This window comes from Spermophilus citellus (assembly GCF_964194105.1).
Source record: "Spermophilus citellus genome assembly, chromosome: 1".
Lineage (NCBI taxonomy): Eukaryota > Metazoa > Chordata > Mammalia > Rodentia > Sciuridae > Spermophilus > Spermophilus citellus.
In genome coordinates this window covers 212,534,555-213,687,987 of record NC_138182.1, presented here as the reverse complement: position 1 = coordinate 213,687,987, position 1,153,433 = coordinate 212,534,555, and the positions used below count along the sequence as shown (strand labels likewise).

Here is a 1,153,433-nt window from a genome sequence, read left to right as displayed (position 1 = left end):
GCTCTATATAATAAAATCAGATGATTTTCTTTTCCTCCTGATTGTAACATTTTTACTTTGGGGAAAGGAAAAATAGACAAAGCAGAGCAGCATTCTGACATGGCTAAAGAACTCCAGGCCAGAAACCATAACGAGTAATCTCATCTTAAATTGCTTATGCTGTTGTGGTGTCAAATAACTCCATCTTCTCAACCTTTCAAAACTATCTGTTCTACACTTAAAGCGTGCAAGGTGGGGGTGGGTGGGTAGAGACAGGGACCGATACAGATAGACAGAGAAAATTGAGAACTAGGGAATGGCTAAGGAAAGCTGAGTGCTGTAATCTTGAGTTGGAGCTAGGGCAGAGATGAAGAAATAGCTAGAAGACACACACACACACACACACACACAAAAAGAGGAAAAATCAAAATCAAGAAAGCCAAAGCCATAAAAATGTAAACCTATCATTACTTCTCAGAAATCTGGGAGGTGATGTGCTTGCCACAGGCCAAACGACAAGTTCAATATCTTTTTTTTTTAACTTTTTTTACTGGTTCATTTTAGTTATACATAACATTAGGATTCATTTTCACATAATTATAAAAGCATGAAATATAATTAGCTCTAATTTAGTCCTCAGTACCACCCCTTTTCCTCCCTTCTCTTCCTCCACATTCCTCTCCTGTTCCCTTCCCTCTACTCTACTGATCTGCTATTTGCTTATGGTGTGTTTTTTTTTTAATTAGTATTTCTGGATGTGCATGATGGTGAGATTCACTGTGATATATTCATATCCATGTACATGTAAATAAGAAAGTTAGGTCAGATTCATTCCACTGCCTTCCCTTATCCCATCCCTCCTACCTTCCCTTTATTCCCTTTCATTCAATATCTTTTTAGATCATAAAGAGAAGAGATTCCCAGTTGACTTGCAGTTTGCATATTTATAAATATAATAACATAATGTTTATGGCATTTGTTATGAAAAATTGAGAAAGGAACTCATGCTAGTGTTAAAAAGTTCATAGACTACAAAGAGAGAGAAAAATCTCTTTTCATGGGTCTGTGCTAGTTAGTACCACTCATGAACTCAGCACAATGCAGAGTTCTAGAGACCGTATGGTCACTGATATATAGAAAGACTAAACTAAAGTGTTATTAGAACTGTGGATGCTTTGTGGCTCTCCAGAAACAGGCCACTCTGCCTGGATGGCATGACTTCTTATAGAGATATTAGCTATCTCTATTCACATAGGTTAAATTTGCATAATTGTGCATATTAGTTGACCTCATTTAAGAATTTAAAATTATAATTAGACTTATGAGAGTGAGTGAGGGGAGAGTGAGGGGAACTGCATCAATGTGGAAGTTGAGCTCAATGAGTAAAATATTGTTTTGTAGAAATTGAAAGAAATCTAAATGTCCCAAAGCATATGAAGTATTAAATTCCAAAACTACATGGAGAAACTGTTTTGTGTTTCTTATGAAAACTTAGGACAAGCTCAAATTTTGTCAAAGATAGAATATGATAAAAACCCAAGAGACCATAGACATTATGGATGATGAAAAGACATTTTCCAAAGGCAGGAATAAAGACCATATAAATTCAAGGATAAAATGAAGAGGCACTTTGTTGACACTACCCATTGCCTCACCACATCAGACATTAATAATTGATCCCAGTTGTATTTTGCTCAGCTGAGTCAGAGATATATATATATATTCACCATCCTTCTTAAGACAATAGTCCAGGCAGTCACTACAAATGGATCAGAGTTAACACAGAAGTTGAAATCTTCTTACCATTCAAGTGATTGAAGAAAAATGCAGAAAGAAGCTCTGCCTAAGTTTTCTCCTCACCAAATCTAAATTCATTTTCTATACTCTGGCCAAGGTATGAGTTACATGTGCAAAGACTGTACCTTAATATAAAATAAATTCCTGTCAGTCACTTTCTACCATCAAGTGTTACAGAACAAAGGTGAAAAATCTATGTCCTCAAAGCTTTATCTGGGAAAGAATCCACCTAGGTCTTCAAATTTTAGCACAAAAGAAACCTCATAATAATGTGGAAACATACAATACTGGCAGGAATACAGAAAACCTTATTCCACTTCTTTATTCTTCCTCTTTATTGCTTCTTCCAGAAAAACTCAAAGCAGGGATTACCAGCTCCCCTGACAAACCCATCAACCCACTCCACTCCTAATCTTGCAGGGAACAGAAATCACGTGCCACACAGTATTCTGAGGAGAGGGCAAGATTTCTGCTCAAGAGATCAGGAGAGCAAAGAATTGCATTCTTCCTAGAGGAGACTCTTTAAAAGTTTCTGCTGAATTGAGCTTTACATGCGGGTAGAAAACCTAATGTAAGGGATGTGGTTGCATTAATTATAAGATTTCAATTTGACAGTTTAATTAGGAAAAGGAGAGTTAGTGTAGGGCTTGCAGAATTCATGATGAATCACATACTCCAACAGACTTCATTTTCATATTTCAATTACACACATTTCTAACTGATGAACAGCAACATAGCATTTTCTGTTTAATAAATGTGATATCTGTTGGAATTGATAACATTAGTTCAGTAATTACTGAGCCATTATTGTCAGGCTTTTTAAAAACATGGAAAGAAGACTTAGTTATTAAAGTTTAGCATCAGCACAAAACTACATTTCAAAATGTTCCTTCCTACTAAAGAGGTTTTTAACAGTGCATTAGCTATCCCTTACAGATTGAAAGGTAAAATTCAATAGCAGGTATTTGCATGAGATTAATTTTTACATGATCACACCTTATTCAATTCCCAAACACACTACTGTAGTTATTATGTTCTTTCTATGTCTTTATTTCAGAGTGTAGTTCAAAAACAGGGGAGCAGGACATTATGTTTGAATGACATAATTTAATGCAAGATCATGCTAAGACTCTGAATTTTGCTTAAAATAATTATAATAAAATATAACAAAGAATTTATTTTCATCAATCTAAAGATAAGTGTGGATTCAAAGATGAACAAGATTTAAGTGACTGTGTCTGTCAAAACATGTGCAACTTATGAGTCCTTTCCCAGAGTGCTTGCTCTGAGTTCTGGGAACCAAAGATGAAATCTGAATATGCTCACAGATTCATTAGGGTCTTTTCTTTTCATGGGTTATGAACAAACAGAAGTTCATTAAATCAAATGCAGATGTCAGTTTCCTCAGGGACCAAGAAAAGGATCATGCCCTACAGTAAACATGACTGCATACATTGGAGTGAAGCACGATTCTCTTGTTTAAATTACTTCCAAATTTGTTCATAATGATTTTTTTAACCATATTTTGAGTTCTATCTACCTTAACTACATGCGTGCTCATACATGGAAACAATCTTGATGATACTTTGCTTAGATGAAGCACATTCATGTGTTTATGTGTGATGTATGTAATATGTATATATATATATATATATATATATATATATATATATATATATATACACACACACACACATACATACATATATCACAAATATTTCTAAACATTCAAGTCATAGAAGATAGATAAGACAAATAGTTTTACAACATAATGTCATTTAATGTATGTTAGTATTATACTTGACAGTTGCAAAGTTTTTTTTTTCCCTGCCCATTCTTAATAATTCACTTCCAGTAGCTTCAGGGAGACCTTTGTAGAATTGAGTATATTTGATTGCTTCAAAAAGATAAATAAGATGATGGCCATAAAACAATTTGCACAGTGCCTAGAACCTTGCTCAGAAAATGTTAGTTATGAATATTTTAGCAGACCCCACATTCTTGTACAAAAGATAAAATGATACAGAAGTATATAAGTATAAAAATAACACTACAAACAAAAGATTCTGAGATTTATCTCAAACTTTAAATATATAGTAAAGAAATAGCATCACTGTCTCAAAACAGTACACCAGTAAGAATGTATGTAGCTTTACCAATCTTAGATCCATATTTGACACAAATTATGACTTTATTAGTGGATAAATGACAATTTTCAGAATTTAGAATTGGTCTTCCCAGCCATATACTGACAACATATAGACACAAAAGAGAATCAGAAAAGAATATAATCTGAGAGCCTGCGATTTCCAATCCCTGTAATTTTATAAATAAGTGAGGTCCAGAAAAGCAATCTCTTTTTTGCATAACTATAACAGCTAATAAGTATGAGACTAAATTTGTTCTATATCTGTGAGCTATCTATCCACTTTAGCAACACCAACAGCTATCAAAGTATTCCATACAACCCCAGGAATGCCTAAGACCATTTCAGGATTTGCAAAGCCAAAACCAGGTTTCTAATCATCTTAAGAAATTTTTACCAACATTATCAACATTTGCACAATGATTCAAAAAGCATGGTGAACAATAATTTTGTCAGAGAGAAAGCAGTGGTACTAAACTATAGAAGTAGTCATTAAATTCATCACTGCTGTACAGTCAGGATAAGAGATCAATAAATTAAAAAGTCAGTTTCATTAAATTTCAACCCTTGAATATACATCTTTTTAATATCCTGTGTGATCAAATTGGAAATACACATAAAGCTCTTCTGTAAACTGAGAGCAGTGGTTTCTTGAGGGAAAGCCTGATATAATTGTTCAATGGTCCATTGAACTGGCCACTTTCTTTCAAGGAATGTAATTTTTACTTGAAAGAACAGATTGGTAATTCAGATTTGCTTATTTGGCGGATTTTTTTTTTTTTAATGAACCATATGACACTGTCACTTTAAGGAAAAATATCTGGAAAGCTTTTTCTTTTCAGGGTTAAATTTAATGTTTTAAACAGAAATTAGAATTTTGGCCAGTGTTTCAAAAACTTTGTTAAATAGAAGTGGTGAAAGAGGGCATCCCTGTCTTGTTCCAGTCTTTAGAGGGAATGCTTTCAATTTTTCTCCATTTAGAATGATGCTGGCCTGGGGCTTTAGCATAGATAGCCTTTATGATATTGAAATATGTTCCTGTTATCCCTAGTTTTTCTAGTGTTTTGAACATGAATGGGTGCTGTATTTTGTTGAATGCTTTTTCTGCATCTATTGAGATGATCATAAGTCTATTGATGAGATTAATTACATTTATTGATTCCCATATGTTGAACCAACCTTGCATCCCTAGAATAAACCCCACTTGATCGAGGTGCACAATCTTTTTGATATGTTTTTGTATTCAATTTGTCAGAATTTTATTGAGAATTTTTGCACCTATGTTCATTACAGATATTGGTCTGGAGTTTTCTTTGTTTTGATGTGTACTTGCCTGGGTGATATTGGCCTCATAGAATGAGTTTGGAAGTACTCCCTCTTTTTCTATTTCCTGAAATAAATTGAAGAGTATTCACATTAGTTCTTCTTTAAAGGTCTTGTAGAACTCAGCTGTGTATCCATTCAGTCCTGGGCTTTTCTTGGTTGGTAGGCTTCTGATGGCATCTTCTATTTCATCGCTTGAAATTGATTTGTTTAAATTGTGTATATCACCCTAATTCAATTTGGGCAAATCATATGACTCTAGAAATTTGTCAATGCCTTTGATATTTTTTATTCTATTGGAATACAAGTTTTCAAAATAATTCCTAATTATCCTTTGTATTTCTGTACTGTCTGTTGTGATATTTTGATATTTCCTTTTCATCATGTATGTTAATAATTTGAGTTTTCTATCTCCTTCTCTTCATTAGCATGGCTAAGGGTCTGTCAATTTTATTTATTTTTTCAAAGAACCAACTTTTTCTTCTGTCAATTTTTAAATGTTTCTTTTGTTTCAATTTCATTCATATAAGCTCTCATTTTAATTATTTCCTGACTTCTACTTTTTTGGTGTTGATTTGTTCTTCTTTTTCTAGGTCTTTGAGATATAATGTTAAGTCATTTATTTGTTGACTTTTTCTTCTTTAAAGGAATGAACTCCATGCATTTATCTTTCCTCTTACAACTGCCTTTATAGTGTCCCAGAGATTTTGATATTTTGTATATGTGTTCTTATTCACTTCTAAAATTTTTTAAATCTCCTCCTTGATGTCTTCTGCAAACCATTGTTCATTCAGTAGCATATTAGTTAGTTTCCAGGTGTTGAAGTAGCTTTTATTTCTTTTTTATCATTGATTTCTTATTTCATTCCACTATGATCTGATAGCATTCAGGGTAGTATCTCTACTTTTTTATATTTGCTAAGAGTTGCTTTGTGGCATAATATATGGTCTATTTTAGAGACAGATCCATATGCTGCTGAGAAGAAAGTGTGTTCGCTCATTGAAGGATGAAATATTCTATATATGTCAGTTAAGTATAAGTTATTGAGTTCTACAGTTTCATTGTTCAGCTTTTATTGGGAAGATCTCTCCAGCGGTGAAAGAGGTGTGTTTAAGTTACCCAAAATTATTGTGTTGTGGTCTATTTGACTCTTGAACTTGAGAAGAGTTTGTTTGATGAATGTAGATGTGACAGATGAAAGAAATTAAAGGGATATGGATATATAAAGAAGAACTCAAATTAGCACTGTTTCCCAACAATATGATACTATACCTAGAAGACCCAAAAAAATTCTACCAGAAAACTTCTAGAACTAGTAGATGTATTCAGCAAAGTACAGGATACAAAATCAACGCCCATAAATCAAAGGCATTTCTAAGTATCACTGACAAATCCTCTGAAAGGGAAACAAGGAAAACTACCCCATTTACAAGAGCCTCAAAAAAATAAAATACTTGGGATTCAACTTAATGAAAGAGGTGAAAGACCTCTACAAAGAAAACTACAGAATGCTACAGAAAGAAAATAAAGAAGACCTGAGAAGATGGAAAGATCTACTTTGTTCTTGGATAGGCAGAAATAATATTGTCAAAATTACCATACTACGTTATACAGATTTAATGCAATTCCAATCAAAATCCCAATGACATTCCTCATAGAAATAGAAAAAACAGTCATGAAATTCATCTGGAAAAATAAGAAACCCAGAACAGCTAAAGCAATCCTTAGCAAGAAGGGTGAAGCAGGTGGCATCTCTATACCAGACCTGAAACTATACTACAAAACAATAATAACAAAAACATCATGATATTGGCACCAGAATAGACTTGTAGACTGATGGTACAGAATAGAGGACACAGAGACTAAACCACATAATTACAATTCTCTCTCTCTCTCTCTCTCTCTCTCTCTCTCTCTCTCTCTCTCTCTCTCTCTTTCTCTCAAAAAAAAATGAAATTAAGCTCCTATCTCTCATCATGCACAAAACTCAAGGACTTGAGAATTAAACCATAGACACAGCGTCTATTAGAAGAAAGAGTAGACCCAATTCTCCATCATGTCAGATTAGGCCCCAACTTCCTTAATAATACTCCTATAGCACAAGAATTAATATCAATAATCAATAAATGGGATGGATTCAAACTAAAAAGCTTCTTCTCAGCAAAAGAAACAATCAGTGAGGTGAATAGAAAGCCTACTAATTGGGAACAAATTATTACCACATGCAGGTCAGATAGAACACTAATCTCTAGAATATATAAAGAACTAAAAAATCTTAACATCAAACAAACAAATAATCCAATCAATAAATGGGCCAAGGAACTGAACAGACACTTCTCAGAAAAGGATATACAATCAATCAATACACATATGAAAAAATGTTCAACATCTTTAGCAATTAGAAAAATGGCAGCTATTAAGAATACAAACAATGATTGTTGGCAAGGATGTGGGGGAAAAGGCACACTCACATATTGCTAGGGGGACTGCAAATCGGTGCAGACAATATAAAAAGCAGTATGAGAACCCTTGAAAAACTGGGAATGGAACCACCTTTTGACCCAGCTATTCCACTCCTTGGTCTATACCCAAAGGACTTAAAAACAGCATATTACAAGGACACAGCTACATCAATGTTTATAGCAGCACAATTCACAATAGCCAAACTGTGGACCAACCTAAATGTCCTTCAGTAGATGAATGAATAAAGAAACTGTGGTATATATACACGATGGAATATTATTCAACATTAAAAGAGAATAAAATCATGGCATTTGTAGGTAAATGAATGGAGCTAGATAATACAATGCTAAATGAAATTAGCCAATACCAAAAAACCAAATGCCAAATGATTTCTCTGATTTAAGAATGCTGATTCATATTATGCTCTGGGGTAAGGGAATTAAATGAACTCTAGATAGGGCAAAGGGGAAAAGGGGAGGGAAGAAAAGGGGGAGAGAATAGGGTTAGGAAAAATGGTGGAATGCAATGGTCATCATTACCCTAAGTACATGTATGAAGACATAAAGGATGTGACTCTATTTGTGTACAACCAGAGAGATGAAAAATTGTGCTCTATAGGTGTAAAATAAATTGTAATGCATTCTGTTGTCATATATAACAAATTAAAAAATTTTTAAAAAGAAATTAGAATTTTGGGAAATTCATATCTGTAATCATGACAGCTTTGCAGACTTCTTAAAAATTGATGATATTAATAAAATGTGATATATGGTTTTGTACAATAAAATGTGTCAACTTTTGGTAGATATGAAAAACTTATCCAGTATTTTCTAATCATTAATGCATGGGTTTCAAAATCATGCATAAATTTAAAATGTATGATAGACCAATGGATGTTAATGTAGCAAAGTATAAACAATTCTTGGCAGGTTTCAAACCGTAAATTGCAAATAACCTTTAAAAACCATTACCACTTGTTGAGTTTGGGTATCAAAGAACACCTATAATGATCTGAAAATTCTTTTAAATATTCCCCATATTTCTAATTATGTATGTGTACGAGAGTAGATTATTCTCACACTTTTTAACCAAAATAACATATAACAACAGATTGAATGCAGAACCAGGTATGAGGATCCATCCATCTATATTAAATCAGATATTAAAGTTCTTCACAAATATGTTAAACATGGCCATATTTTCATTAAATGTGTGTGTATTGGAAAATATTTCATAAAATATGCTACTCAATATAAAAAATTACTTCAATGTCATTTTAATTAACAATCTAAACCTTTCTTAGTTATAATTTCTAATATAGTATGTACCAATACATATTATTCACAAAAACAAAAGGTCTTTTTTGTCCTAAATAACTTTAAGTTTGAGAATCACTGTATTATATACTCAAAGATGACAAATGTATTTCAAAGAGAATATAATCTTAAATCTATTGGTAGTGACTGCCTGGAATTGGTAGAGAAGAACCCAAAAGTCTTCTTTTGAGCTACAAAATTAGAAATTAAGAAAATTAAGTAAGCAATCCATATTTTACCCAAGAATATAACTATAGAACATCACAGCTCTTTCAGGGTAGTTTGATATCTTACTCATCTTTCTTTTCTTCATAGTGTCAAACATAGCACCTCTGTAGTAAATTAAGAAATGTCCATGAATTTAACTGACTCTAATTATTATATCATGTGAATACTCTTTTCACAAATTCTGACACAAGGCAGAGGGCTAGTGTTATTATTGTTGGAATCAAATGCCAAACAAGCAATCTTAAGGTAAGGAGAAAATAGAATAGACAATTACATAGTTTGTATGATTTTGAGGGAACAGAATAAATTCCTTCCCATAAATGAAACTTTTGTGAGCTTCCTTGTTATTATCTAAACTCATTTTTATAATTGGATATATGGCCTTTTATTCTACTATGAAAATGTCAAAATACAAATATTCAAAAAGAAGTAGCATATTCATCCAAATTCACAATAAATTATAAATGATTAATATTATCTAGGTTTTGAAGTGACATAATCAAATGGAAATAATAGGGTAGTAGATCTCAGATGAAAGACACTTAGTAGATGGTGAGAGGAAAGACACCAAGTGGAAAAATTGGACGATTGAAAGACAATTTTACTTCGTAATTTAATTTAGAAAAAAAAAAAGCCAGTCATGTTTTGAAGTTCCTCTAGAACAAACACAAAAATAATCTAATCATGTATTTTCTAGACCACACACAAAATTGTATATACACAGAATGAAAATGTACTGAATAAAAATCAAAATCGATTCACAAAGTAAATAGACTTTGGCCCTCTATAACCCTACATGGCAACTAACATTCCATGAAGCTACAGCTTTTCATGTATGGATCTTCAATGTGACATCCCTCCTGCAATGGAAATAAGGAAGGCAGGTTTTCAAATAAGTGGTGATGGATTAGTACAGTGGAGAGAAAATTAGAATAGAGGTAAGTTAACAGGGGTTCAACCCAAACTGCATAATCATCATCTTTGTTACTTTGGACAAGTGTTTTATACTCTCTGGGTCTCAGTTTTCCCTTAAGGGAAAAGATCTAATGATCTTTTTTTGAAATATAAAATGCAATAGTTTTAAATTTAATTATTTAGATAGGAAATTAACATTTCTGTCACAGACATTATTTTTAGCATGTCTCATTGGAATTTTTGTAGAACAATATTTCCTTCAAGGAAAATCAGAATACAGAATATTAAAAGCATTTTAATGAGACAAATTATGTGAGGGGGAATAAATCTATATTTAAGCAACTCTTTTGTTTATCTCAATTTTTCATTAACTAGTTAAGAACATATACTCTTTCACTAAGCTTTCTCCAGGAATGCCCAAAGGGCCACTATCTAAATAATAAGACAAATCCATATAAAGAGTTTTAAAAGGAAATTTGTTTCTATCAAATCCATCTCTGTCCATTTCCTGGGGGTATTTTAAGAGTGCAAGATGTCAGAATTGTATATTTTCCAGACCTTATAAACAACGTTCTACTGTACAGAATGAAAATCTGTTCTTTTCTTTTTTATTACCTGAACAAATACTGAAAATAATTTTATCGTTGGTCCAGTGTTTGTCATTTTAAATTTATGGTGTTTGGCCACATTTTTCCCTCTTTGTTTATTGAATTGATTCTAATCCTAAAGCCATTTTTGAATGGAAAGAACAGCCTTTTTTGACATAAAGATTAGTGTCACATTTTTAATTCTCAGTGATTTTAAAATTCTTATTTCCTTTTTAGAAATGTGCTGGATGAATGCATTTTGATAATATATTCTGCCAATAATAAAAAAATATGCACAAGAATTCATTAGACCACCCAAACAGACAGTCACCCAAATTCTCTACCTGGGCTAGGTGTGTCAGCAGCTGTCCTTAATCTTCCCTTTTGCTTTAAGCCTACCCTTTTCGTTTAGAACACTCTGACATCTGTTGATATTTATATGAAATTCTCTTCAGCCCTTAGAGAAACCTAAGGAAATGTAATTAAACACCAGAAAACAAGGGAATGGCTGTCAAATTATTCCATGATTACAATAGATTTATTGGGAAAAACTTTCCCCTCTACTTGCCAAAGGCTGCATGACTGATAGAATTATTGGCTTGGAGTATGAAATGAAGAACTGTTGTCAATACAAAGCATTTTTTTTTAACCCAGATAATCAAGAAAGATTTATATGTTGGTGTTCAAACAGAGTAGCTCACAGTTGTACTTCAGAGTGTAAAATTTGTTATTTGCATTATTATACAGATGGGTCATTGCTTCTGTGCCCAGGACTTCATCACTCCCCTTGAGTTGGGGGAGGGGATGACCTTGAGAAGTTGAAGTCTAGAGCTAGGCTAGTCACTGCGTGTTCTGATAATATCTAGCTCTGACCAGTCTATGTATTAATTTGTGTACATAATAATTAAAACAATACTTTCCAATTTAATTCATTCCTTGATATACTTTTTCTTCTCAACTCTACTGAGGTATCAGTGCCAAACAATTGTGTTATATATTTGAGTTGTACAATATAGTATTTTATACATTATAAAGTGAGTCCTACAAATAAGTCCAAATTAACATATCCATCACCTCACATAGTTACCATTTGTGTGTGTAAATGGTAAGAATACTTAAGATCTACCCTCTTAGCAAATTTCAGGTTTCAATAAATTGTCATTATCTATAATCACCATGCTATATTTTAGATGTCCAGAACTCATTTGTCTTATAATTGAAATTTTATATCATTTGATGTTATTTTTAATGGAGTTCCTAAGTTATTTTTTAAATTCCAGGAAAAACAAGTGTAACAAATATAGAAGCCTTTAAAGTTTTGCTGCCCTTTAAAACAACAAGTCAAGGATCAATTATCAAAATAAACTTATTCCATTAATCAGTTTACTAAGGTGCAAATTGTTTGTCAGAATACAATGCAAGGGAGGCTGCTTTGTTTAATGACAATCCTAACAGCAAGAATCCCTCAGGCAGGAAGCAAGTAATCAAGAATCCATCTCTGAAACTTTAAGAATGCTGGCAACAGTCTATTATAATGCATGGTTACAGGGAGACCTTGTACAGAGAACAATATACTGAAATAGACCAGACTTGTTATGAAACAATAAACTTAAATATAGCTCTGGACCTGACACAGCTAAGTAATTTTTACCTTCTAGGATTAAATTTAACACTCTAGGCTAAATATTTCAAACAGAATTTTGCCATCCACTTAGTACACCTGAATGCACATACTATAATCCCATTTTAGTATATAACCTCAACAATATATGTGTGTCCATGAAGGGTCATGATGTCACTAAAACTCAGCTTGAGGTTTACATCAATTTAAGCTAGGTAGATGATGTAAAGATTCTTAGGTCGAACACATATTCTAACGCTTCCATGTACTCTCTGGTGCTAGAAGAGAAAGGATTTTTAAAAAACAGTTATAATACAGTCTATAAACCATAGCAAGAAGTTCATTCAAGTGAGATATCAAATGAAGAGCCACTGAGGAGGAAAAGTGAGGCTGAACTGAATTGGGTCTACACTGAGCTTCATAAGCAGAGAAGCAGCACAGATACCAAGGAAGGATGTAGAGGTAGAGAATTCATGCCATGTTGAAGAGACCATGTGTTCACACCTGGACTGAAAGTAGGGGTTCCTGGGAACAAGCAGAGCTGAACAAATCCAGAAAGTCAGCTTTAGAAAATGTTGTGGAGAGACAGCCAGACACAATTACCATTTTTTTTTTTTCTAGCATAGAGTCTCATGACTTTGGGAGAATTCTGTCAGGGTTACATGAGGAGCATCATTTCCCCCAACTTAGAGGTGGGGTCAGGAATGCTGGGAAGAGGTCAGGGTCACTCAGAGAATGACACAGGGAATGACAGAGAGGCCTGTTTCCCAGTCCAGCCATCTCTTAGCCAAGATACACTATAGTCTCCCTCCTCTTTCCCAGGTTCCAAGTCCTGCAATGGAATGACCGGGCTCAAAGCTGGAACTGCCCCTTATTTTTTCCTTTCCCTGTGACAAGAAAGGAAAGAGAGGAGGACTATTGAACTTTAAACTTCCTGATAAACTATAATGTGGGAAAGTGCCATTTTTAGGTTTACATGAAGGAGCTACCTCTGAGAACAGCCTCTTGGCCTGTGAAAAACTAGAAACATCCCAGGAAGTCACTAAAATGTTGTAGTACTGTGAGAATTTGTATAAAAATAAACACTGGATTATTTCAGGCCTCGTCCCTTGAGAAAATGAGCCAGAATTACTCAGAACTACTAGCCTAATCTTGACAGAACAGAGGAAATTAACAACTGAAGCCAGGTTTTTTTTTTCCCCCTTCTAAAAAGATGAAAAAAAAATCCCACCCTTGTTTATGATATTTTGGAAAACCAGGGAAGAATCAGGTTAACCATGTGATTCAAATGACCCTGAAACCAAGATGGCAGTTTTTCCTACTGAAAAAAGATGCACCACAGATCCATGATGCTTGGAAGGTGTCAACTGGAAGCCACAAAGTCAGGGCAGCTTGAACCCAGCATTCAAGAGGCACATAATTCAGCTGTCTATAAACTGGATACTCTGAAGCGTGGTGGATTTTTTTTTTTTTTAAGTTGCTCAAACATTGTTTTTTTCCTCAGGAGAAACAAGTATTTAAAAGTCAAAGGGAACACACACCATCACATGTCTTTGTGGGAACTGCCCCCAAACACGACCAAGAAAGTGCCTCCTTTCCACTGAAAAATAATTTCCCACTGACTGTCTGGTTTGAAAGAAATTTACTCACTGAGAATGCCAAGTCACTCCATAACTTAATTCACATCTGTAACAAGAACGACTAAACAGCTCAGAGTCATTTACCAAAAATGTTAAAGGCAATTTCCTCTTTTATGTGACACCATTGTTCATAGTTTAGTTCAATAAGTGCAGCATGTTTACATTTAGTACTTTCTCTGTGGCCAGCGCTCTTCTTTCAATTGTTAAAGTCACAAACTTCTGCTCAAGGACTTCCATATACAAGCAGAGATGTTAGATGCTTGGGGTCCTGATTGTCACCTTTTGGGATTAGAGAGATAATCCAGGGACATGAAAGAGAGAAAGAATATGGAATTAGGATCGTGTCTCTATTCCTTACAGCTAACTTGGTCCTCACAATCCCTAATGCAGAAAATTAATTAACAGAAGAGATTTTGGGGGTGTTCAAAGAAAAGTCATGGCTGCTGCTATAACCTTGTAGTCTACAATATTTAGAAGGGAACCAAATGACTGACCAAGCAAATGGGAATCTGAGTGTCTTTCCTCTTTCCATGCTTATGAAAGCATGCTCATTTTTTCCATGCTCATTACCTCCTTCTTTTAATAGTTAACCTCCAGGAAAGGGATGCCAACATAGAATTTGACGTGAAAGAGACTCTTTGGGAGGAAGGTCTGTGAAAGATTGAGAAAGGAAAGAGCAAAAGGAGTCAAAGGAAGGCTTCAAGCTCTCATACTGTATTGCAGCTCTAATGGTCCTAAGAGGGGACTGAGAGGAAGGTAGATTATCCACAAAGAGTTTCAAATGCCACATAGTCCTGTGTAAGTGTTGGCCACCATGTTTATCTGTAGAAAATGTCTGATTGGGGCAGAAGGGTTCAGGCCTTCCAGCCATGTTTGTGCCTGGAAATTGGCTGGAGGTTGCCTAACTAAGATAACAGGTGCCCAAATGCTTAGGATCACAAAGGAGCTACACCTGTGCTGTGTGCTCTTGATTGGCCATTCTCTTTTGAAGGGAAATCTCAATAACATGCATCAGTTGCTGCAACTGTCCACCTCAGTGGCACATAGATATAATTTCTCATTTATCTCAATTCACTTATTCCAGGATCTCAGTGGGCTTCCCTTCCTTAGGAGAAACTCAGACAGGGGTTTGTGGGAAGAACTGTATTCACCATCACTGAAGTTGTTTTGGAACTACAAGTGGTACTCATTGTTTCCCTCCTTTATTATCCATTCTAAATTTCCTTTCCCCCCATCTATATACTTTCTTCAGGCCCTAGTAACTTAACTGGTGTTATGACCTAAATTCTCATTTCTAATGACCATGGCCCTTCTCAGGCTGAGGTCACTAAACTTGGGGATTCACAAACAATTAGGAGAAGTGTGCCAGGAGTTACCCACATTAATGGAATGTGTATATTTATGCCTGTCCCCATTGAATGACAGCAGTCCTGCCTGCACTTGCTTCGAGGGTCAATCACTCCTGAAAGGGAGTAATTCCTCTTCTCACTTTCTGATTCCTGGGCACAGGATATCCAAAGTGCTAAGGCAGCAGTCAAATATTGGATCTCAATTACAGACTATGTGGCTCGGAAGTGTTCTCCATTTAAGCAATGGAAATTATGGTAAGTGAAATTACTCCTGTTCCCAAACTTTGGTTCTCAGACCCCTAAATTTCCTTACTAGATGCAATGCCGTACAGAGGTATCTGGTCCACAGAGTCTACAATATCTTGGAGCACAACACCACATAATTCCAGAGCATTGCCTCTGAGAAGGAGATTCAGCTATGCATTTGTCATTCTATATCAATCTGGTAGCTTCTGGATATTGTGGTATTTGAGGCAATTCAGGGATCCCGTGGTCATGGCTCTGCTCCTGCACTTCCTTAATGGCAAAGTGGATTTACTAGTGAGATTCTACATATTACAGGATTCTATTCATGTGGATAAGGCACACTGAAAATCTTTAGATGGTGATCCCTTGCAGAGAAAAATTTTTTTAAAAAAAATCTTATGTAAAACAGGCAATTGATTCTGTGAAAACAAACCACTGTGTCTTCCAGAACAGTAGAAGCCCAATGTAGCCAGTTTTTTTTTTTTTTTTTTTTTTTTTTTTTTTTTTTTTTTTTTTTTTTTTTTTTATCAGTGGCTGGTTGATCTCCTTAAGGAATGGTGACATATCAGAAATTCAGCTTTAGTGGTAGCTAGATTATCCTTGGTAAGTGGGAGTCATGGTACTGGCTCATGTGAAGGCATCATCTCTGCAGCTGAGTCCTTTCTACTAGTGTGTCCATGATACCAGACCCACAGTGGCTGATGACAAAGGCAGACTAACATCTAGCAACCAAGTCATTCTCATCTACTTTGTACTTCCATGATTTTCCACAGTAATGCTTCCTGGTGGGTATTCACAAGTCATACAAAGATCTTCACACTTTGTGCCCACTCCCATGTGTTCATCCACATGCTTCTACCTCAAGCATTACTATTTCAAATCTTCCAGACCCATGAGAAGCCAGCCAGGCCATTTTAATTGCTCATAACTCTGCATATATTCTCACTTCAAACTACTTCTTCCACACAAAGTAGATGACCAGGTGTACACTTGAAACTGTAATATTGGAAAGGTTTTCTCTCACTGCAGTGCATAACTTACAACACAATCACATCCACTTTTGGTTTGACCCATATACTGAACCAACCTATCTATGAACCAAGTTTTAGATTTTTCCTCTTCTGTTAGTGGTCACAAAGGACACCCCATCTTCTCTCTGACCATGGAAATGAGCTAAGGAAGAGTGCTAGTGCAAATGGCGTTGACGGGGAAGCAGGGAAGGTCTAAGCCACCTGCTCATGCAGCTTCCTCATGCTTTCTTGTTTTCCCAAGCAGATTGAAAATTTATCATTTCTTGTGATGAACTGCTGCTGATTCAAGTCAACTTAATGTCTTCAAGGATTCAACAGATCCTGGCTCATATGCATCCCTACTACAGTTTAGTAACATGTCAGGAGATGTTTCTCAACAGGCTTGATTCCCCACTGAAGATGGCAAAGTCTTATTCTAGATTTTGTGACCAGAGTTGTGAATTCCAATTTAGAAACCACTTGTCCTGCAGCTTCAAGGTTCTTTAGGTTGATTTAATCAAGGCCATCATTCTCAGAGACAGTAGAATTTTAATTCCCTATCTTGATTGGGGGAGGGCTAATCCTCAAAGCTCCTGCATCACATTCGTCTCTCTAAAAGCTCTTATTCCCTAGTGGGAGAATTCGATCTGAGTTATTCTTACTACTCAGTATTTAATTCTAAATTTTACATTTGAGGGTCATGTAAATGAAAATGATAACCATGTAGGTTCAAAACCTAGTGGACCTACTCTAAACTGAACTTTGACCAGAACACTACTGAATATTTGGCTTGTGAATTCCCCCAACTCTAACAGGGACATTATAACGCTTCAGATTTCCAGGTATTAATGCCATTTCAGACCCTGTGTTCAATAGTCTTGGAAATTTCTGGTATTCTATTTTACTCAGCACATGAGCACCCAAGTAAATATACATAATCCTTTTGGGGAAACACTAGGGGAATCATTACAGTATATACCAGGAATTGAAATGTTGAGAGTTATCTGGGATATCAAACCACCTTATCAGTAATTCATTTCTATAACTGAAAATTGACTCAAGTATTGAGAATGGGTAAAATAAAGGCACTTCTTTCAGGGACATCTACTCATAGGTACCTGCTCATCTGTCCTTGTCTTCCTTTTATTGTACATATTAAGTAATAATGCATGGTATCTGTCTATTTTGACCTGGGAATGCCATGTTGTATTAACCACCATACTACAGTCTTCTTGAACGTCCCTCTGACCATGCTAATTTTTAACATAATTATAACCATTTGTATTTTAGTGGTTAAGCATTGTCGCATCAGCTCCATTATTTCAGCACTCCATCATTCCCATAAGTTCCTAAAGATCTCAGCTCTGTGCCTGCCACTCCCAGCATCAGCCCTCCTGTGACCTGCAAAAAGAGCCACCACTCAACTTCTCAGTGGTTCTGATTCCTATCACCAGTGAATTCCTGATTCACTTGGGGCATGGTGTATCCCCTGGGTCCTTGCTGCAACATAATCCTCTGGTGCCTTTCAACCTCATATAATATATGCATTCCAGAATGTCTTCTTTTCTGAGTCTTTTAATCCCTTCCTCTACCATCTGCCACTGCAATTCAAGCATTTTATTTCACTCATTATGGGCCTTCATCATCCACAGGCTTCAAAGAGCTATTCTGCTAATGGGTTTTCCTCTTCCACTGGGGCATAATGTTCAATCTCATGTGCAGATACAATGCCTATAAGTTAATGAACTCTTTGCTTATCCAGTTTTATGTGTAGCCCTCTTGGTCAAGGCCTTAAAGTCCAATCCCGTGGCTCCTGTCTGACGTGCTAACTAATTCTTGCAGTTTTCTCAATGACTGCTGTAAATATGCCCTTTACTCTGATTCTTGTATTCCCCAAGCTTCTTTTATTTGCACTCCGTTTGATTCAGATCATGCCACCACTCATATGGTAACAAAAAGAGTATCAACATTCATTTATACTACACAAGTTAATTTTATTAAAACAACTTATGTATATTGAAATAGTTTACGGCAGACAGTAGATACTCCCATATTTTGTCTTTGGGATATGATTCACCCTAAATCTAGCTTCCCTCAGAGTTACAAAATGGCTGCCAGTGGCAATTGGCCTGTCTACTGCTACATTCATGTCTATTAGGGGAGAGAGGGAAAACTTCTTCCTTCTGACTGATTGAGGCAATATGATCCACAAGCCACCAATGGCACTGGACTATAAGAGTCACTGGGGAATGCTGCAGCCTGATTAGTTCTGCCTTGATTCATTTATTATATTCACACATATTACGTAGGAATTTTTGTCTTTTTGAATAATTTTTAAAATTTGTGGTGTTTTTGTTGTTTTCATTCTATTTTCATAGTTCTAGCCTCAGTATATAGAACAGTGCCTGGCCATAATTAATATTCAATCAATATTTGAACTAATTGATTAATTAAACGATTTTAGAGTTGGGGATAGAATGGAGTTCTGAACAGAACTGAGGAAACTGTTGAAGGGGGAAATGAACTTAAGCCTTTCAATTTTGAAGCAGACATTGAGTAAGTAATTCTCTCAGGCCATGGACTGCTTTGCTGTGATAGTTGGTTTTATTTTATTTTTTATTTTATTTATTTATTTTTAATACAATGCCTTTTTTTTTAATGTGGTGCTGAGGATCAAACCCGGGTCCCGCCCATGCTAGGCGAGCTCTCTACCACTGAGCCACAATCCCAGCCCCTGATAGTTGGTTTTATGTGTCAACTTGACTGGGCTAAGGGATGCTGTTTTAGTCAGTTTTTTCACTACTGTGACTAAAAGCCCTGACCAGCACAATTATAGAGGAGAAAAAGTTTATTTGGCAGCTCACAGTTTCAAAGGTCTTGGTCCATAGACAGCTGGCTCCATTTTTCAGGACTGAAGGCAAGGCAGAACATCATGGCAGTAGAGTGAGGCAGAGGGAAGCAGCTCACATGAAGATCAGAAAGCAGAGAGAGAACACCACTTGCCACCTACGAATATATACCCCAAAGCCATGTCCTTGATGCCACGCTCCACCTGCCTTCAATTACCACTCAGTTAATCCCATCAGGTGATGCATATAGATTGGGTTAAGGCTCTCTCATAACCCAGTAATTTCTTCTCTAAACCTTTTTCATTGTCTCACATGTGTGCGTTTTGGGGGACACCTCATATCCAAACCATAACACATGCCCATTATGATGTGACATTTTACAGTTGGTAAAGCATATTTTCTAGATATATCTATGAAGGTAATCACAAAAGAAATGTCCACTTGGATTATCAGACATAAAGAACAACACTCCCACCCAAGAAAATGGTAACATTCAATCTGGTGAGGGCCATAGGGAATGAAAAGGCAGATAAAGGTTCAATCTGCAGTCTCTTCCTGAGCTGGGACATACATCTTCTCCTGCCATCAGACAATGGACCTCCTGGATCACAGACCAGGATTTACACCAGCAACTTTCCTATTCTCAGGCCTCAAACTCAGGCTGAACTACACCAAAGACTTTCCTGGTTCTACAGCATGCAGACAGGCTTATGTAGGACTTTTCAGCCTTATCATCATAGATGATAATTTCCATAATAAATTTACTTTTACTTATTGACATTATCCTATTGGTTCTTTTTCTTTAGAGAACCCTAAGACACACATAGCACATATCTATCTCAGTAGAACAAACACCATTTCAATTCATCATAGAATCAATCAAACAAATATCCTTTGTCCATGACACTTATTTCTGCCTCAGTTTGGAAAAAAAATAGCTTTGTTGGCATTAATAAAAAGTTAAGACATTTTTCTGTATTTTAAATAACTAATTCTTTACAATGCTCTTAAGGAGATATTGTACTCTTAAAACCATCATACATTCATATGTCTGATATTTGAAATAATCACTCTCAAGCAATATAATATCTAAAGTGAGAATTCAATATCGTCTGCCATTAACAACATCATTAATAACAAATGTCTGTTTAATTACTCTTGCTAAGATTAAAAAGGCCATTATTCTTGTAACTTGAGAAATTCATTAGCTGGAAAAGGCTGTTTAATGCCAAATGCACTCCTTAAAGATGCAGTCCCCGATATTTGAAGGTATTTCTGACATTCATGCATTTGCATTACTTTAAAAAAGCACTACCCAACTGTGCTGAAGATCATGCTGTGACAATAAGCAAGCACTGTAACATTTCAAAATCAGAAATGAAGCTACAAGACATTTTACAATACCATACAGAGTCTGTTCTTTGGAATATTTAAACTCCACACACTGAGCCCATTATTCATCATTCACCTCTCACTAATTCTTTGCTCAAATGAGTCTTGTACCAACACGGTGCATCCTAAGGTACAGTTAATATTCATAAGCACCTCCTCCAAAGGGATTCGTAGCCATAACTTAAGATCTCTGTACGTCAATTTTAAAGCCTGAGACTTCAAGGAATTTAGGCCCATTAAATGAAAATTACAAGATGGGATTTAGATCAACATCTTTCTTAATCCACAGTTTCAGCTCAATATATTTTTAGCACAGAAACTTGCTTAACATTTAGTAAGAATTAGATCAGTGACAGTGTACTCACAGAAAGCAATTCAAATTGCTTCAGTGGCAATGGTTATATACAGTGTTTTGTATCATGCAATAAAGCAGGGTCATAAAGTAGGCTATAATGAAGAATTTTTCAGTTCTAGGATACATCTACTTACTGAGTCTGATTCACGTTTTAGATTCTCATGGGTTAGGCTTTGAGTCAATACTTCAACAACAGAGGGGCAGAAAGAACTGCAAAGCTCACAACAACCAAGGTGAAGTACTCTCTGGGCGAAAGTTGCTGTTGATAAAGAAGAATTAACTGTTCTGCAATGAGATAATGGTCTTTCTCCTTTCCTTCCTTCCTTCAATAAATGTAAATTGATTATCTTCTCAGTGTCAGGAACTAAACTATGGCCTATCCAGAGTTGAAGAAGACACAGTGCCTACCATGGAGGAGTTATTTCAACCCAACTGAGGCTACTAAACCTCCCGAAAAGGAGACCCAATCCTGTTGTAGGTGCAGTACTCATCATTTGTGCAGAATATAGCAGGACACCCAAAAGGTGTGGGAAGTTCTGCAGAGCCAGTAAAGGCATATGAAAAACCATAGAAGAGTCAGGTATAATGGGACTTAAAGGATAAGTAGGGTTCAGGCCATTTGTCTTCCTTATATTTCATGAGGTGGGGTAGGACGGGAAGGGAGAGTCTGTCTCAGCCTGGAGTTTTGTCCAATGAAATTGACTCCTGCTCCTTCCTCTATTGCACAGCAGTGATTTTCTTGTTGGTTTTGATCCCTCTGGAGAGGCAGTGGAACCCATGGGATCATGGTTTCAGCATCATTTCCCACATTGTTTCTTGAGGCGTTTACCTTTGGGAAAAGCAATGTCTTTGAAATCCTGTCTAATCAATTTTTGTCTATCATTGCTCTCTGTTGGAGGGTAGTGCTTTTCAAAGCAGAAATTTACAAGGATATTAACATAAAGCAACTGGATTTTCTTCACTTCTCAGCATGAAAAGAGAGTACCTGATTTTGAACACTGGGACAATTAAGTTCATTGATGGCGTTGCAATAATTTGTGATAATAGTCAATTGAAAATAATACATACCTGATTATGCAGAAAATAAAGATAACTTGCTCAGGCAAATTCTTTGTTAAAGTTAGTCATCCATGGAATGGACTGCTTTTCAACTTGCTGAATTCCCTGATAACTGGAGGTAGTTAAGTCACAGCTCACTAACATTAATTAGGAGAGTAGAAAGCATTTTACCAATTTAATGATTCAAAATTTTAATAAATGCACATACTGCAGGACTAAAAACAAGATAGTAGGTGGCATCCTAGTCTGCATCAATCACATTCTTGCCAATATGTGCAGAGTGTTTTACTTGATGACATGAATTGCTCTTTGACCCTGACTGAATCTCAATGTCTGGATTTAACTATATGCTACCCACCTCTGAAAGAAGACAAAGAAATGGCAGAGAGAGCTGGCAGACAGCTCTTTATCTGGGTAGACTTAAGTAAAACTCTTAAGCTCTGGTCAGGAACCAAGCCAGGAATGCTTGTAGGGGATCTTTTGGCTTTTCAAAGGATCAGTCAATAAGTCCCCTAGGGCTGGGACATGATCCTTAAACCAGAAGTTTGGTATCAAATCTGGGTATCAGATCAGGGTCCATGGTTTAGTTTAAGAATATTTGTATGCTGAAGACGCCATCAGGTTGTTTCTGCCTTTGTTCTAGCTTATGGTTTTGTTATTAATATTTCCAGTGATAGAATTATAATTTTCCATAAAAATTTCAGAAAATGCATTCAAATAATTCAAACACAACACATCTTCTAGAGTGCCTTTCCTTAACCACTTTAATACCACTATACCTGGCCTTTTGAGCTTGATCCATGGTGCACCAAAGGATCTTCTTGCCAAACTCATTTGATCTAATCACCAGAAGCAGAAAATCAGCCTGAGCCACTGAGTTTTATTATGCTGTGCCTTTCTCACTCACACAAGTATACAAACACATACACACAGATATTCAAAACTTGAGTTTGCATTTCCATGGGAACTAAATAGACATTTATAGTACAGTACAGATAAAAATGAAAGGGAGAGACTGTTTTTCTTCTATAAAAGAATCATTTTAATTCTGTGAAATTCTATTGGGAAATTTTAAAAGGTAAGAATGTAACTCCTTAAGTGGAAAAAAGCCTCAGTTTTCGCTATGAACATTAAAATTCACACAAAATTGGTTAAAAGTCTATCCTACGGGTAGAAAATGTGTGAGAGAAAGAAAGAAAGAGAGAGAGAGAGAGAGAGATGCAAGTAATATAACAAAGGTCTTGTTTTTACTTTAAAAAATTCACAAGTATAAAACACAAGCATTTTGCATGGAGATTAATTTTCAGTGAAGGTCACTGCACTTTACTTTGATAAAATATACTATATACAGAATGCGCTTTGATAAATGGCACCAGGAATTTCACATGTGATAAACCATCTTGAATTTGACTCATTGATAACATGGGTTGGAAGAACTTTGAGGAACATTTTGAATCAGGGTCACAGCTTTGCATTCAAGACCAAATAATAGAAAGAGAATAGAAAGAAACAGCTGATTCTTGGTCTAGTTCTGTTAGAAAACGTTTGAGCTAGCTTAGTAAAAAAAGTGAAATTTAATATAAAACTAAAGGAATTCAAGAACAAGGGATTAAGCTGAGCTTCAGGGGAAAAAATTATGCTGAAACCAAGGACCAGGGTCATGTATAACTTGGGAAGTCTTCTTTCCTAATCTCTCATTACCTTCATGTGTATTTCTGGTGATATCTCAGTCTATTCCTAATCTGCTTTTCAGTCACTTGAAATAAAACCTCGTTCAGGTTCATGATTTTATAAAAGAATAATCATGAAGCAGCTCAAATGTATTACTTTTAAACCCACATTCTCAGGTAAACAATCCAGTTTCCTAGCTTAGGTAACATACCTATATCTAACTTTGCACCAGTCAACAAGAGCAAGGTGAATAGAATCATATTATATAAAAATGATGCCTTATTGCTTGGTAGATAAAAGGGGAACAGCAGTACCCAAAAAGGAGGCAGGCAGTAAGTTCACCCATAGTTCTTGTGTACCAGTCCAATTAGAAGTATCACTAAGGAGAAATCACAATTGGTTGCAAGGGAGTTTTGTGACCAATTCATCAGCTCCAAATTAAGCAGAGTCAGGAAACTGTACTGAAGTCAGGATATCAAGAACAAAATTATGGTGAGGGAAATTTGGCAGTTTTATGAATTTCTCTGTTAGGGATAAAGTAAATGATGGAAGTAATAGTATACATTTGAAAGCATATAGTAATGTCTAAACCTGGGAAAGTTCTCAGAGGAAGCCTGAGATTCTGATACATTTTCTTTGAGGACTGTCCTTAATCAAGGCTTTGCTCCTTAGACTTACTTGCAAGCTCAAATGTTTGATCTTTTTCAAGACCTGAAAGTAAATCCTCCTCTCCAAGGCAGACTCATGTTAATTACTCCACTCCTCAACTGAATCAATCATCAGGTTGTTATGTAGACTACAAAGCAATAAAACATCACACACACACACACACACACACACACACACACACACACACACACATATAAATGCCAATGCAATACAACTTCTCATGTGACAGAAAACTCATGTGAGCAAAATAGGTGGCTCCTTCCCTAAAACTAAGCAAAATGGTAAATAATTTCTTCTAATTTATCTTATATTACTGCAAGTATTTAAAAGAGATGCTGGTTGGTATAGAAAAACAGCAAAAAAAAAAAAAAAAAACCCAAAAACCCAAGATCAATGACTTGCTCATTAAACTACAGTAAAATGGAAAACTATACTACTATTCAAGAAATGACTTATGTTCCAAATAAAAAGCCTCTTCATTTTTTAATTATCTGAAGTATTGTTTTAAAAAATGGGCTCATGGGAAGAAAAATCATCACCAGAATATCAAGTTATATTTGCAGTGAGGTTAATTATTAATTTCAAGTTATTAATTTATAGTTATTTAATTTAAATTTTCAATCCGAATCCTCATGTCCAAATGACCAGCCACTTTTCTCCCTAAAGAAAGGAATATATAGGAAACCAAATCATAAGCAAAAGCATGCTCAGAGAGCATGGAATGAAAATAAGAGAACTTAGTTAAACCAATGCTTAACTGCATGAGGATCATTTTGAATCAGGGTCATAGCTTTGCATTTAAGACCAAGTAATAGAAAGAGAATAGAAAGAAACAGTTGAATTTTGTTATAGTTCTGTTAGAAAACCTTTTGAGCTAGCTTACTAAAAAAGTGAAATTTAATATAAAACTAAAGGAATTCAAGAACAAGGGATTAAGCTGAGCTTCAGGGGAAAAAAAATGTGCTGAAACCAAGGACCAGGGTCATGTATAACTTGGGAAGTTATATCCATTTGTAGGAAATAATGAGGGTCTCTCTCTAAAAACTGGAATAGTTGAGGGGTTTTGGCTAACGTCCTCTGTAGCCTTTTCCTCAGAAAACATGGTTTAGCAAACAAACCACACAGCTCAATAACCCTTTTACCTAAACAAGATTCCTTTCCTTGGGCAAGTTAAATAGTTGGGCCCATCCAAATTCTATCTCTATGATTTTCCTTTCTTTATACTTCATAGCTGATCACTCTCCTTATTTGAAAAATACTTTCTTTAATATCTTTACTAAAGATAGAAACTTAATATTTCCAGTTTTGTTACAGGTATATAAAAATCTTAGATTTTCTATGAACAATCTTATATTTCTAATTTCCAAAATCATCAGGGAAACTTCACTCTAAACTCCACACAATCAGTTGACAATTCTTTTATACGTTGTTCTACAATGTGGCAACAGGGGGTTGTTTTGGTCAGCTTTTTTGCGCTGTGACTAAAAGATTTGACCAGAACAACTTTAGGGAAGAAAAGTTTATTTGAGGGCTCATGGTTTCAGAGGTCTTCATCCATAGAAAACAAGATCTATTCTGCAAGACTCAAGATGAGGCAGAACATCATGGCAGAAGAGTACGGAAAAGGGAAGCAGCTCACATGATGATCAGACAGCAGAGAGACAGACTCCACTCACCAGATACAAATATACACCCATAGTCACACCACCAATGAACCACTTCCTCCAGCCATACCCCACCTGCCTCCAGTTACCAGTTAATCCCATCAAGGATCAATTCACTGAATTAGGTTAAGTGTTACCCAATCATTTCCCCTCCAAACCTTCTTGCATTATGTCACACAAGAGCTTTTGATGGACACCACATCTAAACCATAAAAGGGAATCTTTTCCAAGGGAGAGAAATTAGGCATCTGGTGCAGGGTGTTTAACTATTTTGTGTCAACCTCAGCTGATTCAACTACAGGCCACCCAACAACCTCTACAGTGAGAACAAGAGGAATCACGGCCAATCTAGGAACAAATTTAACACAGAAGGTGACTCTAAATGAGATAATCCACAGATCACATCCTGAGTTGAGGTCATGATATCAGGAGGAGGTGTTATGGATCATGCAGTTGGCAATGAAGTGATACTGAGTGGTACTCTTGGTTGCATTAGAACCCTAACTAGTAGCTCTGTTAACGTGAAAGTGTACCGTTTTCTCAGAGAGTAAGTATATGGTTAACCAATTCATAGTAGAGAGCAAACAAAAAAAGCTGGTGTAGCAAATCAACACCAAACAAATTAAAATTAAGAACAAATAGAATGAAGAGATAAAAAGAGAGAATCTATATAATATTAAAACAGTATATCAACAGGATATTTTAATTGAACTTATGCATACCTAAAAAAGACAACTTTAAATTGATTTAAAAAAACTTATAGAATTACAATTAAAAAAACTGACAAAAACCTCAATTGAAATGGGATATTTTAACATTTCTTTTAGAAACTGACATGCAGAAAAGTAAAATGGATATATAAAACTTGAACAAAACATTTAAATGACTATTTACTAAATATATGAGAATAATATAGCCCACAAGATATAAAACATCCATCATGTTTAAGTACAGATAGAAATTTCAGCATACATTGTGTTAGTTTTAGGAACAAAGAAATCTTAACAAACATTTAAAAAGTCAGCAGCACACAGACCATGTTCTCTTACCACTGCTAAATAAGATATGAATAATGAAAATACAGTAACATGTATGTTTGGAAACTGAAAATGCATTTCTAAATAGTTCATAAAGCAAAGAATAAATCTCTATTCCTAAGATAAAGAATAAATAATTAAATAACATTGGATAAAGACTAAAGAGAAAATTATAAAACATTTATAATTGATCAGCAATGAAAGAATTGCATTTAAAAACTTGTGGAATGAATCTAATGCAAAATTAACAGTTAAGCTTATAATGTGAAATAGATTTGTTTAAAAATAAGAAAGATTCAAAGCAATTAAGCACAGAACTCAGAAAGCCAGCAAACGTACAGAGTAAAATCAGAGAAAGAAGCAAGCAAGAAGTAATTAAGATAATAAAAGTAAATGAAAGAGAAAATAATTATAGAAATTATCAACAAAAGTTGGTACATTAGAAAACTGTTAAAAAATCTTAGAAGACTGAACATGAGAGAGAATAAAGCAAAAACATTAGAAATGTAAAAAGAGAAGCATTGAAATAGTATAAATTTTTAAGCTCAAAATACTATAAACAAATATATGATGATATTTTCACATTTCAAAAAAATTAGCTTTCTAGGAGTATATATATATATATTATCGAAATTTACTATGGTTGGGTAGAAAATTAAAGGATTATGAATATTTTTAAAATAATTAATACAAAATCAGTTCCCACACAAAAAGAGATATAAACTGAGACAATTTTAGAAACTATTTTACAAAGCCTTAAATAAACAGATAATTCCTATCTTATAAAATCTGTTCAAAAGGCTTGAAAAGAGGAAACACAACCTAAAGCATCTCACGAGGCTAGCATGATTCCAAAACCAGACAGGACTATTCATGAAACTCGAGAAAACAGATTCTAAAATGTATATATAAGAGTAAAGCGCCAAGAATATCAATGACAATTTTGAAGAAAAAAGAAAGTAAGGAAGAGTCAGAAAAGGCATACACTGGACAACGGTATGTAACTAAGAGCACAGAAATGGCCCTGCACCTTAAATGGCAACTTTATATGCAGATAAACATTTTTACATTTTTAAGAAAGAACAGATTATTTAACAAAAGTGCTGGACCCCTTTGCTCTCTATATGAAAAAAAAAATTCTTATTTCTCTAATGATAGAAAAATCAAGTAGAATCATAAAACTGGCTGACTTCACAGCCCATAATATCAATTCCAAATAGAATATATTCTATAAAAGATAAAACTAAAACTTTTAGGAGAAAAGTTTGGAGGCCATTGCATGGCCTTAATAAATACTGTATCTTAACAAACACAAAGGAGGCATATGAAATTGATTGTATTAAAATTTAAAGCTATGCTATTCCAACACATTCCATAAATATAGTTGAAAAACATATTTACTTCATTTTACCCTTGGAAAGAAACTATTCGAAGGTGAAAGTATCCAGAATAAATATAGTGCAATACATATGATAGTAGCAATTACCCAACAGAAAAATAGACAAAAATTGTGAATATTCACAGATGAGGAAAGCCCAATGGAAAATGAATATGTGAACATAATACCTCCTCACTTGAATTAAGATAAACACACATTAAAAATAGCATAGCACTCAAACCCAAAGTATTATTAACCAAAAATTTTGTCATATTAATGTTGGTGAGAGTTTGGTAAAGAGGGTTTGGCAAACAATGTAAATATATAGAGAGAGATATGAAAAACAATTTGGCAGTATCTAATTAAGTTAAATAAACAGATAAACATACACATACATTAATTTCAATAATATTACTGCTAGGCATGTATACTAGAAATAAATCTAAATTTTTTAAAAAGTGTGTGTATGTAGACTTAATGTTCATTTCATAAAAGAGAAAATCAAAGCTAATAACCATTAATATAATAATGATATAGATAAAGGTGGCATATTTCTAAGTGGAACACCATAAAGTTTTTAAATTAACAAAACAAAAATCTAAAGTTTTAAGTGGATTGATTTTCGAAAACACGATGTTGAATATATGGAAAGGAATATATGGAATGATTCATGTTGCATGACTCCATCTATAATATATATTTAAATACACAAATAACACTTTGTATTTTTCACAGTCACATACAAAAGTAGTGAAAGGAAAAAAAGGAGGAAACAGTTTTAGTATGGAATCAAACCACATTCAGGAGATGTAAAAGCAGGTTGGGAATAACCCATCTGCAAGTAAGGTAAAAGGGCCTTCAGTTTATCTGCAATTTTATTAAAGGGTAGAACCCCAAACAGCAAAATAGTAACACGCTTAAAATTTGGTCAGTAATTACATGAATGTTCATGGCATTAACATTTATTGTTTTCCTTATACTTCTTTATATTTTGTAATTTTAAAAACTTTCAAAAATTAAAAAAGAGACCAAGGTAATAAATCATGTCTGTCTTACTGCAGTCTCTTAGACATACACTTATCAAACTAAGGTATTCAGAATCCTGGGCATACACAGCTATATTCTGGGGACTAATCACTCACATCCTACATAAGCCACATTCCCCAGGAGCATCAGTTCTGTCAAGGGATCAGAGAAGTGCATGTAATTATGACAATATAACAAATACAAATTTTTATGAGCAAGAGTTTGAGTTGCTTTCTATTGTCTTTATACCTCTCCTCCCTCATACCTTTACAACAGAAACTCCTTCACTATCAACAATAGCTACTTGCAGCTATATTATAGTAGAAATATTTGAAAATTAGTGTCCTAGAAGAAACCATACATCCCCATCAAATTTCCTTAAAAACACAAATCTATACCAGAATGAAGAGTCCAACAGGAAGGAAGAGGCTCCTACGGATTTTTTCAATATTTAAACTCTTCTGATGTCAAAGCCTTTTTTCTTCAGCTTGATGATATTTATGTTTGTTGCAGACATAAAATCCTGATAAAACCAATGAATTTCTTTTAAGAGATTGTTCTGCAGAGTGATGTGTTCATCCTTATTGGATATGAGGTTCAATGTTAGGTGTCCCCCAAAAGCTCTCATGTTAATGCAGGAATGTTCGGAGGTAAAATGATTAAATTATGAGAGCTGTACCCTAATCATCCCATCCTAGTTTAAATGGACTAAGTGGACGGTAACTGTAGGCATGTGGGGAGTAGATGGAGAAGAGGAGACACTGAGAGCTGTCCTGAAAGTATTCAACTCCCTGAGGCCCTCTCCCTACCTTTATTCTCTGCTTTCTGGCCACCATAAATGAAGCAGTTCTTCTACTCTGCACCATTCTGCCCTGATATTCTGCCTCACCTTGGGCTCAGAGCAATAGAGTCAGCCCACTGTGGACCAAACCTCTGAAATCCTGAGCCTAAATAAACTTTTCCTCCTCTAAGTTGTTCTTGTCAGGTATTTGGTCACAGCAACATAAAGACGACTAATAAAATCTTCTATTGCTAACACTAAAAAAACCTCACAAAATTATAAGAATGCTGCTAAAAACTTCCAGACATACAATGCCTTTCTAGGAAGACCCTCAGAAGAAATTTCTTCTTAAGTGTGTGTGCGCGTGCGCATGCACGTGAGTAATTAAACTTAGGGAGTCTTTACTCCTGAACTATATTGCCAGCCCTTTTTATTTAAGTATAGGGATGGGCTTGAACTTGCTATCCTCTTGTCTCAGCCTCACCTGCCACTGGGTTTATAGGGAACACTGCTACACCTGGCAACACTTTAAATTTAGAATGTAATGTGGCTCACTTGGTGCAGGCAGCACCACCTGTTGGCCTTTTCCATTTTTTAGATAATGTGTAGTTTAGCTTTATGTCCCCACTTTTATTTACTTTTCTTCTTTAATGCCCACTGTTAAATTTTTCAGTGTTGTTTAATTGTGTGTAACTTTATTAACTGCCTTAGATCTTAAGTAAATAATTGTGAATAGATAAATGATAGCCTAAAGAGTATAAAAGTACACATTAAGATTTGCTGACTGTAGGTATATTTCTGCTCTTTAACTATTTCTCAATTTTTATTCTAAAATTAAATATTTCATCCTCTAATTGAATCTTGTGTTCAATCTGGTGGTAACATATCTCTTTGGTAAATGGGCAATGATTTTTGAGCACCAAATCATGAATCTAGGAACTGAATCCACCACAAATGAGTTAATTTCATAACTTTGACTAACTCAGTGTGAATTTTTTTTATATAAAGCTTACTTTCTTTGTCTGCAAAATGTGCCCAGGAGGATGTTTTTAGTGTTGTGTTAGGTAATGTGTATAAAATCATATTTTAAGCAACAGAGTTACCTAAAAATACAAGTCAAAAGAAGAAAAAAATGTATCCTACTTTTGACATAAAAAGCTAAATTTATATTCTGCTTTCATTATTTACTAGCTGCAAGTCTTGGGACAAGTCTCTTAATCTCTACAATATCTGGAAAAAATGGGGTAATATAAAATAGCTATAAGAATCAGGGAGAAATATATACAAAAGGATCTTGTAAAATATAAGACAATAAACACAAAACATTATTTTTATAAATTATGCTTCATAGTATATATGACAATTATATTGCAAACTAAGACACTGCCTAAATTACAACTGATATTTACTAATTAGGATAAATTGACTTGAACTATTACTTAAAATATAAAGCATTTGGATATGGGCCTAATATTTTAATCTACATTTTATTATAGAACTTATTTTCTCAGATAACTGATTGAAAAGAAAAAAAAAGAATAAACTAGGAGTTATATTTATGCACACAAAATAGACTTCTCTAGTATTAGGACATCAATTAAATTTTCAAATAATTTTAAGATAAATTTTTTGAAAAAAATCTAGAAATTTAACATAGAAAGTGGAAATGGTATTAGCATAGGAAGTATGAAAAATTCCAATGCTATTTTTGGAAATTGTTTCCTTTCCTATGCATGTTTCCTTTTAGCATGCCATTTTATCTTCCTGAATATCATACAGCATTATCAGTCCATCCATCTGTCAAGTATACATATGCTTACATGTCAAATTTTTGTGTGTTCCTTAGTATGTGCTGCATAATATTCTAGTACTATAGATATAGTATTTTAAAAAACCAAAATTCTACTCTTATAGAGGTTGCACTATACATGTATTCTTATATACATATTTTAAAAATACATGAATATATGATATTCAGATGAGTAATACTATACAAAAAAAAATGAGGGATGAAGGAACAGAGATGGCCAATTTTATTAAGGCAGACAGAAAAGTGGCCCACAAGAAGATAATACTTGAGCAGAGACCTAAATAAAAATGGGAGAGCAAGCAATATTGACTCCTAGTATGAATTCCAGACAGAGAAAAATAAATGAAAACTCCTAAGGTTGGATTTCCTTGACCTTTTCAAGGAACAACAAGGAAAAGCAAAAGGCAAAGAGGAAAAATAGGAAAAGATAAGTCAGAGAGGTAGTAACGGAGAAGTTCACAATGGATCTCATGGATATGTAAGGATTTGGAGATTAAATTTGGGTTAGATGAAATGGGAATTAATCAAAATATGTTATGTGCATGTACAAATAGTTCTCAATTAATCCCACTAGTATGTATAATTATCATGCACCAAGAAAAACAATTAATTAAAAAGTAGAATGTGTTGACACTGAAAGGGAGTATGGACCTTAGGGTAAGTTCCTTCCACACAGGAAGTTAAAATGCCTTCTCTTGTGGCCCTACTGGGAAAAGGAGCAAGATGAGAGTCAGCAGTGGAGCATACAGGGGCCAAACTTGGGGCCCCAAAACACACTCTAAATATATCTGAGGAAATTTGGGAGCATAATAGTGAGGGCTGTTGTTCTCCAAAATCTGAGCAACCCATCTAGGAATTGCCCCACAAGCAGGGAAGCAAGAGATGGAAGAAAAGGAGAAGGCATTGTGCAGCAGTGTTACAGGGAGGTGTCCAGCAACAGGGGCCTAAATCAATGCTCGTGGATACTTGTGGCTGCTGAGTGAGGGCTGAGAAGTTTCTGGGTGTCTCAGCAAGGGCTTCTGGTGGTAGCAATGGCATCAGTAAAACAGCAGAAGCCTGGGGTCTAGATAGAGAAATTTTAGTGAGTTTTACTGTATTTGCAAGCAATGGCCAAGACCATGGGCTTCAATGGGGATCTCTTTCATAAGGACCACAGAGGCCAAATGGGACAGATCACACTGTTCTCATTGCTACCCATCCAACTGCACTCTCTGGGGTAGAAGAGGAAATCAAATACTAACCTTTTTTTTCAAAAGAGATTGTCTTAAATATAAAGAGGATAGGAGCCACTAACTTTCAGGGTATCATTCTACTGCCCATCCTTCCACACTGCTCAGTGATGTGAGAGGTCAGGAGAAAGACCTCTGGGTGTAGTTAATAACTGTGAGTCTCCTACACACTCCTGATTTGGAAATCCAATCTCATTTATCATTTATTTAAGAACTGCTATCCTTTAAAATGTGTTTTTCCACGTTGATATATAACCAACAAGGTCTCGTTTAAGAATTGAAAGTGTTTACTATCAGCTTGACTTTATAATGAAAAACAAATGTATTGTTCAAAAATCCGATAGGGCATCTACCACATGCAAACTACTTACTGGGAAAGATCTGTTGATGTTGTAATTCAGTCAATTGCTGTGTGTTATCTTTTCACATCAACTTCCTAAATGGGTTCCCTAAGAGTATACCCTGTATTAGCCCTATAGATAATTTTCAAGTGTCATACTAACTGATTGAACCATTCTTTAAGTTTCACCATCTATACACAGCTGACAACAAAACCCTAGGTCTCATATTCAATGAGGAATCTTTTAATTTCCTCTGTCTCCATTGAATATTAAAGCAGATATAACTATTTTGAATCTAATATTTATTTGGATAAAATCAGAAAACCAGATGAACAAGGTGCCTCTAGTGCTATCATTTTGAAACCTCCATTGCTATTTTTGTATGCACTTTTCTTTGCCTCTTCCTTACAATCTTTATAACTATATCCTCACTGGGGTTCTTCAGTGTTAAAGCAGATAAGCAAAAGTAAATTCTTATATTAGCCGGAAGGCAGCAGGCATGAGAAGAAAAAAAGAAGAGGTGGTCACAATCGCAGGACATGCTTTTCAATAGCATTCAGACATTTCAGAAAAGCTTGCTCATCTTCCCTTATATCTGCTGGTATGACCACCTTATTCTGCTTTCCCAGATTGCCTTCAGGGTTATCTGTTGTTTGAGTGTCATTACAAAAGTCAGGTCTGTTCAGGATCCTGTCAAATAATTTATCGCGTGTCCTCATTTTAACTCCCACTGCTTCTTCTCAGCCTGCACTCTGGGTCCTCAGCATACAGAATGTGGCAGGAGCAGGTACCTCCTGCATCACTTTCATTCTTATTATAAGTACTTATGTTATGCAAACCCCACAGGAGTGTCTCAGGTTATGTGGATTTCCTGTGGCATCTAAACAAACACTGATCCTCCTGTGGGGAGTAAAATAAAGTGTTCTTAGAGAGTGTTCTCTCTAGTTTATTACATTGGGATTACTAGAAACTTAAAAAAATATATGATTTTTAGAAAATGAACTGTATTTTATAAAGAAAACCATACATATTTTATAATACTCTGTTTAACTTCAGAATATAACCTCCCGCCCCCAAATTTAGCAGCTTAGCTTGCAGTGCTTAAGTATTTGCCTTACATTTGAATAATACAGTTTAATCAGATTTTCTAAAGCTTTTATTACATTATTTTAAAGTGGCATAAATAATGTAAAGCAAGCCTAATTTCATATTAGGTACCTTCTGTGGTGGCTCATGAAACCCAAACTTTTTTTTTTTTTTAATTAAGGCGATTCCAGCAGTCATTTCTGACTTCTGTGGCATCTTTCTGCAAATCCTATCCACTTTACTGCTACACCGAGGTTCATTTGTGTCATTCAAATCTTTGCTCTTTAAATATCCACTTATAAATTTATTATGGCAATACATTCATATCTTTACATTTAATCTGAAACTTCGATAACAAGCAGGAGATGGAATAAATGAGTAGCAGACACACTTGACAAAATTAAAATGCTCTCCTGTCAGTGCCCATATGAACTATTACAATGACAGAAGAGCATTTTAATTTTGTCCAGTTCTTCCTTCCCCTTTTCACTCTTCATTTCTCCTTTTCCAGCTTGCTGTGGAATCTTTGATAAAAGATCCAAACTTTAAGTGCCCGACATCCTCACAAAATGTTGGGGAATGTTTTAAGATCATGGATTTTGAATGACACAGATGAACTTCGCTCCTGCACTGCTGCAGTGGGGAATTTATCATTTTGTTAATTAAGAAGCGTTTTCCAATAGTCACTCCAGAAATTGCCTCTGGAATATCATTAATTAACAATCCCGCCTCCATCACGGAGAGAGGGGGAAGGCTGAGCAAAACTGACAAAAGAATAACTATTAAAACACACACACATATGCATTTGAAAAACACCAGACAAATTCGGAAAGGGGAAGGAGAATTATTTAAAGCTGTTATTACAGGATCAACATAGTTAACAAAAAAATCCAATCTGTAGCATTAAAGCTATCTTAGTTCCCAGGCCTTGTGCTAGTCTCTAAATAAAGTCAGCAGTTGAGAAACTCCTTATCTAAACTCAGTAATTTAGAATGTTGTTTGGAATTTGAGAGGTGTTTTTTTGTTTTGTTTCTTTTCCACAATGACTATTTCCTTTCTAGGGAAGAAGAAAACAAGTCTTTCCCCCCAGTTTTCTTATTTGTTGAGTATCCAGGTAACAAACTACTTAAAATCAACCAAACAAAACTTGATAATTGGCCCCTATCCCCATCTGAGCCACAGAAGAATGTAGCCATGGCAACCTGTCGTTCAAATCAGGCCATCTCATGTACCTTTCAGAATTTAAGTATGTGAGAATCTAACCATTCCTAAGTAGGATTATCGTGCCAGGAACATTTTGTTCTTTACTATAGTGGAAGTATGAAGCCAGGTTATTAAATAGTCCTCAACAAGGTGGCTAGGAGAGAAATAGTCGTAAGCAACATGAAAGATGCAGATACATACACTGATTCAGAGTTCTTTCTCCTAAGAAATAGACAAGAATGGACTAGAAAGGGTGATCATTAAAGCCACAGTAACAGTAGCAGAGTACTTTGCTAAAATCTGTTTCCAAAGTGTAAATCTTTTACAGTGAAAAATCAGTAGCTACCTGAACTAGATCTGCCTCAATTTTAAAGTGTTTAATTTTCCCAGTCATTTTGACATGTACCAGAAAGGACTATGCATCTCAAATACTTGATATTGTTCTTTGGAAATCAAAACCTACAATGATACCGTACCTCTCCAGATTTTATAATACACAGCAACAATTTTGCATGTGTGACTGGACTTCAACTGACAAGGAATGATCTCACAGATTCTTAATCTTTAGTTTTTTCAAACTGGTGAAAGTGTTTGGAAAGTAGTCCCTTATCAAAGAGAACAAGTCTCTTTTCTTTAACCATTAACATACCGGTAGTTATAATTAAATATTTGATTAGTTTTAATTCTAGCAACAAAAGTCTTGGCAGTCAACTTCTCCATTTCCACTAGAATAATTTAGAGAATAAGAACATAAAAAGAGATCCTAGTAAGTGAATATCTCAAGTCGTGAGGCTGACAGGAATGAAGTAAGTTTTGTTAGAGCCAGGCATGTTCTCTTTGTAGTCTCTACATCAAGGGTTATAAAGGGTGTCTGAAGAAAAATCAAGGGTGAATTTTGTCCTTGATATTTAACATGCCCTCAGATTTATATTTCTATACCACTACTATGAACTGTGCCTAATACTTTTATCTATGTATAATACAGAAATCTCTATGATAATTCTGTAACTCCTATTCGAGCTTCTCAATGTGTATGGAGCACTACTGTGTGAAAGGTGCTCTGCAAAGGGTGGTGGGGCATGCCAAAGTCTGTGGTTGATTTACCATGAAGGATCCTCTTGCAAGAATCTGCCAAGGAAGCCAGGTACTGTTAACTGATAGTTTTTATTATTTTCCCTTCGAAGTTATTGTAAAATTTCATGAACCTTAGGCTCCTTTAGATAGATTTCTCTATCATCTCTCAATATAGCTTAGAGGAAGCTTCTTATGACTTGGTGCATTTTTCCACATGGAACTCTTTCAAGAAGAGCAGTGAAGAACTGACTGGCAGTAGTTTGAAGACTTAAAAGAAAAAAAATGCAAGAATAGTCAGTGCTGCAGACATAACTGTGAAACCTGTCTTGATTTAATGAGGTCTGTTTTATTGAACTGGCATTTATAATTAAAATTGCTTTAATATTTCTTTAATGTGAATGTTTTTAGCATTAATTTAAAGAAACTGGAAAATTCTCTTTTGCTAACAGATATATAAAGCCTAAACTAAAATAATAAAATTTTGTATAACATTTAGGTAATTATAATCCCAATGACTACTAATTGTTGACTGATATATTTTGTGTTGGAAAGTATGCTCACATTTATGGACATTAAATCATTATAACAAACCTTTCAGGTAGATACCATGATTATCTCATTGTACAGAGGAATCTGAGGACTAGAGAGATTAAAAAACTTTTCAAAAGTTTTATCACTTTTAACCATCTAAAAATATCATGAGAACTAAAAAAGACTGTTTAGTTATAATAAGTACAAGAACTTTAACAGGATCTTGATTTGAGATTATAAATTCATAAGACCTCCCATGAAAGAAACTTGGCAATATTAATTTTTCAATGAAAATTTTCACACTTAACCTAATAATTGATTTGTAGGAGATTAACAACAACAACAACAAAAAACGGAAATTAGACAGGTCAAAAATTGCTCTCTTCAATATCATGTGTGGTAAGAAATAACAAATATTAAAAATTAAATATCTATATTTAATTACATTGACTGGTAAGGAAAAATTATGTTAGAAAATATACAACTAATAAAAGTTTTGCTTCAATTTTAATTTATAATTTAAAGACATTTAACACATAAAAATGTATTTTTAAAAATCTCTGGAAGAAAATATGCCAAAATGAGTTATTTGATATGGCCATCAAGGTGGGAAGTTTCTGTCTGCAGTTGAAGGTATGAAAATAAAACTGGGTGATAAGACATATCTGAAACTCAAGATAAAGATGAAATCATTAAAATAAGGATGAAAAGTCAAGCAAACCAGATAGCATTATATAACTTTCTGGCATGCTTTTTTTTTTCTTCCAATATTTTGAAACTTCTCTGAACTCTCAATATTTTAAAGTTTATGTTACATTTATACTGAAAAGATTTTAAAATGAGGATCTATTAAAAGGTGAAAATGTTGAGGAGGAATTCCAAGAGGCCAGGGACTTTACTTGGATCTTGTAATATTGATGAGAATTTTATGAGAAAATAGGAGGGACAATTCAAAGTTAGGAGGAGAATGAGTAGAAGCTTGGAGTAGGGAATGTATGTGTATCACATGAAGCCATTGTCCTAATTGTATGGAATTCAGGGTTTGCTTTGGAAATTTAGAAACCAAATATTAGTTGCTTATATAAAACCACGTAACTGTAGCAATCAGATGCCATTGCAGAATGCAGAAGTTTTTTTCCTGTAATAATTTCAGGTTAATAATAATAATATAAGTTTTTGAGACAAGGCCTAACATGTTGAACTTTGAACCACAGGAAAACTAATAGAGAGGCAGAATGTGGTTGAGACAGCAGCCAAAGAAGGCTGAAAGAAAGAATCACTCTGTTACAGTGCTCAAAGCAGGCAAGGATTCGTTTTGAAACTATTATAGTGATAATGGCAAGGAATATACAGACCCCAGAGAAAGTTTAGAGGAAAGATCAGAAGGATTTGATTAAAATGAGTGTATGATATGAAAATTATGGAAAAAGTGTAGACATTTTGGAGACTCTGAGTTCAACTGACTTCCATGGTTTCACTTTTAAAAAACAGGAGAAAGCCACAGCTTATTTAGAAAGAAAATGATCTCATATTTTAGTATGTTTAGTTTGAGGAGATAGTCCATCAAGAGAGTTAAGTCCCAGACGAAGTTGAGATATAGAACTGTAAAGCTTGGGTAAATGAAACAAAAGATTCCCTTATGATTCAAACAGAGTTCTGAGCCAAAGGAAGAGGAAGAAAGCAACCAAGTTTGACTGGTACCATCAGAGGTCCTTAGTAGTTACTCATTTTAAGTGTCACTTTGCAAACAGACTTAAACCAACCCTTTGGAACCTAACCAAAGTATAAATAGAAGTTTCACAAAGAGGAGGTCCATCAACATGGAAGCGAAAGTCAAAACCATGAGTCATAGTTGATCCAGGGAAAGCGTACAGAAAGGAAAGAAATGGCCAAGAATTAAACTCTGTGAATGTTCACAGACAAGAAAGAAGAGAAGGAAAAATTTAATTTCACAATTCCATGGTTTATTTAAAATTCTGATACATGAAGCCAAATCCATTCTTCAGGTCAGATGTGTACATCCCGTGCTGAAACCCTAGAAATGAAGAGTCAGAGAAAAACAAAATCTTTCAAGTCAGAAATCAGAGGATGTGTAGTATTTGCTAAAAAAAATAAAATAACTATTAAAATCAACTAGCCTGTCTTGTCACAGAAAAAAAAATTGTTAGTAAAACAAAAATTTTCTGGGGAAAATAAGAAGCAGATACATTTCAGTTTTCAGCTCAATTACAAAGACATTAAGACTAACGAATACATTTACCTGGGAAGTAGCCCATTTAGCTAAATTAATCTGTAATTGAAATTGAAATGGTTACATTTTCCTTCTAAAAACACACATGTAAATCAAAAGAACATTAAAAAATAAGAAACTTCCCAAATTTTAAGTCCTCTCAATACTTTTCAGATAGTAAGTACAGTGACCTGCTTCCCCTATAAATGTTCCTTCTCTATCTGTGATTCCAGAAAGATCCACTAAACTCTTTTTTTCATAGAATCTTCATTTATGGCCTCTCCAGTACAATTTTGCTTTCTCTCAAATCAAAGCAAGTATGTTCTTTCTCCTAATGTCCAGATCTCAAGAGATTGATTAAACTGAAGCTGGAAGAGGTACTAAATCTCAAGAGCTCTTATAGGGGACCTGGGGGTGTGCCACATCACCAGGGTGATGGTAAAACTCAGCACCATTCATAGAGAGGTAAGAAACAATGAGTCTAAAATCAATTTAAAATTTAAACTTGTTTCAACATAAAGAATGAAAAATGGCTACTTTTTCTTGACTATAACAGTTGCCCACATATTTCTGTGAGTTTTCAAATCAGATTTTAAGAAATAAAGTAATATAAATAAATTTCTTATATCCACCTCCACTTCCATTTCACTTCTTCCTTCCCTGAAGACAAACCCAGTAGATGGATTTTCTACTTCAGAAACCTGAAGTAAATACTCAACCCTACCAGTAATCAAGGAAATGAGAATTAAAATCTTAAGATACCATCTTGCATATACCAGGTTGTACGTAAAGAGTCTGGCATTGGTAAGCTCTGGTGAGTTTGTAACAGCTTTCTCTTATCCATATAATGGCAATATAAACTTGAAACTATCACTCCAGGAAGGATTTGCCAATAACTTGTAAATGTAGAATGTGTTTACCCCATGGTAGGGAAACTCTACAGCTGGACTGAGAAAATAAACTACTCTTTCCTATCAAGGATTATACTCCCCAAATACTAGCTAGCTCCACCCAAGGATTCTACATCCCCACATGTCCTTGGGTGGAGCTAGCTAGTTCTGGAAAATAGTTTAGAGTCATATGGAAGATGTCACATGTCTCTGGATATTTAATTGCCTATATAAACCCTCAAGCTCCTTCTTGCCTTGCCGAGATCATTCTGGAAGCATATACTAAAGTGAAGGGACCATAATACTGAAGCAGCCTGGGGATGCTGAACCATCATACAGAGAAGAGGGTCCCTGGCGAGTCATATGAGTCTGCTAACAGATTAAAGTGAGCAAAAGACAGGCTTATTTTGTGTTAACCATTGAAATTTGGATGTTGTTTTATATGCCAGCAAAACTAGCTTGTCCTGACTAATACATAAGTATGTATACCAGACAGATATTCTCACACATGCATGTACAAGGATATGTGCACAGACACATCCCTTGTGGTAGAAAATTGAAAAATAACTCAGTATTTATGAATAGTGAGATCAATTGTGATATAATTTTATGTTTTCAACACTAAAACATAAAATAATTTTTAGTTTATATCTATGAATTAATCCTAAAAACATTTTTAAGAAAAACAAGTTGCCATATTATATATATAATATGGTAATACTAGAATATATACTCAATTATAACAGAAAGTTATTGTATTATCTAACATATTTTCAGTGCTTAGAACAGTTGCTGACAGATAATGGTAGTGACTCAATAAATATTTATGAAATAAATGATTATTATTTTGTAAAGTTAAAAATTATAATACACATTACACTATATCTATAAATTCATATATGTAGTAAGTGTACTAGATCATCATTTTGTTAACTCACTCTCACCTCAATAAATAATCATAAAATTAATTCTATTGCCTTGTCAATCCCAAATCCCCTGTATTAGGTTATTCCAATTGGACATTTACTGTTGACATGTGGCATGTCACTTCACTCTTCAGTACCACTGTGTCTTCAGCTGGTAAAATGAGAATAAAATAGTACCTACTTTGTACTACTCTTGTAAAGATAAAATTAAATAATATATATGCAGTGCTCAGAACAGAGTATAGCATAAACAGGAACTATTAGCTGCTGTTATATTAACTACCACTAGCATTTTTCTTTACCTGAACTTTAAAAATAGATCAGTGGATTTTCTAATTTTTCAGTGCGTGAATCATCACATATATACCTTTTATATTTGCCAGCTTCTTGTCAATATGCAGTTTTTAAGTAAATTATTTCAGTATCTAAACACTTATTATTACACTGTCATTCCTAAATTTATGTAACTGGAATAGGAGAGGGAAAAGTGAGAGGTTGAGAAGAGTTTTGAGACATTGTCTTCTTTTTATTCTTTCAGTCTTTCCATTATGTTTCATACTATAGAGCTAGATTTTAAAAATGATTTTGTGTGTGTGTGTGTGTGTGTATACATGTGCATCTTATACTAAATAGATATTGTCACTAGATGTCTTAAACTTGGAGGTTAAATTGAATCAACTATGTAGAAGTTCAAAATTCAAAACTATTTTCTCCACTGGTGAAAATGAATTTAATTTAAAATTGCACTGTTAGACACCTTAAAAAATCAATAACTCTCTTCCAGCAACTTGGGAGGGTGAGACAAGAGGATCACAAGTTTGAGTATAGCTTCAGCAAGTCAGTGAGGCTTCCAGCAACTTTATGAGAACAAGTCACAATAAAAAATAAAAAGGCCTGGAATATGACTTAGCAGTAAAGCACACCTGGGTTAAATTCCCAGTACCAGAAAAAAAAAAAAAGAAAGAAAAGAAAAGAAACAGTTATAGGGGCACATGCCTATAATGCCAGTGACTCCATTTGCTGAGGCAGAAGGATCTCAAGTTCAAAGCCAGCCTCAACAATTTAGCCAGGCCCTAAGCAACTTATCCAGAACCTTTCATTTCAAAATGAAAAATGGAAAGGGCTGTGGATGTGACTCACTGGTTAAGCCACTAGTTCAACAACTGGTACCAAAAAAAAAAAAAAAAAAAAAAAAAAAAAAAAAAAAATCAATAGCCCTTAGTGGCAGTCCTTAAAAAACTTCCCAGAGAGCACCTAAATAGAATTCCTCCAATTAACTCTTTTCAATTTTATCTTTCTTTTCTGTTTCTCTTTGACAATTACTTAGAATTATAATATGCAGATAAATTAAATTGGCTAGATTTAATCTTTTGTAATTTATAAAATTGAATGTGAATTCCTACCCTGATTTGCTTAAAAGCCAAGGCAATCAATGATAGATATAAACCTACCACATAAGTTTCCTTTCCTTTAGACAGAGTATTTATTTTGGAAACAAGCATTCGTAAGAAAATGATAGTTGATATCCAAAACAAGTATCAGTTCACAGTGTCCTATTTAAAAGCATATGTGGTTTTACCATTTCATATGAAACAACTTTTTTGACTACTCTGTTAGTGCCTGTTAGTTAAGAAGGGGTATAAATTATAAAAATGTCTAAGAACTTCCAAAAAAGTCAGGCGAAGAAGTTTACTTTGCAGCCAAAATTCAATATGAAACCAATAACATAACATATTCTGTCTGTTGTATAGTTTTGTTTTTCTTTTATCGCATCTTTTTTCACTGGAAAAAACAATGATTAATAAGTATGTTTGTTGAAAATAAAGCAGATAAATATTAGGGATTTTAATTTTCAGAAGGTAAACACTGCTTTGCCACTAAACTTTATCCTTGGAGAATTTTATATCTTCTAGGTTTTGATAGAAATAAAAGCTCATTAACAGAATATTTTTTTACCCAAACTATTACAACTTCATTTTGAATCACAGCTCATTATAACAATTATAATCAAATGTTTCGTTTCTTTTTCCCTTGTGAGAAACAGCTGAAAAGGTTATGTTTGTTTTTCTTTATCTAAATCTCTGGGGTGATATAAACAGGCTACGCAGATTCATGTGCTGTTTTTCATTTAAGTTTCAATGTGTCTCTGATGCTAGTTTATTTCGTATTTATTTAAATATATTATGTTGATGGAATTTCAAAACTTGGCATTCTAAGCATAGTTAAATTAACAAGACATTTAATATCATCCTCTCAAAATTCAAATATTGGCAGGTGACTGCTTAATAGAATTCAGTTACATTCCCCTGCAGGTGTATTCTATTTTGGATCTCTCCAAAGTTGAAAGAAGATACATTCTTAATGGTTAGTTTGTCTTATTTTATACTTGAAATACAATATAAAGCACCATGTTACATGAACAACCTCCAACAACAAGAAAAGAGATCACTATGGCTACAGATAATCTAGCTAATCCATAACTGAATATAGCCACACACGCGTGCGCACACACGCACACACACACACACACACACACACACACACACACATTCTGTGGTAGAGAACCCAAAGAATTAAATGGAATGTCCTACTCCTCCATGTGTTTTCCTTATGTTTATATTTTTTATTTTAAATAAGTATAAGTCAAGTATGAGTCTATATTTAATATTTCATTCTGATTAACCTCCTCAGACCTCTGAATACCTAACAAGATATCTGGTCACTAGAAAGACATTTTGGAAAGAAATTTAGTATCTGAGTACAACTTGCCATATCAATGCTATCCCTCTGTAACATACCATCTTTACAGAATCATCTCACTTTTGTTAAGCATTTCAACAATATGTGCAACTGATAACTTTAGTCAACGATAACTAATAGCAAGTGCATGATTACCAATTTAAGTTGACAAATCTCTGGATATACAACTAACTATTTTGTATCCCAACCTAGGCAGTATAGGCAAATATTTTGTATATTTAGATGAGCATACTTATTATTTAACAAACTGTTAAAATTATTCTTAGTACTGTTCAAAGTGCTACTAAAAAGTAGATAGAATGAAGTAATCATCCTGAAACTCACATGAGAACTCTTTACTTTTCCTAGTGAAATACTCTATAGATAACATATACATTTTATGCACTAAAAAATAGGAAAATTAAAATTTTTATACAACATAAGCCAAAAGATACTGTTATCTGACATTTTTTAAGTGTATTTAGTCCATATAAGGGATTGTTAATGAAAATCAAAGAGTTTAGGGCTTATTTTTTTTTTAATTTTTAATTTGTATTTATTTTCTTAGTTGTTGATAGTCCTTTATTTATTTTACCTGCTGCTGAGAATCAAACCCAGTGCCTCACACATGCCAGGAAAGTGCACTACCGTTGAGCCACAGCCACAGCCGGAGTCTAGGGCTTATTGAGTGAATAGATTAAATTCTAAAGTAGTGTTATCACTTGGATCTACCTTCCTTTTTAAGTTTCAGACTATGGGGAAAAAATAAAAGAAGATTGTACTCTACCATGATGTTTAAGGAGTTGACTTGAATGAAATGAATTTCTTTCTAATTTACTTACATTTTATATAGTGAATAAAGACACCAAATGGCTTCTGTGATGTAACTTAAAATTATTGACATCATTTAAAAGTTACAAAGGACACCTACTTTTGCCATTTCAGTCTTATGTGTATTTTCCATGGAGCACAGAACGGTTCCATAAATTTCTTTCTGAGGGTTACAGTATGAAAATTGACAGTGTAAACTAGTGGAGTTTATTTTTTCTAAAATCAATTTATCTTTTGTATGTTTTATTAGTGTATACTGCTTAAGTACTTCAAATAACCAATAAGTTCAAACACCCCACACAAAGACTGTCACTCATCTTGGTTTAATATGGAAGATTATCATGACCCTAGGTTTTTTTCTACGATCAAGGCTATATGCTGTTTGTCATTGATTAAATGACTAATATCTGTTCAACTCTTAAAAAATAAAATTAACCTGTGTTAATCTTAATGATATAGATAAACATTCATAGCAAAGTTTATCTATATCTTGATTTGATCTAGTTTTTATTTTCACACCAAATCAAATATTCCCATTAGTATGGTCACATAAGAAATGTCCCTCAACTGTAGTGACTTCACATCCTGTGATATCTTTTATCAAAAATAGACAGGATATAAAATATATTCAATAACAAGCATTGATTAAGATGGGGAGAAACAAATCCTCAAACATTGCTGGTGGTAATGTGAAACGCTGCATTTGCTTTGGAGAAAAGCTTGGCAATTCCCCCAACAATTCTACTTCTAGGTATATATCCAAAGGAATTGAAAACATATGTTCATATAAAAACTTGGACATGGATGTTCCATGGCAGCATTATCCATAATAGCTAGAAAGTGAAAACAACCCAAATGTCCATCAACCAATAATTGTATAAAGAGAATGTAGTGTATTCATAGATTGGAATGTTACTCAGTCCCATACAGACTAGTGAAATATGGATACCTGCTACAACATGAATTTTGAAAACATCCTGAGTGAAATTAGTCAAACACAAAAGATCACATATTATAGCACCCCATTTATATAAAATGTCTAGAATAGGAAAATCCACAGAAAGATGGAGTAGATCAGTGATTGCTAGGAAATGAGGCCGGGGGAGTTTACAGTGAGTGACTACAAATGAATATGTTGTTTTTGTTTCTGTTTTTCAAATGATGACTATGTTCTGGAATTAGATGGTAGTGATAGTTGCACAACCTTGCAAATACACTACAAGCCACTGATTTGTACACTTTAAAATGGTGAAATCATATGGCACATAAATTAAATCTTAATATAATCATTATGATCAAATAAAAACATGATAGAATCATTTTTTAAAAAATTGACTTCAAATAGTAACATTCCTATTCCTTATGAAACTGCAGTCTTGTCAGGACTTTCTGTGAACTCGAGACTGGCTAGTGGAATATAGTGGCTCACTAACTTGCATGTCTGCTGCCTGGGCTGAACAGGTTGCTGGGGCTGGAACAACCAGTGTTCCTCTGTCTCTGTAGTGCCTTTAAGAAAGCTATACTTCTTCTTGGCAACTCTGGTTTGCATTTACACGTACCTCAAGAGAGACAGATAGGGGACACATGCCCTCCCATGACTTATCCTACAAAACCACACTGCATGACTTTTTTCATATTCTTTTAGTAGAAGCAATTACTATACAGATTGGCCCAGGTTCAATGGGTCAGAACAAGAACCTACCTTTCAACAGAAGAGCATCACTGTCAAATTGTAAGAAAATAATGTTCAATGTCACAACCATCTTTGGAAAATGAGACCTGCTGCATCATACTTACTGGTTATTTTAAGAAATCTGAATCAGCAGTATTAAGATTTGCTCATCTTCTGGAGAGACCGTATTATAACATAAAAGTAACAAAGGCATCAATTAGGCAGAAAAGAGCAAATGCATATTGGCTACTTTGAAATGACTTTGGACAATGTCAACAAATACTTTCTTCTTCCCTCTGAACATTCCACTCTAAGTTTATACCCATACCATTCACTTTGCACTACTTTCTGAAGTTCTTTGATGAGAGAACAAGTATTTAGTTATTCCTGGCTTCAGTTTCATGTTTCCTCTTTAATTTAATTTAGGTCACTGTGTTTCAGCATGTTAGGTTTTGGAACAGAATATTTTTATGAAAACTATGGAAACACAAAGTATTCTTTGGCAAAGTGGAAAGGATAACTGAGATATGGATTATAAAGGACATATTAGCACTGCCCCCACCCAAAAGCATAAAAGAATCAATAAAGGAAAACTCACCTTCCTTTACCAGCCTGAATTATGCTTCCCTGAAAATGTGCTTCACTAATAATATAGGATAATAACTTGAAATCAATGGGAGAATGAATATGATGGATAGATATAGACAAATGTATGCATACATCATTCTATGCTATGATTCTATATTTTTACTTTATTTCTCTGAATTCAAATCTTGCAAAAACTGAAAACATATTTAAACAGAAGACATTTGTTACATATATAAGTACAATTTAGCCCCCCTGCATTCACTAGGAGATCAAAAACTATGCTAACAAACTTACCTCAAAATCTCAGTAACTTAACACAACCAAAACTTTATTTTTCTGCTATACTAAGCCAGCTGCAGACCCAAACAATTTTTGCTACAGCTGTCCTCAAACTGGATCCAGGCTGCCTTGATCATGTAGCTTACCATCAGAGCACAAGACCTCCACAATCTCCCAGGCAAAAGAAAGCCTCTGGAGAATGCAGTTGGGCCTTTCATTGACTCAGACCAGGAGTAACACACATGACTTTTATGCATTATTTCATTGATTACATTTATAAACTAGCCCTTCCTCCCTGCAAGTTGACTGAGAAGTATACACCCTTCCTCTTGAGGAAAAGAAGAACCAGACACCAGTGGGTTGTAGCAAACTCAACCACAACTTACTTCAGTTCCTAGTTCAACTGGAAGAGGAAACACTTAGGTGAATTCATGGATATCTTTTTCAGACATATTTGGAAAACTTAATGGTCTGAACTTTCCTTGAATCTACCTTCCAACACTTAGTGCTCTAAATGTCTCCTTTAAATAGACCAAAAAAAGCAAAGGGTGAATATAGGCAATTAGAATTTTTTTTAACCACACAAAACATGGTGTTTATCATTTGTGATCTCTAGAATTTCTGGATAACAATACTTTAACAACAGCAATGTTATTAGAACAGGGGGCTACATAATATATTTTAAAGCTTAATTTTCATAGCAAGTACACTCTCTTTATCTTCCAATTGTATATGATATGGATGACTATTGGTGGAATCCTAAACTGCAGCCATAGATTGCAATATGGATCAAGTTCTGCCATCTTTTATCTTACCTTTCAGTTTAATTCATATTAACATATGACTTTTTTAAACTTATCTTTTCATACTAAATATATTTATATCATTTATTAAGCTTAGATATCATATTTCAGTGACCTATGCAGAAAACAATTGCAACTTGCTTTTTATAGTCCTGTCTTCTGTAAAAATCTGTTAAAATACACCTTAATGTTCCATGACAATTGCTATACTGTGTTGTGAACTTAAAATTATTTAGGTAGGTAAGCATAGTTCAGATACTGCCAATGTGGTACTTTGCCAAGTATCAATAGAGGTAATGACTCCAATTCTGAATATATTTTATAAGTATAAAGTTCATCAAGCTACATTATAAATCACTTATCTCCATTCAGCAATAATTCCTTTAATTTATCAAGCACACACTAAAATACAGACACTGTTTTAAATACTTACCAATACCTAGTAGTAGTGTCTACCTCAGAGTTGTTAATCTTCCTAACTCTGAGGAAATTACTAGTACGATCCCAATTCTACAAACAAAGAGGTTATTTAACTTAAAGATACCATTAGGTAATGGTCAACTCAGATCTAAGCAGTTTATTCCAGAGAACCTTTTACTATCAACATTTTGCATAGTTAAAGAGGAAGTTTTCCATCCATGGAAAGGACTTGGGAGTACTATCTGTGGTTTGATGTGCCTCCGGTTCTTCTCTTATATCCCATCCACCCTGGCTTAGTGAATTCATGAACAGTATGCTTTTCCACTCCATCTATCACATCTTGCAGGGGCTATCAGGCCTTTGAAGTTGAAGAAACATCAAAAGAATCAAGTCATTTACCTAAAGCACTTTTCCCAAGCCTGCAATGTGCTTCCAGATCCCGATCTCAAATCCCAGTTAATACCACTCAAGAAACTACATACCAGCAGAGACAGAATCATATTATTTATGAACATTTGGGAATTAATCAATACCTTATGGTTCTCAATCATAAATGTCACATGGACATAAATATAGATCAATGCAGAGATAATGGAAACAGCTGTGTTGGGCATTGGGAAGGAAAGCTTGAATCAGCTGACAGCCTTCAGATAAGTACTGAAAAAGGGATCAAAAAACACTGTTGTCACATATCACTCAATATTCCTCAGGTTTGTAATATTCCTAAAGAATTTAGGATATTGACATCATAAATAGATATTTGAAACTTCCTCAAATATCCTTCCACATTTGGCTCCCATACAATCTTTCTGATAAGAAAAGACAATAAGAGAAAGAATGATGGTTAGAAATCCAAATATTTAGGGCAAAAATAAAATATTGAAAAGGTGAAACAAGAGAGTGTGCTTTTGAAGAAACATTCCTACATTACTAGGATTTTCTTTAGAAATCAAAAGTATGAAGCCACTGTGCCTGAGCAAGCACATTACTAATACAAGTCCATGCCAGCAAAGTTTCGAAGCTGCTGCAGACATCCTGATAGTCCTCATTTGCTTATCCCAATGTTTTTGTTTTGCTTGTAGTTTTCCCCAAAGCCTTTCCATTTCCTGCTTCCCATATGTCCAAGCTGTAACCACATTCAGCATTTCCACCTCCTTTAGTGCAGTTGTCTCCAGATTTTTGTGCTTGTGCTAATTTCTTCATAAGAAATCCTTGAACATTTTGTTCCTTCTACTTATAATCATTGCTGTTATGTTTACTATGATAAAATCAATAACTCTTCAGTACTGGGACACCAACTTTAGCTTTTCTGATATTCAGCAAAGGATATGTACTGTGTTTTCTGCTAAGTAAGACCTCGATAACCGTATCTTGAATTTAATTTATTTTTTTCTCTTGCTAATCTTTCATATTTAGGAATATTAGAAGGTAGCTATTCTGGGGCTGGGGATATAGCTCAGCCTGCTATATCCTGCTACAGATTTCCTGCAGAGCCTACATGAAGTCCTGGGTTTCATCTTCAGTATTGCCAAAAAAGAAGAAAAAAGGAAAAAAAGGTAGCTATTTCAATTTTTATAATCATGTTTTTTTAGCAAAATCTTTTCTCTTGTACTTGAGTCATACTTTACTTTGAAGAATGCTAATAAATTTGTAATAATTTTTTTTATCAATCTGCTTTTTCCAATGGGGAAGGCACATCTTCATTGGTATGTAAGTAACTTAGATATTACATTCATATTTTTTAAATAATCCATTTATATTTTTGAAAGTCTGAATTCCTTAAAAAGCAAAGCAGAGTATCTTCTCTTCGGAAGACATGACTTCAGAAAAATTGGTTTCCTCTGATCCTTGACTAGAAACACTCAAATTTAAGAAACAGTCCCAAACAAGTACTTACTGTAAAACTTCTCACCAATTCTAGCTTTCTATATTATTGTAACTGGAAAAAAATTGAAGCATTTATTGGAACTAAGAACACATTTCTGACATAGTCAATTTGTAATCCTCTGAGCCACTGGACATTGAATTCATTCCAAAGATGAAGTAGTTTATCTAGCAATGTCAAACTGCCAATCAAGTTGTCATTCATCTATCTAGAACTTTCAAGTCTGATAAGAAAAACAACTTCTAAAAGAGGGAGAAGAAATAAGAACCATGGAGGCAACTACTAGATTGGCCTTTTGAAAATGGAATCCTTAAAAAATGCTCCATCTGGCACTTTGAATGCCCATCTTAATTTCCTTACCTGAAACTAAGACTCAACAATCTTTCTTTCCAATCTTAAATTCTGAGTGCAGGAGTTTCAGGGCTCAAGTCTTGGTCTTTATTTGAAGAAATGGGGCAGTTGTGGCAATCCAATACTAAACCATTCTAGCCTACGATGAAGTAGAATGTAGCACTATTCTTTTGTGCACCCAGTCTGATCTCTCAGAAATACATATCACGTTTCCTCTTCCAGCATTGATTTAATTAAAACCAGTCATATTCCTTAGTATCTGCTCAAGATCAACTATTTTTGAAATAGTTTTTGTAATTTTGCAATTTAGAAAAATATGTACATATTTCTGTCTCTGAATTCACACTGAAGGACATTAGGTGTGCTGTCATTGAGATTTAACTCATCTTCAGGGGAGAATAGAACCTAAAAAGTGTGCATAAAATTAAGAGGTAATGCACAGCTTCTATTATTTTTATGTTAGAGCTAATTAGTGGCTAATTATTACACTAACTGTAATATTATGCTGAATATAATATATATTTTTATGATAAACTGATGGCAATATTACCCTCATCCTATGTTATCTCCAGATATGTGTTTATTCCAAAAATGAAGGGAATATTAGCATCTTAAAAACCAAGGAAGCAAAACACAAATAAAAATAGCCAGATGTATCTCTACCTTTATTTGATAAGACTAGGTAGCATTTTTGCCTTCTATCTGAAAGCTTTAATAATGCATTGTATGACCAACCTTTAAAAAACAAGTTGAACTTTTTTTCACTGGCTTCAGCTGAGTTTCTCAATGAGTAATGCATCATCTAAACACATTTTAGAAATTAGACCTTGCATTCCATTATGCATTTAGACATTTATAGCTGGATGATAAACCTGTCTGTACCTCTGGAGACTGAACTTATAAATCAGTTCTTCCTGCAAAAAATAACTACACTCCTATTTGAAATTATTGGGGTTTTATATCTTATTTTTCCAGTTTTTCCAAAGAAATATGAATTCTCAGAAAGGGAAAAGATAGAAATATTTGATTTAGGGCAAAATATACTCTTTCTTTTATTAAATGATATTGAATGTTATATAGGGTTCCTTCTAGAACTCTGTGTTGTTTATTAGATTCTCCACTAATAAATGGACCAGAACAATTATTTGTCCCACGGGTAGAACTCATTGACATTAGTCCTAAAACTTCTTCATTCACTTCAAGAATGTAATTTGAATAACATTGTAGTGAAATACCCCTATGCATTTCCCTTTATGTAGCTAAAAACCTATGCAGAGCGGGTTAACAAACCAGGCTGCATGCTTTAGAGAAAGGGCTCCCTACAGGACTGGCATTTGGCCTGGCTCCATGGTGAAGCAAGCACTCTGATTCTTCAGTATCCTTGGCCTGGTTAAGAGTGTTTCTGTGGGCTGAAGACTTTGGGCCCACTATATCAGCATAGGGGCTAAGTAACTGGGCTACACAGGCACTACATGACTATGTTACTGGCCCCCAGTAAACATCCTAGACAGCAAGACTGGCAAGAACTTCCCTGGTTGGTCACACTTGGCACATTTTATCACACATTATTGCAAGAGAATATGTCCCCCATGTCCCCATGCAGCTCCACTGAAAGCAGAAACTTAGAAACCAGCAACTGGTTTCCCCTGGACTTGGCCCCATAGGCATTTTACTTAACTTATTTTAATCACTACCCTTTTGCTATAATAACCAAGACTCTATAAACATCACAGCTCTTTTGAGTCCTATGAATGTTTCATTCCTAAAAGCTGAAGGTGGTCTTAGGGACTCTGAACACAAAACTTGATGCCGGTTTTCAAAGGAAATAAAATGTGTCATTTCAGTCAGTTTTGCATTATTCTAAAGTGGATTCTTAGGATTGAAAAACCCGGCAGCCACTTTGTAGGCATCTCTGATTGCTCACCAAGCCTACTCATATGGTCCCATTCCCCTGTTTGTCATATTCTACACTTTGTGGTATAGTTGTATTCTTAAATTTGCAGATCTAAGAATTGGTGTCTGATCAAAAATAATGAGAATAAGGCTGTGTCTTTAGAAGCAATTCAAGAGTAATTATAAATAAAGTAGTATACTTTTACAGAGAATGAGATTTGGAATTTCAAGAGGTATAAATCCTACCCAAAACTTCACTAAGGCTATAATTAAAGAATTTCTCCCTAATCATTAACTTTACTTAAAAAAAAAAAGTTCTATTAAGTCTGAGAGTATGCCATCATTTGACTATGCTTTTTTGGCAAGTTGGGGTTTTTCTGAATTACCTTTTTTCAACTGCACACATGCTTCTTTGAACTTGCATAGCCTATATTTGCTCGTATATTACTTATAAATGTTAGGCATTCATTACCTATTTAGACTTGGTTATGTGAATTTCACAATTTGTTGCATCTTATTGAAAATAAAATTTAATAGAATTTTAAAATCTGTTGCAATTTATTGAAAATAAATCAATATTAATCATTTATTCTTATTAAATGACAATTTAAAAATCAAAGGTATATACCCTTCAGTGATTCTAACTGGTACCAGTTATTATTTCTATCGAATAGCTAATGTTGGATTTGTTGATTTTTCTAAATTGACTGAGAAAGATCCTTAAAGGATCTTTCAGGCCAAACTGAGATTATGAATCAGTAAAATCAGGTTGGAAATGTAGTTCAGTGGTAGATTGCTTGCTTAGCATGTGCAAGGCCATGAGTTCAAGTCCTAGAACTGAAAAAAAGGAACCAGTAAAATGCATTTGAAATTAGACATCATACATCATAAGTTTGCAAAAGCCTATATGCAAGTTTCCAAAAATATAAGCATAACAACATTAAAGAAAAATCTTCCTCCTTCAGTCAAAAATAAGCAACCTAGGTGTTGATATTGGAGTATCTGTGTTAATGAATGGGTATGGATTCATGTGACCAATTTCTCTTCTTCCATTTGTCTTTCCTACACTTGTATGAAGTCAACCCTGCGACCTTAAAGGAATAAAGTGATGGTTATATCTGCAAAATTAGGAAATGGTGAGGGTGTTTCCATTTGTACAGAGAAAGGAAAGTCTTTCAATTCAGGGACAGGAAGCTATGATTTACATAATGAACATGGCAAAGAGACCTATAAAGAAACAAGACTTAGAGGGCAGAAAAATCACATTGGCTTTATTCCAAAATACCAAGCACATCCCTGGAAAATCTGATGTGCTGGAATATAACAGTATGTACTTTTCCCAGAGCCAGAATCAGTGCAATATTTGGCTTTCCTACTTGTGCTTGGAACATGGGATTCTTTTTCTCAGATCCTATCAGGGTTCCATTTATGTTTAGCACCTGCATGCAGCCCAGGGGCTTTAGAAAGACATTTTTTTATATAGATGTGAATTGCTTAACAATATAGCTATTTTGCAACTTAAGTGTATTCATTTTGATAATCTTCATACTTTTTAGTGTCTAGCAATCATGAGGATCAAAGTGTTACACTTACACAACTGTAATAACTCCCTTTTAAAATGAGTTTCGACAAATTTTACCAATCTAAATAGGGAGAAATTGCTCAGCAATGTGATACACAAGAAGAGAATTTTATGAAACAGTCAAAACCAGGCCACTATATATAACTAGGATTAAGAACCCTAGCTCTGAAATGTGAATTTCAGCTACACCATTTACTAATTCTGTGACACTTAGTAAATAATGTAATTTTTTTAAACACCAGTTTCCTAATCTCTAAATAGTATTAAAAACTTGAGCTAACTTATAGAACTAAGGTGAAAATGAAAAGAGCATGATGGATATAAAATATTTTCCCATAGTGTTTGGTTCATCCTAAGTGTTCAATGAAAATTAATAAGGTGGGATAGAGGCTATAAATCCAGAAGGCCCACACCCCTCCTTCTCCCTCTTTGCCATGTTGGGAACTATGTGTGGAAATAGGACTAAATTAGTGTATAAGAATTCTCAAAAAGAAAATGACAAAATTTAAGAACTTATCTCTGCTCTTTGAGAGAAGAAGGAGGAATGGAGGGAGACAAATAGCAAGGAGAGGTTACTACAATAGTGTAAGAGAATGAGAAATTCCCAAGAGCTTGAAAAGTCAAGAAAACAGGAAGGGAGAGGAGATTTAATGTGTTAGTATTGACACAAGTCACTGGATGTTCATTAACTGAGAGAAATTTGAATGAGGATTGAAATGTTTGCCTTGAAGCATTTCTTTGATTTTTTTTAATGCTATTACATTACTGGAATGAGACTCTAAAAGCCACAGAATACAAAGGAATTATAGGCTAAAATGTGTCCCTAAAAATTCATATGTTACAGTCCTAACTCCCACTTCCTTAGAATAAGACTGTATTTGGATTTAAGGTCTCTAAAGAGGTGATTAAAATGAAATGAGAACATTAGGGCAGGCCCTAATCCAACCTGACTCACCTCCTCATCAAAAGAGGATATTTAGACAGAGAGACACTAGGGATGAGCCTGAATGGAAGTAAGACAATCTGAGGACTGACAGATAGGGCCACCATCTGCAAGTCAAGGAGAGAAAACCTGTCTGTGGCCCTTCAGTCTTGGACTTAAACCCTCCAGAACTGTGGGAAAATAAATTTCTGTTGTTTAAGCCGCCCAGCCTGTGGAATTTTATGTTAGCCCTAACAAATCAAGATAAGAGGTAAGTTACTTCTATTAGCTGTAAAAGACAACGTGGTTCCTGGTTACAGTAGTGGGACAGGGATTGCTTTGAATTAGACTGATTTGTATTTGAATTCTGGTTCTACTGCTTTCTGGTTGTATAACTTTAACCATATTTCCAATTCTCTTTGTTTCTCAATTTTCTGTTCTAAAAAATGGATATTATAATGGTGCCAACTTCATTAGGTTGCTGTAAGGCTTAGTTAAAATATTTACTACTATAGCAAATGGCCTATAGTATTGATCAGTGATCTTTATATTAACAGTCTATTATAATGATTTTAAAGGAGTCTCCGCATTTTAGAACTAAGGCTCCCCGAGTCTGAGTTCCTTATCTCATTCAAATCTACTGAGAGAAAGGCAAAGACCTTAGTTAAAAAAAAAAAAATGTTTACTGCAGTGGTTCAGACTACTAATCCCAAAGTACTAAAGCCAAAGCAGAAAGTTCAAGGCCAACCTCAGCAAGTTAATGGTTCCGTGCCTCAACATAAAAATAGAAAGGGCCCAACCCCACAATCTGTAGATCGGAGCCAACTTTTTCTTCTATCAGACGCAGAGACTCTGGTTTGATATCAAGCTCCTTGATCCATTTTGAGTTAACTTTTGTGCATGGCGAGAGGAAGGGATTCAGTTTCATTTTGTTGCATATGGATTTCCAGTTTTCCCAACACCATTTGTTGAAGATGCTATCCTTCCTCCATTGCATGCTTTTAGCCCCTTTATCAAATATAAGATAGTTGTAACTTTGTGGATTAGTATCTGTGTCCTCTATTCTAAACCATTGGTCCACCCGCCTGTTTTGGTACCAGTACCATGCTGTTTTTGTCACTATTGCTCTGTAATATAGTTTGAAATCTGGTATCGCTATACCGCCTGATTCACACTTCCTGTTTAGAATTGCTTTTGCTATTCTGGGTCTTTTATTTTTCCATATGAATTTCATGATTGCTTTATCAATTTCTACAAGAAATGCCGTTGGGATTTTGATTGGCATTGCATTAAACCTATAGAGAACTTTTGGTAATATCGCCATTTTGATGATGTTAGTTCTGCCTATCCATGAACAGGGTATATTTTTCCATCTTCTAAGATCTTCATCTACTTCATAGCACAAGAGTTAACAACAAGAATCAACAAATGGGACTTAATTAAACTTAAAAGTTTTTTCTCAGCAAGAGAAACAATAAGAGAGATAAATAGGGAGCCTACATCCTGGGAACAAATTTTTACTCCTCACACTTCAGATAGAGCCCTAATATCCAGAGTATACAAAGAACTCAAAAAATTAGACAATAAGATAACAAATAACCCAATCAACAAATGGGCCAAGGACCTGAACAGACACTTCTCAGAGGAGGACATACAATCAATCAACAAGTACATGAAAAAATGCTCACCATCTCTAGCAGTCAGAGAAATGCAAATCAAAACCACCCTAAGACACCATTTCACTCCAGTAAGATTGGCAGCCACTATGAAGTCAAACAACAACAAGTGCTGGCGAGGATGTGGAGAAAAGGATACACTTGTACATTGCTGGTGGGACTGCAAATTGGTGCGGCCAATTTGGAAAGCAGTTTGGAGATTCCTGGGAATGCTGGGAATGGAACCACCATTTGACCCTGCTATTGCCCTTCTCGGACTATTCCCTGAAGACCTTAAAAGAGCATGCTACAGAGATACTGCCACATCGATGTTCATAGCAGCACAATTCACAATTGCTAGACTGTGGAACCAACCCAGATGCCCCTCAATAGATGAATGGATAAAAAAAAATGTGGCATCTATACACAATGGAGTACTATGCAGCAATAAAAAATGACAAAATCATAGAATTTGCAGGGAAATGGACTGCACTAGAGCAGATTATGCTTAGTGAAGCTAGCCAACCCCTAAAAAACAAATACCAAATGTCTTCTTTGATATAATGAGAGCAACTATGAACAGAGCAGGGAGGAAGAGTAGGAAGAAAAGAGTAACATTAATCAGTGACATGAGATGGGAGGGAAAGGGAGAGAAGAGGAAAATTGCATGGAAATGAAGGGAGACCCTCATTGCTATACAAAATTACATATAAGAGGTTGTGAGGGGAATGGGAAAATAAACAAGGAGAGAAATGAATTACAGTAGATGGGGTAGGGAGAGAAGAAGGGAGGGGAGGGGAGGGAGGATAGTAGGGGATAGGAAAGGTAGCAGAATACAACAATTACTAATAGGGCATTATGTAAAATTGTGGATGTGTAAACGACGTGATTCTGCAATCTGCATTTGGGGTAAAATTGGGAGTTCATAACCCACTTCAATCTATTGTATGAAGTATGATATGTCAAGAGCTTTGTAATGTTGTGAACAACCAATAAAAAAAAAAAAGAAAAAAAAATAGAAAGGGCTGTGGATACAGACAGCCCAGTGGTAGAGTGCTTGCCTAACATCTAACATGTATGAGGCTCTAGTTCAATCGATAACAACAACAAATTTGAGGGTTATGAAATATTTGTTTTCCATCCATATAAACACATTTCAGCTATTTCCACCTTAGAAAAACAATCCACATACAATCCTAATGATTTAAAATAATAGAGACCAAGAAGAAGCACCTTCAAATTAAAGATATGTAAATTCAACATCATTGGATTTTAAGTGAGCCAAGTAAGCACATAATGAGATTGTCCCTCCAGGCAAACCACTTGCCATTGACACAAATTACTATTTGACAGGGGATTAAAAGAAAGGAAGCAGCAGAAGGAAAAAGTAAAATGTAAACAGTGCTTCAATCCCTTTCCCTTGGTGCTTTTTTTTTTTTTTTTTTGGTTGTTGTTAGATTTTACAAATTATGAATTAATGCTGGCCATTTTTCAGTTTTTAAAACAGTTGCTTGATATTAACTGTTTCTAGAGGCATATTGCTCTGAGGCCAAATTACCAAATTGTGCATTTGCACAGTTAATGTAATTTAACTGACTTGGAATTACTCTTCAAATTAGAAATGGAGTTATTTTTTCTGTATGTTTGTTTATTTTTGGTGTAAGGATTAAACCCTAGGGTCCTCTACCACTGAACTACATTCCCAATCCTTTTTACTCTTTCTTTTGAGATAGGGTCTCACTAAATTGCCCAAATTGGCCATCTTCCTGCCTTGGCCTCCAGGTTTGCTGGGATTATAAACATGCATCATCACACCTGACTTAGAACTAGTTGTAAAATACCAACATCAAGTTAGTGAGATTTTGCTGAATTTTTAAGAATTTTAGAAACATGAGATCTGTACACATGCACTGAAGACTATTTTCATAATCTCTAGCAGAATCTCCAAAGATGTTCTGTCTTTTTTTGTTTGTTTGTTTGGGGGAGGGGTTCTTTTGTTTGCTGGCTTTTATTTTAATATGTCATTGTGCCTATACAGAAGGTAGCATATTCTCTGGATGTATATTCTCCAGGTTGTACAGCAAACCAATGAGTTATCAGCAGAGCTCTAACTGGGAGCTTGAAAAATTTACTCCTCCCCAAATGCCTAATTTTTACAAAGTGGCTATTTAAAATGCTAGATGTCAGCCCGCACACTATATTCTTTGGATTTTTAATAATATATATTATTTAAAAATATATATAATAATATAAATGAAGAAAAACAAATGCACTTTGAAAAAATGTTTTGATTTTCTGACTTCTCATGATCAAAAATAATTAAAAATACAGAGGAGTGGTAATAATTTCTGCATTTTGGTATTTGAGTTTAGCTAAGTGCATAAGTACAACAGAGCCAAAACCAACTTGTTTTTAACTGCTTTAATAATTCGAGCAAATTGATGCATTTACATGTATATATAAAATTATAAGATGCTTCTAAATATGTCATGTTGTGTTTCCAGGTAAAAGCAGTCTGTATACGAGAGTATGAGGTTGAAAGGTACAGATCTAGGAGTTTTCCACTTTGATGACTTTGACTGTTATTCAGTTTCACCAAGCCTCACATTTCTCATCTGAAAAATAAAGATAATAATCACAATTATGAATGCTAAATGATTACACTGTAAAATCACTTCTCATTTTCCTTGCCTTATGGTATGTCCTCAATAAATGCTGGCTTTGATAATAGTAATTATATAATTTATTTTAATCATTAAATTGTAAATATCTTTAAGGCAATGATTATACCATACTACATTTTTGTAATTTTATATATTATTTAATATAGCACATATCATTCCAGGCTTGAGTAGCTGCTTTTCAAAGATTCCTTGACTTATACAATTAGTTACCAACATAGCCTATCATGACCTACATTTAAGTATCTATGAAATTTATGAAGAAATTCAGCCCAAAGTAGAAATATCACCAAAGTTTACTTATGAAATTAGAAAACAGAAGCAGAATCAGAAGCAAAACAAATATTCATCCAGATAATAATAAAATTTTCCCAAGTTAGTGTCCACATTCTTCCAAAGAACTTACATACCAAAATCATAATACTAGAAACATGATTGATGAAGTTTAATGTGTTTATTCATCTTATGAAAAGGTACTGTATTTCCACTTTCTTAGACAGGTTGTTGTCTATCCACCTGTGTTAATCTTCTTTCCACTGATAACAGAAAGAATTTTAAAGAATTTGCCCTTCTGAGTTGAGAAGTTAGGATATGAACATTAAAAAAAATGTTTTACTAGTTCCCTTGTAAATGAAGTAAATATTCTTGATCTAACTTTAATCCATTTAGAGTCTAACCACTTTGGAAAGCAATTGTACTGTGAAAGCAGAAGTTCTAGATTTAAACCTTAGTGACAAGGGCTCTGATTCTCAGCCTGGTTTATAGCCTTCTCCTCACTTTTCTCTCTACACTCATCAATTCTAACCCATTCTTAATTTAGTCAACAGAGTGATCTTTAAAAATTTTTTATTGTCATTTGCCTGTTTAAGAGTTTTCATGGATATCCCATTAGAAAATAAAATCTAAACCTTTAGACAAACACGCAGGTCATTATGGGTCACCCTGTCCCATGTAGTTCAGCCTCAAGACACTGCCCCTCCACACCTAAGTCATGGGCAATATGGTATCTGGTGCAGGCCCCTCCAGGTTGCACCAGGTTGTATTTTCTCACCTTCACACTGTTTTCCCTCTGTTTGTTATCCTTTCCTCTTCCTTCAGAGTCACTCTACATCACCTTTCAAAACCAATCCCAAATATATCCACTACAGGACAATCTTTTTGACATTCCAAGTGTAAAGCATATTCTCTTAATTCAGTCATTAACTCAGAAAATATTTCAGCAGCTACTATGTGCCAAACTTGCTGTACACTGTGAGAATTCAGCCGTGATTACATCAACGAAAATCCCTCCTGAAGCTTAGCTCCTATTGGGAAGTGAGGAAGAATAAACACATAAATAAAACACATGAGTCAAAGAAAAAGGCAGAGTAAGGCAGAAAAATAAAGCAGGTGGTGTATCCAGGAGGCCCTGACAGGTGAGCCGTTTCCAGGGAAAGCCTTGATGACACAATGACATTAAAGCAGCACTCTCAAGGAAACGAGGGGACAAACCAGGTGACTGTCCAGAGAAAGAGGGCTCCATACTGAGGGAACAACTATACAAAAAGCCTTTGGTGGGAACATGCTGAGTGTTTCAGAAAGTACAAAGGATGCCCAATGTCCCCAGAGCAGTGTACTCAGGGGACAGAGAGGTGAGGGGAGGTGGGGCATGTGTGCTAGGCCTTTCACCTTGTGGGCCTGGTTGAATATGTCATTCACTGGACATGGTGAGGAGAGGTGCCATCATCTGACTTTCATTTAAATTAATTATTGTTGTTTCTGTCCAAAAAATGGACTATATTAAGACCCAAAAGAAGGCTGACAGATCAGTTAGGAAAATTACAACAATACAGAGAAAAGATACTGGGAGCTTGCTATATGTTCCTTTTGCAAGGTGATCTAGCCTGTCATGATGGTACTCCTGGACATTTATCTTAAGAAAATTATGACTTCCTGCTGAGGATGTGGCTCAGTGGTAGAGTGCTTGCCTAGCATGCAAGAAGGATTAGATCCCTAGTACCACCGAAAGAAAGAAAGAGAGAGAGAGAGAGAGAGAGAGAGAGAGAGAGAGAGAGAGAGAGAGAGAGAGAAAGGGAGGGAGGGAGATGTGACTTCCTTTAGAGGAGATTGCTCTTGTATCATTCTTATCATCCACAGCTCACAAAAATCATGCCTTACTATGGTACTCAATAAATATTTACTGAATGAATAAATCTACTAACAGACTTTTAAAGAAGTTCAGACCCTAAAGAGTTCCAAACATCATGAGAATTTTGACAAAAATGTTAATGTAAAAAATAATTTAGGTTTATTTACTGGGGGAGAAAAGAATGAGTATCATCCTATATTTTTTGAGATATTGGTCCCCATTTTTATCTAGTAAAAATGTAAAGGAATAAAACTGGGACTGTGAGCCAATACCACAATGGCAATTAAAGTAGTAAAGATAATAGATTTTGATTAGTGCAAAAAAAGGGAAATCATAAATAATGTGCATGAATAATGTAATGTGGCATTATGGGCAAACATCTGCTTTATATTATTATGGTCAGTTGAGGAAAAAAATCTAATTGTAATAAATACACTGATTAGTGTTTGGGTAAAAAGCATTTAAAAGTTGGATAATAATGAAATTAGGAAAATTTAATGATTTAGGGAAGGTTTTAATATTCTAAACCCTTACTGAATCAAAAAACAGTATTTATGTGTGTATTAGTTAACTATTGCTGCTATAATGAATTACTACAAACTTAAGGATCAAAACAAAGCAAATTTATTATCATATCTCTGCAGGTCAGAAATCTGATATAGGTCTCAATGTGCTGAACCAAGGAGTCAGCAGGGCTGCATTTTTCGCTGGAGGCATCAAAAAAAAAAAAAAAAAAAAACGTTTTCTGTCCAGTTTCTAGAGGCAGATGTATTATTTCTGGGCTCAGGGTCTCCAACTTCCACCTTCAAAGATAGAAAAAAAACAGGTTGAGTTGTTCTAACACTGACTTGCTCTGACTTTCTCTACTTTTAAGGACCTTGTGCTTATATTAGGCCCACCCCAAAAATCCAGGATAATTTTCCTAATATAAGGTCAGTTCATTAGCAGCCTTAATCCAAAAGCAATGGGATTTCTTTTTGCCAAATAAAGTAGCATATTTACATATTGCAGAAATTGGGCACGGATGTATTTGAGGTGCATTATTCTGCCTTCACAGTGTAATATAAGCATATCATTGCAAAGAGAAACTTTTGTCATTCACTGAAGACAAGTTACAAATTTAAAAAAAAAAGGAATTATGATGAAATTTCAACATCAAACTCCATTGAAATTACTACTTCAAAAGTGAATTGCATTCAGTCTACATTATATCTGTACAAAAAAAACCTGGGTGTTTTAAAATTATGTATGCTTTCTATTTATTCAGTCTTCACATCCTTGTAGATAATATCCATTGACATTTATGAAACCTAACCAAATTTTCAATAATGCTATTTGCGAATGATTTTTACTCTAGAAAACATTCTAAACACACACACACACACACACACACACACACACACACACAGGCAGAAACAGACAAATTAGTGAATAAGTTAGGAATAATATACATTTAAATATGAAATGCTTCATTTACCTACCCAGGTGTAAAAAGTTTTTAAAGCTAATTCTCTTTGCTTGAGAGGATACCAATGATTGTTGTCTCACACTGGTGGTGGAACTACAGACTTAAGGATCCTTTTTATAAAACAATTCAGCAATGTAAACTTTTAAAATCTTCACAATTTTTTGCTCTAAAAATTCCATTTCTGAAAATTTATCCAAAGTAAAAAACAGAAGTGTAGGAAACTATATTTATCACAGGAGAAGCATAAGGACAAAAGTTGGAAATTACTTAGAGTAGGATACATCCATATAATGGAATACTATATAATCATTAAAATTAGGTTTCAAAACTTAGTTATATGATTAAATAGTATGATAAGTGAAAGATTAATTATATGTGTTCTGTGATTTAAACTACATGAAAATGTGTATACATCAAAAAAGGACTACCAAAAAAAAGATGGTTTCTTCTAAGTGTTGTAATTATAAGTGATATCTACTTCTTCTTTATCCTCATTTCCTGGTTTTTAAGTAAACTTGAATAGCTTTCACTTCCAGAAATGTTTATTTTTAGAAATAATACCATGCATTTAAATTAAAACATCGTGTTTTTATACAAATATTATTTCCTTTTTGTATTTTCTTCTCCCTGTCCCTCCCTCCCATTAAACATTGTGTAACTCATTGTAGTAAGACTTTGTTTTTAATTCTTAAAAAATATATTTTAAAAGGCAAAATTTATATCTATGCTCTTTTCTCTTTTAATTCATAACAGAAATTTTTCAAAATATTATGTAATCCAATGCCATTTTGAGTTCCTTTTATAAGTTTTAAGCATTCTATTTTCCATAAATTCCCTCTAACCTATTCTCTTACTAGACAATAGATAACCTTTTCAGGAAAGACAGGATTGTTCATTTTAATTCTGTAAATCATCCTCTTAACTTTCAGATCTGTTGAAATATTATACTATCCTGTGATTTCCTGGTGTATATGAAATTAAAAGAATAGGTAAAAGAAAATTAGGAAATGTGGATAAATTTGTACCTGTTATAAAAAAATCATAAAATAATAAAGTTTTGTCTTTCCTCTGCCAAGTTTAAATACTAAAAAGAAAAATGTGAACATTTAAAATCATTTTAGTTAATTTGTTTTTCACCCAGATTATACTTAGGTATATCTGTGATTCCCCAAAAGAATATAAACTTTGTCTATCATCAGAGAACCAGCCCAGGAGTCAAATATTTTCTCCATTCCCACATGCCTTTTGATAATCATTTGTTTCCCACTTTATAAAGAAAAGACATACTTGTCTTTATTCTTCCAAAACTTCATCATGGTGCACTGTCCTGAAGTTTAAATTTCCATGATTTTTATCAAAGAGACAGTCTGAAATACTATTATCTAGGAACACTTCTTAAATCAAAGTACCATAATGCATGATATGACATGGGGTCTATCTATAATTTTATTATGACTATTTCCATCAAGGGCTGAGAGTAGAATTAAACACAGGATAATTTGGCCTACTTTGAATGTTTAGACTTACTGTGGAGGAGAGTCAGAGGGATGAAGACAATCTCTGTTCATCCCTCTACCCTGTCCCTCCCCTGGAAATTGACAATGCTCCTAAGCAGAGTCCTGGGAGAGCTCAGGATGCTGAAACTGCAGCTGCCTTAATTCGAAGAACAAGTGCACATGAAGATCCAAGCCCTGATGCATTCATCAGAAACAATCCTGGAAATCAGAAATGATGTGGTTTTCCTGGGAAAATATCAGTGTGTCCCCCAATGTTTTTTTAATTTAAATTGAAAAATCCGACATCTTGTGACCAAATAAATAGGCTTTGCCTGATTTGCTTGGCAAAGAAAACATGAATTTTCCTATTAGGTTATGAATCAGATATTTTCCATGAATTGAAAGAGTTAAGTTCACAGTTCAAAGTTTTGATGGCATGACATATAAAACACTGACCCAGCTATCACACTCTATATTTATTTATTCCAAAGAACTAGTCAGCATACTCCAGTGATTCAGCCACATCCATGTTTGTAGAAGCTCTATTCACAATAGCCAAATTATAGAATCACCCCAGGTGTCTGTCATATAAATGGATAAAGAAAATGTGGTATGTATACATAATAGAGTGTCACTCAGTCATAAAGAAATATGAAATTATGGCATTTGCTAGAGCAAAATAAGGGGGTTAAGGACATCTCTTGAAAATAGAAGGGCGATCAGTGAAATAGAGAAAGGAGATAAAGGAGTAGGGAAGAGAAACAGGAATGGGAAGGAACTGCAAGAAATGTACCAAATTATGTACACATATGAACATATTATAGTGAATTTCACCTTTATGTATATGTATAAAGCATCAAAAAAAGAAAAGCTAAGTAACTAGAGGAAAGATCAACTGAGTAGAGGGAGGGAAACAGAGAGGGGGAAGAGGGGAGGGAAAGAGAAAATACTGGGATTAAAATTGGGAAAATTATATTCTATGCATTTACGTTTATGTTGAAATGAACCCCAATATTATGTATAACTATAATGCACTAAAGAAAGTATTTTTAAACAGATAAAAATGCTTTATCAAAAGTATATAATAGCATAAACTTATTAAAATAAATTATATATTTTGACAATTATTTCAGTTCTTTTGGTGACTTTACATGAAGAAGCAACAGGAATGCCTATTACCTGGACAGCATTCACAGTGCTAGAAAAGTTAATCACTAATGACTTGCTGAAGTCTGTTGCAAGTTAGATGACATCTAATTTTTTGCTTTCAATGATATTGAAAGAGGCCATAACCAAGGTGGCAGTTTAAATACATTTTTAATACTATATCAGTGTATGTTTTCTACTTATGACTGAGAAATAAATAAAATGACATTCCTAAAAAAAAAATAAACTTCTATTTCTATCTACTCACTTATGTGAAGAATATTTATCAATGATTTTAGCTATAAAAACAAAAAGTAGGAATAAAGCTAATGTAAAATTTGTCTTATTCTAGTAATAAATAATATAAATATAACCAAGAATATATATCTTCCCAAATAAAAAAAACACCTTTAAATATTTAATAGTTTTTCAAAACTTTTATTTGCATATTGATTTGATCAATTAGAAACTATTAATAATTGCCATGGTAATTCAATTCTGTCAAAATGTTAGCACTATAGTTTGTGGCCACAGGCAACAGACATTTTGATTTAGGATATTTTTAATGAAAAAAATTAAAGTAAGGTGTACAATAAGAGATTTTTAAGTATTAAAATGTATCATTTTAAGCTAAATCCTAAAGGGAAAATGGGATGGTAATATGAGTCCAAAGAGAAAAATTATCAACTGTTTAGATAATTTGACTACTTTTTAAAAATGAGTAATGATGGATTTTATATCATTGTAGTATTGAGATTCCATTGAATGTTTGTAGAAGTGAATGCTGTACTTTTAGTTTACAGTGGTAATATTTATAATAGACTGGAAATTATATCCTGTACAACTAGAAAGAAAATTTTTAGATAGCTGCATAATATTGTAGAAGGCTATATACAGCCCACACAAGAAAAAAAATGATTATCATTTTAAAACTTTCTTCATCTCCCCCTTTTGAATAAACAGAAGGACAGTCACCTAGAGAAGAAATCTAACCAGATTCTCCATTTAGGCCAAGATTTCTTCACATTGCTGCAGCAAATGCTTAGTAACATTTCCACTTGCAACCACAAGTTGAATGTAACAAAGATCAAAGCACTTTCAGCCCAATTTTAAATGAAAGAGAAAAACTAAATAGATTTCCCTGCAAAGTGCTAACTGGAAGTAGCTTAATGACTGAAAGTCGGCTTATACCACATGCTTTGTGAAATGCCTAGATGGACCAAATCAACCAGATCCAATAGGCACAATCCCTTTCACTGATGCTGTGCCAAAATGTTAAATCTGAATGGCTGAGAGATATCTATATTCACAAAATTAAATTATCCAAAACGATTGATTAACCTGTGGTTACAATTATGCCACGTGCCTGGAGTCCCTGTGAAATACCCAAGTGTGCCTGGGTTGGTCCCATCACCTTGACAAAGATAGTCTTATTTGTTTCCTCACTAAAATGACATGAGCACACCTCCTTTACAGAAGCAAATGTTATTTCAAATGTGTCTTTTACGTATTTAAATTTTTTTGCCCTTTATTGAGATATATATATATATTATTTTTGTGCAATTTATATATATACATTTATATATATACAAATTGCACAAAACTTAAGTGTATACTTTGAAGAAATTTGGAAATACACATGCCTTGAATCTCCCTCCAAATAAAGCTTTACAGTGTTACTGACAGCACAGATACCTCTGCTTGCACTCTCTCAGCCACTGTCAACACCCACTTGCTTCACTACAGTCAGCACCATTGTGACTTCTAGGTGAGTTTTGCTGACTTTTTGAACTTCATGAAATAGAATCATACAAACTACTACTTTTGAAGAAGGAAAAAAAAATGCCACAGGGTGTGAGGTTATATCATCAATACATATGTATGACTTATACCCAGAGTAAATAAATAAAAATCCATAAAGACATAGATAATTCACTTTAAAGATAGAAAAGAAAAGACAGGTGCACTGCTAAAGAGAATAGTCAAATGGCATTCCATGCTCTTTAAATATCTTTCTTTTAAGTCCTGATTTAAAAAAAAATACTGCTGAGTTATTCAAGATGTGCAAAACAATCTGCTATAGAGACATTAGTTTTAGAGCAATTGTAGCCTTTATGTGAGGAAAAAGGAGCTTGGCTATTGTAAGCATACATGTACCAAAAGTTGTGAAGGTCAGGGTTTGGCCTGAAATTTTTAAAAATTCTTTGAAACCAGAAGTTATATTAACCTTAAAAATTCTTTTACTATCCAAATATTTTGAAATTTAACTTCTTTTTAACTGACTAAAATCAAATCTTAGGAAAGTTAGTGATGGATAAAGAAATTATTGCACATTTCCTCAAAGAGAACTGAAAATCATACATATAAAGTTGCAAGAAGACACTGTCAAACTGAAAGTATCAGGAAAATACATATTTGACAAAGTAGGAAGAAGTTGAAGGATGTAGTTAATTAACAAAAAGATGAAAACTTTTAAAGGATAAGAAATAATTTTATCTTCCTGGCCTGTCTTCCTCCCTCCTTCCTACTTTCTTTTTTTTAAAATTGATTATTCAAAACATTACAGAGCTCATGATATATCATTTTTCATACATTAGACTCAATTGGGTTTTGAACTCCCATTTTTACCCCAAATACAGATTGGAGAATCACAACTGTTACATACTCACATTATTACATAATGGCATATTAGTGACTGTTGTATTCTGCTACCTTTCCTATCCCCTACTATCCCCCCTCCCCTCCCCTCCCCTCCCCTCCCATCTTCCCTCTCTACCTCCTCTGCTGTTGTTCAATTCTCTCCCCTTTCCCCCCCTCCCCCTTGCCCCTCATAACCTCTTATAATTTTGTGTATCATTGAAGGTCTCCTACCATTTCCATATGCTTTCCCTTCTCTCTCCCTTTCTCTCCCCCCATTCGTCTTTGTTTACTGTTAGTCTTTTCCTCATGCTCTTCCTTCCTGTTCTGTTCTTATTTGCTCTCTTTATATCAAAGAAGACATTTGGCATTTGTTTTTTAGGGCTTGGCTAGCTTCACTTAGCATAATCTGCTCTAATGCCATCCATTTCCCTGCAAATTCTATGATTTTGTCATTTCTTAGTGCTGCATAATACTCCATTGGGTATAGATGCCACATTTTTTTTTATCCATTTATCTATTGAAGGGCATCTAGGTTGGTTCCACAGTCTAGCTATTGTGAATTGTGCTGCTATAATCATTGATGCAGCGGTATCCCTATAGTGCGCTCTTTTAAGGTCCTCAGGGAATAGTCCGAGAAGGGCGATAGCTGGGTCAAATGGTGGATCCATTCCCAGCTTTCCCAGGAATCTCCATACTGCTTTCCAAATTGGCCTCACCATTTTGCAGTCCCACCAGCAGTGTACAAGTGTACCCTTTTCCCCACATCCCCGCCAACACTTATTGTTGTTTGACTTCATAATGGCTGCCAATCTTACTGGAGTGAGATGGTATCTTAGGGTGGTTTTGATTTGCATTTCTCTGACTGCTAGAGATGGTGAGCATTTTTTCATGTACTTGTTGATTGATTGTATGTCCTCCTCTGAGAAGTGTCTGTTCAGGTCCTTGGCCCATTTGTTGATTGGGTTATTTGCTATCTTATTGTTTAATTTTTTTGAGTTCTTTGTACATTCTGGATATTAGGGCTCTATCTGAGGTGTGAGGGGTAAAAATTTGTTCCCAGGATGTAGGCTCTCTATTTACCCCACTTGCTTACTTACTTTGTTTTTCCTTCCTTCATTTCTATATTTCATGCCTACAGTTTCTGTTATCTGAGCTTGAGTTTTCTTACACTTCATTTATAACAAACCCATCTTGATAGTGATAAGAATGTAGGTCTTAGTCTCAAATGCTTAAGACTCACTCATTCAAATGAACAGATCTTTCAAATATTCACAAAACATTTGCTGAACATCTCTTATGTTCAAGTCACATGCAGATGCAACAAGGAAGCGCAATGAATAAAACACCTGTCCTCAAGGAAAGAAGAAACACTAGTTGAAATAAGTCATATGGGAAAATGGCCATAATGCAGTGCAAATAGCAATACGGGCCACAATAGGATAAAATGGTTAATTGTTCCTGCTTGATATGGGGGAAAGGGTGGGCAAAAGTAAACATTAAAATAGAAAAGGCAATAACTTGACTAATTTAATATTTTTGTTTAATTAGCGTTATACAACTAAGACAAATATCCCAGAGGAATATCCATTCTGGTGATTTTCTTTCCTATATCTTTCCAATTATGTCAGTCAGACTTGGTCCAAAGAGAGAAGGGTATAAAAATCCCTATGGAAGAATTTGCTGCATCAGAACTGAGAACTATTTTCATCTGCCAATTCTACTGTGACCTTGGTATTCCAGAACTGGGTAATTCTTTCCAACCTTGTACCACATTCCACAAATCACTGGATTTTCTGACCCCAAATCCAATTAGATCACCGTGTTCCTGATGCCTACCATGTAAGCATTCTTAATCTAACAGCTTTAATGCTCAGATCACCATCCATCATCAGTTTCTCACTCTTGTTTCTGTAAGCCACATCTTGAGCTCTACTAGTTGTTGGTGAATAGCACACTCATTCATTTGTTTATTCTTGGCATTCATATGTATTTTGATTTTGCAATGATATATCAGCTAATCTTCCTGGTTTTATGGCCCACATTCCCTTTTCCAAAATAAGCAGATCTCTGGCCTTGCTCCTGGTTTTCACTCAACTCTGAACCACTCACACTGTCTTGATCCTGGGCTTTCCCAGTCTGGCCTGTCTTACAGTTATAGAAGTCCCAGCAACAAGAGGAGCGAAAGAAAAGGATTAAAAAAAAAAAAAAAAAAAAAAACTAAAAGCATACAATGAACCCAAATCAGAATAACCATTTTTAAACCTTTGCTTCTATGATTCATACGTATTTTATTGATTTCCCTTTTGTTTTGGCAATACACTAGGTTACAACATGGAACACTGTTCTGGTCATGCATCAGAATATCCTGACGGTACTTATTTAAAAATCAGGTTCCTAGATTCCACTATAACCCACTGAGTCAGAACCTCTGAGCCAGTAATGCACATATCAGAATTTCTCTTAACAAGCTCCAAAAGTAAAATTATGTACTCCAGAATCTGAAAACAATTGAAATGGAACAGTTTCATGAATAGACTGACCACTAAACAATTTAAGTATCATAAATTTAAGTATTTACTTTTGCCTTCTCTTTGATAGTCATCATGGGAGAAATTCAAAGTCATTATCAGAAACTGAACTGCTTGATTGGAGAGCCCAAAAGGTTGAAATGAGAAGATGATGGGTACAGCTTGGGAAGGAAGAAATTCACATCAGCTATCTGGACATGACACTCTGAATGAAGAGATGTGTAAATTATTAAAGGCTCTGTGAAACTGAACAAAACAACTTTCAGTATATCTACCATTTGTTTTCCTGTTCTCAATTCTTTAAAATGCCCAGATTTTAAAATTGTTGATGGCCATCTCATAGCTAGCTCCAGCAAATTCTAGTAAGTTAATAAGAAAAAATGCTAACCAGTATTTTCCATGGTAGGTATGACTGTTTGCTGACTAAATGCTCAAAAATTCACAGAAGTCTGAAAATTTTGGCAAATGAAGAGATTGGCCACAACTATCAACAGATAATTCTTCATTCTTGTTTCTCCAAGTCTGACTCAAAGGATCCTACTAGACCCTACTGTGAACTTGGATGGTTTGTTAGTGACAATTTATTATCAAAACATTTTTGCAACCTTTATCTCCTTGTGTATCTGCCTCCATATGCATTAGCTTTCTAATGTTGTTATAACAAATTACCATACACTAAACACAACTTTATTATTCTTACCACATCTGATCTGGGACTTACAGGGCTAAAATCAAGCTGTTGGCAGGACTGAATTCTTTCTCAGAGGCTCTAGGAGAGAATCAATTTTGGTTCCTTTTCCAGTGTTCAGAGGCTGCCTGTTTTCCTTAGCTCATGGTTCTCCCTCTGATTTCTAAGCCAGGAATGTTGCTTCATTTTCTGAACTCAGCTGGGAAAAGTTCTCTGCTTTTAATGAACCATATCTTAAGCTCACCTAGATAATCCAGAATAGCCTTCTAATTTCAAACTCCTTAACCTTAACCACACTTGTGCTGTCATTTTTGCCATGTAAAGAAAGAAACATATTCACAAATTCCAAGGATTATTTCAGCAGTCAGTATTTGGTTTAGCACACCATATATAAAACAATGAGCTCCTTGAGAACAAGAAGCATACCATTTTATCTTCATTTTTTACAGCAGGAACAGAAGCTCCATTGTGTTTATTGAATGTTATTGAGTCAAAATGAGTTTGAGGTGGGTGATGACTTACACTGCTACGTACCAAGAAACATTAGCCATGAATTAAATAAAAGGGCTCAGAGAAAGTATAGAATAGAAATAGCATACTGGTCGAAGGGAAGGATCTAACTAACAGTAATCACTGACTCCCCAAACTAGTATTACTACTGGTGAAAGGAAATGAAAGAAGTATAAAATGAAAGAAGCTTTCTGAAAAGTTTTTGATGAACTCTTGAAAGTTATCTTTATATTTTCTGAAATTTCCTGTGCTCCCCTAGACTCCATTGTTTCCTCATAAAATTTATATCTTTTATTTTGCCTCTGTAGCTCACTAAGTATAACAGATTATCTAGAAAGAAAGCAGCAATAATTCTGTGCTGGTATGCATGTTCCTTTGCAGTGAGACTCCTCTACTGCTCTCATTAGCAAATCAAGTGGAGTCTATTTCTGTCCCCCTCAGCTATGGCATAGACATGTGATTTGCTTTGGCCAGGGGGACATCAGCAAATATAATTAAAGGAGAGGTTTGGAAAGTTTGTGTTCTTTTGGGTTTGTCTGCTCTTGCTTTAGGGAACTTTCTGATACCATGTAAATAAGCCCAAGATAGCCCCAGTGAGGGATGAAAGACCACATGCGGAGAGACACCAACCATTCCAGCAAAAGCTTGGAACCTGTGACTGAGGCCATCCTGGACCATCCAAGCTGAGCTGAATCTGGCAAAGTGAGAACTGCCCTTCTAAAACATAAAAATGTGAAAGGAAATTTGTTTAAGGATAATGTTTTAAACCACTAAATTTGGGGTTGGTTTGTTACATAGTAAAAATTAACTGATAAACCCAGGAAGATTCCTTTTGCAGAAACTTTAAAGGTCAACATGTTCTACCGCCCATCTGCTCACTGCAAAACAACATTACCTTATATCCTTGGCATCTGGTGCAAATTTATCCTATTCATTTTCCTCATTTTACTTCTATTCATTCTCAAAAATCTCATCAGTTGTTTCCTTCTAAAGAGGACCAAACCATCTTTTTATTTTAGTATACTACATTTTAGTTGCATATAACTGAGTTTACTGTAAACTACATATAAAGTTTTATAACCAGATCAAGACATTCAGGGAAGTCCTTTATATGAGAGCCCAGAAATTGGAAATTTTCTAAATTACCACTAAGAGAACAGCTAGATAAATTATGGAATTGGATAAAATAATATTCTTGTCTTTCGAAGAATATTTAGTGATAAGGGAAATGCTTATAATGTTTATAATTTATAATGCTTATAATTAAATATAAGCATTTAAATATAAAGTCATTATAGTTTGAATCTGGAATGAAGTGCAGGACATCCAGGGAGATTTTAACTGGTTATATCTAGATAATGACGTATTTATTAAGTGATTTCTATAATGTTGTTTATAAACAGCCATTATTTTCATAATCGGGAAAAAAGAATGTTAAAAATGAATACACAAATTTCAGTCTTGGTTTCTCCCATGATTCTACAAATTGATCTTTAAAACCTCTTGTAAATTTCATGAATTATTATTTTTAAATAGTAATAAAATATTAGAGCCTAAATTAAATATACATTAGGGAACTTTTGTCAAAAAGGTATCTAATATGGATATTATAGTAGGTGAAACATTAAAAACCAAACTAAAAGCAATGTATTGATGACTGCTACAGCCCCACAAATTCAGATGTATTCACTTTGTTTTTAAATGTAAATAATCATCAGTCACACTGTTTTTTTCCCCCAAGATTTTTCTTTTTATTATGAAATTATGTTTTAAATTTATTGTAATCAAAATAAATAACCTAAGAACTTATGAAATATGTTATATTTAGTATGTTATTCCACTGTTGTCATGTATTTAAAAAAATAATAAAATTAATTTAAAAAGCAAAGGTATAAATATTGAACTCAAAAATAAATTTGTTTTTTTTTCCAAAGGGAAAACCTATTTTCACAGGGAATAGATTAACAATTGTGAGACTATTTTATGTATGTATATTCTATATTTTAGCAAATGAAAAGTAAAATGTGAGTCATGAGAAATAGGTCTGTTGTAACCAGTAAAAACTTACAAATAAGGTAATGAAGCAGTCAGAAAGGACCTAGTGATTTCACACTAGAATTGCATTCATCACTATAAATTCGTGTTTCTATTTAATACAGACATATATAAAATAGATGCAATTATGTATGTATGTATGTATGTATGTATGCAAACATATATGTATTTCTTCATTCTGTGCACTGAGAGTGCCTAGAAACAAGACTGCCAGATATTCATGAATACACACAGCACCTAGATTTTGTTTTCTAAATGCCATCTCCAAGAAAAGTAACCAAGTCTGGAATAGAAAGACATTATATAAGCCTGGAACATTTTGGAAGTCAGAAGATAAATAGTGCCTTCAGAGGACTGGGATTGTGGCTCAGTGGTAGAAAACTTGGTTAGCACATGTGAGCCACTGGGTTTGATCCCCAGCATCACATAAAAATAAACAAATAAAATAAAATAAAGGTATTGTGTCCATCTACAACTAAAAAATATTTTTAAAACAAATGCCTTCAGATAAGATAAACACATACAAAATCACTTCTCTATTATTCTTACTTAAAATGAAAAATATGAATCTGAACATCAGACAAACTCAAGTTGAGATTTATTTATTAACATACTGACCAGTATATTTCAATGGTGTGAAGTTCAAGAATGAAAAATTAAGAATGAGGGACTACCACAATTAATAGTAACTACACATTTTAAAAAATGCAATTTTGGGATACTGAATAGGACTTGGACCAGATAAAAAATACCAGTAGGAAAATTTGTAAATTTTTAATAAGACCTGTAGATTGTTTGACAGTAAAATATCAATGTTAATTTCCTAGTTTTGATAATTGTGTTATGGTTATATGAATTGTTAAACATTTAGAAGATAAGCTAAGGAACTTTTTTTCATTTTTGCAAGAGTTTTGTGAAGTCTGAAAACATTTCAAAATTTTAAAGTAGATTTAATGTATTAGAGGAAAAATTTTTATTTTGATGTGATCCAAACTGTCTTCCAAAAATTGTTTCTAAATTGTTTCTATTTAATTTTCATTTTACTATGTTTAAAGACTTTCCTTGCTATAATATTAGTGCCCCTATTTATAAGCAAGATGAAACAAGAATTAATGTTTTATAACAAAAATCTCATCATTTTTTCCTTCCAATAACTTTCTCCTCTTTTTTAAAATCTGAATTATATTAGTCTTCTATCAAACTTGTAGGGGAAAGTTCTCATTTATTTTCTGAAATTTTATGTATAGTACATAATCTTATAGACTTCCAACATCACTAAAACATGATAATAATATGATTCTGGACACTGTGGTTAAATAATTGCTACTGTCTTGATAGCTATTCAGAATAGTGTAGTTAAATCATTATTCTAAATTCTATAATTAAATAATGAGAGTTGACATGCTTGCTTGCTATTTTTATTATTAGTTGTTTTTCCTTATTTTTTTTTTCTTCCTAAGGCAATGCTGACATATCTCTGGAATGTGCTGAGGTTTTGTTGTTGTTCTTATGTTTGGAGGATATTGTTTTGTATTTTTACCATTTCCTAGAGTAAGATCTTTTCAATTTTCAAGTGATTTTCTCTTCTTCCTTTCCTTTTGTCTTTTTCTTTTTGTTTTCTTTTTCTTTTCTTTCTCTTTTTTTTTTGCATTTTTAATGCTGGTAAAACATATGACAAAATTTATTATCTTTTATTTCTTATTATATGGTTCAGTACAATGAAGTATCATCACATTTTTGTTGAAAAAGCTCTTGAGATTGGTTCCTTTTTCTGTTCTACTTTTCTTCATACACTTAAAAATAGGAAAAAAAAAAAAAGCAAAGATAATCTGTTTGGTTCTACAGTACCATTACAGTTTACTTTCTTATTTCATGAATCATTTTTTAGACATTATTTGGAGTAACTTACGTGGGATATAAATAAAAGTAATAAAAGTATTAGAATTTATTTTAAGCTAAAATTATTAGGAACAAAAATCAAACAAAGATGTATTGTAGAGAACTTGTCTATCTAATGAACTTAACTATCCAGAAAGCAGTTTTACCAGAAAATTTTTTAAATAACAAGTCTCTGATGGAACAAAATTAGTGTTAAAAAAATATATCCAGGTCTTGAAGTTCATATGCTTCAAGTCCAAAGAATCTCATGACTTTTATTCTGGAGTTGACTTTTGCTAGGTGTGAAGACACATGCTTATAATCCCAGCTACTAGGGGTGTGGTAAGAAGATCACAAAGTTCAAGGCCAGCCTGGGAAACTTAGCAAAACCCTGTCTCAAAATTTTTAAAATAAATAAAATGGAAAAAAAAAAAGTGTGGAGATGCAGCTCAGTGGTATAGTGCCCCTGGGTTCAACCCTAGTAGAGAGTGAGAGAGAGAATTCAAAATGAACAAGTATGAAGTAAAACAAGTGACTCTTATAGGCAATATTGCACATATTGAAATAGGGAGGCACATGCAGAAACAAACAGAAAAGCCATAAAAAGCGGATATAATAAATATTGTAAATAAATAGAAAAACATGTTATTAAGGAATAAAAATACTCTCTGTATTTCAAAATTCCTAGAGGCTATTAGGAATTTAAAATATTATAATTGGTGCTTTTAATAATATGTTCACTGTATTTAGTGTTTAAAATATCAGAAATGGAAAGAATTCATAGCAAGTTATTTCTATGTTTGGTATTGATAGATTTAATTTATAAACTCTGTGCTGCATTTTAGAAGGCTTTTCACTATATATATATATATATATATATATATATATATATAGTCTTACTTTTGCTCTTGCTGTTTGAAATCTGGGTTTTTACATCAATATTTAAGGACAGACTTATGTAAGGAGATTTACACCAGAATCATTTTTTCTCAGAGTGTAATCACACAACCTAGTCATTCTTGTTCTCCAATGTAAAAACTTTTAAAAATGCCAATTATGAAAATTCTATTATTTCAAAATCTGCTTTCCCCCAAATACTGACTTTCAATTAACATTTTATCAGCCCTGTAGCACTAGAATAAGATTGAAATAGAAAGGCACATGCATTGAAATAGGAAGGTAAATATTTAAGAAAAATTTGAAGAGATAACAGTCAGAATGCTTATAGACAAACCCTAGGAAATGACCACTGGCACCACAGAGAATGTCACATTTCAGGTAGATGCCTTGGTACAAATAACAAAGGTTTCAAAGGAAAATATCCATGAAAGTGAGACATAAACTGCATGAGGTAAGACTCCTCGCTTGGTCACTGTGCCCCTGTCATATGGAGCAAAGTGTGCATGAGGTAAAATTAGGACCTGGACCACATGATTTCACTAACTTGTCTCACTTGCTCAGTGTTCCAGTCAACTAAGGAGATATGACACAAGAAGCCAACACCTTCCCTTTCTGGAATTTTAGTATATTATTGTAACATAACTGTTGACCCAAAGCAGCATTATTGTTTTAAAATCAGTTCAAAAGACATACCCAGAGTAGTTTTTTTAGACATTTCAACGTGTATGTCTGCATCATAGTAATTGTTGAGCACACAGAGCATTATTTTTGACCTAGCCTGTTTTCTCAAAACTTACATCTGTTTTGAACATATCCAATGAAAGAAATTTCAGAACCTAGGTCCTTCATAGTCTTACAATGTTGCAAGTTGAAATATGAATAACTGGCATGCTTCATTCTTTATCAGAATGTATTATCAATTTTCAAGTCACCCTACTCCAGAGTGGAAATACATTGGTGAGGAAAGCAAACAGAATTTTCCTTCTTGGATCTTATACCCTGGTATAGAAAGCAGGCAAACAAATAAAATTAGGAAAATAATAAAAAGAACTAGAAGAAAAACTTGAGTCTGGAATAAGATTAACAGATGAGGCAGAAAAATAAAGCAGACTCAGACTTAAGTCTACAAAAATTCCCTGAAGAGGTAACATTTAAGCTAGAATTTGAGGAACAATGCAAAGCATAGATTTGAAAAGAGATTGGGGAGGGCATTCATTGGGGAAGAAGAAATTTGCCATGTTAAGGAGTTTTAAAAAGATGAGGAAAGTGGAACCTGTAGAAAAGGCCAAAGCAAAGAGTGGGCTTTCTTCTTTAAAGCACTGAGAAGCCACTGATTGTCATTAAAGAAGAGATTTACATTCCATATCTACATGGCCTACTTATGTACAATTCATCTTTTGTTAGTTCCTAAATTAAATAAACATTGCTAATTTAAATTTGACTTGCTCTGAAATTTTCCATAATGCATTTGAAATAAAGGTTTCAGCAACCTTTATTGTTTAAATCTGTTTATGCTAAAATGGAACTGAATTTTAATGGCTGCCTTCCAAAGATCACTCTTTACTGAACTCTCACAAAACTCACAAGCCCTTGCATCCTGGACAACCTAGCATGGAGCCCTGTTTTCCTTCTATCCTGTTCATGACCTTGGAGATATATGGTTCCTGCCGTAATATGACAAAGTGCATCAACCATCAGCACCCAGGGGCTCCATTTGTTGTGTTGGCAGTTTTTGTTCTTCCTGTCACCTTTGTAATGAGACCCAGTCCCACTCACTGATGTCCTGTAGTATTCAGACAAGCTCTGCCAGGAATCAAAAATAACATTAATTGCATTCTGTATTATGTATCTATATTTAATGATAATGGATAATATCTCTGATGACTGTTTTTCAAAATTTGTTTCACCATTTCCCCTTCATTTGGAAAAATGCCTTCCTGAGTGTCTGCCTATATAGCTGTTTTAAGAATGTAAACGCTGGTCACCCATAACTCCCATATTATAATTCTTCCACAGAAATGATTTGAAAGATGCTGACTTTACCACCTGGAAATAGAGCAGACCTCACACAATTATTCAGAAAGTTTTCTGCAGAACCCCCAAGTGGGGACACATGCAAACAGTGTGATTCTGCTTGTGGGCTCACAAATATCCTGGCCCTTCCTCAAAGAGGAGGATTCTTTTCCAGGGCAGAGGACATTTCAGAAAAGTCCACCAAGCTGCGTAAGTTATAGCATTCTAGTACCTGAAAAACTTCACCTGTGGGAGTTCTGATTTCCCTTGACTTTATAGTACTACGCTCTGCAAAGTCAAATGGGAAAAGTGCCAGATCCGGATAGCTGGATTTGGGATCTGGAATGATGTAAGAAGGGTAGACACATGACCTGGCATATCCTAGGAAAGCATAATAACTTACTAAGGATATAGAATGAGGTAATCTATAGAAAGATACCTTAAAACTTGTAAAAGCTATATGCAAACTTAAGGAAAAACAGGGATTATTTATTATTGTATTCCCAACAACTAATATATTACTTGGCATGAAGTATATTCACAGTAGATATGAACTACTGTATATTCATAGAAGATATGAACTACTATGAACCTACTGTATACCCCCTCACACACACATATACACACAAAGAATTATTAAAACGAATTACCACACTTGAGTATTCATGGACAGACAATGATCCTTTCTTTGTCACTTTCTATTGTATTATTATGAAAGTGTTCACAGAGGAGGAACACTTTAGTGTTTGTCTTTGGCACTATCTCACCTTCCCCATTATCATCTCATGTTACCCCAACTTTCCTCTTCATAGGCACACATATGCCCAGAGGCCTTTTTTTCTGGTACATGGTGCCTCCCAGCTAATTCTCAGCACCTCAGCTCTGTTATCTCCAATTTTTTTCTTCCAACCTTATCATCATCTATTAAGTGAAATGGAAAAAATTCAAGTCCAGGGCCATTTCTTTCTAAAGCTCTTTTCCACTGATCTCTGACCTTTTGCAGGGAATTTCTGGTTTTAATGACTTGCTCTTGATGAAGGATCTGGCATCCCTCACATCACTCATCAAGTAGCACTGCCTCTCCCTCTGTGAGCAAAGGCAGTACTATCTTGAATCACCTTGATTTTGTATCAGGAAGCAGGTGAGTCAAAGTTTTAGGAACATGAGGTTTGAGTGTCTAATTGAAACAAGTGCAAAATGAAGACTCAAATCGGGATGAAATCCTCTCTGGAAACCACTCTGCGTTGTTCATTCTTGTGCTCTTAAGCCAGTGAGTGTGTCAGACTTGAGGAGAGACACAGCCAGTTGTCTTATCACTCGCTGACTCATGAGCAGCCCCTGATGAGTCACACATTGCTTCTGTCACAGCAAATCAGCAACGAGCCAGAAGTTGTCAAGTACACAGAGAGCTGTGGTATCAGGATTGTGAGCAGCTTTTCCCTGTTTCTTCTGGGGACTCATCAAGGACTAAGTTGGAGCACAAAGATTTTAGGATACATTTATATAGGTATGCAGAGTACACAAGTTGTAGGGAAATGAAATTTCCCAGTGGTACCATAAAGCAGGGGCCACACAATTTTTGTTTTTCAAGTCAAGGAAAACTTTTTCCTCAAGTTTTATCAGGTTAGATAGGGGAAAGTGCTGCTATAATAATAATAATAGTAATAATAATAATAAATTAAAAGCAAGATGAAGATCTCTCCTCCCAAACATACCCCAGGTCCCTTTCCCAACCCCCTGCCTGCAGTTTAAAGGCACAAGCCTTCCAGCACAATTCAATGGGTTGGTTGGAGGCTACCAAAATAAAGTACATTTTTCAGAAGAATTTTAGAAAAGGTCCATAGTTCTCTTAAATGATTGAAATCCTGTTTTATTTAAAGTAAAAAGGGAACTGCAGTAGGTAAATTTTGAAATTCTTTGCAAAAGTAAAATGCTGTAGTCCTATGATATTATTTATTTATTTATTGTGTGATAGAAATTTTTCATATAAGACATTCATATAAGACATAAGAATATTTCTATTGTTAATAGTTATATTTTGTGAAGGTCAAACAAGAGAAATGCTATAAAAATGCTATAAATGTCTTGCATTTCCCAACCAGCTATTTGCAATGGTCACATAGGCTAATATTTTCAAGCCAAAGATATCTTAGGGAGATAACTGAATATAGTCATGTATATGCCATCTAATTTTTCTAGTGAAAATAATTTGAACCAGTTGTTCAAAAGAGTTCTGTAGATATTTATGTGGATGAAAATTAACTTCAAATTAATCTAACATAAAATAGTAGCTACTACTTGGGTTTCTTTAAATGCTTTCTATTTTTAGTATAGCACAACTTTTAGCTGGTATTAAGACCCTAAACTGCACTACAGTTTTGGGGATGGGGAGGAATATCCTAAATAATGTTAATACAATAGACATACATTTTTTATGGGACTTGTTTATCTATCCTCCCTGGAATACAGGATTGCAATGAGATTTTATTTCTTACTCTCATCCAGGGCTAGAACTTTATCAGCTCTCTGCCAGCACTGAGTTCTACTAATTCCAGAAGGAAATCCAAAAAGTGGTTTAGTAAATGCTAAGTGGAAACCCTGGGATATCTGACTACATGAAATTTGAAAAGCAATAGCTTAGTAATTCAAAAAACAGGCTGTGTCTTTCATGGCTGTATTTTATATTAAGTAGAAGATCTCCATAGTTTTAGCAGCTCACACCCTATCCTACTTGCTCCAGTCCTACATGTCTTCTCAACAGCATTAACAAAGCAGACAAAGCCAAATGTGAACTATTTGCCCATTTGACCATGGAAGATCTCAAACCTCACTTGTATGTGCTTATGTCTTTGGACTGTGATCAAAACAGTGTCTGAGATAAGTGTCCAGTCATATCATTACACATAAAAACAGTTGAGTTTTTCTTTTCTTTCTTTTTTTGTTTTGTTTTATTTTCCTGCCTGCAGACATTATGTCTTCAACACCTTGAGGGTTTCAGCAAAACCTTCTTTGCTCCCTTCCAGTAATAATGGTCCAATTCAGTCTATCACAAATTAGGCTCAAAAATGGCAATTCAGTTTGGCTCCAGCTATACAAATTAGACCAAAATCTCCATAACAAGGGGAGTATTTTGCAGAATGGAATGGAAAAAAAATAACTTTTTCCTTTAATGAAAAAATTATGAACCTCTTAAATGGAGCTTAATATAAGTGATCTGAGTTAGGTCTTAGTTTTGACCTCAGGTATTTTTCCTTTTTATAGAAGGCACAAAAACTAATAGTTATTTGACTAAAATTTCATTGAAAATTATTTGGTTTAAGCATTCCTGGAAAGCCTGTAACTGATTCTCTAACTCAAAATTTTACTCAAGTAGGTAAAACCTTGTAATAAAATGAATTCTACTTAACACTCACTCCATCCACAAGATTTTCCATATTAAAAAAGTTAAAGTCTCTAATATTAAAGAATCATGTATGCTCTTAAAATAATTGGAATAACACTTCAGACATCCAGAACTCAAGTATACAGAAGCCTTAGCTATCATATAACCAAGGACCCCCAAATCTCTAAGTAGCCAGAATAGATGCCACAAAGCATTAGTCTAGCATGTCAGGCATAAGGAAGGGATTGTAACCTTTCCCTCTCATTTCTCTGGCCAAGGAACCAAGTAGGTAGGAAAGGAACAACAACTGAGTAGGAAATTAATAGTGCTTTAGTTAGAAAAGGTCTCCTATTCATCACTCTCTACCCTTCCCACTTCCTACATAACTTCTCTGCAAAATTTAGACATAAAGTCTAAGTAAGGATTCCTACTCTTTTGCCCAAGAAACTGGGACTTAGGGACCTCCAAACAGACCAAATAAGATGGACCTAACAAGTCACAGATGGAAAAAGCCTGAAATAAGAGAATGCAGGAGTCAGCAGGGATGAGCCAGGTCTGTTTCTAGAAAGTAGACCCTGTTGGACCTGTTTAACACAAGGAAGTCAGAAGTTCCAGGGCCTGGATGTGGCAATAGATGGGTCATGCATTTGAGGTATAATGACACTTCTTGCTTGAAAGTGTGGCTCAATAAAAGGCCTATGCTTTAATCAATTAAATTATCAACTTCTTCTCCCATAGGATATAAACAAGGAAGAAGTAGAAAGCATAAAACCAGCTTGCTTCAACAATTCCCTCAATACAATTCCCTACACTATAGTCATGAAATCACTCCCCGGGAGTTTCCTTGGAGTCTATTTAAACCAATATTTAGAGACAATTCTATTAAGCTAAGACTCTCATCTTAAGGGTAATATGGAATATGCAAATAAGGTGAGAAAAGAGAGATCCATAGGAGAACTGATTGAAAGGCAGGCCTAGGCATGGATAGCAATGAACCAAAGAGTATGGCTGAAATAGAATAAATTATAGAAACAGATATACCACTGTCCAGAGCAAATGAACTGCTCCAAGCAGAAGCAAAATACCTCTGGGGCTTTGCAAACTTCATTCCATTAAGAGTTAAAGTACTCTGTCACCTTAGACTTCACTTATGTGGATAGTTATGTATTTGTATGAAGTCATGCATAATCTGATAACAGTCAATTTATATTTTTATACATTTAAAATTTCTTTCATTGATTACTAAATAGATGGTATAGGTAAATAGGCTTTTGTGAGTATGCAAATTTTAAGATTTATTCACTCATTCTCTTAGTTTGAGTATATCCAACTCAAAGTAGGAAGTCATTTTGTATTTTCTATGTGTGGAATGATTCCTCTTATGAAATACATGGCCAGATTTTAATTTCAGCCTCTAATGTTTCCTATCTGGTAATGGTACGTAGAGAAAATTTCAGGTAAGTAAAGATAGATAATCAACCATAGAAACCTAACTGAGGTTTCCAATGCATATTATAACTATATTTTATATATATATATTCCAATTATCTCCTTTTGTCTCTGAAAAGATGGATAATAGAGAATGAATTTAACTTTTTAAAAACTACATTTGATTAACAAAAATAATCATCAAAATTATGAAACTAAAATGATTCTTATTCAGCTTTCTCAGATGTTTTAACTGTGTTTAATAATGTACATTTGGGACAAAATGCCCAAATTTAGCTACATCAATACAAAATCATCTGAAAAAGAGCAGAACCTCCATAGATAAAAATTGAACACATCGCACTCTGTTCTATTTCAATCAAAGGGATTGGAATCTATGGTTTGAACTTGTATCTAAAGACAATAACCAAGGAATGGTAAACAAAACTGAGTTTTATTTGTTCTGAAAATTGGCAAGTTGAGCTGACAAAAAAATTCACATAAGTTATTAAAGGGAAAGAGATACTTTCAAACTGTACTCCTAATACTGGGGGGGGCCAGTGCTCTAGGATACAATAATGATAAAGGTTGTCCTAAAACCATTAAAAGCCTTTAACAACTGGTTATTCTTTGCTGAATTTGTTCATTATTTTGGTCTGTTGGAAGGGGAGTGGTCTGATATATTTTAATGACCAAAATAATTTAATTGATTCATTCGTGTCTCTTACTTTTCTACTTCAGACACATAATATTTAGAGTTTCATCATTACATCTTGTTACTTAACTTTTAAAATTCACAATCTTGGTACCAAAGTTGGCTAACAATATCTTTATTTTCTTATGGATCTGTTTCGTACTATATACACTGAGCTTTCTCAGCCCTGTGAGGCTCACATTACTTCAAAACACACCTGTGCATTGTAGAAATTTTGGAATATTGTACTACTCTTGAGTCACCTCCTATATGATAATTCAGTTTCTTGTAAATTTAAAATTTGCACAATAAGGCAGTTACCTGAAATAAGACTATAAATCAAATCTTTGTTCTCAAATATTCCTCTTTCTTCCAAAAGAGCATCTCAGAAGGGTTTTTATTATTCTGTCTAAAGAACTAGTCAATAATTGGAAAGTTTCTGATTCCTAATATTAGTACCTCAGAGAAGCATATAATCTTACCCAAAAATAAATATGACAAAACTCAGGAATTTCAGGTTAATGAAATGGACAGATTTACAGCAATATCAAAGGCAAGATCTGTAGCTAGGCAGGTACTGAAAGATGAATGAATCTCAGACACTGTTACAATACTGTTTATATGACAATTACATATTTTGGAAAAAGTAAGATAGTATTCTCTTACTATTTTTAGTTGGCATAGCAGTGTGTGTGCATGTGTGTGTGCATATGCATTTATGTTTATCTTTGCAGTTCAAGAGATTGAACCCAGGGCTTCATTTATGCCAGGCAAGCACTCTACCACTGAGTTATACCCCCAGCTTTAAAAGATTATTTTTTAAGCATAAGAATTAAATTGTGCTTCAAAGAATTTAAAGGTCTCAAAAGTGGTTTTTATAAAGAAAAAATAAATACGAGTAATTTTTTTCATATTAACCTTCATTTCTTAAATGAGTTTTGGACTTTCTAGAATTTATTCAGTTACTAATGAGACTGAAACAATTGTAATATTAAAAGATCTTCATAAACAAGTATGATTTACTTTTATTACAATAGATGGAATATACAGGCTGTAACATAGTATGACATAGGTGTAAAATTCTGAGCTCTCTCTTACTGTATTTAGTCTCATCTTCTTTTCATTAAAGATTTATCCATGGGCAAAATGTAAAAGACCATGAAAGTAACTGTAGTGTCATAATTCACAAATTCTACAAAACATCCTTAAGCACATATTACTAATCTTGTGACAGTGATGGAGCCTCACTAGGAGCTGCTTAACCTGTGCATTTCAGGCTTTACCTGTTACTTCCCTGGTCCCTCCCCAGAACACATCAGAATAGATGTGAGTTCAAGAGACTTTATCATAGAAATAAGCTTGAATCCTCTTGGATGAAAACTTAATATCATTCCCAAACTTTACACCTTTGACTATTATCAGCAATAGAGAACTTCTTACATGCCTCAAAGTAATACACATATTCTGGTATCTGCCCTCAATCCAGAGTATCATAGTGCAACTGCTAGCTCTTTGAGTTCTCAGCATTAGTTCCTGTTCATGTCTCCAGCATTTAGCACAAGGAGAACACACTGTAAGCATTCAAAAATTGCAGGTGGAACTCAGCTCCATTTCTCTTAGGTGACCCTACCATAGAGAAATGCTCTGCCTTCGCTAATTGTAAATGAGACCTGCCAAACACAATGTGTTCCTCCAGACTGTCTGTCAGCACTTTTAATCCATGGTAAAGTAAGCATGCCTACAAAGGGGGAAAAAATAGCTTACTTTCATAAAGTTTTAGAATGATTTATAAATTTTTTATAAATATGTGATATTTTGGTCTTCTGCATTTTGTCTCATCTTTATTGAGATTTCATCAATGCAGAGGAAGTGGGGGCAGCTGCTTACACTTGAAAGTTGTGTGTTTGTGTGCATGCTAGAAAAAGACAACACTGTCTAAAAATGTTCCTGGAAGAAATCCAATAAAAGAAAGATATTGATTTAATACAATGACGGACATGATAGGTACATCTTCAAATCTCACATTTACGATGTAAATCCTGGTTTGTGGGAGTCATCTTTTTCCCCATTCAAAAAAAAAAAAAAAAAGTTTTTTTCAATTGTTTTCTCAGTTGAATGCCTAAACTTGCCAATACCTGTCAATAATTCATCAAAATTTTACAAAAACTTTAAAATGTTTATAATTTTTTGCAAAATGACTAAAACTATACTTTTCTTTTAAGATGTATTTTATATCCATGAAGATATATAAGTATTCCAAAGGAGATAGTTGCTACAAGATCATAGTGAACAGGTCTCTGTTGACACCTTTAGATGGTATGTCCAAGATTAATATGAAAAAAAAAATCCCTTTCTGGCACAACTAATCTGGAAGGACTATTTACATTATGATAAAATACAGCAACATTCCATAAAATTCCCAATTTTGTACAAAGCAGCATTTCCTAAGCTTCTACAATCTCAATTGCAAATTAAATTTCAATGTCAGTGCCAGGTTAATTTTCTAAAAACACTCTTTAGAAAAGAGGCTTATTGAATGTTTCTTATGTGTTCTGCATTATGCTAAGCAATTTTCATACATTATCTCATGTAATTCTCACACCTATGGTACCATTAAAATTCTCATTTTACAGATGAGAAAAGGAAGCATGGGGAGATTAAGCCATTTGTCCAAAGTAGCACAGCTATTACGTGGCAGAACTATGTTTTAAAAACAGATCATTCTAACTTCAAAACCCAAGCTACTAACCTTCTTACATTCCTCTGCATGAAAAATCTTCATGTTGGGCTCTTTGTTACCCACCAGATAAAAAGCTTGTAAAATATCAGGATTAGAATAACTTTGGTGGTCTTCAAGTCTCTTGTGGCTTTTCTATCTCTCCTCTGATGGATCTAAGGCAAGGGTAGTTTTATGAGGGCAAGGATGGTATCTTACTCCCAGCTATTTCTCATCACGCAGGATCTTGCTTTATATTCAATAAAAGGGCAATGGGTGTTGGAGATTTTTCTACTTTTCAAAATAAGAGCTTTCACAATCTGATACTGGCTTATTTAAGGTAGAGTCTCGTTTTCTGGTTGGTTGGTTGGTTGGCTTTTTTTGTTTGTGTGGATGGAGTTTTGTTTTGTTTGGTTTGGTTTGGTTTTTGGTTTTTGTAGTACTAGAAACTGGACCCAGAGTCTTAAGAATGCTAAGCAAGTGCTCTACCACTGAGCTATACTCCAGCCCTGAGTCTATGTACTCTTCAGTCAAGAAATACATTTTTAAGGATCACCTATAATATCCTTTTCTGATCCTCACAATCAAAAAAATTTTAAATGAATAAAGTTTCTATATATTCTCCCTATGATGTAAGTAAAGAGTACCCCAGAATTCAAGATCATTCTAGATATATAAGGAGCTTATTTACAGCCCTTCTATTGTAATAATTTAAACAGACTGGAAATGAAAGCTAAGCAAGTTAACAGATCCTTAGTTTTAGTGGCACTGTTTTTCAGGCCACATAGGGTAGAAATAAGACCATCAACTCATTTTATCACTCCAGTAGGATATTTGCTTAAAAATACTTCTAGAAAAGTCTAGCCCTAATCTAAACCATAAATTCAAAAAAGCATTTATTGCTGCTTTAAGCAATATAATGTCCAATGTTTTCTTTCATCTTACATCCTAGAAATACATAATTTTTTAGAATCAGTCACTTTATATATCTTTCTCACTATTTCACCATTCCAGACCCGATTACGTTGTTATGTTACCCTGGGGTAAGGTCTATGGAAAGTGAAACCTCATAACCTCTTGACAAACTTTCCTCTTTCTTCTTAACTGGAAATGAAAGAGTGAAAATTTGTGTTGAATGAGATCCAACCTGAGGAAATGTCTACAAAAGAGAAACAGACATTTCAAACACTTCCTCCCCTCTTTTTCTCTGAAAACATAAAGAGGACAGTTCTCCATGGGGACTTTTCCTTTCAGAGTAACAATACTTGAAAGTTGAGGCTTCATCCACTTTAACCACATGTTTAAAACGCCCAAGCCTTCCTTGGCCTATTGTAGCAAGTGGTCTGTAAATTTGAGCAAACTCGGATTTCTTACATTCCTCCCACCTGCCACATTTTCTTAACTGAAAGCAAAAAGTGTTGCAATTGTATGTATTCCCGTGAGCTTGCAGTGATTCAGAGTTCTAACAGACATTGCTTTACGTTTTTAAAATAGGACAAAGCAGTTCTGAAAATAGTGAGGTTTTTGGGTAGATCCGTTTTTTAAAAAGACTTAAATATGGTAAAATCAATCTAAAAACTGTTCTAGGCAGCTGAGAGGCTGGGGATAACACGAGCGAAGGGAATAAAGAGAGCTCTGAAGAGCCAGTACCAGTTGCTAATACTTAATCTCTTTAAATAATGAATTAGCTGCTCATATCTACTGTGGCTGCTAAGAGAAAGCACTTTCTTTGTGGAGTGAAGTAAAGCTTGAATACCCATGAATTATTCAATATAAAGTGTGCCAGTTAAAATGCCTTGATATTGGAAGTCAAGTGTAAGATTATCTCTTGTCTGTCAAAAAGCATCTCTCCCGTGTTACTGAGCCTTAGAGGAGGGGCCCAATGAGTGAGAAAAGAAAAGAGAAAAGCCATCCAGAAACAACATAATAAGGCACTAAGATTCAAAATGAGTTGAGAGCAGTGTCCTCACTGTGGGGAAACCTTCAACCCCAAGCAGATCTGACTGCTTCAGGTCACTACCTCCTTCTGCCTTCCTCTAGGATAACAAGGCAAAGTTGACTAAGTCCTTTCTATCAAAGACAAGAGATATTAATTTACCAGTCTTTACTGACTTAAAAGAAATTCTTTCCCTTGTAAGATATCTACCATTGAGTGATGTCCCTTGGATCATTCTAGAACTTTTAAAGCAAAAGTGATTAAGCATAAAGCATGTTGAAATGTAGACCATGACAAAATTGCAATGTAGAGTATTTCATTATCTATTACTCTATGAAGTGTTTTTATATTCTGTTGTCAAAATTTTAATATTGCTAATCTCCTTTCTAATGCAGTGTATCTGGAAATTATAGATGCTATGCTTTCAAAAAGAAATTCATTAATCAGTAGTTATAGGAAGGCACTTTCTAGGTCCTAGAAATATATAAAGATCATTTTTTTAAAAAAAAAAGTATAATCCCTTCCCTCAAGGTGTTGGCAGTGTACAAGGAGAAGCAGATGTGTAAACATTAAATCTATAAATGTGTCACAGATGATATGACAGAACATCCCAAAGAAGATGTTCTATTTTATAGGGGCTATTTTATTTTACTTGAGTGAGAAATGCAAACAACCAGAGAAAACCAGTAGAAAATATTAGGCTAGAGGTTAGATTTGAAGAAAAATGAAGGACATTTATCAAGACACACTAGGGGAGGAGATTTTTATTAATAAGCATGAGGCTGAGTAAAGGCAGAGGACTGTGAAAATCACCTGGCTCATTTGAGAAACAACCACCATGTAGGTGTGAATGAAGCATCCTTTACAGGCTGGCAGGTAAGATACAAGCTAGGCTTTAGTCAGATAGCAGATCATGGGCACCCTTTGCATTCTTCTTCCTGGCTTAAAAAATAAAGTTCACATAATTCAAAGGGTTAAGGTTAGGCAAAAGATTTCACATCTGTAGGTTCTGGTTAAGGAAGGTCTCTTCAATGGTGCAACACAGTGAACTAAGGAAGCATGTAACTGGGAATGGGGAAACTAGCTATTCTCCCAGAACCATTGCTACTACAAGAGGAGATTGAAAAGGAATTATTGTGAGCAATGACAGAGGCAGAGGGATTTAATTAAACCTCCAGATACCCAATTCAGGTAAATTAATAGGTGATGCTACTCACCAGGAAAAGGGTATAATAAAGCAGGATAAGTTAGGACATAAAAACCATGAGTTGAGCTGGGTGCAATGGTGCACACCTATAATCCCAGTGGCTCGGGGAGGCTGAGACAAGAGGAGTTCAAAGCCAGCCTCAGCAATAGTAAGGCACTAAGCAACTCAGTGAGACCCTGTCTCTTAATAAAATTACAAAATAGTGCAGGGGGTGTGGCTCAGTGGTCAAATTCCCCTGAGTTCAATCCCCAGTACCAAAAAAGAAAAAAAAAAATGAGTTCACTTTTGAGGATGCTGATCAAAGATGTCCAACAGGCATGTTGATATTATATTCTGAAGCTCAAGTTGGGCTTGGCTACAGATGCAAACTTGAGCATCATCAACCTGCATACAGATAAAAAAGATATAGCAATTGATAAATGAACCAGAAAAAGTTCAAAGGACCTTCAGAAAACCAGTGCTTAAAAAAACAGAAGAAAAAATATAACAAAAAATGATTTTTTTTAATGTAAAGGAGTGGAGAGAAAGTATAAATCTGAACTTGAAACTGAGAGAGAAAGAAGCTTTAAGAAAAAAGTGGTCAACAGATTTCAAATGTCCCTTAGAAATTCAGTATGATGAGAATTGAACATTCTTTAAAGGGTTTGGCAGTTGGGCTATCATTGAGGATTTTTGTTACAGCTATTAAGTTTACAGTGTTGGAAATGGAAAACAGATTGTCCAGAATTAAACAGGAACTCAAGGAAATAAAAAGAGTGAATAGAGACAATGCTTTTAGATAATAGGAGTAATCAGCCATATTTTGGATTGAATTATGTCCCCCTGAAAGATATATTCACATCCTAGTCCCTGGTACCTATGAATGTGACCTTATTTGGAAACAAGGTCTTTGCAAATGTAATTAGTTAATCCTTGGCCTGTAACTTTTATCATTCCAATCTCTGTCTTCACAGGGCTGTCTTCCTTTTATGGTCTCCAAATATCCCCCTCCTTGTAATGATATCATTTACACTGGATTAAGAGATCACTCCACACTTACCCAGTACAGTGGCTTATACCTATGATCCCAGCAACTCTGAAATCTGAAGTGGGAGGATCCTAAATTTGAGCAGCCTCCACAATTTTATGAGATCCTGTCTCAAAATTAAAAAATAAAAAGAGCTGGGGATATAGCTCAGTGTTAGAGGAACCCTGGGTTCAATCCTCAGTTTGAGAGCTCACATACCAAAAAAAAAAAAAAAAAAAAGAGCTCATTCCATTCTGTAAGATCTAACCTTAACTTTACCAGTGATATCTGTGATGGTTCTATTTCCAAATAAAATGACACTCTGGGGCTAGAACTCCACCAAATTTTTCTGAGGGACATAATTCAATCTATTGAAATACCTTAGAGACAAAGCAGTCTAGCAAATAGTTACAGACATGAAAATGAATATGGAGAGGGATATAGACATAAACATAAATGTGGATATATGTAAAGTAATTGAGGCCCAGAGTTCTTCACTTATCCAAGTAACACAGCAAGTGAGTGTCACAGCCAGCTGAGACCCCAGGTCTGCTGATTCAATCAGCTGCTCTTCCTATGTTGCTGGCACTCTGCACTATTTATCCATGGCTGGATATTATCCAGAGTCTTCAACGTGGCTAAGGGCCTGCATTGTCTGGCCCCAGCCTCAACTCCAGTCACTGTTCCTATTGTCCATGCCCAAGTAACACTGACCTTTTTCTAATTCTATAAATTTCTTGATCTTACTGCTTCAGTTCATCGTGGAAAATGATACTCCTCAGCTCAGCTCACCGTTCATTCTTTACATCTTACCAGAGAATCACTTCCTCAAGAAAATTGTTGCTAGTGCAGATTAAATCAAATCCCCCTGTCCTATTCCTCTATGGCATTCTTGTTTTTTTTTTTAAGCTTTTCATAGTTATCATTAAGATCGTTTGTGTTTAGGGTATACTTTCCCTAATAAATTGCAATCTATGATAGGCCAAGAAACATGCTAATCTTCCCCAAAGCCTAGCAGAGTATTTGGGACTGAGCAGGTGTTTACTCCACCTTTATTGAGTGAAGGAAAGAACTTGACTTTCCACACTGTCAGATGCCTGACAAGGCATGCTGGACATGGTGAGACACTTGGATCCCAGCTGTTTGTCCAATACATATTTGCCTGGGTGGCTCTCTCTTTCTGGGACAGTCCTACTCCAGATATCCTCAAGTTTATATCCATCACCTTTTGTAAGTTTTAGTTCAAATGTCATCTCAGCAAGGCCAAATATGAGTTAGTCCCACCCCCAAGTCTGCTCTACTTTTCCTTCTATGCATAGCACTTATCAACCTCTAACATACTATAATTTACTTATTTATTATTTGACTTTTCATTGTCTTCCTTCCCCTACTAAAAATGTAAATTCTAGAGCAGGGATTCTTGTCTTTTTTTATTCAATAATGTATTTCAACCACCAAGACAGTACCTGGCATGTAGTAGACCTTTCAAAAATAATTAGGAATTGAATGTATTCCCACAGGATGAAGAAGCATTACTAAAACTATTTTCTATAAGAAAACAGTACAGACCCTTCATTGCCAGCATCAGAATGTAAAAGAAATGGAAACAGGTGTATGATCTCAATTTTATTTGATGTAATGTTTTTTAAGAGAAACAAGAATATGGCTACATTTTGTATTCTTTGTAGTCCACATAAAAATGTCAATTTCAATCAAGAAGAGAAATATTAAAGTAAAAGTAATAGCTAACCTCTGTTTTCTAGTATTATTTGGCAAAAAAAAATGGAAACTAAGCATGAAATTCAGTAACTGAACTAATCCCTGATCTTTACTGACAACTTAAATCACTTGACATATTGCAACATTTTCCTGCAATTTCCAGTGATTTGCCTAAAACCTGCTTCTACCTACTACTCCAGGCATGTAAAACCAGTCCAGATATAAGCAATTTATGGACATTTCATATATCTAACAAAACCATAAAAATGAGCACTGCCCCAATGTTTGCATTTAGATTTAAGGGTAAATTATAACAACAAAAGGAAATCTTACTGCAATTAGAGCTAATATACTCATGTGGTTATGTCCCTTTCCTGCTCTCGCGGTCTCTGATAATGCTCAATTGCCTGCAATTGCTCAAGGAAGACCAGCCCCTAATGTACCAATTGAAGGCACTCCAGCCACCTACAGCACCTTGATTCCCTCTCAGTATCACCATTACAGCTGCTGCTTCCAACACCATAAACAGCTTTCTTGAACTCAGTCTCCCCTGAAGCTATTTTGTTCTTTCTGCCAACATAGCCATTTTCTCGTTGTTAATTCTATTCCCCTTGACACCCTCTTGATCAAAGCTTCATATGCAAAAACCACACCATTGCCACCCCTCACCTTGGCCAATTAATTTTGATACCATTTTTTGCCTCTCCTGTCTTCACCACTTGCTTTAGCAACAAGGCAAGCAAGATGTGATCTTTTTAATTCCCTAGTAGAAATCTGATACAACGCCTCTGACATGTTTCAAAGAAGGCTAGGAGAGAAGTCTAACTGAATAAGGTGAAGTACTGTCCAAGGGACGCTGTCGGTGCAATCAGAGAACGAAATCAATCCAAGCACGGTGAAGGAGTGTTCCTCGGTTGCTTGCTCCAGTACTAAACAGGGCGGAACAAAAATTTCTCCCACAATGAAGTCTGACTATTGTCTCTGGTTCCCAAACTGTCTGACTTTGTGCCCTGAACAGTTCTAGACTGACAAATAACTCAAGAAACTATGAAAATTCTAGAGAATATAAGTTACTTTGACCATCTGTGCTTTTATAATTGAACTTAGTTCACACAGAAATCTGTCTGGGGATAGAATTCTGCAGCTAGATTTCTAGTTCAAGTATATAAATGCAGAGAGTATATCAAAGCTTTTTTTTTTTTTTTTTTTTTTTGAGCAATAAGTGTCCATGCTACTCATTTCTAACCAGTCCTCAATGCCTAGGGAATAGTTTAGTTTACATTGTGGTTCATTTATTTCCATGATAGTGTTATGTTTGTCCTGAACTCTCAGCAAATCTGTTGCCCAGCTTAGTCTATGGCCACAGAATGCTAGTTGTTTTTGTAAGATCGCCTCTAAGAGGAGGAAGCCTGGTCTATGGCTACAAAATTGTTTAGAACCATTTAAAACAAGCTTGTTTTTGGAAAGAGCGAATTCTCCCCTTTGTTGCTTTACCACTGTACTCTAACTGAGCCAGATGTCTCCCAGAAATCAATATGCAATAATACTAGAATACCTAAATGGGAACACAAGATGGATATAAGAATGCTGAAACAAATTAAAACCCCAAAAGTTAGAACTAGAGAATGCATCCACACTTAAGCAAATAGCAGAAGTGACTTCAGTGTCAATCTCCAGGTATGGAACCCTAACTTAAAACCTTGGAGATTTGACCTCTTTATTGTAGCTTCCTTCTCTCTGTCCACTCCTTGGATAAGAAGAACATCAATGCCTCTAACCTAGATCATGTCCATAGATTTCTAAGAGATCTCCTCCCTGCCATATTTGTGACTGAAGCCAGAAGTCCCTTCCTAAAAATACAATTCCAATTGAGTTTTGACCTATTTCCCTAAAACCTCCAATAGGTGTCCATGACATTCAGAAGAAAGTCCAAACATTTTCGCTCAGCACAAAATGCGGGGTTTTGTGATAATGTTGTTTGCAGACTCTGTAACTTGCTCTCCCTCTTCCGTGCCCTATGTTTTAGTTAAAACACATTTATAGCTAGTTCCAGAATGTCCCATATCCTGCTCTACTTATGTTTTGAAGTTTTCATCATTGCTTAAAAAAATCAAATTTCCTTGGAAATTAACATTTCATGAGGAGACATTTTATATAAGGTGGAAAAAAGGGGACTCTTCATTGTTTTCATGGCTTTTCTGGACCAGAAATTCTCTAATTAATCACTAAAGTTAAAAGCGATGGGGCTGGGTGGATGTGGAGAAAGATGTCTTGTATCACTGATGTAGAAACCATTTATGCAACTATATTGAGCTACAAATTTATTTTTAATAGCCATAGTGAATTTTTATTTTAAATGTTGTTTTTCTGAATAATTCTTTCAAAAATAATCAAGGTAAAGGTCTTGGGTTTTCACTATGAATAAACTATGGACAGCACACTGTGTCAATTTGATCTAAGTGCTTTCTAAGCTGACAAGTCTCAGGCCCCACAGCAACCCAGGCCTCACAGCAGAAAAAAATATTTAGACACGATTTGATGGTGCTCCAAAAAGTATTCAAAAGAAGGTTGAAAGTTTCCTAACACGTTTTACTTCTTTATAGGAAGACAATATGCTTTTAATATATGATTTCCCCTTTATTAACAGAAAATTCTCTTAAATTCTGAATTGTAAAACTCATGTTCTTTAAATAATATAGATTTTACTGCCTTCAGTGAAGGCTAGGGTGTAGGGGGAATTCCAGAAGGGAATGAAATGAAAGAAGAAGAAAGAAAAAGAGAATATTTGCTAAAGAAACTATGGCTGACTATTTTTTTTTTCTATAAGTACTTCGCATAGCTTTAAAAAGACCAATGTTTGATAAGAGCAGAAATGAGAAATCCCTATCTTCTGGGTTATAAAATACCAAAGAAGGTGGGTAATCAAAAAAAAGAAAGAAGAAACTGGCCAAAAGAAACAAAAAAGGATTGAAAAATATGTAAGATGCCCTGAAGGTAGCTGCACATATGTGTGTAACTGGCATTTTTCCCAGTTCTACCCATGAGGCTGCTCCATTTCTCACTCAGTGATAGGAAATAGGCCTAACTTACCCCCATGAAAAAGAAATCTCTTTAACTAAATATTAAGACATACTAGATTTCAACATCTCTCTCATTGCTGATGCTCAGTAAATATTTATTTTTACTATTAATTGCAATAAATCTTGGAATTGTGCTTGTTCAAGGATGCATCAAATCATAAAGGAGTCCCCCAGGTTAATATTATGCAGCAACACACAACTTCCTTTCGGATTCCATTTCAAAAGGAAACCTTTAATTTTGAAGTCCAGTAATTCATATGGGTCTATGTTGTGTCTTCTGTGACGTTTCCAAAAGCAATTAAAGCTCTTTTCCACCTTTGGAAGACTAGTTAAAAGAGGTTCTTTATGTCATTTGAAACCAAGTCACTTATATTGTATATAATGGCAAATTGTTGTAAATTCAGAAGAATCTATGTCACAACTCCTGAGTCTGATACTCATGATTATGACCTCTCTTTTTGTTAATGACATAATGTTTGAACAATCTGTTTGATATTTACAAAATGCATTTTGATCGTTTTTATTATTTTTCTCGTATTTTTTAGCAATATCACTTTGGCCTTGGGTTACAATATTCCATCTTTTAAAAAAAATACCAAAACATGAGAGAAATTATGAAAATTTATTAGATATAATACTAAAATTAATGACTAGATTCAAATTTTCATTTCAGTGCCTACCCACTGAGGATATATGTATCGTAGAAAATTTTCATTTTTAAGATAAGTTTTATTCATTAAAAATTAGAACAACTCAGAAGTATACTGTAGATTCCATATTGTAACCAACATTTAAATTTTTAAAAAATCTACTATACTTACTTTTTTTTAACCAAGGTATAATCTTCAGAGATTTATGGAAGAATACATTTTTTAAAAGGGTGAAAAAATTATGCACTATATCATACAAATCATCATAGCAATCTAACTTTCCCCACCTTTCTCTTTGATTTCCTCCTTTTCCACACGCAAACTCAGTGAGTCTACATGCAAAAAGTTGGGTATAATCTTTTGGTTTAAAAACTCAGAATCTCCAAAATTGGTATTACAGAGTTCAGCTAAATGTAATATTTCTTATGACTAGTGGGACTTTATTTGGGCAAACATTCAAATCAGCACTGATTTCAAAAGTAAGTATAGAGAAGACCTTTTAATAACATAGAGGGAAAAAAAAAGGTCCCACCAAAGTGAAATCTATACCTATCTTATCAACTTCATTTATTTAGGAAAACAGGCTGAAAACTTAGGACATTTATAAACTTGGATTTTCATATTGTATCAATTTTTGCAAATTATCTTTATGTCTGTGAATATTCTACACATATTTTATGCAAATATATTAATTACATATGCATACATAGTTATAGCATTAATAAGTACAAGTAAACATATTTTATTGATATATATTCCATTATTAGGCATGCATTGGAACCCATCAAAGTTTTTAAAGCATATTCCCCCTAACTCATTTATGATGCTGATATGTGTTCTTGCCTTTGATGTTAGGACCTTTCGTTCTATTTACTAAACTTGACCAAGTGCTCAGAATAAGTACTTTGTTGGGTTTTTGTTTGTTTGGGGTTTTTGTTTTGTTTGTTTGTTTTTGTTTTCTTCCAGAGAAGTTTCATCTATAGTCATGTTATAATTTTTACATCAACTGTAGAGTGAACAAAGAGAAATTATTATTCCATTTCAGAATGAAGGGAACAAAATGATGTAGTTTAAGTAAATTGATCAAAGTCATAAAGTAAAGAAGAATCAATAGGTTAAATGACAAGGCTCTACTATTTCTGTGCATACACTAAGCACAAATGCTTCGAAAATGTGTGGATACCGCAATGAAGTTTTTATACGCTTGAATACAGCACAAATAGCAAATAAATAAACTGAAAAAAAATCAGATGATTCTTACCTCTTATTTTCAAGTTGTAGTCACTAAGTGCTCAGTATTTAAATATATCTTTCAACTTCTATTGCTGCTATCTTTTTAGTCAATGGTAAGCATTTGTGTAATGCATAAAGTCTTATTTTTTTCTGCAATAACATAATCCATCATGATTTAAGGTTTCTGTTTTTCATTATTAGAATGCTGGAGTAAACAGAGACTATGAAATGGTGGAAATTTCTTTCAAAGAAGAGAATGAGAAAAGATGGACTACCTGGGTTGTTGAATTGCGTAAAGAAGTAGACAGAAATACAGAAAGAAAACTCCATCCTGGCTTATGTTGGCATAAGTTCCAAAGAAGGAAAATGTGTTAAATACCTTGAAGGGAACATCAAAAACTATTCTTATTGGTGACATTGGAACTCTAAGACATGGCTTTACAGCAATTTCACCACCACCATCGGCTTAAAAGTTACCAGAGCAGAACAGTGGTGATGGGCAAAGAAAGAACCTGAATTATCTCTCCCAAACCTTTCCCCTCTCCTGTGAGGTGGAGAAGAGACATGGAAGTTCCCTTGTGCCTGGGGCAGAGGGAGAAGCCAGCCCATATGTGGAGTGTGCTAATAACAGAGGAAAGACAGACTGCAAATGGAAGTCCCATCCCTATTCTGGGAATTTTCTAGAGCCAGAAGGAGCTGAAATGGAACCCACTATAAAGTGGAGTACGGCTCTTCAAAAGAGCAAAACCATGATACTAGACTGAATTACAGCAGCAGGAGACCAGGACACCTAGTATACTGTCCACCACCTATCTACACCTCAGCAGAGACTTGCCAGTACTAACCCAGAGACTACAAAAATCTCTCACAGCCAATACCAACACAAGATCAAGGGTTCACTCTCTGACACAGTGTCCTGAGATAATTAGTAGTTTTTCTCAACTTAGATGCTACTTGAGAGAAGGAAGAAGGAGAAAGGGAAGGAGTCTGTGAGCTAATCAGGAGACCAGTTAAAGAGTCTGAAGTCCACACACAAGTAAATTTAATGATATTTTTTTCTCCACTAACTAGCATGGTTAGAATAGGTTTTTGGAGATGCTAGTCAGCAGAATTATATCAGCTACAATAAAAAGAAGTAATGTTTTCTTTGGACATATAAGTATGAATAAATTTTTAAGCCAGTACACAACCAATGCAGAGTTGATATTCAAAAAGATGAAAATACATAAATAATCCTTCTTTCCCTCCTTGCCCCCTCTACTACATTTTTTGTACTCTTCTCCCCTCTTGTTTTAATTTGCCTTCGAATTAAGATGACATTGAAACTGGGGGGGGGGGAATAGAATGGCCCTTAAAAGTATTTAAGTATTTACTCTGGTTTGCAATTAATTCATTTGGACACCAAAGGAAAACATTTACATCTTTCTTTACCATATCACTCTATAAAATGGGAAGAGCATACAAATTGAGAGCAAGAACATTAAAAAGGGGGGGGGGGGCTTGTGAATCACTTTGCAAATATTGTACAATATAAATAATTCTATATTTCCCTAACTGCCCCCAAAAGAGAATTGGGAGCTTGTCTTACTCTCCAGAGGTTAAGACAGAGTTAGGAGAAGAACTCCCTCCTGCTCTGTTACATTTCTTCATACCTATTGACCGAACCACATGTTGGCAGGTATAAAATCTGAGACAGCTGGTTATCTAACCCCTTAGGGCCAAATGCTCCAAAAAATCACTTTTTACAGCACACATCCTGATTCAGAATCTCTAAGCTAATTATCAGGGTTGTGATTCTTAACCTAATAATTTCTACTATGCCTCCAGAGTAAGATGAAATCTAAAAATTAACACTTAATATGCAGAATTGTACACAGACAAAATGCAGAAGGCCCACACAGGTTTAAATCATTAAGGCAGTGTCTACTAATATTTACACTTCTCTTATGTTTATCAGAAAGAAACTATATACTGAGAAAAAAACTGTATACTGAGCACCTACTGCATATACTGCACTTCAGAGGGACACCAAGAAGTAACCTGTTCCCCATCTCTTAATGAACGTAGAATTCACAACAGTCCTAATGCATTTGAAGAATCACCTACGCACCTGATCTTGCACAGAAGATACAAAGGAAAAGCACAAACATAAGAAAAAAGAAATCACAAACATGCAGACTTCAGTTTATGAATCTGGGCCCAGAGATTGGTTATGAGAGTTATGGGCCATGTTATTGTCTTTCTAGTCTGTCCAGAAAGACTATACACAGTCAACAAGATTCAAATTGTGTAAGGAAGAATGAAAGAGGTATGGTTTGGCAGAGATGAGTGTGAAATTATACTGATCATAGAAGACAGAAATTACAAAAATTCCAGGGAAGGAATGGAAAAAGATTTTTCTGACAGTTGTTAAAATTTCATATAGTGCTAAATAGAAGATATACAACACATATGCAATCTATTGTAGTTCTGTCTCATCACACATACTGGGAGAGAGGACAGCATAGTGATTAAGGATGGAATCAGATTGCCCTGGATCAAAAATTTGCTATCCCTTCATACCACTTCCACAACCTTTTGCAAGATAATAATTTACCTTCAGTTTCTTCCAACATAAAATGTGGACAGTTTTAAACCTCTACTTCATGAGGCTGTCATAGAATTAACATGTGAAGTTTTCACTACAATACTTGGCCTAAACACTGAATAGAGTTAAATGCTAATATTATTGTTATTTAGAAATGAATTTCTGGGATTGGTCTGGAAAATTGTAAATTCTAATTATTTATAATACCTAACATTGCAAAACATGAAGTTTTTTTCATAAAAAGTAGGAAAAGATGATTTATTAACCTGACAAATTATATGATTCTTTTGTAAAACAACTATGTTGATACCTTTTATATCATGACATTTTTAAAGACTGAGTAATATCGTGGAAGTAAAACACTTAAGATAGTTCCTGGTACCTAGTAAGTGCTAAAAACTGAGTTGCTCTTACCATCATCTTCTTCATCATCATCATCTCTACTGTTTAACATTATCAACCATGCAAGGAAAACCCAGGTCTCAGATAAAGGATGTGATATTAAGGTGGGAAATAAAACAAATATGTGTGGAGTGTGTATTTTTCTCTGTCTGCATTATGAAAACTGGGCATGTGGAATTGATTCTTTCTAGGAGACAGATGAAGGCTGGGTCATGATGACACCAAGACAAGCAGGAGCCTGGACCCTGATGCTAGAAGGAATTATGGCTCTACTTCTACCATAGGCATTGCTTGTGCTAAGTGTTCTACAAGCACTGGCTCTTGTTATCCCTATACCAATCCTAGAGAAAGGAACTATTCCCATCAACCTGAACTAACATCCTACATTGTTACAGGATGGGAAGAGCATGTTTGCCCCGAGTTTTGGACAATGAGGTGATACTCAGAGCCCAAAGCCAAGTCAGCCTGCTATGAGATCAGGCTCTTACCTATGATGGATGCTGGGAATACTGAAAGTCCTAGAAACACAGGAAGCAGAAAAGTAAAGATGCCCAGGAGGCACTGCTTCTTAACTTAAAAATGAGAGCTCTCTAGACATCATCCCATTTTTGACAGATCCATTCCTACAGATATGGCTAGGTTCTTCTCATTTAAAACTGCACAATTTTAGAAGGTTATCTGGGAGTCATACAAAGTTTCCAACACCTACTCTATACAGTTTCTAGTGAAAAGTGTGAATAGATCAACTTTGAAAAATTAAGCCTAGTCACCAAAAACAGACAAGCAAATATGTAAATTAGCAAGATAATGAAATGCATACACACATACATGTATACAGAAATATTAAAGCATTTGAGACAGAAAATAAAACTAAAGAAAGTTCAATTATTAATTCCCATGACATATTTTCTCATCTTCCACAGACATTTTCAATTTTGCCAAGAAATGCCAACTGCTGAAGAAATCTATGGACTCAAAAACCTAGGTATCTTGGACCCTCACTGTTAAAGAGGGCTCACTGATGGCAAAATAATAAATCATGTGAATATTTATCTTTGGGTATTATTAAAAAGAAACCATAACCAACTTTTAAATAAATTAAATCCCTCATCTTAAAACTTTCTGGCTCTGTGAAGATGAGTATGGACCAGGTAGTATAGTTATTTTTCCTATTTTGATTCAAGCATTTTTTTAACTGCAAGTAAATGTGGAGAAGCAAGAATCATAACTTACTTTACTAAGTACCAATAACTTTAGAGAACATATTACAGATTCCAGTTAAATTAAAAGTTGAGTCAGGTGGAACACACAATTACATCTCTTCAGCACCCTCATTAAATTTCAGTTCAACGGGGAATGCTGTCATTTCTTCCTCCAATTTTCCTATTATACTTGAATTTTAGGCCAATACCACTGATACTCTGCTACAAGTACTTGGCAGATCTTAACCAAAAAGCTTTACATTATCAAGAAGCACAGTGTTTGTTTCTAATATTTTTTATACAATTATTGCTTTTGTGTGAATGATCATAGATTGTTTCAAAACAGACCCCAGGTGACTACTTGGTAAAAATCAACAGGCAAAGCTGGAGCCTGAAGTTTTCTCTTGGGGCATCTATGCAGCAAATTGTGTTCCTTACAGCAACTTCAGCTATCTAATTTTTCGAATCTTGCTGGAATAGCAAGTGGCAAATTAGTGGATCTGTTACATGAATGCTATTTGCAATTTACTTATAGTACACCCTTACTTCACATTCAAGTTTTGTCTGGATGTAATTGACTTAACAAGCAAGTATTTATCACGATTACTGCTGGAAAACATTAATTACCTTTGATCCTGTGGAATTTCACACACATTTATTTTAAGAAAATTTGGCCAGGTTTAAGTTACTTAGATAATCTAACACAATTTGTATAAGCAATTCTTATACAATGTTGCCTGTGTAGGAGTCCCACAATTTATGTAAACATATTCAAAAATTTGAGGTAAAATATACCCATGATTTAAGAGTAAATTTCAATATTCTAGAACATATTGGGCTGAACAATGAAAGTAAATTAAACAGTTCTACCTTTTCAAATTTGATGAGGTTGAAATAGTTTAGGGAGTACAACATCTTAAGTTTGTTTTAATGTGACCAAGGCCCAAATGGGGTATTGAATAAAAACACTGTCATCTTTCAGTTCTAGAAGTACTTAAATTTTATATTTTATGTTTCATTTTCAAGCCTTAATGATAAAGATTAGAAGTTATGAGTTACTTCAGGTGCTGGAAGTATTCTGAATACAAATTAAGCAGTGAATAGCATGCAATTATTTCACTACAAAATTATCAGAATCCATATATATATATATGTGTGTGTGTGTGTGTGTGTGTGTGTGTGCTGAAGAAATCTGTGGACTCAAAAAACTAGGTATTTTGGACCCTTACTGTTAAGAGGGATCACTGTTGGCAAAAATAATAAATCATGTGAATATTTATTTTGGGGTATTATTAAAAAGAAACCATAAGCAACTTTTAAATTAATTAATTAATTAATTTAATTACTAGGTATTGAGCCCAGTGATAATTAACCATTAAACCACATCCCTAACCCTTTTTGTTTTAATTTTGAGACAGGGTCTCACTAAGTTGCTAAACTTGCAACCTCCTGCCTCAGTCTCAAGAGTCACTGGTATTATAAGTTTGTGCCACCACGCCTAACCCCCAAATATATTCTATACATAAATTATTGGATACTCAGTAGACTCATATCCTAAGCTCATGTGATTCATGCAAAAGTGATAAAAATTTTTAAAATAATCCAGTAAGATGATTTTTCTCACTTGTCCATTCAATAAGCACAGTCAGTAGAAAAAGGTACCAGAAAGAAGAGATGTAGGCCTCTCTCCTCAGTCACCACAGTCCATGTATATCTTCCATAAGTGAGCATCCTATCATGCCAAGTATGGTTCTGGTGTTTTACAGTATGCATTTTTTGTTTCAACAGGTCCCATAAGCAAAAGCTAGCCAGTCATCTGTTTCTCAACTGAGAAAAGGGCAATTATTTTAAATACTGGGAGTAAAATATGGATATTTTGGACTCAATAAGACTCTAGGTCCATCTCCCATGTTCCGTCTTCTTCAGGGAATTTTATTGTTATTTTAGCCTATGTGAATTTTGCCCCACTCATTCGTAAGAAATGGATCTATATGTAAAAGAACTTTCCACTACATATAAACTCACTGCAGTCACCTATTATTACAAGGATACATTAGTTTTCTCAGTAATGCCAAGAAATGCTTTTACTCAATGCAAAGTAGAATATATCTGAATATTTACATCTCACATGGAAGCATCGTATGCCATAATGCATCATATATTCATAATGCAAATTGATTTAAATATGCAGATCTCCATAAATATGTATCTTTAAATGTCTAAGCAGATTTCATATAGAACACAACTATAATGCAACTTGATGTTTGCCTATTATTACAGCACAACCCCAAAAGTTAGTGCTGATTATCCATTGGAGATGCCCATTAAAGGAGCATTTTCCCACCATACAGAAGAGGCCAGGGTAGGTATAGCCTGAATAGCATTCTTTGCGAGAAGGTTCTCTAGAACAGAAGACAGAGGGACTCAAACAGATCTCTGCCTTCAGAGACCCAGCTTGCCTCTAGAGCATTCTTAACTTAGAGGGACTGGAAACCTAACTAGGATTAAAAAAATTAACTAACAAGTTATTTAGAGTCTCTACTATGTATAAGGGACTTTCCTAGTTGATACAGAAAATATAAGGAAACATAATATGTTTTCACAAGAATCTATTCTAACTAAAAAGCATTCTAACTATATAGGTGACCATTAAACCATGTCCACATGAAAAGTAACAAATAAATTATAAATAGTTAGAAGATTTTGAAATACTCTATAAAGGAAAAATAATGAAAGACCAGAATAAGATACTGGAACTGAGGATAATGAAGGAGAGGTTGAGAGACACTTAAGAACTTAGCCTTCATAACTAACTGCATTTGGAGCATGAGAGAGGAGTCACAGCTCACTCAGTTCTAATAGGATGGATGACATTAAGATATGAAATTCAGGAATAAGAAAAGGTTTAGGTTAGGAAAGAACCATTTTTTACTTTGATAATTTTAGGTTTTTATTATGGGTATTTGGTAGACTTTTGAAATATGGTCACCCACCCCTCAATATTTGGGGAGGATTGTTTCCAGGAACTTTATGAATACAGAAATCCAAGAACAGTCAATTCCCTTACATAAAATGACATGGTATTTGCATATAGCCTAGACACATCCTCCTGTATACTTTTAAATCATCTCTGGCTTACTTATGATACTGAAACAATGAAAATTATTGTACCATCTCATTCATAGAATGACAGGGGAAAATGTCTGAATATTTTTTTTTAAATATGTTCTTTCACAGGCAGCTGAACCCATGGATATTGAGACAAGGGATGTGGAGCCCATAAGTGCAGAGGTGCAGAAGGCCAACACTGCATGATGTTTTAGAGAAAGTTGTCAATCATTATTCTAAACTGAGTGAGCATTTATTGACCTGTGAGACTTTGCCTTACAGATTGTTATTGAATCAATGGACATAAATATAATTATTTGGTCAGAAAACACACTATATAGAGAGTGAATTGACCTAGAGGTAGACCCCATGTTCAGGAGTCTACAGTAGAAATAAGAAGGGTGAAGTAGAGAAAAGAAAAAATATGTGGGATAGATTTTTTTTGAGTCAAAAGCAAATAATTGTTCTAGAATGAGGGGTATATATTTCTATCTCCTAGTATTTCAAGGTCAAAGAAGTTGAAAACAGAAAAAATATCCATACCACTTTGAGCAATTAGGTCATTTTCATCTCTGAGAAGGTGTGTTAGTCTTGCTGTGACCTGGCAAGAATAACTTAGAGGTGAAACAGTTTACTTTGGGCTCATGGTTTTAAGGGGCTCAGTTCATGTTCAGCCAACTGCAATGCTCTATCTAGGCCCAAGGTGAGGCAGAACACTGTGGCAGAAGGGGGTGGTGAAAGAAAGCTGCTCAACTAATGACAGATGGGAAGCAGAGTGAGCACAAGGGGTCAGGGGTAAAATACATAACCCTGCAGGTAAATGCCCCAATGACCCACTTGTTCCAACAGTGTTCCACCGTCTACAGTTAATACCCAGTAATGCATTCAAATTATTAATTCATCAGATGGATTGATCCACTGATTAGGTAATAGCTTTCATAATCAAATCATTTCACCCCTGAACATTGTCACATAAACTTTTGGGGGACATGTCATATTCAAACCATAACGGGAGTTGAGAGGAGGTGGATAGGGATAGAGATAGAGGCTAGCAAAATGGAACTAAAGGTTAAAAAATTAAGGCAGAATGTTAAAAAATTGAGCTCAATCATCTAAATAAGGATTAAGATAAATTAGATAGTCACTATAACAAGGTAAAAAAATATATTTTTCCAGGTAGAGGAGAACCCTTCAATGAAGGATGATTGAAAAATTATACAGAATTGCTTAAGGTAAAACTAAACAATAGATCCTCTCAATCTCTCCCCACCTGCCTCCCATCCAAACATTCTCTCCCTCACATGCACTTATCCCTCTCCCAGAGCCACACTTTTCAGTGAAGGAAAGAAAAAGTTTAATAGGTTAGGTACACCTGACACAGGGCAGCAAGCTAGCCAAACCACTTTCCAAATAGGATTCACCTTTGTGAACATAACGAGAGAATTCTCCTAGTTCATCTAAGAAGAGGTAGTGTGGCCTAGGATACAAGATCTTCTTAGTTTAGCAGTGACCACAAACACTTCTTCCAATACGGGAGCTAATTTCATTCTGGAATGCAATTGAAGAGAGGGGATACTAAGTTATATGTCCATACCATCCATACAAATCCAGGCTTATCTCTGAGCAGGTATGTTGGTAGAAAAAATTAGGACATAGGAGAAACACAAAGGTGGATTTTTATATTCATCTTTGTGTCCCTGGAATCTAACAGTATACCTACAATGGGGTTTCCATTATATTTATTCAGCTGGACTGAATGTTGGAAACAGTCCAAAATAGCCTAAAATTACTCTATCAAACAATATATTAAAATGACAAGAGTACAAGTGTAGGGCAGAGAATGTTAGAGTTTTAATTCTGTGCAATTTTTGGTAAGTCTTTTTATCTCTCTGGTAGTCTTCTCGCTTTCATCCACATTATGCCAATTCACGGACTTTTCAATGGGAACATATTTTAAAAATGCATGTGAAAGTCTTTAGCATACTTTACTATATAAATATGAAGGCACTTTTTATCAGTACTACTAATATATTTAAGGTGATCACATAAAATATGCACAATTTTCTCTAAATTGGGTTACATACTAGTGTTATTTTATTCTTATTTACCCTTGTTTATCTATCCCCTGTTTGAAATCTCCTAAACTATTTGCCTGTTTATCACCATGGCCCTAATTTGGAATACAGAGACTAATGGCATTGGAAAATTGCACTGAAAGGAGTCACCCATGTACTCTGATAGATCATAAATATGGATGACTGGAAAGTAAGACGCTTCACTTAAGATGCAAATTAGCCAAGAATGAGATGCAGCAAGTTGTGCACCAGAGATTCAAACCCTGATGGAGACGTCCCTGTAGGGTCACCAGACAAAAAGCAGGTTTCTGCTGTCACTCCCCTGTGAGGCTGTAGACACTACCTCGGCCTGTCATACAACACTAATTGAACAGGATACTAATAGGAAAGAAAGTGTGCCAGCCACATTCCTGAGTAAAGAGCCATAAAGTCAGTCTAAGGAAGCATTCCACGCAAAAAGCACACAGGTCCAGAACTGTAACTCAGCCATCTGCAACCAGACCAATCCTAGCATCAGAGGCTGAGAAAATACGAAAGGCAGAAATGGAGGCTTTTCAGGAAATGAAACAGTCATAATGGGGATAAACAGTGCTCAAGGAGAAAAGCAGTGCTCTGCAACCCAATTTCCCCTCCCCCCACCTACCCCTATAACATTTGCAAAGTGCATCCTTGAAGATCCCCATCTCACCACCACCAGCCACCCCCAGGTAAGATACAGATGATGAAATGCCTGGCGGAATATACCAGACAACAGAGATTTTGAATCTGTTTATGCATGCAGATATGGTAATATATATAATACATATGCAATCTTGAGTATGGCCAATAGCAGAAAGGGGGAGAAAAATTTAAAGTTAATGAGAAAAAAAAAAGATCACTATGTAAAATAAAACTACAAAGTATCTTCTAAAAGAACTCTCAGTGGAGGCAAACAGTAACCAGAGAGCCTACTTTCAGTTTCATATACACTCAAATAGCCTTTTCATTGCTCTGTTCATCTGCATACCTTCTCTCCACTGCTTGTTTTGAGTCTCTTTTTTTTTTACTTTTTTATTGATTATTTAAAACATTACATAGCTCATGATATATCATCTTTCATACATTTGACTCAAATTGGGTTTTGAACTCCCATTTTCACCCCAAATACAGATTGCAGAATCACATCTGTTACATATTCACATTTTTACATAATGCCATATTAGTGACTGTTGTATTCTGCTACCTTTCCTATCCCCTACTATCCCCCCTCCCCTCCCCTCCCCTCCCATCTTCCCTCTCTACCTCCTCTGCTGTTGTTCAATTCTCTCCCTTTTTTCCCCTCCCCCTTGCCCCTCATAACCTCTTATAATTTTATGTATCATTGAAGGTCTCCTACCATTTCCATATGCTTTCCCTTCTCTCTCCCTTTCTCTCCCCCCATTCGTCTTTGTTTACTGTAGTCTTTTCCTCATGCTCTTCCTTCCTGTTCTGTTCTTAGTTGCTCTCTTTATATCAAAGCAGACATTTGGCATTTGATTTTTAGGGCTTGGCTAGCTTCACTTAGCATAATCTGCTCTAATGCCATCCATTTCCCTGCAAATTCTATGATTTTGTCATTTCTTAGTGCTGCGTAATACTCCATTGTGTATAGATGCCACATTTTTTTTATCCATTCATCTATTGAGGGGCATCTAGGTTGGTTCCACAGTCTAGCTATTGTGAATTGTGCCGCTATAATCATTGATGCAGCGGTATCCCTATAGTGCGCTCTTTTAAGGTCCTCAGGGAATAGTCCGAGAAGGGCGATAGCTGGGTCAAATGGTGGATCCATTCCCAGCTTTCCCAGGAATCTCCATACTGCTTTCCAAATTTGAGTCTCTTCACAGAACTCATCTTACAATCTAAAAAGACCAGGTTCTTTGAGAAATGGCAGTAAGTAGGGGAAAGAGAAAGCCAAGAGAAAGAAAAACATGAGAAAATAAGGATGAGAACAGAAAGTAAGAAAGAACATAGTAGAAATAAGGGGGGATAAAAGACCAGGGTTTTGGTGGTGTGCCTCCGGGTGCCTATACACTTTTCAGAACTTCCTTGCACTCACCCAGCACTGCAGGATCAGGCCTGTGATCTCAAGGATGCCTGTTATCAGTATCTCTGGCGTTTGTCTGAGCTGACCCTTTTCCAAGCATCATCTGTTAAGCCAAACTGCCCAGTTCTCAAAAACTGATCATTTCACAAGATTTTTGATACTTCCTGCTCTGGCCACAAGATAAAATTCTAAATGAAACTGCCTCTCTCAGGAACAGTAACCAGTGAGAAAGGCAAAATAGGAAGGAAAATAAACAAGAACACTTTCATGGCTTCCACTGATTTGGGAATCAGGTTTCAAGAACATTCAATATCTTGAATATCTTGAATGTGAATACATTTTAATATTTTTCCTTTTTTAATAAAGGAAAAAAAATAATGTGTTAGGTTTTTATCACTTTGACCAAAATACCTGACAAGAACAACCTAAAGGGGCAAAAAATTCTTTTGGCTCAAAATTGCAGAGGATTCAATTCAGAGGATTCAGCTGGCTCCGAGGGAGAAAAATCATGGCGGTAGGGCATGAAAAGGAAAGCTGCTTAGCTCATGGCAGCCAAGAAGCAGAGGGAAAGAGAGGAAGAGGCTGGAGAGAGGATGAATCCTTTGTTATTATTTGTATGTGAGATGACCCCCAAAACTTCCTGTGTTAACCCAGGAGGTAAAATGATTAAGTTATGAGATTCACCCTAAACAATGGATTGATCTATTTACTGGATTAATAAACTTATTTGGACCAACTAGTAGGTAACTATAGGTGGGTGGGCAGTAGCTATAGGAAGTAGGTCACTGGGGGCATGTCTTTGGGGTTTATATTTTGTCCCCATTGCCTCACCCTCTCTGTTTTCCAGCCCCCACAGGCTAAGTAACTTTCTTCCACCACACCTTTCTGCTATGATTTTCTGCTTTGCCTGGTCCCAGAGCAATGAAGTCAGCCTACTATGGACTAAACCTTTAAAACTATGAGCCAAAATAAACTTTTCCTCCTCTAAGCTGTTCTTGTGGGTATTTTAGTCACAGTAATGAAAAGCTAACTAACATACCCTTTCAGGGTACAACCCCAGTAACCCACTTCCTCCTGCTAGTTCCCACCTCCCAGTATTCTATTTAGCCATCAATGGATTAATCCACTGATGAAGTCAGAGAATTTATGCTTTAATTGCTTTCCAAAAAAGCCCTTACCTCTGAACACACGAGACATCAAGGGACATTCCAGAGCCAAACCATAGCAACTAGGTCTAAGAAAATTTATAATTTACCCAAATCATATTTAACACAAGTAGATTCAAAGCACTTGAAAACTAACAACCAAATCTTCATTCTCTTGAATGCATGTATCAAGTGATAGGAATCCAGTAAGAAATCTCTATTGACCCTCAAGCTGTGATGAGTCTTGATAAAGCATTATTTTGCCATCAAGAATACAATCTTTAATAACTACAGTCTGGGGAGAGAGAAGGAGGATGATTTACATTAAATCATGAGCTTTTGCTTAATATCACATGCAGGATGACTCAAAGTCCATACCAAGCATGGGAACAAAGTCCAGGTCAAAATAACAGGAGTGTGAATCCCACGTGAAGAGCTATCAACAACAGCTACAGAGCATGTGCAAAAGGGGAGCAAATGGTTATAATAGTGCTTACAGTTATTGAGCTTTTCCTATGTGTCAGGAATCAAGGATTGCCATGAGATCATGAGATAAGGATTATAAATAAAGTAGAGGAAGGGAATTGGAGGAGAGAAGATGGGAAGAAAGAGGAAGTGCTGGGGGATTGAAATGAAGAAAACTGTGTTATGTGCATTTATAAATATGTCAAAATGAACTCTGCTCTCATGAATAACTATAGTGTGCCCATAAATTTAAAAAGGAAATTGAGCCCAGAGACATGAGGAAATTTCAGGGTGACACAGTGAATAACTGGTCAGACTAGGCAGATTTCAGACTTAGGCACTTGACCCTCTCAGCCTCTACCAACCCCTGTGCTAGACAGCCACAAGCTTGTGTTCCAGCCTCACCCCTCATTTACAAATCCTTCTGTTGCACCTTGTCATCCACTCTTTTTCATGGATTTCTCCTTCTCTCTCCTGTGTGTCTGTCTTTCTCTAGAACTATTTTTGTCTCATTTTTCCTCCTTTTTAATATTTGTCTTTTCTTCCTTCCCCCTTCCTCCCTTTTCTTTATAAATCAAACTAAATGTGCAGTTCAAGTACGTTGTTAAAATAGTGACTATGTTATATCCCCTATTCTTAAAGTGGATCAGCAGTATAGGAGAAAGTGGTGCCTTTTTTTATTTTTACAACTACTTCTCTTCCCCACCCCCCAAAAAAACATAAAAATGTCAAAACTAAGTTGCTTTTCACGTCTGGGTGTCCCCTGACTGATCTGATTCTTGAGACAGGGCCTACTGGCAGGAACAAAGGTTTCATACTAGTCACAATTGGTGCTGTGGACTGAATTGTGCCCATCAAAACGCATATGTTGAAAGCCTCACCCCTGTGCAACAGTGGCAGAGACAAGTCCTTTATGGAGGTCATTCAGATTGAATGAGGTCACAGGGAGGTGGTCCTGACCTGATAGAACCAGTATTGTCCTCTACCACCTGCACCACCTGTGGACACCGAAGGAAGGCAGCTGTCTACAAGGCAGCGAGAGATCCTTCACCAAGAACTCAGCCTCCAGAACTGTGGGACATAAATCCTGTTGTTTAAGCCTCTAGGGCTAGGGTATTTGCTATGGTAGATCAAGCTAACTAATGCAATCAGTATTTAAAAATATGGTTTTTCTATGTGTGAAAATTCCACATTTAGTATGATTTCGAGTTGAGCATTCACTTCATCAGTTTTGAACTTATTGAACCTTAATTAAGATGTTTCCTAGACAAAGAAGGAGGGTCTTCCTAAAATACTTACATTTAAAGCTGATCTCTTATTTAAGTCCATTTATTTCCAAGATTTTCCTGAACATTGAAGATAAAAAGCCATTTTTCTTAAAAACTAAGCGATTTTGACAGATGTGACCTGGATTCTTCCTCCGAAAAACAAGAAAAAAAGGAGAGGCCCCTTGGTTTATTTACATGTGGGCTTGAAATATGCCCTGAGTTATTTTATTCAGTACTCAGTAGATGACCTCGCTACCAATTCCATCCACATCTGATAAAAGGAAAATAAACCACTCATCCAGGGACTAAGAAGAACCCAACACTAGAAAAATATTCTTTTTCAGAGTTCCTTTATTTTCCATGCTAACAGTAGTGTGAATAATACCACTGTGAATAAAACTCACTGGAGCTATTGAAACATCAAACAGTGCTAGAAAAATACAAGTGGTTCTAATTATTTCTCCATCAGGAATCCTTGGCTTCATTAAAATGGCTATGAGTTATTCGATGGCCAAATGGCAAGATAAAAGGAAAATGATATGGAGAATACCTCCAGCAGCAACCCCTTCTAGGTTTCATGAAACTTCAACACAATCTGGCTTGATGACCTGTTGGATGGCTTTAGAGGAGTGGGGGATCTCTCTGAATCCCTGCCCTATCTTCCCCTGAGCAAAGCTGAGGAATTCGAGAAGAAAGGGCCTTGTAGCCAAGCCTGACTCAGACATGCTTCTTGTGATTCATCCGTAACCTTTACTTGGAAACCTGTACGTCATGGCCCTGGCAGGCCCCCATGCTTCCTCCTAGGCAGTCTGCTATTTTTCCTCTAGATTACCCAAAATAGCAGAGCAGAGATTTAGTACAGTTGGTATGCCAGTGCTTATAGGACCTGGCATTGTTGAGTTTCTTTCTGTGGACAAGCAGAGGTTTCTGTAGCCTGGCAAGAATAAAAGGAAGGTAGTTCTGTTCTTTTGGTTTGATTTCCTGGACTACTTACAGATCCACAGCACCTCCTCAAAAGTGCCCCTTAGAAAACATTGGCCATGTCTAACATCCCCGTCTATCTTTCTTAATTCTCTGAAAAATCCTTTCTTCCATTCTGAAATCCAAGTACCTGGAATTACAGTATATCATTACTAATATATTTAAGCCTGATTATTGTCTAGGATGTTGCAAAGGCAAGAAAGGGTTATACATTTCTTTCTGGAAAATTTTTCTGATCTATTACTTCCAGATATTCTGGTTTTCATTTGTATGTTTTTTGTTTGTTTGAGTACCGGGGATTGAACTCAGGGGCACTCAACCATGAGTTACATCCCCACCCTATTTTGTATTTTATTTAGAGACAGGGACTCACAGGGCCTGGTTTTGCTGAGGCTGGCTTTGAACCTCTAATCCTCCTGCCTCAGCTCCCAAGCTGCTGGGATCACTCAAGCCACTGGGATTACAAGTGTGTGTGTGCTACCACGCACAGCCATGTATGCTGTTTTAAAATGCAAAGTCCAATATTTGGGAGGAGAAATATAAGGGGTAGAGAAAATATGCCCCATCTTGAAGAAAGAAGAAATCAAATTGCTTAGTTTTAATAACTCCATATAGAAGCCCTGTTTCTTTCCTCTTAAAATAATTTACCTTTATTTCCTAGCTTTGTAGAAATAGAGACCCTGTTCCTCCCTTCACTCTCCTCTTCTATGCTCAATATAGCACAATAAAATAAAGTGATGGACTAGGCCCTTCCCCCCAGCAGGTTCATGCTCTCTTTGAAATGCCCCAATTACATTTTTGCTGGTCCATCAAGTCATGCTGCAGAATAAAATGTAAGTTGGTAACACCATTCAAATCTCTGCTTTTGAGTACCCAAATATCTATCAAGCATAGATAAAAGAAGGAAGGAACAAAATTTCAGATTATACTCAGAAAGTCCACACACACACACCCCATAACCACTGACCTCTTTCTGTACCCATAAGAAGGCTGTTCAGTGGTTCTCCTTACCATTTCTCTTGATCAGGGGAGGGTTATGACCTCCAGATGCCCTAAAAACACTTTAAGCCCCACTCCCAGCCTCAATTTATCATTCATAAAAGCAATTTTCCACTAGCAAACATTGCTTTGTACTTTTCAAAAACACACCAAATTTATATAAATGGAAAAATTTTATTAGGTTCTTTCTAGTTTGTGGGTTTGTGTCTATATTTGTTTTGTTGGGGACCTAAGTGTTAGGGTCTTGGGCATCAATGTGCAACCTAACCCTGCCTATGGCTCTAGACCAAATGCTTGTTCTCTGACTTTATTTCAATATGAAATGACTGACTCAACCTGACATGACCCATGACTGTGAAAAATATCCCACTGAAACATAGGTGAGAGAAAACAACAAAGAGGGTCAAATACCAACGTTCTGCCCAGCTGCCTAATAACAGGATTAAGACACCATCAACAGTAGGTGTTTACATTTATTTTAAAAATACCAGCTCTGAAAGAGAGCTCTTCTTGACAGAGTACACATTTATATTGAAACTTTCATCCCCAGAACTTTTTAAGCATTACGTCATTAATCTTCAAAGCAGCCACATAATGCAGGTAGAACTATTTGCTCTGCAATTTCAAATGTCCTGCTTAATAAGAGTGGGAAAGAGTGCATTAACAGCACTGCCTAGGCTGAGTTCGGGACAGAATCATCCTCCCTACAGACAGACCACCACCCAGAGTGCTCCTGCACTTCCTTAAGGCCCATCACCCAAGTCTTCCTGTCCATTCCCTTCTTCCCAGTGTCCTCCCTTATTTCCCCCTAGAGCTACATTCTGATCATCCCTCACCGAACACCCAAATTTGCCCAGCCTCCTCCATTGTCTACCTATAAGGTGAGCAACACCAAATTAATCAGAGAAATGACTTCATGTTACACATTTACTAGGTCCCATGTATCACTTTCCTATTTATATTTTGATAAAAATCTCATATGAAGAAGATGTCTTAATGTAAATAGAATGATAGGAATAATATCATTATCAGGAATATCTGGGACATGTATCTTAAATGCCATTAGACCACTGTTGGTTTACCCAATCATTAGGTACCACCAGTGGAGAAGGTAAACTGGATAGATTGGAAAGAGGCTTGACTATCTCTCACCTTATTTATTACTTAATAAAAAATTGTATATGTATATCCATTCAAGATTAATATTTTCTAGTTTTCTTACTTGTATTGAAGACTTCATCAACACATAAATCCTTTATATTTGCCTTTTCCTTCATAGATTTTAATATTATTTTTATATTTTGGATATTCTCCGTGTTATTTTGTGGACGAATATTTGATGCACTATGATATATCTTTAAGAAAACTGACTGATCCAAAATCACATCAGTTCTCAAAAAATTAAAGGCATTTATTTATTAAATAAATATTTTTATCCATTTAGAAATATTAGCTTCAAAAGGGAAAAGAAAACGGCATGCTATCATTTATTGATTGTGACTTCCACTAATTCAGCATCATTTAATCTTTTTGATAATTTTTAAGATTTCTTCTTGATGCTACAACTCAATTTCAATCACCTGACTAGACAATACCAAAGGCAGTAGAGGACTCCTGGGACATCAAAAACAATGGTTCTTTCTAAATGCTTCTTAGGTTATATCTAAGAAATTATATTCACAACTGACATTCAGTCTACATGATGACAGCTCTGTTGACATCCCAAACCCTTCACAGCAATTTACATACAAGGGGACCAACTGATCGGAGATTTCCTCCAGGAACAGTTTGAGAAAGCAAATCTTACTTTAACTGGAAAAAAATCAAGTCCCCAACAAAAGTTGACTTCTAGGAGGAATGAAATATAGCAGGGCAAAACTTAATAGTTTACTCTAAAATTATACCTCAAATATTTTATTGAAGATAAGAGTCTATATTGGCCTCCATGTTTACATTCCAGTAAATACCAATGTCTCCAATACCCAATACAGTGCCTGATATATAACAGATGCTCTGAACAATTTGCAGCGGGTAAAAGAGAGACAATAGATACACACTCAAAACACCAAATATTATTAATATTTTGGGCTGTCCTCCATTTTATATTACCCAAACCTCAGCTTTCTTCCATTAGAGAAAGTCATCAGCACTTGGCAATAGTTTAATTTAATTTTAGGAGATATACAAAAACATAAAATCTATGCTCATAAAACATAAGCCAAAAACATCTAACTGCCTAAGTATGGCCATTTTCAACTGCCCTCCATTTCCTTCTTAAGCGCCACTTAAATGTTCCCCTATTGCCAATTTCAGATACGTGTCTTAAATAAGTAATAAGATAATTAGCCCTGAAGTATACACACTCAACAGGCCAACTATTAAAATAATACAAGACCTTGAAAAAAAAAACAATGCATTAGAAAAAGAAATAATGAAAACTCAGTGGAGAGAGAAACAATCTGGCTGTGAGGCAGGACTGCATGACACAGGCACCAACCAAGGTCTCCATGATCCCACTCCATTTCTCAAAGAGAAATGCTTATGGAAATCAGGTGATCTGAGATCCAGTCAAAATGTAAACTGAGCAGCAATGTTAGCCTGAGTATACAACAACCTGGCTCAGGATGATTTTGTTGTCTTGCACACTGTAGGCACTGAACAAATATTTGATATAGCTTTCCTCATCTATAAAATGATCATCTCAAAAGTCCTTCCTAGGTCTAAGAATTCAGTGATTCTAAAATTTAGGGTTTCTATTGACAGAGGAACATTTTATATAAATGAGGACACTGGTGCCTTTTGAAATTTATCATGGAGCATCTCAAAAGACTGGCTTCACCCCAGAATCAAAATGAGGGCTTCTCATTTTCTCTAATGTTGAAATGCCTTATGTCCAGAATGTGTTATCTCACAGTGAAAATTAGAATATTCTGAATTCTAAGAAATCACTTGGGCTTGGCATCTTGTCTTTATCTGAGGCAGATGCTTGAGAACCAGTGTTGAAAGTCCCACCACAGATTAGCAATCAACAGGCCAGATTGGGCCAGTCTGTGTCCTTAACTAACTCGGCTCTTTCACATTCTAGAGGCATAACTACACTGGCATCCCTAAGTATGGGAATTGGAGATCTACAAAAACTTAAGTTGGAAACTTAAAGTAGCCCAGTTGACTCAGTTGAACAAGGTTGACCAAGACCAGGCCACCATCTAGAAACAATTATGCTTGACCATTCAATAAATACTTACTGACCTATTCCTCTGTACTAAGAATAGTACTGCCTGGTACTATGCTAGGCACTGAGGATTCAGACGAGGACAACACATACTTTCTCAGAGCTCATGGTCTAGTATGTATATAAAGAAGTGAATAGAGAAGTACAGAGAGATGATAGACAAAGGGTAGAAGAACAAAAAGAAGAGGCACCTAGCAGTCTTGAGAGGCCAGAGTAGACATCCTGAAGATCAGCTGTGAATGACCACTGAAGTAGAACAGAGTAGACCTTGGGAAAGAGTGATTCTTCTGCTAGACCAGGAGGTCACTGTCTCATACGTGAACTTTGGGGGGACACCTCAAAGGCGCTGCCTGCCATTGCAGTGGTTCTTCATATTCAACTTTCATTAAATCACTAGATGGACTTTTATAGTGCAGAATCTCTGGGCTCTACCCAAAGAGATTCCGATGCATTCTGACTGGGCTGGAGCCTAGAAATCTGTGCATTTTATAGTTACCCAATGTGGGTGGAATAGCACACCCAAGCAGAGAAAAAATTACTACATTGCCTGTGGTCATGTCAATGTTCCTCTGAGGTTGGACTTCCTGTTCTAGCAGGAGAGTCACTCTTTCCCAAGGTCTACTCTGTTCTACTTCAGTGATTATTCACATCTGATCTTCAGGATGTCTACTCTGGCCTATCAAGACTGCTAGATGCCTCTTCTTTTTGCTACTCTACCCTTCTGTGTACCTAGCATTCATCTCTCTGTACTTCTCTATTCACTTCTTTATACACATATTAGACCATGAGCTCTGAGAAAGTTATGTGTTGTCCTCCTCTGAATCCTCACTGCCTAGCTTAGTACCAGGCAGTACTGTACTTAGTACAAAGGAATAGGTCAGTAAGTATTTATTGAATGGTCAATAAATGTCTCCTTTGGAAGACATTACATATCTAAATGATAGTACTGGAATTTTGGAACAGATTTGAGTTATGCAAGAAAAGAAAGTGAAGTCCCAGGTAGGTTACCAAAACAGGAATCTGCCACAGAGGAAGACGAGAAGATGTCAACATTCAGGGTCCAGAGCTGAAAGTCAGAGCAGAACAAAGTTACAAAAATGAGGAAATAGTATAGATCATAACTAGATTATTTTCTTTTTTGTTTCAGTACTGGGTTTTGAACCCAGGAACACTCTACCACTAAGCAATATCCCCAACCCTTTTTTCATTTTTATTTTGAGACAGGGTCTCCCAAACTTTTCCAGGCTAGCCTCAAGCATGGGATCCCCTTGCCTCAGCCTCCTGAATAACTGGGATTATAGGCATGCACCACCAGACCTGGCTTAGATCACAATTATATCTTAAAGTCAGAAATAAACTGGGAACATATGTTACCCTATGCTGAGTGTCAAAATGTTAGGCCAGGCCTACAACTGGAAATCAACTGGACTCTGACTTTAAAGAATTCAGTTTCTGAGACTGATAGATCAAAAAGACCCCACACATACTAGGAATAGATGACGGGGTGTCATGTGTTGAGTACGTTTCAATCATTAAATCTCTTTTGCCCTATATGGTTCTGAATTATTTTATATATAGCACTTAAACATTTATCATCTCTATAAACAGTTGAAAGCACTTTAATCCTAGCCAATCTTGATTTTCAAAACAAGATGTCCTTTAGAAGGGCTACTTTTAAAAAATTTATTTATTCTAATTTGTTATACATGAGAGAAGAATGCATTTCAATTCATAGTACACATATAGAGCACAATTTTTCATGTCTCTGATTATACACAAATTAGAGTCACACCACTCATGTTCTCATACATGTACTTAGGATTATGATGTCCATCTCATTCCACCATCTTTCCTACCCCCATGTCCCTTCCCTTCTCCTCCCTTCCCTTTGCTCTATCTAAAATTCCTCCATTCCTCCCATGCTTCCCCCACCCCATTTCCCAATATGGATCAGCATCCACATATCAGCGAAAACAATCAGCATTTGTTTTTTTGGGATTGGCTTACTTCACTTAGCATGTTTTTCAACTCCATCCATTTACCTGTAAATGCCATGATTTTATTCTCTTTTAATGCTGAGTAATATTCCATTGTGTATATATATTATAGTTTCTTTATCCATTCATCTACTGAAGGGCATCTAGGTTGGTTCCACAGTTTAGCTATTGTGAATTGTGCTGCTATAAACATTGATGTGTCTGAGTCACTGTAGTATGCTGGTTTTAAATCCTTTGGGTATAAACAGAAGAGTGAGATAGCTGGGTCAAATGGTCGTTCCATTTCAAGTTTTTCAAGGAATCTCCACACTACTTTCTGGATTGGTTGCACCAAATTGCAGTCCCACCAGCAATGTATGAGTGTGCCCTTTCCCCCACATACTCGCCAACACATATAGTTGTTTGTATTCTTAATAGCTGCCATTCTGACTGGAGTGAAATGAAATTTTAGAGTAGTTTTACTTGCATTTCTCTAATTGCTAGAGATGTTAAACATTTTTTCATATATTTGTTGATTGATTGTATATCATCTTCTGAGAAGTGTCTATTCAGTTCCTTGGAACATTTATTGATTGGGTTATTTGTTTGGTTGGTTTTTTGTTTGTTTGTTTTTTGTTTTGGGGGGGTTTTTGGTGTTAAGATTTTTGAGTTCATTATATATCCTAGAGATTAGTGCTCTATCTGATGTATGTGTGGTAAAAATTTGCTCCCATTCTGTAGGCTCTCTATTCACCTGATTGTTTCTTTTGCTAAGAAGAAGCTTTTTAGTTTCAATCTATTCCAATTATTGATTCATGATTTTAGTTCTTGTGTTATAGGAGTCTTGTTAAGGAAGTCAGGGCCTAATCTGACATGATGAAGGTTTGGGCCTACTTTTTCTTCTACTAGGTACAAGGTTTATGGTTTAATACCTAGGTTCTTGACCCACTTTGAGACAAGTTTTGTGCATGGTGAGAGACATAGGGGCTTAATTTCATGTTGCTACACATGGATTTCCGGTTTTCTCAGCACCATGTGTTGAAGAGGCTATCTTTTCTCCAATATATGTTTTTGGCACATTTGCTAATATGAGAAACTGTGTTTATGTGGGTTTGTCTCTGTATCCTCTATTCTGTACCATTAGTCTACAAGTAGATTTTTGTGCCAATACCACGCTGTTTCTGTTACTACTGCTCTGTAGTATAGTTTAAGGTGTGGTATAGCGATGTCACCTGCTTTGCTCTTCTTACTAAGGATTGTTTTTGCTATACTGGGTCTCTTATTTTTCCAGATGAATTTCATGACTACTTTTTCTATTTATATGAGGAATATCACTGAGATTTTGATACAAATTGCATTAAATCTCTATAGTGCTTTGGTAGTATGATCATTTTGACAATATTAATTCTGCCTATCCAAGAACAAGGGAGATCTTTCCATCTTCTAAGGTCTTCATTTACTTCTGTCTTCAGCATTCTGTTGTTTCCATTGTAGAGGTCTTTCACTTCTTTCATTATGCTGGTTTTCAAGTATTTTATTTTTTTGAGGCTATTATAAATGGGGTAGTTTTTCCGAGTTTCAGAGGATTTGTCACTGATGTACAGAAATGCCTTTGATTTATGGGTGTTGATTTTATATCCTGCTACTTTGCTGAATTCATTTATTAGTTCTAGAAATGTTCTGGTGGGATTTTTTGGATCCACTAGGTATGGAATCATGTCATTGGCAAATAGTGATAGTTTGAGTTCTTCTTTTCCTGTCTGTATCCCTTTAATTTCTTTCGTCTAATTGCTCTGGCTAGCGTTTCAAGAACTATGTTTAATTGAAGTGGTGAAAGAGGGCATTCCTGTCTTGTTAAAGTTTTTAGAGGGAACACTTACAATTTTTCTCAATTTAGAATCATCTTGGCCTGAGGCTTAGCATAGATAGCTTTTACAATGTTGAGATATGTTCCTGTTATCCCTAGTTTTTCTAGTGTTTCGAACATTAAGCGGTGCTGTATTTTGTCAAATGCTTTTTCTGTACATATTGAGATGATCATATGATTCTTTAAGTCTACTTTTATTATATTGGGATTGTACAATTTGTGTTTGCAATTGAGAATCGCTGAACAATATTGGCCTATTTAAAACAATCAAAGTCCTCTTTATTCAAAGCTGTTTTCTGAATTAACCTACATTTAGAATATAATTAATTTCATTCATTGTTCCTAGACAACTAGCAGTTTCTGCTGGTCATAGGATCAATTAAAAAAAAAAAGCTATGAGAAATAGAAATAAAAAGCCCCAGCTGTGTTCTGTTAGGTTAATTAATCCAACCTGGTGTCCATGGTCTTGGACATTCATCTGCTTCCAATGCTCATAGTAGTTTTGATCAAAAGGTATATTTACAGAATTTTTGTATGAAAATGAACTATATGATATGAGCTCTAAAAGCAGTTCTGATTTCAGTCTCACCTTGCATCGATTAATGTGTGTGAACTTGGGCAAGTTATTTATCTCCAAGATTCTTATCTGTTAAAGTAGAGATATTAATATTACTTAGCTCTCCCGCTCATTAAAAAACTGCTTTGAGATTGAGATAATTCTATGTAAAGTTTTTAGAAGAGCGTGTGGTAAGTTAATTGTTATTATTTTTTGTTCCTATTGTTATTAAAGCCACTCCAGTCTCCAGGTACATCACAGCAATCACCAGTGTTTTACTGGGATGTGTCTCCCTTGATTATTGCAAAGTACCCCCAATGATTTCTTCTGGGAACTCCAGAAGAAATGATCAAGTACAATCTATTACAGTGTGACATCCATTGTGTTCTTCTCCTGCCAGTGCCTGATGTAAGAGTCCACTGTCTATGCCTTGAGGCAGTCAAACCATTGTCATTGCTACTAGTGAGAATGTACATGTCCCTGCTCAGGATGTTACTAAGACCTAGTGATGCTGTGTGCTTCATCACCTGGAGCAGGGTGGTCGAGGACCAGCAATCCACAGTTCCCTGTGAGGACACTTTCTTCATCTAGTATGTGAAGCCCCCTCTCCATACAGTTCCACTGTGGCTACATGCACACAGCCAAGTTTTCTAAGAGAAACCCTCAGCTGTCCCTTATCCCAACCCACTTTCTAAGCCCCTCCTACCATCTCCTCTGAAATCAGCATGCTGGGTAAAACTTTTCAACAGTGATTACTAGAAGATCATGTTGTTCAATAGTTAAAATCAAAGAGGGAAATACCAGTCCCTATCTACCTCAACTTTTTAATTTTTTCCAGAAAGAATACACACACACACACACACACACACACACACAGAGACAGACACATATACACACACATATAAATATAACATACATATACATATATTTTGGAGGATTTGCACAGAAATTTGGGGGAATTTAAATGAAACAAAGTATCTGAAACACATGGCATGGTGCCTGGCACATAGCATTAGCACAGTCAGTGGTGGTTATAGTTGTTACCATTTTTGGTAGTCGCTTGTTGTGGACTAAATGTTTATGATCCCCCAAAATTTATATGTCAAACTCTAATCCCCAAAGGCATGGTGTTTGGAGATGAGGTTCTTGGGAGGTAGTTAGATCATGAGGGTGCTGACCTTATGTATGAGATTAGTGCACTATTAAAAGAGGACAGGGAAAGGCTTGCCCTCTGTCTACCATCTGAGAAAACAAGTAGAAAGTGGCTGTCAGCATCCAAGAAGCAGGCCCTGACCTGAACCTGGCATGCTGTCACTTGCTCTTCTTGGACTCCTTGGCCTCTAAGACATAGGGAATAAGTCATCATTCAAGCCACCCAGTGGATGATAATTTGTTCTAGCAACCTATGCTCACTGAACACCACAACTTGAGATAAAATTAAGACTTCTTCTGCAATAGTATCACAAACATTTCTATTCCTATAGTTTACTTTTCATTTCTTTTAATGACTACTACAACAGCTATTAGAATAAAAGCCTTAAATATAAGGTTAACTGATGAGAAAGTGATATAGAACTTGTTCTTCAAAACCACTAAACAATCACATACTATTTAAAGTTAAAACATCAGGTTTACAAAAGATGCATTCTTCATTTTCTACAAAGTTGCCACACAAGCAGATTAGTTGAAGACTATGACATATTGATTTAATTATAGTTTTATAACCATTGTTCCCCCAGAATTGTTCTCTTATTGAAAAGTGAACCATGAAATGTGTTTACATAAATCTGTATTACAGCAGTTCAACCCATAGTAGTGATATTACTTGTATCTCTCTTATAGTATAAAATGTTGTTTCAATTTATTATTTAATTTAATCCCAACATTCAGGAACCACATAAAGCAAGCATAGTAGATATTGCTTCTGTGTTATGAATAAGGAAACTAAAGCTTAGAGAGGGTGGGTAAACTATACAAGTCACATAGCTAGATATCAAGAAGCCAGTACTTCAACCTTAGACTTACTAAATTCAATACAAATGCTTATTTACTATGAAACTGTTGATTAAAATTAAGTGTTTGCTTTGATTGCATTTTGATTAGCCAATCCACTACTCTGGGATTCTGCCCAATTCACTTACTGAACACATTCCACCATCTCATGTCACAATGCCAAGTAGCATTAGGATTCCTTGTCCTTCTCTAACCTCCTTTTATGAGATTCCTACCTGAGAAAGATTATGAGTGAATAAAATACAGGAAGTAGTTTAGGAGAGTAAAGAACCACGAGTCACAATTACTAGGTTCACCAAAGTTTCAGAAATTCTTTGAGGAACCAGTAGAAAAACAAACTCAAGGATGAAAACTAAGTCAGACTTAGTTTTAGACTTGTCTGCAAAGACTATACTCTTTTCACCTAGTTGCTCTCAACTCCAGCAGCATCTTAAAATACCAGGGAGGGCTGGGGTTGTGGCTCCATGGTAGAGCACTTACCTAGCACATGTGAGGCATTGGGTTCGATCCTCAGCACCACATAAAAAAAAAGAAATAAATAAAATAAAGGCATCTTGTTAAAAAAAAAATACCTGGGAGATTTCCAAAAATGCTAAAAAAATAAGCCCCATCCCAGGCCAATTCAATACCGCTCCCTATAGACAAGAACAAGCTGATAGAAGAGTGCCCGCTGCTACTGTAGAGAAGGTAGAGACCCCTGAAAGAACTGGGCTGTACCTGATCAAGAAGGGGAAAGCAGGAATCTGAGTCCAGATTTATATGATTAAAATATTTTTAAATATAAAATAATTCTTTAGGTATTTGCTGTATATTTCAAATAGAGAGTAAGTTTTTTGCCACTATTCTGAACATGTCCCACCCACCCTGATAAAACTACAAGTTACACATTAGAGAATCTCCATAGGAATTCTTTAACTCTAAATCAACAGACAAAGAAATCATTCCTGAAATACATCTGATGACATGATAGACTGGTAAAGTCAAATCTCTCCAGAAGCAAAAATTAACTATGATTACTTGATGTAAGACATCACTCAAACCAATCAAATGTTATTTTGGGAAATCATAAATTTATATCCAGCGTCAGTTTGTCACTCATTAAGTTCTTATAAGAATGATTAGGAAATTATCTTAATAAGTAAACGTTAGTCTTAACCTCTTCTTACTTTGATGGCTTAAAAATATAAGTTTATATCAATTCATTGAGTCACACTAAAAGTCTCTGCCTGCTTGGAAGATTATTTATTCTAGTATTAATAAATTTTATCCAGAATTGACAAGAAATTACCTCATTGTTCCGATCTGCAACAAATCTAACTACCATATGTTAGCAAAACTTTCAAAATATGGTTAAATAGTTAATATTAATAATATTTATTGAGTACCTACTATGCTCCAGGCACTGTGTGAGGTTCTGGGAATATATGAAAATCGCATTACCTTGAAAGTGTGTTCTCACACACAAAAACTCCAGTAGCAGACTACAGTCTTGCCAATATGTCATTTAGTGACTGACAGGGATCCCCAGCCCCTTGGCAATCAACAATGACATCAAGCAAAGCTACTTATCAAGGAGTTACTGATCCTTCAGCTATATTTTGCTTGTCACTACTTTGAAAGATGCTTAACTTTGAAGACCTCAATTCAATGGAATGGGGGGGGGGGAAACATGATAGCACCTAGAAGTCAAAGAACAGAAGTTTTAGAAGCACAAGTAAATAACCTTGTCAATAACTCAAGAGCTCAAAAAGGAGGTAAGAATAAGAATGATTAGGAGATTGAAACAGCATGGTGGAGAAAACACAAAAAGATTCCATGAACTTAATGATAGAGTTCAGTTTCTTCTTGATAAGCATGTTTTTAATTACTCCAACAAGAACAAAACTGGAGTCTCCCTCCCACACTCTGCCCAGAGGAAGAAAGATTTAATCAGAAGAGACTCTCCAGGCTGCCTAAGGGACCACAGTGAAGAGTGCTAGTAATACCTACCTTTCAGTGAAAACTTTCAACTCCTTAGATTTGGTTCCAAATTACTCCCAGCATAAATGTCAGTACTCTCTTCCATCTTTACTAAGCCTGGAAAAAAAAATGTCTCTGGAATATCTTTGAAAATGTATCAGTGCTTATACTGACAACAGCAGACAATCTCAGCTTGACTGTTAGGCCTTGTTCACTGGAACAGAGTAGAAAGTTTGCAGCTGTGGGTTTTTGCAACCATGTCCTCACCTTCCATAGAAACCACATAACAAAGTGTTAATGTAATTAAAATTTTGTCCAGTTTAGTTAATTTACATATTTTGTCCATGAAGGCAATGAAGAAGCATGGTCAGAAGAAATGTATAAAAAGCAAGAATATGGTTAACCACTTTTAATTTAGCACAATCCACTGAAATCACAGTAAAATCTTATGCATCTGGGTGTTAATATTAATGTGTGACAATCCACATGTTGAAGTTGACCTGTGGTATTACATCTAGGTTTGATTACTAGTTTACCACTTTGGGATGAACTGAGCACACTATCTCACCTTCTGTTTACTCATCTATAGAATGGGGACAGTCTCTTATCCATATTTAGGGTTTCCAGTCACCTCTGCTGCTAGCATGCTATTTCAATCCACAAATATCTTAGCCTAAAATAACACAAAAGCCTACTAACTGGGCCCTCTGTCTTGATTCTTTCCCATCCTACACCACACCCAAATACCGGTTATTATTTAATTTAAATCATAGTATGTTACTGCTTTGCTGGAAACTCTCTACTGACTTCTTACTTTACTCAATAAAATTCAAACTCCTTCATGTGACTGACAAGGTTCGTGTAAGCGCCCCCATGCCCACCACCTTCATGAAGACTGCTGCTTCTCTAACCTGCCTCTTACCATATTCCCATTTGGTCCTTCCCTGGGTCACATTGGCCTCCAGCCTCTCACAGAGTCCACACAAGCTCTGCACCTCCCTCAACAGTGCTTTCCCAGAACACCATGTGGCTCCCCTGCCCATTCTTAGTTCAAATATCACCTTCCCCAACTGAGTTATTTAAAACAACACCCCATCCTTAATCATCTACCTACTCCATATCCCTCTTCCCCTACTTCGTTCTTCTCATAGTACTTGTCAGAATGTGATTTAGAATATATCTTTTGTTTAGCATCTGTTTCCTGCCGTGAATTAATCTCTATGAGAGGAAGGATTTTTATCTTTTTTTCACGGCTGTATCCTCTGCATGGAGAACAGTGCCTGCCATATAGTAAATTCTCAGTAAGTACATATTAAATGAGTGATTTATTCTGCTTAGTAATGCCTTTCATCGCCCATCTTAGTTACATAAAAATAACAACCTCATTTTTCTTAAAATACTCCACAATTCAAGTTGCTCACTAACTTAGATCTGATTTATACTCAGTCGGAACAAATGCAACTCTGTCATGCAGGATAATAAGCAACTCTATAAAGACAAAAACATTGTAGCATATCTTTTTGAAATCTTACAAGTACTTTAGTGGAAAATCAATCGAACTTGTTCTCTTTGTCAGTTTCATTTGAGATCTGGGAAGATCCTAATGATGATGACTTGCCCTTACTAACGTTAGTTAATTATATAATAACTGGTACTATGAAACAATATTGAATTTTAAAATTATATTAATTTTATGTTAGAGTTATAAAAAGCAAGTTACGGTGATTTTTAAAATATGGCCCCAAATTCTTTGACATTGCTCTCACTGAGATGGAGTTGGCCTCTTCTCCACTGGAATCTGTGCAATCCCATTACTGATAGACTGTTAACAGAGTACAGATATTGCAAGTAGGTCAAAATAGGCCATGAAGCGAATTCCACATTCTGTGGGGATTCTCACTCTGGGGTAACCTAAAGTACCATGTAAGTCTGCCTACCCTGAGACCTCTACAGTGAACATGCTAAGTGTAAACATAACAGTCAACAGCTAAGCTCCCACTGGACAGCCAGCACCAACTGCCAGCCATCTTGTTGTGCAGTCCGCGCCTATAGCCAGTCAGCCACAACTCTGGCTGCCATCAGTACAACCAAATGAGAAATTCCAAGTGAAAACTAGCCCACTAAAACTTCTCTGAGTTCCCAACCCACAAAACTGAGAGTAAAATTAAAAAGTTGTTGTTTTACACTTCTACATTTGGAAGTAATTTATTATGCAGCAATAGAAATTTATACAGCAGAAATTTAAAAGTTTAGTTTTTCATCACATGCCACTTCCCCTGTATTGTTCTGACTCTATTTTCCACATGGTAAGGAAATGCATGCAATGAATTTTATAAACACTGGCTTTGGTTCACATAACAAGATGGAAAACTATTAAAACTGGAAGGCACTATTAATTTTAGTGTCCTGAAGAAGCAACCCATGTAGGTCATGGCTTATCAAGACACTGAACTAGCGTAGAGGTAATCAAACAATGGACCTGCAGACTAAATCCACCCCACCACTTGTTCTATATGAGAAAATAAATTCTCAATACAAAGCCTAAAGTATTTACTGTCTTGCCCAAAACCAAAACAGTTTACTGACCCCTTAGTTAAGGAATGGCAAAACTGGAACCAAAATATGTCTTTTAAGTATGTTTAAGTATGTCACATGGCAAGAAGAAAATTTTTCATTAAAATCAGCATATATAAATGAATCTATTTCATGATTCCTTCTAATACTTATTAAATTCATAAGGACTTTTTTATTTGTTTGTTTGTTGGGTTTTGCTCTTTGATTTGTTTTTGCTTTTAGTTTTAGTATGAAAAAGAGAAAAATTAATCATAGGAGAAAAAAACGACTTTTCAAATAGTCTTTTTTTTTTTTTACACCATCAGAAAGAAAATTGATGTCTTAGGTCAGGGGTCAGCACACTTTTTCAGTAAGGGCTAAATATTTTTGGCCTTGCAAACCATACCCAGTATGTCCCCAACAAGGAAAGGAGATACATTCAAGGCTTGAATAACTAGCCATGGCTGTGTCCAACAAAGTTTTATTCACAAAAATCAATGGCAGGACAGAGATAGTCCACAGTCCTAGTTGGAAAACCCTGTCTTAATAGTCTGGGGGCATGTGCACAAGCATAATGAAATGGCGATTGTAATACTGGTGCTTATAGTAAGTTTTCAGTTGCAAATCAGGTGAACTCCAACACAAGGTTCATGTCATAATAATTCTTTGCCTATTTACATGGTTTATTCAGTACACTATAAAGTAATATTTAATATCCATTTTGGGAATAATGTTGAATTAGAGGTAGTATTACTGAAAAACCTCTTAAGTTAAAAGTCAGTCTTTATTATTGAAACTGTTATTACCTTTTCGTGGTTGATTTAGTCCTTCAAGAAATAAAAAAGAAACCATTCTAGTTCAATAGCCCCACTAAACCAGCTACCTCTCAGCCTTAGTGTCCTAAAAAGATTTTTTCCCTCTATTGCCAAACCTTCATCAACTCAGTATTCTCAGACTGTGTAATATGTTATTCTTCTAGTTTTCAGAGCACTTGAAGTTCTTCAAAGGAAGGAAGGAAGGAAGGTAGGGAGGGATGGATGGATGGAGAGAGGGAGGAGGCTTTTTTTTTACAGGTTGGCAGAAGATATTCCACTTTCAAAAGGAGAGAGTTTCTAATTCCTTCAATAGGGCTTCATAGCTATTGTAAACTTCGTGGACATGCTATGCTTTCCCCTACATAAAGGAATCGTGCTTCCTAAATGCTAGTGATTCATAGGCAAAGTGGAAATGGTAAGGGAGATAGTGACCCAGTCCCTATAATAAGCCCTTAATTGAGCATGATTTTAAAGCATACTTTTAGAAATTTCAAAAAATGTTTTATTTCTCAACTCAAAAAAAATACCTCCTTCAACAAAAAAAATAAAAATTTTCCTGTACTAAAAATAAATAAATGGATTTTCCAGAGACGCAAAGATAAAAAGAATATTTGCTTTGTGCCTAAGATATATAGTTTAAAAATGCACAGATAAAATAATCAACCAGGTCAGGCATGGTGTCACATGACTGTTATTCCAGCTACTTGGAACACTGAGGCAGGAGGATCACAAGTTCAAGTAACTTAGTGAAACCCTGTCTCAAAATTTAAAAATTAAAAAAATGTAAAAGGCTGGGGATATACTTAGTGGTAAAGCACCCCTGAATTCAATACCCAGTACTTCCAAAATAAATAACAATTAGAAATTTGTAGTAATGTTATATATAAAAATATATTAAAACACATAGATAGTAGTAATTATTTTAAATATACAAATATTGCAGTATTACTTTCAACCATTTCAATCTAAATAGAAATTTTTGATGTGTTTGCTTTGAAAGCTCATAAGATTACCCACATATGAAAAATCTGAAATTGCCATAAAGTATAAAAATTACCCTTCTTTCCACCTACAGGTAAGTAAAAATTGCTGTGCAAATTGTCTTCAAACTTTTTGAAAAAGAATTATCCAGAAAGGAAAATCTCCGAACTACATAATAAAAACTTCAGGTACTGAAGGGAAAAAAAAAAAAAAACCTCTCAGTTTCTGAATGCATAGAGCACAGACAAAACAAACTACTCCTATACACACACACACACACACACACACACACACACACACACACACACTTTATAATGTGGATGCTTATCAACTACTGTAACAGAACTTTTGCAAAGGCATTTTACATTAATTTGAGTAGGACTGTATGTGTGTATTGTGGAATAGAACCATGCATGTGAATACATTTGTAGAAGCAAAGCCAAGAAGAAGGTCCAAGAACAAAAGAAGCATTTATATGAGAAGACACTCAACCACCTGAGGGCATGAGAAATTGTCCTCTGGAGCAGGTTGTATGTACACAAGGGTTATAAATATTCAAGACAATTGTGGGAATAGGAGGGGAGAACAGGATGACTTCAAGGGTTTTCTTCTGTAATGTTGAGAATGTCACTGGTGGGCAATGGGTGAAGAAGCATGTGCTCTTAAGAGAGGACAAAAGGATGAGTCAGAAAAGATAAGCTTCATTACATCATTAACTGAAAGCAATTATGGAAATTCAGAATTCTCCTCTACACATTTCAATACAATATTTGAAAGTGAAATTGATTCTTTTAAAATATTTCTAAAGTTGCCTTGAAAGCTTGCCTAAATTTGTGGTATTTGGGCTTTCATTAATGACGATGAAAAGCACTATTTTCATGTCTAAAGTAAGAGAAAATAGGGGATAGCCATTAAGTTTTCTCCTTAATCTCTTGCAAACCTACATTTCAAATGTTTTTTACTTCATGGAAAAAAATATACCAAATTAATAATGTAGATATGAGATGTTGCTCATGTGGGAAACAAATCACTTTGATTCCAGAGGTTAAGAATGCTCTTCCGATGTGGACACAGCCATCCTCTAGTCTACAGGCCAGCATGTGTGTGAAGGTGAGTAGGTGGTTAACTGTAAGACTTCACTGAGGAAAATTCAATGTGATAGAATCTTAAACAGTCATTCTTATAGAGATGGAAATGACTTGATTGTTACAAAAGCCAGGCTCTCAATTTTCAAACCAACAAATATTAGTTTTGAATTCTGGCCTACATATATGCTGCACACATCAGAAGCCAATTACTTCATTTTAAAACTCTGGTCCTTGGGAAATAAGGGAAAAAATTCATTTTTAAAATGAAAAGTATTTCACTTTGTAAAATCAAAAAGAAAAGGAAAAAAAGAACCTATGAGAACCCACATGAGTCCTCCTATTGCTGCTTGCAGAGAAATCAACACTTGCCTTAAGAGGAAATGGCTCTCACTGTGAAAGAACAGGGCCCACTGTGAAACAGAAGGAGCCAAGAAGACTTGACTACTTAAGATCCAAAGGTTTCCCCAAAGAACAGAAAACTGAAAAGTGGAACCTGGTCAGCATAGAATAGCATCTGGCTGAGGCACATGAGCTCAGAAGCACTTGCCTTACTAGCCTGAACTCCGAGCTTCTCTGGAGCCTTCGAACTACAAACACTATATCTTTATCTATAGAGAGATATAGAGACGGTACCAGAGTAAATCTGCTCACGTGGTCATCCTTCATTCCCATGGAGATCCCACAGGACGTCTGTAAGGATGATAAAACAACACCACCATCTAGACATAGTTTCCATGCAGTTCCAATTCCAGCCCCATCCTTGACTGGCCCAACATAGGTAGGTTAAAATGAAATTTTAAAAGAAAATAATAGTCTTTAATGTTCCCAGCAAATGATAATATGTTTGTAGGTTATATTGTAATAAGTAAGCATTTCAATGTCACATTTATTTTAAGAAGAAAATAATGTCACATTTATTTTGCCAGAAAATAATGATGATGATGATGATAATGGCAACATACAAAGATTTCTTCTAGGGAGTGAATCCTTTTCTAATACTTCCTCTATACAAGGATAAACTTGTGGCACTATAGCTCTCCTGGACCTACAGAGTAAGATCTCAGTTTGCTGTGACTCAGAAGACATGGCTCAGCAGCTAGGGCATCCCTTGGACCCAGTCTGGCTCTTTCCCTTAACAGGTACAGTCCCCAGCTTCTTCATCCAGGGCTGCTGATAGCAAAAGCTACCCAGCTCAACCACCACCCACTTGTTCAGGGCCAAGTTGGCTGAAACTTCTCCACACCACACCCAATGTGGCTACAGGAACTTTTGTTCTTAGTACATTTGATCATCAAAATAGCATTGCGTTTTCCCCCAGAGTAATGCAATTTCATCTCCATTTCAAGTAGTTGGATGTGTAGTAATAGGAAGGGGACTCAAATTTTGAACTCGAGCTTTATGTTGTGACTAACGGTAATTTAAATATCCTGCATCAAAGAGCTGGGCTGTTCCTCTAAACTGCATTAAAACCCACCATGACATTTCGTTGTTTCAGAAACCCGCAGTGCAATCTGCAATGCATTATAAATTTTAAGCACAGAATCTTATCTCTATTTTCCTGTGCATTCCAAAATTCCCCCAAATACTGATCAGAGACAGTGCCCACATTCCAAGACTAGTGCCACAAGTTTGCTGTAAGTTAAGGGAGAAATGAATTAAGTAACAGATGTTTGGGTTGCCTAGTCCTGTTATTTTCAAAACTTCATCAACAATGCAAAGTTTTAAATTAGAAATGTACTACAGTTCTATTGTTCCCTATGGAAATTTATAACTAAAACCAGAGTCTAAAAATTCATTTTCAAACAAATATTCTAACTTTGGTTTTGAGAGAGAAAAAATACACATCCACTCAGAAGGGAAGAAAGTTCAGTCTGATCAAAACCCCTCCACTCAGCACCACAGCAGGGAGCAGGATTCAATGGGTGGTAACTGCTCTCCCCTGCTCTTGCAGACTTGGTGACTCCGCAGGGTGTGCTCCCCAGGATCCTGCCATCCAAGTAGAGGCCATAGGGGATGTTCACAGCCCTACAACAGCTAAGCAGTTTTGTGGATCTGGTCCCATCAACTCCAGGGACTGCTCCATATGAGGCATTCTCACTCACTCCAAAGACAGGAGAGCTTCAGAAGCTCCCCCAAGGGCTTGCCTGCATCAACTCAAGTCATCCATATTGCTCATCCCCTGCCAGGTTTCGCAAGCCCTGGAAGGAAAGTTATTAGCTCCCTCCTGGCCTCAAAGGGAAGCATGAGCAGAGTTCCTTGTTTGCTCTCGAATCTGCATCCCTGGTGGCTGTCGACACACATATTAACATACTTCAAAGGGACAACACAGGGTTTAAATTACATAGAATTTCAGAAGAGCTCTGATCCAGGATAATGATGGAGACTGGACCAACAAGAAAAAAAATGGTAAAGTAGAGCCAGTTTTACTTGAGTGTAAAATTAGAAGGAAGTCAATATATTTTGTTGCTGTTATTATTGTTCCTTAGATCCTTCTAGATTACCTCTCCCATCCCTTCTATGAAACCACTCCTGACTCCACTAGCCACAGTAATCCCTCTATGTTCCAAGTTCTTAAAAACACATATAATATCTTCTGCCAGCTTAGCACTTCATTAGATGCCTACCTGTACTATTCACAGTATTATATTTTGAATCCTGACTCCCCAGATTGATTTTGAGTGTATCAGGGGAGACAGAATGTCTTATGTTTACTCCCAGGGCCTATCACAGTGAGGGTAGAGAGAGGGAGTCCAACAGTACCATTTAGCATAAGCCTCATATTCAAAATAGGACTCAAATTTAGATTTTTGATGATATAACTAAGTAAGTTTACACCTAGACTTTCATAAGCATGCTGGCAAGAGTTTTAAACAGAAGCATTTTATCTAACAGCTTTAAATTCATCAGTTTCTATGATCCTCTTTTGGCATACTTTATTCTAATACCCCAGAAGCCTCAAAAACTGTATAGAAGTAGCTCAGTTTACCTCAAATTTTCATTAGCGCCTGATACTATGTTACAAAAGGTATGCTCAAAAAATGTTCCCTGACAATCCACAGACATTTTCTACATGAAAGGAAGAAGCACAAAGCAGGCCCAGCACTTGGCTCAGCACTTGACACAGCCTCAAGTCAGAGACCTGGGAAAACTGAGGAGCCCAGGTAGACAAACTAGAGCCAGCCTCCAAAACACTGTGCCTTCAGGGGCATCCCTCCTTCTCTAGAGCTTTCTTTCTCCTTTCTGGTAACAACATTAGTATTGAAAGAAGAAGGTTGCTCTGTTTTTCTGGTAATAAGTTGCCTTCTAAGAAGCTGGGGAGAAAGTAACCCTTGAAACTTAAGCTTCTGCAGTTCAAAAGCAGTAGCTGTGTTTACCCAACTGCAAAAAAAGTCAAGCAGAAACTGCCTGTCACGTACAGCCAACAAGGTCCAAAACACCCAGAGCTCTAATCAAGGCATGCTCCGGAAGTAATGTCAGGGAAGCAGGAATAGGATGTGAGTGTAATGCAGTCCTCAGGATCCCAAACACCCTTTGGGGAGTGATACAATAGCTCAAAGTATGCAAATAGTAAAGGGAAAACACAAATTAGACATGAATGTATTGTGTGAGTTGGTTTTGTGAAGAGGCTCCAGGCCACTGGTCATCATCAGGTGTTACCTCCAACACAGTCCTGTCTTTTGAGCACCTCTTTATGCCCTATTCTTGACTTTTGCTGTTGTGGAAATCATTAGCCCTATTGCCTGAACTTCTGGCTCTCCTTCTTCCAGAACATTCTAGAATGGCAGCTGGGCATAATTTGTTCTGACCAATGAAATGTGAGTGATGTAAAAGTCCATGAACAATTCATGACATCTCCATGATCCTGCCTTGTCCATCATAGATGGTGAAAGCATAGAGATGTAGTCTCCCTTTCTATCAAGAACCAGAGTAAAAACACACATAGATCTCCCCAGAAGATTTGCAAGGGCTCTTACCATGAGGAAAAGAAATAAACCTTTGTTTTTTCTTAATCCACTGGAAACTTGGAGTTATTTCTTACCACAATATAGCCCACCCTATCCAGATAGACATGAGCAGGAATTAGTTCATAATGTTTAATCCACTGCTCCTCCAACCAAAGCTCCTTTGGACATACACTTTTATGTGCCAGGGCATTTTAGGAGCTATAAGATAAGGAAAGCACAGATTACCAGAGCATCCACTGAACTCATCATTAATTGAAAATGTTATTTTTACATTCAGATAAACATATGCAAATAAATGTAAAAATTCATAAATTTTATAATAAAATAGGAGATTTCATAGAATTAGAGGACGAAATGAGTAATTCAAGTAGAAAATGGATTTCTAAAGGGAGCAACCTCAATGAAGAGCAGAGGAAACTTAGGCATAGCAAAGTTGAGTTACCTTTCCAATAACACTCAGCTACATATTGCGTTGAAGTTTGATGGTTCCAATTTTAGCACTCTTTAAAAAATAAAATTATTGATGCATTATAATTGTACATAATAGTGAAATTCGTTGTGATGAAATTCATTCATACCCACACATAATATAATTGTGTCCATTTCATTCCCCAGTACCTTCCCTTTACCTTCTCTCCTCCCTCCCCTGATCCTTTCCTCTTCTCTACTTGTCTATTTTTATGATATTCCATGTTACTTTTTTCTCTCTAGCTTTCACATATGAAAGAACATACAACCCTTAACTGTCTGAGACTAGCTTATTTCATTAACATAATGTTATCCAGATCCATCCATTTTCCTGCAAATGACACAATTTGTTTCTTTTTATGACCGAGTAAAACTTTGTTTTGGATTTTTTATACCGCATTATATTTAATCCATTCATCTGTTGACAGACACCTAAACTGGTTCCCTAACTTGCCAGTGTGAACTGTGCTGTAATTCTAGCACTCTGCCACACTTGAGCATGTAGGAAATGATTCTTTTATTGTTCTCAACCATAGGAGAAAGAGACATCTTCATGCAAGAGAGAGCCCATCATCTTACCTTCACTATACACTTACAGGTGGCTTCTCAGGCTGGTGGCAATGAAGAGGCTGTTGCAACTACCACAAGATCAGATAATTTACTTGCTCAGAAAGAAAGACCTGATAAACATGCTACTTTCCTTTCTTCCCCAACTCCTCAACATACATAGGTGGAAAACAGAAAAGATTTGCCATTCTCCCTCTATACACCCCTAAGATTTTCCAGATTTTTATCTTTATAATCTAATCTACCCAATAATGTTCAATTGATTATGATCTAATCAATGGTTTCCATGTTGGGGTTATTAAATATAATCAGTTAAGGAACACACACACACACAATGTGTAACATATCTCAAAGAAGTTTACCTAGAGCTTAACAATCTCTTTTTAATTTTTTTAAACTTTTTAGTTGTAGATGGACACAATACCTTTATTTTATTTATTTAGATTTATGTGGTACTGAGGATCCAACCCAGTGTCTCACATGTTCCAGGTGACACTCTACCACTGAGCCACAACCCTACCCCCTAAACAATCTCTTAATGATAATTTTCTGGAAAAAGTCAGGGTTTGAATAAATAACTTCTACAATCAGGTGTATCATTCTCAAAAGCACTTATCTTAGGTACAATTTGGAGGTAACACTTATGTTTTCATTTTTAAATTGCAATTTAGTTTCTTCAGACTTCTTTGAAATTTTTGAACCCAATTCTTAAAGTAGGATAATTCAAAGCAGATGAAAACCAACCAGATTTTTTAAGAAAATAACTTAAAAATCGTAACCCACCCTCACTCTCAGTCTTTCTGAGCCAATTATACATATTTAAGATAATCTGAAACTCTAGATGCACCCTTGCCAACATTCTTTGTATGTATAAAAGCAGCCTATGATATTTTAAGATCAATAACTTATAAAAGTCAATACTCAGCTTCTACCTCTTGTAAGTGCAGCTAGTTTCTGATAGTCATTATCTAATGCACAGCACTGAGAGGTGCTCTGAACTTACAGTCCATGTCGTGCACTACCCACAAGCACTAACTTAAGTCTGTGTTAACTCATTTTTTATGCACATCACTTAGGAAAAAAAATTGCTTCGTCTTCAAGTACCTGCTCACTTTAAGAAGGAGAATCTCTCACAAGTACATTTTTGTTTCCTTGTTGTACTCTCAGTAAACAGATTTTTCTCATAAAGCCCTTTTGATTAAACTAGTTTTGGTAACAGTGGGTTTCACCTTCAGTCAGATTTTGGCGATTCTGTTATTATCATTGAAGCTGCAGAAGGAACATTTGTAAGACATTTTCAAAAGCTCCTAAACTAAATGTCCCTGCACTGGTCCCCATTCCTACCTGTCCATATTAATCCCTCACAGCTCCTGACAAAAGTAAAATCAACCTTCCCAGCCTGATTCTGTATCCAAGATTTTGCTCCCACTCTTTTAACACACATGCATCCTGTGTCTGTGATTCAGGAACCTTTCTCTTTACCCATAAATCCTACCCAATCTTCAGTCCCTAACTCAAGCCCCAACACCTCCTGGAGCACTTTCCATGTTCAATTTGCCCTCAACAGAAACCCACTTCCATGAATTCTGACAGTAATTTCTGTGTTTGCCATTCTGATATGTAGCCATTTTCTATTTTGGGTCATCATATAATTCCTTCATTGTTTATATCTTGAATCCTTAATTTGATCAAAAGGTTACAGAGAGGAGAAAATATGTGCAAACCTAAAAATAAATACTTAAAGAGAGACCTACATGGTAAGTAAAATTTTTATATCTTTCCTAATTCTTAGAGCATCTGCTTTCAGAAATGTCTCAGGTTGAATCTACCATGAGCATAGGAAGTACACAGAGCTTCATTCCTACCTAACTACCATAGGAATCACCCCCCAAACTGCTTGCCTTTTGGAGTCATACTGAAATGAAGGCCAAAACTCAGATGACCCCAATAAGTTACTCTACCAAATGTGCTCTTTCACCCTCAAGGCTGAAACATTAGGGCCAGAAGGTAAGAATTAGACAAAGCAGCAGATAGCAGTAATGTGTCTGTCATGCATAACCAAAGGAAATCAACATATAGCTTCTTCCAGCTGCAGAACCTTAGCCCCTCTGGGTTTAGGATAATCTGAAGGTCAATATCTAGCTTTTCAAAGATGGCCACAGAGCACAGGCATCCTTGACACATCCAGGGGATGGGATTTTTAAAAGGCACATATCTATATCATATAAGCAAAGTGCTCACCGTAAATAAAAGTAAGGATGGAAGGAGATTTCTGTTACCTTTGGAAGATAATATACAGTTCTATACCCATTTAACATTTTAGCACAATGGTGGCATTAGTGTTTTTTCTGCATTTATAAAAAACATTGTTCAGATGGCAAATCAGTTCACTTTTCCTAGAATAATAGAGGTAGATTGTTTCACACATGAACACACACAAAATCTTCCTTGGACTTTACTTTTTTGATTAAGATTACATTTAATGTACAATGTAGATGCTCAGCCATATAGATGCAAAATGCTATTTAAAAGTTGCCTATTGCTTGTGCCTATTACTTTGGGGCAACAATTTTCACCATAGGTGGCTGATTCTGTCCCTCAGAGGGGATGTGTGGTGAGGTGTGGTGACATTTTACTTTGGCATGACTGGGATGTTGGTGTTACTGGCATGCTGAGCAACATATAATGAACAGGACCACTTACCACAATAAAGAATTATTAGGTCCAAAATGTCAGTAATGTCAAGTTTGAGGAATGCTATTCTAAACATAAAACCAATATATGATTTTAGAGAAAGAATGCTTCATGTCTGAGAAAAATCACTGTAATAATCCTGTGGTTTATGCAAGAGAAAAGCCAACAATCTTCTTCTGAAATAGAGAATTTCAGACTACATGACCTAAGGATAGCTCCTTTACAACATCTTTTTAGAGATCAGTGTGACATTAATTCTTTTAAATTTATTGACTAGGGTGAGAAATGAGGAAGGACACAAGAAGTGTCCTAGATTTCCTGGAAGGATTGATTTGAGGGAACTCCCTTCTGTGGGAGATAAAATGATCCTCAGCAGTGGCTCAGTGTGCAAGGGGCTAAAGTAAAACCATTCAAAATTATAAGCATCCCAGATGATACTAAATGGTTTGATTTGATCAGGTTGAACGTTTCCTTTTTCACATTATTATAATTCTCCTATAAAATCCCCCAAGCCTTCACACAAAGTTTTATAAAGCACCACAGCACATGGTTCACTGTGTTTGAGGAAATAGGATTCTCTAGGCAGGGATTTTGTTAGAGAAAGCATAGCTAAAAGTGGGGAGGGAGCCAGGGGCTCCTGGGAGAGTGTTGAGAGCACTATAGGGACCATGCACTGAGTGAGGTACCCAGGTAAAGAAAGTTAGATGGAGACAACCTAGAATGCCTGGCATTCTGCTGGACAGTATGGGGGAGAGAGTGGGGATGCTCTCAAGCCAAAGTTGGCTATCAGAGGAGCTGTGTGTCTCCAGGAACATGCCTTCCCCGGCATCCCTGTCTGACTCAGTCACTGGCTAAGCGCTTGAGTAATGTGACCTAAGAGCAAACAAACGGACAAATTTCAGAGCATAGCATCTAGAACAGTTGGTCAATCCCAGCCCCTGTACTTGGAGGTCAGCAGGAGACATTTTCTTAGCCCCTTCATGAATGTGATCAGAACCAGCTACTTAACTGGCAAGAGGAAGTATCTTCTGGACCCAAGTCTCAATCCTGATGTTGACTGAAATGTCTTCCTTTTCACCACTTGCAATTGATTCTTTAAATGCTGGTTAACATATCAATAATAAAGAGCTCCTACCCTAGAGATTTTTTTTAAAAAAAGACAAATTCTCTGCTTTACCAACAGGATAAACTGGCAAACTTCAGAAAGTACCCAAGTCCAGAAACACTTCACCTATGTTATGGCTTCACTGGGCTGTTACCCAAGCTATGCACTCAGAACCCTGCTCAGGGTGTGCTGGCACATTGCCAACACCTGTCAAACAGTGACTGCCAGTTCCAGACTTAGATCCACTCAGTTAGAGAGCCATCATTACCTACCATATAACTTCTAAGAGAAAATTGAGTTGAATAAATTATTAGCAATTTCATAATAAACTTCAAATCATCTTCCATACATTTTCTTCAAACTGCCAAAGTAATTTATATATTAAACATTTAGATAGTACCATCCTTCCTTGTCAACTCTCCCTTGTGCGAGATTGTTAAAAGTAGACCATTATATTCCAGGAGAGTTTAAGTTCAGAAAGGCCTCAAGGCAGACTGTGAGCTAGAAGCCTTCTCAAAGGCCTGCCAACTCTGTAATTTTATGATTTTATGATCTCAGATGAAGAACTTGATAGCACATTGAGAAACTTTCCCCATAACCAAAAAAGAAGTCAGCAGAGAAGCCAGCCTTTGGAAGCACCTCATTTGAGGGACAGTTTCCTAAAATATAGAATAGAAGGATGTTGTCCTTTTAATTCTGAACTTCTTTGGAAGATGTGGGCATGGGATGACAGTATTTGTTTGCATTTGTAAACATTCCCCAGAAAGTGTGCAGAAGGACAAGTGAACCTTAAAAGATCATCATGAGATATTTGGTTTTGGTCCCAGACAGAATTTCAAGCACGACCAATAGTTATTTTTCTAGTAAGAATGTGGACTGAAGTCCATTTCTTCCTTATGTCTTATACACACTTGCCAGCCCAAAACAGAATAAATATTGATAGTGACTTCAGACAAGTTAAAGTCAAGTTTTCTTAAAACACCAGTACATCAGAAATGCCCTTTAGTGTGTTCTTAACTCAAGTCCTTATGACTTTAGGTTGCTCTGACACTAAGATTACTGTGCACATTGCTTCCATCTTCTTTTTGCAGAATGCTAGAACACAAAAAATGTCATCAGCTCCATAAAGGGTGTGCATGTACGTGTGTGCACACACACACATTCATACATGCACACCCTAAAAGCTCAGCTTGTCAACAGCTTTGGTAAAATAAAATACAAATGATAATCAGAAACATGTGTCCCCAGCCAAGAGGCACAGAAACTAAAAGGTCATCTTTTTCCAAATGACCTAATTAGAAGAGCCTGGAGTGCTGGCTACAGTATAATGGTTTTACACAGCTTTTAACTCAGATTTCCTGTTTTAAAACAGTGCAATTTACTGCTCCTGCAGCAAATATGAATTGTCACTTAATGCCAACAGAATTAGGCCTCACAACACCACCTGCCTCCAGCAATCTCCTCATTGTTAGACCCATCAGCTGAGGATTGCTGATTTACCATCCCAGAATGACCATTTAGAACCTAGTGCCAGGATTGCTGCCAAGTTGAGAACAAGGATTTCATGTAGAAGAGAGCCCACTTGGTACTTTACATTAATGCCAATTGAAATATGCATGAATAGACCAAAGGGAGAAGCAGTTGTTCTGAATCAGACTATTAGTGAATGCTTCTTAGATTCCTTTTTCTGGTCCCAGAGCTAGGATTTTGATGCTGAATAATTTTAATTGCCCAGAGACAACAGACACACTGGTTGAAAATGCTGCATGGTAGAAATTCAAACAGGCACCCAAATAGAATTGTCGTTTTAAATAGATGCCTTCATAAACTGGTGTTTAATCTCTCTCATATTTATTCAATATGTTGTGATGTTTCATTAAGTATTCATTTTGCATGTCTGTTTTGTTGCCTCAGTTCTCCCATCTGAAACACCTAACTGATGCTACAAGCAGCAATGTTTATGCAGAACCATAAAGAATAAAAACACAGCAGCAGCAATGGAGGTCCAGCAAGGGACTATATTTCTCAGGCTCTTTTGTAGCTCCCTGTAGTTGAATGACTAAGCTGGACCCACAAGACATGAGTGGAAGGAATCTGTACAATTTCCGAGTCTCCTTCATATAGGTGGTGTGCCTTGAAGTCTTTGTGTCCCCTGTTGGTGGCTATGAAATGGTGATACTGAAGCAACAGTGAGTGATAAATTTTAGCCTTAACAGCACTGGGCCACTCATCTGTATGCTGTTCCATGGGAGAAAAAACTTCTATCACTCAACATACTGTAGGTAGGCTCTCTTGTTATAGCAGTTTAGCCTAAACCTTGACTAATAATGAAAAAAGGGGCATCAAGAAGTTGCATCCACTCATTATTCACCTGATTTTGTATACAGTCATATACTGCACAGCAATATTTTGATCAACAAAAAAGTGCATACACAATGGCGGCTACCTCATATTGCCTAGGTGTGCGACCACCTCTTTTTGTGCAAGGACAACCTATCATGTGCAACAATGAGGAAACTACCTAACAAGGTATTTCTCAGAACATATTCCTATCAGATAGCAACACATAATCATACATCTTTTGTATTGTTCTATGGATTAGAAAACCAAAGAGAAAGTAACTTTAGGGCAATCTTCATTTTTGCCAATCCTCAATTTAGATCTATCTTTACTATAAGATTCAAATTATCCATAGAATCAGTTCTGTCAAATGAAGAGGTTGAGGGCTGTTGAAGTTTCATAATCCTATGGTCTAAGATTCTGCACTTAACTGTGACTCAAAGTAGGTCAGGTTTGAAATATTTTTCATTGCACTATATCAAAAGGGATACATCTGTAAATGCTGTTCTTAAATTTTTCCAGATAAAGTGTCATGCTACATGTATTTCCCTCGTCTAGTACTTTCTTGGCAATTTTTTAAACTCCTCTTATCCACTGGTTCCTTTTTTGTGTCCTTTGTCATGCAAAGGTCTATTTAAATTTATAAAATTTCTTCCATTGGATTTTGCTGTCTCTCTAATAGGTATTTATTTTATATATTCTTTCTCTGCCCAAATTTCTTAATGGTCTAGACCAATTGTCTCTATGCCTACTCATCCTCTCCTTAAGTCCCTAAAACCTGTGTCTGCATCCTCCAAATCTACTAAAATTTTACCTGAAAGATAACTACTTTACTTTCCCAGTCTTATGTTCCTGTATTATTTATTCATACATTCAATATTAACTGAGGCTCTCTCATGTACCATTTAATATGTAGATTAGGATACAAAGCACAGTGCTTGAAGATTTCCCATAGTTTTATGGTATTGTACTGTTGGACAGAATCTCCCTTCACTTTCTCTTGATTTCCATGGAAACACTTCATTCTGTTTCTTGACCTACTGCTTTGATTATTCTGTTTGCTTTCTTGACTGTTATTTACCTTTCAATATTCCTAAATATGGGTTTCTTCCTCTGCTCACTACCAGGTCTTGTCTCTGTACTCTCTCCTTTTGAAACAACATTAGTTCTACTATCTGTAATGATCATCTTTTATGGAATGATTCTTATCTATTTCTAGACACAAGCTTCCACCCAAGCTTCAGTTTAATATTACCAATTACAGCTCATTTACTCATCAACCAGGAAAAATTCAACATGTCCAAAACTAAACTAAGTTCATTTTCCTCACATCTACTTTCATTCTCCTACCCCCCACCTATATTTCCCTGATACAGTTCTCTGACTACATGTATGTCAATTCTCTTTTTCTCTCTTTTATTCTGGGATAGCCAACCTCCTTGGACAACAGTAGAACCAGAAGTTCTAATCCAGGCAGTGTATTTCTTTGGCTGCTTTAATCCAATCCAACTCACTCGTGGTAGCAGGAAAACAATTATTCACTTTCTCACAGAACATGATTTCTTCCCTGCAGTGCAAGAGGATGGGAGAACAAATGAAGGAATATTGATAAGCAATTACAAAATGTATTAACAAATTAAGTTGGCAAAAATTAGAGGAAGAAGTAAAATGTTCAATCTCCAAAAATTTTTCAAATATTAAGGCTTAGATAAATATATTATGACAGGCAAAAACCAAAAACCCCTCCATTATTTTCCCCCTCACTTTGTACACTTATGAGGTTGGACAGACTTTCATCAGGATGACCCTTCAGCACTCACAACTCAAGAGCAAATGAGTATTCTCAATTCCTTCCATTTCCATATAATTATAAAATGGGAAGCTGCATGTTCCCTTTCCTTGCCTGTGGTTTTTGTAAAAACCAACTGTCTCTTGTTCTCCTATTTTTGGTTTTACTTTTTGCTTCTTGAATTATTTCTTATACATGCTTCCATGGTTCAAAAAAGAGTTATAAGTTTTACTTTCATCTTATTTTCTACTTCATCTCTCACACACATACTTTTTCTTGCTTGCTTTATACTTCAGGATTCTTAGATGAAAACAGACACAAAGGGAAAGAATGTCTACACAGTCTCTAAGATCACCTGAGGGTTAGGCCTGGTGGCTACTCAGTCAAAAAAAAAAAAAAAAAAAGTGTCCAGACCACACTGAGAGACTGCCTTGTACATTACAGGGCAACAGGGACTCTTCCACCAGGGTGGGCCAGGTATCTCTGAAACCACCTACACCAGAAGGAGTTACTCATTTGCTCACTTCTGAATGGAAGTCCTGCTGAGGGCTATCTGATTGGTTACATGACTATGTCATACTCTCATGTAAGGGAGGCTGGGAAAGTGAATTACTAACCTCAGCCTTGAAGAGAAACTAATAAGGTAAGACATCGCCTCAGATTAGAAAGGGTATTTAAGGACTATCTGCAAAGAAAAAGTTCTCACAAACATCCACAAGAATCTCATTGTCTTCCCTTCTCAACTTCACTACCTTTGACAATATTGCTATCACTTTGCCAAATAACAAGATTTATACTATCTGTTGTGTCTTTTATCTCCTTAATTTCCTGGATATAATCAACCAAAAATTACTTTCAGCTGGGTACGGTGGTGCATGCCTGTAATCCCAGTGCCTTGAGAATCTGAGACAGGAGGATCAGGAGTTCAACGCCAGCCTCAGCAAAAAGCTAGGCACTAAGCAACTCATTGAGACACTGTCTCTAAATAAAATACAAAATAGGGCTGCGGATGTGGTTGAGTGACCCTGAGTTTAATCCCCAATATAAAAAAAATATTTTCAAATCACCTACTATTTGCCCAGCTTAATTATTTCTTTTTTAAAAAAAATTATTTATTTTTTAGTTGTACATAATACCTTTATTTTGTTTATTTTTTATGTGGTGCTGAGACTAGAACCCAGGGCCTCGCACATGCTAGGCGAGCACTCTACCGCTGAGCCACAACCCCAGCCCAATTATTTCTTTTTTTAATGTGTTGTTTTTTTAATGAACACAATACCTGTATTTAATTTATTTATTTATTTATTTATTTATTTATTTATTTATTTATTTATTTATTTATTTTAAAGAGAGAGTGAGAGAGGAGAGAGAGGGGAGAGAGAGAGAATTTTTAATATTTATTTTTTAGTTCTCGGCGGACACAACATCTTTGTTGGTATGTGGTGCTGAGGCTCGAACCCGGGCCGCACGCATGTGAGGCGAGCGCGCTACCACGTGAGCCACATCCCCAGCCCTAATTTATTTATTTTTATGTGGTGCTGAGGATTGAACTCAGTGCCTCACACATGCTAGGCAAGTGGTCTACCACTAAGCTACAACCCCAGCCCCAGAATCATTAGTTCTTATTAGTGCATATTAATTATAGAGAAAATGTGATTCATTATGGCATATTTGTGCATACCTATATGTTGATCATAAAGGGACTTGAAAGAAATCTAAGCAGTGATTAGACTAAAAATCTTAAAAGTAACATAGAAATAAATAAGTATAAGTTGCATAATGAGAAAATTGATTTTATTATAATAGGTTAGAATCTATCAAAATATATTTTAAAATCATGAAAATAAAGTTTTACAGAAAAAAAACATAGTGTTCAATTGGGCTTTAAGCTTGGTATAAAGATGGAGATTTTATACATGAGTCTACTCTTGCTCTTCCCAAGACATCACTAAAGTAAACATAAAGAAATTAAAAAGTATGAGCTGGGAATATAGCTCAGTTGGTATAGTGCTTGCCTCGGATGCACAAGGCCCTGGGTTCAACCCCCAGCACCAAAAAAGAAAGAAAGAAAGAAAACAAAAGAAATTAAAATGTATGAACCTAAAGTGAGTGGTATGTAGTCAAACCACACTGAGCCAATGGCCTACAAAGGTACCAGGGTACCCAGCATGGAATCTGGAGAATCCATTGGTGTACAATAATTGCAACAAGATTACAGAAAGTGTTAAGCAGATATGGGAATGATAACTGATGCAAACAAAACCACAGACTTGAAAGTATTCACAAAAAATATGTAGTTAATGAAGAGTCAATTAACCCCACAAACTCTGCACTCATATTCCATGTGCTGAAGGAAACTCTAGCAGCTAGGTCTCTATCCTTGTGAGGAGAATAAATATATTTCCTATGGAAAAAAAAATTGAAAAATCCCAGGAGAAGATCACTACATTTTGACACACAGTGCTTCTCTAGCATAAGGTCAGCTCTCCAAATAATAACTGCAAAACCATCCCTTACATTTCACAAGTCACAAACAGAAACAAAAATTTCCCATTCTACTTTTTGAGATCTTGGTTTCCAACATGGACACAATCATCAGACTTGAGGAACTATTCTAAATGTGAGACAGATAAGAATCCACCAGAATATACAACCTCAGAGATGGCAAATTGCTATGAAAAAAAATGATAACAAGAAAAAGTTACTGCGAATTAAAGCACATTTATGAAATAAAAACATAAGCAGTGCATCAGAAAATAAAAAGTATAAATTTATCAAAATAGTAAACAGAAAGAGAAAAAAGATGGAAAGTCCAACAAAAATTTATAAAATAAAAGGTTTTGATCCAGGAGATTCAACATTTGACAATAATGAAAACAAAACAATGTAGAAAAGGTAATTGTCAAAGAAAACCAATTTCGACAGATTATGAGATTAGTCTCCAGCTTTTAACATTCCAACAAAAAAAAACCCAGAAATATTAATAAACAAATAAATGGAACTATTTGCATTAGAGGAAATTCTAGTGAATTTTTATAATACCTAAAAAAAAGACTATAAAATTTTCCGGCATGAAAAATATCCAGTTCTCTTACACAGATTTAGAATTCAGAATCCTATTTCTCAACAACCACACTGAACATTAAGGAGTAAAAATATGGAGTAAAAGCTCATCTTTCTGAAGCAAAGTAATTGTCAACATCAATTTATGTACAATTTAGCCAAACTAGAAATAAAATACTTACATGCAAAGATACTATCAGGTGTGCAAGAATATGTGCAATGTTTCTCAATCATACACATCTTAAATGCCCGTGAAGATGTGGGGAAAAAGGCACACTCATACATTGTTGGTGGGACAGTAAATTAGTACAGCCACTTTGAAAGCAGTATGGAGGTTCCTCAAAAGACTAGGAATAGAACCACCACATATCTCTGGTATTTATCCAAAAGAATAACCATCAGCATACTGAGCTGATACAGGCACTTTGATATTTATAACAGCCCAATTCAAAATTGCCAAGTTATGGAACCAGCCCACGTGTCTCTCAATAGATGAAGGGATAAAGAAAATGTGTTATACACACAAAGGAGTTTTAGTTAGTCATGAAGAATGAAATTATGACATATGCTGTAAATTAATTGAACTAAAGAACATCATGCTGAGTAAAATAAGCCAAACTCAGAAAATCAAGGGTCAAATGTTTTCTTTCATATGCAGAATCTAATAAGAAATAAAGAATTTTAAAAGGGGATCTCATAAAAATAGAAGGGAAAAAGTAGAGCAGGAGAATCAAGTGGGAGGGAGGAGGCTTGGAAAAGAGGAGGAACTGTGGAATCAAATCAGCCAAATTATGTTATTTTGTGGATATATGAATATATCACACTTTTATGTATTAGCATAACACACCAATTAAAAATAAGTAAATGGAAGGAAGATGAGTAAAATAGAAGAAGAGAATCAGAAAGAGGGAGAAGGAATAAATAAGGAAAAGTCCAGGGGTTTGGGATGGAGCTAATTATGTTATATTCATCTATGAATATTTTAAAATGAAAATTTAAAATTTAAAATGTTATGTATAACTGAAATGCACAAATAAAAACATAAAAAGAAATATTTGGGAATGTGCTTCAAAAAATGACAGCATAAACCAAAATTTAAAAAGGTAAGGCAAAAAGTAAAACAAAAAGAAACAATTGACTAAAACCAGGAAGGTAGCAGGGAAGTCATAAGATGACTACCTTATAGCAGACTTGGCAATAACCATCCAACAAGGGAACTACAAATGAAGACTGGATCACAAGAACACCGGGAACAAATATTTTTCAAAAAAATTGAAAAACTGCCTGATTTGGTAAAGGGTTTGAAAAGTAATAATAATAATATTAGAAGGAGCCATGGCAGGAAGTACCCCACTGTTGTACCTTTTGCTTCTGAAAGGGTGCCATAATAAAGTCATATCACCATTGGGGGCCCTCGGCCATGGAGAGGCATTCGAACACAGATCTGGAGGAGACAATAAAATGAGCACAATACCTTATATATATTGAAAAAGAACAATATTCCCATAGTTTTAGTAATGAAACTAATCTGATCAACTATACAATATTATTATGTAGATAGGACAGGGAGGAGATATAGAAGTCTTATGTCTCTGTGTTCAGGGCAGGAAGTAGTTGATCACAAAATAGCAGCACAGTTAAACGAATTTTAAGGCTTAGAAATTCTTTCCTCTGAGAAGTGGCACCTAGGAGTTGGGGATCAGGGGACAGTTAAATTTTCTTTCTCAGCTTTTCTGTGCTCTTTCTGTTATTACCATGTAAGCACTAATTTCACATTTTAATTTTTATAATAAAGAGAGCTAAGGAAGGTGACTGGGATTCAGCAAAGCCAAGGGTGTTAGGATGCCCATGAGACTGACCAAAGAGAACTGGAAAAGCAAAGGTGCCAGGTGAGACTCGGGAGGCTGAAAAGCCTAGGCTGATCCTAGTGGGCGAGTCCCAGCAAAGAACAGCTTAGAAGGAAGAGTGGCACCAACTTACTGAGACTAATGGTTAGTTGGGAGCTTTTATAGATACCTGAGTAACACCCAGAGGAAATCAATGGTTTAGGAAGATCTGATTGGCTGGAATTTGCAAAAGGCCAAAGAGAGAAAGACTCAAATTCCAGTATCGCCCCTACTCTAATAAATTTGGTCTAGCATACCAATCCATTTTTCTTTCCTCTCAGAATCATGAAGTACCCCACTGTTGTGCCTTTTGCTTCTGAACGGGTGCCATAATAAAGTCATATCACCATTGGGGGCCCTCAGCCTTGGAGATTGTCAGCATCAGTTTCTCATTAAGCATCACGATAGGATATTTTTTTAAAATATATTTCTATCTGGACATCTTAAACCAGACTCTGTAGTCACAAATACAGTCCTCAGATTGGCAGCATCTGTAACCTGGGTAGGACAATGCTAGAAAATAAATTTTGCTCTCCGCTCTAAAATATTGAATCAGGCTGGGCCTTCCAGGGGATTCTGCTGCCTGACCAAGAACTCTTGCTGTAGGAAATAAAGTTAGAGTTAAAGCCTGGAGCCAGGCAACTAATTATATGACTTAGAACAAGTTACTTAGCCACACTAAGCCTTAGATTACAGATAATAATGTCTACCTCCCAGGTTTATGGAAAGAATTAATTTGAATAACGAGTTTGATACATATAAGCTCAATGTAATATTTTAAAATGTTATAGTTTCAGCTTTTAAAAAAGTTAAAAGTTCTATGGTTCAGACAAGCCAATCTGCCTATGTCTACATTATTTTAACAGTTGGATAGTTCTTGCCTCAAAAAGCTCACAATCTAAAGGAGAACCACACAAATTCACATTCTAATAAAACAAAAAATGTTGAAACTCACATTTTAAATAAAGGGTTACCATGGTAAAAAGGAAAGCTCAAATTAAGTCTCCTTGAAAATGCTTAGAAAAAAGGTGAACAGAAGCATAACCGGAAGACAGTTTCAGTATGAGTAGATAGAAAGAGGGTAACACAGAATCATGAGAATGTGTGACAAGTTTAACATAACCTCTCTGTGGAGCGATGGCTTCATGTTCCTCATCCATCCCTAGGTAGTACTCTCAATGTCCTGTGATGGCAAGCGTGCCTTATCTCACTACTTTCTCTATCACCTAATCCTCAGCCACATTCCACCTTCTTGGTGAGCAGCATGTGCATTCTTTATGAGGATGAGTGAGGAGTTCATTACTCAAAGTACTAGGACTCACACCTAGGCCCTCAGGTAGATATTACAGCACTCTGGCCTCCAGCCTCCTTTCTCTTTGAGCTCTCTCCACTTCTTACCTGATTCCTTTCTACTGTCCACCATTAGCCCCTCACTCACATTAAACTCTGAGCCACCAAACTCTATTACATTCTATACCCAGAATGCTGCTTCTCCTCCTCTCTTGCTCAAAAAAAAAAAAAAAAAAAAAAAAATTTTTTTTACTTATTGGTCAAAATATGAATAATAGCTATCTCCTGTCTTAAACCTTGAGTTATCTCCAGTCCAAACTAGTGTATTTCTAAGTAATCCCAGAGCATTTTGATTTTCCATGATAGGCTTTAGCAGGTGTGCCTGAACACAACTATCACTATACCTCTTACCACCTCCATGATCCTCAGAAGGGCAAAACCAGAATTTGTTCATGTTTCATTTCCCTCTATAGTACCTTACACCTATGTGTTCAAACTTCTTGTCAGCTGAATTGAATTGACTTGATTTCTATCACTCAGAAATCTCCGGTTTTGACTACATGCCTATACTATCAAGTCTGATATCAGAATCTTGTTATTTTTTGGCTGCATATCATTCACTCAATTTAATTTTGTACTTTGCCGCAACCCCAATGCACAAAATGCCCAATACAATTTTAACCAGTGATTCTTAGAACCTGCTATACCTTGGAATTCCCTAGAGAACATCAAAGAAATACCATTACACATGTTCTTATAGCAAGATTATATATAATTGGACAGGTGAAGCCCGGGGAACCGTATTTTATGAAGCACTCTAGAGGATTCTAATGCATACCCATGGTTAGGAAATGCTGAGCTAGTGTATTGGCTTCACTTTTTCCTGATAGTAATTTATTCACCTTAAGAATATTTTCCTAGCCATTTTAATAATATTCACACACCTCTATGCTTGTAAGAATTCAGTTTAGTTTCTCCTACTTCAGGAAGCCTTTCCTCATTATCCCTATTTACTCTAATCTTCTCTACTCTTCTATTTTATTGACATTATTTCACAATTTCAAGTATCAGTGCTTAACTTTGCATTACAAATGCCTACAGGGCAGGAAGTCTGACTTAAACTAAATATGTCACACACTCAATTATCTCTTTGATTTGCTCACATTTTGAGATGAGCATTTCATACAAAACAAAACTAATAAAAATGAAATGCATAAATATATGCACATTATATTTCTGTAGTAGAAAAAAGCTAGAACCTTAGAATTGGACATATATGAATTTGAGTTCCAGCTCCAGCTTCAGCCACTTGTATGACCTTGGGAATTTACTTAACCTTTCTGAGTCTCAGTTTTTCAGTACACAAGAAGAGAATAGTAGAAGAATCTGCCTCATTAAATTGTTGTGAAAATGAAATTAAATAAAGGAGGGAAAATGCTTAGCAAAACATCTGGCACATATTAAGCAATCCGTTCATACGCACAATTATTTATTATTTGAGTGGGTAAGTTGCACCTAACTCCTTTTATCAACATTTTTTTGAGAAAAAGCATCTACCATTTAAATCTTTTCTTCATCGCTTCTCGGCCTTTTGGCTAAGATCAAATGTAAATCTTTTCTTCAGAAGTAAAGATAAGTGATCCTTTATGCTTTATTGCTGTCTCTAATAATATTATTTCACCATACCAAAGTTCAACTATGTTACTATTATGTTAGAACATTCATAACACCAAATGTTCTATGTAATTTCCATGATTATGGATACATCATTGCATTAGATGCAGTTGCCTACAATTTATAGATTTTAATTTAGTTACTAAATAGTTGGAAATTCTGATTAAGAATTTGCCAGAGGGGAGAAACCAAATTGAAGGGGAGTAAAGTCCGTATCATGGGCCATTTAGCTAAATTAAACCCAGCTTCCATGGAATGGTACAGGGTATGATTAGAAAGCTGCATCTCTGGTTACTACAAACGTTGAGTTGATTACCAACCAATCTACATCTCTCCATTTTCACACTCACCACCCATGACTTCAGAGCATTTCAATAATGAAACTCTACAGGGAGAAAAACCTGTCTGGGTGCCTTTCCCTTTACCTTGTGTGATCTCCCTCAGCTAGCTAATAAATACTGACATTGCCCCTAAATGACACCACTGAGATATACAGAGAAAAGGGAGCATAAAGAGAAGGAGGGAGGCAGGGATGAAGGGAGGAGGAAAGAGCACAGATTACAAATCATACAACTAAAAAAAAATCAATGAAAATTCATTATAAAATAATACAGAAATGTTCAGATTTATTTACTTTGCTCTGAACCCTCTATTTGTGATGCTTTATTGTTTTGCTATTTAGAAAGTGCTAAGAGATTTCTAAAACAGAAGTACTTCACTGTTTTATTAAAGATTATTTTAAAAATGTGCACTGAGCAATTTATAGAAAAATCCATGTTCTCTTTGGCTCATGTGATTCAGCCCTACCTGTTAAAGGCTCAATAAACTGTTATTACTTCACATTATTGAATAGTTGCAACTATGAAAACAAAAACATAATGGCTTCACCTTCCCATTCCTTCTTCACGCTTCTCCTGGCCTTCTCTCATCTCCTTCGAGAGCTTTATTCTTTCTTCATTTCTTCACCCACTGCCTTTCCTTTCACAAGAATGTGAAAAGATGTGTACCACATTCCAGAAACAGTGTTTTCAGATCAAAGCATAGTTTTCATCCTGAGGTGTGTAGATTTCTTCCATGTTTAGCAATTAAAAGAAGGATGAAAAAAAAAAAAAACAACACTCTGACAGTTTGGTATTTTCTTTTTTATTTTTTAAATAACCTCTTTTTTTAATATTGTTTTAGTTGTAGATGAACACAATATCTGTATTTTATTTATTTATTTTTATGTGGTGCTGAGGATTGAACCCAGTGCCTCACACAGGGCAAGCAACCTACCACTGAGCCACCACCCTAGCCCCAACAGTTTGGGATTTTCATTGTTCAATTTCACATGCTTGATACAATGAAGAAAATGAGATATAAAAGCATTATATGATACATCTTTTTTTTTTCCTCAAAGCACACATCGAAGTGGTTGGTCTATTGCCCAAGAATCAATTAGTAGGATTTTTAATACTAAGACTTCATCTTTTAATATAGCAAACACAAATATTCTGGTCTTCCAAGTTTTCAGGTTTTGCTCAGGAAATTTAGGTTGAAAACAGAAGCAGAAACTATTGTTCATGTCTAATACTTAGTACAGCACTCAGGGTTATAGAGGTTAACACTGGTTAAGTTTGCTTCTGCCTACATGGGATTATTAAAACACTTTTCAGTGTAAACACACTTGAGACCCTTTGTCATGAAGAGTTAAACTGTGGGTCCTGTGTGAATCTACTTGTTTGTCTAACAAACAAGAATACACTTCAAGGATTTTCTATGCCTGCAAGCTTATACCAGGCAAAGAGATCTTCAGTTTTTTTTTTTTTTTAAGTGAATTTGGGATACTAGAGTGATAATAATATGCATTATGAATGAAGTGCAGGAATTAGGAAGAGCGAAAACGAAAAAAAAAAAATGATCTTCTATTTGTTCAAATTGTCTTTGCTTGTTCCTCCAAAGACCAAAACTATCTTAACTACTAGGAAGTCCTTGAAATTATTTTCCAGTTCTGTGATATGACACAGCCAAACAGAAGATCCTCTTTACTTAAAATCTTATTTAGCAGTCAAAATAATCCCATCAGGCCTTCAGTATTTGGTGGCAGTATTTTGATCTTTGAAAAGGAAATCACAAATTAGGATTGTTTAGGGACCCACTCACCACAAAGTGACCAGTTAAATTTTGTGGAATCAACATTAGTGCTAGCATAGCAACACCTACTGGCACATTTGTGAAGTAAGTTGAAGCCCAAATGGCCAGAAATTGATTCTTCCATCTTAATGAGAAAAATTGCAACCATGGTTTTTACTAGCATAAAAATGACTGCTTCCAAATGAAAGAATGGGAAGGAAAACTGCCATTGTGGAAGAAAAATAACTCTTTATACTTAGAATGCCCCTAAGGCGTCTCTGAAAACTGAAGCTGCCATTCAGCCTGCTCCAAAAACTATGACATATAAGCTCATGGATGAGACTGATAGTCCTCCTCTACTCCCTCTTCTACCTCTACCTTTTCCTACTCCTCCTCCTCCTTCCTGTCTTGGTCTTTCTTTCTTTCCTTCAAGGGAGTTACACAATTATAGGAAAGTATTGAATGGATTGAAATAAACTGAGAAGCATCATGTTTATTTTTACCACAGATACAAAGTCTACTCACCAAACAATGAATAATACAGCATTTCATGTCATGGTCTACCAGCTCTACCGTTGTCTAAACAGCATCTTAACTCAAAAGACACCTTCAAGAGAACACTACGTACCATAGAAAATAAAGCTGTGAAGAGTATAGTGCCTATCAAAAGGATCACACAGATCACTACAAATCCTGATGTTTGCTGAATTTAACCTTGCCAGTATTTAGAAAAGCCATATCTCCTATTTGGTTAAACTCCTCAGCTCTGTAATAATTCCTTGAAAAATTTCAGATCCATATAAGTCAACAAGAAGCAATGTGCTGCCAGTTAACCAAGTTGTAAGCCAAGACACTGACTAGCTGCCCCTGGCTTTCCCAAGAAAGGCAACAGAAAGTCCTCACTCATGGACAAGCAGCCCCAAAGGGATTTAGGAGAGGGAATATGAACTCTGCACTACCCGTGGAAAGCCAGGCCTGAGGGGAAGTACAGTGCAGAGTCCAACCAAGGCAAGCCTGGTCAGTCTCAAAAGCCATGAAATAAAAATCTGTTCTCTCCTAGACGACGCAGTAATTTTTACTTACAGTCTGAAAGGCTTACATAAATTGAGCATCAGCTACTCTGTGTCTGTGCAGGTAAATTGTTTCAGGTAAATTGAGCTCCACTGCAGTCTTATTTCTTTAGTTAATTGTACAGTTACATCTACAATCCCTGTGACAAATTTTTAAGTGTCCCATTTGGTTTAAAGCCTCTGAGATTGATGAACTTCTGGGCAATGTTAGGAAACTTGGAGTTCCCAAGACATGGAAATATGCGGGTTTTATACAGAGCTAAAATAAGTCTAGGCCTTTATCACCTTCTACCTAGATTCCTGGGGCCACTTCCTAACTTCTCCCTCTGATACTAATTTTATCCCCTTTTTGGACATAACTGCTAGCTTTATTTGTCTAAAATATTTCTTTCAGTGCCATGTTCCTTCTCAGAAACCTTAGTTGCTCACCTTCAAATTCCATAGTTTAGCCCCAACCAGCTTTTCAACCACGGTTCTCACTAGCTCCTTATCACAAACCTTCCTGCCTATCGAGTTGATCAGTCAGGTTAACCCACCTCTGTCTATCAGTGCATGTTCATTTCATCTCTGCTCCATGTCTTAAGTGATATTTGCCTCTCCTTTCCCTGTTTCTGTCACATCTACATCCTTACCCACCCTTCTATCAAACTCTTCCAGCATCCTCTATTTAGACCTGATAGCTATTCAAGTCCCATATGAAGAATTTCTCATTTCCTTACTACATTTTACTATTCTGGATATAGTATAGTATACATAATATACAAGATATACTATTTTAATTTATATTGTACTGTGTATACATATCCCTTCTCCTGACATAGCAACAAACTTCTCTAGGATAGGGAAGGAATTTTAGACTTTTGTAGAGCTGCCATAACTCCAAGCAAGATACACAAATCTGAAAGGTGAACAAAAGTAAGAGGGAAGAAAGTATAAAAGTCAAAAATAACTATAATTGCTCCCCAAGAATGGTATGAAATATCTAGAATGAAAAATAAATCACATTGTTAAGCATTTTTACATACTTTTTCTCCTTCGGTAAAGTATAAATATTTCAACATAGACTCAAAAAACTCAGGAAGCAGTTTTTAAGAAGAGGAAAATAGAAGAGGCAGAGGAATTAGAAAGCAGGTGCCTATCACACCTTGTAATAGTAACTCAGGAACCCTGGCTTATTCAAGGAGAATCCCTCTCCTGAGATATTGCCATGACATGTAACTAACGGTCAAATCACTTTAGATTTTACAATTTTTATTTGGCAAAAAAATTACACATACATATTTTAAGTGATTACTTTGGAATTCAGACCTCCCTAGTTTTGTTGGTTGGTTGGTTAGTTGGTTTGGGGTTTTTGTTTTATTGTTGTTGTTGTTGTTGTTTTTCTTATACCAGGAAGGATTGAACCCAGGGGTGCTTAACCACTTAGCCACATGCCCAGTGCTTATTTTATTTTATTTTCTGAGACAGGGTCTCACTAAGTTGCTTAGGGCCTCATTATGTTAGTGAGGCTGGCATCAAACTTGCCATCTTCCTGCTTCAACTTCCCAAATTGCTGAAATTACAGATAAATGTCACCATTCCTGGCATAATTTTAAAATATATATATATTTCTTAGGATTTTGGACTTAACTCACTTATTTTTATTATATTGTGGGGGGAACTGGGAAATCCTTTATAACTCGTTTAGAGGTTCATGAGATAATATGTGTAAAAGCAGGCCCTGGAATGTAAATCTACAAAGTCCATTTATTTCTATTACAGCTATAGTTATTATGGGATATTCTTAAAAAGTAAATTTTCTTCATAATAAAATAAATTTGGCATTTCAGTAATTAAAGCATCTTATGCTAGATCCTCTTTTTAAAAATTGAAGGTCTTGAGCTTTTCTTTGTTTTTTGTTTTTTTCTACCAAGACATCTCAAATTGCTGTTACAGCAAAGTAAAAGGTTACCATAAACTGGTGTGATGAACTTGCTTCTGGATGTTCTCTGAATGTAGTATTTCCCTCCAGTCATCAGTTTGAAGCTAGAATCACTCAGGGATCTCAAAGGGCAAAAGATAATGAGTAATCTTCAGAGCCCTGGAGATGGGTAGGCCAGCGTTCTCCCCGCAAATGTTATTAGTAAGAGGACTTCTAAGGGGGAGTTGAAAGGAAAAAGTAGGGGTTTAGAAAGGAGAATGCAGTCTTCATACCACATACTTTTCATATAAACTACAAGAACAAAAGTAATATGCCTAAAAGCTAAACAGTCAGTAAAAACTGGGTAAAATAATTAGCATTGAGGAAGGTGAATAAGCTCCTTGCCTATTGATTGGAATTCTCTATGCCCTGGTTCTCACTTGACACCATGCAATAGTATTTCCCGTCATGATCCCAGTGTCTTGATCTGAAAACCTAACCGGTCATTTCTCACTGATGGGTAGAGAATAGTTTTGTTAACATCTATTTTTTTAAAGGCTTCTTTATTTTTAAGTGCCTATTGAAACTGCCTTGATCTGCCTACCAGGGAATTGGAGCACACACCATATGCTGGCTGCCTAAATCTCTTTTCTCTTTATTTGTTCTACACAATATTGATTTAGATTTTGGCCTATTTGCATTCCTTTAAACTTTTAAACACTGGCTCTAATAGCTAGAGGAAACACTTTGCTGAAGCAAAACATGATCACCCAAGAGAACTTATGGGGGAAACACATAGGCCAAAATTAGCCCTTGCCTCTGAATGTACAGGTCCCATTGAAACCAGTGGAAGCTGAACTCATAGGATTTGAAGACACATTTTCCTTTACATTGAATATAAAGTCTTTTTGAAAGGGTTGTGCTTATTGAGTTTCTGTTAAAGAAGCTGAATTAGCTCTTTGTCATAGTATAAAAAGAGAGGCAGCAATGCTTCCCCTCTTTGTCTTCCAAAGGGTCTTTTGATATCTAACAAAATTGCACAGACACACTTTCATTGTTTCTATACACTGATTGTTTAATATTACAAAGGACCAGGCGTCATACCAAGAGCTTTGAGTCTTCCATGGCCCTGTAACATTTTACTTTAACACTTCCTAATCCTTTACAACCAAAATAACAATAAAAACAGAATAATGTTTAGAATCAACATGGGAGACGGGGAAGTGGTGCTAGAAAGCTGGCAGCATGGCTCTCTGACAACAGAAACATCTAAGTTCTGACCTCACCAAGTTATTACTGCTATAAATGCTCTTCCACTATCTTGTGGATAGTGCTGTAGAGAAAGATCAGATTCCCAAAGCCTTCACCAAGTAGCTGACATTACTACTGAAGTGCTTGAGATGAATTAACTGGCATAAACTGACTCATAGGGTCTGTGGCTCTGCTTGTACTGAATGCTGCAAGTGGTAAGGATGTGTTGACCACAGAAAATTTCTATGCCAGCACAAGTGACTCCTCTGCAGCATGATTGGGCAACAGAATGCTTCATGGAGCTCATCTTCCAATTATCATGGCTTAAGAAAGTTGTTAATATACTCAAGAGAGTCTTGCCCTACTTTCCCCCATCTAACAACAAATAAAAATGCATGTTGTATACTTACAGATAAAGAAGGGTAAGTCTATCCCTCACGTATTTTTATATCTTGTTTCCAACAGCATAGCTGCACAGAAGCAATTAACTAGTGTTTATTCAATTCGAATGAATGTGAAATGAGAGATGTCAAATGACACAAGATGTGCCTCACTGATTCATTAAAAAAAAAAAACTTGAAAGACTTTGATATAATTCAATCCAGTTCATTGCTTATCAGATAAACACACTAATACATAAGGCAGAAAATAAAAGAGCAATGTGAGGAAGACAAGAATGGAAAACTGACTTGAACTAAAAGTTTCAGAAGTTTTCTGGAAGCCTTGAGCCTTGAACTGAATTTTAATAATAATATAGCAATGTATATGTGTATGTATAAGTACTCCACATAAAGATAACATTCAAGCTGGGGAACAGAGCATGAACAATCTCTATGTGAGTCAGGGTGTGTGGAAGAGTTAAGCTGGAGAGGCTGGCACTGACCACGACACTGACAACCTTGGTTGGCACATCAAGAAGTTTCAATCAGTCCTGTGAACAATGAGTAACCATTGAAGGAATTTAGGCTATAAGTGGAAGGGTTAAATGCATTTCAGATAAATCACTCCAGCTAGTGACCAGAGGATAAAGAATAAGCATGCAGATGTGAAAGTGTATGGTTGGAGATACTATGTAAATTTATATGAGAGGGAAATGGAGGCAAAAAAGAGGGGAAGTGGTAGCAGACACAAGGTTAGAAAATAAAAGGCAACAGAACTTGGTGGTTGATCACATGAGAGAATAGAATTGGAGTGGTGGAGATGGGAAAGAAATTAAGAGTTGTGAGTCAGAGGCTATGCCATGAATGACTGGCTCATTAATGGTCTCCACCAAGTGATAGAATATAAAAAATGTATTTTGTGAAAAGAAATACAGGTAAAAGAAGAGTATCATTCAATCAAAACCAAGAGAATAAAGCATTTTATAAAAAGAGTATTATATATAAAGGGTAACATTGAGCAAGCAGCAAAATAAAGTGCCATCTTACAAGCAACTTAATTTTGCCTCTGATTGTCCCTTTATGTTCACTACTGGGCATACCAATTCTTCCCTCACCAGTTTGTTTAATAATTCAAGTGATGAGGGACAATTCTGGTTGCATCCAGTTTTTTACCATGGCAAACAAATCTGCTATGAACAGTCATGTACAAGTCAGAGAAAAAGTCAGAAATCCTAAGAATTCCCTACTTGTTTTCTGGTAATAGAAACCACAACAAACACTTTAGTCACAAACATTTTAATAACAAACATTTTTTTTAGTTTTTATGTTGAAATAATTTTATATTCCCAGGAAGTTGCCTAGGGGTCTCATGTATCCTTCACCTAGGTTCCTCCAATGGTTTTATCTTACATAATAATAGTATAATATCAAAACCAGGAAGCTGACATTGGCATGATGCATATGCATAGAACTACATTATTTTATCATGAATAGATCCATTTAATCACCACTGCAATCAAGATATCAAACAGTTCTGTCACCACAAAGATCTCCCATCAACAACCCTTGATTGTAATGCCCAAGTCCTGCAGCCACTACCTTAGCAACCACTAACCTGTTTCCTCTCTCCATAATTTTGTACTTTCAAGAATGTTTTTTTTAAAAGAGAGAGTGAGAGAGGAGAGAGAGAGAGAGAGAGAGAGAGAGAGAGAGAATTTTTTTTAATATTTATTTTTTAGTTCTCGGTGGACACAACATCTTTGTTGGTATGTGGTGCTGAGGCTCGAACCTGGCCGCATGCATGCCAGGCGAGCACACTACCGCTTGAGCCACATCCCCAGCCCTCAAGAATGTTTTTAAAGTGACCTTTGAGATTTCCTCTTTCTTTTTTTCACTCAATATAATGTCTTTGAGAGCCATTGAAATAGGGTATGATAGTCCATTCTCTTTTGTTGCTGATCAGTGGAGGCACCACAGTTTGTTTAAATCATTCACCCACCGAGGAGCCATTCTGGTTGCATCCAGTTTTTTACTTTGGCAAATAAATCTGCTATGAAAGGTCACATGTAAGTTTTTGTGTGGATGTAAGCTTTCATTTCTCTGGGACCGCCAGATTGCAGTAAATTTTAATAAATATATGTCCAGTTTCTAAAGAAAAATCCAGATTATCTTTTAAAATGCTTTATCTTTTTACATAGCCAGAAACAATGTGCAAGAAACCCTGTTGTTTCTTTTCCTCAAGAGCATTTGGTCTTGTCTTTTGACTTTTTAAATAGGGGCATGACCACACCTTACTGTAATTTTAATTAGCATTTTTCTGGCTACTGATATTAAATATCTTTTCATGAACTTATTTGTAATCCATTTATCTTCTCCAATAAAATATCTATGTCTTTTACCTACTTTCTAATTATATTTTTTAACTGTTGAGTGTTGATAGTTCTTCCCATATTCTAGACATGTATTATTGTCAGATGTGCATATATATAATATTTGAAAATATTTTCTCCAGTTAGTATCTTATCTTTACATTGTTTTAACAGACACATAAAACAAAAGTTTTTACTTTTAATGAGTTCAATTGTTTTTGTTTTTGTTTTTTCCTTTGAGGATCATGTTCTTAGAGTCTGTCTAGGAGCTCTTCCCCAAGCTCAAAATCCCAAAGATTTTCTTCTACTTTATCATCTAAATTGTATAGTATTACAATTTACATTTAAATTTATGATTTATTTTTATTTAACTGTGTATACTATGTGAGGTTTATGTCAAAATACTTTTTTTCCAAACACCCAAAACCAATTGATTCATCATTTATTGAGAAGACTGCTCCTCCACCAAATTGTTTTTTGCACCTTTGTCAAATATCACTTGGCCTTCAGATTCATGCGGCATATCTCTGAACTATTTATTATGTTGTATTGATTTAGAAGTCTGTCCTTCCTTCTGTAGTATACCATCTTCAATACTGTATACTGTAATAATTCTTGTAATTAGATTATTCCTCCCAATTTATTCTTATTTTCAAAAATGTTTAAACTTTAATACTACCTTTACTTTTCTATATAAATTTTAGAAAAAACTTACTTGCCTCAGTCTGGCTGAGCACAGAATCATGAGCCACTCAAGCAGGAACAAAACTTTATTTTTGAAAAAGCCGCCAATACTCCGTTCGAGCCGGCAAGCCAAAAACCGGTCCACCCCCGTGCGCGTCTACCAGAACGGGGGCGGGGGGCGACCTCCCCCGGAATTCCCTCCTACTATCCTTCCCCAACCAATGGGAACTCTCCAGGAGTCCCGTAACATGAGTCCTGTAGCAGGCCAAGGTGATCAGCAGGAGTCCAATTTCCATATGAATGTAAATCTTAACATAATCATATCATCTCAATGGCTAGGTCACCTTACAACCATGCATCATATTATTTGCTTGTGGCTCCCAGCATCTGCCCCCTTCTGTTTAATTAAGCAACAGGCAATGTGGCTAGGGACCGTGCCTGTTAGGTATGTCCAATTCAACATATGGTTCTTACCCGTCATCGGAAAACTGACCTCTAGGCGTCAGCCTCCTGTCTTAGGTTGATACCACTGCAACTGAATCATACCCGTCACTGACTACCAGTCCAGTATATAGCCATACCTGTGGATAGGCCTATGCACCAGTGGGGGGCGTGAGGTTCTTTGCCTCACCTCTGTTGGCCCCCAAATTTGACCTTGGTGCCGGTGGGGGGGGTGAAGTTCTTTGCCTCACCTCAGTTGGCCCCCAAAATTAGACCATCACTAGTAGAAGGGAGGAGGATACAGAAATGCCATGACATCAAGTCAGTAGACAGCTCCTTAGGAAAAATTGCATCACTGGTGACACATCAGCAAAGATACGCCAGCACTACCATAATTCGCTGCATCAACAGATAGAGCACAATGCATACAAGTGATACATAGTCCAGGCAAGTTTGTAAGCAGTTCAAAGTGGAGGAATCTATCAATATGTCCATTTCCTCCCAAAATAAATCAACTCAGTGATTGAGCATTACTTGTTGAGTTATTATTCATTGATGCATCAGTTTATACACTTTGTTGTGATAATTATTGAAGAAGTTGTAGTTTGGTTTCATCTTTGTCTTCACCAGCACTGGGATGAAAATAGGGATTGACAATGATGTTAAGAAAAGAGAAGAAAAAAAAATGTAACATTTCAACAGGTATTAAGAAAACAATTTTTAGAACAATTTACATTATCCTGAACAGAATTATTAAATATAATGAAAAGGAAAGGTGAAAGTAAACAAACAGATTTGTTAACCTGCTTATTTGTACACATATTAAAACAGTCTTCAACAGCTGTTTACCCAAATTAAATTAAACCATTAAAATCACGTGAATAATAAAAAAAATTTGGGATCCATATTTTTATGAGCGCTCCTCATATATGATATATGGACATACACACATACAGACATACGACACAAAACAGAAATGTGCACACGTAACATACAACATATAAGACAATAGTAAAGGCCTTGTAGATTACCTAGGTGAAATCTCCATTGCAATGTTTAAAAACTCCATAGTCAAAAAATAAAACTGATCAGAAAAACATTAATTTATGTCTGTATGAGCTCAAAATTAAAATGGAACTTTATGATGTGGGAAAACCAATAATAAAATAGATATTGAAAAAAGCATCCTGGTTGATCACTGTCGAAGATGTAAGAATAGCCAAGCTGGAGTTCTGGATATCAGCTGTTATGGATTTGAGTCAAATCATCTTCTTTTTCTGTAGAAATTGTTTTGGTTAATCTCTCTGGAATCCAAATTGGCTGCTGTTCCTCCTGTGGAAAAACACAGACAGAGCCCCGACTCCAGACTATCACTGGATCCGAACCTTTCCATTGTCCTGTTAGAATATCTTTCCAAAGTACCTTAGGCTTATGTACATTTTTTGGATACAAATGTCTTTCCACAGCACTAAGTCCTGATGAATCCAAATTTAAAAAGTTTAGAGTAAAAAGGGTTATTTTAAGTTTATCTTTGGGGGATATATACCCCTTTCCAATTCCCTCCTTTTGTTTTAATAAGGACATTTTAATAGTTTGATGAGCTCTTTCAACTATGCCTTGTCCTTGTGGATTGTATGGAATTCCTGTTATGTGAGTAATGCCAAATGATGAGCAAAATTGTTTAAAAGAGGTGGAAGTATAACCAGGACCATTGTCCGTTTTTAACTGTTTTGGAACGCCCACAGTAGCAAAATTTTGTAAGCAATGAGCTATAACATCTTTAGTTTTTTCTCCGGCATGAAGGGAGCCCATCAAAAATCCAGAAGAAGTATCAACTGTAACATGTAAATATTTTAATTTTCCAAATTCTGGCAAGTGTGTGACGTCCATCTGCCAAATATGGTTAGGTATCAGTCCTCTAGGATTGACTCCAAGATTAACTTGTGGTAAAAATGTCACACAATTTTGACATTGTTTTATTATATGTCTGGCTTGTTCTTTAGTTATTTTAAAACGCTTTTGTAAAGTATTAGCATTGACATGGAACCTTTTATGAAAATTTATAGCTTCTTCTATTGTGGAGAAAATATGTATGTCATGTGTAGATTTATCTGCTAGTTCATTGCCCATACTAAGGGCTCCAGGCAATCCTGTATGTGCCCTGATATGACCTATAAAGAATGGATCTTTTCGGTCCCAGTTTAGACTTTGTATAGCAGAAAACAAAGAGAAAACCATAGAAGAAGGTGAAATCCTACCAGCATCTTCAAGGGATACTATAGCATTAACTACATACTGACTATCAGAAAATAAATTAAATACAGAATCTTTAAACATCATAAAAGCTTGTAATACTGCATTAAGCTCTACCTTTTGAGCTGATTGTTTGGGTACTAAAAATGTAAAAGTTTGATCAGGAGTAACTACTGCTGCTGTACCATTGTTTGACCCATCAGTGAATATATTTGGAGCATTTATGATAGGGGTTTTTCTTGTCATTTTTGGAAAAACTACAGGATGCTTAGACCAAAAAGACAACAAAGGATTAGATGGTAAGTGATTATCAAATGAAACACTAGTTTTACACACGATTATTGCCAAGTATTTAACTCATTCGCTAACTCATCAATTTGATCCATAGTATATGGAGTAATCATTTTATTGGGAGAAATCCCAAACACTCCCTTTGCTGCTTTTATTCCTTTGAGTATTAATTGTCCTACAGCCTCAGGATATCTAGTAAGAATAGTGTTAGGAGAATAAGATAAATGTATCCACAATAATGGACCTTCTTGCCAAAATACTCCTGTAGGAATATTTTTTGTTGGTAGTACAATAAATAATAAAGGCAAACTTATATCAATTCTATCCAAATGCATATTTTCCATATAGGTTTCAATGATTTTTAATGCTTTTCTTGCTTCAGGCGTTAACATGCGGGGTGAATTTGGATCTGATGGACCTTTTAGAATATCAAATAAAGGTCCTAACTCTCCTATTGTTATGCCTAGATAAGGCCTTATCCAATTTATGTCTCCCAATAACTTTTTAAGTCATTAAGTGATTTGAGTTGATCTACTCGTATTTGAATTTTTGGTGGACGGACCATGGTTGAGGATAATAGAACTCCTAAATAATTAATTGGAAGATTTAATTGTACTTTATCTATTGCTATCTCTAGATTATAATTTTTCAATAAGTTTGTAAGTGTGGCATAACATTCTAGCAATATGTTTTTATCTTTATGTGCCAATAACACATCATCCATATAGTGAAATATTTGTAGTTCAGGATTTTGATTTCTAAGTGGCTGGATTGCTTTATTAACATAAATTTGACACATAGTTGGGCTGTTAGCCATCCCTTGAGGGAGTACTTTCCATTCATATCTCTAATCAGGACCTTTATGATTCAGTGCAGGGATAGTAAATGCAAAATGTGGACTATCCTCGGGATGAATTGGAATTGAAAAGAAACAATCTTTAATATCTATAGCTAAAACATGCCAGGTTTTTGGTAAAGCAGACAATTGGGGAATCCCTGATTGAGCAGGTCCCATAATAACCATCTCATTATTAATGGCTCTTAAATCTTGTAATAATCTCCATTTCCCAGATTTCTTTTTAATGACAAAAATGGGAGTATTATGGGGGGATACAGAAGGTTGTATATGTCCTTCTACTAATTGTTGTCTGACCAAGTCATGGGCTACTTGTATCTTTTCTTTAGTCAGGGGCCACTGAGGAACCCACACTGGTCTTTCTGATTTCCAAGTAATTTTGATTGTCTCAGTGGCCCTTTCTGAAAACCCAATCCATGTCTATTTATTTCTTGATCTATTTGAATAGGTGCTGTCATACCTTGTTCTTGTTCTCTCAATCTTTTTTCTTTCCTAAAGCCTTGTTTAGCCCTAGTAGTGGGAGCGTTAGGATTGATGTTATTTGTTAATGTCAATCCTAATTGATCTAGGACATCCCGTCCCCATAAATTTACGGGAAGATGATCCAATACATAGGGCTGTATAGTTCCTTCACATCCTTCAGGATCCCTCCAATCTAATACCATAGCACTTCTATGGGGATTTGTTGCCACTCCGAGGCCTCGAAGCGTTTGAGTGGCTTGTTGTAATGGCCAATGTTTTGGCCATTCTTGACGAGTTATGATGCTGAGGTCAGCACAGATTGACACATGTTAGCCCAATCTTCTGGTGTCATGTCCAAGTTGGTAACAGATTCAACCATGTTTACCGTGAAGGGAGCTTGCGGCCCATAGGTTGTTACAGCCTCCTTTAATTGCTTTACTGTTTTGAAATCTAAAGCACAGTGAATTCATTGCCCTCCTGCCTGCTCAAGTACAGGGCATGCTAATCTTTGGGGTCCTGCCTCAGAATTCCGTCCATCAACTATGGGAGTTGAGGGCCGCTCAGCTGTAGATGGAGCTGTTGGTTGAATTACACCCTCTGGTGATAGAACGGAGTTAGTAGCAGCCTCCTGTTGTAATTCTCCACCTGATGGCTGTTTTTCCTCTAAGCTTTCTTTCTTTAAATTTTCCTCTGTCTGACTAGCTTGAGAGACCTTCTCTTTTGCTTGACCTAGCGTTTTTTCTACCATAGTTTGGACCTCTAACAATTTACTTAACAGTTTTTCGGTTTGTTTTTTACTAGATTCTAATCTACTATAAAGGTAACATAACCCAATAAGATAGGATAAAACAAAGCCGAAGCAGAATGAAACAAAAACAGAGCAGAGAATGGTTATATCAATTTTCTCTTTCTCAGGGCCGAATAACTTCAAACCTTGAGCCAACCATTTTTCCCAGTTCACCTGAGAAAATTCTAGGGCTAGGGAGCTTGAAATAAAAACAAAATAAATCAAAACAAGAACACATTGTTTTTTGAAATGGTTACCCATTCTGTCGCCTTCCCTCAGGGGCGAGCAATTTTACTCACCTCTAAGCTTCAGGCCTTCCCCGTCCGGGCCACCAATTGCCTCAGTCTGGCTGGGCACAGAATCACGAGCCACTCAAGCAGGAACAAAACTTTATTTTTGAAAAAGCCGCCAATACTCTGTACGCGCCGGCAAGCCAAAAACTGGTCCACCCCCGCGCGCGTCTACTGGAACCGGCTCCCCCCCCCCCACCTCCCCCGATTCCTTCCTACTATCCTTCCCCAACCAATGGGAACTCTCCAGGAGTCCCGTAACATGAGTCCTGTAGCAGGCCAAGGTGATCAGCAGGAGTCTAATTTCCATATGAATGTAAATCTTAACATAATCATATCATCTCAATGGCTAGGTCACCTTACAACCGAAAGTGCCATGCACCATATTATTTGCTTGTGGCTCCTAGCACTTACTAACATAAAAATATCTTTCAGATACTTTTACATGAATTTCACAAAACCTTTATATCATATTAATTTTAGGATAACTGAAACCTTTACTATGTCCAATTTTCTGCCTCATATATACAGTATATGTATCCATTAATTTAGATTTACTTTTATTCATTTCATCCATATTTTGTGGTTTATAACACAAAAGTCCTAAGTATGTTTTGTTAGATTTACAAAGTATTTTATTTTTTAAATGTTTATAGATGGTACTGTATTTTTCATTTCAGTTTTCACATTTTCATTCATAGTACCTGTAAATATTATGGGCTTTTTCATGTTAATATTCTTATTTTGTAGGCTGCAAACCTTGCAGAAATACATATTAGTTCTTGTAGTATTTTTGTAGATTCCTTGGAATCATCTACATGACCTTTGCAAGTCATGGTAAAGCAACAGTTTTCTCTGTTTTTTGTCTGCCTGGGTTCTATCTTGTTAGAATGTTCTTCTTCTGGTTCTTTGGTTAAAAAAAAAGAGAGAGAAAGAAATTTATTGTATATGTAGTTTTGTTTCTATTAATCTGCATCCATTGGCATTTCTGGGTTATTGGCTTCTCTAGTACCACCTGCCCTGTGATATATGAAGCTAAAAGAAAACCCAAGGAACTCATCACATGTCATTCCTCAGATATCAAGTTCCCTAGTTAGTCTGCCATTTTTGAAACCTTCTGAATCTTCTTATGATTGTTTTCTATCGAATGTCCATGGATTTTAGCTATACATAGTGAGAAGAATATAGGAAAATATATCTGAAAGCAGGAGACCTTCAATTCATGAACACTTTTAGGTGGCAATTAAGTTATTTTCTCCTCTCTCCCTTCTCTCCTCATCCCTTCTCTCTTCCTCATCCTCATCCTCCTCCTCCCTTTCCCTCTTCTTTCCCATCCCTCTCTCCCCCACCTGCACATTCCATAGTTCTACCAGCTAGATAATCATGGTCCCCAGTTCCTCTGTGGTTCAAGTTAGGTTAGAAAAGAAAAACAAAAGAATTGGTGGATATTGAAAGTTTGCCTATTCTCTTACAGGCCCTTTCAGAATTTCTCCAAAATCTCTCCATCTAAACCCCTCAGATGTCACTCTCTGGACACAGATAGCACCTCTTCTTTGACTGAACCTGCAAATCTTACCTCAACTACACACTATAGGTGTTATACTCTACAGCCTCTTAATAAAAGAGCTTCCCTGTGGTAAAAGCCTATTTATTTATTTATTTATTTTTAGTTGTATACAGACACAATACCTTTATTTATTTATTTATTTTTATGTGGTGCTAACGATCAAACCCAGTGCCTCACACATGCTAGGCAAGCACTCTACCACTGAGCCACAACCCCAGCCAGGTAAAATCCTTTTTTAAAAGACCCCAGCAAAATATCCTACTCTGAGTTCTGACGGATGATGGAGAGAAGATCATCATTGTTTTCATCAGCTTTTTCATAGTTTTGACCAAAAGATCTGATAAGAACAATGATAGGAGGAAAAGCTTATTTGGGTGCTCATGGTTTCAGAGGTCTCAGTCCATAGGTGGCATTTCATTCCTTGGGGCCTGAGGTGAGGCAGAACATCATGGCCAAAGTGTGTGGCAAAAGAAAGCAGCTGGGGACATGGCACACAGGGAGGAGAGAAGAGAAGAGAAGAGAAGAGAAGAGAAGAGAAGAGAAGAGAAGAGAAGAGAAGAGAAGAGAAGAGAAAAGAAGAGAAGAGGAGGGGAGGGGAGGGGAGGGGAGGGGAGGGGAGGGGAGGGGAGGGGAGGGACAGGGGAGGGGAGGGGAGGGGAGGGGAGGAACAGGGGAAGAGAGAGGGGGAATATGGCTCAACAGGAACAAAATATATATCCCAAAGTCACACCCTCAGGAACCCTCCTTCCCCAGCCATACCCTACATGCCTACAGTTACCACTCAGTTAATCCCTATCAGGGGATTAGTGCACTGCTTAGGTTAAGACTCAATCATTTTACCTCTAAACTTTCTTGCATTGTCTCTCATTTGATCTTTTGGGGAATATCTAATATCTAAACCATGTAAAGATCTCTAAACATAGCCTCTATTTAACTGACAAGGGCTTCTTTTAATTTTTTCAAACATAAGAAAGGCCTCATTTACTGTGTACTCTCAGCTTTGGGCAGCAATTATAAAGCACTTCCCACCCTTCTTGATGGGAAAGAAGGGAAGGAAAGAACCAGAGCTCAAAGAATTTCCTAAACACCAAATCCTTTCTAATTTCACCCTTCCCATTTTTATACACTCAAAATAATCAAAAGATATATGAGTCATAAAGCCAGTTTTTTGCCATTTCCATTGAAAATACCCTTAATCATGTGGTACCTGAGTCAAAATTTCTAATTTAATATCTTGTTACACAGTTAAAATGAGAAAAAAAATCAGCAGGTGCTCCATAAACATTTGCTGGATGAATGTGACATAATTATTGAATTTATTTAGCACTTCTCTCACCTGAAACAAAACAGAGGGCTCTTAGAAATAAGTTTCATTCCTGTTCACGCTACTCTAGGATAACTCATGCATACAACACACACAGTAGGCACTCAGATTGTGAATTGTTGGACTGAGTTGCACAGAAATATTCTTGTTCAAAGTTCAAGCAGCATATAACGAATTAGCTGGCATAGAGTAATCATGTGTTATTGAAATTGGTAATACCTTACTTATTATCTGCAATGGTTTTCTGAAAAAAATATTTCTCTTTTTATTAAAGATTTTATTTTCAGCGTTTGCTTGTCAGTAAAATTCTCACATAATTAATATAACTTCTCATCATAGGCAGAGTTGAATATTCATGCCTAGCTGAAATCACTGTGATTCTGGCCTGTTGCTTTTCTTTCCCCTTAGATAGTTAACCCATCATTTATATGGAAAATCTATTATAATTTTCCATTTATATACTCTTTCTCAGTCTGTTCTTTTATGTGAACTGCAAACTTGGTAAAAATTATATTGGGTTATTATGGAGGGTAAGGACACAAAAATTAGACACATAAGTAAAAATCTATGGTTGTTCCACACCTTGAGGTAGTTACCATTTTTCCTACTTATGCCATATATTGCCAGTAATGTTCAGAATCCTTCTTTTAAGTATTTTTCTAAAGTTTTACTATTATTTTAATGATGAACCTTGAAGACCACAGCAAATCATCCATGTGAGTACTTTCTATGCATATGGACAGGACAAACTACAGTGATGTCATGGCACAAAAAAATAATTTTACTGTTCTACCTTACAGTAGGCTTGCATTTTAATTTTGATTAAATTATTTAGTAATAAATAGACCAGTAATTGTACTCTAACATCTTTTGTAGAAGTAATGAAATCTTTGCAATATGAGATTTCATGACAGCTCTCTGCTATTAATAAACTTTACTGAGCAAGGAGACTGCTGAGGTTGGTTTGAGAAATATTGGATCTGCAGATTAGTTAAATGAATGAGTTGAGTTCTACTATATCAAAAATATTTTCCATAATAATTTATATGCTAAGCAATTCATAAGGATTCTGGCCAGGAGCACAAGAAGCCTCCATTTATTCATGCTAATAACTCAGAACTTGCAAGTTCCTTTACCAGGCAACTTACAAAAACAAGTCCAAATTATTGTTGATGTTTAATATTAATTAGGCTCTCTTTTGCCCTATGACTTCCCCCAAGTAACTCTTTGATAGTAAATCAACCACTAAATGACTGGTGTGGCCTGGAACATTATGTGTGCCATCAAAGAGTAATGCAAGCACATTCAGGCTCAAGCCATAAACTGACATCCACACAGCATCCACTTTAGATGCTTTTATTTTTACCATATGCATCTTTGTTCAGCAACATGCCCTCTACATAGGGACAGTCTTGTAGCCTGTCTTCTTATTTCCCTAGAACCTGTCTTAATCTCACTCCCTGACAGATCTGGTAGTCTCTGAAACACATTTGCTTTCCCCCTACCCATCATGAACTTTTCCTTCCTTCTATTCAGTTTTAAAATAGTTACCAATATTTCACTGAGCTTAGAAAGTTGGGTTTAATTTGTCCTCAGTCTTATACTTTTTCTTCTAAAGGACATGATGGTTAAGCTGCTTTCAATAATCAGATTTTATAAAGGCACAGTGACAAGTCTAATTCAATTAGACATTGAGAATGCCTAGGGGCCTCAGTTCTCTTGTGAGTTATGAAGCAAAAAGAATCTTTATCTCTTCTTTCCATTTGTGGTCCATTATCTAAGGCCTCTTATTGTCCGAGTTCAAAATGAACCTGTCCTTAGAAGATAGATGCATATATGCAAGGATACAGAAATCGGGCAGGGCCCAAAATACACCATTTGTCTTGCATTGTTCCACCATGATACAGGTTAAGGAAAATGTAATCCCCTACCTCAAAAAAAAAGTACTTAAAGACTAGCCTTATTAATGTTATTTATCTACAGTGAGATAAAACCATAGACAAAGAGAATTTTAGAATCTTATAGCTGAAAGAGGCTTGACTGAACAACCAGTCTATGGCTGATCATCAGCAAATACTCTTCAAATGTCTTGCAGATGAGGAAATGAATTCCTTGCTTATAGATTAGAGACTTGAGAGACAGTCATCATTGGTAAAGAACTGTATTCACCACTCACTGTTTGAAGTGTTGATAATAGCATGACTATGGGATCCAGAACACTACCAAAGAGTTAATAAAGTAGTTAACAAAGACCAAACAGCTTAGTGACCTGCCTGTACCTGGTCTAGATTAAAAGCAGAAATTACAACCATGGTAGAAAAATGACCAAGTATGAACTTCAAATTTCATCTCCAAATCAATTCAATCTCAGAAAACATAACAATCTTAGCTGTAATGTGATGGGTTAACATCCTACACTTTCAGGGGGAAAAAAAAAGTAAGAGGCCAAAATAACAGTGATTTGAGCTAGGCATGAATATTCAATTCTGCCTATGATGAGAAGTTACATTAATGATGTGAGGATTTAACTGACAAGCAAATGCTGAAAATGAAATCCTTAATGGAAAGAGAAATATTTTTCAGAAACCCATTGCAGATAATAAGTAAATTATTACCAACTTCAATAAAATATGATGATGAACACACAAACCCTTAATGTCTAACATTAACCATAGCTGAACAATGGAGGTTTCAGAGAGATAAGCACCTTTTCATGTTGCTCCTATTTATTTTTAAAGTATCCTCGTCTCCTTGAGATTTCTTTCAGCTACTAATAAAAGAGAAGCTGTTAAAGGGTTTTAGAGGTATTCTTTACTTTTAAAGAAAATAGGAAAAGTAGAGACATTCTCTTATTCACCCCTAGGAAATATGATATTTTTAAGCAGTATGTGATTATTTTTACTTGGACATGTCAATAAACACATACTCATAATTTGTAGAACAACTAATGAAGAATATTTAGACCTCCATCACATTAGGCATGCAATAGATTTATTTTATCATATTTTAAATGCAAAAGTGTCCAATTAAATTCAGTTAGTAGATGTTACATTGTTATTTGGGGGACGGGGGGGCAGGTGGACAAAAAAGAAGAAACAAACTTCGAAAGAACTTGTTAATAGCTTCAGTTCACAGAACAAAATTTATTTGGAATCCACAGTGGGACAGCCTTCTTGGAGGTACACTCAAGCAGAGGACTATTTTGAAGTCAACAATCAGTATGACTTCAGAGAAAATGTATTCCTTTCTTCTTTGATTCCTGTTCTCCTGTTAGTCTCATACTGGGATGAAAAACTGTTTAGCCCATCAGGATAAAAGTCCAAAGATCCTTACTGAAGCACAATGGAAAAGTCAATTGGCAACTAAGAAAAGATCCTGATTCCCAATATGTTCAATAACTAAGATAAAATGGAAAAAAAAAGGAGAGAGAGAGAGAAGAAGAAGAAGAAAAAGTAAAAGAAGTTGTAAGTTGTTGGCCCAAAGAGATGGGACATTGGGACCCTAAGAGAATTCTCAAGAGATTCCAGTGTCCATACCTCTGAAGTTCTACAGCTCCAAGCAGACAGTATTATTCCCTCCACATAGTGATCTAACATGATATGACCTCAGTAGAAACCAAGGCAACTCACCACTAAACAAGGGTAATGACCTTCCTGATGTTTCCTCCTGGAAATAAAGACCTGGGGAAATAGTGGGGCAAAAAATATTAGAAAAATAATTTCTTATCTTTCATTGAATTAACATTATTCTAATACCATCTTTCAATTTCAAGATAAGAATGACACAAAAATACATTGTTTCTGCACTGAATATCATAGTATTATTTTAGCATATAAGGAGTCCTAAGGTTCTTAAAAGCCCTGTAATAGTATTCACACTCCCTATTCACAACCTGTCATTAACCCAGCGCAGTGGTCCAAGCCAGAGGCCTACTTTGTCTCTTCTTCATTTGCCATGCCTGTCCCCCATGCATACTCTGCACTGTTCGGCACTCTCAGAACTCCTGACTTCTCAATAAAATCCCTTTTTCCCACTTTTCTTGGATCATTTCCCTGGATAGACTCCCTTCCCCTTGAACTTCACTCTCACCTCCCTATTCTTGGACACCAATATTGTTCCAGACATGGAGATCCACACTGCCCAGGCCCCTGATCCACCAGAAGAAATCATCCAAAACCCAGATCTCTGGACTACCAATCACACATCAATCTGCCTTAGATTCACTGACTCACTGTCTCTTCAGTAAATGCTCTTATTTAACTTATTGAAAAGGATACTCATGATGGCAAGGCCCCAGAGTAGGAGGGGTACAGAAGAGGCAGAGTTTAATAACTTTATTTCCCTATATTTGATATTTAAATTAATCTAATACAGTACTAAACTTATTTTAGTTTTTAATTAAAAACTATATAATCATTCACCATTTTATGATAATCTGAGATTTTACACTGACTATAATGATTGCAAAGAGTTAATAAGCAACAAATGTCCTTGCATAATAGAAATCAGTTTTCTAAATAGGCATAAAATGAGAAGAGAGGCCATGTGCATTAGACTCTGTAGTGATATAAATACATTCTTGATTTTGGAGGAAATGGCATTTTGAAACAATGGCTCTTTATTTCACTTTGGATGCTCTGATATTGCATATAGATTTGATCCCCTCCCCCCAAAAAATGAGGAGTTAAAACTATAAATTAAATGATTAAAAACACAACTAATCCCAAAATTATCTAAAGCATACAGACCTGGTTGACTTTCTATATATATCTTCTCATATTACTAGGGTTTTACACAAATGGATTTGGGGACCTGAAACTTTGAAATTGAAATATATTTAAATATATTTTACTTATTCTGTAAGTAAATATATAATTGATGGGAGGTCCTCTTATTTATTATAGTTTCTAGTGGACCTAGAGGGATAAATGAATGAATAGCTTTTCCCTAAATTATAAAAAATAAGAATATTTAATTTATGAATGAAAAAAAATAAAGGATTACTTCAGAGAACTTAATGGGAGATTTTTTGCTCCATGCCATTAAAATTAATACTCTGCTTATTTTGGTGACAAGAGTGCAGGAGAAGAAGCAGAGAGCAACAGAACTCAAGAGAGCCCATTAAGCCACAAGGAAGAGGATATTTTGAATAACCTAAGTTCAAAGTGATTTAAAGTGAATATTCCCAGGTAATACAAGCTAGCAGCAGTTGCTCCAAGGACTAGTAAATACAAATACTTAGACACCAATTTCTTCAATTTGTGTTTATAGTATAAATAAAGATTCAAATAACTGCCTCATGTATTGATATATTTTTCTATTAGTGGAATACTTGAGAATTAGAATTTTCTTTTTCTATAGAAACAACTTTATATTAGAGACACAATAAATTAATTTTCAGAGTTTCTCTTAATGTGTGGGGGTTTTGTTATTGTTTTATAACAAGTTTACTTGTTATATTACTGTATTATGAAGGCTTGGTTACCATTTTATAGGAAACAGTTACTTTTCTGATCAGTTACAATCTCTCTCCCACCCACTCCTTGCTACCAGTGTTTAGTCTTTTTATTTCCATCCAGAGAACAAAAAAATTGAGGTCCCATGAATATATTTTTATTTTAGTTTCATGACTTTTTATGTATATGATGCTTCCTGCCAAATAGTTGGGTCATTAGAATTATAGATCTGGCCTGTAACACTGTGTGTTGTCCTTTAGTTGACCGTCTGCACCAATGAAAGGCACCGTTGTCAAGACGTGCCCCTTGGGTCCTGTGGTTACCATTTGACTCCAGAGGATTTCCAAGGGTGAAGCTGTTATACTGCTCCAGCTACTGTATTCACCCTATTGAGTCATATTTTGGCCAAAAGCCTAATAGAAGGCACAGTCAATACTGAATTCAGATGAATTTATTTTTCAATATTTTTTAAAAGACACTTTTATAACAAGGACCCAGTGGCAATTAATAGCAATGTAATTGACAGTTATACTATCAAATAACATAGCACGTGTCATCTGTTTCAAATAATGGATTAAAAGCAAAATTATTCTTATGTAAAGTGAATTTCTTTTGACCTTTCATTGATTTTAATCTAAATTCATATACATATTCTCTTGACAAAAATTTGGCCTCTGTATGTAATGGTAGTTATAACTAAGACTATGGTAACTCCTAAAAGCAAACATTTGAAAGAAAAATAATGCTCTTCTGAGAAAACATAACCAAGTCTTCAAAATATTCAAAATTATAATAATGTAACAAGCAAAAACTTTTTTTTTTTTTTTGGTATTAGGGATTGAACTCAGGGGCACTGGACCACTGAGCCACATCCCTAGCCCTATTTTGTAGTTTATTTTAGAGACAGAGTCTCACTGAGTTGCTTAGTGCCTTTCAGTTGCTGATGCTGGCTTTGAACTCATAATTCTCCTGTCTCGGCCTCCCAATCTGCTAGGATTACAGGCATGCGCCACTACACCCCGCTAAACAAAAACATTTTAAAGCAAAAATAAATAAAATTATAGTATCTTGGGCTGGGATCTGGGATTGTGGCTCAGTGGTAGAGTGCTTGCCTAGCACATGTGAGGCATTGGATTAGGTTTGATCCTCAGCAGCATATAAAAATGAAATAAAGATATTGTGTCCACCTACAACTAAAAAATAAATATTTTTTTAAAATGTAGTATATAAAGAGAAACTCTGAAAGTATATCTGTACCTCATATATTGCTCCTTAAAAAGAAAGCAAGTTCTAATTGTCAAATGTTCCACAAATCTCAAAATAACTTCACACTTCAGGCAACTATTTAAATTTTTATTTGCACTTGAACACAAATTGAAGAAATTGGTCTCTAAACTTTTGCATTTAATAGTCTTTGTAGTAACAGCAGCTAATTTGCTGTGTTACCTTGGAATTCACTTTAAGTCTCTGGTTTGCTTCCTCATTTATGAAATTGGAAGGAAGAAGAGACATACTTCAGTGTTTTTCACTTCAAGTTTCCTTGAGATGCTTAGAGACAGAAAAAAAAAAGAATTTAATTTTGTTTTCCCTTATGTATTAAGGTCCCACACAGGGACACCATGACAGGAGGCTTGGAGGGACTTTAGCTGAGTCCCAAAACATCATCTCAAATATACACATGACCTAAATAAAAATAGTGTGCAGGCTAGAAACACACCTCAAGGTAAATCCCTAGCTACAACATACCTCCATATAGCTTGCTGACCCCAAATCACTTCCATATAGAAATTCTCAAACCACAATGGTGATCCACCTATTATTTCATTTATTAAGGTTTTTCCTTTGCTTTTGTGCTCGAATTTTTTTAAAACTGAGTCGTGTAATCAAATGAGCATGGGTTTCATATTTAGGTCAGTTGGAAATCAAATCCCCAATCTGCTCACTATGAAAATCTGGTCAGGTTCTTTAGAGCTTTGTTTTCCCTATTTTAAAATGGATAATACTGATAACACCCACCTCACAAACAAAATACTGCACATAACTCAGGTTGGCTTTCATCAGGTCATGAAATTTCTGAGATCTCCCATTTTGACTGGCATCTCTAAGAATTTTGGTAACTCCGGTGGCTTGTATTACACACTGGCTTCCTTGCCCATTATGGGTCTGTATTTGTCAAATACTACCTCTATTTCACTCCATTTGAAAATCTGTCTCTGTGTTTCACTTTTCATAAGCATTTATAAGTAAACATGATTACACAAGGTTGTTCATGTATTTCCTCTCTCTTCCTGGCTTTCTATCCACCTCTTTCTGTGTCTTTCTATGCCTCTCCCCAGGACTGATCTGGGAGCTCTAAATCCTTCTCCCTCTATTATGAAGAACAATTTCTCTTGATATAAAACCTGGGTCATAGCCATCCTTCAGATACTGATGGTAGGGAGCTTACTTTCTAATCCACACACTGTTCATGTATTATTTTCAAAAGCTATAGAAAACATAATTCTAGACATTTCTATGCATTTTTTATTATCTCCCCAAAATCTCTTCCATCAATCCCTCATTATTGAGTAGCCATAAGTTTTTGATAAATCTTCTTACTTGAAGTGCGGTTCATGGGACAGCAACTGTTAACATCACCTGGAAATTTATTTAAAAAACAAAATCTCAGATCCTGTTTCAGGCTAATGTGTTGGAGCCATTGGCAATCCCATTTATTTTGACACATGATATTTAAGTGCTTTCAAAACTCAAACCTAAGCAGATCAGACCCATAAATTTCTAGTCTCAAGAATCAGTTTAGGATATAACAAATCATAAGATTATCATTCAGTGATTCTTAGGATTCCTGTGGTTTGTATTTACCAGCAGAGGCCCTTTACACACACACACACACACACACACACACACACACACACACACACACACCATTCCTCAAATATGTTTAAGAAGCATGGAATTCTGGTTATTCTATAAAGTCATCCTGTAATGATCAAAGAATAAGCTTGAGGACAAATCTACAGGCCGAATATCTGTATTGTTTTATCTGAAATGCCTGAGACCTGAAGAGTTTCAGAGTTTGGATTTTTTTTTTTCAGATTTTGCAATATTTGCATGGACTTCAGCCACTGAACATCCCTGATCTGAAATCCAAAACGCTCCAAAATCCCACATTTTTTAATGCTGACAACAATAATAAGAAACTGAACATGTTGCTGTTAAGATTTTCAAATTAGGGGAAGCTCAGACTATATAAAGAAGGTTCAGGGAGCCTCAGAGGTATGAAACTGGAACAGTGATACACTGTGCTCCAAAGCTCATCCTTCTTTTTCAACAACATAAGCAAACAAATTTCATTCATTTTTTAGTGGAGAAAACTTTAGCCTACAGACCAAACCTAGCTCATAGTAGTCAAGTTAAAGAACACTTTTTACATTTTAAAAAAGGTAAAGGAAGACATGACAGGATTCTGGGAAGACAATAGAGTAGAAAAAAAATGGACATCTTTCTCTCTACCTAGAAAAAAGTGCACTGGCAGAATCCATCCAATTAAACAGTTGTAGAACTCTGGAATTTATTAAAGGCTTAAAACTTCCAGGAGAAGGCTTGAAAGATAAATCACGGCTAAATGTGGTCAATTTCAGCTCTTAGTACAGTAGCAGCTACCTATTACCCAACCCTAATCCCACAGCAGGCAGCAGAGTACCTGAAGCAACCTGTACATGCCATGCAGGAGCCAGGGTGAATAAAAATCACACTGTCCTCCAAACATGAGAAATCTGTGCTCTGATCACTGATTGATTCTCTTATCACAGAGGTACAAAGAAAGAGGCAGGTAGCTATTATTACACCTCCCCTAGTCTCTGCAAGATCTTTCTCTAGCTGATGTGACCTCCAGGAAATTTAAGGGTCCAGCCTCCTTTCCTCCCTTCTTTCATTCCTTCCCACTTGAGAACCAGACATTAAGGACTTGGACATTCAAAATCACTGCAACACAGGGAAAAGGTGAACACTCAGAAAAGACCTGAGGAGGCCTTACATTTATATCTCAGGCTGATTCCTGAAACCGAGCTATTCTCTAAGAATTGAACAAAAATAATGAATGAAATTGATAATGATAAACATCATAATCCAGGGAAAGGGAAAATCTGATTTATAGTTACCACATTATTAGATTCAAATGTCCATTTTTTTTAAATCACAAATGTATACAAAGAAATAGTCAAGTATGGCTCTTTCAAAGGAAAATGTAAATCAACAGAAAATATCCCAGAAAAAGACTTTATGGCAGATCTCCTAGAATAAGACTTTTAATTCTGTCTTAAAAATGCTCAGAAGATATGAAAAAGTCAAGAGAGTTAATAGGAATAAAATAGAAAAATCAATATAGAGATAGAAAACCTAAAAAATACTCAAAAAGAAATGTGGAACTGATAAGTACAATAACTGAAATGAAAATTCCACTAGAGGGATTGAAAAACAAATTTGAGTCAGTAAAAGAATTGGTGAACATAAAGATAGAACAATAGGAATTACCAAGCTTAAAAAATAGAAAGAAAAATGGGTGAGGAAAAGTGAGAGCCTAAGGAACCTGCAAGATATTGAGTGGACTAACTTATAAAGTGAAAATACAAAAAGAAGAGATAGAGAAAAGGACAGGAAAATATTTGGAAACTAATGACTGAAAACTTCATTAATTTGATGAAAGACATGAAGATGAATATAAACATCCATGAAACTCAACCAACTCTTAATAAAATAAACTTAAAGAGACATGCAACAAGAAACATTGTAATCAAATTTTCACAAGACAAGAACAAAGATAGAATATTTAAAGCAGCTAGACAAGAGTCTTACCATATTCATGGGATCCTCAATAGAATGGTCACCCAATTTCTTGTCAGAAATTTCTCATCAGAAATCAGAGGGCATGAGCAAACATTTCAAAGTTCTAAAAGACAAGGAGGGGAAAAGCTTTCAATCAAAAATTCTATGACTGACAAATTATCCTTCAGAGGTGATAAAAAAATTTAGACATCCCCAGCTAAAGAAAAGCTGAAGGAGTTTATTACTGTTAGATCTACTCAACAAGAAATACTTATGAAATTCCTGTAGAGTGAAAAGATTTTAAAAGTTAGTACAAAGCTACAGTCATCGAAACAGTATGGTACTGATATAAAGACAGACATATAGACCAATGGAATTGAACAAAGAGCCTAGAATTAAACTCTCACATATAGAATCAAATGTATTTTGACAAGAATGCCAAGAGGAAGGAACAGTTTTCAACAAGATGTGTGGGGAGAATTGGATATCTATATGCAAAAGAATGAAGCTGGACCCTTATCTATCGCCAAATTCACTTTTCTTAACTAACCAAACTAATTCAAAATGCATCAAAGAACTGAATGTAAGATCTAGAGCCAAAACCTCTTAGAAGAAAATAAAAGACAAAAGCTTAACAACATTGGACTTGGTAGTAATTTTTTTGGATATGACACCAAAGGCACAGGCAATGTAGGAAGAACAGACAAATTGGACTCCATGAAAAAGTGAAAAGTTTTGTGTATCAAAAGACTATATCAGGGCGGGGGATACAGCTCACTTGGTAAAGTGCTTGCCTCACATGCACAAGACCCTGGGTTCAAACCCCAGCACCACCAAAAAACAAACAAAAAGTATCAACCAAGTAAAAGGGTAACCCACTGAATCAAAGAAAATATTTGCAAATTCTACATCTGATCAAATATTAACAGAATATATAAGGAGTATGTAAAGCAAACAAAAAACAACTTAAAAGTGGGCAAAGTACTTAGACATTTCTTCAAATATATATATAACTTACCAAAAAGCACATTCCAATGCACACCAGTTGGGATGTCTACTATCAAGAAAGAGAGAGAGAGAAGGAGAAAGAAAGAAAAAAATACAAGTGTGAGAAATTTGAACTCTTATGGACTGTTCTTGGGAACACAATATGGTATGGGAACTATAGAACACAATATGGCAGTTTCTGAAAAAAAAATCAATAATGGAATTACCATATGACCCAGTAATTCTACTTCTGGGTATATAACAGGAAAAGATCCTAAAAGTAGGGCTTCAAGGAGATATTTGTATACACATATTCATAACAGTATTATTCACAATAGATAAACCATGGAAGCAACTCACATATCCACTGCCAGATGAATGGATAAGATGGATAAGCACACTGAGGTATATATACGCAATGGAATATTATTCAAACTTAAAAGGGAAGGAAGTTCTGACTCATAACTAAAAGTTAGATGAGCTTTAAGGACATTATGCTAAGTAAGCCAGTCACACAAAAAATACACTTACATGAGGCACTTAAAATATTCAAAATCATAGAAATACAGAAAATATAGAAAGTAGAATGGTCTTTTTCAAAGAGTCTAGGGCATGGGGGAAATTGAGAGTTTTGTTTAATAGGTATAGAGTTTCAGTTACGCATGATGAAAAGAGTTACGTAGATGGACATTGGTGGTTGTACAACACTTTGAATGTATTTAATATTACAAAACTGTACACTTAAAGTTAGTTAAGAAGGTAAAATTTTTTTATGTGAATTTTACCACAATTTAAAACTGTGGGGGGTGGCATAGGAGGACAAGAAGAGGTGGATGAGGAGTAGGAGGGGGAGGTAGAGTAGGGGGAGGATGAAGAAGGAGGAGGAGGGGGAAGAGGTAGAAAAGCAAGAGGGGAGGGGGTATGGGCTCAGGAAAGATGGTGGAATGTGATGGACATCATTACCCTAGGTACATGCATGACTGACTGCACGTAAGGTGCAACACTCCATCGTGTCCAATCAGGTAAATGAAAAATTGTGCTGCATTGTGTACAATGAATCATTCCACTGTCATATATACCTAATTAAAATAAATAAATAAAATTTTAAAAGAAAGCAATAGAAAAGCAAAGAAATGATTGGCCCACAAAGCCTAAAACATTTACTATCTAGCCCTTTACCAATAAAGTTCACTGATCTCTAAGCCAATCAAAGCAGATGTGGAGAATGAATCATTCTTTGCTTCTTTGTGCACGCTAGTGTCCTGGCACTTAACAATCAAGATTAGTTCTTGATACTATATATAAAACAAATGAATCAGATATGCTAGCATTATTTAAAATTATGCTCATCAGGAGGTTGTGTTGTACTGGGTAAGGGTTAAGAGCACTAGTTCTAGAACTTCATTATGTGGGACTCAATCCTGGTCCACCAGTCACTAACTGTGAGACTGTGGGCAAGTCTCTTTAGGGCTAATCTTCCTTATCTGAGATGAGAATAATATTAACGGTACTTACTTTATGGGGTTGGCATGACAGTTAAATGTAAAATGCTTCAAAGAGTGCCTAACTTGGTAAGGAAAATTAATAAGGATTATCTTTATTATATATCTCTTTTAAAATCTTCTAAAATGTCCAATATCAATCAAGATTCATCCTAATGTGTGTGTGTGTGTGTGTGTGTGTGTATGTGTGTGTATTTTTTCAAAAGTTCACAACTGTGAGGAATAAAAAGCAGACTGTTCCCAACTACAAACATTCTTTAACTGATCCCTGATCTCATTTGGTGCTTTCAGCACATGGTTCTTGGATAATAATAGTTTGGGGGTTGTTTGTTGCCCACTAGTTCTCAAAGCATGGGCACAGGAAAAGGAACAAGAAAGAAGGCTGAAAATATACCTGAAGAACTTGCTTTTCTGATTTCTCCTTTGTTAGTTTAAATGCTAATCTATCACTTCTGAGAAGAAATATCCCCTAGAGTATTCCTTTTGACCTTTCTTAACTTCCTCTCTTTTCTTTCCTTTGGACTTTATTTTTAGAAGGATATCAAACAGGAAATTCCAACTCTACTAAGAAATGGTGAATTTTCTATCTAGAGATCAGAGGGTGTAGCCCATTGGGAAATCAGTAAAGGAGACAGAACCAAATGAGGGATGGATGAATACTGGTAACAGAAGAGGCCATTTTGTTTCTTTTTTTTCCCCCACTAGAGATGAACACAGTAGCTTTGATTAATGCCAAATATACAACTTTTAAGAAACTGAGCCATTAATTTAAGGAAAAATTCAAATCAAACACTGGCAAGACCTACAGAATAGATTCAGCCACAGGACTGTTCTAATGCCCCAACACCGGATGGAGGAGGGTGTGTAGGGTACTGAGAGACATAACAATGATTTGCCACTTACTGCTAAGTGTTGCCAAATGTGCTTTAAGTACCTCATGTACTGGAAATACACTGCAAATTACCTTCCTTATGTTGTGAATAGGAACTGGAGCTTTTTTCTTTCTTTCCTGTTTGTATTATCGATCACTGCATATTCAAATCCACCTCTTCTGCACTGAAAGAAATTGATGTAGAGGAAGTACTTTACAATACTTTTTACCTTTTGGATTTGAAAAGTTAATGTCATACAGTGTGACCTTTCTTATGAGTTTCTTAGCCTGATTATAATTTCAACTACTTAAGCCAGGACATAGCAAATTTTGTACAGCTACTGACATATTTGCAAATTATTTTAAGATTTTTCAGAGTAGCATTATAGATCAAAGAATCAACTGGGGACTTAATTCTACCGGTCAGTATTACTAAGGCTCTCTAGTATGGTTTCTGTAGTGTAGATCTAGAAGTGGACTTTCAAATTGAAAGATCAATATCTTTGTTGAATTTACATATAACAAGGTACAAAATGTTATGCATTACCAAACTGACAAGCTCATACAACGAATTCAGAAATTGGTCTGCTGATCATAAAATTCTTTTTCACAAGGAATTTTATGTAATTAGCAAGTGATATAACACTATGAAAGCTTAAAGTTTTACTATTGCAAATCATCAAAAATTAAGGTAGATTTTTAGTTTATCCTCGTTACTACATTTAACTGTTTGGGGCCAAATAATACCTGTTTGTAGTAAAAAAAAATTAATGATAAAAATATCTATATGATTCCCTTCTGCCCTAGATACCATCACAGAGCAAACTATTATGATAGTTTATGGCATCCTGCCCAAAATTTTCAGTACAATAGAGGGACATTTATTCTTTATTTATAAACACAAATGGAAGCATTTTATGTACTATGGTTTTTCTTTTCATGTTTCTGGAATAATTATCCTTGATTCTAGTAGCTATATAATCTTTTTAAAATGTTTTTTAGTTGTTGATAAGCTTTTATGTTTATTTACTTATATGTGGTGCTAAGGATCAACCCCAGTTCCTCACACATGCTAGACAAGCACTGTACTAACCTTTTTAACATACTGACCAAATTCTAAAGCTTGTACACCCTAACACAAGCACAAGTGATAGTTATATTCAGTCACATTTCTCAGTGTATCTTCTATATCAATATATGTTAAGTAAAAGAACAGTTGGTCAGACTCATGAAAAGCACATCCACAGTGATTCATTAAAGGCTTATGCAGTGCACCACATTTCACAAAATAATTTAAGCAATATTTCTTATGGAAGATCATTCTTTGGAATCATTTTTCCATAAATCATACTTCAAGAATTGGTGAGCTACAGCATCTAGTTTAGTTATCCTGACAACCCTGTCAGAAAGATTGTGTTATGTCATTTTACACACTAAGGAAGCTGAGACGCAGAAAGTTAAGTGACTTTCCTAAAGTCACCAGCTGATAAGTGACAGAATCAGCATCTATCTCCACATCTATCCCCTTCTCCCTACACCACACCGAGCTCATCATCCTTTTAGCATCACTAAGCACTAATGATATTAAATAAAGGTTCCTTGTCTCTAACTGAAGAGTCTGAATTTAAACATATTTTGACAGTGTGGGGCTGTTGTTAGAAGGGCCATATCACACTACATACAAACGTGCAACAGGATTTCAGCCAAGGAAGAAATGATTGTGGACTGAGAAGTCCAGGAAAGGCTGATCTGTGTGACTGAGAGCGTGTTACTTGTGCCTCTTTGCACTTAGTTTACACAATACCTTTTTGGTAGCATCTCTAAGCAGAAAAAAATGGAAGGCCAATCGCACAAAACCAGACCTCTAGATTTCATTCCAATTTCCAAATATTTTAAATCACTGTCAAGTCTTGTAATTTTTGCTCCTAGGTTAGAAAATGGAAATGATAAGTTAAAAACTAGTCATAGAAACAAATACAATCAGCCTCAAATGATGAGTAACTTAGAAGTTGCTGAGTTGCAGCATCTAGTTTAATCATCCCAACAACCCTGTCAGGCATGAGGACAGTAAGTGGCATGAAGGAATCATAAGGAAGACTGATTTTACCCTTATCCCACTGAGTTAAGGCTAAAGGTTGAAAGTGGATATGAGGAGACAGGGAAGTGTTCAGATGAGAGGGCAACAGAATAAAGGGTATTTTTATTCTCCCACAGCTTCAGTATCAGAATTCACATGTAAGAAAGTTTTATCTAAACATCTGCATCCCCAGGCCTAGAGAAAAACAAAATCCTCGGACATTTGCTTTAAGCTGAACCCTAAATTGCTCACAACTTGACTGACCTCTTCATAATTCCTGGTTTTCTAAATAATTTTCTTCATAATTCCCATTCATTGTGCTGGTTATCTATGACTTCTTGGCTTTGACAGACATAATATAGTACATTTGATAGACATAAATAGTACATTTCTTGTACTAGAAGGCCTCTTGCTCCCAGTAATATATATGTCTCCTCTTAGTGAATTCCAGTGGGAATACTGGACTGATTGCCCACCCACTCTTGTTTCCTCTCCATCTAGGCACCTTAAATGAAGAGGGAAAGTAGTAGCTCATAAAGTTTTGAATTATCAAGTTAATTTTCTGATCCTGATATTTCAGTCAAATTTTTATAACCCATGAGAAATATTTTTAAATAGCCACTACCTATTTTGGTGATTGTATTAAGCACCTTTTATGCACCTGATTACATTTTTTTTCTGCTTCTCCTCTCTTTCCAACCTCTTCTGAGGCAACCAGTTCTAGGTAGGATTCAACCATTTTTTTTGAGAGAGAGAAGAGAGAGAGAATTTTTAATATTTATTTTTTAGTTTTCGGTGGACACAACATCTTTATTTTATTTTTATGTGGTGCTGAGGATTGAACCCAGCGCCCCCGTGCATGCCAGGTGAGCGCGCTAATGCTTGAGCCACATCCCCAGCCCAGGATTCAACCATTTTTGTACTGATCAATCTGACAGGCCCTCACTCCAAACCTCTGTTAAACAATAAGGGAGGGGAGTTGGTGCTTTGATTCTCCCTCCTCTTTGATGGTTCTGGTACATATTTCTTATGATTTCTCAGGGCTGAAAAACCACTTGCCCATTGGCATGACTGATTCAATAATTCTTTCATGACTGATTCAATAACCCTTTCTCATACCTTCTCTCTCCCTTTTCCTCTTTTTCTGGTCTCTAAGATTATGTTCCCAAATAAACTGCTGTCAAATAGGGACCTTGGCTCAGGCTCTGCTTTTTTTTTTTTTTTTAGATAGACACAACACTTTTATTTTATTTACTTTTTTTTTTAATGTGGTGCTGAGGATCAAACCCAATGCCTAACGCATGCAAGGCAAGCACTTTACCACTGAGCTACAACCCCAGCCCTAGCCTCTACTTTTGAGGGCAACCTGGTGTATTGATCCAGGTCTGATCAGCAAACAGAAACCACATGAGTAATTTGGATGAAAAAAAAAGTCATATAAAAAATTATTAACTTATAGCAGAGAATTAACTACAAAGAGCAAGAGAAGTTTAAAGAACAAAGGCAGAGCATGTAAAGATGCAGCTATTACATCTAGAGCTAAGATGAACCCAAAGAGGGGTTGAATTTAGAAGGGGGCTTTCCTCCAACGCTGAGTCAGACCTCTTCAAAGAGGGTATGACTGTGGGCACCAGGCAGCCGAGAATCTGGCTGGAAACTACCTGTGAGGGGATCCAAAAACCCACCTCTAAAATGTCAGTAAGACTTTGGGAAGCTGCCCACTGAGGCATCTAACAAGACTTGCTGGGAAACCACTAGCTAGGGTATTGCCAAAAATCTCCAAAAAAACTGACCTAGAACACCAGGGAAGCTCTCTGGGGAACCACCCCCACTGTAGGCACCCTTTGCAAATCTTCCTGGAATGCAGACTTACTTGGGTGCTGGCAAAACTAGCAGAATAACAAGCATCACGGGTTGCTGGTTCACATCCTGCAGGAGCAAGAAGAAGCAAACATACTGGAAAGACCAAGAGAAACTCCTTTTTCCCTGCAGCGCCCTCTCAGCTTAACTTGGGTCAGCTGGCTCAAAAGAAAAATTCCCTGGTTGCAGCTACAGTAGTACAAAGCAGGGCAATGAAGGGCAGACTGGGAATAGAGAGGCAGCAGGTTGATAACCAGCACTCAAGGCTGAGCAGCATTCTGCCAAGACTGAGCAAAACATGTTATCTCTGCCAAACAGATAGTGGTCAGACAACAGAGATCAACATGGGCAGCAAGAGCCCTCCTCTAGGGCTGGGGATGTGGCTCAAGCAGTAGCGTGCTCACCTGGCATGCGTGCAGCCCGGATTCAATCCTCAGCACCACATACAAACAAAGATGTTGTGTCCGCCAATAACTAAAAAATAAATATTAAAATTCTCTCCCCCCCTCTCTCTCTCTTTAAAAAAAAAAAAAAAAAAAAAAAAAAAAAAAAAAAAAAAAAAAGAGCCCTCCTCTAGTGTCTGCCCAAATCATGTTCCTACATATGCTATGGGTTTGCCTGGGTTTCATCTCAAGTATCTACCTTACCTATCAACTCCTCATATCCATGACTGTGGATGGATATGCTCCTGTGGCTCATCTCTGGCCTTCAAGACCCACATGAGCCATGCCAATTGACTTCTTCACCAGGGAAAGACATTAACACCTCCCTTCATCTCACACTTTCATTCAGAACTAGCTATTGCATATAAGTCAACTTACAAAATCCTCTGAGTCCAGAGTGAGTTGGTGATCTCATATCAGCTCCATTTTCATTCAATAAAGCCATAATAATAATTGATAATAATAGTAACTTTGGAATGATTACCTGTATTAATCAAAATACTACCAGTCCTTTATTGTTTTAGAGTCAGACTAATCAACACTCAAATTTTGGCTCTGCCATTTTCTAATTGTGTGGTCTTAATAAAAATTTTTCAGATGTTTTCAACCTCATTTTCCTCTGAGTAATGGAGGTAAGGTTTGTTTTATGAAGTTATTTTGAGAGTAACAACAGAAAAGAAACAAACACAATTGTTCAGCAAATAAATATTTGTTGAACACCTACTAGGTGCCAGAAATTTTCTTAAGCATCAAAAAAAAAAGGCAATGAATATAAGAATCTGGCTCATGGCAAAAGATTAATATAAAAGTCTTCCTCACCTATTTTATTTTTTATGGTTTTCATAATAAGTTAGCAACAAATTTAGTTATCATCATTACTGTTTTTGTGTTTCTTTGTTTTATAGAAAACACAAGAGAAAAATTTTATAGATTACACTAGCATTGTTAGGCTTGCTCCTATGAGGATAGCAAAATGGCTTTTTTTTTTATAATGAAGTTTCAAGTATTTGTTATGGATACGAAACAGAAAAGAATCTCAGAAGTGCTACTGTGTGTGTTCAAGATAATTCTTAGTGGGCATATATGCTCCATATTGCTTCTGTTGTGATTAATAGTACACATGTCAAACACCTTTGACGTTCTTAGTATTTCAAAGATTTTTGTAAGCATGAAACATTTAACATGTCACATATGGTGACAGAGAGGTTAAATCATTTCCCCAGGGTCACTCAGTGCATCAGTGACATGATTGTTAACTAGACCCTAGGCTTCTGGTGCCTGGTCCTCCTGCCTCCTTCTCTCCTTGGGAAAACATTCACTCACAGTGATGCCTGCATACCTTTTACTCTTACTTTAAGAATGTACATTGAAAAAAAAAATGTATTGCTTGCCTTTCCCTCCAAATCAAATTAATCAGAAAATAAAATTAAAGCACATTTATTTAGCAGAAAGCTACTCTTTCCATTAATGAGAATTTTATTAAATATAATAAAATATTTCAGGCAATTTCTTTTTTCCTGGTGCTTTTTTCTCCCCCTCTTCCTTTCTCAGATTTATTGAAAAGCATTTTTATTAGTGCAATAATAGGCTCCGGGACATGCAATTATATTGAGATGCTGACACTTTCCTGTTAGTTGCAGCCTTTGGCCTGAGGCCAAACACTGAACCCAAGCATATGAGTTCTCTGCAAGCAGCCCTGCATGCCCCTCTTGAGCGTTTGTCCTTACTGCAACCTCCAATTTTCACCCACTACAGAGAGAATTAACTAATTTTTCCTTCCCATTACTATTGATCAAAATAGATACTCACTTCTCTGTTTAAGAGAAAACCAAAAATTTCTCATGAAATTTTTGGGGACTGCAAAGTCAGGAACAGACCTGATTAAAAGCTTTTGAGTGTATGTAAATAACAAGAGTTTCAATGAGTCATTTAGAAACATGAAATGCTTCTAAATGACTCAACCATGCCTTTGTCATGAAGGCTTTTTTTATATAGTTTTCATTTCTATACTTTTTTTTATTGCAAATCCTCTTCTTTCCAAGCTCTGAGCCAAAGCATTTCAGGATAAAAGAGTAGATATCAACTATAAATAAAATATAGTTCTGAACCTCTGGAACTTTTTTGAATTTTGGAAGCAGAAATAAAATATCAGAAGAAGAGGAGGCCACTGAAGGATGCTTCTGAATCCATTCACATTTTTTTTTGTTTAAAGATACCGAGTTCCAATAGTTAAGGTGTTAAATCTATCTTTGCTAGGTTCTGTGCCATAGACCTTCCCTCACACCCCAACTTCCTTCTTAAGAATTCTGTATGTATTGTTAGAAAACCCACATGCAAACCTCAAAACTAGACTATGCCCTCTAAAAATGTCTCTGGCCTAACAGCAAACAGAAACAAAGTGAAAATTTGGTTCCTGCTGACCCTAACCCTGAGAGCAATGTGTTGATGACCTTCAACTGACGATAGGTTCTCTTAAGTTTTCAGCAAAACTTGACAGTGTTTTAGGTGTCCATTTTTCAGCAAATAAATAAATAAATAAATAATGAAGTTTAGAAATAGTTATCCTTCTGACCTAACGTTGGTGCTTCCTTTGACCTCCAGTTCCCACCGTTTATGGTTTGGATGTGAGGTGTCCCCAAAAGCTCACATGTGAAACAATGCAAGAAGTTTTGGAGGAGAAATGATTGGGCTATATCCTTAACCTAATCAGTGAATTGATCCCTGATGGGATTAACTGGGTGGTAACTGGAGGCAGGCGGGGTGTGGCTGGAGGAAGTGATTCATTGGGGCAGGGGCTATGGGATATATATTTTGTATCTGGAGAGTGGAGTCTCTCTCTCTCTGCTTCCTGATCACCATGTGAACTGCTTCCCACTGTCACACTCTTCCGCCATGATGTTCTGCCTCACCTCAACCCTGAAGAATGGAATCAGCCTTCTATAGACCAAGACCCCTGAAACCATGAGCCCTCAAATGAACTTTTCCTCCCCTAAAATTGTTCTGGTCAGGTCTTTTAGTCACAGCAGCAAAAAAAAGCTGTGAAAATACTAGCACTGACCATATTTCCTGCTGCTTTCCTGAAGGCGAGAAGCTCCCTCCATTGCCTGGGCCCAAACTCAGTCCTATTGGGTCGGGACATTGCCTGCAGTGTACCTATCATCAATCACCCTTCCTAAATGCTGGCTAGTCTCCTGCTTTAGTCCGTCACACCTCCCTGCAAGCAGAGTGCCCCACTCAGTGATAAAAATTATTGTGAGCACTTTGAAATGCTGATGCCAACCAAGATCAAGTCTCCCACACACCGACTGGCTCCTTGGATCCTCCCTTTTGTTGCCCCTATATCCAGGTATCTGGCAAAAGAAACCCCAGTCATGTGCAAGCTCTTCTCCCTACCACACTCTGGTGATTCCACAACAGCTCTGGGCTAGTTTCAGGGGCTCACATGGTACAAAAATAAGAGATGACCAGTTTTCCATTCTTGGGAAGCTATAAAGGCAAGAAAGTCTCTAGGAATCACAGAGGCTCAGAATAGATGTGAGGTGGGGAAAAACTGAAGTTGTAACCAGAGCAGCCTTCCTGTAAGAGGAGTAGATGATGAGGTGGCATGTAACTACTGCTCTCCAAATTAACTCCACTTTAGCATGGGAAGATATGGGGGATGAAAACCACTTGGGAAAGAGGGTTAGGTAAAGTCTTAGTGAACAGGTAGATGAAGTTCCAAGTCACCCTCTCTCTCACATGTAGAGTGTAAGTCAGGGAGTCAAGATTGTCACCTGATAAAACAAGAGAATGCAATCTACTCCCTGTTTCCTATACCACACACATTCACTATTCTGTTCCTTCAATGTAATCACAATAGCATCAGGGACACAAAATGTAGGAAAACAGTCCCATGTGTGCACATATGTACATGTAGGAGTGAATATGATATCTATGCCATAGGTTTATCACAACACTCCCAGGAACCCCCCTTTTCAAAGGATCTTTATTATCAGGTTCTCCACTTTTCAACAACATACATATCTCTATATATAATTCTTATACAGCTCTCAGGATTGACATGAATTATGTTCCCAACCCACCCATCCTATAACCAGGTCCCAGGTCTAGACTGTCTTATGTGTTCAATCCCCACTCTCTTCCTTCTGTGACCAATGTATCACTCATTTGTCTTTCTCTCTCTTAAATGGTATCTTTACCCCTTTAGACACAATATTTTACCACTTTGTTTCCCAGATAAACCCATATAATTCTATCATTATTAATATTAATATAAATGCATCTATTTTCTTTGCCAAATTATTTCTCTGTTCTTATTCAAAGCCCTGAAATAACATAGACAAAGACAAATGTAAGCAAATATAAATAACATCCTCTTATAAATTATGATTTGGAAAAATATGTGGATATTTAATGGTCATACTAATAACTGTATTAGTTTTGAACCTAGAATCAAAGAATCATTAGGGCCATGCTCATTTCATTGGATTCTAGTTATATAAAATATTGCAGGGAATTTGATCAACTAGAATATGTTGCTATATTCTAATTTTTTATATGCTTCATATATATATATATTTTACATTTTATATATGGGATGAAGGAAAACCTTGCCTCATTCAACACTCATAATTCACAAATCACAAAGGATGGGAATGCGACTCTTTTTAACTAAAAGGTCACCTTTAGGAGGAAATAAGTTAACAGTTTTCACTGTTCAGACCCCTTGACGTAACAAGTTTGAGCTGAAGAATTGTTCGCATATATTTTTTTTTAATTCAAGAAACTATTGCAGCAAGGAGGACCCTAAGGAGACATAATGACTAAATATAATGTAGTATTATGGACGTAATCTGGAACAGAGAAAGGGAAATAAATAAAAACTAAGGAAATCTGAAATAAAAAAATTCAAGAAACATTGTTACTTCAAATTTTGAACACAAAGCATTTGATTTTATTGATATTTTAACAGCTGTTAGGATTTCCTGTAATCCTAAAATGAGCAACTAGAGCTCAAAACTAATCAAAAGGAGAGGCTTATACCTTCAAATTTTAAAAGTATTCACCAGCCACTGGGGACAGACACCTTCCTCAGAGCCGACTAAGAGTCAACTGAGAGAACGCTACCCAATTAACTACTGTCTTCCTACCACTGCCTCTGCCATCTCTGTCAGCCATGCTCAGCAACGAGGAAGAAGAGTAATTGGAGTCACCAGCCATATGAAATATTCAGAGTTGATGGAAAAAAGATGCCCCTGCGTCCTCATGGGGAGGTGCAAACCCCTTTTCCAGACAAGAGAGCATTCCAAGAGAGTCGCCTTTGAGGTTCAGAAGAGGCTACATGGAAGAGAACACTGGTATGCCACTCCTCAGTTGACACTTTCTTGCTCATCTGCTTCAGCACCAATTTCAAGGAAGACAACGAGAACTGGGGAGATGGGGATTGAGCAGGGAATAACCAAAAGGTTCACGCTGGTTTTCTATGATTTGAGTGAACACTGCAGAGTAGCTAGGCAGAACTATCTAACCTGAAGTCCAGCCAAGAGAGACCACCTTCGTTTAAACCTGAACCCACCAACCAGGTAGAGGAAGTGAGGCAGCTCCCTACCCGAGAGCTCTTTGAAATGTCCCCCAGATGCCTTCAGAGGAGCCAGGCTTCAGACAGCTATCATGCTGGGGGCACTAAAATGAAAACCAGAAAAGCAGTGATAACTAACTGAAAACCACGTAAGGGACACTTTTCCTTTCCCCTCATCCTCCTCACTCCCTTTCCCAATGTCAGAGGCACTAGCTCCAGCAAAAGGAGAAAGACAAGACATTCACATAGCACCCAGGGTGAGAGTCTTCCTTCCAACCCACTGGAGTGAGAGTCCATCTCACTCCCTTCCTCATTTCTAGTCAACCCAGCTCTAGAACGAGGATGGAGATACATTGCGAATCAGTCAGTGAATTTAAGATCTAAACTTAAATAGACTTATGGAATTATGGAATTTGCCTAGGATTGTCTTAGGGCTTCACAACCCAGATAGAAAGGATCTTAGTAGGCCTCGAGGAGAAATTATAAAATCTTAATAATCTACTTGGTTGAAATTCCTTGATAAGCCAGATATATTTCAATACATCCAAGTATGAATTTGCATACTTTGAATTTGTATTAAATTCTTACTATGTACTTTACTTTTTAAAAATATGATGCTGTAGAATGCGAGAGGGTGGGCATGGCAGCAGCTATCAGGATGTCTTGGAGGGAATGTGTGTGATTCTAGCTCAGAGAGGCACAGAGGAATCTGTGGCAATAGCAGATGGTAACCTAGGCTCACCTACACCCAGCAAAATCGAGCCATACTTGTCTCAGACATGCAAGTACAAATTCACAAAATGTTAGCTACTAAAATGAAAAGCTCATTTAATATTCTTGTCCTACAAAAACTGATAAAATCTGCCTTCGCTGCAACCAGGAGGCACTAGTCCAAAATTTTTCTTTTGTAAATTCTAGGCTGATATCCCATTATAATTCAACCATGAGCTGGTTTTAAAATGAACAGAGCTACAAAATGTAATCACTGCCCAGCACAAACATGATTACTTTGGTTGTATAAATCTAACTACTTAGATTTGGAACCAATTTGCTCAGCTTTGGAAAGGATGATATCTAAACTTAATACTGATGAAAACAAATATTATATTTTGATTGACTTTTCTTTGCATGTGAAGATTAAGGAGCCCATATTATTTGAAAGTGGAGTCCTTCATTTTCTCTCATGTTAGTAACAGACAGTTGTTGTAGGAACACAGCCCATCAAAGCCTTCTGTTGCCAAGAGCCATATTAAAACAATGATGGGTCAAGCAGCAAATGGTACCAAATTACACAAAGCCATGTGTCTGTGGCTTTGTTCTTGAGCAGAGACTAGCACCACAATTATAAGGTAGCATGTATTAGATAAACCTATGTCCTAAATTGATATTCCAATCTACTTAATGTATTTTTATAATTATATTAATACATACAAAAAATACAAACAGTAAAATATATATCTGCAATTGTATCTGTATGTGGTAGTAAATTGGGGGGATATTATTGATAATTGATAAAAAGCAAGAACTTTTAAAAATGATTAGCTATTATTTTAAAAACTATAGTTATACAGGAAACATGGGCTTCATGAAATGACTATGATTCCTTCTCTTTTGTTCTACTTTATTCAATAAATAAATTGTTTGTCATAAATTTATCATTTAGATTCAATTTAAGCAACCACTTTCTTTCCTTTAGTTTGAACTTCTTTTGGCTTTCTTTGCAGGGAATGAAAATATGATGCAAGCAGCTTCACTTCATTTTTTCCCAAAATAACAAAATAATTTTTCACCTACAGCATTCCAAAGAGATTCTACTTTTAGTTAACTTATCCTATGCAACAGCTCTCAGCAACTTTGTAGCAGATGACAATGTGACTATCTAAGTATTCTAATGATTCATGATGTGAGCCAAATTTAGCTACAGTTCAACTTCTCACTATACAGATGCTTTATTTTTAATTAATCAAAAATAAAATTAAAACTTTTTCTGACCTGAGAAGAAATAGATAATTTGTGAAGTTCAGAAATAGTATATATATGTATATTCATGTGTGTGCGTGCGTGTGTGTGTGTGTGTGTGTGTGTGTTTAATCTACATGTACATTCAGGTTCTGTTACAGAAAGAACATGGAAAATATATAAAATTTGCTTCTTCTATCTGTTTTGATAAACTTTGCAAATAACAAAATATACAGGCATGTACAATTACCTGTTTCTAGTTTGATATTTAAGAAAACTAAAGGCTCCACATTCTTTACTACTTAACTCAAAATTCCTTTCCACACTTCAAATGAAAGAAAATTGGAAGGAAGGAAGGAAGGAAGGAAGGAAGGAAGGAAGGAAGGAAGGAAGGAAGGAAGGGAGGGAGGGAGGGAAGGAGACAGGAAGGAGAGAGGAAACTGAAATCTCATTTGCAAAGATTAGCACAAATTAGTAAACTAGTTTAGTGAAGTATTGCAGAGCTAAATAAATATGTAGAAAAAGAAGAAAGGCTATTGTTCAAAAGTTGTTTTATAAGTTGTTAATGATAATCCTTTTAAAGAAAAACGGTTTCTCTGCTCTTAAGTCTATATAACATAAATGCATCCTCTTTTTAACAATGTTTATTTAAAGAATGGAAAGGATTTTGGAAGCAAAGATTCCACAATATTGTTTACAGATGTGGAAACTGAGTCCAGATAGGCTACCCACCTTCCCTACTGTCACATAGTTACTAGAAGAACCTGGAGTAAGTTAAATTTAGAGTGAATGTTCACACTCTCTCTTGCCTCATGTTTATTTGTATGCATCTCATTTCCTCTACTAGACTGAGTTTCTTAGGAGTAGCTCCTCACCAGGATCTAGTATGGTGCCTTACCTATAACTGGTAGTTAATAGATATTTTATGAATGAACAATTAGTCTTCTCTGTCAGTCATTTTCTAAAACTCTCCAGATTCCTTTAAGTCCTGATCAATCTCTTCAGTCAAGTTTCTTTGTCTCTCCTAATAGAATTCTTCAATAAGTTGGCAGAAGTGCCCTTTACTTATTATTCTATAAGTGCTGAAAGATTTAAGCATAGTTTTTGCCAAATGGTTCATGATCCAAATTAGAAAGGAAGAGAGAATATAAACACAGAGAAATATAGTAACATGCTCCATTTCATGCCTGGATTGTCCTGATAAAGTTTATGTACTTTTGATTGGAAGTGTTTAAGAAAGAAACTTTATGTTTACTATAGAGACTGAACATGCTGTTGACATGAAATAAATAATCAATATAGATAACAGCCAAATATAAACAATGTGTTTTCAATAACATATTTAAATATTTCTGTTGGTTTGGCACATATGCACATATTTATAAACATTTTCTTACCCATAGTTTAGGCCCCACTATATTGTTGTCCTTGCAACCTGTATAAACCAAAAATAAAGGCTATTACCATTTGTTCTATATAATCTGTCAATAATAACAAGGTACGATTATACAGCAAGAGAATATGTAACTGATGAGGTTGACAGTACTTAAAGAAAGTAAATTCTTCCTAAATTTGTTTTTCCTTTGCATAAACACTATAAAAAAGAATTAAATTATTGCAGAAAGACAGCAATAAAAAATTAAAAAAAAAGAACCTGGTTTTCTGTGCCCAAGTTCCCAGTATTTTTCAGAGCATAAGTTAAATGTCTCAGCTTTTCCAGTGTGCAATTCAGAGAATGTGGTGGGAACAGAATGCAAAGGCAACTCAGCTGGAAAATATCTCAGATGAAATATTTTTGTCAAGCACTTTTCTCATGTGAATTTGCCTCCAGTTTGGTATATACCAGTCACCAGAGCATGGTATTCATTTTACCTCATGTCTTGAGGTTTCTTTTTCTCTTCTTTCTTTAAAAAAAAATGAACTGCCACATAAGCCAGGGGAACAAGAACAAAAACAAAGCAACATGTTTAACAGAAGCTGTATCTCTTATGAGGTCAACAGACAAGAGTCAAGTTTTAATATCCTCCAAGGTCCTTTCCTGTGATAAAATGGCAATAAGGAAAACTCCTTAAGGCTCTCTGCCTAGTTTGCTCTCTTTACAGAATCACATTTACTGTTACCCATAAGGATTCATTTTTGTTTTTCAAAGATCCATGTCAAGTTTGATAGGTTTTAATTCAAAGTGAATAGTAACAATCTGAATATTAGAAGCATGTTTCCCCCAGATGTGCTGATGTGTCAACAGGTTCCTTTTCATATCAAGGGGGAAAAGGCACATAGAAATGCCTATCAGATTAACAGCTTGTAAAACTGACATCCTGGACAAAACAGCAGCTTATCCAGGGGGTGTCATCTGACCAAAAATAGTTCATATGCACAAATAAAGAAAGTCCAGAGAGCCATATGCAATTGTGATAGCTAGAAAATGATCACTAGAAATTATGATAGCTAGAAATTAGTAGCCCCTTAAATGGTGAACAAAACTAAATTAAAGTCACCCTTGACTCCATGAAAAGTTTATATTCTAGAGCAGTAGTTCTCAGTTACCCTCGGACTTGATTGTTCTGGGATAAAGGCCAAGCATCAGGAGTTGTAAGTTCCACAAGTGATGGTAAGGAGCAGCTAGGGTCAGGAATCAATGTACTCTATTAACAAGAAAAACCAAAATTATAAATTAGATGTAACGCCAAGTAATTTTTTCCAAATACATTAATAAACCAAAAAGAGAACAATAAAAGAGCCTTTAAAATTTAATCTTGATCATCCAAATGGCATTCTAACTTTAACAATGAAGGATTGAGGATGTAACTCAATGGTAGAGCACTTGCCTAGCATGCTCAAAGCCCAATACTGAAACACACACACACACACACACACACACACACACACACACACACCAGTCATTATCTGTTTCTGTGTAGATGAGTCTTCCAAAATTCTGCCAGTCTTTTCCCCACATCTTTTGAACCCCACATAATCTCATAAACCCCCCTCCCACAGAGTACTAAAGTGTGTTGTTCTTTCATGGTGTTCTAGCTGGACCAAACTTAACTCCAGAAATGTGAGCAATCATACAGAACACAGAGGAGACAATCATGACATGCTTATTTCTTACAATGATGCTAATACACCTCTGTAACCCATTCCAAGATGTTCTGCTTACCAAAAAAAAAAAAAGGAGGTCATCTTTGCTGATAATTTCTTTGTTTAATTAACGCATTAAAATCCTTTATTTGTTCAATGACCCAGAACTGCACATTCTAATAACTGTCACCAAGATTCCAGGATGCTCAGGGAAGAATGCTTCTGGTACCAATGAACCTAGAGTTCCTCTATGCATTCACAAAGAAGAGAGAAAAAGAAAAGCAGCCTGGATCAGGATGAAATCCTTTCAACCCCATTTTACAATTTGTAAACAATACCACTTCAATTTAGTAGAAAACACATCTGTCCATTGTTATCCCTTGTTCCACCAAAAGATGAGAATATTATTATGGCTCCTAGAAACAAACTGGAAGCAAATGTACCTTCCAACAAAGATAACTAACATTAAACACAAAAGATACAGGAGAAAGTATTTAGTATTTAGTATTTGTCAATTTAGTATTTGTCAATTTCTGTGCTGTAAATATCCCCAACATGGCAGAGTTCAAGCTATCAATGTGATGTGAAACAGCAACCAAAATTCTGAAAATACAACGAAGATCAGTCTGCATAGCAGCCTCACTGATTACACAAATAAATCATTAAAATAAAACAAGCTCTCCTCTGCTTACCACACCCTTCCAATAAAAGGAAAAAAAATAAGTGGAAAAAAATAGAACCTATGCATTTTCCTTTAGACCCAGAGCTTTGGAAAAGTATTCATGGTATGTAATCAAAATCTCTCTTATGATTTCTGTCTTTCTCTGTCTTTGGAGCCTGATCACAGGGGGGTAGTTTTACCCCGGCTACTGGATGAAATCAGAAAGCCTTTCTATCTTCCATCAGCAATAGAAACTCGGATTTCTAAAGGCCTCTTAACCCTTTCATTCAGATGTTATGTAATCAGTATATTAAATAGCACTTCAAACTGCATTCACAAGAAATTCTCCCTCCCTGTACTCCAGCTAAGACTGGGTGCTGATGGGCCACCTGCATTCAGAAGACCTAGTCTATTCCTTCTCTTTTTTACCCCCCCCTCTCATTTTGTTTTTCTTTCTTACTCAATAGATGCTTGCCTTTCAGTCTTCTAGGACCAAATGTGTGATTAAAGGGACAAAAGGTGAGAGAAAAGGTGAGAGGTGAGAGAAAAAGGTGAAAGTTCTTACTTGATAGAACAACCATGAAAAAGCCCCATGTTCTTCAGACCTGGTAGAAAATTAAATGGATTCATCCTCTCATAGGCGCTTTTGTAGATTCTGTGGAGAGTTTCATGCTGTGTACCTCCAACTGCAATTCCCTTGACCAAGGTTGTCAAGGCTTCACCTATGACCCGACTGCTCCTGATCCTTCCATTGCTGCTGACCTCTGTGGTATAGCCTTTAGCTACTTACACAGATAAGAACACAGATACGATATGCCATCTTTTTTTTTTTTTTTTTTTTTTGCAGGGCTCCATGTTTAAATGGCTTCAGGTTAACATTTCTACTGAATTTTCCCCAAGGCTACAATTCATTCACCTTTGGCCTTCTAACAGAGGTACATATAGAAACTTTCCAGATGTAGACTTTTTTAAAAAAAAAAAAAAACTTTTTTTTAACTTTTTGTTTTAACTTATTCAGATGTGAATCAGACATCAAGTTCTCTGAGTTTCTGAGCTTCTGAACATCTCTCATTAGATTTGAGGTAAAAAGACTCCTCTCCAACTCTCAAGTTACCACAGTATTCAGAGTTCTTTCCAAAAACACTTTTCAAGGGGCTGGCTCAGTGGTAGAGCGCTCGCCTAGCATATGTGAGGCATTGGGTTCGATCCTCAGCATCACATAAAAATAAATAAAGGTACTGTCTCCATCTAAAACAAAATATATATGTATATGTATTTAAACATATAAATATATACACATATATATAACTTTAAAAAACTCTTTTCAAGCTTGGTGTCCGACATGAGTTTGAGAATCATCTGATTCTGAAATCAACCTCATAATTCATTATTGAATGTAGCTCCCATAATCTTCATTCCTTAGGTAAAATTGAGAGAGGACGTGCCCTAACATGCTGTTATCCATAGTACAGTGTGATTGCATTAGATAGAAAGGCATCTCTAGGGCTGGGGATGTGGCTCAAGCGGTAGCGCGATCGCCTGGCGTGCGTGCGACCCGGGTTCGATCCTCAGCACCACATGCCAACGGGGATGTTGTGTCCGCCGAGAACTAAAAAAAAATAAATATAAAAAAAAATTCTCTCTCTCTCTCTCTCTCTCTCTCTCTCTCTCTCTCTCTCTCTCTCTCCTTTCTCACTCTCTCTTTAAAAAAAAAAAAAGAAAAGAAAAAAAGAAAGGCATCTCTGTCACCCCTTGCAGGTTGTATTGATCACAAAGTGGCAACTTACTTCCATTTTCTGTACATCAACTTATTCATATTCTTCCAGCTCCTGCTTATCTTTTTATGGTGGCAGTTTTTTCATCATTATAATCATCATATATAAAATCTTCCAATAATTTAATTTTTAACAAAATTTTCGACTCAAGTATCACTCCTGACTTTCTTAATCTTTTCATCTTTCTCTTTTTAAAACCTAGGTAATGTTTTTCAGTAATATTCCTCACCTCTGCCTATTTCAAGTTAGAATGAGAAAAAAAAAGAGAGATATTGTTTTCTGCCTCTAATTTCAGATAAATTGCTTGTCTCATTGCAAGTAGTGATCTTCGCTCATCCAGTTGTCTTTCACAAATAGAGCAAAGCAGAATCTGCTTCTAAGTTAAACAAAAAGCAGAAATCAGAATGTCAAATTTTATAATTGGCATATCCCAAACATAATCAATATTGCCTTTTGCAAGTTCCTCCCACAGCTAAAGCAAACCCTGGTTAGCGCTGGCCAAATCTTGACTAATTTGGCTTCAAGTTATTACCATACTTAATATCTCTGAATCAACACTGATGACTAAGATTAAGTGAACTACAAGAAATGATCAGTCTTCAATGCAAAAACTTTTTCACTTTGTGCCAACTATTACTGGTGCACCTGTTTTATGTTCAGAGTGGGAAGAGAATCAAAGAAGATGTGGCCAATTTTGAAAGAGATGCAACGTTTTCAATGTCTCAAAATAGCTCAAATACATAGCATTGCTTCTACTACTTATTCCAACTACAAGGCTGATCAAGCATACGTTTGATGTGGGCATGCAAATAAAAAGGTTACCTGCTTCCATCCCACCTCACTCTCCCAGATCCCATTTTCTTGAATGAGAATTGGTTTTGGGGGGCAGTGGGGGAACTGGGTATTAACCCAGGGGTGCTTTACCATTGAACTACATTCCCAATCCTTTTTTTTTTTTTTTTTTTGAGACAGGGTCTTACTAAGTTGCTGAAGCTAGCCTCAAATTTGCAATCCTCCTGCCTCAGCATCCCAAGTTGCTGGGATGACATGTGTCCACCACCACACCCAGCTCTTTGTATAAGAATTGATATTGCATCAAGTAAAGGCAGAGAAAATCCAGCAATTCAGGGATTTTTTATTCAGTGCACACAAAGAAGTAATGTGAGGGGATTTTCAGAGTTCTGACTTTGCATTTGCAAGGGGCTCTAAATATAATCTATTCAAGTCCCTGTTTGTAATATTCCAAGTAAGTCACACTGGATAAACCAACAACATAGTATAACAAAACCTCTGTGATCCAAATCCTAGAAAACCAAGAAGAAATGTACTCCATATTAACAGGATCAAATTATTCCAAAGTTTTAATTCTAAGTCCATGAAAGGAATCAACAATAAGTGATAAGCAGGTGTTTTAAAAGATTATTGATATGCATAAACAAGCATAATTGGTCTGAATAGCCCATACTAGGAAAGTGGAAAAGGGAGAGTCACTTTCTAAATTCATTCCTTCAACCAATATTGTCAGTGCCACTTGTCTTCCTAGAGATAAGGACAAAATAGAGGCTTAGATGCATAGGTGAGGACTAAGACTCACGTCTGTAGATCAATTGTAAACTATGAGTAGCACCAAGGATCAACCACTTAAGGGATGAGCATGGTACAGCAAGACCGAAGAGTGATTCAAAACAGAATAAATCCTTAGAAGGCAAAAATACCCAGGCTTTAAGTACAAAGAGATAAAGACTCAAAGTAATTTCAAGATCCCAAGTATGTACTCAAGACAGGTAAACCAGAAAGTGATGAGACATCTAGACAGGTAAGGATGCAGATCCTGAAGATTCTAAGCACCAACTAGCAGAATAGCTAAGAACATCTTGATGTAACAATTCACTGGAGGATGAATGTACCAGGATTTTTCTATTGATCAAATTTTTCATCTCATTTAATCTCCAAGGGTAACATTTTCTTTAATTGATACAAGGCTATATATAGATACTTTCTGAAATTATTAGGCCCCATTTTTAAAATTAAGGTCATGATGTTTTGGCAATTGATCAATAAATTCAATTTCAAATCAACTCAATGCAATTTAGTGCAAAACAATTCTTTTTGACTACCTGGGATAAAGTAACCAGGATACAGTTGTAAACAAAACACAGAACCTGTCCTCATAGAACATATAGTACAACAGTTAAGAATGAGGTAAACACTGGAAAATGAATGCTATGGAAGTCTACCACCGGAGGAATTTGTCTAGTCTGGAATCAGGGAAAATGATGTATTGGCAAAATGATGTATGAACTGAGATCTGAAGGGTGAATGGAAGTCAGCCAGGTGGAAATTTGAAAATATGGGAGGGTTGAGTTGTTTGGGGGCGATTTGACTGATATTCTCAGAAATGAATTGCCCAACCAAACTAACAAATTGTGGGAAATAATATATCACTGCTGATTTAAGCCATTCAGTCTTTGGGTATTTTGTTGGATAAGCTTTTACTTAGCCTACGTAAGGAAATGACAAGCTGAAATATTTTTATGATCAACCTGAGACACTACTGACATGAGAGCCTGATTTTTTTTTCAGACTAGACCTGAGTCCCCAAGATTGTATCGGGCAAATACTGTGAAAAGTGACAAAAATTTGTATTTTATTTTGTTTGGAAGTTTACCCACAGTTGTTCATCATCATTCTGTAATATCACAACACTGACAGTGACATGACTCATGTTATTTGGGCTCTGGTTTAACATACCTGCGTCAGTTTGCAGCTGTACCATCAAATCCACAGGGATTTTCAAATAGGGACATGCATCTGACTATCTCCCTATGTATTCTAGTGTTGCTTTGCCAGAACATTCACATGTGGAAATATATATCATTTTAATATTAATCTTTCTATTTAGTTTTTCTTCAACATGTACTATTATTGATTTTTTTTTTTGTTATCCAGAGAGTTTATTTCAGGAAAGCAGAGGTAACATTACCAAATATATATTATAAAAAGAGAACTTCGTCTCTGAGAAGATAAAGTCACAGTTTTGAAGGAAAAAATAATATCCATAGGAGTCCATTAAATTGTTACAAAAATTTTTAAAAGTTGGCATTTTAAAATAGGATATCATCTGCATCCAACTGATCACTTCTCCCTGCTTAGACAATTATGTTCAGATGGAGGTTTGAGTTAAAATTTACTTACAGCCAGATATAACACATCAGTTACTGACTATTGTGCATGTATCTAATAGTCTGGGTAAATTCCTTAATACTTTACTGCATTTCCCACTTACCCAAGGATAGAATCACTTGTGTGGGACACCTTTAGTGACCAGTGAAGAGTTCAATCAATTCTACTATAGAACAACTCAAGAATGAATAAGCAGCAGAACTGTACTCTGTTCACATCTCTCTGAATTAACCTTTTAAATCTTTTCTTCAAGTAATTTATATTTCCACCTTGAATATCTGCATTATCTACTGAATATCCCCCATAAAATGCCAAGAAATATATTCTTCTTATCTTCAATCTTCTGACACTCTCACACTTTCTATACTGCCGTCAACACACTCCTCTGTGTCTTCTACACTTCTCTCCTGATCCCTAAATGTCAACTCCAGGAACCTTTAAATTGGGCGCTCATCTCCTGATATTTTGCCTCTTTCCACACAAACACCTGTGAACGTCACTCCATATAGAGTCCTGTCAAATTTTGTTATGTCAGAGACTCCCAGATCTTGAGCTTTTGTATAATTTAGGTAAATCACTTACTTCCCTTTTGCCTTAATATCCTGATGTGTAAGTTGAGATTAATAAAGAAACTTTGCTTCATAGAGTTCTGAGGATTAAATGAGCTATTATAGGTTAAGCCCTTAAAACAATGTTTGTATACAGTAAACACTATTTATTATTTTTATTAAACACTGTTTTAGAAGTTATGTTTTACTGTGTTCAATGTGTAAATGGAATAATTTTAATTATACTTAGGAAAACACACTAATTCTCACTTAATTATAAAATGTGCTAATTACACAAATATAAATATACACTATAAAATTCTAGAGTATCCCATGAGACACAAGTTACCTGGCCTATTTCCAAATGGAATCTGCTTTAACACCAGCAGCCTGGGTGAGGCAGTCAGCACAGTCACAGATGAGACACATGCTGGCCCTTGGCATTCACTGGGGCTTTGGTCCAAATAAGGCAGAAAGAGTCTTCAAATTGGGTGACACCATTGGAATTTCACTCCAGGCTTCAGGATGAAAAAAAGTCATCTACTGTGTTTTCGAGAAACTTCAGTCTCATAAAAAGCAACTCACCAGCTGGGCAGTTATTCTGTACCTGCCCTATTACTGAGGACTTTAAAGCCCAGAGAAGGTAAAAAATCAGTTTAAGGTCTTATCGGCATTAAAATTAATCAGTATAATATTTAATTATCTTCCTTGAGTCTCAAATCTATGCTTTAAATAGACTGGGGAAGAGGGTCACACAGTATATTAAAACCAGTCATGAACCTTATTTCATTAATCCCCAGCAAGCTTCCTTATTTTTTTATTCAAAAATTATTTTTTTTTAGTTGTAGTTGGACACAATATATTTATTTATTTATTTTTATGTGGTGCTGAGGATCGAACCCAGTACCTTACAAGTGAAGGGAAGTGCTCTACCACTGAGCCACAACCCTACCCGCAACTTCCTTAATAATTGCCCATCTAGCATCCCTTTCTTGACGGATAAGCTCATTCACTTGTGCAGACATCCAAAACAAAAAACAAAATTCTAATTATATGATTGAGGTTTCTACATCATGTATAAAGACCTCCTTCTGAGATTCTGAGAAAGAGGGCAGGTATGTCTCAAGCAGTTCATTTCAGCAGGACTTAGGTCACCAAAAGAGATACTAATAATAAGCTGTTGCACCCTCTGTTCCCAGTATGGGGATGGAGAGAACTTCCGTCTTGAGATCAGGATGAGCTGGGTGGGAGATGGAACAGAGAGTAGGAAAGGCAAGGGGGGTTAACAATAAGAGAGTGGGTCAAAACAAGATGTTTGGAGCCAGACAATGGCCATGGAAGTTATAGTTGTTGGATAAGAGAAAGATACTTTTTTTCAAAAGGAAAATTGGGGGTTAGGTAGTAGAGCAAGGAAATATAAGGATTCAAAAGACAGGGAATAGAAGTATTCTGTCCTTATACTCTGCCTTTTCTTTCTTGTCCTCTTCTCTCACTCAGTAAGACTCTAGTTTGTTATTTTAAAAACCTAGAGTTAAGTTTTACTCCAGAGACCTATTTTCAAGAGTTAAAATGATAAAATAGAAGCAGTGATTCTACCCAAAGAATATGGCAATACTGGCAGTGGAAGCAAGTTAGAATATTCCTTTCCCTTCACACCATAACCTAATCACACATATTCTGAGTAGTCCACTTTGATCATAAGATTTCAGTTTTTTAAAGTATGATGCTGTGTTAACAATCTGAGTATCCTAAACTCTTCCAATTTTCTGTGTCCCAGTTTCACTACACTAATTTTTTAAAAAATTACCTCATCTTGCCAAATGGTGAGTAGGAATCCAGTGTCAACCCCATGCACAAATAGCCACAAGTGTTCCCACAGAGTTACTGTTTTCCTGCTCACATGTGACATGTGTGAAATGCAGCTCCATTTTTCATCAAGTCTTCCCAAAGTATCATAATCAAAGGCTCTACTGGAAAAAGGCAGTACATCAGACAGACTTTAACTACCAGTTAAGTGGCACATGTCTGAAGGTGGAAACAAAAACAGAAGCATTATGGTTACAAAAAACAAAAGGTGCGTCCCAGACATCTCTTTGGCCCAAAGGCTCTTGCCATTTTCATCACACAGGTTTTTTTCCTACAAGCCCTATTTTTCTCTCCAGACCCTCTGCTTTAGTCATCTACTAGGCTATTCCACATCCATGTGCCTGACAATACATTGTAAAAAGGGTTGGGTATCTAAACAACTTTGAGCTTAAGATAGTTTTCTTATAAGAAATGCAAGTTAACCTTAAAATATTACAAGCTAATACTCTTTTTATATTTTTTATTTGTTCTTATTAGTTATATCTGACAGTAGAATGTATTTTGACATATTATACATATATGGAGTATAACTTGTAATTCATGTTATAGAACTACATGGGTCATGAAATCATATATGCAAATAGCATAGTAATGTCTGTCTCATTCTATCGTTTTTCCTATTCCCATTTCCCCTCCCTTCCCTTCATTCCCCTTTGTCTAATCCAAAGTCCTTCTATTCTTCCCTACCTCTGTCTTACTGCAAGTTAGCATCTGCATATCAGAGAAAACATTCAGCCTTTGGTTTTTCGATAAAGGTAGCAACTGGAGAATATCATGCTAATATTCTTTGAGAGAGGCATATTTATTCAATCAAACAACATTTACTAGGTATCTTCCTAGGAAAAATGAAAGTATTTCTATTAAAAGTGACAAACAGTATTTGTTACACCCTTACTATGTACCAGGCACAGTTGTGCATTCTTCCTGCTTTGTCTTTTTAACTCAATAATCTTTCATAATAGATGCAAAAACCAAAGCTTGGCTTGGTCACACATTTGATAAATAGGTCTGCATAACTGGAAAGCCCACATTCTCAACCGCTATACCCTATACCTTATCTTCATGAAAAGGTGACCCAATAGAGACAAAACAATACAGCCCTATATAGAGGCAAGCCTAGAATGGAAGAAAAAGCCCCACATTCCCCCTGGGGAGGTGGCACCTGTCAGGAACAGGTAACAGAAGGAACAGAATGTTTTTCAAGGCAGGTAATGTTTGATCTGGATCACAAAGATGAATTTGGAGCTAGCCAGAAAATGGAAAATAAAGAGGGGAGCCAGAGAAAAGGAAAAGAATTTGAAAGTTATAGAGCCATAGACAATCAAGGAATATATGTGAATCTACCTTTCAATGTAGCTGAAAAGGGAATGTCAGGAAATGAAAACCAACAGCCCATTTATTGATTTTTTATTTTACTTCTTACTCCTTAGGAGTCTTTTAAAGAATTCTGGTTCCTAAGCCAACATATTGGAGTGTTGGACCTACATTTTTTTTCTAGCAGGTTCAGGGTTTCTGGTCTAATTCCTAGTTCTTTGATCCACTTTGAATTGAGTTTTGTGTGGGGTGAGAGACAGGGATTAAATTTCATTCTGCTACATATGGATTTCCAGTATTCCCAGCACCATTTATTGAAGAAGCTATATTTTCTCCAATGGATGTTTTTGGCCCCTTTGTCTAGTATGAGATAACTGTATTTATGTGGGCTTGTCTCTCTGTCTTCTATTCTATTTCATTGGTCTGCATACCTCCTTTGGAGCCAATACCATGCTGGTTTTGTTACGATAACTCTGTAGTATAATTTATGGTCTGGTATAGTGATGCCTACTGCTTCACTTTTCCCACTAAGGGCACACTCATACATTGTTGGTGGGACTGCAAGTTAGTGAAAACACTCTAGAAATCAGTATAGAGATTCCTCAAAAAACTAGAAATGGAACCACCAATTGACCCAGATATCCCACTCCTAAGTATATACTCAAAGGGATTAAAATCAGCATACTACAGTGACATAGCCACATCAATGTTTATAGCAGCACAATTCACAATAGCTAAGCTATGGAGCCACCCTAGGTACCCTTCAACAGATGAATGGATACAGAAAATGTGGTATAAATACTCAATAGAATATTACTTGGCCATAAAGAAGAATGACTTTATGACATTTACTGGTAAGTGGTTGGCTCTGGAGACTATCGTGTTAAGTGAAATAAGCAAATCCTAAAAAATCAAAGGTCAAATGTTTTCTCTGATATGTGAATGGTAACCCACAACAAGGGGGTGAGGATAAGAATAGAAATTCAAAGTATTAGACAAAGGGGAATGGAGAGAGGGAGGGATAAAAATAAGAAAGCCAGTGGAATGAATCTGACAAAACTTTTCTATGTATATATATGAGCATACCACAGTGAATCTCACCATCACGTACCTCCACAAGACTTAGATTCTAATTAGAACAAGATATATTCCATGCTTGTATAAACATATCAAAATAGATCCTACTGTAATATATAACTAAAAAACCCATTAAAACAAAAAGAAATAAAACCAATAGGTAGATGGGAGACATCAGTTGTTAAAGACTGTCTGACTTGCCAAGAAACTTGATTTTTATTTCAAGATATTAAGTCACTGAGACTCTTAAGGAGGAGACAAAGTGATCAATACATATTCAAGAAATATCATTATAACTCCCTTAGCTGGATAATAGATATGCAGGAAAGAAGATGAATTCAAGAGACAGGTTTCTTCAGAAACCAGTGAAGACAAGGAGAGGCAGCAAGAGAGAGGAACTATAAAAGTGTCCAGGTTTCTGGCTTTGTCACTTGGGTCAACGTAGTGTATTCATTGCAGTAATGAAGACTGTAGATGGAGCCAACACTGGGTGAAATAAATGTTCTGTGCTGCTTTGCGGTGTTGGGGCCTACACTGAAAATTTGAATCACTTTGAATTTCAAAGATCTAATCAAGATTCCTTAGCTTTCACTCAGAGATCAATCAGACTCAACAATCAAAACTGTGGAAACAAGAGCACTTGGGTGTCCAAACTTATGTCCCTTTTAGACATGGAGAACAGAAAGGAAGAGGAAAGAAGCCAAATATACAGCACTCACTTGCACACCCCTTATCCCCATCTCCCCAGACACCCACCCCCATCTCTGCCCCATCCCAGTTTGTTTCCTATTACCAAAGGAAGAAGTCTCTCACAGTGGTTAAAAATTATCAGCCTTGTAGACATGAGGGATACTAGGCACACCCAGCCCAGAATCCCCAGGTGAAAGCAGTCTAGGAAGATGTAGAGGTGACTTGCCTAAAGATTTTACCTACTCAACTGAGTGCAGCTGGCATATGCAAATGGTAGCCAGAAGTACTGGTCTCTAAATCATCTACCTTGGCAGACACTTCCTTCTTTGTACTACAGATCATTTTCCCGTGACGTTTATGCCATCCATAACCTAGAATATTTTCTAATGCCCTGTACCATCACCTTGTATGTTTTAAGAAGTAAGTTGTGGAACATGTAGGCTATTTTGACGAATGGAAACAGGGCGACCCATGGCATATAAATAGAAGATCACTCCTTTAGACAAACAAATTGTGCAATGGCAACACTTTGGATAGTGCATTAAGTGTCCTACTTGGGGAAGATCAGCTAGCAAAAGGTCTCTCCTTCCTAGAAACTGGTGCAGCCTCAAAAAGGGCTGTTCATTCCTTAAGTCAGCACAACTACTCACGGGGGTTCTCATCCTATTTTATAATCTTTCTAGGCAACAAAGCACATTCAGTATTCTGCAGCTGGAGGGCTACTGAACTGCAGGCCTCCTACACCAAGCACATGGTAAGGTTATCATAGTCCCCTGGATTTGTATCACATTGCAATCCTGAACAGTACCTCTCCAAAAATCCTTTCATAGTCTATCCAATTATTGTGTAACTTTTTTTTATTCGTTTATTTTTGATACTGGGGATTGAACCCAGGGGCACTCAACCTCTGAGCCACATTCCTAGCCCTTTTATATATTTTATTTAGAGACAGGGTTTCCCTGAGTTGCTTAGGGCCTTGCTAAGTTGCTGAGGCTGACCTTGAACTCACAATTCTCCTGCCTCAGCCTCCTGAGCCCCTGGGATTACAGGTATGTGCCACTGCACCCAGCTTGTATAATTTTATATTATTTTGTTAGGGTGTGGAAATTCTTTGGCAAATGAGACTCCCCTCAACCCTTCTTTACTACACATTGTTTAATAGAGATCCAATCTGCCAGTTCTACCTCCAAATATATCTTGGCTCAATGTCCATCTCATTACAGGAGACTGTGTTATGTTCTCAGCTCCTGTGCTCTTGCATGAGAAAATGTCAGGCAAGGCACAAGACTTAGTATAAGTATAGCACAATTTATTAGAAGGGAAAAGACAAAAAAAGAGACTCTCTTAAGGTAAAGATTGTGTCTTCTCAGAGAGGAGAGTAAAAATGTTCCCTCTGTTTCCTGATTTTATTGGGGGTTTTAGAGAAATTCCTAGAGTCCAGGTTATTACCTCTCATCCTTTGAATGACAGTAGGATCACATCATATTTTTAAGTCCTTGCTGTTATTTTATGGTCAGTAATCTTTGCTTTTAATTAATTTTATCCTCCTAAGTTATGGAATTTTTGGTATAACAGTCATAAAAACTCCCCTCTCTTCTGAATAACATGAATTCTCAACAGCAGGGAGGCCCTGACAATAGTTCTGCAGATAACAGTTTGCTCAGTGAGGAATAGTAGTATACCCTATTGTCTTAAGCTAGAGTAGGGCCACAGTGGCCCCAAGTAAATTGCTTTTTTTTTTTTCAAAGAAAGCACATGAGAGACCAGCACAGTATCCACTTTCAGGTTCCCACCACTCATGTCCATCAACCTATCCCATTTCTCTCCATTTTCACCTTCTATTCTGAGGCACCATCCTCTCAACTCAACCAGTGTTCTCAGGTTTCCATTACTTCTTTCCTCCTGTGAATTTTCCACAAATAATCACAATGGTGTTACTTAAACAAAGGTCTTGATCATTCACCCCTTCTTAAAACCTGTCAATGGTGTCCTTTTTCACTTAAAACAAAATCTAAATCCCGTGGCTAACAAAGTCTCTGCATGGTCTTCTCCAGTGTTCTTCTCTAGTCATATGTTACATAACACACACTCTCTTTCAATCCTGCAAGCACATGTGCCCCTTCTTTCAGACTCTTCAGGCTGTCAAGCTCTTTTCTGTCTCAGGACATTTGCATAGATTTTTTTTTTCTGGAATTCTCTTCTCCCAATCTTTCACTGGACTACTCCGTCTCATTCTTCAGATTCCAATGTAATTGCTACAATCTTAGAGATATTTCCTCATCTAAATCAGGTCACATCATGTCTTGCATCATCTGCTTTATTAAACAGTAACACACGGTACTTAGACATTTCTGTTTATTATTTATCAACTGCATCTACATCATTCACTAATATCAAGAGGTATTCATCCCAGGCATGGCATCTTGTAAGCCCAGCCAATATAGGGACTGTGTTTGCTCTCTTAACCACTGGAACCCCTGCACCTAGCATGGCACCTATGATATTTGGTGGATAACAGAGTAGGTAATAGGCTCAGAAAGAGCTGATTCGGAGGCATATTTTTAGAAGTTTTTAACATACAGTAGACAGACAAAATTGCTAGAAAACATTTGTAGTAAGAAGGAAAGATGCCCAAAGACTGAATTCTAGAGAAATCTATGTGTGAACAGCCTGTGCCCAAGCAAGTCAATTTCCAGTTATCAAGATGAAAAAATAAAATAAAATCTTTGTGATTATCATGATAGTATTGATGGCAGTGGCTTTGAAGGTAACAGTGATGTTGGCAATAGTGATAAAGAGAAATTCTTATTTGTTTCCTACTCATCATTTGCTGCACAATTTCAAGAATTTATTTTGATTTCGAACTTTATCACAGTTGAGTTCTGCCTCCTGAGCACATAAACTGCAGAACATAAAATTCTCCTCTTTGAAAACCATAGGCAGTTTTGACAATGTATTTGAATTCATTAACCTCTTAACTCTGGTACAAGTCCATATTCACAAGTATGACAATGATTAAGTTAATGAGTTAATCATTCCCTTCTCATTACAGTCTTTCTTAATTAGTTGATTTAAATTGGGGAGTGGGAGGAGGAAGGGATGGATCTTGTGTGCATTCTATTTTCATAGAGCCAGATAAGATTTCTAAAGGTTGTTTTTTTTTTTTTGAAAGATGCAGAAATGTTGATATCTTTCAATATTGTTCATTGTTTTTAAAACCAACAAGTACTACTAAGCTGATCAGCATATTTTAGCAAAATAAATGATTTGGCAAGCACAATTTGCCTACTCTGTTGTGACCATGCCCCTAAATTGGGCCCTATAGGGAACATGAAGACGGGGAGGATGATGAATCATATTTTTCAGAATCAGCTGTAGTCCTGTGTAGGATTTTACATATCTCATATGTAATGCTCGATAGCTAGGTTTTTAAAACCAAGTGTTAATATTTGTTCTAGTTTCCCCACATGAATTAGAACAGGTGCCACAAATCATTGCATTATTCAGACATTGTTCAAATAAAATAAATATTTTTAACATTTTAACATCTTCCTTTCTCACATATGATTTTTAAAACTCTCACTTTTTATTAGTCTAGTTAAAGGTTTGCCAATTTCAGTTATATTCTCAAAAAACTATCTCTGCTTCATTGATATTTTGCATTGTTTTCCTTTTTGTTTTGATTTTAATATCAAAGCCAAACAAGGACACAGAAATAAGAAACTAGAGGCCAACACCCCTGATGAACATAGGCACAAAGTCTTCAACCAAACAACAGCAAACTAAGTTCAACAGCACATTAAAAACAACATTCACTAAGATGGAGAGGGATTCATCCCGGGGATGGCTCAAACACAATGGTTCAACATAGGCAAATCAATAAACACGATACATGACTTTACCAGAAGGAAGGACAAAAACTATATAATCAATCCATAGATGCAGAAAAAGCATATAACAAAATTCAATATCTCTTCATAATAAAAGCCCTCGACAAGTTAAGTACAGAAAGAAGGTATCTCAATATAAGAAAGGTCATATATGACAAGCTGTTTTGGTTTAGATATGAGGTGTCTCCTCAAAGCTCATGAGTAAGACAATGCAAAAAAGTTTAGAGGTGAAATGATTGGGTTTTGACAGGCTTAACATAATCAGTACATGAATCCAGTTGAATGGATTAATTGTGTGGTAACTGTAGGCAGGTAGAGTGACCAGAGAGGGTAGGTCATTGGGGATGTGCCTTTGTCCTTATTGAGGGGATCTCTCTCTCCCTCTCTCTCTCTCTCTCTCTCTCTCTCTCTCTCTCTCTCTCTCTCTCTCTCCCCGTCCCTAGTGTGCTGAGATGCTTTCCTCCTCCACACCTTTCTGCCATGGTGTTCTGCCTCATCTTGGGCCCAAAGCAACAGAGTCGGACGTCTATGGACTGAAACCTCTGAAACTGTGAGCCCCAGAGAAATTTTTCCTTCTCTAAAATTGTTCTTATAAGGTCTTTTGGTCACAACAGCAAAAAGCTGACAAAACACAAACCCAGGGGCTGGGGATGTGGCTCAAGCGGTAGCGCGTTTGCCTGGCATGCGTGCGGCCCGGGTTCGATCCTCAGCACCACATATCAACAAGGATGTTGTGTCCGCTGAGAACTTAAAAATAAATATTTAAAATTCTCTCTCTCTCTCTCTCTCTCTCTCTCTCTCTCTCTCTCACTCTCTCTCCTCTCTCACTCTCTCTTTAAAAAAAAGAAAGAAAGAAAGAAAAAAAGACACAAACCCACTTCTGAGGACACACAGAATAGGGTAACATTTTTGACTTTCCCTCTGTGATCTACAATAAGACAAGGATGCCCACTTTATTCAACATGGTACTAGAAGTCTTAGCCAGAGCCATTAGCCATTCAAATCTGAAAGGAAGAAGTTAAATTGTAACTTTTGCTCTTATATTAAAAAAAAAACAATTTGGAATTAATAAACGAATTCAGTAAAGTCGAAGAATACAAAATCAATATATGAAAATAAATATCATTTCTACACAGTAAGAGCCAACTGCATGAAAAAAAATTCAATTAAACATTTCCATTTGTAGTAGCTACCAAAAAAAAAAAAAGCGTGGGCAACAAAATGAACACTCAAAAATAAAGTTAGCCAAGGACTAAAAGATCTCTACCCCAGAAACTATAGAACATTGATGAAAGAAATTCAAGAATACTTAATATGTTCATAGACTTTTTAAAAAATTTTTGTAAATTATGAATACTATAAAGGGACACATATACTGTAAAGGGACCTTCAGATAGAAGGTAACTTTTAGAAAAAAAAATACTAAAACTCATGTGGAAATACAAAAGGCCTTAAATAGCTAAAACAATCTTGAGCAAAAAGGAAAAAGCTGGAGGCATTGCACTATATGACTTAAAAATATACTACAAAATTATAGTAACCATAACAGCACAGTGCTGGCATTCAAAAAATAAGATATATAGGAGTGGGGCTGTAGCTCAGTGCTAGAGTGCTTGCTTAGCATGGATGAGGCACTGAGTTCTATCCTCAGCACCACTAAATAAATAAATAAAGTTATAAAAAATATATATTAAAAAAGATATATAAACCAATAGAACTGAATGGAGAACCCAGAAACAAATCCACACATTTAGCAGTCATTTGATTTTTGACAAAACTGTTAAAAACTCACAAAGGGGAAGAATAGTCTCTTAATAAATGGTGTTGGGAAAACTGGACATCTATTTTGATCTGGGCAGTGATTTTTCTTTTGGCTGTGAACCCAGAAGCATGGGCAACAAAAGCAGCAAAAGTGGACAAATGGAATCACATCAAACCCAAGAGCTTCTCTCCAGCCAAGGAAGCAACCGACAGAGTGAAGAGGGAGCTGCAGAAGGGGAGGCGACATTTACAAACTGTTCATAGGATAAGGAATCAATATCCAAAACAAAGGGACTCAGACAACAACAAGAAGATAACCATGATATAAAACTGAGTAGACATTTCTCAAAAGAAGGCATACAAATGGTCAACAAGTCTATGAAAAGTGTTCACTCTCACTAATCTTCAGGGAAATACAAATCAAAATCACAGTGAGATCTTACTTTATTGTAGTTAAGATGGCTATTATCAAAAAGACATAAGGGCTGGGATATAGCTACATACTAGAATGCTTAACTAGCATTTGTGAGGTCCTGGGTTTATTCCTCATCACCAAAAAACAAAAACAGACAAAAAAATAAGTATTAACAAAGATTTGGAGAAAAATGAACCCCTATACACAGTTGATGGAAATTTAGATTAATACAGATATGGAAAACAGTATAGCAGGTCTCCAAAAAATAAAAATAAAAATAGAAATACCACATGATCCAACAGCCCTACTACTGAGTGTATATATCTAAAAGAAATTAAATCTGTATATCAAAGAGACATCTGCACTCCCATGTTCATTGAAGCACTATTCACAAGAGCCAAGACATAGAAACAATCTAAGTATCCATCATTTAATGAATAGTTAAAGAATATGTGATATCTACATATACATAATGAAATATTGTACAGTCATGAAAAAGAAGGAAAGCTTGTCACTTGTAATAACATGGATGAATATGGAGAACATTAAGTGGAATAAGCCAAGCACAGAAAGATAAATACCATATGATTCACTCATATGTGAAATCTAAAAATATTGATCTCATAGAAGCAAAGAATGGAGTGGTGGTTATCAGAGGCTGGGGTGGTTATGGGGGAAGATATAGGTCAAAGAATTGATACATAATTCAATTAGATTTGAGAATTAAGTTCAAGAAATCTATGATGGAGCATGCTTACTATGACGATATATTGCACTCCCACAAAGAGAGTGGGTATTAAAGGTTTTCACCACAAAAGTAGCTATGTGAAATACTAAATTTAACCATTCTATAAGTGCATATAACATCATATTGTACATGATACATACAATTTCATTTGTCAATTAAAATTATAGTTTAAAAAATAAAAATTTAAAGCTAAAAGCTTTAAAATAAATAAGAAAAATAAAAAGCTAAAACTCTCCCTAGTGACCCTAAATAAATGTTGAATCACAATCTCAAATTTCCTCACTCAGTAATTTCTTTCTTGTCTTGCTTTTCCCTTGGTACAGTATTCAAAATTGGAATGGTGCATACTCATCCTGTGCCTTTGGAATTCAAGAGACTTCAATTTTGCATTCCTGTGTCTGTCGCAGAAAGTAGAAAGGTGAGTGATTCAGTATCAGGGAACTTCATTAAGGAACTTGGGAACTGATACCAGAGATTCATTGGAGTCTTAAGAGAAGTGATTTTTCATATAGCACTTTCCTTACTGTTTCTCCTCCCCTCCACTCCCTAAAACATTTCTGATTCTCACTCTCTCTTTCTCATCCTTCTGATTGTTTCTCCCTTGCCTATTTCTTCAAATCTTAAAATAAAAATTTTACTGGGTTCAACTTCTTTTGTCAAACTCAAAGCACATTTCAATTTAAATGCTTTGAGAGATTGATTGATTGATTGATTGATGCTGGGATCAAACCAAGAGCCTCACATGTGTTACACCCCCAACCCAAGAATTTTTTTTAAACTATACATTAGGCTCGAGGACTCCAAATTAATCAAAATTGAATCTCCATGATACTAACATTTGAAACTATAAAAAAGAGAATTTTTACTGTAGAAGGGATCTTAGATATCATCTAATTGCAATTTTTTGCAAATTTATCTTCATTTTACAAATGAGCATACTAAGACCTCTCTGAGAGCAAATTGTCATCATTCTCTTCAGTCAACTTAAGCCCATTGTAATAAAGCAAGCTTTGTAAAAGGTAGGAATTTGCTGATAACTAAATCCTTTGTGAAAAGACCAGGGATCTCCAGACAACCACCGGGGTCAACAGAAAGGTCTCCTTGTTTGGTTTCTACATGATGCAGACATTGGCCATGACAACAGAGATAAGGTTTCAGGGTGGGTCCCAAGCCCCCAAGAGGACCAAGAAGAACAAGAGGAAAAGAGAATGTGGAGAAGAGAAGCAAGCTGAGCACTGACCTGAGCCATCATTCTATCAGTTAATTTCAGATTTGAATTCTTTTACATATGCTGAAAAATAAAGAAACCAAGAATTATATGTAAGACATCAAAGAACACGTCTGTGAAAGGTAAATACCACTTAATACTTTTCACTTTGATACAAAAGAATCATTTTACATTGTTTATGCTTTCTATTTATTTCTTACAATATTGTTCATCTTCCTTCTAAGCTTATTTTCCTACTCAACTATAAACATTCTGGAGGCAGAAGCCTTGTTACAGGGTGTGTACATATTGCATAGGAATCATATATGTGTTTGTATGTGGAAATAAAATACAGTCCATCATTAATTGAAAGTTCAGTATCATAGGAAGGAAATTAATATTCTATTTTAAATTAGGGGAGATATTTACCTATATTTCAGTAAACAAATTGAAAATGAGTTGAGAAATTTCTTTGATAATTTTACACAAGTGTTACTTATTAACCTGTAATTTTAAAAACTAAAAGTAACATTATGAAAATTCCAGTCTAGCTTTATATATGTATATATATACATATATAAACACATGCACATATATATTCATACATACGCACTCCCATTACAGATAGATATATACAGATATTCATGCATATGTGTGTGTGTATATATATATATATATATATATATATATATATATATGAGAATATATATACAATTACACTCAGGGAATGCACACATACGTATGTGCATGTACAAGTGGTATATGGAAGGTAAGAAGCACATCTGAACTCTGAGCAGCCATGTGGCTAAAGAAGACTACAGCCAGCGTGACTTAATGCCCTTAAGATCACACACTTAATTAATCAATCCCTGACTTGACACTGGATAAGTCAAGTCTCCATCGATCTGCAGCCTCACTGCCACAGAACGTGGTGTTAGTGGGTGGAGGGGCTGGCAATGGGAGAACTCAGAGTGCAGAGGGTGGAGGGAAGAATGGTTCCCTTGGAACCAGGGCAGCCCAGAGCTTTCTCTTCATGGAGCACACAAGGGAATACAATCCTTCAGAAAAGCAACGGAAGCAAAACAAGGAAGAGCCATCGATGCATCCAGCATGATCAGACAAAGTCCCCCAACAAATAAGAATATGTAATTCATGAAACAGACTCTGTGTATCACAGGATAAAGAAATGATTTGCCATTACTCAGTCCATCGGATCAATATAAGGAATCAACTTTTAGACTACAGTGGGTATTTTTCATACTAGTTTGTGTAGTTTAACCAATTTCACTATCTAAATCAATCAGTTTAAGAAGATTGGATTTCACCACCTGAATTTTTTTCCGCAGGGATGTAGTCTAAGATTGTCGAAAGAATGTTAAAAAATCACATACACACAGTCATTTCATAGATGACAGATTAAAAATGGAATTTCTATTACAAGATAAAATGATTAAAATTAAGTGGATGGTGGTAGAAGTTGTGTATATAAAGACTACTCTAAACACTTGAGACTGTAGCTACACCTCTGGCTCCATCAAGCTGTCCCCAGGTACCCTTTCTGTAGAAGGTGAGGAGCATGTGATTGGGGACACACCGTGGGATAGGAAAGGGACTTTTTTGGCCACAGAATCCTCACAAGTTCTGAGAAGTTATTCCAGGGAGAGAGACCACATTGGAAGAGGATTGACAGTTTCGACTGAAAACAGCTTTCCAAGAGACTAATCTTATAAAGTACTGCAAATGAATAAGGGCAACAGGAGTAGGTGTTCACCTGCCAGTCTCCGCCGCACAAGATGAGAGCCTGTCTGTACTCACACATGCGCCGACTTAAAAAAAAAAATCACATAAAAAACAACATCTTTGCTACGGAGACGTTTTTAACAAGTATTACAGAAAGAGCACCAGCTACCAAAAAGAGTTGCCAGGGCCAGAAGGAGCCATCAATCGAAACAGTTTACATTTCAAAGTTTTTCCAAGAAGAGTGAAAACGTCTCCCCTCCTTGATGGAAAACGGAGGAGCTGTAGTAAAGAATCAATTAACTGCCTTCTGAGTCAAGTTTCTTTCTCCAGAGTGGCCCTTTAACCCTTAAATTGATGCCAACAAGGAGAGAGAGAGACAGCAGTGTTTGCGTCTCCTGGGGTTTGTGCCCTGAGCAGCTTACTAAGCTGTGGAGTCGGAATAAAAATCCTCTTCTTGTGAGTTTTATTGTTCAGAAGGAGCCTTTTTGCTCTTGGGCATTATTTGAAATTAACAGGTCACTTTTACTTCTGCACTCTGTTCTTCCTGACACCACTTAATGACAATCACACCTATCAGCCCTGGGATGTTTTTTCCTCCTCGAGATAGTTCTGGATTGACTCTTAGTTGTCTCAGCTTCATTTATAACCTATGAAATAAATGCTAACCATGCTACCTTTTTACCAAAGAATATATTTGTTTTTGTTTTTTTTTTACTATTTTATTTTTTTATTTGAAAGAAAAAGTTTCCATGTTTTGTTTTGTTTTTCCTGAGTGGGGGAAAAAGAACATCTTAAAAATCGGTAACAATTTTCTAAGGCTATATAATCAAGTTATATACTTTTGTATTTAGCTTTTGAATTTTCTGCTTAATTTTTCCATATTATTTCTAAACACCAAATTTGATTCCTGAATTCATTAGAATAAACCCTCTATAACTTCATTCTTAGATCTAAAAGAAGGTCAAATGAAAGTGCCCAAGAAAAAATTTTAATTTCACAATAAAGACTTGGGGAAAAAAAGAAAACCAACACTGGGAACATTCTGTCACTGATTTATGTCCCATAAAAGTGCTTATTTGTGCATTTCCTTTCACACAATATGCCCCCTGTGCCAATGATTCCACGAGGAGATTCAAATGTGAAACCTCATCCCTTTGACCAACAGGCAATTTGTACAACCATAATGAAGACTCAGATGCCCTGATAACCCAGAAGTATTACCATGACCATTTTCTTAGATTGCAGAGTGAACAGAAAAGAAAAAAAAACTGCAAAGACCCCCTTCTATTTTGGCACACATATACAAATGCTGTTCATTATGTTTGCAGAAAGTACAGTCACTTTCTTAGATTGACTTATTGATATAAATTGCACAATATCACTGAAAAATATTGCCAATTTCCATACCAACATCCTTTGCAAATACAATTGGTTTTCAATGAACTCGTTCTGACCTCCTAGTCTGAGGCTGTCACTGTGTGATGTACATAATTCTCTCAACACTGATCCATTACTTCTGCTCAGTGTTGGGGGTCAGGCCAATAGTGTAAAGTCAAAGATAATTAGCATCCCTATCAATAACCAGCTACAGGATTGCTGCCCAAGTGACAGGCCAGAAAAGCCAAGAGAGGAGGCAGTAATATAAAGTGGAAGGGAAGTGCTGGTATATTCTGTGGTTCGAGCAGCTGCTATGGACGATCAGCATCACCAGGAGACCTCATTGCATTAGCATAAATTCAAATGACAAATGCACAGTGCTATTCAGAGACTCATTAATTTGCAATGGGTGCAGTGCTCATGACATATTAGTGCAAAATTCAAATGTCTTTGTAGCAATGTGAATTTAGTTGTGAGACCAAAGTCGCTAAAATGAAAATGTGTGGGTTTTTTAGCAGTTTATTAAATTATGAACTGTGATGACTATATCCGTGCATCTTTTTAAGCAGATGAGGTCCAGCGTGCTCCAGCGGCAAATCGCATGGTTTGTGTTGATATTTTCCTGTCAGACAATTTCCAAGCAGCAGATAAGACACCAGACTGTCTGCTTTGCTAGACTGCATACGGACTGAGAGCTCCCCCTTCTGGACAAATGGCATTGCCACTCGAAAAGAAAACCCAGCCATTTATTGTCTTCTTTTTATATTTTTAATAGATTTTCCTGTATCTACCTAAAGCCAAAGACTATAACTTGGAATCACTGATTGTGAGAGTACACAATAACTTCCTAAAAAAAACAGAAGAGTCATCCTCAATTAAAATTAGTCTTCTGTAATTTTGCATGATGCTTCTCCAAGACCTCACTTACAAGTATCTTTTTAAAAATGATTGCCAGGTTAATATATTCGAAGAATATATGAAACAGAGTAATAAAAATAGTTGCATTAGTATTGTTTCCATAATATTATGAACAAGCTCACAATTACTAGCATTCTATTGCATAAATACAAAAGCAAGCAGATACATAGATAGAGTCTTTTAAACAAAGCAACCAACTGTATGTTGTATTTGATTCAGTTGAAGAATATGTACAGACCAAGTCCAGGCCAGTTGGATCACACCCATGCCACACATGTGTAGTGGGCTCTCTTTCTACTTTACATAAGCAATCTTCTTCACTTGTTTCAAGTTAGTCAAAGCAGATACATCACTAGTGCATCTTTTGAAAATTAGCATACTTTATATATATATATATATATATATATATATATATATATATATAAATGACTCCAATTAGTAAAACAAAAGAGTGAATAAGGTTAGTTTTGTCTGCAATTTTAACATAACCAAAATGTACAAAATGTAAACACCTATATCTCTCAGTATCCATGTTCATAGCCTGTTACAGCAGGCCCACATCCTAATTAATAGAATCTGCAATCTCATATTCACATCTAATACTGAAAAGACTTACATATAGCATTTTCAGTGGAAGTGATAGCTTGCCAAACTATTTAACACACCTCTGAACACATGGAAAAGTATGTTATCATTTGCTTTTAGGAGAATAGAAAATTCAAAAGTGAAAGATTCATTCTTTAGCCATTTGAGCTAACTAATCTCCATTGGACTATTAAAGTATACGTTAGCAGATTCATATGAAAAATTATATTTATCACTTTTTAAACTTTAAATTAAAATGTAAAAAGGAGTTATGGCACCCTGTTAACTCTTATAGACTTAATTATGTACTTTCTGGGCATTTGGTTTATGATGAATTGGGGGGGGGTCTTCTGATGAACGCTGTATTTTCAAATTATATTGTACAATATCATTGATGCTTTGTGTCATCTTCCACAATTAAAAGTAAGACCATTGTAATATATTCTACTTACTTGCAATTGAATTGTTCTTGAGTTATTTAGCAGACTCATTTTATTTTACAGTAACTGCTACAAGGAAGATATGGAGCTAATGAGGATTGAGAAGGATCACTGTACATTAAACATGTGGCAGTAGTACGTAACTGAACAATATCAGATTTATCGCTGCAGCCAGATCTCTAGCCATTGCTTTTCCCTGATGAATTCTCTTTTACCAAGTAATTAGAATTCCAGGCTCACAGAATGTTAGAGCTAGAAGGGCCACTGTTGGTCATCTCTCATTTTATGGGTGCAGGAACCACAGGATCAAAAAGTTGAGCAAGTTTACCAAGATCTAATGCCCAGAAAGTGACAAAACTGAGATAAGAAACCTGTTCTCTAGAATCCCTTCTCCAAGTTAGCATACAACACAATCACCCAGAAGGCTATGGAAACAGATTGTTGGGCCCACTTTCAGAATTCTTGATTCTATAAGTCTGAGGTAGGGCCCCCAAAATTTGCATTTCTAACAAGTTCCATGTGACACAGCACTTGCGAGGCCTGGAACCACACTTTGAGAACTATTGATTTCTAAACCAGTTTTTGAAAAGCTGTGTTGCTTTTTCAAATAAATGTTCTCCTGATGAGCAAAGCAAACTCAAGCTAATACTCACCACATTGCTTTGGCGTCTAGTCAATAGATGGCTGGGATAATATCTACCTTGTGAAAAGTCTGGAAGGGTACAGACAAACAAAAACCAAGGCACTCAGTTAAGGCATTTAGGGACACTAAGCATAAATGATCACTGAGCTTTGCTTTTCCTGATCATAACAGAATCTAGTTAGAAACCAAGTATAGAGAACACGGCCTATCCTCCACTGCCTTTCCCTTCTTGCTATCAGTATTTAGACCAACACAGATGTTTGCCTTCTTTTCAGTCTCTGAAATAATATAACAGTCATTGACCTAATGAATCAAAGTGTCACTCATCATTACCTGTATAGCATTAGCAAATGTAGGGCTCAAGAACAGAAAAAGGAAAAGTCCCTGTCAAAGTGACCTGAAATCTCCTGTGCTTAAAGTATCATCTCAGAAGAACAGGGGGGGCATAATCAAGGGGAACTTCACCAGGTCATGTTCCAGCTTGAGCCCACAGGCCAGAATCCAAACCATTTGGCAGTTTGGTCAGGTTTTCTTTTTCTATTTTTTTTTCTTTGTGTATTTACTCATTTGGAGAATAACTGTGATGAAGTTAATCACTAAAGTGCAAAATATATTTTTATTGTTTTTTAAAAAGTGTCAGTTTAAAAAATAAAAGAGTGTGGAGTTTAATTATATATGTTAACCTTGATGCTTTTGTGGAGATGTGTCTGTTTTTATTAAGATATAATTATCTCTTTTCATAAATTTTTTAAGTAAATTGCCTTTTGTCACTTTTCTAAAAAATTCTTGATCTCATAGAATGAATGGGTTTGGTTCCAATTCATTCCATAAATAAAATGGCATTTTTTCTGAACATTAAGAGTGATTTCCCCAAAATATCATCCCTGTTCCTGGGGTTCTTTAGTAAGTTATTTCATTAAAATATAAGTTAATATATTGGCCAAGCTTCCAAAGAAAATGACCTTTTCATCTAAAAAATAATTTTCAAATATAAATAGTTCCCAAGAAGAATTTACTGAGCTTTTGTTTTCTACTTGCTTTTCTACCATTGTCCCCAGTTTTCAGATAAACCAGCCAAGTCATAGAAAAATTCACATCAGTTTTGTCATGATTAGGGGTGCATCCAGGGTGCTCTAAGCTCACTATGTGCTGTGGCTAACACCATTACACTCACCATTATTTACCTATGGCCTTCCATTACTAGGCTTCTCATCCCAAAATCTGTTCCCACTCTGGATGCTGCCTTTCTCATTTCTTCTTCAGTTTTGGACATAAGAGACCTTTTCTCTGCCATAACTCTTCAGTAGCTCAATTTTCCTGAATTTAGCAAATTTTATTTTGCTATGTCTAAATTAAACTGAATTATTTAGTGTTTTGATCATCATTATAAAAAATACATTATGAGTGGCAAACTTGGAATTATTTTATTCAGAATGTAAGTCTGGGATAATATGATTCTTCTTTACAGGATAATAGAATACTTAATTCTTAAGGGAAAAAAATCTCAAAATATTGTCCTTTTAAAAATTATTAAGTATGATCAAATATTTTAACTCAGGTATTTGGCAAAAAGTATATTAATGCAAATGACTAAAAACTAGCCCCATGTGAATACCAAGGCAGATAAAAGGTAGTCTAGTATTTCGAGTTTTGTGTGCTCTACAACTGCATTTTTATTTATCCCTTTTTATTCCAAAATATATGCACATATAATATTTTTATCCCTGAATTAAAATTAAAGCTAAATAGTTTCCAGTATACTAAGCAAGTCTGTTCTACCTGTTTCTAAAATCTTCTCTCTAATATTTTAAGACAGTTTCTGACACAGACTCTAGAAATGCAGAGGCAATAAAAATGAATATGTTTTGTCTCTAGGAAGAATCCTTATTAATGAATATGTGAACATTCTCTGTACAGTTAAATATTCTGTATCTATGCATAAAAATTCTACAAAGAAGTATATTTTTGTGCTTGAGTTGATTGGTAAATTTGATTTTAATACGAAATTAGTAAAATATGCATATTACAAATGAAGAGATTACAGGTTTCTCTCTGCCATTTATAGTAAGATCTTATATTTCAGAGCTTAATAGTGAACATCTCTGGGGAAGATTTAATAAAGCAGGTGCTCTGGTATTGCAGGCAGTCTGCTTTTCCATATCTCTTCTTTTCCTACCCCCAAGGGGAAAACAAATCTCAGTAAGATCCATGACCCTTGTATCAAGAATAAATCTAGTATGGTCTGGACTGTACACCACCTAAACTGATCCAGATCTCCAACCAAACCCACTGTTCGTTACTGAGTTTATAAAGTACAACATGGCCTGTGAAATTATAGGTTAGAGCATTCTCTCTTCGTCCTTACCACAAGAAGCACAAAATCAGCTTAGAGTAACTGGCAATTGCACAGTGTTTCAAATTTAAAGGAATACAAGTTCTGTCGGGGGTGGAATGGGGGTGGGGATAGTTCCTAACTGTTCTTTTCTCCTACAGAACACTGAATGTCTAAAACATGTTCAATCCCGTTAATGCTTGTCAAATATTTCACAGTTCAGCTTTGTTCACATTTTTTACTGACTATGAAAAATCAATTTGGTGGGATTCAGATTCACGGAGATGGAGGAACTAAAAGAGACCTTAAATAACCTTGTTCCACCAAGTCTATAGGTGAAAAACTGAATCTCAAGGAAATGAAGGGATTTGCCCAAAGCATTGCAAGGAGTCTAGCTTGGAACCCCAGTCTGCAGATGCCCCTTCCCACTGCTCTTTTCATCTAATTTTTTTTTCTTTCATAATTAAACAATTTAGAAAAGCTATACAATGTGATTTTGCAATTAAGATAAAGCAGTCATATCCAGGGTTATGTACAATTTCACTTATGTAGAATTTCTCTTAGTATTTAGTCATTACAGTCAAATAGTATCATTATCTTTCAATTACAGAGATCAATTTTAGTTCATTAGCAAAATAAAATGCTTGCAGAAAGTCCACACAAATTCTTAAAAGCTGCAATCTTCTAAATGTCAGAATTGAAATACATTTCTTTAAAAAAAAAAATGTGACAAAAGTACTTGAGGTTAAACCACAGCTGTGCAAGAATACTGCCCTCCATGATCGCAGATCTGCTAAAAAGGCATAATTCAAAGTTCCGTAAAAGAAAACGTGTGTCATTGCCAACTAATAATTGCTGTTTCCCAAGCTGCATTTTGCAGCTTTTCCAAGAGAGATTTGGGAGGTAGGATATTGTGACACAAATAAAGCATTATGCGCCTATATTTAAGCTTAGATGACCTAGATGCTGCATAAAAGGAAGACTAGACTAATGTTTAAGACTTATGCAAGGATCACTACTTATAGGCAAAACAATTGTCCAAACAATATAGCTATTAAGGATGATGGAGACCTTTTCCAGCAGCAATGTTATCAAACCTAAATGAATGCCAATATCCTCTTACTAAAACTGTGTCACGTATCCTGGAACAAATCATTTATAAAATATATATAAAGTTATTGCTACTTAACATGTTCAATTATTGTGAGATCACCATATTAGACTTTCTAAGATGACATGGATATTTCAGTGCTAAATTGTTAGAGTGTGTAAACTAAAAATATGTTCTCCGATTTTCCAATATATTTTTTAAAGCAGATACACTTTTCTCTAAGGAAGGAAGTGGTGATGTAGTCATACTCTGATATGGCCACATTAATATCATGACCAGAAATGTGTGTGGTATGTCAGATTTGCAAAAAATGGGATTTTTCCCCCTACAGACATGGTCATAAATTTAAGATTTAAAAGATGAAGCATTTTAAATTATGCTTTTATATATAAGGTCTTTTCAATGTAAATAAATTCTTCATAAATTTGGTTCCATAACTTAGTATAAAATCTTATTCTTCTTTACAATTTCCTATTTCATAGGACACAATCACTGGGATTCTCAATAAGTAGAAATTCAAGAAGTTTCTCTTAGTTTGATAATATGATAGAAAGGTGAGGAAGACCCTTCTGTGTCATACTGAACAAAGGGCAGTCATCAGGAAGAAAGTAAAGCAGGCAAGCAAGTATGTACGAATTAGGAACAGTGAAAGTTGCCAGATGTGAAGGAGGGCCATGGATAAGTCAAAAGACCAGAAGCAGATGAAATTTAATAAACAAAGATCCCTAAAATATTGTTGAGGCAAATTCTGACCCAGACAGTAAACTCTTAGGATAGAAGCTGAATATCCTTGTTTAGTGGGAGGAAAGGGTAAACAAGTATTTATAGGATTCTTAATAAGCAGACACTGAAACAACTCTGGGCCCAGCAATGGAGACTCCCAGGAGAACTACGTGTGATCAAACAGACTGGGCACTGAGGAACATGGGCTCAATGTCTGTCTCTGAGGGACTGGAGGCACTCTCCTTGAAAGAGCACTTGAGTAAACCCCAGGAATGTTCAGATGGAAGAAGGCTGAGCTCAACTTCAGGAGAATGTGTCAGCAGAGCAGAGTATGTACAGAGGGCAGAAAAGGAATAAAGCTACTCTGAGTGCATCCAGTGCTTGGTGAACTGCTGTGGGTGAGGCTTGTTTTTGGTTTGCAAAATTGCTAAAAATTCCTGGACAATCCTTGCAACTTATTATTCCTTCCCACTCTCCCCCAAGTAAGAAATAACTGTACTTCTGGCCAATCTAGCATGTAGAGGCGTGAGCCAGTCCTAATTTAACTTAGCAGGCAAGGAGCTATATGACTGTCCTTACATGCAGAGTCTGGGGATTGTTTTGTCCCAACTACATAAATACTGTATCATGTTACTATCTCTTCTGTTTAAAAATACCGAAGCTGGGGATATAGCTCAGTTGATAGAGTGATTGCCTTGCTGCACAAGGCCCTGGGTTCAACTCCCAGCACTACAAAAGGTAACTGCTACTGTGCAGATCAAATTGAGAACCCCACTGCACAACTCTCCATCTGTTTTGCATTTTTTTACTTACAAACCTAGTCATTTGTATTATGATATTTACCACTAAAGGCTTTATATAAAGAAACACAATCAATTGTACTTTTTAAAAAATATTTTTTAGTTATAGACACAGTGCCTTTATTTTATTTATGTATTTTTATGTGGGGCTGAGAATCAAACCTAGTGCCTCACACATGCTAGGCAAGTACACTACCGCTGAGCCACAATCCCAGCCCCAACATCAATTATACTTTTGATCTCACACTTGATCCCATAAATGAATCTACATTATTAGGGATGCTGATTTTCAAATTGTCCTGAATACTGCTACTGTTTCTTGGAAACTTTCAGCAATCCCTTGTTGTTTTGTGATGTCTCCCAGCCTCCTTCAGTTACATTCATCTTTTACAAAGAAAAAAAGAACTAAAAAATGCTTAGGATATTTATGTTCTCTTTATTTAACTTAGAGATAAAGGGGAAAAAATGATAGCCCCAGGGTTTATAAAATACTGGAGTTCCAAGGAATGAGGTTTTCCATCAATAAATACTTTGAGTGGGAAAATAACAGGCTATCTTGAATAACTTTGATATTCTGTTTAAGGGCAAGAGCCCAGAAAAGATAATTTCCTTTAAAATTATTTTAATTTCTCAAATGACACATTTGTGCATTTGCATTAAACTGCAAACATTACAAATAACTCTGAAGTCTCAGTTGATGTTCATCCCAAACCAAACCCAAATCAGCTCCCAAGAGGGAAGCACTGCTTCAATTACTACTGTACTCTTCTAAACTGTTTCCTATGTACTTATAAAGATATATAAAATAAATAGAAAAACTGCATAATTTCCTTCATATGTATAATCAGTGCATCAAAACATAGTAGGATTTGTTCTTTTCCCATGAACAAAGAAATCTTTTAGTTCTAGGATTGCATAATTTAATTATTCTAAGCAAAATAAAACATTTTTTTGGAATACTGTTCTGGAAGCTAGTGCTGAATTCTGCTTTGGAAATGGCATGTTAGCAGGAGCCTCTCCTGCATAAGGAGGAAAAACCTGCTCTAATAGCCCTATCATGTCCTTGGCAGCCCCCTGACAGACAGCATATACTTAGCTTCAGGCTTATCAAAAACAAAAACAGCAATGTTATTCACACTCAGAATCCATTATAAACTTTGTACCCGATGAACCTCAAAGCAGGTTTTGGGATCACATACTCTTTTGATCTCACAACTCACTGTACTCATCTTTTATTGTCATTGCTTGTTAAATTTACAACACACACTCACGTGCACACACACAGAGAGACACACACACACAGCCATTGAAGGAACTGAGTCCTATGCTTTTTTTTCCTTGTGGTGAAGGACAGGAAAGTCAATATTCAATATTTTCTGTGGTTATCTAAGTATATGCAAGAGAGAGAGAGAGAGAGAGAGAGAGAGAGAGAGAGAGAGAGAGAGACTGACTCTCTCTTGGAGGTGGCTTGATAGAAGATGAGTTTACAGAAACTTTACATGATCACTTGTTCTAAGACCTCTGAGACTTAACTTTTTTCAACTCTAATATTCGTGGGCTGTTCCATTTGATGTTTGATTTGAAATGAAAAGGTTTAAATAAATGCTTGGAAGTATAGTGGATGGCAGTATTTAGCAATCTTGTTTTCTTTACATAATGTAACACACTAATGGACTACATTTTTCTTTGCTTTTTGCTGTTAACTTTGAAAATAAGCAAGTTACTGTCCAAATCAGAGCCAAAAACACCACAGGGTTTCTGGCTGCGAAGGGACACTTCATGCACAAATGTGGGAAAGGAAAAAATTGATAAACAGCCAGTTGGGAAGTGTGAAGAGATTATTTTTATTTCATGGTGTTTTCAGTGTGTAGTATCTCAGATGTTCAAAAATATATCACTGTGCCCAAAAGTTTACAATCCCCATAGTAGATATTATCCAATGTAGTAGAAAATGAGATAACTTACAATGGGGACTCTGTCCTGTGTCTCCTGTATCTCTCCCTCTTTCATTCTCTCTATTACAAACCTAATAGGGTTAAAATGCAGCTTAACCAAAGGCCAGTTTAGGTACATTGAGATTTTAATGAATGGGTTCATGAGATGCGGTTCTTAAAAAAAAAAAAATACTGCAAAACTGCTGTGTTCTCTTTTCCTAGTTATTTCTATTTCTTCCCTGGTCAAGAGTCCAGTACCTTAGGGTGAGTCTTCTTCTTTTTTTTTTTTTTTTCATTTACTTATTTTTGATTTTTCTTTGCTTAACCATCCTCTTTCCAACATAACACCAAAGTATTATGTTCCAATCTCAAGGTTTATAATGACAGTGTTTGGACAAAACGAGAGGGGGGAGAAGCTTGAACAAATTACAACCTGCATTCCAGTCTTGATCCTGAGAGTTTTAAATGTGTGTAAATGTAGAAGTGAACATACACACACATGCAGATTACTCTGGATCTCGAAAATGATAAAATTTAATAATCTGACCAAAGTGCCAAGCTTCAACATCTTTGCAAGTTTTCTAGTGTACATTACATATTTTCTTCTACATGAAACATTACCTGCACCAGTCTTGCTTATTATTCCATTCTTCTCATTGTCATTGCCTCTGATTATTTTATTAATTATGGTTTTGACTGAATTATAATAGACTGTGATCATTTTATGATACAGAAAACATTTGGAATTTAATAAAACAAAATTGAAACTTTATTATTTAATCAATAAACATGTGTCACTTGGGAGCACAAATAGAAAGTAAATTATTTTTTTAATTAATTTTTTTAAATTTTTATGCGACAGCAGGATGCATTATAATTGTATTACACATATAGAGCACAAATTTTTCATATCTCTGGTTGTATACAAAGTATATTCACACCAATTCATGTCTTCATACATGTACTTTGGATAATAATGTCCATCACATTCCACTATCATTTCTAACCCCATGCCCCCTCCGTTTCCCTCCCAATTCTCTGCCCTATCTAGAGTTTATCAATTCCTTCCATACTCCCTCTCCCTACCCACTATAAATCAGCCTCTTTATATCAGAGAAAACATTTGGCATTTGGTTTGGGGATTGGCTAACTTCACTTAGCATTGTTTTCTCTAATTCCAGCCATTTACCTGCAAATGCCATGATTTTTTTCTCTGAAAGTAAATTCTTTTTGAAAAGTAAATGCCACAATAATGGAAACACAATAATATTCAAAGTAATCTTTTCTTTAAGATGTTTTTTAGTTGCCAATGGATTTACTTTATTTGTTTATTTATATGTGGTACTGAGGATCAGACCCAGGGCTTCCCACAAGCCAGGCAAGCACGCTACCACCAAGCCACAACCCCAGTCCTCAAAGTACTCTTAATAAAGAACAAAATGATACATCAATGTCATTTCATAAAGGAGAGTGGCAATATAATCAATTGAATCTTGTATAGATAGTCATGATTATAAATTATTTTTATTGTGTTCTAATATTTTGTATACACCTACTAAGATATCCAAAAATCATTTTAAATTATGCAATTTTTAAATTAAACAACTATGGCATATGAGCACCAAACTGTTCACATTTGTGGAGTATTTTGTCTATTGATAAGTAAAAGTCTATGAAGTATATGTCATAAAAGGAAGAGAGAGTTTTTGTGAACCTAGAAAACAATTTAGAACCACCATGTAGTCATAATGGATGGCAGTGCATGGATAACTCCACTCGGTATCCCATGCCTGTCCATTGTTGAGAAACTAGAAAACTCAGGACACATCTTGTTTCTTGGGCTCACCATCAAAATAAACCAAAGTAAATTATGGTATTCCCAGATTAATTTTGGAAGTTAGTCAACCCTCTGTTTAAACTTCTTAAAATCATATTGGTAAAACAGTCAAATCACAGACTCCTATCTGCTAGTTTTCCAAAGATGTGGTCCTTTTGTCTTTATGCAAAAAGGAAGGTTATTTCTAATGAATAAACCAGTTTATGGGAAAAAATTCAAACAATTTCATCAAGATAAGAACAATGTTTCTAAGGAAAGAAAGAAAGCAGTATACCAAAATATCACATTGTAAGGCAAGATTTTTTTCTTTATATTTGCAGTTTCTTATCAAAAACAAGGAAATAACCTCTTCTTAATATCAGTTTTCTAAATGTTAGGTATGTCTGACAAACATAAAAATGTTTAAAACATAATGATGTTTCCTGTAGATTTTAAAGATAAACTACATTGGGGCTGATATTTGCACACTCTGTGAATATATTAAAAGCCACTAGACTGCATTCCTTAAAAATAATTAAAATGGTGAATTTTATATGATATGTGAACTTTATCTCAACTTGAAAACAAATAATGCTAACACACGTGACCTGATTCAGAAAGACTTCAAGGTCAGTGGACCTGGCTCAAGAGAACTGAAGACCCTGATAGCTGAGATTGCTTGCAGCAATCTAAATTGGGTCAAGTTCCTACAGCAATGCTTCAGTGCCCGAGTTTGCTGTTTTAAAATGTGGCAGCTGTGGCCCTAAAGATAAAAATACTGATATATTGCTTTTTTTCTTTTTTCATTCTTTTTTTTTCTTCATTGGTTCTTTGTAGCTACACATGACAATAGGATTTATTTTGACATAATTATAAAAGCATGAAATATCTTGTTCTAATTCAGTCCCAAGTACTTCCCCTTCCCCTCCTTCTCTCCCCTATTCCCTTCCCTCTACTGTTCTGATCTTTCTGCTGTTTATTTTTACTTTCTTAAATTAGTGTCTTGTGAATATAAATGATGGTGAGATTCACTGGGGTATATTCATACATGTACATAGGAAAGTTAGGTCAGATTCTTTCCCAATCCCATCCTTCCTCCCTTTCATTCCCCTTTGTCTAACTCCACTGATCTTTCTTCTACTCTTTTTTTTGTTTGTTTTATTCCTCCCATACCCGTATTTTGGATTAGCTTCCATATAAACATTGATGTGGCCGCATCACTCCAGTATGCTGATTTTAAGACCTTTGGGTATATGCCAAGGAGTGGTATAAATGGGTCAAATCGTGGTTCCATTCCAAGTTTTCTGAGGAATCTCCATACTGCTTTCCAGTGTTCGCACCAATTTGCATCACACCAGCAATGTATGAGTGTACCTTTCTCTCCACATCCTCGCCAACATTTATTGTTAATTGTATTCCTGCTAGTTGCCATTCTGACTGAAGTGAGATAAAAATCACAGTGTAGTTTCAATTTGCATTTCTCTAATTGCTAACAATGTTGAACACTTTTTTTTTTCTTTTTTTAAGAGAGAGAGAGAGAAATTTTTTAATATTTATTTTTTAGTTTTTGGTGGACACAACATCTTTATTTTATTTTTATGTGGTGCTGAGGATTGAACCCAGTGCCCCATGCATGCCAGGCAAGCGCACTACAGATTGAGCCATATCACCAGACCCTGAACACTTTTTCATATATTTGTTGACCACTTGTATTTCTTCTTCCATGAAGTGTCTGTTCAGTTCCTTTGCCCACTGATTGTATTTTTGTTTTTTTAGTGTTAAGTTTATTGAGTTCTTTATATATTCTATATATTAATGCCCTATCTGAGGAGCTGATGGCCAAAATTTTCTTCCATTCGGTAGGCTCTCTCTTTAGTCTGTTAATTGTTTCCTTTGCAGTGCAGAAGATTTTTAATTTGATGCCATTCTATTTATTGTTTTTTTTTTATTTTGTTTCTTGCATTTTATGAGTCTTGTTAAGGAAGTCAGTTCCTGAGCTTACATGTTGGAGTGTTGGGCCTACATTTTCTTCCAGCAGGTTCAGGGGTTTGGATCTAATTATTAGGTCCTTAATCCACTTTGAGTCGAGTTTTGTGCAGAGTGAGAGATAGGGGTTACGTTCCACTCTGTGACATATAGATTTCCAGTTTTCCTGCACCAATTGTTTAAAAGCCTACCTTTTATCCAACAGATGTTTTTGGCCCCTTTGTCTAGTATAAGATAACTGTATTTATGTTGGCTTGTCTTTGTGTCTTCTATTCTTTTCCATTGGTCTTCATGCATTTTTTTTTTGGTGTCAATACCATGCTGTTTTTGTTACTATAGCTCTGTAGTATAACTTAGGGTCTGGTATTGTGATACCTCTTGGTTAACTTTTCTTGCTAAGGATTGCCTTGGTTGTTCTGGGCCTCTTATTTTTCCAAATGAACTTTAGGATAGCTTTTTCTATTTCTATAAAGAATGTCATTGAAATTTTAATAGGAATTGCATTAATCTGTGTAATGCTTTTGGTAGTGTGGCCATTTTGACAATATTAATTCTGCCTATCCAAGAACATCTTCTGAAGTTTTCTTAAATTTATTTCTTTAATGTTCTATAGTTTTCATTGTAGAGGTCCTTTACCTATTTTGCTAAATTGATTCCCAGGGGGTTTTGTTTGTTTGTTGAGATTATTGTGAACAGGATAGATTTTCTGGTTTCTTTTCCACAGATTCATCATTGAAGTATCCTGTATTACCTTGCATCTCTGGGATTAAACCCACTTGATCATGGTGCATACTTTTTAATGTGTTGTTATATGAAGTTTGCCAATACTTTATTATGAATTTTTGTATATATGGTCACCAAAGATATTGGTCTGAAGTTTTCTTTCCTTGATGTGTCTGTCTCTGGTTTTGGTATCAGGGTGATACTTGCTTCATAGAATGAATTTGGAAAAGTTACCTCCTTTCTTATTTTTTGGAATAATTTCAGGAGGATTGATATTAGTTCCTCTTTAAAGATCTAATAGAACTTGGCTGAGAATCCATCCAGTCCTAAACTTTTCTCTGTTGGAAGGCTTTTGATGACTGCTTCAATTTTATTATTTGAAATTCATCTGCTTAAGTTTCCCATGTCCTCCTGGTTCAATTTGGGTAGGTCTTGTATCTAGGAATTTGTGTATATCATCAAAATTTTCTAGATTATTGGAGTATAAATTTTCAAAATAGCTTCTGATGGTCCTCGGATTTCATTAGTGAATGGTGATATTTCCTTCTTCATCTCAGATTTTGATAACTTGTGGGTTTTTTTTCCCATCTTTCTTCCATTTAATTTGTCTAAGGATTTATCAATTTTTCTTATTCTTTCAAAAAACCAACTGTGTTTTGTTGGACTTGTGTATTTTTTTAATCTCAATTTCATTTATTTCAACTTCAATTTTAATTATCTTCTATATTCTACTGATTTTTGTGTTGTTTTGTTCTTCTTTTTCTAGGGCCTTAAGATATAATGTTAGATTATTTATTTGACATCTTTCTATTCTTTTAATGCATGAACGCAGTGCAATGAAATTTCATCTTAAAACTGCCTTTATAACTGTCCCAGAGATTTTGATATGTTATATTGCTAGTCTTCTAAACTTCAAAGTATTTTTTAATTTCTCCCCTGATTTCTTCTGCTATAAATTCATCATTCAACAGTGTATTATTTGATCTCCAGGTGTTAGAGTAGTTTCTTTTTTTTCTTATTGTTGATTTCTAATCTTATTCAATTATGATATGATAGAATGCAAGGTATTATCTCTAATTTATTTTGTATTTGCCTAGATTGGCTCTGTGACCTAAAATGTGACTTATTTTAGAAAATGTTCCACGTGCTTCTGAGAAGAAAGTGAATCCAGTCATTGCTGGAAGAAATATTCTATAGATTTCTGTTAGGTCCATATTATTAATTGCATTTTCTATTTCTATAGAAAGTTTCCTCAGTTTTTGTTTGGATGATTTATCCAGTGATGAGAGAGGCATGTTAAAGCCACCCAGTATTATTGTATTGTAGTCTATTTGATTCTTATTATTGAGAAGGGTTTCTTTAAAGTATGTAGATGCTCCATTGTTTGGGGCATAGATATTTTAAATCATTTTATCTTGTTAATGTATGGTTCCCTTAAGCAGTATGAAATGACTTTTTTTTCTCTTCTAATTAATTTTGGCTTGAAGTCTACTTTATCTGATATGACAAATAGAAACTCCTACTTGTTTATGAGATCCATGTGAATAGTGTGTTTTTTCCCATCCTTTCACCTTCAATCTGTGGATATCTTTGCCTATGAGGTGAGTCTCTAGCAGACAGAATATTGTTGGTTCCTGTTTTTTAATCTAGTCTGCCAACCTATGTCCTTTGATTGAAGAGTTTAGAACATTACGTTCAATGTTATTGAGAGGTGATTTTTATTTCCTGCCATTTTGATTTATTTCTAGTGTTTAAAAAGGACTTGATTCTCCTTTAATTGACTATTCTTCTAGTGTAATTCCTTCCTACACTGATTTTTACTTTTATTTTTCATTTCTTCTTTATGAAAAATTTTACTGAGTATGTTTTGTAGTACAGGCTTTCTAGTTATGAATTCTTTTAGATATTGTTTATCACAGAAGGTTTTTATTTCATCTTTAATTCTGAACCTTAATTTTGCTGTATTAGTATTCATGGTTTGCATCCATTTTATTTCAGAATTTGGTATATATAATTCCTAGCTTTTAGGGTGTGGGTTGAAAAATCAGTTGAAATTCAGATTAGTTTACCTGTAAATGTAACCAGTTGTTTTTCTCTTGAAGCTTTTAAAATTCTATCTTTATTCTGTATGTAAGGCATTTTCATTATAATGTGTCCTGGAATTTATCTATTTTCATTTTGTATATTTTGAGTTCTACATGCCTCCTATATTTGAATTTCTATTTCATTCTTAAGGGATAGAAATTTTTCTAAATATTACATTGTAAAGGCTGTGTGCTCTATTAGTTTATATTTCAGAGCCTTCATCTATCTAAATAAATCTTAAATTTGGCTTTTTACTATTATCCCAGATTTCTTGAATATTCTGTTCATAGTCTGTTAATATCTTTTCTCTGTGGTGAACTTTATTTTCAAGATTATATACTTTGTCTTCAAGGCCTGAAAATGTATCTTCAAAGTGGTCTAATCAATTGGTGATACTTTCCATTGAATATTTAATTCAGCTTATTGATTCTTTCATTTCAAGGATTTCTGTTTGGTTCTTTTTCAGAATCTATCTCTTTATTGAAGTGATCTTCACTTCCTCTATTTTCTCTCTTATTTTACTTCTTACATCTTCTTTTAGCTCATGGAACAGTTTAACTATAAACTTTCTAAAGTCCTTCTCTGATGTTTTCTCCACTGTGGTGTCAACAAAGTCTGTTGTTGAAGCATTATGGACTGTCTGGGATGGTTTGTTCCCTTGTTTTTTCATATTGTTTGTATGTGTGCCTATCTATCAGTATAGTCCTGACTTCTTCTTTCAAATGAATGATTATTTTGTGAGATTTTTTTTCTTAAGTGCCCTTGGTTGGGTGAATATCCAAATAATGATATTGTAAGTCAATGTATGACCTCTGCTGATCCCAATATCAGCACCACATTAAGAGATGCCACTGAACCCTATTTACCTATAATCACTTCTGAGACAAGCCTTGTTCTATTCAACCTTATAAGAAACAAAAACTTGTTGCAATTGTTCTGTGCAATTCTTCAAATTCAGGTATAAACCTATAGTAAAGTTATGGAACAGATCAAAAAAAATAGTTGTTTAATTTAGTAAACTTACTATAACTTTAAGTGAGGGCTAAAAGGAGGGAGGATGAAAGATTGGATGTATAAGAGAGAGGGGAAGGAAGGAAGGAAGGAAGGAAGGAAGGAAGGAAGGAAGGAAGGGAGGAAGGGAGGAAGAAAGAAAGAAAGAAAGAAAGAAAGAAAGAAAGAAAGAAAGAAAGAAAGAAAGAAAGAAAATGAAAGAAAGAAAGAAAATGAAAGGAAAGGAAAGAATAAATTACACCAAGATATAAAGGAGAAATACATGAATGGTTAGTATTTGAGGTAGTAGCCAATAAAGCAAGGGGATGAATAGGGTTTAAGAGAAGCAGGTAGAAACTAGAGCTAGGAAAAAAAAGATAGGAGGATTCCAATTAACGCTTTAAAACATTAGACAAAATACATTCGGATAAAGTGAAGTTACAATTTTGGCTATTGGGTTAAAAATTATTGTTCAAATTAAGGAGTTATTTACATAATCAAAGTTGACATTAGAGTTGCTTATAGTCCCATGTCAGGGTGAAGAAAATTCTTGTTGAATCTTGGTTTGGATTTCATTGGTGTTTAGACATTAAGCAGATGTCTATCAATGTTTGGCTGTGGATCTCTCCCAAGTTGCAGGGGCACAGGAACCAATTCCCTAGTTGCTATGAACCTCTTATCAGCATCTTCTGGTTTGACTGCTCAGAGGGTGCAGTGTTATTGGTTGGCTGTTTCTATTGTGTGCAATAGTTCAGGATGCAGGCCCTGGAGTGCCCCTGTGTTTGCTGTGGGGCTCCGCTTTGCAGAATCCTTTTAAAGGTAGTGAAGATTCTAGAGCCTGGCTGTGAACACAGGAACTCTGGTTGTGAGTTTTTCACATGTGTTCTGTGGTGGGGAAGTATTCCCCCAGCTGACACAGCTCTCTGAGCTACTATAATAATGAATCTCCAGTGGTTCACCTGGACTCTAGTTTCCACTGCCCCAGGTTGTGAATGGTGGGCATTGATTCCCTCGTTTTCTAATTCTGATGCAAAGTCCCTTTAGCATCAAAAAATGCCCTGTTACTTGCCAGTTGTGATCACCATTCAGGCTATGCACCTATGAAGGCTGGGATCAGTCACTTCCTGCTGGGTCTCTGTCACGGGCTATTCAGACAACTTCCCTTTGGTATGGTCCCACAATCCTAGGGACTGTCCTTGGGCTTCCTATGGTAATTTCCCCTAGTGTAAATGGTCAGAACCTGGTGAATCCACTTTCCTTTGTTGGGGCCAAAGCTGCTTCATTGTTGTCTCTGTCTGAGTCAAGCAAGGGAACATTGGGCAGAGTTTAGCAGGGCTAAGTGCACTTCCTAGCTGATATGTTGCTTTTTATTAGTCATTTTATAACAGTAGGAATTCTTTAAACGAGTTGGATATTTTTTAGCTATTTGGTCATTAGATAAAAGAAATTTTACAGAAGAAATTTTAACTTGACTTCCTTCTAAGGTAGTCATACATCCAGTTAGTGTCTCTACCATTCCCAATGGTGCCCAGTCTGGACAACAAATTACAAGGTCTCCCTCCTTCCAGGTGGTCACTGCTGGGCTTCCCTATTTGATCTGTCCAACAGGAATCTTGTTTATGCCAGCTTTGACTCTGTTCTCTGGCAAACTAAGTGTGATTTGTATTAATATATGCACTCTATTTGCCAAGGCATACGTGGAATGTTTGGACACATGGTCTCATTTTACAATCTTTGCTCTTATTTATTTTTTATATCCTATGGTAGAGCTAATCATTTTTGAGAACCAAAATGTTAGGAATAGATGGCATGTCAGATGATACCAGAGCAGATTTTTCTATAGGACACACTTTAAAAATAAATGAAGCCAAAATGAAAATGTCTTAAGTTTAATTTGGGTAGACCCTGATGTTACTGAATGGTAGTGTGTGAAGCAAGTCTGAGTGAAATTTCATTTGCATTTATTTTCTAGGATCAAGTGCTATAGATAATTGCATAGTTATTTATGAACATCCCTCTACATAAAAAGTAGTTATTCTCTTCTTTTCTTTTTAACCTAAGCATAGTCTCAGGCCCTATCTTCATACAAGATTAAACTATAGAAGGAAGTACTCTAAGAGGACTAAAATGGGCTGAGAGTTTTCTCAACTAGATTCCCATTGAATGCATCACATTTAATACATTCATCTAAAATAGTTCTGTCTACAACTAACTTTTTGCTTCTTGGACTTAGAAATTTCTTACTTCTAGAAATTCAGTCAAATGATGATGACATGCATCCAGATTTGATCATCAAGATCATTCTTGGCAAAAGTTAATCAGGCAGTGCTTAGTTGAACTACTTTTATTACAACAGAGGTTCACATAGGCCATGTTGAGAGAAGGGAAGTTTATTGTGAGATGACTCATAGGCTCAAAGAACCAGTTACTCTCTGCATCAGTTTTCCAGGGCTAGGTGGTCTTAATCACTGCCCTCCTTTACTTATTTAAAATGTAAGCTTCCTCTAAACTGGTTTCCTTATGGCTCCACAGGATGCCATGTTTATACCATTGTACCCATTTCAGCTCCTACTTCTTTCCCTTAGCTAAATCCAAACAACTAAAAAGAAAAACCTAATGGGTCACACTCATGCTGTATTAGACCATGCCATAGGTCATGGCCTCTCTGTGGAATGGCTGCCCTTGTTTCAAGTTCATCACTACTTTCCATACCCCAGCTAAGATTAACTCTTATGGCCAGAGAAGAAAGATAATCAGATAGTACAATTAAATTCCTACAACCTGTCTATCATCAGAGGTTTTAAGCAAGAGAGTCTCCTTCAGAATGTGGAGTTGAATAAGCCCACTGGGGAAGGTTTTCTTTTATATTTTCCTCTCATTTCTATCCATCTACATGAAAAACTAGCTCTGTGGAACAGCCTTACCTCTATTCCAACTGCAATCTACTCTGGAACCCATTCTGATTAATTATTTCCCTTAACTAAATATCAAATATTTCCTACATCAATTGATATTTAATGACATCTTAATGCTACTCCCAGGAGATTACATTTAAATTAGCTAAACGAAACAGAGTGGAAACCTATCTGGACTATTAGAGGAACATTCAGGAAAAGAAATTTCTACCAAACACCTTCCCAACCCCCAATTACATCATATTTCTATTTATGCTACTTAGGATTTTCCTGTTTTTTCCATTCAATTCAAATTAATATCCAGTCAAAACACATTTTATATCTACGTCTCTATAATACTTTGTTTCAAAGAACAAAGGTCACGCAATAAAGAAAGTCTGATGTTTGAAAATAATTTTAAAAATTATAAACAGGAAAGTGCATTGGAAAGTCCTTTCTGCAGGGAAAAAAAAAAAAGGCCACGCGCGTAGGAGATAAAGCATACTGTAGATCTGTGGTCTTTGCTGCACAGTCTACTGAGCTGTTTCTACAAAATTATTATAACTATCTAGTAAATGACTACCTAAAATAATATGCACTGTGGAATAATTTTATTTGTTTAACAAAAACTATCTCATTGTTCTTAATGAGTCTATATTCAGTAGATAGGTTCTTTAAAAGTCTCACTCTGTTCAGTCTGAAGCTTTCAAATGAATCACTTATTCAGAGACTTGTAGAAAACAGCAAGTGAACAGCCCTAGAAAGTTTCTCTAGGCAGAAAACTATCCCGTGAAACTTAATGTTGTTTAAAAAAAGTGTATCTCTGCCTTATCTACCTGGTGCCCCAAGCAAGCCTGATGAATTCTCCTACTTACTGTGTAGGGATTGTGTCAGCAGCCAAGGAGAGCCAGGGAGTCTGTGGAGCAGAGAGTAAGAACTACAGCCATTAGAGTTCCATGTCTGGGTTATATTTTGTTTTCTTTTCCTATGTTCCCAGTAAATGTTATTTTAGGAGATGAAGGTGTGAGAAACAGTAAAGGAGATGAAAATATCAGACAAGGAATGGCAGGGGAAGCAGATAAATAGCCTGGCATCTCATTACATTTTCTGGAATGAAAAACAAACAAACAAAAATCCTCTTAAGGAAATATTTTTTAAATATTTATTTTTTAGTTTTATAAATGGACACAATATCTTTATTTTACATTTATGTGGTGCTGAGGATCAAACTCAGTGCCTCAAGCATGCCAGACAAGTACTCCACCATTGAGCTACAGCCCCAGCCCCATCTCTTAAGTTAACACCTTCATACTTAATTTATCAACACTTTTTAAAAACATAGTGATATAAGTTCTGGCTAATTTTGTGCAGAAAATACTGTTTTCAGGCACAGACCATGTAAATGATCCTCAGGTTTATAAAGAATTGCATTTCTGGAATATGAACTATCAATTAAAAGAATATAACTTCACCTAGATTTTTCATAGAAGGGTCATGGGGATGGAGGGATGTATGTTCTTGTCTAAAACCTAACATTAAACATTTTGGGGGCTGTGGTTGTGGCTCAGTGGTAGAGCACTTGCCTAATAAGTGTGAGGCACTGGGTTCAATCCTCATGATCACATATACATAAATAAATAAAGTTATAAAAAATTTTGTAGGCAAGTAAAAAAGTAAGCCTCCCAAAACACATCTGCTTTATTGAAACTTAAGATATATTGAGATTTAACAACATTAAGTATGAATCATGGATCTATCATTTTCTAGCTATGCGACTTCAAACAACTTACCACTCAGACTAAATTTCCCCATCTGTATAAATAGGGTAGTAATGGCACCTGTCTCCTGGGATATTGTAAGAATTAGATAATCCATGTAAAGCACTCAGCAATAGTTATCAAAGACTATGTCATCAATAAAGTTTTGTTGCTGTTACTGTTCTCATATATAATTACTAATAACAAAGTTCCTGACTGGTTACTAATCCTGTACATTGCCCTGTTCATCAAAGTTCTCTGCAGCCCAAAGATCCCAGACAAAAACACCAGCCAATGCCATTATATAAAATCTTCCAAAATAGTTCCTGACATCACTTTGGTCCAGCCACTTGTCTGCCTGGCTTGAATCATGCATCTGGCTCCCTAAAACCACAATGTGACCTCTAGAGCTCCAGTCCCCATTCTGGCCCTCGTCATTTAGTTGTCACCTGCCCAAACTAGCCATATACTCTGTACCACCCCCACATCTCAGTGAAAGGACTGGATCACCTTAATACTCTAAAATTATACTTAATACAATCCAAACATTAAAATGTAATGTCTACATAATTTTCTCCTTATTTCACTGAATCTTGATTCTTTCCTTATTCTTTTCCTGTCCAAACTGCTTCTTCCTGAGACCTCCACATCTCAATTATGAGTATCTCTACCACATCCCCAAAATTCTAAACGTTGATTCCTTTTTTCTCCCACTCCCTAAAATCAAACTATTAGCAGTTTCTATCACCTCGACTTTAACATGCATTCTGAGTCTTACTTCATTTTCTCCATTATTAATTATTTCCCCTTGGAGGATCAGCATCAGCATTGCCTGCAAACTTGAGCCCTTCAGATGTAGAGTCTCAGATACCTGCTGGAAGGGAGGCATGGCAGAGACATACATTTATATATAAATATATATATTTATACATACATATACATATATTTATACTTAAAATCCTCCAATGATTTTCTCTGTCCATGAAACTAAAATGCATTTTCCTTAGTCTAGCTTACAAATTGCTGACAAACTAGTTATTTCCTACTTTTCCAATTATGATCTGGTGATACTGAGTTTCTCTTCCCATTACTTGAACATGCTATGTCTGTTTCTATCACAGGGCCTTTGTAAAAGTTTGCTGCTGTGCTGGCATCATGCTTGTTCTTTGAGTCCCACTTGAGTTTTTCCTCATCAGAGAGGTATCCCCATTGTCTTATGTAATAACCAGCTTCTGGGCTCCAGCTTCTGGGCTCCAGTAGTCACTATCAGAGAGCCAACCTTCACTCTCTACTTATTACTCATTGCAATATTATAATTTTCTTCTTTGCTACTTTGAGGGTTTATTATCTTTCTTCTACTAGCATAAAGCCCCTGTGTGTTCACCCAGAACCTAGGACAATCACTGGCATATAGCAAAGCTTAATAAATATTTACTGACATTATTAGTAAATTATAGCAGCGGAGAAATGAATACTTTCAACAGTGCTGTGGGGTGTGCAAAGTCTGCTTTTAGATCTTGCTGAGTTACTCTGATTGGAGTCCGAGTAGGACAATGGATCAACACTAAACTGGACCCAGATCCAGAGGTACTTCAGTTCTAGCTCCACCCACAAAGTAAAAAATGTTTCTCTTTGCAGTCCCACCAGCAATATATGAGGGTGCATTTTCCGTCACGTCCTTGCCAACATTTATTGTTGTCTGTATTCTTGATAACTGCCATTCTGACTGGCATGAGACAAAATCTTAGTTTTGATTTGCAGTTCTCTAATTGCTAGAGACGTTGAACACTTTTTTCATATATTTGTTGATCGAATGTATATCTTTTTCTGAGAATGTCTGTTCAGCTCCTTAACCCATTTATTGATTGAGTTATTTGTTTATTTGGTGTTACGATTTTTAAGTTCTTTATATATCCTGGAGTGCTCTATCTATCTTTATATATTAGTGCTCTACCTGACATGCATGTGGCAAAATTTGTTCCCAAAATGTAGGCTCTCTCTTCACCTCATTGATTGTTTCATCTGGAAAGCAGTATGAATATTCCTTAGAAAATTTGTAATGGAACAACCATTTGACCCAGTCATCCCTCTCCTAGGTTTATACCCAAAGGACTTAAAATCAGCATACTATAGTAATGCAGCCACATCAATATTCACAGCAGCTCAATTCACAATAGCTAAACTGTGGAAGCAACCTAACTGCCCTTCATTAGATGAAAGGATTAAAAAAACTGTGGTATATATATACACAATGGAATATACTCAGCATTAAAAGAGAACACATTTATGGCATTTGCAAGTAAATGGACAGAGTTGTAGAATATCATGCTAAGTGAAGTAACCAATCCCGCAAAACCAAAGGCTGAATGTTCTCTCTAATAAGGGGATGCTGATCCATAATGGTGGGAGGGAGAGGGGGATGGAGGAACTTTGATGGGGCAGAGAGGAGGGAGGGATGAGGAGGGGGCATAAGGGCAGAAAATATGGTGGAATGAGATGGATCATTATCCTAGATACATGTAAGCCTGCACATAACGGTGTGACGCTTCATTGTGTACAAACAGAGAAATGAAAAGTTGTGCTGCAGTTGTGTACAATGAATCAAAATGCATTCTGCTGTCATATATGCTTAATTAAAATAAATAAATAAATAAATTCTTAAAAGTGTTTCTCTTTCTCTCTCTTTTAAGTTCTACAACCATATTTATCTTTTCGTATTAACTGGACCAAAATCTCTTGGGATTATTGTTAAGATTAACTACTTGATATAAAAGGGAATTTGGTCCATAAGAGAGAAACACTGTAAATTATACCTAGACATTTTACAGAGGACTTGGAGTTTCTTGAAAAATAAGTTATGTATTGCATATAACAATATAAATGTAAGTGAAAATTAGGTAAAGAATAATTCAACTATAATCTGGTCACCTGAAAAATGTATTTTGTCATTTTCCTTTTATATAAATAAAATATTTTTACATGCTGGAAATCCCACAGTAGTTTCAATTTTGTAATTTCTTGACTTTTTGAAAACCTGATTCAGATATCTTTCTTTTTCTGTCTCCCTTTTTAATTGTCCTCAAACAGAAAGAAGTGATCATGTTTTTGGTCCCCTTGGCCTTTGAGGCTGAAGTCTTACTACCATCTCAAACTTGCAATTCCTACATTAGAAATTTCATGTTGTATTCTAATATTATGACTGTCATGCCTTTTATTTTTTTTTAAGAGAGAGTGAGAGAGGAGAGAGAGAGAGAGAGAGAGAGAGAGAGAGAGAGAGAGAATTTTTTTTTTAATATTTATTTTTTAGTTCTCGGCGGACACAACATCTTTGTTGGTATGTGGTGCTGAGGATCGAACCCGGGCCGCATGCATGCCAAGCGAGCGCGCTACCGCTTGAGCCACATCCCCAGCCCTGTCATGCCTTTTAAACACATGAACCACCCCTTATTTGCAATAAAACTTCCTGGTCTTTGATCATTTACCATCCTTTTGTCTTATAAATAACTGTTCCAGGTCTTGACTTGAATACTGGTCAACTTAAAGGCACACATCTCTGTGTTTAATCATGAAATCTACAAAACCAAGTCTTTGTTATTATTGGAGCAGTACTGGTAACAGGGAGAGAAGTGAATCTGGAAGACAAATGGAAGTGGAGGCATAGTAGTATGCTGACTATTACTGTTCAGGAGACCCCCTGAGTCCAGGTACAGGTTGCTGGAGGACTGATGATCACTCTCTGTGCTGTGAAGGGACAACATCGGTATAGTAAGAGAATCATTATAGACTGAGAGATCCGTAAAAGTAAATCAGGGAAAGTGAAAGTCTCCAAGTTCACAATCTATCCAAGCAACACTAATTGAATGCTTATTGTATTGTATGTGCATGCAGCATGAAAAATGCTAGGAATACAGTGATCAAAACTAAATGAAAATACAAAACTGAGGACTGCGAATGTAACTCAGGAGCAGAGCACTTGTCTAATAGGGGAGGCTCTGGGTTTGGTGTCCAGTACTGCAAAATAAATAATAAATAAATAAACAGAACCAAAACCTAGTCATGATTTCTATTTCCATAAAATGTATCATCTAGTGTAAATTATAATAATAATGAGTCAAACACACCTATACAATAAATTTTAATGGAAATTATCATTGAATAAATATGCATAATGGTATAGGATCATGAAATAATTATATCTCACTTGAATTTGGGTATCAACATTGCTCTGAGAAAGGAGCACTTGAACTGAAATCTAAATGTACACTTGAACTGGATGATTGCACATGAGCTGGAGATTGCAAAGACTGGGGGTTCAAAGAATTCCAAACAGAGAGAACAGCATGCACAAGGTCCCAAGTCCACAACAACAAAGCCCATCGGAAGAATTGATAGAAAACCAATATGATGATGACCGAAGCTGCTCAGACAGTGAGCATCAAGCAAGTCAAAGTCAGCATGCATGTGAATCAGCAATGGGTTCTAGCTCACGAAGTCTGTTATGAGGATTAAAGTAAGCAAAGGAGATAATCCTAACAGAGCACATAGAAGAATGCATGAAAAAAATCCCTGCCATTATTATCATCATTCCATTCCTTTGTCTCCTGACTTCTTCTCTTTTCTAGCACTATTTTGAATCTTATCAGGCCACTATCATCCCTCACAGAGACCACTTTCTCACTTCCTTCAGATCCATTCTCTACACTGAATTCTGTTTCTTCGCACAGAAAAGTGTTTAATGATTCCACCTCTGATTAGTTATGAGTAACACTGATTCTGGATATGGTTTATCATATGCCAAGATTATGAGAATAAAAGCCAGATGTTATTTATACAGGTCAAAATATATAGAAAACATAGAGTTGTTACTGTCTAATAAGAAGTGAAGAAGGTTTAAATAGGTTTAAGTAAGTTTAAAAGACAAGGAAGAATTTAAAATATAAGGTGGCATTAAAATATCATCCAGAGTAGTAATTATTATCTTAACTAAGAGTCACCTGTCAGGTAGAATCTCTAAAATACCAAAAGCTATATTGAGACCAGGAAGATTAGATCACACCTGCTGCAGGTGTAAACTCTGGGAGGGCTGGAAATGCTGCTACCTGGAGCCTCTGGCCACTTCAAAGTAAGACGGACTTCAATAACATCTCTCCAGAGTAAAGTTCAGTGAGAGTCAGAACTCAGCTTCTACCAGATCTAGCAGCTCAGTAGGAGTGTCTTACCTTCTCTCAGACCCAGGACCTCACTTCCTCAACAGGCTGAGGTAAGAGTGAGAGGAAGCGGGGGCGGGGGGGGGGGACAATAAAATTTCTGCTTAAAGATTCCCTCATCCTCCTATCCTTTTTGTTTTCAATTTACTCTTGGCTAGCCTCCAAGAAAATACATGCCTACTCCAATGAAGGAATCTAAATGGAGGACTCATCAAAACCAAAAGAAAACGGGAGTGGTGGTACACACTTGTAATTCCAGCAAATTGAGAGGCTGAGGCAGGAGGATGTTAAGTTCAAGGCCAGCCAGATCTTCTCTCAAAATTAAAAATAAAAAGAGCTAGGGATGCAACTGAGTAGTAGAGTATGCCAGGGTTCAGTTCCTGGTACCACACAAAGAAAAAAAGGAGAACAGATAAAATGGAGACACCCTTGAGATTTAAAGGTCTTCTGACATCATTGTCTCAAGATAAAAGTCCAAAATTCTCAGCATTCATTCAGGAACTTTCATGGTCTGTATCCTGTACAATTCCTCCAACCTCTTGTTAAAATTCTCCTCACTCAGTATTCCCAATAAGCTTAACCACAGTCCAAAATTTCTTTGATGGACGACTCCCCAGCTACCTTGGAACATGGAATGTCCTTTTTGCCTAGAATTTCTTCTCTCCCTCCTGCCAACTCATTCTTCAGGACTCAGCTTAGAAATCAGCTTCACCAAGAAGGCTGTTCTAAAGGAACTAGCCTGGGTGTCCCGTCCCTACAAAATGTTCCCACAGCACCCATTTCCATCTCTTCACTTGTGCACCCGCCTATTTTATGTTTGCCTCCCCAACTGCACAGCAACCTCCCTGAAAGAAGAGACAACCGTGTCTTCATTCATTCCATTTTTCATTCATCCACCAATAGATTAGTGAATCACATTAGTGAATAAAAAATACAGTAACTGTCTCAAAAGGCTAGTCCTTCCAACGTGTGGCAGAGAACCTGGCACACAATGAATATTCAGTAAATGGATAGAGAGAGCCTCTGGATGGATGGCACTTGTTCTCATCATCACTCCTGTTTGAGAAACCTGTGAAAGTAAGATTGGTCAGGCTATGAGAATCTAGAACTTACTTAGTCTATAATATTTATTTATTCTCTAGTTATCAAAAAGTATATTCAGCATTAAAAATTCAAAAACAATTTTAAAACATGAGAGTAAGAAATCAGATGAAAACTATACAAAGCTTTTATTGATATTTTAATAACATTTCTTATAGGATGTTTCTATGTATGTGTGTATATAAGGATCTACTCACTTTTTAAGGACTTTGAGGTACAATTCATACACCACAAAATTCACCCATTTGAAGTATGCCATTCACATTTTTTAGTATGTTCTCCGAGTAGTGCAACCATCACCACAATCTAATTTAGAACATTTTCATCCTCACAGAAAGAAACTGCATACCGTTTAATTAGCAGTCACTCCCCATTCCCCCCAACGGCCCACCCTGAGCCCCAGGCAACCACTAATCTACTTTCTGTCTCTATGGATTTGCCCATTCTGGGCATTTCATATAAATGGAATCATACAATATGTAGTTTTTATGGTTTGCTTTTTTCACTTAATATTTAAAGATTCAGTCATGTTATTTCATGGATCAGTTTGTCAATATTTCCTTATATGGCTATTCCAGATATTATTTATCCATTCATCACTTTTTGAACATTTGGATTGTTTTCATTATTTGGCCATTATAAATAATGCTGCTGTGATCATTCATGTGCCTATTTCTGTGTAGTTAGATACTTATATTTCTCTCGAATATATACTAAGGAGAAGAATTGCTGGGTCATTTGGCAACTCTGTTTTAACAGAGCAAATACCAAACTGTTTTCAAAGTTGCTATACCATTTCACATTCACATCAGGGACGTATGAAGATTCCAGTATTTATTTATTTATTTATTTACTTACTTACTTACTTACTTACTTACTTACTTTTGGTGCTGGGGATCAAACCCAGGAGCATTTAACCACTGAGCCCCAGCCCTTTTTATTTTTTATTTGGGGACAAGGTTTCACTAAGTTGCTTAGGACATCACTAAGTGACTGAGGCTAGCCTCAAACTTGCAATCTTCCGGCCTCAGCTTCCTGAGTCATGGGGATGTGCACCACCATGCCCAACTTCTCCTATGTTTTTTAAATGAATATTTTATTACACATGGTTTTGTGTTCTGCTTTTGGAAACTGCACAGGTTCTTCTCATTTTAAAAGAATTCTTTTCAATAGCTCCATTAGTGTGTTTGAGGTACCATAACAAAACACCACGGAGTAGAAACTTTTAGCTACAGGGTATATTTTATCGTAGTTCTTTTACCTGGAAACTCCAAGATCCATGTTCCATCAGGGTCTGGTTTCTGATGAGGGCTCTCTTCCCTGGCTTGCAGACAGTTGCTTTGTCCTCAGATGGTCTTTCCTACGAGCACCTACCAAGAGAGGAGACAGAGAGTTCTGGTCTTCCTTGCTCTTCTTATAAATTCACTAGTCCTGTTCAATTAGAGCCCTACCTTCATAACCTTATTTAACATTTATTACCTACTTACAGGCTCTTTCTCCAAGTACAGAGTCATATGGGGGGTTAGGGCTTGAATACATAAATTTGGGAGTAAGAGACACAATTCAATCCATATCAATGAATAAACAATGGTCTGTTGCAAAATTCTACATGCAAATAATGCTCTAGAAGCAAGCTACTAAAGTTAAGAAACTTTTTCCTTAAAATATATTATTTGCAAATTTTCTTTAAAATTCATTTTGTTGTGTTAGCTACATACCCTTCACGTCCAAGTGTGGATAAAAGTGTCTTTCTGAAATTTCTCACCTGCATCTACTTGCAATCTGGAAGAACAGACTTCACACTCTTTCAAAAGATATTTAAATTTTCTGTGTAGCTCAACTGTTGTTGTCTCTAACTCCATTTCTCTGCTAGAGAAAATGATGCCTTTTACACCATAGAGAGCCTGTATAATCTTGAAAGTTTTCATTTGAACTGATGAAGGTAAAGAGGCCATCCTAGACTTAGCTTTATTGGAAGATTCTACTAAGCAAAAAAAAAAAAAAAAAAACCTTCAGATTTCCAAAGAAAACTAATTGGAACCCTGAAGCAGATGGGAAAAACAGAGATTTCGGAACACCTCGGTGACCTCATTACAAGCATAATGAAGGAGGCAACGATGGAGTTAATTAGAAGAGAGGCAAGAAAAAAGATTAAATGAGAGTACAAAAACAAAATGTAACTCAGAGAAAGAGAGGCATTCAGCAAGAAATAGAACATGCTGATCTCTGCAAAACTATTCAGAACGGAGGGAGATGGAAGCTAGAATCCAACAAAAGGAATGTAAACCAGGTGGCCACTGAGGATAAAAAGTCTGTAGAAAACACAAAGAGCAGGCACCTGGGGAGGAATTACCAGCTATCTGCATCAAGCAGAAAACGTAAACCAGGTAGCCAGAGGAATTTAGCTGGTTATGTAAGACAAGTCTTTTCAGTTGGGTGGCACTAACTGTGTGCCTGTGTATGTGACAGATAAAGCTCAGCATTTCTTAATAGACACAAAAGATGTTAGTCCAGATTTGTCCTTTGCTAGTTAAGACCACCATAAGCTGTTGATAGGTTTACCACTTCCTAACTTAGGGACTGTTCATTTACTATATGTAGAGCTCCCCAACAAGAAAAAAAAATGTCTGAGGATAACTGTTTTCACAAGCAATATTTGTCCTTCAAACATAGGCTATAGGCAGTACATTTTTAAACTCGTTCATAAAACAGCATTTCAGACATGCAGTTTGTTCATTTATCTATGGCTCACACTCCTTTTGAGAACAAGAAAACAGCTTTATAGCCCAACATTTTGCATGTAAAAGTTTGTGACAAACAAAGAGAACCATTTGTTTTTTGGCTCTAAATACAATTATGCTACTTGAATAAACTAACTGGTGGTTTAAATTATGAGCAATAAGTAGAGGAGGGATCCAGAAATTATTCCATTGACACAGACAGAATAACTTTTAGCAAATCCAACCCAAATTTATCTCCAAATGTTATAGATTGACTAGGTATGATGAGCACTTAGACTAGAAATTTTCTACATATTTTCTTTATTTGTACTTGAAATAATTAATGTCTATGTGCTGTAGCTGAACATGAAACCATAAAACACGGTTTGCTATGGTTCACCTCAACACCCTGATGGTGATAAATTTAGGGCTCCGTGTTCTCACTCATGCAACCCCCAGGGACATTGCCAAGCAAGCGACAAATTGGACTGACCAGTCATTTTTGCTATAATCACATAGCTCTCTGTGTCTTAAGCATGCAAGGTTTCCTCAAGCTCGTGATTGTCTCATGAATAATGTAGGAGGTACATTTCCCACACATGCCATATCTTTAAACCTCTCACAGAGCCATATTACATTGTAAGGGTAAATGAAAAACTAATGCTGCAAACTGCCTTCCCAGCATAAAGGAAGAAATGAAACTCTGAAATATAAACAGATAGAAGGGTCAAATTATTCCAAATGTGATTTTGGAAGGTTGATTTCAAATAAAAGGAAGGTAGCATCTCATCAGAACTTATTTAAGAATTTATACTATGACAGCCTATATCATTTACCCCCCTCGTGACAATTATTTCCTAGCAATTAGTCTCTTCTGGTAAATCAGAACCTCATTCCTTCAACCATCACTTTTCTAGTTCACTAATCTCTTTAATCACCCCAACTCAGCCCCTCCAATTATCTGCCAGGACAATTCCAAAGCCTAAAATCCCTAATTGTGAATTGTTCTCTTCTATCTCTTCTGGCCTGAGACTGTTGAAGATTTCTGAAAGGAAGTCAGATAGCCATGTTGATTGGCTTCTACAAACTTTTACCATATGTCTTTTCCCCAATTGCTTTTAACTTCCAAGATTGCAGTCAATGAATAAACAGCAACAGCTGTCCACTTGTCAGCTCTGGAGTCATTCCTGCCCCATCCCTTTATAACCTCTCCCCTTCAGCTTTCTTCATTGTAATTTATGTTTATTAGTAACCTTGGCTCCTTATGCACATTCCTTTTCTTGCTTGGCCCTCTTGGACTTGAACTGTGTTTTGAACTATGGTTATCTGTATTTTCCTTTGCTTCTTTGATGACGTGCATTCAGAGCAAAATACAATACTGTTTACTCGCTAAGGCTAGATTTTAGTACCTTTGATTCCCACACTCAAAGACTCAGTAGTAACCCCTGAAAGGAATCTTGTCCACCTTACCTACCGAGAAGTTATTGCCTAACCAGGTGCTTCCTTCTTCTTGGTTCCCTTCTGGTAGGAATCAATTTTAAGCATTATTCAACATTATTCGGGCCTCAACATTGTTTGATAACCCTTCTGGGGTTATCAAATTCCGGGTTGAATTATATCATTTCTTATAGTCTTTCCAACATCTACTATTCTCTAGAATAGAAAACTGCCAAACACTCTGATCCCTCATTTGTAATAGACAGCCTACTTTATCAATCGGGCTTTTACCTTCTTAACATCTCAAGAGCAAGTACCACTTTCTCAAGAGCTGGGTTTGAAAAGTCTGCATCACACCCATCTGTAGCTCTACCACTTGAAGGTCCTCACAGGATCCTTGCAAGTATGGCAGAAGGTGTCATTCATCTGAAGGTCTGCTGGCTAAATTATTTGTACTTGAAAACTAGGTAGAAAAACTTAATAAAGCAAAGGCTATGAAATAGCAAAGGCTATGAAATATCAAAGGCATGAAGGAAGGAAGAAGGCTACTGATATCAAACTGAGTTCACAAGGATCCTGGAAAGCATTTTAAATACTGATCAAAGGTGTGAAAGCCAGCATCAGTCACAAGGGAAAGATCAGAGTAGACAAGCAACAGTGAGCAGAGCACATATACCAGGGTGTCAAGGCAGACAGAGCAGGCAGAGCAGGCGGGAGCAGACATTCCTCTCCTTATATGGAACTGAGCTGGGCCTGCAGCAACAAAGACAGAATGGGTGGAACTGACTCAGCCAGGAACAGAGTGCCAAGGTCTTTGCTCTTACAGCAGAGAGCAGGAAAGGAAGTAAGACCACATCAATAAATAGTGATCCTCTGTTAAAATGAATCCAGAATTCCATTGTCACTAACTGGCACATGCTCTTACACAGCAAGTTCTGGTCCTGCTTTGAGTTAGAATTATATTCACGAAACAAGTATGTTCTATATTCCGTATGAAAGTTTCTGCACAAGATACATCTGGCAGCAGGGAGAAGAGATAACAATACAATTATAATACCACCATTTCATCTATATAATATTTTATCATGATGCTTTTTTGGAAAATACTTATTTAATTGCATAAAAGAATAAATTTATAATATATAGCATTTATTATCATCATTATTATTATATAGCATATCAATGAAGACTACATAATATACGGTATGGCCCATATAATCAACACTATAAAATAACATTTGTCTCCAAGACCTGGCTTATTCACTCCACTCTTGGCTATGTTCTAAATAGCTCACTTTCCTACCTGTCTGTAATTGAATCATACATAAAAGTACTCTCCTTAAGAATACTTTCCCTTTCACCCACTAGAAGTTTTATATAAGTTCAATTTTTCAAATATAAAAAAAAAATTGTACAGAGGCAAAATAAATAGAGAATAGGAAGGAAGTCCCATTCACCTCCCTCGGAGCTGTGGATCAAAGAAAGTCAGACTGCGTTGTGAGCTACTTAACATGTAGATAGTCACAGAGGGAAATTCTGTTAATATTTATTGCCAAGAAAGGCCAGAGAATAGGCTATTGGAAGTATCATCAGGTCAAAACCCATGGAAAGTACACAGTTCTAAAAACCAAGGAGGTAGGGGCTGGGGATGTGGCTCAAGCAGTAACGCGCTAGCCTGGCATGCGTGCGGCCCGGGTTCCATCCTCAGCACCACATACAAAGATGTTGTGTCCGCCGAAAACTAAAAAATAAATATTAAAATTCTCTCCCCTCTCTCCCCTCTTTAAAAAAAAAAAAAACAACAACCAAGGAGGTGAAAAGATAGGGGTAAAATAGAAAGATAAGAAAGAAGAAACTGGTATTTAAATATGAAAATATGTGTAATACCACCCAAATGTAAACCATCATTACAAGCTAAGTGTGCTTGAGAAATGACCACAACTCAGTTTCATGTTAGAAGACCACTTATCTCCAGGACTTACTTCATTCCCACAGGGTCACCTCCTTCAGAGCCATGGAGATCTCAGTTGTCATTTGATAGTGTAAGTTTACCTAGATGTCATGTAAGCTTTTACTTACACCGAAATGCAATGTTCTACTTATTTAAAAGATTTAAATGCTTAGTCAAACCACAGGTTTCCAAGGAAAACGAGTGTTTGACAAATTCAAGGTTTACAGAAACAGTGATAATTTAGGATGGGGAAATAAGACAATTACAACTTTATAAACAATCCTGTAACCCTCTTTAATCTTGGTTCTGTAAATGTGTTCAGTATATGTATATATACAAACATACATGTGAAATATCTTTTAAAATATCATTACTTGATATTTTAAATTTCCTGATAACTAGCATGGATTACATTTCAATAATACAGCTCTTTTGTTTCAGTAAATTCTCTTTGTTTCTTTGTTTCTGTTTTTAATACCATAGTGCTACATGGTGAGTGCAATACAAACTAGAATAGAGCTAGATAAGGCAGCAATTATAAAACACTGTCTCTTATGGATATAACAGCAATGTCTCTAAAAGAGTTAATATGACTTTCAGAAATACCAAGCCAGGGACCACGGGAAAGCAGTGAGAAAATTGGTTCAATATATATTGATTTGTGGAATTCTTGAGTTAGGAGCAAGAGTTTCCCATTTGGTCTATAGATCCAATCTAGGTATTCCTGAAACTAATATCCATAGTTTCAGCAGAGCTCACTGGAGATCTAGCAATATAACCTTTAATCAAATTAATTACAGGACGGTTTATATGCAGGTCTACAAATGATGGTACCAATGTTATCCTGTGTACCCTCAGACCTGTTCATACCGTCTTGGTGTGAAATGCTCAGACATCCCCCAGCAGCCAGGTAAATAATGGATGGCATTTAGCAAAAGCAAGACAAAGTTAACATTCTGAATATATTCCTTTGCCTAATATAGCAGCAGAGAGTGATTTAAAGCAAATGCTTTAATTGTGCATTTCCTCTGACCGATCCCATTCTAGCATTAAAACAGGCCTCCCACACTTTGTCACTCCCACCTGCCACTACTAACGTTTACAGTTGTGTAGGCATAACCTATGTGCATCTAGATCCAAATTTAAAATACTCCGGAAGTTAGTGTTCCTTTCCCATGTACTTTTCTATACACAAACAGGAGAAGCTAAATTGAAGCAAAATCTGTATCTCTAACGACATTTTGTCTGGTCTTTTTTCTCACACTTCTTAATCTTCTTCATAAAACTGCTTTGTCAAATAATAGCAGTCAAATTCTTAAATAGAAATAGCTGAGGGACTGTAAATAAATAAAGAGCAGTATAAACAGCTCCTTGCTTCAAATTAATACATTTCATATTATATTCCATCAGTGTAGTTACAGCTTAAAGATATAAAGGGAGTGTCCAAGTAGTTGTATATAAGCATAAATGTTATCAAAAAAATGAAACACGTTTTATTAGCTATTTAGGGCTTTCTATTTCTTCTGGCTAATAAAGTGAAATTCAAATATTACATTTGAAGCTGCATCATAAATCCATCAAAGAGCTTATTTTCCCTAAATCCCAACTTCCAAAACATATGGAAAATTGCCTAAAGGTAGAGAAAGTTGTTGCTTTTATCATACTGTGCATCTAAATTCCCAAGATGATTGATTTAACGAGGTTTGCACATTAGAAGCCTTTTCCATTGTTACAATAAGAGGAAATCACAAGAAAGATTAATGCCCTCCGCATGGTGCCACTGTATTAAAATGTCTTTGAAATGTCTTCACTCCAGGAGCACTTCCTACCCATGCCAGTACTTAGTAAAGTTGGTCTCAGTGTAAAGAATTTATTAGTTATGGCCGATGGAGCTGTTGTGCTGAAAATAAATACCTGTGATACGCTGACTTTCAAAGAGACGTATAAGCCCTTCAGTTTCCAAACAAAATTTGATTTCATGGCTTGGCGCAAGGAGAGCATGTCTCTGAAATGCTTGCAAGTAAGGCCACCCACAGGTCTGCCACAGTATCTAGGATCTTGTCACAACACCACAGTGTTACCAAATGGGAAGCAAAGCCACTCACCCTCCTATCACTTGGACAGCTTCTCACAATTAGATACTCATTGGCGTTTTCTCTGAAGTGACGGAATGTTTTCTGACCTCATCTCTCCTCTACTTCACAGATCTAGGAGAAAAAGCACTTCAACCCACTTTACAATCACTGGGATAGTGACACATACTTGAGCCTGTCTCTTCTCATGCCATTCTGATTATGTAAGGCAACTTCAAAGAATAATGTCTTTAAAAATATGTTAAACTTCAGGGCTGGGGTTGTGGCTCAGTGGTAGAGTGCTTGCCTAGCACATGCAAGGCCCTGGGTTCAATCCTCAGCACCACATGAAGATAAATAAATAAAATAAAGGTATTATGTCCAACTACAACTAAAGAATAAATATTAACACACACACATATATATAAAACTTCAATCTCCACATACAACTAAGAGCATTTACTGAGCACCAGTTATGTGCCTAGTGCTGTGCAAGGTGCTGAGTTATGCACAAAACAATTCATGAACCAATGAATATTAGTTTTTATTTTACTACCATGAATTAAAATAACAAAGTATATAACCCATGTAACAGCAAAACAAATTAAAGTAAAAAAGATCATATGAAAAAAAATAGCAGAACTGTGGTTGAATGATACCAAAGTGCACATGGCATAGAAAGACAATGGCTTGCACAATATCAGACATTAAATCAACCAGTATGGAAGCAGAAAGGTTTCTATCATCACTTGAATCTTCTTCCTGGGTATTTTGCATTTCTGCTCCTTTTGCCTTTGCTCACATCCTGCTGGTCTGGAAAGTTTGTCTCTTCTCTGTCTATCCAATTGATGCTGTACTTAAGGAGCCAACTAAAATCTCACTTTCCCAGGGCAACTCCAAACACCATCAATCTCCATTTCTATAAACCCTTTCAGTTTTCTAATCACACCTCATAATTCAGCAAATACTGACCCATACGGCTTGATGTTGGTTCCCTATAATTTTATAATGCTAGCTAGCTTGCAAGTTTCATGAGAATGGAAAACAAGTCTTTTATGACTTCTGCTTTCTTGCACACACGTATTATAGGAGTGAGAGCATTATTATTTGCACATAATAAATACTTTACAATTTGGTTTGTTCTAGGATGGTCTGTTACCAAAAGGTTTCATGAGATTATTTTTAAAAAGCTTGTGAAATACAAAATAGAAACATGTATTTATCCACCACTTTAAACTAAAAGAATAAAACCAGTTAATCCAAACATATAGAAAGCTCAGACACTGAGGTACAAATAACAAAGTGGTAAATGTATTTAATCAGGTCATTAGTTTAAAGCTGTAAGGATTAGAATCGTGAAAAATCCATAAGCAAACATTACAGGAACAAGCACCAACATTTGGTGATTAATCCACAGGCAAACACAATAGGATGGCCTTACTCCAAAAAATTCCAGCATTGCCGCTTGAGCATCCCCTTCTCCTGAAATGAAAATGTGAATATTCATTGTCAGAAGTGGGACAAGGAGGAGTAAAATAGAGAACCTGTACATGTGAGGCATGAAGGAGCCACTCTGGGAGAGAATTTAAAGACAATGAAGAGAAAAGCTGTTCAGGTCACTGCTGGTGAGTGGATGGAGTGAAAACAATCTGGACTCCAGGTCTCAGCTCAGCCACTGTCCAGTAGAAAAACCTGGGGAAATAATTTAAACTCTTAGAATGACAGATTCTGTGTCTGTAGATGAGAATATGAAATCTCCCACACTGGATTTTTGGGAGGATTAACAAGTTTTTACCCCATTGTTCATTGTTGGCACCCCTTAAATTGAATAAATGTAATTGTTAGTATCAATAATGGGCTTTGAAATATTGACTAAGTGTGATTTAAAGGAAAAAGGGGCATTTCAATTCCTGCTAAAACATGTATTTCCTTTTAGTATATTCATAGATAAGTTTTAAGAACTATACACTTCAAGGAGAAAACTGTGTCACCTGCTTAGTGGGTGTGCTAGTAGCGCAGAGACAACCAGGTGAGCCTAGTAGGCATTGAACTTTCCATGTCTCCTTTCTTTGCATGTACCTCTTCACCTCTCCCCCTCTTTTGGCTTTTTCTTCAAGCATTCCAGGAATTTTCCTACCCAACTCTTACCTTCATCCTTCCTTCTTTATATCATTTTCACGCATTCATTTTTGTTTGTTCTATTGCCTACACACACTGCTACTGAGAACACAGAAAGTAAAAAACACAAATATGAAAAAAATGATTCTTTTTCATGTCTAATAAGTTTAATGAGATGAAATTGCCATTTTTTAGGGATTTCTCCCCCACCTCATCTCCCTCTTTCATGAGATATATGATATGTTTATATCAATGTCTAATTACAGATGTTATAAATATTTTCTAATGCTTCTAGTGTTTCAAGCTTATAGAAACTAAAACTAAGTTGATATTGGTAACATTGAAAAGACACGTTCAAAGTGTGTGGGAATTTCAAAACTTAGTGATAAACCATAAATGGATGTATATGAATAAACAATTAGGATTCTTTGGTTGAAATCAATAGAAGCCAGCTCTGAGCACCTTCAGCATAAAAAGTAATTTATCTAAAGATATGGTTCATGTTTTTTTAAAATCTAAACAATCAGGTCTTGGGAGAGGGCGGAACCGTGAGATTTCAACAGCAAAAATTATTGTTTAGAATCCTTAGGAAGCTCTCAAAGAATGATAAGCTTCTGGGGGTTTTTCCCCCTTATATTTTCCTTTCAGGATTTGAAATTCAGGTAGTCTGACTGGCTTAGTTTAAGTCAAGGGTTCACACAGAATCTCTGCATTGTTCAACTCCAGAGGCTAAGTTTCTATTTGATCTATGGCTGGATCAGTGTGAATTGTGACCCTTAAAAATGTACTAAAAGTAATCTGGTATTGGGACATGTTGACTGATTGCATTTCAACTCCCAAAATTAGGAATTGAAAGTTTCTTCCTTCCCTCAAAAGTGAAATTTTACTTCTCAAAGATGGAGGCAGAAATAAGAAAGATTCACCAAAGCCTGTGTCTGTGTCCAAAGTTGGAGTGATAGTAAAGAAATTTCTCTGAGTTAAATAACCTGGCAAAAGAAAAAATATTGCACTTGCTTTCATAATATTTACACTCTAATTGCTTCTCCTTCTGAACCCTATGAGAGAACATTCTCATTGGTTGCTCATGAGGTGATCCTTGCAATGTTTTACTAGCTTAAATAGTGTAAGAATAGGGGTCCTCAGAGTATAGATACTTAAGTTTGTGTATATGGTGGGGGATGGGGGGAGATTTCTTAGGTGAAAGATAAGTCAGACGCTTCTCTGGAGAAGAATGAGCCATAACCCTAGCCAGGAAGGATGAGTGTATTCATTCATCAACTACCAAAGTTCTGCTAGTCAGATATGCAGAAAATATATACTGCAGACCGGAGCCAATGCAGGAAAAGTACATTGTAAGCAGCTGGTGTTCAGCCAGGTGAAGTATCTTTTATGGAGCTTCCACACCTCCATGCCCGTAACTTTCATCCCAACAATTGACAATGTTGTTTACAATTTGGTTTCCTGACTGCTAGGATTGCCAATCCCTGTTTCACATTTCGTGAGTACAGCATAAGTGGTTTAGGCTCAGGTTACAATTTTTGCTCTGTCATTTACTTACTAACTTTATGAACCCGGAAAAGTAATTTATTCTCTGTGCATCAAAATTCTGTTATCTTGGAAAAATGGGAATGTTCCACATAAGAGTTGTATATTATTAAATAAGTTAAAACAAACATATATACTCAACAAAAATTAGCTATTCTTCCAACTCTCCTGGATACAGCAGTTGTTAGCACTACAATTAAAGTTATCCTCACCCTTTTGACTTTTCACACACACACACACACACACACACACACACACACACACACATATATATATATATATATATATATATATATATAAATTTATCTATGCTGAAAATTATGTTTCCTGTGTCTTTCTATGCTTAAACCATATTGTTGAATTCCCACAAAGAAATTTCAGAGACTAATAAGATGTATTTGGGTAACAAGAGCTCAGCAGGATATGCACAGTGATCACAGGGAAAGCTCCAGGCCATGAGATCATAATGCAATGACAAGCCATTGAAGCAGAGGGCAATAACACACTCAAGTAGTGGTACCACAGTGACTCATGATGAATTTCATTAAGATATAAAAATAAATATTCAAAGAAACTAAAGATTATTGAGTGCCAGTAACAGTTATTTATTTATTTTATTGAATTTGTTTATCTTAATACACAAATTTATTTTAATGAATTTATTATTTTATTTTATTTTAATGAATTCAGTACTTGTCAATGATCAAAACATAAGAAGAAGACAATCACAAACAGATAGACAATAATGTTCTAACATACTTTTTGGTTGTCTACCCACTTCTCTACAATTTCTCTGCCTTTTCAGAACATGCAAATTCAACTTGATGTTGGTAACATTGAAAAGACACGTTCAGGTGTGTGGGAATTTCTCTCTCTTGTCATTTTTAAAATGTAAGTCAACCATATTCTTCCCCAAAAGCAGCTTCTACTCAACACCAAGATGTTAAGTTTATTTGGTCCCAGCTAATCATAGTTATTTAATTTCCCATTAGGAATGGACATGTGATGCAAAACTTTCCAATAAGAAATCAGGGGGCAGGGCCAGGGTTGTGGCTCAGTGGTAGAGCACTTTGCTGAGGCACTGGGTTCGATCTCTGGCACCACATAAAAATAAACATAAAATAAAGGTATTGTGTCCATCTTAACTAAAAATAAAAAATAAAAAGAAGAAGAAGAAGACGTCGGGGGAGAGGGTCTTCTGCAAATGCATAGACAGGTAAATTTCTTTATTTTTAAAAAAGACCAGAAGAAATCATAATGGAAACCAAAAATCCAGCATTTATTCCCTCTAATATTTTGAATAAACAAATAGTATATGAGGACAAGTCTTTTATTCAAAAATTCCAACTAATAAATGTAACTCTTATGAGAATGAATCTGGGCAACAACATAAATAAATGCTAAAATATTCTACAAAAGTTGGTGTGGAACTTTATGGTGGGTGGATCTTACCAACAAACTTCTGAATCCACAGATAGTGGATCACTTTTAGGAATACTAAGATTTAAAGTCCTCTGATTTGAAGTCTTAGGATGTACATGATACTACTTATGAAAAATTCTCACAAAACAAAAGTGAATCCTAAGTCTCTATATTTAAATCTAGAGTTTGGAAATATGAAACAGAGAGGATCAAATTAAACTGATCACACTCAAGTAATCCGATGAGTCCAGAATGTAAATTTAGAGTACAAACTAATTTCTTCAATAAAACAAACGAAAGGAATATTATAAATTTTAAAAGTTTGGAGAAACATTAGCAACAAAAAGCAGTGTGTGGACTTTGGTTTCTTAATGTTTTCTATAGATGGTCAGGTAAAATTGAACACAGATTAATACATAAATAAATTGAAGGAACTATATTATTTTTACATGTGATAACAGTATTTTGGTTGTCCTTAATTGCCAAAATTTCATGTTAAAACATTTTAGATAAAATATATGTGTTTACTTCAAGATACTTAGGCAGAAAGAAGAAGCATAGGAAAGGAAGTAATAAAACAGATTGTAAAAATGTCAGTGATTGTTAAAACCGGGTGAAGATTGCATTCTTGAAATTTTTCAAAATTGAAAGATAGTAGGCATATGAGAAAAATCTGACATGAGAAAAGGATGTACCCTCTTCCCTTTTCACTTCTGAACACACTGTGATGCTAGAGGATGACTCTTCTAATGGTTGATCAGGAAAGGTGGTGGGGGGTGGGGAGGGGGGGGGAATTCAGTCCTTGATAACATCCTTGAATCAGTGGATGAACCAGCCCTGAAACACTTTAGGATTTTATTATGTCAAGTAACAAATGCTTTATTAGTCATCTAATTTTAAAATAGGTTTCCTGTTATTGACAATTACAATTATCCTAATTGATAAAATGTTATATAAAACTATTTCGTTGCTTTTAAAAAATCATCTATTTAATAAACTAATAATTACATGTTCACTGAAACAAGTTATTACATGGCCTTTGAAACACAATAGAGAAGAATTTAGGGCACAGATTATTATTTCTTTTTATGTCCCCATCTACCTTGCCACCACTATTAATATATTTTGATTTGTTAATTGGAATATCTACATCTATGTTTGCCTAGACAATACTGTTTGTGAGGACTCATTTGTGAGTCTGTGTGCTTTTGTATATATGCGTAGCCTCATATGGCACAAGGAATTTGTCTTTCAATCACCTCTAATCACAAGTGGCTAATGTACCAGTAAAATTTTAACAGGTGCTCAGAAAGCGCTTATTTGTAGATGATATTAATGTTGTTAAGAACAGTCAGACTCACAAGAATCATTTCCCAACGGCACACAAACTGAACTCCAAGTCTGCAAATGTAATATTGTACCTTCCCCGCCCCCACAGAAAAATGACAATAGAGCACAACCAAAGATACCAGCAGGTGTGCAACATGCAAATGGCAAGCATGGGAACTGAAGTGACTGACATTCCAAAGACATTTTCCAGCAAGATAAATTGTCAAAGCTGAGAACATTTGAACAGCAGGGCACAGCAAAGAGGCATTACATCTTCACATTTCAAGTCATTTGGCTGTGCACAGCAGAGTTACTTATAAAACTTAGTAAAGAGAAATCTACATTAACTGTTGAGCCATCCACAGGACTGCATTTGGTAAGGAGAGAGGGCATATGTGCCCATCTGTTCCGGATCTAGCTACCTTCCCAACCTTCCTTCTCTTGTCATTTTTAGAATGTAAACATTTTGAATGCAGGGAGGAACTGGGTTCTGTGGTATGTTCTGAACAGTTTCCAGCGCTTTGAGCACTTAGAACATTTTAAAGGAATAACAACATTTTGCATTGGACGGAGGGAATAGAACTTCCCCTTCATTTGCTAAAATGAGAATATCTTTTATTCACCAAAAGCTGTTCTTTGGCTGACCAATTTAGCAAAAGAATAAAGAACTCTTCCTCTCATGCTTAGAAGAGACCTGTTCTTAAACAATGAAATGGTAATGCAAGGAGACATGTACTAGCAGAAAGCCAGTTTGTAAAAGTACTTTTCTGGACAAGAAAGATAGTTTCAAAATGTAGAAACTCAACTGGACCCAGCCAGGGTTCTGCTCTGGGAGGCCCCCTGATGCAGTGCAGCAAGAAACTGTTTATGATTAGGCCAGGGATGTGTCAAAGGGAAAGAAAACTTTTTTAATCCATGTGCCTAATTTTCTAAAAAGGGGGCATGGCTTGTGCCAGTCTTTTAGAATCTTTAAGAATAGTACTCATTTCTTAAAAAATCAAAGTTTTTAAAATCCTATTTGGGGGGCTGGGGATGTGGCTCAAGCGGTAGCGCGCTCGCCTGGCATGCGTGCGGCCCGGGTTCCATCCTCAGCACCACATACCAACAAAGATGTTGTGTCCACCGAGAACTAAAAAATAAATATTAAAAAAAAAAATCCTTTTTGGAAATTATCCTATAGTTACTATCATTCAAGTGTGAAACAGATGTAAAAATTAAAGTCATTGTGTACTGTCACAGTGACATCTTGGAAACAATACAAATATTCATCAATAGGGGACTAGTTGAGTCATAAACTGATCAATGCAGTGAAATATTACGTAACTGTAAGAAGAGTGGAAAAGTTTTCTTAATCATAGAAAAACTGAGTGGCATATTGCTAAGTTTTAAAACAAACAATAGTGTGTATAACAGTGCCAGTTTTATAATAAAGAGAAGATAAATATCTGTATTTGTTGCAAGCACATGCATAGAGAAACTCTGTAAGGTCACATTTTAAATCTTCAAGTAACTGAGTATATGAAAGAGAAGAATTACAAGACTGATTTTTCATGATATAGTTACTCACAGTTTCTCAATTCTGGATCATGCGACTTAAAATGCTTTTAAGTTAGTCCCTCTTAAGCCTTTATTAAAATTTAAGGTTCGTTAAACAAGCCACATTTTACCTTTAGGATAATTTTTTTTGTTTAATTCCCTTTTCCAAGTCAGGCAAAAGGAAGGCTGTGTTGTCTGCACAGGTGGCCCCGGAAAGGAAAAAAAAAAGTAAGGTAAAAAGGAGTTAACTATATAATACACTATTTTTCCCTAGACAACTGAAAACCTGAATATATAAATACATGAAATGGCAAGTTGCTAATGTAAAATAAAAGAAGTAACCTCAGGGGTAGAACTGAACTCACAAGGGAATGACTACAATTCAGAGGAGGAGAAATACTAGAAGTAATGCTAAAACCCCAGTTGTGTCCACAGAGACTGTAAACAAGAAGTCTAGGCAAGTGACAAACATTTTAAGATCTTCAGCAATAAGTGCTAGTGTATATGCTCCAGTCCATTTACATCAGTAACAGTTGTATTTATGGGAAATGTAGACAGCTTCACCCAAAGGCCCTGTTACCACAGAAAATGAAAGCATGGCATGAAGGGCAACTCTGCCCAGTGCCCCTGGCAAAATTCACTGTCAAGAATTACAATCCAGTCACAAAGCAGATGCCTAACCACCTCTGTTAAAAGTTTAAACTTAATCCCTAAAACCCTTTGTCATATCCTTATTTTCTGCTATTTCTCAGTTGTTTTGAAAATAAGCAACTATAGTTTGCAGGGAATAAAAGCTGTTCTGTCAGAACACCATGGGTCCTTCTTCCTCAAATAATAACACACAAAAAAAATATTCAAGCCTGAGCTTTACCTTTAATATTGATTCAATGAGAAATAAGCTAATATTACACTAGGATTTTGTCTGCATAATGTAATGAGCATAAATGATAAACCAGGTAGTATTATTGCATTTGCTATTTAATTTATAGGTGTTAATGATAAATGTAAATCAATATAATGTAGGTATATTTTCTTATAGCAACAAAAATTCCACATTCTGATTCTTCTGAAATGTCATTTGGAAATGAAGTCACTTTTTAAAATCAGGCAAAATACACATAGTAAGGCTCGAATCTCTCCAAGTAACCCACAGAAACATAAACATAAGTCCATTATATGAATGTCACTTTCATTCAGTGTGGATGAAGTATCAGATGCATGAAAGACTATGATTTTAAAACAGCAGGAAAATGTCCTAACAAATTATTACAAGGTGTTTTATTTTCTATACATGATTTTTAATTTTATCTTAAACTGGTGTTCTTTCATAAAGTCCAGGCTACAGTATGTCAGAGATGGCATTATTTCATTTGTCACATCATTTTTTATATCAAAATGACTATCAGCAGTTGCAACTTAAAAAAATATCAAAAACACTGTTTAACAATTTGAGTGTGCTATAAAATCACCCCCAAAAAATCCAAATGCTAAAGTAAAAAGTACAATCACACATCTCGATATGTCATTTTTCATTGAATATCTGAAAGCAATAAAATAGAGGGAATTTCCTCAACAACACTTGATAATGATAATTCAACCTGGATAATCAGGTAAACTCTCTTAGAGGGAATTAACAGCCATTCCTTCTTGAATAGTCATAATTATTATTAGAATGTTCTTACAATTAGCCTCCTTGCTTTCTACCAAATGTTCTCTAGCCAAAAATAAATAAATAAATAAAATTGTAAAAACTCTTGTAAATTATATTCAATTATTATTTTAAATTATCCTAATAAAGATTTATTCAAGGACTGGGCGTGTAGTTCAATGATAGAGTACATGCCTTCTGTGTTCAAGATCTTCAATTCAATCTCTAGTACCACCCCCGAAACACAAACACACAATTATTTTAACAAAAAATACATTTTCCCAAGGAACCAAAAATAAACTTTAGATAATTCTAGATAAAAACAAATCGCATTGATAGAAGAAATTGTGAATTACCACATAGATAAAGATTAATTGGTATAAAATGCCTATCACATCACTGTGTAGATAAAGATGAACTTAATTTGAGAAAGCAAACCTGCTTGTCATTATAATTTCTACAATTACAGGTTACAGGGAAATACAAAAGTTTTAAAGAGTACTATCAATTCTCGAGAGGTAACTTATTATGTAAGATTTCTCATAAGTGTGCATTCTTTCCTTAGATATTTTCCCTTGACTTCAAAAATGTGTTTTTTTTTCAATTTGCACCCTTCTTTCAGTTACAAATTTGAATGGCAATATTTTATGGTCCTTCTCCCTCTTAGTAAAGACTGCTTTAATAAGATTTTAATTCCTATTTTTGTTTTGAGTCACTTCCAGCAAAACTAGTAAGATGTAACTGTGTAACAAGGAAGAGAGTTTCCTCTGGACTTAACTTTCTTTCTGCTCTCACCTCAGCCTGCTGTTTTCTTAGGTACCTGGCCAGGAGTACCTTCATCTCCAAAATGAGACCCTTTTTATAAAAATATTAAGTAGTGGTGTTTAAGAAGCTGTGTCTCCAAAGAACTAAAAATGCTCACTGAAATAATGTAAAAGGTTGCATTCAGCCTCTGCAGACTCTTTTCCTTGAAAGAAAAATTCTTTTTTCTGTTCTGCATTTTTATTGCAGCATACCTGCTGACTGTTGTTTTCCCTGTAATGTGTGATAAGTTTAATTGTTGTTCCTAGGATAGCAGGAACTAAGACTTAGAACTACTGAAAAAAAAATCGGATATTATGCTGCTTTCAAGGATATGAAAGTGAACTGGAGTCAGAATTTTGGGTGGAACCTGCACATCTATATTTTTAGAAAGCTCCATGCATACTTCTGAAACACAGCCAGGTTTGAAAAGGCTTTTACTAGACTGCATTGCAGGAAATTCCCTCCTGGTATAATTTAAGATTAAATATGCCAGACTTTGAAAATAATCTGATGTTGGACTGGTATGTTCTAATGTGATTTTTTGGAGCAAACACACACCAAAAATGTTCTAAGACTAGAATTTCCCTAAAAAGAAGTGAAAATGGGAAGATGCAGACACAAGAGAGACTAACTGAGACAACACATGTGTGAATGGGAAGGTGAAATTTTCTCTGCTCACATTGGGCCTTATAATTCACAGTCCAGGACCTTGAGCTTTGAGACTCCTCAGAAGGTTCTACTGGCTGTGGGAAAACATGAACTATATTTGTCCAGGAACCAGACTATTGTGCCTATGGGAATAGCCAGTGCCAAGCATACATAGCAGGGCAATGTCACCTTTAACTTACACTCAACAGGTGGGTTACATGTGCCATAGGGAGCACACAGAACTCGTGAATTACCCTTGTATTTGTAATTTTCGTGTGTGTTAGAGTTTGTAACATTTTGTTCTGAATTGCAGTGCAAATATCATTCTATTAAAGATACCACAAATCTCCACCTGTTTAAAACATCATTTGTGGGGCCTAGGGTTGTGGCTCAGTGGTAGAGCACTTGCCAATACATGTGAGCAACTGAGTTGGATCCTCAGTACCACATAAAAATAAATAAATAAAATAAAGATATTGTGTCCGACTACAACTAAAAATTTTTAAAAAGAAAAAAAAAAGTAATTTGCCCCAGCACAAACAAGTGGAGCAGAAAAGGGATTTATGGCATCTCTTGCTGTTCATATTGGCACCTTCCTCATTGGCGCCTCCAGATGAAACCCTTGCTTGCATATGTCCCAGACCCTGATGGAGACAAATACGCTAGAACAATAATTACTGCTGCCATTTTCACAGATTCACCTGGATAATGAATATGTCTTTGCAAGTGGCCTTGTTCTCAGTGATAAGGCCACATTTCCTAAGTGGGAATGTGAATCACCACAATATCTGCAAGTGGGCACTGGAAACTAAATGTTGCAAAGATGTACAAGATTCATAAGATTTAAACACTTTGCGCCATATGATGGCAAATCTTATGACTGAATGTGCTAACCCAGTGGACTTCGCCACAGCTACAAAAATGTAATTGTTTATACAGATACATCTGGAAGATTCCTATTGATGGGTAAGAATGAAAAATCACCTGTTATTTTATTAAATATTACCAAATTCTCTCTGAAAACATTGTGCTGTTTTACACTATCCCATCATTGTAAGAAAAATTCCCCCCCCCACTGTTATCACAGTCTACAACCAAACTTCTAGGTTTTTCCAAGTGTGACAGATGAAAAAATGGCTTTGTGGTGGCATTTTAACTTACCTTTCACTTGTTACATGTGAAGTTCAGCATCTTCTCATTATGACTGAGCAAAATGTGTGGGCTTTATTTCCCCTGTTTTTTATATGTGTCTTATCATGCTCTTTGCACATATTCCTATTGGGTCCCTGGTATTTTTCTAAATTTTGCTAAAGTTTGTTAATTCTGTATTAATCAGGATTCTCAAGAAAAAAAAAAGAACCAGTAGGATATGTATATACACATACCTATATATCTATAGATATATTTGATAAATAAATAGGTCAAAATATAGATATGAGATTTATTACAAGAATCAGCTGATGAGATTATGAAGGCTGAGAAGTCCCACAGTTTGCTGTCTGTAAACTGTAGAACCAAGATGGCCAGCGGTGTAATTCATTCCAAATCTAAATGCTTGAGAACCAGGGGAGCCACATAGGTGTAGGTTTTCGGAGTCCTAACGCTGGAGGTTTTCCTTGGATTGAAAGATGTCCATCCACACTGGTAAGGCTGTCCTGTCTTTGCTAGGTCTCACCATGCAAATACTAACCTCTTGGAAACACCCATAAAGTCAGAAATAATGTTTTACAATCTATCTGGGCATCACGTTACCCAATCAAGTTGACCCATAAAATTAACTATCACAGCTTCCCTAAATCAGCTCATAAATTTAATGTAAATTGAATAAAAACAGCAACAGGGAATTTTCGGTTATTGTTCTTCTGAAATAAGACATAAAGTGCTAGGTTTTCAGGACACTTTTGCTTGATTGCTTTTATTTATAAAAATAAACAATGTGTTTTTTTTATTAGACTTGTTTGATTTTTATCAAACTTTAGCTGTATTATTTCTTCTCAGTTTCATATATTTCTGCTCTTACTCTTATTTTTTTCTTCCTACTACATAATTTGAAAATAATTTGATTGTTATTCTAGCTTCTTTCTGATACAAGTACTTTAAGTTGTAAATGTTCATTTGTGTACTGTTTCATTTCAGAGATCCTGATATTTTAAGCTTTTATTATTATTTAGTTCAAAGGACTTTTTATTTACTTTTCTTGTGCTTTCTTCCTTGACCTCTGAGATATTTATAAGTGTGCCATTTAATTTTGAAATAGTTGACATATGGGGGTAGGGTTCTATATATTATAAGGTGATTGATTTCTAATATAATAAATCATGCAGGAAACACAGTCTGCATGATTTCAAATTTTAAAAAGTAGTGAAAATGCTTTTATTATTGATCATATTGGTTACATACACGTCAAAACTGATCAAATTTTGTACTTCAAATATGTGCGTTTTATTGTACTTCAATTTTACATAAATAAAGCTATGGAAAAAATAAAATATAAAAAATAAACAACTTGAATTGTTTTTGCACTGCATCATATCCTTTTTATTACTATTATAAACAGTATTCTCTTCAATTATATCTTCTAACTAACTGATGTAGGCTATTTATTGTGTATGTTAATTTCATGTTCTGTTACCTTTATGAACTTTGTTTATAATAGTTCAACAGATTGTCTTGGAATTTTCTAGTTATTCATTCAGAGATTGCCTTTTCCTTTCCTAGCCTTATAATTTTAATGTTTTTTCCTTTGTCTTATTCTGCTAAGACTGTCAGTAAAATTTTAATTTTAAAATACTAATGTTGAAAATGAGTGTCATTGTCCTATTCCTGACTTTAGTGAGAAACTTACTTATTTTGTAAAATGTTATTTGAGGGATGATGACATACAAGCATGCAGATATATGTGTGGACACGTGTAAACATATGTACATGTATATATGGTTAGTCCATCAATTCCTGTTTTTTGTTTTCTTTAATAAATTAAAAATGGAGATTGAATTTTGTCACATGCCTTTTAAATATATATAGACATAATCAGGTAATTGTTCCTGTAAAATCTATGAATACTACCAATATTGAAACATTTTTACTTTTTCAGATAAATCTCTTTTGGTTATGATGTGTTAGTCTTTTAATATATTGCTGAATACTGTTTGCTTATATTTTATGTAATATAATTGCATTAATATTGAGAAGCAGGTTGACTTGTAGTTTTTTTCTTTGCTGTCCAACTTTAATAGTTTTGGTATTGATGTTGTACTCAGTTCATAAAATAAATTTAGACATTTTCCTGTTTTCTTTATTATTCTGGAACAGGTTCAATAGCATTGAAAATACATACCTTTAAAAGACTTTTTGAAAATATGCCTTATAAAAATTATCAGGTCACAGTGATAGCTTACAAGACAGACAGCACCTTGACCAATTTTTTTTTCTTCCTCTCCTATATTCCTCCACCATCCAATTTTAATCAATAGTCTTTTTTCGAACTGCTTGGTTTTGGAATGTTACATAGGCTTATATTTCTTCCACTTGATTTGTCACTGTGAAATGATCTTATTTTACACCCAGTTTTACTTATGACACAACTATTAAGCTCTACTTTCTGCCATATTTCCTCCTCCTCCCACCTTTCTTCAAGTGCTCAATTCAAACACTGTCAAGTCATACAACATTTATACACTATTATATAACTCTTACCCTTTTATGTCTTTGTTTTATTCTTGGTAGTATATTTAAATCTATGCAATGCTTATTACAAGTTCTTTTGCCAGTGCTTCCTTAGTCATCTCTTGGCTGAAAGAAGGGCATCGTTGTGTTTTTATCAGTTCTATTCTGTTCATCTAAATCTTGTACACATGAAGAAAAGTTTGGCTGCATTTGTGATCCTTGGCTCACCCTCTCAGAAGATACCACTCTACAATTTTCGGTAGGCATTGAGTGTTGCCACTGAAAAGTATCACAAAACTATTTTTCCTTGTAAGTGACCATGATTTTCTCACTATTTATCCCAATTATTTTTTTTACTTTAAGTCCAATAATTATATTTATTTATTATTATTAATTATGGTTAATTTTTCTAGATATGTGACATGCCGTTTCAAAATGTAGCTTCAAGGATATGGTAGAATCCCGCCGGCTGAGCCCGCACTGACCCCCGGGCTGAGTACGGGATTTCAGACGGGGAAGGAAGCGGTACAGTCCTATCCCCCACAACGGAAACTCCACCAAGGCAATCAGCGGCCACCATCTTGGAGAGCTAAAGTATCCACCACCACTCTCCGACAGACTGCAACAATAAAACAGGTGTGTGTCACACAGCTCATCCCCCATACATCGGGGAATTCGCATAAAATCTCTCCTAGGCTTTCCAGGGGAGGGAGTGTCAGAGTGAGCCTGCATAAAGACTAGGGGAAAACTACAGACACCTGACCTTCAACTCCCCCTCCCATCAGCAGCCAAAACGAAACCTGTCTAGCCAGCGCTGGGGGAGGGGCAAGCAGAAAAAATCAAAAGGATAGAGTGCCAGGGATCCCAATAGCCAACTGTGCGACCCAGGAGATCCAGGCTGACTGATTCGCGCGGCCTGCCCTGCGGCTACAGAAGGTGGGGCGCCGCAGAGAAGCGATTAATTAGCAAACAGGGAGAAAAGTGGCTGCGATTCTGTGGAATCCTGCCGGATGAGCCCGCACTGACCCCCGGGCTGAGTACAGGATTTCAGAGGGGGAAGGAAGCGGTACAGTTCTATCCCCCACAACGGAAACAAAACAATAAAGTGCCGGGGTTCCCAATAGCCACCCTCCATACCCAACAAACGGCAGGTCCAGAGTATAGTTTGAACTGCCGAGAGCCATCACTCAGGGGAAATCTGGTCTAGCAGGAGAAACCAAGACTAGCAGGAGAAACTAGGGGACTAGAGGCCAGGCCCTCACGACTGGGCAGCTGGAAACTGCAGGCCCGCCGGTGACAGTTCACCCACTGCCCACGTAATTGGGCGGTAGGAGAACGCCCGCCCGCCGGCTACCGACCGCGCGACTGGGTGGCTAGAGATCACCCGCCCACCGGCAACAGCTGGCCCACTGCCTGTGATACTGGGCGGCTGGAGACTGCCCGCCTGCCGTGACCGGGAGCTGAAACCAAACAGAGACAGTCCAGTCACACACACCCCCCATTAGGACACCCCGGCAAGGAGCCTGGGGCCCGTCATAGCAGAGTAGTGACGTCACTGGAGCTCGGCTGTCGGAATTCCTTCTCAGCGGAATCCACATTAGCAGGCATAGTTTAACAACACAAAGGAGAGACAACAGAGTAATACAGAACCAAAAAAAAATCTATAGAAGAGAGCAGAAACATGGCAATCAAATAGAGCTGGAGAGTAACGTGAACAACATGAGAAAAAAAGGGAAAAAAGGAGTACAAACAATGCAGGACAACTTAATTCTATAGGAGGACATAGAAACGCCAGAAGCAGGGATAGGGAAAGAACTCAAGGCATACCTAACTCAAATGGAAAGGAATATTAGAGAAGACATGAGACAGCAAGTCCAAACAATAAAAGTATATTTTGAAAATGAATTAAACAGACAAATTCAAATGGCAAAGAACGAGCTCTACCAGGAGATAGAGATCTTAAAAAAAAAATCAAACAATAATCCTAGAATTGCAGGAAACTATAAACCAAATTAAAAACTCAAACGAGAATATTACAAATAGACTTGATCAAGTAGAAGACAGAACATCAGATAATGAAGACAAGGTTTATCAACTTGAAAGAATATAGTCAACACAGAAAAGATGCTTAAATCCCACAAGCAATCTATTCAAGAGATATGGGATGTCATAAAAAAAACAAATTTGAGAGTCATCGGGATAGAAGAAGGCACAGAGATTCAAACCAAAGGAATGGACAGCATATTAAATGAAATAATTCTAGAAAACTTCCCAGAGATGAAAGATGGAATGGATTGCCAAATCCTGGAAGCCTACAGGACCCCAAACATTCAAAACCATAATAGACCAACACCAAGACATATAATTATGAAGATAGCCAACGTACAGAACAAGGAGAGAATATTAAAAGCTACGAGAGAAAGGAGGCAGATTACATTCAGGGGTAAACCAATTAGGTTAACGACTGATTTCTCATCACAGACTTTGAAAGCGAGAAGATCCTAGAACAATGTATTTCAAACGCTGAAAAATAATGGATTCCAACCAAGAATACTGTACCCAGCAAAATTAAGCTTCAGATTTGACAATGAAATTAAAATCTTTCACGATAAACAAAAGCTAAAAGAATTCGCAGCAAGAAAACCAGCACTGCAAAGCATTTTGAGCAAAATACTACAAGAAGAGGAATTGAAAAATAGTGCTCAAAACTAACAGCAGGAGGTATCTCAGTAAAGGGGGAGGAAAATAACCAAAGAGTAAAACTAGCCAAACTAAAATAAATAAATAAAGAAGCATGACTGGAAGTACAAATCATATCTCAATTGTAACCTTAAATGTTAATGGCCTAAACTCACCAATCAAGAGACATAGGCTAGTAACCTGGATCAAAAAAACAAACCCAACAATATGCTGCTTTCAGGAGACTCATATAATAGGAAAAGACATACACAGGCTGAAGGTAAAAGGTTGGGAAAAATCATACCACTCACATGGCCCTCGGAAGCAAGAAGGAGTGGCCATACTCATATCAAATAAAATCAACTTCAAACCTAAGTTAATCAAGAAGGATAAAGAAGGACACTATATACTGTTAAAAGGAACCATCCACCAACAAGACATAACAATTATCAATTTGTATGCACCAAACAATGGACCTGCAACGTTCATAAAACAAACTCTCCTCAAGTTCAAGAGTCAAATAGACCACAACACAATAATTATGGGTGACTTCAACACACCACTCTCGCCATTAGACAGATCTTCTAGACAAAAACTGAACAAAGAAACTATAGAACTCAACAGCACAATCAATAACCTAGACTTAACCGACATATATAGAATATATCAACCATCATCAAGTGGATACACGTTCTTCTCAGCAGCACATGGATCCTACTCAAAGATAGACCATATATTATGCCATAAGGCAACTCTTAGTAAATATAAAGGCGTGGAGATAATACCATGCACCATATCTGATCATAATGGAATGAAATTGGAAATCAATGATAAAAGAAGGAAGGAAAAAGCCTACATCACATGGAAAATGAATAATATGTTACTGAATGATCAATGGGTTACAGAAGACATAAAGGAGGAGATGAAAAAATTCTTAGATACAAATGATAATACAGACACAACATACTGGAATCTATGGGACACAATGAAAGCAGTTTTAAGAGGAAAATTCATTTCTTGGAGTTCTTTCCTAAAAAAAAGAAAAAACCAACAAATAAATGAACTCACACTACACCTCAAAAACCTAGAAAAGGAAGAGCAAAACAACAGCAAATGTAGTAGAAGACAAGAAATAATTAAAATTAGAGCAGAAATCAACGAAATTGAAACAAAAAAAAACATTGAAAAAATTGATAAAACTAAAAGTTGGTTCTTTGAAAAAATAAATAAGATAGACAGGCCCTTAGCCATGCTAACGAAGAGAAGAGAGAGAACTCAAATTACTAACATACAGGATGAAAAAGGCAATATCACAACAGACACTACAGAAATACAGAAGATAATTAGAAAGTATTTTGAAACCATATATTGCAATAAAATAGAAGATAGTGAAGATATCGATAAATTTCTTAAGGCATATGATCTGCCCAGATTGAGACAGGAAGACACACACAATTTAAACAGACCAATAACAAAGGAAGAAATAGAAGAAGCCATCAAAAGACTACCAACCAAGAAAAGCCCTGGACCGAATGGGTATACAGTGGAGTTCTACAAAACCTTCAAAGAAGAATTAATACCAATACTTTTCAAGCTATTTCAAGAAATAGAAAAAGAAGGAGCTCTTCCAAATTCATTCTATGAGGCCAACATCACTCTGATCCCGAAACCAGACAAAGACACTTCAAAGAAAGAAAACTACAGACCAATATCTCTAATGAACTTGGATGCAAAAATTCTCAATAAAATTCTGGCGAATCGAATACAAAAACATATCAAAGAACTTGTGCACCATGATCAAGTAAGATTCATCCCTGGGATGCAAGGCTGGTTCAATATATGGAAATCAATAAATGCTATTCACCACATCAATAGGCTTAAAGAAAAGAACCATATGATCATCTCGATAGATGCGGAAAAAGCATTTGACAAAGTACAGCATCCCTTTATGTTCAAAACACTAGAAAAACTAGGGATAACAGGAACTTACCTCGACATTGTAAAAGGTATATATGCTAAACCTCAGGATAGCATCATTCTAAACGGAGAAAAACTGAAGGCATTCCCTCTAAAATCTGGAACAAGACAGGGATGCCCTCTATCACCACTTCTATTCAATTTAGTTCTCGAAGTACTAGCCAGAGCAATTAGACAGACAAAAGAAATTAAAGGCATAAAAATAGGAAAAGAAGAAATTAAATTATCGCTATTTGCGGATGACATGATAATATACTTAACAGACCCAAAAGGGTCTACAAAGAAGCTGCTAGAGTTAATAAATGAATTCAGCAAAGTGGCAGGTTATAAAATCAATACGCATAAATCAAAGGCATTCCTGTATATCAGCAACAAAACCTCTGAAATGGAAATAAGGAAAACCACTCCATTCACAATATCCTCAAAGAAAATAAGATACTTGGGAATCAACCTAACAAAAGAGGTGAAAGATTTATACAATGAAAACTACAGAACCCTAAAGAGAGAGATAGAAGAAGATCTCAGAAGATGTAAAAATGTACCCTGTTCATGGATAGCAGAACTAACATCATCAAAATGGCGATATTACCCAAAGTTCTCTACAGGTTTAATGCGAAGCCAATCAAAAATACCAACGGCATTTCTTGTAGAAATAGATAAAGCAATCATGAAATTCATATGGAAAAACAAAAGACCCAGAACAGCAAAAGCAATTCTAAGCAGGAAGTGTGAATCTGGAGGTATAGCGATACCAGAGTTCAAACTGTACTTCAAAGCAATAGTAACAAAAACAGCATGGTACTGGTACCAAAATAGGCAGGTGGACCAATGGTACAGAATAGAGGACACAGAGACTAATCCACAAAGTTACAACTATCTTATATTTGATAAAGGGCTAAAAACATGCAATGGAGGAAGGATAGCATCTTCAACAAATGGTGCTGGGAAAATTGGAAATCCATATGCAACAAAATGAAATTGAATCCCTTTCTCTCGCCATCCACAAAAGTTAACTCAAAATGGATCAAGGAGCTAGATATCAAATCAGAGACACTGCGTCTGATAGAAGAAAAAGTTGGCTACGATCTACATATTGTGGGGTCGGGCTCCAAATTCCTTTATAGGACGCCCATAGCCCAAGAGTTAATAACAAGAATCAACAAATGGGACTTACTTAAACTAAAAAGTTTTTTCTCAGCAAGAGAAACAATAAAAGTGGTAAATAGACAGCCTACATCCTGGGAACAAATTTTTACCCCTCACACCTCAGATAGAGCCCTAATATCCAGAATGTACAAAGAACTCAAAAAATTAAACAATAAGATAACAAATAACCCAATCAACAAATGGGCCAAGGACCTGAACAGACAATTCTCAGAGGAGGACATACAATCAATCAACAAGTACATTAAAAAATGCTCACCATCTCTAGCAATCAGAGAAATGCAAATCAAAACCACCCTAAGATACCATCTCACTCCAGTAAGATTGGCAGCCATTATGAAGTCAAACAACAATAAGTGTTGGCGAGGATGTGGGGAAAAGGGTACACTTGTACACTGCTGGTGGGACTGCAAATTGGTGAGGCCAATTTGGAAAGCAGTATGGAGATTCCTGGGAAAGCTGGGAATGGATCCACCATTTGACCCAGCTATCGCCCTTCTCGGACTATTCCCTGAGGACCTTAAAAGAGCGCACTATAGGGATACGGCCACATCAATGATTATAGTGGCACAATTCACAATAGCTAGACTGTGGAGTCAACCTAGATGCCCTTCAATAGATGAATGGATAAAAAAATGTGGCATCTATATACAATGGAGTATTATGCAGCACTAAGAAATGACAAAATCATAGAATTTGCAGGGAAATGGATGGCATTAGAGCAGATTATACTAAGTGAAGCTAGCCAAGCCCTAAAAACCAAATACCAAATGTCTTCTTTGATATAAAGAGAGCAACTAAGAACAGAATAGGAAGGAAGAGCATGAGGAAAAGATTAACATTAAACAAAGATGAATGGGGTGAGAGAAAGGGAGAGAGAAGGGAAAGCATATGGAAATGGTAGGAGACCTTCAATGATACACAAAATTATAAGAGGTTGTGTGGGGCAAGGGGGAGGGAAAAAAGGGGAGAGAATTGAACAACAGCAGAGGAGGTAGAGAGGGAAGATGGGAGGGGAGGGGAGAGGAGGGGGGATAGTAGGAAATAGAAATGGTAGCAGAATACAACAGTCACTAATATGCCATTATGTAAAAATGTGAGTGTGTAACAGATGTGATTCTGCAATCTGTATTTGGGGTAAAAATGGGAGTTCAAAACCCAATTGAAAGATGACATATCATGAGCTCTGTAATGTTTTGAACAATCAATTAAAAAAAAAGGCAAAAAAAATGTAGCTTCAAGTTTTTGTGATTTCATAAATGTTCTCTTGAATTATAATTTTAAAAGTTTGTTGTATTATTTTATTTTGTTTTTCTTACTCAAGAATTTTAATTATATTTTAAGGGAATCCTGTCTTCTACATCTACCATTTTTCTCTAGAGTCTTCATTTGTTTGTTTTATTTTTTACTTCTTTTATTCTTTTTGATTTCTGATACCCTTATTGTATTTTCATGACATTTAGTGTTTCTGTGGTTTTTGTTATTTAATATGAATTTCTGTAATAATTTCACTATTTTCTTTCACCTTTAATTTCTTTCCTAAATTTTTTCAATTCCCATTTTTATCTTCCAGAATCTGGTTATCTTTTAGTCTGAATTACTTTGTTTTTATTTCATTATTTTTTTTGTACCTGTAACATGTATATATTCTGACAGTAACTATCCAACATTAGCATAGAGATGAAGGGCTCAATTCTATAAGATTGTTGTTCACTCCAGATTCCAGGCATGAATACCAGATAGTCACTTATACATTTATTCTGGGTTCCTACAGCTCCCTTCTTAGGGTTTAATAATTTGCTACAATGGCTCACAGAATTCAGAAAAAAAATACTTCACTTACATTTACCAGTTTATTATAAAGGATAAGACTCAGGAATGGCCAAATAGAAGGGATCTGTGGGACAAGGTATGTATGCGGTAAAGTGTACACGGAGCTTCCATGCCCTTCCTGAACAATCCTCCTCAGTGTGTCCACCAATCCAGAGGCTTTCCAAACCCTGTCATTTAGGGGATTTACGGAGATTTTTATTATGTAAGCCATGATTGATTAAATCACTAGCCACTAGAGATTATTACCTCTAGCTCCTCCCCCATATTCAGAGATGAATTATGGCTGAAAGTTTAAGTTCTCTAATCATGCTTTGATCCTGGTGAATAGTCCTGAGCTACTAATCATCTCACTGGCATACAACTGACACTTATTATTCCACATGAATTTTGGAGGGGACAGAAATATTCAAACCATAGCAGATTGCATTCTAGTTTCTTAGCTCAAGGAATCCATCCATCTTTAGGAACTTTGTGCGAGTGCCAGCAACCAAGATAAACACCAAATGTACATTTATTTTTATTTTTATTTGTAGAAGGGTTTGAACCAGAGGTACTATATCCCCAATCCCCAGCCCATTTTTATTCTTTATTTTAAGAGAGGGTCTTGCTAAGTTGCTCAGGACCTCACTAAATTGTTGAGGCTGGCTTTGAATTTGCAATCCTCCTGCCTCAGCTTCCCAAGTCCCTAGGATTGCATGTGTGTGCCATTGCACCTGTCTCCAAATATGCATTTCTTATTGTATCACATTGTGACATCTATGTTCTTTACTATGCCCCACTGCCACTGTGTTCCCCTTGTACTTTCCACAATTGTTGTCCTGATTCTACAAGCACTAATGTTCTTCCCTGCTAGTTCTCAGTCCCATACAGTTTCATTCAAATAGGGCCCCTTCCTTTGAATGGTAAATATTTTCTCATGTTATTTATGATCTGCTTCTGCAAGAAAATCTCACTCCCAGTTCATTTCCATAATACCTACCACCCTGCGGCACTATTTGACATTCTATGTTATTCGAGGTTTACAAATGTTTTTCCCCCAATATATATGTTGCTTAGTTTATATATTTTTTTAATCTCCTGCTTGTATTGAAGACCATGAGGAGTTGAACTTTTTGTTATTGATTTTGTTGTTTCTACTAGAACCCAGAATTTCTCTAGTACTAATTTTAAGGGATTACCTTGAAAAGATGTTATCCAGGAGCCTTTAGTATAGTTTGATAAAACTAATAGCCAAATCTCTGTCAGTTTTTGTAGAAAATTAGGAGAAGAATCTGTGCCTATGTATGGTATCAAATGAAAGGTGTGGCGGAGCCCTGAGCTTTCTGAGGGAGACAGGCCACCTGAGCATTCTGTGTAGAAGGAAGCTGTGTAGACTCAGAAACTGTATCTGCAGTGTGGAAATAGCTGAAAATAAAACAGGATGTGTTAATTTAAAAACTAGTAGACATACTCAGGTGCCTGAAGGGGAAAATAATAAAAACAGCAACAACAGCTAACACAGAGCTCCTTCTCTATGCCAGGGACTGTTCACAGTAGTTTACATATGTCAATTCATTTTTGTTTCTCACAACCAAAACGTGAGATGGCTACTGTTCTTATTCCTGGTTTACAGATAAGGAAAATAAGTCATAGAGAGTATGAATTGTTTTAGAAACCAAAAGGTAAAAAAATTCTAATCTGGACAATAGTTGTTATAGAGAAATTAATAGTTATTTAGTATCTCAATAACATTGTGGAATCCACATTTTAAATACTTAATGCATTTTAGTTCATTTTAAAATTAAACTATTAATAAAAATAAATGTCTATAAACTCTGAACCATACTTGATGTTTGTTAATTAATCTGAATACTTTAATTTGTATTTTTTGTATTTTATGTAATATATAACATCTTCTTTCCTTGAAAGTGCCTCATAACTAAAATGTTAGAATTTTTAACAACAACCCATATATAACAGTCATCACTGACTAATTAGTGTCACAGTCATTGAAGATACACACAATGTATACAAAATTCATGTTCTTGACCTCAAACTACTGGTCTTTCTGGGGGGTGGGGGGGAAGATGCTTTTAGGAAAGCTGATTTCCCTTTGATATCTGAAAATATTTTACTCAGAAATACCCCAAAATGATTACTCTGGTTTGAATAAAATGTCTAATATTTTTCAAAGAAAGCTCACAATATGAAAATTTTAAATTTATGTTCATCAAAAAAAAACACCATTAAAAAATTAATAAGAGAGATTCAAGACCATAGAGAAGAGGAAGCCTGCATTTCCAGTTGCTCTGTGGCTCAGGATTCAAGTATAGGAGTACCATGTCTCAGTGAAGTGGACTAAAGAGGGATTTCACTAAATTCCATATTAGATAGTCAGAATGTCTTAGAGACCCAGAAATTCAGGTGCATTGAACAAAAAAAAAAAAAAAAAAAAAAAAGAGTATATTGGAGCCAAGCCAGATGCTGCAGCACTGGATCACCTCAGAGTGGAGGGATAACACTCAAAGAGAAACATAATAGACAGATTTGGCATGGGAAAACCTGTAAGTCAGAAGAGCATCCCAAACTTAGCTGATTCAGAGGCTGCACAGAAAACTGGTGTTTGAAAAGTCATCTGTATTTTTCAACTGGTAAACAGAGAGCTGAGGAAAGAACCAGCAGCTTGCTGCTGCTGAGGCTTGGGAGATCATAGCAAACATTGCCATACTGCCCCAGCAAGAGCCTAACATTTGGCCTAGGGTGTACCTACCAGAATGTAATTGAAACAGGCACAAAAAAGACTGCACTAATGGGAATTCAAGTCATAAAAATAAAGGGGAGCCCAGCTGTCTTTCTCTTTGGGTCTGGCAGCTCATAGCACCAGTTGAAGTGGGTTGGAAATCTTAACAGGCGAGTGTGAATATGCTCAGGGACTAAGCCTGGGAAGTCGTTATTTGTGGGCAACAGAGTATGTGGAAAATTGCTTCCTCTGACCCATGAGTAGAATTCTTGGGAGGCTCTTGAGATCCAGACTCCCAGCAGAAATAGGCACCTGCTAGGACATAGGGGTGTGCTGATCTAATCTGTCAACCAACCCTAAAGACTGATTAGACCTAAGTCCCTGACACCTGAACTCCTTCACCAGAACTCTGCAGCAGCCCCACCCTGGGACTGCATCTATCTGGTCTTCAGACAAATCTCCAACTGAGAGTGCTTTCTAGTCCATCAGTCCTTAGACTGGTGCAAAGAAAACACAGAGCTGTTTCCCCCAGCTTTGGTTTTAAGCCACTTCAAATAGCAGCTCAGTGAGCAACAGAAAGAGGACAGTATTAACAACTCCCAGAACTGACTAGCTGGTGCATGCCTCCCGTCCCTCACTTTCCATAGCCCAAGAAGAAATAGAAAGAAGGACAGTTGGGATTAGGCAATAGGCAATGATCATTCATTTTTATTGATTGTTTTTCTTAACCATCTCAGTGGAAATAATTCTTTCTTTTTTTCATTAAGAATCATTTTTCTGTTTTTCTTCTTCATCACCACCACCATCATCATCATCATTATTTTCATTTTTAATGATAGTTGTTTTTGGGGGGTTTTGTTTTGTTTATTTTGGTTTTGTTCATTTGTTTTTCCTCTTTCTCTGCTTGCTTTTCCTGATAATAGGCAAACTCTCTGGCTTCCTCTTTTTCCCTCTCCCTTTACTTTGTTTTTCCTGCTTTTTGTTCTTTTTCTTTATGAACTTCACTTGCTACAGCTCTTCTGCATTCTCTGTGTTCACATTTTGAACATTATATATTTTCTACCTTCCTATCAGATTTTCTTTTCTCTAAATGAACTGTATTTTTACTATATTCCAAAGCTAATTAGTTTATATAACTCTTTCCCCACCATTTATATTGTTGCAAATATTAAGGCTGTGGATGACAGAGTTGACACCTGCTTTTTCCTAGTTTACAGTTATGTATCGCTTTTGCTGTTGGCAATTGCTTACCCCACATCCTTGTAATGATGACAATCAGTGTTGTGTATATTATAGATATTTATTTTAATGCTATATATTGGTTTTTATCAGTTGTTCTTTTTGTTTTTCTTCTTTTGTGAAGTGATAGGAGAGTATAAGGATCCCATAAGTTAGAGGGCAGAGAATGAGCTGGTGAATTGAACCCAAACCAAAGACAGTGCACTTTGCTCCACACACAAATTAATGACATTGAAACTTCAACTATACTTTAATACAAAGAATAAAAGGAACAAAAACCCAAACTTAATGACCAGGCCTCAAGTAGAAATGGCTAGGGGTAGATCCTCAGGTCCCATTCACAGACATGAGCTCCTACAGCAAAAACAGAAAAACAAAAAGAATTAACAGAAAGTCTGTGGATACTAGACCTCTGAGGGGAATTTTCAAACTAAATCACTCCAGGACGCTGGCAAGACAAAGCTGTGCCCTAAAAAGGCCCCACATAAGAATAGAAGAGAAATTTCATCCCAACAGATTCATAAGATCTGACTCAAATATATAAGAAATATGAAAAAAGTGAGGTAATATGACACCTCCTAAATGTCATAATTCACCATAACTGACAGAGAGAGGGGGGGGGATTGAACAGAGGGGCACAACCATTGAGCCACATCCCAAACCTTTTTTAATATTTTATTTAGAAACAGGGTCTTGCTGAGTTGCTTAGGATCTCGCTAAGTTGCTAAGGCTGGCTTTGAACTGGTGATCTTTCTGCCTCAGCCTCCCAAGCTGCTGGGATTACAGGTATGTACCACCATGCCTGGCTCTCCAAACATATTGAAGTGGATAAAATATCAGATAAAGAATTCAAAAGAATAATTATAAAAATGATCAATGAATTCCAGGAGAACCCAGAAAAAGAACTGAATGAATGAAGAAAGTCATTATAGGATGAGAAATTCAATAAGGAGATAGAGATATTGAAAAAGAACCAAACAAACCTGATAAATGAAAGACACAATAAATCAAATAAAATGTTCAAAGGTCAAATAAAATATTCATGCCTCTCTAAATAGAGCATTGTGAAGACAGAATCTTAGATCTTGAAGACCAAGTGTCCAGTCTTGAACATTCAAACAGTATTAAAAGAAAATAAGCAACAATGATAAGAATATGCAAGAACACTAGGACAACATTAACAGACAAATTTAAGAATCATTGGAATTTAAAGGACTATGAGATTCAGGCTTACAGAATGGATAACCTTTGAACTCCAAATAGATGAGTTTTTTTTTTTAAGTTTCCACAACACAATATAATTAAAATGCCTAACATCCAGGACAATGATAGAATTTTAAAAGCCTCAAGAGAAAAACTCCAGATCACACATAGAGACAAGCCAATTAATGCAAACTGTAAAAGCTAGGAGGGTTTGAAATAATGTGTTCCAAGTCCTGAAAGAAAATAACCATCAACCAAGATTGCATATCCAGCAAAACTTTCCTTCAAAATCAAAAAGAAATAAAAAGCTTCCAAGGTGTAAGAACTAAAAGAACTCATGACTACTAAGCCGAAACTACAGAACTAACTTAAAGAAACACTCCATGCAGAAGAAATAAAAAGAAACCACAGAGTTCACAAAAGAACAAATCTCATTTGAATATTATAAATAAATCAAAATGGCAGGAATTAATAAACATCTCTCTATAATAACATTGAATATGAATAGTCTCAATTCTATAGTTAAAAGACATTGGCTAGCAGAATGGCTTGAAAAACAAAACCCAACTAAATGTTGTTTGCAAGAGACTTGCCTTATAGGTAAAGACAGTCAAAAGCTGAAAGTGAAAGGTGGAGATTGATATACCATGAGAATGGATCCCCCAAAACAAGCAGAAATAGCTAATCTTATGTCTGTCAAAGTAGACTTCTAGCCAAAATTAATCAGAAGAGACAAAGAAGGTCACTTGATTCTGGTAAAGGGAATGGTTCAACAATAATATATAACAATAGTAAATATTTATACCCTATGTTGGTGCATCTAATTACCTAAAAGAGACATCTCTCAAAGCCTTGAGAGACCCCAGTACAACAATACCAAGTGATTTCAACACCTCTCTCACCAATAGTAGGTCAAGACAAAAACTGAGTAAAGACTCTTTAGACTTGAAAAATAATATACATGGAATATAACAGACATCTAGAGAATATTCATCCAACAACAGATGCATATACTTACTTTTCAGCAGCTCATGAAACCTTCTTCAAAATAGACCATATTTGAGGACACAAACAAACTCTTAGGGAATACAAAAAAAAAAGGATGTATATATCCCTTGTATCTTATCAGAAAATAATGGAATGAAATTAGGAATCAACACCATAAAAGCCTACAAAAACTATGTAAAAAATGGAGATTGAACAATATACTTTTGAAGTATGATGCATGATAGAAAAAACCATTTTTTAGATAATAATTCTGAGAATCAAACAAAAATAGTGATACAATATATAGAACCTCTGGGACACTATGAAGGCAGTTCTAAGAGGTTAGTTTATAGTTATGAGTGCCTACATAAGAAAATCAGAAAGATCCCAAATAAAAAACCTAATCACACATTTCAAGGCCCTTGAAAAAGAAGAACAAAGCAATTTTAATATCAGAGCCAAAACCAATGAAATTGAGACTAAAAAACTACAAATGATCAACGAAAAGAAAAGCAAGGTTGATAAGCCCTTAGCCAAAGGAAAGAGAAAATTTACCCAAATTAACAAAATTAGAGATTAAAAAATATAAATCACCACAGACATCACAGAAATTCAGAGGATCATTAGGTATTATTTTGAAAACTTATACTCCAATAAATTGGAAAACCTAGAAGAAGTAGGTACATTTCTCCTTGTTTCTTTCCACATTTTTAAAATTGGTGCAGTATAGTTGTACATAGTGATAAGATTTGTTGTTACATATTCATACTTATATACCACAAAACAATATAATTTGGCCAACATCATTCTCAGTACTTCCCTCCTCCCTTCCCTCACCTCACTCTCTAGTCCCCTTTCTCTACTTATTTCCCTTTGATTATCATGAGATCCCCCTTGGATATTTCTAAACACATCTGACCTTCTAAAACTGAATCGAAAGGACATAAAAATAAAACCTAAGCAAACCAATAACTGCAATCAGATAGAAGGAATAGTAAAAAGTTTTCCATCAAAAAAAAGTCCAGGACCAGAAGGATTCTCAGCTGAATTCTACTAGGCTTTTAAAGAAGAATTAATGTCAATGCTCCTCAAATTATTCTATAAAATAGAAAGGGATGGAACACTTCCAAATTTATTCTATGAATTCAGTATCACACTCATACCAAAAGCAGATAAGGACATAACAAGGAAATAAAACTACAACCAATATCCCTGATGAACTTAGATGCAAAATTCCTTAATAAAATATTGGCAAATTGTATTCAACAATATATTAAGAAGCTTGTCAATCACAACAAAGATGGTTATATCCCAGGGATGCTAGGATGGTTTAACATACACAAATCAATAAATGCAATTCATCACGTAAATAGAATTAAGGACAAAAATCACTTAGTAATCTCAACTGATGCAGATAAAGTCTTCAGCACCCATTCATGATAAAGCTGCTGAAGAAACAAGATGTACCTCAACATCATAAAGGTTATATGCCAAAAAAAACAAAGCCAAATTCATGATTAATAAAGAAAAACTGAAAGCATTTCCTTTAAAATCAGAAACATGAGAAATATGTTCATTGTCATTGCTTCTATTTAATATTAGAAATTCTAGCCAGAGCATTAAGGCAAGAGAATAAATTAAAGGGATAAAAATAGGAAAGTAATAGGTCAAATTAAAGTCAAACTGTTTGAAGATAATATCATTCCATATTTTGAAGATCCAAAAAGATCCAGTAAAAGACTGGGAGAGCTAGTAAACAAATTCAGCAAAGTACCAGGTTACAAAATCAATATTTAAAAGTGAGTAGCTTTCCTATATACTTATAATTGAACTGCTGAGAAAGAAATCAGGAAAAGAATCCAATTCACAGCAAAATAATAAAATAAAATACCTAGGAATAAATCTAACCAAAGAGGTATAAGACCTATACAATGAAAACCATGGAACAATGAAGAAAGAAATTGGAGAAAATACCAGAAGATAGAAACAACTCCCATGTTCATGCATAGGCAGAATGAATATTGTTAAAATGGCCATACTACCAAAAGCAATATATTCAATGTAATCCCCATCAAAATACCAATGACATTCTTCACAGAACTTGAAAAGAAAAGTTCTAAAATTCACCTGGAAGAATAAAAGACCCAGAATAGCAAAAGTAATTCTAAGCCAAAAAAGCAATGCTGGAGGCATCAAAATACTTGATCTATTATACTACAGAGCTATAGTAGCAAAAACTGCATGTACTTGCATAAAAACAGATATGTAGACCAATGGTACAGAATAGAAGATGCAGAGAAAAACCCAAACAGATATAATCAATTTATCCTTGGCAAAGATGCCAAAAATGTTCATTGAAGAAAAGACAGCCTTTTTAATTAATTGTGCTGGAAAAACTGGTTATCCATATACAGATGAATGAGACTAGACCCTTATTGCTCTACCTGCACAAAAGTCAACTCAAAGTGGATCAAAAACCTAGGAATTAGACCAGAAACTATGCAACTCCTAGAAGAAAATGTAGGGCCAACACTCCAACATAGCAGTGCAGGTAAAAACTTTCCCAACAGGGCTCCTAAAGTTCAGGAAATAATGCCAAGAGTTAATACATAGGATGGCATTAAATTCAGAAAGCTTCTGCACAGCAAGGGAAACAACTCAAAATGTGAAAAGAGAACCTACAAAATGGGAGACATTCTTTGCTACCTACTCTTTTGACAGAGGATTAATATCCAAAATATATAAAGAACCAAAAAACCCTATTAATAAATAGGCAAATGAACTAAAAAATACTTCTCAAAAGAAGAAATACAAAGGGCCAACAAATACATAAAAAAAATGTTCAGCGTCATTAGCAATTAGGGGAATGTGAATCAAAACTACTGGTAAAGGGAATGATTTCATTCAGAATGGCAGTCATCAAGAATACAAACAATAATAATTCTGGAGAGGATTTGGAAAAAAAAGGAACACTTACACTGTTGATGTGATTGCAAATTATTATAACCACTATGGAAGTCATTATGGAGGTTTCTCAAAAGACTAGGAATGGACCATATGGCCAGCTATACTATTCCTCAGTATTTATCCTCAAGTATTAAAGTATCGTACCAGAGTAACATGTGCATACCCATATATACAGCAGCATAATTCACACAGTCAAACACCATGGAACCAGCCTAGGTGTTCATCATTGGATGAATAGATAAAGAAAATGTGGGATATATACACAATAGGGTTTTATTCAGTCACAAAGAAATGTGAAATTGTGTCACTTGCAAGAAAATGGATAGAACTTGAGAATATTATGGTAAGCAAAACAAACCAAATTCGGAAGTCAAGGGTCATATGTTTACTCTCACATCTAGAGAGGAAACAGGAAAAGAAAGTTGGGGGGAATCTCATGAAAATCAAAGGGAGATCAGTAGAGTAGAGGAAAGGGACCAGGGGAAGGGAGGCGGGAAGGAAAGGGGAGATACTGGGGAATGATACTGACCAATTATATTGTTACATTGTGTGCACTTATGAATACATAACAACAAATTCCATCATTATGTACAACTATAAAGCACCAATTTAAAAAAATACAGAAAAAAGAACATGAATAAGCAACCCAAATACTGGGAGAAAAATATTTACAATTTGCATATAGTAAAAATTTAGATATATAATATAAGTGTATATGTGTGTGTGCATATATATGATTAAGAAGTATCAGAATGTGTAAAAACTCTTGGGAATAAAAAATAAAAAGTCAAGTGAAACTAATTTTGAAATTGAGAAAATCTAAAACTCTTCATGGAAGAAGATTTATAGATGATAATTACATTGAGAATTCCTTATGAAAGCAAACTTGCATCTACATCATCACCCAGTAATTTCATTCCTAAGTATTTATCCAAGAGAAATTAAAGTTTCTATTTACCAAAATACTTACACAGAAATAATCATAGCCCAAAGCAGGGAAACAGCACAAAAGAGAAAGAATAAACTATGACCTACTCATAAGAATGGAATACTACTCACACATAAAAAGGAACGACTTCTGAAACACATACCACATGGATGAATCTCAACATTATGTTGAACAAAGGGAACGGTACTCATAAAATTTCGATTGGAATATTCTTCTATATGAGATTGAAGAATAAGCAAGAACAATGTGTAGTGAGAGACAGCAGAAAGAGAGCACCATTTCAGGGTTAGGAGAAAGTGGCTAAAAGGGGGATGAAGCTAAGTTCTAGGAGTATTGGAAATACTTTACACCTTGCCCATGGTGGTGCTTATACATGTGAACACAGATATCAACACTCATCAAACTGAACACTTGAGATTGGTGACTTTTGCTGTCGGAGACCTAAATCTCCATAAAGAAAAAGGAAAAAATGAACAATGATAATTTTTCACTTACTTATTGAAAAATATTTCTGGAACAAAGTTAGTAATAATTACACATTTGATTTTAAAATATGGACTTGTAATGATGGATGCAATTTATTTCCGGCTGTCAAGGGCCTTTAAGCTTTGGGGTTTTTTTCCCCCCATAATAAAAGGAAAGGTTGCAGCATGTAGAGTGATCCTTAAGCTCTTTGGTGAGCATCAGAGGTACCTCAAATGACCTCAGATAATGAGGATATATTGTGAGCATACACATTGACATAATCTCAACCAAACCTAGACACACAGCCAGGGCTGGCCCTTCAGAATTTGGAACATGTTAACAATTGAAAGACTCCAAGCAGGTATGGGAGCTAGTGAGCCTTAAAACAGAAGGACTGTGTTTATCTCCCTCTGTTACCAGCTCCTCCACTCCTGCTTTCACCAGTACCAAGCCAACTCTCTCACACTCTGTGCTATCTGTCTTCTGCTTTCCGCTTATGCATGATTTTTGCTTGCTCATAGCTTCTGCTTACCCGTTACTTCAGCTCACTCAGCCCTACTGTTGCCAATAAAATAACTCTCACTTACTCCATATATCTTCAGTAAGATGTCCCCAAATAGAACATCTGAGTTGGCCTAAATAATCAACATCATCTGTGTTTTGACAGAACTTTTATGCAAAATCACCTCATAGGCCATTCACCAGACAGCCTATAAACTAGCTGCACCAAGATGATTACCCTTCCCTGAGTCAGTCAGCTGCAATATGAAGATAGGTGATGTCATTATAGCAAGATATGGGCTGAGAAAATAAATTCAGTTTTCCCTCAGTAGGGGGATGCCTATAAGCAGTGCAGTAACTGTTCCTTAATAAGTACAATAATTACCCAGATGTGCTGGCACATGCCTGTAATCCCAGCAATTAAGGAGGCTGAGGCAAGAGGATCACAAGTTTGAGGCCAGTTTCAGCAAACTAGTGAGGCTCTAAGCAACTTAGCAAGACTGTGTCTCAAAATAAAATAAATAAATAATAAAGAAGTAAAATAATTAGTAGATACTGTGGCCTGTCTTGCATGTTGTCACTCTTAAATAATTAAAAAATGTACCTGAGATCCATTGTAGCTCTCTGGGAGTGGGAAGAGGTAATTGGCAAAAGGGCACCTCTCTGCAGAGATGATACTTAATTTTCTTTAAATACCCTAAAAACTATAGATGTTGAATTAAGTTTACTGAATCTTTACCAAAAAAAAAAAAAAAAAAAGGATACCAGAAACCAAGTATGGAGCAAGGACTCGGTCACTTCTGCTAAGTGAGTAGTCACTTAAAGCAATATAATAATAGCCAATGCTTAAAGTTATCAACTCTTTTAAGTCTCATGCTTGTTGTGGAGAATGGAGATAGAGATACATATGGAATGAATCACGTGTTCATTGCCAAATACCTGGTAAATGGCAGAGGTGGGATTTGATCACAGACAGCGTAACTACATGGAGTCCCTATGAATCATCATATCATTTAGCTGCTTTGTTTGTGGAGTAATCAAGATAGAATCTAGTTTGGAAATGAAATGTCAATATCGGCTTTAAAGAAGAGGAACAGACCCTACCCCCCAGAACATGACCTGCTTCTCTTAAGGTGGCTTAATTAGAACTGGAAAGAAGACACCAGGAAAATAGCTCCCTAATTTATGGATTGTTTATCCGGAAAAACCCTGACTAATACAGATCCTAATAAGGCCCAAAGCATCTCTACTCCTGTTTTGAGTTTAAATCAAATTGGTAAAGTATGTGTGTCTTTATCATCCTTATTTCACACATTAAAAGACCCAAGTATAGTGGTGCATGCCTGTTATCCCAGTGGCTCAGGAGGCTGAGGCAGGAGGATCAGAGATTCAAAGCAAGCTTCAGCAACTTAGCAAGGCCCTAAGAAACTTAGCCCTACCCTGTCTTTAAATAAAATAAAAATAAAAAGGGATAGGGATGTGACTCAGTGGTTAATCGTCCTTGGTACAAAAAAAAAAAAAAAAAAACAGGTCCTAAAGGGTCAAGTGATTATCCAAGGACCCATGGGAATGTAAATGGTGAGAAGGAAGTAGGATCAAGGGCTTCAACCCTAGATGGTTTTCCTGGTGGTTTCTTGTGCAGTAGAGAGATTATAATTCACTTGAGTTTCTGTATGTTTGCTTTCTAAAGTCATCCATCTATTCATCCAGTTGATAACTGAATATTAAGAGAAAAAAGTGGTATATTTATTAATCAAACATATACCTCAGTTCTCATAATGGCAAATAAAAGACTTACATGGATTACAACTAACTGAATCTTCATTGATAACTACATTCTAATAGATAAAAATCCATTGACCTAAACCCACACAAATGATCCATCAACATATTAAGAGTGTATCCATTAAGTCTGTGTTTACAACAAGTTAGTCTAAAGGTGAATTAAATTACTTCGATCTCAAAATCTAAACAAAAACATTTAAATTTTCCAAGAAATTCATTACTTATTAGGAAATACTGTATTTATTTTAAGAGCCAAATTATATCTAGCCAAGACTTTATGAATTGAATAATTCACTTCAGGAAATAACATCCCCAACATGACTTCTTCATATCTGATTAATACTTTTTAGAATTCTCATTCTTTTACTTATTTATTAAAAATAGTTACCATGTATCTGCTCTAAGTCATGCTGGACATGGGGGATTCAACAGTAAATAAAACAAATGTTAAATTTATTTTTAAATCTCTGCCCTCATGAAGATCACACGGGAAATGGAGGCACAGATAATAAACAAGATAAGTAGGTTACATGTATAGTGTCTTAGATGGTCATAAATACAAAGAGGAAAAGCAAAGGAAGAAGACAGATGGAGATGCCATCAAGATACGGTGACCACCCAGCGGCTCAGGAGGCTAAATCAGAAGGATCAAGAGTTCAAAGCCAGCCTCAGCAATGGCCAGGCACTTAACAACTCACTGAGACCCTGTCTCTAAAGAAAATACAAAAAAGGGCTGGGATGTGGCTCAGTGGTTGAGTACCCTTGGGTTCAATCCCCAGTACTCAAAAAGAAGGAGGAGGCAGGGGTGTAACCAGGCCATCCTCTTTTGCCCAGGAAAGCCTCATCCTAAAATCCTACAAAGTAGGGTGATTGGTCACTGTAAAATTTAAATTGAGAAGCCAGGAATAGTGCTATAAAGATATGATCTGTGTAAAAAGAACATTCCCTCTAGAGGAAGCAGCAAGTGTCAAGACCCAGAGGCAGGAACACTCCTGGCTTACTTAAGCAAGAACAAGGACCAGTGCAACAGAGCTGTTGTATGCAACATGTGAGAGAAGGAAAGGATGACATGAGAAAGTAGGAGCCAGCAAGGTGCTCAGAGAAATGCTGGATGTCCTCAGCAGGAGGAGGCCTCAGTACTGCTGCCCCCTGCTGGGAAGAAACCTGTCCATATCCCTCTGGTTCCCAGTTCCAATATCTGGTTCTTCCAGAGAAGCCAAGGAACAAGAATAGTGATTGGGTAAAGGGAGGAAAAGAAATGAGCCTAGCCTGGAAAAAAGGATCCCTCCCTCCCACAAAGCTTTCTCCCGCTGGGAAGTGTCATGTTGAATCCTTTGAAGCTCCTGCGTATTTATCCCCTCTCTCCATTTCTTCTTCTCCGATCCTGCTCAACCAGGCTCCTTCTGTTTGTTGACGACTCAGGGTTTTAAAGTTAGTACTACCACCAGGCATTCCTACTAATGGAAGAAGTCCAAGTTCTATTTGGCCACGAATACAATTACACCCACAGAAGTGTATTTTTGCTCTCAGCTTCAGTCTTCTTTTTGCCAGGTAGATAATTTATACAGAGCTAGAAAAAGATTGTTTGGGGGCAAATGACACAATATACTTGCCGCAGACAGACACAGCCTCCATATAGGAGACCAAGACAATGAGCAGTTCACTTAACTTTTCAACTCTTATTTCAGTATCCTTTTTACTTTAAATGGAGTGGATATTTCTTTGCCACCTACTAGCACAAGAAGGGTGTCTGAGGACACTTTTAAAATGCTTTCAACTACCCAGATGAAAGATGCTTATGAGTGTTATGCGATTCCTGTCACTGAAGCTTCATTCTCACTAGCCCTATTTGTGTGTCTTTCTTTTTTATTTTCAACAAACATGATCGTGCAGTACACCCATTGTCTGCATACTTGGCAAATTTGCTAACTAGGCATGCGTGTGCTCCTTCAGGTGTTTCATCCATATTTATTGATATTCATCAAATAGGCTGGGGGAGTCATGTAGCCTGTTGGCTTTTTTATTTTCTGCTGCTCTAGTTGCAGACGAATTAAATTGTCTCTCAGATGTTATCAGCAGCTGTCAAAAAGTATACTGTACTTGAAGATCTATTTTGTATTCAGAAAGCACAAAATCACATAACACAGTCACTCTAGCAGCAAACTCAATAGTTATCTATAGCTGTTTTTTGTGGGCCAACTATGTGTCAATCATCAAATTCTTAAGATCATATCTGGGGGCATTCCAGGAATGGGTAGCAACTATGTGACATGATTTCAAGGACTCCCAGCAATACCTTTCCCTCCATGGTTTTTTCCTAAGTAGACTTACTCTAAATGATGTGAGAGAGCCCATTAATGTGCTCCAGGTTTTGAATACAGGCTTCCCAAGTAAGCTGAAGTCCAAACACTCCCATGAAGAGGGTTATTTGGTTTGAGAAGGAAGGTAAGAGAATAAAAGCCAAAACATAAGAAATGCATTGAAAGAGATTAAACAGGCCATCACTGGATATGTGAGCCTCCCCCTGATGAAGAATAAAATGAAGAATAAAAAATAAAAATGCAGTTATATTTTAAAGGGAATTTAAGATATTTTGAGTCATTGAAAGTAAATTTCTACTAATCCATACCTACCACCTTGCAGGAGTTTCTAATCCAACAAATGCACATTTTTAGAAATAGATAGCCTTGTGTGTTTCGCATGAGGAGGGGGTTGTTGTTGTTCTATTCCAACTCTCTCTTTTTTCTTTTGTTTTCTTAATCTCTTTTTCTTTCTTTTTTTCCTTGGTATTGAAGATTTAACCCAGGAATGCTTAATCACTGCAACACATCCCTATCCCTTTTTATGTTTTATTTTGAGTCAGGGTCTCACTAAATTGCTTAGAGCCTCAGTTGCTGAGTTTGGTATCAAAGTTGAAATCCTCCTGTCTCAGACTCCTGAGTCACTGGAACTAGAGGCATACATTACCACTCCTGGCTTTATTATCTTTCTTTAAAAATACTAATAAATAAAAGAAGAGTAAAACATTTTTCTAGAAAACACGCACAGAGGAAAGAAACAAAGAGTTCAAGTTTCGGAGCCATTTTCCTATTCAAGATTCATTTAACATTTATATATCTTGATTCCTAATCTGTAAGATGGCTCTATGGCCAGCCTTCCCTTCAATCAGGGTTCCTCCATCATATGAAATAATGTATATAAAAACACTCTGGAAAACATGTAATATGCAAATATTAGGTTGAAATTATCATCTTCTAGTCCTTAAACTATTCATTTTATTCTCCTATTGTATATCAAAGTTTGCCCTGAATGAACTTGCAAAGACAAACCTTTTGCATTTGTTTATACAGTTGTACTCTGCCACTTCCATAGGGGGATATGTTTATCTTTGTCCAGCCTCTGGCAAGCAGTTCACACCACCCTGGTAGCCAGAGGGAAAGAATAGTCCTGAATGAAAACTACGGTCAATCATAACTTTCCTATATACATATAGGAATACACAACCAGTGTGACTCCCCATCATGTACAACCACAAGAATGGGAAGTTATACTCCATGTATGCATAATATGTCAAAATCCACTCTATTGTCATGTATATCTAAAAAAAAAACAAATTTTAAAAAGGAGGTCAATCATCCAAGTGACATTCATTTCTGGCTCAGTCATCTGTGTCATGATGAGAAATCACCAAACTATACTTACATAGGAAGTAAAAAAGAAAAAGAAAAAGAAAAACCTGAACAATCATAGTATATTTTTTTTCTCTGAGGGAATATTCCTCAGTCTGTGTTTCAAGAAGGTATTTTTGTTAAGGATCTTTTTGTAGACTTCCCAATATGTAACCTTTTGATGATGTAACCTACATCTCTATAAATTACATAGCATGTGTCAGAATCAAATGCTCTTAAAATATTACCAAAGGTTGCTAAATATATTTTGCACATTCCTTCCTAATTCTATGTTATATAGTAATTGATACAGAGCCCACAAAACATCTAAAAATACTTTTACAGCAAAATAAATGCCTACAGTTTCTTTCTACTCTTTGGTAAATGTGGACCACAGAAACCAATGTAAAAGTACAAAAGTACAATTCAGAAAGTGAAGGAAAGAAAAGATAAAACAGCAGTCTCCACAACTCAACATTCACTTTGTCTCTCCCTCATTACCAAGCCACATGTACTTCAAAGAGTTAGAATTCATTAGAACCATGCCCTTTCTCCCCCCGAGTGATATGTAGAAATTTTTTATCTGAGTTAAGAGATTGCTTTCCATTGAGCTGAACAAATATAAAGAATTGGTGAAGAGTGTGGTCAAATACACAGTTATTTGCATATGCCATATGCATGTCCCTTTCTCTTTCCTAAAGAACTATGATCTCCTTGTTATCTATGCCTTCTCTCCATGACTCAGGGAGAATAACCCAACTCCCCATGTGGAGTGTACCTCTCCACAAAGCAAACAACAATATGAAACTCTCACTTTTGATTTAATGTACTAAATACACCAATCAGACTAAAGGGAATAGCATGATTCCATATTTGAGGTAGAGGATCTCACCCTCTCCTGTTGGATGTGAACAAGAAATCCACATGATGTATCTCACTTATATGAAGAATCAAAAGCCAAACTCACAGACACAGAGAGAAGAATGATGATTACAGAGGCTTGAAGAGGGGGCATGGATAGGGGTAGGCAAAAGTTGATCAAAGAGTATAAACTTTCAGCGAGACAAGAGAGATAATCCTTAGTGATTGATTGCACAGAATTATGACAATAATTAAAAATAATACATTGTACATTTCAAAATTGCTTAAAGATTAGATTTTAAATGTTGTCACAGCGAATATGAGATGTGGTTAATATGCTAATTAGCTTGATGTAATCATTCCACAATATAAAAAATACATTGAAACATCACATTGTACCCCATAAATGTATACAATTATTATTTATCAACTAAAAAGAAAAGAAAAAGAAATACCATAGCATTGATGGCCCTAATGGTAATGACAAGGGGAAACAAATAACAAATAAAGCTGATGCTGAGTATGGCAGAGCCCAGAGTTTCAAAGAACTGGGTCCTTACAGACTTCACACCAGCCATGATGACAAAAAGCTTGCCTTACTCCTGGAAATTTTATGAAATAAATTTCAAAACTATTTAACAATTTACATTGTTTTTCTTTTATGTGTTGTTAACTTTCAGCCAAAAACATTCTAACTATTAACAACAATATTCCTTCCAAATTACCTTCTATTTTGTGTAGGTTATCAACAAGTAGATCTGTTAGGTCAGTATATGCAAGCTGATGTGTTCATTCCATTACACAAAAGTAATTAGCCCATCAGTGTGTCCAAGTTGCTCTTACTTGCAGACAGTCAACAGTGGGGACACTTCATGTATCTCCAAATGAAAGTATCAGTTTAAGCACTTCTTTCATCAAAAGAAGAACCAAGTCAATTTAAGAGTACGCATGCTGGGTTGGGAGTATAGTTCAGCAGTTAAGGATGTGCCCTGAATGCTGGTGACCCTGGGTTCAATCTGAAGCAACAACAACAACAACAACAAAAATAGACAACGAGTACATGTTGCTTATCTTCCTAGAAGAACCTTTCCACTCTTCCTCTCTGATGTTTCTGAATCCTACTCATGCTTCAGTAATCAATTTCACTGCTTCTTCTCCTGGAAAGACCTTTATGACCCATGAAAGCAAGACTAGAATCCCTTCCTATGCATTCTCATAACATTCCCACTTTGCCCCCACTCCAGCTTTTTATCATATGGTAATTATCTCTTTGCTTTTATCCCCTACTACTATGTGAGTACCCTAGAGGTTGACCCTATTTAATTCATTGTTACCCTTGTGGTATTTAGCATAATACCTGCTTAACATAGGTGCTCAGTAATACTTGCAGAACAGACACAAGCCCAGAACATTTTGGATAGAATAAGGCAGAATTGCAACATAAAACAGCCATTCATTTTAGAAAATAAAAAAAAATATTTTATAACAAAGAAATTTTCCTAAAAGACCGTGAGCTAAACTTTGAGTGCTCTTAACTGTGTATTTCAAAATGTTTAATAAAGACCTTGACACAAGAAAAAGATGTACTAGAAAAGATAACGTAACATAGTTTTTTAAAACAAAATCAGCAAGCTATAGAAAAAAAAAAGCTGAATTTACAACAGAAATACTGCCTTTTGCCACACTAAGATATCACCAGATACTTAATGAGAAACACCTGACAATCAAAATCAGAACTCATTCTATTTCCTTTATAGTTGGTTGTTCTTCAATATAGTTCATTCATTCTCAACAAGTCTGTAGTGCTCATGAAGCCTCAGACTGAACCCACTCAAGTGGTTTTGATATGGGTAACTCCTACTTGACCACCTTATGCTCAAGATTTCCTGACTAGAAATGACTGCTTCTATTATATATGTAACTTCTAATAATTATTACCTTTTACATTTTAGTCACTAGACACAATATTCTATATGCATAGCATTCTGAAGATCAATTACTATTTAAAATGGAACCAGGTACTACCAAAATTGTTTTATTACATCATAATTTGGGGCATCAAACAATAACTACAAAAATTCAAGCATTATTAGAACTTGGAAGTCTCCTCAAAGCACTTTTCTAATATAGGACTTTTTTTAAAAATAGAATTTCTTCTTGCCATTAGAAAATGTCAAAATTGTAATAATATAAATTGTAACAGAAGGCTTTCATTTTGCCTAATTAGAGCAAAGAAATTTTTGTTTTGTTTGTAAAGTAATATTTTTATTCATGAACACCAACACCCCAAAGAGGCAATAAAGGGTGTGAAGAGCAGATTTTATGAGAGATAAAGCAGAACGGTTACACTATGTCTCCAGCATATTTGCATTTGGTTTTTATTTGATGCCTATTTTCACTTTGTCTAGTTTTCTAGTGATAACAAGATTTCCCATTTTTCTTCTGTAGAAAGATAATGATTTCAGTTGTATACCTCAAGATGATACTTTACTATATCATCAAGATGATACTTTACTATAAAGATGCCCCTGGTAAAGATTCTCTAAGTATAATTTGTTAAAACCAAGCAAACAAATAAAGCAGGCTAGCTGAATTTCTTTTGCAAGATGCTATTTCAGTTCATGAAGGTTTATTGAGAACTTATTGTAGTTAATGACTCTATCCCTTAGAGTCATTAGAGATTAGGGGTGGAACGTTGAAGGACTGATAATTAAGGACCTCCATCTTGCACCCTCGCCTCTGAAGTCTTCACCTACCATGGAAAGAAAGAGTAAGATAGGTCTAAATAGGAAATATGAGAATGTATAAGGCCAGCCTAGAAAAATCCTCGGCTTCTTTCACCCTCTCAAAGTTACAAGGAGAATCTTGGATCACCTTTACTGAGCACATGCCCAATTAAGTCTGAGCTCCCTTAGTTGGGACAGTGCATTCTGTTACTGCTGGTTGATTGATAGATTGATACATTGATTTTTGTCCTTGGTAGAAGCAGTAGCTCCCCTGTACCACTATGTGTGAGGCCAGTTTTTTTGCTTTACTAATATTTACTCTCATGGAATGACTGCTCTTATATACCAACCTAATGTTTCCCCAAAATAGATTATATGTGTCTCTCACACTCTTACTCTCGCATTCTGTTTCTCCTCTTTCCTCCATAGGCAAGTCACTTTATTTTTTTATTGGTGCATTATAATTTCACATAATGGTGGGATTCATTATGCCATATTTGTAAATGCACATAACTAATTTGATCAATCTCATTCCTTAGAACATTCCCTTTCTTTCCTTTCCTTGATCCTCTACTAATCTCCCTATTATTATTATTAGTACTATTATTATTATTACTATTATTTTAGTTTCATGGGACTCACAGGAATTGCTTTCTTGGCACTTATGTTCATCTCCACACTGTAAAAGAAATGTATAAATATATATGTATACACATACATGTGCACACATACACACACACACACACACACACACACACATGTACAAATGGAATTCTTTGTAGTATGCTCATATCTGGTCATAGAATAGTTTGGTAGATTTCATTTACCAGTACTTTCCCACATCCATCCTCCTTTCCTCTCAATCCTCTTCCTCTACTCTATTGGTCTCCCTTCTATTTTCATGAGCTCTTTCTCTCTCTCTCTCACTCTTTCTCTCTCTCTCTCTCCCTCCCTCCCTCCCTCCCTCCCTCCCTCCATTCCTCCATCCATCCCTCCCTCCCACATATGAGAGAAATCATTCAACCTTAGGCTTTCTGAGTATGGCTTCTTTCACTTAGCATGATATTCTCCAGTTTCATTCATTTTAGGTAAGTCACTTTAGAAAAAAAATTGCTAAGAATATTAAGTAAGTATAAAATTACGTACCCTATCACTATATGCATCCTCTTTGGGGTATTTTCTCTATTTTTTGTTTGTTTGTTTATGCAAAAAATGTATAAATAAAACATAAATTCAAAAGCAGCCAACAGATAATTCCTACATAACACAGTAAGAAAAGGAGACTCAAGATTATCACACTGCCCAACTTGAGAAAGAAAGTACAATTTGAAGAATGATGGTATTTGGGGCCTAAACATCTATGAAACTACATTTCACAGGGTACCACATAGACCAAAAAATCTGGAAAAACATAAAAAGATTAGTAACCTGAACTTCAAAAGGGAAAAAGATAAAATTTGCTTACAACCCAGACACTGAATGGGAGGAAAATAACATTTAGAACAGCAAAAAAGGAATCTGAGAAATCAGAAAGTCTGGCAAACCCTCATCACTTCCACAAATAATGCAAGATGTGGAAGCAGATGTCAAAATGAACCAGAGGAACTTACCTGAAAAATAAACAATGTCATCATCAAAAGGGAACAATAAAAAGAAAAATTAAGAGAAATGAAAGTACAAATCATAGGGATAATTGGGGGGGGGATTTTGAATACTTAAGCTATATGTACAAATATGAGATGTCTATTCAACAAAATGAGCACAGAACAATGGAGAAGAGCGTTACCTTGGGGCCCCTTTATTGAGTGAAAGTGAGTCTGAGAATCACGCCTCCCTATGCTTGCTAAGACATTAATGTCAAAACCTAATATTGATATTAAATAAATCACTAAATCTTCGCTAAAGTCTGTAATATGTAACTAGAAATAATTCCCTAAAAATGTGTGGATAAAGGTGAATACTCATAATAGTGTGCTGTGAGTACTACCATAAGCGCTTTTTCCTTTTTTGATATTTCAATATCCAGCAGTGTGTAATTATATAATGTCAACCTGTTATGTTTGAAAATAATACCCCCACAGGGGTTGGCTTATATCACAGAATCTTTGAATATGAATGTAGTTATAAGAAATTTCCTTTTGATTATACCTATGTTGAGGTAGTTTGTTGCTATAGGCCATGGTAATAATATTTCAATTCTATAGCCCTTTCATCCAAGGATTTAGAAAGATGTCACTAAAAATAAGAGAACTAAAATTCAACAACTAAAAAACCAAAAGTTGTAGCTCTTTCTTTACTTATTGTGGGGCATTGAACAGTTAGATTCCTTTTGTTTTGTTTTGTTATTTTAACTATTTCTCCAATTTTTCTTTGGTAACACAGAGGATTATGCTAATATAAATGTAGAGGCAATTAAAGAAGCATACAATTGCATAATGAACTAGCATATATATAATTGAAGCAAAATTTATATCTAGAGCAAAGAAAAGACAGTAGTTAAAGATTGCTTTGGCTTCTAATGAAAACACATCATTTTTTAAAAGATGACATGAGTGAGCTTCTTTTTTAATTGCTTTCTCAGACTATAACTGGATTCATGATTGCAAAAGAGCACGCTATGCCTGAATGCTAGGCTAACTCCCCACTTGGAACTGAATCTGCCTGGTAACCATCAACGTGACCAACTGAGCTAACCCATGATATACTAAATAGTCCATCTTCAAAACAATTGTAAGAGCAAGGAGAAGGGAATCTTTAAGTTCAGTAAAGGAAAGATGTGATTTAATCTGTTTAGACCCAAAAACTACTGTGCAAATATTTGTCAGTATATTGCTTGTAATAAAAAGTATCATGCTGAAGTACTAGAAAATTATTTTATAGAAAAAATATTTATAATATTTAATACCAGTGTTTGTGAGTATCAACATAAAATTGGTTATATATTTTCTTCCTCTTCTCTCTTGTTAACCTAAAACTTCTCATGTAACCATATGTTGATGGCTCTCCTTTGTTTGTTGTTTTGTGTTAATAATACATTCGAATGTTAGAAAATTCAGAGTACCTCAGGGTGCTTCAATTTTGAATTCATGTTTCCAATTCCATTGCATAGTTATTCCATAAATATTTAGAAAGCCCTGATGTGGCCCAGGCATTGCAATAAGGACTGGAATAAAAGCTGCAAGTTGGATAGATATGGCCCCAAGCCTTAATAACAGTGTGGAGATGAACACAAGTGCCAAGAAAGCACATCCTGTGAGTGCCATGAAAAGAAAGGCAGGAGACATGAGAGCATTTCACAGGATGTCTAGGAGAAGTGCTATGTAAAATAAACCCAGAAAGATGCATAAGAGGTAGGAGTTAGCTAGGTGGAAGGGCAAAGATGGGACTCATCCCAAGAGAATACTAGCATATTATAGGATCTTACAGCAAGAAATAATATGGTGAATTTAAGAAGGGTCAAGAAAGCTGCTACACTCAGCACCACGAGGGCACAAGCTGGGTCTATTTCTTCAGCTCATTGACAAGTCATCATAATGCCTGCCACACAGCAGTCACCCAATAAATGGGTTGTTGGGTGATTGTGACTGAAGAATAGATAACTAAGAAAGGGGTAGCACAAAATGATTCTACACAGGTAAGCAAGGGGCAGAATATGCAAGGCTTTACAGACATGTTAAAGGTTTAATTTTACCCCAAAGATAATGGGAAATCTTTGAAGGTACTATGCAGAGGATTAGTCTATCCAGAAAGACAATTTTTCTATTATCATCTCATTAAACCTAAGATAACATTAATTATAAAATGCACTATCATATACAGTATAAAAACAAATGCTTTTAATTTAACTATGATACAAAGTAGATTATAGCACATATTCTGATTTCATAAGTGTGAAAATACAAAAAAAAAGTCTGCATCAGAGTTTGGAAATTATAATATGTGTGGAAAGAAAATGGAATGAAGTGGGAAACCACAGGTACAGAGTGCCTGTGTGGAAGGAAACTTTTAAGGATGCCCCAGTGGCTCACTGTGTCACAAAAGTGTAAGACTGGACCAGAGCAGCAGTAGTTAGAACAAAGAGAATGAACAGAAATGAGAACTATCCAGGAAGCAGAACTTGTAACTGGTACATATTAGAATGAGAAAGTCAGAGGCTTTGGGTGGATGTTTGTATTATTTACTGAGCTGAAAACATCCATGTGGATGCTTTGCAGAAAAATCTGGCTAAAGATATAAATTTGTGGTTTATGAGTGGAGAGGTGGAAGATGGGGTTGTGGGAGCAAAAGATATCTTTTTATTCCCTAGAGCAGCAGTTTTTAACCCGGGGGAATGACTCCAGCTTCATAGCTGAGGTTGAGCTGGAGATGGTGATGATAAGAGACAGCGAAGCAAATCAAAATCTTCTTGGAGTAGTACAAAAGAGGAAAATAGGGTCTGACAAAGGCATCAGCTGCAGAAATGGAAAGAGAGTTCAGACATCATAGATATATTAGAGGCAAGAGCCTAGGGATTCAATTGGCTGTGGAGGCTGTAAGAACAGAATTATTCACAGGCTCCCTGGGTAGAACATGGTGCCATTAATTATAACAGATGCAAAAAAAAAAAAAAAAGTAGCAGAAACAACAGGTGATAAAGGAAGACAGTGAGTTCAGCTTTTGTCCCTTTAACTGTTGACCATGACCTGTGCAATGTTCAGATGAAGGTATTCATTAGGCAGGCAAAACGGAACACTGTTAAAAATTCTCTACCAGCCCATCTTGGAAGCTAGTTCCTCCAAAGAGAAGCAGGAGGAAAGCTCTGACCTGTGCATTCTGTTCAAGAAAAAGAGGTAGCTCAGGTCTAGAGTTAACAAGCTTGAATTCCTGTCCTGGCTCCACTGGTTACTGGATGAGAGATCTGGAGCGAGACACTTAACATCTTTGAGCTGTGAGTCCCTAAAATTAAAGGAAATATTGACCTTTGAAAGGTGTTTTACAAATTAAACAAGATATAAAAATGCCTGGAACAGTGCTTAAGATGGGAAAAAGAATTTTATTTTTATAATCTGTTTTGTTATACATGGAATAATTGATTCCAGCATTCATAATTGTATTTTTTAATTTTTTTAAAGATTTATTTTTTTAATCTTTATTTATTTTTATGTGGTGCTAAGGATTGAACCCAGTGCCTCACACATATTAGGCAAGTGCTCTACCACTGAGACACAACCCCAGCCTCTATTTTTTCATTCTTTTATCAAATATTTGTTGGACTCTGCTATGTGGGGGGTACCAGCAACTATCTGCTTATACCATATCTCTCCATGTCTTATTATAATGGTCTGAGTTACTAGTTGTAATTCCTCAGTTTTTCTATGTTCCCTGTAGTGATTGATGTCTCAACCTCCAGTCTGGGCTAATATGTAAGCAAATCCTCCCAAGCATGTCAGCAGAGGATAACATGAGTTTTTTTTCTTAATAGACCAAATACAAAGACATAAGAAATATACAATGGAGGCCAGATAGAAACAAAAAAAATCTCATCAAAACTTATATATTTTTTAAGAAAAAAGTAAATTTCTACATCCAAGAGAGTCAATTCCTCAAAATGATTTAAATCCCCTTTTCTGCTATTCTTAGGGGCAAATTCTATCATTAATTTGTGGTTTGTTTCTCTAACATTGGTGATTTTAATCCTTATTTGTGCCTTTCCTCGGGGATTTATTCTTCTTCGCTACTATTTTGTTATCATTAAAAGCCTTGGAAACAAAGTCATTTTGAAGCTATTCTTGCTTACATTTTTATTTTCTCCACTTGGCTTTAACACCAATTTTTAAATCTTATTCAGAGTTGCCTGTTGGAAGCTGCCCTTGTTACAGAAGAGGTCACCATGATTTATAATAGACCTACATATTTATCCTTTTGTGATTTCTAGATGTCCATTTGAGTACTTGTTTTAGGAAATTCCTCAACCTGCCTCTTTCTGTTAATTGATCATGTAATCAGATAGAGGTTCACTACCTTACTTTGAAATGGTTTCCTTTTATTTCATTTTTATCCTCTTCCAGTCTGCATGTGACACTAGGACATCATGGAGTCACCTGTCGTCTCTTTGCTAATGACCAACCACACAGCATCACATGCAGACATGGAGATCTTTCATCAGCTTCTTCACCAAAGAACACACCAATTAAAACACCAATATACATTTTCTGTTTCATTCATAGGTAAAGTCAGCATGACATTCCTTTGTTAACTATATAAACTTGTAGTCTAACTGGTAGAGACAGAACACCATGGAACAGTTCAGGAATCACCACACACACACACACATACACACACACACACACACACACACACAATGAAAAGTGTCCATTTGTAAGTAAAGTAGATAGAATAAACTAAATATGCAAATCAGAGGATACAGAGCAAGTGAATGTTTCTGATCCAATAGGGCAAAAGAAAGTTCCTAGCAAATAGAAATTGGAAAAAAGTGGAAAACTCTGGTAGGCATTCAATCAAAGAAAGTCATTTTTGTTCTGTTTAAAAGGGCAATAATGTGAAAGTTTCAGAGTACTAGGAGACTTAAAGACTACTGAAATAATTTGAGATCTAATTTGTTCTCAATTCAAATATTCAACAACATCAGTGTCTTCCATATTGGTTTCAGCTCTGTGGCCAATCAGATATTTTTCTTGTAAATTTTTAGCAGATATAAACCATTCTACCTCTTGAAAATAGGGAGAGAAGAGAGGTTTTGCCTGAAAGTACGTGACAATTTCAAAAGTTGAACATGTTCCTTTAAAACTCCCATGGAACAAAAATGTTTAAAAGTGACAACAACCCATCATAATTCCATTTGCCTATGTAAAACTCTCTATTCTTTAGCTTCTCTATTCTTTAGCATTAATATTAAAGCACAGGTGCTACAATTTGGGGGTTGGGCTAATCATGGAAATCAAATCCGGGTGCTGAACCTTATCAGTGAGCTACATTCTCAGTCGTTATTATTTTTTTTTATTTTATTTTTTTTTTTTTTGAGACATGGTCTCGCTAAGTTGCTTTGGTCCTCACTAAGTTGCTGAGTCTGGTCTTGAACTTGTGATCCTTCTGCCTTAGCCTCCCAAGCCACTGGGATTATAGGAATTGCCACCATGTTTGGCTGTATGCAACAACTTTTAAATGGAGGTTTCTTATAGAAGTTTTCCAATTATTACAGGCTCCGTTTGTTGCAAAGTATGTAACGTGTCTTTTGAAAAAGCTTTTATTTGTTTCACACAGATTTTACTTGTTTCCCATCAAAAAGAATAAATCATTGTGTGATGAGTGTACAGAGAAATTTGGACAAAGGACTTCCAGAATAGGACCAGTGATATAATGAAAGGAAGCAAAAGGGAATTCTGAAATAGCCAAAAGGGAAAGAGAATAAGAAACTTTCCATAAATTTTCAGGCTTTACTGAAGGAAAGTTAAACAAAGAGGTTTATTCTCTATAATAGAAAAGAGATAGTCTATTGGGGAATATAATCTAGAAAAAGGTTTCAATTAGAAAATAATTTCTCCAGAATTTAGAGTGAGTAATTTCAAAGGTAAAATAAAAAACTATAATGAAAAATATATTAGTAAAATTAGATTTGATTTTCCAAACTTTATTATTCATTGTAGTGTGATATGCATATAAGAATTTACTGCTAGTACAGAATGTAAATGCATGTTGCAAAAAATCTAAATTTCAGGAATCACTTTGTTTTCAAAAAGTATTTAATTTCCCATACTTATGGGTAAAACTTGGAAATTTCAAAGTTTTAAAAAAAAACTTTCCAAAATGAGGATTTTGATGCCAGTTAGACTGAGTTATAAATCTTATTCTGACACTTACTATTTACTCAGTATTTTCTTCCTCTATATAAATTATCCACTGTGGAGTGTTGTGATGTATATAAAGCACCTAACATGTCCTAGTAAGTATGGGGAATTGAACACACCTGCTCTTTCTTCCCCTAAAAGTATAGATTTAGAAAGAAAAAAAAGAAAGAAAGAAATTAAGCATAAATTCACAAGAACAACAAAAATAAGAAAGAAGAACATAGGAGACAAAAGATGAAGAGAAAATGAAAATTTTGAAATTTAAAATTTGAAAAGCAAATGGATGAATTTTCTTGACATATCAGGAAAAAAAAATGAAACCTAAGCCTACAATCTAGTTGTGCCACAGAACCTGGAAAGTCTCAAGAAGTGGCAACACCATGTATTTCTGAATGGTGCACATGGAGCATGACTGAAAACAACATTACATCTCCCTCCTCCATGCTGAAGCCTAAGACTTATTCTCTGGAAAGGGTGAACTATGGTTGCTCTGTATTGAGGCCCAGAAGAACAGCTGAAGGCCTAGGCATGACACCAGCTGAACACGGAGCACCTAGTAGAAAGTTACATTCTGAACTACCTTTCCTCCAAACCCATCCCCTCCCTGGCTCTCAGAACACCAGCAGCCACACTGAACGCCCCAGAACAAATGGTTGGGAGAGTCTTTTCTGAATAAGCTGGCCCAAGGAAAAAGACATAGACATAAAGATGAGAGAAGGAAAAATTTAAAAGTAAGAAATCCATCCAAAAGTCCAATATCAAAATATCAGGAATTGCAGAAAGTGAAAAAAAATGTAAAGTCAAAAAGAAAAGTTTCAAATCCTGAAAGTCATGAGTTTCCAAACTAAATGGAAACAAATAGTGAATAAGAAAAGAATTATATCAAGTTATACCCCTATGAAAATGTATAATATTGACTATAAAGAAGGAGAAGATACGGGTAGCTCCCAGAGAAAGGAAAAACAAAAACATTACACACAGAGTAATAATTATTGTCCTCTTCTCTGTGTCATCTTTCCACCCAGACCTTCTACCCAAAACTATAAAATCTATAAAAACAACTGATTTAAGTCATTGGCAATAACTAAAGCAGACAGGACTTGAAGAGCCAAGTTCACATAAAAAAGAGTAAAGCTCTGAAGTAAGCTTTACATTCACCACTACTTTTTACCTTCAGAGCATTTGTTAATTTGTATTATGGGGCACTAAAACTAAATAAAGAGAATATTCCTGAGTTTGTGTCAGTCTCACCACGCTCAAATTCATGATCAGGGAAGCCTAGGTTCCCAACACTTGAAAAGCTAAAATAAAAAAAAAATGGAGGGAGGAGCACAGAAAGTAGTAAATATATTTGATGGTTAATTTTATGTATCAACTTGAGGTGTGCTCAGCTATCATTTTCCCATGACAGATAAAATATTATGTGAATGTGTATGTGTTTCTGCAAAGATTAGTGTTAGAATCAATAGATCAAGTAAAGAGATTCATTGATGGCCCAAATAGAATCAAAAGGTTGAGGCAGAGTGAATTTTGTCTCTTTCTCCTTCAATCAGGATAGTCATCTTCTGCCAATGGACATAAGAGCTTTTGATTCTCAGAACTTTGGACTCCAGGATGTATACCAGTAGGCTCTGAGTTCTCAGACCTTCAACATCAAAGTAGGAGTTATACTGTTGGCTTCCTTGGCTCTCAGATCTTTGGGCCAAGATTGAATTATACCACTGGTTTTCCTTGTTATTCAGCTGTGAGAATTCTTATCTTCAATAACCATATTATGAGGTAATTCTCACAATAAAGATCTCTATATATAGACAGAGAGATAATCTCCTGTTGTTTCTGTTTCTCTAACAAACTCTGAACAATCCAACCTGACATCTCTTAGAACATTTTCCCCTAAAGACATTTACCCAGATTCTTACATTGCACACTTAGACACCAAGAAACCAAGCATAAATCTCCAGTTGCAATCTAAAAATGAAGCAGAGTCTTGTATTAACTATAGCATCATGGAGACAAAAATTGGAGTTCAAAGCTCACTAAGCTCACTAAGATTAAGAGGTCTTGGTAAACACCTCCAGAATTTTAGCTGAAATTCACAAAAAAAGAAATACCTTTGGAGAAACAAAGACTGTAAATAATATGTCTTCAACTGGTCTAAGGCGATCCTACTCTAAATGTCTGCTGTAAGTAGGGTAAAATTCTCTCTGGATAAAGATAAAGTCATCAAGAATCTCCATAATTTTAATTTAAATCATCATAAATGTGAGGAAGACAAATTGACTAAAAACAGAATGATAAAAATAAAAACTGGAAATATTCCCACAGGTAGATACAAGTGCAGATACTCAAGTTATCAACAAAGAATTTAAAGTAGATATAATAATTTACTTAAGAAAAGAAGTGGCAAGATAAAGAATTTATCTTCAGAACTGACATCTGTATTTTAAAACATAATAAAAGGAAATTCTAGAAATGAAAAATAAAATGACTAAATCTAAGATATCAATAGATGGATGTAATAACAGATTAGACAAGCATTAAAAAAAGGATAAATGAATTGGAAAGTGGCACACTGGGAAAAATATAATCAAAACTAAACCATAACCCACTTACGTATGATATATCAAAGTGCATAAATACATTCTACTGACATGTATAACTAATTTTTAAAAATTTAAAAATTAAACCATAAGAATAAAAAGTGGAAAAGTCAGAAAAAGCATGACAATCAGGGGGCAAAGACATGTGACAGACAAAAAAGTGGCTATTTCCCCATGACAGCTGTGTGGCAGTAGTATAGAGCTACCAGAGCAGGTCAGAGCAGGAACACAGAGGTCTCAGGAAGGAATTTCTGTATTTCTCAATGCCTGTGACAATCACCCAAAGTGTTAGAAATTTAGTTATGTTAGATAATTGGGATAAATTAGGGATACTTATATAGAAAAGTAAAAATAAAAAAGAAGGAATTTTGTTTCTGGTGTTTGGAATTGACCAGGACCTTGCACATCCTAAGTATGTGCTCCAAAGGATTTTTAATTTCAGAGGAAACATGTCACATAAGAAAGGAAACAAAAGAGCATAATTTATGCAAAATAGTTGTATGATCATAACCATGTAAACAGATATTGATTTAAATAAAAATTATTACATAGTTTTATTGGAAACATAAGGAAAGGTAAAATATTTCTACATTAAAAAAATGGGGATATAGAAAACCATACCATAATCTTCTATGGCAAGAAGTAGAAATAGATTATACTTAAAACTGACAAATGAAGAAATAGCAATAAAAGCTATTATTTAGATATATGAAGGCAAATATTAGAATAAACACTTAAAAATCATTTAAAATAGTGCCCCCTGAACAAAATAATTACAAGGCAGAAATAAAACAGATCCAGCTATTACTTTGATTTTTAAGCCTATGCAAATAAGACTTCAATAAAAAAAATTATCTTAGAAAAGTAAAGAAAGTCCCTAGCAGAGTGACTGGCATATGGCAGGTATTTCACATATATTTATTATTGAGATCATATGGCCTCAGGGAAGGTGGTAAAAGATCAGTGATGTACATTTATGGGACCCAGGATTCTTTTGGAGATGGAATCTTTTTCTGAAATGTGCTCTAGTCTATTCACTCACTGAGTGTGCTTTCTGCTGGAACCTCTCATGACAATACTCAACAGACTGTCCCACCACAGAGCAAAATGAGTAGCTGCCTACACAAGGCTATTTGATGGCACTAAAATAGCATCTACCTATCATCTACCAGAATTCCCCAATGACATGCCAGATGCCTAGATTGTTTTGTTTTCTTTTGTTTTTCATTTTTTCCATGCTCATAGAGTCCAGCTATTAACCCACTGGTGAAGTCAATCAGTTTTCTTTAGGGGATTATTAAATCTTAAGAGAAACCTCAAGCTCTAGTTTGATTATGTTAAGTGGCCCAGGGTTATGGTAGCAGGCAAAAAAAATTCTCTATGTGGAAAAGCCAAAACAGTTTATTTTTTAAAATCTTATAACACATTTCTCCTCCATGTTGCAATCAGGTCTGCTTAGTGAGAAAGGATATTCATAGCATGACAATGTGTATTTTCACATGTACAGCAAATCTGATAAGTACCTGTAGAAACAAAGCTATACAGAGGCTAAGATGTTTCTTATTAGGATGGGAGGATAGGCAGATGGGTATATATTTACTCACGGATCAAAGTAAAATCATAGCATATAGCAACTTACTCATAGACCTGCAGAGTCTAAGCATGAAAGTGAGGCAACACCACATGTATCCCTTCCTCCACAATTCTGGGTATAGTTAGGTTCAAACAGCATTTCCTTATACAAAGGTATTAGAGTTATAAAGGCTATTAGGAGATTGTTCAGTTGTCTTTAACAAGTGAGGAAGCAAAAGTGTTAAGAAATTAAGGTAGGGGAAATTCTGGGAAGACAGCAATGGCAGTTGGGTAGTTTTGAATGTCCCCAAATTCCAACTTAAAAATAGTGAAGACATTTACCACAATAAGATCAAAAGCCCACAGAACAAAGTCTAAGACAAAAATAGGTGAATGAAGTATCCCTACTGAATCCCAAATTAAGAAGATGGGTACAAAACCTCAAGAGCCAAAGGTCTGTGTTAAATCAACCTTTGTGTGTAAGGAGGTGGAGTATGTCTGACAACCTGAGGACAGCAAAGCCCCAGGTCATTGGAAAGTGTCCCAGCTAAAATAAGCTTGCTCCTTAATGAAAATAAAATTAGTATTTCAAAGGTATTCCTTGGCTTAATTGACACCACAAAAGATGGGTGAGATATTCTTACTCATCATTTGATGATTAGGCCACAGAACATTTGCATACTGGTAAGTCAAAAGAGTCTATTGTTGTCAACATTTTAAAAGTTGGTACAAAAATAGGTTGCTGCATAAAAAACTATGTATGCATATGGGTAGCCTTGCCTATATCGATCTATTAACATTTTTATACAGTCTTTCCTTTAAACAATTATTTTGTTGTCTTTTTGGCACAAAAGTGACTACAGAAAATCACTGTTTTAATTTTAAAATTATTTGGAGCAATGAAATTGACCTTTGAAAACATTATGTCAGCTAAGTACTCAAGATCCTTGTAGCATTGGGGATACTTTCATCTTGGGAATATCAAAACTGCTGTTCCCCCCCTCAAAATGCATAAGAAGACCCTCCAGTATACATTGGTATGTTGCCCTGAGGTTGTCTCTATTTATAATGTGAAGAATCTCATGAACAATTCTGGTTCCAGGCAGTAGTGCTCAAGGCAGAACAGAGTGGTCTGTCCCTAATGAGTTTCTCAAGTGGCCCCCAATAATGCAAATCGAGCTGCCTTGAGGCACCCTATAAATTTATTATAAAAATCTAAAATTAAAAAAAAGCAAAAAAAAAAGTTTGTCTTGCTAAAATTAAAACTATTCCCCTCACTCAATGAAACTTTTAAATAGAGCAGAGCAACAGTTGCCCTAAGAAACAATGGAAGAGGCCTCTAGCACTCTACGAAGCACTTTCTTATACATAATTGTGAAAGAAGTAAAAAAGTTTTGATTTTAAGGAGTTGAAGTGTTTTTGGAGCCCTACATTCTTGGCAATCTTTATATTGATTTGTGATTGCACAATGAGCACTAACAATTAGTACAGTTTGTTGTGTTGAAAGTTTGTTTTAATAACTTTCTTATCATCTACTTTGCTGTCTCCATTAACATCTTGGTAGGAAGGCTGAACAAACGCAGCGATGCACCACATAGTGATGTTTCAGTAAATGACAGCATATGTGGTAGTGGTGCCATAAGATTACACCACCAAATGATGTTGTAGCTGTCAGTGTATGTAAGTACACTCTATGATGTTAGCACAATGATGGAATTGCCTAATAACATTCTCAGACACATCACCCTCATTAAACAACATGTGACTATAGTTAAATAAAAATCTTAAATTCCTTTTAGATTCCAGTTAACTTAAGATATCTGCTTCTGACCATGACATAGTGATGAGGAGACTTCCACCTTAAACAATGAGATAACTTGATGAAAATATTGGAAATAATTGTTTTCAGATCTTCAACAGACAGTACAAGAGTGTGATTCCCTAAGAAAAGAGAAGCATACAATATGAGCTCTACTGGTGGCCCAGCTTACTATCTAAACACAGTTTCCTGTTCTCAGGGAAAGGAACAGAATCCAGACTAAGCCCTGTGGTCTCTGAGTAGAAGAGACAGTGGTTGGATTCAGTGAGGCTAAGACATCTAGAATTTGTGTGCAAAGTACCAGAAAGGAAGGAGGTAGACAGGAATTCTCAGACATCTGCAGTGTTCCCCTCAGATCTTTGGTGGAGCTCTGAGGTATGCATGTGAGAAAAAAAAAAGTAACTCTGGGCAAATAAAGAAGCAGCAGAAGCAGTAGGCTAATCAACTCACACAGCTCCTGCAGGGTTGGAAAAAATCCATGTTTCTACCAGCCAGAAGAGAGAAGTCTCATAATACACCAGCACTACAAAGAATCCAGATGGTTTATTCTTTTTTATTTTTTTATATTTTTTAAATTGGTTATACATGACAATAGAATGCACTTATGCACTTTGATATATCATACATAGATGGGATATAATTTCTCATTTTTCTTAGTGTACATGTTGTGGAGTCATATTGGTCATGTAGTCACATATATACATATAGTAATAATGCCTGTTTCATTCTACTATCTTTCCTATCCCCACATGTCCTCCCCTCCCCTCCCATCACTTCTCTCTACCTAATCTAAAGTAATGCTATTCTTCCCTAGTGCCGCCTACCTTATTGTGAATTAGCATCCTATAGTAGAGAAAACATTCAGCCTTTGGTTTGGGGGGAATTGGCTTACTTCGCTTATCATGATATTCTCCAACTCCAACCATTTACTGGCAAATGCCATATTTCACTCTTCTTTAAAGCTGAGTAATATTCCATTGAGTATGTATACTACATTTTCTTTATCCATTCATCTATTGAGGAACACCTAGATCGGTTCCATAGTCTAGGTATTATGAATTGAGCTGCTATAAACATTGATGTGGCTGCGGGTTCTTAATAGTGATGACAAATTAGCCCTCTGTGGATCTGCCTGACAACATTTAAAAACAAGTCTCAAAAGAATATGATTCCTGGGACCAGGGTTGTGGCTCAGTGACAGAGCACTTGCTTATCAATGTGGCACTGGGTTCGATCGTCAGCACCACATACAAAAAAATAAGCAAATAAAATAAAGGCATGCTGTCCATCCACAACTACAAAAAAAAAAAAAAAAGAAAAAAAGAAAGAAAAGAAAGAAAGAAAAGAAAAGAATCTGATTCCTAACAACTTAATTGTATTCCAGGACAAGACCCAGCACAAAAAACACAAAAAATTCTAAAACACAAACACAAAAATGCAATGTGTAGGATTCAATTAATAATGACCAGGCACAAAAATATGCTCTCAACAGAGCTGATGAAATTAGCAGAGATCAGTATAATGACAAGAAAAAAGAAGATTTGGCCAGGGTGGGGAGGATGAAACTTTTCTGAGATAAAAACTTGAGAACCTGAAATTTAAAATACAATATATGTGACTAACAGCAGATTAGGCACTGTGAAAAAAAGAAAAAGAAATTCATGAATTTGAAGACATGCAACAGAAACTATAAAAAATGAAGGGTAGAGAAAAATAAAAGACTGGAAAAAGTATCTGTTATTTTGGGACTCCATCAATTGTCTAATACATGTGTAACTGAAATCCAAGGGAAAGAAAAGAGAGAAGAAGAGAAAAAATATTTGGAGAAATAATGGCTTTAAGCCTCCCAAATTTGATAAATTCTAATTATTTTTTAAATTCATAGTATTTCTGAGAACATTTCACTTTCTAATGATTGATGAGCCTAATCCTTGACCTAGGCAGATAAAAAGCCAAATACTCAAAATTGGTCCTGGAAAATTGAACATGACATCTTAAAAATTTTACCAAAAAAAGAAGAAGAAATAACAGCCTAAGAAGTGAATTAAGGCTGAAATGTTGTGCGGTATTTTAACCTTAATTCTGAATTTCCTTGTTCCTAATCAATCTAAATCGGGCCTTAATGATATTTAAATGTAGCTACTTGTAATTCCTATAATAGGCAAACAAAAGGGAGGTTAAAATAATTCTATTATTTTGCAATGATGAAACAGACTGAATATTTCAATTATTCTCCTTATTATAGTACACATAGAACAATGCTCTGTAATCTGCTTCGATATATATAGGCTCTTTAACCACACCACCGTGGGACTAATACAGTCACTTTGGTTGAGCTGCACTCGCTGATTCAGTGTTGGAATAAAGTACTTCACAGATTAGCTTAGTCTGCAGCACTTAAAGGTCAGGATTTATTGTAATGTAAATCACAAAGCAATTTTATCTTGACAGAGATTACATACTGTTACAATATTTCTCGCTGAATCTAGTGATGCGTTTGCTTTTTCTTTGCAACTGCTGTGCAAATTGGACCGTAGCCCAGAAAAGAAAAAGAGATGGCAGGCTGCTTTGGCTTTTTAGAAACAACTTAATTCTCTTCATTTTTCAAAGTTCCACAAGGAAAAAAAAAATCTCTGAGAAAAAAAAAACACACACATAAAATCATAGATAAATACTTGTAAACCTTTACAAACCCTGAACTCTAGTGCACACAGCTATCTGTAAATGACAATTCCTCAAATATTCTTATGTGTCTTAGGAAGGATATAATTGCTAATAACTGACTGCAGATCATTCATACCAAGTATCTTGATACATTATCTAAATTATCTCCATTTCAAGCAAACAAACAAAAACAATAAGAAGAGCTTGTGTTTTCCACTGACAGAAATCACAAACAAAAAAAAGTGAGTATAGACAAAAAAAGGTGAGGATTGGAGAGGCCGCTGCTGTCATTGTATCTAACCAAATGCAGAGAGGAGAACAACAAAACCTTTCCCATTTTTCTGTTTCTTTGGAAACTGCTCATAAAGTAGAAGGAACTGGGGCCAAATATCAGGAAGAACTCTCTGATTATCAGGAATTAAATGAACTCCTCAAAGAGTATGAGAAGTCTTTATTTTATAAAATTCTCAAGACAAGATTAGCTCACCCCGTCCTAAATCACTTCTCTCAGAGAATCAACATGCATAAAATATCCCTACAAAAAAATCAATCAGAGTAAGTATAGAATTTTGCCAAATTTTGTCATTCTTCATACATAGTTTACATTAATAATGTACAAAAATGATGGTCAGACTCAGAACTTAATGAGGAACTGTATCCAAGGCTGATTTTCAATTGCCATTACTCCATTTCTATTTCCTTCCCTGGAGCCACTATCAGGTACTTGTCTTCAACCCTGGCAAAGCACTTTACCTTGAATAAAAGGCGATACATTATTGTGTTGTTCATTCAAATACTGAGTAGCATAATTTTTCATTCTGGCTGTATGTTATCAAGTGAGTTTCCCACATATCATTCATTCCAGGTCAACCTTCACATATATGTAATTCAACTACAGTTAAGATTTGCCTATTTTCTTTCGATCACTTCAAATTTTTGCCTGAACAAATTTATTTTAAAATAAAACTTTTTTACTTTTAGATTTGACACGATAGTTTTAAAACAAATATTTGCTGTATATCAGTTAACATGGTCTCCTATACCATCAAGTTTCCATATGCCACATTTTGGGAAATAAAAACTATACAAGGAATGATAAAAATAGGAGTTGTATCTACAGGTTCAAATGATTTGTAAGCAATAAATGATACTTATAAAATGCAAGCATTTTAATTCATTGCATTTATTCATAAAATGCAAACATTCCTATCTACAATACCATATACAATTAGGCTCAGGCACTTCCACTCAAAGATTCTGATGTGTAGGTTGAGTATAGATCCTGGTTGGCCTCAGATAGCTCTATTTTATATGTCTGTGGTTGTTCTGGAATAATTATTAATCATTATCTTCATTTGAATAGTAATCAAAGACTAAATCATCCTCCAGAAAACTGGACAACCAAACTGTTTCTGATTGGCCTCATTTTTATCTAGTGAGCAGCTTGCCTGTACTGAAAACAAAAGCAAAACAACAAAAGAAAAACCTTTCACCAGGTTAAGTACTTTAGAATTTATAACACACATTTGCTATTTAATCTTCACAACAACTTGGAGAGTTATATGTTATCTATAAACTACAAATGGGGAAACAGACTCAGGGAGGTTTATCAACTCACCCGGGCATCCTCACAAGGTATGGCATGGCACAGCTAGGATTCAATCCAAGTCTCTCCTCTCCTTCAAATAATCTTTACTAAGAAATTGGGAGTTTAAGAAATTGGAAGAAGTGGAAGGAAAAGGTTGGTGTCTGTGAGGGAGGACTATTCTGAGAATGGGCCTATTCCCTTTCACTGTGGATTTGGAAAGATTAGGACAAGAAACTGGCAAATCTGCAATGCTACCACATTCCCATCAGAAAACCCCATTTTCTACTAAAACTACACCATAAGTACTGGTTTGATTGCCAGAATTAGATCAACAGGTCTGAGAATAAAATGGGCTTTTTTGTTGGGCCCTGAAAATCAGACTAGAATTTTAATTACAAATTAAATTTTATAACTCAGTCTTCTTTTTTTGGTGCTGGAAAGAATGAGAGGGAGGTACAGGAGGCACCCCTGAATAGCCTTGAAGAGTTGAAGAGAAGGGAAGGACATGTAAGCAAACAGCAGGCCTGCATCCCGCGCTACCTTCCTTCCCTCCTGTGCCACCGTAAGTGTTGTGCCAAACACGTCTATCCTCCCAGCTCACATGGGGGAGGGCCAAAAGCTTTACATTACACCACTGGTTTACACCCTGAGAAACGTCTTGTGAGCTGCAAAATACACTTTAAAGCAACTTTCTAAAAGGCACATCTATATTTACCAATGTGTTCCACATGATTAAACTGTGAAATTTGCCTCCAGTTTGGCAATACCTTAGAGAGATGTTGTGAGGTTTAGAAAGAAAATGCCTGTGAAGTGCCTTAAATTCCATGGAAGGAAAGCGCCCCGCACATCCAAGGTGCTGTTACACTCCCAGATGCTCTCTATATTGGTGCAACAGCAAGTAAAACTGCGTAAGTTATGATGTCACAATGTTGTCATGCAACATCATCCACAGTGAGAGCAAGAAAAATCTGTTTTTAAAATGCCTCTTTCCCCCTCCTCTTCAGTTTGTTAAAGCATATGGTATCCAAAACTAGTTCACAGTGAACTTCATTTCTGCCACTGCTGTAAATGAAGTTTCTTCTCAGGCAGATGTCAGTGCTAAAAGTTTGGTGCTCATAAATACCAAATTTACATAAAATCTATATAGCTTTTTTTTTCAAAGTCTTTCTTGGTTGATGTAGGCTGATTGGCTGGGAATCATAAGTTCACTTACTTATTCTTGTAATCATAATAGATTCCCAGACTCAGTAATTAGAAAAACAATAATTTTGACTGATCCACAAATGACATTTCCAAGGCTTGCTGGCTGTAAATGCCATGTGTCAGGCTGAAAGAAAGAGAACAAATCAGGAAGTGAAGTGAGATATGCTTGGACTATGAATTTGGGCTTATGGTTTGAAACTATGGGTCAAAATGCAGAAGATAAAATAAGAAATTACTCTTATAGGTACTCTACTACCTGAAAACACCACTAAAATAACCTCTTCACAAAGCAAACCTGAGTTTACCGCGTGTCACAGAGAGAGTGGCCGCTTACTTCCTCGACAGGAATGTTATGTTGACTCAGAAGAGGAAGGAAAAAGACGACACCTATGAGAGTTGGCAGATTTTTTTCAGGGTGAATCTTTTGCCGTGGGAAGAGCAGCTTGATTAATGATTGAGCAAATCTGTGATTATTAGTTTATAATGGTAAAAATAAGGAGGGGAGAGTTTTGAAGAGTTTAGAGGGGATTCTTGGACAGTAAACAAGCTGCTCACTGCTACCTTAATTGTCATAGTCTAATATTTGCTTAAGTGTATTTTCAAGAATTTTCTGAAACAAACAATAAACTTCTTGGCAATTTCATCTTCCTAGGCAATAATTTTCTGAAATAATAAAATCAAACTGATGAAGACAGTGGAATAACAAAGTTGTATTAATAAAGCTACTTAATAGTAAAGTGATGTTAATGTAAACTGTAAGCAGTATGGGTGAAATGGCTGCACATTGGAACATGTGTTCTTCATATTCAACTGGAAAAGACTGGCACATGGAGGGCATCTCCTTGGCTCAGAAAAAGATTGATTTTAAGCAACAAAGCCGTCAAAGCCTTCTTGTAAGATAGCCCCATTTCTGCCTGGTTATCATTGCTGACCGCCTTCTTTAAGATTGTCAGTTCTTAGCCTAGTTATTCCTCTTTTTACTTGAGTTAGCATAATTCTATGTATATGGCACAGTCTAACACTTTGAAGACAAACCCCAAGTTCTCTGGGAACATTCCGTTGTTGCTCCCACAATAAAAGAACATGATCATAACACTGCTCTGCTTAAAACTTTATAATGTCTCCTTTGATCTCTGGATGAATACTAAACTTCTCAAACACATTTCCCTCTGCTCCTCTCACTTCCCCACATCGATGAGCTCATACATGAAGTCTGTACATCAATTGTACTAAAGACTTTGCCATTCCAGAATCTACTTGGCTTTCTCTTCCCTCCCTTTGGGGTCTTGCTGTGCAGAGGTGTGTCTGTCTGGAGAGTTCACCCACATTCCTCTCTTCCCCCTTCCACTGGTTAATTCCTACTCACAGAAAAGATCCCAAGTTGAGAAGTCACTTCCTCCAGGTGGCTACTTTCAAATATGAAGTAAAGGCTCCCCTCTGAGTTCCCTTTATAGGGCATATTAACCAATAAACCAAGAAGGGTTATTTGCTCCAAGCAGTAGCTCATGACTTGAGGTGGGAATCAGAAGGCTGGATGAGAAAGTATAATAAGGGTATGTGTCAAAATTCTCCAAGATAATTTTTACAATAATTTTCAATGCCCTTTCTCAGTACCTGCCACAACCCAGGAGTGGGTAGACTCAATCTGGTAGGAAAGTCTTCTTTGAAAATCTTCCTGTTTATTTTGTGAGATTATTTTATTTGCTTTTGTCTTGTTCCCTTTTCTTTCATTTAATTAAATACAATTTTATGAAATCTTCATTTACTTTAACAAGTCAAACAATAGTTTTTTTTAAGTTAATAATTCCCTTTTCACTCTCATCCTGCTACAAATCACACCCCCTTGTGGTAATAAATATTCATAATTTAATCCTTTCTCTTATCTCTCTGGTCTTGTATAGGTAATGTTGAGCTATACTTTCTACTAACATATTGTACGCAAATCTTACAAAAGTTAAGTGAAGTAAAGAGCATGGCAAATATGTGAGATTAAAAAAATAAACTAGTGGTAAGGGAGAACATGGAGGGAAATATGGGACATATTCAATGTGCAATAATTTAAACAATTCATTCCTTGCTTAGTGATGAGGCTACCTTTTGAGAAATGTCCCATTCTGAGAAATGCATCACTGGGGGATATTTTCATTGTGTGGATATAACAGCATGCACTTACAAAAACCTAAATGGTGTAGGTTGCCTGGCATAATTATGGTGCTGCCTATTGCTCCTGGGGCCATGATAAACAAAAGAACATAAAATTAAATCAAGAAAAAGAGAAAATGATGCAATCAAGAGACAAAGAAAATACAAAACTCATGAGGCTGTTGCCTGTGTAACATAGCATACTGTATTATAGTAAGTTTTGTCTTTTTTGTTTTGTGTGTTGCTTTTTTTGTTGTTGTTTGTTTGTTTTGTTTTGTTTGAGATTTTTTGCACAAGAGATTGAACACAGGGGCACTTAACCACTGAGCCACATACCCAGTCCTTTTTATTTTTAATTTTGAAACAGGCTTTTGCTAAGTTTCTTAAAGCCTCACTAAGTTGCTGAGGCTGGCATCAAACTTTCAATTATCCTGCCTCAGCCTCCCAAATCACTAGAATTACAGGTTTGCACCACCACACTCAGATATAATAAGCTTATTTTTTTAGTAACTAGAAGAACACACTAATATAATGATAAATGTATATGTATGGCAAATACATAAATCAGTAACATTGTCATTATGAAGTATTTTGTGCTTACATAATTGTGTGTGCTATGCTTTTATAGGACTTGCAGCACAGTTGGTTTGTTTACACCAGCATCATCACAAACATGTGATAATGCTTTGTGCTGACATTAAGATGACTATGATATAACCAGGCAATCTTATGGGACCGTTGTTATATATGTGGTCTGTTGTTATTTAAAAATATTTAGAATCAAAACACAAGAGACTATTTTATATATATTTTTGCAGTACTGGGGCTTGAACCCAGATGCATCCTCCCACTAAGTTACACCCACATCCCTTTGTACTTATTTTTTTTAGATAGTGTCTCACTAAGTTGTCAAGGCTAGCCTCAAATTTTCATTCCTCCTATCTCAACCTCCTGAGTCACTGAGATTATAGGTGTGCCACGCCTGGCTACAAGTGATCATTTTATATCATATGTTCCAATACCATAATAGGGAAAAAGGAAAAACTTCATCCACTTCATTATTTTAATCCTCCTCTCTTTAGCTATTACATCCATTACAAAGAAAGATTTAAATATTGCATACTTGATTACTATTCTTAGGAATAATTTCCAACAGTAAGAAGGAAGGTCCTGTTTTTATATCTCACAACCTTGCAATAGAGATTGGTAAATAATTATAGACATCATTCATTTTCCCTTTATGGGTTGCCCTGGAGACAGGAAGGGAAGTATAATTTTGGTTGCCAGTGCCAGCTTCAGATGGAACCTTTATTTCATGTAAAAGTTGATCATTCTTCAGAGAGCTGCATTCATACTTACTTATGCTGATGGTGGCCTGGCAGCTACTCAGGTTCCTGGGGAAGCTCTCCTAAAATTGCTTAGAATGTTATTCAATCTATTTTGACTTACCTTTCTGATTGTTTGTGATGTCTTTCCCACTGACAAATCTAAAATTCCTTAGGGCAAACATCACTAGCACCTCCTGAAATATGTACCAAGGCACTTGCTTAATGAAGGACAGAAAGAGGAAGAGGAAGATGGTTTGAATAAGAGAGTTCTCTTTAATTTATAACCTTGATACATGTTTTTTTACATGGAAGATAGATGAATGTTACATACCATAAATGGAAAGTACAACCAATTAATCAGAAAAAAAACACCTTTAATCATTTTCAAACTGCCTATTAGAAAAATGTAAACAAATGGGAAACTGAACATGATAAATACTTTTAGTCAAGTTAAATTAATCTAGACAGAACAAAAATTAGCTAAAAGATATGTAAGAGAAACAGAATCGAATCAGTAAGCATCTATTTGTTTCACGATGACAATGTAGGCAGTATTATTCCCATTTAACAGATGAGGAGCTTGAGGTCCAGAGAATTTATTGAATTTGCTCACTCACTCAGCTATTACATGCCAGGAATGAAATTCTTATTCAATTTGACTTCAAAATTAATATTCTTTCTACTGTACCACTTAATAAGAAAAACTCCTATTAAACTCTGAAAACACTAAAGTCAAAAATGTTAAAGTTTTAACTATATTAGAAGTAAAAATAGAGAATAAAGGCAAAAATTAAACTTAGAAAAGCAAATTCAACACAAAATAGTACTGGACTAAAAGTAAGAGGACCTGGGTTCTAGAGTGTATAATTCACTATATATCTCTTCACTTGGGACATAAGGCCTGCCTCACAAAAACCAGTCATTAAATGTTCATCCTCATTCACTGTCTGACTAAAAGGTACAAACAGAATCTTTAAAACTAATCAATCAACTAATCACATTAAAATAAAGCTTTGATTAATCATATCAATTATGAGATTGTTTAAATACAGTCCTTTGTTATCTAATCATAAATGAGGAAATCCATCTTGTAGATCAAGGTTGCCATTGGACATCTCTCCAAATCTATTTCACTAAGCAGAGTAGACTTTATTTTATAGAAGAATCATTTGGAGAATTAACTACAATGCAGATTCTTGGCTTCCACTGCAAGAGATTCCATTCTAATTTAATATGTAAATCTAAGGTAAAACTCCAGGGTAATTCTGATTCAATAGACCCTAAGACAAAACTTTTTGAAAAGCACTAAGTGAAGAAGCCACTCTACCATGTTCCAACTGCTATCTGTTGTATACACCTTCTAAGGTGTCAGCCTCCTTCTCCTAAAAAAAATCCACCCCATTAAGAAGTGGGTCAGGACAGTTTATATGTTGTTCAATGAACTGGTGCATTCCACTATAATTAATAAATCTGAATATGAATGCTAGATCAAAGCTCTTTCAATCAGATTATTTTCCCAGGAAGCCATATTTCAGATTAAGCAATTCTGGTTTGTCTCCAATAGGGATAAAAACAGAGATTATTGGTGCAAATGCTAGTAGATTTTATTGTGAGATTCTGAGGAAGCTCTCTTAAATGTTTTCAATAAAGTAGAAAGAAAACCATTAGCTGAGAAAAACAATGGAAAATATTAGAAGTATGATATGAGAGGAAAACATGTAAAATAATCACACATTCAGTCTTCCACTCCTAGACTAAGGATACATATCATGATTACCTGGAATCACTAAGGTCCCACATGATGTTTGTGGTCATGTGTTTAAAATAAACCAATTGGTAAGATCATGAGTTTTTTCACTTATCGCATCCAGCTTCAAGACAGCAGGCATGGAATAAGAGGAATGAATGTTATATTTAACCAGGAATGCCATCTTGGCTCAGCAAGAACAATTAATGGAGAAAGAAGAAATGTTTCCAAGGGCTTATGCAAGAGAGAATCATGATGATGTAAGCTAAGTAAGGAAATGTGAGAGGATATTAAGATGATGAGAAGTGAGATAGTGGTAGAATCAATAGATTGGTGGTCCTTGTGAGATGAAAGGATTACTGAAGTCAAGGTACTAGAGGGAGAAAGGTAGAAAAATAGCAAGTAATGGCCAGAGAGTAGACTGCATAGAACTGAAATTGTAGAGAGGTTGCAGTTACTGGTCAAGAGCTAAAGTATGATTGTGGGAATTAAATATTAAGGCTAATTATAAATATCACTAAAGGAGAAATAGTCAAAGAACCAAATATCTACATGACTGAAATTACCAATAATTAAGATTAGAAGTAGTATTGGTGAAAGAGGGGCAGTGGGGAAGATAAGTCATAATGAATTGGATGGTCTTTGTCTCAAGTTTTATGTCTTAATTATTCCCAATGACCCCTGGTAGTTTATGCTGACAAGGTAATTCATGGTGGGCATCTAGATAGTTTGTGCTAAAGAAGCAATTCAGGAAAGAGGCTGACTTCTCTACAAAGACTTACCATGTGATTAGAGAGTTCAGGCTTTGAGCCTGGCCAGGGAAGGGAGGGGACTTGGAGACTGAGTTGAATCAGTGGCTAATGATTCAGTCAATCATGCATACATAATGAAGCCTTAGTACAAACTCTGGACACAGGTACTTGGGTGAGCTTCCCTGGTAGGCACACTCTAGGTATATTTTTACATATCATTTTGCCAGAATGATGATGTATCTTAACTCCATGGGGAAAAGACCTGAAACTTTACAATGGAATCCTCCCATACCTCATCAATGTGTTGCTACTTTTAGTAGATTCCGATTTATATCCTTTTTGCTAAAATTGTATTCATAAGAAAAAACACAACAAGGTGGGGCATGGTGGCACATCCTTATAATCCCAGTGACTCAGGAGGCTGAGTCAGGAGGATCACAAGTTTGAGGCTAGCTTCAGCAATTTGGTGAGGCCCTAAGAGCAAGACCCTCTTTCAAAATTAGAGCTAGAAAGGGCTCAAGATTTAAAAAAAAAAAAAAAAAAGGAAGAAAGAAAAAAGAAAAACACACACAAAAAAAAGTTGAGGCCATGTAAAACCTAAAACCTAGAAAATTTTGAAAGATTGTTTACCTAGAAAAGGAAAAAAATCAATCTGCAGAGAAAGCAAATCAGACACACCATAATTATAGAACGGTTCTTCATGATTATCTTTTTCATAAAAGTGTAGAATTTCTTCATAACAGATGCTTTATAGGCTAATACAGAAAAGTTCTTCAGTTTGTCACAACTTACCTGAAATATTATAGAATGGTTATAAAATAGTAGAATTATACTTAGAAACTTCTAGTTTAAAATTAATCAATTAATTAAAATTGGTAAACAAAAGAATAAATTAAAACAGTAAGCATTTTTTACTCTCCAAGGCCAGTTTCAAAGACTCTGTATCAACCCACACATAAAGCTCTGATTGCTGCTCTCTGCCCCTCTTTTTGCTCTTGATTATGGGTAACAGGCCCTGCTGAACACTTTTCACTGTCTTGTGAACTGCATGCGATTAATAATGGTACAAAGAGCAAGCTAATGAGAAAGCCCTATAAAAAGTAGAGACAGAAGGAATAATTATTTGATATTTGAGATTTTAAGGATCAGTAATTCTTTCTGATTCACTGGTACATAATAAGCATTTGGGGTAAAAAAAAACTATTTGTAAGAATAATCTATAGCAAATGACTTGTGAATACAAATCAATGCTTTTATGATACCTTAAAATCAGTTTTGCTTTACTTTTTGTATCAGTGCAACAAGATTAGACTGTGATTTGATTATAAACAACCTCCAAAATATAGAAACTTGATACAATGAGTTTTTATTAGCCCCATGCTAAATACTCAGGATGGATCACTGGGCCATAAATCTTAAATCACTAAGAAACCAAGCTTCCAGGTGGAAGGTCCATTTTACAGAGCTCTGTGATCATCACAATAACAGGACTTTGATAGACGACATGCCGTTTCCTCACTTGAACTCATACCCACCTCTGCTCAGATCTCACCAAACATGTGACATAGTTCACCTAACTTCAGAGGTAAAGGAAGTTTAATTTTTCCACATGCTTGCAAGTAGAATGTAAATACCTGTGAATACTCTGTGACATATTTTACACTTGAGCACCTTAAACTCACATTTCTTGGTAAGGAGTAGGAAAGCACTTCAGCTCTCTCTATATAGTTTCTTCCCTCTTAAGGCTCAAGTCTGGCTCAAAGATACATACTATCTAAAACACATCTGAGCTATCTTACCTCCAAGATACAGAGGAATCCACTGAAGGATTCTGGAATAGAAACTGACAACCTTTCCGAAACCAGGGTAAGAAGATTTGTGTAAGGAAGGGTCATAGCAGGACCTTGCTTTTCACAAATATTTTCTACAACCAAAGTCTATCAAATTTACATGTTTATGTTGAAAGACATTAAAATATTTTTAATTTAAATAGCAATATGTGCTCTGGAATTTCAGACAGAGAAGAAAAGCAAGACAACTGAAAGTATCCAAATTTCCCTGCCTAAAAATGTCCATTTGTAGAAAATTCAAAATAAATGTTGGGACTGGTACTTGCCCAGCATGGCAAAAACAAACTTAAAATCAAATATTTATATAGGTACATAGATATATTCAAATATATAATTATATATAATATATATTATATATACACACACATATGTGCAAAAATGCATACATACATGCAAAGATACATAGGTATTTGATACATGGCATTCTTCTACTGCACATTTAAGAAAACAATAGTTTCTCAGTATAATGAATAATGATGTAATGGAAATTTAAATCCATGTATCAATCTTAAATCTCTAAGTATTTGTAAGATAAATTAATTTAAAAATGTAATAACTAAGTCAAAAAGTATGTACATTCACAGAGTTCCTAATATATGTTGCTCACCTGTAAAATCCATAAGGTCAGGAACTTTATCTTATTTGCCTCTGGGTCAATAGTGCCAGAAAAGTGACAGGCACATAGTAGACATTCACTATGAATCTAAAAAATGAATGAATGAGTACATTGCCCAAGGGCTTTTCAAAATAAACAGTACTTTCAAATGCAGTTATTCCTACAGAAAGTTGTCTATCACTTGTTGCCATCTTGGTCTAATTCATTATTTAGCTTATATATTTCTTCTTGATGCTAACTAAAAGGATAGATGTGTTTAAAGGTAGCCATTTCCTAGGAAACAGAAAACGAGAGGACACAAATTTGTTTTTCCTCCAATTTTACAAATGCCTTTTCTGGGACTTTAGGATTCAAGTTTATTTGAATTCTGCAGCAAGAAAAAGAAATGTACTCAATAGGCTAAAAACATTTTTTCCTAAATCTTAGATAGGAGACAGATGCTTATAGACGATAAGCAACTTTGTGTGTGTGTATGTGTGTGCATGCAAGCACCACTGTCCATAATGGCATCACTCATATTTTGTCCCACATTAAAAATTGTTCATATTCCTCAAATTAAGCCACATAAAAAATGCAGATACTGTTCCCCATTTCTACACAGTATCATAATCCCAGAACAGCTTTTGACAAATCCTGTGGCTTTCCTGGCTCACTTTTCTCTAATAATACAAACGAAGTATACATGTAGTAGTTTGATATAGAGCTTCTATATCTCAGTTCCTAAATTAAGGCCTTTCACAGAGCTTTTAATAATACAGTCCCACGCTCCTGGAATTATAGGCAAAGTTAAAAATCATTTTGCCTTTCAACAAATTTCAGTTCTCTCTCCTAACTGTGTGCATGCAAATTCTATTAATGCTAATGGAGGCAACGCACGTGCATACGGAATAGAACGTATCTCTAAATCACACTTTAATCTTTAGCTATATAACTCTGGCGCCCGTTCAAATGATACATGTGCCTCAAATACACACTGTATGTCTGTTTTTTCCTGTCTGTATATTAAAATTTATTCATGTATTTTTAGTAGCTATTACAACATTTTGGCCGACAAATTTTCTTATTATTGTTATACATGTGCTGAGTTTTAACTGGGTGCTAGATGTGACCATAAACATTTCTGATTTATTATTATGCAATTAGAATGTAAATTTGATTCCTGACCAGGTTATATTTGTTTTAAAAAAATGGAAATTTTCTGTTGTTTTCCACCTGGTTAAACATATGTAGTAAAAAGAAAACATAATGTAAACAAAATAAATATAAGTAAACTGGTAGCTTGTTTTTGTAGTGAATCATAGTTATCATTACATAATACAAAAAAGATTTAAGGCATGCATATTTAAAAACCCAATTAAATGAGATCATACTTGGCTTATTTATATGAAAAATTGTTTCATTAACAATATTCAAGAAAAATTCAAGAAAAAAAGAGTTAGCCAAATAATTTTATATATTTTTACATAATTCTAAATGTTTTTCTGAAAATATATAGACTTAGCATTAGATATTCCTCAAAAGGGCCCCATATGCCTTCATCTTCACACTTCTTCTTTCCTTTTCCACTTTTCCATGATTTCCCCAAAAAGGTGAAAAAGGAAAATAATAGTGAAATATGTAAAATATATAAAATAATAGTGAAATATGTAAAATGATAATGAAATATGTAAAATTTGAGCTCAAATTTCATATACTTTAAGTTGAGGAAACATAGTATTTTTTTCTCTGTAATTGACCTCTTATTCTGGGGCCCCATTCCAGTGGAACAGAAACCTGTCAATTAAATGCAATTCAGTCTATTTGCATCTAAAACTATAATCAGTCAATGCAAAGTTCAAAGTCCCTTACAGGACTATTTTTCACTGTCTTTCCTCCTTTCCACTTCCTGAGAGTGTAGAATAGGGTGAAGTTGTCACTCAGAGAGGCTCCCTTGTGCCCAGCATATTTTGTCAATTCTCTCAGAAGCAGCCTGAGAATGTCTTGGCCTCTCTCAACCACTGTCTCCAGACCTACAGTCTACCTTCTGCCAGAACCTCAGATAGCATACAAATCATACACCATACCAGACCCATTCTCCTAGCTCTATCCTTCAGCTATCTTTTACATGATGACATATCGATTGTGACTTTATTCTAATTTCAGAACTTCCTAAAAGTCAACTATCCAGGCTTTTTACTAGAAGCCAGAATTAAAAGTTCCTTTCTAGTAACCTGAGTATCTGTATCACCCCCAACCATGTATACAATGCTCCTTCCCACAAAAGTAGGGAGCCAGAACATTCAACCCTGACCCCTCCTCCCAGTTAAAAATTTTCTACTTTCTCTTCCTATCTTATGAGAACTGTCTCTAAAACGTATGTTTTTCCTTCCATACACTATGGCATTTGTCTCTTTCCTCCTTGATTCCTTACTGACATAATCAAGACTTTGTTCCAGTATGGATTAGGGTGTGTTCAGAGATGCCTGAGTCTGTTCTAATTTCAGAGTGTGAAAAACAATTTGGATGAAGCCAAACATTGCAATTCCATTACTCTGCTAGTTGATTTTTTTCCTCCTAGTTGATTTAGGAATGGCATGTGATGCAGTGCAGGGGACACAATTCAACCTATAATATAATACAATATAAATGGGTGATATTTATATAGTGGTTATTACATAACAATACAATGTTTTTCTAATCTTTCTCATATAGTATCCTTCAATAACCCTGTGATATGTATTTTGGCATTATCCCTGTGAGTTGTGTATTGATATTATCCCCATTTTTTAGATGAGTACAGAGGCCAGGAGAGGTCAAATCACTTGCTCAAGATCATACCATTAGAAAGCCACTGACCCAAGAGCCAAATTTAGGCAGTCTGGACTCCACATTCATGTTCTTTATATGAAAATACACTTCATTCTTATGTTGTAACTTTTCACCATGAAAGCATTCAGTTGTCCTTCCAACTCTAGTACACACACACACAAACATGCACACACACACACACACACACACACACACGTACATTCCTCATCTCCCAATATTTTTTGTAAACTTTAGTTAGATCAATATTGTGTTTACCTTTTATAGTCAAGCAATATAGAACATTATTATTACTTTCTTATGCATAAAAATCTTCATCTTTTTCTTACCACTTTTTTTCTATTTATTTGCTTTGGATTTTGTCATAGGTAAGGAAGAGTTCCTGAGACTACCTGAGATGCAGGTGGTTAATTGGGAAGCGTTCCTGGGAACATTGCCTTTAAATAAGTGAGGACACAGGTTTGGGCCAACTACAAAGCTGAACTATAATGCAATTGCAATAACCAGTCTTGGGGGGTGAATAAAGGGTGTTTGTAATGCGGATAGACCTTTAAGGTTGTTCCCAATTAAGGCAAGTGAACCACAATTTTGTGTCCGCAATCTCTACCTTACATTTCACACAGGTATTGAGTTGGCTGCTCAGGAGGAATGAATGTAAATTTAGGCAAGGCAGCACATTTTAGCCACTCAGCTGTAAGCCCACAGCAGAGGAAAGTGTGCTTCAATCCTGGAAGGACAGATCTTGGCAGTACAACACAGCATCCTCTATGTCATTTATGTTCTACATGAAAAGCTTTTCTCAGTTACTTGGTAATCTTTTGTTTTTCATATTTAGGAGTGACACTAAAGTTTTTTTGAAGCTCTGAGTGCAAGCTAGCTCCTGCGAACAGTTTTCTCTACCTCAGGGAGTTCTGGTTGGTCTTTCTTCTTGACTGGCCACATTTCATCAAGAAGCATCTCCTGCCTAGACTGGATTATCAACACTGTGGCCGCCAAAAGATGAAAGAGACATGAGAGAGGGGATTTGTATATTCAGTATGTAAATGATCAGTTAGTCACTTTGTTTTCAGCAAATTTCCAACCTCTTCCTGGTATATTTTAATCCAGAGTTTTGGGGGTTTTATTTTGTTTTATCCACTTTGGAACCAGATCTCCAAAAGTCTACCAGGTTGGGAGAGGAAAGTTGCCTGGATATACAATTGGAAATTTATATAATTTTTATAATTTATATAGAAGCTTTCAACTAATTCTCCTATTTTTTGCCCCACCACAGACCCATTTCCAGAGGCATCTGGAAATGCCTGAAACTCTTGGATAGTCTGCAGTGTGAAAGCATCTCAGCTTTGCCTACTGTTAGCAAAGAATTTGGCTTTCTAGGTCTGCTGAGTCAGTACCATTTTTTAATCTGCTTTTCTAGCTTCCAAACTTTTGCTATTTTTCTTCCTATTTCATTCTTTTGGTTTTATGGGTATCTGTCATTTTAGGGAGCAAAGATATATTTGTTTACTTAAACACTTACATATTCTTTTCCCCTCTTTCACTTTCATGTACATATTTTAAATATGTAGAATATTCTCATACTTCTAGAGAAAATAATTTTCTCTCACCCATCTCTAAGTCACCCAGTTGCCTCTTTTGTCCCTAAATCCTAAACAATTGTTTTTATCAGGCTTTTATGTATCCTTCAAGAGTGTCTTCTTCTATACAAAAAGAAATATAATTCCCTCATTTTACCCAAGATAATTTATTGTAAGACAATTCTATACTGTCTTACAATTAACTATCTTGGGTAAATATCTCTTTGGGGTTTTTTTCCACAATGCCTTTATTTATTCTTATGTGGTGCTAAGGATTGAATCTAGTGCCTCACACGTGCAAGGCAAGTGCTCCACCGCTGAGCTACAACCCCAGCCCCATACTTTTGCAGTTTTAATGTGTTTGAAGTGCTTTACACATCAGAATAGAACTTCGTTATCCTTTTTTAAAAACTTTTTTATAGTTGTTGATGGACAGAATGCCTTTGTTTATTTATATTGTGCTAAGGATCAAACCCAGTGCCTCACACAGGCTGGGCAAATGCTCTTCCACTGAGCTACAACCCCAGTCCTTAGTTGTCCTTTTAATAGCTATATAGTATTCCATTTCATCAGCTTCCTATCATGGAATATTTGTTTCTAATTTTTGCTATAACAAAACCTGTAATGAATGGTTTTAGACATAATTAAACATGTATACAAGTATATATGTATATGTGTGTGTGTGTGTGTGTGTGTGTGTGTGTATATATATATACACACACATACATACATACACTAAATTCCAAGAAACATGTTGGATCAGGTGGTGTGCTGATAGATATTGCCAATTATCTATCAATATCTGCCAATTATCTTCCTGCATGGAAGTTGTACCAATTTTTAGCCAAAAATTGTCTGGTTTATTTATTTCCCTACTTTCCAGCATTTAACAGAACATTTCATAAAAGTAATTGAATAGGTGAAAGTGATATACAATGTACTTTAATTTTGTATTTCTCTTGTTATAAAACGTTTCTTATGTCTAAAACACATCTTCATTTCATTATGCTTGAGCTTCATTCTTTTAAAAAAAATTAGAGCACTATAATCATTAATCATTCTTGTAGAGTTAATTCTTTGGAAAATTTTCTGTGTGTGTGTGTGTATGCATACATGCATTTGTGTAAGCAGAAGTTCAAAGGCATTATTACAACACTGTTGAGTCAAACATGCAATTACAGTATATTAAAAGTAGCTCTTGCTACACCTAAAATACCATGTGTTGATATAAAGGACAATGGAAATTATCCAAGTAGGCTATCCAGAACAAGGTATTTCTTATATAGAAGAGCATGTCTTTGACAGAATGCCTACTAACACTCAAATTATGAGGTCACTAGTCTATGATAAGGAAATATGCTTGAAATAATGGTTAGTCCATGTCTGGGATATGTTAAAATTAACTGGATATTTTGGAAAGAACATTGGGCTTAAAATCACAAGGCAGAGAATATTACATTAGCCAAATAATGTAATCATTCTCAGCCTCCATTTCCGTATCTGAAAAATGGGAATAGTGACATCAGTCCCACAGTGCTTACAGACTTCTGTTCACTACTGAGAACCATTAATACCTTGTAATCAATAAAATCAGAAATGAGGTAGTTACCTGATTCGGGTAAAAAATATCTGCAATAAAAAAATTATAGAGTTCTCAGGAGAATATTCAAACCATAAACAATTAAGGACTATTAAGAGATATGAGCATAAACCATGTCTCTTAATAGTTTATTATTTATTTATTCCTAATGATAATAATGCATACAATCTGAAAGTACAAAACAAAATGTCATTGCAACCAGAAATGAGGCAAAAAGATAGATTTACTTATTTTGTGATTACAGAACTTACCATTTTGTGCTTATATATATTATAGTATGAAAATGTTTCAGAAAACCTGTAAGCCTTTAAATCCCAGATAAAATCCAGAAGGGAATAACATACACTGAATTAACAAAATTTAGAAATGTGCATAGCCAAACTATGAAACCAGCCTAGTTGTTGATCAATGGAAAAAGAATAACAGGAATATATACAATGAAATTTTATTCAGCCACAAAGAAAAATGAAATTATGTCATTTTCAGGAAAATGGATGGCACTTGAGAACATTAAGTGAGATAAACCAAACTCTGAAGGTTAAGGGTCATATGTTTTCTCTCATGTCTGGAAGCTAGAGAGGAAAGAAGAAAAGAACAATGGAGGGAATCTCATGAAAACCAAAAAGATCAGTAGAGTAGAGGAAAGAGACCAGGAGAAGAAAGGAAGAGGGGAGGGAAAGGCAAATACTGGGGAATGATATTGGCCAAATTACTTGATTTTTTGTGTGCATGTACAAATATGTAACAAATCCCCAATATTATTTACAACTATAATGCACCAATAAAAAATATGAGAAAATGTGCTTTATGAAAAAGATCTTCTTTCCTGGTTTCTATAGGAAATTGTGTAGATATGTGAAATATAAATTATTCCTAAAGACTGAATTTATAGTTGCATCTTATAGTCATTCTACTTAAAAAGCTTATTATTGCTAACAAATCAAGACTTCATCTTATTTCTCTACTTTTAGATTTCAATTATATATAAAACAATTTATAACATTAAATATAATTATTATACAAGTACATTTATTATAATTTTCAAACTTAAAAAGAATAAAAACTATAGTAGTATAATATAACTCATGAAATGTATGTTCTTGCTCAAAACAATTTTTTAGTTGCAGCAATAGGTCCCCCTGGTGGAGACTGGAAATATGTTCGTCCTATTTTTCTCTCCTTCCAAATCACTATTCTAATTTGAGCAGTTGGATTAAGTACTGTAATTCCTTGAAGAAATATACAGGGAAAGCTTTTAGAGAAAAACTGGCTGATTAAAGGAGGTTAGAAGGCCCACAGATTGGCTGCCATCTTCTCTACATGTAAATTTGTATTTAATAATATTCATAATTGCATGAATCAAAACCCCTCACCCTAAAAAAGAACATCTCCCAAAACATAGTTTAGTTGGTAGAGACTAACAAAATGGAATAGGCAATATAATGAAGCTTTAAAAAACCATATACTGATTAATAAGAATCTAACTATCTAATGATTCCTCTAATAGTCTACATTATTCATATATACAAGGCAAATAGCTCCTGAGGCAAGAAAGAACAATTATTGCTCATTGAAAACTCACAAGAATGTATCCAAATTGAAGTACCAAGAGGTACAATTTTCACTGTTAAGCTACTTTAGATGACTTCCTATCAAGTGATAATGGAAAAAAACGTGTCAACTTCTTTCACACATGAGATAGAAGTTCTTGAAATAAAACAAGAACCATAATTCCCATTCAATTCTTTGTTTTGACCACATAGAAGCATAACCCCTCTGGAATTCAGATTCTGTTCCTTGTCTTCTTGAAAATTAATGTTCAATCAGTGTAGGTCTGCAGCAAAAAACTGAAATTTATACATTCTTTTTTTTTAAAGCTGTTTTTCACATCCTAAAGGTCCTAGAGATCCCAGAACTTCTAAGATCAGACTGTAGAACTGGAACCACTTGAACCCACAGGCCAATAACTACTTGGCAATCCTTTCTCTGCCATCAGTGTCCCACTGCCACTAAATATTTCTCTGTGACTTCTGCCAGTTTCCCCATCAATCTTAAGTCTCTGGCTTCCCTGATGTTTAGGAACTCCTTGGCCACCATCAACACAATCAGTGTATTCCTCAATGCTTAATTTATTAGAATCTTGTTCAAACTGGTTCAAACATTATAACAGTTTTAATCCCTTTAATTGCATGTTCCTATTAGTATATGAAGTATATAATTTAGCAAATGAGCATGTGAATTAATTAGTACTTCTGAAAACTTCTGCATCCATACTACAAGCCATACCATAAATCAAACTCGCTTTTACCTCTCCTTTACCTCAATCTTTTACCTCAGCCTGGACTCCTTGATTATATAGGACATTTCTTGATTATATAGGAACAGGTTAATGAGTCTATAGATTAACAACATAACAGAGGTCTAGCAATTTCCCACCTCTGTGGAAGGGGCTAGTTCCCACACTCACTTCAAATAAAGACATTTCTCAAAGTTAATTCAACAAATTTCTAATTCCATAGGAGACAAGGGGGAGGAGGAAAGGGGGGAAAAGGTAGTAAAAAACAGCAGTTACTGATGGAGAGGTGAGCCTTGCCCAGGTCTCTACAGTGTCTTTTTAACAATCATTACTCTGAAAACTCTTTCATCTGACTCCAAGTAACTAAAGTTGTTTCTATACTAATTTATTCTTCCTTTTATCGGGTTTGTGATCTACATTATTTCTAATTTAATAATCTTACCATATTTGTGCTTGAGAGGTTTGCTACAAATGCTTTTTTGGAAAAAATATGATACATAAACTTTAAAAAGAACTTTTTCACATGAATTAACCCTTTAGAAGAAGAAACCCTAGTAGATGCTAGGAAGCAAGATTAGCTTTTTCACAATTTTTCTTAAACCGATGGTCTTAATAACAAGTAGAAATATTAATCATGATTGTTAAGCTTATTTTGACAAAATGTTAACAGCATATGATTATCTAAGATATATAAAATTATATTTCCTTCAAAGAGACTGAACATTTGGCTTGCTTACCTGTTTATGAATACTTCAAAGAAACTTTAAAATTGACCCTCAAGTAACACCCTACCTACCTGGATCTGAGTACAACCAGGCCCAAGAGGCACTGAAGATCCCATAACCTCCAAGATTACAGAATGACAGGAAACTGGGCACATAGGCCAATAATAGAACTACAGAATAAACCTAATCATAATGATGTTTGTTTTCATATAACTGCAATTCACAAAACACTTTCACAAATAAAACCTCATTTAATTTTCCCCAAAACCAAATGAGATAGTTAAAACAGATTTTTACTTTTCTAGTACTTCAAAAATCTTTCCCAGTTTTGTTCTTTTTTCTTTAATCTGCTACAGTAGTGAAACCAATTAGATTTGAATAGTTTTCTTTTCCAAAGAACACTATTAGAATCCAAATCTTGCTTCTTTTCCCCACTTTCTTTGTTTTTATGGCCCACGTTGTAAAATGCCTCACCATCCCTAAAGACTAAGATGAGCAACGGTTACCACCCAAGAAGACTGGTACAGAAAAACTCTCCTGGAAAGTTCAGTTTGGGCCAATTATTCACATTAAATTGAACATTTTTAGTTTAATAGAAAATGAGAAAGAAAATGCAGATCTTGCTTTAAGTATGGTTACATCTACCTGTTTGGCAGGACCTTTAAAAGCAAGAACTTTCAAAACAACTGAATTGCACATTTTATAATGAAAAATTGCTTCTCAGTAGGCCAACCCCATACCTTTAACCCGATGTTAAATTTCAGGAGATTCTCAAGGGTAGGAAATATGATTTGGAAATTTTTATCACTTAGCATTTAGTTGATGTATATTGAGTGGTTTTTACTCTAAAAAGCTATCCATCAGAAATACATTTTCATCAATAAGTCACGAGAATTTATGTCCCACAACAGTATATGTTTCTTTGCTGTCAGATTTTACATGAACTTTTTGGAAGGCCCTGGGGATAGGCAGTCTATGGTAATACCATACAGAGAAAATGATCACTCTTTTCAGAGAACACAGTAGTGTGTTGGACAAATGTTACAAGCATATTAAAATCAGAAATGGAAATGTCGGACTCCAGGGATCCTATTAAGTATCCCCAATATATTTTATAATGGAATAAAGAAAATCTATTTTAAAACATTTTAAATTAAGTATAAAGTGAAGGTAACCCTGCTGATCTTTGAGTCTAAAAAATGTCAGTAATCTTCCTAAAATCATCATTTCATGAAAAAATATTTTATATATTCTTAGAACAGTACAAACATATAGCTTTCCAAAGTTCTAATAAAAAAGATAAGCTGGATTTTATAAACAATAGATTATTAATAATTACACCTAATATTTAGAGTATATCTCATAGAGGTAACTTCACCTTCCACATATCTCTGATAAACTAGACTTTTCTAGTTTTAGATCCTTCTTGTCAATTTTTCATACTATTGAGGATGAAGATTTTAATAAATGCTTTAACTATATGATGTACTGAATTCAGAATAGGAAACGTAAACAAATTACCTATTCCAACTGAAAGTCTATTCTACTAGAATGGGTGAACCTAGGCTATTTAACAAAGATCTCCAACATTCAACTAAGCTTTTACCCAGATGACTGCCACATTTCGCTGAGATTTTCTGCTTCCCAAATTCTGAACAATTTATAATCCTACTATTAAAATGACATTTACTGATCACCACCATCACCCTCCCCCTCCACCCCGCCCCACCACAGCTCCACTGAAACCTACAAGAGCTTTGTTTTAGGACTATCAGGTCCAGGTTCATAAACTTTGCTCCCTTCTCCTCTCTGCTTACTACCTTAAAGACATTCCCATATAACTTTTACCAATCATTCTCCTAAACCCAGAGTTCCCTTCATTTCAAGCAATTCCTAGGATAAAACCTTCTCAGGAATATTAATATGAAAAAAAAATACTTTCCTAAATTGTATCCTCAAAATGAAAACTTTAAGTCTTTACTACTCAATAATATGTACTTTCTCAATATTTAAAACTGCAATTTTAATTATCTTAAATTAATGTATTTTATTTTTTCAATGTTGTCTACATGAATGTAAAAATATAGTCTATCCAAGTTTATAAACTTCCAGAGGTCTGACACCAAACATTTACTCACAAGGAATAACACATAATACAATGCCCTGCTAAATTGAGCATAAATGTTTAATAAATGTTTTTGCTGCTGAGCTTCTGAATCTCAAATTCTCTTTTATGTTTTGTGGTTTTAAAGGTCTCATCCATTACATCTTAAGAGAATCTATAAAAATCACTGTAAGAAGAAGTATCACCTAGTGGTTTTGAGTACACTAAAATAAGAAAGCGTGCAAATTCCAACTCAGTTATTGCCTATTCCCTTGGTTAAGCCTTCTAAACTTTGGTGTTTTTTTGTGGTGGTTTTTTGTTTTGTTTTTATTTTGCATAAAAGACAATCCAACAGTATCTATCCTAAGAGGTTATTAATAATAAAACATAACTTCTCAAATAAAAGTGATTCACAAAGATCAAGGGATCATATAACCTGGTTTGCTGGGACAGTTCTGATTTACACCTGTTGACCCACTGTAAATTATAGCTCACCTACACCAAGCAGCTTCATTTTCAAATTTTCCAATAATAAAATCTATGGTCAGCAGTGCTGGTTACCAAGCTACTTTCTCCCCATAGCATAGATCTCTTTTCTACACTCCAACATGACTAGAGTTGGGACTGTCAAAATTATATTTCTCCTTTGCCAGCTGAATTTTTATTAGGCTCCACTAATAGAAGGAACAGAGGACAGAACTAGGAAAGCAAGAAGAGAGAGAAAGAATCATGCTATTTCCAGTTTGCTTGTTCTTGTCAGCCTCCCAGAGCAATATTCATTCCAATTATAGTACCATGAGAATGAACCATGTGATTGGAGGACAGGAAGTGTGCCACTCCCACAACCACCTCCAGAGAAGGGAATGGGGCTGAAGGTTCCTTTGACCACCAAAGGTCAACAATGTAATCAATCATGTCTACTTCATGAAGGCTTCATAAAAACCCAGGGTCAGAGAGCTTCCAAAATACCTATCACTTAGAGGTGCTTGAAGGATAGTATGCCTGGAATGGGGCTAGAAGCTCCCCTTTATCCCATAAATGTGTCCTTTTATCTCTTCATTTGGCTGGTTACTTGTATCCTTTTAAATATCCTTTATAATGGCCAGTAACATAAGTGTTTCCCAGTTTTGAGAACCATCCTAGCAAATTAATTAACCCAAGGAGTAGGCAGCAGGAACTTCTAAATTATAGCTGCTCATGGGTCAGAAGCATAGGTCACAACCTCAAGCTTGTGATTTCCATCTGAAGCATGATGCAATTTTGTGGAACCAAGTCCTTAAACTGCTGGATCTGACACTACCTTTTGGAGACAGTGTCAGAACTTAGTTGAATTATAAATTGCCACTTGATGTCCACTAGAAAATCTGATGTCAGAAATAAAAACTAAGTGTAGGAAAAGTTTTTTCTACTCTTTTACACTACCATATAGTAAATGCTTAACAAACTGTTTTCTATATCCTCCCCATATCAACTACCTACCCAGACAACTATAAATACTAAGAGCTACTAGTAATTACATAACTTCTTTAGAAAACAAGCTCTACTGGCTTACAACAAAAGTGAAGGAAAAGATCTTAGCTGATAAATTTCAAGCTAGCAAAGCTCACCAGGAAGTATAGCAGCAAAGAGCTAGGGAAGTTTAGCAGAAAATATATGTTTTTTCATATCATGAAATACAATTGAATGATAAGTGTGGTTGTGATTTTAAAGATAAATGTGACTAATATCCACTCCCCCCATTATTTTTCATTTATTTTTATGTGGTGTTGAGGATCGAACTCAGTGCCTCATGTGTGCTAGGCAAGGGCTCTACCACTGAGCTACAACCCCAGCCCCTTCCTTATTTTTTTTTTTTTTTTTTTTTTTTTTTACAGAAAACACTCTTTCTTCATACTGGCACCTCTACTATCCAACTTTATAAGCCTTTCAACTCTACATTACTGATTATTAACACTAGAAGAAATGGACAAATAATTCATATTCTACTATAAGACAAAGGTTACACAAACATGAACAGTGAGCATTCTTCCCTAGCCCACCATAAAAACAGAACTACTGGCATCCCAGGGAAAGAAAGTATTTATATTAAAAACAAAGAAGATATCTCTTTAAGTAGGAGGGAACAAAAAAGGTATTGTTCCAATAAAGTGATAGACTAGCAAGTCTAGACTTACTTTAATGTTTTATTTTTCACTTTCCTGGAAATCAATATATTTCATGATCAAGACACAGAAGGCAATCATCAGTACAAGTAGTACAAATTTTTAAATTTCTATTTGTTGCTCTGAATCAATGATTATTATTATGAACACTGATTTCACATTCAAATTTTCTATTCAAGGTGAACAATTAACTTGTTCCCAGAGAATTCTTTGAAATAGCATTCACTGTTCTAGTAATCCCTACTAGTTTTCTATTAAATTTCTAATGGCTAACTCTTAATACAATACTCTAGGAGGCTCACAGCATTTAAAAGTACCTCAAATTATATTAAATATAAAACTTGAAGTTTAAAGAAAGGTCACTGAAATAGACAACCCAACTTTCTTCCTAAGAAAGCCCACATAATCAGGAAACATATTAGTGAAGGCCTGGAATGGGTACCACTTTTCTATGACCTATCTTCTGTAGTCATTTGTTTCCCCCTAATGAACTTTTACAAGGCAGAAGAGCCAATACTTGGAAAAAGTCTATCTACTGTTTCCTGGTGAATCACAGAATGTTCCTTTATTTTCGTTAAACATAACCTTTAATTATTTCTGTAGCTTACTATTTTATATTTTCATATTTTCTAAATGATCAAAATTTAAATCTTTCACTTTTTTATGAAGTTAGGTGATTCAAACTTTTCTTACTCAATTAGGTTAAGGAAGAAATATTCAGATTTAACTTTCATTCTATGTTAACATGCCAAAGGAGTTCAAGAACACAAAGTTAAACAGGTCAAATCCATATACACAATGTTTAGTCCCTCTAACTAGAAAGGCATGACTCTAAAAAAAAAATGAGGCCTATGTTGAGTCATCTAATATTGAAACAGAATGTAAAATTTGATGAGATCTTTGTGATGGAAATAAAGGTATTATTCTATCACTATTTGTATTTCAATCTTTGTTTTAGAAACCAGTAAAAATATAAAAAGATTTTAGAATATTCTATTAAAAGGGTTAAAAGATTTTAGAAAGCAAAGTAAAATAGAAAATTTTTAAACTTTAGAATACTAATAAATAAACATTTATTAATGAAAGTCTAAAAAAAGTGTACACCAAAAGAAATGACTAATGTTAAATTTAAAAAAATCTGCAAAGAATATGTACCACGATTTGATTTTTTAAAAATTTTATAGAAACCTATATTATGAATACAAAGTTAAACAATGCTCATACAAAGAAAGTTAACAATAAAACATAAATACAGAAGATGCTTAATGTTGGTCCTTCTGGGAATAAGAACTTAAGTAGGTTTCTTTTTTAACATTGCTCCAGGCACAAAAAAAGTAGAATATAATATGGTAACTTCAACATTCTTAGTGTTTATCCTTGTAATTCTTTAAATATCACCAGTCATGATAGCAATGAACTCCTCTTGATTTACTGTAGTAAGAAAGAAAATAAAAGTCAGAAATAGATACCTTATTTGTTCAGCAAATATTACAACAATCATTTTATACTAATTTTTAAATTTTATATTATACAAAATTATAGTAAGTTGATGAACTTTATGAATATGAAAATACATATGATAATCATTCTAAATTAGTATTCTATAATATTAACCAGGGAAAAGACAGTATATTATGTGTTACTTAGACAGTATCACAGTCAAAGCATTTGTATACACTTGATAAAACAGTTCAAAAACATGACATTTTAAATTTCTTAAATGGTTAAACAACTCCTTTTTATAATCTTTATTCTACTAGTTCACTTAGCAAACCCTTCCTTCACAAATAAGCTTAAACATATCATGCATGTAAATAAGTAGAATTCTAAAGAATGAAAATTAAATTTTTAAAAACTCAAATTGTTCTTCTTGAACTTTCAAAAGTTTATTTTAAAGAAAAAAATAACTGAAACCAGGTCACCACACCTCAAAAGTATCAACAGAAATGGCAATTTGAAAAATACAGATTTCATCTTAATTATCAAAGAAATATAGCAACTATAAAATATAGATGTAAATGTAGGGGGGGAAATCCACTGATAACAACTACTTGTAAGTTTACCAATGTCAGTAAGAATCTCCAGTTTATAGGGCATATTATTTAAGAAATAAACTAGAAATAAACAGGAAATCAGATAATCTTATTAAATATAATTTTAAAAACACAGTATATACATGCAAACCCAAATTAATAAAAATGTTCAGAAAATAATGTTCTGTATCTAACAGGTGAGTTTATGAGTTTATGGCTCCAAGACTTAACATCGCTTAAACCACAAACTAATATTGATAATTTTAATAATAGTTAAAAAAAAACTACACTGAGAAATAAAAAATCTGACTTCTAGTTATACCTCTGCCAAGAATAGTTCCTCATCTCATTTTCTTCATCTGAATATAATGAAAATCAGATGATGTTTTTAGATTGTTTCTAATTCTAAAAATCCTCAATGACAAAATATAAAAACACTGAATTAAATCAGACATTTTTAAGTGTCTAGAGAACGCCAACACCACACTAAATGTTATATAATAAATCAAAACAGACACTAAGGTTCTTACTTTGTAATATATCTAAATTGAAGTGAGAAAGATAATAAATAATACTATAAAATTATTGTTAATTGTCTGAGGTGCAAAACTATATCCTTATTCTTATTAATGTTATTCTTATTCTTAGTAATAATCCTTATTCTTAATAATGTTAAAATATTGGGGAGACATTTTTGACATATGGATATAGTAAAAATTTTCAAGTGGTTCAAAAAACATTTCATGGATAAAGCAAATACAGTAAAATATTAATTACTGAATCTAGGCAGGTGTACAGGGGTATTCATTGTAATAATTAAACAATTTTCTGTTTGAGAATATACATAATAAAAAGTTAGAAAAATTAACCAATTAAAAATGTTGAGGAAACAACCATGTACATCAGGAATAAAAAGAATATACTAGTTCCAAAGTTGTGTTGCAGTTGTGTACAATGAATCAAAATGCATTCTGCTGTCATGTATACCTAATTAAAATAAATAAATAAGAATATACTAGTTGCAGAAATCACATTGAAAACCAGTTTCAATAACTATGTCAATTAGGTTTTATACCTTAAACAGAGAATACATGTTACTAACATAAAATATGACCTATTATTAAAATACAGACCAGTGTTAAAAAAATATCTATTATAGAAGGAAAAAATCATTATTAATGACAGAAATTAGGTAAAAGCAAACCATTATTTGAGCTTTGAAATAAAAAGGAATTTGAAAGAGGTGGAAGAAGAGCAAAAGTAGAATAATACCATCAGAAATACAGTAACAGAAAAAGAATAATGCATACCTAGCAAAAAGAAACTTCAAGTGAAGGAGAAAGAGTTGTTCAGAATCCGATAGAAAACCAGGAATCTATGTATTCAGTATTAAACATTTACAAGGCACTGTAACATATGTGGTGAGAACAAACTCTGTAACATTCTCACACTACCTTCAAGGATCTTAGAAATTGGAGTAGTGATCTTTAAATTATGGAACTAAATAACCACATTTGAATATCTTGTGAAAGCTATGACCCTTATGTCCCCCCAATAAATATTTAAAAGTTCAAATATATAAAAACTTTTCAAAATTTAATCAGTATTGGCCTCCTTTTAAGAACCCCTGATTTAGTAAACATAGACTGAGGCATCTAGACCAACAGGTAGCAAGACTGTATGTTCTTAAGAAAAAGAACATAATAAGAACACTCTTACATGAATTTACTATATATCATTGTAACAGTATAACAGAGTCATGATTAAAATATTCAAAATCTACAAAATTCTTGTTCTGCTACTTAAGTTTTAAATTAAGTTTCATCACACACACTTAAGTTTATATTATTTATACATATATACTTTTAGAGTATGATAGCCCTTCAAAGTATTTTAAGCTATTCCATACCTGAAAACTTAAAGAAAGAAGCTAGAGGAATCAGATACTTTACTAACAGCCTTTCAGACAATTAGAAGAGAATCAGTGCTACCTTTGTACATTTAACTTTATAACTTCTATCAACAATGTCTCATAAATCTAGCATAAAACAAGCATTTGACAAAAATATTTATTGAATCAAGCAAGTGATGGCTTTATTTTCTTCCACACTGCTGCCTTCAAGAAAATTTTCATAACTCAATCATTTCACAGAGTAAATCTTATTACAAGTTACTTATAATAAGAATTTTAGAGAATTACAGAGAATAAATAAACAGAATAAATACCTTAAAGAACATCTGTCTTTAAAAAGGATAAAAATAAAGTTTAGCATCAGAAGTACCAGTTGATAGATTGCTTCCTATAATAGTATGTCATTTCTAAAACTCCATAAACATAGAAATCTAGTCAACACTCTGTTTTACAGCACAAGATGCATAAAGTATTATATATAAAAGCACATTCTTTGTTATTAAGGAGATCTGAGTTTCAGTTCCAGTTCTGTCATGTATTAGCTTTGTGATAACCTTGGGTAGGCTATTAATCTCTCAAAGATTTAGCTTCTTCATTTATTATTCATGCATCTATCCTATGCATGTAAAGGTATAATATTATATTTTACAAAAGTTATTATGAAAACTAGGCAACATAATTAATAATCTGAAACACAGATGTGTTTTATAATTCAAAGATTTTACACTTGAAGCATAAATCTAACTTCTAAATAAATGTTAGCAATAATCATCATTATTTAAAATATGGTGCACAGCATCTTTTGAAATGGTGCTTTCTTTTTTCCAAAAAGATATGTACTATGTTTATTTAGGGAGATCAGGATATGATATTATACCATTATCACAGCTTTATGTCTATCTTGTAGCAACTCCACATACATCATATTTATTTTGATTTTTATATATAAGTTTTTAAAAATTCATTGTCCTTAAAAACTAGACAGCATGAAAATTCACAAAAGCAATTACTAAAGTCCACAAAAGAAGCAGCAAAATAGTATGATCTTTAGCAGTTTAAAATACAAAAAAATAGTTTATACCTCTAACCAAATTTAGTTCGCAAACAAAAAAATCCATATTAAATACATGAAAGTATCAAAGCAATTTGTTCTTGTAAATGCTATGAGTCTCAATGGAAGACTCAATTCAAACACACCATTAGGGGAGGTTTTTTGAGGAAAAGCTAGTGTTTAAAATGTACCCAGTAAAATGAATAACATTTTAGCAGACAGAAATTGGCAAATTAGAGCACTCTAAGATTAAGGAACAGCATGATGAAAGGCACTGCACAAAAAAGGATACAGAGTATCCTGTCAAAGTGTGTACATACAGGAGGTGAGAGCTAAAGTAGAAAAGTGGAAGAATACAGTGGGAAATAAAACTAGTTACTTAAAGTGGGACAGATCATAGAAGGCTTTATACTTTACTCTGTGGGCAATGAAGAACCATTAAAACGTTTAAACACAGAAATGGTATCATCAAACCTGTATTTTAGGAAAATAATGCTATCAATAGACTGAAGAAGAAAGATTTGAGATTTATGTACACCGAGTGCAATTAGAAGGCTGTAAAAGACAGCAAAGTAAGGGCAGGAACCACATCTGCCTGTTTCATTGTATAGCACTAGTCAGCACACAGAACACTGCTCCTAATAGGTAGCCAAGCAAAGCATAAATAAGGCTATTACAAAATTGCTAAGAAGAAATCAGTGTGTGAATTAGGACAGCAGCAGTGAACAAGGGAAAGACAGATTAAAAACATTCGAACAGTAAAATAAATATAACTTAGTTTAGAAATGCATGCAGGTTGAGGGAAAAAGCATTAAAGTATAAAATTTTACTGAGTGGTTAAAATTTTGGTGATGTTTTATCTTCAGAGAAAACTAAACTACTTCTTGAAGTATGGAACTTCATATTAAAATCTGTACAGTAGGTTTTAAAGATCTGCTTCATTTTAAATTGAATTTGCCAAATAGTTAAGCAAAAATATGATATTACAAGATGAATAACACACTGAATAAAAAGTGACTGTTTAGAGCAAGGCACAGTAGCTCATAACTGCAGTTCTAGCTACTTGAGAGGCTGAGGCAGGGGATTATTTGAGCCCAGGAGTTGCCCACTTTGGGCAACACCTTGACATCTTGTCTCAAGAAAGAAAGAAATGATAAGTTTGTAAAGGGTCTTGAAAGTCACTTAGTTTTAGAAAAATTTAGTGTATGTATGATATTAAGGATACTTGGAAAATGGGTTTTATGCAAAACTTACTTTCTCCATCACCATCTTTATCAAACTCTTCTATCATAGCCCGAAGTTCTTCATCACTCATATTTTCACCCAATTCTCTTGCAACTCGTCGCAAATTCCTCAAGCTTATTTTACCTGAATCATCATCATCAAATAGTTTAAATGCCTTCAGTATTTCTTCATGTGGATCTCTTTCCAATATCCAGTCTGTCACTACAGTTAAAAAAATATATATATATATTTTAAACAAAACCTGCATAATCACAAAAGCATTCGTATTTGAAATCAACTAAATATTAAATAAGAAGAAAAGCTGCAAATCTGTCAACATTTAGTCTAATATAGTTATAAATAAAATATCAAATTAGATTCATAAAATTCATAAATAAGCTTGAAATTAGAAAAATCAAATCTATATTTTAGATTTTAAATGTCAACAATTTATCTTATTATAAGGGTATGCAAAACTATGTATATCACAAAAATGCAAAAAATAAAAAGGACTACATATATACCTTATTTATTTAATGTCTACTATTGAACTAAGAATTACACTAGGTTCCACTGACATCAAGCAAAAATAAATCTAGTTTATAGCCTACTTCTATAAAGAAATATCAAGAAAATATTTAGAGCTAACTAGATAAATGCCATCTGTTAACTAAACTTAATACATTTATTCTTCATCAAATTTAATCTAACTTAAAAACAAACAACAACACAAGACCTGAGGAGTTAACAAAAAGCACTGCCATCATTGATAGAGGTATAATCTTGGACAGTAGATGAAAATTCAACTAACATCTTCATGAGTAGAAGAAACTTTTGGTTTTCCAAAATGTGAGAAGTAAGTTAAAAGGATTAAATCTGATTATAGTAAGAAAGCTATATTTAAAAGAAAAACTAAAACCCTCTGAAAAGGAGGTCTCCCTAAAGTCATATCCAATTTGTTCAGTGTAATAACTCTCAACTTGCTGAAAATAAATGTGATTTCAGACCTTAACAGTAATAGTTTACTTTAACATACTAAATGTAATCATATATAACAATACAGTCAGCTTAAATATTTTCCACACTTTCTGTCTTCAAAAAATAGCCACAATAATGAAAACTGAACTGAAAATCTGTGTTATAATTTTTTTAAGTTACTAGATAAAATTCTGAAAATATGCAAATAAACACTTATGAAGTTATTCTATATGCTATTCTATCTCTGTAAGAAAAGGTTATTTATATGATTTTCATTATACCATTAAAAGTAACTTAGTCCTGTTGAGACTTTTAGAATCTTTAGAAAATTGCAACTGCTTGTAGATAGGAAATACTAGAACATTTAAATGAACCCCAAATGAAAAAATACAATCCAAGTTCTCAACAAGTTGTTTTGCTGCTGCTTCATCTGTATTTAGTTGAACAAGCACCTATTGAAGCTGATGTTGTCATCTATACATATATTCAATACTTTAATCCATTAATTTTATCCAAATAGGCTTCCAAGTAACTAATTGAAGTATATTACTATAAGTATGCAAATCATCAAAGCTCATAAATATTCAGTCAAAAAGGAATTGGCATATATACAGCCATAACACCAAAATAAAATACCACACTTAACTCTATGGCTCATACTCAACTTATTTTGAATTTAGTCCCAACAAAAAAGCAGGACAAGGAAAAAAAAAAGTGTTAAGAAATTTTCTTCACCAATTAAATAATTAACATGACAGGTGAACCAAAAAAGCAGCTTGCAAAAAAGTATTAATGTACTTAAAGAAGCAACAGGGTGATCTGGGGAACAGATGGGGCTCCAAGATGTACAAATTCTTATCCCACTAGTACTTTGTGTTAGTTATTTCAGATTTATGTGTCTATATAGTCTTGTATCAATACTCTCTTAGAATAAAAATTTCTTAGGAATTAAAATGCCCATAATTCCGAACAGCTAAAACATTAGCATATAATTTTATAGTGACTATCCTCCATGCTTTCACATTCTTTTCCTGTTCTATAAACTAAAATTTAATTATAAGAACATTTTTTTCAATGAAATAAGCCAATTGTCATACAGGCAATTAAGATAAGTTTCATTTATTTTACAGAATACCAAATTTCTGTCCATGTGTCTATTTTCAAATGATTTCACTACACTATCAGAAATGTACTTCATCAAAATAATTAGACCTTACCCACATAAAAATCATTTTAGAATACAGCAAATTAAAAAATATTACATTAAAAGTAAATAAAAAAATGACTAAAGGTCATGGTTGAAATATCAACTATATTTCTCATTGCCTTTTCAAAGGCTCTGTCCAAACATATCACACTCACTTAAGGTCAGCATGCTGTACTCCAAACTCCTTCCATGATCCCCACAGTAGCTCCTTGTTGAATCCCAGTCCACCAGGCCCCCAAAATCATCATTAACAGCTAGTTTCCCCTACTTCAAATATCTAAATTATATTCCCATAATCATCATCAATGATTAGCTCTTGTATTTCTGAAGGTTTTTTTAAAAACTTTTAAATATAACCCTTTCCTTTTTATCCTCCTCATCATCAGGATAAAAAGTCTAGTACTTTCTGTCTACAATCTTTTTCTTCCAAATCATCTACTATATTTTCATCAGTTATCTTTCTAAAACACATCATATCCCATTCCTTAAAAATTGTTAATGATGCTTTGTTAACTAAAGTCAGAAATCAATATTATGCCATACTTTACTAATCTGGCCCAAGCCTACTTTCCCAGTCATTTCCCAATCTTTAGCCAAGGGCACTAACTGAAGTTTCCCAAACTGCAATAGTTTCAGTATCATTTTTTGTTGTTGTTTTGTATGCCTATGATGCCTTTTCTCTACTCCTGCAAACTTCTCCTTGGAGATCTTATTCACATTCTAAAGGCCTAAATTAGAAGTCCCCTCTAGAAAATCATCTTCAATTCCTCATCCAGAGGAATCTTTCCTGTAAAAGGACAGATTGCAAATATTTTATGCTTTGCAGGGGACTATAAGGTCTCTGTCAAAACTGCTATGTTAGCAGAAAAGCAACATAAAAGAATGCATTTGGAAGTGTACAGAGTGCCATTAAATGTGTCCCAAGAGCTATAGTTCAACAATTCCCACCCATGACAAAATTATACTTAACCTCATAGTACCAAAGATGTAGTAAATTGTAAGCATCTGAAAAGAAGAATCTCTTGGTAACTTTTCATTAATTCCCCTTCCTCACACCAGTATAGTACATAATGCCAAAAAATTCAGTGTTTGTCAAATAAGCATAATGAAAATACAATATTCCATTCTAAATAGGCAATTAAATGATAAGTAATATATGCCAAAAACAGATGAAATACAAACATCCAATTTGTCTTAAAGGCAGCAATTCCTAAAATACCTACTGCACTCATTAGCCTCAGGCTGCCTTGACTCTAAACTCGGATTAAATATACTTAAGTGCTTTTTTCCCTAGTATTATAACCCAATTAAGTGCCAGACTTCATTGGGAAATATCTAAAGGAATAGTACAGAAAATTAAGACTCAAATGTACTGATTTAGAGTCACTTGTCACAAAACATAAAACAAATTAATCTGTGATCCCTTATTAGTTAAAAGTAATCAACAAATGGGTGTTATACATAGTTCTTGATTGTTTGATACCCAAACAGTAATAAAGCTTTATTGGATACTACTACTCAATAGGTGGCCTTAAAATAGCCAAAATATGTGTTGAGCACATCAAAAGGTTGAGATCTTTGAGAGTCAGAGCTTAAGTTTTACCATAGCTATTTATTCTAGAAGGAACCCAGCTTTGTTGACAGGGTGTCAGGAAAAGATAGAGACAAAATGGGCATCTGGTCTCCATTAAAATTATAATTTTAAAATTGTATTCATTTAGTCAGACACAGTAACATAAGCCTGCAATCCCAGTGGCTTGGGAGGCTGAGGCAGGAGAATCACTAGTTCAAGGCCAGATTAGCAATTTAGCAAGGCCCTAAGCAAAACTTAGGAGATCCTGTCTCAAAATAAAATACAAAAAGGGCTGGGGATGTGGCTCAGTGGTTAATTGCCCCTGGGTTCATTCCCTGGTGCAAAATAAAAGTATTCATTTAAGATGAAATAATGTATAAAATTATTAATGATAATAATAATGCTTAAAATAGTCTGCATCTATGAAAAAGACAATGAGAAAAATATATGCAAAATAGGATACACTTTATGTCCCAGTGATGCATATATATTTTTAGGTACTAAATGAAACAAAATCTATTTTTAAAAATAATAATAGCAAACACTTAGTAGCACTTATATATGTCAGGTACTTTTCTAAGCACTTCAAATATTACTGACTTATCTAAACCTCACAGGAACCTTATGAGACATTACAACTATCCCCATTTTACAATTGAAAATGAGATGCAGAGAAGTAAAATTATCAAGTTTTATAACTAGTAAGTGACAAAACAAACATCTGAACCCAGGGAATCTGGTTCCAAGGTAATCCATCCAAAGGAATTATTGCTCTTTCCTGATAGTATCATTTCCAAATATCCTAACACATTATTTCTATAAATGATTCAAGCTGAAACTTGAAATACTACAATTATAAACCTCAGAAGAACATCTATTTCAGAAGAAGAAAGGTGACACTATTCCTCTCGAGTAAATACTTTCACAAGCTAGAGGGAAAAAAAACAAATATGTTCCCAAAAGGGATAAGCTGCCTCTCTAAACAATCATATGCTCTTCTATGTTGTGGTTTCTTTCTCTTGATTTATCATTTATCTTTAGTCTCTACCACTTTTGGTTTGAGCTTTCAAATCAGAAAAAGAAAAAAATAATAATAATAACTACTGTGAATCTATTTTTCTTTTTGCTTCCCATGTTGCTTCTTGCTGAATATTTAAAATAAGGGTCGTGTGTGTGTTTGTGTGTGTGTGTGTATGTGTGTGTGTGCGTGCGCACGCAACTGCATTTGTTTCCAAATTTTTTAAATACCTGAAAACAACTATGATATGCTTGTATTATGACTCATACAAAGTGTTACCATTGGTTTAAAAAAATAATTTAATTGAAATAAACCTGAATATTTATACATTCTATGTTTAACATTCTAGGCAATTTAAGTTATAATAGCCAAGTCCTGGCCTTCCAGAATCTCCCATTCTGAAAAAGCCTCATCTATGTATGCTATAAATAATTCACTAAAATCAACTATACAAAATTTAATTATATTAAGTCCATTATCTTCAGTTGGAAGTTCCAAAATGTTTTCTCCTAATTCCAGTCAGCCAATTATTTCCCTTACCACAATCCTCTCCCCACCCTCAGATGACTTTATTCACTGAAATCAAGTCTATCCAAATTATATAGTCCCTCATAAACTGTCAACCTGAAGGCATGTGCTTCATCTACAGCCAAAGGTACTAACTGCTACAAGTCTCCTTTTCTCCCTTTTTGCCAACAAAAATCACATACCAAAAAGGTTTTGGGAAATATTTTCCACATAGCAGAATACCAATTTTCTGTTTTACTGAGAGAAAATAATTTTTTGATCACCCTTTTAGTTTTAACATAAAATAAATACACATTACTTGGAAAAACTTCTTTTCATAAAAAACAATAGAATCTTTAGAACAAAATGAAGACAAAACTATAAATCTCACAGCAAAGTTATAAATATGTTTTCTTTGAAAACCAGGAAAAAAGGAGCACCAAAAGATAACCTGGATAAGAGCTATATTATACACCAACATTGAATAACAAAATTCTATAATCATGTTGCTTCTTGAGAATTCATGAGAATTTTAAGAATTTAAATTCAAATTCATGAGAATTTTAAAAAAGGAAAAATCTTGTATTAATTAGATAATTTACCAACAATAGCCGGTTACAAAGATTATTAAAATACACACCAACTTCATTAAAATCTTCAAAGGTGATTTTCCCTGTGGCTTCTCGGTCATAATCTTTAAGAATCTTTAGTACATCAGCTTTTTTTACATCAAACCCCAAGGCTCTCATTGCCACCTTTTGGATTAAAAGGGAAAAGCAAATTATAAAGCATTCTTTACAAAAGTGATTTCTGATTCTTGAGATTTTACATATTAAGAAATAATGTTAATAAAATGTAATTATTTTAAATGTTTTATATCTCTAAAATAGCAGTGTTAATGTAGTTGTTCTTCACCACTGAAACTTAATAGAAATATTTTTCTTTTATATTTTACTTTTTTATATGACTAACAAGTGTTTGTATATTCTACAATGTACTGAGTTAACACAAGTATAATTTCAACAACATATTTGTTCTCAAGGAATTAGAATCAAAATAGAGAAAAGACATGGCATAAGTATTAGAAAGTTATATAAGAGAAGAGACAAAAGGATTAAGAATTACCATCAAATCCTGAATGACTATTTACTAAAGAAGTGGTCCAGAATCCTGAGGTTAACAATGAAGGAAACAGAAAGAGAAGTTTTGTTGCTAGTAACAGAAAGAAGTAATATGTTACTGGTTAACAAAGTCTTACTTGGAGAGTTCAAGTTGTCCCTTATGAATAGATAAAGTGTAGCAATGGGACATTTAGAAAGGATGAGTGGCATTAAAATACTCACTAAAATAAAGAATAGGTTTGAGGTGAACAGAACTATTTACCTTATCAGAAGGAGAAGAGTTCAAATAAATGAGAGCAGATAGCAAATGAGAAAAATAGATAGTAATAGAAATATAGGAAGCATTCAACAGAAAGAAAGGAATCTGAACCTTTATACAGTGTGTAATAAGGAGTCATAAAAGTTTGTCAGCAATGAACAATATGGAAAGAAAATGTAAGAAAGATCTAAATCTAATGGTAGTATACAAGACAAACTAGAAGTGGGGAAACAACGTAGGAATATTCAGCTATGAAATGAGTCCCAAACCAAGACAGTCAATACTAACAAACAGAAGACACATTATAAAGGAAGAATAGAATAAATGTGGGTAATTACCAAATTAAAAAAAAAAAAGAAAAAAGAACAACTAGAAAAAGAGAGTTAGTGAGGACTGCAGGATTGAAAAGGCTAGACTTATGGACTCATCATTGCTTTTATATGTTCTATCATGTCACTGTATAGTTCCTATTCCTATCTGGAATTCTTCTACTTAAAAATCCCTTACAAAGTTACCAAAATTAAAACTACCAAGTACACATTTATATTCACCTATCCATTAAAGAAAACTCAAAATCTCAAGATGCCATCCTTCTCTAATACCCCTATAACCCTAGACACCAATTTTCCATTTTATCTTTATAAATAATTCCAAGCCTCAAGACTGACATTTATCCCCATTAGTGTGCATCAACATCAAGTATCAAACAATTTATAGTGTTTGCACTAAAGAAAGTAGGTTGGTACTTTGTTACTAATATGTAACAAAGGTAATATGCAAAAACTTATAATGTTCCTCTAATTTCAAAAGTATGAGTAATCCCCATCCCACAAAAGAAAGAAACACTGGGAGAAGAATATGATAAGAACTATTTAAACTCCATGTTCTGAAATGGTTTAATTATGTGAATGAAAAATAATCACCTTCCATAGGAATAAACTTTTATATTTAAAATGCCTTTTAAAATAACTTTATATTTAAAATATATTTCATTTTATTAATTAAATGAAAAAGATTTTCTAAATGCTATGCTAGGGAATTGATTCCATTCTATTACAGCACTTGTGAGTGCTTAAAATGGCTTTATAATTCCAAAATCAGTTTAATTAAAATAATTGTTTAGAAATATATTAAGCTATCAAAAATGCAAATCATTTTATAGAAAAATATTTTAATTTAGTTACCTTTAATTCATGATAATCTATTGCTTCATCTTTGTCTGTATCAAATAGCTCAAAAGCATCTTTAATTTCTTGCTTCTGTTCCTCAGAAAGTTCTCTTCTTTTTTTTCTCTTTGTTTTGTCAACTACAAGTTCACTTCTATGAAATGGAAAGAAAAGCCTTTAATTCACTTTAATCCAAATATATTTTGCAAACTAGCTACAGAGTGATTTTCCAAATTTCAGACCTTTATTTATTTTATTTATTTGTATATGGTGCTAAGAATCAAACTCAGTGCCTTACACATGCTAGGCAAGCGTGCTACCACTGAGCCACAACCCGAGCCCAATTTTCCAAGTTTCATAAAAGGAAACATTTTGGAGAATCATAAAGAAATTTTCACTATAAGTCAAAGCACTGCTTATTTCAAACTTAAAAGGCTAGACTTATGGGCTAATAATTTGTATTCCCAAAACTGAATAGTTATATATCAGGTTATTATTAAAAGAAATAATATCAAACTTTCCCTCTTCCCTCCTATGCATTTAGTCTCACTTGTACTACCTGAGAACCAAAGCACCCATACCATATTCACAACATTCTATAAAATCATTTTAAAAGTTTCCAAATGAAATTAATAATTGATAATAACTACATACTTCATTTACTTTTGATAGTACTTTTAAATAAGTTCTTAAAATTTCTACCTAAAAAAGAACCAGGTAATTTATCTATGACTTATAAAATTATTTTGGCACTCTAAATTTTTAAATTTACAATGTTTTTAGATTATGTTTTTCTAACAGTTTGGTACTTTATTTGTAATGTCTTCCACTGATATTAACAAATCAACCAGAGTATTTATAGGCCAAAAGATATCACAAATATTAGAGACCAAAACATAGTATATAATATTTGCACTTAATTTTTTAAGAATATGAAAAGTAATTTTCACTTAACATGTAAATTATATGTTAAAACTTCTTTCTCCTAACAAACTCTGGAAATGCTTAAAAAAAATAAAAAGCAAAATTTAAAATCAGAGATGTATTCCTTAAGAGCTGCCAATTTATAAAGTGGTCCAAGTTTTTAAATGAGGGTGCAACACGTGTATAAGCACAAGTTTTAAAACATGGAAGAATCCTGTAAAACTTTGACATATAAAAAAAGTTGACAGTATTCGAATGTGTTATCCAATTACATTTCAAAGTCATTTTGGTCTTTAACACCCCAAAAAATGACGAGATAGCTAGAAAGTGACCAGCAGGAACAGTATAATAAAGCTGATTTTCCTTTACAAGTGACCTGACTTTACACAAATCTGGGCATTCCTGGGGTCAGTCATTCCCTTCCCAAGACTCAGAAAGTCCAAGTCCAGAACACACACGTGAACACAGCCAATGGGGACCACGATTGCCTTTAAGCACAGCAATGCACGTTTCTAGAATGGCATAACTTTGTGGATAAAGTACATCCTCTAAATACCGAGAGGGCAACATACAGAGGGTCAGAGACTGGAATTGAATGAAAGCTCAAGAAATTCAAAAAGGAAATCTAGGTGAGAATGCCAGTCGAAGTCACTAAAATGGGTCCCCAATTATCAAGTAAAGCATGACTCTCGGAGTACACCAAGCTTTTATGTTCTTTCCCACATTCAAAGGTGAGTGATTACGTTAGCTGAGGTTATATATACAGCAGGCACCGGGAACGGTAGGAAGGGAGCCTCCAGGGCCTGATTTTTTTCACACAAACACCGGTAGAAACCTCGCGATATTTCACTCCCTCCTGGCTCGCAACAAAACCTATCTTCTGGGCCAACGCAAGCCCAACGCTCTGTCAGAAATGACCGCCTTCGCCAAAAAGCTCTGGGCTCATCACCTGCGGGACCCCTGGGCCCGTGAGTGAGGGGTCCGGACAGGTTAGCCGAGGTTCCTTTCGCTCGTCCCAAACTGCAACCTCTTTCTAGCCTGGGTTGCAAATGGCTTCCCTTCCCTACACCCGCCCTTGGGCCCGGCTTCGGGGTGTGGGCATTGCCGCCTCTTTATTACCGACCTCAGAGCTAAACTCATTTTCTCTTCGGACAGAGATGTTCCTCTCAAGAACGATTTTAAACCCCTACCCAACGCAGCACGACTTCCACAAGCCGTTCAACAGACTCGAACGACCTCAGCGGCCTCTAGGACCGGCTGGATTGGTTGAAAGCTGCTAAATGTTTTGCCCAGTAGGGCGGAAGCTTCACGAGTCCTTCATTTTCATTGGAGGAATTTCGCGTCAATCAAATAAACCGTTCTGCCCAGCTCTCCTGCTGCCCCTCCCACCCATTAGGTTGGCCTGATGCTTTTCCCTCCCGCAATCCTTTGCCGGACCATCCTGCAACTCTCCGCGTGTGGAGCGGGCGGCGGGCGGCGGCTGCCCCCGCGTGTGGAGACCTGCAGACCCAAGTTGGGTGACTTGAGACAAGGCGGACAACTCCGAGGGAGGGGACAAGAAGAGTTTCCGGAGGCCTCCCTCCCCCTAGAAGGAGGGAGTGATAACTGGGGAAGAGATCTGAGAAAATTGGCTTCGCACTGGTCCAAAACTTTGTATGTCCTATGTCCTGGGGAATTGTTTAAAACACAGGTCTAAATGCTCCTTTCTCCATTCTAATTTCAGTAAGTGTGGATTTGTTTTTCCCTTACCGTTCAAGTGATTCTGAGGCAGGTGCTATGGACTATATACTTGGATTGTCACTGGGTTGGATTATTAGGCTATTTACGGTGAAGTGGTACCCAAACCATCCCTTCCTTTTTCCTCTTCAGTACAGTTTGAAATGGGTTTGACCATTTCTGTCCTTTATTTTCCACTTCTGTGAGCTATTTGTACACAGATGTTATCTTGAGTACCTATTTGGCTTAATTTCTTGAAAGACTTCTATCTTCCATTTAATACTATTCCTTGTACCTATGATGCATAGGTCTCAATATTTGTTGCATTGAATGTAATCTTGTTGTGGAAAATTTACAAATGAACTAAACAGCAAATTTCATGAAGTGAATAAAATAGCCTGAGAGCGGGGGTCAGAGAAAGTGGAAGGATAAACAAATACTTTATGTGTAAAGGATGTATATAAAGAGAAGGAAAAACACAGCCAGGCAGAGGCCTCTTGAAGGAAATGATATATTAGTCATAGAAGGATGAGATGAATTTGGGCAAGTAAACATCATAAAATAGAAGCTAAAAAATAATATATAAGCATAGCAGCCCTAAAAATAAAATATTTAATTTTAAAAGACCTTATTAATCACCTGAGTCTAAAAGGAAAATAGATTGCAATTATACACTAGAATGTAATGACATTGAGAAATATTATATTGAAAATATATAAATCAAGCTTTAGAAGAAAATAATTTTACTTAAATAAGAAAGGATGAAAATAAACCAAGCATGTACTTGAAGAAGTTGGAAAGGAAGAACAAAATAACTGATTATTGAAAAAGCAACAAAAAATTAAAAAGAATGATAAAATTAATAAATGATAAAATATTCTCATATTAAGCTACTTCTTACCAATATCGATAAAATTCATAGGTTTCTGTGATGTGTAATAAGAAAGAATATTGCCAGTAAAAATTGGTAATTTAAAAGGGAGGTTTAAAATTTATTAACTACACAATTTCATGAGCAAATATGTACTATCAAAACACAATAGTAATTTTTCAAGGAAAACAACAAATGAAGATAGAAAACTGGATTTGGTAAATAACAAAACTGAAAAAAAAATGCTAAAAGTACTTACACCAAATTATAATTATCCAGCATACTTAGATTTAATGGGGGAGTTTTAAAAACTCTTTAACAGTTAATTCTTGCTCTTTAATCTCAAAGCAGAGAAAATGGAAAATGGAAACTTTGGGGGCTTATTTTTAGAAGGTAACACAACCTTCAGCATCCTAAAAAAGCATTTAAAATTTCTCACTATAATCCCAGTGATGACAGAGATAGCATGTGGCTCATGGTATCTCCAATACCAGGCTCATATTTGATGTTTATTTGTAAACATATGTGCAAAAAACCGTAGACTTTAGCAAAATCAGTTTGATAATGTCTTAAAAGAGTATTTTACTATAATCAAGTGAAGTTTATTTTTATAGTGCAAGGATAATTCAAAATATTTATTAATCATTCTAGATGAAGGAGATCATCTCAATTTTAAAAATTTACTGAATAATATTCAAATATTCAATTCTAATAAGATAGATAATACAGGTACAGGAAATACTTAAAATAAAATTTTTTCTCAAATCTGGTCTCTAAAACTAGAATTTATGAGATGTTTATAGTCCTTTTATGGGCAAATAATCTGGTGAAAATAGATTTAAAATGTAAAACTAAAATGTTTTCAACAGAATATCCTCTTAAAGGAATGGTGGGGAAGTAATCTATCTGGAACATTGTGCCCTGCTACACCTTAAAGTCAGATCGTCTATTACAAAATAAAAATGAGATTAGCAGCTCTGCCTCAGACATCATTAAAACAATTACCAATATTGTTCTTGAAATTCTCATCAGTGATGCAATAAGACAAGAAAAATGACATAAAATTTATATTATGTATTAATGATATGATTACCTGGAAGAAGCAAGAGTATAAAAGAATGTATTGTAATTGATAAAAGAATTCAGTAAAGCAGCTGATTATCATACAAAATCAATATATTTATGAAATATAATGATTAATAATAGCAATGTGAACTTCCTAGAAATAAATTTAACAGGAAATAAGTTTCCTAAAACATACTCAAGAAAATATGGTATCAGGAAAATCATTACCCTGAAACAGGAATGTCAGAGAATAAGAAAAGACTGTCAAAATTAAAAAGGTGTTTGCAGAAGTTAATATTATAATAGAATGGTAAGGTGATTCAATTGAGGAAACATTCCAGAACATACAGTATTCAAACAAAAATGTAGGCATTTTGGAAAAAAAAGAGGAGTAATTTATCATATATCTAATAGGAATTCTAGAGACAACAGCAAATGTTGGAAAGACTGAAAATTATCAAAGAAATAATTGAGAAATTACAAGGAACTAAAGATTAACACATAAAGTCTCCAGATTGGCAGGATTCATCTAGGTCTGAGCAAAATAAATGGTAAAAGAAACAAACCTAGCCACATAAACAAGACATTTTATAGCATGAAAAAAATAAAGAAGACTAAAAGCTTCCAAAGGTAAGAATATGACCTAAAGGAATAATGAATTAGCATCAAATTTCTCATCAGAAACACTAAATACCAAAGGGCAAGGCCTTCAAAACTCTAAACTGAAATTATTTTGAACTTAGAATTCTATTTCCTGTCAAGACAAAAATCATGTCACAACATAATTTAGAAAGCTTAATCATATACTCTGTCTGAGAGATGCTGTCCAGAAATATAAGAGTGAAATACAAAAATAACAGATGTGAAATATAAGAGTATGGAGACAGACTGGCCCACGAAAATGTCCATGTCCTTATCCCTGGAATTTATGAGTGTATCATGTTGCATGGCAAAAGAAAGTTTGCAGGTACCATTAAGGTTACCAGCCTGAAAATTATGTATCCTGAGTTATGCAATGAACCCAGTATAATCACAGGAGCTCTAAAAATTAGATACTTTTCTCCATTTAGAAACAGAAGTATTAAAGCAGGAGGGGTCAGAGAGATCTGAAGTAGTTGAAAGACTCAATTCACTATGACTAGCTTTAAAAATGAAGTAATGAACCAAAGAGCATAGATTGCTTCTAGAAGTTGAGATGATTCTTCAATCCAACAGTCATCAAGAAGACATGGACCTCAGTCCTACAAAAGCGTGGAACTGAACAACCTGAACAAATGGGGAAGAACATTCATCCCCAGACTCTGAAGAAAGAAGCACCACTCTGATAATGTTTTGGGAGTCCTTGCTAAACCCTAAGCAGAAAACTGGGTTGAGCCACACTGTACCTAAATGTCAGGCTTGTAGGAAAGTGACATACCAAATGGGTGTTGTTTTAAGCCACTAAGCTTGTAGTAATTTATTGTGACAGCAATAGAAAACTAATACACCTCATAAGGCAGTGGGAAGAGAAAGGGGAATAAACAAGAAATTTAAAAGAAATTGGTCTAAAATGAATTAATGGATAGCTGAAGGAGTATTTTTAAGAAGAAAAATTGGATAGATTCCAAACAATGGATAGAAATGGGCACACAAGGTAAATGCAGTCAGTGACATATAAAGAAAGTATTTATTTCTTCACTGTAAAAGAAGTAAAAGCAATTAATTAGGAAAAATAAATTTAGACGCAGACTTCAAATTTTTATCAAAATAAAATCAAAATAAGTTAAAAGTTTTAATTGTAAAAGAAAATTACTAAAAGAATATATCATTCAATAGTTTTACAATCTTAGAATTCAGGAAGTCTTCCTCAGCATAATTACCAAGTCAGAGCTCATAAGAGAATGATATATTTGACAACATAAATATGTAAAATATCACTGGGCACAGTGGCACCTACTTGTAATCCCAATGACTCAGGAGGCTAAGGCTAAAAGTTTGGAAGTTTGGGGACAGCCTTTGCTACTTAGCAAGACCCTCAGCAACTTAGTAAAACCCTAAAAAATTAAAAATTAAAAAAAAGTATTTGAATGTAGCTCATTGAACCCTGAGTTCAATTCCTAATTGAAAACAAAAGTAAAATATCTATGCTTTTAAATAAAATGTGTGCCAAACTTTATAATTAACAGTTCACTCTAGAAAACAACAATGAAAACTGAAGAAAGTGATCAATACAGATGTCAAATATCAATGATTCTTTGGTTATGACATCAAAAACACAGGCAACAAAAGAAAAAGTAGATAAATTGGGATTTATCAAATTAAAATCCTTGGTGCATCATAATATACTAAGGAGAGTTAAAAGTCTGGATGTGGTGATACACACCCATAATCCTAGCAGCTCAGGAGGCTGAGACAGGAGAATTGCAAATTCAAAGCCAGCCTCAGCAACTTAGGGAGGCTATAAAGAACAGCTAGATCCTGTCTCAAGATAAAACATAAAAAGTTAGGGCAGGGGGTGCTGGGACTGGGGATGTGGCTCAGTGGTTAAGTGCCCCTCGATTCAATCCATGGTATTAAAAAAAAAAAAAAAAGGAAAAAAAGTGAAAAGACAAGCTATGTGGAAAAATGGAAGAAAATATTTGGAAAATATGTATCTGATAGATGATTAATATCCAGAAGGCATAAATGACTCCTATAATTCAACAATAACAACCAACCAATGAAAATATATGCAAAAGACTTGAATAGATATTTCTTCAAAGAAAATATACAAATGATTAATAAAAACATTAAAAGATATTCAGCATCACTAATCATTAGGGAAATGCAAATCAAAACAATGAGATACCACATTGAGGTGAAATGTTCAAGGAATGACTGGTAGAATCTAAAATGTTGATTATATAGAAGTAGAGAGTACAAAAGTAGTTGCCAGAGTCTGAGAAGATTAGAAGGTTGGAAAAATAGGGAAATATTGGTCAAAGTTACAAATAGAGGAGAGGAATACATTCTGGTGATCCAGCTGCACAGACTACAAGTTAACAATGTGTTTTATGTTTCAAAACAACTACAAAATAAGATTTTTTAATGTTAAACCACGAATAAATGATAAATGTTTGAAGTGATAGATATGCTAATTACACTAACTTGATCATTATACAATATACATGTATTAAAATCACATTGTAACCCATAAATTTGTACAATTATTTGCATCAATTTAAAACAAAAGAATAGCTACTATAAAAACAAAGACAAAATAACAATTGTTAGTGAGGATGTGGGAAAATTAGAACCTTTGTGTATTGCAAATGTAATATGATCTATATGATCCTGTAGTTCTACTCTGGATGTATACCCCAAGGAAATGAAAGCAGAAACTCAAACAAGTTCATCCATGTTCACAACACGGGTGCTGAGTTATTACCACTTCTCCTCACAGCAGGTTCTCTCTTAAAGAGAGATCTGAGCAGCATTACTTCATTGCTGTCCATCAGCCTTGGAGGGAGATCTGGAGGGAGAGTATATTAAGAGGAGGAATGGCAAAGGCAAAGTCCCTAAGACAGAAAAAAAGGCTACTTGAGGAAGAGAAAGAAATGTTTGAAGCATAATGAGGGACAAAAGGATACATGACGTCAGATTGGTTAGCAGAGTCCTAATCATATGAAGCCTACAGACCATGATGTGGGGAGGTAAATTTTATTCCAAGGGTAATGGAAAGACATTAGCAGGTTTTAACCTCTTATTATTATCTGATTTAGATTTTAGATTCAAACTTTCTAAAACATTAAACTATATTTAGAGCATCCATTCCCCATATCTCATTTTCTTTCAACTCACAGCAAATCTGACTTATATCCTTTTCTCTCTATTGGAAATAGTTTTAGTAGGTTACCAAATACTTGTTAATTGCTAAATTCAGTTACTTCTCTTCAATTCCCATCTTGGTTTTTCCCCTGGGTCATTTTGGCACATTAACCACTCGCTCCTTAAAATTGCTCTAAACTGGCTGATTTTCACTACATTTTCTAATTTCCTTTGGTGGCTTTTTTTCCACCCATTCCATAAATGTTTATTTCTCTTTCCCTACCCCACCTCAGAATTATGTCCTTAATATTTTCATACTATCCCTAAACACTCTCACCTCCTATCACCTACATGATAATGACTTCAAAATTTCTCAAATTTTTAACTCTAGCTCTCTATGATTATTCTTCAAATCTAAATTTTCATCTGTGGATCGTGCATTTCTACCTCAATACAGCATAATGTACCAAAACAAAAATAATTATCTTTTAAAATCCTTCTGATTTTCTGTATTGAATAATAGCATCACCAGTCAGCCAGTTCATATAACTCCCCAGAATTATATTAATGCCACGCTATTGCCAAAGTATCATTTTTAAAATTTAAAGATATGGCTATTATACAAATATAAAATGAATATGTTCTAAGGTCTATTTAACTCTCTATGAGGAGACCAGAAAAATGGTAAAGCTGGCTTACAAAAAAAATTAGATTATACTTAGCCATTTATAGAATGAATTGAATAGATTTATGTTCAAACTAATGTCCTATAGGGAAAAAAAAACCTACCAATATTTGGCATTTTCTACTAGAGAAAAATTTTTGCGTCTCTGTAAGTCAAAAATCTATTAAGTTAGCATTTTCAACACTCAACCCTAATCAAGAGCAAATAACAAATCAAAGATATATTTCCTAGAGAATTAAATAATCATTGGAAAGCTTTATTAAACAATGCTCCAATGTGACACACACTTATCCTTTAGCCTTTCCTAGTTTTAAGTATTCTTGTCTTACACTTGCTCTTGATTTCATGTACACATTACATGGTGATGGAACTGTATCTGCATGATTCCAATGCATACTTGGCTCACAAAAAAATGTGAGTGGTTGGAAAATTTAAAGTATGCCCAAAAAATGAACAGAAGGACTAGGAAATGTCCTCGGCTTTTCACAATTAGTAGGTCACCATAATTAAGAGAGTATGGCATTCAAGAAAGGATAGAAAACTATGAGTAGAGCAGATCTACTTACCCGTCAGCTGCTTCACTGCAAAGGCACCAGTAAACTTCAGGGGGGAAAAGATTCATGCAACAATTGGCACTGCAGCAACTGGATATCACACAAAAAAGAAAAAACCCTTGATCCCTGCCTTTCCTGCCTTTCTCCATAAACAAAAATTAATTTGAGATGGATCACAGACTGGAATGTAAAAGAAAAAGCTCCAAAGCATCTGAAAAAACAATAGAATATCTTCATGACATTAGGGACAGACAAGATTTCTTAAACAAGACTTAATCCTAATTATAAAAGGAAAAAATGATAAATTATTTGTAAGCAAAATAAAAAATGTGTGCTAATCAAAGACACCATTAGAAAACCAAAAAGGCAAATCAAAACCAATACATATATGTGACAATACATATATGTGACAAAGCATACAATACATATATGTGACAAAGCATTAAAAAATCATTTATGAAAACAAAAAATAGGTAAAATAAATGTATAGGTACTTTGCAAAGTGGATTTTTAAAAATTTATTTATTTATTCTAATTAGGTATATATGACAGCAGAATGCACTTTGATTCATTGTATACAATTGCAACACAACATTTCATTTCTCTGGTTGTACACGATGTAGCATTGCACCATATGTGCAGTCATACACGTTTCTAGGGTAATGATGTCCATCTCATTCCACCATCTTTGCAAAGTGGATATGTAAATGGCCAATGAGCCTGGGAAAAAGTATTCAAAAGCGTTGGTTATCAGGAAAATACAGGTTAAAACCACAATCATTATGTATGTACCAAAATGGCTAAAATTAAATTTAAAAAATTTTAAAGACTAACAATAGCAAATAGTGGCAAGAATATAGATAAATTGCTGATATGAAGGTAAAATGATACAACCATTTTTGTAAAACTAAGATTAAACATTCACTTACCTTATGACACAGTGATTTCACTCTTGAATATATACCCAAGAGAAGTGCTAGTCATACAACAAAAATATTCACAAAACTGTTCATTTCAGTTTTAGTTATAATAATCACAAACTGGAAATAAATCAGGTAAAAGAACAAATTTATGTTCATCCAATGGAATACTACTATAGATACAAGAAAAAATGTAGAATTATTGATATAGTCTACAACAAGGTTGACTCATGGATATTATTATTGCTGGTAATTAAACCCAGGGTTGCTTAATCACTGAGCTACATCTCCTGCCCTTGTTTTGAGACAGGGTTTTGTTAGGTCCTTGGGCCTTACTAAGTTGCTGAGGTTGATCTCAAAATTGCAATCCTCCTGCCTCAGTCTCCCAAATCACTGGGATTACAGGCCTACATCATCATGCCTGACTCATGAATATTATTTTGTGTGAAATAAGTTAAATACAAAAGACTAAATGAGCATGTAGTATATAATTTCATTTATGTAAAATTCAATAGCAAGCAGAGCTAATCAATGTTGACTGAATCAGAATTGTGGTTACCTCCAGTCAGGCAGGAATGGAGGTAGTAGTCAAAGAGAAGACAATTAGCTATCAGATTAACTGTGGGATCCTAGGAAAGTCCCTTTTTTTGAGTTTTCTTATCCCTTTGATAGGAATTACTACTCTTCACAGAATTGCTGTAAAATTGAGTTGGCTGATAAAGTATTCACATAAGACAAATGGTAAATGCTAGTTCCCCTTTAAAATGGACCAGAGTAGCTGAAAATAACTCTCCAACTTGCAAGAAAAAAAAAAAAAAAAACAGCAGAAGATATGGAACCCAGTCAACAGACACTTAACGAACATTTGTGAGGGTTGGTGCAAATGTGGGCCAAAATATCTTACATATAAATATTTTAAAAATATAAATAAAACTAACAAATTGTTGAATAAAATGTGTTCTATCCTCCTCCTTTGACAAACATAGTTTATAACAAACAACATGAAGTCTAGCTTTGAAGTTAGAATTCTGAGATTCTCTGGAACTCCATACTGAATCCTGGAATGTGGATTATTCTTCTTCCAGCTCATAGCCACACTGTGAGGTGCCTCCACTGTATGTATGTGGATATTCCATTCTGCAAATACAAGCTCCATTCTCACCCTTGGTACTCTCTATCATCCTTGGGCCTAGGAATATATACTCCTATGGCATGGCCCTTGCCATACAAAAGCTCCAGTGGATGCTCAGAGCCATTTGGGCAGGGAATTCTGGGGCTCCAAGTATTTGGAGGCAGAAAGAGTGAATGTGGATCCAATGTGAGTGTATCTTCTATGCCCTTGGAACTCCTCACCTTATGTGGAAGAGTGAAGAAGGGCCAGAGTGGGTTCTGAAACTGGGGCCCCTGAAAAGAGGCCTATTGTGCCCAGAACTGGGAATACAGCTAGTTACATTTAGGTCTAGGATTATCCAAAGCTCTGGCGTCCAGCAGTAAATAGAGGAATGCTTTATTGACTAGAAAGAGAAAAACATATAGTCCTTATTAAGAGGCTAAGAAAGGCCGGTGTTGTAGTTAAGTGGTAGAGTACTTGCCTAGCACATGGAAGGCACTGAGTTCGAGCCTCAGCATCACATAAAGTTAAATAAATAAAATAAAGAAAATATTTTTTTTAAAATAGACTATAAATAAGCCACCTAGTCTTTTGAGTTTTTATTTAAATTTAATTTGTTTTCTTAATTGATACATAAAAGCATAAAAATCATATATATTTGCAAGATACCGTGTGATATTTCAATATATGTATACATTGTACAATATTTAAATCAGGTCAAATACATTTGTTTCCTCAAATATATATCATTTCTTTCTAGTGAAAACATTAAACTCCTTTCTTTAAGATTTTTGAAATACATTGTACGTTATTATTATCTATAGTCACCCTACTGTAAGCTTTCCTATGAGGCACTGCATAAAACTGAAAGGATTTATTAATCTCAATTCTTTTCTTCAAATCAGAATATTTTGTAGCTAGTGATGGGTCTGGAAGTTGCTTTTGTGAGCCTTGGGTGAAGAAAAAGACATTTCCTAGTCTCTCTTCTTTGTCTGGTTTTATATTTCTTACAATCAAGTAAGTTGTTTTTAGATATTCATATTTGTAGGATATCTCTGAACGCAAATGGTGTTCTTATTAAAACCATCAGAAACAAAGAATTTTACATTATTTTTTGATGAATTCTCATTAGTAATGAGGCACTAAACATGCTAGTGAATACAATATAAAGGAGAATATTAATAGGGTTATTTTTAGCTACCACCTACATACAACATCAAGACAACATCAAGAGCAGGAGTGAAATAGTGGTTCTTTTAGTTTAATAAACCACAATGTTCCTGAAAAATTCTTCTCTTTTCCTCCCCAAATTGTGGCATCTAATTATATAAAGTGATTGCTTTAGCAACGGCTTAGATATGAGTAGAATGGAAAAGAAGTAGAAGAAGGGAGGGAGGAAGGTGAGAGAATAAGAAGGAAGGAAGAATTAGTCTATTAAACAAAAATTGTGAATTTAAAAATTAAAAAAGTATTTTTGCCAAAGAGTAAAATGTAGGAACTGGTTACCAGAAAAGAAATTCTGAAAAAGATGCATTCATACATACATTAAAACAGTCAACATCTGAATATTAAACTACAGGTAAACTTTGTGAATGTAGATTAAAGAAGCCAAGAATCACAGTAGGAGCTTTCATGGGACAGGATAAGAAAATACATACACATATTTCTAAATTGTGCAATATACCCTACAAGTAAAATTCAATGGAATGTGAGGTATTATATAAAATAAAAGATTATCCATAGTGTATGACACATATGTTGTAACATGTTATAATATGTTCATCTATTATAACAGAAAACAATTAAAAATAAAATACATGCTACAAATGAACTACAATAAGACGCATTTTCACCTATTGAATTTGCAAAGGTCTAGATTTGGTAATACAAATTTACTCTGGTGAGTGTGGCAGGACAAGGCTTCCTCAAACATTGTTGTTGCTTAGGTAATTCAGTGATTTTTGGTTTTGCCCTTTTTTTTCTTTTGAAATAAGCATGAATCATTCATTCCAATAAGTAAACACCATAGATTTATACTTTTCCCAGAACTGATGATTGCCAAATATCTGTGAAAAGAATAAAGGAAAATAACAGGATAGAGCTGCTCAATTAGGGTGGTCAGAGGTCTCTCTACAACACTTGAACTCAGATCAGAATCCCATCTGGTGAAGGACTGAAGAACAGAGAAAGAGCAAATGCAAAAACAGCTTGGCATACTATAGGAACAGAGAGAAAGCCAGTGTCAGTGGAGTTCTGAACAGACAAAAATCAAATCTTTAGAAATTTGCCGGGAAGAGGGCGTATCCTGCTAGTTCCCGTTGAGTTCTCGTGGGATTCCCCGTACGGGCCACCAAATGCCGCAGTCTGGCTGGGCACAGAATCACGAGTCACTCACAGCTTTGTAGATTCAAACAGCAATTCTTTATTCCCGAACTCACACCGGCCCTCTACAAACACGTTCTGGGGAAATCCACGTTCTGCCGCAAAATTCACGTACTCCACCAGGCTTTTAATCCCAAATACTTTTTGAATCCCACGAGAACTCAACGGGAACTCAAGGATCGGGCGTACCTGAGGCAGCAGGATACGCCCTATTCTCGGCAGGGTACACCTTAAACCTGGAACCGCCCTAAACCCAAGGACGGGATACTCCCTAAAACCTGATCCGCCCTAATCCAGTAGGATTCTCCCTAAACCCGGATCCACCCTGGTCCTTGAGCAGGGTCACCTTACTCAAACATACATGCAAAGTCACAGCAAATGTCCAAGGCAAGTCCATTTCCACGAGTCCTTCCTCTAAGCAACATGGGGTACGCTGGCAAGGAAATTTCAATGCGTCATTCCTACTTGGCAATGGCTCTCAGCATCTGGCTAAATAAAATTAACTAGAAAAAGTTAATGGGTGCTAAAAAATAATAATAATAAGGTACATGACCAAAGGCATGTGAAATAATATGGCCAGAGTAATAGAAAGAAAACTAGGAAGAAAAGGTGTGCAGGAAACCAAGAAGAAAGGGGTCAACTCAGGTTAATAAATCAATGAAGGTACATTATGGTATACATACACAATGGAGTATTACTCAACCATAAAGAAGAATTAAATTATGCCATTTGCTGCATGTAACTGGAGACTAGCATACTAAGTGAAATAATTGGTCCATAAAGTCGAAGATTGAGTGTTTTCTCTTATCTGTAGAAGCTAATCTAATATAAAGAAAAACAGAGAAAGAGAGAGAGAGGAAAAAACAGAGTGGGGGAGGGATTCCATCAAAATAGAAGAAAGATCAGAAGGGGCTTGGGGATAGAGAAGAGGGACTGGGTAAAAGAAGAACAGTGGAATGAATCTGACCTAACTTTGATATGTACATATATGATATGCTACATCATTATGTATATCCACAAGACACTAATTTTTTTAGAGAATTATAAGTAAAAAGCAGAAAAATTAGTAGAGGAAAGCAAACAGAAAGAGGAAGGAGGGTAGAAGAAGGGCAAGTACTGGGGACTAAATTAGAGCAAATTATATTCCATGAATTTATGATTATGTCAAAATGAATTGTAATGTTATATATTACTAATATGAACCAACACAGAAATGAAAAAAGAAACAAAGGCACATTAGTATTGGGAGACATTTATTAATCAAAACAGTCATAGCATTTCTATTAACAAAGATTTATACAAAATGTTATTTTGAAAATTTTCTCTAATTATAAGAACTATAAGGTAGAAACCATCTTAAACTTACAGGTCCACTTGGTAATTGGAGAAATAATTTCTTCCTCTACCCTGAGTTATAATGAATTCATCCCTTCCTGCTTCCCCTGTACCATTTATTGTTTATAATAAAGTTGTGGGACAGGAGCAGGGGGTATAGTTCAGTGGCAGAGTGCAAACTTAGCACATGTGAGGTGGTGGGTTCAAATCCCAGCATCAGCATGTGCGTGTGTGTGCACACACACACAGTAAAGATTATGTTACAAGCAATAGTATTATGGCTAAATTTTGTCCATGTTTGTTCAAGCTGTATAGTGTTGCCTCATATGGAATTTTTAAAATTTTAAAGCTTGGGAAGAAAATAACTTTAATCTTTTAGGAATACATATTAGTAATGTGCCCCATCCTGCCTAAAATAATAGAGAATGGATGAGTACTTGGGGGTAGATTATACTATTCTTTCTACATTTGTGTATTATTGAAAGTTTCCAGATAAAAAGGTGGTAGTGGTCATTTTTTTAATATTTATTTTTTGGTTATAAGTGGACACAATATCTTTATTTATGTGGTACTGAGGATTGAACCCAGTGTCTCGCACTTGCTGGGTGAGCACTCTACCTCTGAGCCACAACCCCAGCCCGGTAGAGGTCATTTTTAATGTAGGGAGGAAACTAAGGTCGTCTTTACCTTTAAGAAACTTGCACATAACCTAATCCAAGGATTTAAAACTTTGAGGGTAAGAGAAGAACAGTGTGCATGACAAACAGAGAAGACATGAAGATATTTAGAGTATGATATGCAGAAAGCCAGGCTGCAGTCATGATTAGAGAACAGTAGGAATAAACATTCTTGGAATACTTTGTGCTAATTTTTGTGTAGTATGTTTTATAGGTGTTTTCTCTTACATATATCCTCTAAGGTTGAAATATATATCATGGGCAAAAAAAAACTGATATTGAACAAGTTTTACTTTTCTTGGGTCACAAAGCTGGTACAAGGACCTTCCAAGAGAGTAACATCACAGGAAAAGCCAGTTTGCACTGGACAGAGGGAAAGAAAACCATAGACTAGAGACCCCCTTCCACTAAATAAGGCCTTAAAAATCATGTTGAAAATGTTTAATTGTGTTGCTAATGTTAAAAATTCAGCAACAAAGAACAAAGACTTTCAATTTCCACTATTTTTGAAGAACCAAAGATCCAGCAACACTGGTGCTCCTACCTCTCACAGCCGAGGCACTGCTGCCCCCTTCAGGTGAGACTTATGGTGTCCTTTTGCAGGACTCCCTTTTCTGTTAGTTCATTGCAAATGCACTGCTTCATTTTGTTCGTTAAAACCTATATAGGTATTTGAATTCATTTATATACTAATTGCATTCAGCCTGAAGTGTTTGACAAGCTAGCATGGGTATGATCAGTGAAAGAGAAAGAAGTAGAGCCTTAGATATGTGATTCTCAATGTGATTTGTCCACCACATGTTGAGAACTACGCTCCAAACCATTTCTCTACCAATTAATCCCATACTCCTCACCTACAGTAATATCCCTTGCAGAGTTTTCTTGTGCTATAAATGCTAAGTGCCCTATGAGTGAGTGGTGTGATAATAAATACTTAGGGATTCAGAGGAGGGCATTATTAGTTCCTCAATATCAAGGCAAAGAATTTTGAAAGTTGGTTTGAAATTTTACAAGAAAAGAGAAAGCATTTCAGAGCAAAGGGAAATCAAAAGAAAAAGCATGAGCCTCAGTAAGTACAAAATATGTGCAAGGAATGGAAAGTAGGCTAGGATACTTGAACTGAGGATCCTTCATTCAAGTAACTAACTCAGGAATTGAGAGAACAACAGAAATATTAAGACTAGAAAGGAATGCACAGATCATCCACATTGAAGCACTTCTCTTTTCAGAGGACAGTCCAGATTTTGAGGAGGTAGTTGACTTGCTCAATTTCACACAGCTATTTGGTGAAGGAATTGAGATGAGATCTCTCCAATCCTCACATTCAAACTTTGCTTCAATGTGGGTTGTTTTCTATACAAGGAGAGAAATACTGAGTTGCTTCCGAGTTCCATATTGTTTTTCTTGACATCAAGCAAGGCCCTTTTCCTTCCACTCACTTTCACCTCATATTCTCAACCAAGAGCCAAACCAAGAAAGTATATTTGTGGGAAGTCTGATAAGTAGAGCAAAGGATTAGTGGATGCATCATACCACTTTCTGCCATTATATGATTACATTTGTCCCCCTCCAAAAATGATATGCTCAGTTTCTAAAGTCAACATTACTAGCACACTCAGTAAGGGCAAGGAACCACGAGATGAGTTTTCAACCCCCTAAAGCAGGCATAAGGAAAGGCATGATATGCTGGCTGCCAACTCTCAAGTTCAGCATTTGTAATAATTAGTATTAGAGACTGAAAATAGTCACCAGCTTCAGTGTTGTCTGGAAGACACGGACAGACTTCCTCTAGCTTTCATCCACTGTTGGTGATGCCTAGTTTGCATCTTGGAATTCAGGACTGACAATATAGCATAGGCTTTGGAGAATGGGGTTGTGGCTCAGTGGTAGAGCACTCGCCTAATATGTGTGAGACACTGGGTTCGATCCTCAGCAACACATAAAAAAATAAATAAACAAAATAAAGGTATTGTGTGCATCTACGACTAAAAAAAAATTCAAAAAGAAAAAAAAAAGATGACAGCCTTTGGATTTGAACCCAAGTTTAGCAGTTACCAACTAAGTGATATAATCATTTTACTTAACCTCTTATACATCCATTTGCACATATGGTGGCCAGATTCACATTTACCATCTGCATAGGATTGTTATGAGGATTGAGTACCTTTACTTAGGTTTCCACAAAATCAGACTCTGAGACAAGGTTTGGGGGAAAGTATATTATTTGGGAAATTATCCCAGGAGACAGAGTGTGATGAAGTCAGGGAGGGAAAGGAGAAAATCCAATAATCACTGTGCTAATGAGTACAGCCCCACTGCAGGCAGCTAGGGGCACCCTTACTAGGCACTCTTTGTGGAAGGGCTAGGAAGAGTAGTTATCTTCACCGTTCCATTTCTCCTTGGTGCTATTAACTCCCTGACTTTCCTGGCCTTCCTGATCACACAGGTCAGGCACACTGCAGCATGCAGAGAAAGCCCTAGAAGTAAACAGGACTTGAGGTAGAATCCATTGCAGCTGACCATTAGAAAGGCTCAAGGGAATACGTCCAGCACACTGACAACATTTCCTTTTGTGAGATAATGTATTTACCTAGCAGTTCGTGGAAGCATTCAACAAATGACAGAGCTACTTAAAGTACACTATGTGCACTAAAATGGCAAAAGGAAAGTCTTCTCAAGTAAAAAAGGGAAACACTATTACTTTGGAGTTGAGATGAATGGAATCACATCAGAAACCTGGAAGTTGTCCTTCAGTCTACCTCCTTTGTTTCTCCCCACCTCCCACTTTTTTCTCCATGTTCCATCAATTTAATTACCTTAACATCTCACCCTTCCCTCTTCCCCACCTGAATAATACTACCTTAAAGGAAGCACTTCACATCTCTTGCTTAAATATGGTCTTCCTGCCAGTCTCCCTTTTTGGCCTTATCCTGACTTTTAGCCAATCCCTTCATTCAGTGTATCAGAATGCTCTTTTTAAAACCTAATTCTGATGAGGCCATCCTCTACCTCAGATATTTCATTGATTCACCACTTCTTTCTTGGTGAAAGTAAAACTCTTTAGATTACAAGACTGTTCATGATCTAGTCCCAATTATTTATCCAACGCATCTCCCCCGTACCTTATCCTCAACTCCTAAATCCAGGCATAAGATTTAGTACTTAATATATGTCATGCTTTCTCATCATCAGTGCCATTGTTCCACTCTCTCCCATATTTTTTTTAATCTAGGAAATTTCTAGTTTTTTATTTGGGAACTCAAGTTGTAATCACCTTCTATTAAAAAAAATATATGCGTGGTACTTCCCCTTCACTATTGGTCTGGGTCAGTGATCAAATAGCATCTCATATGTCTCTTAAAACTTGTGTGTTGCATTTTAAACATCCATTTATCTTCTGTCTTACTAATTATATTATTATTCTCCATAGCCAGATACTGAATATTTGCATTATCAATAAGTGCAGAAGATGATGTTTATCCATACTGCAGTCTAAGAATTATTTTATTATGACACAATTTTCCTAAAGCAAAGAACAGTTTCAGGAGATGGCGGTGGGAAGTGAGTAAGCCACTCTGTGCTCCGCGCCACCGCGCCCGCAGCATATGTTGCCGCATCTTAAAAGATGAAGTAAAGATCATTAAAGGAGATCTGTCAACAAAGACTCAGCACCGTGTCAAGAAAGGGGCCTAGGTGGAGTGAATCCGCCATGACTCCAGCCAAGGTGGAGTGAGTCCATCACGACTTCAGCACAAGCAGTAAGGCTGCAGCCCCTGAGCTGCCCGGCTCCCTCGGCCCCTTCTCCTTCTCCTCTCCGCCTTTCCGCTTTGCTTCTCCCCCGCCATCTCTCCTCCCACGCTCAGTCCCTAAATCTAGATCACAATTTCTTTCCCCCACCCCGCCCGCTCTCCCGCATGTCCAGTACCCGGCCCGCGTGGGCCCCGAGGCGCTGCCTCCTCTCCCCCAGCCCGCACCCCCTCCCCGGGGGTCCCGAAGGCCACAGCTGGGCCGCCACCGCGCCGCCGCCGCCGCCGCTTCCTGCGGAGTACCATAGAGCAAGCAGACTCTTCATCGCGCGAGTGACCTGCCGAGTTAAATGGAACAGCAGATAAGATGAGTGACAATTTAAAATCTAAGTGATCCAACATGGCAGCAGACGCGGAGAGATCAAGTCTCTAACGCCTTCAGCTGCGCGAGCATAGGGAGAAGTAAATTGTCAAAATACTATTCGCTCAGGACCACTAGGCACTGTTGAGCTGAAGGGGATCCCGGGCGAACAGTCTGCCCCTCTCAGAACACACCGAGCCCGGATTGGCTGCATTCTAGTTCTGGTTCGCCTGCTTCTTGTGACTCAGCACTAATGATCCCACTGAAATAACTAGTCGGCCCACCTGAACTCACAGAGGTAAAAGCCAACTGAGCACGATAGTCAGACCCAGGGTATCCCTCTGCTGACAACAGAGGTCCCTTGCACCAGCTACCAGGGGAGTTGCTACCTGAGGGCAAACAAATTTGCTGGGGGTCCTCAGCCCCAAGCCCTACAAACTTAGGGTCTGAGGGAGGCAAACAGAAAGGGTGTGCCCAGGCATCCATGGAAACAGGGCTCCCAGGAGCAGCAGACCCGGCGTGTAGCCAGTATTGTGGTGAGCGTCACAGGTGAGCGGGGCCTGCCTTGAGGAACCACAAGAGAAGGCCCTAGGCACTCAGGATTGGAGACCCGCACAGTCTGGGAAGAAGAGCTGAGGCACAGTGATTGGTTCCCACCCATCAAGAAGAGAAGCCTGGCCCAGTGGGCATAGCTCCACCTACTGGAAGAGAAGTTAATTGAGCTCTATGACTGCATTTATTATTATTTTTTTAAATGATTATTATTGGTAGTTTTTTAATTTTATTTTCACTTTTTGTTGTTGATGTTGTTGTTGTTCTTCAACTTTCTTATTAATGGTTTCAATTTTTTTAATTCTTTTTATTCTATTATTATTACTATTATTTTTTAAACTTTAATTTCCATTTGTTTATTATCATTATAATTTTTTTGGCTTTAAATTTTTATTTTTTTCGTTTTTTCTTTCTTTCTTTTCACTTTTTTCTTTTGTATTTTCATTTCTTTTCAATTTTCTTATTCCCCCTTTCTTGAATTCTACCTGCCTACACTCACTCTCTTTAGTGACTTCTTCCCTTCCCTTCTAATACCTCTCTTCCCAAGCATCAAATAAATTTATAAGAGTAAACAGTAACTCAGCAGTCAAACAGAACAAGAAGTATCATGAGCATAAAAAAGCAAGGAAGAAAAGGAGTACAAACAATGAAGGACAGCCTAAATATTCAGGAGGACCTAGAGTCATCAGAAAAATGGCCATATAAAGAACTCAAGGAACACCTTAGACAGATGGAAAGGAACCTTAAAGATCACATTGAAAATGAATTACATAAACAGATAAAAGAAGAAGTTAAGCATCTTTATCAGGAGATAGAGATTATAAAAAAATCAAACAATAATTCTAGAAATGAAGGAAACGATAAACCAAATTAAAAACTCAATTGAGAGTATCACTAACAGAGTGGAGCAAGTAGAAGCCAGAACGTCAGATAATGAAGACAAAATATATCATCTTGAAAAGAGTCTAGCCAACTCAGATAGGCTGGTAAAAAATCACGAGAAAAACATCCAAGAGATTTGTGATAACTTAAAAAAACCAAACTTACGAGTCATCGGGTTAGAGGAAGGCACAGAGATTCATACCAAGGGAATGAGTAACCCGCTGAATGAAATAATTACAGAAAACTTTCCAGAAATAAAAAAAGGAAACAGATATACAAATTGTAGATGCATACAGGACTCCGAGCACACAAAATTACAATAGACCAATGCCAAGACACATTGTTATGAAGATATCCAATATACAAAACAAAGAGAAAATATTAAAAGCTACAAGAGAAAAGAGGCAGATTACATTTAGGGGTAAACCAATAAGGTTAACAACGGATTTTTCATCACAGACGCTGAAAGCGAGAAGATCCTGGAACAACGTATTTCAAACACTGAAAGACAATGGATGCCAACCAAGAATTTTGTATCCAGCAAAACTAAGCTTCAGATACGACAACGAAATAAAAATCTTTCATGATAAACAAAAGCTAAAAGAATTTGTAGCCAGAAAACCAGCATTGCAAAGCGTCTAGAGCAAAACTCTACACGAGGAAGAAATGAAAAACAATAACCAAAACCATCAGCGGGAAGTGCCTCGGTAAAGACAGAGGACGGGGGGAAAGCTAATCATGGAGAAACAAACTACATTAGAAAAAAAAAGAGATAAATAATCAAACATGGATGGAAGTACAAACCATATATCAATAGTAACTCTAAATGTTAATGGCTTAAACTCTCCAATAAAGTGACATAGGCTGGTAACATGGATTAAAAAAACAAATCCAACAATATGCTGCCTCCAGGAGACACATCTGATTGGAAAAGACATACACAGGCTAAAAGTAAAAGGTTGGGAAAAAATACACCACGCACATGGTCCTCGTAAGCAAGCAGGGGTGGCCATTCTCATATTGAATAAAATTGACTTCAAGACTAAGTTAATCAAAAGGGATAAGGAAGGAGATTATATACTGTTAAAAGGAACCATTCACCAACAAGACATAACAATTATCAATATTTATGCACCAAATAATGGCACTGCGACGTTCATAAAACAAATTCTCCTCAAGTTCAAGAATCAAATAGACCACAACACAATAATCATGGGTGACTTCAATACACCTCTCTCACCATTGGACAGATCCTCCAAACAAAAGTTGAATAAAGAAACTATTGACCTCAATATCACAATCAATAACCTAGACTTAACTGACATATATAGAATATATCAACCATCATCAAGTCGATATACTTTTTTCTCAGCAGCACATGGATCCTTCTCAAAAATAGACCATATATTATGCCATAGGGCAACCCTCAGTAAATATAAAGGGGTGGAGATAATACCATGCACTTTATCAGATCATAATGGAATGAAACTGGAAATCAATGATAAAAGAAGGAAGGACATGGACAATGAACAACACGTTACTGAATGATCAATGGGTTACAGAAGACATAAAGGAGGAAATCAAAAAATTCTTAGAGATAAATGAAAATACAGACACAACATATCGGAATCTATGGGACACAATGAAAGCAGTTTTAAGAGGGAAATTCATCGCCTGGAGGTCATTCCTCAAAAAAAGGAAAAACTAACAAATAAATGAGCTCACACTTCATCTCAAAGCCCTAGAAAAGGAAGAGCAAAACAACAGCAAATGTAGCAGAAGGCAAGAATTAATTAAAATCAGAGCAGAAATCAATGAAATTGAAACAAAAGAAACTATTGAAAAAATTAACAAAACAAAAAGTTGGTTCTTTGAAAAAATAAACAAGATCGACAGACCCTTAGCCATGCTAACGAAGAGAAGAAGAGAGAGAACTCAAATTACTAACATACGGGATGAAAAAGGCAAGATCACAACAGGTGCTACAGAAATACAGAAGACAATTAGAAATTACTTTGAAAACCTATATTCCAATAAAATAGAAGATAGTGAAGACATTGATAAATTTCTTAGGTCATATGATTTGCCCAGACTGAGTCAGGAGGATACACACAATTTAAACAGACCAATATCAATGGATGAAATAGAAGAAGCAATCAAAAGCTACCAACCAAGAAAAGCCCAGGACCAGATGGGTACACAGCGGAGTTTTACAAAACCTTTAAAGAAGAATTAATACCAATACTTTTCAAATTATTTCAGGAAATAGAAAAAGAGGGAGCTCTACCAAATTCATTCTATGAGGCCAACATCACCCTGATTCTGAAACCAGACAAAGACACCTCAAAGAAAGAAAACTACAGACCAATATCTCTGATGAACCTAGATGCAAAAATCCTCAATAAAATTCTGGCGAATCGGATACAAAGGCACATCAAAAAAATTGTGCACCATGATCAAGTAGGATTCATCCCTGGGATGCAAGGATGGTTCAATATACGGAAATCAATAAATGTTATTCACCACATCAATAGACTTAAAGATAAGAACAATATGATCATCTCGATAGATGCAGAAAAAGCATTTGACAAAGTACAGCATAACTTTATGTTCAAAACATTAGAAAAACTAGGGATAACAGGAACTTACCTTGACATTGTAAAAGCTATCTATGCTAAGCCTCAGGCTAGCATCATTCTAAATGGAGAAAAATTGAAGGCATTCCCTCTAAAATCTGGAACAAGACAGGGATGCCCCCTATCACCACTTCTATTCAATATAGTTCTCGAAACACTGGCCAGAGCAATTAGACAGACGAAAGAAATTAAAGGCATAAAAATAGGAAAAGAAGAACTTAAATTATCACTATTTGCGGATGACATGATTCTATACCTAGAAGACCCAAAAGTGTCTACAAAAAAACTACTAGAACTAATAAATGAATTCAGTAAAGTGGCAGGATATAAAATCAACACACATAAATCAAAGGCATTTCTGTATATCAGCGACAAAACTTCTGAAACGGAAATGAGGAAAAACACTCCATTCACAACATCCTCAAAAAAAATAAAATACTTGGGAATCAACCTAACAAAAGAGGTGAAAGACCTATACAATGAAAACTACAGAACCCTAAAGAGAGAAATAGAAGAGGATCTTAGAAGATGGAAAAATATACCTTGTTCATGGATAGGCAGAACTAACATCATCAAAATGGCGATATTACCAAAAGTTCTCTATAGGTTTAATGCAATGCCAATCAAAATCCCAATGGCATTTCTTGTAGAAATAGATAAAGCAATCGTGAAATTCATATGGAAAAATAAAAGACCCAGAATAGCAAAAACAATTCTAAGCAGGAAGTGTGAATCAGGTGGTATAGCGATACCAGATTTCAAACTATATTACAGAGCAATAGTAATAAAAACAGCATGGTACTGGTACCAGAACAGGCGGGTGGACCAATGGTACAGAATAGAGGACACAGAGACTAATCCACAAAGCTACAACTATCTTATATTTGATAAAGGAGCTAAAAACATGCAATGGAGAAAGGATAGCATCTTCAACAAATGGTGTTGGGAAAACTGGAAATCCATATGCAACAAAATGAAACTGAATCCCCTCCTCTCGCCATGCACAAAAGTCAACTCAAAGTGGATCAAGGAGCTAGATATCAAATCAGAGACTCTCCGTCTGATAGAAGAAAAAGTTGGCTCCGATCTACATATTATGGGGTAGGGCTCCAAATGCCTTAATAGGACACCCATAGCACAAGAGTTAATAACAAGAATCAACAAATGGGACTTTCTTAAACTGAAAAGTTTTTTTCTCAGCAAGAGAAACAATAATTGGTCAGAGAGAATTATCTGCATACTAACAAACCTTTGGAATTTGTAGAGATTTGCTTTACGAGTTTGTATCTGTCAATTTTTGCAAACATTCTTACATACTGGAAAAGAATGGGGTTTCTATCATTGTTGGCTGCAGGATTCTGTGTTTGCTTATTTTATTAAAGTATGTTAGTCGCCTTAAAAAAAATCTCTATATTCTTACCAATCTTTTTGTCACCATGACCCAGAAACTATTGATTAAATATGTTTGCAATTTTTCACTAAAAAAAAAAAAAGAGAAACAATAAGAGAGGTAAATAGGGAGCCTACATCCTGGGAACAAATTTTTACTCCTCACACTTCAGATAGAGCCCTAATATCCAGAGTATACAAAGAACTCAAAAAATTAGACAATAAGATAACAAATAACCCAATCAACAAATGGGCCAAGGACATGAACAAACACTTCACAGAGGAGGACATACAATCAATCAACAAGTACATGAAAAAAATGCTCACCATCTCTAGCAGTCAAGGAAATGCAAATCAAAAGCACCCTAAGATACCACCTCACCCCAGTAAGATTGGCAGCCATGATGAAGTCAAACATCAATGAGTGCTGGTGAGGATGTGGGGAAATGGGTACTCTTGTACACTGCTGGTGGGACTGCAAACGGGTGCGGCCAATTTGGAAAGCAGTATGGAGATTCCTGGGAAAGCTGGGAATGGAACCACCATTTGACCCAGCTATTGCCCTTCTCGGACTATTTCCTAAAGACCTTAAAAGAGCACACTACAGGGATACTGCCACATCGATGTTCATAGCAGCACAATTCACAATTGCTAGACTGTGGAATCAACCCAGATGCCCTTCAATAGATGAATGGATAAAAAAATGTGGCATTTATCCACCATGGAGTATTACGCAGCACTAAAAAATGACAAAATCATGGAATTTGCAGGGAAATGGATGGCACTAGAGCAGATTATGCTTAGTGAAGCTAGCCAATCCCTAAAAAACAAATACCAAATGTCTTCTTTGATATAATGAGAGCAAAACAGAACAGGGAGGAAGAGCAGGAAGAAAAGATTAACATTAAACAGAGACATGAGGTGGGAGGGAAAGGGAGAAAAAAAGGGAAATTGTATGGAAATGGAGGGAGACCCTCATTGTTGTACAAAATTACATATAAGAGGTTATGAGGGGAATGGGATAACAAACACGGAGGGAAATGAATTACAGTAGATGGGGTAGAGAGAGAAGATGGGAGGGGAGTGGGGGGATAGTAGAGGATAGGAAAGGTAGCAGAATACAACAGTCACTAATATGGCAGTATGTAAAAATGTGATGTGTAACCGATGTGATTCTGCAATCTGTATTTGGGGTAAAAATGGGAGTTCATAATCCACTTGATTCTTTTTTTTTTAATTTTTTAATATTTATTTTTTAGTTTTCAGCGGACACAACATCTTTGTTGGTATGTGGTGCTGAGGATCGAACCCGGGCCGCACGCATGCCAGGCGAGCGCGCTACCGCTTGAGCCACATCCCCAGCCTGACCCACTTGATTCTAATGTATGAAATATGATATGTTAATATGATAATGTTAATATGATAATGTTGTGAACAACCAATAAAAAAAAGAAAAAAAATTAAAAAAAAAGAACAGTTTCATTGTAATTATAGTGCCTAACGTAGCTCCTAGCATATATTTGGCACTCAATAAGTAACATTTCAATTAATAAATAAAATTTAAATTTCTGAATATTTACACTCTTTCACAGAGATTTTATCAGGTTGCCACATGTGTTAATAAGACTCTTTAAAAGATAATTCCCTGTACAGTTAGTATTTTAAACTGGGACTCTCCTTGGTAATCTGCCAGACCTCCAGCTAAGTGGCTATTAAATTTGACCAGTTGTTCTACTTTTTCACCCTTGATTGCCTTAAAATCTTTTCCTTGGGAAGTATTTAGTCTTATTTGTTTAGCTGGTGGAGTCTAGAAGGGTGCTTGTCAAACTCAGATATATCAGAATAACCTGGATAACTTTTTAAAGATAATGTTTGAAGCCTAGTCCCAAAGATTCTAGCTCATGAATCAATGAGGGTGGGGGCAAAGCTTTGATTTTTGTGTTTTTTGTTTTATGTTGTTTTGTTGTGCCAGGGATGAATGTAGGGCCTTGTGCATGCTAGACAAATAGTCTATTACTGAATTATATCCATAGACAAAAGTCAATATTGATCTTGAAGAAAAAAATTATTTCCTATAATAAACAAATGTACAGGCCATATCTACATTCAGTATATCATTTCTGCAAATGGACACCCTCTTAGTCTTTATTTACTCTAGATAAGTGTTGTAATCCATTTCGAAAGAAGTTATTAGCACACTTCACAAATAGCTCTTGAAGTTTAACAGTGTTCGAGTATTTTATCCTGATTGGTTTGTCTGACTTCTTTCCTGCAGATTTTCTTACTAGATGTCACAACCAAACCTTGCTCCAAATGTTGAGTGTGTTCCAATCACAAGAGGATCTGTGACTATAATTGAGGGGAGTGCAGGATGAGAACAAGTCTTCCTCCACCTTCCCCTCATAAGCTGCCCAGGGATGTCAAGGTAGTCTGCTCCTAGACCTTTTGCAAAAATTTAGTCCTTTTATACAGAGATCAGAAACTGAAACTGTCTCATCCTCTGTTTTGTTCTTTGTCTCCCCTCTTACTTCTGTTTCCACCCTAGAAAATGTCATGAAAAGAGCCAGCAGCTTGTTTGTTCCAGGATGGTTGGATGTCATTATGGTATTCTCCAGACCAAGAGTAAGAAGGGAGCTCTACTCTGCTTTACTCATGTTAAGCTATTATTGTCCCTGAAGTATAAAATTTGCTTTATGAGTGGTATCAGAATACTCAGGAACTGGAAAAGATGTTTCCACTTGATAAACCTGAGTTAATGATAACCTGGAACAGCCGAAGGAGCCCAAGAAAATTTCTATGATGGTCCAATGAAGTCAGAATGTCTGTAGAAGTTCTTATTTCTCATGGTTTATAAGAATAAAATATTTCTATAGTAGATTAGAGTGCCTCTGTTTTACAAAAGAATATAATGGTACTTTCTGTACCTATGAAGAAAGTAAATAATAATATCTGTGAATTTTTCTGAGTTTATAAGTAAAATTTGTTGATATATTTTTTATAATTTAAATGTCAAGGATTTTAATTGAATAGCTTTATAGAAATACATATTTTATTTTACAATCAAAGTTAATAATAATATAGTATTTCATAGAATATTCATTTGTGTCAATTTTGCTATAATTGAGCTATTTAACAAAAGCAAAGAACCATAGCTTCAGATTGTGCTTCAGAAAAGATTGTTGTATAAATATATAACATATATCCATTTGTTTTATATAGTTCCTTCTCAATTTTTGTTATAAGCTATTAATTTGACATTTCACTATTTTGTTTAATCTGTTTAAATCCAACAAGTTCTTTAGTGAAACATCATATTTTATTCATATTTTCTTCAATTATGGAAAGGTTTTGTGTGTTCTAATTTCTATTCTGAGTGTAATTGATAAAAATATAACCTGAAAAGAAAAATATGAACATCAAAGTCTGAAACATTAATTTGAAAAAGTATATTAATAATTGCCTTCTAAAAACAAATGTCTCATATTAGAGGCCACATGAAGAAAATACGTGACACTTCAAGAGAAAAATTGCTTTACTAAACTTCTTCAATTAAACCACTAGATGGCAATATCTTTGTTTCTTTGTGAATAAACTAGACAAATGGCTCTTGAGGAAAACATTTAATTATATTTTTAAAAGATACCAAATTGCTGTTTCTCAATTCTATCTTAAAAAGGAAAGAAAGAAAAGGAAATCACAGGGGAAGAAATTTTAGTATATTTAAAGAGCAATTTATTGTGTTGTCTGATTACAGCAATGCCACTGTGTCACCGAGGTAGAAAGGGATGGCTTTGGCTTCCTTTTGGAGTAGCTGAACTTCCAAGATTCCAAGCCCTTAAGGAGACCTCATACAGAAAGACTCAGTTGAGCAGTGTTTGTGAATCTGTCCACATTCTTTCACTATTTGATTTTTATCTTCTTAAATAATTTCATCATTTCTAAAACTTCTTTCTCCTCTTTGTGGATTAGAAACCATAAACAAAGATGAAAGAAAGGTTTTGAAGAGCAGACAATATTTGTGATGGAGATTTCCCTACCTCAGAAAATTTTACACCACATGCAAAAATTAGTTACTATACCCCAAGTCCTCTTTCTACCTCAGGATCACTACCACTGATTTTGTTAAATCTAAGTTTACACATTTAGTAACTTGTATTTTTTTGTAATATTTTTATTAGTTGTTCATGGACCTTTATTTTATTTACTAATTTATATGCAGTGCTGAGAATTGAACCCAGTGTCTCACATATGCTAAACAAGTACTCTTTAACTGAGCCACAACCTCAGCCCTGTATTTGTTTTTTATTTGAAACTATCAAAATATGATCATCAAAACATCAAGCATTTGATTTACTAAATTGCAATGTTTTGAAAATAAAAGATTTAAACATAATTTTTAGTCTCTTGCAAACATAAAATGAACATATATGATTTTATTAAACTCATTAATGAGAAAATCAATTTAAAGGGAATTTTCAAAAACATATACATAAATACACAATCAAGAATATTGAGAAGAGCCAGCTGGGCATGCTGGTGCATGCCTGTAATCCCAGCAGCTCCAGAGACTGAGGCAGAAGGATCCCAAGTTCAAGGTCAGCCTTTACAACTTAGCAAGACCCTGTCTCAAAATAAAAAATAAAAAGAGCTGAAGATATGGCTCAGTGGTTAAGCATCCCTGGATTCAATACCTGGAACCAGAAAAAAAAAAATGTTGGAAAGAACTTTGTAATGCAAAATTTTAATATTCTATTCTTTTCTATAAGGCAATAAAGTATGTTTTCACAAGACAGAAAATGATTGTATTTATAACAGACTAATTAATTGGCATTGCTGTGTTTAAGATTTATTTGTATTACTGTTAGATTTGTGCAAGTTAATTTCAACCCTTATTGAAATATAAAATAGCCTCATCACAGGAAATTTGGTCAGGGTAATCTCCAGAAGATCTTCCAAATTCAGGATCTCTTTTACCTTTTCCAAGTAGTAGGCAATTTCCCCAATATTACCATTTTTAAAAAAAATCATCTTGGTGGGGAGTAATATCAGAGAAGAGTCTTATTTCATGTGCTGCAATATTAGGATAAACCACAAGGAGGCGCTTTTTGCACTAGATTTCCTGAACAAATGGTGAATAGTGCTGATGATTAAATTCTGGACATTATCATTAGGTTTTGGAATACATTAAGCAAACATTGGATTTCCTTAGGTTTATAAATAGATATCTTAGGAGATGAATAAAGAATTGTCCCTAAAGTAAAAGAAAATAGAAGTGACTCCTCTGACTTGATTCACTATTTTAAGCATGCTATGCCTCTCAATATTCTCAAATGTGGATGTTAAGGGTGTAGCTCAGTAGCAAGTAGCACTTGCCTAGCATGTGTGAAGTCCTGGGTCTGATCCACAACACTCAAAAAAAAAAAAAAATCCAAATCTGGAAATGTGTCCTAATTTTTCCAGAGACTAGAATTGGTATAATTAGAAAATGCAAATGTCTACAAGGGCAAAGCAGATAAGAAAAATGTAGAAAGCAGACTGGATAAATGTAATCCCAGCATTTTATCTCATACATCTATGAGACAACTAGGAACTATCAGAAATGGAGGGGCCTTTCAGGGTTTGGAGTTCTAATAACTCGAAAATCCTTGAGTATCAAATATCAGTGTTGGGCTGGGGCTGGGGCTCAATGGTAGTGCCCTTGCCTGGCATGTGTGAGCATCACTTATAAATCAAATAAAGATCTATCAACAACTGAAAAAAAAATCAATGTTATCACTTATTCTTCCCATCCCCACCTTAATGCTGTCATTAAGTGTTTTGAGGACATTGAAAGAAAACAATAAGTATTTGTTGATTTAGTTGTAATTCAGACAAGAGTTCAAATGGGAGGATCATATAACAACCTTAATTTTCTGTCAACTGTTTTATACCTCGTGTGTGTGTGTGTGTGTGTGTGTGTGTACTGTTTTAATTTCTTCAAATCAGCAGAGAAAAAAAAGATATGATTCAATTATTAACAGTATAATTCCAGAACAGAAATGGAAATATAATCACAGCCTGCTTTACTCCCTAAGGATTTCACTAAACTGCTGATGAGGGAAAGTGTATTTTAACTGACCACAACCCCTATAAAAACATATACCAAGGCCTCCACCATTACCACTGCCATTACCTGAAGAATTCTGACCTAAACTGAACCAATCAAACTCGTTTCCTCGGGACTTCTGAACCTGGGAATGGAGCCAATGAGGCAGACAGTGTTAAGTACTTGAACTGCAAAGTTAGGGCAAGATCTAACAGAGGACAGAAAATCAAAGAGAAGCAGAGGTCATAATACTCTGAGGGGGTAAAAGAAAACACTGGGTTTTTATCACTTTTTCATTTCCTAGGTAGCAAAATTATATCTTATTTCTTCACTAGTTTTTGAACTTGCCAAATTTTTTCTTTTTGATAAACCTCACCTATATTGCTGCTGATTTGTGTGTAAATTTTTTAGTTGCAACACACAATTGATAACTCCTACTTGTTGCAACACTGCCAGATGTGTGGAAATTCTTCCTGGGCAGAATGGAAAGACCTCATTTATGTGACCTGAGAACACGGTGGTTTGTGGTCTTCATGGTGCTTTTTTTTTTTTTTTTTTTTTTTAGCTTTATTTTATTTATCTTTTTTTTTTTAAGAGAGAGAGAGAATTTTTTTAATACTTATTTTTTAGTTCTCGGCGGACACAACATCTTTGTATGTGGTGCTGAGGATCGAACCAGGGCCGCACGCATGCCAGGGAGCGTGCCACCACTTGAGCCACATCCCCAGCCCCTATTTATCTATTTTTTATGTGGTGCTGAGAATTGAACCCACTGCCTCACTCAACCACTAAGCCACAACCCCAGCCTTTCGTGGTGATTCTTATACCTGTTTCTCAAGTGATTTTATGTGGTGGCATCAGGCAACTAAATCAATCAGGGTCATTCCAGGTGAATTAGAGCTGATAAGAATCACACAAAGACAAAGAAATATCTTTTTCTTTGGGTTCAGTGACCATTCCTCAGCCACAGCTCCCACAAGGGTGGCAAGGCAGGCAAGAAAGAGAGCAAGGAGCATGTTTTATTGGGGAGAAGCCAAATGAGGCAAGGGGTCAAGTTTCAGGGGATTGAGTCAGCACTTTGACTGATACCTTGGAAGGCCACACACATCTCATGTGCTGTATGGGGATCAAAGGTAGAAAAAGGGAAAGGGACCCATACTTGCACAGCCCAGATAGAGCAGCATCCTCAGTCCAGTCTGCTTTGTGGGCTCAAAATGGTCACAGCTCACACACACACAGCCCATGGCTAACGTGTTGCTTAAATGAAATGAAATAAAACTTTCGTATCAGGTTGAGTCTTCCTGGGCATCTTTTTTGTAATTCTTTCCACATCATATATTTCTATTAGAATAATCAAATTCTTAGTGGCTCTTATTAGGCCTTCTTCATTAAAGATTATAATCTTTACCATTTTAGCCATAAGAAATAATATTATTTTAAAATTTAAAAAATTTTCAATTTATTGTCTATTTAATGGTCAAGTATTTTTAAGTTTCTTTTAATATTTTTTAAATTGTCAATGGACCTTTATTTTTATTTATTTATTTGTCTATCTATTTATATATTTATTTATTCTCCATGCTGAGAATTGAACCCAGTGTCTAACACATGCTACACAAGCACTCTACCACTGAACTACAAACCCAGCCCTATTTTTAAGTTTTAAATAAGCTGAATAGTTCAATGGAAACAAATCCTCTCATGATAAATGCATTTCTCTTTGACTCTTTGATCAATGATTCAATTACTCTTTTTTCCTTTCTATATTGTGTTTCATTTTCCTAATAGCTTACCAGAATCTTTTTTTGGCTTACTTAATATGGAATACATTTCAAATAATTTTTTACTTTTATATACACTCATTCACACATTACTTAGTTCAGTGCTATGTGTTAAATAAATAAGAATCAAAATTAATTATAGAAGATGCACTTTTAAGCTCAAAATGTAGATTTAAAAAAATTTTCCAGGTCTTTATGATTATATCCAATTATTCCAACTATGTTAACAATTACAGTACAGATAATTAAAATTCATTATTATTATTTTGCTATGAACTTAAGAGTACACCAAAAACAAATGGACTCCACATCTTCTCTACCTCTAGTAACAACTTTCATTGCATATTACTTTTTACCGTCAGTAAGTAAATATATAAATATTAAAGGATATTAAGCTGGAGATCAATAATTAAAGCTAGTGTTGTAGGGAAATCCTGATATCGCTCAGATTTAAGGAGAGGAAAAAAAAATAAAGGGAGAGGAAGCACAATAGGAAATTCCTCCAGTAATCTGTGTAGGGTGAGATAGAAGCCAGAAATAAACTAAAGGGGAAGTGACGAAAACAGACAAATTTGAATCACCTCATGAAGATGATGGTGTTATTACTAGAAAAACAAAATAACTAGCATTTGACTGGATTTCTGGAAGAGAAGTGGGAAAGTCAAGAAAGTTGTTTTATATACTATTCTATATACATAACCCCAATGTAATGATATCTACAGGTAAGGCCTTTGGAAATAGATTAGATCATGGGATTAATTCCTTTAGAAATTGATGAGCTATTCGATTAATTACTTTAAAAAAAGAATAGAGTGGGGTGGGGTGGGGGGCCTGGAGTTGTGGCTCAGCTCAGCTGTAGAGCACTTGCCAAGCACATGGAAGCCCTGGGTTTGATGCTCAGCACCACATAAAAATAAATAAAGTAAGTAAAGTAATTCCATCCAACTACAACTAAAAAATAAGTATTAAAAAATAAGTATTAAAAAAGAAAAGAAACCACTTGGCAGGGGTTCTGGCTCAGTGATAGAGTGCTCACCTGGATTTGATCCTCAGCACCACATAAAAATGAAATAAAGATACTGTGTGTCCACCTACAACTAAAAATAAATATTTTTTAAAAAGGAACCACTGAAAACTCTTTGACCCATTTTACCATTTGAGGTCACATTGGGAAGACAGCAGGATATGAACTAGAAAATTGGCCCTCAGCAAATCTGTTGTCATCTTGATTGTGGACTTTCCAGCCAGATAGGTTCTACTGGTGATTTCTACCAATCATTGAAGGAAGAATTAATTTCCAAACTTAAATTGCCCCCCACCACCTCCCAAAAAAAGATCAGGAACTAGAAGTCCTAGTCAGAACAATTATGCAAGAAAATTAAATAAAATGCATTCAAACATTAAAAGAAGAAGTACAATTGTCTGTTTTCATATAACATAATATTATTTATGGAAATCCAGAAGATTTGGCACAGTAGTACACGCTTGTAATTCCAGTGATTCAGGAAACTGAGATAGGAGGATTCCAAGTTCTAGGCCAGCCTGAGAATCTTATAAAGACCCTGTCTCAAAATTAAAACTAAAAAGGGATGGAAATATACCTCAGTGGTAAAATTTCCGTGGGTTCAATCCCTAGTACCACACACAGAAAGAAAGTCCAAAAGAATCCAGCTAAAATTCCTAGAGATAATAAAAATAATACAGTAGAATTTCAGAATACAAAATCAATAAACAAAACTCAGTAGCATTTGTGTATATTAACAATGAACTACCAAAAAATTAAGAAAACAGTCCCACTTATAACAGCATCAAAAAAGCTAAAATACTTGCTAATAAATTTAACCAAAAGGTTGAAAAACCTGTACACTGAAAACAATAAAACATTGGTGAAAGAAATTAAACACAAATAAAAAGATATCCACTGTTCATGGATATCAGTGCTGTAAATATGTCCATACTACCCAAAGTGATCTATGGATTCAATGAAATCCCTAGTGAAATTCCAATTTTTTTCACAAAAATAGATAACACAGTCCTAAAATTTGTATGAAACCACCAAACACCCCACGTACCTAAAGCAATCTTAAGAAAGGAGAATAATGCTTCCTAATTTCAAATTATTTTAAAATTTTATGGTAAACAAAATAGTATTGTACTGGCATTAAAACAGATACACAGACCAATGGAACAGAATAGATAGCCTGGGATTCGGGGGTGGGGGGATGTAAATATGGTCAAGTAATTTTCAAGAAGGTGCTAAAAAAGGATAGCCTCTTCAATAAATGATGCTGAAAAACTTGGATGTCCACCTGCAGAAAGAAAAAAAAGAGGGAAGGGAAGGGTGCTGAGAGCCATAGCCAAGTAGGAATGACTCATGGCATTTTTGGTTGAAAGGTGACCCCAGCAAGCCATTGAGATGATAATGATTATGTTAAGATGTGCATTCAATTGGAGATTAGAACCCTGCTATCTGCCTAGGCCTGCTACTTTGGAGCTCTCTCAGGACTCCCGGAGAGTTCCCATTGGTTGGGGAAGTGTGGTAGGAGGGAATTCCAGAGGAGGGATTTCCTGTTGGTGTAGTGTGTCCCCAGAGAACGCCATGTGCGTGGTTCTCAGGAGAATTCCCTGGGAGCATGTGTGGAGTGTGCTGGTGGAGTTCAGAAATAAAGTTTGTTCCTGTTTCAGTGGCTTGTGATTTGTGCCCAGCCAGACTGTGGCATTTGGACGCCCATACGGGGAACGCCTGAAGCTCGGAGGTAAGTGAAATTGCTCACCCCTGAGGGAAGGCGAGAGAATGGGTGACCATTTCAAAAAACAATGTGTTCTGGTTTTGATTTATTTTGTTTTTGTTTCAAGCTGCCTATCCCTAGAACTTTCTCAGGCAAACTGGGCAAAATGGTTGGCTCAAGGTTTGAAGTTGTTCCGCCCTGAGGAAGAGAAAATTGATAAAACGATTTTTTGTTCTGTTTTTGTTTCATTCTGTTTCGGTTTTGTTTTGTGTTATCTTATTGGGTTGCGTTATCTTTATAGTAGATTAGAAATTAGTAAAAAACATACCGAAAGAGTGTTAAGTAAATTGTTAGAGGTTCAGAAAGACATTTTAGATTAAGCAAAAGAGAAGGTCTCTCGAGCTAGTCAGACAGAGGAAGAAAATTTAAAGGAAAAGGGTCTATTAGGGAAAAAGCTACAACAAGAGGCTGCTACTAACACCATTCTATCACAAGAGGGCGTAACTCAACCAACAGCTCCAGAGACAGCTGAGTGGCCCTCAACCCCCATAGTTGATAGATGGGATCCTGAGACAGGACCTCAAAGATTAGCATTCCCTATACTTGAGCAGGCAGGAGGGCAGCGAATTCACTGTGCTCTAGATTTCAAAACAGTGAAACAGTTAAAGGAGGCTGTAACAACCTATGATCCCAAAGCACCCTTCACTGTAAGCATGGTCGAATCCATTACCAACTTGGACATGATGCCAGCAGACTGGGCTACCATGTGTAAATCTGTGCTAAATGGAGGACAATATTTGTTATGGAAGGTTGCCAATGAGGAATTTTGCATGGAGATGGCTAGGCGAAATGCAGCAGCCGGTTACCCTCAAAGAAATCTAGATATGTTGTTAGGAAAAGGACCTTATGAGGGTCAATGGCAACAAATTGAATATGACACTGCTATATATGCACAAATTGCTACAGACACAGTTAGGGCATGGAACTTTACAAGGACATGGAGATTTTAAAGGTCAATTATCTAAGGTAATACAGAGAGCTAATGAATCTTACACTGAATTTGTAGATAGGTTTATTCAAACAGCTGCCAGAGTTTTTGGGAATACAGAACAAGCAATGCCATTAATAAAACAACTGGCTTATGACCAAGCAAATCGTTGCTGCAGAGAGGTCATTAGACCATGGAAACATGAAGATTTAAACACATATATTAAATTATGTAGAGACATTAATGAACAAGGGAAAGTCTTGGCAGCTGCAGTACAACAGGCTTTAGATGCCAGGCCAAAAACATGCTACAATTGTGAACAAACAGGACATTTTAAAAGGAATTGCCCCATAGGAAAAGGGTTTAACAAAACTAGATATCAAAGGAATAGAATACCAGGTATTTGCCCACAATGCTGTAGAGGGAGACATTGGGCTAATGAATGCCATTCTCAAACCACCATAGAGGGTACTCCATTATCAAGAAACGGACAAGGACCAGGTGTTTACCCACGATATCGTGGAGAAAGGCATCAGGCTCCATTGCCAAAAAATGGACTGGGGGGCCCAATGCTCCGGGGCCCACAACCACAAATATACAGGGCAATGGAGGAACCCAGCAACACCATCAGGGTAGTGCCCAGGACACATTATCCATTAAATCCCTCATCAGACAAACCAGAGGGAGCGCAGGGTTGGACATCTGCGCCTCCACCAGAGCAGTACTAACTCCAGAGATGGGAGTTCAAATCATTCCCACAGGAGTAAAAGGACCTCTTCCCCAAGGAACAGTAGGCTTATTATTGGGACGCAGTTCTTCTACACTAAAAGGACTTATGATAAGTCCTGGGGTAATTGATCCCGATTATGTAGGTGAAATAAAAGTTATAGCTAGTTCTCTAGGAGGTATATCAGTAATTTCACCAGGAGATAGAATAGCACAGTTATTAATAATACCCAGCCTGCATGATAAATTTTCCAGTCGTACTGTAGAAAGAGGTTCCAGGGGATTAGGCTCCACAGGTGTAGATTGGGCTATGCTGTCTTTAAATTTAGATTCTCGTCCAATGCTAAAACTAAATATTCAAGGACATGAATTTAATGGGCTACTAGACACAGGTGCAGACCTTAGCATCATATCTCGTCAAGAATGGCCAAAACATTGGCCATTACAACAAGCCACTCAAATGCTTCGAGGCCTAGGAGTGGCAACTAATCCCCATAGAAGTGCAATGGTATTAGATTGGAAGGATCCTGAAGGATGTGAAGCAACTATACAGCCATATATATTGGATCATCTTCCTATAAATTTATGGGGATGAGATGTCCTAGATCAATTAGGTTTGACATTAACAAATAACATCAATCATAATGCACCCACTACTAGGGCTAGACAAGGTTTTAGAAAAGAAAAAAGATTAGGAAAACAAGAACAAGGTATAGCAGCACTAATTCAAATAGATCAAGGAATAAATAGACATGGATTGGGTTTTCAGAAGGGGCCACTGAGACAATCAAAATTACTTGGAAATCAGAAAGACCAGTATGGGTTCCTCAGTGGCCCCTGACTAAAGAAAAGATACAAGTAGCCCATGACCTGGTCAAACAACAGTTAGCAGAGGGACATATACAACCTTCCATGTCTCCCCATAATACTCCCATTTTTGTCATCAAAAAGAAATCTGGTAAATGGAGATTATTGCAAAATTTAGGAGCCATTAATAATGAGATGGTTATTATGGGACCTGCTCAATCAGGGATTCCTCAATTGTCTGCTTTGCCAAAAACCTGGTATGTTTTAGCTATAGATATTAAAGATTGTTTTTTTTTCAATTCCAATTCATCCTGAGGATAGTCCACATTTTGCATTTACTATCCCTGCACTGAATCATGAAGGTCCTGATCAGAGATATGAATGGAAAGTACTCCCTCAAGGGATGGCTAACAGCCCAACTATGTGTCAAATTTATGTTAGCAAAGCAATCCAGCCACTTAGAAATCAAAATCCTGAACTACAAATATTTCACTATATGGATGATGTATTATTAACACATAAAGATAAAAACACATTGCTAGAATGTTATGCCACACTTACAAATTTATTTTAAAAATTATAATCTAGAGATAGCAATAGATAAAGTACAATTAAATTTTCCAATTAATTATTTAGGAGTTCTATTATCCTCAACCATGGTCCGTCCACCAAAAATTCAAATACGAGTAGATCAACTCAAATCACTTGATGACTTTCAAAAGTTATTGGGAGACATAAATTGGATAAGGCCTTATCTAGGCATACCAACAGGAGAGTTGGTACCTTTATTTGATATCCTAAAAGGTCCATCAGATCCAAATTCACCCCGCATGTTAACACCTGAAGCAAGAAAGGCATTAAAAATTATTGAAACATATATGGAAAATATGCATTTGGATAGAATTGATATAAGTTTGCCTTTATTATTTATTGTACTACCAACAAAAAATATTCCTACAGGAGTATTTTGGCAGGAAGGTCCATTATTGTGGATACATTTATCTTATTCTCCTAACATTATTCTTACTAGGTATCCTGAGGCTGTAGGACAATTAATACTCAACGGAATAAAAGCAGCAAAGAGAGTGTTTGGAATTTCTCCCAATAAAATTATTAATCCATATACTATGGATCAAATTGATGAGTTAGCTAATGAGTTAAATACTTTGGCAATAATCATGTGTAAATCTAATGTTTCATTTGATAATCACTTACCATCTAATCCTTTGTTGTCTTTTTGGTCTAAGCATCCTGTAGTTTTTCCAAAAATGACAAGAAAAACACCTATCATGAATGCTCCAAATATATTCACTGATGGGTCAAATAATGGTACAGCAGCAGTAGTTACTCCTGATCAAACTTTTACATTTTTAGTACCCAAACAATCAGCTCAAAAGGTAGAGCTTAATGCACTATTACAAGCTTTTATGATGTTTAAAGATTCTGTATTTAATTTATTTTCTGATAGTCAGTATGTAGTTAATGCTATAGTATCCCTTGAAGATGCTGGTAGGATTTCACCTTCTTCTACTGTTTTCTCTTTGTTTTCCACTATACAAAGTCTAATCTGGGACTGAAAAGATCCATTCTTTATAGGACATATCAGGGCACATACAGGATTGCCTGGAGCCCTTAGTATGGGCAATGAACTAGCAGATAAATCTACACATGACATACATATTTTCTCCACAATAGAAGAAGCTACAAATTTTCATAAAAGGTTCCATGTCAATGCTAATACTTTACAAAAGCGCTTTGAAATAACTAAGGAACAAGCCAGACATATAATAAAACAATGTCAAAATTGTGTGACGTTTTTACAAGTTAATCTTGGAGTCAATCCTAGAGGACTGATACCTAACCATATTTGGCAGATGGACGTCACACACTTGCCAGAATTTGGAAAATTAAAATATTTGCATGTTACAGTTGATACTTCTTCTGGATTTTTGTTGGACTCCCTTCATGTCAGAGAAAAAACTAAAGATATTATAGCTCATTGCTTACAAAAATTTGCCACTGTGGGCGTTCCAAAGCAGTTAAAAACAGATAATGGTCCTGGTTATACTTCCACCTCTTTTAAACAATTTTGCTCATCATTTGGCATTACTCACATAATAGGAATTCCATACAATCCTCAGGGACAAGGCATAGTTGAAAGAGCTCATCAAACTATTAAAATGTACTTATTAAAGCAAAAAGAGGGAATTGGAAAGGGGTATATATCCCCCAAAGATAAACTTAAAATAACCCTTTTTACTCTAAACTTTTTAAATTTGGATTCATCAGGGCTTAGTGCTGCAGAAAGGCATATGTATCCAAAAAATGTACATAAGCCTAAGGTATTTTGGAAGGATATTCTAACAGGACAATGGAAAGGTCCTGACCCAGTGATTGTCTGGAGTCGAGGTTCTGTTTGTGTGTTTCCACAGGGAGATCAGCAGCCAATTTGGATTCCAGAGAGACTAACCAAAGCAATTTCTACAGACCAAAATGAAGATGTTTTGACTCAAATCCATAGCAGCTGATATCCAGAACTCCAGCTTGGCTATTCTTACATCTTCGACAGTGATTAACCAGGATGCTTTTTTCAATATCTATTTTATTATTGCCTTTTCCCACATCATAAAGTTCTATTTTATTTTTTCAGCTCATACAAACCTAGGTTAATGTTTTTCTGATCAGTTTTATTTTTTGACTGTGGAGTTTTTAAACATTGCATTGGAGATTTCACCTGTGTAAAGCTACAAGGCCTTTATTATTGTCTTATGTGTTGTACGTTTGTGTGCACACTTCTGTTTTGTGTTTTATGTCTGTGTGTGCGTATGTCCATATATCATATATGAGGAGCGCTCATGAAAAAATGGATCAGAATTTTTTTTTATTCACTTGATTTTAATGGTTTAATTTAAATTGGGTAAACAGCTATTGAGGATTGTTTTAATATGTGTACAAATAAGGAGGTTAACAGATCTGTTTGTTTACTTTCACCTTTCCTTTTCATTATATTTAATAATTCTGTTCAGGATAATGTAAATTGTTCAGAAAATTATTTTCTTAGTACCTGTTGGAATGTTACATAATTTTTTTTTAGCATCATTGCCAGAATTCCTATCTTCATCCCAGTGCCGGTGAAGACAAAGATAAAACCAAACTACAGCTTCTTTGATAGTTATCACAACAAACAGTATAAACTGATGCATCAATGAATAATAACTCAACAAGTAATGCTCAGTCAAGGAGTCTATTTACTTTGGGAGGAAATGGACATATTGATGGATTCCTCTGCTTTGAACTGCTTGCAGAACTTGCCTGGACTATGTATCACTTGTATGCATTGTGAACTGTCTGTTGGTGCAGCGAATTGTGGTAGTGCTGGCGTATCTTTGCGGATGGTGTCACTGGTGATAAAATTTTTCCAAAGGAGCCGTCAATTGTCTTGGTGTTGTGGCATTTCTGTATCCTCCTCCCTTCTGCTAGTGATGGTCTAAAATTTGGGGGCCAACAGAGGTGAGGCAAAGAACCTCACCCCCCATTGGCACCAAGGCCAAATTTGGGGGCCAACAGAGGTGAGGCTAAGAACCTCACTCCCCCCCCCCCACTGGTGCATAGGCCTATCCACAATTATGGCTGTATGCTGGACTGGTAGTCAGTGATGGGGATGATCCAATTGCAGTGGTACCAACCTAAGACAGGAGGCTGACGCCTAGAGGTCAGCTCATCCGATGACGGGTAAGGACCATATGTTGATTGGACAACCTAATAGGTACAGTCCCTAAGCCACATTTCTTGTTGTTTAATTAAACAGAAGGGGGGAGATGCTGAGAGCCATAGCCAAGTAGGAATGACTCATGGCATTTTTGGTTGAAAGGTGACCCCAGCAAGCCATTAAGATGATAATGATTATGTTAAGATGCGCATTCAATTGGAGATTAGACCCCTGCTGTCTGCCTAGGCCTGCTACTTTGGAGCTCTCGTGGGACTCCCGGAGAGTTCCCATTGGTTAGGGAAGTGTGGTAGGAGGGAATTCTGGAGGAGGGATTTCCTGTTGGTGTAGTGTGTCCCCAGAGAACGCCATGTGCGTGGTTCTCAGGAGAATTCCCGGGGAGCATGTGTGGAGTGTGCTGGTGGAGTTCAGAAATAAAGTTTGTTCCTGTTTCAGTGGCTTGTGATTTGTGCCCAGCCATACTGCGGCAGAAGGGGAAAGGAGGGAGGGGAGGGAAGGGGAGGGATAGAAAGGGAGAGAGAGAGGGAGGAAGGAAAGAAGGAAGGTAGGAAGGAAGGGGAAAAGGAAGGAGGGAAGAAAGAAGGGAGGAAAGGAGTGAAAGAAGAAGGGAAGCAAGGAAGGAAGGAAGGAAGGAAGGAAGGAAGGAAGGAAGGAAGGAAGGGAAATTGGAGCTTTATTCAGGCTTTTAAAATTATACATATCAATATAGATATTGCTTTAGTTGGTTTGTGTTTATCCCAAGCATTCATACTTTAAAAAATTACTACATGATTTAAACATATAGTCAAGGCTTAGAATTGCTATTTCTCTAGATGGGATATAACTCAGTGGTAGAGCACTTGCCTACCACGTACATACAAGGCCTTGGGTTCAATTCACATTATTGCAAATTTCCTATTATTCAAATACTTCTGGATTCATTTTTTTTAACCTGGAGGGTAGGTCTGGCATAAATTTTAGAGTTATGGCATACCTGTAATTTACTTTGGGGAGTCCTGGCATTGCCTTAGAAAGATTGACAGCCATTTGCAGAAAAAACTGGAGTAATCAGTACGTGAGGAGCAGCTTTGCAAAGTTTTAAGGTGCCTCATGCAGTATAGCATATTCCAGGGCAAAAAGCAGTGGGATTACATTTAATATTGACTAATGGTCTTTGTGCTGTGCTGGGAGGGCCATTAACTGAAGTAACAAAGGCCCGGCTGCAGGGACATCTTGGGAGATAAAGCATTCTGGGTAGTATTTTCCAGGATACTTTTATGATCCTTCCTTTAATCTTCAAAACTTGCTGTAACCATTTGGATGCAAATTGTTCTAAATTGTTTTTCAGGCTTGCCTTCCTAAGCAGTTTATTAAACAGAGTTCAATCTTTTCCTAATAACAGAATATCATTAGCAATGACCTAGAATAATGAGTCAGAAATGGAAGAGGGAGATGAAAATGATGAGGCAAAGCAGGGCCATCCAAGAACGGCCAGTCAGAGGAAGCTTGCTTCCTGACTTTTCGTTTTTGTCATGGCTCAGATCCATAGTTAAATAAGAAAAATTCACACTAGGGTGTGGGCAGTGCGTTGACCCCAAATTCATAACTCTAATGGTCCCAAATTTTCTGGTATCACCGCAAGTACTAGTGTTAAAACAATTATCTCAGTTTTCCTAGTTACTTAAGCTCTGAGGGAAGCCAAATTGAAATTAGATATTAATTTTATGGATTTATCTTGAGAAATCTCTGATGCTAGGACTCAAAACTATTCCTCACAAATGAAGGTCTTCCTGTTTATGAGAATAGAGTAGGGGTTAACAGTGCAGACCCTGGAGCCACGCTGCTTGCATCTTACTCCTGGCTGGTTTATCTATAAACTCTCTCAGGCTCTCTAGGCCAAAAAGAGGGTGGGGGAGGCAAGAGAGCAATAGCACTTGCTTTGTTGTGAGGAATAAGTAATGTAAGTAGATAAGTAACATAAGAAGAGAAAAACAGTATTGGATGTATAACAATGATATTTCTGTAAAAGTGTTGTACAAGCATACTCCAGGGCAAAAAGCGGGGCATTACATTTAATATTGGTTAATGGCCTTTGTGCTGTGCTGGGAGGGCCATTAACTGAACTAACAAAGGTCTGGCTGCAGGAACATCTTGGGAGATAAAGCATTCTGGGTAGTATTTTTCAGGATAGTTTTATGATCCTTCCTTTAATCTTCAAAACTTGCTGTAACCATTGGGATGCAATGGGAGTGATAATTTTGCTGAAGGATAATTTTCAAAAAAAAGTTAAAATCATGGCTCTGATATAGACATAAATTAACATGGTCAATGATTCTACTTAACTCATTCTTAATGAGAAAACTAGGAAGATGTTGAAAATTTCTTTTTCAAGGGGAAAGTCAAAGAGCAGGACATCTATACATTAGAATTATTGAAATGAATTTGAAGAGACATAAACTAGCATTTTTGGAGGATGCTTCTGTGGTTCTTCTACCAAACAGAATATATGTATGTGTGTGTTTACAGATAAGATTTTACACATCACTATCATCTAATTACCATTTACAGAGTGGTAAAATAGCTCAAAAGCAATGGTAAGTGTAGAAATCCCATAAAATCAGATAGCCTGAAAGGATGTGCTCTGAACAATGCAAGATTTTCCATTGAAGCACAGTTTTTGCCCTCTAGTCTCCATTCTTTTGATCAAGATAACCTCACAGTTTATCTCTAGCACAAAACGAGGCTGGTCTCAGCAGGTTTGGTTTGATTCTTTACATAAGTATAGCAAGTCTGGATTACCACACAGGCCTTTTAGAAGTTTGCAAGATAATCTAGCAGTATAATGAATAATTACAAAATTAGCTTCCTCTGCAAATTTTCATAAGGAATATCAGATTAGAACTTTAAAGACCTCTATTATTTACTATTCCATGGAAGGAAGCCAAATTCAAGAAACTCTCCAAACCAGTTTTCATAGATAGTACCTGTTACAGTTTTGATACGAGTGTCCCCCAAAAGCTCATGGGACACAATGCCAGAAAGCTTCCATGTGAAATGATTGGGTGTAAAAGCCTTAACCTAATCAGTGCATTAATTCTCTGATAGGGATTCATTGAGTGGTAACTGTAGGTAGGTAGGATGTGGCTGGAGGAGATAGGTTGATGAAGGTATGCATTAGGGTATATATTTTGTCCATGTAAGGGGGAGAGAGCGCTCTTGCATGCTCACTTGCGTTCTCTCTCTCTCTCTCTCTCTCTCTCTCTCTCTGTCTCTCTCTCTGTCTCTCTCTCTCTCTCTTTCTCTCTTCCTCCCTCCCTCCTGGTGTGATGTCCTGAGCCATTTCATCCACCATGATGTTCTGACAAATCTTGGGCCCAAAGCAATGGCACTGGCCATCTATGGACTGAGAACTCTGACACTGTGAGTGCCAAATAAACTTTTCCTCCTCTAAAATCATTCTTGTCAGGTCTATGGTCACCACCACGAAAAAGCTGACTAAAGCAGTACCAATGAACCTGGGGAAATCTCTCATTCTTGAAGCTTCCAAAATACCTTCATGTCACTGGTCTTACATTCCCCTAAGTCTGGGACCCTGTAAATGGGTACAGGCCAGCTTTCTTGAAAGGACTCTGAAGACACTGAGTCCATAAGGAAAGTCATTCTTAGTTTCCTGAAAGTGGTTTGTAATATCTGACTAAAGCACCATTCTCAAATATTACATTACATGTAAGACTTTGTTTGTATCATGAATTTGTTCAACTATATCATGACCAAAAGGAGGAAAGATTCTTACTTAAACAATGGAAATAACTATAGTACCATGAAAAGTAAAAGACTCAATTGAAGTTTCTGAAGGTTGGGGTCAGGTATGGTCAATAAGAATCAGATATTTTTAAATATTTTGTTTCTATTACAACAAGCAGTTTATTAAATTGCTGTGGGCTGTTAACAGCTTAAGAAAAAGAAAAGACTTCCTTATATATGTAGGAAATAGAACATTAAGATAGCATCAATATTTTGTACCAATAATTACCATGAAATTTCCCTTATCATTACTTAAGTACTGTAGAAGTAATTTTGTTCCTTTAGCTCTTGAGATAGTAATCTTAAGAAACCATCTGTTTGTCAACTAGAAGATTTTGGAATCTTGACTTGAAACACTGGTAAGCTCTGAAAGTTGCTTAAGCAATCCCATCAGAAGTTTATGCTCAAGGGTCTGTTCTTTGAAGTAACAATGGTTTGAAGTAGCTGCTATACTACCTTTCCATTGGGCTTTGAGATGATCCTTATTTCTTTTTCTTTTCTTTATATCAGGGATTGAATCAGGGGTGTTTTACCATTGAGCCACATCCCCAGGCCTTCCTATTTTTTATTTTGAGACAGGGTCTCCCTAAGTTGCATGGGACCTCACTTAATTGCTAAGGCTGGTCTGAAACTTGCAATCCTCCTGCCTCACCCTCCCAAATTGCTGGGATTATAAGTGTATACCACACCTGGCTTGATTCTTTTTTGTTAAAGACAAACTCTGATATGCAGTTAATTGTACCTCCAGGTTAGGAAAGTATCAGAGTAAAACAAAACCTTCCATGGATGACAGAGGCTTTAAATGGTTGTGGCTAATCTATTACTGAAAAATTTCCAACATAAAGTGTCTGATAGAAGCTCCTAATATTAGTGAAACTGATAATGAAATTTGGTTGTTTCTTTACTATGCAAAACAAAACAATAAAGCCAGTTTTTAAAGAGGCACAAATGTATTTAGGGACAGTGATTAATATTATTTTCAACAAAGTTAGTGAATGTTATCTTTAATCCAAAATATGTAGATAAACATTCTTTTATAAAGGACAGAATCTTGAGACATATATAATCATCCTGAAGAATGATATACAGAGTATATAAAAAATATACCAAGAATATTAAGAAATTTAGTTTGTCTGGTATTGATCATGGACATCTGTATTTATATAAAACTCCATAATAAGTGCTAGTTTCAGATAATATTGTGGCAAGCGAACATTTTTTTAAATAACTAAAATTATGACTAACGATAATATAGTATGACCTGATATTATTAAGGAGGACACTGCCAGGCTTCTAGCAAATACAGAAGTCAAAATATGTTTTAGTCATTTACAATAGTGTTTTACCTGAAGCTAACACTTACAATGGAAAACCAAAACATTGACAACTCTAGGAAATTCCCATGAAGCACATAAAAATTTAACCTAAGGAAAGTTGAATATCTTCTCATTTGACAACTTTTCCCTTGTAACTCACTGACAGTAACATCAAATGACCCTGAAGCTTACTGTGTTAACTTAGCTGTCCTTTGCTGTGGGAATGCCAATCTCTTTCTCTCTCTCTTTTCAGAGACAAGTTGAATGGGTCTCCTTCATGATGCTCTCCCATCATGAGGTGGGTGGCTTATGCCACCACAGGCCCAAAGCTACAGGATCAACTGGTCATGGACTAAAATTTCCAAAACTGTGAGCCAAAATAAACCTATCCTCTTCATAAGCTGATATGTTGGCTATTTCTTACAGTAACAGAAAGTTAACTAACACAGGATACTCAGCTTTATCCTCCTACATAATAATCCTCTAGTCAGGGGCAGACCCCAGTTTTGTGGGGCCTAAAGATTATACAATTTGGAGGTTTTGAGAGACATAATTTGAAAATAATGTATTTATACAAATTAAACAAAACATTTGAACTCATATTTCAGGCTCCTTCCAGGATTTTGGAAGGGGTCCATGCAAGGGCAAGATCCTAAAAATATAGATTGTTTTACTTCATGATAAATCTAAATCAAAGTGCTAGGAATATAGCTCAGTTGGTAGAGTGCTTGCTTTACATGCACAAGATCCTGGGTTCAATCCTTAGCATCACACACACACACACACACACACACACACACACACACACACACAGAGTCTAAATCAAATTCCCTGAGGTAGGGAAAAGGAAATTGCACACCAGTGAAGAGTTAGGAAGGAATCTGTAAGTCTAAATCAAACACAGAATTTGAATTAAATAAAACCCTTTACCCTCACCCCTAGAGTTGTCTAGTATCTCTTAAGTCTTTTAAGGGGGGCTGCCACTGTAAGATCACTTTCCTGGACTAGTTTTAAGCTTTTTTGGGTTAGCCAAATCAGTTTTCATTCACCCACCAGCTTTTGAGAATTCAAAATGTTGTCGCTGTTGTCTCCTTTACCATTCTTGCTTCTCTGAATTTATGCCATTAAAAAAAAAAAGGCTTTTCTGTCATTTGATTAAGAGTTTCACAAAAGAATAGAAGAAAAGGTGTGTATATTCAACCTTTTTTTTTTTTAACATTGGGCATTGAACTCAGGGGCTAACACACACTAGGTAAGCACTTTACTCCAGCAAGCTACACCCCCAGCCTTGTTGATCTTATTTTGATACAGGGTCTCACTAAATTGCCCAGATTAGTCTCAAACATGCAATCCTCCTGCCTCATCCTCCCCAGTAGCTGGGATTAAAAGCATGTGTCATCGTGCCCAGCTCAGACTACCATTCTTATCACAAAGACCAAATATGCCAAATATACTCCATTTACTCCCCCAAACGAGCTGGAGCAGTTCATAATGCCAGTAGTACAAAGTGAAATATCCGCTTACCCTTACCAATACTCTGTATTGCCAAAACTTTCAGATCTAGTTAAATAATTTCATTATTTTAATTTATATTTCCCCAATTAATAGTGAAGTCCTGAATCATTTTATGTTTGCCCATTGTGTCTCCTCTTGTAAAATAATCTGTTCGTATAATTTATCCATTTTTTTATAAGCAGGGAAGGAGATAAGAACATGCCACTTTGGCATGTGGATTACTTTGAGGTGAAGGTAATTGAAAAAAAAAGTAAATGCAGGAAGGCCTCTCTGATCTTTCCTTTTTGTTCCTAAAAGCACACATTTTCCAAGGAAAGAGGTGCCCTCCATCCCCATCCCAGGAAAACATTCTTGTCACTGATACTAAGTCAAATCTGTACAAACCTGCCATGATAGTTAATCTTGGTTGTCAACTTGTCTGAATTGACAGATGTCTGAAAAACTGATAAAGCAGTGTCTGTGAGGGTGTTTCTGGAGATAAATGGCATGTGGGTCAGTGAACTAAGTGGAAGAAGACCTGCCCTGAATGTGGGCACCACAGTTTAATAGTCAGGGGACTTGAATGGACTGAAAATCAGAAGAAAATCAAAGATACATGCATTTGCAAACTTGATTCTTCTTGAGCTGGTGAAAGTTTTTTGGTGCTGCCACCATTGAAGGATACCACACTCCAGATTCTTAAAGCCTTTGAATACAGACTAGCACAAGTGACTCTCCAAGGAACTCCTAGTACTTCAGTCTTGGATTGGGACTGTATCTTTGGTCCCTCTTGTTTTGAAGCTTCCAGCCTCTTGGACGAGGCAGTTACTGGCTAGTGCCAGCTTTTTCCTTTTCTCCAAACCGCAGATGGCCACTATGAAACTTTGCAGCTTCTAATTATGTAAACCTCTTACATAATCAAATAAATTCCTCCTATAATTTGTATATAAATACTATTGGGTGATTTTCCTCTAAAAAACTTCATATGCCTACTAAACAACCCTTCTCTTCTCTTGTGTTTTCCCATGTATTTTCTATTCATTTTCCCACAATATACTTCCCATAGCTAAAATTCCCCTTTCCTTTGTCTTATCACACCTTCACAATGTATTGCTCTTTGATAAACGGTATATAAGCTCTCAGGCTTATTCTACTTCTGTGAGTTAATTTCTTATAAAAGAAAGCATCTGTATACATGGAAAAATGTTAACATCAAATAAAATTTGTATAATATTCTCTTATTAATCTTTCTTTTGTCAGTTTAATTCTCAGGTCCAGCCACAGAACCTAAGAGGGTAGAGTAAAGGTCTTAACTCCCTTAGAGCAGTTTACCTTTTTCTTACTGATTTGCAGGCATGCTTTATATTTGCTCTTTTCCCCCCTGTTATTCAAGTTGTAAATATTTTCTTCTAATTTCTCTTTCTCTCTTAACATTCCATGTGGCATCTAAATTCTAAAGCATTTTAAATGTTGTAATTGTTTTTGTTTCTATATAAAGCAGGTATTTCCCACCCTACATGATACATAATTTGAGATTTTTTAATACATATGTAATTCTGTTTTTCACATTTAGAACTTTAATCCATCAGGAATTTATGTTTATGATGGTAAGAGCCTTTTTTCACATCAACAATGGTAGTATTTACTATATAGTTCATCTTTTATCCATTGATTTGAAATGCCTTATTTAATTAAGAAATAAAGGTTTATATAAGTACTTTTCTGTTTCCAGGTTGTCTATTCATTCCCAAACTTTGACTCTTCATTCATCAAGAAATTTTCAAAATTGCATTTCATATAAGAAATACCTTTATAAGAAATGAAATAGAAATTTGTTAATGTCATAAAAATACCAAATTTAGATTGAAATAAATGTTCACTTTAATATTTATCACACAAATGTTTACTTACATTTATCTGAAAATTATAAGAGGACAATTTGTGCAGTACATTCATATTACTATCCATGTAAGAACAATACATATAATTATTTATTCAACTACATCAGGATAACACACGTGGTTTTCATTTAAGATTCTCAGAAAGAGACATCATATAAGAAAAATGAATATCCTAAGATTATTAACAATATAAATAAAAATTATTTCTAAATGTCTTACATTTAACAACTTTGAATCATACTTACATTCTAATATTTCCCCAAATCATAAATTACAATAAGGGTCACTGTCAGGGTGAAAATATCTTATTTTAAAAGCTTTTTTTAAATACGTTATTATGCTTCAATATCATCTGATTTATTCTTGGCACATGTGGCATCTTGGAAAAGTAAAAATATACTGCCAATTTTATGTGTTGTGCAGGTATAAAAGAAAGAACACAGTTCAGGGGTAGACAGACCTGTGTTCAATTATCAGCTTTGTCCTGTTGTGTGAAGCTGGTCAATTACCTCTTGGTGCTAGAACCAGGATTAAATTAAATAATGCATATTTTAAATGGATAGCATGGATAATCAATGAATGATATCCTTTCCCTAATGTATTTCCATTTTATTCACACTGTAGCAACAGCAAAATACCACAGTCTTATGTTGTATTACAGTTTGAAATTTTTTTAAAAAAATTGGGAACTTAAAAATAATATTAATGTGTTCTGGAAAATAACACTTTTAGTAAATAAGGAAATCCTTCGGGAAAAGTAAATATTTTCTAATAAAACTCAATGCCTACTGTACTCTGATTTTTTTAAAAATTCCTAAAATAAGATAAAAATGGTCAATGGTTAAGGACTTTTGGTTTTCTTTTGTGCTACTGATATAAAAATAATGGCTATATTTAAGGCTTATTAAGTGATTGTAGTTGCCCTGAACCAAATCTATATTCTTGGTGTTGTACTGTCAGTTGAAACAGACCTACTGCTTTGAACGACCATCACAGAGAATTCTCATGATATTCTATATTTGAACCAATCTTGGTCTCTATCTGACTCTCTGGTTCATTTGGTGGCATTTGACAGTTCAGCTCATCTGCATTAAGGATGACTCTTATACACAATCACAAATCTCTTTTTCTAATGTTAAATACATGGTGCTTGGGAGAAATGGGATTCCTGAAAAGGAAATTTGTATTGTCACAAGCATAGACTATTCTATATAGCAATGCTTATATCCCTATTCTTGTATCTTTTTATTTCCTACCCTAACCACCTGACAAATCTTCCTTCCAAATCTGACTCAAAAACCCTAACAGGAAATTTTCCTAACTAAACTTCACATCCCTCCCTTTATAAAGTCCCTTATGTTTATATGCAATTTATATAAACATCAACTTGTATATATTATTATTCATGTTTCATGTGCCTTCAATTTCCAGCTATAATGTCTCTGACTTTTGAAGCTTCCACAGTGCTGTGAATGTATGTACATGACTCTGTTTATTTGTGTGTGTGTGTGTGTGTGTGTGTGTGTGTGTGTGTGAATAAAAAGCTAAAAATTCTGGGTGTCTGCAGGGTAGAAAAAGTTACATAATTTGACAGAAAAAAAACCTTCCTAATATTAAAAAGATCTGATTTCCAAAGCATCTTCAGCTTGGTTTTAGACATGTCAATAATAAAATAAAAATTTAGTGGAAAAAATGTTTAAAAAAACTTTAATACTCCAAAAGGCTTTTTAATAAATGATTATTAAGAGCACCAAATCAAAACATTTTACTGAATAGTGGTTTAACCTTTCCTATAACTTAGGAATGTAGACTTGTTTTCATTCAAGACAAACATTACTGAACAGGAATAGGTGTTGTGAATCAGGATAAAAAAGGCCATTCATTCTAGATCAATATCTAATGGACATTTTGCAATTAATTTGAAAATCCTTCTGTGGTACAGACACATTATGTTAGGTAAAAGAATAGTTTGTATCAAGATGTAATAGATCTCTGTAGTTGTTTTGATACTGTAAAATATGACAATACTGAAGTTGCTATTTAAGAAGAAAATTTTTGTTTATAATAGCTGTTAGTAATAAAATAGGATATAATAAAAATTATTCTCAATATGTGTATTTTCAAATTTTCCTGACAGTGTCCTTCTAAGAAATCTGACAATTTGATATTAGATTACACACATTTGATTTTCACTTTTATGATTGAAAATATTACTTGCATAATAACAGACAACAATAAACAGTAGCTTTTTTACTGAAGTACTCTGCAATTGATATTTAAAGCTTTGCAATAAAACAAAATTCATTATAATTTTTCATAAGTTAAATTATATAGCATGTAATGTATGCTACAATTACAAACAGAATAAATAAAATGAAGGAGGCTTAAATAATTCTAGACAATAACCATGGGATGTTTTGGCTGTTATTCTAAATGATTAGATTTTACATGTTTATATTGAATTCTAATGCATTTTGAATCCCAAAACCTTTATCTTAAAATAATATACTAAAAAAATCAAGTTTACCATGTAAACACAAGGCTTTAGATGCCTTTTTTCACGGTCACCTAGGAAATAAAATAAGAAAAATGGGCAAGGAAAGTTCTTTCTGGTGTTGCAAAATGCCTCTTCATGTCCTTTTATATACTTACGGCATCTTTAGAGCACAAATTATGATACCTTTGGAAAATTATAAGCTTATTTAAGTGATAACTTATTTGGAAGAAAAAAAGTTAAACTAACATTTTCCTCTTTTTGGCTTATTCATTTTTAATCTTTTTTCCCCCTCTAATATACAACAGTGGTATAAAAGCACTTTTGAAATGCACACTATTAACCATTTTAAACAGCACAAAATGAATTGGATTAATGTATACAGTTAATCAAAATAGATTATAGGCATAGATACTAGGGTGAGGTCCTTGAATTTGTTACACGCAGGGCTAAACTTGCAAGAGATCTCAGGGCAAAAGTAGATACTTTGTGACATATACCAGCTTTTGAAATATAGTTAGAAGCCAATCGAAAAAGCCTTTCAGCACCAAAGGTATTGAAATGCCCAGGGAGCACTTTCTCAACCAGACCTCTGTCCACTAATTCTATTAGACGTTCACAAGTTCCAACATAGTCACTTATCCTGCTGTATGGGAGCCAGTCAATCAGTGATCCATCATATACAACATCGCCACTGAAGAGAATCTTTCGGTCTTTGTCATGTAAGCAAATACTGCCTCTGGAGTGACCTGGCATGTGCATAACAGTGAGTTGTCTGTCACCAAGGTTGATCACATCCCCTACAAATGGAAACAGAATTTACAGATAAATATATTTGTACACTTGACTCCAAACATTTACAAAACACAAATACTTCAAGTGGTTTTAGGAAAATTGGGAAGGATAACACTCATTCTACTTTTGTTCCATACAAACTATATTTCTGAATGATGATTTAAAAATAAATGGTTAACATTTAATTACTGTTCGCTAGACCAGTATTTCCCCAAGTGAGTAATGTAGAACACTGCTTCTGCGAGTCATTATGATAAAGATGATGATTCTGTGGTCAAATAATTTTGGAACTGTTGCTTCTAAGAAAATTAACCATCTCTCTTTTTTTGTAAGGCTTTTAGAGTTTTTAATATACCAATGAATACTGTAGAAATACATAAGGTAAGTATAGGTGTACAATTTCTCAGACTTATTTGTTTATGAAACGTTTACATTTCAGAACAGCCCACAGTACCACTATCCTGTTGGCACAATTCATAAATGTTGTTGTAGTGATTTGTATTGTCCCTTGTTGGTTTAACCTATGGGCATTAGGGCTAGAGGAATTGGTACATATGATGATGCTTTGGCTAATGCTATTGCTGTAATAAATTTCCCTTTGTTTTTGACCCAGAAACCTCATGTCCTCTTTCAGAATCCATTAAACCATGGCAGGCTAACTTGCAAGTAGGATAAAATTTCAGACTCACTACAATTATTCAGAGTGGGGAACAAATGGAGTTATATGGATACAAAATTGCTATTTCACTGGAATTAAACCAATACTTGTTAAGGTGTATAAACAAGTCAGGATGGCGCCTGGCAAATGTTAGAGTCTATAAACAAGTCTAGATGGCGCCTGGCATTTTGCCAGAGGGAGTGGTTTGTGAAGTAATGCCAGTGAGCCATTAAGTGTGGAGATTCCTTATTGGTTGACTGCTGTATCTAGTTTATGTTAATTAAGATAATCTGTGTGGAATGTATATATACCCCTCCTGTCCTACAATAAATGGCTCCCACTCCTGCTGTATCAATCTACACAAGTTGTTCGTGTAACCGCACCCCCCCCCCCCAGGTTATTTTGCCCAGCCAGCTGGGCTGCGGCAAATACTCACTTGAAGTAAATCATGATAAGGTAAAATGTTCATATTGTAATCTCTAGTGAAAACACTACAGAAAGAAAATTTCAAAAATATAGCTAAGAAGTCAGTAGAGGAATTAGATAGTGTAATAATCAGGATTGGTTAACAATAAAAGGAAACCATAAAGAAGAGATTAAGGGCTGGGGCTGTTGCTCAGTGGTAGAGTGCTTGCCTAGCATGTTTGAGAACCTAGGTTCAATCCTCAGCACCACATAAAAATAAATGAATAAAATACAGCTATTTAAATAAAAAAGAAGAGATTTTTTTAAAAAATGAGACATAACAAATAAAACAGACCTAAAACCCAACTGCATCAATAATTTCATTAAGCATGAATGGGATAAACACTCTATAATTATGGTCAGAAATCATCAGATTGGGTTAAAAAGAAAGAGAAATATACAATTAACAAAAGAGGAACTAGAAAGCCAAAGACAAAATCAGTTGAACAAGCTACACCACATGCATATTAATTCAAGTGGCTATATTAGTATAAGACAAAATAGATTTTTTAATCTTTATTTTATTTATTTATTTATTTTTATGGGGTGCTGAGGATCGAACCCAGGGCTTTGCACATGCTAGGTGAGCGCTCCACTGCTGAGCCACAACCCCAGCCCTGACAAAATAGATTTTTAACATAAGAAATGCTATGGAGAACAAGTATATTTTTAAGAGGATATAAATCAGGTAAATACATTTTAAAAGAATAAATGTATATGCACATAAAACATAGAACAAAAATGCATGAAGGAAAATCTGACAGAACTGAAATAAGAATAAATGATTCAATAATCATACTTGGAGAGTTCAAAATTCCTTTCCCTGAGTAAAACATATAAAACAAATAAATAGAAAATAGATAAGGATACAAAAGACCCAAACAACTCCCTTCAATTAACTTCACCTAATTGACATATATAAAATACTTCACTTCAACATAGTGAAGTACACACGATTTTCAATTGTACATGGAATATTCACAAGGACATCAATGAAGTTTTGAAAAATTTAAAAGGAATAAACCATTTGAAGTTATGTTCTCTGACACATATAATTAAAATTATGAAAACTAGAAATAATGAACCTAATTTATAATTTTTTTTTGGTTTTTGCAGTACTAGAAATTAAACTTAGATCTTAGTGCATGCTAAAAGAACTCTAAACTGTAACACAAGCCCTTTTTATTTTTTATTTTGAAACAGGGTCTTGCTAAGTTGCCCAGGTTGGTCTGGAACTTGTGATCTCCTGCCTCAGTCTCCTAAGTAGCTGGGATCACATGTGTGCACCATGATACCCAGCCTATAATATATTTTGGATAATAAAAAAGGCCATAATTAAAATAGAAATACCAAAGAATATGTGAAATATCCACATAAATTAAATATAATAATTCTACCAAATTTATAAAATAAAAAATTAGAAAATTAGAAAAAATATGGATTGAACTAGGTAAAAATAAAACATTAAAATGTATGGAATATAGCTAAGCAGTATTTAGAAGAAAATTGCTTTAGATGCTTATCTTATAAGCAATAAATGCTTAAAATCAATAACCAAAGTAACTACCTTACACATGAAGTATTAAGTAACAAATAATAAAGAGTGCAGCAAAAATAAATGAAATAGGAAACATATCACTACAGAAAAAGATAATGAAACCAATAATTTCATTCTATTCAAAGGGAGAGATATACTGTCACTATTACATTCAATATCATTAAGATGGTAGTTTGACCCATTTTTCCCATTGCTCAACAGTGTTTAAAATTCTGAGCCAATATGATAGCTACAAACCACAGGCAACTAATAGCTAGTACAACAAAGAAATTAATTTTTTATTTTAAAATCTAAAATTTGTATTTAGATAGTCATATGGGCTTATAGCTACTATAATGCTCAGTACAGATTTAATACAATATCAACCAAAACATTCACATATTTGTTTGAACAGATTGAAAATCTGACTATAAATTTACATAAGATGAAAACAACTTACAATAACCAATACAATTATTATGAAATAGAAAAATAAAGTTGAAAGACTTCTAAGACCTATTTTCAAGATGTTCAATACACTACAGTAAGTAATATGTCAATGGCTAAATGACAGACATTATTCTCACATACTCAGGCAAGAATGCAGATTCCAGAAGTAGACACCCAAAATAGGGTCAATAGAATTTTGACAAAGTTGAAGGCAATTCAACCCAAGGTAATGCAGTGGGTAAGAGGACAGTCTTCACTAAACTAAATTAGAATATTTTGGATATCTGTGAGCAAACAAGAGTGAATTTCTCAACTTTCCACCTCATGATATTCACAAAAATTAACTCAAAAGAGTTAATTTGAGAGTTCATAGGAAAAGAAGGAAGACAAAAATTTTAGGAAAGGAAGACAAAAATTTTTGCAATCTTAGACTTATGGATATAGCCAACTAACGTGAATCATATGCAAAAAATCACTAATTAGCCTTCATCTAAGTTATAAACTTCCTATTTAAATATTGCCATTAATAAAATGAAAAAGTAAGCCCATATACTGAGATAAAATATTATATGTACATTTAATATATTTTACATATTATACACATATCAGTAGTATTGGGGATTTATGCCTCAATAATAAAAAACTCAATTCTCATCAGAATAGCTAAATACAAAAGAACTAACAAAGTCAAGCATTGGCAAGGATATGGAAAATTAGAACCTCCATAGGCTGTACGTAGGCATGTAAAATGGTATAAATACTTTGGAAAACAGTTTGGCACATTCTTAAAAAATTAACTTACATTTATCATATACAACTCAGGAATTCTATTTCTAGGTGTGTACCAAGGGAAATGAAAACATGTGTCCCACAGACAGATTTATACACAAACTCTCATGGCAACATCATTTATAATAGCCCAAAATTAGAAAAATTCAAATTTCATTCAACAGGTGCATAAATAAGTGAAGTTTTGTATCCTTACAGTAATAAGAAATGAACTATGAATACATACAACAACATGGATGAATCTCTGAAACATCATGCAAAAAGCAAAGAGGAAGACACAAAGACATAAGTATTATGTCATAAGTGTATTTACTGAGAATTTTCAGAAAATCAAAACTATAGTGACACAAAATGATCATTAGGCCAGAGGTGAGAGCAGTTTCTGGTTTGACAGATCCAGGATAGTTTGGAAAGAAGAAAGAGGAAATTTTTTAAGGTGATGAAAGCATTTTCAAACGTGATTGTTCTTATGACTATGTAAATGTACACATTTCCTAAAACTCATCAAACTATACACTAAAAATGGGAGCATTGTTGGTGGACTAAAATATTATTTATTATTATATATAATATATTATTTATATTTATTATATATAATGTTATTTATATAATGTATTATAATTTGTATAATTATTATATAACTTATGATTTATATTTACTTGTATATAATATATTATTATTATATAATATTATTTATTAAACATTATTATTAATTATTTGATTTTGAAGTTCCATTTGTAATAAGTAAAGCTTTTAAAAAGGATATAATAAGTGGAAACAATTCAATTGCTCACCAACTGGTAAATGAATGGGTAAATAAAATGTTGCATACTCATAAACAAAAACATTATTTGGTAATAAAAGAAATGAAGTACTGATTCCTACTCTAATGTGGATAGACCCTGAAATCATTTAACTAAATGAAAGAAAGCAGGCACAAATGTCCACCCATTGTATGGTTCCATTTATATGAAATTTCCAGAACAGACAAGTCTGGGGTGGGGTTGGGGCTTAGAGATTTATTTGGGGGGGGGGGTAGAGAGATTCATGGGGGCCAGGGCATGGGAGACAGTGGTGGCCAAATGGTATGGTGCTAATTCTAGGGGTAAGGGAAATGTTCTAAAATTGATTATGGTGACAGATGCATAACTCTGTCACTATATTTAAAGCCACTGAACTGTGTTAAATATGTGAATTGTACACAAATTATATCTAAATAAAGCTATTAAAAAGAGATACAATAGAATTGATTGCAAAAAAATCAATAATTTTTTATACCTTCAAATTCATTTTCTAAATATGTTGAGTACTTCTGGCTTCTGCTTTGCAAGCCCATGGATTCATATTCTTTCTTCTATGAATTCCAGAGCAAAGGAATTCCTTGTTATTTGAATATCATTAGTATTAAAAAAAAAGAAAAGCTAAGCAAAAATAGGAACTAAAATTTTATAGTAAAAGTAGGAAAGTGGTTGAAATTTCATTTTAAAAAGTTACTAAATTTAATCTTAACAGTAAAGAGCCATTTTGGTAGTTCGCTAATCAATCTTGCCTAGCGTTCCAAGTAATATTAAATTTAATAATAATCTTGTAGTGATTTTTCTTTTCTTTCTTTTTTTTGGTCATATAGAGGATCTTTTGGGCAAAACCATTCTAGCCTTCATTAACTTTCCAAAGGGTTTTTCTAAACACTTTAGATTTCTAATTATTTGATTTTGAAGTGACATTTGTGCCACTGTCTATATCACCTTGCCTTTCTTCTATTTTGAACTGATCTAGCTCTACAACAGTGCTTCTCAAAGCATTGTCTGAAGACCAGTAAGTCCAGCAGCCATAGTAGAGGTAGTAGTTTTCCATGTATTTTTCCTTCTTGTTCTTCTTTTCTTTTAAATGCATGATATAGTTTGAAAAGCAATTAAACCTCGATTTCTAGGATTTGACTGTGATGTCTGTTGGACATACACATTCTTAGCCCCAGTCCAGAGTTCTTAAATCAGTCTCCTAGAGAAGAGTCTCTGGAATCTGAATGCTGAACAAGAAACTTCCTTCATTATCAGGAAGTTGGGGAGCAATGAACTATACCAGTTGCTACCAAATGTTAAATGTGTGGCCAAATCATCGGTAGGAATTGTTAAACCATGAGCACTGGGTACTGGCCCCAGTTTCTGCTTTGATAGATCCAGTATAACATGAAGAATCTGCACAAGTTATCAGATAGCAACACTGAGGCTGTTCAGTTCAGAACCGCACTTTGAGAACTACTAGTTAGCCAGCATTGCCTATTCAGTGGTGACAACACCTGAAGAAGGATCAAGTGGAAGCAGTGTATCACCATAATTATACTATACAATTCTATGCGATGTAACTCTATAAAATAATCTCTCTCTCAAATTGTGCTATGCAGACCCACTTCATCAGCATCACCTGGGATTTATGTTAACAATAAGGTTTCCTTTGTCTCACACCAGTCCTATTGTATCTGAAGTTTATGGCATTAAGGTTGAGAAATTGCTGTTTTAAAATAAGCTCCTCAAATGGTTGTTTTGCAAACCGAATTCAAGGAACATGGCCATATCTAAAGACTTTTTAAAGAGATGATTCCAAGCAATGTTGTAGCCACAGGAATAAAGACTCTGAAATAAGTTTGGTTCTGATTATACTTACAGGACAAGAGAGCAAGAAGCAAGGACCCCCATGTCTATCTGGGGTAGCTGAAATCTATTTCAGAATGCAAAAAAAAAAAAAAAAAAAAAAAAAGCCTCATTTGCTGCTGCTTCTTCATCATCTTCTCAGGTCCCAGTATCACTTTATGATGGTGATTTCATGGTGTCCTCTCTCAAGAGCTAGAGTGGCCTAGAAAATGTATCACATGTGTAACATGCACACTCCTTCCATCCCTCACTCTGATGCAGCTGTCCAGATCCCAGTCATATTAGACATCTCTTGATGTCTCAAGTGACCATTCACATCATGGCATGTCATCCTTTGTCTTTTTTAATTTTACTTAAAAAATGTGTAAATATTTGAAATAAAATATTTAGGTCTTAAAAAGTAAGAACATTTTCCCCCCATTCTCTATTGACTATTTTGCTTTCAAAAGCAAACAATTTTAACAATTTAAGTCATTTCAACCAACTATTCCAGATATTCCAGATATACTTATTACCAAATAATTATCCTCCATTTCTTGGCTTATCAATTACATATGCTGTACTAATTTCATGTATGTATTATAATTTCTTAGTTTCAAATTTTTATGTTACCTCTTGATTTTCATTATGATATTAAAGGATTTTTAGTTTTTTATTCCTCATATTCAGTATACCATATCATCTTTACATGTGTATGCATTTCTCACCTTCTCACCACACTCGGATGCACAAGAATTATAATTTGACTGCTCCAATATGGAGCTCTCTATGCCTGGGGTACTGTCTTTGTCAGAGTATAATCCACTGTACCACCTTGATACTTTCTTGTGACAATCCTTTGTATTCAATTTACTGTTTACTCTACTAGATGTCTTCCTCTTTCTTGTTTTTCTCCCTTATTTTGAAGGGGCTTATCCTGGTGCCTTCAATATGTGGGAAATAATATTTTGAAAACTTGATTGATAATGGGAAAGATAATAAAGTTCTAGGATGATAATCATTGTCATTCAGATTTGTAGGCATTTTTTTTTCTTTTCTAGCTCCAAAGCCATTCGAATCTGAATAAATAACCCTTGTGTTTAAATTTCTGGAAGCTCATAGAATCTTGTTTGATTCCAATATTCTGCAATATTATAGTAATGTGCTTTGGCTTGGATGTGTTTTTATTCATGGTACTGGAAATTCACATCTTTTAACTATGAAATGTATTCTTGGGTTACCTCTTTCTTTCCTATTTATTCTCCCTCACTTAATTTACTTTATCTCTACTTATACTATCCCAATATTGAATTTTCCAAACTGGTCCTCTACTTATTTAGTCTTTTTCTCACCTCGTTTACATTTTGCCTAACTGCTCTTCTGTATGTTTTCAACTTTGTCTTCTATATCTTCTACAAAGTAATTTCTGATGTATTAAATTTCAAGAGCTCTTTGTGGATGTTGTTCTGTTGTTTATAATAGTCCCTTGGATATCTGGTATGAACTAGCTCATCTTATCTCCCTAATGATACTGATAACAGTCCCCCACAAGTTGCTTTATGCTGTTTGTTTTAATATTTGATCTCATGTTACAGAATTTTCTCAGATTTTTCATAATGCTTGTTACCTATTTAAGAACAGGGAATAAAAATGCTGCTTGAAGCACAACAATGAGGGCTAGTGAACTATGCTTCATAGCAGAGAGAGCAGGTCAGAGATTACTTAAGAATTCCTCTACATGGGCATCTTCCTCTAGGGGTCAAATTCCTAGATAAGATTTTCCTAATTTCCTACCCTGCAGGTAAAGGCCTGGTTCTTGGACTTCTGGGCTTCCAGTAGGGAAACACACACACACACACTCTCTCTCTCTCTCTCTCTCACACACACACACACACACACACTTTCTTATACCTTTTGTTTTTCACACTGAGTCCCTGAACTCAATAGAACTCAGCATCTCTCAATCAAGAAAGTTCTCTATTTTACCATTCCCAGAGAATAGACTAACTGGATGAAGGTGGGGCATACACATAAGAAGGAAGGATTACAGAGTTTTAACAGCTAAAAATTCTTACAACCAATTTTACCTTAGGATTCCCTTTGCCCCCACTGAGGTACCAACAACTGCTAATTTCTGAGCCTTTTAAGGCTTCTTTTGTGCAGACTGAATTGACTCTTGATTTTCCACTGCTGGCATGGTAAAAAAAAAACAAAAACAAAAACAAAAAAAAACAAAAACTACTCAGTCACCACATCTACTTTCTAGCATCTAAAATAGTTCTCTTAGCCTATGTAGATTTATGCTTGAAACCAAAAATCATAATGTCTTACTAGTAGTACTAGTACAGCATTGGAAGGGAGCAAATTAGATGTATCTGTTCAATTTTCTACCTTTCTGGAATCTGTATGTTGTATTTTTATCTCCCCAAATAATTTTAGTCTACCTGAAACCACTCCTCTGAGATAATATCTGGTGACTCTGGGAAAATTGTCTAAACACATCCAGTGGAGACAAAAATGCCAGAACTTGAATCATATGAATATTGAAAAAAAATAGGCAACATGATGTCTGCCCATTCAAGATCTAGCACTATCTTCTCACAGGAAAATATCATTTCATTATTAATAAGGCAAGCTGTTTTTTCATCAAAGATAATGCACTGGATGACATGGCTGTTCTCTCCTTGTCCTTCTGTCCCTCATTTATAAGTCTGCTTTGGGGTTAGAGATTCAGTGCACAGATTTATGCTTCTCCATAAAAGGTGATCATCAATTCACTAAATGAAATGTAATAAATTATTTCAGCCACTTTGTGTTCTAATCAAAGTAATGAAGACTATATGCTGTTGAGTATGTACTGTGTATGTGTGCGTGCATCTGTACATGGCTTTTTAATATAAGTATTTTATATCTCCTTCTAGGTATCTGGATTATGTTAACAGCAAGTTAACAGGCCTCATCCTCTAGAAGAGACAGGAAATTAATATTCCTGAGAAGTGAGGAAATTAGATGGTACTTGAGAGGATGAGGCATCCTGCTCTTAATGAAAAACAACTTTTGATAACACAGTACCACCACCTTCAAAGTGTTTGTAAATATTAAGCTTTCTTTTCACACCTTCAAAGCGTTAAAGCACCACACAAGTGGCTAGAAGGCCCTTTGCAGCTCCAAAAATGGCAGGATTCTACCATCAATTGGGATTCAGGAAACCTGGGTTCCCGTACAAGTTCCTTCCCCAAATGTCAAGGAGACCTCGGGAATGGTGTTCAGGTCTGTGTAGATCCTCTCTTCATCTATAAAACAATAATCCCTACCATTCTTTCGCCCTTGAGAGTCTGAATATCCTTCAACTGCTTGGAAATGCTACCTCTAAAAGTATCAATTCTATCAAAGAAATATAATGATTAAAAGTATATTTAATATAAATACTTTTTTCATCTAAAATTGTCAGATAATGTAAGACTCTCACCTAACAGGTTTTGTTTTTTAAATACTCAGATTTAAAACATTAAGGAGACTTTTGGGAGGAGGATGAGACATAGACTTTTACAATTTTTTTTTAATATCACAATGATCAAGATATCATCTGTAAGAAAAACTGATTTTTGTAAAACATTTTATTATCTGCTATATTGTTTAGTCTTATAGTTAGCTTCACTGTAGTGCAAAACTGGATATTCTTCATAAAGGTATGTTTCAATAGACTAAATTGACAATTAAAATGATAAGATAGAAAGGAAAAAAGGGACTTTCACATTCTGCTTAGAATTATCATGATTCTTGGTATGATTTATGGTATGTTCTTCATGCTTTGACCAATTGTGCCTTGGTTCAAATCATAGCTTTTATCACCATCTCGCTAGGCAAGACATTTAATCGAGGATTGGTTACCTCTTTTCAAATACGTAGTGAGGCTAAAATTCTTCTAAATTAGAAGAGAAATATACCAAATATGCTGTTGTGGTTCATTAGCTCAATTATTTAAGTTCCTGTGTGGAAAGAGTAGGGCCCCTATCTTGTTTTATTCCATGAATTTCTCTCTGAAACCGCATCGTCTTTCATAACCAAAGATGACCAAGGCCATCTGTTTATTAGTCCACATACTTCACCCCACAGGAAACAAAGCTTATTAATCTTTCTCAGGCATCGCTTTCAAGCAGACCAGATATCTGACATTACATAAGCTAGACATATTCTATTTTATGTCCACTACCAAGCTTTTTCTCTAGTGAGGCAACATCAAGAAAAGAAACCAATCTGAAAGATAAAAATGAATGCGCAGATTGGAATCACTGCTCTGATGGTTTTCTAAGCCTACAGGTGGGAACTGTTCATACCAGGTGGTGACTGAGCAAATTAAGTCAGCAGTTCTCAAAAGCACAAAGTGCGACATGTACTCTTCGTGAGGCGTCATTCCTTAAAAGTCTACTTGCTATAAAATCCTGGAAATGTCAGACGGGTTCTCAGGAGGAAAGAAAGGGAAATCCCTGGTCACAGGTCTCTGTAGTGTTACTACTGCAACAGACACAGGAAACTGACTAGGGGGTGGTGCCAGCTTTCAATCGAGTACTCAGAATCACTGCACTGTACCAGAGCTACTGTCTACTGACAGAGAAGGCTGCGATGGCCTCGGCACTGATGTAGTGGGGCTTTTACCCTGGGAAGGGTAAGACAGAAGGGATGCTTCTGCGATGTACCCAAACAATCCCACTATGGCCACGCAATTTTGCAATACGCAGTACTCGGACAGTTTCTCCCCAATCCCCTCCCTTAACGCGAGCGCGTGCCCGTGGGGGCCTATTACCATCCTGCAGAATGAGGGTGGGCTGCACCGCCTGCACTCGGAACTGCCTGGCCCTCCAGCCGGGGCTGGGCGCCCGCACCACCTCGCTGTCGGAGAGCCAGGTCACGGTCTCAAAGTTGTCTCCGCGAGCGAGGGCCTCGGCCTCAGCGTGGTGCACGGCCACCTGGTCGAACTGGTAAAGACCGCCGGAGTGGTCGAAGTGCACGTGGGTGGCCACAGCCAGAAGCGGCCGAGGCGCCGCATCCTCTTTGGCCCCGCAGTCCTGCAAGAGGCCGGAGGAATACAGGTACTCCGGGAGGCTGCGCAACCCCAGGCCGGTGTCGATCACTACGTCCTGCTCGGAGCCACGCACCAGCCAGATATTGGCGCGGTTGCCGGACTCATAGAAGCGTTCTTGAATCCAGAAGATGCCGTCGCCCAGAGATTTGTGGGCGTACCACTCGAGCGCCGACATGCTGGGCAGGGGTGCGGCTAGGCAGGGTAGGTGTAGGAGTGTGTGCCTCCTACAGGCTGTCCAGACACTGGGCGCTGCGGCTGTTTGAAGCCCTCTGCCCGCAGCCAAGGAGGAGGCGCAGAGTGAGGGGGCGGGGATGCGGGTGGCGCAGGGTGGGGGTGGGAAGGCAGGAGGACAAGCACAGACGCTGTTGGGAGAGTCTGCTCCAGCACCCTCCTGTTTGGTCCGCAGAGTGCAGAGGCTGCGCGCCCGCGCCCAGATGCGGGAATTATCGAAGCTCCAGCAGTCGCAGCAGCGGAAAACGTTAACGCAGGGGTCACTGCAGCGAACTGGACACCCAGAAGGCGACACTTTCTCCACCCTAGGGGTCTGACTGCAGAGTCTTTGAGCAATGCGTGGGAAGTGCCGGGCTTGGCTCTCCGCTCCCTTACACCCCCGCCCACAGGTTGGCTGTGCTGCGCACTCGCAGCCGGCGCGGAAAGAGTCGGGCCAAGCCTGTTGGGTGCTGACTACGGCGCCTGCCAAGGGCTAAAAAGCTCTTTCCTAAGGGGCGGGGCCTGTCTGGAATGGGCGGAGCTAGCTGTAGGCTCAGAACGCGCTCTGGGGCCGCGTGGAGAGCGGTGTGCGCTTCTCCAAGGTGGAACCTGCGGCACTCCAGCGCTGGCGTCCGCTGCTCGCACCCCTTCCTTGCCGGCCGGCACTTTGGCGCACAGTTTTGCCCAAACCTCGAGAATAAGTGATCAGGTAACAGAGGACGCTATCCAGGACTTGGGAAGGGAGGTAGAGAGTAGAGGGGAGTTAAAGAGGCACATGGAGAAGGTGGCAGGGGTGGGGGAGTGGGTCAGAGGCAAAAATTAAAGCGCCTCTGGAATGAGGCGTTGGAAGATAGCTTTACCTTTTTTTCTCCTGGTCTTTTCAGTCTTTTAAAGTCGTCCCTTCTAGATCTTACATAGATTTCTCATCCTGGAACTGTTCTCAGTGAGTTACAAGGGAATTTATGCTCTTACTGATAGGAGGAGACTGATGCAAAACCGGTGCTTTATTTAGGCACTGGTCATTGCTGCATATTGCAGCTAAGGACAGATACTCGTTTATCTATTTTCTTAATTGTTGGCAACTTCTCTGTATCATGGGAAGGAAGGTTGTTAATATGATTTTTCTTTTAAAAAATGAAATTCTATATACCATTCCATTTTGGAGAGGTTCGTTGTCCACTCTTGGAAGAGAGTAAAGAAAGTTGGTAGAAAAGCTCAATTAAGGAAAGGTGTAGTACCTTCTGAGGACGGGAAAAGTGGATAATGACTGGGTGTGGCCTCCTCAGCCACACAAATCAGCTCCTCTTACTAACTTCTGGTCCAGGTCCCTCCACCCCCCACCCCGCTGTTATAACATCTACTTAGTCTGCAGAAATTCTCTTGAGAACTTGACTAACCTCCTTGCTTAGACGGGAAAAAGTAATAAGAGACCCATGAGAAGCATTATAAAACATAATTATACAAACATTTATTGGGGCAACTAATAATAAGCCTGGGTGGAAAGAAAGGTGTACTGTCTTTCCCTACATTTCCAAAGCCTTTGGTGGGGGATGTGGCCCGAGTATTTTACTAATCTAGGTAGAGGTTATCCAGTTACTCAGCTGGTGACTAAGCACAAGTCCCTGAGCTAGATGTTGTGTGAACAGAATTTTGTGAAAAGATCATGATCTGGATTCTCAAGAATTTGAGGGAAAATATTATTTGTACATAAACCCTTGCAATGTAAGGCAGTATGTGATATGTATCACAGAAGAAGTAAAAATGAGGTGCTGTAAATAAACAGAAGAAGGGACTGTTGAGGAGTGGGATTTGTGATGTCAGGGCCTTTTCAACAGAGAAATACAGTGCTCTCTGTAGTGATGTATTCTTCCTCTAGACTGGAGGGGACCACTAGAGGTGAAATGGAACAAAATCTGTACTAGGATATGAGCTCAGCAGTAAGTCTACGCATAGTTATTTGACTTTTGCCAGACTCTGCTTAGCCATGGGCATAAAAAGGTGAATAAGTCTCCAAGGAGGCCTTCACATTTACAGTCCCTCTGTATCCACTTCAGAATATCCACTGGATATTCTTTCATACTTCTGTGCATGGGCTCTTTCCCTCACTTTTGTCAGGTTTTTGTTCAAATATTAATGAATACGACAGAAGTTCTTCAGCTACCCTTTCCACAGTAGCATCCATGTTTCCTGCTTTACTTTTCTTCACCTACTTAGCACTTCCTGACATTTTCTAGGATTTTTTTTTTTTTTTTTTTTTTGCCATTTCCCATACTGGGCTATGAGCTCCATGAGAGCAAATATTTTATTTTGTTCACTATTGTATTCCTAATACACAGAAGATGACTTGACACAGAGAATGTGCAATAAAGACATGGTGAATAGATGTTGAGACTCTCCCTGGGAAGACAGACTAGGATCAACAATTACAACATGATTATAAAAAGGACCAAACAAGGAGGGTAGTACTTGGGAAGCCCAGTGAAAAGAGGGATAGGGTAGAGGAAATGGTCACAAGGTGTCATTTGCATGATATCTTAAAAGATGCTAGGGCTTGTTGAGGTGGATGTGGTAGGAAAGGCACTCTAGGCAGAACACTGCATGCAAAAGCTGGCATAGCTAGTGTATGATGCATGTGGTAAGAGGCAGAAAGTTAGACTTCAAAGCTCTGTTGATTAAGGAGAATGACATGACAATATTTGTATTCTAGAAAGATAACTGGAGAGTGCATTGAAAGGGGGTGTCTGGCCATGGGAAGTTTATTTGTTATATTTTAGAGGTGTAGATGAGAGATGCTGAGGGCCTACAGTAAAGCAGAGGTGACAGAAAGGGAACAAAGAAGAGAGAATACACAGCAAGTAATCATCTACTATTAGATGAGATCAAAGGTGATAGGGCCAGAGCAGGAATGACCATCAGCCTCCTGACTGGAGCAGTTTAGGAGGCATTCATGGGAAAGATACTGAGACCTAACTTTCACTGCTCTAGCGTCCATCTGTTTGTATATTTATTCAACTATAGCTATTATGTAAAGGAACTGTGTATGACATGGGAAATAGTGCATTTTAGTCACAGCCATAACTCATAAGATTTTAGAGATGGGACAATTTCAGAGATAACTCATTCTCTGCCAAGAGGTGGTTTTTATAGCGACTAGAATGGAGTTTTATATTCAGCTCTTGGTTATTTGAACTGTACCCATTTTCAAACCTTTCAGAACAAATTCTGAGCAGGAATTTTCAGGAGGTATCCTGAAATGAAAGAATGCTGCTGATTTCACATTTTAAAATTGAGTCTGTTTTGCAGTTACTAATTCACTTCATTGATGAAAGACACTTCTGGGATTAAAAAGGTTTTCAACAAGCTTAGACATGTGCTTCAGGCAGCATAATATAGATTAAGAGGCAATGAAAAGGTTTCCTGAGGCTTTAACTTATTCCTGCCTTTGATAGAAATTAATTTTGTTTCCTCAGATTATCAGATAACCTTTTAGGACCTTACTTTCCTTGTCTACAAAATGGAAGTTTTAATCTGCCATCCTTTTTAATTTAGTTTACACATTGTAATATTCTGGGTTGCTTGAAAACCAGTGCCTAAACTCTGCCTTTAAGAGGTTCCGCTTTTATTGTTCTGGAGTGAAGCCCATGGCTGTTGTGTTTTGTTCTGTGAACTTTGAAGTTCAGGAAAATTTTAAACGGCTTGATAGTAAGCTGATTGAATTGTACTTCCATGGGAAGATTTTCTCATCAAATTATATAACATAAATAAATAGATTGGGAAGGCTTCACATTAATTGAGGAGAAATTGTTGAATATAAATTATTATACTAAACAGTGAGGGATATAAAATCTCCACTCTTAATATAGTTGAAGAAACCAACAACAAAAAAACATGAACATTTCTCCTTTGGAAAAGGCCCATTTAGTATTCCCCCGCCCCAGAATTGAGGAGTCTATCAATATATATCACTCCAATTTTTAAAAACCCATTCATTTTAAAAGAAGATCTTGCTCAGATCAAGGTGAGATGAAATGACTTGTGGATGTTAAGGACCCAGTGTTTTCACCTTATGCTGGGTGTTAAGGTGAAAAGGGATGCATCCAGACAGGGAGGAAGGAGAGGCAGATTGCAGTGAAGAGACTGAGAGTCTAGATAGAATTACAGATTAGAGAGTCAGAAGGATAGATTGCAACCATCTTAAAAAATCCCTGAATACTTAGGGGCTTTGAATTTAATTCACCAGCCAAGAGGGAAGATGAAATGAGTAGCATGATCAAAGCTGTGCTGTAGGATAAATAATGTGGATGAGTCAATTAAAAGAAACAGGTATACTACAAAGTTTGCAGTTAATCAGAAATGGGATGGGAAAGGGCTGAGCTGGATTATGGTAGAGAAATTACAAACAAAGAGACATTTTGAAGGAAACAAATAGGTGGTTGATGTATGGCTTACTTGCACTGTGCCTGGAATTCTCCATATTGGTTGAGTAATACCTCAAATTGGGCTACTTGAAGTAGAAGGGTTGAATAATGAGGAAATAGAGAAAGATGTTAAAAACCCCTTCATTCAGCAAATTTGGCAGGATGAAAAAAAGGAACAAGGCAGTGGATGAAGCAATATAAAGGATTTTGAAGAGTTATCCTTAGGCCTTACCTGTGGGGCATTTCTTCCATGATTCAGTACCAGTATCCAGAGACTGCTACTCAAATCTGCAAGGGAAGAAAATGAATTAAACACCTGCAAGACTAGAAGCACTGACTCATGATGACCAAACTAAAAAGTTGTATTTGTAGCCAGAATGCGGTGTAATTACTAAGGGTGTCTCAAGAGCTAGGATTGGGTTTTCTGCCAATGGCAGAACATTGACTAATGATACCAATTTATACACCCAAATTTATACACTCAACTTATATACCCAAAGATTGCTTGATAAAAGCAATGATAGCTGATATACTTTATTTTTAGAGTGATTTCCCAAATTATTTCCCAGGACCTCACTTCTGAAGATACCAGTTTACTAAATTTGAAAACCTAGCCTTCTGTATGTCCTCCAGTTAAATTCTCATGTTCTCAAATCCTCCAATTAATTCTCATGTTCAGACAAGTTTGGTAAACTTTACCTAGAATTGTTCTTAATCTTTAATTAATGGCAGATTCTGGACTGGAACGCAGCCCAGTGGTCTTGACCATGCCTGTTAGGTTCCTACAGCTGTTTTTTATGATGAAAGTGTGAACCCTCTGTTCACCAGTTTTGTACCTGATTTCTGTAGGCTCAGCATATGCTTTAGTGACTCAGCAATTGAAACAAGGCTATTTGGATATTTTTTCTCTTTAATGGGAACAGTTGGAATGACCTTGTTTATTAATATGAGTTTGCTGTATGAACTTTGTTTCAAGGTAACTAAATAGTGGATAAGGGAAATTAATCCTTGGTAGAATTATAACTAATAAAACAAGAAGAATAAGAAAAAGTTTATATCACCATATTGCTATCTGTACTGGAGTAGTGGATCTAGGATCTAGTAGTGGATCTAGGGGCTGCTGAATTCATTAGGTGAAAATAGATGGCCACCTTATAGTAAATGAAACACATCAATAGCACCTGACCCACTAACCACCTTAGTCATAACCAAAAAAGACTTCATGTGCAGCTTGGTGCAATGCAGTAGGAAAACTAAATGTCTCTTTTAAGTGTTCTTAAGGAAGAAAAAAAGACTCTGAGTAGTAAGCATCTAGTCTACTGTTTATTGGAAATCCTGTGAATAGAGGAGTACATTAAGCCATATCTCTAGTATGCAATCTTTCAAATCTAGAATAAGGGAAGTTGTCGCTATTCGCAAATTGTAGTCTATAAACCAGCAACATTGATATCTCTGTGAGATTTTGGTTAAAATGCAAATTATCAGGCCAACTGAACCAGTATCCGCATTTTAACAAGACTCCTAAATAATTTGCTTGTATCAAGTTTGAGAAGCATCATACATGACAGTGACTTCATTTCTTCCATAAATAAATGGTAAGGATAAAAAGGGACAGAAACGGGCTTAGTGTAGATCTCTTGCCTAGCACATGCGAGGCTCTGGGTTCGTTCGATCCTCAGCACCACATAAAAGTAAATAAATAAAATAAAGTTATTGTGTCCAACTACAACTAAAAAATATTTCTTTTTAAAAAAAGGGACAGGAACTCTTAACTGTTGATAGGAAATTTAAAAGATGTGTTCATCAATTGTCATGGTGGATGTTTTGTATCTTAACTTACAGTAACTATAAAAACATTTATTTGATAACAGGAAATTGAAATACTGATTGTATATAAGAGGATAGTAAGGAATTATTATAAAATTTTACATGATATTCTTTTAAAAGCCTTTACCTCAGAGAAGATGCATAATGAAGAGTTTTTAAAAATTTGATTCATGGGAATGGAAGAGTATGAAAATTAGTCATTATTAATTGTTGAAGTTGAATGATATGGTATATTAGTCATCTTTTTGTCATGGTGACTGAATACCTAAAAAAAAAAAAAAAAACTTTAAAGGAGGAAAATTTTATTTTGGCCCATGGTTTCATAGGTTTCAGTCCAGTGGCAACAAGTGATACCATTGATTCTGAGACTGTGGTAAGGCAGAGCATCCTAGCGGGAGGATGTGATAGAGCATAGCTGCTTACCTTATGGAAGCTAGGAAGCAGGAAGAGAGAGGAAGAGCCTGGGGACAAGATATAGTTCCCAAGGGCACATCCCCAAGGACTCACTCCTTTCAACTAGATCCCACCTCCTACAGTCTCCACCATCTCCCAATAATCCATTCAGCTATAAATTCTTCAATGGATTATCCTTTGATGAGGTTAGAGCCTTTATAATCCAACCACTTCTCAAAAGCCTTATCTCTGAATATTGGATACCTTCAATACATGAGCCTTTGGGGACATTTCAGATCCAAATTATAACAAGTAGGTACTTGGGAGTTTATTGCACTCTTTTTCCTACTTACATGTGTATTCATAGTATGGTAAAATTAAGTAAAAAGGCATGGAGTTGTACTTTACAATGAGAATAGCAAAGATAAAGTCATCTATTAATATTCAAGCAATTATGAAGGAAAACTCTCAAATATGGAGGCATTAAGGATGAATTTAGAAAATATACAATGGAAAATTATACCTGAAAATGTTCTCACTATCACATCCATCATATCAAACCAAATGCCATCCTACTTGAGTAATTCTCAGAAAAGAAGAAACAAGATTTCATCAGAGAAGGATATTGAATATATGTCTTGATTTTGAGTAGATGGACTCTTAAATGTATGAGGACATTAAAAGTGCAGCTCATTGTGTTTAGTCAGCTTTTTCACTTCTGTGACCAGAAAGACCTGACAAGAACAATTGGAGGAGGCAAAGTTTATTTGGGGGCTCTTGGTATCAGAGGTCCAAGTTAATAGATGGCCGATTCCCTTCCCTGTGACTCAAGGAAAGGCAGCAGATCATGGCGCAAGGGCGTGGCAGAGGAAAGTGGCTCAGGACATCACATCAGGAAGCAGAAAGGGATAGAGGAAGTTCTTACCATGGACAAACTATAAAACTCAAAGGCATGCCCCCCACCCCACCCAGGGACCCACCTTCGCCAGCCATATCCAACATGCCTACAGTTAACACTTAGTCTCTATTGGGGAATTAATGCACTGATTAGGTTAAGCCTTTTATAACCCTGTCATCTCTAAAGTTTATGGCATTGTCTCACACATGAGCTTTTGGGGGACACCTCATATCTAAGGCTTAACACCTTGGTATTGCTGTTCCCTTGCAAATGTGTTAAAAAGTCAGGCATCACATTCTGAATTCTGTTAGATTTATAACAGTTATTTCACTTTTAGGCTCATTGCTTTAAATCTAGATAATCTGTATGATTTCAATTTCAAAGATGGAACCTATAAAGTAAGTGATCCTACAGGTATATTTTAACTTTGCTACTACTTAGTAGCTAAGACTTCCACCAGAGAAGTTTTCACATAGCAGTTTTCCTATGTATTAGAATTGCCTAGAAAAGTTTTGAAGCTATTCTTGCCCCAAGAGGTCATGATTTGATTGTTTCAGTTCAGTGATTCATGAACTTTAGTATGCATAAGAACTACCTAGAGGGTTTTTTTTTGGGGGGGGGTACCGAGAATTGAACTTGGGGCACTCAACCACTGAGCCACATCACAAGCCCTATTTCGTATTTTATTTAGAGACAGGATCTCACCGAGTTGTTTAGCACCTCACTTTTGCTGAGGCTGGCTTTGAACTCAGGATCCTCTTGCCTCAGCCTCCAGAGCTGCTGGGATTACATGTGCACATCCCCATGCCCAGTACTTAGAGGGTTTTTAAAAACACAGATACAAACTTAAAACACCAAGTGTTTGTAACTTCTAATTTGCTGGGATTTTCATTCTAGCTTTGGCTTAACTCTCATGGTTTCATGCATTGCCCTCCTAGGAGCTACACTCAATGAGTCTGACCCTGGGACACATTGCCTGTCCTTATAGGCCTTCCTTTGAAATCTCGATTCAAGCCTCCATTATTCTTTCATTCCTTCATGCCTACAACACCAGCATCACATGGACAACACCAGGTGTGACACTAGCACAAGCAGTAGTGGACTCCTTGGATCATAGCAGCAGTAGCCTCTGGGTGCCACGGCAACTGACAATGATGAAACTAATCCTGGGAAAACAACTTTTTAGGCAGTCCTATGGGAGCAGGGTACTCCTGTCATCACTTCTCAAAACAAAGTCTTTCAAACAAGTTTCACTTTTACATACTTGAGCCTGGGATGAGTGGGACTTGCTGATTCCCAAGATGCCATCAAGGCCACTTTCCTGTTGTCTCCAGGCAAAGTACTTGATTTCTCTTCAGTGGCACTAATGTCTTCAGCAACCATAACTTCCTTGAACCAAATTTTACATGGGCTTTTCTAGCTAAAATGCAAGTTTTTCCAAATGTTTCTTCTCTGCTTTCTACTTGTGATTACCACAGTAAACCTGGCTAAAAGTAGCCAGCAAAACAAATGCTACTCTCTGAATTGAAATTTCTCCACCAGATAAACTAGTTCATCACCTTTAAACCCAGCCTCACATAAAACCTCAGGATATGAAAAAAAATGTTGATATGTTCTTTACCAGAATGTACATGAATGGCCTCTAATCCAGTACCCAGAAGATCCTTATTCCCCTCTGGAACCCCACGAGCACACTCTTTATTGTCTCCATTCACATCAGTATTCTGGTCTTCTGAGCCCACACCAGCATCAACATTAAACTTGGCTTTCAACACCGTAAGGCTTCTTTAGCCTGCATCTCTAAATATTTCCAAAATCCTCTCACAAACTATCTCTACAGGTTTCTGAACCACATGGTCAGGATCGTCACAGCAATGATTAACCCCAGTTCTTGGTATTGATTTTGTTATTAGTTTTTCCTCACTGTGGCCCCAGACACCTGACAAGAACAACTTAGAAGAAGAAAGATTAATTTTTGCTCATGATTTTGGAGGTTTCAATCCATGATCGTCTGGAAGGCTCCATTACTTGGGACCTGAGTTGAGACAGAACATTATGGCAGAAGGGAATGGTGGAGGAAAGCTGCTCAGGTCATGGTAGCCACAAAGCAAAGAGTAGGTGGGCAGAGACAAGAATCCCAAGGCCATGCCCCCAGTGCCCTACTTCCGCTAATCATGCCCCACTTGCCTATAGTTTCCATTCTCTTCAAGTGTCCATTCACCTCTCAGTGGATTAATCCATTGATGGGGTCAGAGCCAATCCCTTTCCCAAAGCCTCACTGGACATTGCTGCATTGGGGACCAAGCCTTTGATGCGTGAGGTTTTGGGGGACATTCCAGATATCCATACCATAGAAATAGTCTTCAAGTGGATAGGATAAAAACAAGACAACCTCTCCTCATCAGCCCAAACTTTTCTTGTCTCCACTTTTTACATGTATCTGAGAATCTGTTGCCAAACCACAGAGACAGAATTGCATTGATGGGTTGTGCAGACCCAGGGTATGCACAGGACATTCAGGACTTGGGTGCTGGAATTGAGGCCATCATCATCTCACCTGAAAATTGTAACTGGACATGAAGGATTCAGCCATCAGTTTTGCATGTTTGTTTTTCTACAGATTTGCTAATTTTTTTTAATCAGCCATACTATATAGGGGTGGAGTTCTGCTGCATTTTGCTTTAAAATGTTGGTTTCTTTCTTTTTTTTTTTTTTTTTTTTTTTGGTATGATCTGGTAAATCTTAACCATTAATTGTGTCTTTTAGCTTGCCATTCTTGTAGCATAACTAGTTCTGATGGCTGGGAATAAAGGAAGAGGTCGTGCTGCCTATACCTTTAATATTGAGGCTGTTGGATTTAGCAGAGGTGAAAAGTTACCTGATGTAGTGTTGAAACCACCTCCACTATTTCCTGTAAGTACCTTATAGCTGAATTCTCAATGTGTAATTTTTCATGTTTCAGAGAAAATTAAAATTCTATTAGGGTTTGAATATATAATAGCATTAAGATATCCTCAAGTATAAGAAAGTAAAATAGTGTGTTTTACTTACCTTTAATTTAGCTATTCATTTGTTCTTCCCTAAACCTTTTCTAATTTTCCAATTGCTTTTTGTTGTAGATGGACAAGATACCTTTATTTTATTTATTTATTTTTATGTGGTGCTGAGGATTGAACCCAGTGCCCATGCATGCTAGGCAAGTGCTCTACCGCTGAGCTACAACCCCAGTCCCCAGTTGCTTTGTTAAATCTTTTTTGTTTTTGTTTTCTGATACTGGGGATTGAACCCAAGGTACTTTGCCACCGAGTTAAAACCTTTTTTTTCCCCCTTCACATTATTATTTTGAGACAGAATCTCACTAAGTTGCTAAGGGTCTTCCTAATTTGTTGGCTGGCTTTGAATTTGTGATTTTCCTGCTTTAATCTCCCTAGTCACTGGGATTACAGACACACATCATCATGCCCAGTTTCTGTTGCTTTCTTAAAATAATGAAAACAAGGGGCTGGGGATGCGGCTCAAGCGGTAGTGCGCTCACCTGGCATGCGTGGGGCGCTGGGTTTCATCCTCGGGACCACATAAAATAAAATAAAGATGTTGTGTCCACCGAAAACTAAAAAATAAATATTAAAAAATCCTCTCGCTAAAAATAAATAAATGAGTGAATAAATAAAATAGTGAAAACAAAACTGTATATTTGTTTCTATCAATATGCTAAGTACTGTGTGAACCAAGAAAGAATTATTTTCTAATTTTTGTATCTTCTATTTTTATTATTGATGTATTCTAATTATCAAAATAATATTTTAAAATGTCAGGTTAGGTTTTACAATGGTTTCCATTCTATGATGCTTTCATCTAACAATTTTCTTCATTTCTTATATTTATAGAATGTAATTTTCCTCCTTAGTATACCATTTGTCCTTTTCTTCCCACTGAAATTTTCTTTTTGATGGTTGCGTTCGTTTTTTCCTGTTTTACTAAAGTCATTTTGAGTTTTGCTAGTTTCTCTAAATATGTATATAAGTGTTCCTTTTAAATTTAGTGCTTATGTTGCAAGCTTAACTGGCTTCGTGTCTAGTGTTTTAACTTTATATCTAGCTTAAGATATAAGTTCACATTTCCAGATGTGCATGTGCTGTGGTTTAAAAGGTAGAATTCATAATTAACCACATGCCCTTTGCTTCATGAATCTTTTCCAATTTCTAGTGGAAAAATCCTTTATTAGAGGATTTATATGCTCACATAAGGAGTCTCTGCTTTTTGCTCTTGATATTTTGTCTTTTTGACAGTGAATATAGCCTAAATTCATTAGACAAATATCTTAGGAATATCTCAGGTATAGGCATAATGTCCCTGTAACAGGGGTTTCTTTTAAAACAAGCTCTTCTTAGCTGGGTATGATAGTGCATGCCTATTATCCCAGAGACTCAAGTCTCAGGCAGGAGAAACATAATAAATAAGTTCAAGGTTGGCCTGGGAAACACAGGGAGACCCTGTCTCAATAAAAAAAAAAAAAAAAAAAAAATTAAAAGGAATGGAAATGTAGCTAATTGGTAGAGCATATAGGGTCAATCCCCAGTACCTCAATCAGTCAAACAAACAAACAAGCTCTGTTCCATGTTTGAAGAGATTACTTCTAAATACAAGGAATGTTAGTACTTGATGGTGTTTTATACTCCGAGTAAACTTAAAATTCCTTGATGTTGGTTCAAAGGCTCTGCCTGTCTGGCTTTTCTCATATCTTTCCAACCCCCTCCTACCACTCTTTCTCATTCTGTTATCTCTTCTGGCCTTCTTGTTCTCTGATGTCTTTGTCCCTGCTGGTTCCCTGTATGGAATATCTGTTCTCCAATCTTTGCATGAATGGCTTGCTGATCTTATCCATATCTCTACTCTAATGTGACTTCTCCAAGAGGCCATGCATGCTTCCTCGTGTAGATCAACCATCTCTAACCTTCATGCACTCTTGTCATCTTTCCTCTGACTTCCTTCATGTATTTGTCATTTATCACTAACTGAAACTGTATCTCACCTCATTGTATTACTTGCTTATTGTGTGTTTCTTCCCTGGAATATAAATTCCATTTGGGCAGGGGCTTTCACTACTTCCTCATTGTATCACCTGTTTTCTAACCATGTCTGGTTTATATAGGTATTCATGAAATAGTTGTAGAATGAATGAATGAATGCATTCCAAATCAAACATATGTACTGTATCCTTATTCTCTGAAATAAAAAAAATGTCTTTGCCATGTATGCTGGGAACTCACTTTTCAATGAATCTATATGTCTAATTATATATACCTACACATATATGTGCATGTGTGTCTATGTGTACGTGGAATATTTAAAAATCAAAATGTGTCTTCAAAGTCCTCTTTTGCCATTTACTCATTATATGGGCTTCAAAACTATTTATTTCTTCATTTTTTCATTGTACAAAAGGAAATACTTGTAATACTTTGAGAGAATGAGTGTTGAATTTTTGTATTATTTTTATTTTTTTTTATTTTTGGTAGTAGGGATAGAACCGATGGGTGCTTTACCATTGAGCTATGTCCCCACCCCTTTTTCTTTTTTATAGTGAGACAGGGTCTCATTAAGTTGGCGAAGGGCCTTGCTAAGTTGCCGAGGCTGGATTTGAACTTGAAATCATCCTGCCTCAGCCTCCCAAGACACTGGAATTACAGGCATGCACCACCACACTCGACTGAATGTTGAATATTGAGATTATCCTGTTTATAATAACTACTTGTTAAATGATAATTGCTATTATTTATATATGTATTCTTATGCTATTGCTCCCGCCAATTACATCATCAATAGTTGAGATTAATAGAAACTAGAGCAGTTTCTCCCATATGGGTGCCTTGATTTTTAAGCTATGGAATCACATTGTTTGATAGACAATATAACAAAATGATTTTCAGTGTAATTTTTAGGGTCAATTAAAAAAATTATGCTCCTTTCATACCTCTAAAATAAGAATAAAGTAGGAATGGCTAAAAGATAAATAGATTATGGAAGCTCAAAAGTTATTGCCTATAAAACACATACCTGTAAAATTAAATAAAATTGACATTCTCTAGAATGTAGATGAAAGAGATGTTAAATATTTAACTTACTAAAAACACCTTTGTTTCCTAATTAAAACAGGATACAGATTATAAACCAGTGCCACTGAAAACAGGAGAAGGGGAAGATTATATGCTGGCCTTGAAACAGGAATTGAGAGAAACAATGAAAAGAATGCCTTATTTTATTGAAACACCTGAAGAAAAACAAGGTGCGTATGAGTCTGTTTCATGTTGTGATTTAATGACTGTGGATAAACAATGTCTAAGTATAAAATATGTGATCATTTAATGCAAGTTTATTTGATTTGCTTGGAGATTAACAACCACCTTTTAAAAATGTATGGTTGATTTGAAAGAAAAGATATTTTGTACATTTTTTAATTTTATTTATTTATTTTTTGATACTGGGTATTGAACCCAGGAGAGCTTAATTACTGAGCCACATCCCCAGCCCTTTTTATATTTTATTTTGACACAGGGTCTCACTGAATTGCCTTAGGGCTTCACTAAGTTGCTGAGGCTGGCTTTGAACTTTCGATCCTCCTGTGTCAGTGTCACTAGTATTACAGGCATGCGCACCACTACCTGGCTTGATATTTTATTTTTTAAAATACTTCTTATAATAGAAGTTGTATATGTTCAGTGAAAATTATGAAAACTAAAAAACTTTTAAAAGGTGAAAATTACCCAGGCCTATGTATATAGAACAACTATTAATATTTTATTGTATGTTCTATATTTTTTCTTTATAAAATTGTGTTACATACTTTCCTTCTGCTTTTTACCCAGTAACATTAGCATTTTCACATATCCTTTTTATTCTCAAAAAACTCAAGGTACAAGATTTTTTTTTTCTTTTTGCTGTACTGGGGATTAAACTCAGGAACACTTTATCCCTGAGCTACACTCCTATCTCTTTATTATTTTGAGATATGGTACCTCTCAGTTGCTGAGACTGGCCTCAAACTTGTGATCCTTCTGCCTCAGCCTCCCAAGTAGCTGGGATCACAGGTGTGCACCACTGCACCTAGTGGAAAGTACAAGTTTTAGTAACTATTTGTTATTACATTGTGTAGATATAGCATTATTAATTGTAAATAATTCACTGTTGTTAGATATAAGGTTACTTACAGTTTTTTGCTCAGGTATATAATGCTATGATTACTATTGTTTTTATGCATATCTCTAATTATTTAATATTTAGGTTAAAAATCGAAAATCCTTGATTTTTGGCTTATCATTTATGTGTCTGATATGGTACAAAATATAAAATATGTATTCATTACTAATGTTAAGGGCATTGAGGAAAAGGCTCAACAGTTTCAGAATGGAGGTAGGAAGTAGTTTTAGAGAACATGAACCCACTCCTGAGTAGTTATTTAGCATAGTAGAACTATATTGAATTTCAGTTTCTGCCCTTACTTGTCGAAATTAGAGAAATCAATACATCTTGAGTTCTCAAAACAACATCATTAAACCATGAGACACTCTTGTGATATCATCTCATTCCATTAGTATTGAAAATGCATTCCATTTTTCTCTCTCTGAAAGACATAATTGGCTAAGAGTCAAAAAGGAAGTCTTATGGTGATATGTGATCATAATAAGCATGTTAGGCAAGATCACTTAATTTTCAAAACATATTGCTTGAAGTTACTTAATGGTTTGATAAGAAATATTTTTCCTCAAAACTACTTAACTTTTTTCTTTTATGATTATATTGCATGCTTTTGTCTCTGTTTAAAAATGAAATTAAAGCTCTCATTTTTTAGATTTAATAAAGATTAAATGAACTAAATAAATATTCTTAATAGAAAAAATGATAGGTCAGGGTATACTTTAGTCCTCTTGAAATTAGTCTTTTCTCTAGATTATGGGACAGATTTGCTTAATTTAATGTTATCATTTAAGCACATGTCTCATTTTAAAAGGTATCAAATTCATTCAAGCATTTATGTGATTCTTTTAAACAGGGTTTAATTAAGAACATAATATAGTGTAGGAGTAGTTGGTTTGTACCCCTGGATCAAGGGGTACTCTTTTGTTGTTAACTATACAATAAAATATAAATCTATGTAGAATCATTTGCTTTCGTTTCTTTTAGGAGAAAACTTTTATAGAATTTTTAAATTGATACAAGTAAATTCTCCTTGAAATCCTCATGTTTACCTGTCATTCTTGATGTAATGTGTTTGAAAAATACTGATTCAGGGCTAGGGGCTAGGGTTATATTTCAGTGGTATAGTGCTTGCCTAGCATGTGTGAGGCACTAGGTTTGTTTGTCAGCACTGCATATAAATAAGTAAAATAAAGGTTCATTGATAACTAAAAAAAATATTGATTGAAAATAAATGTTTTTTAAATAAAATATAGACATTCATATATATGCTTTTACAATATACTTACTCATATGTATGTATCTAGGTTTATATATGTATATACACGCAGTCCCCTCCTTACTGTTGTTGGGTATTTTTTAAGACCCCCAGTGGATGCCTAAAACCACAGATAGTACCTAAACCTATATACAAACACTGGTACTGTAATTGATAATGGATATGGCTACTAAGTGATTAATGGACAGGTAGCATATGGAGTATGGGTATCCTAGACAAAGTGGTGATTCATGTCCTGAGTGGGATGGAGCTAGACTGCATGAGATTTCATCATGCTACTGAGCAAGGTGCACTTTAAAACATGATTTGTTTATTTCTGGAATTTTCCACTTAATATTTTCAGATCAGTTTGACTGAAACCAGTAACAGAAACCACAGGAGGCAAAACTATGAATGGTGGTGGTGGGGGAATTGCTGTATATAAAAACACATAAAATACATATTATGGAATAAAAACGATTGTCCAGACAGAACAGAAGTACCCAATTCTCCAAGGGAACCATTTTCCAAATGAAGTGTTATATGATGGTACCTCCACCAGTCTTCCCCCTTTTATTTACCACCTGGGGGCATTAGGAAAGCGAGATTTATAGACTAATGTCGAGAACTAAGTCACTAGAGACTAGTACAAACAATTAGAGTGGGAGATTGCAAGACTTTCTGATAATCATTGGCTGATGGATCAGGGAATTGAGATCTTTCAAAGAACAGAGGGCATAGGCATAAAATAATAGTTCATATTGTGATATCTTTAAAAGTTATAGTATTTTCAGGGGAAATTATAGAAATGAATAGTATTTTCTTTGTGATAAAATTTATTATTTTTATAATGGAAAAATACCAATCAATATTATTTTAATGAGTTTTAGTCACAAGAGTATAGAGATCATCTAGTCCAGTGCTTCTCAGCTCAGGTTCCTGAACTACACGGTCTGCAGACAAAGAGACAGGATCATGACCATAGTGATGGTTCTTTAAGCCATTTTAAGAACTTCAAAAGCTTAATTGAATTTTACGCTTACCTGCAGTAAGGCCACAAGGTCAATCATTGAATAAACAGGGTTTTGTTTATTTGTCAATGTATACCATCAGGGTCCATGAAAACCAGTTTAAATTTTTAAATTTCTTTTTGAGTAATTGCTACTATTTGTGCTGATTGGTATTCATAACTTTTATTCTTTCATAAAGGTCTTCCAAACAAAGAGAAATTTACAAAAATAAATAAATAAAAAATAAAAGAGAACTCATTTTATCTTTGACCCTATCAGCTCATTGAACCCTTTTACAAATTAAAAATAGACTGTGAACTCTGTGTGATCTTATTTTTCATCATCACAGTAATAATTCCATTGTCATTCATCAAGTATTCCACATCATGTTGGCGATTTAAAATTTTTAAAAATGGAATTCTGATGAAGTTACACGGAAGGATGGTGCAGTGTTGAAATAAATCATCACTATTATGCTGTCCTTCAGTTGTCCTATTGTCTGAAGTATTACATCATTGTTGTTTTTTTTTTTCTTTTTTCCTCTCTTCTTTTGCAGTGCTGGGTGTCAAACTCAGCATGCTAGGTAAACTCTCCATTACTGAACTATTCTCAGAACTTTGTATTTTTTAATTATTGTGACACAAGGTCTCACTAATTTGCCTAGGCTGACCTTGATCTTGAGATCCTCCTGCATCAGCCTACCTGAGTAGCTGGGATTATGGGAATATACCACTGTGCCCTTCTGTCACATCAGTTTCTAAGAAGATATAAAAGAAGTCTGTAGAGATCCCCATCTTTGTAGTTGTTTTGTCCTCTATTAGTTTTGAATAGAGAATTCAGAATTTTTCATTTTCTCTTCATAACGGCAAGAAGAAAACTGACAGAGGAAGATATTTCACAATTCTTAGATGAATCAGAAGTTGAATGCAAAGAGATATATGCCAGCTCTCTGGGCACTAATAATGATGGAGAAATTGATTATGTAACTAAAATCTCAGACGGTGAGTCTTCAGATGACTATATCTTAGATGAATTTTCTCAAATTCAAGAATCAATGAGTAAACAATACATCTTTAAGAATTAAAAATATGTTATCTGAAAAGGATCTCATCCCATAATATTTTATAATATGAATCTGAAACATCCTGTTTGCTAAAATATCTTGTGACATATTTTTTCTTTTATGATATTTGCACATAAAATTTATTCAATGTTGTTTGTAACCAGACAAATGCTGAAGTCAAAGGCAAAACCAAAAATGATTAAGAAAAAATAGATTATGTAGAAATGAAACAGTTTATTGGGTTGATCATATTAATGATTTCAATTTTTTTTTTTTTTTTTTTTTGGTACCAGGGATTGAACCCAGAGGCCCTTAACCACTGAGCCACATCCCCAACTCTTTTTTTGTATCTATTTAGAGACAGGGTCTCCCTGAGTTTCTTAATTCCTCCATAAGTTGTTGAGACTGGCTTTGAACTTGCTTCAGCCTCCTGATTCTCTGGGAATACCGGCAGGTGCCATCACATCCGGTGGTGATTATAAGTTTAATAATGAAAATGTTTTTCAAATATGGAGCAAAGATGACTGAGCCATCCCTCTTCAATGGAAGTATGAGCTCTTGAAGTTTTTTAAAGTATTGCATTTGATTATGAAAGTACTAGAAAAATAATTGAAAGTTCAGGTATGATAAGGCAGAATGTATTACAAATACATTTGTACCCAGGCACAGTGGCTCACACCTGTAATCCCAGCGGCTTGGGAAGCTGAGGCAGGTGGATCACGAATTCAAAGCCAAAAGCCAGGCTCTAAGCAATTCAGTGAGACTCTGCCTCTAAATAAAATGTAAAACAGGGCTGGGGATGTGGCTCAGTGGCCAAGTGCTCTGAATTCAATCCCTGGTACCTCCCCACCCCCCACAAAAAAAAAAAAGAGGGGGGGGGAAGAAATACATTTGTAATCTGGAATCATTTAGATGATGCAAATGTCAGGAGAAAACCATGAGTAATGATAAGTTTGAACTCATTAAAGATATATTTGAGGACTGGGGTTGTGGATTAGTGGTAGAGTATGTGTAAGGCACTGAGTTCTAGCCTTAGCACCACTTAAAAAAAAAATAAATGAAATAAAGGTATTGTTCATCTACAACTAAAAAAAATTTTTTTTAAAGATATATTTGAGGGGCAGGATTGTGGTTCAGTGGCAGAGTGCTTGCCTCGCAAGTATGAGGCACTGGGTTTGATCCTCAGCACTACATAAAAATAAATAAGGCAAAATAAAGGTATTGTGTCCATCTACAACTAAAAAATATATTTTTAAACAAAGATATTTGAGATCTACAATCAGTATATACAAAATGTATACATTGTAGGTTTTTGTATAAACAGCTGATACAATCAATCAACTGCATTCAAAGAAAGTTGTCCATTTGGAGTAAATTTACCTACAAAACCAGTAAAACATAAAATATAAATTTGGATTTATTTTACTTAATTTCTTAGTAAAACTTCCAGTAAAAAAAAAATATCTTTATTGAAATATAATTCACACAGGGAAAATTTACTTTTCAAAGTATCCAATGTAATCATTTTTGGTGTAGACAAAAAGTTATATGCAACCAACACCACTATCTAATGTTTAGAACCTTTTTAATCTATCATCCTGAAAAGAAACCCGATGCCCATTAGTAGACATTCTCCATTCTCCCCTACCTTCAGACCATAGCTACCACTAATCTGCTTTCTGTCTTTAGGAATGTGTCTGTTCTAGACAGATCATACAAATAGAATGATATATTATGTGTCCTTTTGTGACTGGCTTCTTTCCCATAGAATAATATCTTCAAGGTTCACCATAGTATAGTATGTATTGGTGTTTCCCTCCTTCTTTTTGTTTTTTTTTTGGTACTGGGGATTGAACCAGGCGCTTAATCACTGAGGCACATCCACAACCCCTTTTACTTTTTTATTTTGAGACAGGGTCTCATTAAGTTGCTTAGGGCATTGTTAAGTTGTTGAGGCTTGCCTCGAACTTGTGATCCTCCTGCCTCAGCCTCCCAATTCACTGGAATTATAGGTGTGTGCCATTGCACCGGCCCCTTCCTTTTTATGGCTAAATACTATCCCATGAATGGCTATACCACATTTTGCTTATCCACTATCACTGGATGGACAGTTGGGTCAGTGACTCTTTGGATCTATATACTGCTGTGAGCATTCATGTACATATTTTGCAAGGGTATTTGTTTTTATTTCTGTTGGGTATATATTTAGGATCAAATGATAACTATATTTAGCATTTTGAGGAACTGTCAAACTTTTTTCTAAAGTGGCTATACCATTTTACATTTCCATCAACAGAAATTCTTCAATTTCTCCACCACCTTGTCCTCATGTTGTCTTTTTTATAGCCATCCTTCTAGCCATCCTTGTGGACATAAAGTGTATCTCATTGTGCTTTTGATTTTAATTTTCCAGCTGACATGTTAAGCAGAATGTCATGTGTTCTTTGTTCTTTTACACATTTTCTTTGGGGAAATTTATGCATATTTTTGACCCTTAAATTGGGTTCCAATAGTTGGTTTTCAGTATTTCTTTAATTTTCTGTAAATTTGGAAGTAACTTAAAAATATTGAAAAAATGTAAAATAAAAAACCTCCATTGGACCCAAGTGATAAATGGCTAAAACAATTTTTCTTACGATACTATTTAAATTTTTTCAACATATAGAATCTGTTTTGCAGAAAATTCTAAAAAAGAAATAATTGTAATGCATAACCCCCTCATTTCTGTTGACCTCTTTTTATGAGTGAGAACTTTGAGGGCAAGATTAAACATTTAATCTGAAGTAAGTTAAGTACCTAAAGAAGCCTGCTCTGTCTGGTTGTCTCTGTTTGTTCTTAGTTATCTTTCTCTTAATACAAGGTACAATTAACAAGTAGTTTGTTAATTGTACATAATTGTACTACTTGGGAGCATTTTCTAGAAGAAATTTAGATCCTTGATTTGGTCCTTGATTTTTAAATTTCCATTCTTTCAAGCTATTGTATGATGGTGTAGGAAACTCCCAAAGATAAAATAAGAGATGTTATCAGATGTTTGCAACTATTTTAGAAGAATGGCTTAAGTTTTTGATATTTCTAATGGATTTTTTTTTGTTCTTCTTTTTTCCCCTAGATATTGAAAGGTATAGTAAAAGATATATGAAGGTATACAAAGAAGAGTGGAAACCAGGTATTATAAAACAGATGATCTTAAAATACTTTTTTGAGGATAAGTTTTCTATTTCACCATAGGAAAACAGTCTGGTTCATTTTCTGTAACTCATTTGTAATGTAAATCTTTTGGAAACCAAGAGGCAAAGATTTTGATACCATAACAAGGAAAAATTGAAGTGTTTTTTTGAAGTTTTCAAAATACATTCTTATAAAAATAGGACTTGCTAAAGCCTTTTGGGTTTTCTAGATTCAGAAGCCACAGTCACAATTTTAATTTGCAAAGAACACTTACTTCTTTGCTCTTGAATGATTTTAAAGCTTTTGAGGACAGAGTAAAAAACTAGTTTTGAGGATATTTTAAATCGAGCCCATGGATCTTCCTTTCTGTCAAGCAGACATAGGCTAGTTTTAGTTGCCAGCATGCCTTTTCATTAGAACCATAACTAAAAGAGTTTTGTTTTCAACATGTAAAATTTACCTTGGGTGGAATGGGCTGTGGGGGAGGTCTCAACCAGCCCGTTCATTTGCGAATAAAAAGCAGTTGCTATAGAAATGAAATGATCCATCAGGGTCATTTTCCAATACATTAGAACTCAGTTTTCTTCATTTAAATTCACTTACCTTTTATCTTTGTTCATAGTTTTATAGAAATTGCCCTTATGTAAATTTCTAAATGGTACTAATAGCATTATCATTTTCATGGATTTTAGTGCTCTTTTCAAGTTAATCAACCAAGAAGATTGGGGCCCCTTGGAAATACTCATAGATCCCTCTCATTTCTTCTATTTCATTAATAATCATCTCTCAAATGATTCTTTACATACTTATGATCTTCTATGAGTAGTTTATAAAAACAGATTAAAAGCAAAATTTATTAATTCATGTAAAATAACTTGAGACTTAACTTTTGTACAAATGCACAATTTATTTATTAACAGAGTATTATTAAATCTGCTTTTATATTGCTTCAATTTTCTGCTTATCTCTATACTTAAAAATTAAAAGTAGGGGCTGGAAGTATAATTCAGTGGTAAAATGCTTGCCTAGCATATGTGAGGCCCTGGGTTCAATCACTGGTAGTTCTCTCCCCCTAGATCCCTCAAAATTCAAAGAAAATGAAGAAGTAGAGGGACCATTTTTAGCTAATTTAAGCAAAAAAAAAAAAAAATTTATTGGAGGGAATTTATCTTTCAACATCTATTTATATTTTTAAGTTTTCAGATAATTGTTAGAATTGTTTATTTCATTTCACATGTATTGGTATTGTGGTCACAAGTTCTAACTTTTGAAAAAACAAAGTTACATAAAAAATATCTATCAGCCAGAGAAAACTAACAAACTACAAAGTAGTCATATAATAAATAATATTTAACAAAAACAGTTGTAATTCTAACATCCCCAAAGAATTATCCAAAGATTTTGTACCTACCAAATTTCATTGCACTATTTCAAAGTTATTTCAATGCATTTTTTTTCTTTAGAGAAGAAAATTTATCGTTGTCTGTTATATTCCTTATATTTTAGTCTAAATCTATACAGTTTGATACTAAGAAATTTTATTGTCATTAAATGGGCAACTGGCATATCTTTAAATAGTTATATCCAATACCACTGATTCCTAGAGGAAATGGAGATTTTTATATTTCTTCTTTTGTACACCAGATTGGAGAAGACTCCCAAGAGAGATGATGCCCAGGAAAAAATGCAAAAAAGGTACATTTAGTAGCAATAGTAATGCAGGTAGAAGGTTGTTGCTTAATTATGTTAACAGTATTATCAGCCTGAAGTTATGTTCAGTGTTCTGAATGTTTTTTCTTAAAATATGTCTAGCATTTTGATTGTTATGTCAAAGCTTTGTTTTTGTAACTATTATTGATTTTGGGGGGGTTGTTTAGTTGTTGTCCTTTTTTCAATTTTGGAAATTTTGTGTGCTAGGAGAAACTTTTCAATTTTATAGACTTTTTCATTTGTATATCTACAAAATTTTTGATGATTATACTGGCTACAGTAAAATATTATACAACTGGGAAACTGGTAAAATAGAATTATATTGTATATACAAATACCAAAGTGTATGTTTGCATTTTGTTTTTCTTTAGTAATTCTATTCAGTAAATAATTGAGTATTTGCTATTGCCAGACACTATGTTCAGAGGAATAAAACACAGAGCATTGTGGCACTGTCTATGCCTTACTAGAGTTGCCAGTTAAATGTAGAAAAAACATTAAATGACTGCCTTCATTGGGAGGTGTGGGAATGGTTCTTCTAGGAAAAGGAAGTGGAGTTGATATTGAATGATGAGTAGGCATTTACTAACATGAGGTGGTTGGAGGGACATGGACAAAGATCAGGTTGTGAGAGAAAATCATGAATTTGGTTCAGAGATGTTTTTTCTGGTTACTTTGAGATAAACAGAAATATTTGACCATGTTGTGGGAAACAGGGGTGTGGACCTAGAATGGAGGTAGTAGTCATCAGCAGAGAGATGATAGTTGAAGTTGTGAGAAGGGATGAAATCATCTAGGATGCAATTCGATAATTAAGAGGAAAGAGGGCCTGAGCTTGGAGTAATGCCAACATTTAATGGACTGGTAGAGGAGATTGAATCAGCAGAGCGAAAAAGTAGAAAGAGAGGGAGAGGTGAAACCAGAGCCACAGGAGGAAGAACCTATAATTGGGAAGGATATTTCAGAAAGTGGTCAACAGTGTTCATGGAGGTTAAACAATGCTGCAGACAGGTCAGGTAAGACAAAGATTGAAAAACATCAGTTTATCTTTTTATATCAGTCATGGGTATCCTCAGGGAGAACTTTTTAAATGACTTGGATAGGTCTGTATTGGAATAGGTTAAGCAGTAAGTGGGACCTTAGGAATGGAAACCTCTAGTGTAGATGAGTCTTTAGAGAATTTTGGCATCAAGATTGAAGAGAGAAAAAGGGAGTAGCCAGAGAAGTTAAGAACGGTGCACTTAGCAACTAAGAGAAGAGGAAATACCCATTGCTTTTTTAAGAGCTTTTTGAGGTATAATTGACATATAGTAAAGTGCACAGTTTGAAGGATATAATTTGTTTTTATGTATACATATGTGTAAAAACATAAATATCTACATATATATATATTTAAAAGTTGGAAGTATTTCTATCTTATTTTAAAGTCTTATTACATAAAATATTTAGCTTGAATACAGAAAGTATGGAAATATCAGAGTTATCTACTTACATGTGCATGAAAGATTCTGGCGATGTCTTCATGGATCATAAATCAGTAGTAGACTTTTAAGAGCTGAAAAAAATGTGTCCATTTTAGAATTAATGTTTTCAAATATTTCTCAAGGACTGCTCATCCTTGGAGCTTTATGTATACATTAATCTTGTAAAATCTTCCAGTGTAGCAGAATTCCATTTATTAAAAATCAAAACAATAACAAAACTTTCTTTTTCCCATTCTTTTATAATATTTTTTATGCACATGGTGTAATTTTTTTTGTTTCTTCTTCATAGGCTTGTATTCTCCCTTTTGATGGCCTTCACTGATTTAGAGAAAGTAAACAGTACCAAAAGAGTCGTAGGTGAAAAAAGGTTTTCTTGAAGAATCAGTTACTGACAGGTGTTGAAAGAAAGAGAAACAAACAAAATTTCAAATATATGCATACATTTGGCTATATTTGGGGGCAAAATAGTCTTTGATACTTTTCCCCCAATTATTCATATAGGATTAGGCATTATATAAAACCCAAATAATATGTAGCAAAAATGCTGAGTGGACTCAATTCTTTAATTGACTTCTTTTTCTTAAATACAGATTGGTGTGATTCTTTTTTTTTTAAATTGTTTTTTATTTATTTATTTTTATGCCATGCTAAGGATTGAACCCAGCCTTATACTTGCTAGGAAAGTGCTCTGCCCCAGTTCTTGTAACTGACTTTTAGTTAACAAATCAGTAATTTATATAAGAATATTTACCTGACCGTTTGTATAGTATCCATTTAACAGACTTATATATTATGAAATTAAATAATTTGATAAGTATTCCTTAGAGCAAAAGACTTCATGATATGAGTAAATCACATTCTTAGCTAATAGGTTTTGTCATTGATATTACAATATTTATTCAGATCTCATTCATATGCAATACTCTGTGTGCCACAGTTCATATTAAAGAGCTTTTGCCCTTAAGGAGGGCAGAGAAAGATAAAGATCATTACATCTGTCACTTTTGTTTGAGCAAACCTCACTAATACATGTTTGGGAACTCTGAGCTCAATAACTCCTAAAGGGGTAATTTGGTATAACACAGTAAATTGTAATTCCGTCAGTTATAGGTCATTCACCACAATCTAAAAATTTCTTCTTCTGTAGATTAAGTGTTAATCTTTAATAAAATTACATCTTTCTAAGCCATGCTTTCTTCTGTTAACAAGTAATTTCTAGATATTTAGTTTGATCTTGGAAAAGAGATGTAATACTTCTGATGATAATGGTACAATTTTTAGCCTCTCATAATGCTTTGGTAGCTGGCAGAATTTATGTGTGAAATAATTCTATTTTCTATGCAGTTTCAGAATAGCCTTAAAGGCAATATTTTTATATGAGTAAAACAAATTATATATCACAAATTAGAATGTTTAATTTATATGCTTTGAGTTTTGAGATTTATATGATGGATGTGTTCAGTTTAACCATTTTACTCTTCACTCCAAATGTAGTTCTTTATTGTACCGAATAAAACCTCTTTCTTGTCTCTTTTACCATTAGCAAGTGCATATTTATCCAACACTTCTTTTTTATTTTTCAAACCTAGTAACATGGCTTTGGTTAAAATGAAATGCTAATGACTGAACAGAAAGCTGATGCAGATAAAATTTTGGGAGCATTTCCTGGTAATAAAGTGCTTCCACCTGAGGTAACGTTTTAGCAATGTTGTCCCTAATGGTACTAATTGCAAGTTCAAATTTTCAGTACTTAGTAAAAATATATCTGGCTACAGTCTTAAAATATATCTTATGAGGTGATTATCATTTGTTTTGATTGGACATTGGAGAGGTGTGATGATTTATTTTGTTTACTCTTTGAGAAAATAAATTCAGTCTAAAATTATGTGACTGCTTCATGTGACATACTACTATACTATTCAGCATATGAAAAGGCACAAAAATATAATCATGGTTGCTGTTATAGAAAAATATGTTAACTGGTGGTTTTATTTCAGCAGACCCAAAATCCATAAAGGCAAAAGATACAGACAAAGGTACTTCACTCGCTAATACTGCAGATGTTTTGAAAAAAATTGAGGTAGGGTTTTCTTCTTACTATGAAAATATGTAAAAATGATTCCTTCTCACTTTAACCTTTCAGCCTTCTCTTACTTTTTAATAAATGGATTTGGCAGAAGCAAGCCTCCACAAAAGCCAATGAGAAGGTTTGAACTTTGTTACCTGGGACGTTTGGAAACCTCCTCACTCCCCTCTCCCCACTCCCCCCTCCCCCCCATCCTTCTTGACCACTTACCTGGCAAAGTACCTCAACCTCTACCACAGGCTTTCTTTTCTACCATATCCTTATTTTCTCCTTGCATTTGAATTATTTGTGGAGAGGAGAGAAACATGAAAAGGTTGCCTAAAATATAGTTCTTTCAAAAAAAATCTCATTTTTCCTCCTGTTAGTGTATATGTACTTTTTAAAATGTTTTTCCCCTCATGTCTTATAATATTCTATTGAGGAAAAAATTGTATCTTATGGAATTAATTTTTTTATCTTTTTCTTCTCTCTTTACCCCCCAGCCCCACTTACTTTTTTCCATGTCCCTGCCCCCAGTATGGGGGAATTAATCCAGGTATGCAATACTATTAAGTTATATCCCCAGCCCTTTTTAAATTTTATTTTCAAACAGTCTCATTAATCTGGCCTCAAACTTGTGATCCTCCTGCTTCAAGTTAACAGTAAAGATACTATTTTAAAAAATAAACAGATAAAATAAATCAGAACGTTAATAGACTGAAAATTTGCCCTCCCATCCCTCTCCCAGTCATTTATTTCCCTCACTGTTGACTATCAATGTTTCTTGTATAGCCTTCCAGAATATTTTTATGTATAACAAAAACAGAATCTCCCTTTTTAAAGACAAAAGACAGTATATCCCAGTCTTCTGCATCTTCATTTTATCACTTAACAAAATATCTTGGAGGTGGTTCCATATCAGTCTGTATAGAGTTGCCTCATTCTTTATTATTATTATTATTATTATTATTATTATTATTATTATTATTAGTTGTTGTTCAAAACTTGCCTCATTCTTTTGGTGACTATACTATAAGAATGTGCCCTAATTAATTCAATTAATGCTGGACATTATGTTTTTTGTAGTGTTTCATTATTATCAATAATGATGCAATAAGTTCATGTTGAGTATGTCATTTCACATGAGTAGATTTCTAGTAATGGATTTGTTGGGCCAATTGTTTTTTCTACATATAAAATGATTAATTATTGCCATATTGCTCTCCCTGGAGTTTATACCAAATTACTTACAATACCAATGTGTGTATTTACTATGCATTGATGATGATAATAGCAGTAAGTTACTGAGAACTTACTATGTGCCAGGCTCTTTGACAAGCTCTTTACATGCAGTATTACCTTAAGAGTTTGAAACACCAAAAGAGAGGTGGGTATTATTATTCCTTACTTACAGAGGAGGAAGTCAAAGGTGTACACACAATTACTTGCCAGATCAAGCTGACACAGTTACTTGGTAGCAGAAACTCATTTTTTTGCTCTTTTATTTTTTGGCCCATACTTGAGCCTGAGATAACATGTCTGGAAAATAAAGCCAGAGGATTGATAAAGGAATAGTAATAACTGTCAGGCTTAACTGGTGGAATGATAGATGAGATTGCAGGACATCTAGCTTGTACTGATTGAACACAGTTCTGGCTGCTCTTAAAGCCTCCTGGAAAAAGTTGCTGCAATGACTGTAAGAAGCTATAGGGAAGATTAATCTGCACTTCTGGGTGTGGTTTCTCTTCAGAACAAACTATTTTCTTATTCTTTACATTTAATATCATTTCCAGAAAACAGTGTTAAAATTGGAGTTTTAGATCTAGATATCCCAGTGAGTTAGCAACTTTAATATTACGAAAGCTATTTCTATTTGATTCTGTGATTGTTCATTTGTTCAGCAAAAGGAGGTTCAACCTGATTACAATAGAATACCCTTATATGGGGAGGTAGCAACATACAGTCAGATCTCATGAATAATCAGCCAGCAATAAACTGGCATACAAGTTTCTTATTTCTGCATGACATAGAGGGGAGGTTCTATGTGGTGCCTGTATAGTATTTAGGATAGAAGAACAGTTCTCCATATGTAAATGAACTGTCTTTGAAATGATTTTACATTATATTATTATTTTTTATTCTTAAATATTTAATGTAATAAGCTTAGGTAGTTAAATAACATAGAAGAGAAAATGGAAGCTACCAATCAGAAGGGCTCACACCAGTACCTTAGCCCAGAAGGAGGAAGTATTGAGATAAATTGTGTGGCTCTGGAATCACTTTTTAACAGAATGTCATAGAACTCTTCTGTTTGTTAATCTACTTAAGTACTTTATGGGTTTGGTTTGGGTCTGTGGGGTAGAAAGATGAAGTTATTTATTTAAGATATTTGAGATGACAGTAGTAAAAATGTAGACTTCCTTATCCCTATGTCACACTGAATGTTCTGTATTTAAAAAATATTTTCCATAAACTGGTTAAATAACTGCTAATTATAAAATAATAATTAATAGTTTTTTTTCAGAAACAGTAAATACCTTGCACAGAGTTAAATGATTATAGCACAATTTCCATTTTAACTACACAAACTTATGCATTTCAGGCCTTTTTTATTTATGATCTGATTAAAATAGAAAAGACAAAATGCTATTTATTAATTAGTATTAACACAGTATCATATATATATACACATATATTGTGTGTTTGTGTGTGTGTTTTACAGATATTTTAAAAGATCTATTTCATCTGCAAGTATTTTGTTTACTTGTAATTTTTCCGAGAACATTGCCAGTTGGAAAAATCACACACATTACAATGTAGTAATAACTCACAAGGCAACATAAAAGACGGTATCAAGATAAATCATCTCATGTCTATTACCTTGGTCTTATTTGTTCTTCCTGAGAGGAGTGTGTATACACAGGAAAAGGAGATCTTGCTAAGAAATTGAATCTACATGATGTCCTCTCATTGCCTTTGATTTCTTTAACTTCAACTTGGATATAATTAAAAGGATTTTAAAAATAAATATTTAAGAACCAACAAATAAATAGCTAAGTTGTAACCATCTCAGATATAACAGGTTTTCTGTTCATATATAATCTACAAAGCACATATATTGTGAAACAGATGGTGCATTTGTTGATGGATAAGTGTTCTAATTACTACTTACGAATAATCACAAATTGGTGCTGGAGTTGTGGCATGGTGATAGAATGCTTGCCTGGCATGTGTGAGACCCTGGGTTTGATTCTCAGGACCACATATAAGTAAATTAATTAAATAAAGATCCATTGACAACTAAAAAATGTTAAATGAAAAAGAATAACAAATTAGCTAAAATAAAGCCTTCATTATTAGTATTAATATGGAATTATTGTTATACCTACCTTCTAGAAGACTTTTGAATTTCTAACATTTTTGCAAAGTGTATAGCAATAGTACAATTTAGGAGAGTGACAGTAATAACAACAGGTCTTTTTTATCTAATGAAGAAAATCATTGGTAGTCATAATAGAAATGCAAAGATGCAATTTTAAAGTAAAGTTTATATGCCATGAGAAGGTAGCATAATGATTTTTACCAAGTGGATAAGTGTAGCCATCAGGCAATCAAAACTTTCATAATTTGGATTCTCTCCTTTGTTTCCTCTCTTAGAGTTGCTAATGATCACTAGCGTTGAGTGTGATCTAAATTTTAATTTCCAGATACATTATAAAATCCTGCAAATGTGAAGTAAACAATGAAGAACAAGACAGAGATAGACAGGGATAGTCTGTGATTAGGATACTTTCTCCCAGAATGACACTATGGTTTTCAGCAGTCTCACTTATAAACGAAAACATGGACAATTTGAAATATTACCATTACATTCTTTTTTTCCTCCTTTTATGTTAAAAGGGAAACAAAATAACATTCTGAAAATTTTTCTCTATAAACTAAATCATGTCAAATGTTTTAGAAGGAGGTAGGATAGAAATCATAAAAATAAAGCATTGTGCATCAGAACTGACAAACACAGCATTACCTAAGATCCAACTATTAAGTTACAAAATCAAAGAAATACTCATGTAATTATAGGACAGTGAGTGCTTCCTTTCTTGAGTCAACTTATGGTTTCCAACTCATGGTGTGGAGGTAAAATGGGATTAGAGGAAAGTATGTTCTCTTTAGGCTGGGCTGGGAGGTCAAAGTTTAGTGCTTCCATATAAATTAATGAAAGTCACTTATACCAGGAATTGGAAAAGAGAGGTGATGGTGAAAAATCAGATGAGGAAAATGAAGAAAAAGAAGGAAGCAAAGAGAAAAGTAAAGAAGGTGATGATGATGACGACGACAATGAGGATGCTGCAGAGGAGGAGTATGATGAAGAAGAGCAAGAGGAGGTAAAGGTCTATTGGGGAGAGTAACAGTTACCAACCATAAAGATCGTCTAATAAGTAATCAGATGTATGGTATACAATTAAAATCAGTAACCAGCTTGATAGGAACCAGAAGTATATTCTTGTCACTGGCATCAATTCCTTGGTATCAAGAGGATTATTATAGCACTGAAATGATAATCATGCCAAACTGAAAGATAAAGTAACTTCCTACACAAGTTTGTAAGTGGAATTCCATAAATTAAGGCAATTTATCAGATTAAGTGCAATTAACAAATCTTATCAAAACTTTAGTCAGCCATTTAAGGTAGTAGAGAGTTTAGTCATACAGGTCTGGAAGGGAGTCCTTACAGTGGTACCATGACAGCATGGACATTATTAGAGAATATTGATGGTTTAGTTTCAGGTGTCTGGCTTAATCAGGACTCCATGTTTTGGATTTGGTATTTCCAATTTTAGAAACATGGTGCATTTCAAAAGCTGGAGTTAATCAAGTTTATTGGTCGTAGCCTCTTTGCAGCTGTGTCAACACTTCATACAACAAGCCTAGGCTAAGAGTTTCTTCTCCGTTCTGCTGAACTTCATCTTCAGTCCATTTCAATGTGTTTTTGTTTTTGTTTTTTGGTACCAGGGATTGAACACAAGGGTGCTTAACTATTGAGCCACATCCCCAGCCCTTTTTATCTTTTTTATTTTGAGACAGGGTTTCGTTAAGTTGCTTAGGGACTTGCTAAATTACTGAGGCTGGTTTTGAACTTCTGATCCTCCTGCCTCAACTTCCCAAGTTGCTAGGATTACAGATATATGCAACTGTGCCCAGCCATTCCATTTCACCTTCTTTTTAACATATTCTGAATCTTGTCTTCACCTGAAACAGCTCCAAATGTGAAGACTTTCTGTTTTAATTATTTTGCATTACATTTTGCATTTTTTGAAATTTCTATTGATATAAATGGAGAGATGGATTTTTATGTTTCCAGTGGCTAACTGGCTGCTAAGCCCATTTGTTAAATGATTTGCTTTCCTCATTGATTTAAAACTCTGCCTCTGTCCATTATTAGATTGCCATATTTACTATAGATGTGTGTCTGAACTCTTTTTCCACTGATCTACTTCTGGAACAAGTTGGCCTATCTTTCCTGCTTCCCTTTTTTGTCAGAATTTTCCTGAGTGTTCTCTTTATTCTTGCAGATAAATTTTAAGTTTAAACATTTAAAATTAAACATGTCTCATTTGTACCCAGCTCTCTTTCCAGATCACTCTTCTCATTGCACTCTGATTGAGACTGCTGATACAACTGATCCTTAGTCTCCTATTATTTGTTCTGTTTTAATTTCCTTCTCTAAGGGGCTTAGATCCTTGCTTACCTTTCATTCTCTCACCATTACTCTGACTTATGTTTGGTCTCCCAGCACACTATCTAGACAAAAGCAGTCTTTGATCTTTTCTGCTCTTTGCTTCTTCTTCCCTACAAACCTATGTAGTGAGCATTTCTGAGGAATCACAGATACTAATGCCACTAAATAAAATAGTAACCCCACTTTGTCAGCTAACATATTTCCTATTTCTCTTGTTAAATTACCGCTGTATAATTGTTTCAGATAATCTTTGTTCTTCTCACTTCTTTACCACTTTTTCTTGCACTCTTGGCAGGAAATAGTTACTGCATATAGAAAATAGAGCCATTAGAGGAAATTCCCTTAATTTCATATTCTCTGTCTTCAAACTCAATGTCTTACCTCTTCCATTGCTTTTTTTTTTTTTTTTTTTTTTTATCAGTGGAAGAAATTCCCTTCATCCTATTTGGTGCTAATCATTCTGCCCTTTTTTTTTCAAACCATAAGCCTCAGGTCATTTCCCTTTCCATATTTTCAATATTTTTTTTACATATTTATCTCTCAGTATAAAATGTTTCCCACATTGTCCTTCCAACTCTCATGCTGTCACAAAGCTGCTTCAGCTGTCATCATTTGCTCACCTCTCTCCCCCATTGAGCAATTTTTAATCTGATTTTTACCTCCATGTTATTCAATTTATTGTTGTGAACTCTACCACAGACAAAATTTAGTCCTTATTTCACATGGCTTTTCTGAAGCATTCAACACTTGGAAAAATTATGACAACTCTTTTTATTCTAATATTTTATTTATTCTTTTTAGTTATATTTTACAGTAGAATGTATTTCGACATCTTACACATTATTCATGGAGTATAATTTCCCATTCTCATGGTTGTACATGATGTGGAATTATACTGGTTGTGTATTCATATGTGAACACAGGACAGTTATGTCTAATTCATTCTACTGTCTCTCCTGTTGCCATCTTCCTTCTCTTCCCTTCATTCCCCTTTGTCTAATCTAACAAACTTCTACCCACCACACACACCCATTTATGTGTGTTAGCATCCACATATCAGAGAGAACATTCCACCTTTAGTTTTTTGGGATTGGCTTATTTCACTAGAATGATGGTCTTCAGTTCCATCTATTTACTGGCAAGTGCCATAATTTCATTCTTCCTTATGGCTGAGTAATATTACATTGGATATACCTACACCACATTTTCTTTATCCATTCATCTGTTGAAGGGCACCTAGATTGGTTCCATAGCTTAGCTACTGTGAAGTGAGCTGCCATAAACATTGATGTAGCTGTGTCACTATAGTATGCTGATTTCAGGTCCTTTGGATGTGTGCTGAGGAGTGGGATAACTGGGTCAAATTGTGGTTCCGTTTTAAGTTTCCTGAGGAATCTCCATACTGCTTTCCAAAGTGGTTGCACCAATTTGCATTCCTATTGGCAATATATGAGTGAACCCACATCCTTGCCAACATTTATAGTTTCTTGTATTCTTGATAATTGCCAGTCTGACTGGAGTGAGATGAAATCTCAGTGTAGTTTTAATTTGCAGTTTTTCTAATTGCTAGAGATGTTGAACATTTTTTCATATATTTGTTAACTGATCATATCTCCTCTTCTGTGAAATTTCTGTTCAGTTCCTTTGCCCATTTATTGATTGGGTTATTATAACAACTCCTTTAAGAAGACTGTGGGCATCTACTGTACACCAGGCATTGTTCTAAGTGCCAAGGGAAACATGGTTGCTTCCCTTTCTTTTTGATATATAATGCTTCTCATTTTTATGTTTCTTATACTTTTTTGTGGTATCTTGAGTTCTTCCTACTAGTCTCTGAATTGTAGTAGTGTGATTATACTGGTATTGTAGAAAGCTCAGTTGTTTGGACTAGAAGGAGCAAAGTGTAGATCCTAATTCAAACATGTTGCTGTCAACCAGGTCTCCTCAGCCGGCAATAATTTTGTCCTTTAAGTGATATTAGTTAGTGGGCATGGTGGTGCATGCCTGTAATCCCAGCAACTCAGAAGACTGAGACAGGAAGGATTGCAAGTTGAAAGCCAGCCTCTGCAACGTACCGAGGCCCTAAGCAACTCAGTGAGATCCTGTCTCTAAATAAAATATTAAGAAAAGGACTGGGAATATTGCTCAGTGGTTAAGTGCCCCTGGGATCAACCCCCAGTACAAAAAACAAACAAAACAAGACAAAACCAACATTAGTTAAAGTCAGGAGACAGTTTTGGATGTCAAAACTAGCATATGAGTGCTACTAGATTCTAGTGGGTAGTGTCAGTGTTCTGGACAACAGTGATTTTTGGAAAAGTTCACTTGAGTTGACTGTGGATCACATCTGGATTGAAATTAAGATCTCCTTTTACAGTGGATTTAAACTGTATTGTGCAGTATTTTGCTAAAACCCAGTGCAGAGTTCTTCTTGAGTCCCAGTATTCATTGTTTTTGTAAGTGGGTACATATAACTCCATTTTATTAAAAAATTAAACAAAAGCGAAAAGCTTCTTCAAACTAATAGAGAAACGAGGTATTTTGAGTGAGAAATTGAAAAGAGAACTCCATTAAAGCCTTTCTAGATGTAAAGTTATCCTTTTTGCTCTTTTTAGCTACTAATTATTTAGTTGAAAATTTGTGGCATTAATTTACTCCATGAATTGTCAATTTCATGAGCATTTTGTTTTGAAGGATAAAATGGAACAAATTATCTGTATAATACCTATATATTAAATCAAGAAAATATAGACTTTGTTCTTTAATTTTAATTTTTTTTGTAGTTGTAGATGGACAGAATGCCTTTATTTTTATGTGGTGCTAAAGATCAAACCCAATGCCTCATACGTGCTAGGCAAGCACTGTGCCCCTGAGCTACAGCCCCAGCAAAAACTTTGTTCTTATTCGAGGTTTTTAATATTGTAATTCAAGAAAAAAACAAGGATCAAATGAGCCATCAGTTTCAACAGATTCTGCTACTTTATTCGTATATCGTATAATTTCTCAAAATTACCTCATTCAAACCACTGAACATAGTTGAAGGAAGTGCTTATGTCTAACAACCAAGTAATATACACTTTAGGGTACTAGAGTTGCCCTTCCTTACTCATTTCTACTTTTCTGTATCAGTTGTCTTGCTTACATTTCCACACATGCATGTGTGCTGAGGTTATATATAGAATTATGACTATTTATATGGTGGTCTCATTTGAACTCTCACCCTTGCCACATCCCTTCCCAGTACAAGGCTCTGGGCTTCAGCTAGGTTTCTAGACATTTCTGAATCTTGGCACCAGAGAAGCCAGGCCAACTTTCTGGACTGGAAAAATCCTAATAAGCTGGACGTAGACACTTATGTAGGTAAGTCAAAGTAAGGAGATACCTGTCCATGCATTTGGTAGATACATGGTATTTTAAGTTCACTAAACGATGTATCATCCCACTAGGGAAAACTGCTTTAGATATATCTACTGTGATGAATTGGCCAAACCTTCATGTGTCTAAAGTAGTTGGTGCCTGAGAATACTAGGAAGTGGTGTCTTGAGGAAGAAAGTAGCACAGGCAGACATGTATGAAAACTAATGTGTCTTTTAGAGATTTTTGAAAACCAAAGACTCTTCTTGTAAGCCTGTTTTATTTTATTACCTAAATTTGGTATTTATAAACTTAAAGGAACAGTCTTCATTGTATTCTTTAATAATAATTTTACTACTTTTTAGTTTTACTAAGAAATATATCATTTCACTTAGGAAAATGACTACATTAATTCATATTTTGAAGATGGAGATGATTTTGGTGCAGAAAGTGACGACAACATGGATGAAGCAACCTATTAGCCATAAAATTTCTCAAGAAAAAAATTAATGATTATATAGCTTCTAAGCAGTTGGACAGACTTGATTTATGTTTTGTTGGACAAATATTTGTTACTGAAATAGTCATAATTGCTTTTATGTATTAGTTACCTTTTAAATTTATCTGACACTCTGACATTCCTCCTTAACAACTTTGCCATCCCTCTTGTGTATGTTAGTGGATTTTTGTATTATTTGGATTTGATTATGCTAAAGAGTTTTTGCATCTCTTAATCTATGTATTCATACATACTTGAACAATTTATTCTTAGTTTAACTGATCTTTTTTGTAAAATTATTACTAGTTGTAATGGATTTCTATCACCTGAAGATGATTTAATATAGCACATGGAGCACTTTAAAAACAAAGAAACTTGAAAATTATCTTTTACGTGCTATGTTCTATACTATTACATTATGACTCCTTAAACCTGCCTGGGCTCTTAAAGTACAAACTTATATAAGATTGGAGGTTTAATGATCAAAAACATACATGCAGGGAAAAATGTCAACCTGATCTATTTAAATTTCACATTTCACATGTCAGCCAGTACAGAGAGGCTTTCATTTGGGATGAATATTATAAATACTTGAATTTGGGGCTAACTTCATACCATACAAAATATGTTAGTGATCCTCTGTAGTAAGTTTGACATGTTCAAATAGTTGGGCTTTTGAAAAATTAGACTGAAACATCTTGTTTATTACTTAAGTACATAATTCCTGGTTATATAAATTTCATGGTAGAAAGCCTGAGTGTGAATTTGGTCTAGTGTAGTGGCCTCTATTATGCTTCACAGGACTCAAAGGCTGTATAGTTGATTATAATATAGAATTAACTCAGGTCATTAATCTTTTTTGTTTAACTTAAAAGCTAGCTCCCTGCCATTTTATATTCTGGGGAGAAAATGCCTAGAAACCTCAGCCTCCAAAAACTTAAATATGCCAAAGATTTTCAAGGAAATTCATATAATAGATTTCAAAAAAAGACTACTTCTTTTTTTTTTTTTTTTTTTTAAAGAGAGAGTGAGAGAGGAGAGAGAGAGAGAGAATTTTTAATATTTATTTTTTAGTTCTCGGCGGACACAACATCTTTGTTGGTATGTGGTGCTGAGGATTGAACCCGGGCCGCACGCATGCCAGGCGAGCGCGCTACCGCTTGAGCCACATCCCCAGCCCCCAAGACTACTTCTCATTAGCCACCAAAAGAAATGAAGAAAATTTATTTTTACCTATTGGGAAGATATTACTCATTACCCACTAACCTGAGAATCAGAGCCCTAAATTTTATTTCTACTGTAATATTAAGTTCAACCGTGAAACTTGATTAATTTTCTGTGCCTTAGTTTTTCTGCTTGTAAATTACTTCCTATAAAAAGTGTTTAAAACCAGAATTCACCATGTTTACATTCTCTTACTTTAGAGAAATAAATGATCATATCTTAAATTTGATTCTTATCTTTTAAATAGTGGAAGCTTAGAAAGTGACTGAAAAACATTTTGAGAAACAAATGTTTTCCTCATAATCAGGTTTTCCCATCTTTCATTTGTGGGGAAAATTTGTATTGTCTTGTGCAATTTTGCAACATGATTTGTCTCAGGAAAAAGATCATTTTCAATTGCAATACTTCCTCAAATAATTCAAGATGGGTATGAGAACCCATCTTATTAGTTTAATGCTGTACTCATAGTATGTGACTTCTCATTAAAGGAGTGTATCAAAAGATCTTAAGATTCTAAATGGAAATATGAATAAGTCTTCTTTAAAGCTGCAATCTATTAGAATAGAAACCTCATATGAAGTTTTTAGTAATAATGGCAAAGTTGTCATTTGGGAATAATTAACATAGGTGTTTTATTCTCACTTCCTTTGGTGTACCACAGCCAAATACCATTTTGTTTATAGAAATCTTATTTCTATATTTGTTTACTTCCTTTATTATAAATGTGCAGATCAAAGCTTGAACCAAGCAAATACACTGAAGGTAAAGGTATTTCTTTTCCTAGCTTTATATTTGTCTTTATAGTCCTAAAGATAGTTAGGCCAGCACCTTTGGACAAGGATTTACTCTTGAGAGGTCCTGGCCATCTCTCATTTAAACTTATTTCCCCACTTTGGAACAACTTTTTACAATTTTAAAGTATGCTAATCGTGAGATCAGACAGGGTCTGAATATTGCTTTACCAGCACAAATCATCTTTTTCTTTTCTTTTTCTGGTTGAAGATCTGAGACTGTGAAGTTATTCCACAGGAAGGCAAGAGATAGCTTAATATATACATGTGTATGTGTGTGTGAGTGTGTGTGTATGTATGTATACACACACACACACATAAACACAAAATACTTATTGGTGATGTGTCTTTAAAATTATTATAACAAGCAAACCTGGTTGCTGTAATGTTTATTTTTCTGTATTTAACATTAAATTCTTAAAAAATAAAATTGTCTCTTTGTTTAATATTTTTAGTTTCAACCTTTATTAATAGGTAAGAAAAAGTATTTTTTAAATACAGGTTTTACATAGTAACTATGTATTTATTGAGCAGGGTTACCTCTGTGAAATATCTTTGAATAAACTATTACAAACAACAGATGAAAACTCTAGGTATGTGATTGATTAGGAAAAAAGTTGTGATGACAAACCAAGAGATTTGGCAGACAGTATAATATTAGTGTCATCACTGGTTTGCTAAATGACCAGATAATGCTAAGAAATTCAGACAATTCTTCTTAGCCTTTCCTCCCTTACCACCTTCAAATCAGTAGCTTTGCTTTAATGTAGCTAAAGTTTCTGGACTTTGTAAAAATCTCCTTTTAACAACAACAACAAAAAAAATCTAAACACAATTTTAAGACCAATATGCTTTTAAAAATGGGAAAATCAAGGAGAAACGTATGGAAAAAACCCCAGTTTCCTCCATTAATAAATGTTCTAAAGAACTTTCTCAATTAGGCTTCTAATTTTTTAAAATTAGTATTTTTGAAGGAGAAATATTTTTGTCTTACCATTAAAATTTACAGATAAATAGAGCATTTTATATGACTCCATAAGCAAGTTGTAGATCATGCCTGAGCAAGTCTTCCAGGAGGAAAACCCTCTAAACAGCCTTCCTCTAAAATTTCCTTTTTTTTTTTTTTTTTTTTTTTACATTTATGACCTATAAATAATCCAGAAGATTTTGTTTAAGCACAGCAAGTAAAAACCTTAACTCATAAACCGTTGGCAACTTTATCAATCTTAGAGTGTCTCTAGAATGTCAGTTTGAAAGTAGAGAAGAAAAGTTTGCTTTCGTCAATTAAATTCACCAGCCTGAATTTTAGATTGAATAATAAAATAGAAACTTTATTACATTTTACATCTTTTAAAATATGAAAAACAAGGGGCAAAAAGTTTTAAAAACCAGTTTTACAGATGTACACTTAACATAATGTTCTATTTTTACATTGTGCCATTGTATAAAATACATTATACAAAAGATTTATAAATTTTGCATACATAAAATGAATTAAATAAAGCAAATATGTCTATGGTCTAACAGTGCAATATGCACATACTTAGAAGAAAAATACTGATTTCCTGAGCAACATTGTTGTAATTCAAACTAAGAATGATTCCCATCATAATGCACCATTTAAATAGACTGAACTCCACCTTTACCCTTTAACACTTTGACTGGACCTTTACTTCATTTTCTAAAACTAACTATGTCCTTCATATTCCCAAATAGGTAATGTTGGAAGTAGACCTTACTAAGTAGTGGTTTGTTTAAAGAACTTTCTAGGTCACTGACCAAGCAAGTAAAAGTCCAGAAAAGAAAGTAAATCAAAAAGTTCTTTGGGGAAGATAATTTGAAATTACATGTTTCTTTCTAATTCTTAACAGGGCCAGGAGACCATAACCCATCTTTTTTTCTAGGGGTGGACAGCAAAAATATTTAACCTAAATAGCTACCCATTAGTTCAAAACAACCTTTAAGCCATGTCTATCCAAAATTAAAAACAAAAACCAAAAAACCTGCCCTAAAAATAATGTATTTTTTCTTTACTTGCAACTCCCAATTTTTAAGTAAGCCAAATACTATGATTCACAGTTTTGTTACATTTGCATACACACATACAAATGTAAGGCCTTAAATTCAGACAAGGGTTTCAACACAATTAAAATCCAATATCAAACAATTATGCTTATCTAATTATATAACGTAATTTGCATTTACAACAAATTGAATGTATATTAGTACTTTTTAAAAGCTAAAATTTTAAATCTGAATTCTTAAGGAATTTTTCTTTTAAAAACAAAGATTAAACTCTTTAATTCTATATATATAACCTGTATACATAGAATTATATGTAATTCAAATGTACAGAAAAGGGAAACTGCCTGATTGTGTTTTATAAGGATATGATGTATTTCTTTCAAAAAGGATACTCAGAAAGATAGAAATGAATTTTAGCCAACTTCAGTATTTTCTTACTTTAAAAATAAGTAATCAGACCCCTTTGTCACAATTTCAAAGTAAAGCTAACAAAAATGAACCAGTGACTCTAACCTTATCAATTTGATGTAAATATATCTTTAAAGGATGTCAAGACTGTTCTAACTGAAATAATCTGCATTTACTATCCTAAAACTTGATTTTTCAGCAGGCTTAAATGGTATATAAACTAGCCAAATTAGCAATGAGCATAAATTGAAAGATCATACTCCTCGTTTCCAGATACCCAAGGCACATTAAAACAACTGAGAATTATTTTACTGAAAAAAATCAATTCACAACTTTCCTATTGAACACTCTGGTCATGTTCTAAAGTCCTCTGATACATACAAAGATTTTAAAATGTTTGGCTTCTTTGTCCTTGTTATGATGCTTTCTCCTGAAAGTATATAAATCCCAATTACCATAAATATTTATACCATTTCATACCAAGATTAGAGTTTCTGATGTAAGATATTGAAATATCAGAAAATATACCCAGAAAATGAGATGGTATTATATATCTTAAGGTATATACTTTATTATACACAAAACAGGCAATCCAGACTCCACATCGCATATCTATTGAGTCATTAAACAACATTTTTAAAATACACACTTTAAAAAATGATAGGATCAGTATGCAAACGTTTCTTTTATTTAGTCAAGACTGGCTGATCCACAGTATATCTTATAAAAATGGTACTATCAAGTTCTTTCAACCATCCACTTTTTGGCCTCTTTTCCTCAATGTGATGCTACAATTCGGGGGGGGGGGGGGAGTCTAGGTTGGATATTTTCCCTTTGAAAAACAGGTTAAGAGATCAACAAATACAGCAACTATCTCCTATTTAATGCAAAAGGCCTCTTGTTTTTATTTTTGCTTGATGAATCGTTATCTACAATAGACCTCAAAGGTAATAAAGATGTGTTTTGATTCATTAACTTGTGCTGCAAAGTGAAGGTAGAGATGAGCTTGGTTAATTAACCTATACTGAATCCAACTGGACCATCTGAAACAATGTTTAAATTCTAAAACTTATATTAACTTACATAAAGTAATATTCTAAGGCAGTAAATGTAATTAAGGCCTGTTACTATATGTAACAGCAATGATTTATCACAGTATGTAAGGAGTTATTTCCTAAATAATGCTAATCTATACATGTATAACACTTTTCATCAAAGAAGTACAAAAAATATTTTCAAATATCAGAGGCAAATATTTAAAAAATAGAAGTAGAGGTGAGGTTAAAGGGTCTGTCTTAGGCATTCTTTAAAAGACAAGATTACATTTGGGTCCTGACCTAATCCAGTGTTCTAGTGATCAAAGAGCAACTTCCCAACCATAACACATTATTTTGGGGTCTTAAAAATATTTAATCTATTTCTCAACCTCTATTGTAGAAGTTATACATTATGTTTCCATTTGTTTCTACCTGTGTTTTCATAGCACACGTCCTAAAGGTTTTTAAAGTTTGAAGATGAATGTTAAACACGCACTATCATGAATAATTTCAGAATCAAATTTTTTGCAACTAAATATTTTGGTGGTTCACAAATTTTCTTCAGTTGCAAACATCTGAAACTATCATTATTCTGATTCAAAAATTTAACATGAATAATCTTAAAGGAGAATTACTTTAACAATATTTAAACAAATAGTCTTAAGAAAAATGATACATCTTCCAATTTGAGAACTTCCTAAGCACAAATTTAAATTCATTTCTGCTTTAAGTATTCATAGATTGACTATTTTTAACATCAACAACTAGCAATTTCAGGGATTTTATACATAATCCACTTGTAAATGGCTCAAAAACTTTTAGAAAGGTAAAAAACATAAGCATCATCAATCACCCTAAACTCTGCCTCTGAAGTGGATACTGGATATAACCGAGTCACCTCATTCCAGATACACTTGATCCCTATTACTCTGATTATGAGCTAATTGCTATGTTTTGTGTTGAGCAGCAGGTGGCTGAGAATCTTCTCTATATAGTTTATGATCATCTTGTTGACCAACATGTATTCCTCTAGTTGGAGGAATTCCATTTTCCATTTCTCTATGCTGTGATGGGGCTGTGATTCCTGAATGGAAATGTGAAGAGTCCGCTGTTGAATGGTGACTAACATCCACTTTAGCTAAAATTTCATAATAGAGCAAATAAAATACTGGTGTTATTATACCTACTATTAACATTATCACTACTGCGGTCCACCAGCCTATTCCCCAGTCTGCTCCATAATAGGGATCCTTGCGTTGGGTGTTTTTGTTATCAGGTTCAAAACGGATTTGTTGTGCTGTTAAGGCAGACACTACCTCATTAAGGTTCTCTTTCTTGGTGTCTGTACACTTTACTATTTGTTCTATGTCTCGATCTACTTCTTTTAAAAAACTGCCAGCTGATTCACTAGAAGAAAGACAATCATTAGCTGGCAAAACTTCCTGTTGTTCTGGAGCATATTGAACAGATGAAGGACGTGAAGCCTGTCTTCCTTTTGGAGGATAAAGTGTTTCAGCCAATGAACTAAACTTTTTAACTGGAATTTTGACAGACCTAAGGGCAAAAAAGTCTTGATCACTGATGAGATTATTAACTCTCTTGATATCTGCTACCTGTAAAAAAGAAAAATTAAACATTCAACTGAATTATAAATCACACCAGAGGTAACAATTGTCACCGATCTCATTTCTTTGAGGGGGAAAAGATTTGAGCTCAATTATTAGTAATATTAAGTTACCACACCCAGAGAGATTTTAATTTTACTTGTAGATGAGAATCTAAACTGCTTTTGATCTACCAGGCTTAGGAAATCTCCAACTGCTTTTTATAATCACCCACATACTAGTAACACTAATTAATATAATTTAAGTAAATTCTAGTTGTTTCACTTTGTATATCATGCACAAATATCACTGTACTGTTGTGTCTTTAAGCAATTTGCAAAGGAAGCATTACAGATACTTATGTTCTTTATTACAATTTGGCAATTGGAATGTAAGCAAATGTTAACTTACCCAAGTGCCATCATTTATCAAAACTAAGAAGCCATCAACTCTAAGATGTACCATTATTTTGTGTTATCTTTAAGGCAGGAAAAAAACACCAAATGTAATGATGAATCATCATCCAAATTTCAAAGATGTTAAAAGTGTGAAAAAAATCTTTAAGAATATAGTAATTCATCCCTCTCATTTGTCTTCTAAGGCCATTTTTTTCCCTGAACTCCTCAGTGTAAACGCATACATTTGTTACATGCAATATCAGTCACAGCTGATTTCTCTCCACATATTAAATAACCTCCAACTGTCCATATATCCTATGCCATTGTGATGAGGGGGAAGACAGGAGCATTTCTCAGATTACCAATAAGTATGCTAGGCTCTCTCACCACATCTAAGTTAATATTCCCATTTACTGTTCCTAACAATGTTTTAATCTAAGCTAATCATGTATTATCCAACTGATATCAGAGAGGTAATGTTGAGTCTAGGATAGAACTTAGATTGTGGTTTGGTCAACTGCATGTATGATGACACCATTCAATGAGATATGTAGTACTGTGTTTGGTGAGAACAGGATTTTAGACACATTGGCTTTGAGGTACTTGATATATACTAGTGGAAGATATTGAAGACATATGTCTGAAAACTCAGAAGAATGATTTATATCCCTGAGGAATGGCAACATTTGAGAGAGGTATCAATAAATCCACAAAGGAGATTTAGAAGAGTAGCGAGGAAGGCAATATACAATGGTGGTTAAAAGATAGGTATCTAGGGCTGGGATTGTGGCTCAATGGTAGAGGGTTCGATCCTCGGCACTACGTAAAAATAAAGGCATCGTGTTGTGTCCATCTACACCTAAAAAAATTTTTTTTTTTTTTTAAAAAAGGTATGTATCTAGGCTTGAAGCCTGATTCACACTTTCTAGTTGTGTGTTGAGGCAACTTGTTTAACCATTTTGCATTCAAATTTCCATACCTATAAAAAAAAACGTCAGTGGTTCTACAACCTACCTTACAGATGGGCTGGGGTTGTAGCTCAGTGGTAGAGTGCTTGCCTGTTATGTGTGAGACACTGGGTTCAATCCTCAGCACCACATAAAAAAAAATAAAGGTTTTGTGTTCATCTACAACTAAAAATCTAAAAAATAAATCAATAAAACATATGCGGAACACTTTGAGCACTAATATAAATGCTATGAATGTTAGTTATTATTAGATATTAGTAGTAGGAAAATCTGAAACCAGCCAAGTCAGGCATGTCAAGCGAAGAGCTTTTAGGAGGAAGTGGTGAACAGACTCAAATGTAGATTAGTGATCAAGTACTATGAAGAATGAAAGAGTTCATCATGTTGGAAAAATTCTCTTGGAGTGTGTATGTGTAGGTGTAGGGGTACAGGACTGAAGAATAGCTAAGAGATAAGATGGCAAATATAAAGGGTGCTTTGTCATCATATAATATTTTGGGGCAGTTTTGTTTTACAGTAAATGAAGATTAATTGATAAACCCCCCAAAGGTTGACCCCATTTTCTTTAAATGCTCTTTTGTTTATATTTTATTATAGTAACTGCTCAATACTCTTTCTAAACAAGGCTTCAAAGATTTAGCGTCTACCTCTCTGAATGTACCTATAATGTTTTCTGTTTTGCTAAAATTCCTTGATTGCATTTAGGATTTCAACCTTGAATTTTTTACTCTTCTCAACACCGTTTTATAATAGGCATATTTTAAATAATTCTTAAGATCATTTATAAGCCAAATAAAGCACTACTTACTGTATTTTAAAAACGATTATTATAAATCCTTTTCTAAGGTTACTATTTTTCTATTAAAAGAGCCACCCAGGGGCTGGGGTTATAGCTCAGCATGGAGAATTTGCTTTGCACATGTGAGGCATTGGGTTCGATCCTCAGCACCATATAATAAATAAATAAATAAATAAATAAATAAATAAATAAATAAATAAACTGTGTCCATCTCTAAAAAAAAAAAAGTCACCCAAAAGGAAGCACTGCTTATCTTAATACCCTAAGTTTGTTGTATCAACTTCCCCAATACTGTGACCAACCTCATGTCTCCTCTAATGTTAAGTTCTTCAGTTTTATGACTCTTCCTTTCAAATGACAAATCAGCTAATACATCCTTTGATTTTCTCCAAACACATTTTCTATCAGCTTCTTCTCTATCCTAATCATGATTATTTTGATCTAATCCCTGATAATCTTCAATTGAATTATTCCAACAATCTCTTTTCTGGATCCTTTCCAATTCCTTCTGCCACCATTTTGCTTCACTTCTATTAAAACTATAATAATGATGTTCTTTTACAATATAGACTAAACTTTTCCCCAGTTATCTCAAAGTGCTTCATCCCAATCAGCCTGTGCCACTCATTTCTGAAACACCTATTAAAATTCTTTCTATTGTTCACCTTATTTCCTTCTTGGAATCGCTACACCATTGTTATAGGCCTGAAACACTTTCCCCTTTTCACCTTATTTTAAATATGACCTATTGTTAATTGCTCAAATGGCATTTCAAATTTCCCTCCTATGAAAATTTACTAGACTAACTGAAGGAAAGCTAATGCTTTCTCTAAAAAGCCACTGGACCATACTCTTCTCTTGGACCTCCACCTTGTTTTTGGCTTGTCTTCTGACAAGACACATTCAGTCATTTATTTCCATTGGTCTATTTCTCTATAAAACATGTATACAACATTTTTTTGCACTAAAAAAATTAAATTTTATATTTTCCAATAATAATGACAGGAATTGTGTCATTATACATGAACAAGTTAGGGAACAAAAACTACCACTCAGTTCTTATAAATTTTTAAATAAAAATCTATAATGTATTTGTTTTGAATTTTTATTATTGAATAATTATAATTACTTTATTCAGAAAAAATAATATCTACAACCTCATGATCATAGGAAAATTTTTAAGCATTCAATTTCAACTTTTACATATATATACACACACATTCATATATTAAAAATCTATAAATGTGTTTATTCCTACTGCAATACAGGGAATCAGTAAAAGTTTTTCAAGTATAAAAATATTTTACATTAAGAAAAATTCTGTGAAAAGATGAAAATATTAATAAAAAAGAAAAAAATAAAAGAATTTTACACTACTGAAAAACAGCTCTCATGTGTGTATGTATATATGTATATACATATAAATATATATAAAAGAATATACATATATATGTATATATGTGCGTGTGTGTATATATATATATATATATATATATATATATGTATCTTTTTTAAATAAAGATTTCAGATTGCAAATCCTGATAATATTTAGAATTCCATGGACACATTTAAGAAGTATTCTAATTACAGTATTTTTTAACATCAATATTGACAACACTTGGAATTACATTCTTTTGAAACTACTTTAAGTTATTAGGTGGAATTAAAACATTTACTTAAAATATGCAAGGAGGTACATATTAGATACATTTCAGATTCTATTCCATTGGGAGTATGACAACAAAAAATTAGAAAATCAATGTTCTAACCAGTTTCTTTATCAATGTATTAACATAAAAACATGTTATGCTAAAGGCCCAAAATGGAGATAACACAGATTTAAAATGGGTTCAAATAGAGTTTATCTATTGAAATTAAGAATGTCTTTCATTTTATTAGGAACCTATCCCCAAAAGCTACTATCTTTTAAAGAATGATGATAGTGCACAATGTAAAACACCAAGAAAATTCTCACTATTCATGAGTAGAAGATATCTTACTAATACTATGAACATTATATAAGTATTCAAATAATGAGTTAGAACTAAGACTATGAGGGATGATCATGAGGGATATCCATCAAATACTAAGAAATGAAAACACAAGTTGTAAAGTAATATGCATAATATTACCAATCTTTTTTTTTTTTTTAGAGAGAGAAAGAGAGAGAGAGAGAGAGAGAGAGAGAGAGAGAATTTCAATATTTATTTTTCAGTTTTCAGCGGACACAACATCTTTTGTTTGTATGTGGTGCTGAGGATCAAACCCAGGCCGCATGCATGCCAGGCGAGCGCGATACCGCTTGAGCCACATCCCCAGCCCAATATTACCAATCTTGAAAACAGAAATAATCAACCTTCAAACACACACACACACACACACACACAGTATTTCAAGCACAAAAGTACAGAAAGAAACAATACTAGTTATATCCATCCACAGACATGATACAGGATTCTGTACAAAAAAGACCAAAAAAAAAAAAAAAAAAAAAAAGCAAAATAGGGGTGAAGAAACAAAAGGACACAGAATTTATTTCAAGTAGGTTAGAGTAATGAACAAATAAGTTTATTCTGAACTGCATTATGTGAAATTAAATTAAAACTTACCGTACAACAGTACTGAAGGGCTATTGCATTTAAAGTATCCCCTTCCTGGATATCTTTTGTTAGTACAATAATGTCATCAAGCCTATCTCTTGATGTACTTCTTCGGACTTTCTCTTTTCCTCTGGATCGAAGCTCATACACTTCAGCTTCATCTTCTAACATATCAGTGTCTGTACAATTTCCAAAAGCATGTACTTGACCACTTGACTGAACTCCTGTGAGAGGAAAACTACGATTCTGATGCCTCCCTGCCATACTGCCAAAATCTGGAAGGGGGGGAAAAAAACCAGAAAACTTTGGAATGTAGCTGATCAATTTGATGTATTTACATTAGTCTTAACATTTCACTTTTAAAAAATTTCTTAAATAATGGTTTTAGTTATTTAAAAACTTAACACTCGAGTTTTATAATTGTTGAAGTACAACAAACATATTTGGTAGTGGAGACAACAATCCAATGGACCATTTATCACAAAACATATAGGGGTAATTATATTTTAACAAGGCAAATGCTACAGTTGTTTTTTTCTTTTTGGTAAAAAAAAATTAAGTTACTCTTCTTCTGACTATGGGAAGAAAATTAGGCAAATTATTTTCATATACGTCTTAAAAATTTGTGGCTAAATTTACAACTATAGTTCTGAAGGAATCAAAGTATGTTTATACACACATATACAAACTGTGACGAATTCAAAACTTTCTGGCTTGTGTATTTTAAGTTCACATGAGACTGAAATATATTTACACTTATCACTCTCTGGAAGATGTTAACTTCAGAATTTATATTTAGTACAGCATTTGCCTTCTATATAGACCATGAATTTGCTCTTTGACCAGGGATTTTCTTCCCCTGAAAACTCTTCACCCAATTTAATTTAGAGTACTCATCAAATTGAATTTATGGTACATAAAGACTGAACAGATTTTTTTTAAGTGTATTTTTTTAGTTGTAGATAGACACAATACCTTTATTTATTCATTTTTAGGTGGTGCTAAGGATCAAACCCAGTGCCTCACACATGCTAGGTGAGCGCTCTGCCACTGAACCACAACCGCAGCCCTAGACTGAACAGATTTTAGCTGTGATTTTTATTTGTAATTTAGAAAAAGCACTCTATGACTATGACTGAGAATTGATATAAATTAAAAACATCTACCAATTAATATTTTTTGTTTACTTGCATACTCACTCCCAACACACATTCATCAAGTTGAGCTATTCTCATTCAAAATAAACACAAGAACCTAAAAAACTAATTCCACATTGTTTTGGCTTTGTTTTACTTATTCAAATAAGAAAGGATAGACTGCTTTCAGATATTGTTTTGAAAGGTGGAGAGAGGCAGTTGAGAGGAATTTAGGAGATAAATACTTCAAGCTTCAATGTGGCTCAGATTCGAAAGGAGAAGTTAAAGATCACGCCAAGATTATTGATTTGCAGAAGGGAATAAACTGTGGTGCCATTCCCTAAGCTATAGAGAGCTGGAAGAGCTAGGAGTGAGGGCATGACTATATTCAATATCTCTGACAATGAGCTATATAGTTAGAGGAAAGGCCTAGGTTATCATTTTATGACTAATCTGCACATAAGTAATACTGAAATAGATGAGATCACCTACAGAATTCAGAGTATGAAAAGAGGGCCCAGTATTGAACCTTAAAGAAGCCCAATATTCAGGTGAGGGTGTGGGGAAAAAGGCACACTCATACATTGCTGGTGGGACTGCAAATTGGTGCAACCAATCTGGAAAGCAGTATGGAGATTCCTTAAAAACCTTGGAATGGAACCACCATTTGACCCAACTATCCCACTCCTAGGTCTATACCTAAAGGACTTAAAATAAGCATTCTATAGTAATGCAGCCACACACATCAATGTTCACAGCAGCTAACTTCACAATAGCTAAACTGTGCAAGCAACCTAGATGTCCTTCAATAGATGAATGGATAAAGAAACTGTAGTATATATACACAATGGCCTTAAAAGAGAATACAATTATGGCATTTGTGGGTAAATGGATTGAGTTGGAGAATATCATGCTAAGTGAAGTAACTCAATCCCTAACAAAGGCCAAAGATTCTCTCTTATAAATGGATGCTGATCCATAACAGGGAGGAGGGAAGCATGGGAAAGATGGAGGAACTTTGATTGGGCAAAGAGGAGGGAGGGTTGGGAGGGTGTATGGGAGCAGGAAAGATGGTGGAATGAGATGGACATCATTACCCTAGGTACATGTATGACTGCACATATGTTGTAATGCTACATCATAAGAAAGAAATGAAAAGTTGTGCTGCCATTGTGTACAATGAATTAAAATGCATTCTGTCGTCATATATACTTAATTAAAATAAATAAATTAATTGAAAAAAAGAAGAAAAATAAATTAGTGGGTCCCTTGGAACTTCAAGGAGCCTAATAATGAGACTATAACACAAAAATTCATTAATATACAAATGGTGGGTAGAGAAGTAGTTTTTTGTTTGTTTGTTTTTGTAATAACTCTGGCTCCTTACCCTGTAAAAAAGAAGTTCTTGCCATAAAAGATGAAGTTCTGCCATAAAAGATGAAAAAAGAATGTCCAGAGGAAAAGGAAATGTAATGCCATGGAAGTCAAGGAGGACAAATGATGTTTAGACAAAGGATTGTTATGTTTTGAACACTATGAATGAGTACCAAGAGGGAAAGGAAAAAAAAAAATCAGAAAAACACAACTCCAAAAGTCTGAATTTGTAAAATGATGACAATAGATTACATTCTCTAAGTAGGCACATCCTTATGTTTTGAAGCTATTTCGTACTTGAATCCAATCCTTAAAATTTGGTTTCCAACCCATTGTAATGCTTTAAAAAATTAAGGTTTTCTATTCAGATCATATAGTAACCACAGCTATATATTAAATAGATTGTTTCAATTGTTCTCAGAGGTTCTACCTTATTTATTACCAAGAACTAGGATCTCTAACTTGACAGCCACCAAACTAAGGCAATCTACCCACATTTCACATCTCAGCAGTTTTGAAGTCATGATTACACATATTCCTACAAAGATAAAAACTTTATTTCCATTTATGTAACCAAGTCTTTTTTATCTTGTATCTTTAATCAAGGGTATATGTGTGAGTCCTGTGGATTCACAGGCAAATTTTATACATGTGCATTTTCTGGGGAAAATACTGTTTCATATTCTCAAAAGGCATCCATGATCAAAAGAGTTGAGTATCACTTAATAAACCACAATTTATACATGAGGCTATAATGACCTGATTATTGTGTCCCTTTAGACTTTTTCTCCCTAAAATCTTATTTTTAAAACTTCATAGCTTAGTACAACTAACTGAAAGTCACTAAGCAATACCTACTAGACACTTTGGATATTTATATCAATATCTCTCCATAGTATATGGCTTTATTTAAAAGACTAGAACTGCATGGATTCTCTTTCTATTCTCCTTTGCAACAAAATGCAGGCAGAGAATATAACACAAACTGGGTATTCGTGTTTGAATTACTAAAGAATTGCTTGTGCCTCTAAAGGAAGTAAAAAGACTTTGCCCAGGAAGATAATTACCTGAACAAACTACTTAGAGGTTATAAAGTACAAAGTATCCAAGTCTTCTAGCTCGATTCTTCGCCCCTCTCAAAATTCTATTAGGGCAGGAAAAAGGCATGAAATACATCTTAGGAAATCTGGAACAAGCCTTCATGCTACACAGATTACAAGAGGCCAAGGGAAAAAAAATAATTACCAGTGGATACAGTGTTAAAAGCGTTCATCAGTTCGGTCTATAACTGCAAATGGTTTCCCAAACACCGTCATACTATATATAAAAACTGCTGCTGGTGTTTCGCTTTGACTTTCCTAAGAGGGAAGCGATAAAAGAAACACCATACGCTAGTTCAGCACTGGAACAGAATCACAGGGTTGTGTCCACCAGGGGAAAATTTGTTTTTAAAGACTTAATTTCCCTCCCTCTCCACTGCACACTTTTTTTTTTTCCTTTCCCTGTTATCCCTAACAAAGACTATAAGGCAGATTTTTCTGTCACAACATCACACTTGGATGATGTGGACGAGATGCCATCAGCTAATAATCAACGCCAACGCAAAGTTGCGGGGGAAATACTGTGTTTGGGTGGGAAAAGCGCTGCCCCGGAAATCGGGCAGACAGAAGCCCTTCCTCGGAGCCTCGGTTTCCTCGATAGTTTGACAGGCACTGTGGCGGAACTGGCATCAAAGATGTTCCCTGCCTCGGGTATGTCCTCCAAGCGAAACCGGGTCCGAGCCCCAGGCCGCCGCCCCACCACACCTGCGGCCGAGCTCCGCGAGGACTCCAGGGAGGACTCAGCTGAAGTCCAACATCACTGCCAAACCCAGGACCCCCCCCACACACACACACTTCGCCGCCATATTTACCTGTCCCGTTAGCAAGCGGGACGCAGTGAGGAGCCGGATGCCAGGTCCGCCGCCACCGCTCCTGTCCCGGGCAAGTTCATGACCGAGCCTAGGTATCTGGCAGTTCAGGTCCCCCAACGCTGCCGCCACCGCCGCAGCTGCCGCCAACGTCTCCGCCTTCCCGACCGTGCGCCGCCGCCACGTCCGCAAACCTGCCATGCGTCATCGCGTCAAGTGGGCGGAGGTGGGAAGGGGCGGGGGAGGAAGCGTAGGACTGGGGAGCAACCGCAAGCCCAGAACCCTAGGCGTCCAACCACAAGCCCACGCCCAGCACGCAGGCGCCTGCCAGCCTAGGGCCCGGGGAGGGGCTCTGTTTCCAGCCCTGCCCCGCCTCTCCATTTAGGCCCCGCCTCCTCTTCCCTAGTGGAATAGTTTAGTCCTTCCAAGTTCCCGCATCAACTCTAGACGCCCGACGACCTGCTGCCTGCGCCTTTGTGCACCGTCCGCACAGCGCTGCCCAAGACTGTCCCCAAGGAGAGTAGCTCTGAGAATCTGTCTGGGAGCTACTGTACATTTCTTCTTACCCTGTATCTGGAGTTTTCTTTAGGGGAAGAACACTGCAAATGCCCAGTGTTGACAGTCCTGTTTTAGAAAATTGCACAATGCTTATACCTCTCTTCATGCTAAAATCTGCAGAAGAGGCAAAATACTGGCGAACTGGGGTTAGAGCGTCCTTCGTGGCTATAGGTGAGGAAAGTGAGCCACCTAGAGCCAGGCCACAGGAAGTGTTTGCCCTGTGGCCTCTTTCTCAGGCTCTATGAGACAAGCGTGTCAACAACTTGTAACCTAACTTATTTCAGTTTAAAAATTAACTGGAAGTCATTGGTAGTTAATGTTGGATTCTGTGCAATATTATTCGTTAACTAAGAAATTCGTGTCTTCATATATGATATTTTTCATAAACTTACTAAACGAGAATAAACATGTTTAAATTTATGTAAATGAATGTAAAACCATTCTAGAGTCTGGTGTTTCCCAGTGTTGACACTACAGAGGGTGCACTTTGACTACCATGCTAACTCATTACAATATCCATTTTAGACAGAAATAGCCACTATGCTGGCTACATTCCTTTTCAGAACGTCTGAATACCTCCTGAAGCTGTTGAAACTTTGTTCTAAATTATTTTCAAACGGTATGTTTTTGGTTTTCTAGGATGTGTTTCAGCAAAGGTTAGGAATTCTGTATTGCAGTATTAGCCTTTATTTTGAGATGATAGGCACTACGCTCCACAATACTACAAAAAGCTTCAGAAGAAGACTTTAAAAAAAAGTTTGTTGAAGCTGTTCTGTGTGCTGTTGCCCTCGTGACACCCTGTCTGTAACCATTTATCACTGAGACATTTTCTCATCAGTAGACAAAGGACATATTCCCCACTTGATGTGTAGGGCTTCAGCTGCTCAGCCCTCATGAATGTTAATGGGAATACAACCTTCTTTCTACATATAGGTTACTTTTCTTATTTTAATGTCAATAGGCAGTGGAATCCTTGAGAGACCCAAATAGAATTTCAAGCACTTCTACAGGACTGCTACCTGTAACCGTTGTTTAAATACTTTCTCAATATTAACTGCATGCTCTAAATCGTAATTTGTATTTGAAAAAAAATGCAATAATTGAACTTTTTACAAAAAAGCTGTGATAGAACTATATTTTATTATTCTAATATACAAAGGAAGCAGTTAGCCATGAATTTTGGCCAAGTTCCAAAACACTGGTCTGTAAGAACAAATACTTTGTCTTTGAGAAAAATGATGTCCCCAGTGCTCAGCAAAGTCAAAAGGAATTTTGGTTTTTTTGAGATCTCATCTGCCACAGCTTCCATTAAAAAGCCATAGATAGAAGAATGTGTAGTTTATAGGAATGTGTGTTTTTGTTACCAACATTCAGGGTTTGTGAGTTGCTCCAGAGTAAAAGTTGTATGGTAAAGAGAGTGTAAATTGATGCAACCTGTTAGGAGTGTCATTTGGCAATATTTCTCAGAATTAGAAATGCGATTGACTGGACTCTTTGTTAAGTAACTACCTTACATTCACTTAGCTACATTTGGTTAAGATTTAACAAATATTTTCAAGAATGTTGACTATAAAGGAGAATATTCTAAATGTTTAGCAGTAACGGACTAGATACTTCTGGTACATTTTTTTAAATGTATATTATACTTTGGATCAAAAGAATGAATTAATCTATATTAATTTCTATTAATATTCTGATTTATTTATTTGTTTCCCTAAGAAATTTTTGTTGTAGAAAAAATACACACAAGAGCTTTTGATCTAGGCTTTATAGATATAGTGTTTAGAAAGAGAAAGTCCCCTTGTCGTGGAGTTTGCATAACTCTAAGCACATAAAAAAAATCTTCAAAATACATTTTAATGATAAAGTAAAGCATCATATAGGAAATATGATGTTTTCCTTTTGGAATAAAGTTTTACATGTACACCTCTCCACACCCCTATTTATTTATGCAGGAGGTTGAATTAAATTTTCTTTCTGGAAAGTTACTCAATAAATTTTTGACAGTCTGAAAAGGACTAGATGTGACAGAAAAGTGGGCATTTTTAATCATTTTTATCATATATTTTTATTATTTTTATCATATATTTTTATCATTATTAAAATTACTAAAAGTGAACATATCTCATTTTTAAAGAACTAGACTTGTTTTTTTTTCTATAGTTATCCTGGATTGAACTATGCATCTTTTAATCATTCTTGAGTCTGTACTTAATATTAAATGATGAAGGCCTGGTGGAAGGATTCATTTTAATTTCCTTAGAAATAAAAAAAAAATGAAGAAGTAACAAAACTTGAATTCTTTTTACATTTCTTCTTGATTCCCGCTCTCTGATGTTTTTCAGCCCTGCTCCTTCACTTTCTGCTCTTTCCTATAACCCCTTATCAGCCTCTTATTCTTTTTTTTTAATATTTATTTTTTGGTTTTCGGTGGACGCAACATCTTTATTTTATTTTTGTGTGGTGCTGAGGATCCCAACCCAGTGCCCTGCGCATGCCAGGCGAGCGCGTTACCACTTGAGCCACACCCCCAGCCCAGCCTTTTATTCTTAAGTCTACTTTCAAGAAGCAAAATTGCAAAATACTGTTTTATTCTAAGGAAATACCTAATCTCTTAAATGAATTTTAAATTGAGTTATGGGGTAATCTTTAAAAAAATCCCTCATCTCTGATTTTCAGATAATATGTATGTAGAGAAAATTATTGTGTATCTTCTCTAGAAGTCTTAGGGAAAAAACTCTGCATGGTTTAGATACCTATTTAGCTGGAATATCTATTAGATGACCTGCCTATTTGTCTTTCACCCTGTGATTTTTAAACATGTTGATTAGTATAGTCACATCTTGGCCATAATGTGGATAAAAGAAGAGTCAAATATACCTTAGAAGTTAGAGTTGCACATCAATAAAAGAGAATAAATTCATGACATTTGCAGGTAAATAGATGGAATTAGAGAAGGTAATGCTAAGTGAAGTTAGCCAGTTCCCAAAAACCAAATGCCAAATGTTTTGTTTGATATAAGGAAGCTGATTCAGAGTGGGATAGGGAGGGGGAGCATGGGAGGAATAGACGAACTCTAGATAGGGCAGAGGGGTGGGAGGGGAAGGGAAGGGACATGGGGTAATTAATGATGGTTGAATGTGATGATCATTATTATCCAAAGTACAGGTATAAGAACACGAATTGGTGTAAGTATACTATGTATACAACCAGAGATATGAAAAATTGAGCTCTATGTATGTAATATAGCATTATATATATATAATTTAGATATAATATATATATATATATATAATTTAGAGTTGCATATAAGTGGCATTAAGCCATTCAAGAATATTAAATATGACTTGAAATCCACTAGACAGGCACTATCCACTATCTCCATCTATGCAGGCTTTATTAGCTATAGATAAATACTATTCTTAAATTCTGCAGTTAGGCAATTGGTGCATGTAGAAAGAAATATTTATATACCTTCAATTAAGCAGACTATAAGTGGAAATGCTTTGTTTTGCATGGTCTTTACAATAAGTATGGACACCCAGACAAATAAGTGCAGGTGAATGTCCCCAGGGTCTACAGCCTACTTTTGTGTGTGCCTACTCCCCCCAAAACCTAAGATGGTCAGACAAATTCAATGAAGTCTATGGCACTGAAAGGAAACATGAGATATGTGCCAGTTTGTAGAATTGGGTGAGGGTTAGGGTTAGGGTGGACATTGTTAGTCTGTAGGTCTCTAGTAGTGTACTCAAAGAATCAGAAAAATTAGAGACTGGAAGCATATAGGGAGAATTGGAGAAGCAACAGCATCTTCTTTCTGGTAAAGGTCTTCCCAGATTGAGAGTGCTTCTGTGACAATCCTCAGCTTAACCAACAGTATCTGAAAAACCAAGCAAGAACTTTACAAAGTTTCTGTGCTCAAAATAAAAATCATAAAATACTGAGTCATACATTCCTAAAGGAAGGTAGTGATTTTCTGACAAAATATAGAACAAAATAACATTGTTTGGCTGACAATATTGAGCAGATACAATATTACAGGGCCCTTCTTTAAGCACTGAGGATATACACAAACAAACAGGCCCAAAGCCTCTCCCTATGGAGCTTATATTCTTGGAAGAATAGACAGATTAAACAAAATAAATAAATGAAGCATTAGTATGTTAGATGTTGGTAAATGGATGGAGGAAAAAAATTAAGTGAGGAAGAAGTATAGAGTGTTTTGGGTCTGGGGAGTTTGCATTTTTCATAGTATGGGTAAGGGAAGGCCTGATTAGAGAGATGATAGATGAAGTCTTCAGAGAGCCAGATTGGACGGGACTTTGTAAGTCACTGCAAGGATTTGGTTTTCGTAAGGAGGATTAGGATAACAGTAACTCAGGAAAAGAGAGGTTTGATTGAACCAAAGAATACCACCAAATGTCACAGTGATTTGTATTAAAAACACTTGATTTAAAAATAATTTTTCAGGGCTGGGGTTGTGGCTCAGTGGTAGAGCGCTCACCTAGCACATGAGAGGCCCTGGAATCGATCCTCAGCATTCCTTCTTAATAGATTGTTCATTGATCAGTATTCACGTACATAAAAATATAAATGAATAAAATAAAGGTATTGAATCCAACTACAACTAAGAAATAAATATTTAAAAATAAATAAAAATTAAAATGCTTTTTTCAAGCCCCTAATTCCATGAGGCTCTTAGATTTTTTTAAAAAAGAAAAAAGAAAAAAAAATACTTTTCACTAGTTCTTTCTTGTACACATTGATTGTGACTCTGTACTTGGGATCTCTTTTTCCCCATTAATTCTAAAAAAGCCAGATTATATCTGTTAACAATGCTTGAATCTAAGTAGTTTCCCTTCTTGCTTTTTCTCATGTTTTCTTTCATTTACAGTTAAGGTTGAGCTGAAATTTTTCCCTTTTCCCCAAGCTTTAATCCTAACAGGCTTCTAAATCCCTTCAGAATTATGTAAAGCAATGAATGCCTGCTGACTTCAAAGAAGTGTTTCATACTTGGATTTACTTGGTGGCATACATGGCAAGAGCAGTGAAACCTTCTGTCCTTTCCATGAAGAATAGTGTATTTGGCAATAATGAATGCTGATCAATGAACAATCTGTTAAGAAGGAATGTACAGAAACTTATTTCTTTGATTTCTTGCTTTGAAAAGGACTTATTATCCTTGGAGTGTTTTAAAATTCTAAACCAATCTGTTATTTTTTAGGAGAATCAATTTGTATTAATTTAAACTTGATTGACTTGCTTTTTATTACTTTGTCCCTAAGATCATATTACAGATTTGCTTAGATAGCATAACATAATATAAATGAATATTTGGTTTATGAAGATTTCTAAATCCCATTGTTTTAATCATTTCTTTGAAAGGTAAATATTTTACTACACTAATCCTCTAAAGAAAATTCCTTTGGTGTTTTTTTTGGGGGGGCTATGTGAAAGATAATTTATACAGGCTTTATAATTAATGCTTATGCAAAACAAAACATTAGCTTGAGACAGGATGGTTTTTGATCTAAAAATATTATGGTTACTTGTAAGGCAAACCAATACATAATCTGTTCTAGTAAACAGATATTCTAGCACTTTTCCTTTATTTGGTTTTAGCAACTGGATGGGACAGAGTTTGGAAGTAAATAAATGTTGAAAATTGCATGACATGGTGATTATGCTGAGTTTATAGTAAATTCTTTCATTCTGCTCTGTGTTACCTTCTATAAATCATTTTTACCTTTTTCTCAATTCCAAATTCAGAAAAACTAGAAGACTACTGTTACATGTTGTATAAGTATAATCAGAATACCAGATGTACGGGCCAAGGTTCTAGAAAGTATCAACAATGAGATTATGAGAATGGTAACATCTACCTCTTCCAATACTTACGAAGTTAAGGCAATTGATAAAACTAACTTTTTTAATATTTATTTTTTAGTTGTAGTTGGACGCAATACCTTTATTTTATTTATTTATTTTTATGTGGCACTGAAGAGCGAACTCAGGGCCTCATACGCGCCAGGCAAGCTCTCTACCCCTGAGCCACAACCTCAGCCCAATAAAGCTAACATTTTAATAGGTATACCAACTTTTGTCCAAGTGTGGTCTGTGAACTCCTTCGTATCCCCAATTCTTAGGCAGGGTCACCAAACTATATTTTTGGTTATTGCATTCGTGCATTTTATATACTCATTAAAACACAAATATTCTAAAATGTTTGCTTCAAAATGTTTCTTAATTAAGCGCTGGGGATATGGCTCAGTTGGTAAAGTGCTTACCTCTCATGCACAAGGCCTTGGTTCAATCCCTAGCACCACAAAAAAAAAAAAAAAATGTTTTTTGACTAAGCAATTAAAAGGTATTCGTTGTATTAAATCCCAACTGTTGAGTATGTAGCCTTTCATTATTTCTTCTGATGAAATTTGAAATATGCATAACACCCCCCTGCTTCACACTGAAGTACAGGGGTCATCAGGAAGAAAAGCTCTGGTGCCCTTGCTTGATTTGGGAACTGAATAAACCTTTTTTTTTTTTTTTTTTTTTTTTTACCAGAAGGCACTACTTTGAATAGAAAGTGAGTGAAAGAAAAACTATAGTTACTCACAACTGAATATCTGGTGAATATTTTCTTGAAAATGAGGAAATAATGCCAGTTACTTCAAGGAAAATAAGACAGTACTTGTGACCACTGATAAAGCTCAAGTTCTCATTCAAAAATTCAATCTTAGAAAGCTTGTGTTGCCTCTGTGAGGTTAGCAGCCTCCTAAACTAAAAGAATATTGTGATGAGATTGATGTCGATATTAACAATGTGATTTTTCAAATATTTATTAAGGAAATTTGTCAACTTGGAAAATATGCATAACTCAGGGAGCCAATATTTTCCAAATAAATAATATATGCACAGATAAAAGATCCAATCAAAGTATTAGGTCAAGGTATTTTAATATGAATGAGTAAAAAAATATATTGGTATGGTTTCAGATGCTACATTGCAAATAACCTTTTAGAAACTATCATTTATTGAGTTTTGTTCTAGTGTCAAAGAATATCCATGATTAGCTGGACATTAAAATCCCTTTCTCTATTCCAACTACATATTTGTATGGAGACAGATTATTTTAATATACTTTAGCCAAAATAATGTAGACTGAACACAGAGCAAATGTTAAGACTGTACCTGTTATCAAAGCTAATACATGATTTTAGGACGGTTGCATACAAGGTCAAAAACAACAAAAGAATCACTGGTATTTCTATACAGTAACAATGAAGAATTTGAAAAGAAAATTAAGAAAACAATTAAATTTTTAATAGCCTCAAGAGAAATAAAATATTTAGGAATATATTAGTCAGGAAGGTGCAAGACTTAACCATTGAAAACTACAAAACAGTGCTGAAGGAATTAAAGAATATCTAAATTAGTGGGAAAACATTATGTATTCATGGATTGGAAAACTTAAAATCATTGAGATTACAATATTCTCTGAAGCTATCTATGGATTCAATACAATCCCTGTCAAAATCCCAATGGTATTTATTGAATTGAAAAAGCTGAACCTAACGTTTCTATCAAATGATAAGGGATGTTGAATTGCCAAAACAATCTCAAAAAGAAGAGGAGGAGTGCTAGGAGCCACAAGCAAATATACGATGTATGGCACCTTTGGTTGTAAAGTGACGCCAGCTAGCCACTGAGATATGATTATGTTAAGATTTACATTCATATGGAAATTGGACTCCCGCTGTTCACCTTGGTCTGCTACCGGACTCATGTTACTGACTCATGGAGAGTTCCCATTGGTTGGGGAAGGATAGTAGGAGGGAATTCCGGGGGAGGTCCGGGGGAGCCCCCGGTTCCGGGAGGCGCGCAGGTCCGGGAGACGCCCGCGTGGGAGGACTGGGTTTGGCTTGCCGGCGCCTAGAGAGTATCGGCGGCTTTTTCAAAATAAAGTTTTGTTCCTGCTTGAGTGGCTCATGATTCTGTGCCCAGCCAAGACTGCGGCATTTGGCGGCCCGTACGGGGAACGCCTGAAACTTAGAGGTGAGTAAAATTGCTCGCCCCTGAGGGAAGGGGACAGGATGGGTGACCATCTCAAAAAACAATGTGTTCTTGTTTTGATTTATTTTGTTTTTATTTCAAGCTCCCTAGCCCTAGAATTTTCTCAGGCGAACTGGGAAAAATGGTTGGCTCAAGGTTTGAAGTTATTCGGCCCTGAGAAAGAGAAAATTGATATAAACATTCTCTGTTCGGTTTTTGTTTCATTCTGCTTCAGCTTTGTTTTATCCTATCTTATTGGGTTACGTTACCTTTATAGTAGATTAGAATCTAGTAAAAAACAAACTGAAAAACTGTTAAGTAAATTCTTAGAGGTCCAAACTATGGTAGAAAAAACACTAGGTCAACCAAAAGAGAAGGTCTCTCAAGCTAGTCAGACAGAGGAAAATTTAAAGAAAGAAAGCTTAGAGGAAAAGCAGCCATCAGGTGGAGAATTACAACAGGAGGCTGCTACTAACTCCGTTCTATCACCAGAGGGCGTAATTCAACCAACAGCTCCATCTACAACTGAGTAGCCCTCAACTCCCGTAGTTGATGGACGGAATTCTGAGGCAGGACCCCAAAGATTAGCATGCCCTGTACTTGAGCAGGCAGGAGGGCAACGAATTCACCGTGCTTTAGATTTCAAAACAATAAAGCAATTAAAGGAGGCTGTAACAACCTATGGGCCACAAGCTCCCTTCATGATAAGCATGGTCGAATCTGTTACCAACTTAGACATGACACCAGCAGATTGGACTAACATGTGTCGATCTGTGCTAAACGGAGGACAATATTTGTTATGGAAGGTTGCCAATGAGGAATTTTGCATGGAGACAGCTAGGCGAAATGCAGAAGCCGGTTACCCTCAAAGAAATATAGATATGCTATTGGGAAAGGGACCTTATGAGGGTCAAAGACAGCAAATTGAGTATGACCCTGGCGTATACGCACAAATTGCTGTAGATGCAGTTAGGGCATGGAAAACTTTACAGGGGCATGGAGACTTACAAGGTCAATTATCTAAGGTAATACAAGGAACTAATGAACCTTACCCTGAATTTGTAGATAGACTTATTCAGTCAGCCTCTAGGATATTTGGTAATACAGAACAGGTAATGCCATTTATAAAACAACTGGCTTATGACCAAGCAAATCGTTGCTGCAGAGAGGTCATTAGACCATGGAGACATGAAGATTTAAACACATATATTAAATTATGTAGAGACATTAATGAACAAGGGCAAGTCTTAGCAGCAGTACAACAGGCTTTAGATGCCAGGCCAAAAACATGCTATAATTGTAATCAAACAGGACATTTTAAAAGGAGTTGCCCCATAAGAGGAGGGTTTAACAAAGCTGGGTATCAAAGGAATAGAATACCGGGTATTTGCCCACGATGCCATAGAGGGAAACATTGGGCTAATGAATGCCGTTCTCAAACCACCATAGAGGGTATTCCATTATCAAAAAACGGACAAGGACCAAGTGTTTACCCACGATATCGTGGAGAAAGGTATCAGGCTCCATTGCCAAAAAACGGACTAGAGGTCCCAATGCCCCGGGGCCCAAAACCACAAATATATGGGGCAATGGAGGAACCCAACAGCACCATCAAGGTAGTGCCCAGGACGCATTATCCATTAAATCCCTCATCAGACAAACTAGAGGGAGCGCAGGGCTGGACATCTGCTCCTCTGCCAGAGCAGTACTAACTCCAGAGATGGGAGTTCAAATCCTTCCCACAGGAGTAAAAGGACCTCTTCCCCAGGGAACAGTAGGCTTATTATTGGGATGCAGTTCTTCTACACTAAAAGGACTTATGATAAGTCCTGGGGTAATTGATCCCGATTATGAGGGTGAAATAAAAATTATAGCTAGTTCTCCAAGAGGTATATCAGTAATTTCACCAGGAGATAGAATAGCACAGTTATTAATAATACCCAGCCTGCATGATAAATTTTCCAGTTGTAATGTAGAAAGAGGTTCCAAGGGATTAGGCTCCACAGGTGTAGATTGGGCTATGCTGTCTTTAAATTTAGATTCTCGCCCAATGCTAAAATTAAATATTCAAGGACATGACTTTAATGGGCTGCTGGACACAGGAGCTGACCTTAGTGTCATCTCTCGTCAAGAATGGCCAAAACATTGGCCATTACAACAAGCCACTCAAACGCTTCGAGGCCTAGGAGTGGCGACTAATCCCGATAGAAGCGCAATGGTATTAGATTGGAGGGATCCTGAAGGATGTGAAGGAACTATACAGCCCTATGTATTGGATCATCTTCCTGTAAATTTATGGGGACGAGATGTCCTAGATCAATTAGGATTGACATTAACAAATAACATCAATCCTAACGCGCCCACTACTAGGGCTAAACAAGGCTTTAGGAAAGAAAAAAGATTAAGAGAACAAGAACAAGGTATGACAGCACCTATTCAAATAGATCAAGAAATAAATAGACATGAATTGGGTTTTCAGAAAGGGCCACTGAGACAATCAAAATTACTTGGAAATCAGAAAGACCAGTGTGGGTTCCTCAGTGGCCCCTGACTAAAGAAAAGATACAAGTAGCCCATGACTTGGTGAGACAACAATTAGCGGAAGGACATATACAACCTTCCGTATCCCCCCATAATACTCCCATTTTTGTCATTAAAAAGAAATCTGGTAAATGGAGATTATTACAAGATTTAAGAGCCATTAGTAATGAGATGGTTATTATGGGACCTGCTCAATCAGGGATTCCTCAATTGTCTGCTTTACCAAAAACCTGGCATGTTTTAGCTATAGATATTAAAGATTGTTTCTTTTCAATTCCAATTCATCCCGAGGATAGTCCACATTTTGCATTTACTATCCCTGCACTGAATCATGAAGGTCCTGATCAGAGATATGAATGGAAAGTACTCCCTCAAGGGATGGCTAACAGCCCAACTATGTGTCAAATTTATGTTAATAAAGCAATCCAGCCACTTAGAAATCAAAATCCTGAACTACAAATATTTCACTATATGGATGATGTGTTATTGGCACATAAAGATAAAAACACATTACTAGAATGTTATGCCACACTTACAAACTTATTGAAAAATTATAATCTAGAGATAGCAATAGATAAAGTACAATTAAATTTTCCAATTAATTATTTAGGAGTTCTATTATCCTCAACCATGGTCCGTCCACCAAAAATTCAAATACGAGTAGATCAACTCAAATCACTTAATGACTTTCAAAAGTTATTGGGAGACATAAATTGGATAAGGCCTTATCTAGGCATACCAACAGGAGAGTTAGGACCTTTATTTGATATTCTAAAAGGTCCATCAGATCCAAATTCACCCCGCATGTTAACGCCTGAAGCAAGAAAAACATTAAAAATCATTGAAACATATATGGAAAATATGCATTTGGATAGAATTGATATAAGTTTGCCTTTAGTATTTATTGTACTACCAACAAAAAATATTCCTACAGGAGTATTTTGGCAGGAAGGTCCATTATTGTGGATACATTTATCTTATTCTCCTAACACTATTCTTACTAGATATCCTGAGGCTGTAGGACAATTAATACTCAAAGGAATAAAAGCAGCAAAGGGAGTGTTTGGGATTTCTCCCAATAAAATGATTACTCCATATACTATGGATCAAATTGATGAGTTAGCTAATGAGTTAAATACTTGGGCAATAATCATGTGTAAAACTAGTGTTTCATTTGATAATCACTTACCATCTAATCCTTTGTTGTCTTTTTGGTCTAAGCATCCTGTAGTTTTTCCAAAAATGACAAGAAAAACCCCTATCATAAATGCTCCAAATATATTCACTGATGGGTCAAACAATGGTACAGCAGCAGTAGTTACTCCTGATCAAACTTTTACATTTTTAGTACCCAAACAATCAGCTCAAAAGGTAGAGCTTAATGCACTATTACAAGCTTTTATGATGTTTAAAGATTCTGTATTTAATTTATTTTCTGATAGTCAGTATATAGTTAATGCTATAGTATCCCTTGAAGATGCTGGTAGGATTTCACCTTCTTCTACTGTTTTCTCTTTGTTTTCCTCTATACAAAGTCTAATCTGGGACTGAAAAGATCCATTCTTTATAGGTCATATCAGGGCACATACAGGATTGCCTGGAGTCCTTAGTATGGGCAATGAACTAGCAGATAAATCTACACATGACATACATATTTTCTCCACAGTAGAAGAAGCTATAAATTTTCATAAAAGATTCCATGTCAATGCTAATACTTTACAAAAGTGTTTTAAAATAACTAAAGAACAAGCCAGACATATAATAAAACAATGTCAAAATTGTGTGACATTTTTACCACAAGTTAATCTTGGAGTCAATCCTAGAGGACTGATACCTAACCATATTTGGCAGATGGACGTCACACACTTGCCAGAATTTGGAAAATTAAAATATTTACATGTTACAGTTGATACTTCTTCCGGATTTTTGATCGGCTCCCTTCATGCTGGAGAAAAAACTAAAGATGTTATAGCTCATTGCTTACAAAATTTTGCCACTGTGGGCGTTCCAAAACAGTTAAAAACGGACAATGGTCCTGGTTATACTTCCACCTCTTTTAAACAATTTTGCTCATCATTTGGCATTACTCACATAACAGGAATTCCATACAATCCACAAGGACAAGGCATAGTTGAAAGAGCTCATCAAACTATTAAAATGTACTTATTAAAACAAAAGGAGGGAATTGGAAAGGGGTATATATCCCCCAAAGATAAACTTAAAATAACTCTTTTTACTCTAAAGTTTTTAAATTTGGATTCATTTGGACTTAGTGCTGCGGAAAGACATTTGTACCCAAAAAATGTACATAAGCCTAAGGTACTTTGGAAAGATATTCTAACAGGACAATGGAAAGGCCCGGATCCAGTGATAGTCTGGAATCGGGGCGCTGTCTGTGTTTTCCCACAGGATGAACAGCAACCGATTTGGATTCCAGAGAGATTAACTAAAACAATTTCTACAGAAAAAGAAGATGATTTGACTCAAATCCATAACAGCTGACATCCAGAGCTCCAGCTTGGCTATTCTTACATCTGCGACAGTGATTAACCAAGGTGTTTTTTTTTTTTCTCAATATCTATTTTATTATTGCATTTTTCCCACATCATAAAGTTCTATTTTAATTTTGAGCTCATACAAACCTAGGTTAATGTTTTTCTGATCAGTTTTATTTTTTGACTGTGTTTTATTTTTTTGACTGTGGAGTTTTTAAACATTGCAATGGAGATTTCACCTAGGTATAGTTACAAGGCCTTTATTTACTATTGTCTTATGTGTTGTATGTTGTGTGCACACTTCTGTTTTGTGTTGTATGTCTGTATGTGTGTATGTCCATATTTCTTATATGAGGAGCGCTCATGAAAAAATGGATCCGAATTTTTTCTTTATTCACGTGATTTATATGGTTTAATTTAAATTAGGTGAACAGCTGTTAATGATTGTTTTTAAAGATGGTTAACAGATCTGTTTGTTTACTAATTTAAATTAGGTAAACAGCTGTTAAGGATTGTTTTTAAAGAAGTTTAACAGATCTGTTTGTTTACTTTCACCTTTCCTTTTCATTGTATTTAATAATTCTGTTCAGGATAATGTCTCTTTAGCATCATTGCCAGAATTTCCATCTCCATCCCAATTCCGGTGAAGACTGAGATAAAACCAAACTACAGCTTCTATGATAGCTATCACAGTAAACTGTATAAACTGATGCATCAATGAATATAACTCAACAAGTAATGCTCAATCAAGGACTTGATTTACTTTGGGAGAAAATGGACATATTGATAGACTCCTCCAATTTGAACTGCTTGCAGAACTTGCCTGGACTATATATCAGTTACATACATTGTGAAATATCATCTGGTGCACCGAATTGTGGTACTGCTGGCATGTCTTTGCTGATGGTGTCACCAGTGATGCAATTTCCTTCCCAGCTCACCCCATGTTTATTGTGATAATACTGGCATATCTTTGCTGATGGTGTCACCAGTGACGCAATTTTTCCATAGGAGCCATCAATTGGCTTGGTGTCGTGGCATTTCTGTATCCTCCTCCCTTCTACTAGTGATGGTCTAAATTTGGGGGCCAACAGAGGTGAGGCAAGAACCTCACCCCCCCACTGGTACATAGGCCTATCCACAAGCATGGCTGAATGCTGGACCGGTAGTCAGTGACGGGTTGATCTGATTACAGTGGATTCAACCTAAGACAGGAAGCTGACGCCTAAATGTCAGTTCTCCCATGACGGGTAAGAACCATATGTTAAATTGGACAACCTACCAGGCACGGTCCCTAGCCACATTGCTTGTTGCTTAATTAAACAGAAGGGGGCAGATGCTAGGAGCCACAAGCAAATATACGATGTATGGCACCTTTGGTTGTAAAGTGACGCCAGCTAGCCACTGAGATATGATTATGTTAAGATTTACATTCATATGGAAATTGGACTCCCGCTGTTCACCTTGGCCTGCTACCGGACTCATGTTACGGGACTCATGGAGAGTTCCCATTGGTTGGGGAAGGATAGTAGGAGGGAATTCCGGGGGAGGTCCGGGGGACCCCCGGTTCCGGGAGGCGCGCGGGTCCGGGAGACGCCCGCGTGGGAGGACCGGGTTTGGCTTGCCGGCGCCTAGAGAGTATCGGCGGCTTTTTCAAAATAAAGTTTTGTTCCTGCTTGAGTGGCTCGTGATTCTGTGCCCAGCCAAGACTGCGGCAGAGGAGGAGGAGGAGGAGGAGGAGGAGGAGGAGGAGGAGGAGGAGGAGGAGGAAAGTTGGAGAACTCACACATTCCAAATGCAAAACTTAATACAAAGCTTCAGTGATCAAAATAATGTGGTAGGGGCATAAGGATAGACAGATAACCAATGTTATAGAATTAAATGTTCAAAATTAAACCCACATACCCATGTTCAATTTATTTTTGATCAAGGTGCTAAGACATTCTAAGGGAAAAGAATAATCTCTTAAACAAATGATGATGGGACAGCTGAATTTCCAAGTACAAAAGAATGAAGATGGACTTCTACTCAGAGTATATGCAAAATTTAATCAAAGATTTAAATATAGGAAGTAATGAAAACTCATAAAGGAGACATAGGCACAGATTTGCTTTCATGATTTTGAATTAGCACTTTTTTTAAGGTAAGACTTAAAAGCATGAAACAAAAGAAAAACAGATCTGGACTTCATCAGTACTATAGCTTTTTGGCATCAAGGACAGTATCAAGGGATTGAAAGATATCCGTTCAAAAGAAAAAAACATATTTGTAAATCATAATCTGTTCCAGAAATGGAAAGAAGTCTTCAAACTCAACAACAAAAAGACGACTTAATTAAATAATGAACCCATGGCCCATTTGTGTATCTTCTGAAAATATACAAATATCCAATAAGTATATAAAAAGATGTTCAACATCACTAATCATCAGGAAAATGTGCTTTACTACTGAACTATATCCCCAGAATTTTTTTTTTAATTTTTTATATCTTGTTTTGAGACAGGGTCTTGTAAGTTTCTTATGGTCTCACTAAGTTGCTGAGGCTAGCCTCAAACCTGTGATTCTCCTGACTCAGATTCTGGAGTTTCTGGGATTACAGATGTATGCCACTGCGCCAGGTGATTATCATTTTTTTAAGTGGAAAATAAATGTTGACAGAGATGTAAAAACAAAAAAATTGGAACCCTAATACATTGGTGATAAGAATGTTAAATGGTGAAGTTTCTATGGAAAAGTTTGACAATTCTTCAAAAATTGAAAAAAAAGAATTACCACATTACCCAGAAATTCTACTCCTAGATATAAGCCCAAGAGAATTGAAAACAGGTATTCAAACAGAAACTCCTACTGCAGCAATATTCACAATAGCCAAAAGGTAGAAATAACTAAAGTGTCCATCAGTAGATGAGTGGCTAAACAAAATGTGAAATACATACATAAGCTGAAGGAATGAAATCCTGCTATATGATACAAAATAACATGGATGAACCTTGAAAAGATTATGCTAAATAAAAGAAGCCAGACACAAAAGGGCACATATTGTATGATTCCATTTTATGTAAATACAGAATAGACAGATCCAGAGACAGAAAGCAGATTAGTTGCTGCCAAGAGCTAGAGAAAGGGAGGAATAGGAAGCCTCTGCTTAATGGTTACAGATTTTTCTATTATTGGGAAGCTGGATATGTTCTGGAACTAGACAGTGATGATGGTTCCACAATACTATGAATGTACGAAATACCACTGAACTGGTACATTTTATAATGGTAAAACTGCACAATTTTGTGTTAGGAGTGCTTTGCCACAATTAAAAAAAAAAAATGAATCTAGCTATTTTCAATTAAGCCAGACATCAAAGAGATTTATAAAATTATCATGCCACTGATCTCACTAAATTTTTGTTTTGGAAAATATATTTTTTAAAAAACATAGTACTTACATTAACATGAAATGAATTTGGTTTTAATTGCATTAATTAATAAATACATACTTTAAGTTGCTCTTAGATTTATTTGTTCATTTAGTGCTACTAAGGATTGAATCAAGGGGTTCTCTATCAGTGAGCTACAACCCCAGTCACTTTTAGTTTTTCATTTTGATATAGGACCTTGCTAAGTAACTGAGGCTGGCCTCAAAGTTGTGATTCTACTGTCTCTGCCTCCCAATCACTGGAATTATAGGTACGAGCCACCATCCCCAGCTGAGATTTAATTTTTAATATTGTAAATGTTGGTATTGATTACTCATCTAATCAAAACCTTAGGTCTTCAATTTTTAAAAGGGCAAAGCCATCTTGACTAAAAAATATGAGAACCATTAAGATCAACTAGAAGGCAATCTAAGACGAGTTATTGTATTTAAGTTTCAAAAGACTTTCTAATATAAGGCAGTTGTAAATTTACATTTGATCTTAACTGAAAGATCAAGGAGTGATCAGTTGTGAATCTACACATTAGAGATTAAAGCATAACTAGAAAATATTTTTTTCTCTTCTTTCTAGCTACCAAAATGTAAATTAGAAGATTGGAAACTGTATTATTAGTGGGAAACATGGTCTGAAGGGAGGAATGGAGTTGAAGGAAGGAAGGCAGAGGATGAAAAGCAGCAGAGTGGGCACTATCTCTACAGCTAGAATGAAGGCAGCCATGGAGAATACAGTTCCATCAGGTGAACGATGAGAGGGTTAGGAGCCCAGCAGAATCATCCACTAAAGTCACGCAGGTGGGTTTGAGAATGGTGACAGGTTAACCACCAGTGGGTGCTGGCCTAGCAAATTCATGAGTTAATACATTAATTCAATTTGATGTGTATAATAATTTAATATGATGTTTTCAACCATCTAGAACTATATGTTAATAATACATAGTTCATTATAATAATATAGTGATTGTTTATTATGTGTCACATGTTATTCTGAGAGATTTAGTATGTATATGGCTCTACTTTTACTTTTTAATGCAACATTTTGAGGGATGATATAAGATTAAAAATATCATGACACTTCTCCCCTAAATATTTCAGCATGTGTCCTAAAAACAAAGATATTCTAAATTACTTAAGAAATGTAATTTTTTTTATATTTAAATATTCAAGATTTTCCAAATTGTGTCCTTTATCTGGGTTTCTCTTTGTGCTTATTTATTTTAAAATGAGGTCTAGGTTTTAATCAAGGATCATGAAGTGCATTTAATTGCCAGGTTTCCTTAGTTTCTTACAATCCAAAAAATGTTCCCCAAGTTCTCTTCTCCCCATTTTGAGTTTTTTGGTTTGACCTGACTTTTTATAGTCTTTAAAAAATCTAGGCTATTCTGTTTTGTAAACTGTACCTCAGTTTGGATTGATTTGATTGTTTCCTCATGATTAGATTCAGGTAAAATATTTTTTTTGGCAATAATCCTACACTGGCAATGTTGGGCATTTCTCAGTGCATCATATCAGAAGAAACCAATGTACATTTGCCTCATCATTTATAACTGGGCATTCCCTAAGTACTCTGTGCATTTAGATTCTAAAACAATTTTATGCCATAGCTATTGCTTTTACTTCCCAGAGACTTAAGTGCTTTGTACATAAAGACACTGAGAGATTAAGTATCTTGCCCAAGGTCACATAGCGGGAAAATAATAGATCAGAGTTCTGAACTGAGATGCTTGTTCCCTAATCTGCAAGATTAGCTACTAACTGCATTGTGAAGAAATCAGTAGCTGATTTTGTGATTCTTAGCTCACCACCTATCTCCAGGGTACATCAGTGGGGGCCAAGAGATGATTTTAAGCTTGTAGTGAGAATTCCTTTGGAGAGAGCTGAGGTCATGCTATTCATTCCATCTTTACCAGCCCCAGGCAGAAGTAGTGGAGAGTCAGAAAATCACTTGGAGAACTTGACAAGGAGTTTGAGAAACAGAGGAACTGGCACCCAACATCTTGGAAAAGTCAAATGGTGAGTTTGACTCAGCTTTGCAGGCATAGTGATGCAAGGGAAAGTGATGGTAGTTTAGGGACAGCTATAGACACTACAAAAGGCTCTAGATTCTAAAATTATTCTACCCATAGGACCTATTGTAAAGGATAAATTGACCTCCAGGGGCCCATGATGGCTTCCAAAGGTAAATGCTAGAGAGTAAATTGCAAGCAAACGGCCTGCCCAGGGAGACCTTCCTCATGTCAGGTATCCCCACAGATGGGAATCTGCAAAGAACTCATTTGGGAAAGAACCTTCATTTACCTCTCTCTTTTCCTGCTTGCCAACCCTGAAGGATTCGGAAAGGAACAGAGTGAAAGCATGAAAGTGAGAAGTATAAGATGTGACAGAAATTGAGAAAAAGAGTAACTAGGCCTTCTTTCCCATTGAAGGCTTTACAAAGCATGTCAGGCTCAAGCATGCAAGGACTTCACTCTCAAAGCTTACAGGGGAGATTAAGATTTATTGTGTGCTATTTGAAAAAATGAGATGATTTTTTAATATTTGAAAATGAGTGTGAGGCATGATATCTATTCAAGATTTCATGCAAGTACAGAAAAGAATGAAAACACTCCAGGTTTAATAGTGGTGAGAAAGAACAGAACTAAGTTAATGCAACAAAAATTGGCCACTTAGGTATTGAACTCCTTTCCAATATTTCCTCCGCAGGTTAGTTTGGGAAAAAAGTGCTTTCTCAATAACTGCCAGACTGCTTCCAACCTCAGTAACTGCCAGCCTGCCTCTAATTTAGGGGGAATTGTTTAAGGGTTATTCTTCTCCTGGGAAACTGTCCAGAATTGTGTGCTGTGTTGCTTTTATGTGAATTGCAAATAGAAGTCTTCCAATTATGGGGTGGAGTAGATTATCACTGACAACATGAAATTTTTTCAGTATTGCCACCCAAAATTCTGCCCTTAAAATGAAAGCCAACTACAGTTTTTCTGAGCACAGGCCAAAGATTCATTTGGATATATTGATTCTTCTCTGGCTGCTGAGCCCTGGAATGTGGATAATGCCTGTATACCCCTCATCCTACCCCCAGGGCTATATCTTTGAACTCAGTTGTAGAGCAACACTCAGAGGCAGTTATTTTTCTCTTTCAACTCAGTCCTATTCAACAACACTCACTTCCCACTCTTTCTTCTCTCCTTTCAACCCAATTGCTTTTTTTTTTTTTTTTTTTTGGTATACTTGGAATTGAACCCAGGGCCTGTACATAGTAGGCAAGCCCTCTACCACTGAATTACATTCCAGCTCTTTTTGTTATTTTGAGGCATGATCTTGCTGAATTGTGAGGCTGGCTTTGAACTTGAAATTCTCCTGCCTCAGTCTCCCAAGGGGCCAGGATAATTACAGGCATGCACCACCACTCCCCCTTTAACACTCTTCTTAAAATAAGCCAGCTTTAAGTCTTTTAATTTTGCATACTAGGCTTTGTCCCTATATGCTAGAGAAGATGATGTGGTTGTTTTGTTTTGTTTTTTTGGTTTTGGTACCAGGGATTGAACCCAGGATTGCCACACCCCCAGCACACACACACCCTCCTTTTTAAAAATATTTTTTAGTTGTAGATGGACAAAATACCTTTATTTTATTTATTTATTTTTATGTGGTGCTGAGGATTGAACCCAGGTCCCCAAATGTGCTAGGCAAGCACTCTGCCACTGAGTTACAACCCCAGCCTCCCAGCCCCTTTTTATGTTTTATTTTGAGTCACAATCTCCATAAGTCCTTGGGGCCTGGCTAAATTGCTGAGGCTGGCCTTGAACTTGCAATCTTCTTGTCTCAATCTCCTGAGTCCCTGGGATCAGCAGGCATGTGCCACCGCCCCTAGACAGGTGTAGTGTCCCTGATGAGAATTAGGATGATTATCCACTGGTAGGATTTCCTTTGCTCTAGACTTGCATGACTATAAAGTTGACTCAGTTCTGCTTCAGCAGCCCCTAGGACTCATCATCAGACCTTCCATGTGTTCTTTCTCTGGACACCTCAAGGTATAGGGAGGAAGCTTGGCACTATTTATAGAAGGGACATATAAGTAGAGTTAATCTGCTTCTTAAATGCATGAGAATATTCCATCATTGTCACAAATAAAGAAGGGCTTCCCTAAGTGCCTCATGGCCCCGATATGTGTAAGACATTTTATTAAATGTCTCTAAAAATATTTCTTAGTTAAGTGGGGGAAGAACATTGATTCATGTGGTTATGGAATAATTCCTTTTAAAATAGCTTAAACACTTAAATAAGGTGAAATAAAATTAATTAAAATTAAGCAAATGTGATTCTATTAAGTTATGATGACAAAGAACAGAATAGACTGCCATATGAAATTAGGAAGAAAATTGTTTGAGGTGGAACCATATGAAATTGGTATTATTCAATCATTTTACCTATAATTTGGCCACTTTAATGTAAGAAAATATCAGTTTCATATTGTTCAGTCTGATACTGATGTTTTAAAGACATTGGGATTTTAAAGCATTTCCGTGCTGTACATGCTTTCCTACTTTAATGATAATATGTTAGTCAAAGTTTTTCTTTTACATTATTTTCAATTACTTCACCCTGCCAGCAGAGTGCATTGGTTACTTGGTGATATCAATGAAAAAAAAATTTTTTTAAATGAAGGAACATATATACATCTGGTTCTGATTTGCCTTTCCTGCTCTCCACTTGCATAATTCAACTTGATGGTGCATAATTCTTGTTCCTTTTATTCCGTTCCATATGGTGGCAGAACAACCACCAAATGATGAATACTTTCAGTACCTTTCATATCAAAGCTGCAGCTTTCACATTCTGTTCCATTGATACTGCATTTTGGCAGTGGATAAAGGGACACAGCTAAAGTCTGCTCATAATTGATTTTATTTGGGAAAGATTTTCTTTTGAACTAGTGGCCACCCGTGATTTTATAATTATCAGAAATTAACTAGCTCAGCATTTCTTGTAGGAAATATTCATAATTCAGTTCCTTGCTTTTAGAAGAAAAGAAAAGGAAGAAAAGAAAAAGAATAAAGAGAATTAGGGAACTCCATTTTGTTCGTGAGTGTTCCCTGTGGGATTGCTCTAATGCGGTGCTAAAGTTGTATTTGCCTGCATAGTTCTCTTTCAAGCACAATCTTAACAATGATTTTGCTCTCTCAGGACCTTACAAAGAAGAAAACTTTTAGGATTTTCTATTTTCTGAAAAATGAGACAATTCCAGTGTAAGTTTTCTGATATGACCTGACTTACCTAAAAGTGGTAGACAAAGCATTAAAGCTTTCTGCAGGGTGCACTTTATGCATTTCAATATGATTTTAAAGATAGAGCACTTCAACCTGAAGTGTAAAACTTCTAGCAATGATGTCTGCATTAATTGGACAAGACACCCACATGTAAGATAGAAACTTTGCAAAGCCCTTCGCCCGAACCATACCATCAGTCAAGCCTCTCTTGGGACTGGGTTTGATTGTCCCCTGTGGGAATAGACAGTGAGAGCTTTGTTTGCAGTGGCTTTGTTTGCTTGCAGCCACTGGTAAAATAAACATTACCTCAAACAGAAGAAATCTTTGGTAGAGCATGGCGGTCCTGAGATGGCTTTCCTTGTAAGCATAGATGACTTGTCAGGTTATCCTATACAGACTTGCCCCATTTAGGATAATTGGTTTAGTGTCCAGTGATATCTACTGAAGAGGGACCTAGAAAGTGTGATGTTGGCTAGAAGATTCCTCTCCCCTGGAAAGAGATCCAAAGGAGAAATACTGAAGAGAAACTTGTCCTCTTTCACTTTAGCTTGGTCCTATAAGTTCAAGAGCTTCAAAGACGCTTCAAGATCTTCAAGATCTATAGTTATGAAGATTTGTCATAATTTTATCTTTGGATGGTATTGATGAGATCTGTACTGAATTTTGCCTAGTTATAACTGAAAATATATGCAATGAGTTCTTGGACTGAGAATTCACTCACTTCGAGACCTGATATACCAGAAAGTTACATGGTTATATAAAAGGACTTTAAGAAAATTCAGTAGTTTATATTAGAAAGTTTTATAATTTTGTATTTGTTGAATGGGGAAAGTATTGTTAATGTAAATGATTAACAGAAGTATTTGGCATATGACCTGCTTATTCTGGTTCTTATTAATTATGCTTCAGGATGTAATATATAAATATGGAAGTTAAAAATTTTTCATCAAGGATTTATAGATAATTATATCAAACATTTACATTGTACTCCATACTCCCTCCTCCACCCATCCCGGGAAATTAACTTTGATTCAGCATTTGATAAATTTACTACAGGCAACAGAATGTTTTTGAAAAATTTAAATTATCTTTTACTATATCGTAAAGATTGTAAATGCAAGCCTGTAACAATATAATTGTTCGTGGAGTAGAAACCTTATAGTCTATCCTCATAAATAAAGTGTAGACAGAAATCATAACCTTAGCCCAACTAGAAACTTGATGTTAGGAATGAAGGACTTGTTTGCCTCATCTCCTCTCAAACCTCAAGTAATGAATCTGAAAAGCTTCAATATTGATTCAACAAAATGAATGGCTGAGTCATTTCAGAGGCACTCTGACAAGTGGACAAATGCTGCCATGGTGACATCCTGATATGCAGCGTGGTTAGTGAGCCTTGCTGGTTTCCTCCCTCTGTCATTAAAGCAGAATGACAAACCATGGGAAGTGCCATACACACACCCTGCCTAAACCAGAGGCAACTGAGGGCGGGGGAAGGAGATTTAATTAGTTGTTCTTAAAGGATTAAAAATTCCATATACAGTTGTGTCTGATTTATAGGGAAATTCCTTTTCAAATATGAGAAAAACTGTTCAGACGTATGCTTCTTGCCAAGAAATAGAAGCTATTGTTGGTTTTTAAAGTCTTCAGACAGTATTCTCTGTAAATGTTTTGTAAAAAGACTTCTTGAGGACAGAATGTTTTTAGCTTGGGAAGGTGAAAATTTAAAATATTTTCCACGAAACATAAAATTGTACTTAACTCATCCTTTGCTAACTAATGTAAGACAATACTACATATGACCAGTAATAAAAATAAAATATAGTACATAATCAGATACTACCACTGTACATAATTAGATTTATAAGAAGATGAAACTGTTAGGAAACAATAGGAACACATGACTCTTACTTGACCTTAATATTCATTTGATGGAACTATTTATCAACAACCTGTATGTTATTTTCTTTATAAATTATCTTGTATAAATATATCCATATATATTAAAATCAGAATGAAAAGAAGTTATTGTAAGAATTTTAATGTGAAAATATTTTAAAGTTGGTGACATGAGTTTGTTAAATTTGGTTGTGCATGATTAGTAACATAATGCTTTCAAGACTGGATTAATTCAGAAGACAGATTAGATTCTTAATGCATCTAAATACATCTAGAGTAGAAAACCTTGTTTTTATTTTATTTCATTGTCTGATTGTTTGTCAGTTATTGAAATCTTATTATGTTGCAAAGTTCATTAAGTCATTCAAACCACACACAACCCTGTGCAGTAGGAATTATCTCCATTTTGCAGATAAGGAAACAAACAAACAAACAAACAAAGGTTTATTTAAGTTTAAGTAACCTGTATACACTCTATCTCTTGACATCATCTGGACCTAATCATGTGAAATGCTTTTATTTTTGCTCCTCTGTGTCTTTAGAAATAGAAGCTGTACTACTGACTCATCTTACAGTCTCAGACATCATGTTCTGTACACTCTTCTTGAGGAAGAATATTTTTAACTCAGGAAGATGAAGATTTAAAATATTTGTAGTAAAGCACAAAGATCACATACTTCAGCATGTACTTCTTACATAACACTTCTAGAAAAATGACATACTAAGAGTAATTAAGTAAAAAAGGTGAAACATAATTTCACATGAAAAAACATGTTGTTATTTGCTTTTGTCATCATAGTTCTTGTTTAAGATGCGCCTCGCCTTCTATTGTCTTTGACAGTCTGAGTTGACTGCTGACATGACAAAAAGTCTTAAAAAGAACTTTCTTTGTACACTTTCTCTATGTAGGGAGGGACCAAATAGTTTACAGAGGAAGTTCTGAAAGGGCACATTGAGATTTCAAAATATTTATGACGTATATGATAAATTGTTCACCTCTAGATAACCCAGAAATAGTCTAGATAAGATGCAAAACTTTGTCAAGACAAGAGACTATGAGAACATCACTAGTAGGAGGTCTCTAGCACTTTCCCTCTGGCATACCCTAAGCTTTCTGAAGCAGTGTTCAGTCACCCCAGTGCTCAGTCAAGACCAACCAGGGCTGACAGGCTCCTCCCTGTAAAGGCATGCATTCATTTCCAGCCATAGCTGAGCTGGAATCCTTTCTGCCATTCTCTTCCCTCACACAAGTGTACACGTGTGAGCCTTTTGCGGGGCTTTGCTGCCAGTTTTGTTTGATTTTTGTTTGCAGAAGTTTGATCATGGCATCTTGGTATAGGGCAGAGAAGATGTTAAAAAAATGCCTCTCAGCAGCCATCTTGATAACTTTTCAGTCCTTCCAGACTTAGCATTTTAAGTTAGTTTTTGACATACACCTTTTACTCCTCTAAGGAACGACTCCGCTAAATTTTCCAGGACTTTCCCGAACTTTTCAACCCTCTCATGTAATACATGTCTTCTTATGCTGTCCTTGGGGGACAACTGCAGGAGGCATCACTCACATAGGTTTTTAGTATAAATGACATTGCCAAGAGTCACAGGACTTCTGTAACCCTGAAAGGATTGGCATAGACAAGACCACCCAAATCATAAGTCTGCCAAACCACCAGGAAGCTGAGTGCCTTTTCATTAACTTCATATGACTTTCATTTGATATCCAGAGTCCGACTTTAATACTTTAAAATAGCATTTCCAAAAGTGTATTTTGAATATTAATAAGAATAGAACAGGAAGAAAGTTTCTGTGATCAAATAAAGTTGTAAAATAATTAGTGAAACTAATTTAAACTGGTTCATTTATATAGTACTCAGATCTTTGACTCTTGTATTGTGCTTAGAGATTATGTAAGAATGCTTCCCACATTTATGGTTGGATTACCAAGTCTTTTGTCCTTTGCAAGCTTGGGACATTGAAATCCATAGTAACATTTTTAGAAATGCTGAGATGTTTGCTAAGGGATTTTAATTCTGTGGATTTAATTATGAATCAGTATTATTGTTTGCTGTCTCTTCCTTTTGTACCCTATATCAAAACATTCTTTTTTTGCTGGGTAGCAAATCTTTTGCATAGATTGCATAATTTTAATGTAGTTTAAAGCACCAGTCTTAAATCATATATAAAACTTTATCCTCCTTACAAGTGGATAGATCAATCTGAAGTGTGTATTAGTGTGTGTGTGTGTGTGTGTGTGTGTGTGAGAGAGAGAGAGAGAGAGAGAGAGAGAGAGAGAGAGAGAGAGAGAGAGAGAGAGAATTATGGTTGAATATATCCTTTTTTGCCTATTCAAAGCCAAATTATTCTGTGTACTGAGAGGTGAGAGGGAGAATAGAGAAGGTCAAACATTTCTTGGTTTAATTGCCAGAGGTATTTCATTCCTCTTTATGGTTGTGGTTGTTTCTCTGGGTAACATAGTCTAGCTAAAATCTGTGCAAGGGGCATATTGACATTTTCAAAGACACATGTGAAAGTTTTGTTGGGCTCACCACATGGCATGATCCCTTGAAGTGGACTGTTCCTTACCTGTTCCCTTAAGTTATTTCCAGAAAGTACACAACATTTTGTTCAAGGGATCTCCCCAAAGCACAGGTAGTTTGCTTCATCAGGTATTGTCAAGATTTTGCTTATGAGTGGCTTCCGTAGTATTGGAGATTTACACCATCCTACAGGTAAGTACGTAAGGCTGCTCCCTTGCTTTCCTTCTCTTTCCCCTGCCATATTCTTTTCCCAATTATCTTTTCTCTTAGTGGTAGGGTCAGGGCAGCTCAGTAAATTATTGGCTTTTGACAGGAATGAGCCACCAATCCTCCTTCTACAACATGGTCTCCAATCTCTTCTTCAATTCTTTTGGAAAAGAAAGAAAGGATGCAAATTCCACTTACCCCCAGCTGCTTATAGCTGCTTCTTCACTTTGCCTCTTTCCCTTAGAGTGAGAATGGAGGTAGGTAATTACGTTATTTTCCTTCCTTCTACCTCTAGGCTGTAGATTCACTTTGACTCCAGTGGTTGGCACCTGGCTTTAGAAGTTGTGCACTTGTTGTCTCTGTGGTCTCAGCTTAGGCCTGTCTAATTATCAGTAGATGAGCAGAACATTACCAATTCAATACATCATTTTATAATATCATACAAAGAGAATGTCCATAGCAAGTTGATAGGGGTATCATATGTTGATAATTTTTATACTGATTTTAGAATGAGGAACTTGAAGCAAATTTGTTAAAGGTTAGAATTTTAGGTTAAAGCAAGCAAGAAGTTAGCCAGAATTCAGAAACATAGCAGTTGTAAAGGTCTAGTGTGGTGGTGCACACCTTATAATCCAAGCAACTCAGGAGACTGAGGCAGGAGGATCTTAAATTCAACATCAGCCTCAGTAATTTAGTGAAGCTCTGTCTCAAAAACAAACAAGCCAAAAAAAAAAAAAAAAAAAAAGGCTGGGTCTGTTAGTGTATAGTTACCCTGAGTTCAATTTCCAGAATTTCAAACAAGACAAAACAAAACACTAGGCAGTGGGCTGGGTTTGTGGCTCAGTGGTAGAGCACTTGCTTACCATGTGTGAGGCACTGGGTTTGATTCTCAGCATCTTATATAAATAAATGAATAAAATCAAGGTCCATCAACAATTAAAAAAAATTTTTTAAATGCTAGGCAGAAAAAAAAGAAATAGCATTTTATAAAAACAAGGGTCTAGAATAAGAAATAGTTCAGGTTTGTTGCAAAAAGTCAAGAATAGAGAACATATATAGTGCATAAGAGGACTTTTGAGAACAGGACAGCAAATTCTGCTACAGAACGCCTCTTGAGGGGTGGGATCATATTCTTATTCATCTTCATATCTCTGAGGCATTATATATCAATGGTATTCCATAAATATGTGTTGGGATAGGGCATCAATGTCAAAAAAAAAAGAACTTGATATATAGTTCTTGTTTCTGCATAGAGCAATGATCAATAAACCATGGCCCTTGGGACCCTTTCTGGCTGCCACCGGTTTTTGTGAATACATTTTATTGGAACTTATGCTCATCTCTTTACATATTGTCTTTGGGTACATTCACATTACAATGTGAATTATACATTAGAAGAGTTGTGATAGAAACTGTATGGTGTCTTGGCCTGAAATATTTACTGTGTGGCCTTTTACACAACAATTTTTTTTCTGATCCTTGGCATAGAGGTTTAAAACTGTTTTTATTTATGTTTCCTAGTGACTCAGTCAAAGCCTGACTAAACTAGGTCCTAGAAGTAGGGGTAACTGAAAGCATCTGGCTATTCCATCAGAAGGATAACAGCAAGTCCTAAGAGCCCAAGCAGGGCGGCTGTGAGAGTCTGGATTGAGCCAAGAGGAAGGTCATCTTGAGTCTAAAAAGTAGTCTCTTTCCTTCCCTCTCCTGAAGCATGATTGTTTGCATCTGTCTGACAGCACTGGTCACTTTGTCCTTCAGGTTTATGTCTTCATTCTCCTACTTGAGGTGGACTACATGAGCAGAGACCATATTCATATCTGAGTGTCTAGAGCTTCTCAATAAACAGGTATGCATTTAAAATATGCATTGCAGCTAGCAGGATTATGGTACTATGGGAAGAAGATAAACAAGTTGTGGCAGCTCATAGGCAATAGGCTTTTAAGTATTGTTAAGCAAGAGATGAGCTAACTGAAAATTCATTGAGAGCAGAATGTTCAAGTTAAGTGGTAGTACCAAGAGATGACTGTGCTAAACGCTGTTCAGGGACTCACTCAGATTTCTGAGGCTTTTTATTTTCAAAACAACCAAGAATACTTGTCTTTTTCTGACCAAAGAGCACATTCTCAGGGTTAAAGTATTCTTAGTTGTTAAATGGATTCTCTGATTCCCGTGGATCAGGACATTATTTTCTTTGTCTCATAGATTTTTATTTTGGGTTTGACAAAGGGGCCTCCTTCCCACTTTTTGGTCCAATCACATCAATAATTTGACAAATATTTGATAGACTATATGTGTTTGAGGTGCTCTCAGAAGCTCCTGTTAATGCAGAAATATTTAAAGGTGAAATGTTTAAATTATGAAAATTTTGACCTAATCAGTCCATTCTAGTTTGAATGGTTAAGCTGGATGGTAACTATACATAGGTGGGGCTTGGTTGAAGGAGGTGGGTCACTGGGAGCATGTCCTAGAAGTGTGCATCTTCCCTTTCTCTTTCTGTTTCTTGACCCTTCCATACGCCTGTGCTCATGAAGTTTCAGAAGGAAACAAAGACTCTGTTGGGAATTGGACTAGAGGCCACTTGTGTTCTATTCTGGCAAAGAACTTGGCTATATTTTGTCCACATCCTCAGACTTATGTGAGGCTAAATTTAAAAACTATGGACTAATTATTCTAGTGGAGGAAATCTTAAGACAGCACAGGATTCAGTCAGTGGCATGGATGTTGTTGGCAGCTTTTAGTCAGGTTTTCTGTGAAAATTGGGAGCAGAAAACAGAGCTAAAAGATTTTAAATATACGAAGTTTGGCTGAAAATTGCACATAAAGTTTGGAAGGCCTGGGAGGCTAGGCAAAATGTAGCAAGATCCCTGAGAGGGTGATGGGTGAAACTGTAAAGGGAAGCTAAAGCTGAAATGGAGATCCCAGGAATTTAGCGAAGCCAGTAACATGGACTGTCTGCCCAGAAAAGCTGCTTGCTGTGGAGAGAGCAAGACTAAAAGAGAGCCCATATGCACTGCACCTGGCAAAGCCAAAGGGGCAGGGCTGCCCAAACCCTTTGAAGAGCACATCTAACAGCCAATTCTTTATGTGGAGTGAAGGGCAGAGTTACAGGACCTGTTTGCCCTGCTAGGTTTAGATCTTGTTTTGGTTCTATTCCTTCTTTCCATGCCCCATTCCTACCTTTTGGAATGGAGATGCTTACTCTGTGCCACTTTATGCTGGACATGTGTAACTTGCTTTTGAATTTTACAGGGACTCATAGCCAAGAGTTTGCCTTTAGTCTCAGAGGAGACTTGGGACATTTGGGCAATGCTTTAACTACTAAGATGATGGATTCTTAAAGAAGAACTAAATGAATATCACATTGTGAGATGGACATGAGTTTTGGGGAGCCGGGGGCAGAATGTTAAGGTTTGAATATGAAGTGTCCCCCCCAAATCTCCTATTAATGTAGGAATATTCAGAAGTAAAATGATTAGATTCTGAGAGCTGTAACATAATCAGTTTATCCTAGGCTGAATGCACTTACTGCATAGTGACTGCGTGCAAGTGGGTAGTGGCTGAAGGAAGTGGGTCACTGGGGACATGTGCTGGGAGAGTGTGGCCTCTTCCTCCCTTGCTCTTTCTAAGCTTCCTTACTGCCAGCAGGAAAGCATCTTCCCTCCGCCATGCAATTCCACCATGATGTGCTGCCCCACCTTGGACCCAGAGCAAGGGAGTCAATGGTCTGTGGACTGGGACCTCTGATACTTTTCCTTTAAGTTGTTCTTGTCAAGCATTTGGGTCACAGTGTTGTAAAAGCTAACTAAGACAACGTGTTATGGTGTCCCTGGCTCTTTGATAACATGGATTTAAGTTTAGTTTGTTTTTCTATTGTGTAGTTCTAAGATGATAAACATTAAAATTTATTGAGAACCTTGTTACATATTGGTATGCAAGTGAGGAGGTTGGTGTGGCCAGTTGAATTATTCTTAGAGATGATTCTGAGCTTCTCAATAAAGAGAAAGGACTCCAGGTTTGTGGCAAGAGCTTGGCCATCCCTATTTTATTTTCCTGTCTTGGGGCTAGGGCCCGAATAGAAGACTTCAGTAGACAGATTTGGATACTCTTTTTTTCTTCTTTTTCTTTTTACTTTTCTTGGTGCTTTATAGTTGCAGATAATAGTTGGGTTCATTTTTATATAATCACACAAACATAGAATTTAATTTACTCTGTTCCAGTCCTTGGTTCCCCTCCATGCCCTTTCCTCTTCCCTTTCTCCCTTTTTTTATTCTACTGGTCTACTTACACTCATTTATATATTTTTAGTTGATGTTTTATAGATATACATAAAGATGGAATTCACTATAGTATATTTATACATGTGCACAGTATAATTCTGTCAAATTCATTCTGTGTTTCCTCTCCTTTCCTGCCCTTCCTTCCTCCCCCCCAATCTAGATTTGGGCACTTTTGAAGTAATATAGTACTTTGGGGGTGGCCGAAAAAGAAAATAAATATTACCTAAGTTTGGTTTTACTGCTTTGGTGAATTCTTTTTTGCATGTCTAAGCTTCTACTTAAAACCTCAAGGATGAGAAATTCCTTTTTCAAGGGACTAAAAAGATTTTTTGAGAAGATTTATAAGGTATATTTAACATGTAAGACTTACTAAATTTAAGTAGGAAGGAAGAATTGTATGACATCATTACTTTTCCTATTAGATTAAGAAAGCTCATTACTCTTTGCTGTGATAAACAATTATTGATTTGATGACAATTACTATAGGGAAAAATACATTCTACTGATGCTATATTTAGGCAGTATTGGGAATTGGGCTAACTTTGTTTTTCAGAATGTTTTACAGAACATTCAGCTTCCCTTTCCATACCCATCTTTCTCAGTGGTAGCTGCATAGGTGTTCCATTTCCAGGCGCCCAGTAATCCTCTTTCTTTCCTTCTGTTTTCCCTATCAAAGCATAATTTGAAGAACAAAAGTCCCTCTAAATTGTAATTAATGGTTGAGGTTTAAAAAAAATATCTGGATGAAAGGAGCCAGTCATATGAAGTCATATCAACAATGTGCCAAGCAGAGGGAAAGCCTTGTGCAGAGGCTCTGAGTTAGGAATGCTTTGCTGTACTTGATGGTCAGTATGATGAGAATATTGTGAAATAGAGGGAGAGTGCTACAAGATGAAGCTGGAGATGAAAGAGGGACAGAATCATATAGCATACATTGGTCCATGTAATGATTTGAATTTAAGTGCAATGGACATTAATTGAATAAGTTCAGCATATGATAGCATCTACTTTACTTTGTCAAATATTAGCACTAAAAATACCAGCTATACTGTTTTCTGTGATTTCATTTCTTAAGGCAGAGATCATCAGCTTTTTGGAGATCCATGTACTCTTTTTCTGTTACAGCATCTACTATAGTTTGGACCTTGAATTCCTTAAAGCCCCATGTGTTAAAGCCTTGGTCTCCAGGTGGTGCTCTTGAGAGGTGGTGGACCATTAATGAGATGGGGCTAGTGGGAAGCCCTTAGGTTATTGTGAGCATGCCATAAGAGGATTGTGGGACCCCAACCTCTTCCTCTCTTTTGCTCCTTAGCTCATGAAAAAGCAGTTTGTTGTTCCTTTACGTGCTATTACCATGGTGTGCTATTTTGTCACAGGCCCAAAGCAATGGGGCCAACAGATCCTGGATTAGAACCTCCACAACTGCAAGCCAAAATAAACTCTTTCTCTTTATAAGTTGATTTTATAAGATAATCAGCTTATCTGGGGATTTCATTATAGTGACAGAAAGATCATTAACAACATATCTAGCACTCTCTGGGCTAGCATTTTTAGCTTGGTATATTCTTTCTTTTGATTGATTAAACCTTCACCTCAGAAAGAGTGCAAGTTCAATAAATTCAGCATTGTTTTAGAGATTGAAGTTCCCTTCCCCCCAGGATGCCTTACAGGTTCTTCTGCTTCTTAAACACTCAGTAGCAGTTGTTAGTGAGTCACTTAATTCCCTGAAGTAGATTAGAGGGGTTTACAATGCCTAGGAAGATGTCATAAACAGAGTGACTTAGGCCGGAGAGGTTCAGTTGTGAAGAATGTGTTTATTGATGAAACTTAGTGAAACAAGAACTAAGATGAAATATTTGTTGGTAGACATGACTTTGTCAGGGTCTTAATAAGTTAAAGTAACATTTAGCCACAAATAAGGTCCTTTTATATGCTAATAAAACAAGTAAAATGTGGGATGGAATATGCATGGTAAGAAGTTTTAGATAATCAGTAAGAAAATATTTTTCTAATGTTATTGTTTTGTTTCACATTATGACTAGGATAACTAACTGATTCACTGTTTTAACCTTGGGTTGTCTTGATGTTTCATTTCCTATACCACTGAATTTAGTAAGCATGCCTGCGTGTCTACTCTGTTAATTTGCTCAACTCCAACATGTACATTTTGTACAACAAACAGGCTGTTCTCACTACCTTTTGTAGAGCCACGAAGTGCAGTATTTCCATTCTCAGGCAGTTTCTGTACAAACTGTTTTGCCTGAATAATCTTTACTTTTGATATCCAGCTATTTGTTGAGTGTTGCAGCTTTGGGGTGAGGCAATCAGTAACAACCTGTAATAATAATACTGAATTAGTACCCCAGAAAGCAGTTTGTAACTCATAGTATCTAGTTATTCCCATTCCAATTAATTAGTAAGGGTATTTATGAGCACTGCGTTTAGAAATAGGAGACCTAGGACCCTAATTCTACCTCTGCCTTTTACTAATCCACTCCATCTGCTCTTACTTTCATCCCCCCAGCCCCAATAAAAAGTGGTGAGGTAGTGTTGGACAGCTAATTTTTAACCCACCTCTAGGTCTGAGACTTTCATGAGTCTAACAATGCTGCATTTGCTTTGAAAATCTCTGGTGCAGTGGGTAGAGCCAGAGAAGTAAAAAATTGTGCTTCAGTTGTGTACAATGAATAGAAGGACTTTCAGCTGTCATATATAACTGATTAGAATAAATAAGTAAATAAATAAATAAATAACTTCAAAAAAAAAATCTCTGGTGCAGATGGGGGATTGCTGGATGCTCTGGTCTATTGGGGGCTTTTGGGAGGTTTTACCTCCAGGCTATGTTTCCAGTTCTTTTTATTTTGCAATAGGTCTCCCCGAATTGCTGAGGCTGGCCTGGAACTTGTGATCCTCCTGCCTCAGCCTTGGAGCTGCCATTTGCCCAGATGGGACTTTTATTTTCAAGCGGGGTTGGGGGTCAGGGATGGGGACACAACATTATCTGAGAATTTACCACGTACTAAGTGTTCAGTGAGGAGTTGGTCTTCACATGCAATCTCATTAATTCAATCCTTTTAACAGCCATAAGGTAGGAATTAATACTGTTTTATATATGAAGGGACAGATAGCTCATTCCAGATGTTGATTTCGGTCCCTGTTTTTATAAGTGTATGTTTGGGGTAGAGCTTTTACTTCTAATATTTCATCAATTTGTGATCAGATTCTCATGGGGTGAACACCTTAGGGAGTACTTCAATCAATGCTGAAAAAATTATACTTTTAAGAACGGTACAAGATTCAGTAAACAGATTTTCTCTTCCGAAAGAAAAGTAGGAATTGCTTACAATGGAGTATAAGGTTGGAGTGCCCCACAGTCTCTTTGAAGGATTTTGTGCCCAAGGGAGCAACTAGAAAGTTTAGCCAAAGGGGACAATTAGAAGGCGCCTAACACGTACTAATGCTGGGATGTGCTGGCAGAGGCAGGACTCTAGCTCCTGCTCCCAGGCAGGTCAGCTTAGGCGCCTCACTGCTGGAAGAATCCATTAGGGATGGCCAACGCAGGGTGTTCCCGACGCCGTAGCGCGGACTTGGTTGCCTGCTGTGCACAGGAAAGCGTGTTACTGTGGACAGCCACCCCCACTCCATTGGTCAGGTGAGCGGAGCCCCGGGAACCGCGAGTCCTATTGGAGAAGAGAGAGGATGGAGGGGAGCAGAAGTGGGAGGAGGATGGAGCCCTCCTTCTGACCCCGTAGTGGGGAAAAGAATCAGCCGCCAGAGGAGGCGAGGGAACCCGAGCGAGAGGCAGAGCGAGGGTGTGAGAAGGAAGGACTGGCAGGGCGCGCGCAGATGTTGGTGTCCTCAGGGCAAGGTAGGCTATGACTGGGGGTTGTGCTCCTAGCATCCCAGTGCCCCAGAGAGTCGCCACAGCTTCCTCGGTGCCTCGGGGTCGCTGCTGCGGCACCTGTTGCTGGAGGTGGGAGGCGAAGGCGGTGTAGAGGGCGGGCCAGGATTGGGGCGCCGGGAGGCTGGGCGAGCGCGCAGAGCTGCGGGCTGCGGGTTAACGGGACTGAGCTGAGGGTGTGCATCCCGCCCGCTCAAGGCTGAGGCTTTGCAGTGAGCCTTATATGTCTGTCCACCTGCCCCTTTCAGAGCTTCCTAATCTCAAAGAAGGTGAAAAGTGAATGAGCAAAGTGAAAAGTTTCTTTTCTTCTCTTTCTGCCTGTTTGATTTTCCAACTCTAGCTTTAAAGTCTGCATGGAAAATAACCGGTCAAGAACGGAGCGCCATAGGTAATAATTGATAACCAGAAGGTTGAGATAGTCTTGTTAATGTTCCAAAATAACCACTGCGTTGGAGAATATCAGTGAAATATATTGATTTCAGGGAATTTGGAATTCACCTGGAATTGTAGAAATATGCTTGTACATTTTGAATATCTTCAACTATCTTCAAATTTATTTATTTTTCTTAAAACTACAATTAAGAAATTATGACAGCACTCATTAGGGGAAAACTGATTTTAAGGTTCAGTAAAAACTTTAATGAAAGTTTTATTAAAAGAAACTCTTCACAACTCACAAAAACCATAGCATTTAAAAATGTATATAATGTCTTTATAAGTATAAAGCTCAAAACATACCTTAACTAGGTATATTAAGAACTATGTAATGTTTTGAACAACCAACAATAAAATAAAAAAAATACCTTAACTAATATGGCATTATTAAAAGATTCTTGCTAAAATTAGGATTACCTTAAATTACTGAAGTGCTTTTTCCTTTCTTTGTGTGTCATGTTATCAAAAGACTAGATCAAACAAAGACATTAAAGAAAAAAATGTTCCAGTTAGGACACAAATGAACACCAGCAATTTATTTTTGGATAATTTCCTAGGCTAAGTGGCAATTTCTTAAATTTATTTTATTTGAGATAAAAGTAGGCTATAGGGAGTTTCCAGATGCACTCTGAAATGTGTTATAGTAAAATAAACTAAATATATGTGATTAATTATATCTTGGCTCTGCTTTAACTTACAGTGACTTTGTACATTCAACATCTATCTGGGCTTAGTATGTTTATTTATAAAAATAAAAGGATTGGGCTGGCTGGGTGATTGCAAAAACTTATTTCAGCTAAAAACAAATATGTTGCTCAAGATTGTAACTGTAAAAAGAAGTAATCAAAATACATCCACTAAACCTAAAGTATGACAGAATATTCTTATTTTCATGATGTTTGAAAATAGGTCACCCCTTTTGAATGCTTTGTAACTAAGGAATTCTTAGAAACCCTTTCATATTGGTTATTGTGGTTAGCACATCACCATCATAAATTGACTAGTATCATCCTAAAGTACAGATAAAGATACTGAGATGTGGAAAGTTTAATATTCTTGTCCTAAATCCCTAAGCAGATCAAAGTTCTTTCTTAGTGCTCTTAGTACCTACTCTATACTGAATGTGAGCAATAAAAACTGAAACTGCCTATAAACTGAAGTAATCTAATTATATGAGTCTAGAATGAGGCAAAGGTAAATTATGTAACAACACTGAGTTTTTATATCCTCAGATATAGAACTTATGTGTTAAATATACAATATTTTAATAATACTTATAGCCTCATGTTGTATATATATTTATTTATTAAATTGAATGACAATTGTATTCAATATCAGATAATGATAATATGAGCTATATTTGGAACACAAATACTTTTCTAGTCATAAAAATGACTAGTAGAAATAATGTGGGAAAGATGAAGCTTATATTAAAACTAGTGTATGCCAGCTGTCTTTCTACTTGGAGGTGCCCAGGCTCAAGACAATGAATGATGCTATATTTATGGGAGAAGGGTATTCAGAGCAGAGTTAGCTGTGACTAAAGTCTTTGTTCATATTCCCATGATGAATGGTAATGGTATGCTGCATTTATTAAGTGTACACTATACTTAGGAATTGTACTAAGTCCTTAAATAGAGTAACTTTATATTCAACAATGAATTAAATAGTATCCTGATTTACAGATGAAGAAACTAAGGCAGAAAGATCTATGCCCTTGGAGGACCCACAAAGATAATACTTTGTGTATTAGGTTAAGTGTGTGATACTTCACTGCTCAGAAATTCATAGGCCATGAATACAATATGAATTCTGAAAGCACTGGGACAAATCCTGGAGCCAGACTAGACCAAACCCTTTATTCTGTATTTGAGGAAACTGAGGCCTAGGAAAATTGAGACTCACTTAAGTTCACTTATTCTGTTTTCCCATTTATGACTTGAGTTATGTGTATGTTCTCATTAACTAAATATTTTAACTGATAAACTTGGTTATTCATTGTTTGATTCATTGCCACTCCATCAAATGCCACCTCATGCCCTTTCTTAGATTGATGCCTTTTTTTCATTGAAAATTTCAGGGTTGCACCACTTAGAATACAAAATCCTTGAGGACAGTGACTGTATTATATATTTCTCAGTATCTGTAGGATTTAGCTAAGTGGTTAATCTATTGAATAAGTGGCTGTTGTATCTACTTGCCCCTGATTCAACTCATTATTTTATGCCCCATGTACAAATTCTACACAGTGGAGGCACTGTGAAATCATCATTTTTTTTTTTTTTTTGGCATACAGGGGGCAACTAAATAATTTGCAGATGATCCAAAGTGTATTGTGCTGCTTAGATGATTGTTTTGTGTGGTTAGAAAACTTCGTGTGTTGCCATGGAGAGATTTGGATGAGTGCTTCCCTGATTTTGTGGGAAAAAATCACATAGTTAAGCTTCACACACATTTTCTCCATCTCTCTCTCTCTCTCTCTCTCTCTCTCTCTCTCTCTCTCTCTGTCTCTCTCTCTCTGTCTTTCTCTCTCTGATTTTTGACTTGTAAAGAACATTGTTTTTCAAAGTCATGTGGAATGTTCAAACAGTATAGGAATTAGGAAAAATCACAGAAACCCCTCTGTTTTGGAGAACATCTAGCCAGGGAGATAGCTCTCTTTCCTTAATTCCTGACAATTTAAAGCTTTCTTTCTTTCTTTCTTTCTTTCTTTCTTTCTTTCTTTCTTTCTTTCTCTCTTTCTCTCTTTCTCTCTTTCTTTCTTTCTCTCTTTCTCTCTTTCTCTCTTTCTCTCTTTCTCTCTTTCTCTCTTTCTCTCTTTCTTGTCCTAATATTCTGTCACTCTCAGGCTGTTTGGATTTTAAATAAATGTATTTGTTGAGAAGGGAAGATGAGCACACTACTAATAACCCATATTCTTTCTACTCCATGCAGACAGGAGTGGTATTGAAAGGTGATTCCCCAGGTCCTCACATGCCTACTTTATTCCCTTCATGAGGCTGGACCAGGAGTACAGGAGGCATTTTTATTTATATGGATGGTTCCCCAGTAAGTCAGGCCACATAGGAAGCCACAGCACCCCAGCACTGTTGTAGATGAAGTGGCAGGGGAGGATGAGGGTGGAGCTGGGACACACAAGGCTGTGATAGTACAAAGGCTGTGTTTTCTCATTCCACTGTGACACACTATACACTTTAAAATGTACCAGACCAAGTCCCTCCCCCAGCTGCTGGGCAGGTGGTCATGGGGCCCTTTTCTGGTGCAGTCAGGCATAAGTCTGACTATACCTCAGAATGCAGACAGGGTTTTCTCTCTCATTTATTTAGTATTCTAGAAACCTAGAATGAAGCCCCTTCATATAAAGGGGAAACATTGTTGGAGTAATTGTCCATAAATGAGTTTTGAAGTAATTCTCATAAAATGATTAGGCATAAAGGGAGGCTGGGAGTCTCTTTGAGACGGGCAGTGACAGCTTTTTCCATGTGTGTGAATGTAATTACATTGATAATATATGTTTTAAAGATAATGTTATTTAGTTACTTTAATTTTGTAAATTTATTTGTTATTCAAAAACTCCCTTTCCTTAGGCACATTTTCTCTTCTCTTGGTGTTTATATGGTATATATTTGAGCATAGTGTTCTTTTGCGCTTTATTAGGGGCTTAACATGGCTTTAATCCAACCATCTGTTCCCAACTTGGCACATCAGCATATCCGAGGTGCTGGTAGGGACTAAATAAATTTCCCACATTTTAAAGGTTAGGGAAAGAGCTACTTTATGAATAGGTTTCACATGATTCTCAGCAAGACAATGGTGCAGAAGTGGAGTAAAAATGCATTTCATTCTCTGAAGCACAAGGTCCCCTGTCTGTCTTTAGTTGTGCTGAAAGGCAATTAGCATTTCAACTAGCCAATTTGGTTACATGCAAGGAAGTACTTGGGTTTATAATTTGCTGCTTTCTGTCTGAGGCTGTTGAGTGCTAGCTCTTACATAATCCTCTCCAAGTAGCCTTCTCTCCAGCATAGTTATTGTTGCTGGTCTTAAATAACTAATCAACAGAGAGTTTTCCTTGTCTTCAGCTGTAGGGTGCCATAGGACAAGGAAAATGAAATGCCAAGCTAATAAAGGAATGATTGTAATTATAAATAGTCATTATTGAAATGTGGCACAGGTTGAAAGATATAAAGTAGCTTCAAATAAAATGCAGCCCCTGAAAGGCATTGTGTGGCACCCTTAATAGTTTATTTCTGCATGCAATATGCACAGTAAACAGAGGGTGTATATATACTGTCATTAATTGAGCTAAGATGATTCAAAATTAACAATGAAGAGGCAATTCTTAATTACTTACATTGACTTTACTTGCTATGCAAGAGGGAACGCTGTAGGGGACTATGCATCAAAGAAAAATTTTTAAGTGTTATAACAAGTGAAACAATGCTCTGAGACATTTTATGGAAGTAATTCAAGGTTTTGTATTTGTGTGCTAATGGAAAATAGAATTTTGTTACCTTCTTTGGTCATGAATTTTGATAATTAGGTAATATTAACATGCTTCCTGTATATCCTCATATGTCTCTGCAGGAACTACTACTATATGTTATGACAATCCTTTTGTTAGAATAATTGGAATGATATTAGCTTTTAATCCATGTCATGGGGCAGTATTTCAATTTAGTTCATCTTTTAATTCAGCACTGTTTTTTGCATAGCTGTACTTATATAATTATTTGAAAGTAAAATAACACATTTTTATTATTCAAGTGATGTTGGACTGAATGAAGGCATTATTGAAGTGTTTTCAATACAAGCCTGTCAGATGATTGATACGATTTTGATAATGTGAAAGAATTGCATTGTCTTCTGTATTTTGCATCTGTGATATAAAAAGAAAGCCCTAAGTGCAGCTACATTATAGTCATTAGTTTATTATTTAGCTAAATTCAATGATGCTGATAAGCAGGAATGAAATGAAGATAGCTCAGGGATTCTATGCTAACTAGTCAGCCAAGGTTGGAAGGTGTTCTGGAAAAAGAGGGACTTGTTCTGGAAAAAGAAGAACTTGATCTGGAATGGTAGAGAGAGAAAGTAGAGAGAGGTCTAGAGAAGGGCCTCGGAAGTGGCTTAGACCAAAGATATAGAGGCAAGAATGATTCAGGTATCTTGTTTTCTTTCTGACTGAAGTGTTGAATGAAGAGAAAAAGAGTTGGAAGTGCAATTTCTCTTTTAAAAATTGAAATATAGCTCACAGTATGTGGCCTTTTGTGTCTATCTTCTTTTACTTAGTAAAATGGTTTTAAGATTCACCCATGTTGTACCATGTATCAGTACTTCAATTTTTATTGCAAAACAATATTCAGTTGTATGAGAATTCCTTTCATTTTTCCATTTATCAGTTAATGGATATTTTGGTTATATTTACTTTTTGACAATCATGAATAATGCTGTTATGAACATATATGTACAAGTTTTTGTCTATCCATGTTTTCACTTTTCATGGTTATCTATCAAGGAGTGGAATTGCTGGCTTGCATGGTCTTCCTGTATTTCACTTTTTGATGAATTGCTAGTGGTTTTCCACAGTGTGTGCCATTTTACATTCTGACTAGCAATGTTTCAGTGTTCCAGGTTTTCACACCCATACAAATGCTTGTGGTCTGCCTTTTTGATTCTACCCATTTTAGTCGGTGTGAAGTGGGATCTCACTGTGGTTTTGATTTCCTTTTCCCTAATTAATAGTGATACTAAGCATTTTTTTCCCTTGGGGCTCATTTGCTATCTTATATTTTCTTTGGAGAAATGTCTTTTCTAGTCCTTTGCCCATTTTAAAATAGGGTTATTTGACTTTTTATTGAGTTGTGGGAGTTCTTTATCTATTCTTGATATTAATCACTTTCAGATATATCATTTGCAAATATTTTCTTTCATTGTACAGGTATGTTATACTTTTTTAATCTTCTAATACTTAGAAACAAAAAATAGAAATTATGATAAATCAATGTATCTAATTTTCTCTGGGTTGCTTGTGCTTTTGATATCATGCCTAATAAACATTGCCAAATCCAAGCTCATTTAGATTTGTAGCTGCACTTTACATTTTATTGTCTTATCCCTCACATTTAATGCCAAGTTATTATGTGTTAATTTTTTTATGGGTTGAATAAGGAGATCCAGCTTCCTTTATTGCATGTGTATATCCAGTTGAAGAGATTACTTTCCTCATTGATGACTTGTACCATCATCAAAAATCAATTGACCGTTATTCCTAGAATCTCAATTCTTTGTCATTGATCTATTTGTCTATCTTTCTGCCAGTGTTTCATAGTCTTGATTACTGCAGTTTTGTAGTAACTCGTGAAATCAGGAAGAATGAGTCCTCCAACTTCATGGAAAGGTTGGTTTTTTTTTGGCGGGGGGCGGGGGGCTCTCTTAGATCCCTTGTATTTCCGTAAGCATTTAGGAATGGTCAGTTTCTGACAGGAATTGCATTACAGTTTTTTATGTACAATTTGGAAAGTATTGGCATCTTAGAACTATTAAGTCTTTCAATCCATGAGCACAAGATACCTTTACACTTAGTTTAATTTCTTTCAATGGTATTTTGCAGTTTTTAAGTGCACAATTCTTACACATCTTTGGTTGAATTTCCTATAAGTATTTTTATTCATGTCACCTGCAAATAGAGATAGATATGTCCTTTCCAACCTGGATATGTCTTTTTTTTTCCTCTCTCTCTCTCTCCCTTTTTCTTTTTCTCACCTATTTTTTTCTGTCTATAGTTTCCAGGAGCATGTTTACTAGCAATGATAACGGTGGAAATCCTTATCTTATTCCTGATCTCATGGGGAGAGACTTTTGGTTTTCAAACATATTGTTGTTAGCTGTGGATACAATTTCTCTATCAGGTTGAGGAATTACCCTTTTATTCCTAGTTTGTGAGTGTTCTTTTCATGAAAAGGTGTTTGATTCCTTTTTCAGCATCTATATGAGATGTGCATTTTTTTCATATAAATATGGTACGTTGCATTAATTGATTTTTGTATTTTGAATCAACATTGTATTCTTAGGATAGATCTAACCTAGTCATGATGTATAATTTGTTTATATGTTTATATGGATTTGGTTTGTTACTATTTTTTTTGAGAATTTCTGCATAAACATTCATAAGTCTTTTTTTATTTTCTTGTAATATGTTGTTATCAGGGTAATACTAACCTCATAAAATTATTTGGGAGTATTCTTTCTTTCTAAATTTTTGAGAAATTGATGTTAATTCAACCTTAAATGGTAGAATTCACCAATGAAGTCATTAGACCTGGTCCTAGGTTTTTCATCCTAGAGATTTTTTTTTTGGTTATCAATTCAATCTGTTTAATTGTTATAGTTTACTCAGATTTTTCTTCCCCTTTTCTCCTCTTCCTTTTCCTCCTTCTTTTCCTTCTCTTCTTCCTCTCTTTTTTTCTTGGTACTGAGGACTGAACCTAGGGATGCTTTACCACTGAAGTGCATTCCCAGCCCTTTCTATTTTTATTTTGAGACAAGGTCTCAGTAAGTTGCTGAGGCTGGCCTCGAAATCGCTGTCTTCCAGCTTTAGCCTTGTGAATCCCTGGGATTACGGGCATGTGTCACATCAGTTTTGGGTGTTTTTATCTTTTGAGAGATTTGTCCACTTCTATGTTATTTAACTTATTGGTAAACAATTATTCATGGTGATTTTTTATTTAGCTTTATTTTTGTGTAGTTGGTAGTAATGACCCCTCTTGAATTTGTCATCATATAAATTTAAATCTTCTCCCTTTCTTTCTTAGGAAAGTTAGATAAATATTTGTCAATTTTGTTGATCTTTTCAAATAACTAATTTATAATTTTGTTGATTTCTCATATTTTTCTAGTCTATATTTCACATATTTTCATACTAATCTTTATTATAGTATTCTGTTTTTTTGATTTGGGTTTACAATTTCTCCCATTTTATTAAGAAGGATGATTAGGTTGTTTATTTGAGATCTGTCTGTCTTTTAATATTTATACCCTTTTGTTTTCCCCCTCCCAGTACTACTTTAGCTGTAGCCTATAGTTTTTCATTTATAATTTACTTCTTTGATTCCTTGGTCCCTTAGGAAAATATTGTTAATTTCCACATATTTGTAAATTACCCACACTTCTGTTATTGGTTTCTAATTTCATTCTCCTGTGGCTAAAGAGTACTTTGTATTATTGAAATCTGTTAACTTTATTGAGACTTAAGCTGGACATGTAGCCCCAGTTAGTCAGGAGGCTGAGGCAGGAGGATCACATGAGTTTGAGATAGCCTGGGCAACATAGGGAGACACTGTATCTTAAAAAAAAATTATTGAGGTGTGTTTTATGACTTTATATAAGGTCTCCCTTGGGGAGTGCTTCATGTACCTTTGACATGATAAATATTCTACTGTTGTGGGGTAATATGTCTGTAGATGTCTCTTAAATCTAGTTAATTTATAGTATTGTTTAATTCTTTTGGGGTGTGTGTGTGTGTGTGTATGCGCGCGAGTGCACTTCTTTGTTTAGTTGTTTTATCCATTATTGAACATGGGGTACTGAAATGTCTATTATTGTTCAAATATTTGTTTCTTCCTTCAGCTTGATCAGTTTTTGATTCATGTATTTTGGGAGTCTCTTATTGAGTGCCGATATTTATAACCAATATGTCTTTGTGATGGATCGATCCGTCTGTCATTTCAAAATGGCCTTCTTGTTTACAGTACCATTTTCTTCCATAAGTTTATTTTGTCTAATATTAGTATAATGACTTCAGTTTTCTTTTGATTACTATTTGCATATTTGCATTGTTTTTCCATTCTTTTACTTTCAACTTATCTGTGACGTTGAATTCAAAGTGCATCACTTATAAAGAGCATATAATTGAGTCACTGGAAAAAAATTCATTCTGCCAACCTCTGATTTTTTAATTGAAGAGTTTAATCCATTCATATTTAATGTAATTATTGATAAGGTAGAATTGATGTCTATCATTTTTATAATTTTACATGTTTGTGATTTTTCCATCATCTCTTCCTCTCTTATTGACTTATTTTATTTTTAATAGATATTTTCTAATGAGTTATTTTAATTTCATGGTTGCTTCCTTTATTATATTTTTTAATTTATTGTTGCCTTAGGTATTATAATTAATATTGGAATGTATAACACTCTAATTCAGATTAATATCATCTTAATTTCAGTGTGAAAAAGCTTTGCTTCTATATCATTCCATCTCTGCCCCTCATTTGTGTTGTTATTACCATACAAATTACATCCTCATTCATTGTGTGCTCTTCAATATGGGGCCTATACTTACTGTTTTATGTAGTTGTTTTTTAACTCAGGACAAAAAAAAAAACCCAGTTATAACAAAAATATACTTATGCTGTGTTTCATTTTATTCTATTTTTTGATACCAGAGTTTGAATTCCCAGGGTGCTGAACAGCATCCCATGTCCCTTTTTAAAAGTTTTTATTTTATTTTAGTTTGAGGTAGAGTCTCACTAAATTGCTGAGGCTGGCCTTGAGCTTGTGATCCTCCTTGAAGGATCCCAGCCTCCTTCATTGTTGGTATTAAAGGTGTGAGCCACACTATCCGGTTTATATTGTATTTTACATTTAGACATCAAGTGAGCTTTACTGGTGCTTTTTATTTTTTCATGTAGATTCAGGTCCTTTCATTTCACCTTGAAAAAATTCCTTTAGTATTTCTTGAAAGGAAGGTTGTGAGAAACAAATTCTCTTTTGTTTTGTTTATCTGAGAATGTCTTAATTCATCTTCAAATTTGAATGATGGTTTTGCTGGATTCTTGGTTTGTAATTTTTTCTTTCAGCCCTTTAAATATATCAACCCAATTGCTTTCTCACTTCCTTGTTTTCTTATAAGGAATCAGCTATCAATCAGGATCATGTATATATGTGTGTGTGTGTGTGTGTGTGTGTGTGTGTGTGTGTGTGTGTGTTTGTGTGTTGGACACAATGCCTTTATTTTATTTAATTATTTTTATGTGGTGCTGGGGATTGAACCCAGTGCCTCACAGGTGCTAGGCAAGCACTCTACCACTGATCCCCAGTCCACAGCCCCAGCCCCAATCAGGATCACTTTTTTTTTTAAGTTGTAGATGGACACAATACCTTTATTTTATTTATTTATTTTTATGTGGTGCTGAGGATCGAACCCAGGGCCTTGCATGTGATAGGCAAGCACTCTACCGCTGAGACACAACCCCAGCCTAGGATCACTCTTTTTTTTTTTTTTTAGTTGTCAATGGGTCTTTTTTTTTCTTTTTTTTTTATTGGTTGTTCAAAACATTACAAAGCTCTTGACATATCATATTTCATACATTGGATTCAAGTGGGTTATGAACTCCCATTTTTACCCCAAATACAGATTGCAGAATCACATCGGTTACACATCCACATTTTTACATAATGCCCTTTTAGTAACTGTTGTATTCTGCTACCTTTCCTATCCTCTACTATCCTCCCTCCCCTCCCCTCCCATCTTCTCTCTCTACCCCATCTACTGTAATTCATTTCTCTCCTTGTTTATTTTCCCATTCCCCTCACAACCTCTTATATGTAATTTTGTATAACAATGTGGGTCTCCCTCCATTTCCATGCAATTTCCCTTTTCTCTCCCTTTCCCTCCCACCTCATGTCTCTGTTTAATGTTAATCTTTTCTTCCTGATTTTCCTCCCTGCTCTGTTCTTAGTTGCTCTCATTATATCAAAGAAGACATTTGGTATTTGTTTTTTAGGGATTGGCTAGCTTCACTAAGCATAATCTGCTCTAGTGCCATCCATTTCCCTGCAAATTCAATGATTTTGTCATTTTTTAGTGCTGCGTAATATTCCATGGTGTATAAATGCCACATTTTTTTTTTTTTATCCATCATCTATTGAAGGGCATCTGGGTTGGTTCCACAGTCTAGTAATTGTGAATTGTGCTTCTATGAACATCCATGTGGCAGTATCCCTGTAGTACGCTCTTTTAAGGTCTTCAGGGAATAGTCCGAGAAGGGCAATAGCTGGGTCAAATGGTGGTTCCATTCCCAGCTTTCCCAGGAATCTCCATACTGCTTTCCAAATTGGCTGCACCAGTTTGCAGTCCCACCAGCAATGTACAAGAGTACCCTTTTCCCCACATCCTCTCCAGCACTTGTTGTTGTTTGACTTCATAGTGGCTGCCAATCTTACTGGAGTGAGATGGTATCTTAGGGTGGTTTTGATTTGCATTTCTCTGACTGGTAGAGATAGTGAGCATTTTTTCATGTACTTGTTGATTGATTGTATGTCCTCCTCTGAGAAGTGTCTGTTCAGGTCCTTGGCCCATTTGTTGATTGGGTTATTTGTTATCTTATTGTCTAATTTTTTGAGTTCTTTATCTTTTATTTATATGCGGTGCTGAGGATCAAACCTAGTGCCTCACACATAATAGGCAAATATTCTACTACCATGCTACAACTCCAGCCCCAGGATCACTTTTATATGATGATTTGCTTCTTCTTTGCTGCTTTCAAGATTTTTTGTCTCTTGCTTTAGACCACTTGATTATCATCTTGCTTTAGACCATTTGATTAGTATGTGTCTAGATCAGGATCTCTTTGAATTTATCTTACTTGGAATTTGTTCAGCTTTTCAGATATGTAGATTTTTTTCATCAAATTTGGGAAACCTTCACTTATTATTTCTTCACATATTCCTTCAAATACATCCTCTCTCTTTCCTTCTGGCCTCCTTTATGCATATATTAGTATTTGGTGGTGTCCCAGGTGACCCTGAGGCTTTGTTCACTTTTCTTCCTTCTATTATGTTTTGTGCTTCAGACTAGTTTTACTTATCTTACTGATTCCTTCTGCCTACTTAAATCAACTCTTGAGACTTTGTAATTAATTAATACAATTAATTACAATTATTAAATACAATTATTGCACTGCCAGAATTTTTTTTTTTAGTTGTAGTTGTACACAATACCTATACTTTATTTATTTATTTTTATGTGGTGCTGAGGATCAAATCCAGCGTCCCGCACATGCTAGGCAAGTGCTCTACTGCTGTGCCACAACCCCAGCTCCCAGAATTTGTTTTTGTCTAATAATTTTTATGTTTTTATGATAATCTCCATTTGGGGAGAAATTATTTTTATACTTTGTTTAAAAATTATTATTTTTTTTAGTTTTATACACATGATTTCCCTTGGTTCTTTGAAAATATTTAAAACAACTAATATAAACTCCTTGTCTTGTAAGTCAAGAACATCTGGGATGTTCCCCAGGGACAGTTTCTCTTTGTCATTGTTAAGCCCCTGTATATTGGCTGTACTTTTCTTGTTTCTTTGCATATCTCGTAATTTTTGTTGTTGTTGAAAATTGGTCCTTTTAAGTAATGTAATCTGTTGCTTTAGGAATCAGATTTTCTTTCCCATTGCTTGCTGTTACTGCTTTTGTTGTTTGTTTAGTGAAGATTCTGAAGTAATTTTTAAATTAAGTATTTTTCTTATGAATGACCACTGTAATCTCTGCTTGGTTAGCTTAGGGGTAAACTAATGATTGGACAAAGGTTTTCTTAAATCTAGGGAACCAATGTCTCCTAGATTTTGCCAAGGAGCTTCATGTGCATATGGGAACATGCATTTAGCAAGGAAGTGGGAGGCAAGGCAGTTTATCCTGAACTCATGACTCCATCCTGCTATAATAGGCAAGCTTAGCTCAAAAATTAATCAAGACCCTTGTTATGGTTTGGATATGAGATGTCCCAGTGAAGCTTGTGTGTGATACAATGCAAGAATGTTTAGAGGTGAAATGATTGGGTTATGAGAGCCTTAAACCAATCAGTGAATTAATCACCTAGTAGGGATTAATTTAGTGGTAACTGAAGACAGATAAAGTGTGGCTGGAGGAGGTGGGTACCTGGGAGTGTGCCTTTGAAGCATATATTTTATATATGACCGGTGGAGTGTGTGTCTGTCTCCCCCTCACGCCACCCCCACCTCTCAGCTTCTTGGTGTGATGTCTTGAGCTGCTTTATTACACCTTTCTGCCATGATATTCTGCTTCACTTTGAGCCCTGAGGAATGGAGCTGAACCCAGAGAAATGGAGCTGTCTCTGAAACCATGAACCCCCAATAAATTTCTCCTTAAAATTGTTCTTGTCAGGTCTTTTGGTCACAGTAGTGACTAAAACAACTTTCTTGCTGTCTTCTCCAAACAAACCAAACTCCCAAAGGAGTTTTGCAGAAGGCTTTTCCATCACACTTAAAGTGATGCAGATATACAGGAGATGGACAAGGGATATGCAAAACACTTCCACAGTGTTTTGAATTTTTTATATACCTGATATAGATGAGAGAATTTTTATATCCTCAATGAGGGAATTCAAGTCAATAGAAAAACTTGGTTTGTTGTTTTTAAGAGTCCAAAGTAGTCCTCTGTCTTAACAATAATACTTTTATTAACTTTAAGACGAATTCACTTATCTTAAATATCTTATTAATAAGTAATTGCCATAAAGAAATCTGTGAGATTTTTTTATTGGGCATATTACATTGAAAATACATATATATTTTTGGTACTGGAGATTTAACCAAAGACATTTTACTCTGAGCCACATCCCCAATCCTTTTTTATTTTTTAAATTTTGAGACAGGGTCTCACTAAGTTGCTAAGGGCCTTGCTGTGTTGCTGAGTCTGGTCTTGGACTTGTGATCCTTCTGCCTCTGCCTCCTGAATCACTGGGATTATGGGCATGAACCATCATGCTCAGCTGAAAAATATTTTTAAACCGTTAGTCAGAAATTCACATTTTTTGAACATTTGTTCCCTAAACCATAAACAATTTGAAATAATCTTTGAATATGAATGCAAAGCAATTCAACCCTTATATGGCAATTTTATATCATATTTAAGTACTTGCTTTATATAAAGTCAGGAAACTTTGGAAATTGTTCATGTGTTAAGTTACTAAGTGCACTAGCATTTATAACTCAGTAATATGCCTACTAGTCAAGAGCTATTATTATTGAGAATAATATGTGATTAATAAATTTCCTTGAAACTGTTTTAGTGAATTTTACTTCATCCCTATTCTATTTCTCACTATTCATGAGTGATATTATTTTAGGGTTGACATTTAATTTATTCATTGCTTATTGGAATATTCTAACATGGGTTTGTAAAACATGTTGAGCTGTGACTTAACCTTTCACATTTTATTATAGTTATTGACATCAAAATTTATTCTGATTTTTATAATAATTTATAGTGATGTTTTAAAATCCTTATGATTTCCTGGAAGCATCCATTTAGAAATTCTATTCCTAATCATCTAGCTCCCAAACACCTTTCCCCTCCTTCCTGAGGCTCACTTTTTTTTTTTTTTAGATACTGGGAATTGAATCCAAGGGTTCTTTACTGCTGAGCTATAACCTCATCTCTATTTTTTATTTTGAGGAAGGATTTTGCTAAGTATCTTAGGACCTCAATAAGTTGAACTGGTGATTTTTTTTTGTAGTTGTAGATGAACAGCATGCCTTTATTTATTTATTTATTTTTGATTATTTATATATGATACTGAGGACTGAACCCAGTGCCTCAGACATGCTAGGCAAGTGCTCTGCCCCTCAGCTACAGCCCCATCCCTGAACAGGTGATCTTGCTGGTGATCAGGCCCACTTCTTTCAGCAAAGAAGATGAATGTATCCTACCATGGATAGAATTAGGGCCTTATACTTGCCTTTTTTCATTGTTTTGCTCTATTAAAATTTCACAATATCCACAAATAGCATTTATACTTTCAGTTAATTACAAATAACAATCACTGTGAGTTTGAAATTGAATAGGCCTTAATATACAGTAAAGTATTCGGTATAAGGATTTTACTATTCATTATGTTGGAAATAACAGATTGTTCTACCAATAAGAGACCGAGTTTGATTATGGAGAAAAGAGAATAAAATGTGCACTTTCATTTAATTATATTTTTAACATGATAAATGGCATAGATATAGTGACTTTCCAAATTATCTTCCCTGTATGACAATTACAAGATTCCTTTGTTAATGAAAGAATTTAGACTAGTGAAGAGCATGCATCTGGATCCTGATAACATGAATTGTACTTGACTTTGCATTTCCAAGGTCTGATCTTGGCAAATTCATTTAATCTCAGGTACCTCATCTGAAAATGGGCACAATAATAGCACCTTTATTGTACTTCAGATGGTCACTTTGAGGATTAAATGAGTTGACATATGTAAAGCAGTTGGAGTTGTATGTAGCCCTGAACCAGTTAGCTGCAGTTAGCTCATACTGTCACACATAAGTACAAATTGTTGATTAGAGTGCCAAAAGATCACTTTCTTGTTTAGCTTCTTTTTCCTCTTCTAGATTCCTGGAGAGGATTTAAATTTATTTTGACATCGCTAGAGCTCAAGCTTTAGCCTCTTCACAGTTTTGTATCTAGTTTTGTATTCCTTTACTTGGATAGGAGCCCTACATTATATATATTTCAGTTGTAACCAACCACTGTAAAGCTTCAAGGCTTAAAATAATCATTTATTTTGTTAATGAATCTGCAATTTGGGTAGGGTTTGGTGGGGATAGCTTGTCTGTACTTGGTGTCTACAAGCTGGATCCTCTTCCACCAATGTGCTACTTAATGATGTATAAACAAGTTGATGGTGGCTATCAACTCCTTGGCCACTTCTATTGGTCAAGTGGCCATAGAATATAAATTTAAGAATAGGGAACATGTTCTCTCTTGTAATGGGAAAGTGTCAAAAATTTGTGGGATTTTTTTCTTTTCTTTCTTGTTTTTTATTTTTTTAGACAAATACTTGCTGTGTTGTCTAGGCTGGCTTTGAACTCCTGAACTCAAGCCATCCTCCTACCTCAGTCTCCCAGGTAGCTAGAACTACAGGAACAGATCATATACTGGATCATATTTTAAAGCCACGAAACTGCTGGTATTAATAAAAATAGTAACAAAGTAGCTATCATGGACTATATTGGACAGGTGTAGTAATCTGGCAATGGGGGTATGGTTTTTGGGTTATTTTAGAAAGGGAGAAAACTATTTAAATTTCCTAAAGGCATATATTCACTGATGCATTTTTCAAGTTAAAATTTTGATTTGAGGAGTGTATATCTATCTTATCTATATCTCTCTCTATATATACACACATATATGTATTATCTGATTATATATATCATATGAATGTCTACTTATATCAAAAATGAAAAAAGTGAGTTGTGAGAAATTGTTAAGAAATAGAATTTCAAAGAAGATAATGAATAGAAAATCAGTTACATAACTAGAATTCTCTCACATTAGTATATAAAAAATTAAGAGGAATAAAGTATGAAAATTTTCTGAGGGGAAATTAACATTGATAGAACTATGAAAGTTTTATGCATATCCCCTGTCCCTCTTACCCTCACCCCATGTGCATCTCTTTAAGTGTAGTGCAAAAGGCTTCAACAAAACTCCTTGGAATGTTGATTTGTGTTTGGAGATGATAGCAGGAGAGTCTTGATTAATTTTTGAGAGGGCTAAGTTTGCCTGTTGTAGCAGGATAGAAAAAAGAGTCCAGCATGAATTACTGTACTTTCCATATCAGGGGAAAAGGAAGTGAATCCATGAAACCCATGATAGGGATGTTTGCCTTACGTTATTTTAAAGGGATTTTGCCCAAATGATAGATAGCCTGTCAAGTCAAGGGGAGCCTGGTAGTAATTTCCTGTGGGTATGTTGCCAGGGTCACAAGCTGAGAGGTTACTTGGATCATCAGACATACCCTGCAGGTTGCAGCTTGAAGTTGATGGAACTTAACAGTGAAACCCTGTGAAGGCTTCAGAAATTTAAAGAGAATGACTTAGCTCGGTCACAGAGAGCAAGCCATCTCATAGCAGTCCAATCATTATACAAAGTACATGTATGAAGACTTGAATTGGGTACCAACATACTTTATATACAAACAGAGACATGAAAAATCATGGTATATATGTGTATTAAGAATTGTAATGCAAAAAAAATCAAAGTTCATATATAAAGGCATAAATTGGCGTGAAATACTTTATATACAGAGATACGAAAAATTGTGCTCTATGTGTGTAATAAGAATTATAATGCATTCCACTGCTGTCGTGTATTTAAAAAAATCAATAAAATATAAAAATAAATAAACAAATATAAAAATAAATAAATAAATAAACAAAATATAAAAACAAATAAATAGTTTATAAGTTCTCTCCATTAAAAAAAAAGTAAGAACCTTTCTAACCCTTTTCTTTGCTTCTCCTCAATCCTGACCTTACCCATCATCCACCTTTCTATGCCCTCATTGGTGATGGAATACAGTTGACCAGCTGAGGGAAAAAGAGAAGAGGACTCAACATTTTCTCCAACTATATGCCTCCAACCCACAGAAGTTTCTAGTGGGAGTAGGAAAAGTTAATGTTAAAATTCTGGTTAGAACTCTCATTATGTGGAGTTTGCCATGAATTTGTTTTTTAAATTTTGAAATCCCTCAAAAATATACAAAAGTACAGAGAATAGTAAAATGATCTTCTTTATACTCATAGTCCAGAATTGTCAACTCTCAATATTTTTCCATACTGTTTTATGTGTTTCAAACATTACAGAATATAGCTATGAAATATATGAATACTTTTTTTTTTTTTACAATGCAATCAATACTTAGAATGTTGCCAATAATTCTGTGGTACATTCAGTAATGAGTCCAAATTAAAATTTCCTTGATTGTTTTAAAAACGTGTATTTATAATTGGCTTCCTCTAATTAAAATATAAATATAAGTTCTAGATCTTCTATTCTGACATGACATTCTTTTCAAGTCTTTTGGGATCCCTTTTCCCAACCTACCATTGATTTGTTGGAGAATTTTGGCAATTTGTCCTGTAGAATTTTCACTCTCTAAATTTGTTTTCTTTCTCCTTTTGCATTAATTAATATGATTCTTTATCCCATTTTCCCTTTTTCCCTTCCTTCCTTCCTCCCTTATTTTTTATTGTTATTTTTTTAGAGATGGGTTACATTATGTTACCCAGGCTGTTCAATCTCCTAAGTAGCCAGGATTATAGGTGTGTGCCACTAAGTCTGGCTTTATCCTCAGTTTTTCTTGTAAACTAGAAGTTAGCCTCAATTAGAGTCAGATTTTGCTTTTTTGAGCAAGAGGATACACAGGTGGTGCTATGGGCTTTGTACTGGTGCAGATCTGGAGGCACATCATGTTTGCTTTGTTACTTTACTGACCCTAGTATTTAGTAATGGGTTCAGGTGGTGACAGCCTAATCCCTCCACTGTTGAGTTTTCCATCAACTTTTAATCTAGTTGTTTCATCTAAGAAACAATTTTTTATTTGGTGTTATTCATAAGTTCCTTTGTTATTTTATTTGGTGTTACTGAGAGGTGCCATTCTTTCATTCAGTCTTGCCATGTAGCTGGAATTTTTCTGAAATGAAGAACTTTTTTCTTAACAGCTAAGCTATTTAGTTACCCTGAAAAGAAGTTTACCTAGGATAAACAGAATAAATGTTTAATTCTTTCCTTTTAAATATTAATTTCAAAGAAGGAATTGGTGCACTAGTTACCTGCAGTGGTGGCATTCAAATTATTTTTTTAAATTATACTTATGATCATATGGGTTTATATATTCAGTGTATTTCTAAAAATTGTAGTCATTATCCTTTAGATACTCAAAAATTTTAGCAAGGATGCAATGGGACCCCTTTCATCTTTCTGTAGTGTCCTCTTGATGTGACCCCATTTAACCTTCCTTGCCAGTTTGTTTTGCATGTTTCCTTCCACAGACACCAGTTATTTCTCTAATTAGCTGTGGTTCCTTTTATTGAAGAGTGGTGTTTAGAGACAAAAATCTGAGCACTAGAGGTGCTAATGTATCTGAGTTGTCATTGTATCTAAGTCATGGAAAATGGACAAAACCAGGAAATACGGTGATTTTTACAAAGAAAACAAATTAGGAAGTGATGCTAATATTTCATATTCAAGTTTAGTCTTTCAGAGATTTTACATAATTAAAAAATTATTGTCATTTTCTTTCCATATGTAATTGTTATTTGCTTCTTATCTTATAGCATGTTTTTCAAAATATATGCCATATATATATATATTATATATATATATATATATAATGTGATTTCAAAGTATGTATTCTAAAGTATAAAAATTTATACAATGTAAAAATACTAATAATACCACTAAAAATACTGAATGAAGTATAAGCTTTCTTTGCAGCTATATTTGCCTTCAGAATTTATTTTTCTAAAGATATACAGTCAAATATTATCTTAAGCTACTAGAAACAATTCATTTGTCTGTGATTATATCATTATTTGATTCACAATTACCTTGTTTCTTTTTGTTTGTTTGACAATACATACATAGGGTTGTAAAAGAAGCACTGACTACCTAAATTCAAATCTATTAAAAATTGTTATCTATAGGAGGAAGGAAGCAATAGGTGAATTGAAATGAGAATTCTTTGGATATACCTTGTTATATAGGTTTAATCTTGGTTTCATGTAAATGTGCTATATATTCAGAAAATAAAAAAATTAGAGTATAAAAAAATTACACCTGGAGATATCACATAGTGTTTTGGAGGTCTCAACATGGAATTCAGGGATAAGTCAGGCTGGGATTGTGAATTTGGGGGAAGGTATTTAAAGCGGTGGAGTGAATGAGACCCAGTGAGAGTGACTGTGGATGGAGAGGCCTGGGAACAGGGATCCTGTATCATATGGAGGTCAGAAGAAGGCCAGGATCCAGAGAAGGAGGCTGGGATACCTACTGCATGAAAAGGAATACCAGAGGACTGTGGCATCAGCAAGTGACGTGAAAAAGGGACTCCAGGAACAAGGAAGTTACCTCCTGCCCTGACAGTCATGTTTGTATTGCTATCCTTCCATATCCTAAGCCGTAGGAGCTGGCAGAAGTTAGGGAAGCAGGAAAGATTTAGAATTGGGAGAGGATGACTTTGATAATGGGAAAGTGAGTTCTAGTTAGAGGAGAAATTCAAGTAAGTCATGTAAAACCTCCTTAGCCTACCTTCTTATAACCTCATAACTCCAAGTTGATTTCATTTAATGTAAATGAACTCTGGATTTAAAAGATCAAATGAAAATTTCACATTGGAAGAATAAAGAATCAAAAAAGCATTTTTTTTTCATGAATTGTAAGAAACACAAAGAAAAACATGATAGATATCCTTTTTTTAAAAGTCCAATTATTGAATGTGAGTTTTAGAAGTGAAGAAATGATAGAAAGTGAGGGTAGAGTGGGGATATAAATTCAGTGTGTTTTGTATGCTGAACTCATTGATCAAAATCAAAATAATAAAAATAGTAAAATAAGTAAATCTGAGGGAGTCATTACATTGTTAGAAAAAGACTCCCCATATTTCAGTTTATGACAGTGGATGTCCCATGTCAAGAGATGAAAGCTATCATAGTGCACACACTCAATGAATTCTAGGAAAGGCTGCCTTTGCTCTTGCAAGTTTTCTTCCAAGGTTAAGTTTTAGTTACATAGATCTCACACAAGGCTCTGAAATACATGTGTGAGGAGAATTGTGGCTTCTCTCCTTAAGTGATGCATTGCAGCTGAGGGGAAAACGGAGCATGGGAGAAACGAAGAGAATAGTTTGGGAAGAGTTAAAGAAAAGGTTGAAATTTGTTTTAAGTCTGTGTTCTTGTTTAGCTTAAATGATATTTCTGCCTTTTTATTTTATTAAAAAACAGGTGAGTATGAAATATGTCACAAAGTTCTCTGTTTTGCTTTTAGGTTTGAGAATACATTTATTTAATTTCAAGTGCAAGATTGTAGTTTGTACGTTGTAATTATCTCTGGGGGTTAACACCCACAATTCAAGTGTTAGAGTAGGGGTATTAAATGATTGGTTGTAAGGTTTAGATTTAGAGTACTAATTCCTAGTTTTTTTTGCTTTTCAAGAGCAGTATAATCAAACTAAAAAATATCCAATGCAGAAACTAGGGAAGAGATAAGAGAGCACAAAGAAACACCTAAGTCACTTGAAAGTCCTTCACCCAAAGTTGACCACTGGTCTTCCATTACTTTATTATGTACACACTGTCTTGTATACATAAATGTATTTGTGTGTTTATTTATTTAATGCAAAATATTTTATTTTGAATTACATTGAATCATGAAAGTTAAGTTTTAAATTAAATATATTCTATTTGCTGCTATGGTGATGCATGCCTGTAATCTCAGGGACTTGAGAGGCTGAGACAGGAGGATTGCAAATTTGAGGCCAGCCTTAGAAATTTAGTGAGGCCCTGAGCAAATCAGCAAGAACTTGTCTTAAAATAGAAGGACTGAGGATGTAACTCAGTGGTAAACTTAGGTAAAGCACCCCTAAGTTAAATCTCCAGTGCAATAAAAACAACAATAAAAAATCTATAGCTGTATCTGTATCTATCACTCTATACATATATGATCTTTGATGTTTCATCCTATGACTTTCCTCATTATTTTAAATAATTATGTAAAAAATTAAAGTGACACATTGCATTTGATTTAGGGAATTAATGTATAAAAGAAAACATGATCTAGTTATCTTTTGTTATATAATATACCACCCCAAGACTTAGTGGCTTAAATTAATTTATGGTGATCTCTCTTACTTCTGGGATAGAAGGGCTTAGGTGGGCTCTTCTTAGTTGGGATCCATAGAGTTATAGCCAGGTTGTGGCTGAGGCTTAAGAGTCATGTTACTCACATCTTATTATCAGTGTTGTAAGGTCATGGCTGCACATGATATGGGGAGGTGGCTGGAGGATGTCCAGGAATATGTTTTTCCATATAGCCTCTTCTTATTGCTGGCTTAGTTTCCTGGAAGTGTGGCAGTCTCGAGTAAGCAAATTGTCACTGACTTCCGTTGGAACAAGCATTCCACAACAACATGGCAGAAGCTTCAAAATCTTTTCTGACTTTGCTGGTGGGACTGCAAACTGGTGCGGCCAATTTGGAAAGCAGTATGGAGATTCCTGGGAAAGCTGGGAATGGAACCACCATTTGACCCAGCTATTGCCCTTCTGGGACTATTCCCTGAAGACCTTAAAAGAGCGTACTACAGGGATACTGCCACATGGATGTTCATAGAAGCACAATTCACAATTGCTAGACTGTGGAACCAACCCAGATGCCCTTCAATAGATGAATGGATAAAAAAAATGTGGCATTTATACACCATGGAGTATTACGAAGCACTAAAAAATGACAAAATCATGGAATTTGCAGGGAAATGGATGGCACTAGAGCAGATTATGCTTAGTGAAGCTAGCCAATCCCTAAAAAACAAATACCAAATGTCTTCTTTGATATAATGAGAGCAACTAAGAACAGAGCAGGGAGGAAGAGCAGGAAGAAAAGATTAACATTAAACAGAGACATGAGGTGGGAGGGAAAGGGAGAGAAAAGGGAAATTGCATGGAAATGAAGGGAGACCCTCATTGTTATACAAAATTATATATGAGGTTGTGAGGGGAATGGGAAAATAAACAAGGAGAGAAATGAATTACAGTAGATGGGGTAGAGAGAGAAGATGGGAGGGGAGGGGAGGGGGGATAGTAGAGGATAGGAAAGGTAGCAGAATACAACAGTTACTAATAGAGCATTATGTAAAAATGTGGATGTGTAACCGATGTGATTCTGCAATCTGTATTTGGGGTAAAAATGGGAGTTCATAACCCACTTGAATCTAATGTATGAAATATGATATGTCAAGAGCTTTGTAATGTTTTGAACAACCAATAAAAAAAAAGAAAAAAAAATTCCTGACAGGAAACACAGGAAGTATGTTTTGAATATTGTTGAATGAAGAACAAATATTAGATACAGCCACAGCATAACAATACTGTCCACTAAGGACTAAGCTTTGAAAAAGACTTGACACTAAGCACTGTAAATGGAAAGAGCCTTTTAAGGACCCTCTGGCGGGAAGATAGCACTAAAGAAGTGGTTGGCAGTGAAGTGACGCTCCTGCAGAGAGTCATACTAGCCCATTACTAAGAGCAGAGTCCAGTGAGGCAGGAAGCCATAGCCCAAAGCAGCAAGCCTGGCCAGATGGAGGAGAATCAGCTTTGGACAGGGCACCAGGTATAAAGACTTAGTTGCAGCATGGAACAGTGTGTTCTGGGAGACATAAGACCTTTTTGAGGAATGCATAAGCCCCTGAAATTCTGGAGCATGCAAGTAGGGGAGCTCCAGGAAGTAAAATGGATTTCTTGCCAGCATGGTGCATGGCATCTGGAGGATTTAATTTAATTTAAAGAAACAATGAAGTGGTGATCCATTTGCACCAGGGGGTGTTGTGGGCTAGTTCATACTTGTTACGTACTAAGGATTCCTAGGAATGAGTTAATCATTAATTAATCATTTTTTGTTGTATGACAGCCACAAGAACATTCTAGTCAAATCGAACCAGATCACACTGTCCAGGTTAAATCCAGGCTCAGTCCTTACCATTTGTGTTTAGCTTGGCAAGTAGATTTAGCACCTCTAAATCTCGGTTGTACTCCTAAACATGTTCTCTTATCAGAAAATGTGGAATTAAATCATCTACTTGAGAAAGGAGTCATGAGGTCACGTGAAATAATGCATATAATACTCTTAGCACAGCTTATAGTGCTTAATTGTGTGCATTTTTGTTATTAACTCACGCAATTTCCATTAATATAACTTCTACAAGGATATTTCCAGAAGTAGAACTTTAGACTGAAAGTATTTTTAATAATTAAAACAGGAATTCATTTTAAATGTTCCTGATTGGTTGACTTTTTTCCGTTACCCCAGCCTTAAGACTAATACTAAAACCAGAGTTTAAGCTGCCTTTAAAATTACACTTAATAGAAAATAAATACTATATCCTTTAATAGTAAGAAAAGAGGAGAAACACTTAATTTTGGAATATGTGTAGGAAGCAGATCATGACCTCAAAAATCCCCAAAGAGTGGAAGTTTAAGGTAAGAAAAGAAAGTGTTGTGTAAGTTAGAGTGAATGCTTTAAGAAAAGCCAGGTATATTGACCAAGCATGTTTGTAGAAGCCAAAAAGAGTAAACCCAATATATTATTAGGCAATTGCTTTTCTGTGAAGATGAATTTAAATCAAATGTGATAAATACCTGATTTAAAATAAAAAATCAGAAGATATTATACAAATGTTTTATACAGGTCAGATTCATCTCAGTTGCTTTTTCTTTTTCTTAAAAAAATTGTTCTTTTTAGTTATACATGACAAGAGAATGTTTTGACATATCATACATATGTGGAGCTTAACTTCCCATTCTTGTGGTTGCACATGATGTAGAGTTACACTGGTTGTATATTCATTCATATATGAACTTAGAAAAGTTATGTGTAATTCATTCTATTTTTCCTATTCCCATTCCCCCTCCCTTCCTTTCGTTCCCCTTTGTTTAATCCAATGAACTTCTATTCAGACCCTCCATGTGTTTTAGCATCCACATATCAGAGAGAACATTCCACCTTTGATTTTATGGGATTGGCTTATTTCACTTAGCATTGGCTTATTTCACTTAGCAGTTCCATTCATTTATTGGCAAATGCCATAATGTTATTCTTTATGACTGAATAATATTTCATTGTGTATACATACTGCACTTTTTTAATCCATTTATCTGTTGAAGGGCACCTAGGTTGGTTCCATAGCTTAGCTATTGTGAATTGAGCTACTATAAACATTGATGTGACCACATCACAATAGTATGCTGATTTTAGGTCCTTTGGGTACATGTTGAGGAGTGGGATAACTGGGAGTCAAATGGTTCCATTCAAAGTTTCCTGAGGAATCTCCATATTGCTTTCCAGAGTGCTTGCACCAATTTGCAGTACCATCAACAATGTAGGAGTATTTGTGGTCTCTTATTAATAAACTCCTAGGCATTCCTTGAACTGAAAAATTTTCTACTTTGACATAGAATTTTTTATGTCTGATGTTATTCACACTTTGATCTGTAAAAAACTGGTCTGGAATGAGTTTATTCTGGAGTCAGTGCTGTTTCCGGAGGGTGTTTGGCAATCTTTTGTAGATTCATTTTAGTATATGGAAGATATGTACCTGTTTGATGTTACTTTTATAATCTTACAAAGCATTATAGAAATTCATAAAAAACAGATCTTAGGTTTTTTCATTGTACTTTTTACTTATAAACTACTATGAAATTGAGAAGCCAGAGAAGTCTAATCTCAGATTTTTCTACAGAGTTACAAGTATATTGTCAAAACATTGTAGCATACTAGATTCGTTTCTCACAAGTTCAATGTCTGTGAGGCAGATGGAGAAATAAATTAATACCTAAGATCACTGGCCTCAAACTTCCTGAGATGGAGAAATGTGTGATACAGATTTAGATTTTATAAGTTTCAAAGTCATTGAGGAATGTAGAAGTTGGGGAAAGAGTAGAATATGTTCAGATACAGTCATTTTGAATTAAGACTCTTATTTTAATAGCATTTTGTATAGTCTTTGAGGCCTGTGGGTATTTTAAAAATTAGTAAGTCACGGGATTTTATTTTTAAAAAGTGTCTTGTTTAGATTAGAAAATGGCTATTTGCAGGGAATGAAAGTAGGGGAAGATTATGGGAAATGGAATGCGCCTAATTTTGTTATATTCATATATGAATATGTCACAATGAATCCCATGATTATGTACAATTATAATGCACGAAAAAATTTTTTAAATAAACAAAAAAGTAGCTACTGGCAATGACAATATGTAATGTGTCACTTAAGCACCTTATAAATGGTAAAGAGAATTACTTATCTGGACCACAGTGAGCTTCTAGTGCTTTACATAAGTAATTGAACAACATTTATTTAGCCAGTGTGGCCACTTTGAAGAAGTTACTTTACCATAACAAAGAGTGGGCAAGACCAAAATATCAAAGTGTTTTTTTCATGTTATAGTTATGCTTGTACAATTCTCTTCTGTGTTAATAAATGAAAGTGGTGACTGGAAGACAATATGTTGTGAACAAAATTAAATTAAAGACTATGTTTTATTACAACAAATAGAAGACTATAATAAAATAAAAAATCGTTTTTTCCTTCTTGGAGACTAGGGAAAATCCCATTCTGCTAAATAATATCTATGTCAAACTGGAACTAATATGTGAAGCAGCACACTTTCAAAGCTAGGATATCATAACATCAGCTGCTAAGTTTATTGGAATTGAGATGCAGCTGCAGCTGTCCTTGGAGTACAATCACATTTATGATTGTTACAGCTATAATAAACTGAACTGATAGAGAATTGATGAAGATTAAAGAAGAAATCAATGCATTAGAAAAACAGAAAAGTTGTGGACTTGGTAAGTAAATTCAAGGTCAAAATATCCAGATGAAGTCAGTAGGCATACAGATGAGGAAATAGACTCCTGAAGTCCAGGGGCTCCCCAAGTGGCCACATGGTAAGCTCAGGGCATGCTAAATCAGTGGGGGCTGATGCATTTTCTGTAGCATGACACTGCCACTCACCAGCTAGCCCATTAGTCTAAATGTTGGAGAACAGTGTAAACTCTTATTGGCTGAAAAGTGGCTCATCAATGATATTGCCAGAGACTTTACCATTGTTTCAAGAAATTGACCTAGGAAATAGTAGAAATCAATGGACAGTTGGGCCTTGCTGGAAGCTTGAACAATAAATAGGGTATACAGCATCAGTACAACTTAGGACATTATAACCAAAGATTTATTAGCAGAAGAAGTCATGAGCTTAGACACATAGGACTTCAGAGAATTGAAAGAACAAAATCTGAAATTGCCAGTTAACCTTTTGACAACACGTCTTCAAAAACTGAACGCTGCAGTGGTTCTGTATTTCATTTATTCCGTTGGACTTCCATGTATATCCCTGGCATTTTCTGAGTCCACCACCAAGTTACTTCGATTTGCAGTGCAACATCAAATAATGCTTCAATGTCTGGTATCATTTTTAACAATGAATGGGGGGTGGAAGTGAGCTTTATTGAGTTAAAGTAAAACAGATTCCTTAAAAAAAAGGAGGGGGAGGAGAGATGCTGTCCATAGTAACTTCCTTCCAGGAGTATGGTGTAGTTAGTGGGAAACACTGTCTCACCCAGCTGATCGAGCTCAGCATCAAAGTCATGTGGATAATATATAGTTTTGCTATGACACACTAAGTGAGAATGTCACTGGCCTACTTGGATTTATCCCAAAACCACCAACCCAGTCTAATCATGAGAAAGTCATCAGACAAATCCCAGCTGTGCCAGAAAAAAACTATTATTCCTTAAAACTACCAAGATCATAAAAATAAAAAAAAAACAACTCTAAGATATAATCATGTTAGGAGCTCAGCAAAAATGAGATGGTTAAAATCTTTGTAGTGTTTAAGCTTGAAGATGGTACTGGGCCTTGGTGGGGGGTGGGTGGGAGGGTTGGCTATAATTCCTATCTCAAAATACCTTCTGGGCCTTTGGTCTTTTTCTTTTCTATTCCTGCCCCCACCACTTTTTTAAGCCTGAAGGATGCACAACTTATTACAGATAGAATACCACTTTTTCTCACTCTGAAAAGTACTGTTTTCTCTCTCTCTGTAGTGTTGAGTGCAGCCAGGATGTGGGCCTTTCCAGTGTTTCCAAGCTTTTCTTTCACCTGTGGGTCTCATGCCTATTAAGCTATGTGGGAGTACCTGACATACTGAGTCCAGTTGTGAAGCTCATCCAGGAACACCAGGAGCTCCACCATTTTGTTTTTTTCAAACAGTGTTTCAATTCATTCCCCATCTGACTTGAGGTCCATTGTGAGTTTTCATTGCTCTTTTCAAACTTTCCCAGGTTCCTGTTGCTCCTCATTTATCTCAAACATTATCTTATTGTAATGTTTCTCCTGTGGGGGTGGGGTGGGGCCAGAAGGAGGATGGGTCCTCACACAGGGCAGTCTAGGATACCAATGATGTTTCCTGACCATGTGGAAATTGAAGGTCAGGAGCCTGGAACCTTGAACCACCTCCGTACCTCTTGACTACCCTAGGACTGTAGCCCTTCTTTTTACTTTGTTTTCCCAGTTGAGGCAACTTGATGCCCAGAGAAGGGAGAAGCCCAGATATACAGCTAGGAAGGTGGCAGAGATCAGATTAGAGCTCATGATTGATGCTGGCTCCAGTGCTAGCTTTCATTTTGGAGATGACTGAGGGCTGAACACCTGCAGTGTCCAGCTAGAAATATCAAGGCATCTACAGTAGGATGCTCACATAGGCATTGCCAAGGATATTTCCTGTTATCCTATAAAATCAAATTCCTGGAGCACTGCTGGGAGGTAGCACTCAAGGTTGTGTGCTCATGCACACATGCACATCTCCTTTTCAACCTTTGAATGACATGAGTGTGAAAAATATTTTACCGTCCTCTTTGACTCTAGTCTGAGAGGGCATTGTGAGGGTTCTAGGGAAAAAAAAATCATCTGAACAACAGCTGCTTCTTGGCTAATTCCTGCAAATTGATGCCATGGAGAATTGTGGACCTGGATTTGCCAGTTCTGGTAATTTTGCAAAACAATTTAAAATGTGAATCTTCCTCAATTTTAAATCTTGGCAAAAGTGATTTTTTTGGTATTATTTTTGTGAACACAGTATGGACTACAACACAAGTCTCTGACTTCTGGATTGAAACCACTGGACTTACAAATGAAGTCCTTCTTTTGCTCTCCTCTTTGCCTACCACGAATGCAAATCATCCATTTAGAAAACACAGGTACCTAAATTCTTCAGTAAAAGCAAAACATGACCAATAACTAGGTACAGAGGAAAAAGTTACAGAAAGTGTCTTATACCTGTCCTGACCCCTGTTAAATTGAATCTTAGGGGTAAATTATTATTAGTTTTTAATTTGGCTAGAATTAATTAGATCTATTTTCTGTGAAATATTAATTTTAAGAAAATTGTTTTATTGATTTTTTTGAATTTTGTCTTTGAGGTGTTATCTGAATTATAAAATTATTTTTTTTGTGAAGAGTTATAGGTTGGCAAAAATCTATCTATTCTTTTTTATTTTTAAAGTTTAGGTTCTTAAGACATCTACTCATAATTCAATAAATTGTTGATTTTGAAGATGGAGAGGTGCTATCTAATGGTGGCTCAAGAAAGCTAAGCATTTGATCCTTAGTTTTCTAAGGAACAAAAAGACAAGTATGTCTTAACTGTGCCTTGATAGAGATGCTGTTACAGACTCAAATTTATCAGCTATGAGGACATATCTTGATTGGTTTAGGGTTTGAAGTTTCCCTTAAAAGATTTAGAGTTGTGAGAATTTCATTTCATACTTTTTGAAAGTGGGATGGAAAAATCTTATCATTAACTGGATTCCCACATAGCTCTAAGATTGAAACTTCTATATGAGTATCTTCCTGTTTCCTTGCTGGGCATGTGTGATCTAAGCATGAGCAGCTTGAATGGCTTTTGTGGTCAGTTTCTGGACTTGTGCAGATGGGAGCCAATAGTCTCATGGAAATGCCAAGCATAACCATTTTGGAAAGATAGAAATCAAAGTCGAGATACTTGAGTTAAAAATCTTTATGTCTCACATCAAGTATTTACATATCCTGTTTGTATTAGGCAAAAGGTTACTTTTAGTCCTAACTGCACTGTTGTTCACACAAATGAAACCAAAGTCTTATGTGTGTCATGTTGTTTATTTTGAAAAAATACTACTATCCGAAAATGCATTTTGCAAAACTTTACAAACATGATTATTATACAAATATAAAATGATAGTATGTCAATGATTTTATTTAACTCATTACTTAATGAGGGAAATAAAAAGGTGTTAATAATGGTTCAAATGAGAAACAAGGAATTTACAAATAAATGAATAAAGGAATATTTAGATTTCTGGGTTAGATAAAAAACTGGTTAATGTCCTATGATTAACCTTTGGATTATCTATTTCACTAAATAAAATTGTGCCTTTACTGGATAAAATTTTCTAAAATTTTACATGTACTTTTCCTAAGTCCTTTGGAGTCTTTTATCAGTAGTAAAAACTGCTGATTCAGCAGAAAACATTTCTCTAAATGTTAGGTGGGTCTAGGCAGTTGAAAGTAACTGACAAAGAATTGATATTATTAAAATGATCACATTATCAAAAGTGTTACACAGACTCAGTGCAATCCTTATCTAAATACCAATGACATTCTTTGCAGAACTAGAAAAAAAAAGAGTTGTAAAATTCATTTAGAAATATAAAAGACCCAGAATAGCCAAAGCAATCTTGAATAAGAAGAGTGGTGCTGGAGGCATCACAATACCTGATTTTGAATTACACTACAGAGCTACATTAACAAAAAAGCATGGTATTGACACCAAAGTAGACACCAAGATCGGTGGAACAAAAGATAGAGAGACAAACCTGCTTAGATACAGTTTTCTGATATTCAACAAAGGTGCCCAAAAAACGTTGGGGAAAAGATAGCCTAAATGGTCCTGGGAAAACTGGATCTCCTTGTGGAGGAGAATGAAACTTAATCACTATCTCTCACCTTGTGCAAAAGTCAAATCAAAGTGGGTCAAAGACCGTCGGGATTAGACCAGAATCTCTGCAACTGCTAGAAGAAAATGTAGGCTCAATACTTCAACATATTGGCATAGGCACCAAATTTAACAAGAATCCTAAAACGCAATAAATAAATCAATAACTGGAATGGTATCAAATTAAAAAACTTCTGCACAGTGAAGAAAACAAGCCCTGAGAGAGCCTACAGCATGGAAGAAGAGCGTTGCCAGCTGTTCTTCAGATAGGGGATTGATATCCAGAATACATAAAGAACTCAAAGAACTTAAAACCCAAACAAACAAATAAACAAAAAAACAACCCAGTTAATAATTGGGCAAAAGAACTCAGCAGGCACTTCCTAAAAGGAGAAATACAAATAGCCAACAAATATATGAAAAAAATGTTCAACCTCTCTAGCAATTAGAGAAATGCAAATATAAATTACACTGAGATTTCATCTCACTCCAGTCAGAATGGTAATCAAGAATACAAATGTAACAAATATTGGGTTAGAATGTGGGAAAAGAGGTACACTCATTCATTGTTGGTGGGACTGAAAATTAGAACAACCATTCTGGAAAGCAGTATGTAGATTGCTCAAAAAACTAGGAATGGAACTACCAAATGACTCAGCTATCCCATTCCTTGGTATATATTCAAAGAATTTAAAATCAGCCTACTATATGGATATAGCCACATCAATATTTATAGTAGCATAGTTACACAATAGTCAAATTATGGAACCAGCCAGGATGCCTATCAAGAAATAAATAAATAAATAAAATGTGCTTTATATACACAACGGAGGTTTACTCAACCATAAAGAAAAATGAATGAGGGCATTTTCTGGTAAATGGATGGAACTGGAGACTGTCACACTAACTGAAATAAACCAGACCCAGAAATGCAAGGTTTGAATTTTTTCTCTCATATGCAGAAACTGAGTGAAATGAGGGAGAAAAAGAAGGATGGGGGACCAGAATTCCTTGAAAATAAAGGTCAGATCTGTGAAGGGGATTAACGGTGAGGGAGGAGGAAAAGTGTAATGAATGTGACCAAACTATCCTATGTATGTAGGTGAACATACCACAGTGAATTTCACCTTTATGAATATCTATAGTGCCTTATTAAAACAAACAAACAAACTTTAAATAAATAGAACAAAATCAGTAAATGGAACAGAGGGAGAGAGAAGGTGAGGAAAAGGGGAAGTGCTGGGGCCTGAATTAGGGTAAATTATATTCCTTAGTTATATAATTGTAACAAAATGAATTCCAATATTATGTATAACTGTAATGCACTAATAAAAAAGAGATTATACCTGAGGTAGACTCTTACTGAAAAAAAAAAAAAACAACTTCCACACACTTTTTTGCCTTATATCCAAGTATTGGATGTTCATTCTTAAATTAATCATTACATGAGCCTCATGTCTATACCCACAAGCTTTGGGAGCCACCAGTGGTGGCAGAAATGTGGGCAAGGGCTTGAGACATTTAAGTCCAGCGTGGCCTGACAAGTGAGTAGAGAGTGGTTGTTTACTGAGTGCAATGAAATTGCCTTTAAAGGTTCTCTTATAAAATACTTTTTATTATGGAAAGTTTCAAATGTACGCAAAAGTTGAAGAAATCATGTTGTGAACACAAAGGAAATCATCCAATGTGGGATTCAATCTTAGGTCCTTTGACTCCTGATTAAGTGCTCCATTATTATTATTCCTCTTATGATTAATGTATGGGAGTTACATGAAAGAATAAAAAAGTAGTTAAAAATATGAAGGTGATGAGAATAAACTGTAAGAAGCACTTGATGAGAAGCTCTAAAGCATTTTATAGAATCATAGCAGCCAGGATTTAAGGAGATCTTGAATATGTAAATTGAGAAATATAGTAACTGTAGAAGCACATCTTTTTTTAAAAAAATTTTTAGTTGTAGTTGGACTCAGTACCTTTATTTTATTTACTTGTTTTCATGTGGTACTGAGGCTCAAACCCAGTGCCTCACATTTGCGAGGCAAATGCTCTGCCACTGAGCCACATTCACAGCCCTAGAAGCCCATCTTTAATATTGTATCTACCTACACCACTTAAAACTTTATGGAAATAGACTTTAAAATTATATAAAATCACAAGGATAAGTGGAAGAGGAGAGGAAACAATAGCTATGCAGTTTTAGAGCCAGCAAGCAGATGGATGAATAGTAATTGGCTTTGCTTACCCAAAACAGCTTAACTCTAAGCCTGCTGTAGGTCTAAACAGCCAGATGTGCCCAAAGAATGCACAGGAAAGTACAGACAGTGGGAGCCCCAGAAGCCTCTGTAACTTTTGATGGTAGTCGGGCAACTTGATGGGAAGAAAATTGCTCCAAAAGAGCTAAGAATCATCTCCCACTCTGTCTTGTGTGACTGCTGTCTTACCCCTATCCTTTCAGATCTGTCCTGCATTCTCTCTGCAAACCTAAAGCTTGATCTTTTTACCAATGATGTGAGGCATGTTTGAGGGTAAGGCTCCTTGAGGAAAATGGGAGTAAGAGACCAGCTGTTGACTGAATGCTGAGACTCTAGTCCTTCTCCTGTTGGGTCCCAGAAGTCTTGGTCTTTATATCTGTTCAATGGAAACTGTCCCTTTATTGATGAATCTCTAATGATGACGGTGTATAATTGAGAGAGTAAACATGCTACCAACAAGAATATCTACAGAGAAGCCAGGTATCCCTTTATTCATCAACATCTTGGAAAGGTATACTTATTCCTGTCTCGGTATGTAAAAGAAAACAAAGTCTGTCCCAGGAATTTTTCATAAATAAATATTTTTTTTCAGAAATACATATATATTTGTGGGTGTATACACATTAGTGTCATTTATATATGTACATATACATGTATATGTATTCACATTAGTATCAAGTATCTCTTAAAAGCTACAAATGAAGTTCACAAAAGTAGTAGACTATGGGTAGGACAAGCATATGGCTGGTGGGGCCACTGTGAGGGAGACTTATTTTTCACCATTTATTTTTTTTTTGTTTTTTTAAAAAAATATTGTTCCATGAACATACACAAGTTATTTAAAGGTAAATAGAACAATGCATTCCTTAAAGATTAAACATAAATAAATAAAAATAAAGGTAATTGTGTTAGCTATATTCTGAGAGACTATTATTTTTTTCATTTGATAATGTTTCCACTCACACATTATTGCAGCATATTCACAATAGGCAAAATGATCAACCCTAGGTATCTATTTATGAATGAGTGGTTACAGAAAATGTTGTATATCTACATGGTAGAATATTATTCAGCCATATAAAATAATGCAGTCATGTCATTTGTAGCAACATGGATAGAACTAAACAATGTTATTATATTAAGTGACATAAGTCTGGTGCAGAAAGACAAATATTGCCTTTTCTCACTTACCTTTAGAAGATAAAAGTTGATATAAAAAAGTAGAGAATAGAATAGTGGTTATCAGATCTTGGGAAGGGTATTGGGGAGATACAGTGGAGAGAAGGTGGTAAATAAATATAGGGATGTAGTTGGTTAGCAAGAATAATTTCTAATGGTTTGTAGTACATTGGGATAGCTACAGTTGACAACAATTAATTGAAACCTTTAAAACACACACACACACACACACACACACACAGAAGTGACAAATGTTTGAAGTGATAGATATGACAGTTAACCTGATCTGATCATTACAATTGTATAGATGTATTGAATTGTCCCAGTGTGCTCCATAAATATGTACACTTATTATGTTGTCAGAAACAAAATATATTAAAAACATTTCTTCTATTTTTATCATTTGTTGTTAAAGTTTCAAATTTAAATTCTATTTTGGTATGAAAAAAGGAAAAGTTCGGTTTTTATAGTACTTACCAAATACAAACAACACAGATTAAAAATTCTTAGATGCTAAATAATTGATGATATGAATGATGAAACTTCTCCTGTTCCATGGGAGTAATTCTATAGTTTTAGAATGCCCCTTAGTAAATGTAATAGAATTCAGGTAATTCTAAACTTGAAAACCTTGCTCTATTAGGATCATATTTTCGGTATTAATTACCTGGTGGTCACACCGTGGGAAGATGCTTGATACAGCATTGACATTAAAAGCTGAAGCTGAGAAGCCAAAACATCCCTTGTATTCTGCACAATGCTGTTTGTCTTTTGGGGGATCTTCTCCCATCACTCATAGATATTGTACAGTTGCTTATTCTGAAACTTACAAAAGAGAGCTAACTTTCAAACTAAGAAAAGTTTTTCTTTAAGTTGATTATTGTAAAATCATCCAACTTTGTTTTTCTTTACATTGTCATCTTTTGGGTCTTGAACCTTATCTATCTATCTATCTATCTATCTATCTATCTATCTATCTATCTATTTACTTATTTTTAACAGTGTTAAATTTTCCACTCTGCTTCTTTAAAGTTATTGAGCCCTGAAATTGGAGACAATTGCCATGTTCTCAAAACATGCTATGCTTGTTTATTTCCTAAGGTACTCAGTCCTATGAAGTTGGATAGAGAACAATGCTAGCCTTGATAAACAAGATTTAGAATTCTTTGGTTACAACGCATTGCTGTTGAGTGATGATGTTTTATGATATTAAATGTATTATGCTAGTAATTTAAGTAAGGAACGAAGTAGAGAAAAAGAAAAAAATTTCAAAGGAAAGAAAGGGGCATCTGGAGAATAGCAGTAGAAAGGAATTAATACCTGACTCATTGAAAGAAACATGATATTGGGCTTCCTTGGTGACAATCAGAACATTAACTTTTTCAGGAACTGAGTCAATATGGTGTACTTGTGTCTTGCCATGTTCTATTCTGAAAACATTCTTTGTTTATCTAAATGTCCTAAATTTTTTAACTAGCCATTCCCAGTTTTGAGGTGGAGGGGAGAATATGTACTTTGAGTACAGATGGTAGTGAAAATTGCATGAGCAGAGCAAAGGTGCACAGGACTAATGCTGCTGCATGCTAGAGTGGACGGGGGGGGGGGGGGACCTTCCATGTGGCACATCTTAACACTGGTTCACAACGTCACAGGTTGGAGATTGACATTGAAGGAGACAGAAAGTCCAACCCAAACCCATAGAACAAAAGTGTGATTCATTGTCTCAGTAACTGGAAAATCAAGAGTAAAAGTGGATTCAGAAACTTAAGCTTGGTTCTCCTTTCCACCTCTCGATTCATTCTTCAGCTATTGGTTTCATTTCCAGTTCCTGGGAGAAACTGACTCCAATCATCACAATCTCAAACCCTTGAGGTACAGATAATCTACATCCCTGTGTTTAAGCAAAAGTCTCAGAATTCTGTCTTCTTGACTTTATTACCCCCATCTGAATCATTTACATATCCCTTTGAGTTTTTTGGAGGCAAGGACTATATCTTAAGTATTCTTGTGTCCTCAGCAATTAGCACAGTGTGCTAAAATGTACAGTAGGCACTCAATATACAGTCCTTATGCTAAGCTGTAAATTGCTCTCTGAAAATAATCAATTTACATTTTAAGAGCTACTCTAATGCATTCCAGGTTTCAATTCTGAAATTTTCTTTGATTACAGAATTAGGTGACTTGTTGGTAGAGTGAATATGATTATTAGAACTAAAGAACCTGTGGACTCTGCACCTGTGTGTTATCAAGACAATCAAAACTTTATAGTATAATTCAGAAAATAGGAAGGAAGAAAGTAACCTAACTCTCAAGTTATCTATTTAACACAGTAAGAGATCTATGAAGGGATGAGACATTGATTTGCAGGAACAGTTTTAACTTCCTCTGAATCATACCCAACAAGAGTGGGAGGTGTGAGAACATAGATGGTAGTTAGAAATGAGAGGGTTTGAGGACTGAAGTAGCATGCCAGTAGAGAGAAGAGGAAGAATGTCATTGATGCTGAAGTTATTCTTTCACGATTGTGACAGCATGAATTATGCACATTATGATCTTCAAACATATGTTTGAAATTCATTTTATAGAAAAATTTAAAATAAGTGGTCTGATGTGGCATGTAAATTTTTTTTATTAAATCTAATAAGAGAAAAAGTGACCTGTGATGTTAGTAATATTATTAATGGTGCCAATTTCTTATGCCTAATCTCCTGAGTTTAATAAAACATAAAGGAAGTTCTAAACACTAAATTTTTTAGTATGACAGAGGAAAATGTACTTAGTTACTCTAAAAAAGAACTGTTCAGCTTTTGTGTAATTACCCCTGTCTTCTAATGGAAACGTCATTTTCAAAGCTTTTTTTCATCTTTTAATTTCTGTTGAATGCCAACTTTGCCCCAACAACCTTTCTTGCAGTGTGAATAGATGAAAGCCAAGGAGTTGCAATTATCAATGATGTCATACCATTTGAGTCATTTCCAATCATGCTTGTTTGTTCATTTTACACAGTTTCAAGCTTATTGATGTGAACCAATTTAAAATGAATTTAACTGACCTAAACACAAGATCTTAAAGCTCTAATTGCCTGGGAAATTGTAAGAATGCAGCTTTTGAGTTCACTGGTCCTGACAATAAAAGATGCTGTTAAATATTTAAAATAGCCAAGAGAATAGTAGTGTCATTTAAATACATGTAACATTTACCAGAATAATAAGGTGCACACTTTTAGAAGTCTCATAATTATGAATTTTGTGGCAGTTTGGTTATTTTACATTTAATTTAAAGTATTTAAATGCTTGGGAAAATGTAGTATGAATAATCTATCAGATTATTTAAGATGGAGATGTGTGATTTCTAGGATTAAAGTGTAAGAGGCAGTGTAGTTGGGTCTCTGGGTAAAGGGTCTAGCAGTGGACTCTAGGATTCAAATCCTGCCTAGCCACTTAGCTTAACTGAATGACAAGACATGGTAACTAACCTATCTGTGCCTTAATTTTCTTTTTCTTTTTTTGTACTGGGATTGAACTGAAGGGTGCTTAACCACTGAGCCACATCCCCAGCAGCCCTTTTTATATTTTATTTAGAGACAGTGTCTCGCTAAGTTGCTTAGGGCCTAACTAAATTGCTAATGCTGGCTTTTAATTCACAATCCCCTGGCCTTAGCCTCCCTAGCTGCTGGGACTACAAGACTTAGTTTTCATACTATACAACGGTATTAATGATACTGTAACCTTCATAGAGATATGAAGGGATTAAATGCATTAATGTGTGTATAAATACCCAAACAGCACTATATAAGTGTTTGTTGTCATTATTACTCTTTATAGGTCATTACAATGTTTCTTTAGGGTGTATGGAATCATAAAATGCAATTTCAGAATAAGTAGAGAAACACATGAGGAACTTTGTAGTAAGTTCACATCTCTACTATTGAAGAATTATTAGACTGGGGCCTTTCATATGTCCACTTGAAGACATATTCCTCATACTATCCCTTATATTAGTTATGACAGACAGTGTTTTTCCAAGTATATCCCAAGGATTAGTTGCATCAGAATGAATCGGATGTTATTATAAATAAACCCAAAGGACTTAAAATCAGCATACTATAGTGATGCAGCCACATCAATGTTCCCAGCAGCTCAATTCACAATGGCTAATCTATGGAGCCAACCTAGGTGCCCTTCAACAGATGAATGGATAAAGAAAGTGTTGTATATATAAACAATGAAATAGAACCCAGCCATAATGAAGAATGAAATTATGGCATTTGCTGGTAAATGGATGCATCTGGAGACTATCATGTTAAGTGAAATAAGCCAATTTCCAAAAACCAAAGGCTAAATGTTCTCTCAAATATATGGATGCTAACTTATAAAAAGAGGGGCGAGAATATAAGTGCTTTGGATCAGACAAAGGAGAATGAAGGGAAGGGAGTAGGATGGGAATAGGGAAGACACTAAAATGAATTGGATTTTACTTTCCTAAGTTCACATATGAATACATGACCAATGTAACTCCACATCATATACAATCACAAGAATGGGAAGTTATAATCCATTTGTGTATAATATGTCTAAATGCATTCTACTGTCATGTATAACTAGAAAGAACAAATAAAAAATTAAAAAAAAAGACTAAATGGCCTCAAACTAGAACAACTGGATCAGAATTTCTGATAATAGGAATTGGGATTTTCAAAAATGCCTAGTTGATTCTTATGCAGAACAAATTTTGATCACAATTCTCAGTTGTTTGTGATTCCCTGTTCTTCTGCTATAATTTCATGTAAACCTCAGATGTCTTCTTAATTCTATCAAGTTTTATTATACCTCCTATGCCAGGCTTTGAGAATTTTCTTTCAAAATCACAGTAGACTAAAGTCAATCTTTCTCTTTTACACCCAAGGCCTATTCTTTCCATCATTCTAAGACATTTATTTCCTACTACCTGTCATAAGTGGGATATGAAATCATTCTGGCTTTGGAATCAAGATTTTCCCTCCTTGACTTTGGTTTAGCTCAGAGCTGCTCCTACCTATAACAAACATGGGAAAGCATTTCTCACTTATGCTTTGCTTTTTTCCCATCCTTTTCTCCTATTTTTTCCTCTATTTTCTTTCCACTAAGGTTCCTGGATTAGAAGTCAGGAAAGAATGGTGAAGTCAACTGTTGAAAAAGATCTGTTTTAGTTCTTTAGCCTAATGACAGGTTTGCTTGGAGAGAAGGAACAACTGTAAAAACATGTCCCGGTCCTCCAGAATCTCTGTCCCTGTTGGCCTATGTCCTTTTCTTGGACTCCATATGCACTCTGAATCTCTGTCTATGGAGGTTGCCACTAAGCCATCATACCCTGCATCCCTTGAATATACTTCACTGAGCAAATTGCATCTAAACCCTAGAATATATCAAGAATTTGTGTATTTGGTGATTCCTAAATAAAAAGCCATGTGTGGCCAGATGGAAATACCACATGTGTGAGCATTTTATTACCTCTTGGGCATGATAAAGATCAATGGGAGGCATTTTGGCTCATAGCATACATAAAGCAACGCTCCTTTAAAATGCATGGACTCATTATGTTCGAGTGATTGATCACATAGATCCATTGGAATCTTAATGATCCGCGAGATAAATTGCTCACATTTTAGAGGTGCATCTACATTACAAAACAGCATTTCTTTCAATAGGCCACTGCGGTGTTGTGCTTTTGAAAACAGAGCTGAAAGTAGGAACAATATTGATGACTCATAAATGCATATATTGTAGTAAGAGGAAAGCAATAGGAGTTATGGAAAAGAAGGAAATAGACACTTTACCAAATTTGCTTATTTAAAGCAATGTGGATTTTTCTAAGAAGTAGTATTGACATTTTAATTAATAAAATGGAATTTAAGTCTTGGAAATTTAGGTCTTCTTTGAAGGATTAACAGTTCCTAGCAATGACTAAATTAAACAAAATTCAAGATAAATTAACAAACAAGTAGACATCAACCAAGAAATCAATTTATATATAGGTAAAACTTCAGCTTCAACTGTGTTAGTGTTGGCTGGTATTTTCCAGTTTTATCTGAAGAAAGATGGACTTTAATTGATTTTCTGTCCCTGCTTAGGTTTTTCTGAGACTAAATTGTGCCAATAAGTTTTGTAAGAAATTAAAGTAAATAAAGTTTACCTTATAAATACCATCATGGCATAGAAAAAAAATTGATTACAAATAGTAAAAGGAGAACTGTAAGAAGAGAGTAAAATTTTTAACTTACTCCAGCATCAAAAGTTCAAGTTGGATGGCTTAATGTTTGATGTATTTATATCTTAGTTGTTGATGAACTCTTCATTATATGTTTTTATCTATAGATACAAAATATAATGATAATATATTAGCTATGTTATGTGACTAATCTTTTTTCTTTATTCCTATAGGGATGCCCTCTGCATCTTCATTAGTAAACCTTCTTTCAGCTTTATTCATCTCTTTTGTATTTGGAGAAACAGAAATAAGGTTTGCTGGGCAAACAGAATTTGTTGTTAATGAAACAAGTACTACAGTTATTCGTCTTGTCATTGAAAGGATAGGAGAGCCAGCAAATGTTACTGCAATTGTATCGGTGAGAAATTATTATAGTTCTATTCTTATTGAAATAGATATGAAATTTCTAGTTGTAATGAAATAATTTTTTTCTGTGAGTTTTTTTTTTTTGGAGGGAGGGTTGTGCTTTTTTAATTTAGAGCTTTATACTTATACAGAGTAGTTGGGTTCATCCTGACAAACTTGTACATGCATGAAATTTGATTTCCGTTTGTGATTCCTTACTTTTCCTTTCCTTTTTTTTCCCCATTCTCCCTCTGCTTACTATGAGATTTTGAGTACTAGTCTATTTATGATAAATGATTTGCAGATAATACTATTCTACTCATGTCTCTTATAGGCTCATAGAGTGCTCCAGTGTAGCCATGTGCATTTGACAATAGCATTTTAAGATAAAGACGGATGATTTTAAAGTGTTTGTGTCTTTATTTTAAAACAAGAGCATTTTATTTTGTATAATTTGAATCCTAGCATCCCTGCTTAGACATATTGTCTATTGCAGGATGGCTTAGAGAAAATACATGAAATATGTAAATGAGAATGGTTACAATTAAAAAACACCAAATTCTGTTAGAGATTTCTTCTTGAGGGAGTAACTAAGCTTATTCATTTAAATAAAGTTTATTAGAATTTGTTAAAGTCTTGATCTACCTCTGCACAGTTCAATTTTTGGATGGATTGTGTATGTCATGTGTATATGTGTTTAATCAAAAAGTAATGTCATAGGACCATTAAGGGTATTGGTATATAAAAGGCACAAAGTACTAGAAAATTTTGTTTGCAAAGGCAAACTTTTAAACAGTAGGTTAAACTGTCATATTATGAAACATTGCAAAAACAGAAGAAGAAAAACTACTTATGAAATCTACTCAGTGTTGTAATTTTGTACATTGCTTTTAGTTTTCACTTATACATGACATATATGTATATACTTACTGAGTTTATTCTTAGTTCAAGTACACATGATATTTGATAATCTTTTAAATATAATCTTGATAGTAACCTAATAATTATCAGGTTGTTCCTTTATTTTCACTTTTCTTTTCTTTTCTTTTAACCTCACAGGGAGCTTTCCCCATCATTGCTCCCAATCTTTCTTCCTTTCTTTTTTTTTTTTTAATAGTTATAGATGGACAGCATGCCTTTATTTTATTTATTTATTTTATGTGGTGCTGAGGATTGAGCCCAGTGCCTCACATATACTAGGCAAACACTCTACCACTGTGCCCCAGCCCCAGCCCCATTTTCACTTTTCTTGACAGTGTCATTGCATTCTGATCATTCCTTAACTGTTTTTCATTGAGGTTGCTTCTAGGTTTCCCTGATATGAATATTTCTCCATATTGTGAATTATTAACTGATTTTCATAGGTTGGATAACTGTATTTTTTTGCCACTGGCTCTTGATAACACTGATACCATGTCATTTTTCTCTAGTAAGATTTGAGCACAAGTTTTACAATATCCCTTGACAACTATTTTGATTTATCAAGTATTTAAAACTTACTTTATTTTTATAAATTAGAACTAGAAATTGACTACAATTTTTCTATACACGTTCTTCATTTTTATTTTTATGAAGTCATATTTTTTCTCATTTTATTTCCTCTTTGATGAAAGAAATCTCATTGAGTTTGGTAATGAATTGCTCTTTTATAATTTTGTAATTATTATTCCCCTAGAATCTTATTAGCAATGCTGATTTTACAGAATTTAAGATCTTAAAAATTTAAGGAAAATTTGTAGGGACCAAGAAATTTCAGATTGGATCTTTATTGGAGTTGCTGTGGATAATATAAATTCAACTTCAGGCTGCAAGTTTTGAAAACAACAGTTTCTTTGAAACTGATTGGGAAAAGAACTGAATTCCCTGCAGTTTTTGGCAGTTCACTTCCATCTCTTTGTGAATTTTACGTACAATTCCGCTTCTTATTAGGTTTGGTATAGCCCACTTCAGGTCAATCTAGAGGCAGAGAAAAAAAAATTCACAGCATTACTTTCCTATGTAATTGTTAATTTTCTATGTAGTTATTTCTTTTTCTTCCACAACACAAAGAAATGTTTTTATATAGAATCGTTTATTATTATTATTATCTTTTTCTGAAGATTTTTACTAGTTTTTAAATATTTATGTTTCATAGTTTTGTACATCCTACTATAAATGTCAGCACCATTTGATTTATGCTTTGTCTCTTGACAAAGCATCAGTTTTGCTTGTCCTAACTGTTAAGTATGAATGACTTATATTTTGCATTTCATAGCTGTATGGAGAAGACACTGGTGACTTTTTTGACACATATGCTGCAGCTTTTATACCTGCGGGGGAAACAAATAGAACAGTGTACATAGCAGTATGTGATGATGATTTACCGGAGCCTGATGAAACTTTTATTTTTCACTTAACATTGCAGGTAAGTCATTCTTTCCCTTTTAACCTTAAGCTCATAAAAATCTTGCAACACTTAAAAATCTATTTATCTAGAGGTAAGATGACCAGGTGGTAGTGGTTTTCATAGAAGCCAGGACCACAGTGTCTCTGGCAATCCCCTATTTTGGTTACTCCTCAGACAAAATGTTTAGAAGATCCTCCAGCTAGTGTCTGGATCCATTCAGCTTACTGAGGCATTGCCTTGACAGATGCTCCAGCATCCTCATTTTCCCTTTTACCCTTTTCTTTTTTTCCTCCCCAACTATCAGATGAATAAAGAATGAGCATGACTTGTGAGTTCAAAAGAGAAGAATACAAAAAGCAAGCTTGGAAGTCCTTTTGCCTTAGAATAAATTCAGAGTACCCTGGGCGGGAACTTGAATAGCTTAAGATTTAATTGAAATTTATGACTTGATCTGTTGGGTTGAGGCAGTGACTGCTTAACTTCAATCAGTCTAGTTAATTTTTCTGAGAATTTTTAAAGAATAATTTTAGAGTTATTAGTCTATTAGTTAGTTATTAGTTTTAGAGTCATTGTTTCAGAGTTGTGAAAATGACACTTGAAATAGGTGTGTTTTGCTTTTGTGAGTCATTCTTTCTTTCGTATTCTTTTATGTTGCCATTGAATATCAATAGAAACGTTTCAGAAAACTCTAGTTTTATAAGAAAAAATGTTTCAATATTTTATCTTTATTTTAAAATTATTTTTTATTATTTGGTACTGAAGATTGAATTCAGAGGTTCTTAACCACTGAACCACATCCCTAGCTTTTTTTATTTTGAGACAAGTTCTCACTAGGTTGCTTTGTGCCTTGCTAAGATGATCGGGCTGGCTTTGAATTTGCAGTCCTCCTGCCTCAGCCTCCTGAGCTGCTGGGATTACAGTCATGAGCCACCTTTTACCTTATTTTGGCTTTATGATTTATATAACAACTAATTCTTAAGTTTCAGCCCCTTATATAGTATAAGAAAACAAATCATGTTTAAATAGAATTTCATATTGCGTAGTTAATTCCACTATATTAGTGAATGGCTTTATAGTAATTTATAACAATTTGTATATAACATTAGTAGGCAGTGATTACTTTAATTATACTATTGTTAATAGTGATTAATAGTTTTTAAAAAGTTTTTGAAAATGATCTCATTTGGGACCTTTTTACCAGGCTGTCTTTATTCAAATATGTTTTCTTAATCTACTTATTAAAAGTATATTTGTATTTTTATTCATATTCTACATAATTAATTAGAGACAAATTCTACTGAATGATTTAATTTATTATTCTATTCTTGGACGTTTATTTTAGAAACCTTTATCGAATGTGAAGCTTGGGTGGCCAAGAACTGTTACTGTGACAATATTATCAAATGACAATGCATTTGGAATTATTTCATTCAATATGGTATGTTATAATTTGATGATTCTAATGGTTGCTAGGTAGTAGTTTTTCATGATATTAGATAACATCATCCTATCCTTTGATATTTGAATAAAACTCAGCATTACCTCTGTCTCTATCCCACATTCTGTAGACCTTGCATTTGTTCTACCTGAGATATTTGTGAACTGAGAAGGTTTCTAGCATCATGCTCACCACTTATAATGTCTTTCTGCACATCTTCCTACTTGTCTCATTTGTTACCTCTGTTGGCTACTCTCTAACTCATATGTATACCCAGGTACCTTTTGCTCCAATTCCACTTAAAGAAAGCATTGTCTACTGAAAGAATACTGATAAAACCCTCAGCAACCTTAAAACTGAATAGTAGACATTACAGCTCTTCAAAATTCTATAGACAATTCCTACCCGAAAAATTTCCTGTTAATTCATGATGTATACTAAAGATCCATCTCATTTCCCTCAGTTTTTCTCTGCAGTTTATTTTCTTCCCCTCAATACCAAATTCCTGATTTTATGGATAATCCCATGTTCAGAGGGCTTTATTTTTAGAAACAAGCACAAAAGACAGGTCTGTCCTTGAGACAATTTTTTTCTAGCACTTGAAATAAAACAGGATTTTATCTCCAGTACAATTGTATTTAGCTGCTAAGTTTTAGGCTCCAACAACCTTCCTGAGAGTGTTTTTGAGTTCTGTTGCTTAGCATCATTAATAAAATAAGATTAAAATATAATCCCAGACTCTTATTCATTTTCCAATCTAGATCACTACTACAAATGGTAGCATTATGTCCTTTTCTTAGTTCCTTATCTTTGAAACAGGTGGGTTATATAGATAAATATGATCTTTAGAGTTGCCTTATCTTCATTAGAAAAGATATTAGAGTAACCTAATTTAGTAGATATTTGGTAACTTGCATTAATAACATTCATTGAATTACTCATTTTAGTTTGAATTAAAGGAAATTATTATGGAGCAGGCTTCGTTAATTGCTTAATTTCTCTCTATTGCTTTCTCTCCAGGACATTCCCTCCAAGTTATCACCCCAATCTCATACTAATTAGTTTAAATGTTGTTTCCATTTTCCCCTTCCTTTCCTTTCTTTTCTTTTCTTTTTTTTTTTTGCATTATATCCATTAGTTTCTACAAATCGATCCTAATCTCTGAGATTGGTTCCAGGTCTTTGGTGGGGTCTCAGTGCTGCCAGGCAGCTTCTGACAGGCTCCAACTGAGTCCCATGCTCTTCAAATTAAACTAAGTAACTTTTAAGCTCAGCATAGGAGCTCAATAGGCTGACTTCAGTTTCCAGCCATGATGATGATTATATTGATAATAAACATGATACAGATGATGGTGACAATAGCCAACATTTATTGATCCCTTAGCATGTGTCAGGAACAAGGATAAGTGCTTAAAATACATTATCTCAGTGAAATCTCATCACAACCGTTTGGCACAGGTATTCCTAGCCCCTTTAATGAATAGGGATATGGAAACTTGGTGCCACTGTGAGAGGTGGCCACTGCTGCCATATCAAGCGTGGGCTCTTGGTGCATCCTCCTTCCTCCTCATCTTCCTTGAGTTTCAGCCAACCACGCTGACATCTTTCAACATTTGAAGTTCTTACACTTTCTGTTCTTGTAGTGATCATGTCCTGAAAGTCACTGGGGGTTGTCTGGTTTTCAATCACAAATTGACCAATGATAAGGCAAGGAGTAAGGTACAGGGGTGCTTCTAAGGAGTTACTATCTTGGTGTGGAGGTTTAACTCACTTCTGTGACCTGGGCTCTGTGAGCATTTAACTTACCATCTTTCAACTGTAGAACCTTTGATTCTTTAGCAGAACAGACAACTGGTAGAACCAGGTCAAGAACCTACATCTTTGTTTGGCTAGTTTTATGTTCCCTTTACATATTATTTTGAATTTTTTAAACATTTTATTAGCCACAATTAATTGATGCTGGGAATGTTATAGTCACAAGAATACACAATGTGAATTGATTTGCCTGTGCAAAGTTAGCATTTCTAAAGTAATAGTTTTAACCATTGCTTTCTTGTTTGATTAATGTGGGATTTTCTTTGCTTGTCCCAATAGCCTTCATCAATCACAGTGAGTGAACCCAGGGGCAGAAATGAGTCTGTGCCTTTTATTCTCATTAGGGAAAAGGGGACCTATGGAATGGTCACTGTGACTTTTGAGGTAAGTTTACTTTGGAACACTTTCAGTGAAAATACTTTAAAGTCCATACCAGATGACTATAATTTTCAAAATTAAGGTCCTTTGTAAAATAAACACAACACTAAAAAAAAGGTAAATACTTTTGCTATTTATACATTTCATGGTTAATATAAATACTTTCCTTGCTGCATATATATATAATGTAAACATTATATATATTATATATAATGTTTACATGAATAAAATGTATAAATAAAATATATATAATGTTTACATGAATAAAATGTATCACTTTAAATATGGAGTTATAGATCACAAACTAGAATAATGTTATTTCTGTAAATTTCATAGAATCTTATATATATATATAGACACACACACACACACACACATACATATATATATATATATATATATATATATATATATATTAGTTGTTGATGGACCTTAATTTAATTTATTTATTTATGTATGGTGCTGAAAATTGAACCCAGTGCCTCACACATACTAGGCAAGTGCTCTACCACTGAGCCACAACCCTAGCACTCATAGATTTTTTTATGATGAACATTTTCAAGTACAGATTTTAAAAACAGCCGTGGATTACTGAATTTTGTAGAAAATTATTTTGTATCTAGTTTCCCCCGATTTTTTCTCAAGACACTTAATGGATGGTATTAATATCAGATGCCTTGACCATGGAGGATCATGGGTGCTACAAGATGTGGCATGAAAAAGATAGGCAGAGGATGAGATGCATTTCTTAAGTGCTAGCTATAACCATTGTTTACTGCTTAATGACCATCCTCTCACCACACTGCTCTTCTATGAGGTTCACATTTAAATTTTCAGCTCATTTTTGTGTTTTATCACATATAAAATATGATCAAATATGCTTTTTTCAAAACTTATAGTACCAATTGCTACCTTAATTATTAATGTAAATACGGAAGATACTTGGATTGATAGAACACAAGTCTATTGTAACATAGAAAGGTTTTATTTATACTGAAGTATGGCTACATTAGAAGGTAGTCATATTAGTTACATAAGAATGTAAAATAAGTAAGACAATGTGAAAAACATCATAAACACCAACTAAATATATAGTATCCCTGCAAGTTCTACATGGGAAACCTTAAGCGATTTTTCATGTTCTTAGGAATATGCATTTAGAGAATAATTTCATAAAAACTATTTCTAATAAAAAATATGGGAAAAATTAGAAAATAATTGGCCATGGAAAGGATATGTACTCTAAGTTACGGTATTTTCAGCTTATCTATGTATGTCTAAAGTTATTTTATTGGATCATAACCTTTTGTTTTGTTTAAATAATTACAGGTAATATTTGTGGAACAATTTTATATTTCCATATGCTGTTCTAAGTACCTTACACAGATTATCACTGCATCTAAAAGCAGCCCTCCCCAGCACTCGGTCTCCTTCAGATTTTCATGTTCTTCTTCATAGTATTTGTCTGCATCTAACACACGTCTATTTGTTCACCATTTGTTCTCTCCCATTATCTGTCCACATGTTTTGTCTACTGTTGTATCCTCAAAAAGGTCAGACACAGAGTACTCGATAAAACTTTATTAAATGAATGATTTCATTACATCTTCATACCCAGCCTGTGAAACGGAAATTTTTATGTCCATGTTAAAGAGGAGGAGAATGCTGCACAAGGTCATTAAATAATCTGCCCTAAGTCGCACTGCCAGTGGCGGGACGTTTCCTTCATTTCTTAAGGGAATTTATGATCGTGAATACCCTTCTGCCCGAGAAGAAATATTTATAGAGTTCTCCCACAAGGTTTAATAGAGTGGTTTAAAAAAAAGATCTTAGAAACCACATAATTTAATATACTATAGTGAAGGTGTGTAATTACATTGCAGACCCTGATTGTTCTTCAGAAGGGCAGACATACATAGATTTGTATAATTCTTTTTTTTTTAAACATCAGAAATTTATTAGTTGCTCAAAACATTACATTGATCTTGACATATCATATATCATACATTTGTTTCAAATGGGGTATGAATTCTTATTATTCCCACGTGTACAGATTGCAGGATCACATTAATTATATATCCATGTTTATACATACTGCCATAGATTTGTATAATTCTTGATAAGCATCTTTAAATTTCAGATTTTTGTTAACTGATATCTAATCTAATGAAATATTTTGTGTTTTTTGATGGCATTGTCTAATTCTTTGCAGGTAGAGGGTGGCCCAAATCCCCCTGGAGAAGATTTGAGTCCAGTTAGAGGAAATATCACCTTTCCCCCGGGGAGAGCAACAGTAATTTATAACTTGACAGTACTTGATGATGAGGTGGGACAATTTTAAAAATTCAGAGGAGACAAGGACTCTTGTCTGTGTAATAAGAATGATAAGAGAGCCTATGCCAAGTGTTAATTTGTGTTCATTATTTGAAATTATTTAAGAATACAATCTAAGAATGTAAGTCTTTTGTAAAGTTTGTGTATTGTGTTTGTGATAGCTTTTTCATTGCTATGACAAAATACCTAAGAGAAAAATCTAAAAAGAGAAAAGATTTCTTTTGGGTCATGGTTTCAGAGGTTTCAGTCACTGTTGACTAGCTCCATTGCTGCACACCTGTGGTGAGGCAGAGCATCATGGTGGAAAGGGTATGGGAGAAACAAAGCTGCTTACCTTGTGGCAGCCAGAGAGCAGACAGAGAGAAGTTGGGGGTGGGGCGGGGAAGGTCTGGGGACAAGATACATTCCCCAACACATGCCCCCTGAGGCCTGACTCCCTTCACATAGGTTCTACCTTCTTCAGTTTCTTCCACTCCTGATAGCCCATTTAGCTGTGACTCCGAGGGATTAATCCATTGATGAGGTCAGAGCCTTCACAGTCACTTTCCAAAAGCCTCATCTCTGAACACTGCTGCACTGGGGCCCAAGATTTTACAGATCTAACCCATAATAGCAGCCAATCATACTTAAGTATGAACTCTTTACCAATTGCCTTATTAACTTTTCCATTCCTATATGAAACAGGCTATTTACCTTTGGAAAATAGATTAATAAATGGAGACTATTTGCTCCCTTCAGTTACAGACTTTTTAAAAATTTCTGATTGTATTGAAACAGTGACTTTTTATACTTTGGTTTCTTTGCTGATGTTTTGACTATTGATGTTTTGCTATTGTAATGTTCCTTTTCCAGGTGCCAGAAAATGATGAAATATTTTTTATTTACATGACAAGTTTAGAAGGAGGAGCTGAGATTAACACATCTAGGAATTCAGTTGAGATTATCATCAAGAAAAATGATGCTCCCGTGAGATTCATTCAGAGTGTTTACTTGGTGCCTGAGGAAGACCACGTACTCATAATTCCAGTGGTTTGTGGAAAGGATAACAATGGAAATCTGATTGGATCTGATGAATATGAAGTTTCAATCAGATATACAATTAAAACTGGGAATTCAACAGCACATGCCCAGCAAAATTTAGACTTCATTGATCTTCAGCCAAACACAACTATTGTTTTCCCACCTTTAATTCATGAATTCCACTTGAAATTCCAAATAGTTGATGACACCATACCAGAGATTGCTGAATCATTTCATATTATGTTGCTAAAGGACACCTTACAGGGAGATGCTGTGCTAGTAGGCCCTTCTATTGTTCAGGTTACCATTAAGCCAAATGACAAACCTTATGGAGTCCTCTCATTCAACAGCATCTTGTTTGAAAGGCCAGTTATAATTGATGAAGATACAGTGTCAAGGTATGATTTACTTTAAATTTATTGCTACAATTATATTAATGTATTTTTATAAGATTTAATTTTTTGAGGTGTTGGATACAACATTGAATTGTTGAGTATGAGTTGTTTTCTCTGCATGGCTTCACTGTTTCCTTTGTATTTTGAATATGATTTAACTATGCAAATGAACTCATATTATGGTCATCTCCCAGGATACTTCCACATATCTACTCCTTCATTCCTTAGGTATACAGGGTTAATTATTGTTTGTGACGGACTCTGCTTTTGCCACTACAGTATATAAGGGCCAACTTGATGTTGGGAGAACCTATCTAAGGGAAATTGTATGATGTGACAATATATTCCTTTTTAAAATTCTAGATTTGAAGAAATTACAGTGGTTAGGAATGGCGGGACCCACGGGAATGTTTCTGTGAACTGGGTGTTGACACGCAACAGCAGTGATCCCTCACCGGTGACAGCAGATATCAGACCAAGTTCTGGGGTTCTCCATTTTTCACAAGGGCAGATGTTGGCCTCAATTCCTTTTACCATTGTTAATGATGATATCCCAGAAGAGGCTGAAGCTTTTCTACTTAAAATTCTGCCTCATACAGTACAAGGAGGTGCTGAAGTGAGCGAACCAGCAGAGGTAAAGCTCTTCTTATGCTTTACTCTTGCCAGTATTTCTGGGATGCTGAAGAGCCATGAATTTGATCAGACAAATCAAATTTCTATTTAGTTCAGTGTGACAGGAAGAACTATGGATATATGATTCCCTACCTGTTTATCAACATTGTCTCTTTTGCACATAAAAAATTCACTTTTTTTTTCCAGTGCTGGAAAACTGAGGGCCTTGGGTATGTTAGGCTAGTGCTGTACCACTCAACTATTCCTCTAACCCTAGAATTTTTAAAAATTTATAATTTAGGAAAGTTTTCAAATATTTTTTGGTTTACCTTTTACTCTCTTACATGTAAGAATGAGTCATTTTAGACATGGTATATAAGTAAATATTAAAAATTAGAGTAGCCTAGGGGCTGGGGTTGTAGCTCAGTGGTTGAGCGCTTGCCTCACATGTGTGAGGCACTGGGTTTGATCCTCAGCCACCACATATAAATAAATAAATAAAATAAAGATATTGTGTCCATATGCAACCAAAATATAAATTAAAAAAATTAGAGTAACCTAGATTGTTTAGATTTTGATCATTTCAGATGTGAGTTTTCTGTACTTTAATATTTTATTTCTTTATTTGCAGCTTTTGTTTTACATTCAGGATAGTGATGATGTTTATGGCTTAATAACATTTTTTCCTATGGAAAATCAGAAGATCGAAAGCAGTCCAGGTGAAAGACATTTATCCTTGAGTTTTACGAGACTTGGAGGAACTAAAGGAGATGTGAGGATGCTTTATTCTGCACGTTACATTCCTGCTGGAGTTGTGGACCCCCTGCAAGTGAAGGATGGCATCTTAAATACATCCAGGAAAAACAGTCTCATTTTTACAGAACATAAAACTCAAGTTACTACACAGTTACCAATAAGAAATGATGCCTTCCTTCAAAATGGGGCCCACTTCATAGTACAGGTACTTTAATGATAAAAAAAAAACCAATTTTGGTTAAACTGTGAGTGTACTTACTTTTGTGAGTGTAGTCAACAGTTATTTTGCTCTCATTTTATAGTTTAGATTTTACTTGTTATTTAAAGGTATTTAGGGAGCCCCAGGAGAAATGGTGCCTGTTCCTTAGGTATACAGGGTTAAATAAGACAAGGACTCTACAAAAATGAATATTAGGCAATGTTAAATGTATACCAGATATGAAACGCAAATTTTAGACTGCACTGGATGACATAATAGAATAATTTAACAGGCTGTTGCAGCAGAGGGTAGAAGAGAGACATTAACAATTCTTTTGAGTTGATATGGGAAAATGTAATGTAAGAGTTGGGTTTTGGAATAAATACGTTTTCATAGTGAATATTATAGGAGAGGCATTCCAGAGATTAAAAAAAGCAATATGATAAAAATTGCTTTTAAATAACATGCCTCTGATTTATTTATTATTTGTAAATAGAATCTCTGGACTTTTCATTATTTAATTAAAGGGAATAAGGGCCCTGAAATATATCCTTCCATCTTTGCTCTCTTATTTATGACCTTCTATTAACCAACACATTGTTTTCCTTAAGCTTTAGCAGAGCTGCACTCAGTGATGTTATGTTTTTCATGCATTTGATATTGGTTGGTTTTCAAAATTAGCAATAAAGTCTGCTTATCAAGTTTTGATTATATAAATAAATTTAATACAGAATCAAGTAATATGAATGGATCAATAAAATTAAAATCTTATGTCATCATACATTTTGTCACCTGAAATATGTTAAATGAATTTATTATATTCCATTAATTTCTTTGAATCATGTTTAATTTAAATTTATTTCATAGTTTTGCTTAGACTTTATTTTATAATTTATTATTGACTCTTCTGGGATTTTTAATCATCCCCTTTCTATATAAGGGCCAACTTGAAGTTGGGAGAGCCTATCTAATGTTGAACCTTGAGTTTAGATATTCTAACTTCTTGCTTCTTTCATATACATCTCAGGAATTTTTTATTGAACTCCTGAATTTTCTTGATTTTCTTCCTTTTTCTTCATGGATTATATTATAGTTTTGTGGTAATATATCTCTCCTCAAATACATGTGCAGAAAGGGTATAGGCAAGGGAAAGTTTCTCAGTTGCTGAGCAACTGAAAATGTGAAATTTCTTTACATTGATAGTTTGGCTTAGTAGACATTTCTAAAGTGAAATAATTTCCTCTTCAGCACTAGGAAGTCATTGTCTTTAATTTCCAGAGTTATTGATGTGAAGGGAAGAAAATTATTTGCCTTTTAGGTAACTTGCTTGTGATCTCTGAGGGCACACTGTGACTTACCCTAGGTGTCCTGAATTACACATATGTGTCTCCCACCTTGCTCAGCACTCGGCTGGGCAGCCTCTTTCATTCTGAAGACTGTGTCTTTCTTAGCTGATTCTCCACTCATGCTTGTGTTCTGTGAATTTCATGAGAACTCTGGCCAAGAGGCTTCCTGGTTGGACTGGGGTGGGGATGTATGATTGGTCAGTCTGTAGGGGAGGCTTACTTATGATGTGCCTACTCTAATGTTACTAGTGGTGGGAGATCTTGATCTTCATCTTTATGATTATTTTGTGTCTCCTCCAAGTGGGAAAATTTTGGTATTGTGCATGCTTTTATCTATGGGGAGAACCCACTCTCTGGAGGACCCTTAGATTTCTTTTGGATTGATGGGTAAATAGCACACAGCTTTTGTTATGGGTATGTTGTGTCCCCCAAACACTTATTATAGGAATGTTCAGAGATGAAATGATTAAATTATGAGAACTGAAACCTCATTAGTGGGTAATCCATTTGATGGATTAATAATTCGAATGGACTACTGGGTGGTAACTGCTGGCAGTTGGGGTATGGCTGGAAGGCCTAGGTCACCAGTGGTGTGCCCCTTTGGGATTACATCTTGCCTCTGGCTCCTCACTTTCTTTCTACTTCCTGGATGCCATGTGCTGAATAGCTTTCCTCCACCATGCCCTTCTGCCTTGCTATTCTGCCTTACCTCCAGCCCAATACAATGAAGTTGACTGTCCATGGACTGAGACCTCTGGAACCCTGAACCCAGAGGAGTAAACTTTTCCTTCTATGTTATTCTTGTCAGTTATTTTGGTAACAGTGATGTTAAGCTGACTAACACAGTTTTGTTCACAATTGTGTCCCTTTCTTCCTTGGCTTGTGGGATGCTCTTGTGAGATGAGTGGTCAGATGTCAGGGATCTGGGTCTGTGAAGTGGAGTATACCAGGCCTAGAACCAGATCTTGTTGAGCAAGAAGTTTAAACAATTATAATCTGCCACCAGGACACTTGGATGTGTATTTAGAAATTTAAGAGAAACAACTTTAAGTTTAGCACTATACAAAAAAACATGCCATAACTTGTTTGGTTTTTAAAGTTGATTCTGTTAAATGGGAATGTATACTAATTTCATGAGTTCACACTCAAGGTAGCTTGTCCAACATTTTTGAGAGTCTCTGGGGTATATCTTGTTGAAAGTAGTTTCAAAGTTTAACGGGTATTGTCCTTTCTGATGTCAGAGCTCTCATTTGTCCTCTGCTCTGTATTCAGATCATTCTCATTAGTATTCATCTAAGATTTTTGTCCATGATATCTCAGTGTTCAATTCTCCCTTCTATTGGATCCTGATCTCACATAGGCTACAACTCATAGGAAAACAAATTATTAAACAAATGGAGTGACACAAATATATCACACTTTGTTTTCAAAGACCCCTGGGTGTCCTGGTAATTCTAGAGGAGTTGCAATCATATGAAGTAATTGATGATGTAGAAATGTTGTTCTGGAGTAATAGAGAATATTTCTGTTTTTTTTTTAAAGAGAGAGAAAGAGAGAGAGTTTTTAATATTTATTTTTTAGTTTTTGGCGGATACAACATCTTTGTATGTGGTGCTGAGGATCGAACCTGGGCTGCATGCATGCCAGGCCAGCGTGCTACCGCTTAAGCCACATCCCCAGCCCTGAGAATATTTCTGTTTCCATTCTAGTGTTCTAGTTTCTTTTCTAATAATGCCTTGCAAACAGTTTGGATAGAAACTTCCACATCTATTCTAATGCCAGCAAGTTTTATTTTTTTTATTTGTATTTTTTTTTTTGCCAGCAAGTTTTAGATAGTAAACTTAATCTTTGGAAATATTTAATAGTTATTTCAAAGTAGCTGCAGTGTATTCCTATCTTAACAAATCTTCATTAAGAACCTTCTCAGGGTCAAACATTATCCTAGTTATTTCACTTCAGCATTCTATAAAAATATGACAGAATTTATTTTTGAGGACACTTGAAAACTGAGAAAAAAACTTGAAGAAGGATGTGAAATCTGATTTTTGATGATCTTGGATCAGAAAATTGTTTGCACCATTGATTCCAGACTCTTGTTTTTTATGTATCTCTCTATTCAGTCAAAAAACAAAGCCTTGCAGTGCAGACAGTTAATGGAATGCTTGTTTGGTGGGGGCGGGGTGGAAGGCAACATTAGTCACTGACACAATTCCTTGAGGTTAGCACGGTTTTTGGCTTTGGAAAGCTAGTTGGAGTAAGAAGGTTGTGTAGTTTGCAGCGCACACAATGGATGAACAACTCCAGGGTAGAAAGCGTCAGACTGGGTGAAAAACTGAGGGAACTGAAGCAAGGAGAGCAAGACATGCACTCATCCTCCTCTAACTATTCTCAGACAAACACATTAGTCTGAGATGCAACTCTTGGCAGAAGTGGGGACACTATTGTGCTGTCCTAGTATTAAACCATCCGAAAGCAAAGAACTTTATGAATGAATGGATCAATTTTGATTTAGCAGATGCTTAGGGAACCCAGACACAAAAGGTTTATAGACTAGGAAATAAGCCATGCTGACGTACCATTTCAAAATTAGCATTTCCTTTTTTTTTATTTTTTAAAAAATAAATGACAGCGGATGCATTACAATTTTTATTATACTTAAACTGCACAATTTTTCATATCTCTGGTTGTATACAAAGTATGTTGACACGAATTCATATCTTCGTACATGTACTTTGAATAATAATGTCTATCACATTCCACCATCCTTGCCAATCCCCTGCCCCCTCCCTTTCCCTCCACCCCTCTGCCCTATCTAGAATGTGGGATATATACACAATGCAATTTTACTCAGCAATAAAAGAGAATAAAATCATAGCATTTTCAGGTAAATGGACGCTGTTGGAGAAGATAATGCTAAGTGAAGTTAGCCAATCCCAAAAAAACAAATGCCGAATGTTTTCTCTGATATAAGGAGGCTGACTCATGGTGGGGTAGGGAGGGGGAGTATGGGAGGAATGGATGAATTCTAACATTTCCTTTTGTTCAGTTCATTTAATAAACTTCTGTTGTTATTTCTTTGTTTACCAACATCAAATGTTATATATATATATATATATATATATATATATATATACACACACACACACATATATACATATGTACATATACATACACACACACATAAAATTTCTCTAGAAAGAATGTCAGTTGTGAAGTTTCAACTACATATTTACCTTTGCATTTATTTATTTTGCAAAGTAAAAGCAACATTCTAAGAATCATTTTATTTGGATTAGTCTGCCTAGCAACACTTGACAAAGTTGGTCAGTCTAACTTTTTTTTTCTTTTACTCAAATGAATACTTACCAAAAAAAAAAAATGGAATTTTTCATGTCTTTCTCTATATATGATTTTCAAAGCAAATGTGAGAGATTTAAAAAAGACATTTGCTTTGCCCTTTAAAATTATTGATCAAAAAGTATGAAAGTATGTTGGAAATCAGTACCACTCCTGTCCACTTGTGGAAATCAACTTAATTTCTATTGGTGGTTACTTAGTGGCATTATTTCAACATTACAAAGCCTGACAAAGGACTCTACAGAGTGGGAGATATATGATGTTTTGTTAAACTTAAAATTGCATTTTAACTTAAAATCCCTATGGCTTTTGTAGTCTGTAATGGTTCTATATTCCTATGCCCCTCAAATGAACACTGTGTGTATCGATAAGTTGTATTTTGAAAAAAACATAATGTGTAAGGTGTTGACGTTTGTTATCTATTAGTATTCCAACAGAGATCAGTTTGGTGGAGGGATGAATTAAATAAAAATCTACTGTGCAGGTACTGTGGTTCTGGGTCTAGGTCATGTATTGAGGAAAATGCTGGGAAGCATACAGACCCTCAGAGAGTTCTACAGGTGTGTTAGGAAGTAAAAAGCCTGCAGCACAGAAGATGATGATGATAAAGAAGCAGCATGTTTGTAATTAAGTTCTAAGCTTACTGAGGGTAGCAGTAGAATTTCAGGAAGTTGCAGCATGAAGAGGACTGGAGAATCTAGTATATCTTCTTGGAAGGGGAGGGAAAATCAGCTGAATTTTAAGAATGAGTGCTTCTTAGATATGTGAGATGAGGAAGGGAGGGCATTCTAGATGAGAACATGGAGAAAAGTTACTCTCGTGACATCTTCATTAATTACAGGGACATTGTATGTTATACATGCATTATATTATTTACACATAAAGACACACACATCAAGTTACAATTGGAGTTACAAATCATATTCTGATACTGGATTTGATTTTCCAGAGAAGGGAAGTGGGTGACTGGAAGTGTGGGTCAGTGGAACAGAGGCAGGAGATGTGGATAGTTAACTGGCATTTGGCTTTAAAAGTCAAGGGAGTTGGATATGGATGATGATGAGGAAAAGCAGATGGGGTTTCTCGTGATGGTAGTGGTGAGGGATCATGGAACAGAGGTAGTGATTTCTATTTGGACATTCTGTAAAGTGTGCGCATGACATTTCTGTGATACCCAGCAGCAAATGGTTATAATGATTTGGAGTTTGAGGGAAAGGTCCAAAGGTCCAAAGATTATTCATGAGATTGCATGAAATTATAAGATTAAGGGTTTGGGAAGAACCCTGTAAATATTAATAACAGGGGGATAGAAAAATCTCAAGCAGCCAGTGCAGGAGATTGATTGAAAAGGGATAGAAGGAAGAGAATGAAGTTCCCTGGTGTTTGGTGATCTTCACCCCTTTGTACTTTATTACCCACTACTATTAACGGTCTTTCTTAATTTTGAAAGTTTCTATCTTATATGCTCTTATTGTTTTTGTTTATTTTAGTTGGAGAGTGTGATGTTGGTGAACATAAAACCCCCAATCCCACCTATAAGTCCTAGATTTGGGGAAATCCGAAATATTTCTTTACTGGTTACTCCAGCCATTGCTAATGGAGAAATTGGCTTCATTAGTAATTTTCCAATCATTTTGCATGAACCAGAAGATTCTGCTGCTGAGGTGGTAAGTGGGCTCTTTCTTATTGGTGGGGTCTAATGTGTTTGAGGTAATTTACAGAATTTTTTTTAAAATTAGTGTTAGCATATTGAGTTAATAGATCTTGAAAATGAAATAGATCTTCATTCCTTTGATAGAAAACTTGACATAAGTAACTGATAAGTTACATAAGTAACTGATAGTGTGTGATTTCTCATCAACTGGAATTATTTGCTCCTGGTTAGACTAGTATATCTAGATTTGATTGCTTTCAGATAGAGCCATGATATTTGACATAATCATAGCTGAGTGTAAATCTGCTTTTTAATGGCCAAGTTGCCCTTTTCCATCACTGAGCATTCCACTTGCTCGCCTTGGGTAAGGCTGAAGTGGCAGCCTTGGGTCCTATGTTTGATACTGGAGATGATGATGGCAAAGTTGTGAAATCTGAAACTTAGGGATTTTTAATTCCATGTGTATATGTAAATTTTCACACACACACACACACAAAAAAAAAAAGCATATTCACATACAGAGCACCTCTTCACCATCCCTCGTTGAATTTTTTCAAGCCTCCAGCAATCTCAGGGCAGCTCTGTCCTGTGCTGCCATTCCCAGAGCTACTATCTGTCTAAGATCCTAAACGCCCCCCCCCCACTTAAATTTGATTTTAATTGGGTTAAGGTTAAGATGAGGAATGAGGAAAGTTGTTTTTGTTATCAAAATCTCATGTCAAAATGTGGTGACATTTCTTTTGTTTATACATTAGATGCTCTAAATGGCCAGAGAGCTTCAGTTTTCAAGATGGTTTGATTTTCCATATTTTAAAAACATACTGTTTACTTCTAAAAAGTAAAAAGCATTTAGTTTATTCTTAAAGAGTGGAATTGCTTTGTTTGTCTATTTTATAGAGCTGTAAACTTCCCATTTCAACGTTTTTCCACTGAGAGAAGTCAGTTTTGGGCTCTGGGAACTGCATTCTTACCCTCTTAGGAAACAGCAGAAGTAGCAGTTTCCCTTTTGCTGTGCCCTGTATACAACCCCAGCAATACTCACTCCCTCAGGTGATACAGGAGCCAGCCCTGGTACCTTTTTTGCTTTCCTCAGAACCCAGCTGTGCTCACTAGCTTTGGGTTTTGACCATTCCTAGTCAAAATAGTAGAATGGTAAGTGGTGAAGGTATTTTTCCCCCCTAAGATGAGATATATTAAAAGGCAAGAAAAAACTATAATAGCTCTCTTAGGAGTGTAAAAAGAATAGCATAGTTACCATGGAGTATTAATTCTTTGAAAAGGCTTCATCATGATCTGTAGTGAATCTTATTATATGTTTAAAATGTAATGCATTTGAACAAAATAGAATTTGTTTCAGAATTATTATAATAGCATTCAATTATGTAGCTTCTACTAGTGTTCTAGATTGCTTAAATGATCTCTCAGCTTTACCAAAAGCTTGCAAAATTGAGACTCATTAGCTTCATTTAAAATGAGGAAATCGAGATCAGAAACCTTGCCCCAAATAAACAGGAGTTGTGATATTTTTATGGTATTTATTGTATTGGTTAGAAACATTTTATTTTGTTCCCTATTACTTTAAGATGCATTTTACACAACATAATTTCCCGTTTTTTTTTTCTTTTTCTTTTTCTTTTTTTTTTTGTATCAGGGATTAAATGCAGGGATGCTTAAGCACTGAGCCAATCCCCAGCCCTTTTTATATTTTATTTAGAGACAGGGTTGCTTAGGGCCTTGCTATGTTGCTGAGGCTGGCTTTGAACTCATAATCCTCCTGCCTAAGCCTTGGGAGCCACTGGGATTACAGGTGTGTGCCACTGTGCCCAAGTAAATTTCCTTGTTTTAATCACAAAAGTTTATTTTTCAGTTTATATTTTGATATTCATAAAACCTCTGATGAAAATTTATTCTTCAGCAAGACTGTTCTATGTTTGTCATGATTCTTCAGCTTTTCAAATATTTGTCTTTTCATTTAAATAAATACCAGGTCAGATACATTTTTGGGCAGGGGCAATTTTCCAGATAAATTTGATTAGCAAAATTGAAGAAAATCCCCCCAAATTATTATCATGCTTAAAGAGAAGACTTCTTCAATTATTTTTAATGTCACTAATATACATCCACCTAATAATACATGCATCTGCAGACTTGATTTTATTTGTAAGCATATATGATATCGGAAATTGTTGTTTTGTTTTTTTTTTCCTAAATAAGATATTCATTCCCTTGCATCGGGATGGAACTGATGGCCAGGCCACCGTCTATTGGAGTTTGAAGCCCTCTGGCTTTAATTCAGAAGCAGTGACCATGGATGATATAGGTCCCTTTAATGGTTCTGTTGTATTTTTATCTGGGCAAAGTGACACAACAATCAACATTACTGTCAAGGGTGATGACATACCGGAAATGAATGAAACTGTAACACTTTCTCTAGACAGGTAATAACCCATTGAGATAATTTTTTTCTCTTCATGAAGTAAAAAAGAAAAAAAATCAAGTGAATTGCATTATGTTGGCCTTTAGTCTGTTACTTTTTTATAGCTTCTGGTTAGACTATGGAACTTTTACCCTGCTATTTGTTGTGAGGAAGAATTATGTAGAGAATGTCTGGGAAGTAGTATATGAAATTTGAAGTAAGCCAATATATTGCTATTTAAAAAAAAAGAATAGACTACAACATCTCTAAAATATTAGGTTAAGCAGATAACTCTTGTGGCTTCCTTTCCAACAGGGAAGTGGGGTATAGCTTTTTTGAGTGAGTAAAAGAAAACATTAATCTTCATTCGTTTTTACATGGAATTTAAAAGTTAAGACTTATTTTCTAGAGAATTAAAAATTACACAAATTTAAGAGGTAATTTTCCAGTCATTATCATAAGTTACTTAGCATTTCTCAGGGGGCACTTTATATTAAGAAAATATTACAAAAAAAAAACTAAGAATTTTTCTTTCAGTTATTTAGAAAATCTTTTCTAAAATTGAAAAGATACAGTGTTTAATTGATGTTAATGATTTTTAATGATCAAAACTAAGTTTATCTTCTATAAGTCTCTTTATATCAATGAGATAGATTATAGAAAGTTACTGTGGCTTGAGGACATTGTACAATTCGTATTTAGAAACACTAAAATTCATAGGTAAATTTGAGACATTTTATATTATATTCTTCAGGAATAAAGAAGTAAAAAACTACTTTGCATAATCCTTTGATTTTTTTCTATTTTATTATCAAGACCATGTAGATTTTTCTTTGAAGATGTTTTGTCTAAACACATTTTACCTACCTGAAGTATTTTTTAAAAGTTTTTTTGTGAAAGAAAAACAAATCTGTGGAATGGCCACTGTTCATTTTGTTTGCTTTCAGAACCACAAAAAGTAAAACAACAACAAAAAACGAGAAAGCAAAACCCAAACACACACACACACACACACACACACACACACACACACACACACACACACTGTTTTAGTCAGCTTTTTCACTGCTATGACTAAAAGACCCAAACAGAACAACTTTAGAGGAGGAAAAGTTTGATTGGAGGCTCACAGTTTCTGAAGTCTCAATTCAGAGACAGCAGGCTCCATTCCTCGGGGCTCAAGGTGAAGCAGAACCTCATGTCAGAAGAGAGTAGTGGAGGGAAGTGGCTCACGTGATGATCAGTAAGCAGAGAGAGAGTTCACTCTCCATATTTAAAAAATACCCCATAGCCATGCCCCCAATGAATTTCTTCCTCCAGCCACACCCTACCTGCTTCTAGTTACTACTCAGTTAATCCTATCAGGGATTAATTCACTGATTGTGTTAAGGCTATAACCCAATCATGTCTCCTCCAAACCTTCTTGCATTGTTTCACATGTGAGGTTTTGGGGAACATGTCACATATAAACCATAATACACATATACACACTGAGTTTAAGTGAACACACACATATACTGAATCTAAATAATACAGGCTTAATATATTTTTTTATATTAAGTATTAAAAGGTATTTCATGATGAAAAAAAATCAGTGAAATATGAGAAAATACAGGACTTTGTTCATGTATCCCCCTTTTTCTATAAATTAGGTTTAAACATGTATTAAATCTGTGGACAATGTTGAAGAAAACTAACGAAAAAAGAACAGTGATTACAAACCAAAGTTATAGCAATCTAGGAAACTTTGTTAGCTTGTTTGAGAATTCCTGCTTGCAATTAAGTATTTAAAGAATGATTTAAATTATAACTCTGAAAATTCATAGTGACTATTCTTTATATTCTTTCAAAATAGTAATGTTTGGTCAGTCATTCATTTAAACATTTGTAATTCATTAAATATAACTTTGAAGTTGTTTTACTTTTTTTTTTCTATTTTTGCTTTTGCTTCTATTTCTCCCTTCTATGGGTAAAAATAGAATACAAGAAAGTGAAAATCATAGGGTAGAAAATATTAGAAATTGTTGGTTCTTTTCAAATAGAGAAAATTAATCAAAATATATGTTAAAATGTCTTGATTCAATTAGTTACTAGTGTGTGGATAAGAAAAAGCAAATTACATTTAACTGTTCAAAAAATATTTAAATAAATTTGAGAATAAAATTCATGATTTCAAAGTTCTTATTTTATCAAAACCTTTTAATTTTGCATGTTTAAATAAATGAATGAATGAATGAATGCTAGTATGATTATAGTGAGTCATAGGATAATATTGCAACAAAAATAATAACACTTTATTATAATACAGTGTTAAATATTCTCTTAATGTCAAGTTCAAATTCTTTGTATTTCAATTAAATGTAGACTGAAGTTGCCCTGATACTAAACAATTTATGTTACTTCCAATACCAGTTAGTTAAAAATACTCTTAATTTTCTCCAAATCAGAAACAATTTTATTATGCCGTTTTACTTCAGAGGATTTTAAATTATGTGGTAATTTATCAGTGGTGCATTTGACTTTAAAAATTCAGCTCAAAGCCTTTACTTTTTAATGTGTGCTTTTCAAGACTATTTCAAAATGAAACACATTGAGGATTTGAAAGTGCTTAGATTTCCTGATATAAAGTTGTAATGAAAAGTTATCATGATATCTTAGGGCTTCTTGAATATATTCCTGTGCAAACAGGGAAACATAGAGATTGCTTATAGAGTTGTGACTTCTCAAACTCGAAGAACTGGCATTACATCTGAGGATGGAGTTTCTTTAAAAAACATAATTAAAGCTACTAAGTAATTGTAAGTAGACTGAATGAGATTTGCTCAGCTGCTGTGGTTTGAGCATGTGCAGGGCTTGGCAGGCACAAGCACCCTGGAGAGGTGGGAAGGAATGTCTTGAATGGGTCTTGACATGCTGGCCACGGGTCATCTTCCATAGGCGGGAACTGCAGAACCTCTTGCTGGCATTTCTCAATGGATAGGACCCAGTGTGCACCATTTCCATAAAATGAAAATTAGTAGCTCTTGGGGAAAAGAAAGGGGCTTTCTTTCAGCTTTTTTTTTTTTTTTTTTTTTTTTTTCACTCTGCCATTCTAAGTTTCTAGCAGTATCAGTGAATTGTGGCAAATAGTGCCTCTGCCTCCTTTTACCCCCGCCCACAGTTCTTTCTGTATTGACAGGGTAGAAACTGAAAGATTTGTCGTGTATTTTGGGTAAGTGTACAAAATAATGCCTTGTTTTTGGTGATTCACCATTTTATTTTGCAACTGACTGTTTGGTGATGAGGCTGCACTGCATGATCACAAGTTTTGAGAAATTGTGCTTATCCACCTGGCTGTGCATGGTTTGTGTGTAGTTTCATTTTCTAATGATAACAGGAGACTATTATGTGAAACTTTTGGGATGTTTTCATCCCAGTAGTTTCAAATTATGAATGCATTTAAAATTTTTGATAAAATCTTTGAGAAACAATTTTATTATGCTGTTTTACTTCAGAGGATTTTAAATTATGTGGTAATTTATCACATTTTGAAGAACTCATAATTTTAAGTTTTCATAACCTAGAGAACAATTATTGTGCTTTTACTGGTGAAATTTTTTTCCCAACATCTTTTATGAATCTTAAAGTTTGTCTTACAGAGAATTGGCAACCCATTATCTCAACTCATCCATTATTTTTCTTAGTGTATCTAAGCAATGTCTTGCTTTTTCACTCTGTGTTTTATAAAGAGGTTTTCAAATTTGCTTTTTATGTAAGGGAAGCATATCTTAAGAACATTTAAAAAAATAAAGTAAATTCATTTGTTTTATGCTCAGAGGATTTTTTTTTTTAAATTTTGAGATAGAGTCTCAAAAAATCAGTTGCTTAGGGTCTCACTAAGTTGCTGAGGCTGGCCTTGAACTTTGATTCTCTTCAGCCTCTGAAGTTGCTGTGATTATAGGCATGTATTACTGTACCTGGTTCTGAGTAGACTTTTATACTTTGTATTTTAATCCACTTTTCTTGTCTCCTAGCTTATGTGGACACAGGAAATTTTGATTAGTGAAGATATTGATATAAATTAAATATGGGCAAATTTGCTCTGAAAATTATGTTACTCTATTAACAATATAATAAATAATTGTTGTATTATTTGAATTATCTCTTCTGTTAACACATGCATGCTAGGTATCAGTTGTCAGATTTCAAAAGCAAGAGAAGATGTCAGTTCATGTTGTCTATTCATAGAGTGAACTGTTCTTGACACATATTTCTACATATTAAATTGTGGTTTCATTGTGATTCTGAGATCTTATCCAAATACTTTCTAGTTCAATAGGAAGTGACATTTGGAAAACTTTAGAGCAACTTTCAGGATTGAGAATTCTTAAGACCTTGCTGGTTTTATGCCCTCAGAGCCTTGTGGTCTCTTTGATCATTCTAATTACACACTAAGCATAAAACCAGAAACTTAAAATAACATTTAATATATTCTTTTGATAAATATATAAGAATTGTTATAACATGTCATGCTTCTCAGATCCATTTTCTTCTTTCTTTAAAAGAAAAAAAATTGAAAGCTACAAAACTATCCGTAAAAGTCTAATCATATTACATTCATTTTTTAAAAAAATCAGTGTGGCTTGCCATAGTCTGTGTAGTTATCCAACTTGTACATAATATAATCATATGTAATGAAATTTTAGAAGAAATTCAAATGTATGTAAAATAAAAAGTTTTATTTAAAGGTATTCTCTAATCACATGTTGCAAATAATTTTTTTTTCTAAAACTAGAACAAAATCTGTAAATTTTTATATTTTCTATAAATACATTTATAACTCTTTGTTAGTGTATTCTTGGGGTACATATGTCAGGTTTGTTTCAATCAAAAAGGAAAGATGCAGTGAATTCAGAATAGTTCTTCCATAAGTGTTGTGGCTAAAGCTGTTTTGGTTTTAAGTGATTTTAATATGTATAAATTTGCTTTGAGATTTAATTCCTAATTACCTTTCTTATTATTATCTGGAAGAATTGTAAATATTGCCTTTGAAGTCTACCAAATTCAGAAGTAGACTAAAGATAACAAGTGTGTTTTCCCCTCCACCTTCTCCAGGGTAAATGTGGAAAATCAAGTGTTGAAATCTGGATATACTACCCGTGACCTAGTTATTTTGGAAAATGATGATCCTGGGGGAGTTTTTGAATTTTCTCCTGCTTCCAGAGGACCCTATGTTATAAAAGTAAGTATGAAACTTTATTCTGTACTCACAACTTAAGAAGAATGATCTAGAAGGATTTAAAATCTTGTGGATTCTTTTTAAAGGAAGGGGATTCTGTAGAGCTCCACATTATTCGATCCAGGGGGGCTCTCGTCAAACAATTTCTACATTACCGAGTAGAGCCCAGAGACAGCAGTGAATTCTATGGAAACACAGGTGTTCTGGAATTTAAACCTGGGGAAAGAGAAATAGTAATCACCTTGCTGTCAAGACTGGATGGCATACCAGAGGTAGGGGTTTTGTTTTTCCCTTGTGCTTTTGTGGAAGATTGATTGTATCTATCATGTTATGAGCACAAATATTTTAAACATTGTCAAGAAGATGTAAGAAGGGATGAGAAATACTTATGTTTGGAAAATTCAAAAAACAATCTCAAAAAGCAAAGTAAGATTCATTCAAATTAGAGTGATGTATTTTGTCCTTGAAAGAGAAATACCAAACAAACCAAGCATTCTGAGACTTTCAGTGTGTGATCCATTTTTATCTCCTTTTAGCTTTATTCATGTTAAACCTTATTTTATGTGATTCATATTAACTGAACTTTTAATGATATGGTTTTGAACTGAAATTTTGCTATATAATCACTTTTTTAAAGGAAAAAAATTAACTTTTGAATTAGTGAAACCAGATATTGTTCCCTAATGTTTACACACTGATGCATATGTAGATTTTATATTTGTTACTCTTATTAGTTTGACTACTAGATCATCGGTGACAAGTCCCTGACTTCTTACCATTTAGAATAGATTGTTGTTTATCTTTTCCCTTTTTGGATAATATATATGTATATCTGGCATCTCTTAACTGATAGGAGAACATGCTAAATATGTTTTAGGAATAAAACCTGCTCTCTTGTCTTTTCAGTGAGTTGTATGTATCTTAAAATGTGAATATATTAATATTCTTGAATATACACATATTTTATTTGCTCTGAAATGTCAACTTTACATTTTTACTAATTTGACATGTTCCATTTAGTTGGATGAGCACTACTGGGTGGTCCTCAGCAGCCACGGTGAAAGGGAAAGCAAGTTGGGAAGTGCTTCCGTTGTCAACATAACAATTCTAAAAAATGATGATCCTCACGGGATTATAGAGTTTGTTTCTGATGGTCTAATTGAGACAATAAATGAAAGCAAAGCAGATAATATCTACAGTGGTAATTTTTCCTGTTTCTTACATTTTGTTTCTATTTATGGAAGAGGAAATTAATCATTTTTTAGTTTATTTCTTCAGTAACCCATTATTTTCAGTTGCTCATTCTGCTTTAGAAATTACACATAGAATAGAAATTGGTCCTTTTAAAAATAATATTTAGGATTGCAATTTTTATGTCTGTCTTAGCATTGTGATGATACATCAGTTATATTTTTATTTCAATTAACCATATGCAGAGCCCTCAAGCACCCAGGCATGAGTCAATAGAGAACACATTAAAGCTAGGAGTTACTGCTGGAAAATATTGCAGTGGCAGGAAGTAAGAAATATTCCATCTATCTGTCTATTTATTTTTGTGGTTCTGGAGATTGAACCCAAGGCCTCCTGTGTGCTAGGCAAGCACTTCACCCTTGAGCTACATTCCCAGCCATTACATACATACATATATATTACCTGAACTTTTATATGGATATATATATATATATATATATATATATATATATATGTATATATATATATATATACATATATATATATATATATATATATCTACTATATATATAGTAGATGGACACAATATTCTCATTTCATTTATTGGTATGTGGTGCTGAGGATTGAACCAGTGCCTCACACATGCTAGGCAAGTCCTGTACCACTGAGCCACAACCCCAGCACCCCCAGCTAGTTTTAAATTTTATTTTGAGACAAGGTCTTGCTGAGTTGCTGAGGCTGGTCTTGAACTTGCTATCCTCCTGCATCAGCCTCCCGAGTCAATGAGATTATAGGTGTGCACCACTGCATTCATTGAGAAAGATATTGTTTTTAAAGAAAGCTTGTCAGAGCAGGGAAATCACTCCGAGTAGGTAGGTCAGTCTTCCTTTGAATGCCTTTGGCAGATATTCTTACAGGACTTTATGATAGTTGTATCTAATTAATCACCATCTGTCTCCATGCCAAATGACTCTTAAGATCCCATACTATGATGGAAAGTATTGAGTCTTGTAATTTTATTAATTTTATATCTACAGAGGGGAAATAGGATAATATATTTTTATGTGAACCTTGGGGGATATGCTAAGCAAATTGGCTTTTATTAAATTAGATTTTATTAAAACAAAGTATTATTTTTACTTTATTGGAACGATTTCTTTACTAGTTTTAATGTTTAGTGAATGTTCATATGTAGTTTACCTATTTGTATTTCACAGCTGTTTATGGCGTAATAAGACATCGAGGAAAATTTGGTGATGTTAGTGTTTCATGGGTGGTTAGTCCAGACTTTACACAAGATGTAATTCCTGTGCAAGGGACAATTTTCTTTGGAGATAAGGAATTTTCAAAAAATATCACCATTTATTCCCTTCCAGACGAGGTAAATGTTGCATGTATAATTCTCCACTTATTGTAGTTGATCAATCTCTACTTTTCATTAAAGCCAAAACATCTGGTAATACATTTTGTGTTAAAAGTGTGTATAAAGAGCTCAGGTAAGACAGTGTCTGACTGAGGCAAAAGGGCAATGTTATGCTTTTGGTTTCTCTGAGTCATTCTTTACTCTTAGACTGATAGTGGTTGGTGAAATTCATGTGTCAAACTTCAGGGATTTGTGGTTTTGGGAGAGGTTAAGCTTCAGCTTGTGTTTAGACTCTTTGGAGAAAGGCCATGTTCTGGGTACCCTGGTGCATTCTGAGAATCAGGACACTGTGCCAAGGGATTGTGCATCCAACAAGCTATCTCATCTTATTGATAAAAACCAGAAAGAACTTAGTGATGGAGAGTAAACCTTCCTCAGGATTCTGCACTTAGAACATCTCTGAAGGCCTGTCTCTTTTCCCACAGACCAGCAATTTTGTATTTTAGGGTGAGGAGAGGCATAGCTCATAGGAATGATGTAAGAGAGAAACAGTGCCTACCTGGGATTCACTTAAGCTCAGATGTGGATATCTCATCTTTTTAGGACATTGAAGTAAGGTCTCTATGACTGGCTTGTGTGAAAGCTCAGTAAACCATGTAAGAGGCCTTTGAGTGCTCATTTTGTTGTGTTCCATTATTTTCTTATAAGCAAAAAATGTGTTTACCATTTTCTTACAGAAATAATATATACAACACACACACACACACACATATATATATCCTATACTTATATAGGATATATGTATGTACATATAGATACATAAATAAATATATCCTATATCTATATAGAGTTGTAGACATATGGTACATCTATATACATATAGATATAGGTTATATCTATTTTTAGTTTATGTAAGACAAAATATGTATACTTCCATTACACTTTAAAGTAAAGTGCTTGTTTGGATGAATACAAATTAAAATAATTGGGGGGGGGGAGTTCTGAGTCTTATAGAAATACTTTCATAAGCTTCAGCCTCAGAAATAGAAGTAAAGATTAGTACTTCTAATAGAACATTTTTTTTAAAAAGAAATAATAATTTAGGAATACATAATGTAATTATATGCATAAATCAGTTGATTTAAAATGGATATCATTTTCCAAAAGATTCCAGAGGAAATGGAGGAATTTACCATTATCCTACTTAATGCCACTGGAGGAGCTAAAGTGGGAAATAAAACAACTGCAACTCTAAGGATTAGAAGAAATGATGATCCCGTTTATTTTGCAGGTGGTATTGCTATTTTTATTTGAATGAGTTTGCTTCTTTCTTAAACAGTGTATAACTTAAATTAATTTTAACTGAGCATTTTAAATAAAATGTAATTAATTGATGCTTGCATATGATTTCATGATTCATTCACTGATTGTTATTCAGTCTGTTTGAAGTTTAAACCATTTTTCAAAATATCTTCTGAAGCAAAATGAAAGTAACATTAAGTGCTTTTTTGTTATCTATGTTTCTTCCTTTTAAATGCCAAGGTATATCTTTCCTCTGTGAGGAAAACACTTCCGTGTGATTACTTCTAATACAGAGGTTGGCCACTTTAGGACCTGATATTGTACCTAGTGACTGACCACTTAAGTATAGTAGCTAATGTTTAATGGATATATTAGTTAAGGATTCTCTATTTACTGCTTTTTTTTTTTAGAACTGACTTTTGCTATATGAAGCATCTTTTATTGATGAGATTTAATTGATGTCTAATTCTTTCTTAAATCCCACTTTTCTAAGTTGTATAAAGGTCAGTTTACTGATGTGGGAACCTTTTAAACCTCTTGAATTTCTGGATTACAATTCTTAGCCTCCAGTGAATTTGTGCTTATTAATTAGTCTTATACTCAGGCTTCTGCCAAGTGTTGCAGCAAAAATAAAACAAGATATCCAGGCCTATTCTCAAAGACCTTAAAACTTCAGCTACAAAATGATATATACAAAGTGGTAGGCAGAAGATTTTAAATAATACATAATTTACTGACAGGGGTGCTGTCAGACAATGAATGCTGAAGACAATGGATTTTGTAGGAATTAAGGGAAAAGGAAGGCCGCTGATGGTTGAAGTAATCAGAGGGGCTTCATGTCAGAGCTGGAAACACAGCCAAATCTTTTATTTTTGGGGGGGACACAATACCTTTATTTTATTTATTTATTTTTGTGATGCTAAGGATCGAACACAGTGTCTTCCACGTGTTAGGCAAGTGCTCTACCACTGAGCTATAGCACCAGCCCCAGAGCAAAAATTTTAAGCACAGAGAGTACTGGGAATTTCTTGTTAAGAAAAGAAAAAGGTTATCTGGAAATACATAGATGGAATCATGAAGGCTCACATGTTCCTTCTCTATGGATATTTCAGAACCTCGTGTGGTGAGGGTTCAGGAAGGAGAGACTGCTAACTTTACAGTCCTCAGAAATGGATCTGCAGATGTTATCTGCACCGTCCAGTATGCTACTGTAGATGGGAAGGCCACAGCCAAAGAGGGAGACTTTGTTCCGGCTGAAAAAGAGGAAACCCTCATTTTTGAGGTTGGAAGTAGAGAACAGAGCCTATCTGTATATGTTAATGAAGATGGTATCCCCGAAACAGATGAGCCTTTCTATATAATCCTCTTTAATTCAACAGGTAAGCACGCTGTGTTGTTATGGTAGATCTGTTGCCTTCAGTTCTTTTCTGACATTAAGTACCACTGTCTAGTAGTTGTGCCAGCTGTACTTTCTGTGACTGTCCATGAACAAAATTGTTTGTTCTACTGCTTTCTTAAGGAATGAGATGAATGATATAAGTGTTAAAACTTCTTGTGTCATATACACCCTGCTATGCTTTTGAACCTTTCTTTCATAATATTACAAAAATAGAAAATTCTGATATAAAGACCCTAAAGCAATGGGTCTTGAACCTATAGCTGCCATGGGCATTGCCTATGTATCCATTGCTTAGGGATTAGTAGTGTCCTGTAACGCTTTTTCCTCCATCTGGGAGGATAGCTCACTTGGTTGGGAAGCTTAATTCTGTAGGCAGCTGACTCTAATTGGCTCCTTGATAATTCTCTGGAGTTATCCCCAAATGAGTGGCAATTTACAAGGGGGAAAAGACGTGCTCTTCCTTCTTTTCCATTCCATAAATGAAGGATATTTTGATTCTGCCGTGTGCACCCTGAGAATGTGTTGACTCTGTCTTTAGTAAATTGGAAAGGCTTTCGCTTTTCTTGATATTTATTTTGTTCTTTTGGGGTTACAAGGAACTCTTTCCCTTGAACATTTTGAGAGTAAGTTGAAGATGTGATGTCCCATCATTGCTAAATACATTAGTGTGTATCTCTTGCCGTCAAGGACATTCCCCAACATAAACACAATATAACTTTCCAAAAATCAGGAAGTTAATATCTATGGGGTTATTTTCCCAGGTCCCATTCATAGTGCCCTGGTTGTTTTAATATCATTCTAGCAAAATCATCCTTTCCTTAATTATGCATTGCATTTAATTGTAATGTCCCTTTAATTTTGTTACTCTGAAGGAATTCCTCAGTCTTTGCTGAGTATAGAAGACCATGAACTAGGATGTCCCTCGTTTTGAGTTTGTTTGATGTTCCTTTATTATTGGTTTCAGTTTTTGAATCCTTGATAGGAATTTCACAGAAATAATTCTGTATTCTTATCATCCATCCCTTTATAAAATCATCACAAGATTCTGATTTGCCTCTTCATTATTCTGTTCACTTTGACCACAATTTAGGTGATGACCTTCAGTTTTCTCTACTATGCTTTGTTTCCCGTTGTGATTAATAAATATTTTGTGGGGAGTTACTTTGAAACTATGAAAATGTCTTGTTACTTATAAAATATTCAGTCTTTTCATTGATACATTTATCATATGGACTTAAACTTTCTATTTAACACAGTGAGTTATTTTTCACTACTATCATTTTTTTATTGGTTGTTCAAAACATTACATAGTTCTTGATATATCATATTTCACACTTTGATTCAAGTGGGTTATGAACTCCCATTTTTACCCCGTAAACAGATTGCAGAATCACATCAGTTACACTTCCACTGATTTACATATTGACATACTCATGTCTGTTGTATTTTGCTGCCTTTCCTATCCTCTACTATCCCCCCTCCCCTCCCCTCCCCTCCCCTCTTCTCTCTCTACCCCCTCTACTGTAATTCATTTCTCCCCCTTGTATTTTTTTTCCCTTTCCCCTCACTTCCTCTTTTATGTAATTTTGTATAACCCTAAGGGTCTCCTTCCATTTCCAAGCAATTTCCCTTCTCTCTCCCTGTCCCTCCCACCTCTCATCCCCGTTTAATGTTAGTCATCTTCTCATGCTCTTCTTCCCTACTCTGTTCTTAGTTACTCTCCTTATATCAAAGAAGACATTTGGCATTTGTTTTTTAGGGATTGGCTAGCTTCACTTAGCATAATCTGCTCTAATGCCATCCATTTCCCTCCAAATTCTATAATTTTGTCATTTTTTAATGCAGAGTAATACTCCATTGTGTATAAATGCCACTTTTTTTTTATCCATTCGTCTATTGAAGGGCATCTAGGTTGCTTCCACAGTCTTGCTATTGTGAATTGTACTGCTATGAACATCGATGTAGCAGTGACCCTGTAGCATGCTCTTTTTAGGTCTTTAGGGAATAGACACAGAAGGGGAATAGCTGGATCAAATGGTGGTTCCATTCCCAGCTTTCCAAGAAATCTCCATACTGCTTTCCAAATTGGTTGCACCAATTTGCAGTCCCACCAGCAATGTACAAGAGTACCCTTTTCCCCACATCCTTGCCAGCACTTGTTTTTGTTTGACTTCATAATGGCTGCCAATCTTACTGGAGTGAGATGATATCTTCGGGTGGTTTTGATTTGCATTTCTCTGACTGCTACAGATGGTGAGCATTTTTTCATGTACTTGTTGATTGATTGTATGTCCTCCTCTGAGAAGTGTCTGTTTAGGTCCTTGGCCCATTTGTTGATTGGGTTATTTGTTATCTTATTGTCTAATTTTTTGAGTTCTTTATATACTCTGTATATTAGGGCTCTATCTGAAGTGTGAGGAGTAAGGATTTGTTCCCATGATGTAGACTCCCTATTTACCTCTCTTATTGTTTCTTTTGCTGAGAAAAAACTTTTTAGTTTGAGCAAGTCCCATTTGTTGATTCTAGTTATTAACTCTTGTGCTATGGGTGTCCTATTGAGGAATTTGGAGCCCGACCCCACAGTGTGTAGGTCGTAGCCAACTTTTTCTTCTATCAGATGCCTTGTCTCTGGTTTTATATCAAGCTCCTTGATCCATTTTGAGTTAACTTTTGTGCATGGCGAGAGAAAGGGATTCAGTTTCATTTTGTTGCATATGGATTTCCAGTTTTCCCAGCACCATTTGTTGAAGATGCTATCCTTCCTCCATTGCATGCTTTTAGCCCCTTTATCAAATATAAGATAGTTGTAGTTTTGTGGATTGGTTTCTGTGTCCTCTATTCTGTACCATTGGTCCACCTGCCTGTTTTGGTACCAATACCATGCTGTTTTTGTTACTATTGCTCTGTAGTATAGTTTGAAGTCTGGTATCGCTATACCACCTGATTCACACTTCCTGCTTAGCATTGTTTTTGCTATTCTGGGTCTTTTGTTTTTCCATATGAATTTCATGATTGCTTTCTCTATTTCTACAAGAAATGCCATTGGGATTTTGATTGGCATTGCAATAAACCTATAGAGAACTTTTGGTAATATCGCCATTTTGATGATGTTAGTTCTGCCTATCCATGAACAGGGTATATTTTTCCATCTTCTAAGATCTTCTTCAATTTCTCTCTTTAGGGTTCTGTAGTTTTCATTGTATAAGTCTTTTACCTCTTTTGTTAGGTTGATTCCCAAGTATTTTATTATTTTTGAGGATATTGTGAATGGGGTGGTTGTCCTCATTTCCATTTCAGAGGATTTGTCGCTGATATACAGAAATGCCTTTGATTTATGCGTGTTGATTTTATATCCTGCCACTTTGCTGAATTCATTTATTAGCTCTAATAGTTTCTTTGGAGACCCTTTTGGGTCTGTTAGGTATAGAATCATGTCATCTGCAAATAGTGATAGTTTAAGTTCTTCTTTTCCTATTTTTATGCCTTTAATTTCTTTCATCTGTCTAATTGCTCTGGCCAGTGTTTCGAGAACTATGTTGAACAGAAGTGGTGAGAGAGGGCATCCCTGTCTTGTTCCAGATTTTAGAGGGAATGCCTTCAATTTTCCTCCATTCAGAATGATGCTAGCCTGGGGCTTAGCGTAGATTGCTTTTACAATGTTGAGGTATGTTCCTGTTATCCCTATTTTTTCGAGAGTTTTGAACAAAAAGGGATGCTGTACTTTGTCGAATGCTTTTTCCGCATCTATCAAGATGATCATATGGTTCTTATTTTTAAGTCTATTGATGTGGTGGATAACATTTATTGATTTCCGTATATTGAACCAGCCTTGCATCCCAGGGATGAATCCTACTTGATCATGGTGTACAATTTTTTTGATATGATTTTGTATCCGATTCGCCAGAATTTTATTGAGGATTTTTGCGTCTAGGTTCATTAGAGATATAGGTCTGTAGTTTTCTTTCTTTGAAGTATCTTTGTCTGGTTTAGGAATCAGTGTGATGTTGGCCTCATAGAATGAATTTGGAAGTTCTCCCTCTTTTTCTATTTCCTGAAATAGCTTGAAAAGTATTGGTATCAGTTCCTCTTTAAAGGTTTTGTAAAACTCTGCTGTATACCCATCCGGTCCTGGGCTTTTCTTAGTTGGTAATCTTTTGATGGTTTCTTCTATTTCCTCAATTGATATTGGTCTGTTTAGGTTGTCTATATCCTCCTGTCTGAATCTGGGCAGATCATATGATTTAAGAAATTTATCGATGCCTTCACTATCTTCTATTTTATTGGAGTATAAGGATTCAAAATAATTTCTGATTATCTTCTGTATTTCTGAAGTGTCTGTTGTGATATTGCCTTTTTCATCCTGTATGCTAGTAATTTGAGTTCTCTCTCTTCTTCTCTTCGTTAGCATGGCTAAGGGTCTGTTGATCTTATTTATTTTTTCACAGAACCAACTTTTAGTTTTATCAATTTTTTCAATTGTTTCTTTTGTTTCAATTTCATTAATTTCAGCTCTGATTTTAATTATTTCTTGCCTTCTACTTCTTTTGCTGTTGTTTTGCTCTTCTTTTTCTAGGATTTTGAGATGAAGTATGAGATCATTTATTTGTTGGTTTTTTCTTTTTTTAAGGAATGAACTCCATGCAATGAATTTTCTTCTTAGAACTGCTTTCAATGTGTCGCATAGATTCTGATATGTTGTGTCTGTATTTTCATTTATCTCTAAGAATTTTTTAATTTCCTCCTTAATGTCTTCTATAACCCATTGATCATTCAGTAACCTATTGTTCATTCTCCAAGTGATGCATGATTTTTCCTTCCTTCTTTTATCATTGATTTTCAGTTTCATTCCATTATGGTCAGATAAGATGCATGGTATTATCTCTACTCCTTTATATTGTCTAAGAGTTGCCCTGTGACATAATATATGATCTATTTTTGAGAAGGATCCATGTGCTGCTGAGAAAAAAGTGTAACTGCTTGATGTTGGGTGGTATATTCTATATATGTCAATTAAGTCTAGGTTGTTAATTGTGTTATTGAGTTCTATAGTTTCCTTATTCAACTTTTGTTTGGAAGATCTGTCCAGTGGTGAGAGAGGTGTGTTGAAGTCTCCCATGATGATTGTATGGTGGTCTATTAGACTCTTGAACTTGAGAAGAGTTTGCTTGATGAACATAGCTGCACCATTGTTTGGGGCATATATATTTATGATTGTTATGTCTTGTTGGTGTATGGTTCCCTTGAGCAGTATGTAGTGTCCCTCTTTATCCCTTTTGATTAACTTTGGCTTGAAATCTATTTTATTTGATATGAGTATGGACACTCCTGCTTGTTTCCGAAGTCCATATGAGTGATATGATTTTTCCCAACCTTTCACCTTCAGTCTATGTATGTCTTTTTCTATCAAATGCGTCTCCTGTAGGCAGCATATTGTTGGGTCATGTTTTGTGATCCATTCTACTAGCCTGTGTCTCTTAATTGGTGAGTTTAAGCCATTAACATTTAGGGTTATTATTGAGATATGGGTTATCCTTCCAGCCATATTTGTTTATTTATGTTACTGAATATGGTTTGTTTTCCTCTATGATTATTTTCCTCCCTTTACTGTCCTACCTCCCACTGCTGGTTTTCATTGTTATTTTCCATTTCCACTTCCTGTAATGTTTTGCTGAGGATTTTTTGGAGAGATGGTTTTCTAGCTGCAAATTCTTTTAACTTTTGTTTATCGTGGAAGGTTTTAATTTCATCTTCCATCTTGAAGCTCAATTTTGCTGGATACACAATTCTTGGTTGGAACCCATTTTCTTTCAGTGTTTGAAATATGTTATTCCAGGATCTTCTAGCTTTCAGAGTCTGTGTTGAGAGATCAGCTGTTATCCTGATTGGTTTACCCCTAAATGTGATCTGCTTCCTTTCTCTTGTAGCTTTTAAAATTCTCTCCTTATTCTGTATGCTGGGCATCTTCATTATAATGTGTCTAGGTGTGGATCTCTTATGATTATGCACATTCGGCGTCCTGTAGGCTTCTAGAATTTGGGATTCTGTCTCGTTCTTCAAGTCTGGGAAGTTTTCTCGAATTATTTCATTGAATAGATTGTTTATTCCTTTGGTTTGGAGCTCTGTGCCTTCCTGTATCCCAATGACTCTTAAGTTTGGTCTTTTAATGTTATCCCATATTTCTTGGATGTTCTGCTCATGGTTTCTTAACAGTCTTGCTGAGCTGTCTATGTTCTTTTCAAGTTGAAATACTTTGTCTTCATTGTCTGATTTTCTATCTTCTAAGTGTTCTACTCTGCTGGTAGTATTCTCAATTGAGTTTTTAAGTTGGTTTATTGCTTCCTGCCTTTCTAGGATTTCTGTTTGTTTGTTTTTTATAACCTCTATCTCCCTGTATAGTTGATCTTTTGCTTCCTGGTTTTGTTTATGTATTTCATTGTTGAACAGATCTTTCATTGTCTGATTTTGCTGTCTAATGTCTTCCTTGAGACTCCAGATCATCTGAAGCATGTATATCCTGAATTCTTTATTTGACATTCCATCTGCTGCAGATATTACCTCTTCTAATGTTGAGTTGACCTGCATTGCCTGTGGTCCTTTCTTTCCTTGTCTCTTCATACTTTTCGCGTTTCTTTCTCCTTACTGAGACTGTTGTGTTGTTGAATTTTCCCCCTATATATTTGTATTACTCTTGTATAGTTGCAAAGTCTCCTGCGCTGGCGTGGGCAGGGGCTCTGCTCCTCCTCCAATTGGGGCACTGTGCCTACCACATCGGCAGGCCGCTGGGCCTGTTCTGCTGGTTGGTAGCAGGTGCGCCTACCTTGCAGGCGCGTGGGGCAGCTCTGCCACTCCCAGGTTGCTGGGCCTGACCTGCTGGTGGGTTGCAGGTCCGGCTACCTTTCAGGCGCGGGGGGAGGGCGCACACCTATTTGTATTTAGACAGTTACTCGAAATGGAGGACGTAATGCTTGGGATGAAAGTTGGGGGGAAGGGGAAGGTAGGTGCTCTTGAAAAGAAAGAAGGAGAGGGAGAAAGATAGCATAGAGGAGAATGGAAAGAGCAGTAAAACTTGGAAGGGGAGAGAGAGAGGGAAAAGGGAGAGAAAAAATTAAAATGAAATAGGAAATAAAATTAGGTCTTAGAGATCCATTTTCTTCTCTTCCCATAGGCAAAGCTGTGCCCTCTGGGCTGAGTTTTGCCCTCAATGTGTCAACAGCAATCCCTGTATGGAGGTTCCTGGGAGTCTCTCAATCCTGTTGGTCCAGAGCCGTTTCACTTTTACGGCCCCTCCTCCCCTTCCTCCTGCCAGCCAGCCAGGTCCTGCTCACCGGAGGCAGTTCCCCAAGGATTTGGTTACACTTTCAGCCCCACCGAGTGCTCTATTTCCCTAACTACTGAGCACTCTCGCTGTCATTCATCTAAGCCCCAGTGCTGTGGAGCTGTGGTCTGGGAGTCAATTGTTTAATTTTTCCGGACCCCTTTGGTGGGCACACCTTCGGAATCTGGCAACTAAGACCATTGGTGTCGCTGCTGGTGGTAATAGGAGTTGGGGGTCAAGGATCCCCTCTACTTCCCTCAGCCCCTACAGTCACAACCACACTGCTGGCGGTAGGAGGAGTTGGGGTCTGGAGTGTCCTCTGTTTCCCTCCGCCCCTACCGTCACACCCTCTCTGTTCGCAGTTGGGGGATTTGGGGGTGGGGAGTCTTCTCTGCTTTCCTCTGCCCCTACAGTCACGCCCTTGTCACTGGCAGTAGGGGGAGTTGGGGGTCGAGAGTCCTTTGGCCCTTACTGTCACGCCCACGGAGAGATTTTGAAGTTTCCCGGTTGTTTGTATCTGATGTGGGTGGGAGTCACACACCTGCTGAAGTAGATTCCGCTGGGAAGGAATCTCTTTGGCCGAACTTTGGTGACTTCCCCCCTCTGCTATGGCGGGCCCCTGGCTCCTTGCCGGAGTGTCCGAAGGGAGGGGTGGAACTGGCTTGTTTCTGGTCTGACACAATCTCTGGTTTTAGTTCCCAGTTCGCTATTTCGTAAAGGGTTGGTTAGATTCCCTTCACGCTGTCTCAGGCGGGAGCCGTTCGCCGGGTGGGCGGGGCTGTTAGTAGAGCTGGGAGGGCACGGGCTGTCTGCTGGGCCAGGCGGGGATACTTCTCGCTGGGCCGGGCCACCGGGGGCTGCCTGTAGAGCCGGGCAGCTGCGGCCGCGTGGCTAAGATCCGGGTGGGCGGGGTGGCCGTTCGCTGAGCGAGAGCAGGGCCACCCCGGGACGGCGAGATGGCGGGTGCCGTCTGCTGGTTCGGGTGGGCCGCGCCGCTCTGGGCTGCTGGCCGCTTGCAGAAGCGGCTGGTGGCTGCGGGACTGGACCTCCGCGCCCGCGTGGCCGGCCAAGATCCACTTGTCTGGGACAAACTGACACTTCTAATAAACCTACCAATTCCCGGCAGGTCCCCTCTTAACGGAATTTTGCTAGAAGTTCCTCAGTAGGTAGACTGCCACTGTTCCAATGGGTCTTTCTGATCCCGTTAATGTGGAGACATTGGAATCGCTGCTTCCTCGCCGGCAGCCATGTTGGATCCCTCTCACTACTATCATTTATTTTCAGGGCCACAGTGCGCCAGATTTGACCAGTGGTAACCTATTTGAGATGACTTTCTTTGTCTTTTGGACATTTTCTTACTTTCTGACATTGCAAGCTCTTCCAAGCTTATTTTGTACTTTTCCTGTTACATTCCTGAAATAAGCCATTTTCCAAGAAGCCCTGGTTCCTTGTAGTGAAGAATGTTATTTAGTAACTAGAATCTGGGCACCCAGGTTTTGATCATCCTGGGTTCTGTTAGTGTGCAGATAGGGGTATATGCCCTTCATGTACATACATGTACATGCATTTATAGTTCTGTGCTTATGTATGTTGAAGATCATTAGTTCATGCCATTTTTTCCATTCCTATCCAATATATCAGGTTCAGTCTAGTCTCCTCCCTTTCTATTTTTGTCATTTCCTTAAGAAATCTAGTTCCCATTATCTTTAATATATTTATGCTCATGACCAACTTCCCCTGTGTGTAACCACTTTCTCATTGCTTCTATTTCCCTGTTTCTACAATAAGGTTACTCAGGGATTACCCCACCAGGATTTTAACTTCCTGCTCTGAGCACCCCACTCTGGCTCCAGCACCCAGAACCAAGCTTAGTTCCCATGGAGAGGGTCCCTTACCCTGTGTGAGCAATAACCCCTGACACTGGGACACTGTTGTGCCTGCCTGTCATGCCCAGTGTGAATGCCAATCTTGTGTTCTACCTTGTGCTTTTTGGTATTTAAAGAAGCAGAGAAAATGAAAGATCTCCTGATATTTCTTTTTGCTATTTCCCTCCATCTTCCTGTCTCTTGACTTTCTTCGTTGCTGAATCTCTTCCTCTTTCCCCTCTTTCTCCTTTTGTCTTTTTGTTTCTCATTTTTCACATGATCTAACTAAGAATACCCCAAAAAAGTGGAAACTAAAATCTATCATCTTTAAGGAAAAAAAATGACTTTGTACAATAATGACCACAAAAGAAACCTCACAACTGCAAAAAACAGACTTACATAGACCAAAAAAAAAATGGTAAGTCCAATTATTTTCCCAATATTAAAATGAAAGAAATTGCTATAGATAAAATAATCTTGTTGAAGTAAAAGTGGAAAACCAGAAATTTTTAGTGGGAAGAACACAACAGTTATGAAGGAATGAGATCATCCATCCTACAACCATTTGCTCTAGAAATAAGCTCTGGATGACATTTATTAATATTTATTAACATTAACTTATTAACTACTTGGCATAATTCTGGTGAAATTTCTGTATTTCAAACATTTTTGGGGTTAAAATTAATTAAAATATTATCAGAAACAAAATGTCACTATTGATTAAATAGTAGATTAAAGTATCCTGAATTTCTTATTTAAGAGAATGGAAAATGAATCCTCAAAGAGTTTCAGTGAATTTTGTAAACTATGTTATTGGGGAAGAATTTTGACTTTGAGAGAGTTAGGTGGGTAGTGTGGAGAGAGAGAGAAAAAGAGGGAGAGCGTGCAAGCACAAGTGCACATACAAGTGCACACAGAAGTGACTGGGTTACTGGCCTGAAGTACAGGTGTTGCCAGCCTGAGGTGACATTACATTACCATAGGAATTCTTCATTGGAAGAATTACATGCTTCTCCCTGTATTTGGCTCTGATACTTTTCCAAACATGGTGACATATAGGGATGTAATTACTTTAGCTATGAAGATTTGATTGACAAGAATTTATGTTTTCATGCATTTTTTCTTAGTTCTGTCTTCCTTTTCTTTTCTCTGATATGGCATCAAAACCTGATGAGCCTGTGGGCCTGTGGTGGGAGGGCTGAACAAACATCACACTGCATGACCTAGTGCTGACCGTAGGTGTTTATGCCTAAGAACTATTGCTCATAGTACATGTCCTAAATGGATACAAAGCTGTGGCTACCCTTAAAGCCCCTGTTAAATATTATTGGTTCATCTTATAAAGGAATGGAATGAGCTTTAAGCACCGCCTATGACATATTGCATTATAATTGTACATGATAGGAGAATCCTGCTAAAATTAGTTTTTTATCATTTTTTATTTTATTTTTTTTAGATTTTATGATATGCTTTGTTTTTTTATTTTTATTTTTAGCATTTTCTACACAATTTTAAATATATATTTTCTGTCCATTGGCTAATTGTTGATTGACATTGATTACAATCATATATTTATGTAATTTTTTTTGATTTTTTTTATTGATTATTTAAAGCATTACATAGCTCATGATATATCATCTTTCATACATTTGACTCAAATTGTGTTTTGAACTCCCATTTTCACCCCAAATACAGATTGCAGAATCACCTCTGTTACATATTCACATTTTTACATAATGCCATATTAGTGACTGTTGTATTCTGCTACCTTTCCTATCCCCTACTATCCTCCCTCCCCTCCCCTCCCCTCCCATCTTCCCTCTCTACCTCCCCTGCTGTTGTTCAATTCTCTCCCTTTTTTTCCCTCCCCCTTGCCCCTCATAACCTCTTATAATTTTATGTATCATTGAAGGTCTCCTACTATTTCCATGTGCTTTCCCTTCTCTCTCCCTTTCTCTCCCCCCATTCGTCTTTGCTTACTGTAGTCTTTTCCTCATGCTCTTCCTTCCTGTTCTGTTCTTAGTTGTTCTCTTTATATCAAAGCATACATTTGGCATTTGTTTTTTAGGGCTTGGCTAGCTTTGCTTAGCATAATGTGCTCTAATGCCATCCATTTCCCTGCAAATTCTATGATTTTGTCATTTCTTAGTGCTGCATAATACTCCATTGTGTATAGATGCCACATTTTTTTTATCCATTCATCTATTGAGGGGCATCTAGATTGGTTCCACAGTCTAGCTATTGTGAATTGTGCCGCTATAATCATTGATGCACCCGTATCCCTATAGAGCGCTTTTTTAAGGTCCTCAGGGAATAGTCCGAGAAGTGCAATAGCTGGGTCAAATGGTGGATCCATTCCCAGCTTTCCCAGGAATCTCCATACTGCTTTCCAAATTGGCCTCACCATTTTGCAGCCCCACCAGCAGTGTACAAGTGTACCCTTTTCCCCACATCCCCGCCAACACTTCTTGTTGTTTGACTTCATAATGGCTGCCAATCTTACTGGAGTGAGATGGTATCTTAGGGTGGTTTTGATTTGCATTTCTCTGATTGCTAGAGATGGTGAGCATTTTTTCATGTACTTGTTGATTGATTGTATGTCCTCCTCTGAGAAGTGTCTGTTCAGGTCCTTGGCCCATTTGTTAATTGGATTATTTGTTATCTTATTGTTTAATTTATTGAGTTCTTTGTACATTTTGGATATTAGGGCTCTAACGGAGGTGTGGGGGGTAAAAATTTGTTCCCAGGATGTAGGCTCTCTATTTACCTCTTTTATTGTTTCTCTTGCTGAGAAAAAACTTTTTAGTTTAAGTAAGTCCCATTTGTTTATTCTTGTTGTTAACTCTTGGGCTATGGGTGTCCTATTAAGGAATTTGGAGCCCGACCCCACAATATGTAGATCGTAGCCAACTTTTTCTTCTATCAGATGCAGTGTCTCTGATTTGATATCCAGCTCCCTGATCCATTTTGAGTTAATTTTTGTGGATGGCGAGAGAAAGGGATTCAATTTCATTTTATTGCATATGGATTTCCAATTTTCCCAGCACCATTTGTTGAAGATGCTATCCTTCCTCTATTGCATGCTTTTAGCCCCTTTATCAAATATAAGATAGTTGTAACTTTGTGGATTAGTCTCTGTGTCTTCTATTCTGTACCATTGGTCCACCTGCCTGTTTTGGTACCAGTACCATGCTGTTTTTGTTACTATTGCTTTGTAGTACAGTTTGATCTCTGGTATCGCTATACCTCCAGATTCACACTTCCTGCTTAGAATTGCTTTTGCTATTCTGGATCTTTTGTTTTTCCATATGAATTTCATGATTGCTTTATCTATTTCTACAAGAAATGCCGTTGGGATTTTGATTGGCATCGCATTAAACCTGTAGAGAACTTTGGGTAATATCGCCATTTTGATGATGTTAGTTCTGCCTATCCATGAACAGGGTACATTTTTCCATCTTCTGAGATCTTCTTCTATCTCTCTCTTTAGGATTCTGTAGTTTTCATTGTATAAATCATTCACCTCTTTTGTTAGGTTGATTCCCAAGTATCTTATTTTCTTTGAGGATATTGTGAATGGAGTGGTTTTCCTTATTTCCATTTCAGAGGTTTTGTTGCTGATATACAGGAATGCCTTTGATTTATGCATGTTGATTTTATAACCTGCCACTTTGCTGAATTCATTTATTAACTCTAGCAGCTTCTTTGTAGACTCTTTTGGGTCTGTTAAATATATTATCATGTCATCCGCAAATAGCGATAGTTTAATTTCTTCTTTTCCTATTTTTATGCCTTTAATTTCTTTTGTCAGTCTAATTGCTGTGGCTAGTACTTCAAGAACTAAATTGAATAGAAGTGGTGATAGAGGGCATCCCTGTCTTGTTCCAGATTTTAGAGGAAATGCCTTCAGTTTTTCTCCGTTTAGGATGATGCTAGCCTGAGGTTTAGCATATATAGCTTTTACAATGTTGAGGTAAGTTCCTGTTATCCCTAGTTTTTCTAGTGTTTTGAACATAAAGGGATGCTGTACTTTGTCAAATGCTTTTTCTGCATCCATCAAGATGATCATGTGGTTCTTGTCTTTAAGTCTATTGATGTGGTGAATAGCATTTATTGATTTCCGTATATTGAACCATCCTTGCATCCCAGGAATGAATTCTACTTGATCATGGTGCACAAGTTTCTGATATGTTTTTGTATTTGATTCGCCAGAATTTTATTGAGAATTTTTGCATCCAAGTTTATTAGAGATATTGGTCTGTAGTTTTCTTTCTTTGAAGTATCTTTGTCTGGTTTTGGGATCAAAGTGATGTTGGCCTCATAGAATGAATTTGGAAGAGCTCCTTCTTTTTCTATTTCTTGAAATAGCTTGAAAAGTATTGGTATTAATTCTTCTTTGAAGGTTTTGTAGAACTCTGCTGTATACCCATCCGGTCCAGGGCTTTTCTTGGTTGGTAGTCTTTTGATGGCTTCTTCTATTTCTTCTTTTGGTATTGGTCTGTTTAAATTGTGTGTGTCTTCCTGTCTCAATGTGGGCAAATCATATGCCTTAAGAAATTTATCGATATCTTCATTATCTTCTATTTTATTGGAATATAAGGTTTCAAAATACTTTCTAATTATCTTCTGTATTTCTGTAGTGTCTGTTGTGATATTGCCTTTTTCATCCCGTATGTTAGTAATTTGAGTTCTCTCTCTTCTTCTTTTCGTTAGCATGGCTAAGGGCTTGTCTATCTTATTTATTTTTTCAAAGAACCAACTTTTAGTTTTATCAATTTTTTCAATGGTTTCTTTTGTTTCAATTTCGTTGATTTCTGCTCTAATTTTACTTATTTCTTGTCTTCTACTACATTTGCTGTTGTTTTGCTCTTCCTTTTCTAGGTTTTTGAGGTGTTGCGTGAGTTCATTTATTTGTTGGTTTTTTCTTTTTTTGAGGTAAGAACTCCAAGAATTGAATTTCCCTCTTAAAACTGCTTTCATTGTGTCCCATAGATTCCGGTATGTTGTGTCTGTGTTATCGTTTGATTCTAAGAATTTTTTCATCTCCTCCTTTATGTCTTCTATAACCCATTGATCATTCAATAACATATTGTTCATTTTCCATGTGATGTAGGATTTTTCCTTCCTTCTTTTATCATTGATTTCCAATTTCATTCCATTATGATCAGATATGGTGCATGGTATTATCTCCACGCCTTTATATTTACTAAGAGTTGCCTTATGGCATAATATATGGTCTATCTTTGAGTAGGATCCATGTGCTGCTGAAAAGAACGTGTATCCACTTGATGATGGTTGATATATTCTATATATGTCGGTTAAGTCTAGGTTATTGATTGTGCTGTTGAGTTCTATAGTTTCTTTATTCAGCTTTTGTCTAGAGGATCTGTCTAATGGCGAGAGTGGTGTGTTGAAGTCACCCATAATTATTGTGTTGTGGTCTATTTGACTCTTGAACTTGAGGAGAGTTTGTTTTATGAACGTTGCAGCTCCATTGTTTGGTTCATACAAATTGGTGATTGCTATGTCTTGTTGGTGGATGGTTCCTTTTAACAGTATATAGTGACCTTCTTTATCCTTCTTGATTAACTTAGGTTTGAAGTTGATTTTATTCGATATGAGTATGGCCACTCCTGCTTGCTTCTGAGGGCCATGTGAGTGGTATGATTTTTCCCAACCTTTTACCTTCAGCCTGTGTATGTCTTTTCCTATCATATGAGTCTCCTGAAGGCAGCATATTGTTGGATTTGTTTTTTTGATCCAGGTTACTAGCCTATGTCTCTTGATTGGTGAGTTTAGACCATTAACATTTAAGGTTACAATTGAGATATGATTTGTACTTCCAGTCATGCTTCTTTATTTATTTATTTTAGTTTGGCTAGTTTTGCTTTTTGGTTATTTTCCTCCCCCTTTACTGAGATACCTCCTGCTGTTAGTTTTGGGCACTATTTTTCAATTCCTCTTCTTGTAGTGTTTTGTTCAAAATGCTTTGCAGAGCTGGTTTTCTTGCTGCAAATTCTTTTAGCTTTTCTTTATCATGGAAGATTTTAATTTCATTGTCAAATTTGAAGCTCAATTTTGCTGGATATAGTATTCTTGGTTGGAATCCATTATTTTTCAGCGTTTGAAATACATTATTCCAGGATCTTCTCACTTTCAACGTTTGTGATGAGAAATCGGTCGTTCACCTAATTGGTTTACCCCTGAATGTAATCTGCCTCTTTTCTCTCGTAGCTTTTAATATTCTCTCCTTGTTTAGTACGTTGGCTATCTTCATAATTATATGTCTTGGAGTTGGTCTATTATGGTTTTGGATGTTTGGGGTCCTGTAGGCTTCCAGGATTTGGCAATCCATTCCATCTTTCATCTCTGGGAAGTTTTCTAGAATTATTTCATTTAATATTCTGTCCATTCCTTTGGTTTGAATCTCTGTGCCTTCTTCTATCCCTATGACTCTCAGATTTGGTTTTTTTATGACATCCCATATCTCTTGAATAGATTGCTCGTGGGATTTAAGCATCTTTTCTGTGTTGACTATATTCTTTTCAAGTTGATAAACCTTGTCTTCATTATCTGATGTTCTGACTTCTACTTGATCAAGTCTATTTGTAATATTCTCGTTTGAGTTTTTAATTTGGTTTATAGTTTCCTGCAATTCTAGGATTATTGTTTGATTTTTTTTAAGATCTCTATCTCCTGGTAGAGCTCGTTCTTTGCCATTTGAATTTGTTTGTTTAATTCATTTTCAAAATATACTTTTATTTTTTGGACTTGCTGTCTCATGTCTTCTCTAATATTCCTTTCCATTCGAGTTAGGTATGCCTTGAGTTCTTTCCCTATCCCTGTTTCTGATGTTTCTACGTCCTCCTGTAGAATTGAGTTGTCTTGCATTGTTTGTAATCCTTTTTTTCCCTTGTTTTCTCATGTTGTCCACGTTACTTTTCAGCTCTTTTTGATTGTCGTGTTTCTGCTCTCTTCTGTAGATTTGTTTTGTTTCTGTATTACTCTGATGTCTCTCCTTTGTGTTGTTAAACTATGCCTGCTAACGTGGATTCTGCTGGGAAGGAATTCCGACGTCCAAGCTCCAGTGACGACACTACTCTGCTATGATGGGCCCCAGTCTCCTTGCCGGGTTGCCCTAATGGGTGGGTGTGACTGGACTGTCTCTGTTTGGTTTCAGCTCCCGGTCGCGGCAGGCGGGCAGTCTCCAGCCGCCCAGTATCACAGGCCGCGGGCAGGTGATCAGTCGCCAGCGGGTGGGCGTTCTACCGCCCAGTTACGCGGGCAGTGGGTGAACTGTCGCCGGCGGGCCTGCAGTTTACAGCTGCCCAGTCGCGAGGGCCTTGCCTCTAGTCTCCTGGTTTCTCCTGCTAGTCTTGGTTTCTCCTGTTTTGTTGTTGCAATCTGTCGGAGAGTGGCGGTGGATACTTCAGCTCTCCAAGATGGTGGCCGCTGGTTGCCTTAGTGGAGTGTCCCTTGTGGGGGATGGGACTGTACCGCTTCCTTCCCCGTCTGCAATCCCGAACTCAGCCCGGGGGTCAGTGCGGGCTTAGCTGGTGGGATACCACCGTGTCGCAGCCACTTATCTCCCTGCTTACTAGTTAATCCCTTCTCTGCAGTGCTGCGCCTTCTGTAGCCGCGGGGCAGGCCGCGGGCATCAGACGGCCTGGACCTCCGGGGTCACACCGTTGGCTCTTTATGTAATTTTTTTCTTGATGTGTTAGTTTGCTATGTATAATTTAGCAAACTTGGAAATTTGTTTCCATGACAAAGTCAGAGGTTTCGTCCTCATCTAATCATAAGAGTTTTATGTGTATCAGTTCTGTAATAAATAACTCTGATCACCAGTGACTGAGTATCTGTTCTTCTAGGTTTAGAATTTAATAGGAATCATTTGCCCAAGGGGCTTACAATGGATTTATGGGTGTCTGTATGTATGTGTGTGTGTGGATACCAGTGTAGTGTGACAGTTGTTGTGATAGATCAACAGAGAGCAAAGTACTGTGGGAGCACAGTGGAGAGGCATTTAGCCTGGGGAGTCAAGGTAGGATTCCAGAAAAGCTGCTGCTTGAAGCAGGTTCTCAAGAGTGGTAAAAGTTAGTCAGGAGAATGAAGCTGGGCAGGACTTTTGTTCACGTGGAGTGCCCCTGGAACAAAAGTAAAGAGGTGGGGACTTCAGGGAAGTAAGATGAAGAGACCAAACATATGGGTAGTGTGGAGAAGAAAGGAATTCGGTTTGACACCGAATTCAGTCAGACTCTGCTGTTTAAAGGAAGAGACCTAAGATAAATTCTTGAGCCGATGATTCCAATAAACAAGGACAGGAGCATTTTAATGTTATAGAGGAATCCTTCATTATTTTTGTGCAATAAAAGAAACATCCTAAAAATGTGAAATTAGAAAAAAACTTTTATTTTTAATTAAGCTATTACAGCAATGTATTTATTGGAAGAAATGTGTTGTTTGTTTTTAAGTTAATTAGTTCCTCTGTAACTAAATGTATTCTCAGTGGATAAAAGTAACTATTTCACAATAAACTAGGTATCTCTGAATACAATGTATATACATGCAGATATATATGTATCACACACACACACCCACACACACACATAAACATCTTTGGAGAAATAGAGCAATATTTTACACTTATTGTGTGACCTTCACTGAGGAAATTCTTGCAGAAAATTTGATTTTAATTATAAAACTATTTCTTAATTTAAAAATATTAAATTAATAGCAAGCTACCTACTTTTTTATTGCTTTGACTTTTCCATTTTTAATTTAGGTGATACAGTAGTATATCAATATGGAATAGCTACAGTCATAATTGAAGCTAATGATGACCCAAATGGTATTTTTTCTCTGGAGCCTATAGACAAAGCAGTGGAAGAAGGAAAGACTAATGCATTTTGGTAAGCCTGTTTGGATGAGGAAATTAAAAATTGGGTAGAATGAAAAAATTATTGAGTACTGAAAATTTGAAATACTTGTTAATCCTTCAAAAATAAAAAAAATTGATCAAAAATTGAATAATTTTAAAGTTGTAAGTCTCAATGAATAATGAACTCTGTTTATGCTGTTGCCATTTGTCTAAACAAGAATCAGTGGAAACAAAAACACTTCAGCTGGTAAGCAGAAATTGTTCTGTTCACTCTCCTCACTCCAGTTCCATCAGTTGTCAAGATTGAAAAATACAAATTATCCAAATTGTCAGAAACATTTCTAAAATGACACAGTAACTGCTCTTATTCTGTACTTTTGTTTTGAAAAAAAAAATCATTAGATATCATTAAAATATTTTCCACTTGACCTTAGAATTTGTATTCAAGTTTCTGCTTTGAAGACTTTTCAGCTGACATTTCTGAGTATTGAAAGTTCTATTTCATCTTCTCTTGGTTGGCTAGTTCACTTAAGGAGATAGCATTAACTGCTCCTACTAGAGTTATATTTCCTATGCATTCATAAAAACTAATTTTATTCAATTTATTATGTAGGATTTTGAGGCACCGAGGACATTTTGGTAATGTGACTGTGGCTTGGCAGCTGTTCCAGAATGATTCTGTTCTGCAACATGGACAAGAATTCTATGAAACTTCAGGAACTGTTAATTTCATGGATGGAGAAGGAGCAAAACCAATAATTCTCCATGCTTTTCCAGATAAAATTCCCGAATTCAATGAATTTTATATTCTAAAGCTCATAAACATTACAGGTGCTGTGTTTTTCCATCTCTTATTTTTCCAACAAAATTTTATATTTTATAACTTAAATCCAATTGATGAAAGAAGTGTGTCTGTCTTGATTTTATGATTTTAAATATCAAAGTACCCTTCTTGGTAGAATTATTATCTATTTTTATTTATTTATTTTTTATGCTGGGGGTAGATCCAGGGCCTTGTGCTTGCTAAGCACAGGCTTTACCAATGAGCTAAACCCCCAGCCCCAAAATGTTGCTTTTAGCCTCATTTTATGGTCTTACTTGGGTTAAGTTGTATATATAGAGGCTTACCTTCACCATGAAACTTGTGAATAGACTTTTTCTACTTCAAATGTTGTATTTCTCCTAAAACATTAGAGGAAGTTAGGAAGTACAAATTCATAGTGGTTTAAAGCTTTGCCATAATTTAAACAATTTGCTTTCTTGTTACTTCTGGTTTTAAGCATAGGAATTTAACATCTCCAGTTTATAGCTCTTGTTCAGGGTTGACTGATTATAAAATTGTGATGAATCAGTGTTATTTGGTATGTCCCCCAAAATGTGGTGAAAGCTACATGGTGATACTATGGCTCATTGATGATGCATAAATTATTTAACTAGAAGTTCATGTGCTACTTTTTTTTTAATATGTTATACTGGAAAGTACTTCAACTGGTTTTTCATTCATTACAAATTTTTCTTATTACAGGTGGGTCCCCAGGTCCTGGAGGCCAATTTGCAGAAACCAACCTTCAGGTGACAGTAATGATTCCATTCAATGATGACCCTTTTGGAATTTTCATCTTGGATTCAGAGTGCTTAGAGAGAGAAGTGGCAGAAGATGTGCTCTCAGAAGATGACATGTCTTATATTACCAACTTCACCATTTTGAGGCAACAAGGTGTCTTTGGTGATGTACGAGTAGGCTGGGAAATCGTGTCCAGTGAGTTCACGTCTGGTCTTCCCCCAATGATAGATTTTCTACTGGTTGGAATTTTCCCCAGCACTGTGCATTTACAACCACACATGCGGCGTCACCATACTGGAACAGATGCTTTGTATTTCAGTGGACTGGAAGGTGCATTTGGGACTGTTAATGCAAAATATCACCCCTCTAAGAATAACACGATTGCCAACTTCACATTTTCAGCTTGGGTAATGCCTAATGCCAATACAAATGGATTTGTTATAGCAAAGGATAATGGTAATGGAAGCATCTACTATGGGGTGAAAATTCAAACAAATGAGTCCCATGTGACATTTTCCCTTCATTATAAAACTTTGGGATCCAATGCTACATACATTGCCAAGACAACAGTCAAGAAATATTTAGAAGAAGGTGTTTGGCTTCATCTTCTAATTATCCTGGACGATGGTATAATTGAATTCTACCTGGATGGAAATGCAATGCCAAGAGGAATCAAGAGTCTGAAAGGGGAAGCCATTAGTGATGGTGAGTGTCATCTTTGCAACTAGGACTTTGAAATTTCTAGGTTCTAAAATCTTCAACTAAATCTTGATTTTTTTTTTTAAAAATCTTGCAGATATATATTTATTTTTTTTATTATTGGTTGTTCAAAACATTACAAAGCTCTTGACATATCATATTTCATACATTTGATTCAAGTGGGTTATGAACTTCCATTTTTACCCCGTATACAGATTGCAGAATCACATCGGTTACACATCCACGTTTTTACATATTGCCATACTAGTCTTGCAGATATTTAAAAACTGTTTTTGTATTGCCTTATTTTCTTTGAACAAAACGATGTGCCTATCAAGACCATGATAAATTCTGCACTAAATGTTTCAGAGATGCATCAAATAGTCTTTGCTCATAAATAGGCTTTAGAAGAGGTATAGACAGATTACTGTAATAAATTTAGAAAGAATGAAAAAACTCTAAAGGAGGATCATTTATTGAAAAAACTCTAGGGGCTGGGGATGTGGCTCAAGCGGTAGCGCGCTCGCCTGGCATGCGTGCGGCCCGGGTTCGATCCTCAGCACCACATACCAACAAAGATGTTGTGTCCGCCGAGAACTAAAAAAAAAAATATTAAAAATTCTCTCTCTCTCTCTCTCTCTCTCTCTCTCTCCTCTCTCACTCTCTCTTTAAAAAAAAAAGAAAAAACTCTAAAGGAGGATCATTTATTCCTCTCATGAGTAGTAGAGAATAATTTTTCAGGCAGAAGAATAGCAAAAGTGTAGACATATGAAGCAGAGTATTGTACCTGGGGATCTGCACTGGTTCAGTGTAGTTGGAAGTAGATGTGGGTAGGCATAAGGTATAAAGGAATCAGGAGAAAAATCACATTAAAATAATTACAGTATTTATAGTATCAGGAGATAAATTAGTGAATTCTGTGGAGTGTTTTGAAGAGATCATTTTTGTTGGCTTTAAGACAAACCACATACTGTTTCCATGAGTAATTCATCTGTGTGTATGTATACACACAAATGCTGGTTTTATCTATTATGTCACCAATTCACTCCATTTTATAATTTGATTCTATTTTATATTAAATGAGAAGATAGATCAGAGATTAAGTGGCTATAGTGTTGTATTTTCCCTTGGAATCTCCACCATTAGGTGTTAACTTCTGCAGTTTTTCCAGAATAAATAATATAGAAAAAAACAAACATCATGTACACATCTGCCAATGTCTGCCCAAGGACTGTGCTTAGAAATATTCTATGGCATTAAATTATTCACTTTCTGATTCTGTGTATGTATACACACAAATGTTGGTTTTATCTATTATATCACCAATTCACTCCATTTTATGATTTGATTCTATTTTATCAAGGTTAACAGATGAAAGTGTATTTTCACACTTTCATCTATTAACCTTGATTCCTTTAGTGAAAGTAATGGTGGTAGAACAAAAATGAAAAAGATTGGGGATTATGAGTACTGGTATTTCTTTCCTTTGTTTGGCTTCCTGCAAAGAACTTATACTATTTTTGAATGTGTCACTTGGAAAGAAAAAATTAAAACCACATATGTATTTTTTAAAAGTTATCAATGAAATATAACATATATTACAAAATATACTGAAGTGCCTGAGTACCTCAGCACACAGAAACCCCATGTATCCACCCACAACACCAAGAAGCAGCCAAGCAACCTTTCCTGAGTAGCTTGGCCCATTGAGACACCCAAGAAGCAACTGAGCAGCCTTATCCATCCTCCATTGCCTCAAGAAGCAGTTGAATAGCCTCTTCCTCTTCTCAGACTTTTAGATCACTGTGGTCCAGAAAAGCAGAGGCTCACCCCCACTCACGCACCATTGGTCTTTGGGAGTCTAAATAAAATCATAGGTGAAAAAGGAGACATTTCATCTGATACTAGGGAAATACAAATAATTATTAGGAACTATTATGAACTACTATATGCAAAAACCTGGAAACCTAGAAGTGGATTAATTTATGTACACATATAACCTACTAAAATCTAACCAAGAGATCACAGAAAATGTGAACAGACCAATAACAATTAACAAGATTGAATCTGTAATAGAAAGTCTTCCAAAAAGAAAAGACCAGACCAAATGGCCTTAGTGCTGAAGTTTACCAAACTTTTAAATAAGAAATAATGTCAATACTTCTCAAGCTAGTCCAAAGAAGTGAAAGGGGGGAATGCTCCAGAGCTCATTTTTGAGGTCAGCATTGTCCTGACACAAAAGCCAACAAGAATATACGAAAAAAGAAAAGCACAGGTCAATATCCCCCATGAATGGAGGTACAAAAATCCTCAAAAGAATACTAGCAAAATTGAATCCAACAGCACCTAAAAAAGATCATACACACAGTCAAATAGGATTTATTGCTAGGAATTAAAGATGTTTCAAGATATGCAAATTGATCAATATCAAACATAAACAAAATGAAGGATTAAAAATCATATGGTCATCTCAATCAATATAGCCAAAGCATTCAACAAAATTCAACATAAGAGAAGGGAACCTATGGGATGGGAGAAAATATCTGCAAAAAAAGAAAATATTTATCCAGTAAGGGATTAGTTTCTGTAGTATATAAGGAACTCAGACAACTCTACAGCAAAACCCTCCAAATAATCAAATTAAAAATTAGTCAAATTACTTGAACAGACATTTCTCAAAATAGATTACATGAATTACACCAAGTATATGAAAAAAAGTTTAATATCACAAATTTTCAGGGAAATGCAAATCAAAACCACAATGAGATATCATTTCACCCACTTAGAAGGGTTACTGTAATCAAAAAGACAAAAAATAACAAATATTGGTGAGGACGTAGAGAAGGGCAATCTTTCATACACTGCTGGTAGGAATATGGATTAGTATAGCCATTGTGGAAAACAGTATTCTAGTTTTCCTCTGAAATCTAGAAATAGAACTACCATGTGAACCTGCAATTGCATTGGGTATATATCCAAATCAAAGGAATTGAACTGAATATGTCGAAGTGACATCTGTTGAAACACTATTCATAGTGGACAGTGTATGGAATTATTCTAGGTGAATGGATGAGAAAAAATATATATACACAATGGAATATTATTCAGCCACAAAAAGAATGAAATTCTAACATGAATAGAAGTAGAAAGAACATTATATTAAGAGAAGTAAATCAGGTGCATAAACAAATATCACATGTTTTTACTTATATGTGAAAGTTAAAAAGTTAATCTTGTAGAAGTAGAAAATAGAATCGTGGTGACCAGAAGCTGGGAAGGATGTAGGAGAGAGGGTTGATTAATGGGTACAGGGGTGTAGAATAACTTCTAATTTTACATGGCACATTGGGTTAACTGTAGTTGACAACAAATAATTGAATATTTCAAAATAACTAGTAGAGAGAATTTTGCACGTCCCAACATGAAAAATGATGTCTGGGTGATAGATATGCCTTTTACCTTGATCTGATCATTGCATATTGTACGTATGTATTGAAACGTCAGATGTATCCTATGTATTTTTACATGTTAATTTAAAGGAAAACATATTAAAAGTGTATAAATGATAAGTATTGTAAGTACAGATAGATGAACTATAAAACTTGAATATCATTAGTTTCACCACCCACATAGTGTAACCAGCCTTCAGATCGAGAAATAGAGCATTGTAGAAGTAACTGGTGGTTCTTTTCTAGTTAGTAACTTACTACCCTGCCCACCTATGATTGGTATTTTTTAAGAGCATTAATATTGATTTTTCCTGTATTAAAATTTAGGTAAATAGAATTGAATGTCTGACTTATTTTGCTCAGCATTGTTTTTGAGGTTCATCCATATTTTTGCCTATTTTACATACCTCATGCTCATGTTTTTATAGTATTCCATTGTGTAATTAGAACAGTATTTTTTCATGGTATTTTAAATTTGTTTGCATTGTTTCCAATTTTGGGCTATTACATTCAGCATTTCTCTTGAATATTCTTATATAAGTTTTTTGGATGAAATTTTCTCTGCTGTCTATTCCTGGGGATGGAATTGCTGAATCATTGTGTGTGTGTGTGTGTGTGTGTGTGTGTGTGTGTGTGTTTATTCAGTTTTAATAGATAAAACCTAGCAGTTTTCCAAAATAGTTGAACCTATTTATATTATCACTTTTGGTATATCAAAGTACCATTTCATCAATGCTTATTTTATCTTTAGAAAACCATTTTGGTAGGTTTGTGATGGTTTCAAAAATTTGTATTTTTAAAGAAATAATTGTATGGTCAATACAGAAATCTAGGAAAATTTAAAAGTACACATATAAAACAAAAAATAACAATCATTCTCATTACCATAATTCTAAGATCACCATTATAAACATTAAGTGTATTGCTGAAATTTTTATATCTATAAAAATATATATATCACCAATTTTTACTTCCTTGTCAAAGTAATATATATGCATTTTACAAAATTTAAAAAGCATAGAATAATATTAAGATGCAGGGCTGGGATTGTGGCTCAGTGATAGAGCACTCGCCTAGCATGTGCGAGGTGCTGGGTTCTATCCTCAGCACCACATAAAAATAAATAAATAAAATAAAAGTTAAAAAAATATATATATATAAATTAAAAAAAAATGTAAGGTGAATATTACCATGTTCTCTCCATTCCGAAGGGACCATTATGACATTGTAGTGTCTTTATAACTTTTTTTGTTTTGGATGATTTAGCATTTTAGCTTAAATAGTTGACACTAAAATTAGAGAAATATTGATAATGTTTGTTCCAGAGAAGTAGTCATAGAAACAAAGCATTTAGAATGCCTCAAATTTATATAGTGTTTTATATTTAAATGGCTTTTTTTCATACATTACCAAATTTTAACTTCACCATAATTTTTAAATATTTTATAGGTAAGAAAATACAAGTCAGAATTGGTAAATAAATTAACTAGCATCACATGGCCATGTCATAGAGGAGCCAAAACCTGAATATAATCTTTTAACTCAGTATTGTTTTAGTTTATCACACAAAACTAAAGAAGAGCTGACCACTTCTATATCCTTGACTCTATGCAGTCTCTTGGCTGCAACAGATAGTTTTATGAGGACTAGGAAACTTACGTCATTAAAGTTAATAAATAACTCTAGAGGAGGGAGCACATCATAGGATTTATCACCAGCCTGGAGTTCAGAGGAGTGGTTCTGGTTTACTGGGCAGGAAAGTGGTCTCCATAGTAGGCACACTTGTGATAATGTGTATAATACTTGTGACTTCACTAAAGGAGCAACCTGGGTAACAATTTGTAAAACTGCCTTCATTGAGACTATTGATAAGAAACATTTAGAGCATTCTTTTCCAGAATCACTGCCAAACTCTCACCTTACATAATTCATTATCTTAGCTGAATTATTAGGCAAGAAATAAGGAGACAAACAAGAACTGGTAAAATCCTGAGAAGTGTTGTCATTGAGATTGAAGTAGCATTGTTGGGCTGCATGTTATTATAAAAAGTCCCTAAGACTCACATATAATGTTTCTGGGAAGAAATGCTTTGATTTCTGTATTTATTCCACTAGTTATTTGGATAAAGAAATATATTTGACCCATGGAAACTATTTTTTTTTTCTGAATTCTTACTTCATTTAGCTCAAGATGAGTTTCTAATACATCAATCTTTGAAGTTCTCTAAGAATAGGAATACTTAAGTTTTAAAGTTGTGACTGAACTAAACCATTCCATTTTTAGTCGGGCAAGTAAATTTAATAAAAATTCATGAAGAAATGTGTATCCAAATACACATACACACAAGCAAACATACATGCATGATTATGTGTATATGTGTGTAGTTATTTTTAAATCCTAAAATGGTTTTAGACAGACTGACAGAATGACTTATAAGGCTATTATTTAATTTGAAGATAGCTGTCAATTTCTTTAGTACACAATTTCATAAATTCTAGTTATTGCTTAATAGATTCATTGTTTATCATAGTAGAACATAACCTTAATTTGTATATCAGTTATATTAAATTTTTACATATAAAAATATTTTTCAATAAGATTGGATTGCTTTCTAAATTAAGTTACAATTTAGGACATGACAGTTGATATGTAGCATTTAAACCTCTGTCTCATTTCAGGTCCTGGAATATTGAGAATTGGGGCAGGAATGAATGGTAATGACCGGTTTACAGGTCTGATGCAGGATGTAAGGTCCTATGAGAGGAAACTGACCCTTGAAGAAATTTATGAACTTCATAATATGCCTTCAAAGAATGATTTACATCCTATTTCTGGATATGTGGAGTTCAGACAGGGAGAAACTAACAAATCATTTATTGTTTCTGCAAGAGACGACAATGAAGAGGAAGGAGAAGAGTTATTCATTCTTAAACTAGTCTCTGTATATGGAGGAGCTCACATTTCTGAAGAAAATACTACAGCAATATTAATCATACAAAAGAGTGACAATGCCAATGGCTTGTTTGGTTTCACAGGAGCTTGTATACCAGAGGTGAGCAGTGAGCTGGAAAATTTTGTAATTAAAAATTTGATTATGGGTGAGATTGTTTGGGTCTGGGCTTTCTTTTATTTGGTAAGATTGCCAAAGTATTTACTTTTGGGGCCAGAAGTGTGTGGTATAGGTGGTGCTTACAAATATAAATTACAGTCTCTGCCCTTATAAATTCACAGTTTGATTCAGATTAATGAGTTGGTGGCACACGCCTGTAATCCCAGCAGCTCCTGAGGCTGAGATAGGAGAATCGCGAGTTCAGAGCCAACCTCAGCAATGGCGAGGCACTGAGCAACTCAGTGAGACCCTGTCTGTAAATAAAATACAAAATAGGGCTTGGGATGTGGCTCAGTGGTTGAGTGCTCCTGAGTTCAATCCCTGGTACTTAAAAAAAAAAAAGTAAACAAGACAGCAAGTAAATCTTAGCAATTATCCTTAAAGTTACTGCATTTTGAAAATTCAAGTCATATTCCACACATAATTTACTTTTGGGTACTGCTTTGAATACTGTATAAGTAAATGAACTAATATATATTGAAAGCTAGTATATATAATTGTTAATGAAATTTTATTCAAATATGAGTTTTGAGGTTTTTTCCTTGTCCAAAGCATACTTTAGTTGTTATAATATTCTTCAGTGTTGTCTATAGATGCTTTTCTTGCCAACCTTCTTGGCCAGCTAAATTCATTAGCAGTTTTACTGTGCTTATCAGTTCTTTCCATGTTTTCAAAGATTAGTAATCATCTTGGTTTCCCATTCAGTAATATGAGAGTGAATGAAACTACTTCACAGGTGTTTTGTGTGATAGCAACAGCTCAATGTCTATGGATGTTGCCAAGAAACAGGAGAACATTTCCCTTTGCAAGTTGATTCTAATACATTTAGAAGAATGTCTATGTAAATTGAAATGATTAAGAAAAATAGGGGTGTATAGGACTTGAAAAATTTATCTACAGCACAGGCATCATTGTAGCTTAAATGGGAATGCCTGGCCCTCTGAAATGTCACATAGTCCCTTTAGCTCTGTGGTTTGGTGATATCATAAGAGATCTTCAAATGGTGGTCATATTTTTTATATCATAAGTAGAGTACTTCTTAACTAGAGAAAACAAACATCATACAAATCTGCAACTTAAAAGAGAAATGTTCATCAACTGTGAAACTACTTTATATGAATGTTCAGAGAACTTTTACATATCAAATTTTATGTGCCTTTCTGAAAGTCCATATTATAGGTGCAGCACATATTAATTATTAGTTTCTTTATAGTAAAGAACAAGAAATTGACATTTTCAGGCACAAGAAGAAGATAACCCAAGTTGAAGTAAGTGGGAAATGATCAAGTCATATGACTGATTTGTAGCTTAGTGATTACTAGTGCTTAATGAATATTAGTTTCCCCTTTTGGTTCTCAGATACAATGGGAAGAACTGGAATTTGAACATACATGTGTCTTGTGATTCTAAGCTGCTATCTTTCTCTCTAAGTTGTTAATATCATTATTTTAAAAAAGACTGATGGCTTTTATCAAGTTATAAAAACTACTGGGGTGCCACACAAACTCAGATTCCTTTCAAGATCTGTCCTCATGTTGTTGTCTTCTTTGGTTTCTGTCTGACTTGTGTGGCTTCAGTTTTGACCTCTGGGCATTATTGATCTCTCTTTGCAACACTGTTGTTCCACATCTTCATGTTTAGTCATTGGAACCTCAGCTCCAAAGACATTTTCTGTGTGAACATCTTGTTTAAAGTAACTGATTTCTAGTTCTGCCTTGTAACTCTTTATCCATCCATAGTTTTATTTTTTCTTTCATAGCATTGATCATACTCCCAAATTCCTTCTGTTATTTTAAAATCTTCTTATTTACTGGTTATCCCCCTCCACCACAAAAATGAAAGATCTTTGAGTGTAATATGGTCTTATTGTTTATTATTGTATCTATACTACCAAGAATGGAGCATGATAAGTACTCAATAAGTCTTTGTTGGAGTTTATGAATACATTTTAATATTAAAACATGAAAAAGACATAGAGCAGTTCAGATTTAAGATGTATTTTGACTAAGTCAAAACTACATGAACAACCAGATTGATGGGGAAAAAAATACATAACAAAATTTTAAAACCTGCCATTATAGTTAAGATTTCAATGCTGGCTTGCCTCTCAAATTTCATTGATAGATTGTGGTGAGTATTGGTTTAGTTATCTAGGTATGTAGCTATATTCCTGTTGACTTCTGATTTTGAACATGACTAGCCAATCCTTTCAATGCAGAAGAGAGAAGTTTCCTCCATAGACCATAGTACCCAAGCTGAAGTTCTGGAAAGAACAAAATGGAATGGAAATAGAATGTGTTCACATTAGAAAGAAATATTTAGATGATTAAAATAGGAAAATTTTTGTTGACTTTCAGGAAGATTACACAGTTTCATTCTTAAAAAAGTTAATAGAAAATTTAATCTCTGTTATTTGAGGTAGGAATCCTCAAATATTTTCAATATCATCATAAACAACAATGATATTTATTGGTTGCATACTGAAGTCATTCTCAAAGTAACCCAGAGAGTCCATTTCCAAGGACCCCTGGAGTTTCCTGAGGTCCTTTCCAGGGGGTCCACAAGGTCAAAACTAACTTTTAAAATAATACTTCAGTTTTTTTTATTTCTTCCTTTTAATGACATTTTGTACTAAAAACATAGCTTCTAGTGCTTTTACACAAATCAAGGTTGCAGTGTCACATTGTACCAGTTATTTATTCACCATCCATAGTTTAAAACATGCTAATTTCATGCTATAAGAAGTACAAATGAAGTACTTCTGCTATATTATCAGAACATCGTAATTGTCTCCATGAAAAGTGGTTATACAAATTTTGAGTCATGAGTTTAACTAGCTTCTGTTTTCATGGAACACCAGTTTCACTTAAAATGACTGACATTTAGTTATTCAGACTTGGGTATTTGGCAGACATTTTCATGAAAATAAGCAGAGTGAGCTATTGATTACAAGAAAAACAACTGACAGTTCTTGCTGATGATAAGAAAAATTCAATCTTTCAAATGAAAATTTGAATTTTGTAGCACTTTTATCTGCCAAAGTGAGCTTGACTGTTTCCCATTACTTAGACTTTTCAGATAAGATTGACAGTGATATCAACCAGTATAATTATTTTGTATGATGAAATGTGTCAACAAAGAGAAGATATGTATAACTCAGTAAACCAATATTTTCCAAATAATCATTGCATATTATTATAATATCATGCATGTGTAAAACATTGATTCAGAGTACAAAGTAGGCCAATGTATTTTAATGTAATAAAATATGCTTGAACATTGCAGCTAAATGTTGAGGAACTTCCTCTTGTCAAATTTTGGTATACTATTGCAGATAAAAACATACAATCATCTGAAAAAGACTTCAAATCTTCATCCTTTTCCAATTATGTATTTAGATAGGGCAGGATTGTCTTTATATACTTCAAGTAAAATAACAGAGAACAACAATTGGTTCAAAAAGGAGACATAAGAATCCAGCTGTTTTTTGTTAAGGCAACATGAAAGAGACTTGTAAAAATGTAAAACAGTGTGATCTTATCACTGTTTTATTTTGTTTTTAAATATAGTTACGTATAAAGATATGTTGCTCAGAATGGATTTTTCATAGGTATTTAAGGTATGTTATTAAATAATATTTAATTTGTTCATTTTATATTTGTCATATGATAAATATCAATAGACTTCAACAGTATAGGCAAAACTCCTTTAGAGTTCTCAGTAATTTTATGACTGTTCAGGGGTCCTTAAAAGGAAATATTTGAGAACTGGATTTACTTTATTCATGGGATTGTCTTCACTCTAATTTTAACTTGCTTGTTTTTCACAATTAAAAACTACTGTCATTTCCATAAATTCTTTTCCATTGTATTGTTGCAAAGACATTGAAAATTCCACTTTTTTCCCCTCCTGATCCTTTCAAATTTTCTGAAGGCAAGAGAGATCCTTTAAAAATACTTCTCTGAGTTATGTTACACTTTTACATTTTCTTACACTGTGTTTGTTTTTAAGTGCCTGCCATATGTTATGTGAATGAAATAAGTGATTATCAATATAATCTGATAGCACAGATCATCACCCAAGCATGAAAGAAAATTAAAAATTAATTGGGTTTGTAATTGTTTAACATTAATCTTCTGTTCAATGCAGAAGGACAATTCATGGCTTAGAATACTGTGTTTTATTTTTCCGAGTAAATACATTTTAAAAACTGTTTTTTTGATTACCTTTGTTAATACTTGATCTGAAGATTTGGCAAATTCCTGAGTTGAAAGAGGAAACAGTAGTGAGGACTGTTATTTCTATTGTGAAATTAGTGAGAATGGTTTAGAAGAGTACTGTGGATCTTGTGCATTTTCACACACTGGCCTAAATGTTTGTAGCATGATTCAAAAGTCAATTAGATGAATATTTATATTAGAAAATACTATCAGGTTTTAATTTTGTTTTAGTCCTTTTAAATATTTGTTTTATTTATATATTTTTATGGGGTGCTGAGGATGGAACCCAGTGCCTCACAGGTGCTAAGAAAGTGCTCTACCACTGAGCCACAACCCTAGCCCCTAATTTTAATCTTATTCATATTAATAATTATATTGTGTAGTCTGGTGTTTCTTGAGGTGTTGTCTACAGAAGACCTTGGGTGAAAATATTTAATGCATACCACTGGAAAACCTCCTTGATTCAGGTTCCCATTCCTGGATCAACGTACCTGGTTGGGGGAGGGAAAAAGCAATGTGGAATGAAAAATCTTTCTTGATGAAAAGTTTCATATATATATAGACAAGAGAAAATTATTGGTCCAGTGTGCCCATCACCTAGCTTCAGTAATTATCAGGCTTTTGCCAATCTTGTTTCATCTGAAATAGTTTTAAAAGCAAACCTCAAATATTATGTCCTTTCTCTTTAAGTTCATAAGAATTAAAGGTAGATTTTTACCTAGCATCCTAGGTGATTTTTTTAAACAACCCTTGATATTTAAAGGATCTTCTCTAGTTGGAAATTTATAAAGCTTGCTTTATGGAATATAGTACTAACCTGTTAAATTTTCTATACAATTTTGATATATAGCATATGTTCATACATACTCTTATAAGGATAGTGATTGCTTTTTCCTTTTTAAAACTGAAAACATTCAGAAAATTATAGATTTTGATGATGCTTTTACTAACTGAAAAATGTAGTGCGATTCTTGCAAACAGAAATCTCTTATCTTAGGCCTGGATGCTGCATGGCTATTCTCTGACTTGGAAAAATTTAAGTTGCTAAGGAACCCTCACAGATTCCTGAATCTTTGGATCTATTTGATTCATGCCTATTGCCGAGAAAGGAAGGGCTGAATATTTATATACTTAGATGAATGATTTATTGATTTAACTCATTCAAAATATTCATTCTCAAAAAAATTTAGGATGGGAAATGGAGAAAATCCATTGTTATTGTAATGAGAATTGAAATATATGGAAATCAGATTTCTTTTTAATGATATATGCATGCTTCTTTCCTTATAAAGTGAGATAGTATTTTCATGTAGCTTTTTATTATGCATGTATGTCTGTATTTTAAGGGGGAATAAATCTCCACAGAGTCCATGAAACATTATGGTCCTCCTTTAGGAAGAGACTGAGAATGTTTGATAAGTGGTAGAATGAAGACACTCAGGAGTCTATGACATTAAATCCATACTTTTTCTTTTTTTTTATATATATCAAAATATTACCTGGTACACTTTATTTTTTAATTTTTTTTACTTTATTATACTTACTTTATTTTTTTTAAATTTTTTTATTGGTTGTTCAAAACATTACATAGTTCTTGATATATCATATTTCACACTTTGATTCAAGTGGGTTATGAACTCCCATTTTTACCCCGTATACAGATTGCAGAGTCACATCAGTTACACTTCCACTGATTTACATATTGCCATACTAGTGTCTGTTGTATTCTGCTGCCTTTCCTATACTCTACTATCCCCCCTCCCCTCCTCTCCCCTCCCCTCCTCTCTCTCTACCCCCTCTACTGTAATTCATTTCTCCTCCTTGTATTATTTTTCCCTTTCCCCTCACTTCCTCTTGTATATAATTTTGTATAACCCTGAGGGTCTCCTTCCATTTCCATATGCTTTCCCTTCTCTCTCCCTGTCCCTCCCACCTCTCATCCCTGTTTAATGTTAGTCATCTTCTCATGCTCTTCTTCCCTACTCTGTTCTTAGTTACTCTCCTTATATCAAAGAGGACATTTGGCATTTGTTTTTTAGGGATTGGCTAGCTTCACTTAGCATAATCTGCTCTAATGCCATCCATTTCCCTCCAAATTCTATAATTTTGTCATTTTTTAATGCAGAGTAATACTCCATTGTGTATAAATGCCACATTTTTTTTATCCATTCGTCTATTGAAGGGCATCTAGGTTGCTTCCACAGTCTTGCTATTGTGAATTGTACTGCTATGAACATCGATGTAGCAGTGTCCCTGTAGCATGCTGTTTTTAGGTCTTTAGGGAATAGACCGAGAAGGGGAATAGCTGGATCAAATGGTGGTTCCATTCCCAGCTTTCCAAGAAATCTCCATACTGCTTTCCAAATTGGTTGCACCAATTTGCAGTCCCACCAACAATGTACAAGTGTACCCTTTTCCCCACATCCTCGCCAGCACTTGTTGTTGTTTGACTTCCTAATGGCTGCCAATCTTACTGGAGTGAGATGATATCTTCGGGTGGTTTTGATTTGCATTTCTCTGACTGCTAGCGATGTTGAGCATTTTTTCATGTACTTGTTGATTGATTGTATGTCCTCCTCTGAGAAGTGTCTGTTTAGGTCCTTGGCCCATTTGTTGATTGGGTTATTTGTTATCTTATTGTCTAATTTTTTGAGTTCTTTGTATACTCTGGATATTAGGGCTCTATCTGAAGTGTGAGGAGTAAAAATTTGTTCCCATGATGTTGGCTCCCTATTTACCTCTCTTATTGTTTCTTTTGCTGAGAAAAAACTTTTTAGTTTGAGCAAGTCCCATTTGTTGATTCTAGATATTAATTTTTGTGCTATGGGTGTCCTATTGAGGAATTTGGAGCCCGACCCCACAGTGTGTAGGTCGTAGCCAACTTTTTCTTCTATCAGATGCCGTGTCTCTGATTTGATATCAAGCTCCTGGATCCATTTTGAGTTAACTTTTGTGCATGGCGAGAGAAAGGGATTCAGTTTCATTTTGGTGCATATGGATTTCCAGTTTTCCCAGCACCATTTGTTGAAGATGCTATCCTTCCTCCATTGCATGCTTTTAGCCCCTTTATCAAATATAAGAAAGTTGTAGTTTTGTGGGTTAGTTTCTGAGTTCTCTATTCTGTACCATTGGTCCACCCGCCTGTTTTGGTACCAATACCATGCTGTTTTTGTTACTATTGCTCTGTAGTATAGTTTGAAGTCTGGTATCGCTATACCACCTGATTCACACTTCCTGCTTAGCATTGTTTTTGCTATTCTGGGTCTTTTATTTTTCCATATGAATTTCATGATTGCTTTCTCTATTTCTACAAGAAATGCCATTGGGATTTTGATTGGCATTGCATTAAACCTATAGAGAACTTTTGGTAGTATCGCCATTTTGATGATGTTAGTTCTGCCTATCCATGAACAGGGTATATTTTTCCATCTTCTAAGATCTTCTTCTATTTCTCTCTTTAGGGTTCTGTAGTTTTCATTGTATAAGTCTTTTACCTGTTTTGTTAGGTTGATTCCCAAGTATTTTATTGTTTTTGAGGATATTGTGAATGGAGTGGTTGTCCTCATTTCCATTTCAGAGGGTTTGTTGCTGATATACAGGAATGCCTTTGATTTATGCATGTTGATTTTATATCCTGCCACTTTGCTGAATTCATTTATTAGCTCTAATAGTTTCTTTGTAGACCCTTTTGGGTCTGCTAGGTATAGAATCATGTCATCTGCAAATAGTGATAATTTAAGTTCTTCTTTTCCTATTTTTATGCCTTTAATTTCTTTCGTCTGTCTAATTGCTCTGGCCAGTGTTTCGAGAACTATGTTGAACAGAAGTGGTGAGAGAGGGCATCCCTGTCTTGTTGCAGATTTTAGAGGGAATGCCTTCAACTTTTCTCCATTCAGAATGATGCTAGCCTGGGGCTTAGCGTAGATTGCTTTTACAATGTTGAGGTATGTTCCTGTTATCCCTAGTTTTTCGAGAGTTTTGAACAAAAAGGGATGCTGTACTTTGTCGAATGCTTTTTCCGCATCTATCGAGATGATCATATGTTTCTTATTTTTAAGTCTATTGATGTGGTGGATAACATTTATTGATTTCCGTATATTGAACCAGCCTTGCATCCCAGGGATGAATCCTACTTGATCATGGTGTACAATTTTTTGATATGATTTTATATCCGATTCGCCAGAATTTTATTGAGGACTTTTGCTTCTAGGTTCATTAGAGATATAGGTCTGTAGTTTTCTTTCTTTGAAGTATCTTTGTCTGGTTTAGGAATCAGTGTGATGTTGGCCTCGTAGAATGAATTTGGAAGTTCTCCCTCTTTTTCTATTTTCTGAAATAGCTTGAAAAGTATTGGTATTAGTTCCTCTTTAAAGATTTTGTAAAACTCTGCTGTATACCCATCCGGTCCTGGGCTTTTCTTAGTTGGTAATCTTTTGATGGTTTCTTCTATTTCCTCAATTGATATTGGTCTGTTTAGGTTGTCTATATCCTCCTGTCTCAATCTGGGCAGATCATATGACTTAAGAAATTTATCGATGCCTTCACTATCTTCTATTTTATTGGAGTATAAGGATTCAAAATAATTTCTGATTATCTTCTGTATTTCTGAAGTGTCTGTTGTGATATTGCCTTTTTCATCCTGTATGCTAGTAATTTGAGTTCTCTCTCTTCTTCTCTTCGTTAGCATGGCTAATGGTCTGTCGATCTTATTTATTTTTTCAAAGAACCAACTTTTAGTTTTATCAATTTTTTCAATTGTTTCTTTTGTTTTGATTTCATTAATTTCAGCTCTGATTTTAATTATTTCTTGCCTTCTACTTCTTTTGCTGTTGTTTTGCTCTTCTTTTTCTAGGATTCTGAGATGAAGTATGAGATCATTTATTTGTTGTTTTTTTCTTTTTTTAAGGAATGAAATCCATGCAATGAATTTTCCTCTTAGAACTGCTTTCAATGTGTCCCATAGATTCCGACATGTTGTGTCTGTGTTTTCATTTATCTCTAAGAATTTTTTAATTTCCTCCTTAATGTCTTCTATAACCCATTGATCATTCAGTAACCTGTTGTTCATTCTCCAAGTGATGCATGATTTTTCCTTCCTTCTTTTTTTCAGTTTCATTCCATTATGGTCAGATAAGATGCATGGTATTACCTCTACTCCTTTATATTGTCTAAGAGTTGCACTGTGACATAATATATGATCTATTTTTGAGAAGGATCCATGTGCTGCTGAGAAAAAAGTGTAACTGCTTGATGTTGGGTGGTATATTCTATATATGTCAATTAAGTCTAGGTTGTTAATTGTGTTATTGAGTTCTATAGTTTCCTTATTCAACTTTTGTTTGGAAGATCTGTCCAGTGGTGAGAGAGGTGTGTTGAAGTCTCCCATGATTATTGTATGGTGGTCTATTAGACTCTTGAACTTGAGAAGAGTTTGCTTGATGAACATAGCTGCACCATTGTTTGGGGCATATATATTTATGATTGTTATGTCTTGTTGGTGTATGGTTCCCTTGAGCAGTATGTAGTGTCCCTCTTTATCCCTTTTGATTAACTTTGGCTTGAAATCTATTTTATTTGATATGAGTATGGACACTCCTGCTTGTTTCCAAAGTCCATATGAGTGATATGATTTTTCCCAACCTTTCACCTTCAGTCTATGTATGTCTTTTTCTATCAAATGCGTCTCCTGTAGGCAGCATATTGTTGGGTCATGTTTTGTGATCCATTCTACTAGCCTGTGTCTCTTAATTGGTGAGTTTAAGCCATTAACATTTAGGGTTATTATTGAGATATGGTTTGTTCTTCCAGCCATATTTATTTATTTATGTTACTGAATGTGGTTTGTTTTCCTCTTTGATTATTTTCCCCCCTTTACTGTCCTACCTCCCACTGTTGGTTTTCATTGTTATTTTCCATTTCCTCTTCCTGTAATGTTTTGCTGAGGATTTTTGGAGAGATGGTTTTCTAGCTGCAAATTCTTTTAACTTTTGTTTATTGTGGAAGGTTTTAATTTCATCTTCCATCTTGAAGCTCAATTTTGCTGGATACACAATTCTTGTTCGGAACCCATTTTCTTTCAGTGTTTGAAATATGTTATTCCAGGATCTTCTAGCTTTCAAAGTCTGTGTTGAGAGATCAGCTGTTATCCTGATTGGTTTACCCCTAAATGTGATCTGCTTCCTTTCTCTTGTAGCTCTTAAAATTCTCTCCTTATTCTGTATATTGGGCATCCTCATTATAATGTGTCTAGGTGTGGATCTCTTATGATTATGCACATTCAGCGTCCTGTAGGCTTCTAGGATTTGGGATTCTGTCTCATTCTTCAAGTCTGGGAAGTTTTCTCGTATTATTTCATTGAATAGATTGTTTATTCCTTTGGTATGGACCTCCATGCCTTCCTGTATCCCAATGACTCTTAAGTTTGGTCTCTTTATGTTATCCCATATCTCTTGGATGTTCTGCTCATGGTTTCTTAACTGTCTTGCTGAGCTGTCTATGTTCTTTTCAAGTTGAAATACTTTGTCTTCATTGTCTGATGTTCTATCTTCTAAGTGTTCTACTCTGTTGGTAGTATTCTCAATTGAGTTTTTAAGTTGGTTTATTGCTTCCTGCCTTTCTAGGATTTCTGTTTGTTTGTTTTTTATAACTTCTATCTCCCTGTATAGTTGATCTTTTGCTTCCTGGATTTGTTTGTGTATTTCATTGTTGAAGAGATCTTTCATTGTCTGATTTTGCTGTCTAATGTCTTCCTTGAGACTCCAGATCATCTGAAGCATGTATCTCCTGAATTCTTTATCTGACATTCCATCTGCTGCAGGAATTACCTCTTCTAACGTTGAGTTGACCTGCATTGCTTGTGGTCCTTTCTTTCCTTGTCTCTTCATAGTGTTGCGTTTCTTTCTGCTTACTGAGACTGTTGTGTTGTTGAATTTTCCCCCTATATATTTGTATTACTCTTGTATAGTTGCAAAGTCTCCTGCGCTGGCGTGGGCAGGGGCTCTGCTCCTCCTCCAATTGGGGCGCTGTGCCTACCACATCGGCAGGCCGCTGGGCCTGTTCTGCTGGTTGGTAGCAGGTGCACCTACTTTGCAGGCGCATGGGGCGGCTCTGCCACTCCCAGGTTGCTGGGCCTGACCTGCTGGTGGGTTGCAGGTCCGGCTACCTTGCAGGCGCGGGGGGAGGGCGCACACCTATTTGTATTTAGACAGTTACGCGAAATGGAGGACGTAATGCTTGGGATGAAAGTTGGGGGGAAGGGGAAGGTAGGTGCTCTTGAAAAGAAAGAAGGAGAGGGAGATAGATAGCATAGAGGAGAATGGAAAGAGCCGTAAAACTTGGAAGAGGAGAGAGAGAGGGCAAAGGGAGAGAAAAAGTTAAAATGAAATAGGAAATAAAATTAGGTCTTAGAGATCCATTTTCTTCTCTTCCCATAGGCAAAGCTGTGCCCTCCGGGCTGAGTTTTGCCCTCAATGTGTCAACAGCAATCCCTGTAAGGCGGTTCCTGGGAGTCTCTCAATCCTGTTGGTCTAGAGCAGTTTCACTTCTACGGCCCCTCCTCCCCTTCCTCCTGCCAGCCAGCCAGGTCCTGCTCACCAGAGGCAGTTCACCAAGGATTTGGTTACACTTTCAGCCCCACCGAGTGCTCTATTTCCCTAACTACTGAGCACTCTCGTTGTCATTCATCTAAGCCCCAGTGCTGTGGAGCTGTAGTCTGGGAGTCAATTGTTTGATTTTTCTGGACCCCTTTGGTGGGCACACCTTCGGAATCTGGCAGCTAAGACCATTGGTGTCGCTGCTGGTGGTAATAGGAGTTGGGGGTCTAGGATCCCCTCTACTTCCCTCAGCCCCTTCAGTCACAACCACACTGCTGGCGGTAGGAGGAGTTGGGGGTCTGGAGTGTCCTCTGTTCCCTCCGCCCCTACCGTCACTCCCTCTCAGTTCACGGTTGGGGGATTTGGGGGTGGGGAGTCTTCTCTGCTTCCCTCTGCCCCTACAGTCACGCCCTCATCATTGGCAGTAGGGGGAGTTGGGGGTCGAGAGTCATTTGGCCCTTAGGGTCACGCCCACGGAGAGATTTTGAAGTTTCCCGGTTGTTTGTATCTGATGTCGGTGGGAGTCACACACCTGCTAAAGTAGATTCCTCTGGGAAGGAATCTCTTTGGCTGAACTTTGGTGACTTCCCCTCTCTGCTATGGCGGGCCCCTGGCTCCTTGCCGGAGTGTCCGAAGGGAGGGGTGGAACTGGCTTGTCTCTGGTCTGACACAATCTCTGGTTTTAGTTCCCAGTTCGCTATTTCGTAAAGGGTTGGTTATATTCCCTTCACGCTGTCTCGGGGGAGAGCCGTTCGCCAGGTGGGCGGGGCTATCTGCTGGGCCAGGCGGGGACACTTCTCGCTGCACCGGGCTGCCGGTAGAGCCGGGCAGCTGCGGCCGCGTGGCTAAGTTCTGGGCGGGTGGAGTGGCCGTTCGCTGAGCGAGAGCGGGGCCTCTCGGGACTGCGAGGTGGCGGGCACCGTCTGCTGGTTTGGGCGGGCCGCGCCGCTCTGGGCCGCCGGCCGCTTTCTGAAGCGGCTGGTGGCTGCGGGGCTGGACCTCCGCGCCCGCGTGGCCAGCCAAGATCCACTTGTCTGGGACAAACTGACACTTCTAATAAACCTACCAATTCCCGGCAGGTCCCCTCTTCATGGAATTTTGCTAGAAGTTCCTCAGTAGGTAGACTGCCACTGTTCCAAAGGGTCTTTCTGATCCCGTTAATGTGGAGACATTGGAATCGCTGCTTCCTCGCCGGCGGCCATGTTGGATCCCCCATCCATACTTTTTCTACCAATTTGCTCGGTTTTTATTTTGCCAGTATGAAAATGCAGATGCAAAACTTTATGTGGAAATTAAATAGGATGCTGTATTAAGCATCTGGGTCTTTTTGTTACTTCCTTCTTTTCTCTCCAACCCTTTAAGGTTGGATGGCCTCACCCAGAGAACAGTTCATTCTAACATAATATGGTTGATGAGTCCCTATAAGCCATCATGCTATGCCAGATTATATAGTGAGAAACATTGAGTTTATGAAAAAGATGGGGTTCGGAGAACACTATTCAAAAACTTGGTCAGTGACATTTAAAAAGAAAGGGAATAATTAAAACGTTGTGTACATTAAATGTTTAGTGTTTCCCACTATAGTATATACAGCATATTACCTTGAAAATGACCTTATGAATATTTGTAAAAGTTGGCATTGGAAGGATTTCAGTTTGTGTGCCATTGTAAAGTGAAGTAAGGAAGGTTATCTAAAATTGGAGGAACAGTTGTAACCCTAGAAGTAGAGAAGTGTGGTAGCAGCACATGTGGTGAACTGAGGCAGATGGTAAATGTTGGAGGTGTGTGTGTTCCTATATAGCTTGTTTTGGGTGGATTCAGTTTCCTGTGTCCCTCATATTTTTTTGTGGATGAAATTGCATTTAAAAGCACATGCAAAACTCAGGTTTTATTCAAATTGTTTTTTTGCTTGTGGTACTTGGGATTGAATCTGGGATGTTCTACTGCCAAGCTATTTCTCCAGCCCTTTTTATTTTGAAACAGGTTCTTACTCATTTGCTGAGGCTGGCCTTGAACTTGTGGTCCTCCTGCCTCAGCCTCTCCAGTGACTGGGATTATAGGCATCCACCACTGTGCATAGCTAATACTTGTATTTTTAATCTCTTCAGTTTTTTGTTCTTTTTTTCCCTCCAAATTACGTATCTGCTAACATAAAACTAAAACTGAACTGATAGCCTGAGAGTTTGAAAGTATGAAGACTTATTTTTTTTAAATGTTTCAATTTCTTGCTCCATATTTAAACTGATATTAATTTTTTTAGATCAAAACATTACCTTCTTGAAAAATACACATGTGTTTTATACTTGTATATATGTATGACAAAAATATTAAAAGCATATTAAGCATGACATCAAATGTCCTTTTTGATCTGACTGTTGTCTCCACATTAGAGCCTCCTTGAGGCTCTCCACTTGGTACTTGATATCATTCCCAGAATAATTCCTCCGGATATACTGTATTGCTTCTTATGTCTGTAAAGTTCTTCCTGATGTCAGGTTTCATTCTCTAGCCCCACCTCTGGCCCCATGTGGTCTGGTCTGTGCTGAAATCATCAATAAATCCCAAGTTTGTCTTTCTCTTTAGGATTATGTTTATGCAGAGAAAGGATTATGCATTTTTTGAAAGGAAAAAAAATCTTTTGTAAACATCGCATCTAGCACCATCATGGCACACAAGAGATTCAATGAGTGAGCTGCATATACAGTTTAGAGGTCATGATTCATTTGCTTTATTTATCTATATGAATGAATGAGAGGAAACAAATGATTGTAAATGCTTCTTAGCAATCAGAAATATACCTGGGGGAATGTAGAGGCATTCTAGTCCCTTTTAGAAAAGTGGAAAGTTATAAATTCTGGTTAAAGAGAAGATTTCATGAAAGATTTTAATTTTATCACTAATTTTAATAGATACATTCATAACACATGTCAGTAATTTATGTTCCATTTCAGATTGCAGAGGAGGGATCTACCATTTCATGTGTGGTGGAACGAACCAGGGGAGCTCTGGATTATGTACATGTTTTTTACACCATCTCACAGATCGAATCTAATGGCATTAATTACCTTGTTGATGATTTTGCTAATGCCAGTGGAACGATCACATTCCTTCCTTGGCAGAGATCTGAGGTAAACCTTGTCTTCTTTGTTTCTTTGAAAGTATACTGGAGGGCTGGGGATGTGGCTCAAGCGGTAGCGCGCTCGCCTGGCATGCGTGCGGCCCGGGTTCGATCCTCAGCACCACATACCAACAAAGATGTTGTGTCTGCCGAGAACTAAAAAGTAAATATTAAAAAAAATTCTCTCTCTCTCTCCTCTCTCACTCTCTCTTTAAAAAAAAAAAAAAAGAAAGTGTACTGGAAAGGTTTTTCTGCTGTGTTTGTTCTGTAATTTTGTTGCAGCTTTTTTTCTATTTAAGCAACTTAAAATACTTAGGAGATGAGGTGTATATCATGGCATATATATTATAGTATATGTAAAAGAAAAGTTAAGAATTTTGAATAATATATGTTCAGTTTTATTTATTCTTTAATCCCAATATAATAAGAGTGGTATAGCTTGAGAGTATATCGTTGTATTTTGTTATAACTGATACAGAGAGAAACCATTCAGTTCTTAATGGGACTCTTCCAATCAGCCAATGAGAAATTCTTTTAACTGTAATTTCATTTTATTTACATTAAATTTGGAGAAATGAGATACTTGTTTTGTACTTCAAAAGTGCAAGTTACCTCCAGTTTTATTAAAATAGTCTCACTGCTGAATAGATGCTCCATAAATAAATGATACTTCCTATAATGAAACTGGAATGAAATTTCTTCCTGTATCAGAATTTTAAATATTTGGTTAATATATGATGTTAGAATATTCATATCAGTATAATTTTTTTACATTAAAATATAAATAGCTTATAGTTCATCAGGCATTCATACAAATAACTTAAAGCTTATAATTAATAAATAGTCTTTGAGGAGAGTTTGAGGGACTTAACAAATTAATTGGATAACAAAATTGAGAGATCATTTCAACATTTTTAAAATAAAAAAAGCAGAACAGTAGTCAAATCTATATAATTTGAGAGAAGAAAGAAACGAATTAAATGGTTTATAACAAATGTTTCCTATTATCTGCAAATAGGTCTATGAAAAAGAATTTGCTAATCTTTAGTAAAATGAGGACACCAATAAATTTTCATGCAGCTAAAATTATTTGATTTGCAGAATAATATTTTATTCTGTTTTTTTTTAAAATATTGTCTTGGATTTGAACTGTTCTTTCTCTTTTCTTTCTTTCATTTTTTTTTTTTTTTTTGGTTCTAGGAATTGATCCCAGGAGCACTTAATCACTGAGCCACATCCCTTGGACCCCCTTATTTATTTTTTTTAAGACAGGGTCTAGCTAAGTTACTTAGGGCCTCACATTCTGAGGCTGGGTTTGAACTTGCTATGCTCCTGTTTCAGCCTCCCAAGCTTCTGGGATTATAGGTGTGCACGACCATGACCAGCAAGGTGTTCTTTCTTTATGAAATAAGATAGAGTGTGATAACTTTTTAATGCTTCTATTTGACAAAACAGACTTGATACCCCAGATTTTCTTGTGGAAAATTTACCAGCTACATCCGGTCTGATGATACATATCTGTAATCCCAGTGACTTGGAAGGCTGAGGCAGAAGGATTGCAAGTTTGAGACCAGTCAGGGGACTTAGCAAGACACTGTTTCAAAATAAAAATACCAAAGATGTAGCTCAGTGTTTTTGTGTGCTCCTATGCTCAATCCCCAGTACTTGGGAAATTTTTACCAATTATGAGATAAAAATGTAATTGGGAACCATTGTTTTATAACATTCACATACAATTTGGAAGAGATAAAATAGTAAATCAAATTTGGTAAGTAAAATAGTTACAAATGTTTTAGTCAAGAATTATTTAAATATTATGTTTTATAATTTTTAAATTTCTTTTTCCCTAAAGAAAATAACAACATGATTCAAGAATAATGATGATATTTAGGTAATAACTGTCATTTTTTAGACTGCTTTTTTAAAAAAACACATTGATTATTCCATCTATTAACTGTAATCATAAAAAATATGATTTAAATGAGATTAGAAACCAAATTTAGAGCATACCTCAGACCTACTGAATCAAAATCTTCGGAAAAGCATTTTTATAAACAAGTTGTCTGGGTACTTTTAGGCCAGTGGTCAGTGATTGGAGACTGTTTGGATTTGGTTTGTTTTCAGACTGTTGCCCCATTTCTTTCTGGGAGATAGCAGGAAATCGCCCTTCATTCCTCCTCTTCCCTCAGTCCTCCTCTATTGCCAATCAGTTCTCAAATCCAGCTATTTTCCTTGTCTTTTCTTACTGCATTGGTTCAGAATTCCATCCTTTCAGATCAGTCATTGCTTAAGGCTTCCTCTTGCATCTCCTTTTGCTCTCTGTCCATGCTATGTACATTGTACTGTGGTCTGCCTCTTAAAGCAGATTTCTCATTTTGTCCATCTTCTGCTTAGGATTCTGAAGTTTACCTCTAATCTCTAATGAAATAAATTCTAAATTCTTGATGATAGAAGCATAAATATCTTCTATGTACCAAATCCTGGCCATTCATCTGGCTCTTTCAACTGCTCCAGAATTTATGACCTAATTACCATTCCCAGCACATGCCTTTGCCAATGTTTCCTCTTTTGCTTGGAATATCCTTCCTGATTATTATTTTCAACTGTAATAAATCCATTAGGTAGGGCTTGCTTCAAATGCCTCTTCTGTAAAACCTTTACCAGGTAGAGTTAGTTGTTTCTTTCTCACTTTGCACACAACTCTACCATGACATTTCTACATTACATTTTAAAGGTTTTTCTATATATCTGTCTCCTACAACAGATTATAAGCTTCTTGGAAAGTGGGTCTGTGTTTAAACTCTGGGACACTAGATATATCCATTAATAAAAAAAGAAGGAATTTTTTATTTGCTGTAAATTTTATGGAACATTGTTGAGTTATGGTTACTTCTTTCATAACTTTTTTTGGACTAATTGCTTCTGCCAGACTTCTAATTCTCAATGTAAATCTACTTTCTAAAATACTTATTAGTTGTATTAGACTCTAGACACCTGCATACTGCTCTGTCCTTTCTTACCAGCCTACTACATGCTATCATGTAGTTCCTTCATTAGGAACTCTACCCTGAGACTGGCAATACCGGTGACCTTGGTATGAGGATATGATATGATATTGATATAGCACATCAATATATCTTACATTACATATTACTGCATGAGTAGGATACTTTAAGACAGAAAATTTTACTATGCAGCTCCTTCCTTAGTTTGTTCAGACAGCTATAACAAAATGTCTTATAATGGGAAGTTTAAACAACAGATTTATTATTCATAGCTCTGGAGCCTGGGAGGTCCAAGATCAAGGTGCTTGTAGAATTGGTGTCTGGCGAGGCTCATTCTCTGCTTCATAGTTATGGCACCTTCTCACCACATCTTCTCTCTTCCTCTCTCTATATATAAAATAAAAATAGATATGTACACATGTATATCTATATCCACACACACACACATATAAAAACATATATACATGTTTGCTTTAATTGTGTAAGCTTATGTAGAAATGTTATATTAAATAGAAATTTCAATTAAATTTAATTTAACTGTTTTATTTTCCTCTGGTAAGTAGTTTATTCATGCCTCATTGCTTAATGCCTTTGGATTTATAAATTTATAGGTCCTGAATATATATGTTCTTGATGATGATATTCCTGAGCTTAATGAGTATTTTCGGGTGACATTGGTTTCTACAATTCCTGGAGATGGGAAACTAGGTTCAACTCCTACCAGTGGTGCAAGCATAGATCCTGAAAAGGAAACAACAGATATCACCGTCAAAGCTAGTGATCATCCATTTGGTAACTCACCCTGTTCAAAAGCTTTTCTTTCTACTCTGTGTGTACTTGGTTTTATTAAGTATTTTTTAAGGGACTTTTTGCAAATGATTGAAGCAGAACTCTTTGAGACCTTCTAACTTCGATGGTCTTTAATTTCTAAACTGCCATTTTGAGAGAGATTATTTATGGGAGAAAATAAAAAGAGATTTCTGAACTTAAGTAATATATTTTGGAAAGTTTTTCAGGATATTTTAAAAGTAAAAATCAATTCCATTTATGCCTATCAGAATTCCTTTAATTTAAAAATTAGTATATGGTGATATGTTAACAAATTGAAGTATTTTCTAATTTATGTTTTATTAGCCTTTAAGAAGTGAAGTTATCTCTATATTAATTTGGATCGTGTGCTGAAAAGTTATAATTTTTTAATTAGGGAACTATCATAGATGTCTGTCCTACTAAATTAAGAATATTTTTTGTATTGAAAAGTAATATAAATCTAAGTGGAAATCTGGGAATCACTGGTTTTTGTAGTTATTTTTTTAAGTGTACAAATCCTTTAAGGTCCCACTAATCCTGTTCCACAATGGGTTCAAGAATTAATAAGAGACTCCAGTCAAATAAAAGTATGTGTTTGAAAATGTATGCTTTAAAAAACCCATCAGTGTTCCTTTTTCTGATGTTTCTTTTGGAAAAAAAAAAAAACTTTCTTTGAGTAAAGACAAGGGAAATTAACATTTATACTTTTAACATTATGAAAGCTTATAAACATTTTATATCAAAGCATGTTCATCAAATCTTGGCTAGAATCTTTCTATTTATTTATTTATTTTGGTTTGTTGAGGACCTTTATTTTTATTTATTTATTTATATATGGTGCTGAGAATCAAACCCAGTGCCTCACACCTGCTAGGCAAGTGCTCTACCACTGAGCCACAACTCCAGCCCTTGCCTAAAATCTTTTCTACATTAAGGCCCTCAGAATTTTGGCCTGGTGATTAAAATGATTGTGCAAGATTGCTTCAAATGAACGAGGAATTGTCCTGTAGACGACTGGGAGAAGAATGCCCTGTCTCTTTGCCTCCTCCAGGATTGCTGCAGTTCTCCACAGGGCTGCCCCCACAGCCCGAGGACCCCATGAGCCTGCCGGCAAGCAGTGTGCCAAACATCACTGTGCAGGAGGAGGATGGAGAGGTCCGGTTATTGGTCGTCCGTGCACAAGGACTCCTGGGGAGGGTGACTGCGGAATATAGAACAGTGTCCCTGACAGCTTTCAGTCCCGAGGACTACCAGGTACGTAGTAGTACCTTTGAAGCTCCATTTGTCCTTGTAAAATAACTTCTTTAATAACTGAGGCAGAGTAAAAATAAGGACACTACCCTTGGAGGACTGGAAGGGACTTGCAGAGTATACTAAACAAAGAAAATGAATGCTGATAGCCTTTTGACCTTTTAACTTTAGGCAAATTAAGATGCTTTATTGTGTTGAAACCTGACACTTAAGTAGCTACTGTACTTTTTTGTATTTATACTTGTCATAGTCTTCTTTCATATTATTTGTTTTAATGTTGTAGGTTTGGATCAGATACATGTAAGATTTTGTTTCCTGCCAGGTATGGTAGTGCACACCTCTAATCCCACTGACTCTGGAGGCTGAGGCAGGAGGATCCCAAGTTTGAGGCCAGCCTGGACAACTTAGTGAGACCCTGTTTCAAAAAGAAAAAGAAAAAAGTTTCTTAAATAATATTTCAAATCCTGTTATCTCCATCAGACAGAATCGAGATTGTAAAGAAATTACCTGTCTTTTTAATCATTTTTTTCTTCAAGTGGGGAGTGTCATAAAAAAGCTTCGGATTTAGAATGGACAGAACTGGGATTTAACCTCACCTTTAAATGTGTGGCCTTGGGAGACTTAGTTTTTCCTAAGTTCAGTTTCCTTACCTGTAAAAGTGGAGATATATCATATAGCAGGGTCATTCTGAAGAATAAATGGCTATGTTGAAGTGCCTTGTATTGTACATGATGCACCTGTAGTAATACCCAGTAACCTACCTCTTCTTATTATTGCCAGGATTCTTATTGAGCAAATGCTTTCGGTTTTGGCAGTTCTCCTTGAGAAAGATTTTTATATCCTTCAACATTTTTGTTTTTCCAAAGATTCCTTTTCTTTAAATTTAATGTTCATTTTCTTGTTTTTCACCTTCTTCTTAAAAAGACCCACACAAAGGTGCAATGTTCTGTATTTTGTGTCTGTTTTTCCTCCCAACCCCCAGAATGCTGGCTAATTGAATTCCATTAATTTTAACTACAGTCCAATTAGCTAAGTTGTCCTGAATGTCTTCTTCTTCTAATTCTTTCTTAGGTTATATTTTTTTTTTGCCACTGGCATTTATTGTGCCCTTAGGTGGATATGTAATGTATTCCTCAATCCATCTCAACTTGGCTTAATGTGTTCTCTGCATTCTCTTAAAGCAGTGCTTTAGTCCTCATATCAGTGTTTTTAAATTTCTACTTTGAATCTGCCCACTGCTAGTTGTTTTATAATTTTCTTTAATAATTAAAACAAAATAAAATAAGGAACCATCTGTCCCCATCCTTCACGATATCAGAAAGTTCATGCCCTTGGAGGCATTTTTGAGGATTCTCAGGGTACTTAGCTGCCCTATGTGTTACCTGTCACCACTTTATACTGTTACCTTAATCTGTGATAACCTGATAACTTCTGCTGTCACCACTTATTACAGTGTGTCAACTCTTTCTGGTCTGTGTTAGCACAAGAGTAAGATTTCTTAGATGAGGTGTGTAAGTGTTTATGCTTATATTGAGGGAGGGGAGGCGACTGGAGGCATCATGTACAGAAGAGGAAACAACTGAATTTTCAGATATCACTGTTGTTAACTTTATTCTCATGTACCAAGTTACAAGTGATCTGCACTACTCAGGTGCATAGATCTCAGCTATCTGTAGTGATTTTAAACAGATAATTACTGAGTTACAGCTGTGGAAAGTATTCAAGATATGAGATCTGTAAGAGATGGGTGTTGATGCAGACTGGACAGTGAAGGAAGGCTTTCTACTGATCCCTGAGGTTTATAGAGAAGAAAGACGAAGGGGCAAGAAATGCTTGAGATAGGTAAAATAGCTTGAGCAAAGGTGTCAGTTAGGGAAGGAGCTGTCAGAGGAAATGAAAGAGGAACAGTGCTTCCACAATGTGGAGAGATAGGTATGGTGATAAAAGACAAGGTGCACACAGAGTGGTTCATTCAGGGCCTTGCAGATCAGCTAGACTTCTTTGGATTTCTTTTTTCTTAAGAAGATGAAATACTTGAAAGGTGTTATGCATTCATAAAAGATCACTAGACTGAACCATGGAGAATGGATTAGATGGTACAGATATGGATGCAGAAAGACAAGAGAGGAATCTGTTTCATGGAGCAAGGCAAGAAGTGTTGGAGTCTTGAATCAGGTTGGTGGCAAGGTAAATGAAAAGAAGGAAGTGGGCTCAGGAAATATTTCAGAGTTAAAATGGCAAGGTTTGATGGTAATTTACTTAAAAGAATAGGGCTTCACCATTTAGTGCTATGGACAGAACTGGATGAAACATAGTTTTTAAGGAAAGATCTCATAGAGATTCTCATAGAAATTAAGGAAAATTTTCAAATTTAAGTCTGAATATCAGAGGTTGGAGATGAAATTTGGAAGGTGGGAACATATACATGGTAATAAAAGCCTAGAGAATGCCGGACTTATTTAGACAGAAAGTCTAAAGAGTCTAATGAACAATAATTTTTAAAGGTCATAGGATAATGTTAAAATTTGCAATGAATTCTGAAAAGGATGAGGTAAAAAGATAAAAAGGAAAAGCAGAGAGTCTGGTTCCGTGGAATACCAACGAAGAATATGTTCCAGAAGAAAAGTGGCCTGTTGTATAAGAGATTGCCGAGTTCAAATAAGAATATTTCCTAGAAAGAAAACAATTTTCAGTTGTGTTGTTAAAAATTGTAGAATTATTCCAGTCTACTAAATTATAGGCAAAATTACTTTCTCACTGAGAAACTATATGTGTTGGATAGCAATTATTATTATTATTATTATTATTATTATTATTATTCTATTCCAACTTTTTTTGTTAATGTAATTTTAGAACATTCTTTCTAGAATGTTCTTCATAGAGACAAAGATTTGTCTTGTTTTTCTCTCCCAAGCAATTGTGCTAGCACATGCTATGTGTTAGATTGTGTTGTAAAAGTGAATAAAATGAGGGATCAAGTGAAATTGGTACTTGGTATTGTGAGCAAGCTATTCTATTAACATACATTGGACACATTTGTATCTTTCTATAGTGTCAGAATTTATTGAATGACAATTCACAAACCACATCCATGCTTGTATAATTGTATCAAAATGGATTCTGCTATCATGTATAACTAAAAAAAAAAACAATAAATAAAAAAAACCACTACATCACTTTCATCACCATCAATTCACTGAGCATTAATGGTACCCAGGACAATCACAAGTTTTTTTTTTATTACATTTCAAACTTTATTACTAATATGTGTAACACTCAAGTCACATATTATACTTTGCACAGTGCTGTGTATGTTACAGAAAGTCTAAGACACGGGTTATCAACGGCCTCAGCGTTCTGGAGACTGCACTGAGTGCAAAGGCAAGAGCTGATACAAAGGTAAAAGGGTTACTGCAGGTGCTCAGAAGAGATTAGCACCCCTGGGGAACTTGTTTCAGAGCACAGAACTATTCAGGGAATGAAACTTATTCTGGCCATGGTCTGGATGGCAGGCAGTTTTTAAGAGGTCCACATCATGCAGGGACTTCAAGCTGAGCTGAAACATCAGGGACAGAGTTGAGAGTCCATCACCTGTGGACCTCATCTTGCTTTCCCTACATGATCTGATAAGATGATGAGTACGTGTGGGTGAGTTCTGCCTACTGCTGTCTTAGGTGCTTCTCTTTTACAAGTTTCAGGTTGAGGGGGTTGCGTATGGTGAGATGGATAATCTCAGCAACGGATTTCTCTGATACAGGTTTAATATGACCATATGTACATGTGCTTCTGACTTAATTTGATAAGGTCACATGTGGTCATTTTTTATTATCATGATTAATTTATTTATTGGTTTGTGCCTTATGATTGTGCTGGGAAGGTAGGGTTTATGCTTCCCAATAGGTTCTATATGTGGGGGTTATCTGTTTGCCCAGAGAAGTTACCAAGACATTCAACATTAGCACTTGCACTCAAAATGAAGTACTCATGGCAAACTGATGATTTATAAAATAGAATAGCTTAGAGCTAGGCATTGCTGTTCTATATAACATGGAGTTAACTCAGAGCAGGGTACAACCTGCTTTTCATACTAGAGTTCTTCAATTTAACTTTAAAATCATTAAAAGCTTCACAAGGTGAAATACAATTGCCTAAAGAAACTAAAACGGAAGGATTAAACAACTTTAAAACTTATTCTCATAATTTGAGAGGAAAACGTTTATATGAAATAATGGAAGGAATAAGACATCGATTTGGAATAACTCTTTCTTTGCAAGTATGTGAGCTCTTCTGTTTTGAGATCTACATTATGAATTTCAGTTTCAAGTATAATACAGGAAGGATTATTGCCAAATGGACTAATATATGCTATTGCTTGAGGAGACTCTCAGGATGAAAAATGCCATTATTATTATACACTGAGAATATAAAATTCTCAATTATATAATTTGTAATAATTCTAAATATACTTGATCAAGAGAATTCCTTGCATCTCGTTAAAGAAATTATAGGAATTTGTGAATGTTGCCAATGATTTATCATTTGTCTTGACTACATTTTTGATGAATACACAAATTAAAAAATTAGAAGCCAATCTCCTTTATTTAGTTGAAGAATATGTATTTAGAATTTGCATTGAACACCATTAATATCCAATGAAGTTTTTAAATTTTGCATTTACTTATCTTCTTCTGTTTCAGTATCTAACAAGGTGATATAAAGCAAACATTCTCACTTTTTGATTTCATATACAATGATTATGATTTAATTGTTAACATTTCATTTGTATTTCAGAATGTTGCTGGCACATTAGAATTTCAACCAGAAGAAAGATATAAATACATTTTTGTCAACATCACTGATAATTCTATCCCTGAACTGGAAAAATCTTTTAAAGTTGAGTTGTTAAACCTGGAGGGAGGAGGTAAGACTGACAATTTAAAAAAAAAAACATCAAATATATGCTTTTCCACATACTGTGATGACAGCAGATTCCATTAAAGACGTTTCTTTGAATTAACCTTACTTTTTTTTTCTTTTAATGAATGAATTACTTTCTCTATGAAATTTTAGCTATTACTTTTATAAATTAATATTCAACTCAATTTTCTGTAACCTTTGGTTAGTTCTCAGTAATATCTCAATTTATTATATGATATATTATATGCATACCACATATTGTATTATTCAGTTCACTTTTATTACGCTTTGATCTTTCCCTAAAGTACATGTGCTTTTAGAACAAAATAGTACACTTATTCTAAATCACCAAATTATAATTGTCATACTAACTGCCCCTAAAACTACCCTTTTTCTTTCTTCCCTTTTGAATTTTCATAATAGCCCTATTAAAGCTATTTCCACATATAAAGCATATAAAAACAAAAGTCATTAATACCTTATTCTCTATCTAATATTCAGAAAGTTCTAATTTTTCAGAGATTTTTGGAGTTAAAACATATTACATATCATGTGCATCCAAGTGAGGCTATTTGTTATATTTAGCTGAATTATTTACATGCTTCTTTTTTTAATAATTTTTTTATTGGTTGTTCAAAACATTACAAAGCTCATGATATATCATCTTTCATACATTTGACTCAATTGGGTTATGAACTCCCATTTTTACCCCAAATACAAATTGCAGAATCACATCGGTTACACACTCACATTTTTACATAATGGCATATTAGTGACTGTTGTATTCTGCTACCTTTCCTGTCCCCTACTATCCCCCCTCCCCTCCCCTCCCATCATCCCTCTCTACCTCATCTGCTGTTGTTCAATTCTCTCCCTTGTCCCCCCCCCTTTCCCCTCATATCCTCTTCTATGTAATTTTGTGTAACATTGAGGGTCTCCTACCATTTCCATATGCTTTCCCTTCTCTCTCCCTTTCTCTCCCCCCACTCGTCTTTGTTTAATGTTAATCTTTTCCTCATGCTCTTTCTCCCTGTTCTGTTCTTAGTTGCTCTCTTTATATCAAAGAAGACATTTGGCATTTGTTTTTTAAGGATTGGCTAGCTTCACTTAGCATAATCTGCTCTAATGCCATCCATTTCCCTGCAAATTCTATGATTTTGTCATTTTTTATTGCTGCGTAGTACTCCATTGTGTATAGATGCCACATTTTTTTCATCCATTCATCTACTGAAGGGCATCTAGGTTGGTTCCACAGTCTAGCTATTGTGAATTGTGCCGCTATGATCATTGATGTGGCAGTATCCCTATAGTACGCTCTTTTAAGATCCTCAGGGAATAGTCCCGAGGAGGGCGATAGCTGGGTCAAATGGTGGATCCATTCCCAGCTTTCCCAGGTATCTCCATACTGCTTTCCAAATTGGCCTTACCAATTTGCAGTCCCACCAGCAGTGTACAAGTGTACCCTTTTCCCCACAACCTCACCAACACTTATTGTTTTTTGACTTCATAATGGCTGCCAATCTTAGTGGAGTGAGATGGTATCTTAGGGTGGTTTTGATTTGCATTTCTCTGACTGCTAGAGATGGTGAGCATTTTTTCATGTACTTGTTGATTGATTGTATGTCCTCCTCTGTGAAGTGTCTGTTCAGGTCCTTGGCCCATTTGTTGATTGGGTTATTTGTTATCTTATTGTTTAATTTTTTGTGTTCTTTGTATATTCTGGATATTAGGGCTCTATCTGAAGTGTGGGGTAAAAATTTGTTCCCAGGATGTAGGCTCTCTATTTACCTCTCTTATTGTTTCTCTTGCTGAGAAAAAAAACTTTTTAGTTTAAGTAAGTCCCATTTATTTATTCTTGTTATTAACTCTTGGGCTATGGGCATCCTATTAAGGAATTTGGAGCCCGACCCCACAGTATGTAGATCATAGCCAACTTTTTCTTCTATCAGATGCAGTGTCTCTGATTTGATATCTAGCTTCTTGATCCATTTTGAGTTAACTTTTGTACATGGCAAGAGAAAGGGATTCAGTTTCATTTTGTTGCATATGGATTTCCAATTTTCCCAGCACCATTTGTTGAAGATGCTATCCTTCCTCCATTGCATGCTTTTAGCCCTTTATCAAATATAAGAAAGTTGTAATTTTGTGGATTGGTTTCTGTGTCCTCTATTCTATACCATTGGTCTACCTGCCTGTTTTGGTACCAGTACCACGCTGTTTTTGTTACTATTGCTTTGTAGTACAGTTTGAACTCTGGTATCGCTATACCTCCAGATTCACACTTCCTGCTTAGAATTGCTTTTGCTATTCTGGGTCTTTTGTTTTTCCATATGAATTTCATGATTGCTTTATCTATTTCTACAAGAAATGCTTTTGGGATTTTAATTGGCATCGCATTAAACCTGTAGAGAACCTTGGGTAGTATCACCATTTTGATGATGTTAGTTCTGCCTATCCATGAACAGGGTACGTTTTTCCATCTTCTAAGATCTTCTTCTATCTCTCTCTTTAGGGTTCTGTAGTTTTCATTGTATAAATCTTTCACCTCTTTTGTTAGGTTGATTCCCAAGTATTTTATTTTCTTTGAGGATATTGTGAATGGAGTGGTTTTCCTCATTTCCATTTCAGAAGTTTTGTTGCTGATATACAGGAATGCCTTTGATTTATGCATGTTGATTTTATATCCCGCCACTTTGCTGAATTCATTTATTACCTCTAGCAGCTTCTTTATAGACCTTTTGGTTCTGTTAAATATATTATCATGTCATCCGCAAATAGCGATAATTCTTTCAAAGTTCAGGAAGCAGTTCTTATTCCATACTGTTTTTTTCTCTAAAATAATTCTACATAAGGTAGCCACAGTCAGACTAGATGTTTTATGCTAACCAAAATATATGTGGTGCTGAACTTTATACCTGTTTCTTATGACTCCTATATAATCATGTAGAAGTGAGAGCAAGGCCTAGATAGCTGCTGGGAATCCATTTTGCTTCTTATGTCTGTAAGATGGTTGTAGGTCCTGGGTGCTATAAGTTTCCAACTCTATTGAGGAAAAACAGAGAACAAGGTTGACCTTAAACTTGCCTGTCAACCAAGTATATTGGCAGGAGCACATATGTATAGCTGTGGTTTTGCTTTTCTTATTCTGTTTTTTTTTATTGCTATTATCACTGCCCTTTCCATCATCTTTGTAAACATTTGGCAAATATAATGGTTGGCATATAAGATGTATTGGATCAAAGGTGTATAACTGCTTAATCTTTATTATGATCCTTATATATTGCCAGGGTGTTTTATATTTTTATCATGTTTTATATTATTTGATTTTACAATATTTTTATTACTTTACAATATTTCTGTCAAAGACAGGACTTTTTGCAGGTGAGAAAACTGAGATGCCATGGAGTTTAGTGTATTGCTGATGGTTTTAAAATGGGGGTCTTTCACAACCAGGGCTGAAGTAGAATGTTTGTCTATTTATCTAAGTCTCTCTCCATATTGTCAGTGGCAAGAGGGTGAACAAGATTGAGATAGGGATTTGAATGTGTGGAAGCGAAATGTTTGATGCATTTCCCAAATTTTGAATTGGTGGTTCTGAGTGGCAATATGACTGTCACAGGCATATAGGACAAGATATATGATTACAACACACACACACACACACACACACACACACTTCCCCCCTGCCCCTATACTAGTGATTGAATACAGGGGTGCTCTACCTCGAGCTACATCCCTATCCCTTTTATTTCATTTGGAGACAGCGTCTTTCTAAATTACCAAGGATGGTCTCCAATATATGTTCTTGCCTCAGCCTCCCAAGTAGCTGAGATTATGGGCATGTGCTGGTGAGCCTGGTTAATATTCATATGAATAGTTTTTAAAATGTTAGGAAGCAATTTACATTGTTGTAAATAGGTGAAATTTTAAAAGTAGAATCATTTAAATGGTTGGAAATGGGAAATGCCAATCATAATTTCCATGGAGCATTTCCTGAAATCATGAAAAAAGTTTTGATAATTTGGTAGTATGACAGATGTTACAGCATTATCTTTCAAAATGATCTGTATTCTGTGCAAGAATGACTATCATCAGATGATTGTTACTTCATTTTCCTCTTTGCTTGATATTTTTAAGAGCTCTTATTTTTCTCATTGTGTCAATGTGTGTTGTGTGGGTTGTGTCTTTGTGTCTCTCCTGTGAAGTGACTGAACTCTTTAGGGTTGATGGCAGTGGTAGTGGTGATGGGGACATGGAATTCTTCCTTCCAACTATTCACAAACGTGGTAAGCAGCTGTTCCAAGGTTCTTTACTAGTATATATTTTTATTCTCACTTCTTTTTCTCTTTTTGGAAACAAAAATACTAATCACTCCTCCGTGGTTTGGTAATGGACACTGAACCCATAGCCTTGTTAATGTTAGGCAAATACTCTACTACTGAGCTACAACCCTGGTTCTTTTTAACTTTGATTTTGATATAGGGTTTCACTAGATTACCCAGGCTGGCCTTGAACTTGCAATCCTCCTGCCTTAGTCTCCCACGTTGCTGGTATTACAGGCATCCACCACTGTGCTTGGTAGTACTGAAATCTTTATTGGCACCAACTAAGTGTAGGTCCTTCACATATTTTATCTCATTGACTGTCAAAGCATCTTTATGACATGTTATTGGCTCTAGGTTTTAGGTATCCAGCTGGAATGTGATGTAGTCAGAATCATATCGATGTCTGATTCTGATGCCCAGGCTTTCCTCCCTGTATGAACTTACTACAATTTCCTGATTCTGATTGGAGAGTTTTGTTTGAATGTTATTTATAAAAATGATGGTTAAAAAATTTAAGGTAGTTTTTGCCAGGCACACTGGCACATGCCTGTAATTCCAGTGGCTTGTTGAGTTCAAAGTCAGCCTCAGCAACAGTGAGGCCCTAAGCAACTCAGTGAGACCCTGTCTCTAAATGAAAGACAAAAAAGGGCTGGGGATATGGCTCAGTGGTAGAGTATCCCTGAGTTCAATCCCCAGTACCAAAAAAAAAAAAAAAAAAAAGATAGTATTGAATACCTAAAAAGAGGTAAATAGAACACTTGTAATTTCATGTTAAATGTATCACATTTACTTTCTGTAAAAAAAGAACCATGAGTCTTTATATGTAACATTTGATCAAAACAAATGGGAAAAAGAAGTTAGGAAGGAAATAGATAAGGAGAATAAATTATCAATTAATGGGGGATAATTGAAAAGATGTCTTTTCAAGTAGATTCATATACAAACATGTTTCAGCTTTTTACCTCAAATATTTTTACATATGTGGATAGATGTTTAGACTAATTTTGTTTAGAATGTTTAGAAAGAGAGCACTTTCTAACCCTCAAATGTTCATTTTTCCAATGTCAGAACTCATATTCCTTTTCCTCATTTCTAACTTCCATCAATGTATCACATAACCTGTATTATAGCTACTGTATTATTTTTAGAATTGCTCATTTTCTTGTCTGCAAACATTAATAAAACATAAAGAGTGAAAATGGGTATTAGGAAAACTTTTAAATTCTTCCTCAGATCTTAGCATGTTCTATTTGGGATCAGAGAGACAAATCAATATTATAATATGATGCAAAAAATAGAATCAGAGTTAATGCATATTTGAAACCAGGAATCTGTTTAGTCCAGTTAACTAAAATCATAGTGAAACTACTGTTTCATAAAGGTTAGAGTAATTCTGGCTCATGTTCTTTTGAGGTCAGCAAAGGTCGTGAGAGACCTTCCTCATATACACTGTGTGAAAGAATGTTCTCTTTTACAGAGACGAAAAAGTAAAACAAGTGTTCCTTATTTATCTCCAAGAGCTTATGCAGCACTTGTATATCACATTGGTGCCAAAGTAGAGAAAGGTTATAAAACATGAATATGTGTGGCAACCATTTGTGTCTGCCTTTCTTTCTAAAACAAATTATGTGTTCAATCAAAGCAACAGCTCTTTCATGAAGTTATTTCTTGGCTTTTCCTGTTGTTTGTCAATTACTGATTAACATTCTTTTATTTTTGCTGTTCATTGGAACTTGTTCATGCAGCCAGTCTAGGAGTGGCTTCCCAGATTCTAGTGACAATAGCAGCCTCTGACCATGCTCACGGTGTGTTTGAATTTAGCCCGGAGTCACTCTTTGTCAATGGAATGGAACCAGAAGATGGACATAGCACTGTTATGTTAAATGTGAGTACTCCATTCCTACATACATTCTTTTCTTATAAAAATTGTTTTATTCTCTTATGAAGGTGTGTTTTATGCTTTATTTTTTGTGTGTAGGTAAAAATGAATGAAGCTATAATGTGGACATTATGAATTGTTAATTGAGTAGTCATTTGGCATTTGTGTTTATGTTTAATTTTTCATAAGACTATTTTTTTCTGAGATTACCTCACACTTCAAAGAATATAGTGGCGTGTACTCCAAGTATTTAACTTGCACAGATTTTAGTATGAGTTCAAGTAGGCTGTGATAACAAACATGTACAAAATCTTTAGTACAACCAAAATTTATTTTTCACTCATGGTATATGTCCAACTTAAATTGAAAAGGGTCTCTGATCATAAGTCACTTTGGGGACCATGGATTACAGTTGGCTATATCCCAACCTTCATAAAAGAGACAAGAAATGTGGGTGTTGAGAACTGCATTCTGACCTTATAGCTTCTTTGTGAATCGGATTAAATCATTTCTACTTAGATTTCTATGGTTAAAGAAGGTGCATGGCCATACCTAATGTCATTGGGTGAAGTGCCTTCTCTTTTGTCTCTTACTCAGAAGGAAGGAAAATCCAAAACATTTGTGAATACCAATAATAATAATAACAATTCTATTTGATATGTGTGTATGTCCACTCTGCTTTGTTGCAAAGAAATTAAGAAGTGTTCTGTTGCTTAATGACTCAGCTTCCTCAGCCTTTGTACAAATAATTAAGCACACTAACTCAAACATGTTTGTTTTTGAGTTATTGTATTTCTTTATTATTGTGGCATGTCTTCATTAAATTTTTGTGGAATTAATTTAGCAAGTTTAGAAATAGAAACTACCTAGGAAAGAAAAAAAATTAAGGGAGTGGATCACATTTTTATAAAACTGCTGTCCATAATTTAACACTATTTTATCTACATAAACATTATTTGGGGAAATAAGGAATAATTTTTAAGTTTTTGATTTTTAATATATTGATAAAAGCATTTCTTGCCTCTTAAATGTATTGTATTATACTGAGTCAAGCATGTTTTTGTATTTGCTATATCAAAGATGAAAAAAATATGACTTCTCTTAAAAATGATTTTTTTGACTAGTTTTTCAGAAAAATTGCACCCATCTGTGTTATGTACAATGAAGCATACACCATGTTTTGCAGTAAATGTTAAAACTTTCAAGAGGACTTGCTTAAATATAATAAGTTTGTAGTCACATTTCGTTCATTACTGTTATATATTATAACTCCATCTGAGATACAGCTAAAATTTAGGCAGAAGTTAAAAATTTTCCATCAACTTGTGATTTCATGAAACAATAACTTTTTAAATACTTTCTGTATGACTCTCTGAGATTCTTCAGAGATGCATAATGTATGGTCCCTGACTTCAATAATCTTATAATCTTGGGAATTTATGTAAAGTTAAAATTTATTATGCACTTGTCATTACGTACTTGTAAACATCTAGGTCGATGGTTTCAATTTCTCCTTTGAAACATTTTAATACTCTATTTTGCAGGTTATGAGGAGTCATGGAGCTCTGTCTCTAGTGACTTTGCATTGGAACATAGACTCTGATCCTGATGGGGATCTTGCCTTCACCTCTGGCAACATCACCTTTGAGATTGGTCAGAGGAGTGCCCATATCACAGTGGAAATATTGCCAGATGAAGATCCAGAGCTGGATAAGGCATTCTCTGTGTCAATCCTGAATGTCTCCAGTGGTTCTTTGGGAGTTCATACTAGTGCCACATTAACAATTTTGGCTAGTGATGATCCTTATGGGGTATTCATTTTTTCTGAGAAGAATAGACCTATTGAAGTTGAGGAAGCAACCCAGAACATCACATTATCAATAATAAGGCTGAAAGGCCTTATGGGAAAAGTTATGGTCTCTTATGCTACAGTAGATGATATGAAAAAACTACCTTATTTTCCATCTAATTTAGCCAGAGCAAGTCAAGGAAGAGACTATATATCAGCTTCTGGATTTGCTGTTTTTGGATCTAATCAGACTGAGGCCACAATAACTATTTCAATTTTGGATGATGATGAACCAGAAAGGTCGGAGTCTGTGTTTATTGAACTATTCAATTCTACTTTAATAGAGAAAGTGCAGGATCGCCCAAGTAAGTATGCATTAGTGTGCTGCCAAAATAATGAATTTTTAGAATTGGTTATAACAGAAAATTTTATAAAAATAGTAAGTTCTCACTTTGAAAAGATCATCTTATAGAAGTTTATCTGTAAGACAACTGGATGTGGAATACATTTTTTTCTTAGAAATCATGTTTTAGAAGTCAGTTACATTCCAAGATTTTAGAAGCTTCTGTATAATCTGTGTAATCTACTACTACTATTATACTATTATACTTGTAATTTCAAAGCATTCTGGAATCTTTCCGGTAAGTCCAGGGCTAATAACAAGTCCTAGTAACAAGAGCCTGAGATCCCTTCACCTTGATCCACTTTTGGGAAATTCATTAACCCACCAAAGCTCTTTTTATTGACAAGAAACATGTATGAAGGAAGGGGACAGGGCTGTGTAGAGGTAGGAATTGTGAAAATTTGTGGAATAACTTAGGCTAAAATGTAAGATTCTAAGATTAGCATATTGACTTAGCTTAAAATGTAAGATTCAAAGTCAGTATGTAAAGCTCTTTACAAGTAAGTTTCTTCCCCTTAGTCTCAACACCTGTGTGAATGTATTATGTATGGGAAGCCACATTCTTAACCACAATGAATGTAATTGTAGTCCAGGGTTATAGAGGAAATTTACAATTGCTAACATTAAATCTTAAAATTACAGCCAAGGTTAAAAATTCTTACACAATACCCCTCACTTTTTAAAAAGCTGGAATAGTTATAATAACAGAGAAATTAAAATAATAATTAGCCTTATTAAGTAATAATTAGAGGATGCACTCTGGTTTTTGAGCACAAACGTATAAAAATAGAAATAAAACCAAAAGGGATTATTGCACATCATAGTGGTCAGGAGTTGTGTGTGTTGGTGTCAGATAACTTATTTTTAAATTTATAATAATAAGCTATTGGACTTAATCATCTAAAGTCCCAGTTTCCCTATTTATAATACAGATGTATTATAGGGATTAAATATGAGCAAATACTCAAAAATCAATGTAATAACTGGCACAAGGTAAACATTATCAATAAATATCAGCAATTATTAATAATAAAGTGTTATATATATGCGGAGTATCTGTGTGCTATGGGAGAGGAGAAGCAATCAATGTATATTTTATGTTTTATCTGTTCCCAGAACCATGCAGCATACTTCCGCATAGCTATAATGTAGGATAAAGAAAGAACAATTAAGTGCAAGTCTGTGATAGTAACTCAATTTTTTTTTTATTTTTTAAAATTTCATCTTTTTAGTTATACATGACAGTAGGATGTATTTTGACATATCATACATAATGGAGTAAACATCCCATTCTTGTGGTTGTACATGATGTGGAGTTATGCTGGTCGTGTATTTATACATGAGCATAAGGAAGTTATGTCTGATTCATTGTACTGCCTTTTCTATTACCATTCCCCCCTTTCCCCATTCCCCTTTGTTTAATCCAGTGAACCTTCACTCCTCCCTTCCCTGTTGCCTACAGTCAACATCTGCATGACAGAGAGAACATTCTGCCTTAGTTTTTTGGGGATTGACTTATTTCACTTACCATGATAGTATCTAGTTCTATCCATTTGCTGGCAAATGCCATAATTTAATTCTTCTTTTTGGCTGAGTAGAATTCCATTGTGTGTATGTGCCAGCAGTTGAGGGTTATGCAGGGTGAGATATAGGGGTCTAATTTTGTTTTATTACATATGTATTTCCAGATTTCCCAGCATCATTTGTTGAAGAAGTTCTCTTTTCTCTAATGTATATTCATGGTGTCTTTGTCTAATATGAAATATCTGTATTTATATGGGATTGTCTCTGTGTCTTCTATTCTGTACCATTGGTCTTCATGTCTGCTTTTGTGCCAATACCATGGTGTTTTGTTACTGTAGCTCTGTAGTATAATTTAAGGTCTGGTATTGTGATGCGTCTGGCTATACTTTTCTTGCTAAGAACTGCCTTGGTTGTTCTGGGATTCTTATTTTTCCAAATGAACTTCAGGACTGCTTTTTCTATTTCTATAGAGAATGTTATCAGAATTTTAATAAGAATTGCTTTAAATCCGTTTAATGCTTTTGGTAATATGGCTATTTTGAACAATATTAATTCTGCCTATCCAAGAACATGGGAGGTTTTTCCTTCTTCTAAGTTCTTCTTCAATTTCTTTCTTTAGTGCTCTGTAGTTTTCATTGAAGCTATTGTGAATGGGGTAGTTTTCCTAATTTCTCTTTTAGTTGATTCATCACTGATATATAGGAACACAATTGATTTCTAGGTGTTAATTTTATATCCTGACATTTTGCTGAATTTATTTATGAGTTCTAAAAGTTTTCTGGTGGATATCTTTGGGTCTTTCAAACGTAGAGTCATGTCATCAGCAAAGAGGGATAGTTTAAGTTCTTCTTTTCCTATTTGTATCCTTTTTTTTTCTTTCTTCTGTTTAATTACTGTGGCTGGAGTTTCTTGAACTAAATTGAATAGGAGTGGTGAAAGAGGCCATCCCTGTCTTGTTCCAGTTTTTAGAAGGAATGCTTTCAATTTTTCTTCATTTAGAATGATGTTGGCCTTGGATTTGGCATATATAGCTTTTACAATGTTGAGGTATGTTCCCACTCTCCCTAGTTTTTCTAGTGTTTTGAACACAAATGTGTGCTCTATTTTGTCAAATGCTTTTTCTGCATCTATTGATATAATCATGTGATTCTTGACTTTATGTCTGTTGATGTGATGAATTACATTTATTGATTTCTGTATGTTGAATCAACCTTGCATCCCTGGGCTGAATCCCACTTGATGATGGTGCACCATCTTTTAAATATGTTTTTGTATGCAATTTGTATTTTATTAAGAATTTTTGTGTCTGTGTTCATCAGGGATATTGGTCTGAAATTTTCTTTCCTTGATGTTTCTTTGTCTGGTTTGGTATCAGCGTGATACTAGCTTCATAGACTGAGTTTGGAAGCGTTCCCTCTTTTGAAAAATAAGTATTTTTTAAATTTCATTCCTGATTTCTTCTCTTATCCATTCATCATCCAATAGTGTATTATTCAGTTTCCAGGTGTTAGAGTGGCTTCTATTTATTATTTAATCTTTGGTTTCTAATTTCATTCCATTATGATCTGATAGGATGCAAGGTATTATCTCTATTTTTTGTTTTTTCTAAGAGTCGCTTTGTGGGCATAAGCTATGGTCTATTTCAGAGAAGGATCCATGTGCTGCTGAAAATAAAGTATACTCAGTCATTGATGGATGAAATATTCTATATATTCCTGTAAAGTCTAAATTATTAATCATTTTTTAGTTCTATACCTTCTTTGTTTGGTTTTTGTTTGGAGGATCTATCGAGTAGTGAAAAAGGTGTGTTAAAGTCACCCAGTATTATTTTGTTGTGGTCTATTTGCTTCTTGAATTTGAGAAGGGTTTGTTTGATGTACATAGATGCTCCATTGTTTGTGGCAAAAATATTTACACTTATTATGTCTTGTTGATGTATAATTCCTTTAAGCAGTATGAAATATCCTTCTTTGTATCTTGTGATTAACTTTGGCTTGCAGTCCACTTTATGTGATATGAGGATAGCAACCCCTGCTTGTTTATGAGATCTATGTGAATGATATTTTTCCCTTCTTTTAGCCTTCAGTCTGTGGATGTCTTTACCTATGAAGTAAGTCTTTTTGGAGATGGCATATTGTAGGGCCTTTTATAAAAAAATCCAATCTTCCACTCTATGTTTTTTGGTTGATGAGTTTAGTTCATTTACATTCCACATTATTATTGAGATATGATAGTTATTCCCTGTAGTTTTGATTTACTTCTGGTTTTTAATTAGAATTTGTTTCTCCATGATTCAGTGTCCTTTTAGTGTAGTTTCTCCTTTTGCTGGTTTTCATTTTTGTTTTTCATTTCTTCTTCATAGAATATCACATTGAGTATGTTTTGTAATGTAGGCTTTCTAGTTGTAAATTCTTTCAATTTTTGCTTATCAGGGAAAGTTTTTATTTCATCATCAATTCTGAAGCTTAATTTTGCTAGGTATAGTATTCTTGACTGGCTTCCACTTTCTTTCAGAGCTTGGTATATATTTTTCCAAGACCTCCCAGCTTTAAGGGTCTGAATTGAGAAATCATCTGAGATCTGGATTGGTTTCCCTATAATGTTACCTGTCATCTTATCTGGCAACATTTAAAATTCTTTTTTTTTATTGTTGGTTGTTCAAAACATTACATAGTTCTTGACATATCATATTTCACACTTTGATTCAAGTGGGTTATGAACTCCCATTTTTACCCCGTATACAGATTGCAGAATCACATCAGTTACACTTCCATTGATTTACATATTGCCATACTAGTGTCTGTTGTATTCTGCTGCCTTTCCTATCCTCTATTATCCTCCCTCCCCTCCCCTCCCCTCCCCTCTTCTCTCTCTACCCCCTCTACTGTAATTCATTTCTCCCCCTTGTATTATTTTCCCCTTTCCCCTCACTTCCTCTTGTATGTAATTTTGTATAGCCCTCAGGATCTCCTTCCATTTCCATGCAATTTCCCTTCTCTCTTGCTTTCCCTCCCACCTCTCATCCCTGTTTAATGTTAATCTTCTTCTCATGCTCTTCGTCCCTACTCTGTTCTTAGTTACTCTCCTTATATCAAAGAAGACATTTGGCATTTGTTTTTTAGGGATTGGCTAGTTTCACTTCATAATCTGCTCTAATGCCATCCATTTCCCTCCAAATTCTATGATTTTGTCATTTTTTAATACAGAGTAACACTCCATTGTGTATAAATGCCACATTTTTTTTTTATCCATTCATCTAATGAAGGGCATCTAGGTTGGTTCCACAGTCTTTCTATTGTGAATTGTGCTGCTATGAACATTGATGTAGCAGTGTCCCTGTAGCATGCTCTTTTTAGGTCTTCAGGGAATAGACCGAGAAGGGGAATAGCTGGGTCAAATGGTGGTTCCATTCCCAGCTTTCCAAGAAATCTCCATACTGCTTTCCAAATTGGCTGCACCAATTTGCCCTCCAACCAACAATGAACAAGAGTACCCTTTTCCCCACATCTGCACCAGCACTTGTTGTTGTTTGACTTCCTAATGGCTGCCAATCTTACTGGAGTGAGATGGTATCTTAGGGTGGTTTTGATTTGCATTTCTCTGACTGCTAGTGATGTTGAGCATTTTTTCATGTACTTGTTGATTGATTGTATGTCCTCCTCTGAGAAGTGTCTGTTCAGGTCCTTGGCCCATTTGTTGATTGGGTTATTTGTTATCTTATTGTCTAATTTTTTGGTTCTTTGTATACTCTGGATATTAGGGCTCTATCTGAAGTGTGAGGAGTAAAGATTTGTTCCCAGGATGTAGGCTCCCTATTTACCTCTCTTATTGTTTCTTTTGCTGAGAAAAAACGTTTTAGTTTGAGTAAGTCCCATTTGTTGATTCTAGTTATTAACTCTTGTGCTATGGGTGTCCTATTGAGGAATTTGGAGCCCGACCCCACAGTATGTAGATCGTAGCCAACTTTTTCTTCTATCAGATGCCGTGTCTCTGATTTGATATCAAGCTCCTTGATCCATTTTGAGTTAACTTTTGTGCATGGCGAGAGAAAGGGATTCAGTTTCATTTTGATGCATATGGATTTCCAGTTTTCCCAGCACCATTTGTTGAAGATGCTATCCTTCCTCCATTGCATGCTTTTAGCCCCTTTATCAAATATAAGATAGTTGTAGTTTTGTGGATTGGTTTCTGTGTCCTCTATTCTTTACCATTGGTCCACCTGCGTGCTGTGGTACCAGTACCATGCTGTTTTTGTTACTATTGCTCTGTAGTATAGTTTGAAGTCTGGTATCGGTATACTGCCTGATTCACACTTCCTGCTTAGCATTGTTTTTGCTATTCTGGGTCTTTTAATTTTCCATATGAATTTCATGATTGCTTTATCTATTTCTACAAGAAATGCCGTTGGAATTTTGATTGGCATTGCATTAAACCTATAGAGAACTTTTGGTAATATCGCCATTTTGATGATGTTAGTTCTGCCTATCCATGAACAGGGTATATTTTTCCATCTTCTAAGATCTTCTTCTATTTCTCTCTTTAGGGTTCTGTAGTTTTCATTGTATAAGTCTTTCACCTCTTTTGTTAGGTTGATTCCCAAGTATTTTATTTTTTTGAGGATATTGTGAATGGAGTGTTTTTCCTCATTTTCGTTTCAGAGGATTTGTCGCTGATATACAGGAATGCCTTTGATTTATGCATGTTGATTTTATATCCTGCCACTTTGCTAAATTCATTTATTAGCTCTAATAGTTTCTTTGTAGACCCTTTTGGGTCTGCTAGGTATAGAATCATGTCATCTGTAAATAGTGATAATTTAAGTTCTTCTTTTCCTATTTTTATGCCTTTAATTTCTTTCGTCTGTCTAGTTGCTCTGACCAATGTTTCGAGAACTATGTTGACCATAAGTGGTGAGAGAGGGCATCCCTGTCTTGTTCCAGATTTTAGAGGGAATGCCTTCAATTTTCCTCCATTCAGAGTGATGCTAGCCTGAGGCTTAGCATAGATTGCTTTTACAATGTCAAGGTAAGTTCCTGTTATCCCTAGTTTTTCTAGAGTTTTGAACATAAAGGGATGCTGTACTTTGTCGAATGCTTTTTCTGCATCTATCGAGATGATCATATGGTTCTTATTTTTAAGTCTATTGATGTGGTGAATAACATTTATTGATTTCCGTATATTGAACCAGCCTTGCATCCCCGGGATGAATCCTTCTTGATCATGGTGCACAATTTTTTTGATATGTTTTTGAATCTGATTTGCCAGAATTTTATTGAGGATTTTTGCATCTAGAATCATTAGAGATATTGGTCTGTAGTTTTCTTTCTTTGAAGTGTCTTTGTCTGGTTTAGGAATCAGGGTGATGTTGGCCTCGTAGAATGAATTTGGAAGTTCTCCCTCTTTTTCTATTTTCTGAAATAGCTTGAAAAGTATTGGTATTAGTTCCTCTTTAAAGGTTTTGTAAAACTCTGCTGTATACCCATCCGGTCCTGGGCTTTTCTTAGTTGGTAGTCTTTTGATGGTTTCTTCTATTTCCTCAATTGATATTGGTCTGTTTAGGTTGTATATATCCTCCTGACTCAATCTGGGCATATCATATGACTTAAGAAATTTATCGATGCCTTCACTATCTTCTATTTTATTGGAGTATAAGGATTCAAAATAATTTCTGATTATCTTCTGTATTTCTGAAGTGTCTGTTGTGATGTTGCCTTTTTCATCCCGTATGCTAGTAATTTGAGTTCTCTCTCTTCTTCTCTTTGTTAGCATGGCTAAAGGTCTGTCTTTATTTTTTCAAAGAACCAACTTTTAGTTTTGTCAATTTTTTCGATTGTTTCTTTTGTTTTGATTTCATTAATTTCAGCTCTGATTTTAATTATTTCTTGCCTTCTACTTCTTTTGCTGTTGTTTTGCTCTTCTTTTTCTAGGATTTTGAGATGAAGTATGAGATCATTTATTTGTTGTTTTTTTCTTTTTTTAAGGAATGAACTCCAAGCAATGAATTTTCCTCTTAGAACTGCTTTCAATGTGTCCCATAGATTCCGATGTGTTGTGTCTGTGTTTTCATTTATCTCTAAGAATTTTTTAATTTCCTCCTTGATGTCTTCTATAACCCATTGATCATTCAGTAACCTATTGTTCATTCTCCAAGTGATGCATGATTTTTCCTTCCTTCTTTTATCGTTCATTTTCAGTTTCATTCCATTATGATCAGATAAGATGCATGGTATTATCTCTACTCCTTTATATTGTCTAAGAGTTGCCCTGTGACATAATATATGACCTATTTTTGAGAAGGATCCATATGCTGCTGAGAAAAAAGTGTAACTGCTTGATGTTGGGTGGTATATTCTATATATGTCAATTAAGTCTAGGTTGTTAATTGTGTTATTGAGTTCTATAGTTTCCTTATTCAACTTTTGTTTGGAAGATCTGTCCAGTGGTGAGAGAGGTGTGTTGAAGTCTCCCATGATTATTGTATGGTGGTCTATTAGACTCTTGAACTTGAGAAGAGTTTGCTTGATGAACATAGCTGCACCGTTGTTTGGGGCATATATATTTATGATTGTTATGTCTTGTTGGTGTATGGTTCCCTTGAGCAGTATGTAGTGTCCCTCTTTATCCCTTTTGATTAACTTTGGCTTGAAATCTATTTTATTTGATATGAGTATGGACACTCCTGCTTGTTTCCAAAGTCCATATGAGTGATATGATTTTTCCCAACCTTTCACCTTCAGTCTATGTATGTCTTTTTCTATCAAATGCGTCTCCTGTAGGCAGCATATTGTTGGGTCATGTTTTGTGATCCATTCTACTAGCCTGTGTCTCTTAATTGGTGAGTTTAAGCCATTAACATTTAGGGTTATTATTGAGATATGGTTTGTTCTTCCAGCCATATTTGTTTATTTATGTTACTAAACATGGTTTGTTTTCCTCTTTGATTATTTTCCCCCCTTTACTGTCCTACCTCCCACTGTTGGTTTTCATTGTTATTTTCCATTTCCTCTTCCTGAAATGTTTTGCCAAGGATGTTTTGAAGAGATGGGTTTCTAGCTGCAGATTCTTTTAACTTTTGTTTATCATGGAAGGTTTTAATTTCATCTTCCATCCTGAAGCTTAATTTCGCTGGATACACGATTCTCGTTTGGAACCCATTTTCTTTCAGTGTTTGAAATATGTTATTCCAGGATCTTCTAGCTTTCAGAGCCTGTGTTGAAAGATCAGCTGTTATCCTGATTGGTTTACCCCTAAATGTAATCTGCTTCCTTTCTCTTGTAGCTTTTAAAATTCTCTCCTTATTCTGTATGCTGGGAATCTTCATTATAATGTGTCTGTGTGGATCTCTTATGATTTTGCACATTCGGCATCCTGTAGGCTTCTAGGATTTGGGATTCTGTCTCATTCTTCAAGTCTGGGAAGTTTTCTAAAATTATGGTACACTTCACGAATTTGCATGTCATCCTTGTGCAGGGGCCATGCTAATCTTCTCTGTATCGTTCCAATTTTAGTATATGTGCTGCCAAAGCGAGCACTTTAAAATTATTTTCTTATTTTTATCCTTATCCCTATGTATGTTAGGCATTTTCATAATAATGTGTCTTAATGAGGGTAATTTTGTATATTTGTGGTCCTGTAATCCTCCTGTATTTGATTTTATATTTCATTCATTAATTTTGGAAATTTTCTGATATTATTTCACTGAAAAGATTGTTCATTCCTTTTGTTTGTGTCTCCCAGCCTTTATTTATCCCAATAAATCTTTATTTATTCAGGTTATCCCATATTTCTTGAAAGTTCTGTTCATGGTCTCTTGATATTTTTTCTCTAGAGTCAACTTTGTTTTCAAGATTATATTTTGTCTTCATTGTATGAAATTCTATCTTCCAAGTGATTTAGTCTGTTGGTGATGCTTTTAATTGTATTTTTAATTTGGAATTGATATCTTCGTTTTGAATATTTCTGCTGTTTTGTTGTTGTTGTTTCAGAATCTTTATTCCTTTATTGAAGTGATCTATCATTTCCTATATTTTCTGTCTGACTTCACTCCTTATTCAGTCCTTTACTTCACAGATCAGTTTAACTATGTACCTTTTGAACTCCTTTTCTGACATTTCCTCCACTGTGGTGTCAATGTATTCTATTATTGGAGTATCTCAGTTTGTTTGGGACGATTTGCTCCTTGCTTTTTCATGTTGTTTGTGTGTCCACCCTTCTAACAGTATGGATCTGAGGCAGTAGAGTTTCTGCCCACTGGACTTATGGTATCCCTGAAGGTTTCCAGATCCTTACTCTTTAGGGGAAGACAAATAATAACAACAACCAATGCAAACAATATACAACATCAAACCAAATAGTTTCTATTATGATGTCTATAGTGTTAATTAACACAATAAACAGAAATGATGTGATCAGCTGTTGTCTACAATGAAAACAGCAAGTTTGCAAAAGGGTTTTCCATTTCAAATGGTGGACAGGGGGAGAACAGAATCGATATAGAATGTGATGGTTATGAGAGAGGAGGAAAGAAGATAGATGTAAAAAACTGAGTGAAAGAGAGAACAATAGAGATAGGCTGTTAGTGGAAGAAAAGAGAGAATCAAGCAGAACAGGTAAGAGAAAATACATATGTATATGTAAAGTAAAAATTTTTTAAAAATGAAAGAATACAAAACAAAACTCCTAGTCCTCAAAAAACTGACCCATGAAAAATGACTGCCTTCAGAAATGCTCACTGAGAAGCTGCTGTCTGCTTTCTTGGTTTCATGCCACAGAACAGTCAGGAAAGCAATCTCCTTCATTCTGTCATCTTATAAACTTGCTGATGACTCAAATTTTAGTAGACAAATCAGTGTAGGGCCTGCTAGGATCTTTGCTGCTCTATTCTAAGTATAATCATCAACGTCCATGAGAGGAGCAGCTGTTAGCACCTGCACCCGAGTGCAGGGCAGGGTGCCCAGTGGTGGAGAGCCAAAGGTCAGGTAGCAGATATGGTGGGGATCATAAATAGGAAGTAAGAAAATGAGGCCAGCCATTTAGTACACCTCCTAATTGTGTCTGATAGGTAGTAGTAGAGGATCTTACATGAGTTCTTCAACTTCTTTATGCCTGATTCCTAATCTGATGAATAATATATATCTATCCCTGTCTTTATCTGTCTCAGCAGATGAATGGATAAGAAAATATGGTACAGGGGAGATTATTCGACTCTCAAAGAGAATGAAATCCTGCTATTTGTGGCAAAATGGATGGAACTGGAGAACTTTATCAAAAGTGAAATAAGCCAGGCACAGAAAGATAAATACTGCATATTCTCACTTATGTGAAGAAGCTAAATATGTTGATCTCAAAAAAGAGAGTAGATGGCTAGAGTGATTATTACAGGCTAGGAAAGGTAGTAGGAAGTGAAGAGTGAGGGAAGTTGGGTTATAGGTATTCAAATACAGTTAGATGGTAGGAGTAAATTCTGGTGTTCTGTAGTGCAGTGGGGTGACTGGAGTCTGCAGCTGATCTTTGAGCTCAAGGAACTTAGAAGGAAATGCCTTTTCTACTCATTTCATAACCAGAGTGTTGTTTTTCTGTAGTGGCATGATAATGAACTAAATAGAAGCACATAATTCTGTAGGCTCATTATGACTTGTAATATCATGTAAATTGATGATTAATTATACTTGAATCATTTCACTGCTTTTTCAGAAGTTTCCAATACTTATTAAAAATACTTGTGTAGGGTAATCTTTCCTTTGCCAAGCTTTTATATGAAGAAAAATCTCCCTAGATTGTAAGATGCAAGAGATCAGGGATTTTCTATTTACTTTATTTTTGTATTTCCAAAGTCTAGTTTAATGGTGGTGCATATACAGATTTAAATCCTTTGAAATATAAATAGTAGAGAGAGACATCTGGCTGATGCAGTTTTATTGAGGCTTCTTGATGACTTTTAACCCATTTTTAGAAATTTGGTATATTAGCTTTTCTTCTCTTTTAGTTCCAAATTCTCCACGCCTGGGACCTAAGGTAGAAACTGTAGCCCATTTAATTATCCTTGCCAACGACAATGCATTTGGAACCCTTCAGCTTTCAGCACCAGTGGTTCGAGTGACAGAAAATCATGTTGGACCCATTATCAATGTGACTAGAACAGGAGGAGCATTTGCAGATGTTTCTGTGAAGTTTAAAGCTGTGCCAATAACTGCAGTAGCTGGTAAGAAAAGATATCTAAGGAGCAGCGAAGTGTTTTAAAGGGTCATGTGTCTGGATTAACAAAGCCACATAAGGACATATTTCGAAAAATCAACTAGAAAGCATCAGTACTCTTGTGTCTGTTTAGATACCAATCTAGAGATTTTACATATCTGTGACTCCAGATTCGTAGAATTCATGAAAAAACACTGGTAAAATTGTACCAAAATTCAAAAGTTATGACAGCTGAAGTATGCACAAGCCAATGAAAAGTAAACTAAGGATGTCATTGGCTTTCTCTGAATTTTTTTCATTTTTTGAAAGGGTTTCATGTGTAAATGACTACTAAGGAATGCAGGAAAAAATGAGTAGCCATTAATTTTGGTTCTTTGGAGTAGGCTTATCTGCCATTATCTTACTTGTTTATTTATGAAGAATATGGAAGAGACAATGGTTAGCATTGACTATTTTATGTATAAGCAGAATGATTTGACTGCCAAATGCACACATTTGGAGACTGCCTTCTTTGATACAGGAGATCCAGAATTTAGAGGGAGATTTGCCCAATAACAGTTCAGTTAGAATTCTAGTGTTCACTCAAAGAAACAGGAGTGTGAATGAGGGGGATATGATGCCTGATTTAAAACATAAATCATCTGAACATGATTCTTGCTAAAAAAAAATAAGACAACAAGCCTGAGCTGGGGCTGTACTTCAGTGGCAAAGAACTTGCCTAGCATGTGTGAGGCACTGGGTTTGATCCAAAAAAGTAGGCCCAAATCTCCATCATGTCAGATTAGTCCCTGACTTTCTTAATAAGACTCCTATAGTACAAGAATTAAAACCAAGAATCAATAAATGGGATGGAGTCAAACTAAAAAGCTTCTTCTCAGCGAAAGAAACAATCAGTGAGGTGAATAGAGAGCCTACAGAATGGGGGAAAATTTTACCACAAACACACCAGATAGAAAACTAATCTCTAGGATATATAAAGTACTCTACTCAAAAACCTTACCATCAAAAAACCCATAAGTAACCCAGTTAATAAATGGGCCAAGGAACTGAGGAGACACTTCTCAGAAGAGGATATAAAATCAATCAATAAACATATGAAAAAATGTTCAATATCTCTAGCAATTAGAGAAATGCAAATCAAAACTACTCTAAGATTTCATCTCACTCCAGTCAGAATGGCAGCTGTCAAGAATACAAACAACAATTAGTGTTGGTGAGGATGTGGGGAAGAAGGCACACTCATACATTGCTGGTGGGACTATAAATTGATGCAGCCAATCTGGAAAGCAGTATGGAGATTCCTTGGAAAACTTGGAATGGAACCACCATTTGACCCAGCTATCCCACTCCTCGGTTTATACCCAAAGGACTTAAAAACAGCATACTACAGGGACACAGCCATATCAATGTTTATAACAGCACAATTCACAATAGTTAAAATGTGAAACCAACCCAGATGCCCTTCAGTAGATGAATGGATAGGGAAACTTTGGTATATATACAGAGTGGAACATTACTCAGCATTAAAAGAGAATAAACTCATGGCATTTGCAGGTAAATGCATGGAATTGGAGAATATAATGCCAAGTAAAGCAAGCCAATCCCAAAAAACCAAAGGCTGAATGTTTTCTTTGATATGAGGTTGCTGACTCATAATGGTGATGGGGGCAGAGGATGGGAGGAATGTTGGAACTTTAGATAGAGCAAAGGGGAGGGAGGGGAAGGGAGGGAGCAAGAGAGTAGGAATGATAGTGGAATGAGTTAGACATCATTACCCTAAGTACATGTATGCAGACACGAATGGTGTGAAAATACTTTGTGTACAATTAGTGATTTAAAAAATTATGCTCTCTATGTGTAATATGAAATGAATTGCATTCTGCCATCATGTGTAACAGAATAGAATAAATAAATAATTTAAAATAAATAAATAAGTAAATAAAATGAAGGCATTCTGTCCATCTTCCAAAAAAAAAAAAAGGAAAAAAAGAAAAAGGAAAAACAAGCCAGGCTTACCTCATCTGTGCACATTAGAGGATGCACAGACCTAAGAATGCCTCTAGACAACCTCATCTATTGACAAGTGGGGGGAATTAGTGTTCTGAGGAGTTAGCCTGTAGGATCCAAAGGGAATCTCCCTCCTTTCCTTATCCAGTGCTTGTTTTCTTGCCACCCTGAGCAATACTCAGCAGCAGCTTTTTATCCAGCTTTGTAGGAAAGTTTGTCATTTCCAGCTATATCACTGAGGATGCTAACATGCCGTTTCTGCAATAGTATAGTTTATTTCCCCAGTAAAACTAGAATTCTAGTTCTTTTCTTTGTTCTAAAGTATTGTACTCTTTTTTTTTTTTTTTTTTTTTTTAGAGAAGGAACCATGTTATGGTAATAATTGTCTATCTCACTCTAAAGAGAGAGAAGGAGGGAGGGAGGGAGAGAATCAATCTATAGTAAAGTATATAAGCATCTTCCTGAAAATGAAGACATGAAGTTGAACAACCTTAAGAAGTTTTTTCCATTATCTTATGATATTATCAAATCCAACTTTTATTAGTTTTAGAAAACTTTGTTTAGAATAGATATAGTTAATATCCTCGAAAATGTCTCCCCAAGTATACCATAAAGCTTGGGGTAAATTTTGTTTCCCTAATGTTTGGAATGTTTATCATATTCTGAATAAGTGTTAACATTTTGCTTTTTGTCCTTGCAGGTGAAGATTACAGTATAGCTTCATCAGATGTGGTCTTGCTGGAAGGGGAAACCAGTAAAGCTGTGCCAATATACATAATTAACGACATCTACCCTGAACTGGAAGAATCTTTCCTTGTGCAGCTGCTGAATCAAACAACAGGAGGAGCGAAACTAGGGGCTTTGACAGAGGCTGTCATTATTATTGAGGCTTCTGATGACCCCTATGGATTATTTGGTAATTGGGCTTGTTTGCATCTCTCTTTTACTTGTTTGTATAAGTCAAGTATAATGGCCATTTCTTTTCTGTAGAGACTCAGAATTGATTTGATTAAGTGTCCTTTTTTAACCTGATTATTAGTGATACATAGGGCCCCTATATAGACTGACAGGGATGGATAGTAATTTTTTATAAAAGTAAGTAACATAGAGATGGAAATCACAAATTTTTAGCTTTTTGTTCAGATTTGGTTCCCAGATGCATTTTGTGAGTCTTAGGTAATTCTTTTAAAAATTAATTTGTAGAAATTGCCACTCAGATCTGACTTTCTGGGCTTTCCTGATAAGTAGGAAAATCTGGCAACATCAAGCCCCCCTTTCCTGCATAGTATCAGTCATGGGAGCAAATAGCAACTACCCCTGGGGACCAGGCAGGCCGTTTGTATAGTTGGCCACAGTTCCCACTGGATTATTTCACTCATGGCTGGTATATACATGACCCCTGTTGACATCTCACTTTATGATTTCTGTTGTTAGCACAATGAAAAATAACGGTTGGAAACTTTGGCAGGCTTGACAAAGTTGTGTCACAGCATGGTACCCTGCTTTTATGGGATGTAGCTACTTAGGTAGCTTAGGGGGAGAAAGAATCCACTGTAGAAGGGTCCTTGTTAGTTCTGTGTTGACTCAATTATACTTTTTATCTGTCTTCCCTCCAGGTTTTCAGATTACTAAACTTATTGTAGAGGAACCTGAGTTTAACTCAGTGAAGGTAAACCTGCCAATAATTCGAAATTCTGGGACACTCGGCAATGTTACTATTGAGTGGGTTGCCACCATTAATGGACAGCTTGCTACTGGCGACCTGCAAGTTGTCTCAGGTAATGTGACCTTTGCCCCTGGGGAAACCATTCAAACCTTGTTGTTAGAGGTCCTGGCTGACGACGTTCCGGAGATTGAAGAGGTGAGAGGAATGGCTAGTATAGAATGACACTGTAAATTGTGCCTTGTCTTATAGTGACTAGAACAGATGACTCTGGCTATGACATTTTAGAGAGGATGTCAGATAAATTATTTCTGCAAGAATGTTCAAAGTATGGTAGGATAAAAGTGATCTTTACAAATAACAAGAGGAGGAATATTCTAAAAATAGATTTTGTCTACATAAGATTTTATTAGTATACGATTTTTTTGTGCAATTACATTGTATTTTTCAATAATGGTGTTAAATAATTAAAAAATATATAAAACTATGTTCATTTTTTTCTATATTTGTTTTTATTAATTTGTATTCATGGTCTCTTTTGGCTTGGATGCAAGCCAATCTTTTTTAAGTGTAGATTTTGACTTTCCACTCTTCATTTATTATTCTTCAACTATTATTGAGAGTTTACTATCTAACTGCATCATTCTTACTCTAATTTCAGAGCTTATTTAACAAATAAGCTCGGTAATTTTCCTGTTTTATATTTTTCATGATGAAGAAGCAATGTGGCAACAAAAATTAGAGTCTCAGTGGGAAAGCTGATTCATCCATCACTAACATATTGTCTGAAGATAATTTTATTTTATGAAATTCAAGTATTACTAAAGCTTATACCTCATAAAAGTATTATATTAGCATTTATTCTTTAATAGTATTAAATTTTATAGGAGTCCATAGAATTTCTCTTGAATGCAAATCATAATTCAATTCTAAAATATTATTCATTTACATGTAGAAAACATTTATCTTTCCTTCTTTCTAAAGGTTGCAATACAATATGATGTTTTTTCCTATAAGATTTGTCAGAATTTCCATTCAGGATAACATGGGAAATAAAGCATAATAGATTTAACTTTGAGCTAAAAATGCATATGCAATATTTCCCCTCAATAAAAAGGTATAGGACATAAAAGTCATATCATTGAAATGATAAACATAAATAGGAATCTTAAAATTGATTTTTATGATTATAGAACTGATTATTAAGGAATTTAAACAGCCTGTATTTCTTATGTATAATCATGCTCTGTTATTAAGTTGATAATGAATCATTCTATTCCAAGCTGGGTTTGCAAATGTTTTGGGGGAGTTTTCTTTGAGTCCCTTTATACTTAGTCCATTTTATTTTTATGCTTGTATGGATATGTTTGCTGATTTTTTACCTGCATCATTCTTACTCTAATTTCAGAGCTGGGATGCTGTTAAGGAAGTTTTCACTCTATTTTTAGGTTATCCAAGTGCAACTAACTGATGCCTCTGGTGGAGGTACTATTGGGTTAGATCCAGTGGCAAATATTATTATTCCTGCCAATGATAATCCATATGGCACAGTAGCCTTTGTTCAGTCAGTTAATCGTGTTCAAGAGCCTCTGGAAAGAAGTTCCTGTGCTAACATCACTGTCAGGCGAAGGTATATGAGGTGGCTTCTTGCATCTTGGGAGTGATGGGAATTATGGGTGGTGAAGAAGGATCCTTCTACAATTAAACAGTTTGGATTTGATGGTTTTTCCATATTATAATTTATTTTATAGGTTAATGTGTTGGTTGAATTATGTTTATTAATAAAATGATCCATCATACTTATACCTGTTGTTAGTGAAATGAATAGTAGATTATACACCTTTGTGTTTTCTAATCTCATAAATTTATTACTTTAATCTACTGTCTGTAGAACTTAAATACAACTTTAAGTTAAAGAACACTCAGATTTTGTTTGAAGTGCTTGATTTTCAGATTCTGTTTTTTTTTTTTTTTCCTGCATTTCTTTTTGAAGGCAGCATAGTTTACACTGAGCTCCTTTAGGAACAGATAATGTAGGATTGAGGGACCTTAGAGCAAGTCATTACATTTCTTCCAAATGTACTGTTACTATTGTTATCTTCAGTAAAATCTAGTAATTAAAACTCATTTTGTAATTCTGCTTGGAAATTCTGAAATTGATACCATTTGCATATCTTGCAAGATATTTTCATAGCTCAATTAAAAAATAAACATTATTAAAAATCATTGTTTGATTGAAAACTAGCAAAAGTTCCCTACCTAAGAAAAAAATGTTGAAAGACATGCAATTAGGAAGCACGTTGTGTTTGTATTATTATTTTAAACATAAAAAAAAGAAAAAACACAATCAGCACTGCTCTTTTGTTTGTGCAATATGCAGATGACTTTGAGTGCTTAACCTGTCTTAATTGTCCCTCCATCTTTTAGTGGAGGGCACTTTGGGCAGCTGTTGTTGTTCTACAGTACTTCCGACATTGATGTAGTGGCTCTTGCAGTTGAGGAAGGCGAAGATTTACTGTCCTACTATGAATCACCAATTCAAGGGGTGCCTGACCCACTTTGGAGAACTTGGGTGAATGTCTCTGCAGCAGGGGAGCCCCAGTACACCTGTGCCACTCTGTGCCTCAAAGAACATGCTTGCTCGGCGTTTTCATTTTTCAGTGCTTCTGAGGGTCCTCAGTGTTTTTGGATGACATCCTCCATCAACCCATCTGTCAATCATTCGGACTTCTGGACCTACAGGAAAAACATGACCAGGGTAGCATCTCTTTTTAGTGGTCAAGCTGTGGCTGGTAGTGACTATGAGCCTGTGACAAGGCAGTGGGCCATAATGCTGGAAGGTGATGAAATTGCAAACCTCACAGTTTCTATTCTTCCTGATGATTTTCCAGAGATGGATGAGAGTTTCCTAATTTCTCTCCTTGAAGTTCATCTCATGAACATCACAGCCACTTTTGAAAATCAGCCAACCATTGGACAGCCAAATACTTCTACAGTTACCATAGCACTAAATGGTGATGCCTTTGGAGTGTTTGTGATTTATAGTATTAGTCCCAATACCTCCGAAGATGGCTTGTTTGTCGAAGTTCAGGAGCAGCCTCAGACCTCAGTGGAGCTGGTGATCCACAGGACAGGAGGCAGCTTAGGTCAGGTGACTGTTGAATGGCGTGTTGTTGGTGGAACAGCTACTGAAGGTTTAGATTTTATAGGTGCTGGAGACATTCTGACTTTTGCTGAAGGTGAGTCATGGTTCTAAATGGATTTCAGTTTTCCCTGATAAGGTCATTAGAGTCAATTTTTTGGATAATGTTCAAGACAACTCTTGCTAATATGTGTATTCCTGTACGCATATTCTTGATAACTTGTAGAAGTATTGTATGGTTTTGGAAAAAATAGGACTTGGTTAGCTTATTAATGATTGATGTGACATATTTAGGCAGACATGACCCTGCATGTATCTTTTTAGTTATTGAATAGTATAGTTTATTGATTATAGTGTTTATCGATTTTCAGGGAATATGTGAATTTTATTCATTTATCCACGATAGCAATGCCTTTAGAGGCAACCATAAAGCAGGTTTTAATTTTGTAAGAAAAATTACAAGAATGTTACGTACTTAAAACCATTATATGGGTAAGCAGTACTACCTAGGCAAAGTGTGAGCATTTTCAAATACACTAGACAGGTCAGGATAAGTCGTCAATGAAAATAACTTAAAAGTTAAATAGCATAAAATTTGGTGACCACATTCACATTAAATTAAACAGTGTAAATTAATCTATAATTCTGTTCTTAAACTTAGGTGGGATTTAAAAATTTTTATCAGTATTATAATTATATATAATATGGTCAACAAATTAGAATTAGGGTCAGATTCACTGATTTTTTTAAGGACTAGTCCAATCATCTAATACTTAAGATCAGAAAAGTTCATATGTTTAAAATAGTTTAATTGGTGGCTGGGGTTGTGGCTCAGTGGTACAGCGCTTGCTTAGCATGAGTGAGGCACTGGGTTTGATTCCCAGAACCACATTAAAAAAAAAAAAACATAAAAAACTAAATAAACAAAACAAAGGTTTTTAGTTTAATTGGGTGTGGGAAAGTTTTTACTGAAATCATTGTTGAAATCCTGCTTTGGGCAATTATAGACTCCATACAATTTTTTTAATACAGTGTTTTCCTGATTGAAAAAGTAGTGACTACTCATAAGATCCTCACAATATGCAATGAAGTGAAGGAAATAAATCTTAAAAAAAAATTTTTTTTTTAGTTGTAGTCTGACACAATACCTTTATTTTATTTATTTATTTTTATGTTTTGCTGAGGATTGAACCCAATGCCTCACACATGCTAGGCATTTGCTCTACAACTGAGCCACCACCCCAGCCTGGAAATAAATCTTAATTCATAGTTCCATATCTAGGATCAGCCCATTATATCTGTTGTTTAACTTTTTAACACAAACACTTTTTTTTCATAAACTAGTTAGGGGTATGGTACGGGCATCCTTTGAAAAGGTAAACTTTTTGAAGCATCTAATCAGCACTATGTTTTATAATATGGTTTTAAAATAGTAAAAAACATTTTCGTAATGGCTTAGCAAATGATTTGGGGAATAGGGGAGTATGATGTAATTGATGGAAGGGGGTAGTTTGGTAATTGATAACATTTTTCCCTTGTTTCCAAAGAAATAATGAAAATGTAATGAGGACAGAGTGGTGATAAAAATTTAGATTTTCTGTTGGCTCTGCAAACTACAAAGAAAGTTATCATACAGAGTAATAGCATTATATAAATTATTATTTTCTTGAATTGTAATTTTTGCATCACACAAAATGGACTATATTTCATAGCTAACTTAGATTATTAGATAATATCTACTGTCTTGAGGCAATTTCAACACTGCACCAGGGTCAGGAGGGAAAGAACATCAGCATTTAATTTGCTTTCTCCTAACTTTTCTTTTTTACTCTCTTTTATCCTCTTCCCAGAGTGGGGAGGAAGTAAATTGGGACATCATGGACTGAACCACAGATGCAGTATTTGCTTTTAGGATGCTCACTGGTGCCCTATCTACTACTGGGGTCCTAGATCAAATTGCAAAGCAAATTACTAGGCCCCTCTGGCAATCCTGCCTCCCTTTGAATTTATTTTCTGCCTGCTTCCCACAGTGCTCTACATCCTAGAAGTTGGTACTTAACATTGTCTAATTACCCAAAGACTTATCTTATTCATGCTGGTTCTTTTACTCAGTATTTGTCATCCATTTCCTGCCCCTGTTCCATTCTGCCATTTTGATCACAATTCCCTATGTGCTTCTGGTTTTTCAGGGAGGTGTTAGGTTGAATACCTGATTAAAAATTTTCCACAATAATGCCAGAATGAGAATGAGACTCCATTGTCTTTAAAGGAACTGTTCTTAGATATAAAATGCTTTTAAAGCTTATTCTCTACTTAGGTCATTGTTCTTTAAAGACCAGGAAATAAAGCTATGATTCTTTGAAATAATTCTACCCTTTAACTTTTTAGTAACTCAGAATGTTCTTTTCTATACATTAATGAATATTTATGGTGCTTTATGTGTAAAAAAATATATAGATGAACAAAGAAAATTTGATTTTAATGGTGTGAATATTGCCCAAAATACTGAGCTATTATAATGAACTCACATTATTTTTTACTTCACTTTTTAAGGTAGAGATTATTTGGGGCCTTTTTGAGTTCTCCACATTGGTGATTTTCTTAACTTTGGTTTTTAATTCCATTAATATATTTTTTATAGGTGAAACCAAAAAGACAGCCATTTTAACCATTCTGGATGATTCTGATCCAGAGGATGATGAAAGCATCATAGTTAGTTTGGTGTACACTGAAGGAGGAAGTAGAATTTTGCCCAGTTTCGACACTGTGAGAGTGAACATTTTGGCCAATGACAATGTGGCGGGAATTGTTAGTTTTCAGACTGCTTCCAGATCTGTCATTGGTCATGAAGGTGGGTTCTTTTTTCTGAGCACATTCATTTTCTTTTCTATGGGTATCATTTTTTGCCTAATGTTTTAAAGCTTGTGATTTTTTTCCTTTAATTATTTTGTTTTACTGTGTGTTTTCATCCAAGCAGGACATGTTTGGGAGGAGGCTTGGTGAACTGCCTAACTAGATGTAGGAGGCTTGTAGAATGATACTGTGTTCCAGGTTGCCACTCTCCACTGGTGTGGGATGTCCAGGTTTTTCATCTGTTAAATGGCAAAATATTACTTATTTCATAGGTTTCTTCATGAGGATTAAGTGAGCTAATAAGTATAAAGTGCTTGGCACAGTTCTTGACAAATATAGTATATGCTTTTTAGTAGCTATTACTATGAAACAGTGAAATATTGGCTCCCTGTTAAAAACAAGTACTAGATTAAAATCAGTGAACATTTTAGCCTTGATTTTATATTGTTTTTGTATGTTTTATAAAGAGTGCCAAACTGGAAAATCTTATGTAATATCTATTTTTTTTTGTCTTGAAACACTGTAATTTTCTTGAATCTTTATTTTTTATTGCATATCATATATAGGCTAATTTTTGTGTTTTAGATATTACAACTGTTTTGTTTTTTTTTGTCTTTGAATAAGCCTCTTTTGAGATTAAAAAAAAATTACAGATTGTTTCAGCACATAGTTTGTATTTGGAATTAAAAAATAATTTTATCTTAAAGAATTAAGAAATAAAAAGGATATAGATCATGTATATGGATCTCTACAGATGAGAAAACAAAGCTGAGAAATCAAATGACTTGACAAGGTCAAATAACTAATTTGTGACTGTGCTGGAAACTGAATGCATTTCAGTGTTTACCATCTGTCTCCTTAGTATATTCTCTCAACTTGCAAGTTTATTGAACTTATCTGTGCAAATGTTTGAGCCATTTTCTGACACTCTTTACTATTGTTAATGGTTTAGAATTGCATGTTGTTTTAGCAACAATGACTAAGAGTGACTAACAAATTGCCGTAAACCCAATCTAAAGACAAATCGTTAATTACCAAAAATTTTTTTGTAACATAGTAGAAATAAAATGTCACTGCTGGGATAGTTAATATTAATGACAACAAGAATATTTATGGGGTATTTTCTGTGTGATAGTTGCTCCACACCAGTTATTTCACTTCGTTTTAGCAGTAGTCCCATGAACTGGGTATAATTGAATACACAAGATTTTTACATAAGGAAATTGAATTGGAGATCAGAGGTGGAGCTTTAAACCCAGCTACACTGGATCCAAAGCCCACACTACAGTGCACCTTGTGAGGAGAGACTGTTTTGTTTGAATTTGTATTTGCTGCAGAACCTGACAATGCAAGGATTTTTGATAAATATGTTAAGTGATTTTAATTGAAAGAGTAATGAATGTGAGTAGTAATGTCCATGTGAAAGGAAGAATTTGGTAAGAGACTTTATTTCTATCTCAGAGATAGAAGTTGAATTTTCAAATAGTTGAAATCAGGAAAATACAATCTTTGGGAACATAGGAGAAAACAAGTTATCAAGGATGTAATCATGTAGAACAGCAAGCTAAGATACTGGGAAAGTAATCGCTCAGAGGACAAAGAGGGTCAGAAGAAACTAGGGAGAAATGTTCATCAGTTACCAGAATAAGGAAGACCCATTGATTAATGGGTCTCATACTAATGTAACCAACGAGTAAGATTTTCAAGTGGGCTAGAGAAAATAGTAGCAGCTCTGGATGGATTATAAAGAAAAATTGGGGATAGAAAGATGATATCTAAGGATAAACTAAAGGATGTAGTGTGCCCTTTGGGGAGTGCTCTCAAAGCAGGGTCCTCGGACTGGGGTTGTGGCTCAGTGGTAGAACGATTGCCTAACATGTGTGAGGCACTGGGTTTGATCCTCAGCACTATATAAAAATAAATAAATAAAATAAAGGGATTGTGTCCATCTACAACTAAAAAAAAAAAAAAAAGCAGTGTCCTCATGTCCTCAGGCCTATTCCCGTTCACAGAGTGCTAATGGTCTATGATGAGATAAACCTTTATACCAGTTTCACTTTGCTTTGATATCCAGAAGCATTATCTATGGGCTTGTATTCCATGTGTTCTCTTCTTAAAAATACCTTTATTTTGTTTATTTATTTATTTTTATGTGGTGCTGGAGATGGAACCTAGTGCCTCACACATGCTAGACAAGCGCTCTGCCACTGAGCTACAACCCCAGCCTTTTTATAGTATAAAATTTTGAGAAGCACTGCTCTTTGGCCATGAGAACAAGGAAAAGAGCAACACTGGAGAAAATAAATTAAAGAGGAGTATATTGAATTGGCTTTTGCTTTGATGAAGAAACTTGGGCAGGGAATACTGTATAAATAGAGAATTTAAGTGTTGATGGTATGGAGGCTACAAATAAAGCTAAGGCCAGGGAAGGTTAGATGAAAGAAGGAATTTAGAGCTAGACTAGACATGTGCTTTGCTGTGATATGATGGAATTTTTCATTTTTTTAAGAAAATATTTTTTTAGTTGTTGAAGGACCTTTATTTTATTCACTTATTTATATGTGGTGCTGAGAGTTGAACTCTGTGCCTCACACATATGAGGCAAGTGCTCTACCACCGAGCCACAACCCCAGCTCTGGAATTTCATTTTTAAAAAAATACAAAAAATATTAATTTCCAGCATTAACATAAGGAGTTTTTAACTGTAAGATACCTAGTATTGTGCATGTGCATCCTATGAGTGTCTAGTGGTGATGATAGTAATGCATGGTTTCTAAAGAAACCAAGGCTCTCCTGGGCACCAAAGATCTTGGAGAAATTTCAGACACCAGCACCTGTATTCTCTTTGGGTTGGAAGAACTTCGCCTGAAAACCGTATTCTGGTATCTTCATTTATCAACAGCTGGGTACTGCAGGAGACACAAAGAGGAAAATGGATTTGTAATTAAAAAATATGGTTCAAGTGGGTTATTGGTTAAAAATCTGCATCAGCATACCAGTCTATGATTATGTGTTTGGTATGGGAAAGAAAACACTGAATTGTTTTTATTGCTTGCATGAGCACTCCATAGCTATTTTACATCTTTCAAATAAAAGTGAAGGGTAATTTTTATTTTTTACTTCCCCCCCTTTATTCCTAAGCCATTTCTGACAGCCTAAATTAATTTTATTTTTTCAAAATCATAATGAACCTCAAGAATTCAGTATTTTATGTATGTATTCTTTATAATACTACTACAAAAACTTCATAGAGAAATGTGTATTAAGATGAGTTTACTAAAGTGAACTAATAAAAACCTCATGGTGATTCTTCAAGGATAACTGCTAAAAAATAGAGTAAAAAATCGTATTCTGTGGGCTCTCAACAATGTTAACACTGCTTCTGGCTAGTGTTGGAACTTCATCTGTGTGATTAGATTTAAAATGTGGATGATACTGGACTTTGGGCTCTAGAATTCCATTTGTGATTTACAGGAAGGAATTGCTATGTATTGAATTCTGAGGAATCCTATTTCTATGTTTTGTCCTAAATCAATTAGAGAGATGACCAGTGGTAAATATTACTTTTTCCAAATGTAATGGACAGAATTTAGCAATATGGGACAATAGACTTTACTGTGATTGCAAATCGTGCATAAATGTACTTTTTATAAACCTGTGTTAGATTTTTCACTCACCCAACTCAGCAGCATCATAATCATCATGTCATGTTCAATAGATTTAAAATTTTTTCTTTTCTTAGAGACAGCATGAAGCTTTTTTACATAAAGATTTGAATAAGAAATGTAATTATTTTCAAAAATACCAATATTGGCATGCTATATTAGAAATTGTTTTTTTCAAAGTGTTCACATCGGCAGTCTATGATTCAAATTATTCATATTCCTATAATATTTAACCATTTTCTTTTCATTGTAGAGTCAATAAATTTGGGTGATCCATATATATCATGTATCATTTATTGACTAAGCTATTTTTCTGTATTTTGTTTTCTATTATTTTATATACCTCATAGTTGCCATTTATCTTTATAAAAAGAATCTTGGTTTGAGGAACAAGTGGATGAAACATTTTTGTTTTATTTTCTTTAGACACTATTTGATAGATCTTTTGCCTGAAGCTTGAAATGTGTTGTCCACTTTGGGTGGACTTCGTGAATTTTATATCAAGATGATTTTCAAGTAATGTGGTCAGACTTTAATAGTTGAGGGTGTTCCTCCAGCTTTCATTCTTGGGAAAAACCAGAAGGCAGTATAGCACCTAGGAAAATGTTTCTTATGGGATATCTTGAACATACACTCTCAAGAATTTTCCTACTGTCTTTCATCTTAGATTTTGAAGACTAAGCACTTGTTTCTGAGTCTTGCTGTTTTCCCTTAACTTTGTTGGTCAACTCTGTGTTTTGGTAGAAGGTGACCCTGTGGTATATCCACTGCTTTTTTCTCAGATGCATTTTAAATAGGCCTAGCTTCTAGGTGTCTGTGTTAGGAAGAAGAATCAATTTCAACATTTTATTGTTTAGAAAAATTTGCACACTATTCTTACTTTTGGCATGATAAATTTGCAATAGGTTTATAAGATTATGTGTTTAAGAAATACTTTGTTTACTTTTCACTTATCTGGATGTGTGTGTATGTGTGTGTGCCCCATTGTACCCATACTTCAAATTTTGTTTCTTGCAATGTTTTCTTGAAAGTTATTTTTATGGCAACTTGTTAAATTTTCAGAAGTGAAATTTTTAAAGTAGTGTTATACTGCATATTTTTCCACATAGTAAGTTTGTGGGAATACTTTTTTTCTTCTCTTCAACATTTCACTTTTATTTTAACCTCAGAATAATGGAATATTGATTCCCAAATCTTCATATACAAATTTCAGCCATAATTTTTTTTATTATTTTAAGTCCCCCTTCAACATGGATCTTTATTGACCCACATTTTATTTTCTTGCTATTCATGGTTTTTTTGGCCTTTTTTTGCATTTAATCAAACTATCATAATTTTATTTTTGAACTATTATCAGACTTTCGATTCATAAATATTTGAAAACTATGACTTTAGGACCTTTTTATTTGTGTAAGCAGACAGCATTGCAGGTGAAACATCTTAACTTCAAGGATTTTCCTATACTTTTCAGTAACAAACTTATTTTTCAACACTAAGTTGCTCTATAAGAAATTTGTACAATAGAGTAACTCCAGAGTTTGATAGTACTGTCTGTCTATATTTTATTCAAATGAGTTATACAAATAAAAAAAATTAAATAGTATGCTGGCAATTGTGGCTGATTGCACATTTTTTCTGTTATACCTAATATTTTAGAGAATTTGATTCTTCACTTGCAGTATTTATGTGCTAAGAAAAAAAAAAGAAAAGAAAAGGAAAAGCCAATACTTAGAGTACTAATGTTTGTATTGAAATACTTAAAATGAAACAAAATGAAACATTTTTGTAATGCTTTTATCTTTTTTATATGTATTCTCTACTCTCCACAAATGATTCATTACATTAAATTTATGTGTTAAAATTTAGTATGAAAAATTATTTTGTTTTTAGCAATTAATATAATAGTTTCTAAATTAATAAATCAATGATTTTTTATTCAAGAAATTTCTATTAGAAATATGTATTCATTTTATTATCTTTAGAAATATAAACTGTAGTAGTTTGATAAAATATTACATTTTATTGTTTTGTCTTTACTCCCTTGTTTTAAAAATGTTGGAGTTCTTGCTAAAGCTATTTGGATAACTGAGGAAAAGTGACTTTTTAAATGCATAGTTGTGGATTTCAATTATATGTCTGTGTTATAAAATTTGAATAAGGATGTGTTCTTTTAAACCTTTTAAGCATTGTTCTGTTTATCTTTCTATAACAGTATTCTTTATTTTTCATTAGAATACATTAACATGTATTCATCATCATATAAAACTAGTGAATTGAGTATTTTTTCAGCAAGTCACATAGTCATCAGTTTATTTTTCTTAGCAATTTTCTTCCCACTTCTAGCAATATGAAAAAGAAATTCTTATGATTTTCTCCAGTTTTATAAAATGATACATAGAGATAAAAACCAGGAATGAGAAGTATCTAGAATACTTGTTATCTGGGCCAAATGACTGTGACTTTGATGAAGTTACAGACATTGATATATAGATTTGACACCTTTCCTTTGTATTTCTTTCTATAAAACAAAATCATTGATGGTATATGTAAGTTACAATCTAAAGAAATGTGATTTTCAGGTATTTGCAAGCATTTTTATGCATGCATTGTGTAAAATCACATTGCATATCGGTGTAAGGAATTTGTTTCCTTTTGAAAAGTGAAGAAAGAATTTGCTCATGTTATAGTTTTGATCATGAGGACTTTATTATTTTCTTTGACTTGCAGAACATTCATGTTCTGGTGCATGTTTTGGAGTGTATACTAGTTTGTGTTTCCCATTTTAGCATGTGCTCTTATAAATTTTATATACTGAATTTCCTGAATGAAAGTATTTAGAAGTGGAATCTCAGTGTTAATAAGCAATAAGCATGAATAAGGCTTCTAGAGAATATAATACAGATCGGCTTTGTAATGTTCTTGGAAAAGTTGCTGCAGTAGCTGCATGCTTGAGATTTGGGTTTTGTTGAGTTCAAATGTAAATGCTCATTTTCCATTAAGTACTTATCAATGAGGACATTTCACTTGCAGGAGAAATTTTGCAATTCCATGTGATAAGAACACCTCCTGGTAGAGGAAATGTTACTGTTAACTGGAAAATTATTGGACAAAATATAGAATTCAATATTGCTAACTTTACTGGACAACTCTTCTTACCTGAGGTAATACCACAAAGAAAAGTTTCACCATAAATTTCTAGGAAAAAACAAGTGTTGAGGAAAATGGGATAGAAATCAACATCACTGTATTGTAGTTATCGTCATTCTCTCTTTTCACACCCATTGGTATGAATTCTTCTTTGATGATGTATGCATTCTTTTTCTTTTCATTTTCACTTTCTGAGTATTAAGTCAAATAGTTATTACCTCTGCCTGTGCACTACAGTGGACTTTGTGTAACTGACAGCTCTGCAACACTGGTATCTTCTTTCCCTTTCTCCATTTTTTTTTCCTATTCACCACTGTTGTAAAAATCTCCCCAACTTACTGCTTTGTGTGAAGGTTTTAATAGTGCTCATGAGATAATATTTACATTAATTAACTCAGCCTTCAGAATCTTCCACACTTAGCTCCTTTCTGCTTTAAGCCTGGTTTCTCATGTCAACATTTATTATTTAATTAATTTCATTAATTCACAGACATGTTTGTTTAAATGAAAATATGTTTGGATCATGATTTATAAGGTTAATACAATGAGGAGATCGTTTATGTTCAGTAGCAAAACAAAGATGGATTTCTTTCTTTTTGACTTAGGGGACAATGAATCAAACAATATTGGTGCATTTGTTGGATGATAACATTCCTGAGGAAAAAGAAGTGTATCAAGTCATTCTGTATGATGTCAGGACACAAGGTAGTTCAGAATTCAGTTTTGAACTTTTTCTTTTCAAAAAAGAAGCGGTATTGTTTTCTGTATTTCTAACAATTAAATATCAATTTTAAAAATGTTACTTTAAATATTGTCTGTTCCATAGAAATGTTAGATCCAAAAAACACTAGCACAGGATTGGGAATACTTTGTGGACAAGTGAAAAAAGCTCTAAAATGTTTTGCTAAATAGTTATTTATGGAATGAAATACATTTCAAGGGTAGAAAATTTTGAAATTAATTTTATGTCAACAAACTCATTTGGATTTTAGACCAATTATAGTATATAACAATTCAAATTTAGTCATTTTTGAGTAGACATCTAGGTACTTTCCTTAGATTCTACTCCATTTCTGAAATTCAGATAACAAATACAATCAATAATGACAATAATATGCCAAGTGAAAACTTCATGATTTACTCTCTGGAAGGGTGGATGGAATGCAGGATCTTTGTCACCTGGAGATTTCTGTAGAGATGTGACAAAGGAGAACCCTTTCTGGTGACTCTAAAATGCTTTAGAGTGGGGATATGTTTTACATATTTAGATGTTAATGCCAAATTGCTGTTAGGTTTCCTAATGGGGTCCCTGATATTTTTAGGAGTTCCACCAGCAGGAATTGCTCTGCTTGATACTCAAGGATACTCAGCTGTCTTGACGGTGGAAGCCAGTGATGAACCACATGGAGTTTTAAATTTTGCTCTTTCATCAAGATTTGTCTTACTGCAGGAGGCTAACATAACAATTCAGCTTTTCATCAACAGAGAATTTGGATCTCTAGGTTTGTATTGCTCTAGAATGAATGAGGTTTCTGGCAAGGGCTTTCTAAGTATTCTACTTGTGTGGATAAAGCCATTACTAAACTAAATCAGGGAAGGAAAAAATAATATTTATTAGTTTGGTTTAGTACTTTATAACTTCTTTAATTTTAAAAAGATTCCAAGGGAATTATCTATTTGCACAGAAATGATGTGTAACAAATCTCAGTAGCATGTGGTAGGAGGTGGCATGTGGGTTCACTGATAACACTGGGCTGGGCTGGGCTGGCTCTTCTCCATGTTTTTTATTCTTCTCCTGGACAAGTAGAAGCACAAGAAAGCAAGTGAAAACCTTAGGTCTAGGCTCATGACTAGCACATCATCAATTTTATTACACAAACTCAGAGTCCCCAGGTGGGGTTTGTATGCCTTACCCAGAAAGGGCCATTGCTGATCCTCACATGGTAAAGACTGTGGAAAGAGGAAAGGCCAAGGAATTGAGGTCAACAGTAGAAGTTACTGCAGTTGCTAAAGGAAAAGCCGAGGACACAGTGAGACTTATTTAGAAGTTTAAATAACTACAAAACCTTTTTGAACCAATTCAATTAGGAGCTATCAATGTTACGTATACCACCGTTCCTGGAATGTTGAGTCTGAAGAATCAAACTGAGGGAAATCTTGCAGAAGCAGAAGTTGATTTTGTCCCAGTAATTGGCTTTCTGATTTTAGAAGAAGGGGAAACAGCAGCAGCCATCAACATCACTATACTTGAGGTAAAACTCTCTTGTTATTTTCCTGTTATTATATTAAACCTGAAGTAACCCCAAAGTAGAACCTGAGAGAATATCCTAAAACATATTAATATTTCCAGGAAGAGATTTCTACCAAACAGTAGAAGTACAAGTCAGCAAGCAAAACATGCAAGCCCTTTTTAAGTAATGAATTTCATGAAAGCTAAGATAATGTGATAATTTTTAATTCTCTCTATATTAAAACATTACTCTGCCTTTAATATAAAGTTGGTATAGTTTACAACTATAATATCCAGAAACTCTTGAATTCATTTCTGTTTCATTCCCTTTTCTAGTTCCTTTAAATCAGCTTATTATTTTTCATGAATTTTTTTTTTCAAATTACACAGAAGTTTCTCCTCCTGTTTAGATGGTCTATCCTGCTTTTGTGCTTTTGCTTATAGAAACATCTTGTGAAAAAGAGAATTTCCTCAGGGCAGTTCCCTATAGGAAGAAACTGGCCTAAGAGGTTCCAAAGGAGCATTTTGATTACTCCAAACAATTTATTGGACCAGCAAATCCATGTAGGTCACAGTCTTTGTGGATAGAACCTGTTAAATTAGAGACAGCAGGAACCTCACTAGAGACTGATACCATAAAATGTGATTATGCTCAAGCTTAAAGTAATCATTCGTGGCCGAAATTGTACTTTAAATAATTTTTCATATTGTGAACTCCCATGTTGATTTAGGGCTTAGTGTTTCAGCTACTAAAATACATTTCCAAGAGTTTTATAAAAATAGTATTATAGTGAGGTTAGGGGATGGTATGTAGTGGAGAATGAATATTTCATTTGAAAAAATATTTTTCAATTTACTATGTATTTTGGGGATTCCATTTTTAAAAGCTTCTATTCTCTCAGGGTCTTTTATTTTTATGAATTTAAAAGTAGGATAAGCCATCTGAAGTGAGTAGCTTTTATAGATTTCTGTGGCACTATGAGCTAAGGTAGCATTATGAGAATTCCAAATCTATAAAATAAAAGGTAATATTATATCAGTATGTAACAGGTAATACAGGATTTGACAAAAATCACAGGCAAGTCATCTTTCAAATGTCTCATCTGTTAATGTAACTGAATTTAAGTAAGTGGATTATTCCTTAGTTATGTTAGTTTTAAAAATAGAAAATATATAGCCATTCTTTTCTTTCCCCTATAGTCTAAATTTTTAAACATGGGTTTTCAGTTTCACTTTTCTTTCTCCCTAGCTCTTTACAACCTTTTCTGCTCTTTGAGTAGCACTACATTAAAACACTGCAGGTTTGATAAACAAAAGCAATAGTTACACAGTGTGTAACTATTATTGGTTGGCTGGTTCCCCCTGACATGGATTTTGCTTATCTTTACTTTTTGGGCACCAGCCTTGTTTTTCATTGGTATTATGTGGTCTAATGATTAATAATAATAACTATCACTTAAAGAGTATTATCTGTAGATCATGTACTCCACAAACATTATTTTAAATTATTATTACAATCTCACCCCAAAGTAGCTATTATTTCTTCCATTATAAATATGATTGAATTGGAGCCTTAATATTTAAGCAACTCACCTAAAATTATAGAATTTTGAAGATCTCTTTCATTGCAAAGCATATATGTAATGTGTGTGTGTGTGTGTGTGTGTGTATTATAATGATATCATTTTATCCCTCATTCTAAACATTGGATATTATGGAATTTAAAATGTTTTGTTCATGTTACATTTAAAATAACCAGGTTTATATATTTATATAATTGGTTTGTGTATTATGTAGGTCTAGGCTGAAAATATATTATTAAGTGGTTTCATACTGTTCAACCTATACAGTTAGGTATAAGTTTAATACTTCTATTTTTTTCCAATTTAGATATTTTCTGCTGCAATTTCATTTTGATACTTTCTGTATACTGTTGATGCATATATATTTGTAAGACAACCTAAAAATAGCTTTTGATTTGTAATTCTTTTGAAAACATAATTAAAGGAATTTAATGGATGTAATTTTTGTAGGATGATATACCTGAACTAGAAGAATATTTCCTGGTGAATTTAACCTATGTGGAACTTATCATGGCCCCTTTAACCTCTTTTCCTCCAAGACTAGGTATGATGGCTCTTTTGTTTGCTTGTTTCATTTTACTTCCTTCCAGTGAAGTAAAGTAACTTCATTTTTAATCAGAAGTGTGTTTGTTCATTTCAACTATGTGAGCTTTTTACATTTATTTTAGAGAGCAGCATTATTGTGGTTTTGGGTGTTGGATAGTATAAACACATTAAGAATTATTATGTGGTGGTCTTTACATTTTACAACTATTTTATAAGCAAATTTGTAATCCTCAAAATAGAATTAGTTCTTGGGAAGGCATTTTATTTTCATGTTCTTTAAACATTTAATTAGCTATTTTCATTAGTTCTCCAACTTTCAGGTGATTTTATTTTCTTTTTGGTAAGAGATCTTTTGTTTGTTTGTTGTGTTCTCTGATTCTTTTTTGACCTTTGATCTTTTTCTTTTCATGCTTTAGAAAAGACTCAGTTAATTCATTACAGACTGAAAGGTAAAATTTGAACTTTGGTATAGATTTATGTAGATTCCTTTAAAAAGATGACTTCCCATGTTGGAGCAAAAACTCCTGTTTGCAGTTTGAATGTTTTAGTATTAAGGAATTTTGTCTGAAGCCTGTGTGTGTGTGTGTGTGTGTGTGTGTGTGTGTGTGTGTGTGTGTGTGATGGCCCACTAGGGGGTGGGGGTGAGTAGCACAGAGGGTGCCCAGCTCCATGGCCCCATCATGAGGGTAGAAAGAATATTGCACCCAGGGGACATTAACCTGGTGAAGAAGAAGCCTGGGCAAGCCCAGTGGCTTGAGGAACAGCATTCCTTATTCACATCAGAGACTCATTGTGACAAGTTTGAAAACACTGAAAGGAAGTAATTAGTTTCCTACATATTATTGTTTGACAAATTTCAGATCTTTTGCAAAAAAATAGAAAAGTGTAATCACTAGGCTATTCCATTAAGTCTGATTACATGATAAACATTTTTCATACTAAGAAAACTAATAAAATAATTCCTGTTTCTGTGATATTCATATTAGAGGTGGGTTGAGTAGGTGAGTGATATTCAATGCATTATGATGCTCCTATTTCATATGTTTTCAGTGACAAACTGCTGTTACTTACATCTTCTCATTTTATAGATGAGGGTACTGAGGCTAGAGAAACTAAATAATATGACCAAAATCACACAGCTATGAAATGGCAGGGCTGGGATACTCTGATGGGCACAAATCCTAGTTTTATATTCTCTCTTGGTTTTATATTCTCTCAGTATTGTGCTCTTCAATCTAGAGAGAAGTGCATAAACCCCTACTCCTTTCTCTACCTGTGCAGCTGTCACAGGCAACCTAGACTAAGGAAAAGAGCAAATATTAAAAAAAAAAAACAATCAACAAACATAAGTAACAGGGTTAGTTAATATTTCAAGACTGAGTAGCAGGTATTGGTAACATATTAAGCTTGATAGACAGAGTACAAAATAAAAATGATAAGAGAAATTCACTTCAATCTTAGTCTCTTTTTTCATTCTACAAAGTCTTCTTCTTCTTCTCCTTCTCCTTCTCCTTAATAGAAACCCCATCTTTCTTGCTTTCTGGTTTGTGTATCCCTGTCCTTGTGTCTCTTTACCAGACCTGTCTCTGTCTCTGTGCCACTCCTGGCCTGCCCTTCTCTTCTCATTTCTTTTACCTCTTTTTTCTGCTTCTCTACTCCTTCCCATCTGAAACAGTTCTATTACAGAACAGAGGTGCCAAGTTTTACATTTTATAAAAATAATAGGAAAAGCTCCATAACCTTAGTTGCTTATTATTTCATGCTGTTCGTGGTTGATTTAAGTTTTATAAGTCAGTGGCTCTTGCTAGCAAAGTGGTCTTTTTCAGATGTTATTAGCATTGGTGCCTTTGTAGTCTTAAAATCTTTTGAGTAATATCAGCAATATTCATATTAGGAATTATATAATCTCATAGGGACTATCTTTAAATTCTAGATCAAGCATAATACAATTTTAAAGTTTAATAATAAAACTTTATACAAAATTTATAGTAATAAATTTGTATTTATTTAAATATGTCTGCATATTTTTCAGATTCAGAAGGCTTGACTGCACAAATCGTTATTGATGCCAATGATGGTGCCCGAGGGATGATCCAATGGCAGCACAGCAGGTGATCCCAAGGCTCTGTGAGCCCTTCTCCAAGCTTCAGATCTTTTACCATCTACCAAATAGAAGTTCAAAATAGGAAAAAAAAGATACTTTCTTTACTTTCTCTTTCTGTTCTTACAGATTTGAAGTAAATGAAACCCTTGAAAGTGTAATATTGGTAGCGCACAGGAGTGGAGAGGCTCTTGGCCATGTGTCCTTGTTTGTGTATGCCCAGAATTTGGAAGCACAACTGGGGCTGGATTACATCTTCACCCCAGTGGTAGGTCTTAACATCTATCCCAGATGACCTTTATGCATTATTTTAAAATTACTGTTCCCTGAGAATTATAGTGACTTATGTCCTACATAAATTAGTACACTATTATATAACCCAATTCACAGTAAATTAGAACAGATTTTCATGTGGCAAAATAATTTTAGTATTTTAGTAAGTAATATAAATTTAGTCTTATTGTAACAATTATTCTGTGCAGATTAATTTTTCTATTGTAACAATTGATATTGGAGAATACAGATCTTGTGTTAAGGAACTCATATCATTAGATGACCTTCTCAAAGTGTTTCTTATCTTGAAATTTTTATCCTTTATTTCATTGTTTTTAACTTACTGAAACACTTTGTGTTTTAAAAACTTTTTACTTTGTTTCTTAGTAACTTTTTCCCCTTAATCAGATGTTCAGCTTCTTCTTTTCCTCCATAAATTTTACTTTTCAAATAAAACAGTCAATTTAAATAAATTAAGATAGCTAATTCTTTGTGTTTGCAACTATATTGTTTCATCCCAAACATATTATTAAAAAAAGTTTTTTTAAATGATATTATTCCTTTTAAATTTTAACCAGATTCTTCATTTTTCTGATGGAGAAAGACATAAAAATATAGAAATCATGATTCTTGATGATGACATTCCAGAAGGAGATGAAAAATTTCAGCTCATTTTAACAAATCCTTCTCCTGGACTGGAACTGGGGCAACAGACGATAGGTATTTGACAATTTCTTCTCCATAGCCACCTCTTTCTCATGCTGGTTTCCCTAATATGGGGGAAAGGCAGATTAGAGAGACTTGATGATTTCTACTTAGAATAAAAAACATTTTAAATTAGGCATCTTGGAATTCTATGTCAGTGTTTTTGAATGTGTATATTTATGTAAAGAACAAAAAAAAAAAGAGTTAGTTGGTACTAAAGATACTATTGAGTCATTTCCTCAATTTAGAATATTCAAAACATGAACAGAGAGAATGCAGAAAAGATGTCTCAAGTGATGGCTATAAAGAAGGAGGAGAAAAAATAGATAAAACAAAACAAAGGGAAAGAAAAAGAATGAACAAGAGAATTTGACTGTGAGAAGAAAAAAAAAAGGAGAGAAAGAGAAACAAGTAAAAAAATAAACAAAACAAAACCAAAATTAACAAGACAAAAACACAGACCCTTAAGGGTCAATTCAAGGAAAAAATAAACATGTTTAAAAAATACTAAAACTGAGATTAAAAAAAACAAATGTATGTATGTATGTATGTATGTATGTATGTATGTCTACCAATCAATCACTCCAGCAAGAATACATACACACATGCATACTTAAAGAATTATCTCCACTTAGGTGTTTCAAAGTGTTGATAAAGGTGGATGTCAGTGCCTATGCTCAACTGCCATTCTGTTTCTTCTTGGGCTATGTATTGAGAGTAAGAGACACAACTCTAGTTGGGGGTTAACTCCTTCCTCTTTTTGTGTTGTTCACTAAGCTGCCCACTGGATTGGCCTAACACTGAAGTTGTTTGAAATAGCTTTCAGCTTCCCTGCTTACCATTATAAGATAGGAAGGAATGGGAAGTACTATCAACTGCAGTTTTGTGCAGACAGATAACATTGATGCACTCCGAGTGTGGGGCTTCTGCACATTCCTAGTAGTGATGTTCTGGTGGCTAGGGCTTAGGTCTAATCAGAGCTTAAGGACTTTGCTGAGTATTATCTTCCCTGGAGAACACACGTTCCTAGTGCCAGGCTGATGGCAATCGCTGCCAGGATCTCAGGAATCTCCCTAGAATTCTATTTGTAGGACAGGAAAGCCAGTCCTCTCCACGTGTTACACGTCTCTATAAGTCTTACACACTGTGCTGCCCACAAACATGGCCTTCCCACACTTAGTCCCTAAGTGTATTCACACCCACTTGTTCAGTTTCACAACCTCTTCAGCTGGTCACGTGAGCCACCAGACACAAAGGGTTAGTGAGTTGCACTCCCCTCTGTATTTCTTACTTGAATCACCATGGGTACAATATTCTCCGTAACTCTTGCATTTGTGTTCTACTAGGTACACGTTGGGCCACATGATGGGACATTATGGCAGTTCTTGTATGACCTTCAGGCTTCTGCAGCAGCAAACTGCAAGGTGGCCTCCTCAAGATGGCTTCCATGTCAGGTCTTCCCTTGTCAGTTGAGAGAAACAGATTTCACAACAAGAACATTTCAAACAAGAGCTTGTTGTACAGCCTCTGGATAGCTAAATTATGACTTTTTATCATCCATAGGTTTTTCCATGCCAATAGGTTGTGTCTCTCTATATATTACCCCTCCCCTCTGTAGCCAACCAGTGCTGCTGCTGCTCCTGCTGCTGCAGCAACCGAGTTGGCTCCAATGTACTCTTTCTTGTTCTTTGTTCAATGCATCTTCATTTCTATGTTTCTAAGAGACCATGATTGTCTAAAATTGAATTTCAGTGAGTTCCCTCTTTTACCCACCTTGCTGAGAAGCAGTTCTCCTGATGCTTGAGTGTGGAGTCATGGAGCAACTGGAAATGCAACCTTCTTCTATTCCACTATCTTGAATCTCTTCTAAATTTATATTTCAAACTCTTATCATATGATAATTTTTTTCTTGTATCTTGTTAGTAGACAAGCATTTCATTTAAGGATGGAAGTTCTGGACCTTCTTTTCCATTACCTTTGCCTGACGGATAGCTCCAGGACATGTTGAGCAGTAGCAGTGCTGGCAGTCATCATTGTCTTGTTTCTTTCTTTTTATTATTATTATTAGTTGTTCAAAACATTACAAAGCTCTTGACATATCATATTTCATACATTTGATTCAAGTGGATTATGAACTCCCATTTTTACCCCATATACATATTGCAGATTCACATCGGTGATACATCCACTTTTTTACCTACGGCCATACTAGTGTATGTGGTATTCTGCTGCCCTTCCTATCCTCTACTATCCCCCCTCCCCTCCCCTTCCCTCCCCTTCCCTCCCCTCCCCTCCCATCTTCTCTACCTCATCTACTGTAATTTATTTCTCTCTCTTGTCTTTTTTTCCCCTTTCCCCTCACTTCCTCTTATATGTAATTTTGTATAACAATGAGGGTCTCCTTCCTTTACCATACAATTTCCCTTCTCTCTCTCTTTCCCTCCCCCCTCTTGTCCCTGTTTAGTGGTGATCTTCTTCTCATGCTCTTCCTCCCTATTCTGTTCTTAGTTGCTCTCCTTATATTAAAGATGACATTTGGCATTTGTTTTTTAGGGATTGGTTAGCTTCTGTTTTTACTGGGAATGTTTTCACTGTTTCATCATTAAATTTGGTCTCTGCTGTTGACTTCTGAGAGGTAGCATCACATCAGGTTGACAAACCAACCTTCCATTCTAAGATTGCAGAGTATTTTCATATAATAAAGGAATATGAAATTTTATGTAATGCTTTAAAAATGACCCCTCTTTAAAAAAAAAAAAAGGAAAAGGTACTCTTAAAATGATCACTTGAGGTCAAGAGTTGACCTTCTTTCCAATGAAATATCCACACTCATTTCAGCATTTATAACAGCCCTTCTTATTTTCATTTATCATTGAATATTTTTGTTTTGACAGCTGTAATTACCATCCTTGCTAATGATGATGGCCCTGGAGTTCTATCATTTAACAACAGTGAGCACTTTTTCCTGAGAGAGCCAGCAGCTCTCTATGTTCAGGAAAGCGTTGCGGTCTTGTACATTGTTCGGGAACCTGCACGAGGACTGTTTGGAACTGTGACAGTTCAGTTCATTGTCACAGAAGTGAATTCTTCAACAGAATCCAAGGACCTGACTCCTTCCAAAGGCTATATTGTATTAGAAGAAGGTATTCGACTCAAGGTACAGTATGAAACTTTAATAAGGATGTAGCTTATAACTCTAATATTTACAAAATATTTTTCCCTGCATCCTCAAAAGAAGAAAAAGATATTTCCAACTTAGGTGAGAAATAAAGACACAATTAGATTATTATGTGACAAGTGCTAATGTACTATATAATATGTATAAAGGGCAACTGAAGGAATTTACTATTAATAGAGAAATATGTAAATAATAAAAATACACATATTGTTTTTTATTTTAAATTCCAAACTTATTTAAATGGTATACTTCACTTTATATATAAAGCATAAGCCAAAAAAAGCTCCCAGCCTCAGTCAGTCATTTCTTTTTGCTATATTTTAATTAAACAGCATGTAACTGCTGCTTCAAACTGTTTGAGAATAGGAATAGTGTTTTAAAGAGAAAAATCCTGGATTTGTGATTAATTATGAATGTGATCTATCCTTACATAAGTTTAGTTTCCCAACTTATTTTTCTATATATTTTCCATTCCTGTATATTGATTTTCTGTTCCTACTAAACTTTATTTTTAAAAATATAGTTGAAGTTTAAATTAGTTCATTCCATTATCTTTAGACATTTTTCAAGCTAGCTAAAATACTGCTTTAAAGAAATATATGTGCAGCCCTTTCCTCTAAACTAATTCATCTAACAATCAAATAACTTTCTCAATTTTAAGTTTTTGTAAAGTTCAACATATTTTTTGTTCATTTTTTAAATGTTCTTCCAAATTTAAAATCTTTGATTTCTTCAAAGACACACTTAAATTGTGAAAAATACAAAAGTTCAAATTTGAAGCATATTAAAATTTGTCATTGCTTTATTCACATTTTTTTCTCTTAATATTTTTTTGTAATTTAAAATGTTTAAATTTTTTTTTACTGTAATTTTTGGTGTCTTTTTCTCAGCGTGTATTTAAATAAAACTTTTGTTCATTTGGTAAATTAAACATTAGAGAAAATTGGATTAAATATTTTTGGCTCACACAACTGTTTTTGCTCCACCACGTTTTTATTTTGACATATAAATAGTAAAATGCACCAATTCCAAGTATATGGATTAATGATTTTAAACATAGTATATACACATATAATGACTTGTATTATTCAGCTTTTCATCACTATGAACAAAATACTGATAAGAACAACTTAGTGGGGAAAGATTTATTTTGGCTTAGCGTTTCAGAGGATTAGGTCTATGTCATCGGGCTCCAAGGTAGAATCATCTTGGTGGAAGGGTGGAGTTGAGGAAAGCTGCACAGCTTATTGCACCTGGGGAAAACAGAAAGCAAGAGGAAAGTGCCAGAGAGAACCCAGACCTTTCCAGGACAACCTCTATCCCTTGTGACCCACTTAATACAAGTAATCCATTCAGCCACCAGTGGATTAATCTACTGATGAGATCAGAGCCATCATGATTTATCACTTTCCAAAACGTCTACCTCTGAGCACATGAGACTTTGGACAACATTTCATATCCAAACCATAATACCTCCACTCAGATTAAAGATATTAACACTACTATTACCCAGATGGTTCTCTTTTGCGTCTTGCCTTTTCAAGAGGAAACCACTTTGTAATGTTTTAATTGACTCATTTTTGCTGATTCTTGAGCTTTGTATAAATAGGGCCTTATAGTATCTGTTCTTTTGTGTTTAGCTTCTTTCATGCAACATATTTTTGAATTTTGTGTGGTTGCAGACATCCATAGCTGATCATTTTTTATTGTTGAATAGAGTTTTATGGAACAGATCACCATTTGTTTATCCATTTTCCTGTTGATGAACATTTGGGTTGTTTCCAATTTGTTCCTACTATGGCTTTTTTGTAATATATATTTTTTAATTGTCAATGGACCTTTATTTATTTATATGTGGTGCTGAGAATTCAACCCAGTGCCTCACACATGCTAGGGAAGTGCTACCCCTGAGCCAGAACCCCAGCCCCTCTACCATGGCTTTTTAATGGTGAATCCTAGACTAGAAAGACATTAATGAAGTTATATAGCCAGAGCAGGATAAAAAAGTATCCCAAAAAAGGACATGAATTTAATATTTTAATATTTTATTCTGTGTTATTTAAAAATGTCATTTATTTTTTAGACACTTCCATGTAGTGTACCACAGTGTTGAAAATCCCAAAAGTAATAACATGAAACAGTTGTAGCTATCACATTATGGGGACCATTATTAAATAAAAAAGAGATGCTGTTTTTTGAAAGACATTATTTTGGTTTCTAAAATGTTTAGTAAATTTCTCTGTATGTGTTTTGCAAATATATTCTATTCTAGTAACTTTACTTTTTTAATTTTGTTTTCAGGCCCTGCACATTTCTGCTGTATTAGACACAGAACCAGAAATGGATGAGCATTTTGTTTGCACCTTGTTTAATCCGACGGGAGGTGCTAGACTAGGGGCGCAGGTTCAAACCTTGATAACAGTATTACAAAATCAAGCCCCTTTGGGGATGTTCAGTATTTCTGCTATTGAAAATAGGTATAATATATTTATAAGAAAATATCACTTCTGAAAATAAGGAAGAAATAATTTTTGACATAAGAAAATGCAAAAGAAAATTGAGGTGTGATTATGTAAAGTGGACTTTTAAAATGAATTCCAGAAGACAGATCCATAGTCCACAAGCTCTCTTATAACAGAGAACATCAAAGACCTAACCATGGCCTGCTTAATGGTGTCATCAGAATTCTTATTTTCTCATAGTTTACACTTCTAGGAAAAGGCCTGCATTATTTTGTGATTTTAGAAATAAAAAGCAAGAAAAATATAAAATATGCTTGGTCACTGAATCCAAATACATGACTCTTTAAACATATTAAAATGATTATAGTTATAAAATTTCCTTTGGAAACTGACAGATATTTATATACAGTATTTTAAGAGATTTAGTTTTATTCCTATACTAAGAATTTCCTGGTTTTTCCTGTCAGATGTTTTTGATTTATGTGTGAAAAAATTCAAAAAAGACAGTTTTAAAATGTGTAATGTTAAATTACTGATCTTCAGTATTTTCTGATTATGAGTGTTGCATTTGTACTTAAAAAAAAACTCCATAAATGAATATTTTCAAGCACCCATTTGTCTTCTTCATGTATCAAATTTGTGCATGTCATTTGGGTTGTATAAATGTAGAAACATATTAAGCATATGCTGGTAATGTGACATATATTTTAAATATGTAGAAATTATATTTTTTTTCTGCTTTCCACAATTTCAGAGCCACTTCTATAGATATTGAAGAAACCAACAGAACGGTATACTTAAATGTGTCGCGTACTAATGGCATTGATTTAGCTGTGAGTGTGCAGTGGGAGACGATATCTGAAACAGCCTTTGGCATGAGTATGTTTAGTTTTTTATAAGAACAAAATGCTGTAACTCAGAAATGTTGCGTGTATAAGATTTACATTATTTCCATGAATTATAACTTATGGATTTATTAAAAATGGGAAACAGATATTTAATTTTATTACTATATCCATAAATATTTATTGAGTGCCTAGGCATGGTACCGAGCTCATGGAGCTTAGAATTTAAGGTGTACCAAAATAAATAAGTAAAAATCAATGTGTAGGAATCAATTATGCAAAGAACTGGGTTGGAGGAACCTGGGAGACAAGAGGGGGAAGCTTTAGAGGCAGGAGAATCAGGCATAAAAGGACATGTCATAATTGAAGAACCTCAGTGAATAGGGAGTACAGAAATAAGGGAAAAGCAGAGATCATTGAAGAACTTGAGAAATATTTTATGGATGTCAATCTTTTATCCCAGAATTAATGGAAAACCTTTGAGTGGTTTAGGCATGGGGAAGATGGTATGGTATGATCATGTTTGCATTTTGAAGTGTTATTCATAGGACCGTGTAAAGAATTGGTTGGTATAGCAGAGAAGAGAGGATGCACGGAGATTAGCAAAAGGGCAACAGATGATGGAAGTTTAGAGCAGGTGATGAACTGGGTGCAAGGGTGAGGGTGAGACCCAGATGACTCCTAGTTCCTCAGCTTGTGTGGTAGGATAGAGTGTCTTGACACTGACTAAGAGATATGTGAAAGAAGGCTAGGTGTTGTTTTGGCGAGGGAATTAAAATAAATGTGTTTTAGCACATGTTAAGTTCCTTTTGAGAAGGCGTTTATACTCAAAGGAAGGTCTCTGCTGGAAGATAGACTTAGGGATCTGACATGTGTTACTGTTTTTAAAGTCATGGACATTGATTTAACAATCTGAGAAGAGGAGCTCTAGACAGAGAAGGGAAGAAGTCCCAGCCTGAAATTTGAAAAACATCAGATTGAATGGCTAGGGATAGCAGAGTGATCTCATGAAGGGGATTTGGAGACCTGGTGAGAAAACAGTAGATTGCAGATACCAGAAGAGTGTGTTAAAGTGTGGGAGACGGGCTGGGGCTATTGCTCAATGTCAGAGTGCTTGCCTAGCATGCCCAGGGTCCTGAGTCCAAACCCTAGTGCTGGAAAAAAGAAAAGAAAGAAATAAAACATGTTTTAGCATATTTCCCTTTAAAATACAGTTAGCAAGTATTTATATTTAAATATACCTTGGGAAAGTTCATATGGCTATAGAGTGAAGTATTAGTACTCCTTTTGTTATCTAAAATTGTAATTTTAAGTTACTATTTTTAAGTTTTCTAGCCTCTTTCTTTCTCTCTCTCTGTCTCTATCTCTCTCTTCTCTCTCTCTCTCTCTCTCTCTCTCTCTCTCTCTCACACACACACACACACACACACACACACACACACCCCATGGAGAATTCATTTGTAATGAAGTCATTAGTCTCAATGTTTAAATAACAAATTAGAGCAGATAAGTTTGAGAAGGAATTATGCACTGGTAAATAATGATTTATGTTTTTTAGGGGGAATGGATGTTGTCTTTTCCATATTTCAAAGTTTTTTGGACAAGCCAGTTTCTGGCTGGTGTTTCTTTACTTTGGAAGATTCAGTATATGGTATAATGTTAAGAAAATCATCATTTACTATTTACCGATGGCAAGGGATTTTTATTCCAGTAAAGGTAAACATTGCTTATTTTTTTTCACAGTCCACAAAATAAAATATACAAGTAAATGTGAGATACATTATGAGTTAACTGTTTTTGTAATTCTCATTTTCTAGGATTTAAAGATACAAAATCCTAAAACTTGTGAGGCCTTTAATATTGGTCTTTCTCCCTACTTTGTAATTACTCATAAAGAAAGAAATGAAGAGAAGTCTTCTGTTAACAGTGTGTATACCTTCACATCTGGATTCCAATTATTCTTGGTAAAAACAAAATCTTCATTTTATATTGCTTTACCTAAAAGAAATTCAGATCTGTAAGACTGATCTAAATGGATGACAATATATATTCTATGTTAATGAGTAACAGGACTTTTTGCAAGTTGATACAAATTGTAGCAGGTATCTTAACCTGGGGCTATTTTTGTCTGGCTTGAAATGATATATGCATATGATATATGCATACCTAGTGATCAGAATAGTTTTAAACATCAAATCTTAAGCATCAAATACTAACTCATTAGTATAATATTTAGTGCCTTTCTGAGTTAAACTCTTTAAATTTTTATTCCCACTCTTCTGTCTTCCTTGCAGGTGCAAACAATCATTATTTCTGAAAGTTCTCAAGTAAGATATTTTACTTCAGACAGTCAAGATTATTTAATTGTTGCAAGTCAAAGAGAGGATTCCGAATTCACTCAGGTTTGAATCTTTGAAAATGAAGATCTCCCCACTTTTAAAAAATACCGTAATTGAAAGTTATGAGGTAGGGTCTAGAGATTTGGTATAAAAGAAAACCATAGTTTGTGATAAAGTAGTAAAGGAGAATATGAATATTGATTGGTCCCAATTAACTTTTAAACAACAGTTATGAATATTATATGTTCTTCAAGAGCCAAAGCAAATGTAATCATAAACATGAACATTTAATCAGAATTTAATTGAGTTGGAAAACATTATGGAGAAAAATCACACAGCTAGACAGATGGTATCACTAAAAATTCATGATTAACATTGCCAATTGGGCTCAGCATCACCCCAGAAATTTCACATTTTTCTAGCACACTACATCTTATAATCTCCTTAATGCTTAATTGATAATTTTTGTCTCTCACGCTTCTGTACAAGCTTCTTGTCACCTCATTTTCAACTAATGACCTCAGTGAAATGAAAGTCACTAGAGGGAGATTACTTATTTTCCCAACACCAAATTCAAAATCCCATTTAAAAGCCAGTGTTGCCCCTCCCTCCTGCTGCAACGGAGGAGTGTCCTTCTGGAGAAGCCCTTCCTTTCACATGGCTGTCCCTCAGCCTTCATAAGGTTTAGTTATTCCCTCCATAGCTGGCATTTCTTTCTCCACGGGATTATTACAGTTGGCATAAATAGTTGAGAATTGTTCAATTTACAAAGAAATCCCTCCCTTGATCTCTTCCCCTTCTAGTTTCTTTTTTTTCATTTATTTTCTCCCCTCTGCGGTAGGACGTCATGAGAGAAGTGTCAGCTAGCTTTGTCTACTTCTCATGCTCACCCATGGCGACTGGGTTGCCAAATCCAGTGGATATGTTTATCACTGTCTTACACAACTTCCCACCAGCATGCGACTTACTCAGACCCAAATCTCAACCCCCTCTACTCTTGCTTTGTGATACCACAAGGCTTTCCTTCTTAAGAACTCTGTCTGCTCAGTCTCCATTGCTGGTTCCTCCTCCCTTTTCTGAATCAATATGTCTTAGAGTATTTCATAATTCAGTTTTAGTTCAGATTTCTTCTTTCTTTTCACCTACTCTGGGAAATTTCATCAGTTCTGTAGCTTTTCATAGGAACTATAGGCTAGCTTTACATATCAGCTATAGGCTAATGTCTTTCAAATCATATCTGCAACCTTTCCTCTGTAGTCCAGACTTGAATGTCTAACTGCCTATTGATGCATCCACTTAAATATATTTTAGGAGTGTGTTATAATGTATATCAAGCTGAACTGTAATTAATTTTCTCTATGAAACTTGTGTTTGAGTATTTGCTTTTATATCAGGAAATAGTAACCTCAGAAATGCAAGTGCTCAAGGGAGAATTCTGTGATATATTTTGTTGAATTATCCTTTTTTCCTTTCATATCTAATTGATCATTAAGTGTTTTTGAATCTGTGTCTCCATAATATTTTTAGTATAGACATTTCTTTCCACCTCAGTTCATCTCCATCTAAGCCTAGTTCTTATCTTTTCTTACCTGAACTGCTAGTCTCCAAGCTAGTCTCTGAAGTTCTCTGATCTCCTCAGATTTATTCTCTATTGATAGCAGGAGTGATCTTTTAAAAATATTGATTCATGTTACTCATTTAAAAAAATTTAGTGATTCCCAATTGTAATAAATTTGGCATTAGTTAGTATACTTTATATGTAGGATAATCATATTTCTTCTGGCTCAGTATAGCACTGGATCATGCCATGTCCTTGTATAATTATTATTAATATTTCAATCTCTGAAGAACCCCTACATGAATGGTAATTGTATGGTCACCCAAGGAAGGATACTTCATGACCTCCCCTTTTCTATCTTGACTGTTCAGCCCCTTAGCACTGTCAGCTTTCTGGGCTAGTTTTTATTCAGAGCACCATAACCATCTGTGTGTTAGAAACTGTCATGTCATTCCTTCTAACTTCATTCCCCTAATACACACATTTCTTTCATCATATCATCCTGACTTTTGACTTCCGTACCAGTTTCAATTTATGATCATCATTTATTCAGTTATTGCTATGTGAGTTTTTACCTTTTCCTCATCATTAATAAGAGTGATAAAGGAGAAGGTCAGTGTACCCAGGCTCCTAGCTTAATGCTTGTCTCAAAAGTCCTAACTGTTGACTGCATAATTATTATTTTTTTGTTTTTTATTTAGAGCTTTATAGTTATACATAGTAGTTGGGTTCATCCTGAAAAACTCATACATGCATGAAAATCGATTTCAATTCATGATATCCACTTTTCCCTTCCATCCTCCTTCCCCTCTCCATCCCTTTCCTCCACTCTGCTAGACTTCCTTTCACTTGTCTATTATTTAATATTTGATTCATTTGTATTATCCTTTCCTTACCTCCTCCTTTCCTTATTTTACTCTAGCTTCTGCATATCAAATTTGAGTTTCTGAGTTTGGCTAATTTCACTTAATATGATATTTTCCATTTTCATCCATTTACCAGAAAGTGCTATCATTTCAGTCTTTTTTTTTTTTATGGCTGAGTAGAACTCCATTGTGTGTGTGTGTGTGTGTGTGTGTGTGTGTGTGTGTATCATAATTGTGATACATATTAAGAATATATATATTCTAATCCAGTCTTTTACTCATGGGCATCTTGGTTGATTCCATAAGTTACCTATTGAAAATTTTGCTGCTATACACTTTGAGGTGGCTATATCCCGGCAGTGTGTCAACTTTATGTCTCTCTGGAAAAATACCAAGGAGTGGGATGGGTAGGTCATAGGGTGGTTCCATCTCTAGGTTTTTGAGGAATCTCCATACTGCTCTTCAGAGTGGTTTAGTAGTCACACCAACCATGTACAAGTGTACCTTTCCCCCCCAACATCGCCAGCAATCATTATTCATATTCTTGAGCAGTGCCGTTCTGACTGGGTTGAGATTACATTGTATTGTAATTTTGATTTATATTTTCCTGATTGCTGTTGAACATTTTTTTCATATATTTGTTGGCAATTTGTGTTTCATCTTTTGAGAAGTTTCTGCTTAGATCTTTTTCCCATTTATTGATTGCATTATTATTATTATTATTATATTTGGTGCTAAGTTTTTTTTTTTTACATTTTTTTTATTGGTTGTTCACAACATTACAAAGCTCTTGACATATTATATTTCATACATTAGTTTGAAGTGGGTTATGAACTCCCAATTTTACCCCAAATGCAGATTGCAGAATCACGTCAGTTACACATCCACAATTTTACATAATGCACTAGTTGGCCAAGATTCTTTCCCTTTATGTCAGCTCTCTCTTCATGTTCTTAATTGTTTCCTTTGCTGTAGACAAGCTTTTTAGTTTTATGGCATTCATTTATTAATTCTTCATTTTATTTCTTGCACTTTGGGGATCTTGTTAAGGAAGCCTGTGTCAGCATCTATATGATGGACTATGGAGCCTATGTTTTCTTCTAGCAGTTGTAAAGTTTTTGGTCTAATTCCCAAGTCTTTGATCCATTTTTATTTACGTTTGTATAGGGTGAAATAGAGGGGTCTGATTTCATTTTTGTATACATAGCTATCCAGTTTTCCTAGCACCATTTGTTAAAAAGGCTGTCTTTTGTCTGTCCAAAATATAGTTTTGACAGATTTTTCATATGTCAGATGGCTGTAGGGTATGTGGATTTGTCTTTGCACCTTCTATTCTGTTTCATTTGTTTTCATGTCTATTTTGATGTCAATACCATGCTGTTTTTGGTACTATAGCTCTGAAATATAATTTGGATCAAGTATTGTGATACCTCCTGCTTTGCTTCTCTTGCTTAGTATTGCTTTGGCTATTTTGTATCTCTTATTATTCCAAATGAATTTAAGAATTGTTTTTTTCTAATTTTGTGAAGAATATCATTGGTATTTAAATGGGATTGCATTGAATCTCTATATTGCTTTTGGCATTGTGGCCATTTTGACAATATTGATTCTGTTTATTCAAGAACATGGGATGTCTTTCTATTTGATAAGGTCTTATTCAATTTTTTTCTTCAGTGTGCTATAATTTTCATTGCTGAGTTCTTTTATCTTCTTTTTTAGATTAACTCTTAATGCTTTTCTTTTTTTTATGTTATTGTAAATGGTATGGTTTTCTTTATTTCTTCCTCAGCTGACTTATGGTTAGAGTGTAAGAAAGCTATTGATTTATGGATGGTGATCTTGTATTCTCCTTCTTTGCTAAACTTATTTATAAGCTCTAGAAGTGGTCTAGTGGAGTTTTTTTAGGTCTTCTAGATATAGGATCATATCATTGGCAAACAAATAGTTTGACGTCTTTTTTTTCCCTATTTGTATCCCTTTCATTTCCTTTTCTTGCCTGATTGCTCTGGCTAATGTTTTGAGGACTATATTGAATAGAAGTGGTGAGAGTGGACAGCCTCACCACTGTTTTTAAAGCAAATGCTTTTAGTGTTTCTCCATTGAGTATGATGTTGGCTTTAAGTTTGCCATAAATGGCCTTTATGATGATTAGGTAAGTTCTTTTGATTCCTAGCTTCTCCAGCATTTTTCATGTGAATTGGTGTTGGATTTTATCAAAGGCCTTTTCAGCATATATTAAGATTACCAAGGTATTTTTGTCCTTAATTCTGTTAAAGGATGAATTACATTTATTGATTTGCTTATGTTGAAACAACTTTGTATTCCTGTTACGAAACCCACTTGATCATGGTGTATTGTCTTTTTTGATGTGTTTTTAAATGCTGTTTGCTAAAATTTTATTAAGGAATTTTGCATCTAGTTCATCAGGAATATTATTCTGTAGTTTTCTTTCCTTGATGCATCTTATCTGGTTTTGGATCAGGGTTATACCAGCTTCTAAAAATGTATTTAGGAGTGTTCCCTCTCTTTTAATTTCATGGAATAATTTGAGAAAGAGTGTTAATTCTTTTTTAAAGATCTAGTAGAATTTAGTTGAGAATCCATCAGGTCCTGGGTTTTCCTTTTTTGAAAGGCTTTTAATTACTGTTTCAGTTTCATTAGTTAGTATTGGTCTATTTAGGTTTTCTATATCTTTCTGATTCAATTTGAATAGGTCTATATGTGTCTAGAAATTTGTCAGTGTCTTTCAGATTTTCCAGTTTATTGGAGTACAAATTTTCAAAATAGGTTTTGATAACTCTCTGGATTTCAAAAGGGTCTGTGGTGGTATTTCCTTTTTTATTTCAGATCTTGGTGATTTGCTTCTTCTCACTTTTTCTTTTGGTTAGTTTGGCTAAGTGTCAGTCTTATTTATCTTGATCCTGTGTATTGTTTTCTTATTCTCAGCTTTACTGATTTTGGCTCTGATCTTAATTATTTCCTGTCTTCTACTTGTTTTAGGGTTAGTTTGTTCATCTTTTTCTAAGGTCTTGAGGTGAAGCATAAGCATATTTACTTGACAATTCTTTAATTTTATAATGGTGCTATAATTTTCCTCTTAGAACGATTTTCATATTGTCCCAGAGATTCTGATCTGTTATATCATTTTTTTCCCCAAGAATTTCTTAATTTCTATTCTTATTTCTTCTTTGATATTTTCTTCATTTAAGAGAGTATTGTTCAATCTCCATCTGTTTTTGTGGTTTCTATTATTTTTCTTGCTTTGATTTCTAGTTTCATTCCATTATGATCTGAGAGGATACATGAGATATGTTGATTTTTTTTGTTTTGCTATTTGCTAAGATTTGTTTCATGGCCTAGAATATGGTCTATTTTGGAAAAATTTTTGTGTGCAGCTGAGAAGAAGGTAAATTCCGCTGTTATAGGGTGGAATATTCTGTAGATGTTCATTTGGTCCATTTGGTTTATAATATTGTTTATGATGCACACATAGAAATATTTTTTAATACTTTTTTATAACTTTATTGACTTTTTAATGTGGTGCTGAGGATCAAACCCACTGCCTCACCCATGCTAGGCAAGTGCTCTACCACTGAGCTATAGCCCTAGCCCCAGAAAGAATTTTTAAAAATTGTAATGAAGAATGAATAGTGAAGGAAATTTCTCCATTGAATTAGACAAAGTAATTGATGACATTGGGTGGTTTCTGTGTATGTCAACAGTCTTTCTTCTTGAGTTGTATGCAGATAGAGAGAGCAAAGGGTGGGATTATTTAGTCCTTCCTGTTTTTGTGTTGCTCTCTGAGCTGCCACTTGGAGCAGCCTAAGATTGAAGCTGTTTGATGTAATATGTAAGACTCAGCTTCCTTCTCACCAGTATGAGGTGGGGTGGGTTAGGACAAACTGTCAGCTGGTGTTTTTGTTCATCTGGACCAGTTTGGTGCACTCCCAAGGAACTGCCTCTGCAGCATCCTGTGAGGGAACTTCCAGCAGGTAGGGCTGAGGTCTCATTAGGCCTCATGGGCTTTGTTGGCTGGGGCTTCTTTGGAAAGACTAAATGGACCCACTTCTAGATTAGACAATAGCCAATGTCATCTGCAGGTCTGGTTCTCAAGACCTTCCCAAAAAATCCAATCATGGGACAGGGGGTTGCTGATCCTTTACTCACTGCTGCTCAAGAGCACTGTCTTCTCTGGTCTAGTCCTTTAGTGTGTTCACCATGCCAGCTCAGACTCCTGGCCCGTTTCAGCTAGTCACATGAGCTGCCTGAGACAAAGGACAAGTGAATTGGGCTCCCTTTGCCCTGGGTGTAGTCACTGATTTACTCACTTTTCATCTGGCCCAGCCTAGGTCCCCGGAAAGCTGTGTGCAGGACATTGTGACTTGCCTCATCTCTCCGCAACCAGTTGAAATATAGAGCGTGCTTTTCAAGCATTAGCATGCAGTACAGCCTCTGGATCAGTTAAGATTAGGTAGCATTTTTGATCTCAGGTTTCTCTATATGAAGACTGTGTTCTGCTCCCTCTCTCTGTGGTGAATCTGCATAGTGGTGGGGCTGCCAGGTCTGCTCCAGTGTATTCCTTCTTGTTCAGTTATTGTACCCAAATTCCTGAGTCCCTGAGCCACTTCAGTGTCTAATGTTAAATTTTATTGAAATCCCTCTTTTACCCACTTGTTAAGAAGCTGTACACCTGCTGCTTTGGTCCCAGGCCACTGTTGTGGGGTTCACACACAGAGACATGACACCAGGGTGGTTAATAAGAGTAGTGTTTATTTTGTGCCAGGACAGACTGGGTAGATTTTCATCCAAAAGCCAAGCCCCTATTGCAGCAGGGATTTGCCTTATATAGCCACTGCTAGTCTACCTTTCCCCCGTTACATATTAGCTCCTTTGTCTCCCCTATATGGAAAAATACACTTCATGTGGTTATTCTATACTGTGAAATCATAAGGAAGTTTTGACAGAGCTGCACAGGCCCACTGGGGGTGTTGGCAGTGTTGCACATGTGCCCTGAGTGTTAGCAGAGTTGCGTTTGCATGCTCAGTGTGCCACACTGCCTTTCTTTGTTCTGGGGAACACATGCATACCTGGTTACTAAAGGTGCCACATTGTTCAACAGAGTTGCATGTGCACACATCTACTAGCTGTGCTGTGCCTCTTGACTTTGATTGAAAAGGGCTCCAACCACACCAGGATGCAGCTCAGGAAGTAGCTTTCCTTTACTCCGTTATCTTCTGTCTCCTCCACCATTTTCCATCTCCCGAATAAGTATAATTTGTTGTGAAAGTGCTCAAATTATATAGGAAACCATGTCGATTATACACTTTCTTTTAATTTTAAATATTATGAACACTTACCCTGAAGCCTTGTATGCATTGCCACCATGAGGATGAAAATAGTTTAGGCATTTCTCTATATGCTGTTGATCAAGATGTTGGAAATGATGTTACAGCATCAGAAGATCTTGTACTCACTTCTAAGATTTATTTTCAAATAATTTCTCTTTCATTTATTCTGCATGCATGTGTGTACACACACACAGATAAAAAAGGGGAGAAAACATTAGGCTTGGTACTTTCCCACTTAATAAAAGTATCATCCTAACTAAATAAAAGGATACAGGAGAATAGACATGTGACATTGGCTAAATTCTTCCTAGTGCTAAATTCCTAGTCATGAGGGTTTTTATATTTGAACATTTCCTACAGGTCTTCAGATGGAATGGACAGAGCTTTGCATTGCAACAGAATCTTCCTGTCCGGGGTGTTTTGACCATGGCCTTATTCAACAGAGGCAACTCTTTGTTCTTAGCAATTTCCCAGGCTAATGTCAGGCTACACGCCCTTTTATTCAGATGGTCTGGCAGCACATTTATTTACTTTGAAGAAGTGCCAGTCAGTGGAACGACACAAGTTGAAGCTTTGTCTTCAGGAGATGATATTTACTTAATTTTTGCCAAAAATACCTTTTTAGGTAAGATGACATGGTGTTTATAATGCAAATATAGCTATTACCCAAATCGTCTAGCCTTCATAATGTTTGTTTTATATGAAAATGCTCTTGTAACAATTTTTTAGGTAATCCATAGACTATTTCTTGAGGGATAATGTTAATTATCAGGTATAAATGCAATTTGAGGAAAAAATAAGCATTATGCCAGTACTCTTGTAGTGCCCTGAACCACCAATTTAAAGTTATGTTAAAATAAAATAAGGGGCGGTTGGGTAGAATAGAATGATCTATGAAGATTTCATAGACAAGTGCAAACAGGTAACTTTTTATCTGAATATGTTTGGGGTGTCATGAATAATTTATAGTACTAATAAAAAGTGTTCATCAACTTTTGACAATATTATTTCAAAAATGTTTTCTAATAAGAATATGATTTCTTTTGCTTACCAAAAATTTAGATTAAAATTTCAACAATGTTAAAAAAAAGAAAATATTTTGCTTCTTTTCTTGCTTTATGGTTGGGTCATGGTCAATAGCTAACTATATATATATATATATATATATATATATATATATATATATATATATATACTTTTTGTGGTAAATGCAAAGACATTTGAAACATTATCTAAAAAGTTATGTTTTTGTTGAACTAAATGGATTCATATGAAATTTGTTTCTTAAATTAGATTTACCATTTTGTTATAGTCTTACTGGTCAATTTTGCCATTTTCTTTCTGTAACTTTTACTTCAAGATTTGATTATTACTCTGTTGTTGTAGGAGATCAGAATTCCATTGATATTTTCCTCTGGGAGATAGGACAGTCTTCTTTCAGATATTTTCAATCCCTGGATTTTGCTACCGTTAACAGAATCCATTCCTTCACACCAGCCTCTGGAATAGGTAAGGACTTTTCAACTGCTAACTAGTCATCCTAAAGGCAGTGTGAAACAGGATTATTTGAATCTCATTGAATTAGACATAAAATTGTCATATTCCAGAGACTGGGTATTTTAAAAAGAGTATAAAATCAATATCTGTACAACAATCTTTCCAGAAGTCCTAGAATTTCAAAAGGCTCCTTGAGAATAAGTGACTAAAATATAGGGGAAAATGTTAATGAAGAAGAAAGATAGGATATTTCTTTTGTCTCTTGTCTCTTTTATTTAGAGAAAATGAAAATGACATTTTATATATATATATATATATATATATATATATATATATATATATATATATATATGAAAGTATATATAAGAAGAGAGGAAATATTAGCATTTAAGGATTTTTTGAAAAGTCAGAAAGTTGGGTATACGTGTAGTATATCTGCTGTCTGGAGGAATCAATCACTTGGGCAGGCCGTTGAGAAAGAGAAGCAGCTGAGTCCAGTTGCACAGTTGGTGAATCATCATGTATGCTGCTGAGGTGCTCAGAGGAATTTGGAAGCCAAGGCCAAGGGCTACACAGGCTAGTCCAAATGAATCACAGTCCTGCTGTTGGATTGAGACATACCAATTCCATATGAATGAAACAGCACAGTTTTACTAATTAAATATTATATGTAAGTCATTGTTACGTAGATATGAAGAATTCCCTAACTTCATAGTCTTAATGTCTGAGTAGAGAAGCAATAAAAAATATGAAGACACTAGTGAATAATGGATAGAGAGATTGTTAGAGGGTTGGATTTCAGAGATATTGATTTTTGAGGATAATCTAACTCACAAAAGTTAAAACGTATAAAGTAAAGCATATTGAGAAGACTGGAGGATTTGGTGACCCCGCCACTCTTCATCTGGACTATGGCATGGCTTTCAGGTCTCTAGACTGTCTTCATTCTGCTGTCAAAATCCTGTGACTGCTTGTTTTCTCCTTATCCCCTCCTCAGATTATCTCTTTACATTGTCCACACACTGATGCAAGTCCTATGTTGCTGCACTCTCTTATAATATACAGCTTGATTGATTTTCGTATTTGCTCAGTATGGATTTGCTGAATAAATTATATTTCTTTCATCATATACTTGTTTGTCTTTTTTCAGTTGTCCCTTAATTTTGTGCCTTTTAATTTTTGCTTCTCTTATACCTCAAGTTTTCAAATGGCTTAACTGTGTCTACTTGAGGCACTTATTATTATTGAAAATAGTTGTCTAATAAATTAAGGATGAAGTGTGCTGCCTGAATGGGCCATTAATTAAAGTTATAGAATTGCCTTTAAAGATTTTTTAAAAATATAATAGGCAAACTTTCTAAAAGAATTTGTGGGAAATTCTGCCAGAGGTTTATTAAGGGACCCATTGTGAGGTCTCTTTATTTCTTTTGTTTCTGTGACTTGAGGTTGTGGAAGTATGAAAAGATTGTAGGTAATTATTTAGAGTGGCTTATTATAGATCCCCTGAAAGCTGAAATTATGCATTAAAGAATGTTCGGGGGCTTTCTTATTTTGTATGTGTCAAATATTTTATTAAAAATATTATATTGCTGCCATGACTGTGAGGATCACATATTTTATTCTGATTAATGACTTGACAGAGATTATTGGGTAGTGATTGAGTTCTTTATATGGAAGGGGAAGAATGAATATAACAAAGACTGCAAGGACATATAAACTCATATTCCCCTTTACCCTTCTCTTCTTTATTAGTTAATAGATGTATTTTACATGCCAATTATGTGCCAAGCATAGAGGTAGAACCTAGGGAAACAAGGGTAAGCAAAATTATATATAGTCTGTCCTTATCCTGAAGAAGTTTAGCACATAGTAGGGAAGAGACATCATATGTAGCACACAATTTTCTAGCCATAAACAGATGAAAAGAATGGAATATAGTACTTTCATAATACAAAATGGGGGAAAACTGACCTGGTCTAAAGAGAGAACCAGAAAATTTTCTTTTTTTTTTTTTAAATTTATTGTTGGTCGTTCAAAACATTACAAAGTTCTTAATATATCATATTTCACAATTTGATTCAAGTGGGTTATGAACTCCCATTTTTACCCCGTATACCGATTGCTGTATCACATCAGTTACACTTCCATTGATCTACATATTGCCATTCTAGTGACTGATGTATTCTGCTGTTTATCCTATTCTCTACTATCCCCCTTCCCCTCCCCTCCCCTCCCCTCCCCTTTTCTCTCTCTACCCCCTCTACTGTAAATCATTTCTTCACTTGTATTATTTTTCTCTTACCCCTCCTTTCCTCTTATATGTAATTGAGTATGACCCTGAGGCTCACCTTCCAATTCCATGCGATTTCCCTTAGCGAAGAATTATTTAGCTGAGAACTATAGGTTGAGTAAGAGTTCATGGGTATGAGATGGGCTCCAGGCAAAGGCAGCAGCATGTACAGAGGTCAGGTGGTGATGGTGAGTGGTGCTTTGAGGGAAGGACCAGGAAGACCAGTGTGACCCAAAACAGGCAAGGAGGAGACAGTAGTGTGGGGTGTGACCAAAGATTAAACAGATCAATCAGATGGGGACTTGAAAGAGTTTTGTCTTTCTTCTAGAAGTATTGGGGTACTTTTTATGAGAAGGTGATGAAGAAATATAGGGAGACAAGTTAGAGAGAGAGGGATGTGGAGGGAGGGAGGGAGGGAGAGAGAGAGTGGGGGGCTGTGTGTTTGTTTTAAAGGGGAATTTTTTGCTGTCATGGTAGAAAAACTTAGAGGCTACTAAGAAAAAGTATTTGAAGACACTCTGGAGACACATACTTTAGAGCTAGCTTGGAAAGTGGTTGGTGATACAGGTGGAAAATCAGAGTAGATTGATTCAGATATCTCATAAGTGAAATACGGAGGAGTTGATGGTCAGCAAGATGTTTGGGGTAGGTGAGAGAGAGGTTGTCAAGAGCCTTCATTTCTGCAGGTAATGGAAGCATGATACAAAAACTATCATGGAGGTGACTTGGGGGAGGACTGGGCCTTTCTGGGGCAAAGATAATGAATTTGGTTGGGATATGTTGAGTTTGAGATGCCTTTGAGTAAATATTACTGGTTGGAGTTTAGAAGAGAATCCTTAGTCACAAATAAACATTGGAAGTCACTAAGTACAGAGGATCATTTTAGTATAGACTGAGATGGAATGGTCTAGAAAGAGACTATGTGGTATGAAAAAAAGAACTCAAACTGAACCTTGTTGAACTCTACTTTTTAAAAGGCTGGTAAAAGAGTATACGTGGGTAAGGGATTCAGAACATAAGGAAATCTATAGCCTTTAATGACTGAATGTTTATTATGTTCCAGGGCCTATTTAGCACCCCCCCCCCTTTTAAATCTCACTTAAACCTCAAAGCTCTGTATACTGCTTGGAAGGCACTTTAACCCTCCTTTCTTAGTCCCCCAACTGTTAGCTTCACCAAAACTATGACCTCTGGACATCATCCTTTTTGGAAATCATCTGGAATAAATGGTTGCTCTCTTCATCTCTGTTTAGTCTTCATGAGAAGTCCAGGGCACATAGAGGTGAAGAGACTTTCATCCTCATTTGGTCTGTACATCCTATAGACCACATGAACCCTGATGTCTAGGCCAGATGCCCCATCCCACCTCCCTCAACTCCCCACATGCTCCCATAAGGCTCTGTAGAACAGATAGACTGTGTCTCAGACCTTCCTCAGAATCTTCTCTTCTCCTTACCTGGAACTCAGTTCTCTCCTGATGTTGCTGCTTCCTCTGTAGCTCTTCCTGGCTACACTGTCTCTTACTGTCTTCATTCTTAAAGTCTCACATCTGTAAATATTAGGAATACTTACTTTCTACCATTCAGTACTCAAACTTCTCTTTATCTACACTTCTTAAACTGTCTTGTCTGGTTGCCTTTCTTTGAGATAACTTCTGCTTTTTTTTTTTAATTGTTTTGCTAAATGGAAGAGTATGAGTACTAGTTACACTTCTGTGACCCTGAGTAGAGATTTAAGATTTTTCGTTATCAATTCTCTGACCCAATTTCAAGCTTTTGAAATGTTATAAATGTTTACTTTCTGAGAAAATACTCATTATATGTATATATAGATGGTCCTTGACTTAAAATGGCTGAGCTTAGGATTTTCCGTTTTTGACTTGATGATGGTGTAAAAGTGATATATATTCAATCAAATCCATACTTTATATTTTGAAATTTGACCTTTCCCAAGGCTAGTGATATGCAGCATGATTGTAATGCTGGGCAGCAGCAAGGAGTGCAGCTTCCAGTTGGCCCCATAATCACGGTGCAAACAGCAGAGATTACATTCTGTGCTGTGTACTGTAGTCAACTAGTTATATGAGACATTCAATATTCAATTATAAAATAGGCTCTGTGTTAGATGATTTTGCCCAACTGGAGGCTTTTTCTGAGCACATTTAAAGCAGGTTAATCTAATCTGTGATGTTCAGTGGGTTAACAGTATTGAATGCATTTTGACTGATGCTATTCTCAACTTATTATGGATTTATCAGGACATAATTTTATTACAAGTTTAAGAGTATCTGTAAGTAGATTTGAGCACCCATATTTTTTAATGTGAACATCTCATTATCAACTTGTTTCCTATTCATACCAATCCAATTGAGAAGTGAATAGGGAATATCTATGAAGGTGGAGACACAAAATCAGTGGTTCTCGGATCACACTAGTTTTGATCTTGGTTGAGACTGTGTCAGCTAAATTTCAGGGCTTTCAGATCCATTTGAGTTTTATTTTTTTCTGAATATCTCCAGTTTTATAAAGCTTTATGCAAAATATATGGATAGTTAAAGATTCATGTGTGTTAATAAGACTTTTCTTAGTCTTTTACACAACATTTACAAACTATAATAGTACTTAAATTAATTGCTGTAAACAAATATGGTCAGTAGTTCTTGATATGTAGGAGTAAGGATATGGGGTTTGCCACTATAACTTATGGGCTAACATTTAGAAGACCCTCATGCTTTCTGGTCCCATGTGCTATTTTAACACACAATCAGTTTTATTTGGGAGTTTATGTTCCATTGAGTTTCTCTAAGTGCTGGAATTTGGATGTTTCTATATGGATCCCCTACCCACCTTGGCCAGTTTTAAGCCTCAAGATTGTTTAGTATTATATACAACATGTATGCCCTCTTCCTTCCCAACTTCTGTAGATACAAATGTGTGCCATTGCTTTGAATTTAATAAAAATACACTTTTCTGATAACATTTCAAAAAGCATTGGCAGAATATATTTTAGGAGTCATGAATTTGTTCATACACTTTGGCCTAATAACCATGAATAATTTATCTGTTGAAATAATAAAAATTCTGTCTTTACTTAATATTGAAAATGAAATGTAAAACAACAGATAGCCAATGTAGGGAAATTATTAAATATATCTTGAAGATCAACCCTACATATTATTATCTATGCATTAAAATTATGAATTTATATGCTACACAGCAACATATAAACATATAATCCTGTGTAAAACTATAAATATGGGATAAAATTCTTAATTTAGATTTTTTTATACAATTTTTTTACTATTTGTAACTGTCAGATATAAATTAATATAGTGACTAGAGAGGAAAATATAAAAATTAAAACATTTACTGGTGTGATTATGGGTATTTTTTACTTTAAAAAAAATTACTTATAGGGGCTGTGGTTGTGGCTCAGTGGTAGAGCACTCGCCTAGCATGTATGAGGCACTGGGTTCCATCCTCACACCACAGAAAAATAAATAAATAAAGATATTGTTTTCAACTACAATTAAAAATATATACATATATTTAAAAAGTACTTATAAATAGATATTGAGATAGATTTAGGAATACAAAACCCATGTGAGTGCTACCAGACAGTGTTTTCATTTCTCTTAAATGCATGTGGGTACATTGTCCAGCTGGATTGATCATTCCACAGCACTCATAAATTATTATTTATATTTAGGTACTTTTAGAAATGGCATTATATTTACTTAATTTGAGATGTCCAAGTGGAGCTTTGGGAAAAGTTTTGCTTTGGAAATGGGGGGAGACAGTGTATGAAAGAGTTCACTTTTCACCCCAGATGCCTTTTCTTTCTTTCTTGCAGTCCATATACTTGTACTTGGCCAAAAAGGATCTGCTCTTTACTGCTGGAGTTCAGAGCTGAATCAGTTCTCATTTGTTCTGGAAGCACCTTCTGCTCAGGATGCATTTTCTGTTACAGTAAAGTCCCTTAATTCAAGCAAGAATTTAATTGCTGTTGTGGGAGCTGCCCACTCACACATGTATGAGCTGGCCTACATCTCCAGCCAGTCTGACTTTATTCCTAGGTAGGTTCAACACTTGTGCTAGGTGTCTGTATGCTCACTAAAATTTCATATGGCATCAAATTTCTAAGTCTCAATGACTGAGGAATATATAAAATAGAACAGCTATTTTTAAGCCAGAAATAGAGATGTTATCCATATCTCTAATATGAATTCTATGAAGTTCTTCAGTACTATATACATAATTTTAATTAAAACTTTATTTATGAAATGTGATTCTTCCAAAACTTTAATATTACTCAGTGTAATGTGTTTCATGAGTAATCTAGTATATGTGTATTTTAAATTTGTTGTGGTTAACTTATTTTATGTACGCTTCTTATGCTAGTTCAGGTGAACTGATATTTGAACCTGGGGACAGAGAAGCTACAATAGCAGTAAATATTCTTGATGATGTAGTTCCAGAAGAAGAAGAATCCTTCAAAGTTCAGCTTAAAAATCCCAAAGGTGGAGCAGAGATTGGTAGCAATGGCTATGTGAAAATAACTATTCTGTCTAATGATGATGCCTATGGAGTTGTTGGATTTGCTCAGGTAATGATACTAAGGATTTTATACTCAAAAGTCAAAGTGATTTGTTCATCCTCATTTATAAATTAGGACTTTTCTGCACCTGGTGAGTGAGTCATACTCCCTGCAGCCGTTCTCTTTTCCTTTGCCATGGCTTTATCCCCTGTTCTGCATTCTAAGGTGAATTCTGCTGGCATCTTGGAATTTGCTGTCTTACACAATGGGGCCTCTGGATCAACTTGTCCTAATTTTTTTTGTAGTTATTCTTTTTATTTCAATTTGAAATTAATTGTTCTTGGTCCAGGAGTTTGGCTCTGCTGTTAGCCTTTTTACCAGAGGGTGATGAGACAGACTGTTTAATACACTATACACTGTGTTGTGTCATACATATCACATAAAATTTTATTATTGTGGGGAGGATGGAAGAGAGATATAACTATATGTGCATTGCACACATGCAGATGTCTTGTCTTGAGGAAAACCAGCCATGCTAATCTTTTTAGATATATTCCACACACAGCCTTTATCAGCTTTTGCCAGTGAGCAAAAGAACAGCCATTCATGTTGCATCATGTATTATATTTGCTAGGTGTATTCTGACTTTTGAACTAGAGTTATATCTACAGCTATTATCTCTCTTCCTCTGAAATCTTCTACATATAAGGAAAACTTAATTTATATTGGCTTAAATGTTAAGAGCATGTCCACAGAGAAAGAAGTTGGAGATTGTACTGTGTCAATAGAGGTCCTCTCCCTTTCTCTACTTTGTTAGTTCAAAATGGATCCTTCATTGGTTGTTTGAAAACTGATATTATTATTTGGGCTACTGCTTTTTATTCATGTCCAGTTAGGGACAGAAAGATACTTTATATCCCATTTTGATTAAAGAATAAATTTCCCAAAGCCTTTCAAAAACTTCTTATCTCTCATTGACCAGAACTGGGCAACAAACCTGATCAGTTGGTTTTTCATTTATTCCATAAATGCAGCAGATATTTAATAAACACTATGTTCTGGATATTCTGCCAGATGTTAAAGATGTCAGAGAATGAAACAATAAAAATCTCTACCTTCATTATCCTAGAGGGGATCAAGGAGACACTGACAATAGGCAAAGATACAATAAAACATGTACTATATCTGACGGTGCTAGTGCTGTTGAGAAGCATGTGGCAGAGAAGGCATATGGAGCATGAAAGAAGGGGTGTGGGTTGTAGATAGGAAATATAAAATAGAATGGTCAGGAAGGGCTGTATGGAGTTACAGAAGGGCATAGGCCTGGAGGGGTTGAAAATTAAATTATATTGACATCTGGGGTAGTAACAGTTCAGACAGGGACCCATCACCAAGAGGAGAGGCCTGCAGTGCCCTCTTGTCCTTATAGAGCAACAAGGAAATCACTGGCTACAGTCAGTGTAGGAAGGGGAGATAGGTCCAGGAGGCTGGTCAGGGGCCTGTGATCCCAAGACCATCCATAGTTTTGATGATTCACTGGGAGCACTCATATACTTAGTGTTGAATCATAGTCATAGCTATGATTCATGAAAGCAAAGGATACAAACTCAAAATTCTCCATGGGGAAATGCTCATGGGTGAAGTCAGAGGAAACCAGGTGTAAACTGCCAAGAATCCCCTCCCAGCAGAGTCTCACAGGACATATTCATTTCCATAGCATCCAGTTGTTACAACATGTGGAATTTTGCCAACCAGAGGCTCACTAGAGACTCAGTGCCCAAGGTTTTAATTGGCAGTTGGTCGTGTAGTTACCATCTGCCTGGCACATACCAAAATTCTACACTTCCAGAAGGAAAACAGATGTTAGTTAATCACATTATTTGTACAAATAGCTTGGGCACAGGGAGCAACTTGAGAGCTCTGGGAATAGAGAAGGGTGTGGTGATGCATATCTTATCATTCTCTCAGGAGATTAAGGCAGGAAGATCAAAAGACAAAGATTCTCCTGGAGATCCTCTCTAGAAATAAAAAAATACAAGGGTTTGGGGCATAGATCAGTGGTAAAGTATCCTCGAGTTCATCCTCCAGTACCAAGAACAGAAGTTCTGAAAATGGTGGGAACCCTCCTGAAATTCATATTCCCAAACACTAGCTGAGGACCAGCCTGTGAGCTGGCCTTTTTAGGGACAACAATCAGGATTGCTATGTCAATATTGTTGTACACAAGTCCCTTATTTAGCATCATACTGAGTTTGCCCTCTTAGAAGCATTTGGAGGGGTTAGGGTAGAAGAAATGTGTGACCTGATTCATTGTAAAAAGAATGCTCTGACTATAATATTGAACACATACTGTGAGTGGGAAGGACACTCCCACAGGAGTGTGGAGGCTATTGCAGTAATTCAGGAGACTATTGCAGTAATTCAGCAAATAAGCAGAGCTATGGGAAGCATGAATTTACCCTTCCCCAAGATATGAACAACTGTGAGAGGAGCAAGTTTGGGGGATGTAAGATGACAAGCTTTGGACATTCTAATGTCCTCAGTCAGTTGTTTGCAAGGGTGCTTCAATGATCATGTCATTGCATGTGGAGGGGTACAGAACATTTCCACAGCCTTTGCAGGACAACAGACAAGTATGTAGAGCAGAGCTGCATTACTGGGACAAGAACCCTCATGTTCTGCAGCGTGTGTCCATCTTCTTACCTTGAAGCTGTTCTGCAGATAGAGAGCACAGACTATCCTCAATTGTATGGGCACGGTAGATTCCACTTTAGGAACCTTGTTTCAAAATTGTCTAGAGACACTAAATCACTGTGGTTTCACCATGCCAAGGTAAGTACCCTGGATTCTTTTAGTCCTTTCAGAATTTCTCAACACAGCTCTTCTTTGTCTGGACAGTCTCCTTTCAAGATGAGGTGTAATAGATGACAAGAATATCTTGAATATTTCTGGCTGCATGAAGACCTCATTTAACTAACCTTCCTTTATGGAAAATATAGAGCCAGAGAGGATTTTTTTTTTCTTTTAAAAAGGAATTGTCTTTTCTGAATAAATTATATGCATATTTTAAAATCAAGGTATTTTCTTCAGGAATGTTTGCCTTGAGCAAGATTTTATTACTCTGTAACATCTGTAACAATTTGTTAAAATGCTGTGTGAAGTATCACTGTAGGATAGGATCTTTACTGAAATTAGCATTCTAAATAGAAGCTTTCATAAGCTTTAAGAAATTAGTGGGGGAGTCTCTTCAGATTGTCATAGTAAAAAGACATGAAAAATCTTACTGGAAAGAAAAAAATCTTTAAAACTCCATATTTTTTTCTTATTACCCCTGAGAAGCCAAGGATATATTGTAAGAAGGGATTATCTAAAATATTCATTTGAAGGAAATTTCATTAAATGGCTGGCAAGAGATCTTCTGTTGTGTGTTCAGTGAAGAATATTAAGTCACAGAGGTACAAATTAATTTGGAAAAAAGGTAAGAGGCTAGAAAGCATAGGTGAGAAGAAAGAAATTCTAATATAAAGTAAAGGAAGATTTCTGGCTGGTAAAATAGTTGTAAGGTTTGTGAGGTAGATATAAAACACCATGAACAGAAATAGGTTAGAGGATGTGAATTTAAGCATAAAGTTACATTTGCAAATGAAGGAGCACCTTCATTCTTATGATGTGCTGCACTGGGGTGGGAGCTGGAGACCTTGTAGGTCCAACACATTTTACCATTAGGAAGAACAGACCTAGAGGGATTGCCAGACCTTACTCTGGGGGAAAGGCTTCTTGCTCACCTGACTCTTATGTCCTTTCCATTCTACAAACTTTTCACATGTTATAAGTACTATTTTATAAAAGAACATGCTTTCTGATTATCAAATTAATAATATGTTCACTCAACAAAATTTGAAAAATATAGAACAAAAATAAAAATAATCCTATAAAATTAAATCTTTATTGACTAGTATTTTATTTACTTAAACCTGTATGTTTAAAAATAAAATCATAGTCATCTTACTTTACTATTTTTAACTGTTATTTTAATTTACTGTTTCACATTGCTTATTACCATGAAATCTACAAGAGCATAATAACATGAAATAAAGAAAAGACTATATTTAGGTGATTTCAAGTCAATCCTTGTGACTTTTGGTGTATTTTTCAGAATTCATTATTTAAGCAAATAGAAGAAATGGAGCAAGATAGCCTGGTAACCTTGAATGTTGAGCGCTTAAAAGGCACATATGGCCGTATAACTGTAGCATGGGAAGCTGATGGAAGTATTGATGATATATTTCCTACCTCGGGAGTGGTATGTAATGTTCAAAAATTGTAGAAGACACATACAAATTATGATTACTGTTGATATATGAGACCAGATCCTGCCTCAGTGATTAAATGTCAACACTGAATTCTTACAAATTACCACAGAGAGAAATACAATTTGAGGTTAGTTTTGTTGCTATGGTTATTGTTCCTTTTTTCTACAAAACCCAAATTATCTGTAAATAGTTATCCCTCTTGAGGTTCAATATATCAAATTTTTAGTATTACATTGTCAGAAAGATAAAGCCACCCAAACTGTGGATGGAAACATGTTATTAAGGGCTGGGGATGTGGCTCAAGCGGTAGCGCGCTCGCCTGGAATGCGTGTGGCCCGGGTTCGATCCTCAGCACCACATACATACAAAGATGTTGTGTCCGCTGAGAACTAAAAAAAAATAATAAAAATAAATATTAAAAAATCTCTCTCTCTCTCTCTCTCTCTCTCTCCTCTCTCACTCTCTCTTTTTTTTAAAAAAGAAACATGTTATTAATGTTTAGATAAAATGGGGGGGGGCTGGTAAGTAAGAATAAGCCTGGGTAAAATAATCAACCTTCTGGAAAAGGTATATCAATGTTGTATAATGATAGAGGTTGGGAACCATTGGCAGAAGGTTTATTTGAGTTGCATTCATAAGAAAAAGAGGAAGAGAAGAAAGTGGACGGGGAGAAGTTAATCTATGGGCAGTTATAATTGAAGTTGATCCTGTGGGAGAGTTCTGCAGTCAAGCTGATCCTTTGGAGTCATTCCAATTTTAGGGCTGAACCATTGGCTTCCCCATTTTTGTAGTTCTTTACTTCATGCCACCTTCTAGTGGGTCATAATCTTGGGTGAGACATTTGCTGCATGTAAAGACCATTCCCAATGAGGAGCACAGAAGCTGTTGTTCCCAGCAGCTGTGGGGTTGTATGTCCCAAGAAGAGATGTGGGTAGAGGATCACATTAGCATTAACTGGAGCTCAGGTGCAAGAGTGGAATCAGGATGGCCACAGAAGTAGATGACTCACAAAAAAAGAGGTTTCAGGAAACCTCTTGTCTGATGTGCAAGATGGGTTGTCTCCTTGGCTTGCCTTGGGTTTTATAGATTAGTCAAGTTTTTTGTTTTGTTTTGCCCAAATGCTTCTCTGAAGAATTATTTTTAAAAAAACTTTTATGGCAATATCCCCCAAAAGGAAAATTGATTATTATAGTCCACATTTCTAGTTTCATTTATTTTGAAAGGTGAGTGGAATTTCAGTGTATTAAGAATGTTATAGCAGGGCTAGGGTTGTGGCTCAGTGGTAGAGCGCTTGCCTAGCAAGTGTGAGGCACTGGGTTCGATCCTCAGCACCACATAAAAATAAATAAAATAAAGATACTGTGTCCATCTACAATTAAAAAATATTATAAAAAACTTTAAAAAAGGAATGTTACAGCAAATTCCATTGAATTTCATATTTACTTTATGCAAGCTACCAAGACTCTAAGTCGTATTTCTGAATTACATATCTCCAAATAAGATTTCATATAAAAGCATGATTAAAATTATTTGTAATTTAGTGCATAGTATTACCCAAAATGTATGCTATATTATTGAAATAATTAATTATTTTACTCAGGAATAAGAACTTTTTTTCTGTAAAGGATAGATAGTAAATATTTTAGGCTTTCTTAGCCATCTGTTCTCGCTCACAACTAGTTTGCCTTTGTTGCACAGTTGTGCTAGATGATATAAAGTAGACAATGTAGGCAGTCATAGACAACATGCAATTGAATAAGCTTGGCTGTGTTCCAATAAAACTTCATTTATGAAAAATGGATTTGGCCAGTAGGCGTAGTTTTCTCACTCCTGATTTTATTAATAAAGCTCTTGGGTTTATATCTTCCAGTGCCTTCCCTGAGTGGCAAGGTGCACGTCAACAGGGGTAGATGCATAGGCTTGTAATACCAATTTGAATAATTGTGGTTTGTAGCCATATTGTTGGAGATGGGTATGAGGTGGGCATAATGGGAAATAGCATTCAAGAAGCTGACAGAATTCTGGTCAACAGGGACTTCAGATGCCTTTTAGCAAATTAGGATCTGTCTCCTTAGACAATGGAGACAGAGAAGGAGAGAGATGCTATGATTTGTGTTTCTCTCTCTCTCTCTCTCTCTCTCCCTCTCTCCCTCTCTCCCTCTCTCCCTCTCTCCCTCTCTCCCCCCTCCCTCTCTCCCTCTCTCCCTCTCCTTCCCTCCCTTTCTCTCTCTCTCTTTCCTTCGGTTGATTCATTGTTAAGTGTTGCTTCTATCTGGAGTAGCAATCCTGACAAAAATTCTATAGAGAAAAATGTTTAAGCTGGCATGCTGCCTTCTTTTATTTTTATAGAACTTTACATGTCTTATCTAGCAGATTTTCAGAAAGACTTTGTACACTAAATTAGAAAGAAATATAGGCTCCAGGATATGACAACTTGACTATATGATTTATTAGCTTAGGTTTAGAAATGGTTTACTTTTTCTTTTTCCTACCATTCTTATTTTTAATGTAAAAGCTATTTATTTGTATAATAACATATTGTTGCTAAACTCTTTGTTAAATTATATCATAATTGAAAGAAAATCAAACTTTTTAACATCCTTACTGCAGAGTGATAATGACAGGATAAATAAAATCTTTCTCTAAAATTTTAGATTTCATTTACTGAAGGCCAGGCACTGTCTACAATTACTCTAACTGTTCTTGCTGATGATATACCAGAGTTATCAGAGGTTGTGATCATAACACTAACCCGAATTGCCACAGAAGGAGTTCAGGACCCATCAAAAGGTGCTACTATTGATCAGAAAAGAAACAAGTCCTTGATAACTACTCTGCCCAGTGACTCTCCCTATGGCTTCGTGGGCTGGCATGCCAAGTCTCTCTTCACCAGAGTAGCAGAGCCTAAAGGTAAATTCAGTTACATATTTTTCAGGCTTTAGTAAAAAGTAAATTTACTTTTGATGCTTACAAAAAATGCAAATTTCTATTTTTATATGACTTTTCCAATTTGACAAGTCATAGCCATTTTTGTTCTTCAAATTTTATGATCATGTGACTACTTAGCAATAAGGTTTTTAAAAATACTTTCACTTTTTAAAGATATACTATCATGGTAGAAATGTTAACAGTTTAGTGAAGTCATTGAAATCGAGGTAACTGTTTTTTATTTGAGTTTCTCTTCATTGTTTGTTTTCCTCACTCATATTTTCTCTCTACATTTTTAGTAGTTGTATGGTGCACTGACAACATAGTGAGAAGCCCATCGTATCAATGTATAAATTGCTTAACCCAAAAGATTAGTGATAAAAAATTTTATCCTGTGAAGTGTACATTGGTCAGTCCTTGTTATTTTTCTTTTAAGTGCTGAAATCTTCACCTAAATAACTATTTGTATTGTTGGATAAATATAATTTTATGGATGAAGGTCATTTGATGTATTTTAAAAAAGGGTTAAACATAATATGTATTTAGAATACACTGTGAGATGATTCTAACATTTTCAGATAACAGTGTGGATATCCAACTTTCAAATATCTTTCATTGCAAGAGTTGATGGGAAAAAAATGACATGTAGTATTTCCTGGGTCTTTATATTTCCATGCGTTCAGAACTGAAACAATAGACTTATGATAAAATAAGCCATTTATTTTTTATTTAACACACATTTTTGAAATACCTAGCAATTGCCAGGAATCTCACTATGGAATTTGGAAAGAAAGACACAGCATTAGTCATTAGAAATTCATAGACCTGCAGGTGAATATTGACAGGCATTTTTACTGCATTTTATATGACAAATTAATTTTTAAAAAATCTAAGAAATGAAATAAAGTGTAGGTGTTGTGAAATACTTTGAACCTTGAGAGAGAAACCTCAGTATATGAACTTCAGTATATGCTCAGAATGAGCATTCCATAGAAACATTGCCTTTAATCTTGAACATCCCATGGATCACTCTTATTCTAATGATTAGTCATTAAATGATGTCTTCATGTATCTCACTATTTATTTTCAAGAATCTTTTAAACATATAACCTCTGTTCAACTTTACATATGCACTTCCCTAAGACTCTCAGCAATTTCAGTATGACACATACAACACAGGAAGCTACATGTAGAATCAGAGCTGAGGGATTAGACAGAATGCTAGGAATGGATGGTGATTTTCAGCACAACTTTGGGGACAATGGAGACAAAGCACAGAATACTCCTTGGGAGTATGTACTGTATTTGTTTTACTTGTTTGCTTACCTGTTTAAAAGGATGGTGTAGAACATTCCACTGTGAGTACTTGAAACAACATTGACAGCAAACAGAAAAGCATACTGACTAGAGGCATGTTTGTCTCACAGAGAACATCACCAATCTGCAGCTGTACGTTGTTCGAGATAAAGGGTTCTTTGGGGACATTGCCATTCACTTGAAGGCGAAACCCAATTTCTCGCTACACACAAATAATCAAGCTATTGAAAATGAAGATTATGTACTGCAAGAAACAACAATAATAATGAAAGAAAACATAAAAGAAACTCATGTGAATGTTGCCATTTTGCCAGTAAGTATGGATGGCAATAAATATGCTAGAAAAGAAAAGAAAATGCTTGCTTTTCAATGTAAAATTGTGATGTTCTTACAGGTAAAAATCATTTTTAATGATCCTTTTAATAAAGAAAATGTGAGTAATTTTTCCACCTAAATAAATATTTAATATGAATAAATAAATATTTTATAACTAACTTACAAAAATGACAAATTTGAATGAACTTTGAAACATTGTATTTGGATTAATTATTTGCCTGATTGTCTGTACTATTATGTTGATTGTTTAGTTGCTTTAAACTAATATCTGAAAAAATTAAACAATTTAGTTATTTTTATTGTTGGTTTGATAGGGGAATAATTTCATTTCAGGGTACAATTACTTGAATCCAGATTAATATTCAGATGGCTTAGGTCTAGTTTTTGCTCTGTATATCTATATTTACATATTGAAAGAGAGAGAGAGAGAGAGAGAGAGAGAGAGAGAGAGAGAGAGGAGAGAATATGCGGAAAAATCTATTATGATGCACACAAAAAAACTGAAAGTGGCAATAGTTGTATTAATGTTATAATTATTGGGACTGGAAATATAGCTCAGTGGCAGGACACTTGCCTAACATGTGGCAGGTTTGATTCCCAACTCTAGGCACTTAAATCAACTAAGGTATTAATAAAGAGTACATTGTAATATTAATAGCACTATATGTTGATTATTATAAATGTCTATATTATTAGTAAATGTCATTAGTTTTCCTGCTAGTGGTGACTTCTGAAGAGGACTGTCTGGGAAAGATACAGGAATAGTGTAGGAAGGTGGTTTCCTTTCTCTTTCTACATGTTTTGTTTTTATGTTTTGAAATTTTATTCCATGTTCAAAAATAAAATAATAACCTTTAAGAATGAATTAAATATAGTATTACATCTAGATTTACAGGTCTAGAACTTTCATTTTTAAAGGAAAAGTAAAATTTACTAAACTTCTCTTGGAATATTATATATGAAAGGCATATTCAATACATGTTAAAATTGAGGGATAGGTCAGGTATGGTGGTGCACACCAGTAATCTTAGTAGCTTGGAAGGCCGAGACAGGAAGATTGTAAATTCAAAGCCAGCCTCAGCAATTTAGTGAGGCCCTAGGCAACTTAGTGAGACCCTGTCTCAAAATTAAAAATTTAAAAAAAAGGGCTGGGGACGTGACTCAATGGTTAAGTGTCCCTGGGTTCAATCCCTGGTACCTCAACAATAAAATTTGTGGGATAGGTTTTGAAAACTTATTTATTTGCTAATGAGAATAAGCATCCCATAGAAACATTGCCTTTAATCTTGAACATCCCATGGATCCTGAAGTTGTCAGTGAGAATGTGTACAGTTGAATATGAATCTTTTTGTGTGTGATAGAGCTGCCCATTCATGTAGATGAACTCATTTGTTCTCTACTGAAAAATATCAAGTTTCCAATGCAAATTAAATATTTTTCTTTCAAAATTAGCTGGGAGTGATGGTTTATTCTTTTTGTAATTGTTTTTTTTAAATAAATGACAGCAGAATGCATTACAATTCTTATTACATGTATAAGCATAATTTTTCTTATCTCTGATTGTATATAAAGTATGTTGACACCAATTCGTGTACTTTGGGTGATGATGTCTATCATATTCTACCATCCTTGCTAATTCTTGTAGTCCCAGCTACAAGGGAGATTGAGGCATGAAAATTTCTTGGGCCCAGGAGCTCAAGACTAGTATGCTCTACATAGTGAGACCTCACCTCACAAACACAACCAAAAACAGAAAAGCACTCTTTCTTTTACCCCACCTCCCAGGATGATGCTCCTGAGTTGGAAGAAGGATTTATCATCATCATCACTGAGGTAAACCTGGTGAACTCTGAGTTCTCTACAGAGCAGCCAAGTGTACAGAGACCAGGAATGGAAATAGCTGAGATAACGATTGAGGAAAATGATGATCCCAGAGGAATTTTTATATTTCATGTTACTAGGGTGAGTTGAATTTCATATATTTATAGTAATGTAGAAGCTCATCCCTGATGACTGGTTCAGTGTTTGTATTTTCTGCAAAACAATTGGCTTTGCTTGTAGGTATTTTAAAATAGATAAACAGCCAAATTTGTCTTTCAAATTAATTCTTAGTTCTCTTTGACCAGCTCAAAGGATTCATCAAGTTTATTTTTTGTGAAATTTCAGAGTAAAAGTTCTAAAGACCTGTCATGCCTACTTCCGTTCTATTAACTTATAATTTGAAGAGTGAAGTATGAGATATAAGTGGAAGCAAAAAAGTTACAAGATGATGATTTAGGATAGTTGCCCCTTTTGTCTTACTTTTCAACATATGTTCTTTATTCAAGGATGTTGGTGGAGTTATTACTGCTCATGAGGTGCCTCCACCCTTGAACATTCTTCAGGTTCCTGTAGTCCGGCTGGCTGGAAGCTTCGAGACAGTAAATGTTTATTGGAAAGCAATACCAGGCACTGCTGGCCTGGAAGACTTTAATCCATCTCAAGGGATTCTTGAATTTGCAGATGGGCAAGTAAGTTTGTCATGAACATGTTAGGATTTTTTGATTCTTCTTCAAGAATTTTATAGGTATCTACCAAATGAGCATGCATTAATGATTGCCAGTTGTATTATAACTCTGAATGTTTCTGTGTCAAGTCAAACACAGATATTATTAATAAATGTGGGCCTAGGAAGAGAAATTTAAGAAGCAAGAATTACACCCTTTTTTTTTAATACTGGTTATTGAACTCAGGGGAACTTGGCCATTGAGCCAGCCATACCTCCAGCTCTATTTTGTATTTTTTTTTTTTTTTTAGAGACAGGGTCTCACTGACTTGCTTAGTGCCTCCCTAAGTTGCTGAGGCTGGCTTTGAACTCATGATCTTCTTGTCTCAGCCTCCTGAACCTCTGGGATTATAGGCACTGTGCCTAGCTCACCCTTTTTTGAACTTCCCCACCTGATTCCATTAAAAACCAAAAATTCTAAAACAGGATAATGATTGACTTAGAGGTGCCTGCAGTGTATACAAACCTACGTGATGAACTTGACTGTATTTATGATCACAAATGCTTTTATTCTATTTCTTATTTTTTAATAAAGGTTAAGGACAATTTTTTCACAATATCTTTTATTTTATTTTTATGTGGTGCTGAGGATTGAACCCATATCTCATGCATGCTAGGCAAGCACTGTACCACTGAGCCACAACCTCACCCCCTCTATTTATTTCTTAATGTTTATAAATGCATATTTTAATTTAGAATTTCCAATAAAAAATTTAAATATTAAATTAATGTCCCAAACTTCCTTTATTTTATTAAAACCTGAAAAATGAATGACATTCTAGACTTAGGTCTACCAAGCTTAAAAATTACAAAATATTCCCAAAGTATTGTAAATTTTCTAAATTGGGTGTTTTGTAATATATAAGAATGAGATATCTTTATAATATTTTCCATGAAAAAGTGGAAAAGGCATATGCACAACCATGAAAATATTAGTAACTTCATATAGCAGAATCTATAGGTAGCTTTATTCTTGCCTTGACAAATCTGCATAGTATTCATAAACTTATTGGTTGCCCCTAGGGGCTCAGGAAATTCTGTTAAAAGATAAGCATGCTACATTTTTTTTACACATAGAGACCTATTATAGTTAATGTTTTTGAAATCGTGAGTTTTTGTTTTCTATTATCAGATTTAGAACTTTGCATCATTTCCTATTAACATGGGGGAGGAAATGTTAAGTACATGAGATTTTTACATTAAAAGCAGAAACTAAAAATTGATTTTTCACCAAAGCAAACTTCCAACTTTAGTTACGTCATCAGTAGTAATTCTGAGCACGTAGTTGAAGTCTCATCATTTTCCCACATCCTTAGTATCATCCTGATCCTTTAAGTCCACATCAATATGGAAGACAGTCTGTATCCTGCAGTACCAATTTGAGGTGCACACATTTTAATGCGCTTCCATTTTAGCATTTGATTTTGTTCAAGCTTTTGTTTATCTTAGTGTGACATTCAGATTTCTTGCTTCTCCTTGTTGTTAAATTAAAGGTTTTAGGTAGAAAACTTCATTTTCTGGTAAAGATCTATATCAAAGTATTGGAATTTACCTGTGGCATACAAAAAGAGACTTTAAATATTGAATATATACCTAGTATAGGTTTATGACCACTAGGGAAATCACAAGGTGAACCAAGTTTATTTATAAGTTTATAAAACTTTTAACATAAACTCAGAGAAATGAATTAAATCCTGATTTTTAAAAAATCTTAAAAAAAACCCCAAAAATCAAATTTGGCCTTTCTTCCTGCTTTTCTTTTCCCCTACATTAAAAATATATATGTATTTGAAATCAATAGAATTTATATGAATTGCAGAAGTCAATGATAATTTTTATTGTTTCATTTGCTTTCATGTAATAAAACAAAGCACACTAGGTTTTATGTTTGTACAATAGTTGTTAGAGCATTCATAGCACTTATAATATTTTTTCAAGATTAAGAAGTTCTTGTTTTTTCTATCTGTAAATATACTATATTTTATTACATTTATAATGTTTTATCTTAAAAATAGCAGACTTTGTAAATTTCTGACTTTGTAAATTTCTGACTTTTCAACTACTATAAATATCATGATTTTAAAAGTATTACAAATCTAACAGGCAAAATTATTGCTTTTTTCTTTTGTGTCATGTTTCCAAGTTTCTATTGAAATATATATAATGAAAAATTATTGCAATATTTCCTTCCCCTCCTCTCCCTCTCTCCTTTCCTATCTCTATTTTTCTCTTCCTCTCTTCTTTTCTTCCTTTCTTTTGTAGGTTACTGCAATGATACAAATCACCATAATTGATGATGCTGAGGTTGAACTCATGGAGATGTTCAATATTTCCTTAATCCATGTGGCTGGAGGTGGCAGACTGGGGGATGATGTTGTGGTAACTGTGATTATTCCACAGAATGATTCTCCACTTGGAGTATTTGGATTTGAAAAACAGACTGTAAGTTAAATATATCAGGGTTGTGTGAAATTCTCATATAGTTTTAAGTAGAAAAGTGTCTGTTACTTTTGTTTTGAAATTCTTCATTACTCTCCCTTTACAAATCTCTCTTCAATTATCTTTTGAGTTTGCTGTTAATTTAGGGGCCAATCCTCCAACATATACATACAGCTTGATATAATGTGAGCTCCTAACACCAGACAATTACAGAGGGAATGCGATTTCCTATTTATTGAGTATACTAGACCAAGAAGTACTTTTTGTCCATACCTTTTATTTTCTGTCTATTCTACAGATCACCATCCTGGCCACATAACAGGACTGTCATGGCCTGAATGTGGCATCCCAGGATGGGTTTAGTTGATGAAGGAAATTTCCCTCAGTTCTGGTATGCTGTCATGTTCTTCCCTCTCACTTCTCACTTCTCACTTGGCTGTTTTCTTCCAAGACCTGAAAGAGGGAGTTCACTTATTATTGGTTCATCTGCTGAGGGAGGGAAAAAAGCTTCTTATGATTGGTTAATCATAAGAATTAAATATTTGTGTGGCGTAGCTTGGCAACTAATATTAAAGTATCACCACATCTGAAAGTACTATAACTCTATCATAATTATTATTACATGATCTCTGGGCCATAATTATTATGATTTTATCTTTTAAAGGAAATTCCCAGATGAAATATTCATAAAGATCCTTAAATAGTCCCCATATACTTAGCAACTTTTCTGATTACATATGTCATCACTCCCTTTATTTAATCGTTTATATTTGATGATTGTGGATAATTTTCAGTGATTAAACTGCTTGACTGCCCCTTGTCTTTACTGTCCTGTGCATGGAAGGCTAGACCTACAACTTACCTCTCAGAGCTGGGCTTTTCTACGCTCCAGAATTAAAATAGAGCTTAATAATTACCTAATGATTTGGTCAATGAAATTTCAATTTCATTAGGAAATAGGAACTATAAAAGGAACAGAGCACAATTTTGCTGTGGCCCCATGAAACTCTCTTTCTTCCTTGGCAAAAAACTGCACAAGTGTTTCCAAGGAGTGATGGATTGGCAAAAGAATAGCTGTGATTATCTCTCAGACAGCATTAAAAGTCTGAAAAAAATAAAACAAATTTAAAGAGGAGAGTAAAATTTTCCATAATATTAGTATCCTAAGAGAGACAGCATTAATATTTTGTGTATTTTCAACCACGTGGTATTCTTTGCATATTTTAATATGTATGAATAAGTAACTTAATTTTTTATAAAATTCCTCTATTAGCTTATGAGCTTAGGTTTAAAATTTCAGGTTTAGTGTTGAAATCTTCAGGTGGTAAAATCTTAATGTTTTTGCTTTGGAGTTCATCACACTTTTGGAGTTGGATGTTGGATATTGCGTTTTTAAATTTCTCTTCCCTATATGGAAAATAAAGTTATGCTACTATTCATAAGTAATTTTTGCTTATTCATTTTATCTTAACTGCTAACATAAACTTTTGTGCTCTAAAACTAATTGAATCATGCCTGGAAATAATATCTTATCGAAATAGCCTTAAATTTCCAATTTGTCTTGAGATTCACAAGTGAGATTCAGGTTATTCAGTCTGCAGTGTATAATTCCTCATAACTGTTATGTGGAGTAAATGAGTTGATGTACCTGGGCTTTCTTTACACTAAGTGTCAGTTGCTATTTTTATTGTGTAGAATGAATAGCTTCTTGGCAGCTCTTTCCAGCTGCTTTCCTTATATCCCATCTTTTTTATTGAGAAAGTCCCCAATAACATGGAGTTTATCTTTTAACATGTATATAAACATACAACATTGCACACACAGTAAACATTCTGTTAGCATTAATTGTGCCACAGATTAGACTGAGAACTGAAGAATATTGAGGAAAGATTAGTATTAATGTGTCAAATTTAATAAGCTGCTCATAGAATAATGCAGTATATATGCCAAGACACTAGGAATATCAGAGATCTACAGAAATCTACATATGAAACCCAAACTAATGCTATGTCTGTGAAATCAAAACCATCACAGGTATACAGTTGATTTATAATGGATTCCTTTCTTTTTTCTTTCTTAGTAAATATTAGTCTAAATATCAAACTACTTTCCAGGCCCCCTTTTTGCCAAATATGCATACACATCTGATTTCTGAGTTTCTGTGAATCTTAAAAAAAGCAAAGTGTATGAAGAACTGACAAATAATGGAAATTCAACACATATCAGTTAGCTCCAAATCTCTATTATTGGTTTGAATGCAAAGTCTCATGGAAAACCAACCAACCAACCTATATTTCATGTTTGTTAAGTTTGTATCTGCCTTAAAACTGGAAGCCTTGTGTTATTTTGCATTTGCACTGCAGGTGGATATTGTAGGTTCAATTCAGACTTTATTTAACTGAGTTAACATGTGTAATTCATTTGAATTACTTATTTTAATAAGGACTTGTGTAAAAATATACTGGCAAATTAATGTATCGAATCTCCTCTCTTTAAATCAAGTTAAACCTCTTTTAACTAAAAACCTCTTTTTACTAAAGTGGGTAAACTGCAGATAATTGAGAGGACAGTTTGAAGTCTGTATTATGTGGGGAACCTGAACACCTTTACAAAAAACCCCTAAATCTTAGTTCCTTCCCATAATGTTGTTCTTTATACAAGAGTCCTATGCCAGTATTCCTAGTTGGCTAATTGTTATGGATACCTTGTCTTTAACTGATAACTCAGGTATAAGACTCCTTCTATCTCTCATCTAGGTCCTAGGCATCCTCTCTATTCACCTGACACATGGGAAAAGAGAGAATATGGAGGATTGTGTGGAAGTTTATGGCCAGAGTGTCAGCAGCATATGTTGCTCCTGGATATAATCTACTCACAAGAATTCAGTGGCTCCATCTAGTTGCAAGAGAAGATGGGAAATGCCATGTTATTGAGTGTCTAAGAAGGATAGGAAGTGGGGTGAAATATTTTTCTCTGCCATGATTGTAACATTTCATGAATAGAATTCTAAATTCGAAAACTGCAGTCATCATGAAAAGAAGATTCTGTTTGTTTCTTCTGTTATTCTTTTTGTGTTACTGGATTTTCTTTCTTTCAGATAATGGTCAATGATTCCCTGTTATCTGATGACAATTCATATGTGACATTGACAGTTGTCCGGTCCCCAGGGGGAAAGGGCACCGTCCGACTTCGGTGGACTGTAGACGAGAAAGCTAAGGATAATCTCAGTCCTTTAAGTGGGACACTTCATTTTGATGAGGTAATGGCAGCATGAGGACTCCTGTTATATTTCTCTAATTTGATATTTATAATTTGTAGTTTCTCTAATTTTGTCTAATTTCTCTTAGCATAATATTACTGTGAATTTATATGATAGTATTTAATACATCTGGAATATTTTGAAATTCCCTACACTGTGGGGAAAAACATTCTTCTCTGAGGGCTGGGGTTGTGGCTCAGTGGTAGAGCACTCTCCTAGCATGCATGAGGCACTGGGTTTGATCCTCAACACCACATAAGAATAAAATGAAGATATTGTTTAAAAAATTCTTCTCTGAGAGAGAAAGAGGGAGAAAACTCCCAATTCTGCTGTCAGATTGTTTAATTCACACTCTATTTCTATCTCACGGCCAACTTCTTACAGTTCCTTCTCTGACTGAGGGCAAAGTTCTGAGTATGCAAAACTTTTATACTGAGAATAGGTTGATTGTGTCTCATAATAATACAATCTCATAGATAGTCTCAGTTTTACAAAGGCTTGAAATTTTTAACATCCCTGTACACTTTGAGAAAAAAGATTGATATTATAGCTGCTCAGAAAACTGAATCAAGATACATAATTTAAGAATGGGAGGCCCATTACAATCCTTCTGTATGTATCTCAGCCCTCTACAACAACAAGTGAAGGTGAAAGGTTCTGTCTACTTTACTTTGATGAATGAACAGGATCTCTTTGACCATATGATTGGTTTCTACAACTAGTAGAACCAGAAACTAGGGGTCGTGCTTTTTCTTCAGAGCTTTCACAAAGAAAAAAATACAGTATTTTCTTTTGGTTTACTAATAGATAAATAATAAATTAATTAGTGATGCCCTCTGACAGTCTATTTGCTCCTTAAATATTACCATTTTTGAGGTATTGGTTGCTCTAATGGTATTAAATTTGAGGTGTTGCAGGTATAGCATCCCTTTGTTTCTCAGAATCTAATAAGCAGTGAGTCAGGAAACATCTAGGTTGTATACCTTCGCTGTGATCTGAAAATTTCTCACCTAGCATACAAAGAATTTAAAATTTAGAAATGAGTCATGAATTTCTGTGAAGGTTTTCTTTGGTAATAATGGGCATATTTTTCTAGTTACCAGGTTCTAACTGCTAGATTTATTTCTCGGGTGATTACAAAGGGTTTCTGGTTTTGAGCATCTTATCAAATGGCAAATAATGTTATCTTTTCCCCTATTGTGTAAAGCCATTTCTTTTCAGAGCACAGCCTCAAGAAGGATGGATTTATTCCTGGATTTGACCCTATTTGCTAATTGTTTGTCATCAGTCTTAAACAGGTTGAAGGCTGAGTTTCCTTTATGTACAATTGTATAGCAGCACCATTGTTCTTGCATATCTAGTTCTAAGGTATCCATATCTACAGGACAGGGGTTCTAATTTGGTTTTGACAACCCCTGCAGTCTTTTCCTGGTCCTGCTTATGGCTACTACTACACAGGTGGATCTCTAATCCCACAAATAATTCTCACAGCAATGCTCACTTTGACAATTGAGATACTAGTCTACAGGGCAGCCCTAGTGGTACCATAGTTAACTGTATAATAGCTTCCTGGACTGCCTTAAAATGTACCAATGACTGAGAGAGTTACTCTTCCCCCACTTACAGGGAAATTCTCTTTGTGATCTTTTCAGTTCTTTCTTGGCACTAGAGAAGTCACTTCTGACTATGTCTTTCTGCATGAAGGATATCTGAGCTCCATATTATTACAGAAGTGTGCAAGCCTCCAGGACTGATGAATGTCCACAGATGATATGTCAGTAGGTCTTTCCTGGTGAGAAAATTATGAGATGCAGGGCCTAAAGGTTTTGGAGAAAGTACTCCTTAGATTACCATCTGTTCAAGTAGAAGCAGCAGCATTGTGCAGGGTTGAAGGCAAGCTATGATGGAGTATTGAACTGACACTACCACACACTATAGCTTGCCTTCAAAAGGGACTAACAATTCAAAGTTGTCCTGAGTTTTAGAAGCGTTGAGTTTCATAATCTTGTGTTGTGTAAGTCACCACGAGTGAACTATGCCAGAAAGAGGATCTGACCTACAGGAGAGGTAGTTCTTCAGATGAGGCAATTTCCAAAGGAGCCTGAAGATGAGAGTTGTCTGCCTGAAATACTCCCAGCACATGCGGTAATGAGTCCTTTCTTGAAGGGATAAGATCTGGACATCAGAAAATCTACATGGAGATCTGGGGTAGAGCCATGCTCAAGAAAAGTTTGCTCTGAGAATCTCTCCTACTGTTTTCCCTTGGTCTTCTCTGAATAAGTGTAATTTTTCTGCTAATTTTGGTTCTTTTCCCTCTACCCATTCCTGCTTCCTTCCTACCTCTTCAAAAGATTTTAATCCCAAGAATACTATTATTTCTTCCCTATCTTGTATTTCCCTTTAGCTCAATAATTTCCTAGAAACTTTGCTTTCAACATAGCCTGGAAGAAGTAAAATGGCCCCTGGATAAAGAACAAAGGAAAGGAAACACACAGAGAAACTAAATTTAATGCTCTGAGACATCACTGTGACACACATAATTTTTATCTCCACATTTTCCTTTGCATTCTGATTTTAAAAATCCCAACTTATTCTGTATATCGCTGGTTAAATTTTCTGCAGCTTGGATCCTACTGTTTGTTGCTTCTGGGGAATGTTTTTTTTTTTTTTGAATTACATTTTTTTGACATTGTTATTCTTAAGTAACATCTCTTAATTTTCATCTCTTCACTCATGCAGTTCTCTTTAGTATTACTTGTACCTATTTTGTAATAGATGCACTTTTTTCATTTTTATTTTTTCTTTTTAGATACACATGACAGCAGAGTGTATTTTGACTTATTATACATATATGGAGTATAACTTATTCAGGATCCCATTCTTGTGGTTGTACATAGTGGTGTATTCATGTATGAACATAGGAAAGTTACTTCAGATCCAATATATTCACTTTTTAAATGTTGTTAGGACTTCTAGGAAAATGTGCATTCCTGCTTGGGACCTTATTAAGTGTACTCATGTGAAGTGTGTAATTCCTGGGATGTAACACATCACTCCCATCTCATTTACTCTATGCATAATGTGAATTGTAGGATCAGAATTGATGTGAAGAGGAAGAGCTGAGGAGAGTAGGACCACAAGAGCTTTGCATTTTATGGCAGCCAGTTATTGTGGTCAGTGTAGTCTCTGTGGCCTGGAGTTCAGAGACCTCAGCAAATGGTCTTAATCCCCTGGTTCTCCATGTTATTTATGTTCAGGCTGGGGAATGTATATGTGCCATTTAGTCAACCCCAGATTGATACCTCCGTAAGAGAAAATTATGCCTTGAATTTAGAAACCTTTTCTCAGTTTCTTTTTCTTTTGTTGTCAGTATAGTTCCCTTATGGTGTCTATATGTGCATTTGAAGAAGGCGCATCTCCCCTAATCAGCCTGCTGCCAGTTTAACTTAGAAGTCCCTTCCCTCCATCTTTATATTTTAATTTGTTATAAAAATATGTGTCTTCGTGTAAACCTCAATCAATACAGATGGATGTGAAAAGAGTAAAATCCCCATGAATTCTCCTAGATCTTGCTTTGCTACTTACCAGAGGTAACCACTATTGACAGTTTCTTATATGGCATTCCAATTTTTTCTCTGTGCATATTCAAGCATATGTATCTTATTCTTACACAAATGGAATTTTAGTCTGCAATCTGTTCTGTAACTTGCTCTTTTTACTTTAGAATTTATCTTAAACGTTTATTTTTCATACTAACGCAAATTCGCTGCACTGAAGAATTAGTTATATATTTTCCACTGCATTGATTCCTGTCAGTATTTGATACTAACACCTTTCTTTTAGAGTCCTCTGTTTCACCATGGCTTTTATAGTTCTGGTATTTCCTATTTGTTTCTCTGCATTTTACATTTTTTGCTCAGTGTTCTCTTTTCCCTAGTTCCACTTTCTCAAGAATTTATGTGCTGTTGCAGTTTTCTGTCATCTATACTCATCTACTTTACTCACTTTATAGTCTTAATTTTCTTGTGATACTGGGAGTAGCCACCTAAAAAATAAAAGCGATGTAGAGTCCATAGCTAGTTAACTTTGATTCAAATCTTCACTCTTCCATTTGCTAGCATGTGATTCCAGGAAAGTTCATTAATTCTTCTCACATTTGGTTTTCTAATGCAAACCAAGGACAAGTAATGCTGAACTTGAATAAAGACTATAAGGATTACATGATGTTATGGTTGTAAAGAGGCTAACCAACCCCCTAACACTTAGAAAATGCTTTCCAAAAACCTTTAAAATAGTTTTAAAGTCATTTAGAAAAATTCTAATAAAATATCAAGTTGATACCTCAACTTAATACAGTAAAGCTCAACTTTTTTCTACATTGTATGATCAAAAATTAATGGCTTCAGATTTCAAAAAGCTGAGAAACTGTTTTCGTTTTCCTAATGTAGTTTGTAGTAGCATTTCTTGAACCACGCTCTGTACTGCTGTTCTGCAGAATAATAATTGCTCTAAAAGATTGAGTGTTCAAATAGAGTTGGGAAACTCCAAACTGAATTAAGAAAGCTTTCCTGGTGTAATTTAAAAAAAAATACTTGCATACATTTTGAATCTCTAATAGAGAAACTCTTCTAAATATATTTCCCCATGAAACTTCCCCATCACCTTTTATCCCAGAACATTTATCTTTTGTAACTAGTGTTCCAAAAACATTGGCATTTGCTACTTGTAATCACCTGTCAGCAGTTTATCCTGTTACTTCTTGTCAATTTTTTTGAGAAATGGAGATCATACAACATGGAAACTGCCTTATATCTAGAGTAGTGAGGTGGGTGGCAACATAACTGTGTAATGATTCTTGTTGATTCTTATGATGCATGTTGATCATTATCCACAACGCTACATTTGTGAATTTGCCTGTTGACTAAAACTTATTTTAAATCCCCAAATCAGTACTTTTGCTTCTCTCACAGTCATTTGTGGACACACAAATAGTGGTGGAAAATAAGATTCGCCCAATTAGCACATTCCCACCTGAGGTAGAACAAGACGTGACTTTTCTTGTTTCCACTCTCATAATGTAAACAGATGTCTTTGTCATTGTCAATGTATTACCATTTTATTTCCATTTTAATTTTCTGTTGGTGAATTCACTGTTTTAAATGGCCCCCAAGTGTAGAGCTGAAATCTTCAGTCTTCAACAAGGAGTTTGTGATATGTTATAAGGAGAAAATATTGTTTTGTGTTAGATAAGCTATTCAAGTCTGAGTTGCAGTGCTTATTTAAAATGAAAAATATGTTGACGCAGAGTTTTTGCCAGTGTGCACATCTCTGCAAATGACCATAAAAGTGCCTGAATACTGATTCTGGGGTTACAAAAAAAAAAAAAATGCTGGTTGAGCAGGCAAATTTGTAAATAGGGATTCCAAAAATTATGAGCGTTAACTATATTTTCAACCAATAGCACCTCAGAGAAATTACTGTATATACAAAGAAGCATGTAGAAGAATGTTCGTGGTAGTATTATTTACAACAATTAATAGTTCTTGTTAGATAAATGTTGAAAATATTATAAGTACAAACAATAGACTGTCCACACCAATTAAAAGGATAAATTAAATCTGCATACAGAAATGTGGATGACTTTAACAGTATATACTGAAAGAAAAATTAAGAAGCAGACACAATGCATTTAAGAGTGAGTGACAGGATGAGGAGGGATTTGATAAATGGTATTTAAAGGGCAGAAGCCAGGTACTTTGGTGAGCACACCTGTAATCGCAGCTACTCTGAAGGCTGAGATGAAAGGAACACTTCAACTCAGGAGACCAGCCTGAGCAAAATAGTGAGACCCCATGTCAGAAACAACAATCAGGGCATGGTGGTTCACAACTATAATCTCAGCTACTTGGGAGCCTGAGGCAGGAGGATCACCAAATTCAAGGCCAGCCTCAGGAACTTAGGAGGCCCGTTTCTCAAAATTTTAAAAAGCACTGGAGATGTAGCTTCATGGTAAAGTATCCCTGAGTTCAATCCCCAGTATCAAAAAGCAAAATAAAATGAACAAAAGAAATGGGCAGATAAAGGACAAAGACTAAGTAGAAATAAAAGGCCATCCTTTGTCCAGTGGAAATAGTGCTGAAGACCAGAAGAGGATCAATACAAACTGTGCTCCTAAGATTCAGGACAAAAAAAGAAAAAAGAATGAAACATAAAATCAGTAATATTTTGTGCCAAGCATGGTGGTGTGCGTAGGTAGTTCCATCTATTTGGGAAGCTGAAGTGGGAAGTTCTGTTGAACCCAGGAGTTCAAGACTAGACTGGGCAACAAAGCAAGACCTCGAGACCTCATCTCAAAAACAAACAAACAAACAAATAGCATTCCTGGGTTTTAACAGCAAGGGGAAAAAAGTATAACAAAACAGGATGCATTCAGCAAGAAACAAATGGAATATATATGAACAAAGGAAAACAAAATCTGAAAGGTGATGATTAAAAAAAAAAAAAACTGAAATGTGTATATAAAATTCCTGGATGGAAGCACTAGATTTTCCTTATGAATTAGGCTCCTGTATTGCTGCCTCTGGTACTATTGTTAACCAGGAAGTGGCCAGAGATAACTCAACATTGACAAAACAGGCCATGAGAAGGATGTCAGTGATAATTAACTACAGCCTATCTCTAGCCTATCGATTGCAGCTGTGACTATAATCTCAGGTCATCCATTGCTTGTTTTTCTTCTTGAATGGAGCCAACTCCCCTTACAGATATTAAATCTGTGACTTTTTACAGTTTACATTACGATGTAACCATTTGTCCTCTAAAAGATTGAACTCCAGTATTGAAATTTTTCAGTAAATTTAGGAGATGAGTTAATTTTTTAAAATTTTTCCTATTAAGAGTATAAATGGAATTTATAGTTAGAGTTGACTTTTTTTGTATAGTAATTCTCCCTAGATGCAACCCTTATTCTAGGTGACAGAAAGGATTGAAAAAGTGATTATGCACATAAACCTTATTCTGCTAATAAAAACACTCAAAGTTTGACTTTGGTCAATCTGGAAGATTTATTGTTCTTCTCATTTGGTATAGATGGAGTCTCAGAAGACCATTGTATTGCATGCACTGCAAGACACCGTGTTGGAAAAGGACAGGCATTATACAATTCAGCTGTTACCAATTGATGAGGTAGAAATATCTCCGGCAAAAGGTAAGAAAAATTTTGGAAATTAAAAAGTAGATTAAAGCAGATAATTAGTAGTTACAGAGATAGGCAATGTTAGGCTTTCTAATTCTTAAAATTTTGCTAAAACATAAAGATGTACTCAAGGTAAATACATTTTTAAATTAACATTATAATACCCCATGTTGGTAAGACATAGGTCAGATTTCATACTGCTCAGCTGTGACTTTTTAAATAAAAATTTTTTTATGAAGCAACATTATAAAATCAATTATAGTAGCTTCCTAAATTATGTGATATTAGGAGACTGGTTAAATGTGGTAGAATAGTATGCAATCATTTAAAATGATGTGGCAGAGAAACAACTACATTGAAAACAAATAACAATCACATGGGTAATTGTTATGGTAATAAAATAGGTTTCAGAACAACATGCTCAATGTAACCCATTTTTGTCATGTGCATGTTTTCTTCCTTCCTTCCTTCCTTCCTTCCTTCCTTCTTCCTTTCCTTTCCTTTCCTTTCCTTTCCTTTCCTTTCCTTTCCTTTCCTTTCCTTTCCTTTCCTTTCTTTTCTTTTCTTTTCTTTTCTTTTCTTTTCTTTTCTTTTCTTTCTCGGAATGAAGCCCAGGGCCTTATGCATGCTCCGTATGTGCTCTGATGTGCTTGTCTTATGTAAGTTTGGAATTATTTATTTGAAATATTAATAATGGTTTTTGATTTCCTAAATTTTGGAAACATATTATTTCTATAATACAACATTATTTTAAACCAACATATTATGTTTGATATGTAGTATATACCTGTTTTCATCTGAAACTAGAAACTACGTATTTTGACACTTCAGAAACAGGCATCATATAGTTCCTGTGATGACTTGTTGCTTGGATCAGTAGAGAATGTTTCAAGAAAATTTTTGTTGTGTGTTCTATCAACAATAATCACAGTAAAAAATGGCCCAGATTTTAATTATAAAAACTTTGTATTGTTACATGTCTTTTTTGCTATCAAAACTCCATCCTATTCATGGGTCTGTGACAAAAAGCAAATTCTGTGGTCAGGAAAATTCTAGCATTACTGTATGTATTTTGGGTAGTTATCCTTTTGTGTTATGTGTCATCATCAACTTAGGTAGTGCATCAATAATCATTCTGGGAGAAAGGGGAGTGCCAGGAGAAGTTGGGATAGCTCCATCATCTAGGCATGTCCTCATTGGGGAGCCTTCAGCTAAATATAATGGTACTGCTATCATCAGGTAAGAGCTTCAAGATTTTTCTTTGCTTCTATGGGGTGATGACATTGTTTAAAGGATTAGTCATAGTACACCATTCTTAGTGCATACACAGTGTTCATGCATCATGATTTTACATAGAAGTAGCATAATTTGGAAATGCTGCACCTTTTATACTGAAATAGAAATTAGATCCCAAAAAGGTTTCAGACTAATGGATGATTTGCATAACCTACACCAAGGAAAGCTCCTGGCGTTGAGATCAAAAGTCCATGCTTTCAGCCCTATTCTGTAGCTAAATGTGCAATATAGGAGATATATTCCATCTTTGTTAGCATGTATGCCTTAGCTGGAAACCATCTTTTAAAAAAGCATCAAAATCAAAGATTTTGATTCTAAGTGTTACAATGTCAGGACTTATCATATAACTAAATTAGTATGATCATAGGAATTCTGTTTCTTTCAAATTTTCTCATGAGGAATAGAGGTGGCAGCCATCAATGAAGTGGCCAGATTTTACTCAATATTTTATCTTTGTGATCGTTATCCAAAGATGATTCTTTATCCTTTTCTATTAGCATGCACATGTATGAAGTGTTTATTATTCTTTGGAGAAGTTTGTTAGGCTATTCATATTTTATGCCCTGTGTGTTAAAAATCTGTAACAACTTCTTTTTATCCCCCCAAACCTCCCACTATTAATGTTCAGTTTTTGCCAATATGCTTGTCATACATTGACACTACACTAGCTCAGTATTTTATAAGTACTTTCTTGCAGTTTATAATTGATAGACGAGTTTAATTAAAAGAATAAAGTTCTTGAAATAAATGCAAATTGGTTACTGTTGAAAGATTCAGTAAACATTTAGGAAAAGTACACAGCAATCAAAATGTATTGAATATACATTTGTGTATTGTTGTAGCCTTGTTCGCGGCCCAGCGATCTGGGGGGAGGTCACAGTATTCTGGAGAATCATCCCTCCTTCTGTGGGGGTGTTTGCTCAAACGTCAGGAAAACTGACAATGCGAGATGGACAGTCTGCAGCCATTGTAGTGATACAGGTATCAATGTTGCTGGCTTATTATGCCCTTCTGTGTGTGTGTGTGTGTGTGGTGTTGGGGTGGGCCATGAGGAGGATGGTAATATTGCAGAATCTGTTGCTGCTTTTTATGTAAAAGGAATGTTTTAAGTTTTACAGATTTTACTGTTAATGATTGTTTTCATCCTTCTCTAGGCTTTGGATGATAATATTCCTGAGGAAAAGTCTTTCTATGAGTTTCAGCTCACTGAAGTCAGCGAGGGAGGAGTGCTGAGTGACTCCAGAAGCACGGCCAACATCACTGTGGTGGCCAGTGACTTTCCCTATGGCCGATTTTCCTTTTCACAGGAGCAGGTTCGAGTATCAGAGGAAGCACTGGGGGTATGGTGTGACTTACTTAAAAATATTAATATTGTTTTTGTTTTTGATGTTGTGAATGCTCTTTAAAAGTATTCCCTTGTTCGTAGTCTAAAGTTTTTCACAAACACATTAAATTGCTCCTAACATTATTTTAACATATAACATATACTTTATAAATTCATGTTTAATTTCGACATAATCCTGGTAAATAGTCTTTAATTAGTGATAATGTTGTCTGGTAGATTAGACATCCAAATCAAATGAGAAAATGCTTTTTGCCTAGGTTAATGTCACAGTCATCCGTTCGGGTGGATATTTTGGCCTGGTGAGACTCTGGTACAAGACTGTGAGCGGGACAGCAGATGCTGGCTCAGATTTTGTTTCTGCATCAGGGGAGCTCCTCTTTGAAGCCAGAGAGACGCTGAAGAGTCTGCTTGTTGAAATCCTTGATGACGACCATCCTGAAGGCCCTGAAGAATTTTCTGTAGCAATTCTAAAGGTGGAACTCCAGGGAAGGTAAAGAAGAACAGGAAATGAGTAAAAAAGAGGGAGAGAGAATGAATAAAGCTACATGTGAAGACACCAATACTGAAGTGTACAACTGTTCTTTTCTTGCTGTTTTTCAACCTATATGTTGTTCCAACAGCTCATAGAAGGGAAATTATGAAAAAGACTAGGTGTTATTATTTGCACTTTTCTGAATTTTAATTTTTCTCTTGAATGTACAGAGTATGTGGCTCTGGTCTGTGAATTCATTCAGAGCAGGCAGGGAATGAGCATGACACTGTGTCTAGTAATTTGGTGAGGAGAGATCCTAACTATTCTCTAGGTCATAGGTCTACTGGGGTGGCAGAATTTGCTTCCTGCTATTTCTATACCTGAGAAAGAACTGGAGGGAGGGGCATCTTCCATTGTGTATCTGAAAGCTATATTATATTGTTTTCTTATGGGTGGTGCCCAACATCAGTTTTAAAGTGGGGAAATTTTTGAGTGGAAGATGGTTGGCCATTAATGTGCACTATGTTTTTAGTGAAGATGAAAATTTAACCATCATGAGTCTCTTTCATTCTCTGTTTTCATGGAGCTGGCTCAGTTGACGAGATGGAAAACACCCTTAGCACATACTTGAGTTCCCATGGTTGAACAGCTCACAGGTTCAGCAGCCTTGCAAGCTCCTCTCCTCTGCATAGCTTACAAAGGACACAAAGGGGGTCCTTCCACTAGAATAGCTTTTGTGTTTATAGGAATCTGGAACAAATTTTTTTATATGAAAATAGTTTTACATTTGTTACATAATTTTGTGCTTTAAAAACTTTTTAAACTAAAATATTTCTCTCTCAGTGACTTAAGTAGAGGGTACATCATCCTAGCTGGGGGAAAAATGTTTTGTGTTTACTTACAATTCAAATCTTTAATTTCCCAGAAATGATTCAGTGACTGGCAATGGGAATGAATTTCTACACATATTAAATATGTTAAAAGTCAAACTGGTCACCCCTTGAATTGAATAAGTTCATTTTGGAAGAAATAGCTAATTAAATGTCAGATCATATTTGTGTTATTGATTGATTATAAGGGGACTTAAAGATTTTTGCCTTCTTGGATATTTAAAAAAGTAGTTTCTACTTAAGTTTAATTCTGGGAAAGAAGTGTATCCTTCCAGATAAATTTCTGGACTTCCTTTGATCTGAAAAAGAAAGTAGTATAGCACAGTGTTTTTTCCTTGTTGCCTGCTCACTAGAATTACTACTACTTTGATACTAGTGTATGGTAACCAGCTAATTTACAACCCATCTCAGAGCATTGATAATAGTTACTATTATCATTTAATATTTTAATCCTCAGTTTTCCGATTTTGCCTAATACCAAATATTTATTTACCACTTTTCAACTTTCAGTACAAGGTAGGTTATAAATATCAGGTAAACAGAATTTGAGAATTGTACAGACTAAAATCATTCACTGTCATTTTTTTATCTTTAGAAAATAAAGTGTCATAAAGCCCTGTAAGTCTAAGCTTGTTCCATGGGAATAACATCTATCTTTAAAAATGTCTTTTGTAGAAATGTTATTACATAAGTAAACTGCCCTCAATATAGAGGAATTATAATTTCATTAAAATATTTTCTTAAATCTTGATGGTTTAACTTGAAATTTTATTAACGAAAAGGTACTCCTTATATTTTTAAAGCAACCCTTGTAACCTAGCAATGTAAACCTCACCCCTAGCTCAAGTAGAAATAGTTTACTCTCTGAGTGCCCAAGGCTCATTACTATACATGTGCTCAGAAGTGATCTCCAGAGGTTTTATTTCAGTTGCTTCCAAATTTCCTAATAGATTTACTATGTTCACATTGCCCAAGTTTAGTGATTTTATATTAGTTTTGGTTTCATGAAGGTGCCAGTAATTGGGAGAAGCACAGAAATCTTTTCAAAACATCATTTAAAAAAAAGGAGTATCTTAGTGTTGAGTATCCTTAAAAGTATTACAATACTTAATAGAGCTAAGTTACAGGAGCTAAAAGATCCCAAAGGATCTTTCAATTTATGCTAAGCAATTATGTATTTGTTATTTATTTTTTGTGTTTTAAAATTTTATTTTTTATGACTTTCCAAAGAGGATATGATTTTACCATCCAAGAAAATGGACTTCAGATAGATCAACCTCCTGAAATAGGAAACACCTCTGTTGTTCGAATCATAATAATGAAAAATGATAATGCAGAGGGAATCATTGAATTTGACCCGAAGTATACTACTTTCAAAGGTAAGTCCAAGTGGCTTAATTGTATGTTTTCCATCATATTCTCAATTAGAAAGTACCTGAACATAGTATTCAGTTTGAATTTGCATATGTAAAATTTTCTTGGTTTGGTGTGCATGTGTGTGTGCACACATATATACCTTTATATTTTTATACTTACTAATTTTGAAAATGTTTTTAATTATCAATATAAAGTCTTGAACCATTCTGTGTATGGCAAAGCCAAATGGTTAAAAATAAGTAATTGTAGAAAAAAAATTATACTTAACCTTAGGATTATTAAAATGTTTCAGTTTTAAACATTTCAATGAAAACTTCTCTAAATTATTTAATTTCCTATGTCATAAGAAATTAGTGAATATTCACTTTTTAGTGAATAATTACCTTTGAAATGACTTTGTTATTGGTGCAGGTGGAGGTAGTGTCTGGATCTTGATCCTATTTCTGGAAATAGTTTGAGTATCAGTTTCCCTTTGTAGAAGTTCCCTTCTATAGAAGAAGAGTACAGAGAATTATGGCTATATCCCTTTCTAGGCAGAAAGAGAAAGCTCCCTTTCTAGGAAATGGTTTTATTCAAAGGAAGAATATAAGGGGAATGAAGGGAAGGGAGGGGAAATGGTAATAGGAAAGACAGTAGAATGAATCAGACATAATTTTCTTATATTCATATATGAAGACACGACCAGTGAAACTCCACATAATGTACAACCAAAAAAATGGGATCCTAATTAGAATAAGTTATACTCCGTGTATGAATAACATGTCAAAATATACTCTACTGTCATATATACCTAAAAATAACAAATAAAAATGCTATTTAATCTGAAAAATTAACATGTTATCTTGCTTGGGCAAGTAATTTATTGGCTCCATTGTTTCTGTCAAAATTCTTTGGTTATCTCGACATTTTTAAAGTTCATCAAAAAATCATTTGAGGAATTGGTTAATAATGACTTTTATGGGTAAATCATGCAAGATATTACAATTTTCTGAACTTTAGTCGACAACTAGTAATAGTTGTGTTGAATTTTTGCATGAAGAAATAAATAGGATTTTGACTATTTTTTCCGTTTCCTAATTTTGATTCACTCTCTTTTTGGGAATCATGGGGTAATACATCTTTATATATAGTTTTTATGTAAGTGCAGTCTTATTTATCCCTAGATATGTGAACTCTATGAAATGATATTTTCATATATTGAGGTTAGTAGAGCTCAAGTAGAAATAAAGATTTTAAAATTAATTTTTAAATTGAAATCAAGCATTGAGGTTTCATTTTCATATTCACAGTATATTTTAAAGGACCTGAAACCATAACAGAATTTTTAATGTAGATTTTTAAAGTATTCATATAAGTAGCATACATTTTATTTATTTATATTATTATCTTTCAACAAACTATTTAGAACTAATCCATATATAAATTTGAAGTTTCTTAAGTCCAGCTAACATTGTCTTATAAACCAAGTCTTTATGTTTGTACATGGTACACAGAGAAGAAATGCCTATACTAATGACTAAATAGGTTATGTGGATTCTAACCTGTACTGTTCACTATGACTTTCAACATCTAGTGAACTACATTATTCCTAAAAAGAACGAGTCATGAAATTTTCACTAATCGTTTTTAAAGTGATAGCTTGCCTTGTCACATCATGTTTAGTTACCTAGTTTAGTTTGTCTGAATCGTATAAAAGTTGGTTGCTTTTTCCAGTGTACCAGTTAACTCCCAGTTCCCCTTACAGTGGAGGAGGATGTTCGAGCAATTGCGATCCCAGTGGTGAGGCTGCATGGAACTTATGGCATTGTGACTGCTGATGTCATCTCCCAGAGCTCCTCTGCTGTTCCAGGGGGCGTCAGTTATATGCTGCACAGCAGTTCAGTCACCTTTCAGCATGGACAGAACTTAAGTTTTATAAATGTCTCCATCACTGATGGCAGTGAAAGGTTGGTGATCCAGGAAACAGTGTGGGCCCACATAAAACATGATATTGAGATCTGACTCTAACATGCACCCATAATACATGTGCCCATTGAGAAAGAGCAGATGAAAGACTTTAGGGGATGTTGGACATAGGGAAAGGGGTCCCGGGACCATCGTTGTGTATGTCATTTCCTTTCAAATAGAAGAGATAATTTCTATTTCTGGAGACTTAAAAACTCTAATCAGAATGTGGAAACATCCTTCAGTGCACTGCCTTAAGCCTTAAGCAACTGAAAAGAGAGGAGGAAAGTCTAATAACTGTCCCAGGTTATGTAATATTGATGCTGATCATTCATGCTTTCAGTTAAGCACCCTCTTCTTCCATTTGGAGTCTGACTGCTGTGCCTTGAATATGTATGATCAATTTGGAAAATGACTAGTTATTTGGATTTTACAAGCATTTTAATATGTTTAGACTCAGAATTGCTCCTTCTCGCTATGCAGTGAATTTGAGGAGCCTTTTGAAATTCTTCTCACTGGAGCTACTGGTGGAGCGATCCTTGGGCGCCACCTAGTGAGCAGAATCACCATCACCAAGAGTGAATCTCCATTTAGCACTATAAGATTTCTCAATCAAAGCAAAATTTCTGTTCCTAACCCCAATTCCACAATGATTTTATCCTTGGTCCTCGAAAGAACTGGAAGACTCTTAGGAGAGATTCAGGTAGAGTTATTCTTTTTTTTTTTTGGTTTTTAAAATAATTTTTGACAGATTGTATATGATTTTGGATTTTCTTCTCCAAATATATATGCTTATTCACAATCAATAAATAGTATTAATTAATTACCTTGTATGGGTAAAATGGTTTCTGGATAAGATGAAGTACATAAAAGTGTATTGGACATACATCTATCCTCAAGGAATTCTTGAGAGCAAGTTAATGATTCTGTTTAAATAAATAACTTCAACAAATATTTTTTATTTTTATGTGTTTTTTTTTTCTGGTACCAGGGATTGAACTCAGGGGCACTGAATCACTGAACCACATACCCAGCCCTTTGGCGTGTGTTTTATTTAAAGACAGTGTCTCATTGAGTTGCTTAGTGCCTTGCTAAGTTGCTGAGGTTATCTTTGAACTCATGATCCTCCTGCCTAGCCTCTTAAGGATTATAGGCATGTGCTACTATGCCCAGCTTCAACAAATATTTATTGGGAGATTTCTATGTGCTGATCCTGTTTTAAGTACTAAGAATATATTTGTGAATTAGATCTCTTATGTGTTCTTACAGAGTGCTCACTTTAGAAAACATTATTAAACAGTAATAAAATTAGTAAAAACACATTATCTGATGACAATTAAGGCTCTGTTTATAAAATTGGGAGATACATTTGTGAATGACCTGCTGTCTATTTTTCTTTTTTTGTGTGGCACTGGAGGCTGAACATAGGACACTCTATCATTGAACTTTACCTGAGCCCTTTATTATTTTTCATTTTGAGATGGATTTTGCTAAGATTTTGGCCTTGAACTTGCAAACCTCCTCTTCAGCCTCCTAACTAGCTGGGATCACAGGCTTGTTCCACCACGCCTGGCTGCTGGCTACCTTCAATTGGATGTTGAGGATATGATGTTGAAGCTGAAGGCTGAGGGCATGTAATTGTTAGAGAGTTAAGTATGTGGGAGTCCTGCAGAGACATAGCCTGACGTGAGTTAGGAGAGGTCCCAGTGGTCAGGGCTTGCAAGTGATGGTACAAGAGTACAAGATAGATCAGAGGGCTCAATAGGTACTTAATCACATAGAACCTCCTTTGCCAGGTGAAAGATCAATTCTAGGTGAAAATAGGATGCTATTACAGAGACTTAAGAAGGGGAATAATGTCATGGATTGTTATTGAAAGCATCTCACCCTGACTACTGTTAAAGTGGTTTGCCATTGGAACAGTGTAGAAGCAGCAGGGATTAAGTTAGGAGGCTATTGCCCTCTTCAGAAATGGTGGTGGAAAGAGATGATTAGTGAATAGACATTGAGTGTGTTTTGGAGGAAAATTCACTGGGTTCAAATTGGAGACTGAGAGAAAGAGAGGAATCAAGGATACCGTCTAGAATTTTAATTTGAACAATTGGCTAAATAGTACTGTTTTCTGATATTCAGAAGTTTGGGGGTGAATCAGGAGTTCTGTTTTGCCATGTTAATTTGAGATACTAGTTGACATGCCAGTGGAGGAGTCAAGTAGACTGGGGAATGTGTGAGTGCATGCACAGTGTGTGGTCAGGGCTGCGGCACAGACTAGGAATGCACTGACACTCAGAGAGTTGTTTGAAACCTTGAGATCAAAGAGTGTAGATAGTGATGTGGAAAGTATGTAGCTGAGCCCTGGGCTTCTGGAATTTAGCATTCAGAGCAGAGAGCTAGCAAAGAAGACTGAAAGTAAAGGAGGAAGAAAACCAGGAAGGCATGTGCCCTGTAAATACCATACAAGCCAAGAAAGATAGCATATAGTGTTGCTAGAAGATCAAGTGACAAGCAAGAACAAGTGCCCTGTTTTTTTTTCCTTCATAGTTGATATGAAAAATATGAAATTTGGAGTTATTGAAATTTAAAAATACATTTATTATAATGTGAAAATTTGTTACTTATAACAACTTATGAAGATTTCTGTTCATTTTACAATAGGAATTTAACTACATAGACATGCAGGTTATATTTGCAAATGCCATTGTTTTATTAAAAAATAAGTTGATGAAGTAGGAATTCTCTGGATTTATCCTATAATAGTTTTATAATATATGTATGTTAGTTTTTTTTTCTAATACTACATATACTGCAATAATCCTTTGGTTAAAACTGATCTTCTCTATTAAAAAATAAAAACCAAAACATTTTGCAGGTAAACTGGGAGATAGTAGGACCCAATTCTCAGGAAACCTTACCACCACAGAACAGAGACATTGCAGACCCAGTGAGCGGATCATTCTTTTTTGGAGATGGAGAAGATGGAGTGAGAACCATAATTCTGACAATCTATCCCCATGAAGAAATTGAAGTTGAAAAGACCTTTGTAATTAAACTTAAACTTGTGAAAGGAGACGCTAACTTAGACTCCGGAGCTAAAGATATTACATTAACTGTAAGTCTGACTTTACCTACAAAATTTCAGATTTAATAGATTTATCAAATACATTTATAGTGTTTGAAACTCTATATGCTTGTGTTGAATTGAAAATTATGAAGCCATAAGAAGTCATAGTAATTCCAACAGATCAAATCTTTTTATTTTTTTGTTTGTTCATGACATAGCCTGATTATTAGCAATTTTTAAAAAGTTTTAAGAGAGTGATACTTATTTTACAATCTTTGAGAAAATTTGGTGTTTTGGGAATATTTGGCACTTTTACAGAGGAAGTATTTGTTATGTCATCTTTGTCTTCAAAATAAAGAAAAATTATTAATGTGCTATAAATCAGGTTTTTTGAAGGAAGAATGCACTTGTTTGATTAGCACAATGATTTGGTATTATATTAGACCTGGATTCTATATACGTGATATGAATCACCTAGTCATGAGGGCCAGAATTACTGGGAATTAAGTAGCCCCGTATTAGTAAGCTACTGAAAACAATGTAGAGAGAGCACGATTTGATTTTTGTTTGTTTGTTTGTTTGGAAAATACTCTTGTTTGGGAATCTACTTCTGTCATAGTATTCTGAAGAAAGAGAACCAGTAGGACACATACACATAGAGTGATTGCAAAAGAGAAAGAGATTTTAAGGAATTTTCTCCTGTGATTATGGGAGTTGGCAGGCAGGAGACCCAGGAAAGAACTGAAGCTGTCTGTGGGTCTTGAGTGGGAATTCGTGGGGCAAACCAACAGGCTGGAAACTCAAGCAAGGTTCCTGAGTTACAGTCTTGAGGCACCATTTCCTTCTGCTGCAAGAAACTTCAGTGTTTGTTTTTCAGTTCTTCAGTTGGCTGGATAAGGCCACCCACTGTAGAGGCTAATCTCCTTTTTTTAGAGTCAGCTGATCCTTAAGGTTAATCATATCTATAGAACATCTTTTGACAACATCCAGACTGTTGTTTGACCAAACAACTGGAGGTATAGTCCTTCCTGTTTGAGGCATAAAATTTAGCATTACAGGGCATTTTTGCTTCTGTTCACTTTATGCCATAGCTAGAAAATTAAGATGAATAAAGCAAAAATTAGGTATCAAATTCATATCATTTTCAGGTTTTGCAAATTATAATTTTCTGCATACTTGTTCCCATTATTTTTATGGAATAAAAACCTATTCATGTTAGACAACAGTTAGTATAGTAGTTTACTCTCTTTTTTTAATCAAGTAGGTAAGCATATTATAGTCAAATGTTATTTCTATGTTTCTTCTATTTTCTCGGCTTATTGGCACATTAATATGTTGGATGCTATAATTTCATCATAGTTGTTTATTTACTCTGCTGTCTTAATGGTCTTTATTTATTTATTTTTTTAGATACAAAAGTTTGGTGATCCAAATGGAGTTGTTCATTTTGCTCCTGAGTCTTTATCTAAGAAGACTTATGTGGAGCCACCAGGTTTGGAAGGACCGCTGGTCATCACTTTCTTTGTCAGAAGGGTAAAGGGCACCTTTGGAGAAATTACGGTATTATTTTTCTTTTGATTTTTCCAAGTACACCAATTTACCTATTGAATGTGGTCAAGAGGGACAGAGAGCCTGCATTTTTCTTTAAAGTTTTTGAAAAACTAAAATTACTTGGGTTTTTGAGATAAATTGAGAGGCTTCATTTAAGCACCTCTGGGCTCTCCAGATCTCATCAAATCTGGTTTTCTTTCTGAATTCAATATGATTACAGTTAGTGTGTGAAGGACCTTTCTCAGGCTTCATTGTGAAGGACTGAGCTATTTTGTATTTTATTTCTTGCTATAAATATGGAGCCTTTTCTGTGTAAGCCTCTTGATTTTTTTTTTTAGAAATTACTTATTATATTCTTTCAGGCTTTATTTATCAACAGGATATCTCCAGTTAGCAAGTGTTTTTTAAGGGGTTGCATTTGTGTGTTTATTGATATAAACTGAGGATTCTCTTGGAAGTTCTCTTGGTATTTGGCTAAAGTCAACGACAGATATTTCTTTGCTAGAAAAATATATTTTGTGAAATTTCTGCATACAGTTAACCTCTCTTCCAGTAATGGATATTAACTGATACTTCTTCAGTTGAATTTTTATAGTTTGGAGTTCAACAACGCTTGGGAAGTAATGATAAATTCTTGATAATTTATAAATATTTCCTTTATATTTAAAATAAACAAAATCAAATTCTGATGTGAATCAACAAATTTTCTACTTATTTTTATCTTAAAATATCATATATGGTTCACTAATTAATGTATTTATGGAATTGGTGTGCTAAAGTTAGTTAACTTGCTTTTCCTTCTTCAAAATATTCTATTATTTTATAAGCAGGTCAAATAGTGAGAATTTTAAATCATGTTTTGCAAATTACAATGAAGGCTTGCAGTGATTCATATACTTCACAAACTTACATATACTTAGAGGATTTGGCTTTGAATGTAATGATGCACAACAAAATTTATTTTTGTACTTTATAAAGGGATATTTAATTTATTTGGTTTAATATAGTGGATTATCTAACTTTGTTGAAATTTTTCCCTTTTATTTTAGATTTACTGGGAATTAAGTAGTGAATTTGATATCACTGGTGACTTTATTTCCACAAATGGATTTTTCACCATGGCTGATGGAGAGACTGATGCAAGCTTTGATGTTCATTTGCTGCCAGATGATATACCTGAGATAGAGGAGGACTGTGTGATGCAGCTAGTTTCTGTAGAGGGAGGAGCAGAACTGGATGTGGAAAAATGCATCACATGGTTCTCTGTGTCTGCAAGTGATGATCCACATGGAGTATTTGCCTTGTATCCAGATCACCAGTCAATACTTATTGGACAGGACCTTATTAGATCTGTCCAAATTAATATCACCAGGCTTGCTGGCACATTTGGAGATGTGGCTGTTAGATTTCGAATATCATCTGATCATAAAGAACAGCTAGTTGCTACAAAAAATGCAGAGATGCAGCTGGTGGTTCAAGATGGTGCCAGATATAAAGTTGACATGGTTCCAATAAAGAATCAGGTTTGTGATGTCCTTATTATTCTTTTAGGGAGTCTTTGCTTACCTCATGATTACTTATGAGTCTTGCTTAGACATTTAAACATATCAATGAAAAGGCCTTAGGGAATGCATAGTAATTATTGAACAGTGCTTTTGTAGATCATAAATGACTAAGTATATTTGTCGAGATAATAGCAGGGATTATTCAATACTTACAAAGTTCCAGGATAGTATAGTGAGAGAGACTTATTCTTGCTCTCTGGAACTTGAAGGGCCTGCATTAAGTATCGGAACTGATACCTGCTTCTGTCCTTGAAATTTGGGAAATCAGTATGATTTTTTTGAGAGTATTAAGAAAGAGAGAGTAGCACATCTCTCTGCCATCATTTGAGCAATAAAAAGGCCTAAATTTCCTGTGGGTCAAGTAGATACTCCAGCAGTCTTTCTCAGTCTTTGAACCCACAGAAAGTGATTTAAGTGACTGTTTATCTTAATCCTTACAAGGATGGTGCAAACCACATCAGTCTCTATGATAGGAGAGAAATTATTTAATTCAATTCTCTTATGATTAAGAAAGACTGCCCAAAAAAGTAGCCAGATTGCAGTCACCATGTGAAGAATCAGTAGGGTGCATTGTGAAAAATGGGGTGAATCACAAAGTCATCAAGAGAATAAGTTGTCTCATCTGAGGAACACTGAAGAGTGGAATTCTGAAGCCTTTGAGGAACACCCAAATGGAGGCCATGAAGTTGGATCAGGGATATGGAAGGCCATGCTGAAGAACATGATCACTGCCTAAATATTAGGGTGCTGTTTTCATGGAGCTGTGGTGGCTGTCAGTGTTGGCCAAGAAAGGAGGATAGCAGAGAGACAAAGTTTTTGTCTTAAAGAGGCCTTCCTCTTGTCCCAAACCTGGAAGTGTCCGATGACTGATGGGAAGGTCCTGGGGCTGAGGTTTGGAGGAATACTGAAATCATAGTATGACCTCTTTCTCTTTGTAGATCCTAATCAAGCAAGAACTATCATAAACAGGGAGCTTGGATTGAATGTGAGATTGCAGTTTCAGTTTATGTAGTAGGCCTGGTCTTTTATATTCCTAAAAATGACAGAAAGTTTTGAGGTTTACTTGCAACAAATAAAGGGTGGTGGAAAGAGACTCCACAAAACACAAAGCAAGAGAGAAATGATGTAGCTTCTTATTTGTTTCATCCATTTTATAAAGTTGCAATCAATAGAAGAAAGGCGGTCATTCAGAGTAAGCAACAAGTCCATTACACTAATTCATGCTTACTGTGTAAGTTTTTGATCTTTTGTGCACCTAGGTCTTTAAATGTTTTTGGTGTTTGATACAAGAGAAAAATGGAGGCTTGTTTGTGCGACGTGGGATTCATAATTATTATCACGAGCCTGTAGTTTTCTGAGAAACTGACTTAAGGTCATGGCCCTGATTTATGAATTTCTAAACTCCAAATCCAAAATAGTGCAATACTGGGTAAAAGAGAGGGACATTAAGTTAACCAGAAAATCATTGTATTAAGTCTCTTTTACAAATTAGAAGAAATTTTCAAAAATACATTGTGCCTAAATTATATAACTGGAAACATTCTCCAACACATTCATAGCATCACATTCTGAACAGTCAATTATAAGCTACTAATGAATACTAGGGGTCATTCTTTAACTTTTTAAGGAATAGATTTGTATCATTTTATATATTGCATTAATTTGCCAACAAGGCTTCCATAGAGAAGATTATTGTATTATTTTGTTAACTGATGTGTACAGTTGAAAGTTGCACTCACCTAAAATATATGATATATATTACATAGACTAAGACACTTGATCTGCCTGGCTATTAGGTAGCTTTTTGTGGTACCTAGATCACTTTGAATGATAGTAGTTCTTCTTTCATTTTACTTGAACAGCATAATGGCATAGTTTATGAAGACACTTAGATTTCCTAATACCACATTTGAATTATATATAGTGTTCTTAAAATCTTCTTTGAAACTAGTTTGTTCTTATGGTTTCTAAATTCCAATGAACAGAAATAAAATTTGCTAGTTCATGCATACTGAGAAGCTTGCTATATTTGCCTACTATAACTTCTTTCATTAACCTATTTCAAATGCATGGGTTCGTTCTTCTTCACTCCTATAGTTGAGGATGTGTGGTATAAAATTGCACATAATTAGATATTGGTGAATTAGTTTTTCAAAGTAACTGTTTGGATCAAGATGCAACATGCTTATAAAACAAGGGCAGGTTTTTTTTAAGGATCCACTTCCTCCCTCCCATCCGAGATATGACACATTGTTTTTTGAGGTTTGGGATATTATTACAAAATATAGTTACACAGCACATAGTGCAAAGTATGTAATTCTCCTTGCTCCATACTTCTGGGTAAAAGTTAGGATTTCATACAGGTCAGGATAGGTCAACCAAAGGGAAGACAACCAAGGCCATGACATGTTTAGTCTGTTGTGATGTGGCTACTTTCAAGTGGGTCTTTGAACAAGGAAAGCTTCTGCTAAGACTCTTGATGTAGGTTTAAGACCTGGACCATGGAGTTTAAACTGTTACCACACTTGTCTAAGAAGTGGGTTCTTGGATGAGGCACACGCTGACTGCAGGAACCATTGGTTCACTGAAGGAACATGTCTAGGTTTAAAGGGCTTAAGTGGGAATGAAGGAGGAGATTTACCATTGTGGTTGGATCATTTTTTGAGCACTCATCTCTGTGCTGGTGTTTATGGGAAGCAGAACAGATCAAAGGTGATTGAGACACAATTCCTGTCATCCTGGTCCTTCTGTCTAGTGTAAGAGAGGCTCACTAACAACCAATTAAAAAAGTATGTGGGTGCACAGTGTTGGAAATGTGCACAGGATATCATGGGACTATAAATTCTTTCTGTTTGTGCCCAAATGGCATTAAGAGTGATGAGAAATATATAAAATAGCACTGTTGAGGTAGTCTTGGATCAGGGATATGGAAGGCCATGTTGAAGAACATGATCACGCCTAAAACTTTCAAGTTCCTTTTCAAACTCATCTAACCACTCTTCTGTGGGTAGACCAGTTGTTCCTCAAATCTGCTGTGACTGCAGTTCAATTTTAATGTTTAATTCCTGTACCTTGAAGAACTGTTGCATCACACAAGTCTGGGATGGGCCCATGAACAGAGAGTTAAGAGGAAAGGCATCAGGGACTCTGTGCATATGATGACACCTCATCCTTCATTCTTTAGAAAATGGGAATAAATTATCACTAGCTACCCAGACAGGTGGGGTACACATGATTAAAGTTTAATATTATGATTTGTTTCCTTAACATTTGAACTAAAATTCATGTTTAGTTATGTAATTTCTTTTCACAGTATGACATTGAACCAACAAATATTAGGCGAGTGCTCTACCACTAAGCTCTCCCCTGGCTCAGTAAATGTCATTTGGAAAGAATGAAACATCTTTTGCCCTTAGGTTGCACATCATTTGAAACTGCTATGGTGTACCCTTTGTACATTTGAGGAAATGACACATGTTTAAGTTCATTATATTTGAAAGAAGAAGAGACTGCATAGAAGTGGTTGCTTTTATATTTAACAAAGATACAAAATTTTTTAGGAGTAGTTCAGGTTATTGGACAACTTGGGGTTAGCCATTACCAATAACAATGTTTCTATGTAAAATTGTATTATAAGTTTCAAAAATACTTTTAGTGTAACATCGGTTTGTAAGTTCAGAAATTCCCCTATTTTTTTAGACTTTAAAATTTTGTCCACTGGTAATTTAATACATGATGTTAGTAATTTTTATTTATCCAACATTCAAATAATCAAGATACCTAATTCATTGTCCATTTTGAGTAAATATCATTAATTCTTTATGAATTAATGAAGAGGAAGAAAGTGGGTTTTGCTGGGTTTCAGGGCCTGATAATATTCAACAGTGTGCTCTTTCCGTTCCCTTGACACATGATTTCTTCACCAACACTGCTACTTGATTCCTTTTTGAGACTATTTGAGTACACATGGAACGTTTGCAAGTTTTTATACTATGCAATGACTACTCCTCACCTCACACTCTAAATGCTGGAGGTTTTTTTTAAGACTAAGGTCACACAATGATGAAATTGCTACTAAGGGAACCTCAGGCAGTGTGCTAAAGGCTCACTATATTACTCGGAAAATCATTTCTTAACAACTAAAAAAATGTAATTGATGCTGTTGGTTTCTAGGTCTTTCTGTCACTGGGCTCCAATATCACCTTGCAGCTAGTGACTGTGATGCTCCTCAGTGGAAATGTCTATGGAATGCCAACCATTCTCCAGGAAGCAAAATCTGCTGTGCTTCCAGTCCCTGAAGAAGCAGCCAATTCTCAGGTAATTGGCCCTGGTGTGGTACTGCAGCCGACCAGCAGAGGGCAGCTTCACAAGAAGGACCAAGTTCCTAGAGAGTTTCTTAATATCAACTATTCAATCTGAATAATCCTGTGAATATCAAAGTTGACATAATAATAGAAAAATTATATAAAAGTAATTGTCAACTTTCAATACTAGTTAGGAAATATGTTTACTTTTTTAAGGTTTTAGAAAATTTTTTATCTTGTAGAATTTGAATGTAAGTTGTGGAATTTTAAAAATAACAGTCAACCTAAAGTTGAAATGCCCAAGTCTTTTCTTGATATCAACTATTTACTATTGAGTTACTTATACTAAGTAATTAAAATTAGAATGAAATATTAGTGAATATTTCAGATCTTTTTTTGTCATGTTTGTCTTTGCCATTCAGGCTTTGGTTTACTGTGCAAGTTTGTGCTGACTTAGACAAATGCTAGAAGACTTTCTGTGATATGGTTGCACCCAAGTATCTGAGTTGTCCAAGTTCATCTCAGGAAAAATTATTGCCCAATCATTTCAGCAATTTGAAGAAGAACAAAGGCCTTACTTTCTTTTATTTTGGTTCTGTCCATATAAGACAAAGCTAGGTCTGCTGTCTATGGCTGTGGCAACATGATGTCTGTTTGAAGATGCTATGAGATATAATTCCTCCTTACTCCTTCAGATGGGAGCTGAAATGACAAGCCTGGCTCCAGATGCTGATGTGGAATCTGTGTGGTTGAATGGGTAGGAATATAGGCAGATACAGTCTTTGGCCATTACAGAATGCTCTTTAGCTACTCTTTCCTCGGTATCTTCTTCGTAGCAAGTGCATTTGCTCTGTCCTCTAAAGCGGAATCCACCAGCATTAAAAATTATTGAAAGGAACGGGTTTGTTTTCTTTTGTTCAAGAATGAGTAAGGGAATAGAATTTACTAAAAGTCTCTGAAACATTGTTGGTTTTTTGTGCTCACTGGTTATTATTAAATAGATTTGTTTTATCCCAAGCCATTCATTTGGAGTAGCTAAGTATTTCTTACTCCTTACCCATACACAACACTTTACCACCCACCCTGAAGGGAAACGTTATGTGTGCAATGTATCCTCTGTACTCCTGCCGGTATTTACATGGTGTGTGTATGTGTGCTTGTGATGTGACTAGGATGTGTTCCTATAGTCTTCCAGCCATGTAGCAAGCATGATCTCACTCAGAGCTCTTGGCAGTTGCTAACCAGAGATCTCGGTGACCGAGACTCTAGACTAGTGTCAAGTAAAAGTTGTCACTGTTGTTTTCTCCTCTGTGATTCCAGAAGCTGTCTTTCAGCATCCTCCCACACTCTTCTGCTATTCGTCTTTCTAATTTTATTTTATTTTATTTTATTTTATTGGTTGTTCACAACATTACAAAGTCGTCTTTCTAATTTTAAAAGGGAAGAGTAAGTCTTACAATAAAACCATTGATCAAATGATATTCCAAATTTACAGCTATTGAAACCAGAAGAGGTAATCTGAGGTGTCTGAATCACAATGTGAAGCTAGAAATCTGGTTTTATTTTAACTCATTGACCAGAACTTATTTCATCTATAAATCACATGTCCTGGGATGTGATGCTTGTGAAAAGGACAGTTATTTAAAAAAAAAATCTTTGAAGTTTTCTGATCTTCACAAAAAGATATCAAGTTGAATCAAAGAATTGAAAACCTTAAGAGAAGGTCCAGTCCATGATGCTCATTTTGTAAATGAAGAAATATGTTGTTATATCTTAGAAAAAGGATGGATTTCAGTTTTAGACAAATCAGGTTGTTATATTAAAATGCCATTTAATTTTTTTTTTTTGCTTTCATTTAATTATGGTTTTATTTATTTTTTGGATATTGTCCAATGAGGGAATTGCATTTTATTCAAAAAGAGAAAGCTATAGATTATAATCTAAATTATGAAGCAGAATAAATTTTCAAATATGAGATTTTATTTCTTAAATCTTTTTTAATTGAATATATTGTAAAAAGAAAGGAAATATATAAACAAAAGGAAATTTGACATTTAACACACTCTTCAAATTCCCTGGAAATTTTCAAATGAAATATGAAATAATCTAAACATGTTTTTCTTCAGGTTGGATTTGAATCCACTGCTTTTCAACTCACGGATATCACTGCTGGCACAAGCCAAGTTATGATTTCTAGGACAGGAACATATGGTGCTCTCTCAGTGACCTGGACAACAGGATATGCTCCTGGGTTAGAAATCCCTGAGTCCATCACTGTTGGTAACATGACCCCAATATTGGGTGAGTTGTAGTGTTTCTAAGATCAGCCTATAGGATAGGCAGATGTGTAACTGGCCACTTTCTTGGGTCATCCTTCCTCTGGACACTAAACTATTAGCTTCCTAGTATAGTGTTCCCATATGTAAGTGATCAGGATTGTAAGAGCACATTGGTGAGGAGGAGAGAAACTTTTTTTGAGACACATTGAAGACTTCATACCTTACCTCAAAACAGTGGTCAGAATGCTTTGCCAGTACATTAAGAGTTTGTTAAAAATAGTTCTAAGTACCTTATTTGGTCCATATGGTAATTAAAAGATGTAACTTTGCATTAATTTACATGTCCACTTGAATATTTCTGATAGAACAACTGTGGTTACTTTACATACTGAATTTTAAAAATCATATCATTAACTTTTTGAGCAAGATGTAAGCATTAGATGGTTTGACCTCTGCTGTGTTATACTGAACCCATTCCAAATCCTTGTGATGGCAGTTATAAAGGAGATCTCAGTGGACTCAGAATCTTTGTACTTCCCCCTCCACCTGTCATTTATTTACAGTGTCCTCCTGGTCACCAGGCAAATACCATGTACCATCAGTCATAAATGTAGTGAATCCTGTGTAAGAACTGAGATCCACAGTCTCTCTGTGAAGATGGAAAGATTTTCATTTTCTCAAGTTCTCAGCCAAAAAAATGGAATAAAAACCTGAAATCCTTTAGATGAGGGTGAGAGCCCAGGACAGAGAAAATGACAATATTGACAGGCCAGCTTGCAACCCAACAGGAATCCCAGTAGTTCAGAGTGAATTTAGATGCTTGGTTAAGAGCCACCATAGCATTAGAACTGCCTTGGTTACTGGGGTTTCCATAGCCACTGGATAGGTAATGTTGATATAATGTATCAAGTACTTCTTCTGCTTGATTTTCCTATTAGCACATCCCCTAAATTAAAGCTATTTCATCATCTTTTTAATCTATTTTCTGTAGTAACACTTATTTGTTACTCCCCTACTCTTTCTGTCAATTTTGGTGATATGCACAGCTCCTTCTATTCTATCTATCTATTTACTTTTGTGCTGGTAACAGCTTAGATAATTTAAAAATATTTATCTGTGAATGCATTGCTCTTTAAGTCTGTGTATGTTACTGCGTTTACATATGAAATTAATATTTAGAAGTTTTAGTGAATTTATAATAACTTGCTTATTTTAAAATTACAGAAGTTCCCCAAAATAGATTTATATCTTTAAATAGGCTTGATTAGCTTTTTTGAGTTTTTCTAATAAATTTGTCAACAAAATGGAAAATAAAATATAATGAACACCCACAAATTCACTGACTAGATTTAACAGTTATTCTACCATATTTGTAACATTTATTTTTTTCTGAAGTAACCTAAAATAATATACATGCATTGTGATATTTTGTCCTAAACTACTTCAAGACACATTTCCAAAGTATCCTGGGGTCAGAATTTGAACCAGTGCCTGACCCTTGACACTAAGTACTGGTCGACTCTTGCCTAACACTATTCTCTTTTCACTACTGGATTTGGCAATTAAGCTGGGGGCAGGGGAAGATAAGTGATGAGTAGACAGGGACTGAAATTCGGGTTTATGTGGTTAGGGGAGCTTCTGCAAGTTTATTTATATACCTTTCCCTTCCCCAGTTTTTAATATGTTATCTTCCAAAATTTTGGAAAAGAAAATATTTCACTACATGTGTAAGAGTCAAATTCCAATTTAAGAACCTAAGAGCGAGCCTGCTTCACTTTTCACATTTGTTTCAGGGAGCCTGTCATTTTCCCATGGTGAACAAAGGAAAGGAGTTTTGCTGTGGACCTCCCCCAGCCCTGGTCGGCTGGAGGCCTTCGTCATTCACCTGTCAGGTGTGCGGAGCAGTGCTCCTGGTGGAGCCCAACTCCGGTAAGACCAACCTGATTCTCAACCCAGAAATTCTCTGAGGAATGGTCTGGGGTATCAGTCACTACAGAGGAAAGCACAGGGGTCACTGACCTTGAAGCAGATGCAAACCATTTAACTGTAGAGCAACATATAGCCTGCATGCCAAAGACGCTGCCTGGGAGGCTGGGTCTCAGCAGCCACCACTCTGTTTGCTTTACAGAGCTCATCATGACCTTTAATGTGAGAGTGGTCACCCTGAGTCCCACCCGCAGTAGGAACTGTGGCGTCAAATATGCTTGTTTTACAGGAAACTGTCTTTTGCAAAGCTACTGAAAATACCTGATTTCCCCAAGTGATAACAAATAAGAATAAAACATCATAGTAGTGTAATAATGTTACTTATTCAAACAAGTAGCTCTTTGACTTTAATTTATTTCATTTTTTGATGTATCTATTATAACTATTCATATGGAACCAAGCATATTTGCAATGAAATATATCCCGCCTAAAAGCAGTTTATTTTTCTCATGCCTGAGATGCACTTGGCCAGAACAGCAGAAGGCAGATCTGAGAACCACACTTATTAGTTCTGGCTCTGCCACTGATTTGCTATGTGACTTTGGGAAAGTTACTTGGTCTTTCTGTTCCTCAGTTTGCTTATTTGTAAATTGAGGAAAATATGTGCACAAGACTGTTGTGCGTGCACGCACATTTATGTGGGAGGCATCTGTTGGTGAAGTTAAACATGGCTTTAGATTACACATTATGCATATGTCATTTAAAAAGAAATGGTTGTCCAGAGAACATATTTAAAGGTCATAAATTCAAATGCCTTTAACAATACCAACAATAGCTTTCAGTGTTATAGTGCTTCTCCTAAACCACACTTTTTTATGCTGTGTATACACACACACACACACACACACACACACACACATACACACTCTTCGTTCTTCCAAACAGCCACTGTTTGAACTAGATATAACTATTTGTCCCATTTTATAAATGAAGAATGATTTATACATAAGGTAATAAACCTAGCATCTACACAGCTCAGTGTTCTGGCCGTAATTTGGATCCTGACTGTCTTGTCACAGACTGAACTCTAACAACTAATTTATGTACTGATAGTGCTTGACAATATAGAGGGATAGGCCTGGGGTGTCTTCTTTAAAGGCACTCAAATTTACATTTAATTATTTACATGTTAAACTCTGTTAGTCAAAGAAAATATGTCCATAGTCAGAATTAAGACTGATGGGCCACCAGTTGCAATTTTTGATATAGTTATTAATTCACAATAAAAATTCATAAGAAAAGAATAAAATTTTAAACCATGGATGTTTCTTCCAATTTATATAGAGAGTTTTAGCTACATTTACATGAGAGAATAGTCCCATTACTGACAGCTTGAGGAGATAAGAATTGTGTTCCTAGTACTAGTTAATATTCCTATTTGGTAGACAGAAACACTGTCTGATGTCTAGAGCATCACAGAGATTTTGGTCTTCTTTTACTCATCATTAGAGAGAGGCTGAAGCTTCAGATCCTTATGTTAGTGGCCCCAGGATGATGGAGAAACATAGCAGAGACCTAAGAGCTCTTCATTTAGCCAAGACTTGTTAAGTACTTTCTCTGTCACTGTTGCTCATTCATTTCTTGGATATGGAATTTGTAAGGCCATGTCATTTATAAGATGCTTCATGAGCAGCATCATAAATGTATAAAAGAATACTCCCTATAGTGGTAGTCCTATTTTAATCAATTCTCATGGTTTTAAATTTCTCCAGATCAGGTTTCACCATTGCTGAAATTGAACCTATGGGAGTCTTCCAGTTTTCCCCTAGTTCAAGAAGTATCACGGTTTCGGAAGATATACAGATAATCAGATTACATGTGCAAAGACTGTTTGGGTTCCACAGTGATCTTATTAAAGTTTCCTATGAGACAACTCCAGGAAGTGCAAAGCCACTGGAAGACTTTGAGCCTATACAGAAAGGGGAAATGTTTTTTCAAAAATTTCAAGCTGAAGTTGATTTTGAAATAACCATTATTAACGATCAGCTTCATGAGATGGAAGAAACTTTTTATGTTAATCTTACTTCAGTAGAAATTCAGGGACTACAAAAGTTTGATGCTAATTGGAGACCACGCCTGAATCTAGATTTCAGTGTTGCAGTGATCACAATATTGGATAACGATGATGTGGCAGGCATGGATGTTTCTGTCCCCTTGACAGCTGTGGCTGTCGTAGTTGATACCACTCTCATTCCTATAGAAACTGACTCTACTACATATCCTGGCACAAGCGAGTTAACCATTCCTCAGACAACTGAGATGGCTGCCCTCATTACTGAGACAACTGGTATGTCTGCCACCCCTGAGAATCTTGTCACCGTTCATGGTTCATCTACCATGCCTGAGAAGCCTGACATGACCACTGTAACTGCCAGTATTTCCATTCACGGAACTTTTAGTCTTGGCCCCCCCATTGTTTATGTTGAAGAGGAGATGAAGAATGGCACATTCAATACTGTGGAAATTCGTATCCAAAGAACTGGTGGGTTTGAAGGCAATGTCAGTGTAACAGTTAAAACTTTTGGCAAGAGATGTGCTCAGAAGGAACCAAATGCGTTGCCTTTTCAGGATATTTATGAAACCTCCAACCGGACCTGGGCAGTTGAAGAAGAAGACTTTGAAGAACAAAGTCTTATCCTTATGTTTCTGGATGGAGAAAGAGAACGTAAAGTCTCTGTTCCAATTTTGGATGATGATGAGCCTGAAGGGCAGGAATTCTTCTTTGTGTTCCTCACAGACCCTCAAGGGGGAGCACAGATTGTGAAGGGAAAGGATGCCACTGGATATGCAGCTTTTGCCATGGTTATTATTGCAGGTATCTTTGAAGTGATGGAGGTAAAACATGTACTTTTGTGGCCTGGAAGTTGTAATGAGATCAATCTATTTAAGTTTAGCTTAAGACGGTGAATTACTTGAGTCACTAGAGTTAATATTTTTTAATTGGTTCTTTTTAGTGATACATAACAGTAGAAACCATTTTGATAAAATTGTACATGCGTAGAATATGTCTTAATTCTAACTGGGATCCCAGTCTTATGGGTATACACGATGTTGAGATTCACCATGTCGTATTCTTATATGTACATAGGAAAGTTATGTCTGATCCATTCCATTGTTCTTCCCATTCCCATCCCCCTTCCTTTCCCTTGCATTCCCCTTTGTCTAATCCTCTGAACTTCTATTCCTCCCCATCTCATTATTATGAGTTAGCTTCTACATATCAGAGAGAACATTTGCCCTTTGGTTTTCTGGGGTTGGCTTATTTTACTTAGCATGATAGTCTCTAGATCCATCCATTTACCAGCAAATGTCATACACACATTCTTATTTATGACTAAGCAATATTCCATTGTGTACACATACCACAATTTCTTTATCCATTCATCTGTTGAAGAGTACCTAGGTTGGTTCCGTAGCTTAGCTATTGTGAATTGTACAGCTATGAACATTGATGTGGTTGTACCAGTGTAGTGTGCTGATTTTAAATCCTTTAGATATATACCAAGGAGTGGAACAATAGGGTCAAATGATAATTCTATTCCTAGTTTTTTGAGGAATCTCCACGCTGCTTTTCAGAATGGTTACACTAAATTGCAATCCCACCAACAATGTATGAGTGAACCTTTTTTCCCACATCCTTGATAACAATTATTGTTACTTGTATTCTTGATACTTGCCATTCTGGTTAGAGTGAGATGAAATCTCAGTGTAGTTTCCGTTTGCATTTCTCTAATTGCTAGAAATGTTGAACATTTTTTCATATGTTTGTTGACCATTTGTATCTCTTCTTTTGAAACATGTCTGTTTAGTTCTTTTGCCTATTTACCAATTGGATTATTTTGTGGGTTTTTTTATGGTGTAAAGCTTTTTGAGTTCTTTATATATCCTGGAAATTAACATCCTATCTGAGGTACGGAGGAAAAGATTTAAAATCAGCATGCCACCAGTCACATCCGCATGGTCATATTATCCTGAGTTGTTCACTCTGCCTGTAAATGTACCCTTCATCTTTTTCTCACTTGGCTCTTTTTCTTCATAACATTTCAGTTTTAACTGGATCATTAATTTGCTGATTTCTCTCATCTTTAACTAATTTCATTATCTTTTCACATTTAGCTTTTGGAAAGCACTTTTACAATAAAACAGGTTTGGCAGATTAGAAGTCTGGAGCATCTTACTAGAAACTTGACCTCAATTTGTTGTAGATATGGCAAGGAAAGCATTATTTTCATTAGATAATGTTAGGTGCTACTGTTGTATAAACGAAAATAAATGAAGGCTCTGCCTGTGAGAAGCTTATAATCTACTTAAAGAGACCAAATCCCCACTGAAGGTGACGAGGAAACCATTGCTTCAAAACAGAAAATGCTAACACAGGTTCTGATGCAAGGCTAAGGAATGACGGCAGTGATCAGTTAGTGAGAATGGGGACTGGCTGAGGCAAGACCCACTGGGGCACCTGGACCAATGTAGCCCATCCTGTGCTTGTTCATAAGACATGGACTCCACATTTGCTGTTGACTAATAAGCTTTCCTCAATTGGGACAGCTAAGAAGTTTCTGTGTCCTTAACTTAACCTAGTCTGTAGAAGTTCTGTCTCCTGGGAACCTCAGGAGTGAGATTTACAAGTGATGGATGTAAGCAGTTTTTGAAGGTGACTACTTTAGGGTCATTGCTTCCGGGATCACTTTGCAAAACCAGGTCACTGGGAAATAGAAAGCTGCTAAAAATGTACACGGGCATTTCTCTAGTCCTAGAAGCTCACTCATATGCTGGCCAGGATGTGAAGTGATTAGTATAGTATGGGGTCTGGTTTTATTCCAAAAGATATATTTATATCTTTTTTAGTTTGAAGGTTCCTGTAAACTTAAATGTTGCTCAGAAGAGTCAGAATTCCTTAGTAGTTTTGTTTTGTTCTGTGGTAAATAACTGAACATGTAACATGAACCCTTTTGGTCAGTCCACTTTTAGGAAGGTAGATGGGTTAAATGGAGCTCATTTATTCGAAAGATATTAGTAAATGCTTACCAAATGTGAGCACTCTTCTTGGTGCTGGGAAGATAGTAGTAAGTGAAACAGCTGCTGCTGGATAGGTACATTCTGTGGGGATACACAGACTTTAAAATGTCAAGTGCAATCAAATGTAAAGGAAGGTCTCATCAGAGAGATGAGTATGAGTGTGTTAGGTGGGGAGGAGGATTTGGTGTTTTTCTTGAACTGTTTCTCAAGCTGTTTTCTACCTTGATGTTTTAGGGTAGATATTTGGTTTATTTCTAGTGAAGATCTTTAAACACTGTAGCTCCCACTCCTCATTTCTGGATTTTTCACTTATGCTCTCTGAGTTGGCAAGATTCCTAAGGCATTGCAGATCTTGTAAATTCTTAAATGTATTATAGCCTCCACTTTTCTTTTCAGGAAGTGATCTCCACAATGGAATCATAGGATTCAGTGAGGACTCCCAGGATGGACTTGAACTGGGGGAAGGAGCTGATATGAGGAGACTGCATCTTCTTGTCACAAGGCAGCCAAACAGGTGTGACTGATATGTGTGTGAGTGTATGTTTATACACTAATTGGGATTCACACAATAGTGGAGACAGAATGAAACCTTGATAGTAGGCAGCATGGAATTTGATGTGTCAGTGTGCAGATGCTGTAGTCCATGATCTGGGATTTAACACATTTGGTTCATAATCATAATATGGGGCTGCCTCAAATGTTTCGTACTCTGTGAAGTACCTCACAGATGTCAGATTATGTAGGTCATCACTCCATCATATTTACTATTCTCTGAGGACTCCATATACCATTACACTCCGAGGGACACTTGGAGTACCAAAATTTTGTTTGCATTTAATAATATAGTAACAGCCTTGAATTCTGATGCATAAATATATTTGATATGCACACACATACACATACACACACACACACACATACATTTTCCTTTTTGCACCTAAATGTTCTGTGAAAATGTAGGTCATCTTTTGCCCTTTGTTGTAATAACAACTATTTTTAACAATAGTGTTGTTTCATAGAGAAATTTTTGCTAAAAGATAAGTGAGAAGTGTTTATATAAGTTGGGTTCTCTTTAATTTTTGCTTTCACTTTTCTGGTACATGATAGGCAAAAAAAATATTATTTGCTTTCACATTCTTGATGTAGAATAGTTCCACAAATGCTTATTCATTACTAATAGAGTGTAGTTGAGGAATACTGTGTATACCTTGAGCCTTAACCTTTCGGTCATGGGGAGAACTGGTCATTTTCAGCATTATCAGTGGTGATGAACTGGATACCACACTGCTCACGTGTTCACTTTGTTCACAGAGCCTTTGAAGATGTCCAGGTCTCTTGGAGAGTCACACTTAATAAAACAGCCATTGTTCTCCAGAAAGAAGGAGTGAACCTGATGGATGAACTTCTGTCTGTGTCAGGAAACACGACGTGTACAGCAGGTCAAACACAATGCTTCATCAGCCTTGAACTTAAGCCAGGGAAGGTAAGAAATGATGAGGCACAAGGCGGTAAACTTCCAATGTTTCTTTAGAAGTAATCATTTTTAAATCATTTTATGGAAACTCAAGCATATTGTTTTTGTGGAATTTCTTTGTATCTTGCCTAGTTGTAATGTCAAAATCATTTTGCTGGATCACAGATTTTAGACTGGGAATTTACTGAGAATTTGAATTTTTCAATTTTTGTAAAATAAGCTTGTTAGTATTTCTTTGTCTTTTTTTTTTTTTTTTTTTTTTTTTTGTCCTCTGGCCCAGCTACTCATTGTGTAAACAATTCTTGAGTCATTTTCAACCAGATTAGTATTTCCGATTACTCTAACTGTTGAAAATCCATCCCTCCATTTCAACTCACTTGCATTTTTTCTGATGATTTATTGTTGGCTCTATATTACAATGTATAAGATAATAATTAACTTAGGAAGCATGCTCTTAACTCATGAAATCTGCTTAAAATAAGCAGAATGTTTAAACATTTGTTGGAATTTTTAAAGAGATTTTAGTAAGATACTGTATCCTTATTATATTGGTTTTCTGCTTCTAAGCAGATCTGATCCCAGCAAAACTAATTTTATATTAGTCGGGGCAAAAGATCACCCTGGAGTGTATCTGACTTAACTAGGAAAGAAATCTGCTAGCAGTTATACATAGAATGGGTTCTTGTAAGGTCTCCAATCACATCTAGGAGTCTCGAGAGGCTCAGGTGTGATCTATGTGTCTTGTTTTCTCAGTAGATTTAAGCGATATTGTTGAATAGAATGTTTCTTTTCTGAGAGAAGATACCTTTGCCTCTGGTATAATTATGTGTAGGCACTATCTGTACACTGCTCAGTTTTAGATAGTTCTTCACTTAGATTATAATATATTCTTTTTGACTGCAAGTGGTTGTAAGTAATGTTATAATCATCAGGACAATGGAAAGGAATATTTTACTGGAAAATAAAGGAAAGAGTCTTTATATAATATGCTGAAATCTTCAGTTGAAAGAAATCATTGTGAATTCAAGCTCACTTGGTCATTAGGGAATAATAGCTCTTGAATATACTTACCCATACTTTTCTAGTGTTTTATTTTATGGTATTTGCTAAATTTGGCTTCTCAAAAGTGGAATAAGTACAGTTATTTCTGTATTTCAATATTTGCTGACAGTTGATCAGAAAGAGTGAAGAATGATATGTACCATATGAAAGCTAAACACATTTCTTCATGTAGCAAAATGAAATTAAGGGTATTTATTGTGTAACTAAGATGCAACTTATTCTTGGATAATATGAAGGATTTCTTGTATTATTTCACAACATAATGATTATCATCAAAATGATCATGAAATGATCATGGTAGCACATGCCTGTAATCCCAGGGCTCAGGAGGCTGAGATAGGAGGGTCACAAGTTCAAGGCCAGCCTCAGCAACTTAGCAAGGCCTTAAGCAGCTTTGTAAGACCCTGTCTCAAAATGAAATAAAATAAAATAAAGGCTGGGGATGTGGATCGGTGGTAAAGTACCCCTGGGCTTAATCCCCAGCACACATACACAAAAGTCACAAGTAATGAATAAGGTCCTTGCTGATAGATGAAAATGATGCATTGTATCAAATTAGACAATCTCACGAGCAGTTGAAAACCACATCAGCTTAGCTTTTTTGAGTCATGCCAGGAAGCTATCAGTACTCCTAAGGTTTTTAGATTATGTATGAGAGTGAATAATTCATAATGACAAATGACTGATAATGTGTTTTAAAGTTGAATTCAGACTTTAGAAAATAAATTATTTCACAATGTTGAGAAAGTAAAAATGTAGAACAGAAGCAAGGTACAACTAGCAGAATATATTTAGACTTATTTGAATTGAATTTTGTGAAATTTTGAAAAAAAATATGAAATTATAGAATTTATTATTATCAATATTTGGTCCTATACATTTAAAGCTCTTTAAAAAGAAAAGATATCAAAGTAAAATCTCACAAAGTTAAAACCCTTTTGTTCCCCCATCCTCAGTGTTCTTCAACTCCATACCCTGCCTTGGTCTCTTCCTGCTACCTCCAACTGAGGCAGCTGCTGTCCTGAGTTTTCCTTTATTCTGTTTTCCTTTTTTTGTTTTAATTCTTTGCATGAATATCCATTAACAACATATATTGAAACAGTGAATTATTGGAACTTTATTCTTTCAATATCTATTTATGTACATTCATATATATATGTATTATATATATATATATATTACTTCAAAACAATATTTTCACTCAGCATATTTTGAGATCCATCTATGAGTCTTTTCACTATATCTCTATAATATTCTGTTTTATGAATACATTTTGTTTATCCTTTTGCTCATGTACTATGTCAAGCTGTCTCTGAATGTTGGTCTTCTGGTAAGAAGCTTACCTAAAGTAAATGTATTTTTTCCAACTATATGCCCTTTTATTTTGTTTTTAGTTATAAATATTAGCATGTATCAAGTGCATAAAATGATGGGTTTCTTTGTAACATTTTCACTCATGCATATAACATGCTCTGATGGTATCCACTTTCCTTATTGTTACTTAACCCCTAAAAGTAAATCTAATTCTCTAGTAACCTACCACAAGAATTTTATTTTTTAATTGTATATTCATTTCTATAATGATCTATGTGTATTACAACATTTCTTGATGCTGGAACTACCCCAAAATAGAAATAAATTGGTAGTAGTTGTATATATTTTTCTCTTGTCATTGTCAGATACCTCAAGTTGAAGTGTATTTTTTCATGGAACTCTATGAAGTCACTGCTGGAGCAGCAATAAACAACAGTGCCAGATTTGCACAGATTAAAGTCTTACAAAGTGATGAACCTCTAAGCCTTGTGTATTTTTCTGTGGGCTCTCGGCTGGCAGTGGCTCAGAAGAAGGCTACTTTAATCAGTTTGCAGGTGGAAAGAGATTCTGGGACAGGACTGATGATATCTGTTAACTTTAGTACTCAGGTAAGCTTACAGCCTGTAGTCACATGTATTAAGGTTTTCTTCTTTAGCTGTATATAACAAGTGTAGTAATAAAACAGACAATAATTGATAGATTATTTTCTAAGGATGCCATTATAATTCACATTTTATTTATTACACTAAGCTTTATTCTTGCAGCAGGTCAATTTTTCTCTCATCAGTGACAGGTTTTAAAAATGTTTTAAAATGATAAACTTTGATTTTTCTTTGTTTTTGACAGAGTTAATTACAGAATTCAAAGCATCTGGTATAAATCTGTTCTATTAAGTCTCATAAGAGTTAAAGTTTTTTCAGAATGTAACTATATGAGATCAGAAGGAAAAAAGTACTTGCTATGTCCTATCTCTGAAGTAGTTGAAAATTTCATTCTTTAGAACCTCAAACACTGATTATATTTTGGGTTTCTTCAAATACATGAGTTTGTGAGAACTCACTGCCACATTTTCACAATCATCCTATTAGGTGACGTCAGGGTAAAGGCAAAGAGCAGATGGGTATAGGAGGCTCACAAGAGCAGTGCTGTTAACACCAAGTCACCAGATCTAGCCCAAACAATGCCCTATACTTTTGAATGTTGATTTTTTACTTTAACAGCAAAACTCTTAAATAGCTAAGACAAGAATATGTATCTTCTTTACACAAGGCATGCTTGTGGGATTAGAGATGGTCCCTCAGCCCTCTCTTTTTTTCCCCTCTTGACTCCTGTAGCCCCAGAAAACCCACAGTTTGAAAGCTATCATTCTAGACAGTCCTATTATTTATACTGTTTAAATAGCCCATACTTGGTGACTCTAGACCTCAAGATTACAAAGTTTTATTAGATTTTTTTTGTATAATATATGCTTGGTTGTATCACTATTAGGTGATACAACTGTTCTGTGCTCAAAAACCAGTTTTGTGCATAAAATACAATGTGTGTATGGCCAGTGAGCTGTAGACATGCATGGGAGACCAGGCTTAGCACTGTGAATAGTAAGCTGTCCTGCAGGTTCACCAGGCAGAGTAATTACCTTTGTTACAGACTATAGATCAACTCACAAAAAACAATATTCTGTTACATGAGACCCTAGAAATAAACTCTATTCTACATACCTTGAGGTGGTATGGTATAATTGCAGATAGAAGTATTTTGATTTATAGTTGGAAGATCTTAGTATTTTTTCTTATAGTATTTAAGATAGGAAGAAAAATGAGAGAGAGAAAAAAGCACATGCTTCATTCTTGCTCTTCTTCCATGACACATATCACTACATGCTCACTACTTGGGAGAATAGAGGGGGGCTGGAGATGAAAAGCAGCTGATAAAAGAGATTGAAGTACATTTAAACTATTTTATACTGGTGATACATATAGATGATAGGAGAATTGAAGTTGCCAAATGAAGAATCTGATGCCAATATCACTAACATATTTCTTTACACTTTTTCTAGATTTGTCATAAGTGACTCTTGGTAAGACACATGTTGTCACTAACATGTAGCTCTTAAAGGACATTTATGGGACAATATATGTCATTAATTTCTAGTTTTCCCTACTATGATGATTAATTTTATATGTTGATTTGGCTGGCCCACAGGATGCTAATATATTTTGTCAAACCTTACTCTTGTGTTTCTATGAGGGCATTTTTTGATGAGATTTACATTTAAATCAGTAGACAGAGTAAAACAGATTGTCCTCCTAATGTTGATGAGCATATCCAATCATGTAGAGGCCTGGATAGAACAAAAAAGCTCAGTTGAGTAAAGAGGAATTCTTCCTGCCTAATAATCTTTGAATTCAAACACAGTTTTTCTTGCTGTCACAGTCATATTGAAACATTGGCTTTTCCTGAGTTTCAGGCCTACTGAATTCTGAATTGTGACTACACCATTGGTTTTTTTGGTTCTCAGACCTTCAGACTTGGGCTATTACTAAACCATAAAATTTTGCTGATTTCCAGATTGCCATATCACCCTGAAGATCTTGGGATTCGTTTGTCACCATAACTGCATGAATTAATTTCTTATAATTCTCTCTCTTTCAACATACGTCTGTAGAAACATACACCCTATTAATTCTGACAAATACAAATACTACCTTGCAATAATAAACTTAGTAAAGAGTATTCATGGCAGTGCTGTTATACCAATGCCATTTCAACAAACACAAATGAAAGTGAAGAATGAAATCTGTAAAGTTTTCTAGGAATGGAGGGCTTCTGTTTCTGGGAAGATGGAGTCAATGTAACTTTCCCAATAAGTACAACTAAAGACCATTGACATTATTTATAAACAACATCAGAAGACTCTGAAAGCTGGAGAGGAGAAAGCAGAGGAGCTAGAGAGCTAGGGACCCAAGTGGTAAAACAGTGGTGGTTTCCCAGTGTTTTCTTTTTTCTTTGAATCCCAGACTTTGAGCTAAAGGTAATGACATACAGAAACACTAATGGGAGGAGATTTTTTAAAGCCCTCACAAAATCTGTTACCTCTAGTCTAAGGAACAGAAAAAGAGTAGCCTAGCAAGATAGATAGTACTTCAGACAAACACCCCAGAAAAAAATCTGTTTCCACACACCAGCAAAGAATGGATGAGGAATCTAGATTTCTACCTTGCCAGAGGCCTCAGGCTCTCTGCTGGCACAGTATTAGAGACACCAAGTGGAGTGTCAGGACTTTCATCATTATCTAGTAGAATAAAATGGAACCCAGCTCCCTCATGGTGTTCAGGGATGCTCTGGGGAGGCAGTAGGAAGGTACTTATGCCCTTCTCAGGCAGGGAAGTATCAGTTGAGGATGAGTTTGGAATCAAACTCCCACCTGCACTTAGCAATAATGAGGAATCTCCTTCTGTCAACAGAGAACAAGTGGGAAAATTAGGCTTATACTTTCACATGTCAGTAATAAAGTACATCTTTCCTTCCTTTGCCAGAGCAATCTCAAAATAAGCCAACTAAAACAGAAGGCTTAAATAATATTCAAATCTTGTAAAATAATATCCAAAATGTCCATGTTTTGTTTATCAATCATTTGTTCTATTAATAATGCAAAGAGACCTAAAATGGAATGAAAAAAATAAAAATAAAAAGGATCAACAGGTGCCTATAGTAAGATGGCAGAAGTAAAAGTATCTGACATTGTAATAGAGCCATCATCAAAAGGCTTCAATGAAGCTAACCCCCATTAAGGGAGGGGCTAGTGGAAGAATAGAAATTATGTAGATTAGAGAAAGGGGAATGAAGGGAAGGGAATAGGAAATGGAAAGACTGTGGAATGAATTTGGCATAGTTTTTCTTTGTACATTTATAGATGTACTAGAGTGAATTTTACCATTATGCATATCCACAAGAATAGGGTTCTAATTAGAATAAAATACAATTTATGCTCGTATAACTATATGAAAATGGATTCCACTGTCGTGTGTAACTAAGAAGAACCAATAAAAATCCTTCAATTAGCAATTAAAAACATTCTTGAAACGAGAAAAGTAAAAAGTTTCAACAAAGAAATGGGAAGTGTTAGCAAATAAATAGAAGACAAAGAAGAGAAAATGGAAATTTTAAGAGTGAAACTTGCAATAACTGAAAGTGAATTGATAGGCTCAGTAGCAGAATGAAGGGAGCAAAGTAAAGAATAATGATCTTTGAAGATAAAATAATAGAAATTATCCAATCTAAACAGCAAAAGGAAAATAGATTGAAAAAGATAAAAAGAGCCTCCCAATGTAACAGTAACAGAAGATCTAACATTGTGTCATTAGAATCCTGAAAGAAAGAGAAATCAGGAATGAAAAATACTTGAAAGAATAATGACTGAAAAAATTCCTAAAGATTGTAATCTGTAAATCCAAGAAGAAACTGAGAAAACTCCAAGCAAGATATGATACATATGAAAATTAAATACAAAGAGAAATATTGAGAGAAAGAGAAAATATGAATATCTATGGGACAAAACCAACTTGAACAATAGCAGATTTCTTACTAACATGGGATCAGGTAAAAGTGGTACAACATTTTTCAAGTGCTGAGGTAAAAGAACCATCAACCCTGAATTCGATTTTGAGGAGAAATAACCTTCACAAATGAAGGAGAAATTAAGGCATTATAAAAGGAAAAAAATAATTTATTGCCCACAGACCTATTCTGAAAGAATAGCTAAGCTAAAGTTTTCTAACTAGAAAGGGAATTATAAAAAGAAAAAATGTGGGACACCAGAAAGGAAGACATGATAAACAAAAACAGAGAAAACAAACAAACAAACAAACATGAAGAGACATTAGAGAAGATGTATATATGACTAAAAAGCACATTAAAAGATATTCAACATCATTAGCTCTCATCAAAATGCCTATTTAGAAACCACAATGATGTATCATTGTATACACTTAGAACAGCAAAAATTACATCAGTGACCATAGCAAAAAATGCTGGATGGATTCAAAGATACTAGCTCAGATCACTTACTCACTGCACATGGGAATATTAAATGGTACAGCCACTCTGGAACAGAATTTGTTGGTTTCTTAAAGAACTAAACATGAACTACCAGATGACCCAGCAATTGCACTCCTGGGACATTTATTCCAGGGAAATGAAAACTTATGTTCACATGAAATCCTGCACATCAATGTTTATAGCAGCTTATTCATAATAGCACAAAACTAAAACAAGGCAGATTTTTGTATAAAAGAAAATATCCACTCTGTTTTAAAATTTTTTAAAATTTTTTATGTTTATTTATTTATTTATATTTTTTCGTTGTAGACACAATACCTTTATGTGGTGCTGAAGATTGAGCCCAGTGCCTCACACATGCAAGGCAAATGCTCCACCAACTGAGCTACTGAGGCCCCAACAACATTTTCTTTTTAATGGGTGAATGGTTAAACTGTAGTGTGTCCATGCCCTGAACCACAACTCAGAAATAATTAAAAATAATCTATTGATACATATGACAACTAGAGTCACCTCCGCATGATCATGATAAGTGAAAAAAATCCCCAAATTATATACTGTATGATATCATTTATATAATATTCCTAAAATTAAAAAATCATAGAATTGGAGTTTAGTGGTTTCCAGAGATGAAAGAGGGGGTGGCATAGAGTGCAGACAAAAGTCAACTGAAGGATTCTTAAAAAAAAAAAAAAAAAAAAAAAGTTTTGGCCAGGTGCTGTGGCATGTACGTGTGGTCTTAGTAGCTCTGGAGGCTGAGGCAGGAGGATCACAAGTTCAAAGCCAGCTTTAGCAAGGCCCTATTTCAAAATAAAGAATAAAAAGGGCTGGGAACATGGCTCAGTGGTTAAGTGCCTATGGGTTTAATCCTTGGTACCAAAAAGAAAAAGAAAAAAATGTCTTGATAATCTTGTCTATATTGATGCCAGTACCCTGGTCATGATTTATATTATAGTTATGCAAGATGCCACCAATAAAGGATACTAAATTAAGGGTGCAGGAAATCTCTTTTTATTATTCTTATAACTGCATGTTAATCTACAATTATTGAAAAGTAACAAGTATGATTTTAAAAAATCAAAATATAATTTTACCTCTCTGGTGTTTCATTTCATTTGCATAACTTCCTGTTGCTTCATCGCCCTGCCTTTCTTTCTTTCTGAATTTTAGGCATATTGCTGGAAGATAAAGCTGTGTAATTCTGCTTTCCAAGAACTGGCAAGATGAGAACACAATTATGAACCAAGTCACCATTTTGTTATGATGATCATGATTTTCACTTTACTTAGGAGAGATTAATGAAGTTAGAATAGTCACTATAACATCCATGTACTTTGTTAGGTCAGCATTCCCATATACATAAATACATTCCCATATACATAAATACAGGCAGCATATATTCTCCAATATTAAGTCTTGATGATATAAAGAAGGAATTTTCTATCCTAATTACTTGAAATAATGAAAAGATCACCCATTCTAGTTATGCTTCCATTAAATAGGCCTATAGCTAAACCAGATTTGAAAACAGATTCTAATCATCTATATTTTAAACCAAATTTGAAAACAGATGCTAATCATCTATATATTTGTGCAATAGCTCAGAGTACACAAGTTCAAGAAACACTGTGAATTTACTTCTTATTCTTATAATGCCTGTTTATTCAAATCTGTTTCTATATTGACTTTCCAATAGCATACTGCTGATTGTTTGTGCTATATTTTTATAAATATAAGAACATATTGATTTTTTCACTTCCTTTAAATATTTGAATTATGAAACAAATTCTACCAGAAAACAGTGGACAAAATGTATATATGCAGTTCATACTAATCAAACACCACCACCTCTGTGAGAAATCCAGCTTTACCAGGAATTTAAAACTAGGGGCCATGAACCCCTCTCTGATATAAGAGGTTATCTGTGTTTAATTACTCCATTGCTTTTATCTGTAGTTTTACCACCCACCATATGTTTTTTGGGTCTACCTGTTTAGGAAGTTATGCAAATGAAATTCTTGAAATTGTGTTCTGAGGCATGTTGGTCTGAGGCATCCTTATTTCATTCAACAATGTTTGTTAAATACCCATCCAACATGTTCTGATTTTTGTTATATAATATTCAATGCATATATGTAGTGTAACCATTTAAAATACAAAAGCCAATAAGCTTTTGAGTAGTTTCCTTCAGTAAGGTTTTTGTTCTATCATTGTTCTGCAGATGATTTTAAAAGACTGTCTTCATGGACTGTTCATTTTTTAAATAGTTGATTACTTCCTCTTCCTGAAGGATGCTGTTCCCTTTGGGTTTCTAAGTTGTGGTACTTTCCTGCTCTTAATATTACCTCACTGGGAGTTCCTCTCTGATGTCAATGTAGATGATGCCTGTTGGAATCTACCCAGACTCACTCTCCAGGCTATACTATGCCGACCTATAAGTGTCACCTGAAAGCTGAGGACTCCCAAATTTTTGTCAATTGCCTCCCCTTTTCCAGACTCATGTATCTGATTTTTCTTACTTGAAATCTTTGCTTCAGTGTCTGAGGCATCTCAGACTTAATATGTATGATAATTGACTCTTGATATCTCCTTCAACAATATTTCCCCTAGCTTTCCATCATTCATGCAGTTACTTATTCATCAAAGCCAACTGCTAGACTTTATCCTCAATTTTCCTTTTCCTTTAAACCAGCATTGAATTCATCATAAAGTCCTCTTAACTCTATATTCAAAATACATTCCCAGTCTGGGTACTTCAAATCTTTCCACTCCTGGGACCCTAAATCAAGCTACCACTGTTTCTCACATGAACTACTGCAAAAACGTGTGCCTTCTTCCTGCCTCTGTGCTTATTTCCTGTTAAAAGACTAATAAAGATAACAGCCTGAACGCTGATGAAAATATTGAATGAAGTGGGCCACTTTCTTGTATTTTCCATGTTTCCAACCATTTGCCCACCCCAAATGACCCCTTCCACCTCTCATGTGAGCTTCCAGTCACGCTGGCCTTCTGGTTTCTTCTCTTATACTAAGATGGTTCTTACTTCAGGGACTTTGTGATTGCTCTTCTTCCTGCCTAGAATATTTCTCCTGAGATCTAGAATATTTCTGCTGAGATCATCATGTAACCTATTCCTTTACTTCACTGAGGTCTTTTTTAATATCAGCTCAAGAGCTTTTGTAACCAGCATTATCTAAAATTGTGCCCTGACCTTTTCCCTTCCCTTATTTTGTCTATTTTTTTGGTCATAAAACACCATGTATTAATAGATAATTAATTCCATAGCTCTTCTGTTTTCTGTAAGTCTTCACTAGAATAATAGTTCCTATGAGTGTCCTGCTCTTTAATTCTGCATCTATATTTTGCAATCTTGGGCTATACTATGAGTTTTACAGTTGTTGGCTCAGTTGTAAATAAATGTGAATTCCTTTCATTCTTCCTTGACTAAGTATTCATGCTTCACTTTCTGAATACTTTTTAATAACCAAACTGAAAATATGAGAGGTATATGCACTTAGGAACTTATAACACATTCCTGCATTCCTGTATTTAAGTGTGAGCAAGAGACCAGTTTATTCTTCCTTCTCCTTCCTTCTCTCTGCCTCCTCCTTATCCTCCCTAATTTACAACTACCTCCCCAACAAATTTCCAGGTAGGAATGAAATGTTAATATTTCTTTTGTTCCTTCATACTTATGTTCTCCAGCATGTGTAAGCTAAAGTACAACTTTTAGTGTGTTCACCTGGGAGACATTTATGGGAAAAAGCAACATTTCTTTTCTAGTTCTCTTCTTTGATATGTTCACTCAAAAGAACCTGTCTTTCCAAACTCCATTACTGTATGATGTATGTTTATCTCTACAAATTATTAATTAGATTAGAAAACATATAAAGCCCTATATTGCCCATCAGTTTATTTAACAAAAATAGAATTTTATTTTTACGAAATAAAATTTTGTTTATGGCATGTTCAGAGACATCATAGTTTCACTTATATGTTATTGTTTCCTTTGCAGGAGTTGAGGAGTGCTGAAACAATTGGTCGTACTCTCATATCTCCAGCTGTTTCTGGAAAGGATTTTATGAGAAATGAAGGCACATTGGTCTTTGAACCTGGCCAGAGCAACACCATGTTGGATGTCAACCTAACGCCAGATATAGGGTCTTCAAGTCCATTTCCTAAACGCTTTCAGATTGTGCTTTTGGGCCCAAAAGGTGGTGCCAGAATTGATAAAGCATATGGTACTGCCAACATCACTCTTGTCTCTGATTCAGAGTCACAGGCGATTTGGGGCCTTGCCGATCAGCTACATCAGCCCCTTGATGAAGACATTCTTAACAGAGTGCTGCACAACATTAACATGAATGTAGCCACAGAGAACACGGACGAACAGCTCAGTGCTGTGGTGCATCTAATAGAAAAGGTAAGAAAAACTTGCAAATGGAAACACTTGGTTTAATAAAACTTGACAAATTAGAAAAACAACACAAAAGTCACATTCTATTATATCACATACATAGAATTGTGATAACACTAAACTTCTAAATATAAGAGTAGAATTCATCACACCTGACAATGAACTTTTGTTTGGATATGAGGGATGCCTGTTTGACACCCTCAGTATTCAATTTGCATAATATTGTGCAGCAGAAAAAATAGTTCAAAGTCTAAAAAGGCAGAACAGATGTTGGAAGCTGCAGGCTCTTTCTGATTCTCCAGAAGCTGTTCACTTGTCTTTGCCATTTGATCCTCTATTGTTTTTGCAATCATAAAAAGAGGACTTGCACCAATTTGTAGTCCCACCAGCAATGTATGAGTATGCCCTTTTCCCCACATCCTTGCCAACACTTATTTTTGTTTGTATTCTTGGTAACTGCCATTCTGACTGGGGTGAGATGAAATCTTAGAGTAGTTTTGATTTGCATTTCTCTAATTGCTAGAGATGTTGAACATTTTTTCATATGTTTGTTGATTAATTGTATATCCTCTTCTAAGAAGTGTCTGTTCAGTTCCTTAATCCATTTATTGATTGGGTTATTTGGTTTTTGGTGTTAAGGTTTTTGAGTGCTTTATATCCTAGAGATTAGTGCTCTATCTGATGTGCTTGTGGTAAAGATTTGCTCCCACTGGAACCACCATTTGACCCAGCTATCCAACTCCTCAATTTATACTCAAAGGACTTAAAAACAGCATTCTACAGGGACACAGTCATCTCAAGGTTCATAGCAGCACAATTCACAATAGTTAAATTGTGGAACCAACCCAGATGCCCTTCAGTAGATAAATGGATAGGGAAGCTTTGGTATATATTCATGATGGAATATTACTCAGCATTAAAAGAGAATAAAATCATGGCATTTGCAGGTAAATGGATGGAGCTAGAGAATATAATGCTAGGTGAAGCAAGCCAATCCCAAAAAGCCAAACTGAATGTTTTCTTTGATATGAAGAGGCTGACTCATAATGGTGATGGAGTGGAATATGAGAGGAATAGAAGAAATTTAGAAAGGGCAAAGGGAAGGGATGGGGAGGGAGGGAATAGGGGGGTAGGAATGATGATGGAATGAGTTAGACATCATTACCCTAAGTACATGTATGAAGACACAAATGGTGTGAAAATACTTTATGTACAATCAGTGACTTGAAAAATTGTGCTCTGTGAATTGCATTCTGCCATCATGTGTAACAAATTAGAATAAATAAATAATTTAGTTTAAAAAAAAAGAAGACTTGGAGTAGGTATTCATCCACATAGTGCTTTTAGTTTAAATGCCACGAAACAGGAACAATTATCCACTGCTTGTTCTCTGTTCCTCTTGGGCACTGGAAACTTTCCCAGAAAAGGAAAAGCTATGGGATGGCCAGATAACTTTAGGCATTCAATTTGGCCTGGATGTGGACCAACTAGGTTTTGTTTTAAACCCATTTATTTATTTACACTTCTGCAAATGATGGAGTTAAATGGAGATATGAGCCCAAGGACATACATGAAAATAGATAAATAAAAAGAGTTAGTACTAGAGGAAAACATGAGAATGTGTGTGTGGGATTCTTACCAAGATATTTTATAGTAACATATTTACATATAGGTATAAAAAGTTTTGATCACATATGTATGAATTTATTAATACTATATTTCTAACATAGTGACCTTTAAATATTTAAAATGTTTACAGCAGGGACTTAGAATATCATGTCTATTCTATTTCCCATGATATTTCTTAAAATATAAAGCTCAAAGTATAAAAAAGAAAATTGTTATGTATATAGGTAAGAAGAAGAGGCCATGCCAAGTAGCTTGTAAAGCAGAGAAGTGGTTGTTATTTCACACAGAGAACGTTCTAGAAAATAGTGATCTCACTCCAGAAAATAATGTTACTTAAATTTTTTTAAATATTGTTTTTAGTTATACATGGACATAATATCTTTATTTTGTTTTATTTATTATTTTTATGTGGTGCTGAGGATTGAATCCAGTGCCTCACATGTGTGAGGCATGTGCTCTGCCACTGAGCCATGACCCCAGCCCATGTTACTTAAATTTTCTAATGATGAAATGGCATGGGACATCAGCAAGTTGATTTTGGCCAAGACAAGGAAAAGCATATATGAGAACAATGTAGGGTAGAGCAGAGAACTTCAGATCAATTGTTTTGTAGAAGATATAAGAAAATTCTGCTGCCCCTTTTCCTCAGTAAGTTATATAAGATGGTTATATACCATTGGTCAAGAATCAACACTGAGGGTTGCGGTGTGGCTCAGAGGTAGAGCACTTGCCCACCATGCATGAGGCACTGGGTTTGATATCAGCACCACATAAAATAAAATAAAATAAAATAAAATAAAATAAAGAGAGTGTGTTCACCTATAATTAAAAAATAAATATTTTTTTAAAAAAGAATCAACACTGATTTAAGTGGTTATCAAATAATATATCTTGATTGTTTTGTTATGATTATTTGTGTGCTTTACCAAAAGGAACTTTCTATTTCCTTTTAATATGGGAAAAATTGGGGTACCTCTGAAATTCTTGGGTTATAACCTTTAAAGCTTGTTCTAGGTGAATACCTAATGGGTGTTGTGTTCAAACAGAACAAATGGGTTTGGGAACATTTGTTCAAATACCATGTATGGCAGCAATGCTTATTTTAGCATTACTTACGGTAATAACAAAAATGGAAACAAAAAATTGCTATCGAGGGGGGCCTAGTTCAATAAATTCTGGTGTATTGATGAAATACAGCCATGAATGAACCACACAAAAACATTTTAGTCAATAATGGACCACATTATGGTGTTCCCATAAGATTATAAATTCCTATTAGTATTTTTACTGTAGCTTTTCTGTGTTTACATTTGCAAATACTACCGTGTGTCACCTATAGTTTTAAGTACAGTAATATGCTGTACAGATTTGTAGCCTGGGAGCAGTAGGCTAAACCATGTATCCTGCATATAGGTACTTACCAGGTAGTAAGTACTCTGTGATATTCACAAGGACAGAACTATCCACAATGAATTTCTCAGAACATATCTCCCTTGTTAAGTTATGCATGATTGTATGCCACAAAATAAATATTTCATTTTTTAGACATAGTTATATAATTAGACTACAAGAATAATAAAACAAAGCACTGAAGATATAGATAATCACATATGGATAAGGTTATAAAACTTAACCAATAAAATTAAAGGATGCCCAGTTAAGTTTGAAATTCAGATAAACAACAACTAAATTTTAAGCATATATACATCATAAAATACTTACTTGCCATACTTATTTAGCAACCAGTTATTATGTGCTCATCTGAAATTCAAGGAATCCTATACTTCATCTAGTAACCTTTCATATATATCATGTTAAACTAATAGACACTTCAACCTCAGCTTCAGAAGTTATAGCCTAAATCTGCCAGGGCTGAATAGAACTTGGTTACATAAAATCTTGTATTGCGGGTAAAACGGTTTCTAAGTTCTAAGTTTCTAAGTTCTTTGAAACAGAACCCGCCCTACATAATGTTTGTTTTATTTTCCATAATGTTTTTTTTTACTAAAATGTCAATATCTTAGATAAGATCACACACTCTAGAAGTGTTATTTATTCATGTTTGCATGATACAAATATTGTCCTAAACAAAGCAATAGCTTTAAATGATTCATATGAAGACTTCTAGATAAAATCCAACAGTGGGGTTGGGCATATTTTTGCAATAACATGATATTCTGGCCTCTGATTATCCCACGCATGGTACAATAAAAATAATTTTAAAAGTTGTCAGTTGCCTTAATAACACTATCAGTCTTTTAAAACCCTGCTGGATTTTATATTACAATTTTAATTTTACCAGATTTAGATTTCCTGGCAATTGGAGGTTAATAAAACATGAGTCAGGAGGTCTAATTTTGTGTTCTGGAAAACCTGAAAGAGCATATGAATAATTTGTTTTGTGGAAGTTTGGTAGACCATCTCCCATTTCCAATGGTTGCTTCTTTTATTTTTAACCCTGACAGGTTTTTAATTTTTTCCCATGGTTGTTTTAAGTCTTCTGCTTGTTTTTAAGTCAGTTTCTATAATTTGGGTGTTTCTTCTGTATCTGTTTATGTAAAATGTCCTTAAAAAGCCAGACTATTTTTTATCACACACACTTTTAATATTATGCATTTGATGCCAAGATTATTTTGTACATATAATTTATAATAGTACTAACTGGCTTAGATTTCAATCTGTATTTTACTGACTGATTTTGTATTTTATAATTGCAATAATTTTAACTAAATTGTCTGTGACCTGAGTCAATCTGTGTTGTTTTTCGACAAGCCTGTGGGGGATTTGGGGAGTCAGTGCAGGTATCTGTCAGGAACACCTCCTGGGTTTGGCCAGTCACCAACCCTGTGTTCTGGCTGACTTAAGTTATTTTCTTTCTGAATCAGTTTCTTTCCCTGGAAATGAAACAAAGATCATACTAGGACTTTCCTCAGAGGATTCTTGTGAAGATTAAAGAAGTTAACATAAAGTTCTAAGAACTCTGAAGTGCCCACAATAACCAAGCATTATATAAATGGCCTTTTTGTTTTATTTTGTGCACTCTACTAAAAGGAATTGTTTTCCTTGAACATGGATAACAGTTTGAAAAACTCTAGAAATTTTGGATCATAACTTTTAGTTCTTAAAATTATGTACCTGTGTCTCTGTTGGCTTCTGGCATTTCATTTTCAGAAATGCCTCACGTCAGATTGAATTTTTGTTTCTCTGTTACTATGTTTTTTTTTCTGATTTCTAGTATGACTTTTTTTAATATTTAAAAAAAAATCACTCAGATATGTCTGGTGTTTTTTGTTTTCTTAATTTCCTCTGATTGAAAGTAATCTCTGAACTTTTAGACAGGAGTGTCTCTTTAGCTTATTAAAGAACTGTGGTATTTTTTTTTCTTGTATCTGTTCTTTCGTGTGCTTGTGTCTGAGGGATTTGTCCTACTTGTCTGTTACGTTTTCTTTGAGTTCTAGGAGAGTTTCTTGAGCTTATTTTCCATTTGTTATGACCAGTTTGCTTGTTTCAGTGTCCAATCAGCTGTTCTTTCATCTTCCTTTGTAATTTCCTCATTGTTAAATTGTTATTCTGTTCCTTTCATTGTATTTCCCCTGTGGATTATTCTGCATTCTGCCTTCCTATCTTTGAGGTGGCTACTATAAATTCAGATCTTGAGTTCTTCTTTGAGCTTGGAATGTTACTAAGTCACACACACAAAAAAAAATATGGAGAACTCCCTCATGAGCTCCTTTAGCAGGAGAAACAGATTAGTCATTTCAAGGCTAATATAAGTTTATGTGCAAGTTGATAATGTATGTTGGCAGGAAGAGCATAATGTAGGATATAGAGAAAGTGATGACTTGGAGTTTAAAAAATTAATAGGAACTTATTAGATATATTAAAATAGAACAAAATAAGTCAGTGGCTTCATACCATTGCTTAGATATTAGTTGAGATGTGGGCTCCTTCATTCTGGCAAGGAAAAACCATGAAGGTGATTTTCCCCCCTATTTTTCTTATTCCTCCAATAATGAATAATGTAGTCTTCCAAAGTAGGAAGGGTCATACTTTCTGAAAAAGACAAGGATGCCAGGTGGTTTTGAGTACTATTGGTTGAAAATAATTTCTTGATTTGATTATTAGAATTTAATGACATATGGTAGCTTCTGTTCATTGAAAAACAGACAAAAATAATCCTACTTCCATTATGAAAAAATATTCTCTAGGCATTTATTTCTTTATATGCTAGTCAAAAGAATGTATGTTCTTGGGGGTGGTGTAAAAATGGGACTTGTTTTAATTCATCAGGCTAACTATTGTAGTTAAGTGATCCAGGTGACCATTTGGGCTATTAAAGATTAAATAAAAAATATTTTGGCTATTGTGTCTTTTTTAAAATTAAATGTTTATTTTTGCATTTTAAAGCGCAAATGTATGTATTTGAAATACCAGTTTCTCTTAAATGCTTCATAGGTTCATGTTTGTAAACATTAACAACTGTTAATAAAGATTTTATGTAGTATGAAGATGACATGTAATTTAAGAAGTTTATTTTTGAAGTATATATTTTTATACTTGAATTTTTTCTAGATAACTGTTGAAGGAAAAAATCAAGTTTTCAGTACCAAAAGCAGAACTCTTTTCTATGAGATTCTTTGTGCTCTTGTTAATCCAAAGCGCAAGGATACAAGAGGATTCAGCCACTTTACAGAAGTGACTGAAGATTTTGCCTTTTCTCTGCTGACTGATGTTACCTGTGGCTCTCCTGGTGAAAAGTAAGTATCTTCTAATACATCAATAGTACCTTACATGCATTTCTTCACTGTTTACCAAGCAACATGTGTTGCAAATTGACATGACATGATGTAACTCAGAATTATTTGGCCAATGCATTGTACCTGTTTGGCAAATTAAGTGAATTGTTTGAAAAAAAAAGCCTAACAGTTCCATGAAGAAAAATGAATGAGTACTGTTAGCAATATATTCTTATTATTTCAAAGTGTGTTTTAAAAGTTGTAAACAGCAATGTCTCCAACTTTTATGTATTCAATAAATAGAAGATACACTCTGAATAGGACCAAAAAAAGGGGAGCTGATTCTGAACTTTAGGGGTCTTTTTTATTAATATATTTATTAATTTTATTTTCATGTGGTACTAAGGATTGAACCCAGTGCCTCACACATGAGAAGTGAGTGCTCTACCATTGAACTCTATAGCCCCAGCCCTAGGAGTGTTTTGATATGCTACTTCTTGTGCTTCCAAAGACAGCTCTCATACTCTGTTGAACTTCGGGCTGGAGTGTCATGGCAAGAAGCTAGCCAGAGGAGAAGGAAAAAATAAAATACAGTGCATTTAGAGACCTAAAAAATGTTTTATTTTGTTTGACAACATAAAAGTGGCCGATAATAGAACATGCCTGGAAATTGAAATTCAACTTGATTTTCACAGAGGAAATAGGATCTAGAATTATATTTCAGAGGGATAGTAACAAAAACAGCATGGCATTGGCACCAAAACAGGCATGAAGACCAATGGAATAGAGTAGAAGACATAGAGACAAATCAATGTAAATACAGTTTTCTGATACTAAGATAAAGGTACCAAAATATATGTTGGAAAAAAAGATAGCCCTTTTAACAAACAGTGATGGGCAAACTGGAAGTCCATATGTAGAAGAATGAAACTAGACTCTTACCTCTCACCCTGCACAAAAATTAACTCAAAGTATAACAAAGAACGAGGAATTAGACCAGAAACCCTGCACCTGCTAGAAGAAAATTACTTCTTTAACAAGACTCCTAAAGTGCAAGAAATAAACTAAAAATATCAATAAATGGGATGGTATCAAATTAAAAGGCTTCTGCTTCAAAGGGAAACAAGAGCATGAAGAGGGAGCTTACAGAATGGAGGAAGATCTTTCCTACCTGCTCCTCAGGGTGTTAATATCCAGAATATGCAAAGAACTCAAAACACTTAACACCAAAAATCCAAATAACCCAATTAATAAATGGGCAAAAGAATTAAACAGATACTTTTCAAAAGAAGAAATACAAATGGTCAACAAATAAATGAAAAAAATGTTCAACATCTCTAGCAATTAAGGAAATGCAATCAAAACTACATTGAGATTTCATCTAATTCCAGTCAGAATGGCAATTATCCAGAATAAATTATAAGTGTTGGTGAGGATATGGGGAAAAAGGTACATTCATACATTGCTGGTGGGACTGCAAATTGGTGCAACCACTTTGGAAAACAGTGTGGCAATTCCTTGAACAACTAAGAATAGAACCCCCTTATGACCCAGCTTTCCCACTCCTCAGTATATGTCCAAAATATTTTAAATCAGCATACTATAGTAATGCAACATATTAATGTTTGTAGGAGCACAATTCATAGTAGTCAAACTAAGGAACCAACTTAGATGACTTTCAATAGATGCATGAATAAAGAAAGGGTGGTATATGTACACAATTGAGTGGTATATATATATATATATATATACAATTGTGTACAGATACACAATACTCAGCCATAAAAAAGAATGACATTATGGTGTTTGCCAGTAAATGGATGGAACTGCAGTAAGACAGACTCAGAAAGTCAAGAGTTGAATGTTTTCTCTGATATATGGAAGCTAATAGAAAATAAGGGAGGAGGGATTTTAAAAAAGGAGAAAGAGAGAAAGGGGAAAAAGTAAAATGAATTTCATCAAAATATAGGAGACATCAGTAGAGTTGAGATTTGAGAAGAGGATTTAAAAGGAGGAAGAGATGGGAAAAGGGAAGAACAGTGGAATGAGTATGACTAAGGTTTCTTATGAGCATGCATGGATGTGGTATGGTGGTTCCTGGCACTGAGTGTATTCACAGGATGCTAATTAAAAAAAAAAAAGTAAACTCTAAATGGATTGAAAAAGAATAGGTGGAGTAGAGGGAGCAGAGGTGGGGAGTGCTGGGGAGTGAATTGGAGCAGGTTCTGTTCCATGCTTTTGTGATTATGTCAGGGTGTATTCTGGTGTTGTATGTGACTGAAAAGAATAAAACAACAATAACCATTATTTAATGAGTGACATCTGCTTAAGACTAAGTTTATGTAAACCTTTTATCAATTTTATTATTTATTCTCAATGAATGCTGTCATTAGTGTTTATTACATTGAAATTTAGAGATACTCTGAAGACTACATTTAAAAACTCATATAATAATTTAAATCATCTCTTTATTTATAGGTCCCTTTATGAACTCTGGCAGGTTAACTAAAATACCTAAAACTTTTAATGTTAGTTTTTAAGTCCCAGGACATGCAAAGTTAAAAAGAGATGGTTAATACAGACATAAAAAGGTTTGTGGTAGCCTTTTTATCAGGGAGAGCAAGATATAAATAATAACATAAGTGATCTTAACTGTACACCTCTGCTCTAGTCTTGACATAGTTTTGCATTGAAGAATATGAGTGAATTATAATATTGAAACATTATAACATTATAATATTGAAATTTATATAAGGTTCAACTTAATCCTCACCAAAGGTTTTATATATATATATACACACACACACACACACACACACACACACATACACACGCACACACACACAACACACACATATATGGAGAGAGAGTTTTATATATAATAGTTACATATATATGTTATAAAGCATAGTGTATATATATACACTATATTTTAATATAGTTCTTTTAAATGTTTTTGTAAATTCATTGTAACCCATAACAATCAGTTCATTTTGACACAGTCATACATGCATGGAATATAATTTGCTCCATTTTAATCCCCAGTATCCCTCCTCTCTTCCCTCCTCCCATTTTTCATCCTCTATTGTACTGGCCTCCCTTCTATTTATTTATTTTTTCATTGGTCACCAGTCTATGATGAAGTATGGACTCACTTCCAGGGCTACTTGACCCCACAGTCCTGCTTTGTAACAACTCCCTCCCAACCTCATGGATCCTAGGTGTTCAGACTTTCATTCCACATGAGTGCCAGTGGGTGACAAGGTTAAGACAAAGAACCAGCACCCTTTTTCCCTGTACTCTTCCTTTAACCTTGCAGGGTGAATCCCAGTGTTTGAGGGTTTTATTGAAAAATGAGGAAGGTATCAATAACTTCACATGTGCCTCATTTCAGGAGGCTTCTTCTCTTTACCACTGCTCCTAGATGTCTATCTGAGACCAATAATTAGAAGTTCCTTCTTAGTACCTTTGATATATGTCTTTAATCCTGTCTTCAGAAATCTGACATGGATTGCTTATTTGTTTAAAGTAAGTTCCCACTTAAGCTACAGAATGTTTCTCTCTGTGTGTGTGTGTATGTGTGTGTGTGTGTGTGTGTGTGTGTGTGTGTGAGAGAGAGAGAGAGAGAGAGAGAGAGAGAGAGAGAGAGGTGTGGGTGGTGGAGGAATCAGATTTGGTATTTTAGAAACATCATGTTGAAGAGGTTGTTGAAATTAAAGAAGAGGGAAAGCAAGAAATAGGAAAACTAGGTGGTAATTCCAGAGACTTGTAAGGCTGAGGTAGGAGGATGGTAGGTTCCAGTCAAGCCTGGGCAACTTCATGAGACCTGTCTTAAAAAATAAAAAGAAATTAAAAGGAATGAAGGTGTAACTCAGTGGTAGAGTGCCCCTGGGTTCAATCTCCAGTAGGAGGAAGGGAAGGATTGAAGCAAGGGGAAGACTACATAGGGGATAACTGTTGAGTGAAGATGAATGTTCAAATTAATGGAACATAAAAAATGAGAGAGATCACTATTATTTTGTTTTGCTTAAGTAATCCAAAGACAAAGATAACCATAATTATGCATATCTGTATATTGTCTTAAGCAATATCAAGAGCATCTGCTGAGAATAGAAGGTGTGGGAATTGAGCAAGGATAATGTCAAAAATGATGGAATTCAGAACAATCACCTGAAAACCAAATAAAACCAATGTCATGGATTGTTTATTGTTGATTCACTGTGACCACTGAGGTTGGTCACAGTGAATTAGTATAGGGGCCATTCAACATTAACAATTGATCAACATATTAATGTGCCCCCCACACTTAAGTCTAGGTATGAAGTAGCTTATGGGATTGACCAAGATGAGTGCATTTGAAGGGCATCAATATAAAAGGGTTGGTTTTTATCAAGGTTGGGGAGAGTCATTGTGATATAATTGTGATATAATGTTGGTTTGCCAAGATAGAAGAATCTATGGTAGTGTTGACTGGTCAGATTCTCAGTAGATTACAGGTCAAGGAGCCTAAAATGTGTCTGTGCAGCAATGGGGGGTGGACTTCATTGGTCTTAGTTGCTTTGTGGCCTGGTCACGGGTTCTGTAGTGGCAGCTATTAAGCAGGGAGTCCCAATGATGATTTAGGAAGCTGAGTGGGGAGACTGTATTGGATTTTTGACAAGTTGTGTGGAGGCATGTGTGGCCCATGGAAATTGAAGTTTTCATAGAACACTTGACACTGGGACCTAGAGCTCTGGATAAATGGTGGGTTAGGTATAGATAATTGAAGGTGCAGATTCAATTGTGGTCATTTAAGCTGTGGAAAAGTTGTTTTGTTTTGTTTTGTTTTGTTTAGAGAAGGGTATATGGTTAGAGGAAAAAGTTATCCTTTGCTCTTTCCTTTTGTTTCTCAAATCTTTCATTTAAAATTCTCTTCATTTACTAGCTTAGGGTGTCTTGGCAAGGTATCATTTAGATCAATGGTCTAATTATATATACTCTACATCTGTTGTGGTCCATGTAACTTAAACACTTAATGCATAAATCTTATACTAATGACCTGATGTTCTCTATAATTTTTAAGGCATGTTTCAGATCTGATTTATCTTTGTTTCTCTTCATTGTTTGCAATGATAATGGGTTCACAGGTTGCAACAGATTCTCTGGGTGACTGGTTACAAATCCAGATTCCTAGGACTGCCAACCCCCTCTTGTGAGTAAGATTTCTGAGTTAGTAAGTCTGAGTGTAAACTAGATAGCTCTATTTTAAGCCAAGTTCCAAGTGATTTCGACACATATTGAGATTTGAAAGTAATTTCATTGCACAAAGGATCTTATCATACCTAGGAGATCTTCAGATCTGAACTATTAAATAAATAAAGCCCACTCTTAGAGCCGTTTTTCTTACCAAATGGTTATATTAGTTCAAATGCTCTTATAGGTTAGAAAGGCATGAGGTACCCTTTAGGTGAAACATGGCTCTTGATATAGCTAAGGTTTAAGATGTTCTTGAATCAAACAGTGCTTCAGTTTAGTGGGGATACCCTTTTCTTACCCTGTTCCACCAATACTGATGTGACGAACACAGAAAAGTACATTTTACAGCCATAGATTGTATCTTGATATCCATTAACCAGCTTTAAAAAAACAAAAACAACAACAACAAAAAAACCCTTGTTTTAGGTTACAGGGAGGATTAGTCAAGAGGATGTGGAAAGTTTTGTGGAAAAGTTCATAACAGTTAACCATAAAAGAACTGAAAGCAAATTTTACCTAGTGCTCCTGGGCTGGTAATGTCAATGTTATGTATAAAGAGCAGAATCCCAATGTAATGCATTTAAGTGGATATATGGTTGTAAATACTCGCCATTTTAGCAGAATCTTTTTTATTTATTTTTTTCTTTCAGAAGCAAAACCATCCTTGACAGTTGCCCATACTTGTCAATACTGGCTCTTCACTGGTATCCTCAGCAAATCAATGGGCACAAGTTTGAAGGAAAGGAAGGGGATTATATTAGAATTCCAGAGAAGTTATTGGATGTCTCAGATGCACAAATAATGGCTGGGAAAAATTCATGTAAATTAGTCCAGTTTACAGAGTATAGCAGTCAGCAGTGGTTTATAACTGGTAACAATCTTCCTGCCCTGAAAAACAAGGTAATCTATCATTTTAAAAATTATGTTGTTAGAATCTCATGTTTTCTTTAGCAGACATCTGATCAGAATACATCTCTTTGATCAGAGTTTTGGCAGATACTATATGTGGTGAATTAATATAAGAAGTCTTTCATGTTCATGAACCATTTATAGAATGTTTAGTTTCAAAATAGTTGGAAATGTCTCTTTCCTGCTTTATTGAGTTATTTTACTCAATATATGAGTTGTATAAGATATATATATATACATATATATGTGTGTATATATATATGTATATATATATATCTTATATATATATATATACACACACACACACACACATACACACACACATATGGAAAGTAACAAAATATAGCTTTCTCTAATATCCAATTGTATCCCTCACTCTTGATAAAGTTGGCAAATTATAGTTAAAGTGAGTGCTGTTAGCTGAATATCACTGAATGAATGAAGCAGAGGTAGAATGTGCATGATGGAAGACCAGTCAGATATCCTGCATTGATAAGTGAGCTCTCTATTAATACTGGAAGAAAACAGATAACTATTTTTTTTTCTTTTTTTTATTGATTATTTAAAGCATTACATAGCTCATGATATATCATCTTTCATACATTTGACTCAAATTGTGTTTTGAACTCCCATTTTCACCCCAAATACAGATTGCAGAATCACATCTGTTACATATTCACATTTTTACATAATGCCGTCTTAGTGACTGTTGTATTCTGCTACCTTTCCTATCCCCTACTATCCCCCCTCCCCTCCCCTCCCCTCCCATCTTCACTCTCTACCTCCCCTGCTGTTGTTCAATTCTCTCCCTTTTTTTCCCTCCCCCTTGCCCCTCATGACCTCTTATAATTTTATGTATCATTGAAGGTCTCCTACTATTTCCATGTGCTTTCCCTTCTCTCTCCGTTTCTCTCCCCCCATTCGTCTTTGTTTACTGTAGTCTTTTCCTCATGCTCTTCCTTCCTGTTCTGTTCTTAGTTGTTCTCTTTATATCAAAGCAGACATTTGGCATTTGTTTTTTAGGGCTTGGCTAGCTTCGCTTAGCATAATCTGCTCTAATGCCATCCATTTCCCTGCAAATTCTATGATTTTGTCATTTCTTAGTGCTGCATAATACTCCATTGTGTATAGATGCCACATTTTTTTTATCCATTCATCTATTGAGGGGCATCTAGATTGGTTCCACAGTCTAGCTATTGTGAATTGTGCTGCTATAATCATTGATGCAGCCGTATCCCTATAGAGCACTTTTTTAAGGTCCTCAGGGAATAGTCCGAGAAGGGCGATAGCTGGGTCAAATGGTGGATCCATTCCCAGCTTTCCCAGGAATCTCCATACTGCTTTCCAAATTGGCCTCACCATTTTGCAGCCCCACCAGCAGTGTACAAGTGTACCCTTTTCCCCACATCCCCGCCAACACTTATTGTTGTTTGACTTCATAATGGCTGCCAATCTTACTGGAGTGAGATGGTATCTTAGGGTGGTTTTGGCCCATTTGTTAACCCAATTAACAAATGGGCCAAGGACCTGAACAGACACTTCTCAGAGGAGGACATACAATCAATCAACAAGTACATGAAAAAATGCTCACCATCTCTAGCAATCAGAGAAAAGCAAAAACAGATAACTATTATGAAAATGAAATATAGTTTAGTATGCGAAATTCATTCTTAACATTGATTCGAAAATGTCATTGAATTTTCTATTCCTTTTGTTATTACAGGTACTGTCTTTGAGTGTGAAAGATCAGAGTTCACAACTCCTGACTAACAACAATGAAGTCCTCTACAGGATTTATGCTGCTGAGCCTAGAATTGTTCCTCGGACATCTCTCTGTCTCCTTTGGAATCAGGCTACAGCAAGGTACTTATTAACAACTTTTGAAGATTAGAGTTTAGTCCTTCCACATACCAGCACCATTAAACCTATTTTTTTTTAACTGGATATAGAGGTGGCACTCAGTGACCTAACACCACAGAATAATCTCTACAGTAAGACAGAGGAGCATAGAGAATGGTCTAGCATCGTTCAGATGGCAAGCTCAGCCAAGTGATTTAACTGTGTGTAGCACATTATTTATTTATTTATTATTGCTCCTTTTGTAGGTTGTGATATGAGCCCGGCTCAATTCAGATAACTTTTCTGAAGTCATCAGTTAGTTTGCTGGAAAGGAAGGAAATTCATTATTTGTCTTCCTTTCACCTGGGCTTGTGGTTCAGGAGCTGACACTCTATGTTTAGAGGGAACAGCAGGATTTATAATTCTAGTCCAAACATGTTGGATATATTTTCGGATTAAAGCCAGGATAGGAATGGGAAGAAAAGCAATTATTTCTTTTCTCTTGACCTAAGGTCACAAGTTTCTGAGTAGTTACTATCACTCAGATCTCAATCAATGGTGCAGGGCCAGGCAGTGCTGGCCGAGAAGGTCTAGGATTGTGTATATTATTGAGTTTTAGCCACAAAAGCTAAAATTATAACTAAATTTAATGTCTTTGTTGGGCAACCAACTGTCTGCTGAAACAGCAAAATTTTGGTTAGTCTCTTTCTTTTTCTGTGAAAAAACATTTTGAAGTGAAATTCCTATGCCTGAAGGCATATCTCAAACCTAATGCAGATGGTCCCTGGCTTAAGATGGTTCAACTTAGTATTCTTCTATTTTAGAATAGAGCAGAAGTGATATACATTCAGTAGAATTCATACTCAAATTTTGAATTTTGCTCTTTTTCCTTATGGATGGTATGTGGCATGATACTGTCTCATGATGCTGAGCGGCAACACTAAGCCACGGCTCCTGGTCAGCTGCATGATTATGAGGGTGCACTATGTAGCTAAGCTATGATATGCAGGAGATTGTATAGGTTAAGTGCAGTTGTAGCTTGTAATACTGTAGACTTATGACGGGTTTATCAGGAGTTAACCCCATCATATGTCAAGGAGCATCATTACATAGTCTGCAGTCCTCAATGTATACTTAGAAATGAAGGTTTCAAGCCCAAATGAAAAGTTTCAAGCTCAAATCCACAGTTGAGGTTATGAAGTTATATGTCCTTAGAAAAGTAATAGACTCAAGATGCATTAAAAGGGAAGGGAGCATAAACCTTTAATCTCTGGGAATGCAAAATGAGCCAAAATTTATAGAGTGAAGCATTTGAAGTACATTGGAAAACATATATAATCGGCTCCAAATTTTTTTTTTTTTAAAAGGTGAGGAAGGAATCTTAGAAAAGCATACAAGTAAATTATGTGGTTCAAAATACAAGAACTTGTGAAATCATATGGAAGGGCAAGAACTACACATATCATGGCTATGTTATCTCTTAGGATTTTAGAGTGATAGAGAAGAGTGGGTCTGTCTTACATTTATAGGCAGGGACTGGTATTACTATCGGAAGACCAGCTGCTTTGGTACTGGGAATGCTGTGGCAGGTGTGGTTGTATTTAGACTGTTTCTTAAGGTGTCTGGTGGAATTTGTTGGCTCTCATCCTGGACAAGATGTTCCCTTTGGTGTTCCTTCTTCAAAACGTGGTCTGCTTAGGTCTTGAGTAAAGAACACTTAAGTTCAGCAAGTAATTTTTTCTTCAAAAGACATTTCAACATCTTAAGTACTGACAAAAGAGGAATAGTGACTATTGTGTTTTGTTCCAGCTGGTTGTCTGACAGTCAGTTTTGCAAAGTGGTTGAAGACACTGCAGATTATGTGGAATGTGCCTGTTCACACATGTCCCTGTATGCTGCCTACGCCCAGACTGACAACTTGTCTTCATACAACGAAGCCTTTTTCTCTTCCGGATTTATATGTATATCAGGTCAGTGATAGTGTTTTCAAGTCAATAATTTTAAATAATTGTGAGAATGAAGGTCTGTTTTTCCATAGTTTTTTTCCCCAAAAAACAATGTCAATTGATATTTAGAAAAAATATTTACTACACTTATTTCTGAGTTCAAATAGTATATATTCTGTTCACTTGTCTTTGTATTTTATACAAATGAAATCGCATAGTTCATTTTGGCTTTGACTTTTCCCATTCAATATTTTATCTGTGAAAACCATTCATGCTTTACATACGTGGGTTGGTCATTTAAAAAATATTTTCCACATTTTTTATTGGTGTATCATAGTAGTACATATTGATGGAGATATTTGTTGTTACATATTTGTATGTGCACACAATTAAACAATATAACTTGACCAATATCACTCCCCAGCACTTTTCTCCTCCTTCCCTCCCTCTCTGCCACTCTATGGTTCTTTAATATATGCAAGATATGAATATCATTAATCATTTCCTGTTGTTTTTCTATTTGTTTTATTCATTAATTCACACAATAGATATTTATGGAGGGCCACTTATACTACAGACAGAGTAAAAAGTATAGGACTTAGTCCCAACTCCTAAGGAATATATATAACACAGTATGAGAAGCTAGATAGTAAGAAAGGTTATAATTTGCTGGTTTAGAGGGCAGGTTCTGTGAGATAGAATGTCAGGATTATTTGAGATAATACAGTCAAAGAATTTTGTATTTGCAATAGTTTAAAAAAAAAACCCTACCCTTTGGTTGATTTGTATTCTACAGCTTAACCATTTTAAATATGGCAATCACTGTATTAAAAATTCATCTATCATTATTACCCTATGTACATATAAAATTACACAATTGGTGGGATTCTACATCATGTATAACCAGAAGAATGTGAAATTATATTTCATTATACATGATGTGTCAAAGGACATACTGTCATATATAACTAATTAAAACAAATAGAAATTATTTTAAAAGTCATCTATCATTTTCCATATCCAAGCCCCATTTTGGGCATTAATAGGAACTTAAATTGTATTAGTACCTGTCAAACTAATCAATAGAATTATTCTCACCTACTATATTAATGATATGGTTGGAAGTCTCAGAATTCCTTACTGTATATTTCTGTCCCCCATCTTCAGCACTTCTGTGCCTTAATTCACTTTTTAAAAGCTCCACAACTCTTTCTGTGAACAATATGTTTATTCTACAGAGAACTAGGTATAGGGTAATGGTTTAAAATACAAAACCTGAAGCAAGAATGTCTGGTTTCAAATACTTGATCTGCCATTAGTGAGTGTGAAACCTTGAGTAAATTACATAGTTTCCGCATACCTCCATATCCCCCCAATGATGTATAATTATAAATTATATCTACTTAATAAGGTGGGAAATATATTGAATCAGACATTTATGATATTCTGCTTTGATGATGTTTTATCTGTAAATGTAATTGTCATTGAGTTTTTCTGGAGATAGAGTCAAGCAATTAATTACTGTTCTTAGTTCAGTTGCTAAAATATTTCCAATATAATTTGATTTTATATAGCTACAAATTTTCCTTAATGTATCTTAATTATGAACCTAATTTAGATTCAATAGCAAAAGTTAATAATTTCTTATTCTTTTTTTAGGGGGTTACCCCAGCCCTATTTTGTGTTTTATTTAGAGAAGATAAGGTCTCACTGAGTTGCTTAGCACCTTGCTGTTGCTGAGGCTGACTTTGAACTCATGATCTTCCTGCCTCAGCCTCCTGAGCCACTGGGATTATAGGCATGCCCACACTCAGCTAGTAATTTCTTGTTCTTAGTAATGTCTTTCATAAATTTTATAATTTCTTACTTAATAGATTCTTCTTTGTCCATTATAGTTCCAAAATAGGTAAGAAATTCCATTTTACTTTAATGCCAATGAATTTATAAAGCAAAGAAATTTCATAGGCTGATGAAATGAAATTGAAAGGTACAATATTGGAATAAAAATCCTGTCATTTTACATTTCTTCATAGATATAAAATTCAAGTGTTTTTATGACCCACAAAATTTTCTTGTTTTGTTTCAAATATTGATCATCAAAGCAAAGGGTTTTTAAAATTAAACAGAGAAAGTCATCCTGATTTTATGGAAACTAGCAGGACTATAACATTTTTCCTGGGAGAATTGTTAATAAATATTTCTTTTCTGTAGCTTACTCTAGAAAAAGCAATATAGATTTGCTGATGTATTTGACAATCAACAAACACCAAAGCATCAGTATCTGCATTTATTACTTTCAAGTTGGAATTAATTTCAGTAATTTGAAATTCTTGGTTTTTCCCCCTTGTCCATGACACATTGTTCTGTAATTTGCATGATCTGTCAATAATTACACTTAAAGTCCTGTCTTTGTGCTTTAATTTTAGCTTCACAAAGGGGTTTGTGGGAGGAGAAAGCCTATCCTCTGTTGGGCCCCAGGAACCAGAAAAGAGAATGTTATGTCTTATCTATGCTATAATTTGGGTCAGGTCCTATTGAATATCCCTCTAAATTTTATAGTAATTAACTCATTCTTTTTATGAAATATAGTAATATATAGTTATAAAGGAATTTAACCTTTCCTTGTTTTAATCACAGTAGATCAAAGTTAATCTATTTTGTAGCTCTATGCGAAAGCAGAACAACCAAAACAATCAATGTGTAAAGTAGGCACAGAGGCCAAAATGCTTAGCAATCCTCAGTTTAGAAAGATGAAAGAGGCATATACCAAGACTTAACCATTTACACAATGCCAGAAATTTAAACGAGGGTCATTCCTTGAGGTGAGATGGATAGGAAGAGAGAATGAGAAAATGAGTGCTGTGTGCCTTGAAATATAGCTTTATGGAACTTAGCCACAAAACAACATGGAAGAAATATAACTTAAAGCCAGCTTCCTATGATTATGCAATATGTTTTCATGTAATTATTCAGGAACTTCAGCATGGTTTGGGCACACATTACTATTTGGATGATAATGTCAAAAAACCTCCTTCATTGTGCCCTGCTTTGATAGTATACTATCAAAGACAGACTTTGGATTGTGTGTGTCCTGATTTTAACATAAGCCCCATCCATAGTCTTATATTCTCAAAGAGAACCTACAGTATTCCATATTCCATGTTTTAACATCAGTGAATATGTGAGGTGATTTTGATGTGCTTGCAGTAAGTCTCCCATGTTTACAGTGGTTTTAAGCAGAGGCAGAGCTGGGCCAGGCCTCATATGTATTTAACTTTTATTTTGTTCTCTTAAGGTAGAGAAATCCTTTAATGCAAATTAAAGCTTTCCTTTTTAACTGACTTAACTTTTACTTAACTTTTTATAGGCTACTAAATATATTATGCTATATTTAAATGCCAACACAGTTTCAAGTTCACTGCAAATAACTGTTTATAAAATGCTAAATATAAGGCTTATAGGTTAAGTAAATTAACACAACCCAAAGTCCTTTGAAGCAACATAATTTTTTTCAATGCTTATAAAAGCTGCAAGAATATTCAGATTGCACTTTTTGTTTTACAAAATAAGATTCTAAAAGTTTTTCCAAAAGAAAAAAATAACATTGCCAAATGTCACATATTTACTTCAAAATTGCTTTTAAAAATAAGATAAAATTTTCTATTAAGTTCTTACAGAAACTAAGGTAGATTCTATAAATGTGATGAGTAATATATCAAAACATCTTTATTCTATTAAATGGATAAAAAATATGCTTAGAATAGAAAAATAATATCCTTAAATAGAAAAAATATGCTTAGAGCTTAAAAAGACTACAGTTGAAGAAGTCAGAAAACATAGTTTTAATTCTGACATGGCATACAGATGTTTGGTTGTTACATTTGTATAGGATATTGTTTAGCATGACTTTGGCTGCAAATAATAGAAAACAACGAAAAGGTTAAAACAGATTTAAGGTTCCTGGTTTAATACCTTGATGGTGTCATTAGGAGCCCAGCCTCTTCTCATATTTCTGTTTTGCTTTCCCCAAAAACGTTTTTTTCCCCTGAGTCTTGTCCCTACATGGTCTTGAGTTGGTTGCAGTAGTGTAAGCATCACACTAACAATGTCCAGGCGTACCAACGGAGAACACTGTTTTAAAAGCAGTGAGATCTTCCCTGAAAGCCACCCACAATGTTTTCCTCTACATCTCTTTGACTGGAATTGTGTTGTGTCAACTTTCATAAGCCAGTCTTTTTATGGAGGAAAATACAGATAGATTTGTAGTGAAACAAGCTCTCAGAGAGCAGTATCTTTTTGAACATCGCCCAACCCAATCACTGACATACACTAGTTTTCATAAATATTTGTTAAATGAATAAATAAATATTCCTTTTAAATTTAATATTATAATTTTTAATACTTTTTTCTGAAATAGTACATATTCATATTCAAAATAGTTTAACACAGTACTCTCCCTTAGAGCTTTCTGTGATGGGTGAAAATGTTTTATACTGTCCAATACGGTAGCTCCTAGCTACAGGTTGTTGAGGAGCCCTTGAAATATGTCTAACACAACTTAGAAGCTGAGTTTTTAAAGTTTTTCATGAAAATTTAAATTTAAATAGTCATTGGTGACTAGTGGCTATTGTGTTGAACAGCACAGGTTTAACATCCTGATGATCTGGAGGTGGGTCTCCTTGACAACCTCATCCCTCTGGAATAAATCCTTTCCCTAATACACAGATGTATGTATTCCATGGTGCTTCATACAATGTCCCTATTAGAAATCTTTTCAGGGTTGACTATTTCCTTTTCCAGACCTTAGCTTATTGGTAGCAGTAACAAAAGGCATTGTACTCATGGAAGAATTGCAGAAATATGGGAATAAGTAGATATGAGTAACAAAAAGTAGAAAGCATGACAGGTACTGCCAGCATTAAGTGGGGGAAAGAACAACTAGCCTAAAAAGCTGATAACTTATTTAATAATAAAATAATTAGAATTGGGCTGTGTTTGGATTATTTGTAGAGAATGTCAAAATTCATAAATTGATAGATTAGTAGATGATAAATATTTTAACTAAAAATCTGTGGCAAAATATACTAATATTTATCATGTGATGGAATAAACTTCTGTTAAATGAAAAGTGTACCCCTTTTGTAAATGATGCTCAAGAACAGAGATGTTTTCTGGATATGCCAGTTTATATGCAAATATTAATATATTTATATACATGAAACATTCAAATATTATATAGATAAATAAAATATTAAGTCAGGTGTGATAATAGGAAAAGACTAAAGGTAGTCTCTTGAGCTTTTCTTACCTAAATCAAACATTATCTATCTTATCATTAAGGGTAATTTATAATTTACCCTTATTAAGGTTAATTTATCTTCCTTCTCAATTTTGAATCATGCAGCAAAGTCATTTGTGTCAAAGAACTAATTAAATGTTCTTTTCCAAATGAATCGGGATATACTGCCAGGAAAAAAAATAAAGGAAAATTAGTGAGTTGCTTGTTTTTCTATATAATTGTGAAGAGATCAATTTTTAAAACCTATAAAGAGTAAACCTTTAGAAGTACCTGGAGTTGTTATACTTTATTTTGTCTAAAAAGTTTTATCCATGTTTATAACATTTTATACATTGTGATTTGCCTAATTATATTAAGGAATTTTAATAGAAAAAATTCTATGTTTAAAAAAATTAACTTATAAGTTTAAAGTTTATATGCTAAATGTAGTTATTCAACTTCAGGTAAGAAAGTAAATATGTTATTTGCTTAAATTCGTATGGTAGTATATAGTGTTTTAGAAGCTTAAATTACTATATGGTTTTTAGAAACCTGGTATCTAAAGTATTTATTTTTTAAAACCTTATGTAGTTAATATCCTGCCCAACGACAGCTAAGTTTCCTTAGTCTAGGACACAAGCTGCTTAAGGTTTGTAACAGTATTCTTCTCTCCTAAATAATGTAGCAAATAATCATGACATATTACAGTTAAGGCTAATAGAATCTAGCCTGATTCCCTGCCCCTGACTTTGGAGCTTGGTCTACCACCAGGTGTCATGTTAGCATTTTAATTGAAGCTCAGGATACTTGGTTAAACATTACTGAGCTTGTCCTATTTAATCCACTAAATTTGTATCATGAAAAGGGAATATGATGAGGAGCCAAATTTTTAGATAAAAAGTCTTGACTAATACAGAAACTTCCTTCTTGTGGGGCTCTTTGTCTACCTTACTGAAATATTTTTACCTTATTGAAATATAAAAGTATATGGGAATATTTCCCCAAAAGGAGATCTGAGAGGAGTTTTTGAACATAAAATGTGTCATAAGACCCTATGTGGGCATTTTGCAGATGCCCAGTCCATTTGTACTAACATGTGATATACTCTGAAAGCTTGCTCATATAGCTTCAGAGAAGATAATGGAAGAAAACAAAATGTTAAATCAGAGATCTGTTTGCCAAGGAAGCATTGCCATAATTAAGTGAAGTGCTGCATGCAAATTATGTTGCAAAACACCATGGGAATGCCAATTGTTGCAATGCTTCAGTAATTCTTAGACAAAATAATCCTTTTGAGGACAAGGCTGGGGTAAAGGATTTAAGTGAAAAGCACAGGGTTGCTATAGGCAGCACATTTAAATTTTAAAAGGCAGAAAATATTCTTAAAATATGTATGTATTCTGCTTTTAAAATCTAGCATTAAAAGAAAAATATGTGTCAACCTGCTGACAGTGGACATCATGAAGATAGACTCAGCCCCCTAAAACCTGACCCCTTGCCTCATTTGAATAGCTTCTCCTCAATAAAAGGGGTCAGCGTGTGCGCTCGCGTGCTCGCTCTCTCTCTCTCTCTCTCTCTCTCTCTCTCTCTCTCTCTCTCTCTCTCTCTCTCTTTTCCTGTGGACCCTTAAGGTCAGCTGAGCCATCACAGCGACCCCAATGAAAAATGGAAAAAAAAAAATATGAGAATTGCAAAGATTGTGGATTAGTGCTGAAGTTCTAATCATCCTCTTGAAGTAGTGTAAATAGGGGGCTGGGGATGTGGCTCAAGTGGTAGCGCGCTCGCCTGGCATGCGTGCGGCCTGGGTTTGATCCTCAGCACCACATACAAACAAAGATGTTGTGTCCGCCGAAAAAACTAAAAAAAAAAAAAAAAAAATTAAAATTCTTTCTCTCCTCCCTCTGTCTCTCTCTTTAAAAAAAAAAAAAAAGAAATAGTGTAAATAGGTGAATTCAAGTAGACTTAGAGATAATAAGAATAATTTTCTTCATACCACTTAGAAATTTAAATCTTTAAGTTAAAATTCATCCTGGGGATAGAACACATTTTCCCCCCTGGTTTTGGCATGCAATAGTGTAAAGTTGACTTTAAAGTTCATAATTACCTCTGGTGCAATTATATACTGTTTCTAGTAGATTAAAAAAAAAAAAAAAGGTGGAGGGTAATTGCCAAACCTGAGTTTTGGTAGTATCCTTCACAATTTTATGCCTGAAAATCACCTCTCTAAACATCTCTATTTAGCCAAGCCACCCATTCTTAGAAAAAAGATTAGAATTTGATTACTTTTTCTTAAACAGTAAAACTTGATGAATTTAAACATAGAAAACTAAATCCTTATTAATATTAATATGCTTAATTCATTATTTTATCAGGGATGCAAACATGTAGGTATTTGAAAATTAAAGTCATTCTTTGAGCTTAATTGATATACACAAAGAATTTATACATCAGGTAAAATGTACTTTTTCCCAGGGGTGATGTGTTTTGCTATGAGCCATAGTAACAGATGATAGGCCTATGTGCTTAACTGTCCCAAAGATTTCCATTGTGATACTGTTTGCCTCTTCATGGATTACAAAACCACACATGGCCTCTTTTGTTTTCTCAGGTCTTTGCTTGGCGGTTCTTTCCCACATCTTCTGTGCCAGGTACTCCATGTTTGCAGCTAAACTTCTGACTCACATGATGGCAGCCAGCTTAGGTACACAGGTAGGAGAGCTCTGGCATGTCTGATTTATATGAGGTGTATGTGTCTTCTGTAATCCTTGGAGTGACTAAATACAGTGAATCTCAACTGAATTGAAATAAGCTCGTTTAGTTTTGCAGTAGAAGAGGATGAGGAAGGAGAGCAATATAAGGAAATGAGAAATTAAGGCCTAGAATGTATATTTTGTGAACTTCCCTCAAGGAGAAGTATCTTGATGTCACCTACAAGAAAATGACAAACATCTTACTGTCAACCAATATATTGATAACTTATATATGTTAATGTGAACATATGTTGTTTAATCTGGTGGAATAAAACATAACTCTGTTATAAATTCTTCACCTAGAGGGTGTTAAGATGATATGTACTGGGACTAGGGGTATAACTCAGCAGTAGACCATGCTTGCCATGTACACGGTTCTAGCTTTAATCCCCAGAACCATAAAAGAATAAACAAGATGATATACACTTTAAAACATCTGCATAAATATTGTTTCATTTGACCTAAGAGAATACAGTTTGAAAAAACAAACTCATTTGAAAAATTGTTCCATTTCTCAAATTATTCATTTTTGTGCAATTTAAAGCATCAGATTGAAAGCACAGTTGAAGACAGAGAAGGCAGATCAAAAGATGAAATTAAATTCCTTTTCTATCCTTGAGTTACAGTGTAGGAAGTATATGTACATGTAAATAACTATAATTCAGTGTGATGTGGGAACACAGCTATTTGCAAACTACTCTGTGAATTTCATGGATAAGGACTTAATCCATTCTGTGAAGGTCAAGACATCCACACAGGAGATGATATTTGAATTAGACTCAAATGAGTAACCAACTCATTCACACAGTTTACCGATAAGGGGAAAGAAAGACATAAACATTTATAAAGACAAAGGGAAATAAACATAATCATTTGTATGAATCTAGCGGGTAAGAATATGCTATGTAACCCTCTTACTGAGGGAACTATTCAATAGTATATTTATTTATATATCAATACTGTTTTATAAAATTAGGAACTCTCCTTGTCTGAATGGAGGACACTTCTAGAAGACAGACAAGGCTCTGCTTTTTGACTGGGTGCTGGTTATACACAAGGCATCCAGTTTGGGGAAATGTGTTGTACTATTTACTGACAATTTGCTTACTGGTTTTTAGAATGCTAAAGTGTACTTTACTGAACTCTGAACAGAGCCTGAAATTTGAAATGGAAAGTTATCTGGTACGTTGGCATTCTGTTGCCTTTTTGGATCCAATGACCTATTAATTTCATAACTTAATATTTCAGAGAACAATCAAGTGCTAGATTCCAAGTAGAGGGTCCCAGATTGTGTTTTTTAACATACCTGTGAACTACAGAAGATAGCAGCTAGGGGGCTTGCATTGAATTTGACAAGGCTATTTATATTACCTCAGTAGCCTGTCTTAGCTGTCTGATCTTGCCTTCCTTCTTGGATGTAGGATCTTAGAAAACCCGCCTTCCATAATTAGAGTTTACTTGGCCTGTATTCACCACCCATTTTGGTGATGTTTTGGCAGCAGAATTTGTACAAGACTTAACTATAGCACTTCAGTATTATAGAAAATTCTTCGGTGTTCTAGCAGACAAATTTGCTCATGTCTAGGGATGTGAAAGACCAGAGTTTATGTGTTGAGGCATTGCCTTCCGATTCACATTGTACTTAGAACTGATTTTAGAGAAAATAATTAGTTGAATGCAGATTTTGAGCATATTTTTAGAATAGACAAAGCAATGTGACATGAAAAAAATCATATAATGTATGACTAGTGTTATGAAATAATTAAAAAATAATTTTCCTATTTTGTTTCTGGGAAACATTGGTATGTGATTGATAGAAAGTATTGTTTTCTTAGCATGCTTTACTTATCTCCTCTGATTTTTAAAAATACCCTCAAAGTTAAAAATAATAATTATCTCCCTTAAAATATTTTTTATCTAAGGCTTTAAAAAAAATCTTAGACCCTCCAAAATAAGAAATGAAGTTAATTGCAGGAACATAGGCTCCACTCTTTCTAATGTTAAAGTTGTTCACAACTCCAGTTATAGTATCTTTCCAACAGGGATGTATAGTTTCAGCCTTAGAACTCTCATTTGGGACCCTCCATCAGAGTTATGTCAATATCCTTAGAGTTTAAATTTACTGTAGAGAAGTATTAAAAAATATAGACTTGGTCTGTGGTTCTTGGTAAAAATCTTATGAAGCTGACTTCAAATGTCAGAGTTGCATCTATACTCTGTGGGCAGGTCTGCCAAGATCATTTGGCTTCAAATATTTATTGCTGACCTAGGAATGAGCAGAATGTGTTTTGTGAGAAAGGAAAGAATGGAAATGTGGTCATCCTTGTCTTTCTTTTAGAATAATGTGGTACAGTCTGTCCATGAAACAGGTAGAAAAATATGCTTAGGTCTGGCTCTACACTTCTAGAATTATATACAATAATATATACATTATTAACTATATGTATTGTGTGTTCATCTATACCTGGAGAAGAGTAGGTAATAATTCAAAGATTATACTTGTTTTAAAAATCAAAAGATAATGCTTAACTCAAGTTTGTCATTCTAACACCTTTGATTATCATTGACTAGAAAACACCAGCAGGTGGCAGTAGAAGTTTTTGTTTTGTTTTTGTGTTTGTTTTGTTTTCTGCAAATCTGATCAGTTTTTGACTTTATCAAAAACGGGCAGCACTGGGGTTCAGTATAAACTCAAGAGTACTCTCATAATATTACTTTGGCGGGGCTGAAGGATGTTTATCTGCCGCATAGCAAACACATTTATGGTTTCCTTCCTTTGTCTTTTTGTCCCCTTGATTCAGAAGTGAACTAGATGCATTAAGCAATGCAGTAATGTAAGAAAGCTTGTACACTATTGATTTTGATATACCTTGCTACCACTTACCATCCGTATTTTAATTCAAAGGAATAAAATTATTTTCATCATTTTATTTATGATGTGATGCTCATTAAGAAGTATGCTATTGATACAGAAAAATGTGTTTATTGGAGAATGACACCATTAGAACTTGTGAAATTAGGAATATATTACCATTAGTTTATCAAAAATAGGTACTTTTTTTCCAATGCCAAGTCATGTTTTTCTAAAGGAAATTTGTTTTCTTTCTAAAGGAAAATTGTCAAATAGCAAAAAATTGTGGGACAATTTACTTCCAAGTATGATGTGAACAAATATCAAGCAAACTTCCATGGCATTGGGTGATATTTCTGGGGAAAACATCTAATTATATCTTTGGGGTTTTGTGTCTTAGAATCACATGCCAACCCATGTGTCCCCTGATGAGGCTGGTAAACAACTAGGGCAAAGGACAAGTTTGCAGTTCAGGGTTCTCAGTTCTGGGGGTTCTATCAGGAAAAGCAATTCTCCAAATCTAAAAAAAGAAATGAAGTTTCCTCATAGAAAACATGATGATAAGATAGGACTATATTTACTTTGATTAATAATACTTAAAAGTGGGGAATGTTTGTTTTTCTCTCTCTGTTGTTTGTTTGGCTTAAGCACGTTTTCTGAAACTGATTACTAAATTTGTCTAGCAAAAAAACTTACGTAAGTAAATATTATTACATTTACTGACAAGCCTGTACAGTGTCTGAACTCAGATGTCACTGTAATATTTGAGAATTTGAAATACTTTTATTTTTTTGGCAGCAACTGGGTGTGCAAGAACTTTAGACACAAAGACCCTCTCCTCAAAAAAGAAGAGAATTGCTCTAAGATTCATTGGACTGGCTGGGGTTGTGGCTCAGTGGTAGAGTACTTGCCTAGCATGTGTGAGGCACTGGGTTTGATTCTCTCAGCTCCACATATAAATAAATGAATAAAATAAAGGTTCATTAACATCTAAAAAATATTTTTAAAAAAAGATTTATAGGACTATCCTCTGGAATTTAACAAAACTTGAGCTTTCATTTTTTCCTTTGTCTAATTTCTCATTCTGCAACATTTGAGGGTGTTGTTTTATAATGGCCTGTGTCTCAGGAAAGATCCTGCTCAGACACCCCTGCTAGAAGATTCTCCTTTAATCGGGAGCTATGTCATTCTAGCTTTGGGAATCTAGCACCTGGGAATCTTTGAGAATCACTGACTGAAGCCAGAAGCCCTGTGTGACCTCCTATATGCCAGCTCCTTCTGGATGCCAGGGACTTGGTTTCTTCCCAAGCAGCTTACGCTCTTTTGTTGACATTGATAACTCAAAAAAGCCATTGTGTGGGGTTGGGGTTGTGGCTCAGTGGAAGAGTGCTTGGCTAGCAGGTGTGAGACACTGGGCTCAATTCTCAGTACCACATATAAATAAATTAATGGATAAAATAAAGGTCTATTGACAATTTTAAAAATATTTAACAAAAAACATTGTGTGCTTAGGGCCTGAAAACAAGTATCTGACTAGCTTATTTTTATCAATTGAAGTAGAGCAACAGGAAAGATTATATAATGTTCTTTAGTCAGAAGAGATTTGTCCTTAGTTAAAAGTTTTGGTTACTTATTAACCACACTATCCTTTGTTATTTCTACTTTTGCTTCTGAAAAAGAAAAGTAATTAAGAGCTTAAGTACTAGTATCAACATTAGATCTTATCTTTGAAGATGGGAACCAGGGAAGCAAAGTCATTATTCAATAGAAAATATCTGTATGTTAGTGCAGATATAAATGGATCAAGGAAGTATTTTCTTTTCTTTTTTTTATTCTTTTGTGTGTGTCTTTTTTTCTTTATTAGCTACACATGACAGTGCAATGATCTTGACAATTCATACTTTTGAATCAAATGGTGTATAATTTCTCATTTTTCTGATTGTACAGGTTGCAGAATCACATTGATCATACAGTCACCTATATACATACAACCATAATAATGTCTATTTTATTCTGCTGCCTTTCCTAAGCCCCCTCCCCTTCCCCTCCCCTCCCCTCCCATCACTTCTCTCTACCCAATCTAATGTGACACACTTTTTTTTTCTCCTCACAACATCATACATGTATTGTGTATAACGATGAGGGTCTCCTTCCATCTTCCGTGCAAATCCCCTTCTCCCTCTTTTTCCCTCCCACCTCTCTTCCCTATTTAATGGTAATCTTCTTATCATGCTTTTCCTCCCTAACCCAATTTGAGTCACTCCCTTATATCAGAGAAGACATTCGGCATTTGTTTTATAGGGATTGGCTAACTTCACTTAGCATAATCCACTCTAATGCCATCCATTTCCTTGCAAATGCTATTATCTTGTTATTTTTTAGTGCTGAGTAATATTCCATTGTGTATAAATGCCACATTTTTTATCCATTCATCTATTTAAGGGCATCTAGGTTGGTTCCACAGACTAGCTATTGTGAATTGTGCTTGCTATAAACATTGATGTGGCTGTGTCCCTGTAGTATTCTCTTTTTAGGTCTTTTGGGTATAGTCCGAGAAGGGGAATAGCTGGGTCAAATGGTGGTTCCATTCCCAGCTTTCCAAGGGATCTCCATACTGCTTTCCAAATTGGCTGCACCAATTCGCAGTCCCACCAGCAATGTATGAGTGTACCTTTTTCCCCCGCATCCTCACCAGCACTTATTGTTGTTTGACTTCATAATGGCTGCCATTCTTAATGGAGTGAGATGGTATCTTAGAGTAGTTTTAATTTGCATTTCTCTGATTGCTGGAGATGATGAGCATTTTTTCATGTATTTGTTGATTGATTGTATGTCCTCTTCTGAGAAGTGTCTGTTCAGGTCCTGGGCCCATTTGTTGATTGGGTTTTTTTTTGTTGTTGTTTAACTTTTTGAGTGCTTTGTATACTCTATAGATTAGAGCTCTATCTGATGTTTCAGGGGTAAAAATTTGTTCCCAGGATACTTCAATGTAGGCATTCAGTTAAAATTCAGATATTGAATGAGTGTGAGTGGGCTTCCAGATGCTGCTTTTTAAGAGATTAAATTAGTTCTCTTATGACCTATGAATACATCTGGTTGTTTTTATTACTGCTGTTGTTATTCTTACTAAACCCCAAAACTCTCAACCTCTTTTCCTTACTGTAATTTTTTATTCAAAAAAGTCCATTAATGTTCTATTCTCATTTAAAATGTCAAAAAGTCATTAAATCTACTTGCAAACATTTATATTTCCCTTTTTTGCTGTGTTTTGATACTCTTTTGTTTTTTTCCAGTAATAAAATTTAAAAAAAAGAAATTGAATAAATTCTTATCCTAGGGGTCATCATTCATCCATAACTTGACCATTTCTCATCTACCATATGCATGATATTAAGTGTGCAATAAGAAATACCAGAAGAGATATGAAACATGTAAATAACTATCCCATGACCTCCAGGTAAGAATCAGGTATATGCATACTGAGAAAAAGATTGTTTCTTCTCCAGTGTACTGTATAGTATTTCATAGATTGAGGATAAAGGGCCTCAGCTTGAATAGGCCTTACAGAGAAATAGTTGTGGAAGGATGCATAAAATTTGAAGATAAAAATACAGCAAATTCTATACAGGGAAACAAGAAAAGATGCATTGAGGTTACAGTGAGCTTGGCGAGCTTCATTTGGATAAGGCTTGCAGATGCCACTGAGAAGCAGAAGTCTTGGCTGCAGGTGAGGGGTTTCCACGTTGTCTGAGAACCATGAGGAGTTCCAGAGTTCCCAGGCAGCTGGTCCTTAAAATCACAACATAAAAGAAGTGTTTTTAAGGGTTAATTTGGCAGGGAGAAACTTGAAGAAGAAGAAGAAGAAGAAAAGGATTAAACCAGATGAGAGGCCAGAATTAGGGAGATCAGTTTAGAAAGGCAGGGTGGGCAACATTCACTGTCATCTCATTATGATGGGTTGTGAGCTCAAACAATGGTAATGCAATGAGATCAAATGAAGTAAAATAACTAGTAAAAACATCATATTTTGCCTGTGGGAAGTTTTGCAGTTTTTTACTCCTCTCTTTAAATCAATAAAAAGACCTCATTGCAAATTTGATCTTATTTAATAAATATTAATATAATACTTACTAAATATTATATGAGGTAGATATTATGAGAAATGTACTAATAATATTCCTACTTTACAGATGAGGAAATTGTGTCATAAAGAGTTTAATTACTTGCCCTGAGCTATATAGTAGTAAGTAACAGAACTGGTATTTGAACACAGTGGCCAGCCTCCAGTTCTTGCTTTTAACCACTATGTTGTGCTACCTTATGAATGAGAAATTAATGAAATTTAACCAATCATCAAAGGAGGTAGAAAATTTAAAGGTGGCTGTGAATGAGTGATTTTATTTGATTTGAATAGGAAAGTCTAAAGAGTTTAATAGCTAGAGAGGGACACGTGCAATTCTGGGCATCAGAGGTTTAGAATTTCCATAGCACATTCAAGCTAGTGACTTAGATGTTGTCTACATCTAAGTGGCACTGTAGAAGAGGTTCTCTGAGACAGGTTGTATAGAAAACCTGTGATTATAGAACACACAGTTGATATCTTGAAGAAATTGTCTTTATGGTACCATACCAAGTGAATTACATGTATTGCCTTGTTTATTCCAGACAAGTAGGTACAATGATCATCCCTATTTTACATATGGAAAAAATGAGACTAAGATTTATGTTACCTGCCCTAAACTCTCACAGGTAGAATATAAAGGGAAGAAGAATTTTAATTCAAGTCACTCTGGTCCTAAGCACATATATTTAAACAACATATTAAAATGAGAAGAATCATCTGGAGAGAATTAAAATACAAGGCTTTTTAAGTTGAGGAAGGAAAAAAGGTTTCAATTGAAAGGATTGATCTTCAGTGGGAAATTGATCCTCAAATTCAACAAGAACAAAGTCTTTGGAAACCTGTGAGAGAGATGATGGAAACTAGAGAAGTTTCAAGAGTAAATGGGTAGGGAAGAAGTGGAAGAGGCTTCTGGACCACACCAGGGAGAAGTCTTGCTATGAAAGAAGGCCATAATCAGGGGACAGGAAGAGAGAGTGGCTTTTTGACTCTGATCATGGACCTCTTATCAGAGGGATGCTGGCCCTGGGTCTACCACCAAAGAGTAGGTCTCCTCCATCCTCACTGATATTTTATTTTCTTGAAGATGAACTTCTTGTGGCAGTCCCACAAAAGCATTATAGGAATTAGTAAATTTCTTTGGGGCATGTTTTCATTTGTGTGGTTTGATTGTGCTGTAAGTTTTTATCTTTAAGTAACTGTTCATTAGGGTACCTAACCAAATGGCATTATACATAGAATAAAGCAGAGCTCTAGTTTTATTCCACACCCCCAAATTCTTGAATCCTAATTTCTGGATTTCTTTACATTTTTGGTATTGTTATTGAACTTCATGTGAACTTACAATCAATTCATGAAAAAATGTAATTAGCAATGATCAAATAACTTTATAATTGCTTCTGCAAACAGAACCATTAATATAATGCACAAGTTGCTTTAGCTGATTAAGATGATGTGCGTATTCAAAATGGAGTAAAATTTTAATATTGATCAAAGTATTTAATTCCAGGAAAAAGTATATTTTATCTTTATTGTTTTCCTATTTGTGTGTGCATTTTCCTTTGTATATCAAACTTGTTTTTCTAAAGTTTCTAAATAATAAAACCTGGTTCTTTTTTCTCAGCAAGATTTGAAAATTCAACTCAAAAAAGACTGTTCTAGCTAAGTTGAAAGTAAGTGCACACTGAAGATACAAAAATAGTATCATGGTCACACTACTGGGAAATTCAAACTTTCCCAAGTGCTGAAGTAGCAAAGCAACAGAAAGAGTGAGTAATACCCTGAATGAGGCTACAGTGACATTATCATGTTTGCAACATGGCTTTTGTTACTAGGAAAATTTGTGAGGCAAATCCAGACTTTACCAGAAAATACCAGTTTGGAATCTTCTATTACAGCCTCAGAAACATAAACTATCCTTGACTTTTAAAAGATTTCTTTTGATGTCTTTAGCTAGGGAAAATCAGTGTATGAGAAAAAATGTTTTTATGAATATTTAATGATAGCTCTAAAGAACTTTAAATAAATATGGGAGAGTCCCAGTTTTGAAATTAGAAGGACAAATGGGTAACATCCCTCAGCTTTAAAAAATTTGGCAAAATAATGAGAATTACTCTTTTGCAAAGTTTTTATGAAGATAGATACTAGGTCATGTTCAGAGAGCATGAAATACAAGGCTCCAGAAAGGAGGAGGGCAAGGGTGCTTACTGATGCCACACAACCCACACAGACCCTTGGGACTCTGCGTTGAGTCAGACACTGAGCACCCTCAGGAGGCATTTCTATTATTGAGGTTTTCTTAAATCAACTGCAAGGGAGGTGATGATTTTTCACTAGTTGGTTCTGCCAAACTGGTTCCCATACTTCTCACTGTATAGACCCACAAAGGCTTTTCTGTTGGTTTCCATTATCTATAGTAGACATTAATAGTAATTTTGTTTTGTTTATATTTTTTTCCCAAATGAAGTGATTTTTTCCCCAGAATATTTTTCTGTTTATATCCTTATTGTTAGGACTTTAAAAATTGGGGACACACACACACACACACACACACACACCCGTCTACTTTAAAAATACACATATATTAATATGTGAAGTGATTTTTTGTATATGTGTATGTATACATTTAAATTTGAAGTAGATACATATTTTTAAAATACAGAGATAAATATTTAATGAAGCAGATCTAAGAGTTATGATGCACACAATTCCATGGAATCTTTCAGCATCCTATGAGGTAGTCAGTATTATTGTTTTTTTCACTTTTAAATAGCATATGAGAAACCTGAGACCCTATAAGATTATGTTATTTTCCCCAGGATCCACAACAAGAACATCTGTCACTCCAAAGTCAAGACTCAGAGTCTTGCTACCCATCTGCAAAGGAGACCAGAGTCCTCCCTGGTACTTTCCCCTCCACCTCAGTGGAGCATAATAGCAGGATCTTCTTGCAAACAGTTTTAACTTTTACTCCATAACTATGTTAATCCTGTCAGTAGGTCTTTCTTCAACCTCCTTTTTAACTCTCCAAGATCTTGCTTTCTTTAGCTTTTCAACGATCGAACCCTTGGAGCTCTAACTGCTTGCTCTACCAAGGGAAGATCTTCCATTTAATTGTCTCTCTGCCTAATCTCCTTTTAGTTCCTGAGGGAAGAGACCATTCCTTTGTATATCATATACTATGCCAAAGTGTCCAGGATCAAAACAACAATGATAGTAAGAATGAAACAGCCCTTCCTATAGGCTGTAATTTTGGCTGAGCCCCTGAGCAAATCATCTCCCAGAACATAGACTCTGTGTTCTGCCAGCGAAGGGAGGAACTTGGTTTCAGGCACTGTGTTTGCATTGCAATGGTGAATGTGGTTGCCAAACTGAAACATTCACATGTGACATATCAACAACCAAGAGAGTTTTGTGGCCAGATTTCATCTTTAGAATATGACTTGTGCAAGTGATTTCATGGGGTTTAGCATGGAAACTGAGAAGGTGCACAGCTTTACCAGGGCTCAGCTCCAAGCAAGTGTTCTTGTCCTCTCAAGTGTTCTCTCACCCCTTCTATAATATAGAAGTCAAAGTGGAATGAAAGTCAACCTCTGAATACAAATTTCTCAGTTTCACAAAAGATAAAACTTTGTTCGTAAGGTATGGATTTCCTTTAAAAAAAGAAAAAAGGAAATTTGAGAATTCAATGCATTTTTTGCTCCTTCCATAGTGTATCTCAATTTTAGCCCTTCTTTCAGCCTTCATTGTTACCAAGCTCATCTAAACCTCCTATCTAAAAGAACATCTAAACAACTTGCTATAATTTTATTCTAATTCTTTTCTTTATAATCCATTCTCTCAACAGCAGGTATAGTACTCTTAAAGATGAAATCCACTCAAATTATTCTCTCACCCAATACCCTTCAGTGATTTCCTGTTGCACATAACAGATGATCTCTGACCTCCATTGACTCAGGGTCAATCCCTGTCCAGTCTCTGATCTCATCTTCCACCACCTCCGCCATTCAGAGAGCATTAGTCACCAAGCTAACTCCCCTAGGCCCTGTGCTCCTCTTAATACCTAAGCCTGGAAAACCCCATCCCTGTGTTTTGCTTATTAGCGTTTTCATTCATACACTCTTCTTCATTTACCCTCAGCTCATTACCACCTCTAAGCACATCTCCTGGTTATCCCACACTCCACAGTGTCACAGCACTGTGATTTTTTTTCATGTCATCTGCCAGAATATGAAATTTCTTGATTCTTTATTGTGTTTTATGTACTTTCTCCCTCCCTACTTCCCATCTCGTTGAATATCAACTCCACTGGATCAAGGGTTGGCTGTCTTTTTTATTGCTGCTTTTAGTACCCATAAAAAGTTTTTTTGGCACATACTAGATTTTCAATAAAACTGGTTAACTAAATGAGAAAAAACAATGAGGTTAAAGAAAATTATAGGCTTGTTCCTGAAGAACATTCTTCAGCAATCTGAAACTAACCTATTATCATTTTCTCATGAAAATAAGCATTTCCTATATTCTCAGTTCCTTAAAAAAGCAAACAAAACTGAAATTTTTTTTAAAGAGAGAGTGAGAGAGGAGAGAGAGAGAGAGAGAGAGAGAGAGAGAGAGAGAGAGAGAGAGAGAAAGAGAGAATTTTTAATATTTATTTTTAATTCTCGGCGGACACAACATCTTTGTTGGTATATGGTGCTGAGGATCGAACCCGGGCCGCACGCATGCGAGGCGAGCGCGCTACCGCTTGAGCCACATCCCCAGCCCCAAAACTGAAATTTTTAAGAAGAGATTATTTATTCTGATTTAACAAATTTATACTTTAAAATATTACTAAATATAAAATATAATAACTTAATAATTGCAAATGGTCAAACAAAATATAGTTTCTTCTATTAAATATAATTTTAACTTCCTTATATTTCCAAAGATAAATAAATAAATAGAAATAAATCTTTGATGGGACTTCTATTGTTGTAGTAACTTGAATTTTGACATATGTTAGCATCTTGAAAACAAAATGCCAAATATAACTTCAAGTTTCATTTTTCTCTAATGTGAATAAAAGACTTATTCTATCCTTAAATGTACTGTTGTTGTGATCTACCACTTATAAACAAAATTTTATTACAAATCTCTAATTTATATGTGCTCAATTCAGAATTAGATTTATCCAGAAAATAATAGTTACAAAGGGAAGTTAAGATCCCAAATCAAAGTCCATTTATCTCCTCATCTGTCTGGCTATTGTGGATCTTAATTGTATTCTGTAACTTTTGTTCACGTTAAAACACATTCTGAGGGCTGTAGCCCTCTGTAGCTCAGTGGTGGAGCACTTGCCTCACTTGTGTGAGGCACTGGGTTTGATCCTCAGTACTACATAAAAATGAATAAGTAAAATAAAGGTATTGTGTCCATCTACAACTAAAAAAAAGAAAAAAAAATTAAAGAAAACATTCTGAGTGGGAACTTCCAGAAAACCCTTACTTGTTCTATAGCCTCTATTGTATATCTCTTCCTCCTCCAGAAGTCTATGGGAGCAGGTGGTCAAGACATAGGTGATGGGGTGGGGAGAGGTGAGATGGAGGACAGAGGCAGACGTCTGCAAACCCGCCTCCTTGGCCTAGGTACATGCTTCTCCAGGTGAATAGGATAGCATATGGTAAGGTTTCTGAGGGTTGAGGACATAGAGTGTTCTTAAAGATTGGGCTGAAGCAACTTTAGTCCGTCCTTCCTTCCTTCCTTCCTTCCTTCCTTCCTTCCTTCCTTCCTTCCTTCCTTCCTTCCTTTTTCTTTATCTCTCTCTTTTTTTTTTCCACTCCAGAGCCATTCTACCACTGAGCTACACTCCCAGCCTTTTTTCTTTTTTGTTTTAAGACAGGGCTCACTAAGTTGCAAAAGCTGGCCTCAAACTTACAACCCCCACACCTTGAGCCTCCAAAGTCAATAGAATTACTGGTATTTACTACTATGCCAGAGGGCTTCAGTAATTTCTTATTGATAAGAAAGATTAGAGAAGAGAGAAGAACCATTGGAGTATACAGAAAAGTTTTTCTTAAGATTTTCCTATATTACACTGAAATAAGATTTTGTATTAAGAACAGGTGTAGACATTCTTGAGAGATATTAATTGTATTAATTATTGTATTAATTCTAATAAATAATTAACTCATGAATGTTTATCATGCCAAAGTAATTAATATAGGACATTAAAATGGGACAAGGTTGTTATACTGGTAGTTTGTCGAAATTGGGGCTGAGACAAAAGTGCCCCAACATACTTCAGTATGTCTAGACATAATGAGCAACCCTGACATGTGTAGGTCATGTGTATAATTGTGAGCTTCTGAGTTTTTTGTATCTGATACCACACTGCAAAAGCCTCTTAGCCTATGAGTATCTGAAAGCACTCATTATAATGCCACAGACTTTGAAAACAACTGGGTTAATGAAATGTAACAATTACAAATCTCCATTACTCTCTCAAATATGTTTTTAATAATTTAGATCTTTGCATTTAATGAGTATAGTTTTGTACCTTGGAAATCTTTATGTAAAACCTGGAAGTGTTGGTTAATTCAAAGTTGAATAATTCAAAGTCGGTTAATTCAAAGTTGAATACTTTGAATCTGTCTGGAGATGTATTCAATTCATACTTGTTTTTAGAAGAGCAGCATAGGCATTAACAGTTACATAAATTCAGGTGTGTAGGCACTGCTAACATATTTCTTCACTCCACAGAGGTGCAAGGGTTGCAGGAGTCTAAGAGATTAATTAACCCCTGGAATTAGAGAAGCTGGATTGTCAGTGTTTTAACTCAGGTTGTTACCACAATATTAAGTCATTAGATACTCACAGACCCCATTAAAAATGTACTCCTCTCATACAAACAACACACACTTGAGCAATCTTCTACTCTAAGGTTAGGAATAACAATAAGGTTAGGAAAACCTTTGTCAGGGTTAATTATTTAAGACTTGTGTGAGTATACAGAAGTCAGATGAGGGCAAGCACCTGTATTTCCTAACTCCTGTGTGAGTTTTAATCAGAGCAGAGAAACCTATTTATTCTCTAGGTAACAAAAAGAAGAGGACCTTTTGTGAAATTTTTGTGGAAGCACAATTTAAATCTGTCTTTTGTATACAGTAGTAATTCATTGTTCCTGTTCTCCACTTAGTTAGCCTCCTATGTGGTATATCATGCTCTATGCTAGGAACTATAGATAGAAAAACATAAGACACAGTTGAGATCCTCAAGCAATGGATAGTCTACAAGGAAGGCCATAGCAAATAAACAGAACACAATAGAGCAGTACATGCACATGGGAGTCTGTCAGTATACAGTGTGAATAATAATAAAAAAAAAGGACTTATTAATTCCATGCAAGATGAGGGTTGTGGTCAGGAGAATCTGTAAATTTATGTAACTGTTAATGCCTGTGTAAAGATGAGAATGCTTAAGCTGTCTTGAAAGATGAGATGTCTTCATCAGGTAGAATCTATATATAGTTAAAATACAGACATTAGTAAAGGTTGAGGAATGGGCTGTGTCTGGTAAGATTCACAATGCCAAAGGAGTGTTCTAACTTGGATTATATTCTATTTAGTTTGCAAGGATTCAGGGATGGTTCAACTGGGTAGGGGTGGTTGATGAGGGAAGAGAGCTGTTTCTAATGCAGACTTGGAGGAGATGAAGAATGGTCTCCAGACCTGAGTTGGGGAAGAAACAGGAAATAAGAATTTCTCATTGGTGTTTCTAGGACAAGAATTTGGGGTCCACATACACATTTTTGTGTGTGTCTTACAAGCATTTTTATTATGAATGCATTAACTGAACTAATCTGAAAAGACCAAAGTATTCATTTCTATATTATTGCTTATGGAAAAATAAGATATGTCTGTTCTGTCAGGTATTATAGAGATTGTTGGTCTTTTATTGATACATTCAGGTGATGCCTCATATAAATTGTTTGTTAGTCTTTTATTGATGCATTCAGGTAATGCCTCATATAAATTCATTATTCATTGAGATACAAAGCTATTGCATATTTTAAAAAATAATTCCTCACAACAATTCCAATGAACATTTTGTTATTAATTCAAGTGAAAAAACAGGCAAAAGTTAATTAGTGTATTTTTCAGTGTTACTTCAGATACAACCTACTATATATTAAAGACCCACAAAAGTATATATCAACATAACTAACTACTGCAATATTTAAATTTCTATAAAAATATTAATTCAATACTACTTTTTGTGTTTTCCTTTTATGTAAGCCCGAAGGGTCAAATTCAGTGAGAAAATACACAAAGAAGTTGTAAAAACTCCAACTGTATAACGGTAGGAAATATATCCTGTGTATATTTTCTGTGATTCTACCCTTTGTGAATTTACTATTGAATTCATATTCTAGAAGTAGAAATATAATTCAGACCATATGAAAATACAGCAAAAATAACTACAGAAAAATATTTGCAGTGTTGTTTAAAATTCGGCATGTATAACTTTTTTCTAAGTTATTAATAGGCTTGGGAAAACAATATAAGCAGTTTCTCCTAAATAGAACAAGTTCAAGAGAACAGACTTCCGTCAGAATTGGCTGCTATTAGGGAGAAGGGAAGCTGAATTCAAACACTTTTGTGAGAAACTGGGAAAGAGGAAGCAATTCAGCTTCACATTCGGTCACCGATATTTGATTTACTCTCCTTGGAGTTTACTAGAGGTTGCCAAATTACGTATGATGCTCGCTGCAGGATCCTCAGAGGTCTCTCTTCCAGCTGATGTCTGCGTCAGTGGTGGTTTTGAGAGAGGAAGCGACCTGAAGGAAAGAGTGTTTACCACTTAAGTTGGACATGGAATCAGAGGACTAAAAGAAGTGGTTTGGGACACCCTTGGAAAACTGTGTTTTATAAATCTGTAATTCCCCAGAGAGTTACTTATCATGTAGTCCTAAGGCTTATTAGGATCTTATTCTGAATGGCATCTTTTTTATTAAAAAAAATGATTTCTTTAGGAGTAATTATGAAACGTCCAAGACATACTTTTAAAAAAAATGCCTCTATGTTCCCGGTCATTTAAAAATTCCAGGTGAGACTGATCAAATAAGTAATCTGACTAGCCAACCCCAACATAGTCATGATGATGATGATGTTCTCAAGATTGGAATCCAAGGAGTACAGAAGAGTTTTATACAGATAAGAAATGGAAGCAAACAAGGGAATGTGAAATTGGCTACATGGTGTGTTGTGGTTGTTGCACATTGTATTGCACATTTACTCTTTTCCCCACTAACATATTATAATTTACTTGAGGGTAAAGACTAGCCACGTGTTCTTGCTAAATCTCCTTTTATGGACAGACTGAAACAAATGAGAAGATGAGATGACCAATGTGACACTTTCCCTTGGATAAGCCTACTTCAGTTTTTAAGTTGGAAGATATTGTGGAAATAGAATCACAGACTCAGCTGTATTTTAAATGTTTGTATTTACTTCTCCCTGTCTGCATGCAGAAGGGAGGGAGAGAAGCATCCTCTAGCAAAGGCTGCATGATGACTTCTGCCCACTGCCAAGGTTCTCTGCACAAGAGTGGAACCCAAGTTGCCCACCTAACACCATCTTTCCAGAAATAGTTTTGAAATACATAGGAGAGAAAGACCTTGATAGTCACAAGTAAATTCACTTGTCAAATACATTTGGAAACAATCTGTGTACACATTTTGAAAGCAAGAGCAGCGTCAATAAACAAGGTGAACTATAAACTCAAAAGATTTGAAAAGAATGAGCAGGATTCATTCACAAAGACCATTAAAATAACTTATGGGTTGGGCATGGTAGTATGTGCCTGTATGTAATCCAAGTGACCCGGGATACTGAGGATTACAAATTGAAAGTCAGCCTCAGCAAATTAGTGAGGCCCTTAGCCACTTAGCAATACCCTGTCTCAAAATAAACAATAACAAGGACTGAGGATGTGGCCCAGTTAAGAGACCCTGGGTTTAATCCCTGGCACACACAAACAAACAAACAAAAAACCTAGAGATATGGGAGTAAAACACAAGATATTTTGTTAAGGGTTCTTTCTTTTTTAACTTTTGAAACATGTTTCTTGGAATTTCAATTTTCTTCTTCAATGTGCTGCTTTTCATGTGTGTGATTTGTATCCTTTAACTTTTTCCAATGATAAATGACATATATTTAATTTTACATTTTAATTAAATTAAAGTAAGTTCTTTTAAGACACCATTTAAGCAATTTAAACAAAAAGCAACAATAACAACAACAACAACAAAAAAAACCCCACAAAACATCAGTGACATACCTTCAATCTGAATTTAGAAAGTACAGGATATGTTTAAAATACCCCAGTGGGACATTGTAACTGACATGCCTCATCTTTGAATGAGAATGTTGGAGGATAAAGCTTACATGGGCAGGTTCAGATCACTTTATGGAAGACTCTGAAAGCTTGACTTAAAAGTTGGGACTTTACTTCCAAGGTTTTAGAAGGTTTCTATGGGAAAAGTGAAATGATCAGAAGATCGTTTCTGGAATCACCTCTTGGCTCAGCTTCTGGGAGCATAATGGAACTACTAAATCACACAGTTTGTTGATGGCAGCCTCCATATCAATATAGCAGTTGTTTGGAGAATAACATTAACATGAATATCATTAGCAAGAAGTGTTGCTAATCCCAAATTTCTCATTCCTTAGTAGCTTCTTATTCTTATAATTAAGTTTCCCTTGAAACGCAAGCAGATTTTTGCTATGACCTTTAATATTCAGTCTGTCTGTGAACTAGGAGCAGTCTGCTCTAAAGGGTCAATTGTTCTGTCTGGTAGGTGTTCTTTATACTATGACATCCTCTGCTTTTAGTCTTTGAGGAATCGTATGCTTTCTCTGCTTAGTGATGCATTCTTGTCTTCCATAACTGGATGATATTTGCATCTGCATTTTAACAAAACTAGACCATGAGGGTAAATACCAAATGGGAAAAACTTTGTTGTGCATCTTAATTTTAGTTGATAATTGATGGAATATTTTGTATTTCTTGGATCCTACTTCAGTACATTGCCAGACACTGCTGGATTCCACCTGGGCAATTTTTGAAAAGAAATAATTAAATAATGGTTCCAGGAAAGGTTCACATTTCCTTATTATTTCTGTCTTAATCAAGTTAAAGGGGAAGAATAAAAAAACAGCAAAGACCAGAGCACCTGTAACCAGTGTTGCCGGAAATTATGACCCTGTTAGTTTGACATTTTTTGTGTGGGGCTAAGGGGACTGATTATTTAGGCTGTTAATAATCTTATTTAATTACTCATTAAATGTGCTCCCATTTAATAGGCTTGTCTGATCACAAAACTTCATTAAAAATCTTAGGAAAGTTATCTTCTTAAATCTTGTATTTTTCCATTAAATACCTCAGGAGCTGTGGACTTTGGCCTGCTAATCCCAGTGTAGGAAGAAGACTGGGTATTGTGATGAGAGATAATCAGAATTTATAATAGTTCTCTGCTATCCCTAAGGTTTTAATGCACATTTTGGAAAATAAATATGAGAAAATGATTAGAGGCTGGAAAGAAGAGGTATCCCACATTTTAATGGGGGACACTTATTTTCCCTTTAACTTTGAAAAATAAACCAACTTTTATATTAAGGACTAAGTTCAAGGAAAAACATCTAAATTTCATGTATAGTGGAAAATTCCAGACCCCTCACAGGTGTAAAGAGATCATGTAACACACTCACCTTCAAGCCCAAAGCTGTTTATAGCTTTTAATTTAAAATTAATGATACTTTTTGCCTTAATATAACTATTTTAAAAGAGACTTTTCTCCTTTCTGAAAGTTATTTCCAGAAAACTTTCAATATTTTTTTTAGTATCTTTCTCATGTACTTTGGATGAAAGGAAAAGAACTATTGTTGAATACTCTGTGGAGAACCAGGGATTTTACCTTTTAAATCCCCACTTTGCAGATGCAGAGACAAACTTGCCCCAAGTCTCCTGCCAAGTGACTGATAAAGCTATAAATATAACATACATCCAAGTCATTCCAAAGCCTATTTTTCCCCATTACACATATGTTTATATATTATTTCATTATAGACTTAAATACTCTTCTCTGTGATATTTCCCATTTCAGAATTTCAAGAAAACCATTGTTCTGGATGGTGAAACTCTATCTGCGGCTGGACAGGCTTCTGAGTGCATTCACCGTTTACCTGTTTAAACATGATGAAGTGCTCACTGTGTTTGCATTTCACACCTAGAAAATGAATGCTTTTTCTTTTCCTAAAGGAACTTTTATATATGGATTAAAGCCATGGAAGATGAGAAACAACACCTAGAAATACAAAAATATATAGCAAATGAATGATTTTTAACATGAATACCCTTTGATTTAGGATGTTGGTTTCAACACAGCTGCATCATTAAATTGCTTCTGACTCCTTACTTCATATTGTGGTTTCCACCATCAAGGCTAATACATTTTCACAGTATCACTTTTGAGGAATGGAAAAGACATGTTAGTGATTATATATATATATATATATGCCTGTGACAATTAATTGTCTTATCTTTCTAACTACTCTAGAATATCTTAATGATGACTCCTCTTTCTTCTTTATATTGTCTGTTTTTTTTTTCAAAACTTATTAAAACTAGCCCCCACATTGTAATCATGTTTTGTTTCCCCAGCCCAAAGCTCAAGATTTGAGGCAACCACTTACCTCTGCTTGACTAGGTCAGTGTTGATTTTAGAACTGAAAATTCTGCATCCTGGTGAATCCTGCACCCTGAGGTGATCCAAGACAGTTGAAAAGTTCCTTAGCAATCAGAGCAACTTAGTCCTGTGCTAATTTCAGCTCTATAGTATCATGGGGGCATTTATTGCAGATGCAAAGAAGTCCTGTGTGTTGAGTTAGGCACACAATTGTGGTATGTGAGGTCTTGCAGTATTTCCCTCAAACTGAATTTGAATGTTTTCTGTGGACCTCTGAGCCCAATAATGTTTTGTATATGTCTCTTTCCCACATTTATGTTAATTACCTTGTACCTGGTTGTTTTTGATATGTAACTGTTCATTTAAGGACTTCTTGTAACTCTATTTGGTGAAGAAAATCTTTGGTGCTGTATACATTTTTCACAAAGCAGATTCATACATATACATGTTCAAGATTTCATAACATGAAATCAGCTTTCTATAGCAGTTTATAATTCTTAGCAGTCTTTTAAAAGTTTGTTTGCTTCTAGGTAATTAACTCAAAGACTTCTTAAACTGTCTGTTGGATTTTACAGTTAAACTAGATAGCAATCTACTGGGTGTTGATGGAGGATTGTTAAAATTATCTTCACCACACTTAGTGTAGCACAGAGTGTGGATGTCAGGAGGGTTCTTTGTCTTGCAAAATTTGAAGGGTAAAATCCATGGACACAAGGTAAGAGCAAAGTAATAGGATTTATTAGAGTAACAGAAAGAAAGCAGAGCTTGAGCTCCTGAAGAAGGAGTCGTCCCAAGAAAGGGATGCCAATGGATGTCTTGCATAGGGTTGTATGGGCTTGATCTATCCCTATCATTGATTAATGGGATGATAGGATTCGGGAAGGGGCCAACCAACTCTATTTTGTCTTCTTCAGCAAATCTGAAGAAAAGTGATTTCTAAGTCTTTATTAGCATAATGGTCGTGGTGAGGAGGGATTGTTGGTCCAAGAGAAAGTATATTTTATGGTTGGTCATGTCTAGGGGCTATTAAAGGACTATCCTTGTGGCTTGGACCAGCTGGGGTCAGAGCTTGATGTTTTAATCCTCTCTTCCTTCTTCCCTTCTCTGAGACACTTTTCCTGGCTGCCAATGGGTGGTCTTTCTGTCTCATTAGTACATCTTCTCCATTGTGATAACAGGGATGCTCTGATATTATCTTAACTTCCTCAAACGAAAGTTTGTCTCTACAGAAGCTTCTGTTGAAATACAAATCTATAGGAGATAATAAACCCATCAACATATGGTAATTTTATGGATCAAATGGTTATTACACAAGCCTAGGTGTAACATGATAGGCTTTGAGAGAAGATGGAAGCTTAATCTGTCTGATACAAGAAGATATCTGAATGGTTAGAATTCTTAGCAGCTAAAATAACAGGCAGATATGGATGGCAAGAAAAGGGCTGGTAACAGAATATAAGGTTCAAGAAAACAAAATAAATTTGCATTATAATTCATCTGGCCCTTCTTTTCATATCCTGTTGTTTTAAGGAGTTACTAAGCACTGGGGCCCCGAGGTTAGCTTCGTATAACATGAAAGAGAAAAGGAGAAAGTGGAAGAGTGTTTCTCCTTCCTCATCCTCAGGAACATTGAAGCAGGTTGACCAGTGTCTGCTTAACTCCAGCACAGCCAGTGATAGGCCAGGATGCCCTCTCCTGGCTTTAGTATAGCTGTGTAAGACGTTGTACTTAGAAAGGTACCAGCAATCTCGTTGCTGATATTATCTGTGCTTTTTTCCTCCAAGTGATCATGCACAAATTTATTTAACAACATTGAGAATTTATACCAATCTATTGTCCTGGAGGCCTAATCTTGGCACTGTTTTATAGGAACTTGCTCAAAGAGACTGAGACCAGTTTCTTACTAGTAGTGCCTAATAGTTAGGTTCCTTTTATTTTTCCCTTTGAAACTGGTTCAAATTGCATAGATCATACTCTCCTGATTGGTATCTGGCTTCAGCCTCTCAAGATCTTCTTCTAGCCAGCTAGAGCTCATCAGTTCACTACTGGGATCACTTATTTTCTATCTCTGTAGCAGTATTTCAAAAAATGGTACTGAGGTAAGACTTGCATGGAGAGGTTAACAAAAATTCAGATTTAAAGTCTCCACCCCAAACCTACTGAATCAGAACCTCCTCAGGAAATTTTGCTGCATCCTAAAATTAAAGAAATATTACTCCATACTCTCACCATAAGTGATCTCATCATTAGGAATAGCTTTAAGCTTTAACTACTTTTGTATGCTTCATGATTTGCACATTTATAGCTTGGTTGCAAATCACTCTTTGAAGCTCTAGTCTTGTAGTCTTTCTTGCCCCTCCATAGCTCCTTGTGGATGTGTCACATGTGTCTCAAACCTAACATGTCTAAACAAAATGCTTAATGTCCTCTTGATACCCATTTCTGTGGAGCCATTATTCATGGGTTTTCTTAGTCATTATTCATTCCCGCCTCTGTGTGTACACAGTCTGCTAATGAGACTTTGTCTAGTCTATCTGAAAATCCTGTTGATTCTACCTCTATATTATACCAGGACTTCATGTGCTGTTTTCCAGATTCATCTACTACTTTTTGTCTAACCTACCATACATCTTACATAACTACTGAAATAAACTTCTTTTAATTGATCTGCCTGCTTCCTCCCTACCAATTTATTCTCTATTAAGGAGTCAGCATCATCTTTTAAAAATGCCATGCATATCATCAGTTGAAACCTTTAATAGTTCCCCACTGCTCTTCAAATTCAGTTCAACATCTTAATATGTCTAGTAAGACCCAGCCTGGCAGTTCCAGCCAGTGGTCCCAGAAAACACCCTCCTCCCCCCCACTGCCCTCAGCTTGGTTCTCTGCCTTGGAACCTTTGTGGCCTCCGTGGCCCTTGCCTGAAGTGCTTTTTTGCCTGATCCTTCTTATCACTGTCTTTCACTCTCACCCTCCTACCTCCCCAGCACACGGTATACTCTCAGTTTTTTCCTGCCCTCTATAGTACTCTGCTTGCTGTGGTTATTAACTTATTTCCCTCATGAGGTGATGTCCCTGTGAGGGCAGGAACCATGGCTGCTTTTGTCACTGCTGTACAATCATTGCCTGCCACGGTTCCTGACTAAAGAGAAGCCATAAGTACATGCTTATTTAAAAAAAATAATTAAGGCTTATGTTTAACTTGCTTGTCTTTAATTTAGGACCACAAAGTTAGGTAAGAAATAGAATTTGGGTGATAGTTTTAGAAACAACTAATTTGATATTGGAGTACAAATTAAAAACTAAAACCAAACATGGATATGTAATATTCAACTCTATCCCATTCTTCCTCTACCATGCTTTCATATAAATTATATGTAAGTCTTTAATATTAACCAGCCAATACTTTCTTCCTTTAGTTGTATAAGACACAGTAACTAATTTTTCCATTTGTGTGGAAAAAAGAATAAATCACAGTTGACCTTAGGTATGGAAATAAAGTAGACATTTCTCTATATACTCTAAATTGATAGAGCATATAAAAGCAAATAAAACTAAACAGTACTCTTTAACTCTTGATTTGTGCCCCCAATTTTGTGATTCTGAGTATTGCCCTTCCCTGGGGTTCTGTTAAATCACATGTGCATGAAAGCGTCATTGCAATATCAAATGTTGATGTTCGTGAGATCTGTTGTGTTAGTTTTGTGTGGAATAGTAGAACTGTATTGCATTAAATCATTTTTTTTTTACCCTCAAGAAGGAAGAGTGAACTTCAAGTGAAAACAGATTCTGATAGTATTCTACAATAACATTATTTGGTTAATAAAAATTATTTGTATGGATTCTTACCTCATTACTTCTGAGGTCTTCAGGGCAAAATAGATTTTCTTCACATTTGCATTACGAGGGCATAAAATCACAGGTATTCATAAAATTGTGTTGAAAAAATTAGTAACTTAGCACTCTTCTATGGTAGGTAAAAGTATTTAAAAGCAAAATAGTATGTTATTGGCAGAAATTGGAGTGATACATTAAAACCCCCATAAATTTATTTCTAGACCTTGGAGAAAGAAATAACTCTGATTGGCCTTTGTTCATTGCAAATGAATAAGTTACTTGATGCTGAATATCATGTATTAGTTGTTGTTTTTTTCATTGTAGTATGGATTTACTTAGTCAATTTTTACATTAGTTGCTTTTGTTTCCTCCTCCTTATCTAGCCATTTTCACCTTCTCTGCTTGGCTTGTTTTAGTAAAGTGGTGCAAATGTTGAGTAACATTTATTGATGTTGGCACCCTTTTCACAACCCCTCTGTGGCCTTTATCATTACCTTATCCTGCACTCCTTTTGCTGGATTTTTGCAAAACTAATTCTAGTGCAATGTAGAAGCCATGGTGTTTAATTCTCGGACTACTGTTTTTCTCTAAAAGCTGTGACTACATCTGAGATATCATTAGCAAGTTAAATGCTGAATATCACATTGTGGTTTGTATGAGTCATTTGCCTTTTGAACAAGGTGTGCCCAAAGTTGGAAAGAAATCATAGCAAGGTCTGCACTGGAGTGCCAGCAAGTTTTTCACATGGAGTCACCACACCCAAACCTAAAGCATTTTTTTTTCAACAGCTAAGATTAAGAGTAATTAACATTTAATATAACCCTACTCATTGATTCATTAATTTTCTATGAAAACTAACATTTTAGCCATGTGTATCAGTCAGTGGTCAGATCAACTTCTCTTAATATTTCAAAGATTTGTCTTTATTAGATTTGTCTTTTACCAACAGAGACTTTTTTTTTTTTTAATATGAACTGCTTTTCAATAAAGAGTAATCCTACTCTGTGGAGACTGATGGTCTTGATGAAATGACATCAGCATTGTGACAGGCTTCCCTTGTTCATTACACAGAGGAGACCTATTTGGAGAATGAGGAAGAGTTCGATGACAGTACTTTGTACAGACCATTGTTTTTTCAGCACTAAAATGTACCCTTACATCTACATTCTCAAACAGAGTGCATTTTTGTTGGTAGTGTATTTCTGTAGCAGGGAAATAACCCTGGTAGGCTTATCATCTAAGACACTGTAATATAAAAACCATTCCATTATATATTTTTTAATCATTTGTTTATTTTTTTATCATGTAAAAATAGCCAGGTTTTCAAATTATCATATAATTTTCTGTGTACTTTTTGGGATGTACAATTTTATATTAATACTCTAATAATAATTGTAATGTACAATTTTATATTAATAAGTGAAATTGTAAGGCTGTTTATTAGTATCTTATATGACTATAATTGTCCCAAGTCAAAAAGAGAAGGCCTATCAGAAGTGTGTGCTGGCACATGTGAAACCCATGGGGAAAGAGAGGGATGATGTCATCTGTTTTCGTTTCTTATATTGAAACGGACTTATTCTTTGCATACAAACTTCATACAGCTACGGTACCCTTTACTTTCCAGCTGCTTATTTCTAAACTCAATCTAGTTGATCCATCAAGTTCACGGTACTGGTTTAGTATCTTAGGTGTTATTGATCCTTAATCCAGAGATAGGGGGACTCTCTTTGCTTTCGATTCCATATTTGTATTAATGTAGCCTAAGAGTGCTTTAGCTAGTTTAGCTATTGGAAATAAATCATAGAGGTGACTTTTGGTATCATAAACTGCAAACCATTTTGCAACTTGCCTTTTCACTCCATGCTAGGTTTCTGAAATTCATACAAGTTGGTTTGTGCAGTTCTGTTTTATGCATTCGAAGGCTGTGTTATCTGCTTCATATGAATGTGCTGCTTACTGTTTGTTCCTTCCTCTTCTGATGGACACTTGGATCCTTTTGCTCTGTACATACTGCTGCAGTGAACTACACAGTATCATGGTTAACAATATAGACTGCAGAGCTGAAGAGCCTGGGTTTGCGGTTCTACCACTACTAGTTGTGCAACTTTGACAAGTCATAAATCTCTGTGCTTCAGTTTGTCCTCCTGTAAAATGGGATTTTTTTCTGTGAAGTAGGCATGCTCTAAGGATAATAGAGTAAAACTAGGATGAACTTAGAATAGTACTTGTCACATAAAAGGCACTGTACAAATGGCAACTGTTAACATTTATTGACATGACCCTTTTACATTCCACCTTGCATCTGAATGTGTCAGTTTTTTCATAGGCAAATACCTGGAAGGGTCGTTTCTAGGCCACAGCATGGACTATTTTCAGTTTTGCTCAAAAAAATGATAAATTGTTTTCTAAATGCATTGCACCAACCCACACTTCTACTAGTGTTGTATAAAGTCCTGTGTATCCCCTTCTTCACATTTTCAAGTAAATGGATGGACCTGGAGACTATCACCCTAAGTGAAATAAACCAGTCCCCCCAAAACAAAAGGTTGAATGTTTTTGCTGATATATGGAAGCTAACTCACAATAAAGGGAGGAGAAGAGAAGAATAGATATTCTGTAGATTGGACAAAAGGGAATGAAGGCAAAGGAGGGAATAAAAGAATGAATCTGAAACAATTTTCTCCTGTACTTCTATAAATACACCATAGTGAATCATAGTGGGATCATGTACATCTAGAAGAATGGGATCCTAACTAGAATAATATATATTCCATGATTGCATAATTATACCAAAATGAATCAAACTGTCATGTTTAACTAAAAAGAACCAATAAAAAATGAAGTCCTATGTATTTCTGCCTTCACCGATATTTTCAAGTTATTATACTTTTAATTTTTTTCATATACCTCCCTATTAATTTGCATTCCCTGATAAAGAATGAAATTGAAAATCTTTTATATTGGCCTTCTGTTAATGGGCATCAAATATACTTTCCTCCAAACAAAATGTATACTGCTGAATATGAAATTAAAATGTAAGGAAACTCACTTTTTACCTCTAGGAAGAATGGATAGGAATGGAATGAATAGGAATGGAATATATAGGAGCACCACATTAATTGTGACTTCTGTTCAAATACACTTGAACTTGTGGCTATATCTTTAGCTCTGGAGATATAAAACAATACTCCACCACTAATCACCCCTATTTTATAAATTGGTATTTTTATAATCAGTGTCATTTGGATACACTTATTTGTGTATATATTTTAACTATTACCCCAACCCATGTATCCAAAGAGGAAATTAAAAAATATTGTCATTCTCTGATAAAAAGGAACTGTGGCTTATTTTTTTTCAAATCCATTGGGATATGTTTCCTTGCCAATAAATTAGTTTACTTTCAAATCAAAAAAAAAAAAAGAAAAGTTATGAGATTAGAGTAGAAAATGAAACTTAAATTTTATCCCTTAGGATTTAAATATTAAAGGGTGAATTATCCTGAAAATGCTGAGTAGGACTCTAGTTTGTAGATTTGGGTGTAGAGTGTCATAGAATCTTTCATGGACTTAAATCATTACTTTCTCTCTTTGAAGGGTTCATTTCTCGAAGTATTACAAGACTCCATGTGAATATGAAGTCATCTTTTCTTCATATTTCCTAACATTCTTCGTATAGTCAACATTTATTGTTTTGAGGAAAATCTTTGAGTGTCCAGTACTCTTTGGTTCAAAGTTTTCAAAACAATTACGGTAACTTCTGAGATTATTTCAATGATATGAGAATAGAATAAGTCTCTATTAGTCTCTTAATTTCCCATATGCCAAATTAACAAATTCTAATATCATTCAGACCCAATGATTTGAAAATTAGGTAAATCATGGAAGCAATAATCAGTTTTTCAAAAATTACCTTGTCGATGTTGTTATGGTTTAGATATGGGGTGTTCCCCAAAAGTGCACATATGACTCAATGCAAGAATGTTCAGAAATGAAACGATGATGTTATAAGAGGTGTAACTCTAATTAATAGTGGATTAATACACTGATGTGGATTAAGGGTTGTAACTGTAGGCAGGTAGATGTGGTTGAAGGAAATAGGTCACTGGGGTCATGACTTTAGGGGTTTATATTTTGATGAGCAGAGCTTACTGTGTTTCCTCTGTCATGAACCAAGCAGCTTTCCTCTGCTGCAGTCTTCTGCCATGATGTTCTGCCTCAGGCCCAGAGCAATGGAGTTGACTGACTATGGACTGAAATCTCTGAAACCATGAGCCAAAATAAACTTTTCCTCCTCTGAGTTGTCTCTCTCTCTCTCTCTCTCTCTCTCTCTCTCTCTCTCCTTTCTCTCTTTTAATATTTATGTTTTATGTGGTGCTGAGGATTGATCCCAGGGCCTTACATGTGCTAGGTGAGTGCTCTACCACTGAGCCACAACCCCAGGCCCCCATGCCCTGCTCTGAGTTGTTCTTATCAGGTCTTTTGGTTACAGTGACACAAAGCTGACTAAAACAATGTATAATGGGAAGACACAGTATACACATTTAACATGTACAATTTGAAAATTTGACATGTTTTCACCTATAGTAATTATCAACACAAATCAAAGTAATGAACATAGATAGTCACTATCCTCAAAAGTCTTCTGTTACCCTTTTTAATCCTTCACCTCCCATCTCCAGTGAACCAGCAATCTGCCTTCTGTCACAAAAGCTGAATTTTCATTTTCTAGAATTATATATATTAATTTTTCAATGACAAATTCCAACCTACTTTGTAAAAGTTATATATTCATTCCAAGGGATTCTTTTATACTTATTTGTGTCCTTTAGAAATGTCTAAAACACATTTAGACATGGCTAGGATGTTAACAGGGGCAAGTGGGTTTCAGGATAATGTCATAGTTATCTATTGCTGCATGACAAATTATACCAAGACATGGCAGCTTAAACAACAAATATTTATTGCCTCACAAAATTTCTGAGGGTCAGCAGAAATTTCTGAGACTTAGCTGAGTGGTTTTGGTCTAGACTATCTTGTAAGCTTACAGTTTGTCTACCAGCAAGGGCTGGAGATAACTGAATGATTGCCTGGGCTAGAAATTCTATTTCCAAGATGGCATATTGATGTGACCATTGGCCAGAGGCTCCAGTTCCTTGCCTGCTCTCCTGTCAGAAGGCCTCCAATTCTCATCTTTTGCCCTTTTTATAAGACCATTCAACACAGTATCAGGATTTCCCCAGAGTATATGCAGTGAAGGCTATGACCACGATGAAAGCCATATTTTATTGGATTACCTAGTCTTGATTACTATCTTTTCTTCCATAGTCCATGTTTGAGACAGAACAGCCCTGGTCCATGTAGAAGGGGACCACAAAAGAGTTTTACTAGGAGGTAGTGATATTTGGGGCAATCTTGAAGGCTGGCTACCATAATATGTTTGTCTGTATAATCAATTCCCTTGTGTAATTAGCCTACACGATTCAAACCAGCAGTATCCATTTGCTATAATTTATGAGCTGATTACATAATAGTTTTAAAATTTATTGAATAACAGTTTTCAAAGCACATATTTTATTTAACATTTTTCTACCAGCAATTGAAAACAACTGACAGAACTGAGATAATTAATAAGTTTTGACTATTCTGCCCTCAAGGTAATTCTATGTAGCTGAATTTTCATAAACTTGTTGAGAGTTCAGCAGTCATTAAGTCTAGCAACTTCCCTGAATTTAACTGGCACAGGTTGATGCATATCTATGAGTGACAAATAGCAGAGCATGGGGCACTAAGTATCTGTTTTTAATGAAGGAATGTGAACCTAATTCATTCTTTACCTCAGACTTTTTCAAGGTAAATTTTTATTATGGGGAATGTCAATTTTTTAAATTTTTATTTGTTCTTTTTAGTTATACATGACAGAAGAATGTACTTTGACATAGCATACATACATGAAATATAACTTCTCACTCTTGTGGTTGAACATGATGTGGAGTTACACTGGTTATGTATTCATATATGAACATAGGAAAATTAGGTCTGATTCAAGTACTGTCTTTCCTATTCCCACCCTCCCTCCCTTCTCTTATTCCCCTTTGTCTAATACAATGAATTTCTATTCTTCCTGGGAATGTCAATCTTAAGAAGCCATGTGTTTATTTCTGAAAGTGGTCCTTAAGTCAAAATGCTCGTAATAAATAAGTAAATAAAAGAAAAAATGCTCTTAATAGATCAATTTTAATTATTCATTAAATTATTCGGTGTATTGTGAATTTCACATATTGGCAAGCATCCATATTCATAGTGGTAAATAAAAAAAAATGGCAAGGTCTCTACTGTCTGGGAGTAAATACCTTAGAATGTGAGGAAGACATAAAGGGGTAATTAAACAGACTTTAGATACTATATAGTGTCACGGTTAAAATCAACTGGACAGTAATGGGAGGGATGCAAGTCGGAGAAGCAGTTGAGATAGAAGTGACCTGTGATCTGGGAGGAGATGCAAAGACTGGAACAAGAACATTCTAGGCAGAGAAAACAGTAAGAGCAAAAGCCCAGAGGCTCTGTGCTGAAGCAGCAGAAAAGACAGTGCAGCTGGAGTTTGGTGAATAAGACGGGAGTCCTAGCAAAAGATCAGGAGGTAGACAGAAAGAGTCTTGCCATAACATATTTTTAAAGATTAACGTTTTCTTTCTTTTTTTCTCTGTTTAGAAAATACATAGAATATCTGTCTCTTTTTTGGCAAATTTCAGAATAGAGGACTACCTTAGTAGAAAGTCATTATTCAAAATAACTTTTAATTTGCTGATCTCTTCAGTTTGGGAGATCATAGTGTAACAGGGGGCTTATTGATTTTAAAAGATTCTACAAGAGGTCTATAAGCAAGCATTCAGGAATAGTATATCCACAGTTTTTCTTTAATCGGACTGCATAAATTTATTAATTTTATGTGAATAGTAAAGTTGTTTTGTCTATATGTGTGTGTCATTCACTGGAATGACAAGTGCTGTGTTCTGTCTAAGGTCAGGGATGCCAATGGGAATGAAGATTGGGTCATTGAACTCTAGTCTTGCAGGTAGATGACTATCAAAATGGTCAAGCCAACTGGATTTTATTGCAGTTGAAAATGCAAGTTTTTGGGCCATGTGATTATTTTTTAATTAGCTATAATAAATTAGTTTAAATGCAGGAGATCCAAAGTACCTTTTTCAAAAACTTAAAAGGTCTAAGTGAAGGAATTTATCTCTGTAATTTATTGATCTTATAAGTTTGGCCTGAAATGATCAAATTGAAGAATAAGTAAATTTGGTACTATAGTGAATTATTTGTTTTGCATTATGTAAGCACTGGGGTTCTTTTAAGAATTGAGTAGAAAGAAATTTGTATTGTACATAATACATCAGGCAAGTAGACACCATTTAATGGATTTGGTCTCTACTTGCTATATTTTATTCTTATGGCTGAAATATAAATATAGTAGCAGTGAAACTGACAAAAGAAAATCGTGTCCCATGTGAGTCAAAAAGTAAGCACTAAGATTTTTTATGGGGGAAACAAAAAGCAGCCTTCTCATGAACCCCTATTTACCGCACCAGCAAAAAGCAGTATAATGGGCATTGTGGGAATGGATGAACTTCCCTGTATGCCAGGATCTTGTTGGCAAGTCATTCAGCAAAAACTGGATGGTAAAGTCCCAGGAAGCCATGAGCTAAAGTATGAGCAGGTTGTGAAATCTGAATATAAATCTTGCTTTAAGAAGCTATTTATTTCTTATATATTTGTTCTGAAATAACTAGTTCTTATTATGAATTCTTATTACTGGGCTGTTTGTCCATGTGGGTTTTTAAAAAATATTTACTTTTTAGTTTTAGTTTAACACAACACCTTTATTTCACTTGTTTATTTTTGTATGTGGTGCTGAGGATCGAACCCAGGGTCTCACACATGCGAGGCAAGCACTCTACTGCTGAGCCACAACCCCAGCCCTGTCCATGTGTTTTAAAGAGAAAAATATCTTGCAGTAAGAAACAACTGAGTATAGAATGTCACTGAGCTAGCATGAAGTTTAGCACATTGTGTACATATTTTTATATAAATATAAACATTTATAATAGAACTTAAATTTAAGTTAATTTAGTTCAGACAAATGAAAATTCACTTGTTAAGGGAAAGGCAGAATATAAATATCATGTCAGGGCTACATCAATTTGACAATAAGTTTTTACATCTATATGTTCAAGTCTTCCTTATTTTGAGGGGCTATCATTTTGCCTATGAAGCCTTCTTGGGCTGTGTGTGCTTGAAGTAGGAAAAGCCTTCTCTTTTGTTGTTTCTTTAAAGAATGTTTAAACAACATAGAAACAACATGCTCGTACAGTCTAACAGGTTAGAAGAGGGAAATGCAGATTTGGTGGCTCCCTTTCTCCTTCCCAACCCCACAGCAGCAGTGATGAATAAAGTTGGAGCATCACACATACCCTGTCCACCCGGACCCTGCTGACCTTAACCTAACTTTCCCATGTGTGATTGCCTTTGCCTTAATCCAGTTCCTTCCAAGCTCTGAGGGTCCTTAAAAGTAAGATACAGATTTTTCTAGTGAACATAATTGCTTGATGTGTCCTCTACCCAACTCTCTGTGTAATATTTCTCTTGAAAATTTTAAAGTTTCCTTTTCTTCGAGGACATATACATTTATTAATCCCTGAAATTTGTAAAGTGTGATGTAACTTTCAAGTTCACTCCTTCTGTCCTGTTTATTTAGTGCTATTTAGTGCTGAAGATACTTTTGCTCACAAGGAGAAAATAATGGGTAATGCTTTCTATCTAGAACCAATGATTTTACTTATTGTGCTTGGACCAGTAGAAGATCCTGGAAATTCAACTGTGGGTCTTCAGTTGGCCATATCACTGCTTACGTGGTTAATATAGTTTTGATTAGCTCCTACATCTCAAATTGCTCATAGAAAATTAGTTTTTAAAACTCAGTGAACCAGTTTCAGAAAAAAATTAACTTGGAGGTAGAGAACAAGTTTTAAGGCTTGATGCCCTTAGTCAGTCTTGCGTCATTGCCCCAATCCTCCCTCTTCACAGCAGATGTGGTCATTGGATTTATTTTACTGAAATATTTTGGTTCCGAATAGAAAGTTTCACAGCTTAATGAAGGTTAGCATTTTCAACATGTTTGATTTTCAGTCATGCTTGAATAAATTTAAATGCTGGAAACTGGTTGAAAGAAACAAGAATTGAGGGTGGTGTCACTGATTCTTGGAAATCATTTATGGTTAAAGATTAAAACAGACTATGCTGCTGTCTGTTTCTATGGAAGCATAAGGTTCAAGGGCCACAAGTGGAAAAAATTACTTAGCCTCTGCAAAAGTTTTTAAAAATTATTTTAAAAAATAGTTTCATTATCATACATTGTTTGCAAAGTAAATGAGATAATAGAACTTCCTGGATGCTTGGTTTGAGTAGAACCATATCAGATAGCAGACACACTGGCAGATGAATGATGGCTTTGCATACCTGTAATGAAGATATGGTTCAGGCACACGTCAGTCCCAAACCTTCAAGACAAGTATTTCTTGCTTCTAGTCTACTTAGGGAACAGATCATTCTACATACTTCTCTGGGATTATGTTCTGTACCCCATCTGACATTTAATAGGTAAACATCACCTCCCTCCCCTAAAGCAAAAAGTTGGCAAAGCCTGGCCAGGCTGTAAGACTGTGCTCAGGTTGCCTCTTCCTGTACCAGTACTATGTTCCAGCTGGTTTCCCAGCCTCTGACTACAGGCCACCATCTTTCTATTCTTGACCTCAGTACCTGTCTTACAAATGAATTTGGACTTTCTTCTATTTGCCTCTGCCCACCCACCTTTCTTGTACCCTACCATTGGTTTTCATCCTACAGGCATATTTTGTCTTTCTCTTTTGTTTGAATGGATTTTTAGTTTCCTCTAGACCTCACTTGTCAACCTATTCTACCTCCTAGACTCTCCATTCTTCCCACTCAGCAGTCCCAATATATTCTCTCTCAACTTAACTCTCTGATAGCTAGAGTGAGTTTTTTCAATCTCAGCCTATGGGATTTTGGCCATTTACACTTTCTTTATTACCTAACGGTTCTGTCTGTCCCATGGGATGGCAGAGGATTCTTGTTATACATTATCCTATTGATCCTTTGGTTTCTCTTCTTTGATTTAGTCATTGTATTTTTTTCTCATCATAATTTCTTTTTAGACATACAATGTAAGAAAAAACCACCTATTTCATTTATTGTTTTAGTAAAATGATATCACCTTTGCCCCATTTTAGATGTCACTCTACTACCTTGTTTAATCTGTTAACATGTTATAGAGATAATAATAAATAATGTAGAATAAATTTGAATAGCAGAAAGTAATATTTTAATATTTTCTACCTATCCTTCATTTAGATAAGGACTTAATAGTCATTTTGACACTATTATTTGGATACTTAGACTTTTTGCACATACATAATTATTGCTCTTTTTTAAAATTTAGATCTGTGCTTCTTGAATATTAATGTACATATTGGTTTGTGAAAAAAGAAACTATAGAACTCAACATCACAATCAATAACCTAGACTTAACCGACATATATAGAATATATCAACCATCATCAAGTGGATACACGTTCTTCTCAGCAGCACATGGATCCTACTCAAAGATAGACCATATATTATGCCATAAGGCAACTCTTAGTAAATATAAAGGCGTGGAGATAATACCATGCACCATATCTGATCATAATGGAATGAAATTGGAAATCAATGATAAAAGAAGGAAGGAAAAATCCTACATCACATGGAAAATGAACAATATGTTATTGAATGATCAATGGGTTATAGAAGACATAAAGGAGGAGATGAAAAAATTCTTAGAATCAAATGATAACACAGACACAACATACCGGAATCTATGGGACACAATGAAAGCAGTTTTAAGAGGGAACTTCATTTCTTGGAGTTCTTACCTCAAAAAAAGAAAAAAACCAACAAATAAATGAACTCACGCAACACCTCAAAAACCTAGAAAAGGAAGAGCAAAACAACAGCAAATGTAGTAGAAGACAAGAAATAATTAAAATTAGAGCAGAAATCAACGAAATTGAAACAAAAGAAACTATTGAAAAAATTGACAAAACTAAAAGTTAGTTCTTTGAAAAAATAAATAAGATAGACAAGCCCTTAGCCATGCTAACGAAAAGAAGAAGAGAGAGAACTCAAATTACTAACATATGGGATGAAAAAGGCAATATCACAACAGACACTACAGAAATACAGAAGATAATTAGAAAGTATTTTGAAACCCTATATTCCAATAAAATAGAAGATAATGAAGATATTGCTTGTATTCTTAATAGCTGCTGTTCTGACTGGAGTGAGATGAAATCTTAGAGTAGTTTTGATCTGCATTTCTCTAATTACTAGAGATGTTGAACATTTTTTCATGTATTTGCTGATCACCTGTATTTCTTCTTCTGAGAAGTATCTGTTCAGCTCCTTAGCCCATTTATTGATTGGGTTGTTTGTTTTTTTGATGTTAAGATTTTTGAGTTTTTTATATCTCCTGGAGATTAGTGCTTTATCTGATGTGAGTGTGGCAAAAATTTGTTTCCCAGATGTAGGCAGTCTCTTCACCTCACTGATTGTTTCTTTTGCTGAGAAGAAGCTTTGTAGTTTGAATCCACCCACTTATTGATTCTTGATTTTTTTTTAAGTGAGGAAGGATTTATTTTGACTCATGGTTTCAGAGATTTCATTCTGTGATTGGTTGGCCTTGTGGGGAGGCAGAATATCACAGCATGGAACATATAACAGAACAGAACTGTTCACCTCATAGCAGTTGGAAAACAGAGGGAGAAAGTGAAGAAGGGGCTAGTAGCATGTTATATTAGTCAAGAACATGCCTACATTGATCTATTTCCTCCACCTAGGCCCCACCTCCTAGGGTTTCTTTTTTTTTATTAGTTGTTTATTCTTGATTTAAATTCTTACTCTCTAGGAGTCTTATTTCATTTTGTTGCATATGGATTTGCAGTTTTCCCAGCACCATTTGTGTTGAAGAGGCTATCTTTTCTCCAATATAAGTTTTTGATGCCTTTGTCTAATATAAGATAACTGTATTTATGTGGGTTTGTCTCTGTGTCCTCTATTCTGTACCATTGGTCTACAAGTCTATTATGGTATGAATATTATGCTGTTTTTGTTACTAGTGCTCTGTAGTATAGTTTAAGTTCTGGTATAGTGATACCACCTGCTTCACTCTTCTCAATAAGGATTGCTTTAGCTATTCTGGGTCTCTTATTTTTCCAGATGAGTTTTATGACTGCTTTTTCTATTTCTATGAGGAATGTCATTGGAATTTTGATCAGAATTGTATTAAATCTGTATAGTGCTTTTGGTAGAATGGCCATTTTGACAATATTAATTATGCCTATTGAAGAACAAGGGAGATCTTTCCATCTTCTAAGGTCTTCTTTAATTTCTTTCTTTAGTGTTCTGTAGTTTTCATTGTAGAGGTTTTCACCTCTTTCGTTAAGTTGATTCCCAAGTATTTTATTTTATTTTATTTGAGTCTATTGAGAATGCGGTAGTTTTCCTCATTTCCCTTCCTGAGGATTTGTCACTGATATACAGATATGACGTTGATTTATGGATGCTGATTTTATATCCCACTGCTTTCCTGAATTCATTTATTCATTCTAGAAGTTTTCTGGTGGAATTTTTTTGGTCTTCCAGGTATAGAATCATATTGTTGGCAAATAGTACTAATTTTCCTATCTGTATCCCTTTAATTTCTTTCGTCCATCTGATTTCTCTGGCTAATGTTTCCAAGAACTATATTAAAAAGAAGTGGTAAAAGAGAGCATTCCTGTCTTGTTCCAATGTTTAGAGAGAATGCTTTCAATTTTTCTCCATTTAGAATGGTGTTGGCCTGGGGATCAGCATAGGTACCTTTTACAATGTTGAGATGTGTTCCTTTTATCCCTAGATTTTCTAGTGTTTTGAACATAATGGAGTGCTGTATTTTGTCAGATGCTTCTTCTGCACCTATTGTGATGATCATATGATTCTTATCTTTAAGTCTATTGATGTGATGAATTACATTTATTGATTTCCATCTGTTGAACCAACCTTTCATCCCTGGGATGAACCCCACTTGATTGTGGTGTACTATCTTTTTGATATGTTTTTGTATGATTTATTGAGAATTTTTTCATCTATGTTCATTAGAGATATTGGTTTGCAGTTTCTTTTTTATGTGTCTTCATCTGGTTTTGGAATCAGGGTTATATTTGCCTCATGGAATGAGTTTGGAAGTGTTTCCTCTTTTTCTATTTCATGAAATAATTTGAGGAGTATTTTTATTACTTCTTCTTTGAAGTTCTTGTAGAACTTAGCTGTGTATCCATCCAGTCCTGGGCTTTTCTTGGTTGGTAGGCTTCTTGATGGTGTCTTCTCTTTCATTGCTTGAAATTGGTCTATTTAAAATGTGTATATCATCCTGGTTTAATTTGGTCAAACCATGTGACTCTAAAAATTTGTTGATACCTTTGTTATTTTCTATTTTATTGGAGTACAAATTTTTAAAGTAATTTCTAATTATCTTTTGTATTTCTGTAGTGTCTGTCATGATATTTCCTTTTTCATTACAGATGTTAGTAATTTGAGTATTATGGCTAAGGGTTTATCTATTTTATTTATTTTTTCAAAGAACCAATTTTTGTTTTATCAATTTTTTCTTTTGTTTTAATTTCATTGTTTTCAGCTCTAATTTTAATTATTTCATATATTCTACTGCTTTTGGAGTATATCTGTTCTTCCTTATCTAGAGCTTTGAGATATAATGTTAAGGTCATTTATTTGTTGGCTTTTTCTTCTTTTAAGGAATGAAATCCAGACTGGGGATGTGGCTCAAGTGGTAGCGCGCTCACCTGGCATGCATGTGGCCCGGGTTCGATCCTCAGCACCACATACCAAAAAAGATGTTGTGTCCGCCGAGAACTAAAAAATAAATATTAAAAAAATTCTCTCTCTCTCTTTCTCTCTCTCCTCTCTCACTCTCTCTTAAAAAAAAAAAAAAAAGGAATGAAATCCAGGCTATGAACTTTCCTCTTAGTACTACTGTCTTCATAGTGTCCCAGAGATTTTGATGTATCAGTGTTCTCATTTATCTCTAAGAATTTTTTAATCTCTTCTTTGATGTCTTTTGTAACCCATTGTTTATTCAAAAGCATATTATTTGGTCTCTAGGTGTTAGACTGGTGTGTATTTTTTATTTTTATTATTTTTTTATTATTTTGTAGTTGTAGATGGACAGAATGCCTTTGTTTTATTTGTTTATTTTTATGTGGTGCTGAGAAATGAACCCAGTGCCTCCCACATGCTAGGCACTCTGCCACTGAACTACAGCCTGAGCCCCTGTATTTTATCATTGATTTCTAATTTCATTCCATTATAATCTGATAGAATGCAAGGTATTACCTCTACTTTTTTGTATTTGCTAAGAGTTGCTTTGTGGCATAATATATTATCTATTTTAGAGAAGGATCCATGTGGTGCTTAGAAGAATGTGTATTTACTCATTAATGGATGAAATATTCTATATATGTCAGTTCAGTCTAAATTATTGTTTTATTGAGTTCTATAATTTCTTTGTTCAGCTTTTGTTTGGAGGAACTATCCAGTGGTGAAAGAGATGTGTTAAAGTCACCCAGAATTATTGTGTTGTGGTCTATTTGACTCTTGAACTTTAGAAGAGTTTGTTTGATGAACCTAGATGCTCCATTGTTTGGGGCATATATATTTATAATTGTTATGTCCTGTTGATGTATGGTTTCTTTGAGCAGTATGTAATGTCCTTCTTTTTCCCTTTTGATTAACTCTGACTTGAAGTCTACTTTATTTGTTAAGAGGATAGGAGACCCTGCTTGCTTCCACAGTCCATGTGAGTGGTATGTTTTTTCCCAACTTTTCACCTTCAGTGTGTGGCTGTCTTTTCCTAAGAGATGTGTCTCTTAGAGGCAGCATATTGTTGGGTCTTTTTTTTTTTTTTTGTAAATCAAATCTGCCAGTCTTTGTCTTTTGATTGGTGAGTTTAGGCCATTAACATTCAGGGTTATTATTGAGACATGTTTGTATTCCCAGACATTCTTGTTTTATTTTTGGTATTTAACTTGACTTAGTTTCTCCTTTGATTAGTTTTTCCTTTAGTGTAATACCTCTCTCTACTGTTTTTCATTGTTGTTTTGTTGTTTTTCATTTCCTCATCATGGAATATTTTGCCCAGGATGTTCTATAGTGCAGGCTTTCTAGTTGTAAATTCTTTTTTAAAAATATCTTTTTTAAAAATATTATTTTTTGGTTATAGGTGGACACAAGATCTTTATTTTATTTTTATGTGGTGCTGAGGATCGAACCCAGTGCCTCACACATGGTAGGTGAGCATGCTACCACTGAGCCACAACCCTAGCCCTAGTTGTAAATTCTTTTAACTTTTGTTTATAATGGAAGGTTTTTATTTCATCATTAAATGTAAAGCTTAATTTTGCTGGATATAAAATTCTTAGTTGACATCTGTTTTCTTTCAGAGCTTAGTATATGTTGTTCCAGGATCTTCTAGCTTTCAGGGTCTGGGTTGAAAAATCTGCACATAACCTAATTGATTTCCCTCTATGTGTAATCTCATTCCCTTCTCTCATGGTTTTTAAGATTCTCTTCTTATTCTATATGCTAGGCATTTCCATTATAATTCACCTTGGTGTAGATCTGTTGTGATTTTGTACATTTCGCATCCCATAAGCCTCTTGTATTTGGTTTTCCAATTCATTCTTCATGTTTGGAAATTTTTCTGATATTATTTCATTGAATAGACTGTTCATTTATTTGGTTTGGAAAAGGAAATGCCTTCCTCTGTCCCAATAACTCTTGGTCATTTTATGTTATCCCATAATTCTTCAATGTTCTGCTCATGGTTTCTTACCATCTTCACTGTGTGATCTACATTATTTTAGAGATTATATATTTTGTCTTCATTGTCTGAGGTCCTGTCTTCCAAGTGGTCTAATCTGTTGGTGATGCTTTATATTGAGCTTTTAATTTGGTTCATTGTTTCTTTCATTTCAAGGATTTCTTTTTAGTTGTTTTTCAGAACCTTTATCTCCTTATTGAAGTAATCTTTTGCTTCCTGTATTTGCTTATGTAGCTCTTTATTGAAATAATATTTTGCTGCCTGTATTTGTTCTCTTATATCACTCTTTAATTCACAGAACATTTTAATTAGGTACATCCTGAACTCCTTCTCTGTCATTTCTCCTGTTGTGCTAGCCATGGATTCTTGTAATATAATATCTTGATTTGTTTGGGGCACTTTTTTCCCTTGTTTTTTTTTTTTTCAAGTTGTTCATGTGTCTTTTCTTCTAACCCTGTGGATCCATGTCTGCTATTTTTACGTTTTAGGTTTATAGTGCCCCAACAAGGTTCCAATACCTCTCCTTTGAGGGGAAGAACAATGTTAACAGATCCCAATATAACCAATATACAAGCTTAAACCAAATAGTGACTATTAAGGTGTTTACAGTCTTGTCATAATATATACAGAAATGGTGAGTTCAATTATTATCTACACTATAAATAGTAGGTTTGCAAAAGGGTTTACAGTTTCTGTTGGTGGACAAAGAACAGGGGGTAAGGTATAAGGTGAGATGTTGAGGGGTTAGGTGAAGATACAGAGTTATTAAATCTTAGGAAGTGTGAAAGATAAATCTAGAGATGATGACTAGTAGTAGGAGAAGAGAGAGTAAGTGATTTTGGGGAGACAAGTAAGTGGGAAGACAATAGAGCATATTTTAAAAAACCACATAAATATTAAGAAAAATAAAAAATGTAAAAATAGAAGATAAAAGAATATACAACACAACTTTAATATACTATTTAGACGTCCCTGTCCTCAGTACCCTAATTCATGCAAATTATTTGAATTCACAAATGTTGGGAATGTGAGGGCAGGAGAATAGAGAGAGAAAAAAGAAAAAAAAAAGTCTTGAAGGAAGAAACAAGGATTGTTTTAGTTGGAGATCTTTCCTGCTTCCCTTCTCCTCCAACAGGTGGGATTGTCTGTTATTTGTTGGTATTTCCACCCTCGGGATGGTGAATGTTACCAGGGTGGGAGGATTAATCTTGGGTGCAAGGCACTTGGAAGTGGGGTATGACACCAGCTGGTCCCTGATAAATGACTGTATCCCAAGAATCTCCTTTGGAGCTCACTCATGTGATGTGGGCACCTGGTCTTATCTCCTTATATCTCCTGTAGACTTCATAGTTCCTGGTATCCAATTTAGTCTCTAAACTGTATTTTACTTACCCTCTCTCTTTCTACTTCCTAATCGGGGACCTTTCTCTCCAGAGGTCTTGTGAGTTGTGCTTTGTGGGCTGCACACCTGTCTTGGAGAGCTATTTTGTATTGGGCCGTCACTGTGCCAGGTTAGTGGCTGCCAAGGAAAGTGTGTATTTGGGGACTGTCAGGGCCTGCCCAGCCAGTGTTCCAAGCTGGGAGTTGCCCCAACTAATATGGTGACCAAGGTGTCCCAAGATGGAGGCAGCTGCTTTCAGTGATGGAGTGTGTGTGTGTGGCGGAGGAGAATGGAAGGTGGCATTGGGCAATGTGTTCAAAGACACAGCACCACCAACCCAGTTGGTGGGTCTGTCTTAGGCCTGCTTGTGCCCTGTAGGTGTCAATGGGCCTGTCCTGGGCCTGTCTGTGCTCCACACTGGTCCGCAGGCCTGTCGTTTATTTTTTATTTTGAGAAAGGGTCTGGAAAAGTTGTTTAGGGCCTGCTAAATTGCTAAGGCTCGCTTTGAAATTGCAATCCCCCTGTCTCAGCCTCCCAAGCTGCTGGGATTATAGGCATATACCACTGTGCCTGGCTGCTTGTCTGTTTTTAAATCATTTGTCATGATTTAAATATTAGAAAAATTTTTTAAAAATTCCCAAATTTCCAGTGTAGAAAAACTTTAAAACGTGCAACACTGCTTACCTTCATTTTTTTCACGTATGATTGTTTTCCCTTTTCGTTTTATCAATGCATTATAATTATATATGACTATGGAGTTCATTGTTACTTGCATTTCTTTGCAGCTGCTCTGTACTTACACTAAAGAATGGCTGCCACTTGACTGGATTGACACAATTCCACACTCACATTAACTTGCTGGGCTTTATAGGCATTCAAGTTTGTGATTATTGTCTTAAAAGAAGAATTGTTGGAACCAAAGAGGTAAAGACATAGATTTCTACCCAGCAGTGCTTTTTGGTTCCTAAAAGAAGTTAAAACACGATGAAAAAGGAGAAGGAGGAGGAAAAGGAAAAGAAGAAGAAAAGGATTATTGTTATTATTGTTGTTAAATAACAGTCTGTCATATAACCTAGAATAAATCATTATTAATTTGTTAAAAAAATATTTATTTTTTTAGTTGTAGTTGGACACAATACCTTTGTTTTTATTTATTTATTTTAATGTGGTGCTGAGGATCAAACCCAGGGCTTCGAACACGGTAGATGAGCACTCTACTGCTGAGCCACAATCCCAGCCCCCATTGTTAAATTTTTGACATAATTTTCCACTCCCGTGACTGACATTTTTTTATCCTATAGAATTTTATTTCTTTTTGTGTAATATCTTATTTGTTTATTTATGTGATGCTGAGGATCCAACCCAGTGCCTCGCAAGTGTGAGGCAAACACTCTACCACTGAGCTATAGACCCAGGTCTAGAATTTTGTTTCTTTAGGCAGAGGTTGATTTCTCCCTCTAAGTCTTCCCCACTCTTAGATATTATACTACCATTTTTTAAACAAAAAATATAATAATCTGAGGTTTGTAAATTCTAGACATTTTGTAATGAGGCTTTAGATGTCCTAAATTAGGGACTCTAATCAACTTCTAGTCAGGCTTCTCCGTCCTAAATTAGGGACTCTAATCAACTTCTAGTCAGGCTTCTTGATCAGTCCATGTGTAAATCATGGTTATCACTTGATTTCATAGTGATTTAAATAGGAAAAAGGCAAACTCTGAGCCCTTCATACTTAATATTTCAATGTTAGTAAATATGGAGTATTTTAAGGCAGTTAGATTCACCTTAGTCCTGACTTTTCTTGGTAAGGGAGGGAGGTGTCTGAAGCCAACTTAAAACCCATAGGCCTTTACAGCAGTGAGAAGTGAATACAATCAAAGTTGTGAAATTCAGCTGCCCCTGTGAAGTATGATGTCCCCAGTCCCACATAACCTCCTCTTTGTCCCTAACCTTTGTCCCAAAAGCCTTCCCCTTAGGAATGAATGTGAATCCATCTGACTTTTGCTCAGGATCCTTACATAATATCAACTCAGTTTGTAATTGCTATGTTTTTTAGCAGCTAAATCATACTCTGGTGTTTCATATGCAAATGATTTTCTTAAATTACTATTTAGGCTCCTTTACTTGCTCCCAAAGGAGAACTTAATCTAAGGCATGGCTGTGACACACACATACATATGCACACACACATACACATACACACACACATACACATACACACACACATACACACACAGTTTGTTTCAAAGAGATAAAATATGGACTCAACACTTTAGAATATAATTAGTGTTTAATTGATGCCAGTTTCTTATTAAAAATATTGACTATTTTTGCAATATCATGTATTTAACAGAATTCTGTAACCTATTCTGGAAGCCACATGATCTCATATCATGGGTCCTTTTTATTTTGAAAGTACATTCTGTGATATGTATGTTGGAAAAGAGTGCCAACATCCTAGAATCTGTGTCTTTCAAGCCCTGGACCTGGTGGTAAGATTATAATTGATTTGCTCAGATGGGATCCTACTGAGCTAGAATCCATGTGGCCTACACCTCAGGATTCAGATTTGAGCCCTTTCTCCTCTGCTTAGCACAAATCTGTGATATGTTTGGCACAATTTAGGCCCTGTAGCAAAAATATTTCTCTGCTTCTCTTTTTCTAGCATTTTTTTCCCCATTTTTCCTTTCACACATGCATTGTTGGTAAATATATCTCATGCTTCCCATGAAATGTGCTCAGTTGCAGCCCTAGGCTGCCTCTGTGTTTCTGCATGTTCACAGAGCAGCAGATACATGTTGTTATTGTCTTTAAGATGAATCCACACATGCCTGCATTATGCTGATTTTGTTGTTGTTATTGTTGTTGTTACACTCGAATATAAATTTCCATAATTTAATTGAACTACAAATTTCCCCAGCTACCAGAGTCTAAACAGTGTCTATCATTGGCCTGCTTTTAGTATTGTATGAAATAGCAGTTAATTGGGATTGTGCTTGAGAACTTGGAGAAAATCTGGTACAACTAGACTGGGACAAGCTGGGCTGAGAATAGAAGGAGATGAGTTAAGAAAGAGGAGTAGGTCTGATAATGTAAGGTCATGAGGCTGTACTCTGTTTAGCTCATGATAGTTTGTTTTGTTCTAAGGGAGATAAGTCTCTATAAAATTTTGGCTGCTGTGCAGAAGGAGGACTATAGTAAACAGTGGATGCGGACAGTGAAAGCTGAGAAAAAAGTTCAGCAGGCCTTTACAGCAGTCCGCATGAAAGACAGAGATTGTTTGAACAATGGAATTAGTAGTGGGGAGAAGGCATTTCAGGTTTGCACTATATTTTGAAGGTGAGGCTGGCAGCATCTGCTGCTGGATTGGATGTTGTATGTGAGGGAAAGAAAGAAATCAAGGAAGATCCCTGCTTCCATCTCTTTTGATTCATTTCCCACAATAACCAATTTTATAAGTTGTTTCTAGTTTAAGAAATCAACTTTGAACCATTCCTCATCACTCAGTTGCTTCCTATGTTTCTCTTTTCTGTCACCACCTACCTCTGGGAGCTCACAAGATTATACCTGTTTTGTGAACTTTCCACTAGATTTTGAAATCTTTGTACTTTCATCAAACTCTGTGGCTGACCAAAGACCAAATGATTTCCACATAGTTTATTTAGCTGGAAGGAAGGGTTTCCATAGCCATTCTGTCCTCAACCCTGCTTCATACATTGCTTCTTGCTACAGTGCACTTCAGTTTTGTTGGAGAAAGACTGATGTGTTAGTTTTCATTCATGTTTTTGCTTTAATAATCTCAATTTCGTGTTTCAATATATGCATCCATGCAAGTGCCTGCCTTTGATTTTTAGCACCTGGAGGACAGTTGCTGTCTTACTTGTGCAAGAACTTGTGTGATTAGGTTCTAAATTATTTAAGTTCTTTAATTAATAAATACCAAAATGATGCAGGAATTTTGGTTCCAATGTAGTTACTGTATCTGATAAGGATTTTAATCACATTTTCATCAGTAATCAGGCTCTTTCCCTTTCATATTTGGAGTAATGACACAGGGTTTTCATGAGGCTGTACTCTGTTTAGTTTCAAGGAAGGGTCCCTTTACCACCCCGAGTTTACCAAGCTCTTTATTATACAAATGTCATACCTGTACATTCTGCCACCAAAATAAATTTCCTCAAACTGGGAAGTCACTTCTGTGTTAGAAACTGTATGGTAAAGAATAGAAAATCCTTTATTTGAAGAAAAATTGACATCATTTTTGAATTAATAAATCTAGAATTCTCACCGAGTTGACTTCAATAATATGTTTTTATGAACCATGTTTAGCAAAGGGAATTAATTTCCTTTGAGTATCACCATGGAATTTTAGAAACCAAGAATGATTTATTTGCTTTGTGTCTAAGACTAACCAAGTTAAGAATGGAAAAATCCTATTAGATCATAAGAGACTGTTCCCTTCCCCACTGCAGGATTATGCACTACAGTATATTTCCTAATCTTTGTTCTTTTTAATAACATTCTTCCTATATTCATTTGAAGTCATTACTTCAAAATATTTCCACGAAATTATAATATCATGTGTGATTTCAGATGGAGATAAATCTCTTATGTTTGTTTTATACACACCACAGTTTATTTTTTTTAATATTGAGCAATGTTTATTTCTTTAAAATGGGACAATTATACTATCCCCCTACAAGTTTAAATCATAAATGTTTTCTTTTACTTGAGTAACTTTTGCTATTATTTTTGGAATAGTGATATTTTGCTTGGAACACAATGAACTATGGGTCGTTTGTCAGATATACTTTATAAAGCAGTTATAATGTACCTTAAACCAACAAGCAAGCAGTACTGGGTTCGTTTCCTTTTTTGGTTTTCTATTGTTCTGATGTAAGAGGGGACAGAATTGAAAGACTGGTGATTCACGGAAAATTGAACAACTCGAATAACAATATAAGTAACTTATATTCTCAGGTATTTGTTGATACCCCTCATAGCAGGTAACTTCTGTTTGTGGTTCATGATTCCCAGAAGATGGTACTTCTAGGACATAATTACTAACTTTTTCAAAGTTAAGATATATCTATAAAATGTGGCTAAGAAAGAGTATATTAAGTTAAGTCATCAGCATAATAGTCATTATGTGCATCATTAATATATTAAATGGTGCTACTGTCAACATTTCTCTTTTCAGCCTAATTGTATATGTATTTGTTGTTCTTTTTAAAGAGAGTCTGAAAATTCAATGACTTTTTTACTACAAAACAGCTAACTTTGGAAATGAAAGAATAAGCCCTAATGTTATGAATCACTTTGATAATCACATATTGTCTTATAATAGTCTACAATTAAATAATTACTTAGTGAATGTCAATTGTGGTCCAGCAACCCAAATAAAGCCTGCTAATTTGCTACTTTAAAATTGGCCATGGCTCATCAGTGCCTCCAAGTAAAGTCTAACTTGCTTTGGTGTGAAGCTACATTTCAGACATACCTTTCATCCCTCCTTTTCTTTTAGGTGCTTCCTATCCTAACCTTCACTTGTCTCTCATCTTTGACCCTGTGGATACTGCTTCCAGCTGCAACTGTCTTTACCTTCAGCTCTGTCTTTACCTTGTAAAAATAATAACTATTTCTTCTTCATGCCTGCTGTGGTTTCACATGGTTTGTGTCCCAAAGGTTCATGTGTTGGAAGCTTGGTCTCCAGTGTGGCAGTGCAGAGGCAGTGAGATCCATAAGGCATGAGATCTAGTGGAAGGTAATCAGGTCATGGGGCTCCACTTTTATGAATGAATGAATGCTGTTTTGTGAGGATGAGTCAGGTAATATGGGACTGGATTAGTTCCCACGAGAATGGGCTGTTGTAACTGAAACTGGCACCTCCCCTTCATCCCTTTTCTACATGCACCATTCACCCCTTGTATATATGCTGTTACCATGGTGATGCCGTTCACCAGGCCCTCTCCAGAGCCAAACAAATGTTGATGTCATTCACTGGACTTCCACGACCGTGATCTAAATAAACCTCTTTTCTTTTGATTATCCAGCCGCAGGCATTTTGTTAGAGCAACAAAAAACAGTCTTACACAATGCCCAACCTCAAATTGGTGGACAGCCTTTTTGTTCTTGATTAGATAGCTCTGAAATATTTCATATGCTCTTAGATTTTCTAAAAGAGAGATGATGCTGTATTTATCTCTCTGTATCCCTCTTTTCTCATCTCTCACCTACCACAGTGTCTTCCATGTGTTTGATGATAGGCATATCGTAGGTATTTATGGAATTTGCCCATAAGTTAATAATGAATGTTATGATATTCCACCTGGGGATAGAGTAAACCGATGTTTAATGACTAGTGTCCAATATTTACTATTCTAACTTTTCATATCTCACATAAGTGAGGAAATCTCTATTATATTTTGGAACAGAATCTTTTGCTGTTTTTTTTTCTTTTTTGTCTCACTTTTACTTTGAATTCAATGGAACAATTTTATTTTATAATCTAATATAAATGATCTGATCTCATATAATTATATGCTAAATATTATTTGCACAATATTCTGTGTATTTGAGTAAAGAGTGATATTATACTCAAGGTGCCCTCAGAAACATTTAAGCATTGACTCCTAAAAATCAAAGTATGTCTTTCCTATTTCTTTTCCCCATTCCTTCCCTTTGTTCCCTTTATCTAATCTACTGAACTTCTATTGAAAGACAGTGGAATAAATCTGACATAACTTTCCTGTGTACATATATGAATACAACCACAGTCAATCTCATCATCGTGTATATCCACAAAACTGGGATCCTAATTAGAATAAGATGTACTCCATGTTTGAATAAATATGTCAAAATATACTCTACTGTTATGTGTAACTAAAAAGAACAAAAAAAAGTGTGAAATGAATTCACAGCTTTCTGCGAGCTAGAAATCTCTGGTGAAATTGACACATAAAACAAGGGAAACATATAAGGGTGCACAAAGTTGTGGTAAAAAACTCAGGAAATTAAAACTTGTATAGAAATTCAGAGAATGATATTTTGAGATGGTTAAGGAAGGACTAAAAGAGGAGGGAGGATTTGACTAGTGTTTTAAGGATGAGGACAGCAGGCTCTCTCAGTGGAATGGGAGCAGAAGAAATATTTCCTTGGTTCCCCTTCTAATCCTCTTCTTCTGCAAATTCTTCTGTTTGCCCTCTGCTTTGTGCAGAATCACACTAGCCAAATTCTGGGAAAAGATCCAGTAGGAAACATGTAAGAAACTTCCTGGCCATGACAGAAAATTGCTGCAGTGTCAAGTTTCTTTGTTGCTCGGGCCTCACATCTGTTTCCTTGTCTTTTTACCCGTCCTGTGCTCCTTAAATGGATCTCCTGGTTCCTGACTCCTTGACCTTTTGACCATCCTAAGCCTTGCCTTGACTTTGGAGTTCTCCTCAGCCTGCTTGATTTCTTCTACCTTTGGTCTCTGAATTCCTGGGACCTGAGTATTCTGATTTCTGCCTGGCTGTGGTTGCTGACTTGCTGTCCTCACTCAGGCTTGGCTTGTTAGTACAGCTGGCGCACTCTCTATCTGATGCTGACCTTTTGCATAGCAGCGCATCTAACCAGAGAACATCACAGTTCCTATCTCCTGCCCAGCTTCTTGTTCTCTCATAACAACTAGATTGCTTGGTATAAATGATGTGTTGGAATAGTGGAAAATTTTTTTTTTGAAAATACAAAAGCAGGGGTGGGGGATAAATCTGTGGATGGATTTTTCAATATAGTTTGAAATTTATATTTTATTTCTTAGGCCAGTTATCTCCAAAGTGGGTATTTTGCACCCAAAATTAAGCAGGATGATCCATAGGGGTGTGGAAAGGAATTATTATAATGACTGACTCAATGTGTTTCTGTCTTAAATTTCTTTTTAAAAATAAATATACTTATTTAAAATATGAAAGAAATGAAGAATGTATTTAAAATATAAAATAAGGTGAAAATGTAGATATTTAAATTATAGATTAAGTCTCTTATGTGCCAGAGGGTTGCATATCAAGTTTGGGAACAAGTTTCTGGAAGGATGGATATAAATTCCACTACCTGAAAAGGTAGAGAGTGGGGACCTTACTATTCTTTCACCCTAAGCATATTTGAGGCATTTATCAGGACAACAAATATTCCATCAATAAAAATGGGCAGTTTCCAATAAAACTGTTGGAAAGATGGATGCTTATAAATGTCTTTGACAAAGAGCCTCACCCTAAGTATATATTCTACTTTCAGATAATAAGCACAATATGAAATTATCATAATTAGCCAACCATTTAAACAGAGTGCTTATTTCATTTTTATATTCAACCTTTAAAATTTCCACTTTTGCAGTGTTTAGTTATGTATATGCTCATATGAAAAAAATTGTTTTGTTTTATACATAAATAATATTCATATTTGGTACTCATGATCCTTAAGTCCTTAGTGATTAGGGTTAGTATGTAGTCATCTGGTTGAAAGTATTTAGAGATCACAGATACTCTCAGTGGAAGGTGGTTTCAATATGGGATCCAAGAAATGAATTTAGAGTTTCTCAAAGTTTATTCTGAAGAAGTTGACCAGATGATTACATTTATTTAATGGTTAGGTTCTCACTGGAAATTATCACTCCAATTCTTTAAAGTAAAGAAATCAGTTTTAAATTATGTATTATTTTAAAATAAATTTTAAGTAGTATTATTTTAAATAATATTATTAATATTTTAAAATATTATTAGATATTATTTTAAAATTATGTATTCTTTTGTGAATATACTGAGTGTAAGTTCATGTGAGCCAATAACATTTTGAGTTATTGAGGAAAAGGGGACACACACTCTTCACACTATTAATGATTTTGTTTTTATCTTTAATAGCAAAACCTTGACTACTGACTGAAAATCTAATCATTTATGGGAATTTATATTCCTAGGGACTTTGAGAAATATTAATTCTTACTAATGTAGACATGTAACAAAATCTTTTTCAACAGAGGTGATAGCAAGTTCTTTCATCAGTGTTTCTATCCGTTCCTATTATAATTTTGGTTATATATTTGAACTTTTCCACTCAAAAGAGAAAATAACATTGACCTACTCTAAAATGGTCATAAATTATTTATATTGAAAAATAGAGTTATAATCAATATGTCTTCTGTCCATTCTACAAATACACCTAGTAACAGAGTGTTAACAGAGAACTGTGACATCTTAAACACGTGGGATAGGTCTGCCAAAAAAATAATCCGTGTATAATCAGTATAGCTCTATTTTTAAGTGATGTTGATCAGGAAAAGGGGGTTGACAGCAGAATGAGCATACTATTTTTATCTTAGATTCATTCTTTCAAGTATTGACAGCCCTGTGACCCTTCCAAACAGACAACGGGGCATGTAGCTTTTGAACTCTTTTGTAATCTGTAAACATTAGGAAGCACCAGTGTGACTCTGGATCCAGACTGTCTCATTCAGACCTCACATGCTTAATTCATGATCATTCACTTTGGTTTATCCAAAGTTCATTAAAAGGTGTGATTTGGATTTGTTCTCTTAATACTTCTCTGGAAATTAAAAAATTGTTTGACTGGTTTACCTGGAAAGAACATAAAGGTTATCTTTGCTTGTGGTCATTGTTATTGCATAAAATGAGTCATACAAAAATTGATCTTGAAACTTCTCACTTAAGTTTTAACTTTTAATATGATTTTTAAAAAATTTATTTTCCTTGCCTTTATTATGTATTTATTTTAGTTTCAGCTAGCCTATCTTCCTGCATCCCGAAAAGATTATGTGCCGTTGGAATCAGAAACAATGTCATAGACTCTTTTCCCCTTGTTTTCCCCAGAAGTTAATTAAAACAGAAGCTCTCTAGGTTCTCTAATTTCTTCCCAAAGCTCTGGTTGATGGCAGATTATATGTAGGACACGAGGACATGAGGGAACAGCTGTGAGTCTGCTCTTGTGCCGCCGCATAACATCAGAGTCCTGAGTGTGGAGCCAGCATCCTGGGTTCAAATTCTGGCTCTGCCAATTCTAAGCTTTATGATGTGAGCAACTGACTCAATGAGTCGATCTCATTTACTTGCCATGGGCACAAACTGGGAAAAAATTGTAAGTTCCCTATCAAGGTGCTTGACACAAGGTAAATAAAAATAAAAGCTGTGGTTATTGTCTTCATGATTACTTGAAAGAGAGAACCTTTTAGCAAGGGTTTAAGGAGCTCATTTCTCAAACCTATACTGCCCACATTTATTTCTCTATAGTAGAAATTTGGGATTTTCAATTTGGGATTGAAATATATTTTCATCCTCTAGGAACATACTATATGAAAAATGATAATTTTACAGATCTTTAAAAATGTTTTCTAGATTGAATTGAATGATTAAAAATATTTAGAGACAAATCAAAATGAAAGGCGATCATTCCTACATTCACCGAAGAGATTGGGAGTATTCACAGTATATCCTTAGAAATTCACATTGATGGTTTATTCACTGGCACTGTTCAAAGCCTTTTTTAAGGCTTTAAGCTTATGTAATCCTCACAGCTACACTGTGAGTAAGTAGGTATTATTATTTTTTCTTACATGCAGACACTGAGGCATAAAGAGTTTAACTTCCCTGAAGCCAAGCATCTAGTAAGCCACTTAGCAGGTAGTTTTGCCCTGGAACTTTAGCCCAAATCACTGTATATAGTCCCTTCTCTCTTCACCTCATTCTATATTTAACGAAGTACACATGCATTTCTGATAATTAAAAGGACCAATGTTCAAATTCTGTGTCCCATTTAGTCAAGAGTTTGTGTTTTCCCATGAATACTTTGAAGCTCCTGGCACATTGTGTGTATTAGACTACAGAAATGAAGAGAATGCCTTCTCAGTGCTCAGCTACTACTGAGGGCAGATGGAAGCAACACTTGCACTGATCCCCATCCATCCAGGGAAATCAAAACTTTTGTATAAATTTTACTCCTGGCCCAAATTGTAAACCTTAATTTCTAGACTTTTTACTGCTGTTTTCTTGTTATATTAATACCATTTTCTTGGTGATAAGTATTCTTAGGATTTAGTAGAAATTACTTAACCAATTGGGTGTAATAGAAGTTTTACTTCTAACAGTGGTAGCATAAAATTTTATTTTTTAATTTGATGATTGACGTACACGTGGAATTTTAAAACTCCTTTTGCTATTGTGTTATGATTATAACAGGATTAAGTTAAATAGTAAATTTTAAGAAATGCCTTTAACTTTATTTTTTTTTTTTTTTTGCTGGTTGCAGGAAATTTAAATTTGATGTGGAAACCTAGGTATCCTCAATTCAGAGTTATGAGCCCTATTTATCACAATTTATGCATCACTTCCCATTACACATCCCATGAAGGATGTGCTTCTTTTCTATAAAACCTCATTCTGAAATGAGTTCCATGTGAATATTCACAGGGAAAACCACGCCAATGAAAAGGCACTTTCAAGGTGCATGTGTTCATTATATTTGAAAATACTTACAATGAGTTGCTTATAGCTCATTATGGTTTTCTCCCACCTCAGCATCATAAATCTTTGCAGATAAATAACATGGTATAGTAATTTGTCATGGCATGAATTATTAAGGTTTAATAGACTCTCAGCATGGCTACTTTGACAGTGCAAACCCAATCCTTGGATTGGTGTGTGGTACTAGGTGGGACTCTCCTAATGGATCTAAGTTTGGCTGAATAATAAAGGTAACCTGAACTGAAGCTGTATTTTGTGCCAACCACTGTGCTAAACCTTTCATGGAAACTCACAAGGGTTCTAAACCATCTAAACCTCACAAGGGATCTTTTGGTACTTCTTTTGTTCCTATTTAAAAAATTTTAAAACCAACTTCAAAGAAAACAATTTATTTAACTTGTCAAAGATCACACAACTCTTTTTTTTTTTTTTTTAGAGAGTGAGAGAGGAGAGAGAGAGAGAGAGAGAGAGAGAGAGAGAGAGAGAGAGAGAGAGAGAGAATTTTTTAATATTTTATTTTTTTAGTTCTCGGCGGACACAACATCTTTGTTGGTATGTGGTGCTGAGGATCGAACCCGGGCCGCACGCATGCCAGGCGAGCGCGCTACCGCTTGAGCCATATCCCCAGCCCAAAGATCACACAACTCTTAAGTGGAGATAAACTGTGTAGGCCTTACCTCCAAACTGTTTGAATATTGTGCTAAGTAAAACATAGCTACATAACAAATGTATTACTAAAAGTTATCTAGGTCAGAATTTGTTCATATTATTATTTTATCTAATAATTAACCTTTAACAAAGGAGTTGTTTTCCCCATTTCTCATTGATTTTCACTCCACTAGAAGCTGCTAGATTCTTTTCATTAACTTTATAGGTCAAGTGGTTAATAATCTTTAAACAGATCGTTAAATCTACCAGACAAGTTTATTTATTAATAGAAACAAAAAACAAAAACAACCTGTTTTTCAAGAATCCTTTTCTAATTAACAGTTGTCATATGATCACAGTGGAATATATTTTAATTACCTTCAAGATCTCGTAAGAGACTAATTCTCTAAGTAATTTGGAACACTTATGAACAAAGAGATTTTAGCCTCTGCTCATGTGTTCCTCTCAAAACTAGATGAGTTGTGATGTTTATAATTTTTTCTTTTCCTTTCTCTTTCTTATGTTAACTGAGAGATTTACCAGTTACAAAAAAGTACAAAGACTATAACAAATATCTCCAGAGTAAATTATTGTTCCTACTGTTATATTTTCTTCTAATTTTTTGCTAAGAAAACATTGCAAAAATACACTAGTTTTTAATATTAATATTCATTATTCTTAATTTGTGACATGATTATCTTAGAGAATAGTAACTTACCAAGACAGAATTCTTAAAGTAATCTTAGAAAAGGTAGTATAAACAAATGTAATTAAGGTAAAATACACTTGATCACTATATAAGATGTTAATTATCATTTTAAATGACATGCAAAGAAATAAAAATAATAAATAATCTCTTTAAAGGACCTTGACTGCTGACAGTAACTTTTTAAGATTTGTCGTGTGGAATAATGGTGGATTTGGACTTTAGAATTCAGTGGCTATTTGATCTCCCTGATTTTAGTATTACTTATTAATCTCTGTGTTGTTTGGTCAGAAATCTGAGGAAGTGCCACATGAACTGAGCATGACAAGGTCCATGACCGTGTTTGTTTTTCCATTGTGTCTGAGGATAAACTCTTCTAGAAACTCAAGAGTTCTACAAAAATTAACATTGATTGTGAGATTGGTAGAAAAGGAAATGAGAACAAAGTGCAAAATACACAGTGAATTTTTAAATGAACCACTCATGAATGTGCTGCCAAACGAGAGCTGTGGGAACTGGATGGTGTTGGGAGGCCCCCCCACCACTACAGGGACACTCTGGGGAGGAGTCATCCAGCCTCCAGATCATAAACTCTGCCCTCATGTAGTACTCTGCATGGGCACGCTTCATCCTTAGGCAAAGTTCCAAGATTAATTACTGTAAAAGAGTAGATTGGTTGATTTTAGTGCAGGATTTCATAATTTGCATGTGTAAACATTTAGAATCTAATAATGAGACTTCCAGTCACACTTGAGTTATTTCTTCATATGTTCAAGTCGTTGAAAGTTTTTGATCCTCTTAACATTTGGGATGACAGGGTTTGGTTGAGATGAGCATAGTCAGAGAATCAGCCTTTTTATAGCATTTCCAAAAGGTTTTCCTGAGTGTGGTCTAACACCAAGGCTTGGGAAACTGGCAAGATATGCAGCAATATTTGGGTACAGGATGCCATTTGCCTCCCAGTGAGTATACAGCAGAACTGCAATCTATCCTCTATTGTATTTTCATGGGATTCCTTCTAGAATCCCATTCCAGTGAGTAAATTGCAAGTAAGCATTATATTTAACAAGTAAATGGCAATATTTAAAATGTGGATTTAATATAGTAATTTTTCATTTCATTTGAAATTGCATTTTAATAGTTATGTGATTTAATAGCATTTAAATATATGAAGATACTTTAAAATTGGTAACAATATTATACTAAAGTAAATCTAAACTTTCTTCAATCTCACCACCAGTATTAGAAGACAATTTTAGATCAGTTGATGAGGACCCTTTTGTGGTAAGGCCTAGTTTGATCTTTGAGGAGCTCTGTTGGTGATGATTTGTACACTGAAGTGCAAAACCAGTTTTAACTATAATGTACATATTATTTTGTATTCAATTATATATTCCAATTTAATTTTGGAGCAAGTATTTTTCATGCTTCTTCACAGTCTACAATTCTTTTAAGAATGGCTATTTGCATATCATAATTCATTAAAACTTTCATATGATGTTGAATATTTCATTTGTAAGTCAGTAAAAAACATTGGTGCTATATCACTGAATTTTTTGTTGAATCATTTCCAAATCAAATCAGAGAGAATGAGCAAAGCTTCTGTCCCTAGCTGCCACGTGGCTCTCATAGCAATTGCAACACTATCAGCAGTCAGTTTTTGTTTCATCACTTTCCTGGAATTGGAAATTTTTATTTGCTAAACGTATTTTAAATGTTCATTATTTTAAGGACTCTAAAAAATGAGGAGAGAGAAAAAATGGTGCACAAAACTACATTTATAAATGGAGCCATGGGTAATTCCTTGGAAGTAGAGGAATGTTTATAGCACTGTGTCTATAATTAGATACAAGTGGGTTGGTCTAATTCGAAGATGACTTTAAATTATGGCCAACCAAAATTTTTTAATGTAAATTAACTTTAGCAACCAAGAGTGGATAAAAATTAACTACCATGGCTTGTGCCAACCTTGTGCTAATAGCTGTAGTACTCAAAATAAGCAAGCAGAACTTTAGTGGATCAAAACAAAATCAATAATTTTAACCTGCTTCACATTCTCAAAGTTTCCATCAAATTCTGAGTTTAACAAACTGCTGAGGAAATTATGTTTCCTCTATAATTAAGAGAATCAGCTTCCTTCCTTCAAATAAGAAATGTGCAAGAGAATTTCACCTTGTGTTATTAACCCTTCACTGTGGACAGCACGCTATCAATCAGAAAGCAGACTGTGGCTAACAAACACCTCAAATCCCAGATGCTCAGAGGCACTGTCTTAATTTTGAAATTGCACTTGTCTTCTCTTTCTGCTCTTCTATCACCATCATCTTTATAAAAAGAGCACTTGTAGAGTGTTTATTAAGCTGAGCACTTTATCTGCCTTATTTTACTTAAATATTTATCAGAGCCCTTAGGAAGATATATTTCACTATTCCATTTTTCAGATATGGAAACTGAGCTTGGAGGAGATAAATAATTCAGGTCACCCAATCAGGAACAAAAGCTGGGACTGGATTGAGATATCCCAGATCCCAGGGTCTGTCCTCTCAACCTCTGCAATCAATCATTGGGTAGATGCTGAGGTGTTTTGGCTCCTATAGTTCTGATAAATCAGTCTAGATCAGTCTAATGTGGTGGGAGGTGCTAACTCTTGCAGGAAGCAGTCCCAGAGTGTGGACTGCTAGGCTTCTTCTGATCCCAAAAAAGCCTTCCTTGACTCTCAGGAAGCCTGCATTGGTTTTATGACAGGCCACATTGATCAGACTAAACGGAAGCCCAGATCCAGAGAGAAATGGTGTAAACATCTATTTCCCAGAGGCTAGTTCTGTTTTATTAACAATCACATCACCAGGTTTTAATCTTCCTGCCATTTTCAAGGCTTTTCTTTCTTGCATCTTCTGTATGCACAAGTCCCCAAATCCAGTATGAGAGATAGGTAGCAAAAGTTTATGGAAAGATTATCAATTCTGAATGTATACATGTAAGAGTTTGAAATACCCCCACTGGTTACTGTTTTAGTAACTTTGGACATTAAAGTACATAATATCTCTGTGTCTCGGTTTCTTATCTTTAGAATGAATATAATAATGACAAGTTTTTATGGATTAAATGAGATATCAGCATAAAAATATTGTCTGGCACATTGTCTGGCATATGGTAACCTTGCATCCCTGGTATTTTTCACTTCATAATGATTACTTAAACCATTCTTTTGTATTTTTTCTTTGAATACTGCAATTAAGGCCTCTCCATCTTTATTTCTTAATCAGTGGAATATATAGTGGAATGAATATATACATATTCATTATATATTATTATATGCTATATAACTATATATATTAGGAATTCATAGTGTTCATAATCCAGGGACCTAATCGTGGTGGATCTGGGTCATGCCTTCTCCATCTTTTTCAGATATTGATACTGTCTAAACTTCCTAATCCCAAGCTAAGCTGTTATTCTTAGGAAACCACACTTCAGAGTCACTGCTTCTGATTGTTGCATTACATTAACTTCACAGACCAGTGTTCCCCCTATAATCACTTTTCTGTGTCATTATATAAGCTTCTCCAAATGTTTGTCATTTTTTTAAATTACTTTGAAGCAGGTCCTTAAGACCTTGCAGATGCCCTCCACACCTTGGTGTCTGTGTTTATCCTGTCCACACTTGGTGCTTCTCGAGACTTTACTTAGTCTTTCCCCTCCATGGTTAAAGCCTGTCAGGCAGCGACTGGAACATCTTATATCCCCTGGTCATTTTGGTTGTTTCTAGGCATACTTTCTTCTTGGATGGTTCCAAGGCATGGGCTTTGCTTAGGCTTTTTGGCTGTAGCCACGTAGGGCTTTAAGGAATAGCCTACGAGGGCCACTAAAATCCATATTTACCTTTCAAAGCTCACTGAAGGTCAAAAATTGTTTCATATGTAAAATTTGAATTATATTTATCTAAAAGCTTATTTTTTGTTGTTGTTGTGGTTTTTATTTGCCTACTGAAGATCACCCCTTGGTTTTTGACTGCACATAAAGCATTGCAAACAATCTGCTACCTTAGACACGGGTCAGCCTCTTTCCTCAGACTATCAACTTCAAACTTCTTTTCTAGTTTTCAGCTGCTAATAGCGTCCTTCCCATAACCAACATTGAGAATTAGAGACTCATAAGACTATAGATTTTACGTAGAATCTATTCTTTTTGCCCAAGGGCACTTTATGCCCACCTCTTCACACACACACACACTTCTCAGAGGGGTCACTACATTCCCAAATAGTAGGTGAAACAGAAAGTCTTGCCCAATTACAGTAGCAGTTTCTTCTGGTGACTGAAGAGATGATATTTACATGGGATTGGGGATTTCAAAATGAAGTTAATATGATAAAATGATGTTGGAAAGTATAACTGGTATGTATAAAATTTCATTACTACAAATTCAAGTTAGTTTGCCTTGTTTAAAGTTTTTCACATTTATCTTTTTTCTTGCTCAAATGAATTTTAGTTATCTAATTATTTATCGGAGATTCAAGTGAAGTTTAATTTAGGCTTTGAGTTTAGTTTTCATTAGTTGAAATACATATAATAGCTTGGGTCTCACTGAATGTTTTCACTGCTAGAATAAATAGGAAAAATATTTTCTAAAAGGAACATTTTGTAATACTGTCTTAGTCTGTTCAGGCTACTATGACAAAGTACCATAGATTGTGTGGCTTTTAAACAACAATTCTGGAAACTGATCAAAGCAGCAGCAGACTAAGAGTCAAGTGAGGGCTTTCCTTCCTGGTTTGCAAATGGCTTTTCACATGACTGAAGGGCACGTGAGCTCTTTTGCAAGGCCACTAATCCCACTCATGGGTGAAGAGGCCTCTTGACCTAATCATTTCATAAGGTACCCCTTCTTAATACCTTCACCTTGGAGTTGGGTTTTTAGCATATGAACTTGAATGGTGGGGGCACAAACATTCAGACCATAGCAAATACTCCTTTGAAAATTGTTTTGGCTTCCTGAATAAAAAAATATCTTTTTTCTCTTTAGAGTCAGATTTTACTTTTCATCATTTTAAATTCAGGTGCCTATTCAAATTTATATGTCTATCGAATTTAATCGTTATTTTTAATATGCCAGTGGGAAGGGATTAACATTTTATAGTTATTTCTATAATAAACTGAGCCAATCAAGGAATATATGTTTTTAAGGTGAATTACAGCAGTCACAATATCTCTAGTACCCTTTCCTCTAATTGCTAGAGATTACAGAATTTATTTATTTGCTCATTGTAAAACAATTACACAATTTACTAGAAAGTGAATAGCTCAATGACAATAACGTTTAGCATGTAAATGTAGAATTTTACACGTGCCATTTTGTAAGAAAATCGAACCCAAATTCTCTACTTTTAGAAATTCCTTATAAATGTCATCAATAAGCTATTGCCCACCAAATCCAATTGTCACTTGTTATTTCTTATCATCCTTTGATAGTTTGCCACATCCTACTTTGTGGAACTCTCTTTTTAGCATTTTAGTTTTCAACATGTAAAGCCTTCAAAAAGTGAGCCCTCCCACTTGGTTAAATAAAACTCTATCAACAGAGTTCACGTTCCCTGTGTGTCACTCCCTGAGTGTATGCTCCTTCCTACCCAAATAGATGTTACCATAGTCCAAACTTTGACATTTACAATTCCCATGCATTTTTTTGTTTTGTTCTGTTTTATTGTTGTTGTTTGTGATACTGAAGATTGAACCCAGGGTCATACACATCTATGCACGTTCTTCACCACTGAGTTGCATTCCCAACCCTCCCATGTGTTCTTACTGCACTTTTAGTATATATGTGTATTCCCTTGGTAATTTGTCAATTGCCATATTTTTTGTATGTTTTCAGTATTCATCTACCAATGCATATGTGTTTGTTAGCACATATTTTTGGTTTTTCACTTGATGTGGTTTTATGAGATTCTTCCCTCATTTTTTTGTTTCCTGAGGTTCTGCAGTTGACAGCCTCCTCTGACGACTGCACAACCCTTCCCTGTGCATTCCCTGTGTATGCCCTACCTCCCATGGCTTGGCAGTTTTCCTGCTCTCCTGAGCTCTGGGACTGTTTGTCTAAAACCTGCTGAGTATCTCCAGCAGGATATCCTCAAGTACCACAAATTTCACCCTTCAAAATAGGAGTTTATTATCATCTCCCCAGACCTGCTATTTCTTTTGCTTTTAAGTCAAATAATAGCTCACTATAACCCTGTGGTCAGTGCTATTATATTTAGTCATTCAGAAATCCCCTGTGATCTTTATCCTTCACAACTACTTTAAACCATTGAATCCTCCAGAGGCTAAAAGTAAAAACTAAGCTTCTGGAATAAGAAATAATACCTATAACTGATAAGTCAGACAAACTCCTGAAGTTTTGTCTTGTTTTGGTTTGGCTCACTTTGTTGTTTTTTTTTTTTTTTTTTTTTTCCTCTGTAAGAGTCTGAGGTAAGTGTCTCATATCACATGATAGCTCTACTCCATGAAGCACTTTAATAACTTGGGACACAGTATCTCTTTCCTCTTCAACAAAGGACCTCAGGGTGACCCTTCCAGACTGGAGAGGGACAATGCAAGTCCAAGGTCAAAAGTGGACTCTGAAGCAAGGCTTGAATTGTTCAGAACATCTTCATTCACATTCTACTGGATGTAAGTTCTGAGTAGCAGCCTCCCCTCAGCCATGATTCTGTACCATAGAAGCACAGGAGAGTGGACCTAAGTGGACAGTGCATGCCACATGTAGCTTCATGAGTAAGTCTCAGGAACTCTCCTTTACCTCAGTCCACTGTCAGCTGCTATAGTCTGTCTTCAGCATCTCTTGCTTAAACTATTTCAAAAACCTTTCGCCTGTTTACATTTACTTCTTCCAGTTCACTTGCCACACTAATATCAGAATCATCTTTCTAAAACTCAGTGTACTGTTATTTCTATCAGGAAAACAAACAAACAAAGCCCAGTATTTCTCTAGGGTGTCTAAAATGCTTATGTGATAAACTCCATGATGTATGACAGATTATAGAATGTCACAGCTTAATCCCAGATTATTTCTCTGGCCTTGACTCTTATCACCCATTCCACATATTTTATATATTGAACACATTTGCTACCTCACTTTACCAGGTGATGTATTTTCATAGTTGTATGGCTGGATTCTTGGATTCTTGGATTCTTGGAGTTTCCTGTGTCTAGCAAGCTCTTTCTCCCCTTATCCTGAACAGTTGTTACCTACTTTAGGCAGATTTCCTAAGTAACCCTGCACTGACAGGGCATTCAGAGCTGTTTTGTCTGTGTCACATGATTTAAACCTTGGCTACTCAGGATGTGGTCTGCAGCATCACAGCCATTCCTGGGAAGTTCGTCAGAAACTCTGAATACCGGGCTCAACCTGACCCACTGGATCAGTAACCTTGTGTGTATCTGATTCCTTTGGGATATGAAACTGCTCAGGCACTAGAGATAGCACTCACCACATTAACAGTGGTTCTCCATGCATTGTCTCTGGGGGACCTTCCGTTCCTCTTACAGGAACTGTATCCTGCTCCATTTGAAGTTCTTAAAACCTTCCACAGAGCATCCTGCCTCATGGTGGCTCCATACATTTAGACTGAGTGACCTGATTTGTATTTTATCTTGTCTTTTCCGAGTATACATAGTCTTCTAAGAAATCACACTTGAAATTTGGATATTTTCAGCACTAAGCCAACCAAATTTTTTCATCTCCATGAGAAACAGAAGCGTCTTTGTCGTCTAAGACCACTCATGTCCTTTTAAACTTACAATAGTATACAGGCATGTGTCACATAAATTGGATAGAATTACTTGCAGTTTGTGATCACAATGATTTATTATGCCTATAAAGAATCCATTAGCTAAAGGGATGTTTTCATAAGCAAATTTTACAGTAAGATTTGTTGTAATGTTAATAAATAATAATGCATCTGTTTTTATGACAGAAGGGCCTCTGAATTTTAATATATACTATAAAACCTCATCACAAGTTAGGAATTTCCCATGAAATCACTTTAAAAGAATACAAAAAGATTTGAAAATATATATTAACATTTAAATATTAGTGAATATAAATCTAAAATTTGAATATATACCAGAAGATGTACATAAAACATCTTGGAAACTAAAAGGTATTGTTAATACTGTTCTTTCTTTTTTGTTACTTACGATTAACACTTTTCTAAATAGCTTTTAATCATTATTTTATCCAATATGGATTACATTTCATTAAGTACATTTAAGGTGTTGAAAATATATAGAAATATATGTATTTTTTTCCGTACAATGTTAAGGAAAGTAGGTTAATGTCTATGGACTACAAAACATTAGGAAATAATTTTAAAGGTTTATTTTTCTATTTATATTTTATTTTATTTGGTCTTCCATAATCTGGCTTTATTTTCTTTCTTTCTTTTTTTCCCCATACTGTGGATTTAACCCAGGGGCACTTAACCACAGAGCCATACCTCTATCCCTTTTTATTTTTTTATTTTAAGACAGGGTCTCACTATGTTGCTTATAGCATCACTTAGTTGCTGAGGCTGGCCTCGAGATTGGGATCCTCTTGCCTCAGCCTCCAGAGTCACTGGGATTATAAGCATGTGCCAACACACCTAGCCATATTCTGCTTTATAATAAATGAACTCAACAAAGTCAATCTATATTTAAAATATGTATTAATTTCAGTACTGGGTGTTGACTTTCCACTTACAGCCTAACTTGTTCAGGTCTTCTGTTGTTTCTTTTTTCTTTAATATGGTTTGTCTAGAAAAACTTTGGTAAAGAAACATATTTTTTAACAGTATTATTTTAAGGACAGATTTTGGTAAGATTCTTGCTACAAAAGCTTCCTGGGCTATAGGGTCAGATGTTCAGTTTTCTCATTAGAAACACTGATGTCAATATTTACTTTCTGTGCTTGTCTAACAAAACGTATTTATTGCCAGAGGCATGTGATAGATCCTGTTGGCAAACTCTGAATAAAAATGAAACAGATATAGTGAATGAGAATGACAACTTAAAAAATGCTTTTTCATTATAGACTTAATTGACCAGGAACATTCTTACCCAATCTTCTAAAATTCATAATGACTGCATGGTAATGGTCTCTTATTTTGGGGGTGGTTTTATAAATGGATTTTCATAACTCAGTATTCAATGTATAAATTCTTGTCAATGAATTAGTATTGCTTTGTGTCTGAGTGTTTTCAGTGATTTTAATAAAATAAAAAGGACCCAAGTGTTGTCTTAGCATACATAATAATTTTATTGCCCTAATTTACTTGGTCTTGCACTGCTATAAATGGCTCTACTTAATGGAAATGAGAAAATATCATGGTTCAAGACCAGTAAAAATAACTGTGAATCTTTTTTTCCTTTAAAATATTTATTTATTTTAATTAACAAATTTAGATTGTGTACATTTATCTTGTACAACATCTTGCCTTAAATTCTAAGCCACTAATGATCACAAAAAAAAAAACTTGCCTTTACAGGTTTTAACAAAATATTTCTCAAAATGTGAGTACCCATGTGATAGAGACAATTCCACTGGATAAACACTTAACACCCCCTGTGGGCCTTGCACTGTGCTGAGACATAGACACAAATGGTTCCTGATTTTGAGAAGGACGTATTAAGACAGACCATTTTACTATGGGGTGTCAGTGCTAACATAAAACTTATGAACTAGTGCCATAATTTCTCAGAGAAGGGGCCACTTCATTTATCCAAAGGTGAGAGAGAATAGATGACCCTTAGCTGAGTACTGAAGAGTTCATAGACTTTTTTTTATTAGAGCTTTATAATTATACATAATAGTTTGGTTCATCCTGATATACTCACACATACATGGATATGGATTTTAGTTCATGATCCTCCTTTTCCCCTCCCCTTTTGTTTCCTGTTCTCCCTCCCCTCTCCCATTCTCCTTCCCATACTCTCCTTTCTTTTGCTCATCTATTAATATACATTTGATTGATCATTTATATAATCCTATCCTTCTTCCCTTACTCTAGCTTCCACATATGAGAGAAAATGTTTGACTTTAGTGTGGCTGAGTTTAGCTAATTTCACTTAGCGTGATAGTCTCCATTTTCATCCATTTACTGGAAAATGCCATAATTGCATTCTTTTTAATGGCTGAGCAGAACTCTGCTTTGTACATATAAATAATAATATATATTGCATTAAGTATATAAATAATTTTATACATGTATATATCTCGAAACTTCGTGATCCATTCATCTATTGATGAGTATCTGGGTTGATTCCATAATTTACCTATTGTGAATTGTGCTGCTATAAATATTGATGTGCATGTATTGTTGTAGAATATTTTAGTCTCCCAAGAAGTGGGATAGCTCGGTCATATGATGTTTCCATCTCTAGATTTCTGAGTCTTCTTGTGCTTTTCCAGAGTGGTTGTTCTGGACTTTTGATGGCTAACAAGAGAAGGATGGGGAGAGAGGTACTAGCTGAAGTACCCAGGTAAAGTAAGTAACACTGGTCAAAGGAGGCACCTCTGACCAAGGGAATCAAACAGCAGTTTAAGATGCCTGGAGTAAAAAGTAAAATTAGGGAGCAATGGGAAATGATACCAGACTGGGTAGTAAGAGCAGTCGTCAAAGGCCAAGTATCAGAGAAGTGTGTGATTTTACCATTGATGGGGAGACAGTGAAGACTTGGAGCAGAGGGATAATGTGGAAGGGAATCAGTTATGCAAGAAGTAACATATCCAAGAATGTAGTTCACTTAGTGGAGCTAGATACATTAAAATTTTTATAAATCAAATATTTTTTCTTAACTCAGTTCTACTTTTGATGTCCCAAATGAAAAAAAATTTGTCTAGGTAAAATGTTTTCTTTCCTCAAAGTAATATAACTGTATTTTAAAATTAGCAAATCTTTTAAAATCACAAATTATAAGAAAAAACTATTTTTGCCAATATGACCATTTTACATAAATGATGAAAGTGAAGTATGGCAAATATGAATGAACAGGCATGCCGTTGCAATTGAAAGCACAATTTCTTAAGAGTAATATTTTAATAATTGCCCATTCCTACTTCACTTCTTACTCGACAATAGGCATGCTTCCCAGCTGATGGACAGAATTGAAATCCGAGTCCACAGCCATAGGCCTGAGAATTTTTTGCTATGTATTAGCTAAGAAAAAAGACTAATCTTAATCTTTGTTGATTATAAAAATTTGGGCACCTAAAGTCTTAAAACTTAATTGAGTATTTAGTGGTCATGAATAAGTGTTCCATAAGAGCAGAAGCATAATGTTGAAACAGCAAGAACCATGAAGAACTCTAGCTTTAGGTTTTTACTTTACTCATTTTGTTTTATTTTCCTTCCTCATATAAATTGTTATAAATTTTCCACTTGCTAGAAAGGATTTCTCAAGCATTGCAGTACATTTTAGCTTATTTTGCTTGTGTATAAATCCATGTGTAATCATTGTAGCAGGTGAGAGAATTCAAGGAAATGGTGACTTGATAGGAAATGAGTTTGCAAGACTGTGAATTTTTTTTTTCCATTAGCGGTATGATTTTCAAATATCCCATTTCATTTTCATGTAAAAGGTATTTTTCCATCTCTTCACTGCTACATAACTTTGACCACTAGGGGACACTATTCCCAAGCCCTCTTTCCCAAAGCAGCCTGAAGATCTTCCGCAGTAGTCTTAAAAGCTTTTATTCATCTTTGCTATTTTGTTTCTAAGATAAAGATTCTTTTTTTTGCTAGTAAGTTTCTTAAGCTGTTTAAAAAAACAAAATAAACTTCCAAATGTTTTCAATGGTTATACCTATTTTTTAACTATTTTTCTATGTACTATTTCATGCAGAGGTGCTTAACTTTTTAGAAAACAGTCCATTTGTTATTAATGTCAGCTAAAAGTTCTACTAATCCCTTTAAAATAGAATTAGCTCACCAATATTTTTTCTTTTATGCAGTAACATGTAGATCTCTACATATATATCAGTTCTGAACAGTTGAAATATTAGTCAAAAATGCAGAGTTACAAAAAACAAATTATCTTTTGGGGTTGTTGTGGGCTTTGTGTGTGTATGTATGTGTATGTATGTATTTATCATACAAACACAGTATCTGACCAGCAAAGATAAGACTGACAACATATGTGGCAGTGAAAAAAAGGATTTTTTTTCTTTTTTTTAGTAGCACAGAAAAGTCAGTCTTATCTTTGCTGGCCACACACTGATAGGCAGGCTTCATATATATAATTACATATGTAAAAATTAAACTAAAGTCACTAGTGATATCAGAAATAATCACCTTCTGGATATTTCAAATGCACATCAAATTGAAATCCATTGATTTTTTTCAAACTTGTTATGTCAGTCTTTTTCTTAGCTAATACATAATCTAGTTTTATCAGTTTATTTATTGTATGGCTATTATATGCGAGCCCCAATTCTATTTTGTTTATAGCAGTAACAATACAGACAAAAACCCTTTATACTTGGGTGTTTATATTTGGTGGAGGTGATTGTGGTCGGGAGGCAAGGGTGTACACTAGGTTGAGATGAAGTACAATGAAAAAGGGTAACACTGTTGTAAAGGGAGAAAGGATGGTGGAAGGAAAGCTTTGACTTGGGAAGACCAAAGGAAGTCTTCCAGGGACAGTATGATTAGAGCAGAGATCTGAAGGGATTGAGGATGAAAGCCCTGCATGTAACTGGGGGGAAGAGGGTGTTCCAGATAAAGCAAAAAGCAAGTGCAGCCTTGAGGGTTATGCTAGGAACAGTAAGGGACCATGAGTCTGAAATATGAGAGGGCCTGGCTGCTTATTAAATCAGTGAGTTGTGAGAACCTTGAGGATTTTCCTCCAAGTGAATTGGGAAGTCACTGATGAGCTTTGTGCACAAGACTTAGCTTTTCATAGGATTATTAACTTTGTAGTAGAATCTCAACTATACAGGGCTGGGATGAAAGGAGGAAGATTAGTTTATGTAGTTTTGCAATTGTCTAGGCAAGAGATGACGGTACTGTGTAAACTTGAGGAAGTTTCTTAACTGTGTTGAGGCTATTTCCTCATCCTAATGTGGGGATAATGAGATCTGTGTATCAACTTGTTTTAAGGATTAAATGACAGAACATGCTGGGTCCATTTGGCCAACGTTTCGTGAAGCTGATTCATTTATATCTCACACACACACACACACACACACACAGAGTGTATTTCGTTCGATCAAAATCATGGCTCTGATTCTTGTAAGAGTCAGTATTCTTATTATTCTCCCAGCCTCTTCTTCTTGGTCAAATATACTTTCCACACTAATTGTCTTTCTCAGCACATTTTTGAGCTTGTGTTTCTTTGTCTGCACACAATTACACACCTATGATGGTTCCCTGTAATGTTAGCTTAAGTTAGACATTATGAGTTTGGTTTCTGAAAGCTTTCACTGTTTGGCATCTGCTTGCTGTTTTCTGAAAATAACCTGCCGTACAACACTCTTGTGTTTAATTTAGGTTCTTTGCAACCCAAAATGTCTTTTTACTGATAGCAGGTGTGAACCTGAGTGCACACACACAGATGTATGAGCAATAGAATTATTTAATCATAGTGGAATTGAGTCAGCTCCCTTCTACTGGATGGTAATAACTACCTCAATTCTGGTTTCCCCAGGACTTTTCCTGTGGCTTTACTTTGGTTTGGGGGACTCTTCTAATAGTAAGTTACCTGCAGGAGGTAGACAGGGGCCTGTCTTAGGCACAGCTGTCTTAAAAAAATAGTATAGCCTTTTCTATCCAGAAACTATTTCCAGAAAAGTAGCTATAGGTTCCCACTGACCTGAGATACCCAAAACTGTGAGGATTTTTCCTGTTTTCCCTGGGAGTTGGCATTGTCTTTCTTTATTTCTTCACTCTCTTTGCTTCCTCTTTATCTCTTCTCTTCCCTCTGGGTCCATAGATCTGTTCTAGTCTAGAGTGGAAAGTTTTGCCCTTGCTCAGTATTCTTCCAGACCTTTGATCTCCTTGTTTTTGTCCATTCTGCCTTGACTGATGCCGGTCCCTGGGCAATTAACACTACTCAACAACGCAGCTTTGCTTGAATTAGTGGGGGTGGTTAGATATGACAGGGAACTTCAGAAGGGAAAATGTTGGTTATTTCAGAACATTATACTGCCACTTACCCTTTTAAGTCTGATAACTCCTGCTTGTCTTTTCAGGCCCATCTTGATTATCAGCTCCCTTTAGCAACCTGCTGGCAGCTCCTGATCCCTCACATCATAGGAGATAAGCACTCCTCTCACACACTCTGCTCCAGGGGCATTTTATATGTGTCTTCTATCCTGACTCTTATCACTTGATATCACAGATCACTTTCTGAATTGTTGCTCCAGACTCAAATGTTGGGTCTTTAAGAACACAGAGACTGCCACAGCTATAGGGTGTTTGTTTTATTTGTTTGTTTGTCTTAGTTAGCTCTGACTACCATAACAAAAATACCACAAACCCCGGGGATTTAACCACAAACATTTATTTCTCACAGTTCTGAAAGCAGGGCAGTCCAAGGTCCGTAAGGTAGGTAGCACTCTGAGGCCTCTTCTCTTGGCTTCTAACATCCTACTATGTGCATACACACTAGAGAAGGGGACGCTAGCTCTCTGCTATGTCTCCTCGTGAGAGCACTGATCCCATCAGACGGACCACCTTCTACATCTCATTTAATTCTATTTACCTCCAAAATTCTCATCTTCAAATATTATTATCACATTGGGAGGGCTTTAACATTCAGTTCACTTTGTTTCTAATATATAATATTTTTGATGAATGAGTGAAAACATTAAGTTTATATATCTGGATTAAAAAATTCTCTACTCCTATCAAGGCCCTTTAGCCAGACGATTGGATTTTTTTTCAGCTAAATTCTTGTTATATTCTTGTAAAATTAGAAATTAATGATTTCACATACTTTACAGTTTTGTTTTTCTGTCTTTGTATGCCATTAAAAATGCATAAAATGGTATTATTTGTTGGCAACAAGGCGCTCATAGCCCCCTGAGCAGTTCTGGGCCTTTTCATTCATCTGCCACATCCACTACCAAGCCCTGGTAATAGCAGCCGCCTGTGAACTATTTTGGCAAGTTTTGCTCTCCAATACAGAGTTATGTGTTTAAAACTCATGGAGATTCATAGTATGTATGTTCAACAGGGGGGGGAAAGTCCAAAAAAACATGGGCATCTGATTCAACAACAGTGCCTTGGTTGTTATTGATTTAAGTCTGTGGCTATAGAGGAATTTGTGCGTTGAGCCCCAGGCATGCACCATAGTTCATGGTGCCACAAGTTGGAAGACCTGCTGAGTGTTCCAGAAGCACGTCCTGGGACGTAAAGCCATGCTTCTCAAAATGTGAATTTAAGAGTCAGCTCGATGCGGATTATCTTGAATCCTTTTAAAATATGTTTTTCAGAATTTTTGAATTAAAATCTCCCATAATGAACAGTTGCCATCTGAATTTAGAATACATTTTCAAGGTGATCCTATGTAGCCTAAACTTTATGAATCATTCTAAGTGGGGGGGGGGGGAGTGTGTTCTTCAAAGGAACCATGTGATTGTGTGTGAGTATGGGCATGTGCATGCAAGCGTGCTACTGAGGGAAGAACCCAGGTCCTTGCACATGTTCCGCAAGAGTTCTAACATTCCTAACCCTTTAAAAAAATTGTTTTGAGATATCATCTCACTAAATGATATCTCTGCCTCATCCGCCCCAAGTAGCTGGCATTACAGGTGGGCACCACCATGCCTGGTCAAAGGAGCCTTTTTGATTTCTTCTGGGGGAGTCAGTTTTGGATTATGGAAACAAGTTAATTATCACTGGACTAGTCTATTTTTTGTTTTTTTGTATTTTTTTTGCATTAATTGTATCCTCCTCCACTCTCATACATGTACACATTCTGTCTATCAAAAGATATATATGTATGTATATCTATAATTTTTAAATTCACTGGTATAACATTTGTTTTATCTCTGTGACTCTTTTAAATGACATCAAATGTACTTATAAAAATCTTCCTTTTATAAAATGTGGAGTTTTTTTCCCCCTTGGGCAGCTTTTCTTAAGCTTTATCTATTTTATTAATATTCTTAAAGAATAAGATGATGTTTTTGTTGACCTTTTTCTCATAAATATCTTACCTTCATTATTTATGTTTTATCTTTTTGATCTTTGAGTATTTGATATAATTGTGTTAAATCTTCTATTTTGAGTATTTGTTTCTATCTCCTCTTTTTTTTTTAAAGAGAGAGTGAGAGAGAGGGGAGAGAGAGAGAGAGAGAGAGAGAGAGAGAGAGAGAGAGAATTTTTAATATTTATTTTTTTTTTAGTTCTCGGCGGACACAACATCTTTGTTGGTATGTGGTGCTGAGGATCGAACCCGGGCCGCACGCATGCCAGGCGAGCGCACTACCGCTTGAGCCACATCCCCAGCCCTCTATCTCCTCTTAACTGTATGGTTTTGCCAAATTTATTTTCAGGTTATATATTTCAAATATTTTTGTATTTTTCTATTAAAGAGTATTTATGTATTTTTCTATTATATGCTTTTTTGAGGGGTACTGGAATTGATCTCAGGGGCACTCAACCACTGAGTGACATCCCCAGCCCTATTTTGTATTTTATTTAGAGACAGGGTCTCAATAAGTTGCTTAGCACCTCGATTTTACTGAGGCTGTCTTTGAATTTGAGATCCTCCTGTCTCAGCCTCCCAAGCTAAGGAGATTACAGGTGCACACTACAGTGCCCAGTGCTATTATATGTTTTAATGTTTTCTTTAAATTGTTTTATATTGTTATTACTAAGATAGCCTTATGTTGCTGTTTCTAATGCATTTATATGTTTGAATAATTGTATACTTTAGTTTTAACATTTTTTAATTTAGATGTCACATGTAAGAAATGTATAGCTTGATTTTTTTTATTTTACTGAATCAGTTATTCTCCTATTGCTTGCTGAATTTAATCTTTGGATATCTAATGTGGTATATATATTGGGTAGACTTCCACATTATTTTGTGTGTTCTATTTTTTCTTTCTTCTTTTTCTACTGACCAGTGTTCTGTTCAATTGATATTCTCTTTAGCGTCTTGTTTTTCTACATATTTCATTATTTAATATGAATAATGACTACAGTTATCCTTTATTTTTTTCTTCCTTAGCTGCAAAAAGGATTTTATTAATTTTGATTTTTATTTTATAAATTTTCTTCAACAAAAATTTATTATCATTACTTCAGCAGATAGATAAAAAGTATTGATATATGTAGTTACTTAGAGTATTTACTTTAGTTTCTTGTGTATGCCTCCCTGCTGAGTTTAATTTTTTTTTTCCAGAAGAATCTATTATCATAGGGTTTTGAGTGAGTACGTTGGTACCAGGTATTTCAGTTTTTATGTGTCTAAAATGTCTTTATTTTGCCTTAATCTTGCACAACAGTTTGGCTTGGTTAATATCTAGATTAATAGCTATATTTCCTCAGCACCTTGAAAATGCCATTATATTGTTTCATCCTCCCTGTTGTAGTCATCGAGTTTATTGGCAGCCTAGTTGTCATCCTAATGGGGATTATTTCTCTGTTCTTCCTTTGGTAGTGTCTGATGTCCTGCCCTTTCATTACAGTATTTCTGGGTCTAGCTTTATCGTCATGTAGTCTGTCCTTATTTATTCTACTAAATACTTTGGGTGTACTTTGCACCCAATGAAGTATGCTTTTCTTTAATTCTGAAAAAGTCTCATCAATTACTCTTTGTATCCTTTCACCATTTCCTCTATCCTCTGTTTTGAGTTTGGATGATTTGTTGTGGTACTTTCCTGTGTTGTAAATATTCTGTCATCATTCTTTTTTTTTTCCTTTTCCTTCTTTTTTTTATTGGTTGTTCACAACATTACAAAGCTCTTGACATATCATATTTCATACATTAGAATCAAGTGGGTTATGAACTCCCATTTTTACCCCAAATACAGATTGCAGAATCACATTGGTTACACATCCACATTTTTACATACTGCCATATTAGTGACTGTTGTATTCTGCTACCTTTCCAATCCTCTACTATCCCCCCTCCCCTCCCCTCCCATCTTCTCTCTCTACCCCATCTACTGTAATTCATTTCCCTCCATGTTTATTATCCCGTTCCCCTCACAACCTCTTATATGTAATTTTGTATAACAATGAGGGTCTCCCTCCATTTCATGCAATTCCCCTTTTTTCTCCCTTTCCCTCCCACCTCATGTCTCTGTTTAATCTTAAGCTTTTCTTCCTGCTCTTCCTCCCTGCTCTGTTCTTAGTTGCTCTCATTATATCAAAGAAGACATTTGGTATTTGTTTTTTAGGGATTGGCTAGCTTCACTAAGCATAATCTGCTCTAGTGCCATCCATTTCCCTGCAAATTCCATGATTTGTCATTTTTTAGTGCTGCGTAATACTCCATGGTGTATAAATGCCACATTTTTTTTTATCCATTCATCTATTGAAGGGCATCTGGGTTGATTCCACAGTCTAGCAATTGTGAATTGTGCTGCTATGAACATCGATGTGGCAGTATCCCTGTAGTGCGCTATTTAAAGGTCTTCAGGGAATAGTCCGAGTAGGGCAATAGCTGGGTCAAATGGTGGTTCCATTCCCAGCTTTCCCAGGAATCTCCATACTGCTTTCCAAATTGGCCGCACCCGTTTGCAGTCCCACCAGCAATGTACAAGAGTACCCTTTTCCCCACATCCTCACCAGCACTCATTGTTGTTTGACTTCATAACGGCTGCCAATCTTACTGGGGTTAGATGGTATCTTAGGGTGGTTTTGATTTGCATTTCCTTGACTGCTAGAGATGGTGAGCATTTTTTCATGTACTTGTTGATTGATTGTATGTCCTCCTCTGTGAAGTGTTTGTTCATGTCCTTGGCCCATTTGTTGATTGGGTTATTTGTTTTCTTATTGTCTAATTTTTTGAGTTCTTTGTATACTCTGGATATTAGGGCTCTATCTGAAGTGTGAGGAGTAAAAATTTGTTCCCATGACGTAGGCTCCATATTTACCTCTCTTATTGTTTCTCTTGCTGAGAAAAAACTTTTCAGTTTAAGAAAATCCCATTTGTTGATTCTTGTTATTAACTCTTGTGCTATGGGTGTCCTATTAAGGAATTTGGAGCCCGACCCCACAATATGTAGATCGGAGCCAACTTTTTCTTCTATCAGACGCAGAGTCTCTGATTTGATATCTAGCTCCTTGATCCACTTTGAGTTGACTTTTGTGCATGGCGAGAGGAGGGGATTCAGTTTCATTTTGTTGCATATGGATTTCCAGTTTTCCCAACAACATTTGTTGAAGATGCTATCCTTCCTCCATTGCATGCTTTTAGCTCCTTTATCAAATATAAGATAGTTGTAACTTTGTGGATTCGTCTCTGTGTCCTCTATTCTGTACCATTGGTCCACCCGCCTGTTTTGGTACCAGTACCATGCTGTTTTTGTTACTATTGCTCTGTAATATAGTTTGAAATCTGGTATCGCTATACCACCTGATTCACACTTCCTGCTTAGAATTGTTTTTGCTATTCTGGGTCTTTTATTTTTCCATATGAATTTCACGATTGCTTTATCTATTTCTACAAGAAATGCCATTGGGATTTTGACTGGCATTGCATTAAACCTATAGAGAACTTTTGGTAATATCGCCATTTTGATAATGTTAGTTCTGCCTATCCATGAACAGGGTATATTTTTCCAACTTCTAAGATCCTCTTCTATTTCTCTCTTTAGGGTTCTGTAGTTTTCATTGTATAAGTCTTTCACCTCTTTTGTTAGGTTGATTCCCAAGTATTTTATTTATTTTTTTTTTTGAGGATATTGTGAATGGAGTGTTTTTCCTCATTTCTGTTTCAGAAGTTTTGTCGCTGATATACAGAAATGCCTTTTATTTATGTGTGTTGATTTTATATCCTCCCACTTTGCTGAATTCATTTATTAGTTCTAGTAGTTTTTTTGTAGACCCTTTTGGGTCTTCTAGGTATAGAATCATGTCATCCGCAAATAGTGATAATTTAAGTTCTTCTTTTCCTATTTTTATGCCTTTAATTTCTTTCATCTAATTGCTCTGGCCAGTGTTTTGAAAACTATATTGAATAGAAGTGGTGATAGGGGGCATCCCTGTCTTGTTCCAGATTTTAGAGGGAATGCCTTCAATTTTTCTCCATTCAGAATGATGCTAGCCTGAGGCTTAGCATAGGATTTTTGCATCTAGGTTCATCAGAGATATTGGTCTGTAGTTTTCTTTCCTTGAGGTGTCTTTGTCTGGTTTCGGAATCAGGGTGATGTTGGCCTCATAGAATGAATTTGGTAGAGCTCCCTCTTTTTCTATTTCCTGAAATAACTTGAAAAGTATTGGTATTAATTCTTCTTTAAAGGTTTTGTAAAACTCCGCTGTGTACCCATCCGGTCCTGGGCTTTTCTTGGTTGGTAGTCTTTTGATTGCTTCTTCTATTTCATCCATTGATATTGGTCTGTTTAAATTGTGTGTATCCTCCTGACTCAGTCTGGGCAAATCATATGACCTAAGAAATTTATCAATGTCTTCACTATCTTCTATTTTATTGGAATATAGGTTTTCAAAATAATTTATAATTGTCTTCTGTATTTCTGTAGCATCTGTTGTGATATTGCCTTTTTCATCTCGTATGTTAGTAAATTGAGTTCTCTCTCTTCTTCTCTTCATTAGCATGGCTAAGGGTCTGTCGATCTTATTTATTTTTTCAAAGTACCAACTTTCTGTTTTGTTAATTTTTTCAATAGTTTCTTTTGTTTCAATTTCGTTGATTTCTGCTCTGATTTTAATTATTTCTTGCCTTCTGCTACATTTGCTGTTGTTTTGCTCTTCCTTTTCTAGGGCTTTGAGATGAAGTGTGAGCTCATTTATTTGTTGGTTTTTTCCTTTTTTTGAGGAATGACCTCCAGGCGATGAGTTTCCCTCTTAAAACTGCTTTCATTGTGTCCCATAGATTCCGATATGTTGTGTCTGTATTTTCATTTATCTCTAAGAATTTTTTGATTTCCTCCTTTATGTCTTCTGTAACCCATTGATCATTCAGTAACATATTGTTCATTTTCCATGTGATGTAGGATTTTTCCTTCCTTCTTTTATCATTGATTTCCAGTTTCATTCCATTATGATCTGATAAAATGCATGGTATTATCTCCACCCCTTTATATTTACTGAGGGTTGCCCTATGGCATAATATATAGTCTATTTTTGAGAAGGATCCATGTGCTGCTGAGAAAAAAGTATATCCACTTGATGATGGTTGATATATTCTATATATGTCAGTTAAGTCTAGGTTATTGATTGTGATATTGAGGTCAATAGTTTCTTTATTCAACTTTTGTTTGGAGGATCTGTCCAATGGTGAGAGAGGTGTGTTGAAGCCACCCATAATTATTGTGTTGTGGTCTATTTGATTCTTGAACTTGAGGAGAGTTTGTTTTTTGAACGTCGCAGCACCATTATTTGGTGCATAAATATTGATAATTGTTATGTCTTGTTGGTGAATGGTTCCCTTTAACAGTATATAATGTCCTTCCTTATCCCTTTTGATTAACTTAGTCTTGAAGTCGTTTTTATTCGATATGAGAATGGCCACCCCTGCTTGCTTACAAGGACCGTGTGCATGGTATATTTTTTCCCAACCTTTCACCTTGAGCTTGTGTATGTGTTTTCCAATCAGATGTGTCTCCTGGAGGCAGCATATTGTTGGATTTGTTTTTTTAATCCATTTTATCAGCCTATGTTGCTTTATTAGAGAGTTTAAGCCATTAATGTTTAGAGTTACTATTGATATATGGTTTGTACTTCCATCCATGTTTGATTATTTATCTCTTTTTTTTTTCTAATTTAGTTTGTTTCTCCATGATTAGCTTTCCCCCCATCCTCTGTCTTTACTGAGGCACTTCCCACTAATGGTTTTGGTTATTGTTTCTCATTTCTTCCTCATGTAGTGTTTTGCTCAAGATGCTTTGCAATGCTGGTTTTCTGGCTACAAATTCTTTTAGCTTTTGTTTATCATGAAAGATTTTTATTTCGTTGTCGTACCTGAAGCTTAATTTTGCTGGATACAGAATTCTTGGTTGGCATCCATTGTCTTTCAGTGTTTGAAATACGTTGTTCCAGGATCTTCTCGCTTTTAGCGTCTGTGATGAAAAATCCGTTGTTAACCTTATTGGTTTACCCCTAAATGTGATCTGCCTCCTTTCTCTTGTAGCTTTTAATATTTTATTTTCTCTTTGTTCTGTATATTGGATATCTTCATAACAATGTGTCTTGGCGTTGGTCTACTGTGATTTTGTGTGCTCGGTGTCCTGTATGCATCTACAATTTGTATATCTGTTTCCTTTTTTATTTATGGAAAGTTTTCTGTAATTATTTCATTCAGCAGGTTACTCATTCCCTTGGTATGAATCTCTGTACCTTCCTCTATCCCGATGACTCGTAAGTTTGGTTTTTTTATGTTATCCCAAATCTCTTAGATGTTTTTCTCGTGATTTTTTACCAGTCTATCTGAGTTGGCTAGACTCTTTTCAAGATGATATATTTTGTCTTCATTATCTGATGTTCTGGCTTCTACTTGTTCCACTCTGTTAGTGATACTCTCAATTGAGTTTTTAATTTGGTTTATCGTTTCCTTCATTTCTAGAATTATTGTTTGATTTTTTTTTATAATCTCTATCTCCTGATAAAGATGCTTAACTTCTTCTTTTATCTGTTTATGTAATTGATTTTCAATGTGATCTTTAAGGTTCCTTTCCATCTGTCTAAGGTATTCCTTGAATTCTTTATATGGCCATTTTTCTGATGACTCTAGGTCCTCCTGAATATTTAGGCTGTCCTTCATTGTTTGTACTCCTCTTCTTCCTTGCTTTTTAATGCTCATGTTACTTCTTGTTCTGTTTGACTGCTGAGTTACTGTTTACTCTTATAAATTTATTTGATGCTTGGGAGGAGAGATATTAGAAGGGAAGGGAAGAAGTCACTAAAGAGAATGAGTGTAGGCAGGTAGAATTCAAGGAAGGGGGAATAAGAAAATTGAAAAGAAATGAAAAGACAAAAGAAAAACAGTGAAAAGAAAGAAAGAAAAAACAAAAAAACAAAAATTTAAAACAAAAAAAATTATAATGATAATAAAAAAATGGAAATTAAAGTTTAAAAAATAGTAGTAATAATAATAAAATAAAAAGAATTTTAAAAAAAATTAAAACCATTAATAAAAAAGTTAAAGAACAACAACAACATCAACAACAAAAAATGAAAATAAAATAAAAAAATACTAATAATAATCATCCAAAAAAATTAATAATAATAAATGCAGTCATAGAGCTCGATTAACTTCTCTTCCAGTAGGTGGAGCTATGCCCACTGGGCCAAGCTTCTCTTCTTGATAGGTGGGATCCAATCACTGTGCATCAGCTCTTCCTCCCAGACTGTGCGGGTCTCCAATCCTGAGTGCCTAGGGCCTTCTCTTGTGTTTCCTCAAGCCAGGCCCCGCTCACCTGTGACGCTCACCACGATACTGGCTACACACCAGGTCCGCTGCTCCTGGGAGCCCTGTTTTCATGGATGCCTGGGCAAACCCTTTCTGTTTGCCTCCCTGAGACCCTACGTTTGTAGAGCTTGGGGCTGAGGACCCCCATCGAATTTGTTTGCCCTCAGGTAGCAACTCCCCTGGTAGCTGGTGCAAGGGACCTCTGTTGTCAGCACTGGTGGGAGCGGTAGCCCGGAGTTCTGCGCTGCTAGTCCCGCGTCACTCCAGATTCCCTCGGTCTGGCTATCGTGCTTAGTTGGCCTTTACCTCTGTGAGTTCAGGTGGGCCGACTAGTTATTTCAGCAGGATCATTAGTGCTGATTCACGAAAAGCAGGCAAACCAGAGCTAGAATGCAGCCAATCTGGGCTCGGTGCGTTCTGAGAAGGCCAGACTGTTCGCCCCGGATCCACTTCAGCTCTACATTGCCTAGTGGTCCTGAGCAAACAGCATTTTGATAGTTTACTTCTCCCTATGCCCGCGCAGCTGAAGGGGTTAAAGACTTGATCTCTCCACATCCGCCGCCATTTTGGATCACTTAGATTTTTTTTTTTTTTTACATTTTTTTTATTGGTTGTTCACAACATTACAAAGCTCTTGACATTTCTTAATGTTATCCCATAATTCTTGGATGTTTTTCTCGTGATTTTTTACCAGCCTTTCTGAGTTGGCTAGACTCTTTTCAAGATGGTATATTTTGTCTTCATTATCTGATGTTCTGGTTTCTACTTGCTCCACTCTGTTAGTGATACTCTCAATTGAGTTTTTAATTTGGTTTATCGTTTCCTTCATTTCTAGAATTATTGTTTGATTATTTTTTATAATCTCTATCTCCTGATAAAGATGCTTAACTTCTTCTTTTATCTGTTTGTGAAATGCATTCTCAATGTGTTCTTTCGCTGCTTGAATTTGCTGTCTTGTATCCTCTTTAAGGTTCCATTCCATCTGTCTTAGGTGTTCCTTGAGTTCTTTATATGACCATTTTTCTGATGACTCTAGGTCCTCCTGAATATTTAGGCTGTCCTGCATTGTTTGTATTCCTTTTCTTCCTTGTTTTTTGAAGCTGCTCATGTTGTTCTTGTTCTGTTTGACTGCTGAGTTACTGTTTACTCCTATAAATTAGTTTGATGCTTGGGAGGAAAGGTATTTGAAGGGAAGGGAAGAAGTCTCTAAAGAGAATGAGAGTAGGCAGGTAGAATTCAAGGAAAAAGGGGGGATAAGAAAAATGAAAAGACTAAAGAAGAAAAAGAATAGGAACTAAAAAAGAAAAAGATTAAAATAATAATAATAATAATAATAATTAAAAAATTTAAATTAAAATTAGTAGAAAAAAAATTTAAAAAAATATTTTGTAAAAAAAAATTAATAAAACAACAAGAAAGAAAAAAATGAAAATGAAAGAAAAACCTAAATCAAAAAAAAAAAGGAGAAAAGAAAAAGAAAAAAAAAACCTAATAAATGCAGTCTTAGAGTTTGATTAACTTCTCTTCCAGTAGATGGCGCTGTGCCCACCAGGTCAAGTTTCTCCTGTCAATACGCGGGAACCAATCACTGTGCAGCAGCTCCTCCCAGACTGGGCGAGTCTCCAATCCTGAGTGTCTAGGGCCTCCTCTTGTGTCTAGTCACTTCCCACTTTTTCTCTAGCCAGGCACCTCTCACCACAATACTGGCTACACGCCAAGTCTGCTGCTTCCGGGAGCCCTGTTTTCATGAACGACTGGGCACACTCTTCCAGTTTGCCATTCCCTCAGACCCTAAGTTTGTAGAGCTTGGGGCTGAGAATCCTCAGCGGCTTTTACTTGCCCTCTGGTATCCACTTCCCCGTAGGTGGTGCAAGAGACCTCAGCAGTCAGCCCTGGTGGGAGCGGTAGTTCCGCTCGCGGGACCCGCACCACCTCTGATTCCCTCGGGCTGGCTGAAGCACTCACAGGAGAGCTGGGAGGGGCCCTTACGGGAGAGCTGGGAGGGGCTCTTAGGGTTTTCCCGATGTGTGGAGAGGCAAGGCTATGGGATCACACACCTGTTTCAACGCAGTTATCTCCTCCGCAGCAGTCTGATGACACGGTTTCCCTTTGCCGGGAGACTAATTCAACGGGTGGGTCCTTCTCTCCCAAGCCCCGTTTCAAACCTGTGGCCACTACTTATGAAGGCTCGGTAGGCATTTACCTTCGTATGATGAGAAGGGCTGACCAGTTGTTTCAGCGGGATGAATTAATGCCGAGTCATAGCTGTTTGTCTGCTGGAAGCAGGTGACCGGGAGTTTGAATTCAGCGGGTCAGAGCTCAGTGCGTGTTCTCGGATCACTTGGATTTTAAATTGTCGCTCATCTTATCAGCTGTTTCATATAATTCGGCAGCTCATTCGCGCGGTGAAGAGTCTGCTCTATGGTGCTCCGCGGGAGGCGGTGGCAGCAGCGGCGGCGGCAGCGGCGGCGGCCTTCAGGACCCCCGGGGAGGGGGTGCGGGTTGGGGGAGGGGAGGCGGCGCCTCAGGGCCACGCGGTCCGGTACCAGACACGCAGGAGAGCGGGCAGGGTGGGGGAAAGGAGTTGAGATCTAAATTTAGAGACTGAGCTTGGGAGGAGAGATGGCTGGGGAGAAAGAAGCAAGGCGGAAAGGCGGAGAGGAGAAGGAGAAGGGGCTGAGGGAGCCGGGCGGCTTGGGCTGCAGCCTTACTGCTCGCGCTGAAGTCGTGCTGTACTCCCTTCACCTTGGCTGGATTAGTGGCTGATTCACTCCACCTAGGCCCCTTTCTTGACACGGTGCTGGGTTTTTGTCGACAGATCTCCTTTAATGATCTTTACCTCATCTTTTCAGACGCCGCGGCGCGGGGCTCAGAGCGGCTTACTCACTTCCCGCCGCCATCTTCCCAGAGTTTCTGGATCACTTAGATTTTAAATTGTCACTCATCAGCTGTTCCATTTTACTCAGCGGGTCGGCAGCTTACTCGCCTGAAGAGTCTGCTCTAAGGTGCTCCTCAGGAAGTGGCCGCGGCAGCCGCAGCCCAGGTGCGGCCTTCGGAACACCCGGGGAGGGGGTGCGGGCTGGGGGAGGGGAGGCAGTCCCGCGGGGCCCACGCGGGGTGTCTGAGCACACGAGAGAGCAGGCGGGGCGGGGGAAAGAAATTGAGATCTAGATTTAGGGAGTGAGCGTGGGAGGAGAGATGGCGGGGGAGAAGCAAAGCGGATAGGCGGAGTGGATAAGGAAAAGGGGCCGAGAGAGCCGGGCAGCTCGGGGGCTGCAGCCTTACTGCTCACGCTGGAATCATGACGGACTCCCTCCACCTTGGCTGGAGTCGTGACTGATTCACTCCACCTAGGCCCCTTTCTTGACACGGTGCTTAGTTTTTGTCGACAGATCTCCTTTAATGATCTTTAGTTTTTCTTTTAAGACGCGGCAACACACACTGCGGGTGTGGCGGCGCAGAGCACGGAGCGGCTCACTCACTTCCTGCTGCCATCTTCCTCCTGTCATCATTCTTAACCTTATATTTCGGTGCTGCATTCTGGGCAGTTCCTCGGTGTTCACTACCTTTTTATGAATTCACTCTTTGTTCCCTGGCTAGAGCCATCCTGTTCATTGAATCTTTTACTTTCAATAACTATCATTCTTAGTTTCAAGATGTCTGTCTTTTCAGATTTACCAATTCTTTCTTCACTTCCATGTGTATTTTATAGATGCTCTTTCTTTTTATTGATAATTTTCTATTCATTATTCTCTGGCCTTTACTAGTATACTCTTTTAAGATCTTTTCCAGATTTTTTCTGAAATTGATTTTATCCAGAGTACACACATATCTAAATTGATGATTAGGTTAATTGCCTTTCATTTTTACCTGATGAGTGTCTCGATTTGTTGAAATTTCCATTTCTGGTTCAAAACAGTATTTGATTATATTTGATCCAGACTCTCATTTTTGCAACCAACCTTATTTTTTTCTTTTTAAAAATCCATCAAGATATGTACTTAGAATGTTTTTTTTTTTTTTTTTTTTTTTTTTTTTTTTTTTTTTTTGTGATCCCATTGAGCATCTTGAGCTGGAAGTCCCAAGCAGCTTGGTTTAGCAAGAGAGGAGAATAAAAAATAATTTTATTGGAGTTACCTTTTAATACTTTTTATTTCAATTAGGACAAAGCAACTTTTTATTTTCTTACCTTCATTCCAGTTGTGAAACTTATGGCTTTGAAAATTCACTTTTATTAACTTAAAGCTATTCTGATTTTGACCACCTCAATTTTTACAACTCTTTTGGCTTTGACTTTTAATTTATTTCTTTCTGCAACACATATTAATAAAAGTACTGAAGAATATACTTTTTGGAGAGAAAATGTAATGGTGAGGCTGGTAATGTTTCAGTGTCAAAACATATTAGATTATTAAGGACATCCTTATTATATGGGTACATCTTTGAAGGCTTTCTGTGATCTCTTGTGGATATGACTCTGCTCCCTTGGTCAGAGACTCTGCTTAATTTTTGCAGTCTGTTAATTTGCAGTCTATTTTATTTGTCTATTTTATTTTCACTCACTTTCACCGAACAAATATTTTAGTGAGCACTACTGATTTGCCAACCACTGTTCCGTGCATTAGGTATATGATCATAGATTCTTTACCTCCTGGAGCCATTACAGTGTATTATTAATGATAGTTTTGATCAGACAGAATATTTATTAGTCATGGAAAAAACTGAATGAAGTTAACAACTCTAGGATTTTCATTTTGTTTTTGTGCACAGTGAAGGTCGAAGTACAGTGGTGACTCTAGGATCTACTTTTATCATCTTTTAACCCAGAAACTGTATCTAAAACTATTCTCTTATTCTTTTCATAACATGCCTAGCAAACCACCATATTTGTATAAGCTTGCCTTTCATGTTCAGTTTGCTATAGTAGAAGACCATCAGTTATTCTGATGCCATAGTTATAGACTTAAATCCAGGAGAAAATTGCAGTCTATTTTATTTGTATATAATTGAAGGTGCCAGTTTTAGAACATATGTTCACGTCTTTGAGCTTGTAAAACAAAGTTAAACAAAAGCAATGATAGTAAAGTATATTGTCAGTGTAAGTCTCAGAATTGCATATTGAACCATAGTAGTCAAAGACAGGGTCTGTTTTTCCATTAGTTGTAAGACGTGTCTTGGAGTTTCTTTAATTTGGTAGCTGAGTGAGGAATGACTCAGGTGTCGAGTACTAGTTTTCATTGACTTACTTATTTTGTTCTGCTTTGCTGCTGTGATTAATGAATTTTTGAGCAGTGATGATTAGGCTAATTGGAGTTCATCATCCAAATTCCAGGGCCTAACAGATGGAACATGAAACCGAAGGTCAGGAAATGTGGATTCCATTCTAGCCTTACAACTTACTTTCCATGCAATTTGAATTTTTCCTATATTATGGAGACACTGTTGATTAATGTCATTGTTGGGGGGAAAGGGCTGTAAATGACAAGGATATAAAATATTATGAAAGCAAATATGGGAAAAAGTGATGATAATTTAGGGAAAAAAATCTTTCTCATTTACCTTGGAATATTTAGAATTCATAAACAACTTTTCAGTGGAAATGTAGACACTGTTCTCTACACACGGAAGAGTTGCATTTCTTTTCACTTCATTTTGAAATAATAACATCTGCAACACTTGAATAGTGAATACTTTGAATAGTGAATACTTTGTCATTCTAATCTTATATGATCCTTACAAAAGCTCCATAAGTTAGATCATTTATTTCTGTGTGGCCTTATGAAAATCAGACAATAAAATCATCTTTTCCTAGAGATCCTAAGAGCAATTGGATACATTTGTCTTATCCTGCAAAGCTGATGCCAGTTTAGTTTCATAAAAGGGGAGATTCTATCATTCTCACCTCAGTTCTTCACACAGTTCAGAAATAACATGGGTGCCAATCATACAACTTGGTGTTCTTGTTTGTCATAGGACTCCAAAATGCCATCGTTGGCTTGTTTTCTCCTTAAAACCTGTTCCAGTAAATAGTTCCTAGCATTTATTGCAAACTAGCAGACCAGCAAAAGAACTGCTATTATTTCAAGAAAGGGATGTGAATAGGCTATGACTCTACCATCCCCAGTGGCTATCTTTTAAAGACTTGGATGTAAATCTGATTCTGTTTTATCCAAAATAGAGTTGCTTTTATTTTGCGACATATAAAAGCACTCTCAGTTCAAGCTATCCAAACAAAGAGAAAATGCATTAACTAGTAATTTTCTTTTTTCCTCCAAGAATACAAGATAAGTCAAAAGGCAGAGTATAGTTGGCACTCTGAATCTATGAGACATCCGTAATTTTGATGATGATTCCTCTTATTCCAAGCTTGTCCTTTACTGGAAAAGAGACAATACACAGGTGACAATACACTGAAACTTGGCTGAGTTTCAATGTTCTGCCTCATTTGCAAACTTATACACTGGAAACAGATAGGGATTTTGTATACACAGCCACATCTGTAGCCACAGTAAATTTGCTTCTAAGACAGTGTTGCTAAAATAGAGATGGAAACATGTCCAGAGCTTGGAAGCAAAATTTAGGATGCAGCCAGCAGAGGTGTCTGATCACAGGACTTAGCTTAGGTTCTGAAGTGGGGGAGATCAAAGATCTTCGGGGCCAGTCATACTATAAATGTACAAATGAAGACAAGTGTCAGGCAAAGAAAAGTGGTGACAGTGGGGACATGAGGAATATATGCCCTGTCTTTCCATTCACAGTCCAAGTATTAAAAACACTCTATTGGCCAAACAAAATATGTGCACAGGCAGAAGTTCATTTTCCAGTGTGTGACACTTACTGTTAAGCCAAGCTCAGTTCTCTCAGCTGGTTTAGTTTGGTAGATCCCATTAGCTTTGTTAAGTGTGCGTTAAGCATGTAAGGGTGTTTTAAAGTTTTGACTGAAAAAGAGTTACTTGCCCTATCACATTGCTCTCATCTTTTCTCTGTTTTTTTTTTTTTTTTTTTACTTTCCCAAACTCTCTCTCTCTCCCACACCCCTACCCCTGGCATAAAAATACAGGATCTACAGGATTCAGAGGCCAAAACTCTACTCACAACAGGTTGTCATTGTTGTCTTTGGCCCTAGAAGGCATAATGCAGTTAATATGAGATGGCAGCTGTTTGGCCACTAAATAGTGCCAATTTTTATTTCATCTGAATATAATGTTTCTTTCTTTAAATTGGTTTTGTTTCATTTCAAGTTTGGTAATAACCAGGCTTATTCTAAAAACAAAAAACAAATTTGTAATAATTGTCCTTCCCATAGGTACTGGGACATATTTCAGTGCCTAAAATAAATCTCTGTATCGGTGACATTTTCCAGTTTTCCCTTTGTTGGATAACTCAAGATTTCTGTTTACTCTTCTCTTCGGATCACTGGAAAAACAGAAGACGTTAAGATATTTGAATAAACTTCCCTTGGATTCTTTTCAAATTTCTTACATAAATATTTCTGTAGGACTTCATAAACAGCAAACAGAACAATTACACAGAATGACTTCAATTAGACAAGGGATGAAAACCATTGAACTACCAGAACCAGGGGGACAGATGAAACACACACATATATGATAAATATGATAATGAGCAGTAAACATGCATTCATATTTGCTTTAGATAGGTATTTGCTTTTCAGAGAGGTAGGCCTATCTGAATAATATATTCAATTAATAGCTTATTGAATGATACACTGTGATCTTTTTCAGTTTCTGAATTAATTGTACAAGACACATGGGAAACAAAAAGCTATGCTCTATTCTAAGCAGAACAAAAGGAGAAGGAGGGAAGGAGGGGTGGGGAGGGAGAGAGGGCGGAAACGCCACAAAGATTGGAGTCAGCTAAATTGAGCCTACACTAGTTAGTAAAGACAAGAAGAGGTGGGAGCAGCAGAAGGGAGGAACACTCAGGTGGGGAATGACATTCAGCCAAAGCTTTTCTCAAAGATTCATAGTAAAGGCCATTTATAGATTCTCGTGTGAATGTGTGGTAATGGACTTTATGTTCTCCCCAACTTCTTGTTCTTCTATGAAAGAGACACGGAATAGCTATCTGTGCTACAGGAGAACTTTCTGCATACCCCTATTGCCCCTCCCCCACCGCTCTGGAATTTCCCTCTTATTTTTCTCCCCTTTGTAATAGAACATGGATACTAAGAAAATAGCATCCTTAGTCTGGAGTTTTCCCAAGAAAAAAAAAAAGAAAAAGAAAACCTGTTCCAATAGAATTCTTAATAAGATCATGCTAAGTACTTCTTTTAAATAAATATTCTTAACAGATATTATAATCAACTGCAAACAAAACTTTACTTCAAACTGATGTCTCATTGCAGTACTGTAGAAGGTGATCAGGCAGCTCCATTTGCTCTAAATCAGGATGTCACTTATAAACCTCTGTGAGGATTGAAGTCAAGAAAGATTTTCTGACATGGTGAAAAGGAATTGGTTGGTATTATATGACTAATCTTGTGAAAATTTCCAATACAAATAATAAACATTTTAAAAGATGAGAATGACCTTCAGAAATGAGTTAAGCTGAGTGGGCTTGAGGGCTTCTGGTATGTTTCAAATTCATCATTCTCAAATCAGTTCTGTCTCATTAATTTGGGGTTTACTGCTACTAGGAATCGATCCAAAACCATTTAAAACCTGCTAGATGGTTTCCACTTGAGTCAATGCCAACCCAGTTCTCCAGCTGAAAATATAGGAGAGATTGGAGACAAAACTGAGAGAAATGTCTAACCCCAACATTTGACCATGCAGATACCCTAAAGAATTTAAGGATTTAGGAAATTTGGGTCAGATGCTCTGGAAGGATGGTAGTCACAATTCAGATGCATATGATATAAAACCATAAAAAATCTAGTTATTGTTATATTTTGACATACAATAAAAGCCACCCAGGATTAATTTGTAATATTGTAATGAGTTTAAAAATCAAAATGTGATGATGCACTTGCTCCTAGAAAGCCTGAGCAATCTGTGTTATTTTAGCCAGTGATTTCCATCTTTCTTCTTGTGAAGCCTTGTATTAGAGCAATTCATACAGAACCATACCTTTTATTATTCCTACTCTTTGGCAGATACTCATTGAGTAAGGAATCGTTCAAAATTGGAAGATTGAAGAAAAAACTAATGTAATCCAAAAGTGAACAATCAGAGTGATTAATTTGCCAGCTTTTCTTTGGCAATGACTCTTGGGCACCATTTATTGGCAAACACTTTATGGAAGTTAATCATGTGTATTGTGGATCCTAAGTGCAAAGATGGTAGTAAAGAAGTTTATGAGGATTCTGTAATCTTTGGCTAAATGTGTGCACTGAACAATTAGCTAACAATGCAAGGCAGTATTCAATTAAGGAAACTCTAAGTAGCAGACCCAATAAAAAGTTAGTTCTGGAAAACTAGTAGACCAGGTGTATTTGAGTAAAGTCTTATAACTTGAGTCATCCTCTGGAGGGAGAATAAAACTAGATAAAAGGAGAGATGAAAGGGAATACTATGAAATGTATATACAAGATTGAGGAGTTTACCAGGGTTAATAGTTGGTTGTGATTTTGAGACCAGGGAGAAGTTTGAGAGTAGTAAGGTCACAGTGAAGATCACAAAGTTGATCCTTATAGGTCAGGACTCAAAACCCCAGATGTCCACAAGAAGTCAGATAGGCTGTTCAAATGAGGCTTCAGGGACTCCGGAAGGAGCGGTAGAAACTAGTGAGTATGTACCCTTTCTGAGAGGAAACTATTATTCAACTCCAACCAGTCATTCCCTAGGAGGAGGCTTTCTTATTTTTCAAGAACAATTGAGTATCTGAACTGTTGTGTGAAATATTTGGATTTTTAAAACTAAGCATATCAAGCAGATCAAACAAAACCTATCTGAAGGCTGATTTTAATCCATGACACTCCAGCAAAATTGGGTAGGAAAAGGGAGTGTTAGCACTTTTCAGTAAGAACAGAGTTTTAGAAGAATATATTAGGAATGTTGTCACAATGGCTGTTATAACAGGGTTTTTGAATAGAAAAGATCAGAACTATAGGTGCCAGGAAGCCTTTTCTTTCCTTTCATTAATTAGAAGTGCAGTGATATCCAAATAAGTAGTCAGCAAGATTTGGTAACGGATTAAACTGGCCCTTATGTGTTTCTTTAGGGTGCTTTGGCTGGGCCAGGAGAGGTAGTAGCTCTTTAATGCTAGCCTGGTCCTCCCTTTCAGAAAACTGCCCTTTGTCTCATCACCAACCTCTGACTACGCTTCACTTTCAATTACCTAGAAAATTGAACAGTGAAGGTAGGTGGACTGGTTGGATGGTTGTTGATTATTTTTTTAAAGGATCTATTGAATCTAGGACATAGAATAAAATGCTCTCACTCCTGGCTTTAGAACCAATTCCCAAGTCTGCAAATTGCTGGACTTATAACCTTGGACAAATCATATACCATATAGAATTTGATAAATTCTTTATTCTGGGGCTATTGCATATCTGCCTTCACTTTCTGTTATAAAAAAAAAACATTACCACACTCTGAGTGGCTGGATATCCAACTCCAGGTGTTTGAGCCACCCATTCGAGAAGAATCCTTCCTTGTCAATTCCTAGTTTCTGATGGTGGTAATCTGTCTTTAGAGCTCCTTGGTTTGTAGCTGCAATGCTCTCGTCATGCCTCCATTGTCACATGACCCTCTTCTCTGTGTGTTGGTGTGTCTGCACATGGCCATCTTATAGGCCACCAGTCATTGGGTTTGGAATCCTCCCTAATACCGCACAGTCTCATCTTCACCGATGATCTCTGCAAAAATTATTTCCAAATAAAGTCGACTTCTAAGGTTTCAGGTGAACATGAATTCTGAAGAAGTACTATTCAACTCACCACATGCCTCCTGTTTAACTCTCTTCTTCATTGTATTTACCATATTCATAGTTATATATTGATTTGTTGGCTTACCTTCCTCACATGGAGAGTTCATGAGGGCAAGTTTCTTTTTTTTAAATTTTGTTTATTTATTTTTATGTGGTTCTAAGGATTGAATCCAGTGCATTACATGTGCAAGGCAAGTGGTCTGCCCTTGAGCCACAGAGGGCAAGTTTCAAGTCTGTTTTATTCATTTTTGTGCTTGGATAATTGTTGGTATCTAGAAATTAATCAAAAACTATATATTCTTGAATTAAATAATTTATTTTTTCCTCTTAGCTCTTTTTCACTGGTAAAATAATGGGTTGAATTTCTGGTCTCTAAGGTAACTTGCAGTTTTAATAATATGTGATTCTGTCTTTTCTGTGGATGCTCAGTAACCCCAAGTTGGTCTGTGAATCTGACATTTGCATGTAAAAGACCTATTTTTTTTAAAAAAAGTATGATTATACCACATCTTTTATTTAGGTTCTACTTAAAAAGAGAAAAAAAATAAACAAATGACATTGAACCACTACTTATTTTGCCTTATGTTGAAGAGAAAATTATAGATGAGAAAACCAAATTCAGATATTCTGATTATTTTAAATTCAGTAAACACTCATTCTGGATTATATAGGAAAAAAAATCACTAAGAAAACTGGAGCTGGATTATAGCTCAGTGACAGACCACTTGTCTAGCACATGTGAGGCACTGGGCTCAATCCTTACACCACATAAAAAAAAATAAACAAAATAAAACCATGCTGTACAACCACAAAAAAATAAATATTAAGAAAACTGCACCCCAAATCTAAATGTACTTTAATCAGTTTCTACTTTTATTTTCAGCACAACTGTTGCCATAAAAGATCTTTTTACTTCAAATAAACAATTTTTTTATAGGAATATAACTCATTTCTTTGTTATTTAAGAAGATGTGGAACAATTGTTTCTCATGGAAGTTAATTTATCAGTTTGAATTATTTAACTGACAAACTGGTGGAAATTTGTCATTAGTTTTGACACTTTTAACAGTTCAGTGTTGCTGAAGCATCCTCTTTGGAATTGTTAAATTCTGCCAAGAAAAAGGAGTCCACTTAATTCTACCAGTAAGACAAGGGCACACCTATTGATTAAAACATGATTTTGTATGCATTAAATTGTAGAATGTTTATTTTTAAAATGAAATTCCAAAATTCCTAAATACTTAAAAAGAAAAGATGACTTTGTGGTCAAAATGGGAAATGACTAACTATATTAACATCTTTAGGCTATTGCAGTTAGTAAGCACAAAAGTTTGTTCAAAAACATTTTTTTTTTAAATCTTGCTAGAAATATTACCAGTACTGCTGTGGTTATAGTGCTGATTAGAAATCAGATGCCCTTTAGCTCAACACGTTGTTAGATTTAGTCCCTGTTTAAATGGTGAGGCTAAAAAGCAAAATAGTACAAGTTACTTCCAGGCTAATGAACTAGATTTCTTCCTATTCCAAAGACAATTTTTCTTTTTTCTCCTTTTTCCTCACCCCCATGTATCACAAACTGATCATTCCAATAAGGAGGGAGGAAAATTGGCACTGGGAAGAGGCTGGCCAGGAGCTGGGTGTCAGCCACACCCATATCTACTTCTCACCTTTCCAATCCAGAGGGCTGTGGTCCAAGTCAGGGCTTCAGAACTAGCAGGGACTCTGTATCTAAGGATACTTCATTCAGTAAACTTGACACACACTGAAGCATGGGTGAGGGTCTTCAGTAGGAGAGTTTTGGCCAACCCATGACTTGCTTTCCACTCAACAGATACTAGGCCTGCAGCCAAAAGATAAAATTAAACCCCACCTAGGGAGGGTGTTAGACAAGAAGTAGATAGCAACTGATCCTTTAATGCTTGATCCCCCACATATTTAACTGAGCACCTACTCTGATAAACATTTTAAATGCTTAGCAAACAAAACAAGACCCATCACTGTCAGAGCATTTTAGAACAATGTTAGTACAACTGTACAGACATGGCTAGGGTCTGATGGCTAGAACAAATATCAAAATTTCAGATTGTGATGAAAGCCACAGAGGAAAATAGTAGACTGATAAAATGAAAGTAATTTTAATAGTGTGGTCAGGGTGGTCTCTCATAGGAGATGATATTTGAGCTGAGACATGTAGTATGGAAAAGAGCCAGCCAGAAGGAGTATATTCCTGTGCAAAGGACCTAATACAAGGAATGGTTTGATTGTTCAAGGAAGTAAAAGGGGCTGAGGTGCTGTAGCAGAGTGAATAAATGGGCAAAGTAACATGGATTTTGGGGTTACAGAGTACACAACGCAAAGATCACGAGAGCATTGGAAGTCCATGGTAAAGGTTTTTGATTACATTTTAAGAATGACATTAGCAGAGATGGAGATCAGAGCTATGGTAGAAAAGAAGATAGTGAATTGAGATTTGGATAGCAATCATTTTGCAGTATCTGTGTGATTATATTTATTGAGTAAATTATTTAAAATGTTTGTTTCTCAGAAGAATTGATGCTAAAGTCCAGATTTATGAGGTATCAGAGTGCTATTGAAGGTTGGAAAGGGGATATAAAATAAGCCTGGGAGGAGGCCCCTCAGATTTTAAGAGAAATTGGAGGAAAAGAAGACAGGTCCCAAATTAGGATGAAGAAGGTCACAAGTACAAGTACTCTGCCCCAGTTTATGTTCTTGTCAAACAAAGGTATATTTATCCTGCAGGCACCAAGGACAATGTTCTAGGGTGAATGAGATCTCACATCTCCCATCTTCCTGTGTCATCAATCATTGATGTTATTTTATAGCATAATAAAATTAATATGTAGTTGAATTTAAATAAATATGATGATGTGGAGCAACATGTAAAATTCATATAAATTTTAAAAGATTCAGTATCTCTCTCTCTCTCTCTCTCTCTCTCTCTCTCTCTCTCTCTTCTCTCTCTCTCTCTCTCTCTCTCACACACACACACACACACACACACACAAAAGATGTCCTTGGCGAGGACACAGAGGACACAGCCTCAGACGTCCCAGGAAGAATCAGAGACTCAGATTCTTTTCCCAAATTGCTGCTGGGGTAGAAATGTCTGAGATGCACTAAATGTGTTACAATTTATTCTCTACAACCACCCTACAAGGTAGATATAATTAGTTTGATTTTAAAATCTATGGATACTTAAGTTCAGAAGTTAAGTAATTTCACTGATGTCATTTATTAATTACTGGTGATAGTACAATTTTCATCCAGGGCTTTTTGGTTCTGAAGCTGCAATCTTTATGGTATAAAAGAAGATGAGCTATGTGCAAGCAAATATGAAAAAGAAAACATGCTACACGGTGAAAAAATAAATGCAAGTAGGTTGAAGACTGAAAAGTAAGCTTTGCTTTTGGCCTTAGAGCCTGGATTAATATTGAAAAATTAATGTGAACCACAATGATATGCAACTGTTCACTAAGCAGAATGACTAAAATTAAGAAAGACAGTAGAGATAATATTAAGCATTTTTAGTGGGAACATCTGATAAATATATGCTACCTTACGACCCATTCATTTCATTCCTACAAATAGACACAAGTATCCCATATAAGACAAGTACATGAAATATTTATAGCAACTTCATTGGTGGTAGTCCCAAATTATAAACAACCCAAATGTCCATCAGAAGTAGAATAGATACATTGGGTATATTCATTCAACAGAATATACATGACTATGAAAAATAGTGACCTATGTATACATGAAAAATGAAAGAATCTCACAGATATTTGTTAAGAAAAATAAACTATACATGAAATAGTACATATTATATGTCTGAAGTTCAAGAAGCAAAATTATTTGATGTTCATGCACATATTCGTGGGGATATTTCAGGCTGTAGGTGTTGAGTGGGAAGGGACATGAGTGAACTTTGTAAGGAATTGGAAGTGATCTATATCTTGATATTGATAGTGGCAACATGGGTCTATACATTTTAAATTTTTTACCGATAATCTACATTAGTGTACCCTACTGCATATTTGCTATACTTTAATTTAACAAATTAAAAATTAATTCTTTTCTTAAATATCATGCAAAAATGGTTTGGTGAGAATAAAAGGATAGTAAACAAAAGAGAAAATGTAACTTAAAAATGAAAGAATCAGACCAACAGGTCCCATGCCTGTATCATAGGAGATCAGAAAGTCGGAAAAGAAAAATATAAAAGGGAGGAAATTGTCAGAGAAACAATACTCTAAATTTTACTGGAATTGAAGAATGTCTCATAAAAGCTCTTCAAATGCTTAGCAAATGAAACAAGGCTCATTATTATCAGGGCATTTTAGAACACTGTGAATACAAAGACAACCTAAGAGTTTTCTTCAGAATTGGTTTCAGAGTTCTTAACATCACTACTGACTCCAGAATTCTAACCATGCTGTTTTTAGATCAGAATTTTTTCCCCAGCTAACCTGTCACTCACTTGAGAGGAAAAGTAAAATATTTTTAGTCATGCAAGTCCTCCAATAATTACCTTCATGTACCATATCTCAGAAAATTGAAAAGAGAGAGAGAGAGAGAGATGTGCTTCACTAAAAGAAGGGGAATGATGAAGAGGATACAGAATCCAGGAAACATGTGGATGTGGATAGCAAAGGGGAGACACAAAGGAAATCCTTAGGGGACCTAAAGGGAAATTCCAGATGACAGCTGCAGAGCAACCAGTCTGTTATAAAACTAAATAGTCTTAAAAACCATGTATGTGTATTTCTTTTAATGAACATAAAAGTTAAATTTAAATTGACGGAAAATTAATAAGAAGCATTATAGACATATATATTGGAGGTAATGAATATAAGAGCAGAGTCTCAGAATAGGTATCTAGAAAAAGAGTGTGATCATGAGCACAGGAGGTAAAAAGCAGGGGACTTTCATTTTCTTGTTCAGGGAAATTCTCTAGGTGCTTTCTGCATTACAGGGTGTACATGATGGCTAGTTTTGATTAGAGTCTGACACAGGTATTCTGAGATGCTTTCAAATAATTAGCCAGAAGGAAGCAAAAATTAGATCAACAACTAAATCAATAAATAGTAGAATTTTAGAATGTAAGATACATTACCTTTCATCTAGACCAGTCCTCTCCTTTCAAGGTGGATCATATTATATTGACTATTTGGAAATGACTCAGTATGGTACACGGTGTTCTGATGTGGAGTTTCTTTGACAAAGGAGGGATGTCTTTGCTTCAGTTTCATTAATCATTTCCAGAATTACATATTGTTACACATGAAATTGGCACAAGGGGCTGGGGATGTGGCTCAAGCGGTAGCGCGCTCGCCTGGCATGCGTGCGGCCCGGGTTCGATCCTCAGCACCACATACCAACAAAGATGTTGTGTCCGCCGAGAACTAAAAAATAAATATTAAAAATCCTCTCTCTCTCCTCTCCTCTCTCACTCTCTCTCTTAAAAAAAAAAAAAGAAAGAAATTGGCACAGTGATGGGTCCATGAGCACCACCAGCATCTTAACAATTGAATATTTCTGAATGTAGGAAAACTGGCAATATGTCCATTAAAGTATTGCAACCATTGTATTGAAAAACAGGAATGAATAGACTAAAAATTTTGTGCTTCATTTGAAACCATGTTTATCTCCTAGAGAGATAAACATTTTGATAAATTTATTCTCAAAATGAATTTCTTATGCCTGCCTTTATGATAAATTAGTGTGTGTGTATGTGTGTGTAGTAGTCCAGATGAGGGTTAACAGTGGAAAGGGGAGAGGGACTGATATATTCAACAGGTATTTAAAAAGTATAGCAAGTATATAAAAAGAATAGATTTGAGAAATAATTGCAAAGGATGATGAAAAAAAGGTGCCTGGGTCAAGGGCTTGAATAACCTGAGCCACTGAGTGATACACAGAACATGTTGATGCCAGCACGCTGGATGGTTTAGAGCTTTGGAGGGGATGGTTATGTTTGAGTATTTATTTCCAATTATTTCACATAATTATAAATAATCAATTTATAAACAATGTTCTACTACCTATGTCTTGCTTTCTTCCTAGATATGATGTGGTTAATTGAAAATAATTAATGCTAAGTATTTTACTTTACTTACATTAATAGTGATAGGCCTCAGTCTTTCTTTATATTAATTCTAACTTCGCAGTACAAGCAATAATTATTTTATAAACAACAACAATTTTTTAAAAAGCTATAGCAGAGAGGGAATCTGGTGTGTGACCCTTGCTTGATATGGCATTCACTTATCTTTGTATCTAGATGGTCTACTCTTCCTAAGTAGAAAACTTCTTTTTTTTTCCTGTTCCTTATGTCTTTTACAGAGTACCCCTAATGGATAGTCTCTGCCTTTCAAGTAAGAATTAGTTTAATTGTATTGTAGAGAGGTGATAAGTTTTCCAACGCTAAAGAGGGGACAAGTCAGAATTATGGATTATTTTGAAAGTGACTTGAAGTTTTGAAGATACCTGGGTTTCTTGCTTTACTAGTAAAAGAATGAATAAGATTCCCATAATTATTGTTGATCCTTGAAAATACAAAGCATGATTTTAATTATTTCTTTGCAATTTATGTTAGCTTTTCATCTAACAACCATTTAAGATAAAAACTTAAAAAGAGAAAGGTTTTATTTAAGCTCATAATTTTGGAGGTTTCAATTTGTAGACAATTGGCTCCATTGTTTTGGGTCTGTGGTGGCACATCATTGTTGGAAACACGTGGTAGAGCAACACTACTCACTCATGGCTGAAAGGAGAAAGAAAGCAACAGGAAGGGGTGAAGTTCCCACTTGATGTCATGCCCCCAATGACCTAAAGATTTCCCACTGGGTCCCACCTCTTAAAGCTTTCACCTTTTCCCAAGAGCCTCACTCTGGGGAGCAAGATTTTAATGGATGGGTCTTTGAGGGACATTTAAGATTCATATTATAGCACTACCTTAAATTTTAAGTTTACTAAACCATCTGATCATTACTAATCTCAAATAGAGCCAATGGAATGAAATTATATTTTATTGTTGTCACTGTTTACTCATAAGAATTAACATTTCCCTTAAGTTAATGTAATTTCTTATTAGAAGCCAGAGCTATAAATAATTGTTATATAGTTAATAATATATATTTTAAAGTGAATAACTTAATGGTGCTAGCAAAAGAAAAAATCAACAGATTTCCAATTCAAGTTGAAACCATATGCTTGTAAACATTTCCAAATAAATTTATATCTTAAATATAACAAATCTTCATTCAACAGCTATTTATTAAATTCTCACTAATCCAGCCAATGTGCTAAGTATTAGGAATATACCAATAAAAGTGGCTTCTGGCTTATCTGTAGATATATGATATACAGTATAGTCAAAGTACCTTTGAACTTCAACAAGTCCTTGTTTTACTCTAAATAGTGTTTTATGACTTGGGAGAATCAAATTTTCCCCTTGTAAATCTAAACTCAAGTGAGCTCTCCGTGAACACAGTTATAAATGGAGAATGCTGGAATTTCACTTCAAATGTCTTCCATATAGACTCTGGAGTGGACTTTATATAGCTCTTGACTTGTCTGTATTGATTTGCCTTGTTTTCTTATGTACACTTCTTCATTATTCCCTGTAGACTGCTGAACTGTCCATAGAAAAATTGTTCACTATTTTTTTAAAAGAGAGCCACTTGATTTTCTGTTGAGAATCATTGTGTCACCTATCTTATCACTTAATAATACAGATTTTAGTGTTCATACAAAATAAGTTAAAAAGCAGTTTCATATAATTTTTTCATTTGAGCACAATTGTATTCACCCGTGAGGCTCAACAGTCACCTTTTTACAACTTATTTCCATAATATGGAAACATATTAACAGAAATAATCTTGAAAGTTATGTTGCCAATTTCAACTCTGTCTCCACATTTAAAGAATTAATGATAGCCATTACCTGAGTTTCAATCATTTTCTTAAAGCAACATAAAAATAGCAGAGAATAGCAAAAATGTAATTGAATTGGGATCAGATAAGCCCAGTCCAAGCTTTTCATTGGTTAACTGTGAGACCTTTAAGTTTCTGTTTCCTTAGCAATTGAAAAAGGATAATAACCTTATGGGATTAAGAGAATTAAATGCCAGTTAAAGTGAAACAACTGTGGAAACCACAGAAAAGTACCACACTGTTAAGAACCTAATAATGTTGATTACTTCCTTTTCCATTTATTTGAGCCAAAACATTACCCAATATGCACAAAACACTCTATTTTAGGACAATTCTAGAATTCATATGCCCATTTGGACAACTTCAAGAACTGAATTTTCTTGGAGGATGCAGCTCATTGTTAATTCAGTTTCTCTTCTGTTTTTGAACTGAGCTATTCAAATATTGAAGACTCTAGATAATTCATGAATTTCCTGATGTTTCTTCTCCAAGAATAGTTATGCAAAATTAAAACAAAATTGAAACTGATTCAAAATTGAGAAACTCGTAGGAAGATATGACTTCATTAGTAACATAGAATCCTCTAGTTCTTTAAAATGTGATTGATTGACCTCCAAGTTATTTACCAGTTGGAAAAAATAGAGTCCTCTGTTGCTAGCTGTTTATTCACCTAACCAATTTCATGTAAACAGTGGCATCTATTTGAACAAATTGCCTGTTAATGACAGTAAATCACCTAAAGTTTTATACTTACTAATACTTTTAACCTTCACAATAACTCTACAAATGTAATTATTATCTCCATTTTACAGATGAGGAAAGAGAGTTCCAGATAAGTCTATAATTTTTCTAAGTTCATACAATTAGTAAGTAATGGAGGGCTGGAGCTATAACTCAATGGCTGAGCGCTTGCCTAGCATGCGTGAGGCACTAAGTTTGATCCTCAGCACTCAGCTTTCTGAGCCACTTGCATTACAGTCATGTGCCATTGCACCCAGCAATAATTTATATTATTAATATAATTTTAGTCTTATGTATACAATTTAGTAGTGATTCATATATTTCCATAGATCATCTTCAAGTATGTGAATCAGTATATCATTTATGTGAATAATGGTCTACTAGGCTGTTAATTAAAAAGTTGTTTGTGTCATAGAAAATAGCATAATTAGGGTTAATTCAAGGTGCTCTCTTGGTGCTCTGTTTCTAATTTGCTGTGGACAAAATATTTCTGACCCTCAAAATTTATGTGTTGAAGCCTAATCTCTAATATGATGGAATTTGGGTGGGGGCCATCTGCAAAACCAGGGGACCCTCACCAGCCACCTGGTCTGCTGGCAATTTGATCTTAAACTTCTAGCTTCTGGAACTCTCAGGAGTAAATGATTGTTGTTTCGGCAGTAAATGATTGTTGTTTAGTTATTGCAGTCCAAACTGACTCTCATTTCTTCCTAATTCCAAAATAAATAAATCAGAAACATAATATCTCCTGTTTCCAATCTAGAAACAATGCATCCCTTTATTTTTTGTTCCAAAGACCCTGTAACTTCTATTGCCTATACATTTTACCTGCCATTCCAAAGCAGAGAGATCTGTATATTGGGTCTTACATAGATGAACTCAAAATAAAATAACAAAAGCCTGGCTCTAGAATCAGGCATGCAGAAAAATATTTGTTGAGTGAATGAATGAATGATTAAATGGAGGAATGAGAAAATAATTATCAGGGGGAAAGTGCCCTTATACTCAAAAACTTTCTTCCTGTTTTTACAAATCTTTTTGTAGAGCAGTATAATATTTTGTTCTTGTTGTTGTTCTTTTTAAATGTGCATGACAGTAGCATGTGTTTTGACATATTATACATACATGGAGTATAACTTTTTCTAATTAGGATAGTTTTCTGTACTTTTCAGAGCAATTCTTTAATTTTTTTTTCATTTTTAATTTTTTTTATTATTAGTTGTTCAAAACATTACAAGGCTCTTGACATATCATATTTCATACATTTGATTCAAGCGGATTATGAATTCCCATTTTTACCCCGTATACATATTGCAGATTCACATTGGTTACACATCCACTTTTTTATATACTGCCATACTAGTGTATGTTGTATTCTGCTGCCTTTCCTATCCTCTACTATCCCCCTTTGCAGAGCAATTCTAACAAAAACAATGGTGCAGTAAAATTAGCCTTTGATATTATATTCTCTGTTCCACTCTACCCTGGATACAGTAGTTGGAAATTCTGTTTTGTAGTTTAAAATGTGGGCATACAGAGAAGGGAAATGAAAACTCTCCATAATTAAAGGCAAGCAAGCATATACTCCATGTTATGTGTGAATAAAAGGCTTTTTTATTTATAAGAAATATCTGAAGTCACTCCATTTCCTTTATGTTCCTAGGAAGAGAAGTATAAACTTTGGCATCTACACAGTAAGTTTAGATTCAGCCTACGAGTTAATGAACACTACAGTTAGACTTGGGTAGAAATGTATTAGAATTTCCGAGTTTCTCTTAAAATTCACTCAATTATATTTCCTTTCCAGCTCATACCCATGCTTAAATTTAAGGAATTCCATGAAAAGTTGAATCAAACTATTTTTAATCTACAACTCTGAAGCAAAAATGGCAATTCTTCACTATGTATTTCAAGTAAACTTGTCACATGATTTCAAAGTAACTTTGGCAGTCTGGACTGTGTTATTTGTATAAAAGATTCTGGTCATATATTTACTGCAATATAAAATGGAAAAATTCACATGGTTTTATTCTAAGGCACTTAACAACAAACAACAACAAAATTGCCTATAATCTGAGTTTTCTGAATTATGACCCAGTTCCATCAGTAAATGGGTGGAATACGAAGCTCAGTGTACTCTATGTGAAGAATTTCAATGTCCATTCCAGGCATAGAAACTTTATTTCCACAGAATTCCTAAACTCAGTCATCTAAGAACTAAGAAATAAGACGTCGAGAATCTAAGTTCTACATGTAAACATTTAGTTTAACCTTTGTGATATTTGGATGACCTTGACATGTCAGCTGGCCTTTATGCCTGTTCTTCCTTCAAATGAAAAGATTTTGTGCTCTTCTTGAGAACCTGTATGAACCATTTTGAGTGGTTATTTTAAGTATTATCAAGTGGTGAGGAACATAGGCTTTGGAATCAGCACACTTGGCCTGAGTCCTGGCTCTGTTGTATCTTATGTCTGTGACCTTAGCAAATTTATTTACTTGTTTTAAGTCTCAGTTTCCTCCTCTATAAAGCAGATGCAGTGATCTCTAAATTGCATAGGTTATTGAAGGATAAGATGAAGTAATGTCTATAGGGCATTTAGCACAGCAGCTAGTCCATAATAACTATTCGTTAAATGGTAATTATTATTATTATTACTGATAAAAATAAGTTAGTAATTCTTTGGCTATGTGCCAGTTGAAAAAGACTAGTCACTGTTAATGGATGACTCATAAAGATCTGTTTCTCAGAGAGAAAAATATGTTTTTAAAGAAAAGAGAAAAAATAAAACTATAATTAAATAGTTCTATAAAAATTCTAAAGTGGGGAAAAAAGAGCTCTTTGGTTTTGGTAAACTTGACTGTTGCATTTTATAAAACAACCTGTAAAAATGTCTTCATCTGTGAGTGGCAGATATCCAAAACACTCTACCAATGGTGAACTATGAAGAAAATTGAGGTATATACTGACAACCTGTATTATTTTGTTTTTAATGATAAATGACAACATTTGATTGACTAACATTTTTAAGCCATATGCTAAAACAAATACCTGAACCCAACTGTGCATACACTGATGGAGGGAACATTTTCTATCTCCACCTGTCTTTGGGTCTGAGTAAGGGCTATGAAATTACTTATTGGTGTGTGTTTGTATCTTTTAATTGTTGTATGTGGTAAGAAAACAAATGACATGCTAAATGATCTAACTGCTAATATTTAACATTAGCAAATCTGTACCTTACTTTATTTACAGAAGCAGAGACAAGAATACACAAAGGATAGAACATGTACAGAATATGCCATTTTAAAACTGTAAATATGTTGATTGATTTTTGTACTGTATTTTCACCATGGTAACATTAAAAAAATATCATAAAATCCTGTTCAGGCGAGTTTATGCCATTTAGTAGTTGCCAAAATCTGCTGCATTACATAAAACACCTCCCTGACACACCTAAGACACTCAGAGGCATATTTACTTCAGCATTCAAATGTCTTTCCTTTGATTCTATCCATACATTTATGTAGCAACCCAAGTACAAAATTTAGGAAGTCAAGATTTGTTCGAAAAGATAAGTAGGAAGGAAGGAAGGCTGCCACAAAAGTTACGTAATAGATATTACATTCTCTAACATGAAGACCATGGAGGAATAGCTAAGAATATTAAAAGTTTTCTGGCCAATGTGGGAAAAATATGGCTAGCTATGTGAAATTAGTGGAAATAACCATACCATTGAGTAAAATGTTATCAATAATAGCAAAAGTTTAGATCTGGTAGTAACAGAATCTTCCTGACACTTAAACGTTCTCTTAAGGAATAGAATAGAAACACTAATGAAGGAGATACTGGCCTGAGTATGGATTAATATATGTGTTATGTGATCACAGATAATGTGGAGAAGACACCAGAAAGCAAGTATGGCATTATTCCAGTGCTTTGTTTATGGGAACATGTTCCCATCAACCTATACTGAGCACAGTTAAGCAGAAAAAAAATATTGGTTAGGTTTCCATTTCTTCCTTACACATTTGTGCATAGGGAATTAGTGATTATCACTCAGTTCCATTTATGTTTTATGTTTAATATTTTGTGAAAGGTCTTCATATAGTGTTTAATGTTTCTTCAAATAATTTTTTAAAGTTGTAGGGAGAAAATGTTGATAAAAAGTTAAGCAAAAGGGAATCTGTCACTATAACATGTATTAGGTTCATAGAAATGTCAGTAGGTTGGTGAATACCATGAAAACAGCCAATCTAACATTGTCCAGTATTTTATTGGCTGATAAATAAAGATCTCCTGGTATTTGACAGTTGCTCACAATTTTCTACTGAAAAGGAATATTGTAGACATACATGATTTACAAGTAGGAAAGAATGTTTAGAAATAATCATTTGTGATTTTTTTGTCTTAAAATATCTTGTTTTTATCAAATAAACAGTTCTCAAGCACACCTGTGATCCAGCAACTTGGGAGGCTCAGGCAGGAGGATCACAAGCTCAAGGGCAGCCTGGCCAACTTAGTGAGACCCTGTGTGAGAATTAAAAAAAAAAAAAAAAATAGAAAGGACTAAGGATGTAGTTCAATGGTAAAGTGTGCCTGAATTCAATCTTCAATACAAAAATAAATTTTTTTTCTCAAAAAGGAAAAGTTACTTTAGCAATTTTATGAGATCCATTATCCATTTTTTTAAAAAAAAATTATTTTAGTTGTAAATGGACACAATATCTTTTTATATATTTATTTCTATGTGGTGCTGAGGATCGAACCCAGTGCCCCACACGTGCAAGGCAAGCACTCTACCTCTGGGCCCACAGCCACAGCCCATGCATTTATTATTAAGTAATGTTGGAACTTATGCAATTATCGCCTAAGGAAGGTGAGTAAGGTGAGCCTTTCACTGTGAAATGGAGGTTGTATCAGCATGGAAGGCCTCACCGCAATCCTGACAAATTGACCCGTGTGATACTGCCCTAAGAACAACTTTGGGCAGAAGTTTTCGAGGAGAGTTGACACACTCTTTGGACAAGAGAATTTGGGAGGGGCACATCACTTGAAAACTAAAATAATGCTTTGTCACAATGTTATGATTTATTTTTGAGCACTTTATTCACTTTTAGAAGGAAATTCAAAGAATATTAAGGCTTCTCCTTTGAAGAAAGCAAGCATTTTTGAGATATAATTTAGTTAGTTTCCTTCTTATATACAATCACCCCTTTGGGGGAACTAATCATTTATTCTGATAATAATTATTACCACTTCATATTCTAGGCACAATAGTAGCCTCTAAAAGTATAAGGTTAAAAACTTGAACTGACAAAGGGAGATTAGTGGAGGAAAGGAACAAGGACTGGGAGGGGAAAGGGAGGGAGGAAGTGCTAGAGAGTGATATTGCCCAAATTATATTGTTATAGTCTGTGCATGTATCAATACAGAACAACAAATCTCGTCATTATGTACAACTGTAATGCACTAATAAAAATGATGTAGAAGAAGAAATTCTTGAATCCTGGGGGAATTTATTGATGGAGACAGTGTTGTATTAATATTATTGGTCCAAATTTTCCTTTGCCAGCTACATTTTTCATTAGAAAATGTATATGGTTCTTGTGTTTTGAATAAAAACAAAGTGATAGATAGAAATCACAAAAAGCATTGTACTTCATTTGTTAATTTATTCAGAAAGTATTTATTAAGCACCTACCAGGTACCAGACACTGAGCTAGGCGCTTGGGATACATCAGTAAGTAAACATCCCGCTTTTGCACAGATTACATTCTAGTAGGTGAGACTAACAGATACAACAATGAAAAATATTAAATAAGTAAATTACAGAGCTTGATAGAAGGTGATGAGTAGTGTTTGGAAAAAGAAGAGTCAGAAGACTTTCGTGTGGAAAGCAGATAAAAACAAAAGGTGTAATTTTAAATAATATAGTCAAGAGATGCCTCATTGTGAAGGTGATTTCCAAAAAAAGTCTTAAATGTAGTTTTAATAAAAATCCAAGGAGGGCTGGGGATGTGGCTCAAGCGGTAGCGCGCTCGCCTGGCATGCGTGCGGCCCGGGTTCGATCCTCAGCACCACATACCAACAAAGATGTTGTGTCCGCCGAGAACTAAAAAATAAATATTAAAAATTCTCTCTCTCTCTCTCTCTCTCTCTCTCTCTCTCTCTCTCTCTCTCTCTCTCTCTCTCTCTCCCCTCTCACTCTCTCTTAAAAAAAAATAATAAAAATCCAAGGAATAAGGTAATCATAGAATTTGATTTCTAAACTCACTTGACATCTGTTTTGTTATATATATTATGTAACATGTGATGGTAAAATCAAAGTCAAAAATACAGCTTTGGGTTCTTTTCTTTTTAATCAGCTTTGATTTAAACAAGGAAGGGTGTTGTCACTCTGTTTCCTATTCTCTAATTAGATAAAACAAAATTATTTCATAGGATTTGGGTTTTATCAATGGTAAGAATGAGGTTTGCTTTGAGAATTTCCTCTTATGAGCCCATAGCAACATGTAGCATAATTTCATATCCTTTATTTTTTCTTAGAAATACAAAAATCCATTTATATATTTCCATTTTTAGAAAGACTTAGATGAATTTGGGCAACAAATCAACTGATTTTTTTTCCTTTGAATCATAAATTCAGATGAGAAAGCAGTTTTTTTTTTCTTTTTTAACATTTTTCATCAAGTTTAGTATGACTTAAAAATAGAAGTATCTGTTTCTTCCAGATTGTGTTCCTGGTATCTGCATATGTAAGTCCCCAACTCACTGAGGACAGCTGTTCAGCCATGGCTGCCATCACACATTACCTGTATCTTTGCCAATTTAGCTGGATGCTCATTCAGGTTGGTACCTCAGTCCACTCCCTACTCCCTTCTACCTCGCCAATAAATCTGGAAAAAGTGGTCTTAGTATGACATTCTTTATACTGAAGAAGTAATTCGATATAGTCATCACTGCATTTACAGAATATGTTTTTAAAAAAAGGTCCCTAGAAACTGTCCAACATGGTGAATTTATAAAATGAGAGAAATCTAGTAGGATTTGAAACAAGAGATTGGTAAAAGATGAGGCTTCCAATACAGTTCATGTAAGGCACGGTGTGAAATTTTAATTTTTTTTCTGGGGGGAAGTAATAGAATTCTATTAAGCAAGGAAGTGATGTGATACAATTTGGATTTTATAGGTATGTCCCTGTCTGTAATGGATGTCCCTGTTTGTTTTTTGTAGACAGGAAAGAATGAATGGTGGTAGTGAGCCAATTACATAGCATTGGCTGTAACCAAGAGAGAGAAAAAAAAAAGTAGTGTTTACTAGGTAGAGAGCAGTAGAAATAAAGACAAATAACTAGTTTGGATATTTAAAAAATAATGTATTGCTTTAGGATGTAGAGGTTGGTTATAAGGAATGCAAAAGGTGAAAACTGGGGTGTTTCCCAAGTTTCTGGCAAACATATGTGACCTAAAACTATGATCACTGGAGAAGGAGAGATAGATGGCAAGTTTAGTTTGGGACAGCTAAGTGTGAAGTCCCTGTGAGACCCCTAATAGGATCTTTGGCAGGGGGAGATCTTTGAGGCCTCTATGGTGTACTATAGAAATGCACTAGAAAATAATTGACTTTGAGTTGGAAAATGGAGCCATTTCTCAGGAAGGGATCACCTGGGGAAACTATATAGAATGTGGCCAAAATATACCCCCACAAAGCCTCCTGAGGAACTTATTAATGTTTGGGGAGAGATCTAAACACTCCTTTTCTGACTGAGTTTGCAAGTTCTGTTATTCTATACTGGTTTGTTTGACAAAGAATTGGACCATGAATAGTTACTAATGTTGCTAATTAAATGTCTCATCTATAATGCTGCCTTTGATAATGTTTTTTGCACAATGGAGTTGTTAAATCATTTTGTGATAGAAATGGTCTCGTGTTTCTCTCTGTGCATGTGAACTGTTTTATGTACACAGAAACATGTAGGCTCTTTTTTATGCTTTTTTGTCATTATCATTGAATAAGAAAGATGGTGGATTTTATTGTATAGCAATATTGAATTAATAATAAAAGCAGAAAGAAAGTGAAGTGGTATTATTATGAAAGAAAACCATCCAGACTCCGGATGGGGTATTTTCCCAGGTATGGTGAGATAATGGTGGAGGCTGAAGGAGAAGAGAGCTGAACTATTTAGTTAAAAGAACTAATTAGAACAAGTGTTGCTTAGATCTGGGTTTGAATTTATTACCACTGTCCATGTAAGCTTAATCAAATTAATAACTCCCTGCAAGGTTTGCTTCTAAATTTGCATATGGAGATAATAATTTCTAACTCATAGAATAAGTGTTTTACAGCTCTTTGAGCAGCTCTAATCATGGAAAATATGTAGTGTTCTCTAACACACCCTCAAAAAATAAGAAATAACAGTAAATCTAAATCATATAACATATAGTGTAAATATGAAATTAGAATAAATCTCCTAGATTTTTTCGTCTCAGAATTCTTTAGGTTTTAACTAAGCAAAACTTTAGTATGTGCCTAGTAGTTCTAATAAGTGCCCACATGCCCACATATCTTCTGAAATGGAGTTCCCAGGGTGTGCTGAAAGTCTTTGTCCATGTCCCTGACCTATTCAGAGTTTTTGATTAATGACTTGCATGAAAACACAGGAAACCACTTATCAGATTTACAAATGACACAGAGTTGAAAGGATAGTTAAAACAACAAGCTGCCTGAATTAAGATTATGGCAGAACAAACAGAGAGAAACAGTACTGATAGATGGAACACTAGAGAGGAAAAGATGTTATCTGATGAAATTTAATGTAAACAACTCAAGATTTTAATTTAACATAAAATCAGTAGCAATCAGATATGTGACCAGGACACCTCACAGACTTGGGCCCTTGGATAATAGTATGGAAGCAGCTGTGGCAACATTTTAACCTACAGTGTCCAGTCTACTTGGCACACAGTAGCCACTCTCATGTCATGTTTCAGCAAGATGGTCTGCCATCCAGTGAGAGACTCTTCTTTATTTCTTTCTTTCCTATAAGAAACTTCCAGGCAGCTAGAGATAGTTAATGGGGAAAGAATTGGGGGAGGGGTCTATAAACAGCAGAAGGTTTACTACAGGACAAAAAAGGTGGACTAGGTAACTATACTTGGCAGAAACAGAACAAATGGGTCAAAATTAGGGAAACAATATCAGTGGAGTAGAAGAAAGTGATTGATGGGGAGGGAGGAGGGATGGCATAAAGGAAAAACAGGAGAAGGAATCTAACCTAACTTTCCTGTGTGCATGTATGAATATACAGTGAATCTCACCATCATGTACATCCACAAGATACTAATTTTTTTAAAAAAAAATAACTGTCAGTAAATAGCAGAAAGATCAGTAGAGGGAAAGGAATGAGGGATGAGGAGAGAAAAGAAAGGGGATGTATTAAGGACTGAATTAGAGCAAATTATATGCCATGCATTTATAATTACATCACAGTGAATCCTAATATTATATATAACTAATATGAACCAATAAAAAATGAAAAAATGGGGAAACAAATTTTGATTCATCTTTAGCACTTTCATAGCCAATATAACTGTCAAAAGTTAGAAAGATTAGAAGTAGAGTGAATCCAGTCACTAAAATATATATGTTCAGAGAGATTACCAACTTTCCACATGTTTTAGATGCATTTCCTGCTTTAAGGGAGTTTTAAACAAGACAGTATAAAAACTTTCACCCAATTTAATGGCAGTTGGTGTCTTCTTTATCTTTTCCTCTTAAATTCGATTGTGGCTGATGTACATTCAGTACATTAATTAGATTTCTGTATGGTTTATGGTTTATGGTTTAGGAAATCTATTTGAAGTGTCAGTGAAGTTTAATGTATTTCAGATGGTGCACCACATTTTTCATGGTTTGTGGTGTGGTCACAAGGGAAAATTCAATAACTTCTGTATTCTAGGCAGGTTACTTTTAATAAGTTATTTTGTGGTCAGAGGTTGTCACTTTACCAACCTATATCTTCCCATTTATAAAATGTTGTGTGCTAAAATCTTTCCTGGTTTCTTCTTTTCTTTCCTTTCCCCATCCTTTCCTTCCCTTCCTTTCCCCTCCCTCCCTAACTCCTTTGCTTCTCTCTCTCTCTCTCTCTCTCTCTCTCTCTCTCTCTCTCTCTCTCTCTCTCTCTCTCCATGTGTGTGTCTCTGTCTCTCTTACTCTCTTTCTCTCTTTCTGTCCCAAGAATTGAACCCAGGGATGTTAAACCCCTGAGCCACATCCCCAGCTCTTTATATGTTTTGCTTTTGAGATAGGACCTTGCTGAGTTGCTGAGGCTGGCTTAGAAATTGGCGATCCTCCTGCCTGAGCCTCCCAAGCCACTGGGATTACAGGTGTGCACTATCATGCCCAACTTGGAATCCATTTTTAAAACATCATATAGGAGGCCAAACTATTGTCAATCTATGACCATTAGTCAAATTGAGTTGAAAAAATATTAACACTTTAATGATTTTACTTCATAGTTTTAGTCATATAGGAAGGAATCTGGTTCAATGACTGTGAGTGCATAGTTTAATGATAAGTTAATCATTAATTTATAATATTTCGCCTAAGTTTGTCAGAATTATTAATGTTTATTTTTAATCTGCATTAAACCTTCACATTTAGAATAAATGTATATAAGTGACCTTATTTTGAAAAAAAATAATTTTTTTACTGAGCATTGAACCCAGGGGTGCTTAACCACTGAGCAACATCCCGAGCTCCCCCCTTTTAACATATATTTTATTTAGAGACAGGATCTCAATGAATTGCTAAGTGCCTCCCTAAGTTGCTGAGGCTGGCTTTGAACTCACAATTCTCTTGCCTCAGCCTCCCCAGCTGCCAGTGGGATTACAGACATGCACCATTGAGCCTCATGTGAAAATTTATTTTATTTTTGTATAATATCTTTTTAATGCCGTTATAGTAAAGGTGGATTATATTTTAGAGTAGCTAAAGGAAAAAAAATATGGGTAAACAATTTACATAACCTCTCTAAGCCTAGGTTTTCTTATCTGATAAAGTAGCTTGTAATAACAGTAGCTCTTTGAGAACTGTCGAAAGATTAAAGAATTCATACATGGAAACAGCTTACAATGCTGCCTGGCACAAACTAAACACTCTATTCTCAAATTATCAGTTAAGCTAATTATTGGGCTAAAATATCAGAGACTTTGAAACTTCACTTTCACAATGTAATTTAGACCTTTTTTACAGAAGAGACTCAGTTTGACACAGTGGAAAGAAGGCTGACTTTGAATGAAGCAGACACTAACCAGCTGCTAAGCCTTAGCAAGCTGGATAATCTCTAACCTCTTTATTAAAGTACATGCACAACTCATAGCAGGCTTCCTAACTAAGGGCCTTGATTCTTTTTCAAGCTTCCATTTTCTTTAACAGGAAAGCATACAGGGCACAGTGGGAATCTAGTAACAAAATATTTTGCTTATTTTGTTTTAAAGCAAGCAACTCCCAAATTCACGTTTTGGCCATGGAAGTTGAGTTATCCTTCTGTTTGCCCTTCATATAAGACCGCTCAGTGGAATTATCAAAAATCATTTTCCACTTCCTTAAGACCACAGGGTCATGTTTACTTTAAGAAAGACTGACGGGCTGGGGTTGTGGCTCAGTGGTGGAGTGCTTGCCTGGCATGTGTGGGGCACTGGGTTCAATTCTTGGCACCACATATAAATGAATGAATAAAATAAATGTCCATCAACAACTAAAGAAGAAAAAAAGAAAAGAAAAAGAAAGATTGACAGTGAGACTTTTAAAATCTTGTACCATCTTTATTTCACTAGTTGTTTTCTTTTCATTACTTTTTTTCTGTTTTAATTTGCTTTCATTTTAGAGATAGCACATACTAGTGATAGAAAACAAACACTTCAGAGAAATATAAAATAAAATATATCTCTTTCTTGCTATCTGGCACAGTCTCCATTTTCTGTTTTACTCTCAATGCCACACCCAAAGCTAAACATTGCTAATGGTTTCCTGTGTATACCTCCAGGAATATTTCATGGATAGACAAATCTTTATAAATATATGAACAAGTACACATGAGTGTCCATTTCTGTGTGTGTGTATTTCTGTTAATGCATTTATATATGTGTGTAAATTTGGACATCTTTAAATTCCCTATGTACAGCTGTACTTTTTTTCCTATGCTATAATATGAATTACCATTCTGTGATTACTTTTTTGGTCTCTGATTCATAAAATTCTTGCTATTACCAGTTATTGTTTGCTATTGTGGATAATGTTTTCTTGAACATTTTTGCACTATGAATATTTGTTTACTTAGGGAGTACCCATAGAATAAACTTCTAGACATGCCATTGTTGTTGTTTACATGAAAGATACTCCCAGTTGGACTGCTAGATCATGAGTTAAGCCAAGAAGGAAAATAAATTGCAAGTAAATTGTTTGAGATATTCATTTACAATGGCAGTAACCAGAAATGTAATTTTGCCTGTGTTTTCATTTGGCCCAATTTAATGATCACTTCCTATCATAACTTTAACTCACTATATGGCAATGTGCTCCAATTATGAAAAATACTCAAATCTTGTATTATCCTTGCAGTCTGTGCATCTCATGCCTAGAGACACAGTTTAATCCAAATGTAATGTTTTATTTCGAAACTAAAGCTCATTTGAAAAATGTATTTTTAAATGGTAGAGTAAGGTTGGAAATTACAACTGTACTTGAGCATTTATTCACATCTTCTGCCTTAATTTTTTCACATAACCAGTTTATGAATAAGCAAATATGCAGGTTATTTATTCCTTAATAGAAAGGCTACTTAGTGCCAGAGCTTAGCAACAGGAAAGGAAATGCTAAAATTATCCCTGTTTTTCCTTTGTCATTGATTTAATTGAAGGGACATCAAAAGTATTAAGGACAACAGACTGGTAATTACTGAGATAAAAATGACATACCCAGGAAATACTGAATTCGCCAATCCTCAAAAAGCCTTGCAATTTATTTCATGTAACCAATGTGATTCTGCAATCTGTATTTGGGGTAAAAATGGGAGTTCATAACCCACTTGATTCTAATGTATGAAATATGATATGTCAAGAGCTTTGTAATGTTGTGAACAACCAATAAAAAAAGAAAAAAAGAAAAAAAAATAAAATAAAGCTCTAAGAAATATAAAAAAAAAAGAAGGAGGGAGGAAAACTGGGGCAAGGACATGTGGTAACATTTATTAGAGTCTCATCTGAAATGAATGATTAAAAACACATGGTAATGAAGAGATTAATAACATCTATCATCTCTGACTAAATTTTGATGCTATCAGTCAGTTCAGGGATTCTAGTGAAACAATTAATAACCAAATATTAAAGAACTTCCTGGATACCAATCTTTATTCCACACTCCATGAAAATTTAGGGGATTTAATTAACCTATTTTTGTTATCCATATATTTTTTTGGTGAATTATTCATTATAGATGGTAGTGTGATTCATTGTTACATGTTACATGTACATGATATGACAATATAATATGGTCAGTATAGTTCCCCAGTATTTCCCCTTTACCCTCCCTCCTCCCTCTCCTGTCCCCTTTCTCTACTCTACTGATCTTTTGATTTCATGAGACACCCCACGCACTTTTTTTTTTACTTTTTTCTTCTTTAATTTCCACATTTGAGAGAAAACACATTACCTTGACTTTTGGAGTTTGCCTTTTTTTCACTTAACATAATGCTCTCAAGTTCCTTTCATTTTCTTTTCTGAAAATAACATAATTTCATTCTTCTTTATGGCTCAATAAAATTCCATACATGCACCCCATTTTCTTTGCCCACTTATCCATTGACAGACACCTAAACTGGTTCTATAATTTGGCTTAATAATATGCTAAATTATATGAAGATTATATAAATAAATCAATGAATCTTTATTTATGAGACTTATGAGAGCATAACTACAACCTGTGATAATCAAAACATTTAACAAGGTATGTCTTATTTTCCTCTGTAGATACTTGGAAAATGGTAGTTATTGGTAAAAATTTTGTTTTGTTACCAGGTGTGGTGGTAATCCTAGAAAGTTGGAAGGCTGAGGCAGGATCTCAGGTTCAAGGACAGCCTCAGCAACAGAGTGAGGCCCTAAGCAACTTAGCAAGACCCTATCTGAAAATAAGAAATAAAAAGGGCTGGGGGTGCAGCTCAGTGATAAGGCTTACCTGGGTTAATTCCCACTACCAAAAATAAATAAACAATAAAAAACAAATAAGAATAGACATAGATATGTCTATGTAGGAATGTTAGTAAACATGCTTACACACCACAATCTTACTTCATTCATATTCATATTTGACCTAAATCCTATCTGGGTGTTTTAGTTGGTTGTTTGCATTTTAAACAGAATCAGTTTAAATTCTAATAGCCTCAGTTGCTAATTCTGAGGAATGTACTTTTCCCATCTCCAGTTTCCTTCTGTGTACACAGAAATGAGCAAATAAAATATAGGAGATAAATTGTCTGGATTAAATGAGATGTAGCTTAATGTGAGGTATATACACATTCTTTCTGGAACAAGCACATTCTTTTATATATGAATAAATTCAGAACTATACCAATATAAAATGGTAAATACTCAAAATAGATTGTGTACATTTTCATTTACTTGATGTTTTTCAATGAAGATTATATGCAAAGTATTTTACTAGATAACTACAAAATTTAATTTTGTATGATAGATATAAAAAATTATCTGCCATACCTCACAGTTATGTTTCATCCATTTATATTCTACAGCCTTTGTCAATTTTCTTTAAATGTTGGTACACAATGAACAGGGAATGAGAAGTAGTTATCTCTACGTATAGTCATATCAAGAAAATACATCCCACTCTCATATAAACTAGGGATTGGGAAGTGATAAGGACAAGAAAATAAACTCACATGCACATGGTAATATTGTCAATGTTTATGTGAATTTCCATGGAAATTAATCATAGATTTAAAATCAGTCTCCACAGGGTACTTTTCATGGTGTTTTACTTCCTAGTTCTATAACTAAGTAGGAGAAAAAGTTATGATTTTTATCTCACTGCGTTGGTTTCCTCATCTCTAAATAAGAGGTCATGGTCAGATGATCTAAAAGGCCTGTACTCCTGCCAAAATTTGTTGTCTGTATAACCATGCCATTAATATTTTTACTTAAGGAATCATTATTTCTATAATAATTCAACCATTGTGTCGGGAAGTTATTAATAACTTTCAGTTTAACCTCTCCTTTTACCGGAGTATGAAATTAAAACCCATGAGAGCAAATGATATTGGCCAAAAAACATACACTTCCTTCATCCAGGACCATGTCAAACATCCAAAGCAATTCTCTAATCATCATGTTTTTTCAAAATTTTATAATTTAAAAATATCATTGTTTATATTATTTATTATTCACCTGGAAGATTATCTTGGGGGAAACTTTGCAAATTCTTTTTCTATATTTCTGTAGATTCTGTTTATAATATGAAGTTTTAAAAAATATAGTTTCATAAGGTTCTTTACACTTATTCACAATTGCTTTTAGTTAAGTTCTCCTAAGCACAGTCACTCAGGTAATCTTCATATCCTGGTAATGGTGGTAAATATGCAAAATCAAGTGCATCATCCTTTACTGGTGAGCAATAATAAAAATAAGTTGGTTGCGGGGGCTGGGATTGTGGCTCAGTGGTAGAGCACTTGCCTAGCATGTGTGAGGCACTGGGTTCAATCCCTAGCACCATAAAAATAGAAAGAAACAAAACAAAGGTATTGTGTCCATATACAACCAAAAAGTATATTTAAAAAAGATGATGGTAGTTCAGTTTTGCCAAGTTGGTAGTAAGGATGTGGTAAACTACTAATATTACTAATTTTTTTAAACTGCAAAGTATTTTTTCTGTTGTCTCTTTCCAAGTGGCCAATTTGATGGTGTATAATGCTGATGATATTTTTTAATCTATTAGGACTTGTTTTCAGAGACAACATCACCTCAATTTGAACAATCTTAGTGGTAGGAAACTTGGTATTCTGAGTGTGTGCAAATTATAGAAACAGTCAAGTCAGATTAAAGTAGCTGGTTAAATTTGATATAATACTTTGCTTAAAATCCTACTAATTTTAAATTGATTCATTGTATAAAAATTGAGACATTTGTAAAGTGTCTGCTTTTACACAGATGGACATTCTTCAGTTAGGCCCTCCAGCAACTGTCTGACCTTTACCATCTTGAGATGGCTCAGAACATGTTTCTTTTTTTTCTTAATTGGTACATTATAATTATATATAATAATGGGATTTGTTGCTACATATTTGTATATACACAATATAACAACATAGTTTGTTCATTTTTGTTACCCATCATCATATTGTGTTACTAAAGACATTTTTAAAGCTTACAGATAGAAATGTAGAGACTTAGATATCGAAATATTTATCTTACACTTAGTCTTTAGCAAGAAAATCATAAGACAGACAAGCCATGCTCAAGCTAGCATGAGGCATATTTGAGTGATAGTGACACCATTTAATTGCATGCTGTTAGTTCCAGCATTGGTTGAAAGCTCACAAACACTAAGACATGCAAATCACCTATATATTTTTATATGCATACATATATCTATTTATTTATTTATTTATTTTTGCATTGTAACTTTTTATTTTTTTTATTGGTTATTCAAAACATTACAAAGTTTGCAGAATCACATCGGTTACACATATTTATACACACACACACACACACACACACACACACATACATGTATCTGCCAGCATGAAATTGCTGTGTAAACATATTGATCTCTTGATACTCTTAAGTTAGATTATAAAGAAGGAGCCATGATTTCAGGGACTGAGGATAGTCAAATGTTCTATTATCTTCTGTTGTTTAAACAATATCAATAATTGGAGGTTTTAATTCCACTGCTTGAGGATAACAATACACACCTCAGTCAAGTTGTTTTGGAACAAGAAAGAAAAACTAAGTTGAGCCAATATAACCAAACATTGCAATGACAAAAGAGATAATACGTTTGTAGGATAACTTGTTGAACCCAAGAATTGTAAGTGCAGGTGAACCTCACATGGGACTGTGAGCAAGGGAAACGTTTTGTCTGCCTAAAATATTCTCTACAGTCACAGTTTCTTTTTGGGGAGGGGGCGGGGAGGGGGTACCAGGGATTGAACTCAAGGGCACTTGGCCACTAAGTCACATCCCCAGCCCTATTTTGTATTTTATTTGGAGACAGGGTCTCACTGAGTTGCTTCGCGTCTCACTGTTGCTGAGGCTGGCTTTGAAATCAGGATTCTCCTGTCTCAGCTTCCCAAGCCACTGGGATTACAGGCATGCACCGTTGCTTGTGGCTGCCCCTCCAGTTCATGCGCCCTCTTATTTCAGTGGACCCACCTAGACTATCAAGGAATCAAGGAATTCATGATAGATGTGACCAAACTAGGTCAGCCTTCTTCCCCTAATCAAATCATCTGTCTGGGGAGCAGAGTCAGGGAGCATAGGAGCTGCTGAACCCACTCTGCCCTCCTCTAGGAAAGGAAGGTAGACAATGTTTAGAAAAGGGGAGCTCACGAGCTAGGTGTGTCCCAGCACATGCCTGCCTTACTGTATTTAAATAAAATTCAAGTAAGATTTGAAAGGAGTTAGTCAAAACAAATCTTATGTATAGACCACATAGTAATTCTAGAATAATTAAATATTGTTTTATTGCATAATATTTGCATTCTGTAGCTTTAAAAATGACACGTAATGGGAAATGCTGTTCTTGGAGTGTACCTCAGTGATTGGATTCTCTTAAGAAGGAATAGATAGGTAGGTAGATAAATAAACACACAAACACATATATATGCATGTATACGTATATGTATATTTTTTTTCAAATTGACAAAAGCTTGTGAGAGTTTGAAGCTTGTTTGGCTTAATCAAGTATTCAAGAATTTAGCAACACTACAGAAGTATTGCATATATAAATCTAACAAACAATTAATTTATCTCAATTTTGTCTTAGCCTATGGTAAAGGTCAGACAGTTGCCAAAAGGTCCAGTGATCCTGATGGATCTGATGTCCATCTGTGTAAAAGCAGACATTTTGCAAATGTCCCAATCTTCATCATGGTAAATCAATTTAGAAGTCATTTACCTCCTTCCAGTACTCTCCTTTCTGAGTCTTCCAGCTACTGCTCCATTGAGCACTGAGTCACGATGATTCATGGATACACACAAATATCTACTTAATAATCAGCACTTCTCTTTTGGAGATAGATTAATCAGTGATCCTTACATTGTGTGCAGTTTTATCCTCTAACTTGCAGTATTGATTACTTCAGCATCAGACTATTGACACATTCCATTTACCTGGGTCCACATCCTTATGCTAAATGTAAAAAGAGGAAAAACACTTTTGAACCTTATAATTTTTTTGAAAAGGAGTTAGAACAAATTCACATAAGCAGCAACTCAAAACATGCTTTATAATTATAGATATAAGCAGATGTACATAAAGATAAGAAGTGCTGACAGGAAATAAAAATCAGAGACAGAAATATCCAAGTAACCAAACATTTTTTTCCTTCACTAGTGTAGACTAATAGTAATCCCTCAAGGCCAATTTGGTCCAGATAGAATCTTCCCTGGAAGCCTCAGTTAACAGAATCTGAAAGCTTTCCCACAAACACGAGAAATATATTTTTCTCACATAAGAAGGGTTTTTATTGTATAATTGCTTGCTTTTGATCTTAACCTATTTCTCTTTGATCACATATTAACAGCAGATTTGAGAGTGTACACATTTGTCAGGACTTTATATGTAATATCTCATTGTGCCGGGTTTCTGTTCACAACTAAATGGCTCAGAGGTCACTCCAGGTAAACTGGGCTAACTGGGCTGTGCAAGATAACCACACAAGAGACACAAATACCTTTTTCTTTGGGATCACTGTGATGGCTCCTCTGACCTTAAGGATCCACAGGAATAGAGAGCAAGCATGTGCTGACCCCTTTTATTGAGGAGAACCTATTCAAATGAAGCAAGGGGTCAGGTTTCAGGGGGCTGAGCCCATCTTCATGATGTCCATTGTCAGCAGGTTGACTGACACCTGGGTAGGCCACACCCAAGGGCACAGTAAGAGAAGGGGACACACACAAGGCACTTCCATGGAATATTTTATCCTAAACAGGGCAAGGGGTAATATTACAAAGGAACAGGTGAGTGCAGCTCTACCCATGGGGCGGTAGGAAGACCCGGGCTAAGACACAGTTACTCAAACCCTAGAAGAGCAAGGCAGTCTAGCAGCATGGGTGCCTGATGCCTCATTGCCCAGCAGGGGAGTTAACTCAGTCACATGCGAGGTTGGTCTCCCACATCATTGAATCTTTATAATAATCTTCTTGTACACATAACTGAGGCCCTAGAAACGTTGTTACTTGGGATTATCCCCTTACTGTTATATGTATGTGTGCACGCACACACACACACACATACACACACACACCACATACATATGTGTGTGATTCATCTATATTCATGCTTTCTACCACATGAAATTGAGAAGGATGATTTATCCAGTGAATAGTTGTAAAATATGTCTATCATGACATTCAATGTCATTACTGTATTAACTCACAATTAAATACAAGAATTCCTTGTGGAAATAAAACACTAGAAGACAGAATAAATAATTTCTAGATTTGGCTTTGATATAAACTAGGCATGGGCTTTGGGGCCAAAAATAATATCTGCAGGCCTCATTTTCCTTATTCCCATGTACCTAACCTCTCTCCACATCCCCTTCACTCTCCATGTGCTGTCCCCTTGTATATATTTTATTTTAATAAGAAATAACAGATATAAGTATAAGTTAAATATTGCCCTTAATTATTTGTTGCTCAGCTTGAAATCTAAGATTCAGGATAGTAAATACTTTCCCTGTCTCTTTCATTCCTGTATCCTCACTGGCTTGACTGATTTTTGAAATTTAGTAAGCACTCAAATGTTTGTCAAGTGAATTACAAAAAAAAAGAGGTAGTGTAAACTGAGAAAGAGAGGCCACAAAATCTATTCCATTATTTTTCTCTCCCTGCAATCAAGTTCTGTTTCCTATTCTCTGTCTCCCACTGGGACTCAGACTAGGGTCATTTTCACAATTATCCCCATTCAATGAAACAGTGTCTGGCCCTGCCATATGTTAGGCCCTCAAAGAATAAAAATTGTCAAAAAGCAACACAAATAATAATAAATGATGGTGAATATGTGGGGGGGAAAGTACACTGATGCAGTCATTGATGGGACTATGAATTAGTGCAACCCCTATGGAAAGCAATGTGAAGATTCCTCAGAATACTAATAATGGAACCACCATATAACCCAGCCATCCCACTTCTCAGTATTTATTTATCCAGAAGAACTAAACTCAGCATACTATAGTGATACAGGCATATCAATGTTTATGGCAGCACCATTCACAATAGTCAAATTAAGGAATCAACCCAGAAGTCTGTCAATAGAGGAATGGATATATACACAACGGAGTTTCACTCAACCAGAAAGAAGAATGAAATAATGGCACTTGCTGGTAAATTAATGGAAGTGAAGAATATGTAAAATAGGTTAGACCCAAAAACTTAAAGGTTGAATGTTTTCTTTCATATGTGGAAGCTAGAGCAAAATAGAGGAAAAGTGGAGGGAAAGATAGGATAATATAAAGATCATTAATGTAGAAGAAGGAGAAGCAGAGTGGAGGGATGGGTAAAGGGAGGCCATGCAGAATGAATTCTTTAAAAGACATGTTATGTGCATATATAAATATAACACAGAGAATTTTACGTTTATGTGTATGTAGAAAGTACCAATCAAAAATGAATAAATAAAGGAACAAAAGGAAGATCTGTAGAGCAGAGGAGGGAGAATAAGGGAAGGAAGGAGAGGAGGAAAAGCCAAAGGAATGAGGATTGAAATCAAATTTCATGCAGGGGTGATTTCGTCAAAATAAACCCAACTCTTATGTGTAATTATAATGCTCTAATTTTTTTAAAAAGCCTAAAAACGTAGGGCCTTTAATTTCGTTATCATCATGAATTGTTCACATGGGAAGCAAATTTGAATATCAGTGCACATTTCTTCTAGGACAGATTTACAGAACAGTCACAGAAGATTATAATTGAGATTAAAACAGAGCAAATTAAGAAAAATAAAAGATACATAAGTAAACTAAATATTTTCTTGTGTTCCTAGACTTTTGAAGTGTGATGAATTTCTTGGCTATATGAAAGAATGTATGTATGAACTAACTTTAAAAAAAATCACATCAAAACAGTAATTATTAAGTACATCCTAGGCCTTTGCTGGTCCCTGACTCTTCACACTTAAGCCAAGTAAGTTTGTGTCCTATGCCATTAAACCAGAGCCTGTTCATTTTTTGTTTCCTTTCTTAGTCTGTGAATTTCTGGTACGTGCTTGTGATGAATGACGAACACACAGAGAGGAGGTATCTGCTGTTTTTCCTTCTGAGTTGGGGCCTTCCATCTTTTGTGGTGATTCTCCTCATAGTTATTTTGAAGGGTGTCTATCATCAGAGCATGGCACAGATCTACGGACTCATTCACGGTGACCTGTAAGTACACTCAGGAGGGCACGTTGCCTTCTTAGCTTTTCTGTGCTGGTAGCTTTCCCAGCACGCTGTCTGAAGCTCGACTTCCTCTATGATTTCTTTAAACTAGAATCTATGGCCTCTCAGGTTCCTCTGATAGATGGAATTTTCTCAGGTGAGTTGGTATATCAAAAAGTTTATGGTAATTTGTACTTTAGCATATTTAGTTTATTAGGTTGAGTCAAATGATCATGTCTAGCAAAATCAAAATTTTCATGATGAAAATTTTGATAATCAGCAAAAAAAAAAATTGGGGGGTATGGACATTATCTAGAGTGTGTTTTCAGGAGGAATTGAAGGTAGCAGGCATCATCAACCACAAGACCCCTAAATACCAAAAAAAGGTATCAAAAAGAATGCACTGTCTATATACTACATGAGGAGACAATGTCTTTCTCAGATGTTCCTATCAAAGTACCCTTGTAATCTTTGAAATCCAATGCTCCTTTACACACACATATGTGTGTGCTTTAACCCAGAATCAGACATCTTATAGCTTTGAAGACTGTTTAGCCTCTCCTTTATTGATTCTGCATGCAGGGAAAAGCTAAAGCAAACGTTTGTAATAAAAGAGCTTAACCAGCTCCCTTGGTTTTATGGAAATAAAGGAAAAGTAACATTCTGAACAAGAAGGAAAAGTCTATCCATAATCGTATGAGGATAGTGTTAATTATTTCATGGTGGATTGTGAAGATAAGACTCAATTAGTGGATGTGATAAATCTTTAAAAGGTAAAATAGTATACAAGCAGAAGTCATTTCACTAGTATTAGTGTGTCTGATCAGTCATATACTTAACAAATACCTCTTATTGTTGTATGCACATGTATTTCACATTTAGGCAGTCACAGACACATACTCTACACAACATTCAGCCAAAGCGTAGCTATATAAAACACATTTAAACTCGTGCTGATATGCTATTTTTAATCAATCTTTTTATTGAGATTCAAGAAGATTTTCTTATGCTGATTATAGTATTATAATGTATTTTATCCATACAAAATTCTAAAAACCTATAATCTTATAGAAAGAAATGATAGTGTCTTTTCAAAATTATTATAACTTTTCATATTCTACTACTATTGACTATTCGCTTTCATTTAGATCTTGGGCTGTTAGGATTGATTTTAGAAAATTGTGCATCATTCTTTGTTAAATACAAAGTAAATGTGAGGCAAGCCCTGGTGGCCAGCAGCCTATTCCTTCCATGAGTTTCATGAATTCTTTGGCAAAGCAGGGTCATTTGATGACAGTTTTATTTTTACATGTGTCCCCACCCTGCCTTGATAAATGAGACGAGATGGAAGTGATATTAACTCAGAGAAACTCTTGATGCTTCTGAAAGGATTGCTACAGGGAGTACTAAACAACCATACAAGAATGTCCAGATAACTTACTCTTAAAATATTTGCCACCTTAAGCTTTTATAAGATGTTCTCTATGACCAACTAAATTATAATAAACAAAATGTAAAAAGATTTACATGAAATTCTATCTGGTTTTAATGTTATAGAATTATTAGACCCCAAATGACTAGATTCTACATTATAGCTTACTTTTCTACTTAATTCATATAAAATACTCCTGTGAACTTATTTGTGATTCAAAGGATCCATATTTCTAATATCACTTCAATCTCAATATAAGGATATAAATTGGCACATTATTTGTATTAAAGTATTGTTTACCTATATCATCATTTTAAAGCATGCCATTTCTCTAGAGGTAATGCTACGATTTATGCTTTTGTGATTTATCTAATAGCTCATCTTTTGTGCAGAGGTCACTTTGTAGGTATAATAAATTTCCCCATAGTGAAGAGATTTCTCTAAATTGCTGATGTATTAATATATGTAAGGTGTTATTATTAAAAAGTTTTTGTCAAATTTAATGCCGATCACATTTTTAAGAAGTCCGTTTGACCCAGCGATTGCCCTTCTCAGACTATTCCCTGAAGACCTTAAAAGAGCGTACTACAGAGATATTGCCACATCGATGTTCATAGCAGCACAATTCACAATTGCTAGACTGTGGAACCAACCAGATGCCCTTCAATAGATGAATGGATGGATTAAAAAAAAATGTGGCATTTATACACCATGGAGTATTACAAAGCACTAAAAAATGACAAAATCATGGAATTTGCAGGGAAATGGATGGCACTAGAGCAGATTATGCTTAGTGAAGCTAGCCAATCCCTAAAAAACAAATACCAAATGTCTTCTTTGATATAATGAGAGCAACTAAGAACAGAGCAGGGAGGAAGGGCAGGAAGAAAAGATTAACATTAAACAGAGACATGAGGTGGGAGGGAAAGGGAGAGAAAAAGGGGAATTGCATGGAAAAGGAGAGAGACCCTCATTGTTATACAAAATTACATATAAGAGGTTGTGAGGGGAATGGGAAAAAAAACAAGGAGAGAAATGAATTACAGTAGATGGGGTAGAGAGAGAAGATGGGAGGGGAGGGGAGGGAGGATAGTAGAGGATAGGAAAGGTAGCAGAATACAACAGTTACTAATAGGGCATTATGTAAAAATATGGATGTGTAACCGATGTGATTCTGCAATCTGTATTTGGGGTAAAAATGGGAGTTCATAACCCACTTGAATCTAATGTATGAAATATGATATGTCAAGAGCTTTGTAATGTTTTGAACAACCAATAAAAAAAGAAAAAAAAAAAAAGAAGAAGTCGGGAAGTGACCCTTCTTTTTGTATTAGCAGAACAAGACTGTAAGTCTGGTGTTATTTCTTCCTTAGTAATAAGACTACTCACAGGAAGCTAGCCAGGCCTAAGGTTTTCTTATAGAAAGACTTTTAATTATATATTCATTTTCTTTAAAATATATACAACAATTCATCTTTCCTATTTCTGGTTCTTCGTTAATTTTGTAAGTTGTCTTTTTTCTATAAACTTTTTCATTTAACCTAACTAATCAAAATTTTTATGTTTTTATTAATACATTACAGTCATACATAATAGTAGGGTTCATTTTCACATAATCATGAATTCATGGAATATAATTTGCTCATTTCAGTATGCAGTGCTTCCTTTTTCCCTCGTCTCCTCTCCTCTACTGGTTTTCCTTCTATTTTACTTTGATTGGTGGCTTATACTTATGTATAAAGGTGAAATTCACTATGGTATATTCACATATGGACATAACATAGTTTGGTCAATTCCATCTCACAGTTTCTCCGTTGTTTTTAAAGTTGTGTGATCTGTAGTGATATATTCTTTTTCATTCTTGATATTGATGATATGTATCTTCTCTCACTTTTTTCTCTATTTCTTGATCAGTTTTTCTGGGATTGATCAATATTGTTCTTTCCCAAGACTAATTTTGAACCACGTAATATTGTCTATTATTTTTCTTTGACTCATGAGTTGCTTAGAAGTACATTATTTAATTTCCAATTTTTTATATATTTGAATTTTATTTATTTATTGCATGTGTGTCTGGTTTGAGGAATATATATAGAAGTCAGGCTGTCAAAGTTGAGCATGAATGATTATCAACTCCAAAGTTCTAAATTAATCTCTCAAATAGCATGCTTGGCAGCACTAACTCAGCCCACATAACTTTAAGAACTTCTTGTGAATCATTCACAGATAATTTCTTAATCATTCTCAGAAGAATGTTTGTGGAAGAAATAGCCAGTGTGAACAACAGTTCTACCCTTCCTGGTGTTAATACTACTCCCCAATAAATAGAATTTCATTCTGATTCACCCCAAGGGAACAGAAAACATCTCTTTGTATGTACCTGAAGCAGCACTTTTGCTCTGAAAGAAGAATTTGCATGGAGTAGACCTGACTACATCAAAAATGTTTTCAAAGAACAAATAATTATGGAGTATCATTTTAGGTTTTATGACAAAAGCATAGTTCTAGTCCTTAAGATGCTTGTAATATGTGAGAGCAATTCAAATAAAAAATTATATGTCATCAATGACTACTGCCAGACTTGAAAGGCCCCAGATCCTGTGAAAGATGGTCGTGTTATTCTACACCATCTATTTTGGTTATTTCTTAATTAGCCCATGTATTCTTTTTATTATTTATTTATTAGTTCTAATCATTTATACATGACAATAGAAAGCTCTTCAATTCATTGTACATAAAAGGAACAGAATTTTTTGCTTCTCTGGTTGTGCTTGAAGTAAAGTCACACCATTCGCACAATCATACATGTACCTCGGATAAGGATGAACGTCTCATTACACTATCTTTCCTACCCATTTGCCCCCTTCTCCCCTCCCCTTTGACCCATCCAAAGTTCCCCCATTTATCCCATGCACCACCCCATTTATGCATTAGCATCTACTTATCGGAGAAAACATTCAGCCCTTTTTTTTGAGACTGGTTTCTTTCACTTAGCATGATATTCTCCAACTCTATCCATTTACCTGAAAATACTATAATTTTATTATCTTTTAATGCTAATATTCCATTGTGTATATGTATCACAGATTCTTTATCCATTCATCTATTCAAGGGCATCTATGTTGCTGCCAGTTTAGCAATTGTGAGTTTTGATGCTGTAAACTTTGAAGTGGCTATGTTAGTATAGTATGCTGTTTTTAAGTCTTTAGGGTATAGACTGAGGAGTCGGATAGCTGGATCAAATGGTGGTTCCATTCCAGGTTCTCTAAAGATTCTTCATATTGCTTTCCAGATTAGTTGCACCAATTTTCAGTCCCACCAGCAATGTATGAGTGTGCCTTTTCCCCCACAGCCTCACCAACACTTTTTATTGCTTACATTCTTGATAACTGACATTCTGACTGGAGTGAGATGAAATCTTAGAGTAGTTTTGATATGCATTTCTCTAATTGCTAGAGATGTTGAACATTATTTCGTATATTTGTTGATCAACTTTATTTTTTCTTCTGAAAAGTATATGTTCAGCTCCTTAGCCCATTTATTGATTGGGTTGTTTGTTGTTTTTTTTTTTGGGGGGGGGCATTGAGTTCTTTATATATCCTGGAAATTAGTGCTCTATCTGACATGTGTGTGGTAAAAATTTGCTCCCAAAATGTAGGCTCTCTCTTCACCTCATTGATTGTTTCTTTTGCTGAGAAGAAGCTTTTCAGTTTGAATCCATCCCATTTATTGATTCTTGATTTTATTTCTTGTGCTTTACGAGTCTTGTTAAGGAAGCTGGGGCCTAATCTGACATGGTGAAGATTTGGGCCTACTTTTTCTTCTATTAGGCACAAGGTCTCTGGTCTAATTCCTGGGTCCTTGATCCACTTTCAGTTGAGTTTTGTGCATTTTGAGGGATAGGGGTTTAGTTTCTTTTTTTTTTTTTCTTTTTTTGCATATGGATTTCCTGTTTTCTCAGCACCATTTGTTGAAGAGGCTATCTTATGTCCAATGTATGTTTTTGGTGCTTTTGTCTAGTATGAGAAAACTGTATTTATGTGAGTTCATCTCTGTGTCTTCTATTCTATACCATTGGTCTACAAGTTTATTTTGGTGCCAATACCATGCCATTTTGTTACTATAACTTTGTTGTATGGTTTAACATCTGGTATTGTGATGCCTTCTGCTTCACTCTTCTTGCTAAGGATTGCTTCAGCTATTCTGGGTCTCTTATTTTTCCAAATGTGTTTCATTATAGTTTTTTCTATTTCTATAAGGAATAACATTGGGTTTTTAATTGGAATCACATTGAATCTGCATAGTGCTTTGGGTAGTATGGCCATTTTGACAATATTGATTTTGCCTATCTAAGAGCATGGGAGATCTTTTCTTCCTCCTCCTCCTCTTCCTCCTTCTCCTCCTCCTCCTTATTTTCTTCATTAATTTAGATCTTTCTATCTTCAGTTTCTTTATTTAGCATTCTATAGTTTCATTGTACAGGTCTTTCACCTCTCTTGCTAGATTGATTCCCAAGAACATTTTTTGGGGGGGAGGCTATTATGAATGGGGTAGTTTTTCTATTTTCTCTTTCAGAGGATTCATCACTGATGTATAGAAATGCATTTTATTTATGGGTATTGATTTTATATCCTGATACTTTGCTGAATTCATTTATTGAGTCTAGAAGTTTTCTGGTGGAATTTTTTTGGATCCTCTAAGTATGGGATTATGTCATTGGCAGATAATGATAGTTTGAGTTTTTCTTTTCCTATCTATATCCCTTTAATTTCTTTTATCTAATTGACCTGGCCAATGTTTTAAGAACTATATTAAATAGAAATGGTGAAAGAGGGCACCCTGTCTTGTTCCCATTTTTGGAGGGAATGCTTTCAATTTTTCTCCATTTAGAATGATGTTGGCCTAGGGCTTAGCATAGATTGCTTTTACAATGTTGAGATATGTTCCTGTTATCCCTAGATTTTTTAGAGTTTTGAACATGAAGGGGTGTGGTATTTTGTCAAATGCTTTTTCTGCATCTATTGTGATGATAATATGATTCTTATCTTTAAATGTAATTCATCACATCAGTAGACATATTGATTTCTGTATGTTGAACCAACCTTGCATTCCTAGGATGAACCTCACTTGATCGTAGTACACTATCTTTTTGATATGTTTTTGTATTTGATTTGCCAGAATTTTATTGAGAACTTTTGTATCTGTGTTCATTAGAGATATTGGTCTGAACTTTTCTTTCTTTGATGTGTCTTTGTCTGGTTTTGAAATCAGAGTGATATTGGCCTCATAGAATGAGTTTGGAAGTTTTATTGGTATTAGTTATTCTTTAAAGGTATTGTAAAACTCAGCCATGTATCTGTCTGGTTCTGGGCTTTTCTTGGTTGGTAGGCTTCTGATGGCGTCTTTTATTTCATTGTTTGAAATTGATCTGTTTAAATCGTGTATATCATCCTGATTCAGTTTGGGCAAATCATATTACTCTAGAAATTTTTTGATGCCTTCTATATTTTATTGGAGTAAAAATTTTTCAAAAGAATTTCTAATTATTTTCTCTATTTCCTTTTTCATCATGGATGTTAGTATTTTGAGTTTTCTCTCTTTTTCTCTTCATTAGCATGTTTAAGGATTTATCAATTTTATTTATTTTTTCAAAGAACCAACTTTTGTTCTGTCAATTTTTCAATTGTTTCTTGTTTCAATTTCATTTTTCACCCTAATTTTAGTTATTTCCTGTTTTCTGCTTCTTTTGGTGTTGGTTTGTTCCTCTTTTTCTAGGGCTTTGAGATATAATGTCAGGCTGTTTATTTGTTGACCTTTTCTTCTTTTAATGAATGAGCTTAAGCAATAAACTTTCCTCTTAGTACTACTGCCTTCATAGTGTCCCAGAGATTTTGATGTGTTATACAGGAGTTCTCATTCACCTGTAAGAATTTTTTTATCCCCTTCCTGATGTCTTCTGTTATCTGTACATCATTCAGTAGCATATTACTTAGTTTCCAGGTGTTGGAGTAACTTCTATTTTTTATTTTATCATTGGTTTCTAATTTCATTCCATTATGGTCAGATAGAATGCAGGGTGGTATCTCTATTTTTTTGTATTTGCAAAGACTTGCTTTGTGGCATAACATATGGTCTGTTTTGGAGAAGGATCCTTGTGCTGCTGAGAACGAAGTGTATTTGCTTGTTGATGGATGGAATAGTCTATATATGTTTGTTAAGTCTAAATTATTGATTGTTTTAGTGAGTTCTATAGTTTTTTGTTTAGATTTTGTTTGGAAGATCTATCCAGTGGTGAGAGGGGTGTGTTAAAGTCACCCAGTATTATTGTGTTATGGTTTATTTGATTCTTGAAGTTGAGAAGGGTTTGTTTGCTATACATAAATGCCCCATTGTTTGGGGCACAGATATTTATGATTGTTATGTCTTGTTGATGTATGATTCTCCTAAGTAGTATGAAATTACCTTCTTTATCCCTTTTTACTAACTTTGAAGTCCACTAACTTTGATATGAGGATGGAAACTCCTGCTTGTTTACACAGTCCATGTGAGTGATGCGTTTTTTCTCATCCTTTCACCTTCAGTCTCTGGATGTCTTTTCCTGTGACATGAGTCTTTTGAAGGCAACATATTGCTTTCTGGGATTTTTGACGTGTTGTACAGGAGTTCTCATTCCAGTCTGCCAGTCTTTGTCTGAGTTTAGCCACTGACATTTAGGGTTCTATTGAGACATGATTTGTGTTCCAGGTCATCTTGGTTTATTTTGGTTTTTAAGTTTACTTGGTTTCTCCTTTACTTGGTCTTTCCTTTAGTGTAGTTCCTCCCTTTGCAGATTTTCATTGTTGTTTTTCATTTCCTCCTCGTGGAATATTTGGCAAGAATGTTCTATAGTGCAAGTTTCTTGCTGTAAATTTTTTAACTTTTATTTATCATGGAAGGTTTGTTATCATCATTAAATCTGAAGCTTAATTTTTTTGGATATAATATTCTTAGTTGGCATCAGTTTTCTTTCAGAGCTTAGTATGTGTTGTTTCAGGATCTCTTGGTTTTGAAGGTCTGGGTTGCAAAATCTGCTGAGATCCAAATTGGTCTTCCCCTATATATAATCTGATTCCTCTCTTTTGAGGTCTTTAAAATTCTATCTTTTTTTTATTGGATGTTCACAACATTACAAAGCTCTTGACAAATCATATTTCATACATTAGAATCAAGAGGGTTATGAACTCCCATTTTTACCCCAAATACAGATTGCAGAATCACATCGGTTACACATCACATTTTTACATACTGCCATATTAGTGACTGTTGTATTCTGCTACCTTTCCTATCCTCTACTATCCCCCCTCCCCTCCCCTCCCATCTTCTCTCTCTACCCCATCTACTGTAATTCATTTCCCTCCATGTTTGTTATCCCATTCCCCTCATAACCTCTTATATGTAATTTTGTATAACAATGAGGGTCTCCCTCCATTTCCATGTGATTTCCCTTTTTTTCTCCCTTTCCCTCCCGCTTCATGTCTCTGTTTAATGTTAATCTTTTCTTCCTGCTCTTCCTCCCTGTTCTGTTCTTAGTTGCTCTCATTATATCAAAGAAGATATTTGGTATTTGTTTTTTAGGGATTGGCTAGCTTCACTAAGCATAATCTGCTCTAGTGCCATCCATTTCCCTGCAAATTCCGTGATTTTGTCATTTTTTAGTGCTGCATAATACTCCATGGTGTATAAATGCCACATTTTTTTTATCCATTCATCTATTGAAGGGCATCTGGGTTGGTTCCACAGTCTAGCAATTGTGAATTGTGCTGCTATGAACATCGATGTGGCAGTATCCCTGTAGTGTGCTCTTTTAAGGTCTTCAGGAAATAGTCCGAGAAGGGCAATAGCTGGGTCAAATGGTGGTTCCATTCCCAGCTTTCCCAGGAATCTCCATACTGCTTTCCAAATTGGCCGCACTCGTTTGCAGTCCCACCAGCAGTATACAAGAGTACCCTTTTCCCCACATCCTCGCCAGCACTCATTGTTGTTTGACTTCATCATGGCTGCCAATCTTACTGGGGTGAGGTGGTATCTTAGGGTGGTTTTGATTTGCATTTCCTTGACTGCTAGAGATGGTGAGCATTTTTTCATGTATGTACTTGTTGATTGATTGTATGTCCTCCTCTGTGAAGTGTTAGTTCATGTCCTTGGCCCATTTGTTGATTGGGTTATTTGTTTTCTTATTGTCTAATTTTTTGAGTTCTTTGTATACTCTGGATATTAGGGCTCTATCTGAAGTGTGAGGAGTAAAAATTTGTTCCCAGGATGTAGGCTCCCTATTTACCTCTCTTATTGTTTCTCTTGCTGAGAAAAAACTTTTCAGTTTAAGAAAGTCCCATTTGTTGATTCTTGTTATTAACTCTTGTGCTATGGGTGTCCTATTAAGGAATTTTGAGCCCGTACCCACAATCTGTAGATCAGAGCCAACTTTTTCTTCTATCAGACGGAGAGTCTCTGATTTGATATCAAGCTCCTTGATCCACTTTGAGTTGACTTTTGTGCATGGCGAGAGGAGGGGATTCAGTTTCATTTTGTTGCATATGGATTTCCAGTTTTCCCAACACCATTTGTTGAAGATGCTATCCTTTCTCCATTGCATGTTTTTAGCTCCTTTATCAAATATAAGATAGTTGTAGCTTTGTGGATTAGTCTCTGTGTCCTCTATTCTGTACCATTGGTCCACCCGCCTGTTCTGGCACCAGTACCATGCTGTTTTTGTTACTACTGCTCTGTAATATAGTTTGAAATCTGGTATTGCTATACCACCTGATTCACACTTCCTGCTTAGAATTGTTTTTGCTATTCTGGGTCTTTTATTTTATTCTATATGCTAAGCATTTTCATTATAATGTGTCTTGAGCATTTTCATTATAATGTGTCTTGGTGTAACTTTGTACATTTGGTGTCCTGTAAGCCTCTTATGTTTGATTTTCCAATTCATTCTTCATGTTTGGCAAATTTTCTGATATTATTTCACTAAAGAGATTGTGCATTCCTTTGGTTTGAATCTCTGTGCCTTCCTCTATCCTGATAAATCTTAGATTTGGTCTTTAGATATTATTCCATACTTCTTGGATATTCAGATCATGGTTTCATACTATCTTCACTACATGGTCAACTTGATTTTCAAGGTTGTATATTTTGTTTTCATTGTCAGAGGTTCTGTCTTCCGAGTGATCTAGTCTGTTGGTGATGCTTTCTATTGAGTTTTTTATTTAGTTTATTGTTTCCTTCATTTCAAGGATTTCTGTTTGGGTTTTTTTCAGAATCTCTATCTCTTTCTTGAAGTGATCTTCTGCTACCTGTATTTGTTCTCTTAACTCTTTGTTGGAGTGATTAATTTTTTCCTAATTTGCTCACTTAGGTCATTCTTTAATTCACAGATCATTTTAATTATGTACATTCTGAACTCCTCTGACATTTCATCTACTGTGCTATCAATGGATTCTATTGTTGTAGTATCTTGGTTTGTTTGGGGCACTTTCCTCCCTTGTTTTTTCATATTACCATGTGTCTTCCTATCTTGCAGTACAGATCTGAGATATTACAGCTTCTACCCTCTAATCTTGTGGTATCTCTGCAGGTTACCAATACCTCAGCTTTACAGGGGATATCAATGTTTACAGCACCCAATACAACCAATATGCAGCCATAAATCAATTGTTTTCTATTTTTGACATTTACAGTTTTGTCACTATAAACAGAAATGATGAGTTTGGTTATCTTCTACCATGTAGCCACTAGGTTTGCATAAGGGCTTACAGTTTCTAAGTGGTGGACAGAGGGGGAGGTTGGCTATGATGTTTATGAAGTAGGATGTAAGAATACAGAGATATTAGATTATAGGTCTAATGAAAGGGTAATCAGAAGAAGTTGGCTGTTCGCAGGAGAAAAAAGAGAGGCAATCCCATGCAAGGCTGCCTGTTGCCTCTGCAATAGGATGGTATCTATTAGCACACCTAGTAGAAATACCTCTGGTGCAACCAGGTCCATAGGGAACTTGATGATGGTTTTCTAGGTCCTGGTTGTTGTCTCTAGATGGAAGCAGCCACGTCCCTAGTTGTTGGTGGCAGTAGCATCAAGGCTGTAGGTACCTTGGGCTTTCAGGCCTCAGTCCGTGTCCCAAGGTGAAAGCTGCCGCAACTAAAGATAACAGAGGTGGCAGCAGAGGTACCCCAAGATGGTAGTAAAAGTGTCCCAAGATGACAGCAACTGCTTTCAGAGATGGGGCTGAAGGATTAGCTATACAGTGGCACTGGGTGACCTATTTGGTGATGCCACAGTGTGGCCTGCAGTGCTGCAACAAGTAGCTGCCTCCTAGTCCTGTCCAATGTATCACAGTGGAGATTACCATGTGGGGAGGGATATGGAGGTGACTGCAATATCCCAAAATGGAGATAGTTTGGGTTGAGCCACACATTGGTGAATAGGAAACCTCAGCGCAGTGTTCCTCTCTGGGGCAGTGGGCCACACTGTGTGGGTTGGGCCTCTCCAGGCCAGCAGGACTTAATTTCCAAATAGTTTTGACTTGTTAGGTCTATCTTTTATTACTTTTGTCAGAGAACATTATCTGTAGGGTTTCAGTTCTTAGAAATTCGTTGAGTTGTTTTGGAGTCCAGCTTCTGGTTAATATTGTCACATGTTCCATGCTCATTAAAAACAAATTCTCTACCTGTTGAGTGCAGTTGTTTGTACACACTAATTATTCAAGTTTGTTTGCAGCTGTTCAGAGCTTTTGCATATCCCCTGCTTTGTATCTACTTGTTCTTGGCTTACTGAGAAAGGTACACTACTGTGCTTGTGAATTTGTTTATTACTTCTTTCTGTATTATATACTTTCAAGCTACCACTTTAGAACATATAAATTGAGAACTACTATCACTTCCTTATGACTGACTTATTATAAAAGTTTGTTTTTTATCATCTCAATGAGCTTCCATTCTTTGTAAGATTTTGGTGTCACAAACCTTAGCTACCCCAACAGCTTTCCAATTCCTTCCAACAAATGGTTTTGTTCATTTGTTTTGCATGAATCTTGCCCAAGCTATGTCATTAGAGCTTATTTAGTGGATTCTATAGAGTGCATATATATCTTCAAAAATTATAATATCTGGTTAAGAATAGTATAACCATAGTAAAAGTATAGCCAAAGTAAAAATTCTTACCAAGTGATTTATATAACCTATGGTTAATATTTTATTGGAAAATGATAATAATAGCAGTTAAAACACTTTAAATAAATATTGGTGTTCTCTGACTACTGACTTTGCCCTACTTCTCTTCCTATACATTCTTACCTATTGTCATGGCTTACTACTGTTTTATACATGATAGCTCCCTAGAGTTGTCTTTCTCGCCTAAAACGCCTTTCTAAGCTCCATATCTATGTTATATATTCTGATGTCTAATAGACATCTTTATCAAAGTGACACATAGGAATCTCACATTTAGCATAGTGAAGTAATTACTAAGCTTTGACCCACATTTGTTTTTTTAAATAATTTTTTAGTTGTCAATGGACTTTATTTATTTGTATGTGGTGCTGAGAATCGAACCCAGTGCCTCTCTCATGCTAAGCAAGCACTCTACCACTGAGCCACAATCCCAGCCCAACCCACATTCTTTTTTATAAATACTTTTTTTAGTTGTAGATGGACATAATATATTTATTTTTTAATTTATGTATTTATTTTTATGTGGTGCTAAGGATCAAACCCAGTGTTTCACATGTGCTAAGCAAGTGCTCTACCACTGAGCAACAACCCCAGCCCCTTGACCCACATTCTTTAATGAAAGGTCCACTATCCATCTAGGTAAACAGGCTGCAAGCTTAAGAGTTATTTCTACTTTTTTTTCATTATATTCCACATCCTGAAATTGACAGTTGTTTTCTAATCTGACTCCTGAACATCTTCCAGTATTATTACTGTATCTTCAGTTCTACCTTTGTCATCTTTGGTTTGTTAGGTCACCTCCTAATACATGTCCCTAACTCTAGCATCTTCATTTTATAATCTATTCTTTAAATTCTTCAAAGTGGAAAGGATCATATCACTTTGATGGTTAAAACCCAGTAGTACCTTTTCATTGCCTTCAAGGTCATGGTTCATTAGGTCATCCACACCTTGACACTAAACTGCTGAGCTAGCTTTTTATATCATTCCTTAAAACCATCCTCCCCTATGACCCCTTTTTAACTAAATTTCTTGATGTTTTCCATGGTCTCTTGTGCCCATATCTTCATATATACCTTTTATGTTCCCAATGCCTTTATTTCATTTTGTCTACCTAAAACATTCCTATTTTTCTCCAAACATCAACTGAAATATCAACTTAATATAACCTCAGTAGAGTTATATCCTTTCATAAATCCTATGATTATATCAGTTATACTATATTGAAAATTATTTATGTCAGCATTGTAATTTGAGATTCAGCCTAGAGATCAATGCTTAATTTCAGATTACCTAGTAAAAATTAATAAGTTTATGAAGGATGAGGCTTTTATACCTTAGTGGAAATATCTGAATTAGAAGAAAGGAAATTTAGAGTAAATTTAAATATATGGTATTTTAGGGGAAAATGTCATTTTTTTCTATACAATGAGACACACACACACACACATCATACTTTCTCTAAAGATTCCATACAATAATATGATTAGTAAAAAGTGTCTACTATACCTAGAGGTCAATAAATGTCTCAAGATTTTAAATTCCATATAAGACATGTCAAATCTTATAAGAAGGAAATTTTCTCATATGTGCATTTAAGATCAAATTCTAATTTAGCAAGTCCAATGGGTTTTTGAATCTGAATTTAAATCACTCAACCTGAGTTGGAGAAAGGCCCAAAGAGCCATAAAATACAAAATGTACTTTTTTTCTGTAACATGGAAACCTCAAGACAGTCTTATTATTGATTATTTGTCACTGAGCCAAATGATTCTATGGATCTATTAGGAATCATGAACACTCAAAGTTAATAAAAGATGTCTTCTATACTTATAAGGGAATAGTGCTTGACTAAAATAAAGGCAAAAGTAAATGAAATCTGCCCTTGAGTGATTGCCATTGGTTAATAGTACTATGTGTCTACTGAGTAGTTTATGTTGAGTATCTTTGAAAGTTGCCACCTATTTAGGAAAGGGTGTTGGTTTCTTAGCTACTATAGGTAAAGGAAACAAGCTGACACATTTAAAGTATAGGAAACAGAATATACAACTGAGTCAAAGCCAGGGTGGAAACAAAAAATATGGTCCTAAGGGTTACCTTGAGATAGAGAATATGCCATCAATCTGGGACCCCACTTATGTGAATACTGCAAGATAGAGTATTTGGGAATGAATGTCAGGACCAAGTTATACAGAAGTGAAGACAATGACTTATCCAGATCTCAGTATGCTTACTCTAAACAACAAGAACCCAACAGGTTAATAAATGTCAATATCAGTAAAACAACAACATAATAAGTTGTTTTGTATTTCTGAAGTGCTTGTTTTTTTCCTTTTCATTAAATTCCTAAATCATAATAACTAAAACTTAAGAAAAATCCAACAAATATTTATTGAATAATGATTATGTATGAAGGTCTAAGTGAATTCTCTTCTACAAGCTTAGACATTGATCATAATAAATGCATATATTCATAACTTAAATTTAAAAGTGATTAGGTTTTTCATTTTTTAGTAATTTAATTTCTTAGTATTTCAACTTGGTGTTTTATTTTAGATCCTCTTAACAAATATTCATTTTAACCTACTCTGACTATCTTGCTCCTGAACAAATTACCCTTTTTATAAATTGCTCAGTCCTGTGAAAATAACCTAATTTTGCTAGCTATTACTGGGAAATAATGTTATTAATATAGAGGACAAATCTCTGCATTCTAAGTTGGAACTATGTAGAAGTAATTGTTCTGCATGGGAAATATGATACCATATGAGAATCTTTATTTTCATTAAATTACTTAACAAGAGAATCAAGGAAAGAATGCTTATAAATACAGAGAGCCTGTGTACTCTAAGTGTTGAAGTCAGTAGCTACACTTCTGTGAAAGTAGAGCATTGTGAGGTTCTCTTTCTGGATTTGCTCAGACAGGGGTGTACTGTGGAAAGTGCTTATGCATCTGCACACATATGCACAACCCAGCACATACAAATGCATGCACATAATAATAGCAGCGTGAAACTAGTATGTTTCATGTATTCAGACCCTAAAAATAAATATATCTTGAAACTATGCTTCCACAGGGTCTTAAAATTGTAGACTGTAAGGATTGGAAAAATGTACAGCCTGCTTTAATAAAGTCTCAGGCACTAACTCAAAAGTGTATCACATTTCAAATCCCTGTCCAAAGAATTGTTAGATTCCTGAACTTCTTATTCTAGTGCTTCATTTATTAAACTTTTTATTGCTACTTGTTATTCAGCTCACCTGCTAATGTTCACCTTGCTCCCTTATCCCAGTTAGAGTCTTATCTCTCAGCTTTTTGACTACTCCATTATCTCACAGAAAAATTTCAGCTGCTGCCTTGAATTACACCCTCAAGTCTACTCAGAGTTTTCAGATCCTCCTCTTTACACAGACGGTGGAAGCTAGACAAAAGGAGGAGTTTATAAAGTGTTAAATCCAATCTCTGTCAGTATGGGAGCAACTGTTGCAGAATTGCTGACATTCTATTTGAACTCCTCCACAATGAAGAACATATTTTTCAGATGAAAATTTGTGTTTTGTAGATTCTCAGGAATAAGTTAGAGCTTTTCAAAGCCTCTGTAGATATCTAATGCTCTAGTTTTCCTTTTAAGGCTTTTAGGTATTTGTCTAAATGGTGTTCTCCTCTCAGGCAGCCATGATGTTAAATTTACTTGGTTTTAGTGGTTTTAACAGCAACACTATCTCTTTATTTCCAAGGAATAGATATATCACAGTGGCTAAGCTCTAAAATGGGTCAGATACTGAGATCCTTGCAAATTGGAGCTTTCTTTGGAAATGAAGGAAATGAACCTTTGAAAGAGCTCTAGCTCCATTTTGTTTCCCCCAAACCTTCTCCCCAGTCAGTGTCAGATTGCATCTTCCAGCCCTTACAGTATTTTTTTTCATTTTCATTGTTTTCTTGATTATTCTTATATATTGACTTTCTAAAATTAACTTCATTTTGTTGGGTTCAGTGGCACATACCAGTAACCTTAGCCATTTGGAAGGTAGGTGGATCACAAGGATCACAAGGTCAAGGCCAGCAAACTTAGTGAGACCCTTTTTCAAAATTAAAAAAAATACAATGGGCTGGGGATATGGCTCAGATATTGAGTTTCTCAGGGTTCAATCCCAGGTACTCTCCAAAATAAATTAATTAACTTAATTAACTTTATGTCTAAATTGTCTATCCTTATAAAATAGCTTCTTGGTTTTGTTATTGGGTTAATATTTGGTTTATAATTTAACTTATGTATAACTGCCACCTTTATAATATTGAATCAAACTAACCAAGAATAAAGGATACATTTTTATTTATTTATTCAATTCTAGTTTTGTATCATTCAAGATTGTTTCAGATTTTTAACATTCCTTGTTAAATATACTTGTACATATTTAGTATTCTTTGTTGTTATCCTAAATAGAATTTCTCTATTACATTTTGTTTATTGAACATAAAGTGAAACCTGTGTTGATTTTATACATATTTTGTCCAATTAAGAAATGTTTTTTAGGGCTGGGATTGTGGCTCAGAGGTAGAGCGCTTGCCTACCATGCGTGAGGCACTGGGTTCGATCCTCAGCACCACATAAAGTAAAATAAAGACATCGTGTCCACCTATAACTAAAAAATAAATATTAAAAAAAGAAATGTCTTTTAATTCATATATGTTGAGTGTTTTAGTGTGAATGTGTGCTGAATTTTTTCAAAGCTTTTTTAGCATCTTTGAAATCAATCACATGATTTTTCTTAGGGATATGAATATGGAATATGGTTTATTAATGCAATCAACCTAGGTTCCAGAAAGAAATATTCCATGGTCATTGTATTATTTACTTAATATGGTGTTGGATTATCATTATTTTAATTTTATTTAGTATTATTGCATGATTGTTCATGAGTGATGTTTATCTGTATCTTTCTTTCTTTGCTATGTCTCTATTGGTTTAAATAACAGTGTCTTACTTGCTTTATAAAAGGATATGAGATGTTTTTCTTTCATTTTATTGAGCATGGATCCTTGTAGGTTTGATAGAATTCCCCTGTAAAACCATCTGGGCTTGTTTCTGGGGTGTGTGTGTGTATGTGTGTGTGTGGTGATCACTTAATAACTTTCTCTAGTTCTTATATGATAATTGGTCTGTTTAAACTTTCTAATTCAAATTGTTTGTCTATAGTTACCCATGAATTTATTCATTTCATGTAGGTTTTCAAATTCATGTGCATCATGCATCAAAGACTACAAATCCTCATCAGTTGTTTATGACATACCCACAAACATGAAATTTTCCACAAGTGATCTCACCAGATTGACCTGATTTGGCTAATGTCAAAACAGCATGACAAAGTTCCTTGTTAGCTACTTGTAGCTGTACTTGTGGAAAATGAAGGGAAGCCATCTTATAGCTTCAAAAATTTTCCAGTGTATATTTTTCAGAATTTAGTGTGAATAATTTCAAGGGCCTTTATATTCTATAGCTATGTTCCCATAGTCATTAATATTTAAAATGCATTAGCAAAGCATTCAGTTAATAAGAGTTGCCATGAAAAGACAAACATGAGAATTTCTTTTTTTTAATACTTCATTTTATTCATTATTTTTATGTGACGCTGAGAATCGAACCCAGTGCTTTTCACATGCTAGGCAAGCGCTCTACCACTGAGCCACCACCATAAAGATGACAATTTCTAATGATCAATTTAACACTCAAGGTTGAAAAAACCTCTAGGGTTATTTTACCTATCATAATTACTGAAAAAATTGTGAATATATTACTTTCCTCACTTATTCCTTCTGTAAAGTATTCATTAAACACTCTTTATATAGGATATCAGATAAACCAATCCCATGATGTCCTGTATTAGGGAAAATATTACATAACATTTACTCAAACTTGCTCTCCAGGACCCTTCTCTGTAAAGGAGATACTATCATCAAGTAGCATCATTTAGTAAAGTAATGTTTATTCAATTCCCCTGACCAGTTGACATTTGCAAATAATCTCCATGGCCCAGTGTTAGCCTGTAACTCTCTCTGATTGGTGGTATGAAAAGCATCCAACTCTTAGGTAAATGTGTTTAATATCTGAAATCTGTACTTTGGCCAGTTCATTGTATTAATATATTCTGAGATGTGGTTGTGACTGTTAAATTTTCCTTGATTGGAGTGCAGTGGCTTTCCACTGCTTAGCAGAAATTTAGGAAGTAGATAGACAAGGAATCAAACACTGACATTGCCATGTTCTGACTGTGTGACTCTCAGCAAGTTACTTACCCTCAATGAGTTTGAAGTTCCTCATCTGAGGAACAGGCATGATAAACCTGCATCATAGGATTATAAAATGGATTAAGTGAGATGACACATGTAGGGGAAAAGCATATGCAGTAGCTGGCACAGAAGAGGGGACAATAAGTGACAGCCACATGTATAGGTCTGTGAATGTGCATCCTCATATGAAGTAGTAATTCCATATAACCTATCAGGCAGGCCAATTAAACATTATGGGCACAATAAATTTCTGAAGAGTAGCTTATAATTTTTCCACCTCCAGTTATTCTGAAACAGTCTTAAAATTATTTATGCTTTTATTTTATATTCATCTTTGTCATATAATTGCAAATAATACACTGTTTAATCTTTCTAAAAAACACTGACTCAGCTCTGGTGTGGGCCCCCTTGCCTGTTTCACTTCACAGTAGGAGGATATGTGTAAAGAGATTACATCTCAAAACAGGAAGCCTGAAGTTGAGTGCGATGTACCTTTAATGCAAGCTACTTGGGAAGCTAAGCCAGGAGGATCACTGGATCCCATGAGTTTGAGACCAGCCTAGGCAATAGAGACATACCCTGTCTCAAAAATAATAAATTAAAAAATAAAGAGAGAGAGAAACTGGGGTCCCACAATTTCTTCCATAAGAATGTCCCCAGTTGACCTAAGGACCTGCCACTAAGCCCCACATCTTAAAAATATCACTACCCACCAATATTGCCACCCTGGGGAATAAGCCTCTAACATATAAACCTTTGTGGGGATACACTTAAACCACATCCAGATCATAGCATTTTCATTATATATGTATCTTTGTCCATTTGTGCCAACATTTTCCACTGCCTAAATTCTAAGCATAGAATGCCTCAGTCGAAAGATAGATATTATATAACTTTCTACATTTTATGAATTATATTATGAAAATTTTTCTAAAAATAATGTACTTATTTATACTAAAACCATAAATTATGACACAGGCAGTTCTCCTACATTCTTGCCAACTCTGGGCACCTTAAGGTTTTTGTAAATATTTGCAAATGTGCTATAGTCTCATGTGTATTTATCACATATATTATGTGGTTTCTTAAATTTCCTTGTTATATTTTAGTCACTTCATTTGTTGTGAACCAGACACTATACAAAGTGCATATTTTTGTTTATATGACCCCTATGAGTTTGAATATCTTTGCATAGATTTATTTAGTATTTTCATTTCTTTTTTGAATTGCTTGTTCAACTCCCTGTATTAATTTTTCTCTTGATTATTTTCTCATGTTTTTCAGTGATTTGAAGAGTTCTGTTTTTCTTATCCTTGTTTTGTTTTCTTGAAGGTAAAGTGGTGTGCTATCTTAGGTCTTTTAATTTTTGTCTCTCCTGAATGTTTCTCTTTTAACATATATTTCTACTATCCATTTTAAAGGAAATTTACATTCTAATATATATGGTGAGCTATTGTGTGATATCAAACTATTTTAGAATTATTTTATTTAATTATTTTAAATATTTTGTGTGCTAAGTAGAATTTCCAGCTTTAAGAATGGGATTTCAACATGTTGAGAACATTTAAAGTTATCTACTCAAGGTCAAAATGGTGAAAATATGTGTTGCCTCAAGAACTTTAGTCTGTGTTCATCTTAATTTATTAACTAGAAGCAGAATCAGGAAGACTAATGATTACTTTTTAATGCAAAGTGCTGACAACTTAGGCATCTGAAAATCAAGCTGGAATAAAGCATTAGAAAATAGGTAATTGTAAACTGCAGGAGATAGAGTTATAATTATAGAGATGTTTGTAAGATTGCAATTCATCTAGCTTATTTTCTGTAAAAGTTTTAGGGAAAATGAGAAATTTGCTCACCTTTCATTTTCAGAAGCTTTCTATTACAATGTAAAGACTCATTTGGAAAACTGTAAAAATCTCATGCATTCAAAAATGTTCAAGGGTGTGTTATTCAGAAAGCAAATTAATTATTTAAATAGGAAATTCTGTTGTAGACATCTCTAATGAAAAAGTAAATGCCTACAAATATAAACAATTTATCAAAAAGGGTATTCAATTGCAATTTAAGAAAACCATTTTTGGCTCAATAGGATTTTCTGACAGTTGCTGTTGGGGTGTATTATCTACTTTGTACCTCCTCAGCAGTAAGGATCTGCCTATCACTTTTTCTTAAAATAATGCTTTTTTCTTTATTATAAAGTTAATCAATATTTGTTTTAGAAATAATAATAAAAATAAGCAGAGAAGATATAATTTTTAAAATGAAAATCAGATATAAATTCATCATTCAAACATAAGCACCTCCAATCATTGAAGTGTTTCTGTTTATGCCTAAACATATGATTTTTGTTTTAAAATTGGGATCACACAGTTTTATTTCCTGCTTATTTTACTTAAACACTCTAATTATTAGAATTTCCTGTACCACTAAGAGTACATCAGCATTATTAAGGTATTTACAATGTCTATTTTACAATTGAACTATCAAATGTGTTTCTCATTCCCCAGCATTCAACACTTCAGTTCTTACCTTTCCCATGTTTAAAGTCTGCAGTGAATTTGCTTTTATATTTCAATGTCACATATTCCTTGAGATGAGATTACTGGATTAAATTAAGAGATTTTTAGGAAGAATGAGATTGCCAAATTGTCCTTCAGAAAAGTTAAGACATTTTCCGTTTTAGCAAAGTAAGTAGCAGTCAGCCAGCACAAGAGTCAGCCTCAATTGTGAGTTTTACTATCTTTGTGATTTTGGTAGGTAAATGCATTATCTTTGTCAAGGTATCCTGAGAAACAGAACTTAGAAGATGCGTTTGTGTGTTTAAAGAAATTTACTATAAAGAATTGGCTTGTGCGATCGTGGAGACAGCACTTCCCATGATCTGCAAGTTAAGTCAGCAATCCAGAGACCCAAGAGAGTTGACCTTTCAGCTGGCCTCCCTGGCCTCCAAAGTCAGAAAACAAACAGATGGAAGTTTGAAGACCATCAGGCAGGAAGAATTCTCTCCTACTCAGGGAAGGATCAGCCTTCTTGTTCTATTTAGGCCTTCAGTTGATTGGACCCACTCTCCTTAAAAAAGGAAATCTAACTTATTCAATCTACTTAAATGCTAATCTAATCCAAAAACACCTTCCCAGAAACACACAGATTAATGTCTGAACAGTTATTTTTCTCCTTACCCTATTTTTAATATTTAAAGAATTCTGCAATGAATATGCCATGCCAAATTTCAAGTTCACATATAAAATTTACTATCACACATAGAGAGATATATAGTTGTTTCTGTCACTATTTTATGAAACCAAGAAATTTGTACTTGTATGTGTGTGTGTATATATATGTACAAGTACAAATTTATATTTGTACTTTACTTATAAATTGTTTGTACTTTACTTATAAATTGTTCATACTCTTTGTTCATTTTTCTGTTTCTGTTATTCATTTGTAAGGGCCTTGTTCATATGAAAATATGACTATTATAGTATCTAATGAAAATATTTGTCACTATATGATTTATGTTTTTAAATGATAGTAAAATTTATTCATATTTTCTTATATTTCTCTTGCCTTGCTTGTATGATTTGAATTTTTTTTCTTTAAATTTCTTTTTATTCCTCTATGTTTTAGAGAGTTCTTTATTTTCTGCCTATCCATTAGCTTATTTGGACTTCTTGCTGTCTTTCTCTGTTCTCTCAACTGTTTCCTACTTGCTAATTCAATTTTAAGTAACATTTATTTTTCTTTTAATGGCATAAAATAATTTATTATTTGTGGTTGATATTATTTTCACATCTGGAACTCAGGAAAAGTATCATTGGTATTTTGTGTTGCAGAGATTAACCCTGTATTGTTTCTTAATTGAAGTAAATTTTTTTCTTCAGCTTCTTGGGTCCTTGTAGATCTTTAAAATTTTATTTCTAAAATGAAAAATTTGGGTTTGAATGTATATAGTTATAGATATTTCTTTCTAAGCTTGTCTGATTCTTAGTAGGTCCTTAAGTTCACAGTCATGGTATAGGTCCAATCCTAATGAAGTTTTCCTAGTTTACACATTTTTTTCTTACTGTTTTTTTTTTTCCATTTTTGTGGAGTCAGAGATGCCAAAGTATTGTGAGTACTTATCACCATACTTCATCTTCCACATTTATAATAATCAAGCTTCGTTCCTTGTCAGTTTTCAACTCTGCATGGCCAGGCATTCTGGCACACTCCTGGAGTTTGCCCGCAGGTCGTCTCTGGGTTTCTGCATTGCCATTCTCCTCATCACCACTTCCAGTGAGGATCAGTTGATATTACATCCTCCCCATCCCTTTGTTCATTCATTAGACAACTTTTGTATAGACCTTCTTTTGTTTCTTTTAGTTGGGGGAGAGGACTTTGTTTTCTTATATCTTATTTACAATTCATACAGTTCGCTAAATTTTTTTCTGGCTCTTGTTATTTTCTAAACCATCATCATCTTTTCTGGATCTGGGAAACCTTGTTCTTTCTTCTCATATATATTGATTTTAAAAAAATGTATTTGCTCATTCTAAAATGAGATCTCTGTGCAGCTTTACATTATCTAGTATATGAAAGTATGATTTTATGGCTCTGTTCACTTTGTTCCTATTTACAATCTCCTTTTTCAAATACCAAGTTTGACCTCAGACATATACTTCATCATAAAACAATTAACAGTGATTGATGAGTATACATGTTGGTTTATAGAGTGGAAGTTGTATTTACCTGCCATTACCTACACAGCCTCATTGTCTGACTCTTGAAACCAGTGGACTACATGAAGATGTCAACTCCCAGTGGATACTCCTAACAGGGTTTTTTCTATCTCTGGGTCTGGAATTATATCTTGTTTTAGAAATAAAGCTTCCAAACTATACTCTAACACAGTCGCTTTTCCACCTGCCATTCCTATGGATTTGGTGAGCGGCAGCCTCTGAAACAAGGCATAAATTTCATTAGTACTGGTTGAAGGAGGGACTGCTGGTAGAAGGGAAAAAGAACTCTGGCTATCTCACGAAGAAGTTCTTGAGAGCTGCACAGCTTTATAGTTAACAGAGACCTGGCCCTTTTAATCAAACAAATACCATATAAACCATTTGGTAACTTGTTTTCTCATGGGAAATTAAGATGGAAAGGGATGCAAGGTCAAAGTAATTACAGGTAGCACATGAGGAATCAAACCCAGTGTGTCTGACTTATCTGTACATTCACAGCTACTGTCAAACAGATACTGGTAATTCTGTTGTGCTTAAAGCAGAATAAACAATGGTATTTTATTTGAATATCTGATAATTTCTCAGAAAGTAGAGGAAGCATCGAGGCAAACTGCTTGACATAATTTTGTTCAATTCTAGAAATAGAAATGAAAAGATCCCAGGAGAAAACTTTACTTTCCTTATGGAGTCATTGATAAACAGGGAACATAATTAGATAGGTATATGTGCACACTAAAATTTAGGAAGATCAATTTTGAAACAGACAAAAATAAGATAATATTTCATGAATGGAGCCTATAGAAGAAAAGTGCCAGAGGAATGAACCTTCCAAAAATTCAATTCAAATGCATAGCTAAAAATAATTTTAAAAGGGGGCATAGAGGAGACAGTCATCAAAATCAATATGGGTGTATGTACTCTTTTTGGTGTACTCAGATATAGTAAGAAGGAAGGGCATAATATAATAAAATATCAATAGTACAAAAAGAATGGCTAATGTAAAGAAAAGAAAAGCTTAAACCTAAAAATGATAAAATGATAACTGGAGGAGAGAAGAGGCCATTTAAAGTTTATTTCAAACTTAAAAATTCATTAATGGTAGAGAAAATTTATACAGCATGAGGCATTGAAGTGTTAGTAAAAGAAAGCTACTTAAGTTCTATTTTACTTCAATCTTCTCTGTCAAATAGAATCTTTGGTTGGATGAAAGGCAAAGACTACCTGTAAAAGACTTGAAATCTTAGAGAAATGGATTGATTAAGAAAGCAGTGGGTGTTCTAAATCATTTTATATATTCTCTTCCTGCACAAATAAAACTCAAATGTGAGAAAACTTGATGAAGTGACATTGAGGAATATGGAATGCAGGACAGTTTGATAATAGAAAACAAATGAAAACTAGGCAGATATTATAACCAGTTTCATAAATTGAATCCTGAACTCTCCTTGTCTAGGAAAAGTCCCTCTAAAATATAGAGGTTTTAATATTTATTTTTTAGTTGTAAAAATATCTTAACTGAGCTACTTCTTAGGAGCACTTAGAAAAAGAAAGCCATAGTAAGCTAAGATTACTTATGCTGTTAGACCAATTTGCTTTGTAAGGGGTGGAACAATGTAATCAGGAGAATGCTAGACATTATAATCTTAGATACATTCTCTCATGATTGTCTTAAGGACAAAATGGACTGAGTATGGCTGACTTGTTTTATGATTGGCTTAATAAATCTATCAAAACAGTATTGATTTAATAGTTCATTTTGTAGTCTAAAACTGAAGAGAAGTGCTAGAGACCTAGAGTCTCAGGAGAGTAGACATGGTGGTAGGAGGATGTCTCATGACATCATGCCCAGGTCATGTGCACCTGGGAACTAGTGAAGCTAGGGGCTTATCTGTAAAGGAGAAGTCCTGGGGAGTCAATATGGCTTTCTTCAAGTGAAGAATGGACAAAGAAAGAGAGGTCTGGGAGAGTGAAATGAAAGTGTCAAGCATTAAATGGAAGTTAATCAAGTAGACTTTAAGTTCTTCTTTCCTCAATGGTTTATAATTTGGTTACAAAATTCAATGTTAAAAATCTGTGATAGTAACATGTATCTTTAAAGTGGTTTTAAATGCACTACATTCAATACTACACTAGAAATGGACAATTTTTACATTTTCTCCAAATTCATTTTAAATTTTAGAGTTTATCTATGCTGGTTTTAGAGGAAATGCTCTATTTGACCATTTTGCTGTAAAATTCTGGTTGTTGCTAAATATCACCTAAGATGTGATCTATAATCCAAATTGTCTTCTCCTAAGATAAAAAGACAATCCAAAATACTTACATAAAGATGAAATTTAATGAAGATTCTCAAATATAGCTTCAAGTTGCATGAAAACTTAAGTCAGCAATTCCAATTTGTTTTCTGTTCCTGTTTATGATTGTGAAAAATATGCTTATGTTGCATCCTTCAACTTTATTATCAGCAGTTTGATTTCTCTAGGTACTCAACCCAGATAAATCTAGAGTCATCATTGGCAGATCCTACTCACCCAGTTTCCACATCCTGTTAGTCACTGTGCTGTTTATTCTGATAACATTTAAAACCTGTTCTCTCCTGTCCATTCCTACTTCATAGGCTTAATTCAGGTCCTCCTTAGATCAGCTTCTGGCTATGTATACTCAAAGCCTATTTCTTCTCCATGTTCTTCTGTGGCTGGACTCAGCTGGACATTTCATATTGCTAAATAACCTCTGATCCTGCATATCCTCACCACTGACATTTTGGGAAGGTTGTACAGTTGATGATGGCGTACAATAACTTCACCCTACATGGAAATATCTGCAAGCTACATGACTATATCCCACACACTCCTGCAAATATAGCCTCCCTTCAGTTCCCCCTTAGCCACATCTCAGCCTACCAGTCATTCCAGTACAACCCAATGCAAGGAGTATGACAGAAGGGAAGATGGGATTTAAAATACAGTGACCTTAAGTGATTGCAATTAAAATATTTTTACTTTCATAAAGTTAACAAAAACACATGACCAGGTGACCATATTGTTAGGGACATTTCCAGGGCCTTAAAAGGGACTCTGCAAGTGAGCGGTCCTGAAACTTCAGCTTTCTTAGCTTCATGCACATCTGCTTCTCCATACTCTTATTGGACCTGAGCATGAATACTGAACATTTTAAAATATATACTTCTCCTGCAGCCTTTGTTAACTAGCATCATTTTAATAATTTTTCTTCCCTGAACTCCCTATCTATAATATGAGTATCCCTGATCTGAAAAGTACGATGGTATTATAGATTCTGGAATTGCTTGGACTTTGGAATATTTGCATAGATTTTACTGACTGAGTGTCTCTAAAATCCAAAATCTGAAATTCAACAAAACCTGAAAATTTTTGAGTATCATGTCAACACTCATAAAGTTTTAGATTTTGTATTTTTGCATTAGAGATGCTCAACCTGTACTTTCTTTTCTCTCGCCTTGGTCTGCCTCATACTACCCTGGTGTTCATGGCTAAAGATGCCCATTTCTCTCTCTATCCTGGGAGGTTACTGGTGGATCCTTATATCCGCAGACCAGAGCAAATATAGGAAATATATATATTTTTTTCTTTTATGATAATGATTTTCCCCTCATCTTAGTGTATTGAAAGAACTTTCCCCTGTAGTAGAGAGATAAGATGGAGAAAGAATTGAAGAAAACTATATGGTTTGGATGTGAGGTATCCCCCAAAAGCTCATGTGTGAGAAAATACAAGAAGGTTCAGAGGAGAAATGATTATATTCTATGAGTCTTAATCTAATCAGTGAATTAATCCCCTGATTAGGATTAACTGAGTAGCAACTGAGTGGTCCAGTGTGGCTAGAGGAGGTGGGAATTGGAGCGTGGCTATGGAGTATGTATTTTGTATCTGGCCAGTGGAGTCTTTCTCTGCTTTCTGATCATTACATGAGCTGCTTCTCTCTGCCACACACTCTGCCTTGATGTGAGTAATGGAGACTGCTATCCATGGACTGAGTCCTCGGAAACCATGAGCCCCCAAATAAACTTTTCCTCCTCTACAATTGTGCTGTTTGGGACTTTTAGTCACAGTGGTAAAAAAAAAAAAAAAAGTTGACTGAAATAAAAATAAATCCCCAAGTAACATATACAAGAAAGGCAATTGGAAATCACAGAAAATTAGTAGTATGCAGTACAAGAAATTCACTCCTAGATGTAGGCCTTTTAAAATTGAAGTTTCTAATCAACAGAATTACCCATTTATTCTTTCCCAAAAGTGGTTCAATTCAAAGGTTGTATATTCTATGAGTCCTCCTCAAAACAACTCCAGCAAAATTATGACTCTTTCATTTTCTGTAATACCTTTCACCCCTATTTTATCATTTAATAGACATTTTATGGTTAAATATTTACCTGTCTCCCAATCAGGTCATCATTTGTATAAATGTTTTATTCTTCTTTATAACCTGAGAGCCTACCCTGCCAGTGTTGTGCTAATAATGTTTGACAACTGTTTGGTGGGGCAGGGGACAACTGATTTGTAGCATTAGTTCATTGCCTTTTTGTAAGTGCTCCCACTATGGACAAAGACAAGATGCTAATGCAACATCTCCAAACACGGGGCTGGAAAGAGGTAAGCAACAAATAGTACAGGGTTCTAGGGCACTTTAACCATACAGATGTAGTAGACATATGAATATTTGTAAAATGAAGCAAAATCATAGAAAGTGCTGAGGTTTGAGTATTACCTTTGCTTTTCAGATAATTAACTTGTTTGTAAGTCTATATAGTTTTTTTTTTGAATAGTTGCTGTGTTTCACCATTGGTTCACCAAATTCTAGAAAATTTATCAGTGTGTCCTTGTGAGCCTATACAAGCCAGCCCCAGAGTAGCATTGTTTGTGGCTCCTTAGAAGTAAATGTTGGTAAATCATATTCATTTTCAGAGGATCCTAAAAAAAAAAAAAAAAAAAAAAAAAAGTCGTATTTGTAGTGAAGTGTGGACACAACACTGACCTTAAATTGATGCTGACGTTATCCTCAGATGATCTGTGGCATTTGTATGTAACTTGCTATCTCTTGAGTTCACAAAATCCTCAAAATGTGTAGGTCCATGAGAGAAAATTATAGAGTAACACAAAGGCTGCTGCTCATTTCCTGAAGTTCCTCAAGATGGGACTTTTTCCCACATGAAGATATGAGGTAAAGACTGCAGCTGTGACTTTCCACTCAGAATTACCACAAAATGATCTTTCCTCGATGAGGAGTAAATAGATGTGGTATTGAGAACAGTTTTTATTTCCACTGACAAGTTTTTACTAGTCCAGCATCACAGTTTGACCACAGGTTCTAAAATTGTACTACTTGGTCTTGAAAGAGAAACAAAACAAAGCAAATCATACAGTCAGGTCTGTCCCCAGAACAACTTGCTGCTGACCTTCCCTTGATGAAGTAAGATATTCCTGAGAGATTTCAAAATGAATTTTATATTTTATTCTAAATGTTCACTCCTCTGGTGTTTGCTCTGTCATATAATAAATACCCATGTATATCAAATAGTAAAAAACAATCGAAATAGTTTATGATTAAAGGTACAACTTTTTTAGTATTTTAACAATTTAATAAGTTGAAATCTTAGCTGCTTTAATTTCTAATTTTGATAGGTATAACCTACACAAACAATAGTTTTTTCTTTATTTATTATCATTTTAATTTATTTTAATTAGATAAATATGACAGCAGAGTGCATTTTGATTTATTGTACACAATTGCATCACAACTTTTCATTTCTCTGATTGTTGCACCATATGTGCCATCATACATGTACCTAGGGTAATGATGTCCATCTCATTCTACCTCATTATGGATCAGCATCCACTTATCAGAGAGAACAGTCGGCCTTTGGTTTTGGGGGATTGGCTTACTTCACTTAGCATGTTATTCTCCAACTCCATCCATTTACCTGCAAATGCCATAATTTTATTCTCTTTTAATGCTGAGTAATATTCTATTGTGTATATATACCACAATTTCTTTATTCATTCATCTATTGAAGGACACCTAGGTTGGTTCCATAGTTTAGTTGTTGTGAAATGAGCTGCTATAAACATTGATGTGGCTGTACTACTATAGTATGCTGATTTTAAGTCCTTTGAGTATAGACCGAGGAGTGGGATAGCTGGGTCAAATGGTGGTTCCATTCCAAGTCATTTTGGGAACAAATTTTTGCCACACACATGTCAGAGACAGCACTAATCTCTAGGATACATAAAGAACTCAAAGAACTCAACACCAAAAAAACAAACAACCCAAACAACAAATGGGCTAAGGAGCTGAACAGATACTTCTCAGAAGCAGATATACATTCAATCAACAAATATATGAAAAAATATTCAACATCTCTAGTAATTAGAGAAATACAAATCAAAACTACTCTAAAATTTCATTTTATGCCAGTCAGAATGGCAGTTTTCAAGAACATGGACAACAATAAATGTTGGCGAGGATGTGGGGAAAATGCACACTCATTCATTGCTGGTGGGACTACAAATTGGTGCAACCAATCTGAAAAGCAGTATGGAGATTCTTTAGGAAGCTACAATTTTTGAGTATGACTTTAACAAAAGCATGCTATTCAATTTTTTTTTAAAGAGAGAGTGAGAGGAGAGAGAGAGAGAGAGAGAGAGAGAGAGAGAGAGAGAGGGAGAGAGAATTTTTAATATTTTTTTATTTTTTACTTCTCGGCGGACACAACATCTTTGTTGGTATGTGGTGCTGAGGATCGAACCCGGGCCGCATGCATGCCAGGCGAGCGCGCTACCACTTGAGCCACATCCCCAGCCCAATTTTTTTTTAATTTTGTAATAACAAGTGAAAAGTTAATCATTTATGTCATGTCAGGAACCAGTATTCTATAATATGTGTTTATAAATTTGTGCTGTAGTGCTTACTAAACTGAGTGGATTTTAACACACTATGCCTTCAGGTGTTTGGAATCAAATAGAAAGACTGAAAAGATCAACAATTAAGAGCGTGTGTTTAAAAATTTTTCAAAAATTAAGTATTGTTGTGTAAATTATCAGTACATATTTTATGTGTTTCTAAAACTCCACAAGTTGCTTTAATTATTTAGTTCCATTAAGGCATCATAGAATCCAAAGACATTGATTAGATCAGGGTCACTAGCAATATTGTCATCATCTTAGCATCTCATTGACAAAAATTGACCTATGATAGGTCACAAATAAAATAGTTTTTAAATGTGAGTTACTAAAGACTGGCTGGGGTAGGAAGTAGATGTGAGTGGAGAACAGAACGAATGGGGATGCATAAAAGCTGAATGCACCATGCCACATAGGCTTCCTAAGTAGTGAATAATGATCTCATTCACCGTTTCTGAGAAGCAGTGCTTTCAAACACAGTTCCTAGGGCAGATCAAAAGAGCCACCTAAATTTGACCAGACATCTATCCATCTTCTAAAACAAGAGGAAATGCTTGATAGGGCACAAAGGCTATGTTGAAACATCCGTGTCAGATGAGATGGTCTGTAAGGCACTGTTCATTGACTCTTGTTTGGCCTGTCCAGACATATTTATGAATCATAAGAGAGGCTTAGTTTTTCTCTGAATCCTAAGGTATTTGGAAATAGGAAAATCACGTTGACATTTGCTCAAATGGATTTTTTTTTTGGACTGGATATTGAACCCAGAGGGGCTTTACCACTGAGCCACATTCCTATCCCTGTATATTTTTATTTTGAGACAAGGTATTGCTAGGTTACTAAGGCTGGCCTCAAACTTGCAATCCTACTACCTCAGCCTCCCAAGCCTCTAAAGTCACAGGCATGCGCCACCATGCCCAGCCAAAATGGGTTTTTTTTTTTTAATTGTAGATGGACACAATACCTTTGTTCCCCACCCCCACCCCCACCCCCATTCAGGTTTTTTTTTTTTTTTAATGTAGTAGTGAGGATCAAACCCAGTGCCTCATATGTGCCAGGCAAATGCTCTACCACTGATCTACAACCCTAGTCCCTCAATGGATTTTTAATGGTCAAAAATAAAATGAGAGGGGCTGGGGTTGTGGCTCAGAGGTAGAGTGCTCGCCTAGTATGCGTGAGGCACTGGGTTCAATCCTCAGCACCACATAAATATAAAGATATTAAAAAATAAAAATAAATAAAATGAAAGATTTTAGGACAAAGATACTTTAAGATATTTAAACCATTGGAAATTATACTTTAAATGGTGTTCACCCCATAATAGCAAAAATAAATAAATAAATAAATAAATAAGTACATAAGTAAGTAAGTAAGTAAATAAATAAATAGAATAAAAAAGGAAATTGTCTAACATCTAAAAATGCCTGGCTAACTCATATATTACTTGCGTCAGAAACCATCTGTAATCTTCTATAGTCAATGAAGATCTGCACTAGGATCCACTTTTCATTGAAGTAGACTACATTAACCTTAATTTCTAAAAGTGTTCTGGAGTTTTAAAATTTTGTTTAATAATCATTAAACAAAGTAATTATACTCATAACATTATGAGCTACATTGTAATGATTAATTTATTTTTCTCTCCTTCCTTCTAGACTGTAAGTTCTGAAAATAAGACACAGACTTTATTTGACCTTGGATTTTCTGAATAGTATACTGAAACTATTTGATGAATGAATTTCTTAGAAAGAGATGACAGCATGTTTTATTGAGTCCAATTTGTGTTACAAATATGAAAATGCACAGAAAAAAATCAGCAACAGTATTTTCCTCTAGGGAATGAGATGGGGAGAGGTTATCAGGAGCTCTTTACTTTGTGCTTCAGAGTCTTCTGATTGTGTTTATTACAAACATGTTCTACTACTTTCATAATTATAAAAAAATATTTTAAAACCAAAAACCATGATAACTCAAGTTAATAATTAAAAAAAATTGCAAATTTCTTTGCTAAATTATGTCATCCCTTATGTTGTTTTCTAAGGAAGAGAAATTATACTTGAATACTTTCATAATTATATTTATGGCATGACTTATGCTTTCCGTTCATTAAGGCTTTTCCTGTTTAGATTTAGTGAAGCCAGAAGAAGGGAAAGGGGAGCAATGCTAAGAGACATGGCTTCACACTTAATAACCTCCACCTTATTAGCTTGGAATTGCATTGTTGGTAGTAGTAGCAGTTAACAGACTTACACATTTGCACTCCAGCAGTTTCCTGCCTGAGAAATGATCCACAGTCTCCTCAGCACTGAGGGTTCTCCCAGGTATCTGGACTTACCTTGACTCTCCACTCTTCAAGTATAAAATTTCCCCTTCTCTATATTCTTCCTTCACAGTATATCTCACATCTGACCTTTTCTTTCTATTTCTACTATTTCTATTTAAATGTAGGTCTTGAAATATTGAAATACAAACAACTTCAATGGCTTACTAACACTCTTCAATTTGTCTTCATATTGGGATCAGGTTGTTTACCTTCCCCTGTGGCCATTTACCTGGTAACCAGTTTTCTACATATTGTTAAATAAAATAAATTTTATTTCCTTAAACTAACCTTCAAATCCCTGGATAGCTTTTCAGCTAGTTCCATAGCTTTAGACACTTCGTTTATTCTAGTCTGGTTGGAATATTTGTCATCATTCCCCTTTGAACAATGTATACTTTCCTTTCTCTGCCCATTTGCTTATACCATTTATTTTAATAAATCATCTTCAGCCTTATCACACTCTCTGTTAAAATCTTATATATACTTTGGGGTTAAATTCCATAAACTTCTTCTAGAAGCCTTGCTTCATTTTAGGGACACTCTCTCTTCTATGAGTAGCTTTCTATTTATTTAAACATTCTTAAGGCCGGTGCCACACATTTTCCTGTATCATTATTTATGTAGCTTTTCTCTTATTACTTTATTCACTTCTTATACATCGAGTAGTGTGCTGAGGTAATAATGGTATGGTAAAATATGTTTATAGATGTTTAAAACATGTAACTAGATATATAGATGTTTAAAATTCCTAATTGACTTTTAATTAGCTGATTTGGGCTATGACTTGCTTTAAGAACAATAATATGTATCTTATCTATTGGACAAAAATTTATTGGTCATCTTTTTGGCTCCAGGCATCATATAGTAGAAGTTCTTCAGAGCTTAACAGTCCCTGGAGGGTTTTCACTCTTCTATACACCACTCCCCACCCTAGCTTTGATTCCAAGCAAAGACACAAATTCCCACACTCATGACCTAGGCCTCTTGCTTTTCCTCTTTTCCTAGATGAATCTCTTTAAGCAGATTATTGGTTAAAGAAAAGAAAACCTCTGGACCCTGGAAGGAGGGGAACTTTATCTTTTGGATCATTAGTAGATGAAGCAGACAGCTGAGGGATAAATTGATGAATTTTAGGTATCATGTGGCAATTGTTGAAAATGTAAGATTACTCTCCCCCCACTCTGCCTGGAGAAGATAGACTTAATAAAGATGGGGGAATAAAACATGATGCAACCAAAGAAGAGAAGCCATTAAGTTTGTTTGTTTATTTATTTATTAATTCAGTAGATATTTGGGAAGCATCTTTTACATGCATTCTCACTAGAATCATGTAATCAGTTGAAGGTACCATAATAAAAGTAATCCCTGGCATTAATCTTAGTGATAGTAAAAGAAGAAAGTACATGGATGAGAAAAGGAAGCTAATAAGAAACAGAACAAAGATTTCAAAAAACCTGAAAAAAATAAAGAAACAGAACAGGGAAGAGAATTTTGGTGTTACTCTAGAGTATAATATGATTGTAAAACCTAGGTATATTCAGGATGTAAGTTTGAATTTCAAAAGAACCATTTAAGAAACAATTGTACCATTGTACTCTGTAGTACTCATCATTTACAAGAAATGATGACACTTTTCAAACATGACTTGCTACAAGTACATTTTTCAGAATGAACATGGTACTTAGAGCCCTGTTCTATTATAGCTAAGCCTTCAATTTTGACATATATATATATATATATATATATATATATATATATATATATATATATTCATTCCTACTAAAAGGTCTTGTTCTCTTTTATGGTGTTAATTGACCAGCTACCAAACCATGGGAACTGCATTCGGAGCACAGATGTATTCTAGGGCAAAAGACAAAGTAATTGTAATTCCACACTGAAAATGAGGGCAAAAATAAGCATCCTCCCCAAACGTGATAAATTTTCAAATTAAGAGGTTACCAGTGGATTCATGGGGGTCCACAAGATGCCTTTTGCTTTGCTATCTGAAGGAGAGCTGAGGCTGCTTGTTTATATCATGCTGTCTCTTCACCAGTGAGTCAGGAACACTTTATCCTCCTGTGGCATAAATTCAAGGGGTGATTGCAGACAAGCAGTCAGAGCAATTATTATATAGTCTTTTCAGTTTTGTGGCAACAAGTTGTAGACATGGCACCAGCAATGTGAATTGTTCTTGATTAGATTTTCAAGGCACAAATGGACACGTATTCCTGAATGTGAATTTGCCCCCAGGATGTTTTTCAGTGTGTGGTTTTCTGGTGACTTGCATCACCTGAAAATTCTGATTTCTTGGTTTCTCTTACAGAGATTCTGATTCCCCAGGTTTGGGAGAATCCTCAGAGAATTCTAATGCAGACTGAAGTTTGAAAGCTATGGATGTAGAAGGAAAAAAATCTCCTCTTGGCATTCAATGTAACTAAACTGCTAATAGGAATAAATGGCTTGTTCAAAAGTGTAGACTATGGTTGATACACTGAAAGACAATGTAAAACAAGCGTCTTGCCTTGAGAGTCTTCACAATCTGCCTTACTGAGTTTTTACCAAGTGGGTCTTCTGTATTCACTTAGGAAAAGAAAGTAATGTCCAGAGACCTAATAAAGAATCTGCTTTTGAAAGGGAAAGGAAGAACTTTCTGCAGACTTCTGAGTGTCTCCTTCCCCTCTGTCCTGCCAGCCACATGTCCTGCAGGAGGTCCCAGGTGGGCTTCCTGGAATGCAATTATTCCTGCCCTTAAATACTTGGAGTCACAGTTGACATTCCAGAAAGCTCTGGTAGCCAGCTGAGTTTCTCAAACAGTTCTCTCTCCTGTCCCAGGACCTGGACAGAGGTTCCATGGGAGCTGCCATCAGTAAACTGGATATGGGAGATTTACATAGCAGGTAGGGGTTTTTGGCAGCATCTCTTCAAGAGAGGTGTTGAAAGAAAAGTTGAGATCTGTGTTACTCAATATCCTAACTTCAAACTGTTTGCTTTGGATTCTTAGGTGTGAAAGGCAATTTTTGCCTTTCTAAAAAGAATAAACTTGTTAAGTCTTGCATACCATATTTTCTCTAAATAAACTAAAAGGGAAAATGTAACTGTAATTAGGAAGTTATTTTTGATTCTCTTATGAAATAGTCATATTGAGGTTCCCTTAAAAATCAGTCTCCTAAAATACATTTATGCTGATTTGATAAATATCTTCATATTTTATAAAGCAAAATTATATTACTTAGAATTTTTGCTAATTAGAGAAAACCTGGCCCAGGCTGTCAAGGCTAAACCCTAAAGCTTAAGTAAATTAATTGTCTGTGAATGACTGGCTTCAATCATTTCTGAACTCAGGTTCAATGTGTCACAGTATTTTGACTTTTACCATAAAGGTGTTGAGTTCCTGTTATGGAAATCAGTCATTTCCATATTGTGAGATGCTTCCTTCAGGATGGCAATGTGAGAACTGGTAGCTTCAGACTCTCTTCCTTTCAGCTACCAAACCAGATGAAACAGATTTTCTCATTTCATGGGTTCCAACAAAAATCCTTAATAGAAGTTTGTTGCTTCATTGAATCAGTTTCCATCCCTGGACTTATCACTATGGACAGGAGAGCAGATTACATTGACTATCCGCGTCATAGGCTCATCCCTAGAGCAAGAGCAAAGAGGAATGAGGTCAGCTATGGTCAAACCACATGAATCTCAAAGGAAATTTTAAAGTGTTTTTGCCAGAAGAAGAATGAGTAACTGGACAGGCAGCTAGCAGCTCTGCTACAGAAGTATACGGGTAAATCATTAGTAAGGAAAACACAGCAGTGGGCCTTTGGCAGCCATCCTTCAGATGTCCACTGTGGTCTGGTATGGGTGATCATTCTTAGCTACTACAGTCTTAACCATCCCCCATCATCTCAACTGTTCAATAACTATGTTACACTGTACTGCAAAATGAGGCCAACATTAAGACAGCTCATCTATTTCAGTGGCTAAACAGTGACAGATGTAATAGTGTGAGCATCACAATGCAATTAACTTACCTAGTGTCTCAGTTTGTTTTGTGTTGTTATTTTATATATAATATAGAAAACATGAGACTGAGTAATTATTTTTTTTAATTTTTATTAGTTATTGACGAATTTTTATTTATTTATACGTGGTGCTGAGAATTGAACCCAGAGCCTCATGAATGCTAGGCAAGCACTCTACCATTGAGCCCCAACCCCAGCCCCAGAGACTGAGTAACTATAATGTAAAGAGATTTGGCTCATGATTCTGGTGGCTAGAGGGTCCAGGCAGCATGACACCAATATCTTGGCAAGGGTCTGGTTATATCAAAACATGGTGGAAAGCAGAAAAGAAACCAGCCATATGCGGAAGAGGTCTAGACATAAGGCAGCCCTTCTTTGCAACAACCTAATCTCATGAGAACTAAACCAGTTACATTACTCCTGACCCACTTCTGAGAGCATTAATCCATCCATGAGGTTGGAGCCCCTATGACCATTAATTACCTTCTACTTGGCATACTTGGCCTCACCTCTTAAATGTCCCTTTTACCTCAACACCATTATACTAGATATGAAGTTTCCAGCTTGAGAACAAATTACATCCAAACTTTAGTACCTAAGTTATTTTTCTTCTGTGGGCGGAAATTGGATGTGTTACCACATGGTCTCTCCTTTTATCATAGGCATCTGATGCTCTGTAAACTGCTTTACTATTATGTTTTAATTATGAAATTCCTAGAATTCCCTAGAAATTGTCATTCAAATTAAACAGTTATTGGTTCAGTACTGGCCCTCAACTCTTCAAATTAATGATACCTATTTAAATTTATAGAGAAAGAAATTTAACTCTTCTCTCACAGAGTAGTTCCTCATTCATCTGTGTACATATTTCTTATTCTCTGTTCCTTTCTCACTCAAGGTTTCTGATTGTTGCTCAGTGTATAATTATCATTTGAAAAACTGAAACATTAAAATTCTCACCAAATAATTGAGTTGGTTTGGGTCTTGGTGATCAAAGTATGCCATATTTTAGAAAGTTTTAGAAGAAAAACTATGTTTTTAAACACAATGTTTTTGTCTTAAAGCTGCAACATGATGGTATAATTTCTTCTCCATAGATTGCAAATGATGTTGCTATCTCTGTAAGATTATCTGGTTTTCATTATTTCTAGGCAATTCTCAGTAATCATTCCTGTCAGTCTGCTACGGGTGTCAGCTTTTGTAAGTTGGCCTTGATCCTAAGAAGCAGGAGTTGGAATCCAACATGTGTCCAGTTCCATTTCTCAGCCCTCTGAACTATGTGACTTTTTTAATACTGACATACTCACTGGCCTGCATCATGTAGTCAGCTGATTACAGAGAAAAGAACTTGCCAGACAGCTTCCATTTGTATGTGACTTTCTATTTTAGAAAGTACTTCCCTGCACATTATTCCACTTGATTCTCACAGTAGCTGAGGTCTTATTATGCTGTATTTGCAGGTAGAGAATAGAGTTTGGGACCCGTAGTGACTTCCACTAGATTATGTAACTTAAGAAATGACAGAGTCAGACTTTTATACTGAGTCTGCATTCTTTCCATCATGCTCTTGCCTGGAATCCATTCTTGCATTTGCAGACTGTGAGATAGTGCTAAGCATACATGGAGGACACACTGCCATTGTGCACTAGACTCCGAAGTTTGTAAGGCTAAGGAATGTGTGGGCATCTCAGTTGGAAGACATGGGAGCTTGACAGAAATTGAGAAGAGGAATGAACCTGTAGACAATATTTTTTTTTTATTGGTTGTTCACAACATTACAAAGTTCTTGACATATCATATTTCATACATTAGATTGAAGTGGGTTATGAACCCCCAATTTTACCCCAAATGCAGATTGCAGAATCACGTCGGTTACACATCCACAATTTCTGTAGACAATATTTTAAAGGATATTAAACCTACTGAACACCACTGCCTTCACATCTAAATCTCTAAACTATTATATAAGGGGTACTTACTTTAAATATAAGTTCTTGCTTTACTTGAATATCACAATTCAATAAGATAAATATTTCCATTGACTGTCACTAGACTTGACATATGTTGAATTTTAAATACTTTCAAGCTTAACTATGGTTTATAAGCACATGAGGATTTGCTTTTTTTTCCTTTTAAGCCCTTTCAATATATTTTCAAATTTCAATGTAAATTTAAGATTTTTTTCAATCAGAAACAGAAATTATTATTTTTTCAATCAGAAACAGCAATTATTCTAACTTAGTTAGCTTATTCTTGGAACTTTGAACTGCCAAGGGAAAATATTTTATCTAACTTTATTTTTGTCTCATTTTAAGAACGTCAATAACAACTGTCGTAACTGATATTTTTGAAGCTCTATAATGTAAAGTGACATAAGGTTGTCACTTTCATTTACTAGCAAATAAGATATGACTTGAATTCTAACTGAGGCCTACTGTCTTTCCTTGGTGGTGTTATTTTTCTCTCAATTTCCTCATGATGTTGTATTTACAAAATTAAGCGCAGAAAATCCAATTTGAGAGGCTGGAAGCAGATCAAATGATTTAATGAACTCAGTTTTATTGATATTAGGTGGGGAAATCAAAGCTGAGACTAATAATTTCTCTGCCCATAAAAGAATGAGAGACCTAATTAAGCCTACACAGAGAACCAGGTTAGAGTGCTTATTTTCCAAATTTCTTGTATGAAACAGTCCTGGCCCATGTCATTATCTTTCATGTGAATCCTTACCAAAGAAGATAAAGTATAAGTAAATTTCACTGGCTATCCTGAATGAATGGCAGCAGGTAGATGGAGTGTGGCTTTCCTACCCCCAAATCATTGCATCTAGTATGGCATAGACCCATAGTGTTCCTTGTCCTGGCTTTTCAGAAAATACTTAGGCATATGTGAATTTTATTTGAAAAGAAGAGTAGCATCTAGGTAAAAGCACAATAGTATCTGCATCTGGATCAGCTCAACCCTTTGGAGTCAGATCTGCTTCAGATGTGATTCAGAGGCTTAATGCAGGGTATCCCCTTTGCTTTAAGATTTATGGAAACAAATGCCTCTAAGCCATTTTCTAAGTCCTGAATATATTTGGATTCTTATTTGTGTAACCCCTGTAATCAAGGCTAAACACAGTCACCTAAGAGTTTGCTTGGCCTGTATTTACTTGAAATGGCTAACACCCATTTATAGGCTCATAAATCCTTCAAGTGTTTCCACCGTGCGGATTTATAGAACCCCACCCCCTACTTATGAGAAACTAAAATTGGGTCACAGATAAACTTGATTATTTGTGGTGAAACAGTTTTGGGGAGAGGAATACAGCAATTTAGTTTCCCTTAATGTGAGGGATGAATTTGTTCCAACCGGTTTATAAGCTGTAGTTTCAACCTGCAACTTTCTGTGTTGCTATTTTAAAATGTCACATTAAAAGAAGAGAGAAGAGGCAAAATAATTGATTTTGATGTAGACTGTTGAGGCCTTTGAAAGAAAATTTGGGATCTTATGGCAATTTCCATAAATTTTAAGCTTTTGATTATCTCATGTCTTACTTCTTTGGGGAGCAGTTAAAATAGAAATGCTTCTTTTTACCCTATTGAAGATTCTCTAGATAAATTTAAGAACCAATGATTTTAAAGGAGAACTGAAGATTAAACAGAAACTTTTCTTTATAAGCAAACATATGCTAAATCTTACAGTTAATGAAGCCAATATTTAAATATTAAAAACACAGTGATGTGTGGTTTGGTGATGAGTTGAATACAGATGCTTTGTGTGGTGAGCATGAAGATTAATACGTAGGTGTTCATAGCAATATTAGGGATGAGGTATGAGAGTCCAGGTGAAAAGAGAGAAGGCCCTTGTGAATTCCATAAGGAAGTGACAAAACTGAGGGTTACAGATTTGCACAGAAATGCGGTGAGGGTGGAATAGAAAGCAAGGATTTGATACCAGAGATATAGTCATTGCTACATGTTCCACTTTAAAAAAATGCATGTGTTTTCTCCCTATCTTTGGTTTGGTTTTTTGAATCAAGATTACTTTTCCTGAACTGTTTCAGGTTTAGTTGCCAGAATCCTGAGTGAAAGACATTAATAGTTGCTGTGTGGTATCTACTTTGAGAATATAAATCGTATCTGCATCCATGGTCTTCATTTCATAATGCCCAAAGGATCCTGGGCCACCCCAGGCTCCAGGGATGATGAAGTTTACAGGATACCAAGGGCCCAGCAATGCTTTCTTCTGAAATATGAGTAAGGTCGTTAGAGCTACCTTTCCTGTTTTGAAAATGTAAATAGGTATACTGAGAGAGAGAGAGGATGAAAATCAGCAAATGTCACTAAAATTAACTTTAAAATATTATTTTAGGAGCTAAGTGTAATAATTTATACCCATATTAGAACTTTGCAAGTTAAAGTTTATCCTTTTAAGTTATCCTTTTTTTAAAAGGATAAACTTTAACTTTGCAAATTAAAGTTCATCCTTTTAAGTTTTTATCTTAACAGACTAGTAGTTCTCAACCTCCACTACACAATAAATCACCTGGAAAGCTTCTAAAAACTAGTACTGGTACATAGGCCCAATCTTGAACCAATTTCTGCACCTAGGGCAGAGGGTTCAGGCTTGGTATGCTTGAAAAACTTCCAAGTTGATTCTAAAGTGCAGCCAGGAGTTAGTTCCTCCTCCTCAATCACCCTAGCCTATAGCATCTCTTTGTCTTAGCTGGCTAATTCTGTAGGTGATCTTAGCTAGTGCCTCCTTAGTATTGCCAATCTTGTCTGTGTTTGATGATTTCCAGAGAACAGGAATGAAATGAGGAAGGAAGTGTGTGTTAATAGCCTATTTTAGGAAGGGAAGCAACTTTTGTATTATTGAACTATTTAAGTAGATTAGTAAACATTAAGGCATTTCTCTATTAACTACTTTCTATATTCTGCCAACACTTAAGGTTTGAAAACATTAAACTGTTCTTTACATCCTTTGTAAATCAGCATTGATTTGTTTCTCTCCTGGGATTAGCTAAAAGCACTCAGTTGCATGCATATTTAAAAAAAAAAAAACTGAATTTAAAATGATTTAGAGATAGAAAGTTGAATTCCTAATTCCTCTGAGTGTACAAATGTTTCATAGTGAGGAGTACTAGGTTCCACAAAAACTTTTCCTTTTTGGTTTAAAGAGAAATTGGTGTGTTCTCCCAGACCAACTACAGTGTGAGGGTTTTCCATTCGGTATAGAGTTTTGCTTATTGCATAATGGGCTAAAGAGGTTAAATCTTTCCTTTCAGAGGAAGTCATACCCTTTAAATTTCTTGCCAGGTTATGTGACAGTTGAGACAATTTACATCCACTAAGATTTCAGTAACTTGATGCAGTAGCCTTGGCAACAAAATTCTGCTAAATGAAAAGCATCGAATTGCATAGCATGGCCCTTATAGTGATCTCCCCATTGACTTCCCTGGGAACTGTGCCAAGATAAAAGACTTTAGAGTTTCCATTACTATTTCTTCTTGCAACTGCAGCTTTTTGAGCTTTCATTAGGCTAGGGAAGTTGATTGCCTGTAACAAGCTTCTCTGACTAATGCTGGCAATCTTGAGACCAAGTGCCATCAAAGTAAAAGACCTACTACACATTAACTACAGTATGACTTGTTCTACACAATTCTCCCTCTTTTTCACATTCCCTTACTTTCTATTCTGTTTTTCTGTTACCCCTTCTCCTGTTTACACTTTCCCACCTCCTGCCCCATGTAGAAGATAACTTGTATAAAAATCACACAGGGCAAGATCAGGAGCTAGTATATTCCAGAAGCAATAATATTGACTAAAGGCAGAAAGAAGATTTTTTGAAGCTATGTCTCACCTAAACGTTTTTTTTAATATTTATTTTTTAGTTGTAGTTGGACATAATACCTTCCTTTTTATTTATTTATATGTGGTGCTGAGGATTGAATCCAGGGCCTCACACTTGCTAAGCCAGCGCTCTATCGCCATTTTAATAGTAATTAACAAAATGGATGCATAAATACTCAAAAAGAAAATGAGATTTAGCATAAAAATCAGTGGCCTTTGTGGACATATGCTGAAGACAATGGATATAATTACTTATGAGTATATAAGATCTTTTTTTTCTGCTAGGGAAGACATCGAGGAAGGGCAAGCTTTCAGAGAAGATGGTTTGTTTCAGGTTAAATACTAAACAGGTGAAAGACTAGAACAGTGGTATCCTCTTTTCCCCACCTTTATGCTACAAGTTCAGAATGGCATCCTGGAAATGGGAACTGCCAGTCAGCAACAGTAAAAAAGAACTACAAAACCCACACATTTTCATTTCCATTACATGTACTCTAATTATCTCCACTGACAACCTAAATAGGGAATTGAAAGAAAGATATTTTACTATTTTTGCTCCACCGTGATCATTCCAAAAGCAATGATATGCTGTTACTGTTACATGCATAGAATAGCGCGGCATGTTAACTTCAACACACAAAAGTACCTAGATTCTCAACAAGCAGAGGTAATAAATTTTAAGAGACAGGCACCATAATAGATGAGACAATAACTAAGAAAGTGCTAACAATAATTGCTCACTACTAATTGTTTGTTTCTATGAAGTAGATACTATTATTATCAGCATCCTGATTTTAAAAATGAGAAAACTAAGTCATGGTGGAATTACACAAAATTTATATAAAGTTACACAGATAGCAGATAACTTAGCTGAGATTTGAACCTACTCCATGGTCAGTGCTTTAAACCATTAGCTTATGGTTCTGTTAACATCCTGCACCTCATAAGTTGTTTGCAAAAACTTTAAGCAAAACCATAAGAATTTGCAAATCTTTTAGAGCATGGCATAAGATAATGTCTTTTGAAAAACAAAGCACAGATCATTTGACTGTTTTGTTGTTTTGTAAATATTAATTAAACCATTATTTTAAAATCCTGCCATTTAATAATGAAATAATATTTTTTTCTATCTTGGTACAATTCTCTTTCCCTGAATGACAACAGGTTCTAAAAATTAGAAATGTTCAAGATTAAACCTCTGTTTAATGGAGGTTGGTAGAGGTAGGTGAGCATGCGTTATCTTTTATTAACTAGGCATGACTTTGAATTTCAGTTACGGAGGAAGAAATCCTTGATGTTGGAGCTCTTAGGGAGGTTTAATAGCACTTTGAACATGAGCACTGTAAGCTCAAAGGCAACACGCCTGTGTGCTAAGTGGATTTTAGAGATGTACAAAAAGACCTGGCAGGTAACACTGAAGGTCTCAGTTAAAATGCATGATATATGTAAGAATCAATATTTTCATAAATACAAGTTTATATCTGCTCTTACAATACAATAAATGTGGAACCCGAAATCCACAGGACCAGAATCTAGTCCTCACTCTACCAGCTATCTGACTAGAGGAAATTAATAAAGTAGATAATGGTTGCAACCTCTTTGATAATCCAGTCAGAACCCAGAACTTTTTTCTCTTGAGAAATGTAAAGGTATAAAGTCAATGATGTTCTTGGACCCCTAAACCTCACCAAAAAAAAAAAAACCCCAGGTTAAAATTTTATGCATTAAATCCCACAAATACTTTACAATGCCTGCTTTATATGACTCTGTTAACAATTTGTAGTGCTGTGAAACTGAGATACAGTGAGTTCATTTCCTGTTTGGAAGCATGGCAAGAAAGGCTCCAAACATGAAAAGGGGTCAAGAAAACTATAGGGCTAGGTTGGTGAGGCACTGACTGGGAAGAGGAAGGTCACTGACGTGGTAGCTCTGCTGTGTGCTGAAGACATACCAAAAGTACCCGATGATTTGCTTATAGGAGAGGCAGCAACAAAGAGTTTAATTTTGTTCTCTTGTTTTGGTGTATTGTACTTCATACGTTGGTCCAGATTGTCTAATCAGGATCTCATTAAGGAAAAGCTTAGCATTGTTTGAGTTTTCTTTCCCACAGCAGAGCTAAAAGTAAACAGCAGCCAATAATAAACAAGGAACATTGCTTTTTCCTGTGTTGTACAATGGTGAGTGTAATTTATTGACAATATCGGTGGTGGTATAAATACTGAATCTTACACTGAACTTTTAAAAGAGCCCACTGGTTTCTAAACTTTACCAAGATGGCAGACTTTCTTTTCTTGCTAATGGAATTTATTTTAAAATCAGGATTTGTTAAATAACAGGCTTTGTATGTTGGATGACCCAAGAAACCCGCTTGCTACTCAGTTCCAGTTTTGTTTGGTTTAGTTTAATTCTTTATCCCAATTAATGTTTTTTGTTTTTTTATAAAAGAAGTAGGAAAGATAGGTTTCTGGGTAAAGGATCCTGCTTCTGAGTTTTCTCTGAAGCCATCTGGGTCATGATTTAGAGAAGGATCCTGAACCAATTCCAAGATTGCTTCCTCTCCTTCCTTCCCATCAACCCAAGGCTGGACTAGATACTGTCCCGGTTTGTGACTGATTGCCATTTACCTTTGGCTGTATTTCCAAAAGATAGCAAGCTATCTTTGATATCCTTAAAGTTAATTTTGTCCTTGACCTACCTCACACTCTACCCCTACACATATCCTCCTAGTAGTGCTTACTCATAAGTGGCCAGGCTTATCTAACACACTAATTTAGCCATCATCTGGTGACACCTTTCCCAGCTCCAGTTCAAGACATCACCATCCACTAAGTTCCTCCCTTCAAACAGCCTGAGCCAAAGGCCAACAAGTAAAAACCTAGACTTCTCGGCTCCCCTTCCTACTTCTTCATGTTATAAAGATTGGTGTATATCCGATTCATGTTTTTATACTGTTTATGAACCAAATTGAGTGTTAACTATGGAAATTGCCTATCTTTCTGCAGTTTGCTTTTTTAGAGTTTGTTCCAAATGATGCATGTATTTCATTTAGTTCATTTACTTAAACTGTTCTCTATGCCCAGGTATGAATATAATATGATTTATTTCTCCAGTTTATTAGCTAGCAATAAATAGACATGTAGATTTGTCTGAATTTTTCTTTGTTTTAAACAATGGTTCAATGAACACATTTTAAGATATATGTGTATAAAAATTTCTCTAGAATGTATAGCTAGATTGGAAATTGCTGGGGTTTTGTAGATATATCTTAAAAAGTAGACATTGGCAAATTACTATTAAAAATGGTTCCATCAATTTAATATCCCCATCTGTCATGTAGGGGCATGTCCCCCACAGTTTCACCAATACATTGTGCTTTGCCCTTTCAAGCTATTGGCCTTTTTTCTAACAGACTTTTTTTTTATGTTGATTTATTGTGTAAACCATTTTCATTAATATAATCATATCAATAAGCTATGTTGCAAATATTGGCTTATAGCTCTCCTTGTCTTTTAAATTCTGTGTATCAAATGAAGTATTCAAGTTTGATGCAGTCATGTTAACCAATATTTTCCTTAAAATTGGATTAAGAAATCATCTTTTCCAATATCATAACCTCTTATTGTCTTCTAAAATACTGAAGCTTTGCCTTTTACATTAATATTTTATTATTTGAAATATATTTTGTTAATGGTGTAGAGATCTGATTTTTTAATGATAATTATCTCAATAGCATTTAAATAATTTATTTTTTCCCCATTTATTCATTAAACACTAACTAAACACTATACAAAAATTCCCATTCCTGAGTACATAGCATTTCTCTTCTGCTCCATTTGCTTCTCTGTTTGATATCATACTCTTTTAGTTGCTGTATGATGTTTCACCTTTAATCTATAAATGGTGAGCTTATATTGATAGATACATTTTTTCCAATAATTTTTTAGTTGTTGCTAGATCTTTATTTTATTTATTTATATGCAGTGCTGAAAATTGAACCAGTGCTTCACACACATGCCAGGCAAGTGTGCTACTGCTGAGCCACAGCCCCAGCCCCTTGATAGATATTTTAATACTAAACAATCTTTGAAATCCTTGGATCAACCCTACCTTTATTTTAGTCTCCTCTTGTATTAAAATTTAATTTGGATTTTGGCATGTATATTCATGAGCAAGATTGGTTATAATAATTCTTTCTCATGTTTTGGTATTAACTTGTAACACCAAAAAATGAGGTGGTAGGGACTGGTAAAATTTGTATATGATTGGATTATCTGTTGCATGGAGATTTGTTTAACATTTTGCTGTTAAAATTTTTTGATTTTGGAGGTGTGAGAAAATTTTTGACTCTAATTTCCCAATACTGTACATTTGAGCTAGCCATGCTTATTTCTCATTTTTATTCATCACTTTTGCCATTTTTTTAAGAAAATAGTTTATTTCATCAAAGTATTCAAATTTTCTGGCATAAGATGATTCATATTGTTTTTTTTTATATCCAAGGCTATGTCCCCCTTTTGTTGTTAACATTATTTTTGTGTCTTTTCGCTTTTTAATAATCAATAATTTCAACAATTGCTAATATCTTGTCAAAGAAGCAATCCTTTAAATGTATTTTTTTCAGATAGTCAATGAATTTTATTGGATAATAGCTATATGCTGTTTTGAATGGAGAAAATACAGTGAAAAATAAATAATTGATCCCTGATCTTGTGAAGTTTATGAGGTTGAGACAAATAAAAACAAATATAAAAAATAAATAATATATGGGATATTAATAAGATTAAAAATGTTTTAGAAAATGGAGCAAGTTGAAGGAGGTCTGCTACAGGTTAGGAGTAACGTGGGTTTCAATTTTAAAGAAGCTGGACAGGAAAGGCTTCATTGAGAAGATGAGATTTGAGCAATGATTTAGAGGAGATAGGGAAGTGAGTCATGTTGAGTGACTGGAAAGGAATGTTCCTGCTAGGGAATAGCCAGTGCAAAACCCCTAAGGTAGAAGCATGCAGCCTTATCTGAGGATTTGAAAGAGGCCAATGTAGTCCAAGTAGAGTGAGCAAGAGGAAGGGAAGAGAGGTCAGAGAAAGTAGGTGAGTTCTGACTTTAAGTTTACACCCAGAGGGCTCTGGGAGGGATGACAGGATCAAATTTACAGCTTCAGATGTAAAGAGAAGCAAGGTAGAAAAGTTAGGAGCTACTACACGATAGAGGCACAGGTGATTATCACTTGGATCAAGGTGGTAGTAATGGGGATGCAGAGTTGGACTTGGAGTCACTTCCAGGTCTACTGCTTTCATTCCCTTTTCTTTATTTCCTTAATGTTGACTTATCTCTTTCTTATGATTTTCCTTGGACTATCTTTTGTTGAATAACTCTGTTTTCTTTTTTGTCCTATTAATTGTAATTGAATTATTTAACTAAGTCTATTAATTATTAATTTATTCTTTAATTTCCTAGGTTTTTTGTTTTTTTGTTTTTCTTGGTGGGGAGTGGTGCTGGTGAAATAGCTCAGTTGGTAGAGTGCTTGCCTTGCATGTACTATGCCCTGGGTTCAATCCCTAGCAACACACATACACACACACACACACACACACACACACACACACACAAAGTTTTTGTTTTTAGTAACTTAACAGACAAGGTTCTGAAAAGAAAAAAAACTCCCATTATGATTATGGATTTATAAATGCTTATTTATTTCAGTATTTGCATTATGTTTTTAAAAATTGTCTTCTTAGGTACATAGAGGTCCCACATTGCTTTGTCTTCCAGGAGAGGTTGCTCTTTGACCCTTGATCTTTATGAATGGCTAAAAAAAAAAGCCTTCCCTTCCATTAGACTGCATTTAAAGTACTGCTACCTAATTAGACAGACGAAAGAAATTAAAGGCATAAAAATAGGAAAAGAAGAACTTAAATTATCACTATTTGCAGATGACATAATTCTATACCTAGCAGACCCAAAAGGGTCTACAAAGAAACTATTAGAGCTAATAAATAAATTCAGCAAAGTGGCAGGATATAAAATCAACACGCATAAATCAAATGCATTCCTGTATATCAGCGACAAATCCTCTGAAACGGAAATGAGGACAACTACTCCATTCACAATATCCCCCCAAAAAATAAAATACTTGGGAATTAACCTAACAAAAGAGGTGAAAGACCTATACAATGAAAACTACAGAACCCTAAAGAGAGATATAGAAGAAGACCTCAGAAGATGGAAAAATATTCCCTGTTCATGGATAGGCAGAACTAACATCATCAAAATGGCGATATTACCAAAAGTTCTCTATAAGTTCAGTGCTATCCCAATCAAAATCCCAACAGCATTTCTTGTAGAAATAGATAAAACAATCATGAAATTCATATGGAATAATAAAAGACCCAGAATAGCAAAAACAATGCTAAGCAGGAAGTGTGAATCAGGTGGTATAGCGATACCAGACTTCAAACTATACTACAGAGCAATAGTAACAAAAACAGCATGGTACTGGTACCAAAACAGGCGGGTGGACCAATGGTACAGAATAGAGGACACAGTAACCAATCCACAAAACTACAACTATCTTATATTTGATAAAGGGACTAAAAGCATGCAATGGAGGAAGGATAGCATCTTCAACAAATGGTGCTGGGAAAACTGGAAATCCATTTGCATCAAAATGAAACTGAATCCCTTTCTCTTGCCATGCACAAAAGTTAACTCAAAATGGATTAAGGAGCTCGATATTAAATCAGAGACACTGCGTCTGATAGAAGAAAAAGTTGGCTATGATCTACATACTGTGGGGTCGGGCTCCAAATTCCTCAATAGGACACCCATAGCGCAAGAGTTAACAACTAGAATCAACAAATGGGACTTACTCAAACTAAAAAGTTTTTTCTCAGCAAAAGAAACAATAAGAGAGTTAAACAGGGAGCCTACATCCTGGGAACAAATCTTTACTCCACACACTTCAGATAGAGCCCTAATATCCAGAGTATACAAAGAACTCAAAAAATTAGACAATAAGATAACAAATAACCCAATCAACAAATGGGCCAAGGACCTGAACAGACACTTCTCAGAGGAGGACATACAATCAATCAATAAGTACATGAAAAAATGCTCACCATCGCTAGCAGTCAGAGAAATGCAAATCAAAACCACCCTAAGATACCACCTCACTCCAGTAAGATTGGCAGCCATTATGAAGTCCAACAACAACAAGTGCTGGCGAGGATGCGGGGAAAAGGGTACACTTGTTCATTGTTGGTGGGACTGCAAATTGGTGCAGCCAATTTGGAAAGCAGTATGGAGATTTCTTGGAAAGCTGGGAATGGAACCACCATTTGACCCAGCTATTCCCCTTCTCGGTCTATTCCCTAAAGACCTAGTAAGAGCATGCTACAGGGACACTGCTACATCGATGTTCATAGCAGCACAATTCACAATAGCAAGATTGTGGAACCAACCTAGATGCCCTTCAATAGATGAATGGATAAAAAAATGTGGCATTTATACACAATGGAGTATTACTCTGCATTAAGAAATGACAAAATCATAGAATTTGGAGGGAAATGGATGGCATTAGAGCAGATTATGCTAAGTGAAGCTAGCCAATCCTTAAAAAACAAATGCCAAATGACTTCTTTGATATAAGGGGAGTAACCAAGGACAGGGCAGGGACGAAGAGCTTGAGAAGAAGATTAACATTAAACAGGGATGATAGGTGGGAGGGAAAGGGAGAGAGAAGGGAAATCGCATGGAATTGGAAGGTGAGCCCCAGGGTCATACACAATTACATATAAGAGGAAAAGAGGGGCAAGAGAAAAATAATACAAGTGAAGAAATGATTTACAGTAGAGGGGGTAGAGAGAGAAAAGGGGAGGGGAGGGGAGGGGAAGGGGGATAGTAGAGAATAGGATAAACAGCAGAATACATCAGTCACTAGAATGGCAATATGTAAATCAATGGAAGTGTAACTGATGTGATACAGCAATCGGTATACGGGGTAAAAATGGGAGTTCATAACCCACTTGAATCAAATTGTGAAATATGATATATTAAGAACTTTGTAATGTTTTGAACGACCAACAATAAAAAAAAATAAAATAAAAAATTAAAAAAAAAAAGTACTGCTACCTGACATCCTGTTCTGCTGTGGCATTTCCTAACCCTTTACTTTAAACTTTATAAGTTGATATTTTTAGGAAAAATTCATGTGGCATTTAAATTATTTAAATCAAATCTGGAGCTCTGATTAGCTCACTAGCTAATACATGTACGTTTACATGGCTTAATACATTAACATTTATTATGATTGCTGATAAACTTCAAGTCATTTCCATTAACTCATTTTGTATTTTTCTATAACCTAGAGGGGTTTTTTGTAACCTTCTTTTTGGTTTTACTCCACATTTTTGTTTACTAGTTTGTATGGTATTTAAATGTATATAGATATGTTAAATACATATGTATAAGTGTATGTATTTGTGTATCTATGTGTGTGTGTGTGTGTGTGTGTGTGTGTGTGTGTGTATATATATATATATATATATATATATATATATTTGCAAATTTTTAAAGCTAAGAATTCTTCAGCCTCTTCTTGAATGACATAAGGACCTTTATTTTTAGTGGGCTTTATAATTTTTTATAGTAAACTCAACTAGAGAAAGGATATTTTCTATAAATTCCCTGTGCCCTTTGTTGGAGTACTACATGATTTACAGGTTCCAGACAAGTTTTATCTTAATTTTTAAGTTTCATGTTCCTTAGCTAACTGAAAGTGTAAATTTGGATATCACATCTATATGGGGCAACATTGAGAGTTCAAAATTTATGACTGGTAACTATTTTCCACTTCTCTAGGCAAAGATTTTTCTGTTTCCCATTTTATGATCTTGGCAGCCATTCATAGGGTCCTAGGTTTCTGCTGCAATTTAGTCCTAGTAATCTGCAGACAGGGCCATGTCACCTGCACACAGGTATTAAACATAGCCTCCCTGGTTACTAATTGTTCTGTAAGCCACTGGACCTCAGCCCCAATGTGGCATTTTGTTGCAGCTTTATTTTTGGCATATCAGAATTCATAATTCCATATTTTTTAGTTAGATTATATAAACTTAAAACCTTTTTTTGCTTTTGAGCAAAAGATTTTTTTATACATCAGTACTATCATATTATCAACCACATTAACTTGAAATTTAACCTCTATATTTTTACTTTAAACTAATATTGCTATATTGGTAATATTGTTTCATATTACTGATGCTGCCCTACTTGGATTTATTATTCACATAAAATTTATTTTTCTTTTGTTTGGTGTCACCAAATATTTTAATTCCTTTATATAAGGTGAATAAAGTTTAGCATGCAAAAATTATTAACCAACTGTAGTTTTGTGATAACTTATACACCAAATAAATTTTAAATATTCATAAGGAGGTAAGGAATATATTCTTAGATAGTTTTAATGTGTTTTTTTCTTGAAAAATCTGATGAAAACAATATACTCATTTCAAGTAATATGTTAAAATAGTGCTTACGTGGAAGATTCACAATGCCTATGAAACCTATTCTTGTACATCCAATTAAGAATCCTGGCATTAAGATTTTTCTGATAGGAAATCAGATGAAAAAAGGAAGGAAGGAAGAGAGGGAGGAAAAAGAAAATATTTTTTAATGTCAAGGATTACAAAACATAGATGACCTCCTTATCAGGGACCCAGATAGATCTGACATTTTACTCTACTCAGTAGCTGACAAGCTAGCCTGTGAGTTTCATGTATACTAACAGACATAAGAATTTGGGGTCAGGGGCACAGTAATTTTATTATTCATGGCATAGTAAACCATACAACCCCATGTTTATATTAGTTCTCCTTGACCCCAACACAATGAAAGGGAATGCAGAGCAGCTTCAGTGGCTCCTATACCCACAGTTGGTTTGCACCACAGCTAAGGGTCCCCAGGTTTTGGAGACCCCAATCTTTTATAAAAGGTATAAGCAAACCTGCCTGAATCTGCATATCTTTATCCTAAGTAGTAAACAAATCTGCCACCTGCTCAAGAAGGAAACACTGTCTCTCTCTTTCCAAAGTGATTCATACATTCTTAAAAAGAGGATCCAGAGCAAAAGCTGTTAGTGCCTGTGCTTGCAAGCCACACAGAAGCCAAGAGACCCATGGAGAATTGTCTCCCAATATTCATCCTATGAAGTCAACAGGAATGTTTATTATCAAATATTAGTTGAGAGAGGACAATAAAGTTAATAATAAGGACAGTTAATTATCTTTTCACTATAATCAGAGGAATAAGAAAGAAATAAGATATACATAGTGTTACTGGTTTTAAGACAGATAAGCATTAAAATTATTGACTGAAGAAATTCCACCAGTGGAAGCGAAATGAATTTATGAAATTATACAAGGGGGATTTGATCTAGTTTCTGAGGTCAAGGAAAGTGTCCCTGAGGAATTGACATTTGAAAACAGGGCCTAACAGAGACATAGGAATTATTAGGTGAAGAGTAGGGAGTGCAGTGTTCTGGGGAGAAGAAAGACCCTATTGAAAGAAAGGACACTTATTATTGCAGGACCAGTAAGAGGCCCAGGATTACTAGAGCAGAAAGGAATAGTAGGGGCGAGAGTGGGTTTGGGCCTTGCTTGCAAGGAGTGCAGGGGCACTGAAGGGTTGAGAAAGGATGGTCATTTTCTCTCCCCTCTGGCCTTTCTCCTCTTTGACCCACTTTCCTTGCCATTGTTCAGTGTTTCTTTTCCTTTTACACCTCCTTTTTTACATTCTCTTTTCTCTTTTTTTTTTCATGCCTACTTCTCTTCTCAACCTTGTCCTCTTTCCATCACTATTAAAAAGAAGAGAATGACCTTATTATATCTTCATTTTTGAAAGCCCAACTTGATTGTTGTATAAGGGACAGGTTATAAAGTGTGTTATTCAGTGTTATGACAACAAAATATCTGAGATAATCAACTTTAAAAAAAAAGGGAAGGTTCATTTTGGGCCACAGTTTTGGAGGTTTTTCAGCCTGTGGTAAGGTAATACATCATTCACCATGGGAGTGGGGCAGATGAAGATGCTCATGGTGGCTAGGAAGTAAAAAGAGAGAAAGAGCATATGTGAATGAGAAGAAAAAGGAAAAGAGAACCATGTGAAAACCAAAAGGAGACCAATAAGTAGAGAAAAAGACCTAGGAGAGGGAGGAGGAGGGAAAAGGTAAACACTGGGGAATGGCATTGGCCAACTTATATTGCTATGTTGTATGCATGTACAAATGTGTAACAATAAATCCCACCATTATGTATAATTACAATGCAGCAATAAAAATATGGAAAAAAAATAATGTCATGTCTGCTATAAAGACAGAGGCGGGGGAGAGCTGTTTGGATCCTAATATCTCCTATAAATACGTGTCCCCAATAATCTAACTTCTTTCCAGTAAACCCCATCTCTTAAAGCTTCTACCACCTCCCAACAATGCTATAGGTTGGGGACCAAGCTTTCTACACATGGACCTTTGGAGAAATTCAAGATCCTAACTTCCCTAGCATAGGGAAATGGATGAATAGAGACCATGACTTTAGAGAAATTATTGTTAGCAGTCTGGAAAAAGCTGATAGTGATCTGTCTATAGACAGTGGCAGTGTAGGTAAAGAGAAATGAATGGATTCAAAAAATATTTGTAAGCTATAGTTGGCAGACCTAGGTGATTGAGTTGATTTAGAGGCAGAAAAAGAAAGTCATGGATGAGTCTCAGATTTCTGGCATGGGCAACTGCACAGGCAGAGTGCCTAGAAAGAATTAACTAGCCTCTTGGGATTTATCTCATAAATTCACTTCTATTTCAGTGACAGAAAGTATTTTAGATATATACACATAGGGAACCTGACTCTCTCCAGAGCTCTCAGAACTAACTTTGGTGCAGATGAAAGATGAGCTGTAGGGAATTGAGATGTCACACGTGCCTTCTGACCTTAATATACAACTCTTTTTTTTCCCTTGAATTCTGAGAAGAAAGAATACTTTTGTGCTATAAACTGGTAAATAATTGAACTTCAAATTTTCTGGCCAGTATGATCATTTTAAATCTATATAATTTAAATTTTAATTAATTAAATTAATGCTCCCTGTGTTAATTCTAATAAGGTTTATGTCCTTATCTCATGTTGTCTTACTACTCACAGACATACTACATGCAGTGATAGTCAACTATATCAAATATATACTTGAATATCACTATATATATATATATATGTATATATATATATATATATATATATATATATATAGAGAGAGAGAGAGAGAGAGAGAGAGAGTGTCTGATGTTTCTGGTATGTAAATTATTCCTTATGATTAAGAAATTACTAGAAGCATCTTTTTGGAGTATTTAAAATTCAGTTGACAAAAATCTAACTCAAACTAGCACAAAAACCTTCAGAACAAGTAATTCTAGATACAAAGAATGTCACTAGGGTTCAGTCTTGGTCTGTGAGTTCCTTCTGGAGTTCTTTGTTATCTTCATTATTGGGTAGGCTTTCTTCATGAAGCAGGGAAAGAAGTCACAGGCTACTCTAAGCCTACAAGGTCCATCTGATTTGCCAGAGGAAGTGTGTTGTTTTCTCACTATGAAAACATGGATGACTACCTGAGCCATGTAGTCATCTCTGAACCAATCACTGTGGTCCTGATTGTCCCATCACAGTCACCTATTTGCCTTGGCCAGTCGACTGTGAATTTTCTCTACTACTGGTTTAATTTGTTCTCCATAATAAGAGAGAGATTTGATCCCAGAACTTACAGGAAGGTGGATGGGCATGAAAACCAACAAACAATAAATGTCTATTTCAGATTGTTAAATTAAGAAAGTGTGGAAATACCATAGAATGGTTTCAGTAAGAGCAGATGTAGAAATGAGAGTCTAGAAGATTAAACAAGAAACATAAATGTAAAATGAAGGAGAGGTAGTTTAGCAATTCTACAAATAAAATATGGAAAGACTTTAATATGTTACTTGTGAATCTGTAGGTGCCAATGATTTAAAAACAAGAAAATCACCTGTGGGCAGTGGCCTATCCCTGTAATCCCAGCAGCTCTAGAGGCTGAGGCAGGAGGATCACGAGTTCAAAGCCAGCCTCAGCAAAAGCAATGCACTAAGCCACTCAGTGAGACCCTGTTTCTAAATAAAATACAAAATAGGGCTGGGGATGTGGCTCAATGGTCAAGTACCCCTGAATTCAATCGCAAAAAAAAAAAAAAAAAAAAAAAAAAACCAAGGAAATTCAAGAATAAAAAGTATGTACAGAATCCAGAATGATAACTTAGTTTTGCTGTTTTGCTACCCTTCAGTTAAATCCTTAAGCTGAGACTCCTCAGCTAATGAAAAAGACTGAAAATCAGTGGAAAGAATTCAGAGGAGTCCTACAAAGATAAGTAATGGAGAGAGAATAAAATTTAAAACCCAGTAGATATGTATAGACCACTTTGTCTCTACAGACTAAAACCTTCTGAGGAAGTTAAAAGATGGAAAATTATTGCAATAGTAAAGAGAAATTTACCACTTTTAGATATATTTTTCTAATTCATAAAGAAGTGGGCATTTTTCTCTCTGCACCTCTACTCAAGATAAAACAATAAAATAAATTTGGGAAGACACATGAAACACTTATACTACGGATAGAGAAATTCATTCTGAGAGTTAATAAGTATTGGAATGAGTTTTGAGCCTTCTCTGGGATCTTTCAAAATAGAGTTTCTTATTGAGTTTGGCAGAGGGGGACAATGTACTGCTACAAGGTAGGGTGACAAGTTAGATGGTGAAAACCTTCATGCACAGAATCACATACTGTATAAATTTGCTTCTTAGGAGCTGGAGCATAATGGACTTTGAAATATTTGTGGAGTGAATGTGTGGTGAGGTTACCTTGCATGTAAACTCGATTGTCAATCATCTGTGTACGGAATCCGAGGATCTACCAAATATTCCATTTATGTTGGTGTTGTCATCCTACATAGCAGACTCATAGGTAGCCAACCTTCTAGCTACTGTGTTTTCAGTGAATAGAAGCTTGATGTGCTATTCATTCAAGTAAAAGATTATGACCATGTGATATTGCTACAATATCTAACTATCTACAACTTTTGGTCATCAGATTGTCTTCCACTATCATTATCACCAATAGAGAATTCAGTAATTATGAAAGATGGGGTTTATTAATATCATCAGTTAGAGTAAATTTTAAAAAAACACATGGTCACAACACCTTTATGAACAGACTTGGTATCAAATCCAGGTCAAATTGGAATTGAGCAAGAGACTGGGTTCAGCAAAGAAACTTAAGGACCATCATCTATCCAACCTTCTCTTCTTCTCTGGTCATCTCATTATTATAAGTGATAACGAGACTGAAGCTGACCTATGTTAATTGACTCACACAGTATCAAACAACTTCTTGGTGACAGAAACTGAACTAGAACATATTTTAAAGCAGAAAATTGCTTGAAGCTAGAGGAGAGCTTTTAGAGACCATATCTTAACATGAATGCTAATTTCAGTTGGTCAGTACTATTACAACTTCCATGCCACCAAGAGACTTAGTGATTAACTATTTTCTTTTACTTGATGCTTTGAAAACAAATTCAACACATGACATTAAACATGCTCAATATGTTGATTTTCTCACCTTTTCCTATAGATGAGGAAAGTATTTGATTTCATGGAAATTTAGGCAATAATGCTAAAATGAGTTGTCCATTGGGAAGTAGTTTTAAAGATGAAGAAAACTGGAAGTTATTTAACTGCTTCACAGATATTTTAAACTTGAGACTCTTGGTTTGTTCTGCTGGTTTACCTGTGATTTAATTAAGCTATATGCCTCTAGCCCAGGAGAACATACTAGCTCAGTTCAATCATGCCTTCTGGACATGAGGAGGCATGCCTGCACCTTGGAGATTCAGATGTTGCAAAGTGTAAGCAGGATACATTCACAGCTTTAGCCAATCACATTGCAGAGAGCTATCTTTAAATATTAAATCAGAATAATGTAATCTGAATAAAATTTCAGCATCATAAAACACGGCAGTCTTTAAAAAATAATGCCCTACACATTAGCAAACAATCTATGTCCTGTTTCTTTTATGCAGTTGTAAAATTTAGTACGTCAGAGCTTTAACAAACTCACCCTTGTAGACTCATAAATGGGAGGCACCCTTGAATGCAGCCTCCATGATGGTTGTACATGTGATTGAGAATCCTGAAAGAGTTCACTGTGTTAACTCCAATTCTTTATTGAGATCTTTAAAACTTGATTTCTGGACTCTTTCTTTCTTTCCCAAGAGAACAAACAAGCTATAGTTTGAGCCAATAGAAACCCCAAGCATTTTTATTAATGTTTGCTCAGCAACAGTTTGAGCCTTGTATGGTTGCTGTATTCACAGTTCAGTGTATATCTGCAATTTCCTGTCCCCCATCTGGGAAAGCCAGATGTAACTCTTAAGAGAAGAGGCACCAAAGTTCCAGCTCTGTTTACTATTTTAAATGTAATCAAAGAAGTAAATCTGTAGTGTGTCCTTGGCTATAATACAGTAGAGTTGTCCCCATTTGGAACACAGATCCATTTGCGTTCACTTGCTTCTTGAAGAATCTCTTTTCCAGATACAGTTATAGCAGATATTTTAGTGGTTCAAGTCCTTATGTCTTAATTTAAATATATGTATGTGTGTGTATGTGTATATGTAATATGTTTGTGTGTGTGTGTGTGTATATATATATATGTATATATACATACCATTATCATATATATATATATATATATATATATATATATATATATATACACCTTCATCTCTAAATGGAGATAGTCTTCATGACTCTAAAAGTTCTTATTACAAGGTTTGTAAGGAGACTTACAACAAACTTTTGCTCAGTGCCCAGCCCCACCCACCACCCCATTTAGAAAGGCAGGTAGTGCAGTCTTTAGGGAGAGATTCAAGCCAGATCCACTTCTTGGAGTCAGACTCAGAATTTGTCTCCTCCTAGGATTTAACCTTGAACCAGTTATTTAACCTCTTTGTGCCTTGGTTCACTTGTTTGTAAAATGGGAGTGATAATACTAGTAATTACCACTCAGAAGTATTGTGAGGATCAAATGACTCATTCCAAGTGACTACTGAGCAGAGTACTTTGCGCTGGGTAAGAAATCCCTTATGTGTTAGATATTTTTGTAAGTGTTCCTATCTCAAGCTTATGAAGTTGCTGTCCCTTCTATGAGAAATATTCTTTCAGGCCTTCAGAAAGGCATTTCCTGACCATCTTTTTCACTCTCTAATCAGTTGCTGTTTTATTTTTTATAGCTCTGACCACCACCCAGTATTATAGTTTGTATCTAGTTCATGTTTTAACTTTTTTTCATTAAAAAGAATGTAATTTCAGTGAGGTCTTTTATGTAGGGCTGTATCTCCAGAGTCTAGAACACTGTCTGGTTTATACATAGCAGGTATTCAACAAATACAAGATAAATGGATTAAGAAATTATTATAAAAGATATTTACGTTAGAATGCATTTCAACAGATAGATGGATATTTCTATCAAAACTTTCTAGAGCACAAAATAATCACAGTTACTCCAGAATTAATCAGATCTTGGTTTTAGGCTATGCCTGTGAAGGATCGGAGAACACTAAGGTATACCCAACTCTGAAGAGTGATTAGCAACAAAACTCTGACCTGAGTTTAACTTCTCCACATCAATTTTGTTTTCTTTATAAATGAAGTTAAACATATACTTAAAACAGGAAGAGAAAACGGCACACCTTTAAAGGATTGAAGTCATTTCTTCATAGACAAAAACGGCAAGTCTTTCCATCATTGATAAAGAGTCAGTTTTTTTTCAAGTAGTAATCAGTATGCATTTTTTTCAGCATTAAATATTAAAAGTATTTTCTCACTTTCAATTTTGAATCATTCAATGATGAGCTGATGTCAAAGCTATTGCTTTGTTTTGGAACATACCACAGATAAAGTAGCCAAAAGCTCTTTAATCTAACCAGGCTAAGTAAAGATGGGGATGTTAGAAAAATGGAAGACCTCTGAACCCACACCAGAATTGTACTTGCTTTGATACTATTATTTCAGTATTCTCAAATAAGAATAAATTGACTTTGCCTTTTAAATTTTCATTTATGTGCAGACTGGCAGTACCTGAAAGATAAAAGAACAAATGTTTCTAGAATCTTAATCATGTGCAATATGCTTAGCATTGAACAGAATATAAAAATGCACAAGCTGAAGCCTTGTTTTTGAATAGCTTCAAAGTCTGGAGCAATAAGACACAAAAGTCATAAGACACCAATACATATCAGCAAATCATTCTTTTCTACAGAAATTCAGATAAAAGAAGAATCACCATGGATGATCAAGTTCAGAGAAGGACTTGAGGAGAGGGTGAGGCTGTAACTGGGCATTACAGGAAAAAACAAAAACAAAAACAAAAACAAAAACAAGACACTTACTAGGTAGTTTGGAAGGAAGGGAGGGCAACCCATGCATGAAGCACAGGCAGCAAAGGAAATTTAAAAAATATAATTCATTTTACTCACACTTACATAGGGGTCTTTGGGCCAGAAATAAAAGAAATCCACCCAAAAGTATCTGTAAAGATGGATAGTCTTGTAAGGATACAGCAGGGTCTCATGGAAATCATAGGCAAAATACAGATGGTCTGTGGCCACATTGCTATTATTAAAATTCACTATAAGAAACACCACACTTTGACCTCCTCAGGCAAAATTTAGTGATTGTGCTAGAGTAAAATAGTATTCATCTGAGAGTTCAAAGATCTGGATTGGAACTCAAGTTTCCTCACCTAAGAACTGTGGGCAACTTCTTTAGCAAATAGTTCCTCTGTTCTTACAACTGGGATGACATCTCCCCTGACTGTCTAAGAGGGTAGATAAGGTGTGTGTGTGAAACACTCTATAAGAATATGGCTGTAAGTTAATGTCACCTAAAAGGTTTGGTCCCTTATTAAGAAACTTACATGGAACCAAATGATAATCTCTGAGGTGTACTGATCTGATAAATAAGGCAATTTAGTTTAGCCTAGCGATCAAGATTTATTTGTTTGTTTGTTTTTATTTTGTCTTTGCGTATGTCAGGATTCATGAAATCTTAACAATGCTATTTTGCTACTGTCTTTTTTTTGGGGGGGGGGGACTGGGGTTTGAACCCAAGGTCACTTAACTAGTGAGCCACATCCCCAGTCCTTTTTATATTTTATTTAGAGCCAGGATCTCACTGAGTTGCTTAGGGCCTCATTAAGTTGCTGAGGCTGGCCTTGGACTCATGATCCTCCTGTCTCAGCCTCCCAAGCTGCTGGGATCACAGGTGAGCACCATGGGGCTGGGTTTTCTGGCCCATTCTTTATAATTCACTCAATGGAACAAGTTTCCTGCAACTAGATAAAACCTTGGCAAATGTCTTGAAAATTCTAATTACTCTTAGGAAATAGAAAGTCCTATGACTACTTTAAATCAGAGTCTTGATAAAATTATTTCAAACCCCAGTCCCATGGAATTGTCAAAGAGGCTAAATTTTATTTAGTTTCAACAACTGTCTTTCCAGCAACAAGAACTTACTAAGGCATAAACCTTGCCAATAGGGAAGTGGATGTGGTCAACTTCTTTTTCTTTGCTCCTTTTCACCTCTACTAACAAACCTTTAGTTCTGTCCCTCCAAAGCTGAAACACAGGGGCGAGGATAGAAATGGAGGCAGAAAATACTGGCATATTTATTTAATTGGTACTATCATAAATTGGCTGCCATCCTCTGGAAAGTTGCTTCTTATTTGCATCTAGTAATTCAGTAATACAGCCCCTCTTTGCTGAGGCCTTCAGACCCTTCTGGTAGGTTCTGTACCACAAGAACTAGTATTGTCTCATCCCAGCTTTCTCTTGCACAAGGCACCAGAAACAGCTATGTGACACTTTTACCCAGTAAACTTTTGAAGTGCAGGTTTTCTCAGCTCAGCCACCTTGTTTTCTAGCCTGCTACTAGAGTATTGAGCCCTGCTGAGCCAGGCTCTCTCATCTTTCAGATTTTCCAAATGGGAGTACCAAACTCTCCATCCTTTCCCCACACTCCAGGAGGCAGGTGTTTATGCTCTGCAGGAAGCACAGATGTAGCTTTCTCCTGTCTCTCTCCCCCATCACACAAAACAAAACAAAATCTTCCTTTTTCTAATCTTTGACACTCTCCTTCCCTGACTATGTAATTTTTTGACCCATGAAGCTCTTATATCAAACCTCGTCTCAGACACTGTTACACAAGTTTTTACAAAGCTGTCTGTCTTCTTACTTTGATATCTGATTCTTCAATGTCTTGACCAAAACTTCCAAATTGTAGCACCAAGATTTATCTACTTTTGTAAAAGTAATGGTTGTAAACTTATTTAATAAATAAAAGTCACAAAAAAGTTACAGCCTTCTTTGCCTCTTAAGTAGTTAGCCAGTACTAACAGAAGATTATTTCACTCTGGTTACTTTGCCTGCACTTTTATTAAACCACCTGCAGATAGATGATGATAATTGAATTATAATCCAGATTTTCAAAAATTCAGGCTTGTTGGTATGGCTTTCACATTCAGCCAATGATTACAGCATATTCTAGTTTTCCATTAAAAAAATCTCTAGGTAAGCTCTTAAACTCTTAAACACAGTTTACATGGCACAACAGTTTTATCCCTATAAACTTTCATGGTAAGTAATAAGTAAACTAGTCTCAACTTGCTATCTAGTTTGAAGTACATGGTAATACTACAACTCCCTTTACCAAACTCTTAAGAGAATTTGGTAGCAAAAGAATATCAGAGGCAAATTGGGTCAGAGGGAGTCATGAGCTGACCTTTAAAAAACCTTGTAACATTTCTAAATATATTTATAAAATATTCAAAGGCCTACTAACTTCAGGAAATACTGATATTTGTTGTATGTTCAATTTTAGTAATAATAGTTTGTTAATATCTAGTCATTATTTATCCCAAGGTGATCATTTGAGATGATGGGGATGCATTACTTACAATGGAACTACAGCAGAAGTTGATTCTGCTAGGGAGTGGAGCACTGGTACTTTCAGTTTTCTTTCAACTCATGTGTTTGTAATTGGATTTGTCAGACCAGTTCTCTATTTAAATGTATTGGCTGGTGATTCGGGATGTTTCCTCCATTCTTCTGAAGAATTTTTATGAAGAAGTTATGAGTGGACTTTTCACACTTAGGACCCTAGGAAATTAATGTGTCACATTTTTAAAAAAAAATTATTTTTAGACTTTCCACATAGTAGTATACTTGGAATGTGGTAGTCCCTTTGGGATAAATAAATGAAATATATAAGTAAATACATGCATATTATGCTAATTTGTCATAACATGGACATAACATGTCCATAATGTGGACACTGATTACCCTATATTTTAACTAATTATAACAAATATTGTCACTGAGTGTAATTACTGAATAGCTTTCGTTAAAGTAGATACTGGGATTTAAGGAATGACTATATCTAATGCAATGGATTCAAATAAGGAAAAATGTCAATGTCGAATAAATTTCACATTCAAATCTCTGATGTCTCTTGGTTATTTTTGAAGGAAGAGTGCTTTAGGTGAATAAGAAACAAACTAAGCATTGTGAGAATTAACAGTATAATATAGGAAGTTGCAAAACACCTCATATACATCCACAGGCTCACCAGCGACTCAGACAGTATTCCTCATGAGTCATGTGCTGACCTACCAGGGAGAATCCCAGATGTCCTCCTCCAGGATCTTGCTGATAAAGAGCTAGGAAAATAATTACCTGTACCTATTGGGGTAGTATGGTAACAGTGAGGGTCTCTTAAGTTTGAGAAATAAAGTGGTAGGACTTTTTCCCAATTGGGTGAGGTCTCCCTTGAATGTTGTCTCAGCATTTCAGGACCAACATTAGTCTGTCTGGGGCAACCACACATTGGTAAGGACACTGGTGTATGAGTTCTCCTATTGTTCTGAAAAGGGCATCTGTGATCTAGCTCATTGATTCAGTCATAGAAAATCTCAAATCTCACTTAGGCTCTAAATAAGGAACTTTATGACTCTCTGACCTCTCACCTGAGATTAACAATTCACAGCACTACATAAAGACCCATTTCATTTTTTGTCATGGCATTATCACTGTCCAGTGTAGCCTATATTTATTTGTATGCTTTTTCATGTTTTCTGTCTCTCAGGAATCTATGCCAGATTCCAGTTGTGTTCTAAGAGGAAACTACTTTTTTAAAGTCCTTCTAACATCTTATATCAAGATAAGTTTAGATTAAACAGAATTAAAATAAGCAGTATCCACTAGAATGTAGGCTCCAGAAGGATCTGAATCTTCTAACCCTGGAGCCTTGAGTAGTCTCTGTCCTATATTAGATGCTAAATAAATATTCATCAAATGAAAGAGTGGAGATAAAAATTCTTGCCTTGTGGATTTATCATGAGGATTAGATGAAAGATTTCTTGCAAAAGTACCTAGCAGAATACCTAGCATGAGACATAGAATCCAAATATCTTGAGAGGCCCCATATGGCACCCAGATATGCCAAACTTGACTTTTAAATGTATGGACTTCAACCCATCCACTGGGAAATACTGATTTTATGCAAGTTTTAAATATATTTGACTTTTGAAATTTATGTTTAGCATCCTTTGTTTGTAAACATGAACTTTTTACAATGATGAAAGTCTCATTATGATTTCATTAGCAATCCATCTTATGTTTGGTTCATCAAAACTTATTTCATGTAAAAGATGAAAAACTATCATAAGCATTTTGGTGGCAATGGCTTTTTTCATTTCTTTCTTTATTGGGGCAGAGGTAGGAGTCTAACTATGTTGCTTATACTAACCCCAAACTTCTGAGCTCAAGAAATCCTCCTGCTTCGTCTCCTGAGTAACTGGAACTACAGGCTCATACCACTATGCCCAGCTGATTCTTAACCATTGTATCTCATCAAAGATTGAGAACTACCCATAACTTTATTTGACCAGTTTCTTAGTAGTATTTATTTGATAATGGTTAGACTATAGAATGAACTCCCAAGTCTGTCTGCCTTGCTTTTTCTTTTCTTCTGTTTTTCTTCTCTTTCTGCCTTTTTCTTTCTCCCTCCTTCCCTCCCTTCATTCCTTCCTTCCTCTCTCTCTTCTCCACCCCATCCTCTTTCTTCTTCTTCTTCTTCTTCTTCTTCTTCTTCTTCTTCTTCTTCTTCTTCTTCTTCTTCTTCTCTCTCTCTCTCTCTCTCTCTCTCTCTCTCTCCCTCCCTCCCTCCCTCCCTCCCTCCCTCCCTCCTTCCCTCCTTCCCTCCTTCCCTCCCTCTCTCTCTTTAATTTTACATCAAGGAAAGCCAGAGGCAGTGCATCACTTGGATTTCCAATCAAGTACATATACATGTTAACATCAGTTCCTCTACCCTGAGTTTTTATAAGAATTTTTAAAGGAGAGTTAGCAAGATTAAGGTATCTGATTTCAGCATGCATGATAGCCACGATAGCCTCTATATATTCTTGAACTCTTCTCCTTAAAAAAATGCAGTTTATAATGTAATTTTCCAGAATTGTATTCTGATTGCATTTGTTGAATGGGTTGTGGTGCTTTGTGCTATTTTGTTAACAGCATTGAAAAAGAAGAAACTCTGCTATGCTTCTTTGTAAGATATCACCTGTAGGATTGTCAGGATAGTCTACTTTTAGACCTAACATTTTAAATGCTTTATGTTGTGTTTAAGATATTTATGACAGACTTCAGTTATAGATTAGGAAATATTTTTTATTTATCCATACTGGACAAATTTAGAATGAAAAGACAGGAAAAAAATAACACCAAATGCTTCTTCTACCCCGGAAAATTTTGCTTCATCAATATTCCTGTTTACTACTTTAATCCAGTATTAGTGCTTTCTTATATCATTAAGTATTGATTCATTATGGGCTAATAAAAGCAAGTGGAATTTTTCAGGGATGGTGAGTTCTTTTACCTCTGTGGCACTTCCCAAGGTCCTCCACTCGGCTTTGATCTATGATTCATGTTTTGTCATTTTCATGGGGTTGAAGAGTCCTGGGAAGGGAGCAGTGGTTCAGGAACTCTTCCAGATGTAACTGTGATTAGATTCTAGAATGTCAAATTCTTTTGAAATTCTCATATGGTGGCTTTCATGAGCTTTCCTCCTCAATTATCCTTCACAAGGACTTTATTGGAGGGGTACCTGTTTTTCTCTGTGGTCCCTTTTTCTAAAATTAGTAAAATACACAGTTCTTGTAAATCTTTGAACCAGTCAAGCCTGTATTTTAATTCTATGTGTTTATTAGTTCTTGTCCCTGCCTCTAGTATCGGACACATACACATATCCTTGACCTTGAAAGTTTTATGGCCCCAGAGGAACAAAGATTAATCATAATTATAATCTTCCTGAAAATCTCGCCACGCTTCCCTTCCCTTTATAAGAACACAGATGATTCCTGAACCAACAGGAAACAAAGTTGAGAAGTTTTTGAGCATTGCCCTTTTTTTGCTATTGTCCCAGAAAGGGAATAGAGCTCTCCCAAGACTGTACAAGCCATTTGTTAAAGTAACAGATGTCCTCATTCTTGACAAACATTATTCCACTTCTCTTGCATGCAGTAACTCACTTATTCCTTTGCGCTTTTCCCCATTCTCAGGTAGCTTTTCTGTCAGTCAATACACTGCACCAAAGTGCTGTCCAGAGTGAGGATGTCCTACACTCTGTACTCTGGTCTCCCCAGGTCAGGAGGCATGTCTTGCCCATCACAGTATAACCAGAGCAAGGCAGAGAGTAGACACATAGCCATTGCTTAATAAATACAAATTAAGCAAATGAATAGAAGTCACACAAACACCAGCATTGGGTTTTGCGTTAATGTAAGATCAAGAACTTTGTCCACTATATGATGGAGTAACTATGATGCTGTCATGTTGAAAACAGTTGTGCTTTTCCTGAACGGGGTGTGTGTGTGTGTGTGTGTGTGTGTGTGTGTGTGTGTGTGTCCTAGAGACAGAGAGAGAGAGAGAACCAAAACAGCTTCAAATGAGAACGAACTAGGATGAACATATAGACCATTTTTAGCAAACAGCATTTTTGTATCACTCTTAGTTTCATCTTGGTTTATTTTTTCTTTGCCTAATTTCTCTCATATTAAAATTATTTTTATGTTGCATATGTGTCTTTATAAACTAGTTAAAACATATTAAGGAACACCAGTTAAACTTTAGTAGTTTATAGAAATAACAAAGGAAGATCCAGTACCCCTTTGCTGAAGAGGAAAGTTGGGGGAAAAAACAATAAGGATGTTAATTACTGTTGCCCAGATATTGAAATAACATGGAAGGCACCTATCTTTGTAAGTAAGTTTGAGCTACCATTTTAAAAATTCTCTTGACTGGTGAATACAGACATTTGTGTCTCACAGTTTTGAAGTCTTTGGGGAGTCCAAGATCAAGGTGAGGGCAGGTATTTAGTCTGGCAAGGACCCTCTTCCTACTTTATAGACAGCTGTCTTCCTGCTGTAACCTTGCATGCTAGAGAGAGCAAAGCAGCTCTCTGGGGTCTTTTATTAGGGAACTAATTCCTTTGAAGTGCTCTGTCTTCATGACCTAATCACTTCCCAAAGGCTTTACCTTCTAATAGTGTCACCTTGGGGGTTAAGGTTTTGATATATAATTTTGGAAAAATACACCATTCCATTTAAACAGTGCCAGAGCTTATAACAATGCTTGCCTTAACTGCCAATGAATATGTCTTCAGAATCCAAGTATAATAACTGTGAAAATAACAGCTTAGTCATAATGGAGGAAGACACTGAGCTTTTATATGCTCCTCTGTCCTTCAAAACAGCAACCACAGAGAACACCTGTAAGTAAGCATTCCAGAGCCCAACTTGAAGATTAACCTTTCTGTGGCTTTAAATCTGTGAATTACTGTAGACATTTTTGATTACCTTGGAAGAACCAGACAGAGATTTACACATTTTTTCACATTTGTTGTGATACCAGGGATTGAATCCAGGGAGGTGCAGTTGTTGCCCAAAGTGGTCTTGAACTTGCAATTCTCCTGCTTTATCCTCTTAAGTAGCTCGGATTACAGGTATACACCAATGTACCAAGTTTTGACACATATTTTAAAGGGATGTGTGTGTCCCTTGTTTTTAAATGACTGAACATTGACCCAGGACTTTCACATTTAAGTTGCTACTGTGGTAGCTCTGAAGGAAATGCTTGCTCTTCTGAGAAATAGTAGCAGGGTTAGGGTTAGTGATGACTACGCAATAGGATCTCTGACAAGCTTGCTGTTGAAAAAAAAAATTACCAACTATTTGAGTATCACATGAAATGGAATATGAATACAGTTATGTGCCACACATGGTTAGAAATTGTATTATTTGAGCAAAGTAACTAAACCAATTCACATACTTAGATTTTCCATCCTTTATTATTTATCACATGTACTATAATTTGACTTTCTCATATATCCCTAACCAAAAAAAAAAAACTTTTGAAAAAATGAAAAAAATATTGTTCAAATGTTACAAACAAGTCTTAGGAGGTTCAGGGAGGTAACTTCACTCATGCCAGTCATAGAACTATTCAACATCAGTGCTGGGGTTCAAAGCCAGGCACATTGTTCAGTGTCCACATCTGTAAGTACTCGCTTTCTCACTCTGGTTATGTGAAACCATCATGCTCTTTCTATCTTAAATTCAGAATGTCTCAGGCCATAGTGGGCTTTGGTGTATATCCACCATTACCAATCCCAGTTCAATCAGTCTCTGTTCCTGATGATGGCAGGCAGTGTTATCTTCAAGCAAGCATTAGATCCAGCGGAGATGGTTCTTCCTGACTCCCATCCAGACACCTAAGTAATAGTCTTCCACACAAATCATGAAAAGCTTCCCTGACATTGGCAAAAATGTGATAATATAAAAAAGTACATGATACCCTCTCGGGTGGCTTGCAAATCATACTCCTGAATTTTTTAATTATCTGCGTGTTTTTTAAATTATTTCAGTTTTTTAGGTCATGCAACTTTTATTTGAAGAAAGTTAGATGAAAGAAAAAACTAGTATAACATCATAAAGGGAAGTTTTTGAAGACTACTCAGCCCAGCATTAAGAAGTTTGGCAATAATTTAAAAAGTTAAGAACTTTAGCCAAATTTTTTTACTGAATACTAGATCATGATACTTTTTGAAAATGAAAAGAATTCAGAAAGTTAATAAGGAGACAGTCCCCTCTTTTTTAAAGCAGATTTTTGGACTATTTCTCAGAAATTAATGTTCTTCTGCCGTTACCATTTCATTTCACTGCCTTGAAATCCTGTTGTTGAAACTACAGGACTTGAAAATAACAGGAACATCCTGTTGACAGAAATAAATTCCTTGTGATAAAATATTGCTCAACAGAAGCCAAATTTTTGTAGAGACAGGGAAGGAGCATTAGTGGGAGGGGGGCTTATGAGTGCCAGAATACCAGTTTGGATTTGTTGCTATTTCCTTCTATCTTTGCCATCTCTCTAACTGAATGAAATGTATTGTATGGATTTTTATATTTTGAAAACATTTTAATGTGTCATTAAAAACTTTCATGGGAGGAACAAGCATGGTCTATGTTGCAGGGTTATTGCTAGTGAGTATTATGCTCAGAAATGTGCATGTTCAGTGTTTATGCTATGATTTATTCCATTGTCCCCTAGCCCTTAAGAATTCATATACAAAGTAAAATAAAATACTTGGAATACTTCCTTTAAAGGATTTTTGATTATCAGCAGAATTTGGTCCCTGAAAACCTTTTAGACTATTTTTCCATTGAGTCTGATCTGTGCTTTGGAGACCATTACAGCACTGGTCTGAGTTTAGCACTGGGCAGGCATCCGGGGTCCTTGTGTCATCCCCCACAAAGCAAGAAGGAGTCTAGGATGACTTGTTCTATTTCTATCACTTCTAATTGTAAGATTCTACAAAGAATTTTTTTTTAACTGAGATGAGGAAATACTGTTGTTTTTCCAGAGGGTAGCTCAGAGTGATGGGTAGATTCACAACATCCTGCTTTCTGATAGTCAACACTTGGATCCATCCAGGATACAGGCTCCAAGAGGCTAGAAAACACTTGCTCTTATAGAAAGCCATCAGGTACTTGGCCTTTCTCATCCACACCCTTTTCCATCTCTAGAGGTTTTAGGCCAGGGGGGTGGAGGAGAGGAGGGGACAGCAGTGTGGCAGGTGAAAACCATCAGTTCAAATCCCTAGTGATATCTGTGAACTGATGGGTCAGTCCACTTCTGCTGACACATCTGGTCAGGCTGGCTCATCAGCCTATGGTGGTGTGACCATGGCAGTCTGGTCTTCCTTGAGTCAAATGGTCCATAACTAATTCAACATTTTGACTCATAGCCAGGTTTCAACACTGATTTTGCAGAAATGCATGTGAGTCATGGAGAAAAGCAGTGAGAGGGAAGTTTTCCTCCTTTCCCTCATGCAGAGATGTTATGGACACAGGCAAATAATCTTATTTGCATGACTGAGAAACATAGCATCTGCTGATTGGTAAGAAATTCAAGAATGAAGGGGCTGGATTCCCACATCCCTTCTATGAAGTCTTCACTGGCTGCCTCAGTTGAAAGATTTTCTTTTAATTGAACACAACTATTCAGCAATTCCCTTACATACAAACAAATGTGATGAATATTCACACTTCAGCCTGCTATTTGGCATCTTCTTTTACTTTGAATACAGATTAAATCTAGTATGTACATAAGAGGATTTTGGTTTAGTCAGAGATGATCATAATAACCATATTTATCTCTATCTTTTATTAAGTATCTACCCAGCTCTGATCCATGATCTTTACCTAAATTGACTCATTTGTTTTTTATTACACTCCTCTGAGGTAGATGCTGTTGTTCTCCCATTTTGTATTTTGGGAAACTGAGGTATAAAGAAGCTAAATATTGGTCCAAATTATAAAGTCAATAGAGATGAGCCTGGTGTTATTCCAAATAATCTGGCTCCAGAGTCTCCATTCTTAACACTATGGTTTTGTAAGTAAATTATCTTAATCATTAAGAGCTTCTACCCACTCTGCCCTTGCCTCCACCTTGTACCAGTATCAGCAACATCATTTTTCTTTTGAGAAACTTCTTCACACAAATCATGACGGAGACTGCATGATATTTGTTTATCTGGTTTCCAGCTTGAAACTTGGAGCTTTAAAAATCTTACTTCTGTATCTGCATGATCTAAGCTTTAAGATTTTAAAGCTTCAAGGAAAATGAAATGTACTGTTTTCCCCTTAAAACTAAGAATTTCCCATAAAGTGGATAGAAGTTTGGCCTCTATCTCCTTTAGTTCCAGTTTTACTTTTCTTTTTTGAAATTAATCCATGATGTCTATCTCAAGTTTTCCCCAGGCATTTGACTCATTTTTCTTAACCTTTTAAACATTTACTAGATATCGCTCATATATTGTCAATGTATTATTGGATTTTTATAATGTTCTCTCATTGTTACCTTATATTTTTCTTGTTCCAGGACATTTTAAGGAAGGAGTTAGGAACCCAACATTTCTTAAGTTTCCTGCTATAAGTGTAACATTGCAGAGCATACAAAAATGACAAGTAATTAGCAATTAATAGTATCATTGGGGTCTGGGGTTATAGCTCAGCGGGAGAGTGCTTGCTTCCCACATGTGAGGCACAGGGTTCGATCCCCAGCACCATATAAAAATAAATAAAGATGTATTGTGTCCACCTTAAAAAAAAGTCTTTAAAAAAATAGTATCATCAATCAGCTCTAGAAACCACATATTGAGCATATTAAGAGCATTCAGATATCTTAGAATGCATTTTTGATGTACAACCACTATTCAGCAAATATCAACCTTCTAAAATATTTGTTCAATAAAACATTAATGAAGGAAATTTAAGAGAACATAAAATAGATAGAAATACATCCCAAGTTCATGGATTGGAAGAATTATTAATGTTAACATGTCCATACTACCAAAAAAATCTATAGATTCATGGAACTCCATTAAAATAACAATGACATTCTTCACAGAAATGGAAAAACAATCCTAAAATATGCAAAGACCCTGAGTAGCCAAATCAGTCTCTAGAAAAAATGAACAAACTGGAGGCATCATACTACCTTACTTCTAAATATACTACAAAGCAGTAATGACCAAAATAGCATGGCATTGGCAGAAAAACAAATATATAAACCAATGGAATATGATGGAGAGACACAAATAACCCTACATATTTACAGCCAATTATGTCTTGACAGAAGCACCTGTTAACACTTGGACATAAGGTGTCCCCCAATAGCTCATGTAGGAATGTTCAGTGGGGAAATGATGATGAGAGCTGTAACCTCATCAGTGGATTAATCCCTTTGATGGTTTAATAATCTGAGTGGATTATTAGATGGTAGTAATTGATGGATTACTGTAGGCAGGTGAGGTGTGACTGGAGGAAGTTGGTCACTGGGTACATTTCCTTAGATTATATTTGTCCCTGGCTCCTTCTCCCCTCCCCCTTTTTTCCCTCCCTCTCCTCTCCTTCCTGGCTACCATGACCTGAGAGACCTTTCTCCACCATTCCCTTTCACCCTTCTACTTCATTTTCAGCCTAGAGCAATGGAGTCAGCCAAACATGGACTTCACCCCTGAAATCATGAACCCCAAATGAACTTTTTCTCAGGTTATTCTTATTGGGTATTTTGGCCACAGCAACAAAAAGCTGACTAACATAGCACCAAAACCACACATTTGGGAAAGGGCACCTTCTTCAATAAGTGGTGCTGAGAAGGCTCCATATCCACATTCAGAGTAATGAAACCAAACCCCTCTCTTATCATATGAGACCCACAACTATGAAACTACCTGAAGAAAACAGGAGAAACACTACAAGATGTTGGTCTGGGCAAGAATTTTTGGGATAGGACCTGAGAAGCACAGGCACTAAAAGCAAACATAGACATACGGGATTACATCCAACTAAAAATATTCTTTTCTGCACAGCAAAGGAGACAATCAAAAAAGTGGAGAGACATTGTGTGCAATGAATGAAAATATTTTCGAATAATATTCAGAATATATAAGGAACTCCAAATGTTCAATAGCATTATTATCATCATCAGCTTCTTCATCAAATAATCTAATCAGAAGATTGACAAAAACCTGAATAGACTTTTCTCAAAGGAAGACATATGAATAAATGCCAAACATGTATATGAAAAGATGTTCAACATGACTATCAGGGAAATGAAAATCAAAACCACAATGAGAAATCATTTTACCTCAGACTGGCTACTGAAAAGACAAGAAATCACAACAAGGCTGTGTAGAACAGAAACATACAATGTTAATGGTAATGTAAATTAATATATCTATTACAGGAAACAGAAAAAAAAACCCTCAAAATAGAATCCCCATATGGTCCAGCAATCTCACTACTGAGCTATAAATACCAAGGAAATTAAATCAGTATGTTAAAGAGGTGCTTCCGTGTTTGTTGTAGCACTATTCGTGATTCGAAAGATTGTATTCATCCTGTGTGTTTGACAATAGATGAATAGATACAGCAAATAGAATGTTACACAGCCCCCCCCCAAAAAAAAGGTGGATTTCTGTCGATTGTAGCAACCTGGGTAGAACTGAAGGACATTCCATAAAATAAATATGCCAGGCACAGAAAGATAAATCCACATGATCTCACTCATGTGGAATATGGAAAAGTTAATCTCCTAGAAGTTGACAGTAGAATGGTGGTTACCAGAACCTGGAGAGTAAAAACCTTCTTCACCCGAGAGAAGGGGCAGGTTGGTGGGGTGGTTGGTCAATGACTGCAAATGTACAACAGGAGGAAAGAAGGTTTGTTGCTCTGTAGTACAGTTAGGTAAACATAGTTAACAATGCTGCATATTTCTAAATAGCTAGAACAGAGGTTTATTGAATGCTTCTACCACAAAGAAATGGTTAGTGTATATATTAGTCAGCTTTTTATCACTCTTATGAAATATCTGAAATAGGCTGATTATGAAGAAAAGAGTATTATTTACCTATCACATCAGAGTCCAAAGAGCACAGTGCAGGACCACCCTTTGACTACTTCGCCTCATTGTGGGTAACAGTGGTGGGAACACCTGTGGGACAAGAAGATTCTATCTGGAGCATGAAAACAGAGAGAGCTGGGTGAGACCAGCTTGCTCCTTTTATAGCAACCCTGTCTTAAGATCTCAAAGGTTACATGTGAAGTCCCTCATGCTCCCAATAACCCTTGGAGCTCCCACTAGGAACCACCTCTTAAAGGTTCCATCAACTGTCAATGCCCTTTGGGGACCAAACCTCCAATCACAGTGGGCCTTGGAGGATGTCTGAACCTTATGCAATCTTTAGCCATGGAGAATGGATATGGTCATTACCCTGGATTGATCATTACTTGAGTATTTAAACACCACATTATATCCCACAAATATGAGCAATTATCACATCAATAAACTTTTTATAATTCAGCCTAAGAGGATTGAAATGGGCTCTGCAATAGAGTTACTAGAGTTGAGACATACTCTATGATCTACAATGAGATAATGACCTTAAAATGATTGACTTTTAACCTCACTTACTCACACTTTTCTTTCAATGGTTAAGTGTCTTTACTGTATTCAGACACTATGCTTAAATTTTACTTAGAGTTTGAGGAAGTATATAGTATATTTTACATAGAGGATGACTAACTTCAATGAACAATTTCTTAATGATTTTTTGGAGGCATTCTGGGGATTGAACTCAAGGGCACTCGACTACTGAGACATATCCCCAGCCCTATTTTGTATTTTATTTAGAGAAAGGGTCTCACTGGGTTGCTTAGCACCTCACTTTTGCTGAGGCTGGCTTTGAACTTATGATCCTTCTGCCTCAGTTTCCCAAGCCACTGGGATTACAGTTATGCACCACCACACCTGGCTTAATGATGTTATCATTTAAGAGCACCAGTTATTGCAATCTGATATAAATTTCTAATATAAATGTTCAGACTGAGTGCTGAACATTGCTAGGAATATTGAATAAGTAATCCAGAGGAATCTATAGACCTAATTTCCAAGGCAATGTAATGTGGCCACTGTTCTGCAAAATATGGTAAATAATTAAGAGTTGAATTACCCTTCTACAAAACCATTTTTGCCCCTTTGAGAAATCATCACTGTGCTATAAAGATTTTCTGCCCCTCAAACCCTATATCCTCAATAGAGTGCACCCTGGTAACACTCTCATAAGCAGAGAACTACACTTCCTTTATCACATTTATCATGGTATGTAAATGAAGCATACACAAGATTATTATAAGAATATTTGGGAGGGATCACTTCAAAGCCTACAAACTTTTTCATCAAGAAAAGGAAATATGATTTATGCTAACAGCCAAGCATGGTGGTGCATGCCTATAATCCCAGAAGCTAGGGAGGCTGAGACAGGAGGATAGCAAGTTCAAGGTCAGCCTCAGCAACTTAGCCAGCCCCTGAGCAACTTAGCAAGACCATGTCTCAAAGTAAAAAATAAAACAGGCTGGAGATGTGGCTCAGTGGTTAAAGCCCCTGGGTTAAATCCCTGGTATCAAAACAAAAAGTATGCTAACATATCATGTGAACCCCAATTTTTCTAAGCTATTAATGTTTTGAGTTCGTGGAAATATCATTTTTAAGAAAACATGAAGGATAAAAATAGCTTCTATATAAAAATTTTAAAAATAAAATTAAAATAAATAATTGTGTCTGTAACATTAGCGAAAGATATGCGCCCTGTCTGCAAAATGAGCACTGAGCTTCACCTGCAGCTGCTTTCCTAACAGTTATATTTGGATACCCGTTGTCCACCAGTGCTGTCAATGAAGTCATATGGCATAAAGAGGGTGCAGAGGACATCAATAAATTCTTGAACACGAATCTTGTAATCTGATAATTACCTCTGTAAATGTATTTTTTGTAAAAAAAAATTATAAAAACCTATAATTTTACCACCCTCAGGAACAAGGAGAGGTATGATTATAAAAATGTTTAAGCCATCTTCTTAGAGGCTTGGTGAGAAAGAAGAAGGGCAGGATACCTTTGAATGCCCTAAGACAATGACATTTTCTAATACCAATTTGTTTTTTGTTTTCATTTTGGTTTGGTTTTGTCTTTGTTTTTCTTGTTTTGTTTTGTTTGGTACCTGGGATTATCTCAGGGGTACTCAACCACTGAGTCGTATCCCCAGCCCTATTTTATATTTTATTTAGAGACAGAGTCTCACTGAGTTGTTAAGTGCCTTGCTTTTGCTGAGGTTGGCTTTGAACTCAACATGGTATGGCTTCAGCTTCCTGAGCCACTGGGGATACAGGCATGTGTCACTGCACCTGACCAATTTGGTTTTATAAGAGAAAACAGCATTAGTACGTGCGAACAATAACATATCAGCTTAATTTTATTCTGATGACATGCAAAAGGGGTTCAATTCACTGGAACCTATCTAGAGTGAAGTTGGCAAGCTGTGTCCAACAGATAGATTGTAATAGTATCATCAAATTGTTCAGGGAACAGGCTGCTCAGACTTAGGTTTCTTGGGGAAAAAATTATTTGTATCATGATTTGCAGACTTGTTTTCATCATTCCTATTAATACTTTTCAGTCTATTATTTATCTTTGGAGTTATCTGTAAATATAGTTTGCCTTTTTTAATGGATATGGGCAACTCTGTCTTATTTACCAGGAACTAATTATATATAATATATGATGGTATTTTAATGCATATAACTGCTTCAAAATTTTAGGTCGTTTAATAGTCAATGAATTAAAATATGTTCTTTTTTAACTTGATGAAATAATATGAACATATGAGTACATATTAAGTATTTTAAAATGAGCTTGATTGTCTGTTGACTTTTTTCTGAGGCAGCTGTCAATGCATAGAGTTAGTAACCCTAACCACAGTGCAAAGTAAGCTCTTAAACAGGTAGACATGGAACTGATAGCCTGATGCATCTCAAGAGTGACGACTTTTAACAAACAGTTGTGTGCTCACTCTCAGAGATCTCTATCACTTGCTCCCCACCATTGGTTTAACTATGGCCATTATATTGTATATAAAGTCCCACTGAAGTTACTTCAAGTTCAAGTGGGGAGGGCTATAGAAGTGTGCCACAGCAATTCCTGTGGATATTCAAAGCAGGAAATTAGGTACCTTTGACCTCAGAGGACCTGGAATTAGAAGCTGGAAACCCAAGTTATACTCTGTCTTTCAGGGACTACAGTTTCTCACTTGTGGGTTGTTGTGAACATATGAACTCTCTTCCCACCCCTTCCCTGCTTTCTTTATCCATTTTTTTCCCTGAACATTCATTGTGTATTTACTCCTATATGGTCATTTTTCCGTTCTAGTGCTCATCATTAACTGAGGACTCTCTATGTCAAATTCTCAATAGCAAAAAAAAAAAAAAAAAAAAAAAAACCAGAAACCTGATTGTCTCAGCTTCATTTCTAGAGCAGAGTCCCAAGTTGTTAAGTTAGGGGCAAGCCAGAAACATGGCTTCTTTGGGTCAGGCATGCATCTCAGGGCTGGTCATCTGTGCATGGGGGTGTAAAGATAAAGATATACATATTGCACTCACAAGCATAGGAACCTTCTTCCTTCAAAAGTTGTTTTGATGCATCAGAAGTGAATTTGCCCCTCTCATCCATATCCACTGTACTCCAGCACTCACCTTCTCACCTTGTCCTGCCACTCTGTAGATCTGTTGGGTTCTCTCTCTTTATTATAAGCTCTATTTTTTTTTCTTCAGCTTGACGTTCAGATTGCTCATCTTGGCTTCTAAATATCTTCAGTCTCTGTTTCTTTTATCATTTTTCTCCTGCTGTTTTTCTTTCCTTCTGGTTCTTCAGGCTGCCAGGACTGTCATGTGCTCTGAAACCTCTGGGTCTGGTTCTTCCTGGTATTACACAGTCACTGCCAAAGGGATGTGAGGATTAATTTGTGAATTATGTCCTGAGTGTGTGCTAGCAGAGAGCTTCTCAGACTTTTACTCTACATAGGGAACACCTGGGGATGTTGTGAGAGCAGATTCTGATTCCTGAATGAGCGTATGGTGGGGTGTAAGGTTCTGTGTTTTTAACAGCTTCCAGGTATCGCTGGTGATGCTAATAGAAGAACACTACAACTGCAAGTAGGGCATTTATTGTAATTAAGATCTCCCTGATAGAACGGACCAGGTCTAGGGCACCTTTTGGCTTTGGACTGATCTGGCTTTACATGAAATACAAGGTTGTCTACACATATTTTTTCAAGTGAATGGTTTTCAAAGATTGTTAAAAATCAATGAAATAATTAAACATTTCTTATGGATCTGATTGTGCAAAGCCCTTAAGAAATATAGAGAAGGGCTGGGGATGCGGCTCAAGCGGTAACGCGCTCACCTGGCATGTGTGGGGCACTGGGTTCGATCCTCAGCACCACATAAAATAAAATAAAGATGTTGTGTCCACTGAAAACTGAAAAATAAACATTTAAAAAATTCTCCCTCCTCTCTCTCTCTCTCTCTCTCTCTCTCTCTCTCTCTCTCTCTCTCTCTCTCTCTCTTCTCTCTCTCTCTCTCTCTTAAAAAAAAGAAAAGAAATATAGAGAAAATATTATAGCCCCTGTCCACAAGGAGAACACAAGCACATTCACCACTAACTCTAATGTATGGGGCTCATTTTAGAATTGTAGAAGTGGTAGTGAAAGCAAATGAGCCTGTTCATACTACAAGCAATTTGACCTTTTATAATTTAAGTGGCATTTTCTCCACATACACAATAAAGCTAATAGGATTATTATGTTTGTGTGTAATAATGCATGTAAGAATTATTTCATTCAGCTTAGGAAAGTACTGTATATAGTTTTCCTCCATCCTAAGTCCACATCTATCTTTATATTCCATTTCACTTTTTGGAGCTTATCTGCCCTTTGATTTTAATATTATTTTTGTTTAAAGTTTAGACTTGGAGAAAAGTGCATTTTAGAATTCAGTTGGATCCCCTTGGTATGAAAATTGTTGTATCCTCTACAACACAAAGAGAGAGGAATATATTTTCCTATCTTGCAGGTGGTTAAGCTCAAACCTATTTTCTTCTTATTGAGTCTTCATAAATGTGTTGTTTTTTTTTTAAAAAAAGTTAGTGTATTTATAGGGTTTCTCTAAGCCTCTCCTGTCACTTTGGATGGACCAGGAAATACATATATACATGCAAATACATGCACACATATATACATAGGTTCACAGGTGAACCTGTGTTGAAAAAGAGCATCATTTTTAGAAAGAAAGTAAGTTGGGCATGCAAGTAAAGGAGTATTGAACCCATAACTATTGGCTTATGATTTCCCAGTCTTAGTTATAAATTTTATTTATAAAGGATAACCATCTACATAAAGAATAATATCTGTATGCTTCAACGAATAAAACCAATAAAAGGTATATTATATATTCTACACAGAGTAGAAACTAGTTTTCAATAAATAATGATCAATGCTTTATTGACCATACCTTAAGTAAATTTGTAGACTGAAACTGACAGACCATTTCCATTACTCTCCAAGTTAAGAAGGATATCAACATGAGTTTGCAGGTGGAAAGGAAAAAGCTGGTTTGAAACAAAATATGTAGCTTTTGATGAATACACCTATCATGAAAAAAATACAAAGTTGTTGCCCCAGCAGAGGTTGGCACAGGAGCCTGTGAATCACAGCTAGTACCACTGACTATCGAGAACTACTTACAAAGAAGACCTTGGAAACAAACATTTATTAGTATATCATTACCTATGTCCTTTTAAATTACCTATGAAACCCAGATGGAACCCAGCTGCCTGGATTTCTTCAAGTCTTCCAGCCTGCCAGGGTCAACTTGTGGTTTAAAATATAGCTTAAATGAATCCAAATCACAACTTCCTGTACAGGGAGTTCCCAGCACACAGCCTGGGGCTTTTAGGGATTGTAAGTGGAGTTTAGGACTCTCAAGAGGATGCCTCAGCTTCTGAGCACCTTCTTAGGCTGATTACATACAGAAGTAAAGAAACTGAAATATGCTCATGCCACCCACATAAAATTTATAAAAATCAAGTTAGGTAATGTGAATGAAAACATTTCAGTAAGGATAAATCGATACTGAGGGGAGGTAATAATCTTACTAAATTAGAAAGTGACCTAAGGCATTATGAATGTTCTGAGGGAACACTTGGAAGAGGGAGAACTGAAGGTCGTGAGACAGCGCTGACTTGTTTCATCTGGGTAAAAATAGAGAAAAGAATGAAGTCCTGACAAGATTTTGAAACATTGGCATTGTCTGTGGGTAGTAATAAGGGGGAAAAATTACCTACTCAAGTTTAAAAGGGAACAGCAAAACTTAGTCATGTGATTACAGAAACTCAGAAGAGCATCCAAAACCAGAAAGAGTCACCAGAGTCCTTTGAAGCTGGATGAGCTGGTGATTCCAAGGAACACAATCTCCTTGCTCTTTTATAAGAACGCAAATCCTCATGGTCTTTGTCTCCTCTTCTGGGGTCTGCCAGATCTGTTCCTGAAGCAGTGAGTGCCAGCACGTTAATCAACTCCTTCCACAGTCCTGGTGTGTGCATAGCATTCAGTCTACTCATTTCTCACATTTGGTTTTTCCAAGAATTTGTTCCCAGCCTTAGTTCAGAAACTAGTCTATCCATCCACAGTTTCCTAAGGCACCATATCACATTCAAGTGATCTAATCCTCAAAACTACCTGTATGCACCACTTATTTGGTTGGACTGGAGGAAATTCCCCCAAGGGTAGGATCTAGTTCATTTATCTTAGACACTTTTAAATATATGTGGTAAATTTTATTATATACCAGTAGAAATCCCATTCAGGCAATGTTGCTAAGAAAATTAGAAAAATGCCCATTAGCTTTAAAGGAAATGTTAAGTGAGAATTTAAAATAAGAAGGTGTTAAGAATATGAGCTATAATTTGGGGATGTGCAATGACATGGCTTGTTCCACCTACTTTCCATGGACTGAATTTCCAGAGTAGACAGCCTTGTCTGTTATGGGTACTTGTGATTTAACCCTTTTAGCTAGCCCTACCTCATTTGCAAATGTTAGTGTCTCAGAAGTGAAAAAGACTAAGGGATAATATAAAAGACAAGTAGTTTTTGTTCAAGAGAGATGGGTGGAGGCACAACTGGATAGGTGTGGGCAATGGGGAGGGCCCTGCAATATTACTGTGACTTAGGTAAGAAGGAAAGCAAAAGGGCTGCCAACAAGACCAGCATGCTGTGGGACCAAAGCCCTGATCCTTTGTGATCTGACCCACATTATGTGGATGATGAAGTTAGGGGAGTCTCAGTGGTCCACTCCTCATGAGAAGTCATGGTCTCTATAGAAATAGAGAAAAGGGCGATAGTCAGGATCAGGTAATTTTCCTGCACCTCTTTCTGAATGAATGATCCATGTCATCATACAAGTTAAGAGGACTTTAAAGGAGATTTTTAAGAGTAATAGAACTCAGGGAATTCCGTTTTCTTCCTGAGAGGTGCTGTGGACATACCTGATTACTTCCAGCCCCCTGCATGTCCACTTTGTCTATTATATTCTTTAACAAAGATGGTGAATTGTTATCTGGATATAGTGTTCCAAGAATTGTTCTCCAAGGTAAAGGAAAATGTTAGGCAAGTTCTTCAAATACAAAAGTAAGCCTCTCCAGTTGGTGGCCAAAGGGGAGTGTGGGTGTTGGAAAATCATACCTATGCCTTAGCATTCTGGACAAATCTTTATACAACTAGAACAAGTCACAGTAGGTTTAATAATCATCCACGAATTGAATTGAGATGACATTTTTCAAGGCAAAACATAAGGCAGTGTGTTCCTCCATTAGTCTCTGAATTCATCTAAGCAGCTTTAGGCCAGTCTGTCTGTAAATCCATCATTCAGATGGAAAAAAAAAAATCATTTGAAGCCACTGTACAAAGTAATGTGTAAGCAATATGAACACTGTTTGTAAGGCAGAAATATATTTAATATCAAGGCCATTAGTGTTTGCCTGATTTATTTAATCATGGGCCTTTTATCTAAAAGAAACAGGCCTTACTGCATACAGGTGAGTGTTCAGGGAAGGATTCAGGCTTTGTGTTGTCCAAATTAAATTCTAAAACCAGGAAATTCATCATTCTGACATCCCTTTGCAGATGTGGAGTATGTTTTGAAGTATCTGTTAAGATGAGTCTTGTTTACACAAAGAATACATTAAACAGGTCATGTTAATTGGAAGTGATATCTGAGTAAGGCCTTTAGTAATGTATCTCAGTTTAAATGTAAAATTGAGGCACTATTTTCCCAAGTGAATGGGCATTTCTCTGATTACCTGTATTTTGGATCTTGAGATTTTCCTCTAAATAGGTTATATGTTCTTTTTATTGAGTTTTCTTCAAAGTCCAATGTTTATGGCTGTATTATAATATAGGCTTACAGATATTATGTATCAAAAATGGAGAAGATTTTGGGGAAAAATAGAAGAGATATTGTTTTCTATTATGATTTCTTATAATTAATTTATAGCCTTGTAACTTTTAAGAAGTAAGTCTTATATAAGAATACATATCTCAAAAGCACAGTTTTAGATGATGATAACCAATTTAACAGCAAGAATTTTGTGGGAGATTCTAGTAAAGAACAAGAGGATGATATGACCCATTAGTAAATATTTCCAGTTGAATCTCTAAAACTATTTTTCTGGTTATTATACTGTAACCAAATTATATACTTAGATACTGTAAAGTTTACTTTGGACTCTGTTGTTCTATGTAAACTCCAGGAATAACAGATACAATGGCACAGCATATAGCTTCTAAATGGAAAATAACCTTCATTTTTGAGAGACCAAAGGAATCTTAGGGAAATGTATAGCTGGGAAATGACAAAACTGCCATCTGCTCAAAAGCTAGGATTGTGAATGTGACAGAGTGGAGCCCTGGAATCCTCAGATTTGCCTTTAAAGAATACTCTCTCTCGAGCTGGGGCTGTAGCTCAGTGGCAGAGGGCTTATCTAGCATGTGTGAGGCACTGGGTTTGATCCTTAGCACCACACAAAAATAACTAAACAAATAAAGGCATGTTGTCCATCTACAACTATAAAAAAAATTTTTAAAGAATACTTTCTCTGCTGCCCAAGGGACACTTAGGCCAAGAAGATGAAGTTGGCAAAGCCAGGCAAAGAAATGCTTTATGATTAGCTCCCTAGCAGTTCCATGACCCTTCATCCTTTATTTCCTGAATTGGACTTATGCCAGGAGGAGGAGTCCAAAAGGGGAGGGGGAAAGAAGATGAGGAGATAGAGAAAGTAAGAGGATTGAAAGAAGAAGGAGGAAGGAAGGAGAAGAGAGGAGCCAGAGCCTAGCACCTTCTATGCAGAAGCAGCCACAGCCCTTGGAGCCATAGAAACCTGATCAGGCTTGACAGGACACAGTAACTCCACAATGACCTGAAACCCTAATGGTATTCTTCTTTATTTGAGGTTAGATGGAGGGAGGCAATAGAAATGAGCCCTGGACTCTCCCTGGAAAACATGGACTAATTTGAAACATAAGCTGGATCTGACCAAATCAATGATTCTCAAAGTGTGTTCCAAGGAACATGAGTCCTATCATAAGGCCCCTAAGAGAAAGAGAAAGGAAGGGACCCATTTTTTCATGTAAGTCCAGAAACAGCGGGTTACACAAACTTAACTAGGTGCTTTTGTGAATAAATTCAGTCAATCTTCACAGCTGATTTCTGTTGCAAATACTCTTATACTTCTTATTTAAAGATGAGTGAAGGTGTAGAAAGGTTAAGAAATACAGCAAAAGTCACTCATTATTTAAGATGTGGTGCTGGAATTCAGTGCCAATCTGATTCCAGAGTCCAGGTATGATGACTATATGACTTCCTACAGTCTTTTTAAATGCAGATCTGTACCCTGAATCTCTGAGATATAAACAATGTACATCTCTCACTCTTACTTGACCATAATCTTTTTTGAAGTTTTCTGAGCTTCTCAGGAACTTCCATAGAACCTACTTTGTGAAGCCATGGGTAGATTTCAGCAGGTAGCCTCTTGTCTAACAAAGCTTCAGTTTGGCCACCATCTAGATACAAAGAGCTAGTATAAGTGAAGTGACACATTCTGAATTGAAAAAAAAAAAAAAAAGTTTATATTGAAGTTGTCTGAGCTCTTTCTTCCCTACTGTCTTCCAGATGTTTCATTCCAAACATCTACGCAGCCCTGTTTACTGCGGCCCTGGTTCCTTTGATGTGCTTGGTGGTGGTGTTCGTGGTGTTCATCCACGCCTACCAGGTGAAGCCACAGTGGAAAGCCTACGACGATGTATTCAGAGGGAGAACCAACGCTGCAGGTTTGAAAAGAACTCTATTTGCATTTTGGAGATAGGAGTTTTTCAGTAGTGGGAAAATGTCAGTGAATATTTTTTAATCAAAAAAAAAAAAAACAGAAAAATGTTAGGCTCAGCTTTTAGCTCTTAAGGCTTAAACTAAGCCTTACCTCCCCAGTGTCTCCTGCTTCTGGTGCTTCTGACATCTCTTTCTTCAGGGCCCTGTAGGCTGGCCTGCTGCTGTCAAGTTTTGTCCTAAAGGTATTAAGGTCCATGTGAATGAGTCACACAGACTGGGAACGGCTTCCCAAGCTTTCCTCAACTCATGCAATAATAATCTGCACTCAGCTTGTGAAACCAATTTATTTCCTGGAGATTTTGAGACTTCTTCACAGTTGAACAAACCTCCACGATGCTTGCGAGCACTATATTCTGCATGTGGCGCTCTGATTGTGCTGACAGATGTTTAAAAACATATGTAATCAGACAGCTTCCTAAGTGACTACACATGTCCGGTTACTTAAGAGTGCAAGTCTTTCCAGCTCAAATTGGCTTTCACTGCAGTTCATTTTTTCCCTTTGAATCACACTTAACACAGGTTTTTATGATCTGGTTCTTTTTTGTTGTTGTTGTTGTTAGATTCCAGTCTCCTGGGAATTTTCTTAACTAGGAACAATAACCACACACCTACAGACAAAAACTCTCACTGAAGTGTTGTGTGAGTCATCAAGATACAGCATTGAACATCCCTGTTAGGCCCATGATCTTCTCTTTTCTAAGCTTTTACAGATCTGAAGTCAAATGAATGGCAGTCTTAGAGGAATTATTCACATTTTAAGTGCCTGTCACATTTAAGCAGGATAGCACATAGGAAATCTCTAAAACAGTGCCTAATATATTATAAAAGACTCAATAGATATTGTCACTTATAAGGTGTCACTTTAACATTTAAAAAAAAAAAAGTCTTCTAGTTCCTGAACTGGATGAGGAAGGTGAAAAAAAAATTACTAATATAATGAAGAAAAGAGACTCTTTCTGATTAGTTTGTGTGGTGGTTTTAAGATATTGGTATCTAGATGGCTCTTCTCTATTGTCTCTCATTCCACATATGATCATTATGTAGGGAGAAATATCATTTAAAATTATGAGTAAGCTTAAATTCCTCAATAAAAATAATTCATAATTAGAAATACTACTTTTTTATGGTGGAGAGTACTGGGGATCTAATCCAGGAGTATTTTACCACTGAGCTACATCCCTAAACCTTTTTTATTTTTTATTTTTAGACAGGGTTTCACTAAATTATTTAGGTCCTCACTAAGTTGCTGAGACCAGTTTTGAAATTGCAATCCTCTTGCCTCAGCCTCCTGCATCCTAATTTTTATGGAGACAGAATTTATCCAAAAGCTGCGCTTTATTCAACTTAGATTTATTTTATTGAAACAGATGTTATTTTTTGGAAAGAAAAGTTGTTGTTTTTTCTTTCCTTAAATGATAAGTTTTGTTTCGTTTGTTTATTTATTTATAATAATAGTGGCCAGTGCTTGCATATTATCATTGGTGATATGTGAGGGGCAAACACAATGAGTTAATCTTTGCAGACCTAAATCACTCCATACACCTCTTGGATATGGTCCATCACTGATGTAATAGATAAAACTGTTCTCTAATTATCTGAAAAGCAGCCCTCAAGCATTCATCATAATGCTAAAAGTTCCAGCACAATTCTATCTCAAGTAGGGAGTCCTCTCTTGAAATGAAATATTAATAGAAATATTGCTTTGTTGTTGTTTTTCAAATGTTATGTTATTTCTAATTCCCCTATTCCTATGATAATTCAGTTCAATAGTTGAGATAATACTTGGACTCTGATTAGTCTCTCTCTTTCTAGTCTTTTTCTTCACCATTTTGCGATCTCAGAGGTCATATTTCAAAAATATGAAGTGAATACTTTCACTTCACTGTAGTCAAACAAGGTCTTCCTCATTGCCCAAAGTAGAAGTCTAGACTCTTAGCTCTTAAGAGTCCCCACAGATCTCCCCCGTTAGTCACTGTTTATTCTGCATCCTGACATTGCCAATCTATTTATTCTTTTCCTAAAATCACCTGCCATGTCTCTCACATAAGGAGGCCTCTACTTTGAGTATCTCATGATAAGTTGATAACCCCTATGTGCTCAGTGAAAGGGGAGCATGAGGATGGATGAGAGAACTGGAAGGGGCTTCTCACCCTCCCATAGTCTTCATTAACTCCCCAAAGCTGTTCAAAATATCCTGTAATCTAAGTAAAAATTGTGTGTTTGATAAGGTAGTTCCCATTGGCCTCACTGCACTTCTCTTACAGAAATTCCCAAAGGTCTCAATATTCTAACTTGACTGTGAAGCCTTTGGAATTGCCTCTTTACAGAATTGCTGCAGATTGGAATTACCTGTTTCCTCTTTCATGACCTTAAAGTATTTACTCCTAGTGTCATAGCACTTGTCATAGAACTGAATGGTGACTTGTTTAGGTTTAGGTGTGTATGTTGATTTCTTCACTAAATAGGTCAATTAATATTGACTATTCATCTTTATATCTCTAGGGCCTTGCAGAGTGCTCAGTGGATAACAGAAACATAATTAATGTTTATTGAAAAAAAGACTAAATTAATAATCATAAAAATGCCATAAAATTCTACCAGTTTAAAATTGATATCCTAGCCAAATGTAGTATTAAGAGGAATTGTTGGGGCTGGGGTTGTAGCTCAGTGGTTGAGCACTTGCCTCACATGTGTGGGGCACTGGGTTCTATCCCCAATGCCACATAAAAAATAAATAAATAAAACAAAGATATTGTTTCCATCTACAATTATATATTTAAATAAAAAGAAAAAGAGGAATTGTTAGGCCCGGCACGATTACACACACCTGTAATCCCAGAGGCTCTGGAGGCTGAAGCAGGAGGATTGTGAGTTCAAAACTAGCCTAAGCAAAAGTGAGGGGCTAAGCAACTCAGTGAGACCCCGTCTCTAAATCAAATACAAAATAGGGCTTGGGATGTAGCTCAGTGGTCAAGTGCCCCTGAGTTCAATAGAACAGTACTCCCCCAAAAAAGAGGAACCATTATATATTTTATCAAAATGAAATGATTTCTCTTATCGATCTATTTGTAGATAGCCCCTTGAACGTCTTGACAATTAGTACTATTTTTTTTCTTTTTCCATGATTTTTTGTTTCCCAAAACTATGTGTTCAACTTTGACCTTGGGCTGACCTTTTCATACTGTATGTGTAAATTACTCTAAGTAACCTTCATTTAAATAGGCCCCACTTACCTCAATCCAAAATTTCCAGGAACAAAATTTTTATCTACACTAATCAGGAGTACTTGACACTGTTTGAATCTTGCTAAATTTTATTGCACTGACCTGTAAAATATCCCATCAGAGTGGCATGGTAAATAAATTCATGCTTTGCCTTCTGCTCTGCTCCATATACATAACAGTTCAAAATAACAAAACAAAAGAGTATTAAAAAGATGAAGATCTCAGTGCATTAAAAAAAAATAGAGCAGAAACATAAAAAGTGAGCTGGCTGATGTTCTGTGGGGCCAGAATCAGGTAGATGTAGAAGAATCCCAAATGCTATGATGGTAAAATGGAAACTAAAAGTCCCTAACACATGACAGACTTGAGCAATAGATGCTGCATGGAAAGAAAGGAGCTGCTGCAGAAGCTTGGGAAGGCTTAAAGGAATCTGGCAGGAGAAGACGAACAACACATCTCATTAAGAATCAGGGCCAAGTGTTCAGAGTTCACACCGTATCTACCCATCCATGATGTCACCATGGAGACAGAAGGCCCAAGACATTAAAATGGTCCTCTTTTTTGGACTGTCAGCCCAAGGAGGCCTGAGAGGAGGCAAAAACAAAACCTTTCAATAGAAAGGTAGCCAGAGAGAAAAATCAAGAGAAAAAGAAAAGGAGCAAATGCTTTCTACTCAAGATTATTTGCAATCTAGAAGTCTCCAAAACAGAAGGAAAACTACCAAGGAAGCTAAGATCAAAAAGTCAATTAAATCCACAAGCATTTCACAAAGCAGAGTGATCTATAAGTAATTTTGAATAAACATGCTAGAATTCTAAAAAATATGAAGCAGGAAAGAGCAAACTGGCCCAATAACCCACTCACCTAATTGTTTCTCCATTGTATTTATTTACTTTTCAAAACGTTTATCAAGAAACAATTTACAGGCTGGGGATGTGGCTCAAGCGGTAGCGCGCTCGCCTGGCATGCGTGCGGCCCGGGTTCGATCCTCAGCACCACATACCAACAAAGATGTTGTGTCCGCCGAGAACTAAAAAATAAATATTTAAAAAAAAATTCTCTCTCTCCTCTCTCACTCTCTCTTAAAAAAAAAAAAAAGAAAAGAAACAATTTACATGCCATAAAGTTCTCTGTTTAAACTGTACAGTTTGATGGCTTTTTAGTATGTTTACATGGTTGTGTAACTATCACTATATTCTACTTTTAGAGCATTTTCAATATCCCAGAAAGAAATGTCATACCTATCAGTAGTCACTTACCAATTCCTCCACTTATCTGAACCCTAAGCAACCACCAGTTCAACCTTCTCTCTCTAGAAGTGTCTGTTCCCAACACTTTGCAGAGTAAAATCTCAGAAAATGTGGTTTTATGCATCTTTCACTTAGCCTAACCTCTTCAAGGCTCATCAGTGTTGTAACATGTGTCAAAATCTGGTTCCTTTACATTGCCAAATAATATTCCACTCTATGGATATAAAACTCTTAATCAGTTAATGGGTATTTGGTTTGTTTTCTATTTTTAGATTTTACAAATAACACTGAAAAGAACATTTATATTCAGGATTTTATAATGACTTTTTAAATTTTTCTCTTGGGTATATGTGGCAGTACAATTGCTGGGTCATATATTAACATTATGCTTGACTATCTGAGGATCTGCCAAACTGTTTTCTGAAATGTGTGCCATTACCTGTTCTTGTTTGTTTGTTTGTCTGTTTGTGACAAGGATGGTCTCAAACTTGCAGGCTTAAGTGATCTTCCCACCTCAGCCTCTTGAGTGCAGGGATTACAGGCCAGCAGCATTGCACCTGGCTACAGATCTATTTTTTAAATAAAGTTTTTTTTTAATTAACCCCGCCATGCCCATCTGTGTATATATTGTCTATGGCTGCTTTCACAAGTTGAGTACAGAGAGCATGTGGCCTGTAGAATCTAACAATATTTAGTATCTGGATCTTAACAGAAAAAGTTGGACAATGAACCCCTGGGAAAAAAAGTATAATATATTCATTTAAAAAAGCATATAAACACAAAACAAAACCAAAAATAAGTATGAGCAAATGAAGATGGACAAACATGAATGTAAAATAATTTCAGAAACAATGGCAATGTAAAATACACTATTGAAATTTTAAAATATTTTAATGTTTGAGATAAACTCTGGTTGAGACAGAGAAGAGGGAATTAATGAGTGATTTTAAAAAGATACAGTTGAGGAATTCACAAAGGAAGTATACAAAAAAGGAAAAACATGAAAACAAATCCAAAAGGCATAAGAATAAATATATTATCAGGAGAAAAGAACTGGGGAATGGTGGAAAAGCATGATTTGAAGGGATAATGGTTGAGAATTTTCCAGAATTAAAGAAAACATCGTAACCACACATTAAATGCTATACTCATAAAAGGAGGGGATATTGATGAAATATTGAGCATATTAGCATAATATTAAATACATTTTGAAAGCTCCACATCTATAGTTTTGGAAATATGCATAGGAAGCAACTTTTCTTTGCTTCTAATATCGTACCCTATTATGATAAGTGGCACAAGCCCCAGTCAGGAACTTAGAGTCTGTGGTGTAAGCAGATGCAGCTCAGTTTTCTGACAAACAAGCTTCAAAGGCAACTCACAACCTTGTCCCCAGAGCATGTACTCTTGCCTGCTTGTTTTATGCCTCCTTGTACACTTAGCACCTGAGGAGTGCAGTTCTAATGTGTCTCAAGCACATCCAGCTTAGTTCTCTGTAGTTCCAAGAATGCAACATAATCCTTCTCATAAAGCACTTTACTTAGATGGCTGATAGTTTAATTGTATTTTCCCTTCATTCTTGTACTAGATGAACATATGTAGACCATCAGAAAATATTATGAGAATTGCATTTTCTAGAAGTAAATTAAGAATAAAAGTCAAGTCCCTTTTCTTATAAAATTCAATTTCCTATACAATTTATGCTATATTTTAAGTATTTTTTTTCAGAAATTGTCAAGGGTTTGAAGTTATTTATATATCATTTTTAACAATAAATGAGGTGCGTTTTGAGAAAGAAGGTTCAATTTAATCTCTGTGGCCAAGGTGAGTTTTTTTAAATTAATAATCAGAATGATTATGATTATTTCCTTACCTAGAGCTTTAGGTTTGATGAGCAGGTACAATTAGTTAACACCAGGAACCAAAGTATTTGAACTGAAGAGCTTACATTAAAAAAATATTTTAGGCCCAGAATCTTTCATAATTTCTGTAGAATTATTCTCCAAACTAATCCTGTTCTATGCAGATTAAATATGCATGAAAACAGGCAACTTCCCCAACATTTTTCTATTGGTCTTAATGAATACAAGTAGCAATATCTTATGGTCTACATTTTGAGTGATATTTTTGCTTCTGACATCCCTTAATTTCAGAATTTAAATAAACTCAGTGAAATCCAAGGGAAAAACAAGGAAAGAGCTCCTAGGAAATGGAATGCACTCAGTGCTATACATGTCCCCCACCTCATTCCCTTCTGTCGCTGGGCATGGATTGGGACAGCATTAATAGCTTGGCTTTGGGGGCCCTCACTGCTATGAACTGAATGATTGAAGGTCAGTGGCTTCTAGTGAGATTCATTAGCTGCCTCCTCCCTTCAGTGGGTTGGATACACCAGAAAGATGAGTCATGATAAAGGTATACTAAGCTAAATTTCAGTGTCTCACACAGCATTTTAAACAAAGCCTATAATTTTCAGGTATAGTTAGTTTTGATCTCTGGCAATGATAAGCTTGTCTCTCCTTTTAGACTCATTAGAATTTGCTGACTCCTTTCTGATTCATCAGCCAGTTCTTATGTGAGGGATGATTCATGGACCCGGGAAGAAAATTAATTTGAATAAAAAGAGGAAGTAGGTGATTACAAATCCCTTTGTTATAAAAATCCCACACATAGATTTAAATATGATGTTTAAAAATGGAAAGGTGGTTTGATCCAGTTGACCACGGGTAATGTGAACCTGACACATTCAAAATCTCCAGGTGTTATAATGGCCACTTCATACCTGGAAGCATTTTTTTGAGGATTAGTGCTTCCATTTCTTGTGAAGTTCCATTTCTGCATCCTGAAAGAGAACAACTCTAGTAAATTAAATCAGGATTCCATTGCTATTATAAAATCTATTGAAAGCTTGTTATAATGAATATTAAAAAGTTTCATCCATTACAACTTAAAGCTGAGTGACATTTTTACTCCTGACATTGTAAAATTTTCAAATCGAGTTCCAATAAACCCAATGAAATTCAAAAGAAAAAGAAAAAAAGAGGAAGAGCCCCTAATAAATGAAATATATGGTGTTATATTCTCCAAAGATTACTGCCATAATATAGGTCCCTTCTTTTAAGACATGGAGGCTAATCTTCACATCAAGGGGTGGGGTCTACTTGTCCTCTTTTGACACCTGGGCTGACTTTGATCTTGCTTAGGTAAGTATAATGTGAGGGAAGTGATGTTGTCTCATAATGGGTCTGTTGTTCAGAGGACCAGCTATTTCAACTTCCTTTGTCTTGGAAGTCAGCCACCACATATGTCCAATATCACTCTTGATTGACCACAGTACAGAAATCCCAAACTGATTATGAGGAACAGAAATTCAGAGAGATGTATTAAGTCAACCTGTAGTTGCTTCAGTCAGCCCAATCTGATTTCAGATACGTGAGCAAAGAAGCCTTCTTATAGGTTCCAGCCCCAGTAGATACCACACAGAGCAGAAAGGCTACCTTGTCCAGTTGCAGGACTGTGCCAGATAATAATTTGCACTCATTTAATTTTGCACTTTTTTAACATATAATCAATAGCTAGAACTCTCTGGTTCTAGAACCCTCATTTTTCCCACATCAAAGTTGTAAGTACGTCAGTGCCATCTTAAATATTCTTGCTTATAGAAATGTTCATGGTTTATAAATAAAAGTGGGAAAATGGGACTTTTTTCCCAAAGCACAACTGAGGCTTCTGCTAATGCAGAGTAGAATTGTTATTACCTAGTAGTAGTACGTGCTTGAATGAGATCCAGGATGACCAACATAACAGGTTTCACATGTCCTTGGCAGCAAGCTGCTTGTTTGCAGTCTCCTCCCAATTTTATTGCTGAAAAGAAAATACAAAAACAATGCCTAGAGACCTAAGGAAAACCGCAGACCTTTTGCTATTCAATGAACAGTCTCTGTGAGCAGTCTTCCCATCCTTTGCCTGAACTGGTGGGAATAATCCAAATATTTCAAGATACATTATGGATATTCATCCTCTGAGTAGAGTTATATCTGTGCCCTCAATCTTCAAAGGTTTGAATCAAAAATGCTTGAGCCTATAGATGATATGTTGTTACTATTTGTTTTCTGAAAACATTTGGGATTTGATAGAACAGGTTTGGAAATGTAGCTCAATGGTAGAGCACCTGCCAAGCATGTTGTGAGCCCTGGATTTAATTTCCAGCACTGAATAAAACGAAACTCCTAGAACAATAACATGAGTGGTTTCTGAAGGCTTTGCACATCCATTTGAAGAGTAAAAGATAAAATCATAGAGTTGAAAGCTTAAATTTCTGATGAAGCCCCTGATTTCTACATGTAACCAAAGAAGAAAAAGGACTGAAGAACTGTGTCTTTCTAGAATTCAAGTTTCCTGATTTTTACATCAGTAACTGACTTTTCCCTACTCTCAGTTGAATACTGATGACTGGCAACAGAGGTAGTTCCCCTTTCATCCTATTTCAATACTAACCTGTTAGATTTAACCCACATTTATTTTCTAGTTAGGCAAAGAGCATAAAGCATATTTGTGGGCTGTATTTGCATGTAAGTAACAGGCAGGAATTTACTTGGATCCTGATTGTCCATGTCATGGTCATTATTATCATCATCATCTCCATCACCTCCATCACTAACTACTGATACTTCCCATATGCCAGACATTGTGCTGAGAATTTTGTATATACATGTTTTTTCCTAATTTTTACATGTAGCCTATGAAACAGGTATTATCATTACTCTAATCATTCAAAAAATGGGAAGTACAAGGCTTAGAAAAGTTCCACATTTATGGCACTGTTGATCATGCAGTTGGGCTGAGAAGCAGACGTTAACTCACAAGCTCTCCAGAGTCATCACTGCTGCCAGCACCAACACTCAACCCTAGCCTTTCTGGTACCGAGACTCATCTATAATCACAACACATAAACATTAATCTTGGAGAACTTTAATTCCATCAAAATAATTATTAGCTTCTATTACCCTAAAAGAACTTGAAGGAGTCTGGGCTGTAAAATTATGTCTTCATCTTCTACTTCGGCCTGTGTTATCCAAGGAAGATTGTCCACTGTTTTTCTGGAAATGAAACATCCCTAGGCTTTCTCACTATTCTCATAGGTAATGCAGGTGTTATAATATACTTAATTTTATATGATTGTTTGGAGGATGAAATACTAATTCACATAAAGTACTTAATATACTCCCTGGAACTTGCCAAGCATTCAATGTGTGTTGGTATTTTATTAGCATGACAGCTATTTAAATGTGTCCTTGGTACAGAATGCAGATATATACATAACTCCCTCCTTCTATACTCTTTCTAAATATTTCTCATATATCCCCCTCCTTTTCTTTCTTCATGATGATGCCTAGTTTTCTAGTGAGCTCTGGCTGCTACACAAAATATCATAGTATAGATGTCTTGAATAGCAGACTATTTTTCACAGTTCTTAGGGCTCGAAGTCCAAGACCAAGGTGCCAGCTGATTTAGGTGAGGACCCATGTGTTTGTCAGCTTTATGTTTCTGCGATCAAAATACCTGACAAGAAAAACTTAGAGGAGGGGAAGTTCATGTTGGCTCAAGGTTTCAGAGATTTAGTCTATGGTTGGCCAGGTCCACAGCTTTGGCCCCAAGATGAGGTGGAGCATCGTGCTGAAGGTTTTGTCAAAGAAAAGATGCTTGGTTCATGGTGGGGTCAGGAAGCAAGCGAAGGGAAGATGCATCTTTCCAAGGCAAGCCCCGAGGGACCCAATTCCTCAAGCCAGACCCCATCTGCCTACAAGTTAACACCCAGCCAGTCCATTCAAATTAGGATGAACTGATTAGGTTATGTTCTCATAAACTAATCATTTCACTTATGAACATTTCTGCATTGATACAGGAGCTTTTGGGGGATAGCACGTATCCATGACCACCCTCTTTGCAATGTAGCTATCTTCTCACTGGGCCCTCACATGGCATGGGGAGAGATTCCTCTCATATCCCTTCTGGTAATATCACTAATTTCTTCATGATGCCTCCACCATTGTGATCTAATGGGGCCTTCTGAAGGCCCCATCTGAAATCCTCATAGTTGGAATCAAGGCTTTAACATACAAGTCTAAGGGGTCAAGGACACAGTCCAGTCCAAAGCACCTGAGTTATTTCACCAGTCATCTCAGGCTATTGCCACTCTCTAGAGACTAATATTTCTGGATTCACATCTCTCTCCACTCCATACTAAAGGATTCTGAAAGGCACAACTGATTATGTCATTTAAATCATTCCATGATAATCCTTAGACTATAGGATAAAAGAAAATTTCTACTATTTCACTATATAAACTCTATATGCCCTAGCCATACTTACCTGATGCTGTTACCTAAAAGTAACGTGACTAAGTCTGGACTTAGCATAACTGAGCTAGCTCTCACTTGAGTATATCGTTTATGCTGGTGAAAGAATGGAATTGGATCAAGTTTCTTTCTTTCTTTCTTTCTTTGGGAAGGGAGGATAGTACTGAGGAATGAACTCAGGGACACTCAGCCACTGAGCCACATCCCCAACCCTATTTTGTATTTTTATTTAGAGACAGGGTCTTACTGAGTTGCTTAGCACCTCATTGTTGCTGAAGCTCGCTTTAAACTTGTGATCCTCCTGCCTCAGCCTCCCAAGCCACTGGGATTACAGGCCTGCACCATGGTGCCTGGCAAGTTTCTTTCTTGATACCCATCATGAATAGGTTTTACCACTTTTCTAAAGAATTTATTCCCCCTCTAATTCTTTTGTATTTATCCTGAAAAAATTACCAATGAGTCATTACTTCCTACTTTGAAAACTACATAAAACAGTCATGCATGTTTATTGCTTCAATTTAAGAGGAAAAAAACCCCTTTTTTACTAGATGACTGATGTCTTCCATTCAACTTTTGGCTAATTAAAATAGTGTCTGGCTTTTTGAAATGTATTGCTAGAATTTGTATTTAGACCATGGCCAAAGAATATATATAAAACAATTAGACAGTAGAAATGCCCATTTTTTCAAAGATATTTTGTTTTGCAATATTAGTGACATTGAAAGCATTATATTTTTCCCTTGACCTAGTCTATGAATGACATTTACTGGCATCAAAATGGTAATCCATGAATACCATGGCTCTGTATAGCTGATCAAATCACAAGTTCTTAGGTCTAAATTCTAGGTTTGCAACTTTTTCCATGTATTACTTATTGCCATTCTCATTGTTTAAAGTTACTCCAACGTATGATTCAGTGCCTATGCTGTTCTTTAAGAAATATATGCTCTTCAAAGTAAGTTTGTGTGATCACACTTTAATTAAATTGATCAACTGGTAAAACATTAAAGAAAGTAAAACAGGTTTGCTAGTGCTAGATAAATAGGAAGTGGCAACAGGTATTCTGGGAAGTTAGCAACTGAACCATAATTTTATTTAAAAATACATGATTGACACAATGCCAACCATACTTATTATAATGTTTTTCACATTACAAAACTCAAAAAGTTAAAAAGAGGAAAATGATAGTTTTACAATATGTTGTTTTCTTTCAGAAGAAAAGAACACTATATCAAAGGTGAGGTTTGAATTCACTGGGCCAAAAGGCAATAACAAACTTTGGTCCTCACAAAGTACTCTTTGAGTTGCCTTATCGTAACTGAAATAGGCTGCCTCATAAAAAATACATCCCTTGAAACCAGTTACAAAAGACCCCTTCTTCCAACTAATTTGATGTCAAAAATATTTTTGTTCCTTCCTGCACTTCAAGGCCACAATGTCCCTGCATAAAACTTTCTTATTTTGAAATCTGTGCTTTGTGCTTGCACCATCTTCCCGATCATGTTATTGTGGCTGTCATCTTCTTGACATTCTCCATTCTTCCCCTTTTCCTCTCCGCAGATCTCTGAACACACCTCTCTCTGTCCTCCTCTCCGGGTTGCTTCTTCTTACTTGTTCTGTATCCTCACTGTGACCCTCCTTTCTTATTTCAACCTTTCACTGTCCTCTCAGAATCCAGTGTGGAACCTGAGATTGGGGACTTCAAGGATATTTGCATTAGCTCCTTCAATTTCCTCACCAACGAGCTTCTCTTCAAGTAATTTTTCCAACCACTAGGCCAGTCCATGCCACACAGTCCTCTTCTTTTATCAGCCAGTTAGTGGGACTCTGTAATGGATACTCCTTTATTCTAGGTAACCTTAACTGAGCCATCTCTGCTTCTCAGAAATCCTTTGGATTATCTTTAATTGATTCTTAAGTAATCTTTGAAACAGAGCCTGCTGCCCGTCAGTGTTATGTGTAATACCTTCTATCCACTCTATCTAAGAGATTAAAAACAACATGATGTTATCTCAGTCGACTGTCCTTATTTTCATCTCTCCTTGTTGTCTCCTTTCTTGGACACTGTTCCTCCTACTTTCACAAGAAAATAAACAGCTCCTTCTCACTAAAGCCAATCCTCCCAATTATATTGTTCATCTATTTTTCCTTTGCTTGGAACTTGTTTCGTTGAATTTTCCATCATAAAAATCTCTCCACTAGGTCTTTCCCCTCAATCTGAAAACATGCCTCTCTTTTCACCACCTAGAGGAGCTTACTCATAACATTGCTGCTTTATCAAGTTACCGCCCTGCCTCTCCCAGGCTTCCCCAACAGACTTTTCCAGCACTTCACACTCATCACCTTGTGTTCACTGCTAATCACTGAAAGCACCTTGCTTATTCTCTTTCCTTCATCACCCATAACCTGGACACCAGATCCACCAGTCACTCTCTCCTCATGTGCTTATCCTTAAGCTCCTTTGCAAAAATCAGAACTGGTAACCACCCCTGCCTCAGAAATTCACCTTGGTTTTCAAGACACTCTTTTTATTTTTCTGCTGACTCAAGGTCATGCCTCTTTCTTCTTGTGACATAACTCTGAAGTTATTGCCTCTGCCTTTTTTATATCATGGTAATCATTTTCAAATCTTCCAGAGTCCTGCTTATAGGCACACATTTTTTTTCTGCTTTTAGACATACCCACATGGTTTCTTTCTGATATCTCGTCTTCAGTAAGCACAAGAATTATCAGCTTTGCTCCTCCACCTTGCCCCAGTTGCTCCAAACTCAGTGTTATTCTTCCTCCCTTTCTTTTATTTCTTCTTCTTAATCCTTTTCTTGCTTTCCCAGTGTGGTTTCTTTCACTGCAGACGTAGACTTTTTGATCAGTGGTTGTTAAAACAGAATGACCATCTGGATCAATCAACTATGCTTTCAGAAATTCTAGTTTGAAAGTCTACAGACTTACTGGATCTCTGGTGATGAGGTCCCAGCTTTCTCATTGTTTTCTGGTTTGGAAGCACTGCTGTAGCTTCTGTCTCTGTCCTGTGTGCTCATTCCTTTCTGTTCATTGTAGGAGCCATTCCTCTGCTGTTCTGCCTCAGGCCTTCACTATTACCCATTTAGCTCACTGTAGTAGTGACCTGTGTCCCTGCCTCCCACCTTCTTGCCAACAACCTGTTTACTGTCCTATAAGACTAAGCTCTGTTTTGATCATGCCATACCTCTTCTTGGAAATGTTAAGTGGCTATTCATTTGCTATAAAATAATTCTTTGTTCCTTAACCTGGCCCTCAGGAACTCTTCGTGACCTAATGCTGAAACATCTTCTCATTACTCACCTTCATGGACCTTTTCACTCCAGCCAAGAAAGGCAGGGTACCACAAACCTGTATTCAAGAGACACAGGAGGCTGAGGCAGGAGGATCACAAGTTCAAGGCCATCCTGGGAAACCTTGCAGGAACCTGTCTCTAAATAAAAACTAAAAAGAACTGAGGGTGTAACTCAGTGATAAAGCATCCTGTATTCAATCACTCTCCAGTACCAAAAAAAAAAAAAAAAGCCTCTAATCAAAAAGTAGAATCTGCACTCATTTACCATTTGCCTTTTTTGCCTCTCTTTATGTTATTTCTACTACATTAACCTCAGTATTTGCATATTGTAATACTGCTCATCTTCAAGGCCAAACTTATATAACTCCTACTGTTTCCTTGTTTTTCCCCCAGTACTTTTCTTTTCCAGCCAGAGCCTCACACAATGCTATGGAAAACTTCCCTCACTCAACTACATCCCCATCACCATCACTTTTTATTTTATCTTGAGACAAGGTCTCACTAAGTTGCCAAGGCAGGCCTGGAACTTGCCATCCTCCTGCCTGAGCCTCCCGAGTAGCTGGGATTATAGGTATCTGACATGATGCCAGGATTTTTTTTAAACCAATCTTCTATCCCAAATATTGAGTACTTTCTTCTTGTTGTAATTGTGGAACCAATAACAAGACAGAGCATTGACTGAGCATTGACTTCAGCCAGCCATCCGAGACAGTATTGTCTCCTTTGTCATTCTCTGCTTAGACATGGCCTACTCTCTCCCTTGAGTGTGCTATTTGTTTGAGTCTTACTTTGCTTTTACATTATTTTCACCTCGTTTCCACTCTACTGTCACTTATAATAAAATTCTCTTGCATGATTTTTGGTGTCTGACTTTAAATTTTCTTTCATTGGAAGACAGTTTGCAGTTTCAGCTCCCAACTCTCCTGTGACATAGTACTACTAGGGTGGTCAAGCTGAATTTTACCCCTGTCTTAGAGAACAGAATGCCTAAAAGCCAGAAATTGCCCTTCAGAGAGCTGACTGAAACTGGTTAGATTCAAGTAAGTGGCCAGGGAGATCACCAGACAGCCTCCAATGTTCTTATAATAAAGTTCATTTATATTCCTCACTTTTAAGCCTATTCCTTCCCCTCATTTCTTTTGCCCTAGATCAATAACTTCCTGACCCCCAGGGACAAAGGACAGGAATTTGTTTTGTGAGTTTATTTCCCATTTCACTCTTGGCAAAGAATAAAAGTCTCCCTCACTGCTCAGTCAATGCACTTTTTTTAATAGAGATTTTTTTTTTAGTTGTCAATGGGCCTTTATTATTTTTTATCTATATGTGGTGCTGAGAATTGGACCCAGTGCCTCACACATGCTAGGCAAGTGCTCCACCGACATCTGGAACAGATAAAGTGTCAATAAATGCACTTTTGACCATTATTTTTCTAGTCCCCTGGTAGTTTTTTGTCTCCTCTTCCATGAATGACCATGGAAAAGGTTGAAACCTGCAAGACTATCTAACCATTCTGTACTAAAACCCAGTGAGGATTTCCCATCTGTAAGCTAAATAAAGTCAGACTCTGTCAATACCCTAGGATCCCTCAATAGTACTGATGTCCAAGAGAGATGGGTATATGAAGACATCCCTCTCATACATTCCATTCAAAACCAAGAACTGAGAGTTGTCCCTGCCTTGGTTCCCAAGAACTTGTTGTAGCATGCCTGTTCAAGTTCAGCAACTTGTGTCTTATTTGCTCAATCTCTGTTGTTCAAGCTTGTAATCTAATTTAAGAACCATTTTTAATAACTTTATGATATAACTTGGGGAAGTGGCCCTTAACCCTTTTGCATACAATTTTAAGAGTAGTTTAGGCCTGATGTTGAAAAGTAGAGGGAAATAGAGGGTTTTTTGTCACCATGTTGGTGTTATGGTTTGGATACGAGGTGTCCCCCAAAAGCTCACATATGAGACAGTGCAAGAAAGTTCAAAGGAGAAATGATTGGGTTGTGAGAGTCTTAACCCAATCAATGATTTAGTCCCCTAATAGGGATTAACTGAGTGGTAACTAAAGTGGTAGGGTATGGCTGGAGGAGGTGAAAATTGAGGTGTGGTTTGGGGTATATATTTGTATCTAGAGAGTGGAGTCTCTCTCTGCTTTCTGATCACCATGTGAGCTGCTTCTCTCTGCCATCTGCTCCCACCATGATGTTCAGCCTTACCTGGAGCCCTGAGGAATTGATTCAACCTTTTGTGAACTAAGACCTCTGAAACCATAAGACCTCAAATAAACTTTTCCTCCTCTACAGTTGTTCTGGTTGGATGCCTTTAGTCACGGTAGTGAAAAAGCTGACTAAAAACAATTGGAAACATAGCAAGTCCAGAAATAACAACAGGATTAATGCTATTAAAAAAGAATAAGGATGATAATAGATAAAGATGGTGACCTAAGTATCCTCCAGATGCTTGATATAGCCTCTAAAATGAGATAATATAATGCCCATCCCTAGAGTGAGTCAGGTGTATGCCGTAAGACAATAGCCACAAGAGTGGAGATAGTCCCTTTGCCTCTGTAGTAGCCTTGCTCAAAATCAAAAAGATGCTGCAAAAAGCAAGAGAAAGTGCAAGTCTCCATGCCAGCTGGAACAGATAAAGTGTCACTGCTCAGCACAAACAGTTAAGCAAATGCAATGAGATAATAGGAAAGTCAGAGCACATGGACATGACATGTTGATGAGCTTTTGGCAGAGGAAAATGTACACAGAGAAGTCCAAAGAAAAAAGCAAGATATCAGAGGCTGAGTTGTATATCATCTCAACCAAAGCTGGGAGAGGAATAAGTGTCCTGTAGTTGGCTCCAAGTTGAGGCACCAAGGAATATGTCACAGAAAAGCAGAGAGCTGAATCTCCAAATCTCAGTTCTTGTATTCCAATGAAAGTAAATTTAAAGTTGGACAGGAAAAGCCATGAACATATAAGTGACAATAGAGTAGAAGTGAGGTGAAAATAAAGGAAAAGCAAAGTGAGGCTCAAGCAGAGAGCATTCTCAAGGGAGAATGGGCCATCTCCAAGCAAAGAATAACAAAGGAGACAATACTATCTCCAAATTTATTATCATTTGATGTTTACCAAGAGAACTGGGAACCTCTTTCTTCACTCCTTGACAATCAGGTGTTCAACTCCTCCTTTATGGTGGGCTGTATAGGTTTTTTGTTTGTTTGTTTGGTTGGTTTTTGTTTTTAACCTCAGTTGGTCCTCTCCAGAACTGTCATGGTGGCCATTCTAATCAGGGTGCTTCATCTACAAGTCAATCTCATGTTAATTTGGGAATTGGGTCAGTGGCCAGTCAGAAGTTACCTTACTGCCTGGGCACCACAAACGAATCCTCCCTTTTTGGGGCTGGGGCTGAAGCTCAGTGGCAAAGCATTTGCCTAGCATTGGTGAAGCACTGGGTTCCATCCTCAGTACCACATAAAAATAAACAAATAAAATAAAGGCAGGCTGTTCATCTACAACTACAAAAAAAGTTAAAGAAAAGAAATGAAAAGAAAAAGAATTCTCCCTTCTGAGCTAGTAGAGACAGTAGGCACCATAACTTCTGGTTTTATCTTGACCTTTATGGTTCCTAGCAAGAGTTATTTTCATAGATGGGCCTGGTGACACACGGCTGTAATCCCAGCAGCTTGGGAGGCTGAGAGAGGAGGATCGCAAGTTCAAAGCCAGCCTCAGCCATTTAGAGAGGCCATTAGCAACTCAGCGAGACCCTGTCTCTAAATAAAATATAAAAAGGGACTAGGGATGTGGCTCAGTGGGTAATGCCCTGAATTCAATCCCCAGTACAAAAAAAAAAAAAAAAGTCCCATAAATCCTTCTTACTGAGGCACCCTCTCCCCATTATCTTCTTTAGTTGTTTGTGTATCAGTGTTTTTCTACAAGGTATCTGCTACAAATTATTTATTCATCTGCCTTGGCAATAACTTAAAGAAAACTTTAAGAGTTACTTGAAATAAACATGTGATCTCACATTTTACTGCTCATTGCAAGCTACTCCCTGACAACTACCTTTTCCTATAGGGCATATACCTGTGCACACTTGCCTGCATGTTAATGTATATATGTTTATGTATACATATGCATCTTCCTATTTATATAACCTTGGAAGGAAGATCCCTATTTAATCCATCCTCTCATCTATTTTGTTTTACCTAATGCACTTTTATGGTAAAGAAATACATTTCTTGAATAACAAGTAATAGTTAAAATTTGTATGGAACTCTTATTAAATATTCTGCATTTCAATCACTATGTCCTCACTAAATGTACAACATCTTATTGGGGAAGTACTAATATTATATTCCGTTAACAGACAGGGAAATTGACTAAGGACACACAGCTAGTAAATGGCCCTCAAATAACCTGGCTCCAGAATCCATGTTCATAACTATAAAAGTATTCTGGCTGTTTGAATGTATAAATTGAACACAGTCATCGCGTTTCACTCCATGCATACTTTTACTTTCCTAATTGGCTGAGAACCCATATTCAAAAGAGATCTTTTTAAATTGAATTTGACAGAAGCAAATTACAAACTTTAGTATAAATGACCTTCAAGAAAGTAAATAATGTGACTTATAATTAGGATGCATCAATTTGAAATAAGAAATCAAACTGATTTGTAGAAAAGAATAAAAATGTTGCATAGTTATTTCAGATTCTATTGTATGATTTTGAAAAGACAATGTAAGTCACTATAGTTTCAAATTAATAAGTAATTAAAGTGAATGATATTTTGTCCTTATGCACATTTAGTTAAGTCTTGAAGAAGTGCAGTGGTTTCCCTGGCCCCATCCTCCCCCTTAAGGCCAAGAGTTCTTGCAATAAATACTAATTCATTGTTATATGATATACTAAAGTGGCTTTGCCATTACAAGGGATTGGTTTTTTACAAGTGTGTTCCATCAAGCTGGTAAATGGATAAACTTTACCAGGAAAAAAGACGAGAGGACGGAAACAAACACAGAACAAACTAAGACAACTTAGAATTCTTTTCTACCTATTAAAAATGGGCTTAAAGAGTAAAAGCAACTTCATATGGGGCTTACAAAACATAGGAACTGAAAGAATTATGTGACTGCTCATTCATTTGTCTTGTCTACTAATGTCTAACCCATGGCTCCTGGAGTTAAATAAGATCCCAGTTCTCTTGTTCTTAAAATAAATAAATAAAAACATAGTTTTGGGTTTAGGGGGAAATTAAGCTACAGCATTTACCTTTCATTTTTTAGTAATGTCAGACACTGTGAACCAGCTCAACCATTACAGTTTGAATTTCTGATGGAAGAGGAGAAAACATGAAATGGAGGAAAAATTAAAATTAAAAATCCACAAAAATGAAAAGCTACATGTGACATGGACAAATAGAGGGAAAAAAGTAATAGTTATCATTGGGTGCAAACACTTCACTCAAATTACCTTGGTCAGTAATATACAAATATTGTCAAAATAGGCAGAGGGGAGTTGTGAGGCTTTTTTGGACAGCCTCCTCCCTCTAGATCATGCACATGATATTCAATCTGGGGATCGCCTTTCTTTCTTAACAAAATTGTTTCTTTCCTTTTCTCTGTAAGGACTTGTTCCAAGGTTGTTAGTAAGAATGAGCATTAAGATACAAGTTGATTCCCATGTGCAAAAATTTCCCCATTCTACCTGTGGGTGCTGTGCTTTTGTTTAAAAGGATGATGATAAGCTTAAGCAGATATCTGGCTACTTAGGGGTCAGTTGTTGCATATTCCTGAGAACAGCTCTGTATGTGGTTTGGTATTCATTTTTTTCCATTTACACATATAATTATTTAACAACAGAGAATAAGTCGTATACCCAAAGCTTTGAAGAAATAGAACATTTATTATAAGGAGAGATGATACCCTGATAATCTGATAGCTAGAGGAAGAAGATATATGACTAATCACATTGACAGAGAAATAAAGGATTGGACATGTGTAGACTTTTTAGAATAGTGACATTGGCCAAGGAAATTTTTTTTAAAAAATCAAATGAAATTTTTGTTTTATTTTATTTTATATTTATTTATTTATTGTCTTGATGGCTAAGGAACCAAATTAAAGAAAGGAAATGAACTTTGAGGTAAGCTGGAATTTATCCAGCTTAAGAAGCTACCACAAAAATAGTTCTGGGAACTGACATATTTAACACCCCATAAAAATATTTTCTTGCATGCACAGGGTTATCCTTAGTGTTAATTTTTCTGAGACATTGTGTCAGTTTTAACTGGAGACTTCAGTGCTGAACTTGAGCCTGTTAAACCTTAATAACTATTCTGTGATGTCCTATCAAACTATAAAACTTAACTGGCTATTCATGGCCAAATACAAAGTAACTAATTACTAAAAATTGTGAGGCTGTCTAGTAAGATTCAAAATGCAGATGCATTGTACATTTGCATTGTATTACAAAAGCTGGTGTGTTGGAAATTGCTGTTAGATGCCTGAGCATGCCTGTAAATAAGTGTTTTGAGCTCTTTAAAGACTGAGTAACTGGTAGTGTAGTTAAAAAACTAGGTTAAGCCAGTCTCCAATTGTTAGTCGGCTGATTTCATGTTTGTTTTAGAACTCTGGTCTCCTAAAAACTTTCATCAAAATTTCACTTTATGAAACATTTATGAAGTGTGTAGGAAATTACTATGTCAGCTATGAACCCAAGTGATAATTTCCCCTTCCCAGAGTTCCAGGACATTTTTTTCTCACAAGAAGAAAACTGTTTTACCTTTTCCTTAAGAGTCGCAGACTTAATTGACACACACACACACACCTATACACCCCCTGGCAGCAGAATATTATCTGGCAACTTTGAAGTACATGGTTCAAATGGAATTACTCTAATAACAGTTCTTGCAAGGTCCATGTGGGTATGTCTCATCTAAATTGGTTATTCTCCTTAGATTCAAAATTATAGCCTGCAAATTGAAAATTATATATAGCTTTTGCTAGGCGAGACCATAATTCTAGGCTTTCACCATTTTTTTCCCTATCCCAATAAATCACACTCAAAGTAGGCCTGACACTAAACTGTCCTTTAGCTTCCAGGAGAGCCCTAGCTTAGCAGTTGAGGAGGCACTGCTACTCAGGTTCTCAGTAGACCTTGAGACTTATGGAGAATTTGTTCGCTTTCTCTTCATCTCAATAAAATATGCTCCAGGCCAGTATTGACTGTCTTCTGTTCCTGTAGATCCAGTAGCTCACCTGCACAGTTCATTCTAAATCAGGCTTTCATCCATCCCATATCAGTAACGGTCAGGTTCAATCCATGTCAGAGGGTGATAGCTATAGACCTCTAGTATGTTTATGTTCACTATACCTATTTTCATATCCAAGATACCTACAAGCTACTCAAGTAACCTTCCAGAGGTTTACACACTGTGGATCACAACACATTGGTGAGTCCCGTTGACAACATACTTCAAATAGAATGAAATGGAGTGGAAAGGAATAGCATAGAGTCAATAGAATAGAACAGAATAGACTAGAACAAGATGTTAATTTAGGCTTCATAAAATTCTTCTTTTGTGATTGTAATAGTTCACATTATAAAATTAATTTCTTTTTGTGATTTGTGGTCAAAGAGTTTTTTAAAATATTTAATTTTTAGTTTTAGGTTGACACAATATCTTTATTTTATATTTATGTGGTGCTGAGGATCCAACCCAGTGCCTCACGCGTACTAGGCAAGCTCTCTACCACTGAGCCACAACCCCAGCCCCTGGTCAGAGAGTTTTAATGTCAGCATTATTGAGTAGACTTAACTCCTCAGTGTCTCTGAAATTGGCTTATCTACAGATATTTTGGAGAAGCTGAATTGATCCTGGGAGATGATCATAGCTTTTCACCCTTCTTCTATTTCCCCCTTCTATTAATAAACAAACAATCACAGGGAAGAATCACTGGCCATAGGAATTATTCATATGCTTACAAAAGTCTACAAGTCACAAGCCTAAATTGTGTTCAAGCCTCTGCAGCCCAGGAGCCCCTTTGTCCTTCTGCAAAGCCCAAATCTCTCTACACCTTTGCTACTGTTTAAATAGAGAGTAAAAGAAATACTGAGCATACAAATTTAATCCCACAAATTTAGTTTATCATATTCTCTTAGCCAGACCTACAAAAATTGAATTAGAATTTAGTTTTTATTTATTCATTCAACTAATTTTTGGACCCTACTTTGATGAGAAAGATTTAATTCCATATGATTGAGATAATGGTTTCATTGGGCTTATATTCTAGTAGGGGGTCAAACAATAAGCAAATGTGTACATTGTATTAAGGTTTTCCAGAAAAGCAATAGGAGATACACTATAAAGTATCAGCTCATGTAATGATGAAGACTGAGAGGTCTTCTTCACAGTCTGCCATATCAAACTGGAGACCCAGAAGACATGTGGTATAGTTCAAAGGCCTAAGAGCCAGAGAGTGAATATTGTAGATTCCAACTCCACATCTAAAGACCTACAAACCAGGAGTGCTGAGGGCAGGAGAAGTTGCATGTCCCAGCTCAAGCAGTCAGGCAGAGGAAAGAAAGCATTTCAACCTTTTTACTCTGTTTAGACAAAGGATGCCCACCCACATTGGCTAGGGCCCTCAGCTTTGCTCAGTTCAAAAATTTAAAAGCTAATCTCTTCTGTAAACACCCTCATAGACACACCTGAAATAATTTAATCAGATATCTTGGCATCCTTTAGCCTAGTGAAGTTGACATATAAAATTAACCATCACATAAATTATATAATTAGATGTTTATAAGTACTGTGAAGAAAGTGAATCAGGAAAGAGGGAGATGGAGTAGAAAAAAAAGATGCTGAGAGGTCCATTTTAAATAGGTTGCCCAGAAAGTTTTCAGTGACTGTTTGAATGTGATCAAACTTCAACATATCTGACAATGTGTTGGAGAAGTCGTGAAGTGGAAAGGAAATTCCAAAATTGAAACCACATAGAGGACTAGTGATCAAAAGTGAGGAATGCAGACTACCCAAATGAGGTGTATGGGGTTTCTTTGAACAGTTTGTAAACCTAATCCATAAGCTTTGCTGTTACTTGTTCCACCCACAGTATCCTAAAGCCGATTTGGAAATTCATACATTTTGCCTTGTCATCTTCTGAATACCTCTTGGTAAATTTGCTGAGAGCACTGGTTGGTGACAAGGTATTTTGGAATTAGTGTTGACCCTTGTTAAGAAAGTTCAGGAACACAATCAATATTTTCTCACCAAGACCTGGCTCAGATCACTGAATCTTCCTTACCTCTAAATGTCTGTCAATTTAAAAATAAAAGCCCATGTTTTGAACCTTTGGATAACTTTTTTTTTTCAATTTACCTTTTTTTTCTAATTTAGATATGATGCATGCCTATTCTTAGAAATAGATTAACAAATATCTTAACTCCACACCATTTTGCAGTTGGGTTCCTTGTTTTATTTTGATGAGTTTGTTTTAGTAACACATCTCATATTGTTAGAATCAGAAGGTCAGTTGAGGTAAAATTAAAACAAGCACTTTAGAAGATTGTAAACACAGAATAAATTTCAGCCTCATGTAAATGCAGTGTGATTTCCATAATAAAGCCTTTATTGTTGTCACTGGCGAATAGCTTAAATGCTGCAATTATAACAAAACATAATACTGCACTGCATTTTCCTTAAAAATGGCAATTAAATTCATTGAAATCATATTTTCCACTAAAAAAATTAAGAAATGTGATGTGTTCTCAATGGAATCTACCAGCTCCTTGAGAACACTTTCTTAGTGATAGTAGTACTAACTCGCTTATCCACTTGCTATTTTTTTTCTTTCTGTAATTTTTTTCCACTAAAATGTTTTCTAAGTACATTGCTTTTCACACTAGTGACTCCTTGCTAATTTAAGTATTTAAATACTTTTGATGATTTCACTTTTTCCCCCCCTATAGTAGAATGTCATCTTGACACAAGCCTGATTTCCTTAGTATACTCTTTTTTCCTTTTTCTTAATTGTAATGATGTATATAACATAAAATTCAACATTTAACTATTTTCAGTGTGCAGTTCAATATCATTAAGTACATTTACAATGTGGTAGGGACACCTTTGCTATCAAATTTTCCAGAACTTTCTCATCATCCTAAACATAAACTCCATATCCATTTAATAATGACTTGCTGTTCTCCCTTCCTCCCATCTCCTGATAACCTCTATTCTACTTTCCATGTTCATCTCTATAAATTTGCTTATTCTAGGAACTTAATGTGAGTGAAATGGTTTGTCCTTTTGTGTATGGCTTATTTAACAAAAGGCTTTCAAGATAATCCATTTTATAGCATATATCAGAATTTTATTCCTTTTTATTTCCAAGTGTCTTAGTCTGATTGGAATACTATAATAAAATACCATAGACTGGCTAACTTACAACAAAAATGTATTTATCCTGATTCTGGAGGCTGAGAAGTCCAAGATCAAGGTGCCAAAAGTTTGGTGTTTGCTAAGGGATCTGCTTTTTGATTCGTAGTGAGACCAGTGTTGAGAATCATGTCTGAGTGTCCCGTTCCCCCATGTTAACGATTGAACACCCAAGAAACGCTGAGGCAAGAGCAAAAAAAAAAAAATTATTTAATGGATAGAGAGATAGAGATAGTACTACTATCACATACTCCTCTGCAGAGGACCCTCCAAGTTGGTGCCCAAGGGAGTGAGGATGTCCTACCCTTTTTTATCCTTTCTTCTCATGCCCCCTCCTCCCCTGATCTTGTCTACATGGTCAAAAGGTGGTAAAGGAACTTTCCAGGGTGCCTCTCCATATCTTCCCAGAAAGGAAAGAGAGGAGCTGCCTGGGAGGTACTTCATTAACAACTCCTTATTCGGAGGAACAATTCCCTGGAGGAAGGTTAACATGTTGCAGGACAGAGAAGAGCCCTGGAAGTGTTAGCAATTTATTTCCTCTTGAATCAACCCCCATTTTCCTGACCCAATCATTTATTACCTACACTGACTGTCCTTTTGCTCTCCCTCCACCTCAATAGAAGGTGATTTCTTGGTGCATCCTCACATGGTGGAACAGGCAAGGAAGCACTGAGGCCTCTTTTATCAAAGTACTGGAGAGAAATGTTTGAGCTCTTTTTTTTCCATTTTTTAATCAGGTTGTTGGTTGTTTTGTTTATTCCGAATAACATAGTCTTTTATATAGATACCTTTATCCCTTGGGCCCAATCCTATGTTTGAGGAGCTTCTTTTTAATGAGAACATTGACATGGTTCTGTTTAATGTTAACTAGTCAAACCCTAAATATAAGTTGTTTCTAACATTCCTAATTATAAATACCTTCTTCACTAAACATTGATTTGCAGGCAGCAGAGAATTTGAGTAGCTCATCAAATGTGAGACAACTTGGGAAATAATTAACTAACGTTATTTCCACTAAATAGAGCATGAATTTTAAATTTGCCAAATGGAATCTATAGTAGTTATTTAACAACATGCCCCCCCCCACTTTCACGGCCATCACCCACTCCCATCACCTCTTCTCTTCTTACTGAGGCCCTAAAGAGGGTAAAAGATGCCTCTTCAGTTGTAGATTAATGACAAAGCTGATGAAGCTTAAGTTTCTGGACCTCTCACCTGCATAGATGCCTTCTGAGATTCTGTACCTAATTATGGTTTTACACTTAAAGAAATCTCCAGGTTTTATGAATCTCAAGTCCACAAAACCCAGCTATGCCTCTGGGTATGGTTCCTCCATTTGAAATCATGTTTTAATTTCTGTTGCAGAGCTAGAAAGCCAGCATAGGGGCTGTGGTTCAGTACACTGAGATATTGTACTGGGCTTTGTTCCTTTCAGAGTTTCTGATCTGGAGAGCCAAGCAATCCACTTTTCTGCAGAGTTCCAGAAAAATACAGGCTGTGGGTGTTTCTAGTCAGCCCTAGTATATTCTATTGGCTTCTCCACCAGGTCCTGTCTGCACATAGCACTTGCTGTGCTCTAGTCACTGAAAAGAACCTGCAGGCCAAATTTTGGGAATCTGGGTCCTAGTTGTCCATATAAATTGAGCATATCCTTTTGTACTCTGCACAGAGCCTAAATAGAACTTTGTACTTACACAGTGAAAGCAAAGAGTGAAATTGCCCAAGCTGCTTCCTAATCTGAGGATTTTTGTGAGTATAGCATAGGCTGTTTCCTAATTTCATCAGAAGTTCAAAACAAATAAACAAACAAAAAGGAGCGCTCTGGCCCTTTATCAAAGTACATGATTTCATTAAAAATGAATTTTGATGAAATTTAAATATTAACATATTCTCTCCTGTTCTGGTACAGGCATTAATGACAAAAGAAATAGTTATCTACATAAACTTTTCTTAAATTATTCAATTTTCTCTGTGAATTATAAAAACAACTCAGACAATTTGTATATTTATTTGATTAAGGATATAGCTGAGCTAGATATTAGCACCATTCCTTTCTAAAAACCTCCTCTCTTCTCAATTAGAAGCTCAGATTCCTTCTTTTTCTTCCTCTCCTGCTGTTCTTTCTTTCCTTTCCCTTCTTGATCTTTTGCTTTTCCTTTCCAAACAGTTCCATCCTAAATTCATTTGCTGGTCAGGGCAAGGCATGCATCTGCAAGAAGGAGTCCAAACATGGGTGTCCATCTGCAGTCACCACTAGGAGGGTATCCACGTGAGGGTGGTGTGGCCCAGCATGAAGCAGCAAAAGGCTGAAAGGCCATGGGTGTAAAGGTAGGAATGAAAGCAGAGGGATTCGAGTAGATCAACTAGGTAACTACATTAAGAATAATGTATTTAAATACATTAAAAATAATGAGAAACACATTTGCCAAGTGGAATCTAACAACGTGCCCTCCCCCCACTTTCATGGCCATCAGTAATAGAAAGGGTAGTTACAAAATTTGGAAAGGGAGGAAACTAGAATTAACCCTGTGGTGCTGAGTTGGAACTGGAAGTATTGGTGTGAACTAATGATTTTCATTATTTGGAGATAGATACAGAAATATACAGTAGTCATCCCTAGCAGTGATTTCAGTTACCCACGATCAAACTTGGTCATAAAAATATTAAATAAAAATTCCAGAAATAATCAATTCATGTTTTAAATTGTACACCATTCTATGTAGCATGATTAAGTCTTATGCCATCCAGTTCCATCTAGCTAGGACATTAATCATCTGTTTGTCCAGCATAGTCACACTGTACACTACCTGCCCATTAGTCACTTAGTAGTCATTTTGGTATCAACTGGAGCAGTATTGCTTTGTTCAAGTAACCATTAATAAAATCTCAAAAGTACAAGAGCGATACTGGCAATTCGAATATGTCAAAGAGAAGTCCTAAAGTAAAAGAAAAATTCTCAGCTTCATAATGGGCATATATATTTAGGAAAAAACAGTATATATGAGGGGTTCAATACTATTCATAGTTTCAGGCATCCTCTAGGGTCTGAGAATTTATCCTCCAAGAATAAGGGAGAACAGCTGTAGATGTAAGTATGTGTGTGGGTGTGGGGGACAAACATCTAATTTCTAGCTCTGGTTACTGAGAGAGCGTAGAAGCAGCAAAAACAATGACCACACCTAGCCCCAGACCACAGTTTCTAAATATCATTCTCTCCCAAGAGAAAACAGTACTGGAAAGTAAAAGTCTGAAATATCTTGGGCCAATAACAAGTAGATGCTAACAGAAAAATGAGGGCCATAACAAAGGTATAGAAACCTTCTTGAATTATGGACAATTGGGGCATCAAAATAAATGAGAATAGAAATAGATAATAACTCACTAAGTAAAATAGAAATCTAGAAGTCCATATTATAAAAATAAAGAACAAATCAAATATTTGAAAAAGAAAAAGATACATAGTTTTCAAGTAATGCCACATAAGATACTAGTTAATTACAAAGATCTTGCCCTTTGAAAAGGCTCACTTCAGAGTGGAGAATCCGGGAAGCCACTACTTTCATCAAGTGGCCAAAATGAGTATCTTCTTTAGAGGAACAAATGGAATTCTTGTGCCTCTAGATAGAGTGCTATTAAGAAAAACCTAGCAACACTTTTGTGATTTCTGCCAAGATTTACAATCTAACTCTAATCCTGAGAAAACATCAAATAGACTCAAATTTAATGCCACTCTAGAAGAAAACCTATCTGGTAATTATCAAACGTATTCATGTCAGAAAAGTCAGACACAGAACCATTGGGATTAAAGAAGACTACAGAGATGTGTCAGTCATACAAGGCTGGATCTTTCTGTATAAAGGAAGTTATTAGAATAACTGAGACATGAGGATAGTAGTGATATTTCAAAGTTAATTTCTCTATTTGATGATATTGTGTCTACCTACAAAAATATCTTTGTAGAAAATATACATCAGAGTACTCAGAGAGTAAAGGAGGATCAGGTTGGCAACTTCAAAATGGATCAAAAATTTTAAATAGAACTTTTATGTTAATTGACGATGATGGGTAAACAAGGACGTGAGGTCTTTCAGGAGGGTTCTCAGTAGTGCAGTTCATTTTGAGATCTTTCATCAGCTTGAACATATGTTTATTATGGCTTCTAACATCTCTTCACCTTCTAAATCTTATAAAACTTGTTATCTAAATATCAAATAAAATTCAAAATAGACAAATAGAAATGGTAATAAAGTTCCTTAGATATGAAAAAAAAAAAAACCTGTTCAGAAAACCATTGAAACACATTGTTTGAGAACATAATGGGTAGAATGAACTCAGGGTTGACAGTAAATTCGTCATTTCATCTTTGCTCTTAACCTTCACAATATATTTTCATGTCTTCACAGTAAAAAAAAAAAAAAAGAAAGAAAAAAAAGAGTTGAACATGTTTTCCATCACACAAAAAACATCTAAGATTTCTGATCTTAAATGCCTGGTTGGATTATGCTAATTTGGGGAGCACCCTCCTTCCTTCCATTCTGGTAGAACAGATTCACTGGGACTCTGTAATCCATGTGGTATTTCCTGAACAGTCCAGCAGGTGGTAGTCTAGGAGAAGGACAGTTCTGTTCCTTCCCAGTCATCAGGCCTAAAAGCAGACCCATTGGAAAAGTATGAATAATGTGGACTCAGGGATGTGCTTTGCCTTCTTTGGCATGAGAATAGGATTTCCGAGATTGTTCAGGTAAAATGGGTACTTAGGTATAGAGTATCTAGCACAAGAAAGAAGCCAAAATATTTTTGTGTATATGTATAACTATGCAATCTTCTGAAGCTAAAAATTTCTTTTTTTTTTTAATCATTTCTAGAAATTCCACTGATTTTATATCTCTTTGCCCTGATTTCTATGGCATGGCTCTGGGGAGGACTGCACATGGCCTACAGACAGTTCTGGATGTTGGTTCTCTTTGTCATTTTCAATAGTCTGCAGGTAAGCCTTATGGTCTGTTTATTGATAAGATATATTCAATGAATATAAGACATGGAGTCTCAATGTCAAAGATATAATAATTCATGTATAGATGAATTCGTGCACTTCTATTTAGTTTATAACTCATACAGAGTTATAAACTAAATAGAAGGGGACTAAATCTTTAACATCTGAAATATGGTTTGGATTTTAACTTGCTTATCATATACATAGGGAAAATATTTAAAAATTTTATTCTTCATTTTGATAACATCCAAGTAACTACAAAAGTGTATTATTTTCAGCAAGATTGATGTTGATGAACTTTGCAGTTGGCAACCATATAGGACCTATACACATGGACTGTAGCTATGTCTAGTAATTAGATAAACTGAGGAGTGAAATAGCAGTAACCAAACAATCCCCTCTTAAGCCTAATGCTGAAGAGTATGTGAGAATGTTTGGTTTTACTAAGAAATGAATCAATATTCATGTCCAACAGTTTACAATTTCAATTAGTTTTGTGAATATTCCTGAATAACATAACTAGAAATTATATAACTGCAGTAAAAATTAAATCTGACTTTTTAGTGCTTTTGTTAAATGGAAAAATACTACAACCCATGATTAACAAGCAGGATAAATAAACACTTTTCCTCCTGTTCCAAAGTGCAGAGGTCTGTCCTAGTCTAAAATAATTTCTTCAATTTATCAAAAGTACCTCTATATAGTCCTTATTTGGGACACCATCATACAAGGAACATGTGTGTATCTTTATGTGTGATTCTTTAAAAGACAAATTCTTCAGTCAGAACATAGCTTACATGGTGGTGTCTAATCTAGGTATAATGTCAACCTAGGAAGGGAAAAGAACATAATAGCTTAAAGGTTTGGAATAGAGTTGATACTAATTGATATGTGGGTATCTCTCTATACATATAACTGAATACCTACTCCTGCCTAGCAATGTGCTGGTGCTGCCAGTTCTCCGGCAGAAGATGTCTCTGCCCTTCTAGGGTCTGATGATTCAAGGGAGTAAGTATTAGCTAAAAGAATATGATGGCAAGTGACATATTAACAGAGCATTATGAGAGCTGAGGAGGAGGCTATTTTCTCCTGCCTGCACTGGCATGTGAGCACAGCCTGAAGGTGAGCCTTCAGGTCAGAGGCCCTGTTTCCGTCACCTTTGGATCCCTAATGCCTAGTGGAACTAAAATCAAGGTCCAAATTGTCAGCCAACAGATGTATTTTATTTGGCAGACACTCAGTGGTACATAGGAGTAATTTAAATTTTTAAATATTTGCTGCAAGAGTTTAAAATTGAGAAATGTCACATTAAAAACCTGTATTTCTGGCTTTTTAAAATTTTGCTTTCTTCCTTTATTCTGTGGTACCGGGGATCACAAGTGTTCTACTACCGAGCTTCTTCTCTAGCCCCATTTCTGTCTTTTCTTAAATGCAATACTTGTATGCCAGCATTTTTCAATTCCTGATCAGATACTGCCCCTTTAGGAGGAGTGTATGACCTCAAGTTGTACCTGATATATGCTTCATTCATCCTCTCTGCCCTTTAGTTTGTAATAATTTTAATGTTTGTTAAATAAGTGAGGCATATGTAATTAGAGATGCATATTTCAGGCAGAGAAAACTGTTAACCAAGTCTGCAAGAAGAGAATGTGAACAATCTTGTCTAGATGAAGCAAAAGGTTTGGAGGGAGAAAGAAAGGTTTTGCAATTAGAAAAGAAGTGGTAGAAGAGGAGACAGAGAGGGTGGGTTGACTTAAAATGCCAACTCACCATGCTCAGGATGTTAAACTTCAGCCTCTGATAGCAAGCCATCAAAGTTATTGTTTTTTGTTTGTTTGTTTGGTCTATTTGTTTTTTTTTTGGGGGGGGGGGCACCGGGGATTGAACTCTGGGACACTCAACCACTGAGCCATAACCCCAGCCCTATTTTGTATTTTATTTATTTCGCTGAGTTGCTTAGCACCTTGCCATTGCTGAGGCTAGCTTTGAACTAGTTATCCTCCTGCCTCAGCCTCCCTTGGATTAAAGGCATGGGCCACAGTGCCTAGCTGTGGCTTTTTTTTTTTTTTTAATTTTCATCATTTTTTAATTTTTTTTTTTCATGTTGAATGGGACTGACATGACAGAACTTACCCCTTAGATGGTGAAGTAGAAATGTTGAGGATTGGCTATTGAAAAGTGTAGCTATTATCAGATAAGCTACTGACATGATCTAGTGTTCTGGCAATCCACCTGGGAATAAAGAATAGGTGAGAGAGTTGTGGAGATGAATATTAAAGAAACTTGGTTGGCCAATTCAAAGTAAGAATGTAAAGTAGAAATTCCTGGCTTGGGTGAATGGCTAGGCACTGACACCTTTCATCAAAGTGAAGATCACATAATGAGCAAGACTCTAGGGAAAAGGCAGGAAAACTGGTGAAATTTTGGAGACAATGGTAAGCGTAGCAATGTTTTCATATCAGGATATAGGGAGAGGGACAGTGAAAGAGATTGTTAATGAATGATCAGAGAGTTAAGAAGAGAATCAGAATAAGAGTTCGCAGTTGTTGATAGAAAATTAAACTTCAGATAGAAGCAATACTACTTTCTGCCAAGTGTTGTAGAGAAGTTATAAAGGATGTGAACTGAGGAGCCATTTGGTCTAAGAAGGTAGTTCCCAAACTGTAGGGAGTATTAGAATTTCCTGGAGGGCTTGTTAATATGCATATCATCAGGCTCTACACCAGTTTCTGAAACAGTAGGTCTGGGTGGACTTGGAAAATTTACATTTCCAACAAGTTCCCAAGTGATGCTGACTCATCTAGCTTAGGAGGCACAGTTTGAGAAAAGAGGAGCTAAATGGAGAATGCAGAGAGGGAAAGTAATAGTTCAGGAAAGGAGGTTGGTTGATTGGTTCAAAGGAGAATTTTGGTTTTGTTTTCTTTCCTTGTAAAAAGAAACAACAAAGGAGGAAGGGACAACTGTAGGACACTGGCCATGGCAAGATCACAGATGAGGCAGGAAGAACAGAAGGGTTAGAAGACCCTTCTCTGAGCCTAGGAAAGAAGAATAGCCGGTGGACAAGAAAAACTGCTTTGGAGCTGAGACGTGGGATTTACATCAAATGCACTGCCTTTTTTCTTAAGGCAGGAAGCAAGGTCATTTGTGTAGAGGAATGTGTGGAAAGCTTGAGATGAAAATAACAAAAAGATATAGAGTAATTTCTGAGCAGAAAGCTAATGAACTATGTTGGAAAATGGTCAAGAAACATATCTTTTAGAAACCAGCGGAATTCAACAGAGATTAGACACCTGTAATTTGTAATTGAACCTGTCATTAGTAATTAAATAAATGCAAACCTTAAGGTTATGATGGTAGCATGTGTAACCTATCACAGCACTTACACAGAAAACTTATGGAGCTTTCATAGAGGCTTGAAAATAAAGAAGGACTGCTAGCACTGTACTGTAATTCATTGGGAAATATTTTTTTTAAATTATGATCTCTTTCTTTAAGGAACTTTTTGCAAGTTAAGTACAAACTAAAAATATTTCAAACACATGTTTAATGAGATTAATTCAAGCCAGGTGACATTAATGTCTATTTAGATCACTATTGCTTGGTACCTGGCACAGTGGCACACTCCTGGTACAGATAGGTGCTCAGTGAATCAGTCCTAAAATTAATGCCTAATAAGAAACCCTTGGAAAACATCATCTCTCCAGAGTTGATTTGGGTTCATTTAATTTATAAATTGCTTCAGGTCTTCCGTTTAGGAGTTTCTGTGGAATATCACTGTAGAGTAGTGAGACCTTCCAAGTATGTTCCATGAAGATTTAATGGTTTGTTTTATTTTGTTTTGTTTTGGTTTCTTGTTGTTTTGTACTGGCCCTTGTGTTCTTTACTAGCCTTTATCAGTACCAGTGTATTAGTCGGCTTTTCATCACTGTAACCAAAATACCTGACAAGAACAACTTAGAGGAAGACAAGTTTATTTTGGCTCATGGTTTCAGGGGTTCAATCCATGGTCAGCCAATTCCACAGCTCTGGGCCTGAGGTGAGGCAGAACATCATGGCAGGAGGGCATGGTGTAGGACTACTGTCCTGCTCAAGGTGGCTAGAAAGCAGAGAGAGAAAGGTGCTGAGGGTGGGCGGGGGGGGGGGGGGGGGGGGGGAGGGGCTGCATGCAAGATGATCCCTTCCAGGGCAGACCCCTAGTGACCCATATCCTCCAGCCACCTGCCTACATTTAGGTAACATCCATTCAAACTAGGATGGACTGATTAGATTACAGCTTTCATAATTTAATAATTTTACCTCTGAATATTCCTGCATTAACAGGAGCTTTTAGAAGACACCTCATGTTCAAACTATAACAACCGGTGACCACAAAATTACATTATGGTTCTTGTGCTTGCCTACTTGATTTTGCTCAGAGATTATTGCCTCACTTTGGATCCAGAATATTATGATATCATATGTCTTCTGAGAGTGATGGATAAAAATACATATATTTATAATATTGTTTTTTATATTTACTATTTGATGCATTGTAAATAAGAATATCTTGATCATGTACAATGTTTTTAGGAATTTATTAATCATTTTCTGAAAGATCAAGGTTAAGTCATCATACTTCTAATACGTTTGAGCATTTAAGAAAATATACATGCAGAATACATCAGTCACCAGAAAGGCAATTTGTAAATCAATGGAAATGTAACTGATGTGACACAGCAATCTGTATACGGGGTAAAAATGGGAGTTCATAACCCACTTGAATCAATCTGTGAAATATGGTATATTAAGAACTATGTAATGTTTTGAACAACCAACAATAAAATAATTTAAAAAAAAAGAAAATATACATGAAGTAGTTTGCAAACATGATAATGCAAATACTCCAATATATCTACTATTAGTTTATTGCTTAATAATCTTCCTTGAACTGGTTATAAAAAAAAGAAGTTCCCAGAGAACTTAATCTTAATTTTTATGCAAGATATTATTGGGGTTTTTTTATTTACTTATTTTGCAGCCCTGAAGATTGAACCCAGGGATGCTTGACTATTGAGCTATGGTTCTAACCCTTTTTATATTTTATTTTGAGATAGAGTCTAATTAAGTTATAGAGGCTGACCTTGAACTTGCAATCCTCCTGTCTCAGCCTCCCAAATTACTGGGATTGCAGGTGTGCACCACCTCACCCAGCTTGTCCTCATTATTTTTTAAAAAAATAATCAAGAATATATAAATAATGAGGACAAGCTGGGTTTTGGTTTCTTGTTTTTTATATAGTTTATTTTTTTTAAAAATAATCAAGAATATATAAATAAACTTTTGGGTTTCAAAGTCAGAAGAATACAGAGAATTAAGGTGGAAACATCCTTTATGTTGATTCCATGGGAAGCTTTTCCTAATTTTAGTACTTACTAAATATCATGTCAGCATGATCATGATAATTGTATTTTTGCTTCTTCCCCATGTTGTTCTTAAATGAGGTAAACAAATCCTGAGATTCCTTGTGCTTTATTTCATTTCAAAATAGGAACTCTGAAACTTAAGTTAACTATTTCATACTTACTCTGTAGCTAGCCCACATTACAAAAGCTTCAGGACTCTCCCTCTCACCTATGGATGGGCCACCACCAGACCCATCTCCTGCTGGCTTTCCAACCCCAGCAGCGAAAAAACTTATTCCTCAGCAGGAAAATCCTATGAGGGACTGCCTCTCCCCACCTTGTGCCACATTCTATCCAGGAACCAGTCACATGGTATCTAATACTCTGACCAGGCCTGGGACATGAGCAGATTTCAAAAGTGAAAAGAGTCTAATTACAAAAGCCGCACAGAATGGGAAAGGCTTCTCTTACCAACAGGAGGGATCAGGCCAAGAATATAGCCGTTCACCATACACACTCTCTCAAGTTTGCTGTTCACTGATTCAAGTGTTGACAAGGCCAAGGACTACTATAATTGAACTCCCAGGGAACTTCATCACTGTGTCATCAGTTTGGCTGTATTTATGATATATCATACAATCAGTGTCTCTATCTTGTCTGCCAGAAATTCATATGGAGTTATTTTTTTTAATTCCCTGGTCCATTAATCCAGGAACCTTTATTTTCTAAAAAGTTTGTCATTTCTAAGTGAATTCACGCTTATTTTTTTTATACTGTTTTGGTAAGATTGCAATAAATCATGGAGTCGATCTTAAAGCAGGAGACAGAATCTTTGTTCACCAGTTGACGGTCCAGATAACACCAGCTGGTGGGCCAAGGGGTAGGCTGCAAATCTACACCCTTCGACCCCCTCCTGGGGTTTGAGTACACCTTTTATTAGTTCAAAACCATATTAAGTGGCTGTTTCTGTATTTCAAAAACAGTAAAGAAACGTCATGAGATCTAAAATCATAAACAGAAAAGGGAGTGGACCAAAACATCCCTAGTTGTGTACAAGTTAAAGAATGGTTCCTAACATCTACACAATCAATCTCTGACAGGGTACATTGTCTGGGAAAAATGGGAACCAAAGAGAGAGCACTTTTACATTGTACAAGAATTGCCATTTTGTGTTGCCAAACATGCTATGCTAACCAACTGTTGATAGGGGGCTTTCCAGAAGAACCATTTTCTACATTACGTGGAGTCTCAGGGCAAAATGGAGTCTCTTTGGTCATTGCCCATATAGGCTGGCCCATAACATTCCCCCCTTTTCTGGAAACAATAAAACCTTTGATTTATCTTTTAAATTAGGTAAGGGATTGTAATGGCCAAGCATATTCATTAACTTGACTGGTGAAATAGGTTGTTTTAGCAGCTTGGGCCTTATAACATAGTCCAAGCAAGAGAAAAAAACATGACTAACATTTTTTTTTTTTTTTTTGGACCCAGACTGGCCACCATTTTGGGATTTAACCAAATTATTTATTTATACTGACTGTAATTTTCCCCTCTAATGTTAGGAACCTCTTATTGCTGTAAGGAAAAGGGCGATGACCCCTTTTGCTGCTTAAAGCTCAGAGGGGGCAGCATGCAGTGGGGCAAGCAGTTTGAAGTCCCTTTTTCGAGGGGTCCATGGTAAAAATCTTGTTCAGGGAGAACAGGTTGGAAATTCACCCAGATGTGGGTGCTTCTATGAGAGAAACAAAAAGACATGAATACTGAACTAAGATTAATACGAAATAGCAGTTGTAGTATCTGGAGCTTGACAATGAATACCATGAAGATGATAGAAATCAGTAATTGTTTACTAGAAGTGAAAAAACTGAGAATTTGTCCCCACGACAAAGGTCTAACAAAGCCTCATAAGGCCCTTTTTTGGGAACGTAAATCTTTAACATTATCAGAGTTATCAGGAATGTAAACACAATATATACTTAATATAATCTGATTTTTGTAAAATATCTTTTTATTGGCATGACCTCTGTGTTCGATAGAGATCCCTTTAACTTTGTTACTTAGGGCTAGATAATTATACTAGCAAACATTGATTAAGCCTCCTGTGTAGAGGGCTAAGAAGATCTGTAGGCCTTAGATGGACTAAAAATTTCTGACTCTGGCAGTTTTTCTTGATAGTTATCAGGCATTCCTGCCCTAGAATTTTCTTTCTTTTATAGTCTCCAGTTTTACTTATTCTTGGGGCTAATACAAATGTACATCTTAAGTTACATTAAAATAATTATTGTTTCTTTTTTTAAATGCCCAGGAATTATTGTGTTTGGGTTTTAACTGTTTTTGTTAGATTTTTAAGATCAAGCTGGTCAAACTGACCTTGCTCCCATCTACTGATAAGAGTCAGCTGGGTTCCCTTAAGGGACACTCTTGGGGAAGTTGTGAACAGCCTTTCAGTTCTAATAGTGCCATCTGCGCTAGGATGGGTTGAGATCTTGTGGACTGTGTGGCTTCCCTTGAAAGCATTAAGGGTGTCTTCCCTTTTCAATGACCCTCCTTTTTTGCAGCATGCTCACTGATTGGCTTTTCATTTTCCAGTGTCTCTTTAATCTCCCTCTCATTAATCCAGAGGTTATGTGACCCAGAGTTGCAAAGCTCTTCTTCCCCTTTTCTCTGGACTCAAACTGACTCAGAGGGCAAGACCCAAATACTGATTTTCTTGGTTCCTTTATTTTAATCTTAATCCTTAAGTCTTGGTCTTAAACATCTAGCAAGCCAGTCTTACCAGTTAAAGTAAGAGTACTGGGTTTTAACATTGATATTTATAACTTTACAGTTATTTTCATCCCTTTTAATTATTACCTGTCTATAGATAATGGCTTAATATCTCAAATTAACTTAGGTTGTTATGCATTAACAGCAGTAAAGTCTACAAGGAAAATTTAAAATCAAATAAACAAAAGTAAAAATATATTTAGTTTGTGTATAATCTTGAACCTTGGCTGAATTATACACTATATCCCCTGTTTGAGATCACAATAATCTTTACAACAAAATCAATCTTTTGAATACAACTTTAAATGAACTGAAATCTTGCCTAATTTGGAGCCATTTTAACATTTAGTAAAATGGGAGGCAGAGCCTTATCTCAGATAAGGTGGGGCTCTTCACAAATTTTAAGTGTTCTGTTTCTGAAGCTGATCTTTGTCTCTCTCTTTTAGATATTGTTTTATAAGGTTTACATATATTATTTCCTGAGTTTATATGAATGTTAGCTAACATAATGTGACTTTACATCTAAACATGAATCAAAGAAAGGCTAATAACTCTTGCATGGAAAAGTGGCAAAATATTTTATGTTTTACATTATTAACCTTTAAATAGATCAGGTTTTCATTATCTTTTAAAAATACCTTTAAATTTTTATATCCCAGTGTAAAAGAAACATAAGGTTTGGTTATAAAACACCAAATTAAATAAATAAATCTCCAATAAAATTTTCCATCTTTATAAGTCTAAAATTACCATTACAGACAACTTTAGTTTGGAGAACACCAGCTTGATAAAATGTTCCTTTAAATCTTTTACTCTCAAGACTTGTATATCTGAAAGATAAGAACACATTTAATATGTAAAGAAGAGTAATAGTACCACAGTTACACTGATGTTTTTATATTAACCATGTCTAGCCTTTAATGAAAAAAGTAGACTCTGTAATATAGTACAATACTCCTAAATAACAGTTGCTGTTTAACCAGAGTTGTAAAAACATTAATTTCTTTAAGACTAGTTGCTCTAGAGAATAAAACTTAACAGCCACAATGTAAAAAGTAAATTGATATTTTAAGAAATCCTTATCATTTTAACATATAGATCAAACTTTGGTTTATATCAGTACATTAATATTTGACATTAACAAAAAACCTTGACTAGTTTTAACTGCTTATGTGATTTATATATAACCAACTTAGTTACCCAAACCTTTTAAAATTTACCCTTCATTTACGTAGATCTTTTTATTACTTGTTTAGGTCCCCTTTTTGTCTCCCGAGTTGTTTAAATTGATAAAGCCAATACATATCTAAATTTGTAAACAATGAATAGAAATAATCACCAGACTGATACTCAGCTAGCAGGCCCAGGTAGAGCCATCTCAATTATAAAATACTGAAACACTTATTATCCATACCCGCCACCCACATGTGTTCCACACTTCCAGTCATTTAAGTTAGAATCATCCCCAGACCTCCAACAAACTGAAAGGCTATCACATGGCCAGCCTGGGAACCTCCAGGACGCTTCTCCACACTAAACCTGAGATCATTCCAATCAGGCAATGCACATGCCACAGTCATTAATATCTTGCATATCATTCTTAGCTATAATTATGTCCTCAAGTATCCTTCTGTGTTTAACCTGGACCACTCAAATTCAAACCAACATACAACATTTATTTCAGGTTTTCTTCTAAGGGTTTCTCACTGACAGTTTTGTCACATTGTAGAGAATCACATGTAGGTAATGAGGGTAGCCCAGAGTAACAGGCATGAGCTACTTGGACATACTGGAAAATACATTTTCTAAGAAGGTTCATACACACAGAAGAAGCCTTCCGAATATTGAAATGTATTCTTCCTGGAATGCATAAGCTGGCAAGGGAGCAGAATTTTATGTACTATCGATATGTGACACTTCTCTGTGTGTCAGTTATGAGACTTCTCAGCATCTCTAGGGTCCTGTTTGACGGTCTCTCTGTAACTGACTTATACATGTTCATTATACAAGCATCTGGCATCGAGATGTTCCCTGGCAGTTTTTGAATCATTCCCTATTTCAGAGAAGGGAGTTGCAACATGGACTTTGTAGCTAAAAATATAGAGCCCATATTCAGACATAAAGATCAGTTGGTTAAAATCATTTTCATTCTTAGCCCCATGTCTTAAACTGCTAAGTAGCTGGGAAATAAGTGACTCAAAGGTGGGAATGTTTTTATCCATTTTTTAAAAATTGTTCTTTGGTGGCCACTAGAGTGTCTTGAGTTCTTAAAATATTTGTCTTAATGTAGAAAAATTATGTTTACTCTTTCTCTCTACCACACCACATCCCTTTCTCCTTTCTTTCCTCCTCTTTTCCCTTTATTCCTTCTTTCATCCCCTCTTTCCTTGCTTTTCATCTATATAATGTGGTGTATGTTGATGTTCATTTTTAAAATTAAAGCCATCTTTTATTAAGAGCTTTTCCCTAATGAAAATAGCCCTTGAGATTTAAGAAATGGGATATATTTCTTTTCTCATGAAAAAGTACAGATTTCATCTCAAATGGAATGGAGAAGAAAATTAATAATCCATCTTTAATTTTTCTCAGTGAGAATTTCCATGTAGTGTCCAGAGGAGCTTCGTGCAGGTGTCTTCTTAGATACAGTACATATTTAGTCTTGGCTGCTGCTTTTTGAGGATAAACAGCTCTTGGGAAACACACATTGTTAAATAATCAGTTACAGAGGACTAATTGTTTCAAGGCACTCCCTTTGCAATTGCTTTCCAACAGCCAGCAGTAATTCGAAATGTCACTTTGTTTCCATTGGAGACCAGTGCATGAACTATTCATGAAGAGTGGAAATGCAGTCTCCCCAGAAAACCCTGGAATAAACATGTAGAAGCCAGGGGAGGTTGGAACTCTGTCATTGATTTGTCCCAGAGCTATGTCAAGTTCAGTGGGAAAAAAAAAATCACTACTTTTGTTTTGTAGAGTGAGATTCAGAAAGCCTAATGAATGCTTCATGTGCTCTTCAAAACACCCCTGAACATTTTCATAACTTCATAAATAAATATACAGAAGCTGAGATGAGGGGGTGTATTTAAATGTTCTTGATCAGATCATACCATACTGTCCAGTGTTCAGAAGCACTGGGGCTGATGAAAAGTCATTGTCTTTGTTTGCAATAAACTTCTGACTCCCTTTGACAGTGAATAACATGTCTCAGATTGCCTCCTCATTAGCCTATGGATTGGCCTGGCAAAACTCTTCAGCAGACTGCAGGATTTTCACTTTTGTTTGAGCTGGCTTCTCCAGAGATCAGTGTCAGGATCTGATCTTCCAGTAAACAGCTCTCATTGATGCAGCTTCAGTAATGCATGGCTTGAACAGACTTTACCTTCTGATGCCTCACTCCTTTCTTCCAAACAAGTGCCCAACTTCTCCTGTCCTAATGCCAAATGTCTTTTAGTTTATTTCCTTGTTATTTGTTTTGTTTTGTTTTGTTTTCCATGTCACAGTGTCATATATAACTGGTTTTTAACCTGGTCGTTCAGATTTCTTGCCTTAGTGTTAGTTTATGATTTTTTTCCAGGATCTAAAATCATATTCTTATTTCTTGTGTTATTCAAATATTAGGGTAGGGAGAGCACTTTTTTTTTTTTTTTTGAGGGGTGGTACTGAGGACTGAACCTAGCTCTACCACCGATGTAGCTCTTCCACTGAGATAAATCCCAGTCCTTTTAAATTTTTGTTGTGAGACAAGGTCTCACTGCATTGCCTAGGCTGGACTTAAACTTATGATTCTCCTGCCTCAACATTACAGGCTTGCAGCACCATACCAGGCCAACAGTATATTTTTCGTGTGTATGTTTTATAGTAACATTCTTTAATATTGGGCTGTCAGGTTCAGTACAATGAGCATGCAACCAAGTGCCAGGCAACCCTAATTTTATTAAGCAACTTGACATCTATTTTCCAAACAGAGGTGTTGATTTTGGCCCTAAAGTCTGTTCTAAGGATTGTGTAAAAATGTATGTAGATAAATAAAATTTGTAAAACATGTAATTTTTACAAATGCAAAACGTAATGAATAAATGAAGAAAATTAAGTTTGTCTTGACAGCCACATAAAGACAAATGAGAGACCAAAGATATTAGTCTTTGAATGTTCTCTGATGCCATTAGTTCTGGCCCTGAATGATCTTGTCCACTCAGAAGCGTTCTCTTCAAGATGATCCTATAACTCCTCTGTGACTATCATCATAAGTCATCTTGGTTTACAACATAGAGCTATGTCATTTGTCAGCTTTAAATATATAGCCAAGGACTTCAGATTCAAGCAAGTAATTTTTATGGCTGAAATGGGCTGGTGGGGAGACCATAGGGATTGGTAGGGACTGTAGAAGAACTAGGGAGTTCAGACTCCCCTGAAAACACTGGAATGAAAATGGAAAAAACAAACCATGTTTGAGCCAACAGAAGCTTTTGCAGGGTAAATTCCCACCACTGGCAGTCAGTCTACAACCTCTGGATAAAAGTAAGTTCATATTTCTTCCTCTAGATAGATTTTAGTTTTCTTTTGGAAAATGAGTAGATCACCCTTATCCGTGAAATTTCAGGCTTTGTGAAGGCTCATCTAGTTACAATTTGGTTCCTTTCTTGGGACAAAATGGAAGTTTGTTCAGAGAACCCAAGTGACTCAGCTGAATGCTATAGCATTTTCTGGAAGCTCCTCCTCCTTGGCAACCTCTGAGCTCCATTTCTTTCTTTCTCAGCCCTAGGGGACTCTTGAATTGTTCACTGAGTTCTTTTAGCTTCTGAGCAGCTACTTTCTGTGTTGACTTCTAGTGTCTCACTTCAAGTAGGCAGTCTTAGAAATGGAAAATTACTTTTTAGTCCCCCTCTTTTATTTATTTATTTATTTTTAATGTTCACCTCTCAAGTCCTGGTTGCCTTGGTGAACTTTGGTGAACTTAAATCCCCAACCTAGGTAGATTGCTGCAAGTCCCAAGCTGCAACTTTCTGTTTAGCCTCTTGGCATCTCACTGAATTGGAAAATTTCCTTATGGAATATTTTTTAAAACACAAAAAGAAAATAAGAAAAAAAAATATAGGGCATCCCTTTCATTGGGTTTGCTTCACTCCAGAATCATGGCCCCTCAAGTACTGGCTGATTCCATTACTCTTTGATAACCTTCAACCATTGTCTTCTTACTGTTACTGTTTTTGTTGTTGTGTCTGTGTCTGAAGTATTTTCCCAGCTTGCACAGTTGTGCTCAATGAGAAGTTAATCTGCAACACCTCCATCAGAGCCAGCAGCAAAAGTCTCAATAACTTTAGTTCAACAAATATGGAATAAATAATTAATTAAATGAAGATCTTGAGAACCATTGCAGTTCATCAGCTTGTCGATGGGTATTTCATGCAGAGCTGTCATCCTAGGAACATCATGATAAAGAAGCTTGTGTGTGCTATCTCTTATAGAAGCTGATGAGTTCTACTTCGTGTCTTGTATATCACCCAAATTGAAAAATAAATGAGGAGAACTGAATAAGATCTTAGAGTCTATAATTAAGCAATTGAAGATTGAGATTCAGATATGCCATTCTAACTACAAAATGATCATACCTATGTTACAAAACTGAGATTAAACCAACAGGAAAAAACAGCATATTCAACACAGAATGGCTATTCATGGTGTATGCTCCAAAATGTCACCATTCCAGCAAACAAGTCTTGTCGCGACCCCCTTGCCCGCAAGGAAGACGCAACACCGGGAATCTTCTTCCAGTCGTTTATTCAGGTTCTCGAGATCTCTTACACTCTACTCTCTTCTTCATCTTCCTTCTCTTCATCTTCTTTTCTCTCTCTCTTCCTCCCCGAATGCTCCTACCAGCCTTAATAAAGCATCTCAAGCCCCAATGCGAAGCTGCCACGTGGAGCTTTCTCATAGGGTGTTAGAAAACCACGCACCAACTCTCCCAATTAAGGAGTTGTTTGTCACAAACCACAGTCGAGCCAGCACCATCTTGTAATGGCGACCGCAGTCCGCAGAAACGGCTCACTACAGTTCCCCCTTTTGTTTTCTAAAAACAATACAGGCGAGAGTAGAGGTCCTATCCCACTGTGCATAAGTGGCTGCATAGTATGGCTCAGGCCCAAGGAGGGCCCTTCCCCAGATCTGAGACCATATCAGCCGACGCTTTTCTCGTGGGACGGGGCGTGGACGCGTCTAACCCGCATGCAATAGGACATGCTCTCCTTGAGGTCCACTTCAAGGATCACTCAAGTGCAGTGCCTTGCCTCGCATCCTGTATCGTGACGATGGTGGACGAAGGGGGATAGCTGAGGCTGAACTGTGGCTGTATAGAAATATAACGACAAACAAGTTGGTAACACCCTAAAAGAAAGGCACGGGTAATCTGTGCAAGCCAGACTTGAGGTGAAATGCCATTACTCATACTAAGCCTTCAACCAGGAACCTTATCAGACCCAAACAGGTCAGGACGTTCCCACATGACCGTTATTGGCTGAATATGAAAACAGACACCACAAATCTTTCAAGGCCTTGTGAGCTCCTTCAAGGTCTTGTGAGCTGGCCTCTTTGACATGCACAAAAATCAGGGCTGGATCCAAGCCCTGGGGGCCGGGGGGAATCCGTGCCAGCAGTTCCCCCCCTTTTGTTTGTTGCACGTCAAAGGGAATCAAGTAGCCCCTGTCTTAGGTCGTTCACTGCCCCTATACTGCTTACCCGTCTTTGGGGAGGCCCCATTCCCCTGTCTTAGGTTGCAGTGCAAGCGTGAAAGTTGCCCGTCTCTGGGTACTACAAGATCAGCTTGTTGTTGCCAAGGCGTTCAGTGGTATCTATTCAGCCAGTCATTATTGGGTCTTTAATTGGTTCCGGTTCAACAAGGCATAGAGTAAAAATAAAGAAGAAAAAGGGGGCAAAAGGAGGAAGGCATGAAGCAGGGATCATTGTAGAAAAATCATCTTCGAATTGGTCGGAGACAAACTTCAGCAAGATCATCCTTGGTCTGCAGGCGTTGATAATGGATCTGTATTGGCTTAGAAGTCAGAATGTTAATTTGGTCTTTAATAAATTGTGTCATTCTCTTACCTAGGCAGGGGCCTACAGCAGCTATAAGGAGGAGACCGAAAAGCGGTCCCATTACAGTGGATATCAAAGGACTTAACCATGGGGTATTTTTAAACCACTGTTCAAACCATCCTTGTTGTGCTTCAAACTCCTTTTGTCTTTTAGCCAATCTTTCCGTGACCTTTTCCATAGTTTCACGGATTACCCCAGTATGATCTGCATAAAAACAACACTGTTCCTTTAAGGCTACACATAGTCCTCCTTCCCTTAGGAATAATAAATCTAGTCCCCTCTTATTTTGTAACACAACTTCTGAGAGGGAGGTGAGGGACTTTTCCAAAGCAGTAATTGACTTGGCCATGGCTGTTAAATCTTATAGCTGGGTAGAGAATAACATTTAGGATCTGCAGTGGTATTAGAGGATAATTTAGACAGTATTGCTACCCCTTCATAATAGGGCGGCCTGGAGGTCAAGCATAGCCAGCAATCTTGGGTCCTGTTAGGACTAGTGGCATTGAGAGCGAAAAAGGCTCCTTGGATCAAATCAAAAAGACGATCTCCAGTTCCAGGGTGTATGGGCCCAGGGGCACAATCAAAGGTTTGATAGCCCACAGTTATTGTTTGACCGCTGGGGGAAGATATTACTGCTGGGGCTATAGGCTGTTTGGGTCCAGATGGGGCCTTTTGATCTCCGAGCACCTGATTGGGTCCTATTAAACTTCCAGTAGGCTGTTCTGTGGTCAATTTAAGCCGAAAAAGCAGGCCAGGATTGTACTGTCCGGGGGTGCAAACACCCAGCCCCCAGAGATATCCTTAAGTCCAATCTGGCTGCTGTTTTCCATTGGAAGTAAACTGAATAGTAATATCTGATTCTCCCTCTATTGTTTGCCAGAAGTGGGTAACATCAGTTTGCCAGACATCATTGATGTGTAAGCCTCTAGGATTAACACTTAGACTAGGGGAATGAATGAATGGAGCACACACTGGGCATAAGGAAACAATTTGTAGAGTCTGATCACGTGAGCACCCCGCACAGAAGCGTAAGGATTGTGCATTTAGATGGAATTTAGCATGGAGCTAAGGAGTTGATCCGTTTGTAATTGTTCCATGATAGTAAATTGTCTGCCAATATAAGGGGCTGTTTCAACAACTGAGGCTAATTTAGCAACATAGAGACTATCAGTACATACACCAAGTGGGATGGAATTGCATAGCCCAAGGGCCACAATTAGAGCCTCAACTTCTGATCCTTGGGCAGACAGCCTAGGCACAGGGTGTCGAATTACTTGAGATCCATCAAAAACAACAGCAAACCCCCCTCTTGCTCCGTCTGTATAAACAGTCTGAGCTCCCGGGATAGATTCCCCTTTAATAATTTTAGGAGAAATAATAGGACATTTTTTGAGGTCTTCTAGAAGTTTATGTCGGGGAGAGTGATTATCAATTTGACCTTTGAAATTACAAGGGAAGAGACACCAAAGATCATGTTCTTGTTGGAAATTTAAAATCATATCCTGGGTATAAGGTTGAATGAGAATGTCAAAAGTCTTTCCAAACAGTGCATCACCCAAATATTTGGCCTTCCAGATCAGATTCATCACCAGTTCATAAAAGGGAGTTATTACCCGAGAGTTAGAAGCAGGTAAATGGACCCAATAGATGGGACCTATTTGTCAAAACACTGTAGTAGGAGTTAATTTTGATGGCAGGATTATAAATGATAGGGGTATAGAATAGTTTATCTGGGTAACCTGCATATCTTGTAGGGCCTTCTCTATCAGTCTTAATGATTGTAGAGCCTCAGGTGTGGGATTCTCTTGTAGGGCCTTCTCTATCAGTCTTAATGATTGTAGAGCCTCAGGTGTGGGATTCCTGACTGAGCTGGGGGAAGGGTCTCCTTGGAGGAGATCATACAGAGGCTTAAATTCCTGGAAAGAGAGGAGTTGGCACTGTTGTCAAAGTCATAAACATACCTCTTAAGAGAGGGGGAAAGGGAGAAACCTTTAGCAACTTGACGTTTCTCCCAAGAATGATCCTGACAAGGCGTAAATGTTGGGGGGAAACCAAGATTAGGGGTACAGTAAGGAGAGGCCTTAAAATGAGTGGCATTATAAAGACTATTAGAAGAAGGAGGCACTGGGATTAGTACTTCGGAGATAATAGCCAAGGTAGTTATGTTTAAAGCAGAGCTATTTACGGGGGTTCCTGAGCCTGATTGTTCCCCTGAGGCTACTTAGCTCAATACAGCACTGAGAATGCTCCCTGAGACCTGACTGGACCGCAATGGGTCCTTCCAGTTAATCAAATTCTTGGTCTTAAGGCTAATACAATGAGCGTTCCCGAAGCCAAAACAAGAAACTCCTGTGAGATTAACTTGAGATTGATTAAAAATGCTTTCCACCTGAGTTAGTGTGAAGGCGGCATCCACTCCATAAGTGCGCACAGACTCCGCCAGGGTCTTCAATTTATCATCTTATGAGTTTAACATAGAAACCTGTGGAATCAAATTTTGTCTGAAAAAGATATCTTCCGTTAGCATTTACAGGTAGGCATTTTTAAAAATACAGTTTCTGAGTAGCTCCGGTAGAAATCTGAAACGCAGCAGTACAGGTTAGTGGCTGGAAGGCGGGACTAGAAGTCCTGTCTGAGTGACTGTGGAAGAACCAATCGGTAGCCCCCAAGAGTGTGGGAGGTGGGACCAGGAAGTCGCTCTTCCGCCAGGCAGCCCATGGTTACCATGGTGATGCAAGCAACACGGAGTCCGTCGCTCACCCTCAGGGCAAAAGTTCCCCAAGATTTCCTAGCCGACCGCACCTTGCCTGATTTTGTTTGCATTTTTCCCCGCCTGGCCAAGCTCTTACTGCGGCAGCAGCCTGCTCTGTTTCTGGACCATCCCCGCACACTCCGGCTTCCGGGCCGGGGCGGGCTCCTGTTCCCTTTTCCCGGCTGCAGTGGGCGTCCCTGGGCATAGATCCCAGGGTCATAATTAATCTGCTGCTGCGGCACCCATGGCACAGCAACAGAAGGAACACAGAAAACGAAAGACACAGACGACAAAAAAAGAACACAGAAAACAAAAGTGAAAGTACACATAGCAGCTGCAATAAAATATGAGGCCTACGGGGTCCCGCTCTCGGGGACGAAGAGTCCGCTCCGCTCAGGGACGAGGGGTCCGCTCAGGGACGAGGGGTCCGCTCAGGGACGAGGGGTCCGCTCAGGGACGAGGGGTCCGCTCAGGGACGAGGGGTCCGCTCACGGACGAGGGGTCCGCTCACGGACGAGGGGTCCGCTCAGGGACGAGGGGTCTGCTCACGGACGAGAGGTCCACTCACGGACGAGGGGTCCACTCAGGGACGAGGGGTCCGCTCACGGACGAGGGGTCCACTCACGGACGAGGGGTCCACTCAGGGACGAGGGGTCCGCTCACGGGACGAGGGGTCCACTCACGGGACGATTGGTGCACCACTCCTGACGACTGAAAGTTCTGATTTTCCCGGGTCTCGGCACCATTTGTCGCGACCCCCTTGCCCGCAAGGAAGACGCAACACCGGGAATCTTCTTCCAGTCGTTTATTCAGGTTCTCGAGATCTCTTACACTCTACTCTCTTCTTCATCTTCCTTCTCTTCATCTTCTTTTCTCTCTCTCTTCCTCCCCGAATGCTCCTACCAGCCTTAATAAAGCATCTCAAGCCCCAATGCGAAGCTGCCACGTGGAGCTTTCTCATAGGGTGTTAGAAAACCACGCACCAACTCTCCCAATTAAGGAGTTGTTTGTCACAAACCACAGTCGAGCCAGCACCATCTTGTAATGGCGACCGCAGTCCGCAGAAACGGCTCACTACAAAGTCTGTCTCTCAGAATATGGATAGAAAAATGTTGATTCCAACTTTACAGGAAAAAAAAAATTTAATGGCATAAACTCAAATACAAACTGAACTTTCTTTAAGCCTCTTTACATGGATGGTCTGGGAAGTTCTGTCTTCCATCCTTCAGACTAAATCAATTCCATATCACTATTTCCTTGGCAAATAATTCTCTTTCATTTGAGAAATAGCATTGGAATACCAATCCTGACCTATTATTTTTCAGCTATGTGATCGTGGGCAAGTTATTTAATTTCTTCAAAATGGAGATAGTGCTACTTATTTTATAAGGCATCTGTGAAAATCAACTGAAAAAATACATTAAAATTTCTAGCACTTAATAGGTGTACAGGAACATGAACTGCCTTTTTCCTGCCCCTAAGGTTTAATTTAAGATTGCATTTTGACTTAGATTGTTTCACATAAACAAATACTTTGAGCTTCAGATTTTTACAGCACATCACTGAAACCAGCAGTATTTCTCTAATTGCTAATCATTCAGTTTGTTCAGAAGTTCAGTTATGTCGCAGGCCACATAGTCACCAATTCAGTGATCTTATTTGGCAAGAAGACCTCAAGGCATAGCTACTCTCTCTTTGATGTAGATATAAAATTTGTCAGTTATATTTTGTCCTTTGTTCCATGACTAATGTTTTAGAACATTTTGGGGTAACATAAGACTTTCAGTTTTGGAAATCTCAGGTTAAATGTACACAGACAGTCCCTGTCTTATTATGGTTCAATTTAATGCACTACATAAAAATAAATAAATAAAATAAAGGTATTATATCCATCTACAGCTAAAAAATATATTTATTTTTTTAAAAAATTTTAAAAAAATAATATTCAAAGTTAATATGTAGTGTAATATTAAAACCCACATCATAACACCGGGAATCTTACATTTATTTATTCAGTCATCCAAGAGCATTCATCTACCAGAATGTGTTTATGTATGTATGTTAGATTACACATTCTGTATTTTAATGTGTATTAAATAAAAATCACAACAGTAAGTCTAATATTTATTTTTACTATGTGGAATTATACTGGTTTCATTTAATTCTTTCTATGACCAGAAAAATAGGGACTATCTGCCATATTACATATAGGGAAACAGAAGCATAGAGAAGTTCAGCTGCGTGCAAGGACACATTTCCAGGATTGCAAAGCTGTGATTCTGTAAACATGATCAGGTTATCCATTATGTTATGTAATAGTGAAAGACCATGAAACCTCTTTTTATTTGCTTCTTCCACAGTGCTTTAGCAGAGACTGTGTGTATAGTAGCTATTCAACAAATGCTTGTTGAATTAACATTTCTGGCTGAATTAAAATATATAAAAGAAAAAGTAATGCAATTCAATAATTTTGTGTGTGTGTGTGGTACTGGGGATTAAACCCAGGATCATATTACCACTGAGCTACATCCACAGTCTTTATATTTTATTTTGGGACAAGATCTTACTAATTTGCTTAGATTGGCCTTGAATTTGTGATCTTCTGTCTCAGCCTCCTAAGTTGTAGGAAATACAGGCATGTGCCACCATGCTCCACAAATGTTCGTCTATCTTAACATTGATATTCATTATAAATTCATTTTTCTCCAAAGAACAATCTCAGTTTAGTTGAAGACCTTTTGAGGGAGCTATTTGACTGTAGAATTAGATGGCATGTCCAGAGAGGGGATTCTATGGTGAAAATGCTTCTGAAAATTTATATTTTTCTTTTTTTTTTTTAATATTTTTTAGTTTTTAGTTTTCGGCGGACACAACATCTTTGTTTGTATGTGGTGCTGAGGATCGAACCCGGGCCGCACGCATGCCAGGCAAGCGTGCTACCGCTTGAGCCACATCCCCAGCCCGAAAATTTATATTTTTCGTTTCCCCAGTTTCATAATTTAGTAAGAGCATCAAGTCAAGTTAGCAAATGAAATTTTTACTACTTCTGAGGACAATCATTCTGCAACAAATAAAGGGTACAGTTGATGGTTTATCTCTGGCTGTCTTTCATTCCCTGCTGCTTTCTCTTCCCACCTTTCACTTTCTTCCCCACTCCCAGAAGCCCCTGCTCTTGACTGCTGCTGCACTGAGCTCCTTCTACCGAGACAATGAACTGTTCCATATTTTAAAATATAGGATAGGCGTCATTCAATAAAGAAATATGAGACCCTGAGAGACAAAGGGCTATAAGAAACCGAGCTTTGATCTCATGGTCCACACTCACATACATGAAGGAAGATGCCCGTTGGAAAAGACCCAAAAGTCACATGCATTCAGCTAAACGGGCAGCCTGAGTGGACTCCCACCCTGGTAACCCTCGCCCTTGACCTCACTGTTTTCTGATATCCATGACACAAAGTAATTTTCAAGACTATTGATTGATGCTAACATGGCAGCAAATGCACAGTACAATTAAGATTTCTATCATTCTCTAGCTTTTTATACATTTAATTACTTGTTGCAGTGACAAGACAAAGACATTGTATAGTTGAACTAACTACATAGGCCATATGAAATGATGGAATTAGAAAAAGAGATTGGAAACTTTGGATTCACTCCAAAGTTCAGTCCAGGAAGCAGTTCTCAGAAATGTGCCTAGGTCTCCTAGAAATGAAGTGAGGATATGAGAGCTGGAACAGTCAATGTTCTTTTTGCTTTCATCTGCTTATCTCCTCTTCTGTGTCTGTGTAGCCTCTGGTTGGCTGGTATCCTTGCAGCATTCTGTACTGAGATTTGTGCTTCTATCATGAGTGTTCACCTCCATCTTCAGCACTAGCCAGAGTTGGAGAATCTCCAGTGCAATAGTGCAGAAAGATTTTTTACAAGAATTGTGTAAGCTGATTACTACAACAGACTTAGTGACCTCATCACCTCCTAAAAGGAAGTTCTTAAAAGAATTTTTTTTCCTTAGTGCTGCAACAAAGATTGATAAACACATTAAAATTGCATGTTTGCCCCAGATTTTTTTTTCATCACAAAGTCTTCAAATACGTCCTTGCTTCAAATCCTAGCAGGCTATCTGTTCATGAGGCAATTCTACCTATTACAATGAGTTGGAAGGACTATGATGCTACTAAATGGATTTTACAATGGTTCTCAATGTTTTCTAACTACGATAATACGTTTTTAAGTTATCCACTTTTTGTGAAGAATTAATAGGAAAATAGGATGTTGTACTGGGAAGCCTCTCTTCACTGCTCATCCTAAGTAGGAAAATTCTGTCAAGTGTTTTTGACTCTATGAGGAATCTGCTTCTTTGTTATTTTATTATAGTAATACAGGTGCTTCTCAACTTGTGATGGAGTTACATCCCAAATAAACTTATCAGAAACTGAAATACTGTCATTTGAAAATGATTTTATACACCAAACTTACTGAACATCATGGCTTAGCCCAGCCTCCCATAAACAGACACATTAGTGTTCATTTGGGCAACATCATTTAAAACAAAGCCTAATCTATAATGAAATATTCAATATTTCATATAATTTATTGAATACAATACTGAAAATGAGAAACAGCATCATTGCAAAGTAAAAAAAAATCATAAGTCAAATCATTGATAAGTCAAAGACAGTACTTGTGTTAGTAATAAGTTTATTCACTACTTTCATAGTATTAATAATGCATTTACAATACTCAGAGTCTATTAAAAATGTTCATGCTTGAGACAAACTTAAGAAAAATAGCCATCCCAGTAGAATCTCTTCTTTATCAATAATATTATAGTCCTATGAGAGTATTTTTAAAAAGTTTTCTATAATAGCCTCTTGCTATTCTTTTATTTAGAGAATTCCATTCATCATAATTTAAAGGGTTTTTTCCTTCATAAGAAAATAATTAAGTAGCCATTCTAGAAAAGTAATTGGCAAAAGCTTTTCACGTTTACTTGAATTTTGTCCATTGCAAATTTATTAATTTCAAACCCGTTTTAATATTTAAAGAAATGTACAATAATTTTTTTTAATTGGCCCAAGATAACATGTTTGAATTTTTTTCATCAGTGTCAATATGATTTCAGGTGCATACAATCTTCAATAACATGAAATAATATTCCATCCAATGAAGAGTGACAATCTTCATTGGCAATAGAATGCCTTCTCAGTTCTGTTCTTTTTATGGGCTTCACTTTAAATTAACAGAAAAATATTAGAATAGCATGCTCTGTACATGATCTGCAAATGCATGTGAGTCTCTAAATCATTGCTGCAAGTTTCTAGACTTGGTATATTTATCACCCAAGTCTTCCCAGGTTTTATTAAGATGTGCTTATAAAAAATCCTCATTACATCCTCTTCTTCTGTGCTCCAATATGTTGTTAGTTACGTATAAATGATAAAAGCCACAGTATTTTGCAACTGGTAGATTTCTCTTAGTACACTGTCATTTAGTACTTTATTCTTTGGACAGAGTCCACAGTGTTTGTTTTTTTATGTCTCTAAACCATATAAATCAAACATTTTATTAGGAAAAGTAGAGTCAGAGAAACAGAAAGGTCATCTCTACCAAAACAAAACCACATTTCGTTAGTCCTTGATATTTAATTTCGTCATGTGGTCTTCTTTCTCAAGCATGGAATGAACATTTTTAATGCAGAAGTGCATAGACACTAACTATAAAATCTGATTAAAATTCAGCTCTGTTTGAGTCACCAGAAGGTTTCACTAATCAGTGTGAGTTGATAAAACCACACGCGCTCCTGATTTCCATGCTCAGAGACACTGCTCTGTCTCCCACCTCCTTTCAGGCGGTAGGGCACAAGACTGGTTCTATCCTGCTGTGCTTGGGGTGCTGTTTGTCCCACTGTCTACCACTATGAATTTCACAAGAAGCATCCCTGGCTGCCACCACTACTCCTCACAGCCCTGTTTTTCTCTAACTCATTCCATCTTCCACAGACCTCCCTTCTCATTCTCTACCTTCTGAATTCTGAGAGACCCTGTGTGTCTCATAATTCCCTTCTTCCATGTCCAGCAGCCACTTGCCCCTACCCAATCACCTCGTTTATTCTCTGCTCCTCTACATTGTTATCTCCCAGAACGTATATGGTCTTTTTGTTTTTCTCCTACACCACATGGGCCCTTCCTGCTTCCCGTGGAAGACCAAAAGCATGTTTACCATCAATCAAGTTTTCTCTGACTTAGTGATCTTGGATCAGGGACTTCATTTTACAGACAAAAGGACCAAAGCTGGAAAGGTTGACTTGCTTTGTCACTTTTCCTTTCTTAATGTTTACTTATTTAATGTCTTTTCATGAGGGGGCCAGAAAAGTCAATGAAAAGTGTTACTGTAAAAAGACACAAATGAAAAGTTTATAAGCAGTTAGCCCAAATATCAGCAGATGTGTATGCAGCCTCCTGGGAAGCTAGTGGTGCTTAGGGGTCATGACGACCTGCAATCAAAGCCCTTAACTGAGAATTAGGAAGCACAGATTTGTCACTGTCAAATTGTGTGACCTTGACCGTACTGTGAAGCTGGAATCTCTTCATCTATAAAAAATGAGTAGAACTGGACAATATCCCACCTACCTCTTGGATTTCATGGTTCTATTTAAAAACTTTATAAAAATGAACAGTGCTTTGTGTGAAACCAAAAGAGTTTTTGTAAACATTGCTTTTGTCATTGATTCTTTTTATAGCATTTGCAAGTACACATGTTCTCTGCTTTTCTTTTGCTTGAAATTGGAAAACCGAGACTTCTGAGAGTGAAATGATCTCTAGAACAGCAGGCCCTTAAGGGTTTGGTCTGGGAACTAAACTTGGGTTTCCAACAACCACTGGTTGTCCAGTAGTCTTTCTGGGATACCACTCATCTTTCTTCATTTGTAGGTGGTCTATAAGCTTCTCTTTGCTTCAATTCAGATTTCTCAGGATTAGCAGAAAAATAAATTTTGCACTTGAAACCTCAATTTTGAATTTATTCAGACCACTTACTCAAATCCTAATTTAAGATAATTGAATAACTGCTCAATAAATATTGACTCAAGAGACACAATCACTTCTTCATTAAATTCTAAATGGAACATAATGATAATAATTGTCTATCACTTACTACATATTATTGGAAAGTCACTGAGTTTCTATGCACCTCAGTTTCCCCTGCTGAAAAAAAAATGGAGATAATAATGGTATCTACCTACCTTAGGATCGTTAAGATTATTGAGTAATATGATACAGACACTCATTGCCTTAAGATGGAGTTATGTCCCTGATAAACTCATCAGAAGTTGAAAATGTTCCAAGTTGAAAATGCACTGGATACAACTAAGCTAACAACATCATAGTTTAGCCTATTGTAAACTTGCTCAGGATGCTTACATTAACTCACAGTGGGGTAAAGTCATCTAACACATGATTTTATGTGTTAGTTTTTATTGAAGTACTGAATATTTCATGTAATTTTCTGAATACAGTACATTGTAGCATTGCTTATTTTCCTCATGCTCACATGGCTGATTGGGAGCCATGACTCCATGGTCACCACCCAGCAATGTGAAAGAATATCTTAGCAAATATTACTTAACTGGAAAAGATCAAAATTAAACATTCAAGGTATGGTTTCTATGGAATGTGTTTTGTTTTTGTACTATTGTAAAGTCAAAAAACCTGAGTAGAACCATGGTGAATTAGAACATTTGTATGTGTGAAGTATGACCATGTATAGGAGATGGAACGGTGCTCAGAAAATACTTGGTGCTCTTATTGTGAGAGTGGTGTTTGCCACCTGGTGTTATTTGTAACCATTGTCAGTAATAATAATAGAGAAATTCCTAGGGATATCTAGAAAACTCAGAGATGGCTCTAGGAAAGATCTGGTCTTTGAGCTGTTTTGCAGAGGATATGGAATTTGGATGCGTCTAAAGGAAAGGAAAGTCTCTTCTGGTTCTTCAGTAGAAGAAGGATTGGGCAAAAGCACAGGAAGGAGAGAGCATAGTTAGCTTTGCTTGGCTGCAATGAAGTTTATGGGAGGAGACTGGAGAAAAATAGAGTTGAAAAAGCCCTGGGTGCAGGTCGGTGATAAGAGCAACCCTTGGTACAACATTATTATGTGGTATATTGGAACAGTTTAGGGAACTTTTTTAAATGAAAAGATTTCTTTAAAAAGATCATTCTTCTTTTAATACCTTGACCATTGCAGTAATGAATTTTGGCCTCTTTCATTCCATCTCTAAAGACAAGTTCTAAGACATTCATCAAGGAGTTTCTTCTGCCGGAACACAGTAGAGTTATCATGGACACTCTTGCTGTTCTCCGCCTTCCCCCATACTGACCCTGAGAGAGTGAGCTCAGAGCAGCATAAAAGGAACTTACCATAAATAAATAATGCATAAATGCATAAAATAAAATTGTAATCCAGTGCATAATCTTCTTGAGATCAGAGCCATGACTTTTAGGTCTTCTGTGCATCTCACCATCACAGTGCCTTATAAAAGCTGAGAACCACTGAATTGAACTCCTGGGAGCACTTGCACTTAAGCACACTGCACAGATGGACACTAAAGTGAAAAAAAAAAATTGGTTTCATCCTTAAGACACAGAAAATGGCACCAGTGAGGGGCCCGATGAGCTTGGCTCTGTTTGTATCTATCTAAAACCACAGGCAATTCTCTTTTTTCTCCATCCCCATCTCTGTTTTATCAGCTGGAATTTATCGTTTTTCTTTTCCTTTTGACATGTGTTTTCTATTGTATCCCTCTATTCTTATTTTTTAAATCAGTCTTGATCATTCTCGCACATTGGCAGCTCTGTTAGTAATCCTAAAGATAACCACGTATGGCCTGTTCTCTGAGAGAGTGAGCCCTTAGCACACAAGGACTCAACCCTATATTTAAAAAAAGAAAACCAAAGAATCCACCTAACCATGTTCCATAGAGAATTTGTTTTCGTTTTGTTTTATGAGACATGGTGAATTTTCCAATTCAGTAAGAGTGAAAAGAATAAGAAAAGATTCAATCTTGTGCCATTTCAGAATGCCATTGTGCATTCCTAGCAGCCATTAATAACGTTAGGTGTTGTGAGGAATCAGACATTCAACTGGATTCCTGAAGTCAGTCCAGAGTTGACTGCTTATGTTTTTAGAACCGCATGAAGATGAGAAGTGTAGGCAACTGCTGCTGTGCAGCCAACAGGAGTCTTGCAGCTGCAGGCCCTGAAGCTCTTTGAAAATCGCCCTTGTCTTTTGCCTCTGTGTTACCAACTTATCACCTAACCCTGTGGTGGCTTTCATGCTGTGTGTCACCAAAAGCTAGCATCTGCTACCTTATAGAGAGCTGGCAATGATCCTGAAGATGAAATCTAAATGATATCTCCACAGTTTCAGGTGGAAGGAAAGCAAAGGTTTTAGAGTTCTTGTTATTTTGGCTTGAGGCATCATGCTTTATATTTATCAACTTTGCAGCCTGATTTAGGGTTGGCATTAGGAAAAATAATAAAACCACACACACTTACTTCTCTTTTGGTCCTCAGAACTCCTCCTCTATTGGCATGACTTTATATCTTTTTATTGGCAAGTTCTTGGCTCAATTATATGAGTTATATATCTTCCACACCAATAAAAGTCTTTTCTAGCCAAAGCAGCAATTGGACTCATAGGCATAGGGAAAACAGAGTGCTGTGTGACATTTTGGTTTTGTTTGGCCTTTCTGGCTCTTTTGGCAAAGAAATAGTTCTTACTCTTCAGTACTGACCCAGCCTCAGGGCAGTTCAAAGGCAAAGAGAAAGGGTAGAGCCAGCAAGAGAACAGCATAAGCCAGGACTTGCCATCAGCTACTGATCAGAACCTAGAACTTAGACCAGGGACTTAGAGATTTAGGGTGTTTACACCATAAGTTACAAACTCCAGTGTCTGCAGGGGCAAGAAGCAGATGGCTTGGGGCTCCTTGTAAGAAATAATTGTACCTTGTCTAAGGGGCAGCAGCTCTTGGTTCTAGACAGGAAGTAGATGTAGTAGCAAACAGATCTTCTAATTTTTCTGAAAAAGTCAGAAACCAAATTTTTGTGTGACAGCTCCTGATTTGTTAATATCAGCATGTAATTTTTAAATATATATATATATTACAACTATATATATATATATATATATATATATATATATATATATATATAGTTGTAATAGACACGATATCTTTATTTAATTTATTCATTTTTATGTGGTGCTGAAGATCAAACCCAGAGCTTCACACATGTGAGGTGAGCACTCTACCACTGAGCCACAACCCCAGCCCCCCCCCCCCCAGGCATGTATTTAAGAACAACCTTTAAACACTGGAGTCAATGTAAACACCACGGGCAGGCAGTGTGCAAGGCACCAGTCTGTGACCTATGCCTTCCTTGTAGCCTTTCCCTCACACTCTGCTAATCAGGGAAGAAATTTTTTCCAGTTTTGTCTTTCACAGATTTTCTACACTGATTTTTTTTTTTAATACAAGTTGTTTTTAGAGTTCTTGGACCCCTTTTGTGAACACAGTCTGTAATAAACCCCAGCTCCCAGGGTGGCCTCAGGATGATCCATTCTCCTCAAGTGACCTCAAGTCCATGGCTGACCTGATAGGGGAGGAGGGAGAGGCTGGACATTCTGGAACTCTTCTGGACTTGGGCAAAATATTGGAGTCCACCGACCTCAAAACTGTAGCCCCTTAGCCAGCACATGTCCATTTAGCCTTGATATGTGAGGAAAAGGAGCATGTCAATGTGAGCCAGACCAGATCCTGCTCACCTGTGCTTGTCAATATGTGGTATGTTCATGCAGAAGAGAATAGGACGCTGTGGGATTGGTACAGCACAGAGAGTGAAGGGGAACACTGTTCCCATTCCTCAACTGTAAGACAAAGTCATGGAAATCAAAAGCAGAGGCCCTGACTAGCCAGGCCAGGGGAAATGTTGTGCTCCTCCCTATTATTCAATGAATGTGCCCATCCCTATGCCAGGCTATTGGAAATCTTCACCAAAAATAGAAGCAGTGGACAGTGGTCCAGGGGCTGGGATGGAGACAACAAACTATTTTTGTTCCAAGTGGAAGAAAGAGGCCAAACAAGAGATTAAAAACAGGGACAAGTGAAAAGAACTTGTCAGCCCCCCAGCTCATGGGTGTGTTTCTTTATGGTGTGAAAGTCGGGCCAGAAGTCTGAAGAACCGAGTCAGGACCTGAAGTTTGGCTTAATCTGAGTTGTAGTTCAGAAATGTGCAGAGCATTTGGCACACGAGCAACCCGCATGCCCAATGTCAGGCCCCCTCCCTCTCTCTTTTTTTTTTTCCCTCTTGACTTTCTTTTTTCCTTCTTTCTTCAGTGGATTTTGTTTCCCAGAGAGGAAAGGATGACCTCAGCCAAATATGAGATACAGGCTCATCTAATTAAAATTTTTGTTTATTTACTTGTGATTTTAAAAGGAATATGAAGCACACTAGAGAGACATTTGTGTCTGGAAAGAGTTGAGCAACTCTAAAGCTGTAACATGCGGCAATTGGTTAAAAATTGCTAAATTATGTTTCTTTATTTTTCGCAAAATGTCAAATGTTGTTCTTTAGCTTCTATAAAGGTCACTATGGCTTAAAAAGAAAAGAAAAGAATAAAAAAAAGACCAAACTTGGACCATTAACTTGTTATTGAACTTCAGAAGTGTTTTATTTACCAGTAAAGTTAAACCTTAAAATGTTTTTGTGACGCTGAAACAAGAAGAGATGAGATTGCAATTAATGACTTGCTGCTAACTTTCCTCTTCTTTATGGGCCTTTCAGTGAAAAACAAGGAGAACAGTTTGGCAGCCAGTTACTTATGATCACTCTGTGTGTGTTCATATATGTGCAATAAACAACCAGGAAGTGGGGGGAGTTATAATATTTTCCTCATGCTTTTCTGACCTTACATGTTCTTGAACAGAATATAGCTGTGGGAATAAAATTCTTTTAATGAATACATTTCACAGTGGCATTTACCGAATGGTAACCAGGGACTTGCTCTTCCAGCAGAGAAGTCATTTTTTTTATAATTGATGATGAACAATGGAGCACACACACGCACACACAGGAAGAAGAGAGAGAACAATTTGTTCAAAGAGGTTTTCTAATAACTGTTGTTATTCATAACTGCAGTTTGTGCTCATCATAGTGCATTGAGACGCCATAACTCTATTGGGGGAAATAAAGTGAAAATAATAAAATAGCATTATTTAATAGCATGAAATCATAAATTTCTATTGAATTGAGCCTTTTGACCCCATTACAAAGCTGAGCAGTCCAGCAAAAGGTAGTCCACGAAATGATTATTGTCATTATTGTCATGACATAGTTGTGACATTTTAAGAAGAGAATATACACAAGTTTATCTTTGGTAGCGCCCCACCCAGCTCCCATGTTTGGCTTTTTGTTGTATTTGTTCTGGTTAGTTTTGGGGTTCTGTTTTTGTTTTCTTTTTGCTTGTTTTTTGCTTCTCTTGCCTCCCCCTCATGGTTCCCCAACTTGTGTCCTTTGGCTGAGCTTGTCTCACTATTAGGTAATTCCCTTTGAATGTTTCACAGAGCTAGTTTCAGAAAGGTCTCTTGCCAGGATATTGGTGTTTTCAAGAGGGACTCCCAGGCCTCCTGCCCATCTTTCCTTCTCCTGGAGATAATGCAAACATGCCAACCCACCTGCCTTGGCCATCTGCTTCCAGGCTGTGGGAGTAGCAAGTATAAGCTCTCCACCATATATCCTGGGTTCAAATCCTGGCTCTGTCACTTATCAGATCTATGATCCGTGCATTCCTGTGCCTCAGTTTCCTCATCTGTAAAGTAAGAAAGATAATGACGCCTATCTTACAGGATTCTTGTGAGGACTGAATGAGACAACAACGCATGTAAAATATCTGATAGGATGGCCATACATAGGAAGTACTCACTGAATGTTAATTATTATGTTACTGCTATTATTCTTGTCTTAGTTCACTCAGGCCTCTATAACAAAAATATTTTAGACTGGATAATTTATAAACAATGATAATGTGCTGTTTATAGTTCTGGAGGTTGCCAGGATCAAAGTGCCAGCAGGTTTTGTGTCTGCTGAGGACCTTTTTGACAGAGGTGCTGTATTCTGTATATCGTCACACGGCAGAAGGAAAAAGAGGCTGGCAAGCTTCCACAGGGCTCCTTTACCAGGGCTCTAAGCCCCTTCCTGTGTCAACCAAGTCATCTCCTAGAAGCAGCACCTCTTAATAGTATGGTTTCGTCATGAATTTTGGAGGGACACAAACATTCAGACCTAGCAATTCCCAATATGACCATCCATGTTTTTACACATCATATTTTCTGAATTACTGTGTAATTACTCTTTCACTCTCTGAGCTATTTGCTGTAGTTAGAGCTAGACGATACTTAATTTTTATCTATCTACCTACCTATATACCTGTTCTATTCCAGGAACTATTTTATGTGATCTGGATAAACCAGAAAACTGAGAAAATACTTTCCTACTAACAAAATTGACAATAATGCCTGCCTTTGAGAAACTTATATTCTAGTAGAGAATAAGAGGTAGAAGGAAAATATAGACAAAACAAATAAACACAAGAGAATTATGTAGCTTGTTAGAAGGTAAGTGCCAAGTTTAGGAGAGTGCAAGGCAGGGAGATGGGCTGCATTTTAAATAGGTGGTCAAGGGGGCTCTTTGAAATGGCCTTGCCTAGTGGTCTTCTTTATGGAGAAGGAAGCAAGGAGGGCCTCAGTGTCCACCTTCAGTTGGTTTTACTTTCTTTTCTGAATAACATGTGTTTTCAATTTTCTTCCACATTTTTATGTATTTTTTCTGAATAATCATCAGGGAGTTTCATTATCTTATTAATACGACAAAGGAAATGTCTCTTAGACTCAGATCCTTTGGTCTATTTTTGGCCTTTATCCTAAAATTTTTCTCTTCTCCTTACTTTCTAGTATATTATGAGTTTACGTCTCCAAAAGCATCACAAAATTAATTTCACAAAAAAATGTCTTTATAGCTCAGCTTTTCTCCCATATGGAAGCTAGAAGGAAAAGAAAAAAAAAATCATGAAAGTAGAAGGGAGTCAGGGAGGGAGGAGAGGAAGAGGAGGAGGTACAGGAGAGTGAAATTGATCAAATTATGTTCTATACATGTATAAATATGCCACAACATAACACACCATTCTCTATAAGTGGTACATACCCATAAAAAATATCTGTCCTGTTTTCCCCTCCCAGTTAAGTGAGGTTAATAGTAGGTCCATTATGTAAGATTTTATTTTAACTTTGGCCAGTTTAGTATTGCTGCATCAAAAGGAAGTTAGCATTGGCTTAACATCACTTAGCAAAGTAGGTGCAATGTGAGCAAAACTAGACCAAAAATACTTGAAGATTGAAGAGTCCTGGTGGTGAATTTAACATCCCTTTGGAAAAAATCCTTGACTTCTAGTGCAGACACCTGAATTAACATGATAAAAGAGACAAGGAATGGGACATTTACATTACATTACAATTTTTACATTAAAATGTAAAAAGTTTTCCCCAAAACTCTGTTCATAACAAACTTTAGCATTTAAGTTATAGGGGTCAGGAAGAAAAATTTTCAATTAGTTGGTTTAATTCAGAGAAACAGCACGAAAATATGTAAATGTAAAATTTTCTGTAATGCTCTCATATTTGAATTTGTATGAGTTTTTAAACTAATTTCTTTCTCTCTATATATTTTAATTATTTAATACAAGAATGGATTGGATTATCACTTCAAAAGTGAGGTTTAAAAATCTCTAGAACTATTCTGTCCACATTTTGTGAGACAAACGAGTCATGGAGAAGAGAAAGAGAGAGAGAGCCAGTTGGGCCCTCAGAGACACCCGATTTCAGCTGCTGTGCCAGTGTGCAGTGCAGACTTCAGAGTAATGGGTTCGGAAAGGCTCTGCAAGACCAGCAGAGTGAAGTCACAGATGCTCTTCTCCATTTCCTATTGCATATATTCTCAACATTCAGGACTTGCCTCTCTTGAATCAATCAGAGTGTTACAGGGCTAAGGCATTCTGGGAAACTGAGGCAGTGCAGACACACCCCCCTTCAGACCCCGATTCTTGCAATCAAGTCAGAAAGATCTCAGACATGTCACTCAGAGTAACAAACACTGAGTTTATTGAAGGGATGGAAAAGGGTACAAGGGGACACTCTCAAAGGAGAGAATGGATCCTCTTGAAGAGGAGAGGGACAGCATGTCTCACCTGCACTCCAGTTTTATTGGGAATCCCAGAGAACTTTCCAGAGAATCCCACCCAGGTCCACCTCTTGACATTTGACTGACAGGAGGATGACATTAGACATTCCAGTCCCCATGGCCATGACAACTCTAGTTCACTTTGTTTCATGCTGACTGGTCTTAGTTGGATTCATACCTGGAAATTCTTACAGATTTAATGGTTAGAAGGAATTATCCTTATCTCCCTGAGTTCTGGGATCTGGTCTGTGAAAAAGGTTACAAAGCCTTCCCCTTCAGGGTAACTTAGGTTTGTTTCTCTTATCGACATTTTTTTGGGCCTGGTTTTCTCCTGCAGATTGGTGAGGAATGTGGCATATCCTGTCCACTTAAACTGGGCAGGGTTGCAGGTAAATTGCTTCTTGGAAAAGAAAGGAAGTGTGGGGGGTCAGCAGAGTGGGCCCATTTTATAGAATTATTCCCTTAACCTCTGTTCCCATCAAGAGTAGACAAGCACAGCCATTGACATTCTCTCAGCCCGTGTGAAAGTCTTTTAAACTATGAACTGCCGACATGATGTGCAAATACTTGTCTTTAAAAAGCTCGTGTCATTTCCTTTTGGTGGTGTGTTAGGTTTTCATCATTGTGACAAAACTCAACTGATGAGGAGAAAAGATATATTTTGGCTCATGGTTTCACAGACTGTGGTCACCTAACTGGGGTGTTTAGGACCTGTGGCAAGACTGTACATCATGTGACAGAGAAAAGCTGCTTGCCTCCTGACAGCCAGCAAGCAGAGAGAGGCAGGCCTAAGGTCCCAGCATTGCCTTCAAGGACACACCCTCACTTCCTTCCACTAGATTCTACCTCCTAAATTTTCCACCATCTCCCAATAGTGCCATCAGCTGGGGAACAAACTTTCAACACATGAGTTTTGGATGACCTTAAGACCCAAAATGTAAGAAGCAGGTCATATATAATACATTTGTTAAAAAAATAAATAAAGTAGCCATTAATATCAGGTCATCCCTTGGTATCTGTGAAGGACTGGTTTTAGGACCCAACTGAGAATATTAAAATTTGCAGATGCTCAAGTGCCTTATGATGTAGTATTTGCATATAGCCTATGTACACCTTCCTGTATGCTTTAAGTCATCTCTAGATTATTTGTAATACCTAGTACATATAAATGCTATTAAATAGTTGTTTTATTTGACAACTATTTGTCTGAGGAATAATGACATGAAGAAAAGTTTGTACATATTTAGTACAGATACAGAGTTTTCTGGAACTTTTTCTTTTTTTTTTTTTTAAAGAGAGAGAGACAGAGAGAGAGAGAGAGAGAGAGAGAATATTTTAATATTTATTTTTTAGTTATCAGCAGACACAACATCTTTGTTTTTTTTTTTGTATGTGGTGTTGAGGATCGAACCCGGGCCGCACGCATGCCAGGCAAGCACGCTACGGCTTGAGCCACATCCCCAGCCCTCTGGAACTTTTTCAATCTGCATTGATTGAATCCTCAGATATAAAACCTGCAGATATGGGGAACCATCTGTAATTCTTTAAAAGGATCAGCAATATAGTCAGAAGATACAGTGAAAGCTGTAACCTATAGCATCACATCATAGAGTTATTAGAGTAAATTACAGGATCCATGAGACTGCATTGAAAATCTCTAAGGCCCAGAGAGAAACTCACAAGTAACACTAGTCTTTGGAAACCAGAGCAGAGAGTTAAGGATTTGGATCATACGGGCCTACTTTGAATTCCACATGCAGTACCATCCCTAAATCCTAGTAAGTGAAATGACACATAAAGTGCTTAGCCTGTTGCTTGGCACATAATAAACAGAAAAGAATAGCTTCAATATTTAGAAGAAGGAGGAGGAAGAGGAGAGAAGAAAAGAGTTTCATGGTCTTAAATAATTCTCCAAATTTATTATGAGTCTATGTACATGGTGCTAGAGTTTTAGTGGTAACTTGATCAACAAAACATGGAAATATATATCACAAATTAAATTGGCTGTAACAAACAGTGATTATACTCATAGATAATACAGAAAGGTTTTATTTCATTCCCAGTCCTTTTGACCATGCTCTTATGTCCATATGTAATTCTCTTCCCCTTTTAAAAATGATCTTAATTTTCGTCAGAATCCAGCTGTAACTGTACCACTTCCTTGAAATCATCTGCACCCTTCCTAGTTTACAGTAATGTCTTCTGATGCCAACCCCCACATCATTGTCTTCTGTAGTTTTGCTCACTTGGCACCTCATCCAACACTGCCTAGGGCTGTTCCCTAACCAGTTCCCTGAAGACCCACTCTCCCTGTTCCTTTGTACTGCCCCTAAAGCTTAATTACAGGGCTGGCACAAGGTCCTCAGTAAATTCTTGTTGAATTAAATCTCTTATTCGAAATCTCTAATGCCTCTACTCCCCTCCCACAAATCCCCTCAATTTAGGGAATCTCTTGTCTCGAATGACCAACAAGTTTTAGCACCTCATCCCAAACTGACATTTTTAAATTATTTACATGCTTCATAATTTTCCAGTGTGTACTACCAAAACAATGTTTATATCAAAAACATATTTAATTATCCAACATTTTTCCTAACAACTGTGGTACTAGCCAGGAGCATTGGCCCACTTAGAGGAGTTGAAATAGCTAAAGGTTACGTGCTTTGCCTCAAATAATAGACTTAGTGGTAGGGTTAGGAATGGAAATGAGGTCAGCCCCCCAGAACAGTCTGGTGGCCTTGAGCAACCAGGAAGGTGAAGTCGGTGCCTCACTTAACTCACTAAGTTTACTGGAAGTGCCTATTTTTCTATGTGCCAAATTCAGTAAGTCATGGAACAAATGTTTATTTTGCTATGCTTTGAAAAGTTGCTTTTCTTCTTGTAAGTTTTCTCTGTGGAAGAATTCCAAGATATGACTTAATCTATGTTTGCAGCATTGAACTAGAGGCAGGATTTGTCCTGTAACTTGGCTCTGTAATTTCTGGACCACTGCTGTAGAAAGTAGGAAGGGTAGAAGCAAAAAAAGAAATGCCTGGTGTTTGACTCTCCATTCAAGATCCATTCCTGTCTTAGAGGCAGTGAACAACATACCTAGAGTCCCCCTAACATCTCCAGGTAGGCATCAACTTCTCAGAACAGTCAGGTGTTTGCTCAATAATTATTTCCAGAATGACAGTAACCAAATAATTCCCTCAGGTTAGAGATGAACTAGACATTACCAATATGGAAGCCCATTCCCAGTCAGAGCTATTTGCTATTACCCCTTAAATTTCTTCTGCAGGCTTTCTTTAAGCTGAGACTTTGTGTTTGTTAAATTATAATAATCTCAGAGTTTTAAGATACTGCAAGGGGATTGCCAAAAGTAGTTTATAACTTAGAAAAAAAAATCACTTCAGCTGGCTAAACCATCCATATAGTCGTACGTAGGTAGACAAAGTGAAAGCAAGATCTGATTGACAGCTTGAATCCAGGAAAAAAATTAGGAAGCCGACTTCATAGGAGACACCAGAACTTGCCCTGAACCATTTTAATTCTTTTTCTGTTTTCATAATACAAATTTGGGATGCTTTCAAAATCAACAGACTGTCATGCTGTTGATTCACAGCCTAAACAACCTTGTCAACCCTTTCCTAAATAGTAACTCTGATCCTTGAACTTGCTAGAAGTATGCTAGCTTTACAGGTCTTCAGAGTTTTTCATGCTGCCTGGAAGAGTGACTCTATAACATTGTTTAAAATATAATCACACTGCTTAGTGTTAGAATTTTGAACAATCAACAGGATTCGTTTGGGGTTTACAATGCAGTCATTGGGAACCATATGGCTTGTTTAAGTCAACATCTGTGATTCCATTCAGTTAAATACTGAAAATAAAGTGCTACAAGAAGATTTTATTCAGTCTCAAATCCAAAACTCCATCACTTTTTTCCTGTTGGTTACTTTAGCACCTGATCCTAGGTGGAAACAGTTTTCTTTTCCTTCCATTTTCACTCTCAGCTGTTTCCATGGCTTAGGAAATTTTGTAGAAACTTTTGAGTTGAGCCACTCAGTGCCTTGACGTTGTTCAGAGGTTTGTTGTTTCGCTTTTGGTTGTTTTCTGGGTCCTCTTTCTACTAATAGAGCAAAAATGCATTGCAGTATGGCTGTTAGCTTGCAGGATGGTCTTGTCATTTACAGTGAATAGAAAGAATACAGGTCCTAAAGCCAGCCAGTCCTGACCTGCTGAGCTTGGCACTAAATATTTTAACTTCTGTTTTTAACACCTATGAAATGTCTACAGTAATAGCTTATGTACAGAATTGTTATAAATGTGAAAACCTACTTATTTATTACTAAGTATTGACCCAATATAATACCTAAGACATTCAGGGGCACAGAGCAATGATAATAAATTAAGACTTCTTAGTGATAATTTCTTCCCAGCCACTGAAGGATAAACACAGCTTGTCCTTATCCAAGTGTTCTAGAAATAATACATGTTCACTATTTAAATAGTTTTCTATAAAAAGCTTTTGTTCATCAAAGAAATAACCAGCCAAACAAAGAGACAACCGACAGAACAGGATAAAATATTTGCAAATTATACTATATCTGACAAGGAATTAATATCCAAAATATATAAGAACTCAGACAACTTCATACCAAAAGAACAAGTAACCTGATTTAAAAATGGGCAGAAACCTGAGTAGAAATTTCTCACAAGAAGGATGGCCAACAGGGAAAAGTGCTCATTGTCGCTAATTATCAAGGAAATGCAGATCAGATCCATGATTGCCTCACCACAGCAAGAGCAGCTATTAGCAAAAAGACAAAGGATAACAAGTGCTGGCAGGGATGTGGAGAAAAGGGAACCCTTGCACACTGTTGGCAGGAATGTAAATTAGTATAGCCATTAGGCAAAGCAATATGGAGGTTCCTTAAAAAATTAAAACTACAACTTCCATATGATTGATTAGTCCCAAAGGAAATGAAATCACTATGTAGAAGAGACATCTGCATTCCATGTTCATTGCTGCACTATTCACACTTGCCCAGAAAAGGAAAGTGTCCATCAACTAATGAATAGATAAAGAAAATGTGGTACATATACAGAATGGAACACTATTCAGCCATGAAAAGAATAGAATCCTGATAGTTGTGACAACATGGATGAACCTCAAGAACCTTCATGTTAAGTGAAATAAGCCAGGGACAGAAAGACAGGTATCCCGTGATCTCACTCATGTTGAATTTACACAAGTTGATCTCATGGAAGTAGAGAGTGTAATGGTAGTTACAAAGGCTGGGGTGGTTACAGGGAATGGGGATGCAGAAAATGGCCAGAGGATGAATAATGTACAGTTAGGAGGAATATATTTCAAGATATCTCTTCAAGAAAAAGGAAAAAGAAGTTTTGTTGTTTTGTGTCAAAGGAGAAACACGGGGGGACTCCTGTCCCAGAGGTTGTGATTCTGCCCATCAGGGGGACAGAACTTCTATTTTGTCTCCCCTTGGGGTTTATCATAAAGTAGTTAAACCTATAAATTTACTTTCTGTGAACAATTGGTCCATTTCCTTAGCACACACCAATTCCATTGTAAATTAATATTTGGAGAGCGAATCAGTTTTCTGAAGCTTTTGATGAGTTCCTGAAATATGAAATGTTTTTTTTTTTTGTTTTATCACAACATTTATATGTTATAATGTGATTACTCTTGTCTGTCTTTTACTGAGCTGCAAACCACTTGAAGCCAGGTGCTGTGTGTTTCATCTCTGTGTTCCAAACCTTAACGATGCCTTTTCTCAATAAATGTTGAATTATTGAATGGATTCATGAATGAACAAATAGTTGAATGAATGCTAAGAATAACAAAAGTCTTATTATACCTTTCCAACATATTGCCATATCCCAAATTCAAACGGTTCTTCTCCACCACTCCAGCCACCCTCCCCCAAATACACACACCCTGGAAGAAAATAGTGAAAACGTGGAAGCACATTCTGCCATTCTTTAGGCAGGCTGGCACTACTTCCATAATGATCTTCCCTGTGTTCCAGTACTTAGCACTTGAATCGTCATTCTTTGATTTCGGGCAAATTGGAAAGAACAGGATTCACTAGAAAATAAATGTTTTCTTTAAATTCCTGGAGGATTATTATAAAAACAGTGAGGCAAAGATTCTTCAATGTTGGAAAAACAAAGCAAGACTTCTGTAATTAAAACCAGAAGACATAGTATGGATGAGAGAAAACAGTAATCAGCCTAAAAGAGGAAACGCCTGGACTTAAAATACAGCCCTGTGTCGTCTAACAATGGGGATAAGATCTGAGAAATACATCATTAGGCAGTTTCATTGTTATGAGAAAAATCATCATCATGCATGCGTCAAGAAGATGGCTAAGATGTCAGTAGGTGTTATACACTTAGGGAACCACCATCATATGTGGGGTCCACCATTGATATTAAGTGTTGGTATTTGACACTTGGCTGTACTTAATTTTCTCTAGACTAAGAGATGGATATAAATTGTTCTGGGCATTTTAAAATCACAATGATTTAGAATGTTTTGCTGTTGCATTTATGAGTTAGAACTCTGAAATTCATTTCCTTTTTTTTATAAGCAAATATAATTGACATTTATTTACCAGAGGGGCTCCGTCTTCTCCAACTCATGATTTTTGGTGTATGTAGCAAGAAGATCAGAAATCATTATTGAAAATATATTTTAAAGTGTTCTCTTCCTCTCTGATTCTCTGTCCTGCAGGTTATAAGCCAAGCTGAGTTAGAAAGCACTTTGGAGAGAAGGTAGAGTTCTCCTCTATCTGTGGGTTCTGGAATTGCTTGCCATTCTTGGATTCCCCTCTATGTTAATGATGGGCAGTCTATGGCACTCTTGTTTTCTCTCAAGTATATTTTATAGGCTGCCTTTATCTTTGGGAACATTGTAGATCAAAATTTGATCTTTTGTTTTGCAGGCTCAAAAACAACTCGATTTTGACAAGGCTCAAGAAAGCTGATTCACTATTCCATGGTGTACTAATTTACAAGGGATTTGTGTGTAGCTAATGAAATGGACCAATTGCCCACAGAAAGTAAATTTATGGGTTTAACCTTCTAAAAAGAGACATACAAGTATAAGTCCTGCAACTGTATCATGTTCTTAAATTATTTTTTAAAAGTCAAACTTTAATTCTAGAAAGACTATTTTTTGATATATCTATTTGACAGCACATTGTGATTTTGCAAATGAAGAAACTGGAAACCTGGGTATTCTCTTTTTTTTTGGCAGGCTGAGACTAGAGGCCAGGTCTCCTGGGTAGAAATTTATGTAGTCTTCATGAGCTGAGCCCTGCCTACTGCCTCCTGAATCCTGTAGTGGGACTGGGGTCAAAAGTTGGAATTAGACATGGTCCAATTTTTTTAGCAATTGTATAATTAAGGGGGAAAAAAACACTAAAAGAAGTATTTCCATTAAGCGTAAGACATTGGATAGAGCCCTTTTCTCTCCACTTTTGGGGAAAGGGAAAAAGAAGTTTTTAAATATAAAAAGAAATAGGACATCAATAAATCAAGTACCTGGTTCCCTAGTCAGTGAAGAATAATCTACATGCTCGCTGACTATCGAAATGATCATTTGTCATTGTTTACCAAATACTTTTCTTTAGACTATAGTGTTGACTTTATTTTAACTACTTACATCAATATCAATGTGGCCTTAATTAGAAGGCCTTTCAGAATTTCAGGAACATTTGAGTTTTGTGGTTACATTTGTGTTTCATGATACCTTTATGAATCATAATTTAGGTTATTTCTGAAAAGATTTCAACAGGTAGATTCTCATTATTTATCATTCAAAGGCATTTATTAAGTAAATGACTACATTAGATTTTGAGGGTTCAACAGAGTAGCGACAGGAATGATCACAAACAGAATGCATGAATCACAGGCTGCATTCTACTGTGGGTGGCAGATTTGAATAAAGTTATCACACACACGTTGTTGCAAACTGTGGTAAGTCCTAAAAGAGGACCCTGCAGGGTGCTGTGGAAGCCTAAGGATAAGGATGCCATCTAACAGGGAGGACTTGTGAGGAGTGAAATCAACAGGCCCAAGCAGGAGTATCTGTCCTAAAAGAGGATTCCAGGCAAAGAGAACAGCACTATCAGGACCTGGCCCCCCTACCTGTGTAATAAACCTTCATGAATGATTGAATAAATCAATTTGCAAAGGCCTTGAGGTGGGAACTTGAACTGAGAACTAGGTAGCTGGATTTGGATAGTGAAGTAAGGGTGTCAGTGATGGCCTAGGAAAGGTGGCTAGAATCCAGCTAATGCAGAGGCAAAGATATATAAAGATTCAGGACTTTGTCCTCAAAGTAGTGGCTAGCAATCATTAGATGATCTAAGTAGTGAATGAAGTTACATCTTCTATTACAGACACTTATTGCAGGAGAGGAAGTAAAGAGAGCAGTGATATAGAGATTTTTGTCTGGGTGAAGGTATGAGATGGTGGTGATTTTGTCTAGCATATTAGCAGAGTATCTGAAGACAAGTTGAAGGTTCCAGAGATTTTTTTAGAGATGACATTGATTTGGCTGTTGATGGGTTGGGTTGGGGGCTGCAGGAGGAAGGAGAAAGGGGGTTATTGCAAGTATCCCAGGCCATCTGAGTAACATCAGTATCTATAAATGACCTGTCTGGATCTTTCCAACTCCACTAACTCTACTTCTGCACCGTACCTCTGAGAGCATCCTGAAGTCGTTTCACTCTGCCACTAATCTGAGATAGTTTACTACTCAAATACAAAGGAAGCAAACCCCCTGTGCTTCAGCTACTCCACACTCACATTTCCAAGCCTGCAAAGGAGAATCATGCTCTTAAGAAAGAACTCTTCAGAAGTTCCAAGCCCCTCTGAAGGCTCATAGGAGGAAGGATGATAAAACTTAATGAAATTGTTGGAAGATTTGAACAATAATGATTGCAAAGTCCCTGATAAGGTGCATGGCACATAGAGAAATATAATGAGATAGAATCCACCTTTCCTCTTTTTTGTGCTGCTTCTCATATCTTATGTTTCTAGGAATCCCACCTGAAACCTATTATGATTTATTACTATAATAATTGGGTGTTTTTCAAATTTAGTACTTAATTTTTTGGATTTGTGTTTAGTGGTTGTACAATCACACAACATATTAAAAGTATGTGCCTGCCATGTGTGGTGGCACATATGTAATCCCAAAGGCTCAGGAAGCTGAAGCAGGAGGATCACAAGTTCAAAGCCAGCCAGCCTCAGCAACTTAGTGAGGCTCTCTTAGTGAGTTATAACTTTAGTGAGTTGCTATCGCTAAATAAATATAAAAAGGGCTAGGATGTGGCTCTGTGGTTAACTGACCCTGAGTTCAATCCCTGGTACCAAAAGAAAAAAAATAATAATATGTACCTACTGTCAAGTAAGCAATAACTACTTATAGAATCAAGAGCATGTCCCATCCCTAAACCGTAGCTACCTTTAAATAAAAAAGACAAATGTCCATTATATCACTGACTTCAACTTTACATACTAAAAATTTATTAAATCAGAAAGACCTAACTACTAGTATCTCAATCCTATTAATTTTACACATATGTGTTCAGCCTGTGTCATGAGTATCACGGGAATGGCCACTACTTCTTTATGTGCAGACAATTACAGGTGTTCACAAACCATACAAAGTGCCTCAGTCACCTTTTTGGCATGGTGACACAGACTCACTATTTTTCACCAATAAAATAAATATTAATGTGTTGTTTTTATTACCTGTATGAACATTTCCTTATACAAATCTAGAATGTTTCCTTGTATTTAATTTTTTTTTCAGAAAACATGGGGATATTGTTTCTTTGTCATATAAATCCCACATTTTTCTTTGTCCTAAAAATTATAACCTATATTAGCATAATTTAGCAAAATATACATTTTTTAATGAGCGTGGTGATTTTAAAGTCAAGATATAAACCACTCTGTGCACAGAAGACTTACAAAATTACATAAAGGAAACCAAAATTTGGGGTTTTGGATTTAGTTCCTTAATTTTAGAAAATTTTCTTTTTTTAAGACATAGTAATCACCTTATATACTTAAATTAATATTATTTTTAAATGAATAAAGTAGTAAAATATGACATAATTTTACATATACTCCTGAGAACTTTAAACACCACTCACATACAGAATTCAGCTTTTATTGCCTGTATGGTAATATACCTTTCATCCCCTGCACCTACAGGTGTTTTGTAATTTCAATTTAGCAGCCTATAAAAATCTGATTATAATCAGAGAGATTAATCCAAAGAAATGCAACAGCGTGTTCTTAAGGAGGAATCATACTTAAGTGTTGGCCTTATGTTTACTACTGATTTATGTAGAATGTATCATAGATATATTGTAATTAATAAAATCTAATCTTTTTCTCTTTAAAAAAATTGTGGTTATAGGAGCAGCCCCTATAACTATAGTTGTGGCTCAGTAGTAGAGCGTTCTCCTAGCATGTAGGAGGCACTGGGTTTATCCTCAGTATGACATAAAAATAAGTAAATAAAATAAAGTTATTTAAAAAGTCATCTTTTAAAAAAATGTGATTATATACCTTCATACCTATTTACTTGGGATTTATCATGGAAATAGCTGCCAAAGACAGCACTCCAATTTAAGACCTCCAAATTTCTTGAGAAGATATCCTAAGGACAAGGTGCAGATAGCACAGTTAGACCCATTTCTTAGTGAAAACGAGCCCTTAAAACCTACGAGCTCTTTGCATAGGGATCCCAGATTTTCTTGCCCTCATTTTTCTAGGCCTTATAGTATGGACTTTTTGAACTTTGTATGTCCACTCATCTACTCAACAAATATTTTTTGAAAATCTTAGTATTTCCAAGGCTTTCTGCTGGACTTAACAAAGGTGAATAAATCCAGTTTTGTCTTGCTTGAAGAAGTTCAGGCACTGTGGTGTGATGCAGGAGACCAGCTAGAAATTGGCAGTTAGGAGACAGCATAACAAGTGCTGTGAAAGGGGCTGAGCATGTATGTAGCTCAGTGGTAGAGTGCTTGCCTAGCATGCATGGGTTCAATCTTCAGTGCTGGAAAAGATAATAATAAAATAAGTACTGTAAAAGGCTAGGACTCTTGGATCAGGTTTTCTAACCAGTACAGGGTGGTGGGGTGGCCAGGGAAGCATCCCTACATCTTAGAGGAAGCTGAGACCAAACCAGTTAAAGCAGGACCAGTTGGATTGGGGGAGGAAGATGAGCAGAGGGAACAGCCAGTCTACAGGGCAAACCCAAGAAAGAACATGGCACGTTTGGAGGAGCTGCATGTGACGGGTAGTTCAGTACACCCCAAGTGTCGAGTCTGATGCAGGAGTGGTGGTGACAAACAGGAAACATACCGCAGAAGGCTTATTAGTGGGTTACAGACTGTTCTCTACTCTGAAAGTGTTGGGGAACCACTGAAGCATTAACAGCTCCCTCTCCACATGCTGCCATCTTGCAAAATGACCCTATGTGAAGGAAAAGAACTGCCAATGCCTTAAGGAAGATGGTCAAAAATTGTATTTAGAATCACACTAAGGCAGCCCAGCGCCTTGCATTGCTTTCTCCTCCAGTTCTGGGAAAGAGGTGCTTCTTAGCTGTGTAATGCATTTAAGTATCAAGATCCGCTTGGCCTTCTGATGCTTCCATGTTTCTCAGAAGCAACAATCCCCCTTGACTGGCAGGAACGTGATGAAGTACAAGGAAATAAATCAGTCATATAAAGAATGAGGTTAACTTTGTGCAAATTCTTTCAGCAATAAAAAACAATATCACCTTAACTTTACAAAGCAGGTTTATAGTCTGCAAATATGTACCTTACCTTTATTTTATTTGAGCCTCATAAAAATCCGCTGAAGGAATTGGTATTTATATCCCCATTTTACTAATGAAAAAAAAAACTGAGATTCATAGAAAGTATTGCTCAATTTAATAATGTTTAGCAAGCAGCAGAACTGAGTTTCATTTCCAAGATAACTGACTTTAAATCCTGTTCTTTCCAAGAGATAGGCAGTTTTCAATCAATAAAATGAACAAAAATCCTTACATTTTTTGTTAAATTATCAATTACAAGAATTGATCACTCCATTTTCTTAAAGATTAGCAGATAATGAATAAGGTCCTAAGACTCCAAATAGAAAGCAATATAATGCCTATTTCTCTGACTTTGTGTCTATTTTGGCATAAGGAAAACAAATACTCTATTTAAAATCTATTTTTAAAAGGGAAAACAATTGATTTGGTGTAATGGTAATTAAAAGAGGTATAGCCAGATATTTAGTCAGTTAGACAGTCTCACATGTGAAACTTATCCACTCTTTATAAAGTTTAAAGTTTCTGCTGAGAAAGAAATTTGAGAGTGAGGCCCACCTCCTGGCAGGCATTCTGGGCTCAGGACTTCATTCATATGCCTTGCTTTTTGAATTCCAGTGTATGCTGTTGGAAATCAATACCAAATCTCTTCATTTTATCAATCACAGGAACCACACAGTAAACACAAACTTTTAAAGAATAATATGCAGCATTATTTTGTTGGAGAAAGATAAAATAGTTGGAAGGACATCACTAAATTTAGGTAAAGCCTTCCCTGGACCCATCCTCCTTTACTGATTTACTCTACAAGCAGCAGTCTAAAGTCTGGGGAGTGGAGGAGCTACTGGTAGCCTCCACACCTTAGACCAATGAGTGGGCATGAGATGCTCTGAAGGCAGGACACTGCCTCTCTGGAGCCTGCAGTGCACATCTCCAGACTATTACACATGAATTTGATTCATGATTAAATAACACTCAGCTATTACATATGAATATGAATGAACCAAAGATAGGAAAGTATTTAAATTGCACATCATCCTCATGTAAGAGAGCTGGGTGAAACCTGATTTTTATAAAATGAAGTTGGCACCTCTGCTTTTACAATGTTGGGCCCTCAGTGAGCAATTGCTAGCTTGCCATATAATACACTGTCATTACCAATAGCATGAAAGGAGGTGATGTTAATAAAAATGCTGACTCAAGAGGCTAAACCCCAAATCCCAAGCCAACCAGAATCTTCACAGGCAAACTAGAACTTGAAGTACCCTAGCAATTGCCCAACTATAAATCCAACCTTCAGTTCTTATTCCAAAACCCTGCTTACATATAAAAACATGTCCTTACATAATTAATGAGTTTGGGAAAAAATTTTCTCTAGAAATAGTAGTTTCAAGGAAGTTTACATCCAATATTGAGTGGTTCTTTCTGAGTGTTAAGATTTGGTATATAAAAAAAAAATTTTTTTTGGCTTCTCTATATTTTTTTCTCTCTTCCACATAAATATGAACTTAGTTTGCTTTTAATTTTTTTTTATACTAGGGATTAAACCCAGGGACATTTTGCCACTGAAGCACATCCCCAGGTCTTTTTATTTTTAATTTTGAGACAGAACCTCAGTAAGTTGCTTAGGGCCTTGCTAAATTGCTGAAGCTGGCCTCAAATTTGCAATCCTCCTGTTTCAGCCACCTAAGTAGCTGGGATTATAGGTGTGCACCACTGTGCCTGGCCTTAAATTTTTATTTTTTTAAATCAAAACATTCATAGATTTTTAGATCTTTGCTAGTAAATCGATTATGACATACCATCAACAGAGAAATCCTAGTGTTCTTATTTTCTTAATAAGAAAATTGCAACAAAAAGATCTTCCATGACTTGTCCCTACAAAACAAGCTAAGAATCATAAGAAGAGAGTATATGAAAACAGTAACATAATATTTTCCACAACATGTATTCTAATTCTTAATATCTGGAATTATTATTTATTTCTGATTAGATACTCTATTATCTGAAATCTATCAATGCAAAGATTCCAAAGACTATGATACCTCAAGAAATACTTAGAAAGAATTGCAAATTAAGTTTTCTTAAAGTTGCAAGAATACAAACTTCTGATCACCCTGCTGTGAGAATTCCTTGATTAAAATATGTTTTGAAGTCCAAACTGGCAAAATTCTGGGAAGCGTCTACTGGTGAGATATCTCAGTATTTGCAATTTTGCCAGTTGTATCGATAAACTTCTTATTCCCAGAGCATAAGTTAAACACACAAGGTTTTAGTATAGCAAATGTGGAGTTCCACATTTCTATAAGTGTCTGCATGGTATATCATTATTTGGAATTGATTCATATGAAAATGTTCCTAAAACAAAGCCATTTAGATCATCTTTGATATTTAATTTGCATTATAATGAAATCAGTGCTTTCTTGAAAGTGTGCTAAATAATTTCTTTTTTCCTTTTAAAAACAACATACAAGTTTTAGGAGTTCAATATATGCATCTTTAGCTGACTGACTGCCTTTAGCACCTTGTGGACAGTAAGAAATCAGGAATATCAAAGTTGTGCATTTCCAGAAGAGATGCTGGTGTTAGATGTGATGTTAAAATTTTCAGGAAGGCACACCTACATTGGTCTTGCGTTGCAGAGAACACAAGATATGCAGTGTGACTCAGTATTTCTCTTCAGATGGAGCATTTGATTCAGTTTGTAGTTTAAAGGAATTGAACTCTGTGCTACACAGTCTTTTGCTCTAAACAAGAAAACTAAAGATCAAAGTGGGTGAGGTAGGAGAAGAAAACCTACCAAGTGTGAACAGTTACTGAACAGGCTACTCTAATGTCCTGAGTCAGATTACTCTCCTAATCTCAAAGGACCTTTTCCTTGACACTGCCACGTACTACATATTTTGGTTTATTCTCATCACTTTCTCTATCGTAATTGTGTTTCTTCCATATGCATCACTTGCATCTGAAATGAACAAACTCTTCTTTCTCATTGATATCTGTTCTTTTTTTTAAATATTTATTTATTTTAGTTCTTGGCAGGCGAACACAACATCTTTGTTTGTATGTGGTGCTGAGGTTCGAACCCGGGCCGCACGCATGCCAGGCGAGCGCGCTACCACTTGAGCCACATCCCCAGCCCCTGATATCTGTTCTTGACAAGTCACCTCATCCTCCTGGAACAGCATCTTCTCTTGGCTGCCCTGATATAATTGTGGCTGTCCTTTTTTTTTTTTTTTTTTAAATCTGACTTGCCAGACAAGTTGGTTGCCTTTTGTTTACTTCTTTGGTCATTATTCCTGTTCAAATCCCCCAGCTGTATTTAATCCTGAGCACTCAGCCTTTTTCTCCATAGAGTGTCTTCCAAAACCACACACACACACACACACACACACACACACACAAACACATGGGTGCACGCGGGTACATATGACTTCTGCTTTCACCATTACACAGCTACTTTCCTCACTTCCTTCTCTCCTCATCTCCACTCTGGTACTTAAAATATTTTCCATATTTTCACTTCAAACATGTATGAACTTTAGCTTCCATGATAAAGTCATGTCATATTTCTATTGGCACAATGTCATCCAGTTTTCCCCTCTCATCATCATCAGAGACACTATCCAAACAATTTTCCATACATTGATAAAGTGGGATGTCTGAACACTATTTTTTTTCTTTAGGTACTGGGAATTGAACCCAGGGGTGCTTTACCGCTGATCCACATCTCCATCCCCTCTTTTATTTTTTATTTTGGGTCTCACTAAGTTGCTGAGGTTGGCTTCAAACTTGTAATCCTCCTGTCTCAGCCTCCTAGAGTCACTAGGATTAAGGGTGTGTGCCCCTATGCCCAGCCTGAACACTAATTTCTAAAACCTTGTTTTCAAAAAGGCCATTTAAAGAATGCTAATTTTTTTAAAATGATGTTTTAAAGTACCTGTAATATTTAAATAATCACAGTAAAATTTAGTAGTTTTATAATTTTAAATAAAAAATATTCTTCTTATTCAAAGCTTACCATAACTCAGTTATTTTCTCCTCTTTGTTAAAACTTTTAAAAATTATTCTCAGATTTCCAATCTCTTCTACATTCTTTAGTCCCGTCTCAGTACTCTTAGACCTCCAGTCTCCTCTACCCCTCAGTCTTACTATCCAACTCAATTTGTACTTCAGAAAATTTTCTAATCTAGGAATTTTCAATGCAGCAGTGTTTCTGGAGTTAGAAGTTTCTGTTCCTGTGACTTTTTAAAAAACTTGATTTACAGTTCCCTCTATCATATATATATATATATATATATATATATATATATATATATATATATGCTGTTGATAGACCTTTATTTCATTTATTTATATGTGGTGCTGAGAATCAAACCCAGTGCCTCATACATGCCAGGCAAATGCACTACCGCTGAGCCCCAGGCCCAGCCCAGTGCCTTCTATCTAGATGGAGAAGTCTGACACCTGATAAGTAGCATCATGACTGATTGGAGCGCCACACTTTGAAACCCCCAGAAACATGGAGAACATGGAGATACTCAGAGATGAAGTGCTATAACCAAGGCTAGAACAAAAAAAGGCTGAAGTACAGGGTTATGTCATCTGGCCATGAGGTTACTGAGGCATGAGCTCATCATTATCGTGGATATTTATCACACTGAAAACTTTGACCAAATAGTTCTTGTGCCCACAAGCAACACAGAGAAATATATTCATAAATTACACATACAAAACTTGGTTGTATAAAAGGGACAATATGTTATCTGTACACTGAGTATTTATGACAAAAATAAAACCTATTGAAATGTTCCTAGGAAATATAAAATTTAGAAATAGATACCTATTTAAACCTAAAAACGGAAGACCTGCTGCTTCCCACATATTTAGTCATGAACGTGACTAAAGCCACAGACTTCTGTTTTGACTTTACTAGTTCTGAATAGATAAGTTATCTATTCAGATACATTATCTTTTCCTTAACCTAGTAAGGAATTACAGAAGAACTTGACATAGTTTTTGGTGAATATTTGGTAATTATTTATCCCATTCAAATATTTTTAAAAGTTCTTGAGCAGTAACTGCTCCCCAAGATTCCTAAGTGTTCCAGTTGTGCTTACTAACCAACAAATACCAAGGTAAACCCACTTGTTTCCTTTCTCTGTATATTTAATACACAGTTGGATTATGGGTTCTTATAAATAAGACTATTAACAAAAGTAACTTTAAATATTGAACCTAAGCACAATTTAAAAGATGAATCAATTAAAGATGAAATTCCTACTTCTCTCACACCTAAAAAGAAATACAAATGCCGAGACACTGCATTTGTCTTTTCAAGTCTGCCATTGGAATGAAATTCATTGTCTGCTGCTAAATCACTGGTGGTGCACAACAGCGGCCGGTCAGCAGCCCAAGAGCAGGTGGAAGCCAAAAGCAAGGGATCATGGAGAATGCCCAGGGGCATCTGAAGGGGAGGGCAAGACCATAAGAAAGAGTAGCTGAAGTCTGCAAACCCAGCCCCAGTAGAAGAGCCAGAGATAGCCAGTAGAAGCCCCAGTAGAAGAGCCTGACAGTCACCCGAGGGAGGGTTTAGCACACAGCAGCCCCACCTCCAGCCAGACGCTACCCAGAGGAACAGAACCTGGCCATGGAGACTTCATTCTCCCACGAAGAGTCCTGGCACATGTGACATGTAAAACAGAAAGACTGAGCGGAACCAGAAGTTGTACTGAACAACTCCTGAATCATCTGGCTATAGTTTCAAAAGAATTAGAGGACTAAAACCAACACAGGCCTCAGACCTGTCTGTCCTCACCTCTCCTATTCTCTCTCACTGATGAAAATTTAAAACCATTGTCTTTTATTTAACAAATATTTCTTAAGCTCCACCTACAAGCTAGAGACCACACTATAAGTTTAAAAAATACAATACAGTGAATTGGGCGTGGTCTCTTACTTTTTGGAAGTTTGCAGTTTAATAGGAGTCATCCTTGCTCTTCTTTCTCTTTTTAAACCCAATTTTGTAATCTTTGAGCTGCAGAAAGATCAATTCCAATGGAGATACCATTTATTCTGAGTGTCTTATTCTGCACTGTTTCTGAAGGATGTGACTGATTAGGAAAGCTCATCTGAAACCTAGGCATCCCTCACTAGGAGTTGTTAAGCCTTGGAGAACTTGTAAAATGATCTCAGAAATGTAAAACCCAGGTGAATCACCTTCCTGTTTTAACCACTTCTCCCCTACTACTGCTTCATGTTAAATTTGCGCCATGGTACTATGGTACTGATAGAAATTATTGAGATGGCAACCAGAATCTCCTGTGCTTTTTTTGCTCCTTAGTGATTTGAAGAGTACTTATAATCATTTAGACTATCATTTGTGTTTCAATGAATGTTGGATAATAAGTTTTAATTTCCAACTCAAAAGAAATGCAGAATTGCCAGGTATTGTGGCACAAACCTGTGATCTAAGCTACTCGTAAGTCTTAGGCATAAGATCCAAAGTTCAGTTCAAAGCCAGCCTGGCTATTTGTGGAGACTGTCTTAAAAGTAAAATATCTGGGGATATAGCTCAGTGGGTGAGCACTTGCCTAGCATTCGCAAGGCCCTGGGTACCATCTCTAGTACAGAAAGAAAGAAAAAAAAAGATAAAAAGAAAAGAAATACAGAATTGGTCATGATGAGGATCAATCTAGATATAATCTAAAGACTTTTGAAAAAATTTTTCATGATTGTAATAGGAGGACCAACAAAGTGAAAGACAGTACATAGAAAGAATTCTCTTCCTTTTAAGCCTTTGTGGTAAGGAATAGGAAGCACAGATGGATTATATATGTCCTGCTTCTGAAACAGTTAACTTGTTACTTGGTAAGACATTGTTGTATTTGTGAGCAGCTAGAGAGCAGGAGCCAAATGTCTTTTCCTTGCTTCTCAGTGCCTGATGGGTAATCAGCAATATTGGACCAAATAAGTGAGACTCCAGATTCTCTCTTAGAATTCCTTTCCAGATCAGCATACAGATGAGAGCTTGAGATCCAACAGTATTTGGAATGGGAACTTGTTTTTAGTCTGAGGTCAGAAACCTCCACAGCTGAGTACTTTGGATAATGAAGGTCCTTTTTCTATATTTGCCCAGCCTGGTCTGGACACAGGCACATGTCATACAATCTGCATTTAAACATTCTTTCCTTTCCATTTTAACAGTGTTTATGTTTCCTGGGGCACATCTAAAAGTTTCAAAATATTTACTGTATATTTCTATGCTTTTAAGAAAAAAATATATAGTTTTCACATGCAAGTTATTTTCAGCAGGCAGTTCCTTTCCTGAAGCACAAAAGGCTAGATAGAAAAACAAACAAGAGAGAGAATGTGCAGTTTTAACAAATGGGTCCTTAGAGATGAGTTTTAAAGCATGGGTTTTGTTTCCTGATCCAGCTTTTACCCTATCACTTCACAGCACTTACAGAAATCCTAAAATAAATCAGTAACATTTGCACAGTTTTTAAGGCTGACAGTTTAAATTTTTTCCTGTTTTGTCTATTGCTGTGGCCAATGCAATTAGGTCATAGCCATGTGAAAAGTTAGTCGTACAAGAAAAAATTTGGATGTGTATGAGTGTTTTCAGGAAGATTTTTCTTCTGCTACTACTCACAACATCATTTGGACATGAAGCAAATTTACTTACCTAACTTAGAATATTGTTTCCAAAAGAACAAACAACCCTAATAAATAAATGGTAAATAAAAATGAAAACAAATGTTTATATGGTTTAGAGAAATGGCTTTCAAAAATATTTTTAGCAGATACACATTGATTTTAATTTAATAATACCACAACCCAAGAAGGCATCATTTTGATAGAAAGGGGAGAAAGGCTTAAATTATCACAGTATTCCAGAAATGGCAGCAGAGATCAAATGCTAGTATGTGTACCTTTTGTACTGTCCTCTAATTTCATTTTACATAAAAATTATTTGCAATTCTTAAGCCTTGGGTGTTTTCTAATAGACTTTTTACTATCTATACCCATAGATAAAAGTTTCAGGTTCATGTTGCTGGGGATGTAGCTCAGTGGTAGAACACATGCTTAGCATATGCAAGTCCCTGGGTTTAGTTCCCAAAACAAGGGTGTTGGGGATTCAGGCTCACAAGTGTATTGTTGCTTCTACACTCTTAGAAATATTAGCAACCATAGGAGAGTACAGATTTCACAAAATGAAGACAGTTATTCATGTTTTCCAAAAAATCTTGAGGTTAAGTCTTTGGTCTTTAATCAGCTGCTGTCTTGAGTATATCTTTGTGTATTGATTTAAGAATTCTGCATCCAAAAAGTAAAACACCAGGATGAACAGATACAAAAGGCACGATTTAACACATTTATTGGCTGATTGTAAAGGTCAAAATTACCAAGCTTTATAGAAGCACCATTACAAGTATACAGTGGAACCCTTGTAGAAATCATGAAGGAGAGCCAGTGTGGAATGTCTAGAACACAAATGCAGAATGTGAATTGCTATCTGTGACGTCAGCATAGACATTGTCAAGAGTTTGATCAGATTGCAAAAGAATTTAAAGGGCCGGCAGCTCTCGAAGAATGCATAAGATAGCTTTATTATTCTTACATAACATGTACTGAGAAGCAAGGCATGCTAAATATTAAGCAATCCAATGAATTCCTCTGAGTCCCTACCCAGTGATTGTACTTCCAAATGCAATAAGTAGGTGAGACACACAAAGGAAATTAGGAGGCTCAGTTAATACTGCCCTTCCAGATATTTACAATGTGAGTGGAGCATTTGGTACTCCCACTTCAACCATTTTACTAAGAGAGAGGGTGAGAGAAAGTGAGATAGATGGGAAAAGATGGTCATTTTATAGAAGGCAAAAGATTTGCTTGCTTTTTTTTCCCCCTCCCTTATTTAAAACTTTGTTCTTTCATTAGTAACCTTGGAAAGAGAAATACACATTAAGACTCAGAGCAAGACAGAGACTCCAAAATACATGGTTTTCCCCTACCTCCTTTGTAGAGGTTACAGCAGAGTTTAAAACAAGCCAGCCTCACTCCAGCTCTTGCCACAACCTAGTTTCTACATATGGGTTCCAATCACATTGGCTGGAAACTGGCTTCACTTCATCCAAGGGCCTAGTTGGAAGGGTATTCATGGCTTCCCCAAGTTTGAGCATTCCTGGCTTTTGCCACTGGTGCTGCCACTCAGCCAGGGATTGAAGCATCCACTTGATCTGGGGCTCAACAAGTGGGAGCCATAAACCACGACCTTAGGGGATCTGAAGATTCCAGAGCCTTCTGCTGGAGTATGGCCTTCCTCACTTGCTTACTGTAAGGGATTCAAGATCCATGCAGACTGAGCAGGGCTTCCAGCAGTTGCATTTGGACCTGAAACATCACTGGATCTCTCAGGTCTTCCAGAACTTTCACCCACAGTGGAATAGCTTCACATTTTGGAAATGCTCCCATCTTGAGTTCCTGGAAATCAACCACTGTCTTGCGGAGGCGAGTCCTAACCATGCCAAGAGGTTTGTTTTCTAAAGCAAAATGTACACAGCTAATCAGAAATACCTCTACCATTCTATCTACTTTCATGTATTTGTAGGGCTTATATTTTAACCAAGATAGAAAGCTATTTTGTCAGTGAAAAATGAGTTCTCCTAAAGGACATTGATGAACATTTTGTGACATTTGGATTTACAGTGGCCTCTTGCTATACTGCTAACATGTTCTAGAATTCTTGGCTTTTCATAGAATTTGGAGAACATTTGTAGAAAATCAATTCTGCATGCAAATGTGTTTATTCTCCAGTGTGATGGCAGAACTTCCTTTGACATATTAATGTTTGTTTGTTTTTTTCTTTTGCAGGGACTTTATGTTTTTGTGGTCTATTTCATTCTACACAACCAAATGTGTTGCCCTATGAAGGCCAGCTATACCGTGGAAATGAATGGCCACCCAGGACCCAGCACAGCCTTCTTCACCCCAGGGAGTGGAATGCCTCCTGCTGGGGGTGAAATCAGCAAGTCCACCCAGAATCTTATCAGTGCTATGGAAGAGGTGTGCTTATCCCCACCCCCCATTGATAGCCTCCTTATGTCAAAAAAATTATAAGATAAATAATGCTTGACAACTTTTATATCCTTTACCTGTTGACATCCTCTGTTTTCTGGTCCTTTCTTTCCTCAGGGTAGTAGTAACATACTTGTTACGTAATTATTCTTCTTCTTCCCTACACTGTGATCTATACTGACTAGTAATTTGTAATGAGAAGTCAAGGACAGCAAAATTTAACATCTCCTTCTTCAAGATCTTTTTTAATTTGATATGGCAGTGAGTGAGTCCTCCTAAGAAGTAATTTATAAAATGGTATTTCTCCTAAAAATGTTTCCACAGTTTTCCTCCTTCACCCAAACACTCAGTGAAAAGAAAATAAGCTGAAATTTCTTTCACCTTAAAGACTAGAAAATATTTTAGAACGAAGAAGGTTCAGAACCAGTGCTTCTGTGGCACTACTGAAAAATCCAGCCAGGATTTCATCTATAAAATCTACCTCCTGCAGCTCTCTGCATTCTATCCACATCAGTTTGATTTCCTGTGTCTGAATCACATTGCCACTAACCTGTCATACAACCCAAAGCATGAGGCCACTGCTCAGATTTTAAGGCAAACCTGGATACATCTAGCCAGGAAGAGATGGTAATGCACATCCATGACAATCTCTGTGGGGCCTGAGATGTTCTTGGCTATCATTCCTCATGCAGCACATATTGCCCTCTCTGTATTAAGAAGCCAAGGGAAATGGCATTTGTCTTTGTGTCCTGCAAAATAACAGGAATCCAAAATATGTTTCTCTGAAAGGAAAACAGCTTATTGATCAAGCAATAGGAAAGAGGGAGGGAGAGAGGGAAATAGATAGGTGATCCACCTGCCCAGAGACATTTTTTTTTTTGGTCCTCCATGGCAATTTAGTAAGTAATTTTATTCCTGTCAGGTTAAAATTAAGGTAAATGATCACAAGTCAAATTGTATTCGTATATAAATGTGTATATATATATATATATATATATATATATATATATACACACACATACATACATACACATGTGTATATGTATATTGTGTGTGTGTGTGTGTGTGTGTGTGTGTATATATATATATATATATATATATATATATATATATATGAAACAAAGGAAATTTTATGTAAAGAATTATTAACTGATATTAGGGAAACAGTAAAAAAGATGTGTGCCAGGGCTGTGAGTGGGGAAAATAGAGAGATATTTTGATCAAAGGGTACACATTTTAGCTATAAGATGAGTAAGTTCAAGTATAATATTTAAAATTTGAGATAAGGTTATAGAACCTCTCAATATTTGGAAATCTAGTACCATTTCTGTATCCCAAAAGTTCTTTAAAAAATAGAATTATTTCATCAAAATTGACACAAAAAAACAGATATTTTTATAATGAAAAGTTCAGAAATGAATCTTTAAAAACTTTTTTTTGTTTTTGTGAATAATTAGCTAATCTAACATTTGTCTAGATATGAACACTCATAGAAAATAGCCATTATCTGCATGTGGCTATTTAAATTTAAACTAAAATTTTAAAACACTAAAGATTCGATTTATCTTTCACCCTGTCCACATTTTAAGTGCTAACAACCATGTGTCTGGTAGCTTTAGGTATTCAAGAACATAGACATAAATTATTTGTATCATGGCAGAAAGTTCTTTTGGACAGTGCTCATCAAGATGATCAACTTCACATTAAAAATTTTAAGGAATCATCTCCTTTCAGTGTACTTTTTTTTTTTTTTTTGTACTGGGGATTAACTCAGGTGCATTTTACCACTGAGCTGAGCCATATCCCCTTTTTGTTTTGTTTTGGTTTTTTTTTTTTTTTTTTTTTTGAGGAAGTATCTCACCACATTGCTGAGGGCCTCACTAAGTTGAGGCCTCACTAAATTGCTGAGGCTGGCCTTGAACTTGCAATCCTATCTCAGTCTCCCAAGCTGCTGGGATTGCAGGCGTATGCCACCAAGCCAGGCTTCTTTCAGTGTAATTTCTAAAGTCCTCTGGTCATTTTTCTCAGTATAAAGTACCCCTACAGTCTCTCAGAAACCTTATGCTGAAAGAACTGAACAGACACTTCATAGAAGAAGAAATGCAATCAGTCGTCCAATATATGAGAAAATGTTCAATACCTCTAGTAATTAGAGAAATGAAAATTAAAACTACTTTGAGATTTCATCTCACCCCAGTCAGAATGGCAATTATCAAGAATACAAGTAACAATAAATCTTGGCAAGGATGTGGGGGGAAAGGTACACTCATACATTGCTGGTGGGACTGACAATTGCTATAACCACTCTGGAAAGCAGTATGGAGATTCCTTAGAAAACTTGGAATGGGACCACCATTTGACCTAGTTATTCCACTCTTCTGTATATACCCAAAGGGCTTAAAATCAGCATACCATAGTAAGGCAGCCAAATCAATGTTTATAGCAGCTCAACTCACAATAGTAAACTATGGATTCCAACCTAGGTGTCCTTCCACAGATATTTGGATAAAGAAAATGTGATATATATATATATATATATATATATATATATATATATATATATATATATATATATATATATATCACATTATCATATATAAATGATAAGAAAGAATGAGGCATACTCCAACTAAAGTATACACACACACACACACACACACACACACACACACACACTGGAATATTTCTCAGCCATAAAGAAGAAGAAAATTATGGCATTTGCTGGTAAATGGATGGAACTGGAGACTATCATGCTAAATGAAATAAACCAATCCCCAAAAAACCAAAGGCTGAATGTTCTCTCTGATATGCTAACTCACAATAAACAGGGGAGAGGAAGTTCACTGGATTAGACAAAGGGGAATGAAGTTAAGGGATAGGGATTCGAATAGGAAAGACAGTAGAATGAATTAGACATAACTTTTCTATGTTCATATATGAATACACTACCAGTGGAACTCCACATCGTGTACACCCACAAAAATGGGAAGTTATACTCTGTGTATGTATGTCAAAATATATTCTACTTTTATGTATGACTGAAAAAAAAAACAAAAAAAATTTAAAAAATCTTATCCTAGTAAGCAGCAGCTGTGATGGTCCAATTCCTGGGCTAGAGCCACTACTAGAGTGTTCATTGGGATGTTGCATAGCCACATAGCTCAATGTGTGCTCTGCATTCCTCAGAGACTTGGAACTGGCCTTGATCCAGCTATCTAGGAGGGACTGTCAGAGGCATTATAAAAAGACTTTCACAGAAGGAAAGCCTTGGAAAGGAAAGGAAGGATTAAGGAATTGTTTACCAGTAACATAGAGGAACATGAGTACATTTAAACATTTAATGATAGAACTTATTTTCTTAATCATTTAAATGAAAACAAGGAGGGGTTTAAAAAACATTTCTTTTTCAATTTAGTGTGTTCTCATAGATAACTGCTATATTTAAAATGTATTTTAGATTAAAGATTAGGAGTAGTCTTTAATATGTATATGTACATAACAGAATTTCCTTCTGCATATCTTAAAAAATAATAAAGTATACTTATTAGATTAAAATTAGTTTTATTTCTGTATACATGACAGGACAGAAATCTACATGTAATTCTAATACAGAAATTATTTAAATCACCAGATTAGATTGATACAAGGAAAGACATAATTTCCTAAAGAATTAAGATAAAACTAAAGGTCTTAATTTAAAAATAATTCAGTAGCTATTTCACTAGGTCTTTATAATGAGATGTGGAAATAAATTGTTAATATACATTTCAAAATGAATGTGAATGCATTCACATTACGGTTTCCTTTTCCCTTTATCCCAATTCAAAAGGTGCCACCTGACTGGGAGAGAGCATCCTTCCAACAAGCCAGTCAGGCCAGCCCTGATTTGAAGACAAGTCCACAAAATGGAGCTACGTTTCCTACTGCAGGATATGGCCAGGGGTCGTTGATAGCGGATGAAGAGTCACAGGAGTTTGATGACTTGATATTTGCATTAAAAACTGGTATGTATGAACCCACAAATTACATTAGAAGTAGGAACTCTTATACGATACTATTTTTATCTTCTCAAGAAGTGGCAACAGTACCATCAGTACCCTTAGCACATCCTGATTCTCATGACCCTTTCCTAATCCCAATTAAACTCTAGAATATTTTGTTCTTGGAACCAAATATAGCACAACCTAAAATAATATATAATTTGCTTTTAAGAAAGAATGAGGCATACTCCAACTAAATGTAAATTTCTCTGTCCTAGAATCTTGCTAAAACACCAAGATACTATTGAGTCAAGTTCTGTGTAAGATAGCTAGTAGAGATTTCACTGAGGGAATTTTGCCTCTGACCTGCCAAAAAGATCTTCTTGTGAAGTATTTTTCAAGCAGAATCTTGCAAAGGCAGCATAATGAGTGTTGTATAGTTCTATAATTTTCAAAGTGCCATTACATACAGCATTTCATTGACCCTTTATTTCATTGTTCCTTTATATATACATATATATGTATATTATTTCATTGCTCCTTTATATACACATGCACACACACACACACACACATACACACAAACACACACAGAGTTTCATTGCCCCTTATGTTTATATAGAGTGGCAATGAAACGCTGTATAGTCAATCCCACTCAACCTGTGACCCCAACGAGGAACTCTTATAGAGGACAGAAATGCAGTCCTAATCACCACAGTTTAGCAGTGTGTGATGCTAGAAATATGCTAAGTCACATGAAGGACCCTGGAAACATGATTAAAGGTCATGTGCTCTTCAGGAAACTAGTTAATGTATATTCTAGTGTCTACATGTTTAATTTATAGTATAGATATAGTAGATAATTCATTCATCAAAATTCTATTCTTAAAATATAATTGTGAGATAATTTTAGGTTTTTCAAAACTTATTGGTAACTTTTTTAAAGTTGTTTTTTAAATTTTTTTTAGTTGTTGATGGGCCTTTATTGTTATTCATTTACATGTGATGCTGAAAATTGAACCCAGTGCCTCACACATGTTAGGCAAGTTCTCTACCACTGAGCTACAACTCCAGCCCCTAATGGGTAGTTTTAAAACATTCTTTTCCTCAGAAAAAAAAAAATGTTGAACTGTCACTATTATTAAAATATATATGAACTTTTAATTTCTAGATATCCAAATAAGAAAGATATGTCCATGCTTAGGTGAACTTGCCGAAATATTTATTCAAAAGTACATTTGATTATATTACAGTTTGATTGGCTATGAGATATATTGTTTTGATTTTTGAAGAACCTGTACTTTTTAAACACATATAGAATGGAGGAAGGGCCTTACAAACTGAGGAAATAGAATTAGTCAAAGCCCAAAAGCTTGACAGGGTAGGGCCCGTTTGGCAAAAAGCTCTTCACAGTCATTTCTCCATAGGAGGATCCCTTGATCAGGTGTATTTGAGAATTGGCAAAGATTCTTACTACGTATTATTGTTTTAGTAGTTCTAAAACTCCTAAAGAAGCCCACTTTATTTAGTTCAACCTGGTATTTTTTTTTCAGATATTTATTGTTTAGTTGTAAGGTGGACACAATATCTTCATTTCATCTTTATGTGGTGCTGAGGTTTAAACCCAGTGCCTCACATGTGCGAGGCGAGCACTCTGACACTGAACCACAACCTTAGCCCCTCAACCTGGTATTTCTGAAGCACATTTATTGGTATAGATTCATTTGGGGAAGCAGAACTCTTGTTGATATTTTGCATGATATTAAATTACTGTTCAGTCATCACAGTAAGGAGTGAGATTTTTTTTGTTGTTGTTTTAGAGAGAGAGAGAGAGAGAGAGAGAGAGAGAGAGAGAATTTTTAATGTTTATTTATTTTTTAGTTCTCGGAGGACACAACATCTTTGTTGGTATGTGGTGCTGAGGATCGAACCCGGGCCGCACGCATGCCAGGCGAGCGCGCTACCGCTTGAGCCACATCCCCATAGCCATGAAGGTTTTTGAGGAGAGGCCTAACATGTTCCCATCGGTTTTTGAGGCAGAATAACTTTTATGAAAGTATGAAGAGTAAATTTAGAAGCAATATCAGAAAGACTGGGAGTTTATTACTGTAGTCCAAGGAAATGAGGTCAAAGCCTCAAATGTTAGGAGTGAAAACAAAATAAGAACAACACAGGAAGACCGCTGAGGAGGAACCCAGGGGACAGTTGCAAAGCTCCTGCTGCTGCCCTGGGCGACTAAGGAACAGTAATCAGACATTTGTTTATTTGTATTTATGTTTTGTCAGCAGGGGGAAGCTGAGGAGTTAAGACTTAGATGTTAGGCCTAGTGGTTCCTGAGTATTCAGGTTGGGATCTTAGGTGAGTGTCCAGAATAGAAGTTAATACTTGAAAGTGATCCGCACAGAGATTATATATAGCTTATACCTATAGCTATGGAAAAACAAGGTGAGATCTGGGAGAGTAGAAGGAGAAGGGGAAAGAGATGAGGAACGGAGGGGAGAGAAGGAAAGGGAAGGAAAACAGGAACAAAGTCCTATATAATAACTACACTGAAGAGTAAATAGACAAGGGTCCCACAGAGAAACTCTGGCATAGTCAGAACAAAAACAAAAGAGGGAAGAGAGTTTTAGGAAAGAGAGAATGATCAGCTACATAAAACAACCATTGGAGTTAGAACTGAAAAGGAGCTTTCAGATTAAAAATCATGCTCAGGGCAAATTATGTCCCCAGTTCTACATACAGTGTTGTCAGTTGTTGATGATCTGACGCTGGAAACATAAAACAAATTCCTGGAGCATAATTCAATTAGAGCTGCATGTTTTATATATATACATATAACAAGTACTAAATGCATTTGATTCAGGAATGTATGGAATGACTTGCTTACTTATAGATTTAGTTTAGCATTCCTCAGAGTTCCCTAGGCTCATTAGGAAATAAGTACTTTAAAAGATAAAAATAACAATCTCTAACATTGGTTCCTTGTATTTTTAGAAAAAGTACTATAATAATCAAGCACTCCACCCAGACATTCTCCATCACAGAATAAGGTCAAATAAAGGAGCAATTCACATGCCATTCCATCTATAGCTGAATTTACAATTGACCTATAGGCCAGATTCAGCCAAACATGGTGTTTTGTTTGATCCATGTCATTCTAATATTTTTGACTCAATATAAAAGTTTAGAGACAGCCCATAAAAACCCAGAATTTCTAGAAAAATTTAGCAACAGAATACCTGAAATCTAGATTGCACTGCTCCATTGGAACTGAGCAATGACTGCCCTTTTGAACATAAGTGCAGATTGTCTAGCATCCACAGTTTCTGGTTGATCTTGTCTCTCATATGTATTTGAGTATCAAAACTATAAAATTTACTGATTGTAAATTATGGTGTTTAAAAATAAAAATTTACATTATTCTTTTAAACTGATATAAAGGCATCTTAGTATCTTAGCAATTTGATACCTAATATGTTTTTTTTTTATTTCTTGAATGTATGAACAGGCTTTTCTTTTACATTTGGATGGATGGATGACTTCCTGGAAAGAGGACCAAATAGGTCTTTCAGTAGTCAAGTTTTGATAACATTTCCTGTGCCCTTTCAATTACTCTATTTTTTATTTTTTTCAATAAATAATGTTTAGATATTTGAGCACATATTAAAAGACTTATATGAGCCAGATGTAGTGGCACACACCTGTAATTCCAGCAACTCAGGAAGCTGAGGCAGGAGGATCAAGAGTTCAAAGCCAGCCTCAGCAACTTAGTGATGCCCTAAGTAATTAACCAAGACCCTGTCTCAAATTAAAAAATAAAAAGGACTGGGGGTGTGGCTCAGTGGTTAAGCACCCTGGGTTTAATCTCCTGTATAAATAAATAAATAAATAAATAAATAAATAAATAAATTCAGTGATTAGAATACCTTTACTGGGTATACTAGAGAGAATTTAATGTCATTTTAGCTAAGACAATCTCTTTCTAATTACATTAAACTGAGAAAGATTAGACCTCTAAGAGGGAAAGAAAGCTCAGATAATCCGTTTCCAAACAGGAAAACACTATCACTTCTTTTTAAGCACTTAGAAATGTGCCTTTATCTTCACCTCTAACAACCAAATTCAAAAATGAGAAAGACAATATTTTTGAGACCACCATGTTGGTGTACAGTTTTTGTTGCAAATTTCAAAGTAACAGTAAAACAAGTATATTAGTTTAAAATAGGAAGTCCTGACTCCAAAGCCAGTCTGTTTTCCATCTGAATTTTTAATACTTATTTTTTAGTAGTCATTGGACACAATACCTTTATTTCACTTATTTATTTTTATGTGGTGCTGAGGATTGAACCCGAGGTGATGCACATGTGAGGCGAGCGCTCTACTGCTGAGCTACAACCCCAGCCTCTCCATCTGAATTTTAACCATACTGAATTTGCTTAAAACCAGAAAACCACTATTGTCATTTTCTAGTTCATAAAGTGTTTTTCTATGAGAAATCCACATTTTACTCTAAAAAGAATACATACTTCCATTAGTTGGTCTTGAAGGTCACCAGCCTTTCTATAGGCAAGTGAGACTATCAGTTCTAAAATAGTGGTGTCTTCGATATTATTGTTTGTTTGTTTTTAAATAGAACTATCTGATGTATCATCAGTGCCCCCAACCAAGCCTTTAGGAGAATGGGAACAGTTACCCTTGGACAGCCTTCATTTTAGGGAAGAAAAAGCATCAGGCTAAATAGAAGAGAGACTCAGTCTACACTGAGGGTGAGGGTAGAGTGGAAGGGAATGTACTATATTTACATTCCTAACAAGAATTGTCTTGAGTACTGACACTTTCATGTAGATCCAAAAGCTGACAAGATCCTAGAAAATATCAAGTTTGGAGCATATTTGGCATAGAAACGCCTCTCTTCACAGACAGCTTCTCTCAGAGCTACTAGCCTGATTCCCCATCATCCCCAATGCCTTAGCTTCCAGTTTTACCTCAGGCCAAGGACTCAAATGTCTTAGTAAACGTTTCCCTCCTGGAAACCCAGATATGACTTCTTCTTCAGTTAGAAGGAAATGAATGACAAGTCTTTGAACACAAATGAAAACATTCAGAATTAACACCCAAAACAAACTCCTCAAGTTTCTCTGTGAGAGATCACACATCAAACCACTGTTGCTTGTTAAAACTCCAAGAACTTCTGCAGTGTAGTGTATCAGAGTTAGTTGGAAACGAAAGGGAAAAATTCAAGTTTGGAAAGATTTTGAAATTTTTTCCTCAGAAAAAAGAATGAAGGAATGAATATGACCTTCTTGTCCCTTTCACACTGGGAAACTGCTAAAAAATAAGAATGGGCCACAAAGTCAGAGAACCCTGTGTTGAAATCCCAGTTCTGCAGTCTATTAACTGTGCGACTTCAGCAAGGGACTCAGCCTTTCAGTTTCCTCATTTATCAAATGAGGATTATTATAATTAGTTTGTAGGTTTTTATGGGGCTTGGAAATCATCTATGCAAAACACCTAGGACAGTGTCTGGCAGATTCAGTATATGTTATAAATTATTTCTTGTGTTCAATTTGTTGTTATATATAATAATAATTTTAAAAGTTCACAATGTATTCCACAACACCTGCTTGTTCCTGTGCCATGACATTCGGTGGCACGGGATTAGAAAGAATTTAAATATGTGCCAAGGAATTTGAAATTTATTCTGTAGACAAAGAGGAACACTTTAAACTTCATGATGAAGGAATTGACAGACCAGAGCTGTCCTCAAAAGAGGCAATATGGTGTAGAAGAAAACACCTTCCATTTGGGATCACAAGGCTGGTAGATATCTCCCTTCTGTGACTTCCCTGTGGTCTGATGTGGGCACTTCAGTGGACATCTCTGATTTTCACTCAGTTTCTGCATCTGTAAAATAGGACTAATAATCACCCCCTTTTGTTGTTGTTGTTTTGTGGTACTGGGGATTGAACCCAGGGCCTTGTGCATGTGAGGCAAGCATTCTACCAATCGAGCCAAATCCCCAGCCCAATAATCACCCTTTTCCTAACCGAATCGTGTTTCAACATTAAGAAAAGGGGAAGTTCAAGATTAATGTAAATTATTGCATGAATTCCTTCAAAGTTGCCTGCTCTGTCCACCAAAAGGAAGAGTTGCTGTTATCACAATAGCTGGGTTTTCCTCAAAATTTTGGCTTAAAAGATAAATACCAAAGTACCTTTAGAGAAAATCATAATACTTACTGCCTAGTATCATTTGAGACCACTCAGTGAATGACAAAGATATGAGAGACCTAGTTTGTGTTCCCAGTTCTGCTTAGTCATTCTTATGTGTAATATGTGCCCTTTCTGAGTCTCCGTGATGGATTAATATTTGGATATTATGTGTTTATTTTAACTGGGAAGACATTAGGAAGGAGGACAAGGTAGGTCATTTAGATGTAATAACTCAAGGGGAGGCTAGAATGTTCTTCCATCTCTCAGGGCCCTTGGCTACTAAACAAGTTCAGTGCACTCAGTACTCTGAACTTTTCTTTCTAGGGCACTTTGTCCCTGTGGTCACCAAAGGCTTTATTACAGCATTCCTTATGGGATTTAAAGTAGGCAGACTCTGAGATCACTGTGGATTGGTACCTGTTAAATCATTAAGACTGCTCTTCTTTGGTGCTGATTGTGGGGTCCTCCCTGGATCTTCCTAGCTGGTCCCATGTTGGGCAGTTCTATTTCTAAGCCCATGAGATCTTTCTTGTCCAGTTAAAGATGCTATGGATCTCACAGTCTCGGTCACCTCCTCCTTGTAGAATGGCCACTATCTTACCAATTCCCTGAAGTTCTTTCAAGTTGAACAGTCCTCCTATATCCCTGGCAGAGAAGCATGGCCATTTATCTTTTGAGAACAGGCTTTCCTTCAGAAGCCAGGCAAATGCCATGAATGATTCAGGAGAGCTGGGAGAGCACCAAGGGTCAGAAAGGTCCTGTTGGCTCTGAAGCAGGGCTTAAGACAGGCGCTGCCATGCTGAGACAGCAGGAGGAGATGCAAGAGAAAGCAGAAGAGCTCTGGAAAGAGTCAGCAGATCAGGGGATGAGATGGGCAAGTTATGTGACATTGAAGCAAAGGAAGGAAGTGAAATTTCAACAGCAGCCTTTAACAGAGAGGGTGTGAAGGACAGAGGCCCAGGAGAGGGAGGGCTTGGCCAGAAGGAGCACCAGTGTGTTTGCCCTTCCTTCTCCCTTCTCCACATAGGTTACGCTGAGGCAAATTCACCATCTTTTCATTGCTGCCAACTCTGTAGAATTGTCCCTCCTCTGCTCAGACTATCATAGACTGAGAAAGATGTCTCAGCTACCCAGGAAACTGGGTTTTCATTTTCTCCTTTTTTGCAGAATCTAGTGCCAAGCAGAGGGGGAGGAGCTGTGAGCTCTGGTGATTCACACAAGCATACCCCGTGACCACATCCCCACTGTGTGTGTGCGTGTGTGTGTGTGGTGTGTGTATGAGAGAAAGAGAGAGAACAAGTACATGAGCATTCATGTTGTTCTAGGTATTACAGAAAAAAAAAAGAACAGGTGTTAGTCTGGCATAGTTTTAGAATTTATTATTCTGAATTGTGAAAAAAAAAAAAAAAGTAGTATTGGAGTGTCCTGAAAACAGATATCAGGTACTGTCTGTAGTTAACTGAAGCTGGCTTCATAGGATCTCTGTATGGATCTGTTTCAGCACAGCTAGACAATTACCTACATCTTGGAATCAGCTCTGATCATTCAGAGCCAGTGTCTTTGGTGCCTATTTTTCTTTGCAGATCACTGACCAACACTGAGTATCAACTAATGGAGCTGCTGGGCTCAGTGGGAGTTGTGAGGTTGGAGGGTTTATGTTTTCTAACAACAAACCCTGCTCACCTGCTGAAAAAAAATCTCATAAACCTCCAGATTTTTTATTTTGATAAGCCCTTAATTGAGAAACACTGTTCTTGGTAGTAAGTTCCACCTGTCTACCATGCAGAAACAAACAAAAATAAACAGACAACAATGAAGACCACAAATTTGTGTCTTTAGAGATTAATTCCGGTTTGAAAGTTACCAAAGTCAATGTCAATATACTTCCATAACTGATAGGGATTAATATCTATTTTAAATGTATAGTTCTTTTTTAAAAAAAATAATATAGAAATAAACATGTTTTGGCTTAATACAACTCAAGAACTCACTGCACTGTTTTCATGTTTATTCTTTTGTCATTGCAGGTGCTGGTCTCAGTATCAGTGATAATGAATCTGGTCAAGGCAGCCAGGAGGGAGGCACCTTGACTGACTCCCAGATTGTAGAACTCAGGAGGATACCCATCGCCGACACCCACCTCTAAGGCCTCACTAACTGTTCAAATGAGGATACTTTCACATTTGTCTTGGTTTTGTACTAAGCCTCTAAGTACATGCAGCTGTGAAATAGGAATCCATGAGTTGTACTGATTAACACAGAAGTGATTGTTATATTTGGAATATAAATGACTTATATTTCTGAAACCTGAAAATACACTGCTATATAAATACCCATTTAAATAGGTTAATAGGATATACATATTACAAGAATATTAGTTGACTTTTAATCATTTTACTTGGCTAACATTGTTTAATGGAAGTAATAACCAATAAAAACACTGTGGGATTCATTTGGCATCATGCAGGCTCATTATTTGAGGAAATGTGCATGAGCAAAAAAGCAAAGTGTATCTAGATGGCGTCAAATATCTGTGTTCTTCTAGCACTGATTCAATGACCTGGATCAAAACTTCACTGCATCTAGGAGACTTAATTCCTGAGATCCATAAAATTATGTTGTACTGAGGGTTCTGCACCTAAGTGCTGACAGGGATACTGCAGTTAACATAGTCTTTCGCCAACAGTATATATTTCTGCTCATCATAAAATTAGGGATCTGAACTCTTTCCAGAATGAATGTCTTGTCCCCAGATAAAAATAACTCCACCAAGCCTTTCACACAGCTGAGAAGTGGATCATTCAAACAATACAGAGTTTGTTTTGGAAAAAAAAATTCTTGTTTTGGATTTTTAGTCTTTCTTTGTCTTGGAATGAAAAATCAGAAAGTACAGCCCAGAACAAACCCTGATGTGTTAGAGGTGATTTCATTGACTGTTGTTCCAGGAGAATCATTAGGAACAGAACAAGATTGTGCTGAAGAAGGCTTTGACCTTTTATTTTTTAATTCCTAAGTCTTTTTGAGAAAACCAGTGGCATCTCAGGAAAAAAAAAAAAATTTAAATCTGGGAGAATATTTTATTCTGTTAATAACTTCCCTTAAAGTCACAATTAAAAATATCCAAGTGCCCTATCCTTGTGTGGCTTGCTCTCTTCTCTTCTCTTCTCTTCTCTTCTCTTCTCTTCTCTTCTCTTCTCTTCTCTTCTCTTCTCTCCCCTCCTCCTCCTCCTCCTCCTCCTCCTCCTCCTCCTCCTCCTCCTCCTCCTCCTCCTCTCCTCTTCTTTCTTTCTTTCTTTCTTTCTTTCTTTCTTTCTCTCTCTCTCTCTCTCTCTCTCTCTCTCTCTCTCTCTCTCCTCTCTCTCCTCTCTCTCCTCTCTCTCCTCTCTCTCCTCTCTCTCCTCTCTCTCCTCTCTCTCCTCTCTCTCCTCTCTCTCTCTCCTGAAGTGGCTTCATTTATCTTCCTGTGAGGACTCGCCCTAATCTGTCTCCTCTCTGCTATATTGAGTTTTGGTTACTAAATGGTCCTCATAAATAGCAAGCAAAGGCTGCCTAACAATGTCAAACAGCATAAAAACCAAGACTGTATCTTTGGAGCACTCAATTTTTTTAGGAGCTTTTGGAATTATGGTAATAAGATTGAATTCACCTTAAGGGAATTAACCTACAATGTTGCACTGTAGTCCATTTAAGTTAGAACTGATTCTCCTACTTGTACCCTCCCTAACTTAAAATGTCACTTTCCATTTAATGTGTTTTTGAAATTGGTAAGCATTTGAAAATTGTTAGTGGATTTTTATTGCATGATGATGATTACAGAAATACGAATGTTCACTGTGTGGAATACTCTAGTCATATTCACTAGTAACATACTTAGCAGATATCTAGCCACTCAACTGTCTGACAAAGGTAATTGTTGACAAATGGTGCTTGTTTCTACATGGTTTCAGAATCTGGGAAACCCTAGCAAAAAAAAAAAAAAAAATGACAAACAGGGATACTTTTCTTTCTTTAGTTTACTGGATTTCTATTGCTGTCTGTATTGCCATCTTGATAAGGAATCACAAGGACCACCTGCCACTGTTCTTTTAAACATTGGAAGGAAAACCTTAGTACTGTGACTTCTAGGGCTGGTGATGTGACTCAGTGGTACAGTGCTTGCCTAGTATGTACAAATCCCTGGGTTCAATCCTTGGTCTGCAAAAACAAAGTTCATAAGCCAACAGCAGCAGTAGTTCCCTTCCTGTTTCCTCCCAGTGTAGACTAAAATGAGACACTTGCTTTTTCAGGAGGAAGAAGCAAATCAAATCAAATTCTCAAGAATGAGATTGGAACACTCAGATATCACTTGTGACCTTTCTCATTCAGTTAGGCCGAAATCTCTTTTTATCCATAACATTTCTTTAACAGCTTTATTAAGATATAATTCTTATTTTACAAAACTTACCCACTTAAAGTGTACAATTCAAGGTTATTTAGGATATTACATAATTAGGGTTCTTTAAATTTTATGCTAAATCATCTTTATTCTAGTAGCTAAATTAGAGAGCATTGTTTTTCTTGATCTTTTAGAGATTGCCACAGATATTTTTCTTAGGAAAAAAAATTCAAATGGATAGTGATTATTGAGTCAATCAGATTTTATACCATCTTCATGTTACCAAACAGCTTTCATTTTCAAGCTATAATTCATTGAGTTTTTTTCTGTAATTCATTCTGCTCAAGACCTGTAACCAACATTATTGCATTTTGACAATAGCCTATCTTATTAGTTCATTTTATGTTGCTATAATAAAATACTCAAGGCTGGGTACCTTATAAACTGAAGAGGTTTATTTAGTTTATAGTTTTAGAGGCTGAAAGTTCAAGATAGGGCAGCTCCATCTGTTCAGCCTCCAGTGAGGGCCTCCTGGGCTATATCACATGATGGATAGCATTATGGCAGACAGCATGGTAAGACAGGAATCCAGAGAGTGACTCAGGACCTGGCTTTCTCTTTTGTAACAGCCTGCTCTTAAGAGAACTCACTCAATGAGACTAGCATTAACCCCTTCTGAGGGCGGCACCCCCAATGACCTAACCACCTCCCACTAGTTCCCACCTTTTAATGGTTCAATCACTTCAATGAGGACCATTCCTCCAACACTTGATCCTTTGCAGGACAAACCACATCACCATAGCACCTAGATGACAAGATGAGGATAGAATAGTTTGTTAAGGATTATTTGCGGGGGAGGGGGCAAACTGAGAGCAAATTCCTCATTTCTCTACTATTTCATGACCTGTTAGTCACGAAACAGTTACTATTTCACCTGTCAGGTTTTGTGTGGAAAATTACATATGCATGAATATTTTGCAACCAAATGATTATAATCTACAAGCTCTCCTACTTATCTGGTTCCACAGTAGGAAGTTAGAGAAGCGTGTGTTTGTCATTTCATGGTTGATTTATTATGCCTCTGCTAAGTACATTTGAAATACTAGGCTGCACTATAACATTCAACCCTTGATAACAGGTGATTTCTAATCACAGTAAACCAGGGGAAGACTGTACTCTGAAAGTAAGGAAGCTATGTCCATCAGATGGTTAGTGCCCAAGTTCCAGAGAAACATACTGTCCTCTTTCATAACTGAGCGATGCCTCTATTACATACTGTTAGGACCTAATTATTGATAAAATCAAGACCTTTCCATATCTAGCCACATTTAATTTCTCAAGACAGTCCAAAAGATCATGAGTCAAAAGTCTTTGCTTCTTGCCAATCACCTAAGATAAAAACTAAACTGGAGAGTTGACCTCCTTTCTAGTAAAGGAAAACAGTGACAAAAATACTTGGAAAAGCAACTAATTTACTTTCTGATACCTTATAATCCCTCTCCTCCCTTGCCCCCAGCAACTAATTTTTTAAAGAATAAATATTATAAAGCCAACAAAATAATGTTTTAATAAAATGCTCAAAAATCATGATTTGACAATGTGGATTTTTCAGCAAATATGACAGAACAACACAAGGGGAGGATGAACAAAAAGATGAATAGATTTTATTTGAATTTACCTTTGGTCCAGGGATACAAATGTGGTATAACTGGAAGAGACAGACTATTTTTAGAGATATAAAGCATTTTTTTTAATCTGACAAAATTTCCCTTGAAAGACTTCTCACCTCAGTGCTGGGATGCAGGTGAGTAGAAGTGGCGATGCAGCTACTGCAAACATCACAGCTCAAGAGGCTGATAGCCAAGTACAAGCAACTAACTCTGAATTCTTCAGAAGGAATTGTGTCAGGCCCCATAAGTGAAGAGAATTTTTTTGAATAGGAGGCATGGATCATGGGTCCCCAAAATACCAGTTTTGAGTTTGGTGAGTCCTCAGAAGATGAAGTGCACTTGTGAGATGTTTCATCACAACATCTACCCAAATGGCAGAGACTTCATCTCCATCCTCCACAGGCCAGGCAATGACCCCATTGGACTTACAAGAGCAGATTTAAGAAGTGAAACCTGGTGTGGAGTGTGGAGAAGATCCTTCTGTCACTGTCGGTGGTGACAACAGAAGTGGAGTTAAGCATGGATGCTTCCAAAGTGTGGTGGGACCAACAGGAGCAGTTTTACAAGATTGCCCAGCAGATTGTGCAGAAGTCTCTGGGGATCTGAGGCTGCCCGTGCGTGGACGGCGAGAGAGCATGGTGCAGTTCCAGTGCTGCTCTTGGGACACTCAGTGACAGTGCTGCCAGTGCTGCCACCAAAACAGGCAAGCTTGCACAACCATGGCACTCGTTTTGTGTTTTACAAGTAGAGATTATTCTTACAGCCTAGGTACAGCCTATTCATTTATTGTGCATCACAATCACACTTAGAAACACTTTTGGGAACACTCTGTAAATGGTCGATGAGAAATGGGAACCCAGAACAGAAGGTTATTGCCGGCCATGAAGACCATTGGCTTCTCTGGTTGCATTTTTAGGAGATGAGTCTTCATGTCATGATTGTTGGTACACTGCTAGAGCAGGCACGGGAAGATCTTTGAAGTTTTAGTGACTTTTTCTCCTGAGTCCATAACAAGTTTTTCTTTTTCCAGCTAATAGTTGGGTCACTCTGGGGCTCTGCACTGTACACTGTGGTTGCACCAGGACCATTCTTTGCTCTTGAAGTCAGAAGGGACTCTACCATTAGTTGGCGCAGAGTGCAGAGGTGTGCCTTTCCCCAAAAAATGGACCTGGCTAGGGACCTGGACTTCAGCTTCAGGCCCCAAGTAGAGGGAGCACTTTTTTACAGCCTATGATTTTGGTGCTGTCTAGGTGTCTCTGATAGCAGAGAGAGGTGAGCAGCACAGTACCCCTAGCAGACATCATAAGAAACAATAGGTCTGTTGTATGGGGAAGCAGATGGCCGGCCTGTTTCAAACAGGTTACATTTCAATAGGAGATTCTGTTTTTAAAATAAGAGATGGCCTATGCAACATGCAATAGATTTCATTTCACATTAGCCTCTTTCCTTCCCTTTTTGAATATGTCCAGTAGACATTTGTCTTGTACCAAAATCTCACATTTCGTGGTGTTAACAATTCTGGTTCAGGAGCTCAGTATTGAGCTTCTGTGGAGGCCAGGTTTGTTTCTTCTCAGAAATGTTTAATTTAATGATTAATCATTAAATGTTTGAAATTCCATGCCAGGACTTGTGTTTGGAAGGGTGGAGGAGGAGAAATGTAGTGTTTGCAGGCATGAACGAGATGCAGCCTCTCCAGAGTGGGAAGCAGTAGGCGGTGTGGAGACTGCTGGCCTGCTTCAAGACCACGGGGACACAGTCACCTCTGGGCGTCCATGGGAGGTGGAAGAGGAGCAGCATTCTCTTTATAAAACATAGTGTTTTTATTTATCGAATGAAAAAAATCACATGCTGTCCAGCTTTTGTGAGGGAATTTAATTCCTATATTAAAAAATAAAGATCTACATTTTCCCCTCTTACAACAAAAGACTTCTCACATAGCAAAGAAAATTTTGGATCTTCATTCTTTCTCTTTTTATTCACCTTTCTATTTTTCCTCTTATAGTGCACTTATATCAAATAATTTCTGAAAAACCATTAAAACATTTTAAGTAAAGCATATCCTTCACACAATGTGTGACAGACTACTGCTTATAAAACAAAATTTCAACCAAAGTAATTTAAACATCAAGTTGTCTTTTATTAGAAATGTGTGTATCAAGCAGCATCCTGTCTACAAAACTGAGAGAATTCTGTTGGGCATGGCAGAACAGTTGGTTTTCATAAGATAACTTGATTAGGATCAAGGAAACAGCATGATACAAAAAGCAAATTGGTTAACATCGGGTAACTTCAGGTTATTTTTTTGGTAAGGTTCAAAGCAGAAGGTACTTCCTTGTACCAACACAGGTTGACTGTGTTTGTGTGTTGGGCACACACTGGCATGTTACCGAGCTTGAACCCAGGGACACTTTGTTGCTGAGCTACATCCTAACCCTTTTTAAATTCTAAACTGAGACAAAGTCTTGCAAAGTTGCCCAGGCTGGCCTCAAAATTGTGATCCTCCTGCCTCAGCCTTCCAAACTCTGATGCCACCACATCTGGTCACCAGGTTCTTTTTGATTGATTGCTGTAAATCTCCTATTTTCTAAGAAAACTGGCCTGCTTCAGGGTTTTTATTTCATGTAGTTGCAGTTTGATTATGGCTTAAGTGAGTCCATTTTGGTTTGGTCTTTGGGGGGTTTCATTCCAGAGTTCAGTCAAAAACAAAGGCCTCTCATAAATTTTATTTAACATTGTAAGTAAGGATTCTAATAAAAAATTGATTTATATTAAAATGAAGTGCATCTTACTGCTCGTGAGAAGTAAAAAGTACCAAAAATACTAAGATGGGTAACGGTTAGCCTGTTCCTCCCAGAGCCTCAGTCACCAACTGATAATTATTTAGCTGCTGGAAATGATATGCAAATTAAGATGCCAAAGTGTGAGTCAGCATCTAAACTGAGACAGAGGGGCAAGCAGAATTGAAAAAAAAAAAATGTTTCTCTTTCTGTTTTTATCTTATTACCCGGGGTTTATGACTGTTAACAGTTCTAAAATGTTTTAGTTACTCTTTAACTCAGAGATATGGACACCAAGATTGGAATACACACTAGATTAATCAGTTGCACTGAAATATCCATGGAGGGAATGCTCCTCTGTCCCTGGAAAACATGAATTTGCAGATCCACTGCACAGAATGAGAATCTTCTCCTTCCTCCTCCAGCAGCACTGCTCCTAGGCCCCACCTACTGTGCAGCAGGTGTATGGGGATGTTACAGAGGGGTGGAGGGAGTTCCATTTCTGAATACTGATCCTGGTCAGAACGCTAGTAAAGAACCAAAATGACTGACATATTCCCTCCTCATAGAGGTAGTTTTTCTGCTATCCCTTACACTGCTGAGCTGGAAACCCCTGATTATTTTTCCTCACACAAGTCCCTCCTAGATTTTTCCTATCAAGTGTTGAAATATGAATTACATATTAAATTCTGGGTTTTTAAAAAATGATTAAATAAATACCAGCTCTGTTCCTGCCATAAAAGAGATAAGAACAGTTGGTATGTTCTGCCTTCTAGGATTTTCAACAACAATTATGTTTCATCAGAGAGGATGTAGAAAGACACTCAACTGTTAAGTGTTCCCAATGAAATGTGCATTTCTACTAAAAGCAGAGGATGGGATTATTTTTATGCATGTAGGTGAATTATTTTGCTCTAAGACTAAGACCCAGGCAGGATGACATATCCCCTTGGCTCTCCTCTTAGCTCAGAAGGACTGTGATTCTCTGTCAATCAGTCTCTCCTCCTCCTCTGTCTCCTCTTCCTCCTCCTTCTCTTTCTTCTTTTCTCTCTCTCCCTCTCTTTCTCCCTCCTTCCTTCCCTCCCTCCTTTCCTCCTCCTTCCTTCCTCCCTCTCTCTGTCTTTCTCTCTCTCTCTCTCTCAACTGTAAGTAGACTGAAATAGAGGTTAGGAGTTAATAAGGCCAAATAATTACCCATAATAAGTTCAATCATAATTCATTTTCTTTACATGGTGTTCACTTTCCTTTGAAATGCAGGCTACTAGACGATTCCTGCTGATAGCTAGGAAGTCCTATGGAGGAAATTACTTTCCTGGATATAAAACAAAGGAACTTATACAAATTTTTAAAAAGTAAGGCAAATTATGAACTCCACAACCAAACAAAATAAATAAAACATAGAATGGATTTTCATAATGACTCTAACATCAAGAGCAATAATAAATCGTATTCAGGTTGAAAAATTACAGGTATATGCAGTTGCTAGAAAGAAAGTACAATTTGCACAAGCCTTAAAATAAGTGATAATTTGGAGTTCTTTAATAATACAAATATTTAAGTCAAGGATACAAAAATTATAAAATACCTGACAATTTTAGAACACAAAGGAGTTACCAAAATATACTCAAAATTTGTAGTCAACTCCAGATTGATGTCTGTCTGGTTCACTGAAAGGTGATTTTCCAAGAAACAGAATTATTAACTAAATGATTACTCTGAAAGGCTTCCTTTGCCAGTACCCAACATTTTTCTAAAACATCACTAAATTTAGCACTGGCATAATTACATGTAAGCCAACTCAGATACTGCTTCATGGCTACAAGAAGTGAATCATAAATGTCCTACTCACAAAATGTGCACTATTCTACTACACACTTATCTTGATTTCTGAGTACTATATTTGTGACTATATGGTCCTATTTCATGCAGCCTACAGAAGTCTTTAGCTAAGTTCAGTGAACTTTGTATTTTATTCAAATTCTATCTCCAGAATACAAGGTTGACAATTTGGAATCAAAATTCCTTCAATTTGTGGGCATTTAAACTATTGACCTGTTTTCCTCTCCATTCTTCCCCAAAATTTAGATTGTAATTTATGTAAATGTGACTGTAATTTAGAAACTCCAAAGATGCCACGCCTCTTAACGTCAGTGAATTGTACTTCTCTTAGCATCCACACCCTCTTCTGAGCTTGGTTGTGGACTACTTAGACCTTCAGAGGGGTCAGATGCCAACTGGAAATAGAATACATTTCATGTACTTCATCAGTTTGGTTCCGGGTGTCTTGTGATAAAATGTGTAGAACCCAAGGCCCCGTAGAGCTCTTGGAATAAACAATAGCTACTTTCTGTTTTAGATCTAAGCTGTGTAACATGAAGCAGAGGGAGGGAACTGCTCACTCTCTGCCTTCTTCAATGCAAAGTAAAAATTAAGCTCAGCATGTCATCACATCCTTACAAGTAACTTACGTGAATGTTCATTATAAATAGACTTTGAGAGTGCCAAGGTTTCAGTGAAATAGGAAACCATTAAAATGATTTATCATTTATCATTTTCATTCTGGGAAGAACAGAGAAACTACCTCAGGCAATAACAGACGCTTCAAGGACTGTAAAAGAATCATAGATGATGACCAAAATTATTAAATTAATTACTAAATCAGGTAGACTTAAAAAAATTAGGTAGACATTAAAAAAGCAGCCTCCTACAGTTACATCTGCTGGCAGCATGCATGCTGGTGGCAGTCAAGGCAGGACATACGACAGGGTTTAACAAGCCTCCTCTGATGGTGGTGGCTACTGATAGTTCTTGGTTCTCCCTAATAAGCTCAAAGTTTTATATCAAAGAAAGGATGTCAGATGCTGTAAAGAAAAATGTAATAATGGTATGAACAGTATATATGTTCTTCATGGTACAAAATTTTGGAAAATGAAAAAACTATAGAAAGAAAATTTTTCTGAAGTTACTTGAAAGAATATTTTTAGAGGTTCTTAAAAATATTAGCAATTCAGGTAAGATAATTTTTATAAAACAACCCCAGTTCATAGCTCACAAAAATGGGTATAATAAAAATCTAAATATACACAAGTACATACATAACTATTACATATTTATATAAAGAAATCTAAATATATACAAGTATTATGTATTTATATAAAGATGTAACACACATTTATATATTTATATGTTATATTTATAATGCATATATGTATTCATACATACATATTTGTACACAAACACATACAGGTATATAGCAATTCATTAGCAGTGTAATTAGAGAGATTTTCAAATTCGTTTTTTGGTTTTTCTATATTTTCCAAGTTTTCTACAAAAGAAGATGTGTGATCTTTAAAATCAGAAGACATGTGTCTAGTTTTTTGGAAATTATTTGAGCCCTGGGTTCAGTACAAGTAGTATTTAAGGCATGTATTCTTTTTCTCAGTCGACCTCTAGAGAAGCAACTATCACTGTTAAGGTTTTTCATCTGCAGATATGTGGACTCCCTGTTCCTGGTAGGAATAGTGTGCCTGTGAAATCCTATTCACAGATGACATTAAGTGACCATGATTAGTGCAGAGTGAGCCGTGGGACACTAGCCCTGCAGGTGCTAGAGCTTATGGGATCTCTGTCCCTGAACCAGACTTACTTCTCAAGGAAATCTCTACTTCAGGCACAGAAGAAAAAAAAAGGTTGGGGGACTCCAAGCCAAAGGAAATGTCTGTCCCTGACAGTTGGGTAGAGGAACAAAGGAATACATCCATCCTCATCAATGGTGCCACAACTTTAGATATTTAATAGGTAATAACATAAAGGCCATGGTCACAGAAGAATCATACATGGAGTAATGAATATTTGAGAGTAATGAACATTCAGACTTTGGGATTTATTCCATGTTTCAGAAAGATAACTATATTTCAAAAGCAGCTATAAAGGGTAAAAAACTTTTACCCTTCCAACTTTCTGTAATTTCAAATAACTCATCCAAATCTGATCACTAAATTTTCCTTTGTTGAATAGAATCCCACTTTTCAGTGACTATATTGAAGTACTAAAAGGCAAAGGGAAAACTGAGCCCTCTCCTGTGCACTCCTTCTTTAATGGCACACAGTCCAAACATTGCCCACATACCCTGCCCATCACCACAACATTCCTTCACTCAGCAAGCTCAGGACTTCAGGCCTCTCCTATTTCTCCCCATGGTATTTTGAAATGCATGTACCTTACTTCAGCATTTAAAAAAAAAAAAGCTTTTATATGTATATAAGTATGCATTTAAATACATTTAAGAAATTGAAATTTTATGTCTGATTTTTAAAAGTATTTTTCAATAAACTTATTGTACTTCATTTATACATGTATAAAATAGATGTTGGCATATTCTTCTAATTGTACTTGTCAAAAATATGTCAATCCTCTTTTACACTAATCAAAGCACATTTAGAAATATCCAGCTTAGTTCTAAAATTAGGTCAGTATACCTACAAAATGTTTCCTATCTCATGAGACCATCCATGCCCCATACCATCTGTTTTCTTCTGCCTACCTATCAGTTATAAGCCTAGTAAGTAATATTGAGTAATATTTTTTGGCTTTTGTATTTCTTTCTTTATTCTCGTTCTGTAACAACGTCAAAGACAACAGCAGAACCAAAGACACCAAACAGGATAATTAATACTTGTTATTGTAATAAACAAAATTCAGATTTCCATGACTTAATACCAGGTTATTTATTGTTTATCTTTCTTCTCTAAATGATGACTCAGGAATGTTGGCTTCCTCAATTCTGTGGGAGTATCATCCTTGAGTCCCTCATATTCCTTCATTTCTTGCAGGTTGGACTATGAAAGAATGAGAGGATGGAAGCTTTCATGCAATATTTTGTGGTTAGAACCAATTGGCCAGCACCCAGTCACATGGTCCTATATAAATGCTAGTGGATCGAGGAAAGAATATTGAGTTGTGTGTCAGGAAGGAGCCAATACAGGTAATCACCAATAATCTCTATCATATAGAGACATTCTTTCCATTTTTCCACAACCCTGCATCTCAGGTGGACAACCATAATCTCCTGTGCGTCTCTATTCTGCTTTAGTTTTGTATCACTGTGACCACAAGACCTGAAAAAAACAATTTAGAAGAGGAAAAGTTCATTTTGGCTCAAGACTTCAGAGGTTCAATCCATGGTCAGTTGACTCCCTTGCTCTGGGCCCAAGATGAGGCAGAATATCATGATGAAGAGGGTGGCAAAGTAATCATCTCAGAACATGGCAACCAGGAAGGAGCTAGGGAAAATACAGTGTCCAAGAGCCTCCAGTGACCTACTTCCTTCAAACATTCCTGCATTGCCTCACACAGGAGCTTTCTGGGGACACCTCAGATCCCAACCATACCATGTGCACACACTCCTTTCACCATCCCTACCACCCTGTCCCTCTGCCCTGACTTTTTGGCATTTCATTTTAACTCACCCTGAGCTTTTTTCCCACAAACCCGGTGTATCATTCCCTGCTAACTCTCACCACTCTACCTCAAACTCCAGGTAGGAATCAAATGTTTCCAGAGCCTTCAGTTGTGTTAATCCCTATGGTCTCCATAAAGAATAAACAGAGATATACAAAGATATGAAAAATTGTGTTCTGTATGTGTAATAAGAATTGTGATACATTCTTCTATCATGTATTTAAAAAATAAAAGCAATTTTTAAAAAATTTAAAAAAAAGAATAAACAGAGGGAAAAATAAGCTAATAGCATCATCCCTGACTAACATAAGAAACCATTCAGGTCAAGTATTAGAAATAATACAAATGGCTACCCTAAAGAAACTTCTAGATGAGATAGAAACAGAAATAAGAATTTATGTTATTTTTCATAAAAGATCAATACATTAATTTTTGAGATTCTGAAACATGTTCAAAATCCTTCAAAATTTGACAGATAGCCAAGGGGCAGAAGCTCAAGTCCTGAAATGGCAGTTCTCCAGAGAAGAGTGAACACACAAAAACATCTTAAAACTTTTAGATCTGAGGGTCAAGGACCCAAAAGATGAATGAAATGTTCTGAAGAGCAGTCTCCTATACTGCATCAGAAATTTTATTTCTTTTTTTCCTTCCTTTCTTTTTTGGTACTGGGAATGCTTAACCACTGAACTACATTCTGGACCTTTTAATTTTTTTTTATTTTGATACAGGGTCTTGCTAAGTTATTTAAGGTATTGCTAAGTTACTGAGGCTCACTTTGAACTTGAGTTCCTCCTGCCTCACCCTCCTGAGATGCTAGGATTCAGATATTTTCTTTCCCCAGAAACAGAAGAACAATACCACTTGTGAAAAGACCTTATTGCTTCTTCTGGAATTCAGAATCATCCAAAACACCTCTGGAGAAAGAAAACAGAAGAAAGTACTTCTGGATTTCTTAGTTTTTGCTTTTATCTAATTAATCCATGTACAGGGAAAAACTGTTCCTATCTGATTTGATTGTAATAATGGAACAATTAGGTTTCAAACTATCTTTATGTTTATCTTATTAATTATTTTATCTGTATCTTTTATGAGAATATGATAGTTCTTTTGGTTTAAATTACCTGATTATTGCCAATGAAACTTCTTTTAAGTGAAATTAGTCTAAGGCTTTATACCAGATCAAGTTTTTCTGACTGGATGGGGAAATATTAGGTGTCATAATTAAATATGAAGAAATAGCTTAGATCATAGTAAAAAATTTCCCCCTGGCTTTTTTGCTTACAGGAAATCATAGATTTTTCTTTTCCAAAGACTAAAAAAAATTGTGTGAGTAATAAGACAAATTTTCACACAAATAACCAATAACATGAGCTAGACAAATGTTGTTTATAAATTCTTTTACTTCTGCCATTTATCTGGAAAGTTATTCAATTTAGGAAAAAGAAAATCATTTAAATTGCAAAAGAATAGATGCTTTTCCCTAGGAGTTTATTATAATATACAATAGACAAATTTCAAATCATTTTAATGTTAATAGTCTAAAATGCAAAATCATAAATGTCATAATTAGATTATTTCAGTTACAGAAAAGATTCACTTGTAACCAGCTCCAGTGATAAGAGATAATTGACAAATTGTTACAAAATTACAGGAGTATCTCATGAAGGCTACGGAACTCTCTCTTCTGTTTATCTGTGTATGTGTGTTTCTATCTCCCCCTTCCCTATTTCTCTTCCCTATCCTGCATCCTCTCTAGTCTAATCTCTGGGCTTCCAGATGATATAGAAGAAAATGTCCAACAACATATACCAACATATCCTCCATTTAAGAGAGTACCCCAACTGTATCAGTCTAGCTTTCCATCACTATAATGAAATAACCAAGATAGTCAACTTGTAAAGAGAAAAAAGTTTCTTTTGACTCACAGTTTTGGAGCGCCAGTTCAAGACTGAGTGAACCCATTGCTTTCAGGCCTGTAGTGAGAATGCCAGGTGGCAATGGTGGAAAGAACAAGGCAGACCAAAACTGCTCCTCTTGGCCAGGAAGCAAAAGGGGAAAAGGAAGAGCCATATTCCCACAATATCCTTTGATGGCATATCCCCAATGAACTAAGGCCCTCCCTCTAGGTCCTAACCCTTAAAGATTCAATTGCCTTCCAACAGCACCCTTCTTGGGACCAAACCTGTAACATGAGGACCTTTTGGGAACATGCAAGATTCAAACTATAGTACCAACTGAGTTGCTGACCCAGTTCCTGGAAATGGATCTCCAATTGTTATAACTTGAATCAGGCTTTCAACCTCTAATCTAACAACTTTTCCAGCATTGGGTTATTTCAACAAATGATAAACAGAGGCCCATCTCTGGTACAGTTAAAAGAAAACACAATATACAATAATAAAGAATGGTTAGAACAATATTAACCTTAAAACCAAGAAAAGTCAGCTTGCTCATTGATTAATTGGCTATTTCAAGTACAATTTTTTTTAATTGATCTGACTGATGAACTGCCTGCATTGGTGGCTTATTATATGCAGTCTCAAAGAGCCACATAAAGATCCATTCACAGACTAATTCCATCAGTGGCTTCTGAAGACATCTCACAGCTATGAAGAAAATTCCCAAAGACATATCTTGAGATTTTTATAGTCTTCTCAATATTTCCACCTTTCCAAATCCTATCAGTTTTTCAAGCTCTCATAAGTCTGGTTTCTTTCTTTAAATTACTAGTTATTGAAAAATCCACAGTACTCTTTTGGGGGATAAAAGAAAAAAAAACATTTATATATATTCCACCAATCTAGTATTGCCCCATAAACTCAGCTTCAGGACTTACTTCACAAAGGACTCCGTACTCAGTTCACTAGGATCATGATGATACCATGTAGTATTTCCACTGCACAGCAGTTCTCTTCATCTACTACATTATTTAGAAACTTCCATAGTTTGGTTGTTTGTTTTTAGGGCATGTAACCTACTTTTCAACTATTCTGCCAGATTGTGGAAGCTAGGCATCTTCAATCACAGTAATAATTATATATTGTGGAATAACAATCTAAATCAAAATTTAACAGCTTAAAACAACAGATATTTATTGTCTCATGTAATTTCTGAGGGTCAGGAACCTGGGAGAAGCTTAGTGGTTCAAGCTGCAAGCTGCAACCTCATGAGAAGTCTCCTGATGGCTTGGCAAGGGTTACAGGATCCAGTTCCAAGACGGCTCACTCAAATTGCTGGTAGCAGGAGCTTCATTTCATCACAATGTGGGCTTCTCCATAAGGCTAACTGAGTGGACACTATGTCAGCTGTTTTCTACAAAGCATATGCTGTGTCACAATCCCTTTTTATGACTTCGTCAACAAAGTCATACACTACAACATCTACTTTGTTCTCAGCAAGTTGCTAAATCCAGTCCACACTTAATGGAAGGGAAATTAGACTCCACCCTTCTAAAGGAAGAATATCAGACTTTGTAGACATGTTTTTAAAACTGATCATTTAAAAATGACATCTTAAGAGTCTACCTTTGAGACAATATGGTACTCACTTTTTTTTTTTTTTTTTTGGAACTGGGGATTGAACTCAGGGGCACTCAACCACTGAGCCACATCCCCAGCCCTATTTTGTAGAGACAGGGTCTCACTGAATTGCTTAGCACCTTGCTGTTGCTGATGCTGGTTTTGAACTCACAATCCTCCTATTTTAGCCTCCCAAACTGCTGGGATTACAGGCATGCCCAGCTTCAATTATTTTTGTTCAATACTGAGAAAAATTCACCAAAATAAACTAAGTATAAGAGCAAATAAAGCTCATACCTCAAAATTTTTGCTTCTATTTCCAATATCTAGAAAAAATTAATGTTTATTAAATAAACAATATGTTGATCCTTTCTTCTAATAGCCATTACTTAATCCTTATTTTATGTTAGATACTATTAGATGATAAAGGGACACAAATAAATTGCTACCATTTCTGCCCTAAATATACATTGAAATTACCTTGGAGAAATATTTAAAATATTTTTGCCTAACTCAATCCAGAAAAATTAAATCAAAATCTCTTGAGGATAGGGCTTGGAATTTGTATTTTATATAATTCTTCAGATTCTAATATACAGTAAAGGACATCATAAACCATTGAACTAGATCATTTCGTATGTCTTTTTTGTTTGTTTTCTTCCATAATGGTCTTCTGACATTATAGATCTTGCTTATATAAGATCTATAAAACAACAGATGTATTTTGTGCCCAAAGAGGTTGAGGGGAGGGAAAAAAATGTGTTTCTCAATCCTTGGCTCATGATGTGTCTTTAGATGTTTGGTATCTAGAAATTACATTCCCAATTGCTAACTCTTTTCCTTGATTGACATACAAAATGTCGTGGATACCACACTTGCATCTGCTTCTATTGCTAGTTGTGACTAAGATTGTAACTAAATGGGGCATAGAGTTTCTCTTGGAGTAGGAACAGGAATTCAAGCCACCAGAGAGGGCCCCAGAGATTTGCCCAAAGGGAGGATCTGGTTTGTGTGAGATACAAGCTTACTTGAAGTTTGCTAGCAGGGCTTAAGATGAGATGATTGCCTGTTCCCTATGAACACTGCACCCCAGGTAGAAATGAAGGCATGAGCTTCCTTATTTCTTCTTTCTATATGTAGAAACTTACCAAAATCACTTCTCTCTGGTTGGCTATAGATCTTGCCTCTGGGTGGAGCTGAGCTCAGTGAAAAACAGTATAATTTTGAAAACACTGCACCTATAATTGAAAAGATTTCTGAAGGTTTTTAATGATCTTTCTAGTCACTGTCTTTTTACCATCCAAAATCAGTCCAACTGAATCTGGAATTCAAGGGACAGCTGTTCAGGCTTGGCACCAAACAACCCTAGATACTCAGGGTGTGACTCTCTAGTAAGATCAACTGTAACCCAGGAGGCATCTCTGCATACTTTCTAATTATTTCCATTGCAAAAGGTCTTGAGTTATTTGATGAATCATGTCATTTTTATTGAAAAGCAAACCAAGGATGATAGCAAACCTATTGCCACACACACACACACACGAGTCACAGGCTTATAAGTGGGGTCTGGAGGAAGCAAATCTATACCTGTTCACTAATTCCTTGGGTCATAGACACCAAGAATGGTGCTCAGAGGGCAAACATCAGATCATCTCTGATACATTCCAACAAGGGCTGGGATTATGGTTTGTTTCATGTTAATTTTTTTTTTAAATTGGAGCTATCTTTGACCAAAAAAAAAAAAAAGACTGATGAAAATATGACCTTTAAAAACTGTTCCTGATACCCATACTGTTTCTCTTTAGTCTCTTGTTATAATAATAATAATAATAATAATAATAATGATAATAATAATAATAAATTCTTGCTCACCAAATGTCAAGCACTATTTTCTGTCATTCATACACTTTATATCTCATAATTTCATTAACTTTACTAAATGCTATTTACACAGAATATCCCTGGGTTACAGGGAAACAAAGCTCAGAAATATTAAGATTTTTTCCAGCAGCAATTTCCACTTTGATCTTTTCCTCTCTTTCCTTTTGCTTCTTTTCCAGCTTTCTTTCTTTTCCATTTCTCTGTTTTTTTTTCCCTTGATATTTCCTTTCCTTTAACTTTTTGTAAGAACAAGACATTTGATCTTACACACATAAAGTTTGAACTCAAGGAAAGAAAAGCATAACCTGAACCAACTTGAACTTGTTCAAAGACGTGGGGAAGAGCCATACTGGGGCTTTACTCCTGGCCCAACCTCTCTTCCCTTCTTGTCTCAGAAAAAGTTGCCTGGCTCGCCTGACTGCCAAAACAAGTTTGATGAAGACATCAGCTGGTGACACTTGCCCTGCCTCCCGCCCACCTGCTTGGAGAAGAGGTTGGTAAACTTCACCTCTGACTCCAAATGGTCTTGGTGCAATGAACCTTTGAATCCCATGCCACCCTGGAGCCAACCACCCCAAGAAATCTGGAGGATTCAGACCTGTGAAATTTTAACCATAATAATGCCTTACATTTGTGTAACCTCTTTACCAAGAATGCTCTCACAGGTCATATTATATAACCACTTAACAGTATCTCATTTATTAAAGTGTATGTGAGATTTAAGATAAAAGTGAGGATGTAGTTCCCCTAAATTCACTTGAGACCCTGATTTCCAACATATCATGCTGTCACTGTTTATTTTAATAGTTATCTAATGCAGTAGCATGAAAAAATCCACAGAGAGGCATTGGTGGTACACACTAAAACTATGTCTGGCAACATGTGTCTAGAGTCATATGAGTAGTTTGCCCCCAAATATATGCAAGTTGGCAATATTCCACTGAAGTTTAGATTCTTCAGACTGCTGTAAAACCTCTTCCTGGAACCTGCCGGAAGTCTATACTTCTTTTCTAGGCAGCTCATGTGTGGGAAAGAGCTTAAAGTTATAAGGACTTACTTAGAAAGACTTTTCTTCTTAGGGAGTATTGAGGAAGTGAATGGAGATAATTAAGGTTTAATTAACCTTCACAGTTGGCTTGTGAACTATGACTCTATTGGGCCCTTTAGGAATTGTCTAAAGAACTTGCATGAGATTAATACACTCCCCCTAAACCCAATTTCTAGTGGACTTTTGTTTAGCCTCACACTCTTGGCTGTCCCATATTCCCATCAGAAGTCCTAGTCCTTCCCAAAAGTCATATATTTATGGCCTATCAAATGAAAAGAATAAAATGTTAATTCCTACAAGACTCCGGAGTTTCAAAATCCAGGCAGAATTTTTGTCATTGGGAAGACTCCTAGAAGCAACACTCCTTTAGAAAGATAAATTGGCTTGTTTCCAACTGAAACAGGTAGTTTTTATTAGATCTCAGCTTTTACAAATCAGGCAATTTTTAGTCAGTCAACATGTAAAATGTTATTTATCTAATTTTATATATCTTGGAGATAAACAAGCAATTAATCACATAAACTAAGACATTTTTAAGAGCAAAACGAAGCACACCAAGACAACACATCATAAACATGAACTGACGAGGGTAGAATAGGACATGTGGTCAACCCACCCATAAGTGAATATTTGAAACAGTATTTCTCTGTTCCTCATAACTTTTTATTACATCAGAGTGTGGCAAGGATGTTGTTAGCTTTCTTTGTTATACTGAGAAATGAATTTATTCCACTTTCTTGAAAAATAATCTTACATTCTAAGCCTCAACCAATCTGTTTTAAGCTTCATTGTATTTTATTTTATTACTTTATTTTAGACTTGAAGAGATTGATTGGTTCTTGCTATGTTGCCTAGGCTGGTCTAACTCCTGGGCCCAAGCAGTTCTCCTGCCACAGCCTCCCACGTAAATGAGATCACTGGTACCACTGTGCAGGTTTATCACATGTTTTATTTCTGTGAAACTAAGATGTAGGTTTTTCACATATCTAACTTACTGTAAATCTTCTAGACAATTTCTTTAAACTACCTACAGTCTTTTCCATAATGTCCATATTATTTTCAAAGATATTTAGTTTTATTTTGTATAACTTGAAAGTTTATTTTGGAAACAAAGTGTCAGTATTTTCCAAATTCTCCAAGTTTTAGTAGAGCCTTGGATTCATCTTTTAAAAGAACTTGATCAATTTACTGTTCATCAACAGATCTCATAAGCTTAATCTCAGCCCCCACTCCATGAGTCAGTTGTTTGCCTGATCTATATATAAGTAGATACACATATAGAAATATGGAGATAGAAAATACACAAATAATACAGGTCCTCAGAACACAATAGAGTGTGTTGGCATGCTGACTGCTTTGAGTTGAAGAAAATTTGGACAGGCCTCAGGAGCAAGAAATTCTCTCTGACATTCTCCCATCTTCCTTTCTCTCTCCACTGTGTTCCTCCCAAGCAAATCATAGAACTAGGACTCTTCAAACCCAGGGCAATCCAAAAAACTTCTCTTTTCCTCTCTGAAGCACTTGTGAGATGGGTGTTCTGCCTTAAACCCAGAGGAGGGACTGCTACCCATAGAGGCTAAGAATAATCTGCATAGACCCGGCTAAGCACCCCCAAGGACATTACCGTTAGGAGATACCCTTTTCATCCAACCATACTTCTGTGTAGCTTCTGTTCTTCATCAAACCTAAACATAAAAGTAAGCAGTTTTTGCTGGGTCATTAGGTTCTCATTTCTGAAGACTCCCATGTCACTATGAGTGAATAAATTTGTTCTGCTTTTCTCTTGCTAACCCACTGTCACATGTGGCACTAATAATGATTACTCAGAGGTGGATTGTCAAGTGTATATTCAATCACATCAATCATTAAATATAAACAATTAATGCAAAAATGTTGGGTGTGCTGGAGCACCCCAACAGTCCAGGATGTACAGGAAGGCGGCCAGTCTTCCCAATGTACTTGGAGCAAAATTCTTCAATGTGGCAAGACAAGCAATTTAAATACAGTTCCAAGTTGGTGGTGTACATTGGTGATTGGTTACACCCAGTAAAAGTCAATGTCCATTAGTTATGTCCAGTGAGATTATGTAATCGCATGTTCTTTGCCCATGTCCATGGAGATGTGCTCCCTATCAATTGTTACCAATCATTGCTAAGCATGCCTATGGCTAGTGCCTGTTACCGTTCTTTATCAATTGCAAGGAGACATGACTAAGAAGTTCAATGGCTGCTGTTTCTTATGGCCAGCAACTTAGTGAATCCCAGCATATCCCAGTATGTATATGGCAGATTCTCCTTACAACCATGTTTTGTTAGTGGAATGTCAGCCCAACACTTGTGATAATGGGCTAAAAGACACAGTAGTCCTCTCTTATCCAGAGGGGATACCGTTCAAGCCCCCTGGTGGATGCCTGAAACTGCTGACCTCACAAGTACTATGTTTTTTCCTATACATACATGCCTCTGATAAAATTTAACTTATAAATTAAGCGTAGTAAGAGATTAGCAATAAAATTGAACAGTTAAAAAATATACAGTAATAGGAGTTATGGGAATGTCGTTTCTAAAAATATCTCATTGTATTGCAGTCATCTTTTTTTTTCTTGTAATAATGCAAGATTTGTAGAGGAAAAACCCTTTCAGCGTTTCTTCAGCATTATACAGCTTTTTTCTCCTACTTTCATAGATAGTAGATGAATGATGCATTTTATCGGGCCTAATTGAAACACACATACATAAGGGAACTTGATTTGAACACTCCAGATTTTAAGAGTGCTCACTTGGCTACATTTTTTAATTTCATTATATTGAACATGAGTTATGTATTTATTTATTTTTTCCAGCTATACACATTTTTAAAAATTTTCTGAAATTCTTTAGAACTAGGTGAATGAAGTACAGCCATGAACACAAATCAGGTTGCCAGGAGGGGAAAAAACAGGGGTGGTCAGGGCAGAGGTAACTGTAAAAGTCAGAAGATTAACCAGCAGTCGACTGAAAGCAAACATGACATCGCACTTGAAAAATGTGTCCTTTAAACAAAAATCCTTTCATTTTATACCATATAGAGTGTTGACCAAATGGGAAAATTGTACTGGGAGAAATGAATCAAGGTCATCCAGTTCTAGTTGTTCTTGAGATACTGGATTCCAGAGGGTCTTGCCATAACAGAGTCTCACTAAGTTATCATCCTTTTCTGAACTAGTAGACATGGTTGCTTAAGGTAAAGGCACTAAGAACTTCCTATGATATCTGTTTTCCTAAAAAATCATCAGCTATTCATGAACATTCTGTGGAATCTAAATTGTTGGCATAGGGAGTTATTCTGGATTTTCGAGTGGACTTGATAAATATGCTTTAGTAAGTTATTTTATTTGTTCATTTTACATATACATGATAGTAGAATGTATTTTTGTATTTTAACATATTATAAATACATGGGCTTTAGTAATATTAACTAAGCAATGAATAAAATAATAACATCTAACATTTTATGTAGTATTTACTGGGGACTATAAGTATTTTATATCTACTATGTCACTGAATCTTTAAAAAAAAAACAACTTGTGAAATAGATACTTTTTTATCTCTACCTTGAAGACAAAGAAATGTGAACTATTTGTGTTGAAATGACTTCCCAGGTTCATGCAGCTATAAAGGGGTAGAGCTAAAAGTCAAGCTCCTACAGTGCAGTTCTAACACTTGCCTAACTTTCTACTACACTACTTTTGAAACCAGAATCAGAAAACTATGTAACGGGCTCTCACAGAAGCCCAGACAGACTTCTGTGAGAACAAAAGGATGAGGCAAAAGGAAAGGGAAGAAGAGGAAGATTTTACAAAGGAAGACACAGAAGGATTTTGATGTTCTTTGTACTTTTGAGATTGTAAAGAAAACAAAGACATGTTTAGGTTGATTAGTTGGAATAATGTGGCTCTTAAACATTGATAAAAGAGAGACTTTATTGAGTGGGGGAATAACATTTGAAAATTTTTAATTTAAAAAAACATCTAGAATATGCAAAGAAATGTGGCATATCAAATTTAGCAAGGCAAAACAAAACACTCAAATAAATGTTTGCTGAGTTTCTCCATTAAATTCTATTTCATGGAGAAAAATACCACATTGGCAAATTATACAGAAGGTCCATGAACAAGAACCATTGAAAAGAAGTATAATTTTGTTTCAAAAATGAGAAAAGCAGGCTGTTGAGAACTTGAGTAATTTGTTCAAGATCACACAGATTGAAATAGCCAAATCTTTTGTGTTTCCTTGATGACCAATAATTACAAGTCAGAATACTCATCATCAAGAATGATTTTTAATTCCTTGGGCAAGGAGAGCTCAAAGTGTCCAGAGATGGAGAGAAGGAATGAACAAGCATCAGAATGGATGAGTGGATAGATGGATGGATGGATGGACTGACAGATGGATGATATACACATTTCATGAATATAAAATTATCTTGACCAACCATTTTCCTTTCCTGCTTTTTCCATTGAAACCATATGGGTTCTTTTGTTTAAAACATTACTCAAAATTTATTATTCATTTTATTTTTTGGCTTGGAATTTTTTTTTCTATGTTTTGGTGCTGAAGACTGAACCCAGGGCTTTGCATATGCTTAGCACTTTACCACTGAGCTACACCTCCAACCCTTACCTTTTATTTATTTTTTAATGGGTTTTTTTTTTTGCCTTTTATGTATTTATTTTTTGGGGGAGTACTAGGGATTGAACTCCTTGGCAGTCAATCACTGAGCCACATCCCCAGCCCTATTTTGTATTTTATTTAGAGACAGGATCTCACTGAGTTGCTGAGTGCCTCACTGTTGCTGAGGCTGGCTTTGAACTCACAATCCTCTAGAGCCGCTGGGATTACAGGCGTGCGCCAGACACCATGCCTGGCTTTTTTCACCTTTTATTTTATAAAAGAAAGTTTTAAATGGAAAACCATTTGCCTCTAGTTCCTTTGGTTTGAGGTTGTTTTCACTTTTGTTTTTAAAGTAACCCTAAATACATTCATTAGTGGAACCTTGAGATTTTTCTACTGGACTTAGGTTCCTTCAGGGCCACAGTTGTCTCAGGGCATTGGTTAGCAACTCTGAGCTCTCACTTTTTCAGAGATCCCTGCTAAGTCTCATTTTATGGTTTATCCGGCAAACATATCTTATACGCTGCTTGTGTTTTTGTATTTATCCTTTAGCTTTTAAGGAACTATATTTGGGAGCAGTGGCTTCTTTCTACTAACCAAATCTTGACAGGTGAACTTCACATTGTTTGGCGGCATTTTAATTCTTTCCAGATAAACATTAATTCATCTAGTTAATTGACTAGAGGTTATAATTCAACTGCAAAATGAGAGCTATGTATTCTTTTCCTTCTGACCAATTCACATACTCTGGAGTACATCATCTTCAACAAAAGATGACCAACTGACTGTGTAACTGTGAGAATTAATGAGGCTTGGTGATGCTAATACAGGTTTTAAGGTCTTTGGAAAAGTGTAGTGATGGCCATCAAAAGTTAATCTTTAGGCTCAGCCTAAGGATCCACCTTCATACCACTCAGATTTTTTCAGAGATTGCAGGTGGTAACTAGCTTTTTCCCAAAGCAGATCAACATGTCTTGGAGACCAGTTAAATTATACCAGGTGTGATTAGATGAGGTCCTCAAATTCTAGCATGACTTAAGAATCATATGGAGGGCTGAACCCCATCCCCAGAACTTCCAGTTCAGAAGGTCTGGGGGCCTGAGAATGTGCATTTTTAATAAGTGTCTGGATGCAAAGAGTCTTCTTCTTGCCAGGGTACCACGCTGTGAAACCACTGCCCTAGGAGGGGCTCTTTTCCAACAGTGGGACTGGAAGAGCAGTAACTTCAAAGTGAATTTATGGAAACTTCCCTAAACAGGTCAAGATGTAGGCGTTTAAGGTCCGGTTTTTTGGTTTGTTTTCTTATCATTTGTATATTTGTTTGAAAGGGGGATGTAAAGAAAAAAGAGAGACATGGCTACTAATCTCTTGCCTAGATCAAGTATTATTTGGTTAAATGTGTATTAATGGCTGCTCCTAAATCCAGTGCCTCTATTTTCACATCCTCTCCCTCTCCTAAAAACAAAGACAAAATAAAGTGAAAATCTAAACTTAGTGTTGTGGTCTCTTACCAGCAGTTAAGAAGTTAATAACAGCAGCAATAGAATTGCTCAGGTCAGTGGAGGGTAAAACCAGCATTTGGAAATACTGTGAGAACACAAGTAGTTTCAACTGTGGAAGAGGCCTGAGGAAATTACAGAGGGAAAACTTTCCATCCAAGATTCCAGTTGCCAAGGAGTTTGTGTAGGTTACTGGAGACCTCGCCCCTCAGTGGCTCCTCTGTGACTCACTGTGTCCCCAGGAAGCCTCAGACTCAGCAACCAGAGAAAGCTCAGAAACTCTGCCTTTGATCTCCCTGGGATGAAATGCTCCAGAGAACTCTGGTTTCTAAAACGGATGTTTCTGATCAAACAGACAGTAGCAGAGCCTATAGTCAGATTCCTAGAAGTCAGCCTGGTTCTGACCCAGGTGGGAAGGTTGAGATTAGAGAAAGCTGTATAGCAGGTTCCACTAGAGCTGTGGCAGAGAAAGAGGGAAGAGCCAGATTGCCCTTAGACCCAGCTTCGTTGTCTGGTGTGGCTTGGCACTTTCAATAACTTCTGTTATTTTCCAGGAAGCCCATTCAACACCCTCCCTCCCCCACTTACAGTGCTGAATGGGCTCCTACAGGTAGCAGCTACCATCCAGAAGAAATGACTTTTCACTATGGATATGTTTTATCCCTTGCCATTTGCTCTTGCAGGTTGAAATGAAATACCAGCCACAGGCAAATGATTTTCCTTTTCCCCACAAAGAGGAGTACCCAGTGCTGCAATGCTTAATCTAACTTTTCCTTGGTTTAGATCAGCGCTTCTCACATTTGCATGTACATATCGTATAATCTGGGGATCTTGCTAAAAAGCAGTATCTGATCCTATGGTCTGTACTGGTACCTAAAATTCTGCATTTCAACAAACTCCCAAGTGAAATTGATAGCGTCTCTCTGAGGACTGAGCTTTGAGTAGTAAGAGAATGCACTTTTAACTTTGGCTCTGTGCAAGATCACTGTGAGAAGTTGTTTGTTTGCTATTTTTTTTAATCTGATACCCAGATGTGCAGAGATTTTGATTTTACTAGTTTGAATATACACTGTGATAAGAAACTTGCATTTCGTATGATACCACAAAATTGTTTTTCAATCACTTAATAATGTAAAACCAGCTGGGCGTGGTAGCGCATGCCTGTCTATAATCCCAGCAGCTTGAAAGGCTGAGACAGGAGGATCTCCAGTTCAAAGCCAACCTCAGCAATGGCAAAGCACTAAGCAACTGAGACGCTGTCCCTAAATAAAGTACAAAATAGAACAGCGGATATGGCTCAGTGTTTGAGTGTCCCTGTGTTCAATCCCCAGTACCCCGCTCACCCTGCACCTGCCAAAAAAAAAAAAAAAAAAAGTAAAACCAGTCTTAGTTCCTGAGTTCTACAGCAAAACAGCAGCTTGGCCAGTTTGGCCTAGGTGACCTGTAGAGGTTGTTGGCCCCCTATCTAGGCTGATGTACCTTCTTTGTTTTGACCCTCAACTTGATTTTATCAGTTATAACCATTGCCTTCAGCTTGATTCCAAAATAGTCTCCTATTATTATTGGCTGTTTTGTCTTTTGTATTTTGATTTAAAACACCTGGATTTAGAGGTACATTTTTTTTTGTGGTTGTTAATAATAACAACCACAAAAAAAAAATTTTGTTAAAACAAAATAGTGTTGGGGGCTATAAAATAATCTGTCAAAGTCCTTTGTTAAATATGGCAAAGTAGTTCTAGCATATAACAACTGTAGAACATGTGTTCTCACACCTCTCTGGGTAGCAACGATTTTCAATTTGATCATGAAATTCCAACACTTCCATTAATAAAATGTCAGTATGTCATAAGAAATAGACTTTTTAAAAGGTGTAATTTACAAATGAACAACTGGTGATCAACTGCGACTACATTCCTTAAACGAAACATGATTCTTTGTATTTACAGACAAATTTTGACCTTGAACAGAAAACTAAACAATTTTAATGAAATCTATGGTTAAAACACTCCTCCCTTTTCTCAGTTACTTGGCAGATTGTACATTTTGTAGTAACCTGATGGAGAGTTTTATTGTATTTTAAGCTGCTCAAGGAATCAAAATTAAAAGCCTGTTGAGTATTTTTTTTTTTTTATGTTGGGGGAGTGAGGGAGATTGATCTACTTATTTTAGTTACAATACTTGGCTGGGTACAGTGGTGCATGTCTATAATCTCAGCTAGATGGGAGGCTCAGGCAGGAGGATCTGAAGTTTAAGGCCAGCCTGAACAACTTAGTAAGACCCTATCTCAAAATTTTAAAACTGCCAATTTATTAGATGTAGCTCAGTGGTAAATCACCCTGGATTCAATGCCTAGTTCTGCAAAATACATACATACATACACACATACTTACTTATAAATACCCACTGTGAACCTATACTCAGCTCAACCCTTAAAGAAATGACAGTTGAAAACCAAACCATGACTTCTGAACTAATGAAGCTTACAAGATTGTAAGCAGATAATAACAGAGGTATCTTTTACAATTGTAGATAAATCTGTAATTTCCAACTATAATAAAATCAAATGTTTAAATTTTATGAAGAGTGTATTGGGGAGACTCATTTTTTAACAAGATATTTCATGGCAGGCATCTTTGAGGAGTAACTGTCGAGCAAAGGCCTAAAAGAAGCAAGGATTATTCAGAAAAAAAATGGAAAAAATATCTTCTGAGACAGAGAAGTTCCAAAGCTCTGTGGGGCCATGACAAGCAGAGCTCAAAGAGTCAGAAGGAGGCCAGCATCTGCTAGGACCCGAGAAGCAGGCAGGGCCATAGAATACCAGCTCTGATGGCAAGGTGGAAGACACTGGATTTTATGTGGGCAGTGAGAATTAATTTTTTAAATATTTCACATGGGGTAGTTACATGGACAGATTTAAATTTTTAATCTTTATGGGGGTCAAAACTTATGTTTGATTTGTTTACCATCAAGTATCAAAAGAATACCAACACATAGCAGGATTCAATAAATATTCACTATTGTTATTAAAATAAATTACCCAGCATCATTCTGGATACTGCTTTGAAAACAGATGAGACAGGTATGCAAAGAAGGAGAGTGGGAAGACCCATTACAAGATATTCTGTGCTCCCAACAAAGGACAGTGACATTTTGGACAAGAGTGGCAGTGGTAGAGATGAAGTGAAGAATAAAGTCATGAAGAGACAGGACTAATAAGATTTGGATTTTGCGTAGATGTGAGAAGGTGAGAAAGAGGAAAAAAATAAATGGTTCAGATTTTACTTGAACCATTACATGAATCAAAAGATGAGAGAAGATACAGGTTTCATGGGATAGATTAATCAATTTGGAAAACTTTTTAGTTTGAAATATCTATGAAATAATCAATTGAGAATAGCAAGTAGACAGTTGGTTATACAGGCCTGGAAATCAAAAAGAACACTAGTAAATTGGGAATATAAATGGAAATATACAAGTGGGTGTCATTGGCAAGTACATAAAATTTCATTACTGTCTATAAACGATAATGTAGTCTCTATGATATATCAGGCACCGTTCTGGTCATTAGAAATATATACAGAAAAACAACAAAATTCATTTGTGAAGCTTTTAGAAAATAGATGAGTTATGTTAAACAGAGTACCAGCTAGTACAGGAGAAAGAGAGCATCTCAAGAAAGTGGCATATAAGAAGGTAAAAATGAAGACAAGGAGTAAGTCATTGAAGACTGGGGACAGCATGCTCCAGGCCAAAGGGATGGCAATGACAGGCCATGGAGGGAAGTACACTGAGGAACAGCAAGAGGCTTGGTGAGAGAAGTGAAGTGATCAAAGAAGCAACTAGAAGAAGAAAGAAGGGTTGGATCACGTGGACTCTTGGAGTCCATGGGATATTTTTCTAGATGGTTTGGAAAATCATTGGAGGACTCTGAACAGGTGTGCAGGGGTGTGAAATAATATGATTTATATTTTTTTCCAAAATCTGTCTCTGCTGAGAGTAGATTTTAGGTGTGTATTAGGATTCCCCAGAAATGGGCTGATGATTACAGATAGAGAGATAGACATATAAATGGGGATTTCTTAGGGCAATTGACTTACATGATTATGGAGGCTGACAAGTTCCACGACAGGTTGTCTGTAAGCTGGGGCTGCTAGGATGCCCGTAGCCTGGCTCAGAGCAAGTCTGAAAGCCTTAGAAGTAGGGAAACCAATGGTGTGATTCTCAGGCTAAGGTCAAAGGTCTGGGAATCCAGGGTCCACTGGTACAAGTCCTAGAGTCCCAAGGCAGGAGAGCTTGAAATACTGATGTGCAAGGCAAAGAGGATGAGGGTCTCCAGCTTCAGGAGAGAGGACAGAAATTCTTCCTCCCCTTTTTTCTCCATCAAGGCCTCCAGCTGATTGGATGGTGCCTGCCCACACTGATGGTGGATCTTCCCACTCAGTCCACTGACTCATGCTCCAATCTCCTCTGGAAACACAGACACATTTAGATGTAACACTTGGCTTGTTTTCTTGGTATTTCTTTACCGAGTCAAATTGATACCTAAAAATAAAAATCACAGGAGCAGGGAGATCCACTAAGAACCTCTTAGAGTATGCCTGTTCATATATTATATCAGTACTATGGGTTGGAATTGTGTCTCCAAGTTCATATCAAAGTCCTGACCTCCTTCTGATAATATTTGGAAACTGGCTCTTTGGGAGCTAGTTAGGTTTAGAAGGGATCTGGTGTAGAGCTCAAGAGGATTAGTACTCTGAAAAGAACAGACATCAGAGAAGTCACGTGAGTCCTATCTATGGTATTGTTCTGGCAGCCTGAGCAGATTAATATAATTAGAAAGAAAAAAAGAAAAGATCCGTGGAGGGTGATGGAGACTAGAAATACCCCCTTCCTGTCAGCTAGTTTGAACACTGTGCAGAGTTCTAATTCTCAATGTGAACAAAAGCACTGAGTTTGCTAGGCATGGGGAAGAAATCACTATGGTTCCTGAATAAGACTAAGCTCCTGATCAGTACAAACAAAAGAGCAGCTTCTGAGCTCCGGAAACTTGCATTTTTCCTATCAGTTTCCCTGTCGTATTCATTTACTGCCTCTGAAAAAGGCCAAGGCAAAAATGTGAAGGGAGTAGTTCCACAGGTTTCGAATTAGTTCTCCAAGGAGACTCAAACTCCATCTGCTGCTCTTCATTGGATCCCGCTGAGCCATAAAAACCTATTGATGAGTGATAGTCATTACAACAACAGAGATCAGGCAGTGGCCAATGTCGTAAAAGGGTCACCCCTCTTCATAGTTGTGTTTTGACTGTTCCTCGGTGCACTGAGCACATGAAGTGGTTCTATTCTACCCACCAAAGTGAATTCTGGTGCTGGAGCTCCTCAGAGACACCTGCTGTGAATGAAAGGTAATATTGTGAAGATTGTTACTGCTTCTAGAGCTATTGCAGACACGTGCCAGCTCTTACCCCTGTGCTGGACTTGATAACAGAATGGATCTAAATTCAACTGGAAATGCAACTAGTTAACTTTAATTTATTTAAATTTCCCAACCAAAAACAAAATGCATATAGGCTGCTTTACTGTATTTAATTTTGTAAACATACTTGTGGGGACAGTCTGCAATGAGACTGCACTGAGGCATAGATATATTAATATCCTAGACTATTCCTAGGATACCTATTTCACAGCAGTGTATCCAGTATCTATTTTACTTTCAGGGAAGAAGCCTGAAAAAAAACAAAAAACTGATTTTTTTCCCTGGATTTTTGTATCTATCCAGTCTTATTTCTCAATCCAGATAAAAGTATCCTTTCTCTGTCATAGTAAGTGAATTAACACTAAATTCTAATAGCTTTCCCCCACCTGAGTCAAAGTGTTCCATATGGCTCCAAATGTGAGGGGGTTATCAAACTTTTAGCCCAGATTCATTGGCCAACTAATCCTAGCTATGGGACTGTTGAGAATTCAACAAGGAGCCCCCAAATCTAAGATTCTACTTCAGCCTTTGCAGTCCTAGCACAGTCCCCACAAAGCTTGATTCTGATGTGATCTATTCAGTCCTGAACCCAAGATTATACCTTCATGCCACACTATTATCTCCCATACCTTCGGCTCAAGGAATCTACTGAGATAACAGTGGTCTTTCCTAATTCTGCTCCATTTTAAAGCTATAGTAAAAAAGTTGCTAAAGTTTTTCCAAATACTAGTTAAAAAAAAAGATGATGTTTGGATCAGAGAATAGATTATTGATGCTCAACAAATATCCTGTGCTTTCTATATTCTCCAACATACCTTATTGTTAGATTTCTAATGTGAGACTAGTTCTGCAAATAGGCTGAGGGCAGAAGGAACATAGTCACTTCCAGATCCAAAACCTTAACACACCTCATCTACTGGCTCCTCCCCTCTCTGTCTGCTTGTAGACAGGAGGTACAATTGCATAACTATGAAACAATGGAAGCCATTATACCTGCATCAGACCAGAATATGAAGGAGAAATGTGTCTCTCTTTGTCATTTTAAACCATTCAGATTTTAGGAGTCTGTGTGGTGTAGCTACTAATATCTATAACTCTGTCTCTATCCAGTCTTGTTTCTCAATCCAGATAAAAGTATCCTTTCTCTGCCATAGTAAGTGAATTATACTGTTTTCTCATAACAGTCTAGAGACTGTCTTCTTATTAAAAATTGCAAGCATTTTTTCTAAATTGTTTTATTGTTTTTAAATTTATATAGAGTGTCAGAAAATAAGCAAAAAACACTTCAGTTCTCACCATCCGGTCTTGAGCATTTTATTGGACATCCCCTCAGACATCTCACCATGGGTCTTTTTACATATACATTTTATGTATAACATACATCATACATGTGATGATGATTTTTTCTGTTCTTATCTAAAACTCACTTTTACACTCAGTAGTAGGTTGCAGAAATACTTCCAAATCTTTATATATATCTATATTGACATTTTTTCACTACTTAGATGTTTTCAAATCTTTAAGCCAGACTTTAACTTAATAGGTACTTAAATTGTTTTTGATTTTTGATTCTTAAAAACATCACTGAACGGGGACTAGAGGGGCAGAGAAGTGATAGCTGAATGTACAAGGTTTCTTTCAGGGGTGATGAAAATATCCTAGAGTTGAGTGTGATGACTGCACGTATCAGTGGCTATTCGAAGTCACTGAAGTGTACTGACTGAGTGGGAGCATGGTATGAGAATTTTATCTCAGTAAAGTTGTTAAAAACAAACACCTTTGTAACCACATCTATTTATCCTTTTGCAGTCATTATCTTAATGTAAATTCTGAACTATGTAACCATTGAAAGGACTGATAATTGAAATTCTTCTATCTAAGGGACTGTCCATTTTACATTATGGAAATATATTCCTAAAATACTGAATATGAAAATGTCTATTTTCCTCCATAATTACCACTAATAGGTTTTTTGTTTTGTTTTGTTTTGGGTTTTTGCTGTATAAGGATCTCACTCAGTTGCCCAGCCTGGCCTTGAACTCCAACCTGCCTCAACCTCTACAGTAGCTGGGATTATAGGCATGCAGCACCATGCCCAGCTTACTACTAGGTTTTGACCACTTTTTTCATTTTAAAGATCTAAATGGTGAAAGAAAATATGTGCTATTTGTTACTTTTATAACTTGCTTTGCATCTTTTTTAGGTTTATTAATCAACTATATTTATTCTTTGTGGATTACCTGTTTATATGCAATGCTTATTTTTAATGTTTAATATTGTTTTCTAAGACATTTGAACTTTAGGGAAATTGTCCCAAATCTTTGTAATAATAAGGTTGTGATATTTTTCAATAACGTCTGTAAAATTAGTAGTTGTAAAAATAACACTGTTTCATAGATCTAAAATATATATATATATAAATATACATATATATATTTTTATATATATATATATATATATATATATATATATATTTTTTTATTGTTGGTTGTTCAAAACATTACATAGTTCTTGACATATCATATTTCACACTTTGATTCAAGTGGGTTATGAACTCCCATTTTTACCCCATATACAGATTGCAGAATCACATCAGTTACACTTCCATTGATTTACATATTGCCATACTAGTGTCTGTTGTATTCTGCTGCCTTTCCTATCCTCTACTATCCCCCCTCCCCTCCCCTCCCCTCCCCTCTTCTCTCTATACCCCCTCTACTGTAATTCATTTCTCCCCCTTGTATTATTTTTCCTTTTCCCCTCACTTCCTCTTGTATGTAATTTTGTATAACCCTGAGGGTCTCCTTCCATTTCCATGCAACCCCTTCTCTCTCGCTTTCTCTCCCACCTCTCATCCCTGTTTAATGTTAATCTTCTTCTCATGCTCTTCGTCCCTACTCTGTTCTTAGTTACTCTCCTTATATCAAAGAAGACATTTGGCATTTGTTTTTTAGAGATTGGCTGGCTTCACTTAGCATAATCTGCTCTAATGCCATCCATTTCCCTCCAAATTCTATGATTTTGTCATTTTTTAATGCAGAGTAATACTCCATTGTGTATAAATGCCACATTTTTTTTATCCATTCATCTATTGAAGGGCATCTAGGTTGGTTCTACAGTCTTGCTATTGTGAATTGTGCTGCTATGAACATCGATGTAGCAGTGTCCCTGTAGCATGCAGAGACACAGCGTCTTATAGAAGAAAAAGTTGGCTACGATCTACATACCATGGGGTCAGGCTCCAAATTCCTCAATAGGACACCCATAGCACAAGAGTTAAAAACAAGAATCAACAAATGGGACTTACTCAAACTAAAAAGTTTTTTCTCAGCAAAAGAAACAATAAGAGAGGTAGATAGGGAGCCTACATCCTGGGAACAAATCTTTACTCCTCACACTTCAGATAGAGCCCTAATATCCAGAGTATACAAAGAACTCAAAAAATTAGACAATAAGATAACAAATAACCCAATCAATAAATGGGCCAAGGACCTGAGCAGACACTTCTCAGAGGAGGACATACAATCAATCAACAAGTACATGAAAAAATGCTCAACATCGCTAGCAGTCAGAGAAATGCAAATCAAAACCATCCTAAGATACCATCTCACTCCACGTCTCCCGCCGGACTCGGTCCATTCGGTCCATTCGCCGGACTCGGCACTCTAGTAAGATTGGCAGCCATTAGGAAGTCAAACAACAACAAGTGCTGGCGAGGATGTGGGGAAAAGGGTACTCTTGTACATTGCTGGTGGGAATGCAAATTGGTGCAACCAATTTGGAAAGCAGTATGGAGATTTCTTGGAAAGCTGGGAATGGAAACACCATTTGACCCAGCTATTCCCCTTCTCGGTCTATTCCCTAAAGATATATATACTTTTTATTTTAAACTGCATTGTTATGGTTTGGATGTGAGGAGTCCCCCAAAAGCTCATGTGTAAGACAATGCAAGAAGGTTCAGAGGAGAAATGATTGGGTTTAAGAGTCTTAACCCAATCAGTGAATTAATCCCCTAATTGTGATTAACTGAGTGGTGACTGAAATGGTAGGATGTGGCTGGAGGAGATGAAAATTGGTGTGTGGCTTTAGGGGTATATATTTGTATCTGGCAAGTAGAGATGCTCTCTCTCTCTCTTCCTGATCACCATGTGAGTTGGTTGCCTCCAACACACTCTTCTGCTATGATGGTTCTGCCTCACCTCGAACCCTGAGGAGTCTAGCCAGCCTTCTATGAACTACGAACTCTGAAACCCTGAGCCCCTAATTAAACTTTTCCTCCTCTACAGTTGCTCTGGTAGGGTGCTGAATAAAACATGCACTGATATTTTTGTACTACAAAAAGACAAAAGCTGACAAAATATAATACTATGTAACATTTTGTAGTACAAAAAGAAAAAAAACCTACCAACTAAAATATAATACTGTGTTTATATATAAGATACAAAATATATACTACATATAAATGTAATGTATAAAAATTAAGCTTAAAGTGAGTAGAACTGGGGAAATATTGAAAAGTTATAAAACAGGCAACAATTAATAGAAAAAAATCAATATATTCCAAAGTTAGTTCTTCATAAAAACTAATAAACTTGATTAAATCCCAGTAGGATTGATCAAATAAAGAAAAGTAGGAGAGAGAGAAAGGGGAAAAGTAAACTACTAATATCAAAAACAAGAGAAGGACCATCACTACACATCTATAGACATTAAAATAATGATAAATGATATGAGTAACTTCATGACCCTACATTAAAGAATCCATAAGAAATTAACATTCTTTTAAACACACAACTTACCAAAACTGACTCAAGGAGAAATAGAAAATCTGAATGACTTTATCTCTTTCAAAGGAATTGAATGTATAACAAAACCTTCTTTAAAAAAAAGAAGAAAAATAATTACTACATTGACTATTTAAAAAAAAAAAGCAAAATGTTTTAGTCACATGGATTAACTGGTGAATTGCATCAAATATTTAAGGAAGAATTAATTCTAACCATGAACAAACTTTTAGAAAACAGAGTAAGAGATAAAGCATAAAAAATAGACAAAAATGGTGATCGAAAATCATCAAACATTAAACATCTCTGCTCATCAAGAGATATCATTAAAACATGAAATAAAAGTTACAGATATCAGAAAATATCTGCTATACAATGTCACAGGAATTCAGAATATTTGAGAAATGTTTACAAATCAGTATGTATGCCAATTATGCCTTAATTTGAAAACTATGACACTCCAATGATTTTAAATCATCCTAATTTTGGAGATAATAATGTAGAGGAAATGTGCATTTACAAATCTACGAAACATTGGAGAAGATGTAACTTAAACATTGGAGAAGATGTAACAGTAAAGGCATATTCACCATATACAAGTGTCCATAGATGGATGAATAGATAAGCAAATGTGTTGTATACATACAGTGGAATATTATTCAATCTTAAAAAAGAAGGAAATTCTGATACAGCATGGATGACATTGAAGACAGTCACAAAAGGACAAATACTACACGATTCTACCTAGATGAGGTACCCAGAATAGTTAAATGCATAGAGACAGAAAACAGGGTGGCTGTTCAGGGGAGAGGGAAATGGGACATAAGTGTTCAATTGGTGGAGTTTCTGTTGGGGAAATAAAAATGTTCTAGAGGGGAAAGGTGATGATGTTTGTGTAACAAGGTTAATGTGCATGTACTTAAGGCCACAAAACTGCAAACTTATGTGGTTAGAACTATAAGTTTGTTATATATATCTTACCACAATAAAAAAAAAGAGAGAGAGAGTACTTCAGGAAAATATTACCTTTTACAAATCTGGATTACAGTAGATAGTCAAAGGCATATCTCAAAACTAGTAAATAGCTAAGTCGTTCTACAGAAGGTATTTCTGTTAGAATCAGCTTACTTTAAAAGCTGATAAACAGAGCTGATAAGCTCATTCTCTCCCCATAAGTTTTTCAAACCTTAGAGTGACTTACAATGTTTTGAAAAAAATCAAGGGCCTGGGCTGGGGATGAGGCTCAAGCAATAGCGCACTCGCCTGGCATGCGTGTGGCCTGGGTTCGATCCTCAGCACCACATACAAACAAAGATGTTGTGTCCGCCAAAAACTAAAAGATAAATATTAAAAATTCTCTCTCTATCTCTCTCACTCTCTCTTTAAAAAAAAAAAAATCAAGGGCCCACCCTTCAATCAAATATCCTTATTTCAACACAACTTCCAAAAGATAATAGTATACAAAATTACATAACTTTAAACTCAAAATCAGAAAAACTCAGATCAGGAAAAACAAAACAAAACAAAAAACAGCAGATCAGAAGAAACACAAACACTACATGAGAAATCCCATTGGAAAAGGTAGCCAGTAGACCACAGGCAGGAAGATGAGTATGGCCATAATTGAAACTGCAATACAGATTGGAAATGGCGAAATACACAAGATATTGCTCCAATAAAAACCCAAATTTTCCTGGAAAATGAGACATCTTTTAAAATATGCAAATGTTTAGTTTTTTTAATAAAAAAAAAAGTTCATCAAAAATTCCTGTTCTAGGAATGTGTCAGCATGAGCTCATTTGTGTTCAATAGATTGTTCCTAAACACATAAACTTGCAAAAGGCCCTATGTATTGTGATTTTATAATAAGAACCAGAATCACTACTTAATTGAATGGTAATTGTTCACTTTTTTAACAGAGCAAATAAAATTGATCAAAAGATGTTTATTAAGGCTCTAATAAACTGCTTAAAACTCAGGTGTTACCCTGTCCTCTGAGAAAGTAGGCAATAAAAAAGTGTACACATTGTTTAAAGACCAAAGTTTAGGTGAACTCCAGGGAACCATGTGTAACAGAATCAAATGTTAGGTTTATATGGAGACACAATAAGGAATAAAAGCAAAGTTAAATTATCATTTGGATAAGAAATATTCACATATTTATAAAGCCAATCCATAAAAAATGCATAATTTCTTTGAATCATTATGTCCATTTTGGATTTTTCCCTCTTTTTAAATCCTTGATAAAGTCCATTTCTCCCCGAGTGTAGAAGGTTGCCCAAACTGTACTATTTTTTTGTAAGGTTCAATACCAGAAATCCCCTTGGTGACCTTCAAAAGAAATTTTCTTGAAACTCATTTTTAACTGTGCCAATTGGTTTTTGTGGTCTACCTAGTAAAATATGTTATCTATAGAAATGGGATTATTCCGGGTCAGCTAATGCTATTATCCCATTACTTCTTTTTGAACTGTAGAGATCTAAATTATTATTTATGTAAGCCTTGTCCACCAATATTAAATAGTCTAAAAAGGAGGTATGTTTATTATTTGTTATTCCTGAGACACAAATGGGAACCTAGTATTTAATGAAAGATAAATCTGGGACTCAAACTTGAATGATCTGACTTTAGATTGTTCGTTTCCTCTTGTTCTATGAAAAATTCAAAACTAGAATAAACTAATTAAAGGTCTTCTCCAGAGAGCAGAAAGTTATCAAATAGCCTATTTTAAACACAGATAAGTAAAGGCAAAATAGAAATTTTTTTTGTTTTTTTATTGATCTGATGAAGTGACAAGGAAAGTTAATGGAATTAAAAGACAAAGCATTTCATTTAAAAAAAAATATTGAATTTTACAAAGTTTTAGAGAACTTGTTGAAAAGTAGGAATGAAACTGGGCATAGTGATGCACACCTATAGACCTAGCAATTCGAGAGGTTGAGGTAGGAGAATTGCAAGTTCAAGGCCAGCCTCAGCGACTTAGCAAGACCCTGTCTCAAAATAAAAATTTAAAAAGTCTAGGGATGTAGTTAAATACCCCTGAGTTCAATCCCTGGTGTCTCAAACAAGAAAAGTAGGAATAAGCAACATATATCCACAGATTCTGAACAGTTTTTATATTTTTAATGAGAAGTGGCTTATTTTCTTCATCATTAGTTCACAAAACAAAGAATAAAAAATACACCTGTTTTATAACTCAGACACGAGTCTTTTGAGTTATGTGTGGAATTTTGGAAAATTAAAAACACTACTAAAATATTTGAACACTTAAATAATCCTTTCAACATTAATTTCCCTGGATTAAGTTCATTTAACTTCAAATTTTTGGAATTGTTTTCCAAAACATGGATGAGGTATATTCCATAAATCCATTTTAAATGTATACGTTAATTAAGTCTACACTTCTCTGGCAAGCTGTTGCTCTTTGATTGACGCTTGTGTCTGGCTCCAAAGCCCACAGTCAAGGGTCAGCATGGGAGGGACTTTCTGTGGGACCCGTGGTTAGCAATGGCTGTGTTCCAGAGCCAAGGCTACCACAAGTTGCCCACATGAACAATGAAGAGAAGCTGTGTCTCTACCTCATGGCTCTTTTAAGAGTTTGCCCCACTATTGTACCCAGGCCAAATCCTCTTCCTAAGAGAATCTTTCCTCCACCCTACATTTCTCTCACTCTCCAGACATCTTGTTAAATTTCTAGAAAGTACAGTGATGGTTAATGTTTCTACATCTATACCTTCCCCCCATTCACCACAATCTGACCTCCACTCTCACTGCTTCACTAAAAGTCTCCTAAAACCTTTTTAAGGACTTTGGTGTGCACATTTTTTGCCCTTCTTGCATAAAGTGCCTGTCGGGACTGAGCAGCTCCACCCTCATTGTTGCTCTCCTCCTGCCTCCGTCTTCCCTTTCATTTGTTGGATGCTGAAATAAAGTGACTTCTATACTTAGACCTCCTTTCTTTGGCTGGCCCTAGACCATCTCTCTTTCATTCAGGCTTTACTGGGATCGGTATATACTAGCATTCCATAATCTACCTCCCTTTTCTGATCTTTGAGAACCTGAGCTTTCCAAATGAAAGTCCTGTGCTTCCACCAAGATGTGCCTCCATCACCTCAGCACCAGCATTCCAAAATCCAAAATTTTCTTTCCCATGAAAATTGTTCTCCTTCCTCTGTCTCGGGCCTTTCTTGGGTGAGTAGTACTATCCGCTCCTTATTCATTCAAGACAGAGATTAAGTCATTTCTGATGTTTGCTTCCACCTAAGCCCCCTCTTTAAGTTGTGTAACCGATGTGATTCTGCAATCTGTATTTGGGGTAAAAATGGGAGTTCATAACCCACTTGAATCTAATGTATGAAATATGATATGTCAAGAGCTTTGTAATGTTTTGAACAACCAATAAAAAAATTTTGTCTAAAAAAAAAAAGTTGTTTAGTCTCTTTCTTGAATTCATTCCCTCTTCTCTCTTTCCTCTGACTCCATCCTAACTCAGACTACCACCATCACTGTTTTGGACAATACTGATAGCTCCTGAAATCTCCCCCAACTTTAGTCTTTCCTAATCTAATACGACCTGGTGATGATCAAATGCACTGAAATTTTTTCTCTTATCCAATAAGGTAAAATTTAATGGGAAACTCATTCTGGGTTTTGGTAGGAAAAAGAATAAAACATTACTATGTTAAAAGACAACATAAACCTTAATCTGTCTTCTACATGACTTCCTACCAGCAGAGTATTTCTAAAGTAAAATATGTCTATTACTTCCTAGCTTAAAATTTCCTACCTGCACTTTGTTACCTTCAGAATTGAGATAGGGAGAAGAGGGGTCTGTGGTTCAGCTCCAATCTTGTCTTCTTATCTACCTTTTTTCCACCCCTATTTCACTCCATCCCTGCTAGTTTGTTTTTAACTTTCAGGGATCATTATGCTCTTTGATAAATCTGAGCTTTGTACACCCAGGGTTTTTTCTGCCCAGAATGCCCTCTTCTCACCTGTTCTTCACCTTTCAGATTGTCTAGTCCTCCTGCAGCATCTGCCTTCTTTTTGCCTCTCAAGACTCATGTCTCACTATTCTCCTCCGAGTAAGTCAGCATTTAACCCTTCCCAAACTTCTTTTCATTCTTTGAAATAGATCCTTCCTAACTGGTGGATCTTTTTGCATGCAATTATCTGTCTTGAACATTTGTTTCCTCTCTGCTTGCCTGACACTTACCTATCCAACATTCAGTCCAGATATTACCTGCTACGTATCTGATTTCCCAGGCCATCCTCTGTGCTTGGATCAGAGTACACTTTACCATTGTCAAAGAAGTCTACTCTATAGTGGTTTTTAAAATCTGTCCTCTGATTTGTGAGTGCAGAGTATTAATTAGGGCAATGTTACCTATCACAGGAGACAAACTTCTACATATGAATAGTTTAATACAATAGAGGTTCATTTCTTTCCCACAAGAAGTCCAAAACAGATGTTCCTAATTGTGAGGTGGCTCTCCTCCAAGTATGAGTCAGGGTCCCAAGTTCCATCATGTGGCTCATCCAGATTTAATTCACGTTCATTTTTTTAAAAGGGAAAGGAAATTTTATAAGCCATGCCTGTTGGTACCACACATGGTCTCTGCCCACAAGCCATTTGCCTCAGGCACATGGCCCCACCCATTATAAGGAGAACTGGAGAAAGTAATAAAGCTGGGCACCCAGGAAGAAGAAGTGATTTGGCAAATAGCCACTCAGCTTCTGCCAGAGGGAGGCTCTGCTTTTTGGCTCTCTTTCACCAATCCTATTACAGAGCTGACCCATATTGAATAATTGAGCAAATGAAAAGCAATAGATCTTAAATTCTCTGCTCTTACCAGACTAGTAGGAAAGTCCATAAATTAAAAACCCATATACAACCTAGAGAGATTCAAATGAGAACCAGAAGAGATGGCTAAGTAATTGGAAATTAGGTCTCAGTAGAATGGTTAAAAGTTCTATAATGTTCATGGAATGAAATAGCATAAGGGAAAAAAATTATTCATGCTCTTAAAAGTTATCAAACTCTAATAAAACTCGTTTAATTATTACATTTACTTTTGCTTGTTCATAGTTAGAGATTTTTGTTGGTTAAGATTTCTGACAAGAAACTGTATCCATGGTCATTTAAAAAAAATTTTTAATTTTAATATTTTAAAAATGAGATTGGGGGCTGGGGTTGTGGCTCAGTGGTAGAGCACTTGCCTAGCATGTGTGAGGTACTAGGTTCGATCTCTAGCAACACATATAAATAAATAAAAAATAAATAAAAGCCCATCAACAATTTAAAAAAATTAAATGAGAGTGGCTACATAAAGTCATGATAAGTAAATCTTAAGTAACACCTGTTGTATGGATCTTTGAAATACCAGGAGCAAGAAGAAGAGATTTATCCTTTGGTCTATTGTGGAAAAGGAAGTTAATTTTTCAGATTAAAAAAAATGTTAAAAAAACATGATTTACTTATGATGCAAAAATCAAATTTGTTTAAGTCAGCCACAACTTTCTTTGGTTATAATGTAAAATCAATGATATCAACCACAACTACTGGCTAAAGGAAAACCTAAGCAATTAAATTTACTTACTTATTTCTACTAATATGCTCTCATAATAATGTTAAGTTACAGCCTTAAAATAATAGATGCCTTGCAGTAATTAGAAGTATATTGCCAAGACATTGCTACTTGGAAAAATTAAAGAAATTTATTATATAATAATGTCTTTTTAATTTTGCTTCTGGCTATTGCTTTCACATTGCAGTAGAGTGATAAAAATGTGTCAAGGTCTGGCTTATTTCACTTAGCATGATAGTCTCCAGTTCCATCCATCCACTGGTAAATTCCATATTTCATTCTTATGACTGAGTAATGCTCCATTGTGTATATATACCACATTTTCTTTATCCATTCATTTGTCATGGGGCAGCCAAACCTCCAAAGTCAAAGGTCAGATTTTTTTTTTTTTTTTGATACATGGAAGCTAATCCAAATAAGAAGAGGAAGGGAGAGGAGGGGGAGGAGAGGGAAGAGGAGAGGGGAATTTCATCAAAATAAAAAACATTAGTGAAACAGAGGAAGAAGGGGATTGTGGGAAGGGGAAGGGACAAGGGAAGAACAGTGAAATGAATGTGACCCAAATTTCTTATGTACATATGCCACAGTGAATCCCATCTTTACATACATTTTCAAGACACTAATTTTAAAAAAAAACTATAAATAAATAGTAGAAAGATCAGCAGATTAGAGGAAAGGGAAACAGGGGTGGGAGGAGGGAAGAGAAAAGGGAAGAATTAGAATTAAATTATATTCTATGCTTTTATAATTATATTAAAATTAATCCTAATATTATGTATAACTAAAAAGAATCAATAAAACAACAACAACAAAAAATATCCATGTCTTCAGAAAAGGCCAGGTGGTCCAAGGTGAATACAGTGCTTCTCTGGGACAGGCAGAAGCAGAAAGCAGAGGATGGAGTCAAAAGTTCTTTTTGAACCCTGGAATTTCCCTTTTTGTCTCACAAGATCAGCCATACATTATAAAAGATATTTATTACATTAAAACCCAAATCATCAGGTGTTTATTTTTAAAGAATTGAAACTACAAGTCCACTTAAAGAAAAAGTCTTCTCTCTTCTTTTTTATGCCCAGTTAACCAAAAAGTACACTTTAAAAGCAAAATATATAAAATAAGTAATAATACTGGTAGCACATACTACCATAAGCAAAAGTCATAAAGTGTTAAAGAAGTTATTAATATTTAGGAATCACCCCACATAAAATTACTATTGATGGTCACAAACTGGGCGGCTTACACAACAGACAGGCATTGTCTCACAGTTCAGGAGGCTGGAAGGCTTAAGGTATCAGCTGGGTCGATGACCTTCTAAGGGCTCTGAGAAAGAAACTGCTCCTTGAACCTCTCCTGGCTGGCTTCTGGTGGTTTCCTGGCGATGTTCGGCATTCCTGTTTCTGCAGCATCACCCCACTCTCTGCTTTCATCTTCACATGGCGTTCTCCCTGTGTGTCTGTGTCTAAATGTCCCCCTTTTATGAAGACATGATCACATTGGATCAGAGCCCACCCTACTACAGATGACATCATCTTGGCTAATTACATCTACATTTCCTAAAAAGGTCATAATCTGAGGTCCTCAGGATTAAGACTTCATGTAACTTTTTGTGGGTCACATTCTTTATATAACAGTAGGACTCAGGAAGTACAGATGTGTTAGTCCCAACTTGTCCATACTTTAATGTAGAAACTTTAAAATAATCTCCCCATCCAGATTAGACTCTATTCTGTTAAACAGCAAAATGACTCCAAAGGCCCTTGAAGAGGTTGATGGGAAGAAGGAAGGTGGTGTGTGTTCCCTAAATCATCAGCAATACTGACTGATTATGAGCTCCTGGAAGAAGAGGTGCATTTATAAACCAGGCGAGACTGGAAAGTCACTTTTAACTAACTTTATGAGCACATTCTTTCCCCTGAAGTTCCATCAAAATGCAAATATAGACTGTGGAACATGAGGGATCTTCTTTTTGTAACAAACACATACACGAAGTGATTTCTAGCATTGAAAATGGCAGCTTCAATAAAAATCTGATTTCCCACACCAGCTGCCCCTTTAATCATAAAGAACAGAGTCATCAGACAGCCTTCATAAAAACTAATCGGAGCAAATGAGATATTTTCCCTTTTGTGGAGTCTTCATTAAAAACCTTAGTGCGTTGCAGAATTAATGAGCTGGAAGCAGGTGTGGAGATTTTTCAGTCTAGGGATTTCTGGGGGTATTCAGCGAAACCCCAAGAGTTCATGGATGTGCTAGGGTGAAGGCAGGTGGGTAGGATGGAGTGGGTAGAGTCCCAGGGCCACGGGAAGAGGAGCAGGAGGAAAGGGATTCTGGGCTTGTCTGCTTATCCCAGCCAAATCCAATCTGGACGATCTACTTTTGTCTAACATACATATTTGCATCTTTGTTCAAAGAAATGTTTTCACAGTTTATGAAAGTGAAAAAATTTAGAGCCAGGGAAATTGTGCCTCATTAAAATTCCTGTATCTAGCCCAGTGAGCAGCAACACCCGGTAAGAATAGAAGTTGTCTTTTCAGTCAGTTCATGTTAAGCTACATCTTTCCCATTTTCACACAAAATGCAAGAAGGAAAACCCACTAAAGTTCCTTTTAAGACAAAGAACTTGTCTGTCTTGATCAGGTGAGTTTGCAAAGATTCCATCCATTCATAAAAGTTATCTAAGGCTAACTAAGCTGGAGCACTCTAAATGTGGCCCTCTCAACAAAGCAAAACTTTGGATAACATAATGGTGTAACTCTTATGTATGACCTGTTATCTTTCAAGCGAATTAACAAATCTAAATCTTTATTTCTCATTTGCATTTCTTTTTCTCTGTTTCAGTGAATATCATCAAATTTTTAGAGGTCCAGTTAGCACAATTGGAGTTGATTGAACCAGTGAGGTGTTTTGTTAAGTAAAACAGTACACTAGGTTAAATTTCAAAGGGAATAATAAATACTCTTATTTGTTACAGATAAATGCTGTCAAGCTAGCCTGAATTAAAATTCAATGTAGTCAGAAAGAAAAATTTTTATCATGGCCAAATAAACACATATCTTGTTAATATTAACCATAAGAAATTAATGTAGTTAACACTGAAATTTCATCTAATTCCAGTTAGAATAGCAATCATCAAGAATACAAATAATAATGGCAAGGATGTGGCAGAAAAGAAAACTTATACAGTATTGTTGGTATTTTAAATTAGCATGACCACCATGGAAATCAGTATGAAAGTTCCTCAAAAGACTCAGAATGGAACCACCATATGACCCATCTATACCACTCCTTGGAATTTTTCCCAAGAATTAAAATCAGCATACCATAGAGATACATGCATACCCATGTGTATAGTGGCACAATTCACAATAGCCAAGTTATGGAACCAGCCTAGGTAACCATCAACAGATGAATAAAGAAAATGTGATACACACACACACACACACACACACACACAATGTAACTTTGTTCAACCATTTTTTAAAAATTATACCATTTTCAGAAAGATGGATGGACTTAGAGAACATCGAGTAAAATAAGCTAGACTCACAAATTCAAGGTCATATGTTCTCTCTTGTATGTGGAATTTATAGAGAAAGAGGAGGAAAAAAGACCTCAGGAAAATAGAAGGGAGATCAATGAAGCTGAGGAAGGGGATGGGAGAGGGCTTGGGGACATACTAGGGAATGAAGTTCATCAAATCATTTTTGTGCATGTTTGAATAAGTCACAAAGTATAATCTTAATACGTCAATTAAAAATCAATGTAGTTAGCAAATGAACTATTTTATTTTTGTTGGGGGGACAGCATATACTGGGGATTGAACTCAGGGCTCTCCATCACTAAGCTACATCCCAGTTCTTTTTATTTTTTTATTTTGAGATGAGTCTTGCTAAATTGCTGAAGGTCTCACTAAATTGCTGAGGCCATATTTTAAATAAATCTACTCTATGTATTCTATTTTAATACATAGAGTTTTCTTATGTGCCCTAACCCTAACCCAGGTGATCCTGGAAATGTCTCCTTTCCTCTTCATCTTGGACATTTGTTTGCTTGTGTGTGTGTGTGTGTGTGTGTGTGTGTGTGTTTTGGTTTTTGTTTTGATTTATTGTGGACACTTTTTTGGGGGGGGATACTGAGCCCCATTCCCAGCCCTATTTTTGTATTTTATTTAGATATAGGGTCTCACTGAGTTGTTTAACACCTAGCTGTTGCTGAGATTGGCTTTGAATCTTCAATCCTCCTATCTCAGCCTTCCGAGCTGCTGGGATTACAGGCATGTACCACTATGCTTGGCTTGTGGAAACTTTTTTTAAATTTATTTTTTAAATTTTAATTTGTCATATATGACAGCAGAATGCATTATAATTCATATTACACATACAGAGCACAATTTTTCATATCTCTGGCTGTACACAAAGTAGAGTCACACCATTCATGTCTTCATATATGTCCTGAGGGTAATGATGCCCATCTCATTCCACCATCTTTCCTACCCCCATCCCCCCTCCCTTGCCTTCCCTCCCCTTTGCCCTATCTAAAGTTCATCTAATCTTCCCATGCCCCCCACATTGTGGACACTTTTTAATTTATTTGTTTTGCTCTTTGTTCTGTGGTGCTGGGGATCAAACCCAGGGCCTCGAGTATGCTGCACAAGTTCTCTACCACTGAGCTACACCACAGCCCCATGGATATTTATTTTCATTAAAGGCAGAGATGGTCAAGAAGGGATGAGAAAAGAAAAGGAAGTTCCCTCCCTCTGGTAGGGTGAAGAAAAGGGAGTCAAAAATAGGAAGGGAAGAGGATAGAGAGGATTAGGAGAGAAAAAAAATTCTTTAACTAGTTTCCCCAACAATCTTGGATTGAGGCAACCTAGGCCGAAGGAAAGGGAAATAGGAAAAGGAGAAGAGAGAATGGAGAAAGAAAGAATGGTGGGAAGAGGTAGTAAAGAGAATAAGATCCTTTTCATTATTTTTTTTGCTTCTCCTAAACTCTTGGTTATCCTCTCACCCAGGGACACCATTAGCTTAAGTGAAAAAGTGGAATGTATTGGAAAGATACAAATAACTTACAGAAAACACCACTAGACAGAGAAGGGACTTGCTTCTCCTGCAGCAAGTTTTTAGGCTCCATGGAAGATTCTCTCCTGGTTTTCTTGTCTTTCTCCATGTCTTCCTCTCTCTGCCTCTTTGTCTCCTCCTCCCTCTCCACCTCCAACTCATAGTACCTCACTTCCTCTTTCTGTGATTTTTTTTCTACTTATTTATTTGTTTGTTTGTTTATTTATTTATTTGCAGGCTATCTTCTGCTTCTCTACTCACTTAACATCCTTGGCTTCCTATATCCCCTGGGAACCTCTTCATTTTGAACAACAAAAAGTACACCAATTAACAGCAGTAGTTAATTGGTGTACTTATTCCAAATATGTAATTTAAAATATTTGAAGTAGATTAGATCAAGTGTCTATTACTCCTGATCAACTTGTTTCATCTAATTGCAAGGTAACTACTCCTGTTGGGTGGTGGGGAGAGGCACTAGGTATCTGAGAAAGGATAAGCAACTTTGCATATTTTATACCCCCTTCTCAGCCCTGTCCCTGGCTCTCAGTCAGTGTCCTCAGTCTCTGGCTCTTATTATTTAAAGAATCTTCAGCCTCTTATAATACTGTTTCTCATAGTGTTGTTCAGATCACTTGCATCCAAGTATGTCTGTGAAAAAAAAAGTGCAAATACCTATGTACTTATCCCAGGCCTACTCCAGATATCTTATGTGTTAGATTCACTTTGGAAATTGACTTGAAAAACTTATTACTAAGACTTCTTCTATTGGAAAGCATACTCTGAGCTTCAAATAACCTATCAATGATTTAACCTCTAAAATAAGTATGTTGTAAATAATACATATGAACATTAATAGCAAATGCATATGCACACTCTTAAGATTAAAAGGATATTCATTTTAAAATTCTAGAAAGGAAACAGAATCTGCTATCATGCAAAAATTAAATGGAGGTCAGGCACAGTGGTGAATGCTTATGCTTCCAGCAACTTGGGAAGTTGAGGCAGGAGTATTGCAAGTTTAAGGCCAATCTATATTTTGAGACACTAACTCAAAATAAAAAATAAAAAAGGACGGACAATGTAGCTCAGTGGTAGAGCACAACCAGGTTCAATCCCCATTACCGAGAGAGAGAGAGAGAGAGAGAGAGAGAGAGAGAGAGAGAGAGAACAAGAAGGCAGAACTCCCAGACTATTTACCTTGTACATCACAAGTACCACAGGTCTATAAGAAACCCAAGAAATCTGCATTACTTTTATCACATTTCTGCCTCTTCTATGTCCATCTTGATAATTCCATATTTTAAGTTTATTTTCTCTTCATTTCCACCTCTGTGTAGATAATCCTGGCATCCCTGTCCCATCAGGACTGGGCACTAGATCTAATCATAAGCTGTTTTCTCCTGTGAAAGTCAATCACAACAAAGCATGTGAGTCCTCCTTATCTACTGGTGGATCCTTAGGAAGTGCTTCCCTTGGACTAGCCTCATTCTTCCTCTGGGCTTCTGCTTCCTGAATTTGGAAGCATATATCCCTGGGTATATATAATTTTAGATCAGGAGCCATGACATAAAGATAATATTTCTCAATGGAAATTTTATTTAACTGAAGATTTGGATAGAAGGGATTTAATAATTCAAGTGGAAAGCAATGTAAAAAGGTATTTTTGCATGAATATTATTTTAAAATGGATATGTTAAAGAGAAAGAAAATTCACACAATAAATTTTTTTTAAAGCAAACCTTCAAAATAATTGTGCTATGCCTAGGGTTGTGGCTCAGTGGCAGAGCCCGTACTTCGCACATGTTCAGTCACTAGGTTCAGTCCTAAGCACCACATAAAAATAAACACAATAAAGATATTATATCCATCTATAACTAAATATATTTTTAAAAAGTTGTGCTATATACCCTAAGTTCCTGATCCTTTTTTCCCCTAAGTTCCTAATATTCATCACATTTTTATCTTGATAGTTCTATCTGGTTAACTGATCCTGAATGTGAAGAACACACATTCAACAACCATGCAAATATCCATTTAGACAAGGAGAAAAGCAACACAAAAATGCAGTTCAGGCCCAGTATGTCATCTCCCTCTAATTCCAACCAAGCCCCAAGGGTCAATGATGTCCAAGGGGCTAGGTAGGAGCCAAAAGAAAACAATTTTATTTTCAAATTAAGTGTATCTTTCAGAAGATCTTCAACAAAGTAAATATCCTCTGGAGCTGATTTCATAATAGGTTCCTCTCATGAAGACTGGCTCTAACCAGTTCTTGGGAAATGTGCTTACAGACAGGGATTGCCCAACTGATTTCAGTAGATGAGAAAGTACACAAGGCAGCAGAGGTCATGCCAATGATTGTATACTCCACACACATCTTTATGGATAAACTAGTCCACAAAACAATGCCATGTACTTACTTGTTATTAGGATTTAGATAATACCATCCAAAGAGCTCAGGGCATTCTTCATAAAAACCTGAAGGAAAACAATGATGTTCATTCTTCTGGCTGGCAGGGTGAAAAACACCTCCATGGGGGTTGGCCATATAGCTATATAGCTAGAAAAGACAGCTGCCTACACAGTGTAATTTAAAGGAAGCCAGAAGGTCCTGCCTGTTGGAAAATATTTTCTTCTTTGATTTCTCAGAACATAGCCCTTCCTGTATCCCTGGTTTCTGTTTCCACCATTAGTCACCAGTGAGCTAGACACTACATAGAAGTATTATCACCATAATGCCACAATGGAAATGAACAGTGCTCTGGCAGAGGTGCTGGGGTTTCCCCATTTATACAATAAAACACATTGAGAATGATTAGCTTACCTGGACTGTTGGCCTGAAAAACAAATATTAGGATTCTAATGATGTGCAACATAAATGGCACTTGTACACTCTTTATGAGAGCTAAGGCATGAGTTTCACAGGCTACTACCCAGAACAGAAAACCGAGTTGGGGCCCAGCAGAGGGCACCCTAGGAAACCAGCACAAGGTGCCTAGTAGTGGAGGCAAATTTACTAAACCCATTTTTTTTATCTGCTTTGTAATTTTTTTAAAGTCATCCCTGATCACTATAAAGAAGACTGGACAACCTTAAAATTAACAAGTCATGAGTGGAGTGCCCAGCAGGCAGTAAATTACTTCTGAATTCCCTAAAGTGACCAAATAACAACCATCATCATCATCATCATGGTCACCTCCCACAAGCCATATACGACTCAATCACCCTGGGTAGCATCAGTCACTTTCATCCCTCAAAATGTCATATAAAGGAGCAGGCAGCCACTGATAACACAAAGGAAGGGCATTAGAAAGGTGCAGAGGGGCATCAGGGGCCCTTAAGCACAGCCATTGAAGGGCAACAAGGGTAGAATCATCTCTGATTGCTCTGTAATGCATATTGCTGGCAAGGCCACCAATGAAGGCTTTCTCTGAGACCTGTTTGCTTACATATCTGTGAAGTCTTTATAAGAATTGACAGATGGAGCCAGATCAGTTAACTTGTACCAAGCCAGAGGATCCCTCATGCCACACAGCATATAAATTGTTCTTGAGGAAAAGCATGGGATTCACTTTAGGTACATTGAGATGACCCCTAAGTAGACTTCAGGGTGTGCTTGCTGTATCTGAGGAGAAAAAAATGAACTTTGAAAAATAATATCAGAATAAAACAAATAATGGACAATTGTGTAGAGCATATATAAGTATCCAACGTAACTTCATATAGCCAATAACCATTTCCTTTGCCAGTTACCCTGCAATATGATATTAAAATAATTTTTTAACAATGATCCTATGCTATGATATTTTGACAAGCAAAGAGGATTGAAGGGCTGTCAAAGCCTGGAACTATCCCTATCACTGTATTTATACACCTTTTGTAGAACATCTTCCTCCAGTGTACTAAAACTCCCTGTGTGTGGATCCAAGGGTTTGGGTTTGATGAATGCTCAATAAACACAAATTTGATAAATAAATCCAATACATTCCTTTGAATTGAGGCAGAACTCTGGTGACAGCCCAATTAGAGATACTAGGAAGATATCTAGTCAGGCCAGTGAAACTTGGTGTATAGCATGTGCTCACAGGCAACAAGCATCAGTGATATCCAGAGAGAAGTTCTGGAACATGCCATGGATCAGTTGGCAAGAGCCCATGAACAGTAAATTCAGAAGGGATAGCATGAAAGTTCAGGAAAATCCATCAGCAGGGAGCAGACTATAAACCACTGGACTAGTATCAGGGGAGATTGTGGTTATTGAGATAGCATTTCCAATCAAAGTAAAGGCTGAGTCCTAGAATGTAAGGTCATAAAGATAGGGTTCTAAATATGTTTAGAAGTATATTTTTCCAAAACTAGATTAAATGAAAAAGAATATTTGCTTTCATTAACAAGGTTAGCAACAGTATCAGTCTAACAAGAGGTGTTATTGGTCCATTTCACAGATCAGGAAGCTGAGGTTTAGTGAAAATTAGTAACCGGGCCACAGCTTTATAACTAATTTAAATTCCTCATCCTGTTAAAAAATAAAGCCACCCAACTCCAAAACTAATGATCCTGCTTTTCTTATTTAATTCTACAACTCTAAAAGCTTGGTTACAAGAACTTGTGCGTTGGACTAGCATTGAATCCTTCACACATGTTGGAGCACTGGACTAGAACTCCTCAATGAGCCCTTAAATGACTCCAGAACTGGGGTTGGAGCTGATTCTACTGCATTTGTTCCCTACTTGCCTGCATATTGGAATTATCTGCAGTCTTTATAAATTACTGATGCCTGAGTTCTACCACCAAACATGATAATTTAGTTGATTAAAGGTATGGCCTGCACATCAGGATTGTTGAACATCTCCCCAGATGATTCTAATGTGCATCCAACCTAGAAATTACTGGCTATCAGCAGAAGTCATGAGGCCTCTATGGTTTGCCTAGAAGAGCAATGGTGGCCAACCTTGCATGTTTCAATGTGATAGGAAAAGTACTGGAAGAATCATGTGCTTATTTTTTTTTTTTCTCAGACAAGCAAACCATAACCTACTCTTTGCTTTCCCAGGTTAACTTCCTAGAAAATATGCCAAAAGTAAACAGGCATACAATTAACCTTGAAAATCAAACGGTTGCATGTCCTTAGATTCTGGTTACCTGTGACCAAATGCAAGGTTTTAGAACAGGATCTCCCAATTGCTCCTTACTATTCTATGCTTGACTAAAACCCTTACATCACTGCACAATGGAATGTGACCCCAAGTCAAAAAGAAAACAAAACATTTGCATTTCTTTCCTGTTTAGTAATGGAACTAGGAACAGGTTGAGGTGTCTCAAAACAACTTGTACTTTCCCTTTCCGGCTTGAGACCTGACACATGCTATAGTTACTAATGCTGATGTCCTGAAATGAAGTAGTAGACATACAATTTCTGATTGTGTAAATTCTAGATGTTTTATTTGCTTGGACTAAATTCAAATAATAGAACTTGTTTATCATTTAAGGTACATACTTAATACAACAAGTCCAAAAAGGCCTCCACCCTAACCCCCATTACCAGAACTCTTGTCCACAGCTTCCTAGTAAAAAAACAATTAACTACAAACAAGTACACATTTGTCCAGTAGATTATCCTTGTTTTCCCAGGATAGTTCTGGTTTGCATCTATTGCTCCATCATAATTATTAATAGATACCTCTTTCACTCTCAGATATGTCTATGTTTAAGTGATAAATTATCTGTCCAGATGACATTAGATATCTTAACTACTGCTCAAGGGGATAATGTGCCATTATAAAAACTAAATGTGGGGCTGGGGATGTGGTTCAAGCAGTATCACGCTCGCCTGGCATGCGTGTGGCCCGGGTTCAATCCTCAGCACCACATACAAACAAAGATGTTGTGTCCACCAAAAACTAAAAAAAAATAAATATTAAAATTCTCTCTCTCTCTCTCTCTCTCTCTCTCTCTCTCTCTCTCTCCCCCCTCTCTCTTAAAAAAATAAATAAATAAAAACTAAATGTTGTGGACATGCTTCCGATAACTCTGCTGATGTATTTAAAGCCTTAAATGGCCACCACTCACAAATTAATGGCGTGTTGGATACTACCTTAACCTTTAATGAGTTACTGTCTTCATAATTTTCAGAAACTATGGCTGAAACACTAATTACTTTTGTGCTAATTGTTTACTACAACAACAAAATAATAATAATAATAATGATTTGCTGTCTTGTTTATCATTGTCGTAGCATGATCCCTGCCCTATGTTTGCTTTGTCCAGTAACCTGCAACAAATTGCCACCATGAACCTCTGGACTGTCTTAATGCCTTTAACTGTCCATGCCTGACTTGATTGAGAACAAGGACTTCAGGTCACTTACTCCAAACTTCGCCCTCTTTTAGCAGGAGGCAACTGGAAGATGTTGTGGCCCATTTTTCCACAGAAATGGAATATAGAAATTGACAGTAGGGAACTGTTATAGCTTTAAATATAGCCTTTACAGCTCAGCCACTACAGATTATCTTTAAGTAGACATTTGAATTACCCTTCTTCCCCATCCTAGGCCCAGTTATCTGTCCTTGAACACACACCCATCACAGGAATGAAATAATTCAGATTTCAGGGATGGTGCCAGAAGATCTAAGACTCTCCCCAATTAACAAGTGAATTATGGTCCCTGTTAGGGCACAGCTGGAATGTAGTCTTTGAATCACCTCTTTAAAAATTTAGTTCCCCCAGATGGGCAGAATCATAGCCTCTGAGACAGGAGTCCCCCATGTTTTCTCTTTTGCTAGCAAAGCAATGAAACATTTTTTTTTCTCAGAAATAAAATAAAATAATTTATCTGTCCATCCTATATCTAGTTCACTCAATCTGCCTTCTCTCTACAACTACTATAGGGAAACCTCATGATTATAATGTACTCCTGTAGCTCTTCAGGAAAATAAGGTCATTGAAATATGAATCAGTAGAATCCAGGTTTCTTCTTTAGAAACAAGTTAACAAAAACTTTTAAAATGTTTTTCTAATGACCTTCATTAAGAAGGCACCAGCCAGGTGCAATGTTGCACACAGGTAGTCCCGCTGACTTTGGAAGCTGAGGCAGGAGGACTGCAAATTCAAGCCCAGCCTGGGCAAATTAGCAATACCCTGTCTCAAAATAAAAAATAAAAAGAACTAGGATGTTGCTCAGTATGATAGGTCCTGGGTTTAATCATCAATGTTGGGGATGGGGAAGGGGAGAAAAAGATAGAAAACCCGATTAATTAAAAGTTATAAGTCCTATACTTCCTGGCTGAGGATATACGTGCTTTATCTGTTTCTGCAAATCTAATCACATGAACTTAGAGAAGTTTATCCTTTTTTCTTCTTCTTTTTTTAGTTGTAGATGGACACAATATCTTTATTTTATTCATTTATTTTTATGTAGTACTGAGGATCAAATCCAGTGCCTCACACGTTAGGCAAGCTCTTTACCACTGATTGACAACCACAGCCCAAAGTTTATCTTTTTTGATTCAACTTTTCTCCTATACAAAACATTGATTTGAACTAAATGTTCTCATCTGTTCGAGCTAGAATTCTGTGACTCTAGATTGCTACTTTCTCTAAGTATTTTATTTAAACCATGTTTTTTTAATACTTCTGTATTAAACTGAACTCATAGGTATTTACAGATAAAAATCTGTTGAATTCACTTCATTCATGTCTGCTTCACCATTATAATCTACACATGTGATGATTAAATATTATTGAAGACAGCCTTGACTTTACCAATTTCTAAAAATTTTAGCTATGCACATGGATACTCTAGAAGGTGAACTTCTACAGTTAAATTGCAATTATTTAATCATTTTTCCACAGTTGATTTAAGTGTCTATGAAATATTGGGGCTATTTTTTAAGCAGAGGGCATTTTGCTTGTTTTAAAATATAAATAATGTCAGTTATATGTACACCTTTAAAGGACAAGCACAATGTTTTCTGCCTAATTGTAAAAATATTATTGAATTTATTTATTCTCTTACTCAATAAACATGTAATAAATAGAACTACAATAAGTTCTAAGAATACAAAGTCAAATAAAATGTAATCTCCCAAGTAGGTTATACCTAATACACCTCTATTCCTGTGGGTTACTTGGCATATCAGTAGCTATGTGAAAAAGACCCATGGATTTTAGTTAAATATGAGGTCTACAGTGGCCAAACATGAATATAACAATTGAAATATGTAACAATTGATACTATTATGAAATGCTAGATAAAATTACAGAGTTAAGAAATGAAAATAAGAGCCAAAGTATCTCACTGAATTCTGGAAAGATACCCAAAGAGTCTTGTGCTCAGTTCTTGGCACTACCTTGCATTCTCAATGGAAAAATTGAATTGTACATCAATATGTTTAGGAATTACCTAACACTACCTATACTTTATAATATATATTTCATTTCCCTTAGGCTACTTACAATATTCAGAAAATTAAAAAAGTATAATCTAAGTATCCCACATTTGGGGACTGGGGAGATGAATCTTTAGTCTAAAAGCTGCAAAGGGATTTATAAAATTGAACCATTATGTATAAAGACTTTTATTTCCAGGAATGATAGACCAGCTCATTCAAACTAACTCCTGAATGAAAATGATCCCAGATAAAGCCTAGAAGACACAGAGAAACATAGCAGGCTCTAGAAATGGTAAATTCAAGGATAAATCTAAATTGGCCACCTACACTGACATATTAAGTAATGATTTCTCTTAGAGTTGGAGATTATGCATATTACATAAACAAAGTTGAAAAGGGTTAAATGGTGTCCTAATGCTTTAAGTTCCTTATATCATCTGGGAAGTGGTAACAGTGCTAATTTATATTAAAATTTGGTATGTATGCAATCTCTAAGGAAACAACCAAAGAAATAAAAGAATGTAGACTTATCAAGCTAATAGAGGCTTGAAAATATTTTTAAAAACAATCTAAAAGAAGACAAGAAAAGAAAGGTGAAGATACAGAACGAGTCAAACAGAAAGCAAATAGTAAGCCAGTCGACATAAATCTAAATATATCAGTTATTAAATTAGTTAACTAACAGCAGTTTATGGCCAATAAATTAACAACATGATGATAAAACAGAACCTCTTCAGTCACAAAGTAATGGCATATGTTTATTACACCTTCATAGGTATCCTTCTCCTCAAACTTGTAACATCTGACAGTGCCAAAAAAATGTCACTTTGTGCTTTGAATAACTGAAATATTCAAGACAAATGTTCGAAGCATTATTAACTAGTATTGATCAACCAAAAGTATTTGAAAGGAAAATTTACATGGAGACTCCCTGGCTGGATCAACACATTTTGAAATCCAAAATTGGTCAGGTTATGTGCTTTGCTACATCAAACACTTTGCTAGAGATTCTGTTATAATTTACTAATAAATTGTAAACCTTAGATACATTTATGCAGATGATAATTCAAGACAAGCCTGAGCAAATTAAAGTTTTGAAAGTGAAAGTTTGCACTGTACACTAGTAATTACTACACCAGCCAAGAAGACATGATTTGAGACCTTCTCTAGGGGAAAAAAGAAAGAAAGAAAAAAAAAAAACTATTTCATTTTATTTACCTCCAAATCCATGGATTGACATTCTAACCAAATCAAACTACTTGTAGAAAGATAGGTCATGGTTATCCAAAGGATAGTCTGTATTTCATGGTATAAATTTGTTTCCTTAATGTGCTATTTATCTTTCAAAGACATTCTTGTATAGTACTATTTTTTTATGTTACTTTAGTAAAAGCAACATAGACAAACAAGAAAATTCCTGGTGAAAAGTGCCCAAGATAGAAAAGATTCTGGAAAATGTGTAATTAAGGAAACTGCTGAAGAGATTAGAATACAACATGGGAGACATGCTTTGTATAATATCTGACCTCAAATATTTCAAGGAGGCAAGTTCTATACTTTAGAGAACAGAGCTTAGGCCTGTGTTTTTAAAATCCAAGGAAGTTAATTTTAATTCAATATAAGGAAGAATTTTGACACTTATTGGCAAGAAAATAGGTCCCCAGGGGAGAAGAACTGGCATTTCTGGTAATGCTTTGATGGTGTTTAGACGCAGTTATTTGTTGCACATATTTTGTTACTTTCAAAGCTAGTGTTTTCTGTTGGTGAACACAGTCTTTCTTCCCATCTCATTTGAATTAATGAGGTTTTATTGCATAGTTGAGTAGTTTATAGTTGAGTAGTTTAAACTACATATTGAGTAGTTTATAGATTCATTGGGATAGCATCCGAGCCCTATTTCAGGCTAAGAATCCAAAGAAAGAATTCCAAACCAAGTCTCAGCCTTATTTTTCAAACGGAAATAATTGCTGTCATTGCCACAGTCACAAGGGAAAAGGACCCCTGTTTTTGGTTTCTTGCATTATTAACTCTTTGGTCAAAGTCCAGCTCTGAACCTGTCTCATGAGAGTCTTAGAGCTTCAAGAAAAGCTGCTGAATGTCTAACATTCTCAGACTCCATAGACTCTCTGCCCCACACCAAGATTCATAAATGGAGAATTCCCCAAATATAGAAAGGGGCTTGGTTACTGTGTAGCCAAAATGAATCATGAATGTCCTCTATAAGCCAAACCTTTGGCAGCCTAACTTCAATTTACAGGCTTCCCACCATACTTAAAGTTCCTGAAAAAAATGTTCCCACTCAGCCTAAAGTAACTGTCTTTCCCCCATATAAAGGGAGCCTGCTGAGGTCTTATCCGTCTAGAAATTCAGGATTTCTGGAAGCTGCCCAATTCTCCTGGAATTATGCCATGACCTTGTCTCAATATTCTGTAAATTATGGGCTAATATATAAAATAAGCCACCTCTAAAGGATACTGTATAAGCTTAGGGATGGAGAGAAAATGTAGAAAAAGACATAAATATACATATTAAAGAAAATAAGAGTAGACACTACCATCTTATTTCTGCAATTCCTCTTGATGGTGTATTTGTATTGATGATTTGCCACCTCTACTATAAATTTCAAGTTTCTTTTGCCCTCAGTCAAGAGTTTACCCATACCTCTATCCTGAGAAAGCTGACCCTTTCCTTCCAATATTTGATTGCTGTGGGTTTCCTTTAAATCTAGGTGCTGGGCATGGCAGTATTAAGAGGCATCCCAGAGGTAGTAGGTTTCCATCAACACCCTTCTTGATCCTGTTGTGTAATAATAGTCTTTCTCCTTTATAGTCAGGATCAATCATTCCTATTATATCATAATCCTTTTCTTAAAAAACGATTAATGCTATTTCAGAATCAAAGAAGTGACAGCCTTAGTTTACAATTCAATTAAGCCAGTTTTTACTTGATACCTTGTAGAAGCAATCCTCTCTTGTCTACTAAGACCCCTAAGCCAGTAGAGTTTAAAGGGACTGAAGTAGAATGCCAATTTTTTTAGTGATTCACTAGGCAAGTTGGTGAGAAGTTTCATCCCAACAGTGAACACTTGTAATCCCAGAAACTTGGGAGAATGAGGCAGGAGGATTGCATATTCAAGAACTAGTCTTGGAAATTTAGCAAGACCCTGTCTCAAATAAATAAATAAATAAATAAAAATAAGGGCTGGGGTTGTAGCTCAGTGGTAGAGCACCCTGAGTTCAATGCCCAGTCTCTCTCTCTCTCTCTCTCTCTCTCTCTCTCTCTTTCTCTCTCTCTCTCTCTCTCTCTCTCTCTCTCTCACACACACACACACACACACACATACCTTTCATTCCAGTTCTGCTCCTTAATGACTACCTTCATTTATTCTGGCTATGGAAGCATCAGTACCATAAACTGATCACTACGTCAGAACACATACCTTGTCTTATAGACTAGCACCTCAGCTTTGCAAAGTGTTATCTCTGGCTGGCACCATAACTGAAGATTCATTGTGCTATTTCAAAATTCTATAAGGCACAGAGCAACTGGATGATGGGACACAGAATAAAGCCAGTAACCCCATGAACACTACTAGTCTATTTCTTCCACCATAAAGTAAGTTCCTCCCTCATGAAGTATCATATCGTATAACACGGTGGGCAAAATAAAAGGAAATAAAATGCAGTATAATCATGTAATCATTGTGATGATTGGTTTGGGGTGTCAACTTGAGTACCTCAAGGAGAGCCCAAATAGTTGGTAAAACGTCAATTATTCTCCATTCTTCAATAAGCATTGAGCCCATCCTTCTGCTGAAATGAAAACACAGGTGGTCTGGCATTTGATTACAATGAGTGGGCTGCCCCAGGTGTGATTGTGAGCATAATTCCAGAGGAGATTGGCATTTGATAAGGTGGACTGAGTGAGGAAGATCCGCCCTCAATGTGGACAATCATCATCCACTCAAATGGTGACTCAGATGGAAAAAAAGTAGGAGAAAGGGTGATTTGGGGTTCTTTGTTTTCAAGTCATTTGCCCTTCTATTCATACCTCTGGACATCAGAACTCCAGGTTGTTTGGCTCCTGGGATTTTCGCTAGAACCCCACCCTCACCCAAGGGTCTTGGGACTTCTGACCTGGACTAAGAAATTCATTTCCTTGGTTGTAAGGCCTTTGGGTTTGGAGTGAGTCATGCTTCTGGCTTCCCTGGTCTCTAGCTTACAGATGACCTAACATGGGGCTTCTTAGTCTCCATAATCAAGTGAGTCAATTTCCCTAATAAATCCCTTCTTATCACTTTCTCCTATTGGTTCTTTTTTGAACAATGCTGATTAAAATAATCTTCTAGGGCTGGGGATGTGGCTCAAGCGGTAGCGCGCTCGCCTGGCATGCGTGCGGCCCGGGTTCGATCCTCAGCACCACATACCAACAAAGATGTTGTGTCTGCCGAAAACTAAAAAATAAATATTAAAAAAAAAATGCTCTCTCTCTCTCTCTCTCTCTCTCTCTCTCTCTCTCTCTCTCTCTGCCCTCTCTCACTCTCTCTTAAAAAAAAATAAAATAAAATAAAATAAAATAATCTTCTATTCCCAAATAATTACAATCATCATTATAGAAAGATTCCAATGTAATTAATAGGCTACCAGGATAATATGGAAACTGAAATGTTAGTGGTTCAAGCCCAACTAGGGGCAATAGCATCCTAAAATATACTTCACAATTTTCTGGTCAGAGTAATTTCTGGTTTGGAGTGTTTGGGGAAGACTTTCTTGATTATTTAAGCTGAATTCTAATTCTTCAACTCTCCCAATGATTCTGTGATCTACCCAATGCACTATTTACTAATTCAACCAGAATTAATTTTAGGTGCTTTTTACTACAAGATGAGGAACCTTCCTGATACACTTTTTATGAAAGTTGTTTGTGAATCGACAATCTACAAATTGAATATTCATCTAACTGCTTATTCTAAATCACTGTAAGATTGTCTAATAGGAATCTCAGTCATAACATGTTGGAATCATACTCCTGATGTTTCCATCAGACTCCTTTCCTCCCACAGTCCTCCCTCATAGTTTATTTTGCCACCATACACCCCATTGCTCAGACCCAAAACCATGGTCTTTCATTCTTCAGTTTTTATCATTCCTTCAAACAACTGTAACTAGCAAGTCCTTGCAGCTTTGCTGTCAAAATACGTCCTAAATTCATTTCTTCCCAAATTCCACTACAGTCAAACTATTCGGAACCTTTATCGTCTCTCACCTGGACCACTACCTTAGACTTTTTAATTAGTCTGTCTGTTTTCACTCCTTTTACCATTTGGCTTATTCAGCACACAGCAACCAGATTAATCTTTTACAAATTAGATCAGATCATAAAATGACTAACTTTCTGAACTGAATGTTTTGTGTTTCCCCAAAATGCATACATATATTGAAATTCTAATCCCAGTGCAGAGATTGGGCCTCTATGAAAATAACTAAGGCTAACTGAGGTTATCATGATAGACTCTGAATCAATAGAAGTAGTGTCCTTCTAGGAAGACACTACCAGATATACCAGAGAATTTGCTCTCTATTTGCATGCCCACCAGGGAAAGGCCACCATATGACAACATAATGAGAAGGTGTCCGTCTGCAAGACAGGAAGAAAGCCTTGCCAGAAACTGGTTATGCTCCAACCGTTAGAAGTGTGAGAAAATAAACTTCTGTTGTTTTAGCCACTCAGTCTCTGGTATTTTGTTAAGGCAGCCCAAGCTGATTAATACAACTCCCCACTTTCACAAGTGGAATAAAATCCAAAATGCTCACTATTGCCTGCAGGGCCCAACATGACCCTATCCATCTGTAACAGTCCTTTCCACTGACCCTGGTAAACACACGGCTCCTTAAGTATACCGCTCAAGGGTTGTGTCTTGCTTTACTATTCTGGGTCTACTTTCCCTGAACTTCTCACATTTCCTTCATTTTGATTGCCAATTAAAATCCAAAATTCATCTCCGATAATCTAGTCTAAAACAGTAACTTCCAACCCAACTGAAGCCTCATCCCTCCATTCTCTCATTCTGTTTATTCTCCTTCATAATGTTCCCCAAAATTATATTATGTATTTATTATTTTACTTGTTTCCTAATACCCTCCCACTGGAAGATAAATTCCATGAGGACAAGGACCTCACCTGTCTTATGTATTATAAACACACTCCTATTGAAAATTATGGGCCTCTAGGCACTGTTTTTGAAACAAACAAACAAACAAACAAACAAACACACCGTCCAAAAAAACCTTTGCACAAGAAAGAGTAGGCAAAAGTTTTAAATTGCATATTAAAAGCAATAATAAAAAATTTCTGGGAAAAAAATCAATAACACTGTAAGTCAAATAATGTACTAAAAATATGACAGAGTAATTATAGAATAATAGTGTGGCTTTGCAAAAAAAAATAGAAAGGAAAAAATTACTGCTTACTACTTATAAGAGAAACACCTGCAAACTTCTTTTTAATGGGCTATAAAAAACAGATGTCCAAGGCAGCTTCCTTGAACAATTTTACTTCCTATGGTATAGCTTCAACCCTTGGCCTTACTCCCCCAGAATTTTGTTACTGATGATAAAGCTATAGTTTTGTTGTTGTTGTTTAAGGAGTGGGGAATGTACCTGTGGTTCTTTATGTTGACAGTCTCATTCAGCTTTTCAGCTAAAATAAAGACAAAGAAACATGCTAAAGATTTCCCTGAGGACCTTAAAAGAGCGCACTATAGGGATACGGCTGCATCAATGATTATAGCGGCACAATTCACAATAGCTAGACTGTAGAACCAACCTAGATGCCCCTCAATAGATGAATGGATAAAAAAAAATGTGGCATCTATACACAATGGAATATTATGCAGCACTAAGAAATGACAAAATCATAGAATTTGCAGGGAAATGGATGGCATTAGAGCAGATTATGCTAAGTGAAGCTATCCAAGCCCTAAAAAACAAATGCCAAATGTCTGCTTTGATATAAAGAGAGCAACTAAGAACAGAACAGGAAGGAAGAGCATGAGGAAAAGACTACAGTAAACAAAGACGAATGGGGGGAGAGAAAGGGAGAGAGAAGGGAAAGCATATGGAAATGGTAGGAGACCTTCAATGATACATAAAATTGTAAGAGGTCATGAGGGGCAAGGGGGAGGGAAAAAAAGGGAGATAATTGAATAACAGCAGAGGAGGTAGAGAGGGAAGATGGGAGGGGAGGGGAGGGGAGGGGGGATAGTAGGGGATAGGAAAGGTAGCAGAATACAACAGTCACTAATATGCCATTATGTAAAAAAGTGAATATGTAACAGATGTGATTCTGCAATCTGTATTTGGGGTGAAAATGGGAGTTCAAAACCCAATTTGAGTCAAATGTATGAAAGATGATATATCATGAGCTATGTAATGTTTTAAATAATCAATTAAAAAAATGATTTCCATACTTTAGTAAATTCTTCCTCCTAGGCTCCTAGCAGCACTGACACCATGCTGTGGGCAGCACTGCAGGACAGCTGAGCTGCATTTCATGGTAGGGGTGTCTTGAACAACCAGAAGGACAGGCACAACTTGGCTATGTCACTTTTCTGCTTTGACCCTGTGACTGGAGTATGCTGCTCTGGGATTTGGTTAAGTAGTAGATAAGCAGGTATTTATCTAGTGCTTGCTTTGGGTGCAGAATGCTGTTAGCTCAGCAGGGTAACACACTCAAAGATAAAAAGTTAGAGGCAAGAGAAAAATGCAAAATAACAAAAAACTAAGTTTAAAAAGCCATGTTGCACTATTCTTCAATTCTGCACCCACTTCACTGCTGACTGCCCAGTTCCTCTTCCCCTTGCCTCTTTCCCAAACAAGCTCCACCGAAGAATAGTCTTCAGTCTCTGGATACCTATTTTCATATCCCACTTTGCCCTCACTCAGTCTCCAGCTATTTTCCTTTTATCTCAGTTTCT

The 1,153,433-nt window shown here is 35.7% G+C and overlaps 5 protein-coding genes across 6 annotated transcripts; 2 read left to right on the top strand and 3 right to left on the bottom strand.

Annotated features, from left to right (window-relative positions):
* Window positions 1–342,549: 342,549 nt before the first annotated feature.
* Window positions 342,550–357,639, bottom strand: CETN3 (centrin 3). The gene is made up of 5 exons (XM_081301935.1): window positions 357,486–357,639; window positions 355,457–355,592; window positions 353,533–353,647; window positions 347,640–347,831; window positions 342,550–342,820 (listed from the first exon to the last, which is right to left on the bottom strand). The coding sequence occupies exons 1-5, from the start codon at window positions 357,500–357,502 to the stop codon at window positions 342,777–342,779; spliced, it is 504 nt and encodes a 167-aa protein (XP_081158061.1). The 5' UTR covers window positions 357,503–357,639; the 3' UTR covers window positions 342,550–342,776.
* A 48,696-nt stretch (window positions 357,640–406,335) lies between these two features.
* On the bottom strand, window positions 406,336–421,910 carry MBLAC2 (metallo-beta-lactamase domain containing 2). Its single transcript, XM_081299046.1, has 2 exons — window positions 420,987–421,910; window positions 406,336–409,661 (listed from the first exon to the last, which is right to left on the bottom strand). Exons 1-2 carry the CDS (start codon window positions 421,438–421,440, stop codon window positions 409,276–409,278), a joined length of 840 nt encoding a protein of 279 aa, XP_081155172.1. The 5' UTR covers window positions 421,441–421,910; the 3' UTR covers window positions 406,336–409,275.
* A 126-nt stretch (window positions 421,911–422,036) lies between these two features.
* On the top strand, window positions 422,037–458,490 carry POLR3G (RNA polymerase III subunit G). Its single transcript, XM_081299055.1, has 8 exons — window positions 422,037–422,184; window positions 431,778–431,924; window positions 435,168–435,297; window positions 442,649–442,705; window positions 444,352–444,402; window positions 447,902–447,981; window positions 452,202–452,351; window positions 457,456–458,490. Exons 2-8 carry the CDS (start codon window positions 431,808–431,810, stop codon window positions 457,540–457,542), a joined length of 672 nt encoding a protein of 223 aa, XP_081155181.1. The 5' UTR covers window positions 422,037–422,184; window positions 431,778–431,807; the 3' UTR covers window positions 457,543–458,490.
* A 2,394-nt stretch (window positions 458,491–460,884) lies between these two features.
* Window positions 460,885–474,053, bottom strand: LYSMD3 (LysM domain containing 3). Of its 2 annotated transcripts, XM_081304339.1 has the most exons (3): window positions 473,836–473,977; window positions 469,423–469,688; window positions 460,885–464,657 (listed from the first exon to the last, which is right to left on the bottom strand). In XM_081304339.1, exons 2-3 carry the CDS (start codon window positions 469,675–469,677, stop codon window positions 463,992–463,994), a joined length of 921 nt encoding a protein of 306 aa, XP_081160465.1. In that variant the 5' UTR covers window positions 469,678–469,688; window positions 473,836–473,977; the 3' UTR covers window positions 460,885–463,991. The 2 variants fall into 2 exon arrangements, with proteins under 2 accessions (XP_081160465.1, XP_081160466.1); XM_081304340.1 differs by lacking the exon at window positions 469,423–469,688 and having other exon boundaries at window positions 473,836–474,053.
* Window positions 474,054–549,862: 75,809 nt separating this feature from the next.
* Window positions 549,863–1,090,594, top strand: ADGRV1 (adhesion G protein-coupled receptor V1; the record flags this gene model as incomplete). Its single annotated transcript, XM_081287826.1, has 90 exons — window positions 549,863–550,045; window positions 552,287–552,436; window positions 553,761–553,856; window positions 555,950–556,054; window positions 558,261–558,374; window positions 559,235–559,800; window positions 560,161–560,431; window positions 561,041–561,370; window positions 567,558–567,734; window positions 569,936–570,159; window positions 573,316–573,348; window positions 575,232–575,358; window positions 575,442–575,627; window positions 576,376–576,556; window positions 577,764–577,927; window positions 579,077–579,200; window positions 580,324–580,590; window positions 598,576–598,702; window positions 599,285–599,502; window positions 600,197–600,940; window positions 607,063–607,436; window positions 622,257–622,433; window positions 626,040–626,220; window positions 627,290–627,492; window positions 632,281–632,410; window positions 636,612–636,692; window positions 638,477–638,616; window positions 640,155–640,764; window positions 652,312–652,527; window positions 655,228–655,443; window positions 656,144–656,388; window positions 657,639–657,820; window positions 658,618–659,429; window positions 661,974–662,183; window positions 668,881–669,011; window positions 669,603–669,702; window positions 670,320–670,499; window positions 671,086–671,249; window positions 673,261–673,354; window positions 675,389–675,467; window positions 675,587–675,725; window positions 676,309–676,450; window positions 679,330–679,592; window positions 681,915–682,090; window positions 682,830–682,954; window positions 684,479–684,636; window positions 684,738–684,884; window positions 685,215–685,322; window positions 693,392–693,656; window positions 694,418–694,540; window positions 700,671–700,893; window positions 701,219–701,423; window positions 705,511–705,657; window positions 708,322–708,577; window positions 710,023–710,225; window positions 712,034–712,210; window positions 712,576–712,758; window positions 715,056–715,235; window positions 718,330–718,491; window positions 725,581–725,698; window positions 726,802–726,925; window positions 727,825–727,963; window positions 728,137–728,322; window positions 728,585–728,817; window positions 730,920–731,068; window positions 732,811–733,012; window positions 733,494–733,713; window positions 735,880–736,119; window positions 737,482–737,631; window positions 738,672–739,145; window positions 743,361–743,504; window positions 745,618–745,792; window positions 747,564–747,699; window positions 749,469–750,571; window positions 753,172–753,289; window positions 754,087–754,258; window positions 756,991–757,233; window positions 765,699–766,106; window positions 772,302–772,486; window positions 778,351–778,600; window positions 780,333–780,472; window positions 782,258–782,418; window positions 790,281–790,381; window positions 894,097–894,213; window positions 908,845–909,023; window positions 993,126–993,283; window positions 1,022,769–1,022,890; window positions 1,077,896–1,078,087; window positions 1,081,929–1,082,103; window positions 1,090,319–1,090,594. 90 exons carry the CDS (start codon window positions 549,863–549,865, stop codon window positions 1,090,435–1,090,437), a joined length of 18,927 nt encoding a protein of 6,308 aa, XP_081143952.1. The 3' UTR covers window positions 1,090,438–1,090,594.
* Between the last annotated feature and the right edge of the window lie 62,839 nt (window positions 1,090,595–1,153,433).

Excerpts from the sequence above, each read along its gene's own strand:
- CETN3 (XM_081301935.1), bottom strand. Across the intron at positions 353,648-355,456 it reads TAGATTATCATGAATTAAAG|GTGGCAATGAGAGCCTTGGG; the intron begins GTAACTAAATTA and ends TTAATCCAAAAG. Across the intron at positions 347,832-353,532 it reads TGAAGATTTTAATGAAGTTG|TGACAGACTGGATATTGGAA; the intron begins GTGTGTATTTTA and ends TTTTAACTGTAG.
- MBLAC2 (XM_081299046.1), bottom strand. The coding sequence starts at position 421,440 with ATGTCGGCGCTCGAGTGGTACGCCCACAAATCTCTGGGCGACGGCATC. Across the intron at positions 409,662-420,986 it reads CACCCTCATTCTGCAGGATG|GGGATGTGATCAACCTTGGT; the intron begins GTAATAGGCCCC and ends TTCCATTTGTAG.
- POLR3G (XM_081299055.1), top strand. The coding sequence starts at position 431,808 with ATGGCTGGGAATAAAGGAAGAGGTCGTGCTGCCTATACCTTTAATATT. Across the intron at positions 435,298-442,648 it reads AACACCTGAAGAAAAACAAG|ATATTGAAAGGTATAGTAAA; the intron begins GTGCGTATGAGT and ends TTTTTCCCCTAG. Across the intron at positions 442,706-444,351 it reads CAAAGAAGAGTGGAAACCAG|ATTGGAGAAGACTCCCAAGA; the intron begins GTATTATAAAAC and ends TTTGTACACCAG.
- LYSMD3 (XM_081304339.1), bottom strand. The coding sequence starts at position 469,677 with ATGGCAGGGAGGCATCAGAATCGTAGTTTTCCTCTCACAGGAGTTCAG. Across the intron at positions 464,658-469,422 it reads CCCTTCAGTACTGTTGTACG|GTAGCAGATATCAAGAGAGT; the intron begins GTAAGTTTTAAT and ends TCTTTTTTACAG.